Raw genomic sequence first — 1,153,433 nt, forward strand, 5'->3', positions numbered from 1 at the left:
GCCAGTGCCAGCAGATGATGTCAGAGACCCCTCCTCTGGGTGTTTCTTTAGATTCAGATTGCAAGATTTCAGCAGGAATCCTCTGCATCCTTTACTTCATCTTCTACCAAAGGATCAACCGCTGACTGTTGCAGGAACTCTGCAAAACTTCAACAAAGAAGCTAAGACAACTTCTGAAACATTGTGTATTCAGCTCCTGCCAGCAACTGCAACAGTTTCCAGGTCGTGCATGCTCCGAGGACTGCCTGTCTTCAGCCTGCACCAGAAGAACCAAAGGAATCTCCCGTGGAGTGATGGAGTCACTTCCCTGCTTCAGCAGGCACCTCTCTGCAGCGACGACCGGTGGCTTGGGTCCCCTCTCCAGACGAAAGGCGTGGATCCAGTGACACGGGTGGTGGACTAAAGTGACTCCGACAGTCCCAATGTCCAGCTGTCCAAATTTGTTGGAGGTAAGCGCTTGCCTCCCCATGCAAGACAGTACCCCCATGCACAGCGTGACTTGTAGTTGCCAAGGCTTCTGTGCAACCTTCCATGAAGTTCTTCATGCACAGCACAGCTTTGGCCCCCAGCACTCCATCCTGCGACGCACAGCTTCCTGAGTGGTTCTCCAACGGTGTGGGAATACTTTGTGTCGTGCTGCATGGGCCTCCATTTGCACCTCCTTTGTCCCTGTGCTGTGGGACTTCTGTGCGTGCTACCTGGTATTCTGAGGGCTCTCTGAGTTGCTGAGAGCCCCCTCTCTATCCCCCTCCTGGGTAGAGGCCACCAGGCCCCTCCTGGTCCCGGGCAGCGCCATTTTCTGCTAACCGCAAGCTTTGCATGTGCCAAGGCTTGTTGGCGGAATCCAGTGACGCAAACCAGACTGCATTCATCCATCCGGCGTGGGACATCTTCTGCACCAACCAGGAACCCTCATCTGTCTTCTTTGGTGCAATACTGGCTTTGTCTTCTCACCAGTGGTTCTTCTTTTGCACCTTCATCTGGGTTAGCAGGGGGTCCGGTTCTCCCTGGACTCTTCAGTGCTTCTTGGACTTGGCCCCCTTCTTCCACAGGTCTTCGGGTCCGGGAATCCATCATTGGTGTATTGCAGTCTCTTCTGGTTCTTGCACTTCTATCACAACTTCTATTGTGTTTTAGGAAACTTGCAGTGTTTTACTCCTGCTTTCCTGGGTTCTGGGGTGGGATATTTTACTTACCTTTGGTGTTTTCTTACACTCCCAGCGCCCCTCTACACACTACACTTGCCTAGGTGGGAAACCGACTTCCGCATTCCACTATTTTAGTATATGGTTTGTGTTCCCCCAGGCCCATTGCAACCTATTGTGATTTTCACTGTTTGCACTGTTTTCTATTTACTTACCTGTTTTTGGTTACTAATGTATATACTGTGTAATTTACTTACCTCCTAAGGGAGTATAGTCTCCAAAGTAATTTTGGCATTGTGTGACTAAAATAAAGTACCTTTATTTTTGTAACACCGAGTATTGTCTTTAATGTGCGTGAGTACTGTGTGACTACAGTGGTATTGCGAGAGCTTTTCATGTCTCCTAGTTCAGCCTTTGCTGCTCTGCCTACAGCTACCTCGAGACCAATAGCTGCAATGCCACCTTGCAGCATCTCAACTGTCATACTGATAAAACAACAGCATTGAGGGGGAGGGCATATGTGTCGAGCTAGTGAAACACACCCGCACAGTCATAAGAGGAAATGGAACACTGCCAGGCCCATCAGTGCAATGCAATGTAGCAAAATTTTGCAAACATCAACATGACACACTACCAATGCTGACACCTGTATCGTGCCATGCCAATGCTATACATAGTATGTGCTTGGTCTCAGCAACGTATAGGTGTATGTGAAATATCAGAGACTGGGTCAGTCCCATATTGTTAAGTGTGGTGCAAGTGGCATCAGAACGCCCACAGCCATTGCAAGGCCTTGCCATGATAATGGAAGTAGAGGGAGGGTTGAGTAGGACAAGAAGGTGGCAACACACAATTTGGACAGAAGCTAAACCTAGAGGATGTGACGCAGACAATTCCCCAAACTGCCCGCACTACATGTGACATGCAGGTGGGGCATAGGCCTGAGAGAATGCTAATATTAATGACAGGAACAATGAACAGGAACCAAGATTACAATATCTCACTAATAGGAAGTCAGTGACATCACATTACAACTGCCACAACACAGACACACTAATTGTACAATATCTCATTGCAGAGGACGATGGCTCTCCTGTGGATATGCCTGTCCTGGACTTCCCTGATGAACTGGATGACAAGCTGACAAACATTAGCCAGCAAACCCTCTACTCCTGGGTTCTGGGGTGGGATATTTTATTTACCTTTGGTGTTTTCTTACACTCCCAGCGCCCCTCTACACACTACACTTGCCTAGGTGGGAAACCGACTTCCGCATTCCACTATTTTAGTATATGGTTTGTGTTCCCCCAGGCTCATTGCAACCTATTGTGATTTTCACTGTTTGCACTGTTTTCTATTTACTTACCTGTTTTTGGTTACTAATGTATATACTGTGTAATTTACTTACCTCCTAAGGGAGTATAGTCTCCAAAGTAATTTTGGCATTGTGTGACTAAAATAAAGTACCTTTATTTTTGTAACACCGAGTATTGTCTTTAATGTGCGTGAGTACTGTGTGACTACAGTGGTATTGCGAGAGCTTTTCATGTCTCCTAGTTCAGCCTTTGCTGCTCTGCCTACAGCTACCTCGAGACAGCCCGGCTGACTACATTTCACTGATAAGAGATAACTGGACCTGGTATAAGGTGTAAGTACCTTTGGTACCCTCTACAAACCAGGCCAGCCTCCTACAACCCTGTCCAGACAGAGACCCACACTCTAGTCATGGTAAGGGGGATACACACCAAGGATAACCCCTGCTCCCCCCCTTGGTAGCTTGGCACAAGCAGGCAGGCATATCTCAGAGGCAATGTGTAAAGTATTTGTTCCAACACACACAGTACAGTGAAAACACGACAAAATTGACACCACACCAGTTTAGAAAAATAGCTCATATTTCTCTAAATCAAACAAGACCAAAACAACAAAAATCCAACATACACAAGATATCACTTTTTAAAATAAAGAGTCTTACTCCGTAGAAAACAATGGATGTGTTGATGTTACACAAAGTACCTAGGGCCATATTTATACTTTTTTGACCCAAAACTGCGCCAACGCAATTTTGCGTCAAAAACTTTAACGTCGGCTATCGCCATTTCTTTGTGCCACCCGGGCATCAAATTTATACTTTGACACACCGTGGCGCAAACCACGGGTTAGAGTCATATTTTTTTTTACTCTAACCATTGCGCCACATCGTAAAGCAAAACGACGTTAACACAGAGACAATGACTCTAATCCGGTTTATGATGTCGCAAACCGGATATGTGCCATTTTTCCCCCCAAAATAGCATCAAAAAGCGGCGCAAACGTATAAAACAGTGCTAAGGAGCCCCAAAATTGATCCCAGAAGCCAGGAGAGACCCCAGGGAGACCCCAATCGATCAGGAACCAGCCAGGAGGACCCAGGAAAAGGAGAAGAAGAAAAGAAAGTGTGGTTTCAGTGCAGAGGAGCAGGAAGTACTGATCAGAGACACCAACATCAACTTTTTGTCACCTCAAAATTGCCAATTGGGAGGAGAGAGACAATTTGGCAACGCATTGTCAACAAGATCAACAGTGTGGCAGAGGTACGGAGAACAGTCACAGAGTGCAAGAAACCCTGCCATGACTGCAAGCGCAGGACCAAGGAAAAAATGGCAAGGAACAGGAAGGCAGCACTGCAGACTGGAGGTCGGAGTCCAGCACCGCAGGAGGCCCTGGACCAGATGGAGGAGATGGTGGCAGCCGTCATCCCAGAGGAGATCGTAACAGGAATTCAAGGACAGGACAGCGCAGACTACCAGGAAACAACACAGATGCAGGGTAAGTTGCATGGGGGACATAAATGCCTAAATGTTAACTGCAAGCAGGGGGAGGTACATACCTACTACACAATAGATATCAGCCATGGAAATCAGGCAGTGGAAAGGGCAAAGGGGCACAGGACGGGTGTATGTGCTGTGCAGGGGAAACCAGGGGCACAACACTACACCAACAACCTTTGCATGGGGGTACTCTGCCATGCCAAGGCTGTTGGAAAGGCTAAGCCAGTCCAGGAGGGTAGGTAGAATGTAAAACTGGCCTGCTGTCACAGGACAGCTGGTATTGTCATACAATGAACTATGGCTCAATTTCCAGTCTCAGGCCATATCCGCAAGTGGCATGTACCATCGACAACAGTTGCCACTACCACCTGTGCTGTTTGTGTTGGTCAAGTAGCAAATGGCAGTTAGGTGCCCATGGATCAAACACACCCAAAATAGAGGGTTCAGGATGACAACGTTATCAATCCCCTTTAATTCCTACCAAAGTGTAAATCCTGTCAAATGCTCATATCTATAGGTGCAATAAACATCATGTATTGTTACTTACATTATGAAGTACACAGCAGTAATGCAATACCCATGCTGCCCATTCCAGGGTCCACCCCGTGCCTGTGTTACAATAGCTGCAATGCCACCTTGCAACATCTCAACTGTCATACTGATAAAACAACAGCATTGAGGGGGAGGGCATATGTGTCTAGCTAGTGAAACACACCCGCACAGTCATAAGAGGAAATGGAACACTGCCAGGCCCATCAGTGCAATGCAATGTAGCAAAATTTTGCAAACATCAACATGACACACTACCAATGCTGCCACCTGTATCGTGCCATGCCAATGCTATACATAGTATGTGCTTGGTCTCAGCAACGTATAGGTGTATGTGAAATATCAGAGACTGGGTCAGTCCCATATTGTTAAGTGTGGTGCAAGTGGCATCAGAACGCCCACAGCCATTGCAAGGCCTTGCCATGATAATGGAAGTAGAGGGAGGGTTGAGTAGGACAAGAAGGTGGCAACACACAATTTGGACAGAAGCTAAACCTAGAGGATGTGACGCAGACAATTCCCCAAACTGCCCACACTACATGTGACATGCAGGTGGGGCATAGGCCTGAGAGAATGCTAATATTAATGACAGGAACAATGAACAGGAACCAAGATTACAATATCTCACTAATAGGAAGTCAGTGACATCACATTACAACTGCCACAACACAGACACACTAATTGTACAATATCTCATTGCAGAGGACGATGGCTCTCCTGTGGATATGCCTGTCCTGGACTTCCCTGATGAAATGGATGACAAGCTGACAAACATTAGCCAGCAAACCCTCCAAGATGTCCTTGGAACCCTCCAGACCCCACCTTCAGTCGCAAGGAGGAGCACAGATGTAGCAGCCATCACAGAGGACCCACCCACCACCCCAATAGTACGACCTGCCAGTTCCAACCCAGCTGAGGACTCTGATGATACTGGTACCACCTTTGAGAGGACAGTAGTGAGAGTACAGCCGGAGCTGGCCAAGGAGGTGCGGTGGGGATGCAAAATATGGCAGCCAGCCTTGAGGGGATGCGCATGTGCATGATGTCAACTGCAGAACAGTCAGCAGCCATGCAAGTGCAACAATCCCTACTGCAAGGACTACAACAGTGTGTGAGGGATTTCACCACAACACCTGGCATCCCAAACATTTCACTGCGTGCACGACTGCAATCATGACCCCCTCAGGGCAGACGTGGCTGCCTACCACAGCAATTTAGTTGCTATAATCAAGAACCATCAGATTTTCCTTGCTGCAGTAATGCCCTTAATAGCCCCACGGTTGGCAGCTACCGGGAATTCTGAGTCCACGTCTTCAAACACTGAAGTGTGTGTTGCCCCTCCAAACCCACCACCACCAAGGGCAGAGAAGACAACACACACATCAGAAGATGAAGACGTGGAACAGATCACCTTCACCCGTAGGAGTACCCGGTAGCACCAGTCCATGCCACATGGGCACTGTTTTCCTATGTCCTGTGCCGTCTTGCTACAGTTGGTAACATGCACTGTTCTCCAGCACACTGTTTATCTTACCACTATGCATTGCAATTGTCTCTCACTACCTTATTGGCAATTCATGTTCCTCTGCACTGAATGACACTTCACCACAGCATGTCCAATGACATGTCCCTCACCATTGCACTTGTGTTGCATCACAATAGAAGGCGTCAGACTAATGGACTTACAATCCTGGACTATGTACATTTTGCACTACAGCACTTTAAAATAAATAGCACTTACACAACCACTTTGTCTCTGTGTAATGTGACAGATCAACTGTGTAGGAGATTTGTGATGCATGTAACATGTCAGTGGCCACAGAATGTCAATACATCACTGTAGAAAGAATGTGGGCTGATAACTATGCACAAGGGTCTGGATTTTATCATCATCTGTGCTTCCTTAGTCTTATTTCTGAAGTTAAAAGATCACAAACAGTATAATGCTGTGTAGAACTAAATATGCCAGGTCCAAAGTATGTACAAGATGAAACTCAATGTGGCCCACATTCCCTTCAAGACAATCATTATGTATGTGACATCTGACTCTAAACTTTAATCACACATACACCATACAGCAGGAATGGATGTGTACGAGTGTGTGGACAGTTACGTAACCTGGGAGTGCAATGTAAGAAATCATAGGTGTGAGTTATGTCTGCTGAACTTCATAAGATTATGACATCACTCAGCTTATCAGGGTTCACATGAACATCAAGCTGCAGGCAGATGTCCCACAGTGCCCAAGAGTCTAACACAGGACTCAAACGATGACAGATTTAAAATCACACCAACCTTTACAACACATTGGGATCCACAGTTCCCTTGAGTGGTGGGTGCAATGAATGGCAGATGCATAGAAAAGTAGCTTTGTTGTAGCTGCCAATGTGACAGCTCATTTGGAAGTGGGAATAACCATGTCAAGAATGGGATTTGGATGCAGGATGGAACCCAAATGCAAATACAAAAATGGCACTGTACACTCCTGCAAAGGCCCTGATCTCCAAGCATATGACACATACTGTAAAGGAGTACGTAATTCTTTATTATATCAGTATGAAAGGAAACTTAAACTATGGGAAACACCTAAACTAACCTAACCTATCCCAACTATACATTACCCACAACTGGACCTAACTACCCTAAGCTAAACTTACTTACCACATGTAACTAAACACTCTAAACACACATAAACCCAACATCATCCCCCACCCACCCACCCACAAACAAACATGTGATAATATAACACCCTCCAACCCACTTATCATAACTAAAGTAACAGCCTACTCTAACCTAACACTAAGCCCCCTAAACCCACTAAAGAAAGGAACGAGGAAAGAGGAGGGAGGGGACGGAATTATGGGTGAGGAACAACACGTCACAAATTGGCCCTCCTCAAGATCTTCTTAATCCCCCGCAGTCTCCTGCTATTGCGGGCCACTTCCTGCTGCAGCCTGTACATCCGGCACAACATAGTGGAGAAGTGTGGCTCAATGGTTAGAGCGGCAGACCCTGAAGCAGAGATCTGGCTCAAGACCAGGGTTCAAGTCCCGCTTCAGCAGGTCTTGGGCTCAATTCCCCTTGACCAGATAATTCTCGCCTCGGTGCCTAATCTAATTCATGGGTCCCACTCTGCAACTCTGGGCAATAGCTTGCTTAATCTCCACAACGGCCCCAACAGCGCTTGGATGCCTGGCTTCACCCTGGGGGTGCTCAGGAGTGGGTGCCTCACAGGGAAAAGCCAGGAGGGGTTCCATAGCGGTATGAGTACAGCGCCTTGAGACCCTAACGGGTGAGTAGTGCGCTATACAAGTGCTAATTTACATTTACAACATACGTTGCATGTCACGTTGTAGTGTCCTGAATTCAGTCATGTCCAATACTACAGCTGGGGTCGTCTGGGTAGCCCTTGTCGAAGCTGGTGCCGTGGTTGGAGGGGGGGGGGGGTGCAGAAGGTGCTGCTTGTGGGCCTTAGGTTGACGAGGACCTGCTAAAGTGGCTGTCATCCCTGGGGCCACTGTGGTCTGAGTTGTGGTGGTGGTGGCAGTGCTGACCCCCCTTCTCTAAATGCCCTCCATACTCCTGTGGCTCTCTCATGACGATATCTCCTTGCCATTTTGCGGAACCCAGCCTCCACATCGAGTATGTGGGGGTACCGCACTGCCCGCCTCTGAAATTCCTGTATCTACTGGGCATTCATGTTGGCAGCTGTAAAAATAGAGACAGACAAACATTAGTGACATCATTGTGCGAACATTGTACAGATGATATTCTAACACTTCATCAAAAATAGCACATGCAGTCCAAATCACAGTACAGATGATAGAATGTCCCTGAGGAATGACATACCAACGCAGCCTACACATCAACTATCTAACAGCACAGCAATGCACAACAAGCTGTGTACTTAATTAAATGATCTGTGCATATTTATACTGCTATTAGTCACATAACAAATGCTGCAAGTGCTCAACATGTGCCAGGCCGACTAATCACTATCTTCTAGATCGAATTCAAGGCACACAAGGCCTGTGATTTGTATATGGAACTGCCAGGATGGTATGCAGTTGGTAATCATGAGGGGGCATTGTAGTTTGGAACACATGAATGCTTGAATTACATGTCTGTCATCTACACTGTGATCATCACACCTACCTACACATATTTTCTACCCCTAACCCTGTGCCTCAGGGTGGGGATGGACATGCAACACATACTTTCAAACATCAAGGACAACCACGAAGCTTCGGACGGCTGTCCATGGGTTTAGTCAGTCCACCACAGGTAAGGAGGCCTGCCAAATAAGACTGAGTCAACCATTGGACAATCACATCCACATTCATTTTTCTATTTGTGGACAATTGTCAACATCATTAGATCTCACTGACACATTTCTAAAATCAAACACATTGATGCAAGCACCCATCTGGCCTTGACCTGCATACACGCCTATGACATTTCACTCAAGTGCCGTGTAAATGGAGTGCAACATGTGGAGCTAGATGCTGCGGGACAGTCACCCATACAGTCCTACATGTTTATTAATTAACAGAGATGCGCAAGTCTGTGTGTAAAACTGATGCATCACTGTTCTGTTCTGAATTAGGGTATGACTTGCTGACTAAATTATGACACTGTCCACCTCCAAATCAATTTCCGGCATACATGTAGTAACAAATCACCTTGTTCACCTGCCCATGCCTATTGCGCAGCACTCAACTCCCAATATATGACTCTCCGCTGCTGAATGTCTAACTCTTCCATGGAACAATGTCAACCTCCAGTCAAGTCACATATCAGATCACGTGCCAGCACATCATATCTTGCAATGAGTCCAACACACAGGAGTCAATCACACAGCAGCTGCAAACACAATACAGGACAAACATATTAACACTTACTGGATACGTCTGGGACCACAAATCGAGCCACTTCACCAATTGTGTAGGGGGCTGGTCCACCTGTAAAACATGGAAGGGTGAAATGTGCTCAATGTCTGCTCACTGTACAAAAGTTGGAACAACAAATCACTGTGTGACACTTTATATGATTGAGCTGCACATCAGGCATGTAGACACCCCAACAGACATACCACTGTAAACATGCATTGACACGGTCACTCCAGTGAGTAGTAGACACACATATGCACACATGCACTGTCCCTAACAATCATGTGGTGCCAAACATGATTACTCAATTTTGTGCTTAATTCATTCCAGAGGGTACTCCATTTCATCATTTGTAATTGGGAGACACATGAAATGCCACATTCCTGGTGCACTGCAATACCAGTGACTCAGGTATTGTGGCTTGTGCATCAAGGGACAATGAGTTACTGTGTGATGCTCATGTGGGTTGATTTGCGTTCAGGAATTATTGTGCTTTCAGTAGTCCATTATATGTGTGCCAGTGTTGTGTGTAGGTTACATATGCCACATTGGCAGTGTACCCAGAGCCGTATATGCCCCCTATGACAACATGATGGCAGGGATCCTGTGTGTTACTTGATGACAATGTTACGCTAAACATGGATTTGCCACTTTTCTGATTCAAAACAACAAAAAGATGTATGCTGACAGTGTCTTACTTGATCATCCTTGGCAGAATGCATGGGCACAGGTGTAGTCATTGCACATGAAATGTGTTACTCTGGGCCCTGTGTACCTATATCAGGTATTGTAAATCACACTTTGCCAGAATCATTAACTTAGAATTGCCAAGTTGGGTGATCAGTGGTAGTGCAACTGAACTGACACTGTCTGCTAACAAAAACATGGGTTAGCAAATGTCCTACTTCCGCAATCGGATGAGGTAGATCTCTATTTGAAAGCACATTGGGAATGGCGGCTCTCACAGGAATGCTGGCCTGCTGATCTTAGCATACCACCACGTCTGTGACAGCATTCATACTGAGAAGTTAACATGTGTACAAATGCTGCACTATATCAGCACGGGTGTACCAAAAGTAAATTAACAACCTATTTAGTCACTAAAATGGTATAATGGAAGCAGTCAGTGGTCCCTTTCACAACATCATGCTAAAAAATAGTTTGTGACCATGCATTCACAAAGAGCAGGGCTCCCATGATGACCCATTCACTTTACAAAATAGTTTGCCTATAAAGTGACTCAGATGGTAACTGCACTAGCTCAGTACCAGCAATTGAGCCCAAGCCAAACATGTTGTTGGGCCCTGCTACTCAATGATAGGATTTCAACGCCACGAGATGAACCTGTTTTATGCTACTACAATCTGGTAGCATCCCGACACATTTGGGCTTGGCTGTGTGAAAGATTATCTGTCCAGATGTAAACACACAGAAACAATTAACTTACGGCCAGATGTGTCATTTTTTTGGGTGTTGCATTTACTTCATTTGTTTACTCTACAGCTATGGAAATTAGCAAAATAAATTTAATTGTAGCAAGTGTCATATACTTTTGCATCCAGAAATAACGCAAATGCAGCACAAACAAAGTAGAAATATCGGCCTAAGTTACTAGCAGAGGTTAGGAAGAGCTTTGTACCAATGGCCATGAATAGTGTTCAGACATGGTTAAAAAAAACTGGGGACTACATTGGTTCCTTGTATTAGCATGTGAAATACATCCCATTCCTGGTACACTCACAGGCCCTGATTCATAATTTTGTTTGTGCCGCATTACCATCATCTATTGACGCAAAAGCGGCACTAATTTACAAGATAAATTTGTCTTTTGTAAGTTTGCGTGGCTTTTGCGTCAACAAATGACGGTAATGCGTTGCAAAAATTGTTTAAATCAGGGCCACAGTTTGTTCAACTTGCATTCCACATGTCCACAAACATTGCATGCAGCATGTCACAAAATCTGCTACTGTCACTCCAGAGCATTGTACTGTACACATTAGTCAATTTTGTACTCACCAACAGGGCCACCAATCACCACACCCAGGTGGTCCAGCAGGTCCTACTCTTGGGCCATTAGGTCAGCCCAGTGATGCTTCAGCTGGTGGTTGTTGCGCTGGCTGTTGAATATGCGCTGCAGGTGGAACAGCACCTTTGCCCACCTAAGCCTCCTTGCCTCTGTGTGATACCCCTGTATCACCTGGCCCCCAGCCTCCAACATCAGGGGGAGGAAGTGGCATACCAGCCACACAAATGCTCCTAGCTCCTCCTCACCTATTCGCACCAGACGTGGCCTTCCCAACATCTCAACAAAATTAGGAGAGAAAAGGGTAAAGAGGGAAAAACAGGGAAAGGAGGTAAGTAAAGGAAACTTAACTAACCCACAGACAGCCCAACAATACCCCAACTAACAATACTCACAAACAGACTCCCAACAGTACAAAGACAAATCTAATTACAATAAATGACAAAAACACTTACTCAGGATACCACAGACACTTACAAAACACCAAAATACAATATCAATACCACACAAGAGACAAATTCACAGAGACAACTCAAGACACAGCCACACAGTCTAGAATAATCACAGACTGCAAAGTGAAAGTGGAAGTACACCCACTGTACCATATCTGCAAACAGGGTATCCTATTACATCACTTCCTGCCTCAAACGCCTATGACATTTCACTCAAGTGCCACGTAAATGGAGTACAACATGTGGAGCTAGATACTGCGGGACAGTCACCCATACAGTCCTACATGTTCATTACTTAACAGGGATGTGCAAGTCTGTATGTAAAACTGATGCATCACTGTTCTGTGTGAATTAGGATATGACTTGCTGACTAAATTATGACACTGTCTACCTCCAAATCAATTTCTGGCATACATGTAGCAACAAATCACCTTGTTCACCTGCCTATGCCTATTGCGCAGCACTCGACTCCCAATATATGTCTCCCCGCTGCTGTATGTCTAAATCTTCCATGGAAAAATATGTCAACCTCCAGTCAAGTCACATATCAGATCACGTGCCGGCAATGAGTCCAACACACAGGAGTCAATCACACAACAGCTGCAAACACAACACAGGACAAACATATTAACACTTACTGGATACGTCTGGGTCCGCAAATCGAGCCACTTCACCAATTGTGAAGGGGGCTGGTCCACATGTAAAACATGGAAGGGTGATATGTGCTCAATGTCTGCTCACTGTACAAAAGGTGGAACAACAAATCACTGTGTGTGACATTTTATATGATAGAGCTGCACATCAGGCATGTAGACACCCCAACAGGTATACCACTGCAAACATGCATTGACACTGTCACTCAAGTGAGTGATAGACACACATATGCACACATGCACTGTCCCTATCATGTGGTGCCAAACATGATTACTCAATGTTGTGCTTAATTCATTCCAGAGGGTACTCCATTTCATCATTTGTAATTGGGAGACACATGCAATGCCACATTCCTGGTGCACTGAAATACCAGTGACTCAGGTATTGTGACTTGTGCATCAAGGGACAATGAGTAACTGTGTGATGCTCATGTGGGTTGATTTGCGTTCAGGAATTATTGTGCTTTCAGTGGTCCATTATATGTGTGCCAGTGTTGTATGTAGGTTACATATGCCACATTGGCAGTGTACCTAGAGCCGTATATGCCCCCTATGACAACATGATGGAAGGGATCCTGTGTGTTACTTGATGACAATGTTACGCTAAACATGGATTTGCCACTTTTCTGATTCAAAACAACAAAAAGATGTATGCTGACAGTGTCTTACTTGATCATCCTTGGCAGAATGCATGGGCACAGGTGTAGTCATTGCACATGAAATGTGTTACTCTGGGCCCTGTGTACCTATATCAGGTATTGTAAATCACACTTTGCCAGAATCATTAACTTAGAATTGCCAAGTTGGGTGATCAGTGGTAGTGCAACTGAACTGACACTGTCTGCTAATAAAAACATGGGTTAGCAAATGTCCTACTTCCGCAATCATGATGAGGTAGGTCTCTATTTGAAAGCACCTTGGGAATGGCGGCTCTCACAGGAATGCTGGCCTGCTAATTCTTAGCATACCACAATGTCTGTGATAGCCTTCATACTGAGAAGTTAACATTTGTACAAATGCTGCACTATATCCGCACGGGTGTACCAAAAGTAAATTAACAACCTATTTTGTCACTAAAATGGCATAATGGAAGCAGTCAGTGGTCCCTTGCACAACATCATGCTAAAAAATAGTTTGTGACCATGCATTCACAAAGAGCAGGGCTCCCATGATGACCCATTCACTTTACAAAATAGTTTGCCTATAAAGTGACTCAGATGGTAACTGCACTAGCTCAGTACCAGCAATTGAGCCCAAGCCAAACATGTTGTTGGGCCCTGCTACTCAATGATAGGATTTCAACGCCACGAGATGAACCTGTTTTATGCTACTACAATCTGGTAGCATCCTGACACATTTGGGCTTGGCTGTGTGAAAGATTATCTGTCCAGACGTAAACACACAGAAACAATTAACTTAGGACAAGATGTGTCATTTGTTTTGGTGTTGCATTTGCTTCATTTGTTTACGCTACAGCTATGGAAATTAGCAAAATAAATTTCATTGTAGCAAGTGTCATATACTTTTGCATCCAGAAATAATTCAAATGCAGCACAAACAAAGTAGAAATATCGGCCTAAGTTAATAGCAGAGGTTAGGAAGAGCTTTGTACCTATGGCCATGAATAGTGTTCAGATATGGTTAGATATGGTTAAAAAAAACTGGGGACTACATTGGTTCCTTGTATTAGCATGTGAAATACATCCCATTCCTGGTACACTCACAGGCCCTGATTCATAATTTTGTTTGTGCCGCATTACCATCATCTATTGACGCAAAAGTGGCACTAATTTACAAGATAAATTTGTCTTTTGTAAGTTTGCGTGGCTTTGCCGTCAACAAATGACGGTAATGCGTTGCAAAAATTGTATACATCAGGGCCACAGTTTTTTCAACTTGCATTCCACATGTCCACAAACATTGCATGCAGCATGTCACAAAATCTGCTACTGTCACTCCAGCATTGTACTGTACACATTAGTCAATTTTGTACTCACCAACAGGGCCACCAATCACCACACCCAGGTGGCCCAGCAGGTCCTGCTCTCTGGCCACCAGGTCAGCCCAGCGATGCTTCAGCTGGTGGTCATTGCGCTGGCTTTCGAATATGCGCTACAAATACAAAATACACTGTTCCAAAGGAAAGGAAAGAACAAAGGGCAGCCCTTATGCTAGAAGCAAGTGCACTCACACACTCACTTGGATGTCATGCTTCATTATTGGGGAATCTCCTCGTCAGATCGGCGCTGCAATGTCTGACGGGCACCCCTGTAAGGGGGCTCTTTGCTGGAGATCTTTTTCTCAGTATTACTGTGCTGTGATGAAGACAGCGTAGAAAGGTCAATGCCCACCTACAGGCACTACAGAAAGTAGGGGAGAGAGAAAGGATTAAAATTGGCACAAAACCTGAACATGAAATTTTAATGGTCAGGAAAGGGTAATGGCCAAAGCAATAAAAACATAGAGATGAGAGTGGGGAATGAGGTAATGCTCAGGCACTCTCCAAATACCAATAACGGCAGGGAACAAGGAACTATCTTATGCTCCTGAAAAGAGGGTCAATATGTTTCGTGTCTAAACAGTCCATATGGATCCATCAACACTTCATCCGGACCAAAAAACTCAACTGAACACTTCTCCTATTGGTTGAAAAACACGGGGACTCAATACGTCACAAACTGATGGTTACATTAAACTTCAGTCACTTACTACAAAGAGGCTGCACGTCAGGCTAGTCTAATGTAAGGGTCAACCTTCCTTCATTTAGGATTCGGCTTCATAGGTAAACATGAGCCATGAGGAAAGCAAAGTCATTGACACACTGCAATCCCCTGCACGGGACCTACCCGTGGCTGTGTTCCTGAATATGCGCTGCAGGTGGAACAGCACCTTTGCCCACCTGAGCCTTCTTGCCTCCGGGTGATACCCCTGTATCACCCTGCCCACAGCCTCCAACATCAGGGGGAGGAAGTGGCACACCAGCCACACACATGCCCCTAGCTCCTCCTCACTTATTCACCCAAGACGTGGCCTTCCCAACATCTCAACAAAATTAGTAGAGAAAAGGGTAAAGAGGGAAAAACAGGGAAAGGAGGTAGGTAAACGAATCTTAATCAACCCACAGACAGCCCAACAATACCCCAACTAACAATACCCATAAACAGACTCCGAACAGTACAAAGACAAATCTAATTACAATACATGACAAAAAAGCACTTACACAGGATACTACAGACACTTACAAAACACCAAAATACAATATCAATAGCACACAGGAGACAAATTCACAATATTCACAGAGAGAACTCAAGACACAGCCACACAGTCTAGAATGATCACAGACTGCAAAGTGAAAGTACACCCACTGTACCATATCTGCAAACAAGATATCCTATTCCATCACTTCCTGTCTCAATTGCGGGACTTTTTTTTGTAATGCGTGTTATTTTAAGACGCTTACGGGGTTTGCGTCAATATTTTTGACGCAAATGCATGAAAATTCCCCCGCATTCAAGAATCAATGCATTTTAAATGGATAACTGCTTTCCTGGGGTGCGGTGGTGGAATTAACGCTAGGGACCAATTGATGTATAATGTGTGTGAGCGTAATTTTTTAACACATATGCGTTATATTTTGACGCATATGCATCTTTTTTGATGCGTTTACGTAAAAAAATCTGTGTTTGTGTGATTTTTCAATTTTTTTACATGCATGCAGCCTATAACTATACAAATTTAGATGCGATGCCGCTATCAGCTTGAACGAACACTCGCTGCTTCTCTGCCAAGGCTTATCATGGTCTTCGGATACTCTTTATAGTTCATGCTATGTAACATCCAAATCATCATTGGCTATTAAAGCTTTACAATACAACTTGATGCTTCCATATATTGGAGCCTTGAAAAAGTCAATTCTGACGAAACACGTGTCGGGTGTTGTTTTTCTCCGAACATGAGATTGGTATTGCCCTTTTGACACCATACCCATTGTATATTACTGGGTCGGGTGATGTATTTCCTGAGACACTACAGAGGAATAAATTGAAATTTCTACGTATCTGCGATGTGCCGTGGTTTTTCTTCTTCTTTATACAAAGATAGGATGATATGACCTGCAGTGTGTGTTCTAGTTTTTGGGCACATGTGGCAGACCATACTAATGCGGCCCATAATACTCATGTTGTTGTGCAGGATTAGCTCTCTTAACTGACGCAATAGCAACACAAACGTTGGAAATAAAATAGGCATTTTCTAGATTGAGCAGGTGTGGCATCAATAGAGGACAGCAAGGCTACGGTACTAAACAAATAGACTCATGGCCTGTGTGTGTATGTCTGTGAATTGTCTGTTCAAATTATTGTTGTGCTTCTGTGGCAACGTCATGAGAACATTTTGGCGTAATGTGCATGTATGAATGTGTTATAAATGTGTATAACCATCAGATGCCATTCATTGAGGTACATCAGTCATGATATGTGTTTGTTAAATCTGTTGCGTCTTATGCTGTGTGTACTTCCTTGACTTTGGGGACAAAACATTTCCCATGACTAACTATACACAGGAAAGCTCGAGGACAGTTGATAATGGCTATGTCAGATATGTTATCCCTCACATGTAATGACATGCTGGATACCACTTCATGGTCACTTGTGTGTATACTACCCCTGAGTCAGGCATTTGAACATGCTAGTTAGGTACAGTGTGACACAGAGTCTCAAATCCAATTCTAAAATTGTTATGTACAGCACAGTTTGAGTCATGTAAATGACCTGTTTCTCCTGTGGCTTTGGAGGACCAGCAGACCATGCCGCATGTGTTTACCTATTTCCAGTGGTTCATTGCACAAAGGTGTCCAGTTCAAGTGTGTAGCCATGTGTACCCTGTGTCAGTATTGGCCTCCATATTGTCACAGTTACTTGCAGGTCTAGTCATTAGTCTGTGGAGCCAACCCTTGAATTAACAGAGTATCCTTCAAAGCAGATTTGGCCAAAAGCCAAAGATCAACTAACAACACACATGGGGATAGTCCAGCTGTGGCACAGTAGAACTTTTAGAAAGCTGACGACAGAGCAACCTTGGTGTGCTCAAATACGTTATGGATCAGTAATAGGAAACAGGCAGGTTTCATCACAACATTTGTACACAGGGTGGGCTCTACAATTTCCACTGCAACAGGGAACATCAGTGCCTCTGTGCTGACTAATCTCACAGCTAGTCATCACGCAAGCCCCATCAAAAGGTGGCGGCAGAAGTGAATCTGTGTCTGGATCGTCAGGGCAAAAACATGTTTTGTTCTTACATATACATTAGCAACCCTTGTTTGTTGTGCTGGAGGCACAATACCAAATCTATGCATACAGCCATAGCATACTGTCACTGTTTGGCACTAATGAATACATGCAAAACCAGACAAGGGATGGGGGCTGGAATAGGCCATTTGAATATATGTCCCAGAACAGAATACAATAAGTAAACTGATTAAACTATACTATACATTTGAGGATTCATCGTAGACCTACCAGACACAATACCCCAGGAGGAAACAGAGGGCATGGAAAACAACTATGAGGCAAATGTAGCCACAGGGAACCTCTATAGTTAACGCAAAGACTGGAACCAGTCTGGCTAACAGGGTGCAGGCTCTGTCAGGAACAAACATGAACAAGGCAAATACACAGTTAGCAGACTCTGACGGGACAAGCAGGAACTACACTGTGGGAACAGAAAACTGTTTCTGCTGTGGTCTGCACTGTTACACAATCCCCCAGGGGCGCTGGTACACAAGTGATTTGTACGCCAATGCACAACAAGGAGATTCAGAAAATGGCAGCTTCTGAGCAGTTCCAGGCAGCAGCAAGGGCAGGGCAGGTTCAAATGGCTGGTCTGCATGGAAGTGCTCACAGGTGTGTGCACCTTCAGTCTCTCACAAGTCCTGGAGTTGAGAATCAAGTGCAAAGGGCCAACTGGACCTTTCACATGGGAGGCAATGGACAGCTGATTACAGGTCTTACCGACTACCAGGCAGTGCATTATCAGACCTGAAGTCCATGCCGACTGATGAACTATGACTATGGCATGCCATACTGAAGAGGGAAGCACACAGGAGTCAGAATGGGAGTCTGGGTGAGTGTAGATAAAGATTCTCAGGGTACAGATAGTCCATTTACAGGGCCCCCTAGAGAAGGGTGGGGAGAGACTTAAAACATGGCAGTAGCAGCACTTATTACCTGGGATGGACGGCGGAGGGCATGTCTTGTGAGCAATGCTTGTCATACCTGGGGCACTTGTGCTATCTATTTTCAGGTTTGATGCACTTCTTGTCACACATGCTCCTTGCAGAGATAGCTGATTTCACACTTACTGCTGTCAAGGGTCTGGTCATACATTCCTGCTACCAATGCAATTGCACATCCACTGCCTCATGTATGAAGCACTTTTTTACCTTATGATTAATGGTGTCTTAGTTGGGTGTCATATGCTGCAATGGACCATGTTGGCAACATGGATGTGTCTCATAGCTGTGGTCCTCTGATATTGCCGTTCAAATGTGAAATAGACAGGATATTTGTCATTAACACTGCATGTGATGTTTGCTGTACATTCATACCAATCAAATGTGATGTGGCCTTTTCAGTATGTAAATTTGTATTTATGCAAGGCTCCTTGAGACAAAACTCTGATCATGATTAATGGAGATCATGTGGTGCATAAATAATTACCCAGAGCATGACTGAGTGATGAAGTGAGGTGTTTAATGACATATTATAACAAAGTGGTGATGGTGACTATAGTTAGAAGAAGTTTTGTATGATGTGTTGTTTCTGTCAGAGTCACCAGATCCTCGGGGTCTGTGCACGTTCCCAACACTTCCACCACAAGACAGCTCCAATACTCTCATTAGATTTATCACAGAGTCTAAGAGAGTCCAAGTGGGGAAAAGGGGATTAGGACGGGAACAGCTGGGAAGGAGACCTGTAGGAAGCAAAAGGTTAAAACACAACATCAAAATTACATCTCATGAAATCAGTACCATGCTACAACTCTAAGCTTCGTCTTTTCCGAAAAACATGAACAACCCTAGAATAATCCTAAAACTGACTAGGCTTTAGATGACCGAATACCTGAGGAGGAAACAGGAAAAGTTAAATAGGACTTTCAGATTCAAGTACTTTCTTTAGCATGAAAATCAGGAAACACTCTGAGCAATTTCTAAACAACCATATGAATCTCCTTTTAGGAATACATATCAGGAACACACAGAATTACCTCTAGAACTCTGGTATTGTGTTGTGTTCATCTCAGAAAAAACATTGGGAAGTAAATTGTGCACACTGCAGATTTGTATATGAGTATTAAACACCATAAAGGTTTGTGCACCATGAAATCACACAACGTAGATTCAAGGAATAAATCACGCGACGTGTCAACTTGAAATGCTACCAAGAAAATGTCTTAGAATGGTAGCGCACAGTAACTTACATTATTTATACACGAGGAAAGAATTGCGCGTCTTGCCGATTCAAATACCACCATACAAAAGCCAAGAAATGGTAGTGCACAATGAATAACATGAAAAAACACTCAAGGAAAGAATCGCGCGTGTTGCCGATTGGAATGCCACCATGTAAATGCCAGAAAATGATAGCGCACAATGAACAGCATGAATTACACACGAGAAGTGAATCGCGCGTTTCGCCGATTCAAATGCCACCATGTAAATGTCAAGAAAAGGTAGCGCCAGTGCTTTAAATGGGCCGGTACTCTCCGGTACTGAGTACCGGCACTTTTTTATTTTGAGAGGGAGAGTACCGGCATATCTCAAGAAAAACGTAATACTTTTAATTGGAGAGTACCGGCACTTCTCAGAAACAAGCAGGTACTCTATTAGAGAGTACCTGCACTTCTATTTTTCCATTTAAAGCACTGGGTAGCGCGCAATGAACAACAAAGTTAAATGCTCATGAAACGAGTTGCACGTCTTGCCAACTCGTAAAACATCATGTAAATGTCAAGAAATATCAGCACGCAATGACCAATAAGGTAATAACAAAGTCAAATCTTTATGGAATAAATTGCGCGTCCTCCCTATTTGCAAACCACCATACAAATGTCAAAAAATGGCAGCGCACAAGTAATCTGTTATTCATTTAATAATTAAAATCAAGAATATGAAGATTCTCAATTACGGTGTTGGGAAATGTCCAAACACAGTCTTACCGCCTGGAAACAGTGATCACCAATGAGAGATGAGTGCAGAAGACTGGAAAATCCAAATAGGCCGCCGGGACAGGAGCCCAGGAAGAAGCTGCCGCTCTGCACCGGGACCCCCGAACAGTGAGCACTGGAAGCTGGGCTGACTCCCCTCCACAGAGTCCCGGCCCAGCCCAGAACCACGCCCAGGCATGCTGCAGGGAAAGTCTCCAGAAGGCCCTGGAAAGGGACCACACCCCAACACACTCTGAATGTCTGCAGCAACACATTGCAAATGCACAGCATTTACAAGCACCTTAAAAATGAATCCTCTGGATGGAATTCTGCAAGGCAAAAGGCCAAACAACAACACATCATCACAATGCATAAACTACTTTATCTTGCGAGTGCTGGGTTTCTGCACTCCAGATGCCCGCAGAGCGCGCACTGTCCTGGTGTTGACAGTACTCCCCTCTCCCAGGCGCGCTCTAGGGCCTGGTTTATCTGGATTGAGAAGATGAAATCGTCTCACAAGTACTGGAGCATGAACATCAGATGCGGAAACCCATGAATTACTTTCAGGGCCATAACCTTTCCATGAGATTAAGTACCATAGGTTACGCCCTCTCAGTTTAGAGTCCAACACTTTCTTGACTTCACATTCTTCTTCCCTCTGTACTAGAACAGGAGCTGGATGAGGGCGGACCTTTTGGACTGCCTTTTTTAGGAGGGAAGTATGGAACACTGGATGAATCCGTAATGATTTTGGCAATTGTAGTTTATAGGTCACAGGATTGATTTGCTGAAGAACAGTGTAAGGACCTATAAATTTGGGGTTGAACATGTGCTTCGTCTTGAAGTCTATGTGTTTTGTGGAAAGCCACACTTTGTCACCAGGTTGATACTGCGGTCCCTCACAATGTTTCTTGTCATAATGCTTTTTGTATTTTTGTTTGGCTTTTTCTAAATGTTGTTGAATCGATTTCTGAGTTTGATGCAAATGTTGAATGATTTCTGACACAGCTGGAGTGAGAGAGCTTTCCTGAGGAATTGTGATGGGCAAGGTGTCAGGATGATAGCCAAACAAACCAAAGAAGGATGTAACGCCAGTAGAAGTGTGGAAGGAGTAATTGTAGGCTAACTCAGCTAACCAGAGCATTGATGTCCATGAATTAAGTGCTTTTTCAGCGTAAGCACGTAGGTATTGCTTCAAAGTCTGATTTAGTCTCTCCATTTGACCATCTGTTTGAGGATGGTGGCTAGTAGATAGGGTAGATGTCACTTGGAGTGTTTTACACCATGTCTTCCAGAAGTTGGAGGCAAATTGCGATCCCCGATCGGAGAGGATCACTTTTGGCAGTCCATGATAACGAACCACTCTATTCAGTAAGATAGTTGCCAGTTCACTAGAGGTGGGTAATTTCTTACAGGCAATGAAATGTCCATATTTCGTGAGACTATCTACTACCACCAGAATTACTGAATTCTGTTGTACCACTGGCAGACCTGTAATAAAGTCTAAAGAGATGTGTTCCCACGGACGACTTGGGGTTGGGAGTGGGTGTAACAACCCTTTCGGTTTGGAATGACTTGTTTTAGTGCGAGCACAGACTTCGCAGTTGTTTACCATTGTTTATACATCCTTTGTTAAGGTAGGCCACCAAAAATAGCGTTGGATTAATTCAAGAGTTTTAGGAGTACCAGGGTGACCTGCTGTAGGTATAACATGCAACCAATGAAACACTATCTTGCGAAGTTTGGTAGTGGGCACAAACAAACTAGCATCGTAAAAGGGTTAAACCTTGCTTGATTGATCTTTTCGGATCTGCTTGGGCCCACGCCTGCCATTTTTCAACAGTGAATGAATTGCGGATGTCTTCAAAGAAATCTTCTGTTTTTATGATACATAGGACCTTGTCAGGAGCAATGATAGCTCTGGAGGTTTGAACTGCAGGCAATGTGGTAGACTCTTGGCGGGACAAGGCGTCAGCTTTGCGATTATCTTTACCAGGCCGGAAGGTTACCACAAAATCAAACTCGGCAAAAAACAGCATCCAGCGTAATTGCCGAGGAGTCAAAAGTCTGGCAGAACTCATGAATTGAAGATTGCGGTGATCAGTATATACTGTGACAGTATATTTAGCTCCCAACAAATGATGTCTCCATTCTTTAAAGGCGTCACGAATCGCCAGAAGCTCTTTTTCAGCAATGACATAGTTCTGTTCGGCTTCGTTCAACTTCCGAGACATGTAAGCTACAGGATGAAGCTGACCAGTGTCTTTGTTTCGTTGTGACAAGACTGCTCCTATCGCCACATCTGAAGCATCAGCTTCCACTATGAAAGGTCGATCTGCATCTGGATGAGTCAAGACTGGGGCAGTGGAGAAAGCTTCTTTCAAAGTTGAAAAGGCTTGGTCTGCTTCTGGGGACCATACAAATTTTTCTTTCTTTCTTAATATCTTAGTAATTGGAGACACTGTCTGGGAGAAATGATTGATGAACCTCCGGTAAAAATTTGCAAAGCCCAGGAAACATTGTACATCACGAACAGACTTTGGGATGGGCCATTCAGATACAGCTTTTCCTTTCCTTTCTGCCATCACCATACCTTGAGGGGTAAGGATAACCCCTAAAAACTCAACTGTGGTAACATGAAACTCACACTTGGTTAGCTTGCAATATAAATGGTGTTTACGAAGGGCTGCCAAAATTTTCTTGACATGTTGAACATGTTCATTCTCATTGTCTGAGTAGATCAAAATGTCATCAATGTAAACTATGGCAAAGATATCAAGGTACTCTCTAAGAACGTCATTTAAAAAAAATTGAAATGCTGCTGGAGCATTGCACAGACCAAAAGGCATGACAGTGTATTAAAAAAGGCCATATCTTGTTTTGAATGCCGTTTTCCATTCGTCACCCTCTCTCATTCTGACCAAATGGTAAGCACCTCGAAGATCAAGCTTCGTGTAGATTTTTGTTTTCTTTACTTGTTCCAGTAAGACCGGAATTAGAGGCAAAGGATATTTGTTCTTGATGTTGATTTTATTCAAGCCCCTATAGTCGATACAAGTTCGAAGCTCTCCGCTTTTGGAACAAAAAACAAAGGAGAAGCTGTGGGAGACTTAGAGGGGCAGATGAAACCATTCTCTAAGAATTTATCCAAGTATTTTCGTAAATGTTGATTTTCATGTTCTGACAGGGCATACACACGACAGTTGGGAAGTATTCCCCCTGGGACTAGATCAATTTGACAGTCATAAGATCTATGAGGAGGTAAGTTCTCTGCTTCCTTCTCATCAAATACATCTTCATAAGACGAATACTGTTTGGGCAACTGAACTTCTTTCTCTGCGGCGGTAGCTATGAAAGAATGGCGAACTTCCGATTCTTGAGTCCTTTGGAGACAATGTTCTTTACATAGCACTGATGAGAACACGATCTTTCGTTCAGCCCAATTAATCTCTGGATTGTGATGAGTTAACCATGGCAAGCCAAGGATGATCCCATACTGGGGAGCATGGATCACGTCAAGGATGAGTTCCTCTTTATGTTTCTTTCTTTGATTTTTACCTTCACAAATTATTGTCAAGGGGACAGTCTGAAGAGTTATCGGACCTCCAGTCAAGAGTTTTCCATCAACTGCCTGGATGGTTTCTGGAGTCTTCTTTTCAATACATGAGATCCCCCATGCACGAACCAATTGGGCGTCAACAAAGTTTCCGGTAGCCCCAGAGTCGACTAGAGCCTTCTTGAAATAGGTCTTTTTCTTGACCTGAACTCTTATTCCCAATTTTAGATGTTTGGGTTGTGAAGGATCCACGGTGACACCCAAGAGCAACCCTTCTCTGCAACTTGGGTGCTTTCGATTTTCCGACTCCACTGATGCATTGGTTGCAACTTTCTGAAATGGGCCTCGCTTGCTCTTTGTTTTGATTGGACAATCTTTGGCGAAATGACCTTTCCGCCCACAATAGAGACATTGCCCATTTTTTCTGCGTAGATCCTTTTCGTCTTTGGTCAAAGGTCTCCTGATGGTTCCAATTTCCATCGGTTCCGGCGTTCTTTCTCTCTGAGTTCTTGAGTCTTTGTTATCATGAGCATGCCATGAATGTTTTTCAGTCTTTTTACGCGTTCCTTTTCGTTCATTTAAACGATGATCAAGCCTCAAGACAAGGTTTATTAAATCTTGACAGTTTGGAGGTTGTGGGTCGATTTGCGCTAAGATGTCTTTTAGCTCCTCTTTGAGTCCCCTGTAAAACAAGGCCGCTTGTTTTTCTTCAGGCCAGGATGTCTCAGCGACCAGCCGATTAAAGTTGGCTAAATATGACACTAAGTCCTGATTCCCTTGGCGTAAGTCTAATAATTCACGATCTGCTGACTGTGTTACAGTTCTACGATCGAAAACTCTCTCAAATTCACGAACAAAATGTTTCCAGTTGTACAACAGGGGACTATTTTTACGCACAAGAGGAATAGCCCAGGTAGCTGCACCTCCAGACAGATATGACAACAAGAAAGCTACTTTAGACTGGGCATCGGGGAAAGTATGTGGTCTGCAGGTGAAGTGAAGTTCCACTTGAACCAGAAAAGATTGCGCTTTCAAGGGATCACCTGAGAAGCGTTCTGGGGGAGCTAAAGGAATGGCTGAAGGAACATTGAGGGAAATGTTAGTCGGACTACCTCCAGAAGTCTGAGAAGAAGTACCTGGCCAAGACACACCTGTGGGACTTTGTTCTTTATTCTCAACCTTATTCTGTAACTGACTCACCCTCCCAGCTAGACTATTTGTCAAATCCTTTGATGATACCACTTCTGACTGGAGCTGGGTGATAGCCTTGACTAGCTCGTCCAGTGTGGCCATGCTGAGAACATACACAAACCAGGAGGATAATAATTCGTGGGCTCACTATTCTTTCAGAGTCACCAGATCCTCGGGGTCTGTGCACGTTCCCAACACTTCCACCACAAGACAGCTCCAATACTCTGATTAGATTTATCACAGAGTCTAAGAGAGTCCAAGTGGGGAAAAGGGGATTAGGACGGGAACAGCTGGGAAGGAGACCTGTAGGAAGCAAAAGGTTAAAACACAACATCAAAATTACATCTCATGAAATCAGTACCATGCTACAACTCTAAGCTTCGTCTTTTCCGAAAAACATGAACAACCCTATTATAATCCTAAAACTGACTAGGCTTTAGATGACCGAATACCTGAGAAGGAAACAGGAAAAGTTAAATAGGACTTTCAGATTCAAGTACTTTCTTTAGCATGAGAATCAGGAAACACTCTGAGCAATTTCTAAACAACCATATGAATCTCCTATAGGAATACATATCAGGAACACACAGAATTACCTCTAGAACTCTGGTATTGTGTTGTGTTCATCTCAGAAAAAACATTGGGAAGTAAATTGTGCACACTGCAGATTTTTATATGAGTATTAAACACCATAAAGGTTTGTGCACCATGAAATCACACAACGTAGATTCAAGGAATAAATCACGCGACGTGTCGACTTGAAATGCTACCAAGAAAATGTCTTAGAATGGTAGCGCACAGTAACTTACATCATTTATACACGAGGAAAGAATTGCGTGTCTTGCCGATTCAAATGCCACCATACAAAAGCCAAGAAATGGTAGTGCACAATGAATAACATGAAAAAACACTCAAGGAACGAATCGCTCGTGTTGCCGATTCAAATGCCACCATGTAAATGCCAGAAAATGGTAGCGCACAATGAACAGCATGAATTACACACGAGAAGTGAATCGCGCGTTTCGCCGATTCAAATGCCACCATGTAAATGTCAAGAAAAGGTAGCGCGCAATGAACAACAAAGTTAAATGCTCATGAAACGAGTTGCACGTCTTGCCAACTCGTAAAACATCATGTAAATGTCAAGAAATATCAGCGCGCAATGAACAATAAGGTAATAACGAAGTCAAATCTTTATGGAATAAATTGCGCGTCCTCCCTATTTGCAAACCACCATACAAATGTCAAAAAATGTCAGCGCACAAGTAATCTGTTATTCATTTAAGAATTAAAATCAAGAATATAAAGATTCTCCATTACGGTGTTGGGAAATGTCCAAACACCGTCTTACCGCCTGGAAACAGTGATCATCAATGAGAGATGAGTGCAGAAGACTGGAAAATCCAAATAGGCCGCTGGGACAGGAGCCCAGGAAGAAGCTGCCGCTCTGCACCGGGACCCCCGAACAGTGAGCACTGGAAGCTGGGCTGACTCCCCTCCACAGAGTCCCGGCCCAGCCCAGAACCACGCCCAGGCATGCTGCAGGGAAAGTCTCCAGAAGGCCCTGGAAAGGGACCACACCCCAACACACTCTGAATGTCTGCAGCAACACATTGCAAATGCACAGCATTTACAAGCACCTTGAAAATGAATCCTCTGGATGGAATTCTGCAATGCAAAAGGCCAAACAACAACACATCATCACAATGCATAAACTACTTTATCTTGCGAGTGATGGGTTTCTGCACTCCAGATGCCCGCAGAGCGCGCACTGTCCCGGTGTTGACAGTTTCCGACGCAATCCTGCAGCTGAGTTTGGATGTTCCCCCTCATTTTCACAGACAGCATCCTCCTCTTCCTCCTCTTCAAGGCATTTGTTGATCTGGTTCATAGAGGGGAATGTTCCTCCTCACACAAATGTGCAGGATGGCGCAGGTCAAAATGATCTTGCAGACCATTTCAGGGGAATATAGGAGGCTGCCTCCGGTGATGTCCAGGCACCTGAATCTGGACTTCAGGATGCCAAAAGTCTGCTCAACTATGGTGCGTGTCCTACGATGTGCCTCATTATAGGCACGCTCTGCTGCTGTGCTTGGGTTGGAAATTGGAGTCATGATCCATGGCTGGATCCCGTAACCTTGATCAGCTGAAAGAGAAAATGAGGGTAAGTATTTTGTTGTTGGTTGCACCGTGATTGTCACTTTGCATGGCAGTTGTTATCTTGTGTCGTCTGTGACTCAACTGTGTTTGTGGTATTGTGTGGGATCCTAGGCTTCTGTGATGTTCTTTCTGCATTGGGTTGTTTGACTATCAAAACTGGTGTTTGGCTGATTGACATGATATCAGTGGTATATTTAGAAACTTGCTGTTCAGTGTGTATCTCCCATGCGTTATGTAATGTGAAAGAAGTGTCCGTGTGCCTTTACTGGAGGTGACATGATACTTCCACACACACAATCGATTCCACTGTGGTGGTAACATGGTTGTACTATATGGCCTGAACATCCCATCCAATTCAACATAAATAATTGCAGGTGAAATGCAACAGTGAGGAAGGCAGAGAATGAGGGCTGTGAGATCCCGGCAACCAGGGCACCAGTGGTTTGAAAAGAGCCACTTGCCAAAATGTGCAGGACAGCTAGCAGATTGGTCTCCAGTGGAATGAAGTGGGGTGTCTGCAAGCTGGCTGCCCACTGTGGCTCAATGTGGCACAGCAGCTGCTGTATGGCTTGCCAGTTTAGTCTGTACCTCTGGATGATGTCAAGTTCCCTGAGGCCCTGAAGGGTTGTCCTGGTCCTGAATATCCTCTCCTGCTTTGTGCGTTGCCTTTGGGGTCCATGTTGGTGTGGTAGTAGCTGCTGCTGTTGCTCCTGTGCTCTGCGTCTTCGTGCATGCTGCATGAGTAGCACCTCCATGTCTTCCTTTTTGAGCAATGATGTTGCTTGTGTGAGTTTTCCTTAAGTAGTGGTATGTTTGCCCCGTTTTAACGCCTGCCCTGACCCAGGTGTTAAAATTTGTTGCAAATCGGGATTTGCACCATTTTCCAGCTCCGCCTACCAGACATGCGCCATTTTTGCACGGTTGGATAAATATGGCGCACAGGTGTTTAAGTCATTTTTTGGACGGGAACCCCTGCCTTGCATATCACTGACGCATTCACGCATCCAGAAAATGGTGCACTCTAGGATATTTTGACATTCGACAGGGTCTAGCGTCAAAGTATAAATATGGTGTTAAGTTTGCACCGGATTTAGCATTAAAAAAAATGACGCTAATCCGGTGCAAAAGGGAGTATAAATAAGGGCCCTAGTTTACGTAAAAAATAAAGCCGCACTGGTGAGCGTGCGTCGGGAAAATTAGAGATGCATTGATTCCTTACTCGCAAGTGAGGCCGTGCATCCTTTCTTCTCTGGTAGGGTAGGCAATGCATTGTTTTTCTATCCCGCAAGAGAGCAATGCGTTGATTTCCAGACGTGCATCTCAGATCCATGCCGGTTCACATTGATTTTGGCACCCAGCGACAATGTTTGCGAAATCTGGTCACACGATGATGAGGAACCGCACTGCATGGGATTTGCGTCATTTTCAGCAGCCGCAAGCGGGTGTTGCATCATTTCCGTGATGCAGGTGATGTGTCGATTTCCCAGCCGCAATGATAGTGGTGCTTCGATTTTACAGCTGCAATGCAGGTGGTGAGTCATTTTTACAGCTGCGTTGCAGGTGGTGCATCAAAATTTTCCCAGCACGCCTCCTTTCCGTGGATTTCAGTCTTGGTTCCACTAGCTTCACCTTTCAAGGACCCAGGGAATGGAGTGGGCCCCACTTGGCAGGGTAGGAGTCTCAGCAGAGAGTGCTGATCCTCGCAGAGGCAGTCTTTGATGGCCCTGAGACTTCAAAACAGGAGGCAAGCCCAGTCCAAAACCCTTGGAGACACTTCACAAGTAGGAAAATACCATAAAGTCCAGTCGTTGTCCTCTTTCAAGCAGAAGCAGCAACTGCAGGCCCACCCAGCAAAGCACAGTCACAGGCAAAGGGGCAGTACTCCACCTCCATCTCTTCAACTCTTCTCCTTGGCAGAGGTTTCCTCTTGAATCCAGAAGTAATCTAAACATCTGGGGTTTTGGGTCCACTACTTATACCCCTTTCTGCCTTTGAAGTTGGCAAACTTCAAAGGAAAGTCTCTGTTGTTCACAAGATCCTGCCTTGCCCAGGCCTGGCTCCAGACACACACATCAGTAATGTAATTTGAGATGTCATCATGCATGTCCTCATTGAGTCATTTAACATGTCATGAGTGATGTAATATGCATAGTCATTGCAGCGTGGGGCACACAATCTATAGTAGGCTCGATTAAATATAACTGGTGATTTATAGAGAGTTTTTGCTTTTCAAACATTCATTTTTACCTTCTCAGTTCCTAATAATAACATCACTAACATTTGTTGAAATGAATAGGAAGTTATTTGAGAACTCATCAAAAATGTGACCTCATTTTTGCATTCTAGAGCACTATCCATGACAAAATGAAACCCCTCAATTCTCAAATTACAGAAATGGTTTCTTTAGAAAATACTTTCAGTTTTACAGTTTTGATTCCATGAAGATGACATACAGATGTAGAACACCTTTGTCGTAAATTCAGAAATGTTAACACTCAAGATGCTCTTTGGAACTTTGTGGTGCAACTACAGGTGATCATGAGAGAGTTAACTGAAAGGCTGCTGATGTTAAAAGTACATTTCAGTCTGCAGTCCCTGGGGGCAACTTTCTGTGCTTTAAAAATCAGCTCATTCGTTCATTCATTTACTCATGCTGCAATTTTTCACTGATGTGGATGAGTAAGATATTCAAGGACTCATGAAAAATGTGTACTCAGTTTAGCTTTCCAGAGCACTAACTATGTCTGTGTCTAAAGAATCCTCTCATTATGTTAATTTCTAAAGGAAATGCTTTATGCTTACAGCTTTAATTCAATAAGATGGCTTCAGGTGTACCCCCTTTTATGATAAATACAGGATGTTAGTGATTTAGTTGTTTATTAGAAAACTGTAGGAAACGAGCTGATTAATAGAGACTTAACTGACAGACTGCTGCTGGTGTTGAAAGTGCATTTCACTCTGCATGTCAGAATGTTTTCCTGAAATGGATGATGAAGATATTTGAGAACTCATGACAAATGTGTTGTCATTTTAGCCTTCAAAAGCACTAACTATAATTCCTACGTCAAAAACAACCCCCCCATTGTGTTTTTTTTCTAAGAAAAATAAATGTTTCAAGTTTTAGAGCTTTCTTTCCATCAATATGGCTTCAAGTGTGCCACAGCTTTGTCAAAAATACAGAAAGTCAGCACTCTAGTTGTTCATTAGAACACTGGGACTCTGCAGTAGAACACTGGGGAATCCATACAGGCTGCTGTTGGAAGTACACGTTTTACTTGGAATATCCAGGGGTATATCATGAGTCATATGATTTGGAGGATGTGTGTCTGAACTTTACCAACAAAAAGGTGTACCCATCTAAAAAGATGGCGTGATGATATAGGGCAGAGGGAATGGTCTAAAATAAAAAGTATACAGTATTCTTGAAGCCCTTAAAATCCAATAATTTAGGGTGGTGTGTTGAAAAACAAATGGGTTGAAAAGTGCAACCTGATGAGAGCGGAAACATGTCATAGTAACTGACTAATCACATCAGATAGTCAAAAGCTGATGGATCTTCGGCAGTGACCTGTTGTAACCTGTACATAGTTTAATTCATTACTGCACTTGCTGCTGATAGAGAGCAAGAGTTTGTGTGTGTCTGTATATGTTTCAGAAACGTTGGGTGTCTTTTTTATTTTAAGGTAAATATTTCATATAGTGAGCCTAAGGCCAAGAAGTAGTCCTGGACATTATAAAGAATGTTTCTATGTCACCAGGGGCATCTTATGATGCACTGTGCATAGAACAGTAATGTGTGCATGAGGTCTGGTTGAAACCAGATTACATAAGCCAGAAACTGATGAGGAGATGGGGATAGCAACAGGCTAATGGGAGAATAATAACAGTAGGAGCAGACAGTTGAAGTTGAGACCTGCCCACTAAGCAAAAAGGTTTCACTTTATTGAGGGATGTAAGTGGCAGATAAGGGTAGCACAGAAATTAGTGGTGTGTTGCCTAAAAAGCATAACTAAGAACAGTTTATAAGGGGTGTGGCTTCTGTAACTAAGGGTTTGTCCTAATACACATAGCCTAGAATCGCTATGGCCTCCATATCCTTCCCTTCCGCCCTCCTCTTCATGGTCTTCCACCCTCTGATATTGGCCCTCCATGTCCTATCCCTGGTACTCCTGATTCTGTTCCTCCTTGATCTTGTTGTACTTCTGTAAGGAAATGCCTCCTTGGCATGGTTACCCCCTGACTTTTTGCCTTTGCTGATGCCAGGTTATGATTTGAAAGTGTGCTGAGGCCTGCTAAGCAGGCCCCAGCACCAGTGTTCTTTCCCTAACCTGTACCATTGTCTCCACAATTGGCACACCCTGGCATCCAGGTAAGTCCCTTGTAACTGGTACCCCTGGTACCAAGGGCCCTGATGCCAGGGAAGGTCTCTAAGGGCTGCAGCATGTCTTATGCCACCCTGGGGACCCCTCACTCAGCTTGTGTGTGCTGGTGGGGAGAAAATGACTAAGTCGACGTGGCACTCCCCTCAGAGTGCCATGCCAACCTCACACTGCCTATGGCATAGATAAGTCACCCCTCTAGCAGGCCTTACAGCCCTAAGGCAGGGTGCACTATACCATAGGTGAGGGCATAGGTGCATGAGCACTATGCCCCTACAGTGTCTAAGCCAAACCTTAGACATTGTAAGTGCAGGGTAGCCATAAGAGTATATGGTCTGGGAGTCTGTCAAACACGAACTCCACAGCACCATAATGGCTACACTGAAAACTGGTAAGTTTGGTATCAAACTTCTCAGCACAATAAATGCACACTGATGCCAGTGTACATTTTATTGTGAAATACACCCCAGAGGGCATCTTAGAGATGCCCCCTGAAAACATACCCGACTTCCAGCGTGGGCTGACTAGTTTTACCAGGCTGCCACACACCAGACATGTTGCTGGCCACATGGGGAGAGTGCCTTTGTCACTCTGTGGCTAGTAACAAAGCCTGTACTGGGTGGAGGTGCTTCTCACCTCCCCCTGCAGGATCTGTAACACCTGGCGGTGAGCCTCAAAGGCTCACCCCCTTTGTTACAGCCCCACAGGGCATTCCAGCTAGTGGAGATGCCCGCCCCCTCCGGCCATGGCCCCACTTTTGGCGGCAAGGCTGGAGGAGATAATGAGAAAAACAAGGAGGAGTCGCTGGCCAGTCAGGACAACCCCTAAGGTGTCCTGAGCTGAGGTGACTGACTTTTAGAAATCCTCCATCTTGCAGATGGAGGATTCCCCCACTAGGATTAGGGATGTGCCCCCCTCCCCTCAGGGAAGAGGCACAAAGAGGGTGTAGCCACCCTCAGGGCTAGTAGCCATTGGCTACTAACCCCCCAGACCTAAACACCCCCCTAAGTTTAGTATTTAGGGGCTCCCAGAACCTAGCAAGATGGATTCCTGCAACCTGAAGACGAAGAAGGACTGCTGACCTGAAAGCCCTGCAGAGAAGACAGAGACACCAACTGCTTTGGCCCCAGCCCTACCGGCCTGTCTCCCCACTTCAAGAAAAACTGCAACAGCGACGCGTTCCACAGGGTCCAGCGACCTCTGAAGCCTCAGAGGACTACCCTGCATCTAAAAGGACCAAGAACTCCTGAGGACAGCGGCTCTGCTCCAAAGAAGATAAAACTTTGCAACAAAGAAACAACTTTTAAAGGACTGCACGTTTCCCGCCGGAAGCATGAGACTTTCCACTCTGCACCCGACGCCACCGGCTCGACCTGCGGAGGAACAACACTACAGGGAGGACTCCCCAGCGACTGCGACCCTGCGAGTAGCCAGAGTTGACCCCCTTGAGGACCCCCAGCGACACCTGCAGAGGGAATCCAGAGGCTCCCCCTGACCGCGACTGCCTACTTCCAAGAACCCGACGCCTGGTAAAGACACTGCACCCGCAGCCCCCAGGACCTGAAGGATCCGACCTCCAGTGCAGAAGCAACCCCCAGGTGGCCCTTTCCCTTGCCCAGGTGGTGGCTACCCCGAGGAGCCCCCCCCTTGCCTGCCTGCTTCGCTGAAGAGACCCCTGGCTCTCCCATTGAACTCCATTCCAAACCCAACGCCTGTTTGCACTCTGCACACGGCCGCCCCCGTGCCGCTGAGGGTGTACTTTTTGTGCTGACTTGTGTCCCCCCCGGTGCCCTACAAAACCCCCCCTGGTCTGCCCTCCAAAGTCACGGGTACCTACCTGCTGGCAGACTGGAACCGAGGCACCCCCTTCTCCATTGAAGCCTATGCGTTTTGGGCACAACTTTGAACTCTGCACCTGACCGGCCCTGAGCTGCTGGTGTGGTAACTTTGGGGTTGCCCTGAACCCCCAACGATGGGCTACTTTGGACCCAACTTGGAACCCTGTAGGTGGTTTACTTACCTGCAAAACTAACAAATACTTACCTCCCACAGGAACTGTTGAAATTTGCACTGTGTCTAGTTTTAAAATAGCTTATTGCCATTTTTGCCAAAACTGTACATGCTATTTTGCTGATTCAAAGTTCCTATGATACCAGAGTGAAATACATTTCATTTAAAGTATTGATTGTAAATCTTGAACCTGTGGTTCTTAAAATAAACTAAGAAAATATATTTTTCTATACAAACACCTATTGGCCTGGAATTGTCTTTGAGTGTGTGTTCCTCATTTATTACCTGTGTGTGTACAACAAATGCTTAACATTACCCTCTGATAAGCCTACTGCTCGACCACACTACCACAAAATAGAGCATTAGAATTATCTCTTTTTGCCACTATCTTACCTCTAAGGGGAACCCTTGGACTCTGTGCACACTATTTCTTACTTTGAAATAGTACATACAGAGCCAACTTCCTACAACTTCTGTTTGCCATTCTCCTACTGACCCTGGTTCTCATGTTCCTAGCATTTCTGCTCGTCCTCTTGGCACAGACTTTTCTGGCACCTATAGCCGTAGACCCCTTTTACTTGTTGTCAAGGTCCTGCTGGTGATGATTCTCCTAGTACTGGTCCTCCGTGTACTGGTACATCAGAGATGGTACATACCACTGGTGGAATCAAATGTTTGTTCATTTGTACTAGAGAACTATACTAATATTCTTAGGCCCATATTTATACTTTTTTAGCGCCGCATTTGCAGCATTTTTTTACGCAAAAGCGGCGCAAACTTACAAAATACAATTGTATTTTGTAAGTTTGCGCCACTTTTGCGTAAAAAAATGACGGAAATGCGGCACAAAAAAAAGTATAAATATGGGCCTTAATATCTACTCACCAGCAAGCCAAGGGTCAGCGCTGCTCATTGTGTTAGGCGGCAGTTCACTGTGTCAAGCGACAATTCAGTGTTCCTGATCTGCGGCTCATGGTGGTTCTGGTCACCTGTTACTTTCAGATTACTGATCTCACAGAACAAGGTAAGCCATAAAGGAATTTTCTGGTAGGTTACACATAGCATAATGTTGCCAATTTTCAAAATACCTCATATGAAAAGAACATTTATTGCCAGGCCAGGAACCCCATTGTCTAATTATGTAGAGCACCATGGTTCATAATTTGCCAGTATGTAAAGCACCTTTACCAGGCACTTTTCACAATACCCCCCTAGATATGGCACTATAAGCAAACTCTACCTTCCAAATTGGGGGGTCTTGTGGAAACTCAAAGAATGCACACCTGTATCCCTGCTATGACTCAAACCCTCTTGGCTATCTTTTCCCAAGCATTTACAACCCATCTTGACACCGTATTTCCACTGTAACACCTCAAAGGGGAATTGCATTTTGAGTGGAGTAAAATGACAATTTCATTACATTTTAGATTTTTTTAACTCAATTTTTAATCACAAAATATAATTATGTTTGTTACAGACATAGTCATAGCCATACCTGAAGGCTACAAGATCACCAGAAGAGACCGCACCAACAAACCAGGACGAGGAATCGCCATAGTCCACAAAAGCACCATCAGACTCTCCACTAGCTCCCACAACACCATCAACTCCGCCGAGCACCTCCATTTCAAAATCCACGTCAATGCCAACACCACCCTCAGAGGAACACTGGTCTACAGACCGCCGGGCACCCGACCTCACTTCTGCGACGACATCGCCAACATCATCAGCACCCAAGCCCTCACCTCAACTGACTACATCCTCCTCGGTAACCTGAACTTCCACCTAGAAAACAACAACGATATCAACACCACCAACCTACTCAACAACCTCGGCCACAAGCAACTCATCACGTTGCCCACCCACACTGTAGGACACACAATCGACCCCATCTTCTCAGCCAGCAACCACGTCTCCTTCAGCCACACCACCGAACTCCACTGTACCGACCATCGCTGCATCCATTTCTCCTTCCAGAAGCTGGTCACTCACCACCTCACCACTCAATCTCCCCGCCGCTATTGGAACAGAATCTCGACAGAACAGCTGATCTCCACCCTCGCCCAGACACCTCCTCCTAGGACCCGGGACCCTAACTCAGCCGCCACCAACCTGCATCAATGGATAGACGACTGCGCCAACACCCTCGCGCCACTCAAACAACCTTCGGACATCCACCACAGATCCAAGGCCAGCTGGTTCACCCCCGACCTACAGGCCTCCAAACGGGAATGGAGAAGACTTGGCACCTTGTACCTACCGAATCCAACCACAGCGCTCTCAAGACTGCCATCCACAAACATCACCAGCTGATCCGCACCACCAAAAGAACCTACTACAAAAGCTGCATAGACACCAACGCTCACAACAACAGAGAGCTCTTCAGCATCATCAAAGAACTCTCCAATCCCAGACCCCGCTCCTACGAACTCCCGCCATCACAGAAGGCTCTGCAACTCCCTCGCCACTTACTTCCGTCGAAAGATCGAAGACATCCACAACAGCTTCAAACCCCAGACCCACCAGCCAACCACAGACAGCCACGAACCCAACGCACCAAGCAACGTTAACCCTCTATATGCCTGGACTCACGTCAATAATGAAGGCACCATCAACACCATGGCCTCCATCCACTCTGGCTCCCCCTCTGACCCCTGCCCACACCAAATCTTCACCAAAGCCAGCGACATCATCGCCCCCCCTCTCCACGCCATCATCAACAGCTCCTTCGAGACAGCCACCTTCCCAGAGAGCTGGAAACACGCCGACATCAACGCCCTGTTGAAGAAACCCAAGGCGGACCCAGATGACCTCAAAAACTACCAGCCCGTCTCCCTCCTCTCCTTCACAGCGAAGGTCATTGAAAAAATCGTGAACAGCCAACTATCCCGCTTCCTGGAAGACAGCAAAGCGCTCGATACCTCCCAATCCGGATTTCGCAAGAACCACAGCACTGAGACCGCACTCATTGCTGCTACAGATGACATCAGGAACATACTCGACGAAGGCGAAACCGCAGTGCTCATCCTCCTGGACCTCTCCGCAGGCTTCGACACCGTCTGTTTCCACACCCTTCGAACACGCCTCCACAATGCCGGGATCCGCGGCAAGGCCCTCAAATGGATCTCTTCATTCCTCTCTGGCAGAACCCAGAGAGTCCACCTTCCGCCTTACCTGTCCAAAACCTCCAAAATCATCTGTGGCGTCCCCCAGGGATCCTCCCTCAGCCCAACACTTTTCAACGTTTACATGGCTCCTCTCGCCAACATCGCAAGATCCCACCACATCAACATAGTATCCTACGCAGACGACACCCAGCTGATCATCTCCCTCACGAAAGACCCTACAACAGCAAGAAACAAGCTCCACAATGGACTTCACGCCATCGCCAACAGGATGAAATCAAGCCGCCTCAAGTTAAACACAGACAAAACAGAGATCCTCATCTTCAGCAGCAACCCCTCCGCTTGGAACAATTCCTGGTGGCCTATCTCCCTAGGAGCCACAACCACACCCACCACCCAAGTACGAAACCTGGGAATCATCTTGGACTCAGCATGACTCAGCAGGTCAACGCAGTCTCCTCTTCCTGCTACAACACCCTTCGTATGCTCTGCAAGATTTTCAAGTGGATTCCCATCAAAACCAGAAAGACTGTCACCCACGCCCTGGTCAGCAGCCGACTGGACTACGGCAACGCACTCTATGCAGGAACCACGGGCAAACTACAAACGAAAATGCAACATATCCAAAACGCCTCCGCCCGACTTATCCTCGACGTCCCACGCTGCAACCACATCTCTGCCCACCTCAGAGACTTACACTGGTTAGCCGTATCGAAGAGGATGACCTTCAAACTACTCATCCACGCACACAAAGCCCTCCACAACACAGGTCCGGCCTACCTCAACGACAGACTCACCTTCCACACTCCCGTCCGCCAGCTCCACTCCGCCAGCCTCGCCCTCGCCTCCGTCCCCCGCATTCGCCGCACCACCGCCAGAGGAAGATCCTTCTCTCACCTCGACGCCAAGACCTGGAGCTCCCTACCGCTCCACCTACGCCAGACCCAGGACCTCCTGACTTTCAGGAAACGCCTCAAAACATGGCTATTCGACCAGTAGCTCGCCCCTCCCCAGTGCCTTGAGACCGTGACGGGTGAGTAGCTCACTTCAAAAAAATCACGTGATTGATTGATTGATTGTTTACACAGTACTACATCAATAACAAATGAATTGAAATAGAATGTTTACCCAAAAAAATGACACAAGGAAAACCTTTTTTTAATAGCTGACACGTGTTTCGCAGAGTTTGTGTATTCCACTTCGTCAGGGGACAACTTCAATCTGCAAATTTGACATTCCTTCTCATAAATTGTTGGCTTATATTATTTCTTTTCTGTGACTCCACCCTTGGTCCGAGGTCATATGGCCACCCTCTCATAAGTGTGACACGCCCAGGCCATTGTTTGTTATGCATGGCGCGTTCGCACGTCTATCATTATTTATTTGATTCATTCTATAGATCAATGTAGCCAGGTCATCTCTCAGGGTGCTGCAGTATATAAGCCACCATAGCAAGGCCAGGATTTCTCAGTGCGAAAAATGTAGCTCCATGTTGTGAAGCACCGTAACCAGATCAATATCCACATTGACACGGGAAGTAATGCACCAAAGGCCAACCTTCACAAATGCCCCAAAAGGTAAAGCCACACAGCCAGACCAATATCCATATCACCGTAGTACCAAAGTGAGTAAAACATCACAGTGTGATTGGTCTTCCATGGCTACAATGTTGACAGCACAAACTGACCAAAAAGGTCAGATCTTCAACAAACTACACCGCCTTCCTGTGTATTCCACTCTCGTGCTGCCAAGATTGGGAGCGCATTGATAAGATGCTGCAGTCAACCGCTTCATATCTCCACCGCTCAATAATTCATTCCGATGTTTCTAGGTACTTTGGCTGCATCCTTTTAAAGTTTGTGCAATTTCTTTCAAAAGCCAGTTTGAGTTTCTTGTGTTTTGGTGTGTACGGAAGGAATGAGTAACAGGACTGGCCTATCACGCTGCTTGATAGGCAACACATTCATCTCTTAAAGAACCATAATTGCAAACCCCTTCTCCACTTTGCTTTTACATCAGCCAAGCTGCATATAATATGGGCATATGATTTTAGGGTCGAGCCTGTGAGTGCACGCGCTTGCGGAAGACTGCTTTGTTCAGTAAAGGGTTTGTTGCTCACCTGTCGCTCACCATTTGTTGGTTTGTGTGGCACTGTTCTTTACAGCCTCGTTATTCGTCAAGGCACGCCTGCCATCACTTCCGTTTCTCTGTGTGACGCAGGGATCGAGCTCTGATTAATGCAACTTAATTAGTGCTCGGCCGCTGCTCCCGACCTCATCAAGGTACTATTTATTGTTTTTAACTTTGAGTGCCCCACAAACAGGCTTGTGGCTGGCAAAAATGTGCCCAGCAGGACAAACAAAATTGCAGTTTTATTTTTTTTAAAGCTAACTTTATTTCATGTTGCCAAGTCGTCTTTTCAGTTTCTTATGTTTTCTTTTTGCTCGTGGGTATCAAAAGATGACAACTTGTTCGAAATATGCAAGACCTGTTGCATTGCAAATGCTTGTTTCCTTAAAGCTGTGAAGTGTCCGCTCGTAGTGAAATGAGGATTGACACTGGTTTATGCAGCTACAGGTAGGATTCAGGAAAAGGTACATTTTGTTCAGTGAAAAAACGTAATGGTGGGAGGATGGGTTTGCGCAAATGCAGTTACCCATACTCCAATCCAGGTCATGTAACAGAGCCAGCTAGAAGTGCTGTCATGAATGCATGATCTCCAGAATAACTGTACAGTTCCCTAACCCATGGCTTGCAGACTGCTTCTTAACAAATTATGCCTTGTCGCAAGTTAATATAGGATGTTTGTTTTGTAAATTTACTTTGAAATTCACATACTTAGGGGCTTTTAAATATGCCATTCGAACGTCACATTAGCGTAATTTATTGATATTGAGAACTTCTAGAAAATGTGCTCTTGGTAGTTTTTTACATAACCTCTGTGAAAAAATCATGAGAGAAAACTGTTTTCTTTCAAACATGGTACAAGCAGAAGATCAGTATTTTTGACAGGGTAAGACCACATTAGAAAACACAATAACTAAAAGTAGTATAGCCAACTAATGATTTACATTGTGACTATAATCTGTTATCACCTTTTACATGTGCTGCTTTTTTTTAAATTAATTTGCTAGGCACAGGGACCATGTTCCTGACTACTGTTCAGGTTGTGGCCAGCCAATCAGGATTGACTAGTGCCTTGTAAGGTAGCCAATCAAAGCATATCTGGACAACAACAGTCCAGAGAAACTGGTAAATAGTCAACTGACAGCGTATTTGGAAGAAACCAATATTCTACATCCTTGTCAGTCTGGTTTCCACCCCAGTCATTCCACAGAGTCTGCTCTACTTGAAGTTGCTGATACCCTAATGTTTACCTTAGATGCTGGGAAGAATGCAGTGCTGATACTTTTAGACTTGTCAGTGGCATTCAATAGTCTCCCATGATATCTTACTGCAATGCATGCAGAACTGTGGCATCTCCCATCTTGCTCTGGTGTGGCTTACAACTTTTCTTTCAGATCTTAAGCAGACAGTTTCAATACCTTAAAAGGCAGTGACTTCAGGAGTCCCTCTTGGCTCATCCTTGAGCCTGGTTATTTTAAACATCTAAATCTCAAGGTGCTGAAGTTGCTAGCTGCTTCGCGGTGTTTTTTTCAATCAAACAGCCATGTCGAGTCCTTTCCTGAATTCCCAGAGCGATGTGGCATTCCTGAGGTGCAGAGGAAGGAAGTTCAAAGCTTTGGCCACCAGGTGAGAGAAGGAGTGTCCTCCACTGTCGGATCAGCGGATCTGGGAGTGTCTGTGAGGAAAAGGGAGGCGGATCGCAGATGTCTGGTAGGTTGGTGGAAGGTCATTTGTTTGTTGATGAATGCTGGTCCTTCGTTGTGCAGGCCTTTGTATGCATGGGTCAGCATCTTGAACTGGTTTCTCTTCTGGATCAGAAGCTAGTGTAGATTCTTAAGGTGCAGGGTGAGTCCATCTTGGGAGGTCAAAGATGAGTCTTGCTGCTGTGTTTTGTATGGTCTGTAGTCTTTTAAGGAGGCGTGCATGGATTTCTACGTATAGAGTTTTACTGTAGTCCAGTCTGCTGGTGACGAGGGCTTGAGTAACGGTCCTTCAGGTGTTGATTGGGAGCCACCTGAAAATTTCACTGAGCATGCGTTTGGTGTGGAAGCAGGAGGAAGAGACTGCGCTTACCTGCTTCTGCATAGATAACTTTCTGTCCAAGATGATGCCGAGGTTTTGGATGTCGTCTGTCAATGTGTGTGAAGAACCAAGTTCAGCAAGCCACGAAGTGTCGTTCCATGGCAAGATGTTGTTCCAAAAGATGAGGACTTCTGTCTTGTCTGTGTTGAGCTTGAGACAGTTGTCTTTTATCAAGTCGGTGAGATTCATCATACATCTGTGGAAGTTTACTCTGGTGGTGGAGGGGTCTTCTGACAGCAAGAGGATGCGCTGGGTGTCGTCAGCATAGGAGATGATGTTGAGTCCATGGGATCTGACAGTGTTGGCCAGCGGGGTCATGTACGTGTTGAAAAAGGTGGGGTGAGGGAGGATCCTTGTGGGGCACTGCAGATGATCTTCTTAGGTTCTGAGGTGAATGGTAGAAGACAGATTCGCTGGGTTCTTCCTGTGAGGTTTGAAGCAATCCATTTGAGGGTGTCTCCCTCGATTCTGATTTGGTGGAGTCTGTTGATCAAGATGTGGTGGGAGATGATGTCGAAGGAGGCTGACAGGTCCAGGAAGATGACAGCTGCTGTTTCGCTGTGGTCTAGGAGGGCCCTGATGTTGTCGGTGGCTGCGATTAGGGCTGTCTCGGTGCTGTGATTGTCTTGGAATCCAGATTGAGAGAGGTCGCGGAGGTTGTAATGTTCCAGGTGCTCTGTGAGTTCGTGGTTGATTGCCTTTTTGATAACCTTCGCCGGAAAGGAGAGCAGGAAGATGGGCTGGTAGATCTTCGGACCTGCTTGGTCAGTGGATGATTTCTTCAGGAGAGGTCTCACTTCATCGTGTTTCCAGTCCTCAGGGAAGGAGGTTGTGGTGATGAAAAAGTTCAGGACTATTTTTTATCCAACACCAACTGGCACAGGAGACTGGTGCAGCTGCCATGTTTCCCAGGTCCATAAGTGATGTGCTGCTCCAGTCCAGTTTTTTTCTTTGAATTCTGGGACTTGTAGTTCTGATTTATAATGGCATAAATAAGACTACAAGTCCCAGAATTCAAAGAAAAAACCTGGACTGGGGTAGCACATCACACATGGAACTGGCAAACTTGTCAGGGCTGGATTGGGCCCCAGTCTGCAAGTATGCTACCCAAGTATGCAGGGCTGTGCATTAGGAGCAGTCTAATTGGGAGCCCCGCTGCACGGGAGGGCTGGAGGCAAGGGTGCCACTACTCACAACACTTTCAAAATCAAGAATTCCTGCCGTAAAGTTTTAGAATTCCTCAGTATCTGCTCTAATGTGGCGAACATCTAGTACATATAAATTGCAGCCTTTATGGAAAGAGAAGAGAGACTAATGACAAAGTGCACACGGTGGTCATGTAGTTCGCGCCATAATTTAGAAGGTCATTACATTTTCAAGATGACAACAAATCCATATGCCAGATATGTTAAAAGGTGGGTGGTCATGTAATTTCTTCCTTGCTTTTAGAAGTTCATTATATTTTCAGGATGACAGGGCCCAATGCCAGATATTTTAAAGGGTGGGGTGGCCTTGGGCTGCGCATGCATCTCGCATAAATTGCGGACACAATAATAGTATAATTGTTAAAGGAGCTACTAATTTGCTGATCTGTGCTGAAGGCAATCAGCAGTGGTGATGCGGTTCTCCTGGCGATTGAGGTATGTCTGCATTAGAGGCAGGATGGTACTCAGCACCAGAGTGTGCCCCATAAGCTGCTCTGAGGCAGAACACCATAAATAATGAAGTAATTACCCTCCATGTGTGGGGTTTGCACAATATTTACAGCAAAGCTGCGTCAAACACAATATCACTCTGGAGTGTATGTTACAGTTGTGTTGACTCAGATGAATTTGTTTTCATGTCAGCACTAACTACTTTGGGTGTAGAGTAATATAGTGAATGAGCAAAATGCAGTCACTTGCATTGAAACGAGGCAATAGCTGAAGTGTACTGACCCACTATCCTATGCTGTATGCAGTGGTAGGTGGAAGCAAAATTTGAATGACACGACAACAGACCAATGGATGGAGAAGGCTGGCCGAAAGCTCCTAACTGTACATATGGCTGTACCAATACATGCTGGTCCGTTGTTCTCAGCCCTGTCAAGTACCGCGTATCAGGGGCTATACTAATGCAGTTTAGTGCTGGTGTCCTCTACTGCACACTAAAATGCATTAGTCCCGCATTTACATGTACCCCAATTGAATGTGGAATGAGGCGCTGCACATCATTAACCCCTTCGCTGCCAGGCCTTTTCCCCCTCAGGTGCGAAGCCTTTTTTTGGCTATTTGGGGCAGTTCGCGTTTAGGCCCTTAAAACCTTTTGTCCACATAAGCTACCCATGCCAAATTTGTGTCCTTTTTTTCCAACATCCTAGGGATTCTAGAGGTATCCAGACTTTGTGGGTTCCCCTGAAGGAGACCAAGAAATTAGCCAAAATACAGCAAACATTTATTTATTTATTTTTTTAAATGGGAAAAAAGGACTACAGAAGAAAGCTTGTGTTTTTTTTCCGTGAAAATGGCATCAACAAAGGGTTTGCTGTACTAAAATCACCATCTTCCCAGCTTTCAGGAACAGGCAGACTTGAATCAGAAAACCCAATTTTTCAACACAATTTTGGCATTTTACTGGGACATACCCCATGTTTACTATTTTTTGTGCTTTCAGCCTCCTTCCAGTTAGTGACAGAAATGGGTGTGAAACCAGTGCTGGATCCCAGAAAGCTAAACATTTCTGAAAAGTAGACAAAATTCTGAATTCAGCAAGGGGTAATTTGTGTAGATACTACAAGTGTTTCCTACAGAAAATAACAGCTGAAATAAAAAGTTCTTGAAACTGAGGTGAAAACAACAGCCATTTTTCTCCACATTTTACTCTGCAACTGTTTCCTGTGATGTCAGATTCTTTAAAGCAATATACCGTTATGTCTGCTGGACTCTTCTGGTTGCAGGGATATATAGGGCTTGTAGATTCATCAAGAGCCCTAGGTACCCAGAGCCAATAAATGAGCTGTACCTTGCAATGGGTTTTCATTCTATACCGGGCATGCAGCAATTCATTTGCTGAAATATAAAAAGTGAAAAATAGGTATCAAGAAAACCTTTGTATTTCCAAAATGTGCACAAGATAAGGTGATGAGAAGCAGTGGTTATTTGCACATCTCTGAATTCCGGGGTGCCCATACTAGCATGTGAATTACAGGGCATTTCTCAAATAGACGTCTTTTTTTACACACTGTCTTACATTTGGAAGGAAAAAATGTAGGGAAAGATAAGGGGCAATAACACTTGTTTTGCTATTCTGTGTTCCCCCAAGTCTCCTGATAAAAATGGTACCTCACTTGTATGGGTAGGCCCAATGCTCGCGACAGGAAACACAACAAGGACACATCACTTTTTTACATTGAAATCTGACATGTTTTTTGCAAAGTGCCTAGCTGTAGATTTTGGCCTCTAGCTCAGTAGGCACCTACGGACACCTACCAAACCTGCGCACTTTTTTAAAACTAGACATCTAGGGGAATCCAAGATGGGGTGACTTGTGGGGCTCTGACCAGGTTCTGTTACCCAGAATCCTTTGCAAACCTCAAAATTTGGCCAAAAAAACACTTTTTCCTCTCATTTCGGTGACACTTCTGGAATCTGAGAGGAGCCACAAATTTCCTTCCCCCCAGCGTTCCCCCAAGTCTCCCGATAAAAATGGTACCTCACTTGTGTTGGTAGGCCTAGCGTCCGCAACAAGAAATGCCCCAAAACACAACGTGGACACATCACATTTTTTTCAGTGAATATATATATATATATACATATATATATATATATATACACATATATATGTACATATATATATATATATATATACACACACACACACACACACACACACACACACACACACACACACAGACAAACACACTTTTAAATCATTGCAGACATGTTTTGTAAGGGGCCATTTGCCTGCCCAACAAGAAATTATTGTTTTTCTTGATCTCAAGGCTTTCTAAAATACATACAAGAATTGAGAAATCCACTAGTTAGATTCCTAGAGTCACTTTGGCATCCACGTTTTACTTGGGGACATATACAACATAGGTTCTAGCTCTGCCATACATAATCAAGCCCTAATCCAAGTTCAGAGCTAATGGAGGCATTAATGTGTGAATTGTTAAGGGTCACAATAAATAAAAGCAAATAGAATACATTTGAAGAATTGTACATACAGCTTTATTGGCAATACGTTTCTTGAACAGTGTTCTCCATAAAATATAACCCCAAAATATTATTTACATCTTTGTACCGTTCAGAATACTATTTTCCAAATCTCAACCATAAGAAATAACTGCAAAGATTTTTTACAATTAAATACTAGTAAGATAGAAAGCAACACACCAAAACAAACTTTTTTATTCACAATATTTGCAAAGCTTTGTGCATAGTGAAGTGTCTAGGCCCATTGTTGTAAAATATATTACATTGATTTATTATTTATTTACATTCATAATCTATCATAAGAATAAATAAATATTGCATTAAATTGCTTGTCTATTCTTTTTACTATTGCACAGTAAAAACCAAGCTAAAAGGGGCTTTTTCTCGTAGTACCCTCCTTAAACCTCGCGTGAAATCTCAGTTGTCCCATCCACACCTGTAAAACATTTAAGGGAGCAGAACATCTGGCCACGCCCCGGACAGGTCAAGATGTAGTTTAAAGTTGATTCTACCACCTTATTTTCATCATGCTTTCAAGAAAAAAACATACAAAGTAGACATTCTAAAAAGGTAAAACAGAAAGAGTCCACATTAAAATGCACAGAAGAAAGTAAAACCACTATTAATGGAAAGCCAATAAGAGACCTGTTGGGGCGCATGCCTTGATAGTCTACACCCGTATGATCTGCTTTAGAAGTCACCCTGGACTGAGCGGGGTTAACGCAGTTCATTTTCTGCCCTTCATAAAGCGCTGAAGATGAGAGAAAACACAAACTAGAAACTGATAAAACCCATAGGTATGTGGGCAGATTTCAATGTGTTATTGTGTATATGACCTGCCATTGGTTTCATCATTTCCTCATAACATTTGGGCGCCAAATCTGACTTAAAGAGAACAGAGGTCATGAATGAATTATTTGCTGTCACCTTGGTGTCATGCGGCTAGGATTCGAGGGTTAGTTGACAGTTTCTAATAGCCAGCTAGACATCTGAACGTTTATCGAGTTTTAGGCCTCAATTTCTGCTTTTTGGGTAAAAAGACATCTGTTCTTTATACCACAAGAGTTCATTCAACCACCCAGTCTTCCTTACAAGTATGGCTGCAGGGTTGCACCAACTTGGTTACAAACCAGTTTAAGTTACATTATTGAGGGTTTCCTATTACAGAATGACTACATCCCAAATCAAAGAAAAGAGAGCACACTGCAGAGGTAGTCATAATAAGTAAAAGGGTCAAGTCCAAGTAGGGCTGTCTCAAAATGTCTTCCGTCTCAGGTCAACTAAAGAAGTATAACTTAATTCAGAAGAAATAACACCTACTACCAAAGACCCAAAAAGTTAGTTAGTTTGAAGTACCTGCTAAATAAAATAACATTGGTATGTATGACTAGATCTTGAGTGTGGAATTACACTGAACGTTTTCCCTGAATATTTTCATGCCCCCTTCAAATATTAACGGAAAATGACACCTATTATACGAGGGGGCAAGATGGCTTACAAATGGCTGGCATGACATAAATTATCATAAAGGATACTGTACACTTGTCAAGCCAGCAAACGGCGAACGTCCGATCCTAGATAAACCTCAGTCTGAAACGCCGGTTTTGAACAGTCTTGTAGCACTGCTTGCTGTAACTTTCCATCATAAAAACTACAATCTGAAAGGAGAAGTGTGCTAAAGGAATTTAAAAAGAAAAGATCTCTTAATGGCCACTCTCAAAGAAACTTTACGTTGCACACACATTTAAAAACAGCTATGGTGTGGTCTTATAGGAGCACTGTCCCAAAGTGGCTTTATTTGACTTTTTAGAAGTGCCCTGTTTTTGGATCACAGTTTTCACAAATCACAATTCTATCCATCTACCCTCAGCTATTTTCATACAAACGCAGTAATGTTATGTGAAGGTGATGTGTCCACAGCAAAGTAAGATAATTTCATTCACAATCCAGCTTCTTAAAACTGTTTATCAATTAAAAAAAAAAAAAAACATTTCTTTTATTGCCATGTTAATTTAAATAGCGAAAGAACATACTGTAAACCTCAAGCTGGGTTATGAAACAGCAATTTAATTTGGACAGAAACTCGGAATTAACTATTGTGAAGCAGTGTATAGCATGAACCAGTTTCCTTCACAATCATTAAACACAACTGAAAAAAAAATCATGATGACCTTCTTGAGTTTTATGTAACATCTGACCAAATTATTGAGAATACATTTTGGACATAACACACTGACATGTAAATTCAAAATCAGTGCTTGGAAGCTGGCACTATACAAATCATACTCCAGTACAGTATACGATTATGGGGCGGGAGATGAAACAAGTGAGTGGTATCTTGGAAAAGATTATGAAGGTGTAATGAAAACAAAAAACTGCAACTTGGGCAAACAAAATTGTGAACACTAGGCTCTTTATAAAACAAAAAACATATAGGAGCATATATAAAAAAAAGTGGCGCTGCACACAGTGCAGTACCACTTTTCTTGTGCCCCTTAGCGCCACCATATGTGCGCCGTATTTAAAATACGGCGCTCCATGGCGGTAGTTAGGGGACTAGCATCAGAATTTTTTATGCTAGTCCGGTGCTGTGCAGCATTAGCGTCAAAAATGTTTCCGCTAATCCTGCAAAGCACCAAGAGGCCCATTGTAACCAATGGAAGCCTTATTTTAACGCGAGCTCCGAGTAGGCGTTAAAAGTGCTGAAAAAAAACGATGCAAAGAAATGTCTTAGATTTCTTTGCGCCGTTTTTTTGGCCCACCTAACAGGGGAACGCCACCTCTGCATACATTATGCCTGGTGCAGGCATAATGTAGCGCAAAGGGTTACAAAGTGGCGCAATGCATGAATTGTACCACTTTGTAAATATGGCACGGCGTTTTTAGCCTAATGAAGCCACATTATGTAAAAAAAATAAAATAAAAAAAAAAGACACCAATGTGGCGTTAGGATGACGCTAAGGGCTCTAAAATATGCCCCATAGTCCTTCCATGCGACTTGGTGGTCTTCTAAGCTATTTCTATAACGTACATACAGTACTTGCTCTAGAAAGGCGCCTTCAGCCAACTAAAAGTCTTACAAAAATCATTCAAGTAAAGGATCGTCATCCTCTTCTTGAAGGTGAAGGCGGGAAAATTGGCGGGGTGAAGACAGCTTATTTTTCATAATAACAATGAGACAAGTCAGGGTTGTCAATATCATGATGACTCCCACCACTATGCCAATCGCTTCCGGAAGATGTATGCACCACTGGTCATTCAACAGGCACTTTGTGCTAGCAAAGGTTCCATTATTGGGTTCTTCTTTTAATCCCAGGATGTGGCACATCAACGGGTAAATATCAACACTGTTGATTGTTGCTTGTTTGTAACCTTTCCGAAATGCAGGTCCATGGGCGGCCAGCAGCGGGTGCATGCTGGGTAACGCATTGTCGTAGCCATGGTTTCCATCTAGACAATAAAAAAAGATAGATCTTAGTAGATGTGTTAGGTCTTACTGTTACAATAATATTTATAATAAATACAAATAACTACTCATCTGCACTTGGTTCAGTTTGATATCAGATGCAAGATAACTTGAGCATGAAGGAAAAGTGGATAGGGAGATACAGCAAGTCGATACAGAACTGAAGTGGGCAGTGAGATGAGGGGATGCATTTGGGAGGTAAGTGTAACGCATGACTGTGCTAGGGAAGCACAGAAGGATGCACAGGGCATGGCAAGAAGGGAGAGAAGTGCAGACTGGAAGAGGCAAGTGGCAGGCAGGTGAAGAACACAAGTAAGAAGTCACAGGAGGGACACGAGCAGGGAGTCAAAGGAAGAACACAAGGAAAAATAACACAAGAAGTAAACAAGTAAGAAGGGGTATTAGAAGAGAGGGACAGGAAAGGCATACGCAGAGGGACACGGGGCGAGAAGGTGTGGCAAGACACGGGAGGCAGACGCCAGGAAGCATGAGCGGGGAGAGGGGGGCACAGGAGAGGCACAAACATGAAGACAGTAGATGGACACAAGCGGATAGGCATTTGAGGTACGCAGTGATGGAAGCTCAGGAAAGACCCTCAGGGAGGCTCAGTAGTAGCATTCACAGTGAGGCTCAGGATAGCCACAAGTAGACAGGCTTAGGACAAGCACAAGCAGGGAGGCTCAGAAATGAATGGAAGCACATGGGACACAGGCTATGAGATACAGTGTTGGCATGGGAATGTCTCCTGAGTGGTATATGGGCGAGTGGCCTTGCCCTAAGCACAGTCTACTGAATTTAGTATTCTTACTTTTATTGTGACCCTGGCGTCATGCTAATCTAGCATGCATACATAAGCATGGGTCTGTACCTGACAACTGATATCCAGGACCAGTCCTGTGGTCTGAAAGGGCACACCCAGTGTGCACTCATAACCGACAGAGGACTACTGTCCATGACCTGGTTGCAGCACATCAAGCAGTGGGGGCACCTTAAGTGTTTTGTGATTTGTAGGTTGAACAGACCTTTTTATTTGTGTAAAGAGAGTGTGGCCTGTTGGCCCCTCCTGTGTATATTTCCACTATTATGTGTACCTCAGAACCATGTGCTGACATTGTGTGAATGTTGAGTGTGTGTATTTATGATGCATTTATGGTGTTAGGACTATGTATGTGTGAGTCGGACTACTGATGCTAGTGGGATCCATTTTAGATGCCCCTGATTTAGCATGCCACAAAATGGAGGAGGAGGACAGCTACTTGCAGACAGTGTAAGTGCCTATATTCCTGTGGCTCGGGGTGTAGATCCAGTCACAGAGGAGGATTGAGACAACGCCACCATTAGAGATTCCATGCAGACTTTGTTAGCAAGAGGCTGTTGATTAGTTCTTCCTAACCACTGCCATTTTGGTAAGATGTTAGTTAGTGTGAAGAGAATGAATGCAGTTTCTGGTGTTCAAGATGAGGACGTTTTGAGACCAGGCCTGCTTTTCTCTCTGTCCCAGATTACAGTTTTAGAGAGGCCAATGCTAACGAGCTGCAGAAACCTCATGCTTTAGTGTGCCCATCTTTGGATACTCCTGACTGGAGACAGCTCCAGTGCTACCTGCTGTGAGAAACATCACTTTATACAAATACTGTATCAGGAGAGCAGCCTGAAGACACTTAAACCCAAATCGGTTCTGAAGTTTGAGACAGTAGATGTACATCCCTTATTAAAAGTGAGATCCAAACCACCCAGTTTGTTCGCATCCCAAATTCACTGTGACTGAGGAAGGAAGGGCTCTGCAAAGTACTAAAGAGCTGTTGTATAAACATGGCTGGTATCTGCCGGACAGTCAGACTTCCAGAGGTGAGGGGGCATCACCTAATGCTACTACTTTCTTCTGCATAAGCTGAACATCTGTCTAAAGAAGCCTAAAATCCTGCCTGTCGAGAGAGGGAAGATGTGTTCCTGGCCCTTAAGGGGGGTTGGAGGGGTTGTTAGAGACTGTTCAGAAAGAAAGGCCGACCAAGAGGAACACCTCAAGGAGGGTGGCAAACATGAGAGAGTGATTAATGAGGCACCCACGCATAGAGGACGTCTCCTGGTCTCTTTGTGCAGCATTGCTGATATTGCGTTCAAACTGTGTCAAAAGCATGTTAGCGTGATGCTACACAGAAGCCTGCCATGAGCATAAGTAACTGCTGTGCAGCCATCGCCGACCAAAGAGCTAAACCGCAGGAAGTCCAACCCTGGTCACCGCAAAGGCCTTGTTGCCCATGGAGCACGTCAGCCTGAAGGCTGCTGCTTCTGCCAGCTGAAGTGTCAGTTTGTAGCGATTCTGGAGGGTCACCACCACCACCGAGAACTGGTGCCACCACAGGAGCCAGCCTGAACCAGGTCCGAGGATAACCTAGTGCAAAGTGGCTGTTGCAGCGATCAAGACCGCACACACCTCCTGCAGCAGGCCACCACTGTGGTTAAGGCCCAAAGAAGTCTACTCAGTAGAGGTGGGATACCCACGTTCCTGCTGCACAGCCCAGGCGACTTTCAATCTAACATAGGTAATCGTGGGGCTCAGCAGCAACTTTTAAATCTTTTGAACTCAGTTGCCTAACAATTCCAAGACGACATGGGGATTATGCTCAGGTACAGATTGCTCTACCCACTCCCTGGTATATGAAACAGCAATAGCAAGATCTCCGACCTCGCAAGGAAAAAAGTCAATTACCGGGGAAGGGTGGGGAGTGCCTCAAGATCAGAGGAATTTACAACAACCTTGTAATTTGAGTTAGTTGCACTGTAATATTTAGCCTTGCTGTGAAATTGAAAATACTTTCTTTTCTAAAAAGATAAGTACTGGCCTGGACAATATTTATTGTGTTTGTTGTTTGATTGTTCTCAGCTCTAGATTCCCCCCACCCAACACTACCTAAAGCAGCTTGTGACTGCTTGCCCTTGCTACCCTGAGACACAAGTGTGAAATAGAGGGGTATACTTGGCCCTGTTTGTAGAGCCATAGTAGGATGAACCCCATAATATCAGGCACAATTTACCTCAATCACCATGGCTGGGCTACAGTAGCTGCTGTCTTCCCTGCAGTGCCTGACCAAGGTCTAACATGGTTCGGGAAGCTCTGCGCCCAAGCAGCTAAGGCTGTGGAAAGAGAGACACAGGGCATGTGAAGAGGGAGAAAAGAACAAAGGCAGAAGGCGTGCACAAGAAGGAACCTGGTGAACAGAGGCAAGATGGTATAGGAAGCACAAGGGGCCATAGGTGGCACATGGGACACAGACAAGGAAGCAAAGGGGCATGTAGAAAGGGCAGAATAAAGGAATGCACAACTGGAAGATGATCATGCTAGGGGGCAGGAAGTTTAGGGGGCCATGAATGGCACAGAGAACACTTGGGATGGCACGATAAATTACATAGCTGACAGGAATTGTTACATTGGACCCTACAACAGCATTGCTCCTGTAAGTGTTGTAAGGCTAGAATGCTACGGTCATCAAATGCATGTCCTTGTAAAGAATACAAGCTGAATGACACTTGTCATTGCTGTCAAATTTCACTTTTGTGTTAGGGTTTTAGATTATAGCCTTAAAACCCCTTCAAATCAAAGGGGGATGTTTACGTTTTTTTTTTAACAAACATCTCAGCCATAACGATCTATTGAAAGTAATTTGAAGAATTTATTTTATAAACATATACTTTGGCATCAGCCCAAAAGTCCAGCAAGCAAATGGCATTTGTGGATGCTATGGGTTTTCTTTTTGATCCCATAGGTGCATGTTGTATTTTTCCTTTTTTGAAGGCCTCGCAGAGGACCTTTTACACCCTCTCATTAAGGGAGTCCTGGGAAGATTTCAACTGCATTTTTCTACTACAAGTACTGTAGATTCTTGTAAAGTGGTCTCCACCACACAGGGTGATGAGGCGGTATATCCTGGGGCCAGTGAGAGCATGGAGATAAAGAGGATGGGCGACACATTGCCCGGAGAGTGTGTAAGTGATACAAGGGTTGGCAAGAGAAGGCACATTGCGCCAGTCATACTAGGAATCACATAGATGCTCCCTCTGGTCCTCGGTAAGCCAAGGGGAGGGGTGTGGAAGAAGCAGCCCTTTCTTCTGAGCCCTATTGCACTGAAAGTGGTAGGAGCTGGGAGAAGCTTCAAGAGCCCCTAAGCCAGACTAGGGCTCAGAGACGGGGTTGTTTCATCCCTACTCCCCTGGCCACTTTCCCTGCTAGGCTTTATAAAGGTTTTTAGACAGGTCTCTCAAGTCAAGCAAGCTTTGATTTCACCCTAAAATAAAGGGAAAGACCAAAATATCGCATTTATTTCCACACTGAGGTTTGCTAACTAGGAGTGCCAAATCGCGAACCATGAAATGACGAATGGGATCAAAAATAACTGCAGATTTTATTTTTCAGAGACATGATGGTTTGTGAACCAGTTTATGAACGAACCTCTCAATAACTCAAACATTTCTGGACAGACTGGTGAAAGCGAGTCTCATGGTTGTGTAGCGAATTGTAATTGGGGAAGTTTAGTGGCTTTTAGATGTTGGATCCTAAGCATAGTCCCTTGAACTGAAGAACAAATACCCACAACTAAACATTTTGTTCAGTATTTTTTAGGGTCTTTATGATTATATAAAACTGCTAGGGCTCAGTGACCGCAAAGGCGAGCCGCGCCAGGATCCCAGTACCCATCCCTCAAGAGCCATGTTCCAAAAACAATATAGTTGTGGGTGGAATGCCCGATTTAATCTCAGGTCACATTGCAAGTATGCCACTCCAAAGATCAACCCATCTGCAAACCAAAGTTGGGCTCATTCCAGTAGAAAACGTCCAGCCACGCCTGCCAGGCCACCTCTAGATGGGAACACAGGCAAACCCAGTGAGGTGCAATTATTATCGAGGTGCAGTACGAGCAATTCTTTGCAGCCGGTCAATCACTCACAGGAATGCCTCAGATGTCTCAACTACAGTACAGACATGCAATACTCTCAATTAACAACTATTGAAACTGGTACAGCCGCTTTGTGGCAGGATACCTACAAGTCGACAATGCGAACCAGCATCACGCCAGCTCTTCTAATTTGTTTGAGTGTGAACATAACAGGATCTTGATTTTTGCATGTTCAACTAAGCCAGTTGGGTTTATTCAGACTGGATGTCAGCACAGATTTAGTGAAGTACGCCAGCAAAAGTCGAGAGGTAAGTGAGCATAAAAAACACCTCTGGTCTCCTGGCACACATATACAGCATGAAACAAGGTACATGGATCCATGTAGTGCACGGGTCTCCAACCTTTTCAGTAGTAAGTACTTATGTTTATTGAACATCATCACAAGCTACTAACATTACTACAATTGGTTAGTGACCGCATCAGACAAGATACATTAGTGGCCACCATATGCATGATTACTAGCAGTAGCCACCTCAGTACATCAGGCACAGCTGCCAACAGTAATGTAGAAAATGCTTTGTCAATGTGGAATGCCTCTGCATGTGTAAAACATGAAAGCCACAGCTGCAATACCCCTGGCACCAAGTTATTAATATCAGTAATTAATCTCCCCACCACCATATGATTTATCACTCAAATATTTGCTTTATTTAGATGTTGAAAATTCACAAACCTCAGCTTATCAGTTCTGCAAATACACACATTTTAGTCTCCAAAACACACTTTTCAATATATATGTATATTCAACTAAGCAAAAAGCTTATAATTTAGTAGGCTCTGCTGCACACAGGAGGGCCACCTACAGGGAGGTGGAGAGCTACGAGTAACTCATGACCTAGGAGTTGGGGTGAGGGTGGGGGTGGGGGTGGGGGGTTCTTCGGCATGATTGGTGCTATAAAAATACCATACATTTTTTCATGTGTTTCTTGGGGTACACCATCTCAGACTCAACCCACCTCCTGAAGAGACTCCACACATCTCCTGAAGAAACTCCAAACAATACAGAACGCAGCGGCAAGACTCGTACTCTACCTCCCCAGAAAGACCCACATCACACCCCATCTCAAAAAACTACACTGGCTCCCGATTCAGAAGAGATGCCAGTTCAAGATGTTGACCCACACCAACAAGACCCTGCACAACGAAGGACCAGCATACATCGACAAATGCCTGACATTCCACCAACCAACCAGACACCTCCGATCAGCTTCCCTCTCCCTCGCAGGCAATCCACTGATCCGTTGAGCCAACAGAGGAGGACTCTCCTTCTCGCATCTGGCAGCCAAGGTTTGGAACAACCTCCCCCTGCACCTCACCGTTGCACCAGCTGTTCAGAAGTACTAAAGACCTGGATGTTTGAATGAGGATTCCTCCACCCATCAGCATACAGCCCCAGTGCCTCGAGACCCTCACGGGTGATTTTCCGTGCTCTATAAATGTTTGATTGGTTGATTGAACCCCCCAAAAAACAAAATCATACCTTGTGATGTTCTAAAAAGAATGTTAACTTGCTGACTGGTCATACACACACCACATTCTGAAACAAGGTTAGTAGAATAGAGTGGTTGAGTTTCAAAGCCGCTTGGATGTCTAACCCAACAGGGTCAATAGAGTGGCGTCACTTTGATCAAGGACTTTTGACAACATAGCAGCATGTACGTCCATACAGCCTTCTTGCCACAACTTTTTTTTTAATAACCAGGCTGGCAGTCTCCCAAGATACACTGCAAATGCAAAGTGGCTTCTTTTTTCCGCAGTCTTCAGTGGATAAGTAATATTAGTCACTGTCTCTAAATTTCACTGGATTCAATGACGATTTTTCAAATAATGCAAACATCCAAGAGTGTTAAAAAGACTTAGAAGTAGAAGACCTCCAAAACACCACTTTCATCCCTGCAGTAAAAACAGGGGGAGGGCAGGGAGGAAATGCTGGGCAGTCCACAAATGAACAACCACAAGGATGATTACTGTAGGAAGGTCATACATTTAGCTGACAATATCTCAAAAAGTGACATCTCACTGACATTCTTGCTGATTCTATGGGCATTCCATTAGCGAATACACATAGCCAACAACCTGAAACTCAAGATGGAAAGAAGAAGATCCAGATGTCCCAACTGTAGAACTTTGTGTGCCGTGCTCTTAAGCTCAATATTGTCAGGTTGTGGTACAAACGTTTGCCCTGAAAGCAGGCCTTCTCTTCACAACAATATGCAGTTTGTCAGTCTGATACTTGTACAGGGTGTTTTTACCAACAATAGAAAGACAAAAAGATGATGATCAGGATTATCAATATTTTGGATTTCTTCCGTTTATGAATCACTCTTGGATTAGAAAGGTGCAAAACACTTTCTCAGACTACAGATTTGACAGGGTTTCCATTAAACATGGGCAATATATCAGTTACACTGGTATAATCTTGCATCATTTTGGTATTTCGTGTTACGTTTCTAATGCATAATGCAAGAGAGTTTGCCATTACGCTAAAAGTGAGTAATCTAGATTTAATTTTAGGAAAAAACGTATTAACGGAATACAGAACCACCGAAATTCATTTAAAATGTACTTTCTACCCAAGAGCAGTGTTTGGTCAACTTTTTCTTTTTTTAAGAAGGACAAGGGAACTGCCATAAAGAGAAAGGCTACAATAGATACAGTAACAACTTTCTCTTCCCGTCCTGAAGCCTTGCCTGTGTTCTTTTTCTAAGTCCTTGTCTATTTTGGATTTAGAATCTATAGACAAAGCGTAACTTACTCTTGGCCTTTGTGTTTTTCTGTGAATGTTCCTTGAGACGGGCGGTGGTGGGTGCCGCACCACACTTACCTGAGGTGCATGTGCATTGCTGTGAGGGAACTGATGTCCGCGCCGCCGTTTGTACTAGAGTGTGGTGGCAGGGGTTCACAGGGATGGTCTGTTGCCTAATTCTCCAATACCAAGGATGGCAAGTGTGATGTTACACTCCGGTCTTTTACAAACAGCCATAAGGTCACAGGGAGAGTACAGCTGGGGTGCGGGGGTTGATTTCTTCCTCCTTTTGGGTAGATTCTTAGTGCTAAGTGATGGAAAACACTGTCACTTTCCTCCTTACTTTCCAAGTAGGAGGTGTGTCCTTTAATTAAGGCCCAATTCAAGATGGTATTTTTAATAGCTTTTTTGCTAAAACTTTCTGTTGGATACACTTCCTGTGTTGTCACTTTCTGTCCCTGTTTCTACATTACCTGTTGTCCCCCTATCCAAGAAGGCCAAGACTTGAGCTTAGTGTGCTGCAAATGATCCAGTGATATTTTTGTCATTACCATTCAGCCTCTATTTTTTCTAATGTCTCCTTTTTTCCAGCAAGGTTTTCGGACTCTTGGAACCTTTGATCAGATGTTCTCCTATTCCATACATTTTTGAGACTTCAGTGTTTGCGTTCAGTGTCAAACCTCTTCTAGCTTGGTTTCCCCTTTGGATTTTTGTACGCCTTTAAAAGTGTTTTCCTCCACATAGTGACATCTTTGGAGACACTTGACACTTTTACATAATTGTTTTGTGCAGGTGACAAGGTGGCTACAATGAGTTGCCCTTGTCTCTGGCAATCAATGTAGGACAGAAAGGCATCTCTTTGGTATCCAGGTGTTGACAGATTGTGGCAGCAACAACTTTTGAGTTCAAGAAATCATCAAAGGTCCCTCATAGGATTTGGATGGTACTATCCAACAACAAGCATTAAGTTACAACAGATTCAGGGTCAGAATGGACGTTTGAAGCAGACTCTGATTCCACAGACTTCCCAGTGGCTGTCTTTGCAATATAGTGATCTGCAGGCGATCCCACAAGAAAAAGGACATTTCGGATACTCTAGTAGTCCTGTCTGCCTTTTGTATGGCCCAGCTTTTGAACAGACTGTTCTAAAGTAGAATATTTAATTGGATGTTTGCCTGATGGTGCTCTGGCTAGGGCTAAGCCACTTTTTAACTGTCACCGATCCTAATCTTGATAACTGTCATCTTTTCCTGTCTAATTTCAAGATGTTTGAAAGGACTGACAGGGACTTTTCAGCTGAGGAAGCGCTATGTGACACTCAACGGGGTAAAATACATCTTATCCTCTTACCAGATTCAGGCAATCAGCAGATAAAACACAAATTACCCTGTTTTGGAGAGGGCGGAAGGAAGAAATTACGGAATAACTAATGACTCCCACCTCATTTTCAGAATTAAAGTAGCCTTCCTCATTGAACAGAACAAACGGTGAAATACAAAACGTTAAGGATCTTGGTAAAGCTGAAGTACCAATATGTTTTCTCAATGAAAGAGCGACTCATCCTACTAACACTGAATGACAATTCAATTGAAGAACCCATTTGTTTTCTTTTGCATACATTGACATCCTGTGAACAAAAGTACTGAGTCACTAAAAGGGAATTGCTCACCATAAAAAAAACATGCTTGTAAGAAAGGGAGACATATTTTGATTGGGAGACAATAGCCTTCTTAAATATAAATGGATCACAGAGACGTTGTGTATGAGGGACCCCCTTTTCTAACAAGACTGTTAATTATGATTTCCTAATAAAGTTGTATATTCTTAGTGTATTATTGGAAGTACAAATTGTGTAGGTCAGTGTTAACATGGAGACGCTTCCTGGATATATTGGAAATGCTGGCAGAAAAGGGAATCCTGGTGGATCCAGCAATTAACAGGGATAGTGGGTGTGACTAATGCCTATGTTTCACAGAATGTCCTGGTTTCTCGAGAAAGGAAGAAACCATTTTCCGACTATTCCTTTGGTTCATTCCACAGTCTTCATTCAGTGGAAAAGAATGATGTGGTCCACTGCACTGGATGCCTCAGAGTTGTCAAGCAGCAAGAGCATAGCTAGATTCAATTTCCTATTACCTCAAATTTAACATCAATCATGCTGGAGAACAGTGGAGTTCAAAATGAGCAGTCTCCACTTCTCCAGCAAATTCCCACTCACAGACTACCAGCAGCAGGCTAAGTACAACTTTGGGCAGTGGATCTCATTCTTTTACAAATTAGGTACTGGTGGAAAAGCTATGTCTTTGGGAAGAGGGAGCACTTCACTGGATTTGTGATTCATGTGGAAATCCTTTTTGTGATGTTAACAGTTCTCTCAGGCCCACTGCCGTCCACCATTACAGGCTTACACAGTCTGTAAATATCCCCTATAACACAGGTCTTTATTGATGCTAGAGCGAAGAGTTTAAGTTTAAATTAACCTTAATCTATCTACATGACGTGAGATTCGAAGTGTTGATCTTGAACCAGATCCTGTAAACAACAGACTGAGGGAATTATTTATTTCCTGAATAATAAGTTAAATTGTGAACTAGTAAATGCAACATTGGCTGTTGCGCTAATAACATTCATGCCTTTATGCTCAACCTGAATATCTACTTTCTAATAATAACAGCAGCATATCTCAATACCCGATTCTAATTAGATTTTGAGTTCTGGAGTCCAAGCGAAATACAGAGGGACAAAACAGAGAATTGGGTGGAGGTTTTTTTAATTAAGGCTTTTCGGCCCGTATATCTTTTCGTGCACATAGAGCCCATTTGTCTCCTGTGACAAGTTAACCCTCAATAGCCTATTAAGATGGTGGTGTTATATAGGTGTCTGGGACATAAGGACTGTTTTCACAGAAACATTTTGACCTCTTTACTTTCTTTATGTTAGGAGTTAGTTCTGCACTAGTAGTAGAGGATTTGTCATCCTGACAGGATGACTGGGAAGGGGCTGTACCAAACCCCACTTAAACTTCCAAGGGTTTTACCTCCTGCACACACACAAGAACCTGATGCCAGAGGCCTGTGTGTCTTTTGGCATCCCCAAACAGTTTGGAGCCCTGATGGGAAGGGAAGAACATTTCAGAACCAGATGAGGTCGGAGATGGAGTCTCCTCTCCACTCACAAACACACACAAAGGCTCTCACCAAGTATAAATATTGGACCTCCGAAGCCACTCATCAGAACGCTCATGGACCCGTGGAAGTTACAGGAGGAGAACTGCCCTGCAGCTTGAAGGACTGCCCTGATGATTGGGAAGGCTGTTTAAACCTGCTTGCCTTCATTTCAAGCTAAGTGGAGTAACTTCAAGGGTCAGTTGGATGACCTCCTCTGTGAGCTCCAGGGACAAAACAAGCTTAAAAGACCTCCTTGGAACTGCCCAGCTGACCTGCAAATCGACCTGCCAGAGCCCTGCTGGCCTCTGTTGCAGTGATTCCCTGATCCCCAAGAGGTGCCTCCCCAGATCCTACACCCCCTAGGTATCAGAATGTACTCATCTGAAGAAAAGGTGAAAATCCTGAGGTTTGGGCTCCTCATGACTACTATATTAACGACAGCCCATGGCACTCTGCCTCCTTTACGTGCTACAGCGACGATCATCTGCAATGCTCCACCTGCTCATCATGCCCTCCTCCACATTAATGGAACTTTTTACACAGACGTAGAGGGTAACTTTTCAGGGAGACTAACCTTGTCCTTTTATCTGAACCACGCTACACCTCGGTCAGCCTGAACGTGTGACTTTACTCCATTGTATCATGAACAGATGACCACGAGTGGCGTTTGCTTTTAGGCACTGTTTTTACATAAAACTTTAAAACTGAATACCTCTGGTTCTGCTGATTGTATTTTTGTTGTTCTGGTATCATTTTATTTATTTAAATTTAATCTAATATTCTAAATTGGTTTGAGATTTTTCTTGTGGTGTGTTTTCACTCTATTACTGGTTGTGTGGTGCATAAATAGTGTATACATTGCCTCAACCACCCTCCTCAACCAATAACCCCAATTTAAAGTAGGTAGCATAGGAATGGATATGTATTTTTGTTGAAGTAAAGAATTGTAAAATAGCATTGGTATGGCACAAAAGGTCAGGTGACAGGACATGGATTTGTAGGTCTGTCAAGCCAGACCTATAAATCCATGTAGGTTAATGAAAGCCCTCGTAACATCTGTGCTGTCGCCCGAGAAAAACACTATAATTTAGCTTAGTGTAGTTTTATAGCACTACAATACTATGTGTGTTCTCCTGAAAGTTCAGGCTCAGGCGTGCTGGATAAATAAGCAAAATGATCACAGCTGTGAAGTGTGGAGGGCAAGCACATTTTTGTGGAAACACACAACTTCTGCCTAATCAAAACATGTACTCCTGGCCCCCATCATATGGGCGCAGCCCAAGCTTCCCTCTAGGTGATTATCACATACATGTCTGGCGACAGCTGTGCCCTCAAGCCAAACCATGAAAACAGTCTACACTGGAAAATGGTGATAAGAGGTTACAGACAGAGTATTAACTTTTTTTTAAATACCCAGGTTCAACAAGTTAGGCCATAGACAAAGATGTCAGCTTATCATAAGAGCTCCTGATTGAATCCCATGTTGTTGGTGCGTCTGTCTCTTGCAATAGCCTTCTCTTTTAGGACTGGCTTGATATCTGGGGTAAGCAAGTGTGTGATGGCAAATGACAAAAAGAAGGTGTTTGATTCTTGGATGAACACCAATGAGGCCTCCTGTGCTGCATCCCTGGTCTCTCATCAGTATGCTGAGCTTGGCACAGCTGTCTGCTCCTGAGTGACACAGGTCAGCTGGTAGGTCACAAGGTTGGCGGGCTGGAAGGCGAAAAATGTCTGAAGGGCAAACTGCAAAAGGTGTAGGATGTATTGAAACCCTCTGGAGAGGTCCAGCAGAGGCAGAAGCACAGGCAAAAAGGTTTTTGTTTGCAGTTTTATATACCACAAACTTAGCCGAAAGGCATTAGGCTGCTATATATGAGCACTCAATTACATTACACAGGTCAAACCTTTTTTTTTTAAGCACAGAGAAATTAAGTGATTGGCCCAAAATCACAGGATACTGAGCCAGTGCCAGGACTCGAACCTGGTTCACTGGTTACAAAGTCATAAGGTCTTGCCTTGAGGGGACATCACTGAAGAACAAACTGGCCCGCACTAAGTGTGGGCTGTGGGAGAGCAGGTAACAAATCCTTCCGTTCCGTCTGCTGCTCTTTGGGTGACTTCTCTGAAATGGAGAAATGCAAAGAGCAGTGTACATGCCCCTGGGAGGAACCTCTGGCTATATAGCACAAGCCTTAGTAAAATTGCACCATGACAGGAAACAAAATAAGTGAAGATTTCTATGCACCTTGAGGTGTTGTTTTGGGCAGCCATTTTAAAGAATTTAAATGGCGGTATCAAGAGAGGCTAATATGACTATGGGAGAAAAAACTTTGATGAGGTTCATTAACGTCCTGCACAACAATCTAACAAACACAACATCAAATACTGAAACTGCACTAAGTGCAGTGGACCAGTAGTTGGAGCGCATCCCAGGGATTGTGTGCATTTATGAGAAGGAGCTGCCACACCAAATTCACAAAGGACAGAGGCTCAAGATGTGTGGGACAATTCCCTCCTGAAGCTAGACAGAAGGACAGAAGTCCTAGACAGCTTGTGAAAGGGCACGCACCTTCACATCAAAACTGGAAGAGTCATGAGCCCCAGACTTAGCACCTGATCTTCGAGCTTTACTGAGAACATAGCATGACTTAGAGGGTGGATGAGGTCTCATGCTTAGTGGCTTTCCCAGACAGCCATGAGGAACAATGAGTCGGTGAGCCGCTTAGTTGAGATAATGATGATTTTTGTGTTCAACTGTTTGGACAGAGAAAAAAATTAACGTTTGGCAATACAAGTGAATTCTGTGATGATGAGCGAGCCTTGCTGTGTGTACCTTAACACACTGCTGAGGAAGAGAGACCTAATGGTGGTGACAGTAGTAATGGGTGCAAAGGGGTCTGACATCAGCATCTATGACACACTAGGCAAGGCTCATGGTGGAAGGTTAAGGGAAAACAGGGCATTTTTGAAGGGTTTGGTTATGAGTAAAAGCATAAGTGATGCTATTCTATTGTTCTCTAGTTTTATTCTCTGGGACAATAGGGAGTATTCAGGGATAGATGCATGAGGGGATTCTCTCACAAGGTGCAGGAAGCATGAAGTTCTTAAATGATTGTGTAAAATGCTAATGCTATCCTATCTCCTTATTTTCTTTCCTTCCTCATTTGTTCTTGGTCCCAGTCTTTCACTATAGGGGCACTGGGAATTATTACACTGGAGTTTAATTAGTGACATATGGAGAAGTCAGAATCCCTTTATATTGTTGTGTTAAAGGGATGTTATCCTTCTTGCAAAGTTTTGATTCAATACAAATCCTTAACCAAAAAATGCACATACTCGAGAAATGGAAATTATGGAAGATAAGTAGAGGATAAAGATAGGGGTAGGATTCAAAGTCTAATAGACTTTGAAGTAGTTTAATTAATTTCTAAACAGGAGAAAAGTGTGAATAATTGAATATCTGTATGCAGGGAATTTCTGGTGGCTAGTGCCCCTGCAGGAAATTGTTACAGTTTCCTATTTTGAAGCAACAAATGCAGGACAATTACAGGAAAGTGTTAAACAGTGGTATCCTTTCCCCTGTTCAGTACTCAGAGTTGGCATTACCCTTTGAAACCAGCAGCCAACAAAATGTTGATTCTAATTTGGCAAGTTAAATGCCACACTGTCAGCTTACAAAATAAGTATTCAGCAAACCGAACTTCATAGCAAATAACTGTTGACACACCTGTGGTAACAGGAGGAACCCAATAAACAAGGCCACTTACTGATGAGAGGTGCTGCATTGTGGGTTATTGACCATCCCTCGTCGGCTACCAAAATGATGGGTTGAATGCGGCTGTTGTGCTTGTAGTGGTATCGGTCTGGGATATCTTCTTTGAGGTAGACCTTCATGTTTGGGCTGCAGTTTTTCAGTAAATTGTACACATACATTTTGTCTAGAAGCATAAAAAAATGGGATAAGCAAACATTTGTAGAAGACCAATCATACATGCAATGACTTACACTGCTACTGATATTCACATTCTGTCACCTCAGGACTGCCTTGAGGGCGCTAGATCTCTCGTTGCCAGTAGAACCCCCCGCTTGTAGCGCTCCAAACTCTGCTCACTAGTTGCACGCGCAGGGACCTAGTTATGCGGTTATACACCGCGGCCCAAGGGGATGGATTGCTAGCTCAGAACAATGCCCTTGACATTGGAGGACTGTTGAGGAGGTTTCTGTAGCACACTGATGGGGATGCTCACACCAAATTGCAACCTGCAAATTATTAATTTTAAATATTTACAGCAAATGTCTGACACTCCCACTAGGTTGTTTTGAACAGTTCTTTTTATTTATTTAGGGATCATTGGAAATGCGTAGCATCCTCATGAGATGATACACAGCATTACGCCTAAAACCCAGTGGGTCAGCTGTAAGAAAATATGGAATCAGGGGCGAGCCTATTGCACAGCCACATGCCAACCCAGGGTCCAGCAGCGTTGAGGAGGCATTGTTCGAAATCATTGATCCAACAAGAATAAAAGAAAAAAAAAAAAAAAAAAAAACTCTCCAACAACCCTGCCTTCCCTTCCTCTGCCGATCTGCCTATTGAGCAGTGTGAGTTTGTTAGCCTGAGCCTACATAGTATTCAACTCTGAGTCCCAACTGCCGGTTGAGACTGTGTGGTATCCCGCAGTAAATATAGGACCTTAGGATAGGCCGGACAGGCCAATTCTCGGAATTCCAAGGATAGCAGTGTAATAAGTGGGGCCCATGTGTCAGTGTATCTGGTGGGGTCCGCATGCATAGCTAAAGAGAGTTTTTTCATACCCAAAACCAACCAGAGTTGGTGTAACCACCTAGTATGGTCAGGGACAAGAGCAGTGCCCCAGTGTGATGACTTGATGAGCAGCGTTAAGGGCTAAGGCCATCAACCGTATCTTGTGCGACCGTAAAGAGTATGTCAGAGTGTTAGGGAGCCCTAGCATGGTGTAAGCAGGGAACCGAGGTATAGAGGTCTCACATGCTATATCAATGTTGTCAAGGACCTGATCCCAGAAGCAGGAGAGCTTTGAGCAATGCCATAGTAAATTAATTAGGGAACCGGTGTTGCCGCATCCCCTCCAGCACTTAGAGGATCTCTGAGAGGCCCATTTCTGGAGTTTCGATGCTGCAAGTTACCAGTAGGAGGCAATCTTGTAAGCCATTTCAGTGCCTGCTATGGAATGAGATGTGTGGTGTACTCTATGATATATGTCACCGCAATCTTTATCAGATGGTGATCTACCAAGTTCTGTCTCCCATCGCACTTATCCCTTGGTCTTGGGTATAGGTAGGTTGTCCCCTAGTAACAAATATAGGTCAGAGACTAGATGACATTCGTCCGTTTTGAGGATGAACCACTTTTCAATTGGAAGCAGTGTTTGCCCACCCCCTTCCTGATTGTCATCTTCTGCGCCCAATGATGCACTTGAAGATACTGTACATAGTCAATGTCTGAGAGGAAATATTCTAATTTGAGTTGGTCGAAGGGGAGGACACCATTTGCATCAAAGAGGGAGCCTAAGCGTTTACAACCAGCTTCGCGCCACTGTTTAAATGTTTCAGATTGCAATCCTGGGGGAAAATCGGGGTTAGCCACAATTAGTCATAGGCGAAGGGAGTGAAGTGAGATTCGCCCTTGTCACCACTGCATCCCAGACTCGCAAAGTTACACCAGTGATAGGTGAAGAGTAAAGGCCCGTGGCTCTATGTCGCTTCGGCAACCATACCTTCTTCCAGATGTGGGAGCCAGCGACTGACTGGTCCATGATGGTCCAGTGTTTCTCCGACATCTAGCGATGCCACTCAACTATATATTGCAGTTGGGCCACTTGGTAGAACCGTGGAATTTGGAGGGCCGCAAGCCCACCCTGTGTTTTGGGGCAATATAACTCCATCTTATGAAGGCATGGAGTCTTGCCATCCCAGGTACATTTGTTAATAGACGTTTGCAGCCCTTTCAAAACTGTTGGTGGGGGTTAGTTTGAGTGTCTGAAAGATAAATAGGAGGCGGGGAAGTATAGTCATCTTGACTGCTGCTATACTACCCATCCATGACAATTGAAGACATCCTCACGTGGCGAGGTCCCTGAATGTCTGTTAACTACTCCAACCTCGTATTCCAATCACTTACTTATGCGTAGTGCGTGCCAAGACGATGCCCAAGTAAGGTAGCGAGTCCGATGTCCACTAAACGGGTACATAGACTATAGGGACATTTTGAGAGCTGGGAGGGGAGGGAGGGGAGAATCGTCAAGTTATGTATCTGGGATTTCTGGGCGTTAGCTTTCAAACCTGCACACCGCTGAACACATTCAGCTCTGCAACTAGTGCGGGTGAGATCCCAAGGGATCAGTAACAGAGAGAATGACGTTGTCTGCGTATAGACTAACCAAGTGTTTGTTATCCCCAAATGGAATGCCATGGATGTTGGGATTGTCTCTCAGGTGCTGTGCTAGTGGCACCATATAGACTGCGAAGAGGAGCGGGGGCAGTGGATATCCCAGTATCGTTCCTCTGTATCGAGAAGGGAGATGACAGCGTTCTAATAACTTTGACGAACGCTATCGGGGCATGATAGATGCTCTCAATCCATTTACAGAGGCGGGGTCCTAGGTTTAACAGTTGAAGGGTGCCAAACAGGTAGGGCACACGATCGAACGCCTTTTCGGCATCTATGTACAACAAAAGCGCCTCCTGCTTAGACCAATGCATTTTGTCAATTAAGTGTAATCAGCGCTTGGTATTGTCGCTCGCCTAGCAGGTTGGAATGAAACCTGCCTGAACGGGATCAGTCAGAGGGTTGAGGCGTGCAGCTAGTATACTAGCGAAAAGCTTTGTGTCTACGTTCAGCAAAGTAATTGGGAGATAAGATGCACACTGGGTGGGGTCTTTGCCCCGCTTTGGTATCAAAGAGATGGTAGCCTCCCTCATGGAATCAGGGATATAGCATGTGTCAACGGAAGAGTTGCAGACCCAAGAGATAAGCGGGCCAGTTCTTGACAAAAGGTTCTGTAGAATAGCGGTGTAAAGCCATCAAGGCCCGGGGCCTTTAATGATTTCAGGTGGCTGATGTCAGAGATGACATCATCTATTTGGATTGGGCTCTCCAGAGTGGAAGACTCGGTCAGGGAGTGAGGTGAGAGTAGTATCCCCCAGGTATTTCGTGGCGTCCCCATTTAAGGTGTCTCATGATGCATACAGAGTGCATTAGAAGGTTCTGAATGCTTGTGCAATTTTGGTCGCTGTCACCGCCATGGCTCAGGGTCCAGAGTGGATGTTTCTGACCTCTCCTGCGTGAGTGCAGCCGATGTGCAAGCAAACGCCCACTGTGGTTGCCGCTCAAATAGAATTTGTGTTTGAGACGCAGCACTGCATACTCTGCCGTAGCCTGGTCTAATCTTTTGTGGTGGAGTTGTGCCTTTTCTTAGTCCCTCCATGTTTTCTGGGCACCTGTTTACTTGTGTAAAAAGTTTCTACCACCACCACCTCTTGCTGTAAGGCCTCTCTTTTCGGCTGCAATTGTGATCAGTCACTAGAGCGATCAGCTCCCCTCTGATTACCAGTTTCAGGGCTTCCCAAACTGTAGCTAGCGAGGTAATTCCTGTGTCATTGACTTGTAAGTATGACACCAGCACTTTCTTAAGGTTATAAACATTGGCTTGAGTGCACAAGAGGTTATCCTGCAATCTCCAGGGAGGAACCTTTGCACGACTCACGGGGAGTTTGAGCGTCAAGAGTAGAGGGGTATGATCAGACAGAGTTCGTGGCTCAAACGCACCTGTTATCAAGCCTCCAAGGGATGGCGTGGCAAGAAAGTGGTCGATGTACGCATAGGTTTTATGTGCGGGCGAGTAATAAGTATAGTCAATGGTTGCGGGATAGAGGCTCTGCCATTCGTCTAGCAGTCCACAGATTTCTAGCCATTGGTGACCCTACGCAGAGAGGGTCCTGGTCTGACGAAAATATTGGACTGACCTGTCTAACATCGAATCAATGACTAGCTTTATGTCCTCACTCACTTAGATAGCTGCATCTGGCATCTGTAGTACCGGTGCGAGGGCTGAGAGTAGGAAAGTATCTTGGTGTTCATTAGGGGCGTAGACATTCACTAAGGTCAACTGAAACATTTCAAGCCGGATGCGTATGGTGAGTAGGTGACCCTTAATCGCATGTAAAGTCATGTGAGTACCTCAATTAAACCTTTGTGAGAAAAGTATTGCTACCTCCACTTTTTTGGAAGGGCCGGACAACCAGAGCAGTCTAGGGAATCTTCTTGACCTCATTCAATGAACGTCCTTCTGTAATAGATGGGTCTCCTGAAGGAGGCACATGTCGGCCTCCAATTGTTCCAGTAAGACAGTTAGGCCCTCATTATGACATTGGCGGTAAATTCCACTTACCGCCACGCTGACGGCTGGCAACATACAGCCTCGGTGGCGGATAACCGTCCACCATATTATGAAACACACACACCCACCAATCCGATAAAATATAGCCACATACACAATTCCGCCAGCCCAAAGAACAGTGATAAAGCGGCGGTACCAAAACCTATACCGTTACACCAAAAAAAAAATGCCCACAACATTATGACGCACGAATCACCACGGCAGACATTCAACTGCACTAAACCATTGGCAATACACACCGCTGCGCTCAAAATAGCCACCAAAATACTTAACTACCAAAAACACACACCTGACACTCACACACCACACCCACTGCACTATAAAACACACACCCACATTACCCACAACCCTTTGCTAAAACCAATTGCCACCAGGAGACTGAGAAGAAGAGGACAGAGACAACCAGACACCCTCACGCACTCTACATCACACACCCCACCACATTACCCAACACACCCTCACCAACACACATCACACAACACCCATGGCACAACAAAGGCACCCTCGTTTTACTGAGGAGAAATTAAGGGTCATGGTGAAGGACATTGTCAGGGTAGAGCCACAGCTGTTTGGAGCACAGGTACAGCATATTTCCATTGCCCGGAAGATGGAGCTATGGCGGAAAATCGTGGACAGGGTGAACGCCGTGGAACAGCACCCAAGAACAAAGGATGACATCAGGAAGAGGTGGAATGACCTATGAGGGTTCCATAGCATCAAGGCACTAGCTCACCATATAGAGGATTGGCGGTGGACCCCCACCACTTCCCCCACAGCTCACATCATGGGAGGAGCAAGTCTTGGCAATCCTGCATCCTGAGGGACTCGCTGGAGTAGCCGGAGGACTGGACACTGGTGAGTCAACATTTACTACTTGTCACCTTCCATACCTGCATGCCATCCCACCCCCACAACCTCACTCCCATCACTCCACTCCAACCCACACACTGCACCTCCACATCTCACTAACCCCAATGCCAAGCCCTGCATGCTATACCAATGCATAGACACCCCTCCCAGCCCTGCATGGACACCCATCACTAAAGCATGCACAGCATAGGGAAACTAACAATCCCACAATACATCATCATACATAAGCAAAAGCTGGCAGGGCAACACCAACCATAGAAGGGAAGCTAGGTATGTACAAATGTCATACACTTGAAGCATAATACATCACTTACATCCCCACAGGTACCCCAGCCAATGTCAGTGGAGAGAAGGTGCCACCACTATCCAGTCCCCCAACAGAAGAGGCACCCAGTGATGACAGTAACTCTGGACTTCTGAATCTGGAGGACATCCCATCAGGGACCACTGGACAGACGGTCATCCAAGCATGATCACAGACCACCACAGAGCCTCCCCCATCAGGATCCAACACCACAACACCCACCCAGCGTACCCAAACCTCTGTCCCAGGACACGTCAATCAGCAGTGTGCCCAGCTGGACAGGGACCCCAGGCCACACCTCGCTCCCAAGACAATCAGGGACCTGGTGTCAGTGGACAGGGGCACAGGCCAACAGAGAAACTGGGAGGACTGCTGTGCGCCAGGGGGAGGACAGGACGAGGGAACAGACTCTCCAGGAGGCACTCTCTGAGACCCTGGGAGCCTACCAACATTCCCAGGACACATTGGGCCAGATCCTAGACAACGTGCAGGAGAACAAGCGGCTGCAGGAGGGACATAATCAGGGAGGACTTGCAGGCCATTAACACCAGCCTGATCTCCATAGCAGGGGTGCTGGCAGACATGGCCAACATCATGAGGGAGGCAACAGCACACCAGCGGGCCCCTACCTTTAGCCAGTCCATCGACCAGCCCTCCACTTCCGCTGCTGCTAGTGGGCAGGAGGCCCCGCCACAGGACCCACAGGCCACCAGCACACTGCAGAAGGCGAACCACCAAGCAAACGTTCCCTGAGACCCAGACAGAAGCCACAGACAATTGCCAAGACCACCGCCAGGAAATAAGACTCTCCTGTTTGTCCCCCTTGTGTCCCACTCAGTCACCTTGAAGTGCCATTGCTCCAATTCCTATGGCCTCTTGGACACTGCACCTGTGCTACAAACAGACTGGAACAATACCCTAGACTTTCCTCCATCATCATCCCATTCCATTGCTCTTTCCCCTCAATTTCTAAGTAATACAATAAAAACCCTTGGAAAAAAACTCGACTACTACTATTTCATGTATTGAATATTTGTATTGATGGAAACAGCTACATCCACTGCAAACAAACTGTACATAGTGAGAGCACAGACATGTAGCTGGCAGTAGTGATTACATCAGGCCATTGTTGTCATACCACCAACATCTGTAAAATGATAATCCATAGTTCACAGTAAGTAGAGGTAAAAAGTGGGTAATGTCATCATGCCACAGCCACACAGCATACACCAATAGTCATAGAAATGTGAAGTTGCACTGTCTCACCTGTGTGTCATTGGAAGTACTGACGGATAACTGATGTTCTGTTGTCCACATCCTCATCCTCTGCCTCCTCATCCTCATCCTCACTGTCCCCAGGGTCCACTGCTGCCACAAGGGGATCTCCAGTCTCCTCCCCCTGCAGAAAAGGTACATGGCATCTGAGGGCCAGGTTGTGCAACATGCAGCATGCCACTACTATCTGGAAGACCTTCTCGGGCGAGTAGCACAGGGATCCACCTGTCAGATGGAGGCACCTGGCCTTCAGGAGGCTGAAGGTCTTCTCAATGATCCTTCTGGTCACCCATGTGCCTCATTATAACGTTCTTCAGCCCTTGTCCTGGTATTCCTCATAGGGTCAGCAGCCACGATAGGTTTGGGTAGCCAGTGTCACCTGCAGGTATTGAAGGACAACATTTAGCCACACACTATCCGATCAGGTTAACATCAGAGGCATACACTAACATACACCGGGTGGGGACCAAGGCTCACCTATAAGCCACACCCTGTGCCTCTGTAGTTGGACCATCACATTTGGGATGTTGCTATTCTGCAGGATAAAGCCATCATGCACCGACCCAGAATATTTAACATTGACGTGGGAGATGTACTGGTACGCCAGGCACACAATCTGCACATTCATGGAGTGGAAACCTTTACGATTCCTGTACACCTGTTCATTTTGGCAGGGGACACAAACGCAATATGTGTCCTATCAATCGCACCAATAGTATTGGAGATATGTCCCATTGCATAGAATCCAGCCTTCACTGTGGCCAAATCTTCCACCTGGGGGGAAGCAATGTAGCTGCACATGTGTTTTACCAGGGCAGACAAGACTCTTGCCAGCACAATTGAGAACACTGGCTATTACATTCCTGCTGCCAAGCCGACTGTCACTTGGAAAGACCCAGTTGCCAGGAAATGGAGCACTGATAAAACTTGCACGAGTGGGGGGATCCCAGTGGGATGACGGATAGCTGATATCAGGTCAGGCTCCAACTGGGCACAGCTCTGTGATTGTGGCTCTGTCCAGTCTATAGGTGAGTATAGTGCACCTGTCCTCCTGTGTAGCTAAGTCCACCAGGGGTCTGTACACGGGGGTATGTCTCCATCCCCTATTCATCCGCAGCTGTAGGTATCTAAGAGACACAAGAGTGAGTAGGCTGTCACAATCTGAACTATACCACAACAGCAGTCCACATTGTGCAATCATGTTTTGGGACAGTGTAATCTAAAAGTATGTGCCTATTTCTCCTGTAACGCAGCAATTACCGATAGGCCTGTTCACCCCCCCCCCCACCTGAAATGTCGACCGCCTGTCCTTTGTGGAGGGACAGGTGGAAGTGAGGTAATTCTGTTGATGCTGTGGCGGTAGGTGGTTGTGAACCACCGTGCAATTCCTCATTGGTTAATAATATAGGGCTGTATGGGGTACAGTGGCCAATGGGGATCTACGCCTCACTCGTTTCCTGACCTTCCACAGGAGAAGACCTACAATGCATGTGCTGCTGTGACCTGTGTCTGGAACCTCCCATGGCCCATGTGACCCGGGAAAGGGCCCCAGCCGTCACTTTGGAGGAGTTGCAGCGACTGGTGGATGGGGTCCTACCCCAGTGCGGACTGCTGTATGGGCTTTCAGAACAATAGGCGAGTACACTGTGGGCACAATGCATGCGGCATGAATGCACGGAGATGTGTGTGAAGGCTTCGTGTAAGGATGGGTGGGGGGGGATTGTCTGCTGGCCGTGTACACGTTGTGAGCTGGCCTATGTGTTCCAGTGGTGATGGGATTGGGTATGGCGGGCCATGTATGTGACAGGCTGGACTGTTTGTTTAATGGGGTTCTCCTGTATGTATCACCTCTGCAGGTCAGCGCCCATCAGAAGAAGGGATTATGGCGTGCCATCGCCAAGGACATGCGGACCCTGGGGGTCTATGGAAGGCAGAGCACCCACTATAGGAAACGGTGGGAGGACCTGAGGCGCTGGTCACAGAAGACCGCGAAAGGCCCAGCTGGGGATGGCTTCCAAACAAAGAAGGGTTGCCCGTCGTACTCAGACCCCCCCCCCCGATGGCCTGCATACTGGCGGTGGTCTACCCTCAGCTGGATGGGCGCTTGAGGGAATCACAACAAGGGAGTGAGTACAGTGGGTATCATTACAACCTATGGCTTGTGGGGTATCTGGGTGGTGGTTGCGTGTTAGTGGGAGCCCCTAAGGCCAGGCCAGACATAGCAGCGTAGGTCCTCTGAAGGGTAATGGTTGCATGGCAAATACAGGTAACCTAGCTTGTTAGTATTGACTTCTAGGCAGGGTTGCATGGGTCCCAGGTGTGCTGCAGTTGGCGGTGTGTGCTCCTCCACATGCCTTGGTGACTAGCCATTTCACTGGTAGTGCAATGCATTGTGCGTAGGCCTATTCCCTGTGTGTGAGGGTGCTGTGTACGTCAACGGTGGTGTTGGTGCAGTCACTGACCCAGTGTATCCTTTGTCTCTCTTCCCCCCTTTCTTCTTTTGTCATCATGTCCTTGTGTGCATTAGCATCATCTGGTGGAGGAGCAGAGGCACCGACGACAGAGGGCGCTGCATCCCACAGGACCCTGGAGGCGGAGTCCACCTACGCCGAGGGAACAAGTAGGATGGAGGGTGAGGGGAGCTCCATGGCGGATACTGGAGGGGACAACAGACTCTGATACCTCCTCTGATGGGAGCTCCCTGGTGGTGGCAGACACCTCTGTGCCCACCCCAGCTGCAGGTACAGCCGTCACCCCGTACCAGCACAGCCCTCCTAGTAGCCCCTCAGTGAGTTGCCCGTGCCCACTCACCCAGGCCAGTGGGAATCTCCTTCGCCTCGGGCACCTCATGCCCTGCCCCAGTGAGCCGTGCTGCCCTAAGTGAAGAGGCTATTGACCTCCTGAGATTCATCTTTGTAGGGCAGTCAACCATTGTGAATGCCATCCAGGGGCTGGCATCCCAGATGCAGCAATGCAATGCATTCCTGGAGGGCATTCATGGTGGTTTGGAAGCCCAACAGAAAATCGATTCAGGCTCTGGCCTCCTCTCTGATGGCAGCTATTGTCCCTGTTTCTACTGTCCCCCACCCAACCTTCACTTCCCAGTCCCATTCTCCTCAACCCCAACCCATCCCAGGCACACAGACGACCATGAACACAAGGCAACACACGGGCAAACACAAGCACCACACTTCATCCCACAGGCACTCACACAAACAGCATACTGTTGTGTTACAGACACAACATCCACAGCCTCCACTGTCTCCCCCTCCTCCACCTCCCTCCCACTTACATCCACACTCACACCTGCATGCACTACATCTACATCCACTATCAGCATCACCACACCAAGCAGAACACACACCACACTGGCAGACACCTCCACAACATCCATGCACACGTCCCCTGTGTCCTCTTCCACTGTCTGTCCCCCCTCCTACAGGACACAAACACAAGCACCCATACACCCAACAGTCATCCACCTCACATCATCATACAGCCAATGCACCTACACCCAAATCCAGCAGACATACACCTCCAACAAACACTCCCTCATCCTCCAATCCCATTACTCCTCCCTCCTCCCACCCAAAAGTCACTAAAAAGCTTTTCCTTTCCCAAATTGACCTCTTCCTTACCGCTCGCCCACCGTCCTGCATGTATTGACAGGGTACCAAGGACACAGCCCAGCACCTCAGCCAAACAGTCCACGGAGACAGTGGTAGCACCACCTACTCTTGGTGGTAAGGATACCAGACCTACAACACTGAAAGGGAAGGAACAGGCACCACCAGGGATGAAAGGGAAGAGTCCTGCACCAGCTGTGAGGAAGGGGAAGGAGCCTGCACCAGCTGTGAGGAAGGGGAAGGAGCCTGCACCAGCTGTGAGGAAGGGGAAGGAGCCTGCACCAGCTGTGAGGAAGGGGAAGGAGCCTGCACCAGCTGTGAGGAAGGGGAAGGAGCCTGCAACAGCTGTGAGGAAGGGGAAGGAGCCTGCTCCACCAGGCAGAGAGGGGAAGAGCCCATCCACCCCTGCCAGGAAGGGTAAGGGATCCCCAACCCATGAACAGAAGGAGACGAGGCACTTAGCGCCAGTGGAAGCTGTAAGGCTAACACCGCCACCACCACCTGCTGTCACGGCCCCCACCGCCAGCTGTGGATGTACAGCCATCAGTGAGTGTAGGGGCTGCCCAGGAGCCGCCTCCAACCACCACCACAGTGCAGTCATCACTGCCGGCGGACGCCATGTAGTCCCCCTCCAGAACCAGTGGGAAAGACAACCACTCCAGAGACTGTGGCCTTGCACTCCCCAGGACAAAGCAACTGGCATGTTAACCCCTCCGGAACCAGTGGGAAAGACACCCACTCCAGAGACTGTGGCCTTGCACTCCCCAGGACAAAGCAAGTGGCATGCTGCCCCCTCCAGAACCAGTGGGAAAGACACCCACTCGAGAGTCTGTGGTCTTGCACTCCCAAAGACAAAGCAATGGGCATGTTGCCCCCTCCAGAACCAGTGGGCTTGTTCCCGCATCCGGCTGAGGTGCACCCCTCATCCCCCTAAGGTGCCAGCCTATTTGCAAACTGATGCCCCTGCAGTGTACTATCCGGATGTGGTCAGGATTCGAGTTGGGCCTTAGACTGTGCCCCCTGGCCATGTGGGCCCTTTGAACATTGGACTGGGCAGTGTCCCTTTGTGTACGTGTACATCTCTGTTTCATTGACAAATCGAATTATTGATTTTGATGTTGATCTGATTACAATCACTTTAGTCAATTCCTTTTGTCCTTCCATTATTCTGCCGTTTTTGGGGGGACAAATTGTTTTTCTTGTGCAGCTGGTTGTGTGTATGGTGTGTGTGTGTGTGTGGGGTGTGTGGGGTGTGTGGGGTGTGTGGGGTGTGTGTAACTCTCGTTTCCTCCCTCCCTTGTGTGCTAGGCGGCTGTACTCACCGTCGTCATCTTCGTCTGCGTTGGTGTTGGTGTTCCAAGTGGAGCATAACGTAGAAGATCATCGGGAAAACTTGCAGTTCGGGTTCCATGGTGGTGTGGTTCTTCCCTGTGTTTCCAATGGTGAGTCCTTTCACTTCTGAGCTCTGTTTTCACCAGGCTTTTGCTGGCGTTGGTACCACCCCAGAAAAGGTGATGGATTGCAAGGTCAAAATATGGTGGGCGGTACTTCGTCTTCCGTCTGGCTGTTGGCGGCTAGTGCAGTGGTGGCTGTTTCCACCCTGGTGGTTGGTGTGGTACATTGGCTGTCTATGGGAGTTATCACCGTCATGGTCATAATTTGACGGTAATTACCGCCAACCTGTTGGCGGTATTACCGCCACTATATCACCCACTGCCAGGGTCGTTACGAGGGCCTATGTCTCTTTGTTGGGTTGTTAAGACCTCTCACACTGAGGATAAGAACCTTCATATCCATTACTTATAGGGACAAGATAGGGAAGCTTGGTAGGACTCGGTGCATCTCAAAAAGCTCTTGTGTAATCAGGCTTAGTAAGATTCAGTCGGAGATATGGAATAGTGCTGAGAGCAAAGTAGCACAGATTAAGGAAAACAACCCTCCCACCAGTCAAACCAAACAGAACAATACAAAAAGTCTTTCATATAGATCATAATCCAAGATATGTTCATTGAGTTGTGATCGCTTTGGACCGGGAAGGCCAATGTTGCCTGTCCTCCAAGGAAGAATCATCTTCCTTTAGAAGGGTGATTTCAATGTAGTGCTCCAGTCTCCCATTCCCCGCTCCCAACCGCCCTGCCCAACCTTAGGAAGATGACTTACAATGGGCTCAGCTCAGGGAGAGGGCACCAACCCCAGGTCACCAGTCAGAGTAGCTATTACTGCTTCTCACTCCAAGGCCATGGCAAGCGGATCCGATTTATGCGTGGCCTGGGATTTCTGCGTTGACCGTCTACGACGTCGCCTTGGGGGGTCACGTGGGTGAGGTTTTGTTAGGTTCCCATCTGTATCAGGCTCTGAGATGCCGAGCACTTCACAGGCATCCCGCATGGACCGCATCTGATGGGAGATTATCCTCATAGCGGAAAATTATCCGGAAGGGATGGCCCCAGAAGTAGGAGATCTCTGGTGTTTCGTAGCTGAACTGTGACAGGTCGGAAGACCCTCCTTTCCTCCTTTTCTGGAGTGCGATAGCTGGCAGATCTTGGTAGAGCACAGTAACGTGGTCTTTGAAATATAGAGGATGGAGTTCTCGTGCCTTTTGTAGAATATTCTCTTTCAGACCAAAATCGTCCACATAGACTCAGATGTCCGCATGGGGTGCAGGGGTTTTTGCGCTGGGCAGGGAGGCCAACTCTATCATATGGGTCCTGCTGCATGGACGGAGGTGCTGCGTCCCGTAGTATAAAGGTGAACAGGGACGTCAGATAAGATTTAAAGTCTGAGCCCTCCGCACCTGTTGGCACGCCCAGTATGCGGATATTGTTCCACCAAGAGCTGTTTTTCAAGTCCTCCGCGTGAGCCTGGAGGCGCTGTATTTCTTGTTACATACACTCAATTTCTTCGCTCCGCTCGTCATCTTTGTGTTCTAATGTTGCCACCCTCTCGTCCAACTCATCTAAATCTTTGCGCACTTCTTTCAGGTCTGCAGAGAGATCTTTTTTGAATGTCTGCAAGTCCTTTCGCAATGTGGAAAATAGCCCCTCGAGGAAGGCGTCTGTCACTGGGCCTTCAGCGTTCTCACCCTCCGCAGCAATCTCATCATCATCCTTTCCACCTCTGGGGCCTCCAGTAGGTTTTGTCAACATCTCCCTGACCGACCGGTCTTTTTTGCACTTGGCTGCCATGATTCAGGTACCAACTGTCACTGCTTTTTGGAATCCCCAGGAGGGATGACCACGTGTACCATGGAAGCTACTAGGTCGCAAAACTGCTGCCAGCCTTTGGTTTCTTAGCCAGCTAGGGCCCCTCACTGGGAGAACGAGTAATAGGCTACAACGGCCCAAGATTATGCAAGCAGAAATGGTGGTGTGGAGGGGCCTCTTAGTGTCCATATATTATTTTAAATGGGAACAAGGCTTTCAGGATGCAGTGAAGCACGTAGGCTCAGGATGACCTCCACTGCAATAAAGTTGTGTGGTATTTGAGTCTAAGGCAGGGTGGCCTTCAAGGGCCCTGCCAGTGTATTTCTGGTCTGCTCGCTGCACCCATTTATTAACTGCTGGCAATTAGTAGCGAGGCCTGCTGAGTGTCTCTACTGCTGCCGCAGTTCTTTTCTAAACATGCAAGGGGCTGCTGGGGTGCTTCACGGACCTGTGGCCCTCTCACCTGCAGCTCTGATGCTGTAGGCCGCTGCCGGCGGGAGGCTTCTCCATGCACGTAGCCCAGTGCCTCAAACTCCGGCGCAGTGATGAGCGGAGGTGGTGCTAGGCTAGGGGGACCGAGCGAGGCCGCAAATAATGTCCACGGCCACCGCCGCAGCCCTCAGTTGTGGAAATCAAAGTCTACCCTTCCAACAGAGCGACATTCAACCGTCGGCTCGATCTCAGCTACTCAGCCCTCCAGGTTGCGGCAGGGGGGCGCACCATCTCGGAAGGGAGCGACCATGCTCCATTGGAGCTTCCAGGGGCCTGGGCGCCGCCACCCGATGTCAGAGGTGGCAAGGTCAGACCTGGAACTCTCCAGCCAGTACCTGGTATTCTGCAACTCTCCCCGTACCTTCATACACTATTGCGGTCGTATAGCTGGAAGCAGGTAAGGCTCTGTATGAAGCTGTAGTGTGGCGAGGACGGAGAGACCCGATCGAGTGTCTCACCAGTCTGCTATCCTGGCCACGCCCCCACTAGGTTGTTTAGATATGGGTTGTGAGGAGATGCACAATGCATGCATTGTAGGGAACTGGAAGCAGACTTTATACACTTAGCCTGGTTGTGCGCGCCTGTGCAGCAGTTTTGGGTGCGTGTGGTGAAAGACCTGTCGAATATGGCACTAGAGTCAGTAGACTGCACCCCCCAGATGTGCTTTCTTGGCCTAGTCAAACGGCTACAACCAGTGATTTGGAAATTTGTGGCGATAGCACTGCACCTAAGCCCAAACAATGGCTACTCGATATGATAATACTGCAAGGAACAACTGAAACTTTTTGTTGAGAACTGCCAATGCCATCGTATCCGAGAGACATATGGGGCCCACTCACAGCTTACCTACTGACAGCTCCTGACATGGCCTAATATATGGGGAGATATGAGGGGGAATACTGTGGAGTGGCGATGGGGCTGAAATGGTTGTACTGGTATTACTGTTACTGTACCACAAATGCAATATGTTTTCCTGCATATTGATTGTACCTCGTTTTATAGGCTGAAAATCTTAATTCAATTTGTGATAAGATCTTTAAAGCACACAGCCTTTTTCTAAACAGTCTAAATATAGCTGTACATAATGGTTAGGCGTGTACTTTTAGTTGATACTTGTTACTTCTGATCCATGAAGAAAAGCTTTGGTAACATCTAGAGAGCACAAATACTGAATCACAACAAGTGGGACCATGCATAGAAAAATAGGTCCAGGCAATATAATATTTATATTCAAGGACAAGACGGAAAAAGAATACAAACTAAAGAGAATTTCAAGAGAAAACAACAAAATGAAGCCAAAACCACTCACACAATGCAGAAAACAATAGTTGCAAAAGCACAATGTATTTCCCAACGTAAGTTCATGCACTTACATACTGTGTCTTCTAAAAAAAAATAAAAAAAAAATAAAGACTACTTTTATTTGAGCTTACAGAGGATGACTAGGGTCTGATTCTCAAGCACACTAATTCACCTAATTGCACTTAAATACATCCAAAAGAGGAAATTGATTCACAGAATATAAATGGAGTTATTCACCAGGAAACGTTCACTACAGAGTTCTTGCGTTTTCCAGATCCATATGTGAGTAGAACATCCACCCCAGGTTTTTATCTTTGCAATCTTCGATTTGTAGCCCTGTTTATAAAACTGTAAATTAGGGCTACATGTTCCAAAGTGCAACAAAACTCGTGGACTGGACAATGTGCTCATGCATGGTCGGGGGGAACATGAGAGCTCTAGCATGGGGAATTTTCTAAATGATTACATCTTCTTACATGGGTGGGTTGTGGGTGTCCCAAAGAGGGGACCCCAGTCAAAGTAAGTAATCACCATAGGGAAAAACGCTTGAAGGTATTTACAAGCCTTTGGTAGGTACATTCCTACTATGAATATGACCTGGGTCCTGTCAAGGGTAGGTTTTCAGGATGGGAGCACACACCCATAATTGAAGGTGGCCATTAGGTTCCCTTACTTTGTTTGGGAGATTTCAACATTCACTGTGACAATCCTGAAGGCTCCGCCTGTAGGAATTCTCAGAGATTCAGACCACCTTGAATTTAACACTTCTAAAGTAAATCTCCCACTCATATAACGAGTCACTTGTTGGACCTTACCTTATCCTAACTGCAAGACTGTCTTGGTTGAAAAGTCAGTAACCTCTGCCATAGACTGAGCACTGTGTTTCCCTGGCAACTGAGCCTTCCCCAAGGTAGTGCACCCCTACAAATCCGGAAACCAGGTCTAGAACATTGTTTAAGGTGACAAAAGAAAACCGGGAAACTGCTGGTTGCAGACTTCCCAGGGACGACAGACTGCAATACAGGAGGATGCCTTTTTATTTAATTCCTGGATTTCCTCCGCCATAGACACCACTGGACTTATTGGGCCCAAGAACCCGAAACAGAGAGCTCCCTCTGCTCCCAGATTGTCTGATGCTCTAACAAAGGAAAAACGTAAATGCAAAGCTGTGGAAAAAAGTGGACAGTTGCCTATGACCCCATGATGAAAGCGACTCATAAACATCATGCATGTGTGTCATTACACTAAGGAGTTAGCACTGTCAAACAATACCTCTAGACAAATCTTAAACATTGTAAATTATTTTCTTCATCCTGCAAGCTGTAATCAAATCATTTAGCCCTCCCAAGAGTTCCTTCATAATTTAGCCTCCATTTTTGTCTCCAAAATTGGCAGCATCTAAAAACTTTTGATGCTCAATCCACTCCTGAAGAATTTATCATGCCAAGAGAGCGGAGTTTAACTCATCATCACATACGTTGATGTCTTTTCCCTTCTGTGAACCAGGACAAGGTCAGATCTCTTCGATTAAGTTGCTCCTCGGGCCCTCCTCTTGACCCATGCCCCTGAACAAATTTCAACCTAGGCTTAGATAGAATCTGTTCCCAGCTTTGCAAATGAATTAACATCTCCCTTGAGACAGGTTTGCACCGTTTTACTACCGAAGAAGAAGTTACTTACCTTCGGTAAGACTTTTTCTGGCGGATACAGTAGCTACCTGTGGATTCCTAACCTTATGAATTCTCCGAATGCGGCAGCATTCGATGGAAATTTTCTTCCCATCTCTCCACGTCGATGAGGACGTCACAATTGCACAGCTCTGCACATGACTCCGTCTGGCATCATCGTGGCAATAAAAAGTCCTCGCCGTGCTGACGTCAGTTTCACCATTTTTTACGTGCCTTCGAGGCAAACAGGTCACAACATCACAAGAACAATATACACCAATCCAAATCCAAATATAAACCACAATATTTGTTTATATAAAAACACCAAAAACTTATATACATTTATAATAAAAGAAGTCTTGGTATGACCAGAGAGGCAACGGGAAGGCGGGTGGGACTGTGAGGAATCCACAGATAGCTACTGTATCCACCAGAAAAAGTGTCACCGAAGGTAAGTAACTTGTTCTTCTGATGGATACAACTAGCTGTGGATTCCTCACCTTATGAATAGAATTCCAAAGCAGCCCGGTACTTGGAGGTAGGTGCCTGACCGGTCAAACAAAGAAATCCTGCAAAACAAAGCGCGCAAAATGACCGTCCCTCCTAACTTCAGAGTCTAAGCAATAATGCTTTGCGAAAGTGTGGAGGGAAGTTCAAGTTGTGGTCTTACAAATTTCAGCAACTGGGACACCTCTAGCTAAGGCCGAAGTGGCAGACCTAGCCCTGGTGGAATGGGCCCTTATACCTTAAGGAGAAACCTTCTTTGCTAGTGAATACCAAATCTTTATGCAAAGAATGACCCACCTGGAAAGGGATCTCTTGAGGATGGCCTTGCCCTTTCATCTTGCTCACATATCCAACGAAGAGTTGATCAACTCAAAAGTCTCTTTTCCTCTCAATGTAGAAACTCAGAGCCCTTCTTGGATCCAAGCAATTAAGTCTTTCCTTCTCCTTTGATGAATGAGGAAGAGGGCAAAAGGATGAGAGTGTTATAGACTGGCCCATATGAAAGGGAGTGACTACTTTAGAAATGAAAGCCGCCCTGGTTCTCAGCACCACCTTGTCAGCCTGAAAGGTTGTAAAAGGAAGTTTCACACTAAGAGCCTCACTCACATGCCTAGCTGACGTAATAGCCGTTAAGAAAACTGTTTTCAAAACTAAAAGCCTCAACGGGCAAGAATGCATAGGCTCAAACGGTGAACCCATTAAAAAAGTCAGAACCAAATTCAAATCTCACTGAGGCATGACAAACGGAGTGGGAGGACACTTGTTAGTCAAACCTTTCAGGAATCTAATAACTATAGGGGACTTCAATAACGAAGGCTGATCAGGAAGGCAAAGAAAGGCCAACAGTGCTGACAAATAACCCTTCACTGTCGACACTGCACTACCATTCTGTGCTAGGGAAAGACCAAAAAGCAAAATATCAGAAAAATGGGCCTTCAAGGGATCAATTTGTCTCTTTCCACACCAAGAAACAAATTTTGCCCTTCTGCCAGAATAGACAGTCTTGGTGGAGTGTTGCCTGGCCGATAAGATAACATCCACCACTTCTGGAGGTAGAGAAAAGGAACTCAGATTGCCCCGTTCAATCTCCAGGCATGTAGGTGCAGGCCCTGGCGGTGGGGGGTGTAGAACCTGTGCCTGCAACTGCAAGAGGAGGTCTGCCTTGTGAGGGAGACAGAGCTGAGGGCACAGTGAGAGTTGGAGAAGGTCTGTGTACCACACCCTTCTTGGCCAATCCGTGGCTATTAAAATGACTTGAGCCTGATCTTGGCGAATCTTCCTCAGAACCTGAGGAATCAAGGGTATGTGGGGGACAGACAGACGCGTAAAGCAACTGGTCGCACCAAGACATCTGAAATGCGACTCCCAAAGCTCGCAGCACCGGATACTGGAGGCTGCAGAACGACGGACAATGTGCGCGTTCTCCAGAGTGGCAAACAGGTCTATCTGTGGAAATCCCCACATCCGAAAGATGTGAAGGACCAGGCCTGGATGGAGACACCACTCGTGATCGGCCGAGAAATGCCGACTGGGACTGTCCGCGCGTACGTTGAGAACTCTGGCCAGATGGTTTGCTACTATGTAAAGCCGATGGTCCTGCGCCCAGGACCAGAGCCGCAGAACCTCTCTGCAGAGAAGGTACGACCCTACACCTCCCTGCTTGTTGATGTAGTAGTGTTGTCCGTCAAGACTTGAACTGAGAGACCGCGAAAAAGAGGGGAGGAAGGCCTTGAGAGCCAGACATATTGCCCGTAATTCTAACCGATTGATGTGAAACATCTGTTCCGCTGGAGACCAATGTCCCTTGATCTCCAAGTTCCCCAGATGAGCTCCCCACCCTAGAGTGGAAGAATCCGTTATGACTGTGGCCACCGGAGGTGGGAGGCAAAACAACCTTTCTTGGGAAAGGTTGCCGTCCACCGCCTACCATCGTAGATCCGTTGCAGCGTCTCTGGAGATCGTTATTGACTCCTCCAGATCCTCTTTGTGTTGAAACCACTGCTTGCGGAGGCACCACTGGAGAGCCCTCATGTGCCAACGTGCATGAGTGACCAACAGATTGCAAGAAGCGAACAGACCGAGCAGAAGTAGGACATTGAGGACTGGAACAACCGTTCCATTTTGAAACATTGGAATCAACGCCTGAATGTCCTGAATCCTCTGAGGCGGAGGGTAGGCCCAATTCAATGTTGTATCGAGTACTGCCCCTATGAACAGGAGGCGCTGAGAGGGCACGTTTACTGTAAAGCCCAGGTTGAACAAACTGTGTTGTCATTTGCAAGCGATGCAGCACAAGCTCTGGGGACCTGTCTTTGATCAGCCAATCATCCAGGTAAGGGAATACAGATACTCCCTTCCTTCTGAGGCCCACTGCAACCACCGCCATCACCTTCGTGAAGACTCGAGGTGCATAAGTAAGACCAAACGGAAGGATCGCAAACTGGTAGTGCTGCGACCCTACCACAAACCGGAGATACTTCCGGTGCGACTTTAGAATGGGGATATGAAAATAAGCATCCTGCAAGTCGCCAGACACCATCCAGTCTTCCTTGTTTAACGCCAAAAGCACCTGTGCTAGGGTCAGCATTTTGAATTTCTCCTATTTGAGGAACCAATTCAAAATCCTCAGGTCCAGGATAGGCCTCAATCTACCATCCTTCTTGGGAATCAGGAAATACCTTGAATAGTATCCATGACCCTTTTCCTGCTTTGGAACCAACTCCACTTCACCCTTTAACAAAAGGACTTGCACCTCCTGCTGAAGCAACAGAAGATGATCTTCCGTGCAAAACTAATGACTTGGAGGAAAGGGATGGGGAAACTCCCGAAAAGGAAGAGCATAACCTTTCCCCACAATATTCAGCACCCAAGAGTCTGATGTGATTAACTCCCACTCGTGGTGAAAATAAAATAGCCTTAATCCTATGGGAGTAGTAGGATGCAAGATGGAGAGAAAACTAGGGCTGCTTTCTTTGATGGGTTCCCCCAGAGGAGGAAGATGAGACGGGAGGCTGCTGAGTGGCTCCTCACGTTCTAACCCTCCTCCGCCCTCTAAAAGACCTATAAAGAGGGTTGGCAGGCTGCTGCATGCTGGACTGTGGCCTCCCATGAAAAGAGGACCCACGGCCAAAACCCCTGAACCTCCGAAAAGATCTAAAAGGGTGAGGACACAGAAGCCTTGAGTCCCAAGGACTTTGCAATAGCCCTCCTGTCTTTAATACGCTCCAAAGCTGAGTCGGCCTTGGATCCAAACAACTTCTCGCCATCAAACGGAAGGTCTAACAAAGTTATCTGAACATCGGTGGAACAGCCAGAAGACCTAAGCCACGCATGCCTCCTGGTCACCACCGAAGTGCCTATTGCCCTGGCAACTGAATCCACTGTATCCAAACCAGACTGGATAACCTGCTTGTCCACCGCTTCAGTGTCCAACAGGAGTTCATCAAACTGCCCCTGCACATCCGGAGGCAAGCTTGGCACCACAGCTCTTGCTGTGTCCAGCAGGGCATGAATATACCTCCCCAGCACACAAGTAGCATTGACAGACTTCAAGGCCACACTACACGAGGAGAAACCCTTCTTTGCTGTTTGCTCCATTCGCTTAGACTCTCTATCTGATGGAGTAGCAGGGAACAAACCAGGAGCAGACCGGGCAGAACAAGAGGCTTGCACCACCAAGCTCTCAGGTGTTGAATGCTGAGATAAAAACTGAGGATCCCCTGGAGCAACTCTGTACCTCCTAGCCACAGTCCTGGAAACCGCTGGAGTCGTGACAGGTTTCCTCCAAATGTCCATAATGGGCTCAGTAAGGGCATCATTAAAAGGGAGGAGGGGCTCAGAAGATGTAGCAGAAGGATGCAACACCTCAATCAGAATGTTTGTCTTCACCTCCGATGCTGGTAAAAGAAGGTCCAAAAACTCAGCAGCCTTTCTTATCACGCCATGGTAAGATGCTGCCTCCGCTGTGAGCTCACCAGGGGATGAAAAATCCCACTCAGGGTAGGTATCCAGGCCACTTGCAGAGCCCAGGCCCTGAAATTCACCCATAGGCTCAGGAATCTCCCCTTTCTCCAACAGTTGCTGTCAATACTCCTGCTCCTCCAAGAGCCTCAAGGCCCTCCTTCTCGACCTCAGTCTGGCCTCCAGCCGCGGCGTCGACGGAGAACAAGCCAACTTCGCCGCCGCCGATTTCAAAGCAGATGGACGCTCCGGCAGAGGAGAGAGTGGGGAGACACTGCATCCCGATCGGGACCCATCTGACGCCGGCATAGACTCCATCTGAGCCCTCGGCAACATCATCTGGGGCGACAATGTCATCAGTGCCGAACCAGCACCTTCACCTGGATAGAAGGGTACAAACGGGGCCTGTTTGTACGGCGCCGGCGAACCCAGCGTGAAAGCTAACGGACCTGTGGGACCAGACGGTGCACCAGCAGGGGCCAAAGCTCTGTTGAAAATGCTAAACATAGCATAAATGAACGCTCCTGGAGTCGGGAAGGCAGGAAATCTCTGCTCATCCTGAGGCGCTTGAACCGAATCCGAAGCTTGTACACCCGACTCCTGACCATGATTTGATACAGGAGAAAAGTGAACCGGAGGACTCGAAGACCTCTATCCAGGACGGCCCAGGAGAAGCCTGAGGACTCTGCGGGCTGAGGGAGTGACCGTTTGACTGACCTCCTACGCAGTCTCAGAGGGGACTGAGACCGATCACTGGAAGAACGGCATCGAGAATTGTGCCAGCGCCGCTTCTTATGCGACCTCGAGGACTTGTGTGAAGAAGAGTCCCTCTCCTTAGATCTTCGATGACCATTATGCTCCTTCTTAGCTTTTGCCAAGAAGAGCTTAGACCTTTCTCTCCTTCAAGGCCTTCGGGTTCATACGCTAGCAGGTCATGCACCCCTCCACGTCATGGTCCGAGCTTAGGCACCACAAGCAGTCCTCATATGCAACCCCGCACTCATGCCAAGGCTTAAAGCCCAATTTTTCGCAGAGACATGGTAACTCGACAACAACTTCTTTGATACAGTAACTGTTCGGGAGCCAGGAAAAAAACGTTAGCGTCGAAGGCGCGGAAAAAGGGAACTGACGTCAGCACGTCGGTGAGGACTTCTTATTGCCACAATGACGTCAGACGGAGTCGTGTGTGGAGCCGTGCAATTGTGACGTCCTCGTCGACGTGGAGAGTTAGGAAGAAAATGTCCATCAAATGCTGGCGCATTGGGAGAATTCATAAGGTGAGGAATCCACAGGTAGTTGTATCCATCAGAAGAAACCTACTATAGACCCTACTATTTTGGCCAATTAGAGACCTCTCTCTTTGCTTCCAGACTAAGATTCTGGAAAAGGTGATTAGCGAATAGCGGGTTATTCAGTAAAACAGCTGTCTCTTCATTCCTCACAACTGGATTTCAGGGAGCAGTACAGCACTGAAACTGTTTTCTGGTGAGTAATTGAACATACTTGTGTCATTCTGGGCAAAGGGGTTGAGTCGTCTTGATGGTATTAGATCTCTTGGCAGCTTTCAACACTGTAAAACGCTATCCTGCTATAGCATCTTGCAAAGTAGAGGCATCTGCGGTCTGGCTTTCAAGTAGCTCCATTTATTTTTATCTAATCAGTCTCAAACAACTGTTGGATACCAATAAATCAGAAACATACTCCATAAAACAAGGAGTCCCTCAAGCCCCACACTCTGTAATGTGTACCTGCCACCTTCAGCTAAAAGAACGAGTTACTTACCTTCGGTAACGACTTTTCTGGTGGATACATCAGCTACCTGTGGATTCCTCACCTAATGAATACTCCCATTGCGCCAGCACTCGACGGAAATCTTCTTCCTAGCTTCTGCACGTCAACGAGGACATCACATTTGCCCACGCGACGCCGTCTGACGTCATACAGGCAATAAGAGGTCCTCGCCGACGTCAGTACCAACATTTTTTACGTGCCTGAGAATAATAATCCATTGAGATGAAAGAACCATAGCAATATTTAATGACATTTCAAACAAATACATCATTATGAAAAGTCGATCTACCAATTTTTCTTTTTTTTTTTTAAAACAAGTAAATAAATATATGAACTATATATATATATATATATATATATATATATATATATATATATACACACACACACATAAGCATATACACATGATATATACCAATCCTCAAAACCAAGAGGAGCGCACTCAAGAATTACTTGGTTAGACCAAACAGGCAACGGGGAGGCGGGTGGGACCGTGAGGAATCCACAGGTAGCTAATGTATCCATCAGAAAAGTCGTTACCGAAGGTAAGTAACTCGTTCTTCTGATGGATACAACTACCTGTGGATTCCTCACCTAATGAATAGAGTCCCAAAGCAGTACCGCACTCGGTGGTGGGTGCCTGAATGGTCAAACCAAGAAATCCTGCAGCACCGACCGTGCAAAATGGCCGTCCCTTCTAACCTCAGAGTCCAAGCAGTAATGTTTTGCAAAAGTATGAAGGGACGACCAAGTTGCGGCCTTGCAGATGTCGACCACGGGAACACCTCTAGCCAAGGCCGAGGAGGCCGACTTAGCTCTGGTGGAATGAGCTCTTGTACCATCAGGGGGATCCTTCTTTGCTAAAGAGTAACACATTTTAATGCAAAGAACAACCCACCTGGAGAGTGTTCTCTTGTGGACTGCCTTTCCTCTCCTCTTTCCCACGTAACCGATGAAAAGCTGATCCTCCAGCCTGAAATCCTTTGTCCTGTCTATGTAAAAGCTTAACGCCGTCTTTGGGTCCAAGCGGTGTAGTCTCTCTTCTTCCTTTGAAGGATGAGGCGGAGGATAAAACGTGGAAAGAGTAATTGTCTGAGCTAAATGAAAGGGTGAAACAACCTTCGGAATGAAAGCAGCCTTGGTCCTCAACACCACCTTATCCCCATAAAAAGTTGTATAAGGGGGTTTTACCGATAGAGCCTGCAACTCACTCACTCTCCTTGCAGATGTTATAGCAACCAGGAAAACTGTTTTAAGAACTAATAATCTTATGGGGCAAGAATGCATAGGCTCAAAAGGGGACCCCATAAGGAAAGTTAGGACCAACGACAAATCCCATTGAGGCATAATGAAAGGATTTGGAGGAAATGTATTCATAAGGCCCTTCAAGAATCTAAGTACTATAGGAGATTTAAATAACGAAGGCTGGTCTGGAAGACAAATAAAGGCTGACAAGGCAGACAAGTAACCCTTAACAGTAGCCACTGCACAACCCCTCTGTGCTAAAGACAAAGCAAAAGATAAAACATCCGACAAATGAGCACGTAAGGGATCAATCTGCCTCTCTCCATACCATACCACAAATTTAGACCACCTATTAGCGTAGATAGATTTAGTGGAGTGTCGCCTGGCTGCTAAGATAACATCCACTACATCAGGCGGGAGAGAAAAGGAAGTCAGGTTGCCCCGCTCAATCTCCAGGCATGAAGGTGCAGGCTCTGGAGGTTGGGGTATAAAACCTGCCCCTGCGATTGCGAGAGGAGGTCTGCCCTGAGAGGGAGACGGAGCGGAGGGCATAGTGAGAGTTGGAGAAGGTCGGAATACCACACCCTCCTTGGCCAATCCGGAGCAATTAAGATTACCTGGGCCCGGTCTTGGCGAATTTTCCTCAACACTCGAGGAATCAAGGGTATGGGGGGAAACACGTAAAGCAACTGGTCGCACCAGGTTCTCTGAAACACGTCCCCCAATGCTCCTTGCACCGGATACTGGAGGCTGCAGAATAACGGGCAGTGCGAGTTCTCCCGGGTGGCAAACAGATCTATCTGAGGAAACCCCCACATCTGGTAAGTTAGACGGACTTGATCTGGATGGAGACGCTATTCGTGGTCGGCCGAGAAATGTCGACAGACTGTCCGCACGTACATTCAAGACTCCGGCCAGATGATTTGCTACCAAACAAATCTGATGGTCCTTATCCCAGGACCATAGCCGAAGAGCTTCTCTGCAGAGAAGGTACGACCCCACTCCTTCCTGTTTGTTTATATACAACATCGCGGTAGTATTGTCCGTCAGGACCTGAACCGACTGACCGCGAAGGGATGGGAGGAAGGCCTTGAGAGCCAAACGTACAGCCCGTAACTCCAACAGATTGATATGAAACATCTGTTCCTCTGGAGACCAAAGCCTTTGATCTCCAGGTCCCCCAGATGAGCTCCCCACCCTAGAGTGGAAGCATCCGTTATGACAGTGGTCACTGGTGGAGGCTGCGTGAACGGCCTTCCCCGGGAAAGATTGTCGCCCGCAATCCACCACTTCAAATCCGTGGCAGCATCTCTGGAGATCTTTACAGAACCTTCGAGATCTCCTTTGTGTTGAGACCACTGCCCTCGGAGGCACCACTGAAGAGCCCTCATGTGCCAGCGAGCATGCGTGAACGGCCTTCCCCGGGAAAGATTGTCGCCCGCAATCCACCACTTCAAATCCGTGGCAGCATCTCTGGAGATCTTTACAGAACCTTCGAGATCTCCTTTGTGTTGAGACCACTGCCCTCGGAGGCACCACTGAAGAGCCCTCATGTGCCAGCGAGCATGCGTGACCAACAGTATGCAGGAGGCAAACAGACCGAGCAGACGTAGGACCTTGAGGACTGGAATGACCGCTCCACTTTGAAACATTGGAACCAACGCCTGAATGTCTTGAATCCGCTGAGGCGGAGGAAAGGCTTGATTCAATGTTGTATCCAGTACTGCCCCTATGAACAGGAGGCGCTGAGAGGGCTCTAGGTGAGATTTGGGCACGTTCACCGAAAAGCCCAGGTCGAACAACAACTGGGTTTTCGACTGCAGATGATGCCACACAAGCTCCGGGGACTTGGCTTTGATCAACCAGTCGTCCAGGTACGGCAATACTGCTATCCCCTTCGTTCGGAGCTCTGCCGCAACCACCGACATCACCTTCGTGAAGACTCGAGGTGCTGAAGTAAGACCAAACGGGAGGACCGCAAACTGATAGTGCTGCGACCCCACCACAAACCAGAGATACTTCCTGTGCGACTTGAGTATCGGGATATGAAAGTAAGCATCCTGCAAGTCGACAGACACCATCCAGTCTCCCTTGTTCAACGCCAAAAGCACCTGAGCTAGGGTCAGCATCTTGAACTTTTCCTGTTTGAGGAACCAATTCAAAATCCTCAGGTTCAGGATTGGTCTCAACCGACCATCCTTCTTGGGAATCAGGAAGTACCTTGAGTAACAACCTTGACCCTTTTCCTGCTCTGGAACAAACTCCACCGCGCCCTTTGGAAGGAGGACTTGAACCTCCTGTTCCAATAAGAGGAGGTGTTCTTCTGAACAATAAGATGGGCGGGGCGGGATGGGGGGCGGAAACTCCCGAAAGGGAAGGGTGTAGCCTTTTCCCACAATGCTGGTAACCCAGGAGTCTGATGTGATGACCTCCCACTTGTGGAGAAAATACAGTAACCTCCCCCCTACAGGAGAAGAGTGAGTGGGAATTGGTGGAAGCCTAAGGCTGCTTCCCCTGCTGCACCCCTCCAGAGGAAGAGGAAGAGGCAGAGTCCTGTTGAGAGGCTCCCCTGGTTCGGACCCTACCCCTCCCTCTAAAAGATCTATAGGAGAGAGAGGAGGTAGGCTGCTGGAATTTCCCCCGAAAGGAGGAGGAGGAGGAGCCATGACCAAATCCTCGAAACCTCCTAAAAAATCTGGAGGAGGCAGAAGAAGTGGCTTGCAATCCTAGCAACTTGGCCGTGGCCCTGCACTCCTTAAACCTCTCCAAGGCCGAATCTGCCTTGGCACCAAAGAGCTTGTCCCCATCAAAAGGGAGGTCTAGCAGGGTCGACTGTACATCTGATGAAAACCCTGAGTTACAAAGCCAAGCCTGCCTCCTCGTAACTACAGCAGTACCCATTGCTCTAGCCACAGAGTCAGTTGTATCCAACCCAGATTGGATAACCTGAGTTGCAGCAGCTTGAGCGTCCGATACCAGATTCAATAGCCCTTGAGGGACCTCTGTATGCGTAGATGTAATTTCGTCCATCAGAGCATAAATGTACCTCCCTAAAATACACATAGCATTGGTGGACTTTAATGCCATGCTACATGACGAGAACACCTTTTTGGATGTCATGTCCATCTTCTTGGAGTCTCTATCCGATGGCACAGATGGAAAAGACCCAGGCGCAGATCTTGCCGAGCAGGAAGCCTGGACCACCAAGCTTTCAGGTGTTGGATGTCTGGTAAGAAAGCCAGGGTCAGCCGGTGCAGCCCGATATCTCCTAGCCACAGACCTATTGACAGCTGGAGAAGACACCGGCTTCTTCCAGACCTCCAAAACAGGTTCCAGCAGCGCCTCGTTGAACGGCAAAAGTGGCTCCGCTGATGTAGAGGCCGGGTGCAACACCTCTGTCAACAGATTCTGCTTCGCCTCAGTCACCGGCAAAGGCAGTTCCAAGAAGTTAGCTGCCTTCCTTATAACAGCATGAAAAGTGGCTGCCTCTTCTGTATACTCCCCAGGAGATGACAAGTCCCACTCAGGGGAAGTATCTAGGCCACTAGCCGTGTCCAGCCCATTGAGACACTCACGAGAGTCCTCAATCTCTCCTTCCTCCAGGTTCTGCTGATACTCCTGTTCTTCCAGGAAACGGAGAGCAAGCCTCCTCGAGTGCAGCCTCTCCTCAATCCTCGGCGTCGACATGTCGTCAGCAGATGTCGAAGAATGACGCCGATCTCCGGATCCGTCCGACGTCGGGTCTACAGGTGCCACAGGTACCTTTGGCGCCGAACCAGGAGTCGGATGGAGAGAAGACTGCTTCAGAGTCGTAGAAGGCCTAGACGGCGTCACTGGCCGAAACCCCGAAGCCGCTGGAGCTGAAACTCTCAGAGCCGAAGTATCTGGAGCCACCGGAGCCGACACCGGCGCCGAGCCCATGTTCCCCAGGGGGAGAAAGGGCATAAAGGGTGCTGATCGCAGCGGAGCCGGAGCACCCATGTTAAAAGTGAAAGAGCCCGAAGGCCCAGCCGGTGCACCACCTGGAGCCATCTGCTGAAAGATGGAGAACATTGCATTTAAAAATGCGGTATTATCGGCTCCAGGGGCCAGAAAAGCCGGGTACTGGGGTGCCTGGATCTCTCGGAGCCGAAGTATCTGGAGCCACCGGAGCAGACACCGGCGCTGAGCCCACGTTCCCCAGGGGGAGAAAGGGCATAAAGGGTGCTGATCGCAGCGGAGCCGGAGCACCCATGTTAAAAGCCAAAGGGCCCGAAGGCCCAGCCGGTGCACCACCTGGAGCCATCTGCTGAAAGATGGAGAACATCGCATTTAAAAATGCGGTATTATCGGCTCCAGGGGCCGGAAAAGCCGGGTACTGGGGTGCCTGGATCGAAGGCGACACCGACCTCGACGTCTGTAACGTCGGAGAAAACAATTGAGGCTGTGGAACCTCAAACACTGAAGGCGGTTGGCCCGAAGACCCGGGCGAAGTCAGTGAGGCTGGAGAAGGCAACGGCGTCGACGGATGGGGAGTGACTGTGGGACTGACCTCCCAAGTCTTCCGATGCCGTGTCGATGGTGACCTCGACCGAGACCTCTCTTTACTCGACCGGCGCCGTGATTCTCGACGACGCCGGGAGTCCCGATGACGCCGATGAGACTTCGGTGACGAGGATTTTCGATGGTGACTCTTCTTTTTCGACTTCGCCATAAAAAGCTTGGCCTCGCGCTCTTTCAGGGCCTTCGGATTCATATGCTGACATGAATCACACCTGCCAATATCATGATCGGAACTTAGACACCACAAACAGTTGGAATGTGGGTCCGTTACTGACATTTTGCCCCCACACTCAAGACAGGGATTAAAACCTGACTTCCTCTGCGACATTGTAATCTCAGAGAAAAAACACAGCCAAAAAACACACTGTAACTGTCGAACAGCAACAGTAGCTCCCTCGAAGATAACCGTTTCGAATGGCACGGAAAAAAGGGAACTGACGTCGGCACGTCGGCGAGGACCTCTTATTGCCTGTATGACGTCAGACGGCGTCGCGTGGGCAAATGTGACGTCCTCGTCGACGTGCAGAAGCTAGGAAGAAGATTTCCGTCGAGTGCTGGTGCAATGGGAGTATTCATTAGGTGAGGAATCCACAGGTAGTTGTATCCATCAGAATTGTGCAGTAGCAAGACTTGCCTATTATGTCCTATGATGATGATACACAGCTCATAGTTTCCATTTCAGCACAGATCTGATCTGTTTAGAGACTATCTATCGCCAGTAGCCAAGTGGATGCATAAAAAGCTGCATTCAACTTAATTGTTCCAAGATGGAGATCTTCGATTTCAGGGTTCCATTGGACTCAATCCTAGTGGCCCATTGAGCTGGTACCCCAAATGCAGAAACTTGGGGGGCTCCTTGTGAGTAGGACCTTTCATTCAACTCTTAAGATTTCATAAATTTCTGCTCCCTGTTTGCCCTTCTTAAGGTGCTCGAAAAAAAGTGGTGGGCTTTCTACCTGTATCAAGTCGGAAAGACATCCTTCAAGCAGTAATTACTTCAAGATTAGACTATGGCAATTCTCTCTTTTTGGTCTCCCTAAATACGTAATGAACCATCTTTAGATAGTCCAGAATGCGGCAGCTTGTTTCATACTAAAGCTTCACAGACATGTATCAGTTTGAAACCACCTTCGCAAATTATAATTTGCCATGAAAACCCTCACAGCAATACACAGTCCGGCAAGTGTACAGTGCATTAGAGGGAAGGTAATGAGAAAGCCCGTAATGCCTTCTCCGTATGCAATGCGCTACTGAGGGATTACAGTCTGATGTAGCACAAATGACACCCATGCAATGAGATGCGTGTCAAACTGTAACTTCTCCCAAAACTCCAGAACAGTTGTAACTAGGATGCAGTCTAAGTGCCACAACACAAGACACGCCCAAAACAAGTGAGATTCTGGCATTGGGGAGACAATTCCATGATCCCCCGGGTCTCTAGCACAGAACCCGGGTACTGCCAAACTGCCTTTCTGGGGTCTCCACTGCAGCTGCTGCTGCTGCCGCCAACCCCTCAGACAGGTTTCTGCCCTCCTGGGGTCCAGGCAGCCTTGGCCCAGGAAGGCAGAACAAAGGAGTTCCTCTGTGAGAGGGTGTGACACCCTCTCCCTTTGGAAATAGGTGTGAAGGCTGGGGAGGAGTAGCCACCCCCAGCCTCTGGAAATGCTTTGATGGGCACAGATGCTGCCCATCTCTGCATAAGCCAGTCTACACCGGTTTAGGGATCCCCCAGCCCTGCTCTGGCACGAAACTGGACAAAGGAAAGGGGAGTGACCACTCCCCTGACCTGAACCTCCCAGGGGAGGTGCCCAGAGCTCCTCCAGTGTGCCCCAGACCTCTGCCACCTTGGAAACAGAGGTATTGCTGGCACACTGGACTGCTCTGAGTGGCCAGTGCCATTAGGTGACGTCAGAGACTCCTTCCGATAGGCTTTTACCTTTCTTACTAGCCTATACTCCTTCCTAGGTAGCCAAACCTCCTTTTCTGGCTATTTAGGGTCTCTGCTTTAGGGAATTCTTCAGATAACGAATGCAAGAGCTCACCAGAGTTCCTCTGCATCTCCCTCTTCACCTTCTGCCAAAGGATCGACAGCTGACTGCTCAGGACGCCTGCAAAACCGCAACAAAGACGAATACTGCAACCTTGTATCGCTTCATCCGGCCGGCTTTCTCGCCTGTTTCCTGGTGGTGCATGCTCTGGGGGTAGCCTGCCTCCTTCTTGCACCAGGAGCTCTGAAGAAATCTCCTGTGGGTCGACGGAATCTTCCCCCTGCAACCGCAGGCAACAAAAGACTACATCACCGGTCCTCTGGGTCCCCTTTCAGCACGACGAGCGTGGTCCCTGGAACTCAGCAACTCTGTCCAAGTGGCTCCCACAGTCCAGTGACTCTTCAGTCCAAGTTTGGTGGAGGTAAGTCCTTGCCTCCCCACGCTAGACTGCATTGCTGGGTACCACGTGATTTGCAGCTGCTCTGGCTCCTGTGCACTCTTCCAGGATTTCCTTTGTGCACAGCCAAGCCTGGGTCCCCGACACTCTAACCTGCAGTGCACAACCTTCTGAGTTGGCCTCCGGCGTCGTGGGACTCCCTTTTGTGACTTCAGGTGGACTCCGGTTCACTCCTCTTCTAAGTGCCTGTTCCGGTACTTCTGCGGGTGTTGCCTGCTTCTGTGAGGGCTCCCTGACTTGCTGGGCGCCCCCTCTGTCTCCTCATCCAAGTGGCGACATCCTGGTCCCTCCTGGGCCACAGCAGCATCCCAAAACCCTAACCGTGACCCTTGCAGCTAGCAAGGCTTGTTTGCGGTCTTTCTGCGTGGGAACACCTCTGCAGGCTTCTTCACGACGTGGGACATCCATCCTCCAAAGGGGAAGTTCCTAGTCCTCTTCGTTCTTGCAGAGCACCAAGCTTCTTCCATCCGGTGGCAGCTTCCTTGCACCCTCAGCTGGCATTTCCTGGGCTCCTGCCCACTCTCGACACTGTCGCGACTCTTGGACTTGGTCCCCTTGTCTTACAGGTACTCAGGTCTGGAAATCCACTATTGTTGCATTGCTGGTGTTGGTTTTCCTTGCAGAATCCCCCTATCACGACTTCTGTGCTGTCTGGGGGTTGTAGGTGCACTTTACACCTACCTTACAGGGTCTTGGGGTAGGCTATTTTTCTAACCCCCACTGTTTTCTTACAGTCCCAGCGACCCTCTACAAGCTCACATAGGTTTGGGGTCCATTCATGGTTCGCATTCCACTTTTGGAGTATATGGTTTGTGTTGCTCCTATACCTATGTGCTCCTATTGCAATCTATTGTAACTTTACACTGCTTGCATTACTTCCTTTTGCTATTACTGCATATTTTTGGTATTGTGTACATATATCTTGTGTATATTTGGCATCCTCATCCTGAGGGTACTCACTGAGATACTTTTGGCATATTGTCATAAAAATAAAGTACCTTTATTTTTAGTATATCTGTGTATTGTGTTTTCTTATGATATTGTGCATATGACACCAGTGGTATAGTAGGAGCTTTGCATGTCTCCTAGTTCAGCCTAAGCTGCTCTGCTATAGCTACCTCAGGGGTGTGGAATTTATTAAAATATCTACTTGTCCAGGGGACAGGTTGCTTCTCAAATCTACTTGTCCTGTAAAAAGATCTACTTGTCCCTTTGGTGCCATGTAGTGTGGCGACAAATTATGGCAGCAATCTCATTATGTAAGAGCTCTGATAATAGCCTCTCTGATTATGCCAGGGCTACTACCTTAGTAGGGCTTGAATACTTGCAGTTTCAAACCCTACTGTAGCAATTTCCTTATTTTTCCACCTTTCTGCAGATCTGCATACTGGGGCTGGAGGAAGCAGTAAGCAATAGTTCCAGGGCTGAAATGCATTTGAGTCTGCAAACCTACTAACCTGCATGTTTTAAAGATTTTCACCAGCTTCTCTCTAATATTTTCCCATAATAAGAAAGGTTGGACATTTACTCCTGACAATGGCAGAATTAGAACTTCTTCCAGGGTTGGGAAGAAAGTGGCTGGAGGGCAAATGAACTTGCAAATGCTCAATAGATTTTCACATGAGCAAATCTACACATCGTATTTACCCATGCTAAAATACAGTTCACAAATATTTTATAGGGGTACGACATATACCATGGGTGCACTTTTGTGACTTTCTTTAAGAATTTGGGGCCACATGTCAGTAGGTTCAGATTTGCGACCCGCAAATTACGAGTCAGAGAGACTCGCAATTTGCGAGTCGCAAATCCGAATGTAGGATGGCACCATCTGTGATTCACAAGGGCTTCGCAAATGCCCACCTCATGAATAATCATGAGGTGGGTCGCAATTTGCGACCCCCTTGCGAATGGAGACAGCAGACCAACATGTCTGTGACTGCTTTTTAATAAAGCTGTTTTTTTTTTTGCTTTTTTTGTAATGCAGTCCGTTTTCCTTAAAGGAAAACGAGATGCATTACAAAAACGAAAAATGAAACGTTTTCGGTTCATTTTTTCAGAGCAGGCAGTGTTCCGCAGGACCACTGCCTGCTCTGAAAAATGTTTACAGTGACATTCACAATGGGGAAGGGGTCCCATGGGGACCCCTTCCCTTTAGCGAAAGTGTTAGCACCCATTTGAAATGGGTGAAAACTGCGATTGGTTTGCGCCCGCGTTCGCGGTCACAAAACAATCCTACATTGCACTGCGAGTCGCAATTAGGAAGGGAACACCCCTTCCTAATTGCGAGTCGCAAACCCGTTTTGCGATTCGGTAACCAGGTTACCGAATGGCAAAACTGGGTTTGTGTATCGCAATGTGCTTTTTGCACGCCGCAAACAGCGAAAGTCGCTGTTTGCGACATGCAAAAAGCTACCTACATGTGGGTCTTGGTCCCTAATTAGGTCTGGTGTTAACAAAACATTTTGTTTTTATTAAACTTCTTCTTCTCTCTCTTTCGGCTGGCTTTACTGTGAGCGATCGCATTCTGCTCTTCCACAAGGAGCATATTGGCACACAAAGTAGTTTTGTTCAGTGTCAGGAACTACAGTGGCAATCATTGACGTAACGAAACTGGAGGGTGCCCCTTTGCAAAGAACATGGAGGAGCCCCCTCTCCAGACTCACTCAGGCCAGGTGCTGTGCTGAAGGGGCCCCCAGGAGGGCGGCTGCGGGGCCTTTGTTATGCCACTGGTGGCAACGTGTGCTTTTAGAGTTCAAAAACGTTTTTTTTTTTTTTTTTTGCCAGTGTTTGTTATAGTGTTGAGGGCCTGATAGCTCCCACAACAATAAAGTGTTACAAAAGCCATGTCAAAACAAGACACGCATTGATGAAACTAAAAGACTTATAAAAATATGTCAGATCAGTTGGCTTTGTCAGTGTTTGTTTATTTTCATGCTTGCCATAATCGTGTTGAAAATGGTTACACTGATTTTCCATTAGAAATATTTTTGGGAAATACTAGCATGCACCAACACATTTTACTAAATGACACTTCATTTGCATCTAATCAGAGAGCATTCTGGGAGCATTATACTTAGCCTCATAGCCTAAACTTTTCAAACGTGTATACACGTTTTTTTTTTTTTTTTTTGTACTGGAACCAACATCAGTAGTGAAGTGTGACCTTAAAACATTTATTTACAGCACTCACCCTAATAATGAAGGATTTCAAATAATGAACCATAAATACAAGTTCGAACAGCATTATCTTTTGGAAACACATTACCTCAACTGCAGAGAGTTCCACTCTCTGTAAACAGTCAGCCAAAGGGTTTGTGCTGCAGAGGGTTGGGCCTACTTGTCCCAAGGACAAAGTAAACATAAAAACTTGTTGCCCTTGACCCCCAACAAGATGTCCCGGGCGTCGGGCGATAGGAATTCCACATCCCTGTACCTTCTATCAGCCTAAGCTGCTAGAAACACCTCTTCTACACTAATAAGGGATAACTGGACCTGGTACAAAGTGTAAGTACCCCTTGGTACCTACTACAAGCCAGGCCAGCCTCCTACAGCATGTTCCACACAGGGAGCAGCAGAAAAGCACAGGTGGGGTGCTGGCCAATGAAGGTGTTCCTTTCAGAGGTTAGGGTGGACATGAAGGCCAGGTGGTTTATTTTCCCTACGGACAGCAGGAGCCAGTAGTTTAGCTGTGCCGTTGGACGGGGATAGGGAACACATTGTTTACTTTTTAAAAACAATTAGACCCTTATTGTAATGTAAAGATCATTACATAAGGAAGCAGCAAGAATTGTAAGGATAAGTCCCTTGCAACTACCATAAGCACAGACTATCGTAGTCAATGGTTTTCGGACACAGGACTATTGGGAGGAGAGGACCGAACTGTTGAATCAAAGATCCCAAAGCAAGAAGATGGTAACTTCTTCAGAGACTGCAATAAAGCACTGACTCCCATGATAGGATGGTGATTGGAATGAAATACCCAACCTCAACCGATCTATAAAAACACGTTCTCATTTTGAAGATAACACACTCATTCAGAAAGTTGGTAGTTTCCATTACTTGGTGGGAGGGGGGTGGTGGAGGGGGGTGGTAAATTGATTCTGGGTTTAAATGTGATAATCTCTGCACCATCTTCTCACAACAACTTGCAAGACTGCTTGAGGACGTGTTTAGGTTTTCCAACAAATTGGACTCAATGCATCTCAAAGAAATGCTCAAGAATTATGTTCCTCAATGTATACCAACTGTGACATCTGAGGCAGGATTTTGGAGCTTTATAGATTTGAAGGAAATCCAAGTTATGGAGAATGTTCTTGAGAAGGCTATTGGCTGTCTCAAAATGTACCCCTGCTCACATCTGCCATTTAGAGCCGGAAACCATGTAACTGGAAGATTACATTTTGATCTGCCCATTGTCCATTAAGAACACCAAAGAGCCAAAGCCTGATGGGTAAAGGGCTGCCTGGCTTAGAGGCAGGGGCGAAGATTCACTGGTTAAAATTTGTTAAAAACCTGGATGGAGTGATTACAGATGCCAGAGTTGTTCCGTAACCCTGCAGGTATAAACCAAGAGTCACATAACTTGTTGAAAACTATTTTCTATGAAAAACGTTCAAAGGAAAGGAGTTTTAATTCAAAAGCCACCTGTATTTTTATTTCTTCACTCTATGCCACTTACCACCATGGCAAACGAGCTATAGTTAATATCTGTAAGTAATATCAGTCATAGGTTTCTTTTAACGTGTTTTAGAATAAATATTGTTTACTGATTATTTACATTGCAGAAAAAAGGTCTGCAGACTAACGATTCACCTTTATGTGCATATGTTAAACCGAGACAAAACAGTTCACCTAATTTAGTTTTGTCATTTTCATATGTTACCAAGCAAACGCATGCTTGGTCTGCTACTGAGAACAGTAAACGTGAGACACTATAAATCTGTCCTTCTGTACTTTAAAAAATTGCCTACAAATCACTATTGCTTTGTGGAAGCAAGTTTTTAGGTCGATCGTAAGCGTACGACCTCTTGTATACTTCTGTGGGCTTCCAGCTATTTTAATTATTAGTTTCAGTGTCATTTAAAAAATCTTGCTAGCTATTGGTCAGTCATGCCTTTGTCCTGGCTTTTTCTCTTTGGGAGCAGGGACTAACTAGTGTATAATTACGCTATGGTTCTTTATCTCTGGGTTTCAGGTACTATTTTTTCAGTTTCTTGCTGGTGTTACAGTGTGGATGCCTCAGGCTGAGCTGCTTTAAATTTTATTGGAACATTCATTCCCTCCACCTCCTCCTTTCTCGTTTGAAACATGATTGCACCATTGCTGCCTGTCTTTCCCGTGCCCTCCCCAGACTTCATGGCCACTGCCATTCATGTTTAAGCATGATGGCTCCATGTCTTTCTTTTGTTTTTGCACAGTGCGCGCAGTGGAACTGGGAAGCATTTCAGCATCACAGCATGCTTCTTGGCTGTTGCGCTTCATCTTTAAGCGCCCCTGGAGTGGGCGGCGCAATGATGAAATACTAACGAGTTCTACATCTCATGCTATGTTTTCGGTGCATATTTAAGCAAGCTTGCACATTGCAGAAAAAAAAAGAAAGGTGCGTGGCCGCCATGATTAAACATGATGCACGGCGGCCATGAAGCATGGCAGCTGTGCACCTTTCTTTTGTTTCTGCAAGGCACAAGCTTGTTTACATAAGTACCGGAAACACAGCGTGAGCTCACAATCCCATTCATTCCGCCTCTTAGTACTGATACTAATTCTAATAACACAACATTTATCTATTTTATAGAACAGACCTTCACAACAACTGTTCCAAATTTAGCGTGATTTTTTTTTCTGTCAAAATAAATATATTCCTTTATTAAACCATGTGATACGATTATTTATGTGATCTTGCAAAATAAACATTAATTTTGTTTGCAATTCAATGAAACAAAATGATTTACCTTATAATTTGACATTTTTTAAATTAATATTTCCGTGTGAAAACGATATCTTTAAAAATACATGTATTCTGCTGTAAATTTAGAAAACTGACTTTAACATCAGCTCTAGAGAATTAAGCGCCACTGTACAATAAACGTCGATCTCTAATAAATTTAGCCTTGTGATGCACATATAGTTGTAAATTAAACCTCATGTTGAAATATTGTATTTATAGCGTTTGTAACAGAAATGTTGTTACTCTTACACATAGAATACAGCTTTCCTTTCGATGTGCAGGCCTGCTGTTGGTGTGTGACACACCCGATGTGTGTACCGTGACACTCTTGCAGGGAGATGCGCTTTAGTGTGTGTGTGTGTACTGTTCTTCTGCTGTGTGACCCACGTTGTGTGTAAGGCACTTCTATGGATGTGTGATGCACACATATGCATGTGTGTGCGGGTGTGCATTGCTCCTTCTGCTGTGTAATGCACGTTGTGTCTAAGGCACTCCTATGGATGTGCGATGCACGTGTGTGTGTGTGTGTGTGTGTGTGTGTGTGTGTGTGTACGCGCACTGCTCCTTCTGCTGTGTTTGAAATAATATTCCAGTAGGCCTGCTAGTCCTTTAGTTATATGCCGGGCCACTGTAATTATGTGGCAAGAAAAGTCCAGTTACGCATTTACAACGCCGACAGTGCTAACTCTAGCAAATGAGAGACCTATTGCATTATCAATGCTTGTTTTTACAGCAGTCTCTGAAACTAAGGAACCAATTTTTGTGAGCTGAACTAACAAAATCTCCAAGAACTGGTGCTAATGGTGAACCATTTTTATTTGTGTACTTTTAGAATTTTTCTGATTTTAGTGTTTTATGCATCTTTTATGGTTTTATACCGAATAAAGATATTGATGACAATGATTAGATAAAGTAAGATTCCGGAAATTATTCAGGACTAGGCATTATCCGGACCTTATAGGGTTCCCTGCAAGTACCCATGCTTCTTCCTCTTATAGCTCTCTACTGAGTGAGAAGCTATAAACCTTTTAAGAATCTTGTCAGGGCTCAGGAGGTGCTAAAACCTCCAGGTTGTCTGGTTCATCGTCACTGTATCTGGTCTACTTTACCTACATTTAAATAAAGTCATGTTCTTTTTTAAAGCAGCACCTCAGCCTGGACATCGAGCGAGATTACTGTGTCAAACAGTTCTCACAGAAGTGCTGCACATAGCTACAAACTACTCAATTTAAGAATAATTGCAAGTGGGATGATAATGGAGAAGCGCAGATTTTAGACTCCATCCTTTACACATCAGTCATTGCGCAAAAATGCCCTTCTATTTCACACTGTATTTACCATGAGCTTTAAAGTTAACGTGTGCATACACACATTAATGAAATGTAACCACTGAAAGACTCAAGATTGTTAAATGTGCACACTAATGTTCATACAAATACTTTCTTATAGTCACGTTTGTCATTTATGTTACATTAAAGAAGCATGTATTTCTTCTTCATATTTTCCATTTATTCAGAAAGTCTATATGGATAACTGTGTATTCAAAATGCACATTTAATGTTGAGTTAAAGGGAGCATGACTAAATGCCCTAAATCTGAAATGTATTTTTGTTTGGATGGAGTGACTTTTTCTTTGCAGGTGCGTTTCAAGTTCTCGTTAGCAAGAGAAAAGGAGTTTGGTTTCATGTATTAGTTTTACTGCTAGTAAGGCTGGAGAAGAGAAAGTCTTGGCCTGGAACATGAACATTTAATGAGCAGCTGAGGTCTCCTATTCATGTACCAGTAAAGTGGGACATTCAAAGAGTTTCTGTTAAATGAGAAACCTGGATGATGTTACAACTTACGAGACAGATGAAAATCCCATTGGCTCCGGAACGGGAGGAGAAAATTCCACTGATGTAGAAGCTTCTGTTTGTTTTAATTAATGCTTGAGGTGTTAGGAGTTGAGGCGGATTCCTTTTAGACTTGGAGGGGTACAGACCTCTCTGCTTCTCTTATTCTTGCGAGCATGAAGCTTTATGCTAAACACTTATTCCTTTTCAGAAGACTTCTACTGAAGTTTTCAGTATACTGACACAATCTCGCATTTCCATATTGCCTTAAGCAAATGTTCTTGCATTCTCAACTTGCCCTAGGCAACTCTCCACCCATTCTTGCGCCTTTATTTGTGCCATCCTTAAGATACATTTCCAAACCATTCTCATTCCTTGCCTAGAACTTTGATTATACGATTTTAGAATAATTTCATGATTAAGAAAGAACGGAGTTCCTTCATGGAACATCTATTTAGAAGTCTCAGTCTCTGTACTGCTGGGATTGTAATTGCTTTGTACCTTAATCTATTGAGACTGAACCAATTGTGATATTTCAGCATGCCAGCTGTAATTCTGTATCATTTCAATATTCTAATGACATGCATATACATTTGATTGATTATTGACTGGTAATAAATCAACTTAACTTCAATTATTGATTCCTGGCCTTATTGTGGGACCAAATGGGCTTCACTGTAAATTAAACTGTTTGCGATTGTAACTCTCATAAGTTTCTCGACCAACGTAAAAACGTCCATTGGGCGAAAGTGTAAATTCACACTCCTGCGCGCTCTCAAATAACAAAGGTGTCTGATGTTTAGGTGATGAGATGAGGAAGCAGACAATATGCTCCATATTTATAGAAATAATACAATTTTTCAATGCCTTCCGTCTAGAGGGCAATGGGATAATGAAAAACTGTCACCTCGCCTCCGACCCTCGTTTCTGCAAATCTGGGATGCCGTGCTGACACCGGATGGCCTTATTCGGTCTACAACATCACCAGGTCTTGTAAACGCTATTAAAGCAAACGTATTCCATCTCCGTGCTACAGGACTGATGTCGCCCTCTGTGCCCGCTCTTCCGCCCAGCTTGCTTCACATTCTTTCTGGCCTCAACCACCCTGCTATGCTGACTCACATCATAAGCTCTATGCCATTTTGGATGGGTGTTTTTCTTGGTGAGCTTACGTGTTGCCCTTTTCTCTCTTGCATGACATTTGACTAACTAAACCCTCTCCCGTTTCTCACAATACTGGCTGGGTTTTTTGCTTCACTAGCACAATTTCTTGAACTGTTCAACTATTTCCATCATTAAATAAACACAGGAATTAGTTTAGAGCCAGTGATTAGAAATTAGACCATTCTGAACACCAGTTTCTCCAAGTCTGTGTGAAAGAAAACATTAACCACCACCATCTCGATCTCCCAAGTCCTCCCGCTCAAGGCCACGACCACTAGAGACACTTTCTAGAGAGACATCAAGTCTAGATAAGTGGCACCTTTCTGTCGATTGTACATACCTTGAAGACATATCTACTGTGAGTTAAGTAAAGTGAAACTATAGTTATCTGTCGATATTTTGATCCTAAATATATTACCCACAATATTCTGGTAGCACAATGCTCTGAAGAAGATATTAAGGTGTAATACCATTTCCATCATATAGGCTCGGACAGGGCCAGAAAGAAAACACCCTTAACATTAACAAAAACCCTTTAAACACTCTCTAGCCAACCGGTGCATCATTCATTGTTTTGAAGGCAAAAGTCAAAGACCTCCGATCATCCTTTAGGGCCTCAGTGCTGTAACTGGGAATAACTTTTCCACATATCTTATCATAGTAGAGGCAACTATCTTCAAGAAGGTCAATAGCAGGGGCGTGACCATGATGAAAGAGCAGAGAGGTGCTCCCTCCTATCGCTCCCACAGACCACGAGAGTATTGTCACTGATAGGTGTGTCCAAATTTGCCAGGAATGGCCACAAGCGCTCGACGGACATTCTGAGGTCCGGCACTATGCCCCTGTTGTGTGGAGTATGCCTTGGGCGGAGGTGGAAGAGCTATGGGACCCAGCCTGGACTGCAGAGACATGCAGATCGCTTGAGCAGTGCAGAGCCATGCGGAGAGACCGAAGGAAACGTAGGCCTCCAAAGATTCCTACAGAGGAAAGGAGGCACAACGGTGTCTCTCGGGCCCCTGAAGGAGAAGGGCAAGGGGAGCTCCTGGGGCGAGCATATGACCCCTGCATAAGAGGCAGGCTGCATCAGGGAACTCATACGGCTAAGAGCGTGCATGCCGCTGAGGCCCCGCCCTGACTGGATGGGCCCAGCCAGGCTCCTGACCAGCACCGATTGAAGGAGGAGTAAGCTGAGCTCCCCCTACCATGCTCTTGAGGGGGGCAGTGGGGAGTGGGTCCCTGGGAGCCCCAGGGGCCTGAGAAATACCCTAGAGAAGCAGATGCAATATGTAGGGAGGCTGGCCCTGTGTGATCCTTCTCAAGTGAGCTAAGCGGCAAGACCTAATAAGAGGCATGAGGGATCCTGTTAAGGTTACACACAGAGCACAATCACTGGACCATCTTGCAGATTTGAGGGGATAAGCTGGGACAGCCGAGGAAGCGCTGATACTCACAAAGGCTCCTCAGATAAAACCAATACTCATCCTCCCAGAAGAGGTCAGACTAGCTAACAAAACACTACTACTGAATAAAAACCCCAGGCCCTGACAGCCTTACAGCCCAATTTTATAAAACAAATGCCCTTCTACTCGTGAAACTCCGGTTTCTGTTCAATTATTGCGCCACAGCAGGAATGGTATGCCCGACTATGAGCAAATCATTGATCACAGTTTTATCCAACCTTAATAAGGACATGAGGAGATGTGCCTCCTACCAACTTACAGCCTCTTTAACCACGGACACTAAAATATCCATGAAAATCCTGGCCACTTGGCTCAGTGCAGTGCTTTACACTCCGGTGCACCAAGACCAGAGCAGCATCATACCTGGAAGCCAAGCTCACAACATTCGAACGGCCATACATCTAATAGAAAAGGCTTCCCTAAAGAAAATCCCAGTGGAGTTTTTATCACTGGACTCAGAAAAAGGCTTTGACTGGGATGATTGGCCCTTCCTGCTCCTCACACTCCTAAAGATGGGGTTCGATCCAAATGCCAGACTAAGTTATTTTCGAGCTACACCCACTCTGTAGCTGGAGTCGCATTAAACAGCCACCTCTCCAGTCAACTTCAACTCCCAAGAGACATGGCTCACCTATGTCGCCACTTTTGTTTTTGCTATTCATAGAACCCCTGGCCTGTTGGATCCATCAGGTATCAAGACAGAATTTAAAATTTCTCTCTACGCAGACGATGTGCTTTTACAATAGGCAATCCAGGTCTCTCTCTCTCTCAGGGTTGGTTACCCAGCTCAAATCTTGAGAGACGCTCCAGTTATAAAGTCAACTACAACAAATCAGAAATTCTTGATCTCACGATACGAAAGGAAGAGGCCAATAGGCTCCACCAACTCCATGGGAGTTAAGCTCATGCAGATCATATCAGAACTTTTTAAAGCCAACAATCCACCCTTGCTTACAGCTATTACGAGAAACTTTCATATATGGGGCTACCTTACTGTTTACCTGGCTAGGCAGAATTAATGCCAACAAGATTAATGTTCTCCAGCAACTGCAATACCCATTCGAAGCCCTGCCCATATGGCAAGATCTGGTCTAACTATAGCACATTCAACAGAAATTGATGAATTTTATATGGAGGGGGAAGCCCCAAGACTCCCATGGAAGCTGGCATTCACCCCCATCATGGAGGATAGGTCTTTTGAGGGTTGGAGAGAAGGGGGCTGTACTATGATCCCAGATATGTACAAGACTAAGACTCCCAAACTTTTCCAACAATGCAAAGAGGCCTCTGAGGTTGCCGATCTGAGAGACTACATAATGCACAGATGCAGCACTGAGCAACTCAAACTATCATGGAAGTGGGAGCCACCAGAGCTAAAACCCCTTTTGAGCTCCAGTTCCTTATGCTGATCAGTACCAGGGGTACAGTTTTGACCCTGTACGACCTAATAGCACGTGACACCCCTCAGACACGGCGACAGAATAAGGAATGAGAGCGAGCCCTAGAAATTTAAGTGGAACCCAAATGATGGGATAAACTGCAGAAAGACATACACACATGATCCACCTGCAAAGTTTGGTACGGTTGGCATACCCCACTCCACAAACTACACCGCATGTATCACAACGCCTCCCCCTGCTGCTGGAGGGGATGTGGGGTCCTACGGAAGCCACCACACATATGGTGGGAACGCCCAAAGATCCACCCGTTCTGGGAGGCAGTGGCCAAGCAGCTCTGAAAAGTTTTTAACTTTTCTGATTCCAACTGTGCCAGCGGGCAGGCTTTTGGGCCTTAAACCCCTCAAACCAGCACCAATGACAAGGGATGAGGGGCATATGTGCCTCTAATGTCTTGGAGCTGCAAAGTTGACGATAGCTCAAAGCTGTAAGTTGGCTGAATGCCCAGCTCTCACACAATGGTATCACAGACTGGAGACTACTGGCTATGGGCGGCTGATCAGCAATATGCAAGATGATCACCTGGCCTTTAAGGCCAAGTGGAAACTGCTTGTGTCGCAACTAGAGGGAGAGCTGCTCACACTACTTGTCTAGTAACGTTGGGTGTACAAAACACTAGGGTCACATTACGTGAAGAGACAGATAGGTCACAACCACGGGCATTAGGACACAGACTGAGTAAAATCATGCTGCCATGGGTGCACACTGAGGGTACGGGTTGGAGGAGGAGGTGTGGGGAGGGGGGCGGGATCGTGGGTTGAGGACAAGTGATGAAGGGACTATAGCCCATTTGCTGCCAGATCCGATGCCCTTCTGTAATTATTTTTAGTGGGCTTTTTCTCAATACATTGCCAGCTTGTTTCTCATTTGTAACCTCGCTGGAATGTTTAAGTTTTATTAAAAATGCCAATAAAATATTTTGAGAGAAGAAGCTCAATCGCTTGGGCTGATCTTCTCCTCGTTCTCGAGGAAGACAATGAATGGGAGATCACAATCTGGGTTTTGAGTGGGTTTTTGAGCACTCCATCATGCTATTTGGACTGGGTAATTTCCTGAAAAGTCTACCAGTGCTTTATAGATGTTGTTTTGTTACAAAATACCACATTTGTAACGGTCCTTCATGAAGGTGTATTACTTTGTATGCATATGAGCAATGAGGTGCAACGGTGGGACTCCGTATGTACACTGTGAGAACATAAATTAATAGTGAAAATTGCAGATGTGTGCAAACTCATATATTATGTCTTGGTTGTGTGTGGTATCCTCTCCACTGAGCAACAAATTCAAAATAAGTGGTCGCTTTTTGGAGTCACTGCCTTCCACCTCATCACAGAAATCCATGCATCTTTATAGCAAGCTTATAAACATATTCCTTCCAGCCATAACTCTCCCCCTGAGGAAAGTAATATGAAAGGAGGGCTTTAGCAAAGAAAGCCCTTGCAGCCCTGAAGGAAGCATCCATCAATGCGGTGTCATTCACGCAATCTAACAATACAAAACAATTCAGTATTCAGTGTGTATGCATCAGACAATTCGGCGGGAGCTGTGTAAGTGCAAATAAACACACAATAAACACGATTTACAACACCCATTAGCTCTTATATCTGGAAGCAGTCAAAGTATAAAAGAAACCTACCCCATCGTGGAAGAAAAAAGTGTAGCACTAGGTGAATCCTGCCTGAAATAGCGCAACTCTATCCTAGGAGCACATATCATTAGAGAACAGCCACAATTCTTGTTTTAATAATTAAGGCAGAATTCTATGACAGGACCGGATGCGGGGATTATTATAACTTCCCCTGTTCATTTCTGAAGCAACTTCATAGTAGAAACAATAAACTACATTTTCCATGATGCATAGGGGAAACAAACAACAAATGTGTCAGCCAATCAGCATCCACGGGCCCTTTGAAGAGGCATTGTTCTTTCCCGTTCTCCTCTTTCTTTGCGGCTCCAGAACAAGATAAGAAGCATGTTACCTTCTATTCAAATGTTTAAACCATTTTAATACTATTGACATGACAATTGCCTATAACTGTTAGGTGTTCAGTAATTTTATTCTGTTTGCCAGTTTCTTTACAGGGGGCCGCAGAGTCGAGGCTGTGCTTAGATTCAGTGGTCCTCTGACCAACAGGGGGTGCGTCCTGTAGGAGGCTGGACTGGCTTGTAGTGAGTACCAAGGGGTACTTGCACCTTGCACCAGGCCCAGTTATCCCTTATTAGTGTATAGGGTGTCTAGCAGCTTAGGCTGATAGATAATGGTAGCTTAGCAGAGCAGCTTAGGCTGAACTAGGAGACGTGTGAAGCTACTACAGTACCACCTAGTGTCATATGCACAATATCATAAGAAAACACAATACACAGTTATACTAAAAATAAAGGTACTTTATTTTTATGACAATATGCCAAAGTATCTTAGAGTGTACCCTCAGTGAGAGGATAGGAAATATACACAAGATATATATACACAATAGCAAAAATATGCAGTATAGTCTTAGAAAACAGTGCAAACAATGTATAGTTACAATAGGATGCAATGGGGAAACATAGGGATAGGGGCAACACAAACCATATACTCCAAAAGTGGAATGCGAACCACGAATGGACCCCAAACCTATGTGACCTTGTAGAGGGTCGCTGGGACTATTAGAAAATAGTGAGAGTTAGAAAAATAACCCTCCCCAAGACCCTGAAAAGTGAGTGCAAAGTGCACTAAAGTTCCCCTAAGGACAAAGTAGTCGTGTTAGAGGAATAATGCAGGAAAGACACAAACCAGCAATGCAACAACTGTGGATTTCCAATCTAGGGTACCTGTGGAACAAGGGGACCAAGTCCAAAAGTCACAAGCAAGTCGGAGATGGGCAGATGCCCAGGAAATGCCAGCTGCGGGTGCAAAGAAGATTCGACTGGACAGAAGAAGCTGAGGTTTCTGCAGGAACGAAAAGGGCTAGAGACTTCCCCTTCGGTGGACGGATCCCTCTCGCCTTGGAGAGTCGTGCAGAAGTGTTTTCCCGCCGAAAGAACGCCAACAAGCCTTGCTAGCTGCAAATCGTGCGTTTGGCGTTTTTGGACGCTGCTGGGGCCCAGGAGGGACCAGGAGGTCGCAAATTGGACCTGAAGAGAGAGGGGACGTCGAGCAAGACAAAGAGCCCTCACTGAAGCAGGTAGCACCCGGAGAAGTGCCAGAAACAGGCACTACGAGGATGCGTGAAACGGTGCTCGCCGAAGTTGCACAAAGGAGTCCCACGTCGCCGGAGACCAACTTAGAAAGTCGTGCAATGCAGGTTAGAGTGCCGTGGACCCAGGCTTGGCTGTGCACAAAGGATTTCCGCCGGAAGTGCACAGGGGCCGGAGTAGCTGCAAAGTCGCGGTTCCCAGCAATGCAGCCCAGCGAGGTGAGGCAAGGACTTACCTCCACCAAACTTGGACTGAAGAGTCACTGGACTGTGGGGGTCACTTGGACAGAGTCGCTGGATTCGAGGGACCTCGCTCGTCGTGCTGAGAGGAGACCCAAGGGACCGGTAATGCAGCTTTTTGGTGCCTGCGGTTGCAGGGGGAAGATTCCGTCGACCCACGGGAGATTTCTTCGGAGCTTCTGGTGCAGAGAGGAGGCAGGCTACCCCCACAGCATGCACAAGCAGGAAAACAGTCGAGAAGGCGGCAGGATCAGCGTTACAGAGTTGCAGTAGTCGTCTTTGCTACTATGTTGCAGGTTTGCAGGCTTCCAGCGCGGTCAGCAGTCGATTCCTTATCAGAAGGTGAAGAGAGAGATGCAGAGGAACTCGGCTGAGCTCATGCATTCGTTATCTGAGGTTTCCCCAGAGACAGAGACCCTAAATAGCCAGAAAAGAGGGTTTGGCTACCTAGGAGAGAGGATAGGCTACCAACACCTGAAGGAGCCTATCAGCAGGAGTCTCTGACGTCACCTGGTGGCACTGGCCACTCAGAGCAGCCCAGTGTGCCAGCAGCACCTCTGTTTCCAAGATGGCAGAGGTCTGGAGCACACTGGAGGAGCTCTGGAAACCTCCCAGGGGAGGTGCAGGTCAGGGGAGTGGTCACTCCCCTTTCCTTTGTCCAGTTTCGCGCCAGAGCAGGGGCTAAGGGGTCCCTGAACCGGTGTAGACTGGCTTATGCAGAATTGGGCACATCTGTGCCCAAGAAAGCATTTCCAGAGGCTGGGGGAGGCTACTCCTCCCCTGTCTTCACACCATTTTCCAAAGGGAGAGGGTGTCACACCCTCTCTCAGAGGAAGTTCTTTGTTCTGCCATCCTGGGCCAGGCCTGGCTGGACCCCAGGAGGGCAGATGCCTGTCTGAGGGGTTGGCAGCAGCAGCAGCTGCAGTGAAACCCCAGGAAGGGCAGTTTGGCAGTACCAGGGTCTGTGCTACAGACCACTGGGACCATGGGATTGTGCCAACTATGCCAGGATGGCATAGAGGGGGCAATTCCATGATCATAGACATGTTACATGGCCATATTCGGAGTTACCATGGTGAAGCTACATATAGGTAGTGACCTATATGTAGTGCACGCGTGTAATGGTGTCCCCGCACTCACAAAGTTCAGGGAATTAGCTCTGAACAATGTGGGGGCACCTTGGCTAGTGCCAGGGTGCCCTCACACTAAGTAACTTTGCACCTAACCTTTACCAGGTAAAGGTTAGACATATAGGTGACTTATAAGTTACTTAAGTGCAGTGTAAAATGGCTGTGAAATAACGTGGACGTTATTTCACTCAGGCTGCAGTGGCTGGCCTGTGTAAGAATTGTCAGAGCTCCCTATGGGTGGCAAAAGAAATGCTGCAGCCCATAGGGATCTCCTGGAACCCCAATACCCTGGGTACCTCAGTACCATATACTAGGGAATTATAAGGGTGTTCCAGTAAGCCAATGTAAATTGGTAAAAATGGTCACTAGCCTGTTAGTGACAATTTGGAAAGAAATGAGAGAGCATAACCACTGAGGTTCTGGTTAGCAGAGCCTCAGTGAGACAGTTAGTCACTACACAGGTAACACATTCAGGCACACTTATGAGCACTGGGGCCCTGGGTTACCAGGGTCCCAGTGACACATACAACTAAAACAACATATATACAGTGAAAAATGGGGGTAACATGCCAGGCAAGATGGTACTTTCCTACACAACCCCCCCCCCCCAAACGAAGGACAATAAGACTAGCCATGACCTGATGAGTCTTCATTGTCTAAGTGGAAATATCTGGAGAGTCCATCTGCATTGGAGTGGCTACTCCCAGGTCTATGTTCCACTGTATAGTCCATTCCCTGTAGAGATATGGACCACCTCAACAATTTAGGATTTTCACCTTTCATTTGTTTTAGCCAAAGTAGAGGTTTGTGGTCTGTCTGAACAATGAAGTGAGTGCCAAACAGGTATGGCCTCAACTTCTTCAGAGCCCAGACCACAGCAAAGGCCTCCCTCTCAATGGCAGACCAACGCTTTTCTCTAGGTGTCAACCTTCTACTAATAAAAGCAACAGGTTGATCCTGGCCCTCAGAATTAAGTTGTGATAGGACTGCCCCTACTCCTAATTCAGATGCATCAGTTTGGACATAGAATTTTTTAGAGTAACAAGGGCTTTTCAGGACAGGTGCAGAGCACATGGCCTGCTTCAGCTCCTCAAAAGCTTTCTGACAGTTTGCTGTCCATAATACCTTTTTAGGCATTTTCTTGGATGTGAGGTCATTAAGAGGGGCTGCAATGGAGCCATAGTTCTTAATGAAACTCCTGTAATACCCAGTGAGGCCTAGGAAGGCTCTCACCTGAGTCTGAGTGGTAGGGGGAACCCAATCAATAATAGTTTGGATTTTCCCCTGAAGTGGTGCAATCTGTTCCCCACCAACAAGGTGTCCCAGATAAACCACCTTACCCTGCCCTATCTGGCACTTTGAAGCCTTGATAGTGAGGCCTGCCTTTTGCAGAGCCTCCAAAACTTTCCATAGGTGGACCAGGTGATCATCCCAGCTGGAGCTAAAGACAGCTATATCGTCCAAATATGCTGCACTGAAAGCTTCCAGCCCTTGCAGGACTGTGTTCACCAACCTCTGAAAAGTGGCAGGTGCATTTTTCAAACCAAAAGGCATTACAGTAAACTGGTAATGTCCTCCAATGGTAGAAAATGCAGTCTTAGGTTTAGCATCTTCTGACAATTTGATCTGCCAATACCCTGCAGTCAAATCAAAAGTGCTTAGATACTTGGCAGATGCCAGTGTATCTATGAGCTCATCTGCCCTGGGTATAGGGTGAGCATCAGTTTTGGTTACCAAGTTGAGACCTCTATAGTCTACACAAAACCGCATTTCCTTCTTTCCATCTTTAGAATTGGGTTTTGATACCAGTACCACAGGAGAAGCCCATGGACTGTCAGAGTGCTCAACCACTCCTAGTTCTAACATTTTCTGAACTTCTTGCTTTATGCAGTCCCTGACATGGTCAGGCTGCCTATAGATCTTACTTTTGACAGGTAAACTGTCTCCAGTATCTATAGTGTGCTCACACCAAGAAGTGGTACCTGGCACAGTAGAGAAGAGTTCAGAGAATTGATCTAGGAGATTTATGCAATTATCTTTCTGCTCAGCAGTAAGACAATCAGCCAAAACTACACCTTCCCCAAGAGCATCTTGTTCTGTGGAAGAGAAGAGATCAGGTAGAGGATCACTGTCTTCTTCCTGTCCCTCATCAGTTGCCATGAGCAGGGTGAGATCAGCCCTGTCATAGTAGGGTTTCAGGCGGTTGACATGGAGCACCCTAAGGGGACTCCTGGCAGTGCCTAAGTCAACCAAGTAGGTGACTTCACCCTTCTTTTCAACAATTGTGTGGGGTCCACTCCATTTATCTTGGAGTGCTCTTGGGGCCACAGGCTCCAAGACCCACACTTTCTGCCCTGGTTGGTACTGAACCAAAACAGCCTTCTGATCATGCCATTGCTTCTGGAGCTCTTGGCTGGCCTGAAGGTTTTTACTGGCCTTTTTCATGTACTCAGCCATCCTTGATCTGAGGCCAAGTACATAATCCACAATATCCTGCTTAGGAGCTTTTAAAGGTTGTTCCCAACCCTCCTTTACAAGTGTGAGTGGACCCCTAACAGGGTGTCCAAAAAGAAGTTCAAAGGGGCTGAAGCCCACTCCTTTCTGGGGTACCTCCCTGTAGGCAAAAAGGAGGCATGGTAGAAGGATATCCCATCTCCTGCGGAGTTTTTCAGGGAGACCCATAATCATGCCTTTGAGAGTTTTATTAAATCTCTCCACCAGTCCATTTGTTTGTGGATGATAGGGTGTTGTGAACTTGTACGTTACACCACACTCCTTCCACATGGCCTTTAAGTATGCAGACATGAAATTGCTTCCTCTGTCTGATACTACTTCCTTTGGGAAGCCCACCCTGGAAAATATTCCCAGGAGGGCCTTTGCCACTGCAGGTGCTGTAGTGGTCCTTAAAGGAATAGCTTCAGGATATCTTGTGGCATGGTCCACTACCACTAAGATAAACCTATTGCCTGAAGCAGTAGGAGGGTCAAGGGGGCCAACTATGTCAACCCCTACCCTTTCAAAGGGAACCCCAACCACAGGCAGTGGGATAAGGGGTGCCTTTGGGGTGCCACCTGTCTTGCCACTGGCTTGACAGGTTTCACAGGACTTACAAAATTCCTTTGTGTCCTCAGACATCCTAGGCCAATGAAACAGGGGAACAAGCCTGTCCCAAGTTTTCATTTGTCCTAGATGCCCAGCTAAGGGAATGTCATGTGCCAGTGTTAGGAGGAACTTTCTGTACTCCTGAGGAATCACTAATCTCCTGGCAGCTCCAGGTTTAGGATCCCTATGCTCAGTGTACAAGAGGTTGTCCTCCCAGTAAACTCTGAGAGTCACTGACATCCCCATTAGCCTGTTTGACAGCTTGCTGTCTGAGACCCTCTAATGTGGGACAGGTTTGCTGTGCCACACTCAGCTCCTCTCTGGCAGGCCCCCCTTCACCCAAAAGCTCAGCAGTGTCTGCTTCCAGCTCCTCTGGTGTAGGTTCTGCACAGGGAGGGAATTCTTCTTCCTCAGAAGTTGAATCCACTGTAGAGGGAGGGATAGTAGGAAGTGGTTTGCTTCTACTAGCCCTAGCTTTAGGGAGCACTTGGTCCATTGTTCCAGGATCCAAGCTTCCCTGTCCTTTTTGCTTTTTGGCCTGAGCCCTTGTCAAAGCACAAATATGCCCTGGGATGCCCAGCATTGCTGCATGGGCCTCCAACTCCACATCTGACCAAGCTGATGTCTCCAAATCATTCCCTAATAGACAGTCTACAGGTAAATCTGAAGCTACCACAACTTTCTTTGGACCAGTTACCCCCCCCCAGTTGAGATTTACAACAGCCATGGGGTGGCTTTGTGTTATGTTGTGAGCATCGGTTACTTGGTACTGGTGTCCAAGTATGTGTTGTTCAGGGTGCACCAGTTTCTCAATCACCATTGTGACACTGGCACCTGTGTCCCTGTAGGCCTGGACCTCAACACCATTTATTAGGGTTAGTTGCTTGTACTTCTCCAAGTTATGGGGGCAAGCAACCAAAGTGGCTAAATCAATAGCCCCTTCAGAGACTAAAGTAGCCTCTGTGGTCTCCCTAATCAGACCAACCCCAACTAAATTACCAAAAGTGAGCCCAGCTACTCCCTTGGATTGGCTATTAGTAGGTTTGCTCCCACCACTACTGCTATTAGTAGGGACACTAGGTGTAGCAGTAGGGGTTGTAGTGGTAGGAGCTGTGGTGCCTTTCTTTGGACAACTGGGATCTGTTGTCCAATGGCCTTTTATTTTACATAAATAGCACCATGGTTTCTTTTCCTTGTTCTGATTAAAGGAGGATTTGGACCCACCACCCCCACCACAGTGTTTTTGTGGGCCTGATGAAGACTCATTTTTAGATTTGTCCCCACCCTTGTCAGAAGACTTACCATCCTTCTTTTTGTTGCCATCTTTGTCACCCCCTGTATGAACTTTTCTGTTCACTCTTGTTCTGACCCATTTGTCTGCCTTCTTTCCCAATTCTTGGGGAGAGGTCAGATCAGAGTCCACCAAGTACTGGTGCAACAAATCAGACACACAATTATTAAGAATATGCTCTCTCAGGATTAAGTTATACAGGCTGTCATAATCAGTAACTTTACTGCCATGTAACCACCCCTCCAAGGCCTTCACTGAATGGTCAATAAAATCAACCCAGTCTTGTGAAGACTCCTTTTTGGTCTCTCTGAACTTTATCCTGTACTGTTCAGTGGTTAAGCCATAACCATCCAGGAGTGCATTCTTAAGAACTTGGAAATTATTAGCATCATTTTCTTTCACAGTAAGGAGCCTATCCCTACCTTTTCCACTAAATGATAGCCATAGGATAGCAGCCCACTGCCTTTGAGGGACATCCTGTACAACACAGGCCCTCTCAAGTGCAGCAAACCACTTGTTAATGTCATCCCCCTCCTTATAAGGGGGAACTATCTTGTGCAGATTCCTGGAATCATGCTCTTTTGCAGGATGACTATGGGGAATACTGCTGCTGCCACCATGGGTATCTAAACCCAACTTCTGTCTTTCCTTCTCTAATTCAAAAGACTGTCTATCCAAATCCAGCTGTTGCTTTTTAAGCTTCAGTCTGGTTTGTTCCACCCTCAACTTATTGAGTTCCCTCTCTAACATTCTGTCATCAGGGTTGGTGGGAGGGACATTTCTAGAAACAGAGCTATGATGGGAATGAACAGAAGGAGACCTGTCCCTTACAGAAGCCACCCTAACAGCTTGGTTTACAGAAACATTACTACCAGTATGGTGAGAATAAATGCTTTTGCTATGATGTGAGACAACACTATTTATTTGGTGTGGCTCATCATCATTACCATCTATGCTAGATTGTCTAGTAATGGGCAGGCTAGGAAGTTTCTTTCCTGAATCTTTTCCTGGGGGAGTCCCTGAATCAGATTGGGAACTATTAGGTACTTTTTCAACAGATGGGGCACCTATGGCCTTATCCTGTTCTCTAAGCATGTTAAGTAACAGTTCCAAGGAAGGATTTTTCCCTACACTCAAACCTCTCTCTATACAGAGACTCCTTGCTCTTTTCCAGCTAAGGTTGTCATATGCAAGTTTGGACAGATCAACACTTTGGCCTGTGCCAGACATTTTTTAGAGAGAGTTACAGTGATAGAAAAAGAGAAAAAAGTTTTCAGAACTTTTTGGAAAGACAGAAAAAACTTTTTAAACTTTTAAGAACTTTTTGAAAGTTTAGAAGTACTTTTCAGCACTTAGAAAAGAGAGAGTGAAAAGAGGAAATGCAAAACTTTTTGGCTATGTGTATATACACTGACCTTGTTTTGTATATTTTTCTCTTATGAAAAGTACAATGACAAGAGTGGTAAGTAGTCTCAAGCACTTATCCCACCACTGCACAACCAATGTAGGAGGCTGGACTGGCTTGTAGTGAGTACCAAGGGGTACTTGCACCTTGCACCAGGCCCAGTTATCCCTTATTAGTGTATAGGGTGTCTAGCAGCTTAGGCTGATAGATAATGGTAGCTTAGCAGAGCAGCTTAGGCTGAACTAGGAGACGTGTGAAGCTACTACAGTACCACCTAGTGTCATATGCACAATATCATAAGAAAACACAATACACAGTTATACTAAAAATAAAGGTACTTTATTTTTATGACAATATGCCAAAGTATCTTAGAGTGTACCCTCAGTGAGAGGATAGGAAATATACACAAGATATATATACACAATAGCAAAAATATGCAGTATAGTCTTAGAAAACAGTGCAAACAATGTATAGTTACAATAGGATGCAATGGGGAAACATAGGGATAGGGGCAACACAAACCATATACTCCAAAAGTGGAATGCGAACCACGAATGGACCCCAAACCTATGTGACCTTGTAGAGGGTCGCTGGGACTATTAGAAAATAGTGAGAGTTAGAAAAATAACCCTCCCCAAGACCCTGAAAAGTGAGTGCAAAGTGCACTAAAGTTCCCCTAAGGACAAAGTAGTCGTGTTAGAGGAATAATGCAGGAAAGACACAAACCAGCAATGCAACAACTGTGGATTTCCAATCTAGGGTACCTGTGGAACAAGGGGACCAAGTCCAAAAGTCACAAGCAAGTCGGAGATGGGCAGATGCCCAGGAAATGCCAGCTGCGGGTGCAAAGAAGCTTCGACTGGACAGAAGAAGCTGAGGTTTCTGCAGGAACGAAAAGGGCTAGAGACTTCCCCTTTGGTGGACGGATCCCTCTCGCCTTGGAGAGTCGTGCAGAAGTGTTTTCCTGCCGAAAGAACGCCAACAAGCCTTGCTAGCTGCAAATCGTGCGTTTGGCGTTTTTGGACGCTGCTGGGGCCCAGGAGGGACCAGGAGGTCGCAAATTGGACCTGAAGAGAGAGGGGACGTCGAGCAAGACAAAGAGCCCTCACTGAATCAGGTAGCACCCGGAGAAGTGCCAGAAACAGGCACTATGAGGATGCGTGAAACGGTGCTCGCCGAAGTTGCACAAAGGAGTCCCACGTCGCTGGAGACCAACTTAGAAAGTCGTGCAATGCAGGTTAGAGTGCCGTGGACCCAGGCTTGGCTGTGCACAAAGGATTTCCGCCGGAAGTGCACAGGGGCCGGAGTAGCTGCAAAGTCGCGGTTCCCAGCAATGCAGCCCAGCGAGGTGAGGCAAGGACTTACCTCCACCAAACTTGGACTGAAGAGTCACTGGACTGTGGGGGTCACTTGGACAGAGTCGCTGGATTCGAGGGACCTCGCTCGTCGTGCTGAGAGGAGACCCAAGGGACCGGTAATGCAGCTTTTTGGTGCCTGCGGTTGCAGGGGGAAGATTCCGTCGACCCACGGGAGATTTCTTCGGAGCTTCTGGTGCAGAGAGGAGGCAGGCTACCCCCACAGCATGCACAAGCAGGAAAACAGTCAAGAAGGCGGCAGGATCAGCGTTACAGAGTTGCAGTAGTAGTCTTTGCTACTATGTTGCAGGTTTGCAGGCTTCCAGCGCGGTCAGCAGTCGATTCCTTATCAGAAGGTGAAGAGAGAGATGCAGAGGAACTCGGCTGAGCTCATGCATTCGTTATCTGAGGTTTCCCCAGAGACAGAGACCCTAAATAGCCAGAAAAGAGGGTTTGGCTACCTAGGAGAGAGGATAGGCTACCAACACCTGAAGGAGCCTATCAGCAGGAGTCTCTGACGTCACCTGGTGGCACTGGCCACTCAGAGCAGCCCAGTGTGCCAGCAGCACCTCTGTTTCCAAGATGGCAGAGGTCTGGAGCACACTGGAGGAGCTCTGGACACCTCCCAGGGGAGGTGCAGGTCAGGGGAGTGGTCACTCCCCTTTCCTTTGTCCAGTTTCACGCCAGAGCAGGGGCTAAGGGGTCCCTGAACCGGTGTAGACTGGCTTATGCAGAATTGGGCACATCTGTGCCCAAGAAAGCATTTCCAGAGGCTGGGGGAGGCTACTCCTCCCCTGCCTTCACACCATTTTCCAAAGGGAGAGGGTGTCACACCCTCTCTCAGAGGAAGTTCTTTGTTCTGCCATCCTGGGCCAGGCCTGGCTGGACCCCAGGAGGGCAGATGCCTGTCTGAGGGGTTGGCAGCAGCAGCAGCTGCAGTGAAACCCCAGGAAGGGCAGTTTGGCAGTACCAGGGTCTGTGCTACAGACCACTGGGACCATGGGATTGTGCCAACTATGCCAGGATGGCATAGAGGGGGCAATTCCATGATCATAGACATGTTACATGGCCATATTCGGAGTTACCATGGTGAAGCTACATATAGGTAGTGACCTATATGTAGTGCACGCGTGTAATGGTGTCCCCGCACTCACAAAGTTCAGGGAATTGGCTCTGAACAATGTGGGGGCACCTTGGCTAGTGCCAGGGTGCCCTCACACTAAGTAACTTTGCACCTAACCTTTACCAGGTAAAGGTTAGACATATAGGTGACTTATAAGTTACTTAAGTGCAGTGTAAAATGGCTGTGAAATAACGTGGACGTTATTTCACTCAGGCTGCAGTGGCTGGCCTGTGTAAGAATTGTCAGAGCTCCCTATGGGTGGCAAAAGAAATGCTGCAGCCCATAGGGATCTCCTGGAACCCCAATACCCTGGGTACCTCAGTACCATATACTAGGGAATTATAAGGGTGTTCCAGTAAGCCAATGTAAATTGGTAAAAATGGTCACTAGCCTGTTAGTGACAATTTGGAAAGAAATGAGAGAGCATAACCACTGAGGTTCTGGTTAGCAGAGCCTCAGTGAGACAGTTAGTCACTACACAGCTAACACATTCAGGCACACTTATGAGCACTGGGGCCCTGGGTTACCAGGGTCCCAGTGACACATACAACTAAAACAACATATATACAGTGAAAAATGGGGGTAACATGCCAGGCAAGATGGTACTTTCCTACATGTCCCACAAGTGCGGCCTACTCTTCCAGCCTGGGAGGAACCGCCCCATCTTAGGCCACCCTGCGCAGGAAGAGTCACTGTCTGTGCATCTCTCCTCAGCGTCTGACGTTTTGACAAGTGCACCTGTGTTCCTGCATTAAGCCCTGGCCCCCAGGAGCCTTGAAAATGACTCCCCACTGAGGTCCGTATTCTTCTAGAATGCCCTGCTGGGGTCAGCAACAAGCAGTCTGATGGTGATGGCCCAGGCTCTGCCGGTGAATTACTTACTGCGCAAGGTGATGCCCTCCTCCCCTGGCTAGGTGAGGCCTAAATGATATCTGTTGGTGCACAGACTTAAAAAGTTAATTACCCTATTGTGTTTTCCCTATCAGACACTGCCCCACAAGGTATTATACAGGTGAAGTCCACGCTAGCTAAACTCTGGCCTCTGGCCTACATATTAGTCGTTAATTCAGAGTGAACCAGGAAAGATGATAAATATGTGGAGGAACAAGAGGTGGAATATGTCCCTCAAGATATCACTTAGTGGAAGCAGTGGATGCCTCTTTGTAGAAGGCAGTCAAAAACACTGTGCCCTCCCTGAACCCCTCCCACAGGTGAAAGGCCTCCCTGGGGCCTACGGGTTTGCAGAACCTCCACAGCAGAGTAAGACAACTAAACGTCCTGGAGATACTCCCTTGACTGCCGCCTTTGACAGCCTTAAGAAAGCCCTCTTGGCGAGTGAACCGTAGTTCCCTGGTACCTGGGGATTGGATCCACCTCCTGGCAACTTAGACCCCTCTGCGGGTGACCCTCATTCACCCCAATATGACCCCCGCAAAGCCCCCCGCTTCCAAGACGTAAGTTTAAGTTGCTCACCTATGCCACCAAACTGGTGGTATAGGTGAGCAACACTGGTCCAGCGTACCTCAACAAACTAGCCCAGCGTACCTTAACCACCACCTCAACTTCTACCGACCCAAAAGTCACTTTTGATCTGCCTCCAGGAGAGTTCACGCCTTCCATGCATCAAGAAGGCTGGAAGAGGAGGACGCTCCTTCTCATACCTCACGGCCAAGACCTGGAACGACCTCCTGCAACACCTCAGAATCTCCCCTTCCCTCTCCCTCATGGACTTCCACAGGCACCTCAAGACATGGCTCTTCCAGGCGAAACAGGCATGATGTTTAGATAGTGTTTCCATTAATGTTCTCTCTGACTGTCAATTAAGCTATGTTTAAGGTGCAGTGGAGCCTGTTGTGACCCATTTTGTTTAACTCAGTATTCAGAATCTACAACGGGTTCCAGATTGTGCAGCTGCAGTGACAGGAGTCGTTCTAAAGACACATTAACCCCAGTTAGGCACACCAGACACCAGCATTTTCAATTTAGTGCATAAATGTGAATAGTACTTGCAGTCTCTCTAGTGAGATCAAAGTGTTTACAACTGGATGGGAGTCAATGGACTACACGGCAATGAGCAACTCTGGATCTTGTATGGTATGCATGCAAAGGCAGGATAAGTGGTAGGCATACTCCCAAAATGAAATGGCTGTACCATTTCTGCATCTTTCTTAAAGGGGCCATTCAGTTCTATCTCTCTACACTGGATGGCTCCTTTAAGGCATAAGCTTCTAATATGCCTATAAAAATGGCTTATGTAGTCGGTCTGCCTCTGTAAGTCGATGACTTGGGATCTCTACCGGTAAACCAATACAAGGTCACTTGGCAGTGTAGTCCACGCTCAGAACATGAAATAATGGTGGCTGTCTGATGGTGGCTTGCCATTTGCTAACAATGTTCTACTTTCTTGATGCTCGGAAGTAAGGCTTTGTAGATGCACCCTGTACTGAATTGTTGTTTGCAGCAATATTGTCCTTCTGCCTTGCCGTTTCTGAACAATTGAAGATTCTTTCTGACAAATGCAAGCCGCCATTGCCGCAAATCGAGTCCCCTTATGGGGATGCTGGAGACCAGCACTTTAGAATCTTCCTGGCATCAAAATAATTGCATTTACAATTCGGAATGGGAGCACCAAGTTATAGAGTATATGAAACAGAACAAAATATGCATACAGTCTAAACTAGCAAAGGAGAAATGAAAATGTAATATAAAAACATTTTTTTATTGCCATTGTCATGCAGATTATATGAATACCTATCAGGGAAATGCAAGGTTTTTAAAGGCAGTGCACAAGGATTCGTTTCAGGTAAATCAAACAATGGCAATATAATATAATGTGTCACATAGGGCCATCAATGATCAATTCACTTACAAAAGGAAAAATGATAAATTCATACCTTGTATTGGAAGTATGGCAGCAACTGGACTTTGATCGATAAGGGTGTAGTTACCAGGGCCGATGCACGCATCTAGATAAATCGTCCTATTAATGGACAGCTGTGCCATCCCATGATCACTTGTTATAATCACATTCACTTTGTCCCACAGCTCTGATGTCTTCAACTCATCAATCAAGAGGCCAATTTTATTATCCACTTCCTGTAGCACTTTCACCATAGTCTGGCTATTTGGCCCAAATTTATGTCCACTGGAATCTGGTTCATTCCAGTAAAGTGTTGCAAAATTGACTTGGCCATCTGGTCGGGTCATCCATGATGTGATATTTTTCACTCTTTGTGCAAATGGAACATTATCACTGTATTTCAAAAAATAGGAAGGCGTGATATTGTGGATAACCACATCAGTACCAGGCCACCCTGCGCCACCACTTTTATGACCCTGGAGTTCATTGGTCACCCAAAGAGGAAATGCCTCATTCCACCAGAAGGGATCTGAATCATTGAACAAAGAAAACGTCTTATTTGCATTTGGGTCGAACATAGAGTTGGCCACTATGCCATGACTTTCTGCAAACAGGCCTGTCACAATCGAGTAGTGGTTTGGGAAGGTTTTCGTAATGAAAACATTAGTAACGTGCTCTACCAACACACCGTCGCTGATTAGTTCCTTAAGACGGGGTAATGGAAAACGATTCAGATAATCTGCTCTGAAGCCATCAAAAGACACCAGCAGAAGCTTAGGAGAGGAGCTGTTTGTTTCAGCGGACAGAGTACAAGTCACAAATCCACAGACAATGAAGATTAAAACAAACTGCGCGCTTGAGAGCATCTTCAAAGATAATGTACCTAAAACATATAAAAGATGCAAATCAGACAACACATTCAAAGTAAATCAAATTGTAGCTCTTCTAAAAAACATAACTGTATGAAAACACATAGTAAAATGAAGTGTATAATTTGTCAATGTACGTATGTTTTATTTGTATAGCACACGCCAAGCCAAAAACGCAGCAGATAGCTGTACAGGGTCAATGTTAAAAACATGATGAACCTAATCTTAAAGAATCAATTAAATACCAAAATATTACATATATCTTACAAATCTGAACATTCCACTACTATCTAAGAACAGCTCAAATAAGATCTCTTAAACTGTATATCCTACAGTGAACAAATGTTATAGTTCCACAAAATGACATACACCCCACTGCAACAATTTTCAGGAGCGTCTCAAAACTTTTGCTACAGCAAATATACACTTCTCTTAACCCCTTCGCTGCCAGGCCTTTTCCCCCTAAGCTGCCAGGCATTCTTTTTGCTATTTGAGGCAGTTCGCGCTTAGGCACTCATAACTTTTTGTCCACATAAGCTACCCACTCCAAATTTGCGTCCTTTTTTTCCCCCAACATCCTATGGATTCTAGAGGTACCCAGAGTTTGCGGGTTCCCCTGAAGGAGACCAAGAAATTAGCTAAAATACAGCGAAAATTTTGTTTAAAATAAATAAAAAAAATGGCTTCAGAAGAAGGCTTGTGTTTTTCCCCCTGAAAATGGCATCAACAAAGGGTTTGCGGTGCTCAAACCACCATCTTCCCAGGAACAGGCAGACTTGAATCAGAAAACCCAATTTTTCAACAAACTTTTGGCATTTTACTGGGACATACCCCATTTTTACTATTTTTGTCCTTCAGCCTCCTTCCAGTTAGTGACAGAAATGGGTGTGAAACCAATGCTGGATCCCAGGAAGCTAAACATTTCTTAAAAGTAGATCCTACAAGGGCTTCCTACAGAACATAACAGCTGAAATAAAAAAAAAATTGAAATTGAGGTGAAAAAAAAAAAAACATTCTCCACGTTTTACTCTAACTTTTTTCTGCGATGTCAGATTTTTTAAAGCAATATACCGTTATGTCTGCTGGACTCTTCTGGTTGCGGGGATATATAGGGCTTGTAGGTTCATCAAGAACCCTAGGTACCCAGAGCCAATAAATGAGCAGCACCTTGCAATGGTTTTTCATTCTATACCGGGTATACAGCAATTCATTTGCTGAACTATAAAGAGTAAAAAATAGGTATCAAGAAAACCTTCGTATTTCCAAAATGGGCACAAGACTAGGTGATGAGAAGCAGTGGTTATTTGCACATCTCTGAATTCCAGGGTGCCCATAATAGCATGTGAATTACAGGGCATCTCTCATATAGACGTCTTTTTTACACACTGTTTACATTTGGAAGGAAAAATGTAGAGAAAGACAAGGGTCAGTAACACTTATTTTGCTATTCTGTGTTCCCCCAAGTCGGCGGATAAAAATGGTACCTCACTTACGTGGGTACGCCTAATGCTCGCAACAGGAAATGCAACATGGACACATCACATTTTTACATTGAAATCGGACGTGTTTTTTGCAAAGTGCCTAGCTGTGGATTTTGGCCTCTGGGTCAGCCGGCACCTAGGGAAACCTACCAAACCTGTGCATTTTTTAAAACTAGACACCTAGAGAAATCCAGGAAAGGGTGACTTGTGGGGCTCTCACCAGGTTCTGTTACCCAGAATCCTTTGCAAACCTCAAAATGTTGCCAAAATAAAATATATCTTTTCCTCACATTTTGGAGACCGAAAGTTCTGGAATCTGAGAGGAGCCACAAATGTCCTTCCACCCAGCGTTCCCCCAAGTCTCCCGATAAAAATGGTACCTCACTTGTGTGGGTAGGCCTAGTGCCCACGAAAGAAAATGCCCCAAAACACTATCTGGACACATCAAAATTATCAAATACAAAACTACCTGTTTCTTTTTTCTTGGGGGAGGAAAACTGCGTTTTTGGTCCTGGGCTCAGAAGCCATACAGGGAAATCTACTGAACCCAGACATTTCTAAAAACTAGACACCAGAGGGAGTCAAGGGAGGTGTGACTTGCGTGGATACCCCAGTGTTTTCTTACTAAGAATCCTCAGCAAACCGCAAATTTAGCTTAAAAGAAAAAAAAAATTCATTTTTTTCCTACATTTCTGTGTGGGATTACCGCACCGGGACAATTTCTTACCACACAACGTTCCCCTCAGTCTCCCGGTAAAAATTATACCTCACTTCTCTAGGTGGGCCAAGTGACTGTGACAGGGAAGAGCCAAAAACATGTCAAAATTGAGGGGGAACCAAAGTGGGTCCAAAAGAGCAGTATGAAAAAAAACATTTTTAGGCTGACAAGTGGGGCAGAATTTTTATTGGTATAGATGAGACAATGCTGGGTGGTAGGAATTTTGTGGATTCCTGCAGATTCCGGAAGGTTCCATCACAAAAATGTGGAAAAAATGTGTGTTTTCCAACAAAGTTGGAGATTTGCAGGGCATTGTGGGTAAGAAGATGGTGCAGGGTGCATGTGAAGCATACCACCCTGGACTCACCCAGATATTTAGTTTTCAGATGTGTCTAGGTCTTGCGGATTTTTCTTCATGGAAGTGTCCCAAAGTCCCAAAAGTGCAGCCCTCACCATTCCAAGTGGGACAATTTTGAGAGTTAGATAAGGTTTCATGGCCCAAATGTAAAACCAAAACCTAAAATACAAATGTCCTCTTGCTTGCAGTGGGATAAGATGTTTTAGTGTGCGGGGGAGAGGTGAAAGACTGTTACCCCCTTCAGTTGGGGGTAGGGGCATAACCATGCCCATACTGGTACGTAACCACCACCAAACTATTTTTTTTGTAATTCCCTGGCATCTAGTAGACTTTCTGACCCCTCCCCCCAGGTGTGGATCAGGGGTATTTGCCCCATCTGGCCACTGTTGGGCAGAACAACTTTGGCCCCATTTATTTGGGGTGAGGGTATGACCATACCCCCACCCTCTTATTTTGAAGAAAATAATCTTCCCTGGTCTCTGGTAGGATTCCTGCCCCCCCCCCCCTTATATGCCGATCTGCCTCCAAGGGGGGGGCAGATATGGCCAACAGCACATACATACACACACCAATCTCTGGTGCCTAAGTGGTTTCTGCCCCCCGCCCCCCTCCCCAGAATGGACTAATGGAAATAGGTTGCTCTGCCATCAAGGGAGCAGAAATGTCCTTAAAAAAATTTGCCGCACCACTCCCCCCTCTACCGGGGTGCGACCCTTGCCTTATCAATATAAGGCCTAAAAAATATAGGCTGATCTTTCCCCCCGGGGGAGGGGGGGGGGGGCAGAAAAAGCCTAATAAAAAAAATTGCCCCCCAGGGAGCGACCCTTGCTTAGGGGTCGCTGCCCCTAAAAAAAATAAAAAAAATAACAAAAATCACTGGTGTCTAGTGGCTTCTCCCCCTCATCCCAGCCCCCGGGGGGGCAGATCGGCCTAATCACTATAGGCCGATTTGCCGTGAGGTGGGGGTGGGGGAGAGAATAGGCTTAATAAAATTATTGCCACCAAGGGAGTGACCCTTGCCTAAGGGGTTGATCCCCTTATGACACACAAAAAAAAAAATGCCTGGTGTCTATTGGTTTCAGCCCCCCCCTCCTCCCCTGGGCCATAAACTGATTGTGCCTCACACTACAGAAGCCCTGTACACATCTCAGGCATGCCACTCCAGAGCCTGTGTGCACAGTTTTAAACTGCCATGTCAACCTGGCCAGTGTACACACTAGCCAGGCCCAAACCTTTTTTTTTTTTTTTTATTACATGTAGGTCACCATTAAGGTAGGCCCTTTTTAACCCCAAAGGCAGGGTGCAATGTCTAAAGATTTGGACATGTACTTACACGTTTAACATGTCCCGGTAGTGAAAAATTATCAAATTCGTTTTTCACTACTGCAAGGCCTATCTCTCCCATAGGTTAACTTTGGGATTGCCTTAAAACATGGGTACTCACAAACATTTGCCCAGGGGCCACAATGTATGGTCTGTGGCATGACCGGGGGCAGCACTGATGCCAGCGGGGTGGCAGTAGGGAGTCCTGGTTGTCAGGCATTGTGTAAGGTGAGGAAGACGTAGGGGTAGCAAAGCAAGTACATAAAGTGACTGAATTGCACAATGTGAAACCAGAAAACCTAGGCTCAATCCTGGCTTCCCCTTGACCAAACTGTGTGATCCTAGTCAGGTTTTTTCCACTTTGCCTCCTTTTTCTTTATTATGGCATATAAGAAGACCTCGAAATATACAAGTTAAGACTGTGCAATGTACAAAACCTTCTCCTGTGTTTGATTATAATGCTGCCCACATATATTAGCAACCTAGGCCACCCAAAGGGTGCGCATGACAACTGGTTTTCCTCTTAGTTCACTATTGGCATTGTTACAGGGTGGGGTGTAGAAGTGTAGAAGCATGAAGGTTTCTATATTTATGTTTGAAAACTATCACTTAAAGATATACCTCTCAATGCAGCGGTATGGTAAAACACTTCTGCATGTTAATGAAATACACTTTTTGGAATTTTGAAGAAACATAATCCTATTACACATTTGCTGCAGGATGTGTTTAAAAAAAATAAGGTTTTCCTAAAGGTAAGTGGTGCAGGACACCACCTGGGTTACTTCATAACTTCAGTTAACCTGCAAATAAAGGTTGCCCATTTATTTAATATTTTTTTCCTGAATGGTAGTGCTCAGCAAGTAAACAGCAGCCCCTACTGCTGTTCAAAGGGTGGTAAAACCAATCATTCCAAACCTGAAATTGCTGCCGGGGAGGTTAAGGATGTACGTGCAGAAAAGAAAGTGTAGTCATGGTCCAACTTAATATCTATCCAGTACTTCCCAATTCGGTGCCACTAGAGTTCAGGCTTGTCAGCGGATCGCTGATTTGAAGATTCTGGACTTCGGAGTTTCCTGAAATGTTGGGTGCTGGGGTTCAGCTGAAACTGTTCCAGAACTTGTAGCCCTGGACTGTCTCCATTTTCTGTCGCCTCAAGGCCCTGCAGTGGGTTCGGTGACTTTGGGCAAACTAGGCTTCTGGCGATAGTGTAGAGCTGGTTTTCAAGAAGAGTGAGGTGGGGTGAGAGCCAGTGGAGGCCTTTGAAGGGCAGTTTCACATGGTGCCAGCCCCGACCGTTTAGACACAGTGTGGCAGACTGATTCTGTAAACTTTGTGGCCTCGTAGGGAGTACTTTCTAGGAGCCCAGTATAGACTATATTGCAGGCATCATGCCACCTCACTGCGAAGACCCATGTAAGCCAACCAGATTTGTTTACAAGATAAGCACTTATAATGTTAATACATATTAAAAGTAAAGTCAAATCAGCTTTGCTTCCGGTTTCCTTCACCAAGTATATTGGGGAATACGGTATTATTACAACATACATTGACAGTTTCAGGCAGCCGCACAGTGCCTTCTGTATTTTAAGTACAGGGAGTGCAGAATTATTAGGCAAATGAGTATTTTGACCACATCATCCTCTTTATGCATGTTGTCTTACTCCAAGCTGTATAGGCTCGAAAGCCTACTACCAATTAAGCATATTAGGTGATGTGCATCTCTGTAATGAGAAGGGGTGTGGTCTAATGACATCAACACCCTATATCAGGTGTGCATAATTATTAGGCAACTTCCTTTCCTTTGGCAAAATGGGTCAAAAGAAGGACTTGACAGGCTCAGAAAAGTCAAAATTGTGAGATATCTTGCAGAGGGATGCAGCACTCTTAAAATTGCAAAGCTTCTGAAGCGTGATCATCGAACAATCAAGCGTTTCATTCAAAATAGTCAACAGGGTCGCAAGAAGCGTGTGGAAAAACCAAGGCGCAAAATAACTGCCCATGAACTGAGAAAAGTCAAGCGTGCAGCTGCCACGATGCCACTTGCCACCAGTTTGGCCATATTTCAGAGCTGCAACATCACTGGAGTGCCCAAAAGCACAAGGTGTGCAATACTAAGAGACATGGCCAAGGTAAGAAAGGCTGAAAGACGACCACCACTGAACAAGACACACAAGCTGAAACGTCAAGACTGGGCCAATAAATATCTCAAGACTGATTTTTCTAAGGTTTTATGGACTGATGAAATGAGAGTGAGTCTTGATGGGCCAGATGGATGGGCCCGTGGCTGGATTGGTAAAAGGCAGAGAGCTCCAGTCCGACTCAGACGCCAGCAAGGTGGAGGTGGAGTACTGGTTTGGGCTGGTATCATCAAAGATGAGCTTGTGGGGCCTTTTCGGGTTGAGGATGGAGTCAAGCTCAACTCCCAGTCCTACTGCCAGTTCCTGGAAGACACCTTCTTCAAGCAGTGGTACAGGAAGAAGTCTGCATCCTTCAAGAAAAACATGATTTTCATGCAGGACAATGCTCCATCACACGCGTCCAAGTACTCCACAGCGTGGCTGGCAAGAAAGGGTATAAAAGAAGGAAATCTAATGACATGGCCTCCTTGTTCACCTGATCTGAACCCCATTGAGAACCTGTGGTCCATCATCAAATGTGAGATTTACAAGGAGGGAAAACAGTACACCTCTCTGAACAGTGTCTGGGAGGCTGTGGTTGCTGCTGCACGCAATGTTGATGGTGAACAGATCAAAACACTGACAGAATCCATGGATGGCAGGCTTTTGAGTGTCCTTGCAAAGAAAGGTGGCTATATTGGTCACTGATTTGTTTTTGTTTTGTTTTTGAATGTCAGAAATGTATATTTGTGAATGTTGAGATGTTATATTGGTTTCACTGGTAATAATAAATAATTGAAATGGGTATATATATTTTTTTTGTTAATTTGCTTAATAATTATGCACAGTAATAGTCACCTGCACACACAGATATCCCCCTAACATAGCTAAAACTAAAAACAAACTAAAAACTACTTCCAAAAATATTCAGCTTTGATATTAATGAGTTTTTTGGGTTCATTGAGAACATGGTTGTTGTTCAATAATAAAATTAATCCTCAAAAATACAACTTGCCTAATAATTCTGCACTCCCTGTATTGTTTCTGGTCTGGACCAACTCTGCATCCCTCACCCCACGCCCCACGCCCCACGCCCCACCCAAACACACAACAGGTTTCCCAACACTGTAATGTTGCTGCATTTACGTCACCGACTCTTCCTCGTTCCTGTGGTCTGGTACAGCTTTAGAATGCATGTGGGCAGTCATCTCGGCATTATTCTCTCGTTCACCGTGGTCTTTTGCAGCTGGTGAATTAACAGGTGGTAGTGGTGGAAGTATCGTCCTTACAGTTCCCTGTTCTCCACTGGACTTTAAGTCCTCTTTGACTGAAAGAACTAAGGGCCAGCTGTAGCAAAGGGTTTTACCCATTTTGTGTCTATGGGAAAATGTGTTTGTACATATGGCCCTTAGTGTTAGCAACTCTGAAGCCTTTCGTCCTACTTCTTTCCTGGCATCCGCCTGAAGTAAAACCTTGGCAGTGGATTCTGGAAGTGCTCCTGCAACAACTCGTGCTGTTTATAATGGGATCCTCAATCTGGCCTCACCTTCTTCTGAAGTTTGACTCTTTACAGTTTTTCTGCCTGTCACTGTTTTTAATTCATGGTGTAGTTATAGTGTTTTTGAGTCAATGTCAAGCGTTGAACCCTTCAGTGTGTGCTTTCAAATATTTTTTGGGAGAGATGTAATTGACTATGCTCTTCAGAGTCTTTTCTTTCACTTTCAGGATTTTTTTCAATCAAATACCATTTTCAATAAATAAAATATTTATAATCTCAATCCTGCCAAAGCAAATATAAATTGAAAGGCTTTAAATTTACTCATGGGGGGGAGGGGAGGGTAGGCAAATATATGTATAACTACAGGTCTTCTCCATCTTCATTTGTGCTGCATTATGTGCAGTGGGACCTCTTGTTTCAGTAATATTGCTTTGGGGGTGGAGAGGGTGGCGCTTCATTACCTGAAGTAAGAACTTTAGGTACTTGGCCTAGCAAACTGCACTGTTTACAAACCACACAAGCAGAGCACATTACACTGCGGCCTAGGGACGCCACCAACTTCATTATTCTGTGGGTGGACACTAACCCACCACGTTGCACATTACAAACATTACACAGGAAGCCATGACGCAGCCTCACAGTGACATTAATTCACCACACTACACTGTATGCAAGAGGCACTGACTTACTGCACTCCTCATGCACAGACCCACCACAATGTTCTGCCTGGTAGGTACACTAATCAACTGAGCTCTATTTAAGTGACAATAACCTCCATCCACAACACGCCTGCAACACTTTAAGCTGAAACTATCTACGGAAACCATTTCCCTTTCAATTATTTGAGTCCGGCCCCAACCATGACTTCAAACTGGATTTGTAAGAATGATCACATTAGGTCCAGAATCACAACAACCCAACAACCAGTCACAGCCAGGAATACACTAGGATGAACCTGTATGCCACTCTCAGGCTGTAAACGGGCCACACCTGCACTGGAGGAAATATACCGGCAAGTTACTCAACCTCTTTATGCCCTAATCTTGTCGGGCCTGTTCTGGCCAGTTGGACTTCCAGACAGCTCACTTCCCTGAGACGACCATCATGTAGACTTCCGCCCAATGGGCCTTCCTTCTAGATCTTCCTTGGAAATGGCCTTTCCACCCTGGGCAGGTTCGGCTTCTTGCGGGTCACAGCAGCAGGGCTTCCATCCAGATCTGAGACTTTTCCTCAGCATTTACGAAAAACAGTGACAGCCTCCAGGCTAACGTCTCTCAGAGCTAATGCAGCTTTCTTCAAAGGCGAAGAAAAAAAATGGACTTAACTCATCAGGGTACATATATATTAAATGGACTGAAGCCATACTGGTTCTGAAACTGTGTCTCAGTTGCTAGGCTATAGCCAGCACAACATAAAGATGTCAGGTATAGGAACTTGGGTACTGTTAAATGGAAAATGTTTTGGCTGGCAAGTATTTTACCCTCTCCCACACGAAGGGCTGAGGTGTAGGCAGCATGTTGGTTGATAAATCCACAAGGAGGGAGACAATCTTAAATGGAAATATAATTGGCAAAGACACTACTTGTGTACGTCACACAAAACTCTACACGTGGTCTACCAGTCACATTACATGAGCACGTGCTGGCATGCGGCGCTCACACCTTGGGGTAGGGAGGAGGTGAGCACCACAGTCATTACGAAGTGCATGAATTATTCAAGGGAGAGCTAGCAGAACATCGCCAGCCAGAGATAAAGGCACCATAATCAGCTACTGTGAACCACCGGTCTTCTCATGGAATTTTATGTGGGGCAAGTAGTTCTCATTAAATAAGGTTGTGGGTACACTCTGGGCACATCGAGTGGCCACAGTGCCATATCGAAAAAGACAACTCGGAAGTTAGACAGCCAGTCTGGGTCACGTCACCTAGATTTAAATCCAAAGGCGTCTGCCACCCTTACACACTAACGAGATCCCTCAGCTCAACCAATCTTCTGAAAATCCAACAACGAAAGTTCGCACTAAAAAATGGAGGAAAGGTGATCCTTATGAAGGCCTCAGCCCTGAAACAGACTCTTGCCGGCTTTCAGAGCAGTGTAAAGCCATCAAATGATCAATATATCATTGGAAAAATCAAACTTATTCAAGCAAGCCAAGACCAAAAAAGAAACATGCTACCAACAAGCAATCTGCACCCTTCTTGCAAAGCAATCTCACCTCTAATCACTCACCACAGTAGCGCTCAGTTCTGTAGAAGGCTTTGGATGGCTGCTGGAACTTCACATGGCATAGATGCTGACTGCATCTCAGGTCTTCTGGAGGGGTGTAGCTATTAATAATACAGCAGGTGCCGTGGCACCACAGACCCGAGGGATCCCCTGAAACCTGATTAATGCTATATTTTACTACTCAAACAGCAGCCGGGAGGCATTTACCTTGTTTGCACTAGGGCTAGTGGAACCTATGCAAAACCACTTGATTTCTGGATGTTCGTTTAGTCAATTTCCCTAAATCCTAACAACTGGCACTTCATAGAATCTTTTTTCTATTCCAAGGCCCCAGAAGGTCTGTCATGATACGGGACTGCATCCCAGAGTACGCTCACATCCTCTTTATTTAGCCTTCCAGGGTATGCCTAATTTTCACTCCGTCTACCTACGTTTCCCCACCATGCTATATCTAGGGGGTCTTTGCATCCCTCATAACGAGAACTGTATCCCAGACTATATATTAGAAGTCTTCAGCTATTTGATTAGCGTCCTCTAACTCCAAGCTTGGATTCTACCAGTGGATCTTTCGTCTTGCCTCTTTCATATATATATATATATTTCATAGTCATGTTTTTATTGTATAGTTTGGTTGCAGATGCAGTGATGGATTCCTTAAGTGGTTGCTCTAATGGTGTTTTAGAAGCTTTAAAGTTTTCAGATAAAAGCAGGACATAGTGTAGTTTAGGTCACTGTCTTAGTTCATCTGTGACTGTCCTTTGTTTTTGTTGATGCCATGTCCAATATGTGGACTGACTGGCTAAAGTCGGCTGCTGCTTATGCATCGTGAAGTAGAGGCAGCAATGATATTCGGTTGATACTATAATATGACATTTATCAGACTCCTGTGAGACCCCTCTGCATGTTCACTAAAAACACTCAAAACACATTTTTATCAATATCTGCTCCCTTCCACATCACTCTCTTAACTATGTTTTATGTATTGAGAACATTCTATATTGTCCACCCTAAGGTGGACTCTGCATGAGGCTGGAGAGCGAAGCTGGATCATTGCACAGAGGAGAGTGTTGATGCTCTTCAATGAAATCCATTGGGTCGTCAGTGTCAGTGACTGTTCCAGGAAGAGGTCCAGAACTAAGGCCAGGACAGAAGCTGCACAGCTCTACCAAGGGGGAAAATAGGAGTCTCACAATAATGGTGAGTAATACAAGAAATATTAGATGGGGACTACAGAACATTGGTGGTGATGTGCTGAGTGCACTATACAAGGGTTTGACCTGGATCCCCTTGGCATCTCTGCAAGTGCCCTATGGCACAATTGTGAATTTTTCTCTGGATTCTGAGTGTAGGTGATGCAGTGATGCTGCCCCATGTAGACTGTGAGGACATTAGATTGCTGAAGTAAAGGCTCATTGTAGTCTAGCTTGGGAAGAAGGATGTTAACTACTGGTGACCTTGTCCCACAATGCTAGACAGTACAGAGTCCTTTACATCTTGTAAATATTTTAAAAAAACACTAACTCCTTGGCAGGGCTGGCTGTGGGTTAAATTATGACTAGGTAGCTGCTTGGGGCACAAAATTCCACTTAGTTCATCAGACACTGCATGCATGTACGTGGTCCTCAGCAGGGCAGCTTTTAGCCACCAGAAGGGTGTCGCCTATACTTTAAACCAAAACCTGGAGTGAAGATGCTGTTAGTTAAAGTTAGGTGTGGCTAATGTTCACATACAATATGGGGCCCACTTAACTGCTTGTAACTGTATAATTCTGCGAAGGTCAGGCAAGATGGAGGTGCCGCTGCTTTCAGTGAACATTAAAAGACCATCCATCACAGCAATAGACCAATGGCATCCAATATTTCAGTTCCTATGTTTCCTTTTTTATCTATGAGTAGAGAATGCATTTTACTTTATTCAGCCTACGTGTACAGTTAATTGGCTGGTGAATTTAAGTTCCACTTATACACAGGCGCGGCTCCTCCGCTAAGGCGGAGGAACGTGCCCCCCTCCGCGAGAAGCAGCGGCTGCAAACCTTTAACAATAAAACAATGATAAACTGTGTTTATTATCGTTTTACTGTTAAAGGGGAGGGGCTATGGGGCATGACAGGTACCCAGGAGGACTGCACAGTACTCCCATCAGTGCGCATGTATGTTTGGCCAGCCATCTCAGACTGGCCAAACACATGCGCCCTGGGCTCTCTCCAACCCAGCACTGTGTTGCCACGTTGAGAGCAGGCAGAGGCTCCCCCTCTGCCTCGGAGCGCAATGGCTGGGCGCTCCGTCCAATCCTACTGCGGCTTTCATGCTGCGAGCAGCATAAACGCAGCAGTAGGATTGGCTTCAGGGCAGGCTGGGAGCCTGTGCTGTGCCTGCAGTGGAGGAAGATCGGCAAGGTGCGGTGGCAGTGAATCAGGTAAGGGATTTTTTTTGTTGTTGTTCTCCCCCCAACACTCCCCCGTCGCCATGCGCAGCCCCGACTCTTTTGCATGTCGTGAGCTGCTGATGCTTATACATTGTCACATGACCTTAGCATAATGCAATGAACCATTGGGGCTGTTGTACTATAATGTATATATGTAGTACTCTAAATAGGGGCGTAGCTCGGTCAGTAAGATTGGGGGGTGTGAGCTTCAGATTTCCCAACAACCACGCTGGCATAAAATGTTAAAATACATTATATGACAAGCAGGGAGCATAAGAGGGGCTTAAAAGGCAGTAAAAATGGAGAGGAATGTGCATTGGTAGGAGTACTAAGTGAGAGAAACACACATTTTAGAAACTGACCAATATTTTTAGGGCTTTCAAAAGAGATGAGAGTGCGTGTTTTTGTCATGCATGCTAAGATCCCAGGTGAAATTGACACATACCTCACCATATCTGACTGAAAGCACCTGTACCCTCCTATTCATCTCATCAGAAAACACATTTATTAGGGGGGTGTAACACCACAAACACCCACCCTGGAGCCACGCCCCCGACTCTAAAGGAAGGGTAATAATGTCATGGTTGATCAGAATAAGCAGTGGGTGGTGATAGCAACAGTTTCTTTGCCTATGTGGCACTTATGATCAGGAAACGCAAGGGGTAGCAGAGGCAGGAACAGGGGGTACACCCTGTGCTAAGAGCTCTGTTTATATCTACCACGTCTGTTCACCGCCGGTGCCCTACCCTCCACAGTAAATACGAACCTGAGTGGATAAGGAAGGGAGACCAGCCCCGAGGTCATGTAAAAGGTGCATGGCGGTTGCTATACCCCCGGCATTTTGGTGAACTGAAGTCACTTTGGATTGGTGCGGAAGCCATGCACCTGACAGTGCAGTTTTGAATGCTCATCCTTGAAACTGTTCGGCAAAGGGACAGGTTCCCAAACATGGATGGATTTCACAGCTGGCAGGATCCCCGGCCGAGCTGAGCACTCTGCTGAGATGGCAGGTTTGGATCACAGTAGGATTGCCTGGCGCCATCCTTCCATGGTTTGTGTACTGATCTCTGCAAGTCAGAAACACCTGGACGAGGATTATTGCCCATCTGGGCTTTGAATCCCCTGAATCATTCTGACCTTGGACCACCTCAGTGTTTCCACAGTGCCTTCTGCATTAACTGCGTCGTGTAGCTGGTACTGTTGCGGTGTTTGTGTTTCTCGGGCAGAGAGCGGGGACGAAGGGCACTGCGGTACTCAGGAGGTACGTGGTGGGGTGTAAGGTACGGACCAACAGAGCGGTCTGGGTGCGTTTGGCACTGTGTATCCTCATAGTGTTGTGTCATTATGCATATTCATTTATTGTGTCAAAATTGTGAATTGTCGTTGCCTGTGTTGTAATTCTGTGTGCTTAGAAACAGCGATTGTTAATCCATTTGGGCCCAAACACAGCAGCATACCTCGTTATTCTGCTGCTCCAGTCAAATACATGCCAGCATTACTGCTTAAAAAATAATAATATACGTATCTTTCTTCCTCTACAAATCGCTGCAATCCAAGTTATTGGGAACACATCCTCCTTGTTTTTTATCAATGTCCCTCAAAGCTATTCCCAAATGTTGTCATGCATGTTAGCCCTTGGGAAAACATTTTTATCTAAACCTTTATGGAAACTCGGAAAATGAAGCAGCGGTGAAAAATACAAGAGGGTGAAACCGTTTACAAACAATAATAACGTTAACATTTCCAAGAGGCCTGTACTGTGGCCACACAGACAGTGGACGTCTAGTTTACTATGCAGCACAATGTGAAGGGCGTGGGAAGGAGCAGCTCCCAGAGTCAACTACAGATTCATCGCCACCAGACAGGGGCAAACACAGCTGATGTTGCTCTAGGTCACCATTCTGAGGTTGGTGGAACTGCTGCCCAGGTAAAGAGGTACTAGAAAGGCACTAGCCTGGTTAGTACATTTTTGGAAATACATTCTCCTGCAGAAAGAGCAATTCTTTTATTTTCTAGTAGACTTTTGTTGAAATTATAGTTTTCAAAGGTGTTTATGGTACTAAAATGATCCAGAGGCATTGGAACGCTTTGAATGAGCACCAGATTCCATTATATATATTTGAATTAAAAAAATATATATATTTTGGTTTTTTATTGATATTACAGCAAGGGCTCTGTTGGTGCCTAACACAATGGGAAAAATAGAACACTGAGCGGAAGTCCATCATTCAAATAAGTAAGTCACTGTGTTTTTGTACATCAGATAGAGAAGAAGGTAAAAGCTTTACATTGAAGCACTTTTTATAATGAGACATGTATTTGATTTGAGTGATTCTGTGACAGGGGTATCTCTTCAGCATTATATTGCCCATCTAAACCATAATGGTCGATCCAGCAACCCCATATCTTGCGGAATTTACTGGGACAATCTCTACTCCTATAGGTTACCCTGTCTGCCACCATCTAAAAGGTCCATGCCAGTTTTCCATCCGTACATTCTGGGTATGTCAGCCCCCTTCCCCCACACCCCCTAGTGTTTGGCCAGGTCCCCCTTATATGTGAATGTTCAAGCACAGGGAGCTTAAGCGATTGTTGTGTGTTCTTGTTCTTTGTTAGAATTCTCTTCTATGCAGTCTTCTATGCTGACCTAAGGAGATTCCACGTTCTAGTACGTGTAGCCTCCTTGTGGCAGTTGAGTCTGAGCTTCTCCCTACAGCGGACCTGTTTCCTTGTACTCCTTTACTTAATAAAGAGTATGATTCCTACCTGGTCTTGAGTGCGACATCACTTCAATTTGGCGACGCGAGTGCTGCTACTCGCGAACATTCGGTGGATTGCCCATTTCGGATTATTCAAGAACATTTTTCGAATTGCTCATTTTAACTTGCTGATCCTGAGGTGCTGACCTAGGACCGCCCGTCGTTGGATGTTTCCGTCTTCGTGGTCAGTGAAGTTTTAATATTTTGTTGTAGTTTGCAGGACTTTCCACAAACCGTTGATGGGCACGTGTCGATCCACGGATCTGCCATAACGGAGTGCGCTTACGTGTCTTACGAGCGTCCCCCTGGCAACGGAGCACGCTGACGGGGAAACTGACGCTGCGTCCACGAGCGTCTTCCTGGAGACGGAAACGCTAGCCCCTGCAGAGCGTGCTTACACGTCTTACGAGCATCTCCCTGGTAACGGAGCACGCTGACGGAGAAACTGAAACCGCTTTCACAAGCGTCTCCTTGGAGACGGAGACGCTAGCCCCTGCGTGTCTCCAAGCCACAGCGTGAACGGCCTAAAGTGTTTTCTTGGGCACGCAGAGACGCGGAGCACGCTAGCGTGAAGACAGACTCCGTTTCCGCTAGCGTCTCCTAGGAGAAGGAGACGCTAGCCCAACGCTTCTCCAAGCCTCTGAGACACGCAAATCTGCACCGTATTCGACGTGTTGTGTTCTGTACAAACACTGTAAATTTATTTTACTATATATTTTTTTATTATTTCCATTTGAAGAACTATTTAACAAAATCGAGAAACAGGTCCGGGAAGGGGGAGTTAATTAATATTTATAGAGAAGTGCTACGATTTACCTGCTGTAATTGATTTTGCCCCTTATATGGCGCAGGCCAATTTTACCATTGTTCCTCCGCAAGTATTTTGGGCCATGGGTTACTCACCACCCATCAAGTGGTTGGAATGGAAGGACTATTTCTTAAATTATCTAGGCGCCATTGATGTAGATAACAAGATGCCTGCTGAACAGAAAAAAATGATTTTATTACATTCCTTCGGTCCTATGGGTTTAAAAACTTATAACAACATGTCCAAAAATCCTGTTAGCTGTGATATTTGCGCCTTTAATGCCGCAATGCTGGATCTCGACAAATACTTTGCACCTAAAGTATGTGTAGGAATTGTGGGTTATAAATTTTTCCAAAGAAAACAGGAGAAAGGTGAGCTGGTGGACGACTACATTGCAGACTTAAAGAAACTGGCTCTTGACTGTAAATTTTGGGCAATTCATGATGAACTTATTAGAGATCAAGTGGTCATGCATTGTAATAATCAATCTATTCAGGAAAGGCTATGGATTAATGGCGACTCTCCACTGGATGAAATTTTGGCCATAGTACGGAAAGCTGAAATTTCTGAAAGGTGCTTCTCAGAACTGAAGTCTATTGAAAATAATTAGGATAGCATTTTTAAAGTGACAAATCGTAAGAGTGGGAAGGGCTTACAAAGTGGAGAAAATGAAAGAAGATGCTACAGGTGTGATAGCAAAGACCACCTGGCATATTCCAAATCGTGCCCAGCTTTAAAATTGACATGCAGCAAATGCGGAGTTGTGGGCCATTTCGCAAAAGTTTGTCAAAATAAAAAGAAGACAGTCAAGTGTATATATGAAGGAGAAAATGTTGTTAAATGTGATATGGAGGAAAAATCAATAGAGCCCAGAGGAACTGACGAGGATAAGAATTTCATTCTTAATATAACAGAAGTAAATACCAAAGGGAAGCCTATATGTGACATGAAAATTGGAGGTGTACCCATTACAATGTATGCAGACTCAGGTTCAACTTTCACAATTGTGAATGAGGATGCATGGAACAAATCTTTTGTGGGAAAAATAGGCAAACAATTAGCCCCACCGGACATTCAGCCAGAAAGTTTCACCGGAGAAAAAATTGATCTAATAGGATTTAGATGGCTGGTATTTACATTCAAAAACAGGAGCGCCAAGGGAAAACTATATGTGGCTAAAAGAGGGACATCTGTTCTGGGTTGGAAGGATCAAGGACAGTTGCAGATGATCCTGGACCCAAATGGCAAAGAAAAAGTATTGATACTGAATGAAAAACATTCTTTGGAATCCAATATAGAAACAAGATTTCCAAAAGTCTTTAGCAAACGTTTGGGGAAACTAACTGGGTTCGAGCACAAAATTATATTGAAGAAGGTGGCGGTACCCGAGATTCACAAAGCCAGAACTGTTTGATGGGTAAAGAGGGGGGGGGGATATGTTGTGTGTTCTTGTTCTTTGTTAGAATTCTCTTCTATGCAGTCTTCTATGCTGACCTAAGGAGATTCCACGTTCTAGTACGTGTAGCCTCCTTGTGACAGTTGAGTCTGAGCTTCTCCCTACAGCGGACCTGTTTCCTTGTACTCCTTTACTTAATAAAGAGTATGATTCCTACCTGGTCTTGAGTGCGACATCACTTCAGCGATTTTCTCAGACTCAGAGGGTGGTAAGACTCTAACCTGATTTCCCCCGGTCCAAGATCAACAGCAAATGTCTTTAGGCAACCAAAAATGGAAACAACTTGAGAAATATAAAAAGTGTGGCTACAAATCATCCCCCGCACCTGGAGGAAGGTGGGGAAATCATGTCATTTTGTATTTTGGAAATTGTTGCACGGACTGAGGTAGAGTCAAAGATGCTTTCATTTGCATCATGTAATGTATGTATGTATGGTGTATTTATAAAGCGCATTCCGGCCCGGGGGCATCGAAGCGCTAACTAAGGTGAAGCAGTGCACTGTCTGTAAAGAGAAAGGTACCGGCTATCGAGGAAACAGCCAGGTCTTAACCCGTTTCCTGAAAATAAGGTAATTGTGCTCTTTCCTGAGATTCAATGGGAGAGAATTCCAGATCCTGGCGGCGGCGATAGTAAAAGCTTTGTACCCCCACTTCACCTTCTTGGTGCGTGGGACTAGAATTTGAAAGGTGCTGGCAGAGTGCAGCAGGCGTGTAGGTCGGGGCCACTGTAAATTGGTAGTCAAATACTTGGGACCAATCCCATGAGTGGCTTTATGTACGATGCAGAGAGCCTTAAGAGAGATCCGTTGGGCTATAGGAAGCCAATGTGGATTCCTAAGGCTCTCCGTAGCGGAGGCCGATTGTGGCAAGTTCAATATTAGTCTGGCAGCTGTGTTATGCATCAGCTGCAGTTTTTTTTAGTGATCCTTTGTCCATATTGAGCAAGAGAGAATTGCCATAATCCAATATGGACAGGACCAGGGCAGCAGTAATTCTCCATTCTTTTAAAATATAGGGGAAGATTTTCTTCAATTTCCTCAAAATCCACATACAGGAATTAAAGGTCTGGTTGACCTGAGGTTGAAAGGATAGATGATCATCAAAAAGAAATCCTAGATTCCTTGACGTGGAACCAGGTAGAGGCAGGGTGCCACACTCTTTAGGCCACCAGTTAGGGGACCACTGTGCCCAACTTATCCCAAAGCAAAGAACCTCGGTCTTATCGCAGTTCAATTTTAACCAGTTAGCCTTCATCCAGCTGCTTACCGCCAGCATACAGGCATTAAAACTGGCCGCAACTACCTCCACGTCTTTGTTAATAGAGATGATAAGTTGCATGTCATCAGCGTATGAGGTAGGGATGAAGCCAAAAGAGCGTATTAGTTCTGCCAGAGGAGCCACATAGACATTAAATAAAGTGGGGCTGAGCAACGAACCCTGAGGAACCCCACAGGGCAAAAGGTAAGCGGGGGATCTAAAATCTCCACAGCTTACCGTAGACCACCTGTTAGAAAGAAAGGATTCAATAAGCTTCAGGGCTAGATCCCTAATGCCTACCTGATGTAGGCGTTCGAGCATAATGTGGGGAGTAATGGTGTCAAATGCTGCTGATAGGTCAAGCAGGACCAAGAAGACACCCTGTCCCTCATCAACCAGGCTACGAATAGTGTCTGAAGAGGAGATGAGGGCAGATTCCATACTGTGAGACTTCCGGAATCCATGTTGAGAAAGATCGAGCCCCTCGGAGTCTGACAAAAAACTGACCAATTCTCTATTGATGTATTTTTCAAACATTTTGGCCAGAAAAGGGAGAAAGGCTATGGGGCGAAGATTGGTTAAATCGTCATGTTTCCCCGTTTCCTTCTTCTTTAGGGGAATAATGATGGTTTCTTTCCAAGCAGAGGGGTAAATGCTGGAAGTGAGGACCTCCTGAAATATGGGGACCAGCGCAGTTGCCACCAACTCCGGGACCAGTTGCAAAATAGCCAGAGGGCAGGGATCTAACGGAGAACCAGATTTACATTCCTGAAGCAGCTTGCAGATTATGTCTTGGGATGGCATGTTGAACTTTGAGAGTAAACTACCATTATTAGATGTGGCTCTAGGTGAGGTGGAGGAGAGCAATGCCGGAGTGTCGGTAGGGAGAGAGTGCCCCTGAGTCTCATCTAAAATAAAACTAGAGTAAATGTTTAAAATTTTACTTTCAAAGAACTTTGCTATTTTGTTGCAGAGATCTTGAGAGTTCTCCAGGAGGTGGTAAGGGCGTTAATAACTCTAAATAACTCTATAGAAGAATTGGCAGCTTTCCTAATATTTAGCATGAAGTAGTCTGATTTAGCTCTGAAACAAGCCTCCTTATAGTTATTTAAGGCTAATTTTAAATGAAATTTCTCTCTGGCACCAGAATGGAGTCTCCAGCGATGCTCCTGCTGTCTATATTTCCTCTGGAGTGCTTTAAGGTCCTTGGAAAACCAAGGTTGGCTGGGTTTTTTGCCTACACGTGGTGCACAAACCTTCAGAGGGGCTAATGAGTCAATTGCCAGAGTAATTCCCTGGTTAAAGCAAGCCAGTGGCAGTAAGACAGACATCTTAGGATCCTTCCAACTGAGTTTTAGTGCCGTTTCCAGGGATTTGGCTTTGATGGTTTTCCATTGTCTTAATAGTTTATTCGGGGTGTGTGTGTAAGAAAAGACTGTTTCTCAGTGAACTTAAAAGTCAAAGGCAAATGGTCCGTCCAGTTTAGTGGGACAGTAATAAGCTTTAATTCTTCCTCAGGACGGGTAAAGATCCCGTTGAGGGTATGACCAGCTATATGAGTAGCCGGACCTTCCTTTAAAACCCAGTCTAAAGAGACCATGAGATTAAGGAATTCAGTAACCAACGGGTTACTACTGTCATCAAAATGAATGTTGAAATCTCCTAGTATGATGGCTTTAGGGGCCATAACAAGAGGTTCCAGCAAATCTGTGCATTCCAAAAGAAACTTAGGGAGGAGACCAGGAGGACGGTAGATTAAAAGGCCTTCAGAAATTAAGAAATTGCTGTATAAAAGTTTAAAAACCATCGTTTCACATACATCTGAAGTAGTGCTCCTAACAGTCGAAGTGCAAGTGAGGTCCGACCTACAGATAATGGCCAGTCCCCCTCCTCTGCCCATTGTCCTGTCTGACCTATAATATGAATAACCTGCGGGGGAGGCCTCAATAAAGTCAGGGTCCGAGTCAGGCCTAGCCCATGTTTCCGTTATAAAAAGGCAATCCATGTTGAGGGTGGAAATAAGTTCCCTGATTTCGAATTTATGCTTGGGAAGGGATCTGGCGTTGATATGAGCAAAAGACCCCATTTCCCTAAAGCCCCCTGTACCCCTACAATTGGCATAATCCAACTTACTCCCAGCTTCCCTCAAAACTCAGTGCTCCTCCACTGTTAGAGGCCTCGACGGGGACCATTCACAGCGTGCACATTTCCAGGGGGCAGAGTAACCCGGCATAAGCGTGTGAAGGCAAGGACTACCTGCCAAACTACGAATGTCTGGATAGGCGAGCAGGCCTTCTTTAGGAGCGGATGTAAGGTTCCTGGCCCTCTGGTGCGGACGGGCGCAGACGGGCATGCCTTTGGCGCGCCAGCGGCCCGCCCGCTGCGCGCGTCCGTTGTGCAGCTGTGTTGCTGCTCCTATTATATCCCCCAGAGAGACAACTGGACCGCTACCCAGCAGGAAGCGTCCCTGCCGGTAGACAGGAAGTGGGCTCTAACAGGCCCAAACTTCCTGCAAGGTTCACCAACAAAGATGGACCCCCGGCTAAAAAACAGAATAAAAATTTAATAAAGCAGCCCCACAACAACCCCTACGCAAAGCGCTAGTGCAGAAAATAGAAGGCGCTCGTAACAACAGCAAAACGGGTAAGACGGGGTGAGATTCCAGACTACCATGAAATATAAAAACTTATGTGCGTTAAAAATTATGTTCGTTAGAAGGCTAAAATAGGTGCCAGAAGCATTAAAATAAAGCCTAAAAAGCACCTGTACAAATGTGTCACTCCGTAGTGAAAGATAAAAAAATTAGAAAAGAAAATGGAAAACACGGGCACACGCGCTCACCTTACGCGTTTACATGTAATGTAGTAGCTCCTGTCTGTGCAGTAAACCACTGTGGTAGTGATTGTGTTTATAGGTTATTTGCTGTTGTGAAACCCCCAATCACCCTCCCACATAGTTTAGAAAAAAGTTTCTGAAATACAGTGTACTTATGTATTTTAAACGTGCAGCGAAAAAATTGATTTTATCACTAATATATCAGTGTAACATATTGTTTTAGCCTATACTGTATAGTATTATCGCAGTCTATGCAGTATTTATCACAGGCAGCTGTTCAGTGCATGTGAACAGCCCATGGCTTTCTATGCGTATTCTTTAAATTGCAGTTTAGGAGCTTTGTGCTGTAGATCTGTCCATCCCATCTTGCTTGTGAGATCGATACACGATTTTTTTTTAGTTTTACCTTGTTTTATCATTCAACATAAATAAAGTGGGTGCCATCAAACCCACCCCTTTCTTCCAGCCCTGGTATTTCCACAGACCGCACTTCCCAGCTCTGACTTTTCTGGTGTAGCATCTGTTGACTTTCCTATGACACAACTATAGCCCAGACTTTCTTTTGATGTCCTTTGGACCTGCTCTGCTGGTTGTATGCAGTATCCTGAAGAAGGTCAATAGCAGTGATAGAAGTCTGGATCCCACAGGTGATAGTCCTACTGGAGCAAACCTCTGTTGTACAGACCACTTATAATGAAAACCATTCAAACTTTCATGGAAATAGACCCCGATACACTACTTATATTCCACCTACTTGTTCTCATCAACATTACCCTTGCACTCACCCCACAGGCAACTGGCCTTTAAGATTTGCATGTGTGCCCGAAGAAGATGAGGGGATGGGACTGCGAAGGCATGGTGAGGAGGATTCTATAATGCCTCGGCCCCTTGGTTGCAGGAACGGAAAGTCCTATGTGTAACTCTTGTATATATCACATGATTGGATCTGGGGAAGGAATGCTTAGCTGTGTGCAACATTAGATACCGAGGCACGCCAACACACAGTCCCATCTAAAATGTGAAACAAAGACGCCCTTGATAAAGTCAAATCCCGAGAAACTAATCATATGTCCAGAGCACATGATGCTTTGGCTTTTAACACCAACTTGTTTGTAGCATGTTTAACAAGTTAATTTCATTTACATGATTACTGATTTGTACAGCGCTAAAACCTTTGTATCCAAGCCCTGTCAACTTTAGTAACACAGCCTTATGCAATCCTTTAGTTTGAAGCTTTATTTAAAAGGTTTTTATACTCTATTGAAAATGCTTTCTACTAGCACATGCGTTTATGGACAGTATATAAATATATGTCTTGTTAACCCTTGCACCAGGCTGGATGTAGCATTGCAGTGTTTTCGTTCACAGGGATTGCATTTTAAACATCGAATTCTCAATTCTTTACTCAACTCTGTATTGTTCTTTCCTTTTATCCTGCAACTAATTACATTTCTACCTGGCAAAGCAGCCTTGCCTGTACCAGAATGTTGATGTCCTCTCCTGGCTGCTCTCCAGACACCGCCTTCGTGGGGTGATGCCCTTCAGAATGGGCGGTCGTCAGTCTAGAGCACACCCAGAAGTGAGTGAATTTCTAGATTTGGCTGTGGTTAAGGAGGAGACAATTCTGGGCCTCACATAAAGGGTCCCCTTCACCTTGCATAAACTGGCTCCGCAGTACTGCCCATTCCTCACCCATCTGCCTAGGGACAGTGCTTAAGGAAGTTTAATCAGCAGCCCCTTGATAACAAAGGGAGCCCAGTCACCATCCTCCTCATCTCAGTGTCTAGATCTCCACCTTCCAGCCACCGGAGTGCAGGAAATACCATTCCACGGTCTGGGAAAACGGTCCCCACCCTCTATCTTGTGCCATGCTACAATTAGGGCGAAACATGTCCTGGTTTGCTTGTGTTCCAATTCAGGGAGGACCTGATGTGAAAGTTTGGGCTGGACTGCTCCTACTGGAACAGGTTCAAGACTGATTTGCCTATAACTGAGGGTGCATGGTGTGCAACAGAACGGTGGATTGGGATACGGCCCGAGTGATTACCAATGGCTGAGACTGATTCAAGCATTCCATCCATCACTGTCTTGTATACTTATTGTGTCACCCTAAGGGGGACGGGTATGCCCAGATGTGGGTCCCGTGCACACGTACACTGGAACCAAGCTGATGAGCGCATAACCAGGGTAAAACCAGTCCTGGGTTGCTTGTGCTCTGCTTTAGGGAGGACCTGGCTTGGTAGCTTGGGCTGGACTGTTTGTACTGCAGCAGGGTCAACACTGATTTGCATATAGCTGGGTCCAAACTGAGGCGGCATAGTGTGCAAAGTAACAGTGGAGTCGGATGCAGCCCGAGTGTTTACCATTGGGTGAGATTAATTCAAGCATTCCATCCCCCTGTTTTGTATACTTAATGCTACAACCAGGGTCATCCAGAGGGATCTCACCTTGCTTTTATAATTAATACTGCAAGACAAACTTGAGAATGAACAACGCAAGTCATCCATTCCAGCATCTGCAGAACCAGCTTCTCAATGATTGCTTTATTTACCCATATATTTTCTCACATTGCTATGATGTTGAGGTAACTGCTTCCATCGAACACCACCTAAAACTCTTCATGTTTCCCAGTGCAAGTATCCAGCCATTACTTTATGCTTGCAAGCACCGAGTTGATCAGCTGACCTTGCTGCAGCGGTGGTCAAGTAACAGCTTTGCAGTGGACAGACTGCTCACTTGATTCTACTGCCTTACAAAAGTACCCAATATATCACTATATTCACAAGCAAATTATGCGGTTTCTCTCTACATACAGCCTTGCATCCTCAAATTGTGCGCTATCTCAAAAGCATCCTCTATATTTCTAAATCCTGCACGAAAAACTAATATTTACTGAAGGTGTCTGATTGTTGGGTGTCCTTTTTTCTTTAAAACGATTCTCCCTTCTCTTTCATCCCTGCTCTCGCTGAGCAATACCTCTCTTAGGGCCATATGTACGAACACATTTTCCCATAAGGACAGAATGGGTAAAACCCTTTGCTACATCTGGCCCTTAGTCACATGCATCTTTGCCTTAATGTCTATTCATGTATTTCTGTAAATTGCCCACAACTCATTTCAAAGATCGTAGCCTTTGTTTTGTTGAAAATCACAAGCCCTGCAACTTAATACCAAATCTTCTCTAGCTCATCGATTAACCCCACCGAAGGGGGAGCATGAACTAGCATATCCACCCTTTCCACTAATTATTGCACCAAACTCCTATTCAGTTTGATATATCACAGAAACAGGAATGAATGTATGCAATGGTTTGCCTAATGCCAATAACTAAAAACAATGGAGTAACCATTAGCCTTGGGTTCCGGAGCAGCGTGTTGCCTGGCGTAAAACAACTGAAAGCCTCGTCAGGGGTAGTAAGCGCTATATAAATGCAATTGCAATACCATACTACCCAATTCTGCATGACATAGCTTCCCAGGAATTTAACCCAATTTAGCAAACAATTTACTACCTCTACATAGCACGGCACCAACCCATTCCGCCTGCCCTAAACTCCATGAGCTCTTAAATCACTGTAAAGCTTTCAGAGAGATGCATATGTACAGATCTCCTCTTTGCTTTGTCTCTTTCACAACATCCAAGTTATAATCCCCAGACTTGGTGTTGACACTATGTGCGCTTCTGTGGTGATGACATTCGCATTCTATTTCTGTTTACAAAGATATTTGTGGATAATAAATGCTTATAACAAACTGAGTATCATTTTTATGCCAACCACACCCGTGAGGATGTGTCTACTATTCTTAATTATATTTGGATTTGATAATGAGGCCATCGCTAACTTAAATTGTATGTTGCAACACTGCCACACGTCTGCGTAGCTAGGTATGTCACAAAGGCTTCGACATTTTTATCTGACTTTTTTTTCCCCCTCACATAGCTGGAAAGGGTTGCCGTGAGCTTAGCCACATGACTTTCTTTAATTCAAAAACTCCGTCAGAGAGAAAAGGCAAAATAAAGTCCTCTCGCCCCTCCCTGGAAACCTACCCTCCACCTTTTTTTTTTGTTTGTTCCCTTAAGGTCAGTAACAGAAGTACACAACCTCTGCAATGCAAGCAAAATCACAGGCTGCAGCTAGGCCCAGTTCTCTATGAGGTTATTAATTCTATTTGGAAAATGACAATATTTATTTTCAACACATATTTAATATTCAATGGAGGAGGATGCCTTCGGGGTAGGCTTCAGGCCAGGAATTCAGTGAAACGTGTTTATCGGATCAAAAACAGAATTAAAACTTGTTCAATCACTTTTAATTAAAAATGAAAAAGGAGAGCCGCAATCATCTGGGGCAAAAAAAATTATAGAAAACAGCCGCAAATGCCTATTTAGATGAAAATCACAGGCCATGCTGTTATACAGGCTGTGCGATGTTTATCGTCCGGTAAAATAAACAGGCTAAGCAGGCATACCAGATGGAGTGTTTATAAAGAAACCCAGAAAAACCGGTTCTGCGTGTCCCGCCTTTCTGCCGGGTATGGAAAATGTACCTTTAAAATTCAGTGTGCTGGAAAAACACAACACCAAAATAAAACACTAGATTTAGAAAATGAGGTTACTGCAAATGAGGATATGTTGAAATGAGGACTGATAATACATTCTTAAAAAAACAGAGCCGAACTGACCTATATTTTCTGTAAGAAGTCAGACGCGCCCTTTGCTTTCTCTATTTCACTTTGTGAAATTGTCATTTATGGAATGAAACGCAGCAGCAAGAGTGCAGATACGCAATAGACATGAACCACGAACCACGAAGATTGGACGAAGGAAGTAAAACAAAGGGGATTTTTAGTCTAAACTAGACGAACAAATGTTAACTAAGCCAATCTGTCTCGGTTCCAAAGGGCCGAGCTATAGACTTTTCCAAGGTTTTTTTTAAAATCCCAAATGCAAGATTTCAAGCTATGTGTGTGCATGTGTCATGATGCATGCACACACAGTTGGACATCTTTAAATGAGTTTTCTATAACACTAATCACATAGCAAGATGTGCACGGATGTGTTGTGATGCATGCTCAAAAGAGTGTCATGCTAAAGCGCAAGCATCATGACATAAGGCCATTTTGCGGTCGAGCGCGCAAGCGCTTTGACCTGTTGTAAGTATTGTGGACTTTTAACCACGCCCATGTCACACCCATCACTTTCACTCTGGGCTTGCCTTTCAAATATCACTTGATGTCAGCCGTGATTGCTTTACATTTGTCCCGCCTTGAGGCTGTTTTTGTTATGACTTACAGACTGCCCGTGTGACATGGATTATTGCACAATTGCCAATAAATTTCAGTTTAGGCAAACTACTTTTTTTTGTCTCTTCCCTTCGTGCTGCACAGCAGCCATGCTGCTCACAGCGCGAACAGGCATAACAGAGAGAAATCGAACGGTGTAATTGAAGTGCTAGTCATATTGTTCACAGTTACCTAACCAGAGTCATTTCATGGTAAATGCTTTCAATAGAAAACAGAAATCCTCAAAGTGAAAGCAGCTATCCCGGCACAGCCTGAGAGCCGATACTAAAGTATTCACTGCAACTGGGAAAACTCAACCCATAATGCTTTGAGAGCAATCTGTTTCACAACAGTTTTGCCGATAACTCAGCCTGTGGTGGCCTTAGGACAAATGGGACCACCACCAAAATGTTCAGCATGATGCGCTCTTTCTGTTTTGGTCATCTCTAGGTCCCCATACTAGGTTAGTGAGGATGCCAAAATAATAATCCTGCCCACTGTTCAGTCTCTTTTAAGCATTCTCTTGGCTGGGACTTTTGTTTTTTAGTTGGGAATAGCTTGTGTTTTACGGGCCTTGTTTGTAATATTATTGCTATAGGTCTGTTATCCCTGAAAATACTTAATGCACTCTCTAAGGGCTACAAATATGGTTACTCTACAATATTTATTGTCATTTTGTGTATTATTTATTGCCATTTTCTTTTTGTGTGGTTATGCCCTCTAGGGGCTAACTATATAGTTACATGACCATGTTTCTTACAAATGCTATTTTCATTGGGGTGTCCTCTTACTTGTGGTAGTCCTTCTAAGGATTACAGTCATATCAACATTAAAATGTGTGGCACGGAAATGTGCCCCATAACGCTTTGCAGGGCATTACTTTTACAAAACACTTTTGCTCATAACTCAGCCTGTGGTGGTCCTAGGACAATGAAACTACCTTCAAAACATTGCCCACAATGTGCTCTTTCTGTCTATGTCATCTCTGGGTCCCCACACTATGTTAGTGGGGACTCCAAATAATAACTTTTCCCACTATTCAATGTCTTTTAAACTTTTTCATGGCTAGAACGTTTGTTTTATAGGTAAGAGACATTTTGTTTTAAAGGCCTTGTTTGTAATATCCTTGCAATAGGCTTGCTAACCCTAACAATGTCCTTTAAGGGGCCAAGCATATGGTTACTCTGCATTATTTTCTCTTGTTTGTTTTTTTTCCAGGGGTTATACTTTATAAGGGATTACAATATGGTTACATGAACATGTTTTATACAAATTATATTTTTATGGTGTCCTCAAGGGGCTGATTTGAGCATTACAGTCTAATGCCAAAAGTTTCTTTCTCACAAAGGTTTGAATGATAATTGTATATGTTTTAATAATCGCTCCTTATTACAATTATGACCATAATTCAGGCCAATTTAACACCCTTATTACGCTATGACTGTTTGAACACTCTTGACATATTTGAGTGACTCTACTAGTTTAATTCTCCTCTGCGGCTGTCTTGTGTCTTTTTGGGGGAATTGTGTTAGCCAGCCAGCAACTCTGATGGTGGTGTGGTGAAAGTGGTATTCTATTGGAATTAGCATGGCAGATTTAAAATAGGATGCTAAATGGCAACATTTTCAATTTTTGATGCAGGTAGAGGAAGAAGGTAAATGGAAGTGCTTTAGTTATATGCAGGGCCACTGGAATTGTATGGCAGAAAAAGATGTAATTATGAGGCAGGGTTGACCAATTTTTGTGGTAAGAAAAGTCCAGTTATGACTTTACAATGCTAATAGTTCTAACTGAAGCAAACGTGAGACCTATTGCATTGCAAATGCTTGTTAATTTACCAATCTAACATGCAGGATGGCCTTGTTATTATGGTGAATTAAAGTGGAAAAAACAATAGAAACAAGTGTATGTGTGAGAGCAGCGAAAAATGAAAGCGAACAGCCTAGCAGCACTTTAAAAATAAATGTAATACACGGAAAAGAATAGGGGCTAGGCGAGCATCGGAGAGCGGGGGAGAAGGGAATGAAAAGATAGCACAAAGGGAGAGGGCGAATGGGCAAGGAAATACATGCCGTCCCAGGGAGTGTAGATCTAAAATAAAAATAGTCTTCATCATGTACATGGTGGAAGGATACAACTCATCCAATCACCAAGACAAAAAGAGACCAAAATATTCCTGCTCGGGACAATTAACAACAAGAATTGTGAGGAAAGTCATTGATTCAGGGTCAGTCAACTGAAATAGACAACAAATTCTTCCAAACAGCAGCAGGAGGCTGATCCAAAGTCCACTCTAAGAATATGTTATGTATTGGAAGCAACAGGTCTTGCTAACACACGCCTGAAGCTGTCTGTCTGTAGCCAAGACATAAAAATTGATACTTTTCAACTTGTGGTGAAAGGCTTTGAGAGAAGCAGGAAGATGTGACGGTCACTGTCGTACAGACTGCACCAGCTTCCTTTCTGTACCATATTTTCACCCCAACACGGTATGTTATGTTTTTAAACGTCTTCCAACAGAAAAAAAACAGCCCATCTCCTCTCCTGCTTTTTTGTTTTATTTTGGAGGGCTTTGCTTTTTTTTTATTTTTATTTTTTTTAAACTTTTCACATAGTTAATACAAAAATGTAGCCTGAGTACATGGTTTTGCCTACAGTCTCCAACGATGTCAACTAAAAAGCAGGTTGGCTGATCTACATTTGCTTAGTTGGTGTAGACATGGCATCTTGCAGCCACGTCATAGCATTGTTTATTCAGCTCTATATCCAGAGAAAATGAATTAAATGCCCTTTATTGCTCTCTTTTTGATTTAAAATTATTTATCTCTTGACAGTAGGCACATTTTGGCAAGAAATGATGTGCAAATGAACATTGTCAAAAAACAAAGGTAATACACAGTTTACAGTGGGTTAATATATAAAGTGTAAGAACTGGCTACAAAATTGATGGAACAATACAAAACATTACAAGCATTTCTATAAAAAATATATACTTATTTACAGTGAGGAGATTGCAGAAGCATCAGTACTGTGGAGCACTTTGGAGATGACATGTTTGCAGAGGTCAAGCCTGGCAGATAGTGTGATCCACTCACTCGTAAAGGAGAACCTCCGTCAGGTTTTCACTTGATTAGATAGGAGTGGAATATAGACAGAGCCACTGGGTTTGCGTGGAAGATTGCAGATTGCAAGTATGAGTGTAACAAGTAATAAACGTTGATGAGTAGTTTGGGGACTTGCTATTCATGGCTTTGAAGATAAACACCAAAAGCTTGCAGAAATTTTGCTGATAGTCAACTGGTTGATGATAATATGAATTGCAAGAGGGGTTGTGATGATTATAGAAGGTGGTAGTGATAAAGTGTAGAACCTTGTCAAGCAGAGTAAAAAAATATAGGGATTAAATCAGCCTAATACAATAGACCCACTTGCTTTGGTTTAATGAGGAAAAGTGTCTTAGCTGTGTGGAAGAGGTTCTACATAGGATTAGTTGGTGGAATCTTGCTGCAGACCCTATATTGATTATTGTTTCCATTATTGGTTTGGAATCAAAGTATATGTCAAGGCTTCTGACAGAGGATATTGTAGTCAGGTTGTATGAATGAAAATTTGCAGGAAATGGGATCTTCAACTGGTAGGAAAATATATAATTTTTGGTTTGAATGATTTCAGCTTGAGTGAGTGAATGTCTTGATTACTTTATAATGGCATTCATTACTCCTACTTGTCACGGTCATTGAAAGGTGATCCCACCTCTGTAAGACAGGAAACCGTCTGAAAATGAAAGTCGGCCCACCTTAGGCTTACATTCCCAGATGTGTCCTATTATACCAAGCCCAGAGCAAGGCAATTAACTTCAAGTAATGACTGAGACTAGGATGAGCAGGACTAGAATAAATGAAGATTACCAGTAAGGAATGGGGACACTGCCTCTATGTCCCTTTCCTTGCTCCATTCACTTATGAGGAATACCAAACCAATCAATAGATTTGGTGTAGATATTAAGCCCAAAGCAACAAGGTTTCAAAAGTACACCCAGTGATTTATTGAAACATGTAAAAAATAATGACATAAATGAGCTTAACCAAAGTTTTTCTCCATATAGTGCAATCCATGAAGACTAAGGACTAACAAAATTGTGCAATGAAGCCTAAGTAGCAACCCAGCCAAATTCACAGCGAGCAGCACCAATGAATCCTAAACAGGATTCATTGCTAAACTTGTGGTTGATCTATCCAGAATAGCGTCTTGCACAGCAATGTTTGTTAAAGAATATGCTAAGCCAATCGCAGATCCAATTATTGTCCAAGAGGCTCTTTTTCCTTGAGATGTCCCAAAAGTCACCAACATGTCAGACTGAATAAAAGACTGAGATTTGTACCAATACATACTAAAGATACTGACCACAGTATGAAGACGCTCTTTCTGAGGAGAAGAAGACAATCAAACAAAAGAAGAAAGACTGCTTTCTGGGATTTTAAAAAAAATAAGAAGCCATGTTTTAATAAAGAGGAAGGATCTTTGAAAAGCAAAGAAAGAGGGCTTAATCAACAGAGCGTCTGAATCAGCGACCCCACTAGCTGAAGTAATTGCAACGAAAAAGGATGTATTCATCGCAGGAAAGTTCAAATTTACAAAAAAATTGAGACTGAAAGGGATGAAACTGTATAGCGCTGTAAACCAAAGGAATGTCCCATGAAGGCAATATGGATTTAACTGACGGTTTTGATAATGCAAAACTTTTAAATAAGCTGGTAACCATGAATTCTTCTTAATGCAAACAACCTCGAGGCTCCTTAAAGGCTCTGATGGCTGGCCACTGAGATTTAAGAACGGAAAATAAAAGTTTGAGATGGAAATCATCTCGGAAATGTTGTAAAGTTTCAGGAACTCCACATTGCAAAGAGATCAGGTTGTAAGATTCAAAGCTTTCCAATGATTAGCCTAGGCTTTAAAGGTGGAATTCTGGAAAGCCTCTGCTTAGGAAGTGTATGTGGGTGTGTGTTTGGTGGGGGTGGGGAAACAATCCCTTCTGCTGCAAACCGCTCCTTCAAATTTCCAGGCCGAAAACCCTAGCCTTTCCAGAACAGAAAACCCCAGAGAGAGAAGAGGGGAAGGAAGCAGAGTCCTCCAAGGTTCATATCGCCAGGGACTTCAGAAGTGGAAACTAAGACCTTTTAGGTCAGAAAGGACCCACCAATATAATTTCTCTCTCTTCTCTGTTTTATCTGGCTGGCACTATGAATATTTGAGGGAAAGATGAAAGGCATACAGAAAAACTGTAGGCCAAGCTACTGACAATGCATCCACCCCCTTCTCTCCGCAGTCTTCCTCCAAAAGATTCCTGTAGCAGAATCAAAGAACCTGGGTGGTGGCCTTGGTGGCAATGAGATCTATTAACAGGGTCAATAAATCTGAAAAGACAGAGGAGAAAAAAAAACAGATCCTCAGAGGATGGAAATTCTAAAATCAAACATTTGTCAGGGCATTGACTACTATTCTTCAGATGAACCATCTTCAATGATAACAGAAGAAGTGAGGTAATCTGCTCTGGAACCGAGATGGTGACCCACAAACTCCAGGTAGCTGGACCCCACACACCTCCGATGATTTGTGTAAGAAGTTCTCATCACAATGTTCGACCTTATCAATACATGGTGACTGGGGATAAATCTCTCAAGCATTTGATGGATTTGAACACTGCCATCAGCTCCCTCCTGTTGAAGCAGTGACAATGCTCACTGGCTGACCAAAGGCCCTTCACCAGTATGTCTTCCAATGATGCTCCCCATACTAGGTGACTGGTAGTACGGGGTGTGTGGTCAAGATGGCGCACCAGTCGCCTTCTAGCGAGGCTCCGCTCCAGGCTCATCTGCCATCACCCTACACTCTGCTGTCTTCACGGGTGCCCCTGCAACTGGTGGCCCTCCTACCTGGTGCCATTGACTGTAAAGAATGAGCAAAGGCATCCCCCTGATGGAGCTGCTAGGGCCAGGAACGGTTGAGGTGGGATGCCCAGTGGCGACAAGACCTGCTCTATTCCCCCTGAGTGGCTCGCACTTGGAGGGTTTAGCGCTGGGAGCCCCAGGGGTCTGGACTGCGTGACCCTACTCCATACATGTCGGCGTGATCAGCTACCGGAGTAACGGTGGGGAGGTCCACCTGGACATCTCCTGCAGGTGCTGAATGTGGCGATACCCATGACTTCGAGGCCCAGTCTTGGCAGGCCTGACAGGCCGGGCCAACTGCATACAACAGGGGAACTTAAGTGTATGCAACCACCCCTGCCTAACTGATATAGACTGGGGAGCTCACCCGGGCGATGCATGACAGTCCTGGTATCTTCCAGTAGGTGCTGCCACACGTGCACTACCCGATATGGCGTTTCTCACGTTGGGAGACATAGCAGAGTGTTGGGTCTCAAAGCAAACGACCGAACGCGAGGCAACTAAGACTCTTCAGTTGGGACAATCGGTACGTGCATTCTCCACCACCGAAAAACTGCCTTGTCCAGACAGATCAAGGCAGGACCCCATAAATGGATAGGACCCCCAGCTGTAGAGACAGAGATGCGACAGAGGCGCCTGCATCACATGCCCACAACCTATCTGACCCACACACGACCTACACAGGAGTGAGTGATACTCTTAACCTGCTAACTCTGAGCTCCCTTCTCCCATGTTGCAAAGCTGTGCGAGATGGATGGTGGGGTGTGTGCACAAGTGCAATGCTGATAGGAGGGTAATCCCTGGGCTTGGATTTGCCCCGGGGGTTACTCCTCACCTATGCACACAAGGCCCTCCACAACACAGACCCAGCCTACCTCAACGACAGACTCACCTTCCACACCCCCACCAGCAACCTCCGCTCCGCCAGCCTCACCCTCGCCTCCGTTCCCCGCATCCGCCGCACCACTGCCGGAGGAAGATCCTTCTCCCACCTGGCCGCCAAGACCTGGAACTCCCTACCGCTCCACCTTCGCCAGACCCAAGACCTCTTAACTTTCAGGAAACGCCTAAAGACATGGCTTTATGACCAGTAGCTTCCCCCCCTCAGCGCCTTGAGACCCTAATGGGTGATTAGTGCGCTTTATAAATCCTGTGATTGATTGATTTGCCTCTGCTGCACACTAGAAGCGGCGGAGGACCTGTCCCTATCCTCATCCTTTCCTATCTGGGAGCTCAGTCTCATGTGCAGTAACAATCGCCGGGACACACTGCCCCCTGGTGGATCTCTGGAGACAGCATGAGTTTTCTGATGACAGTCTAGAGCAGAGTGCCCGACGGACCCCCATTTCTTCTTCCAATACAAACATCACTAGCCGTGAGATACTGTCGAGGCCCTGGTTGTTGGGTGGACTCCCCAATCGTGGGACCCTGGATGAGGCAACTAGATGACTAACTTGTGTCCTCTGCCTCTTAGCAGGGCGATCATCGGTGGCGGTGATTGTGGGCATGGTTAAACCAGAAAACACCAAACCATTGCCTCCCCAGAAGTCCACCATGGATATCCTGACTGCCTCCAGCCTGCCAGTGGACCTGATTCATCAGCTCAAGACCACTCTTGAAAAACATACCGGGATGCTTGATGAAGTGCTGCAGGCCATTCAAGATTCCAAAAGTGCTATGGAAGCCTAGCAAGGGGCCATCCAGATGGAAACCGGTCTTCTGCGGAAAGACCACGCCACGCTCATTGAGAGGTTGGACGAGGCGGAGTTCTCCCTGACATCCATACGACCCTCTCTGATCTCAGTACAAGACCAACTCAAGCTCCTACAGACGGAAGTGCGAGACCTCAAGTTATGTGTGGAGGATGCTGAAGGTTGCTCAAGGTGCAAAAATATGCGCTTTTTGGGGATCCCTGAAAGAGCAGAGGTTCCCAATACAGGACTCTTTATTAAGGACTGGCTGTTCAAGATGGTCTTGGCCAACCATATTCCCAAATTCTTTTCAGTGGAAAGGGCACATTGCATTCCTGGCCGACTGCCTGCACCGAGTGCCCCAACGCGGCAAATGATTGCTTGTCTGCTCAATTACAGGGACAGAGATTTAATCCTTGAACTGTTCCATGCAAAAGGGCCTTGGTCCTACAATGGGAACCCCATCACCGCCTATCCGGCTTAAGTTCAACGTTGTTGCAACACAGTTCGGGCTGTGAAAGCGCAACTATGTGACTTGGGCGTTTCCTATGCTCTATTTTTCTTCACGAAACTCAGAGTGGCAGACAAGGACACCACTCATTTTGTTTTTACTTCTCCTGAGGATGCATGGACCTGGCTGTGATCCAAGGGCGTCCTGGAAAGGTCAGAGGCAGAATAAAGAGGGGACCTACAAGGGTGGTAGGACGAGAAGAACAGATGCCGACACCACCAACGCAGGCCTCGAGCGCGACCCAACAGGGAACCAGTAGCAAAAAAATGCACGCAAGTGGTGAGCGAGGTATCACTTTAGAGGGCTAATAGATTCCGGACACTGGTGCCGACTCAGACTAGGAGTCGGTGCCAGGTGCCCTGGGATCAGTGGCCTTAGATGGGGGTCCCACCATTGCCTCAGTACGATCCCCTCAAAGAGAACCTCAGGATGAGTGAGACCAATCATCTTGGTGAGTGAACTGGATTGGGGCCCTTGTCGGGAGAGGGATGGGTAGCTGGGGCGGGGACACCATGGGTGTCTCTGGAGGACCTCATTGCCCCGGACGCAGGTTGGGACTCGTCAATGAGGGCTGAGATGCCTGAAGTCACCTATGACTTTCTTGTGTACATTTATAGGCCCGATCCAGAAAGACTTCTGTAAAGACTGCTCAGTATATCAGTTACATCTTGATTATTGACTATTAGATTGGAGACAGTGTGGCGCAATGCCTCTTGGTGCCCATGCAGAGGGAATGGGTGTTCTGGTTTTGCTTATTGATGTTTTGTAATGGGTACTGGTATAGGTGGAGAGAAATGTAGGGTTAGAGATATATCCCTAATGTTCATTGATGATGTTCCTGAGCCTCTGTGTAGAGGGCAATATACACACGCTTCATGGCCACTACATACAATACATTAACATCGAACATCCGGGGGATGGCAACCCTTATATGATATCATAGGGTATATGCCTACCTCAGGCGAAGACATATACACATGGTCTGTCTACATGAGACACATCTGACCACCACTGAACAAGACAAGGTTGCTCGCTGCTGGAGTGGACGGGTCTTTGGTACCGAGTGCTCATCGTTTGCGAGGGTGGTGCCGATTTGTTAGGAGCAGCACTGTGATAGACCCAGAGGGCTGATTTGTGCTCCTAGAGGGCATGCTGGATGGACAACAGCTGGCAATTGTCTAGCTCTATGCCCTTAACACACTTCAGGGAGATTTATCACGCACTTTACCCCCTGCATTGCTCCTTAATTCCACATCCCCTTGCATATGGGGATGGGGGTTCAATTGTGCACACAGCATCTCCTTAAACAAATCAGTGGCCCAACTCCCCAGGACTCAAGGTCCAATTGTGGCAAAATACTTCAAGGAATGGACAAATGCAACACAACTCAATGACATTTGGGGCATAGGTCATGCTGTTGACACTGAATACTCCTATTATGCCCCATGGGTACCAGGGGTTGTTTTGTAATGCAGAACTCTAGCCAGCACTCTGAGTAGCTAGGCTGCACACTGTCCGACCACAGCCCCCTCAGGGAAACCTTCCGATGGGGGAAATCAACAATGTACCTATACCGACTTGGCGCTTGGGGACGGAGGCCCTGCCCAACATGGTATATGGAGACACCATTAGCATGCACTTGCTTCATTATTTTGAGGAAAATGAGGGCACTGTGGGGTCTCTGGGAGTGGAGTGGGATGCAATGAAAGTGTGCATGAGGGGACACTGTATTACGGCGACCTGAAGGGAACGGGCTTCCCTCCTCCACAGTGTATTACTGCTGGAGAGGTGCCAAACATGAAGCGATATTGGTGATAGGACGTGTCTACGCGACCTGAGGAACCAACACAAAGGAGTTGCTGCAACTCAATAATATTGATTATAGGGTGTCCCTCGCTCACCAACATTTAGATGGAGATAAGCCGGGCTGTACGTTAACGTGGCTATTGCACTCAGCGGTCCCCAAGACCATTATAGGAGCAACCATTGTATCCTCTCAAGCTGAAATATCCAAGATCTTTGCTCAGCATTACAAACATCTTTATCCCCACACCAATTCTTCCTGATGAACTCCTCCGGCGATATATTGTAGAGGCCGACCGACCCTGGCTCAATCTCCTCCAGGCCCAAAAGCTTGAACTACCGTTGCAATTTGAGGAAGTGCAAACCACTATACGTCAGATGGCTTACAAGAAGACTCCAGGCACGGACAGGATCCCCGTGGCATATTATGTGGCATTCGGTGCAACCCTTGCTCCCAAATTGCTTGCAGTTTATCAAGAGGCACACCAGCAGGGGAGGTTCCCTCCCTCTCTCAGCGAGGCTCTTACAGTAGTTTTGCCCAAAGCCAGTAGAGACCCCCTCAAGGTGAGTACCTATCACCCTTTATCAACGCTCAACATTGATTATAAAACTCTTAGCAATGCATTGGCTAATCGTTTGCTCTTGTTGCCCCCACACCCTGTTCCACCCAGATTAATGTTGGTTTATCCCACACGGGCTACTTCTCACAACATGCGCCGCTTGTGCCACATAATGGTTGCGCTCGCAGGGTGTAGGGAACTCCTAGTGGCCGTTTCCCTGGACCTTGAAAAAGCATTCATCACCCTTGGGTGGTCATACTTGATGCTGGTCTTGGAGGCCCTGGGAGTCGGCCCAAACTTCCTGAAGTGGGTCAGGCTGTTATATGTTTCGACACCAGCCAGAGTTCAGACGAGACATCAGACCTTTTGATATTGGTAGGGGCACGCAATAAGGGTGCTCCCTCTCCCCTGTGATTTTCACACTGGCCATGGAATCACTGGCAGCCCTATGGAGGATGAAAGGCCAAGATTTGGGTGCGAGGGTAGGTTTCCAATGGCATATGGTTTCCTCCACATGGACGATGTCCTGGTTTACTTGGGTGATTCAAGGCAAGACCTCCCGGCACTGTACACCCTTCTTGATCCCTTTGGGGACATGAAGGGCCTTTGAGTAAATTGGGGCAAGTCATGCATCTTCCTGCTTAGAATAACAGAGTGAATGGAAGAGGCCGAATTGGAATCAGACCGTCTCCCGTGGTTGTTGGCGACGTTCCACTACCTAAGAATGAATGCCTATCACACAGAGGCCTCCTTGACGTAATCATGGTAAAACCTTGGTGTCCCTGCTACAGTCTGGACACGTTTGCCACTATCATCCATGGGCAGGGCACTCACTGCGAAGATGTTACTGTTACCGCACCTACTCTATTACTTTATAACAATACTATTGATCTAGACTAGGGCTTTCTTTAGGTACCTACAGCGACTACTCTCTGACCTTATATGGGGAGAAGCACACAAGCACAAGAGTTTTGATTGCATACTACAGCGCCCACTCCTGGAGGGCGATTTGGGGGTGCCAGACCTTGAACTTTATTTTGCAGCTGCTCAGTTATAATGGCCCATGCGGTGGCTGGCGGGAGATGTGTTGGGTCAGAGCCATCTGATTAAAGACAAACTGGATGGGATAAATATATTGGAACGGGCCCCTGAAAATGAGGCACCTCAGCAAAATATACCAGAAGGCTGCCACAAATCCCAAAACTATGTCGGAACAGATTAATACAACCACGCCAAGACACACCTCTATATACATCACACCAGCCACTCTGGAGCATGCTTAAGATGTGTGTGTTACTAGAGACTTATGACTCAGGGCCTTGGCGGGACTCAGAAGTGACCCACATAAGGGACTTGAACACTGTAGTTTTGCGCCCCTTTCAGGACCTACAGGATGACAATGGGCTGTGGGCTGGTTAATTATTGGCCTACAATGCTTTTGTCTTGGTGATCAGGGACACTTGGAGGGTAGGCGGAGAGGATCGAGCCATTCATCACGGATTACAGTATTTATTGACTCATGGCATGGGCCAGAGATCAATCACAATGCCCCACGTGGCCCTGCAGAATGCCGGCAGAGCCTTGCGCTCCACACCAATCCCAGATGGGATGCATGTCTTGGGACAGAACTGACGATTAAACAATGAGGGGGGTGGCACTTGAGCAGGTGAAGCGAGTAGCTCATAATGCCCACCAGAGGTTTACCCAGTTCAACTACCTACACACACGTATTTGACACTGTACCTCCTCCACAAAATGTTCCTGGGAGGGACCTCGGCGTATCCTAAATGTGGATACCACGACGCCACTTTCCTTCACATGGTATGGGACTGTCCCCCGCTTAGACAAGCATGGGGACAGGTCATGACCCATATCTCAGAAATCATAGATGTCCAGATGTCACACGGCCACCTCCTTTGTCTCTTGGTCATCACGAAGCACACGAAACACACCAAGCACTACTTGAAACTCAGAGATATAGCTATAACTCTCTTGAAGCGCCTGATAGCTATGTCCTGGAAGGCAGAGCAACCGCCCTTGATTAATTGTTGGCTCCGGATGGTACTTTAATAGACAACCGCCGAAGCAGACACAATAACGCACGATCTGCACATCAAAGGGAGGTGGGAGCTAGTGTCATGTGGGATGTATACATGCTCCGCCTGCAGGAGAAGGTTGAGGCTATTATCTGAACACTGTGATGGACACTACTGGGGATTATACGGCTGTATTTCAACCACGGAGCTGCTCCCTCTGAGAGACCCACATATGATTTCCTACTATGCCCCTTGCAGGCCGGAAGGGCTGCTGCCTCCCCGCATGCCATAGTAGGCCACTCTATAAAAGCCATCTCCTTAGAGGACTCCTATGACTACTTCTATAACCCCACTTACCTTCGCCTCTCACAGAGGATGCATCTGTGATGTTTGCAATCTAAGCTGCTGCCCTCAGCTACCAAGTTGTTGATGGTTTATAGTTAATTGTGTTATATGTTGTGCACGCTCATGAATATAGCATTCTCTGATGGGCATCCTGTTATTGACTGTGTGTCATTAACCCACTTCCCGTACAGCTATAGCTTGTACGTGCATGGGACATTTATGTACATTATGTACTCTGGTTTACACCGTTTCCTTGATGCAATACTTATGTATTTTATCACTGCTCTGAAGGTCGCAACTTTAACTTGTACACTTTTACAATTCTAGTTATGGTTGTCTTACTCTGAAAATGCCAATAAGGACACATTAAAAAAATTATCTTATCTGGTTTGGGATGCAATGGAAAACCTCTTCTGTATTGATTCAGCCACCACATTAACGAACTTTGATTTTATTCAATACTGGAAAAAGATGTCTTATTCTAGCATCTTTAGAAGCAGATTTGATCCTTTTAGAAGAAGGGGAAGCAGATCTGGAATAAGAGGGGGCAGATGCCTCCTCTTTCTATCATATTTCCCCATGGCTGAATTGAAAGCAATGCAATCATCAGAGAAATTCAACAATGACACAATACAGTGATTTATAATCAAAATGCTTAACTTGCAAAGCAGCGAGCCTTTAAGACAGCATCCTTACATGATCTGACTTTCTAGGTTCCAAAGAGAAACTTTCAGAGTACATTCACACTTTTGACCACATCACACATGAACGAACTTCAGTGCTCCTATCATCTCGTCCTCTAATCCATGAAGAGATGTTAGGAGTTGACGGGAAGTGAAAGAAGGATTCCTGAACACTCCGACTGCAAGGATCAACGGAGGAGAAGAAAAAAAAAAAACTCTCAAAAAATAATTCCACCGATAAGCTCTATCCTGCTTCCAGCTAAGAAGGAACATCCAAAACAAAAAACAAAGGTCCAAGCACAGCAGGGACCAGCAAGCAACTTCCTAAACTTTTTGTTTTAGCCTGAGGCAGAAAAAACAAAAAGGTGCAGGGTCGGACTGGGAGAAAAAGGTAGGTCCAGGCACCAAAATAAAAGTGCCCCTCAATTAGCAACGCAGATGGCTGCAAAAGTAGTAATTGAAGGGAAATCAACAGTAACACCGGCCCACCCGGCCATAAAACCAGCCATTACACTGCAGGGGCTCCCTGGAAAGTATGAATTCATATTTATAAAACAAATGTAAATTATTTTATAAATATATCAATTTTATAACACTGGAGAATAGTAGATTGTACCTTCACTAAAACCATGTTGAGCTTTATTATTTATGTACTACACAGTGGTGGTTGCCACTATATCATTATAGTTAGGACATAGGTTCCATCGTAAAGGGACTTTTTGGTTTGTGACTGTACCTACTGAAAAGTGTCTGTATGTGATGGTCAAACAAAGTTAAAAGCAGTGAGTGTTTTCCCCACTATGAGGCTGTATGGGGTTGCGGAGGAGTAGAGAACCTAGCCCATATGACAGTATCTCTTTCCTTAATGAGTTCCAGATATAGCATTAGCTATTTGCTTTCAGTCATGCCAATGATACATGGATGAGCAAAGGCTCTTGAACAGAACCAATGATCAATGTGCGCTTGTGTCAGAATTTTCACCTAGTGTGGGAACTTGTATGGTGTTTTTTTCTGGAACTTGGTTCTGCTACAACCGGCGTTGTCCTGCCTACTGGTTTATAGTCCTAGTAATTTGGACAGATGTGTTTCTTTCTCACCACGACTCTGCCTTGATCTCTAATCCCTTGTTGTTGCGTCTCTGTCTGGCACTGAATTGCCCTAGACCCATATCCCCTGTCCCAGTGTATAAAACAGTATAACTAAGCGTTATGCTTGGTAGATGAATGGGGAACAATTCATCTGAGGGACTTACTATGGTTTGTCTGGGGAGGAATAGGGTGACCAAACACAGGTTTTAAGATCGCGGTTTCCTAAAGGGTAACCGTGACCATTATTTGAGATGTAACATAGACCTAGGGCATTGACTGAAGATGCAAAGGCTGAAGTCTTCTGCACTTTTGCATAAAACAGAATGTGAAAGAGAGGATTCCGATGGCCTTGCTTAGAAGGAATTAATGTTATCAAACAGCAACTTAACTGGGATACTAGTCACTATACTGTGGAGAAAGAACACAGAAAACCTGTAAGATTACCAGATTACTTCATGTCATCAGAAATGGCATGATCCAGTCGCTGGCCTTCATTTTACAACGCAAGCATTCCACTAGTTGCAATCCTGGCTCATCTCAATGCTACTACTTGGATTAAAGCACTTAATCACAATGATTTGTAAACAATAAAAGAGGGCTTAGTATTGTGTCCCAGTGATAGGAAGATACCACGTACTCTTATGCAGTCGTTGAGGTTGAAGAAGAGCTACTTGGCAACTAATTTGATATGAGGTTTCTGCTTGATGCTGGGATGGCAAGTGAGAATACATTTTTTAATGGGCGCCAACAGGGAAGGAGAAAAGTTCAATATCAGGTTGAAGGTTGGTTCATGTGAAGATAGCTAGAGCACATGCAAATCCCTACAACATTATGGGCACGGCCCCAGAGTATGAAGATGATGTGCACCATCACATTTAACTGACGGCTAAAGTTAAACTGTGACATCATGGAAATCAAAGGACAGAGGAGGACATATACATACTCCCCTGATTGGCTGAATTCGTTTTTGTTGACATTAGGACTCTAAGCACTCTACCCCTGTGGTAAAGTGTTTGCGCTCTTTCCCTTAAATACGGTAACATTGGCCTACACCAGATTGGTAAATTTACTTTACTTTTAATTCCATAGTAAACAGTACTACATGTATCCAGGGCCTGTAAATTAAATGCTACCAGTGGGATGCAGCACTCATTGTGCCACTCACTAAAGCAGCACTGTAAAAAAACGTCTCCCGTCTGCCACTACAGTTTTAAACTATCATTTCGACCTGGCAAAATAAACCTTTTGCCAGGCCTACCCTGTCCCTTTTAACACTTATATGTCACTCCTGAATGCTCACTGGGCATGGTATTTAAAATGGAGAGTACATATACTATTTTTCCATGTTCATGCAACTGTGAATGGCTCTCCTGTGGTGTTTTGTGTATCCCTTCCAGGCACTAAGACCAAAGGGTCACTGGATATGGGGGAAGGTTGTTTCTCTCCTGAGCAGGATGTCCTGGGAATTGTACTCAGCCCTTCCTGAGCTTCAAAGGGTAGCCCCATGGTTTGCCCACACCCTTCCGGACTTCTAAGGGTTTCCTGCCCTGCCACTGACAAATGAAGTTCACAGCTAGGCCTGCCTAGACTGTTACCTTTGACAGTTTGGAGCCAAACACAGGAAAGGTGGGGGGGGGGGGTTACACCTCCCCAACATGCTGGCACTAGGGATAAACGTGGTACCTTCATAACCTCCTATAAGAACACTCCTGGACCTGTGGAAGATTCAGAAGAAGAACTGCCCTTCTGTCTGAATAAGGAAGACTGGAATTGCTTGCCTTGAACCAACATCCCCAAAAGTGACTCAAAGGAGCATTGGCTGACCTGTTTGAGCTATAGGGACATGGCATAAGCTTTCAGATGCCTCCCTGCCCTGCACAGCACCAACAGGACCTGCTGAACCTTCCTGAGGCCTGCTGCTGGCCTCTCCTGGAATATGTCCTGATCCCCAAGAAATGCCCCAAGCTTTGGACCCTTGGGTGGCAGAGTGTACTCATCATGAACTCCAGGTGAAAATACAGAGGTTTTGGTCTCTACACAACCGCTAAAGTTCTCTTTGCGGTGAACAAGGACTGTCTGGGATGCCCATTACTGAGAATCTCCAGTGACTACTGAGAATCTCCAGTGACTACTTCTCTCCGCATGAGCCACAACAGTTCACATCACCAGCCTGTGTCAATCTCCAACATGAAGTTCCAGGTTCGACTAGCTGTTTGCATTATAACAGCACCTGCTCCTCACACCGACAATGACCTCCTTGCAGCTCCCGCCAACGTGAACCTCCACTTGCAGGTCCTTGCACTGACAAACTCGTGAAGGTAAACTCTTCAGCAGGATGAGCCTAGTCCCTGTATCTGACCTACGCTCCAGCCCAGATGGACTGAACTTGTGACTTTAAGCTTGTCCAGCATTAACAGATGATAGTGAGTGACCCTAATTTCACCTGAAACTTTGAAAATTCAAAACTCTGGATCTACGAATTGGATTTTTGTTGTTTTGGTGTCCTTTCATGTATTAAAAGTGTGCTATTTTTCTAAATGAAAATGGGATTTCTCTTGTATTATGTTTTCACATTATTACTGTTTAAGCACTGCATAAATACTATACATATTACCTCTAAGTTAAAGCTTACTGCTTTTGTTTCAAGCTACAAGAGGGTCAAACATGTTTATTTAGTGACTTTTTTGGTTCTCCCTGACAAGGATTGTGTTTATTATGTGAGGTGAGCCAACTCTCTCAATGAATAACCCAATTTCTTTATATATATATATATATATATATATATATATATATATATATATATATATCAACAACATTCATGAAATACTTCACGAACGACCGCACTCCGGGATCTCTTGTTTCACAAATTTCATTTATTCAGGCTCAGTTAACTTCGTCTACAGCTCAACAATCACCTGCCCTACGCGTTTCGGTCTGAGAGACCTTGATCACAGGCATTTCCGGTAGGGGGTTTCTGTTTCCACATTTATATCTACAGATAACAATTCATTAAGACTCAACATATTTCTAAATGCACTTAGAAAATACTACTCTCTGCTTGTTAAGTTTAATAACTGCGGTCTACACAACTAAAACTCTCCCATAATTTCCAAATAAATCCAATTATTAACTGGTGCACTATAAACTTATAATGCTGCATTCTGGGAGTTGTAGTTACCGCAAAACAAAACCAATTTAACCAATCTGTTGATACACCTCATAAATGTGCGTATGTGACATACTGTCCATGTCTCCCCCATAATAAAAAAACTAAAATATTAACCAAACTGAATATTAGCTGCAAGTGCTGCAGAATAGAAAATAGAAAAAACGGTGTTTTATGATTATTTGCAATGGCTGCCATGTAAAATTACAAATGTACAAATAACTCCTCATCCCGATTCATCCCCATAGGGGTCAAGGTTCGAATCTCCAAGATGTGTTTAGACTCCAATTGTCGTAGTCTCTTTTCTCTGTCCCCTCCTCGTTCACTTATGGGGACATGGTCAATCGCATAAAAAGTCATTGTTTCCCATTGGCTATCATGTGCCAACTCCATATGCTTAGCCGTGGCGTAACTTCTATCTGTGTTGACGATGGCACGAATATGTTCAAGGATCCTTTTCTTTGTTTCACATATGGTGCTCCCAACATACTTTAAACCGCAGGGGCATTCAATAACATATGCTGTGAACCGGCTCTTACAAGTGATATGTTGTTTAATGCTTTTTGTAACACCATTACCAATGGTGTATTCCTTGGTGTTTTTTGCAATTTTGCAAGCCTTGCAATTGCCACATTTCCAAAAACCTGGTTTTGTGAGCCAGTTGCCCCTTTTCTGAGAGCTAAAGTGACTTTTCGTGATTCTGTCCCGCAAATTTGGTGCTCTTCTAAAAGTCATTCGAGGAAAGTCTCCCATAATCTCCTTTACTATAGGATCCAATTGGAGAATAGACCAGTGTTTGGTTAGAATCTTCCGTAACTGGGAGACATTATTGGAGTATGTTGTGATGAAACGTATAGGATCCTCCGATTGGCCTTCCAACACAGAAGTTTTTTTATGAACTAATTCTGTTCTCGAAATCTTTTCCACTCGCTGTTTTGCCTTATTAATACATTTCCTGGGATATTGTCTGGAGATAAATCTTTCTTCTGAGGCCTTTATATGTTTAGCAAATTCTCCAGATTCTGAACAAATTATTTTTATCCGTAAGAATTCACCATATGGTATGTTCCATTTAGTATTAGGTGGGTGAAAACTATTGGCATGTAACACTGAATTTGTGGCAGTAGATTTTCTGTGTAATGTGGTATGTATCTCTCCTTCTCTTATATAGATTTCTGTGTCCAGGAACGTCACTCGTGTGTCACTGATTTCATAAGTGAATTGCAGTTTGGCAACAGTATTGTTCAGAACGTTAAAATATTCTTTAAATTCAATTTCTGTGCCATCCCAAATTAGAAATAAATCATCAATGAATCTTAACCAACTAATGACTTTCTGCTGGAATCTTTCATTTTCTTCTGCCCATGCTATTCTCTGTTCAAACCAGCCAATTGTTAAGTTCGCAAAATTAGGAGAGAAGGAAAAGCCCATGGCTGTTCCTTTTATCTGTAAAAATAACTGCTGGTCAAACTGAAAGAAATTATTGGTAAGGCAGAGATGGATCATTTCTAAAAGCATTTCATTATGTTGGGCAAATTGAATATTTATTTGGCTCAGAAAGTGCCTACATGCCTGGATGCCAATCTGATGTTCAATATTGGTGTATAGTGAAATGACATCCATTGTTATCAACTTATATGAGTCCTGCCACGGAATGCCATCCAAATGTTTCAATAAATCCCCTGTGTCTTTCAAATATGAATTTAAGTTACACGCCACATACATTGAAGTAAAACGTATACCTATAGGTTTGAGAATAAGAATTATGCCAAGCTACCAAGATGCCAGCAGTGCCCTATTGGAAGAATGGGGAACATATATTTTGGAGTCATCGAGAGGTTTGGTTGAAATCCTTATCAAGCATGCAGAGATAGCATTGGATAAAATTCAAAATGAGCTAAAAAATCTTGAACAAGATTTGGACTCTAACTCTGACTGAGGAAGAAAAGAAAATTAAAAATGATTTAAGTTTGAAAGTACAGCAACATGAGGAAACTGTTATAGCGCGCAAGCAATTTAAATTTCAGAGAGATAAACAGGATTATGCAGAAGGAAAAATATTCACATTTTCGCGCAAATTTCAGAGTGCAAAACATGGAGCTCAACTTGATTCGCCTCAATCTCAACGATCGGAAAATTCAAGTATTGAATCTATTTCTGTGCATAGTGACACCAGCGCAAGTGAGGATGGAAGTGCAACATCACATGAATCGAATCCGACACTTTTAAACGAAATGCGCCTCGCCCTCCAACAACAATCCAAGGACCAACAGAGCAGCAGACGTGGAAAAGGACGAGGACGGGGCGAAAGAAAAACAAACGCACAAGAAGGGGACAGAGGGGGAATTCAAAGAAACACCAGAGCGAAAACCGCAACATTATTCAAGAATTAAATGTGATAAATCTCTCTGATAGAGTAATGTCATCACAAGAAGAGTCCTTATTGAAAAAAGGCCTCAATTTTTGTCCTGCCATCGACATTGACTTAGTACAGACACGGATTGACTTATACAAATATATACGGAAAATCAAATTGGCAAAGTTTCACAGAGATGCAAATCTCATTAGTAAAACGAGTATCACCACGCCAATTTATGAATTAACAGTACAAGATAAAGATACCTTAATGACTTTAATAAATCTGGATTGCACGCAAGAGGAAGAGCCGATTAGCGAATCACAGGCGATAATACCATTAGGCGCAGGCCTAACTAATAAAAGACCTAGGTCCAAGTTTTGCCCAGCATTACCAGCAGGAAATAAAATTGATTTATTTGCTGAAATTGTTGTTGATGACTTGTATAAAACAGAATGGATTCGTGGCAAAAACAACTTGACAAAAACTGAAGTACAAATTTTGTGTGATTTACAAAAAGATGAAACTTTAATAATAAAACCCGCAGACAAAGGCGGGAATATTGTAATTCAAGATAAAAACAGATATGTACAGGAGGCAATGCGACAACTATCAGATGCAACTTTTTATCAACCCATAAATAGCAATCCTACGAAACATGTGGCAGTTCAGATTCAAACATATTTACAAAATTGGATAGAACATGGCCTCATTAATCAAGAGGAGGCTAAATACCTGACAGTTGAACATCCGGTCACTCCCACAATTTAATTTCTTCCCAAAATTCACAAAGATCTAAAAAATCCACCTGGGAGGCCAATAGTTTCAGCGAATCAATCTCTATTGGAACCTATATCAAATTATATTGATTTCTTTTTAGCACCAGTGGCGTGTAACTTAAATTCATATTTGAAAGACACAGGGGATTTATTGAAACATTTGGATGGCATTCCGTGGCAGGACTCATATAAGTTGATAACAATGGATGTCATTTCACTATACACCAATATTGAACATCAGATTGGCATCCAGGCATGTAGGCACTTTCTGAGCCAAAGAAATATTCAATTTGCCCAACATAATGAAATGCTTTTAGAAATGATCCATCTCTGCCTTACCAATAATTTCTTTCAGTTTGACCAGCAGTTATTTTTACAGATAAAAGGAACAGCCATGGGCTTTTCCTTCTCTCCTAATTTTGCGAACTTAACAATGGGCTGGTTTGAACAGAGAATAGCATGGGCAGAAGAAAATGAAAGATTCCAGCAGAAAGTCATTAGTTGGTTAAGATTCATTGATGATTTATTTCAAATTTGGGATGGCACAGAAATTGAATTTAAAGAATATTTTAACGTTCTGAACAATACTGTTGCCAAACTGCAATTCACTTATGAAATCAGTGACACACGAGTGACGTTCCTGGACACAGAAATCTATATAAGAGAAGGAGAGATACATACCACATTACACAGAAAATCTACTGCCACAAATTCAGTGTTACATGCCAATAGTTTTCACCCACCTAATACTAAATGGAACATACCATATGGTGAATTCTTACGGATAAAAAGAATTTATTCAGAATCTGGAGAATTTGCTAAACATATAAAGGCCTCAGAAGAAAGATTTATCTCCAGACAATATCCCAGGAAATGTATTAATAAGGCAAAACAGCGAGTGGAAAAGATTTTGAGAACAGAATTAGTTCATAAAAAAACTTCTGTGTTGGAAGGCCAATCGGAGGATCCTATACGTTTCATCACAACATACTCCAATAATGTCTCCCAGTTACGGAAGATTCTAACCAAACACTGGTCTATTCTCCAATTGGATCCTATAGTAAAGGAGATTATGGGAGACTTTCCTCGAATGACTTTTAGAAGAGCACCAAATTTGCGGGACAGAATCACGAAAAGTCACTTTAGCTCTCAGAAAAGGGGCAACTGGCTCACAAAACCAGGTTTTTGGAAATGTGGCAATTGCAAGGCTTGCAAAATTGCGAAAAACACCAAGGAATACACCATTGGTAATGGTGTTACAAAAAGCATTAAACAACATATCACTTGTAAGAGCCGGTTCACAGTATATGTTATTGAATGCCCCTGCGGTTTAAAGTATGTTGGGAGCACCATATGTGAAACAAAGAAAAGGATCCTTGAACATATTCGTGCCATCGTCAACACAGATAGAAGTTACGCCACGGCTAAGCATATGGAGTTGGCACATGATAGCCAATGGGAAACAATGACTTTTTATGCGATTGACCATGTCCCCATAAGTGAACGAGGAGGGGACAGAGAAAAGAGACTACGACAATTGGAGTCTAAACACATCTTGGAGATTCGAACCTTGACCCCTATGGGGATGAATCGGGATGAGGAGTTATTTGTACATTTGTAATTTTACATGGCAGCCATTGCAAATAATCATACAACACAGTTTTTTCTATTTTCTATTCTGCAGCACTTGCAGCTAATATTCAGTTTGGTTAATATTTTAGTTTTTTTATTATGGGGGAGACATGGACAGTATGTCACATACGCACATTTATGAGGTGTATCAACAGATTGGTTAAATTGGTTTTGTTTTGCGGTAACTACAACTCCCAGAATGCAGCATTATAAGTTTATAGTGCACAGTTAATAATTGGATTTATTTGGAAATTATGGGAGAGTTTTAGTTGTGTAGACCGCAGTTATTAAACTTAACAAGCAGAGAGTAGTATTTTCTAAGTGCATTTAGAAATATGTTGAGTCTTAATGAATTGTTATCTGTAGATATAAATGTGGAAACAGAAACCCCCTACCGGAAATGCCTGTGATCAAGGTCTCTCAGACCGAAACGCGTAGGGCAGGTGATTGTTGAGCTGTAGACGAAGTTAACTGAGCCTGAATAAATGAAATTTGTGAAACAAGAGATCCCGGAGTGCGGTCGTTCGTGAAGTATTTCATGAATGTTGTTGATAAATTACGGAGTGTCCTGCCGTCACCAGCACCACCGCTGAATTAAGTGCGCTAGTACATGCCAAAACAGGGACAATATATATATATATATATATATATATATATATATACATATATATATATATACACACACACACACACACATATATTAAAGAAACAAAGGTTACAGGGACAATATAGTTAGAAAATAACATTTTAAAAAACCTTAGAAATTCACTAAAAAAAACAAAGGTTACATGGGCGTTATAATTAAGTTCATATTTTACACGCATAAAACCACAGAAATTCAGATAATTCATGCCCTGAGATAACTATAAATCGCACCCCGCCATGCACAGTTTTCTCATCAATAATTTTACAGCAAATGTTACTGAGATATTATCAATTATGTCATATAAGATACTATGGGTGTTTTACTATGTGGGATACTAAGTGAATGGTGATGGTGCGAATTATAGTTACCTTCGGGCACGAGTTACAGTTACTTCAGATATGATCCCATCTCCACCAAACAAAGAAGCACTTCATGAGTGGCGTGGGGATGGGTGGCAATAGGTGGTAGGTTGGCCAGGCCCTGCATACAATATCCGCTGTGCATGGCCGAAGGTTGAATTAAAATTACTTAACGCTAAAATATAACATAGAAACTCAATGAAAAAAACAAAAAAGTTACAGGGACGTTATAGTTAGGAAATAACATTTTAAAAACCGATAGAAATTCACTTAAAAAACAAAGGTTACAGGGTCATTATAGTTAGGCTCACATTTCCAACCATAGACATAGACATTCAGTAGTTAGACTTATTTCAAGTAACCATAACTCGTGCCTTAAGGTAACTAACTTGTGCCCTCGCCAAGCACTGCTAATTACCCCATATTTTACATCAGTCATGACAGTTCTAGTTACTTGAAATAATTATGACTTTTGCATTACGGTGGTTTTGTACATTTGAAATGTGAGCCTAACTATAACGTCCATGTAACCTTTGTATTTTTAAGTGAATATATATATATATATATATATATATATATATATATATATAAAAAATTATTTTTTTAACCTAGTGGCGGTCACCACTAGGTAGTTATGTTTAGGACCTAGTTTCTATAGAAAAAGTGTTTTTTTGTTTTGCTAATAACTTCAGCAAATGTCACCAAATGTTCACAAACTGTTCCAAAAAACTACGATGCTCACTTCAGCATCTGTCTGGAAAGCTTTGGTGTGATCAGTCAAGCAGGTGCAGAGAAAAAAGGGGGGGTCCCCCAAGCATTTTTCCATAGGGATTTTAAACAGGAATAGCGCCCGAACCACTTGATGGAACTACACCAAATTTGGCAGAAAGATAGCTCTTGGTCCAGAAAGCGCCCTTCTAGTTATTTGGTGTAAATCCATTCAGTAGTTTTTGAGAAATTAAAGAAAAAACACATTTGTATATATAGGGACGCAAAGGCTCTGCGAACCCTCCCGATCTCATGCTGAGATCTGATTGGCTGCCAACACCAACAAGAAAGTGTGGGCAGCCATGTTGGGACTAGGCTTCAGTCGAGTCACAGAAAAAAAGATTTAAAAAAAAAAAACAAATAAAAAAAAGGGGCCAGTGTAGGGACACCCTGACCCCTTAGCTCTGGTGCTGGGGTCCCACCTCCAGAGCAAAAATTCATTTTTTTAAAAATAAAAAATAAAAAGTTCAGCAAGAGACACAGCAGATCTGCTGAAATATCTTCTTAAAAAAATAAAATAAAAAAATAAAAAAGCGCTTGTTTAAATTAAGTCCCTGGGGAATTGAACTTTTGAATGTGGGGGGGCTGCCTGTCCCCCCTGCAGCCTGCCACCTCCTCGGGGGACAATTTGTAATGAAATGTGGGGGAAGGGGTGCGCCCTACCCCCCCACAGCCCTGGAGACCACCACTTCTCCGGGGCACAATTTGTAGTGAAATGCTGATGGGGCGCCTGGGTCCCCCGCGGCCCCAGGGATCGCCAACAACCCAGAGCACAATTTGTAATGAAATGCGGGTGGCCAGAGTATACTTCTTCTCGGACACTGACTCTCTGACTCTGAAACTGATCATATCCAAAGCATGACAAGCAGACCCTATTTCTTAAATTGGAGCACTGTCGCAGGATTTATTCTCAGTGACTTTGGCAAAGCAGAAGCATTTAAACCAGTCACAGACAGACTGTGCTCTAAAACTATTAGGGGGCCAACCTTTCCGTCTAATCTTTCAATTGGATGGCCATCAACATGGACTCTCCTCCCCTACAGGAAACCCATGTGCTCCTAAATCTAGACAGTGAGGAAGACTTTAATGCACATTCCCCACTAGAAAAGAAATGAGATCTCTTCAAGAGCAATGGCAGAGTATCCAGACAGTGAGTTAGGTCAAGACCTGATACTGCTGAGATCTTTGAGGTGGAAGGAAAATGCAGAGAGTCAGTGGTGATGCAGAACATGAATCATAAGACAACTAGGACCAGTAATATTATAGAGATTATAAGAAGTACTCAGGCAATAGCCCCCGCATACTCGTTAAAGCTTGTAACCAAGAGATGGGTCGGCAGGATATGGGAATATGGAATGTGGTCGGGTTGGGGGTGAAGGGAAGGGTATATCGCTTTTCTACACTTGTTCCATAAGGGGTACCACAAGAGAGTTGGAAATGAGAAGCGACAGAAGTGAAAAGATGGTACTTGGAAGATACATAAACAGAAGTGAAATTACACCAAAATTATGTTTCTGTACTTGTTCCTAGGGATGTTGGGTAATGGGTTTAAGGGACAGTAGCCTCTGCTAGCAGGAGACACTCCTCAATGACCAGACAAGAATGAGATCACAACTTTTCCCCTTTTTCTCTTCTAATCAGAAGAAAGTAATGGGAGCAGTTATGTTAGGTTCTGTTAAATGTCCTTGTGAATCGAGCATCTCAGCCGGGAGGGTATCCTGGCACTAATGATGGGTGGGGGATTGCTGCCCTGTCTAGATGCCATGGAAGAGCCACATTTTCAGTTTTTTTTATTGAGTTTTAGGATTGAGCAGGTGGCTCTAATGTGGAAGGAGAGTTGATTCCAGGCTTTAGGAGGCAGGTATGGAAAAGCAAGACCGCTCTGGACAGCTTGGGACAGTGACAAGCATTAGGTTAGCTGAGCAGGGGTGTCTGGTCGGTGTGTGGGAGTGGATACAGCTGTTCAGGTAGGTGTAGCCTGAGTGTGTGTGTGCATGTGTGTGTGAGATTGTATGTAAGAGTAGTTTAAATTAGTGCATGTGTATGTGAAGGCAGTGGAGGTCTCAGAGGTGGGTGGAGATGTAGATGCGTGGAGGAACGCTGAGTGCGAGCTTGGCTGCTGTATTCTGGATGATCTGGAGTCACTTGGTTAGTTCGGCAGAAATTCTGATTTATAGCACGTTTCCGTAATTTAGCTTGCTGGTCATGAGTGCGTATGCTTGTGTGATTGTCGGCAGGTGTCGAGGCAAAGCCATCTAAAGATATTTCTGAGGGTCCTGAGGGTGTAGAAGCAGGAAGGGGTAACCAAGTTGACTTGGCTGACAAGGAATAATTTGCTGTCAACCATGATTCCCCAGTTCCTAGCTTGGCTGGAAGGGGTGGGTGTAGATTCGAGTTTAGCTGACCACCAGGCTGAAGATCAGAGAGTTGAGTCCTTCCCGAAGAGAATTACCTTCACGCTCTCAGAATTACCTTCATGTTCACAGAGGCAGTGTGATTTCATTCAGAGGGCAACTTCTGACATGCACTCGACAAACTTTGCTTTGCTTGGGTGCCGACGGTGTCTTTGGATAAGCTGTGTCTTGCTGCATATGAAATGATGTTGATTTTAAAAGGTTTGCACAATACTGGTGAGTGGGGCCACATAGGTATTGAAGAGTGTGGGGCTGAGTGAAGATCACTGGTGAACTCCGCAGATGAGCTTGTTTGGAGCTTTGGGGTGCGGGTAGGCTAACTTTCTGTCTGTGTCCTATGAAGAAGGAGCTGGTCCACTGGAGGGCTGTGATGTGAATTTCTGACTTGGGGAAGCATTAAAGGAGGATCTGGTGGGAGACTGTGTTGGAAGCTACAGAAAGGTCAAGAAGGATGACAGCTGCTGTGTCGCTTGCATCCATGATGTTCTGGATGTCAGTAGTGATGATGAGGACAGTTTTGGTGCTATAATGTTATCTGAAGCCTGACTGGGATTGGTCCACGAGATGATTTTCATCCAAGTGCTTTGCTAGTGTCTTGTTAATGAGTTTCTTCAAGACTTTCACAGGGTAGAGTAGAAATCAGATGGGTCTAAAGTTAGAACTTGAGGACATGTCTGCCTGTGGGTTTCTTTGGAAGTGGCAGGATGGTGGCGTCTTTCCAGGAAGGTGGCTGTGGTGAGGGAGTAATTGAGGTGAGGGCAGTGCAGATGGGCTCGAATACTCTTGTGAAGGTGAAGTACAGAGATGGGTCCGCATGGCGGTGGTAGTTTCTGTGAGTGTGATGATGGACCTGCAGGTCAGGGTTGTTCAAGGAGTGCTACTGTTGTCTTCAAGCTGGGCTGCCAGAGTTCCAAGGTGCAGTTGGGGGTGTAATGCTGTTGTAGATAGTGTTTATCTTGTTGAAGAAGAAAAGGGCAATCTGGGAGCCAAGATCCTAAAGGGCAGGTCTGGCGGTGTACCGGCCACAGGATTATTGAATTCCTTTAAAATGGAGATTTCCTTTGAGCTGTTGGTGCTGTGTTCTATCCATTCTGGGAAGGCTGCACCCTTTGTGGCTTTCAATTGCTGGTGTTATTGTTGGAGGGCTGATTTGAAGATTTCCTTGTTGAGGTCACCGTGGAACAGTCTCCCACGCTACTTGCAGTGCCACGTAGTGCATCAAAGGATGTTGTTGTACTTGAGATCTGGTCTTTGTGGTGGGTGTGCTCTTGAGAGGTGCAAGGACATCTGCCAGGGTGGTGGTGGTCCAGAGATTGAAGCTCTTGATGGCACGAGCAAGAATGCCTTGATGCAGTGATTGGTGTGGACCAAGTTTCTACAGAGATAGTGTTCCAGTTGGTGGGCTTGGCGGTGATGGCTCTTCATTGGTAGTTAAAGTAAAGGTCAAAGTAGACGAGCGACTCGTCGGCCCAGGGGAGAGGGGAGGGTTTGTCCACCAACATGTCATCAAAGTTGGTGAAGATGGGGTCTAGCAGGTGTTCACCAATGTGGGTGGGGTCCTTTAGCCATTGTGAAAAATTTAGTATGTTCATGCTGTCCAGGGGCTCGTGCTGTTAGGGTTGAAGAGGACTTCAAGGTGAAAATTGGGGTCAACGAGCAGGATGAAGAGACTAAAGTTGAGTAAGAGGGGGGCTATGATTTCTGAGAAGGAATTTCTGAATCTGTTTTTAGTCCTGGAAGTTGGCAGAGCATGGCTCCTCCCAGGGTGGTGTAGATGGAGATGCAGAGTTTGAAGACCAGGTGTTCTAGTTTGTTGTATGTGTTAGCTTTGAAGAGGGAGCAGCAGATGTATTATTTCTAGATAATTGCTATTCCTGCTCCGAGTTCGTTGGTTCCTGTTCTGATCAGTGATATTGTATCCCGGGGTGATAGCTGTCAAGATGTCGGGGAGTGATGTAGGTTTGAGCTAGGTCTCAATGAGGAAGAGTGTGCTCACTGAGAGGTTATGTAAAAGGCCAGAAATTATGATGGTGTGTTTGGTGAGGGAGCAGGTGTTGGATTGATTTACACCCAGGCAATAGATTAATCTCACTTCTCTGTGGCACACAACACCTGTGCCTGCTCACAACCATATGACCTCTCGTTACTAAGCCATCTTTTTAAAAACTCCATTATTATGAGGACCAGGTGGCAGACCAACGCCTGTGTATCATAGCAGCTGTCCAAAGCGCCTTTAGGCTAAAGGGGGCCCTCCCTCCACAGGGCTCCGAAGCTACGGACCAGAAATGGCTTCAGGTGTTGTGGACTGGCCTGGACTGCTGACCGGTTGTACAGTTTCTATGAAAATATTTTAGTAACCACCTATAGACATGTTCAGGTAAACAAGATTATATTCTTTCTTATCATCTTCCTCTGCTAAGCCCTCTCTCTGGACGTAATTGCTGCATATGCATGATAACAGCAATTAGAAGAGAACCTAAAGAGATCTTAGGTGCTAAGGTCACCCTGCCTGTGCATGAATGAAAAACAAGGTATTCTATAGGTCTCACAAATAAAATATCCTGCAGGGTTCACATACAAAATAAAAAAAAACATGATGTTGCATCACAATGGGAATTGCTCACCTAGGCTGAAAGGGGAGAGGTGAATATAAAGGGGGTAAGACAAACTGTAGAAGGTGGGAGGAAGGGGAGGATTGAGATGTGGCATCACAGCCAGGGCTACCAACTCTGGGATTAGCGAACTAGGTTTAAGTCCTGGCTTCAGTTCAATATCCTGTCCTACTGGGCAAACCACTTAATTATCTCCACGTGCCTATATAAAAACAAAAACAAAACAAAAATATGACCTTGTGCAATGTAATCTGGTTCTGATGTAAGGAGCGCCAATGCTCTAGGGACAGGTTTCTGCTGTATAAAACTGCAAAAACAAAACTTGAAATATATCTGTTCAAAATGTTCACTGTACAAAAACGCTCATATTTTTTTAACAAGCTCTAATGCTGCTTCATCTATAAGACAACCTAGGCCAGATATAGGGTACACATGAGAAGTGACATGCCTCTTGGTTGACTAATGACATTTCCATCAGGGTGATGTGGGGGACATAATTGTTTCTAAGTTGACATTGTTAACTAACAGTTCTAATAAATGTCATGCAATGCAGTGATAAAGTCTTAAGCTCTAAAGTGAAATGCTTCAGTGTATTAAAAAAAATACACTTTCTTTTAACTTTGTAGAATCTTTAGCTTATTTTTACCTGCAGTTTGTTGCATGATTTACATGCCAAAGAAGCTGCTGGTTCTGCTCGAGTTAGGGCTCCTTGAGGTATGCCTGACCATTGACTCAGCTCTGGGTTGGCTCTCTCTCTGTTGATGCGATGGCGCGCCACCCTCTACTGCAAAGGCCCTCTAGAAAGGGTGTAGGAGTCATTTGCTAGTACTAATTGTCTTGTTTCTTCTGGTCTCTCCACCATTGTTCCTCCCTCATAGAGCTTTATGGAGGAAAGAGAAAGTTTCCTTTAAATTGGGAGTGTAGTATTTTTGAGAGTTAGGTTCCAACCTTATGGTGTTGGAAGTTGTTAGAAGCTGAGTCTATAGTTGGCAGAGATGTCCAACCCAGTCCAAGTAGGGACCACAATCCTAGTAAGGGTAAGTCTGATACACACCCTAAATTAACCTGTGCTCAACCTCTGGTAACTTGGCACAGAGCATACAGCCTTAAACTAAGAGGCAATGTGTGAAGAATTTGTGCAACATTGTATAACAGAGGCACAGTGAAAACACCACCAAAGGCTCCACACCAGTACACGAAAATAAAGTATCTTTAACTGGATAAAATAGGCTCAAAACAACTAAAATCAAATCAATATTTCTCAAGGGATACTTAATTTAAGCCGGTAAGCAGTTGTAGTACTTTAGAACACATGGGCATCTCTTAGGGTTATTACGGTAATTCTAGACCAAGTACATCTGTATCTGTCAGGGGATCTGGACTGTCCCAGTGGGGGAACTGCAAGAAAGGCACAATGTGTTTCAAAGAACCTCCCGGCCATGCTTAACACATGAATGGCAGCAAGAACTGCACAATCCCACAGTACCTGAGCTGCCGTTGGAGCAAAAACAGAGTTGGTCTCCTGGGGCGAGGCAGGCTTCCATGCAATCGTCTGTGAGCTGAGAGGCGGCCTGACAGACTGAAGGCAGACAGACCTGGCGGCCTGAGCGGAACGCAGAGTCCCGATGCAGCAATCTCGCTCACAGCTGGCCCCAGTCTTCAGAGCGCGGCTTTGGCAGACACTCCGTCCTAAAGGGAAACCCTGGTTGCTACGGCGATACAGGAGGTCAACCCACAATCACTTTCCTCTGAGCTGCGGTGTTGGCTCACACACAGATCAGGCAATTAAGATCAGTGCAGAGTGCATGTTGTTGTAGTTTGTACTTAGAGGTCAAACAGCAAATTCTGGACTCTTTGTAGAGTGCAGTACTTGACCTGGTGAAAACGAAGTCTTTGATGGCCCTGAGACTTCAACAACAAGCTCTTGAAGATCTTGGGTAGCAACAAGGTTGAAGAGGGCAGTTTCAATCCTCCCTCACTGCCAGAGGTAGCAGTCAGCAGGCCAACACAGCAGAGCAACTTGCACAGTGATAGTCCATCCCAGCAGCACAGCAATCAGCAGGCCAACACAGCAAAGAAAGTAGCAAAGCCTCTTCTTGGCAGAGTCTCCTCAGGACCCAAAAGTAAACTGATTTGGTGGGGTTTAGTGCCTAATGCTTATACCAAAATGTGTCTTTGAAGTAGGGGAGACTTCAAAAGAGGCCTTTGAAGACTGCAAGGTCCCTTCCCTTCCTTCAGACACTCAAGGGGGGGTATGCATCCCTTTGTGTGAGGAGAGGCACAGCCCTATTCAGGTACAGGAGACAGCTCTTCCCTCCCATCTAGCCCAGGAAGACTCATCAGCCTGGTGATGGGCCATCAGGATGCAAATGTCACACATAAGTTCCCTTTGTGTGCGACTGTCTAGAGGGAACGCACAAAGCTCAACGGTCATCTACCCAGACGTGCATTCAGGGGCAGGCAGAGGCATGGAAGGGTCAAAGAAAAAAAAAAATCTTTCTAAACGTGGCGTTATCAGACTCGTACTTTAAAATCTGACTCCACCATAAGTTGTGATTTAAAATTGTGAGTCCAAAGACACCAACCTCCATATTTCTATCTTTTTCCAATTGAAAGTTACGCTTAAAAGATGCTGCAAGGTAACCCCAATGTTAACCTATGGGAGAGAAAGGCATTGCAGTAGTGAAAAGAAAATATAGCAGTTTTTCACTACCTGGACATGTCAAACTTAAAAGTACACGTCTAACTTTTTAAACACAGTGCACCCTGCCCTCGGGGTAACCAGGGCCTACCTTGGGGGTGGCTTATATGTAATAAAAAGGAAGGTTTTGAGCTTGGCAGGCGGTTGCACTTGTCAGGTCACAATGGCAGTTTAAACTGCACACACAGGCTCTGCAATGGCAGACCTGAGACATGTTTGAAAGGCTACTGTAACGGGAGGCACAATCAGTGCTACAGGCCCACAGATAGCATTTAATTTACAGGTCCAGGGCACATATACTGCGCTTTACTAGGGACTTACAAGTAAATTAAATATGCCAATTGTGGATAAGCCTATGTCACCATGTTTTAGAGTACAGGGCACCTGCACTTTAGCACTGGTCAGGAGAGGTAAAGGGCCCAGAATCCTAAAACCAACAAAAATGAAGTAAAAAAAAAATAGGAGGTCAGAGGGCAAAGGTTAGGGCAAAACACGCCAAGGATGTCAGGTCTAACAGTGGTTTACAATGATGTATTTGAACCGAATACAGTTAAACCTAAAAACTAGGCATGGGTGGACCTTGCAGAGTTTCACTCTGCGGAATTCTACGGAGTTACCTAAAAACTTTGCAAGAGGCTGCAGAGTTCCGTGAGCAGCAGAATTTTGGTGTGTCGCACTGCTTGCACTGTTCTTTAGCACTGGGATCTTGTCCTGTGCTTTAACATCAGCATGAATGGTGCCACCCAGTGTGTCAGAGGGTGCTTCTTCTTCCTGCCGCTCAATTACATTTTCTACTCGAACAGCAACGTTCCCAACACGAGTGGTAGCAACCTGCTGCGACTGCCTGCACTGAAAAATCACACTGGGAGGCATTCTAGAGCCTGAGAATCATGCCAGGGGGCACAAATTCTCGCTCACCAACTTACCATGGCGGAGTTTTGCTGGAAGTCTGCCCTCCAAGCAGAACGCAGAGTGGGTAAAACTTTGAAGTCTGCCAGGGTGCAGAATTTTTTGCCAACCTCAACTAAAAACAGCATATTAAGTCAAATGTGTCAACTTTAAGTTAGAAAAAATCTAGAACAGAATTCCTCACATTAAATAAATACATATATAAACTCATGCAAGACCTTTTTCTGTCCTGAACACAATTTACGCATCAACAACTATGACCTAACTGGGCGTATGAAAACAGTTTTTCCTGTTAAACTACGACCGTGCTAACCCTGGGCAGCGCTCGAGAAGCAGGGCAAGCGTTAGACGTCTTGGGTGATTGAGGGGGTGCGGGCCGTCGGTCTCTCAGCCCTGGACAACAGATGCACCCAGAAAGGCCAGTTATCGGTTTGCATGGTGCCTGAGAGGGAGGAGCTCATTCAATAGGAGACCTGCCAGCACAAAGCCGTGTAAAAGAAGGGAAGGGGCGTTGTGTCCAGCACAGTGAGTTCGCAGGTCTGCAAAAGGGGCACCCACCCCTCTCACCTAGTTCTCTGTAACTGACCTTGGCTCGCGCCCATGGGCTCTACCTGCTGATCAGCATCCTCTGCTGCCGAGCCAAGGTCGCGCTATACAAATACCTTTACGTACAGTAACTGCACTGACAAGGTTTTTCGAGGACATATACAACGTCATGGCATTTTTAACAAACATTCCACTCCCAAGAATGTTTCAAGAGATAGAAAACAATAGGACTCCGATGAACAAAACGTCAATAGAAAATACGATGTTGTCATTGTGCTCGCCCCAAAAAAACATTTTGTGCAAGGTCACTGTCTGAGTCGTGCCATTCCAGCAAAAAACATATAGACCATGCAGCTGAAAGTCGCCACAACTACTGGAGCGGGAATTGGGCTAAAGCACCAGGTTGTAAAACATATATATATATTTCTATACAATAATGAGTACCACATTTGTTTGGATTCCTAACACTTTAAATACACACAAACCGAATGGGGTAGTTCATAATTTAAGATTCTGATATCTTTCAAATTTAACTTTACAAACCATATAGGCATCGGGAAAACGATGCTGTACAAGACGTTAAAGGGACGTCTGCGATTTTTAAGAGTTGATTCTGCACATGACTGCCCCACATTTGAAAACTCTACCTTTAACCAGTGCTCTTTCAGTACAGCCAAATAAAATCACGGGGGCGGTCCATTTAATTTCAAGAGTTAGGGACCTGATCGCAAAACTACGCCACTCCCTCAAAAAAATGTAAACCAAGCCTCCATAGGATTAAACGTAAAACTAAGTACCACCACTCTGTACGTACTTTAACTACCACGCGGGCAAGGCGATGCAGACGTCGGGAGACCCAGTGGAGAATCCCGGAGCAGCGCAATAGCCAGACGAGGAATTTCGAAAACAGAAGTCACAACAGCGAAAGAGGGCTCATTCGAGACGGCTAGTAGTTCCTTAAAGAAACTTAACACTTTCAATGACGTACGAAGCCATCTGACCAATTGGCATACCTTCTCCGCGGTTTGGCCCCGCCTTCTGTCAAACGAGTCCCTAAAGGGGCGGGGACTTGTTTACATCTTGAGAACGGCGTTGTCCATTTGTGGAATATTAGCTGAAGGAAATAAAACCCGCCGTTCGATTGGTTGAAATTAAGGTTCTGTTCAACAGGTGCAACGGTTGTGGGCGGTGTTTGAAACAGGTAAAATTGAAAGGCGTGGCGAGCATGGATCCTCGTGATTGCGGCGACTTTGAGGAAGTCAACACAGAGACGGCCTTCTGTTAGAGCAGTAGGCTGAAGTGTGGTAGCCGCCGCCCTCTCATGAGTGACGCACTTGCAAGTCCAGCTTGCATACATGTACATTTCTGCCATTTGTACGTAGCTGCCAATTTTCAGGTTATGTTTGACAATTCCATGGTTTTAGTGTACTTATGACACTCAACTACCAGACTTGTGACATTTATCTCGCTAGTGAAGCCAAGCAATGAAGTGCATGGTAAGAGAAAAATATTACGAGTGCTTTAAATGGGCAGGCACTGTCCGGTACGGAGTACTGGCACTTTTTATTTTCAGAGGGCGAGTCTCTGCGCTTCTCATAAAAAAAGTAATAATTTTAATTGGAGAGGACCGGCACTTCTCAGAAATAAGCAGATACTCTGTTACAGAGTAACTGCACTTCTATTTTCCCATTACAAGCACTGAATATTAGTAATTGCATACTGTTTGATCAATGAAAGACCTCTAATATCTTAAAAGTGCTTCAAAACCCCTGAAATGAAAGGTTACGATACCAACATGATTTGTGTGCCCAGACGATATAAAAGTAAAGTAATCATACTGTAACGTCTCATACCCCCAGGCCATTGCACTTCATTGCACCCTAATCAGGTCCTTCAGGATGTTGTGGCATAAACAAGGAAATTATGTCGCACAACACAAGCTTCATATACCCCTGCAACCAGAAGGGTCTAGTGGTATATTGCTTTCTAAAATCTGCCATATTTAGAAAAAGTTACGGATGAAAACGTGGACACAATTGATTGTTTTTTTCAACTCAAATTTTTTTTTTTTTCAACTGTTACTTTTTAGAGGAAGACCTTGAAGGATCTACACAAATGACCCCTTGCTTAAATTAGAATTGTGTCTACTCTTCAGGAATGTATAGCCTTCCGGGATCCACCATTGGTTTCACACCCATTTCTGCCATTAACTGGAAGGAGGTTGAAAGCACAAAAAATAGGAAAAATGGACCGTGTTGAAAATGTTGTTTTTCTGATTCAAGTCTGCCTGATCCCGAAAACTGGAAAGATGGAGATTTTAGAACCACAAATCCTTCGTTGGTGCCATTTGCGGGGGGGGAAAAAAGAGCCTTCTGTTGCAGCACTTTTTCAAATTTTTCCCAAAAAACTCAAAATTTAGCTATATTTTGCCCATTTTTTGTTTCCCTCCAGGGAATCCACAAACCCTGGGTACCTTTAGAATCCCCAGGATGTTGGGAAAAAAGGACACAAATTTGGTGTGGATACCGTATGTCGACAAAAAGTTATGGGGGGCCTAAGAGTGAACTACCCCAAATAGACAAAACAAAGCTTAGCACCGACTGGGAAAAGGCCTAGCAGCAAAGCGGTTAAATTAGGAGTCATCCTAGTGGAAGATAGATGAACACTTCCTAATCTACCTAATCTATTTTTATGCTGTGGGAATGTACTTTCCACATACATCTATATTCACACATAGATGTACTTCTACCCCCTCAGCATTCTGTACAATAAAGAACAGTTTGCACCCTGTAATGAAATTAGGTAGGTTTGACCACTGACTTTGTGTTTTACTACTGTGCATATTAGTTGTTCAATGTTCACCAGTTGCAGATTACATTTTGTATTCATCTTAGCTGCCTATTGGCTTTATTGTGGCGTTAGGCATTGCAGATGAGCTGTGTTTTAATGTAACTCTGAAATCTGAACTACCAATCATGCAGTGTGCGAGAGTTCACCTAAATCTCACCGTATAGGACATGCACAAGAGACTAGAATCATACACTGGATCTGGTACATACAAGACAGGGATCGAGTAGGACCAACAGGCACTGCAGCCCTACATGCAGCCCTACATGAACAGGTGTCACAAGCCCTTTTACAGGATGAGAAGAGAGTGCAGAAGGTACCACAGGTAAAAGAGTCACCAGTGAAATTGAGTGCACCATTTGAATTCTTATCCCCTGAGGATAGAAAGCATGTTTGCTTCACTAATGATTCATTTAAATACGTGGGTACCAAAAGACAATGGAAAGCAGTGTCATACAATCCAGTTACTGAAAAGTCGTTGTCTGCCACAGTAGAAGGAAAAAGTAGCCAATATGCAGAGTTGTACACTGTGTGTGACTCTAAAGCAAGAGCTGCCTGAGACTTGTCATTTTTACACTGATTCTTGGTTCACTGCCAATGGATTAGTCGTTTGGCTTTCCACATGGCTTGCACATAACTGGTTCATTCATTCAAAGGAGATGTGGAGCAAAGAGTCGTGGCAGGAAATTTGGGAAATTTTAAAATGGAGTGAAGTCATAGATCCTCATTGTGCCATTGACTCATTAGAACGCTGGTTCAATTCCCTTGCAGATGGTAAAGACAAAAGTGCAGAGGCAGAAGTGTCAACCCAGAATTCTGACTTGGTGGGAACGGCTAAGTGTGCGCACCAGAAATGTGGACATCTGGGAGAGAAAGCCACTTACAGGTGGGCAGAGATTAGAGAGATGCAAATTCCCCTAGATTTGATAAAAACTGTGATTTTGCATTGTCCTATTTGTCAGCACACACAACAGATCTGTCCCACAAACAATCAAAGATCACTTGGGGAGAGGAAAGTTACCAGGACAGATATGGCAAATTGATTACACTACTGATTAGTTGCGGGTGTCAATATTCCTGCACCATAGTGGACACTTATTTTGGATACTTGATTGCTGTCCCTTGCAAACGTGCTACTCAGTACAATACTATCAGAACTCTGTACTTGCTAATGTTATACAATGGAGTACCACTCCAGATCCACAGTGACACTAGGTCACACTTCAGAGGCAGATCGGTACAGGGCTACTGTTCTCAGCACAATATTGAGTGGATAAATCATTTTCCTTATTATCTACAGGTCTCAGGACTGATTGAGAGAATGAATAGTTTACTGAAAGCTCAATTGCGAAAATTATCTGATGAAACTTTAAAAAACTGGAGAGAGCATTTAAATGAAGCCCTCCAGATTCTGAACAATAGACTATTAACAAATGCTAAAACACCTTTGATGCAAATGTTAGCTCCAGCTTTGCAAATACAATCACATGTGGGCACCAATTCCATCACATACTGGGAAATAAAACCTGGCGCGTTAGCTCCTTACAGAGCCACACCTGAATCTGCAGGTCTTGACTTACATGCTTCACAAGCTTACAGACAAAAACCCCTAGACATAGCGTTGTGTTAAACAGGTGTTTGAATACAGATTCCCCCAGAGCATTTTGGATTGATTGCTTCCAGATCCGTGTTGGCCCTTAAAGGTATTCAGGTTTTAGGGGGAGTGATTGATGCAGATTACCAAGGAGAAATCAAAGTTATTCTGTTAAATAGTGGAGGAGTTGACATATTCATTCAAATTGGAGACAGAATTGCCCAACTTGTCATAAGTGATTGAATGGAGGTTTGGTAAAGAATGAGTCTGCCCCAGCCCTTCTGACAGTGCTAGGAAAGGGAAGCTGTGGTGCAGCAGATAAAAACCTCAGTGCTGAGGTGTGGGTTGAATCCGCAAATGGCCCTCCAGAACCTGCAGAAATTATAGCAAAGTGCCCCAATAACGTCCTGCTTATTATAAAACAAGGAAAGGAAAAAGGAGAGCACATTTCAGATGACCAATGTTATTTGCAAAAAAAGTCATACTTGTTTCTTTTGCAGATCCTACTACGACTTGCCACTGACCATGAGTGTGCTATGTGGTCTCCTTTCGGGCGTTTGCGTGTGGGGTCGGGGGAGGGACTGCACCCCCAGCCTGAACCTGATTGATAACCTTTGTGCAACGCCCCTGCTGCTTTTAAAGTACAAAACCCATGGATCCATTTTGTGCAAATTGCATCCTTCATTCAAGTTCCACATGGGAACAATACGGAGTACCATGGATGTTCTGTCAACTTGCTTGATTGCATTCTTCCACTGGAACTAACCCATGTCTTGTTATCATCTGAAGACTGCTGCCAGTCTCATTAAACAAAATTGCCAGTTAGCTGGCTGTTTTTCGTGTGGAAACCTGACTTTCACTTATATTCCAGCAAACCTTTCAGGTGGACCGTGTACCTTTACTTAATTAGAACTCATGATGTTTCCATCGAATTCTACACAAACTTACTATCCTAGAGACACTATTCAATCAGTTATTATCCCAATTAGAATATATATAAGCTTCAGTCTTTTCATTGTAGGTGTGTCTGATTTGAAAGTTTATAAGATCAGTATATTAATTCACTTCCATTGCTTTACAGTGATTGCTTTTATTATTGCATTATGTTGCTGTATACAATGCAAATCTAATTTGCTTATGATGTTTTCTTTTTGTTTGAAATAAGAAAAAAGTTCACAAAGTCATTGGTCAGAGGGTGGAGATGAAGTGAAAATAGGTAGGTTTGACCACTGACTTTGTGTTTCACCACTGTGCATATTAGTTGTTCAATGTTCACCAGTTGCAGATTACATTTTGTATTCAGTTTAGCTGCCTATTGGCTTTATCGTGGCGTTAGACATTGCAGTTGAGACATTGCAGATGAGCTATGTTTTTCCACATGGTAAACTAAGCTTGTTTCTTCGTATTTCTGTCATCGAACACGAACCGCTCTTGATAAGAGAGCACATATTTGTTGTTTTTCTTCAGTGCAGGGAACAGGTTGGCCTTGGAGGAGGCAGCCTTGAAATGTTGGCTAATTTTCAATGTTTTGTCTTCCAATTCTGACCTACAGTAGCCAGCATGTTTTGAATATTTACATCTGAGAGGGAAGGGCCTTTCAGAAGGCTTTTTCCATGGTTGTTTAAGCTATAAAAAGGTGGCCCTGGTCAGTAGCGAGGGGAATTTCCGAGACCTCGGTCAGGATTGGACGTCAAATGCCTGACATTTTCCTGTGAGGGTGGATATCTCTTTCTTGCAGTTGAACAGGGGTCAGCAACTTGCTGGCATGAGAAAGATGAAGAGCTTGGCAGACCCTACGGTGATGAATTTTTGACTTTATCCTTTGCTTCGCTATTATGCTATAATATAATCACATATATTTGCTTTGTACATTGCAGTTGAGGCTCACTTTGATATATTTTCCTTTCATTGCTGTGACTACTTTTAAACGTGTGCCTTCAACCTACTAATCTCCTTCATTTTTTAGGAACCTCGTGGTGGAATAATAATAAATGTCTTCTTAAAACTAAGAAGTGCATTCCAGAGATTTTTGTCAGCTCGGTCATTAGTGAAAGCAAAACACACCCTCACTCGCCAACTGGTTTCATTATGAATTACCCCGCATCTTGAATGCGGACATACAAAATACAAGCCCTTTGAAATAAGTGGTCCTACGCAATGAAAACACAGTATCATCTGTTTGCAAGTGTGTACTATTTGTTGCAAAGGATGCTGTGGAGATATTGAAAATGGGCAGCTGCCCAGCCATTGCCGTAAGGTGGTAAATGTATTGGGCAGCAGCTATGGAGAAAATATATATAGTATATATATAAAATAGGGGAGGCAGAAGTGTTAATCTGGACCATATCATTATTACCTAGTGGTGGTCACCACTAGGTAGTTATAGTTAGGACCTAGTTTCTATAGGAAAATCATTTTTTGTTTTGCTAATAACTTTGGCACCGTTTGATGAATCTTCACGCCAACACTCAAGTGTCTGTCTGGAAAGTTTCAGGGTGATCTGTCAAGCACGGGCAGAGAAAAAGGGGGTGGGGCATCCCAAAAAGCTTTTTCCCAATGCATTTTTATAAGGATTTTGAACAGGAATAGCGCTCAAACCACTGGACGGAATTACACCAAATTTGGCAAAAAGGTAGCCCTTGGTCCACACTGAACTTTTCTGTTATTTGGTGTAAATCCGTTCAGTCGTTTTTTAGTAATTAAAGAAAAAATGAATTTGTATGTATAGGGACGTGAAGGCTCCGCAAACCCTTCCAATCTCATACTGAGATCTGATTGGCTGCCAACACTTAAGCAAACAAGTGGTGGCAGCCATGTTACGACTGAGTCCCAGAAAAAAAGACAGCATTTGTTTTTTTACATCTTCATCAGGAGCTGCAGCAGATCTACGGAACGGCCTAAAAAAATAAATATAAAATAAGCGCAGGCTCCCTCGCTTGTTTAACTGCAGCCCCGGGTGGGCCAGGTCCTTTGGGCATTCTAATTTTGAATGTAGGGGGTGCCTAGCCCCCACACAGCCCCGAGGGAGCTCCCTGGGCACTATTGTTAATGAAATGAGGTGGTCCCTTTGCCCCCCCCGCAGCCTCGAGGACCACCACCCATCCCCATAATTTAGCTCCTACTAGACCTGTTAAAAATGATAAAAGTCAGCCTACAGCTTATTGGTTCTCTTCTAAACTTAGTGTGATGAAACAGCAGTGTTGATGACAGGAAAACGTTTGTAGGAGTAATTATTGTTTAGAGAAAAGAGCTAGGTAGAAAACTAGTCTTACAGGAATATAAAATTATGATTCTAGAAGAGAAAACTAAATACCTTACTGAAAACTCAACAAACAAAATCCTCCAAAAAGCTTTTCAAAACGGTCCAGGTGCTCTCTTTCAGAGTATTTAGATCAAAATGGGATTTTGGAGCGAGCTCAGTTTGGCTTTGGGAAGGGCCATATCACTGAGTCAGCACTGGTAGTGTCCACTGAAGAAATTCATCACATCACGGACAACGGAGAAAAGACTGCGTGGTACTTATGGACCTATCAGCAGCCTTCAATACTGTGAGTCATGGGGTCCTACAGGAACGCCTTGTTGAGACTGGCATTGGTGACTCTGCCTACGATCTCCTCTGTTTATTCCTCACTGACAGGGAACAATCTTTCCATTTAGGAGTGTTCACTTCTTATTCCTTCTCGTTGCCCTGCAGCATCCTGCAAGGGTCATCACTGAGTTCTATGCTTTTCAATATTTATGTGGCTTCCCTAGCTAAGCTGATCAGGTCCTTCGGACTCTCAACCATCTCTTATGCTGATGACACACAGATTGTAGTGTGTAGAGGACCATGTACAGTGCACAAACCTCTCCGTTATACTGGCCTGGATCCAATGTATGATGGAACAATGAATCCTGGAACCACACATGCTTAAACAACGCGGTCGGAACAACGACCGCGTTGTTACCACAAATGCCTTTACCACGCATGCCTTAACAACAATTTTTCATTGTAAAGGCATATGTAGGATGGCATGCGTGGTTCCAGCATGCGACCCCCCCACCTGTTCTAATTCCCAGAAGTACCCCACCCCTAATACTAAAACTACCCTGATGCTTAACCTCTGTCCCTAATACTAAAACTACCCTGACCCCCACCCCTAAAAACTAAAACTACCCTTACCTCCCTACCCGGCCCCTAAAAACTAAAACAACCCTGACCCCCCACCCCTAAACACAAAACTACCCCAACCCCCCACCGTGCCCCTAAAAACAAAACTACCCCAACCCCCCACCCCTGCCCCTAAAACTAAAACTTCCCTGACCTCCCATCCCGCTTCCTCAAACTAAAATTACCCCGACCCCCAATACTAAAATAACCCCAACCCCTACCCCTAAAAACAAAACTACCCCGCCCCTAAAAATAAAACTACCCTGACCCCCTCTCCTAAAACTACCCTGATCCCCCCACCCAACCCTAAAACGAAATCTATCCCCACCCCGCCCCTAAAAACAAACCTACCCATCGCCCCTCCCTGATCTCTAAAAAACAGAACTACCCTATCCCCCACCCAACCCTTAAAAACCATAACTACCCGGACCACCCACCCCACCCGTAAAAACAAAACTACCCCACCCCTTAAAACTACCCCCAACCCTGTCCCAGCCCCACTCACCTGACTGCATCCTCTCCCGATGCTGACTCCCTTTTTCTGTGCCTTAACCACGCATGTGCATTGTTCAGCACATGCGTGGCTAAGGCATAGAAAAACAAAGTTGTTGTTCATGCAAGCGTTGTTCCTCTTGCGTTGTTTACGACTTTGTTGTTCCGGAGTCGTGCTTCCGGATGTTTCCCGCCCAGAGCACTTAATGGAAACATTTTTATGGTATACCGCAAGCAGAAGTCTGCCTTCTGAAACATCTAAAAAGGTTATTGTCCTCAAAATCAAAAAAAGTCTTGTGATGGGAGGAGTTTTGATTATTCGTCCTGCCTACTTTGGAATCGGTTGCCTAGGGCATATAAGAGGTAAGCCATATTTGAGCTTCTTTAGGAAACATTTCAAAACTTGGCTTTAGTCCACGACTCTTTAGTTTCCTTCATTCTCTCTCTACCACATTACAGTTTCTTATGGACATTAGCGCAAAGACTCCCTTGGGCATTCATTGTGCTTTATAAATAATTATCAATATCAAGACTCACATCTGACAACCAAATCTGTTAAATACAGAGATCGAAGTAGGTGGGATCGGAAGGGTAAGACGTGCCCATACTTTTTTGATTTATGAAAAACCATTTGTTAGATCTGACAGCTTTAGGGTGGTCATCTCCCAACTTTTTGCCTGCCTTCTTCCACTTTTACAGACACTGTTTTATGCTGGTTTTAGGACTCTGCGCACTTTACACTGCTAACCAGTGCTAAAGGGCATATGCTCTCTCCCTTAATCGTGGTAGCATTGGTTCATCCCCAATTGGCATATTTGATTTACTTATACGTCCCTAGTAAAGTGCACTACATGTGCACAGTGCCTGTAAATTAATTGCTACTAGTGTGCCTGCAGCACTGATTGTGCCACCCACATAAGTAGCACCTTAACCATGTCTCGGGCCTGCCATTGCAATGCCTGTGTGCAGTTCCACTGCCACTTCGACTTGGCATTTAAAAGTACTTGCCAAGCCTTAAACTCCCCTTTTCCTACATATTAGTCACACCTAAAGTAGGCCATAGGTAACCCATAGGCCAGGGTGCTATGTAGGTAAAAGGCAGGGCATGCATGTAGGAAAGTACCATCTTGCCTGGCATGTTACCCCCATATTTCACTGTATATATGTTGTTTTAGTCTATGTGTCACTGGGACCCTGCCAAACTGCCTTTCCGGGGTCTCCACTGCAGCTGCTGCTGCTGCCAACCCCTCAGACAGGTTTCTGCCCTCCAGGGGTCCAGGGAGCCCTGGCCCAGGAAGGCAGAACAAAGGACTTCATCTGAGAGAGGGTGTAACACCCTCTCCCTTTGGAAATAGCTGTGAGGGCTGGGGAGGAGTGGCCTCCCCCAGCCTCTGGAAATGCTTTGATGGGCACAGATGGTGCCCATCTCTGCATAAGCCAGTCTACACCGGTTCAGGGATCCCCCAGCCCTGCTCTGGCGCGAAACTGGACAAAGGAAAGGGGAGTGACCACTCCCCTGACCTGCACCTCCCAGGGGAGGTGCCCAGAGCTCCTCCAGTGTGTCCCAGACCTCTGCCATCTAGGAAACAGAGGTGTTGGGGGCATACTGGACTGCTCTGACTGGCCAGTGCCAGCAGGTGATGTCAGAGGCTCCTTCTGCTAGGCTCTTACCTCTCTTGGTAGCCAATCCTCCTTCCTAGGTAGCCAAACCTCCTTTTTTGGCTATTTAGGGTCTCTGCTTTGGGGAATTCGTCAGATAACTAATGCAAGAGCTCATCAGAGTTCCTCTGCTTCTCCCTCTTCACCTTCTGCCAAAGGATCGACCGCTGACAGCTCAGGACGCCTGCAAAACCGCAACAAAGTAGCAAGACGACTACTAGCAACCTTGTATCGCCTCATCCTGCCGGCTTTCTCGACTGTTTCCAGGTGGTGCATGCTCTGGGGGTAGCCTGCCTCCTCCCTGCACCAGGAGCTCTGAAGAAATCTCCTGTGGGTCGACGGAATCTTCCCTCTGCTAACGCAGGCACCAAAAGACTGCATCACTGGTCCTCTGGTTCCCCTCTCATCCTGACGTGCGTGGTCCCTGGAACTCAGCAACTCTGTCCAAGTGACTCCCACAGTCCAGTGACTCTTCAGTCCAAGTTTGGTGGAGGTGAGTCCTTGCCTCCCCTCGCTAGACTGCATTGCTGGGTACCACGTGATTTGCAGCTGCTTCGGCTCCTGTGCACTCTTCCAGGATTTCCTTTGTGCACAGCCAAGCCTGGGTCCCCGACACTCCTTCCTGCAGTGCACAACCTTCTGAGTTGTCCTCCGGCGTCGTGGGACTCCCTTTTGTAACTTCGCGTGGACTCCGGTTCACTCTTCTTCCAAGTGCCTGTTGAGGTACTCAGGGCTCCCTGAGTTGCTGGGTGCCCCCTCTGTCTCCTCCTCCAAGTGGCGACATCCTGGTCCCTCTGGGCCACAGCAGCACCCAAAAACCTCTACCGCGACCCTTGCAGCTAGCAAGGCTTGTTTGTGATCTTTCTGCATGGGAACACCTCTGCAAGCTTCATCGCGACGTGGGACATCCGTCTTCCAAAGGAGAAGTCCCTAGCTCTCTTCTTTCTTGCAGAACTCCAAGCTTCTTCCATCCGGTGGCAGCTTCCTTGCACCCTCAGCTGGCATTTCCTGGGCTCCTGCACACTTTCGACACTGTCGCGACTATTGGACTTGGTCCCCTTGTCTTACAGGTACTCAGGTCTGGAAATCAACTGTTGTTGCATTGCTGGTGTTTGTTCTTCCTGCAGAATCCCCCTATCACGACTTCTGTGCTCTCTGGGGGTAGTAGGTGCACTTTACACCTACTTTTCAGGGTCTTGGGGTGGTCTATTTTTCTAACCCTCACTGTTTTCTTACAGTCCCAGCGACCCTCTACAAGCTCACATAGGTTTGGGGTCCATTCGTGGTTCGCATTCCACTTTTGGAGTATATGGTTTGTGTTGCCCCTATACCTATGTGCTCCTATTGCAATCTACTGTAATTCTACACTGCTTGCATTACTTTTATTGCTATTACTTACCTAATTTTGGTTTGTGTACATATATCTTGTGTATATAACTTATCCCCATCCTGAGGGTACTCACTGTTATACTTTTGGCATATTGTCATAAAAATAAAGTACCTTTATTTTGAGTAATTCTGTGTATTGTGTTTTCTTATGATATTGTGCATATGACACCAGTGGTATAGTAGGAGCTTTACATGTCTCCTAGTCCAGCCTAAGCTGCTTTGCCATAGCTACCTTCTATCAGTCTAAGCTGCTAGAAACACCTCTTCTACACTAATAAGGGATAACTGGACCTGGCACAAGGTGTAAGTACCCCTGGTACCCACTACAAGCCAGGCCAGCCTCCTACAATGCACCTATGTGTTTTATACGTCCTGGTATTGAAAAACCCGTAATTCTTTTTCCACTACTGCGAGGCCTGCTCCTTTCATAGACTAGCATTAGGTTCGCTCTCATATTCTTTTTTCAGTGGTATTGTCTGGTCTGAAAGGGGTAACCAGGTCATATTTAGTAGGGCTAGAATGGTAATGAAAAATCATGCCTATTGGTGAGGTTGGATTTTATATTACTATTTTAGAAATCCCACTTTTAGAAAGTGCACATTTCTATGCACTTAAAACCATGTGTACCCTAGAGCCTGTCTCTAATCAACGTCTGGTCTGTGCTGGTTGATAGCTCCCTAGTGCATTTGACCCAGACAACCACAAACACAGGACACTCAGTAACACCTGCATTCATTTGCATATTGAATGGGTCTTCCTGGGCTGGAAGGGTGGAGGGCGTGACACTTACATTTCGAAGGCTAGTAGCCTGCCCTCACACAATGGACTGCTAAAACCACTACTGGGACCCTGGCAAACAGGACTGAACTGAAAGGGGAACTTGTGCACTTCAAAACCACTCTTTGAAGCCTTCCCCCACTTCAAAGGCATTTTTGGGTACATAAACTGGGTCCAACCAGACCAAACTCTTCTGGACCTACACCTGCAACCTGTCAGAGGAGCTGCCTGGCTGCCCAAAGGACTCATCTGGACTGCCTTGCTGAGAAGGACTGCTGCCCTTCTGTTTCCCTGCTGCTCTATTGGCCTCTGACTTTGCTGAGAAGGACTCTGCCTTCCCCAAAAGTGCTCTCCAAGGGCTTGGAATGAGCTTGCCTCCTCTTTTCTGAAGTCTGAGGCCCAAAAAGACTTCGGGACATATGTAGGAACACTTTTTCCCATAGACACAGAATGGGTAAAAACCTTTGCTACATCTGGCCCTTCATCTCTTCAGGAAACTCCTTGTGCCTCAAAAATCGACACACTGCCTTCCGAAATTGATGCAAAGCCTGCATTGCGACCGATAAATCGCTGCACAGCTGACCGGAACTACGCAGATCTGACTTTTCGACTAGAAAGTTGACGCAGCGCCTGCCTTGCAACTGAAAATTTGATGCCTCACCTACCGGATTGACGCAGCGCCTGTGTCTTCTCCCAGAGAATTTTCCCTGCATCATCCCTGAGCATCAAAATATCCCCCACCGCTGTGAGGAACCAAGACAGCGCACCAAAAAATGGCGCAAACACCTTGCAGCTTAGAAAGAAACGACGCATCATCAGTGCTGCGTCATCAGTGCAGCACCCTGTTTTTCCACGCATCTCCTCCTCTGTGGTCTCCATGCGTTGTTTTTTACGCATACCAGTTACAGTGTGTAACAAGAAGACAACTGTTTATTTCTAAAGATTAAGGTGGTCATTCCAACCTTGGCGGTAAAAGGCACTTACCGCCGTGCAGAAGACCGCCAGATCACCGCTGAGGCCGCGGTAAACCGCCACGGTCATTCTGACCCACAACAGGCAAACCGCCAAAATACAGACATCCACAAAAGTCCGCCACACAAAAGGGCAGCGAGAAACTGGCGATGACCAAACCTCCACCGTCACGCCAACAGAAATACGCCCACACTATCACGACACACGAATCCTCGTGGCGGTCTTTCAACCGTGGTATTCTATTGGCGGTACACACCACCGCGTTCAAAATACACACACTTCAACAAAACACCGCCACATTGGACAATTACAAATACACACACCTGATACACATACACACACCACTCCCACACACCCACTACAATATAAAACACACACCCACATCACACACAAACCTCCACTCCTAGAGAATCGGGACCACGCACAGAGAAAAGACATCCGAGCACCCAGACGCGCATTTTACTGTCACCCATCAATATTAGCACGCACTTCACACAACACAACAATACACATCACCACAATTAGCACCACACAATCCACCCCACACAGCACCCACACCACACCATGGCACCGCAAAGACACCCCAGGTTTTCTGACGATGAACTCAGGGTCATGGTGGAGGAAATTGTACGGGTAGAGCCACAGCTCTTCGGCACACAGGTGCAGAACACCACCATTGCCAGGAAGATGGAGCTATGGAGCAGAATAGTCGACAGGGTCAACGCTGTGGGACAGCACCCAAGAAATAGGGACGACATCAGCGAGAGGTGGAACGACCTACGGGGGAAGGTGCGTTCAATGGTATTCAGGCACAACATCGCGGTGCAGCGGACTGGCGGCGGACCCCCACCTCCTCCCCCAGAATTTACAACATGGGAGGAGCAAGTCTTGGCGATCCTGCATCCTGAGGGCCTCGCAGGAGTGGACTCTGGAGGAATGGACTCTGGTAAAGTCTCATCTTCACTACTTCATCCCCCCCACCCCACCAGCATGCCAACTCATACCCCCACCTTCACCCTCACCCCCATCACATCCTGTTCCTTGCAAATGTCTCACCATCACAAGCCACCCATCCCAACACCAATCCCTGCATGCGACCACAAAGCATGGACACCCATCACCAAAGCATGTCCACTGCACATACCCATCCCCCCCAAATCACTGTCACTAAAGCCCCCACACGGGAATGCCAGTACTGGGGTACAAGGGCACCCACCCATTACACGCTATGGCACACACAAATGCAATAACCATACTTTTATACCCCTGCAGGACCCGAACGCCACGTCACCGCGCAGGAGGGTCCACAAATGTCCACTCCACCCCCAGAAGAGGCCCACAGTGAGGACAGCACCTCTGTCGACCTGGATCTAGATGACCAGCCCGGCCCATCAGGGACCTCGGGACAGTCGGTTCCCCTCAGACAGCCACAGGCCATAGCAGACCTTCCCCCCTCTGGGAACACCAGCACAGCACCCACCCAGCGGGCCCATCCCTCAGTCCCCAGGACACGTCAATCAGCGGTGTGTCCACCACTACAGGGCACCCAGGTTAACCCACCACCCCAACAACAACAGGGACCTGGGGGCAGTGGTAGTGGGCACACGGTCCAGGGGACAGAGGCCCCGGGAAACAGGGGAACTGGGAGGGCTGCTGTGCGATAAGGGGGGGACAGGCCCAGGGAACCCACTCTCCACAAGGCCCTCTCCTCCATCATGGGAACATAGCACCACTCCCAGGAGACGATGGCGACGGTCCTGGCCAGGTTTCAGGAGATCCAGCTTCTGCAGGAGGAACAGTATTTGGGGTTCAGGGAGGAACTTCGAAACATCAGTTCCGCCCTGGCCACCATTGTAGGGGCTCTGAATCAGGTAGTCACCACATTGCGGGACACTGTGGCAGGACAAAGGGCCCCTGACACTAGCATGGACCAAGAACTGCCTACCACCTCTGCCGGCGCTAGTGGACAGGAGGCCCCGCCACAGGACCAACAGGCCACCAACACCCCACCCCCTGCAGAAGGAGAACCACCCCGCAAGCGGGCCCTGAGATCCAGGAAGAAGACAGAGTAAGATGCCAAGACCCCCGCCAGGAAAGGATACCTCCCTGATTGTCATCCCCTGTCCCACATTGACACCCTGTCCATCCTTATACTGCCCATGCTCCACTTTCCACAGGCATTTGGACATTGCACCTGTGAAACTAATAGTCTGGACACTGCCATGGACAATCCTCCACCATCACCCCTCACCGATTTGCAACCACCCACCAATATGTAGCACTGAAATAAACACTGTTATTGCACAAAACAATCAGGAGTCTGGCTGTGATTTTGTACCAATGTATTAGACATTACCGTCCCAAAATGCATATTTACATTGTGATGCCAACATACCACTGTCACACAGCTGTAGTCCATGGGGAAACAAAGCAGATGTCACGCAGTATGGCCCACATCTCTGAAATTGGAATGGAAAGTCACAACTCAGTTACCATACACAGGGGGAAAAGTTCAGATAGTAGAGAGGTAGTAGGGGTTAAGTATATGTAATATGCCGGGTTGGAATCTTACCTGTGTGTCATTGAAAATACTGCTGTATTACTGTGTTCCTGTTGTCTATGTCATCCTTTTCGGCTTCCTCGTCTTCACTCTCCACAGGCTCCACAGCTGTTACAACACCACCATCTGGACCATCCTCCTGCAGAAAAGGCACCTGGCGTCGCAAAGCCAGGTTGCGAAGCATACAGCAGGCCACGATGATCTGGCACACCTTCTTTGGTGAGTACAATAGGGATCCACCTGTCATATGGAGGCAGCAGACCCTGGCCTTCAGAAGGCCGAAGGTCCGCTCGATCACCCTCCTAGTTCTCCCATGGGCCTCATTGTACCGTTCCTCTGCCCTTGTCCGGGGATTCCTCACTGGGGTCAGTAGCCATGACAGGTTGGGATAACCAGAGTCCCCTAATAGCCACACCCGGTGCCTCTGGAGTTGACCCATCACGTAAGGGATGCTGCTATTCCGCAGGATGTAGGCGTCATGCACTGAGCCAGGGAACTTGGCATTCACATGGGAGATGTACTGGTCAGCCAAACACACCATCTGTACATTCATGGAATGATAACTCTTCCTGTTCCTGTACACCTGTTCACTCCTGCTGGGGGGGACCAAAGCAACATGTGTCCCATCAATGGCACCTATGATGTTGGGGATATGTCCAAGGGCATAGAAATCACCCTTCACTGTAGCCAAATCCCCCACCTCAGGGAAAATGATGTAGCTGCGCATGTGTTTCAGCAGGGCAGACAACACTCTGGACAACACCTTGGAAAACATAGGCTGAAACATCCCTGATGATATGGCCACTGTTGTTTGAAATGACCCACTTGCAAAGAAATGGAGTACTGACAGCACCTGCACTAGAGGAGGTATCTCTGTGGGTTGGCGGATTGGTGACATCAGGTCTGCCTCCAGCTGGGCACACAGTTCATGAATAGTGGCTCGGTCAAGCCTGTATGTCAGTATGACATGTCTTTCCTCCATTGTCGACAGGTCCACCAGCGGTCTGTAAACGGGAAGATTTCTCCATCTCCTCGCATGTCCCAGCGGACGGTGCCTATGAAGGACAACAGCGAGCACAGAGTCACTCAACCCACAGGTACATTCCCACAGCTTGCACATAACACGATTCCCAATGCATTGAATGGCTTGTATGAGTGTCGATGCAAGGCCTAGGTATGTGTGACGCAGTAGAAAGTAAGCCATGTTGGCCCTTAAAATGGCGGCTGCCTGACCTGTGAAGTGCGACAATGGGATGTGAGGTCAATGCGCTGGCGTGGCACACCATGGCGGTAGGCGGTCGAAGACCGCGGCGCAAAGCAGCATTGGTTAACATTGAACCCTATGGGTCTCAGGAGCCAATGACGATGTGCGCCGGCGGTCGCGGTACGCACCGCCGCAGGCATGACCGCCATTTTCTATCTGCTTAATCACTCGATACCTGATCTTCCACAGGAGAGGACCTACACTGCAAGTGCTGCTGTGACCTCGGTCTGGAAGAGACAATGGCTCATGCGACTGGGGAAAGGGCCCCTGCCTTCACTGCTCAGGAATTGGAGAAACTTGTGGATGGGGTCCTCCCCCAGTATGTGCTACTCTACGGTCCTCCAGACCAACAGGTAAGTACACTGGGACCATGCTTTGTGGCCAATGCCTGTGTTGAGTGGGGTGGATGAAAGATGGTGGGAAGGGGAGCGATTGAGGCATGCATCAAACGACGGATGAGAGCATGTGCCACATGGCAAGGCTGGGGATGGGGGGCCACTCACATCGAGCATGCAGAAGGTGATGAATATTTTTCTCTCCCTGTACATGTCACATAGGTCAGCGCCCACCAGAAAATCGATATTTGGCATGCCATCGCCAAGGACGTCCGGACCCTGGGGGTCCACCACAGACGGGGAACCCACTGCCGGAAGAGATGGGAGGACATCCGACGCTGGAGCAGGAAGACGGCGGAGGCTCAGCTGGGGATGGCCTCCCAACGTGGGAGGGGTGCCAGTCGGACTTTGACCCCCCTGATGTCCCGGATCCTGGCGGTGGCCTACCCTGATTTGGATGGGCGCGTGAGGACATCACAGCAGACACAAGGGGGTGAGTACATTCTCATTCTGCTGACTTTGCGCGCAGTGGAGGTGTCTGGGTGGGGGAGGAGGGCTGTGGGTATCCCTAGGCCAGGGCGATTTCTGTAGGCTAGGCCCCTCCGTAAGGCATGGCCCTGTGCCCCCGCCCCCCACCTCTGTAGGGTGCCAAGTACAGCTATTCATTGCCCTGTGTCATCTATGTATGCAGATGTCGCTCATAGGCTTGTAGGCCATGTCCCACGGATTGCGTAGTCGACCCCAAGTGCGCAGCGTAGTGCAGGGGGCTTCTGTGTCTGTCCTGTCCGCCAACGGTGTCGCCAATGCATGCACTCAACATGTCTTTATTTTCTCTCCCCCCCCCTTTTTTGTGGTCTTCCTGTTCATGTGTGCATTAGCATCATCAGGCGGAGGAGAAGTGGCATTGTAGCACGAGGGAGCTGCATCTCACATGGCCATGGCGGGCCATGCAACGGATTCGGAATTCACCAGTGAGACAGAGGGCGAGGGGAGCTCCACAGCGGGGACTCGTGCTGATGTCAGTGACAGCGACTCGTCCTCTGAAGGGAGCTCCCTTGTGGTGGCGGCAACATCTGTGCCCCCCGCAACAACAGGAACAGCTGCCACCCAGCGCACCAGCACCGCCCTCCCAGCAGCCCCTCAGCGTTTGCCCCGTGCCCGCTCACCCAGGAAGGTGGGCATCTCCTTCGCCCCAGGCACCTCAGGCCCTGCCCCTGTCACCCCTGCTGCCCTCAGTGAGGAGGTCATTGACCTCCTGAGGAAGCTCACTGTTGGGCAGTCTACCATTTTGAATGCCATCCAGGGTGTAGAAAGGGAGGTGCACCAGAGTAATGCATACCTGGAGGGCATTCATTCTGGTCAGGCTGCCCTTCAGCGATCGTTCAACACTCTGGCCTCAGCACTGATGGCAGCCATTGTCCCTGTGTCTAGCCTCCCCCCTCCAACTTCCTCCACCCATACCCAATCCCCTGTACCTCTGCCTATCCCAGACACACCATCAGACCAGCCTGCACACACCTCAACACCCAAGGGAAGCTCAGGCAAACATAAGCACCACACATCCCACAGGCATTCACACAAGCAACATCCACATGCAGATATACCAACACCCACTGCCTCCACTGTGTCCCCCTCCTACTCGTCTCCCTCCTCCCTCCCTGTCACATCTCCACTCACACCTGCATGCACAACATCTTCAGCCACTATGTCCATCACCAGCACACCCACCAGAACCCCCCGCACACGTGCAGTCACCACCCCCACTACCATTTACACGTCCCCTGTGTCCTCTCTCACTGTGTCTGTGACCCCCTCTTCCAAGCTACACAAACGCAGGCAGCCACCCACCCAACAGCCATCCACCTCACGACAGCCTCCAGCCCAAGCACCTGCACCCAAAGACACCAGACTGAAAACTCCTACAACCACAACCTCTTCCTCCACTCCCATACCCACTACACCTAACTGTCCCTCTGTTCCTAAATTGCTTTTCCTTTCCAAACTTGACCTCTTTCCAACAACTCCCCGACCCCGTCCATCTCATAGGACTCCAGTCAGCACCTCAGCCACCACAAAAGCGGGACCTGTAATGACAGTCTGCTATGGACTGTGGAGTCCCCCACCCTCAAGGGCAGCCAGTTCAGTAAGGAGCCAAGGCACGGCCAGCCCACCCCCAGTAAAACATCCGAAGATTGTCAGTGGCCGGCGCGAGAGGCCGAAGACACCAGGGACCAAAATCCCTACCATGGCTCCGGCAGGGAGTGTGGTGCCACCTGGCACACCGCCAAAGGTGGGGAGGGCCACAGGCGAACAGGGAAGGCTGGGAAGGGCAGCACGCCCGACAAGACCGCCAGCAGCCCAGCTGGCCAGGAGGGCCCCGCCAGCCCCATCCCAGGTGGGCAGGAGGACACCAACAGGCCCAGTACTGCAGCCCAGGAGGGCCCCGCAAGCCCCATCCCAGGTGGGCAGGAGGACACCAACAGGCCCGGTACTGCAGCCCAGGAGGGCCCCGCCAGCCACACGACAGATGGGCAGGAAGGCACCGCCAGCCACAGGTCAGGTGGCGAATGACCTCCACGCCATGGCCGGAACCGCTGAGCTGGACACTCATCCGATGCACCGCTGCACTGGGCATCGCCGTTTCAAGCACCGCTGAACAGGGCACCGCCGTCTCAAGCACCGTTGAACAGGGGACCGCCGTCTCAAGCACCGCTGAATAGGGCACCAGCGTCTCAAGCACTGCTGAACAGGGCACCGCCGTCACAAGCACCGCTGAACTGGGCCCTTCATCTCAAGTACCGCTGAACAGGGCCCTTCATCTCAAGCACCGCTGAACAGGGCACCGCCGTCTCAAGCACCGCTGAACAGGGCACCGCCGCCTCAAGCACCGCTGAACTGGGCCCTTCATCTCAAGCATCGCTGAACTGGGCACCGCCGTCTCAAGCACCGCTGAACAGGGCCCTTCATCTCAAGCACCGCTGAACTGGGCACCGCCGTCTCAAGCACCGCTGAACAGGGCCCTTCATCTCAAGCACCGCTGAACTGGGCACCGCCGTCTCAAGCACCGCCGTCTCAAGCACCGCTGAACTGGGCCCTTCATCTCAAGCACCGCTGAACTGGGCCATTCATCTCAAGCACCGCTGAACTGGGCACCGCCGTCTCAAGCACCGCTGAACAGGGCACCGCCGTCTCAAGCACCGCTGAACAGGGCCCTTCATCTCAAGCACCGCTGAACTGGGCACCGCCGTCTCAAGCACCACTGAACAGGGCACCGCCGTCTCAAGCACCGCTGAACAGGGCACCGCCGTCTCAAGCACCGCTGAACTGGGCCCTTCATCTCAAGCACCGCTGAACTGGGCCCTTCATCTCAAGCACCGCTGAACAGGGCACCGCCGCCTCAAGCACTGCTGAACTGGGCCCTTCATCTCAAGCATCGCTGAACTGGGCACCACCGTCTCAAGCACCGCTGAACAGGGCCCTTCATCTCAAGCACCGCTGAACAGGGCACCGCCGTCTCAAGCACCGCTGAACAGGGCCCTTCATCTCAAGCACCGCTGAACTGGGCACCGCCGTCTCAAGCACCGCCGTCTCAAGCACCGCTGAACTGGGCCCTTCATCTCAAGCACCGCTGAACTGGGCCCTTCATCTCAAGCACCGCTGAACTGGGCACCGCCGTCTCAAGCACCGCTGAACAGGGCACCGCCGTCTCAAGCACCGCTGAACAGGGCCCTTCATCTCAAGCACCGCTGAACTGGGCACCGCCGTCTCAAGCACCGCTGAACAGGGCACCGCCGTCTCAAGCACCGCTGAACAGGGCACCGCCGTCTCAAGCCCCGCTGAACTGGGCCCTTCATCTCAAGCACCGCTGAACTGGGCCCTTCATCTCAAGCACCGCTGAACAGGGCACCGCCGCCTCAAGCACCGCTGAACTGGGCCCTTCATCTCAAGCATCGCTGAACTGGGCACCGCCGTCTCAAGCACCGCTGAACAGGGCCCTTCATCTCCAGCACCGCTGAACTGGGCACCGCCGTCTCAGGCACCGCTGAACAGGGCCCTTCATCTCAAGCACCGCTGAACTGGGCACCGCCGTCTCAAGCACCGCCGTCTCAAGCACCGCTGAACTGGGCCCTTCATCTCAAGCACCGCTGAACTGGGCCCTTCATCTCAAGCACCGCTGAACTGGGCACCGCCGTCTCAAGCACCGCTGAACAGGGCACCGCCGCCTCAAGCACCGCTGAACTGGGCCCTTCATCTCAAGCATCGCTGAACTGGGCACCGCCGTCTCAAGCACCGCTGAACAGGGCCCTTCATCTCCAGCACCGCTGAACTGGGCACCGCCGTCTCAGGCACCGCTGAACAGGGCCCTTCATCTCAAGCACCGCTGAACTGGGCACCGCCGTCTCAAGCACCGCCGTCTCAAGCACCGCTGAACTGGGCCCTTCATCTCAAGCACCGCTGAACTGGGCCCTTCATCTCAAGCACCGCTGAACTGGGCACCGCCGTCTCAAGCACCGCTGAACAGGGCACCGCCGTCTCAAGCACCGCTGAACAGGGCACCGCCGTCTCAAGCACCGCTGAACTGGGCACCGCCGTCTCAAGCACCGCTGAACAGGGCACCGCCGTCTCAAGCACCGCTGAACAGGGCACCGCCGTCTCAAGCACCGCTGAACTGGGCCCTTCATCTCAAGCACCGCTGAACTGGGCCCTTCATCTCAAGCACCGCTGAACTGGGCCCTTCATCTCAAGCACCGCTGAACTGGGTACCGCCGTCTCAAGCACCGCTGAACTGGGCACCGCCGTCTCAAGCACCGCTGAACAGGGCACCGCCGTCTCAAGCACCGCTGAACAGGGCACCGCCGTCTCAAGCACCGCTGAACAGGGCACCGCCGTCTCAAGCACCGCTGAACAGGGCACCGCCGTCTCAAGCACCGCTGAACAGGGCACCGCCGTCTCAAGCACCGCTGAACTGGGCCCTTCATCTCAAGCACCGCTGAACTGGGCCCTTCATCTCAAGCACCGCTGAACTGGGCACCGCCGTCTCAAGCACCGCTGAACAGGGCCCTTCATCTCAAGCACCGCTGAACTGGGCACCGCCGTCTCAAGCACCGCTGAACAGGGCACCGCCGTCTCAAGCACTGCTGAACTGGGCACCGCCGCTGGCCCATTGGCGGAAGGGGCAGGCCTGCATCTGTGTCGGGTAGGGCTGCACGAAGCACTCTGGGCACCAGTCCCCCTCCAGAACCAGTGGAGACTGTTATCCACTTGTGAGACTGTGGCTTTGCACTCCCCAGGATGTAACAGTGGGCAAGCCACCCACTGTAGAGACATGTGAGACTGTGGCTTTGCACTCCCCAGGATGTAACAGTGGGCAAGCCACCCACTGTAGAGACTTGAGAAACTGTGGCTTTGCACTCCCCAGGATGGAACAGTGGCCATGGAGGCCCCTCGTGGATCTGGCGTTGTGGACTCATCTGGCTGAGGTGCCCCCCCTTCCCTTCCCCCTGAGGTGCCTGTAGTTTTGCTATCTGATGCCCCTGCAGTGTTCTCTCCGTTGGAGTCAGGTATCCTGTGTGGGCTTTGCCCATGTGATTTGGGCCCAGTGGTCCACGGACAATGCCTGCTACAATGATCGGATTTTAAAGTTTATGTATATAAAGGTTTTAGATGTGTGATATATTTTTAAGCCAGTGATACAATATATTCCAATGTTTAGAATCATTTCCTTTTGTCTTTGCATTCTTCCGGGGGTTTTGGGGGGTGTAACTCCGAGTTGTTGCTATCCATTGATGTGTGTGTTGTAGTGGGTGAGGGTGGGTGTGTCGCGTATGTGTGTCCCCGTAATTTTTTCCCTCCCCCCTCCCCTGTGTCGTAGGTGCAGTACTCACCGTTGTCTTCTGCGCCGGCGTTCGTGCTCCTGGTAGAGGAGCAGGAAGACAATCGCTGGGAGGATGTGGAGTTCGGGTTCCATGCTGTCCAGATTCCTCGTGGGGTGTATGGAGGTGAGCGTTTTCCGTTCGAAATGGCTGTTTCTGCCGTGTTTTTATCGGCGGGGCTACCACCCCGGAAAAGGTGGCGGATTGGTAGGTTGTGATAGGGTGGGCGGTACATTGACTCTCGCCTGTCTGTTGGCGCTGACCGCCGCGCTGTTTGTTTGTCCCGCCGTGGCGGGCGGTGTGTTGAAGTGGCGGTCTCTGTTGGCGGTTTCCGCCAGGGTCGGAATTCCATTTTTTTTACCGCCAGACTGTCGCTTTAACACCGACCGCCAGGGTTGGAATGACCCCCTAAGACTGTTTTAAACCTTGTATAGGTGATATTTCAACTTGCACTTATTGGATCTTTGTTTTTTTTTACCTTATTTTATTCAGATAAATATTATCTATATTTCTAAACCTGTGTGGTGTATGTTTGTGGTGTTTTCATTGTGTTACTGTGTAATTTAGTGCACACATACTTTACACATTGCCTTCTAAGTTAAGCCTGACAGCTCTGTGCCAAGCTACCAGAGGGTGGGCACAGGATAATTTGGATTGTGTGTGACTTACCCTGACTAGGATTGTGGTCCCTACTTGGACAAGGGTGTATACCTCTGCCCACTAGAGACCACATTTCTGACACTGTTACCCTTCTTTTTTTGTAAAAAGACATCCGTCCCGGGATGGTTAATTCCGATAGTTTAAATGCTTCAGCCAAAGTGTCATTCAGTGACTCACCTGTGCAGTGAAACCGAAGCCGGGCAGACAGCTAAACAAGCCTGCTTGCCTGAAAGAAATGCAAATGTACACTACGAGTTAACCTGCAAATGTAAAGGGTAATCTGCAAACGTGAAGGATGCTTGGAAGCCAGTACTGGCTTTAATTGATTGAATCACTGGAAGCTTTGTGATGACAAAGGTGTATTCCTTTTGAGTGGTAGTGCACAGAGTTAACAACTACAGGGAGTGCAGAATTATTAGGCAAGTTGTATTTTTGAGGATTAATTTTATTATTGAACAACAACCATGTTCTCAATGAACCCAAAAAACTCATTAATATCAAAGCTGAATATTTTTGGAAGTAGTTTTTAGTTTGTTTTTAGTTTTAGCTATGTTAGGGGGATATCTGTGTGTGCAGGTGACTATTACTGTGCATAATTATTAGGCAACTCAACAAAAAAAAATATATACCCATTTCAATTATTTATTATTACCAGTGAAACCAATATAACATCTCAACATTCACAAATATACATTTCTGACATTCAAAAACAAAACAAAAAAAAATCAGTGACCAATATAGCCACCTTTCTTTGCAAGGACACTCAAAAGCCTGCCATCCATGGATTCTGTCAGTGTTTTGATCTGTTCACCATCAACATTGCGTGCAGCAGCAACCACAGCCTCCCAGACACTGTTCAGAGAGGTGTACTGTTTTCCCTCCTTGTAAATCTCACATTTGATGATGGACCACAGGTTCTCAATGGGGTTCAGATCAGGTGAACAAGGAGGCCATGTCATTAGATTTCCTTCTTTTATACCCTTTCTTGCCAGCCACGCTGTGGAGTACTTGGACGCGTGTGATGGAGCATTGTCCTGCATGAAAATCATGTTTTTCTTGAAGGATGCAGATTTCTTCCTGTACCACTGCTTGAAGAAGGTGTCTTCCAGGAACTGGCAGTAGGACTGGGAGTTGAGCTGGACTCCATCCTCAACCCGAAAAGGCCCCACAAGCTCATCTTTGATGATACCAGCCCAAACCAGTACTCCACCTCCACCTTGCTGGCGTCTGAGTCGGACTGGAGCTCTCTGCCCTTTACCAATCCAGCCACGGGCCCATCAAGACTCACTCTCATTTCATCAGTCCATAAAACCTTAGAAAAATCAGTCTTGAGATATTTCTTGGCCCAGTCTTGACGTTTCAGCTTGTGTGTCTTGTTCAGTGGTGGTCGTCTTTCAGCCTTTCTTACCTTGGCCATGTCTCTGAGTATTGCACACCTTGTGCTTTTGGGCACTCCAGTGATGTTGCAGCTCTGAAATATGGCCAAACTGGTGGCAAGTGGCATCGTGGCAGCTGCACGCTTGACTTTTCTCAGTTCATGGGCAGTTATTTTGCGCCTTGGTTTTTCCACACGCTTCTTGCGACCCTGTTGACTATTTTGAATGAAACGCTTGATTGTTCGATGATCACGCTTCAGAAGCTTTGCAATTTTAAGAGTGCTGCATCCCTCTGCAAGATATCTCACTATTTTTGACTTTTCTGAGCCTGTCACGTCCTTCTTTTGACCCATTTTGCCAAAGGAAAGGAAGTTGCCTAATAATTATGCACACCTGATATAGGGTGTTGATGTCATTAGACCACACCCCTTCTCATTACAGAGATGCACATCACCTAATATGCTTAATTGGTAGTAGGCTTTCGAGCCTATACAGCTTGGAGTAAGACAACATGCATAAAGAGGATGATGTGGTCAAAATACTCATTTGCCTAATAATTCTGCACTCCCTGTAAGCTGTGAAGTGTGTGCTTTTAATAGTAATTATACTTATATAGCGCATACTACCATTGGAGGTGTTGAAGGCGCAGTAATGTATAAAAATACATTACGTACAGTCTGGGTATTACTAAAATCTATATTTTGGTAGCAACATTTTATCTTAAACCCTTTTGCACATGCTGTAGTAGTCTATCTTATACTGTGTGTAATGCAAGTTTAAAATAATGACATACACATTCACAGCACTTTCTATACAGGCTACTACCTCATATCACTTAAATTCACAAGCAAATCCTTTCCACTGCACCAACCAGGGTTTCACTCTGTGGCTCTCTGGTTACACACAGACCCCTGCAGTGCATTAACTAAGAGAGGTTTCATAATGTACCATAGTGCATTTCCCACTGAGTAACACCATTGTTTAATGTATTTTTCTTTTAAGCTACACAGTGTTTTATATGTAGCTACCTGACCATAATTTTTTTTTTAAAACCTATAGATTATTTTGTTTTTATAGCAACACCTTTGACCCCGCCCCCACAGTCACTGACTCCGCCCCCACAGCATGTAGCATCACAGTTCTCATACTTTTTTCATGCACTTCGATCGCTGGTTAAATGTAAGGAGAGTGTTGAGAAGCTTACGCCTAAAAACGATGGAAAATCATTGCACAGACATAGCGCCCCCAGAAAATAGGCAGAGTATATCGCGAGTTAGGCAATGTTGTTCTATACGCACTGTGTCTAACATAGTTTGGGTTTTCTGGGACGCCGTAGGTCCAGTTTCGCAATAAACACATGTTCGCACGCATTTTTATTTCACCTAATGAGCTTTTGGTTTAAAAGCAACTTTGGGAAGTATTTCAATAAATATGCCTTTATTCTATGTAACTTGTCATAACTTTCTGTAAAGGTTTTAATTGACAATATCAATAAAAATGTATTAATTCATCGTAAGCGACGCTCCCAAATTAATTGATATAGTCGTCATAAAAAAAATCCTTAGGCTTTGAAGTTTCGTTTTCCTGTTGGGCACACCTTGTTGTACACGTGCCAAAACAATACTGCCTTCTAAATAGTGTTGTATCCTGCAGTGTTTGTGAAAATCCGAGCAAATATACTACAAACCCCTATTGCGGAGTATCACCCAGTCCCAGACTTTCAAAGAGAAGTCCTTATGAAGGGCCCCCAAGCGCACTTTCCGGGACCTCGATTCAAACAAGGGCCGCCATGTCATGTGGTGCTTATTGTTAAACTGCGCCTTCAGGCTGATTTAGCAGGGCACGCTGCCCCAACAAACAATCAGTGACATTCTCTGTGCTGAAGAAACAGGGCCTCAAGGGCAGGTGCGACCAAACCACCCAACCAAAACACACTGCTGCCACCTGGTGGCTTCGTGCGTCTTTGCAGCCGTTCTTTATTATTTGGTCATCACGCGACACATTCGAACTTTTTTCATGCTAATCGCCGAGTTGATCCTGCTGAAATATTTCGCAAACCCACCCGCTAAAATGTTTCCAGACAACGCTTGTACAAAATGTTAGCCATTTGCAAACTCTTAAAACACGAGAACGAAGGCATTATGTCTACAAACGTAAAGCGAGCGTTCGTTCAGTTTACGTTATACGTATCTTACCATTTTCAAGTGATTGAACTCCATGAAAGAAAAATCTAAAAGCTATATTTTGTGTTGCTCTTTGCACTAAATCAAGTAAATGGTGGGGGAAAATTTCAGTATTTAAACTGAACCACTGGTTGCTAGTGATTACCAGGGCGCCAACCCGACAGACACTGTGGCGTCTAAAAGGGCGGTTTAATCTTAACGAGGGCGTCACGTGCTTAATACATTATTCTGGTATAAATATTGCATTACATCAAAAAAAGCCGCTTCTTTAATACAAACACCAAGGTCTCCTCCTCCAGCAAACCTCCCTTTCACCCATGCGCCTTGCTACTGTCCAATCCGTTTTCTCTTCCTGCCCGTTCCTAATTGTCAGTGCCTTTGTCCTGCGTCTTTCACAGCGACACAACTCAGCTTTACATCCCACACACGCTGCCCCTGAGCCTGGCGTGCCCACCCAGGAGACTGGCCAACCCTCCACTCTCAAAGGAGACAAGGCACCTGCAGTTTCATTTTCAAGCCCCAGCCTCGACTTGCCCTAAAGATGATGATGTGTGTCAGACACTCAGCACAAAACCCTCAACAGCCTCTTCTCTCCAGCTGATTTCCTGTTAACCATCTCCACCAACGCCTTATTATCTATATTAAAATCCACTTTTTTGTCTGCTAACGCTGCATCCCACAACACATGGGATACCATTAGTGGGGAAAAAATCAGAGAATGCTGTGGTACGGCCTTTCCATCATCCACCTTTGTGGCAGGGCCCCGTGCACCTGCTATTTTCCTGGTACTGAACATAGGTGCCAGAAGTATGGGTGCGGGGATTCTGCAGCCCCCAAAAAAATAACCATGCTGGAGTTCAGCAAGTGAATGAGCAATAAATGTGCCTTTAAATTTTGCTTTGATTTTGCAATGCTTACAAGCACTGGTGTCAAACGTCAGGCTCTGACTTCAGACAAACTGCTGCTCATTCGCTCAAAAGGGATATTGCTGCTTACATTTCTTTCTCTGAAAACTGATGGAATTTTTGCAAACAAAGATGTTATTAGGATCAAATAAATAAAGATGCTTTACTTTGTGATGCACGAAAAAGATATTTGCTTAAACCTGTTTGCCACACATTTTCATTTCTGAGCTATATAGTTTTATCAGTAAAGCGGTGTGTCTGTACACATTTAGTGGGCATGTCAATGGAAAATGTGCTGTCTGTAATTTGAAGATGCGCTACCACATCATGTTTTAATAATATATCTGCAACAGTGTGCTCCACAATACACCACCAGCCGCATACTGCACTCGTACCACTCTGCTTCTGAATTGGCGTGGCTCATTTGTTGCCCTTGTTCTTTTTGTAATGTGAGGATTTTTCACAGCACATATGATTTCTGTGATGTAACATTGATGGTAGCACCCCCATTCTGAAAATTGTTCCAGCACCAGTGGTACAGACCTAAACCATCCAGTCCCTCCAAATAAATCTGCATCTACATTCCACTTCCTCTCCTAGTTCCTAAATGGACAGTTTGTTGAAGTTCCACAAAAATATGCCTTATTCCTGTAAATCCGCCTTCACTGCAAACTTTCAGATGAATTTTGTGGTGCAGGCACTCAGCCCCAGAAACTGCCAGACCGAATGATCCTCCTACAATATGTCCTCCAGCTCTTATCACCCTGGATACAAAACTCAAATGCCCCAATAATTGCTGAACTTTCAGTAACTCCCACTTGCACACACTCCACACCTCTTCCAGCAGCTGTAGTTGTGTCAATATCTCCTCCCACGACAGTATCACCACAATAGCTACCTAATCCTGCTTACCACGTAAGAACTCCAATGGTACTCCGAGCTCCTTCATCAAACCTTGAAGAACCCTCAAAGTAGCCGCACATTCTCCTGTCCCACACCTTCCCGTAAAAAAGAAAACTAAATAATGTGTTGCCATGTCTGAGCCACTGGCTGTCCCAAACACGCATTAGAAAAAGGTGGTAAGCATCTTAAAAAGTGCACAAGACTGAACACCCCATCGGTAACACCTTTTCCACAAAACCAAAATCAGTGCCTTTTGTACACTGCTATGTGTCACCATACTACCCCCCTTTGCAACTAAATTGTTTACAGTCTGCCTCTCTGGCCTCAACAAATGGTGTATTATTCAAAACTCAACCCCTACCTTCTTCAGCATCACCCCCAATGGTGGCACTATCAAGTTATGACATGGCTATACTTCAAACTGACCTACCACCCCTTCCTTGCCTACTTGTTTCTTGTCTTCAAATTTTCTGTCTGGATCCCAAGACCCTAGCCTAAAACTATAAGCAAACCCTTCCAGCAAATCTTGGTAGCCTGCCTACCTTTTGGGTAGTTCTCCACCCAGGATCCAGCTTTTTCCGTCTAACCAGAGTAGGATCCCTCTCCCACTATGGGGCTACTCTTGCATTGCCACCCCAAATAACCCCATCGTCCCTACACTGAACCACTGGGTGTCAAGCCTAACCCTAGGAACAATTGTACAAACTGTCTGCTGTACATGCCTATGTTTAATGCCTACGATACTCCTCATCATATCTCATCCAGGCCAATACCCCTAAAATCACATCAGCTTTCCAAATAACATCCATATATTGGTTATATTCCTGGGGCTTTTTGCAGTATGTACTGGCATAAATCAAAAATACCAAAGTCTAATTTTCTGTGGTCACTGGCGGGGTTGGCCCCCCATGACAACTCTCATTCTTCTTTTGAGCCCTCTTTTGTCCTAATTGCATGATGATGCATTTTAAATATATCCACGTATTCTCCTTTCCAAATTTTCTCTTATGTTGTTATCATAAAGTGCATTTCTAGTGGTTTTGTAATTCTGCTTTGCATAGGACAACTTTTCCCCTCCTTCTCGTCTCTAGCCTTATGCCCTTCGCCTATATTATTCACACCTTTCCTCCTCCTTTGCCATTTTCTTTGCTGTCCCTCCGTTCATCTTTCCAGACTCTACTACTCCCCTTCATCCAGCTCCCAGTCCCAACAGACCTCCTGTTGCCAACCCATCTCACCTCTTCACTACTCCCACACACTCCACCATCCTTTCATACCATGTTAACTTTTCAAAATACCAACCTTACTCCTCCTAGGGCACAGTGGCAATTTGCTGAGCTTTCACTAACCTTTACTACCTTTTCCACTGCCCCTCTGCCTTTCTATCACTCTGCCAACTGTATCCTTCGTTCTTTCCCCCAAGATCTCTCCCCTATCCTTTTCCCCATGTAAGGCTTTGAATAAGTCCAACCTTTTCTCCTCTGCTGTACCACACTCAGTCACTCCACTGGTCCATTTTGCTCTCCCTGTTGAACATACTGTTGTCATTGAAAGATTCTGACCGCTTTGACGACGTGGTCAGACAGACCATCTTTGACCTGTTCCTCTCTTTCAGCCTGCACCAGCAAGTCATCCTAGACTCCCACCACCAATCCGACTCATCAGCCTTCCACAAGAGCCCTGAGCAAATCTCGTTCAGAGGGCTACAGAGCAGGTAGGGGCTACTCGGCCACCACCTGGGGCTTGGGGTCGTTTGTTTCTACTGTTCCAGATGCATCTTACTATAGCAGTACAAAACTGGGCCAAGCACAATCCCTTCAGCACTTGACTAATGATGCAAGTCCCCAGCCAGGTGTGCTCACCTTTGATGGCCTGGGGACATTGTGCCATGCATTGCCTTCCTCCATTTTAGGCACCTCTGTGCCCCGGCTCTCTGTTTCCTCTCATGCTTCTCTCACATGCAGTTCTCTTGGCACTAACTCTCATCACTGCTGCTGCGGCCTGTTCTCTTAGCGCTCCCCGCCTGCCAGCTCTCTGTGGCACCATCTCCCCCCTGAGCTTCTGCCACTTGGTAGCAAACATGCCACACCTGTCTCTACCTTCCTCACTAACAACACCAGGCACCAATAAGTCTCCCCTCCTTGGCCTCTTTCAGCAGGTTTATCGCAGTCCTCACCTCCTCTTCTAGCCCAGCCAAGACTATGCTAAGCCTACCTGGCCACGATAAACCTCGCCTAACTAACCTCTGCTGAATGACGCTATGATGCAATAAGGCTTGATGAGTTTGCATGGGGAGACTAGAAAAGAAACCCTACCCTACGTACCCATCCTAAATCCCTCAAATCCTGCCCCTTGCCACCCTTCCTGACAATCAACCTCCTGTCTAGCTGCACTAAGCCGCCTGAACAAGCCAGGGCAGAAACGGACATGGCACTCTTCCCCGATACACTCTAGAGGTGTGCGACCCAACTATTTAACAGGAAGAGCAGAGTCAAGCAGAGGTTCTAGCCGGGCCATGTACAAACCGAGCCCTGAAAATAGTTGCCATTTAAATTCTGCAACAAACATCATGTGAAAATATGATAGTCTTTATAAAAGTAAAAAAGGAATTATTTTGATACGCAGAAGCCTTTCACCTTAATACATCAGATTTTATTCGTACAGTGCACATCTTCAACTAAAGAGAAAGGAGGCTCTATAACATAAAATAGTTGTCTAGGATCACTTAATTTGGTCAAGCCAGGAAACCAAGATTGGTCGCAGGTTTTCTGGTCTTACATCATCCTCTAGATGGCTACCTCTTTTACTCAGATAAGATCAGAAAATCTTTATTCGGCTGATGCAGCCATAAAATAATAATATTTCATGCACCATAAAATACAGTATATTGGCTTATTCAGTTAATACAACAAACAGATCAGCAGAGTACCAACTAATAAAATACAATAAAATAAAATGCTTTACTCTCAACCCACAGATTCTAAGACAGTCTAACCATACCACTTCCTGATACAAAGTACTTCTCTGATACAATTTACCACAGAATAGCTGGTTTCCGGGGATTCGAGATTAGCTAAACATCTAAAACCTTCTTGATACAAGTTAAAATTGTGTTTTAGAGGAGGGGCTAAACATCTTGCTATAGGGCTTTATAAAATGCACAGAAAAGCAAAAAGTGCAATGTGCTTTGTCTAGAAAGGTTATCACACGGGCATGGAGAAAGGTTATCTGCCCACCCTCGTTGCATTGGGAATGGGACCAGCAAACATACCATACTCAATTTACCCATTGTCAGATAAAATCTGTGTTGTGAATTTTCTAGATGAGTGAGGTAAGGTTGCATCTCCTGGTTAAATACAGTGACTTTCATATTAGCCAGAGAGGAAGAATGGAGGAATTTGCATCCACGCTTTAGTAGGACCTGTTGGTAATAGGCTGACTTGATTAAAGCTTTTGCTGATCACAGGAACTTGAGCTGGTTCCTTTTATAACTCCAGGAATCCCAACCCCTTCAGGCTATGATGTATATATCTGAGCCATGGAATTCTTTCAACTTTATCTAGGGCTAAACAGTCCTGAAGGATAAGTCTGGAAAAGTCTAGCTCAGGTGTTAGCCAAATTGTTGACCACTAAAGCAAAGGAGCCAGACCCACACAGTCCTCCAAATATTTTATACCCAACTCAGAGTGGCAAAAAAGGTTGAGGCTCCCTGAGGGACCATTAAGAGTCTGCGTAGAAAACCATTTTCTATGGTTTGGAGTCTTGTACAATTAGCATACCCCCAGAATCCTGCACCGTAAGATATACAATTAGCGATGAAAAGGGCTATCAGATCTTTCATAGGCCTATGGCCCAAGTTTGCTGCAAAGCAGAAAATCGCTTCAACTGCCCTGTTAGTTTGTTGACTCCTTAATACCAACAATGGATCCCAATTTATTTGTGAGCTAAAAAAGAGACCTACATAACCAAAAATTGACACCTTCTCTACTGTATTTCCCTAGATATAAAAATAATTAGATTTAGTCCTTTTGGGCCCACATGCCATTACAAAGGATTTATGATGATTTATTTTCAGATCTAGGACAGAGATGAAATAAAGGAAGGCGTCTAGGGCTTTCTGCAAAATGTTTGCTGTTCTGGCTAAAATAACAGCATCATCATAGAGCAGCATAGGAATGCAGCGAGTGCCCACTCTCAGGAAATCCAACTTTTCTTGCATTAAATGGGCTTTTAAGCCATTTTTTACATATCTAAGGAACAAAAAAAGGGTCAATATACAACCTTGGCGCACACCCTCAGTTTTCTACTGTTACTCCTTTTTTAACGCCAAACCTTTATGCGTTGTTTTTAATTCTTGGCGCCTTATGTTATAAAGTGGGTGGCAGGCAGAAGTCATACTAAAGCTCTACTGGGTCGTTTTGGGCTGGAGGGTCCAAGAGGACCTCTAACTGAGCCAGAGCCAGGCCTATAGCTCCAGCCTTCCTCAAGACATAAGTAACTCGCTCACCTCAAAGTACTCCCATTATCTGTCCACCATCAAACGTTTGGTAATCCCACTGGTCCAGACTAAAAAAAACGTTAACGTTATGTCTTGAAGAGTAACAATGCTTGCTCTGTCCCGCCTGAGGCACTCAGGGCCAGTCATGTAAGTCATGCCATGGCTCATGTTATTCATAACTGGCGGGATGATGAGACATCATTGATAGGACAGCAGCGTGAAAAGGCAAACAGTAAAGGGGAAAAAAACAAGAGGTTTTTAAAAGGAGTTTAATTCCTTGATTCCTTGTGACTCGCTCTCTAGGTCCTACTGCCATGATTAGTTGCTAAAATTGAAATTAATTCTGGCCAGTACCATTGTTAAGCTTGTTGGAGCTTAACATTTAGTAATGCTTTTACTGACCCAGACGCCATCCTTAGGTGACATTTATATTCACATTTCAAAAGACTAATCTAGAGAAAAAAGCTGCATTGACACATATTTTAACAGTGCTCACATTCATTATAGTGGTGGACAATGTGCCTACCAGAACTGACAATGTTCAACAAGATTAAAATAATGATGAAGTATATTTTATACATTAGAGTAACTGTTAGTAGTGAAACAAAGTTGATATATAACGTTTAATGTGATTTATTAGTATAAAGTTATGTGCATATAAAAATAAATGCACTTCTCTGTCATACCTAATGTGAAGCTTTAACAAAGGTTGCTATTATTAATGAAATGTTTTTGCATATTCTGATGATATATTATTAATGCTGAACTTTTAGGTTTGTATATTATGTGTGTTTTATTAATAACAATATTAATGCTTTATATTTCTTGTGTTAGGATAACTAGGCCTGAAGACTTCCTATTTGCAGTCATGTAAAAGTGATGACTCATTTCTTTTCCCTTCACATGCATTTTTCCATTAGGTTGTTTCTCATGAATAATAAAGAGTCCCATTGTTCACTGTTTGAGATTTGTTTCCCAATGACCTTGATTCTAGAACATTCAGACCTGGATTTTGAAAGCTAAAGTAGTGGACACTGTTGAACTGGGACTTTCTCATGAGAACTGTTGAAATCGTCTTACTCAATGAGAAAATGCAGATTGCATCAAGTGATGTATAAAATTGTTAGAAGCTATTGGATTCACACGGAAAGGAGCGATGACTTCTCACTAAATCTGAGAACTTTCTGTCTTATTGCAAACTTGATTCGTGCACAAGTTATAATTGGACATTGCCCTTTTGCGTGATGTGGACTCATCAAACTGACTAATCAAACTGTTTGGAGTTATGTAATCACGGATGGACTTTGTAAGTTTTAGTCAGTACCCTTTAGAATCTTGTTCTGCATACTTGCCCCTTAGATGTTTCCTAATTTCCCTGTGCAGCTCGTGCTCTGCACTTTCCTCCTGATGGTGATTCTTACAGACTTTGTTGATGATCTACATGCTTTACTGATGAATCTGAATTGAATGCTGACCCTAGGAGAGGTATATTCTAATGCAAATTTTCTTTTCTTCTGACGTGCATTTCCTTAGTAGAAGTTAGCATGCTTACACTTGACTACTTCCTTTTTCTAGTTAGTCTAATATAGCCTGAGATAGATGATTTTGCTAATTATTTTTGCCTTCTTTTTTTTAAACTTTTGCTCGCATGTGTTAGCCCGTTCTAAAACATGTTTGTCCTGATTTGGTTAGGAGTAGGTAAAACCTATGTCCAAATCCTGAATTCTAAATCTTTGTAACTTGATGTGACTGACTTAAAGAGTACTTCTGTTTCTCAAATTGTGTTATTCATGATATGCATTATTCTTCTTGAATGTCTAATGTTGTTGTTGTTGAGTAGATTAAACTTGTTTCATAGATTTGGTCAACCCATGATTTTATTTACCTTTGCAATCTTATTTTGCGCACTATTTGCGTGACTTTGGCTTTGTGGTTATAAAATAAAGCTTTGAAACTTTTATTGATTGGAGTTTTCTTCTGTGGTCCCATGGGTCATGGCGTTTAAATTTGTTATTGGGTTTGAAATGATTGTGTATGGTTAACCACACTCTTCACTGGGTCCAAAGATCCCGCTGACCTCGGGGAAGTGTTTTTGAATCCTGTGAAAGATGAGACAACCATGTTGACAGACTCCACTGCCGAGCATGAGTGGACTGCGCTACCTCAGTTTCTGCTTGCAGTGAGGGCCTGGCTGGGTTGCACAGCACTTCTTCTCCCCAGTGCTGTCTGCTGCCCATCCCTGGACCTCCTGTCGATGCTGGACTGCCCAGTGCTGCAACCCAGCAGTGGCAGCTGCCCACACTTTACCCGGGTGTGCAATAAACCAGTGGCGCCACATCACACTCGCTGGGCAATGGAAGTTAAGGCAGGAGGCCTGGAGTATGTTATAATGCGGTATAATCAGCTTTGGGGAGGAGGAGCTCTGTGGCAACTTGTATCAGTAGCCTCTCTCAATAGCCCAAACACCTGTGGCCCCTTCTTCCTCACCACCTCCACTCCCCCCACCTCACTGGCAGTTTCCCCCGTCACTGTGTTAGGAAGGTGTTCTGGCTATGTACTCATTCAATTTGGCTTGTCTGCAGAGCACGTGGAGCAGTGGTCACCTCTGCTGTGATTATAATTACAATTCAATACATTAGTGTGTGAAGGAGGCACACAACTGTAGTACTATGGACAGTGTGAGTACTGAAAGGCTCATGCTGTGAACTGAGTCACCTGAAGACGTCTGGGTGAGATCAGTGTATTAATGGGTGTCGGATGTGTGTATGTTTATGGGGCGCACTGGGGGGAGCTCTGAAGTTGAGGCTGAAGGCAGTACGTGTTTCTGACACTGCCTGTTACAGTCATAAATGTGGTTTGGCTACGTGCCCATTCAATCCTTGGCCTCCTTGCAGAGCACACAAACCAGTGTTCAGATTTTTAACATTATTTAATTTAAATATGATTCTATGGGAACATGTGTGAAGGAGATGCACAATTGTAGGACAATGGACAGCTTGAGTCCTGTATAGTCCATATTGTGAGCTGAGTTGCCTGGAGGCTGTAACATGGAGTAGTTGACTCAGTTTTTCCAAACTGGTTGGTAAATAATGTTTTCAAATATCCATTCAGGAGAGTGGGCTTATTTAACTCCTTCAATGCACTTCAGTTCAGGTTTTGCACCCCATCAATTTCAAAGACCGACAGCTGCTACTGAGTTACCATACTAGACTTTGCATGCTTTACTTGACCAGAGTGTGTTTTCATCCTTTTGGGTCATCTTTGTCTGATATGTAGCAAGTAGCACAAAATGGAAGACCGTCAACTAAATAATAACAATAAGAAGGCATCACTTCACAAACCCCCCTCCCCACCGAAAATCACCAATTGAACCGGGTGCCCGGGGGGCACAGAGCATCATCAAAGACCTTGGGTGGTGTCCTTACAGGAAGTGGGTGTTTCCAGTGGTGGAAGTAGGTAGGTTCAGCAGTGGAGGTGGACCATGCCAAAGATCCAAAGTGGGGCATATGTGGGTGGAAACAGGCAGCAACCCCTAGAGAAAATTCTGCACTTAAAAAAAAACAAATTAAGTACTTGAAAGGTTTAGCAGAAGGCGTGTGTTGTCTCCCACATTTTGAATAAATGTGTGCAGAGAGCCACCCGGGCTCTCCAATACTACGTTGCCAAGTGAAGGAATGAGGCCCGGGCCCTCCTGCGAGGTAATAAATAAAGGTGGCACTGATGGCCCGGCAGTTGTGGAGTTTCATAGCACCATCACATGTGTGTGTCTTATGTGCAAGTGCTGTGCAACACTGCACCTTAGGCCACACCACATTGGCGATGAAGGTGGGATGTTCCCGCTGCGTCCCGGCCCTGTCAGGCGCCTGTAGCACTTATCCCACAAGGTTTGCTCTGTGACTCCAGAGCCGGGCGGCAGGCGGGCCTACCCCATAGTGCTCCACTGTCCCTGCTGAGCAACGTGAGGCAGCCTAGCAGCTCTCAGCTGTGCTCTCTACCATGGGCTGTCACCACGACTGGTGGCACGTGGGTGCGATTGCAAGTTGGTCAGCAGGCCTGCCCACCGAATGCTGCCTACCTCCAGCACCAGAGCATGTCCACCGGCTGATAAAACACCCCCTCCTGTGACGGCCGGCATACTGACCTGGGTATCTGAGGAGCGGATCCTTCTGGCTTCAAGGCCCCCACCAAAGAGGCTGTCCAGAGCATGCCTATTTATCTGCCCGATTCAGGAGGGCCCAGAAATCCGATGAGAGCTGAGAGGCCCTACCCAGAAGGCCTGAAAACACATGGGATGGACTGATCTACTTACAGCAATGTGGGGAAAAAAATGATGAATGGACAATAGCTGCTTGCAGTACAAACATGAAGCTATTACAGAGACACAAGGGACCATAGAAAGAACTGTGACACTTGCCACTTGCTTATAACTCCACCGTACGGACAGAGTGTGGTGCGCATGCGCCGCAGTGAGATCATCACAGCAGCACTCGGCCCAGCAGCAGCTGGCACCCAACGCTGGGGCCCACTCGTCAGTAGCAGCATTGCCCCTCCCTTCAACCATCTGTCTGACACCGCCCCGGCAGTGCTGCAATGGCATCATTGGCATGGCCGGCTAGGCAGCTACTTGCACGCTACCAGAGAGACGGACGGCGCAGTTCGAAGATCTCTCATGTTGCACATGGGAGGCGATAAACTGTACGAGCTCTTTGAGAAACTGCCTAACAGCGGTGGTATTGACGACTTCGACTCTGCGGTGGCAGCCCTGAACCAGTACTTCGATTCCCAGCTAAACCTGGATTATGAATGGTTTAAGCTCCGCCAATCGCAGCAAACTGACACGGAGTCAGTGGACATGTTCTATGCCAGGCTGCGGAAGCTCGCAAGCACCTGTGTGGGCCTTAACCAGCACGAAGAGATATGTGCGCAGGTCATCCAGGGCTGTCGTTCGAACATGCTGTGCAAGCTTGTACTGTGACAGTCTGGCATCACGCTGGACGAGATATTGATCCTGGCTTGTTTGCATGAACTCTCCGCCAGCAGGGCAGATGACATGGCCGCCACAAGAGGGCAGTCTTCAGCGGCGCACAGCACAACCCAAAAAACAGGTTGATGTTGTGCAAGCACGTTAGCATTCTCAAAGCCTGCTGCGCTCCCAGAAACTGGCTGAGAAAGAATTCAGTAATTGTGGACTTGAACATAGGGTACCTGAAAACTGCCCGCTGAGAGGGAAAACCTGTGGCAAGTGTGGGAAGGTGAATCACTTCGCCAAGGTGTGTCGAGGGGGGCAGCCCAAGCAAAAGGTGGCACAAAACAAAACGGCTGCAGGGAGTCAGCTGATGCCCGTGGTAGCGTGAGTGCGGATCCTGGTGAGGCGGGAACAGGAAACATTCAATATGAGGAGGAAGACATCTTCATCATTTCATTTGCCAGATGGCGAAAACAAAAGTGGCGCCCACATCCCATGTGCACGCTGGACATCAATGGTACAGTGGCAGCTGGCTGGCACATCTGTCAATGTGATGGACATCGGCCTATATCAGCAGCTATCGCCGAGAATGGTGTTGGTGCACTGCAGCACAAAGATCTACACATACAGGGAGTGCAGAATTATTAGGCAAGTTGTATTTTTGAGGATTAATTTTATTATTGAACAACAACCATGTTCTCAATGAACCCAAAAAACTCATTAATATCAAAGCTGAATATTTTTGGAAGTAGTTTTTAGTTTGTTTTTAGTTTTAGCTATGTTAGGGGGATATCTGTGTGTGCAGGTGACTATTACTGTGCATAATTATTAGGCAACTTAACAAAAAAAAATATATACCCATTTCAATTATTTATTATTACCAGTGAAACCAATATAACATCTCAACATTCACAAATATACATTTCTGACATTCAAAAACAAAACAAAAACAAATCAGTGACCAATGTAGCCACCTTTCTTTGCAAGGACACTCAAAAGCCTGCCATCCATGGATTCTGTCAGTGTTTTGATCTGTTCACCATCAACATTGTGTGCAGCAGCAACCACAGCCTCCCAGACACTGTTCAGAGAGGTGTACTGTTTTCCCTCCTTGTAAATCTCACATTTGATGATGGACCACAGGTTCTCAATGGGGTTCAGATCAGGTGAACAAGGAGGCCATGTCATTAGATTTCCTTCTTTTATACCCTTTCTTGCCAGCCACTCTGTGGAGTACTTGGACGCGTGTGATGGAGCATTGTCCTGCATGAAAACCATGTTTTTCTTGAAGGATGCAGACTTCTTCCTGTACCACTGCTTGAAGAAGGTGTCTTCCAGGAACTGGCAGTAGGACTGGGAGTTGAGCTTGACTCCATCCTCAACCCGAAAAGGCCCCACAAGCTCATCTTTGATGATACCAGCCCAAACCAGTACTCCACCTCCACCTTGCTGGCGTCTGAGTCGGACTGGAGCTCTCTGCCCTTTACCAATCCAGCCACGGGCCCATCCATCTGGCCCATCAAGACTCACTCTCATTTCATCAGTCCATAAAACCTTAGAAAAATCAGTCTTGAGATATTTCTTGGCCCAGTCTTGACGTTTCAGCTTGTGTGTCTTGTTCAGTGGTGGTCGTCTTTCAGCCTTTCTTACCTTGGCCATGTCTCTGAGTATTGCACACCTTGTGCTTTTGGGCACTCCAGTGATGTTGCAGCTCTGAAATATGGCCAAACTGGTGGCAAGTGGCATCGTGGCAGCTGCACGCTTGACTTTTCTCAGTTCATGGGCAGTTATTTTGCGCCTTGGTTTTTCCACACGCTTCTTGCGACCCTGTTGACTATTTTGAATGAAACGCTTGATTGTTCGATGATCACGCTTCAGAAGCTTTGCAATTTTAAGAGTGCTGCATCCCTCTGCAAGATATCTCACTATTTTTGACTTTTCTGAGCCTGTCAAGTCCTTCTTTTGACCCATTTTGCCAAAGGAAAGGAAGTTGCCTAATAATTATGCACACCTGATATAGGGTGTTGATGTCATTAGACCACACCCCTTCTCATTACAGAGATGCACATCACCTAATATGCTTAATTGGTAGTAGGCTTTCGAGCCTATACAGCTTGGAGTAAGACAACATGCATAAAGAGGATGATGTGGTCAAAATACTCATTTGCCTAATAATTCTGCACTCCCTGTATGGAGGGCGCGACCCTCTACCTCTACAAGGGACGGTTAAAGTGACAGTCACCAGCCGAGGTCGCTCAACGAAGGCCAGGTTTCACGTTGTGGAAGGGAACCTAGGGACCCTCCTAGTCTGCCACACCGCTGAGGACCTAGAGCTCATTTGTTTGCACGCCAAGTTCATGAAGCACATGTCGAGACCCTCCTGGATGATTTCCCACTGCTGTTCACAAGACTAGGTAGACTAAAGGGCAAACAGTTTAAATTGCACATCGACCCGACTGTGCAGCCCACAGTGCTGTGACACCTAAGGGTTCCGTTTCACCTCGGGCTGGTGGAGGAGAAAGAGCTGCGGGTCCTGGAGGACCTAGGGGTGATTGAGAAGGTCACGGGCCTATTCTTTGGGTGTCGCCATTGGTGTTCGCTCCCAAGCCAAAACAGCCAGGCCCCATCCACTTGCGTGTGGATATGTGATTACCCAGCAGTGCCATTAAGAGAGGGTAGCACATCACACCCATGATGGACAACATCATACCAGACCTGAATGGAGCCCAATGGTTCTCCAAGCTGGATCTGAATTCTGGCTATCATCAACTGGAACTAGCCCCTGAAAGCATGAACATCACCACGTTTTCCACGCATGTGGGACTGCAGCAATATAAACGGCTCAGCTTTGGGATCTCCTCAGCTGCTGAGGTTTTTCAAAATGCCATTAGAGAGACACTATTTGGCCTCGAAGGGGTGCTCAACATCAGTGACGACATTCTCATCTTTTTGGAGACTCTCGAGGATCATCACCGTCGCTTAAGAGCCACGCTCCAATGGCTCTCCGACGCTGGCCTCACCCTCCACAAAAAGACGTGTGCGTTCTACCAGAATTCGATTGATTTTTTTGGTTACATCTTTTCCGGAGAGGGGTTGCAAGTGGATCCCAGGAAAGCGTATGCCATTTGGAGTGCTCTGGTGCCGCCAAACGCAATGAAAGTTCGGAGTTTCCTTGGCATGGCAACCTACTGTGGGAGGTTCATGCCTCAGTTAGCCACCATGGCTGAGCCTCTGAGGAAACTTACAAAATCGGACACCAAGTGGGACTGGAGCCATGAAGCTGAAAAAGCTTTCTACGCTATAAAGGAAGCGCTTCTAGACAATGTGACCATGGTGCACTTCCAGCACAGAAGAAGGACAGAGGTAGTGGTCGATGCCAGCCCTGTGGGTCTAGGTACTGTCCTGCTTCTCGAGCAACGGGATCAGAAGTGGGCGCCCATGGAATACGCGAGCCATGCTCTGTCGGCAACAGAGGCTCGATATGCGCAAATTGAGAGGGAGGCGCTTGCTATCCGCTGGGCCTGCCAGCACTTCCACCTATAGCTGTGTGGGCAGGAGTTTCAGATGGTCACCGACCACAAGCCTCTTGTCTCTTTGTTTGCTGGGTCAACCCAACTGGCTCCTCTGCAGATCGAGGGTTGGGCTGTACTGCTCCAACCATACCAGTTCACGGTCATTTACAAACCAGGGGTGAATGTCACAGCACCTGCCAGCCCACCAACCGAGCGTCCTACAGGATGAGGAAGAGGAACAGATGGAAAGCTTTGTAAAGTTGGTGGTGCAGGCCGCATGTCCCATGGCCATGACCATACATGAGATAGCCAAAGCCTCCGGCAATGACCCTGACGTACGGGTAGCCATGCATGTAACTTGGAAGATGAGACACAAGCTATCAGTGGGGAGTGAGGGTCTCCTCCTGCGAGGCCAAAAGATAGTGATTCCCAGATGCTTGTGGGACAGGTTAGATGAACTGGCTCATCAAGGACAGCAAGAGGCCGCTAAGACAAAAGCTCGCCTCCTGGAGCAATGTGTGGTTTCCAGGAATGGATGCTCTTGTTGACACCCAAGTGAGGAGATGCCACTCATGCGCAATCACGGCCATCATCAGCATGTACTTTGGAAGTTTTCCTGATAGGTGGCTGACGTTGGTCATGATTGACTATTATACTCATTTCCCCATGGTCGAGTTGGTCGCGTCTACAACTTTTGAGAATGTTCGACCTGTGTTGGAAAAGACCTTCAACATGCTAGGTCTCCCTGACGAAGTGAGGTCGAACAATGGGCCACCATTTCAGGGTCAAGTGTTTCGAGACTACTTTGGCCAGCTGGCCAAACACCATCGTCGGATCACTCTGCACTGGCCTCAGGCCAATCTGGATGTCGAGAGATTCATGAGGACCCTTAATCGAGCCCTGAGGATCGGCATGGAGCATTGGGACGAGACAGAACGGTGCATGCACCAGTTCCTTTGAGCCTACCAGCAGACGCCTCATAGCACGACCAGCTGTGCCCCTGCGATGCTACTATTCCGACAGCCCCCATGGGACTGCATCCCGGTGGACTCACAGTGGCGGCCAAATGAACTAGATGGGGAAGGTGCCCAAGAGAAGAGGTGGAGAACAAATCAAAAGGTGAGTGACCGGAGGAGAACGAGATGCCCAGATCTTCAGGTGGGTGATGAAGTGGTGGTGCAGGACCGACATCGGGATGGAAATTCCGTACCCCTTACAAACCTGGAGTGCGGGAGGTGGATGAGATAAACGGACGATGGTGACTGTTCGGAAGGGAGAGCAGCAGGTCACCCGAAATGTGTCTTGGTTCAAATGAGAAAAGGTGTCTGGAGGTGGCGCTCAAGATGATACAGAGGAAGAGGAAGAGACAGTTGGTGGAAAAATCCTGGAGGGTGAGGTTCCAGATGCCCAGCGAGGTCCTAGTGGAGCTCTGTTACATATGACAGATGGTGTGAGCCGAGCGGAGCCAGCAGGTTGGAGTGAGAGGTATCCCATGTGACCCAATCCGACACCCAGCTACTCAGAATAGCAATCCCTCTGCTGCCAGTTTGTGCGTTGCTGACTGTGAAAATGTCTGTTGCAATGTACCTTTAGTATTTTAATGCGCCATACTGTTTTTCAGACAGTGCAGTGTTTTTATCGTTATCAGTTCTGCCTTTTTGGTTATCATCTGACCTAAGATAGACCAGCCCACGAGCTCTCCTCGCTTGCGGTTCTCTTCTCATCCTGACAGGCTGTTAGCAGTCTTCCTGAGTCCTGATTATGCTGTGAGCGTCCCCCGGCTACAATGGAGGCCCTTTGATGTGATCTTTCTAGCATGACCCTGTGGAGGCAGGGGTGAGGTGGTGCAGCCTTGCTCCAAGTCCTTATCAATGGATGGCAAATAGGCCTGTGGCCCAGGTGTGCTGCAGTGGAAGTCCTGGTGCACAAGTAATGAGCATGAGCATGGATGCATGAAGAGGTGGGGTAAAGGCAGGGGTGTCTTGCAATCATCGAGAGTGGTAGGGTGCGCAAATAGGTGGGGGTGGGTGCATGCACGAGCGCTACATGAAAGGAGGGGGTGGCGTAAAATAAATAAAATAAAAAATAACTTACTTTGAAGTTGCTGACGGACACTTCACATGGACGTCACTAAGGGGTAGTCAGGGGTCGCAGCTGCGACCCCTGGCTTGCCCCTTTTGACCCCTGGCACTGTGTCTGCCGACCCCTGGCCTCAGAAGTGGCAAAATCAATATAAGGAACACAGGGGCAGCTCGTCTTTATGGATGTTGCCTAGGGTTCCACTTCCTTGTTTTTAATTAGTTTTTTAATGCACGAATGCTGGTAATCAGTATAAAAGCAGTGCCAGGATTTAAGTGAGCAGCCTCTCTCGGTGCTCCCAAGGACACTGGAGGCCTCGACTTTCTCTTACCTAGCTGTCTCAAGACAGTTGGGTTAGAGAAGTTTAAAGTGCGCATATCTAGCTGGCCGTCGCAAGATAGCGGGCCAAAGGGACATGCACACTTTAAACGAGTGCACAGGCAGGTCACAATCCTTCCTGCTGCCAGAACTTAGGTAGCCGCGCCCCGTCCCGACACTCACTTCAGGACGGAGGATGAAAAATAAAAAGGTGATAAATTAACTTTATCACCACTGTATTTTTCATCTCTGGGCAGTGCCTTGGGGCATTTTTCACAGTGGGGCGACGCTCCGCTTCTCTAACGGAGGGGAAGCCCATGGGTACATGTATGCAACAGATGCCTGAGCTGACATTTAGGGTAGTTTGATGGGTATCAAATCTGATTTGATCTGCACCTATGTACTAATTTCTTTTATTACCATGCACAGCCCCCACTCCACTAACCTTTAATGATACTTTACCTAATTTGATCAAATCACTGAATTATCTGTAATGGCTTTAAGGGTTGATGAAAAGATAACTGAGGTCACCCGGTTTGGTAAACACTACTAAACACTACACAATTCTAGTCAGTGCAGTTGACATATTGTTACTTACCTATCCTGAGTAGTATTTAGACCATGCCATAAAAGTAATCCATAAGTGTTGTAGCCATTTTCCAATATCAATGTCTTACTTTAAACATTGCACTTTAAGAGAGGCTTCGGGTTCCAGAGTCCACCTAAGCCTTAACCAAACCAAACCAAAAATGCAGTAGCTCCCTCCCTATTTAGAGAACAAACTGATTCTTGAGATGATTAGAAATTGAAACAGACTAACCATCTCAAGGAATAATCACAACCATTGTCAGCATGAATCCTCAAAGTAGGTAAATTAACCTGTGCTCATCCTCCTGGTAACTATGGCACAGAGCATACAAGCTTACCTTAGCTCAATGTGTAAAGTACTTATGCAGTACCAAACCAGTAATAAGGTCAACATGCGAAACAGTAACAACCTTAGAAATGTGAAAAGTAAATTAACATTTAATAAAATCACACTGAAATGTCACACATCTAACAAGGGGAACCGGAGATGTGAATAAAAAATAAAATAGGTAGGAACAGTGCAAGAAGCACAAAGCACCAGTGATAATCAATGGTCACTGTACACTGAAATGTAGGCGCAGGTTGAGGCGAACCACAATAGAGTGCTGGCAGGATACAGCAACCAGGTTTATCCTGATCAAATATTTTTACCTTCTGTCTTAGTCCTTTGCTAGACCTGGCATCCTTGGCATAGTTTTCCCATAACATTTTGCCTTCAGATGTTCTGTTTTTGCTAACTTCATTTTAGCTGGCCTTAGGACTTTGTGCACTTTACCACTGCTAACCAGTGCTAGGGTAACATTGGCTTAAAGTGAATTGGCATATTTAATTTACTGACAGGTCCCTTGTAAAGTGCCACTACATGTGACCAGGGCCTCTAAATGACATGCTATTGTGGACCTGTAGCACTGACTGTGTCACCCACTTAAAGACTGCTTTAACCATGTCTCAGACTTGCTATTGAAACGTGGGTGTGTGTGTGCAGTTTTAAGCTGCCATTTCAACCTGGCCTGGCAAAATAAACCTTTTGCCAGGCCCAAACCTTCTTTTTAACACACATAAGTCACCCCTAGGGTAGACCCTAGATACCCAGAGGCCAGAGTGCAATGTATTTAAAAAGTAGGACATGTACTTTTAACTTTTACATGTCCTGGTAGTGAAAAACTCGTAAATTAATTTTTCACTACTGCAAGGCCAACCTTTTCCATAGGATAACATTGGAATTACCTTATTAAATTTTATAGGTCTAATTTCCAAATGGGAACTGGTAACCTTCAAGTTTGGTGCCTCTGGAATCAAAATTTAAAATCCTAACATATGGATTTTAAAATGAAGTTCTAAAAAATGCCACTTTTAAAAAATTGCCATTTTCTTAAATAAGCCATTAGGTGCATGCTGCCTGTCTCTCGGTCACATAACTGGGTGTAGCTGACAATTTTGCTTTGTGTATTTCTCCTAGAAATTAATGCAACGTGAGGAGCTTAGGTGTGACTGGATGGGCCATCACTGGCAGAACTGGAGCATGGAGCTCACTCTCACTTACACTTGAATATACTGTCTCCACACAAAGGGCTGCATTCCCCCTGTAGTTAATCTGGAGCTAGATCCTGGAAGGCAAGGCTAATGTCCACTTCAAAGGCACAAGTGTGCATAAATACTTGACCTCAGACCCCAACTCTGACATGTGGACACTCTGCAACGAAGAAGGACTGCTGTGCTGCCACAAAGACTACTACTCTGCTGGACTACTGCTCAAAAGGAACTGCCGCCCTGCTGTGCTGACCTGCTGCCATATTGTCTGGGGAAGAAGAACTGGACCTACAACTTCCTCTTGAACATAGGACCCCAGAGTGACTCCAAGGGCTAGACTGTTGGCCTCCTGATTTGAACCTCAGGAACATAAAAGGATCCCAAGCACCCTTTACCAGTCCCTGGGCCCAGCTGCAGTGAGGAAGCTCCATCAGCCCAATTCTTTGCACTGCAGCATCAGCACTCATGGGGACTACCACTGCGAAGCCCCAGCAATGCCGACCAGCTGCTGGTGCTCTGCTGCCAGCCTCCTGTGGTGCTCTCCCTGCTCATCACGCCCCCTCGGCAACACGAATGGGACTTTGGCATGAACTTGAGAAGGTAAAACTTTAATGGGATTAACCTGAACTTTTGAATTTGACCTGGTCAAGTGCAACCAGATATTGCAAGTTGTCGCTTTGTGCATTTTGGCGCCATATTTACTTTAGTCTTTAAAAATTCATATTGCTGGTTCTACTGTTTGTATATTTGTTGTTTTAGTCTTGTTTTATTTATTATTTTGTTTCTATTTCACCTACGTAGCGTGGAATCTTTTTGTGTGGTGTTTTCACTGTGTTACTTTTTGAAGTGTTGCACAAATACTTTACACATTGCCTCTAAGTTAAGCCTGACTGCTAAGTGCCAACCTACAAGGGGTTTTAACACAGGTAAATTTGGGGTTTGCTTAAGCCTTACTCTGACAAGGATTGTGGTTGGTTCTTGACCAAGGCTCACACCCCAGTCAACCAGTAACCGATTTTCTCACATCCTATAAGTCCCAATCCACCATAGGATTACACTTGTAAAGCCCCCAAGGACCTTATAGGAGGTACTTAGAGACTCACAGGCAGAGACCAATGGCAGAATCCATTCCAGGTCCAGTTGGCACTGGTCAGCTGGGCAGTTGCAGGAAAAGCCTCTTGTAGATTGTTGGATCCCCGTACCTTGTACCGGAAGTCATCCATTTGGCCCTTGTTATCTACTTCTTTGCCCTGGGTACAAGAAGGAGCCTGTTGAGTCATTTAAGGTTCTTCTCATGTCACAGATAGCAGGCCCAGTCCTCATCAGTTCTTCCTCCGGTTCAGCAGTGTTCTGTATTGGGTGCTTGGAAATAACAAATTTATGTCTGGCACAAGCTAGTGGGTGGGAGTTACTACTAGGTATGTTATGTTATGTTATAAGATTTGTAAAGCGCATGGCTACCCTAAGGTTTCCCAGCGCTAACCATTGCAGTAAAAGTTCCTGGGTCTTATCCTAACCACCACAGGCATTTCCAAAATGTTGAAAGTACACACTAAATGTGGGCTCTGAAGACTGTGTGTGTGTGTGTGTGTGTGTGGGTAGTGTACCCCTTTAATCCTAGTGTCATCCCACAAATAACGCCAACAACCAGTTTGAAGTAGCTACTGTACCCCTAGACAGAAGTCCGGTAGAAAAATACAGGGTTCATCAGCAACCAGACGGTGGATACACAAGAACTGTCTTGTCATCCTGTTGTCTGTCTCTCAAACGTGTCCCAAAGTGTTATATGTAAACCCAGCAGACCTGTCAAGGAGGATTTCACACTCAAGCAGAATTTCACATTGTATTGTCACAAAGGATGCTCATAACCCCCACCGTGCTCACAGGAGTCATCTCTACCCATTCAGTCTAGGCTATTGTTTGATCTTGGGAGGCATTTCAAACCTATTCTAATGCTAATTACTGGCTAGGAGATGCTGGAGGGGAAATGCAAATTTAGCCTCCAGGAATTCTTAAGCAGGGAAAAGATAACTTTCCAAAGGTTACCTTTCCCTAATATGTATTTAAAAATCTGACTTCACAATTGAATTTTATTTTTATTAACTATTAAAATAGTTTTTAAAATTATTTTTCTATCACGTCCCATTTCCGGGATACAGTATTTGGATTTTAATCTGTATTCTGTTTTTCTACATCGGGCAACTTGGCCTCTCACAGTGAAAAATAGTTTTTAGGGGTTAGTCACGTTAAGGACATGGTAATATTACATTTCTACATGTCCTACTTTTAAATACCACGCACCCTGCCTTGTGGACTAGAAGGCCTACATAGGGGTGACTTATTAATATTTAAAAAGGATGTTTTATCATTCAGAATGATTGATTTTGTCTGGCCGAAGTGCAGTGTTTAAACTACCACAGTCAGGCTACAGTGGTAGGCCTTAAATCATATTTTACACTTTCACTGTTCTGGATGGCCCAATAGGTGCCTCAGTCCACTAGTGACATTTAACTTACAGGCCCTGGGTACATTTTGCACCATACGCTAAGAACATATAAGTAAGTTCAATATACCAATTAGGAATATGCCAATTCAACCATGCTTTAAGGGGGAGCACAGGCACTTACCATTGGATAGCAGTGTTAAAGTGCACAGGGGTCTAACACCAGCTAAAATATAGTCTAGCAAAAGGTGAAAAATACGGAGTGACCACTTTGGAAAAACAGATTTCCTACAGCTATTTGTGGGGAATATTAACATTACAATGACAGTTATGGAGACTTGCAGGTATGCTTTACTTGTCGGAAGAGTTATGAAGTAGTTACCCACTGTAATTTGATTTTTGAAAACCTAATTTGGCCTGTCTTAACATTGAGATTTTTCAAAACATTTTGATAAATGTTGTCTCTGGTGTCTACTTTCTGATAAATCCTTCTTGCTGATGCAGTTAAAACTAGCATCAGACATGACGACAGCTTCTCAATTCGCTAAATTAATGAGGACATTCATATTGACCTATAACCTTTCCAGTATTGTGAGGGCCTGGGTTACTGTTGTAGACATGATGTTTGCAAATGAGATATGATCAAGCATTTAAAAAATGTCTACTAAATGTATAAGCACTTGGGTTTGAGACTTACACAACAAAAACGCTTTTTAGGAAATATCATACTCTAGAAAATTATATCATTGGGGCCTTTTGACACTATAACCAGTGTTAATTATGTCATAAAGTCAAGGACATATTTTATACCTCTATTGGGCATCTATTAAATTCATATTGGTCTGACGTTCTTCAGAAGTTTAACTTGGCTGTTGATTTGAGACCTAACAATATTCCTTTATTTAATTACACTGTGATGTGAATTCCTGTAACTTCACATTAAAATCATACTTTAAGCAGTACTACAAGGTCTCACTCTGTTTGCTACATCTGTGTGAAGTAGGACGCTGGGAGCTGACCCAGCATTAAGATATGGGGCAGTTTTTAATATGTTTAATATTTCAAGACTATACATTAGCACTGCTTCTCACTAAATTGATTTTCTTTTAAATGCACAGTGTGTCAATCTTTTTTAATTTTTTATCTTGGAAGGAGGACCCACCCTGGACTCCAAGTTTGTCCACTGAGCTTGCTCGCTTCACTCGCTACATAAAAGTCACACCCAGACTTTTTCGCCCCACCACTTTCAAATGTCACACCACTGGTCCAGTCCTTGAAACTGTTGACCTCTTTAAGCTGGTAATGCCTGATAAATGCCAATTTCGAAACAGAAACTGTTTAAGGAAATAGCAGCGCATTTGGAAAGAGTCTGAATCCCTATATACTTCAAACATTTATTTCCATAATAATTTATTTCAAACAATCTCATCTCCCTGTAGTCCAAGTGATCTTATCTCTCTGTAGTCTAATTTATTATTTTGGTGCGGTTTTTATTCCCTTATTGTATTTTTTTTTTATTGTGTCTGTCTATTTCCTGGAGAAATTGTGACATTAGTGTACACATGAAAAGGTAGAGGATGTTTTGACTGTGTTTCGATTGATTTTGTATAACTTTCCGAATCAGAAAATAGTTATACAATTAGAGCTGATTAGTTTGCTTAGTTTTCCTTTGTTTGAGCTGTTATTTTATTCTGTACATTTTCATTACGGAGTACAAGAAAAATAATATTTAAAACGAAAGTTAGAATCCACTTATTTTCATCCATCTTGTTCAATTGCTTTAGTCATGCTTGTGTTTGTTTTTTCATGTTATTTATTTATGTCTCCAAGTTTTAACTGATTTTGTTTTTTGCTAAAAAAAATTCCTCACACGTGTTGCCCTCGAGATTGCCATACATTTATCCATTTGGATTCACAGTATACCTGAATATTGAATGGAGGTAAAAAGTAACAGAGCAAACACTTGCTGATCTGACTCCCATGCCGCCCACCTGCCACACCCAGTTCTAGTTCCTGTCTCCCAGCCTGCCTTGCTTGCTAAGGGGGCCAGCAGCAGGTGTGATCCAGCCAGAAACGCTTGCAAAAGGAGCAAACAGCTACCCCGGCTTGCCTCTTGGCGCCCTGGCACCGCTCCTGCCGGTCCTGTATCATGAAGGCAGCAATGGGGACATAAATTAAACAGGGCTCTGGTGTCCTTGTTTACCCTTCGCTCTTTGTTCTTCTGCCAGCCCCACATCAGCAAATAAGAGTCTGTTGGGGAGGTAAGTGTGAAAGAGGTCTACCCTATGATGTCACCAGAGCCCACAGGGTCATGAAGGAATCTTCAGTATACCTGGCATTTTGGTGAATTGACAACATTTTTCATAATCACTCTGTGTCTGGTGCAAGTTTGAACCAGGTGCCTAGAAGTTAGGACACAGGCAGCCTACCCTGTCGCCTGCTTGGCCTTGGGAGACTAGTTTGTCCACTGTCCTGCAGCTTCGCCCATAGCTTTAATAAGCAAACTATTATACCTCATCAGTTATCACAGATATGACATTCACTCAGGACCTGCCACTGAAGGAGCTGAGAAACACGGCCAAGTTATTTACCTAGCTCAATGAGAGTTCCAGAACATAACCTGCACTCCACTGGTGCTGCTAAGTTACATCCAGCAAGATGGCCAGCTGAATGAGATACAGCTACTTAACCAGCCTATTGCAGTTCAGGTAAGTCAGGATGGCACTCTACACCTGGAAGACCTGAATGGCAAACTTAGATTTCACACCAAAGGGTGCATTGCCTGACTAGTGCAAAAGCAACATTGCACCGACTAACAAGGGCAAAAATTGTACTTTGCTATGGTTGGTTGGTGAACATGTCAATGAAATATTGCACCTGCACCAGAGTAGTTAGGGTAATCTGAAAATGGAGGTGGGCGAAGAAATTCCAGCCTCAAGAAGGGTGCAGATAACAGGCCCTCAAGACTGGTATAAGCGCCGACCCACCGCTGGGACAGATGGATTGAAGTTAATTCATAACTGTGTTCGCATCCGGATGAAAACTACATGCCACTGTTTCCAGTACAGCAATGGGCCTCCTCTGTTTCAGAGATGTTGATCGCTTTATTCAAGAGAGACATATTTTCACAGGGATATCGTCCTCTGGACGCGTCTGAAAACATTTGGCGTTAGTGTATCCTACTCAGAGAGTCAGGTAGTTCATTTGCCATATTTATCTATTAAATTGAGTAAAGCTACCACTGTCTCTCTAAATGTATAGTTACTCAAACCGATTTATGGGTTCTTTGCCCCTATTTTTATCCGAAAGAGATTTTCTGCTGAAAATAATGCTTAGCAAACTTTTCCCTAAAATGGGCTAAGACATTAACATATTTTAGATATTGGAATTGAGGCAGCTGGCTATAGTGCTATAATATCCCTGAATTAAACTTTCCCCAAAGGTTCATGAAATTAATGTTTATGTATACCGCATTACTCTTAAAATATAATTATTCATTCTAATCTATCAGGCAATCAATGTGTCTTGCACAAATTTGCTATGAAATTGATGCAGCTATCAAACTGTCCCAGAGACCGATGCGTTCACCTCAAATATCCTTAAAATAAGCAAACATATCTTGAAAACGGGCTACATCATCTTAGTATACACTTAAATTAAGGCATACATTAAACAAGCATTTGCAATGCAACGGGTCTCGCATTTCTCCGAGTTACAGCTATTAGCAGTTGTAAACGCCCAACCGGACTTTTCTTGCCACATTAAATGGCTGCTACAGTTCACTCGTAGTGAAACCTATCGGTAAAAGTGCAATTATCTACGGAACCGGCAAAAGTACAATTAACTATGTAACAGACTCGATGTCATGGAACGCGCCCGACTTCTGCCAAGCGAGATCACGCTGCGAACAAAGATTAAAAGTAGTCCACAAACCAGACGGAAAACAGCGAGCCTCGCATGTTTTCAGTACTTGGTCGCTACGCTCGAGGAGGGCTAACCACCAGAAAAGGTATGACGTATGCATGCCTTCCACTAATGAAAGCAAGCAGATTTTAACAGGCAAGCCCACGAACCAATGAAAGACACTGACATAACATGGACAGGGCTCCGAGCCCTTTTCTAATTCCTAAAGCGTCTCGCAAGCGAAACGCATGCGCAAGCGCATGCGACGTAGGCTCGACCCTAAAAAGGGGGTGTACTTACTGTTTCAGCTTTTCTATATTTTTAAGACATCTCAAATAAGTTTCCAAATTCCCACTACCTGAAAGAGGGAGCCATGCTTTGACGATAATAGTTTAATTTGTTTTAAATAATGTATAGTGCCCGTTCATATTTTGCCATCTCTAAGCATAATAAATGGAAGTTATTGTTACTCAATTTAAGGGCACTCAGTATATTGATTTCAGAAGCTAATTTGCCCCTGCCTGCATTGGAAATCGTGACCTGCAGGTCACAGCAGATGACCGTATTAAGCACCTAATATGCTTGTCCATCCATCACATTCGTCTCATATGCTGCATGATATTCTAGTTCAGCTCCCAGTGGGTAGATCACCGCACCAAACACTGCACTAATGGTCCTCCCGTACATCATTGATTCCTCCCCGTGTACCAATTCTGCTGCCCTCCTCCTGGTCCTCTCTTGAGGTTTTGGGGTGAAACAGGAAATTCAAGGTTGACAAATGGAGGGGGTTAACACATCCATGGAGGAAGACTATGACCAGGGAACCTGGGCTACCTCTTATGTGCAGTCCACATCTTTTCCCCTTGTGTTACCATTTTTAGGTCTCATTTATTGGTTGGCTTCATTTTCACTATCGTTTCCTTACTTTTCATTGGTCAGAGTGTGCTGGTTTCACTTTCCACTTTGTGTGTTCCTACGATGGAGCATGGGCCAACTACTCATTAGGTGCTTTAGAACTATCCTTCTGCTGCTCATGCTCTGATTGAGGTATTTTTTTTAAAACAAATTCTTGCTTTCCCCATCGCCGCGGCTTCCTAGTGATCATTCCTCGTGATCATTCTTGCTCATTGTTGCTTGCAGCTGCCTGCCTCCCATCTTCGGTGTTTGTCCCCAACCCCTTCCGTTGTCAGACTATCATTTTCACACCACTTTTCAAACATTGTGAATCGCTTCTTCACGCATCTCAAGGCCTTTTCTTCCAAAACAGATTGCATTCAAGAATCCAGAATACTTCACTGCCATTGACAGTGGAATAGAAGGCAGAAATCAAAACATTGCTTTAAAGAGTAAACATCCACCAATCAATTTAGACTTATATTAAACAGTGTCCAGCATTAAATGCACAGCTCTGTATCTTAGATTGAAAAAAAAATCAGCCATTCTGCACAGCAGCCGCACTGCTGTACACATAGCTATACAAAAAAACCTATTGGCTTTGACAGTGTTTGTTTATTTTTGTTCAGCATTCCATGGGATTGCATGTTTTCCTGCTCTCTCTCTCCCTGCGTATTGCTTCCTTATAGCTGCCAAATTTCCCTGGTCCACTCGGGATGTGCTGCTGTGGTCCAGGTTTTTTTCCGTTTAAATTCTGGGACTTGCAGTCCTCTTTTCTATTACAATGAACAAGACTAAAAGTCCCAGAATTCAATAAAATGATTTCCTCTTCCTGTCTTCTTTTTTATCCTTCTTGCACCCTGTCCTTATTTCTATCCATCTTCCTTTCCTAATTATAATAATCTTTTATTTACTTACATTCTCCTTTCATTCCTTCCTATCCACCTTCTTTTACGTCGGTCCAACCTTCGTTGGTTCCATCGTTCGTTCTTTCCATTGTTTCCTTCTTTATTCTATCTTTGCTTCTTTCGTCTCATTCTTTCATTCATTAGTTGTCATCCTCTTTTCCCTCCTTCTCCTCTTCTTTCCAGCCTTTATTTTTGTAATCCTTCCAGGTATTATTTTTCTCTTCTGTCCTTCTATTCCCTTACTTAATCTCTCATTTATTCTTTCCATCATTCCATTGTATTTTCATGCTCTCCTTATTTCTTCCTCTCTTTCCATTTTCATTTTTGATTTATTTGCTCCCTCCATCCTTCATTCTTCCTTTCTTTAATTTGTTATTCATTTCATTTCCTTCCTTGCCATCTGTCTTTCCATTCTTCTTCTGTGACTTCTTTCCATCCTGTTTCCTTTTTTCCTTTCCAGCTTCCATTCCTCATTTTCATTCTACTCTCTTTCCTTCACACGCTGTCACTCCATTTGCTTCACATTTATTTTTGTCTTTATCGTTGTAATAAGTTCTCTCTCTTGAGGTCACTGTTTTTGGCTTCTTTAGGACGCTTTGGTCCCCACACCACAGCAGTTTCCTGGTCATTTATCCTTGCAGTATTTATTAGTTTGCACACAGTTAAAGGGGCAGGTGTATACAGGTGAGAAGAAGTTAGGTGCACACAGACAAGATGTGGATTGATGCACTGTCGTGCGGTTCCTATTATGGTGTTAAGATTGCATGTTTAGGGCGGCAGCACCACCGAGTGTGCGTGACTGAGCCAGTCCTGCACCACTTTGGAAGCTGTGGGCCTAACTCCTGGCTAGGGCACAGTGCCTCACGGAACCCTAGAAAGGAGAAACTGATTTGTGGCAACCTCATCCTGACACTCTGACTCATCAAGGAAGTGGTGGAAACAGGCCATACCCCTTTCGCTCAGTTACTCAGTGACACACATGCCACAGGCAGGACTCGAGATTTAAAACCGGATTTCAGTGCATTTATTCAAGCAATTGCATCCTAGAATAAACAAGCACGAGCTGTGATAATAAGACAGATGGGACTTCACTTATGAGGCCCTAGCAGCATACGGCACCACCTCAGCTTCATTCTTTTTGATGCTGCGGTGGCGCAGTGTGCCAGCCCAACTTTACAAGGCCACGCAAAGCCCCCATGCGTGGCTTTGCATGGCCTTGTAAACATGTCTCCCTTTCACGCATTGGTATGCGTGAAAGGGGCATTCCATGGGTGTTATTTGGGGTGTTCCCATGAAACAACCCAAAGGAATCTGATGCATTTCCAGATTTACAAGTCTGGGAATGCATCAGAGTCCTACGCCACCTCCTGGTGGCATAAGAATGACGCAACGGAGAGAAATATCTTTATTTCTCCTGTTTTTCCTCTTCCTATGTGTGCTGCATAGAAAGAGGAAAACACCTCTTGTGATTGTTTTTGTGCAGGAAGGTGTCCCTTCCTGCACAATAAAATCATCACCACAACGCAGGCCCCCTTGCACAATGGTGCAAGGGTGCCTGCGTTAGCACTAGGCAGCAATTTGTCGACCACCGGAGGGGTGAAGAAGAAATGTGGCATATCTTGTAGAGATGGCGCATTTCTACCTTTTCCTGGTGGTGCAGGACAGTGCTGCAAGGTACTTGCTGCACCGCCCTGTGTCACAGGCCTTGTAAATGAGGACCATAGTACAGTAATCGTCATTGCAACCAGTGTAAAGAAGATAACCGAACCAATTTTTATGATTCTAGAAAGTCTAGAGTTTCCTGCCTACACCCTATGTCTAGGTCTGAGAGCATAGTATTGATAATTCTTCTGCCTGTCCCAATTTAAGGGAGTAACCCCGACCCAAGTGCAGACCAAAGTAGTAAACTTAGATGTTGATCTAAGTTTAGGCCAATCGTCTAAGTTTACCTTTATGAATCAGGCCCTTGGAATGTAGTGGATGGCTTCCTCCAGAGAGTTCTTTGATAACAATATACCATACACAATCAACAGCGCACATCTTGCTGCATTTTTATGTCAAACGAGTAAATAGATGCGCCATCCATTTTAAATAAAGATGGTGTTGAGTCCTAACTGAGGCCTAGTTTTAATTTAAGACAGAAAAAACATTTAAACACATTGTGATGATTTTGTTTAAACTGCAATCGCTCTGTGTAAGTACACGCACTTAAATCATATTTAGAGGAACTGTTATTAATACACATTTTAGTCAAGGTACAAAAACATCCTCACCTGCTTAAGCAGGTGCTTCACTGTGCGCTCAGCTAGCAGCCTCTCCCCGGCTGTACTTGCTGTTCTCTCCCAGATCTCTGCCCCTGGCAATTTCCCATTTTAACCTCAGTGCTGGTTGTTAACAACGTTGTTTCCCTGGAATATTTTTTTCATATTTTTTTTTCGGATGAAATGTGTTAGATTGCATTGTCAAGAAGCTCCCACTGCGAAAACTATAACAGTGCTGTTACGGCTGATGATGTCATCCGTCGCTGTTACCTACCTCTTCGCTTTGTGTCCCTCCTTGCTTGCTCCCATCATCCTCACATGCTCTCGCCCTCCTTACTGATGGCTCCACGGGCATTGCCTTCTAACCCTGCCTCCCCCTGCAGGACCGCAGGGACATATCTCTGCAGGGTGCAGCTCAAGAGTACAGATTTGTTCAGAAAAAAGATGAGATGAAACCCCTTAGTTTTTTTAACTAAAGGCCTCGCACAATTTACAATGTTGTAATTCATCCAGCCACTAAAAACCGCTATTTATTTTATTGGTTCATCTAACTAAACATGAGTACTTTCAGTTAACACGTTAATTTATGACTTAATAACTTCTATTTCTAACGGTACACACAACAAGAGTCTGTGAAACTTTATTTCCCTGTAACGTTGCTGATGTCAAATTAGATAAAAAATACACTAACATCTGAAGCAAAGACTATGATAAAAGGCATATATAAAAATATATACAAGTTTTATTTTCGTGCGCATGGACCCCACATCTTCCTTCCTTCACAAATACCACATCATATGCATCCTTCCTGTGCATTTTTGTTCAAGCACTTTTGTTCTTCACTGTTGCAAATCAACCATTTCATTTCACAAGCAAGACTGATGGACTTTGCCAATGCTTGTTATAGTCGGTTACCCTTCTTACCCTTACCTCAACACTTTTCTTCAACTGTGGTGGCCTCCGTGTACTCAAGGATCACTCTCCCATTTCTTTATAGTTAGTGGCGAAGGTGTGACGTGTATGGGGTGCAGGGCGTAACAGATTCCTGCAGCGCAAGGGGCCCCTAACCCACCAGGGAGCCCCATTCAGCCCAAGGACAATGAATATTTGTAAGTTAAAGGAGACTCGGTGGCCCCTCTTCACATTCTACAGGGGGGCATCATTTTGTGTTACACCATTAATGTGGTGGCTCTGACGGAATGGTGATGGCAGTGATATTCTTGTCCATAATGCTCAGCCTACTGCTGTACGACACTAACTTATTAAAATGAGGCGTTAATATATCTTGGCAAGAAAAAATATTTAGGATTAATGTTGAGTGAAAGGGTATTTTTGTAGTAGCTTGTGGTAGCAAATTTGACATATTTGTTAGTGCTAGGTCGCTGGAAGTCAATAAACACATGTCAGAGAGCTTTGCCTACAATTTCTGGTACCAAGGCAATTTAGATTAAGAGCCTCATTATGAGTTTGCGTTTGGACTGCCGGACCACCATGGTGGCGGTCTTTCGAACGGCACCAGGCTGGCGGCCCTAAGACTGTTGGAATACACGTTCCACACAGGGCTGATGTGATTGGCGGTGGGAGGCAGGGGGCAGTATAATGAAGCTACTGCCAGCCATACATCTCTGCCTGTTGGCACGATGGGCAGTCTGGGCCCATGCACCATGTTGTGCATGGGACACAGTGCGCCCCTGAGCCCAATATTTTTTGGGGGGCCCACACTGGCCCCACCTCACCCTGCATGGGGCCATACCCCTCAGACCCTGTTTTGGGGCCCTTACCTGCCTGACCACCAAGCTTTCCATGGCAGTGGGATCACCATTGAAAGCTTGGCGGTCCTGCAGGTCTTAGTGGCCATGGTGGTCCCAATGACTGGATCTCTAAAATTAGACACTGTGGTCAGGAATGCCGTGGTCCCCGCTGCACTGACTATGTCGGTGCTGGCGATTTGCTAATGGTTTTCTGGCAGTCCGACCACCAAACTTATAATCCGGTGGTCAGACTGCCACCTCTACCATGGCGTTGTATAGACCACAAACATGTTATGAGGCCCTTAATTTGTTAACAGAGCTATAGTTTTCAGAGTAGAGAAGTGGAACTTACGTGGAAACATTTTTTAGATAAAAAAGAGATGCTTGAGAATGGTAGGATCTGTGTCTATGTTAAAATGTTCCCTACAAATACGTTTTTTGGGAAAAGTCATGGTTGGCATGCTTTTTTGTATTTGAAAGCAATATTTTATTGTCCACTTATTTTTGGGAGTTAGTTTGTAGTTTTTATTAAGTCTTCTTTCTCCACTTGTGCTCTGTCATGTTAGACCTTTCTAATGTTTTGATTTATTATTTGCTAGGATATATCACCGTCCACTCTCCTGTTTTTGCATTCGTTTGGGCTTCTCACTTCCAAAAACGTTATTGTTCGCCTTGTTAGAAAAAATATAAAGAAACATTCAGTCTTTTTACATAATACAAAATAATAAACCTGTAAAAATCTATACATTTTAGCTAATCTCTTCATACGCTATTTACATTAAGACCAGTATCAAAAATACTTTTAGAAAACGTTCCAACTCTTTTTGCCACCCTATCCAGTTTATAAGGCAAACATATTTTAAAACACTTTCTATAGTTCTTCTGTAGGTTTAAATAAATAGTGATTGACTAATACTTTTTTCCATTTGTCCAAATCATTACGGCATATTAATATATGTTCTAATTCATTATGCTTTTATTCATTGTAACACATTTCGGCCATAGCAGATTTCTCTTCGTAGTTCGTATTTAAAGTTAAAGGCCCTAACAGCATTACAAGAAGATGTAGTTCTGGCCTGTGAGTGGACAGAAAATAGCTTTTGATCCCAGGCATTGTTTTATGTTTATATCAACATCGAAGTAAACTTTTATTAGAAAGTTGTAGGAAGTTAGCTCTGTATATACTATCTCAAAGTGAGAAATAGTGTGCACAGAGTACAAGGGTTCCCCTTAGAGGTTGATAGTGGCAAAATTAGATAATACCAATGCTCTATTTTGTGGTAGTGTGGTCGAGCAGTAGGCTTATCAGAGGGTAGTGTTAAGAATTTGTTGTACACACACAGGCAATAAATGAGAACACACACTCAAAGACTTAACTCCAGGCCAATGGGTTTTTATAGGTTTTATATAGAAAAATATTTTTTTATATAGAAAAATATTATTTTCTTAATTTATTTTAGACCCACAAGATTCAGAATTTAGGTAAGTACATAAATTGTAAGGTACTTCACACAGGTAAGTATGGAACTTTGAATTAAAACAGTAATGTAAACAGTTTTAGCAAAAATGGCAATAAGCTATTTTAAAAGTGGACACTGCAAAAATCAACAGTTCCTGGGGGGAGGTGAGTAATAGTTAGTTTCTCAGGTAAGTAAAGCACTTACAAGTTCAGTCTCCTGGGCATAGGCAATCCCCCGTTGGGGGTTCAAGGCAACCCCAAAGCCAACTCACCAGCAACACGAGGCCGGTCGGGTGCAGAGGTCAAAGGAGGGCCCAAATAACAGGCGCCTATGGAGAACAGGGGTGCTCCGCTTCCAGTCCTTGGGGAGCAGACCAGGCCAGTCCTCGGGGAGCAGACCAGGGGTTTTTTGTAGAGCACTGGGGAGGACACACACAGGCACACAAAACACACCCTCAGCGGCACAGGGGCGGCTGGGTGCAGTGGGCAAAGTAGGTATCGGGCTTGTCGTTGAAAAAAATTGATGGATCCGGGGTCATTCTGGCGATGCAGGCAGGGCACAGATGGGGCTTCTCAGGCCAGCTACAGACTGGGCCAGGATTAGGGCTGCCTGCTGGTCACTCCTGCACTGGTAGGTGGTTCCTCTCTGTCCTGGGGGCTGCAGGTGCAGTGCTTGGTCCAGGCATCGGGTTCCTTTGTTACCAGGCAGTCATGGTCAGGGGGAGCCTCTGGATCCTCTCTGCAGGCGTCACTGTGGGGGTGCAGAGACGTTGACTCAGGGTGTCCACATCGTTGGAGTCACCTGGGAGTCCTCTCTGCGGTGTTGGTTGTCCTGAACTTGAGCTGGGGGCGTCGGGTGCAGAGTGTGAAGACTCACGCTTCTGGCGGGAAGTTGGAGTCTCTTTAAAGTTGCTTTCTTTGTTGTTGTTTCTGGACAGAGCTGCTGTCCTCGGGAAGTTCTTGGTCCTTTAGGTGCAGGTCAGTACTCTGAGTCCTCAGAGGTCACTGGTCCTGTTGGATGCGTCGCTGTGCAGGTTCTTTGAGTCTAGAGACAGGCCGGTAGGGCTGGGGCCAAGTCAGTTGTTGTCTCAGTCGTCTCTGCGGGGCTTTCAGGTCAGCAGTCCTTCTTCTTTCTTCAGGTTGCAGGAATCTGATTTCCTGTGTTTAAGGGTCACCCTTAAATACTCAATTTAGGGGTGGGTTTAGGTCTGGGGGTCAGTAGCCAATGGCTACTGTCCTTGAGGGTGGCTACACCCTCTTTGTGCCTCCTCCCTGTGGAGAGGGGGGCACATCCCTAATCCTATTGAAGGGAATCCTCCAAAACAAGATGGAGTATTTCCTAAGGCAGGGGTCACCTCAGCTCAGGACACCTTAGGGGTTGTCCTGACTGGAGGGTGACTCCTCCTTCTTTTTCTCATTATCTCCTCCATACTTGCCGCGAAAAGTGGGGGCTGTTTCCAGGGGGGGTTGGGGGGGACAGATATCTCCACTAGCTGGAGTGGCTTGGGGCATTGTAACACGAAGCTTGAGCCTTTGCAGCTCACTGCTATGTGTTACAGTTCCTGCAGGGGGAGGTGTGAAGCCCCTCCACCCAGAGCAGGCTTTGTTTCTGGCCCCAGAGAGCAAAAAGGCGCTCACCCCAGGTGGTCAGAAACTCGTCTCAGTGGCAGACTGGCACAGACCAGTCAGTCATGCACTGAAGGATTGGGTAAAATAACAGGGGGCATTCTAAGATGCCCTCTGTGTGCATTTTATAATAAATCCAGCACTGGCATCAGTGTGGGTTTAGTATTCTGAGAAGTTTGATACCAAACTTCCCAGTGTTCAGTGTAGCCATTATGGAACTGGGGAGTTCGTTTTGACAAACTCCCAGACCATATACTTAATATGGCCACACTGTACATACAATGTCTAAGAAAAGACTTAGACACAGTAGGGGCATATTGCTCGTGCAGCTATGTCCTCACCTGTGGTATAGTGCATCCTGCCTTAGGGCTTTAAGGCCTGCTAGAAGGGTGATTTACCTATGCGACAGGCAGTATTTTGTGTGCATGGAATCCTGAGGGGGATGCCATGTCGACTTTGCCTTTTTCTCCCCACCAACACACACAACACACAAACCTTTGCAAGGGACTTATCTGTGTGCCAGTGGTGTGCCAATTGTGGAAACAATGGTACATTTTTAGTGAAAGAACACTGGTGCTGGGGCCTGGTTAGCAGGGTCCCAGCACACTTCTTAGTCAAGACAGCATCAATATCAGGCAAAAAGTAGGGGGTAACTGCAACAGGGAGCCATTTTCCTACACAAGCCCCCCCCAGCCCACAGGCCAGGAGACTCAGCCAAAACTCGAAGAGTCTTCCTAGTCTGTCAGGCGAGGAAGAGTAGGAAAAACAGGCTGGTTTGTTGCAGGGCCTACTCTGGCTTACATCCTCCTGTTCAGGTCATTCCCTCTGGGGAACTGACCTACTTCCACAGTGTTAGGACCTAGTCTGAATTGCTTCTTGTCTATGTTTTTAATGTCTTCACCCATTCTCTCTATTTTGGGGTTAAGGGTATCCACCTCTGATAATCTTATCTTAGCCAGGGTCACCCCTAGCTTACCCAAAGAGATTACCCATAGCTGGAGTAACCCCACCATGACCAACAGGGTCGGGGGCCTAACATGCTGTTTGGCATGGGGTCAGACCACCATGCTAAGGACAGTGCAGCCATAAAGGCTAACACCCAGCAGAGGCCACTGACAGCTGTCAGTGCCCAGAACCACACCTTTAGCTCTTCACCAACAAGGGAAGGGGCTAAGTCACAGGCATCTTTGGGTTCAGGGTGCCTGTCTGCGGTGGTAGAGTGGGGGGGGGGTTACCACATCTTGTAGTAAACACCCTACTTCCACTCTTTCTTCTGTTAGCTGAGGAGCCACCCACTCATGCTTAACAGTTGCCTGACTAGCCAGGACTTCTTGTTGGTCAGGTTGGACTTTACCAGGGCCACTTTTGGAGTTCTCCCCTACTGGAGCAGAATCTCCTTGGCTTGCTGGAACCTTAGCTAAAGGTTTTCCACCCTTCCTGCACTGTTTTCTTTTCGTTTTCTTCTGGGGTTTACTTGCAGTTACTGTAGGGGCAGCACCTTCAGAATCCTTGGGAGAGGACTGGCACTGGACCAGTTCCTCTTTTGGGCTCTGACTATCCTCTGGGTAGTCATTTCAAAGGAGAGAACCAAGGGGGAGGTCTCTACTGACTACCACCCTTCTCCAGAAAAAAGTCCCACCCAGTTCTAGGGGCACTAAAGCCACAGGCCTGTTGGTGACCTTGTCTGGACAAACCCTTACTCTGGCAGTCTACCCTGGGATGTACTGGTTTGAGAGCACCAGCCTGTCATGCACAATACTGTGACTGGCACAAGTGTCTCTCAGGGCAGTGGCTGGGATTCCATTCACCAGTAGGTGGTGGAAGTGTCTACTTCCCTCTGGAATCTCCAACTCACCTGTTGGGCCCCTCCTCCAGCTGAAGGCTATGAGGGCCTCCTCATCTGTGGAGTCATCCTCAATGGCTACACTGGTCACCCTTGGGGTTTTGCTAGGGGGTTTGTTTTGGGGACAAGAAGTGTCCTTGGTGTGGTGCCCTGTCTGTCTACAGTTGTGGCACCATGCCTTAGTGGCATCCCAGTTCTTACCCTGGTACCCACCTTTGTTTTGGGTTGTGTCTTGGGGCCCACCCACCTGGACTGGTTTTTGGGGGCCTGCAGAGGACTCTTTTTCTTTATTTCTAGTGTCACCCACTTTCTCCGGGGGAGGGTTTGTAACCCCTTTCCTTTGTTCACCCCCAGTGGAAGTTTTGGTTACCCTAGGCTTGACCCAGTGGTCTGCCTTCTTTCCCAATTCTTGGGGAGAAATTGGACCTAGGTCTACCAGATATTGATGCAACTTTTCATTGAAACAGTTACTCAAAATGTGTTCCTTCATAAACAAATTATAAAGCCCATTATAGTCATGCACTTCATTTCCATTTACCCAACCATCCAGTGTTTTGACTGAAAAGTCTACAAAATCAACCCAGGTCTGCCTCGAGGATTTGTGAGCTCCCCTGAGCCTGATCCTGTACTCCCCAGTTGAGAATCCAAAGCCCTCAATCAGGGAAGCCTTCATGAGGTCATAAGATTCTGCATCTTTACCAGAGAGTGTTAGGAGTCTATCCCTACACTTTCCAGTGAACATTTCCCAAAGCAGAGCTACCCAGTGAGACCTGCTTACTTTTCTGATTGCACAAGCCCTCTCAAAGGCTGTGAACCATTTGGTGATGTCATCACCTTCTTCATATTTAGTTACAATCCCTTTGGGGATTTTTAGGATGTCAGTATTCTCTCTGACCCTATTTAAGTTGCTGCCACCATTTATGGGACTTATACCCATTTCTTTTCTTTCCCTTTCTATGGCTAGGAGCTGCTTCTCCAAAGCCAATCTCTTGGCCATCCTGGCTAGCAGGGTGCCCTCTTCATTGAGGCTGTCCTCACGGCTTACAGGGGCAGTGGTCTTCCCTGTGGAAGAACCAGGTTCTCTGACTATTATTTGTGGAGTCAGGGTTCTGAGAGCCCCGTTCTCCCAAATTAGGACAGGGGGGTGAGTTCTTCCTCCTGTTCACTAATTTCCCCATCTGATGGAGGATCCTCCATATCAGAGGGGTGGTCCCCTGTAAACTCTGCCAAGAGCTCCTGGAGCTTTGCCTTGGTAGGGCTGGACCCAGTTTTTATCTTTTTTGTTTTACAGATTGTAGGAAGTTGGCTCTTTATATACTATCTCAAAGTAAGAGATAGTGTGCACAAAGTCCAAGGGTTCCCCTTAGAGGTAGGATAGTGGCATAATTAGATAATTCTAATGCTCTATTTTGTGGTAGTGTGGTCGAGCAGTAGGCTTACCAGAGGGTAGTGTTAAGCATTTGTTGTACACACACAGGCAATAAATGAGGAACACACACTCAAAGACTTAACTCCAGGCCAATAGTTTTTATATAGAAAAATATATTTTCTTAATTTATTTTTAGAACCACAAGTTCAAGATTTGAAGTAAATACATAAATTGCAAGGTACTCCACACAGGTAAGTTAGGAACTTTAAATTAGAGCAATAGCATACACAGTTTTGGCTAAAATGGCAATAAGCTATTTTAAAAGTGGACACAGTGCAAAAATCAACAGTTCCTGGGGGAGGTAAGTAATGGTTAGTTTGTCAGGTAAGTAAAACACTTACAAGTCTAAGTTCATGGGCATAGGCCGCCCACCGTTGGGGGTTCAAGGCAACTCCAAAGTTACTACTCCAGCAGCTTAGGGCCGGTCATGTGCAGAGGTCAAAGAGGTGCCCAAAACACAGAGGTGCCTATGGAGAACAGGGGTGGTCCGGTTCCAGTCTGCCAGCAGGTAAGTACCCGCGTCCTCGGAGGGCAGACCAGGTTTTTTTTTTAGAGCACGGGGGGACACAAGTAGGCACACAAAACACACCCTCAGCGGCACAGGGGCAGCCGGGTGCAGTGTGCAAAGCAGGTGTCAGGTTTTGTATTGGATTCAATGGAGGGACCCGGGGGTCACTCTAGCGGAGCAGGCAGGACACAGGGGGGCTTCTCGGGCCAGCCACCAACTGGGCTAGGCAGAGGGACGCCTAGGGGTCACTCCTGCACTGAGGTTTGGTTCCTTCTGGTTCTGGGGGCTGCGGGTGCAGTGCTTGGTCCAGGCGTCTGGTTCCTTGTTACAGGCAGTCGCGGTCAGGGGGAGCCTCTGGATTCTCCCTGCATGCATCGCTGTAGGGGTCCAGGGGGGTCGTCTCAGGCTACTCACGGGGTCGCAGTCACCTGGGAGTCCTCCCCGTGGTGTTGGTTCTCTGGAGCTTGAGCCGGGGGCGTCGGGTGCAGAGGGTGAAGTCGCACTCTTCCGGATGGAAGAGTGAGGTCTTTGAAAGGGTTATATCTCGGAACCACGGGTGCCTAAACCACCTGTGGCTCAACAACGAGGTCGGAACAATGAGCACGTTCTAACCACTAATGCCTTTACCACGAATGCGTTTACAACGATTTTACCATTGTAAACACATTCCAGGTAAAGGCATTAGCAATCAGCATGCATGACCCAGCATGCTTCCACCCCAGCCCCCCACCCCTTAAACCTAAACCCTGACCCCCCCAAACCCTAATCACCCCCAGCCCCCACCCCAAAAACTAAAAATACCCTGAGTCCCCACCCCGCCCCTAAAACCTAAACCCTGCTCCCCTAAACCCTAATCACCCCCAACCCCCTCAAAAAACAGCCCCAGCCCAAGCCCAACTTACCCCCTCCTTCACTGCGTCCACTCTGACTCCCTTCTGTACCTTAACCACGCATGTACGTAGTTCAGACATGCGTGGTTAAGGTACCAAATCCAGGAAGTCATGGAAAACGAAAGCATTGTTTCGCTTTCGTTTTTCACAACCTCGTGGTCCCGGACTCGTTCTTCCGGGTGTTTCCCCTTTGAAAGTTGCAAGAAAGTTGCAATATTGTTGCTGTTGTTGAGCAGAGCAGCTGCTCACGGGAGTTTCTTGTTCCTTAGGTTCAGGGCAGTGCTCTGAGGCTTCAGAGGTCGCTGGTCCCTGTTGGATGCATTGCTGTTGCAGTTTTTTGAGTCAGAAGATAGGCTGGTAGGGCTGGGGCCAAAGCAGTTGTCGTCTCCGTCGTCTCTGCAGGGTCTTCAGGTCGGCAGTCCTTCTTCTTGTTTCAGGTTGCAGGAATCTGATTTCCTAGGTTCTGGGGTGCCCCTAAATACTACATTTAGGGGTGTGTTTAGGTCTGGGGGGCAGTAGCTAATGGCTACTGTCCTGGAGGGTAGCTACACCCTCTTTGTGCCTGCTCCCTGACGGGAGGGGGGCACATCCCTAATCCTATTGGGGGAATCCTCCAAACTTAAGATGGAGGATTTCAAAAGGCAGGGGTCACCTCAGCTCAGGGCACCTTAGGGGCTGTCCTATCTGGTGGGTGACTCCTCCTTGTTTTTCTGATTATCTCCTCCAGCCTTGCCGCCAAAAGTGGGGGCAGTGGCCGGAGGGTCGGGCATATCCACTAGCTGGAGTGCCCTGGCGCATTGTAACATGAAGCTTGAGCCTTTGAGGCTCACTGCTAGGTGTTACAGTTCCTGCGGGGGGAGGTGTGAAGAACCTCCACCTAGTGCAGGCTTTGTTTCTGGCCCCAGAGAGCACAAGGGCTCTCACCCCAGGGGATCAGAAACTCGTCTCAGTGGCAGACCTGCACAGACAAGTCAGTCCTGCACTGAAGGACTGGGTAAAATACAGGGGTCATTTTTAAGATGCCCTCGGTGTGCATTTTTTTATTAATCCAGCCCTGGCATCAGTGTGGGTTTATTATTCTGAGAAGTATGATACCAAACTTCCCATATATTTAATATGGCCACACTGTACTTACAATGTCTAAGAATAGACTTAGACACTGTAGAGGCATATTGCTCATGCAGCTATGCCCTCACCTGTGGTATAGTGCAACCTGCCTTAGGGCTTTAAGGCCTGCTGGAGGAATGACTTACCTATGCCACAGGTAGTATTTTGTGTACATGGCATCCTGAGGGGGATGCCATGTTGACTTTGCCTTTTTCTCCCTACCAACACACACAATCTGCAAAGGCAGTGTGCATGTGTTAGGTGAGGGGTCCCTTAGGGTGGCACAACACATGCTGCAGCCATTAGGGACCTTCCCTGGTCACAGGGCCCTTGTTACCACTGGCACCTTTTACAAGGGACTTATCTGTGTGCCAGACAGAGTGTGCCAATTGTGGAAACAATGGTACATTTTGAGTGAAAGAACACTGGTTCTGGGGCCTGGTCAGCAGTGTCCCAGCACACTTCTTAGTCAAGTCAGCATCCATATCAGGCAAAAAGTGGGGGGTAACTGCAACAGGGAGCCATTTTCCTACAATAGTCATTCTCCAGCAACAGCTCTTATCTTCAAATAATTTTTCGTAGCAGAAGCACATTCATTGTTTCCTATTAGGTTAGTATCTATTTCTACATTCTGTTTTGCAAATAGCTGTATTATATTCGATTTAAGTCTTGTTACTCTAAAAAGTTCACTTGTTAAAATATCTTTCAAACACTGTAGCTACCAAACTCATTAAAAAATTCCACCCTTCCCTCCAAATTACCTCCTTTAACGCCATCTTCAACTTGTAAGGTTTGCAGCCTCAGTTCCACCGTTGCGAATCACATTTACTCCCGGTTCTATTTTTAGTGTGCAGGGGTACTTCCTGCCTTTAATTTTTTATCCTTCCATCCACTGTCCTGCCCCCCGCTGCTTTTGCTTCCTCACAGTAGGCCCTCCATCATTGTAAAATGCTATTCCCATCTGCAATCCAACATAATTACAGATATTATCAACTGCTTCCTTTCTAACCGTGGCACCCCGGAGTGTATGATGCAAACCTGGCCTCCAGTTTATTGAAGAAAGCATTGGATGCTTTAGACCCAGTCAGCTATCATTCTACCGCACATGCACCTGTCTTTGCTAAAATCTTGGGAAAAGCTGGAACTAATCAGTTCTCACTGCACCTAAAAGAACATTGCCTCTGGAACAGACAGACAGACAACAGGGGGGGTCACAAGGGGAGTTCGGGGTGCTTACCCCCCACCTGGATTTAGGTACAGCCTGGTGTGCACGCTCACAGTGCAGCGTAACACTATGGCTGCCGCAGTTTAACGCTGCATGCACTAGTACGGCTGCGCCCCCTCCAAAAACAGTCCGGGATGCCATGGATGTTAAAATTATGCCCCCCCAAAAAAAAATTCTGTGGGTGCCCATGGATGCAGGGCAATGCCACTGCAGTCGGCTGAGGGGGAATCAACAGTCCTGATGGTCCTGTTGGCTGTCTCTGCAGTTTCAACTACCACTGACCACAGCACGCTATTGAAACAACAAGTAAATGCAGCTTCTGCAAGGATGTTTAGCTAATAGAAGCACCCAGGATCAAAGTGGTGAACATTGCACTTTTGTTATCAATTCCCAGGGCCTCTCTTATCTTTGGGTTTAACATCTGTATGCAGCCATTTCAGACACTGCTGTTGGAGCCAGATGCAATATTTAGGCTAATGTCCACTGCTGTTTTGCCCAGAGGAGTATTTTAGTTAAGGATAACAAAAAGGTAAAAATTCTGGTGATATCCAACTCAAGGTGGTATGGTTCACTGCATGGTCAAGATATTTAACCCAGATGATAGTAAACTGTGGATTGATGATTAAAAGTCCCACTGCTAGTTCATCTTTGGGTTTCTTTTTAACTCTATCCTACCCTCCTTCAAAAACCTAAGGATTGCAGTTACTACTTTCCCACTTGGAAATCTTCAATGCATCCTTGAGGGCCAAGAACTGGGTCTATGGTTGGGTACTTTAAAGTTTGTTTCTTGGTCCTCCAGAAAAGCTGGTGAACAGGCTTCAAAAAATTCAGAACCATAGGGTGTAAGTGGTGACATGGACAGCTAAATCTGGCCATTTCTCCCCATCCTTAAATGTCTTCACTGTGTTCAGAAAAAGGCCCTCATTATGAGTGTGGCGGGCCCTAGATCGCCACACTTGCGATGGCTGTCGGACCGCCGCAGACAGGGCAGTCCGACCGCTCTATTATGACCGTGGCAGATGTGCCACGGTCCGACCGCCGGCACCGCCAGGTTGCCTTTCGACAGCCTGGCAGTCTCGGCGGTCGCAATCCGCCCTGGGGATTACAAGTCCCATTTCTGCCAGCCTTTGCATGGTGGTCTCACCGCCATGCAAAGGCTGGCGGAAAGGGGGTGTCAGGGGCCCCTATGGGGCCCCTGCTCTGCCCATGCACATGGACAGCCCCGTCGCATATTTCACGGCCAGAATTCCGGACAGTGAAATGTGCGACGGGTGCTGCTGCACCCGACACACCTCAAAATTGCCGTCGATTACGAGCTGGCTTCAATGTTGTGGTGAGTTTTCCGCTGGGACAGAGGGCGGAAACGCTGTTTTCATCTGCTGGCCCAGCGGAAAACTCCTAATAGGGCAGCAATCATACCGCCAGCACTGGCGGAATGATTGTTTCCGCGGCTTTGGCGCTCTTTGAAAAAGACCGCTGAAGTCGTAAGGAGGGCCAAAGTCTAGGATGGTATTTCGGTGCTGTGTTTACATTCATAAATTTATAGAGAAGAAAGGAAATGGGTGATATGTACTAAGTAAGGGACTCTACTTATCTCTGCCTGCCTTGCTCTCTTCAGATAAACTGGTAGGAAAAAGGGGGAAGAACTCAGGTGTCATATAGCGTTTGGAGGGAACAGAAAACCCTCCAGTTTCAGGAGGAAACTTTAAACTTGCAGTAAATTCCCCCAACAGATTTACCTACACCGGTGGGATAGTATTGTGCTGGAAGCTCATCTGGTAAATTCTACTGTGTATTTAGTGTTTTCACAGGGAATAGGGAGGATTTTAAGGTCCTTGCAAACTCTAGATGAGAAGCTCTGTCTTCTCTAGGAATAGGCAGCTATGATAAACAGCTGCTTCCCATAAAGCCAGAGACACTGCCACATTCTATGTGTCTTGGAACTGCTAATGCAGGTAATTCGAGTTATAGTCTCAGTCACAAGAATTTATAAGGTGAAATACTCAATCTGTTTCATAGGGCAAGAACACAGAGCTAAATAAAGGTTATTTGCTTACTTGGATAATGCAGGTTGGTTGGCCAAACCTGAAGAGCGACTTAGCCTGCAAGGCCACGATTCACATCTGTGTGCTTTTTGGTGACTCATGCCTGAATCGTGTTCCCTGATCTTCTTGTCTTCTGTTGCGGAGGAATTCCACCAAAGCAAGGAGGCATTTAGGTCATCTACAGACTCACCCTGTCTGCCTGTGAAGCAGATAGATGCTGTTAACTAGTCTCTAGAGAACTGCTACATCCTATAGGCATGTAATCCACTTCAATTATTGTTGACATGAATGCCATTCCCACAAGTCATGTAAACAATGCTCATTAAAGGCCATGTTGCACACACACACACAGGAGCAGGCCCAGGCACCTTGAGGGACCGGATGGGAAGTGCCTTGCCCAGCCGTGCACACTGAGCTGTCCACAAGTGACTCTCAGGGGACAGCCATTGTTTAAAAGCTGACTGGGAGGAATGAGATGCTCCTCAAAAAGTTATCCTGCACCGTAAAAAATACATTCAGTAATGCTAATATGCAGGAATGTGGACACTTGTAGAGAAATGGCTCCAAAGCAGCATAGGACCGGCCTTAAACCAACAAGCAACCACACACCAATTCTTTAATGAAGCCAGCGGATCCGGTATTAGACAAATTGAAATAATTGCCTTTCTGCCCCTCCACATTTACCATCATGCCCCACACCTTCTACCGTAATGAGCGGCCAGTCGGTAAGCGATAGGTGGCGTGGGGGCAGGGCCGTCAGGTCACAACCTTGTGTGAGTGGTGTCTGTACTAGCTGGTGGCATTGCAGCTCCACATATCACCCTCTCTTCTGAGTGTCGAGACCCTTTTATAGGTGAAGCAAATTATGTTCCTTTGCGGAGCTGCCAAAAAAGTGAAATTATACTGGGTAAAATAACCCAAATATTCAATGTTATTGCTAGAAATAGTTTGAATTGAGTTTATTTTTACGTAAATCACCTCAAGTAACACTGGCAGCATGTGGACCAAGTATGACAATTAATTAAGGTGACTTTGTAGAGGAAGGTCACATGAAAATAATAGGGGTGCAATAAATGCCACCATAGTTCACCTGGTTATTCTCTAAAAAGGCCAACAGGGAAAGTAATTCATATGCAACCCAAAGCTACAAAAACTCATTTTGTAGTTGAAGAGTACTAAAGTACCATGTATCAGGAAACGGGCATGGAGTATGTCAGACCACGTAAACAGCATGGCTGCCAGTCTGTACACAGAGCTCACATTTTGAATCACTGCCTATCATCACCATTGTGAGCCATACAAGCCATGAATTGCTGACACCTGCACCAAAAGGCTATCTGAACCACCTATTTAGGATTTTACATTCCAGCGTCATCTTCACCAACAGAAGGTTATCCAGAACTCCAGACCACACCTTCTACCATTCTATCCACACCCTTCTATCCATGGTCTCCAAGCACCTGCAGAAGGTGGAATTTGATGAGAGGGAGCTGCAGGAGCTGGGAGGTGGTAAAGGAGGAAGCCAGGTTCATTGGTCCCTGACATAGAAATGTACAAGAGATTATTGACAAGATCAATGCAGTGTCCATCAATCAGCATTTATGAAAATCTGTAAAAGAAAAGGGCCTCCAGGATCTCAAGGGACTTGAGAGGAAACTAATCATGAAACAATGTTGTGAAAGCCACACAACTATGGGGAGGAGCAGCGCCTGTATTGCAGCTTCGGCCTCGCGAGGTGTATGTGTCCTTAATCATCAGCCAGATGAGCACCGACGTCATTCAGGGTGACGAATAAGATTCAGGTGAGGAAGAGGCCGGTGAGTGCATTTACCTCAAACTGTCAGTATAAACATGAGGCCAACTACAGGATGCAAAAAAATATGCTCTACCCAATTCCGTATGGCCCAGTGTTCATGTGCCTATTCAGCGCAGATGCAGTGCACTTGGCCAGATGTGAGTGAGTGAAGTCCCCACCCCATTCAGTCGCCACTCCTTCCGACTTAAGTTCGGACTTCAAGTGTGACCCAGGAAAACCTCATGCCAGATCCCTGGGCCACAGAAGACTTCTCCTGGCTGCCGCTCAGCTCTGACCTTGCCACCTGCCATCAGCAAGAGAAATTCATGCAATGCTTCCGGGGTCGTAGCTTCGGGGGGTGGGGAGGAGGAGTTTGGGCAGTTACACCCCCTATTAAATGTGTTTCTTAGTAAATAGGTGGCTACAGGTGCTTTCAGTAAGCTGTCTGTTGGATTTCACCGGAGATTATTATATGCACAGATAGATAAAGACACACACACACATTTTGAAGTTCTTAAAAACGTTGTTTATTTTACAAAATATTGCGTTTTAAGTACCCCTTACAGTCCACACTGCTCTCCTGTTGCACTGCCCCTTAAGCTCCCTCATGTATGTATTTTGCTGTGATAGGCAAGGGTCATTGTTGGAACATCTGAAGCTCACACCCCTCCCCCAGTCTTACTAGCCAAGCTTCACCCCTGGTGCTCCCACTGGCAGCCAAATAACCTGCACCGAGGCCAGGCATCCCTTGCACAGCTTCCTACTTAGAGCAGGTGTTAAATGTGAGTGGTAAAGTCCACACATTTCTGAAACTTCTGCAGTTTTGGACCCAGTAATTCCTGATTGAGCAGTATTCCCCATTCCAAGGATGTAATCATGTTAGAAATTGGGTTGCTGGTTGAGTGGGTGTCAGGGGGTGAACCTTAGTCAAGCAGCGACCACAATCCGAGTCAGGGTAAGGTACAGACAAACCCTCAATTAATCTTTCCTCACCCTCTGGTAGCTTGACACAGAGCAGTCAGGCTTAACTTAGAGGCAATGAGTAAAGTATTTGTGCAAATCTTCAAACAGAAAAATACTGAGAACACCACACAAAAGATACCACACCAACTTAGAAAAATATGGTAATTATTTTTATAGAGTGCTCGAATGCCAAAATAGGTGTCTTGATGCTACCTGAGAGCCATGAAAAACATGCTAGTAGCCTGAGTTCTTGTGAAAGTCCCAACAGCCAAATTCCTAGTAAAAAGCCATGTTTTCCATGCCTTCCTAAAAAGCATAATCGAGGGCAATTTGTTTATGGCAAAAGGCAGGTCATTCCAAGTCTTTGCCGCATTAAGTACAAAGCCTCTACCACCCCAACTGGAACACTGAAAGCTATGGACAATCAGTTTTCTTTCGAGCTAGATCTCAACAGTCTAATGGGTACATACCAAACAAATTCTCCTTAAAAAAAGCATGAACCTGGCCATGCCGCACCTTATAGGCAATACAAAGAACCTTAAAAAGAATATGCTTCCTAACTGGGAGCCAATGCAAGTTCTGAATGGCAGAAGAAGCAGAATGATATTGTGGAACCTCGCCCAGAGACCTTGCTGTGATATTCTGCAATGTTTGAAGTTTGTTCAGAACTTGTTGATGAGCGTTTAAGTAGAGTGCATTTGCATAATCGAGTATAGATATTATGTTATGTTATGTTACGGTACTTGTATAGCGCATGGCTACCCGAAGGCCTCCCAGTGCTAGAGGACAACTCTCCACAAAAAGAGGATGCATAACAGAACATATTAGAACAGCCACGTTTTTAGTCCTTTCCGAAAGTTCAGTTCATGACTCGTGGACTGAAGACTTTGTGGGAGGGAGTTCCACAGTTTGGCTCCAAGATAAGCCATTGTGGTACCTCCCCATCTGGATTTTTGTACTCTAGGTACAATGGCAAGAGCTACTGAGGCGGACCTGAGTTCTCTGGTTGGAATATAAAAAGATGCAAGGGTCTTTAAATGAATAGGACCTCTGTTGTATAATGATGTATGCATACAGCACAGGGTTTTAAACACTATGCGCTGTTCCACTGGGAGCCAATGGGGATCAGCAAGGGCCGTTTTAACCGAGACTTGCCCCGGTATATCTAAAAGAAGCCGGGCTGCGGCATTTTGAACTACTTGCATTTTCCTTTTGACATATCTCGGAGAGCCAAGCAGTAGTCCATTTCCATAATCCAGTCTAGGGCAGTAACAACTGTTTTTCGAGAATTGATCTGAAGGAACGGCAACATTTTCTTGATCAATCTCAGTATGAAGTTAGCAACTGACGTTACTGCATTGCAAGGAAGTGCACCTAGATCAGAGGGCCACCAAACAGAGAACCAGAAAGATGGTTTAGGGCCAAAGAACAGGACCTCCGTCTTAGCAGAGTTCAACTTAAGGCAGTTGCCTGCCATCCAGGAACTGACTGTCCGCATACAGTTGCAAAAGTTAGAACCGACTGCAGCATCATCCGAATTCACAGAAACCACAATCCTGGTGTCATCTGCATAAGATGTAATTGAAAACCCAAAAGATCTAATCAGTTGAGCTAATGGTGTGACGTAGATGTTAAACAATGTTGGACTGGGCGAGGACCCCTGAGGGACCCAGCACGGCAAACTGAAAGGTTTGGATGCAAACTCACTCATCAGACTGATTGCACCCGGTTGCTCAAAAAGGAGCACAGTAGTCTTCAGGCAGTTCCCGTCACACCATTCTGGTCAAGTTGTTTCAAAAGCAGCCTGTGACCAACTGTGTCAAAAGCTGCTGATAGAACAAGTAGAATGAGGGCTGCTCTGCTGCCCTGGTCGAGGGAAGATCTTACTTCCTCAGTAGCCTTAATAAGGGCTTTCTCAGTATGATGATTGGCTCGAAAGCCAAATCGGGTGTTATCTAAAAGGCTTTTGGCATGTACATGAGACATCAGTTGTTTATTCATCGCTTTCTCAATGACATTGGCTGGCAAGGGTAGACAGAATATGGGATGGTAGCTGCTGGGATCAAGTGGATCCAGGGAGAGTATCTTAATAAAAGGCAGGACAGATTCCTTCTTCCACACAGATGGAAACGTGTCTAAATTACACATAGTGTGAGAAATATCCGTAAGGACAGGGTTAAGTGACTCCACCATCTTGAATGCCACTTTAGGTGGCCAGGTATCATTAGACAAACCAGATTTTGCCGTTCTAAGTGCTGGGAAAACGTCATCCGCAGAGGAAGGAACAAACCGATTCAAGGTACTGATAAGCCTATTGTGAACAACGTTGTTATCTGTTGGTTGAGTAGTAGAAGGTGTAGTGGCAAACAGACTTTAATAAATAAAACAATACCAAAATGACAAAAATACAATAAGAAGAACTTGAGATATTGGTTTTTAAAGGTTTTATGTAAAAATAACATTAAGAAGCATAAAGGGATAAAAGTGGATATCTGGTGGCACCGGACCAGGACAAAGTCAAAAGGTCAGGCTTACTGTGATGGAGTACTGGCCGGATACAGGGACCAAGTTAGGCTAGATTAACAAAAGTGCCTTAATCCCAGGTTGAGGAGCATAGTGTGGGTTTGGGTCAAAATGTGTTGCGCAGCAGAGGTGATGCACCATTTCTGACATACATCTGCGGTGTGAGTTCTTAATGCATCTATGTCAAGGATGCTGTTGACAGGGCTTGTGATGTGAAGACCAGTGTTGAGGATACATTGTGCAGAGGTGATGCATCAGTTCTGATGAGAAGTGAGACTGAGATGTGGAGTTTTGTTGTCGTCGTCAAGGCTGTTGTCAAAAGGGATGCAAGGAGTATGGCCAGAAAAAGCGTCACTGAGTGGTGGTTCTGAAGGTGGTGCGTCGGTCCCAAGATGCAGGAAGCAGCAGTGTGAAATTTCCGCAACGGGTGCAATCCACTCAGCAGCGGCGATGCATCGGTTCTATTCAAAGATGCACTGCTCAGCTGAGGAGATCTGTTGGTTCTGCTTGGAGATCTGTTATTCAGCAGACACTCGTTTGGTGCCACAGGAGCAACACCTTAGACCCACTTCCAAGGGTCCAGGACTGGGGTGAGACCACTTGTCAGGGCAGACTCACAGAAGGCAGAGTCCAGGTGCAGAATCAGGGTGGCTGGATGTCTTTTATGTCCCTCAGACTTCTGATCAGGAGGAAAATCAGCTAGTCCTTGGGGTCACTCTGGGTTCAAGTGATACAGGTCCTGTCCTTCTCACCCAGGCAAGACAGCAGCAGGCAGCAGGGCAGCACAAGGCAGGAGTTCAGTAAAGCAGCAGTCCAGGAGAGTGACAGTTCTTTAGCAACACAGCAGTTCTTTTTCCCATTAGGGTCTGCACAGGTCCAGAGGTGTATTAAAGTGGTGGTGTCAGAGGTCCAGTACTTGTGCTCAGTTGGGCCTTCGAAGTAGGGGATACTTCAAAGACAGGCCTTTGAAGCGCAGAGAGGTCCTGCCCTTCCTCCAGACTCACTACAGGGCGTATGCAGCCCTTTGTGTGGGGATAGCACTCAGCCCATTCAGTTGTAAGTAAGGCTGGGCCCTGCTTCTCCCTCCCATCCAGCCTGGATGGCCCATCAATTCACACTTAAGCTCCCATTGTGTGTGGCTGTCTAAGGGGAATACACAAAGCCCAGCTGTCAGCCACCCCAGACATGTGATCACAAACAGGCAGCAGGCACCAAATAGCTAATGTAAGAAAATGCCAACTTTCTAAAAGTGGCATTTATAGAATTGCAGTTTAAATGTGACTTCACCATGAGTTGTTATTGTAATTTGCTATTTCAGAGACACCAAACTTGAAAAGCTTATCTCTTCCTAAATGTGAACTACACTCATAAAATGTAATAAGGTAATCCCATTATTATCCTATGGGAGTGATAGGCCTTGCAGTAGTGAAAAACAATTTTGCGTGTTTTTCACTACTAGGACATGTAAAACTTAAAAGTATATGTCCAACTTTTTAAATGCATTGAACCCTGCCCTCTGGGTTGTTCAAGGCTTACCCTAGGGGTGAAAGGTATTAAAAAGGAAGGTTTGGCCTGGCAAAAGAGTTATTTTGCCAGGCCGATATGGAAATTTAAAACTGCATGCACAGGCTGCAATGGCAGGTCGGCGACCTGTTTAAAGGGCTACTTAATTTACAGGCCCTGGGCACATGTAGTATCTCTTTTTCTAGGGAGTTACAAGTAAATTAAATGTGCAAATTTAGTATGAGCTAATTCCACCACGCTTTAAGGAGAAAGCACAAACACTTTAGCACTGGTGAGCACTGGTAAAGTGCACAAAATCCTAAAGCCAGCAAAAATCTAATTCAGCAAAAAAAAAGTTGAGGGTAAAGACAAAAGGTTTGGAGGGAGACCCTACAGAGAGGACCAAGCCTAACACTTTACATAGTAATGTGATCTTTCCTTTTTACTGGCAGATTTATACATTTTAAAGCTGGTTTATACGTTGCCTCATGTTGAGGAGCAAATGTTTTCCATACTGTTTCTGCTTTTTTACATTTGTTGGTTTTTTTTTAAACAGTGATAGACTCTCTGTGAACCAGGGCCTTATTGAGTCTGCCTCTTCTTGGCTTAATCAGTTTCTTAGGAGCAATGTTATTTAGGGTGGTGGATATCCATTTGGTAAAAGAAATAACATTGTATTCAATATTAGCAGCAAGCAGGCGTACGTTTTCAGCTAATGCTACTTTAAAGTTAGCTTCTGACACTTTGCAGCAAGCATGTTCATTTGAAGGTCAAATACCTAAGTTCTGTTATTTTTCTGGATGCTAGAGAAATTGAAACAAGTGTAATGATAATAGGAGCATGCATAAGCATTCCTGTTAACCCCTATTTTCAGTAAATGATGAGGAAATAAAATCTAGCATATGTCCAACTTTGATAGTGAGGCTTACCACCATCTATTGCAAAGCAAAGCAATAGATGGTGGTAAGCCCCACTATCAGAGTTTTTCAATAAATTCTCTTGTATCAGTGGCATTAAGATCATCAATCCTCGAATTAGCATTTCCCAAACAAAAAAAAACATATCTTGCCTCTTGCAGGAAAAATGAACTGCTGATGGGCTTCCCTTTGGCATTGCTTTGGTGCACCCGCTGTGTGTGGCCAGGATACCTGTCTCATTAAATAGGCAGAGTGTGGCGAGCACAGGGCAAGAGAGGTCACTAAGCAATCAGACCGCTGACACCCACATTTTCCTACATCTGTGGAGCCAGAAGGGACACAAGGAAACCCAAGTTCTAGAGAGAAATATGGGGTACTGGTTAGGGTTCAGCCAAAAGTTCTTCTTGCACCCAAAGGTCTGCAAAAGAGCGCAAAAATCATAGGGCCACACACAACAGGAGCCAAAAATATGCAATTGGAATTTTCTACATAAAAATATGCAGAAATTAGCGAAATTTTAAAAGCAAACTTTAAAAACAAACCAAAGTTAGCTGTGGTTGTGAGTCAATCATTTAAAAATATCGAGGCATCTAACAGTGATACTAATGCACCTTCCAAGTATGTCTGCTGCTAGTGCTGGAAAGTTAAGCCTGTTAGATATTCTAAAACGTGGCTTCTTTCTCTCACATTTGTCCTCGTTGCCCATTTCCAATTTTTTTTAAATAAATGTGTAAATTGACTGTCAGACTCTACTTTTCAAACTCCGCACCTTGTGGCTCCACTCCCTTTCCTCAGCCACACCTTCACCCCCAATTTACGAATTCCTGGAGTAAATCTTTTTCAATTCCACCACTATCCGCTACGCACCCACGATTCCCACCTCATTAAGGGCCAGATGTACGACCGTATATTTTGCAACTCGCAATTTGCGATTCATTTGCGAGTCGCAAATTGCGAGACGCAAAACCAAATGTACAACAATGTCAATCACACTGTTTGGGATTCCCAATGGGGCCGCAAATGACCTACCTCACAAATATTCCTGAGGTAGGTCGGAATTCGTGACCCCATTGGGAATGGCCGTACTCACAGGGATGGTGCCTGATGGGACAGTAGACCACCGTGTCTGTGACTGCTTTTTAAATAAAGCTTTTTTTTTTTAAATGCAGCCTGTTTTCCTTAAAGGAAAACAGGATGCATTTCAAACAAAAAAAATGAAAAGTTTTCTTTTCATTTTTTCAGAGTAGGCAGTGGTCTGTGGGACCACCACCCGCTCTGAAAAAATATTTTCACTTCCATTCACAAAGGGGAAGGGATTCCATGGGGACCGCTTCCTGTTTGCAAATAGGTTACCCTCAATTTGAAATTGATGGCAACTGCAATTGTTTTGCAGCCATAATTGCGGTCACAAAACAATCATACATGCCACTGCGACATGAAATTAGGATGGAATGATCGCAAAATAGGCATGGTACATTAGAAAAGGCCAATTTGCGCGTCACACATTGGGCCCTAAATTGGCAAAGTGCAGCGAGCCTGGGGCAAGAAAGGTCCCAGAGCAACTAGACCCTTGACCGCCAGACTTCTCTGAATCTGTGCAATATGGGGAGAGACAAAGAACACAGACTCAGAGGGGGAAATGAGGCATTCTGTTTAGGGATAAAACCAACAATGCTTCTTACACCCAGAGCCTGCCAAAGAGAGCAAAATAATTGGGCCATTAGCATCTGGAACAGAGGCGTACACATAAAAAATGTGCTGAAATATGCAAACCTTAAAAACAAATTGGACCCCCAATTTACGAATTCCTGGAGTAAATCTTTTTCAATTCCACCACTATCCGCTACGCACCCACGATTCCCACCTCATTAAGGGCCAGATGTACGACCGTATATTTTGCAACTCGCAATTTGCGATTCATTTGCGAGTCGCAAATTGCGAGACGCAAAACCAAATGTACAACAATGTCAATCACACTGTTTGGGATTCCCAATGGGGCCGCAAATGACCTACCTCACAAATATTACTGAGGTAGGTCGGAATTCGTGACCCCATTGGGAATGGCCGTACTCACAGGGATGGTGCCCTGATGGGACAGTAGACCACCGTGTCTGTGACTGCTTTTTAAATAAAGCTTTTTTTTTTAAATGCAGCCTGTTTTCCTTAAAGGAAAACAGGATGCATTTCAAACAAAAAAAATGAAAAGTTTTCTTTTCATTTTTTCAGAGTAGGCAGTGGTCTGTGGGACCACCACCCGCTCTGAAAAATTATTTTCACTTCCATTCACAAAGGGGAAGGGATTCCATGGGGACCGCTTCCTGTTTGCAAATAGGTTACCCTCAATTTGAAATTGATGGCAACTGCAATTGTTTTGCAGCCATAATTGCGGTCACAAAACAATCATACATGCCACTGCGACATGAAATTAGGATGGAATGATCGCAAAATAGGCATGGTACATTAGAAAAGGCCAATTTGCGCGTCACACATTGGGCCCTAAATTGGCAAAGTGCAGCGAGCCTGGGGCAAGAAAGGTCCCAGAGCAACTAGACCCTTGACCGCCAGACTTCTCTGAATCTGTGCAATATGGGGAGAGACAAAGAACACAGACTCAGAGGGGGAAATGAGGCATTCTGTTTAGGGATAAAACCAACAATGCTTCTTACACCCAGAGCCTGCCAAAGAGAGCAAAATAATTGGGCCATTAGCATCTGGAACAGAGGCGTACACATAAAAAATGTGCTGAAATATGCAAACCTTAAAAACAAATTGGAATCAGTTGTGATCATAAGTCAATCTTTTAAAAACATGGAGGCATCTGATAACTCAGATAAACAACATCAACTAAGTGTAGTATTTTAGTAAGAACAGTGTATTTGAGTTGCTTCTATGCGTTTATTTTATTAATGGTTTTGGATTAGAGTTCGCTTACTATATGTTGCTGGAATGTTTTAAAGATATTTAAAGCATGTTTAATTTAAAAGGTATGTAAAATTATTTAGTACTTTTTATTGCATTTTTATTAGTTTTTAATTTCTACTTTTATATCTTAATATTTTAGAAATATTACATTTTGTTACATATTGTCAAAAATATTTATAATGGTTTTTGATACATAGTTATACTTGTTTACATTGTATTATTTAATAACATTTTCAATCTAGTTTATTAAATATTTGTATTTACATAATGTGTTTAATGTATAATTGAATATTATTTTTTATATTGATTCATGAAATCATTGCAAATTATATACTTTTAGGAATACTTTTTAGGTTCATATGTTATTCTTATCATGTGCAACAGATCATACTTTATTTCTTAAAATAAATATGCTAAAGGTACGCCAAAGGCAAGTCCGTCTGCACCTGTCTGGGCCCGTACTGTGCCCAGCGCCAGGATCCCTGGCCCGACTCACTCCCACAGATATGCCTCCTCGGACATCTGTGCTCTGGATCCCAGACACAACAACTGCTGCCTCGCATCGCCCCAATCCACAATGGGACCCTTCAGCTGCATCTACTGCTGGTACTACTTCACCCCAGGACCGACAGCCTCAGCAGCCACCATCACCTTGCCAGCCCCACCGACCAACTCCTCCCCGGAACAACTCAGATGCCTCTTGTTCAACGCCAGATCGCTCTGCAAACACACAACCAAAGTTTGGGACACCTTCATCACAGAAACCTGACTTACCTCCATTTCGGGTCCAGACATCGCCACAGGGACACCCACCGACTACAAAATGAAACACAGCGACCGCACAAACAGACACGGAGGTGGCATCACCAGCATACATAAAGAATCGATCAACTGCACCATCACAAACGTGGAAACCACACCAATTGTGGAACACATGAATTTCCAGCTCCACACCCATGATAACACCACCATCAAAGGCACCCTCACTTACAGACCTCCAGAACCAAGAACCGGCCTCAGCGACATCATCACTGAATTCATCACCACTCTCACCTTCGAATCCAAGCACTACGTCCTCCTGGGACCCTTAACTTCCACCTAGATGACACCACTGACATCAACTCTGTCGACCTCCTGGAAAGACTGGACAACACCAGAATTAAGACCCCACCAAAAAGCAGGACAAACCATGGACCCCATAATCACGTCTAGCAACAGAATCAGATACAGCCACACTTTGGAACTCACCTGGGCAGACCACTCAATCGTATTCTTTACCTTTGCCAAGGCCACCCAGCAACTTTGGACCGATGCCATTAACAGCGCACAGCTCAGCGTCATCACCAACTTAGATTGAGCAGTACAAAACTTTAACAACTGGATCACCAATCAGGCTAACCTTTTGGCCCCAACCAAACCAGCCAAAACCAACAGATTCTCCAAACAAGCCAGTTGGTACACGCCGGAACTCAGCACACCAAAATGCAGATGCAAACAACTGGAAAGAAGATGGCATACCAGCAACAACCACACCGACTGAACCGCCTTCAAATCGACCCTTAATGACTACCACCACAAGATCAAAGCCACAAAAAAAGAGGCCGTGACCCACTGGATCAAGACCAGCATCAGCCAAACCAAGGAACTCTTCACCACCATCAAAGATTTGATCTTCCCATCAGCCAAAACTACTCCATCCCCTCCTCACAGGACCACTGTGATGCTCTCCGTGACCACTTCCACAACAAGATACAAAAAATCTACAGAAACTTCGATCTCCAACCCTCTGATCTTCTCAGCATCTCATCAACCACCTCCGTTGACCGTCCACTAACCGCATGGGAACAACTTAGCACAATGAACATGACCTCACTTATGATCAGTAGCCAGCTCTCCACCATCCTCAACGCCTCCATAACCATGGCCACCTTTCCCGGAGCACGAGACACGCAGAGATCAGACTCCTCCTCAAGAAACCCTCTGCAGACCCCAACGAGCTAAAGAATTATCACCTTATCTCTCTGCTCGAGTACCTCACCATGGTCCTGGAGAAGGCCATCAACCTCCAGCTGACTGAGCACCTGGAGAGAAACCTCCTACTGAACTCATCCCAATCAGGCTTCAGAGCCAACCATGGCACAGAAACAGCTCTGATCATCGCGACAGACGGCATCTGCACCCTTCTTGACAGAGGAGAAACTGCTGCGTTGATCCTGCTCAACCTCTACAGTTTTCAACACCATTTACCACCAAACACTCATCAATCAACTACACCAGATCGGGATCGCAGATGATGCGCTCAAAAGGATGCCATTATTCCTCACAGGACGCATACAGAGAGTCCACGCCCCCTTAACCTCTCAAGTCAAACACATCATCTGTGTTGTCCCCCAAGAATCACCCCTCACCCCAACCCTCTTCAACATGACACCACTAGCAGAGATCGTCAGATCACACGACATCAACATTATCTCCTACTCCGACGACACACAGCTAGTCTTCTCACTCTCAGCAGACCCCACCCAGACTAAAACCAACTTCCACAACTGTATGAAACATTTATCTGTCTGGCTGAGAGACAACTGCCTAAAGCTCAACATGGACAAAATGGAGGTTCTGATCTTCAGCAGACACGCAGCCCTCTAGAACGACTCCTGGTGGCCATTAAAACTCAGAACCAAACCCAAAGGTCACGCCCACCACCTTGGCATCATCCTCAACAGCAAGTTCCTGATGAAATGCCAGGTCAACGCTGTCTCCTCAGCCTGCTCCCACACGCTCTGCATGCTCCGCAGTCTTCAAGTGGCTCCCAATCTGCCCAAGGAAGACATCGACACAGGTCCTCATCACCAGTTGGCTAGGCTACAACAACACACTCTATGCACAGCACCTGAAGCATCTCCACTTGCTCCAATCCAGAAAAGATTTCAAACCCCTGACCCACGCCTTCAAAGCTCTCGATGACCAAGTACCCGTCTATCTGAACCACTACCTTCACTTCCATCAACCCTCCAGGAGCCTCCGCTCCGCACACCACGCCCTCGCAAAGATACCGCGCATATGATGCTGCCACTCTGGAGGATGCTCCTTCTCCCACCTTGCCACCAAAGCCTGGAACACTCTCTACCTCTGCACTGCACCCTCGTTGACCCATTACAGGAAAAGACTCAAGACACCGGCAGCAAGCGCCTGGATACCCACTCCGGTGACAAGCCGCACTATACAAATACTGATTGATTGATTAGAATACATGGTCAAGCCATCACCTTTTACGCAAACTGCTTAAATCCCTTGTGTGTATCTCTTTCACATGGAAGAGAAAGCATGTTTGCAAAACTGAAGAATAAAAATAAAATCTGTAGTGCAAAATTAAACAGATCAAAAAAGGTATTTTGATATTTGATGCAAAAAGATATTAAAATAATATTAAGACAAGTCAGAAAAAAAGTAGCAGTCACTTGGAATGTGTGGAAATCTGCAGAGGAATCCCAACATTGCCATAATCACCTATGGAGTGCAAATGTAAACATGTTGCCATAAATATCTCCTTTGTGTTTTTCACTATACAGCTAGAAAAATAAAGCAGCAGAAAGAAACAACATTTTGTTTTGTTCAACAGCTGCTTTAATTATGCTCTGTGACCTGACCTACCTTTCCTCTCAACTGCATGCTCTGGCAGCAGCCATTGTGATGGCAAAACTAAACTATAATAAGTGATTACAGTTGGGTTATGACTTTATTTCTTTATAATGGATGACTGGGTGCGTCACTTATTATAAAGAAATTACAGACCATTTTTTAAACAGGTGTATTACATATCCAATAATGTAACCTTTTTGTGCACTATAAGAATATTGCAAGTCTCCAAAGAGTTCTGGGATCATACAGTGGAATAAGGCCGAAGTTCAAGTTCCTTTTATAAGGTCATTGAGGTCTAAGGTGACTTGCAATATCCATATAATGTATGGAAGAAGTAATGTATTCCTTGTAATACATGGTCATAGCATTGTCTTCCCCACAAACCGCATAAATACTTGGTGTATTGTGCATTCATATGAAAGAGAGAGGATGTAAGCAGACCTGAAGAATAAAACTAGAATCTGTAGTGCAAAATTACACACGCCAAAAAGTAGTTGCATATTTGTTGCAAAAAGATATCAGAATCTGTTTAATGCTAGCCAGATTTAAAAACCACTGTTAACTCGATGTGTAGAAGCACACAAGATTCTTTCTATGATTACTTAAGCAGCAAGAATAAACATGTTGCTATAAATAGCTCCTTGTTGTTCATCACTTTTCATTTAAAAAAAATATATCAGAAGAAGGAAAAGCCAGTTCCCATTCTTTTTTGTTTTAACTGCAGCAGTGCTGATGCTCCATGACCTCTTTCACCTGGCTAGTGCCTCTGTCAACTGGCATTAAGACATCAGAACTAAACTGTAATAACTTATTACAGTTGGGTAGCTACGTAATTTCTTTATCACAGGTGACTAGAAACATTGCAAGTTACCTGCACTAAAGAAATAGAGAGTATTTTTATACAGGGATTGCAGTCCCCAATGTATTCTAAAGCAATTACTAGATCTGATGAGGCCTGGTATAGGACGAGTGTAATCCGAACACCCATGGCAGTGTAGTCTGAAGCTTGTTCCATGAACACGTGCGTATGTATTGTAGGTTTACGCAAAGATTTCCCTGATTCTTTAACGCCTCCTGCTTCTCCCTTGCCTTCAAGTCCTCCTACAGCCAGATTAAAAAGTGGCCCGATTTATATGCGGGTATACTGTGTGGCTGAAATTAATGTTTCTTGCCAGTGTCTCCACATATAAATTCAGAAATAATGAGTATATTTGTCCACAGAATGGGGAATATTATATAGCTATGGATTTATCAAAGCCAAATCCACATTCCATGGTCAAATATGCTTCTATTTACCACGTCCTGTAAGCAGCTGGTAAATAGCAGCAGGAGGGGTGGTGCAGGGCAGGTGGCTTGAGATAGATGGTGGGAAGGGCTTTAGGACAAAAGTTACAATGAACAGCAAGGGCCAGTGTTCCTTGAAACCCCCATGCTGTGGAGGGGTTAAGTGGTCACCTGGGGGTCAAGGTTGAGTTGCAATTGCAGCCTGAGTCTCATGTGGTCCGGTGATTCTGCACCTGGAAAATCTAGGTGCCTGCTCATGGAGCCGGTTGTTATAGGGCAGAGCAGTGTATCTGTTGGGAATACTCCTCTGCCCAATTTGTAATCTGGCCCTATATATGTGGCGTTGCTGATGCCGCATACACATTCTTCCAGAGGTTCAGGTCCAGGTCTGGTGGTGGTGTTTTTGAGAAGTCGTTTTGTAAAATACTTGGCATTATTTAATTAATAACTAATTTCCTTCGCCAGTCTGTGTTTCAGAAACTAGGACTGTTGCTTTTGCTGCCTTTCAAAAGTGCTATCATTTCTGTTTGTCAAACATGTGTTATGTGGTATTTATATAGTGCAAATCTAGCCATAAGGCTGCAGGGTGCTGCATTGGGTCTAATATCCTTACTAGTTGCATCTACATTTTGCATATCCATTGTAAAATACTAATCTAGGTAACATATTTATTTTAAGTAAATGACAAGAAAAGCTATCTTAACCCCTTAAGTGCGGGCCACTGCATATGGGCAATGCCTGAACGCTTTCCTCAGCGTGTCTGTCGGCCTTTGGCCGACTCTGAGGAGGGGTATGAAGGACACTCTTAGTGATTCCTTTTTAGGGATGAGCCTGCGTTGTATGCGCTTGCGCATACGTATCGCTTGCGAGACGCTGTAGTAGTTAGAAGAGGGCTCGGAGCCCTGCCCATGTCACATTAGTTTCTTTCATTGGTTCGTGGGCTTGCCTTTTAAAATCTGCTTGCTTTTATTAGTGGAAGGCATGCATACGTCATGCCTGTTACGGTGGTTAGACCTCCTCGAGCACAGCAACCAAGTACTGAAAACATTCGAGGATCGCTGTTTTCCGTCCAGTTTGTGGACTACTTTTTCTCTATTTTCACAGCGTGATCTCACTTGTTTAGCAACGCGATCGTGTTTGTTTTTTTCCATTTAATTAGCTCTAACTCAGAGAAATGCGAGACCCATTGCATTGCAAATGTTTGTTCTAAATTGTAGCTTGGGCTACTCGTCTTCCCAAGCAGCCTGAGGTTTTTTTTGTATGATGTTCAGTGTGCCGGGCACGCTGATATTATTACATCTAAAGTTTTACATTCACTGTATTAGTGGTTGGGCATACCTCACCACGAGCACTAATTGTTTTTGGGAGCGGTGTTACTGGAAAGGATAGAATCTTCCCTTTCCAATGGTGTCCCTGCCCAGTGGATCCCTGCTTAGGGATCTCCACAGCAGAGCTATCCTGAGGCAGGGATCCACCCACGAGAAACCAGGGATTTGGGAGAGTGGCCCCTTAGGAAAGTGAAGTGTGGAGAGTCATTACCCCCAAACTGCAAGCCTCCCCCCCGGGAGTGCCAAAAACGCACTAGACGCCAGGGAACAATTTTAGAAAACAAAATAGGGGTGGACTGCCCGTGGGCATGGCCATGGCCCCACCCCAAAATATCTCAGACAGACTTTCCATCCTCTGGGGGGCGGATCGGACAATTGCCATCCCATACTTACCCCACTGAGAGGGCACAAATCCACTAGACACCAGAAAGAAGTACAAAAATAGAAAGTACAAAGATACAAAGTACAGAAATAGAAAAACAGGTGGGGGGGCTGTTCACATTGTGCCCCCTCCCCCTCGGGCCCATTAGACTTTCTGTCCCCCCCGCCATGAGATTGGATAGGGGCATTCCCCAGTCTGCCCCCAGGCAAGAATGCCCACTAGACACTGAGGACTGCATTGATGCAGTATTTTTCAGGAAGGCAAGCAACCACCTTGGGCATGGACCTATGCTTCCCCCTCCACCTTAGGGTCAATTAGACTTTAAGATCCTATCTGGAGGGTGGATAGGGGTATTCACCCCCAATTACCCCCCAGTGGAACTCCAATTGACCTTGGTTTGATTCAATCCCGTCATGGGCACTAGGCCCAGCTACACAAGTAGGACAGCAATTTTTCAGGAAAAGTATGAGAAAGCTGGGTGGTAAGATTTTTGTAGATTCCTTATGATTCCAGAAGTTCGCATTCCCAGAAATGTAGGGTAAATTCATAATTTTAGCCAAAGTGTGTGGTTTACAGGATATTGTGAGTAAGAAAACCTTGTGGGATTCATGCAAGACATAATACCATGGACTCCCCTGGGTGTCTGGTATTCATAAACGTCTGTGGTTGGTAGTTTTCCATGGGTGGTGGCTCAGCCTGGATGAAAATACCACAGTTACCCCCATTGCTGATCTCTCCATGTTTCGCTTTAGGGCCTTTTATGTGGCTGTCTCTTTGATCACCCACACAAGTGAATTGCCATAGTAATTGGGAGATGTGTTGAGAACTCTGGGTGATATGACATTTGTGGATTTCCAGAACTTTCCTGCACAGATATGTGGATTATCTGGTCTAATTTCCAAGAATGTATATGTTTACCAGGATTTCATAAGTGCTAGCTGAGCTAGGGCCCAAACTCCACAGCTACCTACATTGCAAAAAAGGGTCCATTTTCAATGGAAAAATGTGAAGTGTCTATGTTTCGTTTTGGGCCCTTTCACTTCACGGGCACTTGGCCTACCCACACAAGTGAATTACTATTTTTATCTGGAGACTAGGGGGAATGCTGGGTGGTAAGAAATTTGTGGCTTCCAATGGATTCCTGAAGTTTTTCTCACAGAAATATGTGTTTTTAGTCAAAGTTTGAGATTTGCAAGGGCTTCTGGGTAAGAAAACAGCGGAGAGCCATGTGAGTCACCCCACCCTGGATTCCCGTGTTTGACTAGTTTTCAAACATATGCAGTAAGTTTTTCTCTGTGCCACTGAGCTAGGGCCCAAAATTCAAAACAACCCACATTGCAAAAAAGGGTCCGTTTTTAGTGGAAAAGTGTGATGTGAACACAGTGGCCCTCATTATGACATGGGCGGTAAATCCCACTTACCGCCACACTGACTGCCGCCAACTTACTGCGGCGGCAGTGGACATCCGTTTACCATATTATGACACACACACACCAATCCATCAGTATTCAGCCACGGAAACAAATCTGCCACACCAAAGGTCAGTGATAAACTGGTGGTATTCAAACCCACACCGTTACGCCAACTGTCAACACCAGGGCAGTGCGTACTCTACGGGCGACTAGAATGCAAAAACCCAGCACTCTCAAGATAAGGTAATTTATGCATTGTGCTGATATGTTGTTGTTTAACCTTTTGCATTGCAGAGTTCAATCCTGAAGACTTATTTTCAAGGTGCTTATAAATACTGTTCATTTGCAATGTATTGCTGCAGGCTTTCAGAGTGTGTCAGGGTGTGGTCCCTTTCCAGGGCCTTCTAGAAGCTTTCCCTGCAGCATGCCTGGGTATGGTTGTGGGCTGGGCCAAGACTCTATAAAAGGGAGCCAGCCCAGCTCCACGTGCTCACTATTAAGAGGTCCCGGTGCAGAGCAGCAGCAACTTCCTGAGCTCCTGTTCCGGTGGTCTACTTTGATCTTCCCGGCCTCTGACCTTCATTCTACATTGGTGATCCTTATTCAAGGTGGTAAGACGGAGGCTGGGCTGGGCCCCCGACCCCGTTATCGAGGATGCTCAAATTCTTGGGCCTAATTCTTGCATGATAAACAAATTACTCTTGCGCGTGTGAATGTGCGCTTGGGCGTTTTGTGGCATTTGCATGCTGCTACTAGAATCGGCAAGACGCGCAATTCTTTCTCCGTGTTTAATTCATGTTATTCAGTGTGCGCTACCATTCCTTGACAGTTACATGGTGGCCTTCGAATCGGCAAGACGCGCAATTCGTTTACTTGTGATTTAACCATTGATATTCATTGTACGCTACCATTTCTTGACAGCTACATGGTGTCCTTCGAATCGGCAAGACGCGCGATTCGTTTCCGTGTGATTTTAACCCTTGATATTCATTGCACGCTACCATTCCTTGGCAGTTACATGGTGGCCTTCGAATCGGCAAGACGCGCAATTCGTTTTCTAGTGATTTAACCCTTGATATTCATTGCACGCTACCATTCCTTGGCAGTTACATGGTGGCATTCGAATCAGCAAGACGCGCGATTCTTTCCTTGTGTTTAATTCATGTTATTCATTGTGCGCTACCATTCCTTGGCATTTACATGGTGGCATTCGAATCGGCAAGACGTGCGATTTTTTCCTCGTGCTTAATTCATGTTATTCATTGTGCGCTACCATTCCTTGGCAGTTACATGGTGGCATTCGAATCGGCAAGACGCACAGTTCTTTCCTCGTGCTTAATTCATGTTATTCATTGTGCGCTACCATTCCTTGGCAGTTACATGGTGGCATTCGAATCGGCAAGATGCCCGATTCTTTCCTCGTGCTTAATTCATGTTATTCATTGTGCGCTGCCATTCTGAGGCATTTACTTGGTAGTACTCGAGCTGACAAGTCGTGTGATTTATTCCTTGAATCTACGTTGTGTTATTCATGGTGCACAATCCTTCTATGGTGTTTACTACCTATGTGGAAATCTGCAATGTGCGCAATTCATGTTCCAACATTTTGAGAGAACAAAAGGCCAGAGTTTTAGATGTAATGTTGTGCGTTCCTAATATGTATTCTCAAAAAAGATTCATATGATGGTTCAGAACTTATTTAGATTGTTTTTTCCTGATTCTCATGCAGAGGAAAGTACTTGAATTTGAAAGTTTCATTTAACCTCTCTTGATTCCCTCACAGGTATCCAGTCATCTTGAAGCCTAGTCATTTTAAGTCTATTCTTAGGTTGTTCATGTTTTCAGAATGACGATGCTTAGAGTCATAGCCTAGTACTGATGTCATGAGATGTAATTTTGATGTTGTGTGTTTTAACATTTTGCTTTCTACAGGTCTCCTTCCCAGCTGTTCCCTTCCTAATCCCCTTTTCCCCACTTGCACTCTCTTAGACTCTGTGACAAATCTGGTGACTCTGACACCAACAGAACAACGCCCACCACATTATGACCCACAAATTACCACCGCAGATATTGAATGGCGGTAAACCATTGGTGGCACCCCACATCACACACCCCAACACATTACCCAACATACCCTCACCTACACACCTCACACAACACCCATGGCACCACAAAGACACCCCCGTTTCACAGAGGAGGAGCTAAGGGTCATGGTGGAGGAAATCATCAGGGTAGAGCCACAGCTATTTGGAGCACAGGTGCAGCAGATACCAATAGCTAGGAAGATGGAGCTATGGCGGAGAATCGTGGACAGGGTCAACGCTGTGGGACAGCACCCAAGAACTAGGGATGACATCAGGAAGAGGTGGTACGATCTACGGAGGAAGGTACGTTCCATTGCAGCAAGACACCAGCTCGCTGTACAGAGGACTGGCGGTGGACCCCCACCTCCTCCCCCACAACTAACAGCATGGGAGGAGCAAGTCTTGGCAATCCTACATCCTGAGGGCCTGGCCGGAGTAGGAGGAGGACTGGACTCTTGTAAGTCAACTCTCTACTACTACTATCCCCCTACCTGCATGCCATCACATACCCTCACCCTCACTCCGATCACTCCACCCCACACACCCCACCATCACATCTCACTCATCCCAATGCCAAGCCCTGCATACTCTACCAATGCATGGACACCACTCATAGCCCTGCATGGACACTCATCACTAAAGCATGCACACTATAGAGAATTAATTATCCCACCATACACCAGCGTACACAAGTGAAAGCAGCCAGGGCAAATACAACCAAAGAGGGCAAGCCACGGATACACAATATGTCAGACTCAGAAACCATAACACATCATTTGCACCCCCACAGGCACCCTAGCCAGTGTCAGCGGAGAGTAGGTGCCAGCAATATCCAGTCCCCCAACAGAAGAGGCCCACAGCGATGACAGCAACTCTGGTCTTCAGGATCTGGATGACCTACTTGGCCCATCAGGGACCTCTGGACAGCTGGTTACCCAGGCCCAGTCACACACCATCACAGAGCCTCCCCATCAGAAAACACCACCACAGCACCCACCAAGCGTACCCACACCTCAATCCCCAGGACACGTCAATCATCAGTGTGTCCACCTCGACAGGGACCCCAGGCTAAACCTCATACCCAAGACAGTCAGGGACCTGGGGTCAGTGGCAGTGGGCACACTGTTCAGGGAAAGAGGCACAGGCCAACAGAGAAACTGGGAGGAGTGCTGTGCGCCAGGGGGAGGACAGGGCCAGGGAACCAACTCTGCAGGAGTCACTTGTAGAGATCCTGGGAGCCTATCAACATTCCCTTGACACGGTGGGCCAGATCCTGGACAATATGCAGGTCAACAGGCGGCTGCAAGAGGGACAGTACCAGGGGATCAGGGAGGACTTGCAGGCCATCAACAACACCCTGATCTCCATAGCAGGGGTGCTGGCAGACATGGCCAATATTGTGAGGGAGGCAGTCACACAACAGCGGGCCCCTGCCACTGGCCAGACATCTGAACAGCCTTCCACCTCTGCTACCGCTAGTGGCCAGGAGGCCCTGCCACAGGACTCACAGGCCACCAGCATCCCTCCCCCTGCAGAAGGTGAAGCACCCCACAAACATTCCCTGCAATCCAGACAGAAGTCAGAGACACTTGCCAAGACCCCCACCAGGAAATGAGACTCTCCTGATTGTCACCCTTGTGTCCCACTCAGTCACCCTTTCCACCTTGAACTGCCATTTCTCCCCTTCCTATGTCCCCTGGGACAATGCACCTGTGCTACAAACAGACTGGAACAATACCCTGGACTTTCTTCCATCATCACCCCATCCCATTGCACTTGCCCCTCTATATTTTAACACTTCAATAAACACCCTTGGAAAAAACAAGAAGTTTGGAGTATGTCATGTATAGAAAATATGTATTCATTGAAACAGGTACAAACATTACAAATCAACTGCACAGAAAATGAGCATAGATTAATGACCTGTAGCTGGCTGCAGTGATCATACCAGGAGTATATGTGAGGTCTAGTTACCACAAGAAAGTATGGGGTTCACCAATAATGTAGAGCTCTGTACACGGGGACTATCCGTGGGCTCAAGGACCTCGTTGGGTTCAGAGACTGCGTGGTGTGGGTGCTGTAACAGGAGTATTAGGGGGGGGGGATTACCTTTACGGACTAGGTGGTCTCACACACTAAATAGTGTCATGCTTCATCATTTGAACACCTAGCCCCACCCAGGTAGGACAGTACCACCTGGGCGGACTCAACCTCACCGTTAAAGGAACGGGAGGGAGTGCGTAAATACATTTTATCTGGAGATAATGCGATCCAGCTAAGCTAGGGGGATATAAAAGCACCTAAGCAGTTGCCTGTGTGTAGCCTACACTTTAATAATGGTAACTGCGGGTGCAACTAAAAACAGGGTGGGACACCACGGTGAGAACAAGGACTCACTGGGTCACCTCACTAAAAGTTGGCCGACATGTTTCTGCCCTCTACTGGGAGCCGTGAGAGGTCTTGGGACATTCTTCAGGGCCTAGGATCCCTAACTATCATGCCTAGTGCAGATAGGTAAGCCACCCCTCAGATGGAGGACGGGGAAAAAAATTACAACAATGATATATTTATACAGTAGATAGGGCCTACCTTAAGCAAGGCACTACCTCGCGGAGGCCTAAAAGGAGATATATATATATTTTTTTTAATTCATAAACACACTACAGCACAACACACTCTATATCAGAATTGAAAACACATATACATATAAACAAGTGCTACGGCAAGCCAAAGTCATGCGGAGCACACAGTGAAAATAAGGTTCATAAAAGAAACAATTATCCTTACCCTAATAATTGAGGCAACTAGCCTCTGATTCCAGGAGGGGGAGTGTCCCCTTATAGTCACACTCTAGGGGGGGGGAGGAATAAAGGAATAAAGACGTAGATGCCATATGTCAAAAGGAGGTCAGCACGATCTGTCTATGAATACACCGTAGGTGTCCATTAAAATAGATGGAGGAAGTGCCCTGCCCTAGTTGCTAGTTGATGGCTGTAGGGGTGCCTGTAGTGGAGGATCTAAAGTTCACTAACTGTAAGATAAGGACCACGGTCCATCTAAAGAAGGTGGAAGTTAAAGGCCATTCCTGAAAGCAAATGGTATGGTAAACCACAAGTGCTCATCCATACAAGATTAAATGGAAAGGTAAGCATTCAATCATTCAGACATTCAGCCTTATCTGAGGTGTTGCTGGAGATCCACCGTCTAGAAAGTGCAGCAGCACTTACTGCATCAAAGGAGGCGCTCGCTGTGCGCCTATCCCAACCCCTCGCTGGACTGCTTGTGGTGTGGAGTCCAGCAAAGGGGCAGTTTATATGTCCGTTGAGTTTTCCAGCGCACCTGCAAACAATTACTCGAGCCGGTAGGAGCTGGTCTCGAGGGGTAGGGCGCTGAGTTGATGATGTCCAGCGCCATCTGGAGATGTGAACCGTGCGCATGCGCGAGTGCGCTTAGGAGTCTGGGGGCCGTAGTCCCCAGATGTAGCGCGGGGCAGCAAAGTGGTGCCCTGCGTCGTCTTAGAGTGGTGCGCATGCGTGTATGCGCCGCGTCGTCTGGAGATTGTAGTCCCCGGACGCGTCGTGAAAAAGAAGAAAGGACTGGGGGGGGGGCGGAGGGGACTCGTGAGGGGGGTTGGGGGGGGTGTTTACTAGAAGGGTAACAAGGGGGAGGGAAATAATAAGAATAATTTAAAAAAAAGTAGAAATCAGGGCTAAAAATTAAATGTAAAAATTAATGGAAAGAGGAAAGCAAGAAGGGGGAGTGGAAGAAGGAGGACGAAGAAAGTGAAAAAAGGACAAAAGGGCAAAAAGTGGAAAAAGAAAAAAGGGAGAAAAAGGGGGGAGGAAGGGGGGGAAAGGATAGGGAATAGGGATGGAAAGAGGGTAAAGAGACCAGGAGAAAGAAGGGAGGGGAAAAGGACTAGAAAGAGGGGAAAGAGAGAGAAAGGAGGGAAGGAAGGGGGAGGGAGAGAAGTGAAGGGGAGGAAAAGGGGATAGAGAAAAGGGATGGAGAGAGTTTAAGAGAAAAGGAGAAAGAAAGGAGGGGATAAGGACTGGAAAAGGGGTAAAGAGAAAAAGGGAGAGAAAGGAGGGGATGTGACTACAATTCTCTCTGCACCATCGCTTCTCGGCGAAGAAAGTGAAAAAAGGACAAAAGGGCAAAAAGTGGAAAAATAAAAAAGGGAGAAAAAGGGGGGAGGAAGTGGGGGGAAAGGATAGGGAATAGGGATGGAAAGAGGGTAAAGAGACCAGGAGAAAGAAGGGAGGGGAAAAGGACTAGAAAGAGGGTAAAGAGAGAAAGAGAGAGAAAGGAGGGAAGGAAGGGGGAGGGAGAGAAGTGAAGGGGAGGAAAAGGGGATAGAGAAAAGGGATGGAGAGAGTTTAAGAGAAAAGGAGAAAGAAAGGAGGGGATAAGGACTGGAAAAGGGGTAAAGAGAAAAAGGGAGAGAAAGGAGGGGATGTGACTACAATTCTCTCTGCACCATCGCTTCTCGGCAATGCAGCCCTCTCAAAAAGCCTGTCCCAACTAGGGGATTGGAATACGCTAGTAGAACTCAAACAATCACAGGTCAAGACAATCCTGCACGGGGCCGTCCTGACTGAATACCTACGCAGTAACACAGCACCCAATGGTCTCATTGTATCAAACGAGCCACGAAATCTTCCTGGAGGATCTGGAATTCAGGAAAGACTGGGCTTTGATAGCATGGAGGTGCACACGAGATTGGCTGGTCCTGATAATCAAAACAGCGACCTGCCTATCTGAAGCACTCCTGATACAGATAAAAACCACTGAGAGTAACCTTAAAACAGGCGTCAGCATCCTGTCCTTCAAGAAACAATTGGAGGAAACCAATAAGAACATAACTGAGTACAAGGAGTATCTGACCCAGCAGAAGATCTCCAAATTTCATCAACTAGCAACTAGGGCAGGGCACTTCCTCCATCTATTTTAATGGACACCTACTGTGTATTCATAGACAGATTTTGCTGACCTCCTTTTGACATATGGCGTCTACGTCTTTATTCCCCCCCCCTCTAGAGTGTGACTATAAGGGGACACTCCCCCTCCTGGAATCAGAGGCTAGTTGCCTCAATTATTAGGGTAAGGATAATCGTTTCTTTTATGAACCTTATTTTCACTGTGTGCTCCGCATGACTTTGGCTTGCCGTGGCACTTGTTTATATGTATATGTGTTTTCAATTCTGATATAGAGTGTGTTGTTCTGTGGTGTGCTTATGATTTAAAAAAAAAAAAAAAAAAATCTCCTTTTAGGCCTCCGCGAGGCAGTGCCTTACTTAAGGTAGGCCCTATCTATAAATATATCATTGTTGGAATTTCTCCCCCCCCTCCTTCTGAGGGGTGGCTTACCTATCTGCACTAGGCATGATAGTTAGGGATCCTAGGCCCTGAAGAATGCCCCGAGGCCTCTCACGGCTCCCAGTAGAGGGCAAAAACATGTCGGCCAACTTTTAGTGAGGTGACCCAGTGAGTCCATTCTCACCGTGGTGTCCCGCCCTGTTTTTAGTCGCACCAGCAGTTACCATTATTAAAGTGAAGACTACACACAGGCAACTGCTTAGGTGCTTTTATATCCCCCTAGCTTAGCTGGATCCCATTATCTCCATAAAATTTATTTACGCACTCCCTCCCGTTCCTTTAATGGTGAGGTTGAGTTCGCCCAGGTGGTACTGTCCTACCTGGGTGGGGCTAGGTGGTCAAATGATGAAGCATGACACTATATAGTGTGTGAGACCACCTAATCCGTAAAGGTAATCCCTCCCTCATACTTCTGTTACAGCACCCACACCACGCAGTCTCTGAACCCAACGAGGTCCTTGAGCCCACGGATAGTCCCCGTGTACAGAGCTCTACATTATTGGTGAACCCCATACTTTATTGTGGTAACTAGTCTTTCAGATAGGGAGCTAGTATGGGACGTTTCCCACTAAATATATATTTCTAATCTCCCTCACAACTCTCTGGTAGTGTGATTATTGTATATGTGAGGTCACCAGCACCTGCAAAATGAATTGCCAGAGGGAACAGTAAGTGGGCATAGAGGTGGGACATATCAGCATGCCAGTGCCACAGAAATTCAAACACGTCATTGAAATGTGAAGTAACACTGTCCAATCTGCGTGTCATTGGAAGTATTGTCTGATCACAGATGTTCTGTTGTCCTTATCCTCTGCCTCCTCATCCTCACTGTCCACAGGGTCAACTGCTGGCACATGGGCATCTCCAGCCTCCCTCTCCTGCAGGAATGGGACATGGCGTCTGAGGGCCAGGTTATGCAACATGCAGCATGCCACTACTATCTGGCAGACCGTCTTGGGTGAGTAGCACAGGAGGCCGAAGGTCCTTTCAATTATCCTTCTGGTTCGCCCATGTGCCTCATTACAATGTTCTTGTGCCCTTGTCCTGGCATTCCTCACAGGGATCAGCAGCCATGAGAGGTTGGGGTAACCAGAGTCACCTGAAATATTGAGGGACAACATTTAGCCACACACTATCCCATATGGCCCATACCATACCCAAACACCAACATCTACTGGGTGGGAACCAGGGCTCACCTATTAGCCACACCATGTTCCTCTGTAGTTGGCCCATCACATTTGGGATGCTGCTATTCCTCAGGACAAAGGTATCTTGCACCGACCCAGGATACTTAGCATTGACGTGGAGATGTACTGGTCCGTCAAGCAGACCATCTGTACATTCATAGAGTGGAAACTCTTCCGATTTCTGAACACCTGTTCATTCTGGCAGGAAGGACAATTGCAATATGTGTTCCATCAATTGCCCCAATTACGTTAGGGATATGTCCCATTGCATAGAACTCGGCCTTCACTATGGCCAAATCTTCAACCTGGGGGAAAACAATGTAGCTGCACACGTGTTTAATCAGGGCAGACAACACTCTTGTCAGCACTATTGAAAACATTGGCTGTGACATTCCTGCTGCCAAGCCCACTGTCACTTAGAAGGAACCAGTTGCCAGGAAATGGAGCACTGATAGAACTTGCACAAGAGGGGGAATCCCAGTGGGGTGACAGATAGCAGATATCAGTTCAGGCTCCTATTGGGCACACAGCTCTGTGATTGTGGCCCTGTCAAGTCTATAGGTGAGGGTAATGTGCCTGTCCTCCTGTGTTGCCAGGTCCACCAGGGATCTGTACACGGGGGTATGTCTCAATCTACCCATTCATCCGCAGCGGTAGGAATCTATGGGGCAAAAGAGTGAGTAGCCAGTCACAAACTGAACAATGGAGCTACAACAGAACTTTGCATGTTGTTAACTTGTAATGGGTTAGTGTGATTTGTCCAGTATGTCCTAATTTCACCAGTGATGCAGCAATTTTCCAGGGCCTGCCCCGACTGAAATGGCATCCGCCTGTCCTGTGTGGAGGGACAGGTGGAAGTGAGGCAATTCCGCTGATGTTGTGCGCCATTGCGTGAGGCGGTCGGGAACCGCCGTGCAACTCCTCATTGGTTATAATTGGGCTCTATGTTGTTACAGTGGCCAATGGTGACCTATGCTGGCGGTGACGGTATGCACCACCACGGACGTGACCGCCATTTTCTATCTGATTCCTCACTTGTTACCTGATCTTCCATCGGGGAGGACCTACACTGCACATGCTGCTGTGACCTGTGTCTGGAACCCACCATGGCCCGTGTGACTGAGGAAAGGGCCCCAGCCTTCACTTCGGAGGAGTTGGAGAGACGGGTGGATGGGGTCCTACCCCAGTACGGACTGCTGTATGGGCCTCCAGACCAACAGGTGAGTACACTGTGGGCACAATGCATGTGGCATGAATGCATGGAGTGGTGTTTGTGAAGGCCTTGTGTAAGGGTCGGATGGATGTCCTCTGGGTGGCGTATAGGTTGTGTGCTGGGCCATGTGTGTGCCAATGGTGATGGAAACAGGTATGGTGGGCCATATGTGTAACAGGCAGGACTGTTAGTCTAATTAAATGTTCCTGTGTGTATTGCCTCTGCAGGTCAGTGTCCATTAAAAGAAGGGTATATGGCATGCCATTGCCAAGGAGGTGCGGATCCTGGGGGTCTATGGCAGGTAGAGCACCCATTGTCGCAAACAGTGGGAGGACCTGAGACGCTGGGCATGGAAGACGGCGGAGGCCCAGCTGGGGATGGCCTCCCAACGAGGAAGGGTGCCCGTCGAACCCTGACCACCCTGAGGGCCCGCATACTGGCGGTGGCCTATCCTGAACTGGATGGGTGCTTGAGGGCATCACAGCAGCCACAAGGGGGTGAGTACAGTGCCTATCATTACAACTTACGCATGGTAGGGTGGTATCCGGGTGGGGCTGTGTGTCAGTGGGTGCCGGTAGGCTAGGCCTGACATTGCAGCGTAGGTCCCCTGGTGGCTAGGGTTCAGAAGGGAAAATCTTGCTACCTAACTCGTAGGCATCCACAACTGCTCAGGACTGCGTGGGTCCCAGGTGTGCTGCATTTGGCAGTGTGTGCCCCTCCCCATGCCTTGGCTGCTAACTATTTCTCTGGTAGTGCTATGGCATATTGTGTAGTCCTGTTCCCTGTGTGTGAGGGTGCTGTGTATGCCAACGGTGGTGTTGGTGCATCTATTGAACAAGTGTACACTTTGGCGGTCATTCTGACCGCGGCGGGCGGCGGTCACCACCCGCCATGCGGTTACCGCCGAATGACCGCCCCGCGGTCAAAAGACCGCGGCGGCCATTCCAACTTTCCCGCTGGGCCGGCGGGCGACCGCCAAAAGGCCGCCCGCCGGCCCAGCGGGAAAGCCCCTGCAACGAGGAAGCCGGCTCCGAATGGAGCCAGCAGAGTTGCAGGGGTGCGACGGGTGCAGTGGCACCCGTCGCGATTTTCACCGTCTGCAAAGCAGACAGTGAAAATCTGTATGGGCCCCTGTGAGGGGGCCCCTGCACTGCCCATGCCACACAAACACCACTCACACAAACACCATCCAGTTGCAGACACACCAACATCCACTATTTCCACTATCTCCCCCTCCTCCTCCACCACCTCTCACCCAGTTCCGTCCACACTCACACCTGCATGCACTACATCATCATCCACCACTAGTATCATCACCACACCAAGCAGAACACACACCTCACTGGCAGACACCTCCACAACCGCCATGCACACGTCCCCTGTGTCCTCTCCCACTGTGTCTGTCCCCCCTCCTAAAGTACAGAAGCGCAAGCACTCAGACACCCAATACTAATCAACCTCACAACAGCATACAACCCATGCACCTGCACCCAAAAGCAGCAGACAGACGTCTCCAACAACCACTCCCTCTTCCAAAACTCCCACTCCTTCTCCTTCTTCCCGCCCCACTGTTCCTAAAAAACTGTTCCTATCCACCATTGACCTCTTCCCTACACCCCCCCATCCTGCATGTATGGGCAGGGTAGGAAGAGCCCAGCCAAGCACCTCAGCCACACAGTCCATGTGCCCAGTCGTCACCACACCCACTCGTGGTGGAAAAGGATCCAGGCCACTTGTCCTGAAGGTGAAGGAGCCTGCACCAGGCAGCCTCAAGGGAAAGGAGCCTGCCCCAGCCGCCAGGAAGACCAAGGAGCCTGCCTCAGCAGGCAAGAAGGGAAAGGAGTCTGCCCCAGCTGCCAGGAAGACCAAGGAGCCTGCACCAGCTGGCAAGAAGGGAAAGGAGCCTGCCCCAGCTGCCAGGAAGAGCAAGGAGCCTGCACCAGCAGGCAGGAAGACCAAGAGGCCTGGGGCAAGAACTGTGATGGAGCCCCCACCACCAACCATGGCTGTGCAGCCGTCCGAGGTTACAGGGGATGGGCAGGGGCCTTCCCCCACCAGCAGCACCACCACCACTGTGCAGCCGTCCGAGGTTGCAGGGGATGGGCAGGAGCCTCCCCCCACCAGCAGTAGCACCACCACCACTGTGCAGCCTTCGCCGCCGGCAGACGGTATGTAATCCTGCCTCCATGGGCTGCTGTGCAGCCTGCCCCCTCAAAAACCAGTGGGTATGACACCCACCTGAGAGACTGTGACCTTGTACTCCCCAGGACCAGGAGCACAGGGCAGGTTGCCCCCTCCAGAACCAGTGAGTGAGACACCCACATGAGAGACTGTGACCTTGCACTCCACAGGACCAAGCACAGGGCATGTTGCCCCCTCCAGAACCAGTGGTCTTGTTACATCTCCCGGCTGAGGTGCCCCCCTGTCTCCCGTCCCCCTGAGGTGCCTGTCTATTTACCAACTGATGCCCCTGCAGTGTACTCTCCATGTTGAAGCGGGTGACATGTGTGGCCTTGGACTTTGGCCTGTGGCCATGTGGACTACACAAATAGTGGACTGGGCTGTGTCCCTTTTTCTGTATATGTATGTATCTATTATCTTGCCTAACTTATTTTTCATGCTGTGTTGATCTCATTACATTCACTCTTGCGAAATCGTGTTGTCCTTGCATTATTCATCCGAGTTACGGGGTAATATTGTTTTTGTAATGCAGCTGGTTGTTTGTATAGTGTAGTGCGTGTGTGTGTCACTCTCTTTTTCCTCCTCCCTTCCCTTGTGTGCTAGGTGGCTGTACTCACTGCCGTCGTCTTCGTCGGCGTTGGTGTTCGTGGTGGAGCAGAACGTAGAAGATCATGCAGTTCAGGTTCCATAGCGGCGTGGTTGTTCTCTGTGTCTCCAATGGTGAGTCCTTTCCCTTCTGAGCTCAGTTTCTGCCAGGCTTTTGATGTCGTTGGTACCGCCCCGGAAAAGGTGACGGTTTCCTGGGTCATAATATGGTGGGCGGAACATTGACTTCTGCCTGGCTGTAGGCGCCGACTGCCGTGGTGCCTGTTGTTTCCGCACTGGCAGTCGGTGTGGTACATTGGCTGTCTTTCGGAGATCTTTCCGCCATGGTCATAATTTGGCAGTAGTTACCACTGTTCTGTTGGCAATATTACCGCCACTTTAACACCAACTGCCAGGGTCGTAATGAGGGCCAATGTGTTTTGGGCCCTTTCCTGTCGCAGGCAGTAGGGCTACCCCCACAAATGAGGTACCATTTTTATTGGGAGATGTGTAGAAAGTCAAAATAGTAGAACATTTGTTATTACCCAATGGATATCTCTGCATTTGTGCATTCCTAATATAAGCCAGTGTGTACGTAAGAAGACATTTTGAAAAATGGCCTCTGAATTCAATGCTACTATGTGGATCCACAGATTCAGAGATGTACAAATAACCGCTGTTCCTAAACTTTGTATCTGGTGTCCATTGTAGAAATACATAGGTTTCCTTGCTACACATTTTTCACTCTTTATATTTTACCATGTGAATGGCCCTATACTTGGTACACAATGAAAAACCATTTAAGATGCAGCTCAATTGCTGGCTCTTTGTAACTCTGGTTCTTGGACAACCTACAAACCCTACATAGTGTGCAACTAGAAGGGTCTAGCACGTATAGTGGGATATTGCTTTTGTAAATCAGCCATCATGACAAGAAGTTATAGATGAAAATGTTAGCACAAATGGCCATTTTTTCTTACTACTTCTCAATATTTTTTTATTCCAACAGTTAGTTTCTTTAAGAAAACCTTTAGGGATCCTCACAAATGATGCCTTGCTGAATTCAGAATTTTGCATACGTTAGAGAAATGTTTAGATTTACGGTATCACCATGGGGTTCTCACAGGTTTCCACAACAAATTGGAAGTAGCGTGAAAGCACAAATTGTAGGAAAAATGGGCTACATCTCTGAAAAATGGCAAAATTGTGGTAACAAATATTTTTGATTCAGCCTTGCATGGTCCTGGGAGCTGGGAAGATGGTGACTTTAATGCAGCAAACCTTTTTTTGATGTCATTTCTAGGAAATAAACAGAAACTCTTTGTGGACCACTTTTTTCCCTATTTTTCCCCCCAAAAGGCAAAATGTAGCTATATTTTGCCCATTTCCTCTGTCCCCTCCAGTGGAATGCACAAACCCTGGTTACCATTAGAATCTTCATGATGTTTTCTGGTGGCAGGGCATAAATTTGTGTGGGTACCTTATGTGAAAAAAAGTTATTGAGGTCTAAGTGGGAAGTATCCCGAATTGCCAAAAAAGTTCTCAGCGCTGGGGTGAAAAAGCCTAAGCAGTTAGGGCCTCATTACGACCCTGGCGGCCGGCGGTAAGCTGGCGGTAACACCGCCAACAGGCTGGCAGCGTTCTGCCAGCTATTATGACCGTGGCGCATTAGCCACGGCCATACTGCCAGCCGTTCCAACATACCGCCAGGCTTTTGCCTGGCGGTCATGATCCCCAGGGCAGGGGTGCAACCGCCAGCCTGTCCCCGGCGGTAAACACCGCCATGGAAAGGCTGGTGGTAAAGGGGACTCGGGGTGCCCGTGGGGGCCCCTGAAATGCCCATGCACTTGGCATGGGCAGTGCAGGGGCCCCCATGCACAGCCCCATTGCACATTTCACTGCCCAAATTTCAGGCAGTGAAATGCGCGATGGGTGCTGCTGCACCCACTGCACATCAACATTGCCGCCGGCTCTATTACGAGCCGGCTGCAATGTTGATGTGTCTTTTCCGCTGGGCCAATGGACGGAAACACTGTTACCGTCCGCTGGCCCAGCGGAAAAGTCATGATAGGGAGCCAGATATACCGCCAGCACTGCCGGTATGCTGGTGCCCGCAGCTTCGCCAGTCTTTTTAAAAGACCGCCGAAGTTGTAATGAGGGCCTTAATGTCTAGATTTTATTCGGTAGATTTTATGTTGCCAATAACCAAAAAATTGTGTTGCATTGCCACCTAGTGGTAGAAACGATAATGACATTCTTTGTACTCGAAGATGCCTTTTCTGCACTTTCATTAAATATTAATATGTCAGAAACATAACGTTGAGTTGCTATTTCTGGAACTTCTTTCTATGTTTCAGCTGTGCTCTCAGAGGCTCCAAGAAGAGTGGAAGCGAGTACAAGCAATATATTACGACTCGTTTTAAAAGGCTAATTGGATGTGATGGAAGGGAGTAAATACACGGATTAAAAAGTGAATATACGGGAAGACATAAAGCTGCAAATGGTTGGTGGCCACAGGCCAGAAGAGAAAGTGCCCTTTCACTACACGCGTTTTTTTTTAACAGGTGCTGAAAACTTCTGTGGTATTGGTTGAATATTTTTTGCTTCAAAACCATTACTGTTTCATTCATATGAAGGGCACTAAAGTACGAGACTATGCATTGGGAGTTGGAATGAAGCACAATGTTAATATATGACCGCATACATATGTATACTGATCATATTACATTTAGGACATGATAATTTGGGCTTGTAACTTGCGGTTTTGATGGAAATGAGAAAGCAAGAGCTATAGGTCAGGAAGGCTCACAATGCAAAGTCAGACTGGAAGGCCGTTACAGACTTCACCTCCTCATACCACCAGTGCTTTAAATGGGCCGGTACTGTCCGGTACTGAGTACCGGCACTTTTTTATTTTGAGAGGGAGAGTACCGGCACATTTCTAGAAAAACGTAATACTTTTAATAGGAGAGTACCGGCACTTCTCAGGAACAAGCAGGTACTCTGGTAAATAGTACCGGCACTTTAATTTTTCCATTTCAAGCACTGCATACCACCTCTGCATCACGTTGACCGTGACTTCCCATTACTTGTTTGCACTGACATTGTGTACCATTAAGTCATTTAAGGCAGTGATTCCCAACCTTTTGACTCCTGTGGACCCTCACTTTATCATTACTGGTACCCAGGGATCCCCACACAATCATTATTGGAATTCGGGGACCCCTCACTGAGTCATTACTGGACGGTGGGTACCTGAGCCTAAACGTTGATGATTTGAAACGCAAAACAATACATAGAAAATACAGAAGCAAGCATTCAAACATATACAGGAGTGATAACACATTTTATTTGATTTGCAAACAAATATGAATAAAGAAATAAAAACTGTAATTTTAATTGGAAGGTTAAGGGTTTTCTAAATTCAGTTGAAGACACACATTGCCGATACTACGGCCCTCATTATGAGTTTGGCGGGCAGCGAGGGCCGCCTGCCAAACTCAAACCGCCGAGAGACCGCCTGTGCAGTCCAAACACCGCTGGTCCTATTTGGAGTTCACCACAAGGCGAAACAGTGTTTCCGCCCGCCGGCCCTGAACAGCGCATTAACATTGTGCCAGCTTCTAATAGAGCCGGTGGCAATGTGGCGGTGAGGCGGGTGCAGCAGCACCCATTGCGCATTCCACTGCCCGTAATTTGGGCAGAGGAATGCACAACGGGGCTGCCCATGCCAAGTGCATGGGCTGTGCAGGGGCCCCCAAGGAGCCCCAGATGCCTCCATTCCGCCAGCCTTTCCATGGCGTGGGACGGCCATGAAAAGGCTGGCGGTATGGGGACTCGTAATCCAGAGGGCAACGGCTGGGACCGCCAGGCAGCTGGCTGGCATTAACCTGCCGGTGCCAGCGGTCTGACCGTGGCGGCTCAGCCATGGTCGTAATGTGGCGGTCAGAGCGCCACGACCGCTGTGGTCCGACCACCACCGTGAGTCTGGCGGTCCCCAGACCGCCAGACTCATAATGAGGGAATATATTTTGTTTGATGCAACTTCACTGCTCCCACAAATCAGTCTGAGGATACAATTTAATTTTTAGCCTTCAATTTCAAATTCCTCCTTGACATTTACAATACGTTTTAAAATTTTCAATTGTACATTCAGCCACTTTATTCATTTGTTGATATTATTTCATTTTCTAAGCAGTTGTGGACCCCCTGAGGAGGGTTAATAACTTGAAGTAAATGTTTCTTTTAAGGGTATATCATTCTCTTACATCACCTGGGAGGAATTCTGACCCACACTTGTTTACAAAACTGCTTAAGCCTGGCGGTGTTGGATGGGTTTTGTTGATACACAGTTCTCCTATGGACCCATTTCAGATTCTCAGTGGGGATGAGGTCTGGACTTTTACACGGCCATGCCAAACTCCTGGCTCTTTCGTAGATTTACTGGCTTGTTTTAGATCACTCTCCTGTTGTGAAATTCACCTTTGGCTAATGTTTCTCTGTTTTATAATTCACGTAGCGCAACAAATACCCAAAGGCATCCTAGTGCTGTAGGGAGGGGGCGGGCCGGGAAACGAGGAATAGTCAGCAGCAAGATTCGTTGACCAGCAGGCCAAGAAAATGATCTGGAAAGTTGAGCTTTAAGATTTGTCCTCAACTTTTAAGGTCAGATGATTGATTCAAGAATGGGAGGTAAATTGGCCCCAAAGCATGGCAGGCACATTGGAGGTGTGCCCTCCAATCTGGGACTTGATGTACAAGGGATCATCAGTTGCTTGGCGGAGGCAGATTGAAAAGGATGAGGGGGGAAGGTATGGAGTAAACATATGTTTCAAGTAGACAGGACCTGGGATGGTGCTCACTTTGTGGGCCATACAAAGGACTTAAACGATTGCACACTTCTTAATGGGAAGCCAATGGAGTGCTTTGAGGCGGGTAGAAGCAGAAGAGACGGGAGACAGACCTAGTTTGAATCCAGTGGCTAAGTTCTAAATAACTTGAAAATGGTGAGGAAGATAGTCTGGGATCCCTAAAGAGACATGATTTCCATAATCAAGCCTGGAGGGGATTAAATAGTGAATAATAGTTTTACGGAAGGTAATTGGGAGGAACAAGATAATCTCTCTAAGCATTTTCAGAGGCATGCAGAAGGTTCTCGATATCTCATTAATTACTACCCAAAAGGGAAGTTATTTAATGAATATGCGCAAGTCTTAAGCCAAGTAGCTTTGGAAGGTAGGTGAATCTAACTTCATTGGCCACCAAGTCGGGGTCCAAGCCGGAGATTTGTTGCTAAAAATAAGAATCTCCATCTTGCCCATATTGAGCTTGAGGCAGTTGTTATCCATCCAGTAGGCAACTGCACTCATGTATGATCGTAAATTGGTTGCGCCATGGGTGGGCTCCTGTAGAACAGGGATTAGATTCTGAGCATCATCTGCGTAGGACTGTGTATTGAAACCAAAGGAGCAGATAAGCAAAACTAGAGGAGACAGATACATGTTGAAAAGGGTGGAGCTTACGAACAAGCCCTGTGGAACCCCATAAGGCACCAAGGGCTTGATTTATACTTTTTTAGCACTGCATTTTTGTCATTTTTTGACGCAAAAGCAGCGCAAACTTACAAAATTCAATTATATTTTGTACGTTTGCGCCACTTTTGCATAAAAAAATTACGCAAATGCAGCACAAAATAAGTATAAATCAGGCCCCAAGATGGTGGCGGATACAAAAGGAGAAAGTGTGCTTGACTGGACTCTTCACAATTAGAAGGAGACAAACCATCTTCAGGGTCAAGTTGCAAAGGCCAATTTCATTCGCTCTCTTCAGCAAGATGGACTGGGAAATGGTTGTAAAAGCTGCAAAAAGGTCCAATAAAATATTAACTACAGGGTGGCCTTAGTCCATGGTACACCTGAGATCAACTACAATGGTTCTGACCATGATTTCTGTCCTATGAACATGTCTCAATCAAGACTGGCAGAAATTGCATGGGTTTTTCTGCTCTAAAGAGTTGGAAAGCTGAGCAGAAGTAGTTTTTTTTCAGACCTTTAGAGAAAGTGGGTAGAAGCGAAATAAGATGGTAGTTCCCTAGGATTTTGGGGTCTGCTGAGATAACACATAACATAACATACCATAACATGTGTATTTGTAAAGTGCACGTTCACCCGTAGGTCTCTTGGCGCTGAATGACAGATGTTTATTGATTGATCACATAGATTACATAAATTGATGGTGGTAGGGATTACTGACACTGATGCTAAAACTAAAGTACCATATAGGCAAGGGTCAGAAGGTGATGGCTGGCATTAGGATCTGGTGGTAGTATGCGGTGATCGGTATTTGCCAAAGATGTCGTGCATTACAGTCAGACAAATTGCTTTGGACTAAGTTGCCAATAGTACACTGTTACAGATATTTTGTGGTTCATTCAGGTTCTGTTTTGCAGACCTGTACCATCCACCAATCCTCTGGCTGGGGAATTTTTTTTTTCTCCTGGCTACTCTTCATTGAAAACCACATTTTTACAATCCTTTTTTAATGGTAGAATCATGAACACTAATATTTATCGTACTTAGAGGCCTGTACATACCTTGATGTGGTTTTGGGGTTTTTAAATCTGTAGGAGTCTCATACAATGTTTTGGGGGTATGTTTGAAGGGGCACTCACTTCTTGGTGGATTGGCAATGACCTTAAACGTTCACATATTTGTTCTCACTGTTGAATGATTGAATCATATTGTTTGGAAATGGCTTTATAGCCCTTCTCAGACTGATGAGCAGCAAGGAAACCTTGGACCAAGATCTGATGTTTTACCATAGATCTGAATGCGACCCACCAAACAAGTTTCTGATTCTATATATTGGTGGCAGCACTTGCTGATGATCAAGGATTGCGGTGGACTGGCTAAGCAGCAGAGGACCTTTGTCGGACATAGACGCAGTATTGATGCACTATGTTTACATACAAGGCTTCTGATTTTTGGGTGACTTTTGTTAAATAAATGACAGCAAAGTGGAATGTGCATGTGTGTTATTTGGTGAGGACTAAATGAAAGTCTTGTATGTCAAAATATGTAAAACCATACGGTCTTAAGTGGATGTTCTTTCTTTTTCCCATCACTGCTCCCTTACATACACTGGGAAGGTGCAGCACAAGTATGGCAAAGGCAGAATACTTGGATAAGTCACAAACAGAACAAGTGCAGCCTGGGCAGCAGAAAACACAGCTTGTAGGTAGAAGGGGCATTGTGCCACTCCAGTGCATCCACTCCAAGGAAAGACCACTGCCACGCATTTACAACACACTTACCGCTGCCATGAGCTGTTACAACAAAGTAAGTTACAACACATTGCACTGACAACACATGCAAGAGTGTAAGGGTGAGTGAGTGGTGTTTAGAGTTATTAAGATGCTAGGGGTAGGTTCAGTTTTGTGACAGCAAGGCATTTCTAGGGTTCAGGGATGGGTAGTGTGTAGGGGTAGCCGGGTTTTTTCGGGGTTCATGGATGGGTCGTGTATGGGGGAGCATGGTTTTTTTAGGGTTCAGGCATGTGTAGTATATAAAGATAGTAAAGAGTGTTTAGGATTCACACAGTGGTATTGTACAAGGTCAGTAAGGGACTTTTCAGTTCATGGATTGATAATACACAGGGGTACAAAAGATTTTTTAGGGTTCACGTATAGGTAGTGTACATGGGTAGAAAGGCATTTCTTTGGTTCAGGGATGGGTCATGTACAAGGGTAGAAACGAGTTTTGTTTCAGGGATAGGAGTGCCTAGTGGTAGAATCAGTGAAAGTTAGAGAGTGAGACTGAGTGTGAATGACATCGTGAGTGAGAAAGTTATGTGATGCTTGTGAGTTTGTCATGCGCCTTGGCACACTGAATTTAATGTTTGTCCTATAGAGACACCCAGGAACGAACTCTGGGGCTGACATACTTAAGGTAACTATTAGTATGATAGATGCTTGTGACAAAATATTGGCACTGCCACACTGGGGTGCATTCTTGGTATAACAGGCACCAATGGTAAACATACTGGTACTGGCATACAAGAGGTAATTCATGGCATGTAAGGCAGGCACCTGTAGAAGACTACTGGCATACTTGAGGAAATTCTTTGGCACGTGGATACCAATGGCAAAAAACTGATGTTCGCACACTCAAGATAATTCTTATCATACAGGTGGACAACCTGGCATATGGCAGGGTGGCAACTGTGGCAAAATACTGGCTGTGACATACTGAGGTAATTTTTGACATATGGGTCACTTATGACATACAGACGGTATAAATTGCACAACTGTAGCATTGGCATAGTTTATCCCATTTTTTATACAAGGGAGTCGCAATGACAAAATATTGGCTCGATACAATGGAGGAACTGTTTGACATATGGAGGGCACCCATAGCACATTTTGAAAAAAATGTGGTGAATTCCTGGGTAATGTCAAGTATCACTGGCTTGCCACACCATGGAAGGATTGGAATATTTAATAAGTGCCCTTTCATCGCCTATGGCTTTAAAATGCACTATTTCACCCCAGTTGTTTCAAACTTTTCTCAGAAACCCCCCAGAAGAGGTCTGGCTTACTCACTTTGCTTGCTCACTACAGTTCAGGGCAAGAAGTATGCCCCAGAGCTTTCCAAGATCAAGTCAGCACCATAATATAGGTGGTATCTAACATAGACATTTACCTGTGTCATGTTGTTATCATGTATATGTTAATCATGAGGTTATTCAGGAGCTTCGGCTCACATGGCATGCCTTCCTAGAACAAATCAGGGTTAAGGGTCATATGATGTCACTTCTTGTGATGTAATTCAGGTTAGAGGGTGTGTGATGTCACTTCCGCTATCCCTAGCATTTTGGTGAATCCATGTCCATGGTGCAGGGTCTGACTGAATTCCAGTGCATGATGGGATACAAGTTATAATTTTTTGACTCAACTATAACTGGTGTATTTTTGTGTTTGTGGGTTTTTTAATGTTAGCTCATATCTCATTCCAACACCTAATTATAAGGTCGATTTAACCTTTGTTTTTTTACAGTGAATTTCTGGATCTTTTAGTACAAGTTAAGGTCTTAGAACCTAACCTAACCATAAAGTCTCTTTAACTTTTTTTATAGATATATAACATACACACACACACAGGCAAAAAGGCACAATCATGCTCACTCACATGCGCTCACACATACACTTTTACTTGCACACACATGCTGCCACTCCCATCATCACTTATTATTAAATTCTACAGTTATCCTGGATCCCAGCTAGTGGCTTTCCAGTGGTTTCCTCCTGGCCCCAAGTAATCTTTGTCTGGATCACTGAACCATGCTTTCTTGCACATAACGGACAGGTGAAGTTGTGCGCTCCTCTGAACCTCATGGGTGCGTGGTTCTTCCACATCAGAAGAGGTCAGCGATATGTGCAGTGTGGTGGCAGCTTTATGTGAAGCTTCGAGTCTAAGATGCATCCACTACGGGAATACAAATCTCAGTGCACCATAGGATTCTCTCAAGATCTTCAGTGCTGGGGGCCATCTTGGAATCATGGCATTCTTTGGTAAGCAAGCAACTACTTACTTGCTGTAACTAGACTCTTGTTGACAAAGTTTAAAACTCAACATGCTACACCTGGAAGTATTCAAGAACTTGCTGAATGCAGATAAGTATTCAGTACAGTACTTGTGATCAAGGATTTAGATTTTTGCATATTATAACTAGAGTTATCCTTCCCAGTATTGTGAAACCTAACTGTGCTTAATATTCTCCGAGAAAAACAAGAATTCTGAGCTTGTACAGACTTTGCTTATATTGACAGTGGTGGGGAATTGAATATTTGTTGGCACGAGGAAATGTACAATACCAATGGCTGTTCATTATATTACAGCTGATGAACTTGTTAAATTGAGAATCGTCCAGAGCATTGACTCAGTTTACGATTCCCAGAAGCTTGTCAACAATATTGAACTGAGTATTGCAGTTTAAGTATTCCTTTGCCTCTATTAAAGAGAGTACATTTGTATTTCATCTCGAAGAAGTCCCAGAGGTTCAGCCTCCTGGAGAGAAATAGTGGGATATACAGAGATTGTCACACGTTATCCTGTCATAGAACTAGGGACTTCACAGGTGAAATGCTAAAAGAGATATTTCCTTAGGTAGCTGTGCCTCTTCAGTGCAAGTTCAGCCCATTTGAAAAACAGGCAGAGTGAAGATATTCTGTTTCTGTGTTTCTCTGTCTCTCACTGTCTCCCTCTTTTGTCCCACTTCATATTCCATGAGTTCCTCGGTAACCAGCATGGTATATTCGCAACAGTGGATTACGGGAAGTTAGGAAACTGACATCCCTCCTGTTGGATCCTTATTACTAAGTATTAGAAATTGAGTCTTTGGTTGACAGTCAGGTTACCCCCTGTTCAAGCAAGGACCCTCACTCTAGTCAGGGTAAAAGAGAATCACCCTCAGCTAACCCCTGCTTACCCCCTTGGTAGCTTGGCAGAGCAGTAGGCTTAACTTCAGAGTGCTAGGTGTAATGTATTTGTACCAACACACACAGTAACTTAATGAAAACACTACAAAATTACACACCACAGTTTTAGAACAATATGAAATATTTATCTAAACAAAACAAGACCAAAACGACAAAAATCCACAATACACAAGTCTAGCTATCAATTAAAAAGCAAAAAGAGTCTTTATATAGTTTAAAACACACACTAACACTGTTAGCGTGAAAATGTACCTTGGGTGCGTCAAAAATAACCCCGCACGGGTGAGTGTGTGTCAAAAAGGGCTTGCGATGCGTCGATTTCACTCACGAGCGAGACCTTGCGTTGTTTCTTCTTTCGTCAGGTCGGGGCGCGTCGTTTCTTCTCTCCGCAGGAGAGCGGTGCGTCGATCCGGTCAGCACTCTCGGGTCCGGGCAGGCCTTCAGTTGTTTTTACACGCCCAGCGGTTTGCGCTTTGGAAATCCAGCCGCACGATGATCCGAAAACCACGCAGCACGGGTTGCGATCTCCCAGCCTCCGTCAGCGATGTTGCGCGTTGTTTCTCCAGCTTCGTGCATGGATTCTTCAGTTGCGTTTCCGGTGAGCATCGATTTTCAGCCGCGGATCCAGCGGCGCTTCGTTTCTTCAGCCGCAGATTGGAGTTGCGTCGATCTTTTCCCCGCACAGCGCTCTGTGCATGGATTTCCTCCTCTTAGGCTGCCAGCTTCTCCTTTTAGGGTCACAGGAACTGGATGGGCACCACAGGGCAGAGTAGGAGTCTCTCCAGAGGAGACTCCAGGTGCTGGCAGAGAGTCCCTAAGACTTCAAACAACAGGAGGCATGCTCTAAATCAAGCCATTGGGGAGCTTCACAAGATGGAAGGCACACAAAGTCCAGTCTTTGCCCTCTTACTCTGGCAGAAGCAGCAACTGCAGGATGGCACCACAAAGCACATTCACAGGCAGGGCAGCTCTTCTTCCTCAGCTCTTCAGCTCTTCTCCAGGCAAAATGACCTCTTAGTTATTTGTAATTGCATGTATTTTCCAGGCTTCTCCTCTTGGTTTCCAGAAGTGTTCTAAAGTCTGTGGTTTTGGGGCCCCTTCTTATACTCAATTTCTCCTTTGAAGTAGGCCTACTTCAAAGTAAAGTCTCTTTTGAATGTGAAATCCTGCCTTGCCCAGGCCAGGCCCCAGACACTCACCAGGGGGTTGGAGACTGCATTGTGTGAGGGCAGGCACAGCCCTTTCAGGTGTAAGTGACCACTCCTCCCCGCCCTCCTAGCACAGATGGCTCATCAGGAAATGCAGACTACACCCCAGCTCCCTTTGTGTCACTGTCTAGTGTGAGGTGCAACCAGCCCAACTGTCAAACTGACCCAGACAGGGAATCCACAAACAGGCAGAGTCACAGAAATGGTATAAGCAAGAAAATGCTCACTTTCTAAAAGTGGCATTTTCAAACACACAGTCGTACAATCAACTTTACTAAAAGATGTATTTTTAAATTGTGAGCTCAGAGACCCCAAACTCCACATGTCCATCCACTCCCAAAGGGAATCTACACTTTAATCAGATTTAAAGGTAGCCCCCATGTTAACCTATGAGAGGGATAGGCCTTGCAACAGGGAAAAACGAATTTAGCAATATTTCACTGTCAGGACATATGAAACACATTACTATATGTCCTACCTTAACCATACACTGCATCCTGCCTTTGGGGCTACCTAGGGCCTACCTTAGGGGTGCCTTACATGTAAGAAAAAGGAAGGTTTAGGCCTGGCAAGTGGGTACACTTGCCAAGTCGAATTTACAGTTAAAACTGCACCCACAGACACTGCAGTGGCAGGTCTGAGACATGATTACAGAGCTACTTATGTGGGTGGCACAACCAGTGCTGCAGGCCCACTAGTAGCATTTGATTTACAGGCCCTGGGCACCTCTAGTGCACTGTACTAGGGACTTACTAATAAATCAAATATGCCAATCATTTATAAGCCAATTACATACACATTTTGTAAAGGAGCACTTGCACTTTAGCACTGGTTAGCAGTGGTAAAGTGCCCAGAGTGATAAAACAGCAAAATCACAGTCCAGCACACATCAACAACCTGGGGAACAGAGACAAAAAGTTAAGGGAGACCACGCCAAGGATGAAAAGGCTAACACTAGGTTAGAAGAAATCTGGCAATAATCTAGACCAGACAGCAGTAGGTGGGAACAAGAGGTCCCATTCACATTCTGATATTTTGCTTTTCTGAATGAAAAAGCTAGAGCAGTTGGCTTTGAACATTAATAAATGAGCATTTCACAGCTATGATCATTTCAAAGAAACCTGACCATTCTAATTATTTTACACTAGGTTACCTAGCAGCCGCTCAGGTCTCTTAACACAATGGATCCACTAAGACTCACAGAGCAAACAAAAGCTCAGGCCTAGAAGCCTCCGTCACGTATAGTGCTGGCTTTTTTATTTTCACAAGGGGCTTGTGGTGGCCAGTCACTGCTCCTGGAACCACACCACAACTCCCAAACCCTTTTTGCAATGCTGTTGCTCTTCTTCAGAGTGCACCACAACCACTGTGTGCAAATGAAAAAAAAAGACCAGTGACTTATGGGGTGGTTCTTTTCTCCGATGGTTTCCACCATAGAATCTTTGAAGCAGCTGCATGGGCTGTAAAATTTTGACTTTTTTTTCTTCTAACTTGATGGGCCCGCTAAGGCAATGAAAACAATGCTCTTACTTCCGTTGCAGGTGCTGTGCACCCATTTGGGATATGCTCGTGATTCGGAGACCGGGTGGTGGTCCCAGGAACAATGAGCTCTGGTTGAGCATTCCCCCCTACACGCGCTTCTCCCAGGTGTACTGGAGCTAAAGAGGGCAGATGGCCTTCTCTTATCTGCACTCCTACCTTGCCTAGAAATCTTCATCTTGCAGTTATGGCCTGGTGCTGCAGGGAGCTAACCCTCTTCACTGGGCCACAGTACATTATACTCACCTTTGTGCCCCATGGATCGGATCCTGGAGTCAGAACCCAGTTCCTCCATGTTTAAGGGGCAATTTAAGACATGGTTCAGTTACACACCAAGCTCTTTCTACCCCCTGCCACCTCGCCCAACCCGGAGGACCCAAGACCACACAGGCTCCCTAGGAGTGATTACTTAATCCTTGTTGGGATTTTTGTTCTGACAAATGCTAATGATTCTCAAGTGCCTGCATAGGACAAGAGCAGCCGAGTATTTTATTTAAAAGCATTGAGCCAAATCAGATGTGTTTCTGCTTCTGGTAGAAAGCTCCAGCCAAGTGGAGTACTTTTCAGGAGCCTTTTGCCCCCCAAAAAATGTCATTGGTTGTGAGCTTGAGCCCTGTCACAAGCTCTGTCTCTTACTTCTGAAGTATACAAACAAGTGATGGGTGGAATGCTTGACTAAATCTCAAAGTCACTGGTAATTACTTGGGCCTCATCCCAGTACATCATTATTTTGCACATCATGCCACTTCAATTTGGACCCAGCCTTATGCAAAATAGTCTTGACCCTGCTCTAATAGGCTACATCTGACCCATACAGCCAGGTCAGGTCCTCGCCAAACCTGAACAGAAGCAACCTGAGACCAGTTTGGCCCTTATTAGGGCTCACCTGTGAGGTATAGCTTGGTTCCCATGGTACAGTGTGCACGTGTCCCATGGCTGGGCATACCTGCCACACCTAAGGCATCACACTGAAGTATACAAAAAAAGATGCATGGAATGTTTGAATTAATCTCAGCAACTGGTCATTTCTTGGGGCTGCATCCCAGTCTGTTATTATTTTGCACACCAAGCCACCTCAGTTTGGACCCAGCCATTTGCAAATCAGTCTTGACCCTGCACTAATAGAAACAGTCCAGTGGGAACTGGCAGGCCTGGTCCTCCTGAAACCAGTACACAAGAACCCAAGACCAGTGTTCCCTTTATTAGGGCTCATCAGTCGAACATACCTTCGTTGAGGTGCCACAGTGGCATGAGACCCATGTCTGACCATACCCTTCCCACTCAACTCTAAAAGCCCAACCACAAGCTGAGCCATCGTAATAATTTACATGTAAATGTCACAACACATGTCATGTCAACATATGATTAAAAACTCTCTTCAGTTTAAACACATTATTTCTTCAATATTTATGTTCAATGTTATACATTTGATTATATCACTTCATTGGGTACATTTATTGAAAATAATTGTTTCCAAACATAAGCTTAAAATTATTCAAGAATACCTCTTTGTCCTGATAATGTTAGCATGAAGCAGTCAAAAAAAATAGAAGGTTGTCATGTGCATTGTTATAAATAAACCCAATGTGCTGCCTATTAAAGCATACCGACGTGACATTTCAATTGCACACATCCTGCACTGAATTACTACATTGTGCACTCAGACTGACCACTCACGGCAAATGAGGCAGCGTGTACTTAGACTCCAATACATGGGTCAAGCGAGGAAGCTGGTATTTGAGCCCAATATTGTGCTTATACATCGTGCAATACAGCTTCAAGATGGAAAGCTCATTCGAACTCTCACATAATTACTAAGAAGTCTATTATTTTATTAGATAAATTAGTACACTACGTTCAATATATACAAATATGTTAACTCAATCGGACATCATTGCCTTCATTACAAGTTTCACCAGAGGAGGGTGTGGTATTTATCTGAACAATGAAATCAGAAGCCAAAGATTTCTGAAATTATTGGGTGCGATAATAGCACCTATTACAAGTTTTCCTTTGAAAATGTGTGTATAAAATACAGATTTTGGTGCTTCATTTCCCATCATCCATCTGTTTAGGAAGTGATATCACTGCATTTCCTCCTTACCCAACTGCACAGGAAGTGACATCACTGGATGTCACAGCCATTTGCACAAGAATTGGCATCTCTGTTTTCCCATGAAAGTCATCTTTAACAGAAGAAGTCAAGCAAGAGAGCTTCATTTCCCATCATCCTTAAGCACACCATCCTACTTAATGGTGGCTGTGCACAGCGGCCACCCCAAACGCAAACCCATCTGCACCTGTCCGTGCCTGGACAGTGCCCAGCTCCAGGAATCCTGGTCTTCCTTCTATCCACCACTACAGGGCTCCTCTGTGCTCCCAACCCTGGCTGCTGCTTGCTGCATTGCTGCCACACCACACAACATGGAGTGACCATTCATATGCGCCTCCAGCCAAGTTGTCATGCACCCTTCCACACCCACAGCATCTAACTCACTCACATAAACCAGCCACCCACTCACGCTCATACAGACAAGCCACCACCTATACAACAAGCCACACTTGTTTGCCTCTCAATCACCAAACAGGCCACTGAGATATGGTACCTACTGCAAAACTATGCTCAAGACCTGCTCTTCCTCACAGAAGCATGGCTAAACCTAGCCACTGCACTAAACATCACTACAGGCATCCTTGCTGGCTTCCAGATCACCAGCTAAACCATCAGCACAAGCCCAGAGCCCATCATATTCAACAATAACATCAGCTGCTCCACCTACACATACACTCCCATGAGCTACATCAATCACCTCATGTTCAAAATACACATCACAGCCAACATTACCCTAGGTGAGACCCTCATATGCAGATCACCAGGATCCTGCACCATTACCGCCTGTGGCATAACAGACTTCGTCGCACCGATCATCATCCATGCCACCACCTTCACCCTCCTCAGAGACCGAAACTTTTACAGAGAAGATCACACCAACCCAAACTTTACGCCCCCTTCTAGAAAACCTCAGCCTCACCCAGCACGTTACCAAACCTATCCACACCTCTGGACACCTATTGGATCTGGCTTTCTCCTCAATCAGCAAATCACAATTGACAAGCCAGATAGTATGACCTGGACAGACCACACCCTCGTCAGTGTCAGCATACCCACACCGCACCATCAAAGATCTAGCGCCACTGGATCTGCCTGCCAAAGCTGGAATAGTATCACAGAGGAGGACTGGGCGTCTGCCCTCTCAGTGCACCAACCCAAGCACACAGGCAAGTTGCTGAAAGACATCAGGAACCTCAACAGCTGGATCACTGGTTGTGCCGACATCCTAGCCCCCCTCAAGCACAACCCAACGGCAAGAGCCAGATCACAGGCCAGTTGGTACACAGAGGAACTCAGACTGACAAAACAGCAGTGCAAGCAACTGGAGACCAAACAGAGAACAAGTTAAGACACCATGGATAAAAACATCTTCAAATCTGCCTAAAGTGCTACCAGCAGCAGATTTGCAACACCAAGCACAAACGCAGACAGCATTGACTCTGGCACAAACAGTAGCAAGGAAATATTCATCGTCATCAACATTTTTGCAAGCCTCCTGCCACCTCTAGCAACATCACCCCTCACCAGACCTTTACAACAAGCTCTTTGAATTCTTTTGTAACAAAATCACTTCCCTATACGGCAACTTTGACCCTCAATCAGACCCAGTCACTGTCGGGACTCAATTTTCCATCATGGCCGAAGAACGAACTCTGATATCGTGGCCCACCAGCACCACCAACAAAACCTCAACTACCATGAAGATTATACACTGGGGGGGCCCATTTTACCATTGCCCCCACCACGCCTCCACCAAAGGATTCCCACCAATCAGTGAAACACTAACACCAATCCTGAACCCCTCCATTAACGTACCAAAATGTCATCAGAGGAAAAAAAATACAGTTTATGGGGTGGAGAATTCTATTTTCTATTAATATTGCTAGCTTCTCTTGGCCTGAAAACAAACCTATTTTAGGTGTGGCAGAACACCTTAATGGTATTCATTAAATAGATTAACAAAACAAACCAGTCTCAGAGATCTCATGGAGGGTACTTTGGATTACAGGTCTTCATGAGACTCATATGAAATGCAGCTAGCTTTAAAAAGGTATTCATTGACGTTCTATTTTAGTACACACACTCATTTGGGCTTAGACATGTCCTTTGTACTATTTTGCACAATTATGCTGTGTCATCCATGATAAGAGATGGACAAAAGGGTTACATAGTATGCAGTCATTCTTGTTTTGTTGCAATTTCTTTCGGATGCTGGTGGCAGTAGATTCAATCTATGTGGCATGAAATAGCTTTCTCTCAGAACTACAATGCAATACATTTTTTCACACTGAATTAATTCCTGACCTTTTCATCGACCATGACTGCACATCCGCTGGTCATTCTTCTGCTGGATATTACATTCACCCAGTGTCCTCATTCCCAGTATACATTGTATGAAGGTAGTAAAATTAGCATTACCTCCTCAGCCACAGAAACTACTGTAAAAATTCAATTTTCAAGTCCAATTACAGGCCCCTTGCTTTGACAGTGCTTCTGATGCTTTGAGACTTTTTCCTTATTCCTTGTCCTCCTCTGCATCGATGAGTAATTCATTTTTGGGACCAGCTAGACCTCTCGCACGGGTGCTCTTAACTGATTGCTAGTCCTGATTATGACCTTTAAACTCACATAGAGGTCAAAACACTATTGACTAATATACATATAGACGTAAAGGACCATGCTTATTTAGGAATTTTCCTGATTCTAGGGTTATTTGTTTGCATACACGTCACTTTATGATGTTTGCCGCACTGTTTGAACACCTCCCCTTGGGCACTCTATTGAATAAATATTTTTATCAAATGTATTGAACTATACGTATTTAATATGCAAGAATTTGCTATGCTTTTCTGTACATTGAGGGTTAGCACACTGGTGGATTTATTAGGCATTTACCAAATGTATTATTTGTTTCACTAAACAAGTCTAGAGTCAACAATTGTTACTTGTACATTAGTTAATCACCCGTGATGGCCATAGCATGCCCCCCTTGCTATGACTGTTGGGCCACCGTCTACCGCTGGACTCAGTCTTGCATTGTGTGTGAAAGCGCAACCTATGATGGCCTTGCTGTGACCTGCTGACCTGCTCTTCCAGGCCTGTGAGTTTGTCTGTGACCAATCAAATGGTCATAACATGTAGTTGACATCAAACTCCCCCTCCAGCCCCTGGCCATGCCCTGCTCCTTGGCACTGTGCCCAGTGAAGAGAACTAAGGAGGAGGAATGCCCATCTGGCTGTGATGAGTGCTGAGGTCCTTGATGCTCCACTCCTCTACTGTGGTCTTCTGACCCAGTCCTTGCTATATCTTTTTCATCCCTTGTAGAGTCACTGGGTCTGCCAGTGCCGCAAGCTGCCAACTTTTCATCAGCCCAGCACTAGTCCTGCACCTCCAAGAACTGATTCCTAAACAGTGGGAACTGCAAGCCCAACACATATAAGTCAAGGGTAGAGAGGGTGAATACATGCAATTACAAATAACTAAGAGGTCATTTTGAAAGAAAACTGGTTCAATTATTTTCCTGTGATGGAGGTTTTAACCCCTTAGCTACTTTTTTATATTTAGGGTCATTTACGCTTAAGCCTTCATAACCTTTTCCCCACAAATGTTATTGAGGCCAAATGTGTGTCCATGTGTTCTGGATTCTAAAGCTACCCACGATTTTTGGATTCCCCTTAGAGGAACAGAGAAAATAGACAACATGTAGTAAAATATTGAGGTTCGCTGGAACAACATGGGTGAAAAGTGCTGTGCATGCAATTGTGTGTTTTTTCCTAAAGATGGCATGATCAAACGATTTGCTTTGCTACGACCACCCTCTGTCCAACTTTCAGATGCAGGCAGAGTAGTAAAAATATTTTTTCCCACAGGTTTTGCTTTTTTTCCTAAGTGCAATTGATATTTCCTAATTTTCATGGTTTCTACCTACTTGCAGTTTGTGAGAGGAGTAGGCGTAAACCCAGAAAGCTATGCATTTCTCAAAAGTAGACAAAGTCGAAATACATCAAGGGGTCATCTGTGTTGATCACTTATAGTTTTCCCAAAGTAATGAATTTTTGCATGAAAAAATATATTAAAAATAGGTAGGTAAAACACATGGGTAACTTTTTCATCTGCACTTTTTCCCCAAAGGAAAATTTACAAATGTATTTTTCTCTTACGTCCATCAGACTCTTTGGCCTTCAGGGATATATACTGTCTAATGGGTTCCAAAAACATGTTATATCCGGAGCCAACAACTTTAAAAGAATAAGCCAAGCAAGAGGAATTCATTTCCAATCACCACAGGAAGTGACAACACTGGATCTCCCATCATCCACCTGCACAAGAAGTGACATCACTGAATTTCCGATCACACATCTAGACAGGAAGTGACATTAATAGTTCCCACCACAACTGTCTTTAAAAGAAGAAGACAAGCAAAAGGAGTTCATTTCCCATCACCCATCAGCATAGAAAGTGACATATCTCCTATTACCCACCTGCACAGGAAGTGACCACTGAATTTCCCACAGTACATCTGGACAGGAAGTGACATTATTGATTCTCCCACCAAAACTATCTTTAAAAGAAGAAGGCAAGCAAGAGGACTTCATTTCCCATCACCCATCAGCACACAAAGTGAAATCACTGGATCCTTCATCACCCATCTACACAAGAAGTGACCACTGAATTTCCTATCATATATCTGGTCAGGAAGCGACATTGCTGGTTATCCCATCAAATATGTCTTTAAAAGAAGAGCCAAGCAAGAGGACTTTATTTCCCATCAACCATCAGCACAGAAAATGACATTGCAGCACCCAACACTCCTCCCCCTCCCCCTCCCAGGACTTACTTAATAGCAGCTACAACACGGACATACTACTGCCTTGCCAAAGGTAAGCCCATCTGCGCCCCTCCGCAGCTGGACCGAGTACAGCACCTGGAGCCCTGGTCCGATCACTGCCCAGGAGTACTCTGCAGCGCTCCTTAGGGATGCCAAGCCTCGAACGCCATTCCCCCAACTGCTGCAGTGCCATGCCTTACACTACAGTAGGAGCTTTCACCCGCACCCACTTCTGGTCCTCCAGCAGCCACACACCCACACACCCCCAAACAATACTAATAACGCCCTCAACACCCCATACCAACACGCATGCCACAAAATCACCAGCAATACCTTCACCCCCACCCTACACTACATGCATGTCAACACCCACTTGCATGCATGCTTCTTAAAACATAATCACTCAGCAAACACACAACCAAAACATGGGACTTGCTGAGTGGCGATGCACCTGACATCCTCTTTATTACAGCGATCAGGCTCAACCCCTCATGGGCTCCCGACATCGCCACGGCAATCCCAGTGGGCTACAAAATCATTTGACAAGACTGCCTTCACAAGCCAGGAAGAGGTCTCACTCTCATCTACAAGGAATCCATCAAATGCTCAACATCCACAAAGAGTGCCACCCCATTCATGCAACACCTGCAGTTCGAGCCGCAAATCTCAGAAAACTTCACCCTGATTGGAACCCTCATCTGCCTACCATCAGGACCATGAGCCACTTGTACCAAACCTCACCACCAACTTTGTCGCTCCACTCACCATCGACTCCAAAGCCTACATTCTCCTCAGTGACCTCAACTTTCACAAAAATTACCCTGCCCCACAGCACTCATCAAAAGTTTGAGCAACATCGGACTAATCCAGCTTGTCCTAGAACCAATGAACACCACAGGACACACACTGGACCTAATCTTTACCACAAGCGAAAGCATCAGATACAACTCCATCACAGTACTCATATGGACAGACTACTCCATCATCCACTTCCAAATCCACACACCTCAGGTCAACACCGCTACCACATTCAGCATTCCAAGTCACAGCTGGGGCAAACTCACAAAAGCAGACTGGCTCAGTGCCCTCAGCATGGATCAGCCTATCCCCACAGACAACCTTGACAAGGACATCAACAACTTCAATAACTGGATCAAGAACTGCATGGACTCCCTCTCTCCCATCAAACCTAACGAGCATCATCGATCACATAAACAGACCAGCTGGTACACAGAATACCTTTGAGACACCAAACAACACTGCAAACATCTAGTAAGGAAATGGAGAACCAGCCCCAACACCACAAACAGAACTACCTACAAGGCTGTACTCAGATGCTATCACCAGCAAATGAGGGATACCAAGAAAAAAGAACTAGGGGACCACATTAAAGGAAACTCCAACAGCTGTAAGGAGATCTTCACGATCGTTAAGGATTTCACCTCAGCCACTGTCACAAGCATCTCGGCCTCACAGCAACTCTGTGACAACTTATACAACTTCTTCCACAGCAAAATCACAAACATCTACAGCAAATTCGCACACCAACCCCCCCCAGAAAACATGTTGCTAACCTACCCAACACCAACCAAGATGGCCACCTGACCGATTGGACAACCCTCACCAAAAATGACACAGCGGCAAACATTCGGTCAATCCACTCAGGGGCCCCAATGGACCCATTCCCCCACCACAACCACAACCTGGAAACATCCACAATCAGCAGCACCTTGACCTATATCATCAGCACCTCCATCACCTTTGCCACTTTCCTAGATGAATGGAAACTTGCAGAAATCAACGCCCTCATCAAGATGTCCACAGCAAAGTCGAATCAGCTCAACAACTTCAAACCCATCTCCCTGCTACCCTATCCAGCCATAGGGATTGAGAAGGCCATCAACAAGTAACTCACAACCCATCTCACACATCACCATCTTCTAGACAACACTCAATCAGGGTTCGGAAGGAACCATAGCACCTAAACAGCACTCATTGCAGCCACCAACAACATTTGAATCATCCTGGACCAAGGAGAAACAATGGCCATCATCCTGCTCGACTTCTCTACAGCTTTCAACACTGTCTCCCATGACACCTTCATCAGATGATGCCTTGAGATTGGCATACAATGATCCCCTCTCTCAAATGGATCTGTTCCTTCCTCACAGGAAGAACCCAAAAGGTCAGGCTGTCACTCTTCATATCAGAGACCAAGAAATTTATATGAGGAGTCCCACAGGGATCGTTCCTCAACCTTACCCTTTTCAACATATTCATGACACCACTTGCCAACATCATCTGATGACAAGACATTGCCGTCATCTCTTACGCTGATGACGCCCAACTCATCCTCTCCCTGATGGACAAAACAACCACTGAAAGAGCCAACTTCACCATCTGCATGACCACGGTAGCAGACTGGATGCGAACCAACTGCCTGCAGTTCAACTCCGACAAGATAGAAGTACTGGTCTTCAGCAACAACACCTCCTCATGGGACTCCACCTGGTGGCTATCAGAGCTAGAACCAACGCCTATTTTAATTAGGCCGACCTGCCCCCGGAGGGGCAGAGGCCACTAGGCACCATGGATAATTTCTTTTTTTTTACGTAAACAATGAAGGGGAGCGACCCCTTGAGCAAGGGTCATTCCGCTGGGGGCATTTATTTATAAGGCCTTTTCTGCCCCCCTCCCCCCCTCCGGAGGCAGATCGGCCTATTTTAATTAGGCCGATCTGCCCTCAAGGAGAGCAGAAACTACTAGGCTCCAGGGATTTTTTGTTTGTTTTTACAGATGGGGAGCAACACCTTAGGCAAGGGTCGCTCCCCTGGGGGTCAAATTCATTTTAGGTTATTTCATCGGGCTATTTCTATTAGGCCGATCTGCCCCCAGGGGGGCAGAAACCACATAGGCACCAGGGATTGGTGTGTGTTTTGTTTGTGGGGGCAGCCCCTTCGGCACGGGTCGCTCCCCACAGGGGCATATTACTGTTGCCCATTTCTGCCCCCCTTGGGGGAAAATCAGCCTATTTCTGTAAGGCCCATCTGCCCCGAATGGGGGAAGAAAGCCCACCAGAGACCAGGGAAGATTTTATTTTTAAAAAAGAGGGTGGGGGTATAGCTGGCTATACCCCCACCCCAAATAAATGGGGACAAAGTTGTTCTGCCCATCGGCGGCAGATGGGGCACATACCCCGACCCACTCCCAAAGGGGGGTAGCAGAAAGCCTACTAGATGCCAGGGAATTTGAAAAAAAATAGTGGAGTGGTGGCTACCAACCGATATGGGCATGCTTATGCCCCCACCCCAACTGAAGTGGGTAACAGTCTTTCAGCTCTCCCCTGCACACTAAAACGTCTTATCCCACTGCAAGCAAGAGGACATTTGATTATTTGGGGTTTTCGTTTTACATTTGGGCCATGAGAGCTTGTCTAACTCTCTAAATCGTCCCACTTCGAATGGTGAGGGCTGCACTTTTTGGACGCTGCCATGTAGAACAATCTACGAGACCGATACACATCTGAAAACTAAACATCTGGGTGAGTCCAGGGTGGTGTGCTTCACATGCACCCCGCACCATTTTCTTACCCACAATGCACTGCAAACCTCCAACTTTGCTTGAAATCACACATTTTTCCCACATTTTTGTGATGAAACCTTCCGGAATCTGCAGGAATCCACAAGATTCCCACCACCCAGCATTGTCGCATCTATACCGATAAAAATTCTGCCCCACTTGACAGCCTAATTTTTTTTTTTTTCCAAACTGCCCTTTTGGACCCGCTTTGGGTCCCCCTCATTTTCGACATGTTTTTGGCTCTTCCTTGTCGGCACTTGGCCCACCTACACCAGTGAGGTATCATTTTTAAGACTGAGGGGAACATTGGGTGGTAGGAAATTTGTGCTGGTGCGGTGATCCCACACAGAAATGTGGGAAAAAAATGATTTTGTTTTAGCTAAATTTGAGGTTTGCTGAGGATTCTGGGTAAGAAAACACTGGAGGCCCATGCAAGTCACACCTCCTAGCTAAATTTGAGGTTTGCTGAGAATTCTGGGTAAGAAAACACTGGGGGATCCATGTACGTCACACTTCCCTGGACCCCTTAGGGTGTCTAGTTTTCAGAAATGTTTGGGTTTGATAGGTTTCCCTAGATGGCTGCTGAGCCCAAGACCAAAAACGCAGGTGCCCACTGCAAAAACAGGTAGATGTGTATTTGATAATTTTGATATGTCCACATAGTGTTTTGGGGCATTTCCTGTCGTGGCACTAGGCCTACCCACACAAGTGAGGCACCATTCTTATCAGGGGATTTGGGGGAATGCTGGGTGGAAGGAAGATTGTGGCTCCCCTCAGATTCCAGAACTTTCTATCATCAAAATGTGAGGAAAAGGTGATTTCTTTGCCACATTTTGAGGTTTGCAAAGGACTCTGGGTAACAGAACCTTGTGAGAGCCCCACAAACCCCCCCCCCCCCATACTGGATTCCCCTAGGTGTCTAGTTTTAAAAAACGCACAGGTTTGCTAGGTTTTCCTAGGTGCCGGCTGAGCTAGAGGCCAAAATCCACAGCTGGACACTTTCCAAAAAACACGTCAAATTTCAATGTAAAAATGGGATGTGCCCATGTTGTGTTTCCTGTCGCGTGCATTAGGCCTACCCACACAAGTGAGGTACCATTTTTATCGGGAGACTTGGGGGATCACAGAATAGAAGAACAAATGTTATTCCCACTTGTCTTTCTCTACATCATTATTTCCTTCCAAATGTAAGACATTGTGTAAAAAAGACGTCTATTTGAGACATGTACTGTAATTCACATGCTAGTATGGGGACCCCGGAATTCAGAGAAGTGCAAATAACCACTGCTTCTCAACACCTTATCTTGTGCCCATTTTGGAAATACAAAGGTTTCCTTGATACCTATTTTTCATTCTTTATATTTCAGCAAATTAATTGCTGTACACCCTGTATACAATGAAAACCCATTGCAAGGTGCAGCTCCTTTATTGGCTCTGGGTACCTACGGATCTTGATGAACCTACAAGCCCTATATATCCCTGCAACCAGAAGAGTCCGGCAGACATAACAATATATTGCTTTTGAAAATCTGACATCGCAGGAAAAAGTTAGAGTAAAACGTGGAGATAAATGGCTGTTTTTTTCACCTCAATTTCAATATTTGTTTATTTCAGCTGTTTTTCTGTAGGAAAACCTTGTAGGATCTACACAAATGACCCCTTGCTGAATTCAGAATTTTGTCTACTTTTCAGAAAAGTTTAGCAGTCTGGGATCCAGCACTGGTGTCGCACCCATTTCTCTCATTAACTGGAAGGAGGCTGAAAGCACAAAATATAATACAAAATTGGTATTTCCCAGTAAAATGCCAAACGTGTGTTAAAAAATCGGGTTTTTGGATTCAAGTCTGCCTCGTCCTGAAAGCTGGGAAGATGGTGATTTTAGCACTGCAAACCCTTTGTTGATGCCATTTTCAGTGAAAAAAACACAAGCCTTCTTCTGAAGCCCTTATTTCCCATTTGTTTAAAAAAAAAAAAACATCGCTGTATTTTGTCTAATTTCTTGGTCTCCTCCAGGGGAACCTACAAACTCTGGATACCTCTAGAATCATTAGGATGTTGGGAAAAAAGAATGCAAGTTTGGCATGAGTGGATTATGTGAACAAAAAGTTAAGAAGGCCTAAGTGCAAAATGCCCCAAATAGCCAAAAAAGGTCTGGCACCTGAGGGGGCAAAGGCCTGGCAGTGAAGGGGTTAAACACAACATAACATAAAAAATAAAAACACAGCATAACATAAAACAAAACATAACATAAAACACCAAATAAAACATAAAACACAACACAACATAAATCATAACATAAAACCTAAAACCCAACAGAACATAAAACATAACATAAAACACAACATAACATAAAACACAACATAAAACAGAAACATGATATAAAACATGGAACATAACATAAAACATAACATAAAACAAAACATAAAACATTGCATAACATATAACATAACATAAAACATAACATAATATCTGAGCTGCGGATGATAATGAGTTTTCATTGTATACTCACCATGCATCTGTTCATATGGTGCTCCCACACTTCTAATAAAAATGGTAAGCTACTTGTGTAGCTTGACTTATTGCTTGTTACAGGAAAGGCCCTGAAAGTTGAACCTTATGAAATCAATGTTTTGTTAATAGTGCTTTTGCGTGGTTTTGTCTGTTCCAATGATGTGTATTAGGTCTACCCACACATTGGCCTTGGTGCTTCAGTCGGAGAAGTGTGGGAATGCAGGGTGGTAAACCTTTGGGAGTGCCTATGTTTTCTGTCAGCATTTTTAGGTTTTGCGTAAGCGTACACCTCCTTGTATAATTTTAGTATACTTCTGTGGGCTTAAAGGCATTTCACTTGTTTCACTTGTTTCAGTGTAATTTAAAAATTCTTGCTTGCTACTGGTCAGTCATGCCTCTCTGTCCCACATTTATCGCTTTGGGAGCAGGGACTAACTACTGTATAATTTACGCCATGGTTCTTTATCTCTTGGTTTCAGGGACTACTTTATTTTTCCTTTCTTGCTGGTATTTCAGTGCTGATGCTTCAGGCTGAGCCGCTTGAATTTGTTTGCAGCATTCGTCACTCCCACCCTCTCCTCCCAAGCCGGAAAAGACCAGCTGTTGTGGCCTCATCAGAGCTGCTCTCTCGTTTGAAACATGACTGCAGCATTCCTGCCTGTCTTTCCGTGCCCTCTCCCAACTTCACGGCCACAGCGATTCATGTTTAAGCATGGCAGCACGCTGTAGAACTGGTAAACGTTTCATCATCACAGCACCGACTTCACGTCGTCGCGCTTATCTTTAAGTGGCCGTGAAGTGGGCACCGCGATGATGAAATACTAATAAGATCTACATCCCACTCTATGTTTCCAGTGCATACTTAAACAAGCTTGTACGTTGCAGAAAAAAAAGAAAGGCGCGCGGCCGCCATGTTTTAACATGAATCGCTGCGGCCATGAAGCATGGCAGCTGTGCACCTCTCTTTTGTTTCTGCAACGTACAAGCTTGTTTAAATATGCACTCCAAACATAGCATGACCTCGCATTCATCCTGCCTCTCTGAGATCCCGCCTACATTGGGAAAAGAAAGGGTGTTCACACGTCACTATGGGGAATGCTGTGTTGTTTGCGTGTGGCAACCTTTGGTTTCCAAGTTTGGCAGGAAGTGATGTACCAGTGAGCTGGGTATGCGGAAGTGCTAGCGTTGTTAAATCTGAGTCACTGGGTCCACGGCTGCACTGGACCTGTTGAGGTTACCAGAAATCTTAACCTTCAGTCTGAGGTCTGTATAGATTCTAGCATATGTATATATAGAGTCAAAATTACAAAATTCAGATATGTAATGGTTACACAACATAACACCCCCGGTAATATGTCCATTATGTTTCCCAAAACAACTGTAACTCGATCCCTATTGCTCGTGCACGATCATCCTCATGATGTCACATATGACATAATCAGTGACATCATCACCCAGTGTAACCATATGTTCTAAGTGAATGCCAAATTTTGTGCAAGATCCCAGGTCGGCGACAAAGGTATAAACAATCACTAAATGCCTTCATAATGGATGCTTACAACGATAACTAAACGGTCTCCATTGTTGACTATAGAGTACACTCCCTTTCCTTGAGTGACTGAGCTGTGCTTCAACAGCCGCTCATGAACGATCACACCATTGTTTATAGCACCGAGAATGCATGTTCTACACTGTGATAGCCTCTCTGTAACACCTCGAGTCAAAAATAAGGATATTCAGTCCACTGTCATACTCCAACGTATAACTGCAGTGCTATGTACATGTGTGTTTGAGCAGTAAATACTATATGGGTTGCCATAATTATGCATTTAGACAGTAGTTAATTTTGCTTTACGTGAATGGAGCGTTCAAAATAGCTGCGCAATCTGTGTGGTCAGTCAGCTCTGTATAGATGACCCACCAATCGTTTCTTGGATCCCGATAGCCTAATAAGTTGGCAATTAAGCAACCTCTTACGATGTTTCTTTCAAAGAATGGTTGCTTCACGTCTCTCGGAGGTGGCTGGCAAGTACTTGCCTAGAACTTTATGATGCGCTTCGGTGTTATGGTGGTCACTGAACATTTTGAGTCATATTGGAATTGCTGGTGAATGTTCGTTGGCTTCCAGTTAAAGAGTCCAGCACTGTCACTACTGTAAGTGCAACATCACGAAACAAAATAAAAAGATGGACGAGTGCTGAGACTTTTCAAACACTCACCCCCAGTCACAGATCTGGGTTTAATCCATTGTTATTTCGCTCGCCATGTCACCCCAGTTTGGACCCAGCCATATGCAAATCAGTCTTGACCCTGGATTCAAGCTAGCCTGGCTGAAGAAGGGTGATACCCTGAAACCGGTCCCAGGATGCTTGTTTCCGGCCCAGGGAGGACCTGGCCTGGCAGTTCGGGCTGGACTGTTCCCATGTGGAACAGGGTCAAGAGTAAATTGCATATGGCTGGGTCCAAACTGGGGTGGCATGGTGAGCAAAAGAACGATGGATTAAACCCAGATCTGTGACTGGGGGTGAGTGTTTGAAAAGTTTCACACTCCGTCCATCATCCTTTTGTGTTGCTAAAGATGCCCTATGTGGGAAGGGTATGCCCAGACGTGGTTTCCTTGCAACACTCCGTCCATCATCCTTTTGTGTTACTACTGTAAGTGCTCCAAGGACATTCCTGGATAACATAAGTGTTCTAAGACTGTTGAAATGGTCGGCCTCTTTACTCCCAACGGCCTTGGGTTGATTAAGCTATTTATTTTTCCTTCAGGGTGCAGATATATTAGATGCGACAGAGCATTCAATGTATTTGTGTTCTGTTTTATTATAACAGTTGCAATTTAGCTCATGGTATTTAGGTTAAATATTGGACCTTGGGCATTCAGTGTCTTTCATTTATCTCCTGGTGTTCAAGACGGCCGGCTAAACACACATGTGCTGTGAGCTCCCCTCCACTGCTCATTACCCCTGTGGCCCCACCCTTTTACCAAAAAATTATAATAAACACTGTTTATTATCGTTTTTTGTTAAAAGTTTTGTGGCTGCCACTGCTGGCGAGGGCAACGTTCCTCTGCCCTAGTGGAGGAGCCGCCCCTGCCTGCTATTCACCCGATGTTCACTAATGATGTTTTAGCAGGACCACCTCCTCTTATAGCTTATCACCCACTGTGTGTATAATCTATTAAAAATAAGTGATAACCTAGACTGCTATTACGCCTCCTGATTTTATGTTTTTTTGTTTCTCACATTTCTGTCTGTATTTATCCATATTTATTTCTTGGCCATCTTATTGGTATTTATCCATATTTATTTTGTATTTTCAGAATAAATGAATTTGTATAATGGTACCTTTCCACATGCATTTAGCTCATAAACATCCACTCATACTTTGAAGTATTTCACGAAGCAGCTAAATATAACAAAACGCTACACCCACAGGTAAATATTAGAATAATATAGAATTATATCTCAATATATGCCCCTCTTCCATTCTTAATTTTTGAAATACAGTTTGTAGGAAAGTACCATCTTGCCTGGCATGTTACCCCCATATTTCACTGTATATATGTTGTTTTAGTTGTATGTGTCACTGGGACCCTGCCAGCCAGGGCCCCAGTGCTCATAAGTGTGCCCTGTATGTGTTCCCTGTGTGATGACTAACTGTCTCACTGAGGCTCTGCTAACCAGAACCTCAGTGGTTATACTCTCTCTGCTTTCTAAATTGTCACTAACAGGCTAGTGACCAATTTCACCAATTCACATTGGCATACTGGAACACCCTTATAATTACCTAGTATATGGTACTGAGGTACCCAGGGTATTGGGGTTCCAGGAGATCCCTATGGACTGCAGCATTTCTTTTGCCACCCATAGGGAGCTCTGACAATTCTTACACAGGCCTGCCACAGCAGCCTGAGTGAAATAACGTCCACGTTATTTCACAGCCATTTACCACTGCACTTAAGTAACTTATAAGTCACCTATAAGTCTAACCTTCACCTGGTGAAGGTTGGGTGCTAAGTTACTTAGTGTATGGGCACCCTGGCACTAGCCAAGGTGCCCCCACATTGTTCAGGGCAAATTCCCCGGACTTTGTGAGTGCGGGGACACCATTTGACGCGTGCAATATACACAGGTCATTACCTATGTATAGCGTCACAATGGTAACTCCGAACATGGCCATGTAACATGTCTAAGATCATGGAATTGTCACACCAGTGCCATTCTGGCATTGGGGAGACAATTCCATGATCCCCTGAGTCTCCAGCACAGACCCGGGTTCTGCCAAACTACCTTTCCTGGGGTTTCACTGCAGCTGCTCCCAACCCCTCAGACAGGTTTCTGCCCTCCTGGGGTCCAGCCAGGCCTGGCCCAGGAAGGCAGAACAAAGGACTTCTTCAGAGAGAGGGTGTTACACCCTCTCCCTTTGGAAAAAGGTGTCAGGGCTGGGGAGGAGTAGCCTCCCCCAGCCTCTGGAAATGCTTTGATGGGCACAGATGGTGCCCATCTCTGCATAAGCCAGTCTACACCGGTTCAGGGATCCCCCAGCCCTGCTCTGGCGCAAAACTGGACAAAGGAAAGGGGAGTGACCACTCCCCTGACCTGCACCTCCCAGGGGAGGTGCCCAGAGCTCCTCCAGCATGCCCCAGACCTCTGCCATCTTGGATTCAGAGGTGTGCTCGCACACTGGACTGCTCTGAGTGGCCAGGGCCAGCAGGTGACGTCAGAGACTCCTTCTGATAGGCTCTTACCTGTATTACTAGCCTATCCTCCTTCCTAGTTAGCCAAACCTCCTTTTCTGGCTATTTAAGGTCTCTGCTTTGGGGAATTCTTCAGATACCGAATGCAAGAGACCACCAGAGTTCCTCTGCACTTCTATCTTCACCTTCTGCCAAAGGATCGACCGCTGACTGCTCAGGACGCCTGCAAAACCGCAACAAAGTAGCAAAGACGACTACTGCAACCTTGTATCGCTTATCCTGCCGCTTTCTCGCCTGTTTCCTGGTGGTGCATGCTCTGGGGGTAGCCTGCCTCCTTTCTGCACCAGGAGCTCTGAAGAAATTTCCCGTGGGACGACGGAATCCTCCCCCTGCAACCGCAGGCAACAAAAGACTGCATCACCGGTCCTCTGGGTCCCCTCTCAGCACAACGAGCGTTGTCCCTGGAACTCGGCAACTCTGTCCAAGTGACTCCCACAGTCCAGTGACTCTTCAGTCCAAGTTTGGTGGAGGTAAGTCCTTGCCTCCCCACGCTAGACTGCATTGCTGGGTACCGCGTGATTTGCAGCTGCTCTGGCTCCTGTGCACTCTTCCAGGATTTCCTTCGTGCACAGCCCAGCCTGGGTCCCCGACACTCTAACCTGCAGTGCACAACCTTCTGAGTTGTCCTCCGGCGTTGTGGGATTCCCTTTTGTGTCTTCGGGTGGACTCCGGTTCACTCCTCTTCCAAGTGCCTGTTTCGGCACTTCTGCAGGTGCTGCCTGCTTCTGTGAGGGCTCCCTGACTTGGTGGGTGCCCCGTCTGTCTCCTCATCCAAGTGGCGACATCCTGGTCCCTCCTGGGCCACAGCAGCATCCAAAAACCCTAACCACGGCCCTGGCAGCTAGCAAGGCTTGTTTGCGGTTTTTCTGCGTGGGAACACCTCTGCAAGCTTCTTCACGACAAGGGACATCCATCCTCCAAAGGGGAAGTTTCTAGCCCTCTTCGTTCTTGTAGAATCCACAGCTTCTACCATCCGGTGGCAGCTTCTTTGCACCCTCAGCTGGCATTTCCTGGGCATCTGCCCACTCTCGACATTGTCGCGACTCTTGGACTTGGTCCCCTTGTTCCACAGGTACTCAGGTCCAAAAATCCACTGTTGTTGCTTTGCTGGTGTTGGTCTTCCTTGCAGAAACCCCCTATCACGACTTCTGTGCTCTCTGGGGGTTATAGGTGCACTTTACACCTACTTTTCAGGGTCTTGGGGTGGGCTATTTTTCTAACCCTCACTGTTTTCTTACAGTCCCAGCGACCCTCTACAAGCTCACATAGGTTTGGGGTCCATTCGTGGTTCGCATTCCACTTTTGGAGTATATGGTTTGTGTTGCCCCTATACCTATGTGCTCCTATTGCAATCTACTGTAACTTTACATTACTTGCATTACTTCCTTTTGCTATTACTTCATATTTTTGGTATTGTGTACATATATCTTGTGTATATTTGGCATCCTCATACTGAGGGTACTCACTGAGATACTTTTGGCATATTGTCATAAAAATAAAGTACCTTTATTTTTAGTATATCTGTGTATTGTGTTTTCTTATGATATTGTGCATATGACACCAGTGGTATAGTAGGAGCTTTGCATGTCTCCTAGTTCACCCTAAGCTGCTCTGCTATAGCTACCTTCAATCAGCCTAAGCTGCTAGAAACACCTCTTCTACACTAATAAGGGATAACTGGACCTGGTACAGAGTGTAAGTACCCCTTGGTACCCACTACAAGCCAGGCCAGCCTCCTACATTGGTTGTGCAGCGTGGGATAAGTACTTGCAACTACTTACCACTTTGTCATTGTGTACTTTTCATAAGAGAATAATATACAAAACAAGTTCAGTGTATGTACACCTAACCAAAAGGTTTTGCTTTTCTTCTCTTACACTATCTGCTAAGTGCTGAAAAGTACTCCTAAACTTTCAAAAAGTTTCAAAAAGTTGAAAAAGTTTTTTTTCCTGTTCTTTAAAAAGTCCTGAAACTTTTTCTATCTTTTATCTGTCTCTAAACCTTTATCTATCATGTCTGGTGTAGGAACTCCTCTTAATTTGGTCAATACAACTTATGACCACCTTAACTTTAAGAGCCTAAGGAGTCTCTGCATTGATAGAGGTTTAGTGGTAGGAAATAACCCTTCTAGAGAATTATTGTCTAACATGCTTATTGAGAATGATAATGCCTTAGCTGGCAGTTCAATTGAGAAGTTAGGAGATAGCTCACACTCTGACTCTGGGGAGCCCCCAGTGGGAGTGTTGCAGGGTTTCCTTCCTAATCTGCCCCTTAGCAGACCACCTAGCAATGCTGGTAGTACTAGAAGCTCCCATCACAGTAGGGATGTTTTTGTTCCTGGAGGTCAGGTTGTTAGGGTGCCAACTGTTAGGGACATGTCTCCCTCTGCTCATTCAAATCTTTCTTCTGTGTCAAAACATTCCCAACCCACCCACCCTGATGACAAGATGTTAGAAAGGGAACTCAATAAGTTGAGAGTGGAAGAGACCAGGCTGAAGCTTAACCAGCAACAGCTGGCTCTAGACAGGGAATCCCTAGACTTAGAAAAAGAGAGACAGAGGTTGGGGTTTGGACCCCATGGTGGCAGCAGCAGTATGCCTGATAGCAATCCTGTGAAAGAGCATGATTCTAGGAATCTGCACAAGATAGTTCCCCCTTACAAGGAGGGGGATGACATTAACAAGTGGTTTGCTGCACTTGAGAGGGCCTGTATGGTACAGGGGGTCTCTCAAAGGCAGTGGGCTGCTATCCTATGGCTATCTTTCAGTGGAAAGGGTAGGGATAGGCTCCTTACTGTGAAGGAAAGTGATGCCAATAATTTTACAGTTTTGAAGAATGCACTCTTGGATGGATTTGGCTTAACCACTGAACAATACAGGATTAAGTTCAGAGAAACCAGAAAATAGTCCTCACAAGACTGGGTAGACTTTGTTGACTATTCAGTGAAGGCCTTGGAGGGGTGGTTACATGGCAGTAAAGTTTCTGACTATGAAAGCCTGTACAATCTAATCCTTAGAGCATATTCTGAATAACTGTGTCTGATTTGTTACACCAATATCTAGTGGACTCAGATCTGACCTCTCCCCAAGAATTGGGAAAGAAGGCAGACAAATGGGTCAGAACAAGAGTGAACAGAAAAGTTCATACAGGGGGTGACAAGGATGGCAAGAAGAAGGATGGTAAGTCTTCAGACAAGGGTGGGGACAAATCTAAAAATGAGTCTTCATCAGGCCCACAAAAACACTCTGGTGGGGGTGGTGGGTCCAAATCCTCTTCTAATCAAGTAAAGAAACCATGGTGCTATTTATGTAATGTAAAAGGCCATTGGACAACGGATGCCAGTTGTCCAAAGAAAAACACCAAGCCTCCCACTACCACAACCCCTACTGCAACCTCTAGTGCCCCTAGTAATAGCAGTGGTAGTGGGAGCAAACCTACTAATAGCCAAACCAAGGGAGTAGCTGGGCTCACTTTTGGTAATTTAGTTGGGGTTGGTCTTGTTAGGGAGACCACGGAGGCTGTGCTAGTCTCTGAAGGTGCCATTGATTTGGCCACCTTGGTTGCTTGTCCCCTTAATATGGATAAGTACAAGCAACTTCCCCTAATAAATGGTGTTGAGGTTCAGGCCTACAGGGACACAGGTGCCAGTGTTACCATGGTAATAGAGAAACTAGTACACCCTGAACAACACCTACTTGGTCACCAGTACCAAGTGACAGACGCTCATAACAACACTCTTAGCCACCCCATGGCTGTTGTGAATCTCAACTGGGGGGGGGGTTTACTGGTCCAAAGAAAGTTGTGGTTGCTTCAGATTTACCTGTAGACTGTCTACTAGGAAATGATTTAGAGACATCAGCTTGGGCAGAAGTGGAGTTGGAGGCTCATGCAGCAATGCTGGGCATTCCTGGGCATATTTTTGCTTTGACAAGGGCTCAGGCCAAAAAGCAAAAAGGACAGGGTGACTTGGATCCTGGAACAATGGACCAAGTGCTCCCTAAAGCTAGGGTTAGTAAGGGTAAATCCCTACCCACTATCCCTCCCTCTACAGATGATTCAACTTCTGAGGAAGAAGAATTTCCCCCCTGTGCAGAACCTTCACCAGAGGAGCTGGCAGCAGACACTGCTGAGCTTTTGGGTGGAGGGGGGCCTGCCAGGGAGGAGCTGAGTGTGTCACAGCAAACCTGTCCCACATTAGAGGGTCTCAGACAGCAAGCTGTCAAACAGCAAAATGGGGATGTCAGTGACTCACATGGAGTTTACTGGGGGGACAACCTCTTGTACACAAAGGCAAGGGACCCAAAACCTGGAGCAGCCAGGAGATTGGTCATTCCCCTGCAGTACAGAGAGCTCCTCCTAACTCTGGCACATGACATTCCTTTGGCTGGACATTTGGGTCAGATTAAAACATGGGAAAGGCTTGTCCCCCTGTTTCACTGGCCTAGGATGTCAGAGGACACAAAATACTTTTGTAAGTCCTGTGTGACCTGCCAAGCCAGTGGCAAGACTGGTGGCACTCCAAAGGCTCCCCTTATTCCACCGCCTGTGGTTGGGGTTCCCTTTGAAAGGGTAGGGGTTGACATAGTTGGCCCCCTTGACCCTCCTACTGCTTCAGGCAATAGGTTTATCTTGGTGGTAGTGGACCATGCCACAAGATACCCTGAAGCTATTCCTCTAAGGACCACTACAGTTCCTGCAGTGGCAAAAGCCCTCCTGGGAATCTTTTCCAGGGTGGGTTTCCCAAAAGAGGTTGTATCAGACAGGGGTAGCAACTTTATGTCTGCATACTTAAAGGCCATGTGGAAGGAATGTGGTGTAACATACAAATTCACCACACCTTATCATCCACAAACACATGGACTGGTAGAGAGGTTTAATAAAACTCTCAAAGGAATGATAATGGGACTCCCTGAAAAACTCAGGAGGAGATGGGATGTCCTGTTACCTTGCCTCCTTTTTGCTTACAGGGAGGTACCCCAGAAAGGAGTGGGCTTCAGCCCCTTTGGACTCCTATTTGGGCACCCTGTAAGAGGTCCTCTAACACTTGTAAAGGAGGGTTGGGAACAACCTTTAAAAGCTCCTAAGCAAGACATAGTGGACTATGTACTCGGCCTAATATCCAAAATGGCTGAGTACATGAAAAAGGCCAGTAAAAACCCTCAGGCCAGCCAAGAGCTCCAAAAGCAATGGCATGACCAGAAGGCTGTTCTGATTCAGTACCAACCAGGACAGAAGGTGTGGGTATTGGAGCCTGTGGCCCCAAGAGCACTCCAAGACAAATGGAGTGGACCCCATCTCATTGTTGAAAAGAAGGGAGAGGTCACCTATTTGGTTGACCTGGGCACTGCCAGGAGTCCCCTTAGGGTGCTCCATGTCAATCGCCTAAAACCCTACTATGACAGGGCTGATCTCACCCTGCTCATGGCAACAGATGAAGGACAGGAAGAAGAGAGTGACCCTCTCCCTGATCTCTTCTCTTCCACAGAACAAGATGCTCTAGTGGAAGGTGTAGTTTTGGCAGACTGTCTTACTGCTGAGCAGAAAGACAACTGCATAAATCTCCTAGGTCAGTTTTCTGAACTCTTTTCTACTGTGCCAGGCACCACTTCTTGGTGTGAGCACACTATAGATACTAGATACAGCATGCCTGTCAAAAGTAAGATCTATGGACAGCCTGACCATGTCAGGGACTGCATAAAACAAGAATCGCAGAAAATGCTTGAACTAGGAGTGGTTGAACATTCTGAAAGCCCATGGGCCTCTCCTGTGGTGCTTGTACCAAAGCCTCACTCAAAAGATGGGAAAAGAGAGATGAGGTTTTGTGTAGATTACAGAGGTCTCAACCAGGTAACAAAAACTGATGTTCACCCTATACCCAGGGCAGATGAGCTAATAGATACACTGGCATCTGCCAAGTATCTAAGCACCTTTGATTTGACTGCAGGGTATTGGCAGATCAAGTTATCAGAGGATGCTAAAGCAAAAACTGCATTTTCGACTATTGGAGGGCACTACCAATTCACAGTAATGCCCTTTGGTTTGAAAAACGCACCTGCCACTTTTCAGAGGTGCCTCCAACCTGCAAGGGTTGGAGGCTTTTAGTGCAGCATATCTGGACGATATAGCTGTCTTTAGCTCCACCTGGGTTGATCACCTGGTCCACCTGTGGAACGTTTTGGAGGCCCTGCAGAAGACAGGCCTCACTATCAAGGCTTCAAAGTGCCAGATAGGGCAGGGGAAAGACATTTATCTGGGACACCTGGTAGGTGGAGAACAGATTGCACCACTTCAAGGGAAAATCCAGACAATCGTGGATTGGGTTCCCCCTACAACTCAGACCCAGGTGAGAGCCTTCTTAGGCCTCACTGGGTATTACAGGAGGTTCATTAAGAACTATGGCTCCATTGCAGCCCCACTTAATCACCTCACTTCCAAGAAGATGCCTAAAAAGGTATTATGGACAGCTAGCTGTCAGAAAGCTTTTGAGGAGCTGAAACAGGCCATGTGCACTGCACCTGTCCTAAAAAGCCCATGTTACTCCAAGAAATTAATTGTTCAAACTGATGCATCTGAATTAGGGGTAGGGGCAGTCTTATCACAACTCAATTCTGAGGGCCACGATCAACCTGTTGCTTTTATCAGCAGGAGGTTGACCCCTAGAGAAAAGCGTTGGTCTGCCATAGAGAGGGAGGCCTTTGCTGTGGTCTGGGCACTGAAGAAGTTGAGGCCATACCTGTTTGGCACTCACTTCATTGTTCAGACAGACCACAAACCTCTACTTTGGCTAAAACAAATGAAAGGTGAAAACCCTAAATTGTTGAGGTGGTACATATCTCTACAGGGAATGGACTATACAGTGGAACATAGACCTGGGAGTACCCACTCCAATGCAGATGGACTCTCCAGATATTTCCACTTAGACAATGAAGACTCATCAGGTCATGGCTAGTCTTATTGTCCTTCGTTTGGTGGTGGGGGGGTTGTGTAAGAAAGTACCATCTTGCCTGGCATGTTACCCCCATATTTCACTGTATATATGTTGTTTTGGTGTATGTGTCACTGGGACCCTACCAGCCAGGGCCCCAGTGCTCATAAGTGTGCCCTGTATGTGTTTCCTGTGTGATGACTAACTGTCTCACTGAGGCTCTGCTAACCAGAACCTCAGTGGTTATGCTCTCTCTGCTTTCTAAATTGTCACTAACAGGCTAGTGACCAATTTCACCAATTCACATTGGCATACTGGAACACCCTTATAATTCCCTAGTATATGGTACTGAGGGACCCAGGGTATTGGGGTTCCAGGAGATCCCTATGGGCTGCAGCATTTCTTTTGCCACCCATAGGGAGCTCTGACAATTCTTACACAGGCCTGCCACAGCAGCCTGAGTGAAATAACGTCCACGTTATTTCACAGCCATTTACCACTGCACTTAAGTAACTTATAAGTCACCTATATGTCTAACCTTCACCTGGTGATGGTTGCGTGCTAAGTTACTTAGTGTGTGGGCACCCTGGCACTAGCCAAGGTGCCCCCACATCGTTCAGGGCAAATTCCCCGGACTTTGTGAGTGCGGGGACACCATTTGACGCGTGCACTATACACAGGTCATTACCTATGTATAGCGTCACAATGGTAACTCCGAACATGGCCATGTAACATGTCTAAGATCATGGAATTGTCACACCAATGCCATTCTGGCATTGAGGAGACAATTCCATGATCCCCTGAGTCTCTAGCACAGACCCGGGTACTGCCAAACTACCTTTCCCGGGGTTTCACTGCAGCTGCTGCTGCTGCCAACCCCTCAGACAGGTTTCTGCCCTCCTGGGGTCCAGCCAGGCCTGGCCCAGGAAGGCAGAACAAAGGACTTCCTCAGAGAGAGGGTGTTACACCCTCTCCCTTTGGAAAAAGGTGTCAGGGCTGGGGAGGAGTAGCCTCCCCCAGCCTCTGGAAATGCTTTGATGGGCACAGATGGTGCCCATCTCTGCATAAGCCAGTCTACACCGGTTCAGGGATCCCCCAGCCCTGCTCTGGCGCGAAACTGGACAAAGGAAAGGGGAGTGACCACTCCCCTGACCTGCACCTCCCAGGGGAGGTGCCCAGAGCTCCTCCAGCGTGCCCCAGACCTCTGCCATCTTGGATTCAGTGGTGTGCTGGCACACTGGACTGCTCTGCGTGGCCAGGGCCAGCGGGTGACGTCAGAGACTCCTTCTGATAGGCTCTTACCTGTATTACTAGCCTATCCTCCTTCCTAGGTAGCCAAACCTCCTTTTCTGGCTATTTAAGGTCTCTGCTGTGGGGAATTCTTCAGATACCGAATGCAAGAGCTCACCAGAGTTCCTCTGCACTTCTCTCTTCACCTTCTGCCAAAGGATCGACCGCTGACTGCTCAGGACGCCTGCAAAACCGCAACAAAGTAGCAAAGACGACTACTGCAACCTTGTATCGCTTATCCTGCCGCTTTCTCGCCTGTTTCCTGGTGGTGCATGCTGTGGGGGTAGTCTGCCTCCTTTCTGCACCAGGAGCTCTGAAGAAATCTCCTGTGGGACGACGGAATCCTCCCCCTGCAACCGCAGGCAACAAAAGACTGTATCACCGGTCCTCTGGGTCCCCTCTCAGCACGACGAGCGTGGTCCCTGGAACTCAGCAACTCTGTCCAAGTGACTCCCACAGTCCAGTGACTCTTCAGTCCAAGTTTGGTGGAGGTAAGTCCTTGCCTCCCCATGCTAGACTGCATTGCTGGGTACCGCGTGATTTGCAGCTGCTCCGGCTCCTGTGCACTCTTCCAGGATTTCCTTTGTGCACAGCCAAGCCTGGGTCCCCAACACTCTAACCTGCAGTGCACAACCTTCTGAGTTGTCCTCCGGCGTCGTGGGACTCCCTTTTGTGTCTTCGGGTGGACTCCGGTTCACTCCTCTTCCAAGTGCCTGTTCCGGCACTTCTGCGGGTGCTGCCTGCTTCTGTGAGGGCTCCCTGACCTGCTGGGCGCCCCCTCTGTCTCCTCATCCAAGTGGTGACATCCTGGTCCCTCCTGGGCCACAGCAGCATCCAAAAACCCTAACCACGACCCTTGCAGCTAGCAAGGCTTGTTTGCGGTCTTTCTGCGTGGGAACACCTCTGCAAGCTTCTTCACGACAAGGGACATCCATCCTCCAAAGGCGAAGTTTCTAGCCCTCTTCGTTCTTGCAGAATCCACAGCTTCTACCATCCGGTGGCAGCTTCTTTGCACCCTCAGCTGGCATTTCCTGGGCATCTGCCCACTCTCGACATTGTTGCGACTCTTGGACTTGGTCTCCTTGTTCCACAGGTACTGAGGTCCGGAAATCCACTGTTGTTGCTTTGTTGGTGTTGGTCTTCCTTGAAGAAACCCCCTATCACGACTTCTGTGATCTCTGGGGGTTATAGGTGCACTTTACACCTACTTTTCAGGGTCTTGGGGTGGGCTATTTTTCTAACCCTCACTGTTTTCTTACAGTCCCAGCGACCCTCTACAAGCTCACATAGGTTTGGGGTCCATTTGTGGTTCGCATTCCACTTTTGGAGTATATGGTTTGTGTTGCCCCTATACCTATGTGCTCCTATTGCAATTTACATTACTTGCATTACTTCCTTTTGCTATTACTGCATATTTTTGGTATTGTGTACATATATCTTGTGTGTATTTGGCATCCTCCTACTGAGGGTACTCACTGAGATACTTTTGGCATATTGTCATAAAAATAAAGTACCTTTATTTTTAGTATATCTGTGTATTGTGTTTTCTTATGATATTGTGCATATGACACCAGTGGTATAGTAGGAGCTTTGCATGTCTCCTAGTTCAGCCTAAGCTGCTCTGCTATAGCTACCTTCTATCAGCCTAAGCTGCTAGAAACACCTCTTCTACACTAATAAGGGATAACTGGACCTGGCACAGGGTGTAAGTACCCCTTGGTACCCACTACAAGCCAGGCCAGCCTCCTACACAGTTTTAAAAATACTAACTGGAAGTACTACAGATTTGTGTTGATATATAAACATTATGCTTACTAATATTTCATATACGCTCTCTCTGTTTTTTGAGAGTTGCAACTTTAAGCTACATTTGGGATGGTATCTGGCCCGCCTTAGTCTCAAGTTGGTCATATATTTGACCAGTACTGGGCAAGCAGGGCTTTTAAAATCTGGCAGCTCGCTCGAGCCTGCACTAGAAAAGGGCGAACAAGACTTTTGGCTGGGGAATTGCTTGGCTTAACCTGCCGACCTCCAGAACTCCAGAAGTGGTACTTTTACTGTACAAATGTAAACTAGTACCCTTATCAATATGTTTGTGTATAACAGTCTTCCTTATACACTAAAAATACAGTGTACCCTTTCAATTCCCCTTTCCGGCTGAGACCGCCCGTGCTCTCAGGTCTTTTGTTAGAGGGCCCTGCAATCTGCAAATCCAGAAGAGGTGCCAAGGATTGCGCGGGGTGGGCAGGGGCAGACGCTGGGGATAGGGTGGGGGACTGAGGCAGTACAATCCGCAAGTTCAGCGTTGCCCGTGGTGGGAAGGGGCAGATCCTCGGGATAGGATGGTGGGTGATGAGGCGGTGCAATATGCAATGTCAGTGTGTGTTACCCGGGGGTGGGAAGGGGCAGATCCACGGGATAGGATGGGGGGTGATGAGGCGGTGCAATATGCAAGGTCAGTGTGTGTTACCCGGGGGTGGGAAGGGGCAGATCCTCGGGATAGGATGGGGGGTGATGAGGCGGTGCAATCTGCAAGTCCAGAAGAGGTGCCAAGGATTGCGCGGGGTGGGCAGGGGCAGACGCTGGGGATAGGGTGGGGGACTGAGGCAGTACAATCCGCAAGTTCAGCGTTGCCCGTGGTGGGAAGGGGCAGATCCTCGGGATAGGATGGTGGGTGATGAGGCGGTGCAATATGCAATGTCAGTGTGTGTTACCCGGGGGTGGGAAGGGGCAGATCCACGGGATAGGATGGGGGGTGATGAGGCGGTGCAATTTGCAAGGTCAGTGTGTGTTACCCGGGGGTGGGAAGGGGCAGATCCTCGGGATAGGATGGGGGGTGATGAGGCGGTGCAATATGCAAGGTCAGTGTGTGTTACCCGGGGGTGGGAAGGGGCAGATCCTCGGGATAGGATGGGGGGTGATGAGGCGGTGCAATATGCAAGGTCAGTGTGTGTTACCCGGGGATGGGCAGGGGCAGATCCACGGGATAGGATGGGGTGGCTGAGGCGGTGCAATCTGCAAGTTCAGTGTTTCCGGGGGGTGGGCAGGGGCAGATCCTCGGGATAGGGATAGGGCTGAGGCGGGGAGATTACCGGAGCTGCGGGCGCGCATCTCTTTGGCGCTCGGCCTTATCTTGGCAGCAGGCCCCCGGGGCTTTGTTTATGCCCGATCAAAGTTCTGCCCCGTGTGAATGATTAGAGCGGCAGGCTCCGGCGCGGTGTCACTGTGACAGGAGCGAGCAGCAGCCACCAGACGCGCGCCATGGAGACCTGCGACCACCTCTACGACTCGGTGCAGCCCCCTCTCTACCAGGAGCTCCCCGACGGCCCCCCGAGCTACGAGCCGGGGGACAGCGAGGGGCCCGCCTCGCCCAGCTCCTCGGGCAGCCCGGAGAGCATGGTGCTGAGCGGCCGCGGCAGCCCGGAGAGCCCCTTCCCCGGGAAGGAGAGGGCGCCCTCTGCCGGCGACGACGGACCCCGGGGCAGCCTGCGGCTCTCCCCCACCGGCCTCGGGCCCCCGCTCTTCTCCCCCACCTCCCCCACCGGCCTCTTCAGCCCCACCGACCCCGCGGGCTTCTGCCTCTCCCGGGGCCACCTCAGCCGCCAGGTGCCCCCCGGCGGCAACAACAACCCGGGGGAGGAGGACAACTCCCAGGCCGACCCCCTGCTGGACATCTTCCTCTTCGTCAAGGTGAGTGATGCCGCCCCAGCCCTTCGGGCTGCACCGGGCTGCGCGAGGGGCGCATTTTAAGGTGCGCGCACGAAATGCCTCTGAGTAAACTGCACCATTGATCTGGATTAGATGGAAGGGGTGGGAGGCTGCGCTTGGAGAAAATACAGAAAGTGCCGCGAAATCACAATGTGTTTGGAAAAAGTAGTTTGTGTTTCTCGAAAATAAGACGACTTGTTGGCTAAAGCAGAGACCGCTCCTGCAATTCAACCGGCATTGTGCCGAAAATAACCATTGCGCTATGAAAATCAAATGAATAAAAGACGCACTCCCATTTGGGAAATGTAAGCGGCATTTAGGCAACAGGTGGTGCCTGTCTACCGAGAATCCCGAGTTATTTCTGAAACAATTTCTGTTCCGGAAATGTAAGTGAAATGTATGCAAAATGTAGACAGGATCCCTTGAGCATCAAACAGCTTTTACGCAAATGTGGGCTCGGAGCTTCTTGAATGAAGCAGCCTTTCGGAGTAAAAGAAGGAGCCGTCCATGGAAAGAGGTGCTTAAAATTACCATATGCAGCCCCTAGGGGGCAGATGGCTGAGGGTACCCACAGGTTTACACCCGGTGATGACCTTGGTTTAATGTGAGGGGACATGGCCGAAAGACAGACAGCTACTTATTTTGCAAAGAGCCGTTTATTTTGCATTAGTCCCTGCCTAGAAATTAATAAATATATGTCTAATTATTAGAAACGTGTTTGAAAACTAAGTAGCATTTTCCCAAACTTATGGACTGTTGGTCGAAATGAATCCCTTATTTTTTGAGGTATAACCCCACTGCTCCAAGCTGTGTCGCACTCTTCCACGCCAAGCAGCGAGTGTGGCTGTCGTTCAGTGAATATCCCCGACCCTTAAACTCGTCTGATTTTTACGGAATCAATGGTGAGGGAACCGTTTTGCGAATCAGTGGTTTAAATGGACAAGTACTGTCGAGTACTAAGTCTTCATTTTTCAAAGGAGCGATTGTTGGGGCGGGGTGAGGGGGGCGGCGCCACATCTTCTCAACACTGATGCAGTCTCCGCAGCAGTCCAGTATTCTAGACACTTCAGACTTTCCATTTCAAGCACTGCCCGAATTTAACCCCAAAATATCACAGCTTTGGAGAAATGCTACGCGGTGCCTCGGGCCCCCCTATGGTCACCTCCTGTTGTGAAAAAAGTCTTTGGCTCTGGTTGAGAGACAGCATCCACAATTAATTCGCGGCTCCCATTTTTATAAGGATAGGGTGACCCTCTCACGTAAACATGCATAGCAGGCCCTACCTTAAGAGAACATCCGCTGTAGGTGGATAGCTCCGGCGGTGCTGCACACCTCTCCTTCAAGCGTGAAGCCAGAACTGAATGGGTTAAATCCGCACAGTGAGAAGAAATAGCTCACTGCTCAAACGAGCTCGGAAGCATGTTAAAATAGACCCATTCCGTAGCCTGCCTCTGCTCCGCACAGACTTAGCGGGTCCCGTTAAAATATGGAAGGGGCTGGTGGGGATGTTTTCAGCTAGATAGGTGACAATTTTGAACCTTCCAAACTTAGACATGGCCCTGCCTTTGATATGAAACCTTGTGAAATTAGATACAATGGCAAACCTGGGCGAATGGGGCGCTGTTGGCTCTCTTAGCAGATGGCTGTGGTTCTAGTGCGTGTTTATGTCAAGCGTGCAAGCACTTTGAACTGTTGTAAGTATTGTGTGCTTTTACCCACATCCATCTTACGCCCATTACTTTCATTCGTTCCTGGGCTTGCCTTTCAAATATCACTTGATGTAACTGGTAAATGCTTTACGTTTGTCCCACCTTGAGGCTGTTTTCGTCACGCCTTGTAAACTGTCTCTGTTACATGGATTATTGCACGATTGCCGATATACTTCAGTGTGGGCAAACAATCTTTTTCTTTTGTCTCTCCCCTATTTGTGCTGCATGGCGGCCATGGCGCTCAGAGTGCGAATAGGCATAACAGCGTGAATTCGATCGGCGATATTGGAGCACTGGTCAGGTTGTTCACAGGTGCCTAATCAGAGTCATTTCTTGTGGCTCTCCCCTTAAAACACTTAAAATTGGTAAATGCTTTATGTAAAACAGAAATCCTCAAAGCGAAAGCGGCTCTTCCGGCACAGCAGGACAGCAGATACCACAATATTCACTGCACTCGGGAAATTCGCCCCATAACGCTTTGCAGGGCTTTACTTTTACAAAAAAAGTTTGCTCATAACTCAGCGTGTGGTGGTCCTAGGACAGTGGGGCCACCTCCAAAACATTCACCACGACGTGCTCTTTGTGTCTAGGTCACCTCTGGGTCCCCACACTAGGTTAGTGGGGACCCCAAAATAATAACCCCTTGTATGTATGTATGTATATGGATATTTATATAGCGCGTTCCGGCCTTAGCATCGAAACGCTCGAGGACATAAATAGAGAGGGAACGACCAAGGCCAAGCAACATTACTGTGGAAACAGCCACGTTTTCACTCGCTTCCTGAATATCAGGAAGTTGTGTTCTTTCCTAATGTCCAACGGTAGAGCATTCCAATGTCTGGCAGCCGCCACTGTAAAGGCTTTGTCTCCCCACCTGACTGCGAGTTCGACAGACCTGAATCAAGTAGGAATTGTTCGATCTTAGGACGCGCCCTGGACGATACCACCTGAGTCTGTCAGCCAGGTGTTCAGCACCGCCCCCATAGAGCGCTTTAAATGTTAGGCAAAGAGCTATATAATAATCCTCTTGCCAACCGGAAGCCAATGAAGATATTTCAGGCTAAGAGAAGCCGAGGCTAAACATGGAAGGTCCAAAATCATACAAGCTGCATTGTTCTGAATTAACTGCAGTTTCCTCAAGGAACCCACATCAATATCCAACAACATGGAGTTACAATAATCCAATCTGGACATAATAAACGCTAGAATAACAGTGACTCTTTCCTCCTGCTTCAGAAACGGTAGAATTTTTCTCAGGAGTTTCAGTGTCCAGTAACTAGATTTGACAATAGCACTAACCTGTGGCTTAAAACTTAATGAGTCATCAAAGATCACTCCCAAATTTCTGGTAGCCACGCAGGGGACAGGTGGCTTTCCACATTCATCAGGCCACCATCGCAAGCTCCACAGCTCCTTACTACAACCATACAAAACAATCTCAGTCTTGTTTGTATTTAGCTTCAGTCAGTTCTGTCTCATCCACTTATTAATATCCTGCATGCAGTTATTAAACCAATCAGCCACTTCCTCCCAGTTGTTCCTAGATACCAGCATGATAAGTTGTGTGTCATCAGCGTAGGAGGATGGGATGAAACCATATGATCGGATTAGTCTCGCTAGGGGGGCCACATAGATATTAAAAATCGTTGGGCTAAGCGCTGAGCCCTGAGGCACACCACAAGGCAGATGAAAAGCCGGTGCTTTAAAGCCAGCCCAGCTTACAGTAATAGATCTATTACTTAAGAAAGACTTCAGGATTTTAAGGGCAGAGAGTTTTATTCCAGCTTGATGGAGGCGTGAAACCAAGATCGCAGGAGAGATGGTGTCAAATGCCAATGAGAGATCCAATAGTACAAGAATAGTGCCTTGACCCTCATCGAGTAATCTCCGGATGGAGTCAGATGTAGTGAGTAGCGCTGAATCCGTACTATGAGCCTTCCTAAACCCATGTTGTGACTGGACGAAGTCTCCAGCCTGATAAAGAAACGTGGAAAGTTCATAATTAATGTTATTAAAAATCTTAGCCAATGTAGGTAACAATGAGATAGGTCGCAAGTTGCTCAAATCAAAGGCAGTTTGGTTGGGCGTCTTTTTTGAAGGAATAACAGTGGCCTGCTTCCATGTGGAAGGGAAGATCCCTGAAGATAGAACTTCCTGAAAAATAGTGGCTAATTTCGGAACAACAGGTTCCGAAATCATCTGCAAAATGCCGGGTGGACAAGGATCCATAGGTGAACCTGACTTAATCCCCATTAAAAAATCTTTAATCCTGTCCGGCAACAACGGGGGAAAACATGTGAGCAGGGGAATGTCCTGACTCGGAGAATCTAATGGGGCTATCAAAGTTTCCAGCAAGGGAAAATCTGAATTAATTTGCCGGATTTTAGTTTAAAAAAACACCGCAATTTGATTACAAGTTGCCTTGGAATTAGGTGAGATAGTAGGAGGAACGGGAGGCATGGTTAAAGAGCGAACTACCTTAAATAGTTCTTTAGGAGCATTGGATGCATCCTTGATTCTTGTAGACAGAAAGGCTGATTTCGCCTCAAAACAGGCTACCTTATACGTTTTTAAAGCAGTTCTTAGCTTCTTCTTCTCTGTCTCACTAGGATATAACTTCCATCGTCCTTCTTGTTGACGGTACCTCCTCAGAAGCACCTTCAAATCGATGTTAAACCAGGGCCAGCTAGTTTTCTTAGGCCTCCCCTCCGGCTCTATTATCAAAGGGACCAACTTACCCATAGCGAGGACTAAGCCTGAATTAAAAACCTCCAAGGCAGACATATGAAGATTTTCTGCTACCTCACAGCCTTCCTTTACTTCAGGGCTCAACTGAGTCTTGGTGATTTTGTTCCATAGCCGCAAGGATTTGCTGCCCAATTTTATCTGTTGGTTGGGGCACCACTTAGCACTTTACCACTTAGCATTTTTAAACAAGAGAAGGTGGTGATCAGTCCAAGCCAAAGGAATGTTGGACACAGTCACCTGATCCTCTGGGCGGGCAAAAATCCCATCAAGAATATGCCCTGCCTTGTGTGTGGCCAAGGAGACTGAAAGAGTCCAATCAAACGAAGCCATGAGATTCACCAGCTCTTTAACATAAGGGAGCTGGCCATTATCAAAATGTAAGTTGAAATCCCCCAGGATAATACAATTTAATGCCACTAGCAGAGGTTCATTAGGAATGGGCCAGTCTAACATGAATAAGGCAGCTGAGCCCGGTGGTCTGTAAATCAATAGCCCCTCAATCAAAATACAATTTTTCGGGCGAATTTTAAAATACAAGCCCTCACAGGACCTATGTGGAGAATTGGCCGGTTCCCACTGATAGGACAGAGTAGACCTACAAATAATAGCAAGCCCTCCTCCCATGCCTACTAACCTATCCAATCTAAAGAAGGAATAGCCACTAGGAGAAGCTTCAATGAAATCAGGGTTGGAGTCTGCCTTAGCCCATGATTCGGTTATAAAAGGACAGTCCACTTGATATAAAGTAATCATCTCCGCAATTTCTGTCTTATGTTTAGAAAGTGATCGTGCATTAATCAAAGCATAAACTACAGGTTTAATACCCAATACCCCTTCCACCATTCATTGTCTTTTTTAAGCACTCTTATGGCTGGAACTTTTGTTTTACAGCTGGGAATAAATTGCATTTTAAGGGCCTTGTTTGTGATATCATTGCCATAAGCCTGCTACCCCTGAAAATGTGTAATGCAATATGCCTTCTAGGGGCTAAATATATGGTTACAGTGCATTATTTAGTGCCAATTTTCTTTTTGTGTGGTTATGTTCCATAGGGGCTAACTATGACCATGTTTCTTACAAATGCTGTTTTCATTGTAGTGTCCTCTAGGTGCTGCTCTAAGCATTATAGTCATGTCAACATACTGAAATATACGTGGCATGGAAACTTGCCCCATAATGCTTTGCAGGGCATTACTTTACAAAACAGTTTTGCTCCTCAGTCTGTAGTGGCCCCAGGGCCACAGAGCCACCTTCAAAACATTGACCACAATGTGCTCTCTCTGTCTACATCATCTCTAGATCCCCATATGAGGTTAGTGGGTACCCCAAAATAACCCCTCACACTATTCAGTGTTTTTTAAGTTTTCCTATAGCTAGAACTTTTGTTTTACAGCTGGGAGAAGTTTTGTTTTAAAGGCCTTGTTTGTAATATAGTAGGCCCGCTAGTCCTAAAAATGCCTAGGTGTTACATATATTGTTATACTACATTACTTTCTCCTTTTTTCATCGGGTGATGCTTTCTAGGGGCGCACAATATGGTTACATGACCATGCTTCTTACAAATGATATTTTTGTTGTGGTGCTCTCTAGGGGCTTTTTTGAGCATTACGGTCTAATGCCAAAGGTTTATTTCTGATAAAGGCTTATATGATAACTGCATATATTTTAATAATCTCTCCTTATTACAATTATGACCATGATTTAGGCCAACCTAACATACTTATTGGACTTGGACTGTTTGAGTACCCCAGATATGCTTGGGTGACCCTTATAGTTTATTTCCCCTCTGTGGCTGTCTTGGGTCCTTTTTTTGGGAATTGTGTTAGCCAGCCATCAACTCTAATGGTGGGGTGGTGAAAGTGGCATTCTAATAGAATTAGCATGGCAGACTTAAATTAGGATGCTAAGAGGCAACATTTTCATTTTTTGCTGCTGATAGAGAAAGAAGGTAAATGGAAGTGCTTTAGTTATATGCAGGGCCACTGGAATTATATGGCAGGAAAAGATGAAATGAGTGGGCATGGTTGACCAATTAATGTGGCAAGAACATGCCAGTTATTAATTTACAATGCTAATAGCTCTAACTCAAGCAAATCCAAGACATATTGCATTGAAAATGCTTGTTGTACACAGACATGACAATAATGACATTTTTCATTGTCAGTTAAAACCATGGTAACGTTACTTTTTTCAATTAAAAAGATCTTTTGCAGAAAAAGCCTACATGAATGATACATTTTTGAAGGGGAGGGGGCAAAACAGTACTGAACGATCAGCAGCAGTACAAACGGAAGCCCTAGCTCGCAGCCTTGAATTAATTTGGTCCATATACTACTATGAAATACTTTTGTGTTTTAGTATATGTTCTACCAAAGCCAAGGAAATGTTGAAAATTCTAGAAAAATCGTGCAATCCATCTTAGATATCATTTGTAGACTCCTAAGAAAATGAGGGAATGTGGAGACAGATTCTCTGCAGTCAAGTTTTTCCCTTAGCTCAATGTTTTGCTGCTTCTACGCAGGCAGTAAAAAGTGTGTTACATATAGTAAAATGTGTTTTGGTGTCACTGGGTTTGGGGTGAATGCTAGAAATCGGTGCCACGTTTTACCTGAATGTCTTTGTGTTTTCAGGTTGCATGTTGACACCATGTCATTTCTCTGCTTGGAAAACAAAAGCTAATACTATTTACAGATGAATTATTTTAGTGTTGATGTACAGAAATTCGCCTTTGAATTGGGCAGAGTCCAGTGTTGGAGTCTGTCAAAAATACGGATTACTTGGCTGCACGCGTTTTAGGTCTGTAACATACACTTTTAGCTTTGTTGGTTGACCTATTGTTTCCAATACATACCATATACTTAGGGGCATATTACAATGAACTGGTGCAGAGCGGTGCTGTTGCACAATTGGCAGCGCCGCAACAGTTCTAGAACGCAGGTATGCGCCTTATTTACAAAAATACGGCACAAAATTATGCTGCCAGCGCCAACGCAGGCATCCTTGCACCATAGTGCAAGGGTGTCGCGTTGAAGCGAATGATTGTTTATGTGCAGGAAGCGTCACCTTCCTGCGCATAAACATAAATAATGGTGATCTGGCACATCTATGTTTGCTGCAGAATGCAGCCCACATAGAAGTACCAAATCATCATTATTTAATGATTGTTTATGTGCAGAAAGGGACACCTTCTAGTGCATAAACAATCATTCATGTGGGTTTTTGCTCTTTCTATGTGTGCTGCAATATGCCCCTATGCCACAGAAAACTGCGGAGGGCCATAGTTACAAGGTGACCTTAAGCTACAGGAAGTAGCGTAGTGCCACCTTGCAAATATGCGTGATGCACAGCGCCACTGGAGCGTCACAAAAAGTGACGCTCTGGTGGCGCTATGGGGCTTGTAAATATGCCCCTTAGAGTGGGCTTTAGCTCCGACCCTTACTCATGATTGGATCATTTTGCTGCTTCTCAGGTGTCTGCTCTTGATTCGATGACTTTCCTATCTATGCTTGTGTTTGTCTCACCAAGGATCATGTAGATTTCAGTGTTAAGAGTGTATGAGTTGTATTTCTTCTATTGCTGCCTTGACAAGACTCTTTTTCTGCAGCTCTCGGCACCCCATAAATGTGCATATGTTTTGCAGCACTCTCCCTCACTTAATGTTTTGTTTCAATACTCCATTGTAGTGGATTATGACTCAGCTGCTGCAAACTGCTATTGAGCCCCTGTGCTTTCCTTTTACTCCTCCCCAATAACACTCCCATCTTGCGCCCTGTCTAAACTTTTTTTGTTTTTTTTCAACCAGTTCATGGCAGCTACAAAGTGCTCCCAGGCTATATGTTTCTTTTTTTGCACTGCAGTCCACTGTTATTTTTTTTAAAAATGTTACGTTTAATTTAACATTCTCAAATGATTGTCTGCCATTTTAGAACAGTACATTAAAAGTAGTTGCCATGCGTCAGGATGGATTCCAACCTAGATGCGTCATAATGCTAAAGCATGCACACATCTCGACGCATGCCAAAACATCAGACCCATTTTTGATAGAAAAGGCTTTGCAAGATTGCCATCGATGTTTGCGTATGCTTCTCATTTGAGTGCTAAATAAAAAAGCATTGATAACGCTAAAAGCTTGGCCTTTTAGAGCTGAGACCCAAATGCTTTGCCATACTTTGTATAAAATGTCTTCTATTTATAAAGTGCACACCAAACTTAATGTAGAGAAAACAACTTTAGAAAAATCAGTTTTAGAACGCAAGAGGCAAGAGTAGCTGAACAAAAATGTATCAACAGGTGCTGTGGGCTCATATTACTTTCTAAGGAGAGGATATAATATTTATTGCATGAGAAGTGCTGGCAAAGTCAGCTAGTCTAGCTGTTTTGTAAGTGAAAATTCTTCAGTGATAGACACGTTTTTGTGTTGATGATTGTGTGGTTTAATACATGAATGTAAGACCGAGTGAAAACTTGGATGTATGAGTGTGTTCAAGTTTAAATCAAATGCTAGAAAACTTTTGCTGGATCATATTTTTATAGTGAACTTTCAGGCCTTCTGTGTGGTATGCTAGTAGCAGGCTCCTGTGTACCTGCAGCGTGAGAGTGCTCCACAGTTGTTAAGAATTCATGCCTGTCCACAGGCCTCTTACATCATGCTCAAAAAAACATTCTGTCTTGGGTTGTCCTTCCTGATCATCAAACACACCCTTGATCATAGAAGAGTCCATTTTCTATCCACTCCTTCGTTTGTCTGATGGCACAGGTGCTCAGAAGGGTTATGGAAATCCTTTCCCTCCAAACTCTTTTGGGACCCTTTGGAGAACTTATCTGTTTTATCCTGAACTTCCCCCTCCTTCTGCCGAGGGGGGCCTGAACTACCCTTTTTGGAGTCACTCCCAGGTACCTTTTTGGATATTCTGTTGGACTAGTTGTCCGGTATGCAGCTTTCTGGAACTTAGTTGTTTTAAGCATCCATGGACATCAGCCATCAGAAAGGTGTAGATCCTTTCATGCAGAGTATTCAGATTTTAGGCCAAATCGAAGTATACCGAAAACATATTCCATCAAACCCTTAGTATACAAATGCATTGTTGTGGTAGGCACTTAGTAAGAACAAATGGAAGGGTCTTTTTGAGTCGTGCATACCTGTTCTTCACACGTCTAAAATATCACTGGATTGTATGGTTTGAAATGCAACAAACTGACATACAGTGATGATAAACGTTTGTCATGCATGTGGCTTCTCTTCAAATAACACAAGATGTGGTAATCAATTCTCCAAATATTTCTACCAATTACCAGAGCTCACAAGAAGCTGATATTCAGCATGGCATGACTCAAAACAGAGGAGAATAAATTATCATTCCAAAACTTTTGAAATACTGAAAACTGGTCAACTGAGCAATGCCTATTCATGTCAGTACATGTGGTACCTTTGCTTTGGTGAAAGTTTATTCACGGAGGACTAGTTTATAATGAAAATCCACTCAAAAACATTTCTTTTGAGTAGGTCAGGCAAGCAAAAACGCAAACACGTTCACAAGTTTAAAAAAGTAGAAAATAAATTCAGCTTTCACTAAATGAGGAACAGTGGTGAGCCGAAAGGATAGCAGGATAGGATAGAAGACAAAATGTATGTTTCTACCAGCAGGACATTTGGATATCAAGAGGACCTTCTTGTCAGTCTGTGTGTGCAGCACTGCCTTAGGCTCCACCAGGTGTGCAGAGGGGCCTGGGCGGAGATCCGGTGGTTTGACATCTGCGTGATGTGGTTGGCGTATTTCTAATTTGGATCTGTTTTTATGTGGGTCTTGAGATGGATAACCTTCTATCTTAAGTACATTTGGGGGTTACTAAGAATAATGAAGGCAAAAAGATAGCCATACTTGATGTACACAACATCTGAATAAGTGAAATACCAGAGGTATTGTAAGCATTGTCCTATTAATCTTTCACCTGTTAAAATTCAGATTACATCTTGATACACAAGTGACTCAACACTGAACTTCTGACCGATCACTAGCAAAAACATCTCCTGATCTTAGCAATCTTGATAGATGCCTGGCTTGGCATATTACTAAAGTGAAAATTTATAGGTTAGATGCTCTGGTTCTTTCCTATGTTGGTAAGAAAAGGTACACACTGGAAATAATCAACACCGAAATACAAAAAGAACTAGAAAAGGAAAGAAGAAAAAACTACGACCTCAAACTAAGAACAATATTTCAAAGACACTGACATTCAAAACGTCCTATGAAAAAGTCAAAAGTAACAGACACTGTAACCACATCATTGAAAAAGCACCACTGTCCAACAGGAGTATCCTCCCACCTTCATTTCCAATCCATAGATACTTGTATGTTGCCCTACATTAAAAGAATTAATTCGACACAGCATTCTGATGCCTTCATGTGTACAGTACAGCTAAAAAGTCATATAGTTGGCTTAGAGCTGTCACCTCACCACATCCATATTCTTTAAGATACGGATAGTTTTCTGAGAGATTTACATAAAGCATACCAGATCGTCTGCATAATGTTCGAAGCTGTACATTTAGGTCTTGTAGATTACCTTCAAGAAAGTACACACATCTGGGAGGGCCAAAGAGCAATAGAACTGAAAGAAAGACTAACCTTACAAATCTCTACCATCAAAGAAGAGGAAAACCATTACATGGGTCTTTTTACCATTCATCCGACCCTTCGTAAAAATCTCAAAATCCACGTGTTCATACTATGCCTTCAATAGTTTTGCCCCTTTGGTCAAGAAGAGATGGATCTGTATTTAGTTTCCAGTATATTACAAATATCCTATTTGACTATGTATCTGAACATGGTTTTAAAAAGTGCCTGCTGCACCTGTGGCAAGGATTGCACTTTTTAAGTATTAGAATTCTATAACAAAATAATAATAATACCACGCCCACGTGCACACAGCTCTGCACTGAAATTATTAAATCAAAAAACAGTGGTACCTAATAGAACACTGGATCAGGCTGAACAATGACCATCTGTACATCCCAGTGAAGGAAAGACCTCTAGCACATACCTCTACACATATAATATACTATAAAGCTCCCCAACAGAATCAGACACATCCACTTGACCTACACTATCCATTATCCACCATTACTAAACAATATCCTTAACAGATATCAAAGACAGGTATCAAAAGCTTTTAAGAAGGTGTCAAATCAACCATTTGTGTAAGATCCTTAAAATCCTATCCTAGATTTTTTTTATTTTAATAGCAACATGTTGTTCGTTTTTTTTTAACTAGGAGGTTTTGATTCCTGTGATGTAATGTGACATACTTCTGCCTGTTAGAAATTGGGTCTCTAATTGGCAGTCAGTTTACACCCTGTCCAAGTAAGGACCGTCACTCTAGTCAGGGTAAGGGAGTCACACACCTAAGATAACCCTTGCTCACCCCCTTGGTAGCTTGGCTCAAGCAGTCAGGCTTATCTCAGAGGCAATCTGTAAAGTATTTTTACACACACACACGCACACACACACATGCACACACGCACACACGCACACACGCACACACACACACACACACACACACAGTAAGCCAGAGAAAACACCACAAAAGCACTCAACACTAGCGTAGAAAAATAGTCAATATTTATTTGATTTAAACAAGGCCAAAATAACGATAAACCAACAAACATAAGTAGAGATATCATATTTTAAAGTTTAAAAGAGTCTTAATCCTGAAGAGTCAGTGGTTGTATCCTTATAACGCACAGTACCTTGGATGCTTAAAAAAACAAAGGCGATGCGGGCCGTAAAGGAGATGACGTGTCGGAAAAGCAAGCAATGCGTCGATTCTTTTCCTGCCCGATGGGCGATGCATTGATTCTTTTCCTGCTGGGTTGACGATGCGTTGATTCTTTCCTTGCAGGAAAGGCTATGCTTGGAATCCTTACTGCGGTGCAGCATCAATGAAGAAAAGGACACCTCTGGGTGATGCGTGGAAAACCCAGAAGCACAGCAAAGATGAATCCATGGTGAAGCAGGAGATGCGTCAATTACACACCCAAAAGAAAGGCGCTGCGACAATTTGTCTGCCACAACAGCTCAGTGCGTGGGTTTTTCTTCAGGTCACCATCTTCCACTTCCAAGGGCCCAGGGACTGGATTTGGCACCAGTTGGTAAACAGGACTCAACAGAAGAGCTGAGACACTGGCAGATGAAGTCTTTGATGTCCCTGAGACTTGGTAACAGGAGGCAAGCCCTTGGAGAACCTTGGAAAGCAGGATGTAGAAAGCAGAGTCCAGTCCTTCAACTCCCAGGCCAGAAGCAGCAAGCAGCAGGCCAACACAGCAAAGCAACAGGCATAGTGACAGTTCCTCCTACAGCATCCACCTCTTCTCCCTGGTAGAATGTCCTCAGTCCAGAAGTGTTCTGAAGTTGTGTTCTTAGAGACCCAATACTTATAACCATCTCTGTCTTTGAAGTAGGTAAACTTCAAAGGAAAATCTTTGTAGTACACAAGACCCTGCCTTTCCCTCCCCTAGCCCCAGACACACTCCAGGGGGTTGGAGGCTCTTTATGTGAGGACAGGCACAGCCCTATTCAGGCGCAAGTCAGCTCCTCCCAACACTCTAGCCCAGGAAGACCCATCAGGATATGCAGGGAACATCTCAGCTCCCTTTGTGTGACTGTCTAGAGTGAATTCACAAACAGCAGTTAATTGACCCAGGTGTGTATTCCACAGCCAGGCAGAGACACAGGATGGCTAAGCAATAAAATGCCCACTTTCTAAAAGCGGCATTTTCAAACTTACAATTTGAAAACCAACTTCACCAAAAGATGTATTTTTAAATATTGAGTTCAGAGACCCCAATCTCAGTATCTTTATCTCCCCCAATGGTAAATTACAAGTAAGAGATATTTCAAGACAATCCCAATGCTTCCCTAAGGGCGAGATAGGCATTGAAATAGTAAAAAACTGATTTAGCAGTATTTCACTATGAGCACATGTAAAACACACCAGTAAATGTCCTACCTTTTAAGTACACTGCACTCTGCCTATGGGACTGCATTTGGCCTCCCTTAGGGGTGACTTTCTTGTAGTAAAAGGAAAGGTTTGGGCCTGGCAAGTGGGTGCATTTGCCAGGTTGAACTGCCAGTTAAAACTGTCCACACAGACATTGCAGTGGCAGGTGCGAGACATGTTTACAGGGCTACTCATTTGGGTGGCACAACCAGTGCTATAGGTCCACTAGTAGCATTTGATTTACAGGCCCTGGGCAAACATAGTGAACTTTACTAGGGACTTACTGCCAATCGTGGATAAACCAATCACCAATACAATGTAGACAGAGAGTACTTGCACTTTAGCACTGGTGAGCAGCGGTAAAGTGCCCAGAGTCCTAAAACCAGCAACACAGATCAGAAAAAATAGGAGAAAGGAGGCAAAAAGTTTGGGGGTTAACCCTGCAAAAAGGCCATTTCCAACTCCGCCTTTCCCTTTCTTCTTTCTTGCCATGCTCATCTTAAGTCTGCTGGACGTTGAAACAATGACTACGGTCTCTGCCAACATGACCTAATGTTCTGCCTGGATTCAGTCGAAAGCAGTAATTTTCTGGGTACTAAGCACACTCTAAGATCAAACAGCATTATGTGCCAAAAAAATCATGCTCAAGAAAATCGCTCACTAGAGGAGCAACAACACTTTTTCCTATATTCAGGAATTTCTAATTAGTTCAATTACAATAGGAAAGGGCAGATATATGACGAACAGAGCATGAAGTCAAGTAGCAAGGAATATATTTGAATGCCTTGTAGACAACCTTTTTTAATCAATTAAGGAATGGCCATCAAACCTGTTATGAAAATGTCTATGAGTTTCAAAGGCAGAGAATTTGAATTAGGCTTGATGAATTTGGTTTTATAAAATTACCCGGGTAAAAGTGCTACATAGCCAGAAGTCCAGTAAACATTAAAAAACAACAGAGCCATAAAAGCAATTGTGGAGAATATCAATCAAAATCTGATAGTCATTGAACTGCTTTTAAATACTAAATTTTGATTGTTAAACAAACAAATACACTCGTCCTCTCTGTAGTTTTATGTGAATGGTGTCCTTAATTTTAGTCATAGCAGAATTGAAGACAGAAATGAGTTCTTCATAGGCTTAAGCATTATACATATGAAGCCCTCTGCAAAAGTAGGATATATTTTCGTAATAGACTACAGACAGGATATAGTGTATAATCCAGTGCCTTCTTCAATGTTGCAAAACAAATCTATAAGGAACAGCTCAGTACTTTATTAAAGTTACCATAATTCTACTCAGTGACTGTAAATATCTTCAGAATTGTCTTGATGTAGCAATCTCTGGGGGATTGGGGGGAGTGTAAAATATTTTTGTCAATTTTTTCTAGAACTCTGCAATCTGCAAACAAATCTCAAATGTTTGCTGTGACTGAAACTAATATTTTGCAGTCTTCTGAGGATTCAGACTTTTCATCTAACAATTTGCTCTCTGGAGAGAAGTTTCACTTTGGTACATTGATTTGTTCTTATAACTTGCAACCTTGAGAGTTTTAAAAAATACCTTTGGTGATTTTGTTTAACAATTTGCTATGCATACTTTCTACTGATATGTGTAAAGTGCCTTAGAGTGTATGATGCCTAAAGGCAGCCACCTCAATTTAGCTAAAATCAGAACCTTTATCCCCCTGACCCTCTTATTAGTGACCCAAAACTTGTGTCTTATACACTCAGTTGCTCATTATCGTATTCAGAAATTGTCGTCAACATCAGAAAAGTAAGAGGATGGATGGTTGAATGCAATCAAACATTAGGGAAGCAGAATTAAGGAAAGGTTGCTCTTCGTGTGTTGGGCAAAATGTGTACTTTATAGGCACTGGACCCTATTATGAAGAAAACCTGCTGTTACTTGCGTTTGAAGTACTTGCATCTTACTTCTAAATCCCCAGAATAAGCCCGAGGACTGCTAGTTTACTGATGGAATTCATTACTAAGCTAGGAGTACCCCAATTGCTGAGCTACATCTACTCACAGACAAATCTTAGTGCATCACGCCCTATAAATAGAAGTAAGGATTTTAGAATTACATACTAAATATTAATCCGAACACTACACATGCAGTGTAATTAAGCACTGAAAAAACACACAACATGATGTGGTGTGGGTAAATGAGAGTTCACAGTACAAAAGAAATAACGAAAATGTTGAAGACAAAAAATGTTGGAGACAGGTAGATAATACACAATTGAATAAGAAACTGTGGGAAAATACCTGGTTAGGTTTGGTTAAGATATGGGGTTAATATTAAGATTAAGATTAAGATTAATTTACAGTTAGAGGTTATTGTTAGACTACGTTTTGATGTGAACAAGCCTTTAACAAAGGGTGGAGCAAAGTGGGGATTATGCACCAGCCCGTATGCTCTTCAAGGCGCCAAACTCCTACTGCATCGATAAATAGATTTACAGAACAGTATACTGCTTATTAATGATGTGGCAGCAAACAAGGCCTACCACGAGCTGGTGCTAAATGTAGGAGCTGCCCTGTTTTCTTATTTTCCAAAATACTTATTTTTTATACTTCGAGAGTAAAGCGCATTAATCTCATTTAATGGAAACAGCCTTCCACCCAATCACAGTGAGGTTCTTTTATGTAGAGCTGACACCCAATCAAGCTCAAAGCAGTCCATGTACTAGACATTTTTTCTTGCTGCTTTAGATAACTCAAGGTAGGACACCCACAAATTGCCTGTAACGCAGTAGTCATGTTAAGGCAATACGCTAAGTGGGGCACATCATCCAAAGTGTTGTTCATTCTATTTTATTCTATTCTAGTCTATGAATCTTGTAAAGCGCATGACTACCCTATGGCTTCCCAGAGTTGGAGCAGTCATCATAGTCATCCATTTAACCAGAAGATTGATTACTGTAAAGTCAAATTTTCAAAGCTTTGCGAAATGGAAGCTTGTTGGACAACTGGCGCAGCCCCATAGGAAGGGTGTTCGAAAGTTTAGACACCAGGTATGAAAAAGAGCAGCCACCCCAACATGGTCTATGAATCTTGGGAACCTGTAACAGATGGGCTGAAGAAGATCTGAGGGACCTCCAGGAATGTAAGGAATGTAGCCACTAGCGACCTCTACAAGGCAGGGCCTCTCTTCTGGGGAGATCTATGCAAAACGCATAGGGCCTTGAATCGAATCTGCTGTTTCATTGAGAGCCAGTGAAGGTCCTTCAAGGCCTGTTTTTGCGGATTGGTATCTATGAACATTCATAAGAAGCCTTGCAGCAGCATTTTGTTTGCCCTGTAACCTCTAAATTACGTACTGAGGTGAGCCAAGATAGAGGGCGTTGCCATAAACTAAGCAGGAGATGACAATGGCCTGAACAATTACTCTCCTGTCTTAAGAAGGGAATACGTTTGAGAACCTTTCTTAGCAACCTCAGAACGCCAAAACAGGAGGCAGAAAGTGTGTTGGCAAAAGTGTGTTGGCACTCCATAGTGAGGCTACTGTCAGTCCACATACCCAGACTCTTTATCACATGTTTAAGACTGGGATGCCTCTAAAGACAATTAGGCACAGGAGAAGGAACTTTCTTGGTGAAAGTGTTGCCCAAAAGCATGATCTCGGTCTTGTTTTTATTAAGCTTAAGTTTGCAATTAACCGTCCATCTGGCTACTTCTTGAAGACAGGGGGTTAGACTGAGGTGGAGCAGGGATCAGGGAAAATAGACATCATCAGCTGGGTGTCATCTGTATAAGAGACCAGAGACAACCAATAGGAACACACCATTTCAGCCAGTGGGTACATATATAGATTAAAAAGAGTGGGGCTCAAAGAGGATCCATTCGGCACCCCACAAGTTACTGGGACGCTATCAGAGTAGCATGAGTATCCTAGGACCTGGAATGTTCTATTCGCCAGAAAGGAGGAAATCCACTTCTGTACACGGTCAATGATGCCTACTTTTGATATTCTGTGGGTAAGTATAGCATGGTCTACCATGTCAAAGGCTGCGCTGAGGTCCAAGAGACTAACTGGTGCTGAGCCTCTATAATCCAACAAGAATCTAAGTTCCTCAACAACTGCCAGCAAAGCTGTCTCTGTGCTATGTTGGGGTTCAGTATGGTGGAAGATATCGTTGGACTCAAGGAAGGTGGGAAGACATGTCAATCAAACACATTTTTTCTAGAAAATCGTTATCATGCACATAGACCTAATCCCACCCCCTTTCCTGTAAATATTTATTGCCTGACTTCCACAAAGATCAGAATTGCACGACTGGAACTGTGGTGCTATTTATAAACATTAAGATCCTTCACAAATGTGCCATGAGCCATAAATATTTTACCTTGATGATTTATGGTTAAAGATTACTGAGTAACCTAATCTTAATATGAAAACCACAAGATCGAAGTGTGTTTAATGATCGGTGAGCTGCAAGGTCATAGGTACAACCTAAAGTACAGCAGGGGCCCTATTTGGCTTCTTTAAAGCAGAATGAAACATTTTTGTATTCTGACCCTTGCTCTCTGTTAACTAGCCTCCCTTAAGAAATCATTACTTTTTAGTACACAAGCCACAGTTATTGTTAATGTTTAATATTTACTTCTGATACTTTCCATGACTTTGGCCTGGACGCATTGTGAACAGCTGGATTTAATGAGGTCAAAGGAGAGAACTAATAACATAATTGATTTTCTTTGGATAGACATGAGCTTCTAACTGCCTTGGATATAAACAAAATGGCGCTAAACTTGCTTGGGTGGAATGGAAGAGATCTTAGTCATAATGATAATATGAAAATCGAGGCTGCTGTGAAAGGGTTATCTGGAAAGGTAAGAAAATGTATGTACTTATTCATTTAATTTCTGGTTGACTAACCTACACCTGACCAAGAAATGCTGAGCAGAGAGAGTTTAAGCAGGTAAACATGGTACTGGACACCCGTACAGCTGGCGGGAGGTGAGTCTAATTGTCATTAACACTTTAGTGCCTGGACGTCTGGAAAAGAACCCAGTGCTCCATGCCCCCTTCCGCCCCACACCATATACAAGATCCAGTCACTGCTAGAGGGCAGCGGTATGGGCCTTCTTTCAACAGGCGGGGTAGCTTGAGGGCTCCTTGAACAAGGATACCAATGACACAGATGTAGGGCCCAGAGGAATAGCGCAAGGAAGTCAAACACCTGTTGTGATAGATTGTATTCCTTCTCACAGAGCAGGTTGCTTGTCATGACTTATCCAGGACCATGCTTAATGCTGTTGTTCATCATGCCACAGAAATACAGCAGCAACACTCAGACATCATATTTGGGGTACGACGGGGTATTCCGAGCTCTTCCATGAGTGGCCCTTAAGGTCGGTATTACTGTATTGCTTGTAACTCCTGATTCACCAAGAAACTATGTTTCCAGATGAATCAGGACCTATGACCTTGTCAGAACGAGGGCTTATGTAGCTGGGAGTTGGTATTATGCAAATATTGGAAGCAAGCTGGAAACAATTTATTTAATTTAGTTCATACACTGCTCTCATTAGTAGTTCAGTATATGTTATTTCTTGCAAAAAGAGCAGCAAGTGAGCTATGCCACCCAGGAAAAGCTTGCATACTCTATATTATGCAAGTAAACAAAAATGACATTTCGAAACAATGGCCTGTTATGTCTTTGTTTGCAGTAATGTGCGTTTTTTTAAACTTACTTGGAAATCACCAAGAATTCCATGGGAAATGCTGGGGTGCAATGACAGACAGAGCTTTGAAGGAGTACTCGCATGCATACACATTTATATATCAGAAATGCGGGGGCTGATTTCTGTTTTGGCGGACAAAGTAATTACCGTTGCCATAGCAGAGTACTTTACTCCCGCCCTGGGAGGGTACTCTGCCCTTCATATTTAGAGATGTCTGCTGCCCCTGTGGCCACCTCTTGCATTTCCAGGAACCGTCATCAAGGTGGCTCCTGGAAATGCACTATGAATTTGGCGGACAGCTCTGTCAACATGACATAGCTGTACGGCAAACAATTAATTTTTTCTACAAAGAAGCTCCCAAATCACAGTTTTCTTTTGAAAAAAAAAAAAAGACCTCCTCGCCATGGGGCATGAGGGTCACTTAAACTTTTCACTGACTTTTACTGCTACATTTTTCCTGGAAGATGGACAGTGAAAACTGGCATGTGTCCGTTCACTCTAAATCGGCAGACACTTGACCAATCCTTCAATGGCCCTCCTCCGTCGGGTCATCGGAGGTGGCAGTGTGTGCCATAGGTGGAGTAGTCACTGCCGTCTACAACCTAAAGGCCCGCTTGACTCTAAGCTGGACGGACCTTCAGGTTGGTGGAAAGAGAATAACGGAGTACCCTTTCCGCCAACATCTAAATCAGGCCATAGTGCCTGTCTTTTTCCTCATGTAGAAATTTAGCACATGAATGTGTTTCACTAATTTACTTTTATTTTGGTTTCTTCACACCAAATCATTTATTTGTGGGGAGGAACTCCTTAGCTTGCTCCCCAACAATTTTGAGAATGTTCCCTCCCCTTTTCACCCACCCTGAAACAGGATTGCCAATACCTCTGAAAGGAGTACCCAATAGATCATAATTGGATATGACTGCTCCCATCCTGTCATCATCTTAAAAGGAGCACCTCAAATGTCAGTCTGAACACCCACATTTTTTAATGTCTATCTAGAAACTCTGGGGCACATTCTTATGAACTGTGGCACATTCAATACCTTGATTACACTCAGCTTTATCTCAAGATCTCCACACTTGAAGACACCTAATATTCTGATAAAATTCTTGATATAGTTCAGGAGTAAATGATGCCTCATCGATTGCTACCTAACCCTCTAAAAACAGAGTTTCTCTTATTCTTCTCTGAACACTTCAACAATCCGGTTTATTCCTAATTAGGCTCTTGTAGCAATCATGACTGCAAACTGCCCATCACTGACTGCATAACAATTGTGTGACATTTCCTTTGACAGTAGACTAAGAGCCTGCTTTAGATGTTGACGGATGGGGCACTCCGTCACAAATGTGATGGACATGCTGTCCGCTGTATTACAAGTGCTATGGAATATAATGAACTTGTATTATGGCAGGCAGGATATCAGTTATGTGTAGGACAGAGTATCCCATTTGAAAAGACCTAAATCAGGCCTTAAATCTTCAATGCCATATAAATGGCTTGGCCAAGAATGCCCGGTTGCCATTGAGTCTGTCACGTGGAAGAAAACATTGCATTCTAGCGGAACAAGTAATCAATATAGTTCAGCCTTTTGTCCTCTCAAAAGTGGACTATAGTAACCCCAATTAGCAGGACTACTGAATGTTCACCTTGCATCATTGAAGGCAGCTCTGAATGCAGCACTACACTTTGTTATTGGGGGCAAAAAATGTATTAATTAAACCCATTGTCCAGAAACTAAAAAGCTACCCATTGAAGGTAGATCTATTTACAAAATAGCATGCATCACCAAAAAAGGAGTTCACGCAGCACTCCCTAATATCTAAGAAAAACACTGAGCACCTCAAATCACTTCCCAAAGAACCCAAAACGTTAAAGAAAAGTGTACTAATGATCAGTTGTTCCAAGGATGTGCCACCAACATCTAAAACTCTTTTCCTCTCTCAATTCGCCTACTTGCGCTTCTCACTTAAACAAAATCTTAAACATTGGTTGGGCTTTACCTTCCAGCAATGAATCCTCACTTCTCAAACAAAAAAGACCTTAAACTTGGTTGTTGAATCCCCCTTCTGCTGCTCCCTGTCATCTCGACCCTAACTGCTTTCATGTGCATCAATTCAGCTGAAATAAACCAAGACTTCAGCTCCCAATAAGCACAGATCTGTTACCAGAAAGGCCAGGATTGGAAAACACTGTCCCAGACACATAGAGTCAACCCTGAGCACCTCTTCATTTCTCGTATATTTTATTAATCTCTTTCCTTTTCATCTTACCAATCGCACAAGTGTTGGCCAACCTCCTTCTGCCTTACAATTTTTAATTGTGAATGAATAAATGATTCATAGGATGTATTCTGTACACGCTACCTACAATCCTTCACTTATTGCTGTTGTCTTTTTGGGTGTATTCTTCCATCTCCACTCAAGTGCCGTCATTTAACTGCATGTTGGGATAATTTACAACTAAAGCCCTCTCTGTCTGGGTCTACTGGCTCCTTCCTCTGTGCCTTGTTTTTAAGTGCTAATGCTGCATGTATTAGGACAGTATACCCAGACCTATCAGTTTTGCTAATGCTTGTGCTAATAACTGTGTACCTTTTTCCAGATTTGTAACCAACATCTTGACCATTTTCCCGGTCTGAAGCTCAAATATCCAAGCATTCTGTTTATATTTGCCTTTAGCACTTATTCCTTATTCTCTTATTCTTGTCAGGTGTTCTGTTCAATGCCCACCTATCTGTTGTTATTGCATTTGCTTATTTGGCAATATGAGTCAAGTGCTATATTCCGTAATACATATATCTGGGACACACCTAGACTATATAAATATATACAAATAAAATAAATGCAGCATTATGTGCAAATTTTCGTGGTGGGGATAAACCTGTCAAAGATCTGTGAATTCGTACACATTTACGAGGCGAATACCTACAAATTTATGAGTTTGTGAGCGTTCACCACCTTTTGCAGGTTTTCATCCCCACAAACCACCCTTGTGAGATTTACTCAGACTTGATAACTGTATAATAGCATAATTTCAAGTCTCAGTAAAACCATTTATGAATGTAAATTAATGTTTTGGATGTTTCTGTACATTTGTGATCCAGGACCAAAATGAGACTGAATTTTCAAATAATTTCTTTTACATTCATGGGACTGTGAATAGAGGTAGTACTGCACTCTGAATTTAATTTGTAAATAAGACCGTATTGGGGCGGTTGCATAACCACACCCTATTGCAGTGCATACAGAGCCCAAATAGAATATGTCAATTTCGGCTGCCTAACACACACCTAACATCTTTGTGGCTTTTCCTTTGCATGAGAAAAGCATTTAACGGACCTTCCAATGAAAGAGAGTCTACAAAAGTTTTTACTTTTCCAGATGTTGTCTGTAGCGATGCACAAGTAAGGTTTCGGTATTCTTACGCTGCATCTCAATATGAGAATCAGCCTTCAGCCGACTACTGTTGCCATCAAAATCCTGTAGATTTGTAAATGTCCTATTCTCTTCATAGGTAATGGGAGCGTTCCACATTCCAACTGCAGCTCATACAAACAGCATTTGAGCATTCCTCTGTCTGCAAGCATTAGCTCATTAAACTCAGACCTTTTCTCTTTGAAAATGCTCATTTTAAAATTGTTTTGCCTTTGTGCTAAATCCAATCGTTCGGGTTCCTATAAGGTTGGAGGTGTGTTCTGTTCTTTGGGCACAGTATATCTGACGAGCATAGGTCCAGGAATTAAATCTGTTTTATTGTTTGGTACCAGCTCATGAAGTCTCATGAGCCTATTCTCCCACCAAGTATAGCAATTAAGAGAATGGAACTAATTAGAGGTGGATGTGAATAATGTGCACAGGACTTTTGCAGCTACTGAAAGTGTGGGAGCCACTGGGTGGTGTCGGCTGACCTACTGACCCATGCTGTCTGGTGGGCAGGAGCAATATGTGAATGACAATTTAACGGACCAATAGATGAAGCCTGATGAGCATCATCCCCTTTGTGTACAATATTTATTCATTTATTGGAATAATGATACCCTGGTGAAACAGCTAAACCTGTCTTAAAGGCCAGACCTAAAAAGCAGCTTATCGCTATTATCAGTGATGTTTGTATTTTATAAGGAGCCACAAAGGTAGGGCCATCTTTACAAACAAGGGCACACTGTTTACTCCCTGCAAAGGTAAGGCCTTTGGTAGTGGGAATGGGTACATCTTGGCAGCATTTATTAACAATTCGTAATACGAAGGCTCAGATGCATAGTGTATTGCATGTTTTCCAGGAAACTAGTGTGCCAGGTATCAGCCTTCGACCCCAGCTGTTTAAAGGCCAATACTCTGTTTCCACACAGCATTGCTAGCCCTAGAAAAAATACAGAAGCACGGCAAGGTTAAGTGCTCCTCACCTCACCCCTTGGCCATGACACCCACGCAAGTGTGAATTTATTCCAGGGATGGGCTTCTCTGCGTTCCAGGGTCAGGCTCGGCATTTATGGCTCTTATCAGTCTCTGCAGTCCTGGCAGATAAGGATGTGAAACATTTTCTAGTGCTTTCAGAGCTCCACGCATTCACATGTCACAGCTGTGTTATTTATGAAGGGCCTCTGATTACATGAGATTTGCTAAATGGAAAAAGTAAAACACGTCACGTCCTTTTGAACTAGCTGTGGATCAATTGATTTGTTTTTTAATACTTTATTTATAGCAGTACAGTTCCAAAAACAATGGCCGCTTAAAGCCTTTAAATCATATGACTTAAAAGATGTAAAAATGCACATCAGGTGGAAGACAGCGAAAAGAATGAGCTCCAAAGGTGTAAGCATAACCTGGAAACAAGCATTTGCAATGCAATGGGTCTCGCATTTGCTCGAATTAGAGCTATTAGCGCTGTAAATTCCTAACTGGATTTTTCTAGCCACTTAAATAGAAAATGAAAAATAAAACATTAGTTGTCATAAGCAAGCCAATTCAAAGTGCCATGGCCACCATGAGCATCAGCGCGAAGGAGACAAAAGGAAAAAGAAGTTCGCTTGCAGTCAAATGTATCGGCCAAAGTGCAATTATCCATGTAACAGGGTCTATGGTCAAGGCGATAACAAAACTGTCCCAAGGAGGGACAAACGTAAAGCATTTATTAATGATAACAAGGGATTTTTGAAAGGCAAGCCCATGAAAGAGTGATAGTGATGGGCACGGTTAAAAGCCCACAGATAGATTACAACTGGCCAGAGCGCTTGCACGTAACCTAAAAAAGGACCCCAAAGAAGGACCAAAATAATCCAACATTATAAAAAAAGCACATAAAACACATAGGGCCTGATTACAACTTTGGAGGAGGTGCTAATTCGTCCCAAAAGTGACGGTAAAGTGACGGATATACCACCAGCCGTATTACGAGTCCATTATATCCTATGGAACTCGTAATACGGCTGGTGGTATATCCGTCCCTTTACCGTCACTTTTGGGACGGATTAACACCTCCTCCAATGTTGTAATCAGGCACATAGTATGTATTTTTACTGGTAGTTGAAGCATCATGTATTGATTTAAGGTATTTATGTAGCACAGACCAAGTTTATTGATGAAAGAGCACTTTAGGAGTAATGAGTAGATAGTGTGAAGGCAGAGGCAAATGTGGAAATAGAACATTTGCAGATGGGAATATGGACTTTGAAGTCATTTCCAGAAGGACTGGAAGTTAGGATTGAGGTAGATCAATGCCTGTGTGAGCAAAAAAGGGAATTGTTGAGCTCACTTAGGCACTTGTGGCATGGAGACAATGATGTAAACTCAGTTTCAGAGGGCCATATTTAAGAGCCGCTTGCGTTACCTTAGTGCCGCCTCAGCGATAGAGTGGCCTTTTCCCCGCACCATATTTACAAAGTAGCGCAATGCATGGATTGTGCCACTTTGTAACCTTGCACCACATTATGCCTGCGCCAGGCATAATGTATGCAAGGGGGCATTCTGGCACTAGTAGGCCTGCTCAAATGGCACAGTGAAATTTAACAGATTTCACTGCGCCATTTTTGCCGTCATGCTTAACACCTGCTAAGAGCAGGTGTTAAAATGATGCACCCATAGAAACCTAAGAACTTTGCTACACTAGTGGCAACATTTTTGACACTAGTGTAGCAAAGCGCTGCAATAGCTTGAAAAATGTTGACACTATTGTGGTAACGACCACCATCGTGCACCGTATTATAAATACAGTGCAACCATGGTGTAGTTAGGTGGTGGTAGGGGGGGCGCAGAAAAAGTGTTTAAGTTCCAACATTTTTTCAGCTAATAGTCAGGATGCAGCATCCTGGACAAGTTGGAATTAGAAGGTTTGGTATTTAGGCAGATAAGGGTAACAGGCAGTTGATCTTCTGACACACTGAGATAGTGGAGATTTAATTGTCAAAGTGGGTGTTTTTGATTGCGGCATCTACTATAAGCTTTTAAGAGGATGAAAAGAATAATCTTCTGAAGAGGTCATGGTAAGGGATATGGGCAACACAGACCATAGATCTGCATGGACTTTAGGTTCACAGCTGATTTGAGAGCGATTTGGTTTGTGGCCTTTACAACCTGCAAATAAAGGTTCGTTTTTAGTCCAGTGCGAGCGATGCTGAAATAGTCTCAGCATCTTAGGGTCGTTATCAGCTACACCAGTGCTTCTTTTGAGAACCAGAACGACAGGCCGCAGCATGGAGAGCTGTATGTTCACATGCTTGGCCAGTGAATTGACCGGGGAAGTGAAAAGGAGATCAGAGTTGTTTATAACTACCCAATTTCTTATTTCCTGTAAGATGGATGGAGGCATGCCTGCATGTAGAGGTCTGTTGAAAGGTGTGCTCCCTCCAAACTCTGAATGCCTCTTGTGACTCCATTCTTGTGGAGGACGCTCTCTTTCCTTAGTGAAACCACATGCTCCAAACTTAAGGTCAAGTATGCCACATTGCTTGGTCTAGTCTCTGGATGAAAATTAATTTGAATGTTATCGGTATACATTTGGAATCTTACCTCTCTTCCTGTTCAAGAAGTTGCATAAAAAAGGCTTGCGCATAGCTACTGAGCAGCAGGCAGGGGAGGGATGTCTTCTGGGGTGTGCAGCACCTTCTTGTTCCCGAGGACGATGCTGGGAAAAATTAAAACTCACATTTTTCAAATTGGAAAGAATTGTGTTAGCCGGAAAACAGTAATGAATCCATGTTTCTCAGCATTTCAAGTCTCTGCACTCAGTGATTACCTAACACAACAATGAAGATCTTGTGTGATAAAGCTTGGGTGGTGAGACAGACAGGGCCCAAAAGACTACCGAGATAATGACAGTAATAGTACTTGAAGCAACAATTTATGCTTACAATACTTGGAACCACTAAAAATGTTTCAGGTGAGATATTAAAGACTCTCCTGTTCTCGACACAATCAAAATAAACAAGTTAGCCACTTTTGTAAGCACGGGTTTCTTAGGATTTTTTCTTTTTATTTGCACTTTGGGGTTTGCCTATTGCATCACTTAGAGCCTTTCAAGGTTCTTACAGTTCTGGTATGCTGTTATTTGAGAATTTGCAAGGACAAGGATGACTAAAAGAAGAACTGGTCAGTAATTGAATGTGATTGTTGTGTTTGCGAATTGGAGAGCGTGCTCATGTGTTTTGTGTTATATTTTCATTTCAGTTAACGGTGCAGAGCAGAAAAAGGGTTTTTGAAAAGAATTGCCATCAATAGAAACAAAAGTGGTTTACAAACATGAAAAATTAGATGTATGTGAATGCGTTTCATCGTTTCATCCATAGTTGGTTGAAAAATAAATATTTGAAATTAGAATAGAAAGTTGTGTTTTATGTTTCTTAATAAAGAATATTTTTACATACTATATATATATATATATATATTTTCCAAGATGAATGGAATAATTCTGTTTTACCAAGTAGTTTTATGAAACTGCTTATATTTTAGAAGGAGCACTATGAGGTGGCTGCAACATAATAAGTTCTACTGCTATATAACTACTCTTACATTAATTCCTAAAATTATATGGTGTACTGTGTATATCGGACCAAAAAATGTGTTTTAGTACATTACAGATAGTTCAGACATGGCCACTTTAAAGCATAATTTTGAGGACTGTTTTCCAGTGTGTGCATGTAGGTGAAAGAGAAGGGGTTATGCGGCAGACAGATTAGTAAGGTTATTACTTGATAATATTAACAGCTCAAAACGATCCCTTTAATAGCAGTTTTATCCTCCAAGTTTATGTTCTAATTTATGTGGTGTCTAAAACCAAGGTAAAAATTGCTCACTACCAGTGATTCTTAATGCAAATGCACCCTTCCTGGAGCATTCTTATAACAGTGAGTAAGTCATATGAAATCCAGCACAATTAGGCCTAATTTAGAGGTCAGTTGTAACTGAAATTCCTCAAAGTTTTTGAGTGAATGATAAATACATAGATTCCCCCGTTGAAGTTCCTCCACCTAAAGTATAGAAAGTAATACTGTCTATTCTACTCTGTGTTTAGCATGCCTCTGGAAATTTGACAAATTATCATTTACCATCAAACTCTAAATGAGGCCCAGGTCCAAATGTGAGAGAAGAGTATTAAGGGCATTGCACTTTAGCAAAGCATTAGACTTTTGAAGAACACTCTTTCTCGCATTTCTGCAAGATCGAGATGATGAGATCTTCGCATTGATCTTCTCATGGGTTTTAAAAGACTCTGGCGTTTGGAGACTGGACTTAGTAGCTTGATTGCTGGATGTGCCCTGATTTATGCGTAGGTTGTTTTTGTAAGTATGACTCAGGTCCATAAACTAATGATGGGATTATGTAGTGAAGAGAGAGGAGTAAGTGCCTATCATAAATTGCACTATAAAAATAGACAATCATAGTTCACAGTACAAATGGTCACTGGTGCATTATTCCGGAAAGTAGCAACCTGCCCATAAATTACGCAGGTACTGGCTTTGTGGAATCCGTATTCAGTGCACTGTACCCTGGAGTGTTCTCTTAATCACAGAATGTTTTCCAAACCAATGATAAATCATATTATGAACAATATATATTGATCAACAAAGATCACTTAAATTCTAGATGAATGAAAGATTGCTACATTTTAATGGCCTATATAACCTAAATAAAAGCCACTGGAGGACTGTAAAGGATCTTAGGCAAATAAACCAGTCAATGAGTGAGTAGATGGGTAGCCAGGTTCTGAGAGTGGAAGTGGACTATTACTGTGCTATGAATGTAGTATTTAAAGAGGCATGTCTTAAGTTGTTTCAGAAATTATTGCTGGGTTGATGGATACAGAGATGCTGTTATGGATACTGGGTGCAAAGACAGAGAAGGCCTGTTGCCTTTTTTTTTAATTTTGAGGACTGCATTGAGTTTACTAAGTCTTTGGTCTTATCCCGTCTGGAATACTACAACATTTGATATGGTGGAAACTCAAGAAAGATAGCCTAACATTTCAAAAGATGCGAGCTGAGAAACTAGAAACTGTTAATTTTGAAGAAATAAGCCCATAACAAAAAGAGCCCTATAGCTTACTAGTGTTGCAGACATCAGAGTTCAAATTACTTTGCACGTTTTTCAAAGAATATCTAGATTCAGTCCAAAGTATTTATAGGGGATTCCCCAACACAATACTTTCAACCATAAACTAAAGTCAAGGAAAGCAAACCTGATTAATCAAACCAAATTCAACCAAAAGAACCGTGGAGGTCAGACAGTATGTGTCATGGGTCCTCTTTGCAGGTATACATTAAGACCGGACCTTAGGAAAACGAAACTTTAATCTTCCAAAATAAATATTAAATTCAGCCTCTTTCAAGAGGCAACCGCCTCCGATTTTGCGATCTTCCAAGAAACCCAGCAGTGGAGATTCACAGTGGGACTCTTCTTCTACGTTAATCAACATGTTTATACACCCTGGAAGAGTTCTGGGAAGAGGCAACAACCATTGACTTTAGACTCAAGTGTGGCAAAATCGCTTCATGCCACAAGCCAGCACATTATGAGTTAAATGAATAAACGATTGCTAAAACTCTGTATAATGTGCATCTGTTTTGGGAAGATGATCCTTTAATATGTCCGCCCGCTTTTGATTGGTGCTCCGAATGTACAGTACAACACAAACTGAATTCATTATAACCATCACTTACTATGATATGAAGCCCATGTGGTTGCCAGTACATTTTTCTCGAAAACAGTCTAAATATTTTTTCCATTTAAATTTAGGAGCTATTGCGTAAAAATAAAAGAACGCTAACCACCGCAAGACGGTTTTTGGGTTGTAATGTTCCTTCGGGATATCTGATTTATTGTGAGCTGGGCAGGGGGGGGGGGGGGCACAGCATGGACTCAGTTCACCAAAATTCCAGGGGTAGCGGAAGTGACATCACGCGCCATTTCACCTTTACTTTCACTCACACACACATGCTTACACATACACACACATTCACTCATACACACACTCTCTTTTACATAAGAAACGCTCTCACCCGCAAGCATGCACATAACATATATTTAAAAGGTTTGTTTTTACCTACCTCAGCTACCAAGGAGGGCCATGTTCTAGCTAACTGTTCTCCATTTTTATTACACTAATAGTGAATAATGGATTATTCACTATTAGTGTAATTTTGAGAACTGATTGAAAACAAGGAAGTGGAGCCCCAGGCAACGTCCATAAGGACGAGCTGCCCCTGTGCCCCTTGTTGTGCCGCCTCTAAGGCCAGGGGTCGCAGAGGCAGTGTCAGGGATCGCAAGTGACAAGCCGGGGGTCGCAGCTGCGACCCCTTAATGGCGTCCATGGACCGCCCAGCTCCCCAGCGATGCAGGAGTGTGCTGTACACACAGTGCCGGTCCCTGTCAGCTGTGCCCGCGGGGGCGCTGTCCTGCGCAGAGCTCACAGGAGTTCCGTCCGGCTCGCGACAAGCCTCCGCTTGCCGTGGCTCCGCCTCCTGTTTACCGACCATTGTATCCTTCCAACGTCTCCCAACGTCTCCCGAGCAGCGTTTGTGACGTAACTGGAGCGCGCATTGTTCGGGGCTGAGCGGCCATTACCCGCGCCGCCGAGCGCACCCGCTGGGCGCGGGGCCAGGCACGACCCAGGAGCCGCTCTGCTGTACGGATCCCTCGGGCCAGCTTGAAAGCCGTTCCAGTTCAGTACCCCGAAGATTGATACCAATGTTTTTACTCTCCTGAGCTGGCAGCTCTCTCCATGCGAAGAAAGAAAACAACGTGCACTTGCCAAGTCAGGTGGAGCTACCAGCTAAACTCAAGTGGGCCCGGGAAGAAACGCTTCATACGCCACACCACCGTGCCATGTTATTTGGAGTGAATTTAGGAAAAAGGCTGGAATTAACTTTGACTTTACAATCAAAGTTGTGCTTTAACTAGTGCAGGAATTGTAAAAAAAAATACTCTGGAACCCATACATTTGGGCTCAAGGTGTGGTACAGAAAAGGGTGTGGAGCCACTTGTACTTTAGTCAAATTATATTTCCATTAAAAAAATATGCTGCAAAGAAGTTGGCAACAAGGTCATATGTGACCATAAATCTGTTGTACTTTACTTAAGTGGTCACAAAAAAGTTGCATTTTAAAATATCGGAAAGGGTTACGGCACCTGCTGCAGAGGTCAGTGTGTGCCCAGGAAGTTTGAAGGGATTATACTAGTGGTCAGATAACTAGTGGTTAAAACAGTCTAGAAGAGTTCTGTGTTTTGTCCACTCGCAGTTTTAACTCATGAAGGTACACAGAAGGTTTATGTGCTGCAGAGCATGTCATGTAACATGTATATCAAAGATCTATATTTATTTACATAGCTAAGTGGACTACTGCTTTTGACATTGAGATAATTTTGTTGCTTCCAGTTCATAAATTACAAGCCTTCAAATATAACACAGTTATCTATTTAATGGCATCCAAGAGCTGCAGGCAAATTGTAAATTATGGGTTTAGGTCTGTATTGCTTTTTCTCAATCTGTTCTAGTCTAACATTGCAAAGAAGGCTTCCTTTGGGAAGTACTAAAGTCTTGTTAGTGCAGAGACAACCACAATCACCTCATCACTTTTTATATCCTGACTTTGTGTTTCTCCAGACTATTCACTCTTAACACATGGGGCCTGATAATGAGTTCGGCGGACTGTTTACACCGTCTGCCAAACTTCCAACGGGGAGATTGCTGCCATACTGGTTACCTTCCCGCCGGGCCCATTAAGAGTTTCCCGCTAGTTCAGCTGGTGGAAACCTGAGTTTTTGCCCGCTTGCCTAGCAGGAAACAGCCTAAGGCATTTTCTCCGGCTTGTAATCGAGACAGTGGCAATGCTGTAGAGAGCAGGGTGCACCAGCACCCTCGCATTGTTCACTGTCTGCAGAGCAGACAGTGAACATTGCGAGGGTACTGGCCAGGGGTGGGGCCTGCACTGCCCATGCCAAGTGCTACCATCATGAAATGGCTGGCGGAGAACAAGGTCGTAATCCCCAGGGAGCGTTGCTTGCAGCGCTGCCCTGGTGGATTAAGGACCGCCACCTACAGCCGGGGTCCCTAATCCTGGCAGTCCCCTCGTGGCCTGACCGTCAGGGTTGAAATATGATCCGACCGCCATCCGCAAACCTGGCGGTCACATAGTGTCTACAAGTATGGTGATAGGTGATTCCCACACATTATATCCCTTATTGTCTTATGTAACATTCCCTGTACATTGATTTACACAATTGTATGATTTATTGTGCCTCTGTGTGAGTGCTCTGACACCCTGCCCTAGGATGAGTAGCACTATAATAGAATTATATTAAGAAAAGTAGGTACCATTTAAATCAATGTTTGTGTAATTACTCATTGTAGGAAAGTACCATCTTGCCTGGCATGTTACCCCCATTTTTCACTGTATATATGTTGTTTTAGTTGTATGTGTCACTGGGACCCTGTCACCCAGGGCCCCAGTGCTCATAAGTGTGCCTGAATGTGTTACCTGTGTAGTGACTAACTGTCTCACTGAGGCTCTGCTAATCAGAACCTCAGTGGTTATGCTCTCTCATTTCTTTCCAAATTGTCACTAACAGGCTAGTGACCAATTTCACCAATTTACATTGGCTTACTGGAACACCCTTATAATTCCCTAGTATATGGTACTGAGGTACCCAGGGTATTGGGGTTCCAGGAGATCCCTATGGGCTGCAGCATTTCTTTTGCCACCCATAGGGAGCTCTGACAATTCTTACACAGGCCTGCCACTGCAGCTTGAGTGAAATAACGTCCACGTTATTTCACAGCCATTTTACACTGCACTTAAGTAACTTATAAGTCACCTATATGTCTAACCTTTACCTGGTAAAGGTTGGGTGCTAAGTTACTTAGTGTGTGGGCACCCTGGCACTAGCCAAGGTGCCCCCACATTTGTTCAGGGCCAATTCCCCGGACTTTGTGAGTGCGGGGAGACCATTACACGCGTGCACTACATATAGGTCACTACCTATATGTAGCTTCACAATGGTAACTCCGAATATGGCCATGTAATATGTCTATGATCATGGAATTGCCCCCTCTATACCACCCTGGCATAGTTGGCACAATCCCATGATCCCAGTGGTCTGTAGCACAGACCCTGGTACTGCCAAACTGCCTTTCCCGGGGTTTCACTGCAGCTGCTGCCAACCCCTCAGACAGGCATCTGCCCTCCTGGGGTCCAGCCAGGCCTGGCCCAGGATGGCAGAACAAAGGACTTCCTCTGAGAGAGGGTGTTACACCCTCTCCCTTTGGAAAATGGTGTGAAGGCAGGGGAGGAGTAGCCTCCCCCAGCCTCTGGAAATGCTTTCATGGGCACATTTGGTGCCCATTTCTGCATAATCCAGTCTACACCGGTTCAGGGACCCCTTAGCCCTGCTCTGGCGCGAAACTGGACAAAGGAAAGGGGAGTGACCACTCCCCTGACCTGTACCTCCCCTGGGAGGTGCCCAGAGCTCCTCCAGTGTGCTCCAGACCTCTGCCATCTTGGAAACAGAGGTGCTGCTGGCACACTGGACTGCTCTGAGTGGCCAGTGCCACCAGGTGACGTCAGAGACTCCTTGTGATAGGCTCCTTCAGGTGTTGCTAGCCTATCCTCTCTCCTAGGTAGCCAAACCCTCTTTTCTGGCTATTTAGGGTCTCTGTCTCTTGGGATTCCTTAGATAACGAATGCAAGAGCTCATCCGAGTTCCTCTGCATCTCTCTCTTCACCTTCTGCCAAGGAATCGACTGCTGACCGCGCTGGAAGCCTGCAAAACTGCAACATAGTAGCTAAGACGACTACTGCAACTCTGTAACGCTGATCCTGCCGCCTTCTCGACTGTTTTCCTGGTGGTGCATGCTGTGGGGGTAGTCTGCCTCCTCTCTGCACTAGAAGCTCCGAAGAAATCTCCCGTGGGTCTACGGAATCTTCCCCCTGCAACCGCAGGCACCAAAAAGCTGCATTACCGGTCCCTTGGGTCTCCTCTCAGCACGACGAGCGAGGTCCCTCGAATCCAGCAACTCTGTCCAAGTGACTCCCACAGTCCAGTGACTCTTCAGTCCAAGTTTGATGGAGGTAAGTCCTTGCCTCCCCACGCCAGACTGCATTGCTGGGAACCGCGACTTTTGCAGCTACTCCGGCCTCCGTGCACTTCCGGCGGAAATCCTTTGTGCACAGTCCAGCCTGGGTCCACGGCACTCTAACCTGCATTGCACGACCTCCTAAGTTGTTGTCCGGCGACGTGGGACTTCTTTGTGCGACTTCGGGTGAGCACCGTTTCACGCATCCTCGTAGTGCCTGTTTCTGGCACTTCTCAGGGTGCTACCTGCTGCTGAGAGGGCTCCTTGTCTTGCTCGACGTCCCCTCTCTCTCCTGACGCAATTTGCGACATCCTGGTCCTTCCTGGGCCACAGCAGCATCCAAAAATGCTTACCGCACGATTTGCAGCTAGCAAGGCTTGTTGGCGGTCTTTAGACAGGAAAACACTTCTGCACGACTCTCCACGGCGAGAGGGATCTGTCCACCAAAGGGGAAGTCTCTAGCCCTTTTCGTTCCTGCAGAAACCTCAGCTTCTTCTGTCCAGTAGAAGCTTCTTTGCACCCACAGCTGGCATTTCCTGGGCATCTGCCCATCTCCGACTTGCTTGTGACTTTTGGACTTGGTCCCCTTGTTCCACAGGTACCCTCGACTGGAAATCCATCGTTGTTGCATTGCTGGTTTGTGTCTTTCCTGCAGTATTCCCCTATCACGACTTCTTTGTCCTTTGGGGAACTTTAGTGCACTTTGCACTCACTTTTCAGGGTCTTGGGGTGGGCTATTTTTCTAACCCTCACTATTTTCTAATAGTCCCAGCGACCCTCTACAAGGTCACATAGGTTTGGGGTCCATTCGTGGTTCGCATTCCACTTTTGGAGTATATGGTTTGTGTTGCCCCTATCCCTATGTGTCCCCATTGCATCCTATTGTAACTATACATGGTTTGCACTGTTTTCTAAGACTATAACTGCATATTTTGGTATTGTGTATATATATCTTGTGTATATTTCCTATCCTCTCACTGAGGGTACACTCTGAGATACTTTGGCATATTGTCATAAAAATAAAGTACCTTTATTTTTAGTATAACTGTGTATTGTGTTTTCTTATGATATTGTGCATATGACACTAAGTGGTACTGTAGGAGCTTCACTCGTCTCCTAGTTCAGCCTAAGCTGCTCTGCTAAGCTACCATTATCTATCAGCCTATGCTGCTAGACACCCTATACACTAATAAGGGATAACTGGGCCTGGTGCAAGGTGCAAGTACCCCTAGGTACTCACTACAAGCCAGTCCAGCCTCCTACACTCATATACACAGATAAATCGCGTATTCTTACAGTTCAAGGACATCTCTTACATAGGGAGTTGAACAAAGTTAAAACCTGCCTCCAATAGTTCCTAAGTACTTACGAAGTGGTAACAAGATGTGAGCTTTTGTTTCCTTCTGCTGCATTGGTGTCTAGGTTCCAGATGGCTCCCAGCCAGGATGGTAGTTGAACAAAAGGAAGGTTGATGGCCCTTTAAATCAGGCATTCGTTTTGGGCCATCTCAAATTGAAAATAAGAAAGCCCCCTCAGTAGCCTGCAAATTGCTACTCCGAAGTAATGCAGACAACATGCAGATGCTGCTGAATTATGCCCTGGTGTCAGAAAATGACAATAAAAAAATTCAGCATGTTTCCAAGGGCTGGCCAGTTCCAGCCTTGAAATAGCTGCTGGAACCAGGATCCAGCGGGATCCCCCTACTTTCCAACACTGGCTGTACTCCAGACCTAATTAGACTTATTGTTGCAAAGCATGCAACAATATTTCTTTTTTTTTATAGCTCTTCAAACTGGATTTATGCCTCCCCCAGGCCGTATGTATAGCAGTTGTTACTAACACACCTTATAATGGTACTTAATTTACTGACCTCAAAGAATGGAAGACCTAGTCCTCCTTTCCAGGATTGGATTTTAATTTGTGACCTTCACATTAAATTGCAGCAGGTAGTGTTAAGTCACTAAGGGACTGATTTAGATCTTGGCGGTAACAGTCTTGGCGTTGTTTTTTTTACAGAAAATCTGTTCGCTGGCTTGGTGGTCCACCCACTCGATTTCGATGTTGGTGGTCACATAGGCAACAGACCACGTGCCCCATCTTCGCCAGGAATCTTTATTCACTGCAAAGGTGCCATTGGAAATAGTGGCGGGATTTCAGCCACTCTGAGCAGATTTGGATGTGCCTTACCGCAAAGCCAACTGTGGCGGGCTGACATCCATATCTGAGTTGGCGGCTTGGGGGGAAATGAAGTAAAAACATACCTTTTTTCCTGAATCAACTTCCGTTTTCGACTGGACATGCCTGTATAAGACCTTCTGTTGCTGCTGCCACAAAACCACAGAGGAAACACGACCACTCCTTCGCCACACACGAAGGTAGTGAACCCGCATTGCCTGTGTATGTTGTTGGGGCACTGTACATCGGCGCGGAACAATTGCAGTCATATACGTCACAGTAATTTTGCAAAATTATTGTGACATGCATATGTTGGGAACACAATTCTGTCAGACATGGATGGGGACACACTGGTACAATACACATATCGCACGCATAAACAACTTTCATTATGGTGTCAGTATGTATTGCCAAATTAACGTTGGCACCACAATAATGTCACAATTGCACTTGTCAACTATGTCCATGTGTCCACTTTGCAAGGGGACATCTACCTATACTGTTGTACTACCAGTTGTGTATGTGAGTCAGTAAGTGTATGCATGTGTGCGATTGGATTGGCGGGGTGTGGTGTGGAGGGAGGTGTAGTGGGTGATGTAGGTGTGTCAGATTTTGTTCCACTTGCATGTGGGTCTGCTGTTGTGTATTTTTGGTTTTGTGTTGTGTTGTGTGTGACAGTCAAGTGAGTGGTTGTTGTGTGGTGGTCGTTGTCATTGTGTGTGTAGTTTTGTGTGAGTGTGTATGTAGATGAGTGTGTGTGTAGATGAGGGTGTAGTTGTGCTGGTTGTGATTGTGTTGTGTGTGGGTGTAGTGTCGATAATGGGTGTATGTTATGTCATGGATGTATGGCAGTATGTGTTTTCGGCATGTACTTGTTGTGTTGTGGTGGACTGCCAATGGCAACTAGTGTGTATGTAGTGTGTTGTGTAGTGTGTTGTGCAGGAGGACACATATGGCTAAGGTACAGTGTGTGTGTGTATGTATGTGTGTAACTTACCTCTGTTCCATAGCCACTGCCATTGTTCGATGTCCCTTGGGTGCCGCGCTGTCCTCCCTCCATCAGAATTCCATCAACAGTACACCACCTGTAGGACTGTAGCATCTAAATATGCAATCCAAGGAAAGAGCAACCAGGGCACTCCAAACAGAAAGAGTCCAAAAGTCGGGTGACTTAGTGTAGACACGTTTAATCCTCAGTGATCGGTCGTTGAAACATAGTTCAAAATGTTTGAATCCACATACGAGAAAGTATATAGCAGGTTACAATAACAAACTGACTCCTCAGAATGAACAGGCATAGAATAAGCAACAAAACAGCCAACACGTGTTTCGTCCTCTCTGACTTTTTCAAGGCTCTAGATATACTTTTTAGAGAAAAAAAGTGGCTCATGGTGTTCAGTTAGAAATCCACACGATGAAATAGATCTGACAAAAGTAAAAGGATCCAAAATGCTGGAACTGTGTTCCTTCCAAATCAATACCGGATGTTCCTTATGCGTAGTAACTTCAAATTCCAAGATGCATGCCCCCCAGTACGGGACATGCAAACAAACAAAAAAGTCTGAATAGACCCTGTCTGTTTCTAATCGTAGAGTTCGAGAAGCGAGTAAAGACGGCGTATGTACTTGCCACTGCAGCGTCTGATAACGCTGCCGTTTCACCATGTGAGCATCTAAATATGGGTTGCGGGAACCCTCCAGCCTGATGGCTGGGAAAAGCGCTCCGTTGTGGCGGTCGGAAGCTTAGCTGCAATACATCTAAATACGACAGTCAGACTGCCATCTGCTTGATGGAGTTCTCGGGCTCGCCGCAGCGGGCATTGGCGGTAGTACCGTCAAGATCTAAATCAGTCCCTAAGTCATCTTGCTGGCACATCATGTCCTGTAGCAAACAGAGTAAAAAAAGCTGAAAAAGAAACAGGGCTGGCCAACAGTATGGGCACCATTCCTTTGCACTCATATGTTCAACAATGTTGTACAATTGGCATGATGTATTAGCGCAAATTGAAGTTTCAGTTTCATAAAATATGAATTTACACACCTAATTAATTTTCTCATTTATGAAATTACAACAGTAGGTGTAGTATTACAGAGGAGCAAATCTGTTCCTAGGGACAGGGAGTGGACCTTCAATGGCAAGAACACCTTCGAAAATAGGTGAAGACATGCATGCTTGTGAGGGCATAGGTTTTTTTTCCCTCAGTACTTTTTCCAGTCAAGAAATTTTTTTTATCAACCAAGTGCAAACTGACCTTTGCTTAGCATATGCACATGCATAATTGTGCCTTATTTACATTTATACATGTAAACGCATACTTGTGTGAGTATTTATGAAAACTGCGACTTGGAAATCAGGCATAAGATTTGTGCTTTTAAATTAACTGCATTTGATGTTCTTTTGCATCTTATTCTCTGGGTAGGGGCTTTAAATGTAGTTACACGTACGATGTATTTCGAACTGTAGATCAAACTTGTTTCAGCGAGAAGGATTCATTTATTTTATTAATTCTTCTTTTCTCTAGTGTGTGACAGACAGGCACACAGTGTGGGCTTGTGGCTTCTTACCTGGGTAGTAATGAAAACATTTCTAGTAAAGGAAAGTTTCATTTCTATTAAGGACACGGAGGCGAGGATTATCCTTTACTTTCAATCCTTTATTCTCCAGCAGTATTCAAAGAAACAACTACCTTTCCCATAATGCCAAGGAAAAAACTACAGAAAACAACCAATCAACAGGTCATGTAACAGTCCATATTAGCAGCCATCTTCCAGTGTACTTCCTCTTTCTTGACGCAACAGGAAAACCATTCTTCATTAATCGCCTTTTGTTGATTCATTGCCTGAAGATAAAAATAGATAAACACAGGGAAACTATGCCATCCTAAAAATAAACCTTCCGTAATTCGTAACAGACTTGACAAATAAACCAATATCATACCTTAAAGGAAAAACGGCAAGTAGAACAGCTATTAAGAAAAACTGAAAAGCATTATACTTAGACCCAACAAAGAAATCCTGAAGTAGACCAGGTAGCCCTGGAGAAGCAATACACTCTTTACAAGGTGGGCTCCACTTCGGCTGGGAGGGAATAATCCTCACCTCCGTGTCCTTAATAGAATTGAAACTTTCCTTTATGTCTGCTAGGAAATGTTTCATTCTATGCCAGGACCAGAGGTGAGGATTATACTCGTTCAAAGCTTGTCCACCCTCAAAGTTGCCATACCGGTTACTGGTCTGAAGTAAAACCTCTTAAAAATAGAGTTTGAAGACCAAGGAACCACATTCAAAATATCCTCTAGTTAAGAACCTAGAGAAAAGGCTTTTGAGGCCATCGCCCCTCTGACGGAATGGGTTCAGAAGATTGACAGATTAATGCCTGTGTTTTACATCATCCAATGGAAAAGCAAGAAATGGTGGGGGAGGAGACCGATTTGAAAGGTTTTGTAAGGGATATCAAAAGCTGCCTCCGTGAGCTGTTCATACGCCTTTAGACAGCGCACCACCCAAAGTTTGGGGTGTTTGTCAAATGCCGGATAAGAGACCATACGGAAATCCGTTTTAGTTCTCTTAGAAATGTAAAAGGTGACCCCCCGGCGTTGTGAAGATCTGACTTGAAATGTCTAGAGCTCTGATGTCTGAGACCCTATGGCAGGACACCAGACACTGAAGCATTGCTAATTTGACTGATACTACTTATGGGAGAGGCATTAGAAGGAGATTTAGCACTACATTGACGTCCAAAAGATCCGAGTAGCGAGGTTCCAGAGGCAATGAGAGCCGGATTCTTCTCAGCAGTTTACATAATAATGGGTGTTACCCTACAGGGGCTCTTCCACAGGGAAGTGGCCTGTTGAAATGGCAGAACGGTAAGATGTCCTATAGGCCAGACCCTGAGAAGCAAAGGAGGCCAACAAATTAATGATTGGGACAACATTGCACCCCGTGGGATCCTCTGAACCAACATACCCATTTGGACCATGCAGATTTGTACCGTTTGGTGGTGCCATCGGCCCAGGCCATGTCGAGCAAACCTTCAGCTTCCTATGAAAGCCCTGGAACTCTTCACCTCTCCCGGTTATCCTCCACAACATAGAGGTAGACGACCTTGGAGGACTAATGGGTGACCCTGGCCTATAAGATTCTGCAGAATATCTGGAGCATGCGGAAGACGGATTGGAAAATCCTAAGAAAGTTCCAGAAGAACTGGAAACCACTCTTGAGATCTCAACACTGGTGTGATCAGTACCACGTCTGTCTGTTGCCACTGTATTTGAGCCGATAACCTCATGATCATGGTAAATGGCGGAAATGCACAGCCTTCCTCCTTCGAATAATCTTGAAGGAAGGCATCCGTCACAACGGCCTGTGGATACGACTTCCAACTGAAGTATCTTCAAAGCTGTTGAACGAGCCGAGAGACAAATAGACCTACTGAGAATGGACTCCGCCACAAATTCAGTTCTGAAAAAACATGTGGATCTAGCTGCCACAAACTTGTGTCGGGACACTCCCACAAGCACTAATCCGCGATTTGGTTGGACACAGCAGGAAGATATTCTGGTAGGACCGTAATGTTGTTTTCTAAGCAACAATGCTAAAACTCCTTGGCCAAGTCCTCGAAGACCTTCGATCGGGTGCCCCCAAGGAGATTTATATAGCGGACTGCTGAGAAGTTGTCCATCTTCAGCAGCACACAACCATTCTCCTTGGTCCAGCACTGCACCATGAACGAACCTGACATTAGTTCCAGGCAGTTCATATGCAGGGCCCGCTCTTCTGCCAACCACTTCCCGCCGGTGAAGGAATCGCCGCAAGGCACTCCCAACCTGGACTTGCTGGTGTCTGACTCGATGACGAGGTCCGGATCAGAACTACAGGAGGCTCGATCGTTCCACACCTCCTTGTGAGATAGCCACCATCTCATCTCCACCCTCACTTTGTCTGTAAGAGGGATCTGCTCCGAGTACTGGAGGCCTTTACGTAGATGGAAGGCATTGAGGCACTGAAGGGTCCTGTAATGATGAGGGCCCAGAAAAATAGGTTTGAGCAGAGTCTTCCGTAGTGCCCTGCAAATCTTTGACATCTTCCTGGAAGGTAGACTAAGGGTCCTGTCCGCCGAGTTGATAACAAAACCCAAGAAGCTGGTCTGTTTGGAAGGTACCAGCAACGACTTTCCGGTATTTATGATAAAACCCAGACCCTCTAGAAGGAGAATCACTTCGTGTAGATGACCCTGTATCCGAACTGGGCACTGATCCATTATGAGGCGGTCATTGAGGTAAATTGTTAGACGATATCCCCGAGATCTCAGGTGCTCAACCACAGGTTTTACGACTTTGGTGAAGCAGCAGGAGGTGGAAGAAAGACCAAAGGGGAAGGTCCTGAACTTGTAGATGACCCCTACCATTGTAACTGCAGGAACTGATGATGTGGAGATAAAATGGGTACAATGAGGAACGCATATTTAAAGTCTAAGCGCACCAGCCAATCATCCGGGAAAAGCAGGTCACGCAAGAGATGAATGCCCTCCATTTTAACAGCCATCGAATTCCCCGGGATTGAAAACCAGGCATTGACTGCTGTACCGCTTCTCCATCAGGAAGATGTTGCTCATGACACCCCAGGGGTGCAACTGAGAGCAAGCAAGAGCTTCCTTGAAGAGCAGTTTGCCCACCTCTGGATCTATGAGACTCTGTGGCTCTTGCGAGAAAATGTGGTTGCGAGCTCTGAGTGGGGGAACCATAAACCTCTATGTGAAAGCCTCGTACTGTTTATAACACCCAAGCGTCTGAGGTAATAGCTTCCCAGTTGCGAATAATCAGAGACAAACAAACCCCTACTTTTAAATGTGAATGAACAGACACACTTACTGGTTTGGGCTCGCTGGAAATTGCCCCTAGAAGTGCCTCTGGAGCCTGGTCCTTGCTGACCCCTTCTGGTTGGGAAGAACTCTCTGGCACGGGGCTGGCCCTAGCCTTTGCAGTAGCTCTGTCCTCTTGTAAAGCCTTCAGTGTAGAAACAGCCAGCTGAACGCCCTCTGCCACGACCGGCCCCAACAAAAAGTTGAAAGATTTTTTTTTAATCAAGGACTGGGGCTTATCCAGGGAAGTGAAGGTAGCCACAAATCTGGTCAACTCCTTCACAAAAGGCTTGCCAAATAGGACCCCCTGCGCCATCACTCCAGCTTCCGTAGAAGCGAGTTCCCCTAATTTAGGGTCCTCCATGATGAGCAGCAAACAGTGCCTCTCCATCGATAGGGCACAATTAGCGTTACCCAGAAAGATGACCGCACCTTGAGTCCATCCACAGATGACCTAAGGGGAGAGTGTGGCACCTGACAATTTAGCCTCCTTTGCAAGCTCCAGAATTTCCATGTCAAGGAGCTTGTCCTGGCAGGCTTTCCAAGACCTATTAATCTCTTTCTTGGGGCCATGGATGAATTTTTGGAGGAACGTGGCCACCCGGGAATCTATCTTGGGAGTCGAGTCTACCTTGCCTGCAAGAGAAGGCCGAGGGCATTCTGCCCTGAGTTTCACTCAGACCTCCTTCTCAAGCGGCTTTCTGAGGTGATTAGCTACATAGGAGCCAATTTTCTTTGAGGGAAACCACTCTGCTGAACAGGGATGGACATGATCCTCTGATTCTAACATATCAGAAGGCTCTCCAGGTCCATGAAGAGGGTTGGCGCCCACAGAGGCCGCCATAGGGGATGGTCAGGAGCGGCCTGCCTCATCATTAGAGTCCCCATGGGAGTTGTCATCGTCTGCATCCCCAAAAGGCAAAACCCCTGAAACATCCCCTGGGGTGCATAAGGCGTCCCCCGAGGTAGCCAGGATTGGGGGAGTTGAGAATTCTAGAAGTGTCGGTTTAACCCTGTTGAAAGCTGATAAGTCCACCCCAGACTCTCTAGTGGCTCAATGGCCGAGGTGACTGCATGGTGGATGGAGGCGTCCATCGTCTTGCAAGACTTGTTGTCAATGGGGAGGGCCGAGATGGTCTCCTCATCCAGGTACTCTTCTTTTTCCTGCATTATACATTATGCCTGATCACGGCGCTGGAGACACATCTAGGACAATTGATTACTATTAAACAGGTGGTGCCCTGGAGTTAACAGGGCAGATATAAGGTACCCTTTAAGGGTGGGCAGGGGTACAGTGGCAGGTAGGACGCACAAGGTCTGGGAAGTGAACTTCCCTAGCATTAAGGTTCATAGCCAAAGAAAAACTGTGAGTAACCCAGGCTGTTATGGGCATGTTGATGCACAGTTTCTGCACTTTGGGCCAAGCTCTGGGGCATGCTCCCTGTGATAACGTGGCCAAGTGCTACGCGCCCCTATACGTTTATATAAGAAATGCCTGCAAATACCGACCCGAGTTACGTACGTTACCGATTCCTTTAATTATAATTACGGACGGAGCATAAGGGCTTCCAAGGCACTGGGGGCAGTCAGAAGCATCCGTGGGTAAGGCGTATTTTTGTTTCTTCAGTTTCAAGACGCAAACTTCTCCTGTTGGGTCAACCAGAGGCATAACGCGCTAGCCAAAGCTCCCAGCCCTCTATGGGCTGACCAGAAACATGGCACTCTGTGAACCCCGACTCTTAACGCCGTGATTGGAGTGGTGAATGCGCTCCTACAGCCGAGGAACAATCACACCACTTACACAAGCAGACAGTTATATAAAAGGTAGAAATAACTAGAAAGGCAGTAAAATTAAAATCAACAGAAGCACTTATCTTTCGCTGGAGCAAGAAAGAAAGAGTAAGTGCACTGGAAGATGGTTGCTTATATGGACTGTTACATTACCTGTTGATTGGTTGTTTTCTGTAGTTTTTTTCCTTGGCATTATGGGAAAGGTAGTTGTTTCTTTTAATACTGCTGGAGAATTAAGGATTGAAAGTAAAGCATAATCCTCGCCTCCGGTCCTGAAATGGAATCCCAGGTTTGGCAAGTGACTCTAGACAAGTAATTTAATGTCCCAGTACCTTAAACATATGAAATGCAAAAAACATGTAAAAACCTAACTAGATGTACACAATCTCCAATACCCTCCAGGTACCACCCTTTGATTTACAGCGCTGTGTGTCCTGCTGTATCAGTGACCACACAATGGGGTGCTCCACTCATGCAGTGAGATTGGCAACATCAGTACTGATGAGCACAGGCGTACACATAATCCCACACTTGCGTCTACAAACAAAAACAATTTTCACAAACAGTACCCGCTACTTTTCAGACCCCATACTAATGGTGCAATACAAAGTTTTCTGATCTGACCACAGCAGTTATAAATTTGAAAATCAAATAACACTCTTTTGATGCCAGTTTAGATGCTTTGACGAATACCTGAAAGTGTTAACAACAAATTGGGAAGAAAGGATCTATTAAAGAAAATGGAGGCAACCAAACATTAGGGTGTCATTTTAAGCATCTTTTATAAAATAAGGAGCCACCTGTGAAAGAAGAAGATAACTATCCCTATACCTCCTCATTCCCCCTCCTGAGCGACAGAGGACCACCCTGGAAGAAAAAAGTATCTACCTGACCCACTCCCAGCATCATGCACTCAGGGGTTCTTCCTTATTCTTGTTCCTGGTGTCACAAACTTGTGAACTTATTCATGTTAAAGGGCAGGGCCTTGATAATGTCAACCATACATTCATCTCTGTCTTCTAAAGGGAACTGTACCCTCAAAGGGCCTGGCCGACTATCATCCGACTGCAAATAGCTCGTATTGCAGCAAAACCCCACAAAGAGAAGTGAGAAGACATTCTGCCATGTGTTAAAAGGAATGGAATCTACAGTGCCAAGTATCAGAATCTTCCGTTTGTCCTTGATGAAGGTAGTCAAGCAGTGCTGATACTTCTGGACCCCTCCACGTCGTTTGATACAGCACACTGTGATCAGATCAAACTCAGATCAAAAGGCAGGGAGCATGGCTAGGTATCTGGAGTCAGTTGTATGAAGCATTTTTCCCTTTCAAAAGTCTGATTTGCATCATTGGGCCCTTTGTGACAGCACAAGCCACATAAAGACCTTTTTTGTATAAGCGCAAATTGTGATTTTGTAACACTTTACCAAATTGTAATTTGTGTTTGCGACCAATACCGAATCGGTATTTGGAAGGGGCATGTTTAGAGCGTCCTTTCCAAATATCTATTCAATATGGGATGTATTAATGTTTTGCAACCAAAATCCGTTCACTAAACATTTATATTGTATCACCTCCTCAAAGGAGGTCGTAAGCCATTTGCAAATGGAAGGAGGCCCGTTATCTGAACTTTTCCCCTTTATGAATTATGACAAAACATATTTTTAAGAATAGGCAGTGGTGTCTTGGCATGTTCTTAAAGCACCTAACAAATACTGTTACCACAGTGTGAGGTACTTAGAGATGCAATTAAACCCTCTTAGTCTGAGTTTTCACTCCAAAAATGAAGCATGGCATGCAGAATTTGGTGCTTAAAACACTGAATTCTGTGTGTGTTGCTATTTACTGGGGATCTTTCCCCACCACATTATGGCAGATTTGACCTGCCGAAATTTACCTGGGAAAAACTAAAGTGTGCGTTAATGACCACACATTTTGGAAATCAGATATAGGCCATAAGGCCTATATCTGAATTCTGAAATGTGTGGTCATTAAATTAGAATGAGTCACTAGTTTTGCTGAAAAGTAGTGACTCATTCTTTAATGCTGTAGCCCTCACCTTTGTGAGCTCACTTTGCATTTTCTTTTTACATAATACATTTTACTAGATTTTATTCACAAGGTCTTATGGATCTGTGGGAACTGTAATATCTTATTGTGCTGCACTTCCATCGCGAGCACATGCACACTGGAGTTGAATGAAGTCAACGTCTCCTACCCAGTCTGGTAAACAGTATGTTGCACTGATAGTAGTTATGGTGAATTGTGAATAGTGCTTCCAGGCGTGGCTCCCACTGCTGGACGGATCTGTAATGGAAAAGTGTGTACTACACAAATGGCAGTGGCATAACATAATATTATACAAGCTAAAATGCAAGGTGCAGTGACCGACGACCAACATTTATGCAAACACTGCACTAATGTGAAGGATATATTTCAAAGACTCCTAAAAATCCAAGATTCCCTTTCCCTTTAGGTCAAAGGTAGCACTGAGCCCCCCCAGGCTAGAGTGCTTGGTCAGCTGTAGATCTAAGCAAAATTAGAAAGACCGTCAAACACACACTCCCCTTTTCTCCTTGTACAAAATCCATAGCAGCATCAACAATCTGAACTAGATTCACAGTTAACTCTTCTGTATTAAAACGACTGGATCCACGTGAAACATGCTGAACATGTCAGTCAGAACAATGCTAGATTCCAAGGTGTATGAGGACCAATTCATAAAGTCCTGTCAGTGGCTCCCAGTTGTAACTGGGGCTCTTAACAAAGAGGCTCATTTACATAAGGTTGATTGAGAAATAGATATCAGGGTCATACACTAACTTACGTGAACTGTCCTGGACTATTGCTCTTTGGGTTCTGTTTTGGCAGTTTCCTTGCCATTAGTACTTTTCACAGGCCACTGTTGGCTGTAAAGTAGGCGAGTGTCTTCTCCCCTTTGATCAGTGGTACCCTGCCTAGTATATTCAGCTCCAACATCATCAAGCACACCAACATCTGTAAATGTTTAAAAGCAGATATAGACAACATATTAGCACCCCGATTGTCACATGTGAACCAAGGTTATCTTCGTTTACCCTCTGTTGGGAACTATCGTGCTCCTGTGATGATGCACCTGATTTGCACTATTTTTGCTTCACAGCCCTGCATGAAAATGATTCTGTAGCACAGCTTAATGCCAGACTCCAGGGATGGCTGTTGTCAAGGGTGATATTTGCCTGTTGGTGTGTATATAAATTACCTAAATCCCTTGAAAGAGTCGAACACGAGCAGTCATAATGCACTGATGTTCCAGAAAACCTCACGCTGGTCCCCACTGCTAATGTTTTAGTGCAGTTGCCCCATAAAAAATATTGAAGTATCAAGACATTCCTGATCTTTTCAGTATTTAAAGACACTGGACCCCTTACAACCACAAAGGATGCATGAGAAAACATGGGTAGGGGAAACTATGCACTGTCTTTACATTTTTAGAAGGCAACATAGAATCTACCTACTAATGCTAATAAACTGATTCAGTGGTTTCCAAACTTTTCTGTAACAAGAGCTACTTATGTTCAATGGATATTGTCCAGATCTACTGGTATTATTAGTATTGTAATGGTGAGCACATCAGACAAGATCACATTAGTTGCCACCTATGCACTATTACCAATAGCGATCACCTCAGTGCATGATGCAGGGCTGCGGGAATTAATGTAAAAAGGCTTTGTCAATTTGGAATACCTTTACATAAAAAACAGCCATGGCTAAAATGCTCATGGCAGAAAAAATAATGTTACTTTTAAGTCTCCATTACACAACATGATTTATCACTCAAATTATCAGCTTCAAATATATCTTAAAAATGCAAAAAAAAATTTCTCCAAAAATCATTCTATAAGTTCCTAAAACATGCAAATTTTCACCTAAAATGCATTTCACCTGAAATACAGTTTTCAATTTTAGTGTAAATATATGAATTCAACTAAGCGAAATACATAATTTTGGAGGCTGGGTTACTTACACACAAGACAGCTACTTACAGGTAGCTGGAGAGCTAACAACATCTCACAAGCTACTTGTATAGCAGATAGCACTGGGGATTAAGGTTGTGACTCTTTATATGTAAGCCTCACAGGTATATTTGTGGTTTTAAGTTTGAATTGCTATCATACCTATTGAATTCCCATTTTTCTGCTTTTGCGGAAATTAATGATTTTGTGGGTGATCGTTCTAAGTGAGTTATGTGACTCAGATCTGCATTAAAGATGTAATGTTAATCTCATGCAGTCGCATGATTCACACCAGAGATATGAGTACCAGGCATATGTGGGGGCCTACTAGGTGGAGTGAGTAAGTGGAAGTGAAATGGTGCTCATGGGGCGTTTAAGGTTAGAAAGTAGGTGATAGTTGGGAATGCCCAGTGGTCGAGTTGGAGAATAGCAGGGAAGGGAGTCCTTAATCAGAATGATCATTGAAAAAAGAAGGCTATGCATAATTCCAAGATCGCATCAACAACAACCATCTTCTGCATGATTTGCAATCCAGCTTCACATCGACTGCAGCACAGTGAGAGCTGACTTATTTGTATGAGATTCTTCCCTAACCACAGACATAGATGATCCATGCCTCCTGATATTGCTGGACCTCTCATCCACCTTCAGCAACATTGACCATCCCACCTTATCTAGGAGACACCAGTTCACTCACATGGGCACCTCCAGGTCCCAGAAGACCCCAACCACCTGCAGAGTCCTTAAGAGTTCCACCTTGTCTCCCATCAACTTCAGCATCTACAATGAGCCCTTGGAACTCAACACAAAAGTAGTAGCATCAAATGTCACCTATAAGCTGATGACACACAACTCTGCTTGAAAGTGTCCTCTGCTCCAGATCACTAAGGCAACGTATAGCAACTGCCTGCACATCAGCCTTACCTGAATGTCCGGGATCTACCTAAAGCTTAGATCCACCTAAAGAGAATTCCTGCTATTCTCCATAAAAGCAAGCAACAACTAGCCAAAATCAGGCTCAATATCATGCACCTGGATACGTTTGAAACCACCTTCCATCCAACACTATGTCACTAGGATTCCCTTTGGACATCAACCGCACTTTCCAGGGACACTTGCCAAGAAAACTGAGAAGGCCTGTCACAAGGCCTCTGAAAAGAAAGGCCTTGTAAAGAAAGGAAATGCTTCCTCCCAGAAAGCGAGTTCAGAACTACATTTGAGCTTCTTGTACTCACACATCTGTGCCAAAGGATTGGTCCATAGCTTCAAAGACACACCAAAACACACCTGATTAATGACCTGAAGAAATATTGCCTCATCGCACCACCCTAATTCAAACTCAGTTTGCTCCCCTTCCCAGCCAACACCATCTTCAAAATCAGCTACATAATCCATACAACCGTGGTGACTGGCACCCTTACTGTAGTGTCTGCGAACCTCGCCAGAAGAGACCATGCAAAGACAAGATTGGTGGGTAGCGAACTTTTTTCTTCTGCTCTGACTACATCCTCTGTGTGTGTGCTTCGCGCCTCCCAGCCTATATATACTGCCCCTCGCTGACCGGAAGTGGTGTCTGGTTCTTGGTCTGGTCAGCGGGCGGCGGGCAGATGTATGGTCCTAGTGCCATTTTCCGACATCTCCCTCTTTGTTGACAAAATATGCGCATTCCCCACCTTTTGTTTGCGACCCCCCCCCCACCTTTGCTGCAAGTTGTAGTGTCTGCAAACCTTGCCAGAAGAGACCACACGAAGACAAGATTGGTAGGTAGCGACCTTTTTTCTTCTGCTCTGGCTACATCCCGTGTGTGAGTGCTTCCCACCTCCCAGCCTATATATACTGCCCCTCGCTGACCAGGAGTGGTGTCCGGTTCTTTGTCTGGTCAGCGGGCGGCAGCAGATGCATGGTCCTAGTGCCACATTCCAACACTTACCTAGCTGGCTAACAACCTAAACACCTCCAGCGGCTCTCAGCACACCAGCAGTCAGGATACCATCAGACTGAAGACAAAGAAATGCAAAAAACACTATCCATCTATGCCCCCAGGATTTGGAATGAAATCTCTTTATCCAACAGGACGGCTCGACGATTCTCCAATTTAGTAAAGAGTTGAAGACTACCATTTTTAAAGTACACTACATCACAACACAATAACACTGCCACTCTAGCAACCCAAAGTATCTTTCCAACTACTCACTGACTGTGTCTACGCCTTTGACCTTGTATGGCGCTCTGCTAGGTTTGAGTTATACAACAAATATGTACATACAGAAATACATTATTCATGCCCTTAAAGGTACCAACCCTCAAGGTGTGCATCTTCAGATGTTAACACCGACGCCCACTTCCTAAATATCGCAAGTTTTCAAGTTTAATTTTTTTTTCTTTGTGATTTAAGGATAGTTTGTTTTGCTTTTGTGGGATTTGTTGATGCATTGTTCTTTGGAGTTCAGACCAAACGGTCAGAGGGAGCAAATGGTATATAGGAGTAGGAGAGAGAAATAATCTGAGAGAAATTAGATCCAATGTCTGACAGAGAAATGTTGCCAGGTGGCTAGCAGGGCCAGAATATCGAATACTGTTGAAAATACTAAGCCACGCGCTCACATCGGATGAAACTGTTAACCATGTTGATCTGATGCATGTGGCGAATGAAGTATGTCAGTCTTGGAAGGCTCAGTGCTGTCCCAGGGTTGGACGGATGAACGCTGTTAACATTAACAATTGGCCGCAGAAGAGGCTCATTTCATCACCACTGAACTCTCCAGCTGCCTTCTCTCCATGGTAACAAAGGATGCTTAATGAGACTGTTAAAAAATCTACAGTGGCCATGCAAAGCAGAATTGTATTTCAAGCAGATATGCAAATACAGGGTTTTGCTTTTGTATTATCATATCCAATCGTATTTCAGACTAGACCTTCTGCTTAACAAAGGACAAAGGGGCAATGAAAGGTTATTTCTTTTCTGATTGCACTTACATCCAGACAACCAAATTAAAAATTTTCCTACAATATTTTGAATAACTGCAGAGCTGTAAAAAATGACCCCTTATGATTTGTATTCACAAAATGAAATGTATAGGCGTTGAAGGATATTCCAGTTATTTTAATTAGAACATTGGAATCTTGGTAGCTCCACTGAAGACATTGACCCGGCAGAGAGTTGTAATGGGCGGTAAATGCCTCTACTCGAGCAGACCAATGTTTCTCCAACCCCCATTCATTATACACATTCTACCCTCAATGGGTGGAATGTTCTAAAAGCATTATACCTTTGATATCTCCATCTGTACTGGTTGGTCTTAATATATTTCCTCCTATTACTTGTTCCAGTAAAGTAGAGAGAGGGCATTCAACAACTTTTATCAGTTATAACCGTAATTGTGATTTATAAGCATTGCTCAATTTGTAAATAAAAACAAGCCGCTACCCAAAGCTCTCCTCTGAAACACGCGGCTGCTGTAATTAAATGTGCAAGCACAGAATACCGAGGCAGCGCAATTCTGAAGCCATCTCGGGTCTCTTTAATCCATTTACAGCCACTCCCTGCCCCTTCAGCTCACTGAAGCAGCTTTCTGCTTTCTTCCATTGTGACGCTTTTTTGTGTTTCTCTTCCTCCCTCTTTCCCATATGTGTCTTTTGCTCGCAGTAATTGCTTGAGGCAGAAAAATAAGTGCCGACCCTCTAAAATAAGTGCTGCTGTCCCGCTCAAATTAAGCACTGTTTTTTAAGGCACAGACCTTCTTGGGCTGAAGAAATCTGCACAGTCTCACAATTAACCTCTTTCCCAACCAGCCATATTGTTTGTCCTCCACCAGTCCTTGTGCTACAGGCCAAAACCCCTATACAGACCAGAGAAAGCATCTTTCAACCTGTAGCCATGTCTTCTCGCTGACATTCTGAGATTTTAGCAATGTTTGCCTACTGAGCCATCTCAAACTTTTCATGGAAAGCCAGACTGGGGTTATATTTTGAACAAGCACAGAGTGAAGCTGTGCATCTTTTTTTTTGTAATTGCTCAATCCATGAGTCCATGCACTAACATGATAACTGTAGAGGGAACCATGGTTGCCACACTGTTTTTGGGCTGTGCTGACTGGTGGTGCAGTAACATGAGTTTCTGATCTAGTGGAGGAGGTGCAAATATGATCAGTGCTGTGCGTATGCACACGCTCATAATACGACCCTTGGCATAGATCGATGAAACCTTCCTAGTCATCAAAAATGATTCCGGGTGCCATCAACCAGGGAGTTGTCCAGAGTGCACAAACGTTTTATTTACTGTTGAATTCTGTGGAAATGCTATTGGTCTTCAGTACTCCATGCTAAATGGCAGGAAAGTATGGGGGGTACCTTTGGGGCTAGTCATTACTGAACCTATGCTAATTTATAGACGTGTTTTCAAGCAAAATGATATTAATGTTATATAAAATTCAAATAGTCTCTGTTCCTACTGTTCATAGCCACAATATCTTATTTCTTGGGGGTTATTTGGGTCTCCTGACACCTTTGAGGGTACTGAGAACACATGGTACAACTGCCTTACACCTAATTGTCACACTTAATTTACTTGTAAGGCCCAGGTAAATGCTACTGCATGTACCCAGGACCTTTAAATTAAATGCTTCTAGTGGGCCTGCATCACTCATTGTGCCACCCACTGAGCTAGCTTTTTCAAACATATATCAGGCCTGCCACTGCAGCTTGTAGTCCAGTTTTAACTGCCATTTCGACCTGGCAATATGAACGTATTGACAGGCCTAAACCTTCCTTTTTGTAAGTTATAAATCACACCTGAGGTAAGCCCTAACAGCTCAGTAAGCTGGGTGCATTGTATTTAAAAAGTAGGACATATGGGTTAAGGTTTTACATGTCCTAGCAGTGAAAAGCTTCTAAAGTAGTTTTTCACTGTTGCAAGGCCTACCTTTACCATGGCTAACATTGGGTTACACTGTGTTACCTTTTTACATTTGATAGGTGATAACTTTTGATTGGGAGCAAATAGAGATGTGGTGTTTGCTCTCAAATTAATTGTGATATAAAATCTGCTATAATGGTAAAATCAGATTTAAAATCCCAGTTCTGAAAATGCCACATTTAGAAAGTTGGCATTTCTTTTGTCCCAAATATTTCTGCCTTTTGCCAGTGTCCAAAGGGTGCTACAGCTCCAGCCACGATCATCCGCGATACTGCAGACTTGCTGTTTGTGCTACAGTAACAACCATATGTGATGTTCTCCCTGCTCCTCGCGTCCTCCTCCACTGTGAATGGAACCCTGCGCTGGACTCTGAGAAGGTAACTTTTTCAGCAGGACTAACCTGGTCCCTTTGCTCCATCATTGTCGGCCTGAACTTGTGACGTTCCCCCAGTCTAGCATGACCAACTGACCATGAATGGTGCTTTGTGCTGTTAGGAGCTATACCTACTTAAAACTTTAAGACTGAATATCTTTGGTTCTACTGATTCGATTTTTGTCAATATGGTCTCATTTTCTTTATTAAATGTTTCCTAAGTTTTCCAAATTGGTGTGCGATTTTTCTTGTGCTGGTTTTTCACTTTAATACTGTTTGTGTGCTGCATAAATATTTTACACATTGCCTCTTAGTTGAGCTTGACTACTTTTATGCTAAGCTACCAGAAGATTAAGCACAGGTTAATTTAGTGACTTCTGTAGTTCACCCTGACAAGGATTTTTGGTTGTTGTTGCTTGAGTAGGATTATCACCCCCTCATTCAATTAACCAATTTCATACAGGCCGCATACGGGCTCCTAAAGTCTGTGTGGTGCTCTGGGCACCACACAGGGGAGTGATTACCACTTGGTCCATGGTTTTTGCGTATCTGTGAGGTGGCCATACTGAGTTGTCTGTGCTGGCATATGGGTAGTTACAATGCATGTGTCTGGAATCTGAGAGGACGCTCATCACATTTTGCAGACTGCGCATTTACAAACCTTCTGCTGGGTTTACAGGGAAAGTTCATCTTTAAAGGCAATTTCAACTAAACTGTGTAGAAGTATTGCATTAGGTTAGTGAGGGAAGATCACAACCTTCCACGGAAGCAAATCCCAGATTCACACTACCTCCCGGGAAAACCGTCTTCCAATGTTAGCAATTCATTAGCAAATAAAAGATTGTTTGCCACCACACTTCCCTAGACCAGCTTTAATCTCTCCCCAGTGCCGCATTTCCTGTCCATATTGCTGCCTGAACAACCAAATGAAAGTTATATTAAAGATGATTGAAGGAATATAAACTTAACAAACCCCACAACTGTCAAGGGAGGCAACATTTGTACTGAGTTTGCATCTTTTGTATTGGGTACTCCAAGGCAAATGTCAGTTTTTGTGAGACCTAAATTGATAAAGAAGATGTCTGCATTGTCTGCATTGAGTATGAAAATAATCAAGCTTTCCATATGTTTTTTTAAACTTTATTGTCATTTTATAATTGTAAATGGGCAACTGTGAATAAAGGATATGCTTTTCACCACGGGGTTCTGAGTGACATTAAGTAGACAATAAGAGCGAAGCTTGAATTGTCTGTGATGTCACTCGAAATTCAAGGTGAAAAACTACCCTTCTATAATGGTATGTTGTATATGCCCCCATACTTCCCCAAATATCTACCTGTGCTTCCTTCAGTGCTTAATTTGTGCTTGTTGTTTCCGGTGCTGAGCACCGGCACTTATTTGTGAGGGCCGGTGCTTAGTCTTATGCCTCAAGCATTTGCTGCGAGCAAAAGACACATATGAGAAAGACGGAAGAAGGAAAAACTAAAAAGCGTCATATAGGAGAAAGTAGAAAGTTGCAGGATGAGCTGAAGGGGCAGAGGTGGCCGTAAATGGATTGAAGAGGCCCGAGATGGCTTTAGGATTGCGCTGCCTCAGTATTCAGTGCTGGCGGATTTAATTACAGCAGCCTCCTGTTTAAGAGAAGAGCTTTCAGCACCGGCACCTCTGAATTTACAAATTATGCACTGGCTTCCATCATATAGACAGTGGCAGGGAAGTAATGGAGAAGATGTTAGTAACATGTAATAAATATTTAAAAAATGCCTGACCTTCTGCCATCCACTCCAAAATAAATATCTGGCTTGCTACCACACCCTCACCACACTCTGAAAAATACCCTCCCATTCCCAAATTTATATATAAAAAAAGATCGGCCCACTGCCACTCACCCTAACCACCCTCTGCAAAACCCCTTCCCACAACCTTGAAAAAAATACACATGGCTTCCTGCCACCTCTGCACCAACATACCCCCACCCAGCCCAAAGCTGCGCTCCACACGCATTGAGAGTGGAGAGCCGACACTGCTGACGGTGGCACCTTGGGAGCTGGTTTTCGGCGTGGCTATATTTTCCTGTCAACTCGCTTCTGTAGAAACCTGTGCTGATACGGGGGTGCCCGCTTTCTTCCTTCTCCCATCTCCCTTCGGTCTGCGGGGACCCAGGAGATGCAGGAGAAGGTGGGTGAGCCTGCCATTCCATATAGTAGGTTTGGAGTAAGAAAGTGGGGAAAAACCATACTGGGGGATGATTGAGGGGGTGTGGGATCCTTTGTTGGCAGCACTCTGGTTAGGTTCTGAAGCATTCCCTGTGTGTTAGTTACCCTTTATGTCCTCTAATGTCTGGTCTATTTAGCCTTTATTTGGGTATATAGACTTAAAAAGTTACTTGGTGTGAGGAAGAACTGAGTCAGTATCTGGGTGGAGTGGGATGGGGGTGCTATGTTTGAGTTGTCTACTCATGACTTAGGGGGATCAATCAGGAGCTCTTGGCGTACTTCTCCACAGGTGGCATTGCCTCTTGTCCCGCTACTGTGCATATCCCTTCATCTCCTCTCCCGCATTGCTTGGCCATCTTCCCTTTCTCATCATTAAGTAGGGTTTGTCTGTCAATGTTCTTCTCACATTAGTTTTTTGCTCTCTTATGCATGTCCTTCATGGACGTCAATTCACCAAAATGCTAGGGGAAGCGGAAGTGACATCACACACCATTTCCTCTTTATTTTCAATCACACGCACATGAGTCACACATACACACACATTCATTCATATACAAAGTCTTTTGCATAAGCACAGTCTCACCTGCAAACATGCACACAACATATATTTAAAAGTGTTTTTTTACTTACCTCTGTTACCAAGGAGGGTCGTATTCCAGCTAACTGTCCTCCATATTTTATTACACGAATAATGAATAATATATCACTATTCACTAATAATGTAATAAACTGATTGAAAACAAGGGAGTGGAACCCCCAAGCAACGTCCATAAGGATGAGCTGCCCCTTTGTTTATGGCACCGATTTTGCAACTTCTGAGGCCAGGAGTCGCAAGGGCAGTGCCTGGAGTCGCAAGGGGCAAGCTGGGAGTCGCAGTGCAATGAGGTCCATGATGTGCCTCTCCGAATTCTAGCTCTAGATATATGTTTTACCCAGACTTTGTTTGGGTGCAAGGAAGTGGCCCCATGTTTCTCCCAGCATGACTTCTGTATTCAATGCCTCAAGGTTCTTTTTGCCCACTTCTTCACCAGTTCATAGATGCCAGTACAGGAGCTCACTGAGTACATCAATAAATAGATAGAAGGAAGAAAATACAAGCAAACGAAACAAAAGATTAAGAACAGGGTGAAATACAAGCAAATCAAATAAAATATTAAAAACAGGTGATAGGAACAATTACTTATTAGAAAATGCTGCATGACGAGTATATTTGAAAAAGTACCTGCCTAATTCATAAAGCCTTTGGTATCAATAGTTGTGTCTTAGGGCCAGATGTAGCAAATTCCCAAATTGCAAGTCGCAATTTGGGATGCAGAAAGGTGTCTCAGACACCTTCTGCTACTCGCAATGGGGTCGCAAAGACCCACCTCATTAATATTAATGAGGTGGGTCGCAGTTTGCGACCCCATTGTGAGTATGGGCACTCACGGGGACCACCATGTCCGTGACAGCTTTTTAATAAAGCCGTTTTTTTTTTCAAAGTGCAACCCGTTTTCCTTAAAGGAAAAGGAGCTGCACTTTGAAAAAAAAACTAAACCTTTAGTTTCAGTATTTTTCAGGGCAGGTAGTGGTCCATTGGACCACTGCCTGCTCTGAATTATTATTTTTTTTTTCCAGACACAAAGGGGAAGGGGTCCTACGGGGACCCCTTCCCGTTTGCGTCTGGGTTACCATCCACTTCAAGTGGATGGTAACTGCGCTTTCATTTGCGACCGCGAAATGAAAATGAATTGCATTGGGAGTCGCAAATAGGAAGGGAACACCCCTTCCTATTTGCAAGTCGGAAATGCATTTTGCGAGTCGGATCCGACTCGCAAAATGCATTTCTACATAGCAAAGAGGCATTTGCGCCTCGCAAACGGCGATTTTCGCCGTTTGCGACTCGCAATTTCTTTGCTACATCTGGCCTCTAATCTTTTCCTAGGTGTGGCTTACAACTGAATACCCAGCGCTATTTGTCAAAATATCATCTGAAAGTTGTTTCCATGAGTAAAACATATTTTGTCATGGAAGTGATGAAGCTGAAATGAAGGTTTTACATTTATTAGCGCATAAACGTAGTGTGAAATAATCATGTGTGACTTTAACCGAACTAATAAAGATTGTACGGGGAACAAAATGTGCCCTTAGAGTAGTTTGCCAACATTATAAGCGTGCTTTATATAACGTGATGTATTAGAATTGCACTAATCCGACATAATCGTAAACGTGTGCTATGATTTGCTTGTTTGAAATGTTTTAGCTTAGCATTATTTTAGTGCAGGCTTCGGCCTAGTTGCTTGGTCCCACGGTTTAGATGCTCGTATTTTTCCAATGTGCTATTAAACGTGTATTTTTGCTTGAAGCTGTACTTTTCCACTGAGATCGTTCACATGCTTATCTTAAGGTTTCGTGCCAGCCTGGCATTTTTTCTATTTGCTCCAAGGTCAATCTGCAGGTGTGGACAATGGAAGCTCGGAAAGTGAGTTAATTGGCATAAAATGTTGCAACTTGCGTACCCGTCTCCAAGGATAATGTATGCTTAAGTAAAAGCTTGAGAACTGTTGTTTTTGATTGGACAATTTGAAGTTAACCTATGAACCCTCCAATGGAAGACCCTACTGGATTTGAACTGGTGTCTATTTAAACCAGGTGCACGAGAAGGAAGTAGCTATTACCCGACATCGCACCCATCGCGCCATTTTGTAGCTATTATGGCCCACCTTGCTGTGACGCAATTTTGAGAGACTTTGATGCTTTCTCTAATTGAGAGAAAGAGACTTAAATGATTCTTACCCTAGAGACTTTAACTTGAATTTGTCCCTTTGCATGAAGTAGTAGATTTATTTTGCCGCCGTGAGGCAATTGCCCCGTCCACCTTGCCCCTTTGCCCCGTCCCATGCTGATCGAGAAACGGTACCTGTGAGACGAAGACTTCCTTGTATGCGGATCGTAATTGGTAAATATGAAAGGAAATTGTAAAATTGCATTGTGTTTCTTTTAGGTAACCAACTGCTGATTTTGATAAGATCCCTAGCTAGGAGTTTTTCTAAATTAATGTTGCTAAATTGTTTTTTTGCATGAAGTCCCACATGCCGATGCTAATTTGAGGTTAGATGAGGATTCTTTTGTTGCACGATGCAATTTGAGACCTTGTTATGCTGACTAAATGTATGCAATTAGTTCATTACAGATTATAATATTAGTGATTTGCATTGCTATTATCGAATGCCTTGTTATTCAAATGCTACATAGATTGCACCTGTTTCGCCGTTACGGACAGCTATTAATGTTCATATATGGTTATCATTTGGTGTTGAGACACATCTATATTGTGCTAGCTTTGTTAATATAGGGAAATAAATTCACTAACTTTGAATAAACTGGTGTGGTTATTCCTGACTGAAAGGTCAGGGTTCGCCGAAAATGTATTCTGGATTAATTGTTAAGTGTTATGTTGATCAGGGAATTGCTTATGTTCGTTATTGATTATTGATTTGATTAAATTGACCGATATAGAGTAAGGAGAGTCCCACTTAGCCAAAAGATTCATCGGCCTAAAGAGCGTCCAAATACAGGTAAATTAGTAGTACGGAACGCTCTATCAGAAGTAAGCATATCTTACTCTTGGAAATATTCAAGTAATTCGCACCTATGCCTGGAGGAAGGCACACATACTCATAGAAAAGGCGTTGCGAGTCAGGATATTCAGGTGAAAGCACAATTAGGCTCTGAGTAAGACATACATACTCATAGAAAATGCTTTGTGAATCAAGCCCTAAGTCTTAAAAGGTGAATATTTTGTGGATGAGATCTCTGTGACTGTCTAGTACCTTTAAAGAATGTCTGTTTGGAGACAGCAATTTCCAAAGTTAGTAACTTGTAAATTCTACTCCTAGTCTCTCAGAGGACCAATCAAATATTTAACTGATCAAAAGGAAAGCAACAAGGCTGTATAGGAAAGTTTGAACTTTATCATAAAATCAAGGGAACCCAGTTCAGTTCAAACAGTATCCCGGTGGTAACAGATTTAACTAGATTTCAGTGGAAATGTGTAGCAGCAGTATGGAAAGTATCCGGCCTCTTCTTCCCACAACATAGAGGACAGGTAATAGGTTATTTGACGTATTTTGGCACAAGGGCCAAATAGATGCATTGGAGAGGTGCAATTGTTCCTTTAAGTAATTAATAGAGGAAATATGTTGCCTTAATTAGCCCTAAATAGTGAACAAATTAGACCTGTTCTGAGACACCAAGTAGAGTACCTATGGACGAGGTTATATCGATCTTTACAGAAAAAGAGAAGTCTTGTAACACAAATAGGATAGAATATGGAGAGATGGGGGTTACCCTGTAGAGGGTACACATTTACTCTGTTACTCTGTTACAGGGCCCAAACTGAAGAGGTTGCCAGAAGTTTGCCAACACCACCATTAACAGTACCTACGCACACATGACAACATAAACACTGTTGTGGAGACTTGGAAAATTCAACGAGGGTAGTTGGGACTTGGAACCCTGGAAAATGTTATGTTATGACTTTATTTTTGCATGATATGTTATGAATAAGGCTCCCGGTTTTCCGTTTTTACCGATTTTTACAGATAAATGCAGACAGAAAACAATGTGTTTCCTGTCTGTATTTATCTGTAAAAGTGTAAAAATACAGAAAATTGTGCTTCTAATGAATGACTTCCCATGCTGTCTGTTGTGAATTCCAAGACAACAGATGAGCAGATAGGCAGCAAGGGGTGTTAAAAAAACAGGTGAAGGTATATTTAAATATAGGCGTATATTAAAATATATTTATAGTAAATTGCTAATATTTACCTGTAGGTGTTGTGTTTTGCTATATTTGGCTGCTGAATTTGCTAAAACATGTCAGGCATCAAAGTATGAGTGTATGTCTATCAGTTAAATAAATGTGGAAATGTACCATTGACTCCACTTATTTGAAAACCAGAAAATAAATATGGATAAATGCTAATAACATGGTCAAAGAATAAATATGGATAAATACAGACGGAAATGTTTAGAAAAAATATGTAAAACCGGGAGCCCTAGTTATGAATTTGAGCAGTCTCTAATTGTTAGAAATTGGGTTTCTGTTTGGCAGAGGTATGCACCCTGCCTAAACAGGAACCACAATCCTAGTCAGGGTAAATCAGATACACACCATATATTAACATGTGCTCACCCTCTCATAGCGAGGCACAGAGCAGGCAAGCTTAACCTAACAGGCAATGTGCAAAGTATTTGTGCAACACTTTTAACTGTAAAATGGTGAAAACACCACACAAAAGATACCCACCTGGTTAGAGAAATAGAGCTTAATTTAATACATAAATCAAAACTAAAAAACAAAAATTCAGAAAGTGGAACTTTAGATATGAGTTTTTAAAGAATAAACTGTGAAATCGTGCTTAGAAATAAGAAGTTCCAACTAGGGATAGCAGGACAAAGTCAAAAGTTCAGGCTGACCGAGATGGAGTGCGGGTCGGCTACAGGGACCTCATTGGGCCCACTGAACAAAAGTATCTTGATCCGGGTTGCGTTGTCATCGAAGAGATTCGAGGTGCAGCTGAAGCGATGCGTCAGTCAGGGGTGTGGAATTTAATAAGATATCTACTTGTCCATGGGGCAGGTTGCTTCTTAAATCTACTTGTCCGGTAAAACAATCTACTTGTCCCTTTGATGTCATGTACTGCAGCAACAAATTATGGCAGCAATCTCATTGTGTCAGAACTCTGATGATAGCTTTGCTGATTATTTCAGGTTGACTACTATAGTAGGGCTTGAATATTTACAAATTCAATCCCTGCTATATCAATTTCCTTATTTTGCCACCTTTCAGCAGATCTATGTACTGGGGCTGGAGGAGGCAGTAAGCAATAGTTCCAGGGCTGGAATGCCTGACAGTCTGCAAACCTACTAACTTGCATGTTTTAAGAGTTTCACCATCTCTTCTCTAATCTTTTTACCATAATGAGAAAGGTTGGAAATGTGTCAGGCGTTAACACAGACATTTTGTTTTGATTAAGCTTCTATTTCTCTATCTATCGGCCGGCTTTACTGTGAGCGATCGCATTCTGCTCTTCTACAAGGAGCATATTGGCACACAAAGTAGTTGTGTTCAGTGCCAGGAACCACTGTGGTAATCAGTGGCATAAAAAAACTAGAGGTGGCTCCCCTGCAAAGAACATGGAGGGACCCCATCTCCAGACTCGCTCAGGGCAGGTGCTGTGCTAAGGGGGCCCCCTGGAGGGGGGGCTGCAGGTCCTTTGTTACGCCACTAGTGGGAATTTGTGCTTTAAGAGACCAAAACCTTTTGTATTTCTTTTTACAAGTGTTTTTCACAATGGTGAGGGCCTGGCAGCTCCCACAACAATAACGTGTTACAAAAGCCATGCCAAAACAAGACACGCATTGACAAAACCAAAAGACTCACAAACAAATGTCAGATCAGTCGGCTTTGTCAGTGCATCTTGTTGAAAATGGTTACACTGATTTACCACTAGGAATATTTTTTCAAAATACTAGCATGCATCAACACATTTTACTAAATGACGCTCCAAAGAAATAGCACCTACAATTTCATAGTAACAAAACTTTTTTTTTTCCTACTTGCATTTTTTCGGAACATTTTATTTTGAAAGCACAGAATCATAACTCTTGCCTACAAGCTTCTGCAAACATTTTGCATCTAATCAGAGAGCATTTTGGGAGCATTATACGTTATTGTTAAACTTTTCAAACATGTGTGTACATTTTTTGTTTACTAGAACCACTGTCAGTAGTGCAGTGTGACCTTAAAATGTTTATTTACAGTGCTCACCCTAATAATGAAGGCTTTTAATTAATGAACCATAAATACAAGTTAGAACAGCACTAAAGTATGGACACACATTACCTCAACTGCAAACAGTTCCCTTATCTGTAAACTGGCAGACAAAGGGTTTATACTGCAGGGCATTGGGGTTATTTGTCCCAAGCATTAAATAAACATTGGGCGATAGGAATTCAACATCCCTGGTCAGTGTTGGGCCACACAGTAGTGGCAATGTGTTGATCTTCTCTGTGCCATAGTGGCGATTAGTTATTTCTGAGTGCGATGTGCTGGTTCCAAATGTGATGCACTGCTACAGCTCCTGTAGCAGAGGATGCATTGAGTGTGATGTGCTGGTTCTGAATGTGATGACCTGGGTCGGATCCACGCAGTGGAGTCAATGAGCTGATTCTGATTCCCGCAATGGTGTAGATGCACTGGTTCTAACTCCTGCAAGGGCACTGATGTGTGGATTTCTACTGGAGCAGCACTTTATACCCACTTCCAAGGGCCCGGGACTGGATTGGCACCACTTGGCAGGGCAAGACTCTCAAATAGCAGAGTCCAGGTGATGTGTTGGAAGTCTTTTGTGTCCCTGAGGCTTCAGAAGAACAGGAGGCAAGCCAGCAAGCCCTTGGAGTCACTTTATGTCTGGGTTAGAGAGATGCTGGTCCAGTCCTTCTCACTCCCAAGCAAGGAGGGCAGCAGGCAGCAGGTCAACACAGCACAGCAGGGGCCCAGCAGGATCCAGGAGAGTGGCAGACCTTGGAGCAGCACAGCAGTCCTTCTTCCTGGCAGAGTATCAACAGGTTCAGAAGTGTGCTGAGTTGGTAGGGTCAGAAGTCCAATTCCTCTACCCAGTGGTGCCTTTGAAGTGGGGAAGACTTCATAGAGAGACCTTTGAAGTGCACAGAGTCCCTGCCCTTCCAGCCTTGGCTCCAGATTCCCTACAGGGGGGTATACAACCCTTTGTGTGGGGACAGGACATTGCCTATTCAGGTGTGTCAGCTACTCCCACCCACCCTGCCCAGGATGGCCCATCAGGATGTTGACAGCCCATTAGTCACATCTAAGCTCCTGTGTGGCTGTCTAGAGGGAATGGAGTGCACAAGCCTAGCTGTCACCGACCCCCGACCTGTGTTGGAGACAGGCAGAATGCACCAGATAGTTAAGTAAGAAAATTCCAATTTTTTAAGAGTAGCATTTTCAGAATTACAATTTAAAATCCGACCTCACAATAAGTTGTGATTTTAAATTGTGATTCCAGAGATCCCAAACGTGGGGGTCCCATCCCTCCCCATTTGGAAATTACACTTATAAAATGTAATAAGGTAATCCCAATGCTATCCTAGGCCTTGCAGTAGTAAAAAAAATGATTTTAAGGGTTTTTCACTATCAGGATAGTTTACACGTAAAAGTACATGTTCAACTTTTTAAATGCACTGCACTCTGGCCCTGGGCTGCCTAGGGCCTACCTTAGGCGTGACTTATATGTATTAAAAAGGAAGGTTTGGGCCTGGCAAGAGGGTTAACTTGCCATGCCGACAGTGCAGTTTAAACTGCACATACAGGCTCTGAAATGGCAGGCATTAGTCATGTCTGAAGGCTACTGAAGTGAGTGGCACAGTCAGTGCCTCAGGTGCACTAGTAGCATTAATTTACAGGCCCTGGGCACAGATAGTGCACTTTACTAGGGATTATAAGTACATTAAATATGCCAATTGTGAATAAGCTAGTGTTACCATGTTTTATGCAGAAAGCACATGCACTTTAGCACTAGTTAGCAATGGTAAAGCGCCCAGAGTCCTAATGCCAGCAAAAACAAGGTCAGCCAAACAAGAAATCTGAAGACAGAAAGTCACAGGATACCACGCTAAGGATGCCAGGTCTAACACTAATTATACAGTAAAATGTGTCTGCAATGATTCTCTGTTGAATAGATATGAGACAATAATGACAGGCAAACAATTTAAGTTGCAAAATGTGAAAATATTTCTGTAAAAAAAAAAGATTTTTAAAAACCAACAGCTAAAAGAAAATTATATTATTTCCATCCAGGCATGAAAAATTGTGGGTCTGGATGATGATTCTGAAATCAGGTGGGGATTTTGAGAATTTGGGACTCTACAAAGAGTTTGGAATACAGAGTAGTCTATCAAAACATGGCGGATATCCTGTCTGCTGTATTTGTTTATGTATTTATTTATTTGACAACTCTTTTCTCACTTGCCATTGACGCATGAGCACAATTTAAAATGACCTTCGTTATTTATTAGAAACTTGACATGTCTACCCCTCCAATGAATAAGATGAACTGAAAATCTCCAGTGGAGTCAGGGAATGTGCAATCCCTCCTTCTTGAGCCTCCTCCATTTAGACAAGAAAGTAACATGAAACCATCTTTCTCTGGCACTGCCACAAGAATCTGGAATTCACTTCTACCAGATCCCTTAACCACACCTTGTCTTGCAACCTTCCTATACCACAGACATTTTACTGTGTCTTAGAGTCGGATTTTCACATACTTTTCAGCTTTTTTTGTCTGCCTTCTAGGTCCCCAAACGCTACTATCACCAGTTTTTATCCTTGAGTGATCTTACGTTTGTCTTCCCACTGTGTATTGCAACCTACTCTGCATATTCACTATTGTTTGACTCCTTTGTTTGATTGTGTTCAGTTTCAATGTTTGACCGTGGTTTCATTTGTAAACGGCTCTAGCGTCCTTTGCCAAGTTTCTGCTGCATAAATAAATAGAGGTTGGCTGAAAACCTTGTGGATGCCCTTTTAGCCATGCTTTGAGTGGCATTACCTAGAATACTCTTGTAATACTGTGCATGGAAAATCCAAAATGTTTTTGATGGAACACCCTGCTTACCAAACAAACACCAAAGAAAGCCCATGGTTTTTCTCAGCAAGCAGCATTGATGGAGACATGTTTTTTTTCTCCATAAAATGAATGTGTGGCTTGTTTGAATCGAAAGTAAAACCCAGGGAATTCACCCTGGAAAAATTTGGTGAAGTAGTATCCGGTGGAAAAAGTGCATTAAGCCAAATTTGTAATGAGGTGGTGTGATTGTGCTTGCAGACAGAATTAATTCAGTTTTTAGAGGTATTGAGCTTCAACTAGGGAAGCGGCATTTCAGTCCTTTGTGTCAAGATAAAAATTGCAACTGTGCAAAGTATTTGTACACACACACACACAATAAAACAGTAAAAACACCATAAAAGTGCTCCACACCAGTTTAGAAAAATAGCCAATATTTATCTAAGTAAAACAAGACCAAAACAATACAAATGCAGCACACACAAGTAAAGATATCACTATTGAAAGGTTTCAATGAGTCTTAATCCATAAGAATCAATGGTTGTATCTTTTTAGTACGAAGTACCTGGGATGCGTCAAAAACAAATGTGGGATGTGGGATGCATGGGATCCTTACTGCGCAGGGGAGGCGATACGTTGATTCTTTCACCACAGGAGAGGCGATGTATCAGTTCCTTACTGGCAGGGGAGGTGAAGCATCAATTCTTTCCTCGCAGGAAAGGCAATGCGTTGATTTCTGGACACGCAGCCTCCGTTCCTTACTGCGGTGCCGGGTAGATGAGAAAATGACGCCCTGGGGACAATGCGTGGAAAACCCAGATGCGCTGTGTTGATGGAACCGCATTAAAACAGGCGGTGTGTTGATTCTCCAGTCGAAGGACAGGTGCTACATTGATTTTTCAGCTGCCGCAAGTTGGTACGAGATTTTCTCTTTCAGGTCACCAGCTCACACTTCCAAGGATCCACGGACTGGAAACGTCACCACTTGGCAAGTCAGGACTCTTAGCAGAACAGCCCAGGTGGCATGCTCAGTTCAAGCCCTTGGAGAACCTTGGAAAACAGGATGTAGAAAGCAAAGTCCAGCCTTTTCATTCCCAGGACAGAAGCAGCAAGCAGCAAGCCGCAGGCCAGTACAAAAAAAACACCAGAGAGTGGCAGTCGCTCCTACAGCATCCAGCTCTTCTTCCTGGTAGAATGTCCTCAGCCCAGAAGTATTCTAACCATGTGGTGTCGGAGGTCCAGTATTTGTACCCATTTCTGTCTTTGAAGTAGGTAAGCAGTGCACATGAACCTGCTTTTCCCTGCCCTGGTCCCAGACAATCTCCAGGGGGGTGGAGATTGCTTTGTGTGAGGACAGGCACAGCCCTATTCAGGTGCAAGTGTCAGCTCCTCCTACCACTCTAGCTCAGGAAGACCCATCAGGAAATGCACGGCACACCTCTGCTCCCTTTGTGTGACCATCTAGAATTAATTCACAAACAGCCCAACTGTTATCCTGACCCAGACGTGTATTGCACAGACAGGCAGAGACACAGAATGGTTAAACAACAAAATGCCCACTTTCTAAAAGTGGCATTTTCAAACTTATGACTCAAAATGCAACTTCAACAAAAGATGTATTTTTAAATTGTGAGTTCAGAGACCCTAAACTCCATATCCTTATCTGTTCCCAATGGGAAATTACACTTAAAAGTTATTTCAAGGCATTCCCCATGTTACCCTATGGGAGCGATAGGCTTTGCAATAGTGAAAACTGAATTTAGCAGTATTTCACTTCACGCCATGTAAAACACACCAGTTCACGTCCTACCTTTTAAATACTCCTGCACCCTGTCCACTAGGCTTCCTTGGGCCTACCTTAGGGATGACTTAAGGTAATAAAAGGGAAGGTTTGGACCTGGCAAATGGCATACTTGCTAGTTTGACATGGCAGTTTAAACCTGCACCCATAGGAACTGCTAGGGCAAGCCTGAGATATGTTTGCAGGGATACTCATGTGGGACGCACAATCAGTGCTACAGGCCCACTAGTAGCATTTGATTTACAGGCCTGGGCACACCTGGTGCACTATACTAGGGACTTACTAGTAAATCAAATATGCCAATCACAGGGACACCAATTGCCAATGCAATTCAGACAGAGAGCAATTGAAATTTAGCACTGGTCAGCAGTGGTAAAGTGCCCAGAGTCCTAAAGCCATCAAAAACGAAATGCAGCATACAGTAAAAAACAGGAGGTCAGAGGCAAAAAGCTTGGGGGTAACCCTGCAAAAGGGACATTTCCAACAATCAACATCTGTATGGTTTCAAACTAATAATTGAAATTTTTTGAGTAATGCAATTTATGCTCAGACATTGGCTAAAACTGGTTCAAAATGCAACTTCCTATTAGTTGCCAGTGACAACCATGTTTGACCATGTCTCCCGTACACTGAATCCCTTCACTAATTACTCTTGTCCAAAACAATTACTTTTAAATCTATGTGGTCGGACCATCAAGACATACTTTGAGACTCCTCCATTCATGACCATTAAATTATAGTGCTATCATCAAAAGCAAATGTTAAGATGATCTATCCAGGTTAAACTGTATATGCCTGGGTTTAAACGTGTGAAACGTGGAAGGTGAGTCCTTTGAATTGTAACACCTAAGAAATGGAAAACTATACCTGTAGGAAGCTGGGTTCTAGTTGCAGTATCCCCCAATTTGTGCCTAGTTTTTGATGCACATTTTTCTGAAGTGCACTTGGTTCCTGCTAACCAGGACCCCAATGCCAGTGTTCCTTCCCCAAAACAAGACACCTGGTCACTTGATCCCCAAGTGACCAGGTGCTTTAGCACCTCTGTAAGTCCCTAATAAATGGTACCACTGGTACCAAGGGCAAGGGTATGTAAGAGTTCCCCTAAGAACACAACTTAAGCCACTCTGAGGGACTCCGCACTAACCTTATGCAGACTGCCATTGCAGGCTGCGTGACAATGTGCTCCTAAAATGTGGAAGCAGGAAATGGCACACACTTGTGAGCCATGCCCTCTAAACATTGCTTGTAATATTTGTAGGTCACCCCTACAGCAAGCCTTTCAGTCCTGAGGCAGGTGCATTATTTCACAAGTGAAAACATATATGCATGAGCAAATATGCCCCTACTATGTCTGTGTCGATTCTTAGACATAGTAAGCGTGCAGAGAAGCCAATTTAAATACATGTGCTGTACCCTGGTCAGTATGAGGTCCCCAGCTACATGAAGGCTTCTCTAAAAATAGAGATACTTGATATCAAACATCTCATATTAATAAGCCCTCACTGATTTCAGTGACTGATTTGTTAATACATGCTCCCAGAGGGCACCTTAAAGGTGCCCCCTGAAAACCTACCAACTGCTGGTGAGCTCACTGACCAGTTCTGGACAGTTTGCCACCAACGGATGAGAATCTGGCCCCCCAGGGTGTAAGCCTTTGCTCTTTGGAGGTCAGAAAAAAAGCTTGTCCTGGTTGGGGTGTGCAACAGCCCTCCCCACAGGGTGATCTGCATTCCAAGGTAGGGAGCTTCAAAGAAGCTCTCCGACTTAGTATGCAGATCTGGCCTTCCTCAGAGGAAGATGCCAACCCCTCTTCCCGCCCATCTGGCACTCGGACAGGTGGGAAAATTAGCTATGCAGTAGGCGTGTCACATTTCTAGGCTTGCCAGCCTGAAATGTAAACCATCTAGGGAATTCCACCATCTTGTGTGTAGTGGAATTTAGGACCTCTGAACAGGGTGATGCCTACTTCCCACAGGAAGCGGTCATCTAGGGTGTGTAGTGACCCCAAGGGTAAGTACCCATTGGCTACTACCTTTCACGCCCCTTCACTCCCCTTATCCCCCCCTCTAAATTGAATATTTAGGGCACCCGCTGATACCAGGAAGACAGATCTTCAAGGGACACAAAAGGAGTGGACAAGAAGCCTGCTGAAGCCAAGAACTGAGGAGCACGACTGACTTGATGCCAACCCTGCCGGTCTGCCTGCTGCATCTGACCCTTGAGAGAAACTGACCTGTCCTGCCACTTCAGCCTCCAAGAAACTGGGAGAGCTGCCAGTGCTTTGCAAGTCGGCAAGAACTCTCTTGGAGTAGAGGAGCTGCTTCCTTGCATCCGCAGGCACCCAAGAAAGAACTGTGAGGACCAGGACAACTAAAAACCTGACGCCGGACATCACCACTGCACCTGAGCCACCTAGCCCGAGCTGAAGTGGGCCAATGCTATCAATGTTGTCCCCAGGCCCTCCAGAGATGAAGCCCACCCTGAGTGTGCCCACTGTGGACTTCGAGACGGCGTCTGCAGCCTGTTTCTGCAGACTCCCCTGCAATCGCAAGTGACCAGGAGACTGAAACTTGACGCCTCAGGACACCTCTGCACCCGTCCGCGCCGGACCGAGGAGAAGAGAACTAAGGGTGTCCCCACGTCTCCTGGCCTCACGAGGCCTAAGTCCACTTGTTGGCTTGGTCAAACTGGACCTCCAGTCAATGACTGCAAACTGTTTTTACAGGCCTCTCCTGCAACTGCGAGGAACTCCAGCACTGGACCCAATGCCAAAAGACACTACTGTACTTGAGCTCCACAGCCCAATAGGAAGTGGATTGATGGTGTCCCCACGTGTCTGAAAACCTCAAGGGGCAAGCATTCCCCCCTCCATGAGTTCCTCAGGACTGGCCTTCCCGTCCCAACCTGCAGCAACTTTCCAACCAGACCATTTCCGATTAAAGTAAATGGCACACCTGATGCCATAGCACACCTCTACACCTGGACGCACCAGAGCCTCCGGAGGTGACCTGTTGGTGTGGCCTTGGACCCTGCCCTATAGTTACCTTAAGTCCTGGAGAACAGTCCCGTATGTCACTGTGAAGTGCCCAAATGCAGTACATGATTTTCCCCCATAGGATAACATTGCTGTGTCAAAATATTGTCAACTTTAAAAAACTTTAAAAAGTTATATAAAGGTATGTTTTTTTTTTTTAAATTGGTGTCAGATTTTTTTATTGAGTGTGTGTCTCACTTACGGTATGAGTGTGTGCCTTACATGCTTAGCACTACCCTCTGATATCCCTAACTGCTCAACCACAATACACAAAAAGAGAGCATTTTGGATGTCACTTGTGCCTCTGTGGTACCTCTGGGGTTTGTCCGGACTCTTTGCAGTGTAGCTCATTCTGGTCCACAATATAAAGAGCCAGCATCCTACACTACCTGTTTCCAGCACAAAATCACCCTAAATGTGTTATTGGATCCCCATAGATTGTTTGTACAGTGATTTGCTCTGGATAATAGTCTTAATGGCAGCTCTTTAAGGGGTTTGCTAATGTTTGCTTTACCTTCCTATTTTTGTTCGAATGTTCTAGTAGGTTATTCTTTTTCCAAACAAGACTCTTATAGGAAACCTGTGGAAATCAAGGAATTTATTCATTTGTTAGGAGATTTATAAAATGCAGATATAACCCAGTCATTGTGGAAGAGCGCTTTCTATAGGAGCAGTTTTACAAGTACAATTAAACATGTAGAACAGTTGATCCTTGCAACAACATGGCCCCAAAGTCTATTTTTCTTGTCTCCATCCTATCCTGCTCCTATCCCATGCACATGGCCTATAATATAATGTTTTGCTTTTTATAATTGCAGTGTGGTTTCTAAATGCTTTCACTGCCTGCCACAGAGGCAGTTAGTTCACATATGTTAACGTTCTTCTATTGTTGGAATGGGGGGTAGTTGGATGCGGTTCCTGGGGTCCCGCTTAGAGAGTTCCTGGCATACGCATACAGCGATAGATACTTCATGGTTTGTGAGGTATTGAGGGGGGAGGATTTGTTGTATGGTTTGTATGTTCCAGGTTTTTCCCAGCCGGTTCCTATGTTACACGCAGGCTCGTCTACCACCCACCCAGCTGCTTGAACCTAACCTCTGTACCGTCCCCAATCGGTCCATACACATACAGTATAAGTGTTGATACCCCATCAAGCCTCCTCCGTCTTGTGTCCTGGAATGTCCGAGGCCCACTGGACAAGGCAAAAGAGGGGTTGTATTGACGCATGCCAAAAGGATAGGGTTGGGTGACCTACTGTTACAAGAGACACACCTTCTTGGTTCCCAAATCCCTTGCCTGGCGTGATTTGGCTTTGATTGAGTTTACCACTCAGGGTTCACCAGGTATTCCAGGGGCACATGCATATTTCTAAGTAAAGGGATCCGCTTCTGACACACCAGAACCTGGACAGATCACTCAGGTCGCTATGTGATAATTACTGGATCCATTCATAGGAAACCCATCACTATCGGATGCTTCTGCACTCACCCGCCATTGGGGGAGTCTTTTGTGGCCCTCGTGCTACATATGTGGGGGACCTTCCTGAGGGCTTAACAGTTTTTGGCAGTGACTGGAGTGCCATAATGGACCCTCACATAGACAGGTGGCATGTTGGGGGAGGGGCTGTGGACACTGGGAAGCCTAGGCTCACCACCCTTTCTGCCGTTCTTGGCATGACTTACATATGGAGAGTTCATCATCAAACAGAAATTGCATACTCATACTTCTTCCAGACACATGGCTTGTTTTCCTGCCTAGACTACTTCTTTCTACCCACCACGTATGCCCACAGGGCTTCGCAGACAGACATTCTGACACGCAACCTGTCCAATCATTCCCCCATCGCCCTTCACATCCGTGTGGGGCCCCTGAGTCCTACGTTTTGGTGGCATCTCTCCCCAATGGCACCTACAAAACCCAAACTACAAATTACACATCTACTGGTCCATAGAGGAATTGTTTTACTACTAATGCTGCAATGGCATCTTCGGCCACCATACTTTGGGAGACCTTCAAAGCCACCATACATGGCATAGACATTCGTTTCTGTGCTGGAGAGGTTTGTAGTAGAGAACACAATCTTGTAGCCCATCAGATAGAGTCTCTCGAGATGTTGAACAGGTCTCCGGGGCCACATAGCCCCTCAATAGCTGTGGTTGGCACAACAGCAAAACCAACAACTACTTTTAGATGAAGCTAAACGGTGCTGGTGGGCAGTAATGAGGGGATGGTTTTGGGTTGGTATGCAGGAGGCTGACCTGCGAAAGTTGTGTTTCTAACTGTTTTTCATTTATGTTTTTTTTTTTATATCTACACATGCTTGAAATTAAGCTTTCAGCTCATGTCAGGTCCTTCTGGTTCTCTGTAGGGCTTATATTTGTATAAAAAACTAAGAAAATCATTTATTTTTTTTAAAAACATGTAGTACAATTGTATAGGGTGAACATCATGGGGGTTAAATCATGCAGGATCAAATAATGTACAGAGGAGGAAAGGTAATATTCATACATACAAGAATAAAGTGTAATTAGATAAATGCTGGGAATGATAATTTTGAGGAGGGCCTGGGTTGTAGACATTACTTGACCCTATTGTGGGTCTTTCATAAGTGGAAGTGATGCTGAAAGAGGCTCTTCAATGTTTTTTAAATGTGGAATTGACTTCCTCACCATTGGTGTTTTTCAGTTTTGTTTCTTCGAAACCTGGCATTTCAAGAAGGAAGGTTTCAGATCTTCAAAGGTGGTGTCCATTGACTGAGATGACCAGTTTCTTGGAAGGATAGTTGGGGAAGTCTAGAGTGCCTAATACATGATTCAACCATGATTCAACCATGCCTAATACATGATTCAACCATGATTCAACCATGCCTAATACATGATTCAACCATGATTCAACCATGGCAGCTCAAAGATACTCATTGCCTTAATGTGCAGTCACTTCTGTGAGATCAAGTTTGGAGATGTGATCAAATCCTCTCGAGCCCATGGCCAGCTCAGCAGTTGCATGTATAGTTGCTTTGAAAGATGAAAGGCACAATTTGGGAGTTGCTTTGAGTAGGGGCTCAGGTTCGTCTTCTTCCAATCTTGAGAGCATGATATATTTAACTTTTTGAATGAAAGTCATATCTGAAATGAAAAGTTTGATGTCTTATAGCTGTTTGCTTTGAAATTGTGCACCTTTGCCAGCTCCTTGATGTGTGATTCAAGTTTAAGGCTATCGTCTAAGATAAAGCCTGGAGCTTCATAGCATTCCCAAACGGAAGGGCTGCAGCTCAGCACTGTAAGTTCGATGAGCCAAGTTTATAATGGGATGGAGCACTTAGGGGGGGGAATCAAGAGCAACTCTATTTTGAGTGGATTTGGCTTAAGATGGTGAGGCACCATCTGTGTGTGAATATCATTCTGTTAGGAACACTATGGGCCAGATGTAGCAAAACTAGGTTTTGCAACTCGGAAATTGCGACTTGGAGCGACTCGCAATTTCCGAGTCGCAAAACCATATGCAGAATGGTGTCTCAGACACCTTCTGCGAGTCGCTATGGGGTCGCAAAGACCCACCTCATCAGTATTAATGAGGTGGGTCGCATTTTGCGACCCCATAGCGAGTCCCTGCACTCACAGGGATGGTGGCCTGCTGAAGTCAGCAGACCTCCATGTCTGTGACTGCTTTTTAAATAAAGCAGTTTTTTATTTTATTTTGCAGCCCGTTTTCCTTAAAGGAAAACAGGTTGCAAAATAAAAAAAATAACAAAACCTTTTGGTTTCGGTTTTTCAGAGCAGGCAGTGGTCCATTGGACCACTGCCTGCTCTGAAAAACCCTTATTGGCAACATTCACAAAGGGGAAGGGGTCCCATGGGAACCCTTTCCCTTTTGCGAATGGGTTACCACCAGTGTGACACTGGTGGTAACTGCGAATTGCTTTGCTACCGCATTCGCGGCCACAAAGCAATTTAGCATAGCGATGAAAGTCGCAAATAGAAAGGGAACACCCCTTCCTATTTGCGAGTCACATTCACAATTCGCGAGTCTGTACCGACTCGCAAATTGTGAATGTGCATCGCAAACGGCATTTTGCATGGCGCAAACTGCGATTTTCGCAGTTTGCGCCATGCAAAATACTTTCTACATCTGGCCCTTTGTGACTTTAGATTTCGCTATTTTGTTTCTGTTGTCCTTGGCAATCAGAAGGTTCATGAGGGAGAGTTCTGTCTTTTTTAGGTTATTTGAAGAGATTTTAGCTTTGTTTACCTTTGTTTTAATATAGGTGCATTTGGCTTTTATATATATTTAAATAAATGTATTCCTTTCTTTTCGAATTATGCCAGTAACCAAGGATTTTGATGCTAAATTCGCTTTGTGGCTCTGAGTTTTTTCCTTTCCTTGTTCAGTTATTTTGAGTATTCTTGCACGGCTTGTTTAATTGTATGTCTTTATGTTTTTTTAGGGCTGGCATGTACATGAATCCTATCATGGTCTCGGTGTACTGAGGTGTGAGCTCATTGAGAATATGGTCTGGGGTTATAAACAGTGAGGAGACGTCTACTTCAGATGCTAAGTGAGTTAATGTCAATGTTGTTTAGGTCTCTGACCCATGGTATGGGTCTTTTGGATTGCCTAATGTTCTTGACTTTTGGGCAGTGAATTAAGGAGAGGATAGGGAGCTGATTAGACCAATCCAGAGTCCTTAGTGAATTATGTGTGAGTTTCAGGCACAAAATATAATATTGTTGTTGACTATTGGCAAGTGTCCCAGATACAATATTGTTACCAGGGGTTGTCAAACGTTCTTTGTGGTTTCAATAAGTTGTTCCACAAAAGTTATGTTGTCATCAGGCGGATGTTTAATAGTGGGGGACAGGGTTGGAGCTGGACCTGTTCTTTTTATTTTTGTTGACAGTAATTGAAAAGTCAAAAAAAATAATTTTTAGATTCTTTTATTTTCTCTTTGTGAATGACTGCCACCCCACTGACAATTCTGTCTGTTCTGTTCAGACAAGTAAAACATTACCCTGGTTGGAGAAGCATGTCTAGAACTAACTGAGATGCTTCATTCAGTCAGACGTCTACCAGGTAAATTATTTGTAGGTTGTTCTCAGTTATTAGATCTGCAGTCTCCAGGCTATGGTTCACAACTGACCTGAAGTTATTTAGGAGGCTCTTGGGGAACAATTGTGTAGTGTTACTCAGGGGACTTGCTGATATTGTTACTTCTATTAAGTTTTCATGATGTGCACCTTTGTCATGACAAATCAGTACTTTGGCTTTTTTGTTCAGAGTTGTTGGGGCTGTGCTACTGTATGGGCTGTTAATTGATGTGTTTTCTACTCTACACTTCACAGTTAGTTTGTTGGAGGGGCCTTTTTGAGAGATGTAAAAGATGGAGCATCAAAGTATTTTTATAAGGAGGTCATACAGCATGTGTGTGTAAGGCAAGGGGAAAGTAATCTCATTTCCATTAGACTGGTGTTGATTTTAAAAGAATGACATTGAGGCTTTGGAAGAAGTGAGATGCCTTAAGGGAACCTCTTTTTACCTATTCAGTGAGGAAATGTACCTTCCCCTTTTGAGAGAGACTGCCAACGATGTGCAGCCACAAGATGAGGTGATGGCCCTGTGTTGTGCGAGGCATTATATTTGCCTGTGATGTGGACATCTGAGTTGTGAGGAAGGGCATTAGGGAAGTTATTTTGGTCCTGTGTGAGGTTGATTGTGTCATGATTCTTCCTATTAAATGGACATGGTGTGAAGGAGGTTCACTACTTGTAAAGTTGTAATTTTAGACATAGAGAGAGATTGGGCTGAGATGGTTTGTCTTTGACAAGCTAATGAGGTTTCTGACTACTCATAGGAGAGATGCAATGTGAGATGGCAGATTGCATTTCAGTATATACAAGCATCAAAGATCTCTGGTTTCTGACGTGAGGAAAAGAGAGGTGAAATACTTGTCAAACAACTGCAAGTTGTCATCTGAAGACTGCGTCATAATATTGCCGTTATTGTCAATGGAAATTGAGGTGCTCGCTACGAGGGGTGGCGCTGGAGCTATAGCCAGCTTCCCTTTATTAGAAATCTTGCTTTAATGGGACAGCAAAAGGTTGCTGGAGAAGGTTTCCTGTTGCTGTTAGTAAAAATCATATCTTGTTTAGCCAACCTCTGTGTATGAGAGACAATACATGATTTTGAGAGAGTGGATGCCTGCTGAACTGAGGAGCTTAGGAAAGCAATAAAGAGTTAATGGTTTATGAGGGAGAAGTAATAAGTAGAGGAGGGAAGTAGTAGTCAACAGGCACATGGCTGTAAGAAAGTCAATCTAACAACAGTGAGAAGAGGAGAGGGGAAACTGGTGTCAAATTGGTTGAAAGGGAGAGTGGAGGGGTTAGTGAAGAGAATCTAGATGTTGAGTAGAGAAGAGGAATGGACACAGATGAGGGTGTGTTCAAGGGATAAAAGACATGGAATCACAAGTCACTGATGAAAGTGGACGTTGGGAACAGAATTGATATATTAGAAGAATCAAAAGGGAAACAAAAGAGAGTTAGTAGTATATTTACTTGTGTATTTTTACTGCTACAACTAAGTGTAGATCTACACCTTTTTGCTGTTCATCATTATTGACTGTAGATCTAAGCATAGACTTACATGTCTCCACCTCCTTAAATTAGGGAGTGGAGCCCCCGCAACAGGATTTATTGTACAGTTGCTATTCATAGGTTTGAACAGGTAGATGGAGGTCTCTGCCAGAGATCGCCCTATGGGAAACTATAGGAAAACTATTTAGATTTTATTTTTCTTTTATTTATTTTAACCTGGAACTAATAAAATAAAATGTTACAACATATTATCTCATTAAATCAAATTTGTATGAAATAATCAATTTAAATATATTAATTTAATTTATAAATAATACTCTTTAAACAATAATCCCATTCACACTAGCATTTTTATTAAATAGGCAGTACATTTTGTTAAAAAATATTAAAATGTATTTTTCAAAGTAAGTTTATTGGTATACATAATTCTGAGTGTATATATATATATATAGATATATAGATAAATATATAATTTAAATACTGTAAAATTGATTCCTTTGGGGTGTTACTTTAGTTATTTTATCTCCCTGCTTCTACTGTTTTCCATAGGAGCAAGCAGCAGTACCTGTGAGTGGCCGTGTGTAATGCTTGACCTATTTCAAGGCTGGGATGGAGTACATTTGTAGCTGGTTTGACACCGTTAGGGCTATATTAACTTTAGAAGTGTAATTTATGAATAGCAATGTTCTTCCTGTTTTGTGTTTGTTTATTTGTGTTAGCAAGTCCCGCCCTAAACCACTTCATAAATTTCCCCAAACCTCCTATTTAGTAGTAGGTATTCTCCATGTTCCAGCCACTCCCCCTTGTCCATCCTACATTAACTAATGAAACATTTACCTACATGTGTGGATGTCTCTGTCACCATGGCAGAGATCTCATCAGAGATAAGATAGGAGAGGTGGAGGCAGAGGTGGAGGTAGGTTTGTGAATAGCATTTTTAGCATGCGAGTACTACTACTGCAGAACTACCTCACATACTACAAAATGCAGTTTGTATATAGGCCCTTGCATGTTTTTAGAAAACAGTGCCACTAAAAATAAACAAGAGGCACAAACCCCACTTTGTAGGTGTTATATAGGATAAAGTATCCCGGCCGTACATTATAACGATATTGCAAGTCACAGAGGAATTCCATGACAGTAAAGAGGAATGAGGCTGAATACATGTTCACACCATCACCTTTTCCACAAACCACGTAAGTCCTTGGTGTATAGCTCATGAAACATGAAGATTAAAAATAGAATCCTTTTGATATGTGTTACAAACAAACCACATCGGCCCTTGTTGTATAGCTCTCTCATTTGAAAGAGAGAGCATGTTTGCAAACAGGAAGAATAAAAACAGAATCTGTAGTGCAAAATTAAACACCTCAAAGATGCTGTTAGATATTTGTTGCAAAAAGATATTAGAACAAGTTTAGTACAAGTCAGTTTTTATTTAAAAAATCAGGTGAAGTAGCTCGGAATGTATAGAAAGATGCAGAACGATTATAGCTTTTCTTTTTTTACCTAAGGAGAGCAAAAATAAAAATGCTGCCTTAACTTTCTCCCTTCTGTCTGTCAATGTACAGCTAGAAGAGCAGCAGAAATGAAAGAAAATGTTTTTGTTTTTTAAACAGCTGCTTTAATTATGCTACCCATGACCAGACCTGCTTTTCCCCTCAGCTGCTGGCTCAGGCAGCAGGCATTGTGACGTCAGGACTCAACAGTAATAAAGTTATTAAAGTTATTATAATTCGGTGCCTATGTCATTTCTTTATAATAGGTGACTGGGTGTGTCAGAAGTCTCCTATTTTTAAGAAATTAGAGCTCAAATAAGTACTTTATTTGGTAAGTGTGTGGTAGAAATACAGACCATGTTGATAAAAACATTATAGAGTCACAAGTAATAATATTTAGAATTATAGATGGGTAAGAGCGATTTACATGGATATATTTCCCTCGAGGCTTCTGAGTGACATCAGTCAAACAACCAGAGCGAAGCTGCCTGTGATGTCACTCAGAAACCCGAGGAGAAAAACATCCCCTGAATTCACTTTTTACCCATCTAGAAGTTTATATTATGTACGGCCCCCAAAATCATCTGCCTCTTCTTTCATCACTTTCCGTGCCTTCCTGCCCCACCTGTAGATATACTTTCTGCTTTCAGTCAAAGTAGACAAGCAGGGCTTCACTGACAGGCTGGAAGGCCTTTGTGTTGTAGCAACAGTGGGTAAAGAGTTTTGATATGAACTGGTACTACTTAACCGCAATGAATTACCAGATTTAGAATCTGGTGTAAACGATAGCGGCTTCTTATAGAGGCTTCTTTCGGAGGTCATGCATAATGAGGCTTCCAATGGAAGCCATGCATAACACAAATTTAGATATTAAAGATCAGAGTATTTCAAGTCAGAAAGACTTTGTGGAACAGTTCAACAAACAAAAGTGATGATTTTCTAAACATAATAAAGCAAAAATCATAAAGGTAAGAAAATGTAAATGATATATACAGTTCTCAGTTCATTGCTGCAATTGAGAGTGGTTAAAATAGTCAAAATGTGTGTATGTAGCCTGGGGCTGGAAGAAAGATGTCCTACCAAGACCTGCAACCGACTTCCAAGTTGGCTGCTAGTATTGCACAAAAGTTTAAGCACTGGAGCTGATAGCTAATGGAGCAGTCAAAGGTGCAGAGATGAATAAAAGACAAGTGAAAAATGTTTCAAAGATTTGTGTTTTGTGAGAATAGACAGGTGAAGGCAATAGCAACAAAGAACTGGGATTGATATATAATTTAGAGGCTTATGGGTCGTTAAGCAGTGGCGGCTGCCACTCAACGGGGGTGGCAGGACAGGGGGGTTTAAAACATTTGTAAAAAATTTAAGAAAGCTTACCTTTGGGGGAGATACATTCACTTTACCAGCATGACAGCAGCACTGTGATTGGTCTGAGCCACCTGCTTCACCTCTCAGGTGGGGAGTGGGAGCCTGGGCATATTCTCCATTCGGCTGTGCAATACAGCCGGGTACAGAACATGCAAAGTGCCTATGTCTATTTGGCCGGCCTAACATGGCTGGCCAAGCAGACAGGCGCACCTTGTGCAGCAAAAGCCCTCCTCTGGCCCCCTCCCTCCAGTCCAGTCCTACCCCTTACTCCCTGGAAAAATAACATGATTATAACATTGCGTTATTATCAATTTATTTTTCCTTTCCCCACAATCCACTGGGGCGACGCTCCTCCGCCTTAGTGGAGGAGCCACCTCTGTTGTTGAGGATTGTGTAAACAAATGGAGTATATAACAAAATATTGCAGGGGGTTGTGGGAGAGAAGGGAAAAGATGGTAGAAACAATTCGGCCTAAGAGAAGTTCTAAAAATGGCAGAGTGAATCAAAAATTGAATTTGACTTGTCCTACTCTTTATACTAAGTATTAGCTAGTCTTGCTGTACGAAATCCACAAGAATCCACTGGCAATGATACAAGAGTCACTAGGATAAGAAAAACATACAGACACCACAGTAGTGATAGAAAGGCATGGAAAAAAACTTTTAAAAAATGACTGGTCTCTGTAAAAGTATTTTTTAAAATATTGCTAGTTACACAGTCATTAAGTACCAGTATGGGCATTTACGTTTCCAAGTAACTGTGGCACTCCTGCTCTTAATCATGCCGTGAAGTACATGTGTGACTTATGGGTTTACGTGCTAAATTGCATTCTGTCCTGCAGAAGTCCCTGGTACTTTGGCCACAGCACTGTAAAGAGCAGCTAATAAATACATGGAGTACAATATAAACCTTGGGAGTGGGGGATCTTTGCTGCAAAGGTGATGGCAGCTTAACAGGGGTGCACATCTGTTAATGAACAACTGTGTGCTCCATCTCCTGGCGCCTCTACGTCAAACAGCAACCACATGCTCAAATGATGAGCGCTCTGGTTTAAACATTAGCCAAATGATTAAGAAAAAGGGTTCTCATTCTTATGGAAGGCTCCTTGGTCTCCTTAAACTTTTTTTCGGTCTGGTTTGCCAGTGCACGCTGTACCCAGACATTAAGTGATCATCCTAGAAAACGGCTTTGAAAGCACTACCAGGAGAAGGGCTTTGCCTCTGCCCACATGTTGGTCACCAGGAGTACATATGTTGATTTGGCCAGAGTTGGGTGTTTTCTCAAAAAAAGTGCTTGCCCTCCAGCAGATGTGATCATTTTGTTTATGTATCCAGCTCCCCGAGCTTGAACTTTCAGGGACAAGGGACACATATGTGACATTATAATGCTATGCCGCCAGACAATTTTATGAGCATTACTAGAGAGGGGCTTTGGCTCCGTCCACATGTTGGGAGCCAGGAGTACATGTTTTGATTGAGTAGAAAGTGTGTGCTTCCTCAAACAGCATTGCCAAAGTAAATAGGTCTTCCCTATGCAAGAGCAATTGGCTTTGGCAATGTTTTATAACCATGTTGTACACATGTGTGGCTACTGTTCGGCATGACAGGGAGGGAGATGGAGTGGGTTAGATTGGAGTGGGGTAGATTGGGGTAGATTGGAGTGTGATTGATTGGAGTAGAGTGGAATGGGGGTAGATTTGAGTAGAATGGAGAAGGGTAGGTTGGGGTGGGGTAAATTGGAGTAGTGTAAAGTGGGGTAAAATGGGGTCAATTGTAGTGGGGTAGATTGGGGTGGAGTGAGGTGGAATATGGCACAGTAGATTGGGATAGACTGTAGTGAAGTAGAGTAGAGTAGATTTGGGTAGACTAGGCTGGGGTGTAGTGGGGTAGCCTGGAGTGGAGTGGTTAGATTGGGGTAGATTGAAGTGGTGTGGGGTTGACTGGAGTGGATTGGAGTGTGGTAGACTGGAGTGTATTTGGGTAGATTGGAGTGGGGTAGATGAAGGTGTAGTCAATCAGAGTAGCTTGAGGTATAGTGGTGTGAGATATATTGGGGTAGATTGGGGAAGAGTGGAGTGGGGTGGATTGCGTTTGTTTGGAGTGGAGTTGGGTAGATCATAGTGGAGTGGTGTAGGCTGCAGTGGTTGGGGATCATTGGGTGGATTAGAGGAGTATAGATTGGAATGGAGTGGGATAGACTGGGGTAGATTGGAGTGGAGTGGGGTAGATTTGAATGGGGTAGAGTAGAGGGGGTGGGGTAGATTGTGATGGAGGGAGATAGATTTGAGTGGGATGGAGTAGATTGTACTTGGAGTACATTGGGGTATATTGGAGTGAGGTAGACTGGAGTAGGGTAGATTGGAGTGAAGTAGATTGAAGTAGAGTAGATTGGAATGCAGTAGGCAGAAGCTGGGTTTACTGGAGTGGAGTGAAGTGGGACATATTGGGTGGATTGGAGTGGGGTAAATTGGAGTAGAGAGTTATAGAAAGGAGTGGCATAGGGTAGTTTGTAGTAGATTAGAGAGGGGTAGATTGTGGTAGATTGGAGTGGGGTAGAATTAGGGTAGAGTGGAGTAGAGATTGGAGAGTGGGGAGTTTGGAGTTTGAGAGGGGTAGATTAGAGTGGAGTGGAATGTGGTGGACTAAGGTAGAATGGAGTGGTATATGGCGGAGTAGACTGGATTGGAGTAGAGTGGAATAGACTATCGTGGAGTGGGTACATTGGAATAGAGTGGTGAAGATTGGAGTGGGGTGGAGTGGAGTACAGTAGAGTGGAGTGGGTAAGATTGGGGTTCAAGTGGGGTGGGGTTGATTTGGTTAGATTGAGTGGGATAGCCTGGAGAAGAGTGGAGTGGGATAGACTGGATTGGGGTGGAGTGGAGTGGGGTGGGTTGGGGTAGATTGTGGCATAGTGGGGTAGAGTGGACTGGAGTGTCTTAGATTGGGGTACACTGAAATGGAGTAGAGTGGGACATATTTAAGTGGGGACAGGTAGATTGGAGTGATGTAGCTTGGGTTGGGGTGGGGTGCAGTCAGGCAGGGTAGAGTTGGGTGGGGTAGTTTGGAGTGGGGTAAATTGGTTAGATTGGAGTGGAGTGAGCTAGACTGGAATGGAGTACGGTAGATTGGAGTGGAGTGAGATAGATTGGAGTGGAGTGGGGTAGCTTGGAGTGCAGTAGATTGGTTGGGGTGGAGTGGGTTAATTTGAAGTGGAGTAAATCAGGGTAGATTGGAGTAGATTGCGGTAGACTGGAGTGGAGTGAGATAGACTGTGGTAGATTAGAGTGGAGTGGGGTAGACTGGAGTGGAATGTGGTAGATTGGAGTTGAGTGGGGTAAGTGATGTGGAGTGGAGGTGCATAGACTTGAGTGGCATGTTGCATCGTGGATTGAGTGGCATAGAGTGGAGCGGAGTGGTATGTCATAGAGTGTTTTAAAGTGGAGGGGTGTAGAGTGGAGTGGCATGCCGGAGAGTGGAGTGTCGTGTCAAAGGATGGAGTGGCATGGCGTAGAGTGTTTTTGAGTGGAGTGGTATAAAGTGGAGTGGCGTAGTGTGAAGTATGCATTACAGAAGCACATTACCATTACATTTGCACCGACCATTCAGTTTTTCTACACACAAATGATAATGTGTGGAAATGTCATCACCTATTGTATTGATGTGTTTTGATTGTATTCAAATATTTGTTTCCACCACACAGAATTACAACAAAATGTTCTTCATTTGTACTTCCTTATTCAGATATATTCTGAAATAACAGCAATGTTTATTTTTGTTGTGTGCTAGAGAAAATAACATCCTACGCCTTCTTGAGTCTGTAGCAGCAACAATAGCACATGAATTGTTTGAATTATGTATATTTCATTTCGTCTTTTTGGCATCAACAAACTGGATTTGAGAATACAAATCTTGTATAAAATACTGGATATCATTAACTTTTTTGTAGCATTTGAGAATAAGGTTGCAAACATTTGTCTTTGGCAGTGCACACTGGCTCAGAACTACTTTAGTGGTTTTGTTTCTCTTCCACTCAGCAGCATTGTCACATAAATTCCATCACTTTGAAGTGAGAGAAAGAAAAGTAAACACAATTCTCCCTTGGAAGACAGGGCCTACCGTTTGACACCTGTCATTGAATGCACAGTTAATGTGAGAAGATAAGAACAAAATTAAGTGGCCTGTTTCCAGGAAGCGAGTACGCCAGGGATGCCCATGGAAGTAACAAACTCAAGCTGGACAGCCGAAAGCAAATAAAGCCAGCAAATAGAAAGCAGGCAATTGTGAGTCACAAACCACAAAGCCAATAGTAAGCAAGAGGCGAAATGCATTCCCAGGGAAGCTTTCCTAATGCCCACAAGAAGTTGTTAGCAAACCAGACAGCGCTGCATCTGGTAGCATCAACCTAAAAAGTGTCTTCCCTTAATGCAGTTGTGATGATTTTGTTTTGTTTATCCATCTGCTGTAAGTTTGAACTTTCAGGGACACACTCATGGCATTGGAATGCTATTAAAGTGTCTTACATAGCTAGATAATTTATGTTGTTTTTCTCTAACAGCAGCACAGATGGGAGGAGGGCGGTCATTAACCTACATGGATTTTCAGGTCTGACTTAGCAGTGCAACTGTAACCTGACCTATTAACCAACACCAATATTATTATACAGTTAATTGCTTTTACACAAATATATATCTATTCCCATGCTATTTACTTGTAATGCCTCATATTACCATACAACATTCCTTTCAATCCAGACCTATTGTCATTGCCAATACTTGTTTTAGTTTGTGACAAAGTTTATACTCAGTGTAGCAGGACTGATTGCAGTTATGATAAAGTCAAAAGGCCTAACATATTTATTGTGAAAATGCATGCTAACGTCGGTAAGCATCTAAGTGTGGACTTCAACTACTCTATATTGAAGCCTACAGACAAGTATTTTGTTACATGGAATGTCACTGAAGGAGGCAATGGTTTTGGTGTTAGTCACCCAGTCTGACAAACCGTGGATATAGAAGGGTTGCTCTTTGAGAATCCTTGTTATCCCGTTTTACGAGAGATAGTATTTGGCTTAGATAACTGTAATTTTGTATACTTTTCTGATTTTTATGACTGTGTCTGAAGGCTATTTTGTAGAAAAGCTTACAATCAAACTTTAGACCAGACTTACGATGACATGCTATATACTTTTTTGGTGCACTATTAAGTGTTATATCCTGTGTCATAGGCTTATTATGAAACATTGTGACAAAAGCAGCTGGTCTAGATTATTAATTGTGAAAAGCATATGTTAAAAGAATAAGCCTTTAACAGTTGGTTGTTATCACGTTGCGTTACAGTCAATAGGTATTTTGTTAGAACCTCACAAATTATCATATTAGCGAGGGTTTCGGTGTAGGCCACCTATTCTGACAAACACTGGTGCTTTCACTGTGATTGATGATTCTTGTTAGGCTGAATTGAGAGGGGCTGTATATTGTTTTGCAAGCTGTACTTTTCTACATATTTGTAATTTTATAATTGTCTGCATGATGCTTGCCAGTTTATGTGCACTTCAAGAGGCCGGTCTTGTGTAAAGTGCAAAGATAATGCTAAAAGGTAAAGGCTTCATTGGTTCATTGTGAACAGCCATGTTAAATTTCATAGGTTTGATCTATTTAATATGAAATGTTATGACAAAGCAGGTAGGCCTGCCACGCATTAAATAAAATAAGGTTTTAGAGACGGATTAATATTACTCTGTGCTAAGGTCTATAGACAAGTATTCTGTTACATGGAATTTAACAGATTACTGTTGTCGCAACGGTTTTGGTGTTGGTGCTCCACCTGGATAAACTGTGGGGATAGAAGACATGCACTATAATAATCCTTGAAAGGCTCTCTTAGGAGAGATAGTATTTTATTTTGCCACCTGTGAAATGTGGATACATTTGTACTTTTAATACTGCATGATGGACTTGTGGAAAGTTTGTGCTCAGTACAATAGGCTTGAGTTGGTTATGGTGACAAGCCAATGACAAAGGCTATGGCCCTCATTACAACCTTGGCGGGTTGCCTCCGCAGCCCGCCAAGGTTTAACCACCGTGCGGCCGCCAATGCGGCCGCACTCACGCCGTGCCCATTTTGACATCCCTGCTAGGCCGGCGGGCAAAAACAGGGTTTCCGCCCGCCGGCCCAGCTGGGATGTCGGCTGCAACATGGGAGCCGGCTCCTAATGGACCCGGCGGTGTTGCGGCCATGCGACGGGTGCAGCTGCACCCGTTGCGCTTTTGGGGGGTCCTGCACTGCCCATGCCTAGTGCATGGGCAGTGCAGGGGCCCTCAGGGGCCCCGCGACTCCCCTTCCCACCAGCCTTTCCATGGCAGTCTCTACCGCCATGGACAGGCTGTCGGGAAGGGGATGCCCTGGAGGATTAAAACCGCCGGGAAAGCCATGGCGGTAAACCGCCGGTCCCGGTGGTGCGACCGCGGCGCTTCCGCCGCGGTCGTAATAGGCAAGATTGCACAGCCAGCCTGTTGGCGGTGCAATTGCCAAAGCAGCCCTGGCCGTCTCTGACTGCCAGGGTTGTAATGAGGCCCCATATGCCTGAAAAGTTATGATAAAGGCAGTAGGCCTGACATATTGATTGTGAAAAGCAATTATTAAAGTTAATAGGCATTTAAAGGATGAAATGTTATTAATCTGAATTAGGGCCCACTGATAGATTTTTTTGTTATTGGAATCTCATAGGTTTGGTGTTGGTTACCCTCTCTGACTAACAATGGCTATAGAAGATTTGTACTGTGATAATCCTAGTTATGCCCTGTCAGGAGAGAAGGTATTTGTGCTTCCTCAACTGTAATTCTGTATACCTTTAAGTTTACGCTCAGTACTGTTGCCTGAGTTGGTTATGGTGACTAGCCAATAATAACAGCTAGAGGTGTGCAGGGAAATGTTAGGCCCAACGCAATAGGTCTTTTAAAGAGTTATTACAAATGCAGTAGATATGACTTATTGTGAAAAGCTTAACAATTTTAAAAAGAGTACACTGTTCCTATAGAAGATAAAAGGCAAAGAGGCACAGGTTCAGAAAGACACTTCTTAAATTAGAAGCAAGAGCCCTCACACATCCAATGGATGTCATGCTTCATCATAGGACCAGCTTCTCGTCAGGCCGGCGCTGCAATGCCTGACGGGCCCCGTAAGGGGGCACTTTACCGGAGATCTTTTAACAGGAGTGTGTGCCAAAGTAGGAATCAATTGAAACCTATCATCAACAGAAAGCAAGAGAAAAAGTAGAAGTTTAAAGTTGGCTCTGGGCCTACAAACAACTAATTTTATTGGTGTGAGGACCCTAGGTCAAGAATAAACACAAAAAGGGAGTGGAGAAGAAATAATGTTCCACCACTCTACTAACACCACCATACTAAAAAGGACAGTTTCCCTTTAGCTGATTTTATGGTCATCATGTTTTGCGCTCTACATGTCTCTACAGATTGTGTGGCGCTTCATCAGGACCTAAAAATAACTCCTAAGCTGCTCTATGTATCCTCAGTAAGGTTTGTAAAAAGGATTACTCACATAGCACGCTACACTACTTCCAGCCTATGTAGAAGAACCTATGCAGAAAAAACAAAGTAGGCTGAATACAGTAAGACGCATCAACACATATTAACACCACTCATTAGTGTAGTGACACTCAGGGCCAGATGTAGCAAACGGTTTTACCCATTCTGTGTCTATGGGAAAATGTGTTCGTACATACGGCCCTCAGTGTCTGAAGTGGTACTATGCAGAAAATACGTGAGATGAATCACTATATATATATAATATACATATATATATATGTATATTATATATATATATATCTATATATGTATAGATATATATGTTAGAAATGGGTCTCTAGATGGCAGTCGGTTTGCACCCTGTCCAAGTAGGGACCCTCACTCTAGTCAGGATAAGGGAGATACCCGCTCAGATAACCCCTGCTCACCCCCTTGGTAGCTTGGCACGAGCAGTCAGGCTTATCTCAGAAGCAATGTGTAAAGCATTTGCACATAACACACAGTAATAAGTGAAAACACTACAAAAGGACACCACACCAGTTTTAGAAAAATAGCCAATATTTATCTATATAAAACAAGACCAAATACGATAAGAAGCCAACATACAGTAAGAAAAATATGAATTATGCAAGATTTACTCAGAACTACAGTTCCTTGAAGTCGATAGCTCCACCTGGGGCTATCACGGCGTCGTGAACAACAAAACCAACAGTTCAGGCCGGCTGCGGCGTTGCGGGCCAGCTACGGTGTCGGGAAGACCCGCAAACAGTACCTTGGATTTGCAGGGCGTCGTGATCCTCGTGGTGAGCTCCTGAAGACGGCGTCACTGACGTCACAGCATCGGGTCCGGAGTCAGTGCAGGAGTCATTGGGCCTTTGAGGTCACATGCAGATCGAACTCCAAGCTGATGAAGTCAGGTGCGCCGGCGGGGATGGCATCGGGGTTGCGGTGTGAAGTGGGACGGTACGACGTGCAGTGCCCACAGGTCACGGTGCAGGCAGAGGCTCAGTGATGGCGTCCAGCGGCGTCGGTGAGACCAGGGCTGCGGTGTGAAGTGGGGCGGTGCGACATGCGGTGTCCACAGGTCACGGTGCAGGCAGCGGCGTCATCGTTCCTGAAGCACTGTCGTCGATAGGCCCAAGCCAGCGGTGCAGGACAGGATGGTGCTTCGTGACCCTCATGAGCTGTGTCCACAGGCCACGGTGCAGGCAGGATGCCTGGGGACGACACAGGAGTCGATGGTGCTGGCGTCGGTGGACCGGGGCTGTGGTGCGGGTTGGGACTGTGCTTTGTGTACCTCACGAGCGGTGTCCACAGGCCACGGTGCAGGCAGCGGCGCTGGTGTCAGCAGGAGCGTCGTCGTCGGGGATGCCCAGGCTGCGGTGTGAGCAGGCGATGCCAGAGTGTGGGGACCACAGGTCGCGGTGCGAGCAGCGGCTCAGTGAAGTCGTCCGATGACGGCTTCGCTGAGACCAGGGTCGCGGTGCGAAGCGGGGCAATGCGACTGCGTGTGGCGTCGGCAGGTCACGGTGCAGGCCAGTGGCGTCGTTGGCGGTGTCGCAGTGGTTTCTCCTCTTGAACAGCACAAAACACACCGTTCCCAGTGCTGCAGGTCGAGGAAACTGAAGTCTTTGGTGTCCCTGAGACTTCCAACAGGAGGAAACTCTACTCCAAGCCCTTGGAGAATTTTCTCAAGCAGGACACACAGCAAAATTCACCCTTTGCACTCTTTTCAGGCTGAAGCAGCAACTGCAGGCCAGTCCAGCAAAGCAACACAGCAAAGGGACAGTACTCCTCCTTCAGCTCTTCTCCTGGGCAGAGGTTCCTCTTGATTCCAGAAAGATTCTAAAAGTCTGGGGTTTTGGGTCTGCTTCTTATACCCAGTTCTGCCTTTGAGGTTTGCAAACTTCAAAGCAAAGTCTCAAGTGTTTGCAAGATCCTTCCTTGTCCAGGCCAGGCCCCAGACACTCACCAGGGGTTCGGAGCGGCATTGTGTGAGGACAGGCACAGTCCTTTCAGGTGTGAGTGACCACTCCTCCCCTCCCCTCCAGCACAGATGGCTAATCAAGATGTGCAGGCTACACCCCAGCCCCCTTTGTGTCACTGTCTAGAGGAGAGGTGTGAACAGCCCAACTGTCAAACTGCCCCAGACAGGGAATCCACAAACAGGCAGAGTCACAGAATGGATTAAGCAAGAAAATGCCTACTTTCTAAAAGTGGCATTTTCAAACGCACAATCTTAAAATCAACTTTACTAAAAGATGTATTTTGAAATTGTGAGCTCAGAGACCCCAAACTCCACATGTCCATCCACTCCCAAAGGGAATCTACACTTTAATCAGATTTAAAGTTAGCCCCCTTGTTAACCTATGAGAGGGACAGGCCTTGCAACAGTGAAAAACGAATTTAGCAATATTTCACTGTCAGGACATATAAAACACATTACTATATGTCCTACCTTAACCATACACTGCACCCTGCCCTTGGGGCTACCTAGGGCCTACCTTAGGGGTGCCTTACATGCAAGAAATGGGAATGTTTAGGCCTGGCAAGTGGGTACATTTGCCAAATCGAAGTTACAGTCAAAACTGCACACACAGACACTGCAGTGGCAGGTCTGAGACATGATTACAGAGCTACTTATGTGGGTGGCACAACCAGTGCTGCAGGCCCACTAGTAGCATTTGATTTACAGGCCCTGGGCACCTCTAGTGCACTTTACTAGGGACTTACCAGTAAATCAAATATGCTAATCATGGATAAATCAATCAACAGTACAATTTCTATAGGTAGCAGTTGCACTTTAGCACTGATTAGCAGTGGTAAAGTGCGCAGAGACAATAAACCAGCAAAAACAGACCTGAAAAAATAGGAGGAGGAAGGCAATAAAGTTTGGGGATAACCCTGCAACCCTGCAAAAAGGGCCATTTCCAACAATATATATATATATATATATATATATATATATATATATATATATATATATATATATATATATATATATACAGATCTCCCTTTGTCCACTAATGACATAGAAAGAAGATGCTTTTCAATAAAAAACTAATAAGAGTCATCAGGATAGTCATACTGGCAAGTGGCATAGGTAAGCCTGGCTATATTAGGTGCTATCCTTGAGAATGTATACTCGATGTTTGAATGTATGGCCTAAACATTTAAGGCATAACAGACAGGCACGTAGTGACTCGCATGCCAGAAGCAACTCATGTTATGCAATCACTCAGTTGTACATGCGTCATTCTAGGCCAATGTTCATGGTGACAATCACGGATTGCGATTTGTACAAAAATATGTTGGGCACAATGGTCATGGAATATGTAGGTGTAGATAGATAAAAAGTTATACAAATCACTTAATTAAATATAGCGATGTAGAACAACGCAAGTCAAATACTGTTGATGCTGTGCTGTATCTGTTCGGCAAAGTCCAGTGCCAATGACCCATCCAACGGCCGCCTGCCCGGTAAAGAACCGGAGCAGCGTCAGGTAAGGACCGGCACATAGGGGAGCTGGTTTGAAACTCAGTAATTCAATTTGAGGCAAAAATTAACTCAACAACTCAGCATGTATCAGGAAAATATATTAGACGCCAAATCTAGTAGTCTTACGCTATAGTGCAGATACCGTCCATGACGGGTAACATGCTGTTATCTTTAAAGAGAAGCAGTGTCATGTGAAAAGCACCTGGCAAAGGCATTGGGCCTTTACCAATGGATTGTTATCACATTATGTTACAGGCTGTAGAAAGGTATTTGGTTACATATAATCTCACAGATTACCATAATAGGCAAGGGTTTTGGTATTGGTTACTCACTCTGACAAAACCTGGGAGTAGAATTTCACTGTGGTGATTCTTGTTAAGCCCTGTTGAGATTGGTTATGTATTATTTTGCCAACTGTAATTTTGTACACATTTTAAATTTAAGAAATGTATGCCTAATGTCCACTTCAGTAGACCGTGGTTATTTATAGTGGCAAGCCAGTGAAAAAGGCTGGAGGCCTTGTTGGTTCTCTAGGAAAAGTTATGTCAGATTCCCTAGGTGTGCTCTGTTTATAATGAAAGTTATGACAAGCAAATAGGCCTTACGTACAGATTGTGAAGTGCATGTGTTTAGGGAACAGGCATTTAAGGATGAGTTGTTATTGCACTGTGCTAAAGCCAGTAGGCAGTTTTTTTCTACATGGAATCTCACAGTTTAGTGAAGTAGAGAAGGTCTTGGTGTTGGTAACTCACCTAAACGCCTACACAATTGATTGAGATAGACAATTTGCATTGTGGTAATCCTGACTGGTTCACTAGGAAACATATTTCTGTTGCCATGGGTTTGGTCTGTTTATTACAGAGCATTATTATAAATGCATTAGGTCTGACATATTGATTATGAAAAGCATATGTTAAAATCAATAGGCATTTACAGAAGGATTGTTATCTTTATGGATTAAAGTCTACGCATAGTTATTTTGTGACTTGAAAAGTCACAGATTACCTTTGTAGGGAATGGTCTCCCTAAGGGGAGAAGATTCGCTCTGTAATAATTCTTGCTAATATCCAGCTCTTCATAGCTGTTTGTAAGGTTCTTGTAATACAAAAAACATTAAATAATAAATACATACCTGTATAGACACATACAGGACCTTTGGGTCAGCTCGGTCCTGCCTTTGGTCTGTCTGACTGTCATTTACACTCTCTTTTCATCCACGGCAGCAAACTGCATGGGCCAATGGTTCTGTCCGCATCAGTCATTGGCTCTCTTGTGCTGTATACGATGGCATTTCCGATCGCATGTGTATATCTACCTAAAGATGGGTTTGTTTCACTGTCAGGGCTGGTTGGCCAATCCTTTAGTTCTGAATTTTCTACTCATGTAGTTCCTCTTTAATTTCTGTGTTTCTCATCTTTTTATTTTAATGTTTCTTAGGTAGATGCCACAACTTTCCGGGCACTGATAATGGGTCTCTTGCTAGATGCTCATTTTATTTGCAGTGGCTACTTCCTCTCAAGCAGGAGATCATTATGGAATTATATTGTCCATAGTGTACCATTGTTTTACCATTCCAAGATGGCCAACATGTTGGTTGTAAAACTGGTGGCCATACTTGAACTTTAGAACAACAATAGACTATTATGAGACCTACACGTGATAGACAACTGCTACTATATTTACTTTTGTTATTGCAAGCATATGCCTGCTCCGTTAGGACATCAGTATGTTTTCTTTTTTCTAGTTTTATTCTTATAATTTATCTTGCATATGTTGTTTGGTATGTTTGTGTTATAATGGCTGTGTCAGAGGGTGAATGCAAGAATGAGTCAGTGGATTGATGAATGGATGCATGAGTGATGAGTGACAGACTGCATGTAGGATGGCGTATTGTGTGCCTAGATTCATCAGTGACACAAACTGCACTTTCATTCATATGTCAGTCCTATTGGCATTGGCACTGCTTGGTACTTTTGTGTTTTTCCTTCCATGCATTATTGATCCCTGACCAGAGGTTTACAGCCTGCACATCTTTTTACTAAAATCAAAGCAAATTTATAGGTCACCCCCTCTCGTCAAATGTTAGTTCATGGGGTATACAAAACTTTATTTGTGGGACATGTTACTTGCTTGGCAGGAAAAACAGCCTCTATATATTGTAGCCCACCGAATGGACATTATCAGATTTTTGATGTTATGTTTTTCCTGGGGAAAAGGGAAACATAATATAGCAGGAATCAACTCAGCAGTATAAAGTTAACAAGCCCAAGGATTCCTCTTTAACTAAGCGACTAGTATTATCTGTTCATATAAAATTACAACAAAAGTGTTCCAGAAGTGACTGGTTAATTTAAAGAAAACAATGTCTAATTATTGAATTACTATGGCATGGCAAAACCTACTTCATGAAACTGCGGAGATCCTCTTTTAGTAAATGGGGTAGGAGGTTGAGTCCACAGTCTATACTTCTCTACTGCATGGGCAGTCTTAGTTTCTGGCTAATCATCGCCATCTTGTTAGACAGGACGTCAGCCCTAAAGTACCCAAACTGCATTAGATCATGATTAGATTGACAATTGTGCTAATTTGCTAGGTGTGGGTAGCTACGGTCCTGGTTACATAGTGCTTTTTACCTTGAGTTCTGTGGGTATGAACTTGTTCTGCATGAGATGCTGTTTTTCCTCTTTTAATTAAGTGAAAGTAAAAAAGACACTAGCACTTCATTTTGCTAAATCTGTTCCGGCCAGGACCACTCCTGTATTCCCTGGGCCACCCCCACGTGACAATATGTTCCTGTCCTTGTTCCTTCTCGAAGCCTCTCGATGCCACTACTCTAAAAGCTGTGGCCTTGGGCGCCTCAGAGTCTCTTTTGGTCCCAACACAGACACTAAAAGCTATTGATGGTGGAAGAAATGATTTGCATGTCTAAAGAGAAAGTTAAGGCAAACCTTAACAGTGTCCTCTTAGCAAAACAACTTCCTAGGGTTCAGAGATTCATCAGGATGGAGGTGTTTGGCTCCGACTCCAAGTATACAACAAAGTGATGAGTGGAATGCTTGAATTCATCTCCGCCCCACTCGAGGCTGCATCCCAGTCAGTCATTATTTTGTACACCATGTGCACGCAAATCAGCCTTGTTGTACCTCCAATAGCAAAAGTCCAGTCTCAGCTGCCAGGCCGGGTCATATCTGAGTCAGAATACAAGCAACATAAGACTGGGTTTGACCTGATAGAGCTCTTCAGTTGGCTGTGGCTTGGTTCCAGTGGCACAGTGAGCACAGGATCCACGTCTGGGGATACCTGTCGCATTTAGTGGTAATTCTTGCTTTAATCTCAGCCACTGGGCATCCTTATTCATATCTAGATCATTCCATTCATGTAGATTCAAGTAGTACTTTAATGCATGGGAAATTTAGTAGCAAGAAGCGTGTCAAACTGCTGGAACAAGCCACCACTGGTACAGGGGTATAGTTCATTAAGTGTTAGGTCAAGGCTTTCCCTAAAGTGTGACAACAGAGCTGGATGATCATCTTAGGATACATGTTCCCTTAGGATGCGGACCCAGATGCTATGATACTCCGGGGAAGCCAAAGTGGACCAAGAAAGAGAAGAAGAAGATGCTGAAGTGCCAAGAGAGGAAGGCAGCGTAATCTGAACAGGCTCACTCTGTTTTACTTTTTTCCCCTCAAGATCCTAATTTCAGGAAGATCAGCTAATGTTTCCTTCTTACAAGTTTTAAGCTCAGCTTTAGAACGGGAGCCCACTGCAGCGAGACTGGGAGATCATTCTTAGCGTGTGTCATGACTGTCCATACTTCTAAAAGGACAACAAACAACGTGTCACCGAGGCTACAAGAGAAGTGGCGTGAACATCATAAAATGATCCCAGTCACAGACCAGCCCCAACCAGCACCTTCCCTCAATACGCCAACTGAAGACATCGCATGACTTCTAAGGTAATCCTGGTGCCTTCTCGCATCATTGTGGGAGTCATGGAAGTCGGAAAACAAATCCCTGTAAGGGAAGGAATGCTCGTAAGGCAAAGGTAGAGCTGAAAAAATACCTTCCCTGCTCCGCGTTCCTTGTGCTGTGGATAGACACTACGTCCAGGGCCGGCTTCAGGGCACTGACTTTGGTGGGGCGCTGTGTTTAAAAATAACCTACGGGTCTATAAGCAAGTGAACTTCATTTTGCGCCCAGCAGTTTAAGACAACAATAAAAATGTTAAGATAACTCTGGGGATTAATGTTTTTGCTGGTGAGAGATTGGATTTTTGTCAAGTGGCAGGTTTGACTCATCATAAAGTAGTGCACAGGGATAACAGTCTGAATCGCTATTTCAGGACATTCAGAAGAGGTAACTGGGCTTTTCAGATGAGGGGGGTGCCAAAAAAGACTGCTGCACCGCACGCCGTCAGTGCTAGAGTCAGCCCTGACTACATTCTGGGGGGACCAGGGTGGGGGTTCGGGGGTGGGAGGTAGAAGACAAAAATAGTGACCAGCATGTACCAGTGACCATGGTAATATGTAGAATGTGATAAGGTCCAACAATAAGAGATGGAGGTGAAGATTCTGAGGGAAGAAAGCAAGGAGGGGCCCAGCAAAACCTAAGGCCCCCATACCTTCATTGACAGCTGCTGTAGGCCATATCCCTGCAGGACCAGTCCCAGAATGAAAATAAAATAACCAATAGTGGATGCCACAGTTGGGAGGCTGTTGAAGCGAGACACCAACACAGGAGTTGGTGACGGCGATACTGTGGTCTGTTTGCCCGCAGCCTCCTCCATTGAGGTAGGCAGCCATGGGGCACCTGTCTGTGGCGTGGGCTAATTTAGGGCCAGATTTAAGAAAAGTGGCGCTACATTACATGTAGCGCTACTTTTCTTGCTGCCCCTTGCAGCCGCCCCCACCGCCTCCATGTGTGCACCGTATTAAATATACCGCGCACCATGGTGCAAGGTAGGGGCAATAGCGTCAGAATTTATGACGCAATTGGTGTACTCTGCAGGATTACTGCCGAAATGTTGGCGCTAATCTCGCAGAGTACATAGGGGCCCATTATAAATAATGGTGTGCCCCCTCTTAAAGCCTGTGCAGGCGTTAGAATGCCCAAAAAAATAGTGCAAAGACATCTCTTAGATTTATTTGCACCATTTTTCGCCCCCCCATCCCCCTTGCATACATTATTAAAAAAATGACGCTAATATGGCGCAAGGAGGCGCTAGGCCCTCTTAAATCTGGTTCTTAATTTCGTACGAGCTGGAAGGAGGGAGTGGGCGAGGAGGGAATGAGCCAGCGCCTAATGAAAAGTGCCACGAGGCCGCTCCGGAGGGGTCAGGGAGTTTCACTGTTACAGGGCAGGGAGAGAGGGCATTTACTCACCCTGGGAATGTGCAAAGGTTTTACTTCTAGCACAGGTTGGTGAGCCCTGAGTCACAGCCGAGCGAGGACAAGCACAGGAATGAATATTAGCTGTTTAGTCAGCGATTTTTTTTTTCTTTGCCGCGTTTGCTCTTTTTTTAGCGTTTCTGAGACTGCCAGTCACCCGTTAATCTGTAACTAGCATAAGCAGTGCACACCCTCCTCACAAGGCCAGGGTGTGGGACCCGGCTCTGGAGTGCTTACGCGTGCATTCAGAGCAGGTTTCTGGGTATTTTTAGGAACGCAGAAAGAATCCCTGGACTAGTTCAGTAAATATATGACAGTTTCTTACAGTAACATATTTCCTGAGGTATTCCATTCTATAAAATTTATACCCGCACATTTTTCACCCGGTAGTAAATTCCTTTTTCGTACATAAAGTGAAAATGTGCATTAGCAGAAGCAATCTAACCTTTAACCCTTGCATGCCCATTAAGTATCAAGTCGTTCCCCGTCTTTTCCCACCTTTCAATGACATCTACTCTCTGCTTTCGTCTCACGCAAACGTACTTCTGTTTGCTTGAGGGAAACTACTTGCCAGCGCTATGGGACTACCCCCAAGTATATGAGTTTGGAGGGGGCAGAAACTCCTACATTCCCACCCAACACTGAAACTGAAATTGGTGAGCCCCAAGGACCATTGCTGAATTTGTAATAGGATGAGTGTCCGCACCGGAAGCTTTAATCTGGCGATTCTTACAAATCGGAGTGGGAATCCCTAGGCTGCGTAGTGTTCGATTTCCCTAAGGCCTCTGTTTTACGCAAGCAGGCCCTGCTGACCGTTATGTTACTCCGACTGGTCCCTGCTTTCTCTCTTCGTGCACGTTTTTGCATCTTTCTCTTCCTTCCTCTAACCCCTTCCAGATGGGCGAGTGCCCTTCGAGCACCCCGGCCGCTAACATGCACCCAACCTTCCCTTGTGGCAACACATGAGTCTTAGCGGGTGCAAAAATGGCCGCTGTTTGTTCACACAACAGTTCATAAACATAACAAGCATCAGATCATTGTCAGGAAATTGTTTTGTCATTCCAGTTCAATCTTTTCATCTGCAAACAGCACCTCCTGAGCCCCAGAGCGCATGCCCCATTTTGGCCAGTGTCTAGCACATCCTGCGGCCTCTTGGCTACACCTTGCTGTCAAGTATTGTTGGTGCCCTATAAGTGCACCCTGTCCGCATAGTAATTTCCCTGCATTTTGAGGTCGATGAGTCCATCCCGCAAGAAACCACACCCATTGGCCTTGCACATTGAAAATCTCCCAACACTTACGATATTTCACCACTGTCTTGGGGGCTAGGACGTTGTCCACCAGCAAGGTCAGCGCAGGTCTTCCTCCGGCACTGCCCTCCCATTGACGTCCGTGTGTGGTGCCAGCTCCCTGAATCTCTGCCACTGAAAAGGGACAATGCATCAGCCACTGATTTTCAATGCTAGGAATATATCTGGCCCTGACCGCAAAATTAGCCCTGAGCTGGCAGCCTAACAGGTGCCTTAGTAGGTGGACCACTATCAGACCCGGAGCTCACCCTAAATTCAATGCCCAAACCATTGCATGATTGTCTACCCATAGCGTGATTTGCTTGTTGGCTAAATGCTCGTCCCATAAAGCAAGTGCTATAATGATTGGAAAGAGTTCCAATACAATCATCTTTTTGGTGATCCCTTTCTTGTACCACCCTGCTGCCCATGCAGAACCCATTATGGCCCGAAGCCATCGCCCCTGGGCGCATCAGTGAACAGCTCTAGCTGTCTTGATGACACCTCGGGTTCCCACCATAGCAAGGCCCCATTTAAATTGGCCAAGAAAGCTTCCAATTGTCGTAGGTCTTCCTTCACCCCTTGAGTCAGCCTGGACTGTGTGTTGCCTTTTTGTCAGCCCCTTTGTTAACCAGGCAAGGCACCTGGCAAATGTTCTCCCTGCCGGTATTACTAGGCAGGAAAAGTTGAGCTTACCCAGCTGCTGCTGCATCTCACCCAGTGTGACTTTTTTCTTAGTAGTCACATTTCCAGTCGTTTCAGGCCATCTGCTTTTGCTGCTGGCAGCCTGCGCTGGCCTTGAATAGTGTCTAACTCGATGCCTAGGAAAGACAACCTTGTGGTTGAGCCCTCTGTCTTTTCCTCTGCCAGAGGTGCCCCAAGCTCGTCCGCTAATGGTGTGAATAGTCCCAACAGTCCTGCGCACTCAGAGGACCTCGGTTTACCAATGAACAAGAAATCATCGAGGTAATGGGTGGGTGGCGTTCTCCCAGAGCCCACTCCAGGAAGCTGCTAAATGCCTCAAAATATGCACAGGAAAATGCACAACCCATCGGTAAGCAACTGTCATGGTAATACTCATCCTCTAGCTTGAAGCCCAGCAAATGATAGTTTTCTGGGTGCACGTGGAGCAGGCGGAAAGTGGATTAAATGGCCACTTTTCCTAGCAGAGCCCAGATTAGAACCCATTGTTCTAATCTGGTCAGTGGCGTCGTCCATTGTGGCGTAGGAAAGAGAACAGCTATCCTGATCCAGCCAGTCATTCACTGATTCTCCAGGTGGGTGGGATAAGTGATGGATGAGTCAAAACGGTCCTGGCTCCTTCTTGGGTACAAGACCTAATGGCGATACCACAAAATTGCGAAAAGGAGGCTCCTTTGTCAATTTTTTGCCTCGCCACAGCTGGATTCCCTCAAACCGACTTCAGATTTTTACTAAGACACTGAATTGACGGGACTTGGTATGATATCCTGACCCCCTCCAGAAAACCACCTGCCAGTAACTGTCTCCCATGAACCCTTGGGTACGTGCCCAATGGCCTCAGCAAAGTTGTGGTTTTTATGGGTGTGTGTAGTTGTGCAGTGCACCCACGATTTGCTTCTTTTGCTTCAGCCCCAGTGCCTCTATTTTTTGTTGAAAGTGTTTTTGATGTCTCCAGACCTCCTGGCCGTTTTACATTCAATGGCTGGGGGTGCTCCTCTGCAGCGGCTACAGGAATGTCTGAACTTGCAGGCCTGCCCCCATCTACACTTGTCTTCGTCATACCTCCAGCATGCCATATTGCGCCCCTTTCCTGGTTTCTCTCCTGCATATGCCTTTGCTCAGCTGTTATGAGGATTCCCCTCCAGCCTGCTTTTCACTCCAGTTCCCTGGAATGATGTCTCCCTATTGCCAACTTCCTCCCTGGTGGCCACCATATGGGTTGCATAACCCTCGACATCCCGATGATCCAATTCTATGAATGGCCAGGTTTGCATCTTTTCCTGGAAGCTTCATCGTACTGGAGCCACGCATCCCCTAGATATTTTTGTTGTACATCATGTACCTTTTGTTCATGCAAAAACAGAGATACTGCACTCTGTGGGAACTTTTCCACAAATATGCTTGCCAGAGTCCTAAAGGCCCGTTACCAATTCTCAATGGTCCACTCCACTCTCTGCTTCCGCCTATCCCTCTTATCCTCATCTTTTCTATTTTGGCCCATCAAGTCTAGTCCACCTTGGCATACTTCCAATACTGTGAATATGTCTATGTACTCTTTACATCATATCCTTTCTTTCACAGCTAGTGAGCTGAGGCTGGCCTGGACCATCTCCCTGGCTATCATTGGTGGATTGCCTGGTGAAGGTCTGATGTATTCACTAGTGGGTTCACCTTCCACTCCCATTGCTGTTCCGCCCTCACCCAGGCTTTGGTAGGGTCAGCAGGAGCTTGGGGCTCTGGCTCCTTACTAGCTGCGTTGTCTGTTTGTTTACTTGCTTCACCCGTCACTTTTGGGATACTCTGCTGGCCCCCTGCGTCAGACTGCCTTGCAGCTGTCAATTTGCGCTCTGCTGGTTAGGAGTTGCCTGTGGCAGGTGCGCTAATACTTTCTGGCATGCTACCCTGACTTTGCCCCGGCCCCATACCGTGCCAGGCATATGAGGGGGCTGGTGGCATTAGTGGACTCCTTGTTCCCGGCCATGGCCACCATTGCCCGCAAGCGAGTGGGGATAAGCTCTGTCCCCTTGGCTCCACCCAAGCTTGCTAGTGCTCCACTCTGTGCAGCCCTAGTTGCCCCCATGCTCCTTGCCCTGAGGTAGCCTGATGCACCAAGGACCCTTGCACCGCCGCATTCAGGACTCCCACCTGCGTGCCATAGTTAGCAACCCCCCTTGACATCACCCTAGAAGTACTTGGTGCTGCACTCATATGGCTCACCATTGTTCGTTGACTTGTCCCCGTTCTCTTCTGCTGTGGACCTTCTGGCTGCTGCCATAATGGCTACAGACGCCGGCTGCCTCCCGTGGTTGCTGTCACTTCCAGAGGGCTTCTTCTGCCTGAAACCCGTGCTTGCCGCTTCTCTGCTGGTCTCGCAGCGGGGACCGCTGCACCGGCTGCATGCCTTCCACTCCGGGAACCCCGCCTTTCAGGTTTACTGATCTTTTTGCCTCCTGCTCCTGTGCGCTCCTTGGCATTTTCCAGCTGCAGGGCTTGTAGCACTTGTTTGCTTACCCACTCCTTACCTTGATTCGCTACCAGGCTCCATGCTCCCCCAGCTGCCCCGCAGGGCGCAGTCCAGCTCTGGTCCATTGAAGTTCTCCTGGTTCCCCACTCTGTGCTTTGCTGGCCTTATTCTAAACTCATCGTCCTCATCCTCTCTCCGCACCTTGTGGGGGGCATGCTTCACCTGCACCGCTGCCCACCTAGACCTCGGGGGTACTGCACAGGCAGTGTGCTCCTCGGCACGCCACTGCCCGTCTTTTTTTTCCCACACCACCGGGTTTCTCTTTCCACGCCGTTGCCCAACTGGATTCCTCAGCAGATCTAGACGGCGGACACCGCCGCCTCTTTTCACGCCACAAAAACGCACCCCACCAAGCAGGCGTCCAGCGTCCAACTGGCTGCGTGCTCCTTGATTCACCACTGTCCCATCCGTTCTGGTGGCGATCCTCTGTGGCGGTGTGTCCTCCTTAGGGCGACAGCTAAACGTGTCCTCTCCTAATAGCTGAGGACTCCTTCTGAGGGCCCCCCTGCTATCTTAAACTGGTGGCATCCCGGGGGCCTTCAGATGATTGGACTTTTCAAATGCCGCTGACCATTCTGCCTCCCGGAATTTCATGGGCGTCCATGTCCTCCCGCTCGCAGGTCCCCGCCTTCCAGTAGGAGTTTGACGTGCGCCCCTCGGCGGCCTGGCTGCGCCTCCCTGGCCCGGTGCCTCCCTTTTGTGTGTTTTCCCTCTCTTTCTCGCTGTCCATATGAGATGAGGAAAAGTAAGTGCCGGTCCCTAAAAATGAGTGCCCGTGTGCCCCACCAGCAATCACTGGCTCAAATTGAGCACTGCCAATAGCTCACCTATTTTATACATTCAGAAGTCCACGTATTAAATGTAAAATTGAACAAATTCTGATTTTTTAACTCTTCCTTTATCTTAATGTTGTTTCTAAGACACAATTGTAGTATTAGTTACCCGAGCCATCTACTTTCTAGGAGACCTGTCACCAGTATTTTCAAAAAGATTGAACAGCGCATTAATGGGTTTCAGGACTATGATGTATTCGCTGCTTATCTTTAAATATCCACACCACCCTCACTTCTTTTCAGTTGCAAGTAGAACTTCATCAACAAATTTCTTTGCAACTTTTGGCATGGTGGCGCATTACCACCTCTAGCAGGAAAGTATTGGAGTATATTGCAAACACTCATTGGCAAAGCCAATAGGTCTTACCAATGACACCTATTGGCAATGTTTTGTAGCCATGCTGTACAGCAGCACAGGTGCTTTGCAGTGTGGCTAACGCTAATGTCAAAAAGCACTGTGATGCAGGCAGGTCTAATGTGCATTTTGTTTAAAGTGCATTAATGCTGGATATCTCATAGTCCTTATAATATTATTATTCTTTTGTTATTATTAGCCATGCTGCACAACAGTCACTCTGTTATACAGCATGGCTACAAATCATTGCCAAAGTTGTCAGTGCCCATGCAGCACATCAGGAACAAAAGGCAATGGCAGGGCCAATAGTCTCAAAGGGGAGACCTATTGACTTTGCCAGTGCATGTTAGGGCTTGGCATTGCCCCCCTGTGACTCAGCAAATCACTTAATCTTCGAATGTGTATTGCACCCAAGTCCATGTCTTAGTGAAAATACATGGACATAATAGGATCTTTTTTCAAAATAAGTTGTTCCCTGATGGGAAGGGCAGGCCTCTGTGGAATGTTTCCTTTTTTCACCCACAGTAGTGGGCACCTCCCTTCAGTTAGTTTCCTTTAAATATATATACTATAAATAATCAGTAACCCTATGATATGGTCCAGTATTGCTTTTGAGGGGTTCTCGTGACAAAAACCACGAACCAAAGGCCGAGTGATATGCAAATGTCACCAGAACTCTGAGATGTCAATATAGGTCTGTATACCGTTCTATACTTTTTATACTACATGCTTATTTTAGGGTAGCTATCTGGAAAAAGTGCTTTCTTCAAATTGCAGCTAACTGGCAATGATTGTAATTAGAATATCTAGGTTTATCTTTCATGACTAAATTATTGATAAAACAATGGACAATGACAAGGTGTAGAAAATGTATGTGGTTCTGTGCCTAGAGCATTTACCAAAGAATTATAGATTTACTGCATTTGCCATATAATTTGCTGCATAATTTTCAAACTTTACAAATTTCACCCAAAATGTTATTTCTCTAGAAAATGGATAACATTAATATTGCCACAGCGTAATTTGCATTTCTTGCCATGTGATTAATAAAATCTTGCTGCATAAATTAGTCCTCCATGCCGCATAATCCTAGTAGCCCAGACTATGGTGAAGCTCTGCAGAGTGGTTTGGCAGCTGCCATTATGATTATGGCATCCATATTTCACCGCGAAATGTGAACTAGTTCATTGTGCGATATATGTTTTTATACAACTGCATTTTCTGCAACAATACCACTGAAGCCTTTTAAATGCATATTTATTGTAAATATTTATTGTTAACATTTATGTTTGCAAGGTGAATGCAGAACCCCTGGGTTCGTTGTTTTTTTTAATTTGCCTACTGTTGCGGCAGATTGTGATTTCTACTCTCCCAATCCTCCTCAGTCCAGTTTTTGTGGGGTGGAGGCAGTGTTCAGGGCAGCAGAGAGCTGGCCTCCTGCAACATATATTTGATGGCCATCCACCACATAGGAAGCGGTGCACACATGCGCACACATACACACAAATAAATGCACATGTATGTACACAAAACCACACACATTCACACACACAAGACAGGACGTCATAAACTAGCACTCTATCACACCCAGATCTCATAATTGTGTAGTATCTTACAGTCCATCCCTCACACAAACGCACACACTCACAGCACATGCATGCGTACATGATGATTGGGTGCACATGTAGGATAATCTGTGCTCTTGCTATTGCATACATATAGTGACTCTCCAATGGTGTATGTGTAAGAGAGTGGATGAGTGCCACTGAGGTGCGAGAGAGCATCGCAGACTGACTGTGAATGAGTGAGTGTGAATATCTGAGCAGACTGTGCGTTTCTGTCTGTGTATGTCAGACTGTGCGCCTGGAAGAGTGAGCGTTTGTGTGCTTGAGTGTGCCACGGGTTGTGGGGTCTGCCGCTGTCCCAACCTTGAGCAAGTCCAATGAGAGGGCAACGGGAAGGGGACGGGCACTTTGTTTCCCAGCCATAGGAGAAGGCCAGGAAGCTGCTAAGATCTGTGGCAACGGGAATGGATTAGGAGTACTAGCAGGGGCGCCCCTTCCACGAGAGCGGAAGAGGATCGCCCCACTAAAAAAATGCCTCAAAAATGCCACAGAGCTGAAAAATAAAACGGTAATGAAATTTCTTTATTAGCATTTTATTTTTCAGCACCCGGTCCTGAACGGAGTGCCAGGATGGGGCGGGAAGACTTCTGCTTTGCTGCTGAATGACAGCAGCAGGGAGCTGTGCACTTTAGTTTAAAGTGTGCATGTACCTTTTGCCAGCCGTCTTGCGATGGCCAGCCAGACACGCACACTTTAAACATCACTAAACCAGCTGTCTTAAGACAGCTGGGTTAGAGAAGGCACAGGCCTCCAGCGCTTTTGTGAGCTCTGAGGGAGCCCGTTCCCATGAATCCCAACGCTGGTTTCATGCTAGGTACTAGCATGAAACCAGGGTCAGGATTTGGTAGCCTTTCCGGTGTTTAGCCCTCCTAAAGTGCACCGGCCAACTACTGAAAACATATGAGGCTCTGTGTTTTCCATATGGTTTCTGGACTACTTTTTCTCTTTATTTCGTAGCCAGCGCGATTTCGCTGGGCAGTAGTTGAGTGCTTTGCCTGACATGAACCCTGTTACATGGATATTTGCACTTTTGCCGGTTACATGGATAATTGCACTATTGCCAATAAGTTTCACTGCAAGTGAAGTTCTGTTGCCCTTTGTGTGTCTGCTTCGTGCTCATGGTGGCTGTCGGCTCGCTTATGTGAAACTGTTTTACTTTTCATTTTCATTTTCATTTTATGTGGCAAGAAAAGTCAGGTTAGGCAAATGCGAGACCCATTTCATTGCAAATGCTTATTTATATCCTGGCATGATTTCAGTTCAGCAAGAGCTTCATGGGCAACCCTTCTTTCGGCTATATGTAGTTTGCTATACTTACTGCCACAGTAAAGGCACTCGGGGACAGTACTCTGGCCCGACTGCTGCATGCGCCCTCTTCATACTCCCTATACTCTTCAAAGCCTTCAACTCTGGAGCCTACTTCATCCTCTCTCTAGTGCCTCCTTTTCCTGGCTGGTCTGGAGAATAAAATTAAACTGTAGTCCTTCCCGACTACCCCTTTCCTCACATCTTCTGTACAGCAGTGAGATGTTGCCACGCCTCTTTAAGGACACCCGGATCTCAGAGTCAATGCCTCAGGAAGAAAGTTTTCCTCAGTGGTCTGCATGCTTGTGTTAGGTGAATTGGGAGGAGTAATCTGAAGCATAAAAATATCTCAAAAAAGAAGCCCTGCTCCTTGTTCCATAACATAAACCTAGATTCTTTTGCACTCCCACGACCTGCCCTTCATCTTCTTTGGCTACCAAGTGGCCTTTTCTAAGTAGGACAAAAAAGTGGGAAACATCCTTTTTTACGACTTTTTTATTACGAAAGTCGTGGTTAACGAAAGCGCAACAACGCTTTCTTTAACCACGACTTAGTTTTTTGTGCCTTAACTACGCATGTTCTGAACAACGAACATGCATGGTTAAGGTACAAAGAGGGGAGTTGGTGAAGGAGGACGACGCAGGTGACAAGGGGTTGACTAAGGTAAGTAGTGGGTTTAGGTTTTGGGGAGGGGGTGGGGGGTCAGGGGGTTTTAGGTTTTGGGGTGGGGTTGGGGGGATGGGGCGTTTTTGGTTTTGGGGAGGGGGTGGGGGGTCAGGGGGTTTTAGGTTTTGGGGTGGGGTTGAGGGGGTGGGGTGTTTTTGGTTTTGGGTAGGGGGTGGGGGGTCAGGGGGTTTTAGGTTTTGGGGTGTGGTTGGGGGGATGGGGCGTTTTTGGTTTTGGGGAGGGGGTGGGGGGTCAGGGGGTTTTAGGTTTTGGGGTGGGGTTGGGGGGGTGGGGCGTTTTTGGTTTTGGGGAGGGGGTGGGGAGTCAGGGGGTTTTAGGTTTTGGGGTGGGGTTGGGGGGGTGGGGTGTTTTTGGTTTTGGGGAGGGGGTGGGGGGTCAGGGGGTTTTAGGTTTTGGGGTGGGGTTGGGGGGGTGGGGCGTTTTTGGTTTTGGGGAGTGGGTGGGGGTCAGGGGGTTTTAGGTTTTGGGGTGGGGTTGGGGGGTGGGGCGTTTTTGGTTTTGGGGAGGGGGTGGGGGGCCAGGGGGTTTTAGGTTTTGGGGTGGGGTTGGGGGGGGTGAGGGATGTAGGGTGAATGGTGCCTATTAGTAATGGTTTTATCAGGAATGCCTTTACAACGAAATATCGTTGTTAAGGCATTCATGGTAAAATCATTAGTAGTAAGGACGAGGTCGGTGTTCCGACCTCGTTGTTAAGGTTAGTAGTTGTTTTTAATTCGGTGTTCCGTCGTATAATCCAAAAAAGTATGTGCCAACCTTGAGCCATCGGTTGAGTGTAAACTCCCAAGTGAGGCGGCCACTAAAAAAGTACTGGAGACAGCAGTGCGCCTTGGGGCAGCAGTCAGTGAGGCCAATAGAAAGGAAGTGGGCCCAACAGTAGTGGTGCTGGAACAATTCTTAGAATGGGGGTGCTGCCATTCATTTTCTATCACTGAAGGTATAGGGAGTGTGAAAGATCCAAGAAACATTCAAAAAGACAAGTGTAGCAAATGTGCCCTGCACATTTAGCAGGAGAGTATCAAGGGTGTGGTATGTAGTAGGTAGTGCATTTTGGAGCACTGATGAGGTAACGCACTGTAATTTACAGACAGCACATTTTCCATTTAAATTGTCACTAAATTTGCATAGTCGTGCAGATTTACTGGTAATAATAGATAGCACAAAAATGAATATGTGTGGACATCGGGTTTCAGTGAATATTTATCAGTTGCACATCACCGAGAAAACGTCAGAAATACAAAAAAGTGCTTCAATTGTCCTTTCGTAATTGCTGGTATAGTTTGAAATATGTGCATAGTTAATTTCCCTTAAATGTTGTTGTGTGATAGGAAAAAGCTGACATGCTGCTTGCAGCCTTTCCTTTCGTTTACTGTACCCCAATAGGATTGTCATCTAGATCACTTTTACAAAATCCTCTCACTTTGCATTCAGAGAAATAAAAGGACACCCCAGTTTCTGAATAAGCAGCAGTTTGTCAGCAGAAGCCTGATATGAACAGGCAGCAAATGTGACAGGATGCACACAAAAATTAATGGCATCTTTATTGCTCATTCACCTTCGTAACTCCAGCATGATTATTTCTGGGGTGCTGCAGCACCCCCTGCAACCCTACTGCCAGTGCCTATGCCTAATAGGGCAGTGCCTGCGAGGGGGTCCTTGCAGTAGTCACTGTCTGTGTGACTCTGCCCAGGAGGGGCTAGAGTGGGGGCCTCGCAGGGCAAGCAGGAGCACCCCAAAATAGTAACAGCAGAGGAAAGAGCATGTTCTGCTGGGCAAAGGGGCACAACGTTCCACTGAAGACAGGAAGGCAGCAACCCAGCAGCAGAGATTAGGATTGGGGCGCTAAGTGGGTCCAAGGAGGTATTTCCAAGTGTGGTACTCACTGGAGAAGGAAGAAATGAAGACCGCAGTGGAGCCGCTAGACAGGAGTCAAGACAAGTGAGAGCCGTGCAGGCTTGGCGGGCATCTGAAGTAGACCAGATGGGTATCAAGAATATCTGCACCTAGTACCCTCACTGGTGACAAGCAGCACTCTACAAATTCACAATACCTTTCATTACTAGTCTGGAAAGGGTGGCTGGTGGAGAGGATGACTGGTGCCAGTCAGGGGAGGGTGAAGGGGTATGGATGGGAAGGAGCGCCTCTCAATCCTGCAAGCAGCCGGCCTGGGCGGTGAGTTGTGGGACGGGGAAAGAGATATACAGGGTCAGGAACAGGCCAGGATGGGCCTGTAATGAGGTTAGGAAGAGCATGGGCTGAGGTTCACGACTCAGAGCAGGGCAGGACACGTGATAAGAAGACTGATGCTGATTGCGGGAGGCAGCTGAGGGATTAAGGGTATGTAATTAGAGATGTTGGAGGGCCGGAGGAGCTAGTGGGCACATTCTCAGGAGATGGAGACATGGAGGAGGTTTGCAATGTACAGGCCCAGTGAACTCCCACAGAGGGGCGAGAGAGGAGGCTGGCATCTGTGGTCAGAAGATCCAAAATGAGCTGAGCGGCGAGCCATAGGATAAGCAGAAGGACTATAGGCAATAGTAGGTGACTACAGCCCCAGACGATATGAGTCAGAGCCCAGAAAGGTGAAAAGACAATTGTCAATGGGACAGTGACGAGGGGACAACACAAGGGACAAAAGGCTGAAGCGGGCAGAAAACTCACTTGCTAGGAAGTTAGAACCTAGAAGTGAGAATGGTGGTAGATGGTGGTCTGCTTGGGAGGGAGATGAAGAAGTGCAAGAGATCAGGGAGGAAGGCAGGAGGGCTCTTAAAAGGGTGGAAAGTTTTGGATTGACAGTGGAGAAGTGACAAGAAAAATGGTGGCAGAGCTGGGAGAAATTTTTGGAGCCTGTGGAAGGTGGAGGGAGCGGGACAGGAGCACAGGGTGGGACGGGAAAGGGAGGGATGGAAGGGGACAGGCCTGAAAGACTCAAACGGGAAGGAGTGACAGTGCGAACAAAAACAACAGAAGAAGTCTCTGAAATCGCCATACACAGGGAGAGCAATTCCGAAAGAACAGATACCAGTCACTGAATATGTTGACACATTCAAGCTCCTCGGTAAGAAGACGAGCAGCAAACAGGGTGTCCGGGAAGAAGGGAGGGAACTCGCTAAGTGGCCCACGGTGCCCATAAACATAGACAATGGACTGCTGTGTTTAAAATATATGCCAGCATCATTTGCAAGAAATGTCATCAACACAGCGTAGCCTTGTTCAAATATTTGAATGTCATCAGGGCAATACACCTGCGCTGTGGAGGTCTGGCTGGGATGAGTTATGATGAGGAATTTAGGTCCAGGAGACTGGTGAACCCAACAAAATCTTGGGGAATGGTGGACAATCAGCCGTGGCTCCAATGCATGACGCCCACCAGAAAAATACCCAGAGTCCACACAGCCAGTGGGTTACCCCTGCCACATACCCCCTTCCAGGCAAGACCCACCCTGGGAGAGGTAGGGTTACAGGCAAAGACAGTCAGGGGAGGAGCTTCACAGGTCTCCTTGCAGATTCTGGCGTGATTGCTCTGGGTGCAGTGGGAAACACTGAAACATCCACTGATGCAGTGTTTCACAGGGAGTGGTGATTCACGGTAAGAGGTAGGGTGTGCCGAAAGGAGCTGGGGAAAGGGGCTAGTACTTCAATTAAGATGGTGGCACTGGCCCTGTGGCCTAAGAGGTACTCACACAGGGAAGCTGTGGAGGCAGTGGCGTGGGGATTCACTGAAGCTTTTCACCTACCATATAGGGGGCCGGTCAAAGATCACAGGACAGACAATTTACAATCTACCAAACGGATAGGGGCGGTAGTACAGGAAAAACTGGAGAAGGAAATCAGGGTGGGCAGAATGGCAAGCTCTTTCATGTATTACAGATGGAGAATTTGACAGTCTCCCCCCTTGAGATAGCGGCAAAGAACATAGAATGAGGATTTCGGCTCATTCACCACTTATCATGGCTGGAGGGTGAGTCTGTCAATAATTACATCCCAGAGGAGCTCTTGGTGTTGTGTACCAGGTTGGTTGAGGCGGTGAAGCTGGTGAGGAGTTGCGGCAAAGCAACGTAGATAGGAAAGACTGAAACACAGTTGTTTTTCTGCCTAATTCCTCCCCCCCCTACTGAGGATTCAGTTCGGAGGGCACTGCTCTGTGGATAAGATCATGCAAATGGAGTTTTGTAGCCTGTGCAGCTTTAAGTGCTTCAGCACGTTTCTAGAATGGGTGCTGAGAACAAAGGAAGGCTCTGACCAAGTGATACCCTGTTTGGACAATCTTGTGTGTTGTGAATACAGGTTTAATGGGAGTACGCTTGGCTGAAAGCAACCATGTTGCAGGTAGTGGACGTGTTAAGAGTGCCCCTTCTTGAGGACAAAACTGAGGGCCGGACCCACACCCTGCGCTTCCTCAGGATTGAACTGGATTTCCAAGCTGTGGTGTCCAGGTTACCATCTTGAGGGTGCTATTGTGCAAAGCAATGTCCAGAACAAAGTGTGAGCTTCAGAAACTACAGCTGGTACTGGGACATCTGAGCTTCACATGCAGGGTGTTGGTACCGCGACAGGCACATTGTAGGCACATGGTTGTATTAAAGAAAGGAGCAATCACTCCACACCACAGAGTGAGGATAACCGAGACGGGACATGGGCATTGGATTGAGGTTCCTGGAGGAGTACAATGGAGCCACAGCGTGGATGCCCTGAAACCAAGTCCGGTAGGCTGGCAGGATATTTTATGATGCTTAAGAGACAAGGGGTGTAGACTGTACTGGGACTAGACGTTATTGTGGTTTAACATACGGAGATATGAGGCTGTGGAGAAATGACCTTTGGGTGCAGATGGTAAAAAGTGAGAGGGATGAGAAGCGTAGGGGAACATGTGTAATGATTTGCAGATCAGGCAGCAGGAGACTCTGTCTGCTGTGGTCAGCGAATGAAGACCTGTTGATGAGGGGTGAAGGCCAGGGGAGCGTGGAAAAAGGGCATTGGATGCACATGTATTGGAAGTAATGTGTAAGTGCCTCAGGTTGGAGGGGTGGCCAGCACGGGTAAGTGGAACCCATTCATTTAGAAGGGGAGCAGAGATCAGAAGCATTGAAGACGTGGGAGCGAAAGAAGTTGAAGAGCCTGGGAAGAGGGTGCTTGGAGAGTTTTTGGGGTTACATGAGGCTAGAAGTCTTGGAGATGAAGAAATATTCTGTGATTGTGCCATTTCTATAAGAATGCAGCTGGCAGGGGGCAGGAAACGAGAAGTTTGGATATGTGGGCACTCCATTCTGAAGTGGGCAGAGGCGCATGCAAGGAATCAATGCCATGGTCAGCAACCGGGGTTGGGCGATGAGATGGTACTGGTAAGGAAAGGAAAGGGGGCAATCAGATGGGGCCAGCTGCTTCCCATGTTGTGGGATTTATGGAGCAGCAGGTGAAGGTGGGATTTGATAGCGGTGCCCTTAGGAGAAAATGGCATGGTGCGGCTGTTTGATTTGGAATTAATAGAGATGGTTAGTAGAGTGTTGGCATCGATACTAGACTGGGTGGAGGCCGTGGAATCAGTTGCTGCCCAGAAGACTATGGAGGGGAGCTAGGAAACGGGCGGCCAATGACAAGGCAGGAGGTAGTTTTCATTTTTAATTTAATTTTTTTTTTTTTTCTTTTATATTGTGTGTACTTAACCCATAAGTACTCAGGCACCAGTTAATTACACAAGATCACATTCAGGTTTTTTTAGGCACAGGGAAATTAAGTGATTTGCCCAGAATCATAGGATGTGGAGCCGACGCTGAGACTCAAACTTGGTTCTTCAATTTCAAAGTTGGTAGCCTTGGAAATAACGCCATATCATCTCCCCAGATAAACAGGGAGGTGGCTGCAAAGCAAGAGAACCATCTGGGTGGTGCGACGTGGACATCTCATACAACTTGCAGGTGTTTTTTTCGGCCATAAGGCGTTCACTTGTCGGTATGGGGAAGAAGTCACTACTGGCAAAGATGTAAGAGGAGTTGGAGGACTGGGCCAACTGAACTGGCAAAAATTGGGGGGAGGGGGTGCAGAAAGAACACCTTAAGGGAGGATTTTTCTGGTGGCGGTGAAAGAGGGCACAGGACAAGACAAGAACGTAGGTGACAAGTACAACATGGAAATAGAGATGCCACAGCAATTGCAGGGAGGGGCCGCCCGGGCCTTGTGCAGACAGGCGGATGGAATACAGGACGATGTGGCAAGAACACAAAATAGAAAAAAAGTAAGCTGAAATGTTATGAAGTGGGGAGCCAGAAAGTCTGAGGTGTGGGTAATGTTTAGGGGTGGGGGTAGGGGGTAGACGTTCTTTTGTGAACATTCAATAGGAAACCTAGAGTGTCGGGCTAGGGCTTTTGTTTCTGATCCGGAGCACTGACACTTATTTTTGAGGGCCGGCGCTTAATTATCTGCCTCACACATTTATAGCGAGCATAAGACACATTTGGAAAAGACGGAGGAGGAGAACAACGAAAAAGCGCCACAATTGGAGAAAGCAGAAAGCTGCAAGAGTGAGCTGAAGGGGCAGAGAGTGGCTGTAAATGGATTGAAGAGGCCCGAGATGGCTTCAGGATTACGCTGCCTCAGTATTCTGTGCTCGCACATTTAATTGCAGCAGCCGCGTGTTTAAGAGGAAGGCTTTGGGCACCGGCATGTTTTTATTAACAAATTAAGCACTGGGCTAGGGTTAAAAGCACAGCTGTTCTCGCTTCCAACAGAGCAGCCTTTTTTATTAAGCACAAGATGTCTGGAGTGGTTTCTTTCCCAAAGTGAAACCAGAACGACGCCTTCAGATTTAAAAATCAGAAATGTAGCAAACATTCCGCAGTTTATCTCACTCCCTAAGGTAGAAACTACATTTATTGTCTGGCACAATGCTCAGAAGGACCTGTCAACATCGCCTTCTTAGCAAGGGATAAAAAATGCAGTTTCTGGTATTTTTCTCTTCACACTTCACAATTAAACATAAGTAAGCGAAATTTGAGAAATTGTTTTCGAAGCGTGTTTACGTACGCCCTTTTTTTAAGCAAATTGCCTTCGGTTATTTGGTAAACGCCCATTCAGCCCCATGGAAGCGTCAGACAGGTGACGGCCGCCCTGAGATGGCTGTTATCAGTTTCTGAAGACTGAAATTTGTGAACCAGGACATTTTCCTCTCGACTGCGTGTGTGATTACTGAGGATGGAGTTTGTACCAGCTTAGCCAATACCCGGTCAAAGTCTCCTGCTGTCTAAGCACTCCATTGGGGGAGCCTGCCACTGACGACACAAGCTAAATATAGATCTGATATAAAATCCAGAGAGCACGCGATCTGAGGAGCGGTGGTTGCTGTGGTGTTCTGGGCCCGCAGGCCTTTATGCAGAATAAAGGCCCGCACGGACAGGGTGCATGATATAGTGAACTGCCCTCGAGCACGTGCGCCCGGGCTCTGTTATTGACATGGGCTCCTGACCGGTGACGCCTCTGTTGGATGGTTATAGGGAGTGGCTTGAGAACAGCTATGTACAAAAGGACACGTGTGTGTCCAGCAGAACACTACATTCCTCCCACACTTTAATGAAAATAAAAACTAAGTCCAACCTGTAAGAATGAACAAAACAAGAACTAGACACCAATCAGTGTCTCTGCAGGGTAGCACTGTACAACTGGACTGGTGCAGCTGGGATCAACTGGACATCACTGCTCGCATTCATGGTTTCATCAGCTGGCTCTGGGCACCAACACGGTGTAGATGGAGTCTGGGTCCTTCGACAGCATGTCCGTTGGGTGATAGTCCACATATGCAATGTCGGACGGTCCCGCCTGCTCTCATGGTGTTGGTGTCACAGTTCAAACTGGGGAGCATCAGGAGCATCGGCGGAGTCTGCCGCAGAGGTTTCTCCTGGGATATCCTGACTCCATGAACATCAACTTGTATGGAAAGGGATGGTTTAGACGCTGTCTGGACAAATTCCTGAGGACCCGGTGCCTCCTGGTGCCCTGTCGGTGGAGCAGCTTTCAGACCATCTTTCATGCGGGGATTCCCTGGCGCCGGGACTGGGCGGACTGTGCAGGGCTGCGTGTGGGCTGCTAGTGGGTCACTGCAGGATCACCGACAGAAATCACAGCGAGTCATTGGTGCAATCACAAGGGTGGATGACACCTGATCGAGTGTGCTTGCCAACAGGACCCAAGTGTGGGTGGGGCTAGCAGATTGTCTCTGAACAATAAGTGCTTCACTGTGTCAAGAGTGCCTCCTTGGTGACTTGGTGGTTCGCAGGTGTAAGGCTCTGCTGTGCTGGTAAGATGCTCTTTTGGTGGTCATGGTGATGCACATGGCAATAATGGCATAGATGCCATCTGACAACCTGCAACAGCTGGCGATGTCTTGCAGGGAGTGAGGGTGACTGGAGGGACTTCACAGCCACGTAGCTCATTGCATTGTTGGTGTGGCTCTTCTCCGTCGGCATGTGCAGTTGCTAGCAGGGATGCCATCTGCATCAAGCAGCCCGAACGGTGGCTGGATGGCTGCACTGTGAAGCATGGGACAGATACGCGGTTCTCGTATGCAGGCGGCTTACATTCAGTACTCCTGGTGGGCTGTCACCTGTGACATCGCTGCACCTCGGGGCTGGCTTGTGTAACGTAGATGCACTCTCAGGTAGTGGTACGGGTCCTCAGTCTTGTCACCCTTGTCCATTTCTCCTGCGCACCTGTGGTTGTCAGGTCCTTCGGTGTGACAGGTCTGTCACACACCTTTCTCTCCTCTCCTTTTTACGTTCTCCTGCTTTGATGTGGCGTCCTGCCACACGTTGCACTTGTTCGCCTCGTTTTGTGCATGGTAGCGTCAGGCCACATATCATCGGTTCTCTTCACATGGACCTCCTGCCAGTCCCATGCTGTTTGTAGGATTGGGCGTCTTCTCATAGGCGCGTCAGTGGCTGTAAGTTTAGTTTCATGGATCTGGTCTGCAGCCTCTTCAATACCTTTCTCCTCTTGGACAAGGTATTCAGGGTGCAACTCTTGATCACTTTGGGAGGTGGATTCTCCTTTCATTTGCTGTGGAGGCATTTTGCCACCAAGGGGCCATGCTACTCTCCTCAGGCTTGTAATGGGTCAGTGAGTGACTCAGTCTTAAGGCAGTGTGAGGGCACTTCCTGAACAATCTCTGGCCTGCTGCGGGGAGTGCTACTGCAGTTAGGGACCAAATGGTCTCCTTTCTGCATTTGGGCCACACTCGGCTGTTCCTCCCCTTCTGTCTCTGGGGAGCACTGGTAGTGCTGTACGTGTGTGTGAGGTAGGTTGCAGACAGCTCCTTACTTGTCTTGTGGGAAGTGGTGGCTTTCTTCCAAACTGGTACAGAAGATTTATCATGTTAGTCGTGCTGGTCTCTTTTAGGGTGCCCTGTTGGTCTTTGTATGCCTGCGCTTCTCTCTTGCAGTGGTGCTACTTGCCACCAGGGGGCATGCGATGCTGTCTTCCAGCAGTGGGAGCACATTCACCGGCAGACAGGTGTCAGCTCGATGATATCATGGTCGCTGCAGGTATTCTCACTCTGGCTTGCAGTGGTGGCAAACAGCTACCAGGGGTGCGTGATGCTCACTGCACCCGTCTCGCCTTCTTCTGCCTGCTGAGTCTGTCTGGGATGTTCTCACTCACCGAACCACAGACCCAGCACCGCACACTTATCCCCCTGCTCCTGTGAGTGAGGACGTGCATGGTGGGGTGAAAATCTTCATAATAGTGCTCCAGCTTCACCCGGTAGCGACTTTGCGGTGGCGCTACAGTCTTGTGACAGATGCTGGGCGGCAGGTATGTTTACACAGGTGTCTGCTGCTGGTGCTTCTGGTTGCTGCGGGTGTCTTTATCTGCAGTTGCAACCTTTTGTGGGGCCACCGGCTGCGCGTGTCTGCAAGCACAATTCACCAGCTTCCTCAGGTGCCGTCAGTCAGTGTTTCACTGGGGCTTGCCTCGTCAGCCACATGCTTTTATGGGCGAGCGCTTTGCGCTCCTTCCATTCTGTAATCTCTCTTTGGGCTTCAAACCACACCCATGCCACGTCAGTCACTTACATTGGTTGGAGGGCTTGCCTTTTAAAATCTGTTTGCTTTCATTTGTGAAAGGCATGCCTTTTCCGGTGTTTAGCCCACTACACAGCACCGGTAAAGTACCAAAAACATATGAGGCTCGATGTTTTCAGCCTGGAGTCCGGACTACTTTATCTGTTTATTTTCCACGCAGTGTGACCGCGCTGCATTTTACATAGCGCGATCGCGCTGCGATTTTTTGCTTTATAACGCTGATAGCTCTAACTCGAACAAATGCGAGACCCGTTGCATTGAAAATGCTTGTTGTCTCTCTGGCCAGGGTTCGGTGCAGCACTCGATTGCTGGGTGGCGCTGCAGCTATCCTTTCCAGCCCTGGCAGCGTCTCTGTTGCTGTGGGTCTTGCGAGCACTGGAGATGCCGGTGTGGAGGAAAGATTCAGCATTGGTGCAGGCTCATAGGGGTGAGAAAGGCAGTAACTGCAGATGGAATGAGAATGTCTGGCCATCACCTGCTGTGTGGGCGCAGCCCTCTGATCTTGCTGTGGCTGCTGTCGTTGCTTTTCCTCTGCACTGGTGGCAGGCAGGTGAACAGCAGAGGGGGCGTGCAGCGCTCTCAGCCAGCAGTCGCCCGGGCCAGTGCAATGAGGCAAGGTGCCTGCCAGGTGGCGCAGCAGATACTTGTGACAGGCCACAGCAGCCTTCCTGATGTTGTGGGCTACACTGCACTGGAGATACAGGTTCGGGGTCACTCAGTTGAGGTTAAGCCTTACAGCGGAGTCAGGTCTCGCTTAGTCTGGGTTTGCTGTAGTCAGGCCGCGCGGGGCAGCGCCTCCCCAAACTGCTTGAAGAATGCATGCTCCATGGGGTGTAGAACATGCAGCGCTATCCTTTTCTTATGGCCAGATTGTGCTCCTCACCGAATCCGCCTCGGCAGCACCGCTTCTCCCTCCACCTTCACGGCAGCTGGCAGCGAGGTGGCGCAGTGCGTGGGGTCAGGCCCCTTATTGCAGAATAAAAGACCACACCGACGCAGGTGTGATACAGTGGGCTGCCCTCGAGCAATCGTGCTCGGACTCTTTTATTGACAGGGTTACCTGACCGGTGACACTTGTATTGCATGGGTGCGGGGTGGGCGCTAAGGCCAGGCCTCGGGGAGTGGCTGGAGAACAGCTGCTTGCAAAAGGACATGTGTGTGTGTAGCAGCACACTACAGTTGCTGCGACTGCATCTCTTTCTGCTAGTGTGTCACTGAACAGGCCATGTCTTACTGAATATTGAGTGATCCTGCTCTCCGGAACGGGGGTGTGTGCTCTGGATGCCCTGGCCACGCAGGGGATTCTGGGAGAAGGTTTGCACTCAAACCAAAACGAAATAAATTTACTGCCATGGCCTGCCTAGATTTCAATTCCAAATGGGAATGGCCCAGGTGTCTTTGAGACAAGAACACTTTATTCAGAGCAGTAATTAGAGTTTGAAATTCAATTTCAAGGTATTATTTGTACTGTCCTTTCAAATATTTCGACGTGCACAGTTTATGTCATTCCAGTGAAAGTGAATGTGGCGTAGAAAGTTATTTTGAACACATGCGTTCGTTAATACGCATCCTCAAATTTATGACTGAAGTGCAGATAACCCAACAACTAGTCTAAGAAACCATTGGTCACTGCTTTACATATTTCTGCGAGACAGTCCTTTTACTGTGGATTTATTTTATTAGATGTTTTTCTTACTAGGGGACACAGGATTTATTTTATTAGATGTTTTTCTTACTAGGGGATATAAAAAGTACGAGCTTTCCTGGATTTCGTTTATTCTTATTATCTTTTTACGAAGAGGCCACATTGACAGTGGTCGACGCCAATGACATCCCTTCAGTCATGATTTTCAATGTGTCCACCTTGCTTTGGTTTTTACAATTTTAGATTTTTACTACCAACGTGTTCTTATTTACCGAGTGGCATTGGCTTTGTCATTAGAAATATGCAGAGCAAAGTGCGAGTTTTCCAGTCCGAATAGGTATTCTGCCCGCCATAGGATACCCAGCATGTTGCCATGCCAGTGTGTGCTCTCCCTGCCTTCAGTATGTGCTCTGCACACGCCTCTGGCCTTGCTCTGAGTGCAATACCCGCCTTGCAGTACGCCCAGATAGCCTACTCAAAAGAAGTCCATCGGCCATGCCCTGTCCATAGTGCCCATCCCTGCAGGTACCGTGGACTTTGCGGTGTCCTGGGCATCGTGTTTTCAATAGCTGCAGGGCATGGCCCATTTAAATTACTTTGCAAAAGTGCAACTGGTAGCAGCAGTGCCAGCAGGAATCCTTAGACACCCGGTGCAAGCACAGTGTTGACCAGTTTCCCCATAGATTTAGCCCTTGAGCAACTGTCTGCTTGCTGTTGCTGGGTTGGGGGAAGGACAAAGATTGAAGGCTGTAGAAAGTAAGCATGGCTCTTACAGTCTTGTTTGCTTTCAGTTTACTCTGGTCCATTATGACTCATGAGGTAAGGGGTAGGTGGGACAGTGCCAGGAGGACAAAATGGACCACAAGGACAAGCCCGGGTCACCCAATCAAAATCTTTTTAATGTCTACGGCTTCTGCCGCATGGATGATGCATAAGGGCAGTATCTGTGTGCGGGCCCCATCTCAGCCTTCTTTTTTAAAGGTCTTTTTGTTCAGATTTCAGAAGGCAATTTCGAATTTGATGCCACCTGAAGTGAAGAATCATGGTATACATCTTCATGGACCTCAGTTCAGGCTTGTGTACTCCACAATCTAACTTTCACATTTTTTGGAATTCTGAAGTGTGCTGGAAACAGAGATTTTAGTAGGTTCAAAACAAATCAAGACAGTTTCCTTGGTGATTCACAAATAATAAATATTCACGAAACCTGATTTCCACACATTACCATCTGTGTGCTGTATAGTTTTATAAGGTTATTGGAAAATGTAGTGTCTGTAAACGGCAATGCGCTACGGCACAATGCTCTAGTTACGCTAAAAAGTCACCTGGCCTCCTGTCCATTGAAGGAAGGTGGGTCGCTAAATGTTTGTTGTTCTAAACAGTGAGTTGTGGTTCTAAAAAGTCTGGGAAGCACTGTGTAGGGCATTGATTTTGTAAATGCATAGCCTTTAAAGTTATGTGCAGATTCGTGCCACAGTTGTAAGCCAAAATAGTCTTTCAGTAGTAAATTAGGCAAAGACCCTTAACTCTACAGTCACTGTTGCCAACTCTTTATTAAGTTATGTTTTTGGTATGTGTGTGTCGTTTAATAAGATAATGGCACTGTAACACTTTCTAAATCAGGACACTTTTGCTGAGATCTGTCTATTGTGTCTGTTGATTGTTTATGTTGGGTTGTGTGAGGTTAAGAGAGACATTATTTGTTGTTTTGTTTGACTTTGGTTTCTATAGCCTAGTGTAAAAGTAAATGAGTTTGAGCTTTGAAGGTATTTGTGTCTATTTATGGTTTTATGACAAGTAGTACCAAAGGTTGGTTGGTTGTAGTGAAGTGAATTTTATATATATATATATATATATATATATATATATATATATATATATATATATATATATATATATATATCCAGGTAGGTAATTAAGATGCTATATCAGTGAGTGAGAGTATGAATATACATGCTGGATTTATCTGAGTGGTAGCTGTAGAGGTGGGCGAGCCACTGAAACCTCGAGCCAGGCTCGAGCCTGAAGCCTGGTTCTGGCTAAGCTCATGATCCTGTAGGAGACTGGAGCCAAAATGAGCCGAGCTTTCTTGTGGCTTCTGTCTGCCACCCTCTGTCCAACCAGGATGTGACATTACTGCCAGAGCTGCTGACCTTGGACCTAGGGAACCAGGTTCAAGTCTCAACATCGGCTCAACCTGCTGAGATGCTGGGCAAATCACTTAATCTCCCTGTGCCTATAAACAATGCATGTGACCTTATGTGATACAATTGGTGCTCATGTTAAGTACACCAGTGATAAAGGCCAAGTTTGCGCTAATATAAACTGCATAAAGAAGTAAAAACAAAGCCTTAACATAAAGTCAAATAGATACCGATTTCCTGACTAATTTGCACAGAGTGAAGTCAGAATACCTAGATAAATCGTGGCTTCCCCTATTAAATTTGCATTATCTTAGGCAAATATTTTATTTCACTAGAACTGTTTTCTTCATTTTTCATATGACAACACTTTAAATATGTGAGTTCGGAATACCAGTAGTACAACAACCTATTCTTCTTGATTTAATAGACTATAATGTTACTCTATAATATTCTGGGTCACATACAGAGTTTACATGACTATTGTCTTTCCCTCTAGTGCACTAGACCTTTATGTTTAAAACTGTCATGTTTCATAAGCTCTCAGTGCAGTGCTATAATGTGATGTATTAATGTCAAAGCTTCACATGTTTTTTTTAAATTTGCAGCAACGTTATCATATTTTATGTGATGTTGTGTGATTCACATAGCAAACATTTCAGGGCTAGGCTCCCGCAGGAGCTCTGAGATCCGAGCCAGGCTTGGCTCGGATCAGGGCCGTAACAATGGCACCCGGCCTGAGTGAGTCGGGGGGGGGGGGGGTCCTCCATGTTCTGTGCAGGGGGGTCACCACCTCCAGTTTCGTTACACCACTGGCTCGGATGGCCCTGTAAATGTGTTGAGTCGCCCGCCTCTAGGTAGCAGGGTGTACTATATATACAAACCTTCACCAAGTTAAAGTTCTGTACTACAGAAAGCGCCAACCATTACTAACAATTAAAGGTTATTAACCGTAGAGCAGGCGATAATGCTTGTTATTCGTCCACGTCAACATTTGGGCTTCTTGGGCTAAAGGGGGGGACACATAAAGTAGAAAGGGGGTAATTTCCTGTTATATGAATCGCACCCTATTTTCAAAGTTCGATCCCAGAGTAAGGTACGGATATCCTAGCCACGGGGAGCTGCACGTGCGCTCGGAGGGTTCCTCCCTCGCCGCGAGCTCTCATCAGGACTCTCCCGCTCATTACCGTTCTGGATGCTCATGCACCAGTTTCTCGAATCTATGTGCTAAATCCAAACGACTACGCAGACGTAGAGCAATTAAAATAGCATGTTATTCTACCTACATGAGATATACTTGAGTTTACATGCTACGTCCTCGTCACAGATTTACCCGATTAAATGTGCCTGGACAGACTGCTTGGTTTAGTTCTCAACGGAGGAACACGAGCTCCCTCCTGTGGGCAATCCTATCACCTGCAACTATGAACAGCTCAAGCTGCAAAGTTTCAGTAGACAATCAGCAAGACGAGCTCGCAGGTGGATAGATGTGTAGACAGATAGTTTTGCAGCCAGACAGATGCGCATAAGTAAAAAAAAAACACAGACCCACACATGGAGTGTTTGATAGATATATGGCTAGACAGGCAGATTCACCATTTGTATACTTTGGGAAATACCTGGGCACACTATCTAGGCATTCAAGTGGATTTCTTGGTCGGATGCATAGAGGCACAGATGGGTGGGTTGATGGATAGTGGGATGATGGATACATTGATGGACACACGTACAGACAGAAGGAGGAATATATGGAAAAGCATATAAAGTTAGTTGGCTCTAGAAAGACAGGTCGTTTGAGAGCTATGTAAGTAGTGGCAGGCTTTTCTCCACTCCAGCAGCATCACAATTTCCAAATCAGGATCATTGATTGAGTTCTCTTGAGTTATCCCACCAGCACTTTATGTTATTGAACCTCTGTGAAATCTATACACAATACTGATCCTGCTCTGGATATTGTTTCTAAACTCTTGAGCTCGATGAATCATTTCCTCAGTTCTGAGGAGCGAGAAGATACTTTCAATTTGTTTCCCAAATATTAATTACAGTGCAGCCTGCCGGCCACATATTAAATCTCCGAGACCAAATTAAAGTTAACAATATATTGCAGTCAAACCCAAACTTACATAATGAGTTTCAAAACCATTGCATAAATGGAAAGCATTACCAAAGGAGAATTAAAACGACGAACCACTCTAAACTTAAGCAACATTTAGATAACTAATATTTCAATAACAGCTATATAAAATAGAAGAAAAGGCATATGATGCTTTGGTTTTAAAGATACATCATTCTGCCTAACCATTTGGTCTAAATACCTAACTATCTTAACATCTGAATAGTTTTCAGAGAAAAATGTCAGCATACCAGAGCTTCGGACGAAGATTTCTGTCAAAAGAGATGTGTGCATCATAAAGCAGCTAAGCCTTTTGGGATACCTGAAGGGAATCTTCTCTTCAGCTAACTGTACCACTCTTAAATCTCAATTTTTCCAAGGAGTGACATCGCAGCTGAAACTTTCCACTAAACAGCAGCTCTATGAATCGCCTAATTGGCAGCTAAACCTTGAAGCATCTTTGGTTCGCTCCCATGCTCAGGAATTCAAAGGGGTGTTTGACTGCTGTCTTTACATGACTCCTCTTCGACCTTGGTAACACGTTTTCTTAGGCTCCCTTATCTTTTCTGTACAGTAGAATCCTTATTAACTTGCGGCTCATACCACCGCACCTACAGCTTAGAGAAACATGCAATAAAGCTAACTTCCACATAGGAGATGAAACAGAAAAAACTTGGGCCTTCACTCCGGCCAAACTAGTGTTTATATAAATGAACTTTAGTATCAATGATTTTAAACACATTTCTCTTAGTGAATATAAAATGATTATGGAAATAATATTTTCTAAAATACAATAACATGAACATATGTGCAAATGATGAATGAATGTGGTTTACATATAGGGCATTCCGGTGCACCACGTTATGTGAGAAGCCATTTTCACACGTTTACATAAGGAAATAACCACTCTCTTATTTCACATACTATGAGACATAATGGCACAGCCAAGTTATGGTCTCTCAGTAGAACACCTTACCTTGGCAATACCTCCCATTAACCAATCTCCAGACTCAAAGACACTGACTAATAACTTTAAAATAGCACTTGGTTTACAAAAGATCTCCTCTCTTTGATCTGGTAGGATATGTCAGTAAATGCTCACTGCTGACATTTGCAGTGGTCTGACTTTCACAGGTTTGAATCCTAGTGTGGTAAATTGGGTTGCTGGTTGAGGGGTGGGGGTGTGAGCCACAAAACAGCCACAATTCTTATTAGAGTGAACTACAAAGTTTCACTAAATGAACCGGTGATCAACCCTCTGGTAGTTTGGCACAAAAGCAGTCAGGATTAACTTAGAGGCAAAGTATTTATGCAATAGACAAACAGCAATAAAGTGAAAATACAACACAAGAAATATCCTATACTAATTTAGAAAAATAGAGTGTATTTTAATAAATATAATGAGTCTAAAACAACAAAAATCCAGTCAGTAGAACCTAAGGTATGCAATTTTTAAGATTTAAGATTTAAGTACATACTGCTTGCGGTCATCTAGTTGTGCGAGGCCAAGTGAAAGTCACAAGTTCAGGCCAACTGAGTAAGAGCATGGGCTGGATACAGGGACCAGGTTAACCCAGCTGAAAGAGTTGCTTTCTCAAAGTCTGGTGTGATGAGGCCACAAGGAGCAGGGAGAGCATCGTGGATGGTCATCGCTATAATGCGAAGAGCAGGCTGGACATCGCAGACAGTCATCACTGTAGTGCCAAGGTCTTGTCGGACATTGCAGACGTTCTTTTGCTAGAACTTCATGTTGGCCGTCACTGTGGGCTGTCAATGCTGTAGCAGGAAGTGCAGATCTTGTATTGCCGGTCGTAGCTGGCAGTCACTGTCGAGCAGAGAGTCAGGTTCACTGGAGCTTCATGTTGGCAGTCAGCGAAGGCGGCAAGTTTTCAGAGCAAACGGGGCCATTTCTGGTCATGAAGAGCCCAAAGCTTCAGGATTTCTCCTTTATGTTCCGAGCAGTGACCTCTGATAAGAACCAAGGGGCCAGGACATGGGGAGTTACCTCTTCAGGATCCAAGACTCACTTTTGCAGAGACCAGCAGTGCTCAGGCAAGCCCAACTGCAGGTCCGGGCAGGTCCAGTGCAGCAGGTCAGCTGGGTAGTTGCAGGGAGGCCTCTGGAGATGCACTGTCCCTGTAGCTCTGAACAGGAGGTCAGTGAGCTGACACTTCGAGTCACTTTAGGTAGCCTGGGATGAAGGGAGCAGGCCCAGCCTTCCTTCCCAGACAGCAGAGCAGGCCTCAGGCAGAAGGACAGTCCTCTGGCAGCAGGGCAGTCCTTCTTCTTCTGAAGTATCCACAAGTCCATGAGTGTGCTAAAGAGTTGGTCTGAGGGTCCAATACATATACCTGGTGCCAGCTTTGAAGTGGGAGAAACTTCCCGGCTTCCCCTCACACCTGGTTCTGGAATTTCCTTCCTTCCCCTGCCTTGCCCTGAGGGCCCGGTGGGTGACAACAGACTAGTGTGAAGTCCTTTGTGATTGTGGTGAGGCAGCCCTTTTGAAGTGCAAGTATGGTAGGTGACAGTCAGGCACCTCCCATCCTGAAAAGATGGTCCTTACTGACACCTAGCCCCCCTTTGTATCACTGTTTGTAAGAAATGCACAAAGGCCGACTGCGAGCTCTACCTAGTCACGTGACCGAGGATACAGGCTGCAGGCACCAAAGGGTTAGGACAAATAACCTAAATTTTCTAATAGTGACATTTTCAGAATTGTGACTTAAAATTCTATTTTACCATTAAAGAGGATTTTAAATTACAGTTCTTTGGAGACCAAACATATGATTTCTACCTACTCCCAAACAAAAGTTATCACGTATTAAATGTAATAAGGTAACCCAAAGTTATCCTATCTGAGAGGTAGGCCTTACAGCATGTCAAAGTTAAAAGTACATGTCCAGCTTTTTAAATACACAGCAACCTGCCTTTAGGGTCATTTAGGGCCTACCTTAATGCTCACTTACTTGTACTAAAAAGGAAGGTTTAGGCCTGGTAAGGTTTATTTTGACGAGTTTCAATGGCAGTTTAAAACTGCACAAAGACTGCAATGGCAGGCCTGAGACATGTTTTAAAAGGCTACTTGAGTGGGTGGCGCAATAAGTGCTAAAGGTCCGCTTGTAGCATTTAATTTACAGGCCCTGGGTACATGTAGTACCACTTTACTGGAGACATCTAAGTAAATTAAATGTGCCAGTTGGGTGTGAGACAATTTACCAAGCTTAGGTGAGAGAGCGCAAGCCCCATGGCACCGGAATAAGGTGCACAGAGTACTAAAGCCAATAAAACTAAATTCAGTAGAGCAGGAGTGAAAGCATAATGTTTGGGGGAACCACTCCAAGGATTTCAGGTCTAACACCGTCCAAGGCAGATTTAGCCACTCATCCTTCCTGGCCCAAATAACCTTAAGAATCTTTGGAATACAGTTTTGATATCAGCCTTCATTTATATCAGAAGGATGATAACAACTTTCTTGTGCTAGACTCCCTGCCAGAATGAACTACATATTGAAAATGTGGAAGTTAGTTTCCCACCTTACTTGCAGGGGCAGTTGTATCACTTTGCTTCTTGTTGGTGCCCTGAAAGTGGTATGATGTCCATCACAAATATCATCAGACAGCATTAGTCTGCTAATTGTGGAGTCTATGGAGGAAAAGGGAGTATACCAAGACCTGTAGTGATCACTCCTGGTAGGGAAGAGTATGTGCTCCAAGACTTGCATGACTGTGTGCAGGATACATGAGAAAGACGTGAGTCTAAAAAGTCCTGTCAGATTTGGGAAAATCAGATGCTTCAGAACACTAATTAAAGACCACAAAATCTCAGCTATGATTTATTGCTGCCTAGTAGTAAAAGTGTGCCACCCAAAACATACTTCAGACCCATTAGAAGTGGTGAAATACCCACATCAGTTCAGAAACGCACAATCTCCTTGATTCTTGGCAGCACTTGTCAAAATGCATGTCATAGCCAACCTTGGTCAACCACAAGTAATTCTAACCTAAGTGCAGGCCCAATTAAGAAACCTGATAGTGATGCCTTCTAATTTATCTGAATTTTGGAAGCATTTCCCATAGGATAACATCGCTTCCATAGGCTGCCATTGTTCTCTTTGCCTAGCATTAAACTGATAATTAATTTTATGGTGGTAGTCAACTAATAATATTTCCATTTTCATTATTATAAGCCTTTGGCATGCACCCTTACATTCTCTTACATGTTCTGTAGTGTTTTACTTCTGGAGATGTTGCTCCCTGCTTCCCTCAGCGTAAGTCTTAGGCTCCAGCAAAGAGTGACCCAAGTCTAATTTAGGGAAATACTTGGATTGGCGCCAAAGCTTGATATCCACTTGCCCATGTAGTTGGTGAAACATTGTGATACTGTGATTCATGTTCTTTTGGTGCTTTCCTTGAAAAACTGTCCAGATAAGTTTCTTTCAATTGTTAAACTGTGTATTTCCAGCAAATGGTGTTGTTGGGAATGAGAAGTGAAGATGAGGCTTTTAGACTTAAATATTGTATAGGTACCCTTGATGGACAAGGAGACCACAGATGCTAGTAATTCTACGGCAAAAAAGTCTGCTCGTCATTATTACAGAGCACAATTACATCCACCAAATGTCTGAACCTGCATTTTGTCTTATGCTGAGCAGTCTAACTATTGCACCAACACATCATCAGTAGGGTTAAAATAGCCTGTCTTGCAGTGGTCTAACCCAGGCCACATTATTTTTCCATCAGAGGGTTGATAAAAGATTTCATTCTTAAATAATGGACCTTCAAGGGAAATTGGAAACAAGCGGTTACTCCAGCCACACAGCTCAAAATAAAAATATCCTAACGCATAAACATGCAGTACAGAAAGGACATCATCTTCCCTCACACACAGTACAAGGAGCAACAGTGCATTTCTTACACTGTTTTCTTTGCTTCTCCATTATGTGAATTTCTGGCCATAGTCATAGAATGCAAGCTCCCTGAGTTGGGTTCCAGCTGAGCAAATCCATGCATGCTGGTGTACCAGTATCTTCTTGGTCACTAACCTGCTGTCCTTCTTCCTTAGCTATGCTAAAGGGCAATGCTTGCAATTAGAGCTGTGAACTTGTGAAGGCTAATGCCAGCCATGTGGTTGTGCGAGGCTTGCTGGGGCATACTCGTGGTCCGACGTACCGCTTTTGTCGATTCGTAGCTGCAACTGAAAGGCAAAAGTGCAGCTGCCAGCCTGCTTTCCAGCCTGATTCCTTAGCCACTGACAGCCACTGGTGCAAGGCATTTTAGAGCTTATTTATAAGAGCTACCCTATGAATTGTATAGGATGCCCACCTAACCATGCACAAAAATGACTCCTTCTTTATAGTAATTCTGAACCTACCAGCTGCCTTTGTCACTGTTGACCATGCCACTTGAAGCACACTTTGACATCTTGAATAGAATTTGCTGCCAATGGACACCAGTTTGTACACATGGCACGTTAGACCCCAAATATTTCACCTCAGTTGTAGAATCCACCCGGGCTCCATCCTGTCACCAGTCTTCTTTTACACCTATTTGGAACCCTCTCTATTGGTCTGTCTATCCTTCTTTGTATTCCTATGCTGAACCTGTTTTTGCTGGCCCTATGATTCTGCAAACTTTACTCCCGCTAACCAGTAGTAAAGTGCTTGTGCATCTCCTTTTAAATGTGGTAAAACGGGCACATCCCTAATTGGCACCTTTAATTTACTTGTAAGTCCCCAGTACATAGTACTACATGTACCCAGGGCCTGTAGATTAAACCCTAAAAGTGGGCTGCAATGCCAATTGTGCCACGCAGTGCAGTAGCGCTGTAAAACATGTCTCCAGGCTTGCCTTTGTAGCATGTGTGTGAAGTTTTAAAATTATATTTTGACCCGACAAACTAAACCTTTTGCCAGGCCTAAGCCTTCCTTGTTAATACCTGTAAGAGACCCCTGAGGTACGGCCTAAGTGCCCATAAAAGCAGGATATGTATATTTTGGCCATCATGCACAAAGATTCCATTTAAGAAATCACAAATTGCGACAAATAATTTGTTAGAAGTAGTCACAATTTGTGCCCTGGCTGCTAATGTATCCAGTAGAATTTTGAGAACTGGCCAATGTGTTAATAGGTTATGTCTCAAAATACTCATTTATAGTGGGTTGTGATTCGACCTGCCTCATTAATATGCATGAGGTATGTCGTACATTGAGACCCACTATGGCTGACAATAATGCCAGGCATGGTGGCTTGCTGGGGTCAGCAGACCGCCAGGTCTTAAATAAAGCAGTCTTATTGTTTTTTTAAACCCAGTCTGTTCTCCTTAAAGGAATAAGGGGTGTGTTAACAAATAAAATACACAAACCTTTTTTATGAGCAGGCAGTACTCTCATGGACCATAACCTGCTCATAAAAAACTTTTTTTGTGAGCATTCACAAAGGGGAAGGGGTATCTTGAGGACCGCTTCCCATTTGGGAATGGCTTACCACCTCTTTTGAGGAGATGGTAAAATATTAATGTTTTGCCTTCAGATTTCAGTCTCCCATAGGAAAACATTGGGTTGCATTATAACCACTTATAATGTTTCATTTCAGTTTGAGTGTAACTTGAAAAATGATTTACAGTCTCATTTTGGTAGTATTTTAAAATCCAACTTAATAGTAATGTTGGATTTTATATTACTTTTTTTGAAAATTACACTATTAGAAAGGGGTTATTTTCCTGCTTGAGCCAAATGTGCCTTTCTGCCAGTGACCAATGTGACCTGACTGATGAATGGCCCCCCCGGGGATGAGATGTGGATTGCTCCTAGACAGTGGGCAAAAGACTGGGGTGTGGAGAAGTGTTTTCCTCCTCAGCAGGATGGCTTGGTGCTGTGTGTAGACCCTTCTTGTGCTTCAGAGAGTGTCTACCCTGTCACTGGCAGATCTAGGTCACACCTAGGCAAGCCTCCCAGTGGTTTCCTAGTCAACTTGGCTCTAAACCCAGAGGGAGGGTTTGCAGTGACGACAAGGGAGGGTTTGCCCATTTCCATCGCCACATCTCCAGGTGGGCACTATGAGCTCTGACCTGGGAGAAGGGTCTGTCATGTTGGATTTAGGTAGAGGGGGCACTGTGGGAAAGTTTACAATAAAAGCCACAGGAAGTGCTGAAAAAGTGGGTAGGGTCACCCTGAGAACTTTTACCCCATGGGTTATGGAGTAGCCAGGAGTTTCTTCCTCCCACAGGTTTGCAATGGGAGTAAATGTGGACACCACACACCTCTCCTCACATCACTTCTAGATCTGTGGAAGGAGAGACCTGCGAAGAGCCTTGAAGCCTGGACCTGCGCACCCTCTTGTACACAGGGACAAAGAGGAGGACTCCAGCGGTCAAAAGGGTGTGGACTCCAAGGGTCATAAGGATGACCTCCTATTTGGGCTTAAGGGGCACAACAGGCTCCAGGAGGCCTTTTTTCCTGCATTCCCAACCGACACTTCTAACTGGACATGCCCAGGACCCTGCTTCTGGCCTCTACTGGAGTAAGTCTTGACCCTTAGTTGCTGTCCATAAAGTCTTGGACCCTTAGCTTGTGTCAAAGTGTACTCCTCCAGAAGTTTCCTGAAACCTGAGACTTAGAAACTTTTTTGTCAACTTTTTGCTCTAAGAACCGGCAGGGGACCGGGACTAACCTGCCAAGCCGATCTGAGAAAGGTGCATCACCGCTGGGCTAAAGACTCAGGTTGCTTCTACTATGTTCTTCTCTGCAGTAGCAAATCCATTCCAGTGGGACCCCGTGGATAAGGTGTCCAGTCTCGTGGAGCCCTCTCCAGCTACAGACTGCAGCTTTGCCCCACGGGTAGAATCTCAGCCCTGAACAAGTGACTATGTCCAACGGTAGAAATCTTCACTGAACAAAGGCATGAAAAGTATCTAGCTGGTGGGGGACCTTCTTAGGGCGCTCAACTCTTTTTGACACTATTTTGAAACTTAATTAAAAAAAATCATAAATAACTCTTCTTCTCATTGGATTTTTGTTGTTTGGGTGTCACTTTATTTGTTAAACTTATGATAAATTATTTATTAAAATGTACTCTATTTTTCGAAATTGGTTTGAGATTAGTGTTCAAGTGCTCCCTAAGTACTTTACACTTTGGCTCTATGTTAAGCCTTACTGCACTTTGCTAAGTTACCAGAAGGTAAGCACATGTTTGCTTAGTGACTTTTGTGGTTCACACTGACATTATTTGAGGTAGGTTCTCACCCCCCTCTCAACTAATATTACAATCTCTTACAGGATACTTCAGGGATTGATACTGAATGGGTGTAGGCCTTATAATGTGGGCATTCATAGTGCAAATCTGAAGGGCTCACCTGAAAGTGTGCACCTACCTTTTTACACGTTATAAGACCATTCTGCACCAAAGTATAGGTTAGCCATAATTAGACCTAGAGGCTAGTGTGACACACCGATCATACAGTAAAACTGGACCCTGACTGCAGATTCATTGTCACTTTCAGTCATATCTGCCCCCTTTCCTGTACTTGAGGATTTGCCATATTTCTCTGACTCAGCTTCTAATTAGATTTCAGGCTTTTAGTCTGCCTGCTGGGCTCAGTTAATGCCTCTTCTAGCTAGCTGGAGGATCACAGGCCTCCCCACACAATAAGGCCATTTGCCAGTGCTTGTGCATGTTCCTGGGAAAGAAAAGAGTTGGAATGGAATCTGCATGTGATAATTACTTTTCGCGATGCCACTGGCTTTGAGATGCTCATGGCAAGGACAACAAAAGGGAAATGTCACACCTCTGACCCAATCACGGACGAGGCTACCTTTGAAATTTTTGAGTTAATGAACCATGCATCTGTGGCAATTATTGGCAGGACTTAGGCTCTCACCAAGATCTTTCAGTAGACCACTTCAAGTTATGATTTTGAAATGTCCAAAAATGCTGTGCAGAGGGGCTGAACAGGGGTGGAGTGATGTTGTGTGATCCCAGGATTGGACAGAGGTACCTGTCTTCTGGAATATTTTGCCCCCACTTAAAGACCCCTGCACAGGAGAAAAAAACGAAGGAAAGAAGAGCGATTTTTCAGGACCCTGATGAAGACCAGAGCCCTGTCTAGGGTGCTGGAACACTGCGAACTTCGCCTAGATGGGACTCTGCCCACTCACCTCGCCAGGCTTACTTGCACTGGTGCCTTGCCCCTTCTGAGGTACGGTAGTGAGGTGACCTGCTAGGGGACCCTGGTGGAGAAGGGTTCCCCTAGAGCTTCTGAGGACTGGGCCTGCAAAGGGGTAACGCCCAACAGAAAGCCGTCCTATGACAATTACTCTCAACTAGGTGATTTTTATGTGGCTAAGAAGGTTATGGGACCGGAAGAGGGCAGGCATGGCGGTTCTGTCAAAGATTAATAGTGAGAGCCTACACACTGAGGAGAAATATGGGCCTGGGGTGCAAGAGGTATCTCTCCTTAATCTTGCCATTTTCTCCTCAGGACAGTGGATAACAAAAAGACAAAAAACAGGACTGCAGGGCACTCACACATTGATCTGGTCCCTGAACAGCCAGTTCTTGCAGACTGAAAGAAGAAGGAAAATATCCATTCTGGTGCCCTCCTGTGCTTGGCGGGGGTGGCACACCGCGCCTCAACGTCCTGCCTTCATGGACCACGGATGGGAGAAGGACTGTAGGCGCCGGCTCCCTTGCTGGCTTACGTCACCTTCTTGCACTCTTCCGCTTGAGATTCTACAAACCTGGCTTAAAGAGAACTTACAGTGGGGATGCCCGTTCCCCCACCACGGCACAGCAGACCTTGTCATCAATGATGAGATTTGCCTCCAAGGATTTGTCTCCCACAACAGTTCCTTCTTCTTGCCCTTATCTGGTTAAAATGAAGAACTGAGGTTTCCAGTCAATGGAACTGCTCCAGGAGGGAGGTAGTTCCATAATGAAAACCTACTCTCAGTTGCTGCTCATTTATCATGAAACCGGCAGCTGCTTCCAGGAGATGAACAACCCAGTACCAATGCAGAAGGGTTCACTCACTTCTGCAAAACAACTATCACGAAAGCTCCCATCATCCTGGCAGCCCCTGGTTTGTTTAAGAAAAAGTAGAGAGACCCAGACAGTCAGTGCCTTGGCTGTCGGGCCCATTGGCACCCTCTGCTTCAGTCATGCACTGGCTGAAGACAAAACCCCAGCCTCCCTGCCTGTCACCAGAAGTCCTTGTGTGGCACAGGGACTAAGTGACCTGTAGCTACCGTGGTTTACTATTGGTGTTAAAGGGCCCAAACCACTATTTCATTTCAACCGAATTGCTAATGTGTTGTCACTTCTATACTTAACTTAGTCGTGTTTTTATTGCTTTTGGCCCAGGATAAAGGTTGGTGTATAAAGCGTTAAATAACGTATCCTGCTCATTTTGATCTTTCTTTGTTTGGTGAGACTCCATTTATAAATGTGTCAAGCACAATACGCCATTTAACATGAATTAATTGCAAAGGCCATGCCTTGAGAAAAGACTCTGCCGTCCCGCTTACAGCAGTGTCTGAGGCGGATATGGACATGCCTCTGTTATCGATTATTGATCCTCTGATGACTAATTTAACCGGCGAGGCAGGGCTTATGGCGGTGGATGTGTCAATATGTGACTCCACTGACGAGAAACCAGAAGGGGCCTTGAAGAGAGCCTGTGCGGGCTTTACTTCGTCAATGAGGTCTGAAATATATTCTGTTACCTCGCAGTCTGTAGTTAATGATTTTCAAACCAGGACAAACATTATTCAAGAGAAACAGGATTACTCAAAGTTATTTGCTGAGGTTGAGAAAAGTTTCTTTCAGATGGACCCTTTGACACATTAAGGGCATTAGCCCTTGCCTGGCGTTGCCGCAGCCCCTCATCATTTACGTCTTCACCGAGGATGTTTCCTAGATAACCTATCTATTTACCATACTGTTTTCGGGAAGTAGGCTTTTTGTTGCTGAATTGGAAACAGTGGTGCGCAGATCTTTTAAGAATCAAAAACAAACAGCACCGGAATCATCGTTTTTCAAAAGAGACAGGATCAGCCAGCGAAGGTCTCCAGATTCAGGGAGATATTTTAAACACACGTTCTTTGGAGGATCTTTGTTTTCCGGCATTTTTTGGCAGAATCTTTTTTCTTTCCTCCTTTAGGCAGCTCCTCTGTTTGTGATTCCCTAGGCATAGATGCATCTGGGACAGGCAGTATGTCCCATTTGATGTCACTAGTCTCCTGCCGCGAAGGTGTGCGTCACTACAGAGCCTGTAACTTAGGACAGTGGTTTATAACCTGCGGTCCGAGGACTCCTGGGGTCTGCAAGGCCTACTCAGAGGGGCCGTGCTCTTTTACCGAATTAAATAATATTAAAATGAATACATTAAAATTAAGAAAGAATATACAGATAAATAAGCAAAACTGAACATTTGATTGTGAATTAAAGGAAATATTTCAATATTTGAGCATTTGTTTGATGTATACTTGTTTTTGTATTTCTGCCAATTGTTTTGAGATTCAAATCGTAGAAATTGTTTAGGCTGGGGGGGCCCGCCTTCCAATAATTACTCAGCGGGGGTCCCTGTATTCATACTATGGTTCAATGGGGCTCGACAGCAGCCAAAAGGTTAAGAACTGCTGACAAGACATTCAGCATAAAGTTTAGTGGTGGTTTCTTCGTTCAACTTTAGAAACCAATGTCTTTTTTCCACATCTGAGTGCAGTGATACTGCAGATGGATGCAAATTTAGTCTGCAGAGGATATACTATGAGTGCAGATGCAGCTTAGCATCTTTGGTCAATACGAGACCACGATCATCCAATTGTAGAGAGATGAGAGCAGATCAGAGTTTATCTGCCCTCAAGTACATCTGTTTACGGATTGCTATCATACTCTTCTCCCACATTCCTGTTCCAGGTTCAAACATGCCTTAGCACTGGGGAGGATGCTCTTCTTAACCCCTGCTCAAGTGTCTTCATCTACGCCTTTCCCTCAGGTCCTCTCATTCGCTGAGTCCTGGTGAAGATTCAGAGATACAGGGCAGACATGACTATCTAAGGTTCCCTAGTGGTCAAGGGAACCATGGTTTGCTTTCCGCTGGATTATAACTGTGTGAAGGGAATGGATTCTTTCTCTGGTCCCATCCGTCAATGTCAGCCAGTACTTCTGACAGCCATTGTCAGTCATCTGAGGGACCTCTTCATCTCCCTTTCAGATCAAGGTTCAAGGAGAGTGTTAAACAAGAATGTTTTACAAACATAATTTAAACTTCTTTAGTGAATGATGTTGGAAAAATCAACGTTCACCAGTCTGGTGCTCCACTAAAAATATCCTATAACTCTTAGGGGAGGGTTTCGTAAATAAATGATCATTATCATCCTTGAAAGTGCGATGGGGGTTCACTAATGCTTTTAGATCTCCTGGGGGTGGTTTGTCTCGACTAGACCCTCTTATTTCTTGATTATTTAAGGGGTTGTCGTCATTAGGACAAAGATTAAGAGATTTGTTTTCATCCTTTGACCTTCCTTTAGTATTCACCTTTTTGCAGGGTCCTCCTTTTGAGCCTTTGGAGGAGACATCAAATACATCTTTAAGCCTTACAGTCTGCTTTCTGATTGCTATCACCACAACAATTAAAGTTTGGGAGTTAGGCTATTTTCTTGCTGACCTCCCTGTCTCAAAGTAGTCGAGGCTAGGAATGAGTTAATACTGGGACCAGGTCTTATTCCTTAAGTTAACTCACCCTTTCATCAGGAAAATGATGTATACTTATCCTGATGTCACAACAGATTCAGTGGTCAAGTTGAATCTTTTAGACGTGGGGACGGCTTTCAAGTTTTAACTTCCTAGATCTGCAGAATACAGACAGTCTGATAGTCTATTCATGGACGCTGGCACGGCAAGCATGGGCTGTTAGTCCTCCAAAGCAACTTTGACTCCTTCGATAAAGTTGATAAAATCCCAAGGACAGCTGATTGCCAGGAAAGTCCTTCCATGTTCAGTTCAGGCCGGATCTGCCAGGGTGTGGCTGCATCTTGTGTTGAGTTGGGGGGGAGTGTCTGCTGTTGATGTTTGTTGTGCAGCTAAATGGGCCGCTGAGTCCTTCTACTTTTCTACCCCATTATAGATCGGATTGAGCAAATGGAAATGATTTATTGTTTGGTCAGACGATTATTTCAAAAGCACATTGTTAGTGTAAATTCATTACTCTGATCCCACCTGCCTCTTCCCAGTTGGTACAGCCCTCACTCCTTTCCTGTTGCCATGGTCACATATGTGTTAATGGCTTGCAGTAAACAGGAAGTGGGAGAGTGGGTTTATTATTTGTGTGAATTTCATAAGCACAAAAACGTGTTTTGGGAATGGGTGCTTATAGTTGTAAGTGGGTCCTAAACTCGTGTAGTAAGTACTGGGACAAGAAATGGATAGTTGGAGTAGTGAAGGGTATCACTTAGTACTCAAAACTGCGTGTCACTCTGGAAGGAAGCAAAGAAACAGCTTTTCAGTCAATGTAGAGAGTTGGAGACAGCATAAATCAAGATTCTAGGTGCTACAGTAGTTGAGGAAATAGACATTGGGAGAGTGTGACCAAACCACGACTCGTTCATTGTGTGTAAAAGGCTGCTTTATTGGAACAGGTGCCCCAAAGCCTACCCCGCCTGGCCTTTGCCTTACAAAACTAAAACCTCACTAGACATCGAATCACCTGTCCCCGCCCCTCCCCCTCCCCTACCCCGATCCCTCCCCCCCTTACTCTCGTCCTGTCTTTTACTTCCTCTTGTCTCCTTTACTTTCTCCCGTCCTACCTGCTTCTTTGAACCTGTCCGCTAATGAGCAGTCTCCTGCCTGTCCCTGTCTAATTAATGCTCCTTCCCGTCCTAATACCTGAATTGCCCTGCCAACTCCGTCCTCCACCCGAGCTTTTAATAGCTGCCCTGCAGCTGTCCCCGCCGCGGCACGCACCTGTCCAAAGCGACAACCTACCCCCATAAAGGACACCTGCTCCAACAAATCCAACCTGACAGAGGGAGGGAGGGCGGGAAAAGAAACACAGAGCCAACTGACAGAGCCCTGGCCACCAGGTCACCTTTCCCAAAATGGTGCCTGAGGCCACAAAATGTCCGGCTAAATACATAGCCCACCCACCCTACTTGGCACCCCTGACGCCCAACCGCGTCGCAGGTCGTGCCACCTCTCCCAAAAACCCGGAGGGGGGGAATCCTCGTTCCTCCTCTTCCCCCCCGAGGCCCCATTGGGAGAGAGTGACCAAACCACGACTCGTTCATTGTGTGTAAAAGGCCGCTTTATTGGAACAGGTGCCCCTAAGCCTACCCCGCCTGGCCTTTGCCTTACAAAACTAAAACCTCACTAGACATCGAATCACCTGTCCCCGCCCCTCCCCTACCCGATCCCTCCCCCCTTACTCTCGTCCTGTCTTTTCCTTCCTCTTGTCTCCTTTACTTTCTCCCGTCCTACCCGCTTCTTTGAACCTGTCCGCTAATGAGCAGTCTCCTGTCTGTCCCTGTCTAATTAATGCTCCTTCCCGTCCTAATACCTGAATTGCCCTGCCAACTCTGTCCTCCACCCGAGCTTTTAATAGCTGCCCTGCAGCTGTCCCCGCCACCAGAAAAAGGCCCTGACTTTTTCTGCCCCCCCCTTTAGGGCTCCCTTAGCAACACTTTCATTTGCTCCCTCAATTGCAATAGGTACAGCTCCATCCCTACGAAAGACACATGCACCCCGTCATCCCTGAAAAACTCAGCATCCTCGAACCTTAAGTCCGTATGCTCCAAAAAAGTCACTCCACGCCCTACGCAAAAACCTTTCATCTCTTTGTTGAGTTTACGCCTAGCCCTCTCTATAGCCCCCGGCTTCCTAGCTCCTCTCCACACCCGCTGCGGAACAAAGGCCGTGAACATAACATGGCAACCCTTCCACTGATCTACCAAAATCTGTAAATCCCTCTTCATTACTTACAAGAGGTTTAAACCTGTGGTTCTTACTAGATCATTCTCCCCCAGATGAATGCAGAGTAAATCTGGACAATGTCCCCTCCCCATTGTGTTCTGTAGGCAAGGCAAAAGCTCATTCCACTTCATCCCCCCTTTCCCGATCCACGTAACCCGGTAGCGCGCTGAATCAAAACCCAGGTTATCCCCGAGAGCAGTCCGTCGAGCCTGTCGCTGGGCCCATTTTACAAACGAATGACCGATCACCCAGATTGCAAGGTAGTCCGCTTCTGGCCCCAGGACCACATCTGAAAAAGAAAAAAGACATGAGGCCACACGAACGCACACATCCACGTCCCACACTCCTTAAAAATCCCATCCCCGCACGTATCGCCTAAAGCAATCGGATCTCCACTTCCCCAGAGCCATCAGTTCCTCTCTACCCCAGCCCTTGTTCCCTGCTTCTGTAGCCACCCGATCTGGAAAGAATGCGTCCCAAAACTCGTGGCATCCAACCCAAGACCAGCCAACCCTTTCCGCAAAACTGCTAGGAGCTGCGCCGCGGATACCCTCCGTAATTTCATAAGCACATAAACGTGTTTTGGGAATGGGTGCTTATAGTTGTAAGTGGGGCCTAAACTCGTGTAGTAAGTACTGAGACGAGAAATGGATAGTTGGAGTAGTGAAGGGTATCACTTAGTACTCTAAACTGTGTTTCACTCTGGAAGGAAGCAAAGAAACAGCTTTTCAGTCAATGTAGAGAGTTGGAGACAGCATAAATCAAGATTCTAGGCGCTACAGTAGTTGAGGAAATAGACATTCTCCCTGATCATCGAGGTAGTGTCACTTTACAAATAGGTACGTAGCATGAACAAGGGGAATATATTACTTGTTTTTCCTAATTAAACTGTATATATTTGGTATAGGTTTGATCTAACCCACGACTTGGAGATGCTCAGAAGAAGGAAGAAGCAAGTATTTTTGTTTCACATACTTGAAGTTGTGTGTAAGGCACACGGTTGTTGGTATTAAAAAGGCCCACACGTGGGGACGAAGTAACTGTGTGCATGGTTCGATTTTCCAAGTTACATCGTCAACATTATTTTGTGAACTTTGAATATCTGAAGCGATACTGCCACCTAGTGAATTTTAGAGTGAAGTACCCACATTGCAGGTGCAGGTCAGAATATTACGTTGAGGTGCCTGGAGGTGGGCACGTCAGCATATTTAATCGAGGCAAGGGTCTGGCTTGGCCCTACAAACCATAGCAAGAGGCAGTGGCGGCCGGCAGCTTTAGGAGGGAGGGGAGCGGGTGGGAAGCACACACACACACACACTCATTCTTTCACACACAGACACGCACGCATGCACATCCATTAACAACACTCATAACATTCAAACATGCACGCATGCAGCAAACATTAATTTTAAAACATCACACACACACTCATTCTTTCACACATGCACGCACATCCATTAACACTCATAACATTCAAACATGCACACACGCACCAAACATTCATTTTAAAACATCACACACACACACGCCCTTACCTTCAACCTTGAGGTCCCAGGAGGGTTGGGACTGCTGCCTTTCTTCAAGGCAGCAGTCCCAGCTTCATCACAGAGTGGGATGGGGTCAGTGAGACTGCTGACCACACCCCACTCTGTGACGAAGTGTCACTGATTGACACTCACCCTGGGCGCTTCAGGGCTTAAACCTGAAGCGCCCCGGTCGAAGTCAATGGGTGACGCTTTCCTCGTCACCCAGGGGAGGGCCTTAAGGCACCTTTGCTGAGCCGAGGAGGTGCCCATAGGAGCTGTGACCTCCTCAGCCCAGTAAAGTTCAGCTCAGGCAGCCAGGACTCTGTGCAAATCGCACATGTCTCACTCCTGGCTGCCTGACCTGAAGATGAAGAGTGTCTGTCAGGCTGACCTTTGTTCAGCCTGACAGACACTCTTCATGAGGGGCAAAAGGTGGGAGGGGGCGTGAACCCTCCGCCCTAAAGGACAGGCCGCGCCTGGCAAGAGGCAGGCCATTAAAATGTTTGCCATGTAAACTGTGTATCAGACATGGAAAATACCTTTTATGATAAAACTTCAAATTTCAAAACATCTTTCTTTACCGTTAGCAAGCATTTCACTTTGGTACACTAGACTCTATCACCACAGCGCTCAGTTGCATTTATTACAAATGATAGTTTTGATGTAGTCTAAACTTTAGTAGAGCCCCCTCGCGTCACAAGAGTCATCAGACTGTGATGGGGTATGTTTTATGCTAATCAAAGTATTAACAATTAAACTTAGTAGTTGCAATGAAACGCAATTTAAATGTGCATTTGATTGTATTGCAGAGTTCGACTTAGGTGGTATTTGATTTAAATTACATGTTAGAGGAATAAAACTGAGGTTATAATGTAGTTTAGACTCTAGACTAACTGAATATGTATACAATATTACATTTCTAGTGATTAATGAATTAAAAAGGCATACAAAAATGAGAGAAATGCACTTCTCTGTTATATTTCAAGAAATGCATTAATAAAGCTTTTTCTGCTTGAAATGCGCTTTACAAAAAGATACAAAAATATTATTCATAATTAATGAAGTATTAATAATGCTGAATTTATATTATGTAGGTTATAATATAACATATTGATTAAATGCATTGCTATAATTCTTTTGTGTTAGCATGAGTGAGGCCTGTTGATGCCTGTATTTCATGACTGTGCAGGAAATGTTCATTTAATTTCATAACGTGAGCTTGCTTTCAGACTGTTTTCCCATGAGAAGACTAGAAGTTAGCAATAGGCCCTAATGTTTAAGCATAGAGAGAATGTAACATAGTTCCCTTGTAAAAAGGACATTGTGGAGCTTGGACTGACTTCGTATACATTTGTTTCAAACATGCGTGGAGTCTCACAGATGGAAGATGTTCTTATAGAGAGCTTGTGAAAGGAAGGGAGTGTTACAATTTGGAGTCGTGTGATTGATTATTAGAAAGGATGAGGCCCCTTCAACGTGACATGGACTGATACCTTTGGCGAATCAGAATGCTTTTGAAATTCTAATATACTGTTGGACATTTGGATTTTATTAGGAGACTTTCAGGTGCTTTTTGACCTTATGCTTTGCTGATGAAATGTGTCTGAATGCTGAGCCCCTTGGAGAGGTATCTTCCACTCTACTTTTGCCCCTTGAGATCTCATTTGAGATTTAGACATTTTTACCCAATCCCCTTCAGAAGACTCTTGATCGAGCCCTGGGTGCTTCAAGGCTTAAACCTGAAGCGCCCAGGTCGAAGTCAGTGGGTGACACTTCCCTCGTCACCCAGGGGAGGGCCACGAGGCACCTTTGCTGAGCCGAGGAGGTCACGCCCACAGGAGCTGTGACCTCTTCAGCCCAGCAAAGTTCAGCTCAGGCAGCCAGGAGTCTGCGCAAATCGCACATGTCTGCTCCTGGCTGCCTGAGCTGAACATGAAGAGTGTCTGATAGGCTGACCTTTGTTCAGCCTGACCGGCAATCTTCATGAGGGGCAAAATGTGGGGGGGCGTGGCCCTTCCGCCCTAAAGGACGGGCCACGTCTGCAGTAGTAATGAATAAATGGCCAGAAATTCTGAATCAGGGAATCAAGCCCCAAAGATAGTTCTGGACCACAATGCTAACACCCTTGGGAAGAAAGCTGTTACCTAATTGGTGTTTGAATTAATACAAGGAATCAGCGCAGACTCTCACTCGATCGAGTTAGGGAGTGTGCGGGTGATCAGGCTGACAGTCTGAGAATACATCAAAACCTAGAGTAACTTTCTTGGACTAAAATGGTTATATTTGTAGTAGTGGTACCATATTTCAATTTGCTTATGCCCCAAGAAAGATTTACCATACAAAAAATCAAGACTGAACAGTGATTGATTCACAGACCTTGGAAACTAGCAGGTCATCAGGCTACATGTGTCTATTTAGCGACCACAAATTATGCCAGTCGATATAATGACATAACATAATGCCACGTGAATCAAGCAGACAATCAGGAAGAACAAAAAAAAGCATTGGCATCTCTAGTAGGCCTGGCTTTTAGCCTCTTAACTGTTTTGGCTTTGCCTACCCTTATGCTGAGCCTGTATTTGATGTTTGGGGCACTTTGTGCTTAAACCTTCAGAACTTTTTTCCACAAATGTTCCACAGGCCAAATGTGTGACATTGTTTCCTCAGGTGCTGGGGATTCTAAAAATATCCAGGGATATTTGGTTCCCCTAGAGAGAACAGAGAAAAAGGGTAAAAGGTGATGTGAAAGAAAGCATGTGGCTTTTTGTTATAAATTGTGTCACCAAAGGTTTTCTATGCTACCATTAACATCTCCACAGCTGTTAGGAACATCCAGAGTTATAAAAACATTTTTTAACACAGTTTTTGCATTTTGTTTAGTGGTAGTTCATGTTTCTTATTTGTGGTATCAACTTACTTGCAGTTTGTAGTGGAAGCAGATGAGAAACGCATGGGTGAATGCAGAAAGCTACTTACTTCTAAAAGCTTGGCAATATTCTAAATTCAGCAAGGGGTCATTTGTGTAGATCGCTCGTGATTTACCCAAAGTAACTAATAATTGAAATAATTAATAACATAAAAACATATAAAAATAGAAATAGTTGATAGTGTTTTTTCATCTGTCATTTTTTGATCCAATGGCCAATTTACAAAACATATATACTGTTACGTCAATCAGAACATTCCTGTTGCAGTATAGACTATGCATCACTCAATATGGTAAGAAATGATTAATTAAAATTTTTATGAATGAAACCTACGCTTTTTTTAACATGTACCCAAGACACTGAGTTTAGAAATAGTGGTCATTTGTACAACTGTGAATTTGGCGTTACCCGTACTATCATGTGATTCAGGGGGCATTTTGCTTGATTAATAAAAACAAGTGCTCTAGTATTCTGCATTCCCAAACGAGTTCCAAAAAAAAGTACCCACTTGTGTCAGTGGGCCTAGTGCCAGCGGCAGGAAAGGTCCCAAAACACAACTTGGGGACATCAATTGTTTGCCCTCAAAATCAATACATTTTGGCGATGTGGCTAGCAGCAGTATTTAATCCTGGGCTCCTTCACTACCCCAGGAAACATAATAAACCCAGACCTTTCCGGGTAGGAGCAATATTGGGCCTCGGACGCCACAGTGCCAAGGTGGGCCACCTTCATCAATTCTTTTTTTTCATCAAGTATCTATTGTCTAGTGGGGTTTCTGTCACCCCGGGAGGGGAGCTGTAACTTGGGGTGGGAGGTAAACTGCCCCTATTCATGCACCCTGAAGGTGGCAGAAAGACTCTTTGCCCTGAGTTGGGGGCAGCACTTGCCCAGGCCTGGTGGCCACTCCCTCCTCAAACGTTATCCCAAGTGGAGTGGATCCCCGCTTGGGGATTTAGGTCCCGGTGCAGTCCCTAAGCAGGGTTCCGCTTGGAAGCCAAACTACAGTGTCTTCTTCCCACCAGTGCCTCTCCTGCTCAGAACGCTGCTCAGCGACAGAGTTATGCCCCCTAGCGCCGATGGAAGTGAAAGCAGACAGCGCCTAATGGTACCGTCTTCTTCACTTTGTTTTCTGAACATTAGCGCAGTGAGTGCTGCACATCACAGCAAACAAAAAAAAGAAAACAAACTCAGGACGAAAGGGAAGATTTTCTAAAAAGACTTAGAACAATCTGTCCATATGAGGGAGCAATAACTACTATCACATTTTGCACTTTCATTAAACAGTAGAACATAAGCTCTCCTTTGCACACGTCAGACCAGAAACCTCTAAAGGACATTTGTGGAAAGACATCAGGCAGGCTGAAAGGAAGAACGGGGGGGATGCATAGCTTTCCAAGCCAGATGACACCTCCGACTTTAAGCATCCAAAGTCATTTTTTACAGGAAAGGAAGTACAGGAAATCTGATTGCTATGCTAGGCAGGAGAGAGGACATAATCTGTTTCTGAGTTCCAGCTGAGCTCAGACAAAAAAAACCAAAAAGAGACGAACCAAGACAGTTTGAAACTTTATTGGCTGTCATGTAGCAGAGAATTCAGCGGGAGTGCCAGCGCCCGAGGGGCGAGCCAGTGTGTGCCCTTTACCCAGTACAGTTTTCTCGCCTGAGCCCCGAGGTCCTGCTGCCGGAGCGTCTCCCGCCACCCCTTACACCCAGTACTGCCCCAGTTCATGAGAGAGGAATGAATGATTCCTGTTTCCTTACACCTGCCAAGCTCTGATAAACGGGCAAGCATGGCATCCAAACCATTAGAGGTTACTTTCCAAAGAAAGAAAGTTTTGTGACGCACCTCTATTGTGATGGGCAATGATTCATGCTTTGGAGGGCTGCTGCCATTTTCTTCTATTAAAGGGCAGTTTAGTGAATGATGTGAAAGTATGGCTCACAACCCCAGTCTCTGTCATCAAACAGCAGCTTTCTCGAACCCTGTGGTTGGTGATTATCAGAGATGATGGATTGGGTAAAGACAACAGTTTTTCTCTTTACTGGGTGGCCCCTTTAAAGACCCTACTATGGATATTTTATTTCAACAGTATGGGAATTGAAGAGAAAAATATCCCAAAATTGACAACCTTTTGTGGACATCCTTTTGGGTAGATGGTGGCATATAGGTCCCCTAATAGACTGGTACAAATTGATACTTCTCAGGAACTGTTTCCAGAACTACACCATACAGAAAGTAGGTATTGTCTGGTCGATCTTTTATGCAACCCTGAAGACTTACAGGGGCAGATTTAAGAGCCCCTAGCGCTTCCTTGTGCCACATTAGTGTCATTTGTTTTTACACTGATGTGGCCCAACAAGGCCAAAATTGCAGCGCCAAATTTAGAAAGTGGCACAATGCGCACATTGCTCCACCTTGTAACCCTTTGTGCTATGCAAAAGGGGCGTTCCCCCATTAGGGGGGCCGAAAAAATGGCGCAATCTAAGAATTTCGTTCCGGTATTTTTTTCGGCACTTTTAACGCCTGCTCGGAGCAGGCGTTAAAAGGAGGCACACCTTTGTTTACATTGGGCCTCAGTGGGCTTTGCAGGATAAGCATCAAATTGTTGACTCTAATCCTGCAAAGCTCTGAACTAGCGTCAAAAATTATGACGCTAGTTCCCTAACTACCGCCATGGTGTGCCTTACCTTAGATATGACGCACACATGGTGGCATTATTGGGGCACTAAAGGACACAAGAAAAGTGGCGCTGCACGGGTTCAGTGCCACTTTTCTTAAATCAGGCCCGTAGTTTGCAGCACAGTTTGCTTCTGGGAGACTTGACACTTGCATCTCTTAGCTGTACAGCACCTGCGCTTTAGGAAAACCTGTTTGAGAGTGATGGCTCTGATAATCATTGTCATTGTAAATTGTATTTATAGACCTCTTACTACCTCTGACAAGGTGTTGAAGCAGTTTGCAGTGAGTAGCATGTAATTCCAGAGTCCAAGATAAGAGATTGATAGTAGTTTAGTATATTTTTGTGTGCGTTAGTTGTGTTAGGTTTGTGCTCTTGATTTCTTGTGCGTTTAGAAGAGTTTAGAGTAGGGATATAATGATGGGAGAGGATTTGGAAGGAGAAGTAGCAGGTCGTCTTTGGTAAGTAGAGGTGGTGTGTACCTGGTAGTTGAGTGACAATGGGTAAAAAAGGAGGGGAGAGTTTGAGAAGGATATTTGGGGGTGCATAGTAGATTGTAGGTGCTTGAGTCTCTTCATCTGGGTGCAGCTCCATGTGCCTTCTCCAGGGCCAGCCAACAGGGCCTCACGGTGGTTGACTGTCTACGTAGTCTACCACCGGCCTCGGGTGTTGGGCTCTAGCTTCATGATGATCAGGACAGTCAATAATCTGGTTCTTCTTTTCTTCTTGGGTATGGTGTGGTGTCCAGCCACGTCTTCGGGGACATTCTTGGAGCTCCTACTTCGTGGGTAGCAGCGTGGCTGGCCCTCTGCCTGGAGGGCCTTCCCACTACCTGACCCTCTTCTTCTCTGGGTCAGTGTGATGTCATGCCACGTCTCACACATTCACTCCTCAGGGACCTTCTTGAAGCTCCTACTCCATGGTGTTCCCTCTTCCAGGACCTCGTTACCTGGGAAGTAGGAAGCTGTGGTTCTGACTAAATTTCCCTGGATGGCACAGGATTTGCATCTCAAGGCGTCGCTGCCATCAGACATGGTTGGTGGAGTGTGGCTTTGTGTGCCTTGGGCATGCTGGAAGATGTGGTCCTAGTGTTTTCACCACAGTTGCGGCATTGTGTGCTTCCACCCACCAAGTTCAGCCTCGCTTTCACTCAATCTTCTCCTGTCTGGGACTTTGTCCATCTGGCAAGCTTGGACAACCAATGTGGGGTCTCTGGGGTTCTCAGGCCCTTTGGTGGGTGACACTAACCTCCGTTTTGCTGTTTGGCTCCTCCGATCCTTGTTGAAGCAACATGTCCCTGTCTGCTTTCTCTGTGGAGTTGGATCTCTGGCGGTGTCACGATGCAGTAGTCTTTCCTTCTGGCTCGTCAGACCGTACCTGGATGTCGCTGGGGTTGACCGCTGCTGTCACCTCTTGGCTGTGGTGACTTTGTAGGCCTTGCCACCCCGATTCACTTGTGCTGTCTTTTTTTGACCGTGTTGGCAGTGTTACTTTTGCCCGCCGTGACCTGCGCTGCTCTGTGTGGTTCTTTGTGCCCCTTGTGTTAGGCTTTTGCCTCTGCTATGTCTGTAAGGTTATCACAGGGTCTGCAGGGGGCGCAGTATTCTCCACTTCTGCCATGGACGTCAGTTAATCTCAGTGACACTAAGGGGGCAGGGGATGCTCCAGCCATCTTGTGTATTTGGGTTCATTCAAGTGGACTAAGCATTGCTTCTTACTTCGTTGCTGGACCGTGTGCAAGAGACAGCGGCAACTGAGCTCGATGCTGTACTTCCCTGATCTTGCTGGTTGGTCCAGCTGGATTGCCACAAGATTTATATGGTCTATTCTCCTCCCTGCAGTTGCAGCAGGTTTTCACTTGGATAGTTCTAGGGTAGCAGTAGTTGCGTCACCATTTTCTTTTACGGCATCCGTGCCTGTTGTGTTTGAGACTGTACTTAGAGGTATCTGAGGCCATCATTGGCTGTTGTCTTGCTGGAGTTACTGGCTTTGCCAGTGTTCTGTACACAGTGCCTGATTGTGCTCTAGCGCTCTGGGCCTGGCCGTGCTCATCTACACCTCTGGGTACCTGGATGGAGGCCTTGGTGTCTGTGTTAAGGTTTCCTTCTTCCTTTGGCTTGCTGACTTTTCTCCAAGCATGTGTAGCACAGATATCGTGGTATGCGCTTTAAATCTAAAAAGACCTGCTGTAGTGCTGCCGGCTGTCCTAGAATTAGCATGGGGTAGAGACGAGCATATCTAGCATCGCCCTCCAGTGGTGGTTTGTGAGCACTGGTGACATCTGGTGTTGCTTGTTTTCCCACTGGGCAATGGAGCTATTGTGGCTCTTTTCAGACGTTTTTCAGTAAAAAAAAAAAAAAAATCCATCCTGTTGTGCAGCTGCTAAGATGAGGGAGGCAGGGAGCTGCTTCCCATGGTGCAGGTAACGAGGTAATACTCTCCTGCAGGCCTCGCCTCTCGCCGCGGGGTGGTTCATTACTGTCTTTGCGCTGCTGAGTGAGGATGGCATGGAGGGCCGGGGACAGATACCGGCTAGCTCAGCCGGGGCGATATAGGGGGTGACCTGACACTTCTGGTAACTGCAAGCGGGCTGATAATGCGTAGGGTGTACCACTCTGGCCCTGTTGTGGCTGCTCCCCTTCACCCACCGGTGCTTTCCTTACCGGGTGGCCTCAAGCGCTTGAAGGTTTACCGGGGAGGCACCTTACCAACACTGAAGCAGCACGGTGCACTTCCCAAAAGGAGTCCTCCTCCCTGGCTGGTCTGCAGTGTTCAGGGCAGGTACATCTCTTCCCACCATCCTGTAAGAAGCGGGGCAATTTACTTCATGATTGCGATGCTGGGGCAGATGAGGTACAGTCCGCGTCGTCGTCAATGTAAAGTTGTGGGCCCGAGCCCCACATGCTAGGTGATCAACTATGCAGACGCATGCTTACAGTGGGCATAACTGGCCCAGGACACGTGTGCCCGCCCCTTTTATTAGCAGGGTCACCTGACTGGTCAGCCTGTGTTGGATGGGTGGGTGGTGGGTGTTAGTATGGGCTCTGGGGAGGGGCTGCATCATTATGTGTACAGCAGGACACTACAAGCAGCACACACCTTTACAGCAATTACAGAGACTTCCAGGTTAGGGTCACATGACCTCAAGTTCCAGTCATGGTAGAAGGTTTAGCCTGTGCATGACTGAGATCATAAGAAACACAGTGAGTGTTGTTGCATGGTCCTGCATAAACAGCAATTTTTGACAGTCATGCTTTGGGTGCCAAGATACAAACCCTGTCTAGTTGCGAGAGCTAACTAGACAGGTAGGGTAGAGGGTGTGGGGGTACAGCCAGAGCTACCGACTTTGAAACTAGGGAACCAGGTTCAAGTCCACATCTCAGCTCAATATTCTATGATTCTGGCCAAATCACTTCATATCCCTGAGCCTAAAAAATAAATCTGACCTTGTGTATTGAGACTCGTGCTCTTGCAAAGTGCTCAAATGCCTTTGGCCTGGGTTTGCCTTATATAAAGCTGCAAAAATAAATACATAAAATGTTTGTGCACTTAGACAAGCACCTTACCACCAGTGCCTAGTCTCCTCCCTCAGTAGTATTCAGCTGGCGTTGCACTGCATACTGCTACTAATCAGACACTTACATGGATGGATGTTGACACTGTTACCTCCTGCCTAGCTCTATTATAATTCATGTTTACATTGATTGCATCTCACCTTATCACCACAACTTTATACATCTGGTCCCCAGCGACAGAGCAGTGCGCATTGTTCATTATGCACATAAATGCATTTACCGCACTTTTCACTCTCCATCAATGCTCATGTAAAGATTACCTGAACATGCACTTGTGTGTGTGTATAATGTGGCAATGCTTGTTCTATGTCCAATTTTTGCCCTAACCACATCCAATTTGTTCTCCTATTTATTTCCCCAGCCTTGGTTCGGCCACCTCATTAATGTTGTCAGTAGAAAAGCTGCTGCATTATGAACAGTTCGCAACCCTCCTTCCATCACCCTAATGTGGCCATTAGCTGAAAGAACCTCTCTGCTGCAGCGTTGTCCCATCATACACCGGAGGACGCAGAAGCAAATTAGAAACGAAAATTGAGTCCCAAACACCGACTAAATACCTCAGGAGCACGAGGTTCAGAATCAAAATCTACTCTTTCCGCTGCGCCACCATAGGCGGAGGCAGCCTTATCACCTGTAGTACCCCGCGTGCAATCAAACTAGTGCCCTCCCTGGTCTCTTTCGCCTCTGCTCCCCTTCATCTCCCCAGAGTTTTATACTAACCTCTTCTAAGTGATGTATACAAGAGGAGTTGCTGTTACAGCTCTTCTGCTGTGCTACACCTCTTCCACATGAATGAGAGAAGCTTGGTCTGCTACCTGGCACTGTCGTACCCACTATGAGGCACATTTAAGAACCCCTAGCGCCCCCTTGTGCCGCATTAGCATCATTTGTTTTGCACTAATGTGGCCCAACGAGGCCAAAGTCGCTGCGCCAAATTTACAAAGTGGTGCAATGCTTGCATTGCGCCACTTTGTAACCCGTTGCACTACATTATGCCTGCGCCAGGCATAATGTATGCAAAGGGGGCGTTCCTCTGTTAGGAGAGGCTGAAAAAATGGTGCAAAGAAATCTAAGAGATTTATTTGCGTCATTTATTTGCCACTTTTAATGCTTGCTCAGAGCAGGCGTTAAAAGGAGACACACCATTGTTTTTAATGGGCTTTGCAGGATTAACGTCAACATTTTTGGTGCTAATCCTGCAAAGCTCCGAACTAGCGTAAAAAATTCTGATGCTAGTTGCCTAACTACCGCCATGGTGCACCGTATCTTAGATACGGCAAACACATGGTGGCGGTAGGGGGGGTGCTAAGGGTGCAAGGAAAGTGGCGCTGCACTCGGTGCAGCGTCACTTTTCTTAAATCCGCCCTAATGTCTGCACGAGAAAAATAAGCCCAGAAGGAAGATGCATCTCTCACCTTGCCGTCCAGCAGTGGATGCAAGGACGTTTAGGAACAATGCAGTTGGTGGGTGAGAGTTATGAAAAGGCTGCTTCTTCCCTTCTGCTTGTAATGTTACTGAGAGGTGGAGGGGAAGGGGTTCTGTGTTCACTTGTCAGCCCCCCCAACTGAATCACCTATTCAGATGATAAGTTACAGGTGAGACACCAAGAGTGTGGGGGGAGAGGGCACGAACGGAAGTAAAGATGGCAGAATAGGCAAACAGAGGGAGATTAAGGGGAGGGAACATTTATGCAGTGCCTGGAGAGACAGAACAGGCACCGGCAGCCTGTAATACAAAAAATGAATTACAGCAGTTTTCGAGATAAGCCTGTTACCCTTTGAAACTAGGCACCCAGCTCGCCCATGCCAAAGACTGGCCCTGACTGCAGGAGTGTATGTGTGTTTCTTTTTCCCATCTTCAGCACATACATTAAGTCGATGCACAAGTTGGGGTTACTCATGGGTAGACAGCATCCTCCCATTATTTTTACAGGGTGGACGCCGTCCACCTTGCCAAGAAGTTGCACCTTACTAAAATATGCTGAATTTGTCCCGGTGTAATTATCAGATACTGGGACACATTCAGCAGCTCGCCTGCACATTTCGTCCAACCAGCAACGTGAGAATGGGTAGGGAGCGTTCTTATTTTAAATTTCAGCTGATCCAAAGAAAATTAAGGGGCCATCAGTCCTCCTTTGGTTTGAGTATCCTGGTTGGGAGGTATCTGGAGCCTCACTCAAAAATGTAATGGAGGGGAAACAAGGGCACACAGCTTATCACTTCACAGGTACTTAATAGAGGCATGCTTTTGAATTTGTTAAGGTGCTGTATATACAGTGCTTTAAATGGGCCGGTACTGTCCGGTAATGAGTACTGGCACCTTTTTATCTTGAGAGGGAGAGCACCTGCACTTCTCAAGAAAAACATAATACTTTTCATTGGTGAGTACTGGCACTTCTCAAAAACAAGCAGAGTACCTTCACTTCTATTTTTCCATTTCAAGCGTTGTGTATATAAAAGCTATGCATGAAGTATCAGAATGTCAGATGTGTTGGGCTGTCCCAGAATTTACATGAGTAACAATTTAAATACCACTATTTTGTGTTATTTCTTTACTCATTCCACTGTAGGTTGTCAGGGCACTTTACATCACTTGTAAACATTATAGAGTGACAATAAATCATTGAGTGTAAATCAATGTACAGGAAGTGTTACATAAAACAATGAGGTTCGCAGGGTGTAGTAACCACATGTCCTTCATAGCTCACTGTGCTATATTAGAAGGATCACAATTTATGACCTGCAAGTAACAAAATTATTTTGTGTTAAAAGCAGTAACCCACTTACCAAGCTACATAAAATAACAATTCTGTCAGCTACATCTTACATGATGTGCCTTGCAGGAGACATATTAACCCTCTATGCCACTCTGATTCAAAACTAGGACTAGACAAAACAGAGCTCTCTCTAGCAAATGTGTTGACCTCCAGAGTTATCTTACCATTATTATTATTTCCTGAGAATACTGGCCATTCATAGATCTCTGGAGCGGGTGACTTAACCTCATAAGATATTAAAAAATGCATACTTTGGACCCCATTAAGCAGAAAAGATTCACTGCCACGTTTCGCTTTGCTGCCAATTTCTTTGTCGCAGTTTTAAAACATAAGTGTATAAGTTGAGGACCAGATTTTGTGTGGCGTTGTGTCATGAATTTGCAAAACTACATAAAATCTCACTTGCTAAATCTCGTAATGCACTCAAAGATACTCAAGATAGAACTGCTAAACATATGTCTGAGGTGTTAAGATCTGATGTCATTTCTTATGATGAGTCATCCTATGAGGTCATGGGTTGTGATGCCATTTCTTCACAGTTGGAAAGTTACCCAGGTCCATGCGTGATGTGCTGCTCCATTCCAGGTTTTTTCCTCTGCATTCTCGGACTTGTAGTCCTGTTTTATAATGGAATAAACAAAACTATAAGTCTCAGAAGTCAAAGAAAAAAACTAGACTGGAGCAGCACGTCACACCTGGACCTGTGAAACGTGGCAGGGCTGCTTCCTGTGATGTCACTTCCTGTGGTGCCCTCTGCGATGTCACGCACCATGATGTCACTTGCATACTGCCTACCTTGGTTAGCCAACCTACTTCTTTTTTTAGGTCTTGCCTAGGCAGCGCATGCACTGTCTCTTTGAGACATGCTATATATGCTCCAGGGGCTTTTGCCACGCCCACCTCCCACCCATCGTTTTTTATTCGTTCTGATTTGTTCTTTCCTGTGCCTTTCAAAATGTCTTGTTTTTGTGTGGTTAATCATTTGCACATGTCCCTCCTTTTGGTGTGTTGCTCATGCCCATGGACACTACCTCTGTTACATGTGTTACTTCTCTGCTCCTGATTTAGGTTACTTTCGATAGACTATTTTTTTCTTTCATTTGTTTTGTTCTTTTGTTTCAGTTGCTTATCTGCTCTCGTGCGCCGCTCCGTAAGGGTGCGTACAAGCCGAGCACCCAGCTATCTGCGAGATGATGAGGTAATTGCTTGCAGTGAACAATCCCTTTAGTAGCTTTTACTGCATCTGCTTCTGTTCAATAAAATCTCAAAGAAAAGAATTGTGAACACTAGTGGGCTGTCTCATTACTATACAGCACTCTGCAAATTCGACGAGAAAGGTAAAGCTAAAATGATGGGGGTCTTTGTGAACCTCAGCACTTTAATTTTTGTCATGCAGGATGATGTGGCTATAAGTAATTACCAAGAGAGTAGCCTAGCAAGCAAATGCATCAGCGGTTCTCTCTAGGCACAAAATGTTCATGTGGGACAGGAAGTGGAATTTGGATGTTCCGGAGTGCGTGTCTGCTCTCAGCTGACTTTCTGTGACTTTGTATGATTTTGTATAGAGAGGGGAAGGGGGTCGTGCTTGTCAGGTCCCAATTAGCTTTCTGTGCTTTGTGAATGGAGAGGTATTTACGCATCTTCTTCCCAGAAGACATTGAATCTTTATTTCCTCTTGTTTATTAAAATACATAAATCAGTGTCATTGTGAGCTGTATCTGTGAGTTTTGATATGCGTAGTGATTGCACACGCACACATAAACAGATGTATATGTTGGCATTACTTTTTACTGCTGCATATGTTGTCTATGTGTTGTTGCCATATTGGTGTACATTTATTTTAATATAGCTCTATGGATATATGTGTAAGCAAACATTCATTTTTCATGACATCTTTGGTATTTGTAGTTAGACTTATATTTGTTTACATGGCTGTAATCTCACCACTGATCTCACACACGCTTCCACAGCCCAACCTTCACTGAGGGAGACACCCAGTGGCTCAGAAGTAGCTCCAAGCTTGGAACCTGAAGTACAGACACAACCAGGAGCGCACACTGTGTTTTTTTAATACCTTTTACATTATGAAAAAGATTTTCTCACCTTTAATATCTTTAACCTGGCAACATGACGGGCTCAGACCCCCACATCGCTGGCGACTGACTCCTCTCAGCCGTACCAGCATTTCAGCACATGGCCTGACAGGAATGTTTCAGGTATTTCCATTGGGCAATTCGCCAAAGCATGCGTCATGGTCTGGCTCAAGAGGTCACCCCTTGGTTGTAAGGGGTTTGAAGAGATTAATGTAAACACCTTGCATGCTTGAATACCTACATAAACCCATTATTTGGCTCTCTGGCCGCATGTTGTTTCTTCCTCTTCATTGTTTTTGGGCATACAGCTGTTTCGTTGTGGCGGACCAAAGGCTGCAGGGGGAGATCTTTTTTCTATCTTTCCTTCTTTGTTTTTGAAGTTTCATATAGCGCAAACTCGATTGGAAGAGCGCTTTACATGAATACCACTTACGTATGTGAAGTTTCATATAGCGAGAACTAAGTCGGAGGAGCTCTTTACATGAGTACCATTTAGGTACAAGTTTAGCAGTTGAAAAATATACATATACACAAATATGACACATTTTAAACAGAAAACACACAGAAATCCTCAAAGCGGCTCTTGCAGCACAGCGCAAGAGTCGATACTACAATATTAACTTCACTTGGGAAACTCGCCCCATAATGCTTTGCTGGGCATTTCTTTCACAAAACATTTTGGCCCATAACTCAGTCTGTGGTGATCCTACGCCAATGGAATCACCACCAAGCAATTCAGCATGGCATGCTCTTTCTGTCTAAGTCATCTCTGGGTCCCCACACTAGGTTGGGGGGGGGGGAATAGTAGCCTTTCCCACCATTAAGCCTCTTTTTAAGTTTAAGCTCTCATGGCTGGAACTTTTATTTTAATGCTGGGAGTAGTTTGTGTTTTTAAGGGCCTTGTTTGTAATATCATTGCTGTAGGCCTGCTAGGCCTGAAAATGTGTAAGACACTACGCTCTCTAGGGCCTAAATATATGGTTACACTGCATTACTTTCTACCATTCTCTTTTCATGTGGATATGTCGTCTAGAGGCTGCCTATGTGGTTACATGACCATGTTTCTTCCAAATGCTATTTTATTGTGGTGTTCTCTAGAGGCTGTTCTGAGCATTACAATCAAGATACTACAATATTTTCTGCACTCAGAAACTTGCCCTATAATGCTCTGCGTGGCATTCCTTTTACAAAACGTTTTTGCCCATAATTCACCATGTGGCGGTCCTAACAGAATGAGACCATTATTAAAATGTTCAGCACAACATGCTCTTTCTGTCTAGGTCATCTCTGGGTCTCCACACTAGGTTGGGGAGTCAAAATATAAACCCCTCCCACCATTCAGTGTCTTTTTATGTTCTCTTGTGGCTGGAACTTTTGTTATACGTCTGGGAGTAGTTTGTGTTTTAAGGGCCCTGTTTGTAATATTATTTTAGTAGGCCTGCTAGACCTGAAAATGTGTAATGCACTGTGCACTCTAGGGACTAAATATATGGTTACACTGCATTACGTTCTGCCATTCTGTTTTCATGCGATTATGCTTTAAGGGGCTGGCTATATAGTTACATGGCCATGTTTCTTACAAATGCTAATTTTGTTGTGGTGCCCTGTAGGGGCTGCTCTGAGAATTACAGTCAAGATACTACAATATTGGCTGCACTCGGAAACTTGACACGTAATGCTTTGCGGGGCATTCCTTTTACAAAACATTTTTGCCCAAAACTCACCGTGTGGTGATCCCAGGACAATGGTACCACCATCAAAACGCTCAGCACAATGTGCTCTTTCTGTCTAGTTCAATCCTTGGGTCCCCACACTAGGTTGGTGGGGACCCCGAAATAATAATATAAATAAATTTAATAAATAATGGCAATATTTTCATATTTTTATGCAGGTTCATGAAGAAGGTAAATTGAGGTGCTTTCGTTATATGCAGGGCCCCTGGAATTATGTGGCAGAGAGGACCAAATTATGCGGAAGGGTTGACCAATTTTAGTGGCAAGAAAAGTCCAGTTATGCAGGCGCAGCGCAGAAAACCGGAACATGATAGGTCCCTGGGGTTTGCATCCTTGCCAGGCATCACAGTGTTATCCTTTATTGACTCGGGACAATGAGGCTCGTGCACCCGGCCCGGTTCTGCGGAAAGCATGGATTATTTATGGCGGCCATTGTGTGCAGATATTTACATAGACAAGCAGTGGGTTTCACCTGAGGCCGCCCGCGCGTGACTTCCTGGTCGTGTCTGCGTCCCTGCCCGCAGCACCGAAGGCATAGATAGAGCACCCCCCTGCCCCCTGCTGTCACCTTTCTCACCCTCGAGTTGCTTCATGTTTTATTCACGCATTAGCCACCCGTGGCTAGCATCTCTCGAAGTGGTCGCCCTCGCAGCAGAATAAGACGCCCTTTGAAGCCTTTCGAGGCACGCGACTGTTCTTGGCCCGTTAAGTAACCCGACGCCTTTGGTGCTCCTGATTTCAGCAGGAACAATAAGCAGAACTGGGCGTCTTGAAACATAAAACCCAAGCTTCGGAGCGCAGGAGGGCTGCGTTCATCAGTCGCCGTTCATTCCATTCCCCCACATCCGAAAAAGCTGGAATATTTAGACGCAGTGCCCGATTCACAAAGATATTCATTTGCGCAGGGAAGTTAAGTTTATATTCGCCGCGGGGTCACCATCTTTCCACCTGTTTACATTTTGTAGTTTTGGAACAGCCCACAGCTGTTTGGTGAAATATAATTGATGTGAAATAGTCGGGATTTTATTGTGATATGGTAATTATCTCCGCTCTAACGATCATTCTGACACGATGACACGATTTAGACAACTGTTTTTTCAATGTTTGCTGCTTTACGTTTTAGAAGGGAAAAATACCCGATGTCACCGCTTTTCCTAATATTTTTTTTACCGGCCTGGACTTAGAAATACAGGTCATGCCTGTAAACAAACGGAACAATCCAGGTCAATCCATAAAAAAAGTCCAGGTGGCAAACCTACTGTCGTGAGAGTATTGACTTCTCTGTGGAAACACTTATGGGGTTCTCAAAACGCATTGCAGGATTGTGTGCGCCTCCTTAAGTTAGTGCCGCTTCCGAAGGACTTCAATGCATTCACGGTGGCATTCTGGGCAACCAGCAATTGAGACAGATGCCCGCAGAAACATTTTTGTCACTGCATTTTTTTTCTTAAAGGTTAGATGCAATAGCAGCGTTTATGACCTTCAATTTAACACATACTCCCTCCTCTGGAGCTTTCCCTATCCCTGGAGCTCCTGGAAGAATTCTGGAAAGCTCTAAAAACACCTGTTCAAACAGGCTCCTTCAGAAAAGTCTGGCCTCCTCGAACTGTTAGCTATTACACTAACTCTGTGGACTTGGTGCTGCCACTTGTATTCCTGTAACCCTCCTCCCTGCCCTGTAAAGCACCGTGAAGCAGGCTGTGGCCATCACTAGCGCTATATACACCATAAAAAAAAAAAAGCTAATAAAATACATTTATGAGCCACCCTTTTGTGCATGGCTGCGGAGACTCAAGGGAGGATGGCTATGTCACAGTCACACAAACACAAGGAGCTGGGCCACAGGAGAGTAAAGTAACAACACGACCCAGTGCACTAGTGCAAATCCTTGTGATGCACTTTCCACCAGCAGGTTTACTGGTGAGTTTTAGGGAGGGCCCAAAATGAAAGTGGAAACGGTGGACACAGCAAAAGTTGCATAACTTACTGACTTAAACTTTAATGCAGCTTCGGAAAGTTCATCAACCAAATACCAGGAAATGCATTGATAGTAGCCCCCAGTATTCACAGGGTTCTTAGTAAATACCTACATTATTAATCTGTAGTATTTGATTTTCATGCGAAGAGCCTCTGTACATTGATGCCTTTAGGTAGAGGAAGTCAAAAATGGCTGTTGACATTAGATCTAAAGTGTAAAGATGCAAAGCCTGTCTTTGCCTCCCCACACTTTTAACTCTGTCTGTATAGAACGATTCAGAAAACCTTATTTAACTAAATCTGTTACCTTTAGGCACAACAGATCCATATTTGACATACCGAATTTCATCTGGGGATTATTCCATGTTATAGTTATTTTTAGGTTGCGCATACACGTTGTCTGGTTGTCAAAAGCATTTTGCGGACTTACTATTAGGATACAGTGGTTTGCAGCCCACCCATGGCTTAGCATTCACTTTACCTCCACCCTCATTTGCTTGTTTTCTGTTCTATGGCTTTTCTTTTTCAGCCTGTCCATGTTGTATTTGTCTCTCTCATGGGGCACAGCCTCTTCACCATCTCTTTGAACGGCTAGCTTCCATGCCTTCTCTGCTTGCTTTTGGCAAACTATTGTTTTCCAAGCTCTCCATGAGAGTGCATATGTTCTCCCACATTCTCCCTCAAGTGCTGTTCTCCCCCTGGATATGTTGCTTTCTCAACCATTTGCTTCTCACTCCCACCTGCTTTCTCTCACATATGCGCTTCCCATCCCTCTGCTCTGCGTACCTCTCTCTTGTCCATGTGTTGCTCTTTTTGCCATATTTTCTCTCCCTCATATTGCTTGCTTCCCACCAACCATGTTGTTTGTCTACCGACCCATCGTGGTGCTTCACCTCTCCCCCAAAGGTCATATTTTCATTTTTTTAAGCACTTTTACGCAACTTTTAAAAAAAAGTAATCAACCTATCTTGGATTGATAAATAAAAAGAAAAAAGCCTGTGCCCTTTTTAAGGTGTAGGCATGCATTATCAGCATATGTGCGCCTACAAAATGACACAGTGGTTGAATCATTGTTCCTTTTTTTGCCATGCTACACAGTGAGACATGTTGGCTTTGCTTGTTATAGCTCGTTGTTGCAACCAAGTGTCTCCTGTGTGGGAGGAATAGCTGAAGGTGTGTGTGGTTCTAAGAGGTGCTCCCTATCTTTGTCAATGATGCTACTGGTATTCATGATGGAGTTAGGAGATGTGGAGAGACTTAGGTTTCTGAGACTGGCTGGCTCCTGGCTCTGTTCTAGGTTTGTGAGATTGGTTGATGAAGAATGTGGATGCAGTTTAACCTGTGTGGTAGGTGGTGGTGAAACTGCACGAGGTTCTGAAAGTTGCTCCGTTTAATGCTGCTGCATGTCTTGATAAGTCAAGAGAAGTGCGAGGTGGACAGACTTGTGTTTGAGGTGATGCCTGACACCGAGGTCCCTATCTAAGTTTTGTGTACGGATGTGGTGTCGCCTGTGGGTTGTAAGGTGTGGAAGGTTCTGATGGGTGAACATGTTTCTGCAAACAGGTAGGCATGAGGAGGATAACGTGGGATGTTGGGGTACAATACATTCATGTGTACATTTATGGACCCAGGTGGTTGCTGAGTCAGTGGTTGAAGATGTGGGTCTGCAGTGCCACCCGGGCATGGGCAATCTGCTGTTGGAAGCACCATCTCTCCACAAGCGATGCTTGGTGAATCCAATGCTGGAATATCAGCTTTACCAGAGGAAGTTCATGTGGTTTACAAAACCTTCTTGTTTCTATGTTTATTGATCATCATGCTGTTGATTATAAGATTAATAGTAGTATATATTAATATTTGACATCAAAAATATGTTATGATACGCACACGTTATAAAAATACAGATATTCATATAAATAGCTTTTAGATACTTCAAAAAACACAACTGTATAATGCATGAGTTTTTCGTTACAGCGGCATAATCTTGTACAGTGTCCAGAATTTCGCGTCACTCTTATTACACAAATTTCCGGAAATTACACCATTATGCTCTGTCGCATAACTTTAAGTCTGTTTGAGTAAAAATACTATTGCGCGAGCGTGGGAACAATGAAGGTGAACAGCATGTAAGTGGCCATTGTTTGCAGTATTTTTTTTCTTTCATCTATATTTTTAGTGTGAAATGCATTCTCCATCCAAAATAGATGTGATGGTGCATTTTGCACTAAAATACAGTGCTAAATGCGAGATTTGTATTTGACGTAATTTGGGGCAATTTTTCTGAACTTTCACATAATTACACAAAAGGAAATTACAACATTTTGCAAAGTCCAAGTTATTAATGTGTGAGTAACTCTGTGCCTATAGTCGTGCTCTTGAGGACATAAGCACTAGATATAGTTTCCACTCCTAGTGCTGCTTTCTATCTGGGTGTGTGTAAGCCCCAGCTGACTGCCATTTAATTAGATGTACTATGGCAAAACTATTTTAAGTAACCCTGCTCAGCTGAAGTGGGCTCTCTGCCGACGTTCCTGCCATGACACTCTGTTCTCAGTTATTAGTAGTCATTTTCACATAAGTGTCATTCTCTGAGCAGGGCGGTTCTGTGGACTGGGAACCTGTCAACACCAGCTGTTGCTGAGAACAAGGGAGCTGAGTTTTCAGATAAATAAACCTTTAATCAAACATAGAGGGAGTGAAGTGGGTCGGGCTGGGTTTAGATGAATTGCACCCATGGGAGATGAACATACTATTAATTAAGTTAAGGGATGTTCTGAAAATTCCAAGAGTGATGCCTTAGAGTACAGGGCACCCAAGTGGGCCAATGAGAATTAATTTGTAGCTGCATGTGTCCCTGCGGGGAAGCTACATTGGTCATACGGGGGCTTGAGCTACAGATTGGCGGAGGGGGTACTCCGTTGCAATGGCGTTCCCTCTCTTCTAAACTCATGGTCAGCCCACCCAATTTTGAGGTGGGTGGACTACTGAGTTTACGCTGAAGAGGTAAAATCTACTCCGTTGACGTAAACCTTCCTCTGATGGCCCAACAGAGTGGAGGTAATTGGAGGGAGCACATAACACTGTCCAACCTATTTAGGGTGGACGCAGTGTGTTTTTTTTCTGGCAGTGAGGGACAGGAAACAAAATAATGCCCCCCCCGCACCATGAGCGTAAGCTCAAATGATGTAGGGGCTATTTGTGTTTTATTTTTTATGAACAAACGGCAACTTGGGAGTATGTTTTTGAAAAATTAAAAACTTTGGAAAAGTTTGATGGCCATCCATCAAGTCTGACAGTGTCATCTGTCAAACTTACAAACATTGACAAGAACCACCATCATAGCGGTTCCTGCCAGGGTATAGCAATGTCTGCTGGGCTGGAGGACATCTCTCAATTTGGTGAGTGAAGTAAAGCCAGTGTGGCAAATGTGAGTCCTTCGCCACCCTGGCTACGTTTACCCCTGGTGTCAACCACGCATCAGTGCATATTTTGAAACAATTAAATTAGCACTAATTACAAACCATGCAAGTTAATTTTATAAAATTCAAATAGAAAGCACTTGTGTTTTCCTTCAGAAAGAGTTTACATGTTTATGCAATTTAGTTTAGTGATATCTATATCATATACTTGATCAAAATTATATCAACATTAGTAAGTAACATCATTGGTGTTCTCTCCTTTCGAGGATAGAAAATCAAGCGCCCTTGAGCTGAGTAATAGTGATAAATATCTAGATCATGGGTACTCACAAACATTTTCTCAGGGGCCACAAAGTTTGGTGTGTGGTGTGACCGAGGGCCGCACTGATGCTAGCAACATGGCAATCAAAGGGAGGAGGAGGCTCTGGATGGGGAGGGGTTGTGGCGTTATGGTGGGTTTAGGGGTCAGCAAAGCATATAGATCTAGTGGCTGAATCGCTCAATGTGAAACCAGAAACGTGGCATTAATCCCAGTTTCCCCATTTTACCAAATTGTGTGATCCTAGGCAATTGTTTTATTTCATGTTCCCTTCATTTTATTCATTATTGTATGTAGGAGGACTTCACAATGCATGACTTCAGTATGTGCGCTGTGCTAACCCTTCTCCTGTGTTTGATTTAATAAACTATGAAGTTGTTCATGTACAGCAAACCAGGCCAATCAAGGAGTGCAGGTAACTGACATGCCTGTTAATTCACTATTGGCATTGTTATCAAGGTGGAGGTAAGAATGAATGTTTCTGAATTTATGTTTGAAATCTATTGTTCTTAAAATAATATTCTGATATAATCTGATATAGTAAAATGAAATGGTCCTGCGTGTAAATGAAATACACTTTTTGAATTTTTAAGAACCCTTATCATAGTTGCAGACATTTGCTGCAAGGTCTCTTAAAAAATGTAAGTGTTCCTGCAGATATCTGTTTAATGCCACACCCAGATTTCAGTGCATTTATATTCTTCCAAAAATATGCAAGATGCACAACTTTTCACCTGGAAGGCCCATAATATCAGGGATAGGATCACCTACTGAAAGGTTGTCAGAATACATTGATATCTTCTTGCAACCGGTTGTACATAATTTTCTGTCTTATATTAGAGACACTACAGACTTATTATGAAAGTTAATGGATTTTGAATGGACCGAGGGACACTATTTGGTGACTTTAGATGTGACATCTCTGTATACCAGCATTCCAAGAACGGAAGGTCTAACTGCTATTCAACATTTTTTGGATAAAAGAGATGCCTCTTTTTTGGAACACTCCAACATGCTTTTAGACCTCATACAAACTGTACCAGAGACAATAATGTTTTTTACATAATGGCATGTGGTATCAACAAATTCAGGGAGTGGCCAGGGGTTCTAAATTTTCGCCTTCTTTTGCCAACCTATATATGGGCTACTACGAGAAAAAACATCTTTGGCGTAACTGCCCCTCAGAATTTACACAATATATAACATATTGGGGCAGGTATATAGATGATGTACTTTTGTTTTGGTCCAGGGATTCACCTACTCTTGACACATTTATTACATATTTGAATACCAACACATTTATATTAGGTTTACCAGCACCTATAGTGTTACTAATATCAACTTTCTGGATATTACCTTGTACATTGACAACAATAAAATTTGCTCCAAGCTCTATAGAAAACCAACAGCCTCCAATTCTATCTTACATGCCACCAGTGCCCATCCTTGATCACAGATTAAAGCCATACCTTACGGGGAAGCTGTCAGGATTAGACGTAATTGTTGCCAGAGTGAAGTATTCTTACAATAAATGGAGAATTTGGAAAACGTCTTGTAGCTCGCAGATATCCTAGTAACCTCCTTAAAGACACTAATAGGAAGGTTAGGAAAATAGACAGATTGACCCTTCTCATGGACCCCACTAAAAATAAGAAGAAACGCAATAAACGCACACGCCTGTCCATCATTTTGCCATATAGTCCTTTGAGTTCTCAAGTCTACAAGATTTTACAAAATAATTGGCGATTCCTATTAGCAGATAGGACTTTGGCTAAGGAGATTACCAAGAGACCTAGTATTACGCATGGTAGGGGACGTAATATACGTGATAGACCTTGTCATAGCTACTTGTCCCAGACCAAGAATGATAGTTGGTTACCAAAACCCCCTGTGGGTTACTATAAATGTGGGCATTGGAATGTTTGCTGTTACGCAAAAGACAGAAATACCTCATTCAATACAACACAAAAATAATACACAAAATTTGTGCTTTTATGAACTGCAATTCCAAGTATGTAGTCTGTTGCTTAATCTGTGTTTGCAGTCGTATCTATGTAGGCAGCACAATTAGGCCCCTTAAGGATAGAGTACAAGAACATATTAGGGCAATTAGACATAATAACTCAGAGTATCCGTTTGCAGTTCATTACAACTTGGCCCATTAACAAAGAGAAATTTTGGGAATCTCTGTATATGGCATAGAAACACAGGGCGTCTGTCCCAGGGGTGGTGATAAAACACAGATGCTTAGGCGCAAAGAAAAGTAGATGGATTATTAAGTTGAGAGCAGTGGATGAGGGGCTCAACATTGAGAAAGACTTGCACAACTTTTTATAGTTGTTGTGTTATTTATTTTCTGTTTTCTAACACTACCATATGCATGCATATTGTTTGTTCTGTATATATCATGGCCACATGAATCTTTTCATGTAATAACCTTATTGTACCCATATGTACTAGAAGAGTGTTCGACCATAACTGTATCAGTTATGCACTGTTTTTTACCTATATTGAATTATTCATGTCCTACTTGTACTTACATAAACGGCACTGGTTACTTGGACTTTTTCTTCTTTCTTCTTTCTTTTTTTTTTGTCTTTTATGTTAATTTAATTCTCTTCACTCTGTTATTTATATCTACTTAACTTTCTGTCCTTCTGGTGTGTCTGACTGATTTTTACCTGTATACATCTCTTTGATGTGTCTGGCATTCGGACACGATTTCTTTTTAAATACCTCGGTTTTTTACCCGTGTACACACGCATGCATAGTATTCCGACAGTGTGGCTCTGAGTCTGTTTTTAATGTTTATTATACGTCTTTGCCGCGTATATATAAACATGGCGGCGTCTACATGTTTTTTTCATTACAACTCTTCACCGTGTGACAGGATTAGGATTTCTCTTATCCGGTAGGTTTTTTTAATCCGGATGTTGGATAATTTACTAGTTTGTGTCAATATAGACAAACGTTATTAACCTCTATACAAGAGTATGTACTGTTTTACACCTTATATTTAATTAAACAACTTGTTAGCATTGTGATATAGCATTTTACGGGTTATTACTTATTTGAACTTTACCCTAAATGCAAACCATACATTGGTAACAATTTGTTTTTCTAATATTGCTGTTGGCATTTGTTATTCAAATTTGATGTGTTTATTCCTACATAGTTTTTGTGTTTTGTAACCGAACACTACTACTATGGTCATGCATAGAATTTGCATTGGCTAATGTGTTTGATAGTTGTCACCATAATGCATAAACACATGTCACCACGCTCTCTACCAAACGTGGCCCCTTACTCCAGAGTTAAAAAAGAGGCTAGGTATTTATTATTTGGATTCCATTCTTAATATCAACATCTATGGTTGTCTAAACCTTGATATTGTTGTATATATTCTCATCACATGGTTCTGATAGAGTCTGGATGTGGCTTTTATTGACACACGTTAGTTCTAATACTTGGTGTGTCTATTGTGATAATTTTTAGTTGTAGCATTTCTTTCCTCTTCGTTTTTGCTGCCCCGGGCTAATGAATATAACATCTATTATGTCTTATTTATAACGGGTTGGTTTGTTTTTAGCCCTCTTTCTTTATGGTTTTCTAAGACTTGAACATGCATCATTTGTTTGATATAATATCCCTTTTCTTTCTTGTAGACTTATCGTGGTCGGTTGTATCTTTTGACTGGTAATACACACTTACTTAAGTGCCAAATTCCTGTTGTACAAATTATGCATATCTCATGTATATAGATCTGCTTAACATATTGGATAATATGTCAGTATAAACATTGTCTGGTACGTTATAACATTGTAGTTTTTTTCATTATATATAGAAATATATTTTTGTCTCTTGCTTTCAAGAACATAACATCGCAACTTTATTATTGTATTTTCTGTTTCGTTTCTTACTCTATAAGGCATAATACTAATTGAGTGACTTTGTTTGTCTTGGTGATTGCATGTTTTTGAGATTCAGTCTTTATGGGATGCACTTTTTTCTTCGTGCATGAGATTATTTTCATTTTTCCTTCACATATATCACCTGGATACTCAGTGGGATCACTGTATGTTATCTGTGCACTTTGGAATACACAAATGTCTTGAAGTGATCATTCCTGTGCATTTTTTTTCCTGATTTCAACTTTTTGTCAAATACTTGTATCTACAGACTTGAAAAAGTCAATTTGACGAAACCCTTGTCAGCTGTTGTAGCTGTTGTTGCATGGGATTAGCTGCTCTGGATTCTCATTTTGTATCTATGGAAGAATAAAGGAATTTTGAACATTGAAATACGACCACACAAGACTTCTTACGTGCATTTGGACTTTATTAATATATTAGGGTGTGCTGTGGTATTGTGGAGGTTGTAGTAGTACTACTGCTGCCCTGGGGGCTGCATGTAAAGGTCAAAAGGGCTGCATGCGGCCCCCGGGCCGTACTATGAGTATCACTGATCTCGATGCTACAGCAGTGAAACAAATGTGGCCCAGTAACAGTGCAAAGGTCAAACTGTATCCTTAGGCGTCTACCATTCAACATTTACACAGATGCTGATAACAATACACATGTAGGCTAACAACACCCAAGTCTACATTAAAATATCAAAACCATCCCACATTACCACCCTAAAATGATTCATGGAAACTAATATAGGGAAGGATTAACTGACAGACTCAGCCCCATTAAACTGAATTCCTCCTACTCCTCCCAAAACCTAACTGAAAAGCTAAAACTAGCGACAATGTTTCACCGACTTTCGCATTATTTCTACCTTGACCCCCACCTCAAAGTCTTTAGGATTAACCATGGACCAAAATATGTTTTAACACACCTGTTGAAGTTGAACCAAATGGGATCTCACACCTAAAAGTGATTTCACATCTAAATGTGTTTTAGCACCTAAATGTGTTTTTTTATGGTTTTAGTGTTTTCACATGCCTGCCTGTGTAGCACCAGGATTAGATTTGTACCTAAGGGAAATTGGATCATTGGCTGACGGGGTGTTAACCCTCTTCAAGCAACAGCTAGAATCGCACATCAGGGTGAACCACAAAGTCACTAAACTAACCTGTGCTTTATCCTCTAGTATCGGGTCAAAAGCAGTCAGGTTAAACTTAGAGGCAACGTGTAAAGTATTTATTCAGCATGCGAACAGTAATAAAGTGAAAACACAACGCAAGAAAATTCACAAACTGATTTAGAAAAATAGATACATTATTTGACATCAAAATGACAAAAATCTCATTAGTAGAACTGGAGATTTTCATGTTCAAACGTTTAGATAAAAACAGTTCTTAAAAGCACAAAGCGCCAACTGTGGTTGTCTGGTCGCACCGGACTGAGGCAAAGTCACAAGCTCAGACTTTATGTCCAGGATGTGGGGTGTTGTACTGCGCAGCAGCAGTTCCGAGGAACGATGCAGCTTTCTGTGTCAAGATGCATTGCGTAGCATTAGTTATGACAAGGAACTGTGAGGCTGCAATGTGAGGTCCGTGTCGAGAGGCGTTGTGCTATGTTGTTTCCAATAAGGAGCTGTGAGGCTGCGTCGGGTTACGTCACACTGCATCAGTTCGGCTGCATCGGTCCTCATGGGGACCACAGCTGGGCTGGTAGAGCACCTTTATCCCCACTTTCAAGGGTCCAGGATGGGGGAGGTACCCTTGGGGGGTTAGGACTCACAGCAAGCAGAGTCCAAGTGCAGGTTCAGGATGGTTGGAGCCTTGTCTGTCTATGAGGCTCTGATCAGGGAGCCACCCAACTAGCCCATGGAATCACTGTGGTGGGCCTAGGTTCAAGGTACAGGTCCAGTCCTTCTTCCTCAGATAACAGGGCAGTAGGGCAGCCGAGCAGCTGGGCAGTCCCTCTTGCAGCAGACCAGCAAATAAATTCTTCTCCTGAGTATTCCACAGGTCCAGAAGTGATCTGAAGAGTGGGTCTGAAAGTCCCCTTTTTGATATCGGCTCCTTTGACGTGAGAGAACCTTCTAGAGGTTTCCCCTCGCAAAAGTGTCTGGAATATCCTGCCTCCCTACCCTGGCTCCAGCCTGGCTACACACACAATGGGCTAGTGTGAAGTTCTTTGTTTGAGAGCTGGCTCAACCTATAGATGTGTAGGTGGGGCTGTGGTCAGCTCCTCCCCCCATCCTGCCTGAGATGGCCCATCCAGGCACTCCTAAACCCTCTATTGTGTGGCTGTCTGGGAGGAGCATACAAAGGCCAGCTGCCACTCACACCTATGCATGTGACCCAGAACCGTGCAGCAGGCACCCAATGGTCAGGGCACAAAAATGTCAACATTCTAAATGTGGCATTTTTACAAATGTGACTTTACCATTAAAGGGGATTTTAAATTACAATATCTAAGATACCAAGCATGGCTTTCCTACCTATTCCCAATCAAAATGTATCACTTATTAAGTGTAATAAGGCAACCCAATATTGTCCTATGGGAGTGGTAGGCTTACAGTAATACAAATCAAATTTAGGAGTTTTTCACTACTAGGACATGTAAAACTTTAAAGTACATGTCCAAATGTTTAATTACAATGCATCCTGCCATATGTGCTGTTTGGGACTTACCTAAGGGGTAACTGTTATGTATTAAAAAGAGAGTTTTAGGCTTGGCAAGAGGGATATTTTTGCCAAGTCGAATTGGCAGTTTAAAACTGCTAGCAGTCTGCAATGGCAGGCATGATTTAAAGGGGTACTTAAGTGGGTGGCACAGTAAGTGCTGCAGGGCCACTGGTAGCATTCAATGTACAGGCTCTGGGTATATAGCTTATCACTCTACTAGGGGCTTATAAGTAAATTAAATATGCCAATCAGGTGTAAGTAAATTTTACCAAGTTTTAAAGGAGAGTGCACAGGCACTTTAGCACTGGTTAGTATTTGTAAAATGTGCAAAGTCATAAGACCAACAAAAATGAATTCAGCAAAACAGGAAGAGTGAAAGCAAAAGGTTTGATGATGACCCTGAAGAGAGGGCCAAGTCCAACAGCACCGTGTGTGTTTTTTTTCTCTAAAACGGTATTTGTTCCCCTAAAAGTGCTTCCACACTCCTTTTGGTGTTGCACCAATTGTTATTTTGCACCTATATGTGATTTTGCACCTAGATGTGTTTTTGCTATTTTGTATTCCACATGCCTACTGTGCTGGTGCAGTACTCCAGGTTTTGAAAATAAAAATAGGGCACAGACATAGAAGCCACAAAAAAACTGAGGGGTTACAGAGAGACAGAACTCAAAATGTATGTTCACATCTGTGCATGTCTGCTTGCATGTTCTGGACTTTTAACCTAAACCCATTGCAAAAAATATTTTGACAATTGTCCCTTGCGCTCCGAACTGCTGATTCCTTTGATAGCTGGTTGTTGAGGAGGGGTTGTTGATGGAGGCCTGTTGAACTGCTGCCAGATTGGCTCTCTTTATAGAGTGAGCCTGCTGGTATTGCCAAAGCTGGCAGTGTCCCTCCAGGATTTATCGGCAAGAGGCGTAATGGGTTGTGGCCTTGAGTCTTCCAAAGAGCTCTTGTAGGTGTTCTGCTGCAGGAAGCAAATGTACTGTGTGGCTCTTACTCATCAGCAAGAGCCTAGATGTCAACAGACAGGGGAGTAAATGACAGCACCACTCAGCATGAACTTGCTGTCCTCAAACACATATATTTATGAGCAAAGCAAACTGCTCATATATTTTGTTCTTGAAATGTGATTAAGCAATCGCAGAGCATCTGCTTGGAGCAGTCACACTTCTATCCCCAGCGAAACTTTTATGTTTACATAACAAATTAAAGGCAGCTGAAACTGGGCAGGGACTGCAGTAGCATCAGAAAAATAAAATAAACATAGATACACGTAAACATGGATTTATAAAACTCTAAAATGAAAGTTCCAAAAACCAAGCAAGCCAATTCGTACCATTAATAATAATAATAATAATAATAATAATAATAATAATAATAATAATATTATAATAATATTAGCTAGGATGAATAAAACCTTAATATAATTGTGTTCTCCTTAATTATAGGTTGAAGGAACATAACAAGGGTGTAGAGAAGCTCATCTTTTGTGTGTGGTGTTGTTGGATAGTTTTGCTTTTTTGGGACAGAGTACTGGAACAGTTTCACTCTGGGCACTACTAATAGGTTCCCAATTAATATGTCCTGTATTTTGAAAATGGTGAAAATGTGCCTCCTTCTAATTACTATATTCAGCGTTTATGTAAGACCACAGTAAATGTTTGTATAAAGTGCACCAGTTGTGTAAAAGGTAAATGTCTGGGTTTGTTGCAATGTTCATTTATACTTCCCAAATGAATGACTTTGAAAGGAGGTCTTAAATGTTTCTATTACAGGCCTGGCCTTCTGTGAGCAAAGCTGTACCCACCCCATATCTAAAGAAACCATTGTGGCACGTTTAAAAAGCTAGGCCCATATTTATGAGGCCCATGCACCGCTGTTGCGTCACTTTTTGCAACGTAGTGCAAACCACTAACTCATATTTGTAAAGCCATTTTGCATAGCTTTGAAGAGCCTCATAAATATGGAGTAAGGTGAGGCAGCACTAATCCCTGCGTTGCCTTACCCTACGCTAGGGAGGTATTCCATTGGCATTGCGGCGGGTGTTCCCACGCAAAACTCATGCAGTCCGACGCATCCCCAAATTTACAAGACCTTGTAAACCTAAGGATGTGCCAAAACCTTACGCCTTCCCAGGGGAGGCAAAACGAGGTGAAATATCACTATTTTTCCTTGTTTTGTTACTCAGTCTATATATGTGCTGCGTTTTGCAGCATATGTAGAAAGAGAAAAAAGCCTCCCTGGATCGTTTTTGTGTAGGAAGGTGCCCCTTCTTGCACAAAAACAATTTGCATTCAAAGCAGACACCCTTTCCTGCCTTGGCACTATGCTGCTGAAAATGCACCAGCGCAGGGGTAAAAGACGGGAATAGTCTGTATGCCATATATACAGCACATTCCTGCCCTTTCCCTGTGACGCAGGGCAGCACAGCAAGGCAACTGCCCTGCGCCACAAAACCATAAACATGCCACCTAGGGCCTTGGAGTTTGTAAGATGGGAATTCCACTACGAATACGGCAGATGTCCTGTCTCCCATTGACTATAATGCACTTGTAATGTGGAAGATGGGACATCAGCAACGTTTGTAATAGAATATTCTGTCCACCAAGCTCCAAATAAGGCCCTTAGTTTTTAGATTTGCTAAGTCACCTATACGTAGTGGCTTGAAGCATGAAAAGTTAAGGTGTATACTGTGCAAGAGTCAGTTCTACCTACTATTTCCATTATTAGGTCGCTGCAATGACAGGCTACAAAAGTGTGTTGGCACTGCAGAGGCTAAAACAGCTTTCCTTATAGTAAAAGCCTGTTTGTGAATAAGTCATATTAATCACAAGTCAGCTCAGGAGGCAGCTAAAGACTTCACCTCCGCACAGTTATGAAAGTAATCAACAGTCTGATTTAGTGGTAAACACCGGCAACAAATGCAAAGATGATTTAGCTAAGATAAGCTTTTCTGTACTTGAAAGCATGAGCAGTAGTTTTTCACAGCTGCTAACGCCCGACAGCATGCAGTCAATACGGCTATTAGTTAGCATTTGTCCCCCAAATCTCACCCACCTGAGGCAAGGAAGCCGAACTGTCCCTTTCTCTGTTCTCCATCACTGAACTGAGAATACAGGCAAACACCAGTAGTTAGTATCTGCATTCTAAACATGCATTTTGATTGGCTGGGCCAATCTCAGAATTCCATCCATGTTGCGTACTGGTATGTTTCCATGCCCACACTCAACCCAGTGCTCTGATGCTGGTGCCCATCTCCTGCAATGCTTCGTTTGTTATAAAAAATATTAATGGCAGAAACCCACAGTTTTCCACAGAGCCTGGCACCGCCAAATCTGGGACTGACGAATAGTAAGGCTGCCTAATACCAACGTTGTCTCGTTTTGATTCCACCTCAAACCTCTTCCACTGCTCTACACTTCCTGTGTCTTTATCCCACTCTTGCAGATACTTTCCCATCCCTGCCTTCACACTTTTTATCACTGTCCTATCTTTCTCATCTTCCTTTTTCTGCCTTTTTGTCTCTTGTTCTGAGTCAAAGTCTGATGATGAAAAATAAGTCCTGTTCCCCAAAAAGAAGTACCAGTGCCCACCACCTGCAACCACTGACACAAAATATTTAGTATTTTTTACTATTCTGTTGCCACAAGGCTGCAGGGAGCTGCCAACCAGATCATCTAAGGAAGAGCTTCACTTCCAAAATGAGTTTTAAATATTTGTTATCGTTGTTGACCATGATGCAAATATGAAGCAACAATTTGCCCGTACAGCTATCTCATCAAATTAATTTGTCATCTAGTGGCATGTTTAAAATGTGCCGTTGGTGCAAGGCAATCTTGAGAGCTTTGGCTGCATTTGGGCTGTCAGTATAAGATTAACTTATTAGTTTTTATTACACTGTGGTCTATTTACAGTATTTATTACTCCTGAAGTGTTCGTGAAGTGCACTTATTCGCATTAGGATCTAGGGCCAGATGTAGCAAAGGATTTGCGCATCGCAAACGGCGAAAATCGCCGTTTGCGAGGCGCAAATGCCTCTTTGCTATGCAGAAATGCATATTGCGAGTCAGGACCGACTCGCAATATGCATTTCAGAATCGCAAATAGGAAGGGGTGTTCCCTTCCTATTTGCGATTCAGAGTGGCATGCAATACCATTTGCGACCGCATGGACTCGCAATTTGCAACTCGCAAATTTTCTTTTTGCTACATCTGGCCCCTAGAGTAGTCTTTTGAAGTTATTGAAGATTGACTTGAAGGGGTGCTATTGGGCAAGAAGCTTGAGACTGTGAGACATGAACTAAGCTAATGGTAATGGTAATGGTGAGGTAGCATGGCTACCTTTAAGCAGCAGGCCTTCAGGAAAAGTGTGTGAATAGACACATTTGCACATGTGCATTCCTGTCATTTGTGCTCCTAATTTTAACATAGTCCTATGGGCATGAGCAGAGATATGTTTTCAGTGCTACAAAGAAATCAAGAAGGTTGTGATCTACTCTTATTTTTGCAGAAAATTCCATAACTGGGCTCCTTGGAACAAGAGGGAGTCACCTCCAGTGTGAGATATGTTAAATAAACACACAGCTTGGAGAGGTGCTGGCATGGAAGGAAGTTCTCTAGTTTGATGGCACAGTGAGTTAAGCACATCACTTTGAAGGAGCTACCTCTAGCCACTAAGAGCTAGAGCAGGACTGTGAGCTGATCTATAGTTATGGTTTAGAAGTTACCTTGTGTTAGACTTTTCATCCTTGGTGTGGTCTCCCTTAACTTTTTGCCTCTGTTCCCCAGGTTGTTGATGTGTGCTGGACTCTGATTTTACTGTTTGTGTCACTCTGGGCACTTTACCACTGCTAACCAGTGCTAAAGTGCAAGTGCTCCTTTACAAAATGTGTATGTAATTGGCTTATCCATGATTGGCATATTTGATTTACTAGTAAGTCCCTAGTAAAGTGCACTAGAGGTGCCAGGGCCTGTAAATCAAATGCTACTAGTGGGCCTGTAGCACTGGTTGTGCCACCCACATAAGTATGTCCCAGACCAGCCACTGCAGTGTCTGTGTGTGAAGTTTTAACTGTGAATTCGACTTGGCAAGTGTACCCACTTGCCAAGCTTAAACATTCCCTTTTCTTACATGTAAGGCACCCCTAAAGTAGGCCCTGGGTAGCCCCAAGGCCAGAATGCAGTGTATGGTTAAGGTAGGACATATAGGGCCTGATTCTAACTTTGGAGGACGGTGTTAAACCGTCCCAAAAGTGGCGGATATACCACCTACCGTATTACGAGTCCATTATATCCTATGGAACTCGTAATACGGTAGGTGGTATATCCGCCACTTTTGGGACGGTTTAACACCGTCCTCCAAAGTTAGAATCAGGCCCATAGTAATGTGTTTTTATATGACCTGACAGTGAAATATTGCTAAATTCGTTGTTCACTGTTGCAAGGCCTGTTCCTCTCATAGGTTAACATGGGGGCTACCTTTAAATCTGATTAAAGTGTAGATTCCCTTTGGGAGCAGATGAGCATGTTGAGTTTGGGGGTTTCGGAGCTCACAATTTAAAAATACATATTTTAGTAAAGTTGATTTTAAGATTGTGTGTTTGAAAATGCCACTTTTAGAAAGTGAGCATTTTCTTGCTTATACTATTTCTGTGACTCTGCCTGTTTGTGGATTCCCTGTCTGGGTCAGTTTGACAGTTGGGCTTGTTGCACCTCACACTAGACAGTGACACAAAGGGAGCTGGGGTGTAGCCTGAATATCCTGATGAGCAAACTGTGCTAGGAGGGAGGGGGGGAGTGGTCACTCACACCTGAAAGGGCTGTGCCTGCCCTCACCCAATGCAGTCTCCGACCCCCTGGTGAGTGCCTGGGGCCTGGCCTGGGCAAGGCAGGATTTCACATTCAAAAGAGACTTTAGTTTGAATTGGGTATAAGAAGGGCGCCAAAAACTACAGACTTTAGAACACTTCTGGAAACAAGAGGAACCTCTGTCTAGAGAAGAGCTGAAGAGCTGAGGAAGAAGAGCTGCCCTGCCTGTGACTGTTCTTTGTGGAGCTATCCTGCAGTTGCTGCTTCTGCCAGAGTAAGCGGGCAAAGACTGGGCTTTGTTTGCCTTCCATCTTGAGAAGAAATCTCCAAGGGCTTGATTTAGAGCTTGCCTCCTTTTGTTTGAAGTCTCAGGGACAGCAAAGACTTCTCTCTGCCAGCACATGGAGTCTCTGGAGAGACTGTTACTCTGCCCTGTGGTGCCCATCTAGTTCCTGGGACACTGAAAGGAGAAGCTGGCAGCCTAAGAGGAGGAAATCCACGCACAGAGCACCGTGCGGGAAAAGATCGATGCAACTCCGATCTGCGGCTGAAGAAACGATGCGCCGCCGGCTCCGCGGCTGAAAATCGACGCCCGCCAGAAACACGACCGGAAAATCGATGCACGGAGCAGGAGAAACGATGCGCAGCATCGCTGACGGAGGCTGGGAGATCGAAACCCGTGCTGCGTGGTTTTTTAATCGTCGTGCGGCTGGATTTCTGACGCAGGTACTGCTGGCCGTGTAAAAACAATGCAAGGCCTGCCCAGACCCGAGAGTGCTGACCGGATCGACGCATCCCTCTCCTGCGGAGAGAAGAAATGACGTGCCCTGACCCGACGAAAGGAGAACCAACGCAGGGTTTCGCTCGTGAGTGAAATCGACACATCGCAAGCCCTTTTTTGACGCACACTCGCCCGTGCGGGGTTATTTTTGACACACCCAAGGTACATTTTCACTCTAACAGTGTTAATGTGTGTTTTAAACAACATAAAGACTCTTTTTGCTTTTTAATTGATAACTTGACTTGTGTATTGTGGGTTTTTGTCGTTTTGGTCTTGTTTTGTTTAGATAAATATTTAGCATTTTTCTAAACCTGTGTTGTGTAATTTTGTAGTGTTTTCATTAAGTTACTGTGTGTGTTGGTACAAAAACTTTACACCTTGCACTCTGAAGTTAAGCCTACTGCTCTGCCAAGCTACCAAAGACGTAAGCAGGGGTTAGCTGAGGGTGATTCTCTTTTACCCTGACTAGAGTGAGGGTCCTTGCTTGAACAGAGGGTAACCTAACTGTCAACCAAAGACCCAATTTCTAACACTTCGTAGCTGGGTTCTCTGTTTATAACCGTGATCACTTGAGGTCTCAGAGAGAGGTACTATCCATGATCACTCACAGACTCCTTTATGTGGTATTTATATAGTGCAAATTTAGCCAGGAGGCAGAAGAACCCTGATTCCTTATAGGAAGATCATGGACATTGCTGCTCCCTGGTGGCCGAAGTGTTCACATAGTGTCTGCATTGGAAATGGAGATGCTTGCTCTGCATTGTACTGTGAGTTTACCCAACGAAACTCAGCCATTGTTGAAGACACATCCCAAGCATATCCTGTGGCCGGTGCCTAAATTCAGATCTAAAATTCTTCTTGAAAATGGCTAAACATTTGAAGGATACCTGTGCTTATGGACAGATGGCTTCATAACTGCCGAATGGATACAAGCAAAAATAACATTGAAAGTAAGTCTCAAGAGTGTGGCTGCTTCCCTTGATGCTCAATTTATAAAACATGAGATTCTGCAATCCTCGTATAAAAACCTGCCTTTAATTTCTTTATAATAGGCGACTTGTGACTTACCCAGTTACTTGTGACATACCTAGTCACCTACTATAAAGAAACTACGTTAGAACTCAACTATTCTTATAACTTATTACAGTTGAGCTCTGATGTCACAATACCTTGTGTCAGAGCCAGCCGCTGAGGGGAAAGGTATACCAGGACCAGGCATAATTAAAGCACCTGTTTAGGAACGAAACAAATCTTTGCTTTTCTTTCTTTGGCTCTGTTTTTCTGGCTGTGAAGTGACAAGTAGAAAGGAGCTATTTATGGCAACTTGTTCTTTGTTGTACTCCTTGAGGAATTATAGAAAAGTTATAATCTTTAGGCATGTTTCTTCTCATTCTGAGCTACTGCACTTTTTTTTTTAAAACTGACTTGTATTTAACGGATTGTAATATTCTTTACGAAAAATATCTAACATCTTGTTTGATGTGTTTAATTTTGCACTAGAGATTGTATTTTTATACTGCCTGTTTGCAAACATGCTCTCTCTTTCATATAAAAGAAGTATGCACCAAAGATTTAACTGGTTTGTGGTAAAGGTGGTGGTGTGACCTCGTAGTATAAGGAATAAAGTACCCCATGCTAACGATATTGCATGTCATCTTGGAGTTCCAGAACAGTGTGAAGTTAGTCCAGCTAGGGTCTAGTTCCTCTGTAAGGTATTGGAACATAATGGTGACTTGCAATATCCTTTCAATATAGAGTAGGGGTACTTAATTCCATATATAATAAGAAAATGTACAAATGTACAATGCATGTTGTAATAATAATTATCATTATATATTAATAATCTGTACTTAATTTGAGCCAGTGGTTGCAGGTGGGGCCTACGGACACTCATTTATGGGACTTTTTGTCACCATCCGATTTTAATCCAGAGCAAGAGACAAAAAGGCAGAAACGAAGGAAGGGAGGAGGCAGAGAAAAAACGAAAACATTGACAAAAGGAGAAAGTGGGAATAAAAAGGAAGCTGTAAGAATGAGAGAAAGGGGCAGGGAGCGTAGGATGGGGGATGAAAGGGACATGAGATGAAATCAAAATTAGACAACCAGGCTATCTGTGACGTCCGCTCTTCCATAGCATTGGCTTCGTGCCTCTGGGGACAACTTGAGCACCTACACGTATTATTTTACAAAGTAAGCATATAGGAACAACATTACCGCTAATAAGATTAGCAACAATTGTAATAAAAATAATCAATGTAGAAGGCACCTTGTCGTCGCCGTCATGTGTTCTGTTTTATAGAAAACCTCAAATATATACATACATTTTTTTTTTTTTTGTGTGCAACAATTGTCCAGACGGCTGTAGTCCAGAAAGTGGCGGTGTGATCCAAACACAACCCCTCGGACTAGAGCGCACCATGAGTGCGTAAAACACGAGGAGCGCACCATGAGTGCGTAAACACGAGGAGCGCACCATGAGTGCGTAAACACGAGGAGCGCACCATGAGTGCGTAAAACACGAGGCTGGCTGCGCGCAAATTGCTCCGCATTGTGCACGAAAGTGCTGAGGGCCCCGGAACGCTCTCGGCGGGAGCGGCCCCTGCTGGAAGCCTCGGCCCCGGGCCCGCCTCCTCCCCCGCCGGCGGCGCCTCCCTCTCCCCCGCCCGGGCTATTTCGGGCTGACAGCGCCGAGCGGCGGCCCCGAGAGCCGCGGATCCGGTGTCAGGGGCCGGACACTTGTTGCTGACGCCAGCTCGGCCCGGGAGCGGGTCGGTGGGGTGGACTCCAGGCGCGCGCCCGCGGGGGGCGGGGGGTCATGTGAACATCTGGAGGCGCAGCAGGTGCCGCGGCTCTTGCACCCCTGGATCGGAGGAGCCCTGGTGGTCCCAGGAGGAGAAGGACGCCCGGGGGAAGATGACCGACTTCGCTGCTGCTAACGGGGAGGCGAAGGACCCCGACATCGAGCTCTTTGTCAAGGTAGGCGATGCGGCCACCTCTGGGGTACACCTGGAGGGGTGTGGTAGTGTCAGGCTCCGCGGGGAGCTCCTTCTTCTCCAAACCGCAAACTTTTTATGATTAGACACCTGTTATAGCGGCCAGGTCGCTGGCATCCAAGCGCTGTTACCTGCAACTTGTGAGGTCGCTCAGTGGGTTTATGCGCCTGCTACAAATCTATTACAGTGCAACGCCATGATATTAACCAGAACGGTTTTTTTTTTACTTAGCGCTTCGTGCAGCTCTCTTACCGTTTCTAAGAGCTATAAATGACAGTTATTGACTTTTAACGTGTGTTACGCGTCTCACCACAGTTAGATTCGTCCTGCACACGATGAAGCGAGCCACCAATATGAGACAAACACACAAATACGTCTCTGCAGCCTTTCACTAGCCCAAGGCTGATAAACAAGTTTTTGAAGTCTGCCAGCACCGCTGTTCAGTTACAAACTTTCTAAAGTTGCTCCAGACCCGGGAGTGAGTCTTCTGCGCTGCACTACTAAATCGTTCAAGCATGCCTGTGTTTTAATGCTTGTCCGCAGTGTTTTAAAGTTAGGGAGCAGCTGAAATCAGAACGACCATCCCCATGGGACAAGGACGTACATTGTTACCGCCCACTGGGGGATCCAAACGTTGCCCTTTCAATCATTGGCCTCTTTGCCAAAGCAGTGAGTGGAAACTCCAGTTAGTGATAATTTGTATTAATGCGGGAATTACAAGACCACCGTGTTGTGGGCTGAGCCTGCGACCACCCAAACATTCCACATCGGCTGCCAAATAAGGGGCCGTTTCAGACCGTGCACACTCCGACTCTGGAGTGGCCCGACCACTGTTTGGACTAGTAAAGATGTTTCTCGATTATGTCTGTGCAGCAGGAAAAACATAAACACGTATGTTCACTTGTTGATTAAGCAGGGACCAAGATTTATTTTACATAACAGTTTTAAACACATAAACGCTCAATTTTAGATCAAAGCATCCACAGCCGGGTTGATGACAAGGGTATTTTCTCTTTTTGTATTATACGTTGTGAACTAAATCAACTTTAGATGCTTCTAAATGTTGGACAACAAGGGAAGCCAGACACAGGAATTGGAAGTAATTTGTCTGGGCTCACACAGTTTGTCATGGTGGCGAGCTGTGGTTTGAATCCAAAGTCTAGAGGGAGCTTTAACGCCACACCGCAGATGCTGTCTGTAGCCCCACAGGTCCGTAGGCCCGGGTGAAGGTAAAGTCACAATCCGGGCTGCATGGGATACTGTGATTGATGGGTGCATGTTATGATGGGGGTTGCTTTTAGGAGACAGTTCTACTTGCATTTGGTTCGGGATGTGTGCATGTTTTATGTGAGCATGGCCCGGACTGGTGACTCAGGACTGCCACATGGTCACGGGTTCGAATACCTGTGCCCCCAACCCCCAAACAGCCTTTCATTGACTCGAGGTCGATACAAGTCCCAGTGACATGAGTAAACAAGCATTTGCAATGCAACGGGTCTCGCATTTGCTCATGTTAGAGCTGATAGCTTTGTAAACTCCTAACACGACTTTTCACCTACGGGCAAAAGTGCATTTATGTAGGTAACCCAAAAAAGTGCAATTAAATGTGTAAAGCGCTCGACTTCTGCCAAGCGAAATCGCGCTAGTAAATTAGAGAAAAAGTAGTCCACGAGCCGGACAGAAAACAGCGAGCCTCGCATGTTTTCTCTACTTGGTCGATGCGCTCCAGGAGGGCTAGCCACCAGAAAAGGCATGACGTATGCATGCCTTCAACTAATGAAAGCAAGCAGATTTTAATAGGCAAGCCCACGAACCAATGAAAAACACTGGCGTGACGTCGACAAGGCTCCGAGCCCTTTTCTAAACACTAAAGCATCTCGCTGCGATACGCATGCGCGAGCGCATGCAACGCAGGCTCGACCCTAAAAAGACACATCCATTATCTGTCCCTAGCGCCCCCTCTCGTGGCTTAATGGTACCACATATACATCTATTCTGGGCTCACAGTTATGTCCACTAGGCACAATTTACACACAATTCAGGTGCTTCTTGAAGTAGAATTGCTTAATACACCCTCGGTCAACACCATTCACTTAGGTTCTCAATAGAATATGACAAGATGCGTCAAAATAACTTTCTATTTTCTATTCGGAGAAAGCGGTATTACCTCATCAAGGAATGCGGTAATATCACTGTGCACAAGCTGTGCGTGCCGTGCAGCACACGCAACAAATAGTGCTATCTCCGCACTTCTAAATGCTGGAAAGCATGCAAGTTATTCCCTATATAAATGTAAATTTCAGGTAATAGCAAGAGAACCGGCTAAGGTAATGCAGTTACCAGAATCGTGTCACTGGGGCCAGCCTGACCCTCTCGAACTGGGGGCCCTCCGTGATGCTGAGGTGTGCTCAGGGGCCACGTGAGGCGCCCGTGTTGTTTACTAGAAGCGTCCGTGGCTCTTCCCTCCTGCTGCAAAGCCTGGTTTGACGTGGCCCTTCCTGGCCGTTGAGATAAACGCAGCATCTCCACCACGCGTGTGTAACATCTAACTGTGTATTTACCACCTGTGCGCGCCCGGAAGACAGGCCCGCACCGCGCGAGCTTGGGCTCCGGCCCAGTTTACCTGCCCCAGGTGCCGTCGGAGCAGGTGAGCCGCGCGAGCTTCCTGCAGGCCTCTGGGGCTTCTTGTTTGCTTTGGGGAAGCTACAGCCAGGTGCCCGGGGGAGTAACACGCGCTGCTTCCATGCAGCTGCTGGCTCGTGTCTGTGGCGCGCAAACAACTGCTGGGAATGAAAGAGGCAGCCATTGTGCACCCGAGATGGATGGCGAGGCAATAACGGTGCTTGTTGACAGGGCCTGTAAGTAATTAATGAACCTAGAATGATTTGAAAAAGAACGCGTTTTGGGATTTTTTTTTTTAAACAAAACACTTTTGTTTGTCCGCCCACCATATCGCCTCTAGGCGCTGCGGCGAGTGTATGCACCCAGGAAGTCAGCTATGAATGATTTGTTGCCGTATTTTCTCTGGTGTTTCGGTGCCCAGTGACAGATCCAGTGTGGGTGAACAACACTCCGGCATGTAAACATGGCAGGAGCCCTGTAACTGGATGCCCAGAAGATGTCTCGTGAGGCACGCCGAGACTCTCCACCCAGGCGCTGACAAAGCATCTGCCCGGTTCTGATGTTTACCAGAAGCTTCTCCTCTTCAGGCCCCTCCCTCCCTTGGCACCTCTGGCAGGCCCCGGGGGATCAGCAGCCCCGCGCAGGGGTCGTCACCAGTGTGAGGAATGTCACCCGGGGGTGCAATGTGCCGCCCTCGTTATCAGAGACCTGAAGATCCCCGGGTCAGCACGAGGTCTCCTGTTTCAAGCACTGAGCTCAACTCCAGAGAGGAACAGGTTAACCAGCAGTGTTCCTAGGAGAAGGAGTCAGTGGCCTAGCGAGGCTACCGTGGGCCCTAATGCAAGCGAGGAAAATGGTCCCATTCCCTGGATTGATACAGTGGCCGAAGTGCATGCAAACAAGCATTTGCAATGCAATCGGTCTCGCACTTGCTCGTGTTAGAGCTGTTAGCGTTGTTAATTCCTACCTGAACCTTTCGTGCCACATGGATTAAAGATGAAAAGTAAAACAGTTGATATAAGCTAGCCAATTCAAAGCGGCATGGCCACGATGAGCACGTGGGAGAGACACAAAAAGAAAAAGAAGTTCGCTCGCAGTCACAGGTATGGGCAATCGTGCAATTATCTGCATAGCGGGAACAAAACCGCTTCAAAGAGGGACAAACGTAGACCATTTACCAATGATAACAATGGATTTTTGAAAGGCAAGCTCTGGAACGAGTGAAAGTGATGGGCGTGTGGTGGGCATGGTTAAAAGCCCACAATACTTACAACAGGTCAAAGTGCTTGCAGGCTTGACCTAAAAAGGAACTCTCATGTTTAGTATAATGGGGTGGGTCAGTGAGCATGAGACTGAGTCAAAAGTGTGACAAAAAAATTCTGTATCTATTTTGTTGGACTTTTCACCACTAGGAAATATCTCTATCTCTCTCTCTAAATATATATATCCCAGCTGAAACATTGTTCCCATAACACTAATGTGGTCAGATATTCGGGGATCAACATTGATGATATTCCAGATTTGGTTGAGATTGGTGATCTAACCAATACAGACGAAGTAGTCAGTGATAACAACTGTACTGATATGGAGACTTGACTAATATGGGTTTTGTAATCAATCATGCCACCACCAGCTCCCTGAAACCTTCCAACAGGTTCAGTCCCCAGCTACCCAGTGGTAATCTAATTGATACACTTCACGAGCTAGCAGTTGGGGATATTGATAAATTTCGTAGCAATTGCAAATCAAAGAGATCTCGATTTAGCAATTTTTCAGCCTCTGATTGGAAGGATCTTAATGCCTTAAAACCTAATACTTCCATCGTGATTAAGCTCTCTGACGAAAGTGGTAATATTCTGATCATGGATATACAGGACTATATTAAAGAAGCACATCGCCAACTATCCAACATCGAGCACTATGAGAAATTACATGCAAATCCTACCGCACTATATCAACTAAGTTATTGGGAGATGTTGGATGGATGGCGTGCTGAATGCCTTATCGATCAAGAAGAATATGCCTATTTGAAAATTGAATTTCCTAAAATCCCATGTATCTACTTTTTACCCAAAATTAATAAAAACAGACAACCCCCCCGGCCGACCCATTTTGAGCATGAATCAATCTTTTCTAGAAAATACCTCACGTTATTTATATCTTTTTCTGTGCCCCAATGTTACAGAATTGCCCTCTTATCTACAAGATACTAACGGTTTTCCTATCTAAGATACATAACATCTCTTGGAAGGCCAGTTATTTATTGGTCACTATGGATGTAGCCTCCCTATACACTTCCATTATGCATGATTATGAAATTCAGGCCTGTAGATATTTTTTAGGGACACGCAAAATTGAATTTTTGCAGCACACCAATATGCTTTTGTCCATGTTACAATTCTGCCTCACGCATGATGTCTTCCTGTTTGATAAGGATTACTGTCTTCAAAAACGGGACAGCTATGGGAGCATCTTTTGCTCCCACATATGCCAATCTTTATATGGGTTGGTGGGAAAAAGAAGTTGCATGGTCTGATAGTCATAAGAACCACATGGAGAAAGTTGTATTATGGGTGAGATACATCAATGACCTTTTCCTTATCTGGCATGGTCATGAACAGTCCCTTTTGCAATACATTGGTGCACTCAATAACAACAAGTTCAATATCCACTTAGATTTGAAGTACAGTAAACAGACAATTGAATTTTTGGATGTTTTGTTAGTTGCTAAAAATGATACATTGCAGACGACTATTTATCGCAAACCTACCGCATGTAATTCTATATTACACGGAAATAGTGGCCATCCGAAAGCTTTGAAATGGAGCATACCATACAGTCAATTCCTGCAGGCTCGCTGGATATGCTCAGATAATGTGAGTTTTAGAACGGAAATCACTACTATGACTCAAAGATTTTTGAATAGAGGTTATCCTTTGAAGATTTTGATTGATGCCCATGATAGAGTGATTAATATATCCAGAGAAAAGTTGCTCTTTAAATCTGAAGCCAGAGAAGAGAATTCAAAAGAACACAGATCTCCACCAAGATTATTTTTTGAATTCAATCAACAACATATAGAACTTAAAAACAGTATACAAAAAAATTGGCATGTTTTACAACACGATCCTCATATCAAAGAGAATATTGGAATACATCCCCAAATTATATATCGAAAAACATACTCTTTAGGAGATCATCTAACTAGGAGTTTGTTTTGTTCTAGGGATAACAAATCATGGCTATCCAAGAAAAGCTTGGGCTTTTGGAAATGTTGCAAATTTGCCTATAATACACATAATTACACTACATTTGATGGTAAGATTTGTGAAATTACTCATCGCATAACATGTGAGACTGAATATGTTGTTTATGTAATAGAATGTGGCTGCCACAAAAAATATGTTGGTAGCACTATCCATAAACTCAAAGTCAGATTTCGACAACATTTTAGAGCGATAAAAAATCATGATAGATTATATCCATTAGCCAAACACTTCTGGGAGGTTCATGAGGGTGATTGTAGTTCCTTGATATGTTATGGAATCAAAACAATCAGAATCAATTTGCGAGGAGGAGATAGAACGGCTGAGCTAAAACAGATGGAATCTAAAATGATTCTATTACTCAGCTCTGAAAGCCCATGGGGGCACAATTTAGATGCTGAGCTATATGTCCATCTTTGATATTCTTCTCCTCTTCTAATTGGATCTCAGGGAGACCTCTAAATCATAGTAGTATGTTGATGATGTTAAATGAAGATTTGTTTTAAATGAGAATTTGCTCTTAATTGGTGCTGGAATTAGTATAGCCAGATTTACATTTGAAGACTATCATTTTTATTTATTCATTTTTGCACACTTTGTCTATCACATTATAGATTAGATATGATTGCACTTTGACACTAAGCACTTTACTAGCATTGGCGGTCCGACTGTAGATCTTCTCTTTTACATTGATATATATATATACATTTGTACATTTCTTTTTACATGAGGTTAACTTTATTTGTCATCTAATTGGTTGGAATTATTATGAGATATTATGAGATATACTGTTGAAGCCAATATTCTAATCTTTTGTCATTTTTATATGCTATTTAAGGCCATGATTTTGAATTTAAATTGATCATAGTTCTTATCTGCACGTGGCATATCAAACTGTCTTCGCCCATATATGAATGATATTTATTAACTTCTAATTGGAACTTTATATGTTATATTGGGATTGCTGTTTGGACCAAATTATAAATTAATGTTAATTTTGCCTTTATATTTTGTATATTTATTTATACGTCTATATTTATATAACACATTTTGCCGATTGGCTTCCCAGTAATTAATATTTATTTATCTTGGAACAATTCTTAACCATTATCAACTATGTAATTAATTGATGACATTTTTCTCTTATATATCTATATCTATCTATTATGTTTAAAGATGGCCGCCGTTTTCAGCACATGTATGGTGTCATTGAAACAAAAGATGGACTGTGTTTTATAAATAGATGTGTGTAAAAATGTCTGCCAATGCCCAGTTGATGGCGTTTGCCGAAACGCGTAGACATTTGGCCGGGACAGCGTGATTGTGACTATTTTAGAGTATTATTTTAAGTATTACAATAAACAGCGGACTAACGACCTCTTTAGAAATTCCTTGGATGATTTACTTGTCAGCTGTATTGGATCCATAAGACATTGTGCAGCCGTCCGGTGTTTGTGCTTTTCACCGTTTTTTTGATTTTATATATATATATATATGTATGTATATATATATATATATATATATATATATATATATATATGTGTGTGTGTACATGTATATATACATAAATATGTATATATATATATATATATATATATATATATAGAGAGAGAGAGAGAGAGAGAATAAGACAGATATTTCCTAGTGGCGAACACCAATAGGTAGTTATAGTTAGGACCTAGTTTCTATAGAAAAAGCATATTTTGTTTTGCTAATATCTTTGGTGCTGCTTGACCAGTCTGCACAAAGTTTTCCAAAAAACTTTCACGCTCACTCCAGATGTTTTGGGGTGATTTCCATAGAGATTTTGAACAGCGATAGCTCTGAAACTCCTGGACTGAATTACACCAAATTTGACAGAAAGGTAGCTCTTGGTCCAGAAAGAGCCTTTTTTGTTATTTGGTGTAAATCTGTCCAGTAGTTTTAGAGAAATCAAAGTAAATTTAAGTTTGTATATATAGGGATGCGAAGGCTCCGCAAACCCTCCTGATCTCGTGCTGAGATCTGATTGGCTGCCAACACTTCAACAAGGAAGTGTTGGCAGCCATCTTGGGACTCGCCTTTCCCACTTATTTTAATTAAGTCGCCGGGGTAGGTCATGTCACAGGAGCATGTTAAAATAAGGGGGGGGGGGCGCACATTGCCCCCTCCTGGGGCTTACTGTAACCCTGGGAAATGCAATCTCCCAGGGCAAACATTTAATTTCATGCAGGGGGGCACGCAGTCCCACGCAGCCCTGGAGACTGTCACCTCCATGGGGCTATCTATCAATTAATTGTGGTGGGACGCGCCCAACCCAGAGGACTGCCACCTTCCTGTCGATACCTTTGATTGAAATGCGGGGGGGCACATAGCCCCCCTGCACCCATAGGCACCACCACCTGACCGTGGCAAACAGTGAATGGAATGCTGGGGGGGCATGTGGCCCCCCAAAAGCCCCAGGGTCCTTCACCTCCCTGGGGATATCTTTGAAGAATTAATTGTGGGGTGCCACCCCCTGCCCCACAGCCCGGGGACTGCAACTCTCCAGGGCTATCTTTGAATGAAATGCAGGGGGGCCACATGCCCCCCCTGCAGCCCTGGGGACCACCACCTGACCGGGGCAAACAGTCAATGTAATGCAGGGGGCCCTGTGGCCCCCTTGCAGCCCCGGGGGCCACCACCTCCATGAGACAAACAGTCAATAAAATGTGAGGGGCTGTGAGCGCCAACCCCTCAGCCTCTGGGACCGGCACCTCCCTGGGGCTGATATTAAAGAAGATAGAGGGTTCATTATGGACCCAAGACCCCGGGGACCACCACCTCCCTGGGGCAAATTTTAATGTTGGAGGGTGGCTGCACAGCCCCCTCATGGAGCCAATAATGGTGCATATTTAGCAGCTCCTTGTCTGTGACAGCAATGCCAGCTCCCGCATGAGGCGGGTAGCCGGCTGGGACCGCAGGTGCCTTCTTTTCACACTGGGTGCCATGTGGGGTACCCAAGACAGATGTACAGGCCCCAGGGGATGGAGTCCCTGGGGACAAAATCAGCCAAGAGAGGGGGTCATGTGGCTTTCCTCCCCCCAAGAAATATGTTAAGGCTGGGCGCTGGGGAATGGGGTGCCCAGGGCCAAGATCGGCTGGGGGAGAGAGGCTGCAAGCCCCCCCCCCCAAAAAAAAATGTTTTCACTTAGTACCTTTGCACCTAACCTCCAGCAAGTGAAGGTTAGACATATAGGTGACTTATCAGTTACTTAAGGGCAGTGAAAATGGCTGTGAAATAACGTGCGCAGGCTGCAGTGCCAATCCTGTGTAAGGGTTTGTCTGAGCTCCCTATGGGTGGCAAAAGAAATGCTGCAGCCCATATGGATCTCCTGGAACCCCAATGCCCTGGGTACCTAGGTACCATATACTAGGGACTTAAAAGTGGGGTCCAGTAAGCTAATTGAAATTGGTAAATTAAGTCACTGGCTTACAGTGACAAATTTGAAAGCAGAGAGAGCATAAGCACTGAGGTTCTGGTTACCAGAGCCTCAGTGACACAGTTAGGCACTACACAGGCATACACATTAGGTCATAAATTATGAGGACTGCAGTCCTGACCAGCAGGATCCCAGTGAGACAGGCAAAAACATACTGACATACATGTGAAATATGGGGGTAACATGCCAAGGAAGATGGTACTTTCCTACACGGCCGAGCCGCAAGGGATGGGGTCCCCGGAACCAAGATCGGCCCGGGGAGGAATGCCGCATGGCCCTCCACCCCCCAAAAAATCAAAATGTTAAGGCTGGGCCCCGGGGGATTGGGTCCCTGGGGCTGAGATCGGCCGGGGAGGGGAGGGGAGCCACGCGGCCCACCGCCGCCAAAATAAAATGGCAGTGGCAGATGTGAGTGGCAGTGTGTTCTGGACAGGTAGTGTGTGTATGAATGCTTCTTTAATGTGATAATATTTTGGAATGTTTCTTGTCTGTTGTGTTGTCTTTCTGGAAATGCACTGACCTGAGCCAGTGTATACTTGCAGCTGGACTGTAGCAGCTTGTGCATGAATTCTGCTGGGTTTTGGTGATGTTTTTATGAATGATTCTGGAGATTATGCAGTACGTTTGCTGTTGCTGGTGTACTCTGCTTGTATGTGGTGCTAGAAAAAGCTGCAAAAAATAGTGAATCTGCACCAATAAAGGACACCTACACAGGCATGTAGATCTACTTATTTTTTTGTATTTTAAAACGTTCCCAGTAGTATGACTTCCAACCTACACCAGGTGTAGGTTTCAAGGTATACTAGTGAAAATATCATGTGCTAGGTCCCCTGGGCTCTTACATGCCCTGTGCAAAATTATGCATGGGGGAATGAAACACACTGTGCACATGTACATTTTTTCTCTGCAGAGAAAACATTTTGCCCAATGGGAAAAACTCTTCCACTACACTCCCACCAGATCTGAGTGGGATCCCTTCTCCTTCCCGCCCTAGAAGGGGAGTTACACAAGCCTTTCACTGGAATATATCTCCAACCATTTTCAACGTGAAAAAGGGTCAGATATGAGTTTGAGAATCACCACAAACAAATGTGTGTGTGTCTATCAAACCTAAAGGCCTAACAGCACTTTCTTTTATCGCTTTTCCACTCCTTTCGGGAGTTTACAATTGGCGATTTCTATGCACTTTTGGTGGAGAAATCTGCCATTTACACCTGCTAGCATTACCTTTGTGAATTCGCAGCAGGCACAAGTATAGGTGTTTTGTGCGTAAACACACATTTACTTTGTGAATTGGCCCCTTTCTTTAATTCATGAGTGGCGTTTAGAGGATTCCTAGATGATTCATTGACATTTCTCCTATCTTCGTTGTATTGCCGGGCACAGAAGTTGTCCATAGTCCATCAGTGGGTTCAGGCAATACAGTACCTTCCTTCATTGCAGATTCAACATACACCAACGTTTCAGCCATTGCCAGTTTACATCATCCTTCTAACCTTCCTTGTTAGACCCCAGCCAAACACACCTAGTTGCCCAACTACCCTTACTTTTACACCTATTCAGGTTATGTTATGTATTTCTTTGACCTTACCCCCTCCCTTCTACACTAACCTTCCAGCTCTTTTTAGCATAGCATCACAAGTTAATTTGTTTGCATCAGGGCCATTTTTTTTTTACCGTGCCTACTCACGGTGATTTGAGCCCCAGCCAGTTATGGCTCATGTAGAAGGATTCTGCATAGTAAATTCTTCACAGGTGGGATCTTCTGATATCCTTGAAGTAGGATCTTGGGAAAGCACACAAAAAGAAAATCGGTAGCAGTATTGTCCTATTTGCCACCAGCACCTGATCTACTAAATCATTTTTAGAAACATACTCATTCTTCACAGAAAACTGTTTTGAGGCCGCAAGATTCTGTGGTGTCATTCAGTTGGGTTCGGGCTTGCTTTAAGGCTGCTATATATAATCTTAGCTTTTATGTTGGATAATCTAGTTCTGGTAAAAGATGAGGAGTGTACTTAAATAATCATGTTGTAAAGATTTGAGGGTACCATGGTCCTTCAGGGATTGAACTGTCAGTAGCCTGCCCTATGGTGATTGCTTTCATATCTAAAACCATACCAATAGTCAGCTTAAAAGTGATTAACTATCTGGTGTTGGAGTGCTGTTGAGTTGTCAGATTTATGCCTTTAGTGTCATGCTCTGCACATGAACTTGTTATCGGGAGACATCGGTGAATACTATTTGGTTCCTGAATAAGATGAATTACATCCAATTGGTTGTGTTGATGTGTGTTATGAGTTCTGGCCAAGGTGTTGTATTGAAGGGTAATGTGTGGTGTGCTATGGTGGCTGCTGTGTGCACAGTTATAGGCAAGTATAGGGCATGCCTGTGCACTGTTAAATGTATGTAAGATTTTCAATTTGGAAGTTTGTGCAGTGCTTAATTTATGCTTGTTGTTTCCGGTGCTGAGCACCGGTACTTATTTTTGAGGGCCGGCGCTTATTCTTTTGCCTCAAGCATTTGCTGCGAGCAAAAGACACACACTGGAAAAATGGGGAGAAGGGGAAAACGAAAAAGCGTCAGAAAGGGAGGAAGTAGAAAGCTGCAAGAGTGAGCTGAAGGGGCAGGGATTGGCTTTATATGGATTGAAGAGGCCCGAGATGGCTTCAGGATTACGCCGCCTCAGTATTCTGTGTTCCGAAATTTAATTGCAGCACCGGCGTGTTTAAGGGGGGGCTTTCAGCACCGGCACGTTTTTATTTACAAATTAAGCACTGAGTTTGTGCATTTGTTGCTCTGCGTGTCATAGAATTCTTTACTGATTAGCGGCAGGTCCTTAGGGTTTCTTGCATATTTATAGGTAAAGCCAGGCACCTGGGGACTATGGGTTTTTAAAAGATGCCTAAACATACACATATCCGGAATCCATATGATAGTAACCACTGACGCTATGCAGCCTTTTTGGAGGCATGGAAAATGCTCAATGGTCGGCATTATTCCAAAACAACTATATAACAGTCCAAAAAAGGCTTTTCTTGTGAGTGATGTCAGATTTCTGACTGCCTCCCATTGCTTCTCTGAGGGTGGGCATGCCCAGGTTGCCAATCAGTGTTAGTGTAAATTAGCCTACGCAAAGTCTGCCCATCCCTCCTAGGTAGCAGGCTTAATTCCCTCCTGAGAACACTCATATACCTGCTGCCCAGCAGAGTAATTAACCTGGCCCTGCTGGGTAGTTCAAAGCCGAAATCCAATTAATGAATGGCTGACTCAGAGTACTCGAAGGAGTGCAAATATTGCCAAATAATATTATATTTGCATTTAAGAGCTTTGTGTACCTAGGGATGTACACATAAAACTGCTTTCTAGGTGTAGCCAGTGCAAAATTGTTACTTTGGTGCAGCTTTCACATACAGTGTAAATCCCTTCGAGCACTGCAGGCTTTCAGTAAAGCACTGCTGTCTCAAACTATAGTAAAAAAGAGAGGGGGCAATTTGTTTTTGAATACCGATTTAAATTATACGTGCAGCACTGGCCATAAACAATTTATTAAAAGTCCTATCAGACTACCTGTGCGCAGATACCAGGCTAAGTTAGACATTAGTTCCACTCAGGCCACACGCTTGTGCACATGCGTGTGTACATATGATATAGTGCACCCAGCACAGTCTCTTACCCCATCTGCTCAGCATCAGACCTTATTTCAAAAGGTGAGCACTGGTGGTTATAACTAAGATCCATTTTACCTTTGCTTACAATGAGTGATAGTGAAGCTCACAACAGAGCACCCATAAACCGGTTGGTTCAAAAGCAAAACGTCTATGGGGGCTAAATGCATCAGAACCCATGCTTCATACAGGGATAGTGACAACCGTTGTACATTCATGCCACAGGAGCAAATTAACTATTGGAAAAGCAATCAGAGTTGGCAACTGGATGAGTACCTTGACAAGAGCCAGAGTTCCCTGCCCCACCTACTTTGAGAGAGGCCCAGGTCCTTTCATGCACTCAGTGGCTCTCAAAGGCGGTCGGCTTCCTATCCAGTTAGCAGTATTTAACCCCTCGCCAGAGTGCCACCATGCACATGGGATGGTGAGACACAAAGGGCTTGGTAGGTTTCTACCCTAACATAACAAGTTTTATCCACTATATCTTGCATAACCCCTTGCTGTGTTTTGTTTACAGGAGTTGGCATACTTCAGCTTCCCTACAGTTCATGTTTGTCCCCTTCTAGCATCCTCAGTGTGCCATGATATGGGGTAATTTACTTTAGAACTGAACATGCTTTCCCACATTAGCTTTAGTCAAGATGAGCGTACTGTTTTTGGGTGCCCTTTTTTCTCTTCTTTAGATAGTTTATTTTAGCAGTGATGTGTTGAAGCTATGGGGCATGCTTTATTTCCTGCTGTTTGATGAAATTAATGCAGCCCCTGGAAGGGTGAGGTGTATTGGCTGGGTCAAACATATGCCTTCTGTTGTTCGCACTGGGATACAGCAATCGTCGGTATATCCATCACATTGTTACTAATGTCCAACAAGGCTCTATACAGGTTCTACAACTCTAGTACTAAATATGCCTAGATGTGGAAAGAAATCACACCCTGAGAAAATTATGGCGAGTCTTGATTGGCCAGTCTACAGTGTTGTCTTCACAAGCTGAATGGTATGAGTTAGTGACTCCCTGACACTAGCTCTCAGGTACAAGCAGAGAACTCAGCTCTTCTGTGTGATGAGTGAGATTCATTTTTACCTTTAGATTTTCTTTAAGTACGAGTCATTTTTAATGTTGTTTATATGTTTAAGATATTCAACATTGCAACTTGCTATGAAGTTCTCTTTAGTGGGCAGGTGATGTTGTAAGGACATGTATGCTGAGTGGGTGTGCTCGTGTGTGTGGGGGGAGGGGACTGTATTACCCATCTTTGCCTGTTCTTGTTGAGTTTGGCTCAGGTTAGAATGTGGAATATTACGCTACTGTTAGATCTTTCAGCTCTTGGCGTGATTTCCCCTGTCTTTTTGGCTTCTGTCCTCCTGTTTTGATCCTTTGCTGAATTTAGTTTTTGCTGGCTTTAGGACTCGGGGCACTTTACCACTGCCGACCAGTGCTAAAGTGCAAGTGTGCTCTGTCTAAATTGTATTGATAATTGGTTTACACATGATCAGCATATATGATTTACCAGTAAGTCCCTAGTAAAATGTACTATGTTTGCCCAGGGCCTGTAAATCAAAGGCTACTAGTGGGCCTGCAGCACCGACTGTGCCACCACCATGAGTAGCTCGGTGAACATGTCTCAGACCTGCCACCGCAGTGTCTGTGTGTGCAGATGTAAACTGCCAGTTCGACCTGACAAGTGCACCCACTTGCCAGGCCAAAACCTTCCCTTTTACTACATGTAAGTCACCCCTAAGGTAAGTTTGAAAATGCCACTTTTAGAAAGTGGGCATTTTATTGCTTAACCATTCTGTTCCTTCGCCTGGCTGTGCAATACACATCTTGGACAGGGTGACAGTTGGGCTGTTTGTGGATTCACTCTAGACAGTCACACAAAGGGCACTGAGATGTGCCCTGCATATCCTGATGGGTCTTCCTGGGCTAGAGTGGTGGGAGGAGCTGACACTTGCACCTGAATAGTGTGCAGTCTCCAACCCCTTGAAGTGAGTCTGGGGCCAGGGGAGGAAAGGCATGGTCTGTGCACTACAAAGACTTTCCTTTGAAGTTTGCCTACTTTAAAGGCAGACATTTTGAGTACAAGTACTGGGCCTCTGAGACCACAATTTCAGAAGAGTTCCGGACTGAGGACATTCTGCCAGGAAGAAGCGCTGGATGCTTTAGGAGGAGCTGCCACTCTGCCTTTTGCTTTGTCTGCTGGTCTTTGGCTTGCTGCTTCTGTCCTGGGAGTGAAAGGACTAGACTTTGCTTTTTATGTCCTGCTTTCCAAGGCTGTCCAAGGGCTTTAACTGAGTGTGCCTCCTGGTTGTAGTCTCAGGGACATCAAAGACTTCATCTGCCAATGCATGGACTCTTCTGCTCAGAGTACTGACTTGCCAGGTGGTGCCAAATTCATGTCTTATGAACAATCTTGCTGTCATTTACTTTTTTCCCTTGGAAATCTTACACTTTTGCCCATTCCCAATCCTCTTGCTTTCAATACTGTTCCCTCAATGTGGGCTGTTTTTATAGTATTCCAGAAGGCAAATCTACTTTTCTTATGGTTGCGCTGCACTTTAAGACACGTTGAAATGCCACAATTTGGCTATTGTCTTTGGAATCACCAATGAGGTGTTGATGTTTGGAGTCTTTTTTCAGTCATCTCCGTCTTTCAGCTCTTCCTCTTATGTTTTGTTGATGAGCTCCAAGGCTCAGAGCGATTAATTTGTCCCACATCACATATTATCCTCTGGATTTGAAAAGTTATCAACATTGTCATGTCCAAACTCCCAAGTTTTGGATAGCCAGGACATGGTCTTATGTGTTCTTATTTCACACTGCCCACATGGTACCAGGGTACAATTATCTTCACTTTCTCTATTGAAAACTTAATTATTTCAATTTGTATTTATTTTTGGAGGTTGTTTTAAACCTAGATTTGATTTGGTACTGTTGTAGGTGTACTTGCTTTTGTAATGCAGTTCTCAATGCATTGGATGATATTTCCATTTTTTATGTATGACCAGCACAGAAACATGACCAGTAAGGAAGAAACACTTTCAAAAAAAATTCCTGTGGTGCTTCACTTGCCTGAAAGAGTGACAGCCCAACATTGAATATTTATGCTTAATTTTTTTATTTGCCTTTAATTATTTTTGAACGTGGTGATACACCTAAATAATATTGTTTTTTAAACATAATCAAATATTATAGACATATTCTGAATGGTAAAAAGTGCAGTACACCACCAAAGACCTGGTGCCAATTTCAGCTCCAGAGTGTGGTAATTGCTTAACCAGATAATGATTGACCAAGTAAAGTAGGATGTCAGTCCTTGCCCAGAGACTAGAGGCAGATTCTGGGAGTTTTATGCAGCATCATTACAGCATGTGGTGTATCAATTTGGATTATGAATACCAGAGTTTGGATATATAGGCTGGCTTCTAGTTCACTGCGAAGGCTACTGTGAGAGTTTCGTTATCAGTGTTTTGAGTAAATACATCAAAGCAAGAAGGTTCTCTCTGCATTCAGCGGCCTCGCTCTGGCCGAGCTGCAACCTCAGTGTCAAATACAAAGAAAGTCGCCAAGGTCTTATCTTGATTCCTTCTCAGTCACTATTCCTGTTCTCTTCCTTCCACTGGTGTCTTTATTGAGGCCATTGAATGCCAGCCCTGTGTGTAGGCTGTCATTGAACAAGACACTGTGCATCAGTAGCATACTGGTGACACAATGGATAATGTCTAATGAGTTCATCACTCAATGAACTGTAATGCACAACAGCTTTGAGGGCTGAGGGACCTCAAAGCGTGGTAGACCCTCTGGTGATTTAGGGGACTCATAATCACCTGTTAAGCCCTCTTCTGCTGAGACGAGGAGACAACCTACAAGGAACCTACCTCAATCTCCACTGGTCTCTCTTTGCAACCAAGGCCCTGTGATCAAACATGTCGAAGGCGGCTATGAAGTTCAGCATTAAAATGACAGAAAGACATTCCCTGTTTATGGCCCTCATATGATTACAAGTGCCACACTTACATGGCCGTCTCTGAACTGAGGCTCAGTGTGGCAAAAAATTAGTTTTTTTTCAATTGCTCTCTAGCTGAGGGAATCCTATCCGTACATAGCTTATCAGAAAAGACAAAATAGTTGTTGGTATGTGGGAGAAACCAAGATCAGCTTTCTTCTGGCAAGATCTTGATAGAACTTTTTAGAGCAAAAGTGACCACAACTTTCTATGATAACCTTTTGAGCACTTCAGCAACAATGAATACTCCTCATTTGAAGTTGTCATTATCAGGCTTCTAGAGATAAGAGTTTGCATTGCATGTGATTCAGTTAATCCCAGATGTCAGCTACAGGATGGCCTAGCAGACACTGATGTGAGGATTTCAAATCTAATATCTGCTCCCTGATGTCACCACGACCCCGTAGCAACTGATGGATACATCACAACACTGATTCATCGCCAGTAGTAGTGAGAAGACCAAGATCTTTTCAGCCCTTCCCCCAATACACAATTGTAGTCAAGATTGCCCTACTAATTCTCATAGCTCCATATAAAAGTATGTATGTAAACTAATAACCCCCCACACTTTCAGCATCATTCTTGCGTAGACGCCTTCTGCAGATGTGCCTCTCTACACATGCTCAGACCTGTGGTAAAACGCCTTCTGGTCCCTTCTTATTTGCCCAACCATGGTCTATAAAGACGTGTGCACCCTGCTCGCCACCCTTTTCTGCTGTGTTACATCACGATGTATTGTGCTGTGTGTTCTGGGCTGCAGGGAGGTTCCAGTCTTGTTGCTGCGGACGTGATGCTGTGCATTAATGGGATATTGAGAAGTGAAAGGAGTTCGCCAATCAAATGCTGCAGAACCTCACTTAAAGCACATATTTATTTACCACTGGCTGGTCCCCTCTTAACCCAGCAAGGTTTCATTCGAATTCCTCTTTCCACCCCATTACCGCTCTTATGATTTGATGCGCCTTACACCTCGTGTCCTCGGTCACACATTACAGCATGCATAATAACAATGGCCACTGAAGCCCTCACTCCAGGAGCGCCAGCGATCAGGATTCAGGCCTAAAAGAGTTTGCAATTGATTTAGAATTAGAATTTGTGCATTAATAGCACATGCTTTGACATTTAGACAGGTAAAACCTGATGGAATTTGTGACGCAAATTCAGAGATTTGCATTTCAGAAAGAGGGAACCATTACCACGTTATCTGCAATTCTGAGGTGTGGAAATCCCGATCAGGAGGTAATAATGCACTCTGGAAATACCAGACTAGCGGCATTGGTATTAACCGGGTGCGTCACTGACTCTCAAAATAAAGAGGAAAAAAAACATGCCCGAAGCAACAACTAAAAAACAAAAATTAAAACAGTTCTTTGTGACGCATTAAAATAGGCTGCAGTGCTCTCCATGTGCCTAGGACACATGCCCATCACCTGCCCTGGCCATGCAAATTTGCCCAAGAATGATGTTTAGCTCCAAGTTACATATTTTAAAGATGCACCTTGTAGGAGGCTGGACTGGCTTGTAGTGAGTACCAAGGGGTACTTGCACCTTGCACCAGGCCCAGTTATCCCTTATTAGTGTATAGGGTGTCTAGCAGCTTAGGCTGATAGATAATGGTAGCTTAGCAAAGCAGCTCAGGCTGAACTAGGAGACGTGTGAAGCTACTACAGTACCACTTAGTGTCATATGCACAATATCATAAGAAAACACAATACACAGTTATACTAAAAATAAAGGTACTTTATTTTTATGACAATATGCCAAAGTATCTTAGAGTGTACCCTCAGTAAGAGGATAGGAAATATACACAAGATATATATACACAATAGCAAAAATATGCAGTATAGTCTTAGAAAACAGTGCAAACAATGTATAATTACAATAGGATGCAATGGGGAAACATAGGGATAGGGGCAACACAAACCATATACTCCAAAAGTGGAATGTGAACCACGAATGGACCCCAAACCTATGTGACCTTGTAGAGGGTCGCTGGGACTATTAGAAAATAGTGAGAGTTAGAAAAATAACCCTCCCCAAGACCCTGAAAAGTGAGTGCAAAGTGCACCAAAGTTCCCCTAAGGACAAAATAGTCGTGTTAGAGGGAGAATGCAAGGAAAACACAAATCAGCAATGCAACAACGATGGATTCCTGTCTGAAGGTACCTGTGGAACAAGGGGACCAAGTCCAAAAGTCACAAGCAGCTCGGAGATGGGCAGATGCCCAAGAAATGCCAGCGGTTGGTGCAAAGAAGCTCTTACTAGGCTGAAGAACTGTGAATACTGCAGGAACGACAAGGGCTAGAGACTTCCCCTTTGGAGGATGGATCCCCCACGCCTTGGAGAGTCGTGCAGAAGTGTTTTCCCGCCGGATGGACGCCAACAAGCCTTGCTACACGCAAATCGTGCGTTTGGCGTTTTTGGACGCTGCTGGGGCCCAGGAGGGACCAGTAGGTCGCAAATTGGACCTGCAGAGAGAGGGGACGTCGAGCAAGACAAAGAGCCCTCACTGAAGCAGGTAGCACCCGGAGAAGTGCCAGAAACAGGCACTACGAGGATGCGTGAAACGGTGCTCGCCGAAGTTGCACAAAGGAGTCCCACGTCGCCGGAGACCAACTTAGAAAGTCGTGCAATGCAGGTTAGAGTGCCGTGGACCCAGGCTTGGCTGTGCACGAAGGATTTCCGCCGGAAGTGCACAGGGGCCGGAGAAGCTTGCAAAGTCGCGGTTCCCAGCAATGCAGCCCAGCGAGGTGAGGCAAGGACTTACCTCCACCAAACTTGGGCTGAAGAGTCACTGGACTGTGGGGGTCACTTGGACGGTGTCGCTGGATTCGAGGGACCTCGCTCGTCGTGCTGAGAGGAGACCCAAGGGACCGGAGATGCAGCTTTTTGGTGCCTGCGGTTGCAGGGGGAAGATTCCGTCGACCCACGGGAGATTTCTTCGGAGCTTCTGGTGCAGAGAGGAGGCAGACTACCCCCACAGCATGCACAAGCAGGAAAACAGTCGAGAAGGCGGCAGGATCAGCGTTACAGAGTTGCAGTAGTCGTCTTTGCTACTATGTTGCAGGTTTGCAGGCTTCCAGCGCGGTCAGCGGTCGATTCCTTATCAGAAGGTGAAGAGGGAGATGCAGAGGAACTCGGCTGAGCTCATGCATTCGTTATCTGAAGTTTCCCCAGAGACAGAGACCCTAAATAGCCAGAAAAGAGGGTTTGGCTACCTAGGAGAGAGGAAAGGCTACTAACACCTGAAGGAGCCTATCACAAGGAGTCTCTGACGTCACCTGGTGGCACTGGCCACTCAGAGCAGTCCAGTGTGCCAGCAGCACCTCTGTTTCCAAGATGGCAGAGGTCTGGAGCACACTGGAGGAGCTCTGGACACCTCCCAGGGGAGGTGCAGGTCAGGGGAGTGGTCACTCCCCTTTCCTTTGTCCAGTTTCGCGCCAGAGCAGGGGCTAAGGGGTCCCTGAACCGGTGTAGACTGGCTTATGCAGAATTGGGCACCTCTGTGCCCAACAAAGCATTTCCAGAGGCTGGGGGAGGCTACTCCTCCCCTGCCTTCACACCATTTTCCAAAGGGAGAGGGTGTTACACCCTCTCTCAGAGGAAGTTCTTTGTTCTGCCATCCTGGGCCAGGCCTGGCTGGACCCCAGGAGGGCAGATGCCTGTCTGAGGGGTTGGCAGCAGCAGCAGCTGCAGAGAAACCCCAGGAAGGGCAGTTTGGCAGTACCAGGGTCTGTGCTACAGACCACTGGGATCATGGAATTGTACCAACAATGCCAGGATGGCATAGAGGGGGCAATTCCATGATCATAGACATGTTACATGGCCATATTCGGAGTTACCATGGTGAAGCTACATATAGGTAGTGACCTATATGTAGTGCACGCGTGTAATGGTGTCCCCGCACTCACAAAGTTCAGTGAATTGGCTCTGAACAATGTGGGGGCACCTTGGCTAGTGCCAGGGTGCCCTCACACTAAGTAACTTTGCACCTAACCTTTACCAGGTAAAGGTTAGACATATAGGTGACTTATAAGTTACTTAAGTGCAGTGTAAAATGGCTGTGAAATAACGTGGACGTTATTTCACTCAGGCTGCAGTGGCAGGCCTGTGTAAGAATTGTCAGAGCTCCCTATGGGTGGCAAAAGAAATGCTGCAGCCCATAGGGATCTCCTGGAACCCCAATACCCTGGGTACCTCAGTACCATATACTAGGGGATTATAAGGGTGTTCCAGTAAGCCAATGTGAATTGGTAAAAATGGTCACTAGCCTGTCAGTGACAATTTGAAAGTAATGAGAGAGCATAACCACTGAGGTTCTGGTTAGCAGAGCCTCAGTGAGACAGTTAGGCACCACACAGGGAACATATACATGCACACCTATGAGCACTGGGGCCCTGTGTGACAGGGTCCCAGTGACACATACATATAGGCCACAAACCTATGAGCACTGGGGTCCTGACCAGCAGGATCCCAGTGACACATAACAACCATACTGAAAACATAGTGTTTTCACTATGAGCACTGAGGCCTGGCTATCAGGATCCCAGTGAGACAGTGAAAACAGTGACAAACACCCTGACATACACTCACAAACAGGCCAAAAGTGGGGGTAACAAGGCTAGAAAGAGGCTACCTTCTCACACAACCCCCCCCCAAACGAAGGACAATAAGGCTAACCTTGGCCAGTTGAGACTTTATTGTCTAAGTGGTGATAAGTAGAGAGTAGCTCTGCAATAGACTGGTTACTCCCTTTATCATCCACTATATGGTTACTTCCCTGTGGGGATGTAAACCACCCTGTTTGAAGTTTTTTAGCTAAGCAACAATGTGAAGATGTATTTTCAGAGTTTCTATCAGTAAGTTTTAGTTTAGAGCAGTGGGAATTGTCCACTGAACCTATTTGTAGTGATGGAAATGCCAGACAGGGATGCTGTCTCAGAAAAGCCATAGCTGGGCAAAAACTTTGTCCATCTGGCTGGAAGAGAGAACAGGGATGCTGTTTCTCTTGAGTTGGAGCAGGGCAGGGATGCTGTCCTATCAGCTCCACACTAGGGCAGGGATGCTGTCCTAAGTGTTGTGAGGCAGTGCAGAGTTTCTGCACTAAAGTTTCTCTGGGAGGGTTGGAGGGATGCTCCATGTTAACTAAAATGGTGCTCTTTTTCTCACCAATGTTAGTTATCCCACAGAGAGGTACTTCTACCTCAGGGAGTCCAGCTTTGCCAGCTGATGATTCCCTTGGAACAGGTGCCACCCTAGGAGAGGTTTCTCCCACCACAGGAATAGTATCCTGAATGGTAGGGTGGTTAGGGGATACTGTGATACCCTTTTTACCTGTTGATGGAGAGGGATCCTGAGTTTTCAGGCCTTCTCTCCTTTGCTTTTTCATTTCACTTGAAATGAGAGGGAACAATTCCTCAGGGATGCCCAGCATGGCTGCATGGGCATAAAACTCTACATCAGCCCAACCTGAGGCCTCTAGGTCATTACCTAAGAGACACTCTACAGGTAAGCTAGGTGATACCACCACCTGCTTAGGGTCAGTAACTCCACCCCAACTAAACTGAATTATAGCTAAGGGAAGAAACTTAGTGGAGTTATGGACATCAATAATCTTATACTGTTGTCCAATGATGTGTTGTTCAGGAGGCACTAGGTTTTCAGTCACCAAAGTGAAACTGGCACCTGTGTCCCTGTAGGCCAAGGCCTCAACACCATTTATTGAAACTGTCTGCCTGTACTTATCCATTGTAAGGGGACAAGCAGCCAGTGTGGCAAGGCCAATGCCACTAGGTGTGACAGAAACTGTCTTGGGACTGATTACATCAGTTTCCACTATGGACCCATAAGTGAACCCAACTACACCCTTTGCTTGACTGTTGCCAGCAGTCCCACCACTAGTACCACTACTGCTAGGGGCACTAGAGCTTGATGTATTAGTGGTGGTAGGCTCAGGGGGTTTACCTGGACAGGACTTATCCCCTGGCCTATGGCCTCTGTTTTTACACACAAAGCACCAAGGCTTTTTAATGTGTGCAGGTTGGGAAGAAGAGGAAGAATTTGTTTTATCCCCACCCTCTGAAGAGTGTTTAAGATTTGAAGTGGGATCTTTGGTTTTACCCTTATCCCCATGCTTATCTTGAGATTTTTCACCATCTTTCTTCTTATTGCCATCTTTGTCACCCCCTGTATGAACTTTTCTGTTCACCCTTGTTCTGACCCATTTGTCTGCCTTCTTTCCCAATTCTTGGGGAGAGGTCAGATCAGAGTCTACCAGGTACTGGTGCAACAAATCAGACACACAATTATTAAGTATATGCTCTCTCAGGATTGTGTTATACAGGCTTTCATAATCAGTAACTTTACTGCCATGTAACCACCCCTCCAAGGCCTTCACTGAATGGTCAATGAAATCAACCCAGTCTTGTGAAGACTCCTTTTTGGTCTCTCTGAACTTTATCCTGTACTGTTCAGTGGTTAAGCCATAACCATCCAGGAGTGCATTCTTAAGAACTGTAAAATTATTGGCATCATTTTCTTTCACAGTAAGGAGCCTATCCCTACCTTTTCCACTAAATGATAGCCATAGGATAGCAGCCCACTGCTTTTGAGGGACATCCTGTACAGCACAGGCCCTCTCAAGTGCAGCAAACCACTTGTTAATGTCATCCCCCTCCTTGTAAGGGGGAACTATCTTATGCAGATTCCTGGAATCATGCTCTTTTGCAGGATGACTATGGGGAATACTGCTGCTGCCACCATGGGTATCTAAACCCAACTTCTGTCTTTCCTTCTCTAATTCTAAAGACTGTCTATCCAAATCCAGCTGTTGCTTCTTGAGCTTCAGTCTGGTTTGTTCCACTCTCAATCTATTGAGCTCCCTTTCTAACAATCTGTCATCAGGGTGGGTGGGAGGGACATTTCTAGATACAGAGGTATGATGGGAATGAACAGAAGGAGACCTGTCCCTTACAAGGGGCACCCTAACAGCTTGGCTACCAGCATAATGTGAGAGCACATCATCAGTATGATGTGATTCAACCTCTGTACCAACTATGCTAGACTGTCTAGTAATGGGCAGGCTGAGAAGTTTCTTTCCTGAACCTTTTCCTGGGGGAGTCCCTGGATCAGATTGAGAACCATTAGCTACTTTTTCTACAGATTGGGCACTTATGGCCTTATCCTGTACTCTAAGCATATTAATTAACAGTTCTAAGGAAGGATTCTTCCCTACACTCAAACCTCTCTCTATGCAGAGACTCCTTGCTCCTTTCCAGCTAAGGTGATCATATGCAAGTTTGGACAGTTCAACTTTTTTTTCCTGTGCCAGACATTTTTTAGAGAGAGTTAAAGTGATAGCAAAAGAGAAAAAAGTTTTCAGAACTTTTTGGAAAGACAGAAAAAAACTTTTTAAACTTTTAAGAACTTTTTGAAAGTTTAGAAGTACTTTTCAGCACTTAGAAAAGAGTGAAAAGAGGAAATGCAAAACTTTTTGGCTATGTGTATATACACTGACCTTGTTTTGTATATTTTTCTCTTATGAAAAGTACAATGACAAGAGTGGTAAGTAGTCTCAAAGCACTTATCCCACCACTGCACAACCAATGTAGGAGGCTGGACTGGCTTGTAGTGAGTACCAAGGGGTACTTGCACCTTGCACCAGGCCCAGTTATCCCTTATTAGTGTATAGGGTGTCTAGCAGCTTAGGCTGATAGATAATGGTAGCTTAGCAAAGCAGCTCAGGCTGAACTAGGAGACGTGTGAAGCTACTACAGTACCACTTAGTGTCATATGCACAATATCATAAGAAAACACAATACACAGTTATACTAAAAATAAAGGTACTTTATTTTTATGACAATATGCCAAAGTATCTTAGAGTGTACCCTCAGTAAGAGGATAGGAAATATACACAAGATATATATACACAATAGCAAAAATATGCAGTATAGTCTTAGAAAACAGTGCAAACAATGTATAATTACAATAGGATGCAATGGGGAAACATAGGGATAGGGGCAACACAAACCATATACTCCAAAAGTGGAATGTGAACCACGAATGGACCCCAAACCTATGTGACCTTGTAGAGGGTCGCTGGGACTATTAGAAAATAGTGAGAGTTAGAAAAATAACCCTCCCCAAGACCCTGAAAAGTGAGTGCAAAGTGCACCAAAGTTCCCCTAAGGACAAAATAGTCGTGTTAGAGGGAGAATGCAAGGAAAACACAAATCAGCAATGCAACAACGATGGATTCCTGTCTGAAGGTACCTGTGGAACAAGGGGACCAAGTCCAAAAGTCACAAGCAGCTCGGAGATGGGCAGATGCCCAAGAAATGCCAGCGGTTGGTGCAAAGAAGCTCTTACTAGGCTGAAGAACTGTGAATACTGCAGGAACGACAAGGGCTAGAGACTTCCCCTTTGGAGGATGGATCCCCCACGCCTTGGAGAGTCGTGCAGAAGTGTTTTCCCGCCGGATGGACGCCAACAAGCCTTGCTACACGCAAATCGTGCGTTTGGCGTTTTTGGACGCTGCTGGGGCCCAGGAGGGACCAGTAGGTCGCAAATTGGACCTGCAGAGAGAGGGGACGTCGAGCAAGACAAAGAGCCCTCACTGAAGCAGGTAGCACCCGGAGAAGTGCCAGAAACAGGCACTACGAGGATGCGTGAAACGGTGCTCGCCGAAGTTGCACAAAGGAGTCCCACGTCGCCGGAGACCAACTTAGAAAGTCGTGCAATGCAGGTTAGAGTGCCGTGGACCCAGGCTTGGCTGTGCACGAAGGATTTCCGCCGGAAGTGCACAGGGGCCGGAGAAGCTTGCAAAGTCGCGGTTCCCAGCAATGCAGCCCAGCGAGGTGAGGCAAGGACTTACCTCCACCAAACTTGGGCTGAAGAGTCACTGGACTGTGGGGGTCACTTGGACGGTGTCGCTGGATTCGAGGGACCTCGCTCGTCGTGCTGAGAGGAGACCCAAGGGACCGGAGATGCAGCTTTTTGGTGCCTGCGGTTGCAGGGGGAAGATTCCGTCGACCCACGGGAGATTTCTTCGGAGCTTCTGGTGCAGAGAGGAGGCAGACTACCCCCACAGCATGCACAAGCAGGAAAACAGTCGAGAAGGCGGCAGGATCAGCGTTACAGAGTTGCAGTAGTCGTCTTTGCTACTATGTTGCAGGTTTGCAGGCTTCCAGCGCGGTCAGCGGTCGATTCCTTATCAGAAGGTGAAGAGGGAGATGCAGAGGAACTCGGCTGAGCTCATGCATTCGTTATCTGAAGTTTCCCCAGAGACAGAGACCCTAAATAGCCAGAAAAGAGGGTTTGGCTACCTAGGAGAGAGGAAAGGCTACTAACACCTGAAGGAGCCTATCACAAGGAGTCTCTGACGTCACCTGGTGGCACTGGCCACTCAGAGCAGTCCAGTGTGCCAGCAGCACCTCTGTTTCCAAGATGGCAGAGGTCTGGAGCACACTGGAGGAGCTCTGGACACCTCCCAGGGGAGGTGCAGGTCAGGGGAGTGGTCACTCCCCTTTCCTTTGTCCAGTTTCGCGCCAGAGCAGGGGCTAAGGGGTCCCTGAACCGGTGTAGACTGGCTTATGCAGAATTGGGCACCTCTGTGCCCAACAAAGCATTTCCAGAGGCTGGGGGAGGCTACTCCTCCCCTGCCTTCACACCATTTTCCAAAGGGAGAGGGTGTTACACCCTCTCTCAGAGGAAGTTCTTTGTTCTGCCATCCTGGGCCAGGCCTGGCTGGACCCCAGGAGGGCAGATGCCTGTCTGAGGGGTTGGCAGCAGCAGCAGCTGCAGAGAAACCCCAGGAAGGGCAGTTTGGCAGTACCAGGGTCTGTGCTACAGACCACTGGGATCATGGAATTGTACCAACAATGCCAGGATGGCATAGAGGGGGCAATTCCATGATCATAGACATGTTACATGGCCATATTCGGAGTTACCATGGTGAAGCTACATATAGGTAGTGACCTATATGTAGTGCACGCGTGTAATGGTGTCCCCGCACTCACAAAGTTCAGTGAATTGGCTCTGAACAATGTGGGGGCACCTTGGCTAGTGCCAGGGTGCCCTCACACTAAGTAACTTTGCACCTAACCTTTACCAGGTAAAGGTTAGACATATAGGTGACTTATAAGTTACTTAAGTGCAGTGTAAAATGGCTGTGAAATAACGTGGACGTTATTTCACTCAGGCTGCAGTGGCAGGCCTGTGTAAGAATTGTCAGAGCTCCCTATGGGTGGCAAAAGAAATGCTGCAGCCCATAGGGATCTCCTGGAACCCCAATACCCTGGGTACCTCAGTACCATATACTAGGGGATTATAAGGGTGTTCCAGTAAGCCAATGTGAATTGGTAAAAATGGTCACTAGCCTGTCAGTGACAATTTGAAAGTAATGAGAGAGCATAACCACTGAGGTTCTGGTTAGCAGAGCCTCAGTGAGACAGTTAGGCACCACACAGGGAACATATACATGCACACCTATGAGCACTGGGGCCCTGTGTGACAGGGTCCCAGTGACACATACATATAGGCCACAAACCTATGAGCACTGGGGTCCTGACCAGCAGGATCCCAGTGACACATAACAACCATACTGAAAACATAGTGTTTTCACTATGAGCACTGAGGCCTGGCTATCAGGATCCCAGTGAGACAGTGAAAACAGTGACAAACACCCTGACATACACTCACAAACAGGCCAAAAGTGGGGGTAACAAGGCTAGAAAGAGGCTACCTTCTCACACACCTTTCATGCTTTGCAGAGATTAGAACTGTTTTGTGGCATCAAAAGAAAGACAAAACCCAGATGTTCAGGTTTTACTGAACCTAAAGCTCCTCACCAGATAACAGAACCTACGACATCCTCACAGTATGTAATATGGTACTAAACAGCGGTTCACTGCATATAAGCGCCAGTTGGGCAGTTTATTCAATGCGTCCCATGTTTCTAGCTCTGGTAGTTTAGGTAACAACCAAGTGTGTTCTGGGATTTGTAGTCTTCGTTTGCTTCAATTGAACCACCTTAACTAACACAATGATTTCTAAAATCATTTGAACTATAAATATTGTGTTCTACTTGCGCAGAGTAATGTGGCAGCCCTACTTGAAATTATATTCTATGATTATTGTGTCTCGTTGTAGAGACGTGTGGAAAATAAAACTTTGACTATAACAAAATTATACTTTTAGTTATACTTGTGAAGTAATGAAAATGTATTATTTAGAACGAAACACCTGTTGGCCCTGTTTACCACCTCAGTTGACCACTAAATGCCTTTTGGGGTATTAGGCAAAGATCAAGCCCAGGGTTTATGACAACTTAATAGAAGGCTCAGTATCAGATATCAGAGGAGAAGAACAGAAGTTTGTGACATGAACTGTTCAGACTCTCACTGGCCCTACCTCAGTTCCATCATTCATCAGAATCCTATGGGTTGTGGAAGGAACGTGTCTCCCGCCTTCCCTCTTTTGACATGTAGTCCTTTCCTGTCTCAAAGACATCCTAGATGGGAACATCATTAACCTTTGACCCCAGGTGATGATCCAGGGCTGATGTTGAGCTCTCTTTTGCGACAGTGCATGCACTGCATGCACGCTCACTTGCGAGAGATATTATATACAACAAGGTCTGCCCTTTGCTTACCATTGATTCGCTTTATTGTTACTCTTATTTGCTGCCTTCTAATTGGCCAGCTCGTGCTGACTTCACTTCCTTTACTTTTGGGCGGAGCATGGACTAAGTACTGACTGCTTCAGCTTGATTGCTGTCCTTCCATGGATCACACTGTGATTAAGGTACTACTTTTATTTTTCTTCTTCCCTGTTGTCCTCATGGAACCTTTTTCCATCTGTAGCTATGCTTTGCTGTGCCATGCATACTTCAAAGTTGCCCTTTTTTCCTTAGAAATGGATGTTAATTGTGACAACAGATGTTATCTGTTTTTATTGTGACAACAGATGTTATCTGCTTCCAAATGTATATTAACTAAGACATAAACAAGGGGCACACATGTTTTCTCTATGTGATACGAGTTTTTGCCAAATGGGGATATTAACTGATTTGTTTCTGAATCACAGGGGTGTTGTGCAAAGACCTATTAGCAAAGCAAATAGGTCTCGCCATTCAGACTATTAGCTCTTTCATTGTCTTTTGTTTATGCTGTACAGAATGGGCATTTCCGACTTTGAAAAGGATTTGTAGCCTTACTGTAGAGTGTCTTGGCAGCTCTGCAGCATGGCTAAAAAATATTAATATAAAAGACTATGAGGCATCCAGCGCTAATGCACTTTAAAAGGATCAAGCATTGGCAAAGCCAATAGACCTCACCTATGCAAGAGTTATTAGCTTTGCCAATATGTTTTTACCATTTTGTACACCAGCTTGGGTAAAGCACCCCCCCCCCCTAAGTGGGGGGGCGCGGCCCGTTAGGGGACGGGGCCTCCGAGCCCCAACGCTCTCCTTAGCACCGGAGGTGCGCAGGGCTGGCCGGGGCTTCCGCTCCCACACCTCACGAGGTGTGGGGGCGGAAGTACTATGGGGGGCGAACGTTGCGGCGACGTGGGCTGCCGGCTGGATCCGGCCGCCGCAAACCGGTGGGGGGCTATTTAAGAGCCCCCCCAAGAAGGCTCGTCCTTCTTTTTCGTTTGTGGCGGACGGGTTCGTGCGGAGTCCGCAATTGTCAGGCACTGGATCTCTGGACTCTTCGTTCCTTTCTTCGGCGTTTGGACCTGGACTCCTTCTTGTCGGAGCAGTGCGGGTGAAGCGATCGTCGTGTCTGCACTCGGAGCCGCATAGGATCCACGTCTGTCTTCGGCGCCTGGACCCATCTGAGCCATAAGTATTGCGCTCACCACGCCTTGTTGAACCGATGTTTCTGGCGCGCGCCGCTTGTTTGTTTGGGCGCGCTTAAGGTTGCTTCGGGCAGCCTAGCTTTGTGTTCAGAACGTGGTATTTAACCTAAGTGCGTTCTAGTGCGTGTCGCGTTGTTTCCGGGGCACGTGTGGCTGCTTGGTGTTAGCGAATTGCGCGCTGTATTTTATTGTATTACTTGTTTGGCGCCAGGAAGCGTCAGGAAGCGTTGTGCATTCTTATACCTTACCACTATTGAAGCACGCACGCTCAGAGGGTTTGCACTTTCATTTGGGAGTTGCGTGCGATCGAAGCCTTTCGCGGTCACGTGGGAAGACTTCCGAGGTCCCCCTCCTTATTGGGCTTGTGGACGGGGCGTTGGTAATATAAGCGACACACACTCTTCTCCCCAGTTTGTACTTCCATTAAGCCGCGTGCCCAGGGTCCGCATTTGTTTTTTTTTATCTGTTAGGAATAGGTGCGAGGCGCGGGTGTCCTGGCTTTATGGGCCACATATAGTGCATAAGCATCGCTGAAGTCAGCGCGCTTTCTGTGTTTTCTTGGGGTTTGGAGGTAAATGGGGGTGTTGTGCCCTGGTTTGTGTGCAGGTGGGCATGCAGTATTTTAAACTGACATTGGTTTCTTTTAGGGCGCATCAGTGAATGTTCTATTACGTATTTATTTGTGCCACTTGCCTTTGAGTCACGCTCTGTGCTTAAATTACAATTGTTGGTGGTTGTCTACTAGCCTGACTAAAGAGCGTTTTTTCAAAAGTGGTTCTTTCCAAAACAACTATATTTATCAAGTAAATAAATGTAAAAGTATACCATTTGAACTTCATCTTTTACAGGAAGCAAATAACTCATAACGCAGTATTCATTCATACGTGACTGTACGCTATCTGGCTATATGTGAAGGCTAGTGCCTTTGTTGACCTGTTAATTAACAGAAGCTATATATCATTTGATTTGCAGGGGCATCATCATCACCTTTCCTAAAAAAAAAAAAAAAAAAAAAAAAAAAGTCTTTGCTTTACTGTTGGGTAGCCATTTGTTATTACATTTGCACCATGCCACTTAGCAAGGCTAGCGCTGCGAAGAGGAAAGGGAGGGACCCTGAGCTGTCCCAGTTATTAAAAATGGTTTTGGAGAAGTTAGGGAATAATGACACGGACAGTAGTGACATGGCATCTGATAATGAAGTTAGTGGGGAAATGACCAGCCGGCCACGGCAGTCCCATGTAGACCCTCGTGCCGCGTTTCCCCCGGTTAAGCTTAGGAAGAATGGGAAGACAGCAGCGCCCGCTCCGCCTAGTCAGGTTTCATCTGCAGTGGTCAGTTCTCCGGCGCTGGTTGCCCCCACTGTGATTCCGGTCCCCGTGGCAGCTACTCCACCCACGCAGCAGGGCCCAAGTGTGCATTGGCAAAGGCAATAGACCTCACCTATGCAAGAGTTATTAGCTTTGCCAATATATTTTTACCATTTTGTACACCAGCTTGGCAATTGTTCAGCATGGCTAAAAGTTAGTGGCGTAAAGGAGAGTGGTGTGGAGTGGAGCAATGTAAAGTAGACTGTTGTGGAGTAGAGTGGGGAGTTATGGAGTGGCGTAGAGAGTCATGGAGGGGTGTAGAATAGAGTAATGGAAGTGGAGTGAAGTGCACTGTCATGGAGAGGCATAGAGTGGAGTGGCATACAGTGTTGTAGAAAGATTAGAACGTAGTAGAGCGGAAGGGCGTAGAGTGGAGTAGAGTTGAGTAGAGTGTCAGAGTGGAGTGGGATAGAGTGGAGTACTGGTGTGGCGTAGAGTGGAGCAGAGTGTTGAAGAGTTGAGTGCATAGAGCAGAGTAGATTGTGGTGTGGCATAGAGTGGAGTAGTGTAGTAGAGTGGAATGGCATAGAAAGTTGTAGAGTGGAGTGGCGTAGGGTGGAGTACTGATGTGACACAGAGGGGAGCAGTGGAATGAATAGTGTGGAGTAGTGTGTCACAGAATAGACTGGACTAAAGTGGTGTGATGTGGCGTAGAGGGGGTTGCGTAGAATATCGTAGGACAGAGAAGGATTAAACTCTATGAAGTAGCAAAGTCTAGTGAAACTAGAAGCATCACCACAGTAGAACCTTGTTTTGATCATCCTTGTCCTCCTTGCTGTCATTCTTGGACATGTCCTATTTTTGTATTCCCAGATCTAAGCAGAGAATGATAGACAGGGTACTGACACAAACCAAGCGAGTAACAAAAGTAATATCTAAAAATATCAACATGGTGACATCATGACATCCATCCTACCTATAAATAGGCTATAAATCAACTCCTCTGGCTTCTGGGGCAGGCTCAGGTCTCCCACAGAGCACCGTGCCTCCTGCCCGTTAAGGGCTCAAGCGCCTCATAGGGGCAGCAAGCACTATATAAATATACATTTCATAGCAACAACATGCTGACTGTAGGTTGAATAGGGCAAGTGAACTCAGCCTGTCATCCTTCCCAGGTAGAATGTGCAGCAGTTTCAATTCGGTATTAATAATTGTAAATAACGTACTCTGTAAGGCGTTTTGCCGGAAATACTGCATAGCTAATATATTATTTGTTTATTAGAATAACCATCACTTGCTCACCTGGGCAGGCTGCACGATGAGCTGTACACAAGGTGAATTATATTGGAACAAAGTCATTCAAAGTGTTTAAAGTCCTACTGTAGCAATGAATCATAGGAATCTCTGTCTCACTTCATTTCTTTACCAAATCTGAAAAATAATATGGAAAGTAAAGGACAGTGATTTCTTCTGTCATTTTAAGAAAACGAGTTACCAGGGGGAGCATCGCCATGAGCTATACACAAATAAATAGAAATGCCCACGACCATGTTTAAAATATAAACACTAGAACAGTGGGGCACACACGGGATGTGCAGCCTCCGCCGGCAGTGCAGGAGTTAAAAGCCCTCCATGGGTTTGTTTACAGGAGGTTTTACGGTAGAACCACAGGCTGTGTGAGAAGCACTTTATTCTCCACATCTAAAGGAAAGTTGTGGCAGCTCCGCCTATCTCTGTAGCGAACAAGGGGAGGGGGGCTGTAAAGCACACACAGCTGATTCGCCACAGTGCTCTGTTGTGTGTGTCGAATCTGAAGGCGGTAAAACCAAAGTTCTCCTGAAGCTGTCTGTACCAACACTGCCGCTGACCAATGAACACAAAGGAAATGGGAGGGAAAATGAAGCCAACCAATGGTAAGTGACGGGTGGGACTCGAAGCTCTTTTTCTGCATTATTTTATTTAACAAAAGATCTTACAATCAACAGCTCATGCGCTCTCGCAGGTGAGACCTAAAACACTCCCCTCTGCTAGAATCCTTGAGGATTGTTTTCTGACTCATGAATTTAGTACGAAGCTGATGTTTTTGTCTTTTGAAGCTTCTCGTTGGTCAATGCCATACAGTCTCTCTTGTGCCTGCATTGATGCATTATACACATTGACATGAGTGTATTTTTACGCTCCTAGTTGGCAAGAGTGTTGCAAGTCTTCTGGAAATAGACTTTTCCCAAATGTTCGAGAACTGAAGTTAGAATATTAAATGACACAGGGCCTGATTTAGGACTTGGCAGATGGGTTACTCTGTCACAACGGTGACGGATATCCTGTCTGCAAAAATCTACATCCCATTATAGCATATGGGATTTAGATTTTGGAGGACAGGATATGACGGAGTAACCCGTCCGTCAAGTTCTAAATTCCGCCCTCCGTCTTCTAATGTATGGACATATTTCTATGCCTTTTGCTTCATTTTCACATTAAGCACAGAAGTAGGTCTACTTTTGGGAGGTGCTGCTACGTATGGAAGCGTCCATGATTGTCGGCTCGGTACCATTGTTATGCTGACAAGAACAGTGTAACAAACTTCTCCTCTAAACACAACCCCTTCATGCTCACAGTGACTCTCAGACATCACTAAACACCACCCTGTGTGCTTGCTTCACATATTTGGAAACCATTTTTAGAAATGTGGCGTCAGCATAACTCGACCCTCGCTGTCTCAGTCACCAGGAGGTGATGCTGTGGTTGTGCTTTAAATGTATTGTACTACTTGAGTCTTAGACTGGCTGAGAAGAACATCATAACTGAGTGACCCTGGCATAGTGTTTTGTTGATTTAAGAAATATTTATCGGGGTGTGGTGGAGCCAGCCATTGTGTGCATCTGTAGGATTGGCTCCCTTCGAATATAGAAACCCGCATGCGGGGGTCACTGCAATACCCAAACATATCTTTCCCTCTCTCCATTACTTTATCCAGTTTCCTCTTACCTTCCCCACCCCTTTCAGCTCCCTTTCTTTCCTGGAATATCTTTGGTAATTAAAAAATAGCAGTGTAAAACAGACTCAAACCAATAATGTCCTTTTCCAGGACTGTTTGTTGGACAGTCACAGTTTGACAGCACCCACCGGCGACTTTTGTTTACACAGGGATTGAATTAAAAATTTTATCAAAGGGAAAACCCTCGAGTTTCTCTTTTTAAAGTCCATTGTTGGTGCCCAAGGGGGAAATCAAGTCCATGCCGCCTACAGGAAATGTGTTAAACAGCATAAAAATATAAAATGTGAGGAAAGCTGAGGACTGCCAGGTCTGCCAGTCTTCCTGTTTCCTGTCTGCTTGTTTCAAATGGACACATACCCTTTATTCGCTCTTTTTTATTTATTATTTATTTATTTTAAGCTTTGGTTCTTTAAGCCTACCTCTATTAAATAGGCTCACAAAACTTTAAGTGAAATATACACGTTTGATGTAACTCGTTGGCCTCCCAAAGGTCCATCCTCGTAGGTTGATCTCTGGTTGAACTAGTTGTCTTCCCTTGGGAAATGTCCACCTCTTGCACTGCGCTTATTCCTTCTGGAAATATAAGGGGAAGATTTATGAAACGTGGGGCTGCACACAGTGCAGCGCCACTTTTCTTGCGCCCCCCAATACCACCATGTGTGCGCCTTCTTTAATATACGATGCACCATGGCGGTAGTTAGGGGCCTAGCGTCAGAATTGTTTATACTAGTTTGGCGCTTTGCAGGATTAGCGTAAAAAATTCTAACGCTAATCCTGCAAAGCACCAAGAGGCCCATTGAAAAGAATGTGGGAGCCTCTTTTTAACTCCTGCTCTGAGCAGGTGTTAAAAGTGCTGAAAACAAAATGACGCAGAGAAATCTCTTAGATTTCTTTGCGCTATTTTTTGCCTCCCCTAACGGGGAAATGCACCCTTTGCATACATTATGCCTGGTGCAGGCATAATGTAGTGCGAAGGGCTACAAAGCAGTGCAATGCATGCATTGCGCCACTTTGTAAACATGGCACATTTTTGGCCATCTAACGCCACATTAGCATAAAAAAGCAACTTCAGGTGCCAAGGTGGCTTGGCCATGGGGCTCTGCCTGTTTCTGCTGTCACATATGTTCATGGCTGTGTCAGACTGGCATCTGACAAGCTGGGCAGAGCTCCCAGGCCTGTGGAGCAAAGTTCCTGGGGTTCATGTTCCGCAGGGGCTTTTGAGTATCATTTTCTCACTCCCCACCAGGGACACGGGCACTGTAACAAAGAATCCCCTGGAGGCTTTCATAGGAAAAGGAGGGATGTGAGGAAAGATTTATCAATATCTTTTTGTAATTGTATTTATATAGCGGTTACTACTCCTGATGAGGCATCAAAGCACTTTTTAGTGAGTAGCATGCTGCTCTGGAACCCAAAAAGTATTAGTGGTAGATTAGTATAGGGAAATATCAGTTCATTCGAGTAGTGGACATGCAAGTCTGTTAGTTGGATTGAATAGGATAATGGGGGATAGAAGAGGGAAGTGTCTAGAAAGTGTTATTTGGGAGATCATAGCAGTAAGATGAGGTTTGGGAAGAGTAAATGGAGAGACGAAGGTGGGTAGAGTCTAGAAAAGGATTATGGCGACCATAATAGTATTACAAGCATTTGCAATGCAATAGGTCTCAAAACGCCTAATTGTACTTTTCTTGCCACATAAATTGGTCAACCCTGCCTCATAATCTGGTCCTTTCCTGCCATATCATTCCAGTGGCCCTGCATATAACTAAAGAACTTCCATTTACCTTTTTCCTCTATCTGCAGCAAAAAATGTAAATGTTGCCATTTAGTGTAAAAAGAAGCTGCTGTCTTTCCCCCTTTTTGCGAAACTAACACTTCAAATAGGAAAGGGCACTTGAAATTTTAATACTTGCAGTGATGTCTTGGGTTGAATGCGCAAGATAAAGTAGCTATCCTCACTCAATTTAAAATTATCTTTGTATTTTGGGGCACTCAGTGTCAAAAAAGAGGGGGATGAAACGTCTCCAATTCATGACCAGGAAGAGAGATTTAATATAATCTCACAACGAGTAATTTTAGAACGAGGAAGATATTGTGAGGATGGATTAGTGGTCTTACGTCATAAAATTCTGTCTTTAAAAATAAATATGAAGGCTAAGCCAACCAAATGCATTTGGAGGCCACGAGACACTATATAAAAGTGACCTTTCTTCCACCTGAAGCCAGTGCAAAGTGCAGGGACTGGGAACAATCTAAACTTGCAGTGACCTCTGTCCAGATTTAGGGGAGTCACAAGGGGCTATCAATATACAACAATATATACCAAAAAGAAAGGTGAGTACACAGGATGAAATGGTGGAGTTTGACACTGAGGACGCATTCCATGGATTACACTTGTGGAATCACCTGTTGGAAAAGGCTTCTTTCAGCCAACTTGAAAGGGAAGGTACCCGGCTCCAGAAGGAAGTAAAATATACCATCTCCTGGGTGCCCTAAGTAAGTTAGGCAGCTGCTATTCAGAACCATCATGCTCTCAGGCCCACCCGCCCTCATGAAGTGTCACATGCTCTTCCCTCGGTTATCCCACGCCTGGCCTGACATGCACGGCTCGCTCAGGCCGATTCCCTAGTTACATCAGCCACATTCTGCTGAAGTTATGCTGGGGATTGAAGTTCACAAGCACGCTACCCGTAGCCCAGCACCAAAGGCCTAATGAAGATCTCCCACTGCATCCCCAACAATGCTTCGAGAGAACCCTGAACACTGTATGATGGGAAACTGAGTCGGAACAAAGCAGGTAAATGAAACCCGCTATCTGGTGTGCTCTAGACTAGTCTCCAAAGTAAGGCACAGCGCTCAGCGGTCTCCTACTGTCAGGTGCGAACCACACGGACACACTCTTCCACTTTTTGCTGAGCTTGGTATCTGCGTCCCCCAAATGCGTTTCCTCCACGTCCGCCATGTTTGCCACTGAGACAAGCAGGAAATGCAGCAACGGGCGGGAGGTGGTAGGGGGACGGTGCCGTGCCATGGGCCGAGGCAAAAGAAATAAAATGTTTTTATTATTTAATGCTATGCGGAAACAGTGCTGGCCTCACAGCCCTCCAGACTGTGGTGAGAGGGGCACTCCAAAACCTCTGATCTAGTTCCCCATGTATGGAACTTCAAAGCACCATGGAGTGCAAAGGCAAGAGACAAAAGAAGTAAAAAAATAGTTTGCCCATACTAAAGTACATGGCTGATCGTGAAATTATCCATGTAACAGGGTCAGTCTGCAAGGTGGTAACAAAACCACCCCAAAGGGGGACAAATGTAAAGCAATTACCAATAGGGATTTTTGAAAGTGATGGGCATGAGGTGGTCATGGTTAAAAGCCCACAATACTTACAACAAGTCAAAGTGCTTGGGCACTCGACTTAATGAGGTTTGGGATGAGTCGAAGGAGGGATATATGGGGGAAGAATTTAGAAAAAGCTATTTGGGATAGTATAGTATTAAAATGAGGTTTTGGTGAGCCAAGGAGAGATAGAGGAGGGAAGAGTCTAGAAAGTGTTATTTTGGAGATCATAGTAGTAGCATGTGGTTTGGGGTGAGTCAGAGAGTGGAGGTAGGGGATACATTGAGAGATGCATGTGTGGAGTTGCTCTGCACTGTGCTTGCCACCATTTGCTAGAACACCTGTGGCTAGGGACATTACTTCTCCTGTTTGTTTTGTGCTTCTGCATCATAGACTGCTCTTACAGACATTCCTTTCCCCCCTAAATGTCACTTCATGTTTTTTCCTAGTGGGCCTCATGGCATTTCTTTGTACAGTATGCTAAAAGGCTTCCTTTCACTTAGCCACCAGCTCCTCAGTATTAGCGTGTATGCATGTATGACGCAGACTGTTAGGATAGTATGTGACACAGTGCAGGCATGGAGGGAAGCTGCTGCTGATGCATAGCAAATGTTTACATTTTATTTTTTGTAAACTAGAGCAGACTTGATGGACATGTTCTCTTTAGTTTATGAAGCCTACGTCAGAAAGGGATCCTCAGGGTACTTAAGACCCCGCCTCTCTTGCAGCATTACTTGGATCCATGGTGTGACCACATACCTTTCAGACCCATCATCTACAGTGATGTTTGCGGCCGGGGTATGGTAGGAGTAAAATCTGGATCAATCAGAAGGCAATCCCTTTTAGCTCAAAGCAAGGTATAGGCTTGCCATCAACCTGCCAACTGCTTTGCTTCCACCTAACTTTAAGGCCTGTGATAGATAAGAGAAAATGGTCCCTTTTTCTCTAATCAACCATATTCAGAAATATAAATGCCCAGGTGACCCATCAAGTGTGGTTATGTGTGTGATATACAAAATATGGATACACTGGTTTCTGGCAGTTCAGGTATCAGGGCTAGCAATGACGTTTCTGAATAATATACTTAAAGTATAGCATATCATGCGGTATAAAGTAGTTGTGGAGAAGATCTACAAAGAAATTATATATAAAAATCATTTTATGAAGAACATCGACCAAAACAACTACTCTTAGGTTGCAATAACAAAACGATAAATAGGGCCTAAGCTATATGTTTTGTTATTGCCATTTTAAAGAAGCATTTACCAATGTAATACTTTTCGAAACTTTCAAGAGAATCAGGGCATTGGCTAGGCATATACAATAAAGAACATTTGCTGTACTACAGATGCGGCACAGAGGCAAAGAAGCCATTGGGAGCTGTGCTGGTTGCTCATCACATACAGGTGGAGCACAGTCAGTGTGCCTCTCAAGGACGCTGCTTATGAGTGGAGGACGGGGGTGCGAGGGATTCCCTAGAGATGCTCCCCACAATCAGGTGCAGGGAGTAAGGGCGGAACTCTGCCTCCCCTTGGAAACTCAGGCCTGGTCTTTGACTGCGAGGAAGGTAGACCTGCAGCTTCACAGAGCCAGCCTACCTGTCACCAGAGTGCTCTTCACACATAATGTGTGGGATTTTGCGCCTGCACTTCTAACAGGGCACACTGTCCTAGTTAAAGGTGAACTGAGGCGCAGAGTGGGGAGCTGTGTTTCATATTAAGTACAGCTCTGGTGGTTATCGCTTCATCAGTGTCTGATGGTCCTTGTCTGTCAGTATTCACTGGACTGACTCTCTGTCTATGAGCAATAACTGATTCAGTTTACCAGAAATGTCTCAATCGGATGATTTTCTGTACCATTCAGTATCTACAGGAGTATTGCATTATTGTATATTGAGCTATCTTTCAGATGCTTCTATAATATATTTCGCATTGTGCTCCATATATCTGGTTTTTCATTTATTTTGCCCCCGTGCCAAAACCCTAATTTCTACCTACACAGTTCTGTCACGTGACATGCCCGTGTCCTGTCATAGTAGTATCAGGGTTATGGTGAGTAAATGGATCTTTATTGTCACAAGAACAACCTGTCCCTAGACATGGCTGGAAGGTCCTGGTGGAATTGCATCTTGTTGAGATGCATTAATGGATTTGGCCATTTTCACCAATTGTCCTTTTAATTACTTGATGCGGCCACAATTGCACTATGATGGGTTCCCGCCTTCTGTTACATGCAGTGGGAAGTGCCAGTCTTCTTTGCAATTGTGGGTGATCCAGACTGATTCACCATATGATGAACCCCTGTGTCTCTTAGTAGAAGATCTCTTTTTGTTTTGTCCTCTACTGCAAGTGGTATAATTCTGAGGGCCCGGCCAATCAGTGCACTTGTGGGGGCATCTTAATCCATATCCCCTGTCAATGTTGAGTAAACAATAACACAGCTCCTTGCACACATTTGTAGAAAGGTGCTTAGTTTGTCTTTGCATGTTAACTAAGTTGTCTTGATGTCTTATCACTTAGTTTCTGCGTGGGTTTTAATAATTTCACTTATTGAATTCTGGTTGAGGAGTCAGACGTCCATATCCTCATGTTGCCAACTGCTTTGCATTAGCCTTCATAGGACAGCTCTAAAAGCCGAGGATGGATTACATAGAAATTCAGTATGGCTGCCACTCATATGCGGCCTGCACCACCTCTGGCCAATGTCATCCAGTTCATAGAGGGCGCTCTCACCACTCACTCATGTGGTGAGTGTGAGCTGTTCCAACTCTACAGCAGTCAGTGGGCACGTGAAGTTCTACCTCTAGTCTTGGCTGGGTCATTTGTTTGTGGTGGAGGTGTTGTTTTTTGACTGATTTCGGCTCTAGCCCCTCACGCGTGTGAATGGAATCTTATGTCTCACTGCTGACTTTTAAGATCTCAGTTCCTCCATCACTGCAGTCTTAGGAAAGGTGATACCTCCATTGGTTTTTAAACCCTCCCAGGTGCGACCAGCTCTGCTGGACGATCACGCTTATGTCTGATCTCAGTTGCCTCTCAACCGCACCCCAATGTGGTTTTGGAGTATCTGGTTATCAGAAAGTCAGGTTACTGGCTAGTCCACTCAGCAAACTTCAAACATTGGTTTGGGTCGGCAGTGTCTAATCCTTATTTGTGAAAATGTGGCTGAACTGTAGTAAAGTGTGTCTATCTAGGCAGCCATCTTGGCTCTACTCCCTTCTCCCTTAGCTAATAAATCTGAATAAGTGCTGAAAACTAAACTCTGTCACGATAGTTGGGTTTGCACCCTATGTACCTGTTAGAAATTGGGTTTCTGGTTGGTGAGGTGTGCACCCCGTCCAAGCAGGAACCACAATTCTAGTCAGGGTAAATCACAAATACACCCTAAATTAACCCGTGCTCACCCCCCAGTAGCTTGGCACAGTGCAGTCAGGCTTAACTTAAAAGGCAAGGTGAAAGGTATTCGTGCAACACTTCCAACAGCAACACAGTTAACAGACCACAGAAAAACTCCACACCATGTTAGAAAAATAGAGATTAATGTTATAAATATAACACGATGAAACCAACAAAAATCCAGTAAGTAGAAGTTGAGATCTGATTTTTTTGAAAAAATAATGTAAAATAGCGCTAAGAAGCAATAAGCACTTACATGGGATATCTGGTTGCACTGAACCGAGGCAAAGTCAAACGTTCAGGCCGGATACAGGGATCCACTTGGGTCCGCTGAGCTAAAGTACCTTGATCCGGGATGTGTCGTCATTGTCGAAGATGCGAGGGGCAGTCAAAGTGATTTGGTAGTGTCGAGCCATGCGGTGGACGAGATGTACCAATTTTGTCCCGACAACTGCAACAATGCGTTGGTTCTGAGTGTGATGTGCTGGTTCCAAATGCAATTCGAGGCTGCTGCGGTAGGAGATGCATCGATTCTGAAGGTGATGCTCTGGTTCCTAAGGTGATGCGTCGGGTCTGCTCCATGCCATGTAGAGAATGCACGGGTGCCGACTTTCGTGAAGGCAATGATACACTTGCTCCAGTGATGATGCATGGTTTCTGGTTGAAGCTGCATTTTATACCCACTTCCAAGGGCCCATCCTGGGTTGGCACCACTAGGCTGGGAAGGACTTGCAGCAAGCTAAGTTCAGGTGCTCTAGCAGGGTGAGGTGAAGTCTTGTGTTCCTGAGACTTCAGAAAACAGGAGACCAGTCAGTTGGCCCTTGAAGTCACTCTGGGTTCCAGATTGTAGAAATGCAGGGCCAGTTCTTCTCAGTCCCAGGCAAGAGGGCAGCAGGTCAGCAAAGCAAGAATCTAGCAGAGTGGCAGTCATTGTAGCAGCATAGTAGTTCTACTTCCTGGCAGAGTACCCACAGGTCCAGAAGTGTACCAAGTTGGTGGTGTCAGAAGTACTCATACCCAGTTCTGCCTTGGAAGTGTGTAGACTTCAAAGAAAGGTCTGTGAAGTGCACTGAGGTCTTCCCTTCCTGCCCTGACTCCAGACTCACTATAAGGGGTTATGCAGCCCTTTGTGTGGGAACGTGATACTGCCCATTCAGGTGTGTCAGCCTCTCATTCCCATCCTGGCAAGGATGGACCATCAGGCTGTGGATGGCCTATCAGTCACTATTAAGATCACTTACTGTGTGGCTTTCTAGAGGAAATGCACAAGCCCAGCTGTCACCCCACCCGGACGTGTGTTGGAGACAGGAAGCAGGCACTAAATGACCAAAGTAAGATAATGCCAACCTTCTAAAAGTGGCATTTTCAGAACTACAATTTTAAATCTGATTTTACCATAAGTTGTGATTTTAATTTGTGAGTCCAGAGACACCAAACTGGAAAAACTTATCACTTCCAGATTGTGAATTACACTTATAAAATGTAGTACAGTAACCCCAATATTATCCTGTGGGAGAGATTGGCCTTGGGATAGTGAAAAACGGTTTAGAGAGTTTTTCACTACCAGGACATGTAAAACGTAAAAGTACATGTCCTGCCTTTTAACTACATTGCACCCTGCCCTCTGGGTTGTCCAGGGCCTCCCTTAGGCTAACTTATGTGTATAAAAGGGGAAGGTTTGGGCCTGGCAGAAGTTATTTTGCCATGTCGACATGGCAGTGTAAAAGTGCCCACAAAGGCTCTGCAATGGCAAGCGTGAGACATGGTTAAAGTGCTACTTAAGTGGGTGACACAATTAGTGCTGCAGGACCACAAGGAGCATTTAATTTACATGCCCTGGGCACTTTATCAGGGACTGCTAAGTAAACCAAGTATGCCAATTGGGGTTAAGTGAATGTTATCATGATTTAGGGGAGACAGCACAAGCACTTTAGCACTGGTTAGCAGTGATACAGTGCACAGAGTCCGAAAGCCAACAAAAATGAGATCAGAAATATGGACCAGGTAGGCAAAAAGTTAGGGGGAAAGACCATCCTAAAGCTGTCAGGTATAACAATGCCTTTTCTAGCTAACAGTACATCATAGAATTGCAAACTTTTTAAGCAAGGTTTCTGAGTCTCTTCCAGTCCATGCACTTGTGAGTATTGTAAACTGGCAGTGTTCTTTATGTGACACAACTGGGTAGACATTCCTTTCTCAGCAGAAGAGCCAAACCCACAGGAACACAAACATACCTCCCGAAACCCAGTGGAGAAAAACTGGTTTTAGGAGGGGGTGTAGGTAAAGATGAAATAGGTTTTGATATCTTCTTTTTCGAGATCCTGGTGCTGATAGCTGAGACTTTTATTTGCCCAGCCCAGATATTATGTGGATTAACTGTAATTAGAAAAATGATAAATGCAGCAACTTCCTTTTAAAGAATTGTCAATCACTGTCAAAATTCTATTGTATGCGTAATGTAATATCCCAGTGCTTTGTAAGCACCGGAATAGTACAGTTCAGTGTGAGTGCTGTAATACTAAAGGGCACTAAAGAATGATAATTTAATTACGGCTCCCGGTGTTATGGTATTTAATTATTTAACATGCCTGTCTGTATTGATCCATATTTATTTTTTGGCCATCTTATTGGTATTTATCCATATTTATTTTGACTTCTGAGAATATATGGAGTTGTAAAATGCCATATTTTCACATTTCTTTTAATCTTAGACTTGCACTCATGCTTGGATGCCTCTCATGTTTTAGCAAATTAAGCAGCCACATATAAAAAAACACTACACCCAGAGGTACATGTTAATGTTGAACTACAAATATATGTTAACCCCTCGGGTGCCCGGGACGAGGTGGTTACGTCTGCTGAGCGCCACGGACGTAACCACCTCGTCCACCTAGAGGCCCTCAGGAGAAGCACTAGCACTCCCCCTGGAGGGCCTCTCACCCCTCTCCCATGGGCAGGGATGGCAGGGGAATCGCTTCCCCTTCCAACCCCGACCCCCCCCAGTGCTGTCTGATGACGTAAGCGCGTTATTGCACGCTGACCTCATCAGAGGCTACCCCCAGCTTCTAGCGCGGATCGTAAGAGAAAAGCTCTGCATTTCTCTTCCGATCACGGTCTCGGACGGGAGAGGCATCAAAGGAAAGGAAAGGCCTTTGGAAAGGGTTGCTCCTCTGGGGGGCAAATTGTCTTTAGGCCATTTCTGCCCCCCCCCCCCCCCCTTGGGAGCAGAAACCACTAGACACCAGGATTTTTTTTAGGTCAATTTCACTCAAGGGGAGCGACCCCTTAGGCAAAGGTCGCTCCCCTGGGGGGCAATTTTAATTTAGGCCATTTTTTGCCCCCCTTAGGAGCAGATCGGCCTATTTTTCTTAGGCCAGTCAAACCACTAGGCACCAGGGATTAAATATTTTATTTTTTTTACAGATGGGGAGCGACCCCTTAGGCAAGGGTCGCTCGCCTGGGAGCAAATTTATTTAGCCCATTTCTGACCCCCTTGGGGGCAGATTGGCCTATTTCTATTAGGCCGATCTGCCCCCGGGGGCAGAAACCACTTAGCCACCAGGGATTGGTGTGTGTGGGTTTTGTTTGGGGGAGGCAGCCCCTTGGGCAAGGGTCACTCCCCATGGGGGCACATTACTGTTGGGGCTATTTTTGTAAGGCCCATCTGTACCCGGGGGGGGGGAGGGGGCAGAAAGCCCACCAGACACCAGGGAAGATTTTTTTTTTTAAAAGAGGGTCAAAGTTGTTTTGCCGACCGGTGGGCCAATGGGGCAGTTACCCCCAATCCACTCCCCGGGAGGGGAGTGGGGGGCAGAAAGCCTACTAGATGCCAGGGAATTAAAAAAAAAATAGTGGGGTGGTGGCTATCAACCAGTATGGGCATCATTATGCCCCCACCCCAACTGAAGGGGGTAGCAGTCTTTCAGCTCTCCCCCGCACACTAAACCTTCCTATCCCACGGCAAGCAAGACGACATTTGATTATTCTGGGTTTTGGTTTTACATTTGGGTCATGAGAGCTTGTCTAACTCTCAAAATCATCCCACTTGGAATGGTGAGGGCTGCACTTTTTGGACTTTGTGACGCTGCCATGTAGAAAAATCTACGAGACGTAGGCACATCGGAAAACTAAACAGCTGGGTGAGTCCAGGGTGGCGTGTTTCACATGCACCAGCACCAATTTCTTACTCACAATGCCCTGCAAACCTCCAACTGTGCTTGAAATCACACATTTTTCCCACATTTTTGTGATGGAGCCTTCTGAAATCTGCAGGAATCCACAACATTCATACCACCCAGCATTGTCGCATCTATGCCAATAAAAATTCTGCCCACTATAAAGGTTTTTTTTCAAACTGCCCTTTTGGACCCTCTTTGGTTCCCCCTAATTTTCGACATTTTTTTGGCTCTTCCCTGTCACAGGCACTTGACCCACCTACACAAGTGAGGTATCATGTTTACCGGGAGACTGAGGGGAACATTGGGTGGTAGGAAACCTATGCCGGTGTAGTAAAAAATGTGGGAAAAATTTGATTTTTTAGGTAAATTTGAGGTTTGCTGAGAATTCTGGGTAAGAAAACACTGGGGGATCCACGCAAGTCACACCTCCCTGAACTCCCTCGGGTGTCTAGTTTTCAGAAATGTTTGGGTTTGATAGGTTTCCCTAGATGGCTGCTGAGCCCAGGACCAAAAACACAGGTGCTCCCTCCCGCTCCCGCAAATACAGGTAGTTTTGTATTTGATAATTTTGATGTGTCCACACTGTGTTTTGGGGCATTTCCTGTCGCGAGCACTAGGCCTATCCACACAACTGAGGTACCATTTTTATCGGGACACCTGGGGGAATGCTGGGTAGACAGAAGTTTGTGGCTCCCCTCAGATTCCAGAACTTTTTATCACCGAAATGTGAGGAAAAAGTGTTTCTTTGCCAAATTTTGAGGTTTGCTAAGGATTCTGGGTAACAGAACACCTCGTGGGAGCCCCAGAAGTCACCCCATTCTGAATTCCCCTAGGTGTCTAGTTTTTAAAAATGTATACGTTTGTTAGGTTTCCCCTGGTACCAGTTGAGCTAAAGGCCAAAATCTACAGTTATCCACTTTCCAAAAAACATGTCACATTTCAATGTAAAAATGTGATGTGTCCATGTTGCGTTTCCTGACGTGGGAATTAGGCCTACCCACGCAAGTGAGGTATCATTTTTATCAGGAGACTTGGGGAACACAGAATAGAAGAACAAGTGTTATTGCCCCTTGTCTTTCGCTACATTTTTTCCTTCCAAATGTAAGATAGTGTGTAAAAAAGACAACTATTTGAGAAATGCCCTATAATTCATATGCTAGTATGGGCACCGCGGAATTCAGGGTTGTGCAAATAACCACTGCTTCTCAGCACCTTATCTTGTGCCCATTTCGGAAATACAAAGGTTTCCTTGATACCTATTTTTCACCTTTTATATTTCACCAAATGAATTGCTGTATACTTGGTATACAATGAAAACCTTTGCAAGGTGCTTTTATTTGCTCTGGGTACCTAGTGTCTTGATGAACCTACAATCCCTATATACCCCCGCAACCAGATCAGCAGACGTAACAGTATATTGCTTTTGAAAATGTGACATTGCAGGAAAAAATTCGAGTAAAATGTGGAGAGAAATGGCTGTTTTTTTCATCTCAGTTTCAATATTATTTTATTTCAGCTGTTATTTTCTGTAGAAAAACATTGTCGGATCTACACAAATGACCGCTTGCCGAATTCGTAATTCTGTCTACTTTTCAGAAATGTTTAGCTGTCCGGTATCCAGCATTGGTTTCATGCCCATTTCTGTCACTAACTGGAAGGAGGCTGAAAGCACAAAAAAATGTAAAAATGGTGTATGTCCCACTTAAATGCCCAAGTTGTGTTGAAAAATGTGGTTTTCTGATTCAAGTTTGCCTGTTCCTGAAAGCTGGGAAGAAGGTGATTTTAGCACCACAAACCCTTTGCTGATGCCATTTTCAGGGAAAAAACCACAAGCCTTCTTCTGCAGCCCTTTGTTTCCAATATGTTTTTTAAAACGAAACCTTGCTGTATTTTGTCTGATTTCTTGGTCTCCTCCAGGGGAACCCACAAACTCTGGCTACCTCTAGAATCCCTAGGATGTTGGAAAAAAAAGGACACAAATTTGGCGTGGGTAGCTTATGTGGACAAAAAGGTATGAGGGCCTAAGCACAAACTGCCCCAAATAGCCAAAAAAAGGCCTGGCACCTGAGGGGGAAAAGGCCTGGCAGCGAAGGGGTTAATATATCTGTATTTAAAGAAATGTCATCCTGTTTTTTAACTCCCTCCTGTCTATTTGCTCAGCTTTTGCCTGGAATTCATGAAAGACAACATGGGGAGTCTCTGGGGAGTCTCTTACAAAAACACAATTTTCAGTATTTTTCCACTTTTAAAAATAAATATAGGCAATAAACACATTGTTTTCTGTCTGTATTTATCCATACAAATCAGTAAAAACGGTAAACTGGGACCCTTAATCATAATGCAGTGGAAGTGACCTAATTTTACACTGTAGAATAGATGCTGAAGTATTATGATGCGATGTAAGTATTACACGCAAGAAACAGCGTGGTCATTCCAGTTTATCAGCTAGGCGAAGTGAACAACTTAAGCATTATATCTTCATTTGCATAATTGTTGATGACATAAAAATGCTTGCCAAATTCATCCTGGGAAATTTGAAATTATGATTAGATTAAACACTTTTGACCCTAATTCTAGGATGCTTTAGACCTGGATAGTCAAATGTTGTTCTAATCTCTGTCCTCTAAAGAGTTGTCTATTAACTACCTAAAAATAGCAGATACCACTATATTACCATTTCTTGGTTTGCCACAGCCTTTGACCATTTGGGCACATAGCCTTCGTCCGAAATAAGTGCAGTAGCTGACAAAAATGGCAACTAATACATTCCTAGCAGACCTCTCGGTGTAGGGTATGGGAAGTAGATCCAACTCACAGGAGACTCTCGAATATTACTGGAGCCCACCCGGGTGCATTGTAGAACTAATCCTCTTCAGTTGCTGTACAAAATATCTTTCTCTCTTCCCACCATGAACTGACTTAGGGTATTTTTGCACTATGTTGAAAGAAAGTTCCACTACTGGTTTATGAAGATGACTCTGTTTTGTTTGGATAGTCTGCCTGATGCTGTCTAGCAAGACTGATTACCACAGACCGGTATTGCTTTTATTATTAGCAACACAAGTCTACGATAATAGCCCACGGACCACAAAGACTGGCTTATGAACAAAATGTTTTTTGTGGAAGGTTCCCATGACAATGAGTATACAATGCAAAATATCTAACCTTTCCCATGTTTGTAAGTCACTTGTGACGCACTCATATAGACCAAAGGTCCAATAAACAAATCTGAAGCAAAAGGAATCTTTTTGGCATTAAGTTCAGAAAATATATATTTCTTTCCTTGGTATGACAATCGGAAATCCCACATCATAGGATGACAAAATGCCAGTGAGGTTGCAGCATTGCAGTATGGTAGGAACTGAGGACCATTCCTGATGGACAATGCATATAGACTCATCGGTGTCACGACCACTGGAATACTGCCAGAAAGGTTGAGGCAAAGAAGTATCCTGAGATCTGTGATGCAAGCTGTAGGTCTGACTCTCTTTTGAAGCTCAGACTTTTATCCAACTTTACTGGCATAAGACACCCATCTATCTCTGGACCAAAAAGTAAGTGTCCACTGGTCAAAACTAAGAGTCTGCATCTCCCGACTGCCACCAATCCCCATAACCTTTTGCCTGAGATCACCTTCAGCCACTTGCTGCCTAACCATTCCCAAACCTCCTCCATACATTATTGGAATCTTGCCAGTGTGGCAGCCAGACTGCCATTGAACATGGAACAGAATCTGGATGTCACCAACATGCATGCTGAAGTGAAATCCATGGGACCTGACCAGGTGAGCAAAAGACTCTACATAGATACTAAGCCGACTTCTACGTTAGGAGACTTATGAAGGCAATTGATTAGGATTGAGCCGAATCCGTAAAGCCGGACCTAAACCACTGAAACATGAATTCGCTCAGCCTTATTGAGAAGAAGTGTTCAAACAAGATAATATGGTCAAAGTTGTCATCTGCCTCAGAATGACCTAATAAAATCATGACGCTGACACTTTCATCATTAGAGATGGAAAGGATGTCCAGTACCACTAACATCATTGATTCAGCCCCTGGAGTAGGGACAGGTAAACAACTGGTGGAATCTAGTTTGTTCTTAAGCACCATTGTCAATTCAGCTACAAAATATTTGATGCTTCAGTAGAGCAAAATAGTCAAAAAAGCATAAGTCATCACTTGGGGTCGAATTACGATTTGTTTAAGAGAGGAGTAAGCTTTGTAAGCTTAAATACGAGAGATTGCCAAGGGATTGATTCTGAATAGCATCTACCCACAGGATCCACTCCCTGCATTCCTAAGGGCATGAGATTGAAAGTGATGCAATGCTGATCCTGATTTAAGGTTCTTGCAGTGCCAAACAAATGTCCTATGTATTACTTGCAGATGTGATATCAGGTACATACAAGAAAAAGCTGCTTCATTACTGTAATATCATCATCCACTAATGAAGTTCTCAAGTTATAGAGGAGCGTAAGGCTCTTTAATCATATATTGATGTATCAGTGCTATCGCTCAGAGTAAGTGCATTAACGATAATTTAAAGAGTTTTAAGAGTTAAAATGTAAATGTGGAAAACAAGAAAAGCTGTGAAGGAAGAAGTATAATGAGGAAGAGAAAGTGAAATATAAAAAGTGTATTCAAGATTATAAACATAGAGGGGGTCATTACAAGCTTGGCGGGCGGCTGCTGCCGCCCGCCAAGCTGTAACCGCCGTGCGGCCGCACTCCCGCGGTCCCCATTACAACATCCCCGCTGGGCCGGCGAACGCAAACCTAGTTTACGCCCGCCGGCCCAGCGGGGATGCGGCCGCAACATAGGAGCCGGCTTCTAATGGAGCCGGCGGTGTTGCGGCCGTGCGACGGGTGCAGTAGCACCCGTTGCGCTTTTCACTGTCTGCTATGCAGACAGAGAAAAGCTGCACGGGCCCTGTTAGGGGGCCCCTGCACTGCCCATGCCAGTGGCCCCAGGACTCCCCTTACCGCCAGCCTCTTCCTGGCGGTGCAAACCGCCAGAAACAGGCTGGCGGTAGGGGAGTCATAATCCCCAGGGCAGCGCTGCTTGCAGCGCTGCCCTGGCGGATTATCACCGCCAGGGCTAAAACGGCAGGAAACCACCGGCCCTGGCGGTGCGACCGTCAAAATATGGGTCTCTGTACCGCCAGCCTGTTGGCGGTACGGACGCCACTTTAGTCTGTAAAAGCAATTTTTTTCTCTGAGAAAATGTTTGTCGCTTGGAACTCCACTAAAGAGCTTTTTAAAACAATGGAGCTCCTGTCTAGTTTACCATTTAATTCCATCTCTGGTTTTGGTCAAGGGTTTTGTGTTTCACTTGCATGCTTTTTTAAAAACAAAGTTGAGGAAATGTATGGCAAGCTGAATAATAATATCTAGAAGGATTGCCTGTCCCATTGTGTTAAGTGGTGGCTGGAGCTCTGCTTCTTAGTAAGCCTTCCTTTATTCACAGAAGACGGAGTCGCTAAACTTATTGACCAGAGTAAATCGGGAGCTCTGTTTGATCCATGTCCCCCAAAAATCATGCATGAGATTAAGGAAGCGGTTGTACCTCCACTAACACTTTTACTTAACTCCATTTTGGAGTCAGGAACCTTCCCTCTGACATGGAAAAAAGCCTCCAACCTTCCTTTACTAAAAAAGTATACCTTGGATCATAAAGATGTGAAGAACTATCACGCCATCTCCAGCCTTCCCTTGGTAGCAAAGGTGTTAGAAAAACCTATGAATGTCACTCTCTCCAAATATGTGAAAGAAAACCAAATGTTAGATCCAGCACAATTTAGTTTTGGGCCTAATCACAGGTCAGGATTGGCCTTGGTGGTGGCTACTGACCAAGTGAGGACTCTACTGGCCAGTGGGGGGAAGGCAGCTTTGATTTTATTAGATTTGTTGGCTGCTTTTGATACTGTTGATCATGAGATTCTTATAGGGCGACTGGAATAAATTGGACTAGGAGGCTCTGCCTTAAAGATTTTTTGCTCTTTTCTTTCACAGAGAGAACAATTCGTGGCTGTGGGAGAAATAAGATCGACATCTTTTACTTTGCCTTGTGGAGTCCAACAGGACTCATCCCTGAGCCCAACCCCTTTAAATATTTATGTGACTCCTTTGACAGAACTCATTGATTCCTTTGGTTTTTCGCCCATCACATATGCCGATGATACGCAGCTGATTGTTTCCATGGCTAACAATACGGGAGAGACAGCCTCAAGGTTTCCTAATTAAATGGGAGCTATTGTACATTGGATGAGTCAAAACAACTTGATAATCAATTCGACAAAACCCAAGGTCCTTGTGCTTGAGGAGAAACAATCCTCATGGAACCAGGACTGGTGGCCTCAATTTTTGGGACCCACCTCCTGACTCCAGTTTCTATTGTAAGAAATGTGGGCGTCATATTTAATGCACACTTGTTTTTCAATGCACAAATAAACAAGCTAGCATCTTCCTGCTTCTATCTGCTGGGTAAGATCAGGAAAATTCTGGTTTATATTCCTTTTGAGTTGCAGAAAGCAGTGATGACTGCTCTGATCTTGTCGAGATTGGACTACTGTAATGCCCTATACCTAGGAACTCATCAGAATTCGTTTAACAAATTGCAGTGTCAGAATTCTGCAGCCAGACTTTTGAAAAAGATGCCCAAATTCCAGTCTGTTTCAGAAACTTTAAAAGAGCTACACTGGCTGCTGGTGGGGAATAGGGTCAAGTACAAATCCCTCTGTCTTGTCCATAAAGCACTTTATTGCGCTGCTCCTGAATATTTTAAGGACAATCTCACTTGGTATACCCCTAGTAGATCATTAAGATCCTCCAATGCTAGAACAATAAGGGTTTGTAAAGTCAGGAGATCGAGCTGGGGAGGCAGAAGATTTATGTGTTTGGTAGCTCATCTTTGGAACACCCTGCCTGTTCAGCTGAGAGGCCAAGCTTCTGGACTTCAGAAAACTGCTCACAACCTGGATATTCTCCTACCCAACGAGCATGGTTTAATATATGTTTGGCTAATCTGGGTTGCCTGCATCGGAATCACATGAGTCAGTTGTAGTTTTAGTGCCAAGGCACCGTTGGGCATTCACATGCTCTATAAAAATATCACTATCAAAATATTGATCAATAAAATCTACAATACTATGTTGCGGGGTAAGTGTAGGAAAAATATGTTACACAAAATATTACGATGTAGTGCAGCATTAACAGTGAAATATGGTGCAATACTATAATGCAGTATTGTTATTATGCATCCAACGCAAGTAATGTCATAGTGCAGAGTAAAAGCCGCAGTACTCACAGGCTGACGCTATCAATGATCTGAAAACAACAGGTCCAGTTGCTCTTATAAACGATGATGAAATTAAAAGCCTAGAACCCATGCTGTGGGCTGCAGTGCAGGGTGCACAGAGGTTCCATTTAGGATATCTTACGGATCTAGCGTCAAAATATGAATATGGAGTTAAGTTAGCACTGCTTTAACTTCAGAATTAATTACACTAAGGTGACACTAACTTTCCATAAATATGGGCCGATGTATTTAGAGCCCCTATTAAACTTTTGGAAGTCGGTTATCTTTCTCAGCTCATTTGGTGGTTGGTTAAACCATCAGCTTCCTGTGATCTGTAACATTATCCCCAGGGTTTCTCTTTTGAAGACTGGAATGTCAAGCTAGCCATTTGCCTGAGATTTCAGCTAATGTCGCTAGGGGTGGACATCTTGCAAGTTCATCACTTCTAAGGCACGGAATTTTGCGCCGCTAGGATGAGGTACATAAGAAGTGGCAACTTTCCCTCTACCACCAGACTATGTTTTTCTACCTCTGTTCATTCCTCTAACTACTGTGAAGTTACTTAAGGAAGACAGTAGCAGTTTGGTGCTACATAAAACAAATCTTTCTGTGTTTCTGGGTTGTATTTGTGTGCATACGTTTGGCTGTTCGTATTTTATTTAAAAGACATTATCAAAGCTAGAGAATCGTGTTCTTGAAAATATTTAGTTTTTCTTTTTAATATGGTAATAACTTGTTGTCACCATGCATTCTAGTGACTATCAGACCAGCTCCCCGAGTCTGTGGCACTGAAAGGCAACCAAGCAATAGTTGTGACATTGCTGTTGTCCCTGGAACCGCAGGAGTCGGATACTACTCTTGCTTACTTAAACAGTGACGCCCTGAACTTGGTATTTGTTTGTGGTAGCTTGGTTCTGCTAGCACACACAGCTCATAAAATAATGTGTCCAGGAAGTTTTTTGAAAAAAAATAAAAAATATTTAATTTTTGAACTTTAAATTACTAAGTACATATTGTGTTCTAGTTTCTTACCACAATAGTTTTCTTAGTAAGGATTTGCAGGTCCCCTCACACGTCTGTTTTTTTTTATTGCTCATTCTCAGGGCTGGCTTAACAAAACAAGCAGTGAAGATCTGCCACAGTACACAATGTGGGGTTCAATATAACTGGAACATTTGCACATTCTACTCTTTCTCAGTTCGGTGGTGTGCACATGGCACGGTCAGTGTCACAGGAAGTGAACGAACCTCAGGTCTCCTACAGCAATCTTCGCAATCTTCTGCAACAACACTTGGTCACTCACTCGATGATTGGTACACGCTGACTTTCAGCAGATGCTGCAGCGAGTTGGTTTTTCAAATGTCACTGGCACACAAAGGTAATTGTGGGTTGCAGCAGTAGTATGGGATTGACAGTCTGGGGTGTCTCACCGTGGTGGGACCGCTAGTTCATAATAGAGTTCAGCCATGGCAAGAGCGACCACAGAAGACTCGGGGTCCTAGAGACACTGGTGAACCTAGGATGACTCATAGAGGGGCACAGTTGTGGTTATGACATGCCTCGTTGGGTGCCTCTAGGCTGTGGTGAGTTTGGTCAGCGGTGATGGGAGGTGTAACTACTTGGGGCCAGAGAGGTCACAGACCTCTAAGGGAGACACCAACGAGCAACACTGTTGAAGGTAACACATAGACCGTGGAGGGATGTAGGGAGGGAGAGAGGCTGCAGGCAATCAGCCTCTGTTTCAGTGGTAAGCTATTTGACTTTCTCCACAACCTCTGCATGATCATCCAGGTGGATCTGGGGTTGGGCTTGCCAGCAGATGAAAGCCTCCGCCCCAGTCAGCTTTGCAGGTCAAAGCTCCTCGCTGCAGTGCAGCTGACAGCTGGACTTGGCTCTTGGGTTTAAATATGACTGGGTCCCTGCACACAAGACGATTTCCCTTCTTTGCCTTTCAGGTTGCAACATCAAATTGAAACCTTTCATCAGTCCTGGAATATATGTTGCACTATTTTCGGAGAAGCAGCTAAAATATTCTGCCTCTGACAAGACATGTGCAACTCAAAAGTTGCACAGAGTGATTCCAGAGTAGAACGATGGACTCTGGCCTGACCTACAGGGCCAGTTTATACCCACGCATCAAGCCACTCTAATGTAAACGTGTACCTAAGCATTTGGAGGGAACAACGTCTTCAACAGTGCATCTTCCTTAAAGGTGTTGTGCAGTTTTGTGGCAACAAGTTACACTGCAAACATCCCTTAATGACCTCTTTGTATGTAGATTGTGGCCTCATGGCTAACAAGCAGCTGTTGCTGGGCCTTTCGTTTTGGGCTGATCAGAGCACAGAATGCAGGGAATGGGGAGGCACGTCCTCTAGGCAGGTGTGTAGCAGTGACCCTGATGTTGCCCGTAACTCCTGTTAGGGGTTTCACCTCTCTGGCTGGCCTGTTAGAAGGTTGATCCATTTAAGGTGAATATAAAGAGTTCATCCTTCTCCATTGAAAGTTATGTGAACTCAAAGCAGATACATGCACTTGGTGTTACACTGGCTGCAGCATATAGTGTGCTGCAACATGAGCTGTGTAGTGTAGAGGATGTGTGGCAATGCGAGACAGCAGCTCTGGGTCCCACCAAACCTCATGGAGCATCCTGCAAGCGCATGGGCTACACGCACATAGGGAGGAGGGGTGGTAATACTGCAAAACTGCAGGCCTCATCTATCCAGATATAATGGCACATACACTTTTTACGCTCCTGGGCATTTAGGGGAGACAGGAGTCATGAAAGACTGTGGATTTAGTACGGGGGAGCCAGTAAGGGTCTGTACCCCGCGATTCATAGACCAACTGCTGTGTAACTGTTAAGTATGTTATTGAGCGGTCACGGAGATGGTTGTAATACATGATGAAAGGAGTACTTCTAGGGGTGGACCCTTGTCGCCAACAGGGTCTAGCACCTTGTCGGTTACACATAGACTATCTGTCAGGAAACTCATGACATGTGCGACCTTCACAGCTAAGCATTCTGGGTTGAGCAGAGCGATAAAATGAGGAGCAGCATGGCACATGGCTACTGTGTCTGAGACTTTTGCCCGTAGAGTTTTATGCAGAGTGGATACAAATATATAGTTAGTATTTAACCATAGTAGTTAAGATGAGTTCTTGATATGGTTGGTAGGTTTGTAAGGAAAGTGTGACATTTTATTGAGTACTTCATCAGTCACTTGCTAGTGATGGGAGGTGCATTAGTGGGAGTTTCGTCTGTTGAAAGATGTGGATGTCTGCTCTGTAGGTGAAGAGAAGGGGGGTGGTAATAGAAAATGTGTCCTGAAAGATGTTACTTTGTGATTGCTGGTAGTAGTGATTTTATTTGCACCACTTTTACAAAGAGTGGTCAAAGTTTTGTGTTTATCTTATGGATGGCTTTCTGAAACAAGTACATGCATGAGATTTGTTTTTATGAGCTGATGGGTATCAGGCGGAGTTGATGCATTGAGAGCTTGATGTAGTCCCAGGGTGACATCCCAGGCAAACCATTTGTCTGGCATCATGGCCTAACTAGAAGCCTTGCAGATTGACCTCCCAGTGGCACAAGAACAGTGAGCTGTAGTAATCAAGCAGAACAAGAGAAATGACGTGGTGACCAGTTGTACGTAATATGGGGAAAGCATGAGGTTTATTTAACTCTTCATTTTGATAGCGCCAAACTGTGGGGTGTAGCAGGAGAGAATAAGAATTACAGAAGCTGGCGAATGGGAGCTTCATCATCAATAGTTTGACTCCTGTTTGTATTTGCCAGTATTGTGGTTTAGTGTTGTTTACTTCAGCCAGTAGGAAGCTATTCACACTGAATGGAGCCACCCTTTTCAGGCTTCACCTAGCCCTTGCCTATCTGTTTTGGACAAACCACATGGCGTTGTCTGTGTACTGGGAAACTCTGTGGCTTGATTGGGTGAAAGTGGGGTAACAGAAGGGAGGAGAGGACAGATTCTTAGGGCCCGCTGTAGTCCAGGGGGACCGGCTTGGATCAGTGATGCCAAGGTTCAACTTCCTAAGTTCTTCTTTGAAGGAAATGATGAAATGCAGTCCAATACCTGTACTTCCGGGACTATATGAAGGTTAAGGGTTGTAAACAGGATGAAGCAGTCAGTGGTGAAATACATGATAAAAATGCAACCGCACCTCAACTTTTTGGATCAAAATATGCATTAGCACATCTTCAAGGTGACTGTCAGATAACATGTGGAACTGGAGCGGTAGACTTATCTAACACTTTGGAAATATTCTGAAAGGGACCTTTTTAAAAGAATATTTTTCAAGACCAGATGTGCTGGAGCAGGAAGTGCAGGTTTTGATGAATTTATTTACTTACCTACTGGTGGGTTGGGGTGCATAGGTGGATGTGTAAGAATGTTGGGCTGTGCACAGGGGACAGTGTTTAGTGAGACCTTCTATTTGCATCGTCATTTCTTGCCCTGATTTGATGAAAGGAAGCTGAGGACTCCTTGTCAATGCTAATGGATGTTTGAATTTGCTTCACTGAGTGATGACATCCATTGTCATACATAGCCTGTAAGTGGACTTTAATAATTCTAAGATTGGATTATTTCAGTGAAGTAAAGAAGGGTTACTAGCTTCTAGAGAAAGTTGACCAATATCCTCATGTAGACATACTTTTAGATAGTAATCTTGGACTTCTCAATTTTGCAACTCATATATGCTCTGCATCTGATCTGATCAATAGGAGAATTTATGTGAATGCCATTAATTTCTAATATTACAACTTTTGAGATCAAAAACTTTATGTGGTCACAAAGGGTGTTGAACTGTGGACAGACGATCTGGGTCGGGAATAGCAAAAAGTAACAGAACATTTTTGATAATGTTGTAGGGCGTAAGACAAACTACTCATGTACAGCCTACTGGCATAGAAGATGATCTAATGGTGCTGACTACTTGGTCTTGATTGTTTTTACATAAACTCACAATAGCTATTGGTAATTCTTGCTCCATTTGATTTACTAAGGTAGCCATGCTCCAGTATCACCAAATGGATGAAATCCTTGCTTGTTCTGTGCTAAACTTGGGAAATAGAAGAGCCAACAGAAAACATTTAAGAAAGCTCCTGCCCTCGCACCATTAATGTCAGTTAATGAAGTCAGAGTACCTTGTTGCTTTCTAATTGAGATTCTTTCTAATATGCACAGACTTAATTTTATGCATTTAAAATTTCCACAATTCAAGATTATCAAGATTTGTAGAGCTTGTGGTGAATCTAAGAAACATATTCCTTGGCATTGACCAGGCTTATATGAAGTTCTATTTCTATACTAGAGTATTTCTAAGGGCAAACCTGTCTCTATAGCTACAAAGTGTTCTACGGGGTGGGGTGGCGGGATTGGGGGGTTCAAGCCCCGTGGCATAGATAGAGGTAACGGGACAGAGGGAGGAGGTAGATCTAGTGGAAGGGGTGTGGGGTTAGTCTATCTGAGGTAGCTTTCCTTGATGAGGCAAGAGATCATTTTTTTCCTAAACTGTAGGAGGGTTGGTGCTGGTCTTATGTTAGAGGAGTCATTGTTCCAGATCCCGGGGGAAAAGGCTGGGAAGGCTTGTTTTCTCCTTTCTGCTGCATTTGGCTTCTGATTTAATGACATTGGAGGACATCATCTGGCACTGACCACCCGATATTGTTAATTTGTTAGCAAGATAGACAAGGGTCTTGTTGTTAAGGGCCTTGTAGGTGATGCAGCTGATTTTGAAGATGATCCAAGCTTGCATGGGGAGCCAGTGCAGATCCTTAAGTTCAAGGGTGATAAGATTGCTTGATATAAGCTCGGTATTGTTAAAACTAGCCTCGCTTCAAGATGTGACCAAGCACGTAAAGAAGAAATGAGGATGTTAAAAAAGATGTCAGATGAATTGCTGTTAATAGATTTTGGGAACCATTAATGTAAATGCCCCAATGGAGGAGAATAGAGTTGATGTACTGTTCTTGTAACCCAGCAATTTAGGATAACATAAATTGATTAATCCCCTTTTTAATATCTTCTGACATTAGTGTGGGCTGTTTTCCATTGTTAAGATAATTGCAGCAATTTTTATGTTATATTGCTAGGGTGGTATAAGAGTAACTTTGTCCAAATAGCGTCCAGCATAGATATTGTGTAGAAAATATTGTTTACAAAACTATTGTCAAATGAAAGTTAATGATACAGTAAATGGGATGATATTTTTGTAACTTTCTAAAAAATATTTTAGGACACACTATTTATGTCAGAGGTTATGTCTGTCTATGGTGTTATGAAATGCAACTGTAATTGTTTGCATTTTAACCATGATTTTAAGTCTATATATAAACCTTGATTAACACAACTGCAATAATCTTAACTTGAACTTGATTATGCAAGGTCGGTGCTATGGCGTTTTATCACTCTTCGTGCTAGATCAGATCATCAGGAAGCTTGCTTTGGTTGTTATTTTTTGTTCTTGAGAGAAGAATGGGACAAACTTTCTGCACAACATTCTTACTCTGGTGGATACAATGTACCCATTTTACCTCCATGTCCCACCACTCTCCTGCTACATCCTCCCCTGTATCTGTGCTCACATGTCATTCCAAATCATCCTGCACTTCTTCCTATTTCAGGTTCGTCGGCCTGCGCTGCTGGAACTCATTCTCCAGCAGAACTAAGTGCAGGTGTTTGACTGCCCCCCTGATCAAGGTACAATTAAAACCCATACTCTTAAAGCCTTTCTCACATTTTACCATGAGGTACATCAACATCCCGCCACCCTGTAAATATGTAACCGTGGGATTTTACTTATATATTTGTTTCATTGTCTTTCACCATAACTCAAAATAACTTTTATATGTATCCACCAAAGAACCATTCTGTTGTATGCTCTGCAGTATGTTCGGAACTTCTTTTTGAAATGGCAGTGGCCACTTTCAGTACACAATAACACCTTGAAGGAGTGAGCCCCATTTTTGGTTTAGGGGCTTATGTTGCAGTATGGAGGGGGGTGCCAGACACAAAGGTCCATCATATGAAGGTGCCCTCTCAATTTCTAGTATGTGGCCTTAATACATAGAGAACTGGGGGCTTACTTCTCATGGTCTAAGTAGCTTCCTTCAGGCCTTCTCCGAGAAAACTAAATTTCACATAAAGCCCCAACTGTTCTTTCAGAATGTGTTTTGCTGGATGATGAGTTGATAAATAAGTCTCAAATAAGTCAAATAAGTCAAAGTGCAGTCCAAACTCAGGGTACAAAAAATAAATAAAAGATTTGGTATACAATACTGAAGGAATCCTCAATGGAGTGCATTTTGTGGATATTGCAAATTCGCCAAGTTGAAGGCTGAGTTCCTTTCTTGACACACAAAAAAACAAGCATTGGCAAAGCCAGTGGGTCTTGCTCATGCAAGCTATTGGCTTTGTCAATGTTTTAGTGTTGATATACAGATGCACGGCTGTTGTGCAGCATGAATGAAAGTTTTAAAATTTTAAAAAGTGCTATGAAGTGGCCGGCACCGACTGCATCATAGTGCTTTTTAAAAATTGCTGGCAGGGGGACGGGACAGGAGGCATCTAGGAGGGAGGGAGGGAATGCAACACAGAAGGTGTGGATGCCAAGCCAGCAATAAAAAACACCCTAGGCATGGCCAGCATTGGCTGCATCATAGTGGTTCTTTCAAAGAAAATCTTTTAGCCATGCTGCACACCATCCATCCTGAGGTGCAACATGACTAATAGATTGACAAACCTAATATGTTGTGTAGTCAAGATCTATTGGCTTTGCCAATGTGTTTCTTTTTTTGGGGGGGCTGAATGGGAAGGTAGGCAGGAAGCAATGATGGGAGGTTAGGTAGTCTGGAAGCAACACAATGTGGTAGGGGTGTGTGAGGGGGCAAGCAACACTGCAGGGTCAGAGGGAGCAAGCAATAATGCGTGATGGGGTAGTGGTTAAGTAGCAACACAACAACAACAAAAAGCCACAAAAATGAATTTGGCCATGTGCAACATAATCTGGTGCTCATGTAAAGTGCTCCAATGTCCTCTGGCCAATTTCCCGCTATATAAAAGAAACTACTGAGAGGAAAGGGGAAAGGCAAAGCGAGGGGGAGCAGAATGGGAGGTGGTCTGAAAACATAAACAGACTTATGGAGTGCTTTTGCAAAAAGAAAATAAATGTAGCTCTCTCATGAAAACATGAGCAGTGGAAGGACACTTACTGTGAAAGGAAGAAGTACTTGGGCCAAGCTCCACAGGGGGGACAAAAACACAAAGAGCAAGTGAAGCTGGGACATGCTGACCAAGGTAAAAGCAAGGAAAAGAGAGTGACGATGAAGCCAACTAATGGTAAGAAATAGGTGGGCTCTAAGCCCCCTGTTAGCTAACAAAATATCTTGTGAGCAACAGCGCATGTGCTGTCTTAGGGCAACCTAAAAAAGATTTTGTTTGTGAAATATGGAAGGATTTTCCGCACAGCACATTAAAAGGTTATTACACAATTTCTAGGGTGAAAGTAACACAATTCCAAAGTAACTGTCAATACTTTGTAACATGTTTCCTCTGTGATAGGAGGTCCACAGGTACAGACACTCAGAATATATGTGACGTCTCTAATCTGAAAATAAACACACTGATGTGTAGCTCAATATTAGTTGCAAATAAATGTAAGTAATTTTATACAAGTCACTTTTAATCCTGTGGTCATATACATGCTGATTTCTCTTTCACTGAACTGAATGTCAGCAGGACATTACATGAATATTTTAATATCAGTGTATTGTTTTCTGTTAATGGCGAGGAGTTGTTCAGAGCAAAAGAATCTACAAAGCTGGTTGTCCGTTTAACTGTGGGCCTGATTTTGACTTTCTTGGGCAGAGTGCTCCATTACAGATGCCGTAATACTGATGCTATAGTATATAATGCACTTGTAATAAGACAGAAGGGATATCCAATACGTCTGTGATGGAGTAATCAATCAGCCAAACTCTAAATCAGGCCCAAAGTCTTTGCACTGCTATCCTGTTCTTCTTGGAGAGCTGCTTTTAAAACTCTGCACTAGGAGCAGGCGTTCTGATGTTACAACTCAAAAGCTAAAACATATAGCAACAGGATGGTGATGTCAAATTCTTACAAAAGATGATTAATACTGACACACTTTCATTGCTTTTTTCCATAGCGTAAGGAGCCTTCTGTAATATAAGCACATTGTAAATTACTAGCGCGGCAAGGCGAAAAGCAGGGTTCCTTCATAATGTTGGAGATCCTTGGGGTGTTTTGGAATGTCTTTGTCATAAATAGAAGGGCTGATTTTATTCCATATAATATAGTCCACAAACGTTCACACAAACTCCCTTTTACACCTTGAATCTCTTGCTTGCTGGAATGAAACTGATCCCCTTATTGCAGACATGTGGTACAAATGTGCTGTGAAAATAAGCATGCCCATAAGCAACGTATAATTTGCTAGGAACATATATTTTAACCAATAGAATATATGTCACTTTTCAAACCCTACCGTAGTTTAGGGAGTGTGGTAACACGCACTTTTCATTCACGTAATGCATCTTAACTGTGCAAAAATGAGGCATATTTCTATAAATGTTACCTTATTATCTAGTTACTGGCTTTTCAGGGCATAGAAGTTCAGAAGAAATATAGTTGAAAGGCTAAATATTCCATAAATTCTGGAGCACCAGTTACGTTGCTGCACGATGGCTTGCTTTTCTCACCGACTGCTGGCGCTGGCAGCGGGCACAGTATCTCACCCCTGTCCATCATTATTAGAGCAGGGTTGTTTTGTCTTATCACAGGTGGAGAGAGATGTCACAGTTAGACAATAAATGAAATTTGATATGAATATTTTTACTATTGAGGTACAGTGCATGTGGGCTTTCAGACCCTTGACAACACTAGTAAAAGAGAAAAATAACCTAAAATATGTTTTTCTAATAATGCCTCTGTTTGAATATCATACATAAACGTTTATTGCAATACAGTGTTGCGATGTGAAAAATGAAAATGACATTTGTTCTGCTTAAGCTTCTGTAGTGTACATCACTCATGCCTGTTTTCTCACTAGGCACCTCTTTCCTTTGTCATAACTGTGAGGTGCACCTCACATTAGGAACTATGAATGGTCAAGAGGGAAATTGTTTCTCTGTGGAGACATAGAACACTTAGAAACAAGTCTAAGAAGCAAATGAAGAGTTGCGTCTAGATAGGTGTACTATATGTGTGTAATCGCCCACCAGATAAGCAATATATTGATCTGTTTTGCTTCCTCTATTTAGGACTACACTGCTAATATAAAACACGTTGGCAAAGCCAGCGCTTCTAACCTTGGCTAGTTGGTGCAATGTTTATTTTTTCACTGTGAGCGTATTCTACAAAAATTAAAAAAAGGAAGAAAGGAAATATGCATCCACTTAAACGTGGCAACCACTGCAATAATTTAAAAAAAAAAAAAAAAATCTAACAGTACAGGTGCTTCCTAGCAGGTATGTGTACTTAGAAGAGGTATGGAAACCATTTTAATGCAAATCACAGGAAGTATCATTCTTATTTGAAGAAAGGGTACTGTTGGCGTTGAATTACTGTAAGGTTAAGTCATTGAACTCATAAAACATACTAAAAATAAATATTAACAAGCATTTGCAATGCAGAGGGTCTCACGTTTGCTCGAGTAAAAGCTATTACCCCCAGGTCCTACCGTCCTCGTCCCCTTCATTACTTAATGAAGATAAATCTTTCCATGACAGAAAAAAGAACACGAGGAATACTGTTTACCCACCCCGCCCCTGATGACGCAGAAATGAAGGTTTTATATTTTTAGCGCTTAAACATAGTGTAGCAATAATCAAGTGTGACTTTAATCGAACTAAATAAGATTGTACGGGGACAAATGTGCCCTCAGAGTAGTTTGCCAACATTTATAAGCGTGCTTTATATAACGTGATGTATTAGAATCGTACTAGTTTGACATAATCGTAAACGTGTGCCATGATTTGCTTGTTAGAAATGCTTTAGCTTAGCATAACTTTAGTGGAGGCTTTGGCCTAGTGGCCTTGTCTCACGGTTTAGATGCTCGTATTTTTCCAATGTGCTAATAAACGTGTATTCTTGCTTGAAGCTGTACTTTTCCAGTGAGATCGGTTCACATGCTTATCTTTAAGGTTTCGTGCCAGCCTGGCATCTTCTTCTTTGCTCCAAGGTCAATCTGCAGGTGCAGACAATGGACGCTCTGAAAGTGAGTTAATTGGTAAAATATGTTGCAACTTACGTTCCCGACTCCAAGGATAATGTATGCCTAGGTAGAAGCTTGAGAACTGTTGTTTTTGATTGGACAATTTGAAGCCAACCTATGAACCCTCCAATGGAAGACCCTACTGGATTTGAACTGTTGTCTATTTAAACCAGGTGCACAAGGAGAAAGCAGCCATTATTGCCATTATAGCCATTACGAGCCTATTACGAACTTTACCAGCCATTACAGCCATTATTGAGAGACATCGCCCTATACCCGCCATTTTGCAGGACATTGCAGCTATTATGGCCCATCTTGCTGCGACGCCATTTTGAAAGAGACTTCGATGCTTTCTCTAATCGAGAGAAAGAGACTTTAAGAAATTCTCGCCCTGGAGACTTTAACTTTGATTTGTCCCTGTGCATGAAGTAGTAGTTTTATCTTGCCGCTGTGAGGCAATTGCCCCGTCCACCCTGCCCCTTTGCCCCCGTCCCATGCTGATCGGAACCGGTACCTGTGAGACGAAGACTTCCTTGAATGCTGATTGAATTTGGTAAATATGAAAGGAAAATTGTACAATTGCATTGTGTTTCTTTTAGGTAACCAACTGCTGATTTTTGATAAGCGCCTTAGTTAGGAGTTTTCCAAATTAATGTTGCTAAATTGTTTTGCATGAAGTCCCACATGCCGATGCTAATTTGAGGTTAGATGAGGATTCATTTGATGCACGATGCAATTTGAGACCTTGTTATGCTGACTAAATGTATGCAATTAGCCCATTACAGATTATAGTTTTAGTGGTTTGCGTTGCCATCATAGAAGGCATTGTTATTCAAATGCTGCATAGATTGCACCTTTTTCGTCGTTATGGACAGCTATTAATGTTCATTTACATATATCATTTGGTGTTGAGACACATTTATATCGTGCTAGCTTTGTTAATATAGGGAAATAAATGCATTAACTTTGAATAAACTGGTGTGGTTATTCATGACCGAAAGGTCATGGTTTCACCGAAATGTTTTCTTGATTAATTGTGAAGTGTTATGTTGATCAGGGCATTGCTTATGTTCGTTATTGATTATTGATTGTTGATTTTGATTGATTACTCTCGGGTGAAGAGAGTCCCACTTGGTCAAAAGATTCATCGACCCAAGAGCGTCCGAATATAGGTAATTTATTAGGTCTGGAACGCGCTATCAGTAGATGGTAGCAGAGGACGGTTTAGACTTTTGGGACCCCTTACTCTTAAAGTCCATGGTGTTGAATTAACGATTACGTCCTCTGAGACCCCACTCGAGAAGTTGAATTAGATTTTTCTTGGGTAAAACAGATTGAGAGAATGATGATGGGCTAAGTCCCCCGCGACTTTTCCCGGGATCTCGGAGCTTGCGAATGGAGAGAATGGAGGTGTGAGATCGGCGTTGGTGGTACTAGTGACGGTATGAGTGAAGTTAGGGTTTTGCGCTTGCACAGCTTATTGCCGCAGATTGTGTGAAAAGGTTGTGAGGATTTTAGAGAATAGCGGAGGTGCGACTCCGAGTGTAGAAGTAGAGAAGTCGTCGAACTTCATAGAGAGTAGCGGAGGTGCGACTCCGAGTGTGAGAGTAGGGAAGTCGTCGAACTTCATGTGCGTGTGGCGCTTTGTGCAGAAAAAGGTCCACGTGGTTGTTGTTGTTGAGACAGGCCCTGCGAGGTCAAGAGACTCCGGAGTATGTTGAAAAGTGTATGAGACACTTGTTTTATGTTGTGGTCTGGTCGGTTTAATAGGTTGACCGGGCGTGGTCAACGAGTCGGTACGTGTGTTAAGGGAGTGAAAGAAAACTTCGACTTCGGGCTTTGACAAATTCTAAGTGCACTAGAATAGATCATTGACAAGTTGAGAGCAGAGACTGCGGGTCAGATTTGCTTGCGAAAGTGGGGACCGAGAAAGATGGAATAACTGCCGAGGCTAGTGAAAAATCCCTAAGGTCCTGAAGCGATTGTGTTACCCTTCCTGTAGTAAACCGACAGATCTGTTTTATTATTATTTGGTTGCTCGCGATACATGCCAGAAGTTGTTACGAGAGGATCTGAGTGAAGGAGGACAAGCCGCGAGGCTTTGTCAGCCGCAGTGTGTGTGAGTGTGACGTCACTAGGAGCCGCGCTGGGATAGGTTGGTTGCAGAGAAGGGTCGCGCACGGATTGGACGCAGTCCGTGGGGCTCGATTGGAAGGGGAAAGGCAAGCGAAGAGTATTCCGGGAATTAAAGTCAGCTATTGATTACAAACTTTGTGAAACAAAAGACGAGAAAAATGAAATTTTTTAAAGCATTAAAGAGTGTGATGAAGGGGGAGTCTTACATTAAAGCGAGCGTAGGAGAGGAGACTCCACCCGAGGGTACACCAGCTTACATTGTAATGGAGGAAAAGGGGGTAGCTCCGTGTCTTTGGCTAAAGCAATGGCACAAGCTGACAGAGAAACATGGGAGCGTAGCGTTCCCGATCCATGGGACATTCAATATAAGGATCCTAGAGAATTTGAGATTCGCGATGTACGACATGAAGGTACCTCCAAGGCCAGCACAGTTTGAGGCTCTAGCGATTTGGGAACTAATGGCTAGACAGCAACAGCAAAAGAAGTTCGAGACCAGGATAAGAAAGGTAGAAAAGACACTAGCGGACGCTAGGTGGGATAATTCACAGAAGGTGTGGAGGTCAGATATATTGCAGGGGATAAAATTGTTTCCCGCAATTGCTAAGGAAGAAGAGGCGACAGGCAATAAAGCTACCTGCAAGACAAACAGTCTGAATTCCAAAGATAGAGAAGACGAGTCAGAGGATGAGGAGTTCATCATGCAATTGCTGAACGACCGTCCACCACCTTATGCAGCGAGTGAACAAGGTCCAAGTACCAGTTCTGCCCCTCTGGCACCGGTACAGAATAATGAAACTCCGAATTCAGAAACGCCATCGGGATCTAAGGACCCGATGTGCCTATATTGAAAACAGCAGAAAATTATCAGCCACAGGTCCCAAGGTACTACAGCAGTGACAACAGTACGGGAATGATTCTAGATCCAACCGTAATGGGAGTACAGAATGGTCGCAACCCAACATTGGCACAAGCTGAGTCAACCCAGCTTTTGATGCCTCAAAAGCAGATGCAGGGGGGGACCGCACATGCTCAGATGACGGGGAGTCAGACGGGCATGCCGGCAATGATGACCCATAGTGTGGGAATGAACATGCCTCAGAACATGGGGAATGGACAGAACGCAGATGCGATATCCCTACCCATTACTGTAGGTCCACCGGTACCTTTGTACATTCAGCCTAACTCAGGTGTGAGCGGTCAAGGATTAGTGGTGCAGAATGGGACGGAAAGGAGGTACATAGAAAACACCCCAGAGACAACTCCGATAGTGGCTCAGCCAAATGGATCTGGGTCCTTGATGGAGTTTAGTCCCATATGTGCTCAGTCAACAGTGGTGAGGTCGAGTCCCCCACTGATGATACCGCTATCATCGAACACTGAAAAGTTGCCGCAACCATCAATGGCAGTCGATGTGAATGCTACACTGATGGGGTTGAATGCGCAACAGCTGACACAGTTGTTCAATAGTCTGAATTCCACACAGAGCTCAGCCAGTGGGAAGGGAGAAGACTACCTGAATAGGGTAAGGTTGAACATGGAAGCAGACGAGCTGGTGGAAGGGACTATGGGTGTGAATAGGTTAGAGTCCTACTCGGAAGAAGAGCTGAGGTATCTATGTCCCAGGATTACGAGAGAAGTGAACAAGGTACACAGAAGGTTGCAAGAAATAGCTGACAAAAACGGGGTTGAGATAGACAAGACAAAACACTTGAGCAGGAGTTATAGATTGGATTTCGGGACCACAGACTTTGAGCACATGAGGTCAGCAGGCATGAAAACGCACCTTAGAGAATTGCTGCAGAGTGCACAAGTGTGGAGTTGCTTAGACAAATGGGAAAGCAGGTGGGCAAAGAAAAAGGAAAAGAAGAAAGACAGTGTCCCAGAGCACAAGGAGAAAAGACCACAGAGTAGTGATACAATAGCTATGTTACCAATGAGGGAGACAGCAGGGGGAAAATTAATACATGTACCGTGGCACAGAAGCGACATTCAGTCTTTTACGGATGATTTTCCCAAACTGAGAGAGAAACCGATTGAATGGTATCAACAGACTGATAGGTTTGTGAAGCTCGCAAAATGTCTTTGGGAAGACCTGAACACCCTCTTTGAGATTGTGGTTCCGGCAGATTTGTGGGAAGAATGCAAAAGGGCTGTAGGTTGGCCGACAAGTGAACCAGAGAGAGACAGGGATACGGGTGCACCATCACCTATGGTGATGAGCCTGTACTATAAGGTGATTGAGCATTTGAAGACGAAGGTTGCCGCGAAAAATGTGGATTGGCAGAAGATTGATCGGACTGCCCAAGAAGCTAAAGAGTCGATTCATGGTTACTATGAGAGGTTGTTGAAGGCGTTCAAGAACTACAGTGGCACGGAAACAATAGAGGCGAAGGACATGCTTCATTTTGTGTTCAGATTTGTGGAAGGGCTGAGGCCAGAGATAAGTCAGATGATAAAGACGCATTTGATTTGTTGGCAGTCGAAACCTATTGATGAGGTGTTGAATTATGCGAAATACTGTAGTGACGAGATTGAAGTGAAACAGAAAAGGTTGAAAGAGAAAGTGATGATGATGCAGCTTAAAGCAGCTCAGACAGGTTTGCAAGGGTTGCAAGGGTTCCAACAGCAGATACCGCAGCCGCAGGGAAATATGGTGTTTCAGCCACAGGCGAGAGGCAGAGGCAGAGGAGGTTTCGGGAGTAATGGTCCGGATTTGAACACTGTTGTGACTCCGAAGGGTATGCAGGCAATGAAAAGGGTGATGCCGTGTCACGCGTGCGGAATTGTCGGACATTGGAAACGCGAGTGCCCGATGATGGTGCAGGAAGGTGCAGGTGTTGGTCAGCAAAACAATGATGTCAATGCATTCCAGACAATGAGGGGACCGAAAATGAGAGGTCCACATCCAAATTTTCAGACCATAAATCAGCTGCAGGGATTACAGCCCATGCAGCCGCAGCAGATGCAGATGCCTCGTATGCAGATGACGCAAATGCAGCCAATGCAACAGCAGTTACCCATGGTACCTAATCAGCAAATGCAAATACCTTTGGCACCAATGAATCAGCAGCAAGTGATGGTTCCTCCACAGGTCTCGAGTCAGGTGATGAGTACAAACGGCACAGTACAACAGTTCCCATTACACAGTGAGAATGGAATAAACGATGTATGGGAGAGTGAAAGTTCAGATGAGGAGGGAAATTGTGTGCTTGCAGCATCCTTGGAAGTTGATCAAAAGGGTCCATATGTGGAGGGAAAAGTTATGGGTCATCGTGTTTCATTCTTGGTTGACACAGGAGCCACACGTTCAACTGTTAGGAGCGTTGAAGTACCAAATTTGCCCCTCTCAGGGAGAACAGTTCAAGTGGTGGGAGTAGCAAACAGGTACCTGACGAACCCAATCACAGATCCAGTACCAATCAGCATTGGTAACTACCAAGGGTTACATAACTTTGTGGTATGTGACTCAAGCCCGATAGCACTGTTAGGGAGAGACCTATTGTGCAAATTGGGATGTTCGATTATGTGTTCGTACGATGGAATTAGAATTCAGATGAGCAGTGATGGGGAAGAAGAGGACAGTGTAGAAGGGGAAGAGATGGAAGTTGTCGATGAAAAATATCCTCTGATCAACCTTCTTCCGATGTTAACTGAAGAAGATATTCCAGCTGAATTACGGGAAACAGTCGGAAAAGAAGTGTGGGATACGACAGGAAAGGAGGTGGGATTGGTGAAAGGAGTGGAACCAGTGAAAGTGACCGTAAAGCCCAATGTAACTTTTCCCCAGACCCCACAATACCACATGGCACATGACACCCTCATGAAAGTCACCCAACTAATTGACGAGTTCGTAAAACAGGGAGTACTGAAAGAAGTGTTAAGCAGTCCATGTAATTCACCAATCATGGGACTAATAAAGCCGAGTGGAAAGGTCCGAATAGTGCAGGACTTGAGGAAAATAAATGACATCATAGTCAAATGCTGCCCTGTAGTACCGAATCCAGCTGTGATAATGTTTCAAGTCCCTTGCGATGCCGAGTGGTTCTCAGTCATCGACTTGTCACAAGCATTCTTTTCGGTGCCTCTTCATGAGGACAGCCAATTTCTCTTTTGTTTCAAATTCTTGGACAGAGTTTACAGTTGGTGTCGAATTCCTCAAGGGTTTTCTGAGTCACCGTCAATTTTCAATCAGATTCTAAAGAAGGACTTGGAAGCGTTAGAATTGCCATTCGAGTCAGTCCTAGTACAGTACATTGATGACTTACTGATTGCATCTAAGACAGAAAGTGGCTGCACAGCCGACACCATTGCCCTACTGAACCATTTGGGAAGGAATGGACACAAAGTGTCTCCTTCAAAGTTGCAGTTCTGTCAGAAGAAAGTGAAATATTTGGGTCACCAAATAGAGAAAGGGTCACGGAGAATAATGAAGGAAAGAATAACAAGTGTACTTCAAAGGAGAGCCTGCAAAGACAAGGAGGGAGGTGAGGAAGTTTTTGGGGATGGTGAGCTACTGTCGCCAGTGGATTCCCAACTTCTCAACTCTAGCAAAGCCTTTACTGAAACTGACCCAGAAGGATGCATTGGATGAAATTGAGCTGAAAGGAGATGAGATGGATGCTTTTATTGAATTGAAAGAATGCATGTGCAGGGCTCCAGCTTTAGGTATGCCTGATTACACAAAGCCTTTCACATTGTTTTGTCATGAACGTGACGCATGTTCTTTGTCTGTCTTGACCCAAGCCCATGGTGGCATAAACAGACCAGTAGCGTATTTTTCAGCTACTTTGGATCCGGTCGCAGCAGCACTGCGCGGGTGTTTGCGCGCCGTAGCAGCAGTTGGTATCAGCCTCACTCAGAGTGAAGGAATAGTGATGGGACACCCATTAACAGTCATGGTCCCTCACTCAGTTGAGATACTTTTGACCCGCTCCCGAACGCAACACATGACTGGAGCAAGACTCACAAGGTATGAAACAATAATTCTGGGCTCACCGAATGTGCAGCTGAAAAGGTGCACTACGTTGAATCCAGCAACCTTGCTTCCCGGTGAAAATGCTGAAATTGAGAACGCTGAAGACGTCGAGCATGACTGCCTTCAGGTGACTGAATTTTGCACAAAACCCCGACCTGACATTAAGGATACTAAGCTTGATGAAAATGACCAAATTGTTTTTGTTGATGGGTCATGTTTAAGAGATGCATTGGGAATATTGAAAGCAGGATATGCTGTATGTACTGTAACAGGTGTCTTGGAAGCTTCCTGGCTTCAAGGAGTATATTCCGCACAAGTAGCAGAGCTTGTAGCCCTTACAAGAGCATGCCAACTGTCTACATTGATGAAGGTTACCATTTACACTGATAGTCAGTACGGGTTTGGAATTGTGCATGACTTTGGGCAACTATGGTCGCAGAGAGGTTTCCTGACCTCTTCAGGGTCCCCAGTGAAAAACGGGGAGAGAATAAGGGAGTTGTTACACGCCATTCAAATGCCAGCCGAAATTGCAGTGGTAAAGTGTAGTGCTCATACAAAAGGACAGGACTATGTTTCTCTGGGAAATGCATATGCGGATCAAGTCGCAAGATTTTGTGCCTTGAACTGTATATTGCTCAGGGATGAATGGAATTTGATAAGTGAGCCAGAGCTTGAACCAGCTGAAGCATTTGCCTTGAAGGTCGTGGATACAATGGATGAACTAAAAGCATTACAGAATAGCGTCAGGGAGGACGAAAAGGCTTCCTGGATTAAATTACAATGTACAAAGAGACCAGATGAGTTATGGGTTTCAAATGAGGGATAATTTGTTTTACCAAATTGTCTCTTATCGCAGCTAGCGCGGTTCTATCATGGGCAGGCTCACCTAGGGAGAGATGCCATGATAAGATTGTTCAAAACTGATTGGTTTAACCCCAGATTCCGTCAAGCTGCAGAAGCAGTTTGCCATCGTTGTGTCATTTGTCAGCAGATGAACCCAGGAAAGGGAACGGTTGTGAACATGAGCCACATTGGCAGGGCAAGTGGCCCGTTCAGCAGAATGCAGATGGACTTTATTGAGATGCCTGTGCATGGAGGTCTGAAGTATGTGTTGGTGATTGTGTGCATTTTTAGTCACTGGATTGAAGCATACCCCACACGTAGAAATGACAGCCTTACAGTTGCCAAACTATTGTTGAGGGAGTTGATACCACGTTTCGGATTCCCGATCTCTTTAGAATCAGATAGGGGAAGTCACTTCAATAACGAGGTGATAAAGTTACTTTGCGCAGCGCTGAACATTGAGCAAAAACTGCATTGTAGCTATCGCCCTGAAGCCTCAGGACTGGTGGAGCAAATTAATGGTACACTGAAATCAAGAATGGCGAAAATATGTGCATCGACAAATTTGAAATGGCCTGACGCATTGCCTTTGGTGTTAATGTCAATGAGAAACACCCCTGACAGAAAGACTGGATTGTCCCCGCACGAAATTCTCATGGGCAGGGCCATGAGACTTCCTGCAGTTCCCGCAAACGCGCTTTTGAATATTACAGATGATATGGTGTTAGACTACTGCAAAGGTCTGGCTGACGTGGTTCGCTCTTTCTCTCACCAGGTGGAAGCAACCACCTTGCCACCGATCCAAGGTCCAGGACACACACTGAAAGCAGGTGACTGGGTCGTGATAAAGAAGCACGTGAGGAAGTCGTGTCTGGAACCCCGTTGGAAAGGCCCTTTCCAAGTGATCCTGACGACCACTACCGCTGTGAAGTGTGCGGGAGTTCCCAACTGGATTCACGCCAGTCATACAAAGAAAGTGTTGTGTCCCACAGATGAGGAAGTTGAAGCGCTGAAACTGCCAGTACCTGACAACAAAGTGCCGAGCGCTGAGACAGAGCAAAACAGAACTAGAAGCGAACAGGCAGAAATAGAGGAGAGTGAAATATTCTCTGAGGACGAAACAAACGATTCACTTGGGGAAGACCAAGGAGAACCCTCAGACAGCGACGAAGCAGCTGAAGGTAACAAAGAGCCTGAAGCAGCTGAAAGTGACAAAGAGCCTGAAGAAAGTAACGGTGACAAAGGGCTCGAAAGAGGTGAAGAAGCAGGAGAGCCTGATCAGAGGAGGGCTTTCCCAGAAGCAGACGGTACAGAAAAAGAAAAGGAAAACCTGATTGACTCCCCAGAAGGAGGGGACCAGGCAGAACAGAACGAAACTGTTCAAACTTCTTCAGAAGAGATCGCAGGTCCATCAAGTGGACACAGTGCAAAGAAAAGACCAAGTATATCACCAGTAAAACAAAGAACTAGAGAAAAGTTGAATGACAGTGAAGGGCCAAGAGTGAAAGAGAAAAGAAAGGAAGTGTCTGTCGTGACACCAACATCAAGTGATGAAAAGGACTTGGCCAAAGAGGAAAGTACCAGTGAGGCAGAGTCAAAGAGAGATGCAAAATTGAAAAGGAAAAGGATACCAAACAGGAGATATTCCGGTCCGGAATGGGCATATGTAGTCCATGACGATTGGACTGACGAATTTGTATCTCTTAGCCTCGAGAACGAAGAAGAAGAGATACCAATAGAAAAGAAAAGTTTTATGGACACTGTTGATTGAAAAGCTGGTAAATGACATTGCTAAACCGGATGAGACATTTGCTAACTTGATAAGACTTTGATAACCTGATTGACTTTTAAACCCGATTTGAGACAACGTGCCAACTGAAAAAAAAAAAAAAAAGAGAGTGTTATTGAACTTTGAAAAAAAAAAAAAACTGAGTTATTGCCGAATTGAGACTGAGTTATTGCCGAATTGAGACTGAGTTATTGCCGAATTGAGACCGAGTTATTGCCGAATTGAGACAAATGCTGCTAACCGATAAGTGACTTGGCTCCTGAAGAAAACTGTGTGAACATTGCGCTCGTTCAGCTTTGTAACTTGATTGCTAAATCGTTTCTTTTACAGGTGCTTCTAGCTCTCTGATTCTATACAGATCATGACTAGGTACGCTACACAAAACAGTAGAATGAAATATTGTAAATATGCGTGTATAGGCTTGGTAATTGCATGTGTACTAATAATAATGGCAATAGTGCTTGGAATGCATGGTAAGGGTGAGAATGAGAAAATTGATGCTTCTACTTTTGCTCCTGTTACTGTCACTGAACTAACTACACTGAAAAGACTAGAATTAGATGAGAGACACTTGCATGATAAGAAGGAACTTTCGTATAATGTTTTCTATCGCTTGCTAACAGAATATGTTGAGACAATGGATGCGAAAGATTGTTATGTGTGTACACAGATACCGACATCGGTAACGGAAGGGGTGACTTATCATCACATGCCTCTTACATATGGGATTACATGTAGTATAGTAACTTCTAGATTTTATGGTCAAACCAACATACAGTATTTTTATTCAAATTATGATGTTACTTTTGCATATGTTCCTATAATCACGCAGCTTAGCCAGATTGCTAAAGATTGGGATGCTAAAATAATGAGGGAATTTTTCGAGCCAATGCAACCTTTTGAAACAGCTCACGCTCATAGGGAGAACCTTACTTGCTCCCTCTCTGCAGTAGAAATAAGCTTTTTAGATCGCACAGATGATAGAAGGGCACACATGAATGCGAAATTAGAAAAGGAACTACATAAGAGGACTTCAGTAGATAATTATGCTTTTGCCGCAATAAGAACACAAGGGAGAATAGCTTTAGATGCTTGGCATGTAGGGAAATTTTGTATATATCGAGGTGAATCTTATTATGATAACATTTTTGTGGGTGCGAGTGAGTGTAAACATACGTTTATCTTTAAGGCCAAATGGACATTCATGCTGAACGGACTTGACCCTGTCATACCAGGTGTATATTACATTTGCGGGCATAATGCCTATTATCGTCTTCCAAAGGGATGGTGGGGGAGATGTTATTTGGGTATAGTGTTCCCAAAGGTTTATCAACTGGATGACCTATTGATGATTCCAAAGACATCTGGATCCCATCGTATCCAGAAAAGAGAGACCGCAGCTGCTGTGGTAGGAGATATATTTGGAGCCATGATTCCTTCATTGGGAGTTGTGTTGAATTCCATCAAAATAAGAAAGTTGTCTACTATAGTGGATAACATGTTGACAAAGTTTTCAGGTGCTATAATCCTGATGGATGCTGAACTTGCAGCGGAAAGAGCTATGACTCTTCAAAATAGGCTTGCCCTAGACATTCTTTTAGCAAAGGATGGCGGCGTTTGCAAAATGCTTGGTGCGCGACACTGTTGCACGTATATTCCAGACAACAGTGTGAAAATTAAAACAATGCTTGCAAATTTGACAAAAGAGAGTGCAGACTTGAAGGAATTGAAAGAACCAGGAGTTTGGGAGAAGGTTGGAAAGGGAATTGCGTCAGTGGGAAATTGGCTTGGTGGCATTTGGAATGGAATATTATTAAAAATAATACAGGGAATATTAATAGTACTGATTTGCATATTTGGAATTTGGGGAATAAAAAGGGGAATAATAATGATCATGGCAAGAATTAAAAGAAGGAAGGAAGAGAAAAAAGATGAAAAGAATGGCAGAAGAATACAAAGCAAGAACAAGGGGAACTAAAAGGCAGAGGGAACTGACAGAATTTTAATGGAATAAAATTTGTGGGATTAGTTTGTGTGATGACAAGTAGTCATCAGAGGAGGGATTGATGACGCAGAAATGAAGGTTTTATATTTTTAGCGCTTAAACATAGTGTAGCAATAATCAAGTGTGACTTTAATCGAACTAAATAAGATTGTACGGGGACAAATGTGCCCTCAGAGTAGTTTGCCAACATTTATAAGCGTGCTTTATATAACGTGATGTATTAGAATCGTACTAGTTTGACATAATCGTAAACGTGTGCCATGATTTGCTTGTTAGAAATGCTTTAGCTTAGCATAACTTTAGTGGAGGCTTTGGCCTAGTGGCCTTGTCTCACGGTTTAGATGCTCGTATTTTTCCAGTGTGCTAATAAACGTGTATTCTTGCTTGAAGCTGTACTTTTCCAGTGAGATCGGTTCACATGCTTATCTTTAAGGTTTCGTGCCAGCCTGGCATCTTCTTCTTTGCTCCAAGGTCAATCTGCAGGTGCAGACAATGGACGCTCTGAAAGTGAGTTAATTGGTAAAATATGTTGCAACTTACGTTCCCGACTCCAAGGATAATGTATGCCTAGGTAGAAGCTTGAGAACTGTTGTTTTTGATTGGACAATTTGAAGCCAACCTATGAACCCTCCAATGGAAGACCCTACTGGATTTGAACTGTTGTCTATTTAAACCAGGTGCACAAGGAGAAAGCAGCCATTATTGCCATTATAGCCATTACAAGCCTATTACGAACTTTACCAGCCATTACAGCCATTATTGAGAGACATCGCCCTATACCCGCCATTTTGCAGGACATTGCAGCTATTATGGCCCATCTTGCTGCGACGCCATTTTGAAAGAGACTTCGATGCTTTCTCTAATCGAGAGAAAGAGACTTTAAGAAATTCTCGCCCTAGAGACTTTAACTTTGATTTGTCCCTTTGCATGAAGTAGTAGTTTTATCTTGCCGCTGTGAGGCAATTGCCCCGTCCACCCTGCCCCTTTGCCCCCGTCCCATGCTGATCGGAACCGGTACCTGTGAGACGAAGACTTCCTTGAATGCTGATTGAATTTGGTAAATATGAAAGGAAAATTGTACAATTGCATTGTGTTTCTTTTAGGTAACCAACTGCTGATTTTTGATAAGCGCCTTAGTTAGGAGTTTTCCAAATTAATGTTGCTAAATTGTTTTGCATGAAGTCCCACATGCCGATGCTAATTTGAGGTTAGATGAGGATTCATTTGATGCACGATGCAATTTGAGACCTTGTTATGCTGACTAAATGTATGCAATTAGCCCATTACAGATTATAGTTTTAGTGGTTTGCGTTGCCATCATAGAAGGCATTGTTATTCAAATGCTGCATAGATTGCACCTTTTTCGTCGTTATGGACAGCTATTAATGTTCATTTACATATATCATTTGGTGTTGAGACACATTTATATCGTGCTAGCTTTGTTAATATAGGGAAATAAATGCATTAACTTTGAATAAACTGGTGTGGTTATTCATGACCGAAAGGTCATGGTTTCGCCGAAATGTTTTCTGGATTAATTGTGAAGTGTTATGTTGATCAGGGCATTGCTTATGTTCGTTATTGATTATTGATTGTTGATTTTGATTGATTACTCTCGGGTGAAGAGAGTCCCACTTGGTCAAAAGATTCATCGACCCAAGAGCGTCCGAATATAGGTAATTTATTAGGACGGAACGCTCTATCACCCCCACCAGAGAGTACATAATCATGTACTTACTCAGCATTCATACTGTTCATTTTTTGTGTCCGTGACAGGGTTACGAGGCGGTACTGCTCCTCCGGGGGCTTGATTGATGTCCTTGCTTCTTCCGGCTGGGCGATGGGGAAGCTTGTTGGCGCTAGGCTTCTGCACGAGTGGTTGGCCTAGAAGCAGTTCAGTTTTCCCATCTACTGCCGATGGTCCGCTGGGTGGGTCCTTTAGTTGTCTCTTTGCGGCTAGGGCGGCTTAGTGTGCAGGAAGCGCGTCCTCTGCCTCAGGGTACCGACTCCGTCTGTTGATGTTGCAGTTGCGATGGTGAGGTCTCCGCCAATGTTCCGATGGATGTCAGGTATTCTGTTTTCTTTTCTTTAACGGATATGCTTTCATTTTGACACGAGGCATTTTCTGTTGCAATATTTATGGCCCTTTTGCTGTGCGCTTTTCTTCCTGGACTCATGTTAGGGGTGGGCCTTCTGCTGCATGTCGTTTTACCCCTCTTTTTTTGGGGGGGGGGGGGCTGTTTAACGCTCCTTTTTCTTTGCTCCTGGTTAGTTACTGGCTCCGATTTTTTGAGGTGCTGCGTGTGTTTGTATGGGGACACATATCTAAAAGGAAGCATGTGGAGGTTTCTCGCTCCTCCTCCTCTTCTTCTTCATCCTCCTCCTCTTCCCATCGGCATGCTCGGAGGAGCAGAAAGGGAGATGATGCCCATCTGCGCATACTTATTAGGGAGACATTGTTGGAGTTTCAAGTTGCCCCTCCGGTGGTGGTTCCGGCTGGGGTGGCTGCATTTACCTCCTCCAGTTCTGAGTTAGAGGGTCCTTCTCCAGAGGAACAGAAAGTAAAATATGTTTCCAAAGTGTTCTTGCCTCCTTTGATGAAACGTGAAGTTGAACATGGACTTTCCTGAGGTTGATGTTTCTGACACTTCTTCTGGCTCCCTTTTGCGCCAATTTCAGAGTTCTGTGCCTGTGGATGTCCCTGTTTATCCTTGTATTCAGGAGGTGATTAAGAGGGAGTGGAAAGATCCTGACAAAATTATACTTCCTCGTTTTATGGCCAAGTTGTACCCTTCGCAGGATATGGCCCAGGTGTTGCCAGACTCGGTTCCTATTGATTCTTTTGTCACCAGTTTGGTTGGCCGCACATCTTTGGCTGAGGATGCTGTGATTCGGGATTCAGTAGACAAGAAGGTGGATGTGTCCCTGAAGAAATCTTATGCTGGGACGCACCTGGCATTGCAGGCTGGCATTTATGGGACTTATGTTGCTCAATCTCTCTTGTCCGACCTCAAAGCCCTGAATAATGCGCTGGATGGGTCCTCGGACTGCTCTGAGCTCATGACCCTTATTGAACGTCAGGTGTAATTCCCGTCGGATATTTCCATTGATGTGGTGCGGGCATCAGCCCTGGCGGAAGGGGCTCGTGTGTCTGCTTGCCGGAATCTTGTTCTGAGGGATTGGAAGACAGATGCTGGAAAACGTGCCTCTGCTTTTCCACTTCCTTTCTAAGGCAATGTGTTGTTTGGGGCCGAACTGAAGGAGAAATTACATAAACTCTTTAAGGAGAAGAAGCATTTGTCTTCTTTCTGGTCCACATTGGGTGATTGACGTTTGTTTCATAGGACGTCTCCAGTTGTGGCTCCCTCCAGGCTTCTGTTTGTGCAGTCGCAAGGCCGATATCCGATGGGTAGGGGTAGGGACAAGAAGCACAAATTCCCCTCTCTTCCTCCTAAGTCTCGTTCCTGACTAGATGACTGTTCTGGATCCTGAGGTCAGGGGCCGTTTGCAACATTTTCTTCCGGAATGGGATCTCACCTCCTCGGATCTATGGGTTCTGGACATTGTTCGCCATGGTTATCGGATTGAGTTTCTGACTATTCTACTTTCATCAGGGGTGCGTCCTACTCCTTGGCCTTCAGTTCCAAGCAAACTGGAGGCCCAGCGGCTGGGCATTTGTTCCTTGCTGCAGAAGAAGGCAGTAGTGCCAGTCCCACCGTCAGAGCAGGGTCACAGTTTTTATTCCATTCTTTTCCTGGTTCCAAAACATACAGGGGGCTTTAGGCTGTTTTTGGATTTGAAGGATCTGAACCAGTTTGTCCGCCATGTCCCCTTCAAGATAGAGACTTTACAGAGAATCATTCCTTTGGTCCTTCAGGGTCATTTTATGTGCACCCTGGACCTTCAGGATGCTTACTACCATATTTCATTTCATCCATCATCTCAACAATATCTCCGGTTCTGTCCCCAGGGGTGTGATTTCCAGTTCACCGTTCTTCCATTTGGCCTCCGGTCTGCTCCTTGTGTGTTCACGAAGGTCGTGGCTCCCCGGTGGCCTCCTTGCATCTCCAAGGTGTCCATTTGTACCCGTATCTCGACAATTGCAGCGTCATGGGTTTCTCCTCAACTGGGCCAAATGCCAGCTGCTTCCATCTCAGGATCTGACATTCATTGGGGCTCGCTTTCGCACAGATCTCAACCGAGTGTTTCTTCCAGTCTCTCAGATACATGTCTTGCAGTCTCTTGCTCTGGGCTTCTTGTCACGAGAGGCTGCCCCGATGCGGTTGTGGCTTCGGTTGTTGGGTCTCATGGCTGCAGCAGTCTTTACTGTTCCTTGGGCTCGATTTCATCTCCGTCCTTTGTGGATTCAACTGCTCTTGTGTTGGGTTCCTCAAGTGCAACCGTACGACCTGGAAGTTCCTGTTTCCTTGAAGGTTCACCAAGATCTGCATTGGTTGACAGTGGGCTCCAATCTGGAGAAAGGAGTTCCTTTACAACCTTCTCCTCCTGTGTTGTAGGCTACGGATGCCAGCGCTTTGGGGTGGCGTGCAACCTTGGGCAACAGGTCCCTGCAGGCCCGCTGATCTCCTCGGGAGGGGAGGCGTTCCTCCAATTGGAGGGAGCTCATGGCTGTCTTCTGAGCCTGTATGTGGCTTCGGCCTGCTCTCCTGGGTCATCACTTGGTGATTCATTCCGACAACATGGTAACGGTAGCCTACATCAACAACTAGGGTGGGATTCGGTCCCAGTCTCTCAATCTGGTGCCACAGCGTTTGTTTCATAGGGGCGAACGATACCTTCAGTCCATGGTTGCTGTGCATGTGAGGGGGGTGGACAACGGTCTAGCGGACTCTCTCAGTAGGTGTTTTCCCCCATTAGCGGAAATTTCTCTTTCCCCTGAAGGCATTTCTCAGGGTGTGCAGGAGGTTTGTGTACCCTACCTCGACCTCTTTGCTTCCCGGCTCAATGCTCAGGTTCCTCTTTTCTGCTCTCGGATTTCTCAGTCAGACGCGTGGGGAATGGATGCATTGATGGTTCCGTGGCCAGACAGGCTGTTTTATGCGTTCCTGCCTATTTCCCTCATTCCCCGGTTTCCGGCCTGTCTGGTACGAGAGGATAGGTGTGTGATTCTAGTGGTTCCGTTTTGGCCTCGGAAGTCTTGGTTCCCGGTGATCCGGTTGCTGGCTTTTCAGGGTCCTTGGTTTCTTCCTCTGTTACCCTTCCCTCTACGGTCAGTTCCGCCTCTTCCTCTCTGGAAGCTTCGGCTTCGGCCTAGAAGTTGAAAGGCAAGGGCTGCAGCACAAGGGCATTCCTAGGGATTTAGTGGTGGCCATTCAACAGTCCCATAGGCCCCCTACTTTGAAGTCCTTTGCTCAGCATTGGGGTAATTTTCAGAAATGGTGTTCTCCTCTTGGGTTGTCTCCTTTGGGGTGTTCCTTGCCTACGGTTCTTCAGTTTTTGTGGGAAGGTTTTGAGAAGTGCCTTTCTGTCTCTACCTTGCGGGCTCAGTGGGCAGCTATTAAAGCTTTTCAGGCTCTGTGTAACTTTCAAAGTGGTGTTTTTGGTTGCTATCACATATGCTAGGCGTATTGGGGAGTTGGGTGCTTTAATGGCTCGGGAACCCTTTTTGTCTTTTTCTGAGGATGGCGTGGTCTTGCGCCTGGATTCGGCCTTTGTTCCCAAGGTGGCTTCTCAATTCCATCGTTCCCAGGATATTGTTCTCCCTTCCTTGCCGGTGGGGTCTCCTGGGGAGGGGGATCTGGATTGGTCTTTGCTGGATGTTCGTAGGGCTCTTCTAGTCTATCTTGACAGGACTCTCCCTTTTTGTAAGTCCGACTCTCTTTTCCTCTTCTTTGGGGGAACTGGCGTCCTCTCTTCCCATCGGTCGGTGGCTGAAGCAGGTTATTGAGTTGGCCTATTCTTTGGCTGGGATACCCCCTCCCAATGGTGTGCAGGGTCGATCTACCAGATGTGTGGCCGCCTCTTGGGCGGAAATTAAAGGGGTCTGCATCTCTGAGATTTGTCAGGCGGCAGCTTGGGCTGTTGCTAATACCTTTGTTTCCCACTATCGGCTTCAGAATGTGCTCGGGGATGAGCTTAATTTTGGGTGGGGGTTCTTCAGGCTGTTTGCTCCTAATTTGGTGTTTTTCATTAAATCACTTTTTGGCATGTGCCTGTGGTTTGCCTCTGTGGTTCTTTGATAATCTGTCTCTCAGGCTGGTATTTTTCAGCTTGGGTATTCTCCATTAAGTAATGAAGGGGACGAGGACAGTAGGACCTGGAGGTAATGTTAAGTTACTTACCGGTAATCTTCATTACTCCTGGTCCGGTAGCACTCCTGGCCGGCCGGCTGGCCTTCGAGTCGGGGGCTTGGTAGTTCAGGAGGAATGCTGGGTAAGTACATGATTATGTACTCTCCGGTGGGGGCGGGGTGGGTAGGCAGCATTCCTCATGTTCTTTTTTTCTGTCATGGAGAGATTTCTCTCCATTAAGTAATGAATGGGACGAGGACTACCGGACTAGGAGCAATGAAGATTACTGGTAAGTAACTTAACATTAGCGTTGTAAATTTCTAACTGGACTTTTCTTGCCACATAAATTGAAAATGAAAAGTAAAACAGTTGATAGAAGCAAGTCAATTCAAAGCGCCACGGCCACCATGAGCGTGAGCTTCAGAGCTATTGGCTCCCTGCGTGAATGTCTAGAAAGGATCGCGGGTGGGATAAAAGGCAAACCGAAACTGGAGGTGGAACCATCACACGCTGTAACAGGAAGATGCATGATGTAGTGTGATGGCCAACATAAATATTCACTTAGTGAAATCGCATGGGAGGGAACTCCGCACACAAAGGAGGGACATTTCACAAAATGCACCAATAAAAATAAAGCATCTAAGACAAGCACAACAAAGAATGAATAGCAAGAGTGGGCATGGTTGAAATCCCACAGAGAGAATACAACAGGCGAGCGCGCTCGACCCTAAAAATGACACAGAAAGGAAAGAAAAAGCATTGTCCAATTACAGTAGTGAACCACCAGCCCTGGCACTGAAGTGCACTTTGTTTTAGGCATAAGGGCACATCTGATCTGTCAAAATGCCACCACTCACAGACCAAGAGAGGCACTGGTTGGAGTGAGCTGACCCATTGACCCACCCTGTATGCTATGGTGGGCAGAAGCAAAATGTGATGGAAGTTGAACAGGCCACCGGCTGAACAGAGCTGACCTTTAACCCCCCCAGCCGCACACCCCCAAATCCCCATACCCCCAGAAGTTTACAAGTATTTTTTATGAATTATTATTATTTTCTTTAATCAGAAGGCTAGTTACAATTATATGGAACACGACTCATGCTTCCACCCTCACTGGCCTAGTAGTATGTACTGAGCAGTGACGTAACACAGGAAGGCCCTCTACTTTGTTGTTTGCATAACTAACAGAGGCTGTAATGAAGAACGCGCCTTTTCATGTACGATGCCCAGCTGCAAGAATACAGCGGTCACCTAAAGGAAATATTCATGGCTTAAATTAAAATATGTTTTCAAACATTTGCTCGCATAAAAATATCCTGATCAGGAACGAGAATCACATTTTTTAACTCTTGAAGAAATTATGTCACCTCCAACTCTCTAATGCATGGAATAAAATATGGAGTGAAATAATTCCATTGAGTCAATTTATCCTCAAGCGTTTGTCATACGTGGTTTGCTGATGTGTCTTGAAATAGGCGCTATATGGCTGCCAAGCTTGCCAGATATTTATCAGATTTTTTTAACTCAAATTCTTCTCTGACCTCTCTGCAGTTAGGGTCCATATGTTAACTTGTGTGCCATAGGACAACTGACTTCTGTCCTGACCCCAGAAGTCTTGGTAAATCCCACATTCCAGCACCTACTCCGCTCTGGGTACGTGCAGCTATTGCGAGAGCCATGACCTTTGGCCTGAAACGCAAAGGTCAGATGGAAGATGTAGGAAGCCACGGTGTATTTAAAGAAAGTTGAAGTTAGTTGAACTCGACGTCAGAAACTGAAGCGATCGAGTCAGCCTATGGAAAGAACAGGTGAGGTACGGAAATACTGGTGTAATGTAAACACGGGTCACGTGAGGTTCTACCCAACGGGGAACCGCGCCTTCACCTTCATATCTCGTTTGCATTATTGCTTTATTGGACTTTACCGTCCAGAACACGTCAACAAACATATGCTGATAAAGCAAGCAGTTTTGCAGATCCAGAAAAGTGCAGTTTAGCATGTTAAGCATGGCACTGAGAAATGTGTTGCTGATCAATGGAACCGAACACACACACACATATGAAGTTGACGAACGGAGGGTGAAAATAGGACGCAAAAGGTAAAATGCAACAGGATTTGGTTTTGCATTTTTGTTCCAAGAGGATTCAGAGGGGTCGACTCAACTAAAGTGTTTGATTGTTTATCAGTCATTGTTGAGTTCGTAAATTCTTCATCATGCCGAAAGGAAACTTAAATAAAAATGTGAATTGAGACACAACAATATATACTTACCTATTACAAAGGTGCTTTTAAAATGTATCAAGTTTGACAGAGTGGCGTAAATGGAAAGTACCGTTAAATGCAACTTACCACAATGAACTGAGCTTTTAAGTTTTAATAAGCTCTGAAAAATGTGAACAAGATGCAGAATGAAAAAAATTGCACCCTAAAGATAGGGTAAATTAAAAAGGCAAGTTTTGATTATCTTCTGAATAAGCATTGAGTTAACGATTTTGGAGAAGTTAAAAATTGTCTAAAACGTTTTTATAGGTCTAAAATATTTGGACTAAATGACTCAAGTAGAATAAAATGGAATAAAATCGTTCCACAAAGTGCAATGGAGATCCCTCATAATTACTTTTTTGAAGCCTATGTCTAGCTACAAACAGCTTTGTAACCGGCACTTAGCATGTGCTTAAAGTGGGCTTTGGGTCAGTCCCTTGATCATGTTTGTACGGCTTTCTTGTCTGCGGTAACTCTCTGCTGATTACTTTGTTCTCTCAGATATTCATATCTTGCCATGTTTTGATTGAATAAATATGTCTTTCTGCTGCTGATATCAGGGAACTCTGTTCACTTCTAGGTTTCTTAAAATAGTAACCACAACACCAGTGACACAGTAGATACATAAAAAGACACCCATGCAAGAGAATATATTCAATACAGTACAGTAGTAGAATACAGTACAATAGTACGAATGTATAGTTGAGAATGTAGTCCAGTATGTAAACCTTAATCGACACATTGAAGTTAAAAAATAATAATACAAAAATAATTCCTTTATTAATTTCTTCCTTGTCAACATTTTTCATAAAAAACTTTAGAATTCAAATGAAATTCCAAAGAACAAAAAGCCAACATGCATCTTGCAACTTGTCCTTTTTTAAAAAACAAAAAAAAAATATTGCTTAATCAGAGTTTATATTATAATCCAAATTCATAGGAGAATTTGCAATATGTTGCAGTAGTTAGCTACAATAGACATCCTCGCACCCCTCCCCCCATTTTGCAATGCAAACATTATGATGAAAAGTAGGTCAATGTCTTCTGGTTCAACTAATTGTGTGAATGTGGAAATTTCAATGTGAAACGCTTTGTGGCAAAGAGATCAATGACTTCTGGAGAAACTAATTGTAGATTGTAGACGCGGATACATAGATAGGCCTGAAGACTGTAGCATCAAGAAATGGAACTGGAAGAGGAAGCCTGAGACGTGGCCATTTGTAGATGAAGGGCAGTCATTTGAGTAGATATGCTAAGGAAAGTGGAAGAACCTAGGCATGTTATAGCAAAGAAAGACAAAAACTATAGCAAGCAAATTTGCAAAAAAATGACATTAATTAAAATGGGCACATTGGTGTAAAAAATGATGGCATATTGGTGCAAATGTACAATGTGAATGTTCTGAAATTCCTTGGCCAGTTCACTGGGGTTTCGCCTCGCACATTGGCAATGTGCGGTTTACTTAGGTCTCCTATTCACAAAGGTAACCTGCCTGCTACTGAAAGGACAGAACAGACAAAGCGAGTGTTGCACAGCTCGGCTGCCCATGCATGACGAGTCACCGGACTCAGGCTGGATAATGTGTGTGGCTTGGCTTCTGGGGTGCATTCCAGAGGAAAGGCCTACTGGTCCAGTCTTAGGAAATGAAAGCTTTTAATTTCCAGCCTTAAATTAGGGCTTGATGCAGATGCATGCAGATCCGTTTGGCAATTGAGAATGCACGTGTACACGTACCCGCTACGCCTCCCAGCAGACCTCTTGCCGCAGATTGGGCCTACACCTTGTCTGCCTCAGCTCAGCACGAACTGTGCAGATGCTGTCCAATTTTCACATGTCTAAAACCATGTTGCAAATCTGAGCATGCGCAAATTGAGCACCATTTACAATGTGCAGGTTTATTTTGCGTGTGTAGGCTGAACCATGATTATGAATCTGGGCTTTAGTTGGACAGGTTTTTTGTGGCAGACCCTTTACTGAGAAAAAGTGTAACAAAACAGCGTTTTTGATAAATTGTGCAGCATTCAGGACAAAATAATAGGATAATGTGAAATTTACCAAATGTACCTGTCTGTAGCCCAATATGTAGTCACACATGGATCCCACATGTACCAGTTTGTAGTCAAGTTCAAAAACCTAGAAGACTGTAGAAATACAGATTAATTTACCTGTAACGCCCCAAACAGGATGCAAGGCACTCACCCTATAAAATGTATTGTTATACATCGATTGTGTTACATGTTTTCAGGTATTGTCACCTGAAAACTGAGCCTGTGTTTTGTTCTTGACCACCCCGTGTGTCATTCTAGAGAGGAACACAATTTAATCTCTCTAAAGTTTGCACTAACTTACTGAACGAATGGTGAACGAAGAAAGGGCAATGAGAAATGCAGATATCCAGACTGTGCTTACATAAAATGTGGATACATCATTTTTCCTACCCATTTTTCTTACCAGATGAAGCTTTGAAACTGTAGCATATCGGCCTAGAGCGAAGCGGGTCTACTGCAGGCATACACTTACACTTAGGTTTAGTGTAACCAAGCTCCAACCACTAGCCTCTTACAATGTGTTCTCAAGCAGAACTTTCTTGCTTTTCTTGGTTCTACTTAAACTCAATAGTCTGCATTTTTGAAATTTTAGCCGATTTTCAAAAATCATATTAGAATATTGGCATGTGAGATATCCTTGGAAAACAATGGTTGGTACAGACCTTTTTCTCCAACATTACAATGTTTGTCTTTCTGCTTCTCCTTTTTTAAGTGATATCATTCTAGCCCCAGCGAGTGTAATGTTCTTATAGCAGTATAGCCTCTTTGCCTTGAGCCATAATGCTTGTTGGAGACTCTTATCGTTGTTGGAGTCCCTCTCGTGCAGCTTGGATCCATAACTTGAGTTTGGGGGTTTTGCTTTCTGCAACCGCCTATGATGCTTAATTAGAACATTAGGAAGTTGAGAGCTCATTTGAAGACAAAGGAGTGGCTAAGGGCCAATAATGCCTGTTACCGAACTTTTGCTTCAACATTCCAATGTCTGTCCATTGGTTTTACCCATTCTCAATTGATAATATTCTACCCTGCTAATAGCAATATAGCCTGTCTGCCTCAGTCTTCGTCTTTATAGGCCCTCAACTTCGGCTTGATGCTATAACTGAGGTTCAGGGCCTCTAAGAAACATCCGAACATTGGAATGTTGGGAGCTCCATCGAAGACAACGGGGTGGTCCAGACTTCTAATGGCTGGTAAAAGCCTGGAACTGCAGCATTCCAATGTTGTCGTTCACAGCCTTACGAGCCAGAGGGGATTTTAACCCCCTCGGGCTTCGTGAGGCCTTTGTTTTAGTAATTAGAACATTCTGCCCTTTAGAGGTAGAATGTTCTAATAGCATTAAAGTCCGCTTTAGCAGGCTGTATGGGCCATTAAAGGCCCGCTCCCTTGTTAAAGGCCTTGTCTTCCTCTTGACCTTTAACGCTGGAGCGGGCCCTTTAATAGCTGGTATAGCCCACTACAGTAGGCTATAAGGCTATATTATAGGCTTGGCAATAGACTATCATGCTATATTGATGACTATAGATTTCATATGTTCTGGTGGCTTAGGTCAGTTAGTTTGTTTCAATCTCCCCGGGCTTTCAGATCCACTCTCAATGGCTTCCCTTGATGCCAAAGTGTTGTGATTGTTCTCTATAAAGCCCCCAGCCAAGATAACAATTCTTTTTTCTGTTTGTTGCCTTGTATTTCTAATACTAGAGATTTGTTTCTCTTTTTGCGGCTTCTATCCAAAGCAGAAATGAATGTAAACTTGCTTGGGTTCTCCTTGTAATTACTTGTGAATGTTACCGCATACACCGGCTGTGTTGGCAGTATTGCCTGCGGGTCTGCAGTTCATCTGTGCACGAGGCAGCAGCAAGGGGAGCTTTTCTATACGCAGTACTCACTCATGAGGAGCCCCCTCTTGGATCAGCTGCCAGGAGTAGTTGAGATCCCATGACATTCAGCATTCTAGCATTTGTGCCGAGTATGAGGTTTGGGTGCCAATGAGAAAGAACAGGCTGCTTAAGAAAGGCAACCCACCGAACGGCTCATGCATGGAGTTGAAGCTATCACATTCTTCCTTACACACCACTCTTTGCTTCTAAACCTTACACCCTCCACTAAGATGTTTTTCCTTTAATATTGCTTTTATAGAAAACGTATTAATCGTAATTACATGGAGAAAAAAAACCTTTGTGATTAATTACAATACAAGGCTGAGAATGTATTTTCTAACCCTTACCACCCTCCCAGAACCTCAGTACATCAGCTCATTTTGACCTATACATTCTAGAGCAGTGGTTCCCTACCTGTGGTCCGGGGACACCCGGGGGTCCACAAAGTCTCCACAGGGGAAATAACCTGACCAGATTGGGTCCCCGGCTTTCAGTAACGACTCAGATTCCAATAATGATTCAGTGGGAGTCCCCAGGTTCCACTAATGATAAATCAGGGGTCCACAGAAGTCAAAAAGTTGGGAACCACTGTTCTAGAAAGCACACAGTGACCATGGAACCTTTTCAAGATGGTCTGTTGGGTGCGGTAAGGTTTAGTTGTTAAGTGGTCACATGCCTTGTGTGACACCTTTAGTCAATCCTCCTCTCTTTGTAGCTAGCAGCACTTTGCATGCTGGATTCTTTTAGACCATACTAGCAATGCTGATCTGAAACTGCAAGTACCAGCAAACAGCATACTTTAGACTAAGCTGTTTGGTTGTGCTGGGGGTTCAGCAATGGCACCAGAGTACATCACACCAGTGGCATAGGTAACAGTCCTAAAGATCTTCCTAAAACGAAATGTCCATCTACTCTCTATCATTGCTGTTTTTATCCTTGCTATATTGTCCTGAGAGCAAGCACCCAGCTTTGAAGTTTTACCTCTTTTTAACATTTTTGTTCATTATCTCGTAGTTAGTGAATATCCAGGAGCAGAGCGTATTGAATCACCATGTAGAGGGGGTTTTGACAATATGTTTCAACCTTAAGAATTGCGATTTCCAGATTGTGTTTCTTACCGAATCACAATTTTGGAATTGCAGTTCCTAATGTATGACAGTTTTATATTTAAAAGTGCGATTCCTAGTGGGTTGCAAATCGACCTACTTCATGAATATTAATTAGGTAGGTCACAATTTTTGACCCACTAGAATAGCATCCGTCATAGGTATGGTGGCCTACCGGAGTCAGCAGACCACCATGTCTGTGATTGCTCTTCAATAAAGAAATTTTTTTGGGGGAAGAGCAGCCCATTTCTTTAAAGGAAAATGGGAAACATTTCAGAAAAGAAAGGCCGTGGTTTATGGGACCACTGTCCGCTTTTAGAAAATATTTTGTTTAACCTTCTCAAATGGGAAGGAGTCCCGTGGAGGCCCCCTCCCATATGCAAATGGGTCACCAACAGTTTTGAATTGGTGGTAAAGTATTACTGTTTTGCAACTGGAATTCAGTAGCAAAGCATTAACGCATAGCACTAAGAAAGGGATGACCTAAACACGCCGTTTACAAATACTAAATCAGAATTGAGTCACAAACATGAATTGCAATTGGGTAACAATTTGCGTTTTGTACATTAAAAAAAGCTTTTTTGCAGTGGCAAGTGGGTTTGCACCCTCAAAAAAGCTTTGTACATCTGACCTATAATATCCCTTTAAAGCGTCTGCTATCTACTTCTGTCCCCTACTCACATGCTGTTGTTAAAATTCCTCTACTGCTGTTGTCTCAGAGTAAAAGACTTGCCCCATGGACTAAGGATGTATCTTAAAGTAGTAGGTGTCTTTTGCACACCAGTTGCTTTAAATTCTGTCTTGAATTTTGTACTTAACTGATGTACTAATCTGTGGCAAGAAAAAACAATAATTTCCAGAGAGTCAAAAAACTCCCTTTTAATTTATTTATATAATCCAGGATCTGTTTGGTGACTTCCTGTGAATGGCTGCAAATGCATGGGTGGAGGCCTGCGAGGGACAGTATTGTCCTATTACTTACCGGTAACCTTCATTACTCCTGGTCCTGTAGTCCTCATCCCATTCATTACGTACGGAGAGAACTCTCTCTCCATGACAGACACAAGAACACGAGGAATGCACTATCCCACTCCCATCTCCACCGGGAGTACATATTAGGTACCTTCCCAGCATTCCTCCTGAACTTCCAAGCCACTCAACTGAAGGCTGGTCGCTAGGGAGGGAGGGCAGGGAGTAATGAATGGGATGAGGACTACAGGACCAGGAGTAATGAAGATTACTGGTAAGTAATAGGATATTAACCCCAGGGCCTCCAGTCCTCTGCCCCTTCGTTACGTATGGAGAATACCCACGCCAAAACCAGACCAGCCTGAGAATCAAAAGACATCATATAGGCACACCAGAATATAAGCAATACCCAGTAGTGATTTATTGAAGAACATGAACAGAAACAATTCAAAACTTAGGAGCAAACTGCACGCAATACCCCCAACCCAAAATTGAACTCTTCCCCCAACACATTCTGATGACGGTAATGGTGGCCAAAAGTATTGGAAACTGCCCATGTAGCTGCCTGACAGATTTTAGCAACAGACACCAACTTCAATTCTGTCCAAGAAGCCCCCAGGTAGAGCGCCCCTGCATGCACAAATTGAGCACCATTTACAATGTGCAGAGGAGAAACGCCCGCCAAAGAATATGCCAATTCAATAACCTGCTGACAGAAAGGGTTCCATAGCCATCAAGGTACCCAACTCACCAATGCACCTGGCGAAGGTGATGGCCACCAAAAAACACTTTGAAATGAAAAAACTTAAGATCAGCACCCTCCAAAGGCTCAAAAGGGGAAGATACCAGAGACTTCAACACTAGAGGCAAATCCCAAAATGGAAACAGAGGTTTCACCAAAGGACGGGTCAGAGAAAACCCACTCTACAGACGGGACACCAAATCATCCACATCAGAGAGATTGTCCCATGGAGCATAAAAAGCCCTGATAGCCGCCCACTGTGCCCTCAAGGTGGAAACAGACAAACGCTTTTCAAATCCTTCCCATAAAAACTGAAGCACTGTAGGCAAAGAACAATCCAAAGGAGACAACTAGAGAGGAATACACCAATGCCAGAAATTACCCCAATGCCTGGCATAAGGCTTCAAAGTAGGAGGCTTACAAGACTGCTGAATCGCTACTGCTAAAGGTCTGAGATGAAACCGTGCCCAAGGAACAGTAAAGACTGCAGCTGCTATGAATCCCATCAACCGAAGCCACCTGCGAACCAGGGCTGACAACAGGGAACTCATCTCTAGGGCCAGAGATTGCAACGCCTGGATCCTGCCCTCTGAGAGAAAGACCCTGTTGAGGTACATGCAAAACCTGGCCCCAATAAATGTCAGATCCCGAGATGGAACCAGCTGGCACTTTTGCCAGTTCAGAAGAAGCCCAGGCTTCTGGAGGGTGGAACAGACCAACTGAAGATCCTGAAAAAGCCTGGCTTATGAGGAGCATGAACCAACCAGTCACCCAGGTAAGGGTAAAGATGAATTCCACTTAGATGAAGAGAGGCTACCAGAGGAGCCACCACTTTAGTAAAGTCTCTCGGGCTGAACAAAGGCCGAACAGGAGAACCCTGAACTAATAATGATTCCCCTACATACAAAACTCGAGAAACTGCTGACACACAGGATGAATAGGAACATGGTAGATCCAAGGTGCATAGGAAATTACCCTGAATCACCAACGTAATGATCCGTTGCAATGTCTCCATTTTGAAAAGTATGTGAAGAACATATCTGTTCAGGGCTTTCAAATCCAAAACCAGACGGAAGCCCCCTGTATGTTTTGGTACCAAAACAATTATGAAGTAGAATCCCTTGCATTTTCCAGCAGTCGAACCTCCTTTTTCTGCACCAGAGAACAAATGCCCAACTCCAGTGCCTCCCGTTTGCTGGAGCTGGAAGGCCACAGAGTTGGATGCTCTCCTGAACAAGGCAGGATTACTCCAAACTCTATCCGGTAGCCATGCCTGATGATGTCCAGACCCAGGTGTCTGAAGTGGAAACCAGCTGTGCCCGAAGAACATGCTGCAGCCTCCAGATCCTGAACTGCCATATAGTCAGGAACAGGACTTGGGAGGGGGTCGGGGAGACCTGGGTTTCTTAACTCTGTCCCTGCCAGCAGGAAAACGACCCTGAGAACGGACAAACTGCAGACGGAAAGAAGGGCGGAAGGGAGACCTTTTCCTGAAAAGTTGCCTGTCCCTCAAGACTGACGTAAGAGAAGAAGAATGTTTCTTTTCCTTAAAAAGTCTATGCAAATTATCTTCTAGCTCAGCCCCAAACAACACATTTCCTTGAAATGGCAGATGCAAGGCTGATGATTTTTGAGCTGCATCCGTCTTCCAGTCTCTGAGAACCGGAGACTGCGGTGGAACGCCCACTACAACACCCATTGCACGCCTCTCTGACTCAGAAAACTGCTTTGGAGGGGGCCATATTTACAAGGTGGTGTTAAACCATAAAAAGTGGCTTATCGCCTCCTTGTAAACATAGTGCAGTGAATAGCCCCACCAGAGCGTCACTAAAAGTGGTGCTCCGTGGCACTAGGGCCTTGTAAATCTGTCCCACAGTTCACAGTGGCTTTCCCTTCCTTCTTTGCCACACAGCAGCAAGGATTGCTGACACGGGGCCAGCCAGGAGCAGCACCTGCAGAGGAGGTTCCCCTCCAGTGCAGGCAGGGGCCCAGGACCGGATTCATGCATACAGCGCCATCCGGGACCCAGGAAGCAAGGATCAGATTTTTGTAGTTGGGTCTCCCATCCATACATCGTCTCTGATGACCCCGAGCACAAATCCTCCAGCTGCTGGATTCTACACCCATGCAGCGCCTGTTGCCAGGATCGGATTGATAAGGCGGGCACTCGGGTATCGCATGATGCGCAGGTACACGGGGGCCAGCTATGGCATTTTCTTGCGGCATGTTGGCCGTTTAGGTGTCTGTATCATTTGGTTGTCGCAAGGGCCAAATGGGGCCTAAACTGCCTCGCTGGAGGCCCTATCACACGGGCAAGTGGGCTTCAGCTACTGTGGCATCTAGAAGGGGGTTCTCATTTTCAGGCCGGGGTGTCAGTGAATAGGACATTTGGCCGCCATGGGCACACTGATATGTGCAAATTGAATGAGTGGGAGGGGAGAGGGCCTGAGCATAAATGGCCAAACAGGAACCCAGGTAAAATGGGCCATTTTCACCCCTTAGCCGCTTGCCACTGGAATCCGATATTGTTTTTCACCAGACTCCTTTGTCCTCTGCCGAGCTGGGACATAGAGCCCATCATGGGCGGTGGGGGTGGGGTGGGGGTGATGGCCTGAGCGGCCTCCCTGGAGCCCAGGGGAGATGGAAGGAGCCTCTACCCTGGTGGACTCTCTCTGTTTATGCTTGGGTCCCTGCAGTGCTCACTCTCTCTGCTACTGCAGGCTCTCTGGCCGGGAAGCCTTCTAATCCCAATCCGACTTTCCCTGCTGCAGAGGTCTTCAGGGAATTGAAACAATTGTAAATTAAACTCCCCACTTTCATCGAGGCCTGTGCTAATGCTCTCTGGGCACAATCCCTCTAATATTGTCAGGCTGAATTTTTTTGGGACATTTGTTTCGAGCTATTAACCAATCCCCGAGAAGCGACACAGGTGCTAAAAGTCAAATAAACCACGCCAGAGTGAAAATGAAAGAGCAAAAAGACGCCTTCACATTTTGTATTTTACACCTGACAAAGTGCTGTTTATTCTACTAACACGAGACTGAAGTTTACTTTTCTTTCCCGGAGGTCAGAGTGAGAGGATTTTTGAAAGTTTGCAAACATAAATACCTATAAATGAACTGTAAAAATATTTCAAAATTCACTGGTGCAATTAGCGTAATTTCAGTTATTCCGTTTTACCATTGTTAAGCAAAACTCAGAAATAACACTACCATATGACATCACGTAATTAGGCGCCGTTCACCATAACAATATACCCAGAATGCACCGTTCACTGTAAACATTTACAGTGAATACACATGGACACCATGAATGACAGAGCGGAAGTGAATGTTGTTCTTTTGCTTTTTTTGCACTTTTTTTTTTTTTTAACAGCGATATGTACTCTCGCGGTGGTTGCAAGGCTGCATGTTGGGCCAAAATACAGCGCCAGATGCCCTTTTTGCATTTCACGTAATTATGCAAAAGCAAATTTTGTGACTTCCACACTTCTCTAGTAAAGATGCATCTCATTGCAAGGTAGACAGGGAGAGGCCCCTTGGGTGCAGTGTCTCTGTTGTTTGCTTGTCGTCTGAGAACCCTGGGAGTGAAGGCGGCTTGTTCCACAGCTTCAGCAGACCGTGTGTGTCTTTTGGAGCCCTCCTCAGGATACAGCTCAGTAGCAGCTGTTTTAGTCAGTGACGTCACAGGGATGGCATGATCCAGCCACTTTTGTACCTGTTCTTGGAAAATGCGCTATTGAATGAAGGGTTTCTGTAGCAGAGTAGCCAAATTATAGTTCCCTCTTCATTTAAGCGCTTTGGTGCGCAGATTGTGTGATTTCCAGTCATATATCTGGCTTATTATGCTGCAATTGGAACACAAACACCTATTAAAGCCCGAAATGTAGTTCCCCATTGCAGTTGCACGAGGACTTTGTCAGGTTCTGAAAGTCATCTTTGTTTCTGTCTCTTCTCTCGCTTAAGGAGGACATTCGGATCTAAACTGGGCAGGGCGATTGTCACAAAGTTTTCTTTGCTGAAGTAGACACCTGGCATTTAAAATCTTGCTTCCCTTTGCAGGTTGTTAGCGTGATGCCAGAAGGAATATTGTAGAAAGTTTCAAACTGAGACCTGCACATATCCATTTGAAGGGTTTAAATTCAATGATATTACCAAAGGCTGAGTAGTTCCCCTAGGAAGAGAGGTTTTTTTTCCTTTTCCTAACATTTGCTTGTATTAAACTCCTATCACTTTTCCAACAGAACTGTGTTGCTGTGCTTGCCAGTTCCCAAGGTTTGAAGAGTGTGCTTTTGGAAATAAGGTCTTCAAAATAGTTGTTTGCCCACCTCAGTGCTAAATTCTTATGTTTGCATGAGTCCTATTTCCAATCAGTCTGTTCAAAATGTTATATTAGTGCTGAAGAACCTTTTTAAAAAAAAAATACGATGAGAGCTTAAGTTGTGTTAATGGCCTTTGTAAAGTCATAACTTTTTTCTAGGTCTGGCGCTAGCAAACACCTTTTAATTGTAGTTAAATTATCTGGTATACATACATATAGGGGGTTTCAAAGGCCACGTGTCTGTTATTGTCTCATTCACATTTGTCTTCCACGTGCTCCACCATAAAGCATGGGGGACTGGGACATCACTCACCAGCCATTGGCTAACTTTACTGCGAGTGATGCCATTCGGCCCTCTCACGAGGAGCACATCCACACATAAAATAGTTCTCTTAAGTGTCAGGGGCTACTGTGGCAAAAAAACATTTTTAGTTTTCACCAATTTCCCCAACAGTAACGTTTTCCAAAAACCATGTCAAAAAACACAAACACTGACAAAGACGAAAGTCTTGTAGCCACCACCAGACCCGTTGACTTTGCCAAAGCTTTTTAAGGCTGTAAAGCCTGCGATTGTGTGGATTTTAGGCTTTGATATGGTACATCTAACCTTATGATTCATGTGCCACTGTAATCATAAAAGTCTCCGTGATTGGGGTGCTTTAGAAAATATGTAAAGAAGCTGTCATCCACTCAAAGCTGTGATGATCGTCTGGGAGAAGAGTGCCTGTTGCTGCTTCCATATTCTCCGATTGTTGATGGAGATGTCAAGAGCACCTTTTAAGTGCCGCTGCTGCTTTCTTCCAAAGGGTGGTATTTGTAGCATAGAGGAGTTGGGCGTTGAAGATGTTGATATTGCTACCGTTGCTGTGTTTTTTGTCCTGGAGGTGGTTTAGCTCGTGGAAAGATGCTGTGAACATGACGTCACACCTATAAAGAGAGCAGACCGCTGCTGCCAGTATTTCAGAAGCGGGCTCCGTTTCATAACACATGCAGCATCGAGCATAAACCCTGACGCGCTGTAGACACAAACGAAGGACTCTGGTTGCGATGAAAGCAAGCTTCAGTTTATCATTTAGACATGTTGGGATCAACAGAGTTTTAAAGCGACCAGGAGAAAAAATACTTAGAAATGACACTCTGTTTGCCTTTGGGTGTTTGCAATAGCAGAAACTCTTGCTCCCAATAGCAATAAGTAATTTATCATAGAGCATACTCATTGCAGCAGTGCTTAATTTGTAAATAAAAACGTGCCGGTGCCGAAAAGCCCTCCTCTTAAACACGCAGCTGTTGGAATTAAATGTGGTAATACGGAATACTGAGGCAGCGTAATCCTGACGCCATCTCGGGCCTCTTCAATCCAATTACAGCCGCTCCCTGCCCCTTCAGCTCACTCTTGCAGGTTTCTGCTTTCTCCCATTGTGACGCTTTTTCGTTTTTCTTTTCCTCCGTCTTTCCCATATGTCTGTTTTGCTCGCAGTAAATGCTGGAGGCAGGAAAATAAGTGTCGGCCCTCAAAAATAAGTGCCGGAAACAACAAGCACAAAGTGAACACTGCATTGCAGTGGGAACATCTCAAACATGGGGTGTTGTACCAATGAAACGTCGCCAGGACAGGATGATTGTATGCACGAGCGTTGCGCCAGAACCAGATCCCCTCTCCGTTTCCATCACCGTGACACAGAAAATCATGGAGGGGAAGCGCTGCACCCACAGAGGTCCAAAGAGGGGTGTTACCTTATGTTGCTGTCCCTCACATATCTCTCTAACCCTGGTGCGTCCAGGGTCATACTGAGAAGGGCCGTCCGCCCATGACAAGAGGGAGCTTCTGTTCGAGGCTGCAGAGGAGAGCTCGAGAGGTGCATTACCAGGCTTCTGCGGTTCCAGTCATTTCTGCTTCCTGATGGAGGTTGGTTGACTGTCGGGGCGTCGAGACCAAATACACGAGACCTGCTTCCTTCCAGAGCTGCTATGTGTGACCAGCATAATGTTCACAGCGTGGTATTGCTGGTGGGGCTGTGTGACCTCAGGTGTTGCTTCACGTGGAATGGAAAGCTCCAGAGAATGTCCTCTCCTGGTGGAAATCCTCATACGCCAGCAGTCATCCCTAAAACACAGAAGGCAAAATACAGGACTCCTAAGGATGGATGTGGCTTTGTGCCAGGTAGCCCTCGGTACAGTGAGAAGAACTTTCTAGCGCAAGAGAATGGACGCTTTCCTGCTCCCCTGGCTTCCGCCATGTGTTCTGGTCACAACAGTGACCGTGCTGTATATCTGCGCACCTCTTCCACTCTTAAGCTCTCTATCCCCTTTTAGATTGTATAAAACGGAGAAGAAATACATAAAACATTATAAAAACACATGCATGTTGACTGTGTGGGAACACCCGTGACGACAGAGCCAGAAGGAGTACATTAGATGGAGGCCTGACCTCTGACCCCGCGGGGGTAGGCAATTCAGGGTCTATCAGGAGAGCTCTTTGTAAGTCAGTGTTCTGCATGTCGGTGAGGCGCATCTCTTGCTTCAGTGATGAGGCGCTGCAGCATACCAGACATTAACAGCTGCAGGTAGAGTCTGGCCATATGTTTCGATACTGTGGCAATAAAGCTTAATTCAAAGTACTATTCTTTAATTCAGTGTTAGGGTTCATTCTAATTTAATTTATATTTTTTATGTTTCTTTTATCAGTTTGCTATAATTTAAGGTTGCATTTATCATTAATTTAATTTGCCTATATTTAATGTTATTTCATTTCATTTTGTATGACATTATTAGGATTCTGGTTATGGGCGGGTCAAAGTGATCGTAGGGCGAAACCACAGAGCCCACGTGTCAGCAATTGCAGTGATGGGGAGGAGGGTTCATAGTCATCATATGTGGAAGGATTGGTAGCTGAGTAATGCTCTGGGATGCAGTGAAGCTTGAAGTCATGGGACACAAAAGACCTCACTCTACCAGTGACTCTAGGAGCTCTACAGAGAGCGACTGTGGCAAAGCGGGACAGAAGTCAACTCCGCTCGGCTCCTCAATTTGTTTTGAGCAGGGAGTGTTTACCAAAGCGGTCATTGGTGTTAGGCTGTTTCGCCTTGGAACAAAATCTCCAACAGTCATTCAACAGGCAGTGGTGGTGTATTTTCTCGCCCGCTATATTTATTTAACACATTGAAATGTTGCAGTAGCGTGAAATGATTTGCTGGGGATGGGGAGTATGGAGGTGTTAATATTACCACTGGTGATGATTAACACTTGTGGTGTTTCTCACCACTGGTAATTAAATAATAAATACCGCCTGTTGAATTATGTAATCATATTAAAGATGAGATTCCCTTCATGTGGAGTGATATTCTAGGCAGTGTAGTAACATTCTCTGGTTTGCCACTTCAGAAATCGATAAGGTTGCTATATTCTCCTTGATAGATGTCTTTCTAAGTAAAAGTCGGCAGGCAAATAGTTTATTAAAATTTGCCTCAAATGTGTACCCAAATCCAGACGTGCTGACGACACGCCTCAGTCACCGCCACCAATGGATGAAGATGGGCTTTCTGTGCCGGTGCAGAGCAGACATAAGCCATAGTTTGAAAGAAGACCCTCTCCACCCCCGATCAGTTCTGATCCACCGGCCTGCAAGCCTGTGGCAACATTTATCCAGGGAAGGACACATCATATCCGATAAGCATATTCAAACCTGGCCTCACTTATCCTTCTTTTGTTGGTCAAAGTTTTAATTCCTCATCCCATCCATTCCTCACTACCCAGAAAGAGGAATTGTTTTTCTGCAAGGCATTCTGCCAGTTTTCTTCCTTTTTCTAAAATCTGGGACAGATGAATGAGAATCCACCTAAAACAGCAACCCCCTCCCCCAGTTTCACATCTGCTTACCACAGATTAAAACAAAGAATTTCTCCCTCCCCTAATCAAAACCTTAAAATCATCTCAGCGACTTACACTGGAGTCATAAGTTTACATTTTTCCTGTGTCATGCACAGAGCCTAGTGGGTCAAAGGTCCTTCATACCTCTAGAAACATGCAACTGACTATATCCAGACCAGGAACTTGTGACTGGCCTCCTCTCACTTAACCTACCAGGGAGCTCATGTCCAAGGCCCACACGGGGTCAGCTGGCACCTCCAGATTGAATGCAGCGATTTATTTGAAAAGACACTGGGAAACCGATCTGTTCTGACTGCCTGACTGTGCACCTGTCGTAAAAACAGGAGAGACTAGGGAATTCTGAGTGGCGGGTCACTGCGTGAACTGGGTTGGATTCTGACTTTGCAGCACTGTTCTTTTTTCACCATATAGGGCCAGATGTATCAAAGCTTTTTGCATTCGCAAACGGTGCGAATCGCAAAATTCCACTGTTTGCGAATGCAAAAATGCCTTTCAGAATGTAGGAAAGGCTTTCGCAGTGCAATTTCAAGGAATCGCTAAAATAGCGATTCCCTGAAATTGCGACTCCATTTAGGGAATCACAAATTGCGATTCCCTAAATAGGTAATCGCAAATAGGGAATACCTATTTGCGATTACTAGTGCACATGTATCATGCATTTCCTAAATGCGAATTTGGCATTTAGGAAATGCAATTACCACAAATTGAAGTTTGGTGGTGAACATGTGCAATTTTTAAAAATGCATTTTTAAAAATGACATGTAGCGCACACATGTCCTTAGGTCATGCTTTACATGTCCACAAATATTTTGTTGGGGTGCATCAGAGGGGTCCTTAGGCCCCCAGCATCCTGGGATTTGCATACCTTATTTGCAAATTCCTAATAGGAATTCGCAAAATCGGAAATACAAAACCATTGGCACCTATGGACGTACAGGCCCATAGGGATGAATGGAGTCCCATTCCCGAATTGCAATTCACTAATAGCAAATGCTATTTTTAAGAAATCGCTATTACCGAATCGCAATTTTCATCCATCCCATTTTGCATTTCTCAAATAGCGATTTCTTAAAATTCGCTATTTTAAGAAATGCAAACCGGAAGCTTGATACATTTAGCCCGTAGTCTGTTGCTCAACTGAGTGCTATGAAGTGGTGTGTGGCGATGTGTGATGCTATGCAAATTCTGCAATACAATAATAACATAATTTGCATTCTATCCATTTCGCGATACATGGGTAGAGCATAAATTTACATGCTATGGTGCATCTGCCACACCCTTATCGATAGTCCGACAAAATGTAGGGGACTAACTTGAGTTATCCTTTCTGAGATTCTCTGGATGTTCACTTATAAGATCTGTAGGTCAGCACTATATTTGCCTTACTTCAGGAGATTGCCCCAACCCCCAGGGCGCGAAGCTGAAATAGGGAATTTCTTAATGTATGTAAAATGATTAGATAAGAAAAAATCATATTTTGATCTTCGAGAACTCCCAAATCTGGGTTCTTGTTTTCTTAAAAAAGAGAGGGAAAAGTGGGGCTGATATAACATTCATGTTAGCAAGTATTTTAACTATAGTTCTAAAAGAGGAAAATTGTTTTTTTTTCATGAAATTTACAAAGGTTGCCAAGGAACACGAGGGTCGCTCTCTAAATAGGCTTCAATGGGTGCAGGGCATGTCTCTTGTAAATGTTCAAAGCAAAAGGCTCATTTGAAACGGCTGCACTTAATATATATGAAGCAGGCATATACAGGGAGTGCAGAATTATTAGGCAAATGAGTATTTTGACCACATCATCCTCTTTATGCATGTTGTCTTACTCCAAGCTGTATAGGCTCGAAAGCCTACTACCAATTAAGCATATTAGGTGATGTGCATCTCTGTGATGAGAAGGGGTGTGGTCTAATGACATCAACACCCTATATCAGGTGTGCATAATTATTAGGCAACTTCCTTTCCTTTGGCAAAATGGGTCAAAAGAAAGACTTGACAGGCTCAGAAAAGTCAAAAATAGTGAGATATCTTGCAGAGGGATGCAGCACTCTTAAAATTGCAAAGCTTCTGAAGCGTGATCATCGAACAATCAAGCGTTTCATTCAAAATAGTCAACAGGGTCGCAAGAAGCGTGTGGAAAAACCAAGGCGCAAACTAACTGCCCATGAACTGAGAAAAGTCAAGCGTGCAGCTGCCACGATGCCACTTGCCACCAGTTTGGCCATATTTCAGAGCTGCAACATCACTGGAGTGCCCAAAAGCACAAGGTGTGCAATACTCACAGACATGGCCAAGGTAAGAAAGGCTGAAAGACGACCACCACTGAACAAGACACACAAGCTGAAACGTCAAGACTGGGCCAAGAAATATCTCAAGACTGATTTTTCTAAGGTTTTATGGACTGATGAAATGAGAGTGAGTCTTGATGGGCCAGATGGATGGGCCCGTGGCTGGATTGGTAAAGGGCAGAGAGCTCCAGTCCGACTCAGACGCCAGCAAGGTGGAGGTGGAGTACTGGTTTGGGCTGGTATCATCAAAGATGAGCTTGTGGGGCCTTTTCGGGTTGAGGATGGAGTCAAGCTCAACTCCCAGTCCTACTGCCAGTTCCTGGAAGACACCTTCTTCAAGCAGTGGTACAGGAAGAAGTCTGCATCCTTCAAGAAAAACATGATTTTCATGCAGGACAATGCTCCATCACACGCGTCCAAGTACTCCACAGCGTGGCTGGCAAGAAAGGGTATAAAAGAAGGAAATCTAATGACATGGCCTCCTTGTTCACCTGATCTGAACCCCATTGAGAACCTGTGGTCCATCATCAAATGTGAGATTTACAAGGAGGGAAAACAGTACACCTCTCTGAACAGTGTCTGGGAGGCTGTGGTTGCTGCTGCACGCAATGTTGATGGTGAACAGATCAAAACACTGACAGAATCCATGGATGGCAGGCTTTTGAGTGTCCTTGCAAAGAAAGGTGGCTATATTGGTCACTGATTTGTTTTTGTTTTGTTTTTGAATGTCAGAAATGTATATTTGTGAATGTTGAGATGTTATATTGGTTTCACTGGTAATAATAAATAATTGAAATGGGTATATATTTTTTTTTGTTAAGTTGCCTAATAATTATGCACAGTAATAGTCACCTGCACACACAGATATCCCCCTAACATAGCTAAAACTAAAAACAAACTAAAAACTACTTCCAAAAATATTCAGCTTTGATATTAATGAGTTTTTTGGGTTCATTGAGAACATGGTTGTTGTTCAATAATAACATTAATCCTCAAAAATACAACTTGCCTAATAATTCTGCACTCCCTGTATATATTTTGTTGTTTTTATCAGGAAGGACGGGTATAGGCATGTGACATTTGTGCAGATTCTTATATTTTTCTGCCTTTTCAGTTAAGTTTCATGTAAACATTTAGAAATATTGTTTTTATGCAGTACTAGTCGGTGTTTAGGGATTTGTTGGACAATAAGTTGCCACCGCATTCTAATTTTGAAGAACGCATATTGTGCTGCTGTGTTTTACTAGCTAGACAGGCCCCCTAGAGGAGACATACAGTGTGTAGATTTTGGTAAAACATATATGTCCAAAAAATGCTTATTGATGCTGTAAATCTGACCTTGCACTTTTATGTGACCAATGTGTACCTACGAAATTGGGGGGACTGTATTGCAGGTGATGACACGGATATCACAGACCAGTACATGAGTCACACTGCTACGTCACAAAGTAAGTGTAATTTACATGGGTGTGGAGTTAAGAATTATACATCCCACTTACCTTTATGGTGGTGTTGTAGGCAATGAAGTGGTTACAACATTTTTGTAGGTTGAAATTAACAAACTCGATAGAGTGTCGTAAAACTGCGTCAACACTTCATGTTTTATAATCCTGCCAAAGGGCGTGGGGATGTAAAATTACATACATTCACCCTAATTTGGAGTTTCAGTCATTTTTCGGATGTAAATCTAAAGCAAATCATTTGGTATCGTAGCTCCTGTCCTACGAGTGAAAAAACACCCGTAAAAAGATTGCAGGTGACTCTTTGAGTTAGCTGTTCGTACTTTTTTGTACATTTTAGTGTTTTAATGTGTTCCTCGGTTTAAGGTGTCCTAAAACTGTAACCTGCAAAAATTACACATACCTCTTGTGGATTGAAGTTGCATTCCCTTCTCTGCCTTCATCAGAATTGTGATTTTGGTTTTATTCATTGCCCAATGGCACTCATTCCAGAGGAATGATTGTGTTTGGACAATGAATAAAGAACGTGAGGCTGCAGGTGATGGTAGCCTCTGCGAAGGCATGTACCAGACCATCTCTGGAGCTCTCACTCCTGTTATCAGAAGAGTCCGGGAGAGGTGTAGTGCTGACATTCATAAAAATAGAAAAGGTACACGCATCTCGAGTTGGACAATTACCTTCCTAGTTATATAAGTAAGTCTATTTTCTAAAAAGTATGAAGAGCATCCTCCCTAACGGAAAAATCATGTCTAGTTTTTAGAAATTTATACCTTAGCATGTTCCCATACATGTTTCATCTTCGACAACTAATGTACTCAAAACAGGATGTACTGAAAGCTGAGACACCGAGGGTTTGGGGAGAGGGCATCTTGCATTGCAAAGCACGAAAAACCTTTCGTGGGGTATTCAGTACTGAGTACAACACCTTATAAATCTTTTCAGTTGTTCACATTGGGATTAGGTGTGTTAGCAGAATGTGGAGTTCCTTTATACCACCATCCTTTGATATCATGGGAGTTTCATTGGATGTTGACGCTGCTATGATTGGTATGTTTGTACACCACGCAATGGTGGGTAAAATAAATCCATTAGTTCTGTTTGCTGTAGCAGCTGCTTATTCACACCTACAAGACATTTGCTTTAAATAATTTATTAGACCAGAGAAAGGTTTACATTGGGCACATACTACTTACTAGACTTTTGGATGTTGGAGCTATTTAGTTGACATTCCTGTACAGAAGGCCCCGGTGTGGAAAGAGGTGTAGGGCGAATGTAAGAGCTTGTAATAGGAGTTTGAATTATACACAGAGACCTCTATGTTGTATTTACCACGAGTCTCTCAAGATGTGGGAGCTCTGAGGTCATAGATCAGTTTTAACCTAAGGAAGAAAATAGGAGCATTTGTTTTTTAACTTGTTTGAGATCACAGATTTTAGATTTCTTACTACAGCATTACAACATCTACAACTAAAACATCTAGGAACATCATTGTAACTTGAAATACAATATTTGTGTAGGTGACATATCTTCTCTGGGGCTTTTACAGTCTTGGAAACTGATTGCCTTGGTCATGGGAAATGCATGATGTACAGCGTATGAATCAACTGACTGGATTTGGCAATAGGTAATCATTGCTATTACAGTTCAAGCATGGTGTCTTGAAAACTGCACATTTCAAAATGCACAAGTGCCATAGCAGGTGCACACAGTAAAACACAGATTATGTTTGTTGAGAGAATTGCCACTAGGTTCTCCTGATTATCTCAGTAATAGGGTTTCAAAAGACCTCTGTCTCCTATATAGGCTTCCGACTTGATTCCTCGTGCTCTAGGCCCCACACCTAGCTTTGCGTCTGCTCTCAAGCATGTAATGTGGATAATGTGTAATGGACATTCACGAGTGACAAGTTGGCCTTACAAATACTCACTGACAGAAACTTGGTTTCAGGTTTCATGCTGAGCTACGCATCCTTGTCTAGAGTAACATTGTTACAGCTTCTTGTTTTTTTGCTATTAAGTTGCTCAGGACCATTTGTCCTCCATGGACAGCAGGAGAGATGTTGTCTTAGCCATTACAGGATCTGGGGTAGGTTACAGCACCTCAGTCTGTCTTCGCTTCCTCCAGTTCTTTCTTAAGTGACCGCAATTCATCAAGAATGCAACTTCCAGAACTATCTTAGACCCCTAAGCTCTGCATAACACATCTGTCTTTCGTTCTCTGCAATAGCTTTCATTAAGGCTGGCATCTCTTCTAAGATGCTATGCTTTGCACACCCAGTTGTCTTTGGGTCATGTTCAAGCAGTCTTGGCCCCTTGATTGTGGCTTGCTTGCATTGAAAAGAATGGGTTGTCATTCCTCATTGGTACGTCACACTGGCTTCTTGATGTACTCCTTCCAAAAAGACCACAATGTACTCTCTGTCTTGCAATGTCTTTTCTTCTCAGTGGAGCAATTTGAGATTGACCACTGTGTGGGCATGATGGATCTTTCTCAAGGTTGTTCCACAGTGTGGCCAGCTTCTTGTCCAAACCCATCTGTGGTCAAAGGCAGCTCGACACGTTACTTCATTCTGCTCATTGACTTAGATGTGTTTAGTCGATTGTGCTTTAGTCATCCATGAATCAGTGCACACAGGGTTGGTACCAGTAGGACAGGTAGTACAAGTACTTCACCAGTGTTATGTGATTACACTGATGGTGTAGAAGAGCCAGTCACATAGCAACACATTGTATTATTGTATTCTGTGCATTTATACCTATTTGTACTGATTTCAAGTATCTATGGTGATTTGTTTTTGTTTCTTGGCTTATTGTAGAAATTCTGAAACTTCCATGCTCTGCAAAGCACACCAACTTACACATAGACCGAGACATACACTCCTTCAGCTTACATTACACTCACACGTATATGTTTGTATTTGCACACATATGTCCTCATTCTGCTGCTGTTGCATTCTGGACAAAACCAAAATAAGGCGAACATAGTTGCCTAGTATTGGTGTTTGAATAAAATATTGAGTTTTAATTATTGAGGTACGAAATATTGGGAAAAAACATTGTGATACAAAAATATTGTGATGCAGAAATATCGTTGACAAGAATATACATTTTTTAGGTAACTGATATAATTTTTAAGGATATCTGTGTTGTTAATAATTTGTATTCATCTTGATGTGTTTTAGTTCATATACTAATTTTATAAGTTAAATATTGTTTGTATTATTGTTCACAATATTTTTAATATACTTTGTGATCTGAAGTGATGTATAATCCTCAATTTAATTTTTAATGGTGATTTTATAATGTCGTAGCAGGTTATGAGGTTTGTAGGGGTGCAGAGTGGGAAGGTAATTAAGTATAATTACTTAACAATTAACTATTATTTTCATATTTATTTGTTTATTGATTATGTAAATTGTGTAGGTATATTTTTAGTTATATATCAGGTGTGGGTTGCTGGGTTTGTAGAGGTATAGTCTGGGTAGTTAAGTAACAATTAGTTAATAATTAATAATTAATTTATTAATACTTAAAAAAAAATGTTTAATTGACTAATAATTATGTAAATTGTCTAAGTATTATATTTTTAAGTTATAGATTAGGTGCGGGTTGTTGGGATTTTTGGGGTATAGGGTGGGTAGTTAAGTAATAAATAATTATTAATTAATTATTGATTTATTATTAATTATTTTATTAATTGTTAATTACGTACATTTTGTAATTATACTATTTTCTTGATTTATATATTAGTTGTGAGGTGTTGAGTTTGTAGGGGTGTATGGCGGGAAGTTATTTTAATAATCATTACTTTACAATTTTGCATTAATTTAATAAGTATTTATTGATTATTAATTATGAAAATTGTGTAATTATTATTTTTTAGTTATATATTAGGTGTGGGCTATTTTGTTTGCAGGGGTATAAGTTGGGAAGTTATTAAGTGATAAATAATTATAAATTATTCATTATTAATAATTATTTAATTGATTATTAAATATGTTAATTGTGTTATACTCATTTATTTTACTTATATTTTAAGTGTGTGCTTCTAGGTTTGTGGGAGTATTGTGTGGGAATGTAATTAAATAATAAATTATTAGTTTTTCAAATTCATAAATAATTAATAATTGTTTCATCACTTGTAAATATTATTATATATATACATATATCTACATTATCTAGTGGCGGTCGCCACTAGGTAGTTATACTTAGGACCTTTTTTTTTTCATAGACAAAGCATTTTTTGTTTTGCCGCTTGACAAATCTTCATGAAATTTTCAAACCATATACTTTGGTCAGTTGAGCCGCTTTCTAGAAAGTTTTGGGGTGATCTGTCAAGCGGGGCCAAGAAAAAGGGGGTGGTCTCAAAAGACTTTTTCTCCATTCTGTGTCAATGGGATTTTTCAAAATTTTGAACATGACTAAAGCCCGAACCACTGAACGGTATTACACTAAATTTGGCAGAAAGCTAGATCTTGGACCCGACAGTGTGCTTTTTGTGATATGATGTAACTCCATTCACTAGAGGAGAAATTAAAGTTTACAAAATATAGATATATAGGAAATGTTGGCAGCCTTCTTGGGACTTAGCTTCAGCCAAGCCCCAGAAAAAAAGAGTTAAAAAAAAAAAGGGGGGGAGGGGCAGGTTAGGGACACCCTGACCCCTTTGCTGTGGTCCCAGAAGGACCGCGCAAGGGCTTAAAAGCATTTTTTTTAAATGTCCTGAAAAATCTGCAGACCCAGATCTGCGGATTTTTCAGACGTTTAAAAAAAAACGCAGGCGGTTTACCGCCCTTTTCATTAAGCCCCCGGGTGGGCCAAGTTCAGGGAGCATGCGAGAAATAAGGAGGGGGGGCACACAGGGCCTCCCTCCTGCGCTTCCCAAAGCCCCAGAGACATCCACCTCCCCGGGGTGCAGATTTTGTTTTGTTCTGGGGGGAACGCAGCCCCCCCTGTAGTCCCAGGGACTGCCACTTCCCCAGCACTTTGAAAAAAATTAATACGAGGGAGCATCTGGGCCCACTCACAGCCCTGGGGAATGCCACCGCCCCCGGACTTTCAACTAATCTATCTTGGGGGGCCATGGGGCCCCCTGCAGCCATGGGGATCGCCACCTCCCTGGGGCTTTTAACAAATTTGACACCAGGGACCGTCCTGCCACCCCGCAGCTCTCGGGGACCGCCACCTCCCCAGGGCAAATATTAAAACAAATAGGAGGTCTGTTTCTGCCCCCTTCGAGTCTAGAGGACCACCACCTCGCCGGGGCTATTGATGTTTGAGGGGGGCCTTTGATGGCGCTGGTGACCGCCACTACCTATGGCCGGCACCTGATATGTCCCGGGGTGCCTACCCTTGGGACATAGCTGTTATAGCTGTTTGCTGTGACTTGGCAGGAGCTTTGACAGCTCCCCCCTAGTCACAGCAGACACTCCGCTCAGATGGAGAGAGAGCTGTCAAACAGCTCTCACTTCATGCAAGCGGAGGTTCCCTCTGTTTGAAACAGAGGAAACTGCTCTCACCGAGAAGGAGCTGCATTAGTATCTCCCTCTTTGTGACAGCAATGCCAGCTCCCACAGGAGGTGGGGAGCCTGCTGGGACCACAGGGGCTTTCAGTCACCCCAGTGAGTCCACAAAGTTGTGACTGATGCCCTGGGGGGTACCCAGGTCATTTAGCCGGGCCTCGGGGGATGGGGTCCCCAGGGGCTGGATTGGCCCTGGGGATGGAGGACCATGCGCCAACCCCCTTCCCAGAAAAATAATAATGTTTAGGCTAGGCCCTGGGTGTTGGGGTCCCCACTGGTGAGATCAGCTCTGGAGAGGGGGGCCACGCGGCCTTCCTTCCCCCAAAAAATTCAATATTTAGGCTTGGCCCCAGGGGATGGGGTCCCCAGGGCTGAGATCGGTCTGGGGAGTGGGGCCAGGGACCAGATATGGTGGCCAAACCCCACTGCACACAGCCAACTGCTGTTGGTTATAGGGGTTAGCCACCAGGCCTGGCCACAGGGCACGCTCTGTGGCCAACCCCTGCTGCGCATGACTGAAGACTGTGCATGGTGCAGGATTGGGTGGTTTTAGGGGCTAGTTGCAGACTCTGCGGCCATCCCCCACTGCGCACAGCCGAAGGCATTGTGCATTGCGGGGTTGGGTGGTTATACTTGTTGGCCGCATGGCCTGGCTGCAGGCAAGCTCTGCGGCTAAGCCCCCCTGGGTGGTTATAGGTGGTTGGGGTTGGCAGTGGCAGCACAGGGTTCGGTGGTTATAGGCGGCCAGACCCTGCGGCCATCTGCCGCTGCACACGGCTGCAGGCCATGCACCGTGGTGGCTGGATTAACATATAGTAGTGAAAATTACTTTACGTTAAGAAAATATTGAAAGGTAAGTGCACAGAAGGAAGTATAGATATGTACCTTGGAGATATAGCTATATATATATATATATATATATATATACATATATATATATATATATATATATATATATATATATATATATATATATATATTACTGAAAAAATGAAAGGTTACAGGGACGTTATAGTTAGGAAATAGAATGAAAAAAATATATAGAAATTCACTGCAAAAACCAAAGGCTACAGGGACGTTATAGTTAGGCTCACATTTCACACGTACAAAATGAGTGTGTGGATGTACAATTGTTTGAGTATGAGTGGATGTTTGAGCTTTTTTGTGAATGATGTCCCCAGTGATGTCATTTGAGATGTCATCAGTGATGTCACTTACTATGTAATGAGTGATGTAATATGTGAGGTCATAAGCAGTGCATTACGGGGGCACAAATTATGTTTAGTTCAGGTAACTATAACTGCTGAATTTCACTGATTTTGTTACATTTTTATGCTTTATATTTTTATATATAAAAAATATGTTTTTATAGTAGTAAATTAGAATAAAATTTGTAAATGAGAAAAAAGTACACAAAAATATTCTATAAAATAATCTAATATAAAGTATATTTTTTAATAATAGTGGTATATTCTATATGTATTTACATGTATATGTTTATATTAGTATATATTTATAGTTGATATTGAATGTTACTGAAATGTATTTAATTTACATTATATTAATGTTATGTGTTAAAATATTTAAGATGTACTATTTTAAACAATATATTTATTGAAAAACTATATTTGTCTTATTCTTTTGTTATATTAGTGTGAAACAATATTTTTTCGATATTTTTGTACTTATCTTTATAAGTATGTGAAAACAATATTTGTGTCAACAATATTTTTGACATGATATTTGTGTCACAATATTTTTCTATCAGTGTTATGTCAGTGAGTCGTAAAAATAATACTTACACATAGATATGCACCATATGAAACACTCTGGATTAAAGTATATAAATAGCAATAAATAATTATAATTTGAAAGCCTGGAACTAGACTTCTAGGCGACAGAGGACGTATACCTACGGAGAAGATGTTTACTTCATAAATGCATGTTCTGTAAAGAAAATAATGCTTACAAACTTTCAGAAACCAGTCCCTCCAGACAAACTCTTATGCAACATTTCTGTTGACCTTATATTCTATATTCTTGTAGAGGCAAAGTAAGGTGTTTTATGGATGTTAGCCCACTTTTCTTATTTAAAGCATTACCTAGTTGTATAAATCGAATGTACTGGTGGAAAGTCCCCAGAGGGCCACATTCAGAGGCAACGTGCCCTCAGTCCGCGTGCATCTCCGCCCTGTGTATTTATAATTCCTCCTGTGACCACTTCGGGCCTGTAGGGCTTGGAATACAGCAGCCCCTCATGACTTGGCTCCCCTCCCAGAACATGAAATTCTGGAACCATTTCAGAGAGGATCTTAAAATACAGCGAGAGAAAACACAGCAGACCTGAGGCCCTCTGCAATAGTTGTTAAAATGATTAAATGTCTCTTCATAGCATTAGAGATCATTTTGATGTCCCCACCGATGTTATGCAGTGGTGTGTGATGTGAGTATATATGATGTGAGGTATATGATGTGTGGTTATGTGATGTGATGTCATGTGATGTGATGTCATGTGATGTGTTGTTATGTGATGTGACGTTATGTGACGTAATGTGATGTGAGGTTATGTGAGTATAAAATTTAGTGGGTGGTAAATATGGGAGGGACAAGAAGGAATGGTGGGAAAATGGGAAGTATTACTACAGGATGAGTGGTGTTAAGGGAAATTTAAGAGGTGGTTAGAGATGGACACTATAGTAAAACACACACACACACACACACACACATAAGAGTAAAACAATTCAGATTCACAAAATAAACTTCTAATCAATTATTTCTAAATGTTAGTTATATAGATATATCTATAATTCTAAATTTATTGTCTTTATATATATATATATACATATAGTATTTAGATATAAATGTAGATGTGTCGGAAGATATATTTAAGTTAAGAGTTGTAAACTCTCATGTGTAAAGGTTAGGTGTAGTGCAGGCTTCCACCTCTGTGTGGGTATAGATCTGCACGCAGCAGGTCTGCACGTGCAACCTTACCTGTGTGAACTGGGCCCGAGTGTACCCGTCTAGGGGGCAGGAGCTCCTCTTTCTGTAAGGACTGGCACAAGGATGTGCAGGTGCAGAAGTCATTAAAGGAACCCCTATCTGAACTGCAGGGGAGTGAACGCCTGATAGCTGCCTTTGGAAAGAGTTCTGGGCCAAAAGAATGACGTCACAAGTGTAGAGATCCTGATCCGTGCCGGCTCGAAGAGGGGAGTTAAATCAAATGGAACTTGTAAAATGGCGGATGGGTTATCTGTCACCTCTGTGGGCTAGCTGTTACCGAGTATAGTTTAAAGCGATGCGCCAACTGTGAAAAAGTGACACACGAGAAAGATGTAATCTAGCGTTTAGATACACCCTAACATTTTATACCTGAATGTTCTCTGTCAGAGCAGCGCAGTCACGTCTAGGCTTTCTGGCTGATACGTTCTGACGCAGGTCTGATAAATTATTCAGGCCCTTGGAAAAAGTCTTTTCATACAAACATCCATTGAGTCAGAAGTGACGCCGGCCGTACGGAGGCCTGAGGCAACAACTTCGAATAATAAAAGACGCGCACATTTAGTTAATAAAACTTGCAGCATTACTCAGTCATTAAATTTGCCAGTGAAACCCACTAAATGTCTTTTGTGGGACACAAGTCTGAAAATGAAATTAACGAGGAAGGCAAATATTTTTAAAACGCATTCAATGTTATTAAAAAGTTTTAGCAGAATTGAGAATTGGAAGCTTGTTGCTGTAAAAAGTCATTTAGCTATAAAAAACCGAGGCGAGCCTTAGAATTGAAAGTTTAAAAAAATTATTTACAACTTTATACTAATCAGCATTTTTTTAAACCTCGCCAGAGTATGGAGTGAAAACATGGTTTGCTTGGTAAACATGTATAAACATACATCACGACTTAAAGCAATACAATCGCAATGCAGTTGATTTACAGAAAACTTATAAAGAGAATATAATATACTGATCTGTCCTATCAGGTTTTAAATTTTAAAAATAGATTAATGTGCAACTCCAGGAAGGTCCATTGCAGTAACCCGGCCTCCTTCACTGTAAAACTAACAGGCTAGCACTTTATAATCCCGAATTAATAGTTGTGCAATAGATTAGTGGATTAATGCATCCATTGGAATGCATCCTGAAGATCACACATTCGAATCCAAGAGGGTCATCTTTGTTCCTTGAGTGCTACGGAGGTGGATCCATGGAAAAGGAAGACAGGCGGAAATCCAGAGATCGGGAACATTGTGACCCTTCAAATGATGCTCCTGGCAAACACACAATTTCAGCAGAGTCTAGGGTCTGGGGATCCCTTCCAGGATGGGAGGAAAGCCCCCCATTGTTCAGAAGGTAAGGGATTCTTTTTTTGGACCCTTCTGAGGAAATCAGAAACTTTTTACAGCTAGTGGATTATCTGCAACCTGGTGCAGTCTATGCTTGCAAGCTGCTAGGACAATAGCACATACTTAATAAGGAAACCATCTGTTTGGGGCTTTCCAGCTGAAGTGGTTATGTTAGCAGTCATTGCAGTTCCAGGTAGACCCTGTCCCCCACTCCGCCACTCACATGTCTGCTTAGATAGGGTCCAGGGCCTGCAGGGAAGAAATGCAGAATCTTACCTTCCCTCTTGGACGCATATCTCCGATTAAGTATAGACTCCTGGTTGTTGGCTCTTCGTGTTCTCCTCTCCCCGGGCGAGGGACGGTGGTGGCAGCCAGTCCCCAGGTGAGGCAAGGTAATCTCTCCAACTGCGCCCATCGCAGAGAGCTCCATCTTACCTGGGTCGAATGTTCTTTGCAGTGTACAACTGAGATTCCGAAAAGATGTGTTATGAATCATGGCTCTACCAGATCTGGCAACTAGTGATGATGTCTGGAAGTTTCTGGTATTTGAAGAGAGCGAACATTTGAGTACATGAACTATACCTCAAAATGAGACCATTTTAGAGTAATAACAACAGTTCTGCCTCAGAGAACAAGGCCATGGATCTATGACAATTCAGCTCCTTATAAGTGTCATGATTGCACCCATTTTCTCCACTAGGAAGTACCCCACTGCTACTACCCTCACAACTAACTAGTAGGATTGGGCTGGGGCAAACTACCAGCCTGTGCACCAAAGTTAAAATTGCTTCACATTCACAATTAAAGATTTTACACAATATATTGTTTTGCTGACATCTGAGTGGCACACGGGTAAATTTCCATCAAGGGGTGTATTTTGAAGCACATTAGGCCAGTAACAAGCAAACATTGGTTGGATTTTAACTTGCCTTCAAAGCATTTCTTAGGACTACAAAAGACACTTGGTAAGAATGAGAGCATTTTAAGGCACCCAGTAAGGTTGCCCATACCAAGATGATGGAGCAATTTGCTGGCATGGGTGTTTGCCTGTGTGTATATGTGCACGAGCATGCTTCTGCTGTTACTGGAATAATGCACTAACCATTAATAAACTAGCCTGCTTTGGCCACAAAGTCATCCCATACCGAAAACAGCCTGATGAAGCCAAATTTGTTACCTTTAAACTTTTATCCTAGTCACAACCCTCATAATTCACTGTTTATGTACAATTGGGCACTCTGAAGTGGCTGCAAAGTAACATATTTCATTGTGTGGAAATCATGTCAGATAAGCGAATAGATGAAGCGAAACAGTTAATAAATGAATTCATTTACATACGGAGGTCGAGAAATAGAAGGTAAATGAGGCTAGCAGAAGTACTGACAACTCATCCTGAAGGATCAGGTAGATGCAAGTTTTACTGCAGGACCTGCCAGACGCTCATGGGAATCGAGGGTCCGGGGGGAAGCAGAAGGCACAGCCTAGTCTTCCCCTGGGAAACTTTGTGAGGGGGATTGCAAGGTTGGCCATGATAGTGGGTTATGAGCAGGGTTGGGTTTTGGAGGAAGCAGTATGAGGAGTCACAAGAGAGACATAGAGGCTCTTCTTGACTCCGCTCGCACCACCAGGGAGTAGTAAGTGTGGCCACCCATCCACCCTACGGTTTCTAGAGGAGCTGGGCCTGGTTTGTTTGTGTTCTGTGAGGTTGCCGTGGTAGGACAGGTTGCAAAGGCATGGGCAGTAGTTGGGGGGTGGAGAGTCAGATGAACGCGTATCCACCCCTCGGGGTGAGGGTGCACAGGTAAAGGAAGACGGTGGGACAGGATAAGGACGCTTCGTTGGAGGGCGCTTGGGTAAAAGAAGTGAGGAAGAGCCTAGGAATGGAAGGAGGGTATTGAGAGAAATGTGTGGGGTGGTGTGAAGTGAGATGCTGTGTTGAGGTGATAGCTTGGGGTGAAGGGAGAATGGTGGAGCAGAAAAAGGGATTACGTTTAAAGATGTTTGATGTTATGATAGAACTGTAGAAGTGGTTTATATGTCTGCAACCCTGACCTAATAAATGGCATTTTGCACATCATGGCGCACAGCCTGTGATTACTTCAAAAATTGCAAAATCATTTACAAAGCTGAACTAAGTGGTTCTTACACAGGAAAGCAAGGGTTAGCTGCCAAGGAAATATATTTTGGAATATGAATCAAGACAAACAGCTCTGCGTCTCAAAGTGTTCACCCCTGTTTAGTTTGGCGTTGTTACAATAGTTACCAGGCGGGGGCTGGGAATGAGCTCATTAGTAGATACGCCTTGAACCGGAAGTGCTTGGTTCACAGGGTTAGTTTACGTGCCCACTTGAGTCACTGAGACACGGGAGTGGACTCGGTGCTGGAGACACATTGTTCAGAGCTTACACTTGCGGTTCTTTGCTAAAAATAGACTCTCTATGTTTAAACATGGCGGGCCTGTTCAGTGCCTACCAGCGGATGAATGTATAGTGGGACTTCATGGCGAAGCATTTGGTTTTGCTGAAGACGTTAAATAGTTTTGCTGCTTCAATATTTAGTGAAAAAACACTCTTTAAATTTGGCATCTAAGTGCGGCCTTTTGTCACTGGAGTTCAGTGACGCAGTTATGTAATGTACAGTGATAAAGAATGTTTGCAGTGAGTTGACAAATACACACATGGATGGATGAGTGGATGGATGGATCGCAGAATAATTTGACAGATTCTTTGCACCTGTGCAGGATGGAAAACATAACCTTGGTGGCACAGTCTGACTGCACCTCTGTTGATAAATCGTCGTCAAGGAACAGCCCTGCGTTTCTAACGCTTGATCACAGGTTGTACTGTGGAGGAATTTGTATTCCTCTGTAAGTCTGTCCCAAAGTCAGAAGCGCGCTATGCAGGTAGACTCGCATAATGTAATGTAATACATGGGAGCTGGTGATAACTATGTAAAGTATAATCTTTAATGCCTTTATTACAGTCTAGCTGTGAGATCACTACTCACATGTAATAATAAATCACAGCGCTATTCTACTGAAGATTTTTCAGTTGCACTCTAATATCAGATGCCTAAAGCCCGTTACAGGATGCAAGAATCTATCTGCATGTTATCAAACTTCTAACACAGCTATTTTTTAAAGTGACATGTTAAACTCCTAAAATGCATTTTGCAATCAATTACATGCTGCATTTTTGCATGTTTATTATCATGGTATAGATTCCACATTAAGGGGCATATTTCTGAAAAGTGGCATTGCACTTTTTATTGCGCCTCCCTAGCGCCTCCATGTATGCGCCATATTTAATATACAGTGCACCATGGCGGTAGTTAGAGAACTAGTGACTTTTTGACACTAGTTCGGCGCTTTGCAGGATTAGCGTAAAAAATGTTGACGCTAATCCTGCAAAGAACCCAGAGGCCTATTGTAAACAATGGGAGCCTCCTTTTAACGCCTGCTCAGAGCAGGTGTTAAAATGGCGTACAAAAAATACGCAAAGAAATCTCTTAGATTTCTTTGCGCCATTTATTTGCCCGTTTGCATACATTATGCCTAGCGCAGGCATAATGTAGCGCAAAGGGTTACAAAGTGGCGCAATGCACTTTGTAAATATGGTGCATCGTTTTTGCACATCTAACGCCACATTAGCATAAAAAAATGATGCTAATGTGTCATTCGAATGCGCTAGGCCCTCTTAAATCTGGGCCTAAGGGCCTTATTTAAAGTTTGGTAGGCTGGCCATTCTGCCACAAACATGATGGGTGTCCCGTTCACCTTCTTACAAGAGCCACAGGATATAATGCACTTCCTAAAATTCAGAAAAGCATTAAAGACCTGATCTCCACAATCAACATCTAATGACAGATCCCTAACAGTTGCAGCAGTTCCTTGTTTAAGGTGTTCTTTAGTGCCAAGAGGCTCCTGAGGACTGTTAAATGTGCTTTACAAAAACACAAATATAAATAAATAAATATTAAGGCAGACCGGATATCTGTCACATTTGTGATGGAGTATCCTATCCGCCAAAAACTAAATCTGGCTCTTAGTAAACATATATGTAGCTGTCACATCTCTTTCATACGAAGGAGTATTAAAACAAGATTTTAAGAAATAGCAGAGGAAAGCATGATTTTGTGACCATGTGATAGAGGGGATAAAACATTCACTTTTGTACATAAAAACATATTGTTCGTCACCTTGGAGTGTTGTGACGTAGTAAAGGTACTCGTCCTTCTCATACACGGTCACGGAGCTCATAGGTGACTTTCAGTATCTTTATAATATATGGTGCACTTTATTATATGTTTTGTAATTGTAATTGTATTTATATAGCGCTTACTACCCCTGACGAGGCGTCAACGTGCTTTTTGATGAGTAGCACGCTACTCCGGAACCCAAGAAAAATTACTGGTGGATTACTATAGGGAAATATGAGTACAGAATTAATATTATTATGAGTTAATTTGAGCAGAGGATATGTGAATTTGCTAGTTGGATTGACTAGAGTAATGGAGGGATAGAGGAGGGAGGAATACAGAAGTAATAGGATGAAGCTTGGGATGAGTAAAGGAGAGATGGCAGAGGGAAGAGTCTGTGGAAGGGGTTAGGGAGATCATAGTAGCAGGAGGGCTTTTGGTGGAGCTAAAGGTGAGATAAATGATGGAAAATTTAGTATGGTTGTTTGGGAGATCAAGGTAGTAAACTGAGGTTTGGGGTGAGCTGGATGCGGTAAAGGAGGGAAGAGCTTAGGTAGTATTATTTTGGAGATGAAAGTAGTAGAACGGGTTTGGGATGAGTCAGAGTGTGGATGGAGGATAGATTGATAGAGACATAGGGTGATGTAAAGCTTACAAGAGAGTAACATTTATATTATTTTTTATTTATTTATTATTATATATATATATATACTATATATATAAATTTATATATATTTAATTTAATTATTTATATTTTGAATTGTATTTATAGATTTAATTTTATTTATTTATAATTATTTTTTCTCTAGTAAAGTAGGACTGGAGTAATAAATAGATGTGTAAATACTTGGTAATGGAATATATGTGCAAGGAATATAATAATGGGTATAATAATATGAGAAGAAAAGTAGTATTGTATAAACACAGACTTTCAAGATTTGTAAAATTTGATGTTAATTAATAAGTGTACTTTTCTAACATTCATTCATCTTTCCTCAATTTTTCAATAGCAAAATAGTTGCTGTTAAATAGTTAAGATAACCTTTTGCTCATGGTGATATAAAAAGAAAGCAGGGATTCATAAGTATCTAATATAACAACTTATCCAGGAGCTATGCAATGACCTATGAACAAGCTAAGCAAAGAATAATATACAAATATATTTGTATATACACAAACATCTGTATATTTATATATATATATATACATATATATATATATATATATATATATATAAATATATATATATATGGAATATACACAAAAAATGGATGTGGCATATACTAGTATTTTTAAAAGACAGCTCCACCTTTTGGCAGACACAAGAACAGATTTAATTAGATCATGAATTGAATATTATTGTGAAATGGCCACATACAGTACGCTTATATGTGTACATACCTCTCCACAGGGGCGTCATGAACCCCCTGCTTAAGCAACTACGACAGAGGTGGGGCCTTTTTTATCTGCAACTTAGCAGAAGAAGAATGAGTTGATAGAAAAGTAACAAGGGTTGGATGAGTGATTGCATGAGTGGGTGAAAGTTTAGATGGATGACTGGTTGAAAGGATAAGTGGGTGAAAGGATGGACGAGTGGGTGAAAGCATGGGTTGGTGAAAAGATGTATGGGTGAATGTATGAATTGGTGCATGGGGGAAAGGATGGATGGGTGTTTGAAAGGATGGATGGGTGAAAAGAGGGGATGGATGGCTTGGTGAAAGAATGGGTGCGTAAAAGAATGGGTAGATGAGTGGGTTGTATGTGATTTCATAGACATACAATATTACAGAATACAATTACTGAGAAACCATTTCATTTCAACTGTTTAATGTACATTTTCAGAATGAATGGAATTTACCTTTTTCATAGAAACCGATTCATAGAACGTTTTTGGTCGAAATTGGCTTTTGAATGTGTATGTTTTAGGTTTGAATGCAATTGCTGCAGGTCTTACGTTTAGAAACAGTTTTGTCTGAGATGTTTATTTCAGGGAACAATATTCCATATTTATATATTTTACACTGTCAAACAATTACTTTGGATGCTTTTAATTTGCTGGCCCATCACCACTCATAAACACCATCCATCACTGATCCATTAAACCCTAAACACCATCCATCCCCACGCCCTAAAATTCCTCACTACACTTACGCTACACTCTGAAGCCTAAAAGCCTTTTCTACCCCGAAAATTCCACCATCCCTGAAACATAAAATCACTCCCGAACCCTAACTCCACCAATTGCTGAACCCTGAGAACCCTTTTCTATGTCTAAACCCCACCAATCACATACCCTTAAAACACCTCAGCACACCCACACTCCACCCATCCCTGAACCCTGAAAAACCCTCACCCCCATTAAACACCAGCCATCCATGACCTATTAAAACTCAACCTGAGCTGCTCATCCTTGAATCCTAAAAACCCATTTCTATATCTAAACTCCACCCATCCTTGAATCCATAAAACTCCATGCCACCTAAAACCCATCCCAAATCCTAAAAACTCTTCACCACCCCAGCCACTACCCTCCCATGCCCTAAACTACCCCATTCATGAACCCTAAAACCCCTCAACACCCTTACACTCCACCCATCACTGAAAGCTAAAAACATCTCACACACCTACACACCACTCATTTGTGAACCCTAAAAGCCCCTCACCATCTTTACACTCCACCCATCTATGAACCCTAAAAGACCCTTTTTATGCCTGAACACAATTATTCTTGACCCCTAAAAACCTCTCATCTCCCTAACCATTACCCATCCCTGAACCCAAAAAACTTACAGTAATCCTAAACTCCACACAGGCTTAATGTAATTTTGGATTGTTCCTTAATATTATCTTTCCTTGAAAATGTTTCCTTTAATTTTTTTTTTTTTTTGGTATTTCCTTAAAATTGTCTTTCCTTAAAATTGGTTTTCCATGATTTGATTTCCTCCAACGTGGCTTCTTAGTTTCGTTTCCCATTAATTCACACACATCCAGAGGAGTGGATACAAGAATGTGTGGATGAGTGGGTGAGAGAATGGGTGGGTAAACGGATTGGGGGATGAGTGGGTGACATGATGGGGGATGGGTGGATGATAGGATTGCATAGCAAATGGAAATCTGGGAGGAAGGATGGATTGGTAGATGAGTGGACTGATGGAAGGACGATTGGATGGGTGAATGGACGGGTGAAAGGATAGTAAAGTAAATGGAAATCTAAAAGGGTGGATGGATGTGTGGGTGAAAGGAGGGGAGGGCGAATGGCAAACTGGATGGGTGAAAGGATGGGTGGGTAAAAAGATGGATGGGTGGGTGAAAGGATGGATGGGTTGGTGAAGGGATGAGTGGGTGAAATGATGGTTAGATATATGTGGGTAAAATGATGGGTGGATGAAAGGATGGGTGGATGATATGATTTCAAAGTTAGTGGTATCTGGGAGGATGGATGGATGGATTGGTGAAAGGATGAGTGGGTGAGAGGAGGCATAGAGTGGGTAAAAGGATGGGTGGATATGTGGTGGAGAGCATGGGTGGTGAAAGGATTGGTGAATGAGTGGGTAGGACAATGAGTAGATGGGTGCATGGTAGGATTCCAAAGTAAATGGAAATCTGGGAGGTTGGCTGGAATAAGTGGATGGGTGAAAGGATGAGTGGGTCCAAGGATGAGTGAATAACTGGGTACAAGTATGGGTACATGAGTGTGTGAGAGGGTGGGTAGGTGTACAGATGAATAGATGAATGGGTGAGAGGATGGGTAGATGGGTGGATGAAAAGATGGCAGAATAAATTGGGAATCTGAGAATGAATGGGTGGAAAGATAGATGGATAAACAGATGGAAGAGTAATATAGAAATCTGAGATGGCGGGTGGATGGTTGGGTGGGTGAGAGGATGGCAGACTAAATGGAAATCATAACGAATGAATAGATGTATGGGTGGGCGAAAGGATGGCAGAGTAAATGGAAATTTGAGAGGTTGGCTGGCTTTGTAGGTAAAAGTATAGCAGAACAAATGGAAATCTAAGAGGATTAGTGGATGGATGGCAGAGTAAAATGAAATATAACAATAGTATAGATGGGTGTCAAAGTAACTGGAAATCTGAGAGGATGATTGCATGGAGGAGTGGGTGGATGAAAGGATAATACTGATGGATGGGTAAGTCAAATGATGGTTTAATGGACAGATGCAATCATAGATGATAAATGTGTGAATGAAGGGATTGATGAAATGGCCAACAGACAGATGGAATAATGAAAGAATGAATGATAGATAAAAGAAGGAATGGATGACAGAATGTAAAGGTGAAATGGTGGAAATCAATGGGTAGATGGAAGGATGAATGGATAGATGGTTGGATGGGAGAGAAAAGTGACCTGTTCTGGGAGGTTCAAGCTCAGTTGCTTTGCTTGCTTGGTGCCATCAGAGCTTTAGACCTAAGTGGGGGGTATTTTAATTTTCTGGCTACTCCATTGCCCCTCCATGCAGCACTACGCTGATTCAGGCTATAGCAATGGTACTTATAGCTTATGCAGAACGTAATAAAGATATCAAAGTAATGACTAATTAGCCAAAAGCTGCTATTTGATATATATTGAGTGATTATTTATGAAACATCCTGAAACCCAACTTTTTAGATACTTGGTAAAATATTCACATTACAATTTTGAAAGTAAGAACCTTAAAAAGCAATGTTTTGTGTGCATTTTATATGAGTACAATACTCTATAATTCAGCGTGAGTAAGGCAAGATACTGTTTTTCTCACAACAGTTTCTTAGGGTAATCAAGAATGGGTGAAAATGTGCCAAAGGATTAATTGAAAAGAAAGGGGGTAAGCATCTGGCAAAATGACCATTATGGACAAAAGTAAAAAAAAAAAAGTGAGATAAGGAGGAGCGCATAATAGGAGTCTCCATTTTCCAGCAGAGTTAACTAAAAAGTTATAAAATACATATGTTTTAATTTTTAAAGAAATACTATATTTTACAATGATGCTTTTTATTTCACTATTCTTCAACCGTTGTATGACTGCATTGACCTGGTTTCACCTCCACGGTACAGGCATGTATGTTACCTAAAGGTTTCACAGTATAAAGAAACATCCCTGGTATCATGTACATTTCCTTGGCTTTCATAGACATGTTTTGTGACTGTGTGTAAGTGCCTTTACTGAAGAGCCTCTCCTTAAACTGGTCTCTTTGTTAAGAAGCAGGTGATAACAACATTCAAAAAGGCTTCCCTGCCATCCATTAACTTGAATCTTTTTCTAGAAAGGCTTGTTGCTCTAATATGTTATATGTGTATTTATTTAACTAAGTGTACTGAAATAGCTCCTCAAAGAATTGACAGAAAGCATTAAGCTTTGATGTGTAATAGGAAAGCAAAAGAGATGCCCATGTCGCAACTAAATGGTGCAACGTGAAACCAGGAGACCCAGGATCAATCCTGGTTCCTCGCTGGCCAAAATTGTATGAGCCTAGGCAATTACCTTATTTCAGTGTGCACCCTTTTCTGTTATTATCTTGTTTGTGAGAACCTTAAAAGTCAAAAAAAGCTCAAGATATGCTCTGAACAAAAGGCTCTTGCGTATGTTTTAATGGACTGTAATCTTGTCTCCCATAACAATAACCTAATCCACATGTAGGGTACACATGACGACTGACATGCTGTTTGGCTCACTAATTACGTTGTCATCAAGGCGGGGGGAGTGGCATGAATGTTTGTAGGTTGAAGGACTGGTTGTGATTACACTGTGCTAAAGTCTGTAGGCTGCTCTTTTGTTACATAGCATTTAATAGATGACTGTAGTAGGCAAGGGTTTTGGTGTTGGTAATGCAGCCGAACAAACCGTGAGGATAGAAGATATGCACTACAATAATCCTTGTTAGGATCTCTTAGGAGAGATAGTATTTTGCCTTGCCAGCTGTAGTTTTGTATTCATTTGTACTTTTATGACAGATGACTTGTGGAAAGGTTACCCACAGTACAGTAGGCTTGAGTTGGTTTGTTATGATGACAAGCCAATGATTAAGGCTATAGACATCATGGTTAATATTGAAAAGTTATGATAAAGGCAGCCCTGGTGTAATGAATAAGGAAAGTATATGTTAAAGTCAGTAGTTATTTCAGTGTTGATTGTTATTACTCTGATTTAGAAACTATTGCTACTTATAAATGCCAGGCAGTGCAGCCGTGAGGTCTTGTGTATTAAAGAGGACCTATTTCGTATGTCTAAGAAGTACACTTTTTTGCATTTTGAAGTCTTAATCATATTTTTACAAAATATTTGATGTCCAAAATATCTGAAGAACATGTTGATGGCACGGTTCGTGTTATGAGCCCTGGAGTAAAGTCAAACCCTTGGCTCAGCTCTCCCTATTAATTTGTTGACTTGCCCACCATCAGTTTAAGTCCCCAGGTACACCCTGATGTGCAAAAGGGCCATTGCACTTTTTTGGGGTGAAGAGGAATCCTTACTGATTCGGTAACTTTGGGAAGTGTAACGCAAATAGGTTTTCTAAAACAATCATATAACTGTGTTCAATATACTGAAAGCGATGACAGAGATTGCTCGCAATAGCAAACACATTGTCAGTCAGGCCTACTGGTTACGCTGATAATGCAGCACCCCAAAGCACGAGAATTGAGCGCAGTGGTGGGAACCAACAGCTAAAACAAATTGTATTGATTCATTCAAACAGAACCTTTTAGCTGCAAAAATTCATTAGAGACTACTATGAGGTGCAGGTGCAGACAGAGGACCCCACTATTCCTCCTCTGCAGCCAGATTTCAACACACCCTCCGTAGCTACTACTTACACAGCCAACCTTTTCACTATTAAAATAGAAATAAAAAACAATTGACTCGCCTTTTCCTCTCAATACAGAAAAAGGATTAGTTCCTGTTTCTCTTCTAAACCATGTACGATTTTACAAAAAGTTACTTTTCTTGATGTCTCACATTGTTTACCTTCTGTCCTTGTTCAGTGACCTCTTACTTAACAAATCTATATGTCAGGTGTAGAAATAACGTTCTAAATGTTCTTGTAGCAATTAATATGTGATGTCTGTTTCTAAAAGTCCAACTCGTAAGCAAACAAAATCTAACATTAATGTAATAAGAGATAGAGAACAACATCCCTCACTGATATCTGCTAGGGAAAATCATCCCCCTTTATGAAGCAATATCTTATGCGACAATCTTTGTTTGCTCTCCCCCCCCATTGCCTTCTCCTTGGTTTCCCTCACTACCATCCAGCATAAGTGCCCCTCATGTCTCCATAGCCCCTGTCTCACATGCACTTCATTGGTTTTAGAGGACTGGTAAAGGCCGGCTTTACTAATTCACACAGCTATCCACATGGAATACAGATCTGGTCTTTGTAGCATTCATTCTAACCGTCTGCGCTACTTTATGGTAAGTCAAAATTGCCACTGGACAAAACTCAGATCTCTCTCTCCAGCAGGAACATTAATCACAAGAGTTACCTTGACTTTTTTTATTGTTGCCTGAAAGCTGGATCACAAGGAACTCTGCAGCAAGTGCTTTTAAATCATAAGCTATTGCTAAATACAGGGCACCCCCTGCTGGTCAGTGCCCAGTGTCGCTGCACTGGTAGCACTGCCCTAAAGCTGGCCTTGCTCGCCCAGAAATTATTACTACCCCTCCTCTTTGACAGATGTTACAGCCTTCCTTTATTTTAGAGCAGAATTTACAATAAATATCCAGCTATCTAGCACTTTAGATAAGTTTATGTGTGTAGGCGTGTAACCTCTCCCAGATGGGATAGGGACCGAATCCCTCTCCCGACTGTTCATGGTTTTCTTACCCCCATGCTTCCCCTTCATGTCCCACCAACAAAGCAAGGGGAGCTGTTGCTGGGATTCAAACGGCTGCAATTTATTCAATGTACATCATACACATAAACATCTCATTCAGGCTGTAAGATCAGTTGACACATAATGATAATGCATTCCTCTGTCCTTTCAGTTTCTTCGTCGTTATGTGCTAGTCCCCAGTGTCCCAGCACAGCCTTTTCTCCCGAGGGTCCTTGGTCAGCGCTACTATGGCTAGGCTTCCATTGCTACCATTCTCGGTGGGTGACCCCTTGGCCTTGCCCGGGCCACAAGTGCCATGTCTGCCCGCTGCTATCCCTTGTTGGCCTCTGTCAGCTCCCTCGTATCCCTGCTGTGAGGAATCCCAAAGACACTAGCTCAGCAGCTCTTGCTCTTTTGGCTAATGTGCTGTCCATCTGCTGAGCTCTCACCACCGCAACCTTCAGGCCAAAACTACGCTCCTGCGATGCCCGCGCTGCTGGTGTGGGTCAAAATAGACAGTCGCAATGAGTCAGAGTGCTGTCTATCTGGCTGAGTTCTCTCCACCACGCTGCATGTGGTTACCCGACCACAGGAAGCTCCCCCCCTTTTCCTCCTACTCTACTGGAAACCTAGCTGTTCCATACCCCAACTATGTTGAGCAAGAAGATATCCATGCCCACATTTGTTGGATGGATGCCGTCCGATTCATAGGACCCTGGTACCCTCAGATTAATGAACCCATGCCTAAGAAACCACAGAAGTTGGCCCTACAGACCTTAACTATGGAAATATTTAGCTTCCATCTTGATCGTTCTACTGCCCTGTGATCATCACTCTGGTCTTGCTATTATCTCAGACCACACAACGTCTGCGGTGCACACCAGACTCGCCACCACCACGAGACCTGACACCATTGCTCCCAACAGGTCCCACCATTTCCCCAAGAGGTCCCAGGCAAGCTAGGTCATTTTCACCCAGGTGGATTACTACGGCATCCGGTCTGCCCAACCACTGCAGGACATTCTGCATGGAGGGGAGGAGTTTCACCCATCTCATCACCGGCCACGAAACTGCTACGCCCAAGACCACTGTGCCCCACATTCCAAGTCCACTGTAGTTCTTTCGTATTGCCCAATGTTCTGCCCATGAGCATAGGAGTGTCCTATGATACAAATAATGAGTATGTGCTGGTGAGGCCTGTTGTAGAAAACAGAAGGGGGGGATTAGGACTTAGGGGCCCAGGGCATGTTGGTCATTTGTAACTTTTAAAGGCACCTGATGCCCACCAGCCCACGTCTTTTATTTGCTCCCTGCTAAGCCCCCTTTATGCCGCTGTTGTGGTGGCGCCAATGCAGAAGGAGTGCAATCTGAACCTGTCTGATCAGAGCCCAGCTTTGGCAATGGCCATCTTCATTACCGTTGTAAATTGAAAACGGCTGAGGGACGAGGTATCCACATGCCGGAAGAGTGGCAGGCCTTTTTGGATTCCACGCTTCATATCACGAGACATTGCATCAGCCATTGAGTTTTCACAACCAGGAATATATCTAGCTCTGACTGCAGTGTTGCCCCTCAGTTGACATCCTGTTAGGTGGCGTAGGAGCTGCACTACCGTGGGGCACCGGACTGTCCCAAAGTTTAACGCCTGTACCACTGCATGATTATCCAACCATAGTGTGATCTGCTTGTGTGCAAGTCTTCCTCCCCAACAGTGAAGGCCACACTATGGGGAATAGCTCCAAACACTGTGATGTTCTTGGTGACCCACCCGTGTGCCATGCAACCCGCCATCTGGCTGCTGTCCATGCTGATCCCAGGATTGCCCGAAACCCTTCCTGCCTGCTGGTTTCGTGAATAGTATGAGTTGTCTTGTGGAGACCCAGGGTTCCCTCCATAGTAATGTCCCATTGAAGCCGCCTAGGAAACCTAACAATGGCTCCAGGTCTTTTTTGACCCCTCGCGTAAGGCACACCCTGTGGTGCTTTTCATGAGGCCATAGGTCAAGCGTCTGGCAAAAGGCCTGCTAGCTGGAATCACTCTGTTCACGAAGTTGAGCCTCCACATGAGCTGTTGGAGCTACCCCAGTGTTGCCCTCTTCTTACTCAGCCTGGCCTCGATGTCCCGCCTTAGCTCCACTACCCTAGGCTGGAGTAACCTGCACAGTCCCGCCATGGTGTGCAGCTCTGTGCCTAGGAAGGATAACCATCAGCTTCTCCGCCAACATCTCAATCTCTGCAAATGCGCCTTACACTTGTTGGTGCCCACTCTGCCTACAAAGAGGAAGTCGTCCAGATAATGAGTGCATTCCCCTTTTGTGCATTTCCTTATGACCTTCCATTCTAAGAAAGAGCTGAACGCTTCAAAATACGCGCGGGATATGGTGCAGCCCATTGGCAAGCATTTGTCATAATAGAAGTGGTCGTCCAGGTGAAAACCCAATAGATGATAGCTCTCTGAGTGGACCGGGAGGAGGCGAAACGTCAATGTCATTCTTAACTAACCATGCGCCATCCCCTAGTGCTTTGATCTGGTCTACCGCATCATCTACCGTGGCATAAGACACAGAGCAACTGCTGCGATCCAGACCATCATTCACCGACTCATCCAGCAGATAGGACAAGTGGTAGATTAGACTATATTTCCCCTACTCCTTTTTGGGCACCACTCCATGGGGGATACAACAAAGTGTTCTAAGGGGGGCTGGGAACAGGCCAGCTAACCTACCCAGGAATAATTCTTTCACAACTTTCTGCCTTATCATCTGCAGGTTGTCTGCTACTGATTTCAAGTTTCTGGACATGCAATGACTCTGTGGGGCCCTTGAAAGGGATGGGGAATCCTGAAGTGAACCCTTCTGGCAGCAATTGCCCGTCCTTCTTCCCTGGGTAGTCGTGCAAGTGCAGTAACTGGGTTATCTGTATGGGACTGGGAAGAGTATCAGTGTCCCCTAGGGCCGCTCGCACCCCAGGCCCCCACCTGCCTGACCTACTTCCTGCTCTCTTTGTCATCGCCAGGTCCTGTACCTTTCCTGCACTCGGCTGCTGGATGGGTCCCCCTCAGTTGCTGCAGTTATGCTTAAACTTGCATGCTTTTCTCCATTTACGTTTGTTTTTTTTGTTCTTCCAGCAGATTGTGGAGCAGGGCTTGCCAGATTTGTCCCCTGGCTGGTGTCTCACCTTCCCACCTTGGGTGTACCCATATTGCTTGCCTTTACCCCCAGAGGAGAGGTGAAAATTATGTTCTCATGTGTCTGGTCGCCACTGTGAAACCTTCCATGTCCTGCTGATCCCACTCAATACAAGGCCATGTTTGCATCTTCTACAGAAAGCACTTGCCGTACCTCAGCTATGCCTCACCCTTATACTTTAACTGATGAGCATGCACACTCTATTCATAAAGGAATAGCCCTACTGCACTTTCTGGTAATTTTTCTACAAATACTCAGGCCAAGGTGTGGAAAGCGTGGAACCAGTTTTAAATGGACCTATCTCAGTCAGCACCTTTCTCTTCTATCCATGTCCTTTTTGTTGTGGGTGGTCAGGTCCAATCCTGCCTTCTGTACCAGAGGAGGGAGAAAATATCAATAAACTCTTTCCTCTATATCCTCTCTTTCACTGCCAAGGGGATCAGCCTAGCAAGGCACGTTTACCTGGCCATTATGGGTGGGTCGCCTGGGGATGGCTGTATGTATTCGCTTGCCGGCTTCCCTGTGCCCAGCCCCTTGCTCCCCCCCCCCCAGCCATTCCTTAGCTGGGTTGGTCCCCTAAGTGGGGCGACTGCCTGTGCCACCTCTTCTTTTACACCGTTTGACTGCTCAGTGCCCTGCTTGTCCCCGTGGGCATTGGCCTGGTTCTTCTTATTTGCCGCCCCTGAACCTGCCTCATCGTGTTTGCCTGTCCCTGACAATTGCTCACCAGTGCCACCCCCAGCAGCTTGTCCTTCCTAGGGCACCATCTTCGGACACAAAAAGTGCGTGCTGCCCGGTGGAATAGAGGGCCCGGGGTTTGACAAAGCCCACCATTGGCCGCCTGGTGGGGGAAGTGAAATGGTATAGTCTTGCTGGGGCCAAGAACTCATGCCACCCGCCCAAAGGCCTGAGTGTCCCTGGTAATCGCAATTGATGCTATCTTGGTGCCAAAATTTGCTGTGCTTCCACAGGCCACCCCTCGCTGCCCTGTGTAAGCACATCATGCTGTGCAGGTTGCTCATCCTCCTGTGCTGTCCAAGTGTCCCGGGCCGTTCCGTGATTCGCTGAGATGCTGGCAGCAGGTGCCTCGTTCTGCTCCTTCTCGTCCTTGCTATCCTGGTCACTTGACTCCTCGCTTTCTCGAAGGCTAGGTGGGTCACGCCATTGACCTGCTCCATTGTGCCGCACGTGGGGTGGTGATGAGGGCTGCCATCTTGCTGTGGCCCCATTAGCGGGCTTGGTTCGCTGCGCAATTCGGAGGGGGTACCGTTCTAGCTGCAACCGCCTTGCGCACCGAGTCCTTGTGAGGGGCAGTCTTTTTGCCCGTACTGGGCTGCTTGTCTGCTGCAGTGCCCGACCCTGTCTTCCGCTTCTTCGGTAGGTCCTGGTCCAGTGGGCTTGCGTCCGTGTTTGTGGTCCCGGTCCTGTTTTGCCACCAACTCCCTTGTCTTGTTGAGCAGTGCCTCGAGGTCCCCGTCCAGTTCCAGCTCTGTGCGCTGTCCGAGAGAAGCTTCTTCCTGCTTCCCGCCCTGTGCCTTTGCTCTGGGTTTGCACTTCTCTCTGTACCAGGTGTGGGGGCTTCCTCACACACCCTGTGGTTGATGCTCTTCCTCCTTGCTCCATCCCCAGGACTGCTTGTTCCCTTGCACGCAAAATGACAGCACCACCATTGCTGCAGCAATTCTCCTCAGTTCCCCCATTGCAAGAGCTCCCCTGTGCAGGTCGTGTGGCATTGCCCCTTTAAACCTTTAAATTTAGCTCCTGTGGCAATGCCCTTTATAGGCTGCCCCAGCAGCAAGGTGAATGTCGTTGTCCCTTTAACCCCTTTGCTGCCAGGCCTTTTCCCCTCCTGTGCCAAGCCTTTTTTTGGCTATTTGGGGCAATTCGCGCTTAGGCCCTCATAACTTTTTGTTCACACAAGCTACCCACGGCAAATTTGCGTCCTTTTTTTCCAACATCCTAGGGATTCTAGAGGTACCCAGACTTTGTGGGTTCCCCTGAAGGAGACCAAGAAATTAGGCAAAATACAGTGAAACCTTTTTTTTTTTTTTTACATTGAAAAAAGGGCTGCAGAAGGCGGCTCGTGGTTTTTTCCCTGAAAATTGCATCAACAAAGGGTTTGCGGTGGCAAGATCACCATCTTCCCAGCCCCAATGTTACAATTTTTTGTGCTTTCTCCTTCCAGTTAGTGACCGAAATGGGTGAGAAACCAATGCTGGATCCCAGAAAGCTAAACATTTCTGAAAAGCAGACAAAGTTCCGAATTCAGCAAGGGGTATTTGTGTAGATCCTACAAGTGTTTCCTACAGAAAATAACAGCTGAAATAAAAAAATATTGAAATTGAGGTGAAAAAACCAGCCATTTTTCTCCACGTTTTACTCTGTAACTTTTTCCTGTGATGTCAGATTTTTAAAGCAATATACTGTTACGTCAGCTGGACTCTTCTGGTTGCGGGTGTATATATAGGGTTGTATGTTCATCAAGAACCATAGGTACCCAGAGCCAATAAATGAGCTGCACCTTGCAATGGGTTTTTATTCTATACCGGGTATACAGCAATTCATTTGGTGAAATATAAAAAGTGAAAAATAGGTATCAAGAAAACCTTTGTATTTCCAAAATGGCCACAAGATAAGGTCTTGAGAAGCAGTGGTTATTTGCACATCTCTGAATTCCGGGGTGCCCATACTAGCATGTGAATTACAGGGCATTTCTCAAATAGATGTCTTTTTTTACACACTGTCTTACATTTGGAAGGAAAAAATGTAGAGAAAGACAAGGGGCAATAACACTTGTTTTGCTATTCTGTGTTCCCCCACGTCTCCCGATTAAAATGGTACCTCACTTGCGTCAGGAAATGCCCCAAAACACAACGTGGACACATTACATTTTCACAAAGAAAACAGAGCTGTTTTTTGCAAAGTGCCTAGCTGTGGATTTTGGCTTCTAGCTCAGCCGGCACCTAGGGAAACCTAGCAAACCTGCGCAGTTTTGAAAACTGGATACCTACTGGAATCCAAGATGGGGTGACTTGTGGGGTTCTGACCAGGTTCTGTTACCCAGAACCCTTTGCAAACCTCAAAATTTGGCCAAAAAAACACTTTTTCCTATAATTTCGGTGACAGAAAGTTCTGTAATCAGAGAAGAGCCACAAATTTCCTTCCACCCAGCGTTCCCCCAAGTCTCCCGATAAAAATGGTACCTCACTTTTGTGGGTGGGCCTACTGCCCACAAAAGGAAATGCCCCAAAACACTATCTGGACATATCAAAATGATCAAATACAAAACTACCTGTGTTTGCGGGGGGCACCTGCGTTTTTGGTCCTGGGCTCAGCAGCCTTCTAGGGAAACCTACCAAACCCAGACATTTCTGAAAACTAGACACCCAAGGGAGTCTAGGGAGGTGTGACCTGCATGGATCCCACAATGTTTTCTTACCCAGAATCCTCAGCAAACCTCAAATTTAGCTAAAAAATCAAATTTTCCCCACATTTCTGTGTGGGATCACCGCACTGGGACACATTTCATACCACCCAATGTTCCCCTCAGTCTCCCGGTAAAAATGATACCTCCTTTGTGTAGGTGGGCCAAGTGCCTGTGAAAGGGAAGAGCCAAAAACATGTCGATGTTGAGGGGGAACTAAAAGGGGTCCAAAAGGGCAGTTTGCAAAAAAACATTTTTAGGCTGACAAGTGCAGCAGAATTTTTATCGGTATAGATGAGACAATGCTGGGTGGTAGGAATTTTGTGGATTCCGCAGATTCCGGAAGGTTCCATCACAAAAACGTGGGAAAAATGTGTGATTTCCAGCAAAGTTGGAGGTTTGCAGGTGATTGTGGGTACAAATATGGTGCGGGGTGCATGTGAAACACACCACCCTGGAATCACCCAGATGTTTAGTTTACAGATGTGTCTAGGTCTTGTGGATTTTTCTACATGGCAGCATCCCAAAGTCCATAAAGTGCAGCCCTCACCAATCCAAGTGGGACGATTTTGAGAGTAAGCCAAGCTCTCATGGCCCAAATGTAAAACTAAAACCCAAAATAATCAAATGTCTTCTTGCTTGCTGTGGGATAAGATGTTTTAGAGTGCGGGGGAGAGCTGAAAGACTGTTACTCCCTTTAGTTGAGGTCGGGGCGTAACCAGGCCCATACTGGTTGGTAGCCACCACCCCAATATATATATTTTTTTTTAAATTCCTTGGCATCTAGTAGACTTTCTGCCCCGTCTGGGGTGTGGATCAGGGGTAATTGCCCCATCTGCCCACTGGTGGGCAGAACAACTTTGGCCCCATTTATTTGGGGTGGGGGTATGGCCATACCCCCACCCTCTTATTTTTGAAAAAAAACTTCCCTGCCATCTGGTGGGCTTTCTGCCTCCCCCCCCCCCCTTGGGGGCAGATGGGCCTTCCAAAAATAGGTCCACCTGCCCCCAATGGGGGGCAGATATGGCCAACAGTAATGTGCCCCCATGGGGAGCGACCCTTACCCAAGGGCTGCCCCCCTAAAGAAAATACACGCATACACACACACCAATCCCTGGTGCCTAAGTGGTTTATGCCCCCATGGGGACAGATTGCCCCAACACAAATAGGCCAATCTGCCCCCAAAGGGGGCAGAAATAGCCTAAATATAATTTGCCCTCTAGGGAGCGAACCCTTGCCTAAGGGGTCGCTCCCCAACTAAAAACAAAAACAAAAGAAACACCAAAAAAACAAACAAAAAAAATTATCCCTGGCGCCTAGTGGATCGGGGGCAGGAATGGCCTAAAATAAATTTGCCCCCCAGGGGAGCGACCCTTGCCTAAGGGGTCGCTCCTCATCTCTAAAAAAAAACAACAACAACAAAAAAAATTAGCCCTGGCGTCTAGTGGTTTCTGCTGCCCCTGGGGGGGGGCAGAAATGGCCTAAAATAAATTTACCCCCCCGGGGAGCGACCCTTGTCTAAGGGGTCGCTTCTGTGAATTTGACGTAAAAAAAAAAAAAAACTCCCTGGTGTCTAGTGGTTTCTGCCCCCCGTGGGGGCAGACTGGCCTCATAAAAATAGGCCGTTCTGCCCCCAAGCGGGGCAGAAATTGCCTAAATATAATTTCCCCCCTAGGGAGCGACCCTTGCCTAAGGGGTCGCTCCCCAACTAAAAAACAAACAAAAAAAACACACAAATAATGATCCCTGGTGCCTAGTGGATTCTGCCTCCCCTGGGGGCAGATCGGCCTAACAATAGGTCGATCTGCCCCCAGGGGGGGCAGAAAAGGCCTTGAAAAATATTGCCCACCTGGGGAGCGACCCTTACTGAAGGGGTCGCTCCCCTCATGCCAGATTCAATTTTGAAAGAAATCCCTGGTGTCCAGTGGGCATATCAAAAGCCAGATTGCTTTACAATCCGGCTTTTGAAATGCTCTGAGAGACTTCAAAGGGAAGGAAATTCCTTCCCTTCCCTTTGAAGCCTCTAAGGGCCCCCATCACATGATCGGAAGAGAAATGCTTTGCATTTCTCCGACGTCACTGGGGGGGGCCGAGGGGGTCCGGGTGGAAGGGGAAGGTCTTCCCCTTCCATCCCTGCCTTGGGGGGGTGGGAGGGAAGCCCACAGAGGGAGCACTAGCACTCCCTCTGAGCTCAGTGCCCAGGACGTAATGGTTACGTCCTGGGCACATGAGCACTGTGCCGCAGGACGTAACCATTACGTCTGCGGCACAGAACCGGGTAAGAAAGCTGTGTGGACCGGCAATCGCTGCCCTTCTGCACAGGCCCCTGACTCTGCCGCCTGCTCTTTTGAAGGGGGATGCCGCCTACTCTCAACCGGCCAATGCACAGCCCCGGATGGCATCCCTGGGGTGAGAGGGTCCAGTGGCACGATCCAGAGAGGCCCCTCCGGCCCCTCAAGTGCCCAAGGCAGCGCAGTCAGCACAGCACAGAAAACGTCTGTAAGTCTGATGCACAGACTGCCCAACTAGGAGGCAAGTCCCTGTGGCAACCTCCCCAAGGCCTTCCCCAGTGGTCCCAGTCGGCAGAGCAGGCTGGTGAGGATCCACAACAGACAGCTCTAGGTGACAGGGGGCTGCTCCAGGAGGTGGGGGAGACCAAAGCAGGGCAGGTCGGCAGCAGTTGACGTTCATAATCCAAAGTTGGTGACCATCCAAAGTTGGCGGTCGCAATGAGTTAGGGTGCTTCCTGCACCCTCTATTATGCACCATGAAGCCCGTTGCTTGTGTTCCGGTTTAAAAGATGGCGGCAAAACAGCTCACCTAGAATTTGCGGGGTTTGGCTTTCCGTGGGCATTTGTATATGCCCTCGGGAGGCGTTCACGTGGGCCTGTAAGTAGTCGCTGTGAGGCCCGCCCTGCGAACTGATGACTTGGCTGGATGTATGTCAGATCTGAGTGTTAATTGTGCATCGGTTGTTGAGGGTCATAGCCTAATGGCGTGCGTGGGTGTCTGATAGCATCTTGTGCCTGTTGGCAAATTTAGACGAGTTCTCTGGCATACTTGGGTGCGTTAAGGGATCATGGGTGTCCGATCGTTTGCCTGGGTGTCTTCACCCCACTCTCAAATTCACCAATCAGTGCGCTTACATCAACACAAAAAGCAGGACCTATTGGCTATTTGTTGCTCCACGTAAATACAACTATTTGCTCATATAAGTTAAACTCACATTTACAAAAGGCTTTTGGAAACTGGTAGAGAGTTTTGGGATATGTTTCATGGTGGTTGCACTCTCTTTTGCAGCTGGCATGCGCATGCCTGTTTGTTCTTTTTTTCTCTCTACCTGTGCATTGTGCACAAACAATTGCTATTAATACAAGTCCCCAATGGCAGAGCCAGCCACACATGACTGCTATTGTTTGCTGGTCTTGTTCTGGAAACTGATTCTCCTTTGTGTACATAGTCACATATTGTGTTACTGCACTCATTGTAAAGTTAGCAGCTGCATGGACAGCTACCTTCAGACAGGCTGGCTTGAGTATCCAGTGAGAGCTGTGTTGTTTCATACAGCCCTTTGTTGTGTGACACACTTATGTTTTTGATTTTGATGTGCACCCTGAATATTGAAACCAGAATATCAATGCATGCAAAATATCGACGACGAAATATTGAATCTAAAATATCAAAAGGTAAGTATAGATTTTTTATACCTAACTCCACATATGCGTACCTTGGTGACACACCCACACACACACACACATAGATATATACAATCATATATATATATATATATATATATATATATATATATATATATATATATATATATATATATATATATATTTATATATCTTTATCTGTATCTATATATGTGCACTTACCTTTCAGTATTTTTCCACTCAATATTCATGTATGCCTTAAGACCCTATGGGTGATTAGCCGCGCTTTAGAAATTACTGATTGATTGATTGATGTCAATATTCTTGGGCTTGATATTCAGTAGTACAACTACGATTCATCCCGACTGCTGCATTTTATTCACAGTAAAGTTTTTGTTTTGACACTCATCCCAAATAAGAAATTATTGAACCAAGGCTCATGGCACAGCATTGGAGATCAGTGACTTGCAGTTAAACACCTTTAAAGGGACGTCAGCCATTTAATCTTAGTGTATGCAACACAGCCACTGATCAGTAAGTGCTTTTCTGGACTCTAACTCATGCAAGGACACGCCACGCCTTTCCTCATTTAAATGACAGGTGTCATTGGTCACCATCAATCATAGGCAATTCTCTAAGGAATGTTTTTTCAAAACATTTGGGTAGAACAGCTAACAATCGGCACTATTTCATTTTTAAGACTAGCTTGACTGTGCAGCTGTTAGACTTAATGTCATCAACCTAAAAATGAGCTTTCAGGAATACCACATAGAGGGCCCTTGGCAACACCCACATGTTCGTAGCAGAAGTACATATGTTGGCCTTTGGCGCCACCCACATGTTCATAGCAGGAGTACATATGTTGATTAGGCAGAAGTTGTGTACTTCCACAAAAAAAAGAGCTTGCTCCTCACTCAGCTTGCTGAACTTTCAGGGACACACACATGAAAGTGTAATGCTGTTAAAGTTTATTAGGGCCAGATTACGAATTTGGTAGCCAGGAAGACTCATCCACCGAACTTCCGACAGGGAGGTTGCCGCCTTACTGGCGACCTCCCCTCCGGCCTCATTACGACTTTCCCACTCGGCTGACGGGCAGAAACCAAGGTTTCCACCCGTCTGCCCAGTGGGAAAGTGGCAGCAGCATTGTTGCTGCCTCATAATTTTGCTGGCGGCAATGCTGCTGCCCACAGGGGGCATAAGCACCCTCTTAATGCACCCTGTCTGCATAGTAGGGCACATTACAAGGGTGCTGGGCAGGGGGACCCCTTCACCTGTTCTCCACCAGCCTTTTCATTGCAGTGAAGCCACCATGAAAAGGCTGGCATACAACCAGGTTGTAATCAACAGGGTGGCGCTGAGTTCAGCGCCACCCTGGCTGATTTCAACCTGAACCGCCGTCAGCCCGTCGGGAACATTGTTGCTGGCGGAGACGGCGGTCTTTTGGCGGTCCGACCGCCAAACTCTTAATGAGGCCCATAGATACCTAGATAATTTACCATAGGTGTTCTTTGGCAGCAACTTAGATGGTAGGAGGGCAGTCATGAAGAATGTATTGCAGTCACAGCACCCGCCTCTTCACCTTTAACTTTAGACTTCAGGGCGGTTTTGTGTTTGAGAGTAGGATCCAATGCCCAGAGCAACACTAACATACATGAACTTTTGGCTCTGGCTTTACAGTGCAACTGTTTCCTTACCTTGTATGATCAACCAAAAATAGTTTTCATAGTATAACTTAGAGGGAGGCTTCACCTACTTGTTGATTTCCCTGAGTACAGGATTTGATTGGGCCTAATTTGTGTGCTTTTACTAAAAAGTGCTTGTATTGCACTTTTTGGCTTGTGGCAAAGCTTATACTCGATACAGCAGGACTGAATTGGTTATAATGGCAAGCAAATGATCATCGCTACAGGCCTGATCTTTTTAATCTGAAAGGTTATGTTCAAGGCACCAAGCCTGATGTATTTATTGGGAAAAGCATACGTTAAAACCAATAGGCATTTAAATGCAGATTGTTATTGCTCTATATTACAACCTATAGAAATTTATTTTGTAACATGGAATCTCACAGTTTACCATAGTAGGCAGTGGTTTGGCGTTGGTTACCCCATGTGACAAACTACAGATATAGAAGGTCAGAATTCTTGTTAGACCCCCTTAGGAGAGATAGTATTTTGTTTAGGCAACTGTAATTTTGTCTACCTTTTTTAATTTTATGACTGTGTGTCTGATGGCTGTCTTATGGAAACACTTATGCTCAAAACTGTAGGCCTGAGATGGTTATGGTGACAAGCCATCGGCCTGATTAGTGCGTTGGGAAACGCTATGTCCGATGCCAAATGTTAGGTCTGCCTATTATGAAAAGTTGTGACAAAGGCAGTTGGTCAGGCTTATCATTTGTCATTGCCATTTGTTAAAACGGGTAAGCCTTTAACAGTTGGATGTTATCCCTCTGTGTTACAGGCAATAGACAAGTATTTTGTTACATGTAATCTTCAGCGTTGACAAACCATTGGGGTTTTCACTGTGATGATTCTTGTTTGACCCTGTTTAGAGGGGTTGTATATTGTTTTGTAAACTATATTTTTCTACATATTTATAATGTCATACCTCCATGCCTGAAGGTTGCCAGTATATGTGCACTTGAATACACCAGTGCTGGGTAAGATGTAAAGCCAATGGCAATGGGTAAAGGCTTCATAGGCTTATTGGAAAAGGCATGGTAGATTTCATAGGTTTGATCTTATGAAATGTTATGATAAAGCCAGTAACCCTGACCTACTTCCCTTGAAAAGAATGCTTTAAAAATATTAGGCTTTTACTGATGCATTTTCAAACATTGTGATATTTGTGGGATACGTGGGTTGCAGATCCCCAATGACATATTTTAGTGAGAACATTTTAGATACCTTTTTATAATTGTTTTAGAGTGGTGCTACGTGTGGTCTGTTTTGCCATAATTAAGTGCTGTTTATGGAGTTTTTTAATGATTTGTGTGATTGAATTATGTCAATGAATTGTGTAATTTGTTATATTTTTGTAAGAATGTATTTCTTGGAAATCAAGTATTTGTCTGACTAAGTGGACTTTTGAGGTTTGGTTGTTATTACACTGTGCTAAGGTCTGTAAGGAGGTCTTTTGTTACATAGCATTTCAAGGATTACCGTAGTAAGCAAAGGTTTTGGTGTTGGTAATCCAGCTAAACAAACCGTGATGATAGAAGATATGCACTACAATAATGCTTGTTAGGCTCTTTTAGGAGAGATACTATTTTGCCTTGCCAAATGTAATTTTGTATTCATTTGTACTTTTATGACTGATGAAGGCCTTAAGGAAAGCTTACCCACAGTACAGTAGGCTTGAGTTGGTTATGATGACAAGCCAGTGATAAAGGCTATAGCAATCATTGTTAATATTGAAAAGTTACAATAAAGGCAGGCCTGTCATATTGAATATGGAAAGCATATTTTAAAGTCAGTATTCTTTTATGTGAGGATTGTTATTTTTCTGATTTAAAACCTTTAGATAGGTTTTTAGGTCTCCCACGACGCATTCACTATCTGTTCCGAGACCTTTTGTTGCCCAACTGTGGGCTTAGAGCCTGCCCATTACTTACCATTGGTTGGCTTCATTGTCACTCTCATTTTACATGATTGTAATTCATTCATGCCTTTGGGCTTCGCTTCTTCTTGAGTTTGCCCCTTCCCTGGAGAATGCATCCATTACTTGGGTGCGTCCATTGCTCCCCATTTTCAGGCACTACCTTTTTCTTTTTGTATAAGCACTCAACAGTGTGTGTGTCTTTTCCTGCTGTCTGCCTCTTGTACATCTCTCCCTGCTTCGCGCCTGCTGCCCATGTGCTTCTGCCCGCCTTTGTGTGCTTATCCCATCCCATGTTATTTTTTGAATTGTGTACTTCTCTCCAGTCCGTGTTGCACTCTCTATGTTGTTCCTTTGCCCCCGACTGTTCTTCACTTTTATGTTCCTGCCCCATATCCTGTGTGTTGCTTACCTCCGCCTGTACCCCTCTCCTGTTGCTGCTCTGCCCCACCATGTTACCCCCATTTGGTATTATTGTCCCCATCGCTTCCTCCTTACCCTGCATTGCTTTGAACACGTCTTCCTCTTTCTTCCCCCTCCATGTTCCTTTCCCCCACCCTTGGTGATATTTCCCCCCTCCTTGCTTCCCACTCCTCCATGTTGCATCCCCTAGCCTCATCATTTTTTGTTTGTTAACCAATCCAACTTGCATTAGCAAACAAAAAAAGCTTTCATGTTATTTTGTAGTTGCACTTGTCCTTGGTGCACACCCATAGAGTGATGTGGGCCGCGGTGTATAGTGTACCCAGGACCACTGGAGTTAATGGACAGGAGAGGCCCAAATTATGTGGTAGGGTTGACTAAATTATGTGGCAAGAAAAAGCAAAGTATGTGACACAATACAGCACATTTTGTGATAATATTTCCTTATTATTATGTCATTTTAAAACTTGTTAACACTATCCGGGCACCTTATTAGTACCAGTTTGACATGCAAAGACATCAATAAGAAAAAGGAAGACGACCAGTCAATCTTTGCAACGGGCCTTCCACTGTGCGGGAATATGTATAGTTGAATTAAAAAGTAATTTTTGATCCTTATGTGCTACAAACAATATTTTTCCTAAAATCTGCAGATTGTGCAGCAGATGATGGATTATAAAACAAATGTAGCAAATACATAGTTATGTGTAAAACGCTGTGGTGATAAAGTCACATAATTCCAGTGGCCCTGGGTATACCTGATGGTTGCCTTGTGGGAAGGATTATGATAAACCGCCTGCCATTGGTCTGATCTGTACAATATGAAAAGTTATGATAAATACAGTAGGGCTGACACATTGATTATAAAAAATATAAGATAAAGTCAATAGGCATTTAAGGGCTGGTGCTATGCCTCTGCAATAAAGCCCGCAGATAGGCATTTTGCTACATGAAATGTCAAAGATTACCTTTGTAGACTTTTGGTATTGGTTACTGCCTAGGAGGATATGATTTGCACTGTTATATTTTTTGCTTGAATCTCTTCATAGCTGTCTGGCAGCATAATGTAATAACAAAATATTTAAATTGTTACTTCTATGAGATACTGTCCAGTTCTGTATCCTTCAGATTTTTATGTCGTTTATCGACCTGTAGTCCTATTTCTTCATTCTGATAGGCATGTTATCTCTACAGCATTTGTGTGATTTCTGCTTTGTATGACGTTCTACTGAGCTAAAATCTGGTCTTTTTTCATCCTCGTCTATTTTTAACAAATACTATGGTTGAAAGCCAACTTTGTTGTGTACTTTCTCTCTCTTTTTTGGTACCAAAATGCTCTCTTCAATGCAACTCAAGCTCAACCAGTTAACATTTGGACTGTAGGTCAAGTGGGTCATTGTGTAGACAGGGAATCCTAACAATGAACTATGGGCCAGAAGTATGACACCTTTTTTGCATTCGCAAAAGGTACGATTCACAGAATCGTGCCGTTTGCGACCGCAAAAAGGCTTTTTGTCATTCGTTAATCCCAGATTGTGGTTCAGTAACACGTTACCAAATCGCAATTCGGGTTTGTGACCAAAAACTGATATGGTATTTTTAAGGGGCTTGTTTTGGCGTGCCTTTCCAAATACAGAATTTGAATGGTATGTATTAATCCTTTGTGAGCGAAATGCAGTCAGAAAATAATAATCCTTTACTGACTACAAGCCTGTAGTGGTAGCCCAATTGCAAATGGAAAAGGTTCCCCATAGGAACTCTTGTCTTCTGTGAATGTTAACATTTTTCAAGCCTATACTGGGTTGGATATAAATAAATTGGTTTATTTAAAAGCTATCACAGACATGGTAGGCTGCTTACCTCAGCAGTCCACCATCCCTGTGATGGCTATGATTCCTAAAGGGTCTCAATTTGTGACCTACCTGAGTAATATTCATAATGCAAGCCACCAGGATCAGTATTTTGAAAAATAGCATTTTAGTACATAGTTAGGTTTGCAAAATAAAAATACTAGTCCCAGATTGCGACCAGTATTTGACGATCAGTGCTACAAGCATCTGGCCCTACATTTTTTTAAGCAGTCAGTGTGATAGGTTTGTACATGCCTTTCTCCTGTTTCTATGCGGTGCAGTTTCTTCTACAGGTGGGATCCGAGGCACAAACATCTCATGGAATTAACCTCTATTACTGCACGAGCCTGTGTTTTCTTCCATGACCTTATGCCTACAATCCTGATGAATTTGTACTGTGCAAATACAGTGGAGTCCTTTGCTACATGGAGTACTCTGTACCTAGTCTCTGCCTTTAATTTTTAATAGAATCACAGTTTCACAATTCCAGATATTTCCAGCTATGTTGTTTACATTTTTCAAGATACTTCCAAAAACTGATTTTGCATCTGGTTAGCCTAAATTTACATATATTGGTAAATCATACAATGGTGCACATAACACACACAAGTCTTGTGGGAAGACTGTGGACATTCTCCACAGGTCTCTATGCATGTGCTTTTAAAAGCATGCCAGTTTAGCTTCTACTGTTTTAAATGATGTGCCACGGAAGGGCGCCATTTAAGTACCCATGACACATCCTTATTAAAAGCAGCAAGGCCCAGCCACCGCACTGCACGCCTTCGAGGCCGGAGGCACGAGTGTATGTTGTGCCACTGAGGCAGACACAAGCATGCCGAGCCTCACAAGCTGATACACAGTGCCAGTTCTGCAGCCTGCCGGGGGTGCAAGTAGTGGAATTTCAATCAATAATTCAGGCCAGGCTCCAGTTTCCGCCTCAGTGTAAACTTTCAGCGCCTGGCTCCCATTGTTACTCGCAAGCCTGGCCCTCAGCACCGTGGGCCGGTGCGGTCTGCACGCTGGGCTGAGATTTGGTGGCCACTGGGAACCTCCAGAGTCCAGCATGTCCACACCAATGTACACTGACTGACCTTACCTTCCTTATACTAGGGATTACTGTATTTCTCTTCCAGATGGAATAGAACCACACAGTGATGTTTGGGTCATTTTACAGGAAGACCACCCCCTCAAAATTCCTCAACACTGTACCGCATGCAATGCACCAAAACAACGGATCAATAATTGTGTACAGCGAGGTACCAGCTGTGAAGCAGTGGAAAGAATGTCTGACATGTAACATCGTGTCAAGCAGGCCTGTCAACTCTGTATCACTCTGTGCCATTGTGTGACGCACAGTTTAATCAGTGGCGTAGCTACAATTGGTGCAGTAGGTGCAGTGGTACCGGACCCAGAGCCAAGCAATCCCCATTGAACCCTGTTAATTACTGTATTTTATTAGTTCAGAAGCAAAGGGGCAATTTCCCTTGCTTGTACAAGAGCCCATAGCAATCTTGCTATGCTGCTGAGTTTCATGTCTCATCATCAGTCGGACTGGGACAGAAAATAGGCCTGGGCACCAAAATGAAAGCGGCCTCCATTAGTGAATTAGATAGCTAAAAAGTGGCCCATGGTTGCACTTTAGATCAGTTTCGAACTTGAAAAGACGTGCTGTATAATTGTTTTGCAAGGTGTGGAAGACTGCATGGATTAGAGCTTGCTGCAGGCAAGTTTGTTTTAATGTCGGGGAAATCAACAGTAAATACCCGGCCCACTAGACCAACAAAACTGCCCATAAACAACCAACAAACTGGCCCATCACTTACCTGTCGGATCCACCCTTCGCTGTCTGATTGCCCTAAAGGCCAGCCATACCCTGCTCGTCATACGGCCCCAAGGTGAGGTGGCACAGTCACATGGTGAGTTAGACTCACTCGCACACTCAAGGTTTCCAGCTCAGCGGTCAACACACTACGTATCTGGGCTCCAATTAAAACCTCATCTGGACCCAGGAGGCGGCAGTAGATGAGTTCCATATTGCTGTGGGGGAGGGTTGCTGCCGTCGTCCCAAACCCCACTCTTGCTGGCCCTTCCCACTGACCAATACCACACGCCTTCTCCATATATACTCACACCGTGAAAAATATCCCCAGGTTGGCATGTTTGGTCAAGTGATGCACATAATACAATCCATCTAGGCTTCTAGGCAAGGAGCATACCAGTAATGATGGCAGGCAGGAAGATCTTCCAGAGAGACCCAGTACCAAAGATGATCAAACATAATCAGAATGTCCGCGGCAAGGCTCATCAAGGAGATGGATCTATGTTCACCTCTAGGAGCAGCTGTGGGAGAGGGAGGCATGAAAGCATTATAGGAGCTTCTCTTTTTATGTATGTTTGTAAACTGATCCATAGTTTCTCTAATCTTGAAAGTGGATCTCTTGTCCTTGCAGACATTTTTCCCAAGGCATATAAATGGCAAATCTTGGTATATCATAAAATACATGCTACGGAAATCACAGCCCTCCTTTATGAGGTGTTGTCAGTTTAGCAGCAAGTAACAGCTGTGATATTAATGTCCTCCAGGGTACCAATAGCGGATATATTCTCTATTCATCAAAGTTGGCAATTCAAATTATCAATGGATCCATATTTCACTGTACATTAGTTATGTCTTTGATGCAAGGAAGGACCTCGTTCCAAAATCCTCTAATTGTCTTGTACATCCACCACATATCATAATAAGAACCATCCTTTTTTGCCAGTTCCTCCTACAGGCATCTAAAGGGCCAAACATGACTTTGATCTTACCGGAGGTGGGTTCCAATAAGACATTGTTCTGTATGCATACTGTACAAATATCGGCAACTTTCTTAAGGTACAGTACGCACCCATTTACTTGCACTGAAAGAGGACAGTTTTGAGCAGAGGTTCATGCCCCAAGCCACTCATGTGTTTCTAAAGACTTCAAAAAGCTGGCAGTATCCAATTAGGCCATTGCAAAATGTGTAGCCAAGCTTGTTCCCTGCGCATGCAAGACTGAGAGACAAAAAGGTGGTGGTTTGCTGTCCAGACTGTTCCCGCGTGCTGCATGTTCACCCTCCTTTCTTCACAAGTTATTTACTTTATTACAGATACCAGCAGCAACGTCTGGTGAGTGTGGGTAAAAACCCGCCCTCCCAAAGTTTCCTCCCAAATATTTTGATTTTCATTTTTAGTAGGAAATGACATTTCAGACTGAGAAAAGTGATGGCTATAAAGGCCAGACTGTGCTGTACCTAAGGACACTTACCTCTCCATTGGTTTGAGCAGGACCCCAGAAGGGCATAGCTTTCATAGAAGGCTAATTTATTCAATCTCAGCCCATCTGTTCTGTTACAGATTAAAACTTTGAGACATTTAAAATTCAAAAAACAACATTTATGTTTGAAGGAGGTAGATATTATGGGTGCTGCTTCCCCAAAAGCCACTGAAAAGTATTCATATCATTGTTTCATGTTGCCCCTCCCCCACCTTTCCCCTCTAAGTTCACCAACCTCTCCTTTTGTCCCTGACAAAAGGTTTTTGAACCAGACAATATTCGCCAAAGGCCTAAGCCTAAGCCACCCTGCCCTGGCCAAGAACACCCCTGGATCTGCTTTTCTTTGCTGCATTATTAATCCATCTCTGTGCACTTAACGTTCTGTTACCTGTCAATGCTGTTCTGTGACTGTTTCAGTGTGTATAGAATGGCTGGAAGCCTACAGAGTCGAAGAGGACAGTAGGGAATTTTTTTACAAACAGGAAGAAAGAGCGAAAAGTGTATTTATTTCGACATTTGCAACCTATAAACATTTCTGGTGTTGGTATGCCACAACATTTGGAAGCTGTAAACATGCTATATTATGTCTTTGGTGTTGGTATGATACACATTGTGTTATAGCCATGCTGTCATAGTGGTATCAGTACTGAGGTGCTTTTCCCTACATAGCTCCAGGGTTACCATGGAAGATCAGAGTCTCATTCAACTTGTGATGGTTTGTTAGGGGTATCGTGTCTGCTTGCTTCTTCTAGGATGTCTACCATGTCCACCGTTTCAAACTTTGTCATTGTGTAAATGGAGCATTTTAGTTTAATTTTGCTCATTCTTTCGTCTTCCCCAAATGAAACGTTTCAGAACAGCCGTAGAGTGGGTAGTTCATTTCTTCCGGTGTGGTCCGAGACGGTTCATGCTTAAAACTGAGGATTGAAAGCGGGGACACATTTCCATGGGACCACTGTCTGCTATTAAAATGTTTTTACAAACATTCACAAAGGCAAAGGGTTCCCTTGAGGACCCCTTCCCATTTGCAAATGGGTTACCCCCTACTAGAAGTAGCCAGTAAAATGCAAATGTTTTGCAACCACATTTCGGTTGTAAAACATTCACACATACCACTGCGTTTCAGAATTAGGAATGGACACCCTAAACACACCCCTTCCTAATACGGAATTGTAAATCCGATTTGTGAGTCGGTAACAGGTTAATGAATCACAAATAGGGCTTTGTACATACCAAAAATCATTTTTCTGGTCATAAATGGACCGATTCTGCAAATCGGCTGTTTGCAATCAGAAAAATCCTTTGTACATCTGGGGCCATATGTACGAACACTTTTTCCCATAGACACAGAATGGGTAAAAACCTTTGCTTCCCTTTTGCCCCTGGCTCCTAGTGACCTTGGGTAGGCCTGAAGGCGGAAAGCTGAGCTGGTGGCATGCAAGAGTGGTGAATAGAGGACACAATGCAGCACCACATTCAGCTGCTGTTCCCTCTTACATGATTGTGGGAGAAGCCCTAGTGTGGCGGTGCACAGTCAGTACAAGCAACTGTACCGCGTGCCCCTGCTCTCTGCTTTCATATGAGAGCGATAACCGGTAGACATGGGGGGCGGGGGAAGGGGTGTAATCATTTAATTTACTTTTAGTGGGTGGCAGAAAAGCCTTAAGGAAAGTGGAGGGAAGGTTATCCATACAGTTTCTTCTGGGGGACATGAAAGAGATGGGAGAGTTTGCCAACAAGTGTTCATGATGCAGCTTAGGTAAGGAAACATAGCAGGTGAGACCAAGAACTTCAGGTTTAGGCTGGCAGTAGGGGGTCAGCAGGAGTCACAAAACAGGTTTTGAGACCGGGCCGGACTAGGAACCCAAAGCAGCCCTGACAACTTTGCCAGACCAGCCCTTGGTGTGTGGTTGGGGGGCACAGTGGCGGATGTGCAATTGTGAAGTTTTGCTGCTTGTTTTGCTGAGGCCTGATATTGCTATAAAAATGGCCCCCAGTAACAAAACCGGCCCCCACAGAAAAATGCCGGATGCCTGCTACCCCCAGTCCAGCCCTGTATTGAGGAGAAGAAGACACTATATAATTGATATTTATGGTTCCGCCATACCTTCTCTCACCATGTGACACAATAGGCCATTATGTGGCCTCTACACAGAAGATAGTGTGTTTAACTGCACCATGCACACTAAGGCCTTTTTGACCTTTGTTATCACCCTCGGAGTAGCTCGGTGGAAATTTCCCTTTTAAAGGTGGCGAGTTGTCCACAGTTCCAGGTATGCAAAACATTGCCTTAATTGACACTCCTCTCACTGATAGTGTGCAGTCTGCTATTAGATTGCATAATTCTGAGGCTGCAACCAATGTTTGTGTGCACGTGTTCGTCCGATTCTGTGTGTGTGTGTGTGTGCATGCGCACACGCAGAGAGAGGAGGCCATACCTATCCGTTCCATGCACGCCTCTTTTCCTGGTAAGAGATCCCTCCAGCAATGTGTATGGGTTGTTTGTCTGTAAACTGAGAAAGTATAGATGTATTGCAATCTTTCCAGGAATTCTGCTATGTGTATTTGTGACTCTATTCTCAAGCTGTCGTGGATAGATGCTTGAGGTGGTCCATTAGATGAGCATGTTCCACTCATCTAAAAGTGTGCAGTTGGTGAACACTAGTTTTGATCAGTACCACTGGAATTAGTTGATTGTACGGTTGCTGTGTTTTTTTTTGTGCATAATTATAGATTTTCTGCATTTGCCACATAATCCATCATCTGCTGCATAATCTGCAGATTTTAACCCAAAAATTGTTTCTAGCTCAAATGGTTCAAAAGTTATCAAAAACGCAGCAACAAGCGTTGCCGTGCAGTGGAAGACCCTTTATTTTAAACTGGTACTAATGAGGTGCAACTAATGCCCAGACAGTGTTAACAAGTGTAAAAATGACAAAACAGTGGAGTAAACTATTACAAAATGTGCTGCATTATGCCACATAGTTTGCCTTTTCTTGTTGCTTAATTTATTCAGCTCTTCCACTTTATTTGGCCTTCCTCTGCCGCATTACTCCAGTGGTCCTAATTTTGATTGACCAAATAGTTTAAAATGCATGGAGTACGTCTGCATGCTATATGAAAAGTGTAGCCACAATCAATATTATTCAGCAAACCTATTATGTCTCTCAATAGAAAATTGATAAAAATTAATATCTCCTTTATAACTCTAGTGAGAGTAAGGTGGTCGGAATTTATTCTTTGGTTATTTCCTTATTTGTCATTCACAAGTAGTGTTTTAAGTATAGGCCTCTGGCAGAATTCAGTAAATTCCCTGTGCAAAGAGAAACCTATTTTTCTTCAATCACATTCTCACACTACAGAGTGCATCACTGTATTAAAACCTTGATTGCTACCACCACACACTCACTTTAAGGCCGCCATCTTTGTTGAGGGAAATATAATCGATATTCTAAGGAGCTTGCCATGAGCCGTAAAGGCAGAGAGTCAATTTCCTGGGGCTGGCAGTAATGCACAGTCTTTCCTTCAAATCGGCACTTGATCCTGAGGCCTAGTGACTGTGGGTGTCATGCTTTTCCCTCTGCCAGTGTGCACTTTAGCACCATCATAGCTTGGGATAGGAGGTCAACAGCCCACAGGGTGCAGCTCATGATGGCTGTCACTCCCATGGAGCACATATCCACCCATAAATGCCAGGCAATGAAACACTTACCCTGCTTTTGGCAAGGGGCCCCAGTTCTTCAATGGTCTGGTCTTGGGGCTTTATATGCATGGGAGGATCTACTCAGTAGTACTCAGCCTGCAGACCCTCTTGAATGTCCACTTTCCTCTTCCCATGAGAAGGGAGGCCAAACATCTGTAGCATGCTGAGAAAACCACCATGCAAATGAAAGAAAACCTCTCACATACCCTCTTTAAAAAAACAAAAAAAGTGTTTTCATTGAATGAACTCTACAGACAGGAAATCAAAATATCAGTTTTGAAAAGAGAAATCCAGCAATGATAATTTCTATTAAATAAGTGAAGAATAGTAAATATTTACATTCCCTGCAATATAGTGGTTAGGTTGATGTAATGGATGCAATATTATTCTAGGTTGGTTTTATTATCCTCAGTATAGTGTCATGCAATCACCCCTCCTACACACCTCAGATAGGGGGAACGAGGGATTCCAGTCATGAAAGACTACATGGAACTTTTCAAGAATGGCCATTTGCCAGTAACCACTGCAGAGTTACAGGACAAAGACATGAACCCTATAACTAGATATCTGCAATCAACCATAACCAACCTCCTCCGGTGTCATAATCAGGAAAGGAGGATAGTTGTCTCATTTAATGAAAGGAGGATCAACCGGTGTGGACTTCCACCTCCAGCAGTGTCAAGCACTCTGCTGTGAAGCACCTCTGCGGGCCATCCTGGCGCAAGACTCTGAGCTGGATAACATGCCCGGTCAGTCATTAATGATGAAACCAATAGCAGGGCTGCTCAGGGACACTGCGTCTGAGACTTCTAATTTGTGGTCACAGTGCATTTCCTTGTTTGGTCTGTATTTGTTTTGTCTGCGGTCTTGGGATCAGTAGGGGTGTCATGGAAAATGTTTAGGGAATGAAGATGGATGTAAAAGATGGTGACTGAATTTTACCCTGATGTAGACCTATGACTGATAGGAGCAGAAGATATTAATTGGCAGGCCACGTCCCGAGGAGGATGTACACATTTGAGTTGCTGGTCTCTCTGGTTAGAACAGATCAATTTTCAAGTTTGTCTTCATTGTAGACTATCTGGTGCTTAAGAATGTTGAGCACATAGCTGACTTCAGAACAGGGAAGGGGTATCTGGGTACCTGGGAAACAGGGACAGAGATTATCATTTATGCAGCTATACATGAGAGTATTTCTTTTGCAAACATATTTACTTAAAAAGGTACAAGTGAGTCGTTTGGCTTTCCCTTTGCTGAAATTCAAATCCCTGGAAGTACAATCGAAAATTCAATGCGCAAAGACATCTGATTTAACCCGGGGTGCATGTACAAAACAGGAACATCACACAATAATGGCTAAACTAGTTTGTCTTTATGTGAATAGCCCAACATCTTATGAATTTAGTTACTTTGGTAAATGCACCACACACAAATGTTTTGTTCCTAGAATACATAAAAACAGCTGGAAAGGATTATTATGCATATTACGCTTTCATAAATACTAGACGTTGCGCCATTACCAGTCAAATTACGGAGAGGTGTGAGTACACAGACGAATACATTTAGACCTCCCCATGGAGCCAGCAAGTACATCCTCAATTCTAGAATTGATAAGTGCAGTAATGCAACCACTACAGAGGCAGGAACCACAACTCCTTCAAGTACTGTATGTAAACCACTCAAACTATTTTATAATTGATGGACCATCATTGGCTGAGGAGAGATAAATTGATAAATTCTAGACGATGAAGTGCTTTGGTGTTTGGTTTATGAATTCAGGCTTTATTTGTAAGATATGTCCTATATTACTATCATAATGTGTCCAATTCACAGGGCTGTTTGCGTACCTATGTGTAACTTTCTTGTGCAAATAACATAAATTCTGTTTCGGGATTTTGCTGTCATAAATGAGTTTACTGATACTTGAGAACTCACAGATTTTGACAAGCATTTTCCAAGCAGCTTCCCACTCTGAAAACAGTTGGAGATTTCCAACTCTTCCGTGATTAATCCCCTCGCTGGCCCTGCGGAGAAAGGGCCACTGAAGACTCACTAATCTTTCTGCCCACTTAATTTAGAAGAGCGAAATTACAGGACAGTTTTCAGTGCCCGCCACTGTCAGGAAAACCCTAGGAGTAAGACGCAGTGAAAACTGCTAAATGCTCCCCTCTCATGGCGAGGGGAGGTTTTTATTTTTCAGTTTAAAAAAGAAAATACTTTTGAAAAGCAAAACAGTTACTGTTTGGTACAGGGCTCCGTCCTGCGGTCAGATCCCTGTCTTGAACACAAAAATGCATTGTCAGGAACCTCTGTGATGGCCAATGTTTTTAACACCTTGGCGGTCAGTCATAGATTTTGCGAGTTGAGTAGTCTTGGGCTGGTGAACATAAAGCCCTCAACCAGGCCAACAGAGGTTACTCCGTCCACCAATAAATAAATCGGGCCCTTATTCCTGTCAAGAGAAGGGGTACATATTTTTCTAGAGTGGGAAAATAAAGGAAAGACCATACATTTGATGGGTGTGTATGGGAAGAGGTTTCTCCTTTACAGATGAAGAAATGTAGACTTGTGACACTAAATTCTTACTCCTGCAAATCTGTGACACACCGAGATTTTCAGGATTACTCTAATTTCGAGGAAATTTGACCCCTTTGACTTTCTCAGCTCTCCATTGTGAATCAGGCCCTATGGGCCTAATTATGAGTTTGGTGGACGGAAACACAGATTCCTCCCCCCCCCCCGTAAAACCGCCATGAAAAGGCTGGCGAAGAACGAGGTCATAATCAGCAGGGCGGCACTGCATGCCGATCCCGATGGAGACAGTGGAACCCTGGCAGCCGGACCAGGGTCTTAATGGCAGTCCTGACAGCCACTGTGAAACCGGCGGTCTCAAGACGGGCAGCCTCGTAATGAGGCCCTAAGTCCTGATGCGTTGCCCACAATGCTGCTTAACAATGGTACATCTTTTTGAATACCATGTTTCAGAAATATGTCTGTCTTTCCCTGTGATTTTTGAACAAATAACTAATGATCTTCAAATTTCAACATGTTTTAGTGAGAGTTAGGTATTTCCAAGTTGACGCACCTGAGCTTTGCAATGTGTTGCCTAAGGAACTATAAATGATGCAAATTCACCCATTCTTTTCAAAGAGCCGAATATCTTGACATCTTCGTACATTGATAATATGTATGTCTTCACAGTAGACGAAAGTGCACTTGACTATATATTAGTAGTCGCTGTCGTGGATGTGATAGTTTTGATATTTTTGGCACAGTCATATCTTGTTTCCCATTATTGTTGCATACACCTGATGAGATGAATTTGTTTTAGAGAGTGAGTAATCTTATTAAAACAGTTTTTAATATGGCACATCAGACCACGCTTCTGCTTTTCCTGAGCTCTGGGAATAGTAGGTGATATTGCCCAATTTAATGGCACTCAGCGTTACCTACATCTTTGGCATGGAAGGATAGGTTGGTCCTGATGGAATCCGAACTTACCATCTCTAGAGCACATCACATTTCTGTAGGCGCACTTTTAGTCACAGGGATCTTGCTCAAATAATATTTCAAAAAGTGCAAGAATTATTATTTGGATCAAAAGTAGTAATGATGCTTTCCCCGGGTGAAGAATTGTTGCACACCAGGGAGTTGTGCTTAATATAACATCCATTGTGTGTGGGGATTAACTTGCTTCTTTCAATGCAACCAGAGGTATTAAGGGATAAACCGCAATGTACCTTAAAGTACTGTGAGAACAAATATGTATCTTCATATCAGGTGGGATCTCATCCTGGGCTTACAAAGATACAATATGCTCTTTTTTCTAATGGGAAATATAGCTTTGCGTGCAGTAAAAGGCGACCGAGATAGCCAAGAAAATAATTAATGTGTAAGAACCACACAAACAAGAGCATGAGACAATAGGAACCAAAGAGACACACTAAGTAAAACAAAGTAAAGAAAACAAGTGACGTGCTTGCTAAGTGTTAAACCTGGCACACACTGTACATGAACAATACAGTTAAGCAATTCAGGAATGATTCAGTGACCAACCTACAGAACTTGTTGTAGCAATCCTGGCACTGACATTGTCATTCAGAGATGTGTGTTTTGTAAGCATCATTACATGCTATCAGCTACCACCTACAATCTGTGTCACTGGCATTTGCTAAAGCTTAGTATGAATCCTAAACGGTTGTAGAGTTCCTTATTTTGAATGTTTTTCATTTTACTTTGGAGAAATCAAGGAGGAATCACACCAGCTTTGTCAAGTCTCTGTTTGTGTATGAAACGTATCACGCAAAAGGAAAGATCAGACATAAAACTCTATGTGAACCTAGTTCCTCCAACACCCATTTCTCAATTACCAGCTTTAGTCACTTGTCCTTTAAAGCTCCACAGTTACCTTTTCAAGGTCTGGACTCAGTTTGTAGCAACCTCAGCTCTACAGGGAGTGCAGAATTATTAGGCAAGTAGTATTTTTGAGGATTAATTTTATTATTGAACAACAACCATGTTCTCAATGAACCCAAAAAACTCATTAATATCAAAGTTGAATATTTTTGGAAGTAGTTTTTAGTTTGTTTTTAGTTTTAGCTATGTTAGGGGGATATCTGTGTGTGCAGGTGACTATTACTATGCATAATTATTAGGCAACTTAACAAAAAAAAATATATACCCATTTCAATTATTTATTATTACCAGTGAAACCAATATAACATCTCAACATTCACAAATATACATTTCTGACATTCAAAAACAAAACAAAAACAAATCAGTGACCAATATAGCCACCTTTCTTTGCAAGGACACTCAAAAGCCTGCCATCCATGGATTCTGTCAGTGTTTTGATCTGTTCACCATCAACATTGCGTGCAGCAGCAACCACAGCCTCCCAGACACTGTTCAGAGAGGTGTACTGTTTTCCCTCCTTGTAAATCTCACATTTGATGATGGACCACAGGTTCTCAATGGGGTTCAGATCAGGTGAACAAGGAGGCCATGTCATTAGATTTCCTTCTTTTATACCCTTTCTTGCCAGCCACGCTGTGGAGTACTTGGATGCGTGTGATGGAGCATTGTCCTGCATGAAAATCATGTTTTTCTTGAAGGATGCAGACTTCTTCCTGTACCACTGCTTGAAGAAGGTGTCTTCCAGGAACTGGCAGTAGGACTGGGAGTTGAGCTTGACTCCATCCTCAACCCGAAAAGGCCCCACAAGCTCATCTTTGATGATACCAGCCCAAACCAGTACTCCACCTCCACCTTGCTGGCGTCTGAGTCGGACTGGAGCTCTCTGCCCTTTACCAATCCAGGCACGGGCCCATCCATCTGGCCCATCAAGACTCACTCTCATTTCATCAGTCCATAAAACCTTAGAAGAATCAGTCTTGAGATATTTCTTGGCCCAGTCTTGACGTTTCAGCTTGTGTGTCTTGTTCAGTGGTGGTCGTCTTTCAGCCTTTCTTACCTTGGCCATGTCTCTGATTATTGCACACCTTGTGCTTTTGGGCACTCCAGTGATGTTGCAACTCTGAAATATGGCCAAACTGGTGGCAAGTGGCATCGTGGCAGCTGCACGCTTGACTTTTCTCAGTTCATGGGCAGTTATTTTGCGCCTTGGTTTTTCCACACGCTTCTTGCGACCCTGTTGACTATTTTGAATGAAACGCTTGATTGTTCGATGATCACGCTTCAGAAGCTTTGCAATTTTAAGAGTGCTGCATCCCTCTGCAAGATATCTCACTATTTTTGACTTTTCTGAGCCTGTCAAGTCCTTCTTTTGACCCATTTTGCCAAAGGAAAGGAAGTTGCCTAATAATTATGCACACCTGATATAGGGTGTTGATGTCATTAGACCACACCCCTTCTCATTACAGAGATGCACATCACCTAATATGCTTAATTGGTAGTAGGCTTTCGAGCCTATACAGCTTGGAGTAAGACAACATGCATAAAGAAGATGATGTGGTCAAAATACTCCTTTGCCTAATAATTCTGCACTCCCTGTAAGATGCCTTCCCGCCACCCCAGCCACGTTACTCAGAGAAGTGACGAATTAGACCGCCTCCGTAGTTGTCAACATCACTAATGCCTCTCTTCAACAAGGTATCGTACCTAGCTTTGAAGCTTTCACAAATCAACACCTTCTAGAAGACATAAAAAACTCACTGAAATCCTTCAGATCTCAAAAATTGAGACTGGTTTTAAAATTACTCTTTCATGCCACATGATTGAAATATACAAAGAGAATTCAACCAAAGTACCATACCGCAAGAAGCACCATATTTTACTTCTCCCAGTTTAATCACCACCAAAAGTGCAGCGCGGAGACAGCAGCCTTGATGGCGACCAATGATAATGCGCTTTGAATAATGTTTAATAACGCCCCATTCTTCTCGGTGCTCTTAGATCTCTCACTGGCCTTTGAAACTGTTGAGCACGGGAATCCTTTCTCTATTGTCCAATCCCACTTTGGTTAAGGAGGAACCTGTCCTGAACTAGTTCATATCCTTCATGTATTGGCGAAACAATTTGTCATACTTAAATCATCTAAATTCTGCCCCAAGTCATTCATGGTTTCAGTCTGTTGCCCTTGCTATTCAGGATTTACATGGAACCAGTGGCAAACGTGGTGATCTACGGTAGCTGCTCTGTGTCAATGCAATGTGGACAACACCCTCTGATACTGGAACGTCACATCCAGTAATTAAATTAGCAGAATTAGTCCCGCTTTCTAAAATTTATTCTCAGCTGCCCTCTGCACTCCCACTCCAATCTTGAAAAACAGTATTAGCTACCCAAAGTTGGCTCACCCAAAGTACAACGCTAAATTATACTGGTGCCCTCACTTCACATTCCACGTCTCTTAGATTTGCTCTTCATCCACACTAAACTTAAACAATGGCCACATTCCCAACATCTGCCACTTGCTAGCTTCACCTCCATCTGAAAGCCAAACTAAGGATCCTTTTAGATCCTTTTAGATCCACGGTATAAAATGTTCTGTCCAATCTCGGCTACACACTCATACCTGTAGAGTCCAACATCAACATCTTAGCCTGCCTCATTTTTTGGGTAGAGGATATACAGTAATCTCCGCCATCCTTCTGCAATCTGCGTATTGGGCCACTCCAACAGTACATACTGATAGAAGCGGGGCTGCACCACCTACAAAGCAGTGCAGGTGAATGAACTTTCATATCTCATCCAAAAACAAACTATTCGCAAATATGATGTCAACGAAGGCGCAGTGAGAATTCTGGATATCAAAAAGTCACATACCCTCAACCTGATGTTTTCTTGTGCTGTTCCCAGACTTTCCTTCTATTTGGTCTTGTTCAGGAAAATCTGAAAATGCTTTCCTTTTCCCAGATTCTTTAAAAAAAAAAAACTCTTTCTATTGAAGTTTTTTAATTTCGCACAGTGTATCAGAAAGACAGTGACATTTGAGTAACACCTGTTACAATAGGGTTCACAACAACAATCTGTAGGCCCCAACCCATTGTAGGCATACACTGACCAGGGTCGGGTACGAGTCTGGTGATCGTGCGGCTGATGCCTGAGCCCCTGTATAATGGCGGACTCTATGTGAGATATGTGTGCAATGGGAACTGTAAGTGTGGATGCGGGGGGCCTTTTCCCAGCTTCTTGTGCCATCATCTGTACCCAACTATGTGTAAACTACTGAGGTGCTACTCTGTGTCACTTGCGGTAGAGGATCTGCTATTCTTTGCATATTCTGGCTTATATTGCCTCCCAAATGTTACTTTTTTCACTATGCATTGCTTCTGCATTGCTGTTAGGCACCCTGCATCCCTTGTGGTTATGTATACGCTTTCTAATTGATATTCATAAATACATAAACACATACAGGAAACAGGTTCTCTTCATGTACTATTATCAAGTAGTCCCTATCAGAGCGTCATAATCCAATTACACAACTGGCTTGTACACAAATGATCAACGGAAGAGATGAATATACACAAAAAAAAGACTCATGGTCCCAGCGAATGCCCAGGAAGAACAAATCGACACCATGAAGTGTTGTCCTCAATTTAGTGTTAAAACATAACTTCAGTGCGGTCTAATCTCGGTGGAGTGGGCAAGGAGGGAACATAATTGAAGCCGGATAAGGAGTTTGGCGGGCAGATCACTCCATCACAAACGTGACAGATACCGCTACGCACTGTATTACATGTGCCTTGGATAACATGCACTTAAAATGCAGAGGATTGAATATTCATCACATTTGTGACCAATTAACCCATCCGCCAAATTCTAAATCAGGCCCTTAGTTTTGTGTGGTAACAGCAGTGTAGCAGAGGGTAGTGAAATCTTGGACAAGGAAAACACTATTTACAGTGTAGTGAATAATCCCACTGAAGATGATAAATTTTGGCAGAAGATTATAAATTCTTTGCACCAGCATGAGGAAGATAGTCCCTAGTGATTGTGTATTTTTTTTATTAGTTAACCTTCTTGGAGTGTTTCAGACCGGGGGTATCATCTTGCCAATACTTACATTGAAATTTCACTTGAAATATTTGATGTCCTGCAGTTGGCAATAATTACCTTGTAATTGCTCGTAAAATATTTAATATCTACTAGTTTACTGCTGGCCAATTTCTGCTTTCTTAGAGACTATTCGAAAAATCCTAGAATTAATAATTGATAAAAGGACTGAAAACTTAAAGAGAAATAACAGATCCATATTATACAGATTGCCACACGTGGGGCTCTAAGTGCCAAAACTGTGCAGCCACTACGCAAACCTGCTTTAAACTTCCTGCTTCCGGTCTTCAGTTTGATAAAACATAAGGATTATACCATTTTCAGACTGACATAAAAATCTGAGAGTTCAAAACCAATTCTTTGTAAAGTATTGGATAATTTGAATCTTTACTCCCTCAAGGGGCGAGATAAAAGGGATCTTCCAAAGCAAGAAGGTCATTTTATACCCAGAGCATGGTGTTGCTTGTTAAGTTCCAATAAAGAGATGTTCTTGAGTATAATCCCAGATTGTGGTAGCACTCACGCAAAGCACATCACATTTCACTGGTGAGTGCCTCTAGTTAGGCTGCTTACAGTAAGCCCTGTAGCATTGTGGTGAATTTAGTCAGTGTAATTTTTGTTTTGTTTTTAGTCTTCATTTAGCAGTAAAATACTGATCCATCAATGGGATTTCACGGAGTACTCTACTAACATCATAATAGCATCTTCTTTAAAGCTATTCAGAAGAATTTACCCTTGTTAGGCAGCGCTAGCTTTGAATGTTGCAGAGAAATTCAGCTGGAAAAATAACCAAAAATCTGTTCCAGTGAGGGAATAACCCCTATCTTGCGGACCACTGGGGCTCCAGGGACAAGTCAGCGCCACTTAACAAGGTTCAGTGCCTCTGATGATCTTTCATAAAAATGAAACCTCATGTTGTCAGGTGACTGACTATCTGTGTGAAAATTGAACTGCACTGTTTAAATGAGAGGAGATTATTGTACTGTAAATGTATCAGTGTTTTAATGCTTAATGAAGGTTTAAAAAGAAATGAAAGCTGTAAGGACTGTGCGTGTTGCATTTAATCAGGACAAAATATACGCTTGCCCTGGATACGTAGGGTTGAGACATTGTTGTGGCCGCACAGTTGTTCGATTGAATCCTGGATGCCAGTGCCCTATTATGACAGAACTGTCGACTGTGTATGTCTTTCCATTGAGAAATACATCATTAACACATAAAACTGATGATTTGATTTTTTTTTAAATTGGAACTCTACGTTTCATTCAGAGTTGTTAAAAAATTTGGGAAAACATATGTCATGAGAGATATGTGTTATAATATTGGGACCATTATGTATATGTGGTTGTTTCTATCGTTTTGGATCTTATATAAACTCAATAACAATAATTCAAGGGATATCAGTTATACAGATCACACAAACAACTCTTTCACTTTTTAGGAAGTAGACTCCTATGAAGCACCAATTGAAGGTGTGGTTATTTTGTGTCTTATTTGCATCTGTCCAAAAATTATTAAATTATACCTTGGCTTGTTCCCTCAAGCAAATGCTCACATATTAATTATTGGATATTAGAAGAAATTAAAACTGGTTTACTATGCAAGACTAAAACCCCTTTAAAACTCTCTGCTGAATCAGCTTAAGGTCCTCATTTACAAGGAAGTGACGCATCGATGCGTCAGATTTCTTGCGCCTGACGCACATCCCCTAAGGATGTCATGGATGTGCTGTATTTGCAATACAGAGCTCCATGGCCCATGTTTTCACAGATGCATCAGAAATTCTGACACATCTGTTGGCACTAAAGTGGTGCATTTCTGGAGTCGCATCGTTAAACTGACACAACTCCAGAAATGCAAGAAGAGTCTCATTGGAAAAAGTCCTGTGCAATTTTACACTTGGTCTGAGCAGGCGGTAACATTTTGACATAGTGAAGTCGTAGAGCGACGTAGTGAAAAGTTCTAAATTTCACTGAATCAGTTCTGCAAGGCTTTTCTTGTAAGAATGCCTACCCTGAATACATTATACCTCGTGCAGGTATAATGTGACGCAGGGCTTTACAAACTGACGCATTGGGCTCAATGCATCAGTTTGTAAATATGGAGCAGTGTGATGCACTGATAGCACTGCGGATGCGTTAAAAAAAAAAAAAACAAGGGGCTTGTAAATGAGGCTCTCAATCTCTGGGCCATCTTTATTAACATTTCAGGCAACGCAGAAAGCCACCTTGCTGTGTGGAAGGGAGAGGGCAGAACTGTGCAGTGTTTAGCATAATATGGCATATTCCAGCTATCTGCCTGCTCTGGTGCACAAACTGCTGCCTAGCGCCAACACAGACATCCTTGCACCATGGTACAAGGGTGCCTGTGTTGCACAAAAACAGTTCTCTTAGGCTTTTTCTTCTTTCTGCCTGTGCAATACACGTAGAAAGAGGAAAGAACGAGGTGAAATAAAGGTATTTCTCCTTGGCACGCCTCCCCTAGGGAGATGTACCATTTTGATCCATTCCCAGGACTACCAGTAGTGGTAAATCTGGGAGTTCTTCAGAATCCATGGGTGGATGCGTGGGAATTCCCATGCTCCACCCATGGAACGCCTCTCTGGGGCAGAGTAATGCACAGCAGCTACTTCCTCTACCTTGTGTTACTCCAGATTTACCAAGCCACAAGAGTGCCACACAACATGCCCTTGTGTGTGTGGCTTGGTAAATCTCACCTAGGTTTTGCGTTGCTCTTGCGTTCCCTTATGTGGTGCAAGAGTGACACAAAACATTGATAAATATGCCCCTCTGTGTCTTAAAAATTGATAAAATGATTTAAATTAAAAAATATTTAAAGGGATTAAAGTAGAAATTTTATGAAGAATCACTAAGTAAATCCAATTAAAGAGTCGCCATTTGTAATATCACGCGAATTATAGTGTGGGAAGTAAATAAGGTGACCAAGGTGTGGAATTATTGCGGGTGCTTAGCAGCTGGTCCATATCTGATGAGCTTCTTATGCCGGTGTGCTTTACTACTAGAGGCTTAGATTCTCCTTCAAGGATCCTTTACTTCTCTTTTGTTAAGAGTCCCCATAGCCTAGCTGATATATTGTGGTGTGTAAAGTCTCGTTGCCCAAGCCCAAATCCTAATATTCAGGCAATAATCACAGTTCACTGTCTCCTAGTTCTGTGGTCGGGTCTCATCGCTATTAGCATTAATGGTACATGCCACATATTTTCCAAATACTCAATAAAACATGTGTTATGCGTGGGTGTGCTAAGTTTCTTGTATGTGAGGGTGTCTTGCATGGTTAACAAGTATTGGCCTTCCCTTAGTTCCTATGGGTATGTGCTTGTAAACTTTTCTTTCGCAAGATGAGGCGGCCACACGCAAGCATTTTGGAATACCATCACCCATGCAAGTGCAAGCCTTGCTTAAATTTTCTAGTGACTACCATGAAAACTTTAGTCGCTTGCTTGCTTAGATTTTTCTAGCGAACTGCAAACTAAACTCACTTACAAGATGCTTGCGAAATTCTCAATTTTTATGCAACAGTCTGGTGCGAGTACATAACTTTGGCAGAGGGGGTGAATACCATGCAAATAACTTTGGATTAGGAGGTTGCTTGGTGTCCTGCCAGTGAGAAAATACACCCTGCGCTGTTACGTGTAGCATTTTTTTATCCTTCAGCAACACAGTGCATGCTGTTTTTCCACGTCCCCAGTACCGAGTGTCACCAGCAGAGGTCGCGTGATATACGGGCACCGCAGCCTCAGATCCTGCATAGAAGTCAAATAAGCTAATATCAGCCCCAGGGCAGCTCACAACATTTTGTCATGTTTTTGTGCGCTACGTTTTACGGAATACTTTAAAATATTGTACATCTTTAGGAGAGAAAAAAAACTCGCTTTAACGCGCATATTAGAATGTTGATTATGCTTGTGCCTATACATTGTGGAGTTTAGGTTTGGGTGAAGCTACCGTGCAGTTTATGCATTTACACGCGGAAAGAGTCACTACAGTACTATAGCACACTGACTCGCTCAATAGTTGCTTTAGTGGCTGCAAGGATAGTTCATATTTTCTTCTGTTTAGTTTTTGTTTCTTTGTGATGCTAATAAATATTTCTACAGTCTCCAGTGGTGGTTATTTGTTCAAGAGGGTTCTTTCAGTATTGGCCACACTCGAGTCCTATGTGGCAGTCTAGACAGATAACCTGAAGTCTAGAAAGATACCCAGATGATGTACGCATCAAGTAGGCCCTTGGCCCACTTAGATAAGGTTATCCAACAGAGCTATCTTTGAATGTGTTGAGTGTCTGCTTTCTGTCATGGCCTGGTCCGCCATCTTTGTTTTCACCAGTCCCTGTTACTGCTCGGGGGACACTGAACTCCTCTCTTCATCTTCTAGGCCGGCATAGATGGAGAAAGCATTGGCAACTGCCCCTTCTCGCAGCGGCTGTTCATGATCCTCTGGCTCAAAGGGGTCGTCTTCAACGTCACCACCGTCGACTTAAAAAGGTAAAGAACTTCTATTAATTTCTTACAAAACCAGTCTGCGTGGCATCACAACATAAATATTTAAGAAGGCAAAGGTGGAACATAGGATGTAATTGAAGGACAATAAATAATACAAAAATATAGAATCTGCTTTGAAGCATCACAGAGTGAAAAGAGGGCGGGACATAATAGAGGCTATTGCTCTGGACTAGGCAGGGGTGGATGTACAAAGGACTACCTTGGATGTGAACAGAATCACAAGCTTTTCACTGCTCTGTAAAGGTTAGATGTACTTCACCTATAGTATCTATCAGCCTGGTAGGAACTAGGAGCCAACCATTGCACAATGAGTGTGTAATCATCAACTTAAACATAACTAGAAGGAGAAAAGGAAAACAAAAGATCTAACAGGTCATCCTGTGAGGTCTTCTTGCTGTATGTTTAAGTGTTTCAGTCAATACATAGGATCGGGGCACAAAGTTCAAGAAGTTGTTCATGGGCTATTGCGAGTGAGGGGTCATCTCTAGGCGAGTGTCCAGACTAGAGTCACAGAAAAGAGAAGTATCTGAACCAAAGAGGAGAGTTTCCATGATGTTTTTAAGCTGGTTGAGAACACAAAGCCATTTATTCGGGTATCCCAAACTAATCTGTGCATGAAGTGACTGCAGCAAGAGGTCATTTTTTTATTTCTTATTTATCATGTTTTTAAATCGTGTGTGCTAGGGGTCCGAGTGAAAGCAACAATTTCAAGTACAAGAGTGCACTACCAAGCTATAGCAGAACACATCACATCATTTATGAACAATTTGTGGTATCCTAAGATGGGACCTACAGGTAGGTATTGGGGAAAATGTTCTCTCGCTACACATCAGAAGACATAATCAAAAATAGCGAAAATTACTACATACAAGCAGATCACAACTAACTAAAGTCTTGGGAGAATGGAGGGAGTTGGATCCCCAGCAGTCCCAGTTTGAGGTGAATACAACCAACAGGTTCCAGCAGCGCTTGGCCCTGGTCAAAGTCATCCACAACCCACAGCTGTGCTCTGCGGGATAGAGAGGCTGGGACCAGGCATGTTCAACCACGTCTGACCTATCTGGACTCAGATATGGCTACAGAATAACTTATTTAGGAGGAAGTCTTTCAGTTCTTTTTCAAACAATAATAGAGAAATGTTCCTATTGACACAGAATGGTAAAACCCTATGATACATCTGACCCTTAGTTGTCAATGACATCTCAGGCGTACTAACACACATCTTAAAATCCGTCATTCAAGATATCGAAAACTCTGTCTTTCAACAGAAGCACTATCAGAATGTGGAATCCTCTAATGGATCACTGACAGAATACTGAGAACAGACACATTGTGTGGACCAAATAAAGTGTAAACATTATCGAAGATCAAAATGTCGAGAAGGTAAGTGCAGATAGATAAGTACAGATTTACTATTCCTAACTCCACATAGACGTACCTTGAAGATAAATATATTGTCAAGGTAAAGGTATGTGGAGTTAAGTATAGTAAAACTTTGCATATTCATAGAAACTTTCCTTCACTATATTCTTGTCCTCATTATACTCGACACACTATTCTGTCCAAACAATATTTTGGACTCAATATTTTGTCTGAAGACCCTCCTACCCACCTTCACAAAAATCTGTTACCGAACTTTTAGAAACAAACTAAAACGCCTCCTACTTCATGGTCACCTACCTTTCGGATCCAACCAGTTCAAACTATTTACAAGCTGTTCATTTAATATTGATTTCATTGTACTTACATTTCGTTTTCTTCTGTGGTTATGTACATAGATTTTACGTAACGAAACATATTTAACAGATTTCATATAAACTGCTTGAATGCAGCAGTATCTGGTTTTAGGTAAAGTGCTCAGATACCCTTTTGGGTCTTGTTTGCGCTGCATGAATTCACATAAATAAAATAAAAGCTACATAAATGTACCTATTCCGAAAGTACCAAACTTTCTTTCATTGGTTTATTGGCCTCCTGGTGTACTCTTCCGCATTGTATAGTAGTTCAGAATGCAACAAGTGACTACTCATCTCTAAGGCTCTCTGTCATTGATCAGGCCTAGTCTGTACTAATCAAAAACGTCACATAAATAAATGTGAATTCAAGCGGCAACCATAACAGTGGTGTTATGTTTTTTATAAGGAGATGTGATCAAGATGTTGTATATCTCTTTTGCGACTGTTTCTTCAAAATCTTTGAGATGTTCCTCGTAAAAGAACAGAAAATAATTTTCTTTAACACAAAAGTCTTCATGGCTCAGAAACAAACGCCTGTTTTTATAGCTGGTCTTAAAGTTGCAGCAAAACGTATGGCACAGCTGCAGCCTGCAAGGCAGGAGTACAGCCACCAGGCGTGCTGGATGGACATCTCAATCCAATAGTTCCCTCATACAATTCACAGAGTTATCGATGGACAAGAATAGTAAAGCATCCAGGGATGTCAGAGTAGCGTCGCCCCCCTGGCCCAGAGCCAGGAGATGAAAAAGAAAACAATAGATTACTATTATTTTATTTTTCATCTGGCTCAGCCAGCAGTGCAGGGAGGGGAGGGGCTGGGTCATGGGAGATGAGAGGGGGGATGTGGAGAGAGTGCACATACGCACTTATGTTTCTGCAGCCCGGCTGTGTGGAACAGCCGGGCTGGAGAAACTGCACAGACACCAGGGCTGTGTCTGAGCAGAAGTCCAAGCCACTCAGACCAATCCTGGCTTTGCTTTCATGCTAGGTTTAGAATGAAAGCAGTGCCAGGATTGCTGGGGAGCCTCTGCTGGTGTGCCAGTGAATGCTGGGACACCCCAAGAAGACAAACAACAAGCGAGGGCAGGAGTTGGCGGCGGCGGGAACGGCGGGAAAGGTAAGTACAAAAAAAAAAAAAATGATTTCATTGTTTTCCCCGTCCTCCTCATCCTCCCAACCTCCCCTTTGACATTTGCAGCAGCCACCGCTTAAAGCTTCATTTTCCCCAGAGCAACACTTTCAGTCGAAGCTTACACCTGTAAAATAGCTGTATTTCCTTTAGTTTGAAAAAACATCCATGTTGTTGATGAAACAAGCACTGTGGGGTGGCCACATAATTCCTAGTTCATAAAGGAGGTCTTAAGTAACTCATAAACCTACTTTGAATGCTGTTTCCTACGACTGTTATCTAATTTTGCTTAAGTCATTCTTGAGATGCACGATGCATCCTTTTTTTTGTAAGCCATGTTTTACTGATTTTAACAAACAATTGACAATGCCAAGTGAGGCATTGTTGTATCCATCATAAATGAAAGCTAAAGCATTGTAATTAAGCCTCCTCAGGAAAGCAAGAAAACTGCCTTATCAAACCATGGTTACCAACCCACTCTCACCCCTGTTTTTTCAGTTACTTTTTTGTGGCCTGTCAAATATCCATACTAGTAATCCCCCAAAAAATAAAAATAAAGGTAGATCCACCATACGTGGCCATTATCCAAATCAAAAAAACAAGTTCAGAGCACGTAGGTGGGGCACAAAATTCTTTGTTAGTAAGTGACTCGAGAGGAAGTCCGTCAGAGGCTTCCAAGTGGCATCAAACTACAGATATTCCCACTTCATGTTAGCTGTCAACCTTTCCATTGCAAGGATAGTCCACAGATCCCGAGTACCACAAAGCCAGCGAAGGTGGTTCCTTCTTATTCCAACATTTACAATAGACAGTTTTCTGTAGCCATCAAAAATTGCCAAATCAAAGTGCTGTGTGAGTGTTGTTCTGAGATAAACCTTTGGCCTAAGACCCATTATTGGAGCCCCCAAGTCTTCGGCAATGGTGTATCTCACTCATACTTGAATCTCCTTACATGCTACTCTCCAGAGGTGTTTGGCTTTGGAGCACTGTCACCACATATAAGCCACATCACCCCTTTGGTCACATCCTCTGTAACAGCTGGGGCTAGCATTAGGAACAGAGAATATTGATTTAAAGACACTTTTTGTAAACTCGTCCTTCCTGTTCATGAACTATTATCCTTAGAGCGCCTGTCTTTGCCTTTGGTTGTTGCTTGTGTTTGTTATTCCCTTTTTGCCCATTATACTGTACACCTTACTGTGTGCTCATTTGACTTTTGCATCTGCTGGTAATCCCCTTTGTTATTTGTATTACACACCTAGGCCCGTATTTATACTTTTTGACGGTAAACTGCGCTAACGCAGTTTAGCGTCAAAAAATTTTGCGCCGGCTAACGTCATTCTGAAGCGCCATGCGGGCGCCGTATTTATTGAATGGCGTTAGCCGGCGCAAGCAGACCGGCGCTGCCTGGTGTGCGTGGAAAAAAACCACGTACACCAGGCAGCGCCGGCGTTGGTAAAAGTGGCGCTAGGGCGTCTTAAAAATGGTGCAAGTCAGGTTGACGCAAAAAATCGCCTCCACCCGATTTGCGCCATTTTTAACGACGCCCAGACGCCATTTACATGACTCCTGTCTTAGTAAAGACAGGAGTCATGCCCCCTTGCCCAATGGCCAGGCCCAGGGGACTTATGTCCCCTGGGCATGGCCATTAGGCATAGTGGCATGTAGGGGGGCACAAATAAGGCCCCCCTATGCCACCCAAAAAAAAAAAAATGTATACTTACCTGAATGTCCCTGGGATGGGTCCCTCCATCCTTGGGTGTCCTCCTGGGGTGGGCAAGGGTGGCAGGGGGGGTCCCTGGGGGCAGGGGAGGGCACCTGTGGGCTCATTTTGAGCCCACAGGCCCCTTAACGCCTACCCTGACCCAGGCGTTAAAAAGTGGCGCAAATGCGGGGTTTTTTGACCCGACCACTCCCGGGCGTGATTTTTGCCCGGGAGTATAAATACGACGCATTTGCGTCGCCGTCATTTTTTTAGACGGGAACGCCTTCCTTGCATCTCATTAACGCAAGGAAGGCATTCACGCAAAAAAATGACGCTATTTGCCCATACTTTGGCGCTAGACGCGTCTAACGCCAAAGTATAAATATGGCGTTAGTTTTGCGCCGAATTTGCGTCGAAAAAAACGACGCACATTCGGCGCAAACGGAGTATAAATATGCCCCCTAGTCTCATTAAACTGAAGCACTTTAACATGCGATTATGTAAAGGTCCCTGTTATCCTGATGGGTCTGGTTTGCACTATATAAAGCCTTATGATTACGTATATATTCAATCATCCTTCAACATCGAGAGGCTCCACTGCTGTGTGCTTCCTGGAAGCTGGGCTCCTCCACTGACACGTTAGAAGAGTATCTGCCCTGACCTAGGGACAAGGACCAGCAGAGGGATCATCTGACAGGGCTCCGATCTGTGAAGGTTCCCTCCTGTGTTATGAAAGGGACAAGGATGTGTTCAGGCCATCAAAGGACTGCATCTCATTGTAAGTCCTCATGGCCCATCACATGAAGGATTTGTTGGAGCCCATATCACCCATCTTAGAGAAACACAAGAGTCTGTCTCTTTGGATGCAGTTGGTCACTCTGCATTGAGGACCAAGGAACCAAAGCATCATATAATTCTGAATACAGTGTTATTGGAAGATTTGGGAGCCTCCCAGTCATGCTGTTCCTCTTGTCCCCAATTGGTGCCATCTAGTGTAGTGCACATCACCAGGGGCATGTACGGCCCACCATCAAAAAAGTATGATGGCATCCTGTTGTGACCGTACTAGCCACATTTGTAGTTGTGTTACCCATTCACTTTTGGCTCGTGGGTTCTAGGGTTTGAGCTTAATGCTTCAGCACTAGCCCGGATCCCAGTGAACCATGACCTGAAGAAAAGAATGGGTGAAAGAAGACAAGCTGACAGCTACTCAAATACTTTGTAGACGCCCATTGACCGTGGGAACATTGCTACATCTACATCATTCCCTCGGTCTTAGGTTTTCCCCCATTATGAGCTGTCGCCTGCTGCACCTATAAGATATTCAATCTGGGTCCACACCTCACTGATGATGGGCTTGGCTACAGTGGTGAATGGCATGACATGGAGCAAAACCTGCGCTGTCGAGGGATAGCTGCAAAGCCACCAGAATGGATGTAAGCAGTGCACCCTCTGTCTTATACCCCAACCTCTGAGACTGAGACCTTTTCACGTAAAGGGAGACAGGAACCGAACTCTCACAAGGATTATCAATTGTTTTAAAAGTACATATTTGCAGGCTTTGTAACTTGGATGTTGGGTGTTCAGGAACCCACAAAACACTCTTTCTGGAAGTGTTTCCTGTTTCTACATTATTGCTTCCTTTACAAGAGGGAAAGAAGCAACCCTAAGTGAGACTAGTGCATGGGGGATGAGGACTGGGCTAGGTGACTGCAATGAGCTGCACACTGTTGTCCCTTTCTGCTGCATCGTTCTAGACTCCAACTTTGCTGCCCCCAATCCAGCCCATGTTCCCTACAAGTTACTTTCCCTTTTGTTTGTGCTCCTCTGCCGAGCCTATTGCCTGGGTGATCATGAAAGGCTAGGGGAGTTACTATTGCACCTTTTCTTCAGCCCAAAGGTCGTACTTCACTGTGAGCAGAAGCTCATAGCCTTACCCCAGGGTTACACGAGGACGACCTTTGAACTGCTTAATACCTTGTTTGTGATTGGTGTACTCAGGGTAACCGTTTGGAATGCAGATATGTAGTCCCAAAAACTATACTTTTTTTAGGCACTAGAAACATTTCTACAGTAATGTCTTGGTTCCTTCTGGACAAAATGTCTCTTGTGTTTGGTCTTTTCTGAAACCAGGAGCTTAAAGGGTGTACTTTGTTGTCCATTTGGAGTGCAACATTATGTAAGGTCTTGAGAGACCAGTGGTAAACAACTGCACCACCATAGATACTGGGCAGGAATCAGTCACTGCCCCAGGACCCGGGAATAAGACCACCCAAGCGTAGGTAAAGGTTTGCATTTAGGTGTTTGTGGACCTTCAGATGCCCAGTCACCTAGTTGACTACCGTGTCATTGACAAGATCCGGCCTCGTTCTCATGCCCGGTGCCATCCTCGGGCCTGGTGTCGTGTCAGAATTTCAATGACATTTCTATCCTCAGAATTCACTGCTGATTGGTACCAGGCGGTGCTTCTGTTTGCTAATCATACATGACCGAAATGTAGCCTTTGCTGCGATGGCCAAGTGTTGAGAGCAGACGTGAATCAAATAACTGCCTAGTACTTTTCATGCATGCTTTATGTTTACAATGTTGTGATGCTCTTTTCTTAATTAGCCCGTCGTTTGAAGCCACAGTTCTATTTCTTCCTTAAGATGAAGCACGGCTTGTCCCTGCAAGTCAGCTGACGGTAAAGGTTTCTGTGCTGAAGAACGCTGCTCACACAGTCTTACCACCAAACATGTTGTGCAACAGGGAGAGAGAGATTTATTTATCGACGGAGTATACTGTAAATACCCCAAGGCAATAACGCAAACGCATAAAGTAAAGGTTTCAACTGCCATCTACTGGCCGAATCTAAAAACTAACTCTTTTCTTCAGCTCACAGTACATCTGGCACCAACTTTTTTTTCGTACTTTTTTACGGCAGCTGTCAGTAGACCTCTTCTCACCAATTCTTTAAATATACACAGAGTGGGGTTTGGCTCCTCCCGAGAGGAACATTTCTCAATCTTTCTATTTGCTGTTTGATGAATCATTCCACCAACTAGGTAGGGGCTCTTTTACAGCTGAAATGTACAATGAATCATGCACTCACTATTTGTCATATTCATTTATGTATCTCCTATATCCAGAAAGCCATCTTATTGCTTTTTTCCTCCCAATATTGTCTAAGGAATAAAAGCTGACCTTGGTTTGCTAAACAGCATTTGTGCATCTAATGCATGTAAATAACATTTGTAAATGTCTATATACTTTTGGCATATTTAAGCCATACTTATCGGCTTTGCCAATGCTTGTTATATTATTTATAGCTCAACCGTTGACTGTCATTTAAAAGCTAATAGGTGTCCTGTTAGACGTGGCATCCTTCGGGTGGTCTATTTGCCTTTCACCTCCTGTTTCTAGCTGTATCTTTTTGTTGGCCTTAGGACTCTGAGCGCTTTACCACTGCTAACCAGTGCTAAAGTGCACATGCTTCACCTCTAAACATGGCAACATTGGTGTATCCACAATTGGCATATTTAACTTACTTGTAAGTCCCTTGTAAAGTGGCATACCCTATACCTAGGGCCTGTAGATTAAATGCTACCAGTAGGCCTGCAGCACTTATTGTGCCACCCCCATAAGTAGCCATGTAACCATGTCTCAGGCCTGCCATTGCAAGGCCTGTGTGTGCAGTTTCATTGCCACTTAGACTTGGCATTTGAAACCTCTTGCCAAGCCTTAAACTCCCCTTTTAGTACACATAGGTTACCCCTAAAGTATACCCAAGCTAGCCCATAGGGCAGGGTGCCATGTAAGTAAAAGGCAGGTCATGTACTTTTAAGATTTCCATTTCATGGGAATAAAAAACTCCCAAAGTCTTTTTTCATTACTGTTAGGCCTGCTCCTCTCATAGGCCAGCATTGGGAGTTCCTTAATATACCTTTAAACTCTTAATTCACGATCAGAAAGGAGTTTTGCATCATGTTTCATATCACTGGAATGGTAACAATAGGATGATTGTTTATGTGCAGGAAGGTCCTTTAGACAAGAAAGGGGAGCCTCACAGCTAGCCAACTCTAAATGTTATGAGTTTCCAAATCACTGGTCTACATATATACTAATGTGGAAAGGGATCTGCACCCAAGTAAAACAGTGTGACGCTTGCATCCCATGGATACATTAGTAGGATCCTCACCCGCTAGTACCACCAGTGGCGTGCTTCATCATTGGATCCTCCCCCACTGCACCTAATGGGTGGGCTCAATGCAGTTTGTAAGCAGAGGTCTTAATTAAAACCTAAGTGGAGGTTAAAAAAGCCTTCAGGATCCTTCTTCTTGTTTATTAATAAGGTTCTTTAGCTGGGATAAAAACTGTGGGATGTATAAAGGTTGCAATGACCCCCTAACATCTATAATTCAGTAAGGTCAGCATGTTTCAGCCTATCTCAAGTGCCACTCAGGGTCAGCAGGCTTTCTTCAGGGCCGACTACATCCCTCCTAATGCTGGTCTACACAGTGCTCTAAGAAAGAAGCATGGAATCATATAGGCCATATTGGACCTTTTCCAATGAATGGTCTATAACTCTTAACAATTTAGGCTACATGAGGCAGTGGGGGTGGGGTGATCCCTGTAGTCACACTTAATCCAAGGGATATTGTCCTCCTAATCACCTGTTCGCCTCCCCATACTCCTCTGATGCTCAAACACCTTCCTGCACATAAGCAATCATTAATAGCATTTCCCTCCTTCTATGTGTGCTGCATTATGCAGCACACATAGAAAGAGGAAAAAAACGAGGAGAAATAAAGAGTGGCGTAGGAATCTGACGCATTCCTAGCCATGTAAATCTGGAAAGGCCTCAGATTCCATAGGTGCTGCATGGATACGCCCACTGCAAAACCCGTGGAACACCCCTTTCACGCAGAGTAAAGGGGCCATATTTACAAGGCCATGAAAAGCCATGCAAGGTGGCTTGGAGTGGCCTTGTAAATATGGACCGGCACACTGCGTCACCGGAGCATAAAAAAAGTGAATCACAGTGGCGCTAGGGGCTTTTAAATATGCCCCCTGGTTTACAAGTGAGCCCTCATTTGTGGTATGCTCTGAATCAGTTTTTTCCAAGAAGACATTCTGTAAAACTTATTTTCTAAATTTGAGTTGATCCTGGAATTTGTGTAGTTTTTGTTGTTTTTGCTTCTGTATTTTCTTTTCATACTTTCCTGTTTTGTAATCCTTTTCATCCTGTTCACCACTTTTGTGTTTTCTTTAATTGGATCAATCATAACTGCAGCATAAGCAGTATATGTATAGTGCAGGCCCGTACGTGGAAGTCCTCTTCCCTTCGGGTCCAGAAACCACAAGTGCGCCATATCCCTATCCCACCTTTGAAAGACAACTGGATCTTTGGACCTAATGAGGAGTGTAGTAGTCAGAGTCATTCAATCAGTCACTTAGACCATAAACAATTCTAGACACCATTGATAACTCAAACACTGAATCAAACTCCAAACTGATTAAAGTTTCAAAGCTTTATTACATTCCCAAATATCAATGTAACTTATGTGGTGCTCAAAACTAAGTTATAAACATGCATGAAAACCTTTTGCTGACAAAAACGTCTAAATAAATTAAGTCTACTAAATATAGTACTGTTAGACACTCCAAAAGGATGACATAGATCAACAAAACCACAATATGCACTATAATTTTAGATTTCAAAGCAGATGATGGTGACATCAGTAAATCATCAAAATAAAATCTTAACAATCAATTCCTGGGCTGGGTCATCCTTTCGACAATGCAGAACAGTTCCAAGAAAATATTACATTTTCTAATTGACTGTTACTTCAGGGTCTTTTCTTACGGTACACAGGATCAGCTAAACATTTCTCACATGAAAATTATAAGTTTACTCTCTTGCTTGACAGCTTGAATAAATATTGTTACATAGTTAAAGATCTTTTATTGATTTTATGGAAAGCAAATGAATTTTGAAAATACATAGATACAAACATAAAGATAAGTAACATGACACCGGATAGTGTCTTGGGACAACCATAACATAACATTGGGCCCGGAAGGCTCCGTGATCAATAATTACACGTGCACAATAAACATGGACTTGATTAACTGAGTAGTATTTGGATAACAATATTGTGTAGTGTGGGCTCTGGTCACTTGCAGTGGGAGAATTAGGCAACTCATGACCAACGGATGCCCCCTCCCATACGTATACACAGGTGGACGGCCCTGCCCCGCGACCGGCCAGGCGATCTACATGCTCCCCCATTTTCCCATATCTTGTTGTATTTGTTCAGGCATCCTCTGGCTTCGTATACAGGCTTTTCACATTGCGCGCACCAGTCTACACCCCGCCTCCACTTGGTCATTGTGGGAACTGCTCCAGATTTCCAATCTACCATAATGTCTCTCTTTTCCACCAGGCAGACCATTCCCAAAAAGATACGGTCCGCTCTTCCCAGCCCCATCTCCCCGTTAGCCCCCAGGAGGAGGGGAAGAGGGGCCATCTCCACCTCTGATTGTAAGATCCTCGAAACTTCCCTCGTAATCGCCCTCCAGTAAGTCGCTATGACTGGGCTGGGACAGACCATGTGGAAAAAGTCAGACCCCGGGCCAGAGCATCGGGGGCAGTCGGCTGTTGGTCGCAGGCCTGCTTTCAAAAGTCTTTCAGGGGTGAAATATGCTGTGTGGAGGTAGAGGGTCTAGAGTACTCGAAATCGAGATGTCATGGTCAAGGTCCTGGAGGCCATCAACACGTCTCTCCAGTCCTCTTCCTCTATGGGGCCCACCCATCCCTCCCATTTCTGGCGAAGACTCTCAAGAGAGGGGGCAGTATTGGTAAGCAGGGAGCGATAAAGCTGGGAGATTCCTTTTTTGCCCAGGCCTCCCATCAAGGTCCTTGCCGCCATGGGACTGCAATCAGAGATGCTGTCCCCTGGCCGGATGTGTACCAATAGTGCATGTCTAAGCTGTAAATATTTATGAATTTTTTTTTTTTTTAGTGAGTAGATTTCTTGGATCTCCTCAAAAGACCACTTATGCGACCCTCCCCAGACGTCTCCGAGGGTGGCTATTCCAATGTTATCCCATTTCCGGAATCCCTCTAATGTTGAGACCTCCAGCAGTCGTCTCACCTGCCACAAGGGGGTCTGCCGGGTGAGACGATCCAACCAACCTGTCACTTTCTGGGCCGCGCACCAACCCAACAGAACCACCCTTGTAACTTCAGGGGTGTCTCGGGGAATCGGGCACCATATAGGGCATCGAAGCATCCGGGATAGCCAATTGTCTGTAGCTCGAGTCTATAAGCAGGGTCCGTCCAGCCTCCTCCCACCCAGTCATTAATCACTAGTAAGTGAGTTGCAAGGTGGTAGAAATAGATGTTAGACATACCCAATCCTCCATCATAGGTATCTCTCTGGCAAGTGGCAAGGGCCAGTTTAGGACGTGAGCCGTGCCACAGAAACTGACGCTCCACTGTGTCCATCTCAGTGAACCACTTCCGGGGAACTGAGTATGGAAAGTTTTGTAAGAGGTATAGACATCTGAGGAGTATCATCATTTTATAAAGTGCTATTCTGCCCAGCAGGTTGAGGGGTAGGCTCCTCCATTTTTGGAGGTCTTCTTTGATTTTCTTAGTGAGTGGCGAGACATTTAACTCCCATGCTAACTCAGGTGAAAAGGCTATATGTACGCCTAGGTACTTAAAGTGGTTGCGTCGGATAGGAATGTTTCGCTGCCAGTCAATGCATTCTCTGGAAGGGTGTAGAGGGACCAGGAGGGATTTGCCAGGGTTTAAAGTCAGGCCAGAGGCTTGGGAGAAGAGGTCCAAGAGCTGAAAGATCCACAGGCCACTTGTGGCTGGGTTGGAGAGGTAAATGAGGACATCGTCTGCATACAGTGCCACTCTATCTTAAGGGTCCTCTGGCCATGCCCAACCTTCTATCAGGGGGTCTTCCCTCAATATTTTCGCCAAAGGTTCTATCGCAAGTGCGAACAATAACGGGGATAGTGGGCATCCCTGACGAGTGCTGCGGCGTATGGGGAACGGATCAGAGACCACCCCATTCACTTGGATTCGAGCAGTCGGGTTGGAGTAAACTTTACAAGGCCGCGGAACTTAGGCCCAATCCCGTTGCTCTGGAAGACTTGTTCCAGGTAGGACCAGTCCACGGTGTTGAAGGATTTTTCGAAGTCGAGGAGAAGAAGGGCTATGGGTGACCGGGTCAAGACCTTACGGTGTGCTAAGGCAACATGCAGTCGCCTAATGCAGTGTCTGGTACTGCGTGAGGGCATAAACCTGAGTGTACCAATGTGGGGAGTATGGGTCTCAACCTGGTGGCGAGTAGAGTCAATAACACCTTTATTCCGGTGTTCAAGAGGGAAATGGGTCGGTATGCTGAGCAGCTGCGCGACGGAGGCTGGGTCTTGGGGATTACCACAATAGTGGCTTGGTCGATCCCAGAGGGGAAGTGGCCTTCTTTCTCAGCTTCTTCATACATTTTAAGGAGGTGGGGACTCAGGATATCACTACATCGGTGGTAGAGTTCCGCCGGGAAACCGCCTGGGCCGGAGGTTTTGCTTGATGAAAGGCTGGCTATCGCCCCCGCGATCTCTGCAAGGGTTATTTCTGCATCCAGGTTCTTCCTGGTCGTTTGCGAGATCCTAGGAAGCATAATGTCCTCCAGAAGAGGGGTTTCTCTTTCAACGGGAGGTCTGGGGTGCCCCCCATATAACTGTGAGTAATAGGAGGCAAAGCTTTGAGCGATGTCACGTGGTGACCTAGCGAGCACTCCAGACTCATCAGTGACCTCGGAAATGACCCTGTCAGCTAGCGGTCGTGTGGCCAACCAGTTCAGGAGCTTTCCGTTCCTGTCTCCCCAACCGTATACCCGGGCTGCCGTTGCTCTCCAAATTTGCTTCGCGGACTCTAGGACCAGGTGTTAAATCTCTTCTCTAATCATGGTAAGTTGCCTTAGAGTGGAGGCTGATGCATCTCTTGTGCCTCGTCGCTCAAGGCATAGCGTTCTGGCTTCTAGTACTGTCACCTGCACGTCTTGGGCTCGCTCCCGGACGCAAACAAGATGTTTGGCGTGACCCCGAAGGATAGCCTTGCGTGCAGCCCAGACTGTGCCCGGAGACCGCACCAATCCCAGGTTGTGTTCGAAATACTGGGTGAGATGTTCTCTGATCTCTAGGGTATACTCACCCTCCTGTAGATGCCATGCATTTAGGTGCCATAGCGAATGTCAGGCCGGATCCGAGCCACCCAGTCTGATCCGCACTGGTGAGTGGTCCGAGACCCCTCGTGGTAGTATCTCTGCCCTGGTGACCTTAGAAATATCCTGTGCAGGCATAAACACAAGGTCAATTCTAGCATGCGACTGGTGGGCTGCTGAGGTGTGGGTGTATTGCCGTGTTCTCCATACCTCACACAGTCCAAGGCTCTCTGCCCACCCATTCAAGCTTGACGCCTGCCCAGATCGAGAGGCAGATATTTTCCCGGAGACGTCTAGGCTGGGATCCAGGACAGAATTAAAGTCTCCTCCTAGTGGTGTGGATCCCTGGGGGAGGTCCGCCAGACCCTGGCGGAGTGCCAGCAGGAAGTTGTCAAATCCAGTCGGGGGGGCATAGGCACACACAAGGTTAAACGGTGACCCGTGAAGTGATCCGGACACCACCACAAACCTCCCCTGTGGGTCGGACCTCGTAGAGTTAACGACCATTGGTAGCGAGACTCTTTTCCTCCCCCGCCGGGACCTTGTGCGTCTGCGGCTCTTTGTGTGTTTGGTCGGGGCCCGGGGCCCAGGACCACTTTCAGAGGAGTTTCTCACCGGGCCTGGAGGGCCTTTTCGACTCCCAATGCCTTCTTCTTTCAGCCAGTCCCATGCCTCCTCCGGTGACTCAAAAAAAGTATGTTTTGCCAGCCATGATAACTTTTAGGCATGCAGGGAAGAGGAGCATGTACGAGAGTTGCATCGCCCGGAGTTTTTGTTTGACTTGTTCATATGACCAGCGTCTGGTCTTCTCCTCACGGGTATAGTCTGGGAATATTAAAATCTTGTGGTTGTCCCAGCGAAGATCGGTGGATCGCCTAGCTTCTCTGAGGATGCTGTCTCGGTCTCTAAAGTTGAGGAAGCGTGCGATCATAGGTCTTCTGGGTCCGCCGGAAGGGGGCCGCGGGGCCAAGGTTCTATGCGCTCGCTCGACGGCAAACCAGTGTGAGAGAGTATGTTCTGGTATCCAGGTCTTAATCCAGTGCTCCAAGAAATCGAGGGCCTTGCCGTCCTCCGCCCCTTCTGGAAAGCCAATGAAGCGTAGGTTATTACGTCTGGAGCAGGTTTCAGTGCGTCGGTGTAGTTCTCCGGTGCGAGTTTGTAATTGGGCTACTTTGGCCCTGAGGTCGGCCAGATCATCTTCAGTTTGAGAGGCACGGGTCTCTACGCCGGTAATGTGACCCACCGCGTTTCTGAGATCTTGTCTTATGAGGCCGACATCCTCTTTCACTTCCCCAAGTTTAGTCTCTATGGCTAGTTGCGAAGTTTGGATTGCTTGAAGAATAGCATTCACTCCGTCAGGGGCAGGGCCACCAACGGGAGCATCTCCATCGCTCCGGGAGGCCGCTGGTGTAGTGAACTGGTCAATCTTTTGTTGGGATGCTGGCGGTTGCTTAGTCGTTCTATCCTTCCCCATGCTTTCTTAGGGGGCCAGTTGTGTCGTGCAAAGTATGTAACAGGACCTTAGCGCCTTTCACTCCTGTCACTCCGGGATATTAGAGCCTTTTCCAGCCCAGGGAGAGCGGTCGTTCACTCAGTCAAGAAAGGGGGCTCCGATAGGGTGTTTCTTCTCCCCTGTTGGTGAGGTGACAAAGGCTTGCCGCTGCCCAGGCGCACAGGAGGGCCTCGGGGGCCCCTGCAGTCCCGACCTCGGATCTAGGATGTTTGCGGGGCTCCCAGTCAGGCTCTGGGAGACAAACCCAAATGATTCAGGCTGTCCACTTGTTGCCTGGCATTAAGACATACAGGCCAGCTCCCTTCTCTTCGATTCCGTGCCCCGCAAATATGGGTGGGGGCCACCGCTCCCACAGGGCCTGGGGCCTGACCCCAAGAGGCAGTCACTCTCTCACCTCTGGGCCGAGGCCCCAGTCCACATCACGGCCTAGGAGCAGGTCCAGTTCCTCCAGCACCTGCCCCCCAACGCCACCCAATCACGGGGGTGCGCCGGCTCCACGCAGTCCAGAAGCTTCCCGCGGCATCTCTCGGCCGTCCACCCGGCCTCTGGGCATCCGCCCACAAGGACCGGTCGTCGCCGCCCAGGCCGGTTCGGGTGGGATACGACCGCCCCTCGCAGCTCCGTCCAAATCTGGGCGCCGCGCTCCGAAGCAGGCGCCCAGCAGAGAGTCTCCACCTCAGGGGACGCCGATCGTTTCGGCCTGGAGCCCAGCTCTGGCCGGGTCTGGTCCACCGATGAGCGGCGCCACATCACAATCTCTGGGGACAGCCAGTTGCCGCCCCTCTCTCCGGGGCTTCACAGAAGTCTTCGCTCGACCACAGCGGCGGTCCGAGCAGATCTTACTTGGCTCTTTATTTCAGGCGCATTCCACCCAGGAATACGTGCCACCACAGGAGTCTCGTCGGCCAGCGCGGGTCCCGGCCGCCATGTTGGCCGCAAGGTCGGCCCAGTCTTTAGCCGCCGCGAGGGCGCCGCTGCATCAGAGCTCGCAGCTTCTCAGGCAGCACCGACCGTAGCGTCTTCAGGGACGATCAGGGGTGCAGAACAGCGCCCAGAACCGCAATTGTTTCGGGCGGATGACAGAGGGGTCCAGAGCACTCTCAGAGTGCGACCTAAATCTTGACGCCCGAAGCCACGCCGTCATATTGTTACATAGTTAACATTGAAACATGGTCCTCATCTTCAATACAGTAGGACATTCAACATCACGTCAGCAACTTAGGGAAAAATTCAGGTCAGAGGGAAACAGAATAAGCAAACAATTTTCCTCTTCTGCTGCAAGAATGAATCTTTCAGGCCTAGTCAAGCCAAGAAAGTCTATATACATTCTAATGCAATTTAATACTTATAAACTCTATTGTGCACCTTACAATTTGAATCAAATATGCAAAGCAAATTATTTTACTGCAAAGATTATTTACAACATATTAGTAGCAATTTAAACATACATATATTTTTCTGCTCACATGTAACCCACGTTAATAAATTCCATTTAGGGGGGGCGTGGCTGGCAAGAAGGCTGATCGGCAGCACTAGACAAGTGCTCCCAATCCCGGCTAAATAATCCTACGTGATCCTGTTGCCCTGGACCCCCGCGGACCTGGCAGTTGAGTCCTGGAGTCCACGGGAGCGAAGGAGTAGATGGGGAGAGTGGTGGGGGGAGAAAATAAGAGGTGCCAGACACCGAAATCGGGCAGCAGGGGAGCGCGGAAGAAGAGCACCTGACCCCAAGATGGTGGGCGCGATCGCGGGGGCGGGCGCGATCTGAAACATGGCAAAAATCGGCCGTAAGAGGCAATAGAGTGCCACGAATTTGAGGAGGATGTTCCTGATGGGGGGCCCCTCAAGGTGAGGTGTTGATTGGACTTTGACATCACCCCCCCCCCCCCACAGTCCCGCCCCCAAGAGTGGATGCAGAGTTGGAGTTGGGCCTCCCCGTTGGATTGGAGGCCCGTTGCAGTGATTGGGGCAGCAGTGGAGTGCGGTTGCTTGCCTCCTGTGGTGAGCGCTCTGGCCCTGGACGTATGGGGCTCACAGCGCTGCATTGGGCATACAGTGGCAGCTGGAGTCGTCGCTGGACTGGTTTTTGAGGATTCACTCCCCTGCGATGGAGATCTGCTTGTGATCCTGGGTTGCCCAGCTCTGGAGTGCAGGACTAGCAAGCTGTGCATTGGATACGTCGGCTTGGGTGCGACACTTGCGCTGCTTCTACATGTGCTGGCGTTAAGTGACTGAGAGGTGTTGGGCCGCAGGGATACGGAGCTTGACTGCCTGCCTCGCGCCTGGAAGGCTTGAGCCTGGCATTTGGTGTGTTCCTTCATAACTGCCACTTCAGCAGGTCGATACCATGGGCAAGGATAGAACGCAAAAGGGTATGCAGCAAACTCGGATGGACCAATACACAACGCAAAGTTCGGGTGCGAGTCTACAAAAAGATCCCCCAAGCCCCTTGTAGAAGGATGCGGAACCCACGGGGCGCAAATCCTGGCTGCTATTGAGTCCTCGCAGCATGCAATGCAAACTCAGATTGCGGCCGTAGCGGTTGATGTCAATCTGCTCCGAGCTGATCTAAGAGTGGTGGCGGAACGCTCGATGGCCACTGAGAAACAAGTGACGTGCCTGCAGTCTGAGATGGACACGCTGAAGGCCTCAGTGGCCATCCTTGAAGCTAAAACGCGCAAACTGGAAGCGAGGGTCGAAGATGCGGAAGGTAGGGAGAGGCGGTGTAACCTCTGTATAATGGGCTTTCCTGAAGGGGCGGAGGGGGCGAATGTTGAGGCTTTCTTGAAAGACTGGATCTCTAAAACGTTGCCTGATGCCCCCTTATCAGCTGTATTTGTGGTGGAACATGTGCACAGGGCCTTAGCAGTGCCGCCGCCGTCGAGAACCCCTCCACGAACAATTATAGCCAAGGTTCTTAACTATAGAGACTGAGATGTAGTTTTGCAGGAGGTGCGCAAACATGTAGATCCTACATTTGAAAATCAAACCATCACACCAAGCTCAAGGAATTGGGCTACACCTATATGCTGCTGTTTCCAGCCAAGTTGAATGTTCTCTATGCAGATACTCGCGTTTTTTTCAATCTCCTGAAGCGGCTTGGGACTGGTTGGAGCGGAACGATGTGGCGGGAACGCCGGACTTCCTGGTTAGAGAGAGTGACAGGAGACCCCGAGGGACAGCAGAGGTGCATACTGCAGCCCGCAGGAGCACCCGACGACATCGTGCCGGCTGAGGAAGCTGAGTAATTGTTTGTTCGGACGGCACCCTGAGTCTTGAGCGTCGGAGACAGGAGCGAGAGGAGGCTAAACTGTTGGTTCAATCTGTCACGTCGGAGGTGTCCTCTCGCTCCGGGTCCTTCTGTGTTGCAGGCAGACTGTCTCCGGAATTGAGCCCTGAGGGCACCTGAATGCTTCATTGGCCCTTCGGTCGTGGTTGGAGCCACATACTTTGATTTTGGATGATTCTTTGAGGTCTTCCCACTGTTGTACCCTCCTTCTCTCTCTGACCCTCCCCTCTCCTCCTGCTGCTGCCTTTGGATGAGAAGTAATGGGGGTCTGGCTCAATTATTGCTCTGGTGTTGCTGCAGAGTGGTGGAACTTAGCTACCCCCCCCTGTTGTTGTTGTTGTTGGTTATAATTGTGGGTACAGTGTGTGTGTGTGGGCTGGACAATTGCCGTGGGCAGAGTGTCGGAGCGCTGTCTGGACCTCAATCTATCTATCGAGCGGGAACGGCGATCGCCTCCCATGTCTGGACTATAGAAGTGATAGCGGGGTACACACTCTATTGGGCAGACACTAGTTGTGGGAGGTGTTTACCAGGGGTGGGATGGGGAACTTACCTGTGGGTTCTTGTTTGAGTTGGAATTCTGTATGTGAGACTGTAAGCACTGTGAGTGTTCTGCTTAGGGGCATCGACTTGCCTGGTTGCGCATGCGCGAACCGGGGGATTATGTTGTGGGGGCTGCAGGTGGTTGGGGGGACGGCCTAGAGTGGTGGTGGGGTGTGTGGGACGGATTAGACAATGGTGGGTACCTTGACACACATAGTTACTTGGAACATTAGGGGGTTAAACTCCTTTGTGAAGCGCTATAGAGTACATACGTATCTTAGGCGGCTTGGCATAAATATTGCTCTCCTGCGGGAGACTCATTTGGTTGAGATGAAGTGCAAAAAGTGCAGAAAAAGTGGAGGGGCAACTATATTCGGGGGCCTGTTCCTCCTACGCTAGAGGGGTTTCTGTCTGGGTGGCCCCTGGGACTCCCTTTATATTACAAAGTCTAAAAGCAGATGTGCAGGGGTGTTACATCTTTCTACATGGGACACTAGAAGGCAGTGAGATCTGTCTGTTGAATATCTATGCCCCTAATACTGATGATGCGGGATTCTATCATCAGATCCGACAGGAATTAATATCATATACAGGGATACCCATTCTGTGGGCGGGTGACTTTAATTGCGTCCTCGATGGAGCGCTAGATAGGGACCCCCTGAAGATGAATACGAAAACGCATATCACTGCCAAACTGCAGAATGTTATGAGGAATCTCCACTTTGTTGATGTGTGGAGAGAAATGTACCCCTCGTCTAGAGTTTTCGTGTTACACGCCCACCCATGGGGCTTACAGCTGTCTGGATAGATTTCTCCTAGCCAATGATGGCTCCCTAGATGTTCGCTGAGTTGTTTACCAGGCCTGGTTTTTGTCGGACCATGCCCCTCTCCTTCTGGAGTGTGAAACGCAAATGCCCAGACCTGCGATCCCCTGTGGCGGTTGCGTCCAGACTAACTAGGCGATCCGGAATATAAAAAAGATCTCCAGGATGTGCTAGTTGGATACTTTCATACGAATTGGGGTACTGCAGGGACTCGAGGCTTAGAATGGGAGGCACTGAAAGTAGTTATTAGAGGGGAAAGTCTTAGTAAAACATATGGAATTAGGCAGCGCATGGACCGGGAGCTCATGCATCAGGAGGAAGTGTTGGCTGCTCTACAGCGCCAAGTTGATAATGGCGACGCTTCGGAGGCGGATTGCCTTGAGGTGAAAGGTAGAATTGTGGATCTATGGGATAGACTAAAGAATTATGTCTGCCGGAAGTATAGGCAGCGACTGTTCCAGGAAGGAGACCGCTCTGGGCATATGCTGGCTTGGTTCCTCTGGCGAGAGAGGCCCATCCCCATTATCCAGATGCTCCGCGGCTCTTCTGGGGAAAGGATTTTAGGGCAGTTGAGGGTGAATGCGCACCTGTGTGAGCACTTGCGAGTTATCTATGCCTCACCATGGAGAGTGGGCAAGACCCAGATTCAGAAGTACCTGAATGGTCTCCGGTTACCTTGCCTTACGGCAGCCCAGGAGGAGGAATTGGAGGGAGAGGTTTCATTGGAAGACCTGGGAGAGTCGTTAAGTGGTATGGCAAACGGGAAAGCGCCTGGTCCGGACGGGCTGCCAGTTGAATTTTATCATACATATTCTGCTGTGCTTCTTCCACGATTGTCGGAAATACTCTGAGGCGCGAAGGGAGGGTCTGCTACTGGAGCATATGCGAGAAGCTTTGATAATTATGCTACCAAAGCCAGGAAAGGAGGTTGACGACCTGAGCTCGTATATGCCGTTATCCATGCTGAATGTTAAATTACTGGCTAAAGTTTTGGCCTCTTGTTTGAGTCGAGTGGTGACGCATTTAGTGCAGGGACATCAATGCGGTTTTATGGCGGGGAGGGGGACTCATATGAATATACGGCGATTATCGCATATACTAAACGAGATTCAAGGCTCTGTGTTTCCCGCAGCGCTAGTGGCACTAGATATCGAGAAAGCGTTCATCACCTTGTCCTGGGACAACCTATGGGAGGTGATGTGCAGGATGGGCATTGATCCTGTTTTCTTATCCTGGGTGCGTCTTTTGTACTCAGTACCCCGGGCGAGAATGCGTACGGGGGCGATTGTGTCAGACTCCTTTATTATCGAACGCGGAACACAGCAGGGTTGCCCCCTATTGCCGCTGCTGTTCGCGTTGGCCATGGCCATGGCCATGGCTAGCTATTCAACTACGGACTGGCTTGGATGGTTGGGACATCCATGAGGGGACAAGAACGCACATAATTTCATTGTATGCAGATGATGCTCTAGTGTACGTCACAGAACCTGAACAGGCGGTCCTCCTCTTGTTCGGCATGATGGATAATTTTAGGCTGGTGTCGGGCCTCCGTGTTAACAGACACAAAACAATTTTATTCCCGATGGCAGGTCTGTCGGTGATGGAGGCATCGGAGTTGCCCCAATTGAGCCTATCCTGGGAGACTGAGTCCTTTTCATATTTAGGCATCTGAGTTGCGCACTCGCCGCAATTGCAATTCAATTTAAACATAGGAAGAGTACTGGAGGGCCTCCGTGCATCTGTTCAGTTTTGGACCTCTCTCACACTATCGGTTATGGGTAGAATTGCGCTCAGTTAAATGATCTTGCTGCCTCGCTGCCTTTATGTTATGCAGAATTCACTCTGTGAGCTCCCTCTTTCGATATTCTGACAGCTTTATAATCTGCTCTTATCCTTAGTCCGGGCATGCAAACTATGCCGAGTGCGCATGGGAGTTTTGATATTGGACCTGGCTGATGGTTGCTTGGGACTGCCAGACTTATATTACTTAGCTGGGTTGCTACAGTACGCAGCCCGATGGTGTGAGGATGCGCCCAATTGGGAAAAGGATTTTTTAGCTGGTTCTGTCTGTGTGGAGCTTTCGTAGTTTGGACTCTTGCTCTGGGCAAGACTGCTGGTCAAAGGATGACAGTAATTTTGCTTGTAGGCGACTACGCCTTTCCTACAACAAGTCGCAACTGTTGTCCCAACCTTACCAGCTCACTAGCAGCACCTCACCAGAAACTCAATAGTAACAGGTGATTTATGGCAGCCTTTACGCATGAACTCGAGAGTAAGACATCTCAGGGAGTGTTGTGGTTAAACGGAGAGTACCCCTTTCTCACAGATATATCATGTCTCATACAAACACAGGCAATGACAAAGATGCAGTAAAGTTTCAATAGTTTTTATTTAACATAACTGCAATTTGCGATAAGTTGCATGGGCTGCAATGATTAGGATAATGAATAATGCAAGGAACAGAATTGTGAAGACGAGAGTCATTATTATAAGAACCCCCACCATCTTGCAATGCATAGAAAACACATACAAGATGTAATATGCCCTAATACCCTAATGTGAAAGGCCTAACCTCATACCTAAAGGAGAGCTGGGTTTGCTAAACTTAATCTGCCAATGCCATGTCCATGGGAGGAGCCCCCAACCCTCGTTACCTTGGAATGAGGTGTCTATCTCAGACTCCGCAGGGACACGAAGACTGGGTCAGCGTCAAGACGATGTGCAGCATCGATATCAGCGATGATGGCGATGCCCTCTGGTCAGAATCCCTCTGATTATCTGTCTAAAGTGCGCTGTATTTATACAGATCTACAAGGACCCCTGACATAGGTGTGTTCCCAAACAATAGATAACAGACATGCTTGGGACGGCAATTAATATAAACAATCCCTCAAAAGTATAGAGAGGGAAAATCTCTAAATGTGAACAACTACTGTTTGTTTGTCTTTGTTGCTTGATCTTGACGCCTTAGCGCGGTGACACTGATAATGTAACTCATAACAAGTGGCCTAACTATAAACAAGGCAGCCATCTTAGAAGAAATAAATAATTAAATGGGCTAAGACAGAGCAAGCTAAGTAGGTTAAAAGTCACTGGGTGACTGGGGCACGAGTCTGCAAGCCAAAGGCTAAGCTAACTCCTGTTATCCCATTAAAAACGAAGTAGGATTCACTACAGAGCGCCTCCCGCATATACTAATGGGTGGCTCTGGGGTTCCGCAAGGCACCCCCTATCTGGTGGAGCAGGTGTCGAGAGCTTGGGAGAATACGGTGGTGTGGCACGTTCATTAAGAGGGATGAGGCATAATCCTTGTTTGCAATAGGTCCAAGGCAGTTCTTACAATATGCGAACATTTCGCAGACGGTCAGAGGCATTTGGACGTCCTTTCCGGAGGAACCCATTGAACCTCGCCTCCTGGCGTCAATACTTGATCCCGGAGGTGATCATGGTCTGCTATCCTGAACTTACAAAGCTCTCAAGGGTGACAGACTGACTGGCATTCAGGGGATTAGAGACCAATGGGACACTAGTCTTGGAACGGCGCTCACAGATGGGGAATGGAATAGGACCCGTTCTTTGGTGCGGGTTGCGACTAGCAATGCTAGGTTTAAGTTGACGCACTATTATTATTTACATAGAGCATACCTGATGCCTCAACGCTTAAATAGAATATTTCCCTCAAGGCCTGACAGTTGTAACCATTGTGGAGAGCCGTCGGCTTAATTTGATCACATGGCATGGGTCTGTGGCTCTGTCCAACCTTATTGGCATCAAGTGGTGAAGACGCTGAGGGAGGTTACGGCTGTGAGAGTGCAGGTGAGGATGAAGCACTGCCTGCTGGGCCTGATCCCAGTTCCCAAAAAGGGTCGAAAATGGCATATAGATTTGCACAGTTGGGGCTTATATTGACGAAAAGACACATCGCGATTCGTTGGGCCAGCCCGCACCCCCGCTGCATGTTACCTGGCTGAGTGATTTAGCTGAATGGGCTACCGCTGAAGAATGCCGCTTGCGGAAGGTTCGATTGGATGAGCATGCTGACCGGGATTTTGAGCTCTGGCGTGCCATGATTAATGAGTTGACTGGTGTGCAGGAGAGCGAGGGAGAGAGTCCTTTGACTGATGCGTCTGCTTGTTGAGCCCTGGTCGTGGTCGAGCCTTGGAGTACTAGGTCCAGGGGTTCCTGAGGCATGGATGTGTGTCTTGGTGATCATGGGAGGGCACGCTTCTGGTCTTGCTACGCGAGGGTGGTCGCCGTGGGTGACTCCACTCCCACTCCCTCACCCTGGCTCCTGTGTCGTTCTGGGATACTGCTGTGCTCCCTTCCCTGGTGCCCTGCCCACCCCCACCCCGCCGTACCTGCCTGTTGCATCGGATGAATGACAATCATTCGTAGTGCTATCCACTTGTCTGTCGATGCTTACTATACTTACAGTGTACTGTTGTTGGTTAATATGTTATAGTGTACTGCACTGTCTCTGTAGGGGCGGGTACTGCTCTGTCGGGCTGCTGTGGAAGTCATGTTGGTTGGGTCGCCCTAATCTAATATCACGGATGCCTTATCTCTCTATGCACGCTCAGTTGGAGCAGATGTGTGGACCTGGAACTGGACTCTTCAAAATGTTATTGGCATAGAATGTGCAATTGGTCTGATATTCCCCCCCCCTTAAAGCACTATGTTATAATGTAGTACATAGTTGTATGTGTTTATCTTATGCATGAATAAACAAGTTTAAAAAAAAACCTATTTAAATCAGTATAAGTATGATTAATTCATGTTCATTTAATACTTCAATTATAACATTCATTCATTAAAAAAACTCTAAGCATTAATTCATGTCAGTAGCTTACTCAAATACAGGGAGTGCAGAATTATTAGGCAAATGAGTATTTTGACCACATCATCCTCTTTATGCATGTTGTCTTACTCCAAGCTGTATAGGCTCGAAAGCCTACTACCAATTAAGCATATTAGGTGATGTGCATCTCTGTAATGAGAAGGGGTGTGGTCTAATGACATCAACACCCTATATCAGGTGTGCATAATTATTAGGCAACTTCCTTTCCTTTGGCAAAATGGGTCAAAAGAAGGACTTGACAGGCTCAGAAAAGTCAAAAATAGTGAGATATCTTGCAGAGGGATGCAGCACTCTTAAAATGGCAAAGCTTCTGAAGCGTGATCATCGAACAATCAAGCGTTTCATTCAAAATAGTCAACAGGGTCGCAAGAAGCGTGTGGAAAAACCAAGGCGCAAAATAACTGCCCATGAACTGAGAAAAGTCAAGCGTGCAGCTGCCACGATGCCACTTACCACCAGTTTGGCCATATTTCAGAGCTGCAACATCACTGGAGTGCCCAAAAGCACAAGGTGTGCAATACTCAGAGACATGGCCAAGGTAAGAAAGGCTGAAAGACGACCACCACTGAACAAGACACACAAGCTGAAACGTCAAGACTGGGCCAAGAAATATCTCAAGACTGATTTTTCTAAGGTTTTATGGACTGATGAAATGAGAGTGAGTCTTGATGGGCCAGATGGATGGGCCCGTGGCTGGATTGGTAAAGGGCAGAGAGCTCCAGTCCGACTCAGACGCCAGCAAGGTGGAGGTGGAGTACTGGTTTGGGCTGGTATCATCAAAGATGAGCTTGTGGGGCCTTTTCGGGTTGAGGATGGAGTCAAGCTCAACTCCCAGTCCTACTGCCAGTTCCTGGAAGACACCTTCTTCAAGCAGTGGTACAGGAAGAAGTCTGCATCCTTCAAGAAAAACATGATTTTCATGCAGGACAATGCTCCATCACACGCGTCCAAGTACTCCACAGCGTGGCTGGCAAGAAAGGGTATAAAAGAAGGAAATCTAATGACATGCCCTCCTTGTTCACCTGATCTGAACCCCATTGAGAACCTGTGGTCCATCATCAAATGTGAGATTTACAAGGAGGGAAAACAGTACACCTCTCTGAACAGTGTCTGGGAGGCTGTGGTTGCTGCTGCACGCAATGTTGATGGTGAACAGATCAAAACACTGACAGAATCCATGGATGACAGGCTTTTGAGTGTCCTTGCAAAGAAAGTTGGCTATATTGGTCACTGATTTTTTTTTGTTTTGTTTTTGAATGTCAGAAATGTATATTTGTGAATGTTGAGATGTTATATTGGTTTCACTGGTAATAATAAATAATTGAAATGGGTATATATTTTTTTTTGTTGAGTTGCCTAATAATTATGCACAGTAATAGTCACCTGCACACACAGATATCCCCCTAACATAGCTAAAACTAAAAACAAACTAAAAACTACTTCCAAAAATATTCAGCTTTGATATTAATGAGTTTTTTGGGTTCATTGAGAACATGGTTGTTGTTCAATAATAAAATTAATCCTCAAAAATACAACTTGCCTAATAATTCTGCACTCCCTGTATAAATGCATAATATCTTCATGTTAAAATGTGATGTCAAAATACAAATAGCAGCCACATTGTCCACCGTAATTCAAACGTGCATAATTTACATTTCCACGTTCATTTCTCTATTAAAGTTTAAACAAAGGTTTGTAAGTCTCCATATGCTAACTTCTATGCCACTAATGTATTAGTAAAATTTGATTTCTATCAATAGCAGCTGTATAAGTGAACACTACAGACAAGATGTAAGGAGCGCAAAGGCAAAGCGAGCGGCTAGGTGCAAGAACAAAAAACAGCAGCAGAATCTTCTAGTGAAATACATTCCATTGGCATTATTTGATCGCTAATATGTGAAATTTGAGGTCATAGAAAAGCAAAAAATAATAGATAGATTGTTTGAATTACTTAACCACTCAGTCTTTCTGGGCTGAATTTCATTCTAATGATGGGTTATGGTGCAGGCCGTGGCCAACAACATGTAAGACAGGCTTGGCCACACCCCAAAAAGGATAGTTTAGCCCAAATCACTTGGCCACAGCCCCTCAGATGCATTTTGGCCACACTAACAGTGCTTAATATACTTTAAATGAAAAGTGGTTACAAAAATAACGCCTCAGCAGATTCTGTGGCCACCAAAACTCCAAATAAGTTGAAGATATAGTTGGAACACAAAGGAACTGTAGTGTTGAGAAAGAAAGATAAAACTTAGTTCTGTGGCACTCAGAGTAAAGATGGTGATGATAAATGTGAAGTAAAAGAGTGTTATGTCATTGCTTACAATAGAAATTGATGTTACAGCTTTCCCATTTTCATACTTAAGAAAATAAAACATCATACCACTGCACTCATATCCTTTTTTAGGTCTTACTTGAAAGTGCTTCTTTCTGCTGGACTTATTGTTGCTCATTCTTTAAAATATGCGTAGCGTGGACTTTGGCTCCCCCTAGAGGACTGTTTTTCTTTCACCTCATGCTAATGGTATATCATTCTGTTTCCTTTGGAGTGCATGTATTGTAATGGATGAGGGGCTCACAAACATCCCAAAAGTAGAGAATCATCACACAATTATTTATGTAGCTCATAGATGCACTGTATACAGAAAACAGCTATTATTTTGTTCTCACTGCAACAGATTTAAAATATTAGTCAGGACTCAAAATGCAAGCCAGACCTATTGGCTTTGATAATGTTTCTTTAAGAATAGACAGGCTGAAAAATGGATGTCTTGGTTGTTGTACTTGGCTCCTTCTTCGGCCACATGTCCTGCTTGCTTCGATACAGGTAAATTCAGCATTTCACTTGCATTTATTTCCCAGTTGCAATGAACAAATTGTCTTTGTCTGAGTGTGTAATGACTGCGAGATCACGGGGGGAACCGAAGGTATCAGCCCTCTAAATGAATTCAGGCTCATGCCTTCAAAAATGTGAGAGACCCTTACCTTCCTCAGAATACGACAGGAATATATCTCCAAAACATTGCTGGTGTTCTACAGCCTGGAAGTAGCAATGAGTCCCTCAGTTGTGAAAATTAAGAATGAACAAGAGGTCTTTTGGGTGTTAGTAGCTCTCCCAATCGAGGATTTTTCTTTGCATTTTCCTATTTCAGTCATATATGCACATTTTCTTTTATAAATCTGTAAACTGGTATTTTTCTCTTTTGTTTTCTGTTTTGGTTCAAACAATACAACAACATAAGAAGTATAACAATCAGTGCATATCGATAAGTCAATGAAAGGACGATTTCACAGTTATGTTCATGGCAGCATATTCACAAATGAAAAGAAGAGAAGGGCAGTACGTACATCCAGTGTCACATTGTCGACCGAGCAGGGCCCCGTGCAGTTCAAGACACTCCAATGCCTAGTCAACCCATTGGCCTACATGGAAAGGGACCACATAACAACATAGTTAGCCATCAGAACCACAGTGCTAAAAATACATTAGGACCCCACATCACTTCCCCTCACTAGAGCCTTCAGTTGAATCGCGTTCATCCTCCTCTGTAAAATTATGAAGAAAAGACTCCCACAACATGATTGCCTCTGAGGCCTCCCTGTCCTTGCGGGCAAGACGCATATGTACCTCTTCTGCTACTCCCCATTAAAGGAGATCCTTCTGCCATGAAGACACTAGAGGAACCCGGGTGCTCATCCAACAAATGGCCACTCTTCTCTTGGCCAGCAGCAAAGCCAGTTGGGCCATCCTGTGATGCATCTGTCATCCCCTGGGTCTTGACACCACTCCCAGAAGGCAAGCCAGCAGGGTCAAAGGTATCTGAATGCCAATCGCTTCTGCTATTTTTGGCACTACTTCTTCTCAATATCCCTGAACTACCACACAGGACCAGCCCAGATGCAAAAAACTAGCACCCAGCTCCCCACATCTCACACTGCGGAGCCCTGTCTAGAGTTATTATATTTAGGCATCCAGGAGTCACATAGGTACAATGTAAAAAATTAAAATTGAGCAATTTAAATCTATGATTACAGGACACGTTCTTCCCCAACATACACGCTTGTGCCCAATCGGCATCTGTTACCGGCTCCCCCAACTCCCTCACCCACGCATCTTGTCCAGCACACTGGGGTAACACCTTATCACCTCTGACAGCCTTATAGAAAAATGAAATGAGGTGCCCCCCTCTTTCGCCATCGGAGCAGGCCGCCCAACACTCAGGATGGCAGCGAGGCGGCCAGAAACCTAACCAGACCTCCCACGCTGCATATTGCAGGAAGTGGCTCAGTCCCACCTTGAAAGTTTCCTGAGCCTCCGGGAACGTGATAAACACCGCCCCTAGGTACAGGTCCCCACCGATCTGGCAATGCCCTGCTCTCCAGCAGTCCATAGATATGTCAGCATCAGTAACCCTGAATGGGGCAAGGTTCACGATATGCAGCTCTCTGTCGAATGGTGCCATACATAGCACTCTGCCCACATATACCTCCCAGATTGCCGCTGTCTGCTTCACCAAATAGGGAATCTTCTCTTTAGATCGCCCTCCCCGCATCAGTAGTTGCACCTATGTATCACCACCCAACATACCTAGGAACAGCCTCTTCTCCCAGTTGTCGGACTCTGTCAGCCATCGCACAGCATGTTGTAAATTGGCGGCATAATAGTAGCATTGCATGTTGGATATGGCAAGACCGCCATCCTCCAAATCGTGTTTAAGAACCGATAAGGCCACTGTACTTCGGCGTCCGGCCCAGACCAGGGCAATAAGCAAACTGTTTAACTTACAGGAAAAGGGGGAATGGAGTGGAAACATGGCATTCTGAACCAGATAAAGGCAACGTGGGAGAAAAACCATCTTCGCCACAGCTGCCCTGCCTATCACAGAAAAGAGAGCCTACTCCAAAATGCCACAGAGCGTTCAAGGTTTGTCATAACTCTGTCTTCATTTAAGCATTAATACATGTCCTCAGTATGGGCCACCCATATACCCAGATATCTAAAGCCTTCCGTTTCCCAGTGGAGGTCAAGCTCAGGCAATCGATTGACGGGAACCCTCGATCGACGGGAACCCCCACCAGACTACCCAAGGGTCATAGGAGTGACTTCCCAAGGTTGACCCGGAGGCCAAAAACTGTGCCAAAAGTCTCAAGGAGCCCCATCAAGACAGGTACCACCCGGACAGGTGTATGGACATATACCAATGCATCATCTGCATACAGAGAAAGAACATGTGTGGAATCACCAATCCTAATGCCCCACTACCCCATATCCCTATTCAGGAGGATCGCCAAGGTTGCGATGGCAAGGGCAAACAGTGGCAGCGATTGGGGGGGTAGCCCTGCCTGGTACTGCTTCACATTCCCCCAAGAGGTCTCTTCCAATCCGAACACGAACCGAAGGGCTGGTATACAAGAGTCACACCCAGCCACAAAAGACAGGGACAAATCCCATCCCCCCAGCACAGCCAGTTTAGAGGCATGTCCATTGTTTTGTGTAATACATGTGTGAGTCTACGAAGATTTGGAGAGGTGCTGCATGCCGGCATAAAGCCACACTGGTCTGCATGTACCAGTGTGTGGACCACTGTTGACAACCTTGATGCCAATAATTTGCATAGTATATTAATATCTGTATTAAGCATTGTGAGAGGCCTGTATGATGACGGGTCAGTAGCATCTCTCCCAGGTTTGGGCAACAGGCAAATAATACCTTCCCTCATCATGCTTGGCAGTATCCTGCTGTCTCGGCCCTCATGAAGGGCCTCTAATAATTTCCATCTCAGAGTGACAGAATAGGCTTGATAAAACCCTGCAGGAAAGCCATCCCTGCCCGGAGCTTTAGATCTACTGAGGGCCTGGATAGCTACTCCTGACTCTTCCATGTCTATCTCACTCTCCAGTTCCTGCATAAGCCCCGGAGGCAGTCTGGGCATCCCTACCCCCTCCAGATACTCCTCTACCTGCCCCAGTGGGCCCACTGCTCTGGCACTATTTAGTCTACGGAGGTGCTCCACGAATACCCCTAGGTCATCTTGACGATTAGTCACAAGATCCCTGTTGGGTGTACGGGCCTGCAATATCGGGGGGAGTTACTGCTCTCGTTGTAGTATCCATGGTAGGAGTTTCCCCGATTTGTCTCCCTCCCTAAGAAGTCACTGGCGATACACCCTAAGTGTCCACCTATCTAGTGAGTCCCAAGTCGTGTGCACTTCCCTCTGAACCTGAAGCAACTCCTGTCACACCTCCTGTGATGTCTCCCCAGAGCCTTGTAGAATGGCCAATCGGCATTCCTTAGCCCCCAAAGTGGCCTCCAGTTGGTGCCACACTCCATACAAGCCCCATGCATGACAGCCTTAAGGGCCTCTCAGCCTAGCGCCTTGGTGGTAACAGAGCTCCAATTGGCCTCCAGATAATTCATAAGGGTACTTGCCAGAGTGTTGCGACATGCTGGCTCGGTTAAAAAATCCAGGGGCATGCGCCAGCTGCGTACACGTTGCATAGGCAGACCCCATTGTAACCCCAATAACACTGACGCATGATCAGAGAGGAACCTCCCCAGATGTGTCACCTCCACTAAGGACTGCAGATCAATGGTACTCTAACATGCAATCCAATGGACTATAAGTGTTATGTGTCAGTGAATGGCATGTGTATTCGTGACCCTCCGGATGCAGATCCCGCCAGCTATCCCTGAGCCCCAGATTATGCATAACGACCGTAAGTGAGGATGACATCAGTGGTTTAGTACCCTGTCGGACAGGTGCCGGTCCATCTAGGATGCAATTGTAATCCCAGACTCAGAACATCGGTATTCCGAAACTACCCTCCAATAACTCCTGCATACGCATAAAGAATAATTTATTATCCACATCGGGTGCGTAGGTGTTAAGCAGTATAACCTCTCTGCCATCTAACATCCCCTGAACCAGTACATAGCGTCCCTCTATATATGCCTCACTATAAATGTGTCTGAAGGGTACCCCAGGTGCAATCCAGATAGCAATCCCCTACACATTAGAGGAGTAAGTGGTGGAGAACAATTGTCCCCTCCATTTCGTCCTCAACCGCTGAACCTCATCTCCCATGAGATGGGTCTCCTGCAAGTAGGCTATTTGTATTTTATTGCGACGGAGGAACGAGTGTACCCTGTAACATTTGGAGTATCCCTTTAAACTCCAGACATTCCAGGTTAAGATATTCGTATGTCCAGCCATGAGGACCTGCTACCTTTTCCCAGCCCTGGAAGGCCGCACCTCCCCCTGACCAGCTGCCCTCACGTGCCCTCCAGCTTCTGGTGTGTTTAGTATGAAATCACATATGCACTGCTTGAATCCATCCCCCTTTTAAAACAAGGAGCGATACTGAACAATTCAAAAACCCCAACACAACCCGCCCAGGACAGGCAGTATAACAACTGGAACAACAACCACTGCTCATCCGTTAAGTACCATGCTGCCAGGGCCCACAGCCTCGCCCCAGCCCTCTGAAGCATAGCCTACAACATATAGGTGGTCATTCTAACCCTGGCGGTAAAAACCGCCAGGGCAAATGACCGCGGTAGCACCGCCAACAGGCTGGCGGTGCACCGCTGGGCATTCTGACCGCGGCGGTTCAGCCGCGGCCAGAAACGGAAAGTCGGCTTCCCGCTGCCCTTGAGAATCCTCCATGGCGGCGGAGCGCGCTCCGCCGCCATGGGGATTCTGACACCCCCTACCGCCATCCTGTTCCTGGCGGGTCTCCCGCCAGGAACAGGATGGCGGTAGGGGGTGCCGCGGGGCCCCTGGGGGCCCCTGCAGTGCCCATGCCAATGGCATGGGCACTGCAGGGGCCCCCGTAAGAGGGCCCCAAAAAGAATTTCAGTGTCTGCCTAGCAGACACTGAAATTCGCGACGGGTGCTACTGCACCCGTCGCACTCCAGCAACTCCGCCGGCTCCATTCGGAGCCGGCTTCATCGTTGCTGGGTCTTTCCCGCTGTGCTGGCGGGCGGCCTTTTGCCGGTCGCCCGCCAGCACAGCGGGAAAGCCAGAATGGCCGCCGCGGTCTTGTGACCGCGGTGCGGTCATTTGGCGGTAACCGCATGGCGGTTAGAATCACCGCCATAATGGAGAGAGGCGTTCCCATCACCGTTCCTGTAGCAGATAGTGTCCCATATTGGTAGACAAAAACATCTCAAATCAGGGCGCCCATGCTGTTCCGAGTCCCACCCCTCCAATACCCCACCTCTGCAGAGTCTGAGCAGGCAGAGAGAGAGAAGACAGAGAAGAACATCAGAAATGAGGTGTACACAGCACATCTAGGAAGAATAGAATCAAGTGGCAGTGCCGTTCATTTTCGCGTCCTCTGCAACAGCTGTCCTTGTTGGATTAGGTGTCACATCCCGGTCCGTCAGTGCCATTGTGCCGTCTTCTTGGATCTCGATCCTAGTCGGGCTCTCCCCTCCACCCGACGACAACTCCTGGGGCCCGGCTGTCTCTCGAGACCTCCAGTTCGAGTTGTGGGTCCCCAAGCGGTCCCGGCCCCCTTCTTCCAGGATCTGGCACCTTCCCGAGGTACATTGTCCCATAACTCCAGCCATTTCCACACATCTTCTGGTGTATTGAAGAAATGGGACTTGCCGCCAAAGGGGACCTTCAGCCGGGTGGGATACAGCAGCATGCATTGGATTCTCAGCTAACGTAACTTAGCCTTGACCTCCAAGAATCGCTTCCGAGACCTTTGTACTTTATTAGTGTATTCCGGGTATATTGAGATCCTATGATTGTCAAAGTGGACAGACTCCATTTCCCGGCTAGCCTGAAGGATGCAGTCTCTGTCTTTATAGTTGAGTATTCGGGCTATGATGGATCATGGAGATGACCCAGGCCGGTGGGGGGAGCCATCAGCGCACAGTGCGCCCTTTCAATCACAAACAGTGGGGACAGTCCGACGGGCCTCAACACCTCTCAAATCCAGTGCTCCACAAATGCCTCCATAACAGACCCCTCGACTTGCTCCGGGAAATCAATGAGACGGACATTGTTGTGACAGGACTTGCCCTCTGCATCTTCCACTATTGCCTCGAGGTTCCCTGCTCTGGAGGTGACCTCCACCATCTGTTTCCGCAGTGTGGTAACCTCTGCCCGGAGCTTGGAAATTGAACCCTCTGTGATTTGCACCCCGTCAGATACCTTCCAAAGGTCCGTCGGGAGGAGATTTACCTCAGTTGCCACTGACTCAATCTTCCCCTCAATGGCCGTTCTGGATCCCTGAATTGTAGCAAGCAGTTCCACTCTCGAGGGCTCCCCAGCAGGCACACCCAACCCTGAATCTTCTCTGTGCCCAGCCAGGCGTATCTCCCGCTGCATAGACGGGGTCAGTGGTGTACAGCTCCATCGTATTGCCCTGCGGTGGGGCACATCGCTTACTTTTACCCATAGGCTGGGGTCTGGTATGGAGCGCTCAGAATCCTTCTCCAAGCACAACAGGCAGAATCCGTCAACAGGTTCAGTCACGGGGGTAAGACGGACAACCCCTGTTAGCCAAATATTGCCAGGCGACCACCAACTGTCTCCGGTCTCTCAGATCCACACCCCCAGCCTCAGTGCAACAGGGGGGACCCCCTCATCCAAAGGGGTTCAGCAGAGACCCAGAACCCACGTGCAGTTCCAGGCCCTGGTGTCACCACACTGCAGCCAGTCTCACCATGCGTCTGCGAGGCCCTCCGGGACACGTGTGCACAGCGGGCCCCCGCACTCAAAAGCACAGCTCACTCTGGGCCCTGCAGGCCAGCCCAGCACCAGGATAGGGCCTCCTGCCAGTCCCAAAGCCACGTTGCTGGAGCCTACCACTCTGCACTCACTCCAGGCCCTCTGTGTCTCCTCACCACATTTCCTTTCTCCAGGGCCTGGGCACTCTGATTGCCACAGCGCAGGCAGCATGCCGCGAAATGTCCTCATGTCAGGCCCTCGCGTCTCCGGGACGCGCTGCCCTGGGCTGACTCGTGGCCTAACCTCCCCCAGCCATGTCAGGCAGATGAGGATGTCGTCCTCCAATGGCTGCCTTGCCTGCCTGCGGCACTTCTCCTCCGCTCTCCTCTCTCCCAATGCCAGACAGACCTACCAGGCCTGCCGCTCGCGACCCAGCTACTCGAGTCCCCAGCCGTTGCCTCCAAACTAGCCCACGGTCCTTAGCGGCCGGGAACGTGCCCGCCAAATCCCCGGACACCGGGGTGGGGGGGGTTCAGCAATCGGCAGATTCGGCCATTGGTCCTGGTTGAGCAGGATGGTGAAATGATATTGCCGGGGACGCGAGGAGCCTCTCAAAGGCGCTTACAACCGGCCATCTTGCGTGGCCACGCCCCTTCCCCAGTCATATATTTACAACGGGATAAACAGGCCTACAAGTGCCAGGCTGCAAAGGGAACTCTTGGGCTGGGTGATGTACTCACACATGGAATCAGGATTGCTCTGTGTGGAGCAACGTTGCTTCTCTGATGTCTTTACTCACCCGGAGGAACTCTAATAGACCCCATTACAGGCAGGGTCGCAGCGCTGGGCGCTGACCTGAAGGGGGGGTGCTGACCTCGGGGGAAGGGTAGGCTGAGTTTAGCAATAACTTTCAATTTAAAAGCACCTGAAGCAAAGTGTGTGCACCAACTGTCAGGCAACAATAAAAATGTCAAGACAATGCTTGTGATTAATGTTGCTGACAGAGAACTGAGTTTTGTCCAGTGGCAGTTTTGACACACCATAAAGTGGCTCAGAGGGTTAATCTGCCTGCTGCAAAGAACAGATTTATATTTTATGGGGATAGCTGAGTGGATTAGTAAAACCAGCCTTTACCAGCGCTTTAAAGCAAATGAAATGTATGTGAGAGAGGTGCTATGGAAGGCTGTGATAGTCCGGTGATCCGAGAGGATGTAATGTGGGGGGGGAGGGGGCGCTATAAAAGATTGTTGCACATGGGTCCACCAGTGCTAAAGCTGGCCCTGATTACAGGCTCTGCTGCATTGCATTTATCCACACTGGAACAGAGGGCCTGAGGTAGCAGCTTGTAGGGCCAGACTCCAGAAGGTGCTGCCAACTCACATTTGTTTATTTGTGTTATTAGCATTATGGAAAAAAATAACACCAAATCAGCAGGATGTCTCTGTCTGATGCAGACACTCTTCTTGGCAAGCTCTGTGGGAAAACACATTTGGCACAAGCACGCAGATGAGTTTGCGTATTTGGTTACCATACATATCTAAATATCACCCATAAAGCATTGTTTCAATCACTAAACTGGGAAACAGTAAAACACATACGCAAACCTATTTAACAATACATCTGTTCAACATTATTTTTCAATAATATGGATGCATGCCCAAATGAGAGGGTTAGACAGATCATGTGCCTGTCACTGTGGGCCTCTTTCTGTAGGTGGGAGATTTTCTGTGAACCATGAATGCTGTGATCACTTGCCGTCCATCTCCGATAAGACAAGCGCACTTTTCAACTCTAGAGACACATGCGTGGATGCTGGCTCCCTTGACAGCCACCGCCGTCCTGTCCTTACCTGTCACCAAAGAAAACCAGACTAAAATAATGTGTTATCTATCACCAAGCCACAAGCCAAGGCCTGACCAGAATCTCTCTAGAGAGTGAGGCTGAGGTGGAGGGAAAGCCTGAGTGATGGAGATTTCTGGTAGGTGATCAGATCATCACTTCCTGGTCCCTCTTCCTCTTCCGGGTCGTTACTGAACTGCTGAATGCGCAAACAGTACTTTTGGCCGAGCTCGGTGACCCGTGCCAGATGAGAAACGCGCATAGACATAACATGATGTGCCACTTGTGTCAATATTCTGTAATATGTGACCGGTGAGGTAACGTTGAGGTCCCTCAAGTCAATACTTCCAGGTTGGAGCACTTAGAAAGCAGTCTGTACCGATAAAACCCTTGAGGGGCTGTGCCCATGGGACCTCATGGTAGATCAAGGATTCACATCACTACACGGTGCGCCAAAGCTGACAGTTACACAGTATGAATGTATGACTTCCTCTGCTTTGGACAAATAAATTAGCATGGGTCAGCGGGCTCGTGAACCCCAGCTTCAGCAGCTACAGCCGGGGTTGGGGTTCATGATGAGCCTCTTCTGTCTGCAACTCGGCAGACAAAACCTCGTAAATAAAATAACGTGGAAGGGTGGGTGGGTGTTAAAATGAGAGGATGAAAGGATGGCTAGATGGCTGTGTGAGGAAAAGGCTGGATGGATGGATGGGAGAGAGGGAGGTGGGTAGGTGGATGGATGAATGAGTGAAAGGATGGGTGTAGGGATTGATGAGTGAAAAAATTGATGGATGAATGAAAGAAAGGTTGGATGGATGGATAACTGAAATAATGGATGGATGAATCAAAGGGAGTGGGTGGATGGATGGATGAAATGGTGGATGGATGGATAGGTTAACAGGGATGGACGATGAGAGAAAGGATAGATGGATGAGTGAGGGAAAGTTTGGATGTCTGAGTGAAAGGATGGATGGATGGGTGGAGTGAAAGGGTGGATGATGGACAGAGTGAAAGAGTGCATAGATGAGTGAGTGAAATGATGGATGCTGGGGCCTCTTCTGTCTGCAACTTGGAAGACAAAGCTGAGTGAGTGGATGCATGGGTGAGTGAAAGGATGGATGGGTAAATCGATGGATGATTGAGTGAAAGGATGGATGTAAGGGTGGATGCATAAAACAATAGATGGATGAGTGAAAGGGAGGGTGGATGATGTGTGAAAGAATGCATGAGTGAAAAGGTGGATGGATGATAGGATGGAAGGATGAGTGAGTGAAAGGGTGGATGGATGAGTGAAATGGAGGCTGGATTGAATGAAAGGTTCAATAGATGGTAGGATGATAGAGTGAAAGGCTGGCTGGATGAGCAAATAGATGAATGGATGGATGGATGGGTGGATGAGTGAAAGGATGAATGGATGAGAGAAAGGATGGATGAGTGAAATAATGGATTGATGAGTGAAAGGGAGAGTGGATGGATGAAAGTGTGTATGAGTGAGTGAAAGAAAGGATGGATAAGTAAAATGAAGGGAAGCTGAATAATGGATGGAAGTGTTGACGGATGGATGGATGAAAGGGTGGATGGATGGATGAGTGAAAGAATGGATGGATGAGCAAAAGGGAAGGTGAATGGATGGATGGATGAGTGAAAGCCTGCATAAATAAGTGAGAGAAAGAATGAATAGATAAGTGAAATGGTAAATAGAAGGATGGATGAGTTGATGAGTGGGAGTGTGGATGGATGAGTGAAAGGATGGATGGCTGAGTGAAAGGGATAATGGATGGGTGGATGAAGTGAAAGGGTGAATGGATGGAGTGAAGGGGTGGATGCAGTTGCGGCTTGCTACGCACACAATGGGTGGGGCGGCTGCGGCCTGCGAGGGGGGTAGGGGATATATTTAATAAATCATTTTTGTAAACTTACCTGATCTGCCGACCTGCACCGCGCCACTCATCTTTTCATCATCACTGCCGACACAGGCTCCCAACCTGCCTTGCGGCCAATCATGATGGTGCTGAGAGAACAGCTTTAGGATTGGCTTGGAGCGCTCAGCCAAGGTGCTCCCAGGCAGACTGGGAGCCTGTGCAGGCTCTCTCCAGCCCGGCAACACAGTTCACGCCCCCTCACTGCTCGTCACCCCCATGGCACCTCTCCTTTCACAAGGAAAGGATAATACGTCCCTGGGTGGATGAATGGATGATCAAAAGGATGGATGAATGAATAACAGAGGATGGATGAATTGATGAATGAGCAAAGGGTGCATGGAGAGATGGATGAGTGAAAGGGTGGATGGTTTGATGGGTATATAGAAGGATGGGTAGGTTTGGGGGTGATGAATACGTTTTGGATGTGGTTGGTCAGATGGAGGGAATGGTGAAAGAGTGATTGATGGATCAGGCAATGAATGGATGACAGAATGTACAGGTGAAATGGTGGGCATCAGCAGGCGGGCGGAAGGATGAAATGATGAATGGATTGATGCTTGGGTGGAAGCAACAAGAGAGCTCTTCTGGGGAGGGGCATGATTACTTGCTTCATTTGCTTGGTGCCATAAGAGTTTTTGTCCATAGTGTGGGGCTTTTTAATTTTCTGGCTCCTCCCTTAGCGTAGCCCTTCAGGCAAACTGTGAACACTGCCTTGTTTATTTCAGAGATGATGGGTTGGACAGAAACTCACACAATACACTCTTGTTTTGAATGAAACAAAAAGAAACGAAAGGGGGAATGTGATGTGTGAGAAAGTGTTGAGAAGGGTCCGTACAAAGTGCAAATCCAATCCTGCAAAGAATCCTGGAGAGAATTGCTGAGCCGTATGAAGAAAAACTATGTAAATTTGTACATCAAAATATTCATTACAGCTAAATTCAGAATAAATGTAGTAAATCTTAGGTGAGTTATTCTCACCCTGAAAGTTTGAGCTAGATTTGGAGATGAAATGTAATTGTTAAATTAGCTCAGTCTAATTTACATGCATAACCAGCGGTATTTGGTTAAATGGAGAGATAAGCCTGCATAGCGCTTCAGGTAATCTGCATTTAAGAGAGAAGCTATAACTAGGGCTAGGTCGAGCAGTCTTTAACTTGCGCATTTCGTTTGACTGATGAAACTGAATGATAAAAGTTGAAATGAACAGAATAATCCTTTGCAAGCATCAGAGCAGTGGACTGTGCAGCTTCAGGATCACCCAGCAGCTGTGCTTGCTTTAGGGTGGTGTAACTGGTGCCGCTGCACCAGGTGCCAAGCTCAGGGGAACGGGAGGGGTGAGCTGTACTTGAAAATATCTTTCCAGGTTAAAGACACCTGCTGCAAAGCCCATTGTCAGGAGATAATAAAATGTTAAGATGATAAAATAACCCCGGTGATTAATATACTTGCTGGAGTGATCCAAGTTTTTTCTAGTCACATGTGTTGACTCTTCATAAAGTAGCATAGAGGGTTTATGTTCCTGCTTCAGCGTAACATGTAGATCTCAGTTTTGTGTTTTAAGTAGAAAGTATACCTTTGGCACAGCGATCTTGATTTTACTTGAAGGCAGTGCTTAATTTGTAAATAAAAACGTGACGGTGCCCAAAGCTCTCCTCTGAAACACGCTGCTGCTGCAATTAAATGTGCAAGCACTGAATGCTGAGACAGCGTATTCCTGAAGCCATCTCGGGCCTCTTTACTCCATTTACAGCCACTCCCTGTCCTTTCAGCTCACTCTTGCAGCTTTCTGCTTTCTCTCTTTGTGACGCTTTTTCGTTTTGCTCTTCCTTCATATTTCCCATGTGTGTCTTTTGCTCGTAGTAAATGCCTGATGCAGAAAACAGAAAAGAGCCGACCCTAAAAAATAAGTACCGGTGTCCGCACCAGAAACCACCGGCTCAAATTAAGCACTGCTTGTAGGTCATCAGTTGCAACCTGGAAAGCCTAGGTTTAGAAACTGATTATTTTTCCAATCGTTTGTTATGCTAAGGTTACTAAAAACGGTTTCTTTCTGCAGTGACACATTCTTATCAGTCCAGACAATCCCAACTACAGTCCTACATTTTTAAAGCCTGGTTTTGTGTTTCTTTAGGGCACGTTCTCTTAACATATAATGCCTACCAGTGTAGACGATATATGGCTCCTGCACATTTTAACCCTCAATGTCTTATTTAGCTTTTCCTATACATTGATATACACACTTGTATAATTCATCGTCACTTAAAAACTCTCTGACACACTACTTTGGGATGAATAGCACTATAAAATAATTAGATGTGAAAGAGGGCTAGAAAGAGATGAGGGTCACCATTGGAGGCTGTTAGTGAGGGATACATACGTAGCAAAGGTCATGGAAGGGGCAAGGGCGTAAAGACACCACCAGCACTAAAGCTGCCCCCACAATGATTTCTTTGTCTGTCTTGTATAGTGCGGTATCCAAAGAGTGATCTGACCACAGGCAATGTGGAAACGTTACGTATGAAGCATCGCAACAACGTATAAGTTCATGAAAATAGGGATTCAGGCATTCTACAGGAGGTAAAGTGTTCAGGTTCACTTATCTTAAGTTAAACCAAGAGTGAGACCCCTCACCTGTATTTTGAACATAGTGTAAATGAGTAAAATGGGATCAGCTCTTCCTGCTGGTAGTAAGTGTAGAATGTAAATGATAGTCTAAGACAGAGGTCTATGATATGGATGAGGCGCTGTGATATTTTAGTGCCTCAAATGGTGTTTGTCATTGTGCCATTGGAGACCAGGTTTAGATAGAGTCTATGTCTTTTTCTGATTCTTCATAGTCCGAAAATGTACCTTACATTTCGACCAAGGCAAAAGGGGAAACAGATATGTAGGCCGAGTTAGTGAAGTTGTAGATGTCATTTTAACCCTAAATATTAAGGTATGCACGTGTTCTTGGTTATATTGTGCATCCATGCCCTTCAAAGGATGCTAAATATTTTTCTGCCATGAAAGGACATGTGCCCCAATGCTCTGCTGTCTAGTTCAGCACCAGGCACACAAGGCAACTATGCAGTTGTCTTGACTAAGTTCATGCACATGAACTAAGTTCAAAATCTATCATTAAGCACCATTGCCATTCACAGAGTGACTTTCAGCCTAAGAGGCAATACGAGTTGCTGGACCCTGAAAGGACCACGCTGTTTCTGCTGCTGGCCTCCAATCTGTGTAGAGGCCTCCTGGTCATCACCTTCACTCGCCACTAGTTTCTCTCCTTAGTGAATCCATATGGGCAAGGAGGGAAGGAAAGCTGATATTGAGCAGACTGAAGAAAGGAGAAATGGAACTGAAAGTTGAGTATGGGGCTTGGAGATATTCTGGAGGATATTCTGGAGCAGACTGGGAAAGTGAATCATAAAGAAATGGGAGACAGATAATAAGAAGAACGTTTGAGGAATAAGAGGTTCGTGAGTAGTGAAATAGTGAGATTATCAGGACCTGAGAAAAAAGAACACAGAGTAGCTATCTATGTTTTAAAAAAAAATAACATTAGCCCTAGAAATATGGAAAGACCTTTTTTGTATGAATAGTGTTCAAGGATATCTAAGTATGATAGTTGTACGAAATGTAATCGGAAAGATGCGGATGTGATGTGAAGGGTGACTGAGCTCCTACACAGTCTACATGTAAGGAGATACAAAAGCAAACCAGTTTCTCCAAAGGGTATCCTCGGTTCAACCTTCATAGTTTGGCATGAGATATGGGCTGGTGTTTACTTTTGAAACTATTATGGAAGCTATGTTACTTAAGGTGGCTGAGGCAGGAGGCTGCATCAAAGGAGGATTCTAGGTCCTCGGATAAACTGAGTGTGAGTCCTTTCTTCAAGGAAACTTCAATAAATATCTCTGAGCAGGATAACAGGGGTTCTGGTGTGCAATGTTCAATGTGAAGTCATCATATCTCACAATACTTGACATCTGTTTGTTATTTTTCTGCGGGTTTCAAGGAACTCAATTCTTTGGAGCCCTTGGCCGATATCTATATCTAGTGAGGCAGCCTTAGAGCCAGGTATCCTTGGTTCAAAATTTCTGTCAGGCTGAGAAACCTCTGAGCTGGGTGAGTCTAGTCTCACTGCTGTTGAAGTTACTTCGTTTGAGAGGCTTGTTGTCCTTCAAAAGCCGCCTGAAGCCTGAAAAGATGTCAGCAAAATAGAGAATCTAAGTCAAAACTTGGATTTCTAGTAATTTCTTTTGTTGATGTCTTCAAGACTTCACCAGTCATCAAGAATAAGATTCCCGAGCAACCTATAAGCTGGTCACAGCAGACCAAGACGTCAGTGGTGGAAATCTGCTCAGGTACCTGTGTCCCTCAGTCACACAGAAACTCCATGCAAGTATACACACTTGAAGTAATCTCCGAGGCACGGTGCAGGTAATAAGAAATAGTTTATTTGAGGACCGACCGGTAGGGAGACTCTCAGCACCTGCCGAGGTCTCCTTGTCGAATCACCCTGTAACATTCTCAGCGCGAGGCTGCATAGCTCAAGTACATAACATTCTGCAGCACGCGGCTGCATGACAAAACCCATTAAAACATAACACATCCCCTTTCCTCATAATAATGCAAATTGACTATAAATAAAACACTACCTATTGTATGACAAAGTCTTCTAATTTCTTTGGCAACCTTAACAATGACTTATCATGCACTCTCACTCTATGGTAATCATTCTTAATAGTCAATGATTTAGTGGCATTATCAGATACATTCTCTCATCTAATGCATCCGGAACCTTCACAACCTTTCCGCGATTCCACACATTCCATTCACTCAACAACAAGGAATATTTGTACACCTTCACAACCTCCAAAGGCTCTGAAAACTTAGAATCACACTTATTGACTTTTCCACCTTTCACCACACAAACCATATCTCCAACCACGAAATCACCAAACACATCTCTTGCTAGTTTCTTCCTTTCCACACCTTTGAAAAATAATGCTCTGTTTCCTGCATTTCATAAGCTCAAAAGGAGATTTCCCAGTCACAACATGAGGAGTTGTACGGTACCACCAAATCAGATCTTTTACTGCCTTTCGCCAATTTATTCCATTACTTATTGACAATTGTAGACCATCCTTCAAAGTTCTGTCCCACCTGTCCACCAAACCATTACTTTGTGGGTAATAAACAGACGCTCTTATGTGTTCAATGTCATAACTTTGCACATACTGCACCACGTCATCAAAGACAATTGTTTCAGGAACTCCTTCCAAGTCAAACAAATCCATCAAAAATTCCACCACACTTGTGGCATTGACATTCTCAACAAACCTTACTACAGGCCACCGAGAAAAATAATCCACAACAACCAAGGCGTACTTAGGAATCTTACCCAACACATAAAACGGACCCAATGTGTCAATAGCTATTTCTTCCAAGGACCATTAGACTTATCAGATTCTACAGAAGAGTTTTTTTACCACTTTTTGAGACTTGTCACTCCATGCACACAAAACATATTCCCTAATATGATGTTCCACATCTCTATCTAAACCAGGCCTCCAATATTCTGATCTAATCCGTCTTTTAGTCGCACTCATCCCCAAAGGTCCCTCGTGAGCAAGCTTCAACACACGTTCACGCAGAACAACTATAACCACTAAAAGTTCACCTCTCAAAACCACACCCCCTTCCACACATAATTCTACATTTACCTGACGAAAACATTCTGCATCAATGGAAGCATCTCCTTTTGATGGCTAACTGTGTTGAACATATTTCATTACCTCCTGTAAAACAACATCTTTTTGTACTTCATTTACCCACTCCTCATGAGAAATCCTTCCCTCCGTTAAATTTCACACATCAATTTCAACAACAGCAATGAGTTCTTCTGGTTCATCCCCTTCTCTCAGTTCTGTCTGAACGGGAAGCCTAGACAAACAATCTGCCAATACACTCCTCTTTCCTGGTACATACTTCAACACATAATTGTACTCCAACATTCTTGCCACCCATCGAGCAATCCTAGGAGTAACCCTACCTGCGCCTTTAGTTGAGAACACCTCAATCAATGGTCGATGATCTGATCTAATTACAAAGGGCATTCCCCACATATACTTGCGGAAGTAGTTCACGCCCCACCAACAAGCCAGGGCTTCTTTTTCAATGGTTGAATAATCTTTCTCTGCCAAGTTCAAAGGTCTGGAGGCATAAGCAATAGTTACTTCCTTACCCTCTCTAACCTGCAACAACACCGCACCAAGTCCCACAGAGTTAGCATCAGTGTTAATGATGGTGCGTTCTCCGGTGTCAAAAGGTTTGAGAGCAGGAGCTATTTGCCTTTTCAACAACCCAAACTCTGATTCACATTCATCGCACCACACAAAACGTTCTTTCAAACACAATAACTTCCTTGTGTTTCGTTTTATCCGCAAACATTGGAATGAATTTTGAGTACTACTCCGCTAGACCCAAAAAGGATCTAAGTTGGTCCCTGTTGACTGGAGCCAGAGCATTCTCAATTGCTGCCATCAAATTTGATTTAGGAGAAATACCTTCTTTGTTTATCCAATGACCCAAGTATTCTACCCCCGGTACACTCATTTTACACTTCTCCAATCTGATTGTTAAACCACTCTCCCTCAAAACTCCAAGGACCGTCCTCATCGTACAATCATGCTCAGCTTGATCACCGCCAAACACCAAAATGTCATCCTGAAAATATGTGTCAAGTGGAATGTCTTTCAACAAGTGATGCATTGCTCTTTAGAAAACCACTGACGCTGATGCCAAACCGAAAGGCATATGCTTAAATCTGTAAGCTCCCTCCGGTGTGATGAAAGACGTCAGCGCATGAGACTCTGGATGTAACATTATCTGGTGGTAAGCAGATGACAAATCTAATGTGGAAAATACACTAGCCCCTTTTGCCGTAGACAACAGTTCTCCAATATTTGGTAAAGGATGTCTGTCTACTCAAATTGCTGCATTCAAATCTCAAAGGTCCACACATAAACATATATCCCCATTAGCCTTCTTTGCAATCACCACTGGAGCCAACCATTTTGATGACTCAGGCCCTCATTCTGACCTTGGCGGGCGGCGGAGGCCGCCCGCCAAAGTCCCGCCGTCAGGTTACCGTTCCGCGGTCGAAAGACCGCGGCGGTAATTCTGACTTTCCCGCTGGGCTGGCGGGCGGTCGCCTTCAGACCGCCAGCCAGCCCAGCGGGAAAGAGGCTTCCACGATGAAGCCGGCTCGGAATCGAGCCGGCGGAGTGGAAGCTGTGCGACGGGTGCAGTTGCACCCGTCGCGTATTTCACTGTCTGCCCAGCAGACAGTGAAATACATGTAGGGGCCCTCTTACGGGGGCCCCTGCAATGCCCATGCCAGTGGCATGGGCACTGCAGGGGCCCCCAGGGGCCCCGCGACCCCCCCTACCGCCATCCGGATCTCGGCGGTCCGACCGCCGGGATCTGGATGGCGGTAGGGGGGGTCGGAATCCCCACGGCGGTGCAGCAAGCTGCGCCGCCGCGGAGGATTCAATGGGGCCGCGGTACACTGGCGGGACCCCGCCAGTGGTGCCGGTCCGACCGCGGCTTTACCGCCGCGGTCGGAATCCCCATTGGAGCACCGCCGGCCTGTCGGCGGTGCTCCCGCGGTCCTCCGCCCTGGCGGTCAAAGACCGCCAGGGTCAGAATGACCACCTCAGTCTCTTCAATCACATCCTGCTCACATAACCTTAATAATTCTTGTCGCAACTGCTCCCTTAATACCATAGGAACAGAACGTGGTTTGTGAGATTTAGGAACAGCATTTTGCTTCAGTATGATTTAATGCATCAATCCCTTCTGTTTGCCTAAACCCTTCCTAAACACTTGTGGAAATTCCTCCTCAAAATTGACATTCTGCACATTGTTCACGTTAGTACCTGCTCCTAATACTTGATCAGGATGGTTTGGATCCAATTTAATACCAAGATCCTTCTGCTGTGGCCAGCCTAAAAGATTGGTACCTTTTTCCACAAAATACACTTTAGAAGATACGGCAGTCCCTTGAAACTCCAGTATGGCCTCCATGTACCCCTCTAGTTCTATAGGCTTGTTCCCATATGCTACTAAATGTACATCCAGTGGTTTGATTTCATGCTTCAATCAGTGTGTACCGCGCTCCTGAATCAGCCATCACCAACATTTCCACTCCATTGATACTGATGACACTGTGGGGACCGCCTGCACCTACACTCCCCCATCCACCACTTGCAATATAAACTGTTGACCAGCCACCTCATCGTTATCACTCCCTACCGAATTGATCATTCCTTTACTCTTCTTTGCACCCATCTGTCTTCCCTTGCATACCCTAGCAAAATGTCCCTTGGATTTACATCTCCTGCAAACTTGTCCAATCGCAGGACAACATGCATCAGTTGCAATGTGCCCCTTAAGCCCACACTTAAAACAAATCAAGTCATTTTTTTCCCATCCGATTTTGCAGAAGTGCTGGGTTGGTCCATCTTCTTAAATTTAGAATAGTCCACATTGACAGAATTCACAGTCCCAATAGAAGTAGACAACTCCTTCAAACCCTCATTTGTTATTTCCACTCTCTTTAGTATGTCTATGGCCTTCTGTAGTGTTAGGTCCTCTGTATTCAATAACTTCTCCTGTACCTTTTTGTCATTTACTTTCAAAACCAACTGGTCTTTTAGCATTTCGTCTTGAAAATCTTTATAGTTACATGTAGATGCTAAAGCTCTTAAACCGGCCACATAACTTTCAACCGATTCACCTGGCAGTTGGCTTCTCCTAAGAAATTTAAATCATTCCACTACTACATTTTTTTTCCAAAGTTGGCATCCAATTGTTCCACCGCGATTTCATACTCATCATTGTCCTGATCATCCTCATCTTCTGGATCAGGCAAATGCTTTAATATGCGCCTTCCCTCTGCTCTCAAACAATGTTTTAGCATGGCTACTTTCCTAGATGCTGTAAAGATGTCACCTCCCACAGCCAGGACATAAGCTTCAAAGCCTTCCTTCTAGTCTTCCCCGAGCGTAATAAGTTCGCAGGATTGTTAAAAAAAAAAACTGTGCTGCAAAACCTTCCATCATGCCACAGATGGAGAAAATTAAAAAAAAAATCAAGCAAAATAATGAGCAAGGTAACCAGAGCAACTTAAGAGCAAAAATCACACTAATAGTGGTGCCAAGTGACTAACAAGCATAATTTTTAGGTATCAGATGATTTGTGGCTTTGGTGTAGTGGATATCCGCGGAAAACTGCAGGAATCCAAAGGAAAGTTCTTTGCTAAAATTAACACCGAAAGCGGAGAGGTAACTTAGTGTTCCTGAAAATGATCGCCGTACACGATTGTTGCCAAGCAACCAAAACTCATAACAAGCTCATATTCCTCATGAAGAGCTCGCTGAGTACGGTCGTTGCTAGGCAAATTGTACGAGAGCGAGGGCGCTCTGAAAGTCTTCCGTGTACCTCGTTGCTAAGTAACTAGCACAAGCGTGATGACGCTGTATGTCAATCCATCACAGCGTTTTAAGTTTCCTCCCCTTTTAAAAATGTTTTTAAATCCTTTTACGTTTCCTTTACAAGAAAAAAAAAACACAGACAGAAGTAAGGCAGGCTCTTCAATAGCCGCAAGGAACCGCAACAGACACCGGATAAGAAGCGCCGGAAACGTAGGAAAGCCGGCGTTGTCTGTGCCCACGTCAACCAGGAATTGCTATCTCTCCTCCCAGTCGTAAAGCTCGTTGCCAGTGAAGTAATAAGAAATAGTTTATTTGAAGACCGACCGGGAGGGAGACTCTCCGCAACTGCCGAGGTCTCCTTCTCGAATCACCCTGTAACATTCTTAGCGCAAGGCTGCATTTCCCAAGTACATAACATTCTGCAGCACGCGGCTGCATGAGAAAACCCATTAAAACATAAAAACACTTCTTAGAGGTACTGAGAACTCTCCAGGTTATCATGCAGCAGGTGGAGCAGAGAGTCAGTTCTTCAGCAAAGCACAGGTACCCATTGTATCATTAAGCAAAGCGATGCTTGCTCTCTCTCCTTTTCTCCGTTGATCTCTTGTGTGGTTCTGTGGAGCAACAGATCTTGCATTTGTTTTTAGAGGGGTCAATTAGTAGGTCATTGGTTGGTACACCCAAATGGATCAGTAGGTGTCCACGAAGCGTATCATGTCTACTTTCTCAGCAACGTAAAGTAATAGAAGCACTAGGAGACTTGCTTTGTGACCTCCAAATTCTCTCACCATGGTTCGAGGAAAAGTCAAGGAAATTGAAAGGATAGTTCTACTAGGAGTTTGGACCCACCTCATGGTTACCAAGTCAGCCCTTTTCACAGTAAACGCTTGCCAACACCTTCTCGGAACACACATCAGAGGGTCTAGAATGGACTCAAAGCTGCACAACGAGACCAGAAATAATCCTCTTCCTCCATCCTGACCTTAGTCCAGCAAATATTTGAGGCATGGAAGCTATAGATGACTACTGCAGAACCATCTGCATGAGGTAATTAGATGTTCTTCCCACCCCGCAGGTAATATTGGCCCAAAGTACAGAAACCTTATACTCTGGAACTGACAACAAACCGAGCAAAGCCTGATACATTAAAGGTGAATGTAGATATTTTCTTTGCTTAGTGGAGATATAGCTGCAAACAAACATTTACATTTTTAAGTGTGTAACACAGGACCAATGAGAAATGTTTGTTTTTTGGAACTACATATATGAACGCATCTAAATTGTTTAGCATGGCTGGTACCTTAAAAAGCTATAATGCAAAATATGTCTATATTTAATACCTCCCAGTGTCACCATGGTGGCCTGGCACAATGCCAGGCCAGTCCCACTTGAAAAGAGTCATTGAACACCATTTCAAACAGAAAATAATTGGCTGACACCTTAGCAGCAGTTTTCAGACCATTGACACTTTTTAAAAGAAATTCCGAACTCTGCTAAATTGTTTCCATTTGCTCACAAAACAAAATTTCACTAACAGTCATCGTTTATCAGTGATTAAAGTGTCTCGAAAACCCATTGTAAAAACGTGAGTTAACCCATAACTGATGATTGCTATGATCAAGTACTCTTTGTTAGTATTTGCATTTTTTTGGTCATGAAAAAGCCATGTAGTTTCAAATCGGTGTGGTGAGTACCTAAGATGTTAGCGATGCAGTTCTAAAAAATTGTAAGGTTTATTATATCAGAAGTTGCTAATTGTAAGCCTTTAAGAGTAACGTTTATCTAAAATGGAGACTGTATCAAAAGTAAAATGATTTGCGGTTCATTTCAGAGCAAAGCACCTGGAAAGCCGAGGAAAGGCCAATTCTGTGACTTGAAACAGGGGTGTAGGTAGATACTCACTGGTAAAGCTGTGATACCATCATGTGTATATGGTTTGCAGTGTAAATTAGGTTATGAATTAAAAATTAGAACAAATTAATCTAATAGGAACTCTTTACTCCTTACAAAATCGGCCAAGCCACACCTGGAAATTGATCAACACCTAGGGGACTCTCTTGTTTCACTCTAGGAGGTGCAGTTGCTGGGGCTGTGTGAGTAATATACAGCTCTGTGCAAGGCACCCCAGTAACAATGTGAGTGAAATGGCTCATTCAAGCAAGTGTGACATTAAACACACGTGCATGAGTTTGCCAAATCTCCTTCTTACAATATCTGGACAAGTAGGTTGTACTTGACAGATACTTGAACAGTAACTGAAATGAGACGAGCCTGAGACAATGGGAGTAGAAACTCCAGACCAACAGTCAGATTCAGAAAGATATTTGCATGTGAAAGTTTATCTTCCGTAGGCCACAGGGCATTTTATTGAGTGCAAAACCTCTGTTTGAATTCACAAAAGTTGTTTTTGCACTTGTAATAGGATTTGCTCCAATGTAGATTTGTGGAGAGTGGGAGTTCCAGGGCTGCAAGTATTTATACATTTCTTTGTAACCCCTTTCCACCGTTGAACAGGTCAGAAATGTACTCCTAACAAAGGCAGGGTAGCAAAAGTATAAGACTCCTCACACCCCCAAATTCAAGGGACTGGAAGAGAAGGGCTTTCTGAAGCTGGTGACCTTTTCCTGCCTTTCCCCTCTTACCATTGAGAAATCCAGCCTGCCTAAAGGGCTGTGGCCATTCCCCTCTGGCGGAAACCAGCAGCCAAGCCTTTAAATAGAGTGCATCTTCGATCCATCCTCATCTACAAACACAATGTCCAGCATTTTGAAGAAGACCCTTTAATTTGCTGTGAAAGGCCTGCTTTCTCCAATTTGACATTAAACATATTTATATATGTATTATATATTATAAAAAGAAAGGTTAACAAAGGTTAAAGTGGCGTGATACGTATGGGAATAATATCTTGGTTTACAAGGTGTAAGTGATATTATTTTTAGGTAAAAATGATAGTGAAAATGTTTTAAACTAAAAAGAAAAATCAAAAAAAAAATCAGCAGTTATAGTTAACTGTAGAAACTATAACTTTCACCCTCTCCATGCATAGTGTTGTCATCAAAGATGCCATTTCAGATATCATAATATCATTAGGGATGTTATCATTGATGTCATACAACATTTCATGAATAATGCAATTTATGAGGTCATCAGCAGTGTATGACAAGGGCACAATAACATCAATCAAGGGTCCAGGACCAGGAGGGTGCCTCTTGGGGGTTAGGACTCACTCCAGCAGCAGGTTCCAGGCAGAGCTAGTTGGTTCCGATCATCCGAGCAGTTGCAACAGAAGCCAGTGGAAGCTTGATGTGTCCCTGTACCTCAAACAGGCTGTCAGCCAGCTGACCATTGGGGTTACTTACAGTTCATGGCAAGCAGGCCCAGTCCTCCATCAGGCTTCAGGCAGTGGGACAGTCCTTCTTCTGAGTATCCACAGGCCAGGAGCGTTCTGATGAGTGGTTTTGAGGGTGCCACTTTTATACCAAGTGCTGGCCTTTGTCTAACCCTAGGCTGGTTCTGGTCAGCATTTCCCTTTTCCCTGGGTATAACTTCAATCTGTCGAGGAGAGCAAATGGAGAGCAGGTCCAGGTTTGTGCTGCATTTGCAAATGACTAGGCAGTAAGGTGGTGGGTAAAGCCCTCAAACTACCCTTTGAAGCTCAGGAAGTGCTGAGTACAGACCTCTGGCCATCTTGCTCAGAAATGGAACACCGTTCCCAACACCCAAAGCCCTTTTGTCCACTGTCTGCAAAAATGCATTTCACACTGCAGGAGAGCCATTAACAGTGATGTGACCCTGGACACTGACAGAAAGGCAAATTTGGTTTAGGCAGAAAAATGCCAACTTTCTAAAAGTGGCACTTTCAGAATAGGAACTTAAAATCTGACTTCACCATCAAAGAGGATTTAAAATAACAATTCAGATGAGCGGAGAAGTACTTATCTGCTCCCAAATTGAAGTTATTACTTATTAAGCGTAATAAGGTAACCAATTGTTAGTCTATGGGAAAGCTAGCCTTGCTACAGGGAAAACGACTTTGGGGGATTTTCACTGGCAGGACGTGTAGAACATAAGTACATATGGTAAACCTCACAAAAGGGAAGCACTCAAGAATTCAATTCCATTCATTAATTGATCACAAGAAGTGTTTCAACAAACACAATTTCAAGTGTACATAATGCTGAAGCAGTATTGTCAGTCCTGTGCCATCCAATAAGGAGACTGTGATGCAGCTGATCGCAAAACTATGTTCAGTCTTTATTCTTTATTCTTCTTTAAAAACGTGCAGTAACAGCCCAGCCAGTGCGTTTTGTTGCCACAAGGGACTTCACCGGGGCTTCAAAAGACATATATAATACATTTTACACACACATCCTTAGATCCCATTATTTACACATCTCACCAACCTTCCTTGTGTGCCAGTTGAGCATATATTAGCCTAATATGTAGCGCCATGAACTAAGGAAGTAAATTAAATGTGCCAATTAGCTATATACAAGTTTTATTATGTTTGGAAGGGAGAGCACAAACAGTTTACCACTGGTTACCAGAAGTAAAGTGTGCAGAGTCCTAAACAAAAACAGGTTAAGCAAAAATAGGGCGGTGAAAGCAAAACTTTCAGGGAATACCACGCAAAAGGTGGGCATTTTCAACAGTGCAGTACTTGGGAAGTACAAACCTTGAATTTCAAGTCTTCAGGTTCAATTTGTGAACACAAACTGGTGAGCTGGACTTCTTTCTATCGGGACATTGGAACAGCAAGAGCTACTGGGATAGCATTATGTTCCACAATATCCTTGTGTTTGATGGTGCTGGACATGCTTCATTACAAGACTTCAGGCACAAGCATCATGCCTTATCATGTGCATTTGTTGAACAATGAATTACTTGTGTTATTTTCAGTAGGAACCAAGACTAGGTACCTTTGGTTGTACGGGCTTAGGCACTCATATTTGCTGTAAGACAACACACTATTACACAATTAAATGTACAAGAAACACATGGCTGTGCAGTTATAGTGCATTAAAATAATGAGAACACTGTGGTGGCAGATTGATTTGATGTTACTCACAGGAGTGGTTGGGATGCGCTTTGCTAAGCTGGGAGCTGTTCAAGAATCTATGAATGATATTAGCGACAATGCATCCAGTGGTATTGCATATTGACCATGTCGAGAGAGACTCTGTGCTCTTTATAGCGATTGCAGGTTGTGAGCCCAACTAGATTCTGAGTCTTTGGAGTTGTCCTCACTTGTGAAAAGCAGAAAAGCACCTAGACATTTTGCTCATGTAGAACAACGGTTGACCCACAAATAGACACTAATATGAAGCCTTGAGGAAATATGTAAAATGTGTACTTCCTCTAAAGTTGCATTGAATTTAACTCATGAAATATATTTCTCTGTGACAACAGCTGTTTTCTAAAAGGCAACAAGAAATCACCAGAGACACCTAAATAGATTATGTTTTAGAAAACAGAAAGTGGTTGTGGTTTTGGTTACTGTGGTTTTATTTGCTGCTTCTAAGAATCTTTGAACCCAGTTGCAATGTTATCGGGATGTGCCATCGGCAGAATTGTAAAATGTGAGATAGGGCATTTCCAATAAAAATTATAAAAATAACTATCTGTCTTATTTGATGCTGGATGTTGTCTTAATTTAACATATGCATGTCTGCACAGTAAAAATCAATTGGATCTTCTAAATGACTTAATTGTGCAGAAATTCAGATTATCTAATGGACTATGTTGTCCTTCCTGCTTTGCAGAAAACCAGCTGATCTTCACAATCTGGCGCCTGGGACTCACCCACCGTTCCTAACCTTTAATGGTGAGGTCAAGACAGATATCAACAAAATTGAAGAGTTCCTGGAGGAGACTCTGGCACCACCAAAGTACTGTATACTTCTGCCTCACACATTGAGAAATTCAGATGATGTTGTTATAATTTGTGATATGGATGATGATACAAATGATTAAGAAATTGATTGTATTGTGAATCTTAAGTCTGTCTAAAGGCACCAGATTTATCAACCACCACACAAATCCCACTGATTGCATGCAAAGGGATTTTGATATGGTTGATGTTAGTAGCCAGCCTAATGTATTTTAAACCTGCGTAGCATTTGCAGGGTAGAGATTTGGACAGGTTTGTCTCCTTCTTGGTTGTTTAAAAATTGGCTCTGCAAGCAGAGATATTTAAAATTGTGCACTTCCCCTATGCACTTAGGTGCGTACATAAATGTAAACACTGCCTTCCTATGTCTTTTGTTCTGTTCATGAGACTACTGAATGGATAATTTCATTGATTGAACATCAATGTTATCGATAAGTGGATGAATCACAGATCAACAAAGAATGCTAATTTTTTTACATCTACTCCGGCAAATCCTGCCAAATCCACGTTATTGATTGGATTGATGACACCACCTAAAAATCAGTCCACCCAAGACCAAATTCAACAATTTGCCCATGTCATTATGGTTTCCGCATGTTGCACGAAGGGCAGTTTTTCCACTTTTGGCCCCTAACTTCTGTCCCTGGAGTTCACAGTTAACTCATACCTATTATTTACAACATCACACAATCTTACCCAAGCCAGCATTGTCCATGGTCTCTAGAATGTACAGTGGATCTGACCATCCTTTCTGCCTACCTTAAGGGCCGACCTGTGTCAGTGGGTCGGCTCATAGGCTGTGTTACACAACTCAGGCACAATGGTTTGCAGATCTTTATTTTTCTCTCTTAGCAGTTTCGTTCTGGAATTTCCTTCCTCACTCCTGTTAAAAATTCTGAACCTTATGGCCTTACGAAAATGCATCAAAACAGGACTTCCCTTATCATATTTATATGAGTAATAATATAACTTTCTTTTCAACGCCATGAAACCCACTGGAGTGTGAGTGATATATAAGACTCTCTTAAGGTGACATAACATAGTTGTTTACTGACCTTTGTTTACCTTCACAGAGGATTCTCCCAACCAATCTGACCAATCCAATACATATTGTTATAAATGCAGCACTCCATCTTACTTCTTTTATCTAAGCAGCCAAACACTTTCAGTGAACCTTTCCTCCACCTGAATTAATGCTATCCACTTCATGATATACTCATATGCCTTCTGCTAATCTAATATTTGGTTTTGTAGTGTCTGTTCCAAGAGGTTTTCATGCATTCGTGAGAAGACCGGAGCACTGCTTTTACCACTTTTACATTTGCTACTTTTAAAGGCAGGTATACACATGTGTGGGTTTGTGGAGGAACACTGCCACAATTAGCAGAGGTGTAGAAGAAGGTGGTCTTTCACAGAAAAACGTTTCTCCATGCAAGACATAACGTATTTAAGTCCAATTGCACCATTGTGGAGTATTACGCATGCATAAATGTACATCTTCTACCCTTACACTTGTGGAGAAGCGTTTGCATTGGTAGTACTTGGAATGTACAAGAAAATTCCAGAATTACTCCTGGGAAACTGTGCTGCTTCCCAGGAGTATTCGTCGAGTCCTATGTGAAAAGTCAAAGGTACTCGAAACCTAGGCGCATACCTGCAAGAGTAAATTCCTTAACCTTTATTGAGAAAGCCTTGTGCCCCCTTTCACAGTGCACATGTGTGGTGTACCTCTTCGCCCCAGGGTTCTTCTGTCCTCGTCCAATTGTCAGAGCCTTTCTATTGTTTTGTGTGATTCATGTAGTCCCACTGTAGTTTATTCTCTGGCCCAGTGCAATTGTATCCCCAGATTCAGTGTTCCCTGATTCTCCTCCAGAGACAGCATATGTTCTGAGCAGCCTAAAAACCTAAAAGCTCTTTCGCTTGTCCAAATGCACCTTTGTCCCATACCAAGTAACAAACTTGTATGGGACAAAGGTGCATTTGCACAAGCGAAACAACAAACTTGGTTCAGACCATCAAACTTAACCATACGTTGCCGGGCCAATACCTGATCATCAGTTCCTCAATTAAACTTTAAAAGTGATTATAAATCTTTCTTGAACTTAAGAGACTTGAAATTACTCAACATTTTACAAGGGGGACAAGCAAGTCTCTTCAGGTGCCAAGGTACCCCCTCTCCAATCAATTTTCATTATATGATTCATTTAAAAATGCAATTTACAGCCATATTGCAGGTTTGGTCAGTATTTTGTCAATTTTCATTTTAGTACAATGCATTTTATCACATTAGACTTCTCTTTTTCAGGTACCCTAAACTGGCTGCTAAGCATCGAGAATCCAATACTGCAGGAATCGATATCTTCTCCAAATTCTCTGCTTACATCAAAAACACGAAACAGCAAGATAATGCGAGTGAGTAGACCATCCAACCCTAACTTATTGTCTGAATCAGGCTGCTGCTGCAAAATCCAGCCTCTTTAAGGGGCATATTTTCAAGGAACTGCCACATCATCTCCAATGCACCAATTTCCTTGCGTTGCCCTGCCCCCCCATAACGACACTGTGGTAGCGCTGTATTCACAATACAGTGCACCATGGCACACATTAGCACAATAGCATCAACATTTTTGACGCAATCGTGGCTCTTTGCTGGACTAGCGCCAAAGACTTTGACACTAGTCCATCAAAGCTTTGGGAGGTTCATAGGAAATACCCTAGCGTCACTTTAGCGCCTGCCCTGAGCAGGCTTTAAAAAATGACACTAGAATGGCGCAGTAAAGTCTTGTAAATGTCACTGCACCATTTTTGTGGGTCTCCTTGCGGGGGAACGCCCCCTTGAAATATTATACCTGGTGCAGGCGTAAAGTGTCACAAGGGCTTACAAAGTGGTGCAATGGTAGCATTGCTCCACTTTGTAAATATGGTGCTGGGTGGGGGACTGGTTAGCACCGCCGTAGCATCAAAACAATTATGATACAGAGGCATTAAGGAGAGTAAGGGGCTTGCAAATATGCCCCTTAATGTCCTGTCATATCAGTGGATTGAAGAAACATGCCACCATGAATTATCTTATCATCATTTTCAACCACAATCATATCTAAAGCAGTGATGGATGTTAGGTATCACATTTTGTTGTATTAACTTTTCACAATCAATCAATCAATCAATCAATCATACGATTTATAAAGCGCACTACGTACCCGTGAGGGTTTCAAGGCGCTGGGGGCGGGGGGTGGAGGAGCTGTTGTTACTGGTCGAAGAGCCAGGTCTTGAGGAGTCTTCTGAAGGTGAGTAGGTCTTGAGTCTGTCGCAGGGCGGTGGGGAGGGTGTTCCAGGTTTTGGCGGTGAGGTATGAGAAGGATCTGCCGCCGGAGGTCTTTCTTCAGATGCGGGGGATGACGGCGAGGTTAGTGGAGCGGAGCTGACGGGTGGGGGTGTAGAAGCTGAGTCTGTTGTTTATGTAGGCTGGTCCGGTGTCATGGAGCGCTTTGTGAGCGTGGGTAAGAAGCTTGAAAGTGATCCTTTTGTCCACGGGGAGCCAGTGAAGGTTTCTCAGGTGGTGGGAGATGTGGCTGTGGCGGGGTACGTTGAGGATCAGCCGGGCGGAGGCGTTTTGGATGCATTGGAGGCGTAGTAGGTCTTTTGCTGCAATGCCTGTGTAGAGTGCGTTGCCGTAGTCGAGCCTGCTGCTGACGAGGGCCTGTGTTACTGTCCTTCTTGTTTCTGTCGGGATCCACTTGTTGATTCTGTGGAGCATGCAGAGTGTGTTGTAGCAGGAGGAGGAGACTGCGTTGACCTGTTTGGACAAGGTGAGGGAGGAGTCGAGGATGAAGCCCAGGTTGCGAGCGTGGTCGGACGGTGTCGGTGGGGTTCCTAGTGCGGTGGGCCACCAGGAGTCGTCCCAGGCGGAGGGGGTGGGTCCGAGGATGAGGACCTCCGTCTTGTCCGAGTTCAGTTTCAGACGGCTGTTTCTCATCCATTTGGCGATGGATTTCATTCCCTCGTGGAGGTTGGTTTTGGCGGTGCGAGGGTCTTTGGTGAGTGAGAGGATGAGATGGGTGTCGTCGGCGTAGGTGAGAATGTTGAGGTTGTGTTGTCGGGCCACTTGTGCGAGGGGGGCCATGTAGATGTTGAACAGCGTCGGGCTGAGGGATGAGCCTTGGCGGACGCCGCAGATGATTTCAGTGGCTTCAGAGCGGAGGGGGGGGAGGCGGACTCTCTGGGTTCTGCCGGAGAGGAATGAGACGATCCAGTCGAGGGCTTTTCCTTGAATTCCGGTTTTGTGATTTCAGGGTGCCGTGGCAAACTGTGTCGAAGGCGGCAGATAGGTCCAGGAGGATGAGGGCTGATGTTTCGCCGTTGTCCATTTGGCATCTGATGCCGTCTGTGGCGGCGAGAAGGGCGGTTTCGGTGCTGTGGTTTCGTCTGAAGCCTGACTGGGAGGGGTCTAGGATGCCGTTGTCTTCGAGGTGGCTGGTTAGTTGTGTGTTGATGATTTTTTCAATCACCTTTGCTGGGAAAGGTAGCAGGGAGATGGGTCGGAAGTTCTTGAGGTCGTTGGGGTCTGCTTTGGGCTTCTTGAGGAGGGCGCGGATTTCATCGTGTTTCCATTTTTCAGGGAATGTCGCTGTTTCGAGGGAGATGTTGATGACCTTCCGTAGTTGGGCGATGGTGGAGTCGGCTTTGTTGTATACGTGGTGGGGGCAGGGGTCTGACGGAGATCCTGAGTGGATGGAGTTCATGATCTTGCGTGTCTCTGTGTCGTTCACGTTGGTTCAGGAGGTCAGGAGGTTTGCACATGTGCAGTGTTCGGGGGTGGGGTCTGGCGTGGGAGTGGTGTTGAAGCTGTTGTGGATGTCGGTGATCTTCCAGTGGAAGAAGGTGGACAGTGCGTTGCAGAGTTCTTGGGAAGGAGGGATGTTGTTGGCACTGGGGTTGGAGAGTTCTTTCACGATGCTGAAGAGCTCTTTGCTGTCGTGTGCGTTGTTGTCCTGGCGGTCTTTGAAGTGGGATCGTTTGGCTTGTCTGATGAGTTGGTGGTGCTTGCGGGTGGCGTCCTTGTGGGCTGTGAGGCTGTCAGGTGAGGAGCCATTCCTTTTTTAGCTTCCGGCAGTAGCGTTTGGAGTTTAGGAGCTCGTCGGTGAACCAGGTGGCTTTTCTTCTGGCTTGGTTGTCGGTGGGTTTTTTGAGTGGCGCGAGGGTGTTGGCGCAGTTGTTGATCCACAGGGTGAGGTTGTGGGTGGTGGTGTCTGGGTCGGTGGAGTCGGGGGGTGGGTTCTGGGCAAGGGCGTTGGTAAGCTGGTCTTCCGTAACTTTGCTCCAGGATCGGCGGGGTGGTTGTTGGGAGCGATGGTGCTCGGTATGTTTTTTGTAGGTGAAGTGGATGCAGTGGTGGTCGGTCCAGTGGAGTACGGTGGTATGGTTGAAGGTGACGTGGGCGCTTGAGGAGAAGATGGGATCAAGCGTGTGGCCGGCGATGTGGGTTGGTGTGTTGACGAGTTGTCTGAGGCCGTGGTTGGTGAGGTTGTCGATCAGAGTAGTGGAATTGGTGTCGTTGTTGTTCTCCAAGTGGAAATTTAGGTCCCTGAGGAGGATGTAATCCGTTGAGGTGAGTGCGTGGGTGCTGGTGAGGTCGGCGAGAGATTCGCTGAATGGTGCCCGTGGTCCGGGGGGTCTGTAGAATGAGCGTTCCTCTGAGAGTGGTGTTGGGGTCGGTGTGGATGCGAAAGTGTAGGTGTTCGGCGGTCTTGAGGGAGTCGTCAGTGTGGGTGTCGACCTTGAGGGAGGATTTGTGGGCGATGGCTATGCCTCCTCCGATTCCGTTGTTGCGGTCCCTACGGATGATCTTGTAGCCGTCCGGGATGGCTATTGCGACGTCGGGCGCCGAGGAGTCGTTCCACCAGGTTTCGGTCAGGAAGGGTACATCTGGGGCGGTGGAGTCGAGCAGGTCCCAGAGCTCGATGGCGTGCTTGCGTGCAGAGCGGGTGTTGTGGAGTATGCAGTGGAGGTGGTTAGTTTCGGTCTTTGTTGGTTTTGTTGTTCTGTCGCAGGTGAATCTGCAGGAGCGGCATGCGAAGGGTCTGTGGGTGTTCCTTGGTGAGGGCTTGGAGCATGCTATGATGTGGCCGGGATTGAGGGCGTTGAGTTGGTCGGCCGTGTAGCGGCGTCTGGAGGTGCAGGGGTCTCGCGGACCAGGGTGGGTGGCGCTGGGCGCCGTCCAGGCGCAGACGGGCGCAGACAGGCTTGCCTTTGGCGCCCCATTGGTGCAGCCACGCCGCAGCTGCCATAAGAGGAAGCGAGGGAGGGAGTGGCACCTGGGAGGCGGGAGGGCTTGTCCTATGGGAGGGCTGGTGGAAGGGGCCGCAGGGGACGCAGCAGCGGGAACGGCAAGTGGAAACGGTGAGAAAAGGTGGGGGGAGGTGGGAGGGGCCACAGGGGACGCGGCGGCGGGAAAGGCAAAGTGGAAAACGGTGAGAGAGGAGGTGGCGCGGAGGGCAAAGCGGGGAGCGACCCACCTGCTGCAGGTATCTTGTTATCTTCATCATTTTTTTCCATTTTACCTTTTGTTTAAAACCATTCTTGTGAGTCTTTGAACTCTTTTGCCTCACACACATCCTTTTTCAGCTTTTTACTACTCACTAGGTGAGTTAAGTTCAGACTTATGATCATCTAAGCAATTTTAAGCCCAAAGGATTAATGGGAACATTAATGTATGTTATTATGGTGTATGCTGCCAGTAACAAGATTGTAGTTTTGATTTTGGACAGAGGAGAGAATTCATAGACTTTAACATCAAAAGTCCTTACACCACACTTGGGTCAGCCCAACTGAGAAGATCCCCCGTACACCAGTCTGTTAAAGTAAGAGGGCAGGATTTTCATACAAACATCTGGAGCCACTCAGGTAGAAAATAAGTTGCTTTGTATCACATATAGAAGTTGGGAGAAAGACTACATCACTCATTTGAAGAAAACTCCAGCCAAAATCCAGTGCCAGTGGCCTGCTTGTCCTTCACTGAAGGTGCCTTTAGTCCTCTTTCTTCTATGGAGTTCTAGGAGACCAGCTTTCATGACTTTTGAGGATGAAATTAAGCTCTGGGGATTCCTTTATCAGTGGCGAGAGCACAACTTTCACAGCCCTCTTCATGTTTAAGAAGCATTCTTATTTCCAGATGATGAACAGTCTTCTTTATAATGGTACCCTGGAGTGATTGGTGGTATCCTTAAACTTAAGGTTGGCCCAGCTCCTACTTTCCAGCTCTTTTAGCTCTTTTAGGTCGAGCATAGGAGTGTGCAATCACTGCTCTTCGACATGTTGTAATCTATTCTGTGGGCTTCACACCCACTTTCATTTGTTCCTTGGCCTGCTTTTCAAAAATCCCTTGACATCGTTGGTAAAGGCTTTATGTTTGTCCTTCCTTGAGGCTATTTTGTAACCACCTTGGAGACTAACCCTGTTACATGGATTATTGCACGATGGGGCAGTACCTTAGACTGGCGCCCCATTTTTTGTTTTGCCTCACCGCTTCGCATTCCTGGGCGTATGTTGTTCCTTCCTCTCCCTTGTTTTCGGGCATCTTGCTGTTTCTTTGCGATGTCTGTGGGGTCATTTTTATTTAAATTTTTTTGCAGTTGTATGTAGCACAAACTAGACACAAAGCTATTGGAGCGCTTTTTTGTTATTATTTTTTTTCTTTTGCAGTTTTATATTGCGAGAACTTGATACAAAGGTATTACAGCACTTTGCATGAGCACTGGTTACATTACACAAGAACAGATTAATTTTTGGTAGCAAAGGGAGATTAAGGGGGTCATTCCGACCCTGGCGGTCAAAGACCGCCAGGGCCGCGAATGACGGAAGCACCGCCAACAGGCTGGCGGTGCTTCCTAGCCCATTCTGACCGCGGCGTTAAAGCCGCGGTCAGAAAACCGGGGCCGGCGGTTTCCCGCCAGTTTACCCCCGGCTGGGCGAATCCGCCAGGGCAGCGCTGCAAGCAGCGCTGCCTTGGGGACTCTGACCCCCTTCCCACCAGCCTGTTTCTGGCGGTTTTCACCGCCAGGAAGAGGCTGGCGGGAACGGGTGTCCTGGGGCCCCTGGGGGCCCCTGCACTGCCCATGCCACTGGCATGGGCAGTGCAGGGGTCCCTAACAGGGCCCAGGGCGGCTTTTCACTGTCTGCTTAGCAGACAGTGAAAAGCGCGACGGGTGCAACTGCACCCGTCGCACCGCCGCAACACCGCCGGCTCCATTCGGAGCCGGCTCTTGTGTTGCGGCCCTCATTCCCGCTGGGCCGGCGGGCGCTAACTTGCTTAGCACCCGCCGGCCCAGCGGGAATGTCAGAATGCGGGAAGCAGTATTTTGGCCGCGTGGCGGCCAAATGGCGCCGCCCGCCAGAGTTAGAATGAGGGCCTAAGTGATTTACCCAGAATCACAGGATGTGGAGCCGGTGACAAGACTCAAACCGTGATCACCAACTCCAAAGTCAGCAGCTCTGGCCCTTATGCCACATCTTCTCCCCTAGGGTTCTTTGTTTGGTGCGTGCTGGGGCAGTCTGGCAATAACTTTCTTTTTTTAGATAGCACTTGGTAATAGAATTTCTGCCATTTCATAGTGCTGCAAAGTAGGTGCCTTTCTTAAAATCGCTATAATTCATTTGCATCGACCTTGCAGAGATGAAGAGGTGAAAAAGCAATGTCAGGATTGTAATCTGTGACATTCTCGTTCTGTCAAGACCTCTGAAGTGAGTGGATTAACTAACTGACTTGAGTAGAGCTTAACACTAGGTGATAGCACATGATCTTGATATCCTCCGGAAAATCACCAACCAAACACAGGTTAGTTGTTGGCAAGAAGATGACAAAAGGTGTTGTCTCTAAAATGGTGAAAAATTAGTCGTGACTCCAGACCCAAGCACTACACGGTCTCAAGCTTGATAGCAAAAAAGCTAGTCTTTGGATGTAAGTTGGGCCTCTTCAAATAGAGTTCAGTTGGTAGAGGCTGCCAATTTCCTAACCCTGTAGCGCAAAGAAGCTAACACAAGGGTGCCACAGTGAGAGGAGCAGCGTATCATAGGGCAAAACTAGGCCAAGACATCAAATTTTGAGTAGCCAGCCCAACAGAGATAATTCTCATTTCAAAACCATCAGCCAGTGCACAAATGTATGCACTGAAAAGGCACCGTCAAGGCCCAGGAGATTCAGGTACACATAACTGTTCTACAGAGTCCAGTCCTGAGCTGAGGGCTGTCATAAGACTATTAACCCAAGGCAGTGCTTTAACTGAATACAGAGTACCAGCCCTTATGTATTTCCATTTAAAACACTGACCCAAGGTCACAGATGTTACACCTCTGGAACCTATCCTGTCGGCCTATCTACCACTGAAGCTCTGTTTCACCAATCTGCACACATTTGAAGCCTCCTGTTCAGTTAATTTGCCTGTTCTGTTATTCTCTTAGTATACAGTCCATGTTTTTAAACATTAGGCTGGTATGGCCAATATAGAGGAATAATTCCTTTAAACGTTTAACACACAGAAATATATGGCTGCCCCCTTTTCTTTGCTCTTAGCTCTTTTGAGCCCCTCAGTCTCTGGGTTAAATGCCACAAAAGTGCCTCTTTGTGGTTTGTTTGGTGCTATAAAAGTTTAGGTAAACACACTAGAAAGGGTTGCATCTCAGGGGTGTGGAATTTATTAAAATATCTACTTGTCCAGGGGACAGGTTGCTTCTCAAATCTACTTGTCATGTAAAAAGATCTACTTGTCCCTTTGGTGCCATGTAGTGTGGCGAAAAATTATGGCAGCAATTAATAGCCTCTCTGATTATGCCAGGGCTACTACCATAGTAGGGCTTGAATACTTGGAGTTTCAATCCCTACTGTAGCAATTTCCTTATTTTGCCACCTTTCTGCAGATCTGCATACTGGGGCTGGAGGAAGCAGTAAGCAATAGTTTCAGGGCTGGAATGCCTTTGAGTCTGCAAACCTACTAACCTGCATGTTTTAAAGATTTTTACCAGCTTCTCTCTAATATTTTCCCATAATAAGAAAGGTTGGAAATTTACTCCTGACAATGGCAGAATTAGAACTTCTTCCAGGGTTGGGAAGAAAGTGGCTGGAGGGAAAATGAACATGCAAATGCTCAATAGATTTTCACATGAGCAAATCTACACATTGTATTTACCCATGCTAAAATACAGTTCACAAATATTTTATAGGGGTACGACATATACCATGGGTGCACTTTTGTGACTTTCTTTAAGAATTTGGGGCCACATGTAGGTAGGTTCAGATTTGTGACCTGCAAATTGCGAGTCGCAAATCCGAATGTAGGATGGTGTTCTTGACACCATCTGTGATTCGCAAGGGCTTCGCAAATGCCCACCTCATGAATAATCATGAGGTGGGTCGCAATTTGCGACCCCCTCGCGAATGGTGGCCTGCTGGAGTCAGCAGACCACCATGTCTGTGACTGCTTTTAAATAAAGCAGTTTTTTTTGTTTGTTTTTGTAATGCAGCCCGTTTTCCTTAAAGGAAAACGAGATGCATAACAAAAACGAGAAATGAAACGTTTTCGTTTCATTTTTTCAGAGCAGGCAGTGGTCCGCAGGACCACTGCCTGCTCTGAAAAAATGTTGACAGTGACATTCACAATGGGGAAGGGGTCCCATGGGGATCCCTTCCCTTTTGCGAAAGTGTTAGCACCCATTTGAAATGGGTGCAAACTGCGATTGGTTTGCGCCCGCGTTCGCGGTCACAAAACAATCCTACATTGCACTGCGAGTTGCAATTAGGAAGGGAACACCCCTTACTAATTGCGAGTCGCAAACCCGTTTTGTGATTCGGTAACCAGGTTACTGAATCGCAAAACTGGGTTTGTGCATCGCAATGTGCTTTTTGCATGTCGCAAACAGCGAAAGTCGCTGTTTGCGACATGCAAAAAGCTACCTACATGTGGGTCTTGGTCCCTAATTAGGTCTGGTGTTAACAAAGACATTTTGTTTTTATTAAACTTCTATTTCTCTCTCTTTCGGCTGGCTTTACTGTGAGTGATCGCATTCTGCTCTTCCACAAGGAGCATATTGCCACACAAAGTAGTTTTGTTCAGTGTCAGGAACTACAGTGGCAATCAGTGACGTAACGAAACTGGAGGGTGCCCCTTTGCAAAGAACATGGAGGAGCCCCCTCTCCAGACTCACTCAGGGCAGGTGCTGTGCTGGAGGGGCCCCCTGGAGGGCGGCTGCGGGGCCTTTGTTATGCCGCTGGTGGCAACGTGTGCTTTAAGAGTTCAAAAACTTTTTGGGGTTTTTTTGCCAATGTTTGTTACAATGTTGAGGGCCTGGTAGCTCCCACAACAATAAAGTGTTACAAAAGCCATGTCAAAACAAGACACGCATTGATGAAACTAAAAGAAATATGTCAGATCAGTTGGCTTTGTCAGTGTTTGTTTATTTTCATGCTTCCCATAATCGTGTTGAAAATGGTTACACTGATTTTCCATTAGAAATATTTTTGGGAAATACTAGCATGCATCAACACATTTTACTAAATGACACTTCATTTGCATATAATCAGAGAGCATTCTGGGAGCATTATACTTAGCCTCTTAGCCTAAACTTTTCAAACATGTGTGTACACGTTTTTTTTTTTTTTTTGTACTGGAACCAACGTCAGTAGTGAAGTGTGACCTTAAAACATTTATTTACAGCACTCACCCTAATAATGAAGGCTTTCAAATAATGAACCATAAATACAAGTTCGAACAGCATTATCTTTTGGAAACACATTACCCCAACTGCAGAGAATTCCACTCTCTGTAAACAGGCAGCCAAAGGGTTTGTGCTGCAGGGGGTTGGGCCTACTTGTCCCAAGGACAAAGTAAACATAAAAACTTGTTGCCCTTGACCCCAAACAAGATGTGTCGGGGGATAGGAATTCCACATCCCTGCATCTCTAGCGTATCACAGCCAGTCTGTAGGAATGAGGCAAAGATGGCGGCCTTGTTGTGTCCTCTCCCTAGCAGCGTCAGGCCTGGGAGGGCTGCTGTGACACTTAGCATACATCCACTACACTTCAAACCAAAACACATGAGTAAAAGACATTGGTGGTCATTACAACCCTGGCGGACGGTGTTAAAGCTGCGGTAATACCGCAAACAGGCCGGCAGACAAAAAAATGGAATTACGACCCTGGCGAAGACAGCCACTTTAACACATCGCCCGCCAGGGCAGTACAGACAAACAGCGCGGCAGTCACTGCCAACAGACAGGCGGAAGACAATGTACCACCCACACTATCACAACACACCAATCCGCCACCTTTTCCGGGGCGGATTCACCGTGGATAAAAACACGGCGGAAACAGCTTTTGTAATGGGAAAACGCTCACCTCAACACATCCCACGAGGAACGAGGACTCCATGGACCCGGAACTACAAATCTTACCTGCCCTTGCATTCCTGCTCATCTACGACCAACAGCGACGTAGGCACAGAACATACCGGTGAGTACTGCACCTACGACATGGGGAGGGGGAGGCAAAAGTTACGGGGACACCCACCAAACACCCCCACCCCCACCCTCGCATATTACAACATACACACCAATGCAGTCACAAAAATCACAGTAACAACCCACAACCCCCCCGGAAGAATGCAATGACAAAGCGAATAGCGCCCAAACTTTGTATTTAGCCAATATACAACTCATTAAAAAATATACGGATATATATCACGAAATCTGTCAAAAATAAATGTACAAAACAAGAAGTAGTGCAGATATGTACACAACAATGTCCGTGCACCAACAGTCCAAAAATGCATGGGCGATGCCCACAATAGATACCTGACCAAAATCTGAGATAACACTGCCGGGGCATCAGATAGAAACACTACAGGCACCTCAGGGGGAAGGGAAGGGTGGGCACCTCAGCCACATGAATGCGAAGCCAGATCCACAACGGGGCTCCATGCCCATTGATGTATCCTGGGGAGTGCAAAGCCACAGTCTCTCAAGTCTCTACAGTGGGTGGGTTGCCCACTGTGCCATCCTGGGGAGTGCAAAGCCACAGTCTCTCAAGTCACTAGAGTGGGTGGTTTGCCCACTGTGCCATCCTGGGGAGTGCAAAGCCACAGTCTCTCAAGTGTCTACAGTGGGTGGGTTGCCCACTGTGCCATCCTGGGGAGTGCAAAGCCACAGTCTCTCAAGTCTCTACAGTGGGTGGATTGCCCACTGCCATATCCTGGGGAGTGCACAGCCACAGTCTCTCAGGTAGATGCAGGTCTCCACTGGTTCTGGAGGGGGACTAGTGCCCAGACTGGATGAGTCTCCCCGTGAAAGTACCTGTCCTGTCACTGTCCCAGCTGCACATGGGAGAACGATGCCTGATGTGCCGGACTATTCATACCCACACAGTCTTTGCCCTGTTCAGCGGTCTTCACCATGGCGGTCTTGGCCTTGTTCAGCGGTGCTTTGCCATGGCTGCCTATGGACTGTTCAGCGGTGCTTTGCCATGGCGGTCTTTGCCCTGTACAGCGGTCTTCACCATGGCGGTCTTGGCCTTGTTCAGCGGTGCTTTGCCATGGCTGCCTATGGACTGTTCAGCGGTGCTTTGCCATGGCGGTCTTTGCCCTGTTCAGCGGTCTTCACCATGGTGGTCTTGGCCTTGTTCAGCGGTGCTTTGCCATGGCTGCCTATGGACTGTTCAGCGGTGCTTTGCCATGGCGGTCTTTGCCCTGTTCAGCGGTTTTCACCATGGCGGTCTTGGCCTTGTTCAGCGGTGCTTTGCCATGGCTGCCTATGGACTGTTCAGCTGTGCTTTGCCATGGCGGTATTTGCCCTGTTCAGCGGTCTTCACCTTGGCGGTCTTGGCCTTGTTCAGCTGTGCTTTGCCATGGCTGCCTATGGACTGTTCAGCGGTAGCCTAAGATGGCGGTTCAGATACTGACATTGGTGTGTGGCATGACGTTCCATCATTGCCCAGTGGGGCTGTGAAATTCTGGACCCTCCTGGGCTGTGACTCTGGCGGTTGCGGTGGTCTCCTGACCAGTAACGATACTTGAGCCCTCCTGGGCTATGACTCTGGCGGTGGTCTCCTGACCAGTAATGATACTTGAGCCCTCCTGGGCTATGACTCTGGCGGTGGTCTCCTGACCAGTAACGATACTTGAGCCCTCCTGGGCTATGACTCTGGCGGTGGTCTCCTGACCAGTAACGAGGGTGCTGGCGGTTGTGTCTGGACCGCCGGAAATGATGGCGTACTTCTCCGCCGTGACACTCACAACAGGTTGGGGAGACTTCCTCTGGACCTTCCCCACCTTCTTTTGAGTTACAGATGACTCACCAATCGCCTTGGATCCCATTTCACTGTTTGTACCACCGGGAGTCTTGACACAGTCCCGTCGTCCAATCTCCAATTTCGGAGCCTTCACAGGGGGTGGGCTGACAGTGCCTTGGCTCCGGGTCCTACTGCCTGCCCTGGTGGACGGGGCACTCCAAAAACCTGGAACACGCACCACTGGTACCGGAGGCATTTTGGCTGAGGCGCTACGACGGGACTGATGAATTGGAGGGGGGGGGGGGGTCAAAAAGGTCAATTTGACATAGGGACAATTTCTGACATACACTGGGATGGGTAGTTGGAGGGGCTCTGGGAGTGGAGGAAGAGGAGGTGGTTGTAGGAGGTGTCACTTTAGGTGTTTTGGGTGCAGGTGCAGGTACTGGAGGCTGTCGTGAGGTGGATGGATGTTGGGTGAGTGATTGCCGGCGTTTGTGTACTTTGGGAGGGGGCGTCACAGACACTCTGGGAGAGGACACAGGGGACGTGTATATGGCAGTGGAGGTGGTGAGTGCAGGTGAGCGGCTTGTGGTGCTGGGTGTCCTGGTGCGAGTCGTAGTGCCTGTAGATGTGGTGCATGCAGGTGTGTGTGTAGACGAGACTGGGAGGGAGGAGGGAGAAGAGGAGGAGGGGGACACAGTGGAGACAGTGGATGTTGCTGTGTCTGTATGGGTCTGATGCTTGTGTGAGTGCTTATGGTGAGTGTGGTGCCTATGTTTGTTTGAGCTACTTTTGGGTGTTGACTTGTGTGCATGCTGGTCTGTAGGTGTGCTTGGGATGGGCTGGGGTACAGGGTATTGGTTCTGGGTGGAGGAAGTTGGAGGGGGGAGGCTGGACACAGGGACAATGGCTGCCATCAGTGCTGAGGCCAGAGATTGCAGGGTTCGCTGAAGGACAGCCTGACCAGAATGAATGCCTTCCAGGAATGCATTACCGTGTTTCATCTCTCGTTCTACACCCTGGATGGCATTCACAATGGTAGACTGCCCAACAGTGAGTGACCTGAGGAGGTCAATGGCCTCCTCACTGAGGGCAGCAGGGGTGGCAGGGGCAGGGCCTGAGGTGCCTGGGGCGAAGGTGATGCCCACCCTCCTGGGTGTGCGGGCACGGGGCGAACGCTGAGGGGCTGCTGGGAGGGCGGTGCTGGTATGGGAGGTGGCGGCTGTACCTGTAGAAGTGGGGGTGCACAGATGGTGCCGCCACCACAGGGGAGCTCCCATCGGGGGACGAGTCCGTATCGCTGTTTGGTGATCCTGTGGCCGACGTGAAGCTCCCCTCACCCTCCGTCCCACTGGTGAAATCAGAGTCTGTGGTGTGGCCCTCCATGGCCATGTGGGATGCAGCTCCCTCGTGCTCCGGTGCCACTGTACCTCCGCCTGATGATGCTGATGTACAGAAGGACAAGGAGAGCAGAAAAAGGGTGGAGACAGAAGAAAGAGAGTTTTAGTGCATGGCATACCGCTACCGTTGGCAGACAAGACAAACGCAGCAGCCCCCTGCATTGCGCCGTGCTCCTGCCCTCTGCACATGCAATTCCTGGGAAATGGCCTACATGGCAATGGTAGACATCTGCCCACATGGATGGCAAAGGGGCAACTATACATCAATTTGCCTTTTTTTTAGCTGGGGTAGAGTGCCACATGGCCTACATAACGGAGGGGCCTTGCCTACCTAACTCGCCCTGGCCTAGGGACACCCACAGCCCACCACCCCCACCCAGACAGCTCCACAGCACGCAAAGTCCATTGCATGAGGTTGAACTCACCCCCTTGTGTCTGCTGTGATGTCCTTAAGCGCCCATCCAGCTCCGGGTAGGCCACCGCCAGGATCCGGAACATCAGGGGGCTCATGGTGCGACGAGCACCCCTCCCACGTTGGGAGGCCATCCCCAGCTGAGCCTCCGCCGTCTTCTTGCTGCAGCGGCGAATGTCCTCCCATCTCTTCCGGCAGTGGGAGCCCCGTCTCTGGTGGGCCCCCAGGGTCCGGACCTCCTTGGCGATGGCATGCCAAATGTCCCTCTTCTGGTGGGCGCTGACCTACATGACATGCAGAAGGAAAGAGGAACAGTCATTACCTACTGCACCGTTGTTGTAATTGGCCCCCTCCCAACTCTATCCCTGTGGCCCATTCATCCCCATGCATGACTGTTCTATGTACTCTCCCCCCTTCCCTCATCCACCCAGCCCTCTCCACCCAGGCCTAGCCCATACAACGTGCTCCCTGTGTACTAACCTGTTGGTCTGGAGGACCGTAGAGTAGCGTGTACTGGGGGAGGACCCCATCCACAAGTTTCTCCAACTCCTGTGCAGTGAAGGCAGGGGCCCTTTCCCCAGACGCAGCAGCCATCATCGCTTCCAGACCGAGGTCACAGCAGCACTAGCAGTGTAGGTCCTCTCCTGTCGAAGGTCAGGTATCTAGTGATTGAAGAGATAGAAAATGGTGGTGACGTCCGCGGCGGTGACGTCCGCGGCGGTGCGCATCATCACCGCCAGCGCACCTGTTCATTGGCTCCTGGGACCCATAGGGTCCAATGTTAACCAATGCAGCATTGCGCCACGCTCTACGACCGCCTACCGCGACGGTGTGCAACGCCAGCGAGTTACCCCACAATTCCATTGTCCCATTTTAGAGGTCAGGCAGCCGCCATTTCAGGGTCCCACATGGCTTAATTTACTACTGCGTCACACATACCGAGGCCTACACTCAAAACCTTTCCCGGATGGGTTAATTGTCTGGTGTAGTCTTGTGTATGACTGTGGGTACATACCTGGAGGAATGCTGACAGTTTTTTCGCTGTTGTCCTTCTCAGGCACCGTCAGTTGGGACATATTGGAAGATGGCGGAATCCGCCGGTGTACCGACCGCTGGTGGACCTGTTGACAATGGAAGAGCGACATGTCATCGTGACCTACCGGTTTGACCGTGCCACAATCCGGGAACTATGTACTCAGTTGGAGTCTGACCTGATGTCACCAATCCGCCATCCGACTGGAATACCCCCTGACGTGCAGGTGCTGTCAGTGCTCCATTTCTTAGCAAGTGGGTCTTTTCAGACAACAGTGACCATGGCATCAGGGCTGTCCCAGCCTATGTTTTCCAACGTCTTGTCCAGAGTGTTGGCTGCCCTGCTGAAACACGTAAGGAGATACATCATTTTCCCTGAGGTGGCGGATTTGCCTACAGTGAAAGGTGACTTCTATGCCCTTGGACATATCCCCAACGTCATAGGTGCCATTGATGGGACCCATGTAGCTCTGGTCCCCCCCCGCAGGAATGAACAGGTGTACAGGAACCGGAAGAGTTATCATTCGATGAATGTCCAGATGGTCTGTTTGACAGACCAGTACATCTCGCAGGTAAATGCAATGTTCCCTGGCTCAGTGCATGACGCCTACATCCTGCGGAATAGCAGCATCCCTGATATGATGGGTGAACTCCAGAGGCACCGTGTATGGCTATTGGGGGACTCTGGTTACCCCAACCTGTCCTGGCTACTGCCCCCAGTGAGGAATCCCAGGACGAGGGCAGAGGAACGCTACAATGAGGCCCATGGGCGGACTAGGAGGGTAATCGAGCGGACCTTCGGCCTCCTGAAGGCCAGGTTCAGGTGCCTCCATATGACAGGTGGGTCCCTATTCTACTCACCGCAGAAGGTGTACGACATCATCATCGCCTGCTCCATAACTTGGCATTGCGACGCCAGGTGCCTTTTCTGCAGGAGGATGATCCAGATGACGGTGTTGTTGCAGCGGGGGAGCCTGGGGAGCCTGTGGACAGTGATGAGGATGAAGCTGATGAAGATGAAAACGACAACAGGGAGTCAGTCATACAGCAATATTTTCATTGAGACACAGGTGAGTACAATTTCATGTTTCACATTATATTACATCTCACACGTCTACCTCTATCCTGTACCTACATTTTACTCCCTATTTGTTAACTGAGTTGTCCCCTTCCGTTTCAGTTTCACTAATGTGTTGACCTACGTGTCAACAGCTTGCACCCTTAAAAGGCTTGTGATGTGTGACATAGGTATGTTGACCTTCCAATGGCTAACCTTTTTTAACACTGTAATTGACAATACAAAGTTCACAATCATTGACTGACTCCAATATTATTGAGGTTTCAAGGGTGTTTATTGAAGTGCATAAAAATGTAGGGGGGTTGTGAAATGGGGAGAGGTCATGGTGGAATAATGTCCATGGCAGAGTCCAGTCTATTAGTCTCACAGGTACATTGCACATCTGGCCATGGGAAGTGGAGCTGGGGCAGTTCCAATCTGGACAGGGTAACAAAGTGGGACAGTGGGGGGACAATCAAGGTAGTCTTATTTCCTGGCGGGGGTCTTGCCATCTTGCTGTGTCCTGTTCCTGGATCTCAGTGCCCGCTTGCGTGGTGGTTGTCTGTCTGCAGGGGGTGGAGTGCTGGTGTGGTGCTCCTGTGGCCGGGCCTCCTGTCCACTAGCGCCGGCGGAGGTGGTGGGCAGTTCGTCGTCCTGGCTAGTGTCAGGGGCCCCTTGGAGTGCCACGGTGTCCCTCAAAGTCTTTTGAATGTCCTTCAGCACCCCTACGATGGTGCCCAGGGCGGAGCCGATGGTCCTGAGCTCCTCCCTGAACCCCAAATACTGCTCCTCCTGCAGGCGCAGGGTCTCCTGCAACTTGTCCAGGACCGTTGCCATCGTCTCCTGGGAGTGGTGGTATGCTCCCATGATGGAGGATAGGGCCTCGTGGAGAGTGGGTTCCCTTGGCCTGTCCTCCCTCTGTCGCACATCAGCCCTCCCAGTTCCCCTGTGTTCCTGTGCCTCAGTCCCCTGGACAGTGTGCCCACTACCACTGCCCCCAGGTCCCTGTTGTTGTTGGGGTGGTGGGTTAGCCTGGGTGCCCTGTAGTGGTGGACACACCGCTGATTGACCTGTCCTGGGTAGGGAGGTATGGGTCCCCTGGGTGGGTGCTGTGCTGGTGTTCCCAGAGGGTGGCAGTTCGGTGTTGGGCTGTGGCTGGGCAAGGGGAACCGACTGTCCTGAGGCCCACGATGGTCCGGGCTGGTCATCAAGATCCAGTAGGGTAGAGCTGCTGTCATCACTGTGGGCCTCTTCTGGGGGTGGAGTGGTGTTGTCTGGACCCTCTGGTGTGGTGACGGTCCTTCGGGTTCCTGCAGGGGTATGAGAACATGATTATTGCATGTGTGTGTTTCATGGTGTGCTATGGATGGGTGTGCATGAACCCCAGTGCAGGCATTCCTGTGTGGGGGCTTGTGTGGTGATGGTTGGGGGGTGTTGTGGGTCTGTGCAGTGGGCATGCTTTAGTGATGGGTGTCCATGCTTAGTTGTGTCATGCAGATCTTGGGGTTGGGATTGGTGGTTGGTGTTATGGGTAGATTAGTGAGGAGTTAGGGTGATAGGGGAGGGTGTGAGGGTTGGGGTGTGTGATAGCATGCAGTTAGGGTGGGGGATATGATAGTGAAGATTAGACTTACCAGTGTCCGTTCCTCCGACGACTCCTCCGAGGCCCTCAGGATGCAAGATGGACAAGACTTGCTCCTCCCATGTTGTTAGTTGTGGGGGAGGAGGTGGGGGTCCGCCGCCAGTCTGCTGTACCGCAATGTGGTGCCTGGATACCGTTGAACGCATCTTCCCCCGTAGGTCGTTCCACCTCTTCCTGATGTCCTCCCTATTTCTTGGGTGCTGTCCCACAGCGTTGACCCTGTCGACTATTCTTTGCCATAGCTCCATCTTCCTGGCTATGGATGTGTACTGTACCTGTGCGCCAAATAGCTGTGGCTCTACCCTGATGATTTCCTCCACCATGACCCTGAGCTCCTCCTCGGAGAAGCGGGGGTGTCTTTGGCGTGACATGGGGTGGTGTGTGATGTGTGGGGTGGTGTATGTGTTGATGAGTGTGATGGGTGTAGTGGTATGTGGTGTTTTGTGCGTGGATGTTGTGTGTGTGATGGTGTAGTGTGCCTCTGTGTGATGGTGTTATCTATTCTGTGCTGTCTCTCTCTGGCCTTCGTCTCTAATTTGTGGTCGTAGGGGTTTGTGGGTGATGTGAGTGTGTGTTTTATATTGTATTGGATGTGTGGGAGTGGTGTTTGTATGTGTATCAGGTGTGTGTATTTTGAATTGTCCTATGTGGCGGTGTTTTGGAGAGGTGTGTGTATTTTGAGCGCGGCGGTGTGTACCGCCAATGGAATACCGTGGTTGAAAGACCGCCGTGTGGATTCGTGGGCGTGTTTCTGTTGGCGTGGAGGTGGAGGATTTGTTTCCGCATATTTATCGCTGACCTTTGGTGTGGCGGACTTGTGTGGGTGTCTGAATTTCGGCGGATTCCGTGATGTGTGTCATAATAGCTGTGGCGGTCTCCCGCGGCGGCGGCGGTGTATTGGCGGTCTTCGGCACGGCGGTAAGCGCCTTTTACCACCAATGTTGTAATGACCCCCATTGTCATTTACAACACCAGTAGCTGTAACTCTCACAAGTCCCACATTCATTTCTTGGCTTGTTCATTCTAATCAGGTACCTTCCTCTTCCCATCAAAGAGAAACCCTTATAACTGGTTATCAGTACATTGCCCCGCTACGCCTTACAGGGGAGGCGGCCATTACATCTAAAGGGAGGCCTGTATAAAACGCGTTTCTTGCTGTACTCTGTCTTCGAAATATGAGTGTATTTGACACGTGGTCCTGCCTCTCTGTGTGAGGAGCAGCTTCCACAAACTTTCCCTATTCACATCACAACTTCCTTATAAGTACAGGGGCGATGCCTCCCTGCAGTGAGAGCTTCTGTAATCATATTTCCGTATTCTGTTAATGGTGGGTGCACAGCAGAGACTGCTGCACCAAAAGGGACATTGTACTGTGTCCTTAATGATGATAGTTCAGAATGTTTGGGCCAGAGCTCTGGATAGAAGGGGAATCTAATTAGAGACACGTCAGGAGGTACCAGTCTAGACAGAACTGGATTTGTTGCACTAGTTTATGAGGCAGAAACAAGCAAACTTTGTGGAAGACTTTTCTGACATGTGTGCTAACATTCTAAGTTCACATATAAATCTGATTTTTACTGCTTAGTAAAATGCCATACAAATGGACTTTGCATGATATTTCTAGCTCATGATATATAGAATATGGTGTTTTTAACGGCGCAGGTTTAAGTAATGGAAAAGTGCAATAAACCTATGCGCTAAGCCGAACATCCGACCCCTTTTGGTCGTACATAGGTTGAGTGTTGACTTACCTGCAAGTCAAATATGAAGTACATGTTTTGCACTCAAATTCCATTATTTTAGTAGAACAAATTTAGCAACTCGGGTTAGCAGTCTCCCATAGTGCAGAAGTCAAAATGGCAGCTATGTAGTCGAAAAAGGAGAACAAGCAAAACGGTGGAGTTTCCTGCAAACACCCTAAAATGACAACATGACAAAACACGACAAAAAAATCAATCAGACAGGACAGGACTAAAATAATTTGTGGACAGGCAGGTTAAAAGGGCAAGCAGAAGCAAATGGGGAGATGTGAAGTGAAAGTCATGCCTTTGGCCAGGCCGTGGCAGAGCCCGGGAAATCTAATATCTCGCATCAACCTTTTGTGTGAAATGCCTTTAAGCCAGCGCGGATATAAATAGGCCAGTCTACATGTCTTAGATTGTATCCCTAGCCCAAGGGCTGATTATGCTGCAGTCAGTCTTGCACATATAAAATATAAAAACTCATAAACCTCATAACTATTTAACTATATGAAATCATAAATTATTTTCTGATTTGTTATGTTGTGGTGCTGTGTAGAGCGCTCTAATCTCCTGTGAGGGTATACAGGCGCTTGAGCCTGCGTGTAGGCACGTAGTCTCTGCATGGTTACTCGAATAGCCAGGTTTCAGCTTCTCGCTGAACGCAAGAAGTGAGGATGAGGCACTGATGTGTTGTGGGAGTTCGTTCCAAGTTTTTGTTCCGCTGTAGGTGGGCAAGAGCCCTCCTGCCTTGCTTTTGTGAATGCGAGGGGTGCGTGTGAGTGAGACTGAGCAGAGGTTGGTGGGTTGATGGCATGCTGGTCCCATGTTGAGCAAGGCTTTGTATGTGTGTGTGTGAGGAGTTTGAATTGGCTGTATTTGTGAATGGGGAGCCAGTGGAACTCTCAGAGGTGAGATTTGGGTGACCAATATGCCAAGCAGGTTTCTCACTATACCTTTGCATTGTTTCACTGCCCTTACCCATTGGCTACCAGTCTATTCCTCTCAGGGTAGGTCCCTAATCGATATTGTCTAAATAGCAGACAGAACCCACACTCTTTTTATGGGATAGGTAAGACCAGGAAATCTGAAAATTGCTGCAAGGGACTTTCATTATGTGTGGGAGAAAGAGAACATGTATGCTCCCATCGCGGTGTAATCCATCAGTGTGGTCATAACCATTGCTGACCATTAGGGATAATGTGTTGGTTTCTATTGAATCACTTATGTTCTGTATCTCCCCAATCTCTGTGTCATTTTAAGATAATCCCATATACCACATCTAGTTTAGATATACTTTCAATGTCAAAAAAATGAAAATCTAATTCCCCTGTTCTCTTCAGCTCTCCTGCCAGAGTGGCAAACCCAGTACACTCAATTAGTGTATTGTCAAACTTTAAATGATTGATTATTTCAATGAAACAAAGTGGAAATCGTGGAACTAGAAGAATAACTGTGTAAGACCTTCTGCTTTCCTCCCCAACTGGAGCACAACAGGGCATGGCGGCTGCAGAGGAAGGACATTTAATGAAGTTTGGCTATCTTTTCAGTCCTTGGCTCCCATGTAAGCGTAAGCATGTGTTCCGGGTACATCCAAAAACAACAACATTTGCTTAAAAGAAATTCCTGGTATCCAGCCTTTTTAAAACTGCTGAAAGTGGTACTACAACATAACTGATTGGATTGTGGGAACTAATATGCAGTGTTTTGTTATGATCTGGAGGGCATGTCTCTTCAAGGCAAAATACACTGTAGGGACAGTCCCGGGGTGGGTCATCAAAACAGTGCATAACTAAACCACATATCTAAGGGTCCAGAGAATACTCTTCATACACATATTGCTGATTGGAGGGTGTGCATCCTTTGTTGCGTGTACCATGCACTGCAAGATTATTCCCCATCAGCATGATTGGAGCAGACAGAAAAAAAGAAAGAAAGGTTGGACCCGTCCAAGAAAAACAGGAGGCAGGCCATACAGATGAAACAATTCTAGAACATAGCCTTCCCCTACCTACATCAGAGCACATGGTGCACTGCCTGAAATAAGAAGAATGGCTCCAAGGAAGGGCAGCAAAAGGAATAAAAACAAGATAAAGAGTGGTATGAAGGGGAAAGGAACTAAGATGTAGTGTGCGCTCACCGCGGAAACCTAGCGGACGAGTGTGTCAGGTAGTTTAGCACAATGAGAAGAGATGTGGTGGAACCATAAAGAGAAAAGAAGCACGTGACACCTAAAGAGAAAAAACATAGTGCAAGAGGTACACACTAGAAGTGATGGGCTGAGCATGCAGGAGGCTCCAAAGAATGTCCTATCCGGTCTGTTTCAGGTCTTTTTCAACTGTCCACATCTGTCACCAGGAGCAAGCTTAGGGTCTATACAAAACTGTGGGGCATATTTACAAGCCCCTTGTGCCTCCTTGCGCCACTAGCATAATTTTTTATGCTAATGTGGCGTTGAGGTCACTTCCCCGCATCATATTTACAAAGTGATGCAGTGCATGCATTGCGCTCTTTGTAACGCCGTGTGCCACATTATGCCTGCACCAAGCATAATATAGGCAATGGGGCACTCCTATGCAGGGAGGCCCGTAAAATTGGCGCAGTGAAATTTACAAGCTTTCACTGTTGCATTTTTATCATAATTTTTAACGCTTGTTTGAGCCAGTCGTCAAAGTGACGCTGCCATTGCTTTCAATGGCTCTCCCTTGACTTTGTAGGATTAGCGCCATCATTTTTTATGCTAATCCTGCAAAGCACCACAATAGCATCAACATTTTTGACGCTATTGTACTAACATGCGCCATGGTGCGCCGTATTGTAAATAAGGCGCACACATGTTGTGGTTTGTGGGGTGCAGGGCGACGCTAGAAAAGTGGCGCATCAGGACTGCTATGTCAATTTCTTGTAAATATGCCCCTAAATATTTAGATAAAAGTTAACATTTCCAAAAAAGAATATATTCTGTGTAGAAGAAGTTAAGAAAACCTGGTTCAGACACAGGAGATTAAGAGTCCTGAGAACTCTTGTGTGATCTAAAACCACGTGTGTCAAGAGCAGATAGGAAGATACAAATATTAGATGTGTCTGCCAGTCATTATTTGCTATAAAATCCTGTATCTCTTAGCCGCAGCCCATCAATGGATTAACATTTTGTTCTACAGTTGTAGGCCACAGAAATCACTGCATTCAATTTTTTGCTGCATGTGTAATCACAAACAATCTGGACCAAAGGGTCCATGAAAACAATATAGTAGCTCGTCCAGGGAGAAGGAAGCTAAAGCTACAAAAGAAAACAAAGCTACTCTAGAATTGTACTTTGTGTATAAATATACAACAAAGGGTCACACTATAATAACATTCATATGATAATGTATGTCCACGTTTATTTTGATAGTTATATGTCCTGTCCTAGGCTATACCCAACTCATAGCTTTCATAGAAATAAATCTAATTTTGTAAAGACATATACTATTTTAATTCAATATTTTATTGTATCATATCAAATACATTGTTAACCATAAATTAACTCAGTCATACCACATGCACATAAAAGTTCCTATGTTATAAATAGTTATCCAAGATTCATACAAAAATAGCTACAAAAGTTATAACAACAATATGATATATTATACATCTATATACATATATACAGACACCGATTTTTTTTAATACATCAATAGTTTTATACACTGTTACAAAAACTTAGTAGGAACCAAAGGCCTACGCGCGTTTCGGGGATCCTCCCATATAGAGACCACCTTCATCCGGGCCGTTCCCAATTTTGTATCTCCAAAATAGATACCCATGCCTTAGGGTGGACACTTATATTGCACAAAATGTTGATTCCTTGATCACTGTCATATTAGATGATATCTGACGAAGTTCCTAGGTGGGAGTCGTGATAGAAGAAAAACGATCTTTCAGGTGGAGACTGCTTGACATCCACCATATTGTCCATTCTAATATTAAATATATTGGATTGCCTTTTTGTTTGATTTAGTGGCTCATTAAGAAAAAACCTTCTGTCCCCAACTGGAATAGTAGTTTAAATCCATCTCTTCGGTATGGAAGATATCTACATGAATCGTGTTCGACGACATAGCACGAACCCAAGTAGTTCTAATCTACACGTCTACCTAGTATCACAAACAATGACAGGGTACTGCCAGCAAAAGACTTGGACTTGATTTAGAGTTTGGCAGACCGGTTACTCCATCACAATGGTGACGGATATCCCATCCACTGAAATTTAAAGCTCATTGTATCCTATGGGATTTATATTTCGGTTGACAGGATATCCGGACGGAGTAGCCCCTCCGCCAAACCCTAAATCAGGCCCTTATTGTCTATGATTGTTTTATCGGCTACACTTCATTTGGTGTCAGTACTCCTTACATGCAAGTCCAATATATTTCTTCTGAAGCATTCCCCAGCCCTTTTTGCACGAGTATTAGAATTATAAGACTCCATAGCCACTGTTGTCAAGGGTGATAAAGTATTTGCTGTGTCGGCCACATAATTCACCATCTGATGCATAACCGCTGCCCTTGTAGTATGCCATACTTCAAAAACCTTATAGAAGTAAAGGCCACAGTTCACCTGTAGATTTCTGTATTCATTCATTAAAGTGACAAGGATTTTGCCCAGTTGGAATTAATATCTCCAGCTGATGGACTGGGGAAAAGACCCGTGCCTGCAGCAAGAAACAAAAATCCTGACTTTTAAAATCCAATTTTTGCAGATTAGAAATAATGATTTCTTCTTTGTCATAAAATTGTTTTCGTTTACTACTCATAAAAAGCATGTAAATGTCGCAGTGTTCCCAAAGCACAATTTATTTAATAAACCCCAGCTGTTTTGCAGTTTGATGTCTTGAACCTTATAGTTCCTTTTAGTGAGACGCTTACAGAATAAACATGCCATGGGCATCACTCTTCTTCGGAGCAAGTTCATGTTGGTAAGTGTTTGAAGTTGGACACAGAGAATAAGTGCGAAACTGGAGACCCATTCAAAGACATAGCTGGGATGTGCAAGCTTTTATTTAAAAGTCTGTAAACTCACCTTGTTTTCTACCTACCTTCTGTAACTAGCATAACTAAACTACCACACCTTATATACCGACTTACTGGATCTAACCTAACATACCTATATACGATATCTACCAAGCCGACTTATCGAACCGACTTATCAACCATGCCTACATACCTAGCATACTCGTACATAATGCCTATATACCTAGCATTCTCGTACATAATGCCTACATACCTAGCTTTATTTACATAATCTATAGCTAGATAATCCCTACCATACCTAGTTTACCTAGCTTGCTTTACCTAGCTTTATTTACATAATCTATAGCTAATATCCTACCACCCTTTATACCTTCTTACCTCTCACACTTACCATACCCAACCTACCATAAACTCCTCCCATACCTATCATACCTATCTACCATAGTTGTCATACCTACTTAACATACCTGTAATACCTTACATACTATAACTTGCTTAACTACCATACCTAACGTACTGTTCCCACACTACCATACCTGCCTACCTATCATACCCTGCCCACCTGCAGGGCATAACCCACCATACCTATTCTAATTACCACACCTAATTTACCATACCTAACCCGCCGTACCTAATCCACTGTACCTAACCCACCGTATCTAACCCACTGTACCTAACCTACCGTACCTAACCCACCGTACCTAACCTACTGTACCTAACCCGCCGTACCTAACGTAGCCCCAGATCTGTAGTGGACGTACCTTACATCTGGCCGGAGATGGCAGTTTTGTGAAAAGAAGGAAAGTTGTGCTTTTGCGATGTCTAGTAGGGCTTAGTTTACTGCAGCCTGCTAACTTGATGCACCTCTATGAAAAGCTTCAGGTACTGCAGCCCGCATCTAGGGATTGCCTTTTGCACCTTTTGAAGGGCATGAAAAGATGAATGGCATTGCTTCTTTACAAACAGTGCGATCTATTGGTTTTGATAATGCTTGTTCTGGTAAGTGCTGTGCCAATTAGCTGTTTGCATGCTGCAGCACTGTTAGTTAATTGAGCCTACAAGTTCGATATTTGCATATCAGCTGCAGCACGTGCTGACTCAACCGCAGACTTGTTGGACTTGCCAAGACAGGGCCGCGTGGTATAACTATGCATTATGGGAATCCATTCTCTAGTGTTAGATGTCGGTGCACCTTTCACGTTCCTCACACAGTGCGTCACCTCAGCTCTGATGGGACCGCGGTGGAGACGCCGCTCTTTCATGCTTCCCTTTACTCTGCTGCCCCAGTGGTCTGCTGTATGCAGACTGTGTAAGGCAGTCAGAAGCACCTGGCAACATTGTAGCCACAAAATGCAAAGCAATGGAAATGTCACCCCACTTTGCATGTCTTTCATAAAACCATGGCACAGGTGAATATCTGCTGATTTACCTTTCAGGGAACAAGCACCAGTGAGCTGAACTATGGTGGAACCAAATCATGTCAGAGAATCACAAGATCCAGTTGAGGATTGGCGCTGCCGACGCCTGTTCAGCACTGTAGCTCTAGCACAATTAAACAGGGCCTGAGACAGAAACGGCCAGTGTACTTAATGGTGCTCCTTCTTACTCCGAGCCCAAGTCCTCCTGGTCACCCTGGTCGCTGTATGAGGAGGGTTCCTCACCCCGAAGCCTTTTATCCCACCTCCTCCATAGCCAGATTAGTTTCATGCCCTGAACTCAGGAGAACATTGATGTTGTTTTCTCACCCAACCCCACCGTTTACAAAAAAGGGACATACTCCTCCCACATCTGGTACAGCACTAAGCTTGACTGTACGTAGGAGGAGTCTGAGCCCAGGGACAAGCGGGCAGGAACGCAAGATTGGAATGAGGGAGATTTGGACTAGGCTAATGGAGTTTTCTGATAAGTAATCAGGCCGTCACCGCCCGCCGTCATCCTTCTCACAGTCCCTACTCTGGGGGGATTTACACCAAGGACATGGGTCCTTGGTTGTGCATTCAATGTATACAAGAAAACCAAGGCCCTGAAATCCTCTGGCATTGAGGGCGTTACTTAGATACTAAATTAGTTACTGATGACTATGTGGTATGAACTCAAACTTCTTTGCAATAACTATGTAAAGCTGAGAGTCAAGATCTATGTCTGATCACAGAAACAGAGGAGACATTGTTGTTTGAAATTCCTCAACGCTGATTGAACAAACCGGCAGCATGTACACATGGGTGCCGGCTGTAATCTGGTGGTCCAACAGCACCGCCGAGAAGTTGCCTTTCCCCAACCTAAACCTCTGCAGGGAACCTAGACTTGAAACCGAAAGGAGGAACAGTAGCTTAACAAAGACCCCCACAGCCCCTGCGGTGTGTGGGAGCCCCTGGAGAGCCCCGCAACAAAGTACACTGAGCACCGGCAGCAGGCCCCTGTCTGGGTCCAGGGGAAGGAGGTCCCCTCCACCTACTTTGCCGGGGGCAACCTCAAGTTTCGGTCTGCCACTGCACCAGGCAGAGTTGATGTAGTTCTAAGCACATTGTCCCTTCCTACTGTAGAACAGAGACTAAAGAATAGAAAACCTGTTGATGCCAAGCTTGCTGTATGTCACTATTTTGTGTACGATAACACATCATGTGGCCCACACTGCAGGCACTACACTGTGGGACATTACATGCCCCACTTTAATTGTTTTATTAAATCACCCTATTTTAATTCATTTCCTCTTAACCTTCACTCATCTCTATTACTTATCATTTACAATGTAATATCCCACAATGCAGTGCCGTAGTGCTCGGGGATGTTGTGAATTCGCTGTAGTAGGGGTACAGCGGACACACGTAAGTAGCCCCTTCCGCTGTTGAACATATTATTATAGAAATTAAAAAAGCCCCCGGCGGTTCAGAGACACCCGCTCTGTCATTGACCCACCGTTGACCATCTTGATGGAAAGCTGCACCTTTGAGATGCCTGACAGTGGTGGCTGACACCAGGAAGACACAGCAGACCACCCAAGGCCGCCCTTGAAGGTCGGTATAGTTTTTTAGTTACCTGTTTCTCTGTGTAAAGTTTGTGTCCTCATGCCATGAAGCTGGCATAATGAGTAATGTGCCAACAGCTAGCCCATTGGCCTGTCCCAGAAGAAAAAATGGATGGATTCTACCACAATCAACAACTGTGGCTTTACATTGTGCAGCCACTATAACTGTGTCGTTACTACCCCAGGTATTTCTGGCAGGAAAGAGGAGAACTCTACCTGGCACAGTTGACCTGGACCGGACAGAGCACAAAAACTTGCTGTAATGTCAGTGACCTGAAGACAGCACTGCTAACTTAGTCAAGCACTTTGACAATAAAATTTGAAGACAATACCTCACACGACCACCAAGGGGCCTGAAACCTTAGTTGCCCATAAAGGGGAGGATATATTTCCTGATCAAGTAACAGAAAGAGGTACCCTACGCCTCCCCTCTGCACCAGTCACTAAACATGCCAGCGGTGAGTTCAGGGTGTAGTGAGCAACTCAGAGTTAATGTTGTATTCATTCCTTTGTAAGTTAGGGTTATAAAGCTCTGCCAAGCCCTATGCTGCAGAACCGTTTCGAGGTGTGGGTACTTACAAGAGGGGGTGGCGAGTGGCTAGAATTGTTGGAGGGGAAACATTCAATCATCCAGCAGAAATGAACAGTCTGGTTCCAGGAATATGTCGTGCCCCCTGTCGGACCTCATTCACAAAACTTTTTTTCCATGAAAAAATTTCTTACTTCTGGAATGTCCTGAGTAAGTCACACCTAAAACTGGAGTGAAACAGAACTACTCACATGAAATGCGTTTTGAAGCAGGCGTGGACATTCCGATTTAAATTACAAATTAAGACAGGATTAAGACACAACTACTCCTAGAAAAGGCTTCGTGAATCGGGCCTACCATGCACTAGGCTGAACTACGCCTGGGTCACGTGCGCATTTTTGTCAAGCACCTTGGGCCATCCAATCATAATTAGGATAGAGCATCACAGTAAAGTCCAACACCCGCAGCAGCCAGGCCTACGTACAACTACCAGGGCCTTTTCTTTTGCGAAGAATCCTTTTATAATTGAGAAAAAACACGCATTGAAACGTGAAGAATGCACTGTGCCGTGGGGATAAAATATCCTCCGTGAAAAGTAGAATGGGTTCCAGATTGTCCTAATGTAAAGAGCTCTGTTTAAAAGAAAATGAGCGGCATATTTATTATTCCAAGCATGCTCAATTGAAACAAATTTCATGCCTCCCACCCTCCTCCATATATTCTAATTGCCCGGCTTTTGCCAGTGGTTTCCAGCTGCAGAGGCAGATAATGGAGGCGTTTGTTGCGGGTGCCTGGTAGCTGACTTGTTCTAATGATGGGACTCTGTAAATCTGTGGTCTCTCAGGCCGTGTATGTGGTTGATGACTCTGGTCTTCTCAAGTACGACTAACACCGTGCAGTCACCTATAAATGTGGAACATATGTGTTGCGTGTTGTCCTACCACCTCAAGTGTGCTTCCACTCCAGCTGAGCATCTCCAACACCAAATTAAGGGGCATATTTAGGAAAAGTGGCGCTGCCCTGAGTGCAGGGCCAGTTTTCTTGTGCCTCCTAGTGCCCCCCTAACGCCACCATGTGTGCGCCGTATTTATAATACGGCGCAGTAGTTAGGGGACTAGCGTCAGAAATTTTGATGCTAGTCACAAGCTTTGCAGGATTAGCATAAAAGATTTTCCCGCTAATCCTGCAAAGCTCATTGAGGCCCATTGTAATCAATGGTGTGCCTCCTTTTAACGCCTGCTTAAGGCGTTAAAAATGCCAAAAAGAATGTCGCAAAGAAATCTGTTTGATTTCTTTGCGTCATTTTCCGGCCCCTTTAACAAGGGAACACCCCCTTTGCATACAATATGCCTGGCACAGGCATAATGTAGAATGTATTGCATTGCACCAACTTTGTAAATATGGTGCCGGGATTTTGGCCAAGTTGGGCCACATTAGCGTAAAAAAAAATTATGCTAATGTAGCGCAAGGAGGTGCTAGGGGCTCTTAAATATGGTATGGGGTAGTCTGTGTTGTATCTTATTCAAATATCTTGAAAATTGAAAAAACTGTTTTGCTCATGGTAGAGCTGAGCAATGTCCACAATAAGTGCCCCCTGGGCTGGCACTCCCATGCAATGCAGAAGAGATAAAGATGCAGATCTGAAGAAGATCTCCAAACCTTACACAGTTTGCACCACTGTGCAAAACCTTCTGTTTGTACAGGCTACTAAATCTGTGGTAATACCGCAAATGAGGTAATATATTACTGCATCTGGCACGCTCATCAGTGTTGTAGATTTACCACTTTGCACATGTAGGTCTGGATTAGGATAGCACCTCAAATCTTGTTTAGTGACAAACTCCCATGTCCGCCCAAAATCGAATTACACATGGGGGGGGGGGGCAATTTGCATAGCTTGTGGCACATAAAACATGCAACAAATTACTACGGAAAATAGCACACATGCGCTGTATGCATGCCTTGGAATGGAGTCTGGTATACTGCATTATTATCCACTCTGTCTAACTTGGAGTCATGTGTGCCTGCTAATTAGTGCACCACACGCAAATGCAGATTAGTAGATGCACAAATTCCATCCTCATATGTGGTGGGTCCATTGTGAGCAGCTACAGATGACTAATAACATTAAAAATAGTGTGCCTGTAACTTTTTTCCCGTTCAGATGTGTGGAGTTACCACATACTATCAGCAAAAAGCTGGTGATACAAAGCACTTTTGTTTCAACATTGTTTCTGCAGCATTGCCACATATATAATGTGGCTGTAGTTTATTATTTATTACCCGTGGAATGCAATCAATTCACAATAATTTAATTTTACATTTTTTGGGCCCTGTAAATAAAGGCTAATTAGGTCGTTTCTGAACATGTAACTCTAAGTACCTATGTGGGAGGAACTGCTTACTTTTCTTTAAGGTAGAAACATACAAACAAGCCTATTAAGGGCTGGGGCGGACCAACAACAACACATTGTTGCAGTGCTTTACATATCACACCACAGCTAGCAACATGCAAGCATCCCGGAAGCACATCAGCCGCTTTTTGTATTTCTTGTCTCTTACTCTGTCCTCCCCTCACCAGTTGCCATAGTGAGGGTTCCACCACACCCTCTTCCTTAACTTGCATCTGTCTCTTTCAGATAAGTACTCCATATGCTGGAGGGGCTTGAGTCAATTTTTACATCCCTCCTACTGACCGTGTTTATGGGTCTGTTGTCGAAGATCTGTTGTGGGCAATAGCAATACTTACAGTGGGTTTTGGGCCAACCCACTGCTTACCGTTAACTAATTTCCGATAGACATTTGGTTGGATCAGCATCCATATAATTAGCAAAAGATCAAATCTAGATACAATTTCATTCCGTTGGGTGAACCAGCCTCCATGTATTTAGCAAAAGGTCAGTTTTAAAGATGGCCTCCTTCCTTTTGGTGAATCAGCCTCCAGATAATTAGGAAAAGGTCATTTCTAGATAAAGTTTTTGTCAGTTATGTGGACCAGCCTCAAGACAATTAGAAAAAGATACATTCTAGAGGAGTCAGTGCTTAATTTGTGCTTGTTGTTTCCGGTGCTCAATCAATCAATCAATCAATCAAGAAATTTGTATAGCGCGCTACTCACCCGGAGGGTCTCAAGGCGCTGGGGGAGGGGGGACCGCTACTGCTCGAACAGCCAGGTCTTGAGTTGCTTCCTGAAGGAGAGGTGGTCTTGGGTCAGGCGGAGGTGGATGGGGAGGGAGTTCCAAGTCTTGGCTGCCAGGTAGGAAAAGGATCTTCCTCCCATGGTGGCTTTTCTAATGCGTGGCACGGAGGCGAGGGCGTGGCTGGTCGATCGTAGCTGGCGGGTGGGAGTGTAGAAGGTCAGGCGGTTGTTGAGGTACCTGGGGTCCAGGTCATGTAGGGCCTTGTGTGCGTGGGTGAGGAGACGGAACGTGATTCTCTTGCTGACGGGGAGCCAGTGCAAGTCTCTCAGGTGTCCGGAGATGTGGCTGTGACGGGGGATGTCAAGGATGAGGCGTGCGGAGGCGTTCTGGATGCGTTGGAGTCTTTTCTGTAGTTTGGCCGTGGTTCCGGTGTAGAGGGTGTTACCGTAGTCCAGTCGGCTGGTGACGAGTGCCTGGGTGACCGTCTTCCTGGTTTCGGTGGGGATCCATCGGAAGATCTTTCGGAGCATGCGTAGGATGTTGAAGCATGATGATGAGACGGCGTTGACTTGTCTGGTCATCGAGAGGGAGGAGTCCAGGATGAAGCCCAGGTTGCGTGCGTGGTCCGTTGGTTTGGGTGCGCTGCCCAGGGCAGGGGGCCACCAGGAGTCGTCCCAGGCAGAGGGTGATGATCCAAGGATGAGGACTTCCGTCTTGTCTGAGTTCAGTTTCAGGCGGCTGTTCATCATCCACTCGGCTACGTCTTTCATCCCTTCGTGCAGGTTGGTTCTGGCGGTGGCTGGGTCGTTGGTGAGGGAGAGGATCAGCTGGGTGTCGTCGGCGTAGGAGATGATGTTGAGGTAGTGTTGGCGTGCGATGGCTGCGAGGGGGCTCATGTAGACGTTGAAGAGGGTGGTGCTGGGCACTGGCACTTATTTTTGAGGTCCGGGGCTTATTCTTCTGTCTCAAGCCATTTGCTGTGTGCAAAAGACACGTATGGGAAAGACGGAGGAAGGGATAAACGAAAAAACTTCACAAAGGGAGAAAGTAGAAAGCTGCAAGTGTGAGCTGAAGGGGCAGGAAGTGGCTTTATATGGATTAAAGAGGCCTGAGCTGGCTTCAGGATTAGGCTGCCTCAGTATTCCTTGCTCGCACATTTAATTGCACCAGCCGTGAGTTTCAGAGGAGGGCTTTGGGCACCGGCACGTTTTTATTTACAAATTAAACACTGAGAGGAGTCCTTCAGCTTCGTGAATTTGCCTTGTAATAATTAGGAAAAGGTCAGTGCTAGAGAAGGTCTCTTTCAGTCAGATGGACCAGCCTCCAGATATCCACCGGCCCCAATACTTTCAGAAATTGATTTAACCTGTCTTTCTGTTGTTGGATAAATAAGACCTATCTATTTGGTGATTTACAGTCAGTGTCAGTGCGTCTATGGCAGTTGTGTGTTTGTGCATGCACCATAGCAAGGTCAAACCGATTGGCTTTGTCACTGCTCGTTTTACATATAGTGTTGCTTTTAGCAGTTGCCAAAGTGGCCAGGAGAGACCCTGTAACTTTCATTTGTGCTCTTCCCAATGTTGGCTTCATGGTGGCATAAATGTATGTGTGCATGCACATATCCACAGCAGCGGCAGACGCCCCTCACCCCACCTCACTTTCTCAGGCTACTGTAAGCGGGCCCTCTGGTCAGTAAGCCATTACTTAATTGTTAGACATGGGGTCTCTAGTTGGCAGAGATATACACTCTTGTCCAAATAGGAACCACAATCCTAGTCAGGGTAAGTCAGAAACAATCCAAATTATTCTGTGCCCACCCTCTTTTAGCTTGGCACTGAGCAGTCGGGCTTATCTTTGAAGGCAGTGTGTAAAATATTTGTGCAATAAATCATACAGTAACACAGTGAAAACACCACAAAAATACACCACACAGGTTTAGACAAATATATGATATTTAACTGGTTAAAATAAGGTCAAAATTATAAAGATTCAATAAGCACAAGTTGAAATATCACTTTCACAAGATTAAAAAGGGTTTTAAATCTTAGAAATCAACATTTGTGTCTTGTATGCACAAAGTACTTGGCTTGCGTAAAAAATAACACTGACGGAGACTACAGAAGAGGAGATGTGTGGAAAAATAGGGGGTGCGTTGGATTTTCTGACGCGGCACAGATGATGCATAGTTTCTTTCCACGCTGCAAAGGGCTTTGCGTAAATTTCCAGCGCACATTCTTGGTTCCTCACTGCAATACAGGGGTCTTTTTGACACCCAGGGACGATGCGTGGAAATCCTGGGCATGCTGGATGAAGTCACAGGTGTTGCATCAATCCGGTATGGCGATGCGTAGAATTTTCTGTCACATGGCAGATGCTACACCAATTGTTCAGTCGGGAAGTCCGGCTGCGTCGTTCCGGTTTGGCTATGCGTTGATTTCTCAGCCGCACCACAGCTGTATGTCATTTCCGGCAGGCTGTGCGTCGATTTTCGATGCACAAGGAGTTTCCTGAAGAGATGAAGTCATTTTGGCCCTGAGACTTCAGAAAACAGGAGGCAAGCTCAATTCAAGCCCTTGGAGAGCACTTCTCAGCAAAGTGAGATGGCACCAAGGTAGCAGGGCAACAGCAGGGCAGCAGTATTTCTCAGCATAGCAGTCCAGATGAGTCCTTTGGGCAGCCAGGCAGTTCCTCTTGACATGTTGCATGTTCAGGTCCAGAAGTATCGGATTCGGTGGGGTCAGGAACCCAGTTTGTATACTCAAAAATGCCTTTGAAGTGGTGGAGACTTCAAAGAGTGGTTTTGAAGCGCACAAGGTCCCCTTTCAGTCCATGTCTGTCTGTCAGGCTCCCAGTATGGGGTTTGGCACTCCATTGTGTGAGGGCGGGCCACTAGCCTTTGAAATGTAAGTGTCAGACCCTCCACCCTTCCAGCCCAGGAAGACCCATTCAGTATGCAGATGAGTGCAGCTGTGACTGAGTATCCTGTGTTTGTGGTTGTCTGGGTGAAATGCACAAGGAAGCTGTCAACCAGCTCAGACGTTGATTGGAGACAGGCTGTAAGGCACATACGGAGTTTGAGTGCGGAGAAATGCTCGCTTTCTAAAAGTGGCATTTCTAAAATAGTAATAGTAAATCCAACCTCATCAATAAGCAGGGTTTTCCTTTACCATTCTGGCCATACTAAATATGACCTGGTTACCCCTTTCTGATCAGAATCTACCACTCAAACAGTATATGAGGGTAGTCCTAACGCTAGCCTATGAAAAGAGCAGGCCGCACAGTAGTGGAAAACGAATTTAGGAGTTTTCCACTACCAGCGCAAAACACATATGTACATGTCCTGCCTTTTACCTACATAGCACTCTGCCCGATGGGTTACCTATGGCCTACTTTAGGGGTGACTTATATGTAGAAAAAGGGGAGTTTAAGGCTTGGCAAGTACTTTTAAATGCCAAGTTGAAGTGGCAGTGAAACTGCACACACGGGCCTTGCAGTGGCAGGCCTGAGACATGGTTAAGGGGCTACTTATGTGGGTGGCACAACCAGTGCTGCAGGCCCACTAGTAGCATTTAATGTACAGGCCCTGGGCACATGTAGTGCACTTTACTAAGGGCTTACAATTAAATTAAATATGCCAAATGGGTATGAGCCAATGGTATCATGTTTTTAGGGCGAGAGGACATGCACTCTAGCACCAGTTACAAGTGGTAAAGTATCCAGAGTCCTAAAGCCAGCAAAAATGAGGTCAGAAAAAGAAGAGGAGGAAGGCAAAAAGTTTGGGGGGTGACTCTGCAGAGAGGCCATTTCCAACATTCATGCACAATGCTTGTTACAAATAGATAGCCTTTACGAGGGTTTCCAAATTTCAGTTAGCATAATATGGGGGGTGGTTTTTGTGTGTAGACGTTGCCAGACCCAGATCCCCAGGAATACCTCCCTTTGCCTCTTTTTTATTGTGCAGAGGTGAGGCAGACCTCCAGTAAATGTTCAGATGTTAATTAACTGTGTAAGATTCAGGTGGGCCCTCTGTTCTCCAATGCGAACAGTCACTGAGTCCAATGCCCCAAGAATCAGGCATGGTCCTGGAATTTCTGGATGATGGTCAGGGCACCTAATATCAAGGCTGTTAAAGAGACTTCTGCAGAAACAATGAAAAGACCTTTTAGAAACATACTGTATTTTGTGTACTGAACTGTTAGTGGAATTCTCTTGAACCCTCAGGGCCTGATTCACAAAGATAAATGTACACATTTGTCTTATCTTTTAATGTATTAAGTTCTCTGCCCGACTGCGGAGTCTCCGCAGAGGTAAACTTACTATTAAATTGCAATTTGTGAATATAAAAAAAATGTAAACTTACACAATAGTGTACGTTTACCTTTGTGAATCGGGCCTATCTTTTTAAGTGGCAAGCTCTCCACCCGGATTGTGTAATCTTTGCACCCCTAAACTTACTATTAAATCTGAGTTTGTGAATAGCAAAAAAAATAGTAAACGTTCACAAAAGTGTTCGCTTACCTTTGTGAATCAGGCCCAAAGTGTTAGTTGAACTCTCAAGGTGGATGGCATCTCAGCAGCATTGTCAGTGTATCATTCCTATAATGGATTTTTGTTTGTTTATTTCGGTCCGAGGATAATTGTGCAAAGGCAGCATCAGAGAACATGGCGACTGATTGTGACACAGGAAGGAGGGGCCATTGGTTTTGGCGATAGCTGTAGGCCGTCAGTGTAAGGTGCATGCTCCAGGGCAATGATTTGCGGGGTGCAGTTTTCTCAGTTCCTTTTTATGAGGGATAGTTCAAGGAGGCCCAGTTAGGCTCAAGGATGCACAAAATTAAGAATGCATATATTTTTGGACAAATACCTTAACTTTGCATTTAGAACAGAAAAGTCATGTTCTTATGGTCTAGCCGCCTCTACTGCAGTAGAAAACGTGTTGTTCTATCAACCCTATGCATCAGGGCCCATTGAACCCGGATAATAAGTGTACTTAATACACCACCCGCAGTAAAGGATGCATTTTTCTTGCTTGCACCAGGCCCCCTGGCAACCTTGCCATGGTACTGAATATATGCTCAGTGAGAAGCGTGATTACAGAATCCTGGAGCGTAACATAACAAAATCCGCAGTAAATGCACACAGGGAGCAGATCATATGAAGCAAATAGGGCAGGTGTATCCTATCACAAAGTCTTTGCGAACACAAACTAGACTGTAAATCCTATGGACACAAACAGATTTGCATGCACACAAAGATAAGCAAAGACTGCAATTGAGCAACCAAATTAATTCCACACAAAAAAACAAATACCCGCTTCTCAACACTACATTTCAACCTTCACACCTAAAAAGTCTAAATTGCAAGTAAATCGTGTTTTACAAACACTCATTAAGCAAGCATTGGCCAAGCCAATAGTTTGAATTAGCATTTTCATTCGTAAAAAATGCCTGCTGCAATGAAAAAAAAAAAAGATTGTTTTCAGGATACTATACATCTGGAACATAAATACTGTGAGATGATTCTGTGGACATTTGAGATATAAAATAGTCCCTCACGCATTCATTCCAACGCAAGCATTCTATAGGAGGTGGAATGATGCACCAAACTACCAGTACTAAGAGGTGAGCAAGATATAGATAGCTGTGATGTCAAGCCAGGCCTGACAACAAAACTCAGAAAGCATTTTCCAATAATAAATAGAACAAAAAAATTAAGTGTTACAAAGTGAAGTGTTTATTTTGGACCTGATTCACAAACTACATTTGTATTCTGTAAGTAGCGCTATAGTAGCAGCAGCAGCACTACTCATATACTACAAATGCTATTTACTAACCTACGGAGACTGCCCACCTCCGCAGCAGGGTACTGTTAGGGAGGGTTAAGATGGGGCTTAGGGAGAGACATGCAAACACAATAGAGTAAGCCCATTGGTATTCACAAACCTTATATTTCTAAAGTTACTACAGTCAGAAAGGTCCCAAAACAGTAGTAAATGGAAACCAGTGTAGCCTTGGAATAAGTCTTCCACCTCATATGGTCCCTCAAAGCTACTGCAACTTACTCTTATAGAAAATAGATTTATGTAAATTTGTTTAGTGTTAAGGAGTTAGATTAAATTAGAAACTAAATATTTTATCATTTAAAAATAATTTTAAAAACATAATGTAATCATTAAACTAAAATTGTAAAATAATTTTAATTGATTTATAACACTTACCTAATAATGGATGCAGTAAATATTAATCATACATGAAAAAGCTAGTGAGGGTGTTTTTTCATTTTGATTAGAACAATATTTATAAATTAAAGTAATATACTTTAAATATTTAATTATGTAACAATTATTTAATATTGTAAGTTGATGTGCTGTACCATTTTATTTACTAAGTTCTAGTTTAATAATTATTTCAAATTAATTTACATTTTTATTTTATGTCTACTAATTTGTAATATTTTTTTTTAAATAATGAATATACTTTTTTATTTTTTCCTACACTTTCCCATTGTGAGATTATTTGCAACCAACAAATGGTCATGGAAAAAAAGGTTCAGGTTTATTAATTGGCCCGTGATATGGGCTACTCACTCCATGTTCATTATGAAGCATTTCCCTCTGGATGGTAGCTTAATGTTGGCACCTGGTAGCTCAACTTAAATAAATTAAATAGCTTACTAATGTGGCGAATGCTGACAGCTTCAGTTAGAATGTCTTTGGCAGACTCTTAGAATGTTATCATGTGGACAGAGCTCTTACTCCTCAGGGGCTCTTTGACATCTTTATCTTCACTCACCTTGAAGTGAACTCCTTCCATTGTTGAACTCCTGCAGTCTGCCACTCCACTGTGTTGCATGCTCTTCCCTCGTGTGGAGTAGTTCAGCGATTTCATGCTGGAAACAAGGCACTTCAGAAACCTATGAGCTGTAAGTGAATCAATGAAAACCTCTTCGCTTGACCAGCCTATTTATTGCAAATGTGCAAGTCGGTGCCATCTTTACAACCTGATCTTCAGGAGACACCTAATGGGGACTTCACGTCTATCGTTGAGTGGCCAATTGTGTGGAGTGCACATGCTCAAAGTGTGGTATTTTCCCTAGTTTCTGGATGCTACTTTCTAACTCTTCAGGAACTTTTAAATTAATGGGACTTGCAAATACTAACCTGGGGTGCTTTCCTGTTGTGGTGCTTTCTCCTGGACCTTGTTGGTCCTCACAGTGTTCATGTGTGAAGAGTGCCACTGCTGTTTCTTGGTTGCCACTTGCTGTCTAGCAATGGTTCTTTTTTCACCTCTCTAGCTTAGCTGGGCTTCTAGCTCCACACTTTAAAAAATCTTTATTTTCACCTGAGTAGTATTAACCAAGAAAACATGACACATTATTAAAATCCCCAAATCATAGAGAGCATCGAACACAGATCATATACCTTCCAGTTCCTTTATCACAATTTTTCCCCACACCTATATTTTAATAGATCCCAAACAGGGATCCATTTAAGTATGACTGTGAGTAATTCACAGCTGCCACTCATTGTTTTTTTACATTGAGGTTTTGTCTGTTTCTCAACATATTGCAACTACCTTCCATGATTCATAGATCCATTCAGCACAGTCCCATTTGCACAATTCCAACCTCAACTAATCAATACATTCTACATAACCACATCTCAAGTACTGTTAGCCTAGGTTGACCCAAATCTGCTTTCCTGAGCTACTCTAAGTTTGAAAAACCATCCTGAGGTGGAGCGTCCTGAGGCTCTGTGGCATGTGACTCTAGATACGTCCCATTCTGCTACACTTCACATCTCAACATGACACCATTATTGTGCATTTGTGCCATCAGCACACCCGCTGTGTCAACTGAAACATTTTCACTGAATGAATTCCATGGCCCCAGCTGTTCACCTTAAATCTGGTGGGTGGTCTGTGGCGGAGGAGACCCTCCACCCCTGCAGGAGCAGTTTGGCAGACTGCTCGCAAAAACGTCAACAGTTTGGCAGACTTCCCATTGAAGAATTGCGATTGGATCCCACTATGTCCGAAATTGTTGGGCAAAGTCAGAGAATTGAAAGGGTAAAAAAGGGCGATACAAACAGAGAGAAGGACAATGTGAAAAAGTAACTGCATTTGGAGGCTATGCACTTTTTATCAGGATTTGGCTATCTTGTTTGCATTGTTGGAAGAAGGAAAGGACCATGGGGTAGTGTGGTTTTTTGAGAGCGGGTGTGATCAGAATGTGTGTATGGATGAGCATTGCAGGCCTTCCCCATAACATCCTCTGAACAGGTTCAAAGAATATTGTCATTTCACACGAATTCCTGCACTAAGCGATTGGTCTGTTGCTGGAGCTCCAGGGCATGTTCTTCCACATCTGTATCTTTTAACAGCTTGCTGTGAACACCGGTCTTCTAAAAGGTCCTTTTATCTGCTACTGTGGGGTGGGGGGTTGGGTGTGTGTATGTGATTTTAACAGCACTCTGGGGCTAGAGGCTGATGTAACAAGCGGTCCATGTTGTGTCTTCTGTAGGTTCTCTGTGTATGTGGCCTGCAAAGCTGTCCCAAGGTTGTGAGCGCTGAGCAGTGAAGCAATGTCAACTTGTTTAACTTTGCTAAACAGCAGCACTGTTATACCTGCCACCCTTGGGTGGTAGCCCCCAATTTTTTTTGCCTTCACCCTCCATTCTGCTGAATTTGTTTGTATTGGCTTTAGGACTCTGTGCACCTTACTTGTCGTTAATGACTTATCCTCAGAAGTCTGGAAAGTAAGCCAAAAGTGGGTCCAATCCACCTCTTGTATCCAACCCGCCCTCCATCCCGGTTGGCCTTAATTTTGCTTTGACATGGTCTTGCACAACCAGGTGCACGTTTGCCACTTTCAGCTTGTAGGTGCTAGATTTCACTAAACAGTTATAGAAAAAAATAACTCCACTTCTGCATGCATTTAATTCGTTTTGGTGTATTGTTATTTATTAAAATGTACTCTATTTTTCTAAGTTGGTGTGGAATTTTTCTAATGTTGTGTTTTCACTTTATTACCGTTTATGAACTTGCCTCTAAGTAAAGCCCGAGTGCTTTTGTGCCAAGCTACCAGAGAGTTGTACACATGTTAATGTAGTGACTTTTTGTTATTTGAGTGGGGCTGCCACACCTCGCAGCTAATAACTCAGTTTCTTGCAAGCACTGTCAGTAGGTTTTCGTTAGAGTAACGCAGGTTCATGCCGTGGCCTGGTTACAGTCAGGGACTGAGGAGAATTGACTTGATCCCTCAGATACTATTGTGTACCACATGTGCTTAAAATTAACTCAATATGGAGAGTCTGTGGCTGGTGAAAGATGATCATTTATCTTCAAATAGAACCCATTCTCTTATTTGGATGATGGGGTTGGAAGGTAGACCTAACCTGCCAGCTTATCCCAGCATCCTTTGCGTGGTGCGCTGCTCCTGTAAGCTGTGAATAGCAGGGGGCTGGATCTCGCAGTATGAATGAAAGGCTGCCCCATGCTCACCCCTGGCTGCTAGAAGCTGGAGGCCCAGCTTTGAGGGCCCAGCCAGAGAGTAAATGTAAAGGAGACAGAATCAGGGCCTCATATAAATGAGAACAGTAACGGGATATTTGCTTTGTTCCCCCCACCTCATTTAGAGTGTGGGAGATTGTGTTTTTTTCCTGTGGTGGGAGCTTTACCATTGAGTACCCCCTTTTGATGCACACGACACCGGTAGCATTGACTTTGGAGGTGACACGAAAGTTAGGGTGACCCCACTGACGCTGTTTGCACCAGTGGCCTATCTGTCCAGGATTGCCATGGAAACACTGCATCACAGACAGAAAAAAAATCTAAAGTGCCATCGTCATGATGGGAGAAATGTCATGGGGTGGCACGGCCATCATTGGGGGTTTTGATTGAAGACCGAACCCTGCTTTCATGGTTGTCTTGAGGAATAATGTCCACCAGGAGGGTGAATACCTTCGAATGGCTCAGCAGCTCGACGCCTCAGTGGGTGCCGCAGGGATCTGCAAACGGAATACAATAGATAACAAATTCTGTACCTGTCACAGGGCGCCCAGGTGTGTCAGCGATTTCATGACCCAAAAGTTAGCAATGTTAAGAAGTCTGTGGGCTAGGACCATCAAAATAAAGTGAATATTCTTACTCGGTGTTTATTTGTGAATTCACAGCCTGCCAACCTTTTTTCAAATAGTTTCTGGAAAAGATGCGCACTATTATACGCATGTGAAGTGGGTACCAATTACTTCATGTTGCTAGAAGAAGCTTTTCTCGTCGCCTAATGAAGATCCTAACTGTTGTGTCTACATGAACTGACCCTTTATGACTTACAACCAACCACAGTTACACCTGCATTCGGTGTATTTTTTCAAGTGGTTTTCTCGATGGGTTTTGTTTTGTGACCTGACTGGATATTATCCCAACCTCCCCACATCTTGTTTTTGTTGTGGCACACGAAAGGGTTTTTACAAAACATGCATGGCCTAATTATCATCCCCGATTCCCTGTTTCGCAGCGCCTTCTCTCACCCCCAAAAATCACTAACAAATATGCCAATTGCTAAACACCTGAACTCATCAGTAAAAAGTAATTGAATGCACCTGGTGCTCTCGGTGAACCCCTCTCCATGTATGGCGTGTTCCGTTTTTGTTTTTAAAGTTTACTTGCATCGTGCCCTCTTTATCAGTGCTTACTTGTACATGTCCACATTGTTTGTAATCTAAAACTGTATTCTTGTATACATATTATCTTATTTTGTTTTATTGAGCATATTCATCAAAATCAACAATGCAACAATAAATGAATTGACCAAACTGAAAAAAGACAGACCAGAATAAACCAGTAGTGAAAAACAACCCTAAACTTCATCATACTTGCAACATTTAACCATTATGAGAACGAGGCAGACCCCGAGGGTTCCCTTTTCCAGGCCTGTCTTGCTCTAGGCATAATTTAAGTAGTCGACCTAGGCACCAATGGCAAGGAGACAGCTAAAGGGCAGCTTAAATTGGTAAAAGATCAACTGTTAGAAAGAAGAATACTAAAATGCTAAAGTGCAAATTATCTTATATTTATTTAATTTGCCTTTAAAGTATTACTTGCCATTCCTTGTATATGTCCGAATCCCTTCATTAACATCGCTTGTGTGTACTTAAAACATATGAAATGGTCTATTCAGTGCACGATTTGCATTTATTCCAGTTTTTACTTATTTCAGTTGGAACTGATTTCAGTTTCTACTGATGTCAATGTGTTCCGAGTGTATTCGCTCTCCTTATAGCATTTTGTTATCGCAGGCAAACTTAATTTAATGTACATGCTGTCTTAAAATGATCATTAAAAAACAAGGATCAATCACTCGGTAGTTCTTTTTGATAATGACCTCCAAATAAGAGCCACTAGACGTACAATTCATGCAACAAAAAGTCAGATGTAAATCAAAATCACAGGGGTTTCTAGGATGCATCTGAGACTGTACATTAAACCAAAAAAACATGTATAAGTCCAGTCATGATCGAAACCTAATTAACTTCAATACGAACTAATCCAGGGCTTGATCTTCAAGCAACTGACCAGCAGGGGTCGCTAAAGCCTCAGAAACCTCGTCAGAGGCCTTATTTAATTTCTTAAACGCTATGCTACTTGTTTAATATAATTCCGCGTGTTAAATATGAACGAGCGTAGCAGTAGCAGACTGACCCTGAGACAATTGCTTGCATTTCTCTTTTCCATAAATTAGGGTGACCAGACGTCCCGGATTTGCCGGAACAGTCCCGGTTTTCAACCGGTTGTCCCTGCGGACTTCGGGAAATTTAGCTCATGTCCCGTTTTTTAAAGAGTCGCCCGTAAATGGCGGGAAGTGTTGTGTTTTCTGTTTATGAAAGCAGAGATAGCAGGTGTTATCAGAAAGCAATTTAATTAACAGGCATTACACTGGCTTTAAAAAATGCATTTTATTTATGTTCTCAGTGCCTGTTCTGTGACTGAATGCTGATGAGCGCTGTCATTCCGAGCGTTTGGGTGAAGTAAAATTGCAATCCTTCTATTTTTGTGAAATGTCCCTGTTTTGGGCTTTAAAATTCTCGTCATCCTACGATAAAACCAAGCTGAGTGTTGTTGCGCCTTACGTCTAGCCCTAGCAGATTGAGAGCGTGTCCCTTTACAGGTACTGCGTTGTTACCTCAGCACCAATTAGGCGCACTTTTTTTTTAGGGTCAAGCGCGCAAAGCGCTCTGTCCCTGGTGTTATCTCTCTGTGGGCTTTTAACCATGCCCATCGTTTTGGTTGGTTTGTGGGCTTACCATTTAAAATTCGCTTGATTTCATTAGTGAAAGGCATGCACATGTCATGCCTTGCACCAGCCAACTACTGAAAACATACGTGACTCCATGTTTTCTGGACTACTTTTTCTCTTTATTTCGTAGGCAGCACGATCTCGCTGGGCATTAGTTAAGCGCTTTGCATGACATCGACCCTGTTGGATGGATAATTGCACTTATGCCGGTTACATGGATAATTGCACTTTTGCCGATACGTTTCACTGCAAGCAAACTTCTGTTTCCCTTTGTGTGTCTGCTTTGCGGTCATGGCGGCTGTTGGCTTGCTTATGTGAAACTGTTTTTCTTTTCATTTTCAGTTTATGTGGCAAGAAAAGTCAGCTTAGGAGTTTACAACGCTAATAGTTCTAACTCGAGCAAATGCGAGAACCATTGCATTGCAAATTCTTGTTTCTTATTAGTATTGCGTTACAAAATGCAATCTGTCATGCTCTTTTATGTCTTTTTATCATTATTAAGGGTAGTCCTTGCCCCATAGGGTCATCTTTGCCTATTGGAATGTTATTCGTCAGATAAAAAGTACCATACGGTCCTAATGACTGCCAGTGTGTTCTCGGCACTGCCTTAAAGATGCTATCTTGATGTCACAATATGTCTGAAGACACCAGCTGACGTCACCAACCAAAAGAGCATTCCTGGCCCCTTTAGACACATCAGCACCTAGATGGGTAACTGGAAATACGTTTTGAGGTAGAAGGTTTGGTAGAAGTGTTGGAACGCTTAGGAAAAATGTATTTGCATCATTTTCAAGTTAAATGACCCAGTTTAAGGACAATTTTGGATCAGTCGAATTATAACTTATGCAGAAAGAGACGACTGCACCAACAAGTCATGCAAGAATTGTCTTTTCAAGCAGGCATGGGATGTTTTTACTGTGTTGGTGGAGCGGATGTCAAAGATGCTGAAGGTTGGTGGTAGGTCTCCAGATGTCTTTTTTATAATAGTTGGGCATGGAAGGAGACAATGTTGCTGAGGATGGTATGAGTGGTTGGAAGGACACCAGGGCCCAGATTTGCAAAAGTTTTGCGTCCGGTTTGGGTTACTTTTACTAAAGCAGCCCAAAGCAGAATCCTGTTTGGAACTTACAAATCAACGCAATTGGTGATTTGTACTGGTGTGTAACAAAAAATAATGCAAGGCAGCACATTGTTCTGCCTTGCATTACTTTGGGTCAGGAAGGTGTTCCATGGTGGTGCATGGGTGTCCACCTGGGGAGTTCGATGCAATCCATATACACAAAGAATTGTAGGCATTGGTTTGTGCCAAAACCTGCCGCTTCCTGAGGCCACCGGAATGAGGAGAAATGATTTTATTTCTCCTTGTTCTTTCCTTGTTGTGCACATACAAAGAGGTGATTGCCTTAAAGCATAGTTTTTGTGCAGGAACACGTTTCTTCCTGCACAAAAACTATACTGGCCACAACACAGACACCCTTGTGCCTGCATAGACAAATGGGTTTCCCATACACACAACACAGCACAGCAACTTCACTTGCTGCACTGTGTTTCATTATTTATTTGTAGATCTGGGCCTGGCTTTTTAAGTATTTTGGGATAGAAGAGGCGTGTACTGCAGAGGCTAGCAGGGGTGGGAGGCAGGATACCAGGAATGTCCTATTACCTACCAGTAAAGGTAATTACTCCTGGTCCTGTAGTTCTCGACCTATTCATTACTAACGGAGAGATTCATCTCTCTACGACAGCAAAAAGAACACAAGGAATGCTGTTAACCTCCTACCACATCCCTCCCACCAGTAGTACTTAATACATATCTTCCCAGCATTCATTCTGAACTACCATGCCCCAAAGATGAAGGCAGAGAGGGAAGGTGGGATGTAATGAATGAGACGAGGACTACAGGACCAGGAGTAATGAGCATTACTGGTAAGTGGTAGGACATTACCCCCTCATCCCATTCATTAATAATGGGGAGTACCCAAGTCCGAAAAAACGGGCTTCACAAAATAAGAAACGGAAAATCACGTAATGACACAATATACAAAAACAGCACCCCATAGTGATTTATTAAGCAAGGAAAAAGGTAGGAACACAACCCAGTCAGGAGCAGACAGCCCGCAAAACACCCAGCTCAAAATTTGGCTCCTCCCACAATACATTCTGGAGACAGTAATGGTGAACAAAACTATTGGAATCTACCCAAGTGGCTGGCCTGCAAATCTCACAAAATCAGCCCAGGAAGCTTCCACCCCCCGGTCGAATGTCCCTGCACCCCTGCCAAAGAATACGCCAACTCAATCAGTTCCTTGATCCATCGGCAGATAGACAAGGAGGAGGCCTCGTCCCCCATGGAGGAGGTGCCAAAAGAAACAAAAAAATTAGACTTCCTGAACGACCTAGTCCGCTCCAAATACACCAGCAAAGCTGGCTTCACATCCAACAAGGACCGATCCAAGTCCCCCTCCCTCTCAGGCTTGGACACCAATGCAGGCAAAACCACCTCCTGAGAATGATGAAACTGTGAAACCACTTTGGGAACCAAAGATGAATCTGAACTCATCACCACCCCATCCTCCTGAAAAAGACAGGAAGGGTTCCCTAAACATCAATGCTGCTAGCTCACCAATGTGCCTGGCTGTAGTGATATCCACCAAAGAAACCACCTTGAAGGTGACAAACGTGATGTCTGCCATCTCTAGGGGTTTAAAAGAGGCAGACACCAAATCCTGCTACACCAAAGGCAAGTCCCAAAAGGGAAAAATCGGCTTTGCCAAGGGACATGAAAGGGAAAAACTACATAACAACCTAGCCACCAGATCATCTACATCACCTCGGTTGCCCCAAGGAGAGCGAAAAGCCTTAATGGCTGCCCACTGTGCCTGCAAGGTAGACACAGACAAATGCTTCTCAAATCCCTCCCACACAGTTAACGCATGTCCGTCAAAGAACATTCCAAAGGAGACAACTTCAGAGGCCCGCACCTAAATGTTGGGAATTACTCCAATGACTGGCATACACCTTTAGCGTGGAAGACCGCCAGGTCTGTTGGATGGCCACTGCTAAGTGACCGGGAACCCCCTTGAGCTGCAACCCCCTATGCTCAACTTCCAAATCGAAAGCCAAAGCTGTGGTAGAGCCAGAGATGGAACTGACCGAAGAGGAGAAGGGAAGCGGGGAATGATCCATGGACCCTGAACTGCCATCAGCCTGAGAGTTGGTAAACAAGAGCGATGTGGCAAAAAAGAACCACCGGAATAACCACCCTGGATTCCCTCAACTGTGCCAGAAACACAGCAATCGAAGTGAATGCATAAAAAAGATGATCCAGCCAGTGAACCGACCGAGCACTCCCCCTCCCCCCCCCCCCCCCAGCACCATCTTCCCAGCTGTGAGCACAGAACCTGGGAACCTGAGCATTGAGCCGAGAAGCAAAGAGGTCCAGAAATAGTACACCAAACCTCCTGTATATTTGAGATACACCTCCAGAGTGTGAGAGACCTCCTGTGTGCTGGGAGCTGAGCGAAGTCCGAACGGAAGCACCTCAAATTGGTAATGAGTCCCCTGAACACAGAATCATAGAAACTGCTGGTAATGAGGATGACCTTAACTGGGACATGGTAATGGGACATGGGAAGAGGTGTCAAATCCAAGGTGCAAATTAGGTCACCCTTGGCTACCAATGGAATGATCCGCTGCAACGTGTCCCTCTTGAAGGGGACATGATGCACTAACTTGTTCAAGTCCAAAAGCAGCCGGAAACCCTCATATTGTTCGCCACCTAGAAGATGATGGAATAGAACCATCTGGGGCTCAGTATACTCAAGCAACCCTGAGCAGTCTGTGGACTCATCCAGGGCCCTATACAGGGACTTCAGATCCGCAATCAGGGACTGAGCGTCATACGTGCCATAGATGCCCGCCCTCAAAGCCTAATGTGCACCTGAATACACCTTCTTGAGGGAACCATCTACGCTCTGATCCACAGAGTCTTTGATAACAGCATCTTCAACCAAAGATGTCCTGCTCACCAAACTGGCCACAAAAGAGTCAATAGGTATGGAATCCAGCAAATCCTGATGCATATCCCGTAACGAGTACAACTTGGCCATGAAGCAGAGCAGAATAATCTTGTCAGGATCCCGCCATTCACGTTTGAGAATCTCCTGAATGTTGGGGTGCACAGGGACCTCCACTGGTGCTGTGCTCTGAAATTGTTGTAGCAAGGACCCAGAAAAAGTCTCCGGCATCCCCTCCTCTGGAAATCCCATGTTAGCTTTAATGTACTTAATGAGATCCGATAGCATCTCCTTTGAAATATATTTCCCTTAATGTTCCTCAGGAGCTGGCCCTTCCTCCTCCGAACCTGAAGAATGAGAAACCACTGCAGGGACCACAGTCTTTCTTTTACCGGGATACCCCATCTCCATCAAAGTGCATCCTCACCCAACATGTGCCTTTTGGAGCGAGGAGGTGGAGAAGGGAAGGAGGCTGAGGAAAAAGAGGAGACAGAAGAGGAAACCTCCATGTTTTCTTTTATTAGAATGTTTCTCTATCGTAGTCCCAGGTATACACCAGAACACAGGAAACGAACAGCGCAATTCTCATTTATCAGGCCAAGAAAGAAGAATCCGCTATGGGGTACTCACCCTCAGGGGGAAACGGTCTTTACTACACTGCCGAAACCATGCCGGCCATAACCATGGCATTACCATGCTTGCTTGAACCCCGCATGTGTCTGAACCATGCCTATGCGTGGTTTAGGCACTCAACGGAACAGCTGGGAGAGGAACGCAGCAGTGGGGTAAGTGGGGCTGGGGTGGGTGGGAGGCTTGGGGAATTTTAAAGAACAGGGTGGGTCAGAGGTCTTTGGGAAAGGGGCAGTTTTTGGGATGGGTCGGTTTTTTTTTTAAAAGGGGTCGGTGTTAGAGCTCATGGTAGAGGGAGAACGGGGTAGTTTCTAGGTTAGAGCGAGGTATGTTTTAGGGATTAAGGTGGGTGTGAGGGGTTGGGGTAGTTTTCAGGGCAGAGTAGGTTTTAAGGTTCAGGGCAGGGGGTCGGGATCGTTTTTAGGATAGGGCGGGGTAGGTTTTAGGGTTTAGGGCAGGGACTGTGGTCAGGGTAATTTTTAGGACAGGGGGTAGGTTTTAGGGTTTAGGGCGGGGGGAGTCGGAGTGGTTTTTAGGACAGGACGAGGTAGGTTTTAGGGTTTAGGGCGGGGTGGTGGGGTTGGAGTACTTTTTAGGACAGGGTGAGGTAGGTTTTAGGGTTTAGGGCGGGGTGGGGGTAGTTTTTAGGACAGGGCGGGGTAGGGTTTGGGGTTCATGGTGGGGAGAGGGGGGTCGGGTCGTTTTTAGGACAGGGCAGGCTAGGGTTTGGGTGTGTGCGGGTGTAGGTTTTAGGATTCAGGGGTGGAGGTGGAGGTAGTTTTTAGGACAGGGTGGGGTAGGATTTAGGGTTCATAGCAGGGGTTGGGGTAGTTTTAAGGACAGGGCAGGGTTACTTTTAGTGGTCGGGGTGTAGGGCTCAGAGGGTGTAAGAGGCAGTTTTAGGGGCTAGGGCGGGGTGGATAGCAGAGTATGGTATCAGGTGTAAGGGGTCTGGGGACAATTTACCATACATGTTCCTTTACCAAACATGCTTTTACAATGAAATCCATTGGAAAGGCATGCGTGATAAAGGTATCTGTGGTAAAGAAGACTCGGTCGTTGTTGTGACTGCGTTCTTATGGCAAGGATGGTTCCATCATACAACCACTCTCTGGGCCTCTGACTTCTAAAACTACCATAAACCCACTGGGACGGGCAGCAAACGCTGAAGTGGCATCACTCACGCGGGCCCGATCCGCATCGCCCCTCTGCTCATTCTGCGTGACCCACCCAGAAGTCAGGCAACTCGAGTTCAGGCTGGCCTAGTCAGCGAACTCATCCCCCCCTCCGCTCAAACAGTTTGCCCCAATACCACAAGGCCCTCAGCCCCATGGGACGTACACCAAAAGACCCCAGAAGCAATCCTGCCAGCGAATCCCTGCCAGCCCACCATGCAGAAAAGAGCAGCTCTAGCAATCACCGCCAGGTCGGAGGATGGAGAACAGAATACAGCAGCCTCCCTCGCCCCACAGAAGCAGTTCCACACCTGTCCTCATGCCCATCTGCCGCAGAAAGAAAAAGAACAGAATGCATGCTGGGAAGGTACGTATTAAGTACTGCCTCTGGGAGGGGGCGGGGTACAGAGTTCTTTTTTCTGTTGCATAGAGATGGATCTCTCCATTGGGATGAATTGGACGAGGACTTGTGGGACCTGGGGATAACATCCTTTTATAATTTAGACGGAGATTGGGAGTGCGTGGTTGCCACGGGGTGGCAGGACACCCAGTAGAATTTTTAGTATTCCTTTAGTGTGGCTGTGGGAGAGACCATGTTGTGTATGGTTCCTCTGTGTCTCCTCTGCTCCTGCACTGGTCATCTGAGACGGGAAGGAGCATGCGGGGGCCTACATGACACATCATTGGAGATGGGCACCTGTGAATGAAGGGGAGGTCATTCATGAGGGATTATTAGCGAACTAGAAATTCAAGCTTTGCTCTCGTTATTTATTTGATGCTGCTCATAGTCACATGGTAAAAAACATTCTTTTTTTCACGGACAGCTATTATATTACTACATAAAATTATTTTAAAATTGGGGCACTTCCTGCCTTTAAAAAGTACACATGTGTAAGCGCACTGAATATACGGCTTTAATAATTTAGCAGTTGTTATGTGCAAGTTCTCTACTGATGATCTAGAGGCTTAAATGTCATATTGTTCTGTTTACCGTACACATTTATGTGTTAACATCTCCCATAATATCTGCATTAAAAGTAAAAGCTTAAATAGAAATGAACAAGAATGTGTAATCTACTCGTAGAAGACGCATAGACTACAAATGGTAACCATCACATTTTTGGAACTGGTGAATTGGTTCTTCAGTTTGCATCTCAAGAGTTGGTTCAGTAAGTGTTGTGCCTGGCAGCCCAGATGGGACGTTTAAGTGCAGAACTGGAAGATTTGGCTTAACCCTGACCAGCGTAAAACACATACGTGAGAGCAATGGGAAGCATTACAGAGGGAATTCAGAGAGGAAAGAAAGTAATTGTCAAATAGATGCTTTGGAGACTGTGGGGACCTTGCCAGTGGCTACCTCATAGTGAGGAGGCACCTGAAAAGTGGAGGTCCACTTTCTGAGCTTCAATCAGGGTTGCCCTCTGGCAGATCCTTAGCACCTCTTCCCTGATAATCTCTTGGATACCAAACTCCAGGAGAAGTCCAGAGCAAAAGAGGAATGGGAAGAGAAAACCTGCTGAGGGGTAACCCTCGTTTAGCAGGGATCGCTTTCTTCAGACGTTGTGTTGCTCTTGAGTAGCGAGAAGAAGAACCGCACTAAGATTAAGGAGATACTTTAGTAGGTAATTGACAAGAGCAGTATGACAGTTCTCTAGAGTCAAGCACATAGACCTATTCACAGGATCACCTTAGCCTCACCTAGCGTTCTCTGTGTATCTCCATACATATGTGACTCAAATATCTAAAAAATACATAATAATCTTTAATCAATGGCATAAATACATGACCAAATGTAGACAAGTTAAAAAGTCTAATATAGTACCGAAAGCCAGAAACAGTCCCAGAATAAAAGGGAAATGACTGCTTACTCACAACAACTGAGTAATACCAAAATGTCCCATACCTCTCTGCACAATACTGTCATGGCCTTAAGTTTTTCCAAATCAAAATCAAGTCTTCCTGTAGACTATTACAGCACAATCTTCTAAAGAACAAACCTTTTGCTTCAGGTAACAAGTTCTCATAACATCCAACAAAAAAGAGGGACCAGGGGTACCTAGAAAGCAGATGTTTGAGGTTTTGAATTCGTTCTGTGTAAATCCAACACAGACAATAATTCCTTCTGAGCAATTGTGAAGCACCGACAAAATGACAGGCAGTGCCTTATATAATGAAGCTAAACACAGCTGCCACACCAAAAGACTCATGAAATCTCGCAAGACTATCGAATTTCTCGTGATTACAGCTGCCATATTGGAATGGGAATGAGACTTCTTGATAAGATAATGCAAATAACAGAGCATCCTCCATATTAGTACAGGATGAAACCAGTGTCAAGTTTTTAGATCTACCATGGGCTCTGATGCTGTAACCTTTAATAGAGGGCAGGTTTCACATAACAACTGCTAATGCCATCTGCCCATGTTGGCCCCTGTAACCAGTCTTCTTTACAGCGTGATGATGCCTGACATCCACAGCACCATTAACTGGCTGATTTAGACATCAGCCACTAGAACATTCAGGGTAATCTTCTATGAATGTGGAATATGCTGAAATCCATTGCTGCTTTACCTCGACACTCGTTCTAGTCCACATTTTGTAATGGGGTAGGGGCCTGCATTCACGCAAATTTGCGCAAAAACTGGGCATTATGTGCTTGTGGGATTGTGCATTGTGATTGAACGATATATTTGAGAATCAGCCCCTCATTCTGAAGCAAACTCTTAAAATATTTAGTTTGCACCAGTGTCTGTTTTTCCAGGTTTCTTCATCAGACCCGCAAGAGGCAGATGGAAAAACGTCACAGTTTTTTCTTTTCCAATATTTTTTTCTTTTTTCTCTGCATAGAGAGAAGGGCCCTCCCTACAACCACCTAAAATATTGTGTTTTCAGGATGTCTTACAACCAATTTGCATTCTCACTCCAGCACATTTAGCCACTAAAGCGTACATATTCATCATAGCTCAGATCAAATCATTTTAAACCTGGAGTTATCACAGGGGTGGTGGAAAAACTCCGCTCTGCAGGTGGAGTTTTGCCCACTGATACAAGAAATAGTGATGAACCATACAGCGTAAAAGAACAAAGTCCATTTTAAAGGAGTAAAATCACCACTGCTAAAGTTGTGAAGCCTTTATAATCATACCTCCCTATCATGCCGTCCAAATTTGCCCGTGCGCTTTCTCACACGGTTTTGCTTACAATAGTGTAAACTGCAGTCAGGGCCCAGCTTCACACTGAAGTCCTTCTCTTCTGTTGAGCAGTGACTGGACTAATTGTGTTAGTCTTACTGTTAAGAAGGGATTTGATTGGTGCAGCAGGCAGAGCCGAGGCTTCAGCAGTGGAGATGATTCCCCTGGCTCTGGAGGCATACCTCTCTGTGGAGACACAGATGGGAGCTGACACAGCACTGGTAGCTGCCATAATACTGCCGCGCCTGAGAGAGCGGCATGTAAATAGTCACATGCACAAACCGAGGCATCAGATGAAATGGTTTAACATGCAATGCAGTGCTCGCTTTTTGAGGATCTTGAGGACTGAATTCATCGTAAACTTTTTTCAGTTTTCTAGATTTAAGTCCAATTTTAAATAAGTTCATGCTAGGTAGTACAAAACATTGCAAGAATTATATATAACTAAAAAAAAATCATATCTTTGTTAATACGAATGTGCACATATATATAAATGCATACATAAATATATGGAAAGATAAAAATAGCACTTCATACCACTGTTCTACATTCACTAAGCACTTTAAATAATCGGTGTTGCTATTATTGAATTTAATGGCATTCATTTTAATCCATAGAACCATCTCGTAAGGATGGACAACTGTATTGGTCTTGCTGGAATTACAACTTGTAGCCTGTAGGCTACTGCATGTCTCAGCAACAAGCATTTATCTCACTCAGGCATCCATGCATACACATTTACATATCACTGGAAACAACTTTCGTTAAAGTTCAGTTATGGAATCTTCCCAGAAGCGCTCAAGTCCGACCAGATCCTCCCACTTCTAAAGAAAGCTACACTAGACCCTGATAGTGTCCCCAAATACCGGCCCATCACTTATCTACCATTCATTGGCAAGATCATTGAAAACTCCAGAGGTTCAACTCCAATACCACGTCAGTGCTAGCCACAACTACCAGTCTGACGTCAGATCATGCTGCAGTAGGGAGCCTGTGAACTTACACATTGTACACAATGACCTCTTGACTAGGGGGAGGTGACCCCTGGCTCCTAATATTGCAGAATCTTCGACACAATCAACAGGTCCACCCTCATACGCACCCTGGAGCATTGAATGTGATTTACTGGATGTCCTCCTACCTTTCCAACTGACACGAGTCTGTTCGTAAAAGCACCTCTATGTCACAAAGGATCCCTGTCACCTATGGAGGTCCCATGGTTCCATACACTCTCCTGTCACCTTCAGCCTTTACATGGAGGCGCTTGGTGCTCTACTCACAGATAACAGCATCCATATTCATCAATATGCTGATGATACACATCTGGTGTTGAAGATCTCCTCCACTTCAAATATTTAACGCCTCAAACACTGCTTACACATCATGCAGACCTGGAAGCCAGAATTATTACGTATTGGATCGCCATCACATACAATCAACTATGTAATGCCATGCACATGTGATTAAGCTGTGATCCTTTTATATCAAAGTATATTTCTGATATCTGTTTTCAAATTATGCTTTGTGCACTGGCGCACAGATCTCTGTATATTAATTTAGCATTTTTTTGTTTTTTTCTTAAGGCTTGGAGAAAGGTTTGACGAAAGCATTGAAAAAACTTGATAATTACCTTAACACACCTCTGCCTGAGGAGATTGATGCTAACAGTACAGAGGATGAAAAGGTTTCAAAACGCAAGTTCCTTGATGGTGATGATCTAACGCTTGCTGATTGCAATCTTCTACCCAAGCTTCATGTAGTAAAGGTAAATCATCATATGCTATGGAACTCATTCCTTATTTCTAAAGCTCATCTAAGGGAAAAATACAGATCCAGTAACTGTGGGCAATTGTTTCATGATAAAGTCATTGAGATTGTTCTTGAAAGCTATAATAATTATTGTAGGGACCTTTTTAGTTCTTTTTTGCTTGACACTGACTTTCTTGCTCCGTCTAACCAAGAAGAAACAATATCTCCCACAAGCAGCAGTAGAATTGCACCCTCATAACAACTGTCTTGAAGAATGATGAGCGAGACAACTCTCCATTGGTCAAAGTCTTCCGAGGCTGTTTCCATCTTTTGTTGAGCTTCAACATCTTACTGAGTAATCTAGAAAATACAAACTTCATGGCATTTTTGTAGCTATCACCTACACTGTACCCTAAAATGCAGTATTAGTGATGGAGAGATTGATTGCTAATAACTTACCATCAAGGTTGACTTTCTTTAGGGATGGTCTGAACCTAATCTTGTTGATGGTTTCGACTACATTTTCTGTAATGGAGATTATGTGTCATGCAGCAGCTTTTAGAAAAAAACTATTTCAAGGGTTGCACTGAGAGCCAAAAGAGACAGATCTTGTCTTGTTAACAATAGCAGTCAGCCAAGCGGTCACATTGGAACAGGCTTGAATGACTCCGTAATAAGTGCTGGCTTGAGTTGAAGGCTTTTGGAAATTAACAACTGTGAATGGGGGGTATTGCTTGTTTACCACCCTGAAGAGTTCTGCTGGGTCTTAGTTTCCACCTTGCTAGTTGTGGTACACAAGCACCATTGCGTACTTCCTGAGGCAGTCTGATCTGTGATATTTCCACTTCTCTTTTTCTTGCATAAGATATTCAGGTATCTAAAAATTCTAGGGGGTTTATATTGTATAAAGTTGTAGTCTTTGGTATATTCATCAAGAGGTTAATTTTTTAACACCAAACCTGCTGGCCACACTGAAATTCATAGAAATCAGCAAGGCATTCTTGGTCCGAGCATCAAGGCTTTAGAATTGCCTGACATCATATCTTAGGAAATGATGATCATCTACACCAGATGATGCAGAGAAACATAACTGAATGTATGGGAAGACCTATGAAGTTTTAGCATTTGGATGAGAAGAGATAGGTTTTCAAGGTAGGGTTTCATGGTTATTAGAATCAGTCGGATATGTTGGCAGTCAATTCCAAAGCCATGGTGCTTGGACTACAAAAGCCTTGGTGCCGACAAGCATGTTTATGAATTTCAGTACACCTCTTGGTTCCTGGTGTCTAGAACGCTACAAGCATACTACCTTTTTGTGCCAGAAGCAACGCAGGAACTGTTACCAGCTCGATGCGGCTTACAAAGCACCATCAGCCAGAATTGTTCCTACAGAGGAAGTCAATGTAACGACTTAACTATTGGTGCCACGTGAGCACGCCAATTCAAGTTAAACATGAGATATCCACATTATGCAGTCATTGAGGACGGGCCAGCCTATGCTTAGGTAGACCTAGTTAAGCACTTGTGGCATCATCAGAATTTTTAGCATAGTAAAACTTAGAACCAACACTATTATGGAATGCACTTTGTGGAGATCACAGTTATTTTAGGTAGTATTAACTGATTCAAGCAAGACCTGGAAACCTGGAAATTTGGGAGCTGGTTCAAGTAGTAGGGCACAGCTTATCAGCATTTCTTTTTGCTTCTCGGAGTGCGTCCGAGCATGCATCTAAATGACATTTTCCTTGTAAGAATCACATAGATTTATATGACCAATGTGCATCACGTGTAGTACAAGCACATAACTGAAGCAAATGTATTGAATTAGCAAAATGTGTAAGTTATTGATAGAAGTAAATTAGTCAAACTTCCCTGGAACTTTAACTGGCCCGACTGTATCTAATTCCACCCCGACATACAATTTGTATCTTCTGGATGGTCTGTTCTCCTTTACAAAAAAGTCAAGCTAGCTGGTCTGCTGTTTGACTGACATATGTGGCTTGACATTAATGCCTATACACAAACAAGCCTTTTACAGGGACAGGGGAATATCTTTGCTCTCTTGCTTAAAGCTTTGCCAACATAAAATTGTAATGTACAAGGGTGAGTGGCTTCCAGAATACTGGACAAAGAGACCTCACTATCACCATGGACTGTTCTTCCTTGGTTGTGCTTTATCCTGTTAGCCCACCAGAGTGTTATGAAGATACCAAAATGCACCATATCCCATGCTCCAATAACCTGTATCAACTAATTAAATATGTGCTTCAACGAAACTCATAGGCAAAAAAAAATCAAAGTTGATGCTTGCTTATGCATTTTGTCAAGGAAATTCAGTCATACTTACAGAACCAGCAACCTTACCCAAGAGCAACAATAGCCTTGAATTGTTCCTACTGCTAGATTTGTCCAGAAACTCATCTCCAGACCGCAATTTATACAAAATATATCCACCAGCACATTACATTGGGTATCAAAGGTCACCTAGGCTAGCTCAGGTTTGTAACAACTGCATTGGGTGGCAGTGTGCACTGAAAATCACATTTGTGCAATACTTATTGTATAAACAAAATGATGGATAAGTCCAGGAGCCAAAGGTTTGTATTAGGATCCAAACGTAGGTGCTGCAAATGCAGGAGTTGTTGAATGCCAAGTGTAGGCAATTGGGTTACTGACTGAGTGGGGGGTGAAACCCTACTTAAGCAGCAACCACAATTTTTGTCAGGCTGATATACAAACAAACCCCAAATTATCCTGTCCTCAACCATCTGGTAGCTATGCACAAAGCAGTCAGGCTTACTTATGCAGCACTTCCAACAGAAATAAAGAGAAAACACAACACAAGAAAAATCCCACACTAATTTTGAAAAATCGAGTCAATTTAATAGGTTATTGGATATCAAAATGACCAAAATCCAATCAGTAGAACCAGAGATATGCAATTTTAAAGGTTTAGCTAAAACAGTGCTTAAAAGCACAAAGCATTAGCTGTTGTTATCTGGGCATGGCAGACCAGGACGACAGGGACCAAGTTATGCCGGTTGAACAAAATGCTGGTTGGGGAGTGTTGAGGATGTGTCACGCAGCAGTAGATCTGATGAGCTGCAGGCTGTGATGCGAGGTCCTCTGTCAAGGATACGTCACAACGCAGCAATTCACAGGATTGTGGGGCAGAGAGGAACTGTGTACAGGATATATTGTACAACTGTGGTTCTAAGGGGTTTGTAGGCTGCGATGAGAGGTCCTGCATCAAGGAGGTGTTGCACAGCGGTAGTTCAGAACAGCTGTGGGTCCTGTGTCAGGAATATATTGCAGAATAGCGATCCTGATGCTGAGCTGTGAGGAGATACGTTGCAATGCGTGGATTCTGCCCAAAAGACCACAGTTGGGCTGCGGAGCACCTTCAGGCCCACTTCCAAGGATTGAGGACTGGGATGGCAAAATTTAAGGGGTTCAACTCACAGCAGGCAGTGTCCAGGTGACCAATTCAAGGTGGTTGGAGCCTTCTCTGTCCCTGAGGCTCTGATCAGGAAGCCCACTTTAGGGACACAAAAAGTAGAAAGACTTCTGACTCCAAGAGGGTCAGTTGCAAGGGAGGGTGGCCTTGACATTTCAGATATAACCCACTACTACCAGGCAGCTAGGCTTAGCCCACTAGTGGAATGGTTCCAGGATTCTAAGGGAAAAAACTGGTGCTTTATGGACCAGCAAGTGGCAGGAATTCATATCTGGAAAGCACCTTGAATGTGTAGTGAGGACAGATCTTGGGGCCTGTACTCTTCTTCGGTCACCAGTGCCATGCTGAAAGAGTGGGACTATAGGGCTGTAAAATAAGGCTTCACAACCTAGCCTTCTCCGCTCACACCAATCACCAAGGAAAGTTGAAGCAGCCAAGCCCCTGAAGGAGAAAGAATTGGCTCGGTTCCAGAAGGAATTAGACCTGAAAGCCAGGAGATTCACAAAGTTCAGTGAAAATGGTGGCAGCGACAATGTGTGACATTTTACTCTGCCATGTCAAAACGGCAAAATAAATAATTTGCAACGTTTGCCTAATGGTATGGGTGAATCGGTGCTTTCATGCTGACTTCCACCGGGTATTCCTGATCTAGAAGCCATCGCTCTAGACATGCTCTATCAAGTGATAAAGAGAAGCCCAGAATGAGGGCCTCAGAAGCCAGGGTACAGAAGTGAGGGGATTCACGACCTAACAGCAATGCTGTTATTTTATGTTGGCTCTTTGTTGCATTTAGCACTAGGAGCTAGATTGTGGTCAGCTCTAAGAATGAAACTGAAAACAAAGTGTGAGCTTAGAGTAGAAGTCATGTAGTGGAAGTAAAATACACCAAGGTCTGGCAGCGAGGTATATTGTTTCATTTTGATTACATGCAACATACAAACTACCAAAGAAATGGTCTCTGGATTACGGCAAACTGGTACATTTTATTACAACCTTTGCAAACATTTGCAGACAATTTGAAAGCTTAGCTTAATCTGCTAAATTTCTCTCGTTGTTACACTCAAGAGACATTTACAATGTTTGGGATAATTTGTACTGAAAACAGTTAAAAAACAGGTGTCGTAGTGAATGACGTCACAGTCGAAGCAGCTACCGTCAGAGGAAGGAAGATTCTGGAATTTCTGTTGTTGGTGTTTGTTAGCAATGCAGTACTGGAAAAAGAAAGCTTGTTTATCTCTGCACTGGCCCCGGAAACCCTAAAACTGGTGGAAGGATTATAACACAGGCCTCTGAAGCCCCTGCGGTGCAGGCAGGGTCCCATCCAACCAGGGCCCCCCAAACCTTTCAGAGGGGCCCCATTCTGCCCAAGACCAATGACTATCTAAGATTATTGGAGACTGGGGAGCCTCTCTTCACATACTGCCGGGGAGCAGTCATCATTTCACATTGTGTCACTGCTGAATGACTATCTAAGATTATTGGAGACTGAGGAGCCTCTCTTCACATTCTGCAGGGAGCTGTCATCATTGCACATTATGTCACTGCTGAATGACTATCTAAGATTATTGGAGACTGAGGAGCCTCTCTTCACATTCTGCAGGGAGCTGTCATCATTGCACATTATGTCACTGCTGAATGACTATCTAAGATTATTGGAGACTGAGGAGCCTCTCTTCACATTCTGCAGGGAGCTGTCATCAATGCACATTGTCACTGCTGAATGACTATCTAAGATTATTGGAGACTGAGGAGCCTCTCTTCACAATCTGCAGGGAGTTGTCATCATTGCACATTATGTCATCAATGCACATTGTCACTGCTGAATGACTATCTAAGATTATTGGAGACTGAGGAGCCTCTCTTCACAATCTGCAGGGAGTTGTCATCATTGCACATTATGTCATCAATGCACATTGTCACTGCTGAATGACTATCTAAGATTATTGGAGACTGGGGAGCCTCTCTTCACATACTGCCGGGGAGCAGTCATCACTGCACATTATGTCACTGCTGAATGACTATCTAAGATTATTGGAGACTGGGGAGCCTCTCTTCACATACTTCCGGGGAGCTGTCATCACTGCACATTATGTCCCTGCTTGGTAATCCCTTTGGGACCGGAAACAATTGCTGAAAAAAGCTGAAATCAAAGGGTGAAATACCAGAGACTAAAGAGGAATATCCAGGGGAATCAGGACCGGAATTACCAGTTTACCCAGTAATTCTTCATTACTGGAGGGACCTTAGGGTAAAAAAAAAAATTGCACAACCATATTCTAGAGGCCACCCATGAGTAATCCCTTTTCTATTAATCTCTAGGGTAACTATTAGATATGTATGGATAGATAGAGTATGGATTGTGCTGCCATAATAATAATGCTCGAGTCTACATGTGAGATCACAATTCAATAGAGAGTTTTAGAATAGTCACGGCCCCCAACACCGAGGCATACATGGATCGCAGCTCAAGGACACCCCTTGCTTGTTCAAATGGTCCAGAGATGTAAGTTGGCTCTTTAAACGCAGCAAGGGAATCTCCCCGAGCACACCAGGTCCTACTGCGTGTGGGCAAATTCCCGCCCTTACCAGCCAGCGGCTGTAGCATTTCCAATGCTGTTTTAGGTTAATTTTCCTCCAGACGGCCAGCCCTGCCTGGCTCCAGGGCCTTGGAATTATTTTCTTTGGTGTCTGAGCAGGGTTTGGGGAGTTGGATTGAGGTCCCATTTACAGCATAAGGAAATTATTAATTTCATTTTTAAGCGAACGAGTACACACGATATACAGAGATTACAGTGAACGCACTCAGGTGAGCAGTGAAAACCAAGGAACACGGTTAGCAAAAGAGTAAACTTTACAGAACTGATTTGGGTGGCCCGGCTCAAGTTAGTGTACTCTAGTTAATGGCGCATACCATCGGAAGGCCCGGGGGTGTTTTACAGTCTTTTTAGGCCGCCACGCCATGCATTTGAGCAAGCTTCAAAGCGAATGCGCTGGCTGACGTTTCACACCTATGCTTCCCTCCACATCCCATACATCTGACCTGCGTCAGCAGCATCCAGGGAGAGCCCCCGAAGGCTGAAATACAATGCAGTGCTGCAGGGCATCCGCAGGGCGGCACCCCGGGCTTCTTGTTACACTTACAAGCTCGGCCCCCCAGTCACTCGGCCCCGATCACGTGTTTACGAACACCCCGAGCTTAGAAACTGGAAAACAGCTTAGTCAGGGGATGTAGATTTTTGGTTGAATGTGGCTGTTCCAAAAACCATGTGTTCAGATTATGTTCCTGAAATTTAATTAGTTTTTGTACCCCCTTGATACAAAGGAAAAGTGGTATTGGTTCTAAAATGAAATGTTAAAATATACTCGAAATTGTGAGCCCTAGGTAAAAGGGTTCAACTTTACAGACTACCTAAAAGGAAATCTGTTTGTGCCCGTGGCACTATATATATATATATATGTTTTTCAAGCTCATGCAAGATAAATTAAGAGAATACAAGTTAATATGACAACTTTGCCACCTAAGCTTGACCGACGTGTGCTTACAATTAAAAAAGCTCCAAAAAAGTAAAATACATATAAGCAGGCTCTCTTCTTGGAATGGTATTGTGGAATATTGTTTTACCAGTCTAACATGACAAAGTACTTTAATACACACAGAACTAAATACCATGCGTAACATTAAAATTATGTGCAAAATTATAGTAAGCAAAACAATATACATCTTCTCCTAAGAGGGCCCAACAAGGATTACCACAGTGCAAATGTTCTACCACTAGTGTTGGTCACATGGTGCATCCAATACTAAACTCATTGCTGATAGGAGAATCTACAAGATACCATGTAACAAAATACCTGTATACAGGCTTTAACGCAGCGTAACAACAATTTACTCCTAAAGTTGTATTCCTTTTACCATATTATTTTCACAGTAAATAAGTCAGGTCTACTTCCTTTGTTCTTAATAAACAGTCCAGACCTATGGCACCTGACATAACGTTTCCAAATGAACAAATCAACCCGGTATCTTAATCGTAGGCTTGACACCATAGCCACCTCAGGCCTGCTGTATTGAGCACCCGCTTTCTAGCAAGGCAAGCATCAGGCACACCTCCACATTTATGACAGGGTATCCCATCCGCTAAACACTAAATCAAGCCCCAAAATCCTTTTCTATTAGTGTAATCTGTGACATTAAATGCAACCCAATACCAGTCTGTAGCATAAGCTTCCCACAAGGCAACTAGCAGGCTAACAGTGTATGTCATCATCTTTTCGTCGGGTAGATAGAAGAATAAACAAACATTGGCAATGCCAATAGGTCAGGCTTTAATGTGGTGCACCTTGGGTTGTCTGTGATTTCATAGAAAAACAATATCATGCAATACAAATACTGGGGAACCATTTCATCTAAACTGTGTAATGGAAATTTTCAGAATGAATGGAATTTACCTTTTTGTAGAAACCCATTCATAGAACGTCTTTTTGGTTGAAATTGGCTTTTGAATGTCTATGTTTTAAGTGTGAAAGCAATTGTTGCAGGGCTTACTTCCAGACACAGTTTTGTCTGAAATTTGTATTTCAGGGCTTTACTTCAGGGGACAATATTTCGGATTTTTATCTTTTACACTGTCAAACAGTTACTTCGGATGCTTCTAATTCGCTGACTCACCACCATCCATCGTTGACCCTTCACAACCCCTAAACACCATCAGTCCCTGCCCCCTAAAATCCCTCACCACACTTAAGCTACACTCATCCCTGAAGCCTAAAAGCCCTTTCTACCCCCAAAATTACACCATCCCTGAAATATAAAATCACTCACTACCCCTAACTCCACCCATTGCTGAGCCCTAAAAGCCCCTTTCTACGCCTAAACCCCGCCCATCCCATAGCCTTAAAACATCTCAGCACACCCACACTCCACCCATTCCTGAACCCTAAAAACCCTCCCCACCCCTTAAACACCAGCCATCCATGACCTATGAAAACTTATCACCCTAAACTACTCATCCATGAATCCTAAAAAAAACATTTCTACATTTGATCTACACCCATCCCAAAATCCTTAAAACCACTCACCACCCTAAACCCCATCCCAAACCCCCAAAACTCTTCACCACCACAGCCACTACCCGTACTTGAACCTTAAAAACCCTCACAAGCCCTAAACCCCCACCCTTCATGAACCCTAAAACCCCTCAACACCTTTACACTCCTCACATCCCTGAAAGCTAAAAACACCTCACATACATAAGCAAGACTTATTTGTGAACCCTAAAAGCCTCTCACCATCCCTACACTCCACCCATCTCTAAACCCTAAAACCTCTTTCTATGCCTGAACACCAGTCTTTCCTGACCCCTAAATACCCTTCATCACCCTAAACATTAGCCACCCCTGAACCCAAAAAACTTACAGTAGTCCTAAATTCCACCCAGGCTGAATGTAATTTAGGAATTTTCCTTAAAATTATCTTTCCGTTAAAATGTTTCATTCAATTAACCGATTTGCTTGTATTTCCTTAAAATTGTCTTTCCTTAAAATTGATTTTCCATGATTTGATTTCCTCCAAAGTGATTTCTCAGTTTTCGTTTTCCATTAATTCACACACATCCACACCTTGCACTTTCAAAAGTATACCAGTCAATCTTCAGACACGTAGGCACACCTCTTACCTGGCTTTTACACATACCTACTGCTCAAGCTGTAATCATACAGGCATACCACTCACCCTGCATTCTCATGGGTCCACCTCTCTTCCTGTTATACAGACCCACTGGTCACCCTGCATTCACACAGGGCCCAGCATTCACTCTGCATTCACATACATCTCTCACCCTGCACTGACAAACTGCATGCCCTGCACTTACACAATTCACCCTACACTCTTACACCACACACTCTGCACTCACTCATTGATCACCTGACACTCACTCACCAGTCGCCCTGTGCAAATAAACCTCTTGCGCAGATTCTGCTCACCCTGCACACAGACATCATTCATCACCTCTCACCATGCATTCACTCACCTCTAAACCACCACTCTTTCTAACCACGTACCTACCTCTCACCCTGTACAATCACACACCCGTCACCCTGTACACTTATACAGTGCTCACCTTGCACATTCACACCGCTCACTCTATCTTCACACACTCTGCACCACTCACACCACACAGAGGTGTAGCTTTAGGATGGGTTTTTGGGGTGTTACACTCCCCCCAAAAATTTATTCTGTAGTGAATAGTTGGGTTCCAGGTACTTTCAGGCGATTAAGATTAAGTGTCTGTCGGATTTCACCTCGGATTTTTAAATACCCCACTGACAAAAAAAAAAAAACACACACACACACACTTTCATGTCTCAAATTTGAAGGCCTAATTATGTTGATTAGTTGGAAACATTTTGTGTTTTAAGTGCAACTAACAATCCATCCCCCTTTGTCTTTCCACTGCCCTTTGAGCCCCCCCCCCCTTATTTCCTGTTTCCCATATAATATCTTTTAACAAGATATCCCAGCATAATTGTTGGGAAATGAGAAGCCCATACTCCCATTAATAATACTGACAAAACTATGGCCCTGGCTACATACTCAGATCACTCCATTTGCGTGCGCGCGCACACACACACACACACACCACTGAAGACACCACTCAACTTGCACTCAAAATGCTTACCCTGCACTTAGAGCATTCACTAACCTTTCACATTGCACTCACACACCACTAACCCCATTATCGCTGACTTCTCACTCTACACACAACCACTCACCATGCCCTATCAGTCTGTACTGACATTGCTCATTCAGCACTCACACCTTTCAACCAGGACTCACACATCTCTCACCCTGCACTCACACTCACTTTGCTCTCTTTGCCACTGGATTAAATCTAGCCTGGCTGATGCAGGGTGATACCCTAACACTGGTCCCAGGATGCTTGTTTCTGGTCCAGGCAGGACCTGGTTTAGCAGTTTGCCTGGACTGTTCCCATGGGGAGCACGCTCAAGACTGATTTGCATATGACTGGGTCCAAACTGGGGTGGCATGGTGAGCAGAAAATAATGATGGATTAAACCTAGATCTGTGCCTGGGGATGAATGTTTGATGTGTTCTGCATTCCGTCCATCATCTATTCTGTTTGCTTTTCTCACCCTAAGTGGGAAGGGTATGCCCAGACATGGGTCCCATGCTCACCGTGCCTCTGGATTCAATCTAGCCTGACTGATGAGGGTTTATACCCTGAAAGCAGTCCCAGGATTCCTGTTTCTGGTCAAGTGAGGACCTGGCTTGGCAGCTCAGCCTGGCGTGTTCCCATTGTCATCAGGGTGAAGACTGAATTGCATATGGCTGTGTCCAAACTGGGGTGGCATGGTGAGCAGAGAAAATGATGGATTAAACCTTGATCTGTGACTTGGGGGGAATGTTTGATTTGTTCCGCATTCCATCCATCATCTGTTCTTTTTTCTAATATATAGAGTGCAGCCCATGATTTGGTCACTTTCAAAAGATGTCATGTTGTAGTTTTTTCTAAGAGGCGGAGAGAAGCAGAAATAGCCAGTTGCCTGTCATAAATTTGATCTCTGAATATGTTAGGTAGGCACACTGTTGATGGACTCTAGTTGCCTTCTCGTTTTAAAAGGACCATCCGGTGAATTATGTCACAACGCAGCTCAAAACCTCAACTGATATCAACAGACAAAACAGGATTCTGAAAGGCCTATTGTTGGGGATTATTAGAGACTGATAGCAGAAAAGTTAAGGATGGTGTTTGCACTGTTCTTACTTAGCACAAACTCAGACCTCTGCTATGTCCACTTTGATGGACCTTTGTCTTGAACTGAGGCTAAAATAATAAATTCAGGAACATATGCCATTAAAGCAGTTTTTGCCCCACAGAAATGACAGAGGAGAAAGTTTGCAAACAAATAAGTGTTATTAGCAGATTGACAAAGTTTCAATCTCAAAACTAAACGGGTGAATCATAAATCGAGAACCACTTGAATACAGCATTTATGAATATAGTCCAGGCAAGTTAATTAGCAAATGCAAGAACAGTTTATTAAAAGACAGAATATGCAAATATCAAGACGTTCTGCATTGCTGAAGGAAATCTCCCTAATGCTAATCTAAGGTTATAGGCAAAAGGGGAAATTCAGAAGAAGGAGGTGTCAGCAAATATAAAATATAAAATCCCATATATCACATATAAAATCTAAGATCGCACGTAGAACCAAATGAAGGTTCTGGTTACAATGAAAAGGAAGTTCTTACTCTCAAGAGTGACTCTATGAGCATAAACATGAAGAGGCGCCGGTCTCAAGGGAGGGAAAGGATATCCACCTGCAAGGGTGGACAGATCCAAGTCTAACTAACTGAGGACACATTCACACAGTTAAACACAACATTACGTTTAAGTGATACATTGTATAGGTTCTCACCAAATAAGAACCAATCAAAATAAACATTCACGATGAGTGTCAGCCTCCTTCCTATGCGCAAGTTAATAACCAGTTCCAGCCTCACATCCTCCGGAGATATCAAACAAAGGGAGGACTTCTTTTTCTCTGACTCCTTCTCTTCCCAGGAGCAGAAAGCTAACATTCAGTTAATTGGGTCCACATAAAGGTTCATCAGTAACATTTTGGACTAACAAGGTCACTGTAGCTCTGGGTGCCTGGAACAAGAAAAAGATAATACACAGCAATTAGAAATACAGCATTTCATGGAGCCAGTTATTCTAAGGCCTACCATAACTGACATTAACTTAGGATGAAAATGCCTTAAAAACATTCATTTCTTTTCATTATGTGAAACCTACTCATTATTATTAATCTAAATGCAAATTTGTTCACGTAATGAAAACATTGATTATATTTGTTATATATTATTGTGTTAAATGAAATGTAGTGACCCTGCGTCACCAAGATTTAGGTAAAGAAAACAGATTTTCTTCTCCACACAGTAAGGCCCATTTAAAAACGGGGGATACATAAATAGAGGGGCCGGCACAAATATTGTTCACATGTTTTCTTCTCAGACCCTCCTCAAACACATTGTGAAAATATATTTTAGAGACTGTAACTGTTTCAACTGTATTTATGTATAAAAAACAATACCTCATTACATTAATGTTTATACATGTCTCAGTAAGTGAATTCAAGTTAGAGACCATACAGTAGATACAGGGCCAGATTTACAGGGCCCTGGTGCTATCGGAACGTCACTTTTTGTGATGCTCCTATTGCGCTGTGGAGTGTGTGACATTTACAAGGCGGTGCTAAGCCACTTTTTGTGGTTTAATGCCACCTTGTAATATGGGCCCTTCCTACGCAGTTTCCTGTGTCGGGGGGTGTTTAATAGGTGTTGAACAACACCCGTTGCTTTTGACGCTGCCCCAGATATTTACAAGAAGGCATAAATCTGTGGCAGCGCCAAAAACTAATGCCACCCCAGTTGTGGCGTTAGCATGGCACAAAGAGGAGGAATACTTTTATTCCTTCACATTTTTGCTTTTTCCATGTGTGCTGCATTCTGCAGCACACATGGAAAAAGCAATAGGCCATGAATGAATGCTCAAGTGCAGACCCACACAAAAACATTCATTCAAAAATGACGATTTGCATAGGAGTGCCAAATCCCTGTTATAGATTGTTTATGTGCAGGAAGTGACATCTCGGTGCATCTCTGTGTTTCTAAAGTGGTGCGGTGCTGCAAATTTTCCCACACATAAACATTCATTCAAAATGGCGATTTGCATAGAAGTGCCAAACCGCCATTATAGATTGTGTATGTATAGGAAGGGACACCTTCCGGTGCATCCCTGTGTTTCTAAAGTGGGGCAGCGCTGCAGATTTTGGTGCAGCACCGCACTGCACCACTGCGTAGTAAATCTGTCCCACAGTGTTTTTTCTCCTGCTATTCAAACATAGCACTAGCCTTGGCAACAGCAATAGCAGATTAGTTCAAACATCTGACCTCTAGAATCAATGCAACGGATAGATTAGTCCCGTGAATAGCATGCCCATAGCATGAGGATGGATTGTTGTTTGAAAAGCAAAATAAATTTTTAATGTTTTGTGACTCGGGTCCTTAGTTTATAAATAACTTTGTTAACCTTTTTAATATGACCAAAACTGTATGCATGTTCGATTGTGCATTTATTTAAATAAGTATTAAACATATTTAAATTAGATTGGGGATAACTCAGTTTTTAAATAAAGAACAGGCAGCAGCAAAACCCGATTAATCTGAATTTCTGATTTTTTTTTTTCAGATTGTAGCAAAAAAATACCGCAATTACGAGATCCCAACAGAGATGACGGGAGTGTGGCGATACCTGAAGAACGCGTACGCGAGGGACGAATTTACCAACACGTGTGCAGCCGACAAAGAAACAGAGATGGCGTACGCGGATGTGGCCAAGAGGCTCTCCAAGTCCTAACCAGCATAGCCAGCACCCAGAATCATTACTGAAGTATTCGCTCACAGACTGCTCTCCCATCCGCCCTCGGCTACCGCATTTTACCAACACAATTGTATTGCTGGCATCACCATCATTTCAATTGTAAAGAATAACTCACTCCTTATAAATGTCTGTGACACATCAGCCTCAAACCCAAGAAAACTGAAGTCAGTATCAATGAAAAATGTTAATTTAAGCAGACTTACCTGCTCACGCTTAAATGAAATCCCTTGATATTTAGTGTGAGGTAGCATTTCAGTATTTTTAGTAAATATATGCAATAATGTCACATAGTAGCTTTTTTAAAAGAAAGTTTCAGTTGTGAGATGGAGAAGAATCAAGGATGTGCTTAGAAGCCAGGCTGGAAGCGCTTTTGAAAGGGCTAGCTTTCCCCGGAAGTTGGTTCTTTGTGTGATGTAGAGAATGTTGATAACATGCTCACCACGCACATTTGAAATGAATTGTTGTGTTCTTGGATCTTAAATAAACCACAAAAGACTGAAATTGAGACGGAGATTGTCCAAAAGGAAAACTAACCTCTAGTGACCCATGCTGGTGTGAGTTGCGTTTTACTGCCCTAAATAGGAGGCCTCGCTGGCAAGAAGAGGAGTAGAGTTGTAACACCTCATAGTTCTTTTAAGACAATATTTCCTACAATTCCCACAATGAACAGATTCATCGACTACTTAAATATACTGTCACTTTTCACAGATATATTGAAATCCTCCTTAAATTGTTCACAATGTTAGAATTCTAATTGTTTCCATAGTTAATGTAGGACGCCTTGATTCATAGTCACAAACACATTGTGAGCTAGATGGGCATCTGAAAACAGTTTTGCCCTTGGCCCTAAATGCAGAAGGCCCAGCTATAATTTAGTCAAATATTCACTGTAAATTGAGGCATCTCATACAGTGGACTTTGGGATACGCTTCTTGGCTACCCATTTCAAAGATGGTGCCACCTGGTTTGGAGACTTCCTGTTTGAAGAGCACTATTCTGATGATGTCATCACATCATAAATAGAAGAACAATGGATGTCTGTACTGGGGACACTGTGTACAACAGTCACATGTAAACTTTGTTGGCTGCTCTTGCAAAACAGTTAGCCAACACAGAGCCCAAATTTAGAAGGCATCACGTTGCCTTTAAAATTACGCAAGATATTTTCACATTCTTTGCAAAATTATTTTGCAGCATGGTCACAAAACACACAATAAGATGGTGAAATATTTTTTCTTGATTCATTTTTACTGTGAACTGTTATGACCAGAATGTAATGACATCTCATTCATTTTTAGTGCTTGCCGTGTCAGCCAGCGAGTATTGCGCAATCCTACCTTATTTTCTACGGAAGGGCTAAGAGTTTATTATTTTAAAAACTCAAAAAATACGCATTCTTACAGTACAACGGTCTACTGTACATTTGCTAGTTTCTGATGAAGGGGCGATTACAGATGAGCACAAAACGTTAACAAATTGTTGGTATAATGTATTGTTTTTAATGCACGCTGTATTAATATGGGCAGCATGATAAAGTAGAGCAGTGTTCCCCAACCCCCGGGCCGCGGACCGGTGCCGGTCCGTGGATCAATCGGCACCGGGCCGCCGAACTGTGGCGGGCGGTAAATGTTTGATAATTTTTCCGTGGCCCGCTTGTCACACAATGGGACAAGCGGGACACGGAAAAATTATCAAACATTTACCGGTCCGCGGCGGTAAAAAGGTTGGACAACACTGAACTAGAGGACATGAACGTGAGGGAACTGCAGCTGAATGTTGATGAGAAGGCTGCAGTGCCATTGTGCACCGAGAGAGGGAACCTTTTGCAAGTGAAACACTATGTTGCCTTTAAAAAGCAACTTGCACTAATTAATGGGCTTCAAGTGCAGAACTCATCTGAGGGGATATGAACCTCACATACACACCCACATGAGCACCTTCATTCTCACTACTTGCATAGTTGGTTCTGATGAAGAAGATGTGCAGATTTTAACAATCTTGAGCTTCGAAAAGCCCTAATTAATATTTCATCTTTGAACCATTACTACTGTCCCTAATTGTGTCCACCCCGGAGTCATGAACTTGCCTGGATTTAAGACAATGGCCTTCTATGGCCTTCACCTAATTGTGCAGATTTCCTCTAGTGCTGTTTCCCACAACATTTAACTGATGCCATCTTTGACGGGATCACTTGGTGCAAATGTTGTTTTGGCGCTGTGCAATTGGTGTAATTAGGAAATGTCGAAGCACAGTTGCTCAATTGGATGCTGTATAATCCAGTGCCTGGTTGCACAGAATCTACAGTGTATATATAGCTAATCGTCTACCTCTTCAACCCGCTAAACCTATAGATTGCCGTTTGACATGTGCTCCGGTTGGAGCTCTTGTATTTTGGTTGAATACTAAGTGAAAAGTGATAGTTTAGGAAGGAGGCCTCCAATGGTCCTGGGCTGCCTATCCAGATAATTGTGGGACAAGCTCAAAACTTCATTGATGCTAGCTTCCAAATGACACTCCATGAAATGTGGTTATTTTTGTCTAGCTATATTATTCAACCAATGAGTGTGAATATACCTGAGGTGAACATTGGCAATTTATTACAAATATGTTTTCCAAATATCTTCTCATTAGCATTATGTTTGTATTGCATATCTTAAACATGTCAACATCATTCTTCGGCTTATACCACAATCCTTCAAAATCCTATATGCTGGGCAGCATTTTTAATGGAAAGTATTTATCGAAGGCTATCTCATGTACTGGCTTACACATTTGAAGAAGTGTAGGCAAATACAATCTGTTTTTAAGACTGTGCAACATGGACAACCTTTGTATGTTACAATACAATATAGTGCTCAGTGATATCTACCCCAAGTCCATGTATTGCCACAAGCCCCTTTCTAGATTTTCATGGCTGTGGAAGTTGGTGTCAGAACTTCAGATGAAGATTGTTCATCATAGAAATTTGTGAGAATGCAGCTAGATATTGACAAAGTGTCCTTCTGGGTGAGTAAAGAGATAACAAAAGTAAGTCTGCCTTTCTTTTAAACTGGATTGGGAGCCGGCAAGGCAGGGATATCCATCTGCCACAGTGGTGGCTTACATCAACAGGGCATCTCAAGGACTCTCTTTTAGAACTAGAGGTTTTGTGTCACACATCCCTATTGTCTTGAATAGATAGATGTGCTCTCCTCTAGGAACTTTCTTTGACCACCAGCGATCAAAACTAGTTTACACTGGTGCCTAAAGACCTCAAAAGTTAGTGGAACTCCTCTAAGCACAGAACTTCTCTAATTTAGCCCTCATTTTTTAGCCCTCATTTTTTGGAAGAGGACCCTTAAGTGTCTCGCAGCGACATTCCCTAATAAAATACAGGTAATTGTATAGCACACAAGGGCTGCCAGAAACATCTAACTCACACCTATGCTTGTCTTCTGTACCTGGTCGCCATCATGGCTATATTGAGAAGCAGCCGCCTTTTTAATTCACATAAAGTTTTCAGAGATTTTCTGTTATTTTAATGTAGTCTAATTGAGTTGTCAGTTCATGCCCCTGAATTTCTATTCTATCTTCAAATATAAGCAGCCCAAGTGTTGGTAGCCTTGACTAAACTAACAAAAATCACATGCTGTAAAATTATCTAGCAAATTTCAGACCCGGCTGAGGTAGGTGTTTGCATTTCTGACTCAAGTAACATTTTGTATAAACTAAAAAGCTTCAAACAGAATTATTGGGTGTGACAGAAAGAGCCAAAAAATAAAAGAAGCAGGTGCTTGGCCAAACATAGAGGCACTGGAGACATGCTGTGTTAGCTCCTCACTGTAATATCTCATTTACATTGAGGATTCCCTGATTGTCGAGTCATAACCCTAGATATTTGTTCTTACTGCTCATGACAAGGTACTTTATGAAAATCAATCCGCTCTGCAGTGCATGCAGGGTAGTGCACGTTTCGTCCTTCTGATTACTCTCACACATTTCACTTATGTGCTTCGCATACTGAACATTTTGCACCAGCCCTCCCAAAGCATTATGGTAGACAGGGTCGGATTTGAAAGGCGTGCAGTCGGGAACTGGCCAATGGGTCGGTCCCTCAGGGTCACAGGTGGGCTGGTTTTATTAGGGCCTCAGTTAACTGGCCCATTATGCTTCACAGTCTGGCAGGCCCCCACCAGGCCACTGTAATGTGTATTCATCTTGGCCATGCCTCCACCCACCCGAGCCACCCTTAGGCCATTGTCACCTCAGGGCCCCCAGTGTGTCTGACCCAGCCCAGCAGCAGTTTTCCCTGCCACCTCCATGATGGTCCACCACATTCTGACCAGGGTGAGCAGTAGAGGAGGAAGTATGCAGAGGATGTTGTCACCTCACCCCTAGTGTCTTTTAGGCTAGTGCGGGTGTGCAATTGCATCGGCCTCACTGCGAGGCCCCTTTTCCCAGAGAGAATTAAAAAATAGAAAGGCTGTAAAGTACTTTCGAGTCCCAGCATCGCTCAGAATCCTGTGCTTGTGGGCAAATCAATTACTTTCTCAAGGTCTAAATAAAAATGAATTTGATTGTGTGCTCATGTAAATGGCTCCAATACTTTTGGGCAGAGTTCCCGCTATATAAAACTACACAAACAAAAAATAAACGGCCAGATTCTGCAAAGGTCCGAGCCGTGATAAATAAAGAGGACTCTTTACATAAAGCCGTCCATATTCCTTTTTAAATTGGCTTTTCTGCCTTTGGCTAGGACTAGGTTTAACTCACCTTTAAGATAACAATTTAATGTGCTTTTGCATTACGTTTGCTTTTGAAGTATGTAATGAGCAGAGTTAAAAATACCAGCTTTGGGTGATTTTGTTTATTTTCGTACCAACTGGGACATTAAAATACCGGTCATGTTGGTAAAAAAACGGCCAGCTGGGAACCATAGTCAGAAATGTGGTTGTGGCCATTTAATCTTACCTGGCCAGCCTGGCCAAACTACAGTGCTTTTAGTTGTCACCAACTTTATCGGCTCAATAAGCTTTCAAATGCCCAACTTAACAACATTTCTGCAAAAATTAATCCAATGAGACTAAGCAAATGGTGATCAATGAAAGGGGCAATCTGGGAATGTGGGACACTTTTTTGGGGAGTGCTCAGGCCTAATTGTGATCCCATTCCGACCCTGATGGTAGATGCAGTTCAGTCTGTTTATTTTAGACACATTTCAGGAGTTTGAAAGGACAAGTGCTTGCTCAATCAAGGCTGAAAGTCGCCTGACAAGTGTTTGGTGGTTTTTGTTACTTACCAGACTAGAATAGTCCTTCGGTTTGGGGTTGCGTAGTGTAGAAATATGGTGGAGCATTAATCAGTAATAACAAAATACACAACCGTTTCTCTTTAGTGAACTTAGAAAGAAGCCACAACATATCAAAAAAACCTCAATAGGCCTAGTTCATAAACCAAAGCTGGCAAAACTAAAAATTTTACACAGGCAGGTTTTCTCCTATGTTTGTAGTAGATATCCAGGCCCATATTTATACTTTTTTTGCTCCGCATTTGCGTCACTTTTCGACACAAAAGCGAAGAAAACTTACAAAATACAATTATATATTGTAAGTTTGCGTCGCATTTGCGTCACTTTTTGACGCAAAAGCGGAGCAAACGTACAAAATACAATTACATTTTGTAAGCTTGCGCCGCTTTTTACCTCAAAAAGTGATGCAAATGCGGCGCAAAAAAAGTATAAATCTGGGCCCCAGTTTTTAAGGGTTTCAGAAATCCCACTAGTATTCCTAGAGATCTAGGACAGTTATATATTTACAGAAGTGTGCCCCCTATGCGAAATCTATTGGCGTGGAAATGTGGGTTTGCACGTTGAACTTTTTCTCTGCAGCGGAACTGTTTCCTCTGGTGAGCCCGACTCCACTGCATCCCAGTAAAATAAGAGTGTTCTCGTCCTCATTCTGGGGAGATGCTCTTTCCTGCCTACAGGAGTAGTTTTCAGTGTGTTACTAGGATGAGAGCTACCTGCAAGATCTTTGTGAACACACACCAACGTGTTTGTGGGCACTACCAGGACCTTTCTGGACCACCTCCTCCTCCCTTTGGGCTCCTATTCTAAATTTAGGAAGGACAGCAGTCCACCGATCAGGTAGATTTTCCAGTTTTGTATGTACATTTTGTGCTTCTCAAAACCCACTCATCCAGAATTTCAAAGCCCAAATTGCTCTTTTTAAGGGGAGCTAAGATAAACCTAGTTGTGCGGAAAAAGAATTGTGAATTGGGCCAATTGTGCTCACGCAAATGGTAAGCAACCTCGTTCCAGCCTGCTCTGAAAACATTTACTAAAGATGGGTCCACCTTACCCTCCATCCATTTTAGTCACTGAGGGAAGTGCCTCAGTGGTTGTTGTAGAGGTATTAGTCTCTTAATGTGCAGCAGGATTCATTGTTTTGCACCTAGTGTATATGAACTAACTCGTTTCGTGTCTTTTCGCACTGGCTAATTTCAGTCCACTGCAGCAGCACATTTTGGTGATTATGTGTTATTGTACGTTAATAAGAGTAAATATTGCGCCAAGTGATGTAGGAAGATGCTAATGCAGTCAATTGTATTTCAGGTCGAGTTCTCCTTATTTAAAACTTGATTAGTATAATTTGGCACTGTTTGTGACGTTCGCAAAACCAAAGTATAAAAAAGTATTTAACAAGAAGCTCTTCACCTTGCGACTAGGTCACAGACACTGGACTGGCAGAAAAAAGTAGAGAAAACAATTTTCATCCATTTGTAGCTTGATCAATATGAAATGACATAAACCGAATTGGCACTAGGGCAAAAGATGAGGCAAACTGATTTTATGTTGCATTTAATGCATATATGTTAGGGACAGGAGATAATGTATTTGCTCCACTTTTCAAATGTTAAATATTGGATTATGTTTGAAGCCAAATCATTTTGTTCCGTTTTTTTAGATAAATGAGTAGCAACATTATTGATAAATAAGTTTATCCTATCATTACACAAAAGTGAAATTGATGATGTAATAAGGCTGTTTTTTTAAATAGTTATCATTTTCATAAATCCATATTGTTGTGTGTTGTTGCATATTGTTTCATAATCCATTTCTTTCAGTGGTATAAATGTTTTTCTAGAATGTGGCCTGAGGCAAAATCAGTTTGCTCCATTCCATTTCACAGAGCCTGCCTAAATATTGCACATGGATTCTCCATATTGTTTTGTATTTCTACAAAGTTTACTAATACTGGAGGCAGGTCATTCTGAGAAACATTATTCGGCTAAAACCAATGCTGTTCCTCTCCGGTAACTAAATGAAGAGTATACCTTAGAGGGATTTTAATCTGGCACACTTTGGGAAAATTGATGGCACTGAAGTGTAGCCCATGAACATCAACAATTTTTTAAACTATGAAAATGAACCAATTTTCCCAGGAAAAACAAGAGCATGCATTTCTGATTTTGCAAAGCCTTGATACTAAACTTGCCTTAAAATTCTACATTGTGTAGCCTGCATGATCACAAGTAGTTCATATGAAACGTTTCCTTTATTTAAAGATGGCTGGAATTGAATTAATGTATTTAACAGAAATGAAAATATATAATTTATTTTTGATTTGTTCAATCTTATATCTCTGTGTATTGTTTCAGATGACACTGTAAGCTTGTACTTACCAAAGTGGATAAATTATTTTATAAGATGCAATGTTTTCTGTTGTGATTGCCGAGGATGGATTTTATTATTGTATATATGTTGCCTAGCAGAGTTTATTTTCACCTGATTTATCTACACAGCATTTGTATTTCCTCATCATCTGATTACTGCTTTCATTCCATGAATTGTATTGGAGCATGTGAGTAGAAACTTGCATGTGATTAAAAAGGATGAGGTGGAGTTCACTTGCTGAATGCCTCAGTTACTTCCAGGTATTATGTATTACACTGTGTCCAAATCTTCCTAGTTACACTACTTTATTACATGTGTTTGCAACTGGGTTTGAGAGGCTGAAAAGTAACCCACAACTGCTTTGATAAATGATCCATCTGTGGGATTTTTGTCTAGCTTTCTCCTTCAAAGAATCATATTGTGATCGCTTAACCCCTCTTCGCCTTCCCATAAGGGTATCAAGCCTGACCAAGCCCTCATTTTAGAAGTACGCATGCAGTAACAGGTTGCTCAAAGAAGTAATGAGATAGAGAAGTGTTAGACGAGTTGTAATGAAATTACCGGTAAGTAGTGGCCGCTTTTCCTAATCACATTACTTAATCGAGGATGCATCAGCAGAGCATAGTCTTGCTTCAAATAGCACCCTACCAATAACAATCAGCCAAAGATACTGCAACACCCATATGTTAAGTACCAAACACACACAGAGTGCAGTACAAAGATCTAGGAAATACCAAGCAACAAATGGTAATGCCAAAGGAAGGTATGCATAGTTGTCCAAGTACTGGTATGGCTGATGTACTCCAGGACGTACCTCGCCTTTTTCCACCAAAAGCAACAATTCTTGAATTGTTTGTCCCATTGACGGGAAATGCCATCCTCCCCACATGCTCTGCACAGTGAGGAGTTTGCCAGTTGGACCAGTCGGCTAAACGTTGATGAACAGGGCTTCTCACCCAAGTAGGAGGACCCACAAACTACAATTTTGTGTCAAATACCCACAAATGTGAATGAACTTGCAGCATGTAACCAACATTCAACATATGCACTTGCAGGAGAGATTCCTCTGGAGAGATCAAGCTTGGAAAGAAGGTTGGAAGACCAACGTCTTACTTGTCTTTGAAAGCAAAAAACACATGGTGTGGACAAGGAAGTACCCCATCTGGGAAGAAACGTGCCTCACGGCCTCCACCACAAACAGTGACATGCATAAAAAACAAGATGAAGTGAACCTTTGTTAATGGTGGAGTCATTCTGCAAGCCATGCAATAAACAGGCACAGCCAGACCAAACAAAATACTCAGCAGAAATACAAGAGTGGGAAGGAACCACAAATTTGAAGACCTGCCTCAGAGGAGCAGCAGTGTTTTTCGAGTATCATCAGGGGCGGTTACTGCACAAGGGCGTAGGGGGCGGTGCCCCACCAGTCTTAGAGGACGAAGAAGGAGATTGAAAGACTGGTCCAAGGCACTTATACTGTCCAGTCCGGAAGTAGCAGTGCAGCACACCCATGTACAAGCACATGCTGCGCATGTGAGTAGACGACTTCAGTATCGCCCAAATCCCACATGCGCAGTGTGAGGCAGAGGTAAGGGCAATCGGGTGCTGCCTAAAGCCGCAGTTTTTCCAGCATGTCAGTCGAGTACTTGGCTCGCTCGGATCTGTTACGTACTTGAGAACAATCATTCTGGGACCCCGCCTCCTCCTCTGACTGGCTGACCCTTGATACAGTCAGCCTATGAGAATAGGAGGCAGGATTTTCCCTTGTCCCTTCCTAACCACTGCTGAAGGTGTTTGCCTCCTGTTCTTCCTTCCAAAGGTAACTAATGAGCGCATTCAAAATGTCTATAACTACCTTAGGAATGGAACCAGTATTCCTGTGATTAGTGAGACTTTAATGAGGGCGCGGGCTAAAGTACAATAGCTGCTCACCGAGTAAAGCAAGATGTGAGGATAAACAAAGGGCGCGAAGACTATTTAATCTGTGACTCAGAAAGGGAAACGGGTGTTTCTACGCTTTGTGAGACTATCACGAGAGGCTCGCTGAAGTGTTTCACAAGTGGGGTGACAGCTGAACTCTAAGGGGCAGATTTAAGAAAATTGGTGTTGCACCTAATGCAGGGCCAATTTCCTTGCGCCCCGTAGCGCCACCATGTGTTCGCTGTATTCAAAATATGGCGCACCACAGCGCAGGGAAGGGGACAATAGCGTCATTTTTTTTTTTAATGCTATTGATGTACTCTGCAGGATAACCGCCAAAATGTTGGCGCTGCTCCTGCAGAGTACAGAGGGGCCCATTATAAATAATGGTATGCCCCCTTGTAACGCCTGCTCTGAGCAGCCGTTAAAAGTGCTGAAAATAATGACGCAAGAAATCTCTTAGATTTCCTTGCACCATTTTTTCGGCCCCCCCTAAAGGGGAACGCCCCCGTTGCATACATTATGACAGGCGCAGGCATAATGTGGTGCAAGGGTTTACAAAGTGGTGCAATGCTTGCATTGCGCCACTTTGCCATTGTGGCACGGGGGAAATGCCACATTAGCGCCGCCTTAACATAAAAAATGACGCAATGGTGGTGCTAAGGTGGCGTTAGGGTCTCTTAAATATGCCCCTAAGTGCAGCAACATAAAAAGATAAACAGCCCATGGACAGCTCAAGCTGTGACTCGGAAAGAGCCTCCTGCACTTTGTGGAGCTTATTTTAGTTTAGTGAAATGTTCCATTAACTACAATGTCGCTTGTAAATTAATTCGATTGGATACAATGCCGCTTGTAAATTATTATATTATTTATTATATTTATTGATATTATAAATGGAAATAAGCGCGTTGAGCATCTTTTGAAATCACACCTCTCAGACTAACAGCGTCTGACATACCGCTAAACAATCTTTACCGTATGTGTGACTGATTTAGAGAATCTCTTGAAACATGCAAACTAAACATCACTCCAGTGAAAGCGCAACACTTGCCATATCAAAAACATAAACTGGATGAATCACATGATAACAAACACCTTTCGTGAAGCCTGCACTTCATATCAGTGTCACGCATTGAGATACACAAACCGCGGGCGGCGCGCATTTTGTGGAGCTGCATCGCGGTCACCGCGTGAGATACTACTAACTTGGAACCAGTCTTCATACAGTTGAGTTGAATCAGTCTCATCGCGTGGGATATTGCAAACCAAAGGCAAGCATGTTGTAAAGTTGCATCAGTGTCATGGGATGATACATTACAAACGGGAGATCAGTGTTTATGTTGATGAGTGGCATGACGAGGTGAGATACTGAGCACCAGGGTGCATGGAGCTACCCCGGAAGTGTATAATGAGGGACATTCTAGACTACCGTCATCGTGCGATTAATGAATGCATGGGCACAGGCAAACTGGAAAAATGCTCTATTCGTGTGCTTAGAGGAGGCAGGCTGACAGGAAGCACTGTGTGCAGGCACAGGTCAGCAAACAAGGCACTGTTCGCGCTATGTGTTACCAGGACCCACATGCAGAGTCAACATTTAAACACAGCATCTGCCAGTATTGTGTGATTTGTGTTCACGCAACCAAGCACGTGACGCAAACAGTTAAGCGTTTACACTAGGTTTGTGTAAAATGTCAGACAGAACGACAGTAAACACTGCACTGTTTGAATCATATGACTGGTATAGTATGCACAAATTGCAAATACTGCACTGTTTATATTTCCTGCTTATAAAACAACATTATTTGCATCATGCGATTGCTGCAGAGTCACAGAGACATCACGAATGCAACAAGTGCACTCTCTGTAGACATAGACTGCAAACAACGCACCATTTGTAGTCTGTGCTTTGTACAGTTAGACTTTAAAGCATGTTCTTTGAATTATGTGATTGGTACAGATGCAGAGTGCAAAGCTGCCCTAGTGAACTGCATGCAGAGGCAGACAGCAAACACTGCACTGTTTCTTTTGACTTTGGGCCTTCCTATCACATGACAGGGTGCCCTCTTACGTGCCCTTTCTTAGTTTAGCAGTAGCCTGTCAATCACAAGTGCCCAAGCTCTGGGGGTGTAGAACGAGGTTTGATCTCCCAGCTGTGCAGGCTGTAGGGCTGAATCACGAGGTGAGATTTCTGAAAACTGAGGACCAGTGCCCATAGCGCTGCCAGGAAGCATTTAGTGAGGGGAGGATTTCTAGAATGAGTGTGTATTGTCTTGATGTCTTTAACAAGGTGAGATATTTTGTGAAATGTACACTGGTGTGCATAAGCTGGGGCTTGAATAACTTCATGAGTGAGGAGTGAGTGTTGTGAATGCACTGGACGAGTGGTGAGCCTTTGTGAGCGCAGGGTGAGTGATATGCTTGTGTGACAGTAGGGTGAGCGAAGCAGTGTGCATCTGTGAGTGAAGGGTGAGCAGTGCGAAGGAAGCGTGAGATGTCTGTGTGAGTGAAGGGTGATTGATGTGTCTGTGTGATTGCAGCTTTAGCAGTGTGTGTGGGCTCAGGGTGAGTGGTGTTTCTGTGGGAGTGCAGTTTGATTAGTTTGTCTGTGCGAGTGCAGGTTGAATGGTGTGTCTGTTTGAGTGCAGAGTGAGTGGTGTGTCTGTGAGTTCCGGGTGAGTGGTGTGTCTGTGTGAATTCAGGTTGAATGGTGTGCCTGTGAGTTCCGGGTGAGTGGTGTGTCTGTGTGAGTGCAGAGTAGGTGGTGTGTCTGTGTGGGTGTAGAGTGAGTGGTGTGTCTGTGTGGGTGCAGGTGGAGTGGTGTGTCTGTGTGAGTGCAGAGTGAGTGGTGCGTCTGTGAGTTCCGGGTGAGTGGTGTGTGTGTGAGTGCAGAGTGAGTGGTGGGTCTGTGAGTTCCGGGTGGGTGGTGTGTCTGTGTGAGTGCAGAGTGAGTGGTGTGTCTGTGAGTTCCGGGTGAGTGGTGTGTCTGTGTGAGTGCAGAGTGAGTGGTGTGTCTGTGTGGGTGTAGAGTGAGTGGTGTGTCTGTGTGGGTGCAGAGTGAGTGGTGTGTCTGTGTGGGTGCAGGTGGAGTGGTGTGTCTGTGTGGGTGCAGGTGGAGTGGTGTGTCTGTGTGAGTGCAGAGTGAGTGGTGTGTCTGTGAGTTCCGGGTGAGTGGTGTGTCTGTGTGAGTGCAGAGTGAGTGGTGTGTCTGTGTGGGTGCAGAGTGAGTGGTGTGTCTGTGTGGGTGCAGGTGGAGTGGTGTGTCTGTGTGAGTGCAGAGTAAGTGGTGTGTCTGTGAGTGCAGAGTGAGTGGTGTGTCTGTGAGTTCCGGGTGGGTGGTGTGTCTGTGTGAGTGCAGAGTGAGTGGTGTGTCTGTGAGTTCCGGGTGAGTGGTGTGTCTGTGTGAGTGCAGAGTGAGTGGTGTGTCTGTGTGGGTGTAGAGTGAGTGGTGTGTCTGTGTGGGTGCAGAGTGAGTGGTGTGTCTGTGTGGGTGCAGGTGGAGTGGTGTGTCTGTGTGGGTGCAGGTGGAGTGGTGTGTCTGTGTGAGTGCAGAGTGAGTGGTGTGTCTGTGAGTTCCGGGTGAGTGGTGTGTCTGTGTGAGTGCAGAGTGAGTGGTGTGTCTGTGTGGGTGCAGAGTGAGTGGTGTGTCTGTGTGGGTGCAGAGTGAGTGGTGTGTCTGTGTGGGTGCAGGTGGAGTGGTGTGTCTGTGTGAGTGCAGAGTGAGTGGTGTGTCTGTGAGTTCCTGGTGGGTGGTGTGTCTGTGTGAGTGCAGAGTGAGTGGTGTGTCTGTGAGTGCAGAGTGAGTGGTGTGTCTGTGTGGGTGCAGGTGGAGTGGTGTGTCTGTGTGGGTGCAGACTAAGTGGTCTGCGTGAGTGCAGGGAGAAGGATGTTTTGATTCAAGCTCTCTCACACTTTATATTCTACTCAGAGCTTTCTGCCCCACCACTTTTACAATACACCAGCCGCCCCTTGGTATCGTTCTTGGTTTGATTGTACTGCATGTTTTGGTAAGTTTAGTAGTATCCTGTCCAGTAGCTAAAATATGGTGATTCTGATGGCGAAAATGACCTAAGGGCATTATGTGAAGTCTCAGAAAAACCTCTACAGGTTTTATAAGGAATGTCATTAACGTGTTCGGGATCAACACAAAGTTGTTGGATGTCCACGAAACAAAAAAAACTTGTTCTGCAGACAGCAGCATATCGAATTCTTACCCTTTTCATGGAATTTGAGCATGTTTATTCTTCCCAGAGTTGTTATTTATTTGGGATGTTCCATTGAGCCCAAGACAGTTTTTCCCGTGCAGCAATCCCAGCCCTTTTGCAAGGACCATGGACGTAGCGTGGATGACTGAGAGAAAATCTCTGATATTATCGTACCCTTGATAGGGACAGATTTAGAAAAACAGCTTGAAAGGAAACTAAAGAAGATTTATGAATTTGTGACTGAAGGATAACTGTTGACCAAGGTGGCACAGCTTAGGTGCTGAATATTGTACATATGGCATGACACCCTCTCAAAAATGTTTATGATGTTTATTGGAACACTAGATACATTTTAGAAGATGTTTGGAGAAAGATGGAGATGTGTAGGTGGAAATGGTGGCACTGCCCAGAAGTTCACAAAGTTCTAAGCTACTGTCTTAAGGTCCGGAATGAATCAGAGCTTGGTGGGGGCTCTCTGAGGATGCCATGTTAGACATTCTAAATAAAAGGCGTACCTTGTTTTCTACCAACAGATCTTTCATCAATTTATGTGCCTGAATTATTCCACATTGTCAGACTAAGATTGTGTGTAAAATCGAAGAAATACACACACAAACTCACGTGATGGTCTTTTGCAGAATCAACCTTGTTGTAAAATCCATATCCGCAGAGGTAATCAGTCCCTCGGATTTTGTACGGCATGTTGTGTGAAAGGAAATCTGTTGTGCGGTCCTGCTTGTCTATATTTCTTCAACAACAGGCAGCATGCAGACTGACCAGAAGTTTTCGTACAATATATTTGTCTCCTGAAACTCAGCACTCTTAGCTGCAGCTCTTGACTCCTTTTCCTGGGCTTGTTTCTGAGTAGTTGGGCAATGAAGCCACATTTTTTTATGATATCATGGTTGAACTTCAAAATCTAAACAATCTATCTTCTGACCATGCCACTTTTATGGCCTGGAGATGAGATGATTTATGCACTTGGACAATACTTATTTGTTGTCTGCATGCAAATCATGCTTTCAGTATTTCTCTACAAGAATATTTACATATAGGCAGTAAGATTAGCTTTGACCTGAAGGGGACATAATCTTCTGAAGGATAATCCTCCTGAGATGCACCAACAACCGCCAAAAAAACACAAACACTAAAGAATGTAGTGTCAGTGTAGAGGCTAAAAGGGAGAATTTTTCACAACCAACCTGGGCCTCCTCTGAGAAAAATGGACTCTTCAAGAAGATCTTTCAACCCTCAAGTGAACACTGAAAGCACTGTTACTGAGAAAAGATGCTTACTCCTCATCAGTGAGCAAGTTGCCACGCTTGTCGATGGTGGCACCACTAACAACATCTCCCTAACTCACAGGAACGTTGCTAACATTTCTCTCAACGAGGCTGTCATTAAAGGCCTCTTCATCACAGAGGGCCCAATAGTTAGCAACATCCTTCTCAAAATGTAGGCCTCAAACCGTTAACTGTCTTTGTCTCATTCTAATTAATGAACAGACCATCGGCATCAAGGTCTCTCACACCATTTCCAACTAAAAAAATCTTCTTGATAAGTGTTCCATCACTGATGTCCCATATAATGACAAAAGTGGTCATTGCTCTTCCTTCATCAATAACATCACCATCATAGATGTCCTTGTTGGTGACTTATGTGTCCTCCTCCCTGTACTATCCACTTTACCTGTAGCCTTCCATCAAGGTCCCATTAAAGCTTTGGTACCATTTGCAGTTCATTTTACGGAAGAAAAGAGAAGGAGATGAAAAAGAGGCTTTGTTGCTGAAGGGAGACAAACATGGAGTGATGCAAATCCTGATTTAAAAAGAACAAATACATTTACAGTTCCGGTCTTATGTGGAAAAACAAGGCTTTTGTGGCCCAGAAGAGGACACTGCATTTTTTTATCTTAGCTTGTTAACAGCTACACTCTCCAGTACTCAGATCATGCTCTCATTCTGCTCACAAGGTGTCACATTCAATAGTCAGACAGTACATGGTCATGCAGATTATTTGACATCCTTTGTGAGAAATTCTTCACAGTTATTGCGTGAAGTTCCCCACTTAAGTCATCTGATAGCGTTTGATGGTGCCACACCAATACACAGGCTACGAAGGACATCTATACGAAAAAATCACAAACTATGAACTTGATAACCTGGGTGATGAGGTCAACAAGAACCCTGTGAAAAATGATTAACCTACATAAAACCAGTGGGATCAAAATGTAGTTCCCCAAGTAGGTTCGCCTCAAACCGAGTTTGCAAGTGTCCTTTTGTTTAGGAATGTGCTTCTATTCAATGCAGTGACTTCTGAAGTATTAGTCCTCATACCTCAGAAAATGCTGGATTTTAAGTATCCTACATTTTCACCATCATTTATTCCTTGAATGGAAAAGAAGTTTAGAGTGTCAGATGTTTACGTGTTGCTGCCTTGTTTTGCCACATAAACCTATTAATGAAATGTTAAAGTACCTTCCTTAGGTCACTGAAACAAATGTTACTAGCTTTGACTAGCAGCTGCCACCAAAATGCTGGCAAACCAAATAACACACCAGTGGGTTGCCCAGCATGAGGAGGTACAGTGAACCTCCTTGTAAATAATGTAATGGCCCTGATATACTTATTGCCCAGCCTCATATATATGTCCTTTGTGATGGAAGCTATTTTAATTCATATTGTTTCCCATCGAGACAGCACGGCTAAGGTATTTCTGATTTAAACAGTTTTCATTAGTGTAAGGTAATATTCTAAACCATCAGGGCTTTTTGACACTAAATATAACTTGTTAGTTCTGTTTTTAAGCGCCTCAATTTTCCATTCAAGGGTTTTCACATTCATAAAGGTCTGGCATTGTTGTCCGCCCCACTCAAAGCGTTAGGATGAAGCCCAGCTTATCATAGACACAGGCTGGGGTGAAGGTAGCATGCTCATAGGTCACAGAGACAAGCATACAGACTATAGCCCATATTTATGGAAAATGGCGCACAACTGCGCTAACGCAGTTGTGCGTCATTTTATTTAGCACGAGCTAATGCCATTCCATGGCGCCAGCCGTGCGCCATATTTAAGTAATGACGCACGATGGCACTAAAAAATGGCTAGTGTAAAAAAAAAAAAAAGACGTTAGCAGTGGGGGGTGACATTAGGGGGAATGGCGCTAGTGGGTCAGAAATGACGTTAGGCTGGTTAGCAGTAAAATCAGCCTAGCTTCATTTTTTGACGCACAAGCTGCCACAAACATGACTCCTGTCTAGGTCTAGACAGGAGTCATGCCCACCACCCCAAAGCCCACCACAGGGGACCAGTGTTCCCTGGACAAACCCTGTGCCAGGCAGGGGGCCCCATGTAAGGGGCCCCCAAAGGCAGTAAAAAATATATATATATACTCACCTAAACTTACCTGGATCGGTGTCCCCCTCCTATACTGTGGTGTGGGTGGTGGTGTTGCTGGGGGTTGGGGTGGGCATCTTTGTGACCATTCATTGGTGTTCCACCATGGAAATGGGCCTACCTGCATTGTAACGCTTGGTCTGACCCAGGTGTTAAATAATGATGCTAAGTGGGCTTAGTGCCATTATTTAGGTCCGCATCCTCCTTGCACATCGTTTCTGTGCCGGGAGGTAAATACGCTAGGGGTTAGCGTCGTGTTTAGGATGGGAATGCCTACCTTGCATCATATTGACGCAAGGTGGATTCACGCATCCTAAACATGATGCTAACTTCAATATTTTGACGCTAGACGGGTCTAGCATCAAAATATAAATATGGAGTTAGGTTAGCACCGTTTTAGCTCCAAAATAAATGGTGCCAAAGCGATGCTAACCATCTATAAATATGGGCCTATATTTCTGACGTCAGTAATATATATGCGATAGCCCTTGGTGTAATATATACACAGAAACATATTGAGTATGCTTGAATCTTGCCTTTGTCTGAGTGGTTGTGTGGAAGATACACCCCTGAATTAAACTTCCATATATAGCAGAGTCTACTTAGTTTGTTTTTCATATTTGGGTTATTTCGATAATGAATTTTCCCCATAATTTTGTCTGAATGTATATATCGAATTGCTTGATTGTACCATGTAAACTGAAGCAAACTCCCCTGGATAGAACTAGCAACAAAGTTTCAAAGGATTGTAGACCTCTGTATCTTCTGGGCGTCACCATCCAAAGCCTTGGATTTATGTTATGATCATCTCCTAGCATCAAGTTGGCCTTAGTAATATTTTTGGAGACATCATGTTCTTCAGTATACTTGACATAGATGTTCAGCTGCTGGAGCCTTTTTGCAGTGTGTGGAAATAAAATGCATCTTCTGCATACATAACTGGTTGAGAATAGTTTAAATTACCCTTCAATCAATAGATGTATTAATTAACAAAAGGAAGCACCAAGACACAGCCTTTTCTGACCCCTTTTACTGAGGGAAAAGATTCTCTCATTACAAGGCAGCACCATGTTGCTTTTCTGGCTGCCCAGACCATCTGTGGAGAGAAAACAGAGGGGCATACTTACAAGGCCCTTGTGCTGCCGGTGCGTCACTTTTTATATGGCTTGTTAATGGGAGTGTATATTCTCAGCGCAGTAGACCTTCTTGTCATTCGGTAGAGCGTTAGAGGCTTGTATACACTACGTATACGTATACACTACAAGCCCATCACAGGGGGCCTGTGCCCTATGAATATGTCCAACAGTATGAGGGAATGGTCCGACAAACCCCCAGACAGGATTGTAGAGTAAAACAGAGGGGAGTGAAGTGAGTTGCATAGCAGGAGGGATTCTAGTCTGGGAGAGGTATTTTGAAGTGCCGAATAGTGTGTATACATTTCTTGTTTGTAAGATGTTCCAAGCGCTAGACATCTGATAAGCCAAGGTCACTCAGCAAGTCAACAAGCTGAGCTCTGTCCGTGGCATTTTGCCGGTCAGGAGGACCCGTCCGTGCTAAGACTGAGTGAGGCGCAACATTCCAGCCACCACCTACCACCTACCACCAATTTGTCATAACCAAATTCAGCAAAAAGTCTATTGAGCTGGTTAAAAAAAGACAATTTTGCTCACCACAGGTTTGTACACCGAGCCCAGGATAAGGACCTGGGATCCGAGTTTAAGCATCACAAAAGCATATTGACCCCCAGGGTTAGTCCAGGATTTCAGGAGTTTATGTGGAAGAAATGTTTGTATTAAGCTAGTACCCCACATTTTCTGTGTGGTAAAGATGAGGCAGAGGAGTCCGAATGTGCGGAGGCTGGATGGGCTCTGTGGCTACTTCCCACCACTCGCCCCTCCCAATCCCTCTGTAATTTGCCAATTTCACTGGTGGGCAAATGCAGTTCTTGCAAGGGTGCCACATCAGCCTTATTGTGGTGAAGGTATGTGAGAATATTTTTGTTTTTGACATTCAGGGACAGGATACTGCGAGGGTGTACACTTTGTGGTGGGAGTGTCATGTCAGAGTACTATAGGATACTCCATTGTGTGGTGGATAAAAATAGTCAGGTGTCTCCTCAGAGGGAGCTGATGTGTAGGGGAGCCAGATTCGGAGAAAGTATGAGCATCCAAGGGAGCGGGTATACTGCGTAAACGACTCACAAGAGTGGGCAATTGAAGCGTTAAATCAATACATAGCTATGTGTGGTTAAAGACCTAACAAACTGTGATCTGTGGTGCAAACTCTGACACCCAGCGTCCATGAGTCCCCTTCAACCAGTAAAATAACAGAGAGGAGTGGTGGCAGTCAACTAAACAGGGTCTGGTATAAAAGGAAAAGGGGACATAATGGAAAGTAACCATCAGCCATGCGTCTGGTGGGCTACATAGAGGTCTCTGGTCATCCACGGGTCCCTCCACCCACCTACCCCCACCAGGAGTAGGGATCCCACCTCTCTGGGGGCACAAGGTGGGTCATCAGTTATAAGGGGTCTCCACTTACCAAAAAAGCAATACTAAAACAATAAATGAGAGAACCAAAACATAGAAAAAAACATGTACAGTCAAAGTACGCCAACTCCAGCACTTACGACAAAGATATATGTTCAATGATGGGATATTCTCAGTTGACGTGTGTAGTCAGTTCAGGGCATGCCCTCGGCCATCAGGGTTATAGGCCAACATTGAGGCTAAAATTAGGTTGCTGGGGGAGCGACTGACTGGTCCTTCAAAGGGGATCTGGATTTTTCGAAACTCGGTCTCGAGAGAGAGCGTCTATCACTTGGTTCACACACTCTCTGTCTGAGCAGCGTTCCTGTGCCGAGTGATACATTCCCCGGTGAGTAACCTGCTTTTGATTATGAGCCTAGGTCTTGCCAAGGCCTCCTGGCGCATGGGGGAGGTTTGGTCAGGAGCAAAGGTTAGTTCCATAGTGTCTTCCAAAGTGTGCAAGTAGGCTGAGAGCTGGTCTGGGTCACTGAATGCAGAAGTGTGGCCCTGTCCTGTTATGATCATCATAGCTAGATCCAGGAGGCCAAATTTGATCCCTGTGTTTCACAGATGAGGGCGAAGAGCCAACAGCTTATTCTGCTTGATCGCTGTCTCATGGGAAAAATCTACCATGGTGTGTATTGACTCATCCTACAGAAATGGGCCTCCATTCCTTTTTGCCACTTGTAGAATGCCTCTAATATGCTGGTGGTGGAGAAGGAATACGACCTTGGGGGCATTTTTCGGGTGCAACCTATGCCCTCTTGGAAATCCAGTGGTTCCAAAAAAGTTAGGCGAAACAGGGTGGGCGGTAAATTATAGAGGAAGCCAAGCATATTATCGCCTTATTGGTCCTCCAGAATTCCATGTAAGCGTATATTGTCTCTAGTGTAGCGATCCTCTCGGTCCTTGTCTTTACTCTGTCATCTTTGTATGTCTGTACCACGTCCCGGTTGCAGGCTATAAAATCTATCCATTTCATCCACCTGCTTATCCTTCAAGGCGTAGGTGCATATGCAACAATTTCGATTGTAGGGACTTGATGTTTACCACCATACCATTGATGGTGGTGTCAAGAAGCAATTAGTTTGGAGCTCATGGCGGTGATCTGTTTGAGGATATCTGCTAAGATACTTTCAGTCATGGTATCAGATTTGGTGGACTTATGTGATTCTTCTCCAGGTAGGGCTTCCACAAAGGACAACTGACGGATTGCCTTCGGACCTGACATGGATAGGAAAGGTGGTAGGCTGCACTGATACAACAGGCCCCTTCGGTATCAGCAGTAAAGTGCTCCAGCACAAGTTGGGTCCTAAGTAGTGTAGGTGAAAGTAATCCATCACTCACCGGTGATAGGGTGTCACCAAAACCCTCTTGCCACTGGAAATGCCATTGCCAGAATGGTAGAGGTCAGTTTCCTACTCATATCCCCAACGGAGCCAAATTAAAAGCAACCATCTGATTTGAGACAGACAGCTTTCCAAGTCACCGTTACAGGAGAACCTGCACAGGCACTGTGAAGAGCATTCAGAAACAGGCTCTGCCTACCAGTCCCTTGCATTCAGCAGAGGTTGGGCGGTAGATGTGCAGGCCTTGGTATCGGCTATTGAAGGTGCACCCAGGGTCCGAGGATCAAGGCAAGCACGCAGGTAGAGTGGGCTGTGTGCAGGGGGCATAGGGCAGTGCAGCGTCACAGATCACTATGGGCTATTTCCTGCAGTCAGCAGAGGCCAGGCGTCCCGCATGAGTTTGTACCTCCCATATGGATCAGGTCTACCAGCTGACACACTCTCCCCCTGCACTCTTCTCCAACAACGCAGGTAAGGCTATAGGTACTTCATGGGCCTCCTGGCAGGACACATACCACTTTGGGCCTCCGCAGTGTGCATTGGAATGTTGGGGGTAGGGGTCATGGGTGCTGCTTTGTTCCTGCAGCTCATCAGGCACTGGACGTCGCCCAGCAAGGTGCCGAAGCTAAGCACGCCCACATCTCCTAAGCAGAACAGGTAGACCGCCTCATTCACGCACTAGAATCAGCCTCAAGAGTTCCTGGGCGTCAGGGTTGGGTCATTGAGCCGCCATCTTGAACCGTAGTGTAGCTCCACCTCATGTCCATTAATTTGTAAGTCAGCTTACTTTATGCAGTGTGTATTCACATTATTTAGCGATTTATGCAGTAGGGGGTGTGCAACTTCATTTTTGTCTAGATAAAGTATTTGCACACCCATTAAAGCCAAAACATGCTATGTAACCTCATGACGAAGAGAAAATTGATGGAAACTGTACTGTCATATGTGTAGATGTGAAAGAGTTGATAGCGCGTCCAGCCCTTATAAATTACTTGTACTTGGACACGCTGGAGGTCGGTGAACCTTTTAGCCGAGTTGAGCTCTCCTCATCCTAAAATAGTCGGATCACTTAAATCAATAATCAATAACTATTGTAATCGATACCCAATATTTAATTAATAGATCAAAATAACACATTAGGAATCAATAACAATCAGTATTTTGACGCACCATGACCTTTCAGTGATGAATAACCACACCAGTTTTTTAAAAGTTAACAAGTTTATTTCCCTATATTAACAAAGCTAACACAATATATATGAGTCTCAAAATCAAATGATATATGTATACGAACATTACTAGCTGTTCATAACGACGGAAGAAACGCAATCTACGCAATATCTGAATTATAATGCACTCGGTTATAGCAATACAAATCACTAATTTAAGTAACTGAACTTGACTAATTGCATACATCGGTCAGCATAGCAAGATTTCAATTTATCATGGTGCATCAGATGAATACCTCAACTAACCTCTAATTAGCATTGGCATGTGGGGCTTCATGCAAAACGAATTTAGTCAACACAAATTTAGAAAACTTCTAGCTTGGGCCCTATCAAAATAGCAGTTGGTACCTAGGAAGGAAAACACAATGCATAATACAATTATCCTTTCATAATTACCAAATACAATCAGCATTCAAGAAAGTCTTCGTCCTTCAGGTACCAGTTCGATCAACATGGGGCGGATTTCAAAGGGGCAAAGTTAAGGGCAAGTTTCCTTGCGGCAGCAAGGAGAATGGGGCAAAGTTACTGCATGGGCAAGAAGGGGTAGGTTTAAAGTTAAAGTCTCTAGGGTGAGAATTCTTAAAGTCTCTTTCTCTGGAATAGAGAAAAGGGCATCAAGATGTCATCTAAGATGGCGTCTCGCATTTGGCTTCAAAAATGGCATCAAGGAAAATGGCTGACTTCTCTTTGTCCGGTGGGTTTAAGTAAGAAACATTCCAAATTCTTCAGGGTCTTCCATTGGAGGGTTCATAGGGTGGCTTCAATTTGACCAATGAATAGTGTCTTTCTCCTAGTACTCATTTTTGCATACATTGTCCTTGGAGCCTCGTAACACAAGTTGCAACAAAGTTTGCCAATTAATTTTATCTTGGTGCCTTTATTGTCTGCACCTGCAGGAGCTGACCTTGCATCAAAGAGGATGAAACCAGCCTTGCACAAAACCTTGGAGATAAGTGTATTAGTCATCTCTACTGGAAAAATACAGCTTTAAAGTAAAATAATGTCTTTGTTAAAACAAGTGAAAACCACGCAGTTAAAATTTGAGACCAGGCGACTAGGCCAAAGCCTCTGCTAAATTTAAGCTAAGCATATAACAGTTTCAACCAGAAAATCATAGAATACATTTGCAATTATGACGGATTACTACATTTGTCGATTCTTCGTGATTAATTAAGCTCGTTTATAATAATGGCGAACTACTCTGTGGGCACAATTTCCCACGTACATTATTTTCTTTGCTAAAATCACACTACCTTATACGATTTTGGTTACATGATGTATGAATATATGTTGGTCCTTCTTTTTCTGCGTCATCAATCCCTCCTCTGATGACTAATTATGTCATCACATCAAATCTTCCACCACAAATTTTATTTCATAAAAATTCTGTTTTAGTAATTTGGCACTTCAGTCAATTCCCTCTTTCTTTTGGTTCCCTTTGATTTTTCTCTGTATATTTCTACTATTTTATTTTCTATTTCCTTTTCTCTTCTCCTTTTGTTTCTTGTTTTCAATATTTTAATAGATTTCCATATTCCCTAAGTACCCAATAAACAAATTAATACTATTAATATTCCTTTTACTATTTTCAGTAACAATCCATTCCAAACGTTGCTGAGCCAATTTCCCACAGAAGCAAATCCTTTTCCAACCTTCTCCCATACTACTGGTTCTTTTAATTCCTTCAAAGCTGTACTTTCGTTAGTTAAATTTGTAAGCATTTTCCTAATTTGCCCGCTGTTGTCCGGAATATAAGAACAACAGTGACATGCACCAAGCATTTTGCAAATGCCGCCATCCTTTGCTAAAAGAATGTCTAAAGCAAGCCAATTTTGAAGAGTCATAGCTCTTTCTGCAGCAAGTTCAGCATCCATCAGGATTATAGCTCCTGAGAATTTTGTCAGCATGTTATCCACAATAGTAGACAACTTTCGTATTTTAATTGAATTCAATATGACTCCTACTGAAGGAATCATTGCTCCAAATATATCTCCTACCACACCAGAAGCTGTCTCCCTTTTCTGAACATGATGTGATTCAGACAGCTTTGGAAAATTCTTTAAGTCGTCCAGTTGATAAATCTTTGGAAATACTATTCCCAAATAACATCTTCCATACCATCCTTTAGGAAGACGATAATAGGCGTTAAGTCCACAAATATAATATACCCCTGGAATAACTGGGTCTTGTCCATTCAGCATGAACGTCCATTTAACTTGAAACAAAAACGTATGCTTACATTCACTCGTTCCCACAAAGATTGTGTCATAATATGATTTAAGTCTATGTACACAGAGCCTCCCTACGTGTGTTGCATCTAAAGCTAGTTTCCCTTGTGTCTTTATCACGGCAAAAGCATAGTTATCTACAGATGTCCTTTTGTGTAATTCCCTTTCTAATTTCTCCTTCCCCGCTTTCCTCCTATCGTCAGTGTGATCTAAAAAACTTTTCTCCATCGGTGAAAGCAAGCATGTGAGGTTTTCTCTGTGAGCGTAAGCTGTGTGAAAAGGTGACAATGGCTCAAAGAAACCCCCAACTAACTTTATATAATAATCTCTTGCTATTTTACTCAGGTACTCAATTATGGGGACATATGCAAATACAACATCATGATTGGAATAAAAGTAGTGAATATACTCCTGGCCATAAAATCTGGTCATTAATAAACTACATGAAATTCCATACGTAAGAGGCATGCTATGATATGTCACTCCTTCTATTACTGTGTACACACATAACAATCTTTCGCATCCATTGTCTCGACATACTCATTCAGCAAGCAATAGAAAACGTTGGACAAAAGTTCCTTCTTATCATGCAAATATCTTTCGTCTTGTTCGGGTTTCTTCAAAGGAGTTAGTTCAGTAGTAGGTTTAGAAGTAGAAGCATCATTCGCGTCTCTTTCGTTCTCTCCATGCATTCCAAGAATTATTGCCATAACTGTTAGTACACATGCAGTTATTAGACCTACAGTATACACATGTATTTACAACAATTCATTTTATGTCCCTTTGTAGTACTGCTTGGCATGATCTATATAGAATCAGAAAGTTGAAGACACTTTATCAAATCAGATTTGCAGATATATATATACAGCTGAACGAGTTCAATGTTCACACGGTTCTCTTTAGCAGCTTAGTCTCTTATTGGTTTAGCTTCTTTGTCTCAAGATCGGTTTCAAAGTCAATCGAGTTGTTAATGTCTTATTCGGTAATATTCATGGAATTTTACTTCTCAAGTGCCAAAGTGACGTTCTGCTTCTTCGTTCTCAAGACTGAGAGATAGGAATTCGTCTGACCAATCGTTAGTGGCTATGTATGCCCACTCCGGACCAGAATATCTTCTGCTCGGTATTCTTTTCCTTTTCAATTTTGCATCTCCTTTTGATTCTCTCTCGCTGGTGCCTTGTTCCTTGGCTGGGTCTTTCTCTTCACTTGGTGTTATTGCGACAGACACTTCTTTTCTTTTCTCTTTCAACTTTGGCCCTTCACTTTCATTTAATATTTCTCTAGTCCTTAATTTCACTGGTGATATGCTTTGTCTCCGTTTCGCACTGTTTTCACCTGATGGACCTGCAACCGGTTCTCGGAAGAGTTTGAACAGTTTCACTGTGTCCTGTCTTGTCTTCTCCCCCTAGGAAGTCATTCAGGTTTTCCTTTTCTTTTCCTGTATCGTCTACTTCTGGGAAAGCCCTCCTCTGATCAGGCTCTCCTGCTCCTTCACCTGTCGCAGGCTCTTTGTCACCTTCGGGATCTTCGTCACTCCCTGAGGCTTCTCCTCGGTCCTCCTCAAATGGATCTGCTGTTTCTTCCTCAGAAAATATCTCCCCTTCCTCTATCTCTGCTTGTTCGCCTCCAGGTTCTCTTTGTCCTGTCTCGGTGCCTGGTACTCTCTTGTCAGTCACTGGTGATTTCAGTGCTTCAACTTCCTCTTCTGTGGGGCACGTCACCCTTTTCGTGTGACTGGCGTGAATCCAGTTGGGAACTCCTGCACACTTCACAGCGGTGGTAGTTGTCAGAATCACTTGGAAAGGTCCTTTCCAACGGGGTTCCAGACACGACTTCCTCACGTGTTTCTTTATCACGACCCAGTCACCTGCTTTCAGGGCGTGGTTGCCTCCACCTGGTGAGAAAAAGAGCGCACCACATCAGCTAGACCTTTGCAGTAGTCCAACACCATATCATCTGTAATATTCACAAGAGCATTTGCAGGAACTGCTGGAAGCCTCATGGCTCTACCCATGAGGATCTCATGCGGTGACAGTCCAGTTTTTCTATCAGGGGTGTTTCTCATTGACATTAACACCAAGGGCAATGCGTCAGGCCATTTCAAGTTTGTTGATGCACATATTTTCGCCATCCTCGATTTCAATGTGCCATTCATTTGCTCCACTAGTCCTGATGCTTCAGGGCGGTAGCTACAATGCAACTTTTGTTCAATGTTCAATGCTGCACACAGTAATTTGATTACTTTGTTATTGAAGTGACTTCCCCTATCTGATTCTAAAGAGATCGGGAATCCGAAACGTGGTATTAGTTCTCTCAAGAGTAGTTTTGCAACTGTGAGACTGTCATTTCTACGTGTGGGATATGCTTCAATCCAGTGACTAAAAATGCACACAATCACCAACACATATTTCAAGCCTGCATGCATAGGCATCTCAATGAAATCCATTTGCATCCTGCTGAATTTACCACCTGCTCTTCCAATGTGGCTCAAATTTACTACTGTTCCCTTCCCTGCGTTCATTTGTTGGCAAATGACGCAACAATGGCAAACTGCTTCAGCAACTTGACGGAATTTGGGATTAAACCAATCGATTTTAAATAATCTAATCATGGCATCCCTCCCAAGGTGGGCTTGTCCATGATACAATCTGGCTAACTGTGTCAAAAGACTGTCTGGCAGAACCAATCTCCCATCACTCGAAACCCACAAATCATCTGGTTTCTTTACGCATTGTAATTTGCTCCATGAGAGTTTCTCATCCTTACTGACATTATTCTGTAGGAATTTCAATTCTTCAATTGTATCTACAACTTTTAGAGCAAAGGCTTCACTTGGTTCAAGTTCTGGCTCATTTATTAAGTTCCATTCGTCTCTGAGCAATATACAGTTCAATGCGCAAAACCTTGCGACTTGATCTGCATATCCATTTCCCAAAGAAACGAAGTCTTGTGATTTCGAGTGTGCACTGCATTTTACCACTGCCACTTCTCCTGGCAACTGGATAGCGTGTAACAGTTCTCTTATTCTTTCACCATTTTTCACTGGTGACCCTGAAGAGGTCAAGAAACCTCTTTGTGACCACAATTGTCCAAAATCATGCACTATTCCAAATCCGTACTGTCAGTGTAAATGGTGACTTTCATTAATGCGGAAAGTTGGCAAGCTCTCGTAAGGGCTACTAGTTCTGCTACCTGTGCGGAGTAAACTCCCTGAAGCCAGGATGCTTCCAGAACACCGGTTATTGTACATACAGCATATCCTGCTTTCAATATTCCTAGTGCATCTCTTAAACATGAACCATCAACAAAAATAACTTGATCGTTTTCTTCCAATCGGGTATCTTTGATATCAGGTCTTGGTTTTGTACAAAATTCAGTCACCTGAAGACAGTCGTGCTCGATGTCTTCAGCGTTCTCAATTTCAACATTTTCACTGGGAAACAAGGTTGCTGGATTCAAAGTAGTGCACCTTTTCAGCTGCACATTAGGTGAACCCAAAATTATTGTCTCGTACCTTGTAAGCCTAGCACCGGTCATGTGCTGTGTTCGGGAACGTGTCAAAAGTATCTCGACTGAGTGAGGGACCATGACTTTTAAAGGATGTCCCATCACTATTCCTTCACTCTGATTTAGGCTGATACCAACTGCTGCTACGGCACGCAAGCACCCTGGCAGTGCTGCTGCGACCGGATCCAAAGTAGCTGAAAAATATGCTACTTGTCTGTTTACGCCACCATGGGCTTGAGTCAAGACAGACAAGGAACATGCATCACGTTCATGAAAAAACAATGTAAAAGGCTTTGTGTAATCAGGCATACCTAAAGCTGGAGCCCTGCACATGCATTCCTTTAATTCAATAAAAGCATCCATCTCATCTTTTTTCAGCACTATTTCATCCAGCGCATCTTTCTGGGTCAGTTTCAGCAAAGGTTTGGCTAGAGCCGAAAAAATGGGAATCCATTGGCGAAAGTAGCTCACCATTCCCAAAAAGTTTCTCACCTCCCTCCTCGTTTTGGGTGGACTCATTTGAAGTACACTTGTTATTCTCTCTTTCATAATTCTTCTAGACCTTTTCTCTATTTGGTGACCCAAATATTTCACTTTCTTCTGGCAGAACTGTAATTTCGAAGGGGACACTTTGTGTCCATTCCTTCCCAAGTGGTTCAATAGGGCAATAGTGTCAACCGTACAGTCATTTTCTGTCTTGGATGCGATCAGCAAATCGTCAATATACTGTACCAAGGTTGATTCAAATGGTAATTCCAATGATTCCAAATCTTTTTTTAGAATCTGATTGAAAATTGATGGTGACTCCGAAAACCCTTGAGGAATTCGACACCAACTGTAGACTCTGTCCAAGAATTTGAAACAAAAGAGAAATTGGCTGTCCTCATGAAGAGGCACAGAAAAGAAAGCTTGGGACAATTCGATGACTGAGAACCACTCTGCATCACAGGGAATTTGAAACATTATCACAGCTGGATTTGGTACTACGGGACAACATTTGACTATTATGTCATTTATTTTCCTCAAATCCTGAACAATCCAGACCTTTCCACTCGGTTTTATTAGTCCCATGATTGGTGAATTACATGGACTACTTAACACTTCTTTCAGTACTCCCTGTTTCACAAACTCATCAATGAGTTGGGCGACTTTCATGAGGGTGTCTTGCGACATATGGTATTGTGGTGTCTGGGGAAAATTTACATTGGGTTTTACAGTCACTTTCACTAGTTCTACTCCTTTGACCAATCCTACTTCTTTCCCTGCCATATCCCACACTTCCTTTTCAACTGTTTCCTATAACTCAGCAGGAATATGTGCTTCAGTGAGCATTGGATAAAGAGTAATCAGGGGTTACTCTTCATCAACAGTTTCCACTTCGTCCCCTCCGAAACTGTCCTCTTCTCACCATGACCAAGCAAGTCAACGCCGTGTCCTCCGCCTGCTTCCTCACTCTCCGCATGCTCCGCAAGATCTTCCGCTGGATCCCCGCCAACACCAGAAAAACCGTGACCCACGCCCTTGTCACGAGTCGCCTGGACTACGGCAACACCCTCTACGCCGGGACCACCGCCAAACTCCAAAACCGCCTGCAACGCATCCAAAACGCCTCGGCCCGCCTCATCCTCGACGTACCCCGCAACAGCCACATCTCCGCACACCTGAGACACCTGCATTGGCTCCCAGTCAGCAAAAGGATCACCTTCCGTCTTCTCACCCACGCACACAAAGCCCTCCACAACAAGGGACCGGAATACCTCAACAGACGCCTCAGCTTCTACGTCCCCACCCGCCCCCTCCGCTCCGCTGGCCTCGCACTTGCTGCCGTCCCTCGCACCCGCCGCTCCACGGCGGGTGGGAGATCTTTCTCCTTCCTGGCGGCCAAGACCTGGAACTCCCTCCCCACCAGCCTCAGGACCACCCAGGACCACTCCGCTTTCCGGAGACTCCTAAAGACTTGGCTGTTCGAGCAGCGATAACCCCCCCTTTCCCCCCTAGCGCCTTGAGACCCGCACGGGTGAGTAGCGCGCTTTATAAATGTTAATGATTTGATTTGATTTGATTTGATTTGATTTGATTTGATTTGACTCTTCTTCCTCATCACTGTTTGTCTGGATTTTAATTCCATCATTTGAACACATAATCGAGCATCCCAATTTACACAATACATCTCTCCCTAATAGTGATATCGGGCTTGACTCACACACCACAAATTTATGTGACCCTTGATAGTTACCAATTCTGACTTGCACTGGATCTGTGCTTGGGTTTGTCAGGTACCTATTTGCTACTCCCACTACTTGAACTGTTCTCCCTGAAAGTGGCAAATTTGGTACTTCGATGCTTCTAACTGTAGAGCGTGTAGCTCCGGTGTCAACCAAGAATGAAACACAGTGACCCATAACTCTTCCTTCCACATACGGACCCTTTTGATCAACTTCCAAGGATGCTGCAAGCATTCAATTTCCCTCCTCATCTGAACTTTCACTCTCCCACGCATCGTTTATTCCATTCTCACTGTGTAACGGGAATTGGTGTACTGTGTCATTTTGGTTCATTCCTTGACCCGCGACCTGTTGAGGAAGCATTACTTGTTGCTGATTCATTGGTGCTAAGGGTATTTGCATTTGCTGATTAGGTACCATAGGAAACTGCTGTTGCATTGGCTGCGATTGTACCATTTGTACACGGGGCATTTGCACCTGCTGCGGTTGTATGGGTTGTAAACCCTGCATCTGATTTACATTATTTTGAAAATTTGGATTTGGACCTCTCAGTTTCGGTCCTCTCATATTCTGGAATGCATTGACATCATTGTTTTGCTGACCTACACCTTCCTGCACCATCATTGGGCACTCCCGTTTCCAATGCCCGACGATTCCGCACGTGTGACATGGCATCACCTTCTTCATTGCCTGTATACCATTTGGAATCATAACAGTATTTAAATCAGGACCATTATTCACAAAACCTCCTCGGCCTCTGCCTCTCATTTGTGGCTGAAACATAGCATTTCCCTGCTGTTGCTGCTGTGGCAACTGTTGTTGAAAACCTTGTAAACCTTGCAAACCTGTCTGAGCTGCTCTAAGCTGCATCACCATCACCTTTTCTTTCAACCTTTTCTGCTTTGTCTCAATCTCATCACTGCAGTATTTTGCATAGTTCAACACTTCATCAATTGATTTTGACTTCCAACAAATCAAATGCATTTTAATCATCTGACTGATCTCGGGTCTCAACCTTTCCACAAATCTGAACACAAAATGGAGCATGTCCTTTCCCTCAATCGTTTCCGTGCCACTGTAATTTTTAAACGCTTTCAACAATCTCTCATAGTACGCATGTATTGACTCTTTAACTTCTTGTGCCGTTCTGTCAATCCTCTGCCAATCCACATTTTTCAACGCAACCTTTGTTTTCAAGTGCTCAATCACCTTATGGTATAAACTCATTACGTAGGTGATGGTGCTCCTGTGTCCCTATCGCTTTCTGGTTCACTTGTTGGCCAACCTACAGCCCTCTTACAATCTTCCCACAAATCTGACGGAACCACAATTTCGAATAAAGTATTCAGGTCTTCCCAAAGACATTTTGCGAGTTTCACAAATCTATCTGTTTGTTGATACCATTTGATCGGTTTTTCTCTTAATTTAGGGAAATCATCCGTAAAGGATTGAATATCGCACCCGTGCCACGGTACATGTACAAGTTTTCCCCCTGCTGTTTCTCTCATTGGCAACATGGTTATCAGGTCGTCATTCTGTTGTGCTTTTTCATTCCGATCTGGGGTACTTTCTTTTTTTTTTTCCTTTTTCTTAACCCATCTACTTTCCCACTTGTCTAAACATCTCCAGACCTGCGCGCTCTGCAGTATCTCCTTAAGGTGTGTTTTCATCCCTGCAGATCTCATGTGTTCAAAGTCTTTTGTCTCAAAGTCTAGCCTGTAACTTCCGCTCAAGTGTTTAGTCTTACCTATATCGATCTCGTTTCTGTCTGCAATTTCTTGTAACTTCTTATGTATGCTGCTTACTTCTCTTGTAATCCTAGGGCACATGTATCTCAGCTCTTCTTCTGTGTATGATTCTAACCTGTTCAGACCCCTCGTTCCCTCTACTAGTTCATCTGCTTCCATGCCCAATCTTATTTTATTCAAATACTCTTCTCCCTTCCCGCTGGATGTACTCTGTGGGGAGTTCAGGCTATTCAACCACTGTGTTAGCTGTTGCGCGTTCAGTCCCATCAATGTAGCACTTACATCGACTGCTACTGATGGTTTCTGTAAAGTTTCTGTTTTTGAAGTTAGCGGTACTATTACTGGTGGACCTGACCTTACCACAGTTGACGGAGCACAAGCTGGAATTGGACTAAATTCCAACAAGGACCCAGATCTATTTAATAGTGTACCTACCGGAGTTGTTTCTGGAGTATTTTCTATGCAGCTCCTTCCCATCTCATTTTGTGTCATTGCCCCTTGGTCGCATACATTCGGCTTTGCCTGTATATACAATGGTACTGGCGGACCTACAGTGATAGGCAGAGATATTGCATCTGGATTCTGTCTGTCCCCGAATTCTGTGGCATGTTAATCCCCAGGTTATGGTTCATCATTGCTGGCATACCTAACTGGCTCTCTGTTACTCGAGTGTACCTCAGCACTTCTTGTATCTGCTTTTGAGGCATCAAAATTTGTGTTGATTCGGCTTGAATCAATGTCGGGCTTTGATAATTCTGTTCTCCCTGCGTCATTAAATTAGAAGTCATTTCCAGATTATGCTCATCACAGCAGCGCCTTTGAACCTGCGGCTGATAATTATCGACAGGCTTCAATTTAGGCACGTCAGGATATATTCTCTGAACTTGTGGTATTTGGGGTGTAAAAGGCATATCGGAACTGCTCTGCCTCTGTGATATTCTCAAATTCGGTGTCACATTACCTTGTATTGGTTCTGGAGGGGCAGTACTAGTGCTTGAGCCATTTTCGCTTTCCACATATGGTGGCGGGCGATCATTTAGCAATTGCATAATGAACTCCTCATCGTCTGACTCGTCTGACCTTTTCGAATTTCTGTTATTTTCTCTATCTCTGGACTGGCTCCTGTTTGTTTTATACGTAGCTTTCCTTCCTTTCGTCTCTGCCTCGTCAGTAATTGCTGGAAACAATTTAATTCCCTGCAGTACGTCTGATCTCCAAACCTTTTGAGTACTATCCCATCTAGCATCCGCTAGTGTCTTTTCTACTTTTCTCACTCTTGTTTCAAATTTCTTCTGTTGTTGCCTTCTAGCTATTAGCTCCCAAATTGCTAATGCCTCAAACTGTGCTGGTCTTGGAGGTACTTTCATGTCGTATAGCGCGAATTTTAGATTCTCCAAAACTCTTAGGTTAAACGACCCATGGATAGGGAACGCTACACTTCCATGCTTTTCTGTTAATTTACACCATTGCTTTAACCATAGACATGGTGCGACACCCTTTGCTTCAATCAAGATGGAAGCTGGTGTACCCTCAGGCGGTGTTTCTTCTCCTACATTTGCTTTAATATTTACATCTCCCCTCAAGGCACTCTTAAATGCTTTGAAAAATGTCATCTTTCCGTCTTTTATTTTTCTAAAATATGTAATCAATAAGTGACTTTAATTCCCGGAATACTCTTCGCTTGCCTTTCCCCACCAATTGCGCTTCAAGGACTGCGTCCAATCCGTGCGCGACCCTTCTCACCAACTAACCTATCCCAGCGCGGCTCCTAGTGACGTCACACCCACACACTGCGGCTGACAAAGTCTCGCGGCTTGTCCTCCTTCATTCAGCTTCACTCAAAACTAATTTCTGTAATATATCGCGAGCACTAACCAAAAAGAAGAAAACAAATCTGTCGGTTTACTACAGGAAGGGTAATACAATCGCTTCAGAAACCTTAGGGATTTTTCACTAGCCTCGGCAGTTACTCCATCTTTCTCGGTTTCCCGCTTTCGCAAGCAAAATTTGACCCGCAAACGTTACTCTCAACTGATCAATGAACTATTCTAGTGCACCTTAGAATTCGTCAAATCTCAAAGTCTAAATTTTTCTTTCATTCCTCAATATTCATACCGACTTGTTGACTACGCCCGATCAACCTATTAAATCGAACAGATTACAACATCAATCAAGTGTCTCATACACTTTTCAACATACTCCGGAGTCTCTTGACCTCGCAGGGCCCGTCTCAACATCAACAACCACGTGGACAATTTTTCCTGCACAAAGCGCTGCACACATGTGAAGTTCAACGACTTCCTACTCTCACACTTTGGAGTAACACTCCTCTAAAATCTTTTAATTGGAGTTCGTAACCCCCTAAAATCCTCACAAACTTCTCAATTAATCTGCGTCAATAAGCTGTGCAAGCGCAAAACCCTAACTTCTCTCATACCGTCACTAGAAACGCCGAAAACATTCTCACACCTCCATTTCCTCCATTCGCAAGCTCCGAGATTCCAGGAAAGTCATTGGGGATTTAGGGCCTCATCATCTCTCCAAGTTGTTTTATTAAAGGAAATTCTAACTTGACTCTGTCTATTGTTCGGATGGGGTCCCAAAGGGCGAAACCATCAATCTCTGCTACCATCTACTGATAGCGTGTCCAGCCCTTATAAATTACTTGTACTCGGACACGCTGGAGGTCGGTGAACCTTTTAGCTGAGTTGGGCTCTCCTCATCCTAAAATAGTCGGATCACTTAAATCAATAATCAATAACTATTGTAATCGATACCCAATATTTCATTAATAGATCAAAATAACACACTAGGAATCAATAACAATCAGTACTTTGACGCACCATGACCTTTCAGTGATGAATAACCACACCAGTTTATTAAAAGTTAATGAGTTTATTTCCCTATATTAACAAAGCTAACACAATATATATGAGTCTCAAAATCAAATGATATATGTATACGAACATTACTAGCTGTCCATAACGAAGGAAGAAACGCAATCTACGCAATATCTGAATTAGAATGCACTCGGTTATAGTAATACAAATCACTAATATAAGTAACTGAACTTGACTAATTGCATACATCGGTCAGCATAACAAGATTTCAATTTATCATGGTGCATCAGATGAATACCTCAACTAACCTCTAATTAGCATTGGCATGTGGGGCTTCATGCAAAACGAATTTAGTCAACACAAATTTAGAAAAAATCCAGCTTGGGCTCTATCAAAATAGCAGTTGGTACCTAGGAAGGAAAACACAATACATAATACAATTATCCTTTCATAATTACCAAATACAATCAGCATTCAAGAAAGTCTTCGTCCTTCAGGTACCGGTTTGATCAATATGGGGCGGATTTCAAAGGGGCAAAGTTAAGGGCAAGTTTCCTTGCGGCAGCAAGGAGAATGGGGCAAAGTTACTGCATGGGCAAGACGGGGCAGGTTTAAAGTTAAAGTCTCTAGGGTAAGAATTCTTAAAGTCTCTTTCTCTGGAATAGAGAAAAATGCATCAAGATGTCGTCTAAGATGGCGTCTGGCATTTGGCTTAAAAAATGGCTGACTTCTCTTTGTCCCGTGGGTTTAAGTAAGAAACATTCCAAATTCTTCAGGGTCTTCCATTGGAGGGTTCATAGGGTGGCTTCAATTTGACCAATGAATAGTGTCTTTCTCCTAGTACTCATTTTTGCATACATTGTCCTTGGAGCCTTGGAACACAAGTTGCAACAAAGTTTGCCAATTAATTTTATCTTGGTGCCTTTATTGTCTGCACCTGCAGGAGCTGACCTTGCATCAAAGAGGATGACACCAGCCTAGCATGAAACCTTGGAGATAAGTGTATTAGTCATCTCTACTGGAAAAATACAGCCTTAAAGTAAAATAATGTCTTTGTTAATACAAGTGAAAACCACGCAGTTAAAATTTGAGACCAGGCGACTAGGCCAAAGCCTCTGCTAAATTTAAGCTAAGCATATAACAGTTTCAACAAGAAAATCATAGAATACATTTGCAATTATGACGGATTACTACATTTGTCGATTCTTCATGATTAATTAAGCTTGTTTATAATAATGGCGAACTACCCCGTGGGCACAATTTCCCACGTACATTATTTTCTTTGCTAAAATCACACTACCTTATACGATTTTGGTTACATGATGTATGAATATATTTTGGTCCTTCTTTTTCTGCGTCATCAGAGTCTTCTTTGAATTCATTATTTATTAGCAGTGTTGGACCATGCTCCATCATGCCAAAGCCTGGCTTTCAACCCAGCTATTTACTCAATTTGAAAAAGTGCTGGGAACATCACCTTGAAAAGGAACTGACAATTATATATTGAAGCTTCATCAGTGCTCGTCGGCAGACTGTAGGAGGTCTGTGTGTAAATCTTTTCAAATTTAATTGAAGAATTGTTGGTCTTACAACTGTCCCTAATGGTATTTTCTTTATTCAGCATTCTGGCATTTAATGTCATCTGGGAGCATTCCAATGATTCACAAGATTACAGTAATACATATTCGAAAACAAAGGTTAATTGCACTACATATCTTCGTTTCTGTTTCCAAAGCCTGGCAGTTCGGACTGGACTGTTTCCATGAGGAACAGGGTCTGATGATGAATGCTAACAGGTTGTATGTGAGGTCTTAGGGCAAGGTAATCTGTGGAATCTAACCTAGTCTTCAGACCATGTCAAATGGGGTTGTCACCTTCAGCTGTCACCAAGGCTAAAAGCTTTGTGTCCCTTTTGGTAGGTAAATGTAATTGGGGGAAGGTATGTACTCATACCAGATGTGTGAAAATGCAATTTTGCATGTCTTAAATAGTGACGTCATATAAATTGCTATTTAAGAAATGCAATGTTCAAAGATACCGATTTCCTAATAGCGATTCGTAAAAAGTAGGAATCACTATTAGGAAAACTCTCTTAAGAAAGCCCTTTGCATTTGAATCAATGGCTGGTTTTGCATTTCCCAAATAGTGATTTCTTATTAGGAATAGCTATTTAGGAAATGCAAAACCAAGGATGGTAGTGGGCAAAAGTTCCCCCTTGGTGCACCCCAAAAATAGGGGTGCACCTGTAGAGTACACATATGCCCAAGGGGCATGTGTGTGCTTTATTGCAATTTAAAAAAAATGCACCTGGTTACGTTTGACTTCAAGACAATGGTAATTGCATCTCCTAAATGCCCAAATCGCATTTATTTAGGAAATGAATGGTACATCAGAATAGAAATCGCGAATAGGAAATCCCTATTTGCGATTTCCTATTCTGGGATTCACAAACTGCGATTTCTACAAAGTAGAAATCGCAACTTGTGATTCCCTAAAAGCCTTTGTACATAAGAAAAGCCCATTTTGCATTTAGAATAGTGATTCGGACGTTTAAGAAATGCAAACTAGCTTCGTATAGCTGGCCCATTGTGCTTTCATTATATGAGACATATAAAAGATTCTTTTATTTGCTCCTCAGTATTTGCAGTCATGACAGTTAGAGGGGGATCTGGTCACAAATTGATAATGGTAGTATTTGTTACATGATGCTCCTTTCAGGAATGGTTCATTGGCTTCAGGGAGTTGAATGTAGGGTAGTTAGACTGTTACACAATGTTCACAAATTGGATCATTTATCTGACTCAATGAATCAATTTCAGTGCACTCCGTCTTGCATTCAAGGCTTATAGGTCTCGACTCAGTTGTAATCATGCAAGACTTCATTATCGTGTTACTTCTTGTTCCCTTTATCTAGGTGTCCTAATTCTCTCTGTTTTGCCCTCTCATCATGCCCACCTCGGAGGCAGGGTTCTTTCGGTTCTGACGCCACCTCTCTAGAATAAAGCAAATTGGGCATTAGACAGTTTGACATGTCCATGGCCCACAGGCTGATTTACACCTTCCTGCCTTTTCGCTTGATGAGGGCCTTCCTGGTGACAGTAAAAAGAGAAAGGGTGCAGATGTTGATGATACCACCTCTCGCCTATGATAGCTTCCTCTATTGCAGTCCATGAGGGTGTTATAGGAGTGGAAGCTCCTCATAGTGCCCTCCCCCTCGTGTTTCGAGTTCCATCCAAGGGAACACTTCTTAAGCTCATTACCTGGAAGCTCAGTGGATTGGGTAGAGGGACCAAGGTTTGCCTGAAGGGCTGGCAGTCACAGTTCAGGCTTCCAGGTGGACATCAACACTTCATTCCTATAGCAGACGGTGGACGTCCTTTTCTTGTTGGTGTGAGATGTGAGAATTAGATCCTACTATGGCTATCTTGTTTATGTGTTTTTACGTTTTTGAAAGAGGGAGCAAAAATAGGCTTGACAGTTGCAACCCTTCGGGTACAGTGAGCAGCAAGAAGGGCTTTCCGAAATTCACGGAAAATTATATATGATGAGGATAGCCAGATTTCCAAATTTCTTAGAGGGACAGCAAACTTGTTTCCCGTTTCTTCTCATCCATTTCCTACATGGGGTTTATCGGTGGTTTTGGAGGCTTTTGCAATTTGCGCTTTTGAGCCTTTAGATCAGATTGACTGTAGAATTCTAATGCTTAAGACCTGTTTTCTCAGTGTGATTACTTTAACCAGATGTTTGGGAGAAATAGGAGCTTTGTCATGTAGACATCATTTTTATATGGTTTTTAGGATAGAGTGGTTTTGCTTCCAGCCACGTCTTGTTTACCTAAAATAAATTCTGCATTTCATAGACAACAGTGAATTATTGTACCCCATATTTCCTCCTCTTCTTCTGGGGAAAAAAACTGACTTAATTGTATGGATGTGAGTAGAGCTCTTGTTCTTTATAGAAAGTGGAAGGTTTTAAAAAATATGAATCTTTAATAGTGAATTTAAGAAAAGGGAGAGACCAGCGACAGTGACCTTGAGGTAGGTAAGACCATTAATCGCCATGGCTTACGAGTAATGGGTAATGTGCCTCCATCTGGTATTCTGGGCAGATCTATGCAGAGTATGGCTTCATCAGTGGCAGAACTACAGTGGGCTTCAATATCTAGAATGTGTAGGGCAACCACATGGGCTACACCTTGGCTTTTTGTAAAGCACCACAGGGTGGGGGAGTGTGAAAATATCTCAGATGTGTTTGGTCATAAGGTTCTCTCTTCAATGGCATAGTAGAGGGGAAGTTGAGATCTTGATGAATAAATATGTTGATTTGTGCGCATTTGATTCAGTTGTCCAATATTGTTGTTTTTGCATGCTTGATACATGTCGTTGGTACTGAATTCAGGCAAGGGAAGGACATGGAGGTTATGTTGTCTGGTGAAGAGTCTGGAGCAACTACGTTGTTCAGAGTACCGAGCTTGTGTATGAACAGGAGGTTTGGTGGGCAGGGGAGGGCCTTAAGAGGTTTCAAGGTGGCTTGGATTGAGATGTGGATGCAGGGAAAGCCTCATTGGCACTAAATTAAAGCGAGGGAGTAGGACTAGGGGTAACATATTTACCTGTAAGCAATTGAAACATTGCCACACCTACTCAGTTGCTTCAGTTATTTTTTATTGTGGAATTTTATACAATGACCAACATTCCTGTAAAGCCTTATCAGAGCTCCCTGGGGTTGGAAGCACGCAGGCTGTGTTAGTGCATGTGAACAAATGGTTTGTGAAGAATCAGGTGTTTCCATGTCAATGTACAATTCACGGGGCTTGGTATCTTGAAAAGATTGCAAAATCTCGGTTCAAGGAATGGCCGTCTGGATCGAGGGATTTGAGACCAGTCTTATTCTTCTGATCAACAGAATACAAGAGAAGGCCAAGAAGTCAGGAAGTTTATGAGACAGTGACTCAGGATGCTGAACTATGTGGGAGGGGTTGGTTAACCGCTCTTCTAATTATAAGCGATGATGATTGTTTAAAATCTGGATAAGATCCTGAAGATTTTGAGCTGGGCAATAGGACTTTTTTTTGGTTCCTAATATGACTGTCCATGCAAAATGCATGATGGGCCTTCTTGCAATAAATCCAGGAGTGTCCAACCCCCACTATAGGCATGCTAGCTGTGCAAAGAAACACAGACATGAAAAGTTATTACAAAAAGTCAGACTGACACATACGGCACACTATACGTCTCTTTCTCACAAGCAAACACCTTATTACTGTGGCTCCAGGGAAGTCAGATCCGTAGAACATGGCAGACAGAATCTTGGCGCACGGATCACTCGACCGAAAGCAAGAAGGAAGCTCTTGCTGTCATAAAAGTTTCTCCATTAGTTACCTCCCCATTTATGAATTCTTCTTAACATTCAGACGTCGACATCCATAACGTTAAATTACTAACATCCTTCACGGTCCCATGATTTGCTGGTTCCATATGTAGCCTCTTGGCCCACTCAGTTGGCCCGTTGTCAGCTCTTGTTCTTGCCCCTTGGTTTAAATCCTGTTACAGTGCACCGGGAGCAAGGGAGAAAGAGCGTATTCATGTAGCGCTTCGCCCATGTGGTATTCATTGGCCATGTCAGGCTCGAGGAGCAGTCCAAACAAAGACAGGGCTTCAAAAAGTTTGTCAAAGGCCAACGGCTTTTAGGCTCTTTGATTCATCATATCACTTCTGAATTTTGCGATTTCACGTTTGGCTCTCAGTGTCACAAAGATGGCGCCCTCGTTGGTGTTGCAAAATGGATGCCTGATCCGTTCTGCAGGGCGTCCGCGAGCCCCTAATTGAGCTCACACTCTTTCAGTTACAACCCGGAATGACAGCTGCATTGAATTTCAGTGCAAGGGTTGATTTATCAGCCCCGCTGATGTAAGCACGCATGATTTAATACTGTAAAAATATACTGGCATGCAGAGTAAAAGCAACGCGTACGTTATTAATAACACCTACAACCAAGATAAATAGCTCTCCCAAGAGGGTTCGACGGCCGTGCCACTTAATTTAACATTTTAGCAGTGGCATGTGGCCTCTGCGTGGCACCGGGCGAAGTCTGACGTGCTCATTGAAACTGAAGGAAACACGATTTGTCAAATGCTCGACTTCTGCCGTGAGATATCCTGGGATGGGGAGGCCTGCGCCCCACTCACGCCTGCAACGATGAATTTGGGCACATTCTTCAGTTGTCAGCAAAGCACAGAGGTCGCCTGGGTTTCTGGTGGGAACCCTTCTCAGAGGGATTGTGCTCTGCGCCCGGAACAGAACGAAGACCATTTGAAAATTGCACAATAAAATATAATACAAGGTTAATAGCCAGCAAACTTGGCTAGCAGATAAATAACAGTAGAACACACATAACAACATTATTCTATTCATTATTAAAAAAAAGACATTTGGTTTGGGCTAAACTGTCTTATGGGTAGTAATAATATCTTTACCATTTCAGAGTGCTTTAAATAACAGTTGAACATATTATTCAATTTATTGGCCTCACAAGGAGTTCAGAGATGGCTCCCTTCTGTGGCTACAGCTAGAAATATGGGCCTCCAGTCCGCCATAAATCTATAATTGCACTACATACATGGGGTACTAAAATCCCTCTATACAACCCTGTTTCTGATTTCCTTATTAAAGACGACTTCTGATGTCTCTGGTTGCTTGTAATAATGAAAGGACTAGCTGCTGAACTGTAATAAGTTATTACACTTGAGTTCTGATGTGATAATGCCACCTAAAAGAGTCAGCAACCCAGGTGCAAGACAGGCCATGAAGCCTTATTGCAGCTGCAGTTTAAACACTACACAGATAGGAAATCTGGCATTCCTTTCTTGTGGTTGATTTTTCTAAAACTAAAAGTAAAGGGCAGAAAGCAAATATTTATGGCAAAATGTTTAATCTTGTACACTGAAGGTCATTGAAGGAAAAATAGAACCTCTCGGCCTTTTTCTCCACATTCACCGCTTTTTAAATTGTATTATAAGTATTAAAGTACTAGCTTCCACATATTTCAAGGAAATCGCTAGTCACCTCGGAGTACCATGCGCTTATAAAGGAACTTGGCCTCGTTCCTCTATGTGGTCATGGAACTCCCCAGTGAGTTGCAATAACCTTATAATTTACAGCAGGGGCTATTTTATCTCATAATATATGGTTAACTACCATTGTCTACCTGTCGTAGAGTGATTCTTTTTCTTTAACGAACTTATGGGCTCGGCTTCACCAGATACCCAAATCATTCAAATGTTTCGCCACATTCATCTACCCCCGCCAAGGGCTCCCATTATTAAAATGTGGGATCATGCACAAACATTGCTATTGTCAAACTGATCACAATAACAGTTGTGTTTCAATCCTAAGCATCAATGCCAGAGAAGCTGTTGTCTTAGAGTGGGTTCACCCAAACACAAATAAATCGATCATGCGTAGGGCGAATAGTAACCCGTTCCTTCAATAGTCAGTTTGTCTTTGAGCAGAGTCCTGAGAGCTATTTCTGTTTTATCAATTTACATAAATACTCCTCAGCTGTCCAACACCGCAGTGATGCGTTTCAACCTCTTGCTGTGAGGTATAGCTTAAATTATGTCTTCATCGCTGGCTGGCTACCTTTTCACTCAGGTGTAATGAGAAGAAAACAGAAATGTTCTTTTTTGGTAACATTCCACCTGAATTTTGGCAAAACTTCTGCCTGATGGTGTTCCCTTTTCAGGACTCCAGAGTGGAATAGTCAGAAACCTTGCGATTAAATTTGATGACAACCTGCTGTTTACGCCTCAAGGTGAGCTTTGGTGGGCACCTGCTTCCCCATCATGCGGTCCCTAAAAGGGTTTCTACACTCCCTGTCCTTTCCTGCATACAAATTGGTTATTCAGGCATTGATCACTTCCTGAATAGATTATGCAATTGCCTTTTATTTTGGTATACCAGAACTTCTGATGGACAGGCTTCAAGTGATCCAAAATGTGGCAGCCCACCTCCTGTTAAAGGTACCAGTCAGAACACGGATCTCCTATTTGCATGCTTTACATTGGTTACCCATCAGGAAAAGAGTTAGGTTCAAGGCACTCGTTCTGGTGCATGGAGCTTTTTACCAAACTGGGGCTTCCTATCTTAGATCCAGATTTAGGGGCATATTTAAGAGCCATTAGCGTCACTTTAGCGCTGCCATAGCATATTTTTTTGATGCTAAGGCTAACGTGGCTTTTTCCATGCTTCAACTTTACAAAGTGGCTCAACTCATGCATTGCACCAACTGGTAAACCCTTCTGCCATATTATGCCCACACCAGGCATGCTGTATGCAAGGGGGTGCGTTCCCCCATTACTGGGGCCAAATATATGGTGCAAAGAAATGTAAAACATTTCTTTGCGCCATTTATTTAGGCATTTGTAACGCCTGCACAGAGCATGCGTTAAAATGAGGCTCCCATTGTTTTCAATGGCCTTCTAGGTGCTTTGCAGGATTAGGGTCAAAATTTGTGACTGTAATGCGGCAAAGCGCCAAACTACCATAAAACATTGTGACACTAGATCCCTAACTGCCACCATGGTACACTGTATGCTACATACCTCACACACATGGTGGCATTAGGGTGCACTGGGTGCAGTGCCACCTTTGTTATTCTACTCTCCTCCCAGCAGGCTGAGTTCTGCCAACACACTACTGGTAGCGATTCCCAGAATCCAATGCGCTAGAGTGGGAGGAAGGTCTCTGACCTACCTGGGCTCAGTAGCTTGGACCCAACTACCTTTGGAGCTGTGCAAAGTGGGTGATGCTGCAGTAATCAAGAAAAAACTCAAAACCTGACTTTTGGTGCAGGATTAATTGCACTCTGCGATATCTATGTTGACCTAAAGCATCACGCCGGGACACTCCTTGGTGTAGCTGTGTGCATTATAAAATGCTTTCATCATCCTTCATCGGAAGTGGTATCCTTAGATGATAATCACTCCAGAATCACTGTTTAACCAGAGATGGTTTAAGGTCTGTAAGAGTGGTCTCTGACATGCCCTGATGACCTTGAATAATTCTTAAACAGATTTTTTTAAATACTGTTTTCCTCCAATTTATTTTGAATGTGGGTGAGGGTCTGTTACAGGCATTTTGAAGAGAAATGTTGTGTTTATGTTTCATGCAAGATCCATAAAAACGTTTCTTTTAGATCAAAACAGGACCTCACATGTGAGAAATGGGAGGGTGTCACAGATATTATTTGCGGTAATAGTAGTGAGCTGCTGCTGTGTTACAATATCAAAAACACATCACTATCCACAAATATTAGATGTGAATACACTTCGAGTATGGGCGGGTGCGCCTGTGCACTGTCAGTGTCCTGGCCAGAGAGGCCATGAAAGAGCTCGAACTGGATCATTGCATCAAAGCAGTTTTGAACAGGGTCCCCCAAAATAGGTTTGGCCCAGGGTCCCCCAAATCCCTAAGATTTTCCTGTTTTTACCATATTTCAAAGTTAAGTCGGATTAATTGTCTCTTTTTGTCATTAATTTGGAAATCATATTGGTTGGCCTTGTGTTTTGGTCATTATTTTAAATAAAGTCGATGACACATACTTGGAAAGTACAAGGCATTTTCAATACATGCCATTTCTCATTAGCAGCTGCGCTGTTAGTCTGTGCTGCCCTTCTGGTGTCCTTCCACTGAAGTGGTAGGGATGCCAGGGTGAATGCTGCGGCTAAATATCAAAATAGGAAGAACCAAGAGCAGCAGTCAAGCAGGAAAATACCACGATAGAAGAAGTGCAGAAACTACGGGCAGTGAAAAAACAACTTCCCTTCACTGTGAGTCTGGATCACAAAGCCCTAGGATTAAAAAGTCGGAAGGTTTATTCCTGGGTTTTCGGGATTCTGACTTTTCAGGGGGTTCAAAATTGCTCAAAACAATTGCTCAAAACACTCCAGCCTATATTACTTGTAGAATGTTTGGAATACACCAGTGTGTAAAATTCAAGTGTGGCTGCAAGTCAGAGGACGCCTTAGTCGTCAAAGTTGTCCCATGTCTTCGCCCTCCAACTCAAAGACACAGATCTCAGTATCCTGAAGGATCAACCTCCTCCGCTGCTGAACTCCAGGCCATGAGTTGAAAAGTAGTTGCAAAGGCTGTGATTGGGGAAATAAAGGATGCTCCTCTTCCAACCAGGATGTTTCTTCACCCACAGACCTCTAGTGACTATGACTGCAGTAGAAGGGCTGTGCTGGTGACAAATAATAGTGTGTGAACCCTCATTTTGAACGTCATCTACGTAAAGTGGGTCATAGATATATGGCCAAAGATCAATATGTTTTTGGAGGTTTTGATCTGTTTTTTAGTATATTCTCAATTATGTCAGGATGCGAATGAGGAAGTTGGTGACGTGACAGTAATGTTTGGATTACTTGAGGTAATTCCCCATTATTGATTCTGCTGATTCTATATTGAAGGCCTATATAGTGCACATTTATTAACCTGTGGCAATATATTCTTTTACGAAATGCCAAACTGTGCCTGACCGCTGTTCTGCTCTGCAAATGGAAGCAAATTCTGCAGGATAATTGGCAGCCCCTAAAATGCATTGGGAAATATATGCAAGAAATGAGGTGCAATAAATGTTTTGTTTTCATCATAAAGAAGTTGAAGTGTTTTTGATGTATATAACAGACTGAAGATTTGAACTAAATTGAATTTGCCTCGCAGTTAGCACAAAGTTGTGGGACTGGAGGCACATTTGAAGTGGTGGATGCATAGTTTAAAAAGTATTCCACATTATGACTAATTCCCCATATCCCCATTCTCTCCCTGATCACCTTCCACCCAGTGAAGTTCAGGCATTTCCTTTACAGGAAGTGAAGTTACAGGTCCCCGGTATTATATAACATCAAACCATGGAAAGAGAAAGAGGACTTTTCTGTAAAGAAGCTAGGGGCTTCACAGTCTCTTGGGAGGCAGATGCCTCAATTATGTCGGAAAGGAATGAGGAAGAGGAACTATGAACATTAATATCATGTTGTTCAAAAGATTGGGAATTTATCATTTGAGAGTGCTTTACTTAGGGGCACACAGTGCATTGTGGTCCCGGCCTTTACATTTGGGCTTTCAAAGCAACACGTAATCCATTGCCAACAACTGCCAGCAAATTAAGGCTACAATTCAGTTTCCAATGCAAAGTTTTAAACTGTTAAGGAGTTGGAAACAGATCAGCGGTGCTTTTTGCCAGTTCCCAGATGTATTTCATTGTTCTTCACGGTTTGTAATGTCATATATTCCAGAGAAAAGAACTTCTGTATACTTGGCCAACCCTTTCTCCGACACATTCTTTATGCTCTGCCAATTAGAAACGCATTTGTTGATAAAAGACACTGGTTTACCGCTTTTTAAAGCAAATGATATTTTGTTTCACTTGTGTGGCTGTAAAGCCCATACACGTCCCATAAAAGAAGTTACATCAGCTGTATGTGTTGTTCCTGGAAGTTTGCTAATAGCGTATTGTAAAATAGAAAACTCCTAAGGATTTGTGAATACCATGACATAAAGAAAAAATAAAGTGATGTAAGAAATTAGGTTGCTGGTTAACTGGGGAGTGAGTTCATGACTTCGTTGTTCCACAGTCTTACTTCCGGGTGTTTCCCCTTTATATCTATCCACTAGCTTTTAGGTGGCAAACTCCAGGGCTTGCTTTTAGGTGCCAACTGGATACTTATATCTGATATTTTCCATCGACTGACTGGCCTCTGATGTATGCACAAAAACAGTAAATTGCATATTTTTGGTAACTACTCCTGCAAAAGTGGGAGTAGAATAGTGATTTTTAACATAGACATCTTCCCAAGGTGCTGTTTTTCTTTGTCGAAATCAATGAACTCTATCTGGAACCTGTTGCTCTTCCCTCATACGCAAAATTGTCAAATTTAGAACATAACTACCCAATTCCATTACTAATTATGTAAAAGGCCCGTTTTATAGTACTATTTTTAAAACATTTTTGTCTGCAATCATCCTTTTGTTTGCCCATATTATTAGTATTTGTTCATATTTAGTTTGTGTTTCACAAGCAAATTAAGCGGTTCCTTATATATTTCTACATTAATTTAACCAATTAATGTGTACTCGTAGTTTGATGCCTGTCTTTCATCACTTTTTAACCTCCCTTTGCTCAGATATGGACTTCGAAGTGATGATTGAGAGCCAGGTGAGCCATGGAAAAGATTACCAATTTTCTGTATTTTCCTGTTTTCCTTAAGCAAACAGGGACATATATGTTTTGTTGTATTTATCTGCAAAAAAAACAGTAAAAACAGGAAACTGGGATCCTTAAATACGTATTAAAATTTTAGATACGAGGCACGTTTCCTTCTTGTGGATTTTGGCAATTTTTATTTCTTCCTGCAGCAAGGTTGCAGCATTGTCTACAACATCTTATTTAAGATAAATAGTTTCCCCATGTTGTCTGTCTAGTTCAAGTTACTTTGATAACCTCCAAACAAATATGAATTATTTCAAAGCACCAGTGACATGTGTTACGCGGCTACTATTTGAGCCTTCGGGCAAAATATTGAAGTTAAAATGTTGACGTCCTCCAAGACAAAACTGTGCCCCTCACTGGGACTGTTGTCTCAGCTTTTGTTATAATTTCCAATGGAAAGAAACCTGCTTAGCAGCAGCCAAACGTCTGTGACTATCTGCATCAATTTGTATTTATTTATCTATTTAGGAATTGATTTAGTTATTTGTACATTTATGCATTTATTCGATTATTTATCATTTTGTGAGTATAATTAAATAGTTGCTTTTAACATATTAAACAATTGCAGACAAAAGCCAATAAATAACACACATGGCCGTGGCTATACAAAGAGGCTATAAAGTGTTTACACCATTATTCTTCAGATCTTTAAAGTACACTTTTGTGAGATAATCCACCTGTTGAGCAAATCACAGACAGGCACAAAAGGAGATGTTCAAAACTATGCCTGATTGACATGGCTCTTTGCAAGGCTGAAGAAAATATCAAAGATACAGTATGCGCAGACATTCTCGATAAATCAGTCTGCCCAGTAGTAACATTGCAAACTAATGGACCTGTCATGTGGGAATAATGTATACAGGTATCCTCAAATGCTCAGGTGCTCAGTCAAAACAGTCAGAAGCCTCAGGCACAAAGATCATTGCCTGCCTGCTACTGCTCATGCCACGACTCTCTCCTTATGATATGGTAGTCAGGAGAGGAGTCAGGTGAGTCGCGAGAACGTGTGGCCCTCCTCCCCGCACCCATTTGGGGCCAGATGTAGCTAAGGGTTTTACTCATTCTGTCCTTATGGGAAAATGTGTTCGTAAATATGGCCCTTGGTGCCTTTATAGCTATTACCCTGATTGCACTGCCACAGGTATTTCTCCCTCTTTAGTGCATCAAAGAGTTCATTCAGTAGCAGCCCTGGGGCCTTCTCAAAATTGAAAATGTATGTATCCTGAAAACACTGGTAAATTGCAGAGCATTTTCTGTTCTGGGAATGGTGCTGTAGAATTCCAATGAACACATCTCTACCAGGCCAACGTTACTGCCCTATAGTTTTATCTTGAAATCTCTCTGACCGAATACGGGAGTGGAGGAAAAAAATATATAATTATTCTTTTGGTGAGGAGTATTTGGCAACTAATCTTGGTTTGGCTCATACATAACCTTCCACTCCACTGGCTGCCATCTTGGAGATGGACTCCTTTGCCTTGCAAAGTCCAAAAGTAAAAGGAAAATACTCCATACTTCAAATACAATGGTTGGCCCCTAACAGTGCTCTTCAAAGAAACTTCCCCAATAGGGTAGATCAAGCGTGGTGCCTGTCTGCCAGGAGGAGCCTGCCCAGGCTCTGCACACTTCCTTGGCGTGGAAGTTACTTTGAAGTGCACCGTCAAGGATCCAGGCAATGTATTTACCTTAATTCAAATACATGAATATATTACCCAGCCCCTCAAAGCACTTCAAAACAGCTGATATAAAATACTTTTTTGCTCACTAGTTTTGTTTTTTCTTCCACCCATGGAGCAGCAGATCACGACCAGATCCTTTTCGCGAATGGGAAAAAAATAGACAAAAATTCCCATGATTTGCTTCCTGGACAAAACAATTCATCCATCTCTATTTACTACCACCTCTCTGTTGGGACCATATGGGCAAAAAGTAACAAATTATGAAAAAGTGTGTGCGGAGGGGGTGTTTGGGAGTCCATTTCCACACATTTTTTATACCAAGGTATACATGATGTGAAACAACTAACCTCATACCCTAGCACCCTGGACCTATCATTCTATTATTTAAACCAAGGTGCACCTGACACTGCAAATCACAGCCTTTAAACATAAAATGAACCTACTAAGTAAATGAAAAGGACTTGAGATATAGCAGGTCTGAATCACAAGAGAAGGCTGTAAATTTGCACCCCAAAGGTCTATGACCTCGCCTGATTGTAAATTTCCAACTTTCAGAAATATACAAAATCTTCCAGGTTATGTTCAGCTTTCCAGGTGTAATTCAGGAAAGGATTTGTAAATTCTTATGTATGCCTGTTTATTGATATTTCTGCTGACATGATTGCGTATGGTGTACGTTCACATGCTGAATTATGCTGAATTATGATTGTTTTTGTGCAGTGACATTTTCAGTTGTATGGGGAAGGGGAGGTTCTCCATTTGCAAATTACATTTCAAGTTGACAAACCCCTTCTGCTAAGCTTTCACAAATTGAATAATTTTTGTACCTGGTACTCGTCTGTTACACCTATCAGGCTTAGGGTGGTCTTCACCCAGACTTTTTGCTTTTACCCTCCATTTCTGCTGATCTTGTTTTTGCAGGTGCTTGTGCGCTCTCTACTAAACATCGTAACATTGGCTTATACCCAATTGGGGCATATTTCATTTATTTATAAGTTCCTAATAAAGTGATACTATATGTTCCCAGGTACTGTAAATTAAATGCTGTTAGTGGGCCTGCAGCACTGATTGTGTCATCCCCTTAAGTAGCACTTTAAAACATGTCTCAGGCCTGCCATGGCAAACTGTGTGTGCAGTATTAAACTGCCATTTCGACGTGGCAAAGTAAATCTGTTGTGCCCGGCCCAAACTTTCCTTTTCAATACATATACTAGGGTAGACCATGGACAACCCAGAGGGCAGGGTGCAATGCATTTAAAAAGTAGGACATGCACTTTTAAGTTTTAGATGTCCTCGTAGTGAAAAACTCTTCATTCATTTTTCACTACTGCAAGGTCTACCTCTCCCATAGGATAAACTGGAGTGACCTTATTACATTTTTAAAGTGTAATTATCAAATGGGAATAGGTGACCAGTTCATGTTTGGTGTCTCTGCAACTGGAATTTAAAATCCTAATTTATGGTGAAGTTGGATTTTAAATTACAATTTTTAAAATACCACTTTTAGAAAGTTGACATTTTCTTCCCCTAGCCATTTGGTGCTTGCAGCCTTTACATAGGCTACATTACTGTGTGTACCTGACAGTTGAACTTTGTGTATTCCTCTTAGACAGCAACATACAATAGGGAGCTTAGGAATCCCTGAATGGGCCATCCCTGGCAGGATGGGATGGAGGTGCTGGGCACAGCCCCACTTACACTTGAATAGGCTGTGTCCTGCCTCCACACAAGTGGCTGCATATCCCCTGTAGATAGTATGGAGCCAGGACAAGGTAGGCAGGATACTTGGGGACTTCAAAGGGAAACCTCTAGATGCTCCCCCCCCCACTTCAAAGGCACAACTGGGTATAAATACTGGACCTTAGACACCAACTCTTCAATACACCTCTGGACTTGTGGGTCCTCAGCCAGGAAGAAGGACTGCTGTGCTGCTGAAAGGACTGCCACTCTGCTGGACTGCTGCTCTGAAGGAAGTGCTGCATGGCTGTGCAGACCTGCTGTCTGCTGCCATTTTGCATGGGGAGGAAGAACTGGACCTGCAACTTCATCTTGAACCCAGGACTCCCAGAGGACTCCAAGGGCTATTCTACTCGCCTCCTGATCTGAGTCTAAGAGACCTAAAAGGCTCCACAGTATCCGGCACCAGCCCTAGACCCAGCTGCAGTGAGTACCTGACTCCAGAGTGGTGACCCTCAGGTCCTGGACGCTTGGTGAGGCTCAGTGAGCTGAGTTCAAGCTTTTGGGTTCTTCGTGACCGCAAACCGGCACATTTACACCAAGACCTGGCTGCTTGCAAAATGATCCAGCATGAAGCTCGGTTAGCCCGACTCTTCATGCTCCAGCATCGACCGCTCATGGGGATCGCCAACGCGAAGCTCTAGCAATGCACTCTCACCATGACGGTTGGTCAGCTCTTGGCGCTGCACTGACATCCTCCAGTGATGCTTTCTCTTCTTCTCACTGCCCTCTTCAATGCGAACGGGATTCTTGGCCCGGACTTGAGAAGGTAAACCTCAGCAGGCCTAATCTGGTGACTATCCAGCCTGCTCTACATCACGGTCGGCCTAAAAGTGTGACTTTGAACAGTTCCAGTGTGACCAGATGTTCTAAATTGGCACTTTGTGCTTGGCAGACTTTTCACTAAAATCTTTAAAAATTCATAACTCTGGTTCTATTGATTGGATTTTTGTCCCTCTTGTCTTGTTTTATTTACTAAAGTCTGCTCTATTTTTCTAAACTAAGTGTGGGATACTTTTGTGGAGTGTTTTCACTGTGTTACAGTTTGAAGTGTTGCACAAATACTTTACACATTGCCCCTAAGTTAAACCGGACTACTCTGTTGCAAGCTACCAGGGAGTTGAGCACAAGTTAAATTTGGGGGTTGCTAGTGCCTTACCCTGACCGGAACCACGCTTGTGAACATCAACTTCATTTTTCTGTGCCTTAACCATGCATGTGCTGAACAACGCACATGCGTGGGTAAGGCACAGAAAAAGGGAGTCAGCATTGGGAGAGGATGCAGTAAGGTAAGTGGGCTGGGGCCGGGTTGGGGGTAGTTTGGTTTTTAGGGGTGGGGGTTGTTTTATTTTTAGGGGCAGAAAGTGGGGGGTCGGGTTGTTTTAGTTTTAGGGGCAGGGGTGGGGGATTGGAGTTGTTTTCATTTTTAGAGGCAGGGGTGGGGGGTCGGGGTAGTTTTAGTGGCAGGGTGGGGGTCTGGGTAGTTTTAGTGGCAGGGGCGGGGTGTCCGGTTTGTTTTAGTTTTAGGGGTGGGCGGGGGGGTCGGGTTGTTTTAGTTTTAGGGGCCGGGTGGGGGGGTCGGGGTAGTTTTAGTTTTAGGGGTGGAGGCGGGGGTCGGGTTGTTTTAGTTTTTAGGGGTGGAGGGTTGGGGTAGTTTTAGTTTTTAGGGGCAGGGTGGGGGTCAGGGTAGTTTTTGTTTTAGGGGTGGAGGGTTGGGGTAGTTTTAGTTTTTAGGGGCAGGGTGGGGGTCGGGTTGTTTTAGTTTTTAGGGGCGGGGTTGGAGTCGGGTAGTTTTAGTTTTTGGTTTAGGGGCAGGGTGTGGGGTCTGGGTTGTTTTAGTATTAGTGGGTCAGGGTAGTTTTAATTTTAGGGGTGTTGGTTGGGGTTGTTTTATTATTGGGGGATGGGGTCGTGGTAGTTTTAGGGGCAGGGTGGGGGTGGAGGGTCGGGGTAGTTTTAGTTTTAGGGGTGGGGTCTGGTAGCTTTGTTTTTAGGGGAGGGGTGGGAATAGTTTTCTTTTTAGGGCTGGGGGTCAGGTTGTTTTAGTTTTTAGGGGTGGGGTTGTTTTAGTTTTAGGGGTGGGTTGTGGGGTCAGGGTAGTTTTAGGGGTGGGGTACTTTTGGGCATTGGGGCAGGTGAGGGGTCGCATGCTGGAACCACGCATGCCATCTCACACATGCCTTTACTAGGCATGCCTTTACACTGAAAAATCGTTGTTAAGGCATGCGTGGTAAAGGCATTTGTGGTAACAACGCAGTTGTTCTTCCGACCGCGTTGTTTAGGCATGTGTGGTTCCAGCATTCGTTGTTCCATCATATTCAATATAAAGACTGGTAGAAACAAAGACACAGTCCCCATATTCAAGACATTCACCACTCACACACTGTAGATAGATGACATCCTGCATACCTGATCACACAGGCAGCCAGCAAAAACTCCTAAAGACTTCTTCCCACATATGAGACCAGAACACTATGCTGGAGAGATGGGCAGACTTGATGATCCTGTCAGAACAACAAAGCCACCTGACTTTTGACATCGCGTGCCACTCTGCTCTACTTAAGAGACTGATGGACTTGTAGCGGTGTTAATCTCTCCACTGCTTTTGGTGCTCCTTGCTGAACTTGTGTTGCTGTTAGACCTGTGAGGCTTAGGATGGTCTTTCCCAAAATGTTCTGCCTGCTTACCTCCAATTTTGTTGAATTCAGTTTTGTTGACCTTAGGCCTCTGTGCGTTTTACCACTACTAACCAGTGCTAAAGTACTTATGCTCTCTCCCTAAAACATGGTCTGATTGGTATATACCTAATTGGCATACTTAATTTACATATAAGTCCCTAGTGCAGTGTACTACATGTGCCTAGGGCCTGTAAATTAAACTCTACTTGTGGGTCTGTAGCACTGCTTATGCCACCCACTTAAGTAGCACTTTAAAACATGTCCCAGGCCTGACATTGCAGTCTGAATGCAATGTAACACTGCCATGTCGACTTGGGATTTAAAATCCCTTGCCAACCTTAAACTTCCCTTTCATTATACATGTCACCTCTAAGGTAGGCCCTAGGTAAACCATAGGGCAGGGTGCTGTGTAATTAAAAAGAAGGACATGTACTTTTAGGTTTTACATGTCCTCATAGTCAAAAACTCCTAAAATCGTTTTGCACTACTCTGAGCCTACCCTAATTGAGAAAGATAGATATATTATGCTTAGTACCTATGGAATTGTAATAATAAATCCTCTTTAATGATAAAGTCGTATTTATTGTTACCACTTTTTGAATGTTGGCATTTTCCTGCTCTTACTCCTGTGTGCCTGCAGCCTGTCTCCCACAGACGTCTGGGACAAATATCACTTTACTTGAAGCCTCCTGAGTGCAACTTTGATTTGACCAGTCTTGTCTCAAGATTTGCCCAGGCAAGAATCGCATTAAACACATATATTCATTAACATAAGTGCATTTAATGTCCTAGAGATTGGAGCTGTCTTGCAGGAATTATTGGTTTGATACAGATGTCCCCCTTTTATACTCATCAAGAGACACTGCTTATGGATAATTTAAGTGTGTTATGTTGTGATCCAAGAAAAGTGTGTGATGTGTAATATGCACTTTAATTCTGTGTTAACACAGTATTCTATTAAGGTTTACTTGTTTACTTATTTGAGTTTTTTAAAGAACCGTATGCCATTTTCAGCCACTTCATGAAAGAGTCGCAGTTAGAAGGCGAGGTAAAACAGTACTTGCATGTTTTTTTGCTCTTTTTCTCTGCAAAGTCAGACTTTTGAAGTAAGGCGTAATAGTCAGAGCCACTGGAATTATGTGATTGTGCAGCCATGGCGTTTTTCACAAAATTATAGATTTGCAGCATTTGCCACATAATCCATCATCTGCTGCCTAATCTGTAGATTTTAACAAAATAATTGTTTCTAGCTCAAACGGTTCAAAAGTTTCTAGAAACGCAGCAACACGTGGTGCCGCGCAGTGGAAGGCCCTTTGCAAAGGTTGACTGATCACATTTCTGTTGCTTACTGTTATTTTAGGTTCAACCAATGCCCAGACAGTGTTACCAAGTGAAAAATGACAAATTAATAAAGTAACACTATTACAAAATGTGCTGCGTTAGGTCTCTAAATGTGCCTTTTCTTTCCGCATTATTCACTCAATCCTTCTGCATAGCTTGGCCCTGCTCTGCCGCACAATATTATTGGCCCTGTTTATGGAGCCCTCAAACTGGCTGCACCCATCAAATACTAGGCAAATGAATGCACACGTAACCAAGAACAAACACAACCCCAACTAGACAGCTGCCAATCTCACTTGAATCATTTGTTTAAAAAAACACATTTGGAAACAGTTTCAGCACCTAGGTTCTCTCAATATCGAGAAATCTTGGGGCTTATTTACTAGCCCCTAGCACCACGGTTGTATCATTTTTTTTTACGCAGTGGTGGGCAAAGCAGTCCCCTACAGTGCGCCATATTTACAAACTGGCGCAATGGGACCACTGCACCAGTTTGTAAAGGCTTGCGCCACATTATGCCTGCGCCAGGTATAACGTATGCATGGTAGGCATTACCCCGTTAAAAGCACACAGAACAGGCACAGTGAAATCTAGAAAATTTCACTGCGGCGTTCTGCAACTTCACTGTGTCAAAAATGTAACGCCTGCTGAGAGCAGGTGTTAAACTGACGCAGGGCTTAACATGGGAGCCTTTCATGTATTGCTGGTCTAGCGTAATTTTTTTGACACTAGTCCAGCAATGCATCATTTTAGCACCATAGATGTGTCAGAGTTTCTGGCGCATATGTGGTAAATGTGCACCATGAAGATAGGTATAGTAAATACAGCGCTACCAAGGCGGCGTTAAGGGGTGCGCAGAGCAGTGCAAGAAATCTGACGCACGTCATCCAATGCGTCAGAGTATAGGCCCCTTGTCTTCTGAAAACTGTGAGCAGGGGCAGGAAGGGTTGCTTGGGTGCTGGGAACGATAAAACCATCCCCAGCCCCTGTCCAAATATACAAGCGCCTCAGTGCGAGCGCAGAACACGGAGTCAGACTTCACGGGGGATCCGCGCGGGGAGCTCGGGTCTAGATTTAGTGAAATGCTGCGTCGTAGCCTTTTTCAAATACATTTATATATTCCTGCCCCGAGAAAATTATAGTGTGCGCCTCGCATGCAGCGCTCTGCAGACCTGACTTATTACAGAGGAGGACGCCAGAAATATGGAAGTGTATCATTATAACATTCCTCATCACTCTCGTATATTTGTGCAAAATAGTTGTGGCCAATAGACGCGAAGCCGAGGGGATGATATTTTTAAAGTCCTTTCTTTTTTGGGCCCGGTGTTTATTTTCTTAGTGGATGGCACACAGCGCTTTATACGTTTCCAGCTCCCGCCGCTCCCTGTTTACTTCGTTGTGTATTTATATTGGCTTTTGCCCAAGGTCACAGCTTTAGATATCATTTTTATTAATACGGGCCCCGTTTTTCTGGGCCATAATTTTAAAAAATGGTGTTTCCCTATCTATATTTTTTTAATCTCCAGTGCTAAACTGTGCAATTGACCCGCTGACATTTTGGCGCCAAATTGATGCTGATTCCAGTGTAGTCACAGACCGAGGCGAGAAGGCTTTAATTGTGCGGTCTTTTCAGCTCCATCAGATTAGGCGTTATTTTATTTGCTTATTAACACATTCATGTAGTGAGTTCCTAGCTCTGTGGACAGCAGTGCCATTTACACAGAATCTGCAGCTCTCTCCCTCCTGGACCTCCCCCCACCCCCTTCTCTTCTAGCACCGCCTCAAACCCTCTCACAATGATGCCCCCATCTGGGAACGTATTCCCTCCTTTTCTGACTGAATCTCAGCCCTTATCCCATTCTTTGTACTCCTCAATTTTTGTGCAGTTGCATTACATTCATCACATGAATATCTTGTAATGGCTTTAGAATGTTTACATTGCTTTACACTGCTGATGAGGCTGTAAAATGTCTGATATGCATATTCTTGGGTGGCCTTTCGAAATACATGGTTGACAAGGTCCATGATGTAGTTTGGCCTCTGTCAGAAAAACTGGGCGTGGTGATTTAGATGTAAGAACATCTTCTGTTGAGTAAGGATTTCTGCAAGGCAAGAGTTAGCTTAAGTAGCCTGTCATGGAAGGATCCAAGCTTAATGTTTGTAGTGAACAGATATACTTTAGTAATATCTCTGTGTAACCAATACGTAGTATTTTGATCTGGAGGTTATAATTCTAGAAAACTAACTGTACAATGACTAAGTAGCTCAAATTTATTTTTTACTAACACTTCTCCCTCTGACTTGAATACCTACCTCTGGCTTCACCGCTCTGCATTCTATAGTCGTGTTATACTTTCTACTTGACTTGAGGAACTGTATGGTAATTGACAATGTTAATATTCTGCTGTTCCCTAGTCATGACATTTCATGCTAGAACTTTTAATATCCTTCATGCGACATTCATACATAACATGATCATGAGTCCAATCTAACAATCCTTTCTGGTCTATCAGAGGATACTCCTTATTAAATATAATAACTCCCAGTCTTAGAAGAGCTCATATAATTGTTAACAAAGTAGTGTAAGGTGCCGTTCCCTCAATATGAACTTTCTGAATAATTCTCTTCATTCCCAATGGTCTTCAGTACAAATCCATAGGTAAGCAAATAGGACATGGCAAGGAAATCCTAGGTCGATCGAGCAAGGTCGTATCCGCATTGCCCTGTATCATGACTGCCCTGGGCAATGAAGGAATTTATAGCGCGACATACAAGCTGCTTTGGTCTCTCCAAAATACACAAGTAGTTTGTGGTTTATTCAGAATAGCAGTTCATTGTAGTGTGCTCTCAGTGCGAGCTGGTTTAGTGTATCTGTTTTTTGCACCGACGCTTTCTCCTGCCCTACTTACTGACACAACTATGAGTGGGTGAAAAATTCTGCTCCGTCAGCGGAGTTTGTGGAGTTTTCACCAATCTGCGCTCCACTTGGACTGTGGAGTTCTGGCAAAACTCCACTAACCACCGCGTGGCAGAGTTTTTTCTCATAGCATCTTGCCAGCTTTAAGTTGCTGAGCGCAAGCTAGAATTTGGTTTTTCTCGCACGAGTTTCTGGTGCTAGATTGCTTCCCAGGGAGATTTCTCAACATGAGCAGTCACGGCAGGTCGCAACAATTCACATTGAGAAAGCTGCCGCTCAAGTAGAACATCTACTCGAGCAACAGAAAGAAGTAGCTCTCTCTGGTGCACTGCATGGTGCCCTTTGTGCTGATATTACAATGCGGAAGAAGCTTTGTGTGCTAAAATTCGGCGCAAGCAGCACAACAAGAATCTTGCAGAGTTTTTGTGTAACTCTGTGGAATTTTGCGGGGTCAAACTCCACGAGTTTTGCCCAGATCTAGACACGACCCATTTTGAGGCACTGCTTAGAGTCCAGAAATTATGGTACGTGGAGCCCAACCAGATGTGACCAACCCTTAGAAGCACTGTTTATTATTATTATTTTTTTCAATTTTGTTCTTGTTTTTCAGTTTCAGAAATAATAGAACATCATTAACATTATTGAAGTCAACTGACAGATTGTTTCAATGTGGTAACTATAAATTATCAGGAATATTTTCATGATACACATGTAATGCACCTGGGTTAATGCTGTTCTAAAATGTAGGCCACACTGACTTACCTTATTTTCAGATATCTCCACTCTCTCACCAAGACATCCTTAGTCCAATTCTCCTCATAGAGTTTTCCACCTCTATTAACCTGGATGCCAAGTTAAGCAGTGATATATACCCTGTGGAAACCACTTAGAAGTGACCAAGGGAAAACAACAAACAGTCTTCCCGATGAAGGAATTAGTAGAAAAAAATTAAGTATTGAGAAAGGCTGGGCCCAGTTAATAACATCTGTGCCAAACTGGTGGGAAACAGAAAGGTCTTGAGTGCTTTAACGTGGTGGACAAAGTTATTAACAATCAGTGGCGTAGCGTGGGTTGTCAGCATCCGGGGCAAGGCAAGTAATTTGCGCCCCCTAACCCGGGGCAAGGCAAGTCATTTGCGCCCCCAACCCGTGGATTTTAGCACTCGAGTCTCTTCCAAGATGTTGCGCCCGGTGTGGCCGGCCCCCCCCTGCACCCCCCCACGCTACGCCACTGTTAACAATATAAAGTTATTCAGAGAGGCTGTTTCAAATTCGCATCTCTATGTAGAAGAAGGCCACCTTCAGAGGTTTGGTTTTGTTCACTTGTGGCCATTCCAGAGTGAGGTATAATTTGGGACCCGTGGAGGTAGACCCACCAGTTGCAATGATTTATTTTATTTGTTAGGGTAATACATGCAGTGGCAGGTTTAGGAAGTCATTAATTTGTATAACACGTTAAATAATCAAAGATGTATCCAATAACTGTTCTGCTCAGGGACCTCTTGAAAAAAGGGAAAGGTTAACACACATTAGCATTGAGTTTAGATCTAACAGCTGTGACTAAAGACTGAAGATAAAGTTCCTTTCAAACAATTTTGTGAAGATAAATGTTAGGTCAGGCATGTCTGGCATGGTTTCCTCTCCAGAGTTTTGCCCTCAGACCTTCTGTTTTGCGGACTTTGTTTTTGCTGACCTTAGGACTCTGCGCACCTTAGCACTGTTACCCAGTGCTAAAGTGCACGTGCTTTCTCCCTAAAACATGGTAAGATTGGCTAATGCTCAATTGGCTTATTTAATTTATTTGTAAGTCGCTAGTAAAGTGGCCTCACTTGTGCCTAGGGCTTGTCAATTAAGGGGCATATTTACAGGCCCCATGGGCCATCGGAGCAGCACTTTTTTTTAATTCTCTGGCAGCGTAGAGTGCAGACCCATATCTATGAGGCCACATAAAGCCACTTTACATGGCTTTTCATGGCCTCATGTATATGGAATAAAGCAAGGCAGCAAAAGTCACTTAATTTCCTTACCCTGGGTCAGAGGAACATTCCATGGGCATAGTGGTGGATTTTCCCACGCAACACCCATGGGTGTTGAAACATTCCCACATTTACAAGGCCATGTAAACCTGGGAATGCGTCAAAACTGTACGTCTCCCCAGAGGAGGCGTAACAAGTAGATATTTCTACTTTTCCTCTTTCTATCCGTGCATTTTGAAGCACACAAAGAAAGAGGAAAACACCCTTGGCGCAGGTCCTCCTATCCTTCGTCGATGACGCCTTACTCCACATCACAAGCCCTCAGCAACGGGATCCTCAATGGTGATGCAGGACTTCGTATCGCAGTCTCGCCGTACCTCAAAACCGAGGCATCACTTCAACTGTGCGACACATTTTTACACAGATCCTTGCAACGCTCTGTAAACCAGGATTTAAGGTACTTTGCTCAGCGGACCTAACTGGGTTCTTGTAGCCAGCCCGCGCTCCATCATGGCCGGCTTGAACCTGTGACTTTGTCCTGGTCAGGCGCAACCAGATGCCCACAGTTGGCGCTTTGTTGCCTTTTGGCACTATATTCACTAAAAGCTTTAAAACTACATCTCGCCAGTTCTACTGATTGGATTTTTGTCATTTTGGTCTTGCTTTATATATTTAAAAATTCTGAATTTTTCTAACTTGGTGTGGGATCCTTTTTATGTGGTGATTTTCACTTTATAACTTTTTAAAGTGTTGCACAAATACTTTACATATTGCCTCTACATTAAGCCTGACTGCTCTGTGCCACGCTACCAGAGGGTTGAGCACAGGTTGATCAGGAGTTGACTGGTGCCTCACCCTAACAAGCAGTTTGGCTGCTGCTTGACTAGGGCTCACACCTCAGTCAACCAACAACCCAATTTCTTACAATAACTGTTCTGTCTCTTTTAGTCACAATATTTTTGGGATTTTATTTAGTTCGGAATTTCCATGAGAACACATCTTTTATGCTTGTCTTGTATCCTATGTATCCTTAATTTTGTGTTGTTCTTGAACATATCTGAAGCCATGAGCCTCTTGAGGGAGCATTTTGAGTAAATTTCCTCTTACTTAGGAGGACATCTACAGTATAAACATATCCACATTATCAAATACACCAAATAAACCAATTTTCTACCACTTATCTAAATAGTATAGACATTTACGTCATACTAATACCTTTCTAATCTTCTGACTGCCTAGATTAGACTAGTGCAGATTAGCTCTAAAAGAGATATACTCAGGGCCTAATTTACAAGGCCTTTGCACCAGGTATAATGTATGTCGGATAGGCGTTCCCACGGAAAAGCCACACAGAACGGCCGCAGTGAAATTTACATTTCACTACGTCATTCTGCGAGTTCACTGTGTTAGAATTTTGGTGCCTGCTTAGAGCAGTTGTAAAATTGACGCAGGGCTTTTCTCAATGGGGGCCTCCTCGCATTGCTGGAGTAGTGTCATTTTTTTGCGACTAGTCCAGCAATGCTTGAGTTTCACGCCAACAGATGAGTCAGAATTTGTGACGCATCACTGAAAACGTACAACATGGAAGCTCTACATAGTAAATACAGCGCATCCACGGTGTTGTTAGGGGCTAGTAGGGCAGTGAAAGAAATCTGACGCAACGGCCAATGCACCATATTCTTGTAAATGAGGCCCTCAGCGTTTTAGAATTTGCATTTCTTCAAGTCCCAGAGCTTGGAACCCATTGATATGGAGAATCTGGTGAATGTGTCACCTACTATGACAAGATGCTTACACATTAACACATGGTAAATTAATTCTTTTGACTCTACTATGCAGTGCATTTAAAGGCTGTGTGTTATTTGTTATGTGCTGTGCAATATAAACTATACAAACCTAATTGCCTTACGGGCATATTTGTCCATTTTCATTGATCCTTGCAGTTCCAGGTGGAACCTAGCCATATCAAAGGTGACATATACTAAGGCACTGAGGGCCATAATTATACTTTTTCTGCACCGCATTTGCATCATTTTTTTGTTTCAAAAGCGGCACAAACGTGCAAAATATAATTGTATTTTGTAAGTTTGCGCTGCTTTTGCATAAAAAAATGACGCAAATGCGGTGCAAAAAAGTATAAATATGGGCTTGAGTACTCTGTCTGAAACATATTGTTTGCCTTTTAAGTCTCCTTGACTCTCCTGGCAGCTTTGAACAAACAGTCAAGATGAGATCAAAGGAGGTGGTGTGAGGTGCACTTGGGATATAGTACAACAGTTATCATAGTTGCAATAATGATGTAAATGTTCAGTCAGAGCTCAGATTTTTTTGAAAATTCACATCACTTTAATACTATCTCAAAATATATGTATACATGTGTACAATACAAATAGTGGTCAAAATAGCACAAACACCATTCATAACAGACAATAAAAGGATAACATAATGAAAAAGGGAATTCGTATTGCATATTTCAAGTACAGTTTGTGTAGAGGTGGACTGCGAACTCCTGCAAGATAGGCAAATAAAACACAGCACCTTCTCTGTTTCAAAACAGGCTGATTGTTCAATATAATGTTTTCAAATGTATGCTGTTACAGTCACTAACTGTTCACAATCACTAGGCATCATGCAACAACCTAGCTAACTAATACTTTAGTTAGCAGAGCTTAACCACCCCCAATTCCACTGATCACAATTAACAACAACAAAAGAAAGACAGTGGGAATCTCTAAAGTTATTACATTCACCTTTCATCCACCTTGTCTCTCAGTCGAACACAGCTATCCAGATGTGTATTATTTCAGCCTATGAAGTCATATTTCAGAATAAAAACAGTTCCTTTCTGAAAACTTCATTAACCATATCATAGGAACATTTGTCATTTGATGTTTGTATGCCCAATCCTCCAGTTGAGAAATTATGCCGACACCTCCTGTAATTCTTATCATGTTCACCATGTCACTTGCATCTAGTACCTTTTTCAATAATGGATTACCAAATTTGTTTATAAAACTAAGGGGCAGATTTACAAAAAGTGGTGTTGCACCTGGTGCAGCACCACTTTTCTTGCACGCTTTTCCGTCCCCCTACCGCCACCACGGGTGCGCCGTATTTAAAATACGGTGCACCATGGCACAGGGTAGGGGGTAATAGCGTAATTTTTTATGATGATGATGATGTTTTATTGATGTACTCTGCAGGAGAAGCACCAAAATGTTGGTGCTACTCCTGCAAAGTACATAGGGACCCATTGTAGACAATGATGTGCCCCCTTTTAACGCCTGTTCTTAGCAGGCATTAAAACTGCCGAAAAAAAATTATGCAAGGAAATCCGTTAGATTTCCTTACGCCATTTTTTCCAACCCCTTAATGGAGGAACGCCCTCTTTGCATACATTATTTCTGGCACAGGCATAATGTAGCGCAAAGGGTTACAAAGTAGCGCAATGCAAGCATTGCGCCACTTCGTAAATATGGCACTGGGATTTTGGCTTGTTGCGCCACATTAGCGTCACAATAAATGACGCTAATGTGGCGCAAGGAGGCGCTAAGGGCTTTTAAATATGTCCCTAAGTGAGAATATGAACAACACTTACACTGACGCCCACATTACAACATTGTAAAAGTAATTTATTGTGCATAGCAAGAGCAAGTGTTGCATTCTACACCCCCAACATTTTCCTGACAGCCTGGCTCTCAAAAACTTCCAGCTGTGCTATTTCATTTGTTGGTAGGGCAACCACCTCACTCCAAGTCATTACGGACACTGTCTCTAGTCTTGAACCTATGACTAACAAATCATTGATTTTAGGTATTTTAGTTTATTTAGTTTAATGAGAGCAAAGGAACATTACAAGACCCACAATTTAGTATGCTATCATACAAATACCCAGACTGGAAACAGAGTGATGTCCATGCTGGGAGGTGATAACCCTTCTTGATGGTCAAAATCATGTCCTTTCAGGACAGGATATATGACCCTTAAAAAGTTTTACATGATTTTACCCCATCACATATATTACCTGTTTTTTACTTGTTACTCTATCTGTCACTTTCATGATTTGTTTTTCAGTATGTACCTTACATCTGCTATAAAACGTGAGGTTCACCCCCAAGTAACATTATTAATCAACTTTATCTTTATTATTACCCTTGTTCTTCCAAATAAATGCCATCCTTTTTTATCTTTCCTGTCAAGGCTTAGCGGCCCCCATTATAAGAGGCAAACTAATCTCCCAGGAGTTCCCACATGAAGCCCATTACTCACCTACCACTCACTGGCAACATCACTGACAAAGCAGTCTATGTTCAGCTTCAAGATGACAATAATACTAACCATCTCCTGCACTACTACCAGTTTGGCTTCAGATCACACTGCAGCACGGAGCCCCCTACCTTACACATTGTAGACTGTGCCCTCCTGGCCACAGATGAGGATTATCATACCATCCTGATATTGCTGGATGTCTCAGCTGCCTTCTTTACATTTGACCATCCTACCCTCATACATAACCTGGAGTCTTGTGTAATTTACTGGCAATGTCCTTCACTGGTTCTCCTCTGACATTTGCAGCCAATGCTGTTTTGCTCCTATGGGCACTTTCAGGTCCCAAAAGATCCCTGTCAACTGCAGAGTCCCCCAGGGTACCAACTTGTTTCTGCCATCTTCAACCTCTAAATGGAGCCACTGGATGCTGTCCGCACAGATAACAGCATCAAGATTCACCAATGTGCTGATGATACACACTCTACTTAAAAGTCTCATCTGCTTCATTCATCCAGCACCTGAAACACTGCCTGCACATCATCCAGGCCTGGATGTCCAGAGCCTACTTAAAGCTAAAGACAGAATTCCTTTTATTTACGAAGAACAAGAACAACACAGACCTGGCTTAGTAACTTCAACCTTGACAGTGTTGAATTTCAACTTTCACTGCCAAGTCACTTAGATTCACTCTGGACACCAACCTCACCCTCAAGGAGAACACTGCCAAAGAAACGAAGACAGCCTGGTACCAGCTCTCTCTTCTAAAGAAAGTGAAACTGTTTCTTCCAGAAGGGAAGCCCTTGTACTCTTGTATCTGGATGATGGTAGCACAATTCTAAATGTCAGGGATGGAGGAGCGTTGCCCCCCCGCTTGCAGCAGCAGCTGCAAACCCTTTACAAGAAAACGGTAATAAACTGTGTTTGTTATCGTTTTCTTGTAAAGAGGTGAGGCCACGGGGTGACGAGCAGTGAGTGCACTACCCCTCAGAGCGCATGTGCATTTGGCCGGCTGTCTTGGGCCGGCCAAACACACATGCACAGTAGGCTCTCTCAAACCCAACAACACAGTTGCCGGGCTGGAAAGAGCATGCACAGGCTCCCAGAATGCCTGGGAGCGCACTGACTGTTCCCAGCCAATCCTGATGCTGCTTTGAGCAGGGCAGGCTGGGAGGCTGTGAATGCAGCGATGAAGCTGAGGAGACGGAGGAGCGGAGCAGCGCAGCGGCATGCAAGTAAGTATTAAAAAAAAATGTTTTATTCCCCCTCCCCTTCGCGCACCGCCCACCCCTTCCACACCCCGCGAACCGCAACAGCTAAATGTCTTCTCAGACTCCACACACACAGCCCTTAAGGGGATCCCACACACCACAACACATCTCATCCTGGACTCAATAAATATCATCAAATCACACCCATCTTGATGGAACTTCACTGGTTCCACTTGCAGGGCCGTACCAACTTGAAAACTAGCTGCCTTCATGACCACCACCCCATTTACATTTCAGAGAAGTTGACTATTTCTGGTGGATTGGGCACACCATCAGTCAATAGAACATCAGACTGCAAACTAAGAAGTGAGAAAACACTGCAGGCCTTTTCCATCTATGCACCAGGATCTGGAACAACGTACTGTATTCACCGGGATCACCCTAACACTACTCCAATTTAAGAAAGTGTTGAAGATGCACCTCTTTAAAGAAACTTAAAGGACATATTTATTAGAGGCTTGTGCAGCTGTAGCATCACTTTTTGTGATGCAGCTGCGGCGCAAACCACTCTACCAAACCTACGAGGCAATGCAAACGCACTTTGCGTGGCTTTGAATGGCCTCATAGATATGGAGTAAGGCAAGGCAGTGCAAGTTGCTTACTCTTTTATGTGTGCTGCACTCTGTAGGACACATAGGAAGAGGGAAACGCCTCTATGGATTGCAGGTAGGTGCCCCTTCCTGCAAAAAGCAATCCTGCCTATAATGCAGACACCCTTGTACCATGGTGCAAGGGTACCTGCATTGGTGCTAGGCTGCCAAACCTGTGCCAGCTCAGGGGGGAAGAACAGGAATGCAGTATACTGCATAAATACAGTGCATTCCTGCCGTTTCACTTTGACGTAGAGAAGCACAGTAACGTGGCTTGCTCTGCTGCCCTACGGTAAATTCTCGTAAATTTGGCCGTAAATCACAATGCATTAGGGGGCAGATTTATGGGAAGTGGCGCTGCACCGAGTACAGCGTCACTTTCCCTGCACCCCTTAGCACCCTCCTATCACCACCATGTGTACGCCGTATTTAAAATACGGTTCACCATGGCGCAGGGTAGGGGGCAATAGCGTCACCTTTCATGACACTATTGATGTACTCGGCAGGAGTATTGCCAAAATATTGGCCCCTTAGGGCCCCATTCTAAAGAATATAAGGCCCCTTTTAACGTCTGCTCTTGAGCAGGCATTAAAAGTGCCATAAAAAATGGCGTAAGGAAATCTCACAGATTCTCGCCATTTTTCTGGCTCCCCTAATGGGGGAACACCTCCTTTGCATACATAATGCCTGGCGCAGGCATAATGTAGTGCAAAGGGTTATAGAGTGGCGCAATGCATGCATTGCACCACCCTTTAAATAAGGTGCTGGGATTTTGGCCTCATTGGGCCACATTAACGTCAAGCACAATGACATTAATGTGGCGCAGGGTGGTGCTAGGGCAATATCAATATGCCCCTAGATGATCACAAACCAGCCAGCTCTCCTAACACTTGTTGAATTTATGCTTGTCTTTGATCCTGTCCTGCATTTTTCTTATGTTTGTGCTATAGAAATACTACATAGATGAATTCATACATATTGAAATTATGAGCTGTGCTTTCTTTTATCGCATCCAGTTCATGTTAGGTCCCATAAAAAATCACATCCCCTCTAGATTCCGAAATGTCAATCCTGTTAAATTTAATGGAAGAAAAATACCTGGAAAATATCAGGAAATGCAGATTTAGGTACGAAAAGCGTTAATATCTGCATGTTAGATCTAATTTTAGCAGGAAGTCTTGTAATAGGTGCTAGTGATCAGACATTTCCCCAAAGTATCATCATGTATCAAGAGTAATGAATGTTGCACCTAACACTTGCCAACTTGTCTGGAGGGCATCGGTCTTTGTAACTAAGTTAATAACTAGGCATTCCATATTCCCTCTTCACTCCAGATGTACTAAAGCAGCAACAAGACACAGTCCCAAAATGAAAGACATAAAAGCAGGTGACACACCAAACTCATGTTCTACTTGGGCCTTTAGGTGAATAGCAAACCTTAACGTCCTCATCCCATCACTAAAAGCCATCGTCTCTCCCGTCCATGTCCTAATCCTTGAACCATAGCTGGTGTACTACTTTGGTGAAGACACATGATTATGGGTCAGACTGTCTATTTTTTGTAGGTCCTTAAAAAAGGGATCTCTTTGAAAGTGGTTATATTTAAGGTAGGATCTATAGTAATGAAGAATATTGGTGTGTAGGAAGGGCATCAAAATGTGGCAACCCTTATCCTCTTGCATGATAGAAAATATTTGGCCAACATATAGGGGAATCAAGAACAAATCTGAATACCCATTGATTATTCCAAATTATACACATATTTTTGCTATGTTTTGATCTCTGGTTAGGGCTGGAGTCTTTAAATCTACCCACCTCAAGTAAACTCTTTGTAAAATGGCTAACTCCGCCCTCAAGTAGAACCTGTATTGTAAGAATGTAGTATGGCATTTTACAGGCTTGTTGGCTTATGGCTCTGAGATGCATAAATATGTTTTTTTTATTTTTTATGAAGAAGCTCTGTATATTTTCCGTATGCTCATAGCAGCAAGAATTCTTGCAATTGCATTTTAAAATGTCAGTGTGGGATATGTGTACCATTTCTACAGAGGCCCTAACTATTTTGTTTTGTGATGTGTCTTGCAGCACACCTGCTTCGCTGTAAGAAGTGCAGTTAATTAAAAAATGTAAAAGGAATAAAAAACTAAACTCTAAATAAAAAAGTTACATTCTTTTTTATAACCAATATGAACATTAAAGAAATTAATAAAAATAAATAAAAATAAACAACACTAGCAAGAGTGTTGGATGTCAAAGGAGTCAGATTTACTATTCTAAATCTTTTTTAAGCAAAACGGGAAAGTATGGGACATCGAGTGATTATATCTACTAATTCTACTCCAACATCAGCAAAAGCAGGGAAAGTGTAGGACTTTGGAGGGGCGAGATTTACTTTTCCCACTCCAATTTTAGCAACAAGAGGGAAAGTGTTCGACTTAGTAGGGATTGGATTTACTACGTTTTCTCCAACATAAACAAAACCAGAGAAAGTATTAGACTTTGGAGGGGTAATATTGAACGGTCCCACTCCAATCTAAGCAAATGTAGGAAAAGTGATGAACTTTGGAGGGGTTAGATTTATTATTCCCTCTCCTATGTAAGCAAAAATGAGGAAACAATTGGACTTGCAAAGGGTTAGACATACCATTCCATTAAAAAAACACATTTAAATAGCAAGGAACATCAAACATTAAAACATATTTAAAATAAATAATATACTTTTACAACATGTGTACTAACTCATTGGGTTCCTCATCACAAGTAGCCTGTTAATTCTGTTGGGCCAGGTAGCTGCAGAATTATGTCTGGTGGGAACAATACTGGTTAGTTGTGCCCCACCTAGAGATTTCACCTGTTGCAAGCAGGTGATTGCTGGAGAGCATACCAGGAAAAACATGCAGAAATAGATACAGGAAGTCTAAATGCCACAGGTTATTCCTCTGGAATGTGTAATTTGTCTTATGCCCCTGTCCACAGGGGACACCAGTACTAGGAATTATGGACTGGGGAAATATTGTGCTTTTCTCCTGGCTACTCTTAAAGTTGGCCAAACTGAATGATTAAGCTCCAGTGCTACAGACAGGCCTGCTTGGGAAAATGGAGAGGTAGTTGCTGATCTGTGTTTCCAGACCTGTGAAGTTATCGAGTTAGCACATGCATTGCTTCCAGCATGTTTTTTTCAAAAATTGTCTCACTGTGCACAGACACAGGAATGAGCCCTAATATGGTAGATATCATAATCCCATGCTGTGCCTTCACACTGGGACAAAAAGGAGCTCTGCAGCAATTTTTGAAGACATTTACTGAGTTAGTGCAGTGGTTCTTAACTTATGGTCCGTGGACCCTTGGGGTCTGCAACATCTACCCGGGGGTCCACGAGTGCATGCAAAATTAAATATTAGCAGATTTTAAAATGTATATAAATGATCAAACCGTAAAAATTGTAAACTTTAAAACATTCTGCAAATGTGAAGGAATTTTAAATTGGAGGCTAAAACTTATATTGATATTTTTAGTTTAATTTGGTGGAGCAGTGCAAGTACAGCAAATACAATATAGTATGGATGATGGGTTTCAAATGAAGTGGTGACAAAAAGAGAGCATGTATTATTAGGTGCATAAAAGACAGTTATATACTAGAGTTAAGCAAATCGCCACATCTCTTAGAATTAAAAAACACATTTAGAAATGTTCTACCCTTCCCATTAAAATGTAAATTTCTATTTTTCTATATTTGTAGGATCAGATAAAATATTTTATCATTTACGTATATGTTTGATTTATACTTGCTTTTGTATTTTTCTGCACTGTCTTGAAGTTCAAAATCATAGAAAGGTCTTAGGCCGGGGGAGGGGGGTGTCTTCTAGTAAGGTTCTTGGATTACAGTAATGATTCAGCGGAGGTCCTCGGATTTCATTAATGATTTAGTGGAGGGCCATAGAAGTCAAAAGGTAAAGAACCACTGAATTAGTGCAATGGCCTCTAAACAGTCTGATTTATTTTATAAAATGTGCCTAACCATGATATGGCTTAAAAGTATATTTTGTGGAGGACGCCTCTCACCTTACTGACAAAATGCCAAAAGGTTAACTTGTGTGATTTTCAACACCAACAGAGAAAGGGTGTGATCATGTGTGCATGTCTTATGATTGGGATTGTGGGAAGTTTCAAGTACTGTCCCACCCTACTTCATAGAATTCCTCCCTTTTCCAACATCTCTGCCCAAGTGTAGTTTTTTTGACTCAGACTTTTACAGGACAGCCTCTCTTGCACCACCTTTGAGGAAGAAATGTTTCACCTCATGGAACACCTAAACTTCCTCATCCGAATCGATGCCAGAACAACCATCAGGGAACCCTCACGTACAGACCACCAGGGCCACGCCCCACCTTTTTCAAGGCCATAGGTCCTCATAGCCTCCCTAGCCATCGACTTGACAGACTACTTGTTTTAAGGAGATCTGAATTTCCACCTAGATGACCCCAATGATCACAAATCCACTAACTTTATGGACAACCTAAGCAACATTGCACTCAAAACAACCAGTCACCAGCCCCACACACACCGCAGGACACATCCTGGATCCCATCTTTACAGCCAGCAATAAAATCAAGTTCTCCCACACAAAAGAGCTCACATAGACTGACCACCACCTGGTACATTTCACCATAACCAGCAGACCAGAGCTGTCCATCACACCCCCACCTCCACCTCACCGCAGATGCGGAAAAATCACAACAATCCAATGGAGCATCACCCTCCACGCCAGAAAACGCCTCATTCTCTCTGACAACCTCGAAAAAGACACCTGCAATCTATCCAAATGGATCCTTAACGGTGCCTACAAAGTCGTCTCCACAAGAAACTCCACCTCCAGAAGATCCAGGAGGCCCGCAAGGTGGTTCACCACTGAACTCTGCATGCTCATGAGAGAATACAAACATCTAGAAAGACAGTAGCACAGTAGTAGGTACCACGCATTCCACACCACCTTCATAGATACTCTGAACAAATATCATCGCTGCCTCAGAGAAGAAAAAAAAGGTCGCCCTTCTAAACTACATTGAGGAAAACACCAACCATCCAAAGAAACTCTTCAAGATTGTCAAAGAGCTCTCCTGCCCAGCAGCCACCGAAAACACAATCCAACCCACTCAGACCCTCTGTGACTCACTAGCTGACTACTTCCATGACAATATCACAGGCATCTACAGAAAATTTCACCCCCAACCCACCAGCATTGAACATCTACTGACTCCAACTGGTGACTCTCCCAGTCACCTGATCACTGACTGGAAGCCACTTTCCATCCAGGAAACAGCAGCCCTCATGAGTTCGACCCACTGTGGTTCACTCAACGGCCCATGCCCACATTACATATTCAACCTGGGCCAGAAGGAAATCAGCAGCATTCTCACTCCCATCCTCAACACCTTCATCAGCACTGCCACCATCCCCAAAGCATGGAAGCAAGCAGAGGTCAAGCCGCTCCTGAAGAAACCGTCCACTGACCCCAGCGATCTCCAAAATTACCACTCCATTTCACTGCTCCCCTTCCCAGCTAAGGTCCTGGAAAAATGGCATTAAAAAACAGCTCTGTGAACACCTGGAAAGACACAATCTACTGGACTCCTCCCAATGCTGCCTCCACTCTAACTACAACACCAAGATCACCCCTATCGCTGCAACGGACAACATCAGGTACCTCCTCAACCACAGAGAGAAGGCGGCCTTGATCCCCCTAGACCTCTCTGCCACATTCAACACTATCTCCCACTACACCCTCACCTCCAGACTCTACCACATCAGGATCCAAAGCAATGCCCTCAAATGGATCCATGCCTTCCTCACAGGCCGCACCCAGAGAGTCCACCTCCCATCTTTCACCTCGGAACCTAAGAGCACCATATGCAGTGTCCCCCAGGGATCCTCACTCAAACCTCACCCTTTTCAACACCTACAAGACGCCGTTGACCGAGATTGTTCGTTCTCACGGACTCAACATAATCTCATATGCCAATGACACCCAACTCATACTCTCCCTCTCCGAATACCACGCCATCCCCAGAGACAAAGTCAGCAATGACATGAAACACATCGCCAAATGGATGAAATCCAACTGTTTGAATATGAACACAGACAAGACAGACATGATCAACTTCGGAATCAACTCCTCCCTTTGGGATGACTCCTGGTGGCCCTCCTCTCTCGGACAGCCCTAGACCCCAACTGATCAAACCCACAATCTCGGCATCATCATTGACAACAAACTCACCTTCAAACAACAGATAAGTGCAGTGGCCTCCTCCAGCTTCCACAACCTCTGCATGCTACAGAAGATTTTCCGATGGATCCCCATTGAAACCAGAAAGACAGTCACTCCAGCCATCATCACCAGCAGACTAGACGCCCTTTACTTTGGACTCCCCACACAGCTCCTACACCACCTCAGACCATCCAGAACGCAGCAGCGAGACTCATCCTGGACCTCCCCAAGCTGACCCGCAATACTCCCACCCCGGAGGTCTCCACTGGCTGCCTGTGCACAAAAGATGCAAATTCATGGTTCTCACCATTGCATCCAAAGCCCTCCACAACATCGGACCCAACTGCATCAACCACAGACTCTCCTTCCACCGGTCCACCAGGCAGCTCCGTTCAACAACCCTCGCTCAAATCCAGAGAGTTCGACATAGGAGCAGCGGTTCTTCTCCTACCTCGCTGCCAAGATCTGAAACAACCTCCCCCCATACCTGCGCACTACACACACCCTCATTGACTTTAGGAAGAAGCTCAAGAGTTGGCTCTTTGAGGAGTAGCTACTGATTCACAGCGATAACCCACTGTGCCTGGGGTGATAAGCTGAGCTTTACAAATCTAATGATTGATTAATTGATTGATTGATTTCCACTTGTATACTACTTGGCACTCAAAATGGAGATGCCGCGTTCTTATGAGTTAACCTCAAAGCCATTCCTTTTTCTTGCGTCTTTGAAACTGGATTCATGTTGGGAATCTTTTTTTCTTGCAACAAATTTAAAAGGATGCTAAAGTCTCATCTTAACATGGAAAACCACACACAGAAAACACCACGTATGGCGCAGAGTAATTGTTATATTTGTGAGAATTAATGAAGATTTGACAGAACATAAACTTTGAAAATTCGCACACAACTATAGATGATGATAAATGGTGTACATGTAGCTATCAGGGCTGTGTTCAGGACTTAATCTGAGTGGGGGTTGCAGGTGAGGCCCACTAGCACTCATTTTTGGGGAGCAGCACTTATTTTCCTATTCAGGCTTTCACCCAGAGCAAGAGAGAGAAAAACACAAAAGGAGGAAAAGGGGAGAAAGACGGAAAAAAAGTTACAAAAGGAGAACGTGCGAATGAAAACAACCTACAATAGTGAAGTAATAAAGGGGCAGTGAGTGATGGTGGCGGAAGAAAGAGGTATGAGGTGGAATCAAAACTACGCAGCCTAGGTTTTTGGCAATCTAGATATCCATCAACTGAGACAAACTTTGGGCCCCGGTACTCATTAGTTTACAAATTAAGCCTTGGCTGTTTTGTAGCCATTTCACAGGTTCTATGAATCAATGTTCTTCCTGCACTTTGAGAAGAAATTTCCTCAACTTAATCTGTCCCTTTATTCTCAGTGAAACTCTTGGCAGATGCTCTACAGCCGGAGACCATTAGGCTACCACAGTCTGGCGTTATCCCTTAACCACTGGAAATTACAAGAGCGCCACAGAGCATGGCGCGTGCTGCTACTGTAGAGTAATATATTCCTCTGGAAATATAGTCGGGCTATAAATAGCTGGTGAGGCAGTGTGAAAACCGAAGGAAAGGATCACTAAAACATGTTTATTAGATTTGGAAATTGAATGCAGTGGATAGGCATGTCTATGTGCCAGAAATTAAACACAAATGATTGCAGAAAAATGAAATGTATACGTCCTTCGTGTGATCAAGAATGTGTATGTATGCAGTGTATGAATATTGTATTTCCCCTTGCCAGCACCAACCTGGAATGTGTGAGTAACAGAAAAACGTGGAAAGTTCCAGAAGTTGATGTAATTGTGAGTGGTTATTGAGAGGATGCACAGGAATTGAGAAGGTCTGCGGAGCATTCTCTTTGGACGTGAAGAGTGCACGACTGTCCTAATCAGAGTGCTCAACAGGACTGTGAAGATACTGGGATACTGGAGGATGCAGCCAGCGGTGAGTGGTCACACCACCTACGCCTTATCCATCATTGCTTGCAGTGACAGGGCATCTGTCTTTTGAGGGAGCCCAACTAGGTGATCAGGAAATACATTTTCAAATAAGCGTAGTTAAGAAGACATAAAGTTGCCAGTGAGGGTAGTGAATGTTCTCCAAAACTGAGACTGAGTTCAGAAGGACTTCTATAAATTGTGAGCGGCTGTAACCAGTAGGACAAAGAAACTGAGAGGAAATACATCCACATTTTATTGTAGAACGGGGAAAGGCAGCTGCCGACTACGAATCATATAGAGAAATGGTTTCCAGAACCTTCCAAAACTGTGTGCAGAAAATATTTGATGATCCCACTAGCCCACTCGACCTCACAAGACAATGAGGGACAGAGAGCACTTCCTGCTTTCACTTTATGTACTTGGTCAGGTCTTATGGCATAGATTTTCAGGGGTCTTCTAAGAAGACCCCTTACTGTACCCCAAAAAAGGAACCTTGCAGGTAGAGGTGCTCCAGATTCAAGCTCTTGGTTCGAAACAGTATGGAGCCACACGGCCTATCCACAGGCACCAGTGGGCAGACCCCAGTCTCTTCACCGCCCTAAAGCTGGGAAAACCCAGGAAGATTATATCTTAAGTGAGGTAATGGCCCCCATTCTCTGGCATATCCAACAAGCAAATAATTCCACAGAAAACTTCCACATTATGGCCCATATTTATGTAAAATGGCGCACAACTGCGCTAATGCAGATGTGCGTCATTTTATTTAGCGCAAGATAATGCCATTCCATAGCGCCAGCCGTGCCCCATATTTAGGTAATGATGCATGATGGGGCCAAGGAATGGCTAGCATAAAAAAGGACGCTAGCTGGGGGGGTGGTGTGGCGTGGGTCAGAAATGACATTAGGCTGGTTAGTGGTAAATATTCTGCCACTAATCAGCCTAGCGTCATTTTCTGACTCACAAGCAGCCAACAAATGACTCCTGTCTAAGTTTAGACATGAGTCATGCCCACCACTTCACGGCCACCACAGGGGACCAGTGTCCCCTGGGCAAGCCCGAAATACCCAGTGCCAGGCAGAGGGCCCCATGTAAGGGGCCCCCAATGGCACACCACACACTTACACAAACACTTACCTGCAACTTACCTGGGATGGGCTCCCTCCTCCTGTAGTGTCCCTGTGGAGAGGGTGATGGTGTTGCTGAGGCTTGGGGTGGGCATCTTTGTGCCCATTCCATGGTGTTCCACCATGGAAGTGGGCCTACCTGCACTCTAACGCCTGATCTGATCCAGGCATTAAATAATGGTGCTAACCGAGCTTAGCGCCATTATTCAGGTCCACCTCCTCCTTGTCATTTCTGCGCCAGGAGGTAAATATGGCACTAGGGGGTTAGCATTGTTTTTAGGACGGGAATGCCTACCTTGCATCTCATTGATGCAAGGTGGGTTCACTAATCCTAAACAAGGCGCTAACTCCAATATTTTGACGGTAGACGGGTCTAGCATCAAAATATAAATATGGAGTTAGGTTAGCGCCGTTTTAGCAGCAAAATAAATGGCGCTAAAGTGACGCCAACCATCCATAAATATGGGCCTATGTTCCCTGTAAAAAATACTACTGCAGAGACAGCTCTGAAGGCTCACGTTGCTTCTTGGGTTATATCTAAGGCGTTTCTGGCAATCTTCAACCACCAGGAACGTATACATTAAAGAGCATATTTACAAGCCTCTTGCACCGAATCATCAATTTTTTTATGATATGGTGACGCTAAACAGGCCCCCACCCTGTGCCATATTTACAAAGTGGTGCAATGCCAGCATTGTGCCACTTTGTAAACACTTTTGCCACATTATACCTGCGCCAGGTATTATGTATGCAAGGGAGCGTTCACCTGCAGGGAGGCCCAAAAAAATGGCACAGTGAAATTTACAAGATTTCACTGCGTCATTCAAGCGTAATGTTTTAATGCCTGCCCAGGGCAGGCGTTAAAGTGATGCTAGGCTGTTTCCTATGGGCCTCCCCGAGCTTTGCTGGACTAGCGTCAACATTTTTGGCGTTGGTCCACTTTCAAATATTTAATGGCAAAGAGCTATCTAGTGGAGAAAAAGTAGGGGGGCGTGGCCAGCAGCCGATGAAGCTGCACGTGTAGAGCGGCTCTCCGGGGCCGAGAACGGGACCCGGACCGAATCCTAGCCATCAACTAACCCCGAAAACCCCATCAAACTCGATTCCAACACTGGCGATCCCCTGTACAGCATTCGGAGCAGTGGCGGCATCCTCGAACAACTAAGAAGGAAGAAAATTCGATCGAACCCTGGAGCTCCAGAAAAACCAAGATGGCGGCCGCATGGGGAACCGGGCCCCGCTTTACAGAAATAACTAAGCCCTTCGACCCTAAGATGCGATCTCGACAATCCGACTCCCCAAACTGATGCAGGGAGGAAGCGGCGACCCATAAGGCCACATTAGGAGAAAGGAGAGGAGCAGCAGCGTGATCGAATCGGTGCGGGGCCCGGAGGCCCGAAAACCCAAGGCGGAACTGGCACCCAGGCGAGGGGGCACACTGTGACACCAGGCTCCCGAGGGCGGCGGCACCCACTAGGAGCTCCCGGCCCGAAGCGGCTGGGGGCATACAGCATCGACTAAGACCCTGGGTGAACGGACGGGGCCCGTCCGCGGCCGAGAATGGGATGGCAACCCAGATCCCGCAAATCTGAGCAATTAACCACCCGGAGGCCGGAGAGAAACGGGGGAGCAAACTAAGCACTCAACCAACCCAAGCGCAGTGAGTATCCAAAGATCCTAGCACCTCCTAGAGGCATAAACACCCCCCTTCCCCAAAGGGCCCCCGAGAGACTACTCCAGAATCCCCACAGAGGCGACCGGGCCCCAACATCAGAACTAGTAACATTACTGTAAACCAACCCATTGGGGGCCCCCATCCCGACACGACCGCGAACTTGCAGCACCGACTGGGACCCTGAGCGAACAGAAGAAGTCCATCCGCGGCCTAGAACGGGATTGCTGCCCAGATCCCGTAAACCCGAGCAACCAACCTTCCAGAGATCGGAGAGACGGCAATGGAAACGGGGGAACAAACTGAGCACTAAACCAGCCGCAGTGAGTAACCAATGACCCAACCACCTCCCAGTACAAAACCCCCCCGTAGAGCCCCCGAGAGACCACCCCAGAGTCTCGCTGGTAGCGGCTGGGCCCCGCCGTCGTCGTCAGAACTAATAACATTAACGCTGGCCTACCTGGCCGCGCACTGGCCTAAGCAGACCTGTCGAACTAAGAGAACGGCACGCCGACTGCAACTTATTTACCCACCTGCGTCCCGGGGGTGGCGCCGCTGCGTTGGGGGCTGCACAAAACGATTACCCCCTCGCTTAAAACCCTAATCATCTATCTGACTAAAGTAACGACCTTTTGAAGGTCTGCCCTCTGAAGACCATAATCGGATGCCCATATCCTAACCTGCCGCAAATAGACGCCCTCACCTCTACCAATACAGGACAAAGCTAACAAAATGGGCAAGCCCAAAAAACGAGATGGTCAAGACCAAGAAGATCCAACAGCAGACAAGACGCCCAGACAACCTCTCCACTTGGCTTCCCAGAGCACAACAACTCAACAAGAAACAACCCTGGATACAATCCTACAAGCCATAAGGGAATCTCGCGAAGCACTCAAACAAAAAATAGATAATCTAACGGTGGACTTGTCACTGCTGAGAGACGATCATCGAAAACTCACAGAAAGAGTGGGGGCAACGGAAAAAACATTAAATGCGGTGACATCTACTCAAAAGACATTGACTCTGGAGACGTCAGATTTAATATCCAGGATCAAAACCCTAGAATCCAGAGCCGAGGACGCCGAGAATCGATCCCGGAGGAGCAACCTGAGAATAATCAAAATACCGGAAGGTATGGAACTCTCGGCATCGAACACTGAGACATTTCTAGAAAATTGGCTCAAAGACACAGTCCCGCCGGAGGGCTTTTCGGCATTCTTTGCGTTAGAAGGAGCACACCGAGTCCCCGGCAGACCACCTCCACCGGGATCTAGACCCCGCCCGATAGTAGCAAAATTACTGCACTTTAAGGACAGGGACTATATCCTCTCGCAAACTCGTATTAAGGGGGAAATCATTCTAGACAACCAGCGTATCATGGTATTCCCTGACTTCACCAAAGAAATTCAAACCCAGAGAGCTTCATACAATAACCATAAACGAGCCCTACGCGAGAAAGGCATCAAATATGCAATGCTCTTCCCGGCTAAACTGAGAGTTGAACATGAGGGCAAGACACACTTTTTCTCAACCCCACAGCTGGAAGGTGATTGGCTAGAAACCCTAAATATTTCATCTTTGAGCGAGCCGAGTGGATCATCCCGCGCCCTGGGCAGGAAACGCGGTATATCCTCTAAAAGAGCGCTAGAAACTGCACCCTCCAGACACCAATCACTACAAGGAATGCGCGAAGCAGTAGATGCAGTAGCGACCTTGAACAGAGGAGCCCCACACCGCTCGCAAACCTCAGGGGATGCCTCGGACCATGACTCGAGCTGCGGGAGTCTTTCAATATCATCCCAAGACACTTGCACCAATCTACCAAAAGTGACCCCCAGAACGGCGGAAGAACTCATCTAACCCAGCAAGAACCGGTCAGTGATCACCCAATTTACCAAGCAATCACCCCCTATATACAACCCCTGTAGAGGCGAACCTTTTAGGCAACCTCCAGTGTACAGTAAACCTCGAATACTCTTTCACAGGAGGCAAATATACCTCAGCCGGGTCCCCGGATCGTCCCGGGGTGTAAGCTCTCGGCCCTGACACACTTCCCACCTCCAATAGGAAATAGGATAGTTTATATGGTTTGGACGGGGAAAGTTTTGTCATCCGGTCCTGGGGAGAGGGAGTTGGGTAAAGTTCGAATTAGAGTTGGGAATGGGACAACTCATGCAAACACAATCACTTTAGAAGGCAGATCTCAAACTAAATATAGGTTGACTAACTTAGCCTCACTCGCCGCAGAGCCGGTGAATAACTCTGCCAACACAACCAAAATTAACCAAGATAATGACTACTCACTATAAGATTATAACCTGGAATGTAAGAGGCCTAAATAATATGTCCAAACGATACAAAATTCAGAACTACCTCAAGCGAAGGGGGATACACATAGCCCTACTACAAGAAACTCACCTGACAGAGCAGGAAGTTAAAGCCCTTAGCAAAAGATGGAGAGGTCAAATAATTGCTACTAACTACTCAGCCTATGCTAGGGGAGTTCTTATGTGGATCCGTCCCGGGGTCCCTTTCCAAATAATCCACAAGGTTATCGATAAAGAGGGAAGATACGTATTAGCAAGTGGAAGATTAGGTGGCAGAGAAGTGACAATAGGAGGAGTATACACCCCCAACCACGACCAAGGTAAATTCCTCGACAGGTTATCGCTAGAATTAGGTCCTCTTCTAGCTGGCACAAATATAATCGGAGGGGACTTTAACTGCATTACCAGTAACTCCCTGGACAGATCGCACCCCCCAGTATCACAATCCCAATCACTGAAAACGGCGAAGCAACTCATAGAATGGCAGCAACACTTGCAATTAATAGACTGTTGGAGAACACATAATCCACACTCTAGGGACTACTCATACTACTCACCTGTACATGATCTACATGTTAGACTCGATACCATCCTGGTATCCCCTGAAATACAGAGCGACATGGTATCCGCGGAATATCTTAGCCGAACGATTTCTGATCATAACCCCCTGATAGCTTCAATGGCCTGGGGCAGAGGGAGACCGACAATCCCAACTTGGCGCCTCAGACCAGAAATGCTCGAAGACGAAGCGTTTAAACATACTTTACATACAGCTATCGGACAGTTTTTCAAACACAACGAGGGTACGGCATCTACTAGATCCATTGAATGGGAAACATTTAAAATAGTTATCCGTGGAAAATGCATTGCTGAAAATATAGGGGCCCGAAAGTCAATCGAAGCAGAACTCCTTCAACTGGAAGACTCTCTTAGAGACCTGTAATAGTCGAAATCGAAAACTCACAGGGCACACACGTTTACACCCAAAAAGACATTAACTCTGTCTTCCAAGAGTACTATGCACTCCTATATGCCCCCCCCACTATAACACTGACCCCCACCCAGTTACGTGAATTAGAGTCCCTCACCACCCCCAACCTGTCAACAGCAGACAATTCGGCTCTAGCGACGCCTATATCGATCACGGAAATAAAAACAGCAATCCAAAGCATGGCCAAGGGTAAAGTACCAGGAGCGGATGGGCTTCCACTAGAATTCTACCACCAGTATCAAGACCTACTAGCCCCCCACCTCTGCGCATTGTATGCAGAAGCATGGAAAAGTAACTCCCTCCCACAATCCACCAACACTGCTATTATGATCCCACTGCTAAAACCAGATAGACCCGCCACAGACGTCCGCTCTTACCGTCCCCTATCAATGCTCAACATAGATTACAAAATTTTAAGCCGGATTTTAGCTAATAGATTACTCTCCCATATGCCATCATAGATTCACCAAGACCAATCGGGTTTCATACCCAATCGTAGCACATCCCAAAACATTAGATGCCTCATATCAATACTCCACTCTTTGCCCCCGAACTTACCACAAGCAGCGATCATCTCGGTAGAAGGCATTTGACAGCTTAAGATGGGACTATCTGGAACAAGCTATGCTAAAGTTGGGGCTGGGCAGAGGATTTGTAAGGTGGACCAAACTATTATATACTAACCCTACTGCAAGAGTAAAAACAGGCAACTACATTTCCCCTTCGTTTCAGATTGGCAGGGGCACAAGACAAGGATGTCCATTATCCCCCCTTCTTTTCGCAATCGCAATAGAGCCCCTAGCGCATATGGCAAGAACAGGCCTCCATTATAGGGGCATCCCAATAAATAATTGGAACCACCACATCACATTATACGCAGATGACATGTTGCTCTTCCTACAAAACTTAGAATCAGATTTACCTGGGGCCATGAGAATGATGGACAGTTACGGAACTGCCTCCGGACTTCGGATTAACTGGAGAAAGTCAGCCATTTTCCCACTACGCAAAGAGACCCCGGAGCCAAATGACACAAGAGGCCTCCCCTGGTCTCCTAACACATTCAAATACTTAGGAGTAAAAATTTACCACTCAGTAAATGACCTACTAGAAGGAAACATACAAGGAGCACTCAGAGGGATCAGAGCCAGTATGCGCTTTTGGGAAACACTACCACTAACAGTCACAGGCAGAGTAGCTCTTCTTAAAATGATAGTGCTGCCCAGATTGCTGTACTATTTCTCAACTATCCCACTCATAATCCCGAAAGCAGTATTCAAAGAGATAGAGTCCATGTCCACAAACTTCATCTGGGGTCCGAGTAAACATGGCACTAAGAACACTCCAGAGACCTACATCTGAGGGTGGCCTTGCCGCCCCAGATATGGAGTTATACTACTGGGCAGGACAACTTCAATGGGTCGCAAAATTATTATGCAGCCCCCCAATTGAGGCCGAGCTATGCCTTCCCTTAAACTGCCCCATAGACAGGATACTGGGCATAGTACTGAACCCCCGGAAAACCAAACAGCTGCTCCTGATAGAATGGGAGTCTGCTAGGCACTGTTGGTCTCAACATCTGAAACGCTCCCGCATTAATACCCCTTACACCCCGGAGGCCCCACTGTCCTGCATGACCCATATCTCAGGGAAGCAAAGTATTTCAGGCCTCAATAAACTAATTTCGCATAATATTACTAAACTAGGAGACCTATACGGTGGAGGGAAACTCCTCACATACACTGAGCTACAAACACAATATAACCTCCCCCCCGGTTTATTCATTACCCATAACGCCATCATTAAAATCGCTCAAAAACCTGGAGAACTGGAATCCTTGAACCCCCCACTCATAATAGCAGCGATACCATTTGCTCCATTGGGGATCCAAAAGGGGTAGTATCCAGAATTTACAAAGCACTACAAACCAGCACATGCCTACCCCTAGAAAAACTTAAAGACAAATGGCAATCGGACTTAAATATCGCTTGGGATGAAAAGCAATGGGACCAAATCGTCTCTCGTATCTATCCAGTTTCCAGAAATGCCAGGTTCAAATTAATAAACCTATACATTTTTCACAGAGCCTACATGACCCCACACATTATCTCCAAAATCTACAGAACAAACTCCTGAAGCTGTCCTAGATGCACGGAGCCAGCAGCCAACCTTATACATATGCTCTGGAGCTGCCCCCAACTTAACACATTCTGGGAAGAGGCTTTTGCTAAAACATCAGCCTGCACTGATAGATTATTAATTAAATCCCCGGCAGTGGCGCTACTGGGGGACTTTCCACGCCCGATAGCTCTTAAAATCTCCAACAAATTTATAGACCTTGCTCTAATCCTAGCAAGAAGGGAAATAACCACAAATTGGAAATCACCAACGGGCCCACAAATATCCAGATGGCAAAACTCTTTAGTGAAGTGGGCAGAAGCAGAAGGAACGTCACTGCTTCGCGAGGCAATACGCGAACTCAGACCAAGAGATGATGCATCCCAATGGGAATTAATCCTGGAAAAACTAAAATCACCAAATGCATTCTCCGAAGAAGCAAACAGAACCACTACGGACTCAGATACAGACTCCAACGCAACACAGGAAACCTAATGGCTCTGCGAACGAGGACAGAAACAACTAACAATTGAGTCCTGCCAAATGTGAATAATTTTTATATAATTTGTAGCATGAGGGGAGGGAGGGGGGAACAGTTAATCTAAGCACCGTTACGATAATGTTGTTGTTATTGTTATATTCAAAAATTGGAATAAAATCTTTAAAAGAAAAAAAAAATAGTGGAGAAAAAGTATTCTCAATGCTCAAAAATAACATAATAATTCAGAGCTGCATTACAGTAAATTGAAAACTAGGCAAACACAAAACCTGGTGTATCATTGGTGTCAAAGACCCTGCTGCGATGAATGCAGCTAGTAGCAGCGCTGTCATAGAGTTATTGAAGATGTTCTAGATCTTGATATACAGACGATACAGTGACTCCCTTTCTCTGCTAATAAAGGTATGAAAAACCAAGGACAATACTAGATAATGTTCTGAATTCTGCACAAAGGAAAGCATGTTTACATTATCTATTGACCGAGTCACTGTGGATTTCTTCTACACTCTGATCTGTCCAGAGGATCAGGGTGTAGATGCAGGCAATTGACAGCTGGTATAGACACAGACATGTGCAAGGGACCATCTAGCACACCATTTTTATAACCTACATCAAAATTGAAAATTCTTGAATTAACCTTCTTTGGAAAAGAGACACATATGTTGTTCAATTTACTGAGTAGGGGAAAATAAATGAAGCCAAATGAGGCTTGTGTGCACATTTATAGGGTGATCAACAGGCATATTGCTCTCAGGCGTTAGGTGGCATTCCGGTCCTGTTCTTACATGCCAGCGGGAATTTGATGTTACACAGGCTAGGATGTAGTTTACTTATGAATATCTTTGCCATCCTGAGTCCAAAAGTATGCTCCACCAATGCTTACATTTCAGGCAGCCATGGTTAGGGTGGTTCACCAGGGCAGAAGGAGATGCTCAGGGAGTGAACAGGGAAAAGGCAGAAGGGAAAAATGCTCATTCTTAGACCTCTGTATAAAAGTCATTGGTGAAGAAAAGTTCAGATAACAGTAATCCTATATTTAGATTTTTGAATGTGTGGATTAGGGGCTTTCATTATGGGCGTGCAAAGTTCCCTGACTCTCTGCTTCGCAAACTCCTTCTAAGAAGTTTCAGGGCTTTACAAAGCAAGACTAAGTCAGTGTTATCACACTAAGATCAATACTGGTTGTTTGTATTTGATTCAGCATGAGATATTATTGAAAATCCACTTCTGCCTTTTCACCCTTCCGTCCGGGTTGCAGATGGCCCAGAATCTGAAAAATATGGCCTGATATTTCTCATCGGTTAAAAACGAGGGCTCTTTTTATGTGATTGTCAGGAATAGGTCAAGGTCCAGTGTGAGGCCTTGTTTGGTTTCCTTCGTGCCAAACTTGGGTCACTCTAGGCTTAGCGCATTTTTGAAACACCCTAGAGCCCCCAGAAAAAATGAGCAATTGGTGTACCCTTGGAACAATGGAGTCTGTCTTTCTGAAGACGCATTTTACATAATGTTCTGGAGGGGCAGGATGTAGCTCATTTTGCGAAGCCTCCTTGGAAGTGCACTAGAAGAAATCGTGTGACATCCCAGCTTTTTCGAGATGCATATTCCCAAGGATATTGTCTCCTACTTATTGATACTGTCTGTGACTTGACTCCCTCCTCCATGAATTTATTGTGTGCCCTCCAGTGCTTAATTTGTAAATAAAAACGTGCCGGTCCTCAAAGCAATTAAATGTGCGAGTACCAGAATAGTGAGGCAGCGTAATCCTGAAGCCATCTCGGGCCTCATTAATCCATTTACAGTCACTTCCTGCTCATTCTCTTACTCTTACAGCTTTCTGCTTTTCCCCTTTCTGACGCTTTTTCATTTTTCTCTCCCTCCGTTTTTCCCATATGTGACTTTTGCTCGCAGTAAATTCTTGAGGCAGAAAAATAAGCGCAGGCCCTCAAAAATAAGTGCAAGTGGTCCGCACTGGAATCAACAATCACAAATTAAGCACTGGTGGCCTATGTCTCTAGTGAAGGTTTCAACCACGCATCACAGCCAGGCTGCAATTAGAGGTTTTGCTTCCCACTTTGCCTAGCATCATCAGGGAATGTAGATCAGTTGACACATGTGATCTCTCCACTCGTTGTGTCTCACCCGTCCTCAGAGCTGTGACATGGATGTGTCTTGGGTGTGTGGACATACCAGCAACAATTTTAAAGTTTAATCTGCTATAAAGCGTAAATGGGTAATTTCTGCAACTAGGATTAGGACTCGGAACTACAGTTACCTTTGCCCAAAGGTTGCAAGTTCTTCCCACCACTACGAGTCACAGTGTCACTATGCTCTCATCTGCAAAGGGTTAAATAACAGCGCTTTGCAGTGGGCACCTCACACATGTGGGCACTGGTGTCACTGCGTCTGCTAGACTAGTAGGTACGCCCCTACTTCATATAGCAAAGCAACACCTTTTTTGAACGCTTTTCAACCATTTTCAAGCTCTTTAATATACAAATATTTTAGAATGCGTTAATGCAGTGTTCACTCTCATCCAGGATGCTGTGCATGATCAAGTGCAGCAAAGCCATGACACTTTAAAAAAAAAAGATTGATCATTTTGGAATATGCCAAGGAACAAACAAACAGCAATGCAGTTTGGGCATGGGAATGAAATCACAAAAAGGAAAGAAAAAAAATGGTAATTACAGATTGTAAATATCAATGTAATTTACAATTCGCGGACAAGCAGAGCATACAAATATATGTAAATTAATCTTTAAACAGAAAGAATAGCGTGAGCAGTGTGGGCTCAACCCTGGCTGGCATTGCCAGACGCCTGGGACGTAGGGGGGGAAGTGGTAAGCGTGAGCAGGTAGCTTCACCCAGCGGTTGCCAGATATCCTTTGGTCTGGAACTCACAGGTTGCAATGTAGCGTCCAATTCATTATTTGTGTCACAATACGTGAGACTGGCCAGCCAAGAATGTGTGTTGGGCATGTGTTTGGATCCCCATCGGAGTGCTATCTCTCATTTAGCTAACAGGAGTGAGAGGCAATGAGGCATCTAATGGTCTTAGGTAACTCGTCTGTGTATCCAAGAAGAGCCACAAGCGGGTCAGGTCGCAAAGACCAATCGACAATGGGTGGCAATTTGTCATACACCTCACACCAAAAAAATGGATCCCCCGGACAGGTCCAGACCATGTGAAGAAAATCGGCATTTGGAGCGCTGCATTTGGGGTAAGCAGAGGAACGACTCGAGTCAATATGGGCAATGTCTTTGGGCACGATATATATCTTCCTAAGGAATTTAATGTGGACTAATTTATGTCGCTGGTCGGGTGAGACAAACCTGGTTCACCCGCAGCATGCATCCCAGACTTTCTTCGATAATGGACGACTAAGATCAGTCTTCCATGATTCCCTGAGTCGGACGTCCAGCAACGGAAGAGCTTTAATACAAGTTAGATAGAGTCTGGAAACCAAGCATGCCCCTGTGTCTGCAGTAGCCGCCAAGGTAAGTGGAGCGAACTCGGCAGTAGCCAATGGATATGTAGCATAATGTGCCCACACAGTGCATTGCAGACGGCAATGTACAAAGTGTTGTAAGTCCATGGCATCTGTGAATCGAGTATCTGTGGTGCGTGAGAATATGGGAAAACATCCCCAAAGGTGTGTAGTTGAAAAGTGCGTAATGTGTGCTGGACTAGTGCCTCTTGAGTGATAGGTATAAATGGATTATTGATCAGTGCCAAAGCTGGAGAGTACACCATGTCACAATGAAGCATACGAGCCAGTTTGCGCCATGTCCAGCTGGTGGTGGAAAGAGTTTGAATATCTCTGCAATGTAGTGGGACACCCCCAGCAAGAGGGCATTCAGCAGGACAGGGGTCGAAAGGTCTCTGTCTGGGATGGAGTAGGGGAGGCTAGCATCCGGCTGATACCAGTGATACGTGTAATGGCACTATGCCACAAGGTAGTAGAGCTGGAAGTGTGGGACACCAAATCCATCCTGCTCATACGGGAGAGTCAAGACTTCCCAACAAATGCATGGATGGCGATCAGCCCATACCAAACGGTTAATCAGGCTACGAAGCATTACAAAAAAATTATTGGTAAGCTGGATCGAAATGTTTAAAAACAGATATAAAAATTGCAGGAGTGACATCCGGCCCGCCATGGATATCGGTGGTTTTACTCGTCTGTCTGCCTGGGCTGTAAATCTCTCCACCGCAGGACCATAATGGAGTCGCAGCACCTGCTCCCTGTCTCTGTGTATGTGAATACCAAGGTATTTCACCAAGTCGGGGCACTAATGCAAGGGGAGCGCCGTCTCAGGTGGCTGGGCAACATCAGTCAGTGGGAAAAGCTCAGATTTAGTGCAATTGATACAAAGCCCTGAGAATGCGCCAAAAGAAGTCACTTCTTCCAATATTGGAGCAAGGTTGATTTCTGGGTGATGGACGAACAGCAAGATATCATCCGCATATAACAATACCAACAGAGGTCCTGTGGTCCATCGCAGCCCTCTATGTATATGACTTTTACACAAGTGTCGCACTTATGGATCCACGGCCAGAATGAAGAGCAAAGGGGATAGAGGACATCCCTGCTGTGTGCCTCATGTTATGGGGAAGAATGAAGAGCGCTCACCATTAAGCTGTGTGGCTGCTGTGGGACGCGAATACAACAGGGAAATCAGCTTGGTGTAGCCCAGGGGGAACCCGAGCTTTCGAAGGACAGCGTGCAAAAAGGGCCATTCAAGCAAGTTGAACGCCTTTTCAGCGTTTAATAACGCATCCCCTTCCGGAACCTCAGGGGACACTCTGTTTAGCACCGCAAATATAGTGCGTAGATTAATGGAAGTTGAACGGTGTGGAATAAGGCCGGACTGAGCGGTGGAAATGATTGTCTCCCACAAGAGGGATAGTCGTGTAGCTATCATCTTGGCTAAAATCTTATTGTCGAAATTAATCAGGGAAAGAGGGCGGTAAGACCCGAAATTTCGGTAACAGAGCTATGACCGTCTCTCTCATTGATTCAGGGAGGACCCTGGCCCAAAGGGCCTCGGCGTACACTGAGAAGAAGTGATTGCTAAGAACATCCTTAAATTGCTTGTAGAACACTGCAGTAAACCCATCTAACCGCGGGGTGTGCATCCCGGATGATGAATCTATCACTTGTGAAATCTCGTCGACAGAGAAAGGCTCACTAAGGACTTGTGGTTGGGCAGATGTCAACCAGACCATAGCAATATTGTCAAGGTAGTCCTGTAGTGCCAGACCCAACTGCCCTGTTTTAGCAGTGTAGAGGCTGGAATAATATTTTAAAAACTCTTCCAGAACCTCGGCAGTGCCAGCAGCAATAGTGCCATCAGGTCTTTGAATTTCGAGTATATGGGATACGGGGCAAGTTGGTCGAATCAATCTGGCAAGCAGTCTCCCAGGTCTATCACTCTCCCCATATCTACGGGCTTTAGTATACTTGCCCATGTATTGCACTTCTCGCTTCGCCAAGGCGTTAAACTCATCAAGCAGGAGCCCATGATGACCCAGATGGGGGGCAGTGTTGACATCTGTGGATTCACGATCATTGTCAGTGAGCTGATCCTCGACCCATCCAAGGCTGTTACGTATCTCACGCAGTACACCAGAGTGTGTCGAAATGCAAATACCTCTGATGTATGCCTTGAAGGCATCCCACAACACCGCCCAAGTGTCCTCTGAACCCTCATTTAATTTTAAACAGTTGAGCACTGATTCACACAAGGAGAACAGTGCGTCCAAAAGTGCTATGTCCGGGAACCTCCAAAATGTTCTGCCGCTGCAGACCGCAGGCATAGAAAGAGTTAGTAATATCGGAACGTGGTCAGATAGTGTCTGAGGGAGAAGCTGAACCACCATGACCCACTGTGCAGTAGTACCCTTGAGAAGCCAATAAATTATGCTGGACCAGGTGCCGTGGGGTGCAAAGCGGAAAGTATAAGTTAACGCACCAGAGCCGCGCGGTTGCCAAGGGTCCTGAAAAGCAAAAGCGGTACAGAGATCCTGCAACACCCTATGGGGAACGGGGCTTTGATGATGGAGCATACGAAGTGGTATCTGACACTGGATCCATTGCCAAATTAGAGTCCCTACCCATAAGGATGTGATCTGTGTTGAAGCAATCAATATGTGAATGAATATCTCTGAAAAATTCAGGAGTGTCAATATTGGGTGCATAGACATTGACTAGTAGGATCCTGCGGTTATTCAACAGCCCCGCAACCATCACATATCTGCCAGCGGAATCAACCGCGGTCGACAGTGGTTGAAATGGCACAGATTTGTGCATCAGAATATAAACCCCATGGGAGTAGGTGCTATAACTTGTAAAGTGCCGGTGTGGGCCCCAAGTGATAGCAAATGGGGGTGCCTTTCCAGCTGTAAGGTGTGTCTCCTGCAGGAAAGCAACTTGCACCGCATGCCTGTGAAGGTACTGCAGCACCATCCTGCATTTACGGGGATTGTTTAAGCCGCATACGTGCCAGGACAGGATCATGAGTCCCAGAGCATTTTTGTGTAAGGAGGCAGTATGTTCTCCGTGTGAGTCATGTGTAGCCATCTGCGTAGACTGTGGAGATGAGAATAATCTGCATTGCAAAACAAAACAACACTACATTGCGCAACTTGAGAACATAAAACACCCCTTCCACCTCCCACACCCGGGCTACAAATACCAGGCGAAACCCACAGAACCCTAAACAAAGAACATTAGGACTAAGAACAAGGATTGTGGTATTGACAATGGGAGCATGGCAACGCAACCACAGGAATCTCCCACAAGGCAAATAGAATTGACAGTGAAATATGGGTGAAAATGGCCAAATGTATGATGTGCTCTTTCCACCACAAAGGTTGAGGTGAAGCCTTGGCGTCCTAATAGACCTGTAAGCAATTTCTCTACAAAGAAGTCAAGCCGGACAGTATTGGTACATTTCGCAATTCCGGCAATGCGCAAGTTATTGCAATGCCCCCTGGCTTTAAAATCTTTGTTCTATATAGCCACAGTTTTCAGTCTCCCCTCCACTCTTTCAAGGCGCCTACGCAGTGTTGCTGTGTCATCCTCAATGGCGGAAATTCATCCCTCCACACCCTCCAGACGTGATTGTTGTTTATCCAAATGACTGCTCGTGCTGTCAAGTCTGGTGGTCAGTGAGTCAAATCTATTATCAATGGCACGAAATCCAGCCCTCAACTCTGTCAATATGGCCTCCGCTTCTTATGATCGGTCATGCATCTGACCACTCTGGGACTCCTCCGAGTCCCTCGTCGGAGCTGTGGCTATTTCTGTTTGCTGTCTTTTCTTAAATGGGAGTTTCCATTGTTCTGGGTCGCCACAGCCATTGCCACCTGTGGCAACCCCGCGGCACCTACTGGCTCCGGCAGTGCACCAAGCAGTAGCCAGCGGAATCTCCAATAGGCGATTGAAGCAACGGTCTCACCAGCAACAGGTCACCGGCAGATCAATGGATAAATGACTCAGTGAACCCGCATATATGGAGGAGACTTAGTAGCACAATGCCTTAAAGTGATAAAATATTGAAAACCCACTCAATGAATTCAGAGTTATTTATTGAAGTCCATTTCCAACAGAAATTGTAGACAATTGAGCAAAAAGCCTTAAGGTCCAAAGTTAATTGTAAATGTCCATTTTAAGCAGGAGTCGTTGACATTTTGGACAGAAAAGCCAGAGAGCTGACATGTGTTTCACCTCCTTTGGTGAGTTGACCTGCGGCTTTTTCAAGGCTGCAAGATATAGATTGTAAAGGTTCAGTTTGTGAAGAAGCTGTAATGGGACTAAAAGGTGTGTTTCATGCAGATTCTTGGATGTGTTGTAGAAATAAGGAGTGCATACAAGTGCCCAGTTAGTTTAGTGCAATTATATAAAATGGAAGGTGTAATTAAGAACACCGCCTTGTGAGGGGAAGTATCCAAGAATTCCTAGGAGAAGGAAAGAATTACCGAGCAATATTGTTGATAGCTGACATGTGATAAATTGTAGTAAAAATAATGATTTGCTCTACTACTCAAAGATGAGTCATGCACATCTAGATGTGCTATGAATTAGTACAACAGATGCTGGTGAAGAATGGTTAGTAACCTATTTTCATTGTAGGTGCATGGTACAGAATCATTTTAGTGATGTTATATCATATTACCAGTAGATGACATAAATAGACAACTCATACCTAAGGCGTCAACAAAGTACATCCATTTTAAGAGCACTTATTGGTTGGTCATTCTATTCCATCTATTTAAAACATTGATATCATTTAAAATATATTAGTAATTATGGTGCTGTAGAACAGATCACATTATAGGTAAGTATGTAATTGAATACTAATAACATGTTCTTTTATGTCTCTAGTCATGAGCAGGAATGTAGCCAATAATAATCTAGAGTAAGAAAAACTGTTGTGTACATTTTAGGAATTGCAAAAACGTCATATATATATATATATACATGTGCATAGTACTTCAAACTGATCAATGCCCCAGGAGAGAAAACTAGTATAAATAGAGATGTTCACGGCAGCTCTTTAAAGAGATCAAGTGGTTCCTATAATTTATAAGTAAACCGCAAATGAAATGTACAGTGGACCAAAAGTTACGAAGGTAACTAATCTGACATGCTAAAGAAGTTCGGAACAATTCACAGTTCAGGTTCATAACCCAGGAGGGAATGTGGGTTAACTGAAAATATTACACAGTACGTTTTAGGTTAACAAAGCTACAAGTGGCGTTTGGTTGAATAATAATTTATGTCTGAATCGGGACCGGTGTATCGATTCCTATTAGAATCGTATGTTATCTGCCTCTGGTTTGAGTTATGGGAGGCGGCAGTTAACAAGTCTATTTGTTTGGCTAGAGCATTGGAAAAATATTCGTGTAGGAGAGTGGGCTCGTGGAACGGTATGCTCTGTGCCCTTGTTTATACTTGGGCACCTTACCTGCCTGTGAGCGAAGATACCAAGGCCCTCATTACAACATTGGCGGTAAATCCCGCTTACCGCCGTGCAGAAGACCGCCAACACACCGCAGCTCGGAATCCGCCAAAATCCAGACACCTACACAAGTCCGCCACACCAAAGGTCAGTGATAAACTGGCGATAACAAAACCTCCACCGTCACGCCAACAGGAATACGCCTACACTATCACGACCCACGAATCCACGCGGCTGTCTTTCAACTGCGGTAAACCATTGGCGGTACACAACGCCGCGCTCAAAATACACACACATTTAGAAAACACAACCACATTGGACAATTCGAAATACACACACCTGATACACATACACACACCACTCCCACACACTCAATACAATATAAAACACACACCCACATCACCCACAATCCCTTACGACCAGAATTGCGAAAGAAGGCCAGAGAGAGACACCACCATCAACAAACTAGCATTCACAGGCACTCAACACCATCACTCACACACATCCACGCACCTTACACAACACACACAAACACATCCCCTCACACATCACAACACACACCACCTCACACATCACCCACACCACCCCATGGCACTGTAAAGACACCTCAGGTTTTCTGAGGAGGAGCTCAGGGTCATGGTGGAGGAAATCATCCGGGTAGAGCCACAGCTATGCGGATCACAGGTGCAGCACACCTCCATAGCTAGGAAGATGGAGCTATGGCGCAGAATGGTGGACAGGGTCAACGCAGTGGGACATCATCAAAGAACACAGGATGACATCAGGAAGAGGTGGAAGGACCTACGGGAGAAGGTGCGTTCCGTGGTCTCAAGACACCACATTGCAGGTCAGAGGACTGGCAGCGGACTCCCACCTCCTCCCCCACAACTAACAACATGGGAGAAGCAGGTCTTGGCTATACTGCATCCTGAGGGCCTTGCAGGAGTAGCTGGAGGAATGGACTCTGGTAAGTCAAATCTTTAACTACCATATCCCCCACCCTACCTACGTGCCAACACATACTCCCACCCTCACCCCGTCACTCCAACTCCTCACATATGTCCCATTATCACAACCCACACATCCCAACACCAAGCCCTGCATGCAACAACAAAGCATGGACACCCATCACCAAAGCATGTCCACTACAGATACCCACACAGACCCCAAAACAATTATCACACAAGGTCCTACACAAGAATGTAAGCACTGGGGTACAGGGTCACCCACCCATTGCACACCATGACACACACAGATGCAAAAATCATGCCTTTACTCCCCTGCAGGACCCCTACCCAACGTCACCGGACAGGAGGTTCCAGACATGTCCACCCCCCACAGAAGAGGCCCACAGTGATGACAGCAGCTCTGTCCAACTGGATCAAGATGACCAGCCCGGCCCATCTGGGACCTCGGGACAGTCGGTTCCACTGACACAGTCACAGGCCACCACAGAGCCTCCCCCTCAGGAAACACCAGCACAGCACCCACCCAGCGGGCCCATACCTCTGTCCCCAGGACACGTCAAGCAGCAGTGTGTCCACCACTACAGGGAAGCCAGGCAAACCCACAAACCCAAGACCTGGGGGCAGTGGCAGTAGGCACACGGTTCAGGGGACAGAGGCCCAGGAAAACCGGGGAACTGGGAGGTCTGCTGTGCGACAAAGGGAGGACAGGCCCAGGGAACCCACTCTCCAACATCTTGGGAGTGTGCCATCATTCCCAGGAGACGATGGCAACGGTACTGGCCAAGTTTCAGGAGACCCAGCGGCTGCAGATGGAACAGTATTTGGGGTTCAGGGAGGAACTCAAGTCCATCAATACCACCCTGGGCACCATTGTAGGGGTGCTGAAGGACCTTGTGAACACCAGGAGGGACACTGTGGCACAACAAGGAGCCCCTGACACTAGCCTGGACGATGAACTGCCCACCACCTCTGCCGGCGCTAGTGGACAGGAGGCACCGCCACAGGACCACAACACCAGCACCCCACCCCCTGCAGATGGAGAACCACCCCGCAAGCGGTCCCTGAGATCCAAGACAAAGACAGAGAACAATGCCAAGACCCCCGCCAAGAAATGAGACCACCCTGAATGTCATCCTTCTATCCCACTTTGTCACCCTGTCCATCCTTAAACTGCCCTGGCTTCACTTCCTATGCCCCTTTGGACAATGCACCTGTGAGACTAATAACTGGACTCTGCCATGGACATTCCTCCACCATCACCCCTGCCCATTTTACAACCCCCTCCACTATCTAGCACTTAAATAAACACCCTTGAATCACAAAACAATCTGGATTCAGTCTGTGCTTTCACAAATGTGTATTTGCAATAACTGAGGGAAAAAAAAACAATGTCCATTCTACAGTATTGTCAACATACCTATGTCACACAGCTCTAGTCCATGAGGTAACATAGCAGAGGTCACACAGTGGGAGCCACATCTATGAAATGGAAAGGCAAAGTGACAATTCAGGGTCCATACACTGGGTGAAAGTGACAGACAGATGATAGGTCTAACAATTTTATCAGATGTAGGAGGCAGTGATGTCTTCTTACCTGTGTCTCACTGGAAGTATTGCTGGATCACATTGTTTCTGTTGTCTATGTCCTCTTCTTCTGCTTTCTCTTCTTCACTGTCCACAGGCTCCACAGCTGCCACAAGACCTTCTTCTGGACCATCCTCCTGCCGAAAAGGCACCTGTCGTCGCAAAGCCAAGTTGTGCAGCATACAGCAGGCCACGATGATGTGGCACACCTTCTTCGTGAGTAGTAGAGGGAACCACCTGTCATATGGAGGCACCGGAACCTGGTCTTCAGGAGGCCGATGGTCCTTTCTATCACTCTCCTAGTTCGCCCATGTGCCTCATTGTAGCGTTCCTCTGCCCTTGTCCTGGGATTTCTCACTGGGGTCAGTAGCCATGACAGGTTGGGGTAACCAGAGTCACCTGCAAATGTTGAGGGAAATCTGTTAGACACACACTAACCCTTAGGGACAACCCCAGACCCAGACAACTATTCACAGGGCATGGGTCCTTGTCCTCACCTATTAGCCACGCACGGTGCCTCTGGACTTGCCCCATCACGTAAGGGATGCTGCTATTCCTCAGAATGGAAGCGTCATGCACTGAGCCAGGAAACGTGGCGTTCACATGGGAGATGTACTGGTCGGCCAAACACACCATCTGCACATTCATAGAATGGTAGCTCTTCCGGTTTCTGTACACCTGTTCACTCCTGCGGGGGGGGACCAAGGCCACATGTGTCCTATCAATGGCACCTATGATGTTGGGGATATGTCCCAGGGCATAGAAGTCACCTTTCACTGTAGGCAAATCCTCCACCTGAGGGAACACGATGTAGCTGCACATGTGTTTTAGGAGGGCAGACAACACTCTGGACAACACGTTGGAGAACATAGGCTGGGACATCCCTGATGCTATGGCCACTGTTGTTTGAAAAGACCCACTTGCCAGGAAATGGAGTACTGACAGGACCTGCACTAGAGGGGGGATTTCTGTGGGATGGCGGATAGCTGACATCAGGTCTGGCTCCAACTGGGCACACAGTTCCTGGATTGTGGCACGATCAAGTCTGTAAGTGACTATTGCATGTCTCTCTTCCATTGTCGACAGGTCCACCAGCGGTCTGTACACCGGAGGATGCCACCATCTCCTCACCTGCCCCAGCGGACGAGCCCTATGGATGAGAACAGCGAGCAGAGTCAGCCAACACTGAGGTAGTAAAAAAACAATTTTATTGCACACATTTGTCAATACGCTATGTGCCTGTCTCTGTGTATATACAAGGCCTATATATGTGTGACGCATAAAAAATTGATGCCATGTGCCCCCTGAAATTGCGGCTGCCTGACCTATAATGTGGGACAAGGGGATATGAGGTAACTGCGCTGGCGTTCGACACCGTCGCGGTAGGCCGTCGAAGACCGCGGCGCAATCCTGCATTGGTTAACATTGGGCCCTATGGGTTCCAGGAGCCAATGATGATGTACGCCGGTGGTGACGGTACGCACCGCCGCGGACGTGACTGACATTTTTTGTCTGTTCACTCACTTGATACCTGATCTTTGACAGGAGAGGACCTACCCTGAAAGTGCTGCTGTGACCTCAGTCTGGAAGCGATGATGACTCATGTGTCTGGGGAAAGTGCCCCTGCCTTCACATCGGAGGAGTTGGATAAACTAGTGGATGGGGTCCTCCCCCAGTACACAATACTCTCCGGTCCTCCAGACAAACAGGTGAGTACACTGTGAGCATGCTGTATGGGCAATGCCTGTTTGGAGTGGTGTGGATGGAAGATACGGGGGTGGGGGAGATGAGGCCTGCATGATCGGACAGTGAGTGTATGTGCGTCAGGGCAAGGGTGGGAACGTGGGACAATGACTGTGACGGTCCGGACGGTTAAAGTTTAAAATTTTCCCCTGTACTATTTCTCTAGGTCAGAGCCCACCAGAAGAAGGATATTTGGCGTGCCATCACCAAGGACGTCCGGACCCTGGGGGTCCACCACAGACGGAGCACTCACAGCCGTAAAAGATGGGAGGACCTTCGTTGCTGGAGCAAGAAGACGGCGGAGGCCCAGCTGGGGATGGCCTCCCAACGTGGGAGGGGTGCCCGTTGCACCATGACCCCCCCTGATGTTCCGGATCCTGGCGGTGGCCTATCCAGAGTTGTGCTTGAGGGCATCACAGCAGCCACAGGGGGGTGAGTACCATCACATCCATCTGACTCTGCGTGCATTGGAGGTTTCTGGGTGGGGGAGGTGGGCAGTGGGTTCCCCTAGGCTAGGGCGAGCTTAGTAGGCAAGGACCCTTTGTGAGGCAGGCTAAGTGGCACCCCATCCCCACCAGTGGTAAGAGCCATCTACACATAGTCAGGCTCCTGTGACTTCCATGTGTGCAGCAATCGGGCATAGGCCATGTACCCCATGTCCCTGTGATTAATTAGGGAACGCTAAGTGCATGGCGTAGTGCAGAGGGCTGCTGTGTCTGTAGTGTCCGCCAATGGTAGCGGTATTGTATGCACTGAACATGTCTTTCTTCTTTCTCTCCCCCCTTTTTGTGGTCTCCCTGTTCTTGTGTGCATTAGCATCATCAGGCGGAGGAGCTGTGCACCGGAGCATGAGGGAGCTGCATCCCACATGGCCCTGGAGGGCGAGACTACGGACTCTGAATTCACCAGTGGGACGGAGGGCGAGGGGAGCTCCACGGCGGGGACAGGAGCTGAGACCAGCAACACCAACTCTTCCTCTGATGGGAGCTCCCTTGCGGTGGTGGGCCCCTCTGTGCCTACCCCATCTACAGGTACAGCCGCCACCCCCCTACCAGTACCACCCTCCCAGCAGCCCCTCAGCGTATGTCCTGTGGCCGCTCACCCAGGAGGGTGGGCATCTCCTTCGCCCCAGGCACCTCAGGCCCTGCCCCAGTCAGCCCTGCTGCCCTCAGTGAGGAGACTATTGACCACCTGAGATCCCTCACTGTTGGGCAGTCTACCATTCTGAATGCCATCCAGGGTGTAGAAAGGCAGTTGCAACAGACAAATGCATACCTGGAGGGCATTCATTCTGGCCAAGCAGCCCAACAGCGAGCATTTCAGGGTATGGCCTCTGCACTGATGGCAGCCATTATCCCTGTGTCCAGCATCCCCCTCCAACTTCCTCCACCCAGACCCAATCCCCAGTACCTCAGCCTATCCCAAGCACACCATCAGACCAGCATGCACACATCTCAACACACAAGGGTGGCTCTGGCAAACATAAGCACCACACATCCCACAAGCACCCACACAAGCATCATACCCATGCACACATACCAACATCTACTGCCTCCACTGTGTCCCCTTCCTCCACGTCTCCCTCCTCCCTCCCTGTCATGTCTCCACTCACACCTGCATGCACTACATCTTCAGCCACTACCTCTATCACCAGCACACCCATCACCACACACCGCTCACGTGCACTCACCACCCCCACTACCAATCACACATCCCCTGTGTCCTCTCCCAGTGTGTCTGTGAGCCCTCCTCCCAAACTACACAAACGCATTCACACACCCACCCAACAGCAATCCACCTCACGACAGCCTCCAGCCCATGCACCTTCACCCAAAGTCAGCATACGAACACTTCCTACAACTACTACCTCTTCCTCCACTCCCAAACCCCCTCCATCTACCCGTCCCAGTGTGTCAAAAAAGCTTTTCCTCTCAAAGGTTGACCTCTTCCCTACACCTCCCCCCTGTCCGTCCCCTAGGGCCTGCCTTTTCAGGTCCCAAATCAGCACCTCAGCCACCACATCACCGGGCACAGTGGTACCAGCAATATCCGGATTCTGGAGTGCGCCAAGCAACAGGGCTGCCAGTATCCCAAGGAGCGAGTCCAAGGACATTCCCCCACCTCCAAAACAGAAGCGGTTGCCCACATCCTGGAAGGAGAAGGCCAAAACACCTGCCACCAAGGGCTCAGCCAAGACAATAGTTGGGAGTGGCAAGACAGCTGCGCCACCATTCAAGGTGGGGAAGGGCCTGAAAAAGAAAGGCAAGTCAATGTCACCGCCAACCTGCACGGCGGACAAGACCGGCACCGCCACCACGGACACCGCTGTCAGCACCCCAGATACTGAGCCCTTCACCAGCACCGCTGGCACTGTGCCCTTCAGCAGCACCACGGTCAGTGAGCCCGCCACCAGCACCGCTGCTACTCACACCACTGCCAGCACCGCAGTCTGTGAGCCCGCCACCAGCACTGCCGCTACTGACACCGCCCCCAGCACAGCAGTCAGTGAGCCAGCCACCTGCACCACAGTCAGTGAGGCCGCCACCAACACTGCCGGCCCAATGACCGCCGCAGGCACCCCCGCCCCAATGACCGCTGCAAGCACCGCCACTACTGACCCTGCCCCAAGCACCGCTAGCGGCCAGGCAACATCCTGAGCCAGTGGCACCACCGCAGACATGGCTGCCATCCTCAGGGGTAATTCGTACGAGGCTGGTGGTCAGTTCCAGGGGCCTGGGCAGCTTCGATGTTGCCCCACCGTCAGTGGAGTGTCACATCCACTTCCTGAGTCCTTGGCAGGATGAAGCACTCTGGGCGCCAAGCCCCCTCCAGAACCACTGGAGAAAGGCATCTACTAAGTAGGTCCTTGGCAGGATGAAGCACTCTGGGCACCAAGCCCCCTCCAGAACCAGTGGAGTATCACATCCACTACCTCAGTCCTTGGCAGGATGAAGCACTCTGGGCACCAAGCCCCCTCCAGAACCAGTGGAGTATCAAATCCACTACCTCAGTCCTTGGCAGGATGAAGCACTCTGGGCACCAAGCCTCCACCAGAACCAGTGGAGAAAGGCATCCACTACCTCAGCCCTTGGCACGATGAAGCACTCTGGGCACCAAGCCCCCTCCAGAACCAGTGGAGAAAGGCATCCACCTGAGAGACCGTGGCTTTGCACTCCCCAGGATAAAGCAGTGGGCAAACCACCCACTGGAGAGACTTGAGAAACTGTGGCTTTGCACCCCCCAGGATAAAGCAGTGGGGAAACCACCCACTGGAGAGACTTGAGAGACTGTGGCTTTGCACTCCCCAGGATGCAGCAGTGGGCAAACCACCAACTAGAGAAACTTGAGAGACTGTGCAGTTGCACTCCCCAGGATAAAGCAGTGGGAAAACCACCCACTGGAGAGACTTGAGAGACTGTGGCTTTGCACTCCACAGGATAAAGCAGTGGGCAACCAACCCACTGGAGAGACTTGAGAGACTGTGGCTTTGCACTCCCCAGGATAAAGCAGTGGATAAACCACCCACTGGAGAGACTTGAGAGACTGTGGCTTAGCACTCCCCAGGATACATCAATGGGCATGGAGCCCCCGTGGGGGAAACATCCTGAACAACTAGGTCTAAACCACTACTTACCTGAACCACTACTGCTAAACAACTAAAAAGTCTCTACAACTAAGTACTGAACAACTACTGTCTAAACAACAATTGTGCCTGAATAACAATTGCCTGTACAACTAATTTTAAGGTAAGGTTTTCTTTTTGGTTTTTATGGTTTATTAGTTGTTTAGAATATATATATATATATTAGTTGTTCAGGCAATTGTTATTCAGGCACAGTTGTTGTTTAGACAGTAGTTGTTCAGTACTTAGTTGTAGAGACATTTTAGTTGTTTAGCAGTAGTGGTTTAGGCTATAGTTGTTTAGGACCTAGTTGTTCTGTCACATATTCCCCTCGTGGTGCTGGTGTCGTGCACTCATTTGGCTGAGGTGCCCCACCTTCCCTTCCCCCTAAGGTGCCTGTTTTATTTCGATCTGATGCCCCTGCAGTGTTCCCTCCATTTCGATCGGGTATCGAGTGTGGGCCTCGCCCATGCATTTTGGGCCAAGTGGTCCACGGACTATATAGGTGCAGTACCTGGACTTGAATTCTTGGTGTACATATTTGTTTATAGTGTATATAAAGTTTTGACTAATGGATTTTACATGATTACAATCGTTCAAATCATTTCCTTTTGTCATTGCGTTCTTCCAGGGGGGGTTCAGGGGTGTAAATGTAATGTTTCAGCATGTATTGGTGTGTGTGTTGTTGTGGGTGAGGGTGGGGGTGTTGCGTGTGTGTGTCACTCTCTTTTCCCTCCCCCTCCCCTGTGTTGTAGGTGCAGTACTCACCGTGGTCGTCGCCGCCATCAGTTGTGCTCCTGGTAGAGGAGCAGGAAGACTATCGCAGGGAGTATTTGGAGTTCAGGCTCCATGGCGTCCTGGTTCCTTGTGGGCTGTGTAGAGGTGAGTGTTTTCCCTTCCAAGTCCTGTTTCCGGCGTGATTTTGTTCGCGTTGAATCCGCCCCGGAAAAGGTGGCGGATTGGCCTCTCATAATAGTGTGGGCGGTACATTGTCTTCCGCCTGTCTGTTGGCGGTGACCGCCATGCTGTTTGTTTGTACCGCCGTGGCGGTCGGAGTGTTAAAGTGGCTGTCTATGTTGGTGGTTTCCGCCATGGTCATAATTCAATTTTTTTTTCGCCGGCCTGTTGGCGGTTTTACCGCCACTTTACCACCGACCGCCAGGGTTGTAATGAGGGCCCAAATGTCCCGGGCTGAATCCCTTGGTGCGCTGCTGCAGCGTAGGCCAGCACCATTTTTGTTTAATTCCCAAAGTCCTGCTTTGATTATTAACGTCCCAAGAGACAGACAGAGGAAGAGGTGATAATTGCAGCCATGTTTGAAATGGAACGATCTAGTGTATTACAGATGGAGGGTTCCAGCTGATTAACCATTAAAGTTGCCAACAGTGTCCGTAATCACCGTGGCATTGATACATATGTCAGCCCTATGTTTAATTAAATTTAAATGTCATGCTTGATATTTAATCTGATAAATTGGAAATTGTTGTTATTATGACCCCTGGGGTCAATACATAGCACTGGAAATATGGCCATATTTAAACGGTTTTGGTCTACAGTGAGTGACAAATTTGGGCTGACACTTATGTCAAGGTTAGAGTAGATCTTAAAATATTAATGATTAGTATGGAATTAAACCCGTAAAAGATGAGCCCCTTACAGTACTTGATATAGACTAAATATTGAAATGACTGCCTGGCGGGTATTAAAGGAAATATAGTATATAGATGCTGATCAAGGTTCCGAATGAGGAGGTCTACAGATTTGATAACTGACCTAAGTCATCATAATTCTCATGTTGGGAGTTTTATGTCTACGAGAAAAGGGGGATAATGCTCACTAATTTACATGCATGTTTAAGAGATTATTTTGTGTGTTGGTGTAGTATAGGATCCATCCTGTTTAATCATTCAACAATTTAAATTACAGGTGAACATTGATAGTGGATAAACATTGAGTGAGTCAATTTTCATTCAGATCGTTCACTTCTTCAAAGAAGCCAGTAGTGCCGTTCTGCATCTTTGTTGGGACCACGTCGAACTGTGTCAAAGCGAATAATAAGAGTACTTTCACATTGTTGTAGTTTTAGTTCGAGGTCCCTCCTTGAGGATGTTGTTTAAGTTTTTTTATGCAACAAAATTTAAAAGTACGTGTGAAAGGATAGCATTTGACAAAGTGTTCAACCAATGGGAGTCTTACATCGTCCTTTTGTATATTTCAATAGTGTTCCTGTATTCTCAGTTTCAGTGCTCTAGTAGTTCAGCCTAAGTAGGTCTTGTTGCAGGGGCAGGTACTGAGATAGACTGTATTGGTTCTTTCACAGTTAATGAAATCACGTATTGTTAAATGTTGATCATTGAAGGCAAATTACTTAGATTTTCGATAAGCCCAGCTTGCATATTGAGCAGTTAGCGAAGGTGTAGAATCCTGTGGTTTGTTTTAAGAAATGTTTCACAGATTTATTTTCTTGAAAGAATGAGGAGCATAATTTGTCTCTGAGATTTGGTGCTCGTTTAAAGCCCATCTGTGGGACTGGTTGGATATTCTGTGCGATTGAGGGATTTTCAGTAATTAGGTACCAATGTTTGTGGAGCAATTTGCGGATATATTGTTGACCATTATGGAATTAGGTGATGAAGCGGAGAGGTGTTTGATTGGTAATAGGTTTACCCTTATTCAAAATATCATTGCGGTCAATTTTTGCAAAGTGCTCTTTGATATGGTTCAGTTCAGATGTTTTGTACCCTCTTTTAGAAAGACGTTCTGAAATTTGTGATGCTGCTGTCTCATAGGCCTCTATGTTGCTGCTTTCACGTCTGGCCCGTCTATATTCCGCTGCTGGAATATTGTGTATTGTACTTTGTGGGTGCAGCTGGTTGCATAAAGAATAGAGTTGGCAGCTGTTGTTTTTCTATGGAACTGGGAATGCAACCGGTTTTTATCTATATAGCACAATGCAAAGGGGGTGCAGGCTGTCTGGTCCTCTAGAATCCTCGTTAATGTGTCTTCCATCTGGTCAGCAAAGATATCCAGTAAGCCCCAGTGTGAGATGGGGCATAACCCCTGCATAAGGCCAGCAATATGTCGGTGGAGAGGAGGGGGAAGCCAGCCCCGGCAAACAGGTCAGCTCCCCCTCGTAAAGGAGAGTAACTTAATCCACCACGGGGGAAGCCAAAACAGGTCACACCATCATGCCGACCCTCTCAACTGAGGGTTGGAAAAGCTGGAATCCCTCCACCGGTGTTGCGTTTTTCAAGAAGGGGGAGGGGGCCCCGCAACTGGTTGTCCCCCCGGCGGTGTCGCACCACCAGGCGACCCAGCCCCTCAGGCTCACCCGAGGCCCGTCGCCTCAGACCTTCAAGGTGCGTAGGCCGGCAAACGCCACAGCCGCACCCCTTGTATTTGTTGTCATGGCCCTCCTTACGGGGAGTACTCCCCCCACTCCTCACCACATATCAGACGCCATCTGCCCAATTTCAGGTCCCAGGCTTCTTCAACCAACGATATTAGGGGATCCTCTGAAAGAGCTTCAGAGCTACGTGGCCATTACAGTCAGCAGCTTGGCCACGCCCCCAAAGCCATGAGACTTTAATGTGCAAAATCTTTTACCACAAATGCCTTGTTTCGTAATAAATGTTTGCTGTGAAAAGCGCACAACTACGGGCAGCGGGATATGATGAAATTGTGGGAACTTTGCATAACATGAACATCCAGAAATTATGCTAACTATGCCGGGTGGTTTAAATTTTGCCACGTTTGTCTGAGCGAATTGCACATACTGGACTTTCGGCCAGATGTATAATTTTTCTGAATAGTGATTACCTAATTGTGATTTTCTGCAAATCGCAATTAGGTAATTGCTATTTAACTGCATGAAACTCCAGGAGTTTCGTTTAGCGTTTCCCAATGGGTCACAAATCGACCTACCTCATTAATAGTCATGAGGTAGGTCACAATTTGAGACCCATTAGGAAATGCTAAAATCGCAGGGATGGTGGCCTACTGGGCTCAGCAGATCACCATATCTGTGATTGCTTTTAAATAAAGACATCTTTTTATTTAATGCAACCCGTTTTCCTTAAGGAAAATGGGATGCGTTTAAAAAAGAAAAATGAAAAGTTTTATTTTCATTTTTTAAGAGTAGTCCATGGGACCACAGCCTGCTCTTACAAAATGTTTTTGCACGTATTTACAAAGAGGAAGGGGTCCCTTTGGGACCTCTTCCTGTTTGCTGATGGGTTATCACCTACTTGAAGTAGGTCGTAAAATGCAAATGTTTTGCAACCACATTTCTGTCACAAAACATTCCTACGTACCACTGCAATATGTATCAGGGAGGGATGCCCTTGACACACCCCTTCCTAATACCAAATTGATATGTAGTCGCAATTCCAAATTGCGATTCATTGGAATTCATACATACCAAAATGCATTTTTGCAGTCGCAATTGGCCCGATCGGGCTGTTTGTGACCGTAAAAATGCATGCTACATCCGACCCCTTTGTTTTGTCTTTTACCATAGTCATGTATAAACTGAATGTATGCACCCTTAAATTAAAGGAATATTTGCCTCTGAGAAGTGGCAACCACGATGAAACGCATGTCAGGAGGTTTTCACCATGGCTGAGCAAGTATCTAACTAACTGCATATGCCATACTGCATTGACTGGTGTAAAATGCAGGACATAGGGGCCAGATGCATGACCATTTTATTTTGCGATTCTCTAATTGTAATTTTTTACGATTCGCAATTAGAGACTCAAAAAAAGGAAATGTACTAATGTGTCTCAGACACATTTTGCGATTCCCAATAGGGTAGCAAATGACCTACCTCATCAATATTCATAAGGTAGGTCTGCTGGGAAAAGCAGACCACCAGGTCTGTGACTGCTCTTTAAATAAAGCAGTTTTTTAAAAATTGCAGCCCATTTTCCTTGAAGGAAAACGAGATGCATTTCAAAGAAAAAAATGAAATGTTTTCTTTTCATTTTTTCAGAGTAGGTAGTGGTCTGTGGGACCACTACCTGCTCTGGAAAAATATTATCGCTTCCATTCATAAAAGGGAAGAGGTCCAGTGGGGACCCCTTCCTGTTTGCAAATGGGTTACCACCAACTTGAAGTTGGTGGTAACTGCGATTGTTTTGTGACCGCATTCATGGTCGCAAAACAGTCTTACATACCACTGCGACTTGCTATCTAGAAGGGATGTCCTTGGCACACCCCTTCCAAATAGCGACTCGCAAACCTATTTTGCAATTTGGTAAATAGATTACTGAATCGAAAAATAGCATTGGTACGTGCCAAAATTATATTTTCGGCGAATCGGGCCATTTGCAACATGAAAATAGCTATGTACATCTGGCCCATAATTATCAATGGCACAGCAGGGCCATTGGTCCCGAGGCCAAGAGAGACAGAAAGGGACCCTTCTATACTGCATCAGCTGCTGCGCTACACTCCCGACTTTGAGCACTTCTTTGAGCAGGGCAGGCGTTATGACATGCCTCATGTTCCCATGAACATCATTTAGGGGTTGCCATTGCAACCTCTAACACTGCCTCAGCGACCCCTGGCCTTAGAGGTGGCACATTAGTGTAATAAAAATGGAGTAGAATGAGCTGAGGTAGGTAAACAATGTTTTTAAATGTTTGTTGTGTGCTTGCGGGTGAGGGTGTGTTTATGTGAGAGGTAGTGTATGTACATGTGAATGTGTGTGTATGTGTGAAAGTGGAGGTCAAAGGTCGTGCGATGCCTGTTGCAATCAATGATGGTTAATCATAGGTTATAAAAGAAGTAGGTTTATTAGCTTAGTTGTCCCACCAGGAGCAGCATCCTGCCGCTCAGCCCTTCTCACTCCAATTGTCCACTCATCCAAGCACAAACACTGTCAACATTCCAACCATACAAGGACCTCACTCATTGGCTGAGCAGCAGGGAACATTAAGTTAGTGGGGAGAATGCATAGGATAGCAAGAGGCTACAACAATGCCACTTCCGACATTTCGGTGATTTGACGTCTATGCATTTTCCTCATTGATTTGTCCCCCACTTGCCCAAATAGAAGCAGCATGGTATGCCTCCTTTCTTTGTGACATGATGTATACTTAAGGTTTATGGGTACTGACATGGGTCTTTTACTTTCAGGGCAATGTACAGTTGTGGCTGACCATGCATGTAGGCAGCAGAAAACACATACCGTGTCTGGGAGCAGCAGAAACGTCAACAAAAAAATAAAATCCAGAAACAAATTTTTGTGATAATCTTTGATTTTCATCACAGATTACAGCCTATGAACAGGATGTTCCAAGATTCTAAAGGCTTAGCAACAAGCTCAGATTCCTCTAGCTACGTACTAACAATGTCCATTACAAAATATCTACATTTTTGCAATGATGACACTGGTTCAGCCCAAGTTGATGATGACAGGGCAAATACTTCTAATAAATACCAGCATCATCCGTGCCTTCCCTATCACAGGGTTCCATGCAGGCCCAGACTAAGATTACAACTAGATTTGCACTCTTAAACAAAACAAAAAAACTGGAGTTGTGTTGTTTTCCCGTTGGGATATTGACAAACGTGTTTAAAAACAGCCATCACATAAAATTCCTTTAGGGAGTCTAAAATTCTGTCTACTAGCGAGATAAGATGTAGCTGTAAGTGTCTTACCCAAAACATCCTATGAACTGTAAAGAACTACCTAAAACTGTTCTCAGAGTACCTTAATTAGCACTGCACAACCTTGTGATTCTTTCCAATAACCTGTAATTCATATATTTGCTACTGTACCTATAGACACTTATGGACTTCTTTGCTTATGGCAGTGGCTGGTGATCTTGGAAGAAGATGGGGCGTAATTCTTGCCCTGAATGCCAGCAAGAGAGACAATCGAGCGAGCCTGGCTGCTTCTAACAGGGTTAGCAGGGGAATGATGATCGACTGTTAAACCTCTGAGAAAACCTTGGAAAAAAATGTTTAACACATTGTATTTTGAAACAAAATTTCACATAAATATATTGAAGAGCCATAGTATCTGAAAGGGTAGTCATTAAATATTCAAATACTTTGATAGTATGCCAATGAAGTGCTACATTCCACAAGTGTCAATAATCACTTCCATTGTGCCAAGGCCAGCATTGTGTTATGGGTGACCATATAAGTTAAGAATTACCTCTAGTATACCAATGCCAGCTTTTTGCCATGAGCACCTCATATTCCAAGAACTACCTCCAGTATGCTGACACTAGCATTTTGTCATTAGTGTTCCTTATGCCAAGTATTACCTATAGTTTGCCATTGTCTGCATTTTGGCATGTGTCCCAGCAATGGCCTCTAGTGTGCCAGTGTCAGTATTTTGCCATTGATGCCTGTTACCTTCACCATGCTATGGCAAATGGCAGACTTGCAAGGTTATCACCCCCACACAGACAGGTACACACATAAATCAATCAATCAATCAGTTTTTGTAAAGCGCGGCTACTAACCCATGAGAGTCTCAAGGTGCTGGGGTGGGATGAAAGGGGCCTCATCTGAAGAGCCACATCTTGAGGTTCTTCCTGAAGATGATGAGCGAGGGCTTTGTCTGAGGTGCAGGGGTAGGTCGTTCTAGCTCTTTACTGTGATGTAGGATCGTCCTCCGGCGGTGGTTTTATGAATGCAAGGGATGTTAGCCAGGGCTAGCTGGGCGCCGGGGAGGGATCTGGCGGGGGTGTGGAAGGAGATGCAGTGGTTCAGGTAGGCTGGTCCTGTGTTGTGTATGGCCTTGTACATGTGGGTGAGTAGCTTGAAGGTGATTTGTTTCTCGACCCGGAGCCAGTGGAGGGTTCTCAGGTGCTGGGAGATATGTTCTCAGTGTGGAAGGTCCAGGAGGAGTCTGGCGGTGGCGTTCTGGATGAGTTGTCATTTTTTGATGTTTCTAGTCGAGGTGCTTGCGTAGAAGGCGTTGCAGTAGTCCAGCTTGCTTGTGACTAAGGGGGTCATTCTAACTCTGGCGGGCGGCGGAGGCCGCCCGCCAGAGTTCCCCAGACAGAACACCGCTCCGCGGTCTAAAGACCGCTGCGGTGATTCTGTGTTTCCCGCTGGGCTGGCGGGCGACCGCCAGAAGGCCGCCCGCCAGCCCAGCGGGAAACCCCTTCCCACGAGGAAGCCGGCTCCGAATGGAGCCGGCGGAGTGGGAAGGTGCGACGGGTGCAGTTGCACCCGTCGCGAATTTCAGTGTCTGCTAGGCAGACACTGAAATTCTTTGTGGGGCCCTCTTACGGGGGCCCCTGCAGTGCCCATGCCATTGGCATGGGCACTGCAGGGGCCCCCAGGGGCCCCACGACACCCCATACCGCCATCCTGTTCCTGGCGGGCGAACCGCCAGGAACAGGATGGCGGTATGGGGTGTCAGAATCCCCATGGCGGCGCAGCAAGCTGCGCCGCCATGGAGGATTCCATAGGGCAGCGGAAAACCGGCGGGAGACCGCCGGTTTTCCCTTTCTGACCGCGGCCAAACCGCCGCGGTCAGAATGCCCTTGAGAGCACCGCCAGCCTGTTGGCGGTGCTCTCGTGGTCGTTGGCCCTGGCGGTCAATGACCGCCAGGGTCAGAATGACCCCCTAAGTGTTAGACTTGGCATAATAGGCATGGTCTCCCCTAACTTTTTGCCTCTACTTCCCAGGTTGTTTCTGTGTGCTGGACTCTGTTTTTGTTTGCTCTGGACACTTTACCACTGCTGACCAGTGCTAAAGTGTAAGTGTTCCCTGTATACATTATATGTGTACATTGGCTTATCTGTGATTGACATATTTGATTTGCTAGTAAGTCCCTAGTAAAGTGCACTAGAGGTGCCCTGGGCCTGTAAATCAAATGCTACTAGTGGGCCTGCAGCACTGGTTGTGCCATCCACATTAGTAGCCCTGTAAACATGGCTCACACCTGCCAATGCAGAGTCTGTGTGTGCAGTTTTAAACTGTCAATTCGACTTGGCAAGTGTACCAACCTGCCAGGACTAAACCTTCCCTTTTTATACATTTAAGTCACCCCTAAGGTAGGCCCTAGGTAGCCCCATGGGCAGGGTGCAGTGCGTGTTAAAGGCGGGACATGTACTTTTGTGTTTTACATGTCCTGACAGTGAAATACTGCCAAATTCGGTTTTCACTGTTGCAAGGCCTATCTCTCTCATAGGTTAAAATGGGGGCTGCCTTTAAATAATATTTAAGCGCAGATTCCCTTTGGGAGCAGACAGACATGTGGAATTTGGGGTATCTGAACTCACAATTTAAAAATACATCTTTTAGTGAAGGTGTTTTTTATATTGTGGGTTTGAAAAAGCCACTTTTAGAAAATAGGCATTTTCTTTCTTAATCCATTCTGTGACTCTGCTTGTTTGTGGATTCCCTGTCTAGGTCAGTTTGACAGTGGAGATATTTACACTTCTCCTATAGACAGTGACACATAGGGAGCTGGGGTGCACCCTGCATATCCTGATGAGCCATCTGGGCTGAGGGGAGGGGAGGAGCGGTCACTTACACCTGAAAGTGCTGTGCCTGCCCTCACACAATGCAGTCTCCAACCCCCAGGTGTATGTCTGAGGCCTGGCCTGGGCAAGGCAGGATCTTGAAAACAACAGAGACTTCTCTTTGAAGTAAGCCTACTTCAAAGGCAGAAAGGGGTATAAGAAGAGCCCCCAAAACCCCTGAAAATCAGATTACTTCTGGAACCAAGAGGAACCTCTGCCAACAAGAAGAGCTGGAAGCTGGAGGAGGAGTACTACTCCTTTGCCTGTGACTGTGCTTTGCTTGGTTGGCCTGCAGTAGCTGCTTCTACCTGAGAGAGGACAAAGACTAACTTTTGTGTGACTTCCGACTGGTGAAGAATCTCCAAGGGCTTGAACTGAGCTTGTCTCCTGTTGTTGAAGTCTCAGGGACAACAAAGACTTCTCTTTGCCAGCACTCAGGCTTTCTGCTGTGAGTCCTGCCTGCCAAGTGGTGCCCTAACCTGTCTCTGGGCCCTTGAAAGGTGCAGCTGGTGGAAAAGGACAGATATCCATGCACAGACCACCGTGCGGGGAAACTTAAGATGCACCACTCACCTTGCGGCTGCTCAGCAACGCACCACCAGCCCAGCGGCTAAAATCAACGCTCCACCTGCATTGCGGCTGGGAGATTGATGCAACGAGGCTAGAGAAATGATGCACAACACCCGCAGCGGCTGCTGTTACCGACGCAAGCCCCCACGCAGCGCGGTTTCTTGACACCGTGTGACCGGATTTCAACGCAACATCGCTGGCTGTGGAAAATCAACGCAAAGCCTTCCCGGACCCAAGGTGCCCGTCCAGGATCAACGCATCGCTCTCTTGAGGGAGAGAAGAAATGACGCACGGTCTCTCTTGCAAGTGAGAAATTGACGCATTGCTGGCCTTTTTCGACGCACACTCGCCAGTGTGGCTTTATTTTTACGCTACCCAGGTACTTTTGTATACAGCATACGCACTGTTTTCTAAGTATTAAGACTCTTATTCTTATTAAAATTCATATCTTGACATGTGTATGTTGGATTTTTGTCGATTTGGTCTTGTTTTGTTTAGATAAATATTATCTATTTTTCTAAACCTGTGTTGTGTCATTTTGTAGTGTTTTCACTGAGTTACTGTGTGTGTTGGTACAAATACTTTACACATTGCTTCTGAATTTAAGCCTGCCTGCTCATGCCAAGCTACCAAGGGGGTGAGCGGAGGTTAACTGAGGGTGATTCTCCTTTACCCTGACTAGAGTGAAGGTCCTCGCTTGGACAGGGGGTAAGCTGACTGCCAACCAAAGACCCCATTTCTAACACTAAGGCGTGGGTGACTGTCCTGCTGGGATCCATCTGAATATTTTCCAAAGTTTGCGTAGTGTGTGCCAGCAGGAGGAGGAAACTAGGTTAACCTGGCGGGTCATGGATAGGGAAGGGTCGAGAATGATGTCTAGGATGCAGGCGTGCTCAGTCGGTGCAGGAGGGGTGCTGAGGGTTGTGGGCCACCGGGAGTCCTCCCAAGCTGAGGTGGCATTTCCGAAGATGATTCCAGGACTCTTCCACGGATGCTTATATCATGGAGTCTGGTGTGCAGAGTGCTGTGGGAGACCGTGTCGAAGGCTGCTGAGAGGTCGAGGAGTATGAGCGCTGTGGTGTGGCCACAGTCTAGGAGTGATTGGATGTCATCAGTGGCTGCCAGGAGAGCTGTCTCCCTGCTGTGGTTGCTGCGGAAACCGGACTGGGAGCTGTCCAGGGAGTTGTTGGCCACAATGAAATTCCATAGTTGTGCTTTGATTGCTTCCTTCAGTACTTTGGTGGAGTAGGGTAGCAGCGAGATGGGCTGGAAATTCTTTAGTTCTGATGGGTCGGCAGAGGGTTTCTACAGGAGAGGGCGTATTTTGGCATGTTTCCAGTCCTCGGGGAAGGTGCCAGTGTTAATGGAGCAGTGCATTGTGTTTCGGAGCTCGGGGGTGATGGATGTGCTGGCTCTGATGTATATGTGGTGCGGGCAGGGTTCAGTGGGGGCTCCGGGGTGGGGGGGTTGGTCATAGGTTCCGGTGCCAGGTTTTTCCAGGAGGAAGCTGTCATAGATGTCCTGGATCTTGAGGTGGAAAAAGGTGGTGAGTTTGTCACAGAGGTCCTGTGACGGGGGGATGCTGGTGGCTTCAGAGGGGGGATTTGGGAAGTTGTTGATGATTGAGAAGAGTTCCTTAGAGTTGTGTGTGGGGGAGTTGATGCGCTCGCGGAGTGTGTCCTTACTTGTGTTCTTGATGTTTCGGCAGAGGGTGGCTGTCGCGGCTCTGAAGGAGGGGAGGTCTTTGCTGATTTGGCTGTTCCTCCATTTTTTCTCTAAGCGTCTGTGGGTGCGCTTTGATTCTTGTAGTTTGGGGGTGAACCAGCTGGCTTTCTTAGGTATGCGTTTGGCCGATGTCAGCCGGAGGGGGGGCTAGAGTATCGGCACATTCGGTGATTCATGCTTTGAGATTGCACGCTGCTGTGTTGGCGTCATCGTAGGGTGAGAGTTGAGGTGAGTTGCTCGTTGGTGATTTCTTTCCATTTCCTGTGGGGAGGTCCTGGGGGTGTGGTGCGGCTGCTGGGTGCAGTGATTGTGAAGTTTATGCAGCGGTGGTCGGTCCAGTCTGGGGTAGAGATGGTCTCGATGGTGATCCAGCAGCTTGAGGTGAAGATGGGGTCCAGTGTGTGTCCTGCGATGTGTGTGGGTGCAGAGACCAGCTGTCTGAGGCCGAGGGTGGTGAGGTTGTCGAGTAGAGCAGTGGTGTTTGGGTTGGCGCGGTCCTTGAGGTGGAAATTCAGGTTGCCGAGGAGGAGGTAGTCATCTGACGCCAGGGCCTGGGTCGTGGTGATCTATGAATGCTGGGTGGGGGCCAGGAGGCCTGTACACCAGGTTGCCGCAGATGGAGGAGTTGTGGGTGGTGTGGACCAGGAAGTGAAGGTGTTCCATGGTGGTACATCGTTCTTCTGGGATGGCCTTGACACGTAGTGAGGACTTGTGTACGACAGCGAGTCCTCCGCCCGGGCGGAAGGGCCGGTCCTTCCTTAGGATGCTGTATCCATTGGGAATGGCAATGGCGATGTCTGGTCCCGAGGTGGGGTTGGTCCAGGTCTTGGTAAGGAAGGTGATGTCCGGTCAGGCAGTGTAGATCAAATCCCAGAGTTCAGTGGCGTGTTTGCGGAGAGAGCAGATGTTCAGGAGGAGGCAGTTGATGGGGTTGTGGAGGGTGTTGGTATCTCTGTGTGTGGAGAGTACCTTCAGCTTGTTGAGGCTGGCACTGAAGTTGCAGTTCCTGCAGGTGAAAGGTCCGTGGGTGTCCTTGGGGGAGATAGTGCAGCAGTTGCTGAGATGTCCAGTGTTAAGGCAGTGGAGGGTCTCGGCGTTGTAACGTAGGCTGGCCAGGGGGTGGCTTAACGAAGATCCAGGGTTTCTGGCACTGGGATGGACGAGTGCAGACGTGCTTCCCTTTGCCATTAAGAAGGGTAGGGGAGCGGTCAGCTGGGAGGCAGGAGGGCGGGGAAGGTGCTTCACAGGGTGGAGGGGGCAGGGCCGCAGGGGCCGGAGCAGCACAGGAGGGAGGCAGGGACATTAGGGGAGAAAAAAGGAAAAGAGATGGAAAAAACAGAAGTAAAAGGAAAACAAGTGAAAAAGGCTGAAAAAAGCAAGAGTGAAAGAGAGATAGAGAGAAGATACTTACTTGTTGATGGCCACTAGACCACCAGGGATGAGGTGCAGGGACGAGCCTGCGGGTGGAGGAGGGCCTTGAACTGAGACTCAGGAGACTCTCAGTTCATGCCAGGTAAAAGCAGAGGCAGCAGCAGACAGAGGAGCTGGGGACGGCAGCAGATGCTGACCAGGAGGTCAGTGTGGTTGCCCTCTCACAGCGCTACGGCCGCTATTAAGACTACAATTCTGTCTCCACAGAACACCACAGATTCTGTCTCATCTTTGCCCACTTACAATCACTCAGACTTATCCTCACTCACTCATTCTTACTGATTCTTAATTTTCACTCTCCTCAGTGGCACTCACTCGTATTCACTCACTGATACTCACTCTCACACTCACTTGCACTCACTTTTATTTTCACCCACTCATTGACTCTCACTTACTCACACTCACTTCACTCATTCTTCTGTAGCTCACCCATTCTCAATTATTCATTCTAACTCACTCATTCCCACAACTCAACTCACTTATTGTTTCTCACTCACTCACACTCTTACTCACATCTACTTGCACTCAGTCTCTCACTCAGGCTCACCTATTCTCGCTTGCTCTGACTTAGCATGATAAAATCACTCATTGCTACACATTTTGTCATTCTTATTCACACTCACATTCGTTGTCTCTTCATTCCCACACCAACACTCTATTACACAGCCTAATATTCATCTCACTCATGGTCACTCACTCTCACTTACAATCACTTTTGCTCTCACTCTCCCTCTTAACTGTTAATTCTCATCCAGCCTCACTTGTTGTAACTCACTCTAACCTACTCAAACCAGACCTACTCACTGTCACTCCTCTGACACTCAATCTCATTCACTTTCACTCATACATACATACTCACACATCCTCACACATACACACACAGGTACATGCTTGTACATACACATGTTCTTGCTAACAAACAAACACACACATACATGCGCCACACACATACGCAAACACATTTTCTCACCTGCATGTAGGCACACAAAATGTGAGAGATTTTTTTACTGACCATAGCTGCTTGCAGAGGTCCTGTTTCAGATCCTGGTGCTTCATTGACTATTGGAACTGGAACACAGATCCCTGATGAGCTGGGAAAGGGAGGGTGTGACAGACTGATCTGCATGTAGCCTCAGGCCATTCAGGGCTCACGCATAAAGCACCAGGGGCTACCTTGCCCAGGAATGCTGCAGTATGCCACAGAAGTGGAGCCACTTAGGCGTGCCAGATTCCTGATGCCAGTGCTGAAACTTTGCCAGCATTTGACAGTCTGTCTGATGGCTGGCACGGGCGGCTCCAGAGGCCTGTGCCAGCCATCAGGCACATTCACTGACTCAGGCTGCTGCTTCGCCTTCGTAATTGAGGGTTGGCCTTTTTTATTATACTAATAACGCATATAGACCTAATAGTCACTCAAAGTAAAATAAAAAGTGGAGGCAGAAAGCAAGGAGGACAGAGCCCTGATGTAATAAGGGTGAACCACCACTATGTGAAAGTCTTTCAACCAGGGCCCCCTGCTTGATTTCCCTTGGCAGTCATTTACTCTCAGATTAAGAGTGACTACGGCGAGCAGTCAAGTCTTCCAACATGCTCCACACCTAAGTGAATGTGCAGACTGTAGTGTCTTGAATGATTTAGAACGGAACCTTTCTGACTCCTTGAGGACTCCGTATCACTGCGTGATGTAATCGTTAGAATAGAATCTATGAGCGATCAGTTCAGAATGTTGGAGTCCACAGGTACACGCAGAGGAATAAAGACGTGTGATTTACAGCTCCATGTATGGCCTAGTCACTCAGCGGTTACCAGGCTGGGAAGACGCTGCAGACACTGCACACACTGCATAGTAACTTTAGTTGATGTGGGAAAGTGTTTCAGAACGTGAGGCCTGAAGATGGAGAATGAGTAGAAGGTTAAATGTCCTGCAAGGTGAATTAGTAGGTCAGCAAAAGAACAGTATGATTAGTGAATGGGTGAAAGAGGGAGTGATTAAATGTGTGTGATTGAAATGGGTACTGATGGGAGTGGGAGAGTGGATTGTGGTGAGTTCTTCTGATTGAACATGGAAAAGAAAATGGACAAGTGGGAGAATTGAGTGAGTGAATGAATGTGTTAATGGGAAGATAGGTGAGTTAAAAGTGTTCAATTAGGTGACTGAATAGATGAAGCATTGACTGTATGGAAGAATGAGAGGGAGACTGAATGGCAGATTTATGCGGGAGACATTGAGAGCCTATGTAAGGCGACGTAATAAAATGTGTCAAATGCAAATGCAGAAGGATCTGGTAGCAGACATCAGTAGAAGAATATGCATGGCATTAGAAACACCCCCTACTTGCCATCAAGTGTTCATTTCACATGATATGAGTTCAGCAAGATCTGGGCAGTGTTCCTACCATCTGAGAAGCACAGCAATTAGCAGGCAGTGAGTGCTGCCAACGAGGTAATGACATGCATGTACCTTGAGTGGTGCAGGATTTCTAGCCCACCCACTTTGTGTGTTGAGATTTATAGGTAGGGTGACCAGATTCTGAGAAGCAAAACCGGAACAAGTCAGACATAGAAAAAGGACAAAAAACTTTACACCCACTTTTATAGCTGGCCTGTCCCGTTTTTTGCGTAGCTTTGTGAATGTGTGGCTCTACATGTGTGTGTTTACATATATACACACACACACACATTTACACGACTACACATATAAAATTAGCTATGGCTTGACCTCCCATCCTGCACCCCCCTCCAACCCGCCCCCACCCAGGTCTCTCTGCTCCGGTGTCTCTGCTGGGAGCAGACAGGGGACTGTGTTGCCTCACAGTAACAGATACATTAATTTAATTATTGCATACTTTGTAGGCGTTTATTAAAAGAGAGCATACCTTTAATTTATGCGTCTCTAGATAATCTGAACTTTGTCCCAAAAACCGGGACATTTATGTAACAATCTGACCTTTGTCCCAAAAACCGGGACATTTGTCTAAAATTAAGAGAAGCGTCGGGACACCGGGACAATCCTCTAAAAACCGGGACTGTCCGGGGAAATCCGGGACGTCTGGTCACCCTATTTATAGGCCTCTAAATCGAAGACGGACAGGGCCAACTCTCCCCATGTCATGTTGAGGACTTTTGGGCCCTGGGCAACATACATTTTGGGGCCTCCTGTTCGGAACGACTTTGAATTTTATTGCGTATTTTCTGTTAATTCAAACCCCCATGATGTCAAATATGTTCGATTGTATTTAAATTTCCAGAAATGGGGTCGCACAAAAACAGGTGAAATATGTTTTGCACAGTGTCCCAAAAACCCTTAGGAAGATGCTGGGTAGAGAAAAAAAAGAGTGGGCGGTAGAGACAGGCAGACAGTGGGAGAGTGGTTGTGATAAAAACATATTCACAGGTGCGATATAAAGATAACTTTCCCGCCCCTTTGGAAGGTGGGGGTCCTGGTCAAGTGCCCACTTTGCTCAGGCCTCAAAACGTCTCTGGCACTCCTGTAAGCTGCGGTAAAGTGCATCACAAGGTAGTGCCAAATAGCTATAAAGGACCTGAAAATGACCTCTTCTTAGTGATTGGAAGGTCATGCTCCTTACACTGTCCTTGAATCAGAAATTCAAAACTACAAATCCCAAACGCAAAGTACCGTCGACTGAAATGCCAGGTCATGGAGTGGAGCTGCGTGGTGGATGCAGGTGCCAACAAATTGGAAGCACCAACAGAGAGTTGAGGGGCCATCTTCCTTGCATTTGGTCCCATGACAATCTTGCTGCACCACTGGCAACTTGTGCAAGTGTGAACCACACACTGGGAAAAAGTTTTGCCACAGTATCGCCACAAGTATAGAGTTTTGCAGCTAGCGCGCGAGATGGTGCTAGCGATGTGAATCTTTTGCCACAGTGAGGCCCCTGTGTAAATTGCCTCTTTCACAGGAGCCTCCCAATTTCTGGAATCCCACTCACAGACTACCTCTTCCCTTTGATCTCAGACACTGCGTCACTCATGCACTCTAGCTTCCGTTCTCTCCTCTGAGGAACAGCTGCAATATCGAATTAGCAATATTTACTGTCAAATTAGCAGGAAAAAAGCTTCTTTCGGGTGGACCTTTCTGGCATGGAGGTGAGTAAATGAAAAGGGGCAGCTGCTGATGCAAGATGTTCTTCCAGATCAAGTGGAAAGTTAATATTGTTTGTCATGTAAACTAACTGGTGTTCTTTCAGGTTCACAGGCTCGCCAGGGCAGCTCTCGGGTTTCGGCAGCTGTTTGTCATTTAGTTGCTTATTTAAGGCTCATTCTGGAGCTCAAAGTGCAGGTCCACATTGCAACCTCCCATGCAATTCCTCTGAGCGCGTACTCTGTCCGTACACTTGTGGGGTGGGCGCGGAAGGACAGCCAAGTGTAGACTACTCATTAGTCTGCGGTACACCAGACCACTGTGGGCAATCCTTGACTTTCCGCAGCAGGGCGATGTCGTAAGGACAGATCCCGAACACGCACTTGTCACATCTGGGAAATCGCTATGACTTCGTCCTCTCTATAATTTGGGTAAATGTGCCCACTGTTGTAGTGCAGACCGAGGATTACTGTGTATCGCTGTTTCAAATTACAGGACAATTATTCTTCTGTGGCTAGGAACAAAAGGGGTTGCTGCAACAAGGGTTTCCAACTCTACTTAACTGGTTTTTGGCATGGATACAGGATATGATGAAGTTAAGAAGTGCAAGCATTCTATTCCTCTTGGAAACTCCCTTGGTTCAAAGGATCCACGTAAGGTTATTCAGGAACATGCCACAAGAAGATCGTAAAAAAAGGCACATTCTTTTTGCAAATAACAGTTCTTTGGACCATTAAAGGTGCATATAGTGTGACAGGCAACATTTAAAATTCTGAGTGTAAAATTGTTCACCATGAATAAAAAACAAACTAATATTAATTAGTAAGAAAGGAGCCTTAGACATGCCACCAGTTGTTCATCTTATCCTCTCCTTACATTCACATCAGGTATCACTTGGGCCTGTGCACTAGAACCAGCTAGAGTTGTGGGGACCATTTACAGGGCTACTGGGCAGGTATTGTCCACACAAGTGCCGGTACAGCCTTCAATCCAGAGGGAAAGTGAGCAGTATTACCCTTTTTTCCAGCCGAGCAGCTTTAATGTGAGGGATCAGACGCCCAATCTAACTTCCCACTTCAAAGCTGTCTCTTTAGCAGGGTGCAACCTAAGAATTTCTTACTTGACAAGTGTGGTGCAAGCACAACGCTTATGTGGAAGTTGTATCCTATGTCTTCCCTTCATAGTTCAATTGTGGACCACACAGTGGGTCCTTTGGTCCATCCTGATTGGCCATCCCTTATTACAGGACTGAAATACACACCCCTGACAAGGAACAGACCCTTCATGTTGACACCTTAGTTAAGAAACCAGACTGTAGCTTCCCCAATAAAGATAGATCAGTCGAATTCTGCAAGTTCCCTCTAATGATGCTGGAGCTACATGCTTGCAAAGTTCTCACATATAGCCCCTTTCTTTAGCAGGAAGTGTACTAGCGCCGGTCCACAAGAGGGCCTCTTCAAGACCCTCTTTTGACTGCATAGGACTCTTTACAGACATGGTTCTTAGTAACTAGCTCAGAAATGTAGCTTTTATTGCTCTAGGTGGAACCTAAGCTAATGCAGCACTTGCCTCTATTCCTGGATTATTCGTAGCCACTGCAGCAGTCATGCTTTCTCTTAGTTGGCGCCGAAAAAATTGAATGTTTCCTTCTTTCAGTGAGCAAGAGATTCATCTCTCAGAGCTTAAGAAAAAATAAAAAGGCTGGTCCTTTGTACAGTCTTAACTGACTTTTTCTTCTTTGTTTCTACCCTCTTTCTTTCGGTGCAGTATTTACAGTGCCAACGCGCCCTTTTCTGGGTAGCAGACAGCTATGTAAACTCATAACAAACTCACATAACATAATTCTCAAGACCACTACCGGCCTTCAGTGTTTGCTGGTTAATGGCCATAGTTCTCAAGGTAAAAAACAATTCTTCCAGCCCTTCTCTTCCAGCTAGAAGTATCATGATAAGCTTGGATGGTTGATTGTTGATCAAGGCATCAAGGGCTGGATGCAGGTAATGTGTCCACCCGGAATTGTCCTCTGTGGGACTGCATCTTACCCAAGTTCTGCCATGTTTCCAAGAATAGAAAATAGGACCCCCTCCTTCTCTGGTTTCAGACACTCCACTGAGGAAAGAAGTGGGGGGTCATTTGAAGGCGGATAGTGATGGGACATAGACCAAAAACAGTGTTCACCTTCTGGTGGTCAATTTCAGACCACTCAGCTGCAGTGTACCACAAGGATTTTCCTTAAATCCCACCTTATTCAGAACCATGTTGCCCTCTGTGTCCGGTGGCACTCTTCAAATGTTTTGCTCTATGTGGGCATGCCAATATGGATGACACACAGCTACTGGTGAGACTTTGTAGATCTAAGGCATTTAACTTTAATACTCTGACAAAGCTGAGGTTTTAGTGTTTATAATCAATCCCACTCCACCTGACTCAGCTGGTAACCTGGGGCTTCCGTGTGACTCCAGTCTTACTTTTGTACCACCGGTGGACAAGGTCACTTCGCACTGTTTTTTGCTGCTGAAAACCCTGAGAAAGAGACTTTCTTTTCTGGCAGTCGACATATGGTAGTTTAAGCGATGGTCCCATCTTACCTCGACTATGGGAAGCTCCTAAATTTGGGCCTTTCCAAGTTTCTTGTCAACAGAATACAGCTCATCCAAAATGTGGCTGCTCGCCTGCTACTTAATCTACACAAAACCAACCAGGTTCCCTGGCATCGGATCAAACTTCACCAGCTTCCAAAATCCAACATATTCTATTGAATATTCTTGTTCTACTAAATGAAGCCATTTACCAGAGATGCCACCCTCATTATCTTTATAAGAAATTCACACCTTTCTCTCCTCGTTACGTGCCTCAGTCCTCATCCTAGGCCCTATGTCAGAAGAACATGGACCCACAGACAGCCCTTCCCTTACATGCCCAACCACAGATGGAGCTCAGGGCCTGACGGATCTGAGGGTTTTACCCATTCTGTGTCTATGAGGGAATGTGTTGATAAATAAGGGTCTAACTCCCTCTCAATCTTTGGCTAAACCACACCTACATTATCTTCAGTAAAAACACCCTAAAAATCATATAATCTGCAATGGCAGGCCTGAAACTCGTTTTGGAGGGCTATCTAAGTGGGTGGCACAGTGAGTGCTGCAGGCCCACGCGAAGCATTTAGATTACGTGTCCTGGGAACATGTGGTGCTGCTTTGCTAGGGACTTAAAAGTAAATAAATATACCAATTGGATGTAAGCCAATTTTACCATGTTTAGGTGAGTGAGCACAATCACTTTAGCACTAGTTAGCAGCGGTCACATGCACTGAGTCATAAGGTGAATGAAAATGAATTCAGGAAAACAGGAGTGGGGAAGGCAGAGGTTTTGGGGGAAACCACGCCAAGGAGGTCAGTTCTAGCCGCCAGCAGAGGAAGTCGCAGTATGAACTGTAGCATTTCAAATTCTGGTAGACATGAGGAAAAGACTTGCTAGGCTCTATGTTGACTGTGTTTTCTCAGAGCTGCAGCCAGAAATGAGCATCTGAGGAGTGTGGTAGGTTCTGAGTATTGTGGCAGGGGGAACCAAGTGGGGTACTAAGAGGGATACTGCACTAAAGAAAATAAAAAAGTGGCGGAAAGGTCCTCAAATTATTTTCAGCAAATGACAATTACTTAGAACTACAAAATTTGTTTTGTTTTCCACATTGAATCCTCAGACAGGAACCAGCCATATGCAAATCAGTCTTGGTCCTTCTCTAATAGGAAAAGTGCAGCGCAAACGGCAAGACTATGGGCCAGATTTAATTACATTACATGCAGTGCCACTTTTTGTGCGGCCCCTTGCGCCCCCTACCGCTACCACAGGTGTGCTGTATTTAAAATACGGCGCACCATGGCATGGAGGAGAGGGCAGTAGCATCAGAATTTCTGATGCTATTGATGTACTGTTCAGGGTTAGCACCAAAATGTTGGCGCTAATCCTGAACAGTACATAGGGGCCCATTGAAAACAATTACATGCCCCCTTTTAACGCCTGCCCTGGGCAGGCGTTAAAAGTGGAGAAAAAAATGCACCATTTTTTCAGGCCCCTTAACAGGGGAACACACCTTCCTTGCATACATTATATCTGGCGCAGGCATAATGTGGCGCAAGGGGTTACAAAGTGGCGTAATGCTTGCAAAAAAAATGACACTAATGTGGCGCTAGAGTTTCTTAAATCTAGGCCTTAATATTTGGGTATAGAAGACACATCTGTTTTATTGGGAGATTAAGAGTTCTGGACAAATACACAGAAAAAATATTATAAAAACATAGAGGAAGATTCACCAAGGTAAAATGAAAATCTACACCCATAGAGGTAAGCCCTCTCACAGGTGCAGATTTAGTATTTTTAGAAATTAGCGAATATTTCCAGAAGTACACATGGAAACCCGGGAAACCATTCACAGAGTTCCAGGTGTACTTGAAAAATGTGTGAATTAGAAATTACGGCTGAGGTGAAGATATTTCCGCATGCTCAGTTACCCATAGAGCCCAATTTCTCACCAATGCACAAGACAAAATGTGTGCGAATTCACAGAGAACTTCTACAGGGAGTGCAGAATTATTAGGCAAGTTGTATTTTTGAGGATTAATTTTATTATTGAACAACAACCATGTTCTCAATTAACCTAAAAAACTCATTAATATCAAAACTGAATATTTTTGGAAGTAGTTTTTAGTTTGTTTTTAGTTTTAGCTATGTTAGGGGGATATCTGTGTGTGCAGGTGACTATCACTGTGCATAATTATTAGGCAACTTAACAAAAAAAAATATATACCCATTTCAATTATTTTTCATTACCAGTGAAACCAATATAACATCTCAACATTCACAAATATACATTTCTGACATTCAAAAACAAAACAAAAACAAATCAGTGACCAATATAGCCACCTTTCTTTGCAAGGACACTCAAAAGCCTGCCATCCATGGATTCTGTCAGTGTTTTGATCTGTTCACCATCAACATTGCGTGCAGCAGCAACCACAGCCTCCCAGACACTGTTCAGAGAGGTGTACTGTTTTCCCTCCTTGTAAATCTCACATTTGATGATGGACCACAGGTTCTCAATGGGGTTCAGATCAGGTGAACAAGGAGGCCATGTCATTAGATTTCCTTCTTTTATACCCTTTCTTGCCAGCCACGCTGTGGAGTACTTGGACGCGTGTGATGGAGCATTGTCCTGCATGAAAATCATGTTTTTCTTGAAGGATGCAGACTTCTTCCTGTACCACTGCTTGAAGAAGGTGTCTTCCAGGAACTGGCAGTAGGACTGGGAGTTGAGCTTGACTCCATCCTCAACCCGAAAAGGCCCCACAAGCTCATCTTTGATGATACCAGCCCAAACCAGTACTCCACCTCCACCTTGCTGGTGTCTGAGTCGGACTGGAGCTCTCTGCCCTTTACCAATCCAGCCACGGGCCCATCCATCTGGCCCATCAAGACTCACTCTCATTTCATCAGTCCATAAAACCTTAGAAAAATCAGTCTTGAGATATTTCTTGGCCCAGTCTTGACGTTTCAGCTTGGGTGTCTTGTTCAGTGGTGGTCGTCTTTCAGCCTTTCTTACCTTGGCCATGTCTCTGAGTATTGCACACCTTGTGCTTTTGGGCACTCCAGTGATGTTGCAGCTCTGAAATATGGCCAAACTGGTGGCAAGTGGCATCGTGGCAGCTGCACGCTTGACTTTTCTCAGTTCATGGGCAGTTATTTTGCGCCTTGGTTTTTCCACACGCTTCTTGCGACCCTGTTGACTATTTTGAATGAAACGCTTGATTGTTCGATGATCACGCTTCAGAAGCTTTGCAATTTTAAGAGTGCTGCATCCCTCTGCAAGATATCTCACTATTTTTGACTTTTCTGAGCCTGTCAAGTCCTTCTTTTGACCCATTTTGCCAAAGGAAAGGAAGTTGCCTAATAATTATGCACACCTGATATAGGGTGTTGATGTCATTAGACCACACCCCTTCTCATTACAGAGATGCACATCACCTAATATGCTTAATTGGTAGTAGGCTTTCGAGCCTATACAGCTTGGAGTAAGACAACATGCATAAAGAGGATGATGTGGTCAAAATACTCATTTGCCTAATAATTCTGCACTCCCTGTAGTATTCCTAAACTTTCCATTGCATCCTGGAATAACCATTGGGTGGGATTTCTCAGACATGATATCGCACCTTTGTGCGGTAATATTGCCACGCATTACATGCTTTGCTATTGCAAGATAAGATACCCTGCAATCGTAAAGTGAGCAATTTGTGCATGACTTTGTGCATGTAGCCTCTAGTGTGTAGGCTTACGCATATACTTTGCTGACATTTAGAACTTTGCTTGCGAAAGTCCTAAGCATATAGTAGGAAAGTCTAGAATATTTAAAGATTCCACGCATATCCTCTACTGCCCCCGGATTATTACTGAAGATTGCTCTTGTGCAAGGCGCGACAATCATGCAGGCATATGGTTAGGGAAAAAGTGCATGTACACATTTTTTCTATTTCCACTAATAGTCACATGGAAAACACGCTTCAAATAATTAAAAAAATTGGATCTGGAGCTCTTTGCCACAGTTACTACACCACTTTCATGTTATGTATACTGGCGTAATCTTAGAAAAGCAGAAAATGTGGGGAGACCACTGCAAATGGTTGTAAGTATCCTCAACGCAGGTCATTCCCAAGGGCGGATCAGCCAAGACTCTCTTACCCAGTCCCCACTCTTTTCAGGGCCCTGTGCTACCACTTATAAATGTGTTTTAGGGATGTGCAAAATTTGCGTACTATATTTTAGTGTAATTCCAGAACATTTTGGAACAATGATGAGTAATTCCGTAAGGACCCAAAATGCAACACAGGCTCTTGGTGCTAAATTTTAGTGCAAAATTAATCTTGGCATTCCTTTCGGGTGTCAGGCTGCATATTGTACTAGAAAAAAATAAATAAAAAACGCAAGCAGTAGTGACTTGTACTCTGGGTGTATTGTTCCTGTGTGCTCACTCTAAATATTTGCAGTGAATTGTGTGTACTTATGCGACCTGCCGTAAAAGTGCAATTTTGGGAATTTTAGCCAAACGACACCAGTGAAATAGACTTTTTTCCTAGGCCCAATTTATATGTTGCAAGTTTTATAATGGAGCTTCCTCCACATGTTTTCCCAGGACATTACTTTTGAGTATTTTTCTACATACAGTATGCGTGACCCCGGCCCCACAAAGCCTCTGGCGGTCAGCCTCAAAGTTATACCTTTCTGGGGCTGTTAAGCACATTTACACTGCCCACCCCTGTTACTGCCTTAGGAAAACCCTTGTGCAAAACCTTCCCTCATTTACAACTGCAAATAAAGCCACTTATTCTGAGCTGCTCTTCTGCAATCATATGTCAGTCCTCGATGGACACTTGCACTGATCTTGAACTCAGTGAGCCAGCACATGACCTACTCTATGCTGATGAAATCATCCAGCTGGGAGTAATATTGTTCCACAATGAGCTCCAGGGCCATCAGATATCGCACTAAAAGAGCTGAGATTTGCATGTGGCAAAATGCTTGTTTGCCTCATAATCATGTTGTTCCCACAACCAAGTATTCCCTATAAGGGCAGGAAAAAACACATCTGCAGCAAAATAACCAGCGTGAGCTCGACTGGCCATAGGCGCTGTTGGGTGTAGCGCCTGTTATGATGCTTGCAAATTTTTTTTCATGCTTTCATGACTTAAACATGGGTCATAAAACCAAAATCAACGATAATGTTCTTAATAAGGGCAGTCTTTTGCATGAAAGTTATCATTTAATTTGTTATAAACCCATTTCAAATGGTTCATATTGTTAATGTGAACTTGTGATTGTTAAGTTTGTTATGTGTTTAAAGAACACTATCACCCGCGGGGATATCATGGCGCTGAGCAGGTGTGTCTCTAGCTCCCCCTAGGGGTAGGTTGGTTAATTGAAAAGCCAGGTCTTCAGCTTCTTGCAGAGTTCAAGAAGAGAGGAGGAGGAGGCTGTGATGTAGAGTGGGAGTTTATGGGAAATGCAAAACAGGCAAAATCTGCCCATATTTTTTTTTATTTACCTGCAGATCAAAAGAAGCCTGAAAATGCAGGGTGAAACTGAGAAATGGACGCACTTTGTAGTTAAATATGCATATAATAAATCCTGAATTATGAACTGGACTTGACATTTGTGATTACAAGTGAATATCCTAATGTTGCATTCTTGGTTCAGCAGCTTTGGAGAACTGTTTAAGGGCCTGATTTAGAGTTTGGTAGAGGTGGTTACTACGTCATACAAGTGATGGATGTCCCATTCGTTGTATTACAATCCCATAATAGCCGATGGATATCGTAATATGGCGGACCGCATATCCGTCACGTTTGTGACAGAGTAACCCATCCGCCAAACTCTAAAACAGGCCCTAAGTCTCCACAGCAGCCTGTGGAAGACAGACACACGTCAACATGTCAGTGCTCACTCCCACGGGCACACACCGGTGTTCTGTTAGACGCAGTCTTCCACCGGGTAGTGCTTCAAGGAGTTTACTAAATGGTTCGTGGAATTGAAGCACAGACTGATTGCAGCTGACGGCTGTGGCTTCGTGCCAGTGCTACCACAGCAGCCAGGTGGCAGCCTTAGTCTCTGTCCACAGCAGGAGCTGCAGTACACCCTGCAACGCTCCATGCATTGTCTCACCCTGCTTTACCACAGTACTGTTACCACACTGTCTCTGATACTCTCACTTCTCTTGCCCTCATACCGTGATGCCCACACGCACTTTCCTCCATTCCCGTACTCCTACATTTATCTAGACATCCATCCATTCTTTTCAGCATGCTGAATTCAACTTTAATCATGTATCATATTTATTAAGTACTATTCAAAGAACAACACAGTGCCCAATACTTCCCTGGAACCCATGTGATTGGTATAAAATGAGGGGAAAGGAGTAAGGGGCGGTTTTTCAACTTTATCCTTAAAGTCTGAGGAGCTCAGTCCATCCTGGTATTCACTCACACATCCAACCATCCATCTACAAACTTGCACTTCCATCCATTCACTCATTCACTTCCCCATGCGATGCCCCGTCCCAAACAACACCCTATTGCCTGCACTGCTCCCAGACACTGACATTGAACTTTACACACACACACACACACACATTCATACAGTTGCTCATTCATCCATGCACTCTCATAAGCATCCACCCATGCACTCCATTATTCATTCATCCATCCATTCCCAATTTCTCATCCAACTTTCCATTCAGAAATTGAGCCATTTTCACATTAACTCATGCCCACACAAGCAAAGCAAACAATGAATGAAGAAGCACTTTCACCTGTCAAGGAAACATACTGGCTTTGCAAATGCTCGTTATTCGGCAAGATATTTGTTTACTACAATTAGAAACTGGCCATAAAGCAGAACCTGCACAGTCCTGATGCGCCACTTTTCTTGAGCCGCCCTTAGTTTCCCTAACATCACCATGGTAGCGCTGTAGTTACAATACTGCTCACCATGGCGCACGTTAGCACAATAGCATCAGAATTTATGATGCTATTGTGGTGCTCTGCTGGATTAGCGCCATTAATTATGGCTCTAGTCCAGCAAGCACTAGGGAGAACCATAGGTTCTTATGGGCCCGTCACTTTAACGCCTGCAATGTGCAGGTGTTAAAAATGACAGAAAAATTGACGCAGTTAAATCTTGTAAATTTCACTGAGCCATTTTTTGCGGCCTCCCTGCGGGGGAATGCCCCCCTTGCATACTTTATGCCTGGTGCAGGCATTATGGGGCGCAAGGGGTTACAAAGTAGCCCACTGCTAGCATTGCGTCACTTTTTAAATATGGCGTGTCAGAAATGCCTACTTAATGTCACATTAGCGTAAAAAAGATGACGATAATGTGGAGCAAGGAGGCACAAGGGCCTTGTAAATATGCCCCTTCAATTTTCAGGAACAATTGTTTAAAGAGGGTTTGCTCAAACTCACAGAGAAGGACACCTACAGGTTTATATATGACGATAAATAGTGCTCGCAAGAGAATTTTGCATGAAAATCAGAGCGTTACCTTATCTGCACTTCTTTTAAACACAACTTTCTGCAAAATGAAAACAGCAAATGAATAGAAGTTGGTAGGCACAGCAGAATGCTTAGTTCTGTTGAGTGGCACAGCCTCCATTCTTGCTGCTGTCTCAGCAGATACATACATCCACCATTGCTCTTTTGCCTTTGACAGCACACAGTTACTTTCTTATTGCTAACAGTCTAGTTCAGTGTCTATAATATTCTAGCATCTCTTTCTTTTTAATAACTTTTTCTTTAGTGCTGAATTTAGTGGCTTAATATTTAAGACTCCTTCTTTGTACATTGTGTTTTCTTTGCTATGCCAGTGGTGAGGCAGACCTGTTTCTCACGCCTTCTTGGCAAAAATCAAATAAGATTCTTCCCTCCGCTACCTACTGATAGGTCCTTCCTTGAGTGTTAAGTGTTGCCGGCCTTCCTACCAAAGCCACCAGGCTGCCACAACACCAAGGGGCTGAGAGAAGTCCTTCTTCCACGGTCCCCGCCACCCCTCCCCGCCAATCCAGTCGCGCACAATCAAGGCTCCCAGTGGCTGCTCCTGCAGCGTTCCTAGGTGTTTGCTTGAGGAGTCAGTCACCCTATGAATTTCAACACTATTGGTATATTACTTTGCGCTAAGTAGTGACATCACATGTGACATCACAGGGCAACCATCACTGCTGAGCCTGGAGACAGAATAACCCGCTAAGGGCACAATATTTACCTCATGAGGCTACACAAAAGGCTTCAAACCTTCACTATATCCCTTCTTTACTTCAGTTTTTTAGGCACATTGGAAAAAGACGGGGCATAGTTTATTAATAGTTATTTTTAGTAGGATAAACTACCTGGCAACAAGTAAGGAGCCATGGATACCAGCGGTACGACGCTAACACTTTCAATGACCATAGTAAAATAATAATCTGTTTAATATGAGGCTGAACAAGCCTAAAAAGGTGAAGGGAGAACATAACACATTAATAGGAAGTAAGCATACCTGTGAATGGTATAGGAATTGGTTTATTTAAAACAAAAACAAGGGGATTGGACTTCTCAGTTCCTTCTGGAGAACCCTTTGGGTGCTGGCACAGCCGCTTGTGACCTCACCCACTAAACCTTCATCCATGCCTAGATCAAGGCCGTGGTGGCATTTGCCATCAGAAAAAATTATGTCCTTCTTGATGGAATCCACTGCCCCATCATCTGCCACCCAGAAAGACGGAAAACATATGGCAAGGAAATGATTGGTCCATGTTATATTATAACTCATAAGGGTCTGGAGCTGTATTGTCTGTATTGGTCGTGAAAATCAGCAAGCTCTATCCCCTGGCATGGCAATCCTGAATTACTATAGAACAGACCCTGTCCTTGCAAGTAAGATCCCTGCCAAAGAGGAAGGGAAAATATCCGTTTCTTCCAAGCTGGTGCAACCCACTTCTCAGCTGCAGTGTAGCGCTCATGCTAATGGCTGTGGTTTAATCTTCAAAGTGACACAATTTCTGAGAAGTACTTATGGAATTTTGTGAAGCTGACCTTGCTCAGATTTTTGCACTCACCTACAAATTTCGACGTGCACGATTTTGCTTTTAACCTAAGCCTTTCTGACTGGTCTAATGAGATGAATAAACCCACTTTTGTGGCTTACACATTAGCCCTTAAGATCACAATCCTCCCTACCCTGAGGGAACCACTGATCCACAGGGTTTTATACTGTCTGACCTGTCTGCCATTCAAAGTATCCATACCTTGATCTAGATCCCCTTTAGCACATCCACAACTGTGTTCAATGTTGGCTCCATCATCTCACAACAGGTTCTACTGTAGTGTGCTTCACGCTGGATTTTCCTGTGCAATTACTGTGTATGAAGCATGCAATGCCCCATTTAACAAACCTTCTACTGCTGGCCATCTTGCCAGCTCTGCGGAGATCCATCAAAGGGGTACTGAAAGACCTTGAAAAGCTTTTCCAGACAAGCCCTTACCTAGGCCCATCAATGAAATCCTAAACATGGCTGTGGAGGCTGTTTCGGATTGTAGTTGGAGTAGGAGAAGACTTCCATATCCCCTCCCCTCTGTCTAGCCCAGTGCACCTTTTGCCTTCTCAGAAATATTAATATGTCAATTATGGTGGAAAAGTGTGTCAATGTTCTAATAAAGCTGTGCACAAAGTTAATGGAAGTGACTCGGTAGGATTGTGGCCCCATGACAGTTCCCTCACCAGTGACTCTTTCATCTTAGAGTTATCCAATATGTAGGCTTGTTTGTATTCCTCAAAATAGAATAAACTATGTAGAAGATCTTCTGTCATGGTGTTTTGATAAGAGGTTGTTCATTCATCAGGAGCACCTTCCGATTTCAGATGAAATCTTCTTCAATTTAAGCAAGTCTTCCAGTCAGCTGGTGGTCTGGCCCTCAGCATGAACACTATTTCTCCTTGAGGAGTGGAAAACCTTGTGAGGCCTCCACCTGAACCTAAAGCCAGATATGGCAGGTGAGGCATCATCCTATTTCCTTCGAAAACAGCAGGGAGGCAAGCATTTTGTTTCTAAAAGAGTTGCTTTATGTTCTTTCCATTTATTAGGTTTTGGACGCTACAGTTGGGCTCTATATCATCTTTTGGGCACGTTTGATGTCATACCATCCTCCTTGTGTCATCCATTTTGACAGAATCAGGGATTTCCAAAACATTAATTAGGAAGTTGCTCAAGTGAAGGCAGGAGGGAGTCACTGAGCAATTAAGAGGCTAAAGTGCATACATTTGAAACTGAGCCCCATATTTATACTCTGCGCTGAATTAGCGTCATTTATTTTGACGCTAATTCAGCACAAACAGAACTCCATATTCATATTTTGACGCTAGACCCGTCTAGCATCAACATCTAGGAGTTAACATCATTTTTTGGATGCGTGAAACCACCTTGTGTTAATGAGATGCAAGGTAAGCGTTCCCGTCCAAAAAATGACTCTAAGCCCCTAGTGCCATATTTATCCACCCTTGCAAAAATGACGCATGGGTAGGAGACAGACCCAAAAAATGACATCAACTCTGTTTTGCGTCAAGTTTTAATGCTTGGGTCTGACCAGGTGTTAAAATGAGGCACATACACCACTATATAAGGAAAATTCACAGGAGGAACATTTGCTACCTTCAGGACAACATGGAAGTTGTACTGCCCCAGCTAGGCACATGCCGCAGACGTCCGCAACAACAGCTGGTCCCTCCAGCTCCACAACAGCAACCCCAAACACCACAACAGCACCCACAAAGGCAACACAGGAGGCAGGAAAGGATATTTCAGCAGAGGACAACCCTCCTTGGTCTCAGGGAGCAAGACATCATCAGGACTTACCATCTCATCCGGGAGTCCATTCTTAAGCCTGCTGAACCACATTGCACCAGACATCACAGTAAGGCTGAAAACTCCCTACAACATACCACCCATCAGAAAGCTCCTCACTGTTCTGCATATGCTGGCTTCTGGATCATTTCAGACAACAGGGACACTAGTGGCAGATGTTTCCCAGCCATCAATATCTGTCTACCTGCCTAAGGTCCTAGATTCCATCACCCGCCTCACACCCCACCACATCTGCTTTCCATACACCCAGCAACTGCAGCAGGAGACCATGCAAGGTTTCTATCTGATTGCTGGGTTTCCGCATGTGCTAGGGGCAATAGACTGCACCCATGTGCGACTGGTGCCACCTGCAGCTACGGAACACCTATACAGGAACCGCAAGCACACAAATGTGCAGGCCATTGTGGACCTCTGTGGGCTCCTCACCAACACCTCAGCCATGTACCCCGGCAGCGTCCATGATGCATACATAATCCGGCACTCCACCATCAACCAGTGGTTCCAGGATGGACAATAAGGAAATGGCCTACTTGTCAGTAAGTCAACCAATCAGGCAATAAACACACAACACATCAACCCTGTAGCACAAACAACATATACACCACAATAAAGATGCATTGGCATAGGACCACAGACTAACTGGCAACAACACATATCAGACATGCCACAGTTCACCACAATGATTGGACATCACAGACGCAGACACCAACATGTACCTAACAGCCACAAACTAACAGCCACACCACATGAAGGACAGGAAGAGGTATGTACGCTTTGTATACAGAATAAGACCACAGACCACTAAAAGTGTCCACTGGTTGACTACTAAGTATACTACACACACATTAGACCAAACCATCAATACCTCTGCCATGTCAATGACCTATTGCATGAGCATATAAAGAAAATAAAGAAAGTCACACCTAGGTACATCCCCACCTCATTCATGGTGTGCAAGACTCAGGCAAAATCCACATCAAATGACACCCAAGTGGTGCCAACCACAACTACATCCCATTTACACATGCCTGACATACCTGTAGGCTGCACATACATCTGTCAAATGCATCGAATTGCATTCAGCGGAAGACTAATGTACCTGCCATTATAGACAATGGGGCAGAATAATGAGAAATGGTGACACAACTACTCAACTGACACTTCATATGCCCCACTTAGCGCCCCATAACACCACCATGCCTGCATTGTAGACTAACAATAGTACACCATGGCGCAGATTCACTGCTAAACTGGAATGTACATGAATGCCATAGTAAACCCCTGTAGGAGTATGAAGGACATGACTGGCCATGCATGCACTGTACTAAGTGACCCTACAGAAATTTAGCTGGGCCCCCTCCTAAAGTCTGCACTGTGCATGTGTAGTAAGTCTGACAGAAAATCCAATTGCTAAAAAGATATGACATACACCATGTCACAGTGTCCTTTCCTCAGGATCTGTACGGCGCCGAACAACAGGCCCACCTTCCGGCGTCACCAACTCAGAAAGCTATTATAGCACAGAGTTATGGTGAAGCCAGTTGGGGGTAAGGGAATTAGGGTAGAGAACAGCAGGGAGAGATATCTGAAAAGGAAAGATGGTTAAGCATGTATGTATATACTTGTTCATAAAAGCATTAACATTCAATTATACATTTAGACAAAGGCGTCTCCATGAATGCAAGTGTTGAGATCCTTATGGAATAAACAAAGGCGTCTCCGTGGATGCAAGTGTTGAGACCCTTATGGAATAAACAAAGGTGTCTCCGTTGATGCAAGAGCTGAGACCCTTATGGAATAGAAAAAGGCATCTCCGTGGATGCAAGAGTTGAGACCCTTATGGAATAGACAAAGGCGTTTCCGTGGATGCAAGAGTTGAGACCCTTATGGAATAGACAAAGGCGTCTCCGTGAATGCAAGTGTTGAGACCCTTATGGAATAGACAAAGGCGTCTCCGTGGATGCAAGAGTTGAGACCCTTATGGAATAGACAAAGGCGTCTCCGTGGGTGCAAGAGTTGAGACCCTTATGGAATAGACAAAGGCATCTCCGTGGATGCAAGAGTTGAGACCCTTATGGAATAGACAAAGGCGTCTCCGTGAATGCAAGTGTTGGTAGAATCATGATACTTTAGACTGTCATGAGCAGTAGACAAACCTGGGCGTGTCCCTTCTCTAAATCATGGAACAAGAACAATTGGTAGAATCATGATACTTCAGGATGTCATGAGCCTTACACAAAACTGGGCGTGGCCCTTCTCTGAATCATGGAACAAGAACAATTGGTAGAATCATGATACTTCAGGATGTCGTGAGCATTAGACAAAACTGGGTGTGGCCCTTCTCTAAATCATGGAACAAGAACAATTGGTAGAATCATGATACTTCAGGATGTCATGAACTTTAGACAAAACTGGGCGTGGCCCTTTTCTGAATCATGGAACAAGAACAATTAGTAAAATCATGATACTTCAGAATGTCATGAACTTTAGACAAAACTGGGCGTGGCCCTTCTCTGAATCATGGAACAAGAACGAACTGAGACCTCTGAACCTTGGACCATGGACATACTCTGAACATCAATCATGCAACTACTATGCATTCATAAACATAAAACATTTGGTCTCAGCCTAGAAATTCGCAAAGACTTAAATATGTATCTCACATATCATCAAAGACTTAAATATGTATCTCACATATTATGCTTCCAAAAACAATGAAACTATGATTTGTTTATCTTTGAAATGTTTTCACATTTGCCACCTAGGCCTGAAAGTTTTACTCATGTAAACTGAAGCGCTTTGATTATTGGACCAAGGGCGCTTTACTCATGTGAATTGAAGCACTTTGATTGCTGTGCCAAGGGCGCTTTACTCCTGTGAACTGAAGCGCTTTGAATGCTGTGCCAAGGGCGCTTTACTCCTGTGAACTGAAGCACTTTGAATGCTGTGCCAAGGGCACCTAAGTCCTGTGAACTGAAGCGCTTTGAATGCTGTGCCAAGTGCGCTTTACTCCTGTGAACTGAAGTGCTTTGAATACCATGCCAAGTGCGCTTTACTCCTATGAACTGAAGCGCTTAGATTGCTGTGCGAAGGGCACTTTACTTCCTGTGAACTGAAGCACTGTGAATGTGGTGCCAAGTGCGCTTTACTCCTGTGAACTGAAGTGCTTTGAATACCATGCCAAGTGCGCTTTACTCCTGTGAACTGAAGCGCTTTAAATGTCGTGCCCGGGGCGCTTTACCAGTGTGGCCTGAAACGCTTTGCTCGTTATGCTAAGGGGCGCTTTACCTTTTGGAAGAAACAACTTCCTTAAAACTTGGATTCAGCAAGGCCTTACCGCTACGAGTATGACCTACTTGTTTTTGAATGCACAGTGGAAACAAGGATACTTCGGTTGGATGACACTCTGCCATTCAGGAACTCTGCTCTTCTCCAGAGAAACCCCCACAAGGTCTGGCTGCATCAAAGTCTTCAAAATAGTGAGCAATGTGCTTGGGTGTGGCTGGGCTTTATAGGCCTGCCACACCCCAAGATGGCTGCTGCCTCTAAAAACATGGGAATTGTAGTCCCTTCATGGAATAGCACTGATAAGTGCATCTTGTCCACCAATGACCTGAACGTGCAGCTCTATGAGCTTTGCCACAGGGCAGACGACGTTGATGGCCACCTTTGGAGCAAGAGGAGATGACAAGTGGTGCGCAGAAAGCACTGCAGAGCCGCGCAGCGGAGATTCGGGCGGGACCTGGATTGCGCATGGTTCTATGCCTGACACACCAGTACCAAATGTGATCATCATGCTAAAATATGATAAACACCCATGGACACCTGGACACTCATCATGAGTTTGTTGTCCGGCAGAGGCCACCACAGTTACACCGCCATTGTGGTCTAAACCCTTCTGGCCCAATTAGTAGTTCACTGCTGGGCCTGTCGGTGAAAACATAATTTTCAGTACGCCGACCCAGCTGGGAAGAGGGCCAAAACATTGCAGCCGGTTTGTAAGTGATCTGGCTGCAATGTGGTGTTGTGGTGGGTGCAGCAGCACCGGTAGCGGTTATTACTGCATGTAATTTATGCATTGGAAAGTGCTACAGGTCTGTCCATGTGGGACCTGGCACTGCCCATGTCAAGTGCATGGCCAGTGCAGGGTCCTCCAGGAGGCACCTGACACCCCCATTCTACCAGCCCTTGCATGGCGGTGGTGCCGCCATGCAAAGGCTGGCAGATTTGGGAGTCCAAATCCTTAGGGCTGCGCTGCCCTGGCAGATTAAGACCGCTTGGACTGCCAGGCAGCTAGCTGGTCGCAACCTGGCAATGTCGGCGGTCCAAACATGGTGGGTCCACCACGGTCATAATGTGGGGGTCATACTGCCACGACCGCAGTGGTCCAATTGCCACTGTGAGTCTGGCATACTTGAAAACACCAGATATGTAATGAGGACCAAGATGGTTGACACAACCACCATCTGCCACCAAGGCCCACTAGGTGTTGCTCTGCATGCGTAATGCCACATGCATACATTGATGGAATAGGCTGGCTTTGTAAGGCAACTATGCTGGCCACACATCTGACACCATTGTGCTGCAAGGAGGTGGTAGCCTTCATCTAATATGAGGACCCTGCTACTAAAATGGACTACACATCACATGGTACATACATGATGAGCACAAGTATTGGAATCCAGATGGTCACATACAGGTCCTTGAGTCAGTACCTAAGAATGACATGTACATCAGCACAGTCAAATTGAATCATATTACAAGACCTGGAACATACACAACACCATAAACACATCTGAGTCACCACTCAAACTGCAACCAACTACTGCCATGGAATATTCATAGTCCCTCTCAACTCTTCACTAAATTTCTCCCTCTTATCTTTGCAGCTGACCAAGGTTATGGCATACAGCCGTGGGTCATGACCCCATTTGCAAATCCAGATACCAATGAACAGCGTGGCTACAATGAAGCACACCGGAAGACATGCAATGTGGTAGAGACGAGCTTTGGTCTTCTCAAATCCCAGTACAGGTGCTTGGACATGACAGGAGGATGCCTCCTGGATGCACCCCCACTGGCATGCAAGATCATACAGGTATGTGCTATCCTGCACAACATGTGTGTCAGAAACAATATCCCCTGGGATGGGCAAGTAGATGTCCACATTGAGGAGGAGGAGGAGGATGATGGGGATGAGGACCTTAAGAGGGACCTACTAAACACAGCGGCAGGAGTCTGCAGGAGACAGACAATTGTTGACAATTTTTATACATAGTCAACCAAAAAAGTACTCTGTAAACACCTCAAATAAATGTTGTTCAACAACACAGTTCTCGGTCTCCTCATTGTCCAATACATGTTTTTTTGGAATGTGAATCTAACCTCAGGGAGTGTGTCAGAAACACAGAAACAACAAGTATGGTACACACAACTTTGGTGTTGTAGGGGGTTCTACAGACTCTATCTCACATATCAGTGATGCCCAAATCCCTGGCATGTGATTTCTGAAGGCCAAGATCCATGCACCACTACATATATTGTTACATCATGTGGGCAATGTGCAATTTCATTGGCCATTCACCAACACAACACCATCCCTAACAGGTAGCATGCAAGGGGGCCACACATAGGGGCTGTCAGGAAATGGAGGTAAAGTAATGTCAGAACTGAACACTGTTACAACACTGTGTGAGAGTAGCTTGACCTGCACCGTACATGTGTGTCAAGGGGGGGGGGACATCATAGGTAACATTGCTTGTTCAGTAATTGCCCATGGTAATTAGTCAATGTTGGAAGCTGAGCCTGCACAGTGTGTCCATGGGAATATGTACTGGCACTACAATAGGCCACATCCCTGACACATGGAGGACTGTAAATCATGTATGGCACATACACATTGGCTGGGGAATGGTCAATGGCCTGGCAGCGACAAAGCAGCTAGGGGTGTAGAATCCATATACAAACACATTACAGATTGTATGGTCTATGATTTATAATGGGAGAATGCATCTGCCAAATGATAGTCTGGCTGGAATGCAGGCAGAGTGTGTGACACACCCATTTACATAGGATGCACAACGGTCACACAAATAGACTTGATTCACACATGCCCACTGCTAATAATGAGAAATACATGTCGACTAATGTATGGGTATCTATTGTAGGTAGCAACGGGTATGCCATTGTCCACAATGATTGACCTGTGTCTGAATGCCTACACAGTATGCCACGTAAAACAACATAACACAGCACATAGCAATACAAACCACCCATTGTCACTTAGATGACAGATCCATTGCATGGTACCAAATATAACTAACTTGCTCATACATGTAATGGCCTCCAATATCGCAATCATGTGTAGCATGTGTGAACATGTGCAACATTCTCAAGTACAGTCAGGGACCCACATCACAGCCATATCATCAGGATCTGGCAAAGGATGAATAAAGCACTAAGGAGATTATACACCTCAACATCAGTCAGTCATGGTAAGAGTCAGCTAGGTTGTGGGGCATGCTAGGAGAATTGCATTGCCATGTTCAACGGTGGATGTGGATGGACAGCTCTGAGATACCCACAGATTTGTGCAGATACTACATGCCATGTCACGTGCAGACTACTCAAGTGCTGTGGCATGTGCCATGTCATGTGTGTCTGGCACTCATTCCATCTCACTAATATTGCCAATGGGACATTGACAACTGAGTTGATAGTTGTAGGAGAAGATAATATTTCCATATTATACAAGTCACATGTAGTATCCTGTCCTAATATCACCTGACAATGTTGCTGTAGAAGATGTGTACAAGGTGCTAGCAGACAAAAGACTGGGAGCAATGGAGGACACTAACATACCTCACCAGTCATGGCAGACCAAAGGGATAATGATCAGACAAACACCAAAACAGACACTGTAAGACACCAATGTCTAGATGTCAAGCTCTAACTGATGCACAGAGATGTTAGTACATGACCCAGACATGTTTGTCACCATGGTAATTGCCCTTCTCATGGTACCAGAACAGGAGACAGTCACATACAATGAAATCTTAACTATATTATTTGTCCAACCTTTACGTTACAGCAGTCATGCAACCCCTAAGCAGAGTGAACATGGACACAACTTTGGACTCCTAAACATCCATACCTGTCCTACATGTGTAAGCACACGACCTCTGTACTTGAGAGGGGAAGGGTGACATCTTGTACTGCATTGGAATTAATCACAACCAGGTCTGTATGTCCACATTTGTGCATGTCTCCATCCACTAGGGAGTGTGCGTAGGCTGGAAATTAGCTCTCATAAATGGTAGAGATATCAGCTCAATAAACCCAAGCACCACTGCTCTGACAACATCAACTTATGATAATGTCAGATGCTTGATGCACATGGACAGGGGACACAGTGAAGTGGACCACCATCAACCTGCACCTCCACATGCAACCATGGGTTTGTGTTGTCACACAAACTCACATAGTGATGTAGATGGGTAGGCCTGCTATCTATGCTACACTGCAACACTGCAACACAGTGGTACGGCATTGTATGTGACAGTCATGACTGACAAGATGTTGACAGATCAGAAAACACAAATGGAGGCAGGCACACGTATCTCATAGATCTCAGCACACATGTACCACCATAATAGGCCTGCCATTGTAATGTGAATGGATTCATTACAACAGCTTAAATAGCAGCAACATAATGGCATAGGTGTCACAAAACTTGTGAGCGTATGAACATACCCATCAATTGTATACTGACGTACAGCACATAAGCGCCAGTGATGTGACTACACAGGCAATAGTTAAAAGGACAACTTCTGCCTATGCAGAAAGGTATCAATGCGAGCGTGCACATCCCCTTGACACAGCACATCCCCATGACACAAATGACACAACACATGTTTAAACAGACACGTGGCATATAGCATTCTTCTCCAGCACACGTGTCCATAACATCTGCAGCAACTAAGATGCATAGGAAAATACATGGCACATGTGTGGCTGTCCTATAACTAGGTAAGTACAATACGTAACCAGTGAGTAGACACACAAGCATACTCTGCTTGACAGGAGATTTGTGATGGCAATGTCAGTCCACTGCTTACTCTGAGTACATAATGTAATGGCTGACACATGCCTTTGCATGTGTATGACACAGGGCCAATATAAAAATGTGTTTGTAGGTATGTAGATATATATTGCCCACAGACATAACTATGTATTCCACCTGCTACTCACTAGTCATACACATATGTGAACACATAGCACACATGTGCCAACATACATATACACACAGTGTAGGACACATGAACATATGCACAAATTATGAGTGAGTGCCTACAGCTGCGTCATGAAAACACATATTGGTTGCACATACCAATGACAGCGCATTGACATTCATGCATAGACTTGCACGTGTGGTTAAAAAGCATATACCACATAGTATTACAGCCCATGTTGCATGTGAAATTACTCAGGGTGCATTCAAGGGCTACAATGGAAAAAATGATGCTATTCCGATATGCGTAAAACAAATTACACTAATGCATCAACATCACACCGCAACATTGCGAAAATGACACCTGGGCCCTGAATGGCAATTCAACGTTACCACTACTCTCAGTGCACCATGTAGAAAAATCGACGCATGACTCCCATGCGTCAAAAGAAATACACGCATGACGCAAAAAACATGACGCACACGCCCAGGAAATGATGTACAGGGATATCCTGCCTGCAAGTGAGGTACAGTAAGTGTAGTTTCACTTTCACTTCACAGTCTGTTCCCCTATGACTGTGTGTGGTTGTGTTTTGGAGGTGCTGCCGGATTTGTGGTGTGTTTGGAAGTTTTGGTGTGTCCCTTGTGCTGTGTTCTGTACTTTCAGTATATATATTGTCTATTTACTTCTCATTTGTATTATTCGTGTACTGTATTTTGTCATTGTATTGTGGGGTGTCTGGGGTAGTTTAGTTGTTGGGGTAGTTTTGGGAGTTTGGGGTAGGTTTTGGGTTTAAATTTTCTTCCTCGTATTTTTTTGGTTAACGTCATCTACCCTTTTGTCATGTCTGGGAAGGGTAGAATGGGGAGAATGTCTCCTGATGAACTGGGGGGATTCATCTGGTTGGTGGCCCATTACCTGCTCCTCATGCTGCAACTCGGTGGCCGGATGATCCTGGGCTACCCTGTCGAGGCAAGGTGTCTGCGGTGGAGCAAGGTCATGTACCATCTGGAGAGGATCTTCAGGACCGGACACAATGAGCACCAGCTCAAGCATCAGCAGGCAGATCTGGGGGCATGGGAGCAGGATCCTCTGGATCATTTGGGATTCAAAATCGGCAGGACTGTTGGTAAGTCTCCCATTGCCATACAATTGGCCGCATTTAGCATTTGACTGACAGTTGTAGGTAAGTCTGAGTGCTGCTTGTAATGGTTGTGAACATGTCATATGCAACCTGTAGGGGAGTCTATGCCCCACTTGAGGCTTGCAGATCAAATGTCAAACAATTTGGACAATGCAGGACACATGTATGATGAACCCTGCATAACCATCACAAAGAGGCAATTGTAAGTGCCCCTAGCGCAACCTTCGTGCTGCCATAGTGTCATGTGATTGACGGTAATGCGGTGCTAACCTGCCATTTACCCCATGTAGTCTGTACAAAGGGGCGCAATGCATGCATTGGACCACTTTTGCAAGGCTTGACACACATCATGGCTGTGCCAGCCACAATGTATGCAAGAGGGCCGTTCTGGTGCAGAGGGGGCCTCCAATGTTAGCAAAAAAAAGTCAATGAGACCGTTGCACCCCATTTTTGGTGGATTTCCTAACCTGCTCTTTGCTGCCATTAAACATAAGCACCCATCATGATCAATGGGCCCCTGGGTGCTTACCGGGACTCTGGAAATTAAATATTGATGCTAATCCTACAAAGCGCCAGACCACTGTCAAACAATCTTTACCCTACTCCCTCTAACTACCACCATGGTGAGCAGTCTATTGGAGACACTGCATGCACAGTGGTATCACAGGTGCACTAGGGCCCGCACTTCAACTGGCCCAGCACTAGGTGCTGCACCGCTTCCATATATAGATAGGCCCCAAGGGTAGTGATGCATGCACAGTACAACTTACGAATTATACAGCTAGGAATGACGCCTGTGCCATTATACAGGCAAGAAATGGTGTGTAAAAATTAGTTAGGGAGGGAAAAATCCAGACCTCAGTGTCACAACAAATGTTCTAAAGTATGAATTCCAAACACTCTGTAGGGCTGCTGAGTGAAGGTGTGAAATCTGTGCATAGAAATGCTTGAAAAGGGCCCCTATGAACTCAGCAGGAGGTTCGGTGATCTGTAGCATCTTCTGCTGATTGCATCATTGGCCTTCACGTGAAAACATGATGCTGGCTCACACTGCCAGCATGCTGTGACTTAATAATGACTATGCACACACATGGATGTTAGTAAGGGGTGCACTAAGACCCAGAACAACAGTATAGATGCAATAGGTGCTGCAATACTGTAGTCCTATTGGCCTCTTGGTGTAATTTTGCAAGGCCATGTTAGGGAGCCTGACCATACACTGGGTCCAGACTACTGGCAGTTCCATTTCACCTGTGCATTGTGTATCAGAGTCAGCATAAAACACTGAACTATGTTGTCTATTTGCATTAAGTAGGATTTACACTAAGCAATGTTCTACATTCATGTCGTACAGGTGGACCTGTCCCTTACACCATCGGAGAGGTGGGGAGATTTGAAGACCCTGATGCATCCAAAAAGTACCATTTTGTGGCTCCTGTTAGCTACTCCAGGGTTTGATGTGAGTCAGTCAGAAGAGTAGAATGCAATGAGTGATGTCGTTTTTTGGACCAATTATAAGAAATCATAGGAGTATGGATGATGACATCATGGGGCAACATAGAATACCAGCTTTGTAGTTGGCAGCCCCCCCTAACAATTGGCCCACTCCTGCACTCCATGATGGGTGCTCAGGCCTTGGGGCATCACCAGAGGTGTTGAGCTGATGGATTGCATGCCCAGCCCCCCCTTCAGCTCAGGGAGACGGGAAATCCATACTTGGTGAGACATGTGATGCTCAAAGTGTGGATGAGAGTGATGTTGAGCGGTCCATTGTTAGTTTCTATCAGCTGTGGGCCATCATGATTTCCAAAGGATTGATGTCATTCCTCTGACATGTAGAAGATACTGGTGATGTATGGTTGGATATAGAGGCAGATGAGGTGCAATACAAATTATTGAGGCATGTGTGTAGGACTATATGTGTAATCAGCTGTAGCAGTGCAACTTACAAATCTGTACATACTCCACCCAATGCTGATACTGATGGTTGCTTGTCTTCATTTTGCAGCTGCCAACCTGACCAATGAGGAAAGGCATCAGTTCAACCGCAGGTCAGAACGGTACCGCCACATCCCGGAGGTGCACACCGGTTACTGCCGCATGGCACACCATTTCCGTTCGGAGAAAGCATCTGGGGAACAGTAGACATTCCCACACGGGTGACCCACTCACCCAGCTAAAACAAAGGATGGAGCAGCAACATCTGCAATGCAGGGGATCCCAGCTGCACCCATCCCATCCACCTCTGCAGCACCATTCTTCACCCCACACCAGTTTTGCCACCACCAGCTGCTGGCCCATCACAATTGGAACTGGACTTACGTCGGGACATCACCCTGATACTCCAGCGTTTGGCACTGGCCTAGGACTGCAAAGTCCTCAAATACATCAAGAAGAAGGTGAAGAAGTCATGCAAATTAACTGATACTGTGATGGACCACCTCCCAGTTCCTTCCCCTCCCTTTTAAAGTTGTACCATATTTTAGTTTGGGTTTTATGTAGTTAGTGGTAGGTTACTGTAGTGTAGCCATTAGTTAGGATAAGTGTAGTTGTGGGGTGGGTTTCTATTCTTAGGTTTTTATTGGTGGGTTGTTGGATGGGGGTTCATGTTGGGGTTTATATGCGTTTTTATGAAAAACATAAAAATAACAAAAAAAACAAAATAGAAAAAAATATATAGTTGTTTACGTCGTAGGATTAGTTAGTACATGTGTAGTTAGAGTCACGGTTGTCCTACTTGTTTATTGTTTCTTAAGAGGGTAGGGGGCCAATGTTTAGAGTGTTGTGTTTTATGTATAAGTTACGTTTAGCATAGGTTAGTTAGTTTAGTTGTATGATAAGTATAGTTGGTATAGGTTAGTTTAGGATAGGGTAGGTTTTAGTATTGTTTTAGTAGATCCTTTTTATAATAAATATCCTGTTATCAGTGCAAACAGTTTGTGTAATTAGTGTGAGTCTCAGGGTTCTCCCCATGTGTGTACTGGCCAAATTGGGGAAATGGCTTATGGAATCCGTCCTGCCTACAGAAGCCTTATTTACCATGTGTAATCCCTAGAGATAACTGAGTTGTCACATTGACAACAACATCACATCTACTAATCCATGCATCTGCCATCCGGTGTACCCACCACTCAGGATCACTATGTATACTTTGTATTGGACAGGTAGGTCTGGTACTTCAGCTGTCAGTGTTGGGGTCCTGTAGTAGGAATGTTAGGAACCGTGGCATATCTGACAACAGCCACAATTGGAACTCTATCCTAAAAAACTGACCGATGGCCATCACTAATGAGGTTAGATACCCCTGTACCACACCAATGAGTTTTTTTGGTACTACCAGCTGACAATATTGCCCTAGACTTGTTTTTCAGCCATACCTGCTGTTAGACCTGACAGCCTGAGGGTGGTCACCCCTAACTTTTTGCCTGCCTCCCTCCACTTTTTGGACACTGTTTTTGCCAGCTTTTAGACTCTGCGCACTTTACCACTGCTAACCAGTGCTAAAGTGCATAAGTTCTCTCCCTTAAAACATGGTAACATTGAATCATACCTGATTGGACTATTTAATTTACTTATAAGTCCCTAGTAATGTGCACTCTATGTGCCTAGGGCCTGTAGATTAAATGCTACTAGTGGGCCTGCAGCACTGGTTGTGCCAACCACTTAAGTAGCCCCTTTTCCTTGTCTCAGGCCTGCCACTGCATGGCCTGTGTGTGCAGTTTCACTGTCACCTCGACTTGGCATTTAAAAGTACTTGCCAAGCCCAAACCTCCCCTTTCTCCACATATAAGTCACCTCTAATGTGTGCCCTAGGTAACCCCTAGGGCAGGGTGCTGTGTGGGGGAAAGGCAGGATATGTACCTGTGTAGTTTACATGTCCTGGTACTGTAAAACTCCTAAATTCGTTTTTGCACTACTGTGAGGCCTGCTCCCTTCATAGGCTAACATTGGGGCTGCCCTCATACAGTATTGAAGTGGTAGCTGCTGATCTGAAAGGAGTAGGAAGGTCATATTTAGTATGGCCAGAATGGTAATATAAAATCCTGCTGACTGGTGAAGTTGGATTTAATATTACTATTCTAGAAATGCCAATTTTAGAAAGTGAGCATTTCTTTGCACTTAAATCTTTCTGTGCCTTACAATCCACGTCTGGCTGGGCTTAGTTGACAGCTCCTTGTGCATTCACTCAGACACAACCCAAACACAGGGTACTCAGCCTCACTTGCATACATCTGCATTTTGAATGGGTCTTCCTGGGCTGGGAGGGTGGAGGGCCTGCTCTCACACAAAGGACTGCCACACCCCGTACTGGGACCCTGGCAGACAGGATTGAACTGAAAGGGGACCTGGTGCACTTCTTAGCCACTCTTTGGAGTCTCCCCCACTTCAAAGGCACATTTGGGTATAAAACAGGGACTCTGCCCTACCTCATCAGACACTTGCTGGAGAAGAAACCTGAACCAGAACCTGCATGCTGCCAAGAAGAACTGCCTGGCTGCCTAAAGGACTCACCTGACTGCTTTCTACAAAAGACTGCTGCCTTGCTGTTGCCCTGCTGCCTTGCTGAACTCTTGTCTGGCTGTAAAAGTGCTCTCCAAGGGCTTGGAAAGAGCTTGCCTCCTGTTCCCTGAAGTCTCAGGACCAAAAAGACTTCTCTTTTTCACTTGGACGCTTCGTGCGCCGAAATTTTCGACGCACAGCTTGTTCCGCGGCGAGAAAAACACCGCACAGTGACGCTGATCAACTCGACGCCTTCGGGACGACCGGAACTTCGACGCACGGCCTCGCAAGGACAACGCCGCCTGACCTCCAGAGGAGAAATCGACGCAACGCCTGCCGTGAGAGCGAAACTTCGACACACAGCCCCGCAGAACGACGCGCAGCCGGTAAACAAGCAGGAGAATCCACGCACAGACCCGGGACCTCTGGTAATCCCCGCGATCCACAGAAAGAGACTGTCCGCGCGCCGGAAAACGACGCATGACTTCCCCGCGTGAAAAATAACGACGCAAGTCCGTGTGTGCTGGGGAGAAATCGACGCACACACCCTTTTTCCACGTATCTCTTCTTCTGTGGCCCTCTGAGGAGATTTTCCACTCCAAACCAGGTACTTTGTGCTTGAAAGAGACTTTGTTTGCTTTTTAAAGACTTAAGACACTTTATATCACTCTTCAGTGATATCTCTACAAATTCACATTGCAACTTTATTCGTTTTGACCTACAATTATCCTGATAAATATTATATATTTTTCTAAACACTGTGTGGTGTATTTTTTTGGTGCTATATGGTGGTATTGTATGATTTATTGCACAAATACTTTACACATTGCCTTCTAAGTTAAGCCTGACTGCTCGTGCCAAGCTACCAGAGGGTAGGCACAGGATAATCTTGGATTGTGTGTGACTTACCCTGACTAGAGTGAGGGCTTTTCTTGGACAGGGGGTAACCTGACTGCCAACCAAAAACCCAATTTCTAACATTGGTGATCAGCGGTGAGGATAGGACTTGTATTTGTGCAGTGACATACAGTAGCTAAGTATTTCACTACCTACCCACAGTTGAAGGTCAACTTGATTTTTATCTCTTTTTGCAATTCGTTTTTTCCCTGACAATTTTCAAAAACTAAATTCTCACTCAACATGTCTCTGACTGGGTCTCAGATAGGTGACTTTGACCTAGTCCTTTTGGATACATATACGGTCAAACAACTAAAAGGACTCTGCAGGACAATGAGGGTACCCACCCAAGGGTGTCCTCCAAAAAGGAGGACTTTCAAGTGGCGCTGAGGGCCTGGGCAGAAGCCCATTTAGAAGAGGATGATGAGGGAGAGGAGCCAGAAAATGGCCCCTCAGAGGATTTGTTGCTATCTGTGGATGGTGTTACCACTGCAATTGTGCCCCCTTCCAGACCAGGGAGCAGTGTCTCTGTGCAAAGCCTGACCGCAGAGGAAAGGAGAGAGGAAAGGGAGTTCCAATTGCAAATGGCAAAACTGAAAATTGAGGCTCAACAGGAGGAAAGAAGGGCAGAGGGAGAAGCCAAGCAAGCTGAGGCTGAAAGAGCAGCCAAACAAATTGAAGCTGAAAGAGCTGAAGCTGCAGCTGAGAGAGCCTTGGCTGAAAAGAAACTGTTATTGGCTCATGAAGCTGGATCTCAAGGCAAAGCAGTCTGAATCCAGCAATAATGGTGGCAGCATACTGACAGGACCTGCTAGAGAAAAGAAGGTTCGTATACCCAAAAATGTGGTGCCCAGTTTTGTGGTGGGAGATGACATAGATAAATGGTTAGCTGCTTATGAGGTTGCACTAAGGGCTCATGAGGTTCCTGAAGGGCAATGGGGGGTAGCTATGTGGGGTTATGTGCCGCCATTGGGGAGGGACACACTTCTCACATTGGATCAACCTGATCAAAACACATACCCGCTTCAGAAAGCCACTTTACTTGCCAAGTTTGGGCTGACCTCTGAGGGATACCGTCAGAGGTTCAAGGACAGCACCAAACAAACCACACAAACATGGGTAGATTTCTTTGACTTTTCCAGTAAGGCACTGAATGGATGGGTGCGGGGCAACAAAGTAGATGATTATAAAGGGTCATATGACTTGATTCTGAGAGAGCATATGCTTAATACTACTTTTACAGAGTTGCGCCAGCACTTAGTGGATAGTAAGCTGACTGATCCCAGGAAGCTTGCTGAGGAGGCTGACCTCTGGGTTAGCACCAGAGTGTCCAAGAAGGTACCTGGGGGGGACACCCACAAAGGTGGTCAGGGTTTCCAACAGAAGAAAGAGGGGGGAGATAAACTTACAGATAAGGAACTCTCCAAAGGCCCCCAAAAGAATTCCCAGGGAGGGGGTGGCAACCATTCCTTTTCCAGATTTGGGAAAAAGCCAGGGACATAGGATAGATCAGGGAAATCCAACCCCAAATGCATGGAGTGTTACCAGTATGGTCACTATAAAGGTGACCCCCAGTGCTCCAAGAGAGCACCGTCCACTACCGGACAGTCACCTGGGTTGACTAGTGTAGCGCTCGGGGGGAGATGGACCCAGATAGCTTTGGGGAACAGGTAGAGATTTCCCTAGTGTCCCTGGGAGAAGGAAAAATGGTGCCCAAAGCCCACATGCCCCAAAATACTTCCAAGTACAGGCAGTGGGTCACCATTGATGGGCAGAAGGTGGAGGCTCTGCGTGACACAGGAGCCAGTATGACTACTATCAAGAGTCAGCTGGTGTCAACAGAGCAGATAGTCCCTAATACATTCCACCAGGTCATAGTCGCTGACAATCGTGAGAGTCACCTACCGGTGGCTCTGGTTCCCTTTGAGTGGGGGGGGGTCTCTGGTACTCTGAAAGTAGCTGTGAGTCCTGCCATGCCTGTAGATTGTATGTTAGGCAATGATCTTGAGCATACTGCTTGGAAAGAAGTGGAGCTCAGATCTCACCTGGAGATGTTAGGGTTACCTGAGTGGGTCTGCATGACCACACGGTCCATGGCTGACCGAGAGGGAAGTCAAGGGCGTCTGGAGCCTGGAACAATGGCCCAGAGAGCTGCCAAGAGGAGGGACAAGGGGTGCGGGAAAACGTTTTCAGAAGTTCCCGCAGTGGTTGACGGGGCTCCTGAGGAGGAGGCTCCCGAGCCAACTGGGGAAGACATTGCCACCCTAGGTGACCTACCTGAGCTTGCTGGCTGGCAAGTTGAGGGTGGACCCACCAGGGAGGAATTCTGCAAGGCGCAGAAAGAATGTCCCACTCTAGAGGGTCTGAGGAAGCAAGCCTCAGACCAGGCGGCAGGTGAAGCCTCTGGCGATCATCACATATATTGGGAGAATAATCTCCTCTACAGTGAGCCTAAGGTTCCGGCCTTTGGGGCAGCGCGTGCGCTGGTGGTCCCCCAGTGTTACCGAACCTTCCTACTGGGTCTGGCTCATGAGATTCCCCTGGCAGGACATTTGGGGCAAGGCAAGACCTTTGACAGGCTTGTCACCCACTTTTATTGGCCCAGAATGAGGACAAACTCAGATAAGTTCTGTAGATCTTGTCCTACCTTCCAGGCCAGTGGTAAAGCAGGGAAAAGGGTTAAAACCCCCCTGATTCCACTTCCTGTCGTTGGCACCCCCTTTGAAAGGGTGGGCATCGACATTGTTGGTCCATTGGACCCCAAAACTGCGTTAGGCAACAGGTTCATCCTGGTTTTAGTGGACCATGCCACCCTTAACCCAGAGGCAATCCCTCTGAGGACCGTAACTGCACCGGTGGTGACCAGAACTCTGATGGGGATATTTACCCGTGTGGGATTCCCAAAGGAGATAGTGTCTGGCAGAGGCACTAACTTCATGTCTGCATACATGAAGTCTCTGTGGGATGCGTGTGGTGTAACCTACAAGTTCACCACACCCTATCACCCCCAAACTAATGGTCTTGTGGAGAGATTCAACAAGACCTTGAAAGGCACGATTGGTGGCCTCCCTGAGGCCATGAGGCGTAAGTGGGACGTACTCTTACCATGCCTTCTCTTTGCTTACCGAGAGGTCCCCCAGAGGGGGGTGGGGTTCAGTCCCTTTGAGCTTCTCTATGGGTACCCTGTCAGGGGACCCTTAAGCATTGTCAAGGAGGGGTTGGAGAGAGCTCCAAAGGCGCCCCCTCAGGATGTGGTCAGCTACATGTTGGCCCTCCGCAACCAGATGACCCGCTTCTGGAAAGAGGCCCAAAGTAACCATGAGGCCAGTCAAGAGGTAATGAAACGCTGGTATGACCAGAAGGCCACCCTGGTAGAGTTTCACCCTGGAGACAAAGTGTGGGTAATGGAGCCAGTAGAGCCTAGAGCTCTCCAGGACCACTGGTCTGGCCCATTTGAAGTAAAGGAGCGGAAAGGGGAGGCCACTTACCTAGTGGACCTCCAAACCACTAGGAACCCCCTAAGGGTGCTCCATGTCAACCGACTAAAGGCTCATTTTGAGAGGTCTGAGGTCAACATGCTTCTGGTCACAGATGAAGGAATGGAAGAGGAGAGTGAACCTCTTCCCGACCTCCTCTCTGCCCAAAAAGGTGATGGGTCAGTGAAAGGGGTCATCCTCTCTGACTCCCTGACTCTAAACCAGAAAGGAGACTGCTATGAGCTGTTGGAGCAGTTCTCCCCCCTGTTCTCCCTTACTCCTGGACTGACCCACCTCTGTGTTCATGACATTGACACCGGTGACAGTCTCCCTGTAAAGAACAAAATTTACAGGTTATCGGATAAGGTGATAGCCAGCATCAAGGAGGAGGTCTCCAAGATGTTAGCTTTAAGGGTTATTGAGAAATCCAGTAGTCCCTGGGCCAGCCCAGTGGTGTTGGTCCCTAAGGCTACTGCCCCAGGTGCGAAGCCAGAACTCCGGTTCTGTGTGAACTACCGGGGTCTCAACTCAGTCACCCGGACTGATGCTCACCCCATCCCCGAGCTGATGAGCTCGTTGACAGGCTGGGCGCTGCCAAGTTCCTGAGTACTTTTGATCTTACTTCAGGGTACTGGCAGATCGCCCTGACTGAGGGGGCTAAAGAGAGATCCGCATTTTCAACCCCTGATGGCCATTACCAGTTCCGGGTGATGCCATTTGGATTGAAAAATGCCCCCGCTACCTTCCAACGGTTGGTTAACGGGGTCCTAGCTGGCAAGGATGCCTTCTGTGCAGCCTACCTGGATGACATAGCTATCTACAGTTGCAGCTGGGAGGAACACCTGCTCCACCTCAAGGAGGTGCTTCAGGCCCTGCAACAGGCAGGCCTGACCATCAAGGCTAGTAAGTGCCAGATTGGGCAGGGTTCCGTGGTGTACTTGGGACACCTAGTGGGTGGTGGCAAGGTGCAGCCACTCCAGGCCAAGATTGAAACTATCAAGGACTGGCAACCACCTAGAACTCAGACTGAGGTGAGAGCCTTTTTAGGCCTCACAGGATACTACCGCAGATTTGTCAAGGGCTATGGTACCATTGTGTCACCCTTGACAGAACTCACTTCCAAGAAACAACCTAGGTTAGTGAATTGGACAGAGGCTTGTCAGAAAGCCTTTGACTCCCTGAAGGAAGCCATGTGCACGGCCCCCGTGCTCAAGGCCCCTGACTACTCCCAGGAATTTATTGTGCAGACAGACGCTTCAGAGCATGGCATAGGGGCGGTCCTAGCACACCTAAATGAGGAGGGCCTAGACCAACCAGTAGTCTTTATTAGCAGAAGGCTATTACCACGGGAACAGAGGTGGAGTGCTATTGAAAGAGAAGCTTTTGCTGTGGTCTGGGCACTGAAGAAGCTAAGACCCTACCTGTTTGGGACTCACTTCCGGGTTCAGACAGACCACAGGCCCCTCAGATGGCTCATGCAGATGAGGGGTGAGAATCCAAAACTCTTGAGGTGGTCCATTTCCCTACAGGGGATGGACTTTACGGTGAAACATCGCCCCGGGGTTGACCATGCCAATGCTGATGGTCTCTCCAGATACTTCCACCTTAGCGATGACAGCTCCCAGGAGGTCGGGTAGCTCTCCCCACTTTCAGCTGGGGGAGACACATGTTAGACCTGACAGCCTTAGGGTGGTCACCCCTAACTTTTTGCCTGCCTCCCTCCACTTTTTGGACACTGTTTTTGCTGGCTTTTAGACTCTGCACACTTTACCACTGCTAACCAGTGCTAAAGTGCATATGCTCTCTCCCTTAAAACATGGTAACCTTGAATCATACCTGATTGGACTATTTAATTTACTTATAAGTCCCTAGTAATGTGCACTCTATGTGCCTAGGGCCTGTAGATTAAATGATACTAGTGGGCCTGCAGCACTGGTTGTGCCAACCACTTAAGTAGCCCCTTTTCCTTGTCTCAGGCCTGCCACTGCATGGCCTGTGTGTGCAGTTTCACTGTCACCTCGACTTGGCATTTAAAAGTACTTGCCAAGCCCAAACCTCCCCTTTCTCCACATATAAGTCACCTCTAATGTGTGCCCTAGGTAACCCCTAGGGTAGGGTGCTGTGTGGGTGAAAGGCAGGACATGTACCTGTGTAGTTTACATGTCCTGGTAGTGTAAAACTCCTAAATTCGTTTTTGCACTACTGTGAGGCCTGCTCCCTTCATAGGCTAACATTGGGGCTGCCCTCATACAATATTGAAGTGGTAGCTGCTGATCTGAAAGGAGTAGGAAGGTCATATTTAGTATGGCCAGAATGGTAATATAAAATCCTGCTGACTGGTGAAGTTGGAATTAATATTACTATTCTAGAAATGCCACTTTTAGAAAGTGAGCATTTCTTTGCACTTAAATCTTTCTGTGCCTTACAATCCACGTCTGGCTGGGCTTAGTTGACAGCTCCTTGTGCATTCACTCAGACACACCCCAGACACAGGGTACTCAGCCTCACTTGCATACATCTGCATTTTGAATGGGTCTTCCTGGGCTGGGAGGGTGGAGGGCCTGCTCTCACACAAAGGACTGCCACACCCCCTACTAGGACCCTGGCAGACAGGATTGAACTGAAAGGGGACCTGGTGCACTTCTTAGCCACTCTTTGAAGTCTCCCCCACTTCAAAGGCACATTTGGTTATAATTCAGGGCCTCTGCCCTACCTCATCAGACACTTGCTGGAGAAGAAACCTGAACCAGAACCTGCATACTGCCAAGAAGAACTGCCTGGCTGCCTAAAGGACTCACCTGACTGCTTTCTACAAAGGACTGCTGCCTTGCTGTTGCCCTGCTGCCTTGCTGAACTCTTGTCTGGCTGTAAAAGTGCTCTCCAAGGGCTTGGATAGAGCTTGCCCCCCGGTCCCTGAAGTCTCAGGACCAAAAAGACTTCTCTTTTTCACTTGGACACTTCGTGCGCCGAAATTTTCGACGCACAGCTTGTTCCGTGGCGAGAAGAACGCCGCACAGCGACGCTGATCGACGCGACGCCTTCGGGACGACCGGAAGTTCGACGCACGGCCTCGCAAGGACAATGCCGCCTGACCTCCAGAGGAGAAATCGACTCAACGTCTGCCCTGAGAGCGAAACTTCGACACACAGCCCCGCAGAACGACGTGCAGCCGGTAAACAAGCAGGAGAATCCACGCACAGACCCGGGACATCTGGTAATCCCCGCGATCCACAGAAAGAGACTGTCCGCGCGCCGGAAAACGACGCACGACTTCTCCGCGTGAAAAATAACGACGCAAGTCCGTGTGTGCTGGGGAGAAATCGACGCACACACCCTTTTTCCACGTATCTCTTCTTCTGTGGCCCTCTGAGGAGATTTTCCACTCCAAACCAGGAACTTTGTGCTTGAAAGAGACTTTGTTTGCTTTTTAAAGACTTAAGACACTTTATATCACTCTTCAGTGATATCTCTACAAATTCACATTGCAACTTTATTCGTTTTGACCTACAATTATCCTGATAAATATTATATATTTTTCTAAACACTGTGTGGTGTATTTTTGTGGTGCTATATGGTGGTATTGTATGATTTATTGCACAAATACTTTACACATTGCCTTCTAAGTTAAGCCTGACTGCTCGTGCCAAGCTACTAGAGGGTAGGCACAGGATAATCTTGGATTGTGTGTGACTTACCCTGACTAGAGTGAGGGCTTTTGCTTGGACAGGGGGTAACCTGACTGCCAACCAAAAACCCAATTTCTAACATTGGTGATCAGCGGTGAGGATAGGACTTGTATTTGTGCAGTGACATACAGTAGCTAAGTATTTCACTACCTACCCACAGTTGAAGGTCAACTTGATTTTTATCTCTTTTTGCAATTCGTTTTTTCCCTGACAATTTTCAAAAACTAAATTCTCACTCAACATGTCTCTGACTGGGTCTCAGATAGGAGACTTTGACCTAGTCCTGTTTTATACATATACGGTCAAACAACTAAAAGGACTCTGCAGGGCAATGAGGGTACCCACCCAAGGGGCCTCCAAAAAGGAGGACTTTCAAGTGGCGCTGAGGGCCTGGGCAGAAGCCCATTTAGAAGAGGATGATGAGGGAGAGGAGCCAGAAAATGGCCCCTCAGAGGATTTGTTGCTATCTGTGGATGGTGTTACCACTGCAATTGTGCCCCCTTCCAGACCAGGGAGCAGTGTCTCTGTGCAAAGCCTGACCGCAGAGGAAAGGAGAGAGGAAAGGGAGTTCCAATTGCAAATGGCAAAACTGAAAATTGAGGCTCAACAGGAGGAAAGAAGGGCAGAGAGAGAAGCCAAGCAAGCTGAGGCTGAAAGAGCAGCCAAACAAATTGAAGCTGAAAGAGCTGAAGCTGCAGCTGAGAGAGCCTTGGCTGAAAAGAAACTGTTATTGGCTCATGAAGCTGGATCTCAAGGCAAAGCAGTCTGAATCCAGCAATAATGGTGGCAGCATACTGACAGGACCTGCTGGAGAAAAGAAGGTTCGTATACCCAAAAATGTGGTGCCCAGTTTTGTGCTGGGAGATGACATAGATAAATGGTTAGCTGCTTATGAGGTTGCACTAAGGGCTCATGAGGTTCCTGAAGGGCAATGGGAGGTAGCTATGTGGGGTTATGTGCCGCCATTGGGGAGGGACACACTTCTCACATTGGATCAACCTGATCAAAACACATACCCACTTCAGAAAGCCACTTTACTTGCCAAGTTTGGGCTGACCTCTGAGGGATACCGTCAGAGGTTCAAGGACAGCACCAAACAAACCACACAAACATGGGTAGATTTCTTTGACTTTTCCAGTAAGGCACTGAATGGATGGGTGCGGGGCAACAAAGTAGATGATTATAAAGGGTCATATGACTTGATTCTGAGAGAGCATATGCTTAATACTACTTTTACAGAGTTGCGCCAGCACTTAGTGGATAGTAAGCTGACTGATCCCAGGAAGCTTGCTGAGGAGGCTGACCTCTGGGTAGCACCAGAGTGTCCAAGAAGGTACCTGGGGGGGACACCCACAAAGGTGGTCAGGGTTCCCAACAGAAGAAAGAGGGGGAGATAAACTTACAGATAAGGAACTCTCCAAAGGCCCCCAAAAGAATTCCCAGGGAGGGGGTGGCAACCATTCCTTTTCCAGATTTGGGAAAAAGCCAGGGACATAGGATAGATCAGGGAAATCCAACCCCAAATGCATGGAGTGTTACCAGTATGGTCACTATAAAGGGCGACCCCCAGTGCTCCAAGAGAGCACCGTCCACTACCGGACAGTCACCTGGGTTGACTAGTGTAGCGCTCGGGGGGAGATGGACCCAGATAGCTTTGGGGAACAGGTAGAGATTTCCCTAGTGTCCCTGGGAGAAGGAAAAATGGTGCCCAAAGCCCACATGCCCCAAAATACTTCCAAGTACAGGCAGTGGGTCACCATTGATGGGCAGAAGGTGGAGGCTCTGCGTGACACAGGAGCCAGTATGACTACTATCAAGAGTCAGCTGGTGTCAACAGAGCAGATAGTCCCTAATACATTCCACCAGGTCATAGTCGCTGACAATCGTGAGAGTCACCTACCGGTGGCTCTGGTTCCCTTTGAGTGGGGGGGGGTCTCTGGTACTCTGAAAGTAGCTGTGAGTCCTGCCATGCCTGTAGATTGTCTGTTAGGCAATGATCTTGAGCATACTGCTTGGAAAGAAGTGGAGCTCAGATCTCACCTGGAGATGTTAGGGTTACCTGAGTGGGTCTGCATGACCACACGGTCCATGGCTGACCGAGAGGGAAGTCAAGGGCGTCTGGAGCCTGGAACAATGGCCCAGAGAGCTGCCAAGAGGAGGGACAAGGGGTGCGGGAAACCGTTCCCAGAAGTTCCCGGAGTGGTTGACGGGGCTCCTGAGGAGGAGGCTCCCGAGCCAACTGGGGAAGACATTGCCACCCTAGGTGACCTACCTGAGCTTGCTGGCTGGCAAGTTGAGGGTGGACCCACCAGGGAGGAATTCTGCAAGGCGCAGAAAGAATGTCCCACTCTAGAGGGTCTGAGGAAGCAAGCCTCAGACCAGGCGGCAGGTGAAGCCTCTGGCGATCATCACATATATTGGGAGAATAATCTCCTCTACAGTGAGCCTAAGTTTCCGGCCTTTGGGGCAGCGCGTGCGCTGGTGGTCCCCCAGTGTTACCGAACCTTCCTACTGGGTCTGGCTCATGAGATTCCCCTGGCAGGACATTTGGGGCAAGGCAAGACCTTTGACAGGCTTGTCACCCACTTTTATTGGCCCAGAATGAGGACAAACTCAGATAAGTTCTGTAGATCTTGCCCTACCTTCCAGGCCAGTGGTAAAGCAGGGAAAAGGGTTAAAACCCCCCTGATTCCACTTCCTGTCGTTGGCACCCCCTTTGAAAGGGTGGGCATCGACATTGTTGGTCCATTGGACCCCAAAACTGCGTTAGGCAACAGGTTCATCCTGGTTTTGGTGGACCATGCCACCCTTAACCCAGAGGCAATCCCTCTGAGGACCGTAACTGCACCGGTGGTGACCAGAACTCTGATGGGGATATTTACCCGTGTGGGATTCCCAAAGGAGATAGTGTCTGGCAGAGGCACTAACTTCATGTCTGCATACATGAAGTCTCTGTGGGATGCGTGTGGTGTAACCTACAAGTTCACCACACCCTATCACCCTCAAACTAATGGTCTTGTGGAGAGATTCAACAAGACCTTGAAAGGCACGATTGGTGGCCTCCCTGAGGCCATGAGGCGTAAGTGGGACGTACTCTTACCATGCCTTCTCTTTGCTTACCGAGAGGTCCCCCAGAGGGGGGTGGGGTTCAGTCCCTTTGAGCTTCTCTATGGGTACCCTGTCAGGGGACCCTTAAGCATTGTCAAGGAGGGGTTGGAGAGAGCTCCAAAGGCGCCCCCTCAGGATGTGGTCAGCTACATGTTGCCCCTCCGCAACCAGATGACCCGCTTCTGGAAAGAGGCCCAAAGTAACCTTGAGGCCAGTCAAGAGGTAATGAAACGCTGGTATGACCAGAAGGCCACCCTGGTAGAGTTTCACCCTGGAGACAAAGTGTGGGTAATGGAGCCAGTAGAGCCTAGAGCTCTCCAGGACCACTGGTCTGGCCCATTTGAAGTAAAGGAGCGGAAAGGGGAGGCCACTTACCTAGTGGACCTCCAAACCACTAGGAACCCCCTAAGGGTGCTCCATGTCAACCGACTAAAGGCTCATTTTGAGAGGTCTGAGGTCAACATGCTTCTGGTCACAGATGAAGGAATGGAAGAGGAGAGTGAACCTCTCCCCGACCTCCTCTCTGCCCAAAAAGGTGATGGGTCAGTGAAAGGGGTCATCCTCTCTGACTCCCTGACTCTAAACCAGAAAGGAGACTGCTATGAGCTGTTGGAGCAGTTCTCCCCCCTGTTCTCCCTTTCTCCTGGACTGACCCACCTCTGTGTTCATGACATTGACACCGGTGACAGTCTCCCTGTAAAGAACAAAATTTACAGGTTATCGGATAAGGTGATAGCCAGCATCAAGGAGGAGGTCTCCAAGATGTTAACTTTAAGGGTTATTGAGAAATCCAGTAGTCCCTGGGCCAGCCCAGTGGTGTTGGTCCCTAAGGCTACTGCCCCAGGTGCGAAGCCAGAACTCCGGTTCTGTGTGGACTACCGGGGTCTCAACTCAGTCACCCGGACTGATGCTCACCCCATCCCCGAGCTGATGAGCTCGTTGACAGGCTGGGCGCTGCCAAGTTCCTGAGTACTTTTGATATTACTTCAAGGTACTGGCAGATCGCCCTGACTGAGGGGGCTAAAGAGAGATCCGCATTTTCAACCCTTGATGGCCATTACCAGTTCCGGGTGATGCCATTTGGATTGAAAAATGCCCCCGCTACCGTCCAACGGTTGGTTAACGGGGTCCTAGCTGGCAAGGATGCCTTCTGTGCAGCCTACCTGGATGACATAGCTGTCTACAGTTGCAGCTGGGAGGAACACCTGCTCCACCTCAAGGAGGTGCTTCAGGCCCTGCAACAGGCAGGCCTGACCATCAAGGCTAATAAGTGCCAGATTGGGCAGGGTTCCGTGGTGTACTTGGGACACCTAGTGGGTGGTGGCAAGGTGCAGCCACTCCAGGCCAAGATTGAAACTATCAAGGCCTGGCAACCACCTAGAACTCAGACTGAGGTGAGAGCCTTTTTAGGCCTCACAGGATACTACCGCAGATTTGTCAAGGGCTATGGTACCATTGTGTCACCCTTGACAGAACTCACTTCCAAGAAACAACCTAGGTTAGTGAATTGGACAGAGGCTTGTCAGAAAGCCTTTGACTCCCTGAAGGAAGCCATGTGCACGGCCCCCGTGCTCAAGGCCCCTGACTACTCCCAGGAATTTATTGTGCAGACAGACGCTTCAGAGCATGGCATAGGGGCGGTCCTAGCACAGCTAAATGAGGAGGGCCTAGACCAACCAGTAGTCTTTATTAGCAGAAGGCTATTACCACGGGAACAGAGGTGGAGTGCTATTGAAAGAGAAGCTTTTGCTGTGGTCTGGGCACTGAAGAAGCTAAGACCCTACCTGTTTGGGACTCACTTCCGGGTTCAGACAGACCACAGGCCCCTCAGATGGCTCATGCAGATGAGGGGTGAGAATCCAAAACTCTTGAGGTGGTCCATTTCCCTACAGGGGATGGACTTTACGGTGAAACATCACCCCGGGGTTGACCATGCCAATGCTGATGGTCTCTCCAGATACTTCCACCTTAGCGATGACAGCTCCCAGGAGGTCGGGTAGCTCTCCCCACTTTCAGCTGGGGGAGACACATGTTAGACCTGACAGCCTTAGGGTGGTCACCCCTAACTTTTTGCCTGCCTCCCTCCACTTTTTGGACACTGTTTTTGCTGGCTTTTAGACTCTGCACACTTTACCACTGCTAACCAGTGCTAAAGTGCATATGCTCTCTCCCTTAAAACATGGTAACCTTGAATCATACCTGATTGGACTATTTAATTTACTTATAAGTCCCTAGTAATGTGCACTCTATGTGCCTAGGGCCTGTAGATTAAATGTTACTAGTGGGCCTGCAGCACTGGTTGTGCCAACCACTTAAGTAGCCCCTTTTCCTTGTCTCAGGCCTGCCACTGCAAGGCCTGTGTGTGCAGTTTCACTGTCACCTCGACTTGGCATTTAAAAGTACTTGCCAAGCCCAAACCTCCCCTTTCTCCACATATAAGTCACCTCTAATGTGTGCCCTAGGTAACCCCTAGGGCAGGGTGCTGTGTGGGTGAAAGGCAGGACATGTACCTGTGTAGTTTACATGTCTTGGTAGTGTAAAACTCCTAAATTCGTTTTTGCACTACTGTGAGGCCTGCTCCCTTCATAGGCTAACATTGGGGCTGCCCTCATACAATATTGAAGTGGTAGCTGCTGATCTGAAAGGAGTAGGAAGGTCATATTTAGTATGGCCAGAATGGTAATATAAAATCCTGCTGACTGGTGAAGTTGGAATTAATATTACTATTCTAGAAATACCACTTTTAGAAAGTGAGCATTTCTTTGCACTTAAATCTTTCTGTGCCTTACAATCCACGTCTGGCTGGGCTTAGTTGACAGCTCCTTGTGCATTCACTCAGACACACCCCAAACACAGGGTACTCAGCCTCACTTGCATACATCTGCATTTTGAATGGGTCTTCCTGGGCTGGGAGGGTGGAGGGCCTGCTCTCACACAAAGGACTGCCACACCCCCTACTCGGACCCTGGCAGACAGGATTGAACTGAAAGGGGACCTGGTGCACTTCTTAGCCACTATTTGAAGTCTCCCCCACTTCAAAGACACATTTGGGTATAAAACAGGGCCTCTGCCCTACCTCATCAGACACTTGCTGGAGAAGAAACCTGAACCAGAACCTGCATCCTGCCAAGAAGAACTGCCTGGCTGCCTAAAGGACTCACCTGACTGCTTTCTACCAAGGACTGCTGCCTTGCTGTTGCCCTGCTGCCTTGCTGAACTCTTGTCTGGCTGTAAAAGTGCTCTCCAAGGGCTTGGATAGAGCTTGCCTCCTGTTCCCTGAAGTCTCAGGACCAAAAAGACTTCCCTTTTTCACTTGGACGCTTCGTGTGCCGAAATTTTCGCCGCACAGCTTGTTCCGCGGCGAGAAAAACGCCGCACACCGATGCTGATCGACGCGACGCCTTCGGGACGACAGGAACTTCGACGCACGGCCTCGCAAGGAGAACGCCGCCCGACCTCCAGAGGAGAAATCGACGCGACGCCTGCCGTGAGAGCGAAACTTCGACGCACAGCCCCGCAGAACGACGCGCAGCCGGTAAACAAGCAGGAGAATCCACGCACAGACCCGGGACATCTGGTAATCCCCGCGATCCACAGAAAGAGACTGTCCGCGCGCCGGAAAACGACGAACGACTTCCCCGGGTGAAAAATAACGACGCAAGTCCGTGTGTGCTGGGGAGAAATCGACGCACACACCCTTTTTCCACGTATCTCTTCTTCTGTGGCCCTCTGAGGAGATTTTCCACTCCAAACCAGGTACTTTGTGCTTGAAAGAGACTTTGTTTGCTTTTTAAAGACTTAAGACACTTTGGCGGTCATTCTGACCGCGGCGGGCGGCGGTAGCCGCCCGCCATGCGGTCACCGCCATTTGGCCGCTCCGCGGTCAAAAGACCGCGGAGGCCATTCTGGCTTTCCCGCTGGGCCGGCGGGCGCCGGCCAAAGGAGCGAGGAGCGCCCGCCGGCCCAGCGGGAAAGGCCCTGCAACATGGAAGCCAGCTCCGAATGGAGCCGACGGTGTTGCAGGGGTGCGACAGGTGCAGTTGCACCCGTCGCGATTTTCACTGGCTGCTATGCAGACAGTGAAAATCATGCTGGGGCCCTGTTAGAGGGGCCCCTGCACTGCCCATGCCAGTGGCATGGGCAGTGCAGGGGCCCCCAGGGGCCCCACAACACCCGTTCCCGCCATCCTGTTCCTGGCGGTAAACACCGCCAGAAACAGGGTGGCGGGAAGGGGGTCGGAATCTCCATGGCGGGGCTGCTTGCAGCGCCACCATGGAGATTCAGCCCAGACAGGGGAAATCCGGCGGGAAACCGCCGGATCCCCTTTTCTGACCGCGGCTTTACCGCCGTGGTCAGAATGGGCAGGGAAGCACCGCCAGCCTGTTGGCGGTGCTTCCGTGGTCCTCCACCCTGGCGGTCGATGACCGCCAGGGCTGGAATGACCCCCTTTATATCACTTTTCAGTGATATCTCTACAAATTCACATTGCAACTTTATTCATTTTGACCTACAATTATCCTGATAAATATTATATATTTTTCTAAACACTGGCGGTCATTCTGACTGCGGCGGGCGGCGGTAGCCGCCCGCCACGCGGTTACCGCCATATGGCCGCTCCACGGTCAAAAGACCGCGGCGGCCATTCTGGCTTTCCCGCTGGGCCGGCGGGCGACCGCCAAAAGAGCACCCGCCGGCCCAGCGGGAAAGGCCCTGCAACAAGGAAGCCGGCTCCGAATGGAGCCGGCGGAGTTGCAGGGGTGCGACGGGTGCAGTTGCACCCGTCGCGATTTTCACTGTCTGCTAAGCAGACAGTGAAAATCTTTATGGGGCCCTGTTAGGGGGCCCCTGCACTGCCCATGCCAGTGGCATGGGCAGTGCAGGGGCCCCCAGGGGCCCCACGACACTCGTTCCCGCCATCCTGTTCCTGGCGGTAAAAACCGCCAGAAACAGGATGGCGGAAAGGGGGTCGGAATCTCCATGGCGGCGCTGCTTGCAGTGCCGCCATGGAGATTCAGCCCATGCAGGGGAAATCCGGCGGGAAACCGCCGGATCCCTTTTTCTGACCGCGGCTTTACCGCCGCGGTCAGAATGGGCTGGGAAGCACCGCCAGCCTGTTGGCGGTGCTTCCGTGGTCCCCGGCCCTGGCGGTCTTGGACCGCCAGGGTCGGAATGACCCCCTGTGTGGTGTATTTTTGTGGTGCTATATGGTGGTATTGTATGATTTATTGTACAAATACTTTACACATTGCCTTCTAAGTTAAGCCTGACTGCTCGTGCCAAGCTACCAGAGGGTGGGCACAGGATAATCTTGGATTGTGTGTGACGTACCCTGACTAGAGTGAGGGCTTTTGCTTGGACAGGGGGTAACCTGACTGCCAACCAAAAACCCCATTTCTAACCCCTGCCATATATGGTGAGGGAACCATATATGTGTCCTTCATTTGTGACATATTCAGTGAATTGCTTTTAGATGATGAGACCAGCATACACACTGTCATGTTAGGAACCTTGTGTGTAGCTTTATGCCCTCACAGTCTTACACTCTTGTACTGATAGTCTGTGCCCAATGAGATGGATTCACACATTACAATCATTTAGCTGAGTGGATGGATCACAATAGATGTAGACAAGCTAATTGAGTACAAGGTGTTTATTTACAAGTGGATGTACTGTAGTGAGATATTTACAACATCCAGGTCAGTGACCCCATTTGTGACATCCATACGATTGTGACATGATACAAGTCCAGGGTTGAGGGACATCTCATGGGACATGCTTCAGAGTTGTGTTGATATGTGTGGAGGAACAATAATTGCCAATTGGTAAGTGAGAGACAATGACGGTCCATAGCAGACAGGTCAACAGTGTGTGGTTGAAGAGTGCACATATCCTACTGTGATAACACTGGCATGAACTTTAGCACAGAACTAAGGAGAACACTGCCCATGTGGCATAGACTGGTGCTAACGGGTACTCTTCCGAGTAAAGGTGATCTGTTCCACATCTTCATCCTCCGATGTGTGGTGTCTCCTGTGCCATTGGTGCTGGTGGTGAGGAGGTAGAGGGAGCCACACACACTTCAGTGGTTGGAGATGTGGAGTCCCAATTCCCGGCAGCTGCCATTTGTAGAATAACATTTGCATCACTGCAGCAAGGAGGAACTGCTGATTTTTCAGGATAGCAGCAACATCCCGGTGATAGGCAGACGTGTCTGCCCTGAGGGAGGCCACTTCACGCTGAAAGGAGTCCAGCTTGTTATCAATCATGCTGCTGCCAGTTTGGGAGGGCAGTTGTTGTGGCCTGTCCCTCATGGCAGCAGCTATGTCCATCAGACAGTTCTGGACTCCATGCAGTGGGGAGTCTGTGCCTCATTTGGCAGCTGTGTGGTCATTATCTGTCAAGAGGCACAAGCGCATTCCCTCTAGTCTGGCTGCCACAGTATTCATCCTCACCCGCACCTGTGTGGCCAGCTCCCACTGGACTCCTACCACTGTCCTCTGGAAGCTTGTCCCTGGGTCCTCAGAGTGCTGAGCTGTGTTGGTGCTGGCAGGTTGTGAAATTTGGGTGTTGGGTGGGTCGTTTGGGATGGCTGCTACATTGGTTGTCCTCCTTGCAACTGGAGGTGGTGTCTGGAGGGATCCTAGGACAACCTCGAGAGTCTCTTGGCTGATGGTTGTCAACTGGACTTCCAGGTCATCAGAGAACTCCAGGACAGGCAGATCAGCAAGAGGGCCATCATCTTCTGCAATGAGATGGTGTAAAATCAATATTTCTATGTTGTGGCAGTTGCTATTGGAGGCTCAGTGACAACTTACAGACCAAACATTGTACTTATACATTATGGGTGCAATTTACCAGCCCTTTGCCCCGCCAGAGTGTCACGTAAAGGGAAGCTCAGGTGGCGCAATAGGCTGCGTCATATTCACAAGGTGAGATGTATTTCCTTTTGGTGGCTTGACACCATCTTGTTATTGTGGACCCTTCCTACGCATCCATTTGCATGGTAGGGCCTTGCAATGGCTGTTGCGGTGGTCAAGCCACACCAACACACTTTGCAATGTGCCTCTGTCTCTGTTTTACATGTTTTTTGGCACCGAAACCTTACACCACCACAGGGATGTCATTACCAAGGTGCTATATTGTTTACTTTGATCGCTCTTCATGTTGATGTATGTGTAAGTGTTCTACATTGCACAGCACACATGGACAAAGCAGATTGCCATTTCAGTTTCTGGTTGTGCTTGAAGGTATTCCTTCCTACACAACTATGATCTCCCTCTCAATGGAGCGATCCTTGCACTATGGTGCAATAGATGCAGCATTGTCGCAGTGCAGCTATTTTGACATTGGCACAGGGATGGACCCAGGAATGGCCAGCATGGGTATCATTTGTTGATGGGATCATTTTCTACATGACAGTGCCTGATGCCACAAAATAATGGACATAGCCAGTTGACTAATGTTGAACTTAGATCAGGGCCTCAAGCTAATTTGATGGAGATTTTGCAGGTAATTGTACTGGTGCATACATGGACCCTCATTATACGTCTGGCACTCCTATGACCACCAGTCTGCCATTTGCAATATGACCACCGCCAACAGCGCAGGTGTAAGTGGCACATGTCCACGGTGAATGCCCCATGGGCCAATGGCCTGGCACTGGCAGGTTGCCGGTAGTTTACAGACTGGCAATGCCACCGGTCTTGTGACACCAGACCAGTATTACGAGCAGAGCTACCCTCCAGGTATGTTCCCGCTTTTCAGTCAGCCTTTGCATGGCGGTCAAACCCCCATGCAAAGGTTGGTGGTAATGTGGTGTACCTCTGGGTTGCCCTGCACAGCCCATGCACCTGGCATGGGCGGTGCAGGAGGCCCCATGCCTAGGCCCTTTGTGTTTTCCACTGCTTGATTTGCAGTGATGAGAGCAGCGTGTGCTGTCACACCCAATGCACCCCAAAATTAGTGCTGGCTCTATTTGATCCATCAACAATGTAGTGGTAACTGCCCCACAGGGCTGACATGAGGAGACAGATTTCCACCCGCCATCCCAGTGTGTTACTCATACTGCAAACCGCGGAGGGTACACTGCACTAGCAGACTTACCAACGCCAGACTTGCCCATGCACCATCCCCCACCCGTCAATGTGAAATTGTACACCATGATGTTGACAGACATACACCATATGCTGTGTTTGTGTGATTGTTTCCCCAGTCCACTTTGTGGCTCCCATTGTTGAGTCAGAGTAGTTGTGGGCTTAGTCTGTATGTGTTCTGACCTACAGATTGCAACCTGTAGTGCATATTTTCTCTAGTGGCATTGTTCTGATCAGCGTCAATATATGTGGCTCCACACTGCACCAGGTTAGTTACACTGGGTAGAGCCATGTTTCCTATGATACAGGACCACCCACAATTCCCCCAGCAGCTGCACAAATTACTTTTCCCTGCACCCAGAAAGGCATCCTTACTGCATGATGGAGAAGTGGCTGTCTTATGAGGATGTGGTGTTTTTGTGTGGGGTGGTGGTACTTCCTACACATGTCTGAGTAGTGTTAGCTAAAGTGGCATTTTAATGTGTGCTGTAAGATGCAGCACACATGTGTTTGGGCAATGGGACAAGGCAGTTGCAAAGTGTTTCTGCAAGAGACACCACCATGACGTAACCCCAGGAATGGTATTGACTGACTTCCTAGTCTATGATGTCTTAGTTGTGTCGGTAGGGTTTGTTTGACTATATGCAAGGGATGTTGTGATGACACAACCACAGGCACAGTAATTAGACATGCCTTCCATCCTATGCTGCATATGTACATGTTGGTATGTAGCCCTGGTGATTAACATATGTCCAGGTTGTGCATGGCACAATCAAGGCTTGTGTACATGTGTTGCTTATGTTTGAATGGTGCAACTTGATTCATGGGCAATGTGTCCCTCTATACTCCTTTCACATGCATGCGCCTCCCCCATCTTGCATTTGTTAATGATGCATTTATTTAGCCCATGCAACTTACCCTGCATTTGTGGTGGTTCCTGGTAGTCTGCACTGTCCTGTGATTCCAGTGACCAGTTCCTCCGGGATGACCGCTGCAACCATCTCCCCCATCTTATCCATGTCCTCCTGTGGTGCTGCTAATTGATTGGTAAGGTCCCACAATAAGAACGTGACTTTTCAAGCAGATAATTGCAGTATAAAATATGGTTCATAGACAAAAACTTTTGCATGACATTAATTAGCACTACCACATAGTTTTCAAGTATTCTAGTGCCAGCAAAAACTCACATTATTAAAAACACCCATTTAAACTATTGATATATACTTCTCTCTTGTTTCCTATTTTAGCTAAACTCTTGTAGCATGGAATAACTCCTAGTACCTTCAGTGCACCTTCTACTTAATATTAAACACCATGAATGGATCTATGTTTCACTACCAGACGGTACTATCTCTCCCTTATAGTACCTTCTATATAGGGGGCACTATTCTCCCTGAAATTGAGCACAGTAAGTGAGGTGCATGACCCTCCTCCACGCATCTTGGGTTTTCACCCTTTGGTGTCCTTTTCTTCTACACTGAGTATTATCCTCAGCCTTATATCACTTCTTTTTTGCAGCCTTGAGAAAGCCCTGGCGCATACGCCGTGTGGGGCGAAACACGTGTTGGCTCGATTGGCTGAAACTTTGCTGGACTTTGTGACTCATTTTTGGAATTCTCCACTTCTCATCAATAAAAATTCTTTGAACTGGGAACAAAATATCCCTCTTTGCAGTTTTTGTCTATGAACCATATTTTATACTGCAATTAACTGCTTGAAAAGTCACGTTCTTATTGTGGGACCTTACCAATCAATTAGTAGCGTACTTTCTAATAGGAGGACCAGGGTCCATGTCCTCCGGTCTAAGCTCCCACATCTAAGGCGAACAGGCATTCTAAAAAGGAAGTTAACTTGTCTGGACGCTCCTGTGGTGCTGTACTTGCCATTTTCTCCTTAGTTCTTCGCTTACAATCATGCCAACGTTTCTTGCACTCAGAGACAGTTCTCCTCACCTCTGCCACACTGTTAATATTGTCCACTATTTGCTGCCATATTGCGTCTTTCCTACCAACTGGCAATTTGGAGGTGATAAATTGCTGATGTTGGTGCTCCGTCACCTCTTTCACAAGAATTTCATGCTCTTCTGCACTAAACCAACACTTTCTCTTTTTCTTCTCCTCCCCCTGGGACTTCTGTGTGTCCTCTTGGCTGGTTCCTGGGAGTATGGGGTCACCTTGGGGTCTCTCCTGGCCTGCTGATTCCATTTTCCCTCTGCTTTCCAAACTTTCCTGTTTTAGCGTCTAAAGTTGACTCAAATGCGGGGTTAAATGGTGCATATCCGTTTGTGAAATGTAAACGTGTTGGAATCAATTTTGCAGCGTTAACACCAGTTTGACTTATGACAGAGTGCAAGGGTAACGTCAAAGGTTTGGACTCTAACCAGTTTTTAGCACCACCTGCATCATAGTATAAATATGACACCCGGGTCCGGCTAAAAAATGGTGCAAGCCTGCACTAAACGTTTTGACATCGTTTTGCGTCAAAAAGTATAAATATGCCTCTGAGTATTCAAGGGTGCCTTGGGGAACATATAGGTCTATACCCACATAAATAAAAATACTTTTTCACATGAACATGTGGGACAGAAATGCCATATGAGGCTACATGTGCACTGATGGCTATTCAGTTGCAAATAAGGATACAATGGACATATCATGTATGATATTGGACATATGATGCTTGTGTCTGGTCAGATGATGTCTGAACCAGGGCATCTGATGATTGTGACTGGTCATTTGAGACAAGAACTAGATATTTGAGATTCTAATGGGTATTTAATATCTATAATTTAGAAAATGAGGCTAGAAATATGTTCATGGCACTGTACCTGGCAGATGACGGGCAGGTTCCAAGCATTTCATAGTTAACAGATTCATTACATCTGTTAGTTCTGCACAAAAGTATACTTCCGCAAATTATCCTTTTCTGTATAGTCACCTCAGATTTTTTTGCCTTTAACTGGAGCCTATTTTTGCTGGTATTAGGACTCACTGCCATCCAGTGCCACAGTGCATGTGATCTGGCCCTAAAATGTTATTAATAAAATTGATCACTTAAGTTTCCAGTAAAAACTTAGATGGCACAAAAATTGCACCAACACAATGGGAGTTTAATGTCATGTATGAGCTGAAGTGTGCATTTATGCTACCCACGTAAATGACAAAAATGTATTGCTAACAGGATACCACTGTGCTGTGGCTGGACTGCAATTTTACGTCACTGTAGTAACACAGGGGAAGAAAAATTGCATGTTCCACATAAGAAAATCTATTTTGATGTATGACTAAGTTACATGCTCGCTCACAAGGAAGAGTGCCTAATATACAAAACATATCACAATATATATTTACAAAATCTGCCCTCACTGTGCCCGAAGGCCTAAAAGCTACTTCCACTGTGTAGCTTCAGCTACATACTCGATAAAACCGGCCTAGGTATGATTAGAATATTTATTTTGTATGTTAGCTTTGGAAAATGCTGGAAAATGTATTAAAAGTTATTTGCCCCTTAGTTTTAAAAATATGATTTATTGGTGACATTTGATTTATGGTAACCTTAGTAGAAAATTAACTTTATAAATATATACTTTGATCAAGCTTAAAACCAGTTCTGTCTCTCATCACACCTCCATAGAGCAATACATTTCCTTGGCTTGTAGAGATAACTACTCGGCTCAAAAGACAAAAAACCTGCTGCTGAACCTAGAAAACACAAGGTGGTGTTACCGACTTGTCACTTAGCAGGTATTAGAACAACCTCCCTCTGCACCTCAGACAAAGGTCGTCGCTCACCATCTTCAGGAAGAACCTCAAAACATGGCTCTTCAGAAGAGCCCGTCCCCTCCCGTCCCAGTGCCTTGAGACCCCCACGGGTGAGTAGCTGCGCTTTACAAATATTGATTGATTGATTGATTGAGCGGGGTGCTGTACTGCTAGCAGTACATATGGCAGCCTTTTTTGACCTTCTGATTCACAATGGGCCTGACAGGATCTGCTCCCTTTCATTCCTAGACCCTTTAGCGTTTTGGGCATTCAATCACAGCAGGTGGGAGAGCCAGTTCTGGCCATTACAGAGGGGAGGAGAGCTCAGTGCCTGTCTGTATCTCCTCCAGAGGAAAGAAGGGTTCGGATATTTTTGACTTAGGCAATTTGCAAAGTAAAGTGAAGAGAAAGTGCTGCAAAATAAGGTGTGAAAAGGCTGAGAATGAGATGAGGCCAGCACTTCAACACATCCTGCTCAGAACATTTTTACACCTGGGAACTCCGCCTCTGACTCTTAAATCTTCCTGAAAGAGAAGGGCTCATTCACTCAAGGAATTCACACTCCTGTTGCTACTCTGGAACAGCAACTGGAACTGATGTCCAGCGGTCAAGTGTTTATCTTCCTGTTTGTCCACTCCAGAGACACAAAAAGCAGAAGGACTCCTGACTTCAATATTGCGTGTCAGACCACAAAGGACTTCTGCAGGAGCCCTAGTTGGAGGGAGATCCAGTACACAGAGGACCTCAGTACTAACCTGAAAAAACTGTGCCTGTAGTTTTGATACCTCTCGGGTCCGGGACAAGGTATGGAGGTTCAGAAAGGTTGTACCAAAGGCAGGAAGAAAATCAGGTTCATCCTATGCAGAGCTTTTTGCTGCTCTAAAAATAGGTTCAGCTAGACAACGCAGTAAAGGTTTCTGGCCTTGTGGAGTCTTCTCCAACTACAGCCTTGATCTGTTGAAAGATTTTGAGAGCCAACAAAGTGGCAAAGTCTGAAAGTAAAACTAGGGCAAAGAGGCAAATCTATTTGACCTGTGAAAACATTAGCAGCCATGAAATCCAGCTTTGTCCCCCTCTGAGCTTTTGTACCACAAACAATGGCTGCAGCAAGAGCTCAATGACAATGTATCCAACATCAAGTGATGCTCGCCAGCCATAGTCTTTAACCTTTGCCTGCTGAACAAGTTTGACTTCCATTTCGGAGATTAAGGCCCTCATTATGACTTTGGTGGCCTTTTTACAAGACCGCCAAAGCCACAGGTGCCAGGAGACTGCCATATCACGGGTACTGCCGGATTTCCGCCACACTTTGGGTGGAAATCCAGCAGTAGTCATTCTGGCGGGCAGAGACGCTCTGGTGGTTCTCCCCCCGGCCCCACTCCGCCAGTAGGACACCACCCACCATAATATGGGCGATAATATGGCCTGGCAATGTCCTGCTGGTGGGGCACTGCCGACGGTGGAAGCGCCCCATCCCGTTCCCTGACAGACAACCTTCTCCCTGGACCAGGTAAGGTGATCATCCAACAGGAAAGGGGAGTTGGAGGTGGTGGGTGTTGTGTGTGCGTGTATGAGTGTGTGGTGTCTGCATGTGTGCATTAATGTGTGTGTGCGTAGTTGTATGCGTGTCTGTAAGTCAGTGTGTAAGCATGTCTGTAAGTCAGTGTGTATGCGTTTGAGTATGCATATTTGGATGGGTGTGAGTATGCATGCATGAATGTGTGTATGAATGGAGTTGTGAATGCATGTATGTTTGGAGTTGTGAATGTGTGCATGTAGGTGACTGGGAGTATGCGTGGTGCGTGTGGGTGTCGGAGTGCATGTATGCGGGGAGGGGGTGGGGGTGCTTTGTCAGTGGGAGGGTGGGGAGCGCTGTGGCTGGAGGAGGGAGGGTGGTCTAGTGCTTGCTGGGGGAGGGTGGGGGAGACGTCTACCGGTGACATGGAAGGGATTCCCTGTCACCGGTTGCCCTTCCGCCATGGTGTTCGTGGCAGTGCTACTGCTATGGAAACCATGTTGAAAGGCCGGATCCTTATACCGCCAACGGTCTTCTGTGGAAGGGTGGAAATGTGGCAGGTTCGCAGAGGCTAACCCACCACACTCATAATATGGCGGTCTTCACAGCCTGCCTGTTGGCGGTGGGACCGCCACATTTACCCTGGTGTCAAAAGACCGCCAGGGTCTAAATAAGGGCATAAGTCCTAAGGTCCCACAGTAGTGCAGGTGGTATTTCCAATCTCTGCTCCATCACAGTTGGCCTGATATTGCACCGAGGTCCAAGTCAACCATGAATTTATGTTTTTTTATGGCATTTTAATTTTTTTAGGGTTCATTTTGTATTGAACATTAAAAATTCATTTCACTGGTCACCCTTATCCATATTCTATGATCTTAGTTTTTTTTGCTCAACACATTTCCTCTAAATTTTTCTAAATTAGATTGGAAATGTTATTGTGCTGTTTTCTTGACCTTGAATTTGTGGGCAATGATTGAAAATAATGCATATTTCTCTGGGGAATTTTCTGCTGCTCGTGGCATAGCCACCCTGTCCCAAATCAAATTTCTAACATATACGTAAAAGGCCTTATGACATTTTCTACTGCGTAACTGAAAGTCACCACTGCATTTAATTATTTTGCAGTGAGAGAACCAATGAAAGAATGTGGAGTTGGTAGGTCAAGACTTGGATTGGCTCGAGAGTTTGTAAATGTCAGAAAATGGTGACTTAGTGGATGTTGGAAATGGCCCTTTCTGCAGGGTTATCTCCAAACCTTTTGCCTTCCTCCTCGTATTTTATGACCCTCTGTTTGTTGGCTTTAGGACTCTGGGCACTTACCACTGCCAATCAGTTCTTTAGTGCATGTGGTCTCTCCCCTAAATCATGGTACGAATGCCTCTTGGCATATTTAATTTACCTGTAAGTCCCTTGTAAAGTGGTATACCATAAACCCAGGGTCTGTAAATCAAATGCTACTAGAGGGCTTGCAGCACTGATTGTGCCACTCACAAAAGTAGATTTTCAATCCTTTCTCAGGCCTGCCACTGCAGTGCCTGCGAGCACAGTTTGCTGCCACATTGACTTGGCATTTCAAACGGCTTGCCAAGGCCTAAACTTCCCTTTCACTGCACCTAAGTCACCCCTAAGGTAGGCCCTAGGTATCCCTAAGCGCAGGGTGCTGTGTAGGCAAAAGGTAGGACATGTAGGTTTATGTTTTACATGTCCTAGTAGTGACAAACAACCTATTTTGTTGTTCACTACTATGAGGACTATTCCTCTCATAGTTTAGCATTGTGAATTCCCTTATATATTTTTAAGTGGTAATTTCTGATCTGAAAGGAGTACTCTGGGCATGGCTGGTATGTTTGGAATGGTAGTGAGAAATCCTGCTTACTGGTGTAGTTGGATTTTTTGTTACTATTTTAGAAATGCCACTTTTAGAAAGTGGGCATTTCTTTGTGCTTACAACTCTAGGGGCTTATTTACAAGCCCCCATGTGTGACTGGAGCATCAGTGACACTGCTGTGGTACACACTGCAGAGCCATATCTACAAGGCCACGAAAAGCCATCCTGCATGGCTTTTCATGGCCTTGTAGATATGGAATTGCCTCACACTGCAAGAGGGAGGAGTGCCATAGGCATTAAGGTGCATATTCCCATGTAACACCCATGGCATTGGACACATTCCCTGATTTACAACATGCTGTTATCCTGGGAATGTGTCAAAAGCCTATGCCTCCCCAGGGGAGGCTTAAGGCAGGCACAACAACGAGAAATAACATTATTTCTCCCCATTCTTTCCTCTTTCTATGTGTGCTGAATTCTGCAGCACACTTAGTAAGAGGAAATCTCCTCCACTGATGTTTTTGTGCAGAAATGTGCCCCTTCCTGCACAAAAACAATCCTACCTACAACGCAGACACACCTGCACCATGGTGCAAGTGTGACTGCGTTGGCGCATTGCAGCCAATTGTGCACCAGCACTATGGAAGAGGACAGGAATGGGCTGTATCTAATAGATACAGCCAATTCCTGCCCTTTTGTTTTGACGCAGGGCAGCATAGTATGAAAGCTTGCAGGGCTCCCCTGCACCAACATTTTTAAATTATGCCCCCTAATGTTTTGGAGCCTTACTCCAATCCATGTCTAGGACAGACTGACAGCTACACTTTGTGCATATTTTCCAGACAACCACTACACAGGAGGGGCTGGGTGCCACAGGAGAAGAATCTCCATCCATCTGCATACTGATAGTCTTCCTTTGGCTGGGAGAGGGAGAGGTCGTTCACACTTAACATGTCAAAAGGCTGTGTCCTGCCCTCACACAAAAGGATGATTTACCCCCTAATGATGTCTGAAGACAAGGCTGGGTTAAAAGGGGTTGTGTTAGACTTGAAAGCGTTCCTTTGAAGTCACCCCCTGGAGCAACAACATTTTTTAGTATAAGTACAGGGGCTTTGACCCCATGTTTGTTAAGCACTTTTGGAACTGGGACTGAACCTCTGTCAAAAGGACTGCTGATCTGTGCAAAGGACTTATTTGGAGTGCTCTTCTGTTGCCCAGCTGCCTGGTACTTGCTGGGTGACCTAAAGAACTCACTGGATTGCTTTTCTGCTTGTTGCCCTGCTGCCAAGTACCCCCGACCCTGATCTAACCACGCAGTTCAGGTGCTACTAGGAGGAACCGCCACCTACTTAGTTGTGCTACCCTGCCTGCTGCTTCATGCCCCTAAAATGTCTCCCAAGGAGCCCAGAGCAGGAAGAGCACTGTTTTTCTGCTCCTTGACTCTTTTAGATTAGTGCATGGTGAGCGCACGTCATTCTCCCTTCACCAGCCCATAGTGAGCGCTTTGTTTCTTCTTGGTGCATAAGAAGCACTTTTCTTTTATTTCTTCAGTGCGTGTGGAGCACCTACCTTTTAGCACATGGAGAGCACTGATTACTTCCCCTTGGTTCTACTTAGCCTGTGGGGAGCATCTTATCTCTGGTGAGGAGAGCGCGGGCTCCAGACACTGTGTGCTTCTTCCCACCCACCCGGAGCCGCACTCTGCCAGCCATTAGGACTGCTGCAGCACCAAAGGAAGCCCTGCTGCATTTTCTTTTCTCCCTGGGGCACTCTGGAGATGTACACAGTACTTGGTGACCCAGGGCGGGCCCAGCGCATGAGAATCGCTGGCCGGCCACGCCCTGAGAGACGCGTTGTGCACACCCAGTCCAGCGAGGCTGGGGCTGACAGTGGCGGACCCCATTCCTGAGACCTGCTAGGGTCTTGAAGGTCTCTGGTAAGCAGAAGAGCCACACTGGTGCTGTGGCACCATCCTGATTTCATGAGACACCAGGTACAGTGCCTGCCCATGGTCTCATCTTCAGACTGAGAAGATGCTCCACATACTGAGGGACCGCTGCTGGTGAGTCATGCTGCACACTGGAAGACCCAGCAAGACCACCCCACCAATTCCTACAGTGGGAGCCCCACCCCGTGTGAGCTTCTACCTTGGGAGGCACTGGGCTTTTTGGTTGGTAACGCTATAGGGGAATCTCGACAGAGGCCCTCCACTGTCACTAAGAAACATGCTGCGTTCCAAAACACATGTAAATTACTGTGATATAATTAGGAGGTGCGCAGGAGCTCCGTAACCGTACACGAAATCCACAATTACCGTATGATATGTAATAGGAAGGCAGTTACACAATCCCCTATGCTTTTATGGTGATACCTTGTGATTTATGCAGTGCTACTGATACTTGGTGATCTATGTGTCTTCTCCCAATCTATTGCTGCATTTCATGCACTGATGTCCTAATGTCTGTCATTCTAATGCTTGCCCTAGTAAGGATAACAAATACTATTTTAGTACTTGTATGATATGCACAATATTTGTGATTTATGTCATGTATGAGCTCTGATATACCTATTTACAATGTAAGAAGTCTATTCCTATTTAATCCTGTGTGGTGTCCCTTTTGTGGTGTATTTATTGTGTCACTGGTGTGAGTGTGAGGTGCAAACGCTTTACACATTGCCTCTGAGGATAAGCCTGACTGCTCTGTGCTGAGGTAGCACGGGGTTAGCACAGGTTATCTTTGGTGTGTAACTTACTTGTCCTGACTAGAGTGGTGGGCTCTGCCTGATTTAGGTGCATACCCTAGCCAACCAAAAAAAACATTCCTAACAGCGGGCATCCACAATCTCTTCTTCTAACCTTTCACAATCTGTAAATGACTGAAGATTTACTGAGGCAGTGGACTGCAGTAAATCCATTTCCACCATGGGATGTGAAACAGAACTCACACAAAATGTGTAGCTGTGTAGGGGAAGGGGATCTTCTACTGGATAAACTATTCTCTCTGGAGCAAAAGAAAAATATGCAGCTACTTAATGTTGATTTATACTCTCTGTACATGCTGAATAATTACTCTGTCTACAATTCCACATTGGGAAAAGAGGAAAGTGAAAAACTGCCATGTGACAGCCTCCTTAGTACACCTGAGAACCAGTGATTGCCACAGTTACCCATGCATACTACTGCTCACATTTGTGACTTCTATAAAGGTTTCAATATGATAATTGTTTAACATTTGACAACTAAACTATCTTACTTTGTGCTCCAGTAACTTTTATTGCAGTTTTAATAATAGTACACTGTGTCATTGAAGTCACTTGCTGTCATGTCAGTGGAGTCAAGAGTCATCTGAACCTTCTTCCTTTTATCACATGCTTCGGGCAGTGATCAGTGCATGCTTTCAGACAGTGGTTAGTGGGCATCTGATCTAACCTCTGTTGCCTCTGCCTGCAATTTTGATTAATCAATGTCCTTTTAATGTGATGAGTGGGGTTTCAAAAACTCATCAGAATTGAGTGATTCGAATGGCTGCAAATATGGATCCATGAACCATGTTACAGCTTCATATAATTCCTCCTGTTTTCTTTGGACACCCATTGATCTTACCTCAGCACTGTCAGTAGGTCTGCATGCTTATATTCTTCAGTGGATTAGGGGGGGTCAGACATCCCTTACCTTTGTGCATATCTAGTTCAGGCAGATATTGGGTGGTTTCTGCATTTAGACCGTCTTGGAATCCTTTAAGCACATTGGGCCAAAAATATCAGCACTGTATATTGTCAGCCAGCAGAAGGATACAACTCAAACATGTCCACAAACATATTGAGAAAAAGTAGACCTTCAGATGTGCAAGACATAACTGATTGGCTCACGCTTAGGTTAGCTCACTTTAACTGCAGATGAGGAGCCAAGCAATGATGTAAAACTAGTTTGGCACCACCTTCCGTCATCTACAGTGGTTTAATCCATCAACTTTCCACACTTCAGTTGTAATGTCAGCGCAACTGCCTGACCTTGTGCTTCTGTACAGAGCGGTGAACAGGTCTTTGGCTTGGCAGTCCCCAGCTTCTGACTTGGCTCAGGCAGTTGACTGCTCTCACTTGCATATGACATTAACATATGTGAAGGAAGTACGGAGACATGGCAGCTGATTAAGCTACCCTGTCTCCACAGCTTTTTTGGTTCATTACCTTTGGCTCCTACGCCCCTGGATACGGATACAAACTGGCTGAGATCTTTCTCAGCCATAGTACACTCAGAGCATTACTCAGATCCCATTACTTCTCAATCACCTTTCCCGGCCTTCTGCTGCAACTAAAAAAGAACGCTCTGCATTGAACAGACATGCAGACACAGGATTGAGATCATGTCAATTTTTGTTTCAATTATTACAATAAAGGTCTGTTAGACTTTTCATCCTTAGCGTGGTCTTCCTTAACTTTGTGCCTCTGTTTCCCAGGTTGTTGATGTGTGCTGGACTCTGATTTCACTGTTTTTGTTACTCTGGGCACTTTACCACTGCTAACCAGTGCTAAAGTGCAAGAGCTCCTTTACAAAATGTGTATGTAATTGGCTTATCCATGATTGGCATATCTGATTTATTAGTAAGTCCCTAGTACAGTGCAATAGAGGTGCCCAGGGCCTGTAAATCAAATGCTACTAGTGGGCCTGCAGCACTGGTTGTGCCACCCACATAAGTAGTTCTGTAATCATGTCTCAGACCTGCCATTGCAGTGTCTGTGTGTGCAGTTTTAACAGAAAATTCGACTTGGCAAGTGTACCCACTTGCCAGGCCTAAACCTTCCCTTTTCTTACATATCAGACACCCCTAAGATAGGGCCAAGGTAGCCCCAAGGGCAGGGTGCAGTGTATGGTTAAGGTAGGACATATAGTAATGTGTTTTATATGTCCTGACAGTGAAATACTGCTCAATTCGTTTTTCACTGTTGCAAGGCCTGTCCCTCTCATAGGTTAACATGGGGGCTACATTTAAATCTGATTAAAGTGTAGATTCCCTTTGGGAGCGGATGGACATGTGGAGTTTGGGGTCTCTGAGCTCACAATTTAAAAATACATCTTTTAGTAAAGTTGATTTTAAGATTATGGGGGTCATTCTGACCTCGGCGGTAAAAGGCGCTTACCGCCGGCCAGAAGGCCGCCATAACACCGCCGCGGTAAACCGCCACGGTCATTCTGACCCGCAACTGGCAAACCGCCGAAAACCCGACATCCTCAAAAATCCGCCACACCAAAGGTCAGCGAAAAAATGGCACTGACCAAACCTCCACCGTCATGCCAACAGAAATACGCCCATACCATTCCGACCCACAAATCCACGCGGCGGTCTTTCAAACGCGGTATTCCATTGGCGGTACACACCGCCGCGGTCAAAATACACACACACATAGAAAACTCATCCACATTGGTCAGTTGGAAATACACACACCTCATACACATACTAACACCACTCCCACACACCCAACACAATATAAAACACACACCCACATCACCCACAAGCCCCTACGACCCGAAATCATTGACGAAGGCTAGAGACAGAGCACAGAATAGAGAATCCCACAACACAGAGGCACACAACACCATCACCCACACAGAATCCATGCACCAAACACCACACACCACCACACGCACCACACTCATCACCACAAACGCCACCCCACACCTCAACCACACCACCCCATGGCACCCCAAAGACACCCCAGGTTCAGTGACGCCAAACTCAGGGTCATGGTGGAGGAAATAGTCCGTGTAGAGCCCCAGCTCTTCGGGGCACAGGTGCAGCACACCACAATTGTCAGGAAGATGGAGCTATGGCAAAGGATAGTGGACAGGGTTAACGCTGTGGGACAGCATCCACGCAATCGGGAGGACATCAGGAAGAGATGGAATGACCTACGGGGGAAGGTGCGTTCCATGGTATCAAGGCACAACATAGCGGTGCAGAAGACTGGCGGCGGACCCCCACCTACTCCCCCAGAATTTACCGCGTGGGAGGAGGAAGTCTTGCACATCCTGCATCCTGAGGGCCTCGCAGGAGTAGGCGGAGGAATGGACTCTGGTAAGGCAAATCTTCACTACTGCTTCCCACCCCCACCCCACCTGCAAGCCAAATCATACCCCCACCCTCACCCCCTCCCCCATCACACCAACCCCTAGCAAAAGCCTCACCATCACAACCCACCCATCCCAACACCAAGCCGTGCATGCGACCCCAAAGCATGGACACCCATCAACAAAGCATGCCCACTGCACACACACATCACCCCCACAAGCCACCCTCACAAAAGCCCCCACAAGGAAATGCCTGCACATGGGTACACGGACACCCACCCATCACACGAAATGCCACACACAGAAGCAATAACCATACCTTTATACCCCTGCAGGACCCGAACGCCACCACACCGCCACGGAGGGTCCAGAGATGTCCATCCCACCCCCAGAAGAGGCCCCCAGCGATGACAGCAGCTCTGTCTCCCTGGAGCCAGATGACCAGCCCGGCCCATCGGGGACCTCTGGACAGTCGGTTCCCCACAGACAGCCACAGGCTACACCAGACCCAACCCCCTCTGGGAACACCAGCACAGCTCCCACCCAGCGGGCCCATGCCTCTGTCTCCAGGGCACGTAAATCAGCGGTGTGTCCACCACTACAGGGCACCCAGGTTGACCCACCACCCCAACAACAACAGGGACCTGGGGGCAGTGGTAGTGGGCACACCGTCCAGGGGACAGAGGCCCAGGAACACAGGGGAACTGGGAGGGCTGCTGTGCGACAGGAGGGGGACAGGCCCGGGGAACCGACTCTCCAAGAGGCCCCCTCCTCCATCATGGGAGCATACCACCGCTCCCAGGAGACGATGGCGACGGTACTAGCCCGGTTCCAGGAGATCCAGGAACTGCAGGAGGAACGGTACATGGGGTTCAGGGAGGAACTGAGGAACATCGGTTCCGCAATGGGGACCATCGTCCTGGCCCTTACCCAGATCGTCACCACATTGCGGGACCATGTGGCACCCCAAAGGGCCCCTGTCACTAGCACGGGCCAGGAACAGCCTACCACCTCCGCCGGCGCTAGTGGACAGGAGGCCCCCACACAACGACAGGCCACCAGAACCCCACCTCCTGCAGAAGAAGAACCACCCCGCAAGCGGAACCTGAGATCTCACAAGAAGACAGAGTAGGATTGCAAGACCCCCGCCAGCCTAAGATACCCCCTGATGTCATCCCACTGTCCCACATTGTCACCCTGTCCAACCTTGAACTGCCCCTGCTCCATCCTTCCACAGGCATATGGACAATGCACCTGTGCGACTGAGAACTGGACTCTGCCATGGACATTACTCCACCCCCACCCATCCCCGCTTCCCAATCATTTACCTATATGTAGCACTTAAAATAAATCACTTATTCCACTTAAATAAACAGGAGTCTGCTTGTATTCTTAACAAATGTATTACACATAACGGTTCAATAATGTCCAGTTACTTTGTGATGACAACATACCAATTTCAATAAGCTTTAGTCCATGGGCAAACAAAGCTGAAGTCAGGCAGTGGGTCATACAGCTCTGAAAAGGGAAGGGAAAGTCACAAATCAGTTAACCGGAACTGGGGGGAAACACAGACAGTGGATACGCATGAGGCCTCAAGTAAATGTAAATTGGGGTGGCTGTTTCTTACCTGTGTGCTACTGAAAGTATTGTTGTATGACTGTATCCCTGTTGTCCGTGTCGTCCCCGTCGTCTTCCTCCTCTTCACTCTCCACAGGCTCCACAGCTGCAACAACACCACCATCTGGACCATCCTCCTGCAGAAAAGGCACCTGGCGTCGCAATGCAAGATTGTGAAGCATACAGCAGGCCACGATGATCTGGCACACCTTCTTTGGTGAGTACATGAGGGATCCCCCTGTCATATGTAGGCACCTAAACCTGGCCTTCAGGACCCCGAAGGTCCTTTCTATGATCCTCCTAGATCGCCCATGGGCCTCATTGTACCGTTCCTCTGCCCTGGTCCGGGGATTCCTCACTGGGGTCAGTAGCCACGACAGGTTGGGGGTAACCAGAGTCACCAATTAGCCACACACAGTGTCTCTGTAGCTGTTCCATCACATAAGGGATGCTGCTATTTCGCATGACATACGCGTCATGCACTGACCCAGGGAACTTGGCATTTACATGGGAGATGTACTGGTCAGCCAAACAGACCACCTGGACATTCATCGAATGATAAATTTTTCTGTTTTGGTACACCTGCTCACTGGCTTTGGGGGGAACCAAAGCCACATGGGTCCCATCAATGGCCCCAATGATGTTGGGGATATGTCCAAGGGCATAGAAATCACCCTTCACTGTAGCCAATTCGCCCACCTCAGGGAAAATAATGTAGCTCCGCATGTATTTCATCAGGGCAGACAACACTCTGGACAAAACCTTAGAAAACATAGGCTGAGACATCCCAGATGATATGGCCACTGTTGTCTGAAAAGACCCACTTGCCAAAAAATGGAGTACTGACAGAACCTGCACCAGAGGGGGAATCCCTGTGGGTTGGCGGATGGGGGACATCAGGTCTGGCTCCAGCTGGGCACATAGTTCATGTATAGTTGCTCTGTCAAGCCGGTATGTAAGTATGATATGTCGTTCTTCCATTGTCGACAGGTCCACCAGCGGTCGGTACACAGGAGGATTCATCCTTCTCCTCGCAAGTCCCAGCGGACGGTGCCTAGGAAGGACAACATGGAGCACAGAGTCAAGCAACCCACAGGTTCGTTCACACAGCTTGCACAGTACACAAATCGCTATGCATGGAACGACTTGTATGAGTGGCAATGCAAGGCCTAGGCCTGTGTGACGCAGTAGAAATCATGCCATGTGGGCCCTTGAAATGGCGGCTGCCTGACCTGTGAAGTGTGACAGTGGGATGTGAGGTCACTGCGCTGGCGTGGCACACCGTGGCGGTAGGCGGTCGAAGACCGCGGCGCAAAGCAGCATTGGTTAACATTGAACCCTATGGGTCTCATGAGCCAATGACGATGTGCGCCGGCGGTCGCGGTACGCACCGCCGCGGGCGTGACCGCCATTTTCTATCTGATTAATCACTCGAGACCTGATCATCCACAGGAGAGGACCTATACTGCAAGTGCTGCTGTGACCTCGGTCTGGGAGATACAATGGCTGCTGCGACTGGGGAAAGGGCCCCTGCCTTCACTGCCGAAGAATTGGAGAAACTTGTTGATGGGGTCCTCCCCCAGTATGCGCTACTCTACGGTCCTCCAGACCAACAGGTTAGTACACAGGGTGCACGTTGAATGGGCTATGCCTGTGTTGAGTGGGGAGTATGTAAGATGGTGGGGAGGGGAGCGAATGAGGAGTGCAACGCACGAAAGATGAGAGCATGTGCCACATGGCAAGGTTGGGGACGGGGGGGCCACTCACATTGACCAGGCAGAAAACTGATGCGATCTCCTTTACCACCCTGTACATGTCACATAGGTCAGCGCCCATCAGAAGATCGACATTTGGTGTGCCATCGCCAAGGACGTCCGGGCCCTGCGGGTCCACAACAGACGGGGCACCCACTGCTGAAAGAGGTGGGAGGACATCCGCCGCGGGACCAGAAAGACTGCCGAGTCTCTGCTGGGGATGGCCTCCCAACGTAGGAGGGGTGCCAGCCGCCAATTGACCCCCCTGATGTCCCGGATACTGGCGGTGGCCTACCCCGATTAGGATGGGCGCGTGAGGACATCACAGCAGACACAAGGGGGTGAGTATCAGCACATTCTGCTATCTTTGCGCGCAGTGAAGGTGTCTGGGTGGGGGAGGAGGGCTGTGGCTATCTCTAGGCCAGGGCGCATTCTGTAGGATAGGCCCCTCCGTTAGACATAGCCCTGTGCCCCAGCCCCCCACCTCTGTAGGGTGCCAAGTACAGCTATCCATGGTCCGGCCTCACCCATATGTGCATTTGTCGTCCATAGACCCGTAGGCCTAGTCACAATAACTGAGAAGTGTACCCCCATTGCGCGGCCTAGTTCAGGGGGCTTCTGTGTCTGTCCTCTCCGACAATGGTGTTGCCAATGCATGCACTCAACCTGTCTTCATTTCTCCCCCCCCCCATTTTCTTTGTCTTCCTGTTCATGTGTGCATTAGCATCATCAAGCGGAGGAGAAGTGGCATCGGCGCACGAGGGAGCTGCATCTCACATGGCCCCGGAGGGCCATACAACAGACTCTGAGTACACCAGTGAGACGGAGGGCGAGTGGAGCTCCACAAGGGGGACCCGTGGAGATGTCAGCGACACCGACACGTCCTCGGAAGGGAGCTCCCTAGCGGTGGCGGCAACATCCGTGCCCACCACCACAACAGGTACAGCCGCCACCCAGCGCACCAGCCCCGCCCTCCCAGCAGCCCCTCAGCCTTCGCTACGTCCCCGCTCGCCCAGGAAGGCGGGCATCTCCTTCGCCCCAGGCACCTCAGGCCCTGCCCCAGTTACCCCTGCTGCCCTCAGTGAGGAGGTCATTGACCTCCTCAGGACACTCATTGTTGGGCAGTCTACCCTTTTGAATGCCATCCAGGGTGTAGAAAGGGAGGTGCATCGGAGCAATGCATACCTGGAGGGCATTCATTCGGGTCAGGCTGCCCATCAGCGATCGTTCAACGCTCTGGCCTCAGCACTGACGGCAGCCATTGTCCCTGTCTCCAGCCTCCCTCTTCTGACTCCCTCCACCCAGTCCCAGTCTCCTGTTCCTCTGCCTATCCCATCCACACCATCAGACCAGCCTGCACACACCTCTACACCCAAGGGCAGCTCATCCAGACATAAGCACCACAGATCCCACAAGCATTCACCCAAGCAACATCCAGATGCAGACATGCCAACAGTCACTACCACCTCTGTGTCCTCCACCTCCTCATCTCCCTCCTCCCTCCCTGTGACGTCTCCACTCACACCTGCATGCACACCACCATCAGCCAGTACTTCCATCACCAGCACACCCTCCATTACAGTCCGCACACGTGCAGTCACCACCCCCACTGCCATTTACACGTCCCCTGTGTCCTCTCCCAGTGTGTCTGTCACCCCCTCTTCCAAAGCACACAAACGCAGGCAGCCACCCACCCAACAGCCATCCACCTCACGACAGCCTCCGTCATAAGCACCTGCACCCAAAGACAGCACACTTGACTCTCCTACAACCACATCCTCTTCCTCCACTCCCAAACCCACTACACCTACCCGTCCCTGTCCTTCCAAAGTCCTTTTCCTTTCCAACCTTGAGCTCGTTCCAATCACTGACCCACCCCCTCCATCTGGTAAGACTAAAAAAAGCACCTCAGCCACCACCAGCCCTGCATCTACTGTGACCATAGTGCAGGGCTATTGGAGTCCACCAGATCCTAGGGCAGGGACATCGGCCAGCAGCAAGGGGACAGCCAGCCCCCCCCCCGGGAAGAGGACAAAAAAGAAAAAGGCCCGGCGCGACAAGCCTGAGACGGCTGCCACCAAGGACAGTAGCCTTGCCCCGTCACCTGCCACATCATCCAAGGGAGGCAAGGCCCACAGAGCTCCAGCGAAGGAGGGCAAGGGCAGCAGGGCGGAGAAGTCAGGCAGCAGGCGAGCTGCTCAGGAGGGCCCTACCAGCCCCATTCCGGGTGTGACGGACGACACCCACGGGCCCAGGACTCCATCACAGGAGGGCGCCGCGACCGCAAGTTCGGATGGTGAATGAGCGGGAAGTCTTGGCCAGGTCTGGCTCCCTAGACACACAGGACAAGCACCGCTGAACAGGGCCCCGCCAGGAGTAGCACCGCTGAACAGGGCCCCGCCGGGAGGAGCACCGCTGAACAGGGCCCCGCCGGGACAAGAACCGCTGAACGGGCCCCGCCGGGAGGAGCACCGCTGAACAGGGCCCCGCCGGGAGGAGCACCGCTGAACAGGGCCCCGCCGGGACAAGAACCGCTGAACAGGCCCTGCCGGGAGGAGCACCGCTAAACAGGGCCCCACCGGGACAAGGACCGCACCGCTGGGCCCTTCATCTCAAGCACCGCTCCGCTGGGCCCTTCCTGTCAAGCACCGCTCCGCTGGGCCCTTCATCTCAAGCACCGCTCCGCTGGGCCCCGCCGTCTCAAACACCGCTCCGCTGGGCCCTTCCTGTCAAGCACCGCTCTGCTGGGCCCTTCCTGTCAAGCACCGCTCCGCTGGGCCCCACCGTCTCAAACACCGCTCCGCTGGGCCCTTCATCTCAAGCACCGCTCCGCTGGGCCCTTCATCTCAAGCACCGCTCCGCTGGGCCCTTCATCTCAAGCACCGCTCCGCTGGGCCCTTCCTGTCAAGCACCGCTCCGCTGGGCCCCGCCGTCTCAAACACCGCTCCGCTGGGCCCTTCCTGTCAAGCACCGCTCCGCTGGGCCCTTCCTGTCAAGCACCGTTCCGCTGGGCCCCGCCGTCTCAAACACCGCTCCGCTGGGCCCTTCATCTCAAGCACCGCTCCGCTGGGCCCTTCCTGTCAAGCACTGCTCCGCTGGGCCCCGCCATCTCAAACACCGCTCCGCTGGGCCCTTCATCTCAAGCACCGCTCCGCTGGGCCCTTCATCTCAAGCACCGCTCCGCTGGGCCCTTCATCTCAAGCACTGCTGGCCCATTGACAGTGCCGGTTCTGTGTCGAGCAGGGCTTCAGGAAGCACTCTGGGCACCATGCCTCCTCCAATAACAGTGGAGTCGGTAATCCATCTGATGGACTGTGGCTTTGCACTCCCCAGGATGGTCCAGTGGGCAAGCCTCCCACTGTAGGGACTTGTGAGACTGTGGCTTTGCACTCCCCAGGATGGGACAGTGGGCATGGAGGCCCCTCGTGGATCTGGCGTCGTAGACTCATGTGGCTGAGGTGCCCCCCCTTCCCTTCCCCCTGAGGTGCCTGTAGTTTTATCGTCTGATGCCCCTGCAGTGTTCTCTCCAATGGTATCTGGTCTCCTGTGTGGGCTTTGCCCATGTGTTTGTGCACATTGGCCCACGGACTATGGAACTTTCACGGAATGTGCCAGACTTTTTGCCTATGGATATATTGTGGACTATGTTCATTCCTTATTTTTGTATCTTTTATATGGCATATTTGCCATTCCTTCAATGGAGCTATTTATACATATATTTTATAGATCATTTAAATTGTGTCTTTGCATTATTCCGGGGGGTTTGTGTGGTGTCACTCTGACTTGTTGCTCGGCATTGGGGTGTAGGTATTTGTGGTGGGGGGGTGGGTGTATGGCGCATGTGTGTGCCCGTAAGCTTTCCTCCTCCCCCCTCGCCTGTGTCGTAGGTGCAGTACTCACCGTTGTCGTCTGCGCCGGCGTTCGTACTCCTGGTAGATGAGCAGGTAGACAATAGCCGGTAGGATGTGTAATTCGGGCTCCATGCTGTCCTCCTTCCTCGTGGAGTGTGTATAGGTGAGCGTTTTCCCGTTCGTAGTCTGTTTCCGCCGTGTTTTTATCGGCGGGGCTCCCGCCCCGGAAAAGGTGGCGGATTGGTGAGTTGTGATAGGGTGGGCTGTACATTGTCTGCCGCCTGCCTGTTGGCGGTGACCGCCGCGCTGTTTGTCGGTCCCGCCGTGGCGGTCGGAGTGTTAAAGTGGCGGCCTGTGTTGGCGGTTCCCGCCAGGGTTAGAATTCCATTTTTTTGACCGCCGGCCTGTTTGCAGGTTGGCCGCCGCTTTATCACCGACCGCCAGGGTCAGAATTACCCCCTATGTGTTTGAAAATGCCACTTTTAGAAAGTGAGTGCTTATACAATTTCTGTGACTCTGCATGTTTGTGGATTCCCTGTCTGGGTCAGTTTGACAGTTGGGCTGGTTGCACCTCACATTAGACAGTGACACAAAGGGAGCTGGGGTGTAGCCTGCATATCCTGACGAGCCATCTATGCTAGGAGGGAGGGGAGGAGTGGTCGCTCACACTTGAAAGGGCTGTGCCTGACCTCACACAATGCAGTCTTCAACCCCCTGGTGAGTGTCTGGGGCCTGGCCTGGGCAAGGCAGGATTTCACATTCACAAGAGATTTTGCTTTGAAGTAGGCCTACTTCAAAGGAGAAATTGGGTATAAGAAGGGCACCCAAAACTACAGACTTTAGAACACTTCTGGAAACAAGAGGAACCTCTGCCTGGAGAAAAGCTGAAGAACTGAGGAAGAAGAGCTACCCTGCCTGTGACTGTGCTTTGTGGAGCTATCCTGCAGTTGCTGCTTCTGCCAGAGTAAGAGGGCAAAGACTGGACTTTGTGTGCCTTCCATCTTGAGAAGAAATCTCAAAGGGCTTGATTTAGAGCTTGCCTCCTGTTGTTTGAAGTCTCAGGGACAGCAAATACTTCTCCCTTACCTGCACCTAGACTCTCTGCTGAGACTCCTGCTCTGGCAAGTGGTGCTCTATTCAGTCCCTGGGCCCTTGAAAGGAAAAGCTGGTGAAAATCCACTTCGGATGACTCCGGACCGACGCTGCTGCTGAATCCGGTAACGCCGCCTGCAACCGACTCCGTGATCTTCGCTGGAATGCGACGACCTTTGCAGGCCTGACACCGCTGCAGCCCCGCCAAAGTCAGTGACTCTATAGAGGTCGCTGTACCACGTTGTGACCGATGCCGCTCGAAGTGCACAGATTCAATATTTCGCACAGACGCCGCGATCCCCGACTTTGCGCATCGGCTTGTTTTCACTCTTCACCAAAGGTACTGTACCTGGGGGTCCACGTTACTCCGTGGCCGGCGCCGCTGGTGTCGGATTGTTGGGAACAACTCCGCCATGACTCCGTGTTAACACCTCATCGAAGCATTTTGTGTTTCTAAGCGCTATTTTGGGATTTAATCTTTAAACATTCATAACTTGACTTGTGTATGGTGGATTTTTGTTGTTTTGGTCTTGTTTTTGTTTAGATAAATATTTCCTATTTTTCTAAACCTGTGTTGTGTCATTTTGTAGTGTTTTCATTAAGTTACTGTGTGTGTTGGTACAAATACTTTACACCTAGCACTCTGAAGTTAAGCCTACTGCTCTGCCAAGCTACCAAGGGGGTAAGCAGGGATTAGCTGAGGGTGATTCTCTTTTACCCTGACTAGAGTGAGGGTCCTTGCTTGAACAGGGGGTAACCTCACTGTAAACCAAAGACCCCATTTCTCACAAGATCTTTAACATATTATGTGGTACTGGGCACACTAAATTATACAAATACTCAATTTCCTTTAGTACTGTGAAAACATAAATGTTAACACATTTGCGGCTAGATATCTCTATACAAAATCACCTACTGGTTAGATATAAAAGGGATTACACAATGTTTCCTAGAGATTCTCAATTAGTTGTTTAGGAGCTACAAATAAATGTTGCAACTCAACTCATGTAAGTGACTATTGTTCTTATTTATATTCAGTATTCAGTCACAAGAACTGAGCTGAGACATTGTGTCACCTGCTCTTGTATTAACAAGCTCATTCCAGTTTCTTCAAGGGTAGAAAAGCAAGAATGGAAAAACATAAATAAATGTGGCTGTGTTAATAAAGGTAAGGGCAAGGTAAGTGATTAAAATTGATATAGATAGAGTCACTTCTGTGTATGAGTATTTTACAGCAACAACCTTCTTATGAGTCAATGTGTTTCGACAACACCATGTTGATTTTGTGAGGACATCAATGAGACCATAGCAGACTCTGCAGCCAGAAAGGTAACATACATGGACTAGTCCGAAAGACTTCAATCTAACTCCTGTCTCACAGTTCTTCTAGCTCACAGCACAGATTAGTTGGATCTAACTTTATCTTACACCATGTTTCTCGTGGCCATAATACAAGACACAGAGGAAGTGCTGATGCGTGACGCTTGACGCCTGAAGCTCTGAGCCGAGGAGCGGAGCAAGGAGCGGAGCGAGTGTTGCTGTGCGGCTGTGCTTCCCGAGCTGACTGCAAGCCTGCCGGACGCTGAGGAGGAGGTGCCGGATGCCGAGCGAAGCAAAGACTTGAGTTGGATGAACGACAGGAAGCGATCAAGAAATAAAGTAGATTAACCTTGTGCCGCTCCCAGTCATGCTGCTCGTGCTGTGTCGTTCCCTGCCCCCTACCGAGCTGTGCTGCCACTGCTGCAGTGTTTGTGCAACATTAATCATCAAAGTAAAATTATGATAAAATTAAAACAAATAAAGCAGTCCCCGGGCAGCCCCCCATCACCCCCCTGCAGTGCTGACCTCCCCGGCCTTCCCTATTCCCTGGAGAGTGAATGAGGTTGGGAGGAAGGAGGAAGGAAGGTGGTCAGTGGGGGTGTAGGGGAGGGTGGGACACAGGAGGCAAGAGGCAGGAGGCCAGGAGTCCAGGGGTACAGAAGGACAGAAGAAGGCCAGTGGCAAAGAGGCCTAATTAGGAATATAGCACAGCACAGCACAGGAAAATACAGCAAAACAGGGCAGTCTTGGCATTATCAGCAGTATTGGTACAGTATTGGTGAGTGTGGCAGTCGCGGGTGACTGCTGTAAAGGGAGAGTCCAGGCCACCACAGAAACGGTCCGGCTAGGCCTGGGTGCGGCTTGTGGGAGAGCCACTGTGACCCGCTCACCATACTGAGTACCAGGCCAGCGGGCCCTGCTGGATTCTAGGTGGAAAGGAGGACTGTGCATGCTTGTGCCCCTCATTAGCTGAGGTGTGGCGGCACGAAACAATTGACTAAACTTGGTGCTCAAAGGCCATCCTCACTGGGAACCCCTTAGGGCCGACCATCCTCTCTCGCAGTCTGAGAAGGATCCAGGAGTAGATTGAGGAGGATCCAGTAGCAATTTGAGGAGGAGTGTGCATGCCCGTACCCCTCAATCCTTGAGGCGTGGCAGCACAACTATAAAACAAGTATGAAGAAAAACCATAAGGCTGGTGAAGATGCGATCTGGTAAAGAAAGGGCCTTTCAGCCACAAACAAAGAGGAATAAAGAGATTCATAAACCCTCTTCTCAGCTTTCAACAGTAAAATGGAAGGCAAAAACAAAGTCTGAGTATCAGTCCTTAATCTCCCCAATATCCCCCTTCTTACAAAGGTTTGAGAAATTGGTGAACATCCCCCATAAATTTGACTTTCTGAAGGACCCTGTGGAAGCAATTCTTTCTATGCCTAATGGGTCTGCGGATCTACCCTATCCTATCTCCCCTATAAAAAAGTAAAAGTAGTCTGCTATATGAACAAAGTGATATACGTGGGCTCAAGGAGGAAGGGGTGGCTGACAAATCTGCTTTTGATAATACTACAAAGTCAATGGAGAAAAAAAATAAAGAAAATGTCTGGGGTTCGATTAGCGACTTAGAATTATTGACCCTCATGTCATCATCACCGTCCCCAGTTGCCTCCACTTGTCCTGCCCTGAAAACTCCGGCTGACCATCCACAATTAGACTTTAAATCTCCTCTTGAGGGAAATGGTATGGATTCCATGCAAAGACTATCTGTTTTGGGGACACAGGAGGCCTGTCAAATGTGAAAAGAGAACCACACTTCAGAACCTTTTCATACTTCGAACAATAATAATAAAATAGGCTCATTAAATCATAGCCCTAGTTCTCCATCTCGTACACAATTATAATTGAGCTTCACTTTACATGTCTTTAAAGGTTCTCCAACTAAAGATATTGGAGAAATTCCACATGAAATGCAGGCTTCTACTTCAGATACTCAATCAGCTATCTCTGCCCATGATGTTAGATCCCCAAATGCCTCTGTTATATCAATAACAGAAATAAACAAACTTGAAGGTATGGAGACTATAAAGGAGAACTCACCAACTACACACATTACTCCAACTAAATTGGATCAAAATGCAGTATGGGATATTTTCTTTAAGACCTCGTTACTGACTCTTGACGCCTTGTCATATCAGTTGTCAAAAATTGATGTCCAGGTGGACCTGCTAAATGTCATGGCAATATCAGTCTCAGGGATAGATCATAAGTTGGCAAATCTAAACATCGTGATTAAGCGAGCACAGAATTTTGTAGAGCTGACAAAAACAGACTGTACCTGTGAGCCCATAATTAATAAACTGGCTACACTCCCAGAGGCCTTACATTTAATGATCTAAAGGGTCAAATCTAAATAAGATAAAATCTGTAGCTCAAGAATCTCCCAAGTGGCGGGAGGTGGCGGATCAAACAGTAAATATGGGCAGTCCAGCTACTCACTGTCCTGAGACAAAAAACAATTAAAAAAATAGATTTCTCTGAAGAACTGTGGTGCGGTCAGGGGGGATTCCTGAGGGAAAAGATATGTCTACTGAAATCCTCTGAGGAAGGGGAAAGTCGTCAATCTGAGACCCAATTACCTGAAAATCCCCCCCCAAATCTGCAACGTATTTGTTACACTCTAAAAAGCTGGCTACCAAGAGACAAAAGAAAAAGGGATGTTGTAATGGGCCCTACTACTATAAAGATGAGCTCCTCTCTCCCTCAAGATATAAGTAATGGGACACAAATGTCTCATGACTTGAGTATCAACAAAAAGAACAGTCCGACGCTCAACAATTTGTTCCCATTATTTAATATACAAAAGAGGGGGCCTACAAACCCTGACTGTAGGGATTCAAATGACCCTAATTTTTACAGTGTAAAATAAAATAAATAAGGACAGACAGGATCTGACAAACCTAAAGGGAACAGATCCAGCCAACACGTACCCCAAAATATTAAATTATACCAAAGGGAGCCCAAAACCAAAGTGAATATTACTCCAGAGACTCGTAGGAGGCCTTTTGAAGAAGAGGGCATGTGTAATACAGCTATAAATTTTGAATGTGCTTAACAACAAGGGGCTCAAATAACTCAGCTTCAGGCAGAAAAAGGAAATGGGTATGCCATTAGACAATTGGAAATGGTGAGACCAGGGGCAAAGGAAATGGTGGAAATTCCCAGATCACTCTCTGAGATAGAGCCCTTAACTATACCAGATGGTACCAACTCCAGGATGGCCGGATACAGAACTTTCTCCAGGACTCCAGAAAATAGAACACAAAGGAACAGCTCTACTGGGAGAACAAGACGACCCTATAAGAAGTCCAAAAAACAGTCCTCTCGCAGATTGTAAGCAATTGATTCTGGAACCACTATACCAGTCTAGGGGCCCTTTTGATATCTGAAATTGAGGGAATATATTAAAACTCCTACAAGTTATTCCAGCCCTAAAAGATATAGAATCTACTGATATTGTCTCCATAGAATTGATGCCTTCCTGCAGTTGTTTGTCAAAAAAGATAACATTCCAAAAATATACATGCATATGTTACAAATAATTTGGTTTCCCAAGTTGAAAATACAGAAAGGTTTTTTTGGTATTATCAGGATGATGTGTTACATAACGGAGCAAATTAAGACTTGGCATACATGTAATTGTTGTACTCAGAGACAATATCCAGAGGAATTATCCAGGATTATTCCTAGGATTCCCGTACCTTGAACTCAGGTAAGGGATATTAGGACCATCTAAACCAATACATACTTACTCTAATCAAACTAGAAGTGAGTTTCATGAGTCCAAATAACATCGTACCCTTTTATTATTGAAGACTTATGTCTCTGGGTACAACAATGTATTTTCAACTTGGGAAACCAAATTATATGCATGTATATTTTTGGAATGTTATCTTCTTTGACAAACAACTGCACTTTGGCATAGAATTGCTCCAGGATACATACTGTTAATTGTACATAATTATTATGTCTTGCTCCATCACATTAATAACCTGTTTGTACAGTTAAGTCAGCAATTAGTAGATGAATATTTTATTCTTTGTAGTTAGATCTTCTACAATTTAAAAAATGAACTCAATCCGATGAGTAACCCAATGGTATGATGTTTCTCGATTACAACCATTACGATGGTTTCACCTGACTAACTCACTATGATCACTATTCAACACCAATTCGATTTTTCTATTTAATCGTGCAGTGCCAGCACCTCTCTTACTTCTTCTTCTTTGGCTTTGGATCTTTCGATCTCATTCTTGAATGAAACTCTTCCACTTTTAACACTTCCTGTATTTGATTAACTCTAAATATATTCTCGTAATCCATAGCTATATTTGTATATCTTTTACAATTTATGGACCAGGTAATGGGGCTATTGCCTATTAAAGTTCACTATCCATCACCTCTTTCTTTTTCTCTTTCTCCCTTAGCATACTTATAATCCTGCACCAATGGGGTGTACTTTTGCATGGTCCTTACCACTATTTTAGCCTATGAATCCCAAAAATCCTTTTTTCTGATCTATTCTTACTTACTACTTGCAGCCTTGAAAAAGCCCTAGGTGAACACGCCACGTGGGGCGAAACACATGTCGGCTGTCTCTTCTTGTTATCTTCAGAACAACTTCTATGCTTGGTATCAATAAATACAGTCTGGCTTGGTAACTTCCTACGACAAACCTCCCCAAGTATGCTCCTGGAATATAAACGGGGTTAGATCAAATATCAAACAAAAAGACCTCACTAGTCTACTAAATACATTTCAAATTATCTTCTTATAGGAGACCTGGGCTATCAATCAATTTACAATTGACGGATTTATGGGCTATTTTTCCCCAGCATTTAGGGAAAAAAGATTTGGTCACCTGAGGGGGGGGGGCTAGCCATCTTTATTTCTGATGGATTAAATATAGCATGCACACAGGCATTTGAGGAAAATGAAGACTTTTTGATAGTAAAAATAGATGGATGGAACAAGGAGCTTACGAGCCCTCTTTTGCTAATTATTGTTTATATCTATCCTGATGTACGCGCCAGAAAACACATATCCTCTAAATTGATAGACATAATTTTAACCGGCTATCAGGATCTAGGATCCCCAGAGTTTTTAGTAGCTGGGGACTTCAATATTAAGCTATTAAATTCCTTTGAAAGGGATGCCCACATTATGCTGCAAGATCAGCAGTGGGCAGTGCAGCAACAGTCCCTGGGGGCTTTAGAGCTGGCTAAACCTGATCCAAAGGCACTCTGCTTGGTAAAAGCTTGAGGGCCTCCGACTCAGACTCCTAAATGGGAGGTTTACACAAGACACTCTGCCGGAAGTCACATGTTATGCCACTGGAACCCAAGCAACACTTGATTACACCGTGGCCTCCTTGTCCCTATTTCCTCTAATCACTAAGTATCACATTATTAAGACAGAAAAGAGTGACCATGTTCAACAATGTCTCGAGATTGGCTGTGGCTTTCCTATATTTAAGCCTGCTCCTACTGCACCAAGTGATGTTATTACCTCGAACTATAAGAAACTTCGATGGAATGAAAAATCAATTGAGTCGATTGGTAACCTTTCAACTGCGATATTTGAACAATGCCATAATGATATATTTTGTGCCGCAATAATCGTATGGTCATCTTTTGTGAACAACTTTGCAGTTGGTCTTCTTACAGACCGAGAACAAAAACCCACCGAAATCAGAGGCGAGGAAAAATAAAAAAGCAGATAAAAATTTCAGCACATATGATCAAATTAAGAAGGCGATGGAACGTACTTCTAAGGCTATATAAGAAATACTCACTGGATTGTCACATTAAGGATGATCTAAAAAAAACATCAACAGTTCATATCGAAAACAAATATGCAATCATAAAATGCAGAACACTCATGCCTTTTGGGCTAAGGCACTATTCCTGAGTAAAAAATCAAATGAACAGGATTTCTGGAGAATGGTCAATAAATTGAATAAAGCCCCAATGACCTTAAGCAGTTCAAATATTTCGGAGTCTTTATGGACTGAATACCTAGCTTACCATTCCTGTGGACATGATGGAAAAAATGAAGACGTGAGGACGAGCAAACAATGCTCAGAATGAACAACACTAATTCCCCCAACTGCCAAAAATGAATCTGCATATTTAGCCTTCTCGGCGTCGGAGGTTGTCAACTTAATGAAGAGCAGTAGAAGTGCGGGGGGGCCCTGGCCCAAATGGCATCACAAATGCACTATTTAAAATAAACCTGGCCTTTTGGGGAGAAAAATGGCTTCGATATATAACATTTGAATAGAAGTGGGAAGTATTCCAAACTCTTGGAGGGGTGCTATAATTCACCCAATATTTAAAGGAGGAAGCAAATTTCATCCTGGAAATTATTGACTGATTACGCTAACAGCTATGCTGGTGTATTATTGGAGCATCTTCACACCTGGGCTACTCAAAACAATATAATTCCCCCTAATCAAACTGGTTTTGCAAAGGGCCCTGGAACGTCTACAAACATCTTAGCTCTTTTCATTGTCATTGACAAATGCAAACAAAACAATCAACCTCTGTATCTGTGTTTTGCAGACTTCAAATCAGCATTTTATTTGGTAAAGCGCAGTCTTCTATGGGTAAAGCTATCTGCCTGGGGCATACCAGGGAAATTATTAAAGGCTATTCAGCAGTTATATACAGATACATGGATTAGAGTTAAGATAGGGGATGGTACCTTCCTTTCAAGAAAAATTGAAACAAAACAAGGACTGAAACAAGGGTGCATACTGGCCCCTTATATTTTTAATCTTGTTTTAATCAGATTTAACCCTTAAACTCAATAAGGTAAACACGCATTCCCCTAAGGTTAGGAACATGTCTATTTCCAATCTGTTATATGCTCATGATGTAGTACTCTTAAGCCAAACTAAAGTAGGTTTATGTCGGCTTATTGTAAATGTAATTGAGTATGCTGAGCAGAGCAGAATGGAAATCAATCGGAAAGAAACAAATTAATAGAAGTCAGTAAAAAAACCTTTAGAGCTGATAAATGGTACACACAAGGAGGAGTATTAGAACAAGTAAACCATTATAGATACCTGGGTGTACTATTTGATAAACGGGGTTCCTTTCTCCCTCACATGCAGGATTTACATAGGAAAGGAAACGCTCTACTGCTTGCTTTTGGCAAAGTTGCTAAATGGCCCTAGCTATCACCCCCTATCACAAGTTATTGCTGCAAAACTAAATTCTTCTATAGGGTACGGTAGTGAAGCCCTGCAAGGACAAGATGCCGCCATTCTAAATGGAATAGTTGAAAAAATATTTAGGTCTCTATTCCAACTACCAGGATATGCTTCACAAGCTCAAATTAGGCTGGAGTTTGGGTACTTAAACCAAAATATAGCTAGGAAATGCAGCCACATTAAAACAAGGAAACACCTACAATTAATAAAAGAAAATCATCTCTGTCAGGCACTCTAGAAGGAGATCAGCTCGAATCCAACAGTCAAATCTAGACAGTATTTAGATCAGGCTCTACAAGACTTGGAGGTACGGGAACTATGGGATTCAAATCTTTCCTATTGCATCTTTAAAAAGATCCTAAACCAAATAGCAAAGAAAAGATCAGCACTTATGGATAAGAGCCTGTTAGCAACTAGGTCGCACTAATGGATGGTTATCAATGAGTAAAAAAGTTTGAAATGCCAGCTGTATCTGGAGGCTGGGTGGTCAAAAGCTAATAAGGATCTTTTTATCAAACACTGCTCTGGACTTATTCCTGGAGGCGCTCACTTACCCCCATGGGAACGTAGGGCAGCAAACATCCAGTGTAGACTCTGCAGGTGTGGAGTGGAAGACATTACCCATCTGATCTGTATATGTAATGGTCTGCTGAATGAGCATAAGACTCTACTAAAAACAGCTTTTAATCAGAGGGGAATGCGGTCCGGTAGAGAAGCGGTGATAGCTTGTTTTAAACCTTCTGACTACACCCTGAATGGCAGATTTATAAAGTTTATGCATTTGATAGTTACAAAATATCATATATTCATCAATCATTATAAACATAATATATTTTTGCTGGCCTATAAAATGAAGATCATGCCGTCCTTAAGTTTCCCGTGTTCAGGATCCATGGATGTATTTTTGTTTTCTGAGTACCAACTTATTTATAAATAATTTTATAATTTAATATGTAATTTAATTTTTTAAGGAAGAACTACAAAAAAAACTTTTAGTATTTTTTAAGGAACCTTACAATACAAGATGAGAGCAATAGTCTGAGCACTTGAGGAGAACACGGCGACTGCACAGATCGCAGCACGCTGAAGCACCTATGCGAGCCTCCCAGCAGGCGCTCGTGCTGCCGCCGATTTTAGGAAGTTCTACATCTTCCAGATGGGAGTAGCTCCGCAAGTCCTGTGGGCTATTTTTTGAGGTTCTGACGGCCTCATGAAATCATGAAGATGGCCGAGGGCGAGATCGGAGCTCAGGCGCTCCAGACGAGTCTCAGCCCGGGTTTCCTTCCGGGACAAGAGCGGCAGAGTCAGCACAAGCGCTGACAGGCTGCCGGTTGGCAGTGGGGAAACCACAAACCCTGCAGATGAACCACGAAGGTATCGTGGAGGGGGGGTTGCAGCCTGCCCCCCACCCAGGGAAGGAGTGGGTCATTGTGGAAGAGACCACAGGGACTAGCCCAGTTTCAAGTGGATTCTATAAGGCGTAACAAGCTAAAAGACAGGCAACTTTTGCCTAGTACTAAAATTGAAATTGGAAAAGGGAACAAAAAGGGTACACTTCAAATTGTTATAAATACTAAAGTAAAGAAAATAACTTTCACTACTAATCCTAGTTCAAAGCTTACTCCATCCCTGAAAACCTACCTTAAGGTGAGGTCCCCAAATAAGTCTGCTTGTGAGCAAGAACAAATGAGTGTTGGCGTTCCAGGAGCACTGGGTATGGAGGGTGAGGGCGGACACCAAGTAGAAAGTTGCTCATATAAATGCGACAGCAGCCATTGACGGTATCCCAAGAATCTGCTGACCTTCATAAAGTTAAAAAGGATGTATTATCTGACACTGCGGACCCCTCAGTACCTGTGTTAACACAAAGTGAGGTACCAGTCATGTCTACCTCCCTGTCTTTGGCCCCCACCCCAGGTTCTGTTTTACTTGCAAACAATCCAGACTCTTCTATTGAGAAGGCATTTCTGGCCTTGTCTAAAGACATTAAAAGGGGGTTTGTGATTTCCGAAAATAATCAAGGAGAAATAAGGTAGGCCTGTGGAGCCTTTGAAAAAAAGCTGGACCTCCTGGTATTAAGAACGCAAGCATTAGAAGAGTCGGTGGAAGTAATGAAGGACGAAATTAGAGTACACAAAGAAGAAATTAACACATTAAAGGAAAATGAGCAGACTCTGCAAAATAAGCTGGAACAGTTGGAAAACAACTCTAGGAGGAATAATTTAAGAGTTTTGAATGTTCTGGAAGGAGTGGAAGGGGAAAACCTTAAAATGTTTTTAGCCCTCTTTTAAAAGCTTTGCTCTCGCTGGAGGAAAGCCCGGAAGAAATAGCGAACGATATTCAGAGGAATCATAGGGATCCTTTTAAGAAAAAATATGATAGTGTCAAACCTCAGAGGATTCAGATAAATATTCAGACATACTTATTGAAAGAAAGAATCCTGACCTTGGCGCTTAGGCAGAAAACTTTAAAGGGAGATCATTTTACATTTGAGGTCAGGTCAGATCTGGCTAGTGTAACTATAAATAAGCAGTGGGAGCTTGGGAGGCGGACCGATGAGTTCAAGAAATTGGGTGCATCTGTACAGTTGAGATTCCCAGCGGCCCTTAGAATTATATATAATAATAAAATGTATAATATAAGAGAGGTTAAAGCAGCGGATGAGCTATTGGAGGCTATTAAAGACCGAGATATCGAGAAATAGTTGAGGGTACCTTGCCCGCTGAGGAAGACCCAAAGGTGCTTCAGAATTGGGTCAACATCGGTCCTTATGAAGGGAGGGTTCTCCAAGGGAGGGAAAGGGGGGGTATAGTGGGGCTGGGAGAGTTTGGGGGTCACTGGGTGGGGAGCAGATGGGAGAAAATATGGCAAAAAAAGTCCTGTGCACATCAGAAATCACTAAATTAACCGCAACAGATGGATAGTAAGGGGATGGCCCAGGGGACCAGTGGTAAACAAGGTATTCAAATTCTGTCTTGGAATGTGAATGGTTTGAGGGTGAGAGGTAGAAGGGACAGAATTCTATAGTATTTGAGGGACTCTCCCGCCCAGGTTTTGATATTGCAAGAAACTCATTTAACTGGAGATGAATGTAAAGAACTGTTTAAAGAACAGAAATGGCTCCGTCACTGTATATGTACTGAACACGATTTTACTACTAAGGTGGTGGCAATATTGTTTAAGCACCAGATTGATGCAGTAATATTAAAAGTTAATACAGATAATACAGGTAGGTGGGCAGTACAGTTATTCAGAAGATTTATTACGTTGGTTGGATATTATGGCCCCAATTGTGATGATACAGAATCACTTAGAAAGTTGTTTTCTCAGCTTTTGGACTTCCCTGATCCAGTTTTAACGGCAGGAGATTTTAATGTAGTTTTAGATAGTAAATTCGATAGATCGACAAAAAGCAGATCGGCAATTAGCTCGAAATCTCAGCAATTTTTGAGACAGATGATGAGGGAGAGGGCTTTGTGTGATTTGTGGATGGAGAGAGCTGGTCGGAAGCAGGACTTTTCATAAGCAATAAAAAATAAAGATGTTCTTCACATATTGATTATTTTTTGGTGGACCAGGTGTGGTGTGATGTGGTAGAAGACATCGCGTATTTTCCTCCCCACCTGTCGGACCATGGGGCTGTAGTATTAAAAATGAATTTACTAAAGGAGAGAGACAAAAAACGGTGGACCTTAGATTGTACTTTATTGTTAAATGAATAAGTTGTAACTAAGCTGCGTGTAGAGACTGAGGTTTTTTTTTAAGGAGAATCTAGGCTCAGCTTCACTCAATGTGGAAAAAAAAAAGATGAGAGGAGTGGGAACTTGATGCACCCAACTGAAATACTTATGTGGATATGATCACAATGTTTTTTACTCATATCCTAGAGGTCTTTGATAGTAATGACAACTAATAATAATATATAGTATGAAATTCAAATTGAAGAACTCTCGGATAGTTTTATGGAATTTATATGTTTAAATTTAAAAATTGGTGTGAAAATGTATGATGTATTGGTTTTAATTAACTATGCATTTAAATAAACTTGAACTTGAATTTGAGCTTGTGGCCATAATGCTATCAGAAGATCACCAAAAAATTCTCTTTAGGTAAGCAAGTGCCCTATCTTGAGCAATGTTTTTGTTGGCCTTGATAAACTATCACCCTATCTCTAACTTCCCTTTTCAGATATTTTAATGAAGAAGTGTGATTTTTCCACTTTGGGGCACATTAAAAGTGCATCAGGACTTCTACAATTTCTTATCTAGTATTTCAAAGTACTACAGGTATCAACAATTCAGTGTGGCATGTCATTCTCAAATTCTGAATAATGTTCCAGGAAAACATTCCTTCATGTTTCACTTTGCAAATTTGTTCCTGGAAGCACCGTAGGTAATTTTGCATGTGGTAATACCCCAAGCAAAATTACTGCATCAATTCTAATTCCTAACTTAACTGTTAACACACCTTACCAGCTGAATCAAGAATTAAGGGCTCCTCTGTTTTTGAAACTGCTGCTCAAGTTACTTTCTATGATTCTATTTAGTTTGTTTTCAGAAAACGTTGTGGAATTAAGTCTTTTCTGTTATTTTTTTCTACAGGAAAATTTATTTATAGCCGATAAGCACTTAAGATGTTTAACTCATTTGCATCCTTTGCTACACATGATTGAGTGATGTTGCTGAGGAACATTTGCAATGCTAGGTGTTGGGAGAACAAAAGGGCAGATTTAAGAAAAGTGGCGCAGCATCCAATGCAGCGCCCTTAGTGCCCCCCCTCATTCCACCATGTGTGTGTCATATGTTTACGGCACACCATTGCGGTAGTTAGGGAACTGTGTCAAACTTTTTGATGCTAGTTTGGCGCTTTGCTCCACTAGCATCAAAAATGTTGATGCTAGTGGAGTAAAGGGCAAGGAGGCCCACTGATTACAATGGGTGTGTCATTTTAACACCTGCTTTCAGCAGACATTAAAAGGATGCCAAAAAGGGCGCACTGAAATCTTGTAGATTTCATTGCGCCATTTTTGCAGGCTTCCTTGTACCATGGCGCATGCATAATGTGGCGCAAAGAGTTACCAAGTGGCGCAATGCATGCATTGCGCCACTTTGTAAATATGGTGCTGCAATTTTGCAAGCCTAATGCCACATTAGAGTAAAAAGAAATGATGCTTATGTGGCACTAGGCCTTCTTAAATTTGGGCCAAAGAGTGGTGGTTTGAATCCCAGTTTGTATCCACGTTGTCCTCTGTGTAAAGTTTCGGAACCAGTTGGGGTTGGTTGACTTTTAATGTCATTTCCTAGCTGTTCTCCAGACAGATTAAAATTCAGGATATCAATTTCACTTGCAGTTGGGACTATAGGGCCGGTGTGCGTGGCCTTACAGGGGACAATCTCTTCCCACCAGATGCTAGCCTTCAATGGATACCTGTACATTCCAGTGTCAGATTCTGAGCTATTGTTGTATCAGACCTTGGACAGCAGCAACAGTAGATCCTCACACTGTGTGCATCTGATTTCACCCAGGGACCTGCACCAGGATATCCTTTATCATTGTGTCACTTTGTTGTTAAATGTCAAGCAGTAAGGTATTCAAACCAGTCATGTTACAAATCCTTCTGCAACATAAATACCTTAGTAAACGAAATCTGAGGAGATGATCCAATGAATCTCAAGCATTAACATTTGTAATTATTAGAATATACATTGAAAAACTTAGGGCCATATTTATACTTTTTGACGCAAAACTGCGCTAACGCAGTTTTGCGCCAAAAAAATTAGCGCCGGCTAACGCCATTCTGAAGCGCCATGCGGGCGCCGTATTTATTCAATGACGTTAGCCGCCGTTAGCCGACCGGCGCTGCCTGGTGTGCGTGAAAAAAAAACACGTACACCAGGCAGCGCCGGCGTAGGGAAAAATGGCGTTTGGGCATCCAAAAATGGGGCAAGTCAGGCTGAGGCAAAAAAATCGTCTTAACCCGATTTGCGCCATTTTTTTTTGGGCGCCCAGACGCCATTAACATGACTCCTGTCTTAGCAAAGACAGGAGTCATGCCCCCTTGCCCAATGGCCATGCCCAGGGGACTTATGTCCCCTGGGCATGGTCATTGGGCATAGTGGCATGTAGGGGGGCACAAATCAGGCCCCCCTATGCCACAAAAAAATAAAAAAAAATACTTACCTGAACTTACCTTAATGTCCCTGTGATGGGTCCCTCCATCCTTGGGTGTCCTCCTGGGGTGGGCAAGGGTGGCAGGGGGTGTCCCTGGGGGCAGGGGAGGGCACCTATGGGCTCATTCTGAGCCCACAGGTCCCTTAACGCCTGCCCTGACCCAGGCGTTAAAAAGAGGCGCAAATGCGGGGTTTTTTGCCCCGCCCACTCCCGGGCGTCATTTTTGCCCGGGAGTATAAATACCACGCACATGCCTGGGAGTCATTTTTTAAGACGGGAACGCCTACCTTGCATCTCATTAACGCAAGTAAGGTGTTCACGCCCAAAAATGACGCTAACTCCATGAACTTTGGCCCTAGACGCGTCTAACGCCAAAGTATAAATATGGAGTTAGTTTTGCGTTGAATTTGCGTCGAAAAAAACGACGCAAATTCGGCGCAAACGGAGTATAAATATGCCCCATAGCTTGTTACTTTTAAAAGCACCCTGAACCAAACTAAACACCTGCTGTATGATTTGTTTATCTGATGGGACATTACACCCTAAGCAGCATCTTGCCATAATTATCCAAACAACCACAATATAATGAATTAAAAGAAATGCAAAATACTAGTTACCAACCTGAATCTCTGCATCGTTCCCAGCACTGATAATTCTGCTAATCAGCAACCAATATCGATGCAAGGGTGGATGTGTTCCCAGCACAATAAGGTAATCAGAATCTTTCTCAGAGTAGAGGACAAGGCTCTCACATACCATTAATCTAACTTCAAAAGCTTGCAATTGCAATTTTATTAAGGTTTGAAAGTGTTCTAGTATGTAGATCCTAAAGCAAATTATCTGACTAATCCCTTGCCTGGGATCTTTTTAAAGCCAATGGATCATTTTTACTCAAACGCCCGATTTTGTTGAAGGTTTTCTTCTGGTGCAGTGGACCCTCCAACCAGTACCTGACACATCCAAGCTATCATACACTTGAGAGACAACCTTTAATCCAATTTCTTCTTGAAACACTTATCAAGTCATGCGAGTGCCTACCAACACACCAAAGTACAACCTGTTCACCCAGGCTATGCCTGTCGCTTGTAAGAACCAGGAAGAGGAATTAATGTAACCACAAACTGATTAATCTCACACCTATGAATCACATGTCCTGTAAGCATATGGTGCCAGATCGTGCTATTTAGAAAACAATTGTTAAGCTAAGAAGAGCTTTTCTTGAGATCATTTGTAATATTTTGCCGAATACCATGATCCTTACCTGTAATAAAACGAATGTAGGAAACGGTATACACTAGCATTGGGTAGTGGATGACTTTTAATACCTGTACACTGGCTGTGTGTTCTTAACTCAGGCTCTAACCATAGGCCCAGAAACACTTGACTTTAGGATATCTTCTTTGGTCTACATTGTGAAATAAGTACAACTGGTTTCAATTTGTATTTGCGAAGCCGTGGAGATCCATATTGAATCAGTGCCTGAAATATGCTCGATCCCCCTCAAGCTAATGTATTATTACATTTGTCGTAGCAATAGCTGTGTCTTGCCTGACCATCCTAGCTCTATGGTGCTTGGGAGATAAAAGGATGCCTGAAATCTACAAGCAGTGCTCGAGAGGGGCATTTATTAAGAATGTGTACTGGAAAAACACTCAATATCACAAATGCATGCAGTAGAGAGAGTATCAGACCCTCGAATGTGCCATGGGTCTGTAACGCAAACAGTGACATTTCACACCTCAAATCCTGATTTAATATGGACGTTTAAAGTGAATTCAACATTTAATACATCTGCTGCCTAGAAAGAAGCGCAAGTCGTATTATCATATTTATGACTATAAACATTTGACCTTGGGTTCAATTGTGTGGTTCAGGGGTCCAACCTTTGCTGAATAAAGAGCTACTTTGTTCAATTTACATTATCCTGAGCTATTAATAACATTAGTGTTACAATATTAGCAAGATTAAAGTAGGGGCCACAATATGTGCAATAGGAGTGATAATCTTAGAGCATCAAGCAGGGTTGTCAGCAGTAATGTAAACAAGCATTTGCAATGCAATAGGTCTTGTATTTGCTTGAGTTAAAGCTATTGGCATTGTACATTCATAATTGGACTTTTCTTGCCACATACATTGGTAAACCCTGCCTCATAATTATGTTTTTTCCTCCCATATAATTCCAGTGGCCCTGCATATAACTAAAGCACTTCCATGTATCTTCTTCCTCTATCTGCAACAAAAAATGAAAATGTTGCCATTTAGCTGCCCAATTTAAATCTGTCATGCTAATTCCAATAGAATAACCACTTTCACCACCCCACCATCAGAGTTGCTGGCTGGCTAACACAATTCCCTCAAAAAAGACACAAGACAGCCACGAGGAGTAACAAGAGAAATAAACTAGAAGGGACACCCAAACAAGAGTGTTCAAACAATCATAGTGTACTAAGGATATTAAGTTGTCCTGAATCATGGCCATAATTGTAATAAAGAGACTTTATTAAAACATATAAAATTATCATATAAACCTTTATCAGAAATAAACATTTGGCATTAGACTGTATTCAGCCCCTAGAGGGAACCATAACAAAAATATAATTTGTACAAAACATAGTCATGTAATCATGTTGTTATCCCTGAGAGGGGATAACCCCATGAAAACAATACAGGAGAAAGTAATGCAGTGTAACCATATACTGAGCCCCTAGAGAGTATTTTTAGGGCTAGCAGACATAGGGGGTTATTCCGACCCTGGCGGTCCATGACCGCCAGGGCCGGGGACCGCGGAAGCACCGCCAACAGGCTGGCGGTGCTTCCAGGGCCATTCTGACCGCGGCGGTAAAGCCGCGGTCAGAAAAGGGCAACCGGAGGTTTCCTGCCGGTTTACCCCTGGCCCAAGGAATCCGCCATGGGGATTCCAACCCCCTTCCCGCCATCCTGGTCCTGGCGGTACAGGATGGCGGGAACGGGTGTCGTGGGGCCCCCTAACAGGGCCCCATAAAGATTTTCAGTGTCTGCTGTGCAGACACTGAAAATCGCGACGGGTGCCACTGCACCCGTCGCACCCCTTCAACTCCGCCGGCTCCATTCGGAGCCGGCTTCATTGTTGAAGGGGCTTTCCCGCTGGGCCGGCAGGCGGCCTTCTGGCGGTCGCCCGCCGGCCCAGCGGGAAAGTCAGAATGACCGCCGCGGTCATTTGACCGCGGTACGGTCTTTTGGCGGTTCCCGCCAGGCGGGCGGCTTCCGCCACCCGCCGGGGTCGGAATGACCCCCATAATATAATCATATAACAAACAAGGACTCCAAAACAAAACTTTTCTAAGCTGTAAACCAAAAGCCATGAGAAAACTTAAAAGGCAGTGAATGGTGGGAGGAGTTATGATTTTGGGGTCCCCACTAACCAAGTGTGGGGACCCAGAGATGATATACACAGAGCATTTTGAAGGTGGTCCTTTTGTCCTAGGACCACCACAGGCCGAGTTATGAGAAAAATTGTTTTGTAAAAGTAATGCCCAGCTAAGCATTATGGGACAAGTTTCCGTGCCACAAATATTTTAATATGTTGATATGACTTTAATGCTTAGAGCAGCTCCTAAGGGACACCACAATTAAAACAGCATTTTGTAAGATATATGGTCATGTAACTATGTAGTTAGGCCCTAGAGGGGACTATGACACAAAACAACGCCAGAAAGTTATGCTGTGCAACCTTTTATTTAACAACTAAACAGCATAGTACATTACACATATTCAAGGCCAACAGGCCTATAGAAAGGATATTACAAAGAAATTCCTTAAAACACAACCTACTCTCATATATACAACAAACACTCTAGCCTTGAGAACGGTTAAACAAGCACTAAATATTGGGAGGGGTTATTATTTTGGGGCCCACACTGACCTAGTGTGGGGACCCAAAGATTATGTAGACAGAAAGACAACGTTGTTGTGATCATTTTGGTGGTGTTCCTATTGTCCTGGGACCACCACAGGCAGAGTTATGGGCAAAAATGTTTTGAAAAAGAATGTTTGCGAAGCATTATGGGATGAGTTTCCTGAATGTAGTGAATATTGTAGTATCGGCTCTCCCGCTATGACGGAAGAGTCGCGTTTGCTTTGAGGATTTCTGTTTTATTAAAACATTCATCAATTTCAAGTGTTTTAAGGGGAGAACTACAAGAAATAACTGACTGGGTCACTTTGAACAATATGACTAGCGCTCTAATACCGCTGATCAAGTTCATGCTATTGTGCCTGTTTGCACTGTGAGTGCCATGGAACACGAAGAGGACCGACAAAAGAAATAGTTCTCCCACGCTGAAGTATATCGGCAATCATGCAATAATCCATCTAAGAGAGGCAGTCAGCAAGACGTGACAAAAACAGCCTCAAGGTGGGACAAATGTGAAGCAATTATCAATGACAAGTGATTTTTTAAAGGCAATCGCAGGGAAGGAGTTAAAGTGATGGGTGAGAGGGGGGGGTGTGGCTAAAAGCCCAAAATACTTACAACAGGTCAAAGCACTTGCGGGCTCGACCTAAACAACACAACAACAGATGAGGGGTGCCAAAACTATCAGACTCCAAAATCTTCCAACCTAAAACAATACCCCCAAATACCTCCAACTTTCTACACCACTAAATAATTCCTTAACATGTCCAGGACATCTTGTTAATTCTCATCACGGTCTCCGGTTTGATCGCATCTGACTATAATTATCAAAGCAAGCTTGAGAGACATTGCTCTCTGATCAGAACTTTCAAATCTAGTTATCAGTGTGGTCTTAACTTTCCTATACATCTGCGCCAAAGATTTTTTTTAAATGACGTGGTCAAATAATAATTCTTATTGTTGCAATCTTCCATAGTAGAGTTCTTGTGAACATCTTGCTCACAATTCTCTGTCACTTTTTTATGCATCTATTCCATGAAATTCTAAATACAGTTATGGAATTCGTGCACATTCCAGGGGGAAATAAGAAGAGCAGCCAAAACAGCAAAATCATAGAAAAGTTAATGTGAATAATAATATTTAGCTTATTGTATGACTTGTGACGAGGTTATGCACATCCAAAGACCTGCAGTCCCACTAATCCCTTTGCCCTTTAGAGGATAATAACAGGAGAACCATTGAGATGGATACAACCTAATATGCACCCTCTATAAAATGCTGAAATTACTTCAGCCAGTGAGAATGCTGGCAATGTTTGCTTTCCAGGTTCAGTGGCAGGAACATGCATCAGTCATAAACAATTCCCATATTTTTGTTTGCTTGAATTGTGTCAGATTAGAGGGAGCAGGGACTAATTGCTATATGAAACACATATTATTGGGCATTAATTGCTGATAGTTACTCTTAATATGCGTCATCTATGGTCGGTGATTGTGAGCCGACAATTAATAATAATGCATGTCCTCAGCAGAGGGCAATAGCATGTAATTTGTCAAGTGCTCTGAAACAATAAAAGCTGGGGTTTATGGTATATAAACCTTATCTTGAGGATTATCATCAGAATTTGTCACAGTTATAGCTACAGAATGTAATGAGGCTCTAAGTCTGATCATTTGGAGCCTCCCCTTTGAAGACCTTTTTACAATTTTATATTTTGGAGGAAAGACTTCCGGTGATGGCATACCCGCAGAGGCCCTGATTCCATTGGGATGACAATATGTGCAACAATAACACACCTTTTACTCTGTCCAAATTTCACAAGGTATGTAAAACCTGGTGGAATTTGTGAAGGTAAAATACTGCACAAAATCCTATTTTGCAGCTCAGAACAAGAGGAAACATGTGGCAGGTTATTCCCCTCTAATTTTAAGAGTGTTTGTGGCCCTGTCTTTTTTGGGATTTTCTGTTTGCAACTACTGTAACATTTATAACCCATTTCCCGTTAATTCAGTCCCTCAGGATGTCAGACAATACTGAGTCATACATTACATTTTCAGAAAATGAGTCACACAAAAACAGCTAAAATCTTTCTTGGCAGGGGCCTCAAAATCCTTAAAATGACTTTGGGTCGAGAGAGAAAGAAGGGTAGAGTCTTGGGAGGGGTAAGCAGAGAGAGGAACAGAGAGAGAGACATAGAAGAATGGAGATGAGGTGATAGAGAGAAAAACAACTTCTTTCCCAAGAGGACCCTAAGCAGAAATAGGGCCCTTGACAATTGCCCACTTTTTACATGCCTTAAGACATCTTGGTTATTCCTCATTCGGAGGCCTGGAACTCTGAAGTGCAGGTAAAAAAATATTCCTGGTAACCGTGGCATTTACCAGGTGCTGCAGTACCTCTCAAAGACAGAAAACTCATAATACCCAGGGGTTTCAACCAATGTTTTATCTGACATGAATACTTCCAGCCCACTCTGACCCACCGATCAAAAATGGTACCAAGACTCAAACACCCTCTCCCACCTTTACCATCATATAAATGCTGCTCCAAGCCACTGATATGTGAAATAAACCTGCCACCATGCAGACGCTACAAGCAGGCAGAGAAACACCGCCCATTTTTCTAGCTTAGTAAATTAAAAATCTGCTGGTAGGTGTACACATCAAGTCCAACAGCACACAACAGCCTTGTCTGCACATGTACTAAAATGGATATGTCATGTGCGACACATGACTTGGTTACAATATGCAGCAGAAGACGAAGAGAAATGCCAAGCTTTGATGAAAAAAATCCACAATGCAGCTCAAAGACATGGAGAGATCGTAGGACTGTAAAACTGCAAAGCAACGAAGGCGCAGACCGCAGGAAGTTACGGGCTAGCTTCAAAAACACATGAAATGGCATCACAGCTCGTAAACATTAACACATATCAATATCTTTTAGGCTTGGAAGACTAGACATAGTAATATAATGTTGCACAAGGCAATAAACTTCCTAATGCATTTTCAATTTGAAAGCACCTTTCTGTGGAAAGGAACAGTGCAGCCCACAAGGTTGATGACAAATGTCATTATGTGTCCTATGCGTAAATGCTGCATATCACATTAAAACTGCCCTTTTAGCTTTGCAGTGCTGTGGAAAATGAGCCAATGGCTGCCATGAGCATCAGTGTAAAGGAGACACACAAAAGGAAAGAAGTTAGTTTGCAGCCACACTTATCGGTAAAAGTGCAATTAGGCATGTAACAGGGGCGACGCCCAAGGAGGTAACCAAACCGCCCAAATGAGGGGCAAGCGTAAAGCATTTGGTAATTATAACAAAGGATTTTTGAAGGGCAAGCCCACGAACGAGTGAACATGATGAGTGCTAGGTGGACGTGGTTAAAAGCCCAAAAAGATAACAACACATCGGGAAAAGCAGTGCTTCCTCGCTCCCATGCTCGACCTCAAAAGCATTTGCAATGCAATGCGACTCGCGTTTGCTCGAGTTAGAGCTATTAGCGTTGTAAATTACTAACTGGACTTTTCTTGCCACATGAATTGAAAATGAAAAGTAAAACAGTTGACATAAGCGAGCCAATTTAAAGTGCCATTGGTGTGAGCGTGATTGAGAGACACAAAAGGAAAAAGAAGTTCACTTGCAAACGTATCGACAAACGTACAATTATCCATGTAACAGGGTCGATGGCCAAGACGGTAACAAGACCTCCCAAGGATGGACAAACGTAAAGCATTTACCAATGATGATAAAGAATTTTTGAAAGGCAAACCCATGAACGAGTGATAGGTGTGCTGTTTGCATGGTTAAAAGCCCACAGATAGATTACAACACAACAGAGCGCTTGCACGCTCGACCTAAAAAGGCTTGTTCAAATTGGAATCCCTCTTCATTGATAATGCATACCAGCTATAGCAGCAATGCCCCTGATAACAAGGTAATAACATTAGTAATATTGTGTCCCCAACGCATGATTTAACACTCAGATATCAGCATTAGATACATTTTGGAAGTTCAACCATTTTTCTCTAAACATCAGCTTGTGTGCTTTTAAAATATACACATTTTCTTCTGAAATATACACTTTTCAGTTTTGATACACATATATTAATTCAACTGAGCAATCACTTCTAATTTGTTCGGCTGGCCTGCACACAGGAGAACTATTAAAAGGTAGCTCATGCCCACTCATTGGTGAAACCTGCTATCGTTGTTTTGAAGTACCCAACCTAGATTAAAAAGTGCTCCTGTTGATAATAATAATGAAGACATACTTTAGTGGTATTTTAAAGATGTAAGAACCAATCTGGGGGCCTTATTACGAGTTCAGCAGTCCTAAGAATGCCGTACCTGCGGTGGCGGTCTGACCTCCATAACCTTGGCGTTCTGACCGCCTGATTATGATGCTATTGCTCGGACTGCCTCAAGACTGCTGCCACCGCCAGCATCATGGATCCCGGTGGGATGGCAGAGGTGCAAGTTGTGGTCAAGCACGGAGGTGCCAATGTCAGCACTGCTGTGCTGATCACTAATTTCCTTTCCGCTGCCTTTCCATGGTGCAACCCCCCATGAGAAGGCCAGCAGAAAGGCAGAGACGAGCAGTGCAGATTCCCCCCTGCCAGCACAGTGGGAATGCAGACAGTGCACATTCCGAAAGTGCTGCCAGCACAATCAGTGCAGCTAGCATTGGCCTCAGCTCTCTTTTAGAGCCGAAGCCAATGCCGCCGCTCTGACTGTCCCGGCAGCCCTGCAGGAACATCGTAATACGGCGGTCTGGAGGCCACCGCCAAGCAGGCGGCCGTAGTACAATGTTCCTGCAGGGCTGCTGGGACAGTAGTACTACGGCAGTCTGGAGGCCGCCTGCTTGGCAGTGGCCTCCAGACCGCTGTCTTGGCGGTCTGACTGTCAGACCTCAAAACTTGTAATGAGGCCCTATGTATCTGTTTAAATTATATCTATGTTTGTTATTATCGGTATCCAGATATGGATCGGCATAGTGGAAAGAGGGGTAGGGTTGTAGGTCTTTTAGAAGATTAATAATGTTCGAAATGTCCCTGGTGAGATTATATAGTTGAGGATGAGGCGAAAGGTGTGTGGTACCAGAATTGTCTCTGTTCATCTTAGGATCTGGTTCCTTAAGCTTTTCCCATCACACACTGTGAAATCTGGGAGAAAGTGTACATGCACCATTTATATTAGAAACACCAACATATTGATTCATGCAGCATACGCCACTAATTGTTACTAATAATCAAACATGATTTCGGGGCACCAGAATGCCTGTTTATTGAGAACGCCTGAACGTAGCCACCTGTCACTGAAAGTTAAGCCTTATATTACAGTTATTTGAAGTCTGAATGAGTGGAAAGTGATACAAAATGTGTCATTAGCTCCTCAAGCTCAGGATGTTCTCTGAAAGAAGTCTCATACCCTGCCAATTTAAACCTTGGGCCTGGTTTATTTTTTGTGCAAAGTTCATTATTGGTGTTGGATGATTCTGGTGCAGACACACTTAGAATTACGCTAAGAACCTCTATGTTACCCTCTTTTTACCCCTCAACTAGAATACATCCTGTTCCTTGGGAGAGTTGTACTTCACAGAAAGAGTTGTCCACTTGAGGTTACATCATAGAAGCACTATTGGACAACTGTGAGAATTGGGACATGGAGTAGTTTTCTTGAGAAGATCAAAACTTGCCTCTCATTTTTCAACCCTGAAGTTGCCACAGAATCACAGTTTCATGCCTTTTCCAGGGGTTTCCTCCATAAAACAATCACCAAACTTTGAAGAACCAAACATAAAATGTGGTGAGTAAGGAGATCCATGCATTTCAGAGCCACATTGTTTGGAATCCTGTAACAGACCATTCTTGATTGATCATGAGGATCTTAAGCACCTGGAAAATCATGAACATACACTTTAAATCTAAACATGATTTCATAGAGAATATAGTTGCGTAACATATCTTGGCAAGGTATTTGGTGCTTTCTAGATTATTTACCCATGATGCACCATTGCTTAAGACCCTGTTAAAGTATGTGATGCAACCTCTCTACAATTGCATCATATCCTTTTTCAGTGGATGAGGGAACTGGAGCTGTTCCTGCTAATACTTTGCAAGTGCAATCTTGCCCTTTCTAAGTGAAAAGCATGCTCGCCACCCATTCCTAGTAGACACAAGAGATCATTTTGGACTGTGCAAGCCATTGAGCCCATGGTTTATAAATCAACTACAGAAATTTAAAGCTACCAATATTTATTTACGATTTCGAGGACTGATGTGCTAGAGATAGACCACATTATAGAGATCTGCACCTTTAATAAGATGTACAGGAGGAAGGCTGGGCAAATGTAGAGGGATTTGTTAAGACATTTTACATTGTAGTACATTTTGGGCTACCTTCAGCATTAGAGGCATACAGAGTTGCCCACAAAGTAGACACAGTGTAGTTGTAACACCGGCATGAGCCGACCCCTTTACCGTCTTGAGCTGTCTTGACTAGGTCAAGTCAGTCAGACCCCTCCTGGTTTTCAGAAAATCGTTAGCCCTTCAGGTCCTACAGCGTAAACATTCCTTTTACTTAATTGTCAGTCATCCTCATTACAGCTACAAATCTGTATATATGAACAGCACATCTAACAGCAAGATCTGCATCTGAATTGTCTTCTGAGTGGGTTACCTTACAATGGTATTCTAATGTCTGCTGTGCTGCACTTTCATCAATAAGAGCTGACTCTGGAAAGCATCTACTCATACCCCCCAGATTCTTTATGATGATCAGGCCTGGGTGGAATAATAATTCCGCTTGCGGAATTGGTGGAATTTGGGTAACTCTGCGTTATGTTTGTAACGTGAAGTTCCTACCACATTCTGCCAATTGGTGTGTGGTGGAATATTTTTTCGTTTGCACCTCAAAGGAATAATGCAAGGCTCTACAAAACGTGCTTGCAAGTGTGAACAACATTTGCCAGCCCCTTGTTTGACTTCCAGTCACCAAGGAGCCTTCCAGTGCTATTTTACAACACCGGCGGATGTAAGCAGTTGCGGTCAGAGAGGGCTGCCGTTCAAGTAGATTCTCTACTGGAGCGGCAGCAAAATCAACTCAAATGGCTGTGCGCTCTTGCACAATGCATGGTGAAGTTCATGCTGATTTTCAGCACTGCTCACGCTTTCGTCACTAAATTGCAGTGCGAGCTGCATATTTTCTGCCTACTGGGAGAATTCTGCAGAATCTCGTGGAGTTTTTCTGTACCTCCAAATAGTGACACTCTGCGAGTTCCGCCCACCCCTAATAAACATTAGAATTCCAATGCTTTTTGTCTGCATTGTACCCTGGTACCAAAAATGGAAAACTGAAGACAATAAGTATGACAACTGAAAGGTTTGCTTTCTGCAAAACTAGAAGTAAGTAATACTTTGATTTGTGTTAGCTGCATAGTATAATCTCCCAGTGGTTTTACATGTTTGTCTAATCTTCAACACCATATACTCAACCACTCCTTCAACTGCTACACAAGCAGCTGAGCAGCATTATTTGGTGCCCAACGCTGATTGCACTGAGCCATCTGCATAAAAACTTGGTAGTGCATGTGTTATGGTTGACTGTGTTGTGGTATATGCAGAGCAGCTTTCTGTCACTGAAGAAACTCATATCGTCAATGTTGGACTGTACTCATGCTCAATGTCAGAACTTGAAGACATTATACCCCATTACAGCCATCTGTAGGTATGGTTCTAGAATTTGGTAGGCTGACTTCGGTAGCATCTTCTGCTGTAGACATTGGTGTCACAATTGTAAACTGTGTCATTAAACATGTTTTAGAAGAATTTTGAACTATATATGTTTTACAATGTAACTTAAGGTTCCTTTAATTTAAAACTGATTTGCAGGTTTCATTGGGTTTAAAAACACAAACTATCAGAGTATTCATTTTAGATGGACATGGGGCAATTATACATTGGTGCAGTAGTTCATCTAAATCTTTTTCAAGTCACTTTTGCCACCAGGCCTCACAGGAAACTGTTCCTGGATTTGCGAATAGTCATGTAAAGGAATGACATGTAGAATAGTTTCTTTATCCTTCTTTATCCCAACTAGCTTGATTTTTGCACACAGCTGGAGCTGCAGCATAGAAGTCCTTATGTAATTGGGACATGATAGAAGAAACAGTGCCCCCCCATTACAACTTCCTCTCCAGTGCGAGCATCAAGTACAACTTGTAGTGGCCAGTCATCCTCAGCTAAGATAATGCTGTATCGGTTAAATAAACCTAAAACGTCATTTGAATTGTTCGCTCATTATCCCCTTCAATTTGAATTTTATAAATTATGTCCAGCATCCTTAGGTGTCCATCTGATCTGATCTTTCTATATGGATATAACTATTTAGCTCCTTCATTTACATAAGGTATTTGAGAGCCAAGTGGTCAACACTGATTTCCTCTGCACTGTCTAAAACTACGACAGCTCACTTCTGGCTCATCGGGAGATCCCACTTTCTGCAGGACTTCCTGACTCTTATCAGTGTCTACTTTCTTGTTTTAGAAGTGCTGCCTTTATCCTTATCCTTTTTCATCCCCTTTACCTTCCTGTGAGGGATGGTGGGCTCCACAGATCTCGGAAACCGGAAATAAATGGGCTCACTTGTGAGGATCAAACTTCTTATCCCCTCAACTGTGAAAAGCGTGACTGACCCTTATTATAGGATGCTCATTTTTTTTATATCCTTCAACTCATAGTTCCCCGTGATCTTCCTATTTTAAATGTTATTTTTTCTCTTTTTGTAGAGTCCATGTTGGGTTTTGCCATGATGATTTGATCCTGGCTGGTTTTGTAGCAGTTTCGCTATCTATGTACTGTACCAATGTAGGGGTACATTATGCAGGTGGTGCAGGTGACCCTTATTGGCTGATAGGGGTTAAAATAATAACCCTAAATGCTCTCTTTTTGTAATAGTGTGGGCGAGCAGTTTAGACTTATCAGAGGATAGTGTTTATTGCCCACACACAGCCAGTAAGCAAGGCACACACTCAATAAAGAAATCCAAAACCAAGTTATAAAAATAACACATATTTTTATATAAATTTAGACACCTAGATCATCGTAATCGAGTAAGTACTTTTTGAGTTATCAAATTGTAAGCCACAACAAAATACAGGTGCATTGACTCTAATGTGGTAATGTTATCCTATGGGAAAAGGAACATCTACTGAATAAGAGACTTACAGGACCAATCTTCTGGAGTTAAGGTAAGTATAGGTCCAAAACAGGATAAACATGTCACTTCGGAAGGCACTGGGTCGTCCGGATGCAGAGGTGCTTTCAGCATCGGGTGCCCTAATATTATCCAATGGGAAAAGAACATATACTGCATTCGGGCACTAAGCAGTGACTTACAGCACTGTATTTCTGGAGTTAAAGTTAGTATGGGGCGAGGTCCAAAGCAGCACCAACAGGTCACTCCAGGAGGCATTGTGGTGTCCGGGTGCAGAGGTGCTTTTCAGTGTCAGGTGCCCTAATATTATCCTAAGGGAAAGAAACAGATACTACATACGGGTACTTGACAACTAATTACAGAACTGTTCTTCTTGTGTTAAGGTAAGTATGGGGCAAGGTCAAAAGCAGCACCAACAGGTCACTTCGGAAAGCACAAGGGCGTCCAGGTGCAGAGGTGCTTTTAAGCTTCAGGTGTCCCATTCACTGTAATGGGAAATGGACCCGGGGAAAAGAGGCTGCAAGTGGGGACTGGGTGGCCAGTCTGGCTGAACCCAAAGGTGAGCCCAAATCTTGAGGATCTTGGGCATGCAGGCACACCATTGTTACACAGCAACTGGGGCTGGGGAGTGCATGTGCAGTGGGTCTTTGTCCGTCGAGGTGGTGGGTTGTAATGACTCCTGATGGTTCTTTGTTCCTGCACAAAAGAGGCTGCAGGTGGCAACTGGGGGACCAGCCTGGCTAAACTCAAGGTGGGGTTGAGCTCTGGAGGGTCTCTGGACCTCGTTGGCACCATTGGCCTACTTTGACTCGGGCTGGGGGGCGTACTGGTGTACTGCTGCTTTTTGGTGTCAGGTTTTCATGGTCTTGGACTCTCACAGGTCTTCTTGGGTGCCTGCAGCGTACAGGAAAGTAGCTACTCCAATGGTGATGCTGATTGTTCCCTGAAGAGCTGGCAGTCCTTCCAGCAGCTACAGGATGAGTTGACTTTGGCACAATTGTCTAGAACAGGAGGCAGGCCGAAAGGTTTGGAACCAAGTCAGGTGCTGCTCCTCAGTTCTTGCTTTTCACGGCCCTTCTGTGTCTTTCTTCTTCTTTGGCCCAATGAATCTGATTTCCTGGTATCATGGAGCCACCTCAATTTACGCAATGTAGGGACATTTAGGGGAGTGAAGGGTAGTAGCTAATGGGCTACTTACCCCTGGGGTCACAACACCCCCTAGATGACCACTTCCTGTGGGGAGTAGACATCACCCTGTCCCAGAGTTCCTAATTGCACCACACTCAAGATTGTGGAATTCTCCTTTTCGTGCAAATGTGACACACCTCCTGACTAGCTAATTTCCCCACCTTTCCTGGTGCCACATCTGGGGGAAGCTGGGCGTCCCATATCAAAGGCGGCAGGGACTTTGAAGTCCTTGACCTTAATATGCAGATTTATGAGCCATCCTGCTGGCGGAGGTGATAACACCTCCTGCCAGAGCAGGCATTGTTTCTGACCTCTGAGAGCAGGGGCTCTCACCTCCAGGGGGTCAGAAGCTCATCTGTGGTTGCAGGCTGGCGGATACCAGTCAGCCAGCACAGTAGAGGACTTGTAGGTTCTCAGGGGACACCTCTAAGGTGCCCTCTGGATGCATGTCATAATAAATCTAATGCTGGCATTAGTATTGATTTATTAAGATGAGGTGTTTGATACCAAACACCATTATTTTCTGTGCAGCCATTATGTAGCTAGGTCACTCATGGTCACCATTGACAAGTACATGTTCTAAGATGGCTGCCCAGTCACTTGCAATATCTTGTAATAATATCTTGTAATACCAGACATCATAGGTGCATTTCTGCTCATGCAGATAAATCCTCACATGCATTATAATTAATACCTGCAGTGACTTTGGCATGGCACACAAAGACATACAGTCTGTGATGGCAGGTCTGTGTGCAATTTGCAATTTGTGTGTGGGCCATTTAGGGAGGCATAAGATATGCTGCAGCCCTTAGGGACCCTCTCTAGAACCCATGCCTTAGGTATCAGGGGTACCATTTACTAGGGACTTCCAGAGGTGCTAATGTACTGTGCAAATGTTGAAACAGTCATATACCTTGTTTTAAAAGGAAAGAGCACTGGCACTGAGGTCTGATTAGCAGGCCTCGGTGCACTGTCAGAATCAAAAACCAGCATCTAGTAGTTCCAAAGGGGGAAAAAAGTGGGGGACACCTACAAAGCAGTCCAGTTTCCTACAGTTGTCATTATGGCTCCCCTCATTTTCAGTTTTGAATTTAACTGAGACATAGGTGATTTAGTTTCCAGAGTATCCCTACCCATTAAGACATAAACTTGGGAAATAACCTTTAGTAATTCACTCTGGTTTTGTTCAGGGGGAGTAGCCACTTACTTCCGGAAAATGGCCAAAACATATTGCATTGCTATCATAACATAAAATATGCTGCAGACCCATGGCTTCAAATAGATTTGTAGTGAAGAACACTAGGTATAGATAGAAGTATTCAGAGTAAACAAACTTTGAACTATTTTTGAACACTTATAAGGCCAAACATTTGGGGAAGACCACCCTTAGGTTGTCATGTCTAATACTTGTCTGGTTTGTCTTGGTTTTTCTTTCTTTCGGATATGTCGCAACTGAGAAAGCAAACTATAGTAACCAGAATGGAAAGAAGAATGAAGGACTGGACTAGTTATTCATCCTTGACATGGGACATCTTGAGAGCACTTGTTAGAGACAGCTTTGTGCAACTGGAGTTATAACCCACCAAGCTATTTTACACAAGAGCCTGCCACCTGCTGGCTCAACACACATTTTTGCAGCCGGAACATCCTTCCACAGAGGTGTGGACTAGCAGAATTGGAACCAAGTCACTTGTTTTACAGCTGATGACGTGACTACCGAGCAACACTTGGACACTTATTAAAACTGCAAACCATAGTGTTCTACTGAGTTTTTAACTTATGGGCTAATCGGTTGTGTATTATTTTTTACCAATAATTATGAGGTAATTTGAGTAACTATTGCACAGTGGTGAGTTTCTTTTGTTAGTCCTTTTCTCCTTTGCTCTCTGCACACTACTGCACTTTGTTGAATATTTCTACTATTTAACAGATTGGCATGTTAAAATATTTATTTTATTTTCATGAAAAATAAAACGGAGCATTTTTCAACGATAGTAAGTGTTTAGAACTTCAGTGATAGTGAGGTTGCCCACTTATTCCTTGGATGGTTATTAAGGCCCATATTTATCGAGGGTTTGCATTGCCTTTGCACCACTCAAAGGGACACAAGTGTGACGTAAAACCTAAATGAGATTTATCAAGCCACGCAAGACCACACTGCATGGCCCTGCGCGGCTTGATAAATCTAGAGTAACGCAAGGCAGTGCAAATCGCTACGTTGCATTATTCTGCGGGAAGGAAGTGTGATATTCGTGGAGCATGGGTGTTCCCACACATCCACCCATTCATTGTGGAACATTCCCAGATTTACCAACACTGTTACACCTGGGAATGTATAAGAATTGTACACCTCTCCACCAGAGGTGCAATGAGGAGAAATATCTTTATTTCTATTTCCTTTTTCTTCTTTTTATAAGTGTGCTCCATTCTGCAGCACACTTAGAAAGAGGAAAGTGCCTCTGAGGATTGTTTGTGTGCAGGAAGGTTCACCTTTCTGCACAAAACAATTGTGGCTACAACACAGACACCCATGCACTGGGGTGCACAGGTGCCTGCATTGGCTCTAAGCAGCAGTTTGTGCACCAACGCAGGCAGAGAGCAGGAAAGCACCATATAATGCTAAATGCGACACATTCCTACCCTCTCGCTTGCATGCAATGCATCAAGGTGGCTTGTGTAAAGAGTGCGCGGAGAGCCATGCGGGCTCTCCCTGTTTGCATAGCGTGCTCTGCGTGTCCGGGAGGGGCACGGAGCACGAGGTTATAAAATAAAGAAGGAACTGCGGGTGACGCAGTTCCATGCGTGTTGGCAACCAAGCACTGTGTAGGAAGTTGGCTCTGTATGTGCTATTTCAAAGTAAGGAATAGCATGCACAGAGTCCAAGGGTTCCCCTTAGAGGTAAGATAGTGGCAAAAAGAGATAATACTAATGCTCTATTTTGTGGTAGTGTGGTCGAGCAGTAGGCTTATCCAAGGAGTAGTGTTAAGCATTTGTTGTACATACACATAGACAATAAATGAGGTACACACACTCAGAGACAAATCCAGCCAATAGGTTTTTGTATAGAAAAATATCTTTTCTTAGTTTATTTTAAGAACCACAGGTTCAAATTCTACATGTAATATCTCATTCGAAAGGTATTGCAGGTAAGTACTTTAGGAACTTCAAATCATCAAAATTGCATGTATACTTTTCAAGTTATTCACAAATAGCTGTTTTAAAAGTGGACACAGTGCAATTTTCACAGTTCCTAGGGGAGGTAAGTATTTGTTAGGTTAACCAGGTAAGTAAGACACTTACAGGGCTTAGTTCTTGGTCCAAGGTAGCCCACCGTTGGGGGTTCAGAGCAACCCCAAAGTCACCACACCAGCAGCTCAGGGCCGGTCAGGTTCAAAGTGGTGCCCAAAACACATAGGCTAGAATGGAGAGAAGGGGGTGCCCCGGTTCCGGTCTGCTTGCAGGTAAGTACCCGCGTCTTCGGAGGGCAGACCAGGGGGGGTTTTGTAGGGCACCGGGGGGGACACAAGCCCACACAGAAATTTCACCCTCAGCAGCGCGGGGGCGGCCGGGTGCAGTGTAGAAACAAGCGTCGGGTTTGTAATGGAAGTCAATGGGAGATCTAGGGATCTCTTCAGCGCTGCAGGCAGGCAAGGGGGGGGGTCCTCGGGGAAACCTCCACTTGATCAAGGGAGAGGGACTCCTGGGGGTCACTCCTCCAGTGAAAGTCCGGTCCTTCAGGTCCTGGGGGCTGCGGGTGCAGGGTCTCTCCCAGGTGTCGGGACTTAGGATTCAAAGAGTCGCGGTCAGGGGAAGCCTCGGGATTCCCTCTGCAGGCGGCGCTGTGGGGGCTCAGGGGGGACAGGTTTTTGTACTCACAGTCTTAGAGTAGTCCTGGGGTCCCTCCTGAGGTGTTGGATCGCCACCAGCCGAGTCGGGGTCGCCGGGTGCAGTGTTGCAAGTCTCACGCTTCTTGCGGGGAGCTTGCAGGGTTCTTTAAAGCTGCTGGAAACAAAGTTGCAGCTTTTCTTGGAGCAGGTCCGCTGTCCTCGGGAGTTTCTTGTCTTTTCGAAGCAGGGGCAGTCCTCAGAGGATGTCGAGGTCGCTGGTCCCTTTGGAAGGCGTCGCTGGAGCAGGATCTTTGGAAGGCAGGAGACAGGCCGGTGAGTTTCTGGAGCCAAGGCAGTTGTCGTCTTCTGGTCTTCCTCTGCAGGGGTTTTCAGCTAGGCAGTCCTTCTTCTTGTAGTTGCAGGAATCTAATTTTCTAGGGTTCAGGGTAGCCCTTAAATACTAAATTTAAGGGCGTGTTTAGGTCTGGGGGGTTAGTAGCCAATGGCTACTAGCCCTGAGGGTGGGTACACCCTCTTTGTGCCTCCTCCCAAGGGGAGGGGGTCACAATCCTAACCCTATTGGGGGAATCCTCCATCTGCAAGATGGAGGATTTCTAAAAGTCAGAGTCACCTCAGCTCAGGACACCTTAGGGGCTGTCCTGACTGGCCAGTGACTCCTCCTTGTTGCTTTCTTTGTTCCCTCCAGCCTTGCCGCCAAAAGTGGGGGCCGTGGCCGGAGGGGGCGGGCAACTCCACTAAGCTGGAGTGCCCTGCTGGGCTGTGACAAAGGGGTGAGCCTTTGAGGCTCACCGCCAGGTGTCACAGCTCCTGCCTGGGGGAGGTGTTAGCATCTCCACCCAGTGCAGGCTTTGTTACTGGCCTCAGAGTGACAAAGGCACTCTCCCCATGGGGCCAGCAACATGTCTCTAGTGTGGCAGGCTGCTGGAACCAGTCAGCCTACACAGATAGTTGGTTAAGTTTCAGGGGGCACCTCTAAGGTGCCCTCTGTGGTGTATTTTACAATAAAATGTACACTGGCTTCAGTGTGCATTTATTGTGCTGAGAAGTTTGATACCAAACTTCCCAGTTTTCAGTGTAGCCATTATGGTGCTGTGGAGTTCGTGTAAAACAGACTCCCAGACCATATACTCTTATGGCTACCCTGCACTTACAATGTCTAAGGTTTTGTTTAGACACTGTAGGGGCACAGTGCTCATGCACTGGTACCCTCACCTATGGTATAGTGCACCCTGCCTTAGGGCTGTAAGGCCTGCTAGAGGGGTGTCTTACCTATACTGCATAGGCAGTGAGAGGCTGGCATGGCACCCTGAGGGGAGTGCCATGTCGACTTACTCATTTTGTTCTCACTAGCACACACAGGCTTGTAAGCAGTGTGTCTGTGCTGAGTGAGGGGTCTCTAGGGTGGCATAAGACATGCTGCAGCCCTTAGAGACCTTTCTTGGCATCAGGGCCCTTGGTACTAGAAGTACCAGTTACAAGGGACTTATCTGAATGCCAGGGTGTGCCAATTGTGGATACAATGGTACATTTTAGGTGAAGGAACACTGGTGCTGGGGCCTGGTTAGCAGGGTCCCAGCACACTTCTCAGTCAAGTCAGCATCAGTATCAGGCAAAAAGTGGGGGGGTAACTGCAACAGGGAGCCATTTCTTTACACACTGTCTCTGTGTCTTCCATGAACGGCTGCCTGTTCGCAAACTACATTGGCGACGAGCGGGATGTCGAGGCATCACGCAGTAAACACAATAAACAAAATGTCAACATAAAGCTGGCAGGCCCCTGCTGGGAGAAACAACATACTGGGGAAATCGTGGTGCAGTGTTGGCTGCTGCGCGAGCGAAGACGAAGGCAACCGGTGGAGCCGGACCACCTCGCGGCGTGTGAAGAGGAAGTGCGGGTCGGCTTCCCGATTGAGAAAGCCAGAAACGGTGAGCCGCGCCCCGCCCCCAGACGGCAAACACCACGTGGAGCTCCAGCGCTCCACCTCAGGGCATCTCCTCGCTGCCGGAGAGCAGCTGAAACTGACGCGTGCTCTCCCAGCCGAGCGCTCCGCTTCCGAGCATCTCTGTGCTGCGAGAGAGCAGCGGATACTGACGCGCTTCTTCCCCGAGGCCGGGGGATTTCCCAATCACGATGCCGGGAAGGCGTGTCTCCACCTTAGAGCAAGGAGACCAACTTTAAAGTATTAGCAGGCGGGAAAACAAAAAACAAAAAAAGAGAAATAGTAGCAGAGGGCATTTGTTCAATAAAAGAAAATGAACTTGAAGATCAAAAAAAAAAAGAGAAAAAAAAAAAAGGAAACGAAAGGAGGGTGGAGCCTAAAAGAAAATAGGCATTCAAAAAAAAAAAAGACAAAATTAACTCTTGTATATCACTGGAGTGAGAGGTTGCAAATATGAGTGCCCCACTACAAGATAATGCCAATCCTCCACCGCCACCAGGGAACCCCCAACTCCCAGCACAGCTAAACAATAGTATTCACTCCTCACTCACTTTGTTACCACCGTTTAGCCAACTGATTGACCCGGCTACTGCTGCACCCAGGTGGCGTTTATGGATAAATCGCTTAGAAAATTATTTCTGCGCCACCAGGGAAACAGATGGGGCAGTGCGGAGGTCTGTAATGCTGCTGATGGGTGGAGATGAACTACAGGAGCTCTTTGATTCTCTCCCTGATACAGGGGACAAGGCTGACTTTGACGCAGCAGCAACTGCTTTGAACAGGCATTTTGATCCTCAACTTAACTAGGATTACGAACGTTTCAAACTGAGACAGGCACAACAGACCGAAGTCGAGTCGATGGACATGTTTTACGCTAGGTTGAGAAAACTAGTGAGCTCGTGCACAGGACTCAACCAGCAAGAGGAGATCCGAGCGCAGATCATCCAAGGCTGCCGGTCCAATGCCTTGAGAAAGCTTATTCTTCGACAACAGGGTATGTCCCTTGATGACATTCTGATTCTTGCAAGGTCACATGAACTGTCTGCGGTACGAGCAGATGCGATGGCGGCCGTGAGAGGTCAGTCGTTAGCTGCAGCGTCATCGTCTCGTGTAGTCCTGGTAAAAGAGGAACAAGTGGATGCTATCCAGACATGTCAGGCAGCACAGCGCAAGATAAACCCTGCCAAACCCAATGATAGAGCCTGCGGAAGCTGTGGCTATGAACACCGACCGAACATGGGATGCCCGGCAAAAGGACAGTCCTGCAACCGCTGTGGCAAGCCGAATCATTTTGCTAAAGTGTGCAGGTCCAGGAGGAACAAGCTAGGAGAGCAGAAGGGACGGGATACAAGTGTCAGAGCTGTATCCAAAAGTACGGAGGAGGTAAGGGACCAGGCGACGGCGAGTGTCCCGGTCTTTGAGGAAGACGAAGAAGAAGACATTTTTGTGATATCCTTCACGGGAGGGAAGCCACGGAAAATGAGACCGCCGCCCATGAGTGACGTTCACGTCAATGGCATGCTTGTCTCCGTACTCATTGACACAGGAGCATCTGTCAATGTCATGGATGAAACTCTCTTTCAAAAACTAGTACCTGCCCCGCCACTTACCCCGACAGCTACTAGATATATAACTATGGAGGGCGAGACCCCCTTCCCCTCAAGGTAATAGTGGAGGTGGCTTTAAGCAGTGGGGACAGATCAACGGAAGCAAAGTTCTATGTGGTGGCCGGGGATCACGGCACTTTGCTAGGGTGTCACACGGCAGAAGAGTTAGAACTGGTGTTCTTTGCACGACAAGTATACGATACTCAAATGGAACGCCTTCTCAATGAGTTCACGCAGCTCTTTGAGGGGTTGGGACGGCTAAAAGGAAAACGCATCAAATTGCACATAGACCACAGTGTGGTTCCGGTGGCACTAAGACATTGTCGGGTGCCATTTCATCTGCGACCTGTCGTTGAGAAAGAGCTGCAGCTGTTGGAAGACCAAGGAGTCATCGAGAAGGTGGATGGGCCTACGCCATGGGTGTCACCGTTGGTGATTGCGCCGAAACCCAAGCAGCCAGGAGCAATTCGCCTCTGTGTTCATATGCGCCTGCCAAATAAGGCTATTCGAAGGGAGAGGCACATAACGCCACCACGGATGACATCATTGCAGATCTGAATGGGGCGCAGTGGTTCTCAAAGTTGGATCTCAATGTGGGGTATCATCAGCTGGAGCTAGACCCCGAAAGCAGCAACATCACTACCTTCTCGACACATGGGGGGCTGAGAAGATACAAGAGACTAAGCTTTGGAGTGTCCTCCGCTGCTGAAGTGTTTCAGAATGCGATTAGAGAAACGTTGTCGGGATTACCGGGAGTAATCAACTTAAGTGATGATATCTTGATACACTCCAAGACGAGAGAGGAGCATCATCGTCATCTAAGAGCAACGTTGAAACGGCTGACTGAAGCAGGGCTAACACTTCACAAGAAGAAGTGTGCCTTTTATCAAACCTCCGTAGAATTCTTCGGCTATGTATTTTCATAGATGGTCTGCAAGTAGACCCACGGAAGGCTGAAGCCATCCGTCAGGCTCCTGTTCCGCAAAGTCCCACGTAAGTTCGCAGTTTTCTAGGGATGGCCACGTATTGTGGAAGGTTCATACCACATCTGGCCACCATGTCTGAACCTCTCTGACGACTCACGAAAGGGCAACACCGTTGGGACTGGACTCCAGAGGCACAGCAGGCCTTTATGGATATTAAGGATGCGTTGCTAGATAAGGCGACTATGGCTTACTTCAACCCCAGCAGAAGGACAGAAGTGGTGGTAGATGCGAGCCCCGTTGGGCTTGGAGCCGTTCTCTTGCAAGAACAGAGGTATCAGGAGTGGATCCCAGTTGCATATGCCAGTCGGGCGTTGTCTGCAGTTGAAGCCAGGTATGCGCAGATTGAGCGTGAGGCTCTAGCCATTCGATGGGCATGCCGCCATTTTCATTTGTACTTGTACGGGCACGAGTTTCAAGTAGTGACTGACCACAAACCTTTGGTTTCATTGTTTGCGGGTAGCCCACGTCTTGCACCTCCGAGGATTGAACGATGGACAGTTCTCCTTCAACCTTATAGGTTCACAGTTGTTTATCGGCCGGGTGCGAACAATCCGGCCGACTATCTGTCTCGCCACCCATCTCCGCCGGTGTTCGATGCTCAGCAAGAACAAGATGAGGAAAGTACTGAGGTTTTTGTCAGCATGGTCGTGCAGTCGGCGTGTCCTAATGCTCTTCTCGTAACTGACATTGTAAGTGCTACACAGGAAGACGTGATGTTGAGTCATGTCAAAGAAGCTTTGAGCCATAAAAAATGGAAATATTTTCTAGAGAAGACACATGCGTCTTGCCCTGATCAGAAGGTGGCTATGCAAAGTATATGGAAGGTGCGTGATGAGCTGTCTACTGATAATGATGGATTGCTTCTGAGGGGAAGAAGAATCGTGCTTCCACAATGTCTCTGGTCTAGAGTGATTGAGTTGGCTCATCAAGGACATCAAGGGGCTGCTAAAACCAAAGCGAGATTACGTGCCAAAGTGTGGTTCCCAGGTATGGATAGCCAGGTTGATGAAATGGTAGGGAGGTGTCACTCCTGTATCATCACATCGATGGAACCTCCGAGTTGCGCAGTGGTGACCGAACCGGCCACTCTGAAACCTTGGGCTAAAGTAAGCATGGACTTTGGGAGCTTTCCGGATGGGAGGTTGACTGCTGTTTTAATTGATTCCTATACTAAGTTCCCGGTGGTTGAGGTGGTGTCGTCAACGGCATTTGAAAGTGTGCGGCCAGTTCTGCAAAAGACGTTTGCCTTGTTTGGTCTGCCTGACGAAATTCGAACTGACAATGGTCCCCCATTCCAGGGGCAAGAATTTCGGTTGTATCTTGATGGTTTGGCAATTTGTCATCGGAAAATAATGCCTTACTGGCCTCAGGCAAATGGGGACGTGGAAAGGTTCATGTGGACTTTGAACAGGGCTCTTAGGATTGGAGTGGAGCAGAAGGAAGACAGTGAACAGTGTTTGTACCAATTCCTGAGTGCTTATCGTCAAACGCCCCATAGCACCACTGGTTGTGCTCCCTCCTCTTTGATGTTCAAAGTATCTCCACGTGACTGTATTCCATCAGGTCCTAAATGGAAACCTCCTGTATTGGATGTTAAGGCCACTCAAAAACGACGAAGAGCTACTAATCAGAGGGCGAGTGTCAAACGACGAGCAAAGTATCGAGGGTTTCAAGAAGGAGATCAAGTGGTAGTGAGGAGGAGGAAAGTTTAGAACACCGTTTGAGCCCGAGGTATGGGAGGTTGTTGGCGTAAAGGGATCAATGATAACTGCGGCCAGAGGAAGACAAAGAGTGACACGAAACGTGTCACATTTTAAGAGAGCTGGCCGGAGGGAGTCGGCTGGTGAAGAAGGAGAATTAGATGACATCACAGGTGGTCCATCAATGATGGCCAAAGAGACGGAGAGTGTCACTGGGCCAACGCTGACTGAACTAACCCGGCCTGGTTGTGCTCCCGAGCATGGAGGTTTGCGCACAAGAAGCACGAGATATGACTTACGCCCCAATCCTGTACCGAGCAGTCAGTTGAAAGACTTTGTCTGTCAAATAGATTGCTTATAACTTGGGTTTCGTTGCCGTCTGGTAATGGCAGGACACTGTTGGAGACGATGTTGACAGCATGGAAAGATTTACAGCTGTTTAAAGTGGACAGTGTTTGCGATAATGGGGCTCGGGGTGTTAAGGAGTTGCAGTGTTTCTTCGTTATTAGTTGTTTATATTGTTTCTCTCAAGGATTATTTCTGAAGGGCTCGGCATGGTCATGTGTTAATCTTTTGCTTAAGTTTTTTTGTGAATCCTGTCTCCATGTGGAGTAAAACATGGGGGGGGATGTAAAGAGTGCGCCGAGAGCCATGCGGGCTCTCCCTGTTTGCATAGCGTGCTCTGCGTGTCCGGGAGGGGCACGGAGCACGAGGTTATAAAATAAAGAAGGAACTGCGGGTGACGCAGTTCCATGCGTGTTGGCAACCAAGCAGTGTCTCTGTGTCTTCCATGAACGGCTGCCTGTTCGCAAACTACAGCTTGCTGCGATGCGTGAAATATTAATAAGTATGGGCCACAGTTTATAGTCAAAGGCTCAGATGATTGGGTGGACTTTACCCAGAGCTACTTATCGCTATGAAAATAAAGTGATTGGTTGGGGATGGTTTGTAGCCTCCAAATAGAGGTGACTGCACGCTTATTTTTTCTTAGTCTGGTTTCCTGTTGGTAATTTTCTCTTTTATGAGATGTGGAATGTTTAAACCACTTGCAAGTTGTTTTATGGTGCATGATTGGTCTTCGACGCTACACGCCTTGCCTACACTTTTCCCTTTCCCTCACTTTTAATTCAGTCAAATAATTGGAAGTGTATTTTACTGTTTCACTTATTCTTCTTTTCTTTAGTCTTCCTTTCCTTGAACTCCTGCTCCACAAAATGACACATTTTGTAGAACAAAATACAATAAAAAATATAAAATATAAAAAAACAGATTGCAAGGAATTACTTATATAGTGCTATCGCCTGCGTTACAGTAGCCCAAACAGCTTTGTTTCTCATATTGTTTTTTCAGAGTAACATGGCGTTTTCAGTAAAAGGTTTTGCCACAAAAGAATGTTTACAAGACGGGAACAGTGAAGCCTACGCATTTTCCACATAATGGCCGGTGGCCGGGGATAATACGGGCCAGACATTCACCGGAGCTGCGCGGTAAACACCATGGTCTGCTTTCAAACCCGGACAAGCCACCTGGAGGGGGGCGGCCACCGTTTCCTCGACAGGCACTTTTTGCCAACCAGGCATGCTGCTGACGGATGGCTTTTCGGAAAACCTATGAAACAGTGATGCAACCGGTTGGGACACACTTCTATGAAAGAGCTGCCTTGATTGGATTAAACCGTTTCGAAATCGTCCAAAACCACAGCTAAAGCGTTTGTTTCCCTAGATTGTGAGGTGTGCATCAGTGGCAGCGGTTCAAACATGCATTTCGAAATGTTCTGTAATTACTGCGGACGAGTGTGGAAAGGAAGCGTGTTTCTTGCAGTTGTTGGGCTTTTGGTTGGAACTTGTAAATAAAAGGGGTTAATGCAAGTCACCAAGGAGGTCCGCAGAGAGGCACGAGGCTGCAATTGTTTACCCTCCGGAGGTCTTGGACAGACACAGCTTTAGGTGTCTGTTGGCTGGGCCCATTGCTTCCAATGTACATACAGTGAGCTTTGCTGCCCTACGTCAATTTTTGTTTTGCTTTGTCTCTCAGTTGTCTCCTCCGGATTCAGTGGCTCCTTTTCATATGTTTTTGTTTGTCCTGTCCAGTAGCATCCCGGTGTCACACTCATCGGATCTGTTGGCTTGTATCTTTCCCCCATTGAGGCTTCCTGCATTCAGGGACTACTTTTTCTTTTACTTTAAGCACTCCACGGGAGAACATGTTTTCTTTTTCTCCCTCCCCTGTGTGCTGCTTGCCCCTTCATTTCCCCTGTCACCCTCGCGGTCTGTGTTAGTTCCCTGCCCCCCAACTTGTTTTTTTTAATATACTTCCAACCCCCACTCTTCTGTTGGTCCACAGCCCCTCCCTATTTAGCGCGCCCTTACCCCACTGCTCTACCACTTCATTATTATTTTTTACAACCTCTGGCACCTGCTGGGTTGCGAGCGCCCATGGCAGGCAGCGAGTATGCATCTGCATGCATGAGCACCGAGGCTTCAAACTGGCCACTGCAAGTGCACACACAGCCAGCCCAGCCATCTTTGATGGGTTACTTATTATTACAAATGCATTTAAAGATGGCTGCTGGGGATGAAAACTCATCCAACATGGCCATTTTTGAATGGGGTTACTAAAATATTACAAATGCATTTAAAGATAGCCACCTTAGATACATGCTCATTTGTGGTAGCCATCTTTGAATCCCTTTATACTGTTTTACCAAACCCATTCAGATTTGGCAGCCACAAATCCACATTCATTCCCAGCTGGTATCTACCCACCAAAAGGCATTGCCAAAGCCAATAGGTTTCACTGCTGGCTTTGTCAGTGCTTGTTTTATTGCTAACCACTGGAGGACTTAATTGTACTTAGATTAGACTGAAAGACATCCCATATCCTGCCACCATGCAGTGTGTGCTCCTTGTCAGACATTAGTCTAAGTATGGTGCACTAATCCTCTTTTCTATAAATATTTGACAAGAAGAAGCATGCCAGCCATCCTATATTAATTTATGATGAGCTTAATAATGATAATGGTAACAGGCATCACTGGTCTATCCTTGGCAAGGTGGTGCAATGGTTACGTTGTTTTAAATTGTTTTATTGCAATCATATGCTACAAAAAGGAAAAGAAATGAAAGCAGACCACCACTTAAATGTGGTCACAATTGGCCTGCAGTGAAAATGTTACATTTATTAAACAATTACTAATGTGGCTACTTTACTAGTGGCTTTTTATTGAAACAAAGCAAGTTTTTCAGCTGTGCGGTACAGTATACCATTGCTTTATAAGAAGAAATCCTTACCCAACGAAGCACTCAAATTGCAGTCAGCTACAATATCAAAATGTTACCTAAACACTATATAACAGCAACTTTAAAAAGGAAATACACCACCATATAACTTGGCATAAGCTTCTTTATTATCCTTTTGTTGTTTGCATGGCCTGTATGCTTCCACTGCTCATACTCAGGGAACTACTTTTTTGTTTTATGTTTACCACTCCATGGGAGTGCATGTGTTTTCCTGGTCTCTAAAACATTGTCAGGATTCCACAATCCTGCCACCCGGTGGCACTCACAAGAGCCCTGTGGGGTTCAGGTGTCACACTACATAATGACAGAACTCTTTCCCACTCTTGGCATTTCAAGTTTCACATTACCTTGCAGTTCAGGCTTCCAGATCACCTTTCTGATGCATCATGGACCCTGTAATCCTTTTTGCCCCAAAACCCGGCCACGACCCTGCCCTAGTGGTGGTGATCTATTCTCTCTTCTGATTCCTGAACCCCACAGCCTTTCTGACCCTTATAGTCCTGTTTTCTGGACTTTTCGCTTTCAGACCCTGACTGGTACTCCATTCCTGGCTTTCCTGCGTCCCATTCTATGTCTGCTGGTTCTCATGGTCTCCCCCTTTCCTTCATTGGTGCTTTCCTGATTCCTTGCAGCTGGTTGACTCCTTGCACCTGGTTGACTCCTTGCACCTGGTTCTCTCGCTGCACCTGTGCTCCTCCCCTGAGCCTTCTCTATTTCTTCCTGGTGAGTCCAGAGTCCAGCAGCTCTCATTTGACTATGCTGCTGAGTCTCCTCGCGCCCTGTTTGATCCTGATACTAATTCCAGGTTGTAGTACTTGTTGTTTCCTTCCATGTTCCTGTTCTGGTTAGGTATTTTTGTCATTGGTGTTTAATTCAGTGTTCCTGTTCTGATTAGGTATTTGTGTCCATTGTGGCCTCTTGTTTATCCTGCCTCTTTGTTCCAGTGTTTGCATTTTCTCCTAGTGCTGACTGCACACATCCATGCGTGTCTTGCACATACAGATTCCTGGTCATGTATTCCACATTCCTGTACTAACTGCATATTCCTATCCTGTCCTAGTGTGCAGATTCCCAGTATTCACAATCCTGTGTATTCCAGTCCTGACCTTGACTCATTCTAGTCCAGATGTTCCCCAAGACCAGTTCTTGTTTCCCTGAACCTTTCACACTTCTCCTTGTCTTCTTGTGTCTTATATCATCATCCTGATTTTCACGGCATCCCAAGGGTCTATTAGACTCCAAGGCCTGTGCCTTTGGCACAGAGAACCACCCAGCGCTTCTTCTCCAAACGAGCTGCTGGGAGTCTCCCTGAACTCTGTGAGATTAGTCTGCTCCATGCCTTCTTTTAAGATATTTGTCCCGCACAGAGAGACCACTTTAGAGGAGGAAAAAAACTGGCATTTATGATAGTTTGTCTATAATTTTCCCTGTTTTCACATTTCTGTTATTTGTACTCATGTTATCTTCATAGTTTCCACTGCAGACTTCCCAGTTCCCTATTCACTGCTGGTTTCAACCCGCTACAGTCCTCCGCTCTGGTTTTCCTCCCAGCCTTCAGGCACTCTCTTGTTTGTTTAGCCCCTTCTCTGGAAGGTCTTTGTTCCTGCATAGAGTAAGCACTGCCTTGTTGCCTGGTCTTGTCCTGAACTAACAAGATCCCTGAGACACCTGTGGTGCCTCAAATCCTTGCACCCCTGCATTCTCCATCTTACTCACCTCATCCGAGTTCATCAAGTGCTTATCCCACCCCACCAGACCCAAAATTATTTTGGGAACTTCTCCATTCCCAATCTCCTCTGCTTCTTCCCTGGTTCCTCCTCATGTTGCTTGGCTTTTGATATTTTTGCTTGTTTTTTTAGCAGCAAGCTCACACCATTCTAGTTTCTCAGTTGCTCCCCTTCTCTTGGTCCTGATACTAGGCGGCCTTTACGTTTCCTCCACCCAGCCTACCTGCTTCCCAACCCATCCTGCAGCAGCCCTTTCTTCACATAGTTGTTGGAGGGCCCAATAGCTGCTCTGTGCTGCTGAGACACTGCTTTCTTAAAACACTCTCACACACATCTGGTTACTCTTTATATTTTATTATTCACAGCACAAAGAAGGCTAAATATGCGATTCTCTGTAAATGGACCTTCCATGGTTAAGCTGTGCTGTACCTCTACTGCACTTAGCAGGTGACACCAGAGAGTTTGGTGCTGTGGTAAAGTATTTGGTGGATGCGGCCATCATCCCTACAGACTAAGGGAAGTTTTAGTGAGGAAAAAGTACCACATGTATCTGTAGCTAGAGAAACAGTCATTAATTAGGAGGCATTTGATTTCTTATTCATTTGGGAAATGGAAGCACCTTTTATCATTAAATTGTAGAGAACACGATTGCATATTCAGGGTTTAACTTCCATTTCAAACACATTCCTACATAGAGGGGCACCTTGAAGAGGACACCAGAGGCACACCCGAAAGAGACATTTACAGTGTTGGTGCATATGCATCTGTCCATGCTCGATAGTGACAGGAATGATAGTTCCGAACCCCCTAACTTCAGTCACTGGGATCTCAAAGATTAGACAAGAATCAATCCTAGCTAGGCCTTAAATAGAATCAAGCCTTCTTTAAAAGTCCACAGGCTAGCCAGCTCAGATCTACTCTAGGCATGATGAAGCATGCTTACATTGTACTAGATGCCTCTTAGGCCTCCAAGTTCAGGCTCTTCTGCCACCTCAGCACTCTTAAATTAGATGCAGGGCATCTATGGTACAACCTGGAAAACACCATTGTAGAATAATCCAAATAAAACACCTTATATACCTGAAAACATTGACAATGCCTTTGGTGTGTTCTTTGTTGCAGAAGCAGTATCACTCTCATTTCCCTACTCGATCTCAATGAGTTTCCACACCCAGGATTATAGCCAAGAGTCAATAACAGCACTGATCCATCACATGAGTGAACAAACCTATTTCAAGAAGAAAACATCATTACATGTTTATGTGAGGCAGACACCCAGAAGTAGGTGAGAATCTTTTACAGCAGTGGTTCCGAACTTTTTGACTCCTGAAGAATCCCACTGCATCACTACTGGAACCCGGGGACCCACAAGCAATGTGTACGATTTACATTTCACACATTAATCAGTAATTCACAAAAAATACACAAACAAGTACACATCTAACAATTCCTCAAATTATTAAAGATTTTATACTTTTATATGTAAAAAGTATGCAAAAATAAAAAAAATGAATGGGAATGTTGGTGCTGCATCTCAGCGACTAACTTTTCAATGTTTGGTTTAATTTTGGATAGTTGAATCTTCAGGTCAGATTCTACATTTTCCAATCAATTTCTGTATTGTTAAGGTACATAAGATCTGCAATAGCTTTTTCAAATAATTATGTGGATGGGAAAGGAAGTAAAACCTTAAATGCCTCTCATCTCTCCATAGACCCACTGTCACATGTATTTCATTTGTTTTATAGCACTTCTCATACCAGCGTAGGGTGTCAAAGCACTTTACATCACACACACACACAGACAATGAATCATACATGTGTAAATCAGTGTATAAAAATGTTACATAAGAGAAAAGGAACTACTAGGTGTAGGATTTACATGTCATCCATACTGGTAGCCATTTTCTAAGAGTACTTTGTCTGGAGAAGCACAAAGCCAGGATTCAGAACATAATACAGTGGTTACCGTTAACTTTAATAAGAATTTATTTCTATGCAAATAAACCTTTTTTTGAGAAGCATTAGGTTAATGAGAGACTTGGAAAAAAATACAACTTTCTAACTTGCACCATGCAGTTTGCATGCAGCTCTTTGATGGAAGTTCATAGCTCATTGTGCTAGATTACAATTGTAACTTATGAACTGCACAGTAACAAAAAAATATCAGTGGCAAAACCAGTAACCAGCTGTATCATGCACATAAAATACTGTTCTTTGATATGCATGATATGCCGTCCTTGCAGCAGACATATTTGCGCTTCCCTAAGGGCCATTAGACAAAACTCCTATCTCTCTCCAGCAGGTACATTAATCACTAGAGTTATCTTGGCACTTTTATTTTTGCCAGAAAACGTGTTTCTGTCAAGATGCCCAAGCTGGAGAAGTGCCTTCCTGCCAGCACAAGCCTTGAGATCCCTGAGGACCCCCTGGGAATGTGCCACAGACCCCCGTGGATCCACGGATCACAAGTTGGGACCCACTGTTTTACAGCAACCCACCGATATGTCTGTTAATATGCGCCCCTAACCAGTGCTTAATTTGAAAATAACAAGGTGCCGGTGCTCAAAGCTCTCCTGTTAAACATGCGGCTGCTTCAATTAAACGTGAGAACACGTAATATTGAGGTAGCGTAATCCTGAAGCCATCTCGGGCCACTTCAATCCATTTAAAGTCACTCCCTGCCCCTTCAGCTCACTCCTGCAGCTTTCTGCTTTCTCCCATTGTGACGCTTTTTCATTTTTCTCTTCCTCCGTCTTTCCCATACGTGTCTTTTGCTCGCAGCAAATGCTTGGGGCAAAGAATAAGCGATGGCCCTCAAAAATAAGTGCCAGTGCTCAGCACCGGAAACAACAAGCACAAATTAAGCACTGCCCCTAACACCATCTTTCACAGTGGTGCACTGTGTCATTTTGAGTTAACATTTCCCTCTACAGGTTAATGTTGGTGCACTGCTCTTTATTTGACCTACCTAGTCATTTGCATTGATACACCCAAATACCAGGGGTAGCCGTAATGACAGCACACACTCTTTGAGCTCTGATGACATCACAGGGTTGTCTTTCCTTCGCTTACCCACTTAACAGCCACTTGTTTTCTGTTAAGGTGTCAGAGGAAATACAAGGAGTGGAATCTACACAAAGTGATATAAAAAGTCCCCTTAGAGCCATCTTTACTTCCTGTTCTTGCTCCTGTCTTCATGACCTGGGGGGCCAGGGATAGCAAAGGCAGTGCCAGGGTCACCAAAGGACAAGCTCCTAATGGGCATCCCTGGCAGTAGTCCTATACTTTGCTGATGGATGAACTCTTGGCCAGTCCTCGTTAATGCCTACATAATGCTACTAATGGCCTATTGTATGGCACCAGCAAGCCAGTAAATGTGCATGTGAATGTAACATTGCCATGTGGTAAATCTGCACCAGTACAGTACAATTACAAGCTAAGGTCCGTGGAATGAGGAATTAGCATGTGCACTGGATTTACGCACATACTAAGAGAGGGGAGGTGGCGTAGAGGGCTGAGCTGCTGACTTTGGACTTGGGGGAGCCAGGTTCGAGTCTCAGTGTTGCCGGCTCAACATCTTGTGATCCTGGGCATATCACAAAATCTACTCTTGCCTACAATTCAGTACCTTGAGACCCTCACGGATGATTTGCTGTGCTTTACAAATCCTACATTGTTATTTATTTGCTGGTAGTAAAACCTGCCACAATTACCAATTCCATGGGATTTAATACATACACCTCTGAGCTCTGTATGTTTCTGTCCCAGGGTGTGAAGAGGAAGGTGTAGTAGGGAAGGGAAGTTACTCACTAGACAAAAAGGAAATGAGGTTTGGCCCCAATCCTAAGGCTGCATAGACGAGAGAACATCATGCTGGGAACAGGCAGCCACAATTGTCACATCCCTGTAACAGCACACATCCGTGTAAAGACAGAAAAAACGTGTTATTGAGGCTACTATTCAGAGTACAGGAACTCCTGGCAGTTATTGGTCTCTGAAGAAAACATATCCCCAGACCTAAAGCCACAGGGCTCAAGTTGTCCCTCTGCGTATGTTAGATTCAACACGCCAAACCGCCTGACTGGGTACTTGTATCAACCAGAAAAACACACAATGTTAGGTTTAACTTGAAACAACACTTCACATACTTTCTTGATCACAATTTTGTAACACTTTTATTTTTGTATTTTACAGAATGACAATGACCAAAAATGACAAACAACAAAACGCACTTATGGATAACTATACATCTTTATATTTCCAGTCAGGCATATAGTTAGACAGGTGGAACTGTTGTGGCATGGGTGGAACAAAACGCACAATTAGGCACTGAGAGGGGGAATAGACAGGGATAGCTGGGTGTATATAGTACAAGTGCAGTAGTATATAGCATAATCAATATGGACACATATACCCTTTATTGGGAGGGTATTTCACTATTTACATATGATGCTTCTGGTTATAGAGTTAGCAGATGGTCCCACAAGGGTTACCAGATGTCTTTATGTCACCACGTGGGGGGTGGTACAGTGGAGTACACTTACAACCCACCATGAAGTGTCACAGTAAATCATAGATTTCAGCTATTCGCTGTAAGTCGGACGTCTCCGGCTACCCCAGCACAGCGCCAGGCTGTGTGTTGCTAACAGTATCGCAATGGCTATGAATCCTTAATGTATCCCAGGAAAATCAGCACATGATGGGGTGTGAGGGTGACACTTATCATGGCAAATATTTTTGGAAGGATTTTCGGTCCAGCAGTACTGAATATGTGGACAGGTCCAGTCTAGATAGAGGAAGTTGGCATTATCTGCGCTGCACTTTGGACAGTGATGGGAATGGGTAGAAACAGTTCTGGCCGGGCCGGACAGCGTAATATAAGCCAGGTGCATGAATGTATAATGGATAAGCTCATGTCTGTGGTTGGGAGAGATGAGTTTTGTCTGGGAGAAACAATAGCCCCAGTTTTTGTCTGGTAGTGGACTACCGAGGTCCTGCTCCCATGCTGCCCGCACCCTGTCAGTGCACTCGGCTTAAGAGCAGCACATGCCTGATACAGTCTAGAGACCAGTTGTGTTTCCTCTGTTATTGTGATCACTGTCAATGGAGGGAATCCTGCTAGCTCCAACGGGTAGGAGGATATCTTGGTGTGCAGTGTTATGAAGCGCTGGAATATAAAAAGGCCCATCTCAGTAGCGTCAACAAAGTGGACATGATCAGGATAAGTGATGACGTGGCCATCTGGGTAGAGGTTCTCCATTGTGTGTAAGTTGTGGGTATGAAGTGTGCTTTGTACTAGTTTCTCTTGCTTGAGGGGAAGCCATGGGTTATGTGTCAGAGCGATCAAGGGGGAGTAAAGTAGGTCCACTCCCCAAATGGCATTGCAGCTTCCCTCAAGCCCAACTAGTAGTGGACAGGGTTTGGATGTCATCAGGGTCTCATGGTAAGCCAATAGGGGGAATAGAGGACAGTGATGTCTGCTTTGCTTGATCTTTCTCCGTTCTAATGTATGGTGATCAAGCGTCAGGGTGGTACCAATGATAAGCAAATTGGCACTGTGCCACTAGGAAACAGAGCTGTAGGTCTGTTATGCCAAACCCACCCCATCATACAGGAGTGCCAAAGTGTCCCATTTAATATGAGGTCTGCGTTCCTCCCTAATGAGGCAGGTCATCAGGTTCTTCAGGGTGTCAAATAAATCATAGTTGAGCGAAATTGGGACATTCTGGAATAGATGCAAGAGATGGGGAAGACAACCATTCATTTAATGGTGATGTCTCCTTCCATAGAGAGTGGTAGTTTGATCCAGCGCTCAATCAGGATGGTTAGTTTGTCATTGGGTGAATTGGAGTTCAAACGTATAACCATTTCTTTTTGGTTTTGGAGAATGATTCCCAGGTATATAGTGGAGTCCTCGCACCACAAGATAAGAAACTCCAGCGTGCATTGCAACATCACATCAGGGAGCGGGAATACTTCAGACTTGGCCCAATTATTATGAGGTCATAGAGGCTGCCAAAGTGAATAATGTTGTGCATAAGAGGTGGAAGGCTATCTGCTGGATTCCTTACAAAGAGCAAGATGTCATTGACATCCATCAATGCTAGGAGAGGGCCAGAGCTGAGAGGCAAGCCATGGTTTAGATGTGGCTCTTGCAGGTGTCTAACCAGGGGGATCCATTGCAGTGATAAGAAGGAGCAGAGAGAGGGGGCAGCCCTGACGCATTCCTCTTGTCACTGGAAACGGGCCTGAGAGGGAACCACTGACCCTTAGAAAACCCACTGGGTTCAAGTATAGCAACATAATCAGATCAGTACAGCCCAGCTTTTCTAATGTTGCTATCAGGAAGAGCCACTCACGTGACCCGAAGGCCTTTTTGGCATTCAATTTGGCAACTGTCATGGGTACTTTGGGAGAGATTCGCTTTAAGACCACAAACACAGAGCAAAATATGTGTAGTGTAAAAACGTATGGGGCACAAAACCTGTTCGTATTGGGGATATAATTTTCTCCAAAAGGAGCGCCAGCTGGGTAGCAATTTCCTTGACCAGTATATTGTTTTGGTTTAGGAGCAAGAGGTCCAGAGGTTAGGTGCCTTTCTGGATATTGAAAAGAGTGTTATTACCACCTCATGCAGTGTGGGAGAGAGTGTCCCAGCCTCAGCAGCCTCCTCATAGACCTCCAAGAGGTGCTGAGCTGGTACATGCTTGTAGGCTGTGTAGAAGGTGCTTGTGATGCTGTCCAGACCCGGGACTCTAGAGCCAATGAGTGCATCAATTGCCTGGACAATTTCTTCACACTAAATGGGTCGCTTAAGATTTGCCTCAGTCCTTTAATTAACCAGAGCTAGCATCCTCTGTGAGATACTCCACTAACACCTTGTTGTTACCCAAAGAGCGGGTGGGGTACAACTGTTCATAGTAACGCTGAAGCTCAGTGGTGATGCTTTCGTTATCGGTCACACTCCTGCCTCTTTCTACCAATAACTCAGTTACATGACCAGCCTGTTGATTTGGATGCAGTAGTGTGGCCAGCATGCGGCTGGGGTGGGGCGGGGGGGCTCACCTTCACAATATCGCAACATCTGGGCATATTTCCCAACATAAGTCACCTCTCGATCAGTAAGGTCACGGAACTCTGCCACCAACACAGAGTGTCAATAAATTGGGTCCTCAAGGTCAGAACTCACCATGGCTTGATCCATTAAAAGCAGCTCAGCTTCTATCTGACTCAGGCAGGCACACATATCACAGAGGATGCCTGAGTGTTTAGCTATACATCCCCCGTAACTAGGCTTAAAGAGACTTCCACAGAGTGGCCTGCGTGCTCACCAATCCAGAGTTTAGGGTGAAATATTCTGTTATGGAGTCCCATAACATCGCCTCGAAAAACTGCATTGTGAAGTGCCACATCCTTTCCAGTCCTCCCCTACAATGCAAAGGGTAACCACAGTACCATTGTTACTGGGGCATGGTTGGACAATGTGCGAGGTAACTGCACTATGTCTGCCAGAGACAAAGCAGCACCCGCAAAGATGAATTATTAGTCCATTCTGGTCCATACATCATGAGGTGCTGAATAAAACGTGTAGGCTGAGGTCATGTGGTGGCATGGGCGCCACGTGCCTTCTAGGGAAAAGGTGTCTATGATGCCACAAATGACTTGCAATGCACAGGGTTTGTTACCCACTCTGGAATCAGTGGGGTGGTCTAGGGGATTAAAAGGTAGATTGAAATCTCCTCCCCATATCACCAAGACAATCTCAAGGTGGTCCATAAGTGCCAAACGTCTTGGAAGAAGTCATGGGCATCCGTGTTAGGGCCATAAACATTGACCAGCAACACTTGCGTAGCAGCTATGATGCTCGTAATAGTCACATAGCGGCTGGCTACATCAGCAAAGCTAACTGTTTGTATCAGAATACAGACCCCATGGGAGTACGAGCTGTAATGAGAGAAATAACGGGCATTCCCTCCATGTTGAAGCAAATGTGCATGTGGTTCTAGGGAAGAGGTGAGTCTCTTGGAGAAATACCACTTTGATGTCATGTTGTGCTAAGTAAGCAAACACCAGTTTACCCTTGTGGGTTTGTTGGCCCCCAAATGTTCCACGTCATACAACTGAGCTCCGCCACCTGCCCCACTCTTGCTTGGGTCTCCAGAAGAGAAAATCGTGATGTGTCCCCTTTCTGAAGGTGAGGTCAGTATTACCATAGTGTAGCTTGACTATAAATGAGTAGAAAAGCAGTCAAACAAACAAGTAACACACCCCACCCACAACAGACTGCAGAATATCTGGTGAATCCCAACAAAACATAAACAAAAACAAATTCTTATTAATGTGAAATACATGATGGGAGGTGGTCAATGCCACAGTAGATGGTGCTCACATGAACAGAGATTCCTGAAATGGAGATAGGTATAAGTTTCCATCTTAAATTTATTAGTAGCCTCAACAGGGGCTGGGCGTGTGCTAGGACTGTCTCAATGAGTTCAGGCTGTTGTCGGGCATTACAGGAAGGGCAGTACCGCATGGCTGCACAAGGACTGTGGTCATTCTATAGTTAGGTGGGCAGAGTCTTCAGTGTTAGTAGATGTGGAGTGTTCCAGTGGGGTGCAACAGGACGAGGTTGCCCCCTCTTCATGGAAGGTCACCGCCTCCACTGGGCTTGCAAAAAGTCTGGCATTTCCATGTACCTCTACTCTCAGGAAAGCTGAGTCTGGTATTCCAAATTTAATTCCTTGTTTGCGGAGGGTGTTTTTGACATCTGTAAACTTGTGTCGTTCCTCCCGCACCACCACAGTGAAATCCAGAAACAAGGAGATAGTAGACCCTTGGAAGTACACAGAGCTTTTTCCTGGGCCAGTCACAGCACTGTGTCCCTGCCCTGGTAGTTTAGCAGGTGAGCTTTGCATTGTCTCGAGGAAGGGGGAACGCTAGGAGGCAGACGAGGGGCCAAGGATCTGTGGGCTCTTTCCACCACAAAGATTTCAGTGAAGGCTTGCCCACCAAGGAGGTTGCTTAGTAACTCCTCAACGAAAAGGTGGGGCTTGCCCATATTAGTCAATTCCTCCACACCTGTGATCCACATGTTATTTTGGCGTGATCATGCCTCAAGGTTATCGTTCTTGGCCATAACATCATTAAGAAATTTCTCCACTTTCTCCAGACACTTAGCTACAGAGGTAGAGTCGTCTTCTAGCTTGAAAATGTGTTTTTCTGCATATCCAAGCCTAATGGAGTGACGATCTAGCCGCTCCCTCACCCAGTCCAGTCTAGTGGTCAGAGAGTCACAGTGTTCAATTGGGATTGCTGTCGCCGAGGTGTCTTGGCATGGTCAAACATGAGCTCCCTCTGTTTGGGGTCTCCACGCCCCTAGCTGCCCTCCGGTCGGGTTATGAGGGGAGATAGGTAGGATGAGGCAGAGACAATCTAGATCTGTGCTAGTGTGCATCAATGATGCAATGTCATTCCTCACAGAATGAAGATGAGCCCCAGTGAATCATAGAGGTAAGATATAGGATGGGGTCTCAGTGGTGTCACTGGACTCTCAGCATTACAGTGGTCATCTGGAGACAAGGGTAGGATGATTGAGGGGGTTGGAGGCGAACCAGCATATATTAGTGCCCCCCCGTAATCCTGATGGGGCACATATAATGAGAGGTGCAGTATTCCAGACTCCCCCAGTAATTGTTAATTTCTTAGAGAATTCTTGGGATCCAACTCATAATCCCACAGTGTTTCCTCCTTCCTCCTGGAACAGCAGTATAAGTACTTCTGAAATGTTGAGGGAACACCAGCTGTGTTTCCATTTTTTCTAATGGGCTCCCCTGAGAAAAGTAATCAGGTTAGTGCCAACCCCTAACCAAGATGGGCAAGATAGACCTCCATTCAGGGCAGTGTACCTCTGCAATGCCCTACTCCTGACCTTCACGTACTAAGATCCTAAGAAATGTCAACAAATTCTCCATCAATCAATCAGCAAAACTAATGAAAACAACTAGCTTAGCACTGAATTATATAACAATTTAGGGAGGAATACTCAGCAAGTCAATAACTAAGGCGGGCAAAAATCATGCAATTCATGAATTATCCTAATCGATTAATGATGCAGCACCAAAGCTGTAAAATCAGAGCTGGTGCACGCTCGGGGACTAAAAGTCACTTAGGGCCATATGTACGAACACATTTTCCCATAGACACAGAATGGGCAAAACTGCTTGCTACATCTGGCCCTTAATGTAAGGTATAAATGTATTTGATGCCTCAAAACAATAAATCATGTCTACTTTACGAATATGTTCTGCTTTCCCCAGCCCCTTAGAGTGAGGCCTTGCAACAAAATGTCAGATCTAATCACATCCTTCTCAAGGCTTATATAGTGGGCGTTCTTTTAATCCCATTTAAATTTTAAATTTAGTGCCGGGTAACAGCGAACTTCTTTATAGAGCGCAGTGTTTTTCTATACTTAGTAGTTGATAATCTATTTATTTTTTACCATTTTTATTAGATTAATGTCATCATGTAACTACTGAGCATTTTACCAATGCTGTATATATTACATATTTGATCATTATTAAACACATGAGAAGTTAGCACTGAATGATTCCATCCCGGGGCCTGATTTCAAGCAAGTGTTATGTACCGCACCTGATAAGTATTGATACCACTGAGCACGTTGTTTATAGGGTGCTCTACTGAGCCCCTATTAAGAGTTATTGGGGAATAATATGCAGATTATGGTAACTGACCAAACTCTCATGGTACGGAAAATACCGTACACATTCCCCTGTTAAATTTCGGCGGCTTTGACCTGCCATAATTTAACAAAACTTGAGGTGTTTTAGGCATCCGATAATTATCAGATGCATTACATACCTCTTAACTCATGATTCCGAGCTGTGCATAAACAGGGGTTTAAGCACAGGTCGGAATATAACGAGCAACTCGTAATCAGACACTAACTGCATTTATTTAATACTATATGATAATATGCATATTATAATGTGTCCCATTGCTCTCTGGCTCTCCCTTGTAGAGCCGGCCAAGAATACCATCAGCTGCGTTGATCCTTCATTCTGGATGTTTAACCCATCGTTAAATGAAGGACATTCCCGATCATCAGTCCAGCTCCATTTGGAGTAATATATTTAATTTTTATTTTGTTTCCAATTATTCTCTCCACGTGTGCAGGAGGTTGTTATTTCGCACACTACCTGCCAGACACTCTCCCAGAGCATACATAAACAAGCAGGGAAGTTGCCCGAGGGGGTTGCCTACCTACCTGCTAAAACATTTTAAGTAGATACGTAAAGCTATTTCTTTGTAAAAGTTAGACTTCTATGTGGAAATAGTCTGTGTTCAAACTTGTCAAGTGAATCACAAAGCCTTTATTGCAGGCTGAGATCACTTAAATGCAGAACTTTATATCTGTGGAATTGTGAGTACTGCATCCTAGAACTATGACAACACTGGTGAAAAAATATTTTTGTTATGTTTCCTTCTCTTTGTTTTGGTCTGGCTTAACAATGTAGCTGTCACCAAACCATTATGTGAGCATCACTAGAGAGTGGCTTTGGCTCCACCCACACGTTGGGAGACAAGTGGAGTACGTGTTTTGATTGGACCGAAGTTGTGCGCTTCTTCAATGGTTTTGCTTCGAATTCTCCACCTATAATATAGCAATTATGGTCTTCTAATCGCGTGTCCCTATTGTTACCTTTTTTAAGCAAAGAATGGCCTCCTTAACTAAAGTTTGTTTTTATCTTTAAGTTTGTGAGATATCTTACCATTAGTGTTTTCGATGGTGCATTTCCTCAAGCGATTGCTTGTTACTCTAGTTTAGCAACCTGCTGAAAAACAGCACAGACCACTGGAAAAAATAAGCAATATACCACACCACTTACTTTATGTAGTATAGAGGTAAATATCACGTTCCACGACTAGAAAGCACAGCAATGGAGGGCTGAAATGCTTGAATCAACTGCAGTCAAATGTAACTACTGTGCGATGCTTGCTGCATTCAACTCTATTTTTTGTTTGGGTATTTTTGATAATGCAGCCAGGAACCAGCAATGTGCAAATCACCCTTAGCCCTGCATTGCAAGACCAAACTGCCAGATCAGGCCAGGTCTATTCTGATTGGGAATACAATCTAATCTAAATTAGCTGCTGTCATGATGAGCCTCAGCAGATACCTGCAGCTTGAGTGGTATGGCACAGTGTGCTTGCGACCAATAACTGGGAACTTCGAAAGCAAAAAAGGTGCTAAGTGGTTATAATTCTGGGCTGCACTGCGGGATATTGCTTTTGAATGTGTCCGTCCCATTATAGACACGGGCAAGCTATATGAAAATCACTCTTTACCCTTCCTCAGAAGGAATGGTTCAAACTGATCGACAAGACCAGCTCCATTCTGAACGATAACACGGACAACTCCAGACCCGTGTTGGCCTTTCTGGAGCTAATCTATGAGGTGCAGCTTGTGTTCTATGGCATAGCAAGTCTGGAATCCACTTTTGGGCACATCCATTTTTCTTAAGAAGACTCATTTAGACTTCTGGAAAATGGCCTTCTCTGAAGGGTCACCCCAGCCTTCCTCCTTCTGTTTTTTTTACCTGTTCTTTGCTGACTTCAGGACTCTGAACACTTTATGACTGCTAACTAGTGCTAAAGTGCATGTACTCTCTCCACTAAACATGGCAATTTTGTCTCATACCTAATTGGCATACTTAATTTATTTATAAGTCCTTTGTAAAGTGATATACCATATACCCAAAGTCTGTAAATTAAATGCTACTAGTGGGCCTGCAGCACTGATTGCACCACCCACTTAAGTAGTCCTTTAAACATGTCTCAGGCCTGCCACTTCAGAGCTTATGTGTGCAGTTTCACTGGCACTTCGACTTGGAATTTAAAACCCCTTACCAAGCCATAAACCCTCCTTTTATTACATCTAAGTCAACCCTCGTGTAGGCCATTGGTAGCTCACAGGACAGGGTGCTATGTATGTAAAAGGTAGGAAATTTAGTTTACATGCCCTGTTAGTGAAAAACACCCAAAGTCATTTTTCACTACTGTGAGACCTACTCATCTCATAGGCCAGCTTTAGGAATTCCTTAATACACTTTTAAGCTGTAATTCCTGATCAGAAAGGAGTAGCTACATCATGCTTCATATCTTTGGAATGGTAATTATATATCCTCTTTACTGGTAAAGTCGGTTTTAATATTGCTCTTTTAGAAATGTCACTTTTAGAAAGTGGACATTTATTTGCTCTTGCTGCTCTGCATGCCTTACATCCTGTCTACAATACACATCTGGGTAGGGTGACAGCTACATTTTGTGCATTGCCTCCAGACAGTCACAAACACAGGAAGGCTGGTCTGGCTGAGTACCTATCTACATACAACTGCATTCTGATGGCCCTTCCAGGGCAGGAAGGGTCTAACACTTACACTCCAATAGGTAGAGGCTTGCCCCCACACAAGAGACTAATTACCCCACACAGATAGGCTGGCAGACAGGACTGGGTTGAAAGGGATAGATGTGCACTTCAAACTACTCTTCAAAGTCTCCACCACTTAAAAGGCGCATTTGGGTATAAATACTGGGTCTGTAATCCCACCAAATCAGACACTTTTTGGACCTGTAACCAGACACTACTGGATTTGTAACTAATCTCTGCTGGAGGAACTGCTGGGCTGCCTAAAGGACTCAACTGGATTGCTTTTCTGGAAGGGCTGCTTTTTTGTTTGTTGCCCTGCTGCCTGCTGCTCCCTGACACTGTTGAAGGAGAGCCAGGTTCTGCCTTCTGCCAAAAGTAATCTACAAGGGCGTGTTGGCTTTCCCACTGTTCTTGAAGTCTCAGGGCCATCAAATACTTCAGTTTCATCTACACAGCTACCAGACTCTGCCATCTGTGAGTCCGGCAGCTGAGCCCTGCAAAGATTGGTGCTTGACACTTTCCAAGGCAGTGACTCCTACCCACACTGCCAGACAAGCACCTCTCTCCATGCACCAAGACCAGCACTTGGCCTGGTCTGCAGTTGAGCTCTGTGGATCCCGGAAGCCGTGCTTCAGTCTGAGTGATGACAGAGCCAGGGCAAAGAAGTAGCGCGTCGCTCACTATCGCCGCATTCCCTTCACTCAGCATTGCCGGGGCAACGCTTACACCAGCGTAGTCCGAATCAACAGCAGCACGTTGCACCTGAGCCCCCCCTTCCTTTCCTCACCTGTTGCCTGGGCAATGACAACACCGAGCGGAAGCCAACATAGGTCCCTGAACCCGAAGCCAACGAGCTTGCCATCAAAAGGTACTGTGTGCGCTCAGGACCCGTGAGGTTCCTATAGCCGACCTATGCGCTAGTGCAGGTGGCTTAAATTCCTTAATTGCACTGGTCCTGAGAGACCTGCTCAGTTCCTCAGTTCTGGCACCTATTGGATCCCGTGGCATGTGGGAAACTTTGAGGAGACATATCTATCGATCCCCTCCTGGGGTTAGTGCCAGTGAAGTCTACTAATTATGTTTGATTTAAACACTGTGGATTCTGGTCATTTTGGTCTTGTGTTAAAGAGTAAAGATAATACTATTTTGTCTAACTCTGTGTGGAGCCCTTTTGTGGTGTTTTCACTGTATTACTGTGTGTGTGTTGCACACATACTTTATACATTGCCTCTTAAGTTAAGCCTGCCTGTTCTGTGCCAAGCTAACAGACGGTGAGCACAGGTTAATGTAAAGTGGGTATCTGACTTACCCAGACTAGGATTTTGGTCACTACTTAGACAGGGTGCATACTTCTGCAAACTTGAGACCCAATTTCTAACATAGACAACATAGAAATATGATGGATTTATTGTGTGAATTAATCTAAGGCTCTGGAAATTGTTATGGCTGCATTCTAGACCCTCATTTTGAAGCTCTTCTGTGCCATTACAGACAGAGAGAAGCAACTGCAAATCAGTCCTGGCACTGTCCCACAAAAGATGGTCCAAACTGAACTCTCAGGCCAGTTTCCCTCTGCAGGGGAATACAAGAAACCTTAAACTGGTTTCAGTCTTCTTAGGACTACTGAGTGAGGGGTAGCTTAGTCCTATGACAAATCATCGAGAAAGTCATGTCTGATCATAACCCTCCCACTTAGAGAGCACAGCAAGCAATTGGTTGACTGCTTGAATTAATTTCATCCGCAGGTAAGCAGTCTAGGCTACATTCCAGTCCATCATTTTTACACCATCTGTGCTATTACAGGCAGAGACACACCATATGCAAATGTTTCTTGGCCTGCTAAACAAGGGACAGCACAGTCCAAGTTTTGACTTCGTTAGTTGGGCCTCGTCAGTGAGATGCAGCTACATAGCGACCCTATACCTACATCTGGTCAGTGTCTCACTGATAAGTCCTAGTACGGCCAAAACTGGGTAGGGGTTTCTAATATTCCCATTCAGAGGGGACATGTCCTGACACTCAGGGTTAGACTGTTCTCATTGGTGCAGTACCAAGGCTGATTTGCATAAGGCTAGCTCCTGTCTGAAGTGGCAGCCCAGAATAAACAGTGGCTGAAATTAATTCAAACATTGCACCCTGTACTTTTTTGTTTTCCCCAAATTTTGGAAATAATCACCACTTAGAATATTTATCCAGTCTGGCCTCAGGACAATTTGTTCAAGCCTATGGTGAAGCTACAATGCGAGGGACGAGATTGCACATACCTCTACTTCCCGAAACTTTGATAGGAAGGAATATTTTGCTTTTTTAAGCTTGCTGGCCAAAAATAAACATTAGAAATGCAGAGAGATGATTTAAGCACTAGCCTTCAATTTAAAGCCTTATGCTAACACAACACCCACCATTAAAAAAACAGACCGGCAAGAACTTTCTTGGAGGTACCAAACTTTGGGACTGGCATGGAGTCACTTAGAGAGAGCAAGTAGACGGAGCGATGCCAACCACAACATATCACAGGAGAGCTATCAAAACAGAAATTGTCAGCCTGTCCTCGCAGGTGCTGCTTTAGAGATTTTTTAGCAGAAATTCAGCCAACTTTGAGGCCCGCTCAAAGATGGAGTTCCATTTTGAGATCCAGTTTCATAGTTTTAGACTTTGGAATTCCTGTATGCCCCAAAATGTCGGGACAGCAACATCATTATAAAAGAAATGGATATAGAATAAACACGCCACATAATAATTCTTAAGTATTATGAGAGCAGGGATTTAAAGTGAAAAAAATTGCATACGCTTGTGTTCAGCAATTTCTGGGCAGGAGCCAACGCTTATATGATTTCCTCTTAATCATTAGGGCTATAAATAAAAACGTTCCCATGCTGCAACTTTGTCAGAATCAGGCGGGAGTTTGGTGAGGGGTGTTTTGCGAAATATACATGGCCAGGGCTGAGAAATACTATATCATAGTTTGAAAAAAAAAACGACCTTCTCAAAGTTAAGAAAGACTATTATTAATTTGTAAAAAAAACGAATATAATAATATTAATAAAAAATAATAACAACGATAATAATAATTGGAATAATAATCATTATTATAGCAATAAAAATAAGAATAATAACAATAATAACAAAAAAAATAATGGCTATAGAAATAATAATAATAAAAATACTAAATATTATAGACATAGTAATAATAATAATAATAACAACAACAATAATAATAATAATAATAAATAACAGTAATTATGCAAGGAGCCGGCGTTTCCTCAGGAGCGCCCGACGCCACTGCCGAAGGCTGCGGTTGTCTTCCTAAGGTGTCTAACCTTGATTCCACCTTCTGCCTCTGTCTTCCCTCACTCTGCACTTCTTGCCTCTTTCTCCCACGACTGTGGATTTTTTTTTCTTTCCCGCATGGTTCATTTGTCAATGTTTTCCTATTTTGCACATCCTCGTTTTTTTTTTACCTTATCTACTTTTCTTTCTCTTCCTCCAAGGTCAAAGTCTGATGATGAAAAATAAGTCCCAGCCCCAAACAATGAGTGTTGGTGCTCATTACTGGCAACCACCGGCACAAACGTAGCCCTGTGGAGAACAGAGTGGAGTGCATGAGAGGAATAGTGTGCAGGGGATTCCGTGCAACCGTTTTATATTGCACAAAAGTATCAAAAGTGAAGAAAAACCCACTGAAATCCACCAGCGTGTGGTTGTAGGCCAGAATATTGATAACAAAAATGTTGCCTGACATGTAAGTCGTGCCCTGAATATCATTTGTAACACAAGTAGCTAAACTAAATTTAGTTTTTTTATTCTTATATTTTTGTAAATGATAAGCAGGACACCATTGGGGCATATTTACACAGAAAGAACTAACCACTGAAGTGTGGATTTACTACTGTCTGAAGCTCATTTACATTCTCGCCAATCTTAGTGGAAAGCTGCAAGCTAGTTAGGATACAGATTCCCAGGAAATGTCAGGTGGCATTCCCATCAGGATAATAGTCCTGCTGTGCAGAGTAGGATCCCCTGTGCAAAAGTGCATTTTTCCCCATGGAGAAACCCCTTGCCCCACAACCCTATCTAGGCTAGGGGTGCTCTATTCATCTTCCCATCCTGGAAGAGAATTTACGCCAGCCCTGGTTTGGATTAAAAGTCCACCTTTTGCAGGGTCGGAGCACTGTACAAAGTCATGTCTATTAATAACCAGGACACAGATGGACTTACCTTTCAGCTTGCAATAGTACCACTGGATTCGCCGGTAATACCAGAGAGTTTGATTAATGCTGGTGGAGTGGAAAACATGTCTGGAAACTTGATTACTCGACATTTATTTCCATTCCTCAGCGTTTTCAACCCTCTCCACATGAGGTGCCGTCAATTTAACTCGATATATGATTTGGCACATATTTAAATGAGAATCTGTATATCTACCACAACACGTTTTAATTTTTTCTGTATTTGTAATTATTACCATGGGTCATTTTTTTCTCTGTGATGTGATTTTATGAAATACAAAACAACGAATACACCTATTGATTAATTGTGTTTGTGCATTTTGTCACACTTTTAAACACTGCAGGAGAGTATGGCATTATAGTCTGAGCATCTCACACAGTACAAAAGAGACACTGAATTTGTGACACCTGTGCTTATAAGTGATGCCTGTGTGGCTGTCTGCCAATTCAACTTGAGTTCATATCATTTCCTCGACTATCGTTTTCGTACCTGCAATTTCGTTGGAGGTTGTTCCTGATATGCCGTTTTCTCGTGGAGGTCCTCATTCTGTCAATGTCTGCCCTATTCCTTGTTTGTTTTAGTCAATTATTTTTAAATTATTTAAAATAACCTTTAAGAAACACATTTTAGTCCTAATTTCAATTACATGTTTTAATTAAATTAGCCATTGCTTAAATAAATTAATTTGCTTTCAATATAGACAGGGAGAATCTTTCACAAACAGGCCCTCTTTTTGGTGTTAATTTTATGGAAAGCATCTGATAAACTGCTCTTCCAATTTTTTTCCCCAAAACTCAATTCTGAAAGAATATTATTTTAAAATATATTTTCAGTGTTGTGATGCGGTGCACCTGCTGTGGTTGGGCAACCCTCCAGTACATGCCATGTGGGGGTGTGGAGCGAGGATTGATTACAGAGTCTGGCCTTTTGGTCAGGCCTTGTGCCCTACCGGCCCCTCCTGGGCAACATCTGCTGCTGCTGCACATGGAGTTTGACAGTGTACAGTTGAGACTGGACATAAGGCTTGGACTTTGGACAGGTCCGGCACCCAACTTTTAACCACAGTTAGAGTTGGATGAAGGGCCTGGCGTATGGCAAGGCCATGCTTCCATTCAGTTGTGGGCGGACTACCCTCGCTGTGCATGGCTAAAGCAGTCAGACCCTGCTCGCAACCCAACACAGACATACAACCCGCTTAGACCATGAGCACCAGCGGTCGGCTGCAGGTCCTGGCATAAGATCACCCATTTCCCGTAACCTGCCATGGACAGCCAGCCTACTTTTGTAAAGTCCTGTTTTTTTCTTACCTTTCTATTTTGGGGGTGTCGTTTGTGGACCTCAGCACAACCTTTGTAGCCATGGACTGTAAACTGGCAGGAATCTTCTTCAGCACCAGAATTATTAAGTCAAACAAAATAAGATCAGTAGAAACTCTAACCTAACCATAACTACCCAGAGACTATCACTGCCTGTGTATTACGCTTAATGCACACCACATTGTGTGATATGAATGAAATATAAAGCAGGCATCAGAACTCTGGAGGACTTGGAGCTTAAAGAGTAAGTAGGAAGTTCAAGAATAAAAATCACAACAATTAAGTTTATACAGAATAACCTTCCCCCAGTGAAGTGCTGTAATTATTTTGGCAGCTCCTGTTATTTAAAATGGGCAGGCATTTATAGCTGAAAATCTTGTAACATAGGATCTCTAAAGCTTTCTATGTTATTTAGGAATTTCCCACTGAAGTCTATTTGGTCATCTTCTGAGATATGATTACTTAATGCCTTATTACACTTGTCTTGATATCCACTAGAGACATCAACTGGGCTTGTCAGCAGGATCTGATAGATAGTAGAGATCAGATCACATGACCATGTGTAATTCCTGGCCAACCTTTCCCCAGGTAAGGGAGTGTGGGTTAACTATCTTGACAATGCTTCATTATTGGTAGGTGTTAGAAAAGGGGGTCTCTAGTTGGCAGTCAGTTTACACCTTGCCCAAGTAGGGACCCTCACTCTAGTCAGGGTAAGCGAGTCACACACCTAAGATAACCCCTGCTCACCCCCTTGGTAGCCTGGCTCATGCCGCCAGGCTTATCTCAGAGGTAATGTGTAAAGTATTTGTACACAGACAAAGTAACACAGTGAAAACACTGCAAAAGGACTCCACACCAGTTTAGAAAAATAACCAATATTTATCTAAGTTAAACAAGACCAGAACAACAAAAATGCAACATACACAAGTAGAGATATCACTTTTCAAAGGTTTAAAAGAGTCTTAATCCTGAAGAATCAGTGATTGTATCCTTATAACACACAGTACCTTGGATGCGTCAAAACAAAGATGATGTGGGCCGCAAAGGAGGTGATGCATCGGAAAAGTAAGTGGTGAGTCAATTATTTCCTCGCTGGAAGGATGATGGGTGGATTCTTTTTCTGCCGGGTTGTCGATGCGTCGAGTCTTTTCCCACTGGATGGGCGATGCTTGAATTATTTTCCCACTGGGCTGACGATGCGTCGATTACTTACTGCAGTGCAGTGTTGATGATGAAAATGATGCCCAGGGATGATGCGTGAAAAATCCGGACGCACAGCAACAATGGATCTGCCCTGAAGCAGGCACTGTGTTGATTTTGCAGCTGCGAGTCAGGCATTGCTTTGATTTCTCAACTGCATCGATTTTCCTGCCACAGTGGCTTGGTGCGTGGATTTTACTTCAGGTCACCAGCTTCCACTTACAAGGGCCCAGGAACTGGATTTGGCAACACTTGGCAAGTCAGGGTTCTTGGCAGAGGAGCCCAGGCACTGGCAGATGAAGTCTTTGATGTCCCTGAGACTTCACAACAGGAGGCAAGCTCAGTTCAAGCCCTTGGAGAACTTTGGAAAGCAGGATGTAGAAAACAAAGTCAAGTTGTTTCACTCCCTGGGCAGAAGTAGCAGCAGCAGGTTAGCACAGCAAAGCACCAAGCAGAGTGGCAGGTCCTCCTCTAGCATCCAGCTCTTCTCCCTGGCAGAACATCCTCAGTCCAGAAGTGTTCTGAAGTTGTGGGGTCAGCAGTCCAATACTTATCCTCATTTCTGCCTCTGAAGTAGGCAAACTTCAAAGGAAAGTCCTTGTAATGCACAAGACCCTGCCTCTCCCTGTCGCACTCTAGGGGGTTGGAGACTACTTTGTGTAAAAACAGGCACAGTCCTATTTTGGAGCAAGTGTCCGCTCCTCCCTCCACTCTAGCCCAGAAAGACCCATCAGGATATCCAGGACACATCTCACGTCCCTTTGCATGACTGTTTAGAGTGAATTCACAAACAGCCCAACTGTCACTCTGACCCAGACATTTATTCCAGCACACAGGCAGAAGCACAGAATGGTTAAGCAAGAAGGTGCCCACTTTCTGAAAGTGGCATTTTCAAACTTACAATCTAAAAAACAACTTCACCAAAAGAAGTAGTTTTAAATTGTAAGATCAGAGACCCCAAACTCCATATCTCTATCTCATCCCAATGGGAAATTACACTTAAAAGATGTTCCAAGGCAATCCCCATATTACTCTATGGGAGAGATAGGCCTTGCAATAGTGAAAAACGATTTTAGCAGTATTCCACTATCAGGACATGTAAAACACACCAGTACATGTCTTACCTTTCACATACACTGCACCCTGCCCATGGGGCTGCCATGTGCCTACCTTAGGGGTGACTTACATGTAGTAAAAGGGAAGGTTTGGGCCTGCAAGTGGGTGCACTGGCCATGTCGAACTGGCAGTTTAAAACTGCACACACAGACACTGCAATGGAAGGTCTGAGACATGTTTACAGGGCTACTCATGTGGGTGGCACAATCAGTGCGGCAGGCCCACTAGTAGCATTTAATTTACAGGCCCTGAGCACACATAATGCAGTTTACTAGGGACTTACTAGTAAATCAAATGTGCCAATCGTGGAGAACTCAATCACCAATAGAGCACTTGCACTTAAGTACTGGTCAGCAGTGGTAAAGTGCCCAGAGTCCTAAAACCAGCAAAAACTAAATTCAGCCCAGGATCAAAAACAGGAGGTCAGTAGTAAAATGTACAGGGGAAACCCCACCAAAAGCTGACAGGTCTCACAGTGTGGTACATTGTTCAATGCCTTAATTGCAAACACTATAATCAAAGAATGCCTCACACTGCCTGAATGATCTAATGCATCCTTGTTTAAATAGCTCTCGAAGCATCTCACAGTCATCCTAACACTGCTTTAAAAACCATCACACTTTACGGCTGGAGTGAAGTCAGCACCTTAATGTAAAGTTGTGTTGGGTGATGACAAAAGACAGTACGTTACCCCTTTCATCCAATAATATCCAGCAACCCACTCCTCCCAGGACCGCATTTTACACTCTAGCAAGGTGCATGGCATCTAGAGTGAGACAGGTTTCTATGTTTGGGCACAAAATACACCCATTTCTCGTATCTATCTGTGGAGCAGATTTTGGTGGTTTTTCAAGCTAAATTCCGCTGTGCTGGCAGTGTAAGTAGAAGGGCAGATTCTTTGAATTATTAAACCTATCTCCATGCAGCACTCACTGGGACATTAGTCCCCAGTTGAGACTTTCACTGGTACCCCAGGACTCCCTCCTGCTGCTCCTTTTGGGTGTATCTGATTCCCGTTCTCTCCCATCCTTGAGTATCTGGATTTTGCTTTCAAAATGTCTGCCTCACCTGCCGTCCTCCTGATGTTCAATATCCTCCACCCTACCTGGTCGGTCTCTATCATAACCTCTTGCCTGCCCATCTTACCTAGTTCCACTCCGGATACTTCTGCATTCACAATGTATCCCATGTGTGGTCCCCTACCACAGTCCAACTAGATGCCTCTGGCTGACATACCACATGGATGCAGTGCTTAATTTGAGCCGGCTGTTTCCGGTGCTCGACACCAGTACTTAATTATCAATACCAACACTTTTAACAGTCTGCCACATAGTGGTACTGTTTGCCACATTTAGAGATAGGCAAAACACTGTTGTTTATCAAATTAATATGCATATGAAATGACAAATTCCTGTGGCCAAAGAGATTCTTATAGCTCTGGGGTTCTGCAATAATCTGAATTGTCACTCTAGTAGTTTTGGTGGTACTGTCATTGGTGGCCCTGCAAGGGGAAATGGGTGGAGCAAGCAGCTGTGAGGGCCCTGGCACTTTTTTTTTTACAGTTCAAGCACTGTTTGGATGTAACACCCCAGTGTGACTAGCAGTGCTTCAGGACCACTGACCGCTCATATACACAGTACCTTTCAACAGTCCTGTCAGTGCCCCTTCTAAGGTCCCCCATGGTGGTCTCCCTCCTACAGCATAGCCCAATGCCTTAGCCCGCATCCATATCTAGTCTGGCCCTTATCACCCCTGCAAGTGCCCCTTCTCCTATGCTACAGGGGTAGTCTCGCTCCTTCAGTCCCACCTCTGGCAGGCTCACTCCAACCTTTACTAATCTGTCTCTCAGCCCCCCTCGGAGTTCCACTTTCACAGTCTGCCCCCCCCCCCCCCAGGGCACAACAGAGGCCTCCGCAGCCCCTCCGCCAAGGGGGTCTTACCAAAACTGGAGGGGGCCCTTTCAGCCGCCACTGATGCGAGTGTTGCGCCCCACCTTCAGCATATCTTGCAGGGGGGGCTGGAATTTTGTTACACCGCTGCTACCTCCCACTACCCTGTGCAGTGACCCTGACTCATCAGTTTCCTACATTTGCTGTTGATTTAAGAGATCCAAACGTGCATACCTGCCAGGTTTCCCAGGTCCATGCGAGATGTGCTGCTCCACTCCAGGTTTTTCTTTGCATTTTGGGAGTTGTAGTCCTGTTTTATAATGGAAATAAACAAGACTACAAGTCCCAGAATTCAAAGACAAAGCTGGTATACAGCAGCATATCACACATGGACCTGGGAAACGTGGCAAGGCTGATACATGCACAAACAAAGATATTTTACCAAATATGAAGTTAATTGCAACATGCAACAGAAATCTTAGATCCCCAACTGTGATCAAAGTATCCACCAATTCACTTTCTTTGCAATGTATGTATGCCATAGACAAAAGACAGTAAAGGCCAATGCAATCAACCTGCAATTGGGAGGGAGAGGTAGCAGATTTCTAGGAGCGAAAGTGACCTGTACCAGCATCACCATGTATGCTGTTCTTTAAAGAAGTTACAACGGATTTCATACTTTGTCATCCAAGGTGTAGACATGCTTAATCTTGATCACCCACAAAGGGGACTGCATTGGAGATGCAGACTGATTGACTGGCTAAGTTACTTACACACTTGCTCACTCAATCACTCACTCTTTTATTAAAGCACTCTTCTCCTTCCTCGCTCTTAATGTGATCACTCATTGCTCACTCACCTGATGATTAATGCGCTTACTCACTCGCCAATTCACAAATGCACTACCTCAGTCACCCTTTCATTCAGTCACCACCCAATCACTAATGCACTCACTTCATCTGTCACAAATGCACTCAAGTGTACCCTCATCGGAGCATTAATGCACTCACTCATTCTGCCAATCACGAATGCATTCACTCACATGCTGTCTCTTTCGCTCACGCATCAACTCACTAATGCACACACTCACTCATCCCATGACTTATGTACGGATGAAGAAATACATCCCATCACGAATGCGTTCCCTCATTCAACCGTGACTAAGGTGCTCATTTGGGGCCATATGTACGAACACATTTTCCCATAGACACAGAATGGGCAAAACTGCTTGCAACATCTGGCCCTTGATCACTAATGCACTCACTGTGGTGTCACACTTAGTGATCATTTTTCTAGTATCTGTTTCTACAAATTTGTTTAAAAAAATGTACATTAAATGTTGGTAGGGAAAACTTTGTTTTCCATTGCACCTCTCACTTCAAAGATCAACTATTTTGCACACTTCAACTTTTAAAAATGCATTATTCCTAGAAATCCTATGGGTGCCTCAGACGCAGTTTCTTCTCAGCTGGCCAGTTTAAAGCCAGATGCCAGTGTAAACCCATGTAAAATACCTGACTGTTACAGTGTGTAAGTAATATGTGGAGGAAGCAACAGAGTGATGTGGAGCTGCGCTCCCTGTAAAAGTCACTTCAGCGCGTGGCCTAGCCAGGAAGCCCCGGCGAGGCGAGCCAAGCCCATGGTTCTGCTATGGCTTGTTGACTTGATACAAGCAATTGAGCCTGATGAAACATATACGAGCAAACACAGAAGTCCACACGTTAAGTTACTGTGACCACTGACAGCCAAGGCCAACAAATTCTCACTGATCCGCCTCTTCAACGGTGCATCAGTGTTTGTAGAACCCAGGCTGTACGGGAGCCAGATACTCGGTGCAAGATGGCCAATCGTGACTCAATGCCAACTTGAATCTGCAACCACATGACTTTCAGACCTGCATATTTTTACAAATAAAGATATCCTCAATATTGTGCCCAGTAACGGATATGCATCCAGGACACATGGCCAGCATTGCACAGTTGCTTATCTCATAGGTAACAGAATGTTGCTTGCTCAGACTTGGTAAATATGGGCTCTGTTCCTCCCTTCTTTTTAGACCTTTACCGGCTTCCGGTGTCTGCAGACTAATTTTAGAAAATACCACCTTGCCTAGCAAACCCTCTATTACATTCACTCTGATAGGCAAATGTACCCATGCCCATATATAACCGTATGGATGCATATGAATTAACCTCCCACAGATGTCTTAACTTGTTTATGGTCAGGCATGAGAAGGTATATCAATCCTGTGGGATATTTTTGCATCCCGTGCATTTAAGGAAAATGGGCTGCGTTTAAAAAAAAGATTGACTTAATTGCTGAAACCAGTAGGCCACATTGGCTGTGATGCCTGTGATGACAACGAATCGTGGTGGTTGCAATTTGCAACCTATCCTGTTAATATTCATGAGGGAGGTCGAATTGGGGCCAACCATAATGTAGTATTTTGTGAACCAATCTATTGGTACTTAGGTTGGTTGGTAAAATACCAATGCATTCAGTAAAATTCAGTGTGCAAATTGACATTAATTTTACTGAATGCATTTTTAGACCATTAGGCCTCAAATGTACAGCTCAGGTCTGGGTAGAGATAGTAATACATGCATTGTTTTAGTTTCCCGGCCTTTCTTAGGTGACTTGGGTGCAGCTGACATGAAATATGAGCTGTTTTTTCTCCATTTGGGCTGACGTACAGCTTCAGTGAAGCAAGGAGGTGGACAGTGCAGCATGAGGTTGTGGCTACTGGGAGGAAAAGCTCAACGGAAATGGGCACCTAAGTTCTGCCATGGTTTCTGCTGGTAAAAGAGTCAAATCCCAACTCTATTGTCTAAAACTGCACTCTAAAATAGATTGTCAAACAATTGTTTCCATGTGCTTGTGCAAGAGCAAAAGATAGAGACCGATTACGCAAATCTGGAAGGACTTGGTGCACATCCACTCTCACCTGTACTCAAAGGAATGGATTTTTATCTTGAATTAAGGCTTCATGTCAACAATCCAATATCAATAACAGCGAAGCACGTTGTCCCACAGTGACAACTGTAAACCATGAGGTTTACTAGCAAATTAACAAATTTACAAAATCAAATCGATCAAGGTAAATATAAATCGATAATCATCTGGTTACAGCATAAGTCAATATAGTTCAAGCAAGTCAGAATAGCAAATACAAAGTCAAGCTATTAAAGGATTTTTATAGGTCAATCATGACAGATTTGGTTCCCTTAAAGAGAAACCCCTGAATGTGAAGCTAAAGATTCAAAAGTTAAGTTGGGGAAGGTTAAGTAGCAGGTGTCAGCAAAATAAGCCTCTAACACAGAGCCAAATTAAGTTTCCCCTAAGGCAGAGAAGAAATGTGACTGCTCAAGAGAATGACTCTATGAGCAGAACTAGAATAAGTATAGGGAGTCAAGAGCGGCAGAAGGATGTCCGTCTTCAAAGGTGGACTGGAGCAAGTCTAACTCTCTAAGTCAACAACACAATTAGAATATAGAATTCAATAATCTTGGACCTCCTTACCATTCCCACAGAAGGAACCAATCCGAACTAAGGGCCTGATTACAACTTTGGAGGAGGTGTTAATCCGTCCCAAATGTGACGGATATACCACCAGCCGTATTACGAGTTCCATAGGATATAATGGACTCGTAATATGGCTGGTGGTATATCCGTCACTTTACCGTCACTTTTGGGACAGTTTAACACCTCCTCCAAAGTTGTAATCGGGCCCTAAGTGCTCACAAATACCCGGTGTAAGCCCCCTTCCCAGGACTCATACAATGGAAGATGTCAGCTTTTCATGGCCTTCATAGATATGGCACAAGGAAGGATTCATTTCAGCTGGTTTGTCTCACACACTGGTGTTAAGATTTACTGTCCAACTCATTAGAAGATACATTCAATGACCTTCCACAGAGTTTAAAAATAACAGTACAGTGTTAATGAGCACACTTTTGAAACTTGACTTCTGAAGGGAGAAAAAGAATTATGCCCAGCAACACATTTCATTCAGCGTGGGGTCCTTCAAATCGAGGCCTAAAGCGACTCTGATTAATTGAACACAAACATAATTATTTTTCAATGTAAATTCACTAGTTATGGTCAATGTAAATATGAAATTACACTTGCCTACAAGCAAGCAATGATGATATGTGATACACATTAACATGTGTCAAATGAAAAAATGATAAATAATGACATTGTGTCACCAAAACCAAACTGGTGCAGTGAGATTTTGACACTGATTTCTCATGTGATCTCAAGGTCATGATTTCAAAGACATTCACGGCCAATTCAGTCTTCCATACTTGCTTGGTAGGTTAAATGAGCCTCATTAAATTGGGAAATTGGAATACCCATTATTTACAGTGCTTGGAAATGATAGAAGTGTGACATGGAGTACTATGTAAATAAATGTTTTATTTTACAGTAGAGCAACACTGCCAAGTTTTTCTTCCCCTGTTGGTATGGAGAAAAGGAGAATAGGTCTGACCCTGCATAAGAGTAAAGAACTTGCTGAGACTACTGAAGAGATTTCTCTGTTCATTTTCAATTTGCTATCAAATTTTACACTGAGACTCTTTACCTTAGGCTTGGGCTCAGGACAAGGACCCAGAAAATTAGGCCAGGAAACAGTGAACCAAGAGGCATAATCTTTGCTTATTAAAAAGACCTCAGTTTTGTCCAGGTTAGTTCTATGCCAATTTGAATAGTGTTTAAGCAATCTAGTAATACTGGTTTAGGGCACTCAGACCCAGTTAAATGGAAAGTAAACTGGGTATTATCAGCATAAGAATACAGTGAACATTCACCTTTCTTGATTGTAAAGAATAGGCCTGACACAGAAGTTAAAAAGGTAGGGCGAAACAGTTCAGCCTTGGGGCACAGCAGTTTTACTAGAAGAAGGGGTGAACATAAAGCAGTCTAGCATCACTCTATGGACGCACTTGTCAAGAAAGTATATAAGCCAATTTTAGGCAGTTCCTTGTATCCCACATTCTGGAATTATATTGTTTAGGTTCACAGTGTTGAAGGTTGCTGACAGGTTCATAAAAATGGTCTCATAAAAACCTAGGAGGTTTTTATGCCTTTTGGCTTGATTTTCGTATCTGTGACCATTGTTGGAGACACTGTGGCTACGGAAAAGAGTTGCCCTTACCTCTGGCAAGTGGGGCAAGGGCAGAAAGTGATGTATTGGAAATATTATAGCTACCTTTGACGTCACAGTGACCATTTATATGTGACCATATTTACATTACAAATTAACTGTAAAACATGGTACATTGAAAGTGCAAAATAGAGTGCATTCACTGTAGAATAGTTATTTAATGTGATTTTTTTTATTTCATGTCTAATCTTGTCTAGTAATAGTTTTCTCTAAAATGATAATGACTTTTCTCATATTTTCTAGCAATAGTTTTCACTAAAACGACATTGATTTTCTGAAAGAAAATGTTTTAAATGTCTTATGTTAATGTCGAAATTCTGGAAAATATGGTTCTCAATTATAGTTAATGAAAAGTATTAACAAAGTATTCTGCTTTTGCAATTTCTGTAACATGAATACTGACAAGATTATTTATTAATGATGAATTAATAATTTTGAATGTTACATGTGTTCTAATTAACATAAATAAATGTGCCATTTTAATTTGCTTTAGTTAGCCTATTCAAGGCCTGCTGGGGTCTTGTTTCCTAAAATATGTCGAAAAACGTTTAGTCATTCTTTCTAATGTGTGATGGACTGGGATTGGACAATTAAATCTTCCAGCTGATGCGGTGTGATGGATGGACAAATCATCTTTCACTTTAGACTTTAATTTACTGTTTCACAGTTGGATTTAAGGGAGATACATACTTCTTTGCCCTTGCCCTGCACCTTCCTTAATGTTGGGATGAGAAGGTTTAGAATTTTTTCCTGACCCATGAGAAGACTCTTGACTGAGCTTCTGAAAAGGTGGCACTTTCATTTTTACTTACTTTTTGCCAAGATGTCATTTTTCCAAATTATTTCTGTCCTTTGTTGCTTTTTCACTTTTTGTCCTCATGTGTTGCAGCCCAGCACAAGCCCATTGCTTAAGAACTTATTAGATGATTGAAACTATTGCAAATATTTAGAAGAGGTTTATTCTCTGATCATCAAGTTTTGGTGCTTCTGTTCCTTATTGTATTGTTAGTCTGTTTAGTGTTTAGTATGATTGATAATAGTTAAGCTTTGATTGTTCCAATGCTTGTGACAGCTGATGGTAATACTGTATCTTTATAGCCTTGTTTTGAGAATTGTCTATATGAACCTCAGCCTGAGTTTCTAATAAAACTCTTTAACTTTATTTTGGACTTGGGCTTTCCTTGTGTGGCCACATTGGTCACACTGTAATTTTAAATGCATAGTGAATTGTGATAACTAACATTTTCTTATCCCTCACTAGGGTGAAAAGACCTGTGTAAAGAAATGGCTCCCTGTTGCAGTTACCCCCCACTTTTTGCCTGATACTGATGCTGACTTGACTGAGAAGTGTGCTGGGACCCTGCTAACCAGGCCCCAGCACCAGTGTTCTTTCACCTAAAATGTACCATTGTCTCCACAATTGGCACAACCCTGGCACCCAGGTAAGTCCCTTGTAACTGGTACCCCTGGTACCAAGGGCCCTGATGCCAGGGAAGGTCTCTAAGGGCTGCAGCATGTCTTATGCCACCCTAGGGACCCCTCACTCAGCACAGACACACTGCTTGCCAGCTTGTGTGTGCTGGTGGGGAGAAAATGACTAAGTCAACATGGCACTCCCCTCAGGGTGCCATGCCAACCTCACACTGCCTGTGGCATAGGTAAGTCACCCCTCTAGCAGGCCTTACAGCCCTAAGGCAGGGTGCACTATACCACAGGTGAGGGCATAGGTGCATGAGCACTATGCCCCTACAGAATCTAAGCAAAACCTTAGACATTGTAAGTGCAGGGTAGCCATAAGAGTATATGGTCTGGGAGTCTGTCAAAAACGAACTCCACAGCTCCATAATGGCTACACTGAATACTGGGAAATTTGACACCAAACTTCTCAGAATAATAAACCCACACTGATGCCAGTGTTGGATTTATTAAAAAATGCACACAGAGGGCATCTTAGAGATACCCCCTGTATTTTACCCAATTGTTCAGTGCAGGACTGACTGGTCTCTGCCAGCCTGCTGCTGAGAGACGAGTTTCTGACCACATGCGGTGAGAGCCTTTGTGCTCTCTGAGGACAGAAACAAAGCCTGCTCTGGGTGGAGGTGCTTCACACCTCCCCCCTGCAGGAACTGTAACACCTAGCAGTGAGCTTCAAAGGCTCAAGCTTCGTGTTACAATGCCCCAGGGCACTCCAGCTAGTGGAGATGCCCACCCCCTGGACCCAGCCCCCACTTTTGGCGGCAAGTCCAGGAGAGATAATGAGAAAAACAAGGAGGAGTCACTGGCCAGTCAGGACAGCCCCTAAGGTGTCCTGAGCTGAGGTGACTCTGACTTTTAGAAATCCTCCATCTTGTAGAAGGAGGATTCCCCCAATAGGAATAGGGATGTGCCCCCCTCCCCTCAGGGAGGAGTCACAAAGAGGGTGTACCCACCCTCAAGGACAGTAGCCATTGGCTACTGCCCTCCCAGACCTAAACACACCCCTACATTCAGTATTTAGGGGCTCCCCAGAACCTAGGAACTCAGATTCCTGCAACCTAAGAAGAAGAGGACTGCTAAGCTGAAAAACCCTGCAGAGAAGACGGAGACACCAACTGCTTTGGTCCCAGCCCTACCGGCTTGTCTCCCCACTTCGAAAAGACACTGCTCCAGCGACACTTTCCCCAGGACCAGTGACCTCTGAATCCTCAGAGGACTGCCCTGCTCTAGAAGGACCAAGAAACTCCTGAGAACAGCGGCCCTGTTCACCAAAGACTGCAACTTTGTTTCCAAAGAAACAACTTAAAGACAACGGCATTTCCCGCCAGAAGCGTGAGACTTGCAACTCTGCACCCGACGCCCCCGGCTCGACTTGTGGAGAAACAACACTTCAGGGAGGACTCCCCGGCGACTCCGAGACTGTGAGTAACCAAAGTTGTCCCCCCTGAGCCCCCACAGCGACGCCTGCAGAGGGAATCCCGAGGCTCCCCCTGACCGCGACTGCCTGATTCCCAGATCCCGATGCCTGGCAAAGACCCTGCACCCGCAGCCCCCAGGACCTGAAAGATCGGAACTCCAGGGCATGAGTGACCCCCAGGAGGCCCTCTCCCTTGCCCAGGTGGTGGCTACCCCGAGGAGCCCCCCCCTTGCCTGCCTGCATCGCTGAAGAGACCCCTTGGTCTCCCATTGATTTCAACAACAAACCCGACGTGTGTTGGCACACTGCACCCGGCCGCCCCGTGCTGCTGAGGGTGTACTTTCTGTGCTAACTTGTGTCCCCCCCGGTGCCCTACAAAACCCCCCTGGTCTGCCCTCCGAAGACGCGGGTACTTACCTGCTGGCAGACTGGAACCGGGGCACCCCCTTCTCCATTGAAGCCTATGTGTTTTGGGCACCACTTTGAACTCTGCACCTGACCGGCCCTGAGCTGCTGGTGTGGTAACTTTGGGGTTGCTCTGAACCCCCAATGGTGGGCTACCTTGGACCCAAACCTGAACCCCATAGGTGGTTTACTTACCTGCAAGAACTAACAATTACTTACCTCCCCAAGGAACTGTGAAAATTGAACTGTGTCTAGATTTAAAATAGCTATATGTGTTTTATTTGAAAAGTTTATATATGCTATTGTGATTATTCAAAGTTCCTAAAGTACTTACCTGCAATACCTTTCATGCAAAGTATTACATGTAGAATTTGAACCTGTGGTTCTTAAAATAAACTGAGAAAATATATTTTTCTATACAAAAACCTATTGGCCTGGAATTGTCTCTGAGTGTGTGTTCCTCATTTATTGCCTGTGTGTATGTACAACAAATGCTTAACACTACTCCTTTGATAAGCCTACTGCTCGACCACACTACCACAAAATAGAGCATTAGTATTTTCTCTTTTTGCCACTATCTTACCTCTAAGGGGAACCCTTGGACTCTGTGCATACTATTCCTTACTTTGAAATAGTGCATACAGAGCCAACTTCCTACATTGGTGGATCAGCGGTGGGGTACAAGACTTTGCATTTGCTGGACTACTCAGCCAATACCTGATCACATGACAAATTCCAAAAATTGTCATTAGAAATTGATGTTTGCAATTTGAGCTATTTTTCTAAATTTTTAAAAGTCCTGCTAGGGCCTTGTGTTAGTCCCTGTTAGCATTTCTTTTAGAGTTTAAAAGTTTTGTGAAAGTTTGAATTAGATTCTAGAACTAGTTTTAGATTCTTAAAAAGTATTCCAACTTTAGAAACATAGGGGGTGATTCTCACCCTGGCGGGCGGCAGAGGCCGCCCGCCAGAGTTCCCCCCTCCAAAATACCGCTCCGCGGTCGAAAGACCGCTGAGGGTATTTTGGCTTTTGCACTGGGCTGGCGGGCGACCGCCAAAAGGCCGCCCGCCAGCCCAGTGCAAAAGACCCTTCCCACGAGGACGCCGGCTCAGAATTGAGCCGGCGGAGTGGGAAGGTGCGACGGGTGCAGTGGCACCCATCGCGTATTTCAGTGTCTGCAAAGCAGACACTGAAATACAAAGTGGGGCCCTCTTATGGGGGCCCCTGCAGTGCCCATGCCATTGGCATGGGCACTGCAGGGGCCCCCAGGGGCCCCACGACAACCCATACCGCCATCCTGTTCCTGGCGGGAGAACCGCCAGGAACAGGATGGCGGTATGGGCTGTCAGAATCCCCATGGCGGCGCAGCGAGCTGCGCCGCCATGGAGGATTCTAATGGGCAGCGGAAAACCGGCGGGAGACCGCCGGTTTTCCGCATCTGACCGCGGACAAACCGCCGCGGTCAGAATGCCCTGCGGGGCACCGCCAGCCTGTTGGCGGTGCTCCCGCCAACCCTGGCCCCGGCGGTCCATGACCGCCGGGGTCAGAATGACCCCCATAATGCCTGGTGCAGATGTGAATGTGGAGGAACTCAACCTCACACCTTACCTCCATCTTAAGATGAGGGAGCTAAGGTCACTCTGCAAAATAAATAAAATCACAATTGGCTCAAGACCCTCCAAACAACAGCTCCAGGAGCTTTTGGCAGAGTTTGAAAAAGCCAACCCCTCTGAGGATGACAACCCAGACGATGATGTTAGTGACATGGAGGAGAATTCCCACCTTCCAGTCCTAACTAGGGAACCCAGGGACCCTCAATCCCTGATTCCAACTGTGATAGTCAGAGATGCTGCTTCCCTCACAGGAGGGGCCAGCACCTCTGAAGTCACTGAGGATAGCCTCAGTGAAGAGGACCTCCTGCTAGCCAGGATGGCCAAAAGATTGGCTTTGGAAAGACAGATCCTAGCCATAGAAAGGGAAAGACAAGAGATGGGCCTAGGTTCCATCAATGGTGGCAGCAACATAAATAGGGTCAGAGATTCTCCTGACATGTTGAAAATTCCTAAAGGGATTGTAACTAAATATGAAGATGGTGATGACATCACCAAATGGTTCACAGCTTTTGAGAGGGCTTGTGTAACCAGAAAAGTAAACAGATCTCACTGGGGTGCTCTCCTTTGGGAAATGTTCACTGGAAAGTATAGGGATAGACTCTTCACACTCTCTGGAAAAGATGCAGAATCCTATGACCTCATGAAGGCTACCCTGATTGAGGGCTTTGGATTCTCCACTGAGGAGTACAGGATTAGGTTCAGGGAGGCTAAAAAATCCTCGAGCCAGACCTGGGTTGATTTTGTTGACTACTCAGTGAAAACACTGGATGGTTGGGTAACTGGAAATGAAGTGCATGACTATGTTGGGCTTTATAATTTGTTTATGAAAGAGCACATTTTAAGTAACTGCTTCAATGAAAAGTTGCATCAGTATCTGGTAGACCTAGGTCCAATTTCTCCCCAAGAATTGGGAAAGAAGGCAGACCACTGGGTCAAGACTAGGGTAACCAAAACTTCCACTGGGGGTGACCAAAAGAAAGGGGTTACAAAGCCTCCCCAGGAGAAAGTGGGTGACACTAGAAATCAAGAAAAAGAGTCCTCTGTAGGCCCCCAAAAACCAGACCAGATGAGTGGGCCCCAAGACACAACCCAAAACAAAGGTGGGTACCAGGGTAAGAACTGGGATGCCACTAAGGCATGGTGCCAAAACTGTAGACAGACAGGGCACCACACCAAGGACACTTCTTGTCCCAAAAACAAACCCCCTAGCAAAATCCCAGGGGTGACCAGTGTAGCCATGGGGGATGACTCCTCAGATGAGGAGGTCTTCATAGCCTTCAACTGGAAAAAGGGCCCCACAGGTGAGTTGGAGATTCCAGAGGGAAGTAGACACTTCCACCACCTACTGGTGAATGGAATCCCAGCCACTGCCCTGAGAGACACTTGTGCCAGTCACACTATTTTGCACGACAGGCTGGTGTTCTCAAACTAGTACATCCCAGGTGAGACTGCCAGAGTAAGAGTTAGCCCAGACAGGGTCACTGATAGGCCTGTGGCTTTTGTGCCCATAGAAGTGGGTGGGACTTTTGGCTGGAGAAGGGTGGTAGTCAGTACAGACCTCCCCCTTGATTGTCTCCTTGGAAATGACTACCCAGAGGTTGGTCAGAGCCCAAGAGAGGAACTGGTCCAGTGCCAGTCCTCTCCCAAGGATTCTGGAGGTGCTGCCTCTGCAGTAACTGCAAGCAGGCCCCATAAGAAAAAGAAAAGAAAACAGTGTAGGAAGGGTGTACAACCTTTAGCCAAGGTTCCAGCAAGCCAAGGAGATTCTGCTCCAGTAGGGGAGAACTCCACAAGTGGCACTGGTAACGTCCAACCTGACCCACAAGAAGTCCTGGCTAGTCAGGCAACTGTTAAGCCTGAGTGGGTGGCTCCTCAGCTAACAGAAGAAAGAGTGGAAGAAGGGTGTTTGCTACAAGATGTGGTAACCCCCCACTCTAATACAGCAGGCAGGCACCCTGAACCCAAAGAAGCCTGTAACTTAGCCCCTTCCCTTGTAGATGAAGAGCTAAAGGTGTGGTTCTGGGCACTAACAGCTGTCAGTGGCCTCTGCTGGGTATTAGCCTTTATGGCTGCACTATCCTTGGCATGGTGGTCTGACCCCATGCCAAATAGCAAGTTAGGCCCCCTGACCCTGTTGGTCATGTTGGGGTTACTCCAGCTCTGGGTAACCTCTTTGGGTAAGCTAGGGGTGACCCTGGCTAAAATAGGATTAGCAGAGGTGGATACCTCTAACCCCAAAATAGAGAGAATGGGTGAAGACCTAAAAAGCACAGACAAGAGGCAGTTCAGATTAGGTCCTATCACTGTGGAAGTGGGTCATATCCCCAGAGGGAATGACCTGAACAGGAGGATGTAAGGCAGAGTAGGCCCTGCAACAAACCAGCCTATTTCCTCTACTCTTCCTCGCCTGACAGTCTAGGAAGACTCTCCCAGCTTTGGATGAGTCTCCTGGCCTGTGGGCTGGGGGAGGGGGGCTTGTGTAAAGAAATGGCTCCCTGTTGCAGTTACCCCCCACTTTTTGCCTGATACTGATGCTGACTTGACCGAGAAGTGTGCTGGGACCCTGCTAACCAGGCCCCAGCACCAGTGTTCTTTCACCTAAAATGTACCATTGTCTCCACAATTGGCACAACCCTGGCACCCAGGTAAGTCCCTTGTAACTGGTACCCCTGGTACCAAGGGCCCTGATGCCAGGGAAGGTCTCTAAGGGCTGCAGCATGTCTTATGCCACCCTAGGGACCCCTCACTCAGCACAGACACACTGCTTGCCAGCTTGTGTGTGCTGGTGGGGAGAAAATGACTAAGTCAACATGGCACTCCCCTCAGGGTGCCATGCCAACCTCACACTGCCTATGGCATAGGTAAGTCACCCCTCTAGCAGGCCTTACAGCCCTAAGGCAGGGTGCACTATACCACAGGTGAGGGCATAGGTGCATGAGCAGTATGCCCCTACAGTGTCTAAGCAAAACCTTAGACATTGTAAGTGCAGGTTAGCCATAAGAGTATATGGTCTGGGAGTCTGTCAAAAACGAACTCCCCAGCTCCATAATGGCTACTCTGAATACTGGGAAGTTTGGCACCAAACTTCTCAGAATAATAAACCCACACTGATGCCAGTGTTGGATTTATTAAAAAATGCACACAGAGGGCATCTTAGAGATACCCCCTGTATTTTACCCAATTGTTCAGTGCAGGACTGACTGGTCTCTGCCAGCCTGCTGCTGAGAGACGAGTTTCTGGCCCCATGCGGTGAGAGCCTTTGTGCTCTCTGAGGACAGAAACAAAGCCTGCTCTGGGTGGAGGTGCTTCACACCTCCCCCCTGCAGGAACTGTAACACCTAGCAGTGAGCTTCAAAGGCTCAAGCTTCATGTTACAATGCCCCAGGGCACTCCAGCTAGTGGAGATGCCCGCCCCCTGGATCCAGCCCCCACTTTTGGCGGCAAGTCCAGGAGAGATAATGAGAAAAACAAGGAGGAGTCACTGGCCAGTCAGGACAGCCCCTAAGGTGTCCTGAGCTGAGGTGACTCTGACTTTTAGAAATCCTCCATCTTGTAGAAGGAGGATTCCCCCAATAGGAATAGGGATGTGCCCCCCTCCCCTCAGGGAGGAGTCACAAAGAGGGTGTACCCACCCTCAAGGACAGTAGCCATTGGCTACTGCCCTCCCAGACCTAAACACACCCCTACATTCAGTATTTAGGGGCTCCCCAGAACCTAGGAACTCAGATTCCTGCAACCTAAGAAGAAGAGGACTGCTAAGCTGAAAAACCCTGCAGAGAAGACGGAGACACCAACTGCTTTGGCCCCAGCCCTACCGGCCTGTCTCCCCACTTCGAAAAGACACTGCTCCAGCGACGCTTTCCCCAGGACCAGCGACCTCTGAATCCTCAGAGGACTGCCCTGCTCTAGAAGGACCAAGAAACTCCAGAGAACAGCGGCCCTGTTCACCAAAGACTGCAACTTTGTTTCCAAAGAAGCAACTTAAAGACAACGGCATTTCCCGCCAGAAGCGTGAGACTTGCAACTCTGCACCCGACGCCCCCGGCTCGACTTGTGGAGAAACAACACTTCAGGGAGGACTCCCCGGCGACTCCGAGACTGTGAGTAACCAAAGTTGTCCCCCCTGAGCCCCCACAGCGACGCCTGCAGAGGGAATCCCGAGGCTCCCCCTGACCGCGACTGCCTGATTCCCAGATCCCGACCCCTGGCAAAGACCCTGCACCCGCAGCCCCCAGGACCTGAAAGATCGGAACTCCAGTGCAGGAGTGACCCCCAGGAGGCCCTCTCCCTTGCCCAGGTGGTGTCTACCCCGAGGAGCCCCCCCCGCCTGCCTGCATCGCTGAAGAGACCCCTTGGTCTCCCATTGATTTCAACGACAAACCCGACGTGTGTTGGCACACTGCACCCGGCCGCCCTCGTGCTGCTGAGGGTGTACTTTCTGTGCTAACTTGTGTCCCCCCCGGTGCCCTACAAAACCCCCCTGGTCTGCCCTCCGAAGACGTGGGTACTTACCTGCTGGCAGACTGGAACCGGGGCACCCCCTTCTCCATTGAAGCCTATGTGTTTTGGGCACCACTTTGAACTCTGCACCTGACCGGCCCTGAGCTGCTGGTGTGGTAACTTTGGGGTTGCTCTGAACCCTCAACGGTGGGCTACCTTGGACCCAAACCTGAACCCCGTAGGTGGTTTACTTACCTGCAAGAACTAACAATTACTTACCTCCCCTAGGAACTGTGAAAATTGCACTGTGTCTAGTTTTAAAATAGCTATATGTGTTTTATTTGAAAAGTATATATATGCTATTGTGTCAAAGTTCCTAAAGTACTTACCTGCAATACCTTTCATGCAAAGTATTACATGTAGAATTTGAACCTGTGGTTCTTAAAATAAACTAAGAAAATATATTTTTCTATACAAAAACCTATTGGCCTGGAATTGTCTCTGAGTGTGTGTTCCTCATTTATTGCCTGTGTGTATGTACAACAAATGCTTAACACTACTCCTTTGATAAGCCTACTGCTCGACCACACTACCACAAAATAGAGCATTAGTATTATCTCTTTTTGCCCCTATCTTACCTCTAAGGGGAACCCTTGGACTCTGTGCATACTATTCCTTACTTTGAAATAGGGCATACAGAGCCAACTTCCTACAACCTGTTAAACTCGTTTAGAGCAAATCTAGTAGCAGAGTATGATTTCTCCCACAAGGGGGTAAACTAATTAGGCATAGTGTTGGGAAGTCCTTGTCCCATTATGAAATTGTGGAAACCCAGTCCAAATTATGATTCCCTGGTTCGTTCGGAAGATTAATGGAGTTCCAGCAGCATTTCTTTACAGCGGATGTGTGAGTATTAATAAAGTTTGTGTTGATGTTGCTTTGACTAAAGTTTGCAGTGAAGTGTGATGTTATGAAGCGTTTTGTGGAGTTTTCAAGTTTTTTAAGTTTTGTGTAGATGTGGTGCTCACTGCTAAGAAGTTGTTCTTTACATTTTGGCCTAAGATCTCGGGATAATGCACAGCTTTAGATGACACTTGGTTAATTTATTGTCTGCAGTGTATGGTACTTGTCATGAGACATCGTCTACAGTACCTATAGTTTTGCCTTGAGTGAAGGTGGGTGGTTGGTATTAAGTTAATCCTGAGTGCAAGTGGAGGAACATTCATTGTGTAATTGTGAAAGCCATAGTCAAAAACATATCTACGTACTTCTTTGAAGTGTTTTCTTACCTTATCCTGTAGTGAGCAGACAGTCGTTGTTGGTTTTTGCTCCCATAATTTTCCAGGAGGTTTACGAGAGGAGTGATTGGGAGAGAATTTGTAAAGGAGGGTGAACTGCTGCAAGCAGTGAAATTGATGTCAGACCATGTCGCTCTGTTATAGGTTAGTCTGTATGAAGCTGCTCTGGTGCCGGTGGTCTACGTCACAGAACGTTGTCCTGCTATTGGTTGTTAATATCAAAAAGAGGAATGTGGGAGCAGAGTTAGTTTCCTGATTTAAATGAACGGTTAATTGTGAATGGTTGAATTTGATTGGCAATTAAGTTTTTTAAAGCACTGAAAAGCCTCATAAGAGGGGATGTGTTTATTCCGGTTAGAGGTGGAATAGAGATTCCACAGAAGGTACTCCTGGTCATTATGTATTGTCCAAAGTAGGTCTTCATGCATGTTTGTGGCTTGAATAATGGTGTAAGCTTAGCGAGAAAGAAGGTGCATTACATTTCCCTGTTATGGAACCTTTAATTTGAGGATTTTGGAAAGTCTGAGCCGAATGTTAAATGAGATGAAACCGCTAGCGAGGCCCATCAATTTGAAGCGCTTAATACGTGGAAACATGGAGCTCATCTGAGACAGAAAAAGAAGTATGAGGGTAGAATGAAGAAAGCAATAAGAACTGTTGCAGAGGCAAGATAGGATAATCAACAAAAAGCTTGGAGAGCAGATGTGGTAGAGGGAATTAGAATGTATCCTGCTTCAACAAAGGAAGAAGGAGAAAGCACTAAACCAAAGAGTAAGAAAAAGACAAAAAAGGCAGAGCAGTTAGCAAAGACAGAGAAAATAACTGAAACTTATAAGAATGATTTGGAAGATGATTTTCGAAATCAGTTATGGTTAAATCATCTGCATCCATACAATTCTGAGTAGATAGAAATGTCAGGTGAAACATAGAGAAATGTGACTTTTAATGTGCCTAATGCACCCATTGAACACAGCCCTAGTCAAACAGTGCAGAGCCCAAATTTGAATCAAACGGGTCACCGTTTTAATTCTAGTCAGCCAAGACATAATTTAAATTTGAATCAGACAGCACAAGGTTTTAAAACACAAGTGACAGGACAGAGCGTAGGGATGACAATCTTACTCTACATGCATGAACTATTCCAGTGACAATAGTTGTTCCTTTATATGGTTCAAGTATGACAGGAAATAATAAGCATGCAGTAAATGTTCCAAATGTTCAGAAAGTTTCACATGTTCTGAATGTCCAGAGTACCCCAGTTGCCCCAAATGTTCCTTTGTAAACAAGTTCTCAGGGATTTGTTGGTCAAGTGGCTCAGAGGTAAAAAGAATCCTTTCTCTTCCACAAGCGTTACCCCCTACATGCATTTCAGATTTGACCACAATGACAATTCAGACAGGATTTACACCTGATGTGAGGTTCTTCTGACATCCGCCCCATATTTTGTGTCCAGACAAGAATATGCTATGCAGTTTGATTATAGTACCCCTAATAGAAGATTGCCCTTTATATCTTCAGAAGATGATATGTCTGTTGTGAATACCCCAGATCAGGCAAATTTGAGTCCTGCAAAAGGAGAAGCATTATTGAATACTTCAATAAGCGTGTGAGGTTTTAATGCCCAGGAATTAAATGAGTGGTTAAATAAATTTAGTCCTGCCAGTGCAGGAGGAAAAACAAATTGCAGTGATTGATCAGTACAAACAACAGCGAAAGAGAGACCACTAGATGTGCCCAGATTAGAGGTAAAATTAAATGAGATGATATTGGGAAAATTAAATCCAGCTCAGTTAGACTCTTACAAAGGGGACGAACTGCAATTTGTATGCAAAGACATCACAAAACGTGCAGGTCAGGCTTATGAGCGATCTACAGAGCTAGCCCGGAAATATGGCATAGATTTAGAAAAATCAAAGCATTTAAAGAGGAGCTATTGTTTAGAATTCAGGGACCGGGATATCATGAATATGAGACGTGTAAGAATGAGACTGCAGGTCAGAGAATTAATTTGTACATTCCAAAAAATGGGTGCATTAGAAAAGTGGGAATGTACTTTGGAGTAGAAGTGACATTCTGTCATTCACAAACGATTTTCCAAAATTGAGAATGAGGCCAGCAGAATAATAGAGGCAGACTTAATGATTTGTGAAACTTTCCAAATGTTTGTGGGAATATTTGAATACTTTGTTTAACATTGTTGTTCCGAGTGACTTGTGGAATGAATGCAAGGTTTGTGTTGATTGGCCTAACAAAGAACCTCCATGAGATCCTGTAACGCATACGGTATCTGAAGAGGTAATGAAAAAGTATCAGAAGGTAATTGGCTTTTTGAAAGACAAGGTGTCCTCTAAAGATGTTGATTGGCTGTAAATGGACAGAACTACTCAGGAATCTAAGGAGTCAATACATTCATATTCTGAGAGATTGTTGCAAGCTTACAAACATTGCAGTGGTACTGAAAACAGAGACAAAAGATATGGGTAATTTCGGGTTCAGATTTGTTCAGGGATTACACCCAGAAATAAATAACAGGATTCTTCAATAGCATCTGGTTTGTTGGCAGAGCAAACCAATTGATGAGACCCTGTGGTAAGCAAAGTACTGTATTGATGAATTGGAATTAAAGCACTAAGAGTTGTAAGAGAAGGTAATATTGATGCAATTGAAAGCTGCACAGAGAAATTAGAATCTACAATTTGTAGGAAATATTGGTGGAATGCAGAGAGTGTATCAACTGGGAAATCAGCTGATGCAAGGAAACAATGGCTATCAGCAGCAAGGTCAAGGACAAGCTATCCTTCAGATTAGAATGTAGCTGTGGAAGAAGTTGAAGAGAACGAATTTGTGTCATGTGTGCAGCAAATTGGGCCATTAGAAGAGGGAATGTCCCCTTAATGTGAATGGTAATGAGATGCAGAATGATGGATTTGCACGGACGCAGGGAAATAATCAGGTTCAGATACAGAGAGTACAGAGACCCCAAAAGCAAAATGCAAATATGTCTCAAAGACAGCAGATGTAAATTCCACAAGCTACAATCCCCTAACAACAGTCAAATGCCCAGACAGAACTTAAATCAGGTTAAAAAAGTAGATTCAAATCAAATGGCAACTCAGTTTCCCTTGATTGATTTGAGTGATGAGGAGTTTTCAGACGTTTTCCAGTTGAGATGCCCGAAAGAAGATGAATGCATGTTGGGTGCATCCTTGTAAGTAGATCAGCATGGTCCATATGTTGATGGTGATATAAATGGTTGTCACATATAACTTCTAGTTGATACAGAAGCTACACGCTCTACTGTAAGAACAGCAGAAGTACCAATCTTTTTCCCTCATCAGGGAGAAAGATTCAAGTAGTAGGGGTTGCATTTCAACAACTGCCCAATCCTGTGACAGAATCAATCCCAGTAAAAATAGGTTCCTTTGAGGATGAACACTAATTTGTGGTGTGTGATTCGAGTCCTGTGAGTTTTCTTCTGTGAGTCTTCATAGACGCGATTTGCTGTGCAAGCTAAACTGTTCCATTTATTGTTCACCAAGAGGAATTGAGATACAGATGAATGATGAGGATGCAGCATTTAAAATTGTGACTCAAACCCTGAGGGTCTCATTTACAAGGCCTTTGCGTCGTTGTTGTGTCATTTCATTTTACGCAGCGGTGGCCCTATCAGTGCTCTACACTGCTCCAGATTTACAAACTGACGCATCGGGCCAAATGTGTCAGTTTGTAAACCTGTGCGTCACATTATACCTGTGCCAGGTATAATGTATGCAGGGCAGGCATTCCCTGCATAGACAACATTTCACTGCATCATTCTGCGATTTCACTGGGTCAGAATTTTACCGCCTGCTCAGAGCAGGCTTAAAAATAATGCAGGGTTATTCACTATGGGGGGCCTCCTCACATTGCAGGAGTAGCCTCATTTTTTAATGCTAGTCCAGCAATGCATAAGTTTAACGCCAACAGATGCATCAGAATTTCTGTGAAATTGTGAAAACGTGCGCCATGGAGATGTGTATTGTAAATACAGTGCACCCATGGCGTTGTTAAGAGATCTGAGGGCAGAGCAATAAATCTGATGCATCAGTGTCGATGCCTCAGATGCTTGTAAATGAGGCCCTAACTGTCACATTGTACCCTATGTAAACTTGTAGTGACCTACCAGAAGATATAAAAGATACTGTGCTTCCTGAAGCCTGGGACTTTTCAGGAAAGGAGATAGGACTCATCAAAGAAGTTGAGCCTATCAAGATAACTATGAAACTGGATGCCGTGTACCCAAGAATTCCTCCATATAATATGACACTTGAAATGATTTCAGGAATAACCTCAATGATTGAGTCCTTGATAGAACTGCACAGCACCACAGCACCGAAACCGCCCTCATTGCCGCCATCAATGACATCAGAACCATACTGGACAGCAGCGAAACCGCGGCCCTCAGCCTCCTGGACCTCTCGGCCACGTTCGATACCGTCTGCCACCGAACCCTACGCTCACGCCTCAGCAATGCTGGAATCCGCGACAGAGCCCTGGACTGGGTCACCTCCTTTTTCACCAGCACAACCCAGAGAGTCCGCCTCCCCCATTCCGCTCGGAGGCCATCGAAATCATCTGCGGCGTACCCCAGGGTTCGTCACTCAGCTTGACCATCTTCAACGTCTACATGGCCCCGCTCGCTAACATCGCCCAATCCCACAACCTCAACATCATCTCATCTGCTGACGATACCCAGCTGATCCTCTCCCTCACCAAGGACTCCGCCATGATCTACCTCAAGAATGAAGGCCACCGCCTAATGGATGAAGAGCAGCTGCCTCAAACTCAATTCCGACAAGACAGAAGTCCTCATCTGCTCCACCCCTCTGCATGGGATGACTCTTGGTGGCCTGCCACTCTCGGAACCGCTCCGACTCCCACCGACCACGCACGCAACCTAGGATTCATCTTGGACCCCTCACTATCCATGACCCAACAAGTCAACGCCATCTCTTCCTCCTGCTTTAACACCCTCCGCATGCTCTGAGAGATCTACAAATGGATACCCACGAAACCAGAAGTCACCCAAGCCCTCATAAGCAGCAAACTGGACTACAGCAATGTCCTCTACGCAGGAACCACGGCCAAACTCCAGGAGAGGATGCAACGCATCCAGAACGCCTCTGCATGCCTCATCTTGGACATCCCCCACATTTGCCACATCACAGGCCACCTGAAAAACCTGCACTGGCTCCCAGTCAACAAGTGAATCACCTTCAAACTCCTTACCTACGCTCACAAAGCACTGACCAACATCTGACCAGAATACCTCAAGAGACCACTCTCCTTCTACACCCTGACCCAGCATCTCCGCTCCGCCAACCTCGCCCTCGCAAACATACCACGCGTCCGCAAAACTACAACTGGTGGTAGATCATTCTCGCACCTTGCCGCCATAACGTGGAACACTCTTCCCACCCACCTGCACCAAACCAAAGACCTCCTTATCTTCAGGAAACTTCTCAAGACCTGGCTGTTCGAGCAGTAGCAGCACCTCCCCGCCACCTCTGCCCCCCTCCCCTCCTCAGCGCCTTGAGACCCTCACAGGTGAATAGGGCGCTTTACAAATCCCTGATTGATTAATTGATTGATTGGGAATTCTAAGAGAGATAATGGGAAGTCTATGTACCTCTCCATTTATGGGACTGCAGAAACCCAGTAGAAAGTACTGTATAGTCCTGGACCTTAGAAGTGAATGGGATTGCCATTCCTTGTTGTCCCATGGCACTGAATCAAGCAGTAATTCTTTTTTCAAATTCCACATGAAGTCGAGTGGTTCAGTGATTGATTTGGGCCAAGCATTATGATCCATACAGTTGCATGAGGAGAGCAAGTTTCTCTTTGCATTTTGGTTTAGCAATCATGTTTTAGCAGGGTGCCGAGTCCATCAAGGGTATACTGAGAATCCGTCCATCTTTAACCAGATCTTGAAAAAGAATCTGGAGTGCTTTAAAATGCTCTATCATTCAGTTCGTGTCCAGTATATTGACAACCTATTGTTGGCATCAAATACTCAGGAAGCATGCAGGATGGATACAATTGCTCTGTTGAACTACTTAACTGAGAGTGGACATAACGGTTCCTTAACTAAATTGCATTACTGTAAGCAGGACGTCTTGTACTTAGGACACCACATTGAAAAAGGTGCAAGAAAGAATCTCTGCAATTCTGGAAATTAATCCCCCAAAGATGCAGAAAGAGGTCAGGGTGTTCCTGGGAATGGTTAGCTACTGCCGCCAGTGGATTCTGAACTTTTATCTTTTGTCCAAGTCTTTAGAGACTGACACACAAGGATGTGTCTGATCTGGTACCATTCGATAACAACTGCAAACGTGCCTTCACAAAGCTGAGAGAAAATCTCTGTTGTTTCAAATGTTTTACTTTGTATTGCTGTGCAAGGGAGGGATGCCCTCTCTCAGTTCTAACTCAGTTGCAAGGACATGCCAAAAGCCAGTGGCATATTTTTTGCCACTCTTGATCCCGTGGCTTTGCCTGGCTGTCTTAAGTCAGTTGCAGCTGCTAATGTCAGCATCGAACATTGCACAATCATTATTATGGATCATCCTTTGAATGTTCTGGTGCCCCACTCTGTGGAAATTTGGTTAACCCGCACCAAAACTCAGCACTTAACTAGTGCATGTCTAACCCAGTATGAGTTGTGAGCAAGTTAAACTGGCTGTACAGAATATTACTCTTGAGCGCTGTGCTACTTTGAACCCAGCAGATTTACTTCCTTTTTCTGTTAATGAAAAGAATGTTGATTGTACTGATGAAATTGAGCATGAATGTCCAGATGTCACTGGACTATGCACCAAGCCAAGGCTTGATATTCAAGATATTCCACTTCCCAAATCTGATTATGTAATGTTTGTTGATGGCTCATGCTTAAGAGACTTTGAGGGAACCCTTAGAGCTGCCTATGCAGTTTGTACAGTCTCAGGTGTGGGAGAAGCCTCCTGGATTCACTGAGTCCTTTCTGCATTTCTGAACAGCTGAAGATGACTACTTTCACTGACAGTCAATATGGCTTTGGTGTTGTTCATGATTTTGGACAGTTATGGTCCCAGAGAGGTTTTATTACCTCTTCTGGATCACTGATATGCAATGGAGAAAAAGTGTAGAAATTGTTGAATCCATTACAGTTGTCTGCCCAGGTTGGGGTTGTGATGCCACTGATTATGTTGCTCATGGCAATAGCTATGCTGATGAAGTGGCTAAATGCTGTGCCTTGAATTATACTGCTTCATTGGGGAGTACATGAATGAAAGCAATGAAAGCAATGATGAAACAGATAACAGTCTCTAGTTGACTGCTACAGATACATGGGAGGAAGTTAAAAGATTGCAGGAAGAAGTGTCAGAGGAACAACAGCAGAGTTGGATTAGAACAAGTTGTGTCAAAAGAGATGAAGATGATGTTTAGGTTTCAAGTGATGGAAGAGTTATGATGCCTATTAGCTTGTTGCCACCTACGGTGAGGCATTACCATGGTGCAGCCCATGTTAGTTGTGATGCTATCGTGAAACCTTTTTAGCAAACTCAGCTTAACCCTAGATTCAGATTGATGGCAGAAGCCCTTTGTCACAGATATGTCACTTGCCAGCAGATAAATGTAGACAAACGTACAGCAGTTACACTGAGTCAAATAGGTAGATCAAGAGTGCCTTTCAACAGAATGCAGCCCAAATTTTTTGAGCTACCTGTGTGCAATGGACTGAGATACGTCTTAGCTGTTGTATGTGTTTTATCTCGTTGGGTTGAAGCTTACCCAACCAGGAGAAATGACTGACAGTCTCACAGTATTAAAACTGTTGTTTAGGGAGCTAATACCAAAGTTTGGCTTTTCAACTTCTCTAGAATCAGACCGAGGAACTCACTTTAATAATGATGTTTTGAAATTACTGTGTGCGCCATTACAAGGTGAGTAAAGATGACATTGCAGTTACAGAATGGAGGCATATGGATTGGTGGAACAGGTGAATGGAACTCTCAAGTCTAGGTTAGCAAACGTTTGTGCTTCCATCTCATTGAAATGGCCTGATTCACTGCCTCTTGTTTTGATGAGTTTGTGCAGTACTCCAGATAGGAAAATAGGATTGTCTTTGCATTCAATTTTCATGGGCAGTGTCATAAGACTACCAGCTGTGCCTGCAAATGCGGCTGTGAACATTAGAGATGACATGGTACTTGATTATTGCAAAGGACTGGATAACGTGGTTCGTCCTGTATTTCATCAGGTTGGAGAAGCCACAGTCCAGCCACAGCAGAAGTTGTACCATGACCTGTGTCCAGGTGACTATGTCATGGTAAAGAAGTATGTTCAGAAGTCCTGCTTAGAATCACGTTGGAAAGGGCCACTCAAGGTAGTGCTGGTAAAGACAACAGCTGTGAAGTGAGTTGGTCTCCCTAACTGGATGCATGAGGCACACACTCTAAATGTTGAGGGTCCCCTTGATGAAACAGCACCTGTTCCTGTAGGACCTGTTACAATGAGATGAAGGGAGCAGGTTAGTAAAGCTATTGGGGATACACAAGTTACTGAAACAGTACAACTGCAGTCTGAGGGGCATCTGAGCGAGTCAACAGCAGCAGTTGGTACAGAAGGGCCAAGAGAGAAACAGATGGCTCAGCAAAGCTCAGATGCTGACGAAGGACCTAGTGATGTAGCAAAAAGAGTTGTGCCTAGAGATCAGTGGCCAAGTGAACAAACTGTGCCAGTAGTGCAAGTGCCCCAGCTATTCCAGAAGAAGTTGAAGAGCCTGATCAAAGTGACAGTGATACAGAAAGACCAGTAGCTCAGAGATCCAAACAAAAGAGAGTGCCTTGCCATAAGTATGCAGCACCTGAATGGACATATTTTGCAGCAAATGAATGGGTGAAGGAGTTCGCAACATTTTGTTTTAGTAATATTTATCCAGTTGAGCCTCCTTAAATGTGTTCTTGTGGTGGAGCTGAAGTTTGAAATTGCATTGCCATTTGAAGACTGAGACATTATATCTTGGATGTGATTATTAGCAATTCTGAAATGCATATTTACTAGAGACATTTGAACTTTTGTTAGAGACATTTGATTGTCTTGATAAAAGTGAGAACATTTTTGCAAATTTACACCTGAACTTTGAAAAACAAAAGTTTTATTGTTCCTGCTATTTGCTTTGCTCACAACGAAAAGACTGAAAGAACTGAAAAAGACAGTTGCTATTTTTGCTGCTGCCATTTACCTTTTTCCATGTTTCTATTTTTACATTTTTTTTTTTAAAGTTGGGCCAATTAGAAACAAGAGTAGTACATTGTTTTACACATGTGCAGGAGTGTTAGTTGTGACAGTTATTAAGATGATTGCATTGTTCATTGGATTACGTTTACCTACACCATCTAGATAAGGAAATGTTAGATCAGCAAGTGCCCCGAGCTCCACTATGCCCACAGATGATAAAATACATACACTAGATGAGAAGATATTACATGCAGATGGTTCTAGAGGAGATCTTTCTTCAAATCCTTGTTATAAATTACTGTGTGAATATGTTTATACCATCCATGGATGTTAAGAATTGCTATTTATGACCACAATTGCCGTCATCAGTTAATGAAGGAATAACATATTATAGTATCCCCTTCACTTATGTAGCTTGTTGCTGACTCTTTTGTATCAGCAAGAGTATTTCCAGTATTATTACACCAAGTATGACTTGGGGCCAGATTACGAGTCTGGTGTTCGGACCCCTATATAACCAATTCAGCAGTCAGGAGGATGCCACCAAGCTGGCGGCCTCCCAACTGCTGCATTACAACACTACCACGCGGCTGGAGGCGTGTCTGCGGCGGTGGCACTGCGGCAGCATGCTTATGCTCATAAAGTGAGCCTGAAGTACATGTGGCCACAGTGCAGCACCAGATGCACCTCTGGCGCACTGTTGCCATGCAAAATGTTAGCATGGCAAACAGTGTGCATCGACAGTGCAGGCATGGAGGGGCACAACGTGTGCCTCCAGCCACTGTGCCCAATGGACAAAATTGCCATGGGTCCTCTTTGGGGCCCCTTTACTGCCTTTCTGCAAGCATTTAATGGCATGGTGCCTGCCATGAACAGCATGGCGGAAGGGCAGCTCATGATCAGCACAGCGGTGCTGGCATCGGCACCGCTGCAATTGATTACTGCTTTTCCTACTGCCGCTGCTGTGGGATCCAAGATCCTGGTAGTTGCGGTGGTTTTGTTGTGGTCTGACCACCATCTTCGTAATCTGGTGGTCGGACTGCCAAGGAGGTGGCGGTCAGACCGCCACTGTAGGAATTTTGGGAATTTTTCCCGATGTTTCAAGTGACTGTCATGTGATAGACTTTGATTGGACAATTAAACCTTCCGGCTAATGCGGTGTGATTGATGGACAAATCATCTTTCACTTTGGACTTTAATTTTCTATTTCCCAGTTGGACTGAGGCGAGTCATCATTTGGACTTTGAGAGGTACAGACCTCTTTGCCCTTGCCCTGCACATTCCTTAATGCTGAGATGGGACAATTTAAAATTGTTCCCTGACCCATGAGAAGATGCTTGACCAAGCTTCTGAAATGCTGACACTTTCCCTTTTTACTAACATTTTGCCAACTTTAGATAGCTTCATTTTGCACCATATGTAATTTTTCCAAATTATTTTTGCCCCTTGTAGCCTTTTTACTTTTTGACCCCATATGTTGTAGCCCTGTAAAAGTTAGTTGGAACTTTGTACTTTTAAGGGATTCCTATTGCCTAAGAACTAATTAAATGATGGAAACTATTGCAAATGCTTACAAGAGATGATTAGTGTTTATTCTCTGATCATCATGTTTTGGTGCTTCTGCATTGTATTGTTTTGTTAGAGTGTTTAGTCCACTGGATGTTAGTTAAGCTTTGATTGTTCCAACACTTGGGACAGCCGATGGTAATACTGTATCTTTATAGTCTTGTTTAGAGAATTGTCTATATTAATCTGAATCTGAGTTTGTAAGAAAACCCTTTTCCTATACGTGGACTTAAGTTGTCCTTATGTGGCCACATTGGACATACTGTGACTCTAAATTCATATTGAATTGTGATGACTAACATTTTCTTACCCTTCCCTATGGTGAAAATACCTGTTGACCTCGTTTACAGCATACCTGAAATGCTCCAGCAAATCTTTGATCATTCTGTCCAGCTATTGGCAAGCATAGAATTTCTTTGTTTTAGCTATGGTCCTCCTGGGGACCAATAAGCTTCTTGGCACCCTTTTAGAAAAGAACCGTTTCCCACCATAGAGGAAGGAGAACCGAGCAAAAGATGTCTGCGATCCTGGGGGAGCCACAAGAATTTGCCTTGTCTTCTCCAGGAAGCCCCCAGGCATTGGCAATGTGCACCTGTAGCAGTGCGCTCTCCCGGAGCACCAGTGCTGCACCGGTCTCCGAGTGGGCTCCAGTGATGCTGACAAAGGGTCCTGGCTATCAGGCATTCTGCCCAAATGCATGTGTGGCTGGGCAAGAAAAAGCGGAGAATACAGAGAGGCATTCTCTACTACTAAGTATAGAAGGAAAAATTGAAAATGTTATGAATGTAATGTTTAAATTATTCTCAGTGCTGGTAATTACTCATTGTCGCATCCCAGTCTATCCTTTTTTGTCCACCGTGCCACCTCAGATTATACCCAGCTATATAAAAATAAGACTTGGTCTTACTCCAATGGAATCAGTCCAGCCCAAAGCAAGGTGGTCTCTGGGATGAACTATGTGCAAGGGGTTTGCCCAGACGTGGATCCCATGATGAAAGTGCGACTGGAACCAAGCTGCACTTGACTGACAAGCCTCAACCAGGACAAAATGAGTCTTGGGTGTTTGTGTTTGTGTTCCTGTTCAGGGAAGACTTGGTTTGGCAGTTCGGGCTGGACTGTCTTTATTGGAGCAGGATCAAAACTGATTTGCATATGACTGGGTCCAAACTGAAGTGGCAAGGTTTGCAAAATTATGACGAACTTGGATGCAGCCTGGATAATTGCCAGTGGCTGAGAATAATTCAAGCATTCAATCCATCACTTTTTTTGTATACATATTTGGCACAATAGTGCAACGTCCGTCAGGCAGAGGAGCTTCTATGTGGCCCTGAAGTCATGCCTGTCAGCAGGGCCGGCTTTAGCGTTGGTGGCGCCATGTGCTACAGTCTTTTTTGTTGCCTACCCCATGACCACCTCCATTCATTTGTTTTAAAGTGTTTGTAAAGGCTGGGTTTACTAATCAACTCAGCTATCTAGATAAAATATAGTTCTGTTCTTTGCAGCAGGCATATTAACCCTCTGTGCTACTTTGTGGTGAGTCTAAGCTGCCACTAGACAAAACTCCCATCTCTCTCCCTAGCAGGAATATTAATCACAAGAGGTATCTTGACATTTTAACTGTTTGCTGAAGGCTGGACGCACAAGGAACTTTTCAGCATATTCTTTTAAATCGCAAGTTTCATAAGTCATTGCTAAACACAACGCCCCCCTGAAGTCAGCGCCCCCCAATCCAGGTCAACACCCGGTGCACCCACACCACTCGCACCGCCCTAAAGTCGGCCCAGCCTGTCAGGTGCCCCACAGAATGACAGTAGCACCTGCACGATTGCCTGGGTAACTGGGCACAGAACATCTGCAGAAGGACGAAGAGAAAATCATGTGTAGTGTGAGAAAAAGAAATACGATCACTGGGGCATGGGCCATAAAAGGGACACAATTGGATAGAAATGTGATTACATCAACGAACTGGAATGCACTTTCTTGTTTTTAGCATTTCCTCTGGTCACCAAACAAGACTTTTCGTATATGTTCAATATATACATTTCTGGCTGCCGATGCAGAACGGATTTCCATATGGATCAGGAAATACGACAAACTGGTTATTTACAGTGTTTTTTGAGCCAGGAGTCACTATTTAGGGAAATTGACTTTTATTTTGCGAGGCCCCTTCACAAGGGATCCATTTTATAATTCCTGCTGAAATCTTTAGATATCTGAAATTTTGTGCATAGCATTAAGTTGCAGGTGCATGAAAGTACTTTTCATTTGGAAAGGCAAAGCCCTGTCTGGACATTGACTCATTCCATGCTATTGTTAAATTGCGAGCTTCCATTGGACTGCTCGGCCTCGCTACCCCGATGGTCAAGTGCTAAAAGGATTATTTGCCCCCATGAGTGGTGGTCCTCAGTATGCAGGAGCCAAGATGACAGAGGTGAAAGACCCCCATTAACACAATTGTGGTCTTGTAGTCTCTGAGCGTCCTGGGTCCTCCTGAATCAATCCTCACATCTGCGTTTCTGTTTCTGCAACCATACAAAAAGCTACAGAAATCTATACCTTACCAAACATATGATGCCTTCCCACATTTAAATGTCCAACCTGGTCAAAACCACAGCTCACAAATAGGGTCTTCTGTGTGGCGTGGGACACGGAAATATCAGGACTCCAGTAATGATCTTTATGATTATCCATGGTGGCACTGCAATGCCAGCAGTGACCGTGAAGACATCTAGAAGATGGATATAAATTGGCATCGGAAAAACAGTTCTGGGCAGAGCACAAACCACTGGGAGGCATTCAGAGGGGGTTGTATACACACTGAATTACTGGCATCCCAGCATGTGGTGGAAAGTTATAAAAATATGCCTACTCTGCTTTACAGCCAGCTTCAGGCATCAGCATTTGTGATTCTAGACCCTCATGCATGAGTGATGCTGACTGGGTGTGATAGGTGTAGTTTCATGGTTTCAAGGATGAAGGGATTTGCAGGGCAGGTGATCAATAGTAGCTTAGATGGTAGTTGCCTCTCTCAAGTCACTATTTGGTTAGAGGGGAGTAGGTTGTGAAGATTGCAATCTTAAAAGAAGAAGTCCAGCAATAGGTCCATCCTGTCACAAGGTCTGTCCAGCATGAGCACATCATTCCTTTCACTTAGGGCCAGATTTATGGTGGTCTTGTGCCGTTCCAACGCCACATTAGTGTCATTTTTTACGCTAATGTGGCAATGGAAGGGGAAAACACTGCACCATATTTACAAAGTGGCGCAATGCTTGCATTGTGCCACTTTGTAACCCCTTGTGCAACATTATGCCTGCGCCAGGCATAATATATGCAAGGGGGGTATTCTGGCGCTAGACGGGGCCCATAAAAGTGGCGCAAAGGAATCTATAAGATTTCTTTGTGCTATTTTTATTGGCAGTTTTTAGCGCCTACTAAGTGCAGGTGTTAAAGAGAGTCTCCCATTGATTACAATGGGCCTCTGGGTGCTTTGTAGGATTAGTGTCATAATTTTTTACGCTAATCCTTCAAAGCGCCAGACTAGTATAAAAAATGATGATGCTAGTCACCCTAACTACCGCCATGGTGCGCCGTATTTTAATTACAGTGCTACCATGGTGGCGTTAGGGGGGCACTAGGTGCAGCGCCACTTTTCATAAATCTGCCCCTTAGTTTTCTTATTCCCTCCCATCCTCGATATTACTGTCAGCTAGTTCCTAAAATACAGAAAAGTTCACATTAGAGATCCCCAACCTCTTTACTGTGCCAGCTAAATAGAATTAGGTCACCTAACGTGAAAGTCTAATCACCCAGCCTACTCAGGCCAAAGCGAATCCTAGCCAAGATCTCGATCACATCTTGATAACATAGGAACCAACCCTGGTGGGCTGTGTGTTCCCTCCCTTCTGGAATGGACCTCTATCTGGAACTCCTATGTGCACTTCCTTAGCAGTGATTGGCACCTTTAGTCCCTTTGCCTTCTTGTTCCAGGAGATATATGTTGTCATGCCTTCTAGGCACTGCATTGCTTGCAGAGAGGCCCGTGGTTAAAGTGGCATGTGTCCCCTTATGCAGTGACTTGCTAGGGACAAGTATTACGCCACTCTTTATGCACTGGCCAGGAGACTGCAATGCTCTTGTGTTCTATATTTGACAGTTCTATTGCATTTTTGGCATTTGGTGCCGATGAGAGCATTGTCTGTGGTATGGAGCTCCCATTCACAAGGTGTGATGCCATGATGGGAGCTTAGTAGGCTGTTTTCAGGCAGCAGACACCACAGGCCTCTTTGCAATATTTCCCCATTATGTTGAAAGAAACTCAAGAGCCTTAAGCTGGTTTCTTGCTGTACTGCTTTCATCAATACATATGACACATATGATTTGCTATGATTTTCATTTTTGGTATTTACTAAACCATGTTTCAAGGCTGATTTAGTAATTACAAAATAATGCAAGATAATGCAAAGGAAGGAGCAGACATGCTCCACATCTTTGTAAATATGGATCATTTCTGCTCTTTCCCTTTCACATAATGCTGCACAGCAACTTGGCTTGCTGTCATGTGTGGCAGATTAGTAATTATGCCTCCTAGGGTTGGGCATTTGTTTTTGGTCAATCCGCAGAGTGGACAGCACAGAATCTAGTGAAAAACGTGCATTTGCCTGCTGCCACTGAAGAAAATGAAGAAGATGAAGTGCGTGGAGGTTCATTGCAGTCTTCTGTCCTGTAAACACCATGGCCCAGCCCTTGCTACATTATAATTACAAGAGGAAGGCCCCCAAATGCTTCTCCAGGGACAGATTTTCAAATTCAACCTCTGCTACAGTCTCCAGTGCCAACAGAAACAGCTGCTAAATAAAATGCTGTGGGGGGTTGGGCGAGATATGATTGGGTAGTTAGAAGATTAGGCACTAAGGGCCAGATGTAGCAAAGGTTTTTACCCATTCTGTGTCTATGGGAAAAGGTGTTTGTACATATGGCCCTAAGGGACTAACTTATAGTTTTGTTACTTGAGTACTCTGTCACAAAGAAAACTGATATCCTGTCTGCTTATTAAAAGTGCTTTGTATGTTGTGGTACTTGTAATAAAGCAGAAGGGATGCCATTCATGTTTGTGATGGAGCACCCATCTGCCAAACTCCAAACCAGGCTCTAAGTTTCTTGCTGCTCACAAAACTTAATGTCAAATTCCCTGACCTGCCCATCAAGAGAGTCCGGGAACACCCTAGTTGCTCCTTTACCTGATGGTCAGATGATGGAGCATTGTATGTCGAAAGCCACCAGTTTATAATGATATTTTCTCATGGTGGGACTTCCCGGAATCAGGGGCATCTTCTTTGGGCACCAGAAAGTCCAACTGCCATTTGGCTCGTGTCCTGAAAAAGGAGGTTGTGACCCGAATAAAGCACAACATCTCCTGAACTGATAGAAAGAGGATTCAAAAGGTTCGGCGACCAGGGCAGCATCCTCCGCTGGCACAATGGAGCCCAAGTCCAGGAGTCGAACTCAAGATTTACAGTATCTCCATGGAAGACCAGAGAGGTGCGTGTTCTCTAAGTAAGACTGGAGAGGTGCATGCAGAAACACTGCATGCAGGCTCACCCTTCTGGGTTGTGATGGTGGTGAAGTAACTCCTTGACCCAGATGGTGCTGATGGTTCCTTGGCAGCTAGCTGGGGTGACCTCAGAATGCTGAGATTTCCTGGACTCTGGTTCATCCAGCCAGCAGAGATCTTTGCTGTTGTCCACTCATCAGGTCTCTTCCTCATGGCAGATGTACTTCTCCTCATGCAAGAATGCAATCCTTTCTTCGCTCCATAGGTCCAACAACAAGGTGTTTACTCAGGCTTCTCAGACTGAAGGGTGAATGGCAAGTCAACAGCAGTTCCACTACCTACTGTGGTCGTCTTCTACCTGGTGTACAAGTCTTTCTTGTTGACAGATCAAATCCATTGAATAAAGTAATAGCCAATGATAACACTAGGTATTCTCTGTTTACTAGGCCTGGCCAATCAGGAAGATTACATCCTTTTAATTTCAGGGTGCTGCTGGAGGAATTCCATGCATGAGCCAGGCATCATGAAGGCAACGGAACCAGGATATCTGAGATTATAAAGACTTTCACAGGTGAGAGACGAAAGACTTGAGCCACCGACTAGAATCAGTGTAAGTCTAACATAGTCTAGGGGGCAATATCCACTGTCACAAAGTAGTCTCTTATGCCTCATAGCTTTGATGCCTCACGGCTAGAAAAATGGCAATTCCACCATTAGTATACAAGAAAATAGTGGCTAAACTAACAAGTGGCCCTGCGCTCTCACCCACAAATGTCAGTTTATCCAGCTGAGAAAAGGTTAATTGAATACAGTAGAGATCATGGGTAGTTAACGTAAGTATACAGTAAAAATATATAAACAACAAAGAAAAGTTGTTGGTCTGATATTACTGTATTTTATTGTTGATACTTACAAATTGTATCATGACAATTTGTCACACATAGAATAAAAAATATGAATCAACAGCAATAGCCCTCAGACTTATTACTAACACATTGTACATATATGAAAGGTTTTAATAATCTAATTGTTGTATTTTATCACTCCACACACTTACAGCACTTAAGTAACATGATTGATCAGAAAACTTCAACAGTGTAACACTGAAGTAACAGGATTGGTCGGAAAATGTAGCACAGAAGTAGCCAACATGTGTTTCGCGGAATCCCTGCTTCTTCAGGACTACAGAGATAGGGGTGAAAAAGACAAAACAGAGGAGACCATAAGTTCTTGAATTTAAACGCAAAAAGTGCAAACCAAGAAAAAACTGGACCAAGAAACAATATGGCATAAAGCAGGGAAAGAAAGAAACAATATGCAAGAACAATGCGACGGAGGGGCAGAGAAAAAAGGAGGGTTAAAAAAGGGGTGGGGGGCATTGAAAAAAGGAAATATATCCACTGATGCTGTTTAACCAAATTACTGTATCTAAAGCTGGGCAGAATATGCAGAAATCCCAAATTAAAGGGCAAATGCACCAGAGATCAGGGCATCCGATAGGATTTTAAGCTACCCACAGAGTCACCATGGTGCCCGATGCGATCTCTTCCGCCATAGAAAGTACACGGAACTGAACCATGTGCCCCTCCAGTCTGCAGGCTGACCTCTATCGACCTTTCCATAGTCAATGAGGAGTTGAGGCCTAATCTGCACACCTGCAGGGAGGAGGCTAGTGTCAGCAGTGAGGCATTCGCCCTTTCCCACCAATGTGCCCATGGTCAGGGGTGAAGATGGGTGGTGGTGGTGGTGTTCTGTGGGTGGCCAAGAGAGCACAGAGACACACTATGAAGCTTAGGGGAAAGATGTAGGTAGGTAAGGCTCCTAGGAGGGGCTACACACTCCCCCCTTAGAAGGTAAGTTTACATCAAGGGGTCTCATAGGGAAACGGGGACTTTTTCAACTCTAGACAAATGTCTAACTAGTACATTAATTAGACTGTAGACCGTGAAAGCAACAAGAAGAAATTCACTAGGTAACTTCTTGTTTAGCACAGCGTTATAAAGGACATTAACAGGCAAATATTCAAAAGAACTGTTACTTTTTCAAACTATGATTTTTTTCTGAAATTGTGGGAATTATTATAGAATGCACGACTAACTTTCAGCTAGCTCTCATCGCTCAGAACTGAACGCAAACGTCAAAAATATTAAGTAAAATACATTGGATTCTGAAAAATATGGCAACTGCAGGGCCACACGATATTATGGGGTGTTTAATACAAATTATACCCATTCACTCCAACAAAAACTATTTTTTTCCATTTATGTGTTGGTTTAGGAGCCAAGCTCCTAAATGTATCTTACATTTATTTTCTTTTGCTCTGTCATTTTTCTTTGACTTGACACTGCGCGTTATTCATTCGGTAGAAAATCAATGATGTGGCAGAGCGGTGTGACACACAACCTTGTGGAATTCTCCAACACACTCTGGACGTTTTGTGAGTTGTGCTCTGTCCTTCGGTGAAGCACACAGAAAGTTGGAAGGAGAATTGAACTTGCTAGGTGCCCAGTGAGGCTTGAAACATTTCATAAATACTCCTACTGAATCTCCAGCGGGCCACATTTAAAAACAAACATTTGCAATGCAATAGGTCTCGCAATGGCGAGAGTTAGAGCTATTGGCATTTTAAATGACAATGTCTTCTATCTATGTATTTTGGTTTGGAGTGTGGGGGATGTTTCTGGTGTGGAGTGGAAATTTGTGGTTTGAATTGTAATTATTAGTGGTGGAATTGTGTGGGGTGGAATTGTGTGGTGTGGAGTGTATTTGTGTAGTGGAAGTATGTGGCATAGGGAATATATAGGGGTGAGAGCTGCACAGAAGATAGAGAGAGATTAGGAAGTGGTGAATGAACTTGAGGCAGAAGCTATGCTGCAGAGCAGAGGCCTTTAATCTGTGGGGCATGACCCCCCCCCAGGGGGGGCATGGAATCGTAGGATGGGGGGCGCGCATTCCTCCAGCCTCACTTCATTTTGGAAAAAGACAACCAACCATCCCATCCTTAAAATGCTTCTGTTGAACTTTCATTCCTTGAGTCTCCTGTGCTGCGAACAGACAGCTGCCAGGGTGCCCTCTTCCTGAATGAAATGCTAATGTGCGCTACCAGTTAATTTGCATATGTAAAGAGTAAAATATGCAAATGTACAGGATGCTTGGGAGCCCTATCTGGCTTTAATTGATCAAATCAGTCAAAGCTTTGTGATGACAAAGATTTGTTCTATTTGAGTGGTAGTGTAAAGAGTTAACAACTGGGCTGTGAAGTGCATGCTTTTAATTTTAATTGTATTTACATAGAGCTTACTGCACCTTAGGGGGTGTTGAAGAGACAGCTATTAAAAACAATTCTTTGCATATGGTCTGGTGTCACTTAAATCTACATTTTGGAAGGACCATTTTTTCGTAAAACAATTTGCACATTTTGCATCAGTCTATCTTATACTGTGTGTAATGCAGGTATAAAATAATGACTTACATATTCACAGTGCTTTCTGTCACAGGCTGTGACCTTGTAGCACTAAAAATACACAAGTCATTACCCTCCACTGCACCAACCAAGGTTTAATTCTGAGGCTCTCTGGTTACACACAGACGTCTGCAGGGCATTAACTAATAGAGGTTTCATAATGTGCTACAGTGCATTTCTCACTGAGCAACAACTTTCTTTTATTTATTTTTCATTTAAGCTGGCTGTTACTTTATCTGTAGCTAACTGACAGTGAGTACCTCAAAAACATACAGAATATTTTGGGGCTTATTTATTAGAGGCTCGCGCCACTGGAGCATCCGTTTTTTGATGCTCCGGTGGCAGAAGCATCTCAATTATACCCATGAGGTGATGCAAAGCCACCATGCATGGCTTTGCCTGGCCTCATAGATATGGAGTAAGGCAAAGCAGCGCAAGCTGCTGTGTTGCCTTACTCTGCGTGAAGGAGGCGTTCCATGGGCGTTGCAATGCGTGTTCTAATGCAACACCCATGGATTTTGACGCTGCCCCAGATTTACAAAATTACGCAAACTGGGGCAGCGCCAAAACCTTACGCCTCCCCAGAGCAGGCGTAATGACGAGATTTTTTTTTATTTCTCCTCGTTTTTTTCCTCTTTCCATGTGTGTTGCATTCTGCAGCAAACATAGAAAGGAAAATGCCTCTTGGGATTGTTTTTGTGCAGGAAGGTGCCACTTCCTGCACAAAAACAATCCTGTCTATGTTGGCACTAGGCACAGGGGGAAAGGACCGGAATGCACTGTATTTTATATTGGCATAGGGCAGTGTAGCAAGAAGTCCTGCGGCGCTGCCTTACGCCAGTTCCTCATAAATGAGGACCTCTATTATTAGCCACACCCTTGACCACGCCCCCACACTCACTGACCTTTGGTTTGCTAAACACTGTTTAATATTATTTCCTCACCGTAAAAATGATTTGCTGTCGGAATTGGGGATGTTTATGGTTGTCGGTGATGAGGTGTACCTGGTTCTAGAAACTTTTGTCAGGAGGGGGCCCTTACGCTTAAAAATCTTTGAGGGGGGGGTCCCAGCATCAAAACGTTTGAAGACCTCTGTTGTAGAGCATTGTGGCTGCATTTCCAAAATGTATGCAAAGCTGATATTTGTGGGATAAATTATGTGGCACTGGGGAGAGGTTTTACAGATGGTGCTATCTTGGTACTAGAGGCATTGCAGGTATGGCTGTTATGTATTACCCAGGAAAATTATTCCTTATTGGCAATTTTTCAATTAAGTTATTGCTGCCAAACCTGCCTGATACACTGAGGTGATCATTGCTGGTAGTAACCTGGCATATGATGACCAGTAATGTAATTTTGTGTGATACAGTTAGTATTACAACAGTAATCAGATTAGTATTTCTCAATGAGTTTATTGAACACAACTAGTTCTCATTACAAAAAAGATTGGAGACCCCTGCTGTGCTGTGTCAAAAAAGGCTGTTTTTGGAAAGAATGTCCATGCTTTAATATTTGAATAAAACAAATGAATGCATCAATGTTCATTCATTCAAGGCTGCACACGAATAACATCATGCTCCATCACTTATAATAAAAAGTAAAACAATGCACATTAAGGGGGTCATTCCGACCCCGGCGGGCGGCGGGCGCCTCCCGCCGGGCGGAGACCGCCAAAAGACCGCACCGCGGTCAAATGACAGCGGCGGTCATTCTGACTTTCCCGCTGGGCTGGCGGGCGATCTCCAAAAGATCGCCCGCCAGCCCAGCGGGAAAGCCCCTGCAAAGAGGTAGCCGGCTCCGAATGGAGCCGGCGGATTTGCAGGGGTGCGACGGGTGCAGTGGCACCCGTCGCGATTTTCAGTGTCTGCAAAGCAGACACTGAAAATCTTTGTGGGGCCCTGTTAGGGGGCCCCTGCACTGCCCATGCCAGTGGCATGGGCAGTGCAGGGGCCCACCCGTTCCAGCCATCCTGTTCCTGGCGGTAAAAACCGCCAGGAACAGGATGGCGGGAAGGGGGTCGGAATCCCCATGGCGGCGCTGATGAAGGATTCCCTGGGCCAGGGGTAAACCGGCGGGAAACCGCCGGTTCCCCTTTTCTGACCGCGGCTTTACCGCCGCGGTCAGAATGGCCCAGGAAGCACCGCCAGCCTGTTGGCGGTGCTTCCGCGGTCGTTGGCCCTGGCGGTCGGTGACCGCCAGGGTCAGAATGACCCCCTAAGTCTTCTCTTTGGGCTGTGAAGGGACAGTACAGTCTCAAAAAGAAAAGTTACACTAATTAATGAATATTAATGCTGCTCTGTGGGGTGCACAGCAGTGAGGAGGTCCTTTCATTAATAACAAACTTGAAGAAATCTCTGAATATTTATTCTGCTATGCATGTTGCACCAGGTGGACAGTGTACAACAGTATCATTAGGGGCCGTTTTGTGCAGGGCGCAGTTCTGGTGGACATCTTGCAACATGTGTGGCAGAATTTTGACTTTTCAGATCCTGCTCAGGCGTTTTCGTGCAGTATCAGTGGTCTGAGCCAGCACCTTTGCTCTTGCACGCTCCCATTCGCAGTCTGCTCACAAATGAATGTAAGGATGTTGCGAAACATTTCTTGCTGAAACATTACTCTCTGGATAAACTTGGAGAAGAGTTCCCATCCTCTGTGAAATTGATAACATTGTGGCTGGGATATCTTCTGTGGCTGTGGTGTCAGAGGATGCTTTGCCTTCTGATGCTGTGGACAGGAAGGTAAGGGGGCTGTCAAGCGGGCCTATATGGCTTTGAACTTTGCGGTCCACTCCACTCCACTTACGCTATTCAGTCCCTCTTTGAAGACTTCCACACTTTGGCAGAGAAAGTACAGGAGGGTGCAAACGTCTCTGCCTATTGGCTTTGATGGAACAGCAGGTGTGGTTTCTTTCAGATGTCACGTTTGACAATCTTTGTGCATCTACAGCAGCTTCGAGCACTGTCATTGCGGCCCATCGCAAAATATGGATGTGTTCTTGGAAGGCAGACGCTGATCAGAATCAAGTTTTCTTGAAATTTCCTTTTACAGGTGCCAAGGTTTTTGACAGCGACTTGGAGAAGATTCTCAGCAGAGAGTAGGAAACTGTTACTCCTGTTCTTCTAGTCACCAGAGGCAGAGGTTTGGGCTACAAACAGGCTTTTCCCACTCCTCAACACCAGCCCTTTCGAGGCAGGGGTCGTGGGTAGGGCACCCTTATCGCTGACAAATGCTGGGACACTTCAACTGCCACCTCCTCTCCCGCCCCTCCCAAGGCATGGCTGCTCCAGGTTTCATCTAGTTGGGGTCGTCTGCAGTACTTTCAGGACATTTAGATTCATACGATTTCAGATGCATGGGCTGTCCAAGTGGATACAAGATAAATTGCAGCGACGCTCCTCCTCCCCATTTCTTTGAGACTCCTGCTCCTCGTTTGGCGGAGAAATTGGTTGCAGTTTGCCTGGGGCTTTGGTTACTGCTCCAGAAGGCTGCTGTCATTCCTGTTCTTCCTGGGGAGATTGTTGAGGGTTAATATTCTCTTTTTTCCTGGTGCGGAAGGCATCAAGGAAGTTCTGCTTGGTGTTGGTCCTCAATGGGGTCAATCAGTTTATCCCTCATGTGTCTTTCAAGATGGTGTCTCTCTAGTTTATTATGCCTTTCTTACAGAAGGGCGAGCTCCTGACCTCCAACGATATTATGGATGCCTACCTCCATGTCCCAATACATTTGTCTCAACAGAAGTTCCTCCTGTCCTAGGCAGCCACTACCAGTTCTGGGTCCTGCCCTTCGGGCTGGCATCTGCTCCACAGCATTCATTAAGGTGCAGGCATCATTGTTGGGTATTTTACATTCTGAAGGTTTCCAGCTCTTCTCTTTCCTGGATGACTGACTGATTGCCTCTTACTCCACGACACAGAGAGAGGTTCAGAAGATGACCATGCTGTTGCAGGAGTACAGCTTCTTGACCAGCTGTAAAAAGTCCCAGGTCCAGCTGTCCTAAGATCTCTTCATCAGGGCCTGCTTCAGGATGGACTTGGAGGAGGTCTTTGTGTTAGAGGAACATTGTGTTCATCTCTGCTCCTATTGTCCTATCTCCTTCTTCGTCCCTCATCATTGGTGAGGACCTGGCTCAGCAGTCAGGGGGAGATGTCCTCTATGTTGGCCCTTCTCCCTTGGGGGAGGATGTACCTGCATCCCCTTGTTCACCCTCTCCTGAGGCATTGGTACTCAGTACGAGACTCTGGTTCTGGTGACTCCGCAGATCCACAGGGATATCCACTGGTGGCTGGAACCCACTCATTTGGACTGAGGGCTTTGCATTAGTTCCTATTCCTGTGCTGGTTCTCACAACTGATGCCTGTGGGATGGGATATGGTGGCACTCTGGGGGCTTCTGCTGCACTAGGGAGAGAGACTTGAGCAGAGATGCTTCAGTCTTCCAATTAGAAAGAGCTGGAGGCAGTTCTGAAGGCCTTTTTGTTTTTTCGTCCATTTTGTTGAGATGGACAACCAGTTTCTCTACTCCTATCTGAATTGGCAGGGAGGTATGTGCCCCTCTCTTTTAATCCTTTCCCAGGAGATTTGTTTTCGGGCAGCATCCCATCTCCTGGCTCTGTCTGCAGCCTATCTGCCAGGGACCGAGAATGGACCTGCCAATGTTCTGAGTCAGAGGTTTCCATTCCCTGTGACAATGTGTTTGGATTTAGCGGTGTTTCAGTCAGTTCTTCAGTTTAGTCATCCTTGGCTGGATTTGTTTGCAATGGAGGAGCATCCACTCCCTCCCTACTTTTGCAGTCTGGTCCCGTCTTCAAGAGCTTGACAATGGATGCACTGACTTTTCCCTGGCCCAGAGATCTACTTTATTGTTTTCCACCCATCCCTCTTCTCCCTTGTGTGGTTCAGAAGGTGATCCATAAACAGGTGGACTTTCTGTTGATTGCCCTGGCTTAGACAAGGCGCCGTTGGTCCTCTTGTCTTCTTCATCTGTCAGTCCGGTCCCACTGGGTGTTGCCAATCCATCCATCCCAACTGCGTCAACCGCTTCTTCCTCTGGACACACTTCGTAGGTTGAGGCTTGCGGTTTAGCATTTGGGAGGTATGGATTTTGCAGCACTGATCCAGCAGTCCCAGTGGCCATCTCCCCTTAAGGCCTATGGCCATCATGGGCAGACTTTTTCCATCTGGTGTCAGGACAAGGGTTTGTCTTCTTCCTCTTGTGATCTGACGGCAGTTTTGGAGTTCCTTTGGGACAGTTTTCAGCTGGGTTTGGTGTATCTACCCTTCAGAGTTAGTGGGCGGCTGTCCAGAATTTTCTTGGGGCTGGTGTTTTGTCTGTTGCTCCTCTGGCAGCTTGCTTGCTGTGCGGTTGTTTTCTGAGTCGTCATTCCCCGGTGCCTCTGTGGGACTTGCCTCTAGTTCTGCTAGGTTTGCACAGTGTTGTTGGCTCAGTTGTTGGCTTGTTTACATACTAATATGTAAGAGGGAAACGGAGGAGGAAGAAATGCCTGGTGTTGGACTTTCTTCGTTATGCAGGGTCATCCCCAATCTTTTTGCCTCCTGCCTCCTATTTGTAATGTCCTGTTGTTGTTGGCTTTAGAACTCTGAGCACTTTACCACTGCTAGCCAGTGCTAAAGTGCATATGCTCTCTGTGTAAATTGTATTGTTGATTGGATTTCCATGAATGGCATATTTGATTTACTGGTGAGCCTCTAGAACAGTGCACTAGAGGTGCCCGGAGCCTGTAAATCAAATGCTACTAGTGGGCCTGCAGCACTGTTTGCACCACTCTCTAGACAGTGACACAAAGGGAGCTGGGGTGTAGCCTGCATATCCTGATGAGCCGTCTGTGCTAGGGGGAGGAGAGGAGTGGTCACTTACACTTGAAAGGGCTGTGCCTGCCCTCACACAATGCAGTTTCCAACCCCCTGGTGTGTGCCTGGGGCCTGGCCTGGGTAAGGCAGGATTTCACAAACAAGAGAGACTTTCCTTTGAAGTAGGCCTACTTCAAAGGCAGAATTGGGTATAAGAAGGGCACCCAAACCCCTGAAAATTAGATCACTTCTGGACATCAAGAGGAACCTCTGCCTGGAGAAGAGCTGAGGAGCTGAGGAGAAGCCCTGCCTTGCCTTTGACTGTGCTTTGTGGAGCTATCCTGCAGTTGCTGCTTCTGCTTGTGCAAGGGGACAAAAGCTGGACTTTGTGGTGAATTCCTGCTTGTGAAGAAATCTCCAAGGGCTTGTCCTGAGCTTGCCTCCTGTTGTTGGAGTCTCAGGCCATCAAAGACTTCCCCTGCCAGCACCTGGACTCTCTGCTGAGACTCCTGCCCCACCAAGTGGTGCCCTATCCAGTTCCTGGGGCCTTGACAGGTGAAGGTGGCAGACCAAGATTGAAAATCCACGCACAGACCACTGTGCAGGGAAATTTCCGACGCAACATCCGAGACGCAGCTGAAGAAATGACGCACCACCGACTCCGCAGCTGAAATCGATGCACCGCCTGCAGCGCTGATGAAAGATCGACGCACGTGGCTGGAGAAACTTCGCGCAACACTGCTAACAGAGGCTGGTAACATCGCAACCCACACAGCGCGGTTTTGCTGATACCGTGTAGCAGGATTTTTACCGCAAACCTTGCTGGGTGTGGAAAAATGACACAACACCTACCCGAGCCCATGTGCTTGTCTGGATCAACGCATTGCTCTCCTGTGGAGAGAAAAAAACGACGCACGCCGACCTGACTGGAGAAGGAGAACCGACGCATGGTCTTGCTTGCGGGTGAAAAACAGACGCATCGCTACCCTTTTTCGACGCACACTTGCCCATGTGTGGTATTTTGACGCTACGCAGGTACTTTTCAACACTAACAGTGTTTTTACTGTTTACTAAAGGATTTAAGACTCTTTTTGCTTTTTAATTCCTAACTTGACTTGTGTATGGTGGATTTTTGTCGTTTTGTTTTGTTTTGTTTTGATAAATATTTCTTATTTTTCTAAACCTGTGTTGTGTCTTTTTGTAGTGTTTTCACTGAGTTACTGCGTGTGTTGGTACAAATACTTTACACCTAGACTCTGAAGTTAAGCCTGCCTGCTCGTGCCAAGCTACCAAGGGGGTGAGTGGGGGTTAGCTGAGAGTGATTCTCCTTTACCCTGACTAGAGTGAGGGTCCTTGCTTGGACAGGGGGTAACCTGACTGCCAACCAAAGACCCCATTTCTAACACCTGGTTACTTACCGGTAGTTTTCATTAGTCTGAGTCCATGTCTTCCTCATCACAGCTATGAGTTTCCCACCTGCCTCTCCCTTTTGTACAAATGATTTCTTCTTATGCTTAATTATTTCAGGAAGTCCTTCCCTGGAAGTGATGTATTTGTGCTCATAAGTTTGGGGGCCATCTTGGATTGGGTAGGAAAAGTCAAGTTTTGGTAATTAGGTTCAGCATGAGGGAGATTAACTCATATGTATGGACTGTTACAATGAAGAGATCGACTTGGAGTAATGAAAATTACTGGTAAGGAACCAGGCATTATACTCCAATGTGGCTTGCCAAAGCCACACACCCTCAGTCTCACATACTCTCATTCTTAAGATTCCACATAGCACGCTACCAATGTCTACTACTGCTCCACTCTCCCTTTTTTTGCTCCCCTTCTCTCCTTCTACTGCTCCACTCTCAACTTTTTTGCACCAAGATGAGTCCTGGGCATAGCGAATATCAAGAGAAGGATACTGGGTGCTCTTTCCACACTGTGTCGTGGCAGATGGTTATGCTTTCAGCTCTATGGACACACCCATAAATATAAGAAACTTGCATGAAGATTTTGGCTTGTCCAATCATGCTGTAATCGCAGCATTGCAATATGGACTCCTTTCATGATGTAATACAAGCTCTATTGTCATCTCTTAAAACTAACAAATGAGTCTCTGATCAGACCAGCGGGCAGTGAAAATAAGAGAGGGTAGAACTATCAGCCCACAAGTAACTCTTATTGGGCCGAGGGTACCATAAATCAGCAAGCAATGCAGGAGTGCCGCGGCGGAGGAAGGATGGCTGTGCACTGCTGTTATGCTGTCTGGCAGAATGGCCAAGGGCCAAGAATTTTCCCTAATGGATGACAGCTTGGGTGCCTTTACCTGAGGTCAATCCTTCACAGCAAGTCTATCGTCAATTGTCCACCTATGTCAGTGCAAAATAAAAATGAACACCCTTAGCTAAATTATCATGCATCAAAACCACATTTCATTCTGATCATCTTCCCATTGATTGCTACTTCGAGAAAGGGGACACACACCCACAGCTCTAAGATGTGCTCAAATGCTCACAGTTGAAACAATCCTTTCAAGAGGAAAAATGAGGTAGCTGCTGCAAGTAAGACATTACTGACCAGTGATGCTAGAACAATTTTCAGAGTAGTGGGTGCTGCCAGTAGTGTTAAATCACTGGAGCCATAGGGATTCTGAAAAATCCAAGCATCACATAAATAACTGGCGTGGCAAATGAGCCACATCCATGTAACAGGAGAGTGGGAAGGGAGTGGGTTGTAGCCTGTGGTACATTTTAGAACACACTGTTGCAAATATATCAGCAAAGCATGGTGTGATAGTACACTATTGTTTACAAACACCACATTTTTCATTTAGTTTGCCATGAAATAAGAAACAAACATACAGATTTATTAATTAAACTATATAGAGCATAAACAATATAATGTGTGGGATTTCAGTGAATATATCTTTCATTTATGCATCATCAAGTAAACTGTCTTGATCATATGAACATTTTTGCTTTCATCACACTTCAGAATTACAACAAAATGTGCTTCATTTGTGCTTTACTAACTGCTGATGTATTTTAAAATATGTGTATAGTTCATTTACAGGTATTTAAATGTTGGTGTGTGTTAGAAAAAATGGACATCGTACAACCTATCCTTTCACACTCCCATTACCCCAGCAAAACTGTTATATAGTTCAGGTGTGTAAAATCCTCTCACTTTGTAGTATGTGAAAGAAAAGTAAAAAACAATCACTATGTTAAAAGAATAAGCAGCAATCAGAAGACATAGTCTGACATTTGACCTCTGCCTTTGAAAGCACACCAAATGTGACAAGGTAAACACAACATTTAAGGCATCATCATAGCTCATTCACCTTCTGAAGTCTACCATGGGTATTTTGGGGGGCCTGTAGCCCCCTGCACTTGTAATTCCACAGCCTATGCTCCTGATCACTCCACTTCTTACATTTGAAAATTAATGACACCGGATAAAAACTCTGGGAAGTCCCCTGTATCGAATGAGCACCTTTTGTGCAAGCCAACCCATTGTTCATTCATCGTATACAAAGGCTCTGAACAAGCAATCAAGCAAATTTGTACTGTAATTGAAACTGCTGTAAACACTAGCTGATTATGTATTGGTGATAAAACAAATAGGGGCAGATTTAAAAGCCCCAAGCGCCACCTAAGCACCGCCATAGAGTCATTGTTTTGACGATAAGGTGCTACTAACGTGGTATTTTCCACATGCCATATTTACTAAGTGATGCAATGCATGCATTGTGCCACTTTGTAGTCCCTTGCCCCACATTATGCCTGCGCCAGACATAATGTATGCAAGGTAGGTGTTCCCCGTTAGGGGGGCCAAAAAAATGGCATGAGGAAATTTAAGAGATTTCCTTGAACCATTTTTTGCGCTACTCTTACACAGAACATCGATAGCGTTAAAAAAAATTACGCTATTGCCCTCTACTCACCGCCATGGTGCACGGTTTTTTAAATACGGTGCACACATGGTGGCAGTAGGGGGCACTAAGGGGCGCAAGGAAAGTGGCGCTGCACGAGGTGCAGCACCACTTTTCTTAAATATGCCCCATAGAGAGGCTGGGCAAGGGAAAAGGCAGGAAGCAGACACCCTTAACTGAAAACACACATTCTCCTCCTAATACAGCCACCCCTCTAGATACTTCTAACTGGCTATATGTACAAAACTGGATAAGTAGTTGAGAGGGGTGAGAGCCCCACTGAAGAAATAAGCACAGTAATTGTCAGGGTGAACCACACCAGTCACTAAAGAAACCTGTGCTTAACTGTTTGTAGCCTGGCACAAAAGCAGTCAGGCTTACCTTAGAGGCATTGTGCAAAGTATTACACAACACAGTAAAGATCCCAAACCAATTTAGAAAAATAGAGTCCATTTTTACAAATAAAAGTAGAAAAATTATTTTTTAAAGTTTTTATCTAAAAATAGCACCAAGAAGCACAAAGCACCAACAGCAGTTATCTGGACACGATGGACTGGATCGAAGTCAAAAGTTTAAGCTGACTGTGATGGGGCACAGGTTGGATACAGGGACCAGGTTTATCTAGGTGATAAGTTTACCTTCTAACTTTGTCCAGGTCCATGCAAGGATCTTCAGTCGGAGCTTCGCACAGCAAGAAGACCATAAAGAGACTGTTGGCACAAAGAGCTGGTCGCTGGTTGGAGCTTCACGTTGGCGGGAAACAAAGGGCAGTCGTTGCCGATGTGGAAGACCACCATGTGGGTAAAGTTTGAAGTTTGTAACCGGGACGTTCACATCGGTAGAAAGATGTAGGTCCCGCATTGGTCTCAGTGAAGTCAGCTTGCCATCGCGAGGAGAGGGGGACAGTTCTTTTTGATGCAAAGAGCCCAGAACCTCTGCAGAGCCTGTGCAAGGCCACCTGAACTAAATCAACGGGTTGCACAGACCGACATAAGTCTAACCCCTTCCTCCCATGAAAGGCCAGATTATTTGGGAGAACTACAATGATACTAACTCCATTGAGAAAGAGCGTACTAATGAGTTGGCTGATGCACCGAAAAATAATTACCTCACATTTTATCCTGAATATCCGCAATGTTTTAAACAGAGTTCACTTCTGGGAATCAATGGGGTATGGCTTCCATTCTTTTAAGGCCCCAACCTTTACCCATCCTCACTAAAGAACCATTGTTGTCTCAGTGAAGGAATGTACTTCCATCTGTGTATATAAGAAGAAAAACATTTTGAAGGATTGGGAGACTTATAGCTCAAAAGTTAATATTGAGACTCACTCATTTGGATTGTACAGTTGACTATCAACACCAACAATATCCTGCCATATTAATTTCGAAGACAGAATATCGAGGGACAAAATAGCAAAAGGTAAGTCCAAATAGGGAAGTATAGATTTGCTATTCCTCAATCCACATTTATGTACCTTGGAGATATATGTACTGCGTAGGTACATATATGTGTAGTTAGGTATAGAAAGTATAGACTTACTTGTCAGTATTTTATTTTTGATATTCTGTCCTCCATATTCTGCGTCTTTGATACTGTTCATTCGATATTCAGGAGACACACCACCCGTTTGTCTTGTTGCCATTAAGTAGCTGTATGGTTAGTGTAAGATAGCATTTCATTTTAACATTAAAACACTCCTGAAAAATATTTTGGGAACTGATTATATCACTCATTGACACAAATAAAATCATTAAAATTATTTGTGGACCTAGGAGCATAGGGACTTAATTCAGAACTCATACTGAACTCTACCCAGATAGGAGTGGATGACTGGAGATGGGTATCTACACTGACATGTCTTTATAAAACCGAACACCAAAATCCCCCCCCCCCCAATATGTGAAACTGGTGCAGCAGCTTTGAAGATATTTTTCTTTAGCTCTTGGAATATTGGATGCTTAAAAAGAATTGAGATAATGCTGATGCTTCAGAGGTTCTCACCTTGTTTAATGAGAACAATTAATAGGAAACATGGTCACTTAAGGGAGGATTATTCTGCTTTTTTTCACCCACTCAAAAAACAGCGACTAGATGGAGATCAGAGGGAGTGACTTGGGTAGCCAACATGACGGACGCAATCAGAAGGTGTTCTTTTTTTTTGGTTGAAAAACCTAGCGCATAGGTAATGTTCTGGATTCTTGCCCAAGCCTGTAGTTGCAAAACCCCTGCATTTTCTAGACAAGGATGCTATACTGAAAGAAGCCAGGAAAGCCAGGAAAGTGGGACATTTCAATGTCAGCAATAGTATGTTGATGGTCTTACTTGATTACACCCGGGTGGTGCAACATTTTTGGCCCTCATTTTTTGGGGGTTGTGAAAGCTTTTTTAAATAATCAAAACTAAGGCAATTAACATGCAATTGACGTGCAGGTCTTGGCCGAAAAGCTATATTTTAAAGCAAGAGAGATTACTGGGCTTTCACATTTACATGTATTATGTTTGAATAGATGCAGAATTCACTTTAAAAAAAAGGTAACCTAGGTCAGGAATCTAAAATGTTAAAACTTTCAATAACGCAAATGTGCTGAGAAAAGAATGATTGAATATAAGAAAATGTTAGATTTTGACCCTCACATAGGGTTGTTTTGATAGAATATAATAAGGTTTTAAAATGTTAAGTTTAATTTTCATAGAATGTTTCCATATTAACAATAGTTTGTTAACTAAAATGGATGAAAACTCTATAATCTAATGAAATGACATGATGTAAAGGCCTAACCATACTTTTCTTATAGTTAGCAAATGGTGGGAACTCTCCTGAGTTTCTACAAAATGTTTCACAAAATGTTTTGGTCGAATGTGGATATCTGTAAGCTATAGTCTTTTGACTGCTTAGAGGGCAGAAGCTTTCCTATTACCATGATGACACCGAAAGCTGATTGGATGAGCGGATTGGAGATGGAAACAACTTGTTTTGAATGTTTGATATGAAACTCTATAAAAGTGTGTGTTTCTAGAGTAGGGAGAGATTTTGCTGAGAGATTGTGCTTACAGACTTTCAAAACTTCACTGCAGAACCGTTTGCTTCACAGATTTATTCAGAGAGACCCTTCTATTTTCCCTGCCTGAATCTATGCTGCTCTGAGACTGTACTGAGTTTCTTGAACATCTCTTTATGGGGAGTTCTGTTTTAATTAATATTTGAGATTTCATGCCAAAGCGTATGCTTTCACCTCTCGATTTACAGCTCTTTATGGGTTCTGACTGACACTTTTCTCTCATTTTCCTATCTTAGAATAGGGACATCTTCCTTTACGGAACGTGCTTTTATTGCTATTGATTCTGTTATTGATCATTTATGATTGAATTTGCTCAATACTGATTTGATGAGATTTAATAAAGATTTAACAAATGTTGGGACTTTAATAAACTTTGAAACTCACACCAACTCTCATCATTGACTCCCAAAAGATTGTTTGAAATTGAAACGGTGTTGACTCATTGATTTAATTTGCAGCCCCTGGTTAATCTCATCTGCGAACAATGTCTGTCGCCCTGGACAGCAGGGACTGCTGATTTGAGGAGTTGGGAAGATTACGCTGTAAAACAAATATTTAACTAAAGTCCCCACTCCACCAGGTTAAATGGAAGCTGCATGACTTGGGTCCATAATGTGCAGTTCTCTTACCTGCCAAACTGAAAATCATGGCACGCCAGTGCTCCTTTTTATTCATCCAACAGGAGGTGGCATGGGACTGGACAGATAAGTACCTAACCTCTGGAGAACTGGACAGCCATCTAGCAGCGATTGCAAGACACAAGACAGAGACATGAGCACACCAGATTTTGTATATGCCATCTGTCAGACTCATGGCTCCACTGCAGGGCTGTCTAGACTTTGATACTGCTTCCTCTTGCCCACCTTGATCACTGAAAAGGCTAAGAAGTCACTTCCAAGATCACGGGGCAAAGGGGACTTGGCAAATACACGTTATTGTGCAGAACCCTCTCTTGGACCTGGTATGGATAATTTTCTGCCAAAACCTGCTTTGAGCTACACAGATCTCACAGCTGCGGTCCGAGTGGCCAGGGAGGTATCCTACCCATTTCAATCTACAAAGGGATGCAACAGGGCTGCTCTTTGTCCCCATTGTTATTCGCCCTCGCCATAGAGCCCTTGGCTACCTGGGTGCATATTGATGCTTTGAATGACATGAGACATTGTTTGATAAAATTGCTCTCTTCCCAAACGATATACTGTTTTTCATTACAGACCCAGTGACTTCTGGCACTAATGTTAGCCACTGAGGGCTTTAAATACCTAGGTGTATATATATCAACGGACCTAGACCTAGCATGGGCTAGAAATGTGTCCCCTATGCTGACACGTCTTAAAGAAGAGGTGCACAACTGGTCTATGCTGCCACTGTCCATTCTGGGTAGGTCGTCAATCTTTAAGATGGCCTTACTGCCACGTATATTATATCAACTTCATAACTACCCATTCACAATCTCACCATCATGGTTCAGTCAATCAACACGATTATATCATGGTCCTATGGGGGCCGCGCGGTGCGACATGGGTCGCATTATGTACATGTTTTTCATCCACTTATTGTGGCAGCATCGCCGCCGCTGATGTCCTGTCCTATCACGTGGCATCCCAACTGCAGACAAACAATGACTCGTTATATACCCCCCAGACAGACGTCGCTAATTCCCTATACAGATGGGCAATGTGCAATACCCCTCTCCTGGAGCTACTCTACCGTAATAAAAAGACAGATCTTCTTCCTCCAGCGACCCAACCAGTAATACTAATGTGGAGACACTTCACCCGACAAATGGGATGGTGGGGGAGGCTGACCCACTGGACACCCCTATGGAAAGGCACATTCCTACATCAAGTGGCCCTTCTGAATGGTTTTCAAACATGGGATTTTATTGGGATTTCCACACTAGGGGATGTTATGCGATGCACAACTCTGAAATCCTTTCAAGAAATGGAGAGTGAATACCAGTTGCACCGGAGTCAGTTTTACAAATAACTCCAATTCCGCCACACCATATCTCCGTACATTAATTGAAGATCTACAGGAATAACCTTAATTCAATTCACTAGAACAGTGGTTCCCAACCTTTTGACTTCTGTGGACCCCCACTTTATCATTAATGGAACCCAGGGACCCCCCACTGAATCATCATTGGAATCCGGGGACCCCCACTGAGTCATTACTGGAAGCATGGGACCTAATTTGTCAGTATTTGTTAATATTTTTTAATTTTCTAAGCAGTCGCGGACCCCCTGGGAAGGCTTTGCGGACCCCCATGGGTCCCCGGACCACAGGTTGGGAACCACTGCACTAGAAGGTAAACTTTTGATGGGAGACCTGAGGACACACAATTTCACACAAATCTACAGTTCCTTGATCATGAACAGCGCAACCACATTATCGTCCCTTCGACAATCCTGGCAAGAGGACATAGACTCCCATGATGATGATGATTGGGCAGAGGCCCTAATGCCCCCACAATGCGCTGCCATCTCCGCCCGCCTTTGCCTAATACAATTTAAGTACCTCCATAAAGCATATTTCACTCGGCATAGACTGTGGCGTATGGGTGTTTTAGCCTCTCCAGCATTTTTACGCTGTGTTGCTGAAGAGGGAAACTTTATACACACGGTATGGTCCTGTACTGTACTGGGGAATTTCTGGCAGGGAGTAACTGAGTCTCCTACATAGCACCGAGGGCATTGGCAGCAAGATATATAAACAACAACTTATTTTCCTAGCCTCACAATAGCAAAACGGGACATCGCCAGATTTTTGAGGGCGGACACGGCCCCTTTGTTGGGAACCTGGAAGAAAGGCCTAGATCATTGCATGGGCCTAGAACTTGCTGTCTACCGGTCCAGGGGACGCCCCTAGAAACACTCCAAGATCTGTCAATGCTGGGCTGACTACCAAGGTGTCGTCCTGGCACCCATCGAGGCTCCCGCTGCTGTGATGGAGCGGGAACTGGTAGATTATGTATCTGTTCAGTAAGAAGTACATACCTGGGGTCCTTTGAACAATATGGGGGTTATTACAACTTTGGAGGAGGTGTTAATCCGTCCCAAATGTGACGGATATACCACCAGCCGTATTACGAGTTCCATAGGATATAATGGACTCGTAATACGGCTGGTGGTATATCCGTCACTTTACCGTCACTTTTGGGACAGATTAACACCTCCTCCAAAGTTGTAATAACCCCCTAAATGTTGAACACAGTGGTGACAAGAGATAACAAGCAGGTGGAGCAAACTGCTATATACTGTTTATTGTAATGTTATAGCTGATCCAAAATGCCTATATTGTCATTCTCTATATCTAATTGTAGGCCTTTTAGGCCAAATTCTGAGACCAAAAATCAATAAAATGTGTTTACAAAAAAAAACTGCTCTGAGAACCAAAAGGAGATCTGTATCTACTTGTTTGCTGATCAGCCCAAGCTGCATCACCAGTCGCCTGAGTTCATGGCAGCTCCTGCTCCAGTCTTCTGTGCAATAGCAAATCCTGTTCAGCAGCTCCTTGCAGAAGGGGTATCTGGCCTCATGGATCCCTCATCGGCTACAGTTTGCAACTTCGTTCTGTGGGAGATTTTTCACTTCCCTAAAAGATGAATGTAAAAATCTTTACTTCGCCCAGCAGCTCCCCGACGACGATGCCTCCTCTTTGGATACCACCGGCTGCCTTACCCAGATGAACTTTACCTTCTCAGGTAAAGTTCTTCTAAAATTCTTCTAAGTCCGAAGATAAGCAGAGACCGGGCCCAATCCACTTTGTGTATCCAAACCACGTTCCATTGCAGTTGGCCATAACTTTCACCTTTGCCCCGGTGTCTCTGGGTTAGAAAACCGCAGGGGATCTTTCAGGCACTACTTTTATACTTTAAAATTTAAAAAATCCTAACTCTGGTTCTACTGATAAGATTATTGTCCTTATGGTGAAAAATAATTTATTAAGATTTCTCTATTTTTCCAAATTAGTGTGGGATAGTTTTTGTGTTGTGCTTTCACTTTACTACTGTGAAAGTGCTGCATTAATACTTTACACATTGGCCCCAAGTTAGGCCTGACTGATTTTGTGCCAAACTACCAGAGGGCTAAGAACAGGTTCGTTTAGTGACATTTTGTGGTTCACCCTGACACGAAATGTGGCTGTTACTGGAGGAGGATTTGAGAGTTTTACCCCCCAACCAATAACCCAATTTTCAACAGTAACTCTTCATGGGACGAACCTGGCCCCTGTATCCGACCCGTGCTCCATCGCGGTTGGTTGGCCTGAACTTGTGACTTTCTCCCGGACCAGCGCGGCCATATACCCGTGAATGGTGAACTCTGGTTCTTCAGATTTTATTTTGGTATCATTTTCTTTATTAAAATTAATTTAAAAAATGTAAATTGATTTGAGAATTTTGTGTTTTGTTTTTACTTTAGTACTGTTGAGTGCTGCATAAGTAGTTTGCACATTGCCTGTACATTAGGCGCAGTGCTTAATTTGTGCTTGTTGTTTCGGGTGCAGAGCACCAGCACTTATGTTTGAGGGCCGGCACTTACTTTTCTGCCTCAGGCATTTACTGAGAACAAAAGACATATATGAAGAGAAAAATGAAAAAGTGTCACAATGGAAGAAAGCAGAACGCTGCAAGAGTGAGCTGAGGTGGCAGGGAGTGGCTTTAAATGGATTGAAGAGGCCTGATCTGTCTTCAGGATAACGGTGCCTCAGTATTCCATGTTGGCACATTTAATTGCAGCATCCGTGTTTAGGAGGATGGCTTTGGGCACAGGCACGTTTTTTTTTACAAATTAGGCACTTATTAGGCGTGACTTTTTTTTGTTCCAAGCTACCAGAGTATAAAGCACAGGTAGCTTGGCTTACTTAGTGACTTTTGTGATTCAGCCTGACAAGAATAGAGTTTATCACTTGTGTGGGGTCTAGCACCTCACTCAATTTCTTACAGGGGTGTACGGATAACAGCAGTGCCCCTCTCACTTGGGTCCAATAATTCAGTTTAAAGTGTTTTTGACCATTGTTTAACATGCTGCAGGTGCTGTTTTTCATACTCCGCCAGCCCCTTTTCTTGACCTCCCATTTCCTGTCGCAGTGCGCCACACTCATCAACACCCCCAACAACAAACAGCTTGGCACTATGTGACTGAATGAAACTGTAAGTGAATCATGTGGTTGGAGGAGGTGTGAAGATGTTTTTGTTCAGGGATCAGTCGCTGCTCTGATGTAACCAGCCAGAGACTGATCTCTGTAAACAGGGCTGGCTTTAGGGTGGTGCGAGCGGTGTGGCTGCACCGGGTGCTGACCTCAGGGGGGCGCTGTGTTTAGCAATAACATATGATTGCGATTCAAAAGCACCTGCTGAAAAGTTCCTTGTGTGTCCGGTCTTCAGGAAGCAATTAAAATGTAAAGATACCTCTTGTGATTAATGTTCCTGCTTTGGCTAGGGGAAGATTTGACTCGCCATAAAGTAGCGTAGAGTGTTAATATGCCTGTTGCAAAGAACAGAACTATATTTTATGCGAATAGCTGAGTGGGTTAGTAAAGCCAGCCTTTACAAAAATGTAAAACAAATTAATGTATGGAAGGGGGCCTATGGAGAGATGAGGAGCACATTTGCCGGGTGGTACTGAGGAAATCCGAGGAGGTGGTCATGGGGTGGGGGAGCCAATAAAGACTGTTGCACAGGGCGCTACCAGTGCTAAAGCCGGCCCTGTCTGTAAACAAAAGAAGCTCCCCGCTGCCTATTTTATTCACGAGTAGCTGTGATGGCGCCATATCTCTATAGAGACAGGACACTAGCTAAGGAAGGGCCATCCCTGACTGTACGTCTATTTTCTTGTGAACTCTAAAGGAACTTTAAGGCTAACCTGTTACCATAAAGATCTTGAGTTGGGCATGATAAGATAAAAGAAGACAGAAGTCACTGTTTCTGAGAATCAGATGTTGTCTTAACGAGAAATCCAGCCGGGAAGACGTTCTTGGTGCCAGACATTTACTTTTTCCTATAAACACGTTTTTCTTAGGCGATGGATCCAGTTTCTAACCAACCAAGTTTTGTCGAAAAGTAATCAGATGGAAAAAATATTGTCATGGCAGTATGTTGCTGGTTTCATGTCTAAACATGTGGTAGAGAGGAACGCCATGGCAGGGAAGTGCCCCCTTGGTGTTTAACCAACATGTACATGTCATGGCCAATTCAGAGTCCTCACTTCTCAAAAAGGAATGACTCAGAGGAGGAAATGGAAAGAGGCACTGACTGTACTGAAATTACACACTGAGGTTAGCAGTCGCATGTATTGCACACTCTGCAATCCAGGAATAAAAGTGATGTTTTCAAAATTGAAGGAAACTGTGGATATAGGGGGACCTGACTGCTGTACCACCATAGTGCACTGGTTGAGTTCTACCGTAGGTTGAGGGCGTACTCAACAGCATGGGTCACCTACACAACTACACTGTGCACAATGTGTGCCATGTATTGGAATATCAAAAAACACCATGTCTGCCACAAATGCCCATAACCCCAATGTGTGCCCTTGCGGTAGTGCAGTGCACCCCGCTACAGAGTTCCTGACCCTTACATGGGATGTGATGGCAGGGTTGGGGGGCGCGGACAGAAATCTTATAAATCGCGCCACATTCGCACTGCCATGGGTACGGTATGTACCAGTCACACCACAATGTGGAACGGAGAACATGCCCCACCCTGTCTTAATGCCCAGGAAGGTACCAGATGTCAGACGTTTGCTGTCCCATTAATGGCACTCGCTGGGTACAAGGCCTGTTTGGCCTTGTTCATGATTTAATTGTGGTAGTAAATGTCTGCCAAAGAGGCTCCTCCTTTGTAATTCTATCTTTAGAACAAGGCACTGGATAAAGGACTGTGCATTCCACATTCTAGAAGCTGAGTGTGACCATTACTGTCAGTCAGCAGACAGAGGGCCAGATTGACAAGGGCCCTCGTGTCTCCTTACTCCACATTAGTGTAATTTTTTCTGACGCTAATGTGGCTTTAGGGTGGCCATTCCCATTCACCATATTTACAAAGTGGCGCGATGCATGAATTGCACCACATTGTAAGCCCTTACGCCGCATTATGCCTGTGCCAGGCATAATGTATGCAAGGGGGGCGTTCCAGAGGTGGGAGGCCGCATAAAATAGTGCATAGAAATCTGCAAGATTTCACTGCGTCATTTTTTCTGGCATTTTTATCGCCTGCGCAGGGCAGGCATTAAAGTTGCGTGCCCATACTAACCAATAGGCCTCCCCAGACAACCTTTTGCTGCATTAGCACCAAATTCAGGGGTGTCGTCTTGTAAATTTGGTGCTACCATGGTGTCGTTAGGTGGCAGTAGTGGGGCACGAGAAAAGCACCACTTTTTTGTACATCTGGCCCAGAGTCTGCACAAGGAAAGGTTGACTGTTCATTGCTTATCTCACTCCATAGCAGAGGAGGGCTTGTGCATAAAATAAAAAGAGACTCGCCTACTGACTAGTGCATCTGGATGGCAACAGGACTGCAACAGGTTCTGTTACATGCCAGGTTTGTACTTTCGAAAGGCAGATATGTCTGGACAAATAAAGCAGCTATGCCTTCTAAAGTCTTGTATGGCTGGGGAAGAGTCAGTCACATATCAAACATATCATTTTTTACAGCTAGGGGGCTGTGGCATGGTCGCTCGTGTTTTTCATCTGCACCTTTTTTAATAACAGAGCTAGTGAAGAGTCACTCACTGTAAGCTCTGTTCAAATGGATTTGGAGTACTAAACACCAGTGTCTGCGTTTGAACATAAGGCCCACTGCTGCACAGTTGGAGTGAGAAGCTCTTGGATGGTTGCACAACAAACAAGTGTGCACATATGTGTGAATTAGGAAAACTACTGCCTAACTCACCCTAGTATCTGTGCACAGGTAGCCTATCGCAGAAGGGACCATTCATGGAATGGTGCTGACCTGGACAGCCCTTATAACATCAGTGGGCGTTCATGGTATAAGTAAGTACATCTGCAGTGATTTACTAAATAGTGTGTGATTCACTGTATTGTTCACAATGGGTGAAATTTGCACCAAACTACATTTTTGCCATAATTAAGCCCAGAGATTAATTTGACACACCAATATTATGGTAATCAAGGACCTGAATGCAGATCCTACTTTAAATTCCACCAGTATGTACTCTGGCACTTCAAGATTAATACTTTTTTCTCTGAGTCAACTCCTAGCTGGATTCTGGCCTTTGAATCACCCAGGTAGGCTAAGTTAATTACTGTGTTGGCAAGCTGGAAGATCAAATACCTCCCCGCATAATAGTCCCTTTTGCCAGTGACTAGGCCTGTCCCTGGGAGAGGAAACTGTGGGGATGAAATCCGCACTTGCTTTTTATTTATCCATCTGTACCTGGTCTGAGAAGCCTCAACCCCACAGACACAAAGGAGGGTGGCCAGACCTCTGGAGTAAGTCTAAGGACAGAATCCTCTTTGAATTTTTGGAGGAAAGGGACCACACAGGTGTGACAGTCAGGGGTAAAGCTTATGTTTTCAGAGATGGTCTTTCAACAGACTGCTTGAAGGCATCATCTTAAAAAATCCCAAACTGCTGTTGTGGCAGTGGTGGAATGGTTATGTGTTACTCTAGGATTGGGCAGAGGTGGCTACCTTCTTGAACTCTGCAACTTCATTTACTTCATCCTGCACAAAGGAGAGGCTTTTGGGACCAGGTTAGACTAGGGGGAAGCAACACTGAAGTAATGCTCAGCTGGAATAGATACTTGACTCCTGCTATAAAAACGGACGCAAGGACTTTTGATGTCAGCTGTCACCCAGGGACTTGGACTTCTTTCTCCAGGACCAGTGGCCTCCATATATGCTCTAGGGGACAATAGAGGGGTGGGGCTGCTGGTGGGGAATCTGAAATGGTCCTGCAGGAGTGTGACCTGCAAAAGGAGGAAGCCCCTCACTCCCTCACCGGGGGAACTGGCTGAGATTGGAAATGCGTTGCACCCTCAATATGTTTTACGCACTGCTGACAGGGGGGCCTCTTCACCCAGGGAACTGGAGAGAAGAACTTTGCCTGGGGGGGCACTCATATTGTCCCTAGTTGTCTGATTGAAAATGTCCCTAAGACACCGCTCTCCCTAGGGACTGATGCACAAAAAGACAGACAGAAAGCACCATGAAGTGCCGCCATGCCCTCACCTCAGAAGGAAGGCCTGAAACCCCAAGAGCATTGGCACGGGGCAGTCCACAAGGTGGTTGGGCTCACCCGGACAGACAGTGCCACCTCCTCCTCTCCCACATTGCAGTGGGAGAGCCAGTGCAGCAGCTGACTCCTCTCCTGGGGGTGAGAGGTTAAAAAAGAGATTTGAAAGAGATGAAGCCGATCCTGTTCCTTTTGCTAGTAAACTAATCAAAATGAGGGACGCAGAAAGAGATCTTGGAAACTATGGGGCTCGTAGATGTGAGTGGTCAATTTGGGAGTGGGCACGTTCATAATAAACCAACAAAAAGAGATGCATTTTCTGGTACATATGACTACACATTGGAAAAAAATAGTCTTGGGCTAAAGAAGAACTGTATAATCCAAAGGGACACCTCCAAAAATATAGACATATTTTTTCCTGCGGTGCCCCAGAGAAGGTAGGGGCACCACTAACATGCTACCAAAGGATATGGGACTGTCAGTAGTGGAGCAGTCACCGGAGGAACCCTAGATCAAAGTTCTACATGGAGCACTAAGGCCCATATTTATGGAACCTTAGCATTGCCTTAGCGCCACTTATTTTGGGGCCAAAGCAGCGCTAACATAACTCCATATTTATATTTTGACGCTAGATCCGTCTAGCATCAAAATATTGAAGTTAGCGCCTTTTCTGGGATGCACAAACCCACCTTGCGTCAATGAGATGCAAGGTAGGCATTCCCATCCTAAAAAAATGATGCTAGCCCCCAGCTCCATATTTAACTCCTGGCGCAGAAACGACGCACGGTTGGGAGGCAGGCCTAAATAATGGCGTTAGTGCCATTATTTAACGCCTGGGTCAGACCAGGCGTTAGAGTGCAGGTAGGTCCATTTCAATGGCTAAACACCATGGAATGGGCACAAAGATGCCCACCCCAAGCCCCAGCAACACCACCATCCACACCACAGGGACACTACAGGAGGAGGCAACCTCCTCCTGTAGCGTCCCTGTGGTGTGCAGGTAAGTGTTTGTGTGTGTGTGTATGTGTGTGGTGTGCCACTGTCGGCCCTTTACATGGGGCCCCCTGCCTGGCACTGGGTATGTAGGGCTTACCCAGGGGACACTGACCCCCTGTGGAGCATTGGGGTGGAGGGCATGACCCCTGTCTATTTTTAGACAGGAGTCATGTTTTTGGCTGCTTGTGTGTCACAAAATGATGCTAGGCTGATTAGTGGCAGAAATGTTGCTGCTAACCAGCCTAACGTCATTTCTGACCCACTAGCGCCATTCCCCCTAACGCCATTCCCTCCCCCCCGGCTAACATCTTTTTTTTAACTCTAACCATTCCTTATCGCCATTGTGCGTCATTTCATAAATATGATGCACGGATGGCTTTAAGGATTGGTGTTAAAAAAAATGATGCACAACTGTATGCAGTTGTGCACCATTTTTCATAAATATGGGCCTAAGTCTTCTAAGTCAGAGGAATAGTGACGCGGGGAGGATTTATTTTTTTCTCCAAGCACTCCTGGAGGAGGGGCTTTTAGTCTTATGGCTTTATAGTGCAGGGATCACCACTGTTGTATCGCAAGACTATTTTGCAACATGTGTAAAAGTGATAAAGAAGACTCATGCACACAATATGTAGGGCGAGGTGTCTCCACAACGAGTCAAGAGCATGCTGGAGCATCATAGTGTGCCCACAAATATCCATTCATTCTGTGGACTCTGGTGTCTGGTCTGTGGGCCCAGTGTTCTTCGGGGTGTGAGGCACTGGACAGTATATTTCCACACCCTTCTAAACCAGGTAATGAATGGGTCATATAAACAATGACCTGGATTTACTAATGATAATTGCTGCAACATGTTTATCAACTGTCTTGTCCTAAATTGAGTTGATGAGTGTTTATATAACATGTTTATATGTGTAGTTTGGGTGGTTTAAAATGATTTGCATGCATAATGTGTAACAATAGTTCATAGTATTCAAAGTACTCTGCAGTAGGTACACAGAGGTGTCCTTTCTGGTTTTGCAACTATTTATATCACCCAATGGGATGATGTGCACAAGAGTTTTCTCAATGGTGTTGCCAGAGTCGAAGGGTAATTACAGGTACCGGGGTATGCATGAATGTCTCTTGACTATCTTGACAGTCACTAGTAAAGTGGTCACAACAAACAATGGGTTGCTTTTTGTGGTGCAGAAAGTATCTACTACCTCTTAAAGGGTCTTTAGAAAAACTGATATCAGCCACATTCCTTTCTACAGGTTTACATCCATAGATTGCATGTGCATGTTATCACAAACAATCTCCCTGCTATATTCTAACATCCTGCATGAAAAATTGATCCCTCCCATATTTATTTTGAATGCCCCTCTCCTCCTGCCCTACTTTCTGCAATCTCTTGTGTATATAAACTACTCTAAATTGCATGCCTATATTTATATTTCTTTGAAACTGTATGCCAATATCTGCTTATTCCATCAACCATTTGCGTCTCACTTTACCCGCTTTAGTGATCTCACTGAAGTAATTGATATATCACAAGAAAACTGGAGTAAATGCATGGTATTGTATGAGGGCACAATGCTAATCACAAAAAAAACAATGGATTGACAAATAACTTTAGGCTCCTGGGTAGAGTGCTACTAGCTGTAAAGCGCTTTAATTTTAAAGCCTCTTCAGGGGTAGTGAGTGCTATACAATACAATTTAATGGATATTGACGTGAACAGTGAATCATCACATGTATATTGAAAGATGGTTACATCCTTAGTAGCTTTCATGGTTTTGCACTGGTTTAACATGACAAGCATCTGCTTTTATTGTGGTTATGACTCCTTGGTAAAGCCAGTAGGTCTGGCTTTTGATATATGAGAAGTATTGCAGTTTTAGGGCTCAGGGCTTGCTAGGAGTGTGAACTGTTACGAAGGTACCACCCAAGGTATTTCACCCACCACCTTGTGTATTTTTGCACATTAGTACACAGTATTAGGTAGTGTGTGCGTAATAAAGTACTTTTCCTTCTTATAAGTAAAATCTCCAGTTGTGCAGTGATTTATTGGGTTATGTTTGTTGCTTGCTTGCCGACTGCGGCACTGGCCCAGGACACATTCACTGAGTTTGCCTTTGACTGCTCTGCCTCACTACCCTAAAAGAGTCAAGTTCTACAATGGAGTATTTGGTTCCCAGTAAAGTGAAAATGTGTAAATTATATATGTTCAAGACCAACATTCTTACAACTAATAACCAGATTTGTAAAACCAAGTAATCCAGTACAACATAGAACAGTCAATAAAGTGCCAAGCTCACCGACAATGTTGCAGCTTCACTGTCTGTACATTATCTTTTCAATTCACTTGGCATACACTGCTTTTGATGTTTATAAAAAAGGTATTTGTGACGTATCTTGCTGGGGTAGCTCCTAGGCTTTAAATGGCCATTGATGGACACAGTAAACATTATCAACAAGAGAACGACAACCCCAGAGAACTGCTGAATGCGCTGACTGGAATTACAGGAGGAAATGCATATTCTCTGCACAGGCTCCATTATCCCGTACATACCACAAATGCACCCCCTCCCTTTAAAATGCATCTGGTGTATGTTCTGGCAGGGGTAGCTCCTCCTCTATGGTGGGGGAGCATCGCCCCCCGCCAGCAGCAGGAACTGCAAACCTTTAAAAATAAAACAATGATAAATACTCCAGAACCCAAGGTTAGTGGTTAATCTAGTGGTTATTGTGATTAGTAATATACTCACAAGAAAAGGTTGTGTGAATTACTCCATTTACTTATTGATATATTACACTACTATTGCTAATCATTAGTGTATCTTAGTGTTTTATTTGGCCTGTTATCAATTGGGAAATGTTTATTTTAGAAGATTCGAATTTAAGAGGGTGGGGACAGCCACTCCTGCTATCAGCACTGAAGCTTGTGCCCTGGAACTGTGGATACGCTGACTCGGAGACCGTAGAACCCCTAGGTCTCACAATATCCACTTTTCAAAAGACCAAAAGACCCTAACACCAACCTGAGATCTAGGGACACCTCCTGATTCCATAACTGGATGCTGGAAACCACTGCATTCAATTTGGCATTTGTAGAACTTTAAGTTTTTTTCTTTCCAGGGTGCCATTACCTAGGTTCAGGGCCATTGGAACTATGCTGCAGGGGTTAACAAGTTATGCGGCAATGTTGATAGAAATGCAGCAAGAAAAGGCACAATATAAGGCATAATGTGGCAGTTGTGATACTACCAAGTCTTTATTTTGTCGTTGTATACAGTTTAACACTGTCTGGACAAAGGTTTCACCTCATTTATAGCAGCTGAACATCCAAATACAGCAAGACGCAATGGAAAGGAGTTAGAGCTAGAAACATTTTTTTGTAAAAGCATGCAGATTATTCAACAGTTGACGGATTATGTGGCAAATGCTGCAAATCCATAATTAAGCAGAAAACGAAAATGCCTAATTCCAGTGTCCCTGTCTGAGATTTCCAGGGTTGCAAACAGTGCTTAATTTGTAAATAAAAACGTGCCGATGCCCAAAGCACTCCTCTTAAACACGCCGCTCCTGAATTAAATGTGCGAACACGGAATGCTGAGGCAGCTAATCCTGAAGCCATATCGGGCCTCTTCAATCCATTTACTGCCACTCCCTCACCCTTCAGCTCACTCTTGCAGCTTTCTGCTTTCTCTCAAAGTGACGCTTTTCCGTTTTTCCCTTCCTCTGTCTTTCCCATATGTGTTTTTTCACCCAGTAAATGCTTGAGGCAGAAAAATAAGTGTCGGCCCTCAAAAATAAGTGCTGGTGCTCTGCACCGGAAACAACAAGCACAAATTAAACACTACTTGCAAACAGAAAAGATCCAAAAACAGCCAGTCCTTTAAATGGGCCGGTACTGTCCAGTACGGAGTACCAACACTTTTTTCTTTTTTAAAGGGAGAGTACCTGCACTTCTCAAGAAAAACATAGGGCCATATTTATACTTTTTGACGCACAACTGCGCCAACGCAGTTGTGCGCCCAAAATTTTAACGCCGGCTAACGCCATTCCAAAGCGCCATGCGGGCGCCTTATTTATGGAATGACGTTAGCCGGCGCAGCTGACTGGTGTGCGTCAAAAAAATTACCCACACCAGGCAGCGCCGGCGTAGGGGAAATTGGAGCTTGGGCGTCAAAAAATGGGGCAAGTCAGGGCTGAGGCAAAATATTGGCCTCAACCCGATTTGCGCCATTTTTTTTTACTCCCAACCCCCATTGAAATGACTCCTGTCTTAGCACAGACAGGAGTCATGCCCCCTTGCCCAATGGCCATGCCCAGGGGACTTATGTCCCCTGGGCATGGTCATTGGGCATAGTGGCATGTAGGGGGGCACAAATCAGGCCCCCCTATGCCACAATTTTTTTTTTTTTAAATTACTTACCTGAACTTACCTTAAGTTCCCTGGGATGGGTCCCTCCATCCTTGGGAGTCCTCCTGGGGTGGGCAAGGGTGGCAGGGGGTGTCCCTGGGGGCATGGGAGGGCACCTCTGGGCTCCTTCCGAGCCCACAGGTCCCTTAACGCCTGCCCTGACCAGGCGTTAAAAAATGACGCAAAAGCGGCTGGACGTCATTTTTTTTGACCCGCCCACTCCTGTGCGCCATTTTTGCACGGGAGTTTAAATAAGGCGCACATGCCTTGGAGTCATTTTTTAGACGGGAACGCCTACCTTGCATATCATTAACGCAAGGTAGGTGTCCACGCTAAAAAATGACGCTAAATCCAAGATCTTTGGCGCTAGACGGGTCTAACGCCAAAGTATAAATATGGAGTTAGCTTTGCGTCGGATTTGCGTTAAAAAAACGATGCAATTCCGGCGCAAACAGAGTATAAATATGCCCCGTAATACTTTTAATTGGAGATTACCGGCACTTCTCAACAATAAGCAGTTACTCTGGTACAGAGAACCTACACTTCTATTTTTGAATTTCAAGCACTGAAAACAGCATTAAAGGAGTCGCTGTGATTTTGGGATCAGTTAAGTGTTCGCAAACAGTAAGTGGGGAGTGCCTGCTCACAAAGGCATCTTGGAGTTTATAAAGTAGCACTCCTACAGTACTCTTTAACCATTGCTTAAATTGTAAATAAAAACGCGCCAGTACCCAAAGGTCTCCGAAACTTGCGGCTGCTGCAATTAAATGTGCGAGCATGGAATACTCAGGCAGCATAATCTTGAAACCATCTCGGGCCTCTTTAATCCATTTACAGCCACTCCCTACCCCTTCAGCTCACTCTTGAGGCTTTCTGCTTTCTCCCTTTGTGGTGCTTTTTTTCGTTTTTCTCTTCCTCTGTCTTTCCCATATGTGCCTTTTGCTCGCAGTAAAAGCTTGAGGAAGAAAACTAAGCGCCTGTACCCCACAAAAGAAACCACAGGCTCAAATTAAGCACTTTCTTGAACGTACTGATATGTCCCTTTGCAAATTGGCCACGCAACATTTAAAATGGGAATAAAATGGACTATTCTGGGAATGGGAATATACCAATTATACAAATAGAAAAGACTGCGATGTCTTTGCATGAGTGTTGGACGTTTAGGGCTAATTCACAAAGGCAAGTAATAGTACGTACAAGAGTACACCACTTGTTCTATTCCTGAAATCATAATTGTATTTGTGAATCAGCCCTATTATGTGTAACTTGGGTGTCTAATTTGTGAACCTGTTATTTTTGATGCTTAATTGATTTTCATATTTTCATATTGTGATTATTATTTTCACTGTACGTTGATTTCTATACTTTCAAGCATTATAATTATTAGAGTGTAAATTGTTGTTCTTTTAACACAAAGACGTCTCTGCTTGGGCATGGCTCTGTCCTTACGGCAACTGTGATAGTTGTATTGCATTTCACTTTGGCTCACCCTTCACACCACTGCCTTTGAACTAGGCCTTGACTATTCTTTCTGTGGCAGAGCTGAGTACCTAGTGACGGTTATATGTCGGAACAACGCATGCTCGAACGACGCATGCCTGAACAACGAGGTCAGAACAACGACCTCGTTGTAACCACTAATGCCTTTACCATGAATACCTTAACAACGATTTTTTGTTGTAAAGGCAGTAGTGAACGTCATGCATGGTTCCAGCATGCGTCCCCCCTGACCCCCCCACCCCTAAAAATTACAGCGACCCCCCACCCTCACAACCACCCCAACCCCCACCCACAAAATTACCACAACCCTAACCCCCTCCCCTAAAACCTAAAGCCCCCTAACCCTAACCCCCACCCCTAAAACCTAAACCCTGACCCCACTCCCCTCCCCTAAACCTTAATCACCCGAGCCCCCACCCCAAAAACTAAAAATACCCTGACTCCCCACCCCTAAAACCTAAAGCACCCCAACGCCCCACCCCACCCCTAAAACCTAAACCCTGACTCCCTCCCCTGCCCCTAAACAGTAAACACCCCGAGTCCCCCACTCCACCCCCAAAAACTAAAAATACCCCGACTCCCCACGCCGCTCCTAAAACTAAAAATACCCCGAACCCCCTGCCCTTAAAACAGCCCCAGTCCCAGCCCAACTTACCTCCTCCTTGATCGCGTCATCCTCCTCAGCCGACTCCCTTCTTCTGTGCCTTAACCACCCATGTACGTGGTTCAGCACATGCGTGGTTAAGGCCCTGAACAAGGAAGTTGTGGAAAACGAAAGCGTTTTTCCGCTTTCGTTTTCCATGACTTCGTTGTTGAGGGCTCGTTGTTTGGGATGCTTTTCCCTAGTGACCTGCTTAGTGGGAAAAGTGGAATCGCATATTTCATGCTGCTCCAGTGTTTTGCAATGATTGTGGCACAATATTCCCATAACAGGGCAAATATTTCACAACACAACTGATAGAAATGACTCCCGGACAGGTGTATTTCACTGGCTGTTTACTGATTTGGGTGCGATTATGAGTACGCCATATCGCAGCAGCTAAAACTCCGACCCCAGGGTGCTTGAAATTTATCGGGTGCTATAATTATCTCCTATTACGGTTTTTGGAGGAATACCATGCCAATTTTGGATATTTTGGTGCCTAATGCACATACATTCTATTGTTCTGATAAACACGGGGCCTTCCCCCTTATTAAATTCAAGCAGGTTTGACCTGCCGGAATCTAATGAGGGGTTAAATTTTTGTCATAACTTTTAAAGACTGTGGGGCGTTTTTATATGCCTTAGCGCCACAGTAGCATCATTCTTTTGATGCTAAGGTGGTCTTTTCCCGTGCCAGAATTACTAAGTGGCACAATGCATGCATTCCGCCACTTTGCAACCCCTTGCACCATATGATACCTGCACCAGGTTCCAACGTGGGAGGGCCCAAAAATATGGCACAGTGAACTTTCTAAATTTCACTGTGCCATTTTTTCCGTCATTTTTTTTTTTGCCTGCTCAGAGCAGGCATTAAAATGGCGCACCCATTAAAATCAATGGGCATCCCTGTGCTTTGCTGCCCTAGCGTCAACATTTTTATCGCTAGTGCAGCAAAGTGCCACAACAGCGCCAAAAATTCTGACGCTGTTGTGGTAGCAACTGCCGTGGTACGCGCACAACCATTTTGTCGTTAGGTAGGGTAAGGACGACGCAAGAGAAGTGGCACATCAGGACAGATGCGTCACTTTCTCATAAATATGCCCCTCAATGTGATGAGCATAGCAGCCCTTATAATTGTGATCCCTGCACAAAGAGGTGTTAATACAGGTAACGGGCCACTTGTAATCAGGCCCTTAGTGTTCACTAGTGGACATATGAATGCAGTGACGAAGGCGTGTGACGTCTGAGGGCGTTAACGTGATTTTAGTAATCATTAGAGGCAGGTAGAGAGCAGAGCTCTTTGGTATCATCCAGTTTTCTCCTCAGTTACGTCAGCTTCACTACTTAATTCCATTTCACTTTAAATTCTCTCTTGATGCTGATTTTTTTCTGTGCGGCAGAAATACAGCTGGATCTGCCAACAACAATATTCAAGCACTCCTGCACTCGAGAGCAAAACTGATCCTGAGAAAGTGTGTGAAATGGAGATTCAAAGGCTGTCTGTTGAATAATAACCCTATTTCTCCAGCATGTCTGGCATAACTGCAATCAGTCTGCCCCCTGGAAGTCTGGAACAGTGAGATGTATCATTGGGAGGACATTTTAAATGTTTACCATGTCTGACTTCTCGACAAGGAATAGAAGAAAAACCCATTAATTCTGTATGACACGTTGTATTGGATAGCTTCTGAGCACCCCAATTACATTTATGGTGTGCTTTGAGTAGATACTACAATATTAAAACCGTTATTAATATAACAGACTTCTTCTGTACATGTTTTAGGCTCAGATGGACATCAAATTGTTTCCATTGCCTCAGGTCAATGGTTGGTAAGGGGTAACACTTTGGCAATTCTTTAACCATTGCCACTGGTCCAGAAAAAGAATTGTGCCAAAGTCAGTAGATCTGTCTTTTGTAAAAGATTATGAAACATGAATATGTTTGAAGGGTAGAGTGAGGTATTCTGATTACATATATGTTTTTATTGTATGAATACTTCAGTATACTTGTGAAGCAAATATCAAAATCAAACAAGTGAAAGACTGGAAGAGAACCTTACAAATATTTTGTTTACTGCACAGTGTAATGCTGCGTGTTAGACCAATGGTTCCCAACCTGTAGTCAGGGGACCCCTGGGGGTCCACGAACCCTCCTCAGGGCGTCCACGAATGCTTGGAAAATTAACTAATATTAATAAAGTGTATTTAAATTAAGTGGCTAAATGTGCAATTGAAAAATGTAAAACGTACTGTAAATGTCAAGGAATTTGAAATTGGAGGCTAAAAATTTAATTAGTATCCACAGATTGGTTGGCGGGAGCAGGGCAGGTGCATCAAGCAGAGTATAGTATGGATGTTGTGTGGCCACAATTGAATTTAGAAAATCTCCAACCTACCTATTAAAATTACATTTTTAAAGTTTTTTTAATTGATACTTGTTTGCAAATTAAATGTGTTGCCGTTGTGTGTGTGTTTGATGAATGCTTGTCCTTGTATTTTTTGTGTATTGTTTTGTGTTTCAATCATTGACATTGTTTAGGCCGGGTCCCCAGCTTCCAGTAATGACTCAGCGGGGGGTACCCGGATTCCAATAATTATTCAGTGGGGGTCCCCGGGTTCAAGTAATGATAAAGTAGGGGTCCACAGAAGTCAAAAGGTTGAGGACCACTGCTTTAGGGGAATCCAATCAAGTTTTTTTGAGAGGGGGGTAAATGATCCCCAGCTATCAATAGGTAACTTCCTATTTAGGTGTAGGTTAGTTAGGCAGAGGAGTATCCATGAAATGTCTCTTGTCTCTTATTGTCATGGTACTTTGCCTACTCTTTATGGTGAGTGTCCTGTATTCGGGAACTTGTTGAAGATGAATCAGTAGTTCGATCTCTTATTATTTCAGACTGTTTTCTGGTTTGGTTTTGGCTGTTTTTATTTGAGTTGGAAGCAGTTTTTGTGTTCAGGATATTATTTTTGTAACTATGCCTCTGTTGTTATAACCTTTTAGCTTGAGTGGGTGCTTCCTTCATGTAAGCACTAAGGATCAGGGAATGTGATTTCCCACATTTTTAGTGGGGATCAGAACCAACCTCTTTCACTTTATTCTAATTCTCTTTCTAGATGTAGGAGCAAGGGTGCGCATGCTCCGAGCAGGCAGTCCTAAATCTCAGTGTCAAGTAGTGGGTGTTGGACCACTACTTTCTAGAAGATAATGGCATAAGGCATCTGCTTGCAGGTGGCCCCTTGAAGGGGCAGCTACCTAAGCCCATCCCCTCTCCACTGTATTGTCAACACAAGGGATATCGAAGGTCCTAACTGCACGAGGCATCCTGTTCTGCTAATACTAACCAGCATCATCCCCACTGGCCAATCAGCCTTCTTGGAAGCAAAGTGCTACTCCAACTCTAACTTTTAGAGCACACAAAAGGAGCGCGTGGGATGGAACAAATGCAGTGCAGATTCTGAAACTGGCATATTGGACACATAATTAAAATATAAATATTCTCTGTAAGGGAGGGTTGTATGGGCAACCTGTGTGTGTGTCTGTGGGAACAGTTTGTAATACATTGCTGTAACCTTAAATGCCTTCAGTGAGAAAGTTGACATTTCTAAGTCAACTAACCTTAGCCGCTGGTCACATGATCTGTTCATTTTAGAGTGTAACACACCAGCAGCAAAAAACTGCTAAAGAAACAAGCTGAAATAAAGATGTGTGGAAAACCACCAGTAGAGAACCCTCTCTATTTAATACACCTGAGAAGGACAAAGCACCACAATGGAATGTGGAAAATATGTTTGCAATTGAGCTGCCTATACCGAGAACAGACTCGAGTGCCCACTCACACGCGGGCACGGTAGTACAACATTCCAGTGTGTGGATAATTGGGAAATCTTCTGTGTTACTCAAAGGGCACTTACTGAAACCAGTGTTATGTTAGGCAGCCATTTCCTATTTGCTTTTGGTTTTCTGCTTTTTAGAAAAGTGGTTTCAGCATTACCTTGGAAGCCATCTGTGCTCTACGACACCGCATCCTCCTCCCACACCCACGGTCTTGCAATGCTACCGTGAAGACTGACATTGATGCAAGGACAGACAAGGGGAGAGGCTTGAACGAGGAAATGACTTAGACGAGGGCTTGGTAAACTGTGGTGTGTGGGGGATGTAAAGTATATTTTGGCTCTTTGACAGACATTTTAGGATATCTTAGGACTATAAAGTGGTCACAGATAATCTACCCTGTGGCTGAAATCTGGGTGGGTGCAATAAGGGTTTTGCGAGAAACTTGGGTCTGAAATGACTGCCCTGTACCCCCAGCTCTCTATCAAATCACTTCACATCTGCACCACGAAGGCCTGTCAGGGTTCTGTGGTCACACCATGTGGCTACCATCGCATGAAAATACTGTTATGTAGGAGAAGCTAATCAGTAAAACTGTGTGTGTCTGTTTAGGGCATATCAAACGTAAATGTTCTGCAAATTGCAAACGATTAAGAAATAATAATTAAATACTTTATTGTTGTTCGATTGGAAACGTTACAAGATACCTTAACTTGTAATGTTTCGCGTTCTCACTTTGCTGGACATAAAGCCACACGTGTCCTGGTATTGGAATATGTTAAGAATCAGAAAACTAGTAGAGAAGCCCCCTCAGGACTCGCTAGCTGTTTGAGTAAGGGACAGAGAGAGGTCACCAGGCTGTATAACTTATACACCTCAATACCTGCATCTAGTGGGGAGCAGGCGTGTGGTGGGCAATGAGAGGAGCTGAGAGGGGGAGTGAAAGTACTTCTTTCCAGGGTTCTGGGGGTCGTCAAGTGTAGCCGCGAGTGTACCTGGTAAGGTGGGTCCCACCTCTGGTTAGTTGAGACATGGGTGGGAAATTCCAACCAATCAAGATAACACATGTTTCTAATAGTAATGACCCTTTTTAAATTTGTTTTAGCGATTTTTAAAACTTTACCATTACACTACGGACCAAAACAATAGTGGTTAGCTAAATATATAGTTTCTTTCTGTTTCCTTTCAAAGGTAGCATAGCATCATTGAGTAAATTAGCACTACAACATTAAAGGTAGAATGATCTTGTGCGTAATGTATTTGCTTTCAACATAAACATTAAACAGTGTGGTGTGACAGGCAATGGCACTTCATATTCTCTGTGGCATAATAAAGGCAGGTTTATAAGCTGTAATGTAGGCAGCATGCAGTGCTTAATTTGTGCTTGTTGTTTCCGGTGCTTAGCACCGGCACTTATTTTGGGGGGCCGGCGCGTAATTTTCTGTCGCAAGCATTTATTGCGATCAAAAGACACATTTGGGAAACGCAAAGAGAAAAACAAAAAAGCGTCACAAAGGGAGAGAGCAGAAAGCTGCAAGAGTGAGCCATAGGGGCAGGGAGGGGATGTAAATGGATTATAGAAGCCCATGATGGCTTCAGGATTACGCCGTCCGAGTATTCAGTGTTCGCACATTTAATTGCAGCAGCCGCATATTTAAGAGGAGTGCTTTGGGCACCGGCACGTTTTTATTTACAAATTAAGTACTGGCAGCATGACATTACAGGTGGTGCAATATAACATATCGACGGAAAGGGGGAAGTGATGGACTGTGTCAGTCACTCTCTGACAAGGACAGGGGGAAGGAGAGAATTTACTGTTGTTAAGAATAGCAAGAGTATTATGAGTGGTTTACCAGTAGTGAAGTGATCATTACTGGAGTGTGAGAGGAACAGGGGTAATCAGTGTTGCAGTCGCATCACACACATGCATGTTGACATTGCAGGTGGTGTGTCTAAGCTGGAAGGGAGTCATCCTTAGCAACAGTTTGGGACTCAAGCAGTAGTTTGTCTCAACCCTGGGGAAGAATAACTATATGCAGGCCTGGGGCTTCCTGTCTCCTAAGTGATTTACTCTCAATTCCTCCACATAACATTAGCCACCCAACTATGTGTGGTCCCAGTCTTAGTTTGGGGGGTGATGTAGTTTTCCAGTGTTGCGTGATGGCTAGTTTTGCTAGCAACAGTACACGGTCGAGAAATCTAGCAGTAAGATTGTGTGTTTTTGTGTGCTGCAAAATTCCCAATGCACAATTCTCCCATTTAGTTAAGGCTAAACACCCTGTAACTTATGTAAGTTGTCATGTGACTATTCACCAATAATGTGAAAGGGACGATCTTCAGATGAATTACAATGAGGGCAACGTGTCTTAGCTTGGGGAAAGAATTTGCTGATATTGGCATACGTGAGGTATGCACTATGAGGAATGTTAAATTGTGTTGAATGTTAAATTGTCTTGACCCTACCAACTCCAACCACATTGCTTTCAAGGATGCCCTACGCAAACATCACCAACTGATCCGCACCACCAAAAGGACCCACTTCAAAAACCGCATCAACGCCAACGCTCACAACAGTAAAGAGCTCTTCGGCATCGTCAATGAGCTCTCCACCCCCAGGACCTGCTCCAACGAACCCCTGCCATCACAGGAGTTCTGCAACTCACTGGCAACCCACTTCCGTTGAAAGATAGAAGAAATCCTCAATAGCTTCAAACCCCAGACCCACCAGCTGACTACAAACACCCAAGAACCCAACGCTCTAAGCAACACCCACCTCATCCACACCTGGACCCCCGTCAACATAGAAGACACCGCCATCACCATGGCCTCCATCCACTCCGGATCACCATCGGACCCCTGCCCACACCATATCTTCAATAAGGCAAACATCATCATCGCCCCCCACCTCTGCAAAACCATCAACAGCTCCTTCGAGTCAGCCACCTTCCCAGAAAGATGGAAGCACGCAGAAATCAGCGCCCTGCTAAAGAAACCAAAGGCAGACCCAGACGACCCCAAGAACTACCGGCCGATCTCCCTCCTCCCCTTCCCAGCCAAGGTCATCGAAAAAATTGTAAACAGCCAACTATCCCGGTTCCTGGAAGACAGCAAAGTACTCGACACCTCCCAATCCAGATTCCGCAGAAACCACAGCACTGAGACTGCACTCATTGCTGCCACAGATGACATTAGGACCATGCTCGACGAAGGAGAAACAGCAGCACTCATCCTCCTGGACCTCTCCGCAGCTTTCGACATGGTATGTCATCACACTCTCCGCACACACCTACACAACGCTGGAATCCGCGACAAGGCACTCGACTGGATCTCGTCATTTCTCTCAGACAGAACCCAGAGACTCCACCTCCCACCATTCCTGTCAGAAGCTTCCAGAATCATCTGTGGAGTTCCCCAAGGATCTTCGCTCAGCCCCACGCTCTTCAACGTTTACATGGCCCCCCTCGCCAACATCGCACGAACCCACCACATCAACATAGTTTCCTACGCAGACGACATTCAGCTCATCCTCTCCCTCACGAAAGACCCTACAACTGCAAAGAACAACCTCCACAATGAACTTCACGCCATCGCCAGCTGGATGGAATCAAGCCACCTCAAGCTAAACACAGACAAGACAGAAATCCTCATCTTTGGCACCAACCCCTCAACTTGGAATGACTCCTGGTGGCCCACCTCCCTAGGAACAGCGCCCTCACCCACCACCCACGCACGCAACCTAGGCTTCATCTTGGACTCCACACTCAGCATGACTCAGCAGGTCAATGCCATCTCCTCTTCCTGCTACAACACTCTCCGAATGCTCTGCAAAATCTTCAAGTGGATTCCCGTTGAAACCAGGAAAACTGTCACCCACACCCTGGTCAGCAGCCGATTGGACTACGGAAACGCCCTATATGCAGGAATAACAACCAAACTCCTAACAAAACTGCAAAGAATCCAGAACGCATCCGCCCGCCTCATTCTGGACATCCCACGCCGTGACCACAATTCCCTCCACCTCAGAGACCTTCACTGGCTATCAGTGTCAAAGAGGATCACCTTCAAACTCCTCATCCACGCACACAAGGCCCTCCACAACACAGGCCCAGCCTACTTCAACGACAGACTCACCTTCCACACCCCCACCCGCAATCTTCGCTCCGCCAGCCTCGCCCTAGCCTCCATCCCCCGCATCCGGAGCACCACCGCCGGAGGAAGATCCTTCTCTCACCTACCCGCCAAGGCCTGGAACTCCCTACCGCTCCACCTTCGCCGGACCAAAGACCTCTTGACATTCAGGAAACGCCTCAAGACATGGCTCTACGACCAGTAGCTCCCCCCCCAGCGCCTTGAGACCCTAACGGGTGATTAGTTCGCTCTATAAATCCTTGATTGATTGTTAATTTGAACCAGGCATTCCTAGATACTGTGGAAGGGTGAGCTAGTATGTGATCCCATTCTTTATTGTGCAAAACTGTGTCCACCTTCACCTCCCACCTACCTAATGACAGTGTGTGTTTGCGGCTCAATGGACACAATATTCCAGGGCATGCGGAAAATACTCAACAATGATTTAAACATTAGAAATTGCTTCTTGTGAAATATGGATTGAGCAATTACTTCCTCAAATGACAAGAAGAGGCCATTGTGAAAGAGGTCACCCAGTATGTGAATGCCCAGAGAATGCCACTGTGCCAGGTCTGAGGATGACAGGAAAGATGTGCTCCAGGGGAGGCCCAGCAGAGGGATGGCAGGTGCATATGGAATAGTTTGAGCTGTTAGTCATAAACATCTTTGAAAACAGTGATGTTCCGTGTGCAGTAACTGAGGAGAAGGGAGGGGCACCCGGGAGGCTGGGCAAAAATATTGGATATATGTGTGCGTCCCATTCAGGCCGTGTCCTCTAGCTAACGTTTCACCATTTAACAGGTTACCCAATGTAGTTATGCTGCAAGATAATAATATACAAAGTTGGGGGCACCAAAGCCTCCCTTGTCAACTGGAAGCTTTACTTTGACCAGGGCCACCCCATTACGCTCACCCTGCAGATCAGTTCTCCTAGTAGTGTGCCAAGTGTTGAAAGAATTATTACGGTAGATGTTGGAAAATGGCCCTCTCTGAAGGGTCACCCCAAACTTTTTGCCTTCCTCCTCCTCTTTTTCTGACCTCGTTTTGTTGCATTTAGGACTCTGAGCACTTTACCACTGCTAACCAGTGCTAAAGTGCACGTGCTCTCTCCCTAAAACATGGTAGCATTGGCTCATACCCAATTGTTATATTTAATTCACTTGCAAGTTCTAGTAAAGTGCACTAGATGTGCCCAGGGCCTGTTCATTAAATGCTACTAGTGGGTCTGCAGCACTGATTGTGCCACCCACATGAGTAGCCCCTTAACATGTCTCAGGCCTGCCATTGCAGGGCCTGTGTGTGCAGTTTACTGCCACTTTGACTTGGCATTTAAAACTACTTGCCAAGCCTTAAACTCCCCTTTTATTACATATAAGTCAGCCCGAAGGTAGGCACTAGGAATCCCATAGGGCAGGGTGCTATGTAAGTAAAAGGCAGGACATGTACTTGTAAGTTTTACATGTACTGGTATTGAAAAACTCCCAAAGTCATTTTTTCACTATTGTGAAACCTGCTCTTCTCTAGCCTTGGAAATTCCCTTACATACTTTTTCTGATCTGATTTGAAAGCAGTGGCATTGTCATGTTTAGTATGATTGGGATGGTAATGAGAAATCCTGCTTACTGGTGAAGTTGGATTTAATATTACTATTTCATAAATGCCACTTTTAGAAAGTAGGCTTTTCTCTACACTTACAGCCTGTTTTCAATCCACGTCTGGCCTGTGCTGATTGACAGCTTCCTACGTGCATTCCATCCAGACAGCCACAAACACAGGACACTCAGCTGCATTTGCATGCATCTGCAAACTGATGGGTCTTCCTGGGCAGGAAGGGTGGAGGGCCCCTGACTTACAAACTGCAAATGGTAGTATGTTGATCCCACACAAAGGACTGATAACGCCCTACAGATCTCCTGTCAGATGGGTCTGGGTTAAAAGGGGAACTGGTGCACATCAAAACCACTCTTTGAAGTCTCCTCCACTTCAAAGGCAATTTTGGGTTTATTTACTGGGTATGTGACCCCCTAAAATCAGACACTTGAGGATCTACAACCCGACTCTGTCAGAAGGTCTGCAGGGCTGCCCTAAGGACTCAATTGGACTGTTTTCCTGGAATGACTGCTCTTCTGCTTGCTGCCCTTCTGCCTGCTGCTCCCTGACGCTGCTGGAAAGGCTTTGACTTCCTACCACAAGTGATCTCCAAGGGCTTGTCAACTTGTCTCCTGTTAAGTCTCAGGGTCATTAAAGACTTCACCTAAAAGAGGAAATCCATGCCTCAACGTGCAGCACCAGAAAAATCGACACAACGCCTGTCTCACAGCTGAAAAATTGATGCAACACCTGCAGAATCTATTCAGCACCTGTCTAGTGGGTGCAAAATCGATGCAGCTCCTGCAGAATTTATGCAGCACCTGTTTCACTGAGGTTCCATCATCACAGTGCGTCTGGATTTTCCAGGCATCTTTCTTGGGCATCAATTTGTCATCCCCGCACAGCAGTAAGGAACCGAGACTGCGTGTCCGGAAGTTGACGGATCACCTTTCCTGAGAGGAAAGAATCGATGCACCACCTCCCTTGCCAGTAAGGAACCAACGCATATTCTCCCCTGTGAGGTAAGAAGCGACTCATCACCTCCCCTGTGCAGCTAGGAACCGATGCATCGCTTTGTTTTTGACACATCCGAATTACTTTGTGCAAAAAAGAGTGAGCACAGGAGAACTTATCTTGTATTTTGCCTTACCCTGCCTTAGCCTGACTAGGATTGTGGTCCCTACTTGTACAGTGTGCATACTTCTGCCAACTAGAAACCCAATTTCTAACAGTAGATATACTGGAAAGTTTGAAAAATGATTCACTAACTAGGGTAACATTATCATTTGTGAAAGGGCTGTATGGCCCATCACAGGAAGTGCTAGTTTCTTGCAAAAGGCAATCTGACTCCTTAGTGCAGTGACCGCTTTAGTAATAATTAAGGACCCTTTAAAGTTGAACATTTGTTATGTTATTACCTCTCTGCAAAGTGGAAATGCTATCTGGCTAGCCTGTGCCTCTGCTAATTCTAGAACCTACTAGACAGTCTCCAGACTAAACACACAAATGGTGATGAGAGGAATGCTTGCAATAAGTCTAACCACTGCCAAAACCTGGGGTAGTATTCCAACCCAATGTTGTTTTGCACACCATGACAAATCAGTTTGGACCCATCCATATGCAAATCAATCTTGACCCTGCTTCAATATGAATGATCCAGCCCAAACTGCCAGGCCAGGCCAGTCTCCTGACAACATCTCCTGCAAAAACAGTACATTCTGTCTATAGTCTGATGAAGCTGTGGCTGGTGATCCCTGAAAGTAGTGGGGTGTAATACTTGCAAGGGGCTCACTTCATTTTTGTCATACTTTGCCTTGGTGACCCCTGTATGTTAAGAATTACCTCCAGTTTGCCAATGACAGCATTTGGTCATGTGTGTCCCTATATCCCAAGAATTACACACAATATGCCAGTACTGGAATTTTCCCATTGATATTGCTCATATAGCCTAGGTGACTCATATGTTACAAGTTATCTCAAACATGTCAGAGTTAGCATTTTTTATGTTTTGCTTCCCCAACCTGACCTCTCCCCCAACCTGATCTCTGCCAAGAATTACCCCTGATTTGTCAGCATCAGCATTTTGTCACAGCAACCCCACCCCATATGTCAAGAACTACTTCCGGTATGTCAGGGCCTGATTTTGCCATGGGTGCACTCCCTTATGCCAAGAATTACTTCCAATATGTCAGTGACAGCATGGTGTAACCCTCCACCTATAGTCTGATTTGGTATATTTGTAGCCGGGATAGTCTAATAATCCCAGTTCTCCTAAAATAACAGACCAATAGAGATATTTAAAGGAAATTTCATAACTTTTTTAATCCACCTGTAACTTACTTGGGCCTCTATTGAAAACCATCATACAAAACCTGAAAAAGTGCATACGGCGAACTGCCTTACTAAATGTGTCTTTGTTAGAAATGAGGTCTATAGTTGGCAGAGGTATTAACCCTGTCCATGTAGGGACCACAATTCTAGTCAGGGTAAGTCAGTTACACTCCCTAAATGAACCTGGTGGCTTGGCACACAGCCATCAGGCTTAACTTAGGAGGCAATGTGTAAAGTGTTTGTGCAACACTTCAAACAGTAAAACAGTGAAAACACCACGCACAAATATTCCACACTAAATTAGACAAATAGATCTTAATTTAATGAACAAACTCAGACCAAAATGACTAAAATCTAATAATAGAAGTCAAGATATGATTTTTTAAAGAATATCTGCAATTGTAGTGCTTAGAAACGTAAGGTGCCCAATGGGACTATCTGGTCAAGCTAGACCAGGGTGAATCCAAAGTTCAGGCTGACCGCAATGGAGCGCGGGCCAACTACAGGGAACAACCATGTCCCTCTAAAACTGTACCTTGGATGGAGGGTTGAGTCAAGGTTGAAGATCCGATGCAGGTTTCAGAGGATGTGATGCGAAGCAGAGGAGGTGATCTGCGTACTCTGGGGATGCATTGTTGTCAATCCGCGCAATGATGATCTCCGAGCAGGGATGTGGTGTTGAACCCTCTGCGATGAAGGCAATGCGTAGTTGCTGAGCCGCCCAGCCTTTGATGTGAAGGTGATGTGCTGGGGCTGGTGGAGATGCATTGATCCTGAGCTGTGCAGTTAACAATGTGAAGTCCCTGCCTCAGCAGCATCGGCGATGTGTCGGCGTCGAAGGACGATGCAGTGGTTCTTAGTGGCGCAACAGCATTGACGCGTTTCGGTTTTAGCAGAAAGCAGCACCCACTTCCAAAGGCCCAGTACTGGATTGGCACCACTTGGCAGGGTAGGACTTACATATGGCAGAGACCAGGAGCTGCAGCAGAGTTGGAGTGAAGTCTTTGATGTCCCTGAGACGTTAAAACAGAAGGCAAGCCAGCAAGCCTTTAAAGTCACTTGGGTTTCGGGATGAAGAGATGCTGGTCCAGTCCTTCTCACTCCCCAGGCAGCAGGGAATGCACAGCAACGCAGGAGTTCAGGAAAGTCCAGCAGAGTTCCAACATGGTGGCAGTCCTTTCAGCATCACAGCAGTCCTTCTTCCTCAGGTCCAAAAGTGTACTCATTCGGTAGAGTCAGAAGTCCAGTTCTTATACCCAGTGGTGTCTTTGAAATGATGGTGACTTCACAGGGGGACTTTGAAGGGCACATAGGACTTCCTTTTCCTACTGTGTCTCGAGACACTACAGGGTGTTATGCAGCTCTTTGTGAAGGGGCAGGCACAACCCTACTGAGGTGTGTCAGCTCTTCCCTCCCATGTAGCTCAGGAAGGCCTATCCGCCTGGTGATGGTCCATCGGGTTGTAAATGGCACACTTCAGCTCCCTTTGTGTCTGGCTGTCTAGAGAGAATGCACAAAGCCCAGCTGTCACCCAACCAAGACATGTATTGGAGGCCGGCAGCAGGCACACAGGGCTTAAGAGCACAAAAATGCCAACTTCCTAAAAGCAGCATTTTTAAAGTTGTAATCATAAATCCAACTTTACCATTAAAGAGGACTTATTATTACAAGTCCATAGGCACAAAACACGACAGTCCTACTGCTTCTTAATCAGGAATTATTCTTAATAAAGGTATTGAGCAATCCCCAATGCTGTACTATTAGAGGGGTAGGCATCACAGTAGTGAAACACAACTTTGGGAGTTTTTCACTAGCAGGACATGTAAAACTAAGGAGCATATGTCCTGCCTTTTACTTACAGTGCACCCTACCCTATGGGCTACTTATGGCCTATCTTAGGTGTGTCTTCTGTGTAATAAAATTGATTTTTAAGGCTTGGAAAGATAGGTTTTACATGCCAAATCGACATGGCAGTGAAACTACACATACAGGCTCTATTGTGGCAGGCCTGAGACATGTTAAAAAGTCCTACTTCAGTGGGTGGCATAATCAGTGCTGCAGGCCCACTAGTAGCATTTGATGTGCAAGTCCTGGGCACATATAGTGCACGTTACTAGGGATTTATAAGTAAATTAAATATGCCAATTGCTGATACACTAATATTACCATGTTTTAGAGGAGCGAGCACATGCACTTTAGCACTGGGTAGCATTGGTAGAGTGCCTAGAGTCCTAAGGTCAACAAAAACAAGCCAGCAAAAGTGAGGTAAGGAAGGCAAAAATGTTTAGGGGAAGACCAACCTAAGGCTGTCAGGTCTAACAGTCTTTGACGGGCCTTTGTGGTCCCATGCTAGACACTACATCCTTCAGTGTGGTCAGTTGTAAATCATGGGTGAAATGGGCCCCCGTGCGAACATGGAAACTGGCCTACCTATCCCCTGCTTAGATTTAAAAAAAAGACAGCCATAACTGGGGTGCAGTGGGCCCCTCATGCACCTGGCTCTGACACTTCTGCACCCAGTGCACTACTGATAGCTTGGCCCCTGAATGTAGGACTGCTTTGAATCTTTTTGTCAGTGCTGAGTTTGTATCAAGTCCGGTTTTGGGGCCAGATTACAACTTTGGAGGAGGTGTTAATCCATCCCAAATGTGACGGATATACCACCAGCCGTATTACGAGTTCCATAGGATATAATGGACTCGTAATACGGCTGGTGGTATATCCGTCACTTTTGGGACGGATTAACACCTTCCTCCAAAGTTGTAATCAGGCCCTTGGTCTTTATAGTGAGCGTACATAAAATAATTTATGCAAACTTGAATTATCTAAGAAGCAATGTGATGACTAGCTTAGTCAATGATTATGCGCCAGATTTGCCTGTAGCAACAAGGGATAGACAATATAAAGTTCGTTTGCGGAAAAGAACACATATTAGACATAAATCAGTGTTGTACTTTGGACCACACTGCAGGAAACAATATACATAAATGATAGTCACCAATTAGTGAAACGTCTCGGTAAATGACCCTCGATGGCAGAGAAGGAAGTATTCCCATAAAATATGTAACAATCAATCAAACCTTTGTGAGATTAGATGGCCACCATGGCCTAAAAAAGGCGACCACGAGTTGTCACAAATTGGTGCTCTAAGTGACAATCCCAAAAGTGAGTGATGTGGTCACAGGATCCTGTGAGGTGAGAGAGTATGTTAGCGTGTGTGTGTCTGAGGGGTTTCACAATTTGGAGTGTGTGGTACATGATGCACAGGGTATAACATCAACGTGGGATGTCTCTATATGCAGAGCGATGTGTAATTGCAGTACCAGTGTGCACACTGTATGTATGTGTGCTTCAGTTTTTCTGGAAAAAAACTTTGAGAAACTCTAATAACTATTTTAATTTTAGATAATTTGATTTTATAGGGCTGGCTGGATCCACGTTTGAGAAATGGTCATTTAAAAAATGCTGGTTCACTGACACTGGATACAGAGGTATAAAGTCTATTCACATGCACAATTGGCTAAACACTTTGGGGTCAATGCACAAAGAAAAGTATATCTGCACCCATAAAGGTTCACCAACGTATGGATGCCGTTTTATTAGTTTTTGCAATGCATATATGCTCCCAGAAACACACTTTGAAAGCTGTGCCAGGCGTCATATCAGCCTGCATCTTCCCCAGGCTCCTATACCCCGAGTGCAACAGTCTAAATAGGTTAGAATCAGGTAGCCTACTGTGCAAATGCACATCATTGTACTATAGGGAAAACATTGTTCTCTGCAGTTATAACCCTTCCTCTGCACCACGTCATATCTGAGGGTGATCCACATCCCTCTCCATTGTAGAAGGGAAGTCAATTTGCCCTTGGCTGCAGTAACTCTCCAACCATTTCCAGGGTGGGCAAGCGTTCAATTGAACTTTGGGAATACCTACAAATGTATGTGTTTGTGTTTTACATTTCCAAACTTACAAGGCTAACCAAGACTAGTTTCACCCCACCCTTTTATGGAATTTACTTCTCTGCACTCATGGAGGAGAAATCTGCAGTTAAAAAAAACATTTGCATCTGCAGGAATCATTTGTGACTTCCGGCAGGTGTACACAGGGGTATGTAGGGCCGGAAATGACGCTATCCTTGGGCCCGTAGACCCCACTCTCACAACACTGAACCTATCCTGTCACCTGCTGATCAGGTGCATCTTCTCCAGGTCCTGGACTCCCTTCCACAGTACAACCACCTCCCTCACAACCTGTCCCAACCAGCATTGTGGGGGAAGGTGCAACACCCATGCAATTACCAGCAAGAGGAAATATGGAAAAATTGTACTATGGCAAATTTGGGCAAGAAAAGAGATCAGAGCACCAGCAAGTTCCTCTGCACAGGTGTCCGAGTGCTGCCAGCGCTACTGTAAACTGCACTTTGGCAACAGCATAACAACCTTTCCTGTGCTATGAGACGGTCACACTACCTTTGCAAGATAGCAAGGACGTTTGCACACATGGTAATAATGTGCCTCTGTTGCAGTTCATGAAGCTTCATCACCCGTACATTGCGATTCAAGCACTCACTGGGTGGATAGATACACCTATCTTGGGCACACTGACACTTTGAGAGGGATGTACTGAAGTACTCACCTGAAAGGTGTCTGTGTTTGAGGAATTGTCACTGCCTCATAACATGTTCAGCAACATATGCTTCAAGTGAAAGTCAATGTCACTCAAATAGTAACAATGCTCCTCGATTGCAGTAGATGGACACTTCACTGTCCATTCATTGCAACTGAAGCTCTCCATAGGTGGACTCAGAGAACTAATGTATCAATTATATGAATACATGCCTGCAAAGAGGATACACAAGTCATACTTCACAGGTAGAAACTTGAAAATCCCTAATGTGGACTGATCAACATGGTAATAACATGAAGAGCAATCAGTGATTGATGTGGCCTGGCTTCTTCAGCAGGGCTTGCCAAAATGGTGTTAGAGGGGCCAAAAAATGGCGCAAAGAGATCTACAAGATTTCTTTGCGTCATTTTTTTCAACATTTTTAACGCCTGCTCTAAGCAGGCTTTAAAAGATGGCACATCATTGGTTGCATGAGCCCCTAGGTACTGTTCAGGGTTAGCACCAAAATGTTGGTGCTAACCATGAACAGTACATAAATACCATCAAATATTCTGACGCTACTGCCCCCTACTCTGTACGATGGTGCACCGTAATTTAAATACAGAGCATATATGGTGGCGGTAGTGGGGCGCTAAGGGGCGCAAGCAATGTGGCGCTGCACTGGGTGCTTCTCCACTTTTCTTAAATCTGCCCCTTAGTTGAGCAAAGTGTTCAGAGAATAAAGAGAAGGCCCTGTGTTCTAAATCACATATTACCCTGCCAATTCTGTGAGCATGTCTAAAGAAGAACTTTGGCTCCGTCCATATGTTGTGAGCCAGGAGTACATGTTTTGATTGGGCAAAAGTTGTGTGCTTCCACAAAAAAAAGTGTTTGGCCCCCCACGCAGCTGGGATCATTTTGTATATTTATCAGCTGCTTTCGCTTGAATGTTCATTGGCACACACATGACACTGGAATGCTATTAAAGTGTCTTAGATAATTAGACAACTTATGTTATGTTTCTCTGGCAGCAGTGCAATCATTAACCTACATGGATATTTAGGTCTGGCTTGACAGTGCAACTGTCATCTGACCTTTTAACCTGCACCAAGATTATTCTACAGGTCTTTGCTTCCATACTACTACATACCTATTGCCATGCTATTTACTTCTAAAGGTTCACATTACCACCCAACATTCCTTTAAACCCAGACCTATTGGCATTGCCAATGCTTGTTGATGGTTTTGCCACAATACTCCGAATATTTTAAATAGCTCAACTATGTTTCCCATGAAGTACCATGCAGGATGTTCTCTACCACCAATGCTTGCCCCAGACAAAAACATTGTTTATCTTATGCTTACACAAAAACATCAGTCATTTAGAGCTCCAACTTGTCAGAAAATAAAATGCTAAAAATACATATGAACTTTTTTGTTATAAATGTTAGGAACTTCAAAAGGAAACAAATGCTGGTGAGACAAATTATAGTTTAAGTGTAAAAAGTGCCCAAGAAATCTCAAGAATGTTTATACATGGATTAATTCCTTACTAACATCTGCATCATATTTTCTCGCAAAATGAATTTAATTAGACAAAAGCTGAGACACTCAGGATCACAAGTGAATTAAGGCTTAGAATAAATAATGTATTTCTGTTTCCAATAAAACGTCAACATTGTTTGGCGTCTAAAACTTGCAAATATAGATGGAGGCTAATGCTTCATTATGACAAGCGTTTTGTACTGCTGCAACAATGGACCAAAATCACCTTTGTCTATACTTAAGTACTTGGAAACAAAACAGGATTTCTGGTGACTGAATAAAACAATGCAATGACGCATTGTCAGTCTTGGCCCTCTTTGCAGGGTCACCCCAAGCTTTTTGCCTTCACTCCCTTCCTTTGCTGGCCCTGTTTTTGTTGGCCTTTAGGCCTCTGTGCACTTTACTATTGCTAACCAGTGCTAAAGTGCTTGTCCTCTCTCCCCAAAACCTGGCTTATGCCTGATTGGTGCATTTACTTTATTGTTAAGCCCCATGTATACGGTAACACGAGTACTTGGGGCATGTAATAGATGCTAACAGCGGGCAGCTAATAGTGGGAAGATGAGCTTACCACTAAGGTACCCTTTTGAAACATGTTTAAAGCCTGCTGCTGCAGCCTGTAGTCTAGTTTTACACTGCCATTCTTTGCCAGGGCTAAACCTTCCTTTTTACTAACATGCCACCTCTGACATAGGCCCAAAGGCTCATAGGGCAGGATTGCTTTGTTTTTAAAAAGTAGGACATGTGGGTTTTAAGTTTTGCATGTGCTGGCAGTCAAAATATTCTAAAGTAGTTTTTCACTATTGTAAGGCCTATGTTTTCCAGTGGATAAAATTGGTTTACCCTATTATATTTAATAAGTGGTAACTTTGATTGCAAACAGGAACGGCATATTTGGAATCAAGTGAAATGTGATTTAACATCCTCTTTCATGGTAAAGTCAGATTTTAAGGCACAGTTCTTAAAATACCACTTTCAGAAAGTTGGCACTTTCCTGCCCTAACCATTTGGTGATTGATGCCAATGTCCAGGATCATATGACTGTGAATGGCTCTGCTGTTGGGCTTTGTGTATTTGTCCAAGACAGTGAGACAAAGGCGGGCTTTGGGCTCGGATCGGAGGTGTTTCATGCCCCACTTACACTTCAAAGGGCTTGCCTCTACCACACACAAAGGACCCTTATACCAGTTTATTGTCATCATAGACAGTGTGGAACCTTGGCAGGGGAAGGGAAAAACATTCCAGAACAAAGATGTGAGGGTAGGCTAGAGTGTTCCCTCTGGCATAAGGTATAAATAATGGGCCTTCAGAACAACTATTCAGTACACTATTAGACCACTGAGCATCACAGAAGGACTGCCTTGTTCCCCAAAAGGCAGCCCTGCTGCTACCAGACGACTGCCCTGTCGCTTGAGGCCGGCCCTGCTCTTTGAGAAGGAAGACTGGACCTGCCTTCTTAATCCCAGGCTACTGGAGTGACTCCAGGGATCAGTTGGCTGACATCCTGTCTGAGCTAAATGGACAAAACAAGCTCCAGAGGCCTCCCTGCATCTGCCCAGCTGTTCTGATGCATTTCCTGTATGAGCCCTGTTGGCCTCTGCTAGAGTGAGTTCTAGATTCTGGGAGTTGCCTTCCCAGGTTGTGGACCCTTGATTGGCATCAGGGGAGTTCCGTCTGTGAGGAAAAAGAGAAATCCTGAAGTTTGGGCTCTTGTCAACCATGATGAGCCCATTCATGGCAAGACTCGCTCACGATGATCACCAACACAAAGCTTTGGCGAACCCGACTAGTTGCACTAAAGCGACCAGAAGCAATGACCGGCAACATGAGATTTGCACTCCGCACTGCAGCAATGACAGATTGCTGTGACCAACAACACAAATCTCCAGCGAGGCCAGACCAGTTCTTCGTGCTGCAGTGATGATAGCCCACACTACTTGGACTGCTCTTTGTGCTACAGCAATGGCCCTTCAGCACACTTTCCCCACTCGTCACGGCCTCCTCCACCACAAACAGAACCTTTCACACCAGGCTTTGAGAAGGTAACCTGGTCCCTGTATACGGCCTGTGCTCCATCGCAGTCAGTCTGAACTTTTAACTTTTCCCTGGTTTAGCATTGCAAGGTGACCACGACTGGGGCTTTGCGCTTTTAGGTGCTATATCTACTTAAAACTTTGAACTCTGCTTGTCTTTTTGTCTTTTTGGTCTCAATTACAATTTACTCTGTTTTTCTAAATTGGTTTGGGATGTTTCTTGAGTTATGCTTTCACTTTATTACTGTTTGTGTACTGCATAAATACTTTACACTTTGCCTCTAAGTTAAGCCAGACTGTTTTTGTTCCATGCTACAGATGGTGAAACACAGGTTAATTTAGTGACTTTTGTAGTTCACCCTGACAAGGATTGTGGTTGTTGCCGGATTGAGGCTTCCACCTCTTTCATCCAATTACACACATCAACTGTGGAAACAACAGAAGAACTACTGACGATGTTGGTAGATTCAGCCAAAGCAGGAATGATGCTCACTCCAAAGTATCCTATATTGACAGTAAACAGCATACTGCAGCAGGTAAGAATACCAGTTTGATAACCACATTGTAGGATGTGATAGTGACCCCTGTTAGCCTATCGAAGTAAACCTACGATTGTGGTGAGAATTAATCAGTGCATACGAGGGCCTTCTAAAATGCCAATCACTGTGTCTATAAGACCTACTTAAATCTAGTCTGGAAGGTGGACTCCTTTTAGATAAATATTTCACCTTTTTTTTTTTTCATTGTACCGTTTTCTGCTAGAATAATGGTTAACTGTTTGAATGTGTTTGTTCTTTTTGTGGGGAAATAGAGAGTCTGTGCAACACTGGTATCCGTCTTGCATAAAAAGTCCTTGCTTAAATTGAGATTTCTTTTGTTTCTTTTTTCTTGCTGTTTTTGGTCTTTTATGGCCTCACTGTGTTTGTATTGTTCTTACTGTGTTGGGTGATGAGCTTAAACTGTGTTGGCCTCTCTATGCAGGAATTGGGGATGATCGAGCTGTGATTTACTTTTGTGAGATAACCACAAGCTAATCAGACCACTAGTACTACCCACAAGCTTATAGCTTTAGGCCTCATTTAATGGTGCTTGCGCCACTCATGGAAAAATGATGCAAATAACATACAAGAAGGCACTAGTGGATTGGTAGGCACAACTGATTTGTGATTTGTTGAAAGAACGGGTATGCAAGTATCATGCTCAGGAATGCAGTTTGTCATTCTTACAAGCTGATTCCACTTTTCCTGTTTTCACTGATGACCTTCTGGCACTAGTAGATGCGAAGTGACGTCACTATAGAGAACATTGACCAGGCAGGCATTTTTGTTCTTTGCTGTGTGATCTATAGAAATGCCTAATTGTAATGCACTTATTTGAAAACAGGGCATTGTGTCTTGCATCACCTCCTTACATAACCGTGGTTTGTTTTATGGAAGCAATTATCAGATAGAAAAATGGACAGATGCAAATAGCTAAACTTGGTAAAAAGGAAATAATATAGAACTTGCCTTTTTTGTTGCCAAATGGAGAAAAAATGTAATGATGTGAAATCGGGAAGATGAAAACATGGTATTCATTATCACCAAATGCTTGTTGAGCTCAGTAGAACAACTTGAATGTTTGTGTAACAGCAGCTATTATTTCTTCCTCTTGTTAAATGCCAAGACGCTTTTCTGAAAACAAGACTAGAAAAGCAGGTAAATAGTCAGCAAACTTATCCAACGCACGTGGAACACCATGTTGTTGGTTCTAGGTTTTCATTTAATAAGCCAGTGCAATTCATTTGATAACAATAACTTGTAAAGGCGAAGTCCAAAACTGAAAAAAACACAGGCCCATATTTATACTTTTTTAGCGCTGCATGTGTGTCATTTTTGTACGCAAAAGTGGTGCAAACTTACAATATATAATTGTATTTTGTAAGTTTGCGCCACTTTTGCGTAAAAAAATAACGCAAATGAGGCACTAAAAAAAGTATAAATATGGGCCTGTGTTTGGTGCAGACTCGGATATTTGGAAAAGTGTGTCATGTTATTATCAAGGAAATTAAGGTACTGAATTGCAATGCCACTTATGCATGATTACAGGAAAGAGTCCAACATGGGGAGATGGGCTGCATTGTTACTTACAGGTGATCATTGGCACGAAGACTGGATTATTCCACTAGCCAGTAGAACTAGTTTCTCTGAGATGAAGCCAAAGATTATTTAAAGATCAACAGCAATATTTTCTCTATCGCAGATTTGATTGCCATTAGCAAAGTGTATAATGAATAAGTGGCATAAAATCTCTTGTTCCTCATCTTTCCCTTTTCCTACTCTTTTGAACCCCTGTTCATCTATGTGTGTCTGTATATGTGCTTTCTACCTCTATCTGTGTTGTGTGAAACTGTGTGTGTGCCTGTAGTGTGTGCTGTATGTGTGCTGTCATGGTCTCATTACGAGTCTGTCGATCACTAGACAGCCAGACCCAGAGATGCCGGGCAGACTGCCACCAATGCAGTGGTCTGAGCGCCTCATCACAACCTTTGTGGTCAGGCCGCCGGGGAACCGCCAGCTCCACCAGGATCTGAGATCCTAGCGGTTTGGAGGTGGCAGCGGTCTTAATCCGCCAGGGCAGCGCCAGTGCTTCCATGGTGGTACCACCGCCATGAAAATGCTGGTGGAGAGCGGGTGCTGGGGGCCCAAAGTGGTCCCTGCACTGCCCATGTACTTGGCAGTGCAGCCCCCCCCCCAAGCCAGCACCCTTGCAATGTTCATTGTCTGCTTTGCTACCCCCAAAATATATCCATGTTCCCCTTTCAACTGGACGTACATCTGCCCCTCTTAATGTTTGCACTTTCCCCTAAATTTGTAAGATTGGAGTTAGAAAAGTAACTTTAACACTCCATATATTTCCACTTTCTATCCAGTTTCTACCATGTTTGAGGGATTGGAGTTAGACTAGTAAATCTGATCCCCTCCTGTCCCCCAATATTTGTACTTTCCTTAATGTTTGGGACACTAAGGTTAGAATAGTACATTTGACTCTCCTAATAAACATATTTTTTCCAATGTTCATGTGACTAGATGTACAATAGTAAATGTGCACCTCCACAATGTGAACCTCGTACTATATGCATGTTTGCCCATGTTTGTGGGACTGGAATTAGAATAGTAAATCTGATACCCCATATGCACTTCCACTAGTTTTTAGTAAATGTGATGCCCCTCCCCTCTCCACATATGTACTTTCCCCAGAGACTGCACTTAAAACAGTAAATCTGCCCCCTTCATTTTTGCACAATCCCTAATGTTTGTGTCATCAGAGTTAGATTAATAAATATGACACTCCCACTTTTTTCACACTTTCTAGACTGTTTGTGGGATGATATGATAGTGAATCTGAATCTCATGATGAATGCACTTTCTGCAAAGGTTTTGATTTGGGAGTTAGAATAGAAAATCTAACCCTAGCATTACTCTAATGTTAATGAATGATATATGTCTGATGGAGGGCAATAAGGATCACCCAATTATATTTTCTGATAATGCCACCATAGAAATAACCCTAACATGGAATAACAAACATGCTATCTGAGGGACATGGGTATTGCACCAAGCACTACTAAGGAACAGAGTATTGGGGGAGGAGTTACAATCTTACACAATCAAAATCATTTCAAATAAATCCACCAGAAGACACAAATCACACATGTGCTTGGGGCGCCTTCAAGGCAGGGCAATGAGGGAAGTTAACAGGCATGATGTCAGTCTTCAGGGACATAAAACACAAGGACACAACCCTTCTGCAGGCAAAACCTCTGTCAGCTGAAAGCGAAGATAAATAAAACTCCTCCAGGGTAGTTCAAAGAAACGTTCTGGCAATAAATATAGAAACAAAGTAGGGACACATTTAGTCAGACTCCTTAGGAAGCGACCAGCAAATAAATCTGTAGGAGACAGCAGCTTTCCTCATGACACCATATTATAAGGGAGGGAGAGGAGAGAAACTGGAGTTCTCCTGTGCCTTCTCTCAGAACATGTACACCCAAGAGTTTCTGACAGGGACGATCACTGGTGTTATGTAGAGGCAATAGAACTTCCACCATTGAAAGGTGGTCAACAGGAAATCTTAGTGGCTCCTATAAAGAAGGAAGAAGTCCATCTAGCAATTAAAATACTGAAAAGCTCCAGGACCAGGCTGCTTTATGACTAATTTCTATAAGACCTATACAAAGCTTCTAGCGCCCCCATTAATGTCTTAATTTAATAATATAAAAAGAACAGATAATGGACAGAATGCTGAACAATGCAAACATTCACCCCCAGCCACAAAGATCTGGGTTTAATTCATTGTTTTTTTTGCCCACCACGCCACCACAGTCTGGACCCAGACATACGCAAATCAATCTTGACTCTGTTCCCCATGGGAACAGTCCATACCACAAGATCAAGTACATCTATGACAGCTTCCTCCCGGAAACTCCTGGCACCAGAACCTGTGACCGGCCCACCTCCCAGAACCCACCCAGACCATCCACAGCTGGTCCACGCTCACCACAGAGGAAACAGTCAACATCATAAACAGCAACCACTCCGGAGCCCCCTCAGACCCTTGCCCGCACAACATATACATCAAAGTCAGCGCATCCATCACCTCGAGCTCCATAAATTATCAACTGCTTCATCAACACAGGAACCTTCCCCGAGGATTGGAAACACGCCAAAATATTCCTTCTCCTGAAGAAACCTTCGGCCGACCCATCAGAACGAAAGAATTTCCGTCCCATCTCGCTGCTACCCTACCCCGCCAAAGTACAGAAGAAAGCAATCAAAGCACAACTACGGAATTTCATTGATGCCAACAACTCCCTGGACAGCTCCCCGTCCGGCTTCCACAGCACAGAGACAGCCCTCCTGGCAGCCACCAATGACATCCGATTACTCCTAGACTGCGGCCACACTGCAGCACTCATACTCCTCGACCTCTCAGCAGCATTCGACACGGTCTCCGACAGCACTCTGTGCACCAGGCTCCACGACATAGAAATCTGCAGAAGAGCCCTGGAATGGATCCACTCCTTCCTGCCCGGGAGGACGCAGAGGGTCAGACTCCCGCCCTACACTTCCAGGCCCACAGGAGTCAACTGCTGAGTCCCCCAAGGAACCTTACTGAGTCCCACACAGTTAATCGTATACATGGCCCCTCTTGCTGCCATCGCCAGAAGCCACGGTATGAAAATCGTATCATATGCCGGTGACACACAACTCATCATTTCCCTCACAGAAGACCCGGACACGGCCAGAAGGAACTTCCACTCAGGAATGGAAGCCATCGCCAACTGGATGAGAGAAAGATGCCTCAAGCTCAGCTCCGACAAGACTGATCTCAATATCTTCGGAAATGCCACCTCAGCTTGGGACGACTCCTGGTGGCCCACTCCCTCAGCACTCCCCCTGTACCGACTGAGCACGCTTGCAACTTAGGAATCATCCTCGACTCCTCCTATCCATGACCCGCCAGGTAAACTTGGTCGCCTCCTCCTGCTGGCACACACTCCTCAAACTTCGGAAGATCTTCAGATGGATCCCAGCAGACTGTCGCAGGACAGTCACTCACGCCTTAGTCACTAGCAAACTTGACTACGGCAACACCCTCTACGTCGGCACCTCAACTAGGAAGATCAAAAAACTTCAACTCATCCAGAACACCACCGCCAGACTCATTCTGGACCTCCCTCACTGAGAACACATTTACCAACACCTGAGGACCCTCCACGGGCTTTCAGTTGAGAAGCGAATCACCTTCAAGCTTCTCACCCACATGTACAAGGCCATACACAATGCAGGACGAGCATACCTGAACCACCGCTTCTCCTTCCACATCCCTGTCAGATCCCTCCGCTCTGCCCAAATGGCACTGTCCCTTGTATGTGCAAAACCACCTCCGGAGGACGATCTTTCACCTACACTGCAGCAAAGAGCTGGAACAACCTCCCCCTGCACAGCAGACAAAGCCCGTCACTTACCATCTTCAGGAAGAACCTCAAGATGTGGCTCTTTGGATAAGGCACCTCGCTTCCCTCCTCCCAGCACTTTGAGACCCTCACAGGTGAGTAGCTGCGCTTTACAAATATTCATTGATTTATTCCAGCCTGAACTGCCAGGCCAGGTCCTCTCTGGACCGGAATCAAGCATCCTGGGACCGTTTTCAGGGTATCACCTCACATCAGCCAGGCTAGCTTGAATCCAGTGGAGTAGTGGGCATTTAATCCACATCTGGGCTTACAAAAGCAAAATGAAGAGATGATAGGCGAATGCTGAAAAATGCAAACATTCACCCATGTCACAAAGATCTGGGTTTAATCAATTGTTTATTTAATAATGTAGCAAAGGAGTTTTTGGTGGATCCATTCATGACCAAAGTACATATCACACTGAACTGCAAACCTGGCAAAGACCCAAAACAATGTACTTCCTAAAGGCCTATAGTGTTGCTTACTGTTGATGCCAAACTCTGTATTAATAGTTTGGAGACAAGGCTGGAGAAAATTCTCTCCTCGTTGATACAACCAGACCACTCTGTGTTTAATAAGGACAGAAGCAGCCATGATAATCTGTGAAGGATAGTCCACCTGGTCCAGAAAGCCAAAGGGAAAAAATACCAGTGGTACTGATATCATTAGAAGCAGAAATGGCATCCAACATAGTGGACCGGTTATTCTTTGATGGAACTCTCTGGAAATTTGAATTTTGTCCAGCCTTTGTCACTATGGTGATGGCAGTGTCTAGGGTTTTATGATCAATGGCAAATTTTCTTCTAAGGTATCGTTGGGCAGATGTACAAGACAGGGCTCCCCCTGTACCCGTCTGCTCTCTCACTTAAGCATCTGCTCTTTGCCTTAAGCACCAAATTAGTAGCGTAGATTACGGCAGGTGAGAATGTAAGAGAAGCAATGCTTGATCTAATCATATGCAGGGAAGGAGCACTGGGAATAGACTCTATCTCACTAAGAGGCATATTTACAAGCCCCCTGTGCCATTGTTGATTTTTTTTTTGTGATGCAATGGTGACACAAACCTTTAAACCATATCTATGAGGCCACACAAAGTCACTTTGTGTGGCTTTTGAATGGCCTCCTAGATATGGAGTAAGACAAGGCAGTACAAATCGCTGGATTGCCTTGCTCTACGTTAGAAAGGCCTCCCATGTGCACTGTGGTGGGAGTTCCCATGCTACACACACAGATTTTGAAGGATCCCCAGATTTACAAGACCTTGTAAACTTGGGGATGCGCCAAAACCTTATGCCTCCCCAGGGGAGGTGCAACAAAGAGAACTATCTTTATTTTTGCTCTTTGTTTCCTCTTTCTGTGTGTGGTGTATTTTGCAGCACACATAGAAAGAGGATAAACTTCCAGGATTACTTTTGTACAGGAAGGTGCCTCCTCCTCCTGCACAAAAACAATCTTGCATTCAACACTGGCACCAGGCTGCCAAAAAAGCGCAAGCTCAGGGGGAAAGGACAGGGATGCACCATATGCCATTGATACCGCACATTCCTGCCCTTTCCCTTTGATATAGGACAGCGCAGCAAGGTGATCATTAGAGAACTGAAGCAGGGTTGTGTGTTGGTCCAATTATCATTTAACCTATCTACAACAATTATGTGCTATAACATTGAGGAAGTCATGACCTAAACTGGGCGGCAGCACATTCCTGTCTTCATTACACAGATGGCATGGTGACTTTGGACAATGCACTGATTGGGATGCAATGCTTGCTATTGGCTGCCTTTGATAAAAACAGTGCTAACGACTGAGGGTTTACCAATAAAACTGTGAGGGATATATACAAGCCCCTAGTACCACCTCACACCACTATACCATCATTTGTTTTACACTAAGGTGGCGCTAAGGTGGCTTTCCGCCTGTGCCATATTTACTAGCATTGCGCCACTTTGAAAAATCTCGCACCACATTATGCTGGTGTCAGGCATAATGTATGAAAAGAATACGTTCCGACACAGGGAGGCCCAAAAAATGCACCATTTTTTCTGTCATTTTTAACATGTGCTCAGAGCAGACATCAAAATGACACACCAATTTTAATCAGTGGGTCTCCCTGTGCTTTGCTGCACTAGCGTAAATATTCTGATGCTAATGCAGCAAAGCGCTACAATAGCGTAAAAAAGGTTGATGCTATTGTCCTAACAACCGCCATGGTGCTATGATGTCGTTAGGTGGGGCAGGGGTGAGGCACTACTTTCTTGTAAATATGCCCCAAAGATTTTTGCATATGGAAAATTAAAGAAGTACTTAACTTGCTCAACGAGGAGTACAAAAAATGAATACATTCACTGTCATAAAGATAGCAAGATGAATAAACTGATTCGATGGCACATTTAAATGCATTCAAATCTAAAATGCCCTTTTTCCACTGTCTATGGAGAAAATTGTTTATGAGGCTCCATAGTTCAGACTGCTAAACCTACACAAATTCTTGTCTTGACATATGGGGCATACACGTTCAGAGATAGATTAGACACATGGGTGTTTGGGGTGTTTAATTTGCCTTGGCACTGCCAGCCTGAGGCCAATACTGGACTCACAATTAATAAAATATTGTTGTCACTTACAGAAATATTGGGCCCTCAGTCTTATTCCTAGTGCGCATATTTGAAATTGGTCAGCTAGAGATTTAAATCCATATAGGAATGATCAAGCTATCCCATATGGCTCCTTTAAAAACCAAATAAGAGCTAAATGTTTTAAAGGAACTTTCAACAGGTATCTCTATATCACGGGTGCAAATAAAGACTTTGCCACCTGATTTGGGAAGGGTGGGGATCAGATAAGTTAATGTGTCTACCCTGGGCTGCTTTTCTGGTTCGGATTGGATACTCACCTCGCAATGTTCAAACTGCAGCCTTCAACCAAGATGCTCTTTATGCTAAATGCAACCTAGATGGAGCCAATTGACCACACTAGCTCAATGCCAGATTGCCAACCTGACCAATGCAAATTATAGGAAAGTATAAACACAGAAACGTTTTAAGGCCTTCCCTGGGAAGGCGTAGCATTTTGGTGCATTCCCAGGTTTGCCAATTCCGGTAAATCTGGGATTGTGCCAAAATTCATGTGAGTGGTGTGAAAACACCCACACAACACCCAAGGAAAGCCTTCCCAGGGCAGAGTAAGGCAACGCAGCGATTTGCGCTGCACTGCTTTACTCCAGATTTATGGAGCCACTCAGGGGCAAGCAAAGTGGCCTTGCATGGCTTCATAAATCACATTTAAGGTTTGCGGTGTGCATGTACCACATTGCAGTGTGCAAAAGTGACAAAAAACAGCTCATAAATATGTCCCTGAGTGTTTGTGACGATGATAATGGTTTTGGCGCAGTTGTTTCAGGTGGAAGCTGTAGGTACTGTAAACATGGACTTGCTGTTTGTGGAATAGCTATTAATGGATGGGAATCATGGTTCTGGGAGTGAGATAATGGAACCAGCACCTAAGCTTGTTCTGCTTACCTTCATGGTTGTGTCATTTTAGTATAGAACTGTGTCGCTGTGTGAGTGATGGTGAGGGAGCCGGGGCTGCTATTGAGGGTGGCACTGGCCTACTGTCTATGATGGACATTGCTGATGTAGCCATCCCTACCTCACAGATATGTTCGATGTTCTCAGACACCATTATGTTTTAGATCAAGTGGTCTCTTAAATCTCAAAAATGCGCAATAGGCTGCAGTGGTTCTTTGGTGATGAATTTTGACCAGTTGCCCGAATCTTCCTTGCTATCCACCTGTTGTGTTACTATAACTTGCTATAGTACATGGATCACACCCAAAGGTGTAAGTTAGCGCTATGCTTAACACAGGTGAATCAGTGTGCTAAGTTAGAATAAAGCTGTTTTAAGAAGTTTCCTAAATTTGACGTGATCTGTGCAGTAACTTATCTCAGGTGTGCTTCATTTATGTTGCCTGGCGCAGCATTTACAGGGTTCTAAGCAACAGGTAAACACAGTGTCATCTGTCTGCTTTCACACCCTATGCATGGTTCGCAAGATCTTCAGGTGGCTCCCAGTCAACACCAGAAAGGCCGTCACACAGGTTCTCATCATCAGCAGGCTGGACTACAGGGGCACTCTCTAAGTAGGAATCACCCCACGCCTCCTGAAGAGACTGCAGACAATACAAAACGCAGCCGCAATACTCATCTTCGACCCCCGACCTTAAGAATCTACAGTGGCTCTTGATCCAGAAGACATGCCAGTTCAGGGTGCTGACCCACGCATACAATGCCCTGCACAACATAGGACCAGCATACATCAACAAGCGCATGACCTGCCACCAAACAACCAGACACCTACATTCCACCTCCCCCTTCCTCACAGACGCTCCCTGGATCCAACGAGCCAACAGCGAAGGACATGCTTTCTCTCATCTGGCCGTCAAAGCTTGGAACAACCTCCCGCAGCACCTCAGGATCACCTCATCACTCCAGCAATTCAGGAAAAGACTCAAGACCCGGTTGTTCAAATGAACAAATCACCAAGCAACAGTCAGCAACTCTAGCGCATTGAGGTCCTTACAGGTGATGTGCCTCGCTTTACAAATGTTTTATTGATTGAGATATATTTTAAATAATTACATTTGTCATTCACTTTTAAGTCAATGTGCTGTATTATTTAATTTTATTAATTCTATAGTTAAAATAAATATACAAAATGATTTCACATTAATATTTCATAATAACATATATATATATATATTTTATGTTTATTAAGCTTTACCAAGTTTTCCTAAACTATATATTAGGGAGATTTCAGCCCCGGAATGTGGAGACCTCTGAATACATGTGAAAAGTTACAAGTAGTAACTTTAAACTTGTAAATCCTATTCTAGGAGGATCCAAATGGGGGTAGAGACATGTAAGGCTGCATCTAGGAGTTCCTTTACATTCAGAAATGGCATGTAGCAAAAAAGTTTAAAGTTACTCCTAGGTGCAAGAGTAGATTTACACATGAGTAAATCTACACATGTAAATGTACCTTTGTGGTCAGGGTCTATGTGTGCAGCATGAGTCGTGTATGGCTCCCTTTAGCTTTAACGGCTAAGTCCTTGAGTTTTAGCACCCGGACAACTTAGTGCAGTGGCTGTGTTCTCTAGTTATTCAATGTTATCCAACTTCAGAACACCTGTTGAGCTTTTGTAGAAATATTAGGAAGAAACTCAGAACCAATTCCGGTAATGTCATGGTATGTGGGCTGCAGAGCTGGACTGACCTATAGAGCAATCAGGCAATGTCCGAAGAGCTGTTCTGACGGGTCAGTCTGTGAACTTTTTTGGCCTACCTGTGGGCCTATTTTATAGCGTTTATTATAGGTTTTTATTGTATATTTCTCTGATATTACCACACACATTGCCTGTACAAATTAAACTAGCATCCAGTTTTCTGCAAAACACCCAGACAGCGTGTCTTTACAATTTGAAAACTGTCCCAATTTGTAAATGTGGGCAATTTTTTTAAATATCTGACAAGCTAATGGGGTCCACTTTTATGTTTGGTTCCTGGGCCTATTTTCAATCCCAGTCGTACGTGGTGGGCCATTATTCACAATTATGCAAATTCCAAAAATGTCCTTGCTAGAGGCTCTGATAGTGGAGAGGACCAGATTGTCTGCCAAGAGAGGAGATTTGGTTTATCTGTTCCATGTGCTGTTAGCTGTTACCTTGCCAGCCTCTGAAGCACTGGAGCCCCGTAATGTGCAGGTAGGGGTGAGGTGGACACACACACACACACACAATGTCTTACACAAAAGCACACACTCTCACACCCATCCCCATGCACACTCACTCACACACATCCTTTCATAAACACACACATATACCCACCATTCACAGACACATACATACATACCCATTCACAGCACATGCATCCAACATTCAAAAGGACTTACCTGCATTGACCGTGGCATTGGGTGGTTAGAGGGAGAGGCAGAAGCCTTAGTGGTTCCTGCAGGCTTTGGGGAAGGAAGTGACTGCAAAAGGATCCTGCCACCTCCTTTCATTGGCTGACCTTGTCATGGGTCAGCCAATGACAGGAGGCTGTTCACTACCTCATCACAGTGTGATGAGGTCAATGTGAGTTGCTGACCCCACCCCATTCTGTGATGAGGCGTCATTGATTGTCACTAAGTCTTAAGCATTTCAGGGATTGAAAACCAAGGGCCATATTTACGAGGCCCGTGGCGAAGTGCGGCGCAGCATGTGCCTTGCTGCACCACCATGTGCCACCAGGGAAGGGCAGAAATGTGCAATATCTACAAAATTCGGTGCATTTCTGTACTCTCCCCCTGTGCTGCTGCACAAATTGCTGCCATGCGCCAACGCAGGCACCTTTGCACCATAGTGCAAGGATGCCTGCGTTGTGGGAATGATTGTTTTTATGCAGGCAGGGACACCTTCCTACACGAAAACAATCAATGGAGGCGACTTCCTCCTTCTATGTGTGCTGCAGAATGTAGCACACATGGAAAAAGGAAAAAACAGGGAGAAATAAAGATATTTCTCCCCATTGCATCACTCTTATGGCACCTTTGGGGTGGCGTAGGGTTTTGACGCATTCTCAGGTTTTCAAAATCTTGTAAATCTGTGAATGTGATCAAATCAATGGATGTTGCATGGGAACACCCATGTAAACCCTATGGGAATGCCTCCCTGAAGCAAAGTAAGGCAACGCAGCAACTTGAACTGTGTTGCCTTACTCCATATCAACAAGGCCATGAAAAGCCACGCAAAGTGGCTTTGCATGACTTTGTAGATATGGGTCAGCAGCCTGCGCCACCGGTGCATCACAAAAAGTGACGCACCGGCAGCGCAAGACGCTTGTAAATATGGGACCAAGTGCCAAGGTCCGCATCTATGGTGATCCACACCCTTGTCATGAGGGAGAGGGCCTCAAGGGGTTTTGGTGGGCTGAAGAAGCCATGCCCTTCCGGCTGTGAAATCTTCAGCTTGGAAAAGTTTGGTCAGGCTGTCAGACACCTGAGCATTTACCGCATGTACAGCACCTGGCTGCCTGAGCCGACCATGAAGATTGTCTGTCAGGCTGACATTTGCTCAGGCAGATTGACACTCTTCATTCTTTGCAAAAGGGTGGGCCCTCTTCCCTTAATGACGGGCCTTTGCTGCTCTGAATTTTAATTAATGAAGTTCATTTTCAGATTTGTTTTATGTACATTTTACTTCGACACGCTCCAGCACATTTCTTTCACTTGAAACCCGAGCACCCCGCCAAGCCGGCCTGCTCAGGGAAGAGTGGGGTCTGAGGCAGGGCCTGTGAAGACTACAGACCACCATCTGTTCAGCTTTAAGTCAACTCGGTGGAGTTATGTCGAATGACACGACTGTATTTTGACGTCTGCCTATTGGGGCTGAAGTGTAAGCATAACACAATCAGGCCCGGGTCGGCGTCAGCCTTGCTGTATCTGTACTTGTGGTTAATAGGACCTTGCTATTTATTTATATGTAGAAAAGCAGTGGCTTTTAAAGTCTAGAATGTACTTCACGTGTCACACACTTCATGTGGTTTTTGACACCACTGTATAAACTTCTATCCTTCAAACCCTGCTATAATCTTGGCGTGAGCTTAGCTAATGAACTCATAGGACATGTGCTGGCTGGAGAGCCCATGTTCTATAGTAACCCAGGAACTTTAAAGCATCGAGTAGGACAGGAGAAGATGAGTCATTCCCTCGTGCAGCCTGTATCCTTAACACCCACAGTTCTTAAGTGGTCTCCAGGTTAACCCTTGCTTAGTTGTCCTCTTGTGTCTCGTCCAAGGCAATTTAAACAACATTAAGGGACAATTATGAGTTGCCCTTAATTTAGTACGTAATATTGCACCCAAGTATTAGCAATGTCACCGGATGAAAGGCCAGGTGTATGTAGGGACTGGTTTGCGATTACCAAATAGCGAGTTTTTGCGATTCGCTATTTAGTTCTCGCAAACACCCATGTACCAGTCCTATTCTAGGAGGCTCCACTTGGGGCTAGAGACATGTAAGACAGCACCTAGGAGCTCATTTACATTCAGGAATAGTATACAGCAAAAGAGAGTAAAAGTCTCTCCTTGGTACAAGAGTAGATTTACACGAGTAAATCTACACATGTAAATGTACCTTTATGGTAAGGGTCTAAGGGGCATATTTATACTCCGTTTGCGCCGAATATGCGGCAAATATTTTGACGCACATGTGGCGCAAAACGTGCACCATATTTATAGTGTGACACCCGACCCCGCGGACGTCAAAATTCCTCCATGTGTGTCATTTTTTGGATGTGGGAAACTACCTTGCGTTAATGACATGCAAGGTAGGCATTCCCACCCAAAAAATGACTTTAAGGTCTGTGCGCCTTATTTATACTCCTGTGTCATTTTGACAGACAGGAGGAGGCGGGCCTTAAAAAACAGCACCCAGCCTGATGTGTGCCGTTTTTTAACACCTGGGTGAGGGCAGGCGTTAAGGGACCTGTGGGCTCACTTCCATGGTCTTTGACCATGGAAGCAGTCCAGAGGTGCCCTTCCCTGCCCCCAGGGACACCCCCTGCCACCCTCGTCCACCCCTGGAGGACACCCATGGATGGGGGGAACCCATCCCAGGTAAGTACATGTAAGTTGAGGTAAGTATTTTTTTTTTAAAGTGGCATAGGGGGGCCTAATTTGGGCCCCCCTACAGGCCACTGTGCCCAATGGCCATGCCCAGGGGACAGAAGTCCCCTGGGCATGGCCATTGGGCAAGGGGACATGACTCCTGTCTTTGCTAAGACAGGAGTCATTTCAAAGGGGGTTGTGCACCAAAACATGGCGCAAGTCCGGTTTGAGCCATGATTTTTGACACAAACCTGACTTGCACCATTTTTTGTTGCACAACCCCCATATTCCCCTACGCCAGCGCTGCCTGGTTTGAGTCATTTTTTTTTTACTCTAACTAGCCCGCAGCACAAGCTAACGTCAATCCTGAAATATGGCGCCCGCATGGTGCGTAGGAATGGCGTTAGCCGGCGGTAAATCTTTTGACGCAAACCAGCGCCGGCGCTGGTTTGCGTCAAAAAGTATAAATATGGCCCTAGATGTGTGCAGCATGAGGCTTGTATGGTTCACCTTAGTTTTAATGGCTAAGTCTTCGAGTTTTACTGCAGTGGCTGTGTGCTCTCGTTATTCAATGTTATCCAACATAAGTTTCTCGCACTGTCTTCATATACACTTCTGCTAGAGTCAGGACACTTGTTGAGCTTTTGTAGAAATATTAGGAAGATATTCAGAACCATTTCCAGTATTGTCATGTTATGTCATGTATAGGACTGACCTATAGAGCAATCAGGCAATGCCCAAAGGGCTGATCTTACAGGTCAGTGTGTAAACTTTTTTGGCCTATTTGTGGGCCTGTTTTATGGTCTTTATTATAGTTTTTATTGCATATTTCTCTGATATTACCACAAACATAGACAGTACAAACGTAACTAGCCTCCCGTTCTCTGCAAAACACACATACAGAATGTCTTTGCAAGCTACAAACTGCCCCAATTTGCAAATCTGGTCCATTTTAAAACATATCTGACAAGCTAATGGGGTCCACTTTTTTTGGGTTCCTGGCCTATTTTCAGTCCCAGTCGTACCTTATGAGCAACTGTTTACAATTATGCCATTCTACAAATTTCACATTAATATTGTGCGAGTCTCAGTGGATCGCAAATAGACCCACCTCATTAACATGCATGAAGTAGATCTTGCTTTGTGAGCCATTGGGGATGAGGTGCCATCAACTTGAATTTGTTGGTAAAATTTGAATGTTTTGCAACCAAATTTCAGGTGCAAAACATTCACACATACCACTGCATTTTGGTATTATGAAGGTATGTCCTAAACACGCCCCTTCCTAATACCGATCCGCAAACCCAATTTGCGATTCAGTAATAGAGTACTGAATCGCAAATAGTGCTTAGTACATAAAAAAATACTTTTTGTGTGGTTGCAAACGGGCCGATTTTGAGAATCAGAATGTTTGCTACCTCATAAAAGTGCTGTACACCAGGACCGAAGTATTTACTGGATACATATCAGAATGGTGGAACGTGGTAACATGGGAGGACTTGTAGCCAAGCAGCTCGAGCTGGTGCCTTTGAAACCTGGAGTCTGTGACGGCTGCCAAAATACCGTCAACGCAGCTACCATCTGTCCACCATATTATGATTACTGCCAGACTTCCGCCACAAGAAGGGTGGAAATCCAGCAGTGATCATGCTGGCGGATGGTGGTGAGCTGGCGCTGCTACCAACAGCACCGCCACGCCAGTAGAACGCCGCCAGCCATATTATGACAATTCATAATGCCTGGCGGCATTCTGCTGGCGGTAGCAGCACCCCTTACTGTTCCCTTCCGGAAGACCTCCTCGTTCAATGTAAGTCAGGCTTCCGGCAGAGGAGGCGGGTGTGAGGGTAGGGGTGTTGTGTGTGTGTGTCTGAGTGTGTGAATGCGTCTGTGTGTGTTGTGTAGTTTTACATGTTTGTGTATGCGTGTGAGTGAATGCGTGTAAGAATGGTGAAGTGAGTGCGTGTATCAGAATATCTGTAAGTATGCGTGTATGAATGCGTGTATGCAGTGTGTGTATGAATGTGTGTATGGCAGTGTTAGTGAATGGGTGTATGAGTGGTGCGTGTGAGTGTCTGTGTGCATGTATGCGGGGGTATGGGGTGAGGGGCGGTATGACTGGTGGGGGTGGGGGGTGATGTGTGCGTGTTTGGCTGTGGGGTCAGTTGTGTGGTGTGTGCGTGTCTGCGCGTGTCTGCGTGTATTGGGGTGGCTGTGTGTTTGTGGATCAGAGGGGGTGGAGGGGTGTTTGTGGATCGGAGGGGTTGGGACGGTGTGTGTTGATCGGAGGGGGTGGGGGGAGTTTGGATGGAGGGGGATATGGGGCGTTTGGTGAGTGTTGGGTGGGTGGTGGAACCGCCTGCCAGTGACAGGAAAGGAATACCCTGTCACCGGTAGGGCCTACCGCCACGGTTTTCGTGGCATTACTAATGCCACGAAAACCATGGTGGTAGGCAGGATCATAATGCCGCCGGCAGTACTGTGCCGGTCGCCGGGCTAGAGATTGATATCTCCAGCCCGGCGGCTCATACCACCATGGTGGTATGAGTGGAGAAGTGGCAGGTTGGCTGCAGCCAACCCACTAATCTCACAATGTGGCGATATGTACTGCCATCCTGTTGGCGGTACTATGGCGGTGCTACCTCCAAATTAACACTCACCGCCGGGGTCATAATGACCCCCTTAATCTTCCTGGGTGGAAACTATATTTGTGTAATCCCCACTGGATGTGCACAGTCTTGTAGATTAACTACTGACCTCTCAGTAATGTACAGTGCTCCTTTGTGACATAATGTTTCCCTGACTTCTAGCTGAAAAGCAAAGAATTCTACTGTGTTTTCCCTGAATACATTTCATCATGCATTGCTGCGAGATCTGTGCACTGAGAATACCCCTGAGTGTGCAATGTGCATGATAAGGAGTGGTTTGAAGAAAGGTGCAAAGAAAACAGTTTCTAATCCAGTTTTTAATCCTCTGTTTCTCTCTTGAGATTCATACAGTGTAATATTTTAGGATTAGCAATATGTCAAATTTTGGACTCTCTAAGCCCCCCATTTTCCTCCAATGTTTCAATTTTCTCGAGACTTTATGTATGTATTATGTTCTAAACCAACGGCCATTTAAGACCCAGTGTTTCCTCATCTTTCTGTAGACAAAATAGGAAATAGTGAATAGGGATTTCTTATTTGTGATTTCCTAACCGCATGTACATAGCATTTCCTAATTGTGGGCATTCAGGAAATGCAACTACCATTGAATTGGATCATGTGGTAACCAGGGGCAAACTATGGCTCATTCATGTTCCGCCACAGTGGAATACATATCCAACTGGCACAGGGTGAATTCGGCAATGGCTTCATACGAGGTAAGAGAATCGCAGACACAATGCATACAGTGGCCAGGGCAGTGTGTGTAATGTGTCCTAATGTAGTACCTTCTCATGCCTTTAAGCTAATAGTGCATATGCCTTAAATCCCTGGATCCTCACACTATACCCAACTTCACACATGCATGGCCTGGGTGGGCCAAAAACTTAAACAGAGTAATTCATGCTGTGATGTATGCTATGTGGATTGTCTAACATTATGTTATGTATGGTACACAAAGGGAAGATAACTTACCCTGGCTGGTGCCTGCTGAAATGAAGGTGTCAATATCAGCAACTGCAGTTCTACTCTCAGGTTTGAGGATCCCCTCAATGAGGGTCTCCATGGGAGTTGGGGGGGTGTTATGAGGGTCCGCCACCTGTCCCACCTCCCTCTACCCTCCTACTGGCCAGCCTCTTCTTGGTACGCAACCTCAGGTCGTACCACCTCTTCCGGATCTCCGGCATAGTCCTCTCTGTTACTCCTAGAGAGTTCACCTTCTCAAGGATTTCATTTCAGATTAATGTTTTCTGTGCCTCAGGAACTGAAAAAAAAGCCTTCCCAAACAGTTGGTCCCTGTTGGACACACATTTCTTGGTCAAGATCTTAAGCTCCCTCTCAGAGAACTTCATCTTTTTCTTCCTGCTGCTCCCAGCGTCCTTATTCTCCTCTTCAACAGCCATGGTGTTCAGTCCTTGCTTCCAGTAGCTGTTTAAGCCTCTGGCTTGTGGAGTACCCTGTAATCATCCTCCACCTGGGCTCTGACATCATCCTCCTGCTCCCAGAAAGCTCCATTTTCAAAATTGTGATTTCCTATTAGGAAATTGCAATTTTGTGATTTCCTAATAGTGAGTGCGAATCCATAGGATTTGCTATAATAAAAATCGCAGGTTATGTACATTCCAATTTGCGATTCCTACATATCGATTTCTATGGATTCGCTATATGAGAATCACAAATTTGGAATTTCATTCATATGGGCCTACATTTCTCATTGGAAGCAGCACCCTGCAAGAGGACATCCTCCCATCTGCACTCACAATGATTCTCCCAAACTTGACCCAAGCACCCTTTCCTGCCCATGCAACACTTCCTTCACCAAAGATATTTTCATATTATGGCTGCAAGCTAGCAGAATTCTAAACCTACTCAAGAAACCAAACCTTGAGCCCGCTTTTTAGCATCACACGTTCCTCAGGAAAGTCATAGAGAAGACAGTTCCCATGAAAGTTCAAACTCACATAGACAGAGAAAACATCCTTCAGGTTTACTAATATGAATTCAGCTAAAATGGGAGCACAGAAACAGAATCCCTAATGTATTGTATAATACTACATCTATGTGTAATTTTTTTATGCATGTACATGTGTAAGAAACATATGATGCCAACTTAAACCACATTCAGCATGACCTTCTCTAGCCAAAGACCTGGTTTGAGCAGAAAAAGTGTTGTGGGTAAAGTGAAACCCAATGTGTGCTTCAGCCACATGAGCTGCACTAGCAATGCCCATCGTGTGACTTACAGAAAATGGATGGAAACAGCAGTATTTCATGAGCAGATAGTGAAGACTGAGATGTTGAGCTAGAATTTACACCTGGGATTTAATTTTTGGGATTCTGTTGAGAGTAGACAAGCCCAGTAGGGCATCTGAGTACGTGTACAGCAATTCACTTTCAAAACAGTAATTGTGAACGGAGCTTGGGAATGAGAATTACAAAACTTAGGGCCCCATTAGGAGTGTGGCGATCCAAGAACCACTTCATTCGCGTTAACGGTCGGACCGCTGCTCTCCAGGTGGTCTGACAACCCAATTACAGCCAGGGCACCGCTGTCCCCACTGGGAACATGGCTCCTGACAGCATGACGATGGTTAGAGTTGTACCCAGCTAGGGCGGCACTGAACTCAGAGCCTCCTGGGTGATTACAACTCCCCTCACTGCCAGCCTTTCCATGGCGGTTTCACCGACATGGAAAAGCTGGCGGTGAGGTTGTGTTGGGGCCCCCCACCTAGCACCATCGGAATGCGCACTGTCTGCTTTGCTAGGGTGCTGGTTGCCCCCCTCTGTTTTTTGAGATATCACTTGGTTCCTTTAAGAAGCCAAGTGCTATCTCGTAGCACTGTTCCTGCCAGTCAGACTGGCAGGAACATTGTAATAGATTGAAGGGGATGCTAGCGACATGGCGGAGGTGTCCTCCACGCCAGTTTGGCGGTCTGAGGATGGGACCGCCAAACTTGTAATGAGGCTGTTAGTGCTGTATGTAGCCTGTCCTGAAATTCCTGTGCAGTCAAGTGTCATTTCTGATGAATAACTATTAGCATTTTAAATGGATAAACCATTAAGTCATGATTACATGTGCCTTGCAATTGTGCACCCACCTCTCACTATTAATACAGGATTCGGAAATTAGTAAACTGCACAATTTGCAGTAGACCTCAGAATGTGACATAATGCTTAAAACGTCTATGTATTCTCTTGTTCTAAGATGAAATTGTGTGTTTTCTTCCTCTCCCTCAATTGGATGCAGGTTTTTTCTGCTGCAAACGAGGAGCATAGAATACACCCTTGCACACAATTTGCACAAGTGGAAGTTAATTTCTTATTGTGGCCTACGAACATCAGTAAAATAGATACACTATATATTGTCAGTGCATTACTAACATCTCACATCTAAACATTTTTCTAAATAACAACAGTTGACATTGATGTATAGACTAAAATGCAGATGGTTACAATGAGACAGGCCTAGTGCTACTGAAAGAACCAAAGGTCAGGGGTCACGACAGCAACAGTAGTAATACCACTCACCAATGACTTGAATCCCAATGGTTTTGCGTAATAAATCTAGGATAAGGGACTCCTGAAAGGAAAGCAAGGAAGTAAGTTATCAAATCTATAAAAAATTTCACTAAATCATAATAAAATACCCCCATAATGGTCCTTTTACTATGGAATATGGAGAACTCCAGTGAAAAAATTGTGTTTTGCAAGAGTACCAAAAATCATAGTGACAACCACCACAAATTAAAATTTCAAATGGAGTTGGGAATCCATGGAAGGCCTTTACTGCCTCACATTTTACTAATAGTAAATGTTTTCTGTGCCTAATTTACGCTAAAATGTAAATCTTGTTTCCAGAGTACAAAATACCCACACTTGTAGCACTCAGCTTGCCTTCCATCATAGTACCCACCACAACCCCACCTTCAACCACTGCAACAGCATCTCAGAGACATGGCTGAGAACATTTTAACCAGGTTTCCAATGGCGCCTAGGGTGACCACCTCATTCCATGTTTTTGAGGGCAGTATTTCCATTCCAGTCCTTTAACATGACAATATATTGCATTCTGGGTGCTATAGTCTGCTTCTTTTGAGCTAATTACAATGACACACCTGATAGTAGTGATGTGCAGATTGAAAGATCAAGACTGGAAACCGTGACCAAGATGAGACAGAGTTGCGAGTTCACCTCAGGGGTACCAAACATTGAAACCTATTTCTTCTTGGTCAAAATGCTTACTTTTTCCTCAAAATAGTCCTGAAGGCTTATTTACTATTCTAACCTAAGCCCTGAAATATTTTGGGAAATAAAGGGTTGAAAAGTTGTAATTTTGCGTTGCTGGGGAGTGCTGCCCTGATGGCGATGCTCAAGGCAAAAGAAGAGATACTCTAAGGAGCTTTTCATGCACTGGGTACCAGTCAAGCAGAGACATGTGCACCTGGCTAAATACTGTAGTAGAGAATTCTGTACCAGACAACCAGAAACCTATGTGCAGATGCCAGAAAACAGTTATTTCTTTGTACTATGCAGTACAAATTACTTGGTGGGCTAATTTCTCTTCATTTCTTACCGAGTATTGGACCCAGCCATGGGTTTTAGGATACAAATCAGCATTGTCAGAAATATTAGTCTAACATTTCAATGAAAGCAAACCATACTACAACACCCAGAATGCATTAGGTAACCAAAGTCCAGAACTGGAAGACGTGCCCCTGATGACAGGGAACACAGTAGCTGCCCTACTTTTACTGCTTCCTCTCACTGACCTTCAAATCTCAGGTGGAAATCAGTCGAATCTTGTGCTAATTAGAAGGAGCAGGGCGACGCGCAGGGGGGGGGAGAATTAAATTGAATTTTTTTTAAAACACTTACCTCTGCTCCCGCTCTGCTCCACTGCCTCCTCCCGTCTCGCTGCAGGCAGGCACAGGCTCCCAGCCTGCCTTGCGCCAATCCTGACGCGGCTTAGAGCAGCATCAGGATTGGCTGGGAGCGCCCAGCCAGGGCGCTCCCAGGCAGACTGGGAGCTGTACAGGCTCTCCCCAGCCCAGCAACTGTGTTACTGGGCTGGAGAGAGCCCTGTGCGCATGTGTGTTTGGCCAGCCGAAGACGGCCGGCCAAACACACATGCACACTGAGTTAGTTTATGATCGTTTTTTGTGAAAAGGTTTGCAGCTGCTGGCGGGGGGCGACGCTCCTCTGCCCTTATGGAGGAGCCGCCCCTCCCTGAAAGCACTGAAAAGAAGAAAATCTCACCTTTTCTGCAAAGCATGTAATCTTTGCCCAAATTAACTGCTTCTATCGTCTACAGTATCCACCCCTCGTCTGAAACAGTCCACAGGTATGACAAGGTCTACACAACCCCCCCCCCAAAAAAAACAGAATAAATATAAAATACACAGCACAAATTCAGCCGTTTCCTCCAGTGTTGTTATTGAAAGGATATGTATGGATAGGGTGAGGATGTCTGTCTTCATGCCTCTAATTCATGCTAATTCAAACGCCAAGCCAGTAACATTTCCTCCCACATTAAGCATTCACAAACACAAGCAACATATTAAAAGTCAATTGGAATTGCTTTGAGCTTGCACAGCGTCGGACTGGGCCTGCCTGGCACGGACACTGGAAACTGAGAAGGCACGCCTGCACTGCCAGGGGGAAAATATGCCACCCGTGTGGAATACTGGTATGCTTAACTCAGCAAAAAAGGATAGATTGAAACAGAGGCTAAATCTACAAACACAAAGAAAAGATGCAGAGACGATGGGGCTGGGGAGACAGCAAGGACTGTGCTTATGAGCCTTCACACCACAGATCTCATTCCCAACCCTGGTTTTTTCCACTCCTGAATGGCTGAAAATCTCAGGCTTATAATAACTCACAAATGTTTGCTCTTTTACATATACAAATTTGCGACAGTCACAGTTTTCCAGAAGTGTTCCAGGAAACCATTTATGAATTCCTAAAATATTCATGTGTGTATTTTTGTGTTAAAATATTGGCACCACAAATGAACATATACTTGCTGACTTCATTTCTTTTTTTCTTTCCAGGAAAATGTTTTTCCCTGTGGGGGAAAACATTTCCATAAAACCAATTTTGTGGGTGTTACCTTTTCACCTTGAAAAAGGATTTAATCGGCCCTGGACACAAGCAAATATTTTGCATGTTGAGGCAGTGCGCCTGCATTTTAATGACGGGTTAGAGATCCCCTTGCAGGTGGGTGCAGTGACTGACTGCAGTTGCCTGTAGGGTAATGTACTAGGGTCTATGAAATCCCCTTTAGCCCCCCCCCCCCAGGGGGCTACCCTCAGGGGGTGCACTGACACCTTTTTGGGGTGCACTTTCAGTGCACCTCCTAAGAGCATGTTTACCTCTGCGCTCACATCCATAAAACAGTGCGGGTGCAGCGGCAATGTGATTCCCTCATTTTCATGGGCCACTCCTCCTAGCAAATGAGAGAGCACCCTCTGAAGATAGCGCTGGTGCTCCATGTGCATCAGCACTATCAGTATTACAGAAGGGGCCACACAAGCATCTGCAGCCGCATCTGTAATACCAAAGTGTCCTGGAGGTCCCACACAGACAGCCGACATGCCCTTTGCAACCCTGGTACACTTTCCCTAATATGGCCTCTGGTGATCACAAAGTCTCATGTCACAGGTAATTCCTGCCTTGCAGTTTCTTCACTGAGGGTTAGTCACAGACTACTACCTAGGACACAGCTCTGTGCCCCGGAGTGGCACACCATTTGCACCCTCCTTTTTAACTGTGCATGACAATTCGGGCCTACCCACAAAGGCTTTTTGAAGTACATTAACAGTACTCCTGTAACACTATTCACTTACTTTTACACACCTTGGCCAGTTGGCCGAAAAACATTGAAAATGGGAATAAAATGAAACTATTCAGATAATGTTCCAATACAATACGTACAACTATGAAAGAATAGTCCCCTCTTTTCTCTCTTTTAAAAAGGAGTTGGAGGTTTTAGGGGCTCATTCACAAAGGCATGCAAGAGTACATAAAAAGTAATCCAGTGGTATAATTTTTGTATTTATAGATACTTTTCTGAATCGGCCCTGTGAATCCAGCTTCAGAATACTGCCTCCTGTTATACCTTAGTATACACAAGGCGAGTGCAGTTTTATGCCCATTTCAGTGACCTAGAAGACATTAAAAAAACTTTTGTAAAATAATGCACTTGGGTGTCCTCTACTCTGGCTTCTTAAAGGAAACAATTTTTCATAGAGACCACTTCTGTAGAAGGTCTTCTGAGAGAAGGAGCTGATTTTGAATTCAAGGTACAGAATTGAGAGAATAAACCTTGAAACTTTGCAGGTCTCATGTTATGTTATGGAAATGCTTGACTAATGGTGTTAGCGCTTAGAAGACCTCACCAGCCAGAACCTCAGAGTCATCTTCCATACAGCTAGGGTAAACAAGAACACCCCATTGCCCACCTGTGAGTGCAGCTATGCTGACCATGGTAACATCCCTTGTCATTCTGGTCACTTGTAAGACTCTAGGCCAGCTGTTAATCCTGCTCATGGCAGTTTTAGAACAGGGTCCATTCAAGTCTGCACGAAGCACTTTCAAAGCTGCAGTTTTTTTAAGCAGCACTATAATGCACTTTGCAACTTCCTCCTTAAAATGTTTTGTTTTCTTCTATAGATAATGTTGTGCACTTAAGGTTCTTGTGAGCAAAAGCACAATATCATTATTTCTTAATTATGTAAGACCCAACTGAGTTAACATGAATTTGCTTGTACTATGTTTCTCCAAAAGTTTATACAATCAACCTGCACTCCTCACCGTGTACTACAGCTAGACAGCATTCCCAAAAATCACATTTTATCCTCTGGGCATTTTTTGTGGATGGGTCATAATTACTTCAGGAAGGAAGGTTAAAACAAACATGCCGCAACTATTTGCACTGCGGCACGAAATGTTTTTTAATAAAGAAATAAAATAAAACCTAAAATAGGCCTTGATGTTAAAACCATGAAACCCCTAAAAAGCCAAAATAGGCATCAACAACCTGGTTAGCTTTGTCTCAAAATTATACAACAAATCCTCCCAATGTACATGTTCGAGGTGTCTTGAGGTTAAGAAGCTCTAATTTGTAAAACCACACGGTAGAAGCCTGCCATCAATCAACCCTGCCGATAGCAAACACACGGTCAAAAGCATCTAGATTGCCTCTTATCACAGGCCACTCTGCTGGGGAACTTGTTCTGTCTCTGCTATGACAAATAATGCAAATAATTTCAAATAGAAAACATAATTTAACAACAGACACCAACTGCGTCCTTCCAGTCCGTGGAGTACTATGTAAACAGGGACGGCGAAACGTGAAACACCCCAAATCTGCAAAAGGAGGGATTTTGGACTGTGAAGGGATTCTCTGTGGGGTTTGCTCTTTCGGTCAAGTTTCATGACTGTCACAAACTACCTCTAAACACAGAGGGGCATATTTATGAACCACTTGCGTCATTTTTTTTTTTTTACACTAATGTGGCGTTTGGTTGGCAAAAACGCAGCGCGATATTTAGAAAATGGCGCAATACATGCATTGCACCACTTTGTAAACACTTGCGCCACATTATGCCTGTGCCAGGCATAATGTTTGCAAGGGGGGCATTCGGGCATTAGGAGGCCCAGTCAAATGGCGCATTGTAATCTATGAGATTCCACTGCACCATTTTTAGCATCATTTTTAACGCTTGCCTAAGGTAGACATTAAAATGACACTTGCATTGTTTTCAATGGGCCTCATTTCACGTTGCAAGATTAGCGCTAATCGTGCAAAGCACCAAACTAGCGTCAAAATGTTTGACGCTAGTTCCCTAGCGTGCGCCATCATGGGCCGTATCATAAATATGGCACACACATGGTGGCTTTAGGGGGGCGCAATGGGGCATTTTTAAAAAGTGGCGCATCATGACATGATGCGCAACTTTTCATAAATATGCCCCTGAATGTTTTTCAGAAGCGTGTTCCATGAAACAAAAGAAAAATCTCATTGGTCAAATGTCAGATATCAGGGGCCAGATGTAGGTAGCGAAAAATTAGCGACTCGCAAATTGCGACTCTTTGCGACTCGCAATTTCCGACTCGCTAACTGCAATGCAGGAAGAAAACGCGAGGACAATTTGCGACTCGCAAATGGAGTCGCACCGCAGATAGCGAGTCCGCTGTTTGCGAGGTCGCTTTTTGCGACCGCGCAAAAAACGGACACGCAATTTGCGAGTGGGTGTCACAAATTGCGACTGTGCCGAAAATTGAATGCAGGTTCTGCAGAACAGTCTGGAAAACACTTCCTGGCACATGATGATGACATCACAGCCAGGAAGTTTACAAATACACCTGGGAGGAGGGAGGACCACACCCATTT

General features: G+C 45.1%; 2 protein-coding genes and 1 long non-coding RNA gene across 6 annotated transcripts; 1 reads left to right on the forward strand and 2 right to left on the reverse strand.

Annotated features, from left to right (window-relative positions):
* Nucleotides 1–47,596: 47,596 nt before the first annotated feature.
* On the reverse strand, nucleotides 47,597–185,058 carry ENPP4 (ectonucleotide pyrophosphatase/phosphodiesterase 4). Of its 2 annotated transcripts, none has more exons than XM_069236095.1 (4): nucleotides 184,870–185,058; nucleotides 123,127–123,975; nucleotides 63,648–63,818; nucleotides 47,597–48,999 (listed from the first exon to the last, which is right to left on the reverse strand). In XM_069236095.1, exons 2-4 carry the CDS (start codon nucleotides 123,956–123,958, stop codon nucleotides 48,635–48,637), a joined length of 1,368 nt encoding a protein of 455 aa, XP_069092196.1. In that variant the 5' UTR covers nucleotides 123,959–123,975; nucleotides 184,870–185,058; the 3' UTR covers nucleotides 47,597–48,634. The 2 variants fall into 2 exon arrangements, with proteins under 2 accessions (XP_069092196.1, XP_069092197.1); XM_069236096.1 differs by lacking the exon at nucleotides 184,870–185,058 and adding an exon at nucleotides 184,599–184,678.
* A 27,515-nt stretch (nucleotides 185,059–212,573) lies between these two features.
* CLIC5 (chloride intracellular channel 5) lies at nucleotides 212,574–797,062 on the forward strand. Of its 3 annotated transcripts, XM_069236099.1 has the most exons (7): nucleotides 212,574–215,708; nucleotides 231,415–232,085; nucleotides 665,365–665,474; nucleotides 719,009–719,134; nucleotides 721,442–721,548; nucleotides 775,286–775,467; nucleotides 789,183–797,062. In XM_069236099.1, exons 2-7 carry the CDS (start codon nucleotides 231,951–231,953, stop codon nucleotides 789,348–789,350), a joined length of 828 nt encoding a protein of 275 aa, XP_069092200.1. In that variant the 5' UTR covers nucleotides 212,574–215,708; nucleotides 231,415–231,950; the 3' UTR covers nucleotides 789,351–797,062. The 3 variants fall into 3 exon arrangements, with proteins under 3 accessions (XP_069092200.1, XP_069092199.1, XP_069092201.1); XM_069236098.1 differs by lacking the exons at nucleotides 212,574–215,708; nucleotides 231,415–232,085 and adding an exon at nucleotides 329,635–330,011; XM_069236100.1 differs by lacking the exons at nucleotides 212,574–215,708; nucleotides 231,415–232,085 and adding an exon at nucleotides 504,445–504,828.
* LOC138296709 (uncharacterized) lies at nucleotides 659,853–694,402 on the reverse strand. Its single transcript, XR_011203884.1, has 2 exons — nucleotides 693,659–694,402; nucleotides 659,853–665,465 (listed from the first exon to the last, which is right to left on the reverse strand). It is a non-coding gene; the product is annotated as an uncharacterized lncRNA (long non-coding RNA).
* Nucleotides 797,063–1,153,433: the final 356,371 nt, after the last annotated feature.

This window comes from Pleurodeles waltl, chromosome 5, assembly GCF_031143425.1.
Source record: "Pleurodeles waltl isolate 20211129_DDA chromosome 5, aPleWal1.hap1.20221129, whole genome shotgun sequence".
NCBI classification, from domain to species: Eukaryota; Metazoa; Chordata; class Amphibia; order Caudata; family Salamandridae; genus Pleurodeles; species Pleurodeles waltl.

Coding starts and splice junctions, on each gene's coding strand:
- CLIC5 (XM_069236098.1), top strand. CDS start 329,718: ATGGTGCTGAGCGGCCGCGGCAGCCCGGAGAGCCCCTTCCCCGGGAAG. Junction 719,135..721,441: donor GAGACTCTGGCACCACCAAA/GTACTGTATACT, acceptor TCTCTTTTTCAG/GTACCCTAAACTGGCTGCTA. Junction 721,549..775,285: donor GAAACAGCAAGATAATGCGA/GTGAGTAGACCA, acceptor TTTTTTCTTAAG/GCTTGGAGAAAGGTTTGACG.
- ENPP4 (XM_069236095.1), bottom strand. CDS start 123,958: ATGCTCTCAAGCGCGCAGTTTGTTTTAATCTTCATTGTCTGTGGATTT. Junction 63,819..123,126: donor TGCCATACTTCCAATACAAG/GTATGAATTTAT, acceptor TTATGCTTCTAG/ACAAAATGTATGTGTACAAT. Junction 49,000..63,647: donor CAATGCAGCACCTCTCATCA/GTAAGTGGCCTT, acceptor TTTATTGTCTAG/ATGGAAACCATGGCTACGAC.